The 1,153,433-nt window shown below is 35.4% G+C and overlaps 3 protein-coding genes, 4 long non-coding RNA genes and 8 pseudogenes across 16 annotated transcripts; 6 read left to right on the forward strand and 9 right to left on the reverse strand.

Annotated features, from left to right (window-relative positions):
• Positions 1-28,437: 28,437 nt before the first annotated feature.
• Positions 28,438-559,241, forward strand: Bili (FERM domain-containing protein 8 Bili). 10 transcript variants are annotated; one of them, XM_070113037.1, is made up of 11 exons: positions 28,439-28,571; positions 28,661-28,862; positions 120,305-120,987; positions 217,456-217,604; positions 270,854-271,200; positions 271,261-271,422; positions 271,476-271,664; positions 271,717-271,846; positions 302,310-302,408; positions 366,100-366,250; positions 558,995-559,241. In XM_070113037.1, exons 3-11 carry the CDS (start codon positions 120,312-120,314, stop codon positions 559,120-559,122), a joined length of 2,031 nt encoding a protein of 676 aa, XP_069969138.1. In that variant the 5' UTR covers positions 28,439-28,571; positions 28,661-28,862; positions 120,305-120,311; the 3' UTR covers positions 559,123-559,241. The 10 variants fall into 10 exon arrangements, with proteins under 10 accessions (XP_069969142.1, XP_069969138.1, XP_069969140.1 ...); XM_070113039.1 differs by lacking the exon at positions 28,439-28,571 and adding an exon at positions 40,893-40,988 and having other exon boundaries at positions 28,578-28,862; XM_070113040.1 differs by lacking the exon at positions 28,439-28,571 and adding an exon at positions 40,893-40,988 and having other exon boundaries at positions 28,578-28,858.
• On the reverse strand, positions 47,906-51,971 carry LOC118682190 (uncharacterized; annotated as a pseudogene).
• LOC138855846 (uncharacterized) lies at positions 102,873-105,685 on the reverse strand (annotated as a pseudogene).
• LOC106625850 (tigger transposable element-derived protein 4-like) lies at positions 107,578-108,512 on the reverse strand (annotated as a pseudogene).
• LOC138858884 (uncharacterized) lies at positions 181,100-182,457 on the forward strand (annotated as a pseudogene).
• LOC118680040 (NADH-ubiquinone oxidoreductase chain 5-like) lies at positions 199,723-202,570 on the reverse strand (annotated as a pseudogene).
• On the forward strand, positions 321,348-322,518 carry LOC138856984 (uncharacterized; annotated as a pseudogene).
• On the forward strand, positions 466,541-468,135 carry LOC118680203 (uncharacterized). Its single transcript, XR_004975701.2, has 2 exons — positions 466,541-466,839; positions 466,944-468,135. It is a non-coding gene; the product is annotated as an uncharacterized lncRNA (long non-coding RNA).
• A 22,592-nt stretch (positions 559,242-581,833) lies between the features above and the next one.
• Positions 581,834-653,798, reverse strand: LOC118682397 (uncharacterized). Its single transcript, XR_011398012.1, has 2 exons — positions 653,356-653,798; positions 581,834-582,347 (listed from the first exon to the last, which is right to left on the reverse strand). It is a non-coding gene; the product is annotated as an uncharacterized lncRNA (long non-coding RNA).
• Positions 653,799-665,132: 11,334 nt separating this feature from the next.
• LOC118683388 (uncharacterized) lies at positions 665,133-675,826 on the forward strand. Its single transcript, XR_004979218.2, has 3 exons — positions 665,133-666,620; positions 666,687-666,912; positions 673,339-675,826. It is a non-coding gene; the product is annotated as an uncharacterized lncRNA (long non-coding RNA).
• Positions 675,827-680,869: 5,043 nt separating this feature from the next.
• danr (distal antenna-related) lies at positions 680,870-682,510 on the reverse strand. Its single transcript, XM_014245780.3, has one exon. It carries the CDS (start codon positions 682,159-682,161, stop codon positions 680,908-680,910), a length of 1,254 nt encoding a protein of 417 aa, XP_014101255.2. The 5' UTR covers positions 682,162-682,510; the 3' UTR covers positions 680,870-680,907.
• Positions 682,511-695,828: 13,318 nt separating this feature from the next.
• On the reverse strand, positions 695,829-697,571 carry LOC138855862 (uncharacterized; annotated as a pseudogene).
• Positions 697,572-698,244: 673 nt separating this feature from the next.
• On the reverse strand, positions 698,245-699,159 carry LOC138858890 (uncharacterized). Its single transcript, XR_011397913.1, has 2 exons — positions 698,603-699,159; positions 698,245-698,519 (listed from the first exon to the last, which is right to left on the reverse strand). It is a non-coding gene; the product is annotated as an uncharacterized lncRNA (long non-coding RNA).
• Positions 699,160-713,947: 14,788 nt separating this feature from the next.
• LOC118683615 (uncharacterized) lies at positions 713,948-714,750 on the forward strand (annotated as a pseudogene).
• Positions 714,751-767,640: 52,890 nt separating this feature from the next.
• On the reverse strand, positions 767,641-768,753 carry LOC118683099 (uncharacterized). The gene has a single exon (XM_070106111.1). It carries the CDS (start codon positions 768,751-768,753, stop codon positions 767,641-767,643), a length of 1,113 nt encoding a protein of 370 aa, XP_069962212.1.
• Positions 768,754-1,153,433: the final 384,680 nt, after the last annotated feature.

The following is a 1,153,433-nucleotide window of genomic DNA, read 5'->3' on the forward strand; positions in this document are numbered from 1 at the left end:
TTTACTCAACATCTAAAGATCGTGATTAAGTCTCGGCCAGAACATGGTTTTACACGAGTACCAAAATGTACTCTTGCAACATGTCACCTAACGACTGTTTGTAGCAACTAAAACCAATCGAAATAAATATGGAGTTGCAATGGACATGTTTCCTCTAATTTTCTACCTATTTTACCCTTTCTGAGCAGATATTTGCGGTAGATAAGAAGATAAGTTTTGGAAAACATTAAAAAAATTCACGGAGGGGTTTTCCTGGTGAATAATTTCAAATCTATTTAAGAACTTACTAGGTTAGGTTAGAAGGTCGAAGGATCACACTTGGACAGCATAAACGCCAGTCCGTTGTGGTAGCCAAAACTCCTATGAGCTGGATCAAAATACCCTAACATGTCGACAAAGCGCTTTGTGCCTGCCTATATCAAACTTGTTGAGACGGCCAATATCAGTTTCGGCCAAATCTTCTGGTCCGCCGAAAGAGTGATTTCCGAGATGTTTCAGTCTCTGCCTAGCAAAAGCCGGACAGTGGAGGAGAAAGTGCGAGGATGTTTCCACCTTACCCTCCTTCATAAAACTTTGACAACTATCATCGGGTAGTATTCTAAGCCGTACCGCATGAGTGCCCATTGGACAGTGTCCAGTGAGAACTTTTACCATAGCGGCGAGATGAACTTTGTTCGTTAGTGGAGATCCAACTCGATCGACCAAATTTTCAGGGCTGAAAAAGGAGAGAATTGTGAAGGACCATTTGCTTAAGCCCAGCTTCCCTGAGCCTTAGGGCACACTTTGCAGCAATGCACCTGTCGACAATGTCCTGACGAGCTATGTTTAAAATAGATTTAAGAGCTGTCATTGGTGTGGTCGGCACTGCACCGGAGATTTTTATGAGCGCCACTCTTTGGACCCGCTCAAGCTTTTTAGCCAGACTAGACCCTTTTGAGTGCCCTTCACCAGACGAACACAGCATAGAACAATATTGGCTTGACTACGGTTTCGTAGAGCCTGAACACCACTTTTGGTGTTTTTTTCTGACCTTTGGTGAGAGTCCCCACTTTTTCCCTATAGTTCCCATACAGCAATATAAGTCGACCGATTCCTACTTAACTCTCTCCTCGATGTTTGGCCTCCAAGAAAGCTTTCTATCAAGGATAAGCTCTAGGTAATCCAACTTATCACCGGGTTTTAAGACGTGAAACCTCGAGAGGAGATAGGCCCGTTGGGGATCTTATACCACCTAGTAAATAAAACCATTTCGGTTTTACTTGGGTTTACGGCTAGGCCGCTTCTATTCGCCTAGTTGGGTACCACGTTAAGGTACAATTCGGTAAGCTCATAGACGGTAGTTAGGAATTTTCCCCTAACCAGAAGAACCACATCATCTGCATAGCTATCGTATGACAGCCTAGTTCCCCTATTAACCTTTCTAGTTGTCTTGGCACTACTCCACTCCGCTACTACAGTTCTGTCGCAAAGAAGACTAAATATGAAGTGATTGAGGTTCGATTCCACTTCAAACCTTTCGAGGGCTTTAACCACTGCCCCTGGCCGCACGTTATTAAAGGCCCCCAAGATGGCGAGAAAGGAGCGCACAGTAAATACCTTGTTCATAAGGGCTATCTCCAGCCATGACACTACATCATGCACAGCAGTGTCGACCGACCTGCCTTTGTTATAGGCATGCTGCGTCTGTAGCAGTTTACTTCTCGGTAATCTGCTCCCTATGTACAGATCCATAAGTCTCTCCAGCGTTTTCAACAGAAACAACGATAGACTGATGTGTCTGAAATCTTTTGCCACCGACATGACAGCTTTTACCGGCCTTCATAATAAACGCAACTTTAACCTGTCTCTAGGCCTTCGGGACATGGCCCAATCTAACACAGTTCGTGTAGATGAGCGCCAGCCAGTTGAAGCTCCCCAGTGGCACTTCTTCAGCAGAGCGATTCAGCGGAAAATGAGCATCCAGGAGTAGCTGCAATGACTCCTCGCTACTCGTTGTCCACCCGCTATCTGCATTTTTTAGATACCCCAATGGAGTAGGATTTTTTGCAAGAATGCGCCTGAAGCTTGAGGACTCGTGACGACCCTCTACACTGCCGCAGAAGGCTCTCATGGCTTTCCTCAATTCGGATTTGTAAATGGCCAGTCCGGCCTTGTACAATGCCCAGTCTTCACAACAGCCACTTTTACGGGCTTTATTGAAGAGTCTTTTACTCGAAGATCTGATCTTTGTTAGCTCCGAAGCCGGAGAAGGAATGGTCGTCTAGAACTCTCCATTCCGAGATTAAGGTAGCAATTGCTCTAGAGGCTAACGTGACGTCAAGGACTTCCGCTCTGCTAGCTGTTACAGCAGTAGGACAGTTTCCCCTATTGCAAATTAAAAGGTCTGCACCAAAAATAAAATCAAAAAGTGGCTCTCCTCTTTCGTTTGTGTCCGAGCTCTCCCAGACGGAGTGCCCGGAATTGGCATCCGAGCGTATTAAAACCGCGGCCCCTTTACGCTAGTCTCTGCCAGAGCCCTCCTTAGCAGGTCCACCTCGTCGTCGTGCGGAATATAGGCTTAGACAAGCCAGAGTTTTCTAGCACTGTCCTCCAGCCTAGCACGGACGACGTTCTCGTTGCTGAAATTAGGTAAAAAAAAACGTTGAGTTCGTTTCTGACCATCAAGCAGGCTCTGGTTCTACCTCTGCTGCTTGCCGCCAGGAGCTTATGGCTTTTTGTCCTTAGTCCAGATATTTCATAGTTGCTCAGCCACGGTTCCTGGATAAGGACAACGTCGGCTTCGTCCCTTCCTACACGAAGCAATAGATCGGCGGAGGCCGCCTTTGAGTGCTGTAGGTTAGTTTGGAGGATCTTAATCCTCCAAACTCCTCTCCAGCATGCGAGTTCCGCACCATCATCCATACCATCGACCCCAGCCTCCTCGAACAGGCGCTCAAGACTGAAGACAATCCGCCCCCTTTTCTCACCGCGTCCGAGAGGATAGGGTCGATATCCATTTTCGAATGGGTATCTTTCCCACTCTCTTCCGCCCCAGCGCGGCATCCCTCCCCCGGCATCCCGAATAAGAGGAGCGAGGGACTCTGAGTTGGCCACCGCCTCGAGCTTTGTTCCTTTCTACACCTAATTTTCATATTTCATATAATTAAGTACTATTATATTGTCTTTAATATATTATCAGACATACATATGTACACTAGGTAGAAAATGTCTCCGCTCACTAATTCGTGGAATGTGTTTCAATAAAAATATTAATAAAATATATAGATTTTTGAAGTTATTTTCTGAATATCAGATGCGCATGCTAATATCATTATATTCGCCAAATTTGTGTTTCAACGCGTTTAAGACCTATTAATTTTTTCTACGTTATTATCAATAATACAGATGAAGATAATCAAAGGAAAATATGCAATTTGTGTGTAAAATTCGAATTATTCAGCGTTAATCGAAATGAGTGCAAAAGGTAAAGAAATAAGTGTTGATGAGTGGAAAATAATTTTAAAATTAAGGAAGGACGGTAAAAGCTTCCGCGAAATTGGACGGAGTCATCAGTGCGATATGTCATCCAGACTTTCGGGAATTATTACTTCAAAGTCTCCGATCTGGGAATCCGAGAATATTGGCTGATCGGGAAACACGCAAAGTTGTATCTCTTGTAAAGGTTAGTCCGCATTTAACCGCTTCCCAAATAGCAGAAGATGTAAAACTACAATTTAAAAAATCAATATGCGGTGACACAGCAAGAAAAATAATTAAAAGCGCTGGTTATCATGGGCGAGTGGCACGCAAAAAGCCATCCATTTCCTTAAAAAATCGTATGAAGCGCATTGCATTCGCAAACGAACATGTGTATAACCAAGCCTATATCTTTCTGGCAATCGGTGTTATGGTCGGATGAGACCTAATATTGTATATTTGGAATAAAAGGAAGACAGAGGGTGTGGCGAAAAACTGCTACGGCCTTTGAAGCACGAAATCTTACTTCAACCGTAAATCATGGTGGGGTGGAGTTCTATTGAGGGGGTGTATGGCAGCAAGTGGAGTTGGTGGCATTGAGTTTATCGAAAATATAATGAAAAAATTTGATCATCTAAATATTTTAAAACGGCAAATGAAGAAAAGTGCTGACAAATTAGGATTGCCAAATTTGTTTTGTTTCCAACAGGACAAAGACCCTAAGCATACAACGGAACTTGTTCGCCTTTGGCTTCTTTACAATGCTCCAAAACAGTTACATTCGCCTCCACAATCACCTGACTTCAAACCAATTGAGCATTTATGGGCTCTATTGGAGCCATTACCAGCAAAGAAATGCTCAAGACCATTATATTGGATGAATGGAGTAAAATGCCGACTGAAGATACGAGGAAATTAGTACATTCCATGCCTAAACGTCTAGCAGAAGTTCTAAACTTTCGAGGCTACCCGACGAGCTATTAAACTTTTTATATATACTTGATATTATTGTGTTCTGTTTGATGAGCGGAGACTTTTTCCGTTTAAGTTAATTGTTTTTAAAATTACAATTAACTCTGTGGCTTTTGTTTCTTGAATTATTTGAAAAAAAAGTAAATTTTTTAAACGAAAATATATGATTTAATAAAACAAAAAAAAATATTTTTTTAATCTCTTCACTGGTCAAACTTTTATTTTCGGTTAAAAGATTTTGTACCCAGTGAGCGGAGACTTTTTCTACCTAGTGTATATACGTACTTACACCAGTATAGACGGTTAAAGAAGATGCACACCAGACAGGAAAAGAGGCCTCAATGATTAAATAACCCTGAAATTAAAGCAGAATACTTTCCAAACCTGGACGGATTTAATTTATCTGTTATGTTAAGCCGTTTATTAGTAATTAATTATGCCTGGACTAAGTAAAAGATCTATTGCACTAGGTCGTCCAGAAGATGTATGCGAATTCTTCGGGCAAATAATATTTTTAGAAATAATGAGCAAATACAAAATACAGAAAGTCCCGCTAATCACAGATTAGATGCCGAAAGACGTCTGTCCGAGAAAAATAACAATACTCTTCAACATAGTAGCAGACGTCAAAATCATCGTTTTGTATAGCAATAGGCGTCAGAATCCAGAAAATCGCTCAGAACAGCAAAGTAGGGATCCTTGATTACGTAAGTCTCGGCGGGAAAAGATCGATGTACATTCTGCTGAACAAAGTTTAAATAATAATCAGCATAGCCCAAATCCTTTCTCAAAATTTGCCAGGTTGTGGTTTGAAAGAGTCCCAATTCTTGAGAACGTCATGTAATCGACAAATTGCAGTCTTCAGCAACATTTGCCTGAATGCCAGGATTATTTTCATTACTTCGAGTGGTTCTTTGTCTCATGTACGCTGAAAATGTACGCTCGAAATTTTCAACAATTCGACGAATAGCGACATGTGGACGATTATTACGACCATAAAATGGCAAAAGTGCACCAAAGGTTGTAATTGGAGAACGATTATTTTGATTATAAAATTTATTAATTCGTAAACGTTGTTCTTGCGTATATCTTTCCATGATTAAATTGTGAGCATTACTGAATGAAAATTACGAATGAAAAATTACCAATCATGACATATTAAAACTGGCCGAAACGGCACTTAGCAATCATATCATCCCTATTGGAAAACCCGATATAATTCGGTATAGAAGATTTAGCCCAGTTGTGGCCAAAGTTCCCCCGAAATTGTAATGCTTTACTATCCATGGCAAAATGAATAGCCAGGACTTATTGAAAAAGATAACGAGCGGACTTGCATAACACATAGAACTCTATTTGAAAAAAAAATCAACGAAAATATGATGTTGTTGAGCAAAAAGACTAGAAACAGACTCAGAAAAAGGTGCACAAAGTGAACTGCCTAATGTAAGAAACAAATTCAGGGTATTAACATTTCCATAAATAAACCCAAATATAAATTTGTTGTACTTGCATGGTTGAATATTAAACAAATATTGCCACTGATTTTGATTGCAATATAAGACTTGTTAAATTACCCCGTTTAATTCCAGTAAGGGAATTGTTTTATTAATTCAAAGTCGAAATATTATGCAAAAAACCATTTAATACATTTGAGCGAAAACACATTTATCAGCATAACTTGCAACGTTTTAAGCAGAATAAAACCAATTTCTTGCGTCGTTTTATAACTATGGATGAGACTTCGATCTACCACCATGATCCTAGCAGTGGAAGTCACAACGGTCAGCAAAGAAGGTTATGGCATCAGTTTTTTTGGATGAAAAAAAAAATTTTGTTGAATAATTAACTGCAGAAAAGTAAAACAATCAACACCAAATATTATTGCAGCTTTTTGGATCAGCTGGATGAAAAATTCGTGAGAACAGCAGCTCACAAACATAATTTTTCATCAAGACATGCAACTGCTCACAAAGGTTTTTTAACAATGACAAAATTCAACGAAATAAAGTATGAATTGCTAGAGCATCCACCGTATTCTCCAGAATTGGCTCCCAGCGACTACTACCTCTTCAGAAACCTGAAACCATTAATTCGTGGAAAGCGTTTTTCGTCGAATGAAGAAGCTATTACAGCCGTTAACGGGTATTTTGCAGAACTTCCGGAAAGTCATTATAGGGATGGCATAAAATTATTGGAGAATTATTGGAATAAGTGTATTGAAGTTAAGGAAGATTATATTGAATAAAAAACTATGTCTCGTACAGTATTTTTTCATTTCGAACGCAGAAACTTTACAACCAACCTGTATTTAAGACTTATCGATTTAATATTAGTCATAATTGATGAAATATGAATGGTAGCCTTGTATATCTATGCGAAATTATAACACATTTTCAAAAAATGTGATTTAAAGCAACACTCACCTGTTATGATGGAGTTATTCAATTACTTTGAATAAACAGAAATAATGAAGAAAATTGACCAACCGGGGAATATTGTTAAGCAACCAGGGAATGAATATGTATGTCATGCGATTTCTAAATTTGTTATAAATTTGTATAATTTTTATAATTTTTTATTTTTTGTATTTTGATTTAATTTATCCTTAAATACAGATTTTTTTCTATTTTTAATTCATCACATTTTATTTATAAAACAACGCATAGACTGATTTATTTCAATTGGAATTAAGTAACTTTTCCTTTAGAAATCTTACCGACATCCAAGCAAAAAAAGAAACTGCTTACACAGGACATACATACTTGTATACTATTTCTTTGGTACATTTGTCAGTATGTGTACGAAAGCAAATGCGAGTTACATATTTACAACCATTCATAAAGAAATAACAAGTGCCGCACACATCTACCCGCATCTGTGTTGACAGGTACCAATGGCCGAAGCTCAAGTTTTCATTTTCATGTCAAAGAGTCAATTTGTTGAAAAACTGACTCGACGACAAAGCGTCACAACATTGTCTTGTTGGTAGAAAATCCGAGCTCTGCCGAAAAAAATAAACGAACGGTCGGCTGGTGTCACCGCTTCCCTTGTCGCTCTAACAGCTTTATCTACAAACCATCGTAAATATGTATGCTTATGTATGAGCACACATGCACATCCACTATTTTGCTAGGCGGTGAAAAATATATACAGTCATTCGGTTATTGTAATTTAAATATGTTTTATTCGCCGTTTTTTCAAACATTGACTTAGAAAAAAAGGTCCGCTAATATATTTTATTAAATGTACTTAAAACGAGATTTTTTTTTAAATTTAATGAACTTTTTGCTTTCAACTGTATACTTAAACTAATCGTGATTAATCGGCTGCAGTCAGTAAAGCCTTTTAAAAATATACGAAGGAAAAACTAACTGTTAATACAAAAAAAAAAAAAAAAAAAAAAAAAAACAAAGCATGTTTTATTAGAAATATAACAAAAGAAAAACTAATAAAGAAGAACACACACAATGTCATGGCATGTCACGTTGTTAATTTTTTCTCTAAAGGAGTAAGTGACTGGCTTGGTGGGCAAATTTGTTACGCTTGTACCTAGGGCTTTTTGAATTCTGTTTATAGCAACATTATTATTGATTGTTGGATTTTAAAATAAAGGAACATGTATTATGATAATCAATTAAAAATTCGATTTTGAATTTTTTGTAACTTAGGGCTTTTTTGATTTCATGTGACGATATGTAGCTATCATTACAGCATGTGTGTCGCTATTAGTGGCATTTGAATGGCATTCCTGGAACTATAATACAAACTCGTATGTATGTATGGAAATATTATAATTAAGAAAATTTCAAACATACGTGTTTTTGATTATTATAAAGGGTGATCCAGTTCGAAGTTCCCTACTTTTTTAAAGAAAAAAACACAGAAAATTCAAATTTAGTGGGGAATGTTTAATATCATTCGAATGATAATTCTTTGGCATTTAGTTTTTGAAGATTATCTCTTCAAAATGTTGGCTGCGGCTACGTCTCAGATGGTCCATCCGTAAAGTTCAATTTTCGATGACTCGTTCGAGCATTTCGACTGGTAACTGGTGAATGACACGCGTGATGTTTTGCATCAAGGTCTAAATCGAAGCGGGATTGTCCGCATAGACTTTAGACTTTATATTAGATAAAGTAAGAAGTTCGTTCGGTTTTTTATTGATTTTTCAAAAGATGATAACTTTGTGAACATTTGTCCGATTTAAGTCAAATATGCGCCGTTTTGTTCGTAAACTTGTTGCCAACGAGATGCCAACTTCATTATACCCCTCTCGTAGAAGACTGCGTCCCTATTGCCAAAAAACTCGGAGAGCCAATTTTCACAGGCCTCTCTTGAGAAAAAGATGGTAAACACTTGGTGCCAGGTCCGGACTATAAGGTGGGTGCATTATAACCTCCCATCCGAGCTCCAGGAGCTTCTAACGAGTCACCAAAGATGTGTGTGGCCTGGCATTGTCCTGGTGAAACACAATTCGGCCTCTGTTGATCAAAGATGGCCTCTTCTGGATGAGTGCTGCCTTCAAGCGGTCCAGTTGTTGGCAGTAGAGGGCCGAATTGAGCGTTTGGCCATAGGGGAGCAGCTCGCAGTAGATGATTCCTTGCCCATCCCACCAAACACACAGCAAAACCTTCCTGGCCGTCAATCAGGTCTTGGTCACCATCTGGACCGCTTCCCCGAGCTTTGACCACGACCGTTTGCACTCGATGTTGTCATAAGTGACCCATTTTCCATCGCCAGTCATAATCCGCTACAGAAACGGGTCGATTTTATTGCGATTCTGCAGCGATTTGCAGATGGAAATTCGGTCCATCATGTTTTTTGCGTTAGTTCGTGTGACACGTGTGCTCACGTGGCGGTATGTTTCCACTATTTTCATGATTTTATCGCAATTTTCGACGACAGGCCTCCCGACGCGTGGTGCATCTTTGACATCGAAATTACCGGAACAGAACCTAGCAAATCACTTTTGTGCTACACGTTCGTTTACATTATCAGACCCATAAACTAAATTAATGTTTCCAGCCGCTTTGGCTGCTTTTTCGCTTTGATCGAAGAAAAATTGTAAAATATAGCGAATTTTCTCTTTGTTGGTGTCCATCTTTGACGAGCGCTCACAACGAACTGAGTAAATCAATCGAAAAACTATCAAAGACAAACTTTTACCGCGAATAAACACGTTTTCAGCGCCGTATAGTATGACATGATGCGACACGTAACACTAGTATTATGGATAATAACGCCATCTCTTAGATAAAAACCGAACGAACTTTTTACTTGACCTAATATATCTCCACAGGAAAAATTCTAACGATGTGATATCACACGATCTTGGTGTCCAATCGACCGGCTCAAAACGTGAAATTATCTGCTCACCGAAGTGGCGTCGTCTTGTTGAAACCAAAAGTCGCTTCACCGGTCTCATTTTTGAAGAAATATGGACCGATGATTCCACCAACCCACAAACCACACTAGACCGTTGTTTTTTCTGTATAAAACGTCCCAAATACGGCATTTTTGCTTTTTTGCATACCCATTGAGCCAGAAATCGGCCTCATTGCTGAACAAAATTTGGCTCGAAGACGTCGAACTTTTCAAGAGCCCATAGAGCGATGAGTTGTTGTTTGGGAAGGTCGAGCGGCTTCAGTTCTTGCACAAGCTGTATTTTGAACGCTTTCAATTTAAGATCACGACGTAAAATGCGCCAAGGCGTTCCATACTTTAGTCCGAATTGCTGCGAACGGCGCCGAATCGACTCTCCACGGTCCTCGTGTACACTTTCAGCTACTGCCGCTATATTTTCTTCTCTGCGCGCTGGGCGTAGTCTATTTGGATAATGAATGCTGGATCTCAAAATGGGTGATGGCGTTGCGAATAGTATGATGTTGACCATAAGTTGAGCAAAGCGCGCGAAACATATTCTTTAGAGAACGTGAATTTTCGTAATAAAGTTGACCGATTTGTAAAAGTTATTCAGGCGTAAGTCTTTCCACGATGAAATACCAAACAATACTGAAAAAAAAACATAACAGCTTGACACGACTCACTCGTGATCTGTCAAAAAAAGGCTATTGGAAATAATAACTCTACTTGGATCATCCGTTTTAAGAATTTGTGTAAATATAAAATAAAAATTAAATGAATAAAAAAAAATTAAATGTACGTTGGATAAATGTTGTTAAATACATAAACATATATGAGTAAGAATCTAAGTAAAAATGTTTAAAATAGTAAAGATTCCATACAAATCACATTCATGATATAATTTCTAAAGTGGATATTATTTATCACCTTTAAGTTACACATCAATAAAAATATTGATATTAGAAATAAAGTTTTGCATTCCTTTGTCTAAAAAAAATTTTATTTTATTCCTAAATATAGTTGTAATGTATTTTATATAAAACCAATTATAAAAGTACGCAACCAAACTCAAGTAAAATTTCTCACAATTAAAGTAAACTTAATATACAAATTGCACTAATTAATTTCACAGTGAATCTAAATAATTGAGGAAAATATCAAATATCAATTTTTTGGGGTATGTTTGAACAAGATCATTTACATTGATCCTACCGACTCCGCTAATTGTATATTTATATAATTTATGAAAACACAGTTTTCTTTCACATATGTACTTAAATTAAGCTCTACTTCTCAATTTACACCATTCGCGGCACATGAGTTTCATCCTGGGATGAAAATCAAGAATCGTAGACTAAGTGAGAAGAGGCAACATAGAAAAGCTGTCAAATGGACTGTACATTTTATATAAAAGCATTTCACAGATTGGAAAACTTTCTTTTGAATTGTTTTATTAATTTATAGTAAATATGAATTAATTTTAGTGATTATGCATAATACATACACCACGCGTGTATTTCGCGTCACACGTTTAACTTAAATTATGAAAACTTTATCGTTCATAATATTAAAATTATGAAAACTTTTTGCAGACGAAATGTAGGAAAACCAAATGTCACTATTTTTTGATAAATACAGACAAGCGAGGACAAATAAATCGGTTTTTGTTTAAAGAATACTGCAAAAAAACAACATTAAATTATATCGAACATAAAATTAATAGTATTTACTACTGAGTAAAAACACGTCAAGTGGACCCCCCATTTTCCACTTGATCATCGAATTTGAATGTGAGTATTTTTTCATAAAGTAGTCATCATGAGCAAGTAATCCCCCGCTCAGTTTTTTTTAAATTTTAATTTTAACAACAATTTTTTTTTTAATTGAAAATTTTTACTACTTTTCGTTAAAAAATTAATAACTAGAAAACTATTGGTGATTTTTTAATGAAATTTTCAGGAGTTATAGTTCAAAACTTTTACTTTGAAAAAATATGCATGAATTTAAATAATTTTTTTTTTAAATTGTTAATTAACTTTTAAGTTAAGATATGAAAATTTTAATGACTTCTCCCTCAAAAAAATAAAAAATTTTTTTTTAGTATTTTGCAATAAACATTAAAGTAACGAAATCCGCAAAAAAATTTGACTGATCGCGATTAGATTAAGCAAAAAAAATTTTTATGACGGGCGGTCAGCGCTGCCGGTATAGCGCTGCAGGTATAGCGGTTCGGCAACGCAACACTTAGAGTGTGTTGCATATGTCATTTGTATGTTGGGATGATGGTCTCACATTTTGCTTGCAGTGAATTAGCATGAATGTGGTAGAACAATATGCATAATACCTACCCGCTTAATAGTTTCAAAGAGATACTTAAGACGGGAATTCCCTAATCCACCAGAATGTATTGAATACCCGCTATTAATATTTCAAGGCCAAATTTTTAACTGGAATGTCTTATTCTAATCTTTTTTATTTCTTCAATCTCGTTTTCTTTCATTTTATTTTCTTATTCAAAGCATAGTTTTCGGAACTCCTGTCTTTCTTTCAAGTAATTTTCTTTTGTTGCTTGGCCGTGCCTCCATTTCATTAACTTACTTTTGACCTTCCTTTTCTTACTTTTGCGTTCTTTATCCCACCGTTTTTTCGTCTGAATTTCCCCAAGCTTTCTTTTCTATGTTTTCTTACACATATATTTGTTGATGGTAGCATCTTCACTGATTACATTATTTGTAGTAGCAAGTTAGAATTTCGTTTTACTGTCATCATCCCACACTATTTTTTCTCCAGATTCTGTTGATTCTTTCTTGCTTTTGTGGGCTAGTTTACTCTACAATTTACACATTATGGGCATGTGGTCTGATTTAACTCTATCCAACACTCTGAATTATTATACCTGTACTAAGTCTTCAACACCTATTATTACGTAGTCAATTTGCCTTGATTGTAGACTGTCCATATTACTCCTCGCCTTATCCTTTAGAAAGTTATTTGACACCAATTAAAAAAGTTCTAAAATCTTTTCAATGTAAAAGAAATGATCAAATTTCAATTGAAAGAAATGAGTTTCTAGTTGTTCCGCCTGAGGGAATAACTATTCATAAAAGCCAGGGTGCCACATATAATAAAGTTGTAGTTCATACTCGACCCATAATGCCTAGAGCTTCAATATATGTCGTTTGTAGTCGAGCTACTTCTGCAGAAGGTCTATTCATCATCGGAAATTTTATTCCTCCTAACAAATTTTCTGAATCGGATCCTGTAGTTAGGGAACTGAGGGAATTGAACACAAATAAAGCTCTGACAACAAGTTTCAATTTTATGATTTCCCGAACATCAGGACATCAAATTTTATTCCATAATGTTCAGAGTCTTTACGCTCATATTAATGATATAAAAAGCGACTGTTTGATGCTATCTTCAGATATTTTATGTTTTGTAGAAACTTGGAGTTAGAATAGAAATAAACGGGTCATTATAATATATACATTTTATATATAAAGCATTATATTGGTTGCTTTATAGAATCAAAGGCTGTAAAGAAAATTTATTCGTTTTGTTTAAATGTTCAAAAAAATTCAATATTAATATTCTGGTTCTATATAGAAATTCAGCTTTCTCTGTCAGACATTTAATTGTAGAACTTCAGGAAGTCCTTACTTCTGAGTTAGGCAATCAAAATGTGCTAATTGTTGGAGATTTTAACATTTGCTTAATGTCTACAGGGACTACAATATGAAATTTGCTCCAAGTAAAAAGCTTTAGTTTCCTGCTTGGTGTAGAATATTTAACTACACCTGCCGGTACACAAATTGTTTGGGCATTTTCAAACATGGATCCTTCCCATGTTAATGCAATTGCTTTTGAGACCGTACACAGCTATCATGGCAGTATTTGTGTCTCTATTTTGAACTAAAGTTTTCAAACTTCGTGCAATAGTTCTTTATTTTTTTTTTAAATATAATCGTATTAGAATGGTATAGCTATTTTGACAGTAGTTTTTAAGACAATTTTGAGAAAAATATGTAAATAATCTAACTAAGAAAATTTAAATTTTTAGTATAGTTTATTATATAATACATTATGGTATAAATATATTATAGAAATTAAATAGTATCAGGAGAAAAGAAATATAATTTGGATATACGTATAAGAATCTCTACAAAAAGTTATGTTTAATATTGTAAATATTATATAGAAATTAATATAATAATATATATTTTTTAAAGTTGTTAATATTTAATATGTAATGAATTCTATATAAAATCAATTATAAGCGTATACAAAAAACACAAGAACGAGTTCGCATAATTTGAGTAAATTTAGTTTACAAGTTGCTTTTATTATATTCACTGTGAATGTAAATAACTGAGGCAACAGTTCCTACTTCTAAATAATAAAATATATAAAGAAATCACAAACGAGTATACCATTTAACTTTGCGAGAGTATAAAATGTTCGGTTACATCCGAACTAAGCCTTTTTTTTGCTTTTTTCATATGGTTTTAGTATTTTTAATAAATTTGCTACATGATTGAATAATGAGGGACCCAATTTATTGGAGAATGCATTCCACATCGTAAATAAAATATTTATAATGCACCAAAACTGGCAATTACTGTTTAAAGGGAATGTTTATATAATATATTATGTTTATCCGTGCCCTCTATTACGATATATAATGTATATGTACATTAGTAATTAAATTAACAAATGTAAAGTTGACGAGTAATGTATATCGAAATCACATGTGGAGTTGGCTATTGAGTAGACACGGTAAAATCGTTGTTTCATCCGATGTAGATAACGAAAGAAGTGCTACCTTCTGCTGGATCGCGTTGTTAGCTGGTGATGTACACGGGCGGTGTTGTGGTGTGTTGTTTTGTCCTGTGTAGTGTCATTTGGTGTGGTGTATTGATGAGTATGTGGTGGGCATTATTAAGGTGCGCCAGTTTCTCCGAAGTAGAGTGGTATGGTTATTTACTGAGGCTTAGCTCATTTAAACATCGTGAGCCCCCTACGCCAATATTTTGACTAGTATTGCATATATAAGGTTGTCAAATATCTCCCTTCCGCTTTTTTGTCTTTTGAATTTCGCGGCTATGTACAAAGCGCTACAGAGCTCGTATCTGGCAACACTATACATAATTTGAAAGGTCTTGACATAACCTACAAAACAACGCTAGGCATGATAAGTTTAGATATTGCGTTCAACAGTTATAGACGTGTAAACATGGAGTTCACTAACGCCGAAATTCGCGCTATTTTAAAGTTTTCCTTCGTTAAAGGCAAATCCGCTACAGAAACGTTCCGTAAGATTAATGGTGTTTTGGGGGATGGTACTCTATCACTTCGAACCCCGGAGGAATGGTTTCGACGATTCAGAGCCGGTGAAAACGCCACCAGGGATAAGCCAGCCGGCGGAAGACCTGTGACGACAAATACCGATCAAATCATGGAATACATCGAGTTAGACCGGCATATAACATCTCGTGACATCGCCCAGGAGATGGGAGTTAGTCACCAAACCATTTTGAACCATCTGCAGAAGGCTGGATACAAAAAAAAGTTTGATGTTTGGGTGCCGCATAATTTGACGCAAAAAAACCTTCTGGACCGAATCAACGCCTGCGATATGCTGCTGAAACGGAACGAACTCGTCCCATTCTTGAAGCGGATGGTGACTGGCGACGAAAAATGGATCACATACGACAATATCAAGCGAAAACGGTCGTGGTCGAAGGCCGGTGAATCGTCCCAAACAGTGGCCAAGCCGGGATTGACGGCCAGGAAGGTTTTGCTGTGTGTTTGGTGGGATTGGAAGGGAATCATCCACTATGAGCTGCTCCCATATGGCCAGACGCTTAATTCTACCATCTACTGCGAACAACTGGACCGCTTGAAGCAGGCGATCGACCCGAAGCGTCCAGAATTGGCCAACAGGAAGGGTGTAGTGTTCCACCAGGACAACGTCAGACCACACACTTCGTTGATGACTCGTCAGATGCTACGGGAGCTCGGATGGGAGGTTTTATCGCATCCACCATATAGCCCGGACGTAGCGCCAAGTGATTACCACCTGTTCCTGTCCATGGCGAATGCCCTTGGTGGTGTGAAGTTGAACTCAAAAGAGGCTTGTGAAAAGTGGCTGTCCGAATTCTTCGCAAATAAGGAGGGGGGCTTCTACGAGGAAGGTATTATGAAGTTGCCGCATTGAATGAAGAGCAAAAAAGCGGAAGGGATATTTGACAACCTTATATTTGCAGTAGACGTTCCAGGTATCTCAGCGTACTGCTGTTGGAGTAGCAGAGCGCGAATTAGGTCGAATGTACCGGCGGGAACCAAAAAAAAAACAATTATTCGTTTGTTGTTAATGGTTATACTTTATTTTACATTCTCCCATTGTGTTATTACAATTATTCGCTTATATTCCACAATAATGCTTTCTTAGCTAAATACGCAATTTGGTAATGCGAATGAATTTGAAATTTGAGAATACAATTAATAAATACGGGTTGCTGACACTTTGTGTTTACATTGCTAAAAATGCATTTGTAGTCATTCTGACGAAATCGGAATTATTGGTGCAATTGGGTCATTGGCTCCAACAAACTTGTAGTTTGTCATCATTGCTTATTTTGGTTTTGGAACGTTGCAGTGACGCAACCCCTCCCCCCCTTGATTGGAGACTCCCCTGAGTTTCCATAAGTATATTAATGTCTGAAACTTTACGATTTTTAAAAATGTAGAAGTAAATTATTACGGCAAAAATTATTGCAACGATAATGATAGTAGTAGCGAATGTTGTCCAAATTATTGGCTTATGTGTATTTCTGTGATATTCCGATTCTTTTATTTTATTTTTATTTTCAATTTGTTGCACCATTAATTCTTCGAATGTCAGTTTGGTTTTAACGTAGGTATTATAAAATGTTCTTCCAATTGAATTCTCGTATTTTCAAAAATATTTTCATTAATTTTTACATTGCAATTGTTAAATATTACTAAATTGTGGCCTGATATATGCAGAGTCCTTTGATCACATGTACTATTAACGAATGTTTTAATAACAATAATCCGTCTTTTATTGCAATTAACTCTGTATTTATTATTATTATTTCTTATACTTTCAGAATTGTTTCTTAGGATACAGAGGTTTGATTCTTTTAGTTTCTTTACATTTATATTTTCTTGAAATTAATAATATGTATTATTTATTTTTACAACTTCTTCTGTACTGAACATTAACTCTTGTGATATATTATTAGGAAGTGGTGAAAACATCGATTTTCTAACATTTATAATTTTATTAGGTATTTGAATAACAAAAATTATTTTACTATTTTTATACTGTGCTAAGTATATCTTTATATTTTGTAATTTAAACATGTTAAAATATTTTCATTCAATATATTGAGCCTAGAAGCGGCAATATTATTTTGCAATTGATCAATTTTGTCTTTTAAGATTCTTACTTTTAACAATAAATCGAAATAAATGAGTTGTTTCTCCAAGCGTCTATTTTCTACGCCTAGTCCGTTTATATTTTTTTTCTATCGTCTTTTGTTGTCTTTTTAATGTCTGTAAATGTTTTATTGAAAAAGTTATTTATTTCTATATTTCTATTTAAGTTAGAAATGGCTCTATGATTGTTTTCGTCTATTACTTTAAGATGTTCCTCAATTTCCGTTCTGTCCAGGTCATCCATTGTGCAATATAACCATTTCATTCCTGGTGCAACTATATTGACAAGTCCTCTTTTGTTTCTATGTGTTACGAGTGTTTGCATTTTGTAAATATGTGTTCAGTTCATAATACACGTAGTCGTAGTTTTCGTTATGTGTTAAAATTTCAATGTTTGATTCTAAAGTGTTTATAATAAAATTTGTCTGTGGTGGTGTTATTAGTGTGAAAACCATTAGTGTCCAGTGTACCTGAAAATTTAGTTGATCTTTCTATATTTGCTGGGTGTATATTGTCTAAGTGTAACTTCCTATATTTGGGTTCATTTTTATGCCAAAGTGCTCTGTAGTTCTTAACATATCCTTCTTCATATGTTCGATTGTAATATTCTCTTGTAAAATTCTCATCTTTTCGCCTAAAGAACTGTGAGACCTTTCAATGTCGGCATTCCCTGTATGGCTATTTGGTTTTGTATAGTGTACCTCGATTGATTGTTCGTTTAAAAAATCTGTAATGTTTACTGAGTTGAATTCGTTGTCCATTATAAACTTTCTTGGCTTTCCTTTTAGTGAAAAATACAGCCGTAGTTTTTCTATTATGGTGATATGATTTCGATCATCCAAGTACAGTATTACAGCGTGTTTAGAAAATTTGTCAATGAACGTTAGGACACTGTGTTTATTGTTAATATAAATGTCTACGTGAACTATCTGATTGCATTCACTTGGGGTCTATGTATACTTAAATTTTGGTTTAATTGTCATATTTTGCCCTCTAGTCTAAAGCGTGATACGAACATTTGTAAAATTTTATGCTTGCTGGGAAGAGTTCTAGTAATTTCTGCTGAACCTTGTTGTATTCGCTATCTGGTAATTCTGGAAAAATGCCAACTTTTCTGTTTTTTAGGAATCTTCTAAATATATCTGCCATATTATTTCCATCTATATCTTCCTGATTTAAGAAAATTTTGCGTTTTAAATTTATGATTTTTATTTCCTGACTTCTGTGTTATTTGTGTGTGGAAACGATTTACTACTGTATCTAGGATGGGGGAATGGTCGTTTTGCTCCTCCACTTGCGAATGTATAGTGGCATTGCTATTAATGTTGTCTTCTTCTATTGAGGGACCCTGATTAGTATTGTTATGAGTTGTGTCATCAGATATTGCATTGATTTCACCAGTATTTACGTCTATTCTGCTCAAAAAGTCTGCTACTTTATTTTGTTTTCCTTTGACATAACTTATATTAAAGTCATATTTGCCCAATTTTAAAAGCCATCTCTGGAGTCTCGGATTCATATCCTTGCCATTGTATTTGGACTTAAGCCAAACCAACGGTTGATGATCTGTTTCCAATTCGAATTTTCTGCCATAAACGAAAGGCCTAAAGTAATTTACTGCCCAAACTATTGCTAGGAGTTCTTTTTCTATGGTGGCATATCTTTTTTCGTGTTCATTCAGTGTTCTACTAGCGAAACTGACTGGATGATTATCTTGGAGTAAGACAACTCCGATAGCATGATTACTTGCGTCGGTGGAAATTTTAAACTTTTTCTGGAAATCTGGGTATTTTAATATTGGTGGGTTTACTAAAAGGGTTTTTAATTTTTCAAATGAGTCGACATATTGTGGGTCTTTCAAATTTATTTTGATGTCTTTCTTTAGATATCTAGTCAAGCCGTAGGCAATTTTTGCATAGTCCTTCACGAATTTCCTAAAATATCCCGTGATACCTAGAAAATGTTTTATTTGCTTCTCTGGTTTTGGTAATTGGAGTTTTTGAATGGCCTGTATTTTTGCTGTGCCTGGTTTAACTCCCCCTGTAGTCAATACGTGCCCTAAATATTCTGTTGTTTTAGCGAAGAAGTTACATTTATCTATTTGTAATTTTAAATTATGTTTTCTCAACCTTTCGAAAACTTTATTTATGCTTCTTACATGCTCTTCTATAGAAGTGCTAAGTATAAGAATATCGTCTAGGTATTCGACGCATATCGCGCCAATTAAATATCTTAATAAGAGAGTTCATTAATCGTTGAAAGGTTGGCGGGGCATTCTTTAATCCGAAAGGCATCCTTTTGAATTCGTAATGCCCAAACGGTGTGGAAAATGCCGTTTTCTTTTAGTCATTTTCGTTTATTAGGATTTGGTGGAATCCTTTTGCTAAGTCGAGTGTCGTGAAGTAATGAGATCGGCCTAATTTTTCGAGAATAGTTTCTATGTTTGGTATTGGAAACGTATCGTCTCCTGTAACTTCGTTTAGTTTCCTGTATGTAGATGCGTCACTTTTTTTGTGCTGAATTATCTAATTTTTTGGGCACAATCCACAAGGGTGAATTGTAAGGTGAGTTACTCTCTGTGATTATACTGTGATCGAGCATTTCGGCTATTTGCCATTTTATTTCCTGCTCGTGTATTTGGGGATACCTGTATATTTTGGAATATATGGGTTTATCGGTTGTTGTAACTATTTCGTGCTGTATTATGTGGGCACGGGATAGTTTTTGCCCTTCCTGAAAGAATAAATCGCTATTTTTTGATATGATAGTTTTGAGGTATTCTGCTTCCTCGGACTTCGTATCCTCTCTAATTAACTTTTTATGAAGTTTTTGGTCGGCATTATTTATTGTTTCTAGTGCATGTACTTCGTTGATATTAAATGGGCATGTACCAACGAATTTCGTTCGTATGTTATAGATTTCGAGGTATTCGTCCTCGAGGTTTATATGTGCCTTTAAGGGTGTAAGGATATTATTACCTATTATCCCTTCAAAATTTTTTGCTTTGAAATCTGTGAGCTTCCAGCTCATTAGGTTTTCGTCATTAAATTCTTTCGGTAATTCCGTTATAATTTCATATTTAACTTGTGTTTGCCCGCTTAAGGTATTCAAAAGTTTCAGGACTTTTATTAAAAAACGAATATTGTTTTTTTTTTTTTAAGTTTATTGGACGCCTTCAAATAGTCTCCTTCCACCTGAATACAACATTTTGCACGTTCAAGAAGGTTATCGAATGACTTTTTTAGGTCATTTGCCGGTATAGCCTACAATTAAGAAATACGGGTTGCTGACACTTTGTGTTTACGTTGCTAAAAATACATTTGTAGTCATTCTGACGAAATTGGAATTATTGGTGCAATTGGGTCATTGGTTCCAACAAACTTGTAGTTTGTCATCATTGCTTATTTTGGTTTTGGAACGTTGCGGTGACGTAACCCGCGCCGCCTGCATGATAATGCCGTAGTGGTAATTCCATATTAAATGGTTATTATATGTTTTGATTTGGAAGTTAGTGCGTTAGACAAGCAACATTGTTTTGCATTAATTCGATTGATGGTTGTGACGACGTATTATTAGATTATATATTTTTGTATATTCATTTTATTGGCGGTAATTTTTTTATTTCTTTATTATCGGCTTATAGGATAGCGACTCCACGCCTGGCTCAGATATGGCCAGAATGGGTGCTCTTTTGAAAACTTTGAAAACGGATCTTGCAAGAGTAAGATTTGTGATTTATGGCTACTTTTTTTTAAAGTGAATTTACAGCTTTTACGTATTTTAGTATTTCCCATAAACCATCCAAATGATGAGCGCTCAGATAAGAGCGATCTATTTTTTGTGTAAGATGAGGCACTGTATCGCATTGGGGGTATCGTAATCCTTAAACTTAATTGTTGAATTGTATGTGAGAATGTGGGTAAATATTGTGAGTGTTCTGGGGAATGATGAATCGCTCAAATATGTGAGTATCTTCCAATATTTTTTATTGTGTCGCGCATGGACGAGTGTACGTGCAATTGAATACACGTTTTTTAAGCATAGGCTGTTTTTTTCCAAGCAGGCTAGAATAATTTCGTAATCAGAGTATCGAGATAATTTATATTTTGCCATATTGAAATGCGTGTGCACTGTTGATACTTATTTGGCACATAGCTCAATTCGAATTGGTGCGCAGTATTAATTTGGGAATAGTTCGCCAAACGTGGTATTTGTATCAACGAAATTGCGGTTAAATTGTGTGCAAACTGGGATCAGTTTTCTAAGCGAAAATGTTTCGCTTGTTCGTCCCAGTTGGTTTCGTCTAGCCATAATTCCTGTGTCAGGATTTTCGCTTGTATCATAATGGGCGAAAGCCATCCTGCGGGGTCGAAAAGTTTTGGCACAGAGGATAAAATTTGGCGTTATCTTATGGCGGATAATGCTGATATTGACTCTGTAGTGTATGAAAACTGGTCAGATATAGCATTATATTGGATCCCCAGATTTTTTGTTGTACTTTCCTTTTCTAATTGAAGGATATTAGTGCCCAACAAATTTTCTTTTGGTCTATTTAGTAATATATTTGGATGATTTGGTTGAATTATATGTATATATTAGTGCTTTTAATACTGGGGCTGTCAGAAGAAGTTTTGATTTGGTTTTTGTGCCAATTTGTGGAGTGTTGGAACATTGCGAATTTAGTGGTAGTCGTACGACTTACCGGCCATTATTGGATCGAGTAGTTGTAGCTTTGAAGAAGGTTATAATAGATATGAAGGGCCGTTTTTCTAACTCCCTAAATTTCTTCAATTGTGAATTAACGTATTCTTTGGAGTTTTCGTCCACTAGAGTTGTTGATGTGGAAACTGGTTCTGTAATTAGTCCACTCAGAATCCAACCAAATATTGTGTTTTGGGCTAGAAGCGTGGTTGAAATTTTCTCAACACCTTCAAGTTTTATTTACGGTATAAGGTCGCTGCCTATTAGAATATCTATTTGTGTGAAACCTTTTACTAATGCTTGCTGATTTGCAGTTGAAACTAAACCCGTGGTTCTTTTTGTACTAATATATGCGCTCTTTTGGGGTGAGCTGGGAAATGTGCTGTAGTGAAGCATTGTGTGATGTCTTTTTCGACTTTTGCAATTTTCATGAGTATGCGTATATGACGAGTAATTTGTACATAACCTTTTTGATCTTATAAAATTGTTTCTTTCGTTAATTTTAAAGATTGTAATTTATGCCCTCTTGTGCATAGTTCGCATGACGTTTATTTATATTGTTCGGATGTGAACGATTGATTTTTAAAATAGCGTCTATTTAAATTACTGTTGCTATTGAAGGCTATTCCTTCAGACTATTTTTTTGTCTACCCTTTCTTCGATTTCGTATTGGGTAGTTAGGAAATCTTTCATTTATTGCCACGTTGGGCATTTTTTTCGAGATGAGAGCGACTACTCCCACAAAAGTAACGATTTCTCTGGTAAAGCGGCGGTGCATATATTAGGTCCCAGCTCTCTGTGGAAATATTTTGTGTCGATAGAACCGACAAACAATTTGAAACAGTGGATAGTATTGTAGTTTATCAAATTCTTCACTTGTTTCGTTTTTAAACTTAGGCAAGTTTATTAGTGTCGTTACTTGTTTATCGACCAATATTCTTTTATTTTCATATCTTGCTTTTAGAGCTTCCCAAGCCAAATTGAAATTGTCGTCATTATGTGCGAACTGTTTTACTATTGCGCCTGCTTGACCTTTTGCTTTGTATCGGTGGTGATACAATTTTTGCGTTTTTGATAATTTGGGATGGTTGATGTAAACGACTGAAAACATGTCCCGGAAGGACGGCCATTCTTCATAACCTCCATTGAATATTTCTGTGTCACATGCGGGCACCTCGAGATGGATACCTTAACTTGCCTCTTGATTTTGAATTTGTGGCAGCTCTACTCTCGGATGTGGAGTAGGTGCAATAGCCTTCATTAGCTTTAATTGATCGGAGATCATAAGTTTTGTAGCTTCATACTGGTCTGAGCAGTTTTCATACTTGGCGGAACCCAAGGTTTTAAACGCTTGTGGGAGATCTGATGACTCAGTTTCTACTATGGCGTCATGAGCCGCTCGCAGACGATTCCAAAAACTGTTAAGATTTTGCTTTCTTATTTCTAATAAAGATTCGGAGTTGTCTTGAATCGATGTATATGAAAATCAAGTGCAGTATAGTATTAATTCGTCACTCTAAGAAATAAATTTGACAACCTCTCTTTTACGTATATAAGATTTTTTTTTGGATTAGATAAATATTTACTTGCGGAATAAATTTTTTTATTTGTACTTCATATTGTTATGAGTGTAATTTTAATTATCTTACCATGCGTCGCATTAATCAATGAATTTATTGAGAAAACACTTCGGAGAGCAGATAATTTCACGCTTTGAGGCGGTCGATTGGCCACCAAGATCGTGTGACTTTTTCTTTTTAAAAGAGTAGGGAGCCTCGAAATGGAGCACCCTATATATAAACCCAAGTCGCGCGGCAAACACGCCAAAAAATGTGCACTCGGATAAAAACACACGCAGTCACTAACACAAGCAACAGCAGTGTTACAATATGCACTCGCCGATTGCGCCAAAAAAGTGTACTATCGCTGCCTACAAGCGGCAGGCCATAGCGGTACTAATGCTAAAGCGTAAAAAATTACTCAAAAAGAAAAGGCCGAAAAATTGTGGTAGAAAATCACAACGATGCGCACTCACATCTGTTAGGGTTGAAAACCAGACAACGAATCGTTAATCCATTAATTTACGTCACAAATTAGTCGGCGTTCACGTGGGGGCTCTTTTATCGCTCATCATCGCCAAATTCTCTCTTGGTGTCGCTCTGTGCGTTCACACGAGCGAAAAGAGTCTACCAGCTCGAGTCAAGTTCTACTGTCATTCCTGTTCACAAAATTTTCGAAAATGTTTGAGCAGTTCCCTACGCGACACTTAGAGCGTGCTGCATATTTCATTTGTATGTTGACATGGTGGTCTTTTTTTACTTACAAGGGATTACCATGAATTTGATAGAACAATACCATATTTAGAATTTCAGTTAGACCAGTCATTTAGCTACCTGAAGAGAGTCATATGTAGTTACTTTCTCCGCTTCCCACGCATTCGCTTTGACATTTAGAACACTGAGCAAAACCACAATCGTTAGGGCCCTTTCTACCCTTTTAGACAGTTGGATTTCCCGTCCGTCCAGCTCTGAATTGATTGTTAATTAATAATCGTTATAATTTAAAAATAATATATATCTTACGATATAATCCTTTCAAAATGTTGGTATGAAAGTTCCACAATTGACTACATAACTATTTAATGCTTCTATTTAATACTGTAGAGAAAACACGAATACCAGAACAAATCAGAATCAACAATAAACTGCCAGAAGCAACTAGACAGCGAATTCGTAGTTGCCAAAATGTTCTAGTAGCGAACTTTTGTTAAAGATTTACTACATAAGGGCTGCCGGATTGTGCAGCATACACAGTTCTAATTAGAGTGTTGCCGTGTAAAGAGCAATTAAGCTATAAGCAATAAGTTGTAAACTCGAATAGCGAGCAATAAGTGTTAAGTTGTTGGAATTGGAAATAAAGTTAAGTGTGTTGCCATTAAATTGGGACTTTTTTTTGTAACAATCCAGTGATAAAACTCAAGGGTGTGTTACAAGATAGACGATTTATCGAGAATTCCGTTACAATACTTTTGGCGTACTTACTCAGTGAGTTAACGCATATTTAGTAGTTTTCAACATAATTTCTATATGGGGAGGGAGCGTGGTTATTATCCGATTTCATCAGTTTTCACAGCGTTTGAGAAAGTGCTGAAAGGTATCATTCTCCACAACTTTGATTGATATAGCTTTAAAGGTTCGTGAGAAATAGAGATTGAACCTATTAAGGGGCTGATGTACGCCCACATTTTAAAAATTTTCTGCTCACATGTTTCTGCAATCCTCTGTACCAAATTTTATATCTTAATTTGGAGTTTAGTTATAGCACTATTTAGGTTTTCGCTTAATGGAATTTTTTTGACGTGACAATGGTCCGATTACAAGTGTTGCGTAAGAATTCAACATACATATACCTATATGTACATATTATAATATATTAGTTTCATTAATACATTTGGCTTCCTGTCCGAGATATTTATACCAAAACAAGGTCTACTACGCATGTCCAGCAATAAACCACAATACGGTTAAGAAAATCACTTCATTTCTTCAATATATATATACACACATATATTGCCTACATATATAAGGGCTAGTGTAAGATCTGGACTCATTGCATTAACTTTTCAAAATTGTCATGTATATAGTAAATGGAGTTCGGGTAATTCGTGGACTAATTTTAGACATTTTCGGAACTCGGCTGTACTATATCCAATAATATACGTTCATTCAATTTTGCTAAAACGATGATGTCACCGAAGTTTGAAATTCATTTTTTATGTATTATATATAGACCGTAACAAGAACATGTTAGAAAAGCGTGAAGGGATTTCTCATAGAAGAGATCATGGCGACTTCACTTGTGCTACAGAAGGAGGAGAAAGAACACATTCAGTACTCTGTGGGTCGAAAATTGGGAGCTAAAGGTATTACAGGTAAACCTCCACAAATGATTAATGGCTCAGGAAACTATAATCCGAAATTCGCCCGGTCTAATTTGCAAGAGTTACGGGGAGTAGACGGACAACTCTGAGGACTCATTAGAAGACCTAGGCAGTGTTACACGGGTTTCCTGGCTGCCAGGACGCAGCAAGTCTTAGCTATGAAGGTTCTCCCGGTACGGGCGGTATCATTCAGGCCACGCTGAAGAACGCGCTTTGTTTATTAGTGACATGACTAAAGTCGATATTTAGGAGAAAGGCTAGGGTGGTTTTCATACTGAAGGCAGGTAGAAAAAACTCTACCTACTCGAACCCTAAACTGTTAGGCCCATAAGCTTAACTTCCTTCATGATGAAAACGGTAGAGAACGTGCACATCTGGGCAGCAGCGCCTCTTGGAAGCTTTTCCAAAACGCACCACGCATACACAAAAGCCATATAAGAACTCAGACGCAAAGCCCCTAAAATAGTGGCATATGCAGACGACGTTGCCATCTTTATAATGGGAAGGTGTCTACACACCATTAGCAGTATTGTGATCACCATTCTCAATACAGCCGAGAAAAAATCTCAAAAAAAGGCATCGTAAACGAGGTTGGGATTGTATGCGGAGAAAACGGATCTGTTTGTGTTCCCAAAAAAATACAAATACCCTCCATGGAGGCTCCCTTCGATAAATGGCACACAACTCTCTCTCAAGGACTGCACCAAGTACCTTGGAGTAGTCTTGGATAGCAAAGTCCTGTGGGAGCACAATGTGGAAGAAAGAGTCAGAAAAGTAGTGCCTTATATGCGTGAAGGCAGATATCTGGCCCCACCTGGGAGCTTTCTCTCATGCACTGATACTACACAGCTATTTTAAGACCAATTCTTCTCTACGGAAATCCACCTACCGGAAGCCAATGAAAAGGGTTCAGAGGCGCGCTGTGCATAAATGGAACTCTAAGAACAATTACAAAAGTGGCTCTTGACCTAGTGCTAAACCTGCCACCTATAGACCTCTTCGCTGAAAACTTCGCAAAACAATCGGCAGAACACGATTGGATTACTCACTGGTCACAGTCTGGTGATAGCACACGCATGCAGAATGGATCTGGCAGATCAAGATGACTGCAGAAAATGTCAAGAGCAAGGCACTAGGGAAACACTGGATCATCTCTTGTGAATTATCCTGCACTGGAAAGGCAACACTTCAAACACTTGGGAACCCCCCGGTATGACACACTGGAAGATCTTGTTCATTCGTCCTTCACTGGCAAGGCAACGCTTGAGAACCCCACGGTATGAAACACTGGAAGAAGTGTCGAAATTTACGGCACTTCATCTGGCATCGCCAAGGACTAATACTGGTCTGTGCGTGGTTCACGAGTCTACCAAACTAACCTAACCTATTTCTGGTAGGAGTGGTTGTAGTCCGATTTTGCTCATATTTGCACTGTAGTTTAAGATCGTTGGTTATTTACCAAATTTTGTTAAAATTTATCCAGTAGTTACTGAGAAATAAGATATCAGTTAAAGGTGGGTGGTGCCCCGCCTATTGCCCAAGGGTTCCTGTGAAGCCCTTTCGACATCTCGGGTGTAAAATTTAATGCCTCTGACGCATTTATTCAGTAAGGTATCGCTCTTTTAGTAGTTTTCAATATCACCGTTATATGGCAAGTGAACGCGGTTATTATTCGTTCTTACCCATTTTCAGAGTGTGTCAGAGGGAGCTAGTAAAACTTGTCCCCACCAAATTTTGATGATTTATCTTTAGTGCTTGTGAAGTATATACTTTAAACCGATTAGGGGCGGGGCCACGCCCACATTTAATCTGATGTCTTGTATACAGTTTTCCATCTTCATCGGCGCCTATAGAGCTTTATAGGTTCGGCATTTGGTAGGCGTGAAAATAGTTCGATACCGTCCATCTGTAATACCAACTAAGAAACGTGTGTATCGAGTATTATCAAGATATGTTTCTCAATTTTTATTATATATATTATAAGTTATTGTCTGCTCGGGCAGACGGACGGACGGACCTACCTTTAAAGAATAATACTATTACTATTGATACCAGGAACTGTGTGAACGACTTTTTTAGACACAACAATATTTATGAAAGATAGTGGATTGCTCAGTTGATAATATAAAGGGAGATATAAACTAAGGCGTTTTCGCAAAAATTGTGTACATAGGTCCGTATGTTCACGTATACCTACTACAATATAAATATGCGAAATAGAAAAATTTGACTGAAATGTTATCAGCTGTAATTCTCAAACGAATTTCTTATAAATTTATCTACATACTTATGTTGCATATCCATATTTAAATGTACAAGCATTTAATTCAAAGACTAACATGGCTATAAAATCAATACAAGTATAAACTTCTGAGTAAATTTTCTTTCAATACCCAGCTCTGTTAATGCACTAGTGTCACTATTTCTCCATTTAAAATGGCTGTGGTAAAAAAACTCATCATACTTTGACAATTCATACAACACAATATATAGTACATACATATGTATAACTTACCAGCAAGATGCAGACTGGGGTGCTTTACGTTATAATGCTCAATTTAGTTTTCCCAAATTAAATCATATATTTGTCTCTTTCTAGGTAGATGCGTGAATGAGGGGCTAAATATGAAACCACATACTCCGACTAAAGAAAGGAAAATACAATTTTTAAGTAAATAAATGGTTAATTTGTATATTTTAAGTGAATTTGTGTAATGATATATAATTATATATAATACATCAATTTATACATTCAACTAGTTAAAGAAATAGTAACACTCCGTAAACGTGTCAGTAAATGTTTCACTTTTTTAAATGTGGTACACCGAATATAATAATATTAATAGATACTTGTAAAATCAATAGCTTCGGTATAGTATTACCATTCTGTAAACGTTGATGTTATAAGACAGTTAAAAATCAATCCTTTACGAGAGTACTAAATTGTGTAACACCTAAGTGAGTAAGTGCTACAACATTATTTACACATTAATTAAAACTTTTAAGAATTAAACACAATATTTTGACAAATACGTAGAATACATTTGTAAAGGTATACATATACATATACGAAATATTCTATATTATTAGCATACATGTATGTACATATATATATATTAAAAGATAAGTATACAATTCTGTAATCGAAACAGAAAAGAAATATTAGTTTTTAATTAAATTTTTTCATTACTGTGAACATTATGTCGTATACACAGTAAAATTAAAATATACCAATTTAATCCAAGAAAATAGTATTATATTTGATTATGAGGGGAGTAATTAAACTCTTGCCTTGGTTTTAGAAGTGTGTCATGCGGTGTGGTCAGTGGATATGGTTCTTATTTTTAATTAAAGATTAATGAAATATGAAGAAGTAAACGAAACTCTTTTTTAAGTGTGTAAAAATTTTACACAAATGAAATGCAGCCTGGTGTTCCCATATATGTTTGTATGTGTGTAATTTTTGCCAAAGGGAACGTATGTAATTAGATTTATCTGCAAGAAACGGTGTAAAACTGCAATTAGATCATCAATAGATACTTGCCAAATAATGGACAAGTACATCATATTGATGAAAATTTGTTTTAAGTAAATTAATCTGATTAAGTCATTTCATCTCTGGAATTAGGCTTTATATGATTGTATCTGCCAGCGTAACCATTAAGTTTATAAACTGTAATATAAGAACAATTAAGGAAGGGCCAAGTTCGAGAGTAACCAAATACTTCATACTCTCGCAACATTCATTATTCGACAAAATCGTGAATGAATAACAATAAAATTTGGCATTTTATTAAGTAATATTATAGGCCATAGACTCAATTATTAAAAATGTATATTAACATTATCCTCAAATGAAATATATCTCAACTGAAGACGCTAAATTTAATATAGTGAGTTGATAAGCAAAACGTCAATCAGAAGATTGTTGATATTAGGGAAATGAGATTAAGACCAAGCTCTAGACCTACTCAATTCATGTTTAGCGCTAAACCATTAATATAATAAGGTTTGTTAGAATATCGGAAATTATTATAATTTGGCTAAGATATCTTACATATTTACGGTCTTGCTTAATTATAGCACTTTATAATACGTTATGTCAACTTGATTAGTTTTAGGTGATACAAAATTATTATTCCCTGTAGCAACATGTTGTGAAAGTATATAAATGGTGCAAATAAAACAATTTATCAAATTAGATCTATGTATATAAAAAGAACAACATATGAAGGTAAACAATATCGAGACACATATGTGAAGACGGTAAGTGTGCTTTTACATTGGGTGTCGCTCTGTGCATTCACACGAGCAAAAAGGGTCCAGCAACTCAAATCGAGTTTTTCCGTCATTCCTTTTCATAAATTTTTTGCAAATATTTGGGCGTTTTGACTGCGTAACACTTAGAGCGTGTTGCATATTTCATTTGTATGTTGGGATGATGGTCTCACATTTTGCTTGCAATGAATTACCATGAATATGGTAGAACAATATGCATAATACCTAATGTATTAAATACCCGCTACTCATATTTTCGAGTCCAAATTTATAACAGGAATTTCCTAATCTTTAAGTATTAAAAATTCATAATTTCTTTACTCCATATTTTTGTCTATTTATTATAAAACATCCTTGAATTAATTACAATTCTCATTTTAAATAAAATAATATTCGAACTAACTCCTTTTCGGTTAAAAGAAATAAATATTAAAGCATCTTTATATTTTATGTTAATATAAAAAAGTAAAGTTTCCATTTTTATTAGAATTATTTTATGTAAACTGGTACATTATTACATTTACATATAGCGGTATGTTATTAAAAATGTAGATTGAATATTTTTGAATATGTTAATTTTCTCCTTATTTACAGTTTTTCAAAATATTTATATTATTCTATGCATACATATTTGCATATTACATACAAAAAATAGATAACAGAATTCAAATTTGTGAACGAGTTCATTTGAAACCGAACGCTCTTGCAACCGTTCAAAGAATTTGAAAGTGAAAAGGAATGCTGAAAAGGGTAACAGAGAGCTGTTACGAACAAGAACACAAAGCGTGCCACCCGAACAAGAGTGGCACGGTCCCTTCGTCTCTCCTCGTCGTCCCCTCGCCCACAATAAATCGGTTTGGGTTACAAAAGAGCCTGTGTGAAAATGCCATTAACTGCCACACTTAAACAGATTGATGAGAGAAATTTCTTTATAGCATAAACACAATACGGGCGACGGCGAATCGGACGGATTTTCGCCGAGTGCTACCGCCGTGTAAAATACAATACGGACGATTTTCGGCGCAGCTAGTGTATATTCAGCACTCAAAAATATCACAATAAATAACGAAACCAAACATAAACAATCTTAATATTGCCAACCCAGACATTCTCTTAAATTTTTTTTGAAAATCCTTAATATTTTTACTAAAAATAATCTTTCTTTGATATGGTGATGCCATTTTTGTCGCCGCGGTCGGCGATAAGATTATATAATAGCTCTATCTCAAAAATCGTCATGGTAGGCGAAATTCGCCGCCGTCGCGTATTGTGTTTATGCTATTAAAGTAAAATAAGTAATTTCACTATACTGCAGAAACGACTTTTGTTCTGGGAATTGGACCAAACAAATTTTTTTGAGAGAGTTACCTATAAGATAAAAAGTTATTTCTTCATTTTCGAAGTTGGCCTCAAAAATTATAATATTTGCTTTCGAAGTTAGAAATTGAGCTTATTTCAAGCATCAGTATTAATTGAGGTATGTAAATTACTATATCGGGGAGAATGACTTTTCGGGGATTGTTGTTCGGGTTTCTAAGGTTCAGTTATGTATACATAACACAGTACTGCATAAACAAACATTGTATGTGAAACATAGCCAGAGGTATCGTCCACTATTTTTAAATATTTGTGATACCATTTACGAGGTGGGACCACGTTCACTTTTAAAAAAAATTACGGCCCACAAGTGTCTCTTGCTACTGTGGTCCCCTGTACCAAATTACAGTTTTGTATCTTAATTTAGTGTTTAATTATGACCAGGAATGGGTAAAGTCTTAGCATGTGCTCAGGGATGGCCACGACCACAACCAAACGACTCTCACAAAATTATATTGTGTAAGTGCGTTTACAGTGTGACAAAGCGAATCAGCTGGTGTTAACTGGGTGAAGCGGTTTGACTATGTGCACGGGCAAATGAATTTATCAAAATTATTATTTATTACAGGTTGGGTGGTAATTATATTATAGCTGGATAATCTGGCATATATAAAAAAGCACTATATGATATTTATCGAGTGAGAATTAGTTTAATTACATAAATAGTACGTAAAATATGCACCTCCGTCCGCACCCTCACCTTCAGTCAACTGCTGAATGCAGGCAGATTTTCTCATCACTGTAAGTGTTAGTGACAATCCGTAAGTGGCGTAATGTTGAAAAAGTAAAACTGAAAGTGAACTTAATTCAATGATACAACATTTGTAGTCCGGTAATTTGGGTCATACAAATCTATCGACGCCAAAGAATCTGCGATCCAATTGACTTTTTGAATTCATTGGATATGTTGGGCCTGGGGTGGATTTCCGGTTATTTTGCTTCATAATTTGAACCCACTACGGCTTTGTACTCGCACAAGATTAGTAATTAAAAAATTAATGGAATCAAAGTTTCTCTCAATAGAAACGCTCTCTAATGAACAATACGCCATTACTGCACAGCGGCTGGATCAGTGCCAAAAAATTAGGTAGTTGTATCATTAGGTGAGCTGATTACTATATCGCTTTTGGTATGTCCATTTTACTCTTGATGACGTTCATAACAGCACAATTTTTGGTTAGAATATATTAGAGATGTCGTAAAATATGTGGTCTATGAATACGGAGTTATGGGACCTAATTCTCTGAACAAGCTTATACAAAAGTATTCAATTTGCCATATTATTCCAGTTGCAATTTTTTTAATAGAGTATTTGGTGCAATTTATTTCTTTGCAAATGTTGTGCGGTTATTCCACTGTAATAATCATCATCACTCTTACCAGCATTATCTGTATCGTTTGTAGAGGCGAAAAGAAATTTTAGTCAGCACATATGAGCTGCCCAGTATCAGTTCTTAGTATTTTGTTATGCACACGCGGCGACATAACAATGGCGCTTACATTCTTTGCCCTCTTTATTTGGATCTAATTTTTTTTTGTTCTTAGTGAACTGTTTCGCGGTAAAGCGCGACTGATTAACATACTTGTATACATAAATACACACGCCAAAGAAAGTATTCGACATATCCATTTTTTTAATTTTTTTTTTAAATATTCCTTAATATAAACTAATAAAAGACCAAAAACCAGTGTTTTTTAAGCAATAATTTATTTAGTTTGTAACTTGATGATTTTTATGATAATAAAAACAACAAAACTAACCAAAAAAGCAAACAAACTGAATTACTTCAAAAATAAAAGCAAAAACAAGTAAGGAAGATCTAAGTTCGGATGTAACCAAACATTTTATACTCTCGCATAGTCAAATGGTATACTCGTTTGAGATTTCTTTATATATTGCTAAAGTAAAAGGTTCGTTCGGTTTTTTATTGATTTTTCAAAAGATGATAACTTTGTGTACATTTGTCCGATTTAAGTCGGACGCCGTTTTGTTCGTAAACTTTATACCCCTCTCGTAGAAGACTGGGGACTAGGGACGCTATTGCCAAAAAGCTCGGAGAGCCAATTTTTACAGGCCTCTCTTGAGGCCAACTTCTCACCATTAAGCGCGTTCGCCATGGACAGGAAAAGATGGTAATCACTTAGTGCCAGGTCCGGACTATAAGATGGGTGCATTAGAACCTCCCATCCGAGCTCCAGGAGCTTCTGGCGAGTCACCAAAGACGTGTGTGGCCTGGCGTTGCCCTGATGGAACACAATTCGGCCTCTGTTGATCAGAGATGGACTCTTCTGGATCAGTGCTGCCTTCAAGCGGTCCAGTTGTTGCCAGTAGAGGGCCGAATTGAGCGTTTGGCCATAGGGGAGCAGCTCGCAGTAGATGATTCCTTGCACATCCCACCAAACACACATCAAAACCTTCCTGACCGTCAATCAAGGTTATGCAAATGGTTCCAAACGGTTTTCTGGCTTATCTTTAGTTCCTCAGCAATTAAATAAGTGCTCACGTGACGGTCTGTTTCCACTATTTCCATGATTTTATCGCAATTTTCGACGACAGGCCTCCCGACGCGTGGTGCATCTTTGAAATCGAAACGGAACCTAGCAAATCACTTTTGTGCTACACGTTCGTTTACAGTATCGGGTCCATAAACTAAATTAATGTTTTCAGCCGCTTTGGCTGCTTTTTCGCTTTGATCGAAGAAAAATTGTAAAATATAGCGAATTTTCTCTTTGTTGGTGTCCATCTTTGACGAGCGCTCACAACGAACTGAGTAAATCAATCGAAAAACTGTCAAAGACAAACTTTTAGCGCGAATAAACACGTTTTCAGCGCCGCATAGTATGACATGATGCGACACGTAATACTAGTACTATGGACAATAACGCCATCTCTTAGATAAAAACCGAACGAACTTTTTACTTGACCTAATATTTTAATAATTAGAGCAATCGTTCTTGTGTTTTGTTGTATACGCTTATAAATTATTTTATATAGAATGAATTACAACTGCATTGAGGAATATGAATATAAATCGTTTTTTAATAATGAATAACATTTTTTATTTATTTTATCGATATTATTATACATGTTTAGCTTAAAAATAATAAATATTAACAGCTTTAAAAATTATATTATTATATTAATTTGTATATAATATTTACAATATTAAACATAAATTTTTATAGAAATTCGTATACATATATCCAAATTATATTTCTTTTCTCCTTATACTATTTAATTTCTATAATATATTTATACAATAATGTCTTATATAATAACAAATTATACTTATAATTTAAATATTCTTAATTAGATTATTTACATATTATTTACATACCGGCAAGTGTAGTTGAATATTCTACATCAAGCAGGGAACTAAAGTATTTTTCTTATAGCAGATTCCCTATTGAATTCCCTGTAGACATTAAACAAATGTTGAAATCTCCAACAATTAGCACATTTTGATTGCATAACTCAGAAGTAAGGACTTCCTGAAGTTCTACAATTAAATGTCTGACAGAGAAAGCTGAATTTCTGTATAGAACCAGAATATTAATACTGAAACATTTAAACAAAACGGCCTGAATAAAATTTCCTTACAGCCTTTAGTTCTATAGAGCTAGCAATACTATGCTTTGCATATTATTTCTGTTGCTTGTTTCCGTGCTATCTATCCTCAGCTCGTTAATTGGAGTAAATCCTGGTATATTAAAATTTTCGCACGGATAACTCCAAGTTTCTACAAAACATAAAATATCTGAAGATAGCATCAAACAGTCATTTTTTATACCATTAATGTGAGCATGAAGACTCTGAACATTGTGGAATAAAATTTGATGTCCTGATGTTCGGGAATTCATAAAACTGAAACTTGTTATCAGAGCTTTATTTGTGTTCAATTCACTCAGTTCCCTAAATACAGGATCCGATTCAGAAAATTTGTTAGTAAGAATTAAATTTCCTATGATGAATAGACCTTCTGCAGTAGTAGCTCGACTGCAAGCGACATATATTGAAGCTCTAGGCATTCTGGGTCGAGTATGAACTACAACTTTTTTATATGTGGCACCCTGACTTTTATGAATAATTATTCCCTCAGCCGGAACAACTGGAAATTCATTTCTTTCAAATGAAATTTGTTCATTTCTTTTATATTGAAAAGATTTTAAAACTTTTTCAATTGGTGTCCAAGAACTTTCTAGAGGATGAGGCTTTTTTGATCGTGCTATCAAACCAACAAAGATTCCAAAAATTTAATCCACAGAGTTGTTGGAAAGGAACATTGGAAATCAATATGCATAAGTTGTCCAGCTGCCCATTGACCAAGCCATCACACGTGTTTATACTCACTGTAATCATATATATGATGGATGGTTTTAGTGTCAATTCATAGGGCAGTCCCTGCGTTTCAGAAGTTTTTAAAGGTTTAACTCTTTCTCAAAATATTCTCATTTTCACTTATACCAATTCCTTTAACTGAGTTTTTTGTAGTTGAAAGGGATTCGACTGAGCTTAAGGGTATTGAAATTATTTGCCTCTTCATTGGACCAAAATAAATGTATGGCATCATTACTACTCGAGTTCAATGAGTGATATGTCCTCATTTGTCATAGTATCAGATGCCGTATGGTTTAATACAATTGCAAAGGCCTGATCCTCCCGTTGTCTCATTATTTCTGTTAATTCAAAGTATTTAAATAACTCCCACAAAGGGGAACCAAGTAAAGTGCTGTATTCATCATTGGGTTTAGAGAGTTGCTTCAAATCACCAAACACGATGTTCGGTATACCTCCGAAGGGGCTGTCTGTGTTGAAAATTTGTTTTAATCTCGCATCAACAGAGCTAAACATCCGAGCACCTACCATCGATATTTCATCAATTATGATTAATTTTAAATCGATAAGTCTGGAATACAATGAATTAACTGTGTCATTGCTAAGTGGGCTCAACTCTCTATTCAACTGATTAACAGGTAAAGAGAATATTGAATGAAGGGTCATTCTACCTATTCCGAATGCTGCCTTACCCGTAGGTGCGCAAAGAAGAACTTTTAAAGAACTTGGATTGGATACTGGTGTAGAATTGTAAAGACGGTTAAGAGCTTGATATATTTCAGATATCAAACGACTCTTTCCTACACCTGCACCGCCGCCAATGAACTCATAAAATGGGCGATTTGTTTTTAGCTGGTGCGTCAAATGTGTCAAATAGTTCTTTGCTTAGAATTTAGACTTTGAACTAAAGAAAATAATTCCTCAACAGGAATTATAAGGGGTAGTTTAATAAGTCAAATATTGAAATCAGATTGTTGAATGTTCACCATGCAAATCCAGCAAACTTATATTTGGGTTTATTTCTGGAAGTGCAAACACTCTGAACTCGTTTTCTTCTATAGGTAGTTCATTTTGAGCACCTTCCTCTAAGTCTAATTCATTATAAAGACTTTCTAGAACATTTTCAAGTTCTCTTTGCTCAAAAACATTATACTTTGATTTTCCTCATTATCGTTTACAATGAGATCTTGCTGTTCATTTCGCCATGGAAAGTAAAGCATTACCATTTCGCGTAAATACTCAACTCTGGCCAAATCTGGGTTAAACCTTCTATACTGAATAATACAAGGTTTGGTACGTTTCTTAACAAAACCGCTACCGTCTTTAAGAGGCATGACAACCCTGATTTCTGGTAAATTATCGTTTTCCCTCTCTTCTTCTTCATGATCACTGTCTTGTGCTCTTTAACTAGATTTAACATATAATATTTATACATAGTTGCTAAATCAGCTAAGCAAAGAGTTTCTAACTGATCGGATCTTTGAACATTACGGTCTAAAATACGGCTACGAATATTTCAGCCGAACCTGAATTAAGGTTCTGAAGTTCTGCTCTAGGTTTAACCATTCGAACACGTTCCTCAGGTCGAGAGGTATTTATAAATATTTCTGCATTACTTGCTTCCGAAAGATAGAGCCCAATGCAGCAATATACTGCTTCTTGCGCAGATATTTCTGTGCCTGATATAAATTTGTGACCTATATGTTTGAGTTTTTGCTTAATAGTATAATTTCCAGCATTTACCTCTGATATAGCTTCATTTAAGGGCCTAGAAATTCCCCTGTTAGACTTGTTAATATAATTAATTATATATGAACAGCAAGCATATGCATCCAGTATATATTGGATATTTAAAAGGTTTCGAATTTTGAAAAAGTTTTCCTTGTGTCTCTCTGAGTTTTGACTTGTTTATGTAAGAGGCAACAGTATTTTCGTTAAAGGCATACCAAAACGACAAAACTGTTGTCCTCTTATATCCCTAGTACAAAACCGACTGTGGTTATGCCTTTGATAACCCAAATCATTTTCTAAGTGTCTGATCGAACCATATGTAGAAATATAATTGTCACTAAAACTAATGACATCAGGGAATGTCTGAGGATCTTGAAGGTTGATCCTGGGAGCATTATTAAGCCAATACATGCCATGTACATGTGGGGAACCTCTCTGTTGAAACTCCACTCTCCAGTAGAAATTTGTAACAAAATGCTCTCCAAAAATTCCGGCGTTATCTTTAAAAAGCTTAAGAATTTGTCGATAGCGGTAGTCAAAATATCTAGCACAAGTAACGCCGTCTGACCGAATTAAGCGATATCTATCTTGGGTTGTTAAACTGTTGGCTTCCTCTTCCGAAATATCTTTAGAATCAACAGTTTTAGAGAGGATGACCAAAAGCTCAACCCACTGAGAAGCTGCAGCCGATAAAGTGATAAAGAAGGTTGGAAGCCCAAATTGGCGAATCATAGCGATTGCCTTTTTCTCCTCACCTTCCCAGTGCGCAGGTGAGGATCTAACGTCTTTTAAAACCTTGTAACCATCATCGTATTGAATCAAGTTTTGAACAAAGTTTCCGTTTAATAGATTTTGAAAACTTTCTAAGGCAAATGGATGTACTACTTTTAATTTGTAGCAGTTCTAATTTTTTGTTATCATAGAAAAACTTTGGAATGGTACACGTTCTTCTATCAAAACGGCGAATTTCAGAACGTATTATCTTGCTATACGTTTCAGAGCATATTCGCTTCTGCCCAACGTATATTGTTCCAAATGACAAAATTTCTGAATTATTATCTTGAATTATGTCAATTGGTCTTTGTCCTTCACCTGGCGCTATAACTGAACGGTTATAGTCTAAGTTTGGATTTAGCTCTGAAGGTAAAAGACCCGTGGGAATATTATTACCTGAGGGATTATCATGAGAAGTTTGTGCCGCATGGAAAGATTGAACCAATCGGGAATCCTCTGCAGATGCAACAAACGGAACTTCTTCTTGGTTATTAAATTCTGAAATCCAGTTTTCATTAATATGTATATTGTGCTCACGATACAGAGGGGTATTCACGAAGAATTGCAAAGCTTCCATAATCCTTTCGGGGCATATGGTATCGATCATGTAATCATGATTGTATTCCAAACGCCTTCTTAAGTGAATTTGTATCGCATGAGCCTCATCAAAGGACCTTGGTAGAGATGTCACAATATTGTTAACAGAAATTGGTATATTAACAACAGCACCTTTGAGCAAACTCTGACCTTGATATCCTAACGGACGGATTGTCATAAAAGGCAATCTAGGCATTATGAAACGTTCTTCAATTGGGGTTAAATCTTTCAAACAATCCGGTATTTCAGGAAAGTCTAGACTGTTAGCTAAACATATTTTTGGAACGTTCTTTTTAACAATCGCATTTTTGCAAGTAGCACAAAAATTGTAATTTCCATCTTCTGAAGGAAATTTTTGCATTAAAAAGAAGGCGGTTGCAGCATTTGGGTGATCTTGCGCAATAGTTTCGAAATTTAATTTGCGAACTTGGTGTGAAAATCATAAGCCGCCGCAGCAAATACATATTTCAGTAGGGCCCTTATTTATATTTTGGAAATAAATGTTTTTGCAATCTGTAAAATTGCCACTATTATCAGTTTCTATAACATTATTTTCTCTCGTTAATCGGATTCGTTGGAACTGTCTTTCGTTTTCAATTTGTCTATTGAGTGGGTTATCTCTACGAAGGCGAACTTGGCCTTGTCTAAGACGTCTCTGATTCAAAATTTCTTCCTCATACCCCTTCTACTAAGCTGTCGACGTTGTGTTTCTCTATCACGCTCCTCTCTCCTTACTTCCGGATGTTCTCTTTGCATTTGATCACGAATGCGCTCTAAACCCCTATACTCAGGATTTCTTGCGCGAAATTCCCTATGACCCCTAGTATTCCTACTTTGCTCATCATAAAGTACCTCGGGATTTTCTCGACGAGACCTACGACCTCGAGTATTTCTTATTTGCTCTTCAGAACGAATTTGTGGATCTTGCCGTCTTGTTCTATGGTGAACAGTATTTCTCATTTGCTCAACAGATCGAACCTCGGGGTCTTCGCGCCGAAATCTATGTCCTCGAGTATTTCTTATTTGCTCTTCAGAGCGGATTTGGGGATTTAGACGTCTTTCCCTATGTTGAACAGTATTTAAATTTTGTTCAATAGACTGTACCTCGAGATTTTCCCGCCTGGTTCTATGTTGATTTGTATTGATAATTTGTTCGGACAGACGTACATCGGAAACTAATCTACGATTATCGTGACTTACAGTATCTTGTGACTGCTCACTATCTCTCTATAAAGAGTTTGCACGAAGAACTCTCATACGTCTTCTATTCTGAAGACGACTTAGTAATATAGATTTTCTACTTAATCTAGGCATAATTAATAAATAATAAATTGCCTAATATATAAAATACTTATATATAACCAATCTATAGTTCCTTCCGTCCGGGTCTGAAAAGTTGGATCCTAGGTGCTGCTTTCTTTCACTGTAATTGAATCCTTGCTATGACTCCTTTCATGTTCGGTGTATAGGTACTATGGTATACTGGTGCACATATGTATATTTGTTTGCTCGCCACGGTTCATAATTCGGTTGCTTCCCACTGTATATAACAATAGTTTAAACACTATACAACTAATACACTGAAATTAGTTTGAATGCAGCACTTCGCTGGTCAAGAAATCTAGTGTAACTGAAACTACAAACACAGTGTACTGATATTTATTATACTCTTCCAACATGTTGCTACAGAGTATAATAGTTTTATTATGGTATATTTTTGTACACACAGCTTACGTACTTTTGTATCCCTATATATTACATAGATATTCACTAACATAATAATACAGATTATTTAGTTATATTTATATTTTAGAAATTAGTAGCTTATTTCATTGTATTGAAATTAAGTGTTCGGAAAACCCCTCCTTAAATTGCTTTTGTTTAACGGTTTTTAAACAGGGATCTATGGTACCTATTTTGAAAGGTCTGCTCATGAAGGCTAAATTAACAATAACTTACATATAATTAAGTATGGTACACACATATGTAGAGCAGGTATGTATATTTTCTTCTTTCTGTTTTAATATCTAAGCCTTTCATAAGCTGCCGACGGCGCTGGGTAAATCCCAAAAAGTACTTAAATGTAATTTTCTTGAGTTTACAGTTCACCTCATGACCTTCATATTAAAATGTGTCGCAAAATTGAAATAATAGATAATAGCATTTTAACCGATGGGGTCGCAGTTTATCTATTACCACATAAAAGAGATCTTTAGCCCTTTTGATACTACACTACTAATATTTATCTCACGCGATTTTTTCTAGAAAGATAGTAGAACGATATTTTAGCTCTATACAAAGTCCAGCAATCTAAGAAACTTTTTTACATTGTTGTATGGTATATTTTGTTATAAGTTCAACATGATGGCTGAGAAAATATACTTATCCACTGATTATCACCAAATACTTGTATTAGAAGAAATATTTGTATATAGAAATCCATATCTATCTCGATTAGTTTTTAGGTGATGCAAACAACCGTTTGGTGAACAAAACTATATTCTGTTGCAACATGTTGCGAAAGTATAAAAATGTTGCGAAAGAATTCAACATTTATTATTCGATTATTATTTGGTATCTTATTAACTTATGTTATCGATCATAGATTTACTATTTTAGATAGATACTATTTTTTCTGCGAAATGTTAAGTTTAACAACAAGAAGCTATTTAACTCGGACATGGTATATGTGATATAAACTGAACCAAAGGGTTAGATTTAATATGTGGGGTATATGAGGTTGCTGTTGTACGAAAGGAGCGGAAATCAGTATATTAGGGTTATACGGTTTAAACAAAGGTCTAGACCGATTTCATACATATGCAGCGATAAACCACATTTTTTTTTAAAAAACTGTATTACATTAAATTATAAAATTAACAAATAAATTATACCATAAGATTATACCATAAGTAGTACATGTATGCAGGAGAAATTCGTGGATCGATTTCACACATTTTCGGCATTAAACTGTTGTACATCTAATATTTTATGTTTATATAAAGCCAAACGGAAGTGTGAATTTTTTACATAAAGTATGTTGGAGCTGGGGTCAATATATACCCGATAATGGGTACTAGAGCGGAACCAAGAATTTTATACTCGTGTAATTCGCAAGAATTAAAGGCCAGGAAATTTCTTCAGGTGCGGCAAAGTTGAGAAAGAATTATACATCCATTATTAAATGAAATCGTGATTAAATTACAATCAAATTTGGTATCTTCTTGACTTATATTAAATGCAACTTAGTCTCAGTTTTATAGCTATATTTTAGTTTGCGTCAGCGAAAATTATATTAAAAAAAAAAAAAAAACATCTTGAAGTGAGATATACATAAGGATGAATGTGATATTAATTCTACCAAAGTGGCTAAATTTTATATTATAAGCTTGTGTGGAAAACGTCAACCAGAGAATCGGAATTCATTTTATGAAGGTGTGAGGTTTAGATCAAGGTATATACTATTTTCATTCTAATTCAGCGTCAAACCACATAATTTTTAAAAAACTTATCCACTTAATTACATTAAAATATCACATTTTGATCAACCGGAGCGGTTTAAAGTCAAGAGGAAAGACGGAAATCATATATATATTGGGGATAGAGAAAGATATTAATTTTTACATTGCTCAGCTATACTCGAACATAGATTCCATATTTTGAATCAATTTTATATATGAAAACATTGTAATACTCACTGACCGACATACGAGAAGTATTATAAGTAGTATATGGAAGAAGAGGGTAGCATTAACCCGATTTTATCAATTTTTGCCAATACTACATACTACTAACATGCCACTGACTAATGAAATGCTCCCACTGTTTCATTAAGGTACCTCACATACCATCACCAATCATATGGAGTAAAGTCAGACGAATGTTCGAAAATCCTGATATTAGTTAAATGGGGGCCAGGTAAAATTTTCACTCGATTTCATCCATTTCAGGCACAAAAAAACCTTGTTATGAGTAAAACACACTCTCTCATTTTCATTGAGATAACTCACATATTGGCCGATATATGCGGTATAAAGTCACCCTGAAGTTCAAAAATTTTTATATTAGGTATATGAGGGCAATAGGAAGTATTGATTCGCTTGAACCCATTTTTGGACCCAAACATACTATTATCGAGAGTTTTATTTATTTATTTTATTCTATTAATTTCGATTAAATGTATTAGACATTGACCGATATTTTCGGTAAAAAGGCAACTGTAGGCACTGGGGTCAGCAAATTCAATACCTAGGGACTTGAATAGTTTTGGTTCGATTTAGAAAATTTTTGGTCACAAAGTGGCATACTTCAAACGCATTATTCAGGCAAAGTTTTACTCCAATATAATCATTGTTGTTTCATTTTCATAGTCGAAAGTGAAAATATAAGATGGAATTTAAAATGGTGTTATATCGGGTTGTAATCTGATTTCGCTGATTATCGCATAGAAATATGAGAATAATATTATGTACCAAATTTGGTTGAAATCGGTTTAGCAGATCCTAAGGTATGGGTTTTCACCTAAATGTGGACGTAATTTTGAACGCGGCTCCTAAAAATTCAGCTATTACGATCCCTGTATTAAAATTTAATGACTCTGCCGTGTTTAGTGCTTGATTTATCGCGCTTTTAGTAGTTTTTAACAGTACCGTTATATGGGGAGTGGGCGGGGTTGTCACCCGATTTCACCCATTTTCATACCGTAGATAGAGGTGCTAAAAATATTTGTTCTCAGTGAATTTTGTTATTATAGCTTTAGCAGTTTAGGAGATATGCAGATTAAACCTATTAGTTGCGGAACCACGCCCACTTTTTAAAAAAATTTAAACCGCAGATGCCCGTCTCTAATGCAATCCTGTGTGTCAAATACCAGAATTGTATCTTATTGTGGAGCTTAGTTATGAAAATTTATTTATTTTTGATTAATGGCGTTTTGTGGGCGTGGCAGTGGTCCGATTACGCTCATCTGCAATACCAACCATCTTACTGTATCAAGAAATATGTGTACCAAGTTTCATAGAGATATCTCTATTTTTACTCAAGTTACAGCTTGCACAGACGGACGGACGGACAGACAGTCACCCGGATTTCAACTCGTCTCTTCATCCTGATCATTAATATATACATAACCCTATATCTACAAACAACCGTTAGGTGAACCTAACTATTACTCTGTACCAACATGTTGCGAGAGTATAAAAATATTCGACAATTCATGTAAAATCCAAGTTAAAAAACAAAAATTCACTTTTTGATATCGCGTAGGTCTTCTTTTTCTTCGGACTACTTCTTTTAAACTTCTTGGTATTGATTCGACCAACTTTCTTGTTATGGATGTGTACATCAGCGAAAGTGGCTAATTTATTCCGAAAGTACTGTGTTTTGTGTCCTTGTCTTCTATTTAATGGCGGGAAAAGTCAGTCTGATAAAAAGGAAGGTTTTAATGATTGGAAAAATGCCTGTTATCGAGTATCTACTTATAAGAATTCGCCTGCTCACAAATTATCTGTCCTGCATATGAGCGAACGAAGCAGCACGTTAAGGCGCATAGACCGCGCATTAACAATGCAATTAAATGACAAAATAAATTACTGGAGAAACATTCTGAAAAGAGTAGTTGCATGTGTAAAAGCGCTTGAATCACGTGGTTTGCCTTTCTAAGGACACGACAAGAAATTTGGTTCATTTCACAATGGAAATTATTTGATGTCTTTAGAACTTATCGATAAGATCGATCCGTTCTTAGCCAAACAGATTACACGTTATGGGAATTCCGGTTTAGGACATACGAGTTATCTGTCTTCAACAACATGCGAAGTATTATTCGGCTTATGATAAACAAGGTTTTGAAAACACTTGTAATAGAAATATTAGCAGCGAAATATTTTTCTCTGATCATCGACTTGACGCCGGCTATATCTCACGTAGACCAGCTCACTTATGTAATCAGATATGCCCTACCAAATGGCTCACCTGTAGAACGTTTCTTTAAGTTCATTCCAATCACAAGCCATAAACATCAACAAATGACAAATTCAAACTGCCGAGGGCAATCCAGGCATATATAACGGTCTACAAGCTAAAATAAAGGAATTATCTCCCCTAGTCGAATTTGTTTCCTGTTCTGCACACTCGCTTAATTTAGTAGGGGAATGTCCAGCTGAAAGCAGCCAAAAAGCTTGTTCGTTCTTTTTCCTACTCCAAGAGTTGTATAATTTCTTTGCAGCGTCTACTCAGCGTTGGGAACTACTTCAAGCCCATTTCACCGTCACAAGTCTATCAACAACTTGTTAGGTCTACACTAGGTCGTGTAGACGCACAACAGAAGAGAGTCATTATATGCGAAAGAAGAGGTAATTGGAACGTTTTTAAACGGCCATCATTACTGTATTTGGGGATCGTAATAACGCCACAAGTAAAAAACTTCAGAGTGTGGAATTTGACATTACCATTGTTACAGAACTGTATGAGGTACTAATACATTTTATTGGCGAAACACGAGATAACTTCGATGACTTCGAAAAGAAAGCCAAATAATTGTCATTTGTACAGAAATATGAATGAGATTATCGACGCATTCGAAAGCGTAAGCTACTACCTAGCGAGAATAACACAGGTGAAGAGATGCACCAAAAAAACGGTCGCGAAAATTTCAGAATCACCATCTTTTTGGTAATAATTGAGACTCAAAACTACGGGATGCTTACAAGTTACTTTACAATAAATTTAATTTTATTACTAACTTGATGAAAGTAAGCGCGTCTGAAGTCGAAGAAAATGCCAAAAGATTGCAAATGGTTTATTCTACTGATTTAGAAGACAATTTTTCAGAAAAATGTCTGCATTTTCGTGCTCACTGCAGTGTAAAAAATGCAGATCGAAACAATCCTATTAGTTTGTTGAAATGGTTTCGAATTGAATGTCTTCATACTATTTACCCATACGTTGATATTGCTCTTCGCATGTGTGTATAGTTTGCAATAAATTAATTAATATTATAATCTACAAGTCAATATTATGACCATTTGGAAAGGGGGGGTACTTTCTACACTGTCTGAGGTCTAGGACGGCTAAAACTGTAAATACTACTCAATGATTTTTGCTTACTTTGCACACCGGCCGATTTGGCATAAGATTAAACAAATTTTCAACTGTTAAAGTTGACCAAAATGGTTTTTCCTACCGATAGCCAAATTCTTTTATAAAATAATTAATATCAAAACCGATAAATCTATTTTCCCATTTTCGTAAAACTCAAGGTATGTATTAAAAGAAAATAAAGGTTTTGTGACCTGTAAAAACATGTTTTACTCATAATTAGTCGTACCCTTTTTGTAAGCAAATTTTAGCTTCTGTAGAGTAAAACTTTGTGAGGAGGGTCTTGGCCGGCAAAAAATTTAAAGCTGTGTTAAAATATGCTCCGTCTAGTGTGTAAATTGTCCAAGATCAGCTGCCTTAGGGTGCCCCTGCTAGAGCCTCATGCGAACTTGCCCTTCGGGTAGTATAGTGGTGGTTGTGGTTGATGCCCAAATGAGGGAAGAGTGTTTTGATCACTCAATGTGGAGTTGCACTGCAACCGGGTGCCGGACCCAAAGAACGGCAGACCCAATGCCTGGCATTTTCGGATCCACGCATTGTATTGATACGCTTTGCTTTTGAGCACCGTGAGGTAAGGCCGTCGACGACAGGTACTCACGTAAAACACACCGGACGTTGCCCCTGCTAGAGTGTGAAATATTTTCAGCTATCATGTCGGTCTGGAAACAAACACTTTTGCAGTCTTATGGGGAAACAGACGCCACGAAGAAGAATTCTGCACTGGTTCAGTACATTTTTGAGAATGTTATTGACAAATCGAAAAGTTCTGAGGAGGAGTTGAATTCCATTGTTGGTAAAGTCAAAAAAGTTTGTAAAAGTCTTTATGAAAGATGGAGACAATGTAACGGGATAAGAAGCGATTTGAGTGCAAGAATGCGGTTTGGTTAACTGAACATTTGGTTCTTCTAAGTGAAGACAATAAATTGGATGCAAAAGCTTAGCATCTAGTAGAAGCCAACTCTTGGACAGAACAAGTGTAAGCCTTTACAAATCTGGAAAACGCAGTGCATTCAATGTTGTTTTAATGGTAGCCAGATCACGAAGCGTTAAAAAAAATAAATTGAAGTCTGGATGTTCCTGAACAGATGCCAATAAAATATACTCCAGAGGAGGCTTTGGCTTGTCCATTGATGGCGACTACTCCATAAAGTCATATAAACTTTTGCAAGCTGGTGCCAAGGCGCGAAATGCTAATATCTTCCCAACATACTTGTATGATGTTTTGCTCAAAGAATGGACGAATGTTGTGCAGAAGTTCCATTGCAAGATATGCACATACATAGATTTGACGCTCTTGTCTAAATGGGGTTGCAAAGGAAGTTCTGGACACGCAGTATATCGCTAAAGTTTCATAGATCAACAACTTAAAATAGCAGATGAACATGTGGTTTTTATTTGTATTGTGCCTTTACAAGTGAAAATGGGTAATGGGATTATTTGGCAAAATCCTCGCCCATCATCGACTCGTTATTATAGGCCCCTTAAAATGTAGCTTACAAAATAGTCTACTGATTTGGTAGGAGCCAAGATAGAGAATATACAGGCGCAGATATTTCAAATTGTACCTACGAGATTGAGCAGCTTTCGAGTTGACTACAAGTTGGAGCTTACGATGATCGGTAAAAAGTCCGGCAAATAACTCGAGCAAAGCTGTTTATTTTGACATTAAAGGCCAAAATCTACTTTTGGACTACAATGTAGAACAAGAACATTCAGATTCAGACTCGGACAATTGAAATTTGGTTAATTTTTTTTAGATAATTTATTTAAAAACACAAACAAATTAAAAATTAAAAAAAATGTGTTTGCTCATTCCCAACTTTCTGAAATTATCGTTATTTCTTGTGAAATTCCTTTTCTTAAGCTAGATCAGCCAAAACAGGCATTGTGCTTTGTCTTTAATGCTTATCAAGTTATTTTCTATGTTTTACATTCTAATTTTTTAGTAAGTGTATTATGTAATCTCTCAATATCGGCGCTTCCCCTATGATAATATGGTTTTGTTTCCTGTTCTGAGGTAATTCCTTATGTTTACTCTTTTATATTCGTTGTCTGTTATCAATTTATGGTTATTTCTGTCCTCGAGGTAGTAGGCAGTAGTAAATTAAGAGAACCAATTTATAAATGTTAATAAATTAGATTTGGAAATCGTATAAATATTCATATGTATAATCTGATTCTTATTGTTTGGGGTTTCGGGCAATGCAAACTTAGGTTTCGCTGGTTTGCGATCGTATTTTATTCTATTGCAAGTATCACAATTATTAAAATACTTTTGTATCAAAGTTCTTCAATTCGAATAATATATATGTACATCTTTTCAACCTTACGTACCAGTGTGACCTGTTTCACTCTTATGGTACATGTGGATTTGTCTAAATGTTTCGTCTACTGAAGACATATCTTTTGCATTGTCTGAGCATCTGAAAAAATTTTAATTTGGCTTATTTTTGTATATATCTACAATTTTTTGTGAGATTTGTATGAATTCCTATTTTTATACCTGAAATGTTCATATATGTTTATTATTTTCAATTTCAAATTTCCTGTTTTAACTGTTTGTTAATAAAATTTTAACAGAAAATATATTCACTATTGTGTCTAGTATGCCATGTAATTACTTAAATCATCAGCTTGAGGATAGATTGTGATTGTATCGTCGATTACGTTATTATTTAAACAGCTGAAATTGTCGTCATTACCTCAGTTTATTTCATGAGTATCCGAATTGATTATGCTCAAAAAATCTGTTGTGTTGCTATTACCTACATTAATGTAATCAATCTAATTGTAGTTGTTTAGCTTTACTAACCATCGGTAAAGCTTTGGAATAGAATCTTTTCCTTCCGTTTTTGTATACAACCATTTTAGGCATACTGTAGCCGAATAGTTACGTTCATGGTAGTTCAAAGTTCGGCTGGCAAAGCTCACTGGATGTTTGTCCTGCTGAGAAAGAGTTGGCACCAGTTGCCAACTCAGAACATTTGCTAAAATCCGAACTCTTAGGTACTGGAATGTCTGAATGAATCAATAAAATTTTAATTTCTTTAAAAACTTCATCATCGGGTACGTTACATTTGCGAAATCTCAGATAAATTTTCCATAATTTGTTTAGCTCCCGTAGGCCGTAGAAAAAGTACCTTTCAACCGATCTTTCTCTTTAACAAGGATTTGGTGAAATGCTTTTGCTAAATCTATCGTCGAGAATGTCTGTCTTCTTGGGTACTATCCACAAGGTCTATTATAAAGAGAGTTACTTTCTTTTATAATGCCGTGTTTCAGCATATCTGTTATTTTTGCCCTTATTCCTTTTTAGTGTATTTGAGAATATCTATAAGTTTAAGTGCAAATTGGTCTGTCGGTAGTTGTTCTAATTTCGTGTTTTGTAATAATAGTGCTAGTTAACTGTTGACCTTCAGTGTAAGTTAAATCGTGATAATTATTAAGTTTTTTTTTAAAGCGCTCTTTTCTTCAGTATTTAAGTTATTATATAAATTTTGCAAAACTTTTTGATTTATATTGATTGTATTTAATTGGTAAAATTCTTTATATGAATAATCGTTCACTTAAATTTCGCTGTTATTTATGGTACAGTACTAATTTCTTTGTATATATTAATAATTCCTTTAAATGATTTTAAAATTTTTTGTCCGAGAGTTGCATCTCAAAGTTGGACAACTTTCATGGCATTGTTGCATCTTTTTTGAATTCTTTTGGTAAATTGGTAATAATCTCAAAATTAATTTTAGTTTCACTATTTAAAGATTTAAGTTTTAATGGAACTTCAAGTATTATTATGTAGATGAGCTAGTATCTAAACATAAAATAGTACAATTTTCTATATGTAGGTCTATTATTGGTAATGTTCCTTTGAGGTTATAACATCAAAATTTGAAACTTAGTTTCTATCGTTTTTGTCAACGTAATCTATATTGATTGGCTCCATTTTACTTCTTCTGAAATTTGGGCTATTATTTTGCAACGGAAATTTATTATGCATTTGCTGAAAAACTTCTATTTTGATTAGGATAGTATTTATGAAAATTTTTATTATGAGTACTTGGGGGTTACTCTATAAAGCGTTGCGTAAGCAACTCTAGCAGCTAATAGGCATCGAAACCGCGCTTTTAATATTCCAAAGATGGTACACGTTGGCTAATGGATCTAGCTTTCAAAAATTTTGTGTTCTAATAACTTTCAGCGAAGTTGTCAGGAGCAATTTTATATAGAGTTAAATGCCGAGCTTCAAGCAGATATCCAAAATGACCTATAAGAAAAAAAAGTAAGCAAAATAATTAGGGCATATCACAGCTAACGAGTAAAATTAAAACAACGAATGTAAGTATATCCTCACCAAGAATACGAATTCCTATTTCCCCATTCTCATAGTTGGCTTTTAAATGTTGACGCTCGCTTGACAAATTCCACACATGTGAGTAATGGCAAGCTACTGCAAATCGACCGCTAACGGCTCTTATAATCATCTTATGATCACATATCTATATATGTAAAGCAATATTTATAAAAAGTAGAGATACATTTAAAAAATATTTTCTTACCACCTTAGCATTTATACTATGGTTTAATTGACATAGCAAATGTTATATGTTTTGGACATAGGACTTACTCAATTGCTTTGCACACTTCCAACACACAACGCGAAACTATTTGTTGGGCTAGTCCTGTATGCTGATCTTGTTCAATTTGTTGTTGGTCTCCTCCTTGCACCAAAAACTTTAAAGTTGCCACCAGTTTAACCATTTCTGGTATTCCTGTGGACCTGCGTGCAGTCTTCAGTTCACTGTTTATGCTATCCAACACATATTTGAATGTGTCCTCGCTTAAGCAGAAGTTTTGCACGAAACTATTTTTGAGTAAAAACACTAACAAGTTTAAAAACTCGCATTACATTCTATCTTTCAAACTTAATCAAATACTTCAGGCTACAATAAACTGTTCACAAATCGCAACAATCGAACAACTAGAGCTTTAAATTGACAGGTTTACACAAGAAATTCAACAAGCTGCTTGGGACAATACTCCGGAAATGAAGCGGAAAATGATAGGTTCAAATTACCCTAACGAAATAAAATCTCCTAACCCGGAAATTAATGTTACGACGGAACGAACCTTAATAGAGTAACAGCCGAAACAGAACGAAAAATTACTTATATTAAGAATGAGTCAATACACAAATCCTTATATCAGCTATCAGCTGACAAACAGATGATTACTAGCTCTGGAAAAGTACCAAATATCTTAAACGTCCAACATGCCACGTTACACCATTAAAAATTAACAGTAATACATGAGCTAAAAGTGATTGTGATAAAGCAAATGCATTCGCAATACACCCAGCTGAAACGTTTTGTCCAAATGACAGTAGTTCCTCAGTAATGTTCAACCAAATTATGCAAATATCCCAGCTATCTCTATTTGTGAGCTCAAAATTAAAAAGCTTAGAGCTAAGAAAGCAGCCGCATTAATTACAGCTGAAGTATTAAAGCAGTTAACACATAAAAGTTTATTAAAGCTCACCTATATCTTCAATTCATCAATCCGTCTGACGCATTTTCTAAGTCTCTAAAAAGTTGGAGCAGTGGTCATGGTACCTAAATCTGTACAGGATCCACACATAGTATCTTCATATTCATATAGACCAATTTGACTACTTCCACAAATCTGAAAACTTTTTTAAAATGTAATCCTCCAAATATTAAAATCTACCATTGTTTAAAAGCAGTAAATCCCATCGATCAGTTCGGTTTCAAAAACAAGCATTCCACAATGAAACAAACTCATAGAATAACATCTAAAATAGAAAAAAACTGAAAGAGGAACAAATGTGCTCAGCGGTATTCCTTGACGTTGCGCAGGCATTTGATAAGGTGTGGCACGAAGGCCTTATGCATAAATTAAAATTATGTTTTTCGGTTGAGTATTGTGTTCTGCTAGAATCGTATATCACATCGAGACTTTTCCGTGTAAAACAATAATAATATAAATACTCCAAACTAAAAGTGATTATAACAGGTGTACCGAAGGGAAGTATTTTAGGACCACTTCGGTATATTTTGTATACTAGAGATTTACCGTTAGCACCGAACAGTATGACTGCCACTCTTGCTGTTGACACTGAAATACTATGTGTCGAAACCACAGCAGATAAAGCAGCGATGCAATAGAGAATAAAACTCAACGGTGGCAAGTCGGTTCATGTGAATTTCATAAACAAAAGAATTACTTATCACCCTACAAGTATTTTTTATGTCTGCATACCATATGCCAATACAGCCAAATATCTTGGCATTATGGTCGATGCTAAATTTCGATGGAAAGAGCACACTAAGATGGAAGGATTGAACTTAAAACGATTTTGTCAAAAATGGAATGCTGCTCTGTTTGTTTTTTCACGTCGTTATTGTTGATTTTTTTTCATTCCTTCCTTCGTTTCGGACAGTAATGCGAATTATATTGGAAATTTGATAACGCAAAAACTGTGCGACACTTTTTAGAAGGAGAATGTGTTACATAGAACCGATTGCCCTTCGCAACGCAATTCATTTTCGCAACAAATTTCTATTCGAATCGCCTTACAGAGTAACCCCCCTGGATTAAAGCAAAGTTTTAGTGATCGATAATAACAGATAACTTTTTTATTCATGCCTCTCAAACAATTAAAGTAATTTTTATTCATCTTATGAAACGACGTGGCTAGAAAGAACTAGCAAAACGTTTTCCGTTGGATGCAAACCGCTGGCTGGATTTAGTTATTCATATAGTTGCTATAAGAAATGCACCTATCAAGATTATTATAGCTTCGGTGCAGGCAAAGTTCAAATTTTGTCTTATTAATAGTTGCGATTTCGAGTTTTTATTGTACAAGTATATTCCATCTTTTTCATATTTTACTTAGTGTTCTTATGGGGACAGCTTGACTTGCTGAGTTCCACTTTCGTTTTTGAATATATTACTAATTCCTTATTTTTAATATTTAAAATTTCTGAAAAAAATATAAATAACATACACTTTAGTAATCTGCTAACATGATCAAGTGAACAATGACAATTGTATCCCTGCAAAATATTACTTATGGTATATAAGTCCGATTTAAAATTTTTAGATGCTTGCAGAGATATGTATGAAATTACGTCTTAAAGTACATACTTATATAGTTGGCGTTCATTGCCCAATATTTTAAATGTTGTACCATTTGATATATTTTAATATTTCTGATGTCATTCGTTACATATTTCCGATTTAACGTAAATACATATTCTTGTATGTTAACACTTCTACGACGTTTAGGTTACTTTTTCAGAGCGGAACTCTAGCTATAGTTAATCCTTGTTTTATTTTAACGTTTTTATATAGTGCTGTGACCAATTTCTATGGGTTATAGTACGTCTTTCAGTAATTCCTGGCCAATTTTATATATATTTAGTACCAGTCCACTTTCTTACTAGGGAAGTATGCCCACTTAATATCAATAAGATATCTCAGAGACTGAATAAGTATATTTTCTACGTAAACAGTGAACTGAAACGTGTGCAGACTGGGCGGAGAAATGAATAAAAAGGAAGCAAGAAACGTCAACTTCGGCTGTATCAAAGCTGTTATAAATATGTCCCTTTAACAGTTGCATTTCTTATAGAAACTATTTGCGTAACTAAATATGAATACGTAACCGACCAACGGTTTGCATCCGATGGAAAACGTTTTGCTAGTGTTTCTAGACAGGTTTTTTAATATAAACAGATTATAACAAGTAAGGAAGGGCTAAGTTCGGGTGTAACCGAACATTTTATACTCTTGCAACTTGCAGGAATCAAATGCTTTCAGGTGCTGGCAAAACTTTATATTAAACTTTGCGAAAAAATTTATCTCCACTGCTAGTAGCTGCAAGATATCAGGAAGAATAAAATTTACAGTTACTCTCACATATAACGAAAACGTAAAGAAACGGAAAAACAGCAGAAACAACTAAGAAAATATCAACACTTAAAAATCAATCAATTTATATTTTCACAATTCAATACAATCAAATTAAACAAAATCAAAGTAAATGCATCAAATATTGCTCGTATACCGATGAGCTTGAACAGTGTTTCTTCATATGGCAGTATATATTTCTTCTAGTAGAAATTTCACTAGCCGAAACTAGCAGCTCTCTCAGCATTTAAAACTTTCAACTTGTGCTCTCTTCAGTTAGTTTTGTCTATTAACAAGCCATAAACTAATAAAATGCTCCCAGGGTTTCATTTAGTTATTGATTTATGACAATTTTAGTAGTTTTTAACCAAAACGTTATATAGACAATTGGCGGGGTTATCAACTGATTTCATCTATGGTATTTTCACACTGTAGTATTAAGGGTTGAAAAAATTTATCCTGTACCAATTTGGGTGATATATACATTCATCTAATTAGGGGCGGGGCCACGCCCATTATTTATATTTGAGTTCAGTATCTTAATTTGCGGCTTGGTTATGGCAATTATAAGTTTTCGATTAATGTCGTTTTGTAGGCGTTTCAGTGGTCCGATTACGCCCATCCACCAACATCTAGGGATATGAGGTTTATGGTAGACCAAGACCAATTTCATTTATATTGAGCGCCAAACCATTAATATTGTTTTATAACTTTTAAGAAAACGTGTGCACTTAATTTTATTAGAATATTTGACGAACCTAAATGGTTTAAAGCCATAAATCTTTATACAAAGTATATTGAGGGTAGAGAAATGGAAGGGTTGATTGCATAAGTTTTTGACATTCTTCAGGTATACTTGAGAATAGAGTTGCAAAACAAGCGATAGGACTATCAAAGTATCGGTAGTTTTATTTTCGGCTCACTATCGATAGTTTAGTTTGACTAAGTTTGACGTGATAGCCTTAAAATTACCTTTTCATTCTTAGGTTGGTTGCGTGGACGAGTTTCATATTTTTTTTATACTTTAATTAGCTGTTGAATGTGTTAGAAGGAATGGTGCGACTATGTTGGAAATATTTATAATTAGGTAAGAATATCTGTTGTTCTGAAATGGCAATATTTTTTAACCATAGATTCACATTCCTAATGATTATTTTCGAATACCGGCATTTTTCGGGCATGACAAGAGACCATGTGCAATAATTTCCCAGAATATATCAGGTATACCTCAAATTTACTAACATTTTTACTTACGTCAATCACGTCATGCAGTTATATTTTAGTTTTCATTTCAAATACTGCCTTGACTTACTTATATGATGGTTAATACAAGTATTGTTCTTGATACTCATGTTGTTCGCTGGCACTTACTTATTCTATAGGCAAGTAAAACATAAAACATATTTTATTATATGTTTATATTTTTCCAACATGTTGCTACAGAGTATAATAGTTTTGCTCACCGAACGGTTGTTTATAACACCTTAAACTAATCGAGATTGGTTATATATATACCATATAAATGATCAGAATGACGAAGCGAGTTAAACTCCGGGTGATTGTCTCTCTGTCCTTCCAAACTGTAACTTGAGTAAAAATTAAGATATATTGATGAAATTTGGTACACATGTTCCTTGGTACCGTAAGAATTTTAGTTTTGTAGATGGGCATAATATTACCACTGTCACGCCCACAAACCTCCATTAATCAAAACCTAAAAAAATAACACGAAATTAAGATATAAACCTGTCACTTGATACAAGGAATTGCATTGGGGAGGAGCATCTATGGTTGAAAAAATGTATATATCTCCTAACATTCAAGCTATATAACCCATATTTGCACGGAATAAATATTTTTGACTCTTCCTTTGACAGTGTGAAATTATATGAATTCGGATGATAACCTCGCCCACTCCTATTAAAAGTAAATAAATCATTTCATACTCCTATTAAAAGTAAATAAGTCATTTTGGGGACCTAGTGCCTGGTGCTAACGTTTTACCGGAAATAACCATTAATCTATGAGATTTTGAACTTCCTGTTTACTTCATACCGCATATATCGGCCAATACTTGTATGTGAGCTATCTTAATAAATTTAAGTGGATGTATTTTTCTTATAATGGTGCATTTTGTGTCTAAATTGCTTTAATCCCTATATAAATAATCACAGAATTTTCAAACATCCGGTGGATTTTACTCCATACATATTTGTTCGTGATAATAAATATATGAGGTACCTTAATGAAACTCAGGGGGCATTTTATTCTGTAAATATTATATCTCTCATATACTTATATAAGATTTTCAGCCAACTGGACCCTATGCCTTACATATATATTATATTATTATATATTGGATATACTATAGTTTAATGCCGAAAATATGTGAATTTAGTCTACAAATTACTCCAACTCCCAAATACTACATATATTGATTTTCGTTATTCTAACAAACGTTATGCTGAACTTGTCGTTCAATGAGTTATACTTGTATATTTATAAAATTGCTTGAAAATATTATATGTTCTCAAGTACACCCAACCAATTTAACATTCATTATTCGACGAAATCGTAAATGGATTACAATCAAATTTACTTAGTTTTATTATTAAATTTTACTTCGCATTAGCTAAATTTTATTCAAATCATCTTCTAATGAAATATATGGGATAAAAACTCTACTGAAGAAGTTAAATTTAATATAATGAGTTGATGTGAAAACGTCAACCAGAGCGACCGCAATTCATTATTTTAAAGATATAAAGCTTGGACCAAGGTCTAGACCTATTTCATTCATAATCACACACAATTCTTAAGACTGATTTAAGACAAGATATTAAAATATCACATTTTGACCAAACTGAACGGTTTAAAGTCAGCTGGAATAACGGAAGTCATTATACTGTGGGCACTGAACGACATATTTGGCATAAAACTTTTTAGTAAATAAAACGAAGTATATGGTAGTATTGACCTGATGTTATCTACTTTTGCCAATACCACATACTATCGAGTTTTCGAATAGGGATGATATGATTTCTAAGTGCCGTTTCGGCCAATTTTAAAATGTCATGATCTGTAATTTTGTTTTATTGTACTAAACCATGTTTATAATTTCATCATTGAAAGATATACGCAAGGACAACGTTTACAAATTATTAAAAATGGCGCTTTTGCCATCTCCGATGAGGCTCACTTTCATCTGAGTGGTGCGGTAAATAAACAAAATTGTCGATTCTGGTCCGAAGAAAATCCAAAAATTATTCATGAAAAACCATTACATTCACCTAAATTGACACTTTGATGTGGATAATGGTCTGGTGGAATCGTCGGTTTTTACTTCTTTGGAAATGAAGCTGGTGGCTGGCCGTTACTGTCAATTGAGAGCGGTATAGATCAATGATAACCAACTTTTTATGGCCGCAATTGAAAGAAGTTGATCTTGATAACATCCGGTTCCATCAAGACGGAGCTACGTGCTACAAAGCACGTGCAACAACCGAATTATTGCGAGAAAAGTTTGAATTCGATAATTTCAAGAAATTGTGTCATTGAATGGCCTCCAAGAAGTTGTGATTTAACACCATTAAACTACTTCTTGTAGGGTTATTTGAAATCATCGGTCTTTAGCAACGAAACACACTTTCTTCAAGCTTTAGAAGTCAATATTGAACGTGGTATTCATGACATACGACTTGATAGTGGAAAAAGTACTCGAATATTAAGTTCATCGCATTTGTTCCTACAAAAGTCATGGAAGGCGCAAAGATGCACATACACATATGACATATTCGGTAGGTAGGGGCTTCAACAGTTTTGGTTCGACAATTTTTGGTCATTATGTGGCATATTTTGAAAGCACTATTCGTGCAAAGTTTTATCCTCTTATATTAATTGCTTCTTGATTTGAATACCGGAAAGTGAAGGAATCATATGGAATTTAAAATTGTATTATATGCGAAGTAGGCGTGTTTGTACACACTGTAACAAAGGAATATCAGATGAATAATATGTACCGAATTTGGTTGAAATCGGTCCCTAAAGATGGGCGGTGCCACGCACGCTGTCCAATTATTGTATTGGGTTTTATAAAGCTTATATGTACCATTCTATGTGTAAAATCAAAGTCTCTGACTTGTTTATTTAATGAGTATGGTAGTTTTAATCAATACGACATCCCACACCACACATCCCACACCAGCAACTAACGAAAAGAACTGGATCATCGCAACACATTCGAGTGCGACAACGATCCTGCGCGCTACCTTTATTTGTTTTAAAACTTTGTTACGGTTCTTGGATTGGATTCTTGCCGCCACGTTCGTCTAAGTCCATGTTTTAATAACTTTACCGAAATAAAAACGTCATAATTTTAAATATATACGTTTTTTTTAAGTGACGTTGTGAAAATAAATAGTGAATAGTGGAATTATCCACAAAATTAAACAAATATTTTTTTTTTATTATTCAATGTGAATAGCACGGTGCTATCCCCATAAAATTGGGTACACAAATAGTCATGGTCCTTCGAGTCTCACAGAAAGGCACTATTAGATTTGAAATAAATCTTAAAAACAAAAACGAAACAAAAGGGTGGTGACAAAAAAAAAGTGCAGTGAGACAAAAAGTGGTGTTGCAAAGAAAAAAATACACATATATGGTACATCCGCATATTTGGTGTCTGGGGCCTTAAAAAGGTATAGTCCGGTTTCGACAATTTTTGGGCGTTAGATTAAATACTTTGAGGGCACTGTGCAAAGATTTACTCTAACAACCGCAGTGCTGTTTAATTTGTATACTGTAAAGTGAAAAGATCAGATATAATTTAAAAGTTTGTTATATAGGAAGTAGGCGTGGTTGTCTACCGATTTTTACAATGTATGATAAAAATGATTGGGTATGTAAATGGTCTAGTAGTTCCTGAGATATAGATTTCAGCTTAAAGGATCCCATAAAGCCCGTCTTTTTCAACCTGGCAGTGAAATTTGATGTGTGTGGCTCTTTTATTCACTGAGTTATCGCACTTATAGTAATTTTCAACATAACCGTTTTATGGGGAGTGGGCGTGGTTATTATTTGATTTTCCCCATTTTCACAGTGTATAAAGAAATGCTAAAAATACTTCTCAGCGAGTTAGGTTGAGATCTCTTCAGTGATTCGGGAGATATGTACATTTAGCCATTTAGAGGGCGGGACCACACCAAATGTCTAAAAATGTTTTGCCCACAATGGCCCCCTACCACTGCGATCCCTTGCACCAAATTACAGTTTTGTATCTTAATTTAGGGCTTAGTTATGACACTTTATAGGTTTCGTTTAATAGCGTTTTGTGGGAGTGGCAGTGGTCCGATTACGCGCATCTCAATTTTTACTCAAGCTATCGCTTGCATGGACAGACAGTCACCCGGGTTTCAACTCGTCTAGTTACCCTAATCATTTATATATACTAGGGTCGAAATTGGACCAATAGAAAATAAAATTTATTAGCAATGTTAATAGTATTTAAATTTTATTGAAGAATTTGAAGAAAATGTAAACAAAATCTAAAGAAAGTTGTAGTATATCTGTATCACGATTTATGGTAATTGCAATACAAATTATTAAATTATCACTTATGAAATTTGCTGGAATTCAATTAAATCTTCACAAAATTGTCTGACATTAGATTCAACATTACCAATTCTCTTTTGAAATTTAACGAATTCTAACTCTTCCTGGAGTGCTCTCATATTTTGAGTTAACGTTTTTTGGTTAAAAAACGATAATTCTTCCCAACTCGAAATACAATTTTCCTATTTTTTTCTTTATTATTGGTAAATTTATTTATTTCTTTACATTCAATTTGTAAACAAAATTATGAACATAATTTTTAAGTTTGGTAGGCGATATTTATTTTTAATCAGGCATTTAATAAAATTTTTTTTTGGAAGTGTAGTGTCATCGATGCTCACACATGCATCTATTTCATCATACTTTACCGTAAATCGCTTACAGTGAGAGTACAGAGATATGCAATTCAGTAGAACACAAAATGTAACTAATACTACAAATATAAACTTAAGTGAAGTTGATGATAATGTTGATAATAATTCAGTCCCTTTGCGAAGTTCGTTCAAATGTGCATCCGTTTAAATACCGCCTAATTTTACAATTAATTATATGAATTCTAAAGTTTAATTTTTTTTTTAAATTTATTTTTGTAAATTGTTTTCTACAACTATCTTTAGAATTTCGGAGTAGCACCGGCATGAGCGTACATAACTCATGAAATTCATGATATTCTCAAGTTTTTGTTTTTGGTTAGGAGTTACTTATGTAGATCGCAGCGATGATAATTTTTTTCCATTTTACATTTACAAAAGCTTAAATCGCCAATTTCAGTCAAACTCACTGTATTTAAAGTGGAATTAATTGCACTCATATTGCACGTATACATTAAATAGATCGCAACACCTCCTGCTCGAATGTTCAGTCGTTTATATAATATTTGACGACACAAGTTTCGATTAAGAGCACAATGTTTGATTTTCGTATTACTGTATCTGTGAGATCCTAAAATGACTTTGAAGACTTTGGAAATTAAGAGTGTATTTTGAATTGAACAATGGCAACATTGCTCAAATGAAAACTAAAGACAACAACTGATTTCTACGTTGTCACTACGCTCATAACTTTTGACAAATTTCGTTTGATACGGACGGGAAGTACGGAAAGGCGGCGCAACGATCACTTATTCCACCTAAATGCTTTGAACACGAAGACGACAAATGTCGTCTTGAAGCCAGCTTGTAGTACATTTTGAAGACGGTAGCGATATACATATGTAACAACCCTCTGAGGTACAAAATTTTGTTGTTGCCGTACTAAAACCTTTCTTTATACTGAAATTTAAACATTTTGTTCTAAGTCGATTTATTTGTTTTAAATTATTAATTGTTATTACAAATGATACATCAGAGCTATTTTATGCTTTTATTGGTAACGGGGCATCTCGACACGCAATTAAAGATTTCGATAAATCTTGCCAGCAATATTGCCTATAGACACCGCACATTGCTAATGTCTTGCAATTGATGTCTAAATATATGTCATGCCTTACATTGTTAGTAATAAACTGTCATTTCGGTAGTTTGAACATGCATAGCTTCGGTCGCATGATGCCAGCAAAGATGAAATGCCAACGTTTTATGCTTTGATGAGTAAACTGCAATTTAGCAAGGTAATATTCAAAACATAAATTTTAAAAATACATGACAAATTAATAATTGTGATAATTCTTAGCATGTGCAAATATCATTGCTCATATTTAATGATTGAATTCATAAATAAACTTTATGCAACAATTATTTAAGTCTTAAAATATGAAATCTTATTATTCCTTTTTCTCTCCATTTATATATTTGTCATCCCCATAAAATTTTTCAGACATGCGCTATGTATATCAGCTCGAACTTAACTACCCGTCGCCATTTCGGAAATGATTATTTCATGGTAGCAATTGCCCACACAAGAACATTGCCAACCTCAATGGAAATGTATTTGACAGATAGTTAGCAATGTACATTGCCTGTGGAGATGCGGCGTAAGATAACGTTAGACTTTATAAAACTTTGAATCATTTTACATTTCACATATTAGTCCCAATACTACAGCTGCTCATTGTCGTCGGCAAAATTAGAAATGGTTTTATTTAGCGATATCGACAACTGCAAGCCTGTTGCCGTGATGTTGTCTAAATATCTGTATCCATAAAACGTGTGTATGTTAATATTTGACAGATGCTGCCTGTCGCTTGTCGTCGTCTATATGTTCAGCGTTTGAGACCCGAACTACTTGAAGTTATGTATGCGAAATGAATCGAACAAGCATACGTATCAAAATTTATGTGCATTGTTAAAATGTGTTTATGGGTATACACACACACGTAGCTGCTCATAGCAAAATAAAGGCGAGACGGAAATTTGAAAAAGTGACGCGTGTCAATAGAGAGTGGTATATATCGATAATAACCAAATTTGTATGGCCGTAATTGGAAGAAGTTGATCTTGACAACATCTGATTCCAACATGACGCGGCTACGTGCTACACAGCACGTGCGACAAACGAATTATTGTGAGAAAAGTTTGAATTCGATAATTTCAAGAAATTGTGTGATTGAATGGCCTCTAAGAAATTGTACTTCTTGTGGGGTTACTTGAAATCATCGGCCTTTAGCAACAAAACACACTCTCTTCAAGCTTTAGAAGTCAATATTGAAAGTGCTATTCATGACATACGACTTGATTTTGGGATACAGTTATCTTTGTTCACTTGTGTTATTTATATTTTTTTCAGAAATTTTAAATTTTCCGTCGAGGATGGTTTAGATTCACAATTTGATCAACTATATAATGTTTTAACAATGTATTTATTTATTTTTTAAATTATTGCTGATTTTAGAACGTTTTATATGGAATTCCGGCAGACTGCAGTTGTGTCAGATATTCAAAAGTATATTTGAGTTGCAGTTGCGAATGGTAGATGGCGCTGAGATTATATTCTAAGATAGCATAAGGGGCATTAATAAATTATGTAAGGCGTTAGGGGAGGGGGGTGTTTAGTGAATCTTATAACTTCTTACCAAGGGCAGGGAGGGTAGTGAACTTTATATTACGTAAAATTTTAAATTTTAAAATTCATCACATCCGCGGTAAGAGTTGGCGTTATAGAATAGCGCCATCTGTACTTCATCTCTTTAACTTGATATTGAAACAGATAAAAATCTATTATTATACCTTGAACAGGGTATATTAATTTTGCCACGAAGTTTGTAACACCCATAAGGAAACGTCGGAGACCATATAAAGTATATATATAAATGATCACCGTGACGAGCTGAGTTGATTTAGCCATGTCCGTCTGTCTGTCCGTCCGTCCGTCTGTCCGTCTGTATATACGCGAACTAGTCCCTCAGTTTTTGAGATATCGATCTGAAATTTTGAACAATTCTTTTTCTCCCCAAGAAGCTGCTCATGTGTCGGAACGGCCGATATCGGACCACTATAGCATATAGCTGCCATACAAACTGAACAATCGGAATCAAGTGTTTGTATGGGAAACTCTTTCATTTGACGAGGTATCTTCACGAAATTTGGCACGGATTATTAGTTAAGGCAACAATGTAATCTCCGAAGAAATTATTCAGATCGGATGACTATAGCATATAGCTGCCATACAAACTGAACAACCGGAATGAAGTGCTTGTATGGAAAACTCTTTCATTTGACAAGGTATCTTCACGAAATTTGGCATGTATTATTATTTAAAGCATTAATCTAATCTCCGAAGAAATTGTATGGATCGTATGACTATAGAATATAGCTGCCATATTAACTGAACGATCGGAGTAAAGTGCTTGCATGGAACATTTTTTTATTTGACGAGGTATCTTCACGAAATTAGGCACGAGTTATTGCTTAAGGAAACAAATTATTCTCCACAGAAATTGGTCAGATCAGATCACTATATCATATAGCTGCCATACAAATTGAACGTTCGGAATCAAGTTCTTGTAAGGGGCCTTTGTTTTTGTGAAGGGTATTATAGCTTCGGCGCAACCGAAGTTAACGTTTTTTCTTGTTCTATTGTTATTTTCGTTGTCATCTTATACCAGAGAACGTATATTAAATATTATATTATATATTATATTATATATTATATTATTATACTCTCGCAACCTGTTGCTACAGAGTATAATAGTTTTGTTCACCTAACGGTTGTTTGTATCACCTAAAACTAATCGAGTTAGATATAGGGTTATATATATATAAATGATCAGGATGAAGAGACGAGTTGAAATCCGGGTGACTGTCTGTCCGTCCGTCCGTCTGTCCGTCCGTCCGTGCAAGCTCTAACTTGAGTAAAAATTGAGATATCTTTATGAAACTTGGTAGACATGTTTCATGGTACCGTGAGACGGTTGGTATTGCAGACGGGCGTAATCGGACCACTGCCACGCCCACAAAACGCCATTAATCAAAAACAAATAACTTGCCATAACTAAGCTCCGAAATAAGATACAAGACTGTTATTTGGTACACAGGATCACATTAGGGAGGGGCATCTGCAGTTAAAATTTTTTTTAAAAAGTGGGCGTGGTCCCGCCTCTAATAGGTTTAATGTGCATATCTCCTAAACCGCTAATGCTATAATAACAAAATTCACTGAAAGCAAATGTCTTTAGCACTTCTATTGACAGTGTGAAAATAGTTGAAATCGGGTGACAACTCCGCCCACTCCCTATATAACGGTACTGTTCAAAACTACTAAAAGCGTGATAAATCAAGCACTAAACACGCCAGAGACATTAAATTTTTTCTCTGAGATGGTATATATCGGCTTTATAGGAACCGCGTTCAAAATTAGTCAGTGGGCGTGGCACAGCCCACTTTTAGGTGAAAACCCATATCTTGAGATCTGCTCAACCGATTTCAACCAAATTCGATGCGTAACGTTCTTTTCATGTTTCTATGTCATAGTGCGAAAATGGGCGAAATTGGACTACAACCACGCCTATTTCCCATATAACACCTTTTTCAATTCCATCTGATTCTTTCACTTTCCACTATGCAAATCAGGTAACAATAATTATATCGGGGTAAAACTGTGCGTGAATAATGCAATTAAAGTATGCCACCTTGCGGCCAAAAGTTGTCTAAATCGAACCAAAACTGTTCAAACCCCTAAGTACTAAATATGTGGACCCCAGTGCCTATAGTTGACCTTCTACCATAAATATCAGTCAATCCACAAAGAAATCTAAAACGAGTATACCATTTGACTTTGCGAGAGTATAAAATGTTCGGTTACATCCGAACTTAGCCCTTCCTTACTTGTATATTATAATATACGTTCTCTGCTTATACGTGAAGTGTGTTAATAGATGCATATTTTTAGTTAACACAGCTTCTTTATTTCACTTCATTCATACAGTATATGCATACTTACTTGTAAATATTTCCGCAACATTCCTTCTAACACATTCAACAGCTAATTAAAGTATAAAAATAATTTGAAACCCGTCCACGCAACCAAACCAAGAATGAAAAGGTAATTTTAAGGCCACCACGTCAAAAATTATACTTCATATTTGGTATTACCAGAATATATCATTACATAACTTAATTAAGTGAAATTTTTCAATTTTATGAAAATTGTTGGTAAGTCTAGTTAAGGTATAAAATATCGATAGTCAAACTAAACTATCGATAGTGCGCCGAAAATAAAACTACCAAAACGACATTTATCGAAAACTTATAAATTGCCTTAACAAAACCGTAATAACCGCTAAAATACAAAACTCAAATTCAAATATTTAAAAATGAGCGAAGCCCCGCCTCTAATAAGTTGAATGTATATATCACCCAAATTTACACAGGATAAATTTTTTCAACCCCTATTATGACAGTGTGAAAATACCATAGATGAAATCAGTTGATAACCCCACCCACTCCGTATATAACGGTTTTGTTAAAAACTACTAAAATTGTGATAAATCAATAACTAAATGAAACCTTGGGAGCATTTTATTAGTTTGTGGCTTTTTAATAGCAGAAACTAACTGAAGAGAGCACAAGTTGAAAGTGTTAAATGCTGAGAGAGCTGCTAGTGAAATTTCTACTAGCAGAAAATATATACTGCCATATGAAGAAACAGTGTTAAAGCACATCTGGTACAGAGTATAGTAGTTATGTTCCCCTAACGGTTGTTTGTATCACCTAAAACTAATCGAGTTAGATATAGGGTTATGTACCTATATATAAATGATCAGGATGAAGCGACGAGTTGAAATCCGGGGGACTGTCTGTCCGTCCGTCTGTGCAAGCTGTAACTTGGGTAAAAATTGAGATATCTTTATGAAACGTGGTACACATATTTCTTGGTACCGTGAAACGGTTGGTAGTGCAGACGGGCGCAATCGGACCACTGCCACGCCCACAAAACGACATTAATCAAAAACAAATAACTTGCCATAACTAAGCTCCGCAATAAGATACAAGACTGTTATTTGGTACACAGGATCACATTAGGGAGGGGCATCTGCAGTTAAAATTTTTTTTAAAAAGTGGGCGTGGTCCCGCCTCTAATAGGTTTAATGTGCATATCTCCTAAACCGCTAATACTATAATAACAAAATTCACTAGAAGTAAATGTCTTTAGCACTTCTATTGACGGTGTGAAAATAGTTGAAATCGGGTGGCAACTCCGCCCACTCCCTATATAACGGTACTGTTCAAAACTACTAAAAGCGTGATAAATCAAGCACTAAACACGCCAGAGACATTAAATTTTTTCTCTGAGATGGTATATATCGGCTTTATAGGAACCGCGTTCAAAATTAGTCAGTGGGCGTGGCACAGCCCACTTTTAGGTGAAAACCCATATCTTGAGATCTGCTCAACCGATTTCAACCAAATTCGATGCGTAACGTTCTTTTCATGTTTCTATGTCATAGTGCGAAAATGGGCGAAATCGGACTACAACCACGCTTACTTCCTATGTAACACCATTTTCAATTCCATCTGATTCTTTCACTTTCCACTATGCAAATCAGGTAATAATGATTATATCGGGGTGAAACTTTGCGTGAATAATGCAATTAAAGTATGCCACCTTGCGGCCAAAAATTGTCTAAATCGAACCAAAACTGTTCAAACCCCTAAGTACTAAATATGTGGACCCCAGTGTCTATAGTTGACCTTCTACCGAAAATATCAGTCAATCCACAAAGAAATCTCAAACGAGTATACCATTTGACTTTGCGAGAGTATAAAATGTTCGGTTACATCCGAACTTAGCCCTTCCTTACTTGTTTATATTATTGTTGATTTTAGAAAGTTTTACATGGAATTCCGGCAGACTGCAGTTGTGTCAGATATTCAAGAGTATATTTGAGTTGCAGTTGCGAATGGTAGATGGCGCTGAGATTATATTCTAAAATAGCAAAAGGGGCATTAATAAATTATGTAAGGCGTTAGGGGAGGGGGGTGTTTAGTGAATCTTATAACTTCTTACCAAGGGCAGGGAGGGTAGTGAACTTTGTATTACGTAAAATTTTAAATTTTAAAATTCATCACTTCCGCGGTAAGAGTTGGCGTTATAGAATAGCGTCATCTGTACTTCATCTCTTTAACTTGATATTGAAACAGATAAAAATCTATTATTATACCTTGAACAGGGTATATTAATTTTGCCACGAAGTTTGTAACACCCATAAGGAAACGTCGGAGACCATATAAAGTATATATATAAATGATCACCGTGACGAGCTGAGTTGATTTAGCCATGTCCGTCTGTCTGTCCGTCCGTCCGTCTGTATATACGCGAACTAGTCCCTCAGTTTTTGAGATATCGATCTGAAATTTTGAACAATTCTTTTTCTCCCCAAGAAGCTGCTCATGTGTCGGAACGGCCGATATCGGACCACTATAGCATATAGCTGCCATACAAACTGAACAATCGGAATCAAGTGTTTGTATGGGAAACTCTTTCATTTGACGAGGTATCTTCACGAAATTTGGCACGGATTATTAGTTAAGGCAACAATGTAATCTCCGAAGAAATTATTCAGATCGGATGACTATAGCATATAGCTGCCATACAAACTGAACAACCGGAATGAAGTGCTTGTATGGAAAACTCTTTCATTTGACAAGGTATCTTCACGAAATTTGGCATGTATTATTATTTAAAGCATTAATCTAATCTCCGAAGAAATTGTATGGATCGTATGACTATAGAATATAACTGCCATATTAACTGAACGATCGGAGTAAAGTGCTTGCATGGAACATTTTTTTATTTGACGAGGTATCTTCACGAAATTAGGCACGAGTTATTGCTTAAGGAAACAAATTATTCTCCACAGAAATTGGTCAGATCAGATCACTATATCATATAGCTGCCATACAAATTGAACGTTCGGAATCAAGTTCTTGTAAGGGGCCTTTGTTTTTGTGAAGGGTATTATAGCTTCGGCGCAACCGAAGTTAACGTTTTTTCTTGTTCTATTGTTATTTTCGTTGTCATCTTATACCAGAGAACGTATATTAAATATTATATTATATATTATAATATACGTTCTCTGCTTATACGTGAAGTGTGTTAATAGATGCATATTTTTAGTTAACACAGCTTCTTTATTTCACTTTATTCATACAGTATATGCATACTTACTTGTAAATATTACCGCAACATTCCTTCTAACACATTCAACAGCTAATTAAAGTATAAAAATAATTTGAAACCCGTCCACGCAACCAAACCAAGAATGAAAAGGTAATTTTAAGGCCACCACGTCAAAAATTATACTTCATATTTGGTATTACCAGAATATATCATTACATAACTTAATTAAGTGAAATTTTTCAATTTTATGAAAATTGGTGGTAAGTCTAGTTGAGGTATAAAATATCGATAGTCAAACTAAACTATCGATAGTGCGCCGAAAATAAAACTACCAAAACGACATTTATCGAAAACTTATAAATTGCCTTAACAAAACCGCAATAACCGCTAAAATACAAAACTCAAATTCAAATATTTAAAAATGAGCGAAGCTCCGCCTCTAATAAGTTGAATGTATATATCACCCAAATTTACACAGGATAAATTTTTTCAACCCCTATTATGACAGTGTGAAAATACCATAGATGAAATCAGTTGATAACCCCACCCACTTCGTATATAACGGTTTTGTTAAAAACTACTAAAATTGTGATAAATCAATAACTAAATGAAACCCTGGGAGCATTTTATTAGTTTGTGGCTTTTTAATAGCAGAAACTAACTGAAGAGAGCACAAGTTGAAAGTGTTAAATGCTGAGAGAGCTGCTAGTGAAATTCCTACTAGCAGAAAATATATACTGCCATATGAAGAAACAGTGTTAAAGCACATCTGGTACAGAGTATAGTAGTTATGTTCCCCTAACGGTTGTTTGTATCACCTAAAACTAATCGAGTTAGATATAGGGTTATGTACCTATATATAAATGATCAGGATGAAGAGACGAGTTGAAATCCGGGGGACTGTCTGTCCGTCCGTCTGTGCAAGCTGTAACTTGGGTAAAAATTGAGATAGCTTTATGAAACTTGGTACACATATTTCTTGGTACCGTGAAACGGTTGGTAGTGCAGATGGGCGTATTAGGACAACTGCCACGCCCACTAAACGCCATTATTCAAAAACAAATTAATTGCCATAACTAAGCTCCACAATAAAATACACTACTGTTTTTTGGTACACAGATCAGGCATACGAGAGGGGCATACGCAGTTTAAAATTTTTTTTTAAAGTTTATCTGGTCCCACCCTCAAATAGGTTTAATATGTATATCTCGTAAGCCGCTAAAGCTATAATAACAAAACTCACCGAGAACAAATATTTTTAGTACCTCAATCGACAGTGTGAAATCGGGTGACAACCCCGCCCCTCCCCATTTAACGGTACTGTAAAAAACTACTAAAAGCGCGATAAATCAATCACTAAACAGGCCAGAGACATTAATTTTATCACTGGGATGATATGAGATGACTTAATAGGAAACGCATTCAAAATTAGACAGTGGAAATTAGGTGAAACACCATATAAATTCATAACATAACATTCTTTTCACGTCTCTATGTTATAGTCCGAAAATGGGCGAAATCGAATTACAACCACGCCTATTTCCCATATAACACCATTTTAAATTCCATCTGATCCTTTCACTTTCCACTATGTAAATCAAGCAACAATGATTGCATCAGGGTTGCGTGAGTAATGCGTTTAAAGTATGCCATCTTGTGACCAAAAATTGTCGAAATCGAACCAAAACTGGGTTCCTAGGCTCTGCATATATGAACCTCAGACTTTTTACCGAAAACATCGGTCAATGAGTAAGATACATAAATAATTGAAATTCATATAAAAAAATAAGTAAATGAAACTCTCGATAAAAGTATTATATGTTTTTGTGTCAAAATGGGTTGAATCGGATCAATACTTCCTTTAATATAAAATGTTGCCAACTCCTTGTTGACTTCACTTATTCTTTCACCTTGGGTGCGGTGTTATACTCACTTTTTGTCACAATTGTACTACTTTTAGTAAAAAACTCTTTATTTAATTTTTTTTTTAAACTTTAGTATTGTAAAAATATATATTTTTTTTTTGACACTTTATAATATTAAAAAGTTCACGTTCTTAGCTTTAAGGTTTTAAATAATCAATCATACACTTTCAGTTTTTTAAATTCACTTGTACTTCACTTCGATGAAAATCACTCGGCCGGGAACGTTTTGATGTATAACCTTATAGGTCATGGATGAAAGCGAAAAAGAGAGCCATTCTGGTCTGACTGGTCCCTTTTGATCATTCGGGTGGTGGAAAAGACGGTGGTTGCAGTGTGGGTGTATAGTGTAGATGTAGAGTGTGGTTGGTTAATTGTATATGGTTGTGTTGGTGAGTGATATGGTGTGTTGTAGGTGGTGTATGATGTTGCGTTGGTTATGTTGTACGGTGGGTTGTGAGCTTAGTTGTCGCGGGATTAGAAGTCGCATGAACATCCCGGCCCCCCTAGGCGAATTAATTGCCTAGAAGTCTCTGCAACTGTTGCTGATGCAGATGATTGGCTGTGTGGTACCGTGGCGCTTTGCATCCTTGGTGCTGCGATGGGTGGACCAGATGCTCTAGGCGCAGCAATTACGGACCTCACAGTCTTGGGAGCGCTGTGTATATCTTCTACGTCCATTTCTATTGGAATAGGAATATATAATATTAAAATATGGTTTGGCTCATAATTTTGAATTATGATATTTGTTACTTGGTTTGAAAAATATATATATATATATATATATGTATATGTGACTATATATGTTGTGGTTAATTTTTAATCGCGTTTGTTAGTGTTAGATTTGCATGTACGAATTATAAAACGGTAGTATTTCGAGTTAAACGAATTAATTGTCGGTTTTGATTTTATTTATGCGCTTGTCTTGGCGGGGTTTGTGTAATCGGTTCTTCGGTGTTCGGAAGAAAACACAATTTTACTAATGGTCGAGTTAGTATACCAGTTTGGGTTCGTACGTCTACTATTCTTATGTGACCATCTCGTCCCCGATGGACCTTTTCAATGCGGCCTAGTCGCCATTCTGTTGGAGGAATTCATTCATCATGTATGATGACGCATTCGCCCGTATTTGGTTCCTTCTGGATCGTTTTCCACCGATGTCTCTTATGGAGATCTTTAAGGTAATCTTCCTTCCATCTATGGCTGAATTCATGATGAAGTATCTTAATTTTTTCCCATCGGTGTATTAAATTGAGTGAGTCTCCTTCTGCCTCAGGTATGGCGAGAAGTGGAGCTCCTCTGAGGAAATGTCCAGGTGTAAGAGCTGTGAAATCGGAGGGATCTTGCGAGAGTGGTGAGATGGGTCTTGAATTTAGTACGGCTTCTATACGTGCGAGTAGTGTGGTAAATTCCTCATAATTAAATTTATGATTACCTGCCGTTTTCTTTAAATGGGACTTAAAGCTTTTTACAGCTGATTCCCAGAGTCCGCCCATGTGGGGAGAACAAGGGGGTATAAACTGCCAATCGATTCCTTGTGGTGCATATTTTTTAACAATTTCTGGGGAGACTTCTTTAGTAAATTTTACAAACTCTTTCTCTGTGGCTCTTTGAGCTCCGATAAAGTTTTTCCCATTGTCGCTCATCATTTTTGATGGAAATCCGCGTCGTCCGACAAAGCGTGCAAATGCTGCGAGAAAAGCCTTATAGTAGACAGATCCGAACATAGCTCGAGGTGTACTGCCTTTGTCGTGAAACATACAAAGACAGCCACATACCCTTTCCTGAATGAGGAAGACCTTAACATAGAGGCCTTTATCTGGAAAGGTCCAGCAAAATCGACCCCAGTAATGGTAAAGGGAAGAGCAAAATTGCAGCGTTCAGGTAGCAAAGCTGCCATGATCTGCGTGCATATTTTGTGCTTGTACAATGTGCATTGTTTACACATAAAAATCGTTCTTTTAATCTGTGGCTTTAGGCGCGGTATATAAAATTCTAGTCGGACCATTTGTTGCATCAAGCGATGCTCACCATGTAACGTAAGTTGGTGAAGATATATTAAAAATAAATAAGTAAAACGGGATTTCTCGGGAATTATAATGGGATGTCGTTCGTTATAACTAAGGCTGGAATTCACTAGTCTTCCATGTGCCCGGATTAATCCTTTTGTGTCCAAAAAAGGATTTAAAACGAGAAGTGAGCTTCCCTTATCGAGGGGTCGTCTTTCGACTAACTTTGATTTCTCCCGAATGAAATAGCGAGTTTGTGTATAGGTAATTAGGATGACCTTCGCATGTTGCATGTCGGAATGCGTTAGTTGTACGGAAGGATCATTGGTTATTCCTTTAACCTTTTGTTTGAGTCTTTGGATAAATTTAAACATGTAAGCGACAACTCTTAGTGCTTTTGGGAATGATGAAAATCGATGTAATATATCATCTTCATCAGGAGTGATATGAAAGTTTTCAATTCTCCGAGTTTCAGGAGCTATTATATTGCGAGCGGTAGACTTTGGCCAGACTTCTTGTGATTCTGTTAACCACGTAGGACCGTTCCACCAGAGTGTAGTGCTGGTGAGATGAAGTGGTTTGCAGCCTCTTGTCCCAAGATCCGCTGGATTATCTGCACTTGCAACATGTTGCCATTGTGCTGGGCCAACTAAGTCTAATATTTGAGATATACGGTTAGATACATAAGTCTTCCAGGTATATGGTGGTTTTTCTAGCCATGCTAAAACTATTTCTGAATCTGACCAAAGGTACATTTTGTGATTGGTTAGTTTCAGATGAGTTTGGACAATTGAGATTAGTTTTGCTAACAGAAGTGCACCATTCAGTTCGAGCCGTGGCAGGCTTAGTGTCTTCAGGGGAGCAACTTTGGCTTTGGCTACCAAAAGACGTGAAGATATTTTGTTATCATATTCAGTGCGTACGTAAACTGTTGCACAATAGGCCTTTTCAGAGGCATCACAGAAGCCATGTAATTCTACATTATAGTCAGGTGCGAAATTAACCCATCGAGGAATTCGAATTTCCGAGATGGTATGTAGATTGTTTGCAAATTGAACCCACTTTGTTAAACGTATGGGTTTTACTTGCTCATCCCATTCAGTGCCGTCTTGCCACAGTTCTTGAATGAGGATTTTTGCTTGAATCATTATTGGCGAAAGCCATCCTGCGGGGTCGAAAAGTTTTGCCACCGAGGAAAGTATTTGACGTTTGGTTATGGCGGATATTGCAGATATTGACTCAATTGTATATGAGAATTGATCTGTTATCGCATTCCATTGAATCCCGAGAGTTTTTGTAGTACTGGCCTTTTCAAATTTAAGGAAGTTAGTATCTAATAAGTCTTCCCCTTTTATGTTTTTTATTATCTCAGGATGATTTGATGTAATTTTCTTTAGGGGGAACCCGGCTGAATTTAGTGCTTTGATCACTTGAGATAGTGATTCGCAAGCTAATGAGAGGCTGTGGCTACCTGATAGAATATCATTAACGTATGTTTGTTTTTGTAGCACAGAAGTTGCTAAAGGCAAATTTGTTTGACAGGTTTTTGCCACTTCATGTAATGTCCTAATCGCTAAATAGGGTGCACAATTGATGCCAAAGGTAACTGTTTTAAGTTTGTAGTCGCTGATTGGACTATTACTTGATTTTCGGAAGACTATCCGCTGGAAATCTTGGTCATCTTTATGTACTAAAATTTGTCTATACATTTTCTCTACATCTCCATTGAAAACATATTTAAACATGCGCCAATTTAGTATTAGCAGCATGAGATCAGGTTGTAATGTTGGCCCTGTGTATAGTACATCATTGAGTGATTTGCCTGAGCTCGTACACTTTGAGGCATTAAAAACAACTCGTACTTTTGTTGTGATTTTATCTGGTCTTATTACCCCGTGATGTGGAAGATAAAAAGATAAATATCTACCTTTAGATATTTTTTCATATGGTACAGCTTCTTCCATATGATTGAGGTCAAGATATTCATCCATCACGTCATCATATGCTGATTTAAGCTCGCTTTTCTTTATCAAGCTTTTTTCCAAGCTTAGGAATTGCTGGACTGCTGATATTCTCGAGTGGCCTAGAGCTATCGTTTCTGGAAAGGTGGGCTTGAATGGGAGTCGCACAACATAACGACCATGTTCGTTTCTTGTTGTTGTGGACTGGTAATGGGCTTCGCATGCCAGGTCTTCTTCTGAAGGTTTTGTGATTTGGGGTAGTTCTTCTACTTCCCAGAATTTTTTGAGTTGATTATTTAAATATTCGTTTGAAATATTTCAACTTGAGTTGTGAAGGAGTTAATTTTTTCTGTGACTTGGCCACTTAATATCCATCCAAAGATTGTGTTTTGGGCTAATAATTTATTAGAGATTTTCTCTATACCTTCAAGAATTATTTGAGGTATTAAGTCGCTGCCCAATAATATGTCGATTTGTGATGGGGTATGGCAGTTGGGATCTGCTAATTTGAGATATGAGCATTTTTCCCACTGTTTTTTATTTACTTCATAGCTTGGAAGCAAATTAGTGAGCTGCGGTAGAACAATGGCTTGTGCATCTATTCGTATATCCGCGTTTGGAAAGACTATGGTGATTGGGCAAACTTTATTTGAATTTTGTATAATTCTTCCGCCCATTCCCGAAATTTGGAAACTAGAATTTTTGACTGGCAATTTTAGCCGATTCTGAGCTTTTGATGATATAAAGGATCTTTGAGAGCCTTGATCTATTAATGCTCTTAATTTGAATAAATCTCCTTTATGTTCTATAGCAATGACCGCTGTGGGTAAAAGAATTTTGCTTTCATTCTCTGAATGAAGCGCTTGAACTTTTGCTGCTTTTGAGCAACATGGGTGTTCCTCTTTATTTTCGGGATTCGGGATTTCGGGATTACCTGATTTGGTTGTCGCGACTAGGCCCGTGGTTTTATGTATATGATTTTGCTTCATATTTGTAAAATTGGTTATGTGAAGCAATGAGTGATGTCGTCGTTGACAGTACACACAACTGAATTTGCTTTCACAGTCTTTTGTCCCGTGAGAGTTAGACAGACAGTTGATGCAAAGTTTATGTTGTCGGACAAGATTGTTTCTATCTGAAACGGACATTTTTTTAAATTTCTCGCAAGATCTTATATTATGTCCTCCTTTACAGATTTCACATAATGATTGCCAATGGTTTGTTTGATTTGACACGAATGTTTGGCTTCTATTAACGTGTCTATTATATTGTGTGTTATTAGTGACTTGGGGTTTAAAAGAGTTTTTATTTGAGTCATTTTGATGACCTTTTGGCTTAACTACCTTTTTATCTACTCGCTCAGCTATTTCGTACTGAGTTGTTAAAAATTCTTTCATTTGATGCCATTTTGGCGATTTCTTTCTTGCCACTAGTGATTGCTCCCATCGTAGCAAAGCAGCATCAGGTAGTGTCGCTGCGCAAATATTTACTAGGATAGGGTCCCACGATTCTGTGGATACATTTTGTGTTTCTAACACAGATAAGCAATTAGTCACTGTCGAGTATAGTTTTTGAAATTCTTGGCTGGTTTCTTGTTGAATTTTTGGTAAATTCATTAAAATAGTTATTTGGTTATCTACCAATACTCTTTCGTTTTCGTATCTTTCGACCAGTGCATCCCAAGCCAGATTAAAATTTTCGTCATTCAAAGCGAAACGCTTGACAATACTGCCTGCTTCCCCTTTTGTTTTGTACCTGAGATGGTACAGCTTTTGTGCTCGTGAAAGTTTAGGATGGTTGACATACACGGCAGTGAACATGTCCCGGAAGGACGGCCATTGATCATAACCTCCATGAAAAACTTCAGTATCACAAGCTGGTACTTTTAAAAATATACCTGTATCTAGGTTTTCTTTTGAATTTGTAACTACTCTCGGAGGAGGAGTAGTGGCTCTACATGGCCTTAATAAATTTATTTGGTCTAATATCATTGCCTTCGTAGTTTCGTACTGATCGAGGCAGTTTTCATATTTGGCTGACGCCGAAGCTTTAATGTTTTCTGGAAGTTCAGCGTCGTCAGTATCTAATATTGTATCGTACGCTGTCAGAACGCGTGCCCATATATTATCTATGCTTTGAATTTTTAAATTTAGGACTGATTCTGTATTGTCGTTAATAGGCGAAGCCGAAAACCGTGTGCAGTATCTAATAAAACTGTCACTTTCAGTTATGAACCTTGACAGTGAATTGTCTTTGGTTCTTTTTTGTTTTGCACCCTGCTTTGAGCGTGTAGCTTCTGCGGGTGTGCTTTGTGATTTATCATCATCAGCCATTTTTGGAATTTCTAATGATAGAGGTGTTCGTGGTTTAACCTCTTTTGATTTATCAGATTGCATTTATAACTCTTTGAATTAAATTGAAAGCTATTAGATAGCTATTAAAATAGTTTTGTATTAAATATTTGCTATAATACGGTTGTAGTAAAAAAAATTTTAGTTTGCTGCCCAAAGCTGTAGTTAAAACAAATTTTTTTTTTTTTTTGAAAATGATTGTAAAATTAGTCTTTTTTAATTTTTTTTTTTTTTTTTTATCGGACAAGTCAATTTATTTTATTAAAATTTATGTCCGTATTATTATTATTTTAAAAATTGCCGAAATTGCTTACTGGGTATTCGTTTCACTCGCGAATAATTTGTATATTTTGTATGTATGTATATTCGTTTTTATTATGTATCTATATACATTTGTTTAAAAGGAACGCGAAAATAAATTTGTTCTTAACAACAAATGTATATATATCTGCGTACCTATGTATGTTAATTTTAATTTTCATATGTTTGTATATGCTAATTCGTTTTGACCGTATACTTTTTAGTTATATTGGCATGTGTATATATATATATATATACAAGCATACATGTAACGCGTTTTTGTAAGTTTTGTTGAGTGCCTATATTTATATATATATAGTTGTAAATATATTACTTTTTTATGTATATTTTTTAAGAGAATATATAAGAGAAATGAGAAGAGCAAAAAGGTTGGGTTGCGGTATATATGTAGCGCCGGAAATATGCCAATGTTTAAGAAAATATGTGTACATACATAAATGCCGATAATGTTATTGTTGTTTTTTTTTTTCTTCCTGCCTTTGCTTATATGTTCTAAGCGATCCTGCTTGTTGCTTTATTGGCCCAAGGGGTATCGCTGGAAAGTGTGCAAGTCGATGAACTTGACTTATAAATTTTTTTTGTATTTTTTCTTGTGGTGTGTTTGGAGACACGAATTAAACAGGCAGGTATTTGAACAACAGTAACATTTTTTTTTAATTGAACTTTTAGAAGTAGTTAATTTATGTATGTACCATATGATTATGTAGGCATGTTAGAAAAGATGTTACTTGCGATTAATAGCAAAAGGCAAAGTTTTAAAGTCCAAAAAATTTTGTATTTAAATTATAGGTATATGCACATATGTATGTATGTATTCCTGTAATATGTTAAATTTTTTGTTTTTCTTAGCCTCTGCTTATGTGCTCTAGGCGATCCTGCTTGTTGCTTGATTAGCCCAAGGGGTATCGCTGGAAATATTGCAAGTAGGAATACTTGACTTTGCAAAAAAATTTTTTTTTTTTTGAAAGAATAGAACGGTGTGTTTGGAGACACAAAATAAGCTGAGGCAGATACCGTATATTGTTTTATTTTTCAGTTATTTTGTTCGGTTATTTATTTCTAACGAAATACCGATAAAACTGTAAATCCACATACATATGTGCATAAAATGCCTCTATTTTAAAATGTAATTGGAATGGACTCACTTTTTTTTCCGCCAAGGGTTTTTGGGAGTAATACTTAAAAATGTGTATGCCTCTTCTCGTTTTTCTCTGGTTTAATTTTGTTCTTGTCTCCGGCGTTTTTCCTGTGCGTTATTGTCCTCCTCTCTGCGTGCTTGGTGGATTTAATTCCCGTGCTTTTTGTTGATTTTTTCTATTAGTTTTGGTTAAATCGCGCCCGTTTTTAATTTTTGGTGATTTTTTGTGTTAGTTTTGTATATCAATTGATTTCGCGCCCGTTGTAGTAATTTTGTTTAACCACTGTTAGTATGTATTTAGGTATGCATATACATATGTATATATATTAGTACTTTTGTACTTTTCGTTTTTGAACTTTTTTTTGTACTTTTCACTTTAATTTTTACGTTTTTCCTTTTTTTTTTTTATTCTTTAGGTGCCTTTCAAAGAGGCTCGAAGGACCATTTGTTGACTTCACTTATTCTTTCACCTTGGGTGCGGTGTTATACTCACTTTTTGTCACAATTGTACTACTTTAAGTAAAAAACTCTTTATTTAATTTTTTTTTTTTAACTTTAGTATTGTAAAAATATATATTTTTTTTTGACACTTTATAATATTAAAAAGTTCACGTTCTTAGCTTTAAGGTTTTAAATAATCAATCATACACTTTCAGTTTTTTAAATTCACTTGTACTTCACTTCGATGAAAATCACTCGGCCGGGAACGTTTTGATGTATAACCTTATAGGTCACGGATGAAAGCGAAAAAGAGAGCCATTCTGGTCTGACTGGTCCCTTTTGATCATTCGGGTGGTGGAAAAGACGGTGGTTGCAGTGTGGGTGTATAGTGTAGATGTAGAGTGTGGTTGGTTAATTGTATATGGTTGTGTTGGTGAGTGATATGGTGTGTTGTAGGTGGTGTATGATGTTGCGTTGGTTATGTTGTACGGTGGGTTGTGAGCTTAGTTGTCGCGGGATTAGAAGTCGCATGAACATCCCGGCCCCCCTAGGCGAATTAATTGCCTAGAAGTCTCTGCAACTGTTGCTGATGCAGATGATTGGCTGTGTGGTACCGTGGCGCTTTGCATCCTTGGTGCTGCGATGGGTGGACCAGATGCTCTAGGCGCAGCAATTACGGACCTCACAGTCTTGGGAGCGCTGTGTATATCTTCTACGTCCATTTCTATTGGAATAGGAATATATAATATTAAAATATAGTTTGGCTCATAATTTTGAATTATGATATTTGTTACTTGGTTTGAAAAATATATATATATATATATATGTATATGTGACTATATATGTTGTGGTTAATTTTTAATCGCGTTTGTTAGTGTTAGATTTGCATGTACGAATTATAAAACGGTAGTATTTCGAGTTAAACGAATTAATTGTCGGTTTTGATTTTATTTATGCGCTTGTCTTGGCGGGGTTTGTGTAATCGGTTCTTCGGTGTTCGGAAGAAAACACAATTTTACTAATGGTCGAGTTAGTATACCAGTTTGGGTTCGTACGTCTACTATTCTTATGTGACCATCTCGTCCTCGATGGACCTTTTCAATGCGGCCTAGTCGCCATTCTGTTGGAGGAAGGCATTCATCATGTATGATGACGCATTCGCCCGTATTTGGTTCCTTCTGGATCGTTTTCCACCGATGTCTCTTATGGAGATCTTTAAGGTAATCTTCCTTCCATCTATGGCTGAATTCATGATGAAGTATCTTAATTTTTTCCCATCGGTGTATTAAATTGAGTGAGTCTCCTTCTGCCTCAGGTATGGCGAGAAGTGGAGCTCCTCTGAGGAAATGTCCAGGTGTAAGAGCTGTGAAATCGGAGGGATCTTGCGAGAGTGGTGAGATGGGTCTTGAATTTAGTACGGCTTCTATACGTGCGAGTAGTGTGGTAAATTCCTCATAATTAAATTTATGATTACCTGCCGTTTTCTTTAAATGGGACTTAAAGCTTTTTACAGCTGATTCCCAGAGTCCGCCCATGTGGGGAGAACAAGGGGGTATAAACTGCCAATCGATTCCTTGTGGTGCATATTTTTTAACAATTTCTGGGGAGACTTCTTTAGTAAATTTTACAAACTCTTTCTCTGTGGCTCTTTGAGCTCCGATAAAGTTTTTCCCATTGTCGCTCATCATTTTTGATGGAAATCCGCGTCGTCCGACAAAGCGTGCAAATGCTGCGAGAAAAGCCTTATAGTAGACAGATCCGAACATAGCTCGAGGTGTACTGCCTTTGTCGTGAAACATACAAAGACAGCCACATACCCTTTCCTGAATGAGGAAGACCTTAACATAGAGGCCTTTATCTGGAAAGGTCCAGCAAAATCGACCCCAGTAATGGTAAAGGGAAGAGCAAAATTGCAGCGTTCAGGTAGCAAAGCTGCCATGATCTGCGTGCATATTTTGTGCTTGTACAATGTGCATTGTTTACACATAAAAATCGTTCTTTTAATCTGTGGCTTTAGGCGCGGTATATAAAATTCTAGTCGGACCATTTGTTGCATCAAGCGATGCTCACCATGTAACGTAAGTTGGTGAAGATATATTAAAAATAAATAAGTAAAACGGGATTTCTCGGGAATTATAATGGGATGTCGTTCGTTATAACTAAGGCTGGAATTCACTAGTCTTCCATGTGCCCGGATTAATCCTTTTGTGTCCAAAAAAGGATTTAAAACGAGAAGTGAGCTTCCCTTATCGAGGGGTCGTCTTTCGACTAACTTTGATTTCTCCCGAATGAAATAGCGAGTTTGTGTATAGGTAATTAGGATGACCTTCGCATGTTGCATGTCGGAATGCGTTAGTTGTACGGAAGGATCATTGGTTATTCCTTTAACCTTTTGTTTGAGTCTTTGGATAAATTTAAACATGTAAGCGACAACTCTTAGTGCTTTTGGGAATGATGAAAATCGATGTAATATATCATCTTCATCAGGAGTGATATGAAAGTTTTCAATTCTCCGAGTTTCAGGAGCTATTATATTGCGAGCGGTAGACTTTGGCCAGACTTCTTGTGATTCTGTTAACCACGTAGGACCGTTCCACCAGAGTGTAGTGCTGGTGAGATGAAGTGGTTTGCAGCCTCTTGTCCCAAGATCCGCTGGATTATCTGCACTTGCAACATGTTGCCATTGTGCTGGGCCAACTAAGTCTAATATTTGAGATATACGGTTAGATACATAAGTCTTCCAGGTATATGGTGGTTTTTCTAGCCATGCTAAAACTATTTCTGAATCTGACCAAAGGTACATTTTGTGATTGGTTAGTTTCAGATGAGTTTGGACAATTGAGATTAGTTTTGCTAACAGAAGTGCACCATTCAGTTCGAGCCGTGGCAGGCTTAGTGTCTTCAGGGGAGCAACTTTGGCTTTGGCTACCAAAAGACGTGAAGATATTTTGTTACCATATTCAGTGCGTACGTAAACTGTTGCACAATAGGCCTTTTCAGAGGCATCACAGAAGCCATGTAATTCTACATTATAGTCAGGTGCGAAATTAACCCATCGAGGAATTCGAATTTCCGAGATGGTATGTAGATTGTTTGCAAATTGAACCCACTTTGTTAAACGTATGGGTTTTACTTGCTCATCCCATTCAGTGCCGTCTTGCCACAGTTCTTGAATGAGGATTTTTGCTTGAATCATTATTGGCGAAAGCCATCCTGCGGGGTCGAAAAGTTTTGCCACCGAGGAAAGTATTTGACGTTTGGTTATGGCGGATATTGCAGATATTGACTCAATTGTATATGAGAATTGATCTGTTATCGCATTCCATTGAATCCCGAGAGTTTTTGTAGTACTGGCCTTTTCAAATTTAAGGAAGTTAGTATCTAATAAGTCTTCCCCTTTTATGTTTTTTATTATCTCAGGATGATTTGATGTAATTTTCTTTAGGGGGAACCCGGCTGAATTTAGTGCTTTGATCACTTGAGATAGTGATTCGCAAGCTAATGAGAGGCTGTGGCTACCTGATAGAATATCATCAACGTATGTTTGTTTTTGTAGCACAGAAGTTGCTAAAGGCAAATTTGTTTGACAGGTTTTTGCCACTTCATGTAATGTCCTAATCGCTAAATAGGGTGCACAATTGATGCCAAAGGTAACTGTTTTAAGTTTGTAGTCGCTGATTGGACTATTACTTGATTTTCGGAAGACTATCCGCTGGAAATCTTGGTCATCTTTATGTACTAAAATTTGTCTATACATTTTCTCTACATCTCCATTGAAAACATATTTAAACATGCGCCAATTTAGTATTAGCAGCATGAGATCAGGTTGTAATATTGGCCCTGTGTATAGTACATCATTGAGTGATTTGCCTGAGCTCGTACACTTTGAGGCATTAAAAACAACTCGTACTTTTGTTGTGATTTTATCTGGTCTTATTACCCCGTGATGTGGAAGATAAAAAGATAAATATCTACCTTTAGATATTTTTTCATATGGTACAGCTTCTTCCATATGATTGAGGTCAAGATATTCATCCATCACGTCATCATATGCTGATTTAAGCTCGCTTTTCTTTATCAAGCTTAGGAATTGCTGGACTGCTGATATTCTCGAGTGGCCTAGAGCTATCGTTTCTGGAAAGGTGGGCTTGAATGGGAGTCGCACAACATAACGACCATGTTCGTTTCTTGTTGTTGTGGACTGGTAATGGGCTCCGCATGCCAGGTCTTCTTCTGAAGGTTTTGTGATTTGGGGTAGTTCTTCTACTTCCCAGAATTTTTTGAGTTGATTATTTAAATATTCGTTTGAAATATTTTCAACTTGAGTTGTGAAGGAGTTAATTTTTTCTGTGACTTGGCCACTTAATATCCATCCAAAGATTGTGTTTTGGGCTAATAATTTATTAGAGATTTTCTCTATACCTTCAAGAATTATTTGAGGTATTAAGTCGCTGCGCAATAATATGTCGATTTGTGATGGGGTATGGCAGTTGGGATCTGCTAATTTGAGATATGAGCATTTTTCCCACTGTTTTTTATTTACTTCATAGCTTGGAAGCAAATTAGTGAGCTGCGGTAGAACAATGGCTTGTGCATCTATTCGTATATCCGCGTTTGGAGAGACTATGGTGATTGGGCAAACTTTATTTGAATTTTGTATAATTCTTCCGCCCATTCCCGAAATTTGGAAACTAGAATTTTTGACTGGTAATTTTAGCCGATTCTGAGCTTTTGATGATATAAAGGATCTTTGAGAGCCTTGATCTATTAATGCTCTTAATTTGAATAAATCTCCTTTATGTTCTATAGCAATGACCGCTGTGGGTAAAAGAATTTTGCTTTCATTCTCTGAATGAAGCGCTTGAACTTTTGCTGCTTTTGAGCAACATGGGTGTTCCTCTTTATTTTCGGGATTCGGGATTTCGGGATTACCTGATTTGCTTGTCGCGACTAGGCCCGTGGTTTTATGTATATGATTTTGCTTCATATTTGTAAAATTGGTTATGTGAAGCAATGAGTGATGTCGTCGTTGACAGTACACACAACTGAATTTGCTTTCACAGTCTTTTGTCCCGTGAGAGTTAGACAGACAGTTGATGCAAAGTTTATGTTGTCGGACAAGATTGTTTCTATCTGAAACGGACATTTTTTTAAATTTCTCGCAAGATCTTATATTATGTCCTCCTTTACAGATTTCACATAATGATTGCCAATGGTTTGTTTGATTTGACACGAATGTTTGGCTTCTATTAACGTGTCTATTATATTGTGTGTTATTAGTGACTTGGGGTTTAAAAGAGTTTTTATTTGAGTCATTTTGATGACCTTTTGGCTTAACTACCTTTTTATCTACTCGCTCAGCTATTTCGTACTGAGTTGTTAAAAATTCTTTCATTTGATGCCATTTTGGCGATTTCTTTCTTGCCACTAGTGATTGCTCCCATCGTAGCAAAGCAGCATCAGGTAGTGTCGCTGCGCAAATATTTACTAGGATAGGGTCCCACGATTCTGTGGATACATTTTGTGTTTCTAACACAGATAAGCAATTAGTCACTGTCGAGTATAGTTTTTGAAATTCTTGGCTGGTTTCTTGTTGAATTTTTGGTAAATTCATTAAAATAGTTATTTGGTTATCTACCAATACTCTTTCGTTTTCGTATCTTTCGACCAGTGCATCCCAAGCCAGATTAAAATTTTCGTCATTCAAAGCGAAACGCTTGACAATACTGCCTGCTTCCCCTTTTGTTTTGTACCTGAGATGGTACAGCTTTTGTGCTCGTGAAAGTTTAGGATGGTTGACATACACGGCAGTGAACATGTCCCGGAAGGACGGCCATTGATCATAACCTCCATGAAAAACTTCAGTATCACAAGCTGGTACTTTTAAAAATATACCTGTATCTAGGTTTTCTTTTGAATTTGTAACTACTCTCGGAGGAGGAGTAGTGGCTCTACATGGCCTTAATAAATTTATTTGGTCTAATATCATTGCCTTCGTAGTTTCGTACTGATCGAGGCAGTTTTCATATTTGGCTGACGCCGAAGCTTTAATGTTTTCTGGAAGTTCAGCGTCGTCAGTATCTAATATTGTATCGTACGCTGTCAGAACGCGTGCCCATATATTATCTATGCTTTGAATTTTTAAATTTAGGACTGATTCTGTATTGTCGTTAATAGGCGAAGCCGAAAACCGTGTGCAGTATCTAATAAAACTGTCACTTTCAGTTATGAACCTTGACAGTGAATTGTCTTTGGTTCTTTTTTGTTTTGCACCCTGCTTTGAGCGTGTAGCTTCTGCGGGTGTGCTTTGTGATTTATCATCATCAGCCATTTTTGGAATTTCTAATGATAGAGGTGTTCGTGGTTTAACCTCTTTTGATTTATCAGATTGCATTTATAACTCTTTGAATTAAATTGAATGCTATTAGATAGCTATTAAAATAGTTTTGTATTAAATATTTGCTATAATACGGTTGTAGTAAAAAAAATTTTAGTTTGCTGCCCAAAGCTGTAGTTAAAACAAATTTTTTTTTTTTTTTGAAAATGATTGTAAAATTAGTCTTTTTTAATTTTTTTTTTTTTTTTTATCGGACAAGTCAATTTATTTTATTAAAATTTATGTCCGTATTATTATTATTTTAAAAATTGCCGAAATTGCTTACTGGGTATTCGTTTCACTCGCGAATAATTTGTATATTTTGTATGTATGTATATTCGTTTTTATTATGTATCTATATACATTTGTTTAAAAGGAACGCGAAAATAAATTTGTTCTTAACAACAAATGTATATATATCTGCGTACCTATGTATGTTAATTTTAATTTTCATATGTTTGTATATGCTAATTCGTTTTGACCGTATACTTTTTAGTTATATTGGCATGTGTATATATATATATATATACAAGCATACATGTAACGCGTTTTTGTAAGTTTTGTTGAGTGCCTGTATTTATATATATATAGTTGTAAATATATTACTTTTTTATGTATATTTTTTAAGAGAATATATAAGAGAAATGAGAAGAGCAAAAAGGTTGGGTTGCGGTATATATGTAGCGCCAGAAATATGCCAATGTTTAAGAAAATATGTGTACATACATAAATGCCGATAATGTTATTGTTTTTTTTTTTTTTTCTTCCTGCCTTTGCTTATATGTTCTAAGCGATCCTGCTTGTTGCTTTATTGGCCCAAGGGGTATCGCTGGAAAGTGTGCAAGTCGATGAACTTGACTTATAAATTTTTTTTGTATTTTTTCTTGTGGTGTGTTTGGAGACACGAATTAAGCAGGCAGGTATTTGAACAACAGTAACATTTTTTTTTAATTGAACTTTTAGAAGTAGTTAATTTATGTATGTACCATATGATTATGTAGGCATGTTAGAAAAGATGTTACTTGCGATTAATAGCAAAAGGCAAAGTTTTAAAGTCCAAAAAATTTTGTATTTAAATTATAGGTATATGCACATATGTATGTATGTATTCCTGTAATATGTTAAATTTTTTGTTTTTCTTAGCCTCTGCTTATGTGCTCTAGGCGATCCTGCTTGTTGCTTGATTAGCCCAAGGGGTATCGCTGGAAATATTGCAAGTAGGAATACTTGACTTTGCAAAAAAAATTTTTTTTTTTTGAAAGAATAGAACGGTGTGTTTGGAGACACAAAATAAGCTGAGGCAGATACCGTATATTGTTTTATTTTTCAGTTATTTTGTTCGGTTATTTATTTCTAACGAAATACCGATAAAACTGTAAATCCACATACATATGTGCATAAAATGCCTCTATTTTAAAATGTAATTGGAATGGACTCACTTTTTTTTCCGCCAAGGGTTTTTGGGAGTAATACTTAAAAATGTGTATGCTTCTTCTCGTTTTTCTCTGGTTTAATTTTGTTCTTGTCTCCGGCGTTTTTCCTGTGCGTTATTGTCCTCCTCTCTGCGTGCTTGGTGGATTTAATTCCCGTGCTTTTTGTTGATTTTTTCTATTAGTTTTGGTTAAATCGCGCCCGTTTTTAATTTTTGGTGATTTTTTGTGTTAGTTTTGTATAACAATTGATTTCGCGCCCGTTGTAGTAATTTTGTTTAACCACTGTTAGTATGTATTTAGGTATGCATATACATATGTACATATATTAGTACTTTTGTACTTTTCGTTTTTGAACTTTTTTTTTGTACTTTTCACTTTAATTTTTACGTTTTTCCTTTTTTTTTTTATTCTTTAGGTGCCTTTCAAAGAGGCTCGAAGGACCATTTGTTGACTTCACTTATTCTTTCACCTTGGGTGCGGTGTTATACTCACTTTTTGTCACAATTGTACTACTTTTAGTAAAAAACTCTTTATTTAATTTTTTTGTTAAACTTTAGTATTGTAAAAATATATATTTTTTTTTGACACTTTATAATATTAAAAAGTTCACGTTCTTAGCTTTAAGGTTTTAAATAATCAATCATACACTTTCAGTTTTTTAAATTCACTTGTACTTCACTTCGATGAAAATCACTCGGCCGGGAACGTTTTGATGTATAACCTTATAGGTCACGGATGAAAGCGAAAAAGAGAGCCATTCTGGTCTGACTGGTCCCTTTTGATCATTCGGGTGGTGGAAAAGACGGTGGTTGCAGTGTGGGTGTATAGTGTAGATGTAGAGTGTGGTTGGTTAATTGTATATGGTTGTGTTGGTGAGTGATATGGTGTGTTGTAGGTGGTGTATGATGTTGCGTTGGTTATGTTGTATTGTATGATGTTGTACGGTGGGTTGTGAGCTTAGTTGTCGCGGGATTAGAAGTCGCATGAACAACCTGAAGTAATTTCCCGGGATTTTATCCTTGCAAGTTGCGAGAGTATAATACTAGCAAAACGTTTTCCATTGGAACGATCCAACGGTTTGTTGGTCGGTTACGTTTTCATATTTAGTTACGCAAATAGTTTCTATAAGAAATGCAACTGTTAAAAGGACATATTTATAACAGCTTTGATACAGCCGAAGTTGACGTTTTTTTTTTTGGTTCCTTTTTATTCATTTCTCCTCCCATTCTGCCCACGTTTCAGTTCAATGTTTACACAGTTTACTTGGAATATATACGGAAAGAATTTCGCAATATCTGAGATATCTTATTGATATTAAGTGGGCATACTTCCCTAATAAAAAAGTGGACTGGTACTAAATATATATAAAATTGTTTGCAGCATTATATAAACACGTAAAATTAAAACCAGCATTAGCTATATCTAGAGTTCCGCTCTGAAAAATTAAGCTAAACGTCGTAGAAGTGTTAACATATATGTACAAATTTTTACGTAAAATTTGAAATATGTAACGAACGACATCAGAAATATTAAAATATATCAACTAGTACAACATTTAAAAAATTAAGCAATGAACCCCAAACCATATAAATATGTACTTCTAGTCGTAATATCATACATATCTCTGCAACCATCAAAAAATTTTAAATCGGACTTAGACTATGGTACCATAAGTAACATTTTACAGGGATACAGTTATCTTTGTTCACTTGTGTTATTTATATTTTTTTCAGAAATTTTAAATTTTCCGTCGAGGATGGTTTAGATTCACAATTTGATCAACTATATAATGTTTTAACAATGTATTTATTTATTTTTTAAATAATTGTTGATTTTAGAACGTTTTACATGGAATTCCGGCAGACTGCAGTTGTGTCAGATATTTAAAAGTATATTTGAGTTGCAGTTGCGAATGGTAGATGGCGCTGAGATTATATTCTAAGATAGCATAAGGGGCATTAATAAATTATGTAAGGCGTTAGGGGAGGAGGGTGTTTAGTGAATCTTATAACTTCTTACCAAGGGCAGGGAGGGTAGTGAACTTTGTATTACGTAAAATTTTAAATTTTAAAATTCATCACTTCCGCGGTAAGAGTTGGCGTTATAGAATAGCGCCATCTGTACTTCATCTCTTTAACTTGATATTGAAACAGATAAAAATCTATTATTATACCTTGAACAGGGTATATTAATTTTGCCACGAAGTTTGTAACACCCATAAGGAAACGTCGGAGACCATATAAAGTATATATATAAATGATCACCGTGACGAGCTGAGTTGATTTAGCCATGTCCGTCTGTCTGTCCGTCTGTCCGTCTGTATATACGTGAACTAGTCCCTCAGTTTTTGAGATATCGATCTGAAATTTTGAACACTTCTTTTTCTCCCCAGGAAGCTGCTCATGTGTCGGAACGGCCGATATCGGACCACTATAGCATATAGCTGCCATACAAACTGAACAATCGGAATCAAGTGTTTGTATGGGAAACTCTTTCATTTGACGAGGTATCTTCACGAAATTTGGCACGGATTATTAGTTAAGGCAACAATGTAATCTCCGAAGAAATTGTATGGATCGGATGACTATAGAATATAGCTGCCATATTAACTGAACGATCGGAGTAAAGTGCTTGCATGGAACATTTTTTTATTTGACGAGGTATCTTCACGAAATTAGGCACGAGTTATTGCTTAAGGAAACAAATTATTCTCCACAGAACTTGGTCAGATCAGATCACTATATCATATGCTCCCATACAAATTGAACGTTCGGAATCAAGTTCTTGTAAGGGGCCTTTGTTTTTGTGAAGGGTATTATAGCTTCGGCGCAACCGAAGTTAACGTTTTTTCTTGTTCTATTGTTATTTTCGTTGTCATCTTATACCAGAGAACGTATATTAAATATTATATTATATATTATAATATACGTTCTCTGCTTATACGTGAAGTGTGTTAATAGATGCATATTTTTAGTTAACACAGCTTCTTTATTTCACTTCATTCATACAGTATATGCATACTTACTTGTAAATATTTCCGCAACATTCCTTCTAACACATTCAACAGCTAATTAAAGTATAAAAATAATTTGAAACCCGTCCACGCAACCAAACCAAGAATGAAAAGGTAATTTTAAGGCCACCACGTCAAAAATTATACTTCATATTTGGTATTACCAGAATATATCATTACATAACTTAATTCAGTGAAATTTTTCAATTTTATGAAAATTGTTGGTAAGTCTAGTTAAGGTATAAAATATCGATAGTCAAACTAAACTATCGATAGTGCGCCGAAAATAAAACTACCAAAACGACATTTATTGAAAACTTATAAATTGCCATAACAAAACCGCAAATTAAAATACAAAACTCAAATTCAAATATTTAAAAATGAGCGAAAGATAGGAAACGCATTCAAAATTAGACAGTGGAAATTAGGTGAAACACCATATAAATTCATAACATAACATTCTTTTCACGTCTCTATGTTATAGTCCGAAAATGGGCGAAATCGAATTACAACCACGCCTATTTCCCATATAACACCATTTTAAATTCCATCTGATCCTTTCACTTTCCACTATGTAAATTAAGCAACAATGATTGCATCAGGGTTGCGTGAGTAATGCGTTTAAAGTATGCCATCTTGTGACCAAAAATTGTCGAAATCGAACCAAAACTGGGTTCCTAGGCTCTGCATATATGAACCTCAGTGCCGACTTTTTACCGAAAACATCGGTCAATGAGTAAGATACATAAATAATTGAAATTCATATAAAAAAATAAGTAAATGAAACTCTCGATAAAAATATTATATGTTTTTGTGTCAATAATGGGTTGAATCGGATCAATACTTCCTTTAATATAAAATGTTGCCAACACCTGTAGTAATTTCCCGGGATTTGATCCTTGCAAGTTGCGAGAGTATAATACTAGCAAAATGTTTTCCATTGGAACGATCCAACGGTTTGTTGGTCGGTTACGTTTTCATATTTAGTTACGCAAATAGTTTCTATAAGAAATGCAACTGTTAAAAGGACATATTTATAACAGCTTTGATACAGCCGAAGTTGACGTTTTTTTTTTTGGTTCCTTTTTATTCATTTCTCCTCCCATTCTGCCCACGTTTCAGTTTAATGTTTACACAGTTTACTTGGAATATATACGGAAAGAATTTCGCAATATCTGAGATATCTTATTGATATTAAGTGGGCATACTTCCCTAATAAAAAAGTGGACTGGTACTAAATATATATAAAATTGTACTAGAACTAAAAATTGTTCGCAGCATTATATAAACACGTAAAATTAAAACCAGCATTAGCTATATCTAGAGTTCCGCTCTGAAAAAGTAAGCTAAACGTCGTACAAGTGTTAACATATATGTACAAATTTTTACGTAAAATTTGAAATATGCAACGAACGACATCAGAAATATTAAAATATATCAACCAGTACAACATTTAAAAAATTAAGCAATGAACCCCAAACCATATAAATATGTACTTTTAGTCGTAATATCATACATATCTCTGCAACCATCTAAAAATTTTAAATCGGACTTAGACTATGGTACCATAAGTAACATTTTACAGGGATACAGTTATCTTTGTTCACTTGTGTTATTTATATTTTTTTCAGAAATTTTAAATTTTCCGTCGAGGATGGTTTAGATTCACAACTTGATCAACTATATAATGTTTTAACAATGTATTATTTATTTATTTTTTAAATTATTGTTGATTTTAGAACGTTTTACATGGAATTCCGGCAGACTGCAGTTGTGTCAGATATTCAAAAGTTTATTTGAGTTGCAGTTGCGAATGGTAGATGGCGCTGAGATTATATTCTAAGATAGCATAAGGGGCATTAATAAATTATGTAAGGCGTTAGGGGAGGGGGGTGTTTAGTGAATCTTATAACTTCTTACCAAGGGAAGGGAGGGTAGTGAACTTTGTATTACGTAAAATTTTAAATTTTAAAATTCATCACTTCCGCGGTAAGAGTTGGCGTTATAGAATAGCGCCATCTGTACTTCATCTCTTTAACTTGATATTGAAACAGATAAAAATCTATTATTATACCTTGAACAGAGTATATTAATTTTGCCACGAAGTTTGTAACACCCATAAGGAAACGTCGGAGACCATATAAAGTATATATATAAATGATCACCATGACGAGCTGAGTTGATTTAGCCATGTCCGTCTGTCTGTCCGTCCGTCCGTCTGTCCGTCTGTATATACGCGAACTAGTCCCTCAGTTTTTGAGATATCGATCTGAAATTTTGAACACTTCTTTTTCTCCCCAAGAAGCAGCTCATGTGTCGGAACGGCCGATATCGGACCACTATAGCATATAGCTGCCATACAAACTGAACAATCGGAATCAAGTGTTTGTATGGGAAACTCTTTCATTTGACGAGGTATCTTCACGAAATTGGGCACGGATTATTAGCTAAGGCAACAATGTAATCTCCGAAGAAATTATTCAGATCGGATGACTATAGCATATAGCTGCCATACAAACTGAACAATCGGAATGAAGTGCTAGTATGGAAAACTCTTTCATTTGACAAGGTATCTTCACGAAATTTGGCATGTATTATTATTTAAAGCATTAATCTAATCTCCGAAGAAATTGTATGGATCGGATGACTATAGAATATAGCTGCCATATTAACTGAACGATCGGAGTAAAGTGCTTGCATGGAACATTTTTTTATTTGACGAGGTATCTTCACGAAATTAGGCACGAGTTATTGCTTAAGGAAACAAATTATTCTCCACAGAAATTGGTCAGATCAGATCACTATATCATATGCTGCCATACAAATTGAACGTTCGGAATCAAGTTCTTGTAAGGGGCCTTTGTTTTTGTAAAGGGTATTATAGCTTCGGCGCAACCGAAGTTAACGTTTTTTCTTGTTCTATTGTTATTTTCGTTGTCATCTTATACCAGAGAACGTATATTAAATATTATATTATATATTATATTATATATTATAATATACGTTCTCTGCTTATACGTGAAGTGTGTTAATAGATGCATATTTTTAGTTAACACAGCTTCTTTATTTCACTTCATTCATACAGTATATGCATACTTACTTGTAAATATTACCGCAACATTCCTTCTAACACATTCAACAGCTAATTAAAGTTTAAAAATAATTTGAAACCCGTCCACGCAACCAAACCAAGAATGAAAAGGTAATTTTAAGGCCACCACGTCAAAAATTATACTTCATATTTGGTATTACCAGAATATATCATTACATAACTTAATTAAGTGAAATTTTTCAATTTTATGAAAATTGTTGGTAAGTCTAGTTAAGGTATAAAATATCGATAGTCAAATTAAACTATCGATAGTGCGCCGAAAATAAAACTACCAAAACGACATTTATCGAAAACTTATAAATTGCCATAACAAAACCGCAAATTAAAATACAAAACTCAAATTCAAATATTTAAAAATGAGCGAAGCCCCGCCTCTAATAAGTTGAATGTATATATCACCCAAATTTACACAGGATAAATTTTTTCAACCCCTATTATGACAGTGTGAAAATACCATAGATGAAATCAGTTGATAACCCCACCCACTCCGTATATAACGGTTTTGTTAAAAACTACTAAAATTGTGATAAATCAATAACTAAATGAAACCCTGGGAGCATTTTATTAGTTTGTGGCTTTTTAATAGCAGAAACTAACTGAAGAGAGCACAAGTTGAAAGTGTTAAATGCTGAGAGAGCTGCTAGTGAAATTTCTACTAGCAGAAAATATATACTGCCATATGAAGAAACAGTGTTAAAGCACATCTGGTACAGAGATAGTAGTTATGTTCCCCTAACGGTTGTTTGTATCACCTAAAACTAATCGAGTTAGATATAGGGTTATGTACCTATATATAAATGATCAGGATGAAGAGACGAGTTGAAATCCGGGGGACTGTCTGTCCGTCCGTCTGTGCAAGCTGTAACTTGGGTAAAAAAGATAGCTTTATGAAACTTGGTACACATATTTCTTGGTACCGTGAAACGGTTGGTAGTGCAGATGGGCGTATTCGGACAACTGCCACGTCCACTAAACGCCATTATTCAAAAACAAATTAATTGCCATAACTAAGCTCCACAATAAAATACAATACTGTTTTTTGGTACACAGATCAGGCATACGAGAGGGGCATACACAGTTTAAAATTTTTTTTTAAAGTTTATCTGGTCCCACCCTCAAATAGGTTTAATATGTATATCTCGTAAGCCGCTAAAGCTATAATAACAAAACTCACCGAGAACAAATCTTTTTAGTACCTCAATCGACAGTGTGAAATCGGGTGACAACCCCGTCCCTCCCCATTTAACGGTACTGTCAAAAACTACTAAAAGCGCGATAAATCAATCACTAAACAGGCCAGAGACATTAATTTTATCTCTGGGATGATATGAGATGACTTAATAGGAAACGCATTCAAAATTAGACAGTGGAAATGAGGTGAAACACCATATAAATTCATAACATAACATTCTTTTCACGTCTCTATGTTATAGTCCGAAAATGGGCAAAATCGAATTACAACCACGCCTATTTCCCATATAACACCATTTTAAATTCTATCTGATCCTTTCACTTTCCACTATGTAAATCAAGCAACAATGATTGCATCAGGGTTGCGTGAGTAATGCGTTTAAAGTATGCCATCTTGTGACCAAAAATTGTCGAAATCGAACCAAAACTGGGTTCCTAGGCTCTGCATAAATGAACCTCAGTGCCGACTTTTTACCGAAAACATCGGTCAATGAGTAAGATACGTAAATAATTGAAATTCATATAAAACAAGTAAGGAAGGGCTAAGTTCGGATGTAACCGAACATTTTATACTCTCGCAAAGTCAAATGGTCTACTCGTTTGAGATTTCTTTGTGGATTGACTGATATTTTCGGTAGAAGGTCAACTATAGGCACTGGGGTCCACATATTTAGTACTTAGGGTCTTGAACAGTTTTGGTTCGATTTAGAGAATTTTTGGTCACAAGGTGGCATACTTTAAACGTATTATTCACGCAAAGTTTTACGCCTATATAATCATTGTTGCTTGATTTGCATAGTGGAAAGTGAAAGAATCAATGGTGTCATATGGAAAATAGGCGTGGTTGTAATCTGATTTCGCCCATTTTCGCACCATAACATAGAAATATAAAATATAAAAAGAATGTTATGTACCAAATTTGGTTGAAATCGGTTAAAAAGATCCCAAGATATGGGTTTTCACCAAAAAGTGGGCGGTGTCACTCCCACTGTCTAATTTTGAACGCGGTTCCTATAAAGCCAACTCATACCATCTCAGAGATAAAATTTAATGTCTCTGGCGTGTTTAGTGCTTGATTTATCGCGCTTTTAGTAGTTTTTAACAATACCGCTGGGCGGAGTTGCCACCCGATTTCAACTATTTTCACACCGTCAATAGAAGTGCTAAAAACATTTGCTTCCAGTGAAATTTGTTATTATAGCATTAGCGGTTTAGGAGATATGCACCTTAAACCTATTAGAGGCGGGACCACGCCCACTTTTTAAAAAAAAATTTTAACTGCAGATGCCCCTCCCTAATGTTATCCTGTGTACCAAATAACAGTCTTGTATCTTATTGCGGAGCTTAGTTATGGCAAGTTATATGTTTTTGATTAATGGCGTTTTGTGGGCGTGGCAGTGGTCCGATTACGCCCATCTGCAATACCAACCGTCTCACGGTACCATGAAACATGTCTACCAAGTTTCATAAAGATATCTCAATTTTTACTCAAGTTAGAGCTTGCACGGACGGACGGACAGACGGACGGACGGACAGACAGTCACCCGGATTTCAACTCGTCTCTTCATCCTGATCATTTATATATATATAACCCTATATCTAACTCGATTAATTTTAGGTGATACAAACAACCGTTAGGTGAACAAAACTATTATACTCTGTAGCAACAGGTTGCGAGAGTATAAAAATAAGTAAATGAAACTCTCGATAAAAGTATTATATGTTTTTGTGTCAAAAATGGGTTGAATCGGATCAATACTTCCTTTAATATAAAATGTTGCCAACACCTGTTGCGAGAGTATAATACTAGCAAAACGTTTTCCATTGAAACGATCCAACGGTTGGTTGGTCGGTTACGTTTTAATATTTAGTTACGCAAATAGTTTCTATAAGAAATGCAACTGTTAAAAGGACATATTTATAACAGCTTTGATACAGCCGAAGTTGACGTTTTTTTTTTTTTGGTTCCTTTTTATTCATTTCTCCTCCCATTCTGCCCACGTTTCAGTTCAATGTTTACACAGTTTACTTGGAATATATACGGAAAGAATTTCGCAATATCTGAGATTCTTATTGATATTAAGTGGGCATACTTCCCTAATAAAAAAGTGGACTGGTACTAAATGTATATAAAATTGTACTAGAACTAAAAATTGTTCATAGCATTATATAAACACGTAAAATTAAAACCAGCATTAGCTATATCTAGAGTTCCGCTCTGAAAAAGTAAGCTAAACGTCGTAGAAGTGTTAACATATATGTACAAATTTTTACGTAAAATTTGAAATATGTAACGAACGACATCAGAAATATTAAAATATATCAACTAGTACAACATTTAAAAAATTAAGCAATGAACCCCAAACCATATAAATATGTACTTTTAGTCGTAATATCATACATATCTCTGCAACCATCTAAAAATTTTAAATCGGACTTAGACTATGGTACCATAAGTAACATTTTACAGGGATACAGTTATCTTTGTTCACTTGATCATGTTTTCTCTAATTCTGACAGCAGATTAGTAAAGTGTGTGTTATTTATATTTTTTTCAGAAATTTTAAATTTTCCGTCGAGGATGGTTTAGATTCACAATTTGATCAACTAGATAATGTTTTAACAATGTATTTATTTATTTTTTATATTATTGTTGATTTTAGAACGTTTTACATGGAATTCCGGCAGACTGCAGTTGTGTCAGATATTCAAAAGTATATTTGAGCGTTGAGATTATATTCTAAGATAGCATAAGGGGCATTAATAAATTATGTAAGGCGTTAGGGGAGGGGGGTGTTTAGTGAATCTTATAACTTCTTACCAAGGGCAGGGAGGGTAGTGAACTTTGTTACGTTATTCACTGAAACCACGGATAAGATCACCTATTTACCTGATGAAATTATTTTTTGTATTTCAGCGTCATCATCGTCAATTTTGAACAATGTGATTGTTTAAACTTTTGCTTAACCTTAACATCATATTTGAAAATTTGTCTTAAACTTTCACCCATACATAAATATGTACTCAAACATAAATTAATAAAAAGTACTTTGATTTTTTACTCATTTCTCCGCCCAGTCTGCACACGTTTCAGTTCACTGTTTACGTAGAAAATATACGGAAAGAATTATTCAGTCTCTGAGATATCTTATTGATATTAAGTGGGCATACTTCCCTAGTAAGAAAGTGGACTGGTACTAAATATATATAAAATTGTACTAGAACTAAAAATTGTTCACAGCATTATATAAACACGTAAAATTAAAACCAGCATTAGCTATATCTAGAGTTCCGCTCTGAAAAAGTAAGCTAAACGTCGTAGAAGTGTTAACATATATGTACACATTTTTACGTAAAATTTGAAATATGTAACGAACGACATCAGAAATATTAAAATATATCAACTAGGACAACATTTAAAAAATTGGGCAATGAACGCCAACTTATATAAGTATGTACTTTAAGACGTAATTTCATACATACCTCTGCAACCATCTAAAAATTTTAAATCGGACTTATATACCAAAAGTAATATTTTGCAGGGGTACAACTGTCATTGTTCACTTGATCATGTTTTCTCTAAATCTGATAGCAGATTAGTAAAGTGTGTGTTATTTATATTTTTTTCAAAAATTTTAAATATTAAAAATAAGGAATTAGTAATTTATTCAAAAACGAACATGGAGCAAGTCATATTAATGAAGCTTAATCAAGTACTCTGGTGAAGCCCAATCAAGTTCATCGCCGGAAGCTTTCCCCATAAGAACACTAAGTAAAATATGAAAAAGATGGAATATACTTGTACCATAAAAACTCGAAATCGCAACTATTAATAAGACAAAATTTGAACTTTGCTTGCACCGAAGCTATAATAATCTTGATAGGTGCATTTCTTATAGCAACTATATGAATAACTAAATCCAGCCAGCGGTTTGCATCCAACGGAAAACGTTTTGCTAGTTCTTTCTAGCCACGTTGTTTCATAAGATGAATAAAAATTACTTTAATTGTTTGAGAGGCATGAATAAAAAAGTTATCTGTTATTATCGAGCACTAAACCTTTGCTTTAATCCAGGGGGGTTACTCTGTAAGGCGATTCGAATAGAAATTTGTTGCGAAAATGAATTGCGTTGCGAAGGGCAATCGGTTCTCTGTAACACATTCTCTTTCTAAAAAGTGTCGCACAGTTTTTGCGTTATCACATTTCCAATATAATTGGCATTACTGGCCGATTGAGCGGAAAACAATTCTAATGTGATGAGCCTTAGTGAAAAAGTTTGAATTGTTTTATATTGTTTTTGTTTTGTTTTATTTCAAACATTTTTACAAGAATAACACTGTTTGATAGCACTACAACTAGTTTTATAAACTAACGAGCAGTTTTACAGAGATAACAAAGAAATTCGTAATTCCTTGAATTTATTGGTATTGTAAATATCAACTAAATTATGTGGATTTTTTCGACATAAGCTACTAGAGATGATTTGTTTGTATAAAAGTAACTTTTTTGTATGGACAGGTTTGACCTTCGTCCAATTAGCCATTCCATTTTTGACAAAATCAGGTTAAGTTCAATCCTTCCATCTTAGTTTGCTCTTTCTATCGAAATTTAGCATCGACCGCAATGCCAAGATATTTGGCTGTATTGGCATATGGTATGCAGACATAAAAAATACTTGTAGGGTGATAAGTAATTCTTTTGTTCATGAAATTCACATGAACCGACTTGCCACCGTTTAGTTTTATTCTCCATTGCATCGCTGCTTTATCTGCTGTGGTTTCGACACATAGTATTTCAGTGTCAACAGCAAAAGTGGCAGTCATACTGTTTGGTGCTAATGGTAAATCTCTAGTATACAAAATATACCGAAGGGGTCCTAAAATACTTCCCTGCGGTACACCTGTTTCAATCACTTTTAGTTTGAAGTATTTATTCCCTTGTTTTACACGGAAAAGTCTCGAGGTGATATACGATTCTAGCAGAACACAATACTCAACCGAAAAACATAATTTTAATTTATGCATAAGGCCTTCGTGCCACACATTATCAAATGCCTGCGCAACGTCAAGGAATACCGCTGAGCACATTTTTTTCTCTTTCAGTTTTTTTCTATTTTAGATTTTATTGTATGAGTTTGTTCCATTGTGGAATGCTTGTTTTTGAAACCGAACTGATCGATGGGATTAACTGCTTTTAAACGATGGTAGATTTTAATATTTGGAGGATTACATTTTAAAAAAGTTTTCAGATTTATGGAAGTAGTCAAATTGGTCTATATGAATATGAAGATACTATGTGTGGATCCTGTACAGATTTAGGAACCATGACCACTGCTCCAACTTTTTAGAGACTTGGAAAATGCGTCAGACGGATTAATGAATTGAAGAGATAGTTGAGCTTTAATAAACTTTTGTGTGTTAACTGCTTTAATACTTCAGCTGTAATTAATGCGGCTGCTTTCTTAGCTTTAAGCTTTTTAATTTTGAGCTCACAAATAGAGATTGCTGGGATTTTTGCATAATTTGATTGAACATTACTGAGGAACTACTCTCATTTGGACGAAACGTTTCAGCTGGGTGTATTGCGAATGCATTTGCATCACAGTCACTTAGCTCATGTATTACTGTTAATTTTTAATGGCGTAACGTGGCATTTTTGACGTTTAAGATATTTGGTACTTTTCCAGAGCGAGTAATCATCTGTTTGTCAGCTGATAGTTGATATAAGGATTTGTGTATTGACTCATTCTTAGTATAAGTAATTTTTCGTTGTATTTCGGCTGTTGCTCTATTAAGGTACGTTCCGTCGTAACATTAATTTCCGGGTTAACATATTTTATTTTGTTAGGGTAATTTGAACCTATAATTTGCCGTTTCATCTCCGGAGTATTGTCCCAAGCAGCTTGTTGAATTTCTTGTGTAAACCTGTCAGTTTAAAGCTCTAGTTGTTCGATTGTTGCGATTTGTAGACAGTTTATTGTAGCCTGAAGTATTTATTTAACTTTGAAAGATAGAATGTAATGCGAGTTTTTAAACTTGTAAGTGTTTTTAATCAAAAATAGTATCGTGCAAAACTTCTGCTTAAGCAAGGAATTATTCAAATATGTGTTGAATAGCACAACCAATGAACTAAGAATTCTCATTCTTGGTGAGGATATAAATACATTTGTTAATTTAATTTTACACGTTAGCTATGATATGAATCCATTGTTTTGCTTACTCAATTATTTTCCTGTAGGCGACTATGGATATCCGCTTGAGCCTTGGCTTTTAACTCCGTATGGAAATGCTCCTGAAAACTCTGCTGAAATTTACTACCACACAAAATTTACTAAAGCCAGATCCATTATCGAACGTGTATTTGGAGTATTAAAAGCGCGATTTCGATGCTTATTGGCTGCTAGAGAACTACATTATGCCCCAGAAAAAGTGGAGCAAATATTAAATTTGCATTAATTTTTATTTTTTTCATTTACACAATTTTGTCTCTTCTTTTACATTAGATATATATTTATATATATATTAGGGTGAGTCAAAAAAAACTTTTTTTTTTTTTGATCTGACACACAGAAACTAGTTGCTAGGCACCTTTAGAGAGTACTCAACTAGTATGAGCTTTTAATTTTAATGGGAACATGATGCTCATCAAAGTTTTCTATTTTCAATTTAGTTCGATATTAAAATGATCACATCTTATCTCTAATAGCTTATTGAACCCGTACCATCGTCATAATTTATAGAAAATTAAACGCTCTACAAAATTGATGTCGTACACTTTTTTCATAAACCTAACCAATTAAAAGATATTTAAGGTCAAAGATTGAAGAATTTAGACAAAAACAATTTTTTTTATGAATTTTATGACCTACGTAGTAATTATTATTATCGAATAAACTTCTCAGATTTTTGTAGGAAATTTAATGCTCTACAAAAATGGTCTCGGATACTTTTTTGATTACTTGAACCATATTCAAGATATTCCCAATTGAATTATAATATGTACTGATACTCATAGTTTTTTGATAATTATTTTTAACTTATACGTTTTATTCTTAAATATTGAAATGTTAATGGTAATTTAAGTTTATTTCCAATAGAATAGCAGTTTCCAATTTATATTCTACCCTTTGCATGGGAAAATATTCTTTCCGAATCAATTCTCTGACGATATTTTTTTTCTGGGGATTTAGTTCTAAATATTAGTAATTTTGTTATCCTTTGCTTGTTTATTAGCGCCACCTGTGATATTATGATATACCTATTATACCTCTTATATTTCCACATCGCGTGCGAAGTTTCGGAGCTTTTGAGTTGTGTCTTCTTGTCTATAACTATAACTAAATAATTAACAGCTACGTTTTAATGTAATTACAATAATTGTGAATCAACTACTAATCATCTAGGATGAATAAGGAAATCTTTTTAATCGGCAAACCGATGCCAAAAATTCTTGAACTTAAATTACCTACAGTGAAAGAGGTTATGTGTGTGTTTTTTCATCATCTTAATGTTCTCAAATATTCTGTGAAACAAAGTACTAAAAATGTAGAATGAAGATGATGTTATACAGCTATGGAAAATATAAAATTTCACATGATGGATTACAATTTATTTTTCTAGTTATGTATTCGACAATATTTCTTGAATTAAAAATTTCCTGAATCATGAATTATCCAAAAATTTAAGAATAAAACGCAAAAATTAAAAATAATTATCAAAAAATTATGAGCCTCAGTACATATTATAATTCAAATGCGAAGAAGTATAAGAGACCATTTTTGTAGAGCATTAAATTTCCTACCAAAATCTGAGAAGTTTATTCGATAACAAGTAAGGAAGGGCTAAGTTCGGATGTAACCGAACATTTTATACTCTCGCAAAGTCAAATGGTATACTCGTTTGAGATTTCTTTGTAGATCTAGCCGCCTTGTTCTATGTTGACCAATATTTTCGGTAAAAAGTCGACTATATACACTGGGGTCCATATATTCAGTACTTAGGGGTTTGAACAGTTTTGGTTCGATTTAGACAATTTTTGGCCGCAAGGTGGCATACTTTAATTGCATTATTCACGCAAAGTTTTACCCCGATATAATCATTGTTACCTGATTTGCATAGTGGAATGTGAAAAAATCAGATGGAATTGAAAATGGTGTTACATGGGAAGTAAGTGTGGTTGTAGTCCGATTTCGCCCATTTTCGCACTATGACATAGAAACATTAAAAGAACGTTATACACCGAATTTGGTTGAAATCGGTTTAGCAGATCTCAAGATATGGGTTTTCGCCTAAAAGTGGGCTGTGCCACGCCCACTGTCTAATTTTGAACGCGGTTCCTATAAAGCCAATTTATACCATCTCAGAGATAAAATTTATTGTCTCAGGCGTGTTTAGTGCTGGATTTATCGCGCTTTTAGTAGTTTTTAACAGTACCGTTATATGGGGAGTGGGCGGAGTTGTCACCTGATTTCAACTATTTTCACACCGTCAATAGAAGTGCTAAAAACATTTGCTTCTAGTGAATTTTGTTATTATAGCATTAGCGGTTTAGGAGATATGCACATTAAACCTATTAGAGGCGGGACCACGCCCACTTTTTAAAAAAAAGTTTTAACTGCAGATGCCCCTCCCTAATGTGATCGTGTGTACCGAATAACAGTCTTGTATCTTATTGCGGAGCTTAGTTATGGCAAGTTATTTGTTTTTGATTAATGGCGTTTTGTGGGCGTGGGAGTGGTCCGATTACGCCCATCTGCAATACCAACCGTCTCACGGCACCAAGAAACATGTCTACCAAGTTTCATAAAGATATCTCAATTTTTACTCAAGTTAGAGCTTGCACGGACGGACGGACGGACGGACGGACAGACAGTCACCCGGATTTCAACTCGTCTCTTCATCCTGAACATTTATATATATATAACCCTATATCTAACTCGATTAGTTTTAGGTGATACAAACAACCGTTAGGTGAACAAAACTATTATACTCTGTAGCAACAGGTTGCGAGAGTATAATAATAATTACTACGTAGGTCATAAAATTCATAAAAAAAATTGTTTTTTTCTAAATTCTTCAATCTTTGACCTTAAATATCTTTTAATTGGTTAGGTTTATGAAAAAAGTGTACGACATCAATTTTGTAGAGCGTTTAATTAACTATAAATTATGACGATGGTACGGGTTCAATAAGCTATTGGAGATAAGATGTGATCATTTTAATATCGAACTAAATTGATAATAGAAAACTTTGATGAGCATCATGTTCCCATTAAAATTAAAAGCTCATACTAGTTGAGTACTCTCTAAAGGTCAAAAAAAAAAAGTTATTTTTGACCCACCCTAATATATATATAAATATATATCTTATGTAAAAGAAGAGACAAAATTGTGTAAATGAAAAAAATAAAAATTAATGCATATTTAATATTTGCTCCACTTTTTCTGGGGCATAATGTAGTTCTCTAGCAGCCAATAGGCATCGAAATCGCGCTTTTAATACTCCAAATACGTGAGTTGTGGTGTCTGACACACTTGGTTGTGTTAGATGTGTTGCACCAAATTCTAAGGTCCCACTAATTCCACTTACGGATACTTCCATTGCCAGCTCATTAACTTGCTCCTCCAACGGTGATATTGTGCAATGGCTGGAAGGACACCCACCAGTTCCAGAGATGCTTAGTTTGTTCCGCGGCATTTTTGCCTTCAAATGTGTTTTGCTATCAAACCAAACCTTTTAATAAGGAACTAATAAGTGATTCAAATAAATATAACTTTTAAATTTATTTTTTTTAACCTTCTTCCAACCATTGTCATGTGATGAGGGTCCTACAGCATTTAAGTCACATACCAATTGTTTCCACAAATTATTTACAGTGGTTTTTGTGTCAACAGTTTTTAGGTGTCCTTTGGAAAGTTCCGAGTGCGTTTTCATTTAAATTATTACTTCAAACTTCGAACTCTGTTGGGTTTGTCTGTTTATTTTTAGAATATTTATGTTATGAACTTACATTTTTTGTCTGTTGCGTTTGGCAGTTTGATGCCGAATCAAAAATTCGTTAAACGCACAAGCTTGACATCCGCTTACGCAATACAGAGTGCGAACATTGCGAAGGGGAAAAACGTATGTGCTAAACGCAATTTTCAATGCCCTTATCGCCTTGCAGAAGACCATTTTCGCGAATGGGAACATTTTTGCTTATAAAACCAATCAAATCAATGGAATTTAGAAAAATAAACCTAAATCGAACGCAAGAATCAGAATGCTATTAGAATGTAAGGGAAAATAATTTGAATGGCACCGTGCTTCACGATACAATAAAATAACAATATAATAAAAAAGTTTCATTTTCAATTTTTATACGGAATTTTTTTATATTTTTGTTGAAAGCAATGTTAGCTACAGCCAGTGGATACTAACTTAAGCCATTCTCTTATATTTGTTGGTACAGTTTATCATCAATTTAATTAAATTGTTCCTATATACAAGTATATAGTATAAAATATATACAAGAAAATAGTATAAAAATATGTAGTATAAAAATCCGCAATTTTAGTTTTAGACCGGTGTTGCAACATTTAGGAAAGCAACCGCTTAACATTATTGATTTGTTTGACTTTTTTACTTCCCTGCGCTTAGAAAATGTTATGATCACTAAAGATTATCTACATCAGATAATTTATATAAATTATTGCACCTCGTAACACGAGATATTATCAGGATTTTGTATTACAAGAATTGCGAAATATTTCAATATGTCACCCTAAAATTTATCAGCCTGATGTGCCTTTGTCCTTTGTCAGGTAACTACCTGAAAATAACATTTTGAAACATTTCACTGTATGAAAGCACTTACAACATTGGAAAGTTCTATTGCAGTCTGAGAAATATTTTGGAAGCAAAAGATTGCTTTTTATATCAAATTACTTAGTTTAGTTACTTTCGTCAGGATGACGTCGTTGTTATTGCGTCGGTGGAAATACGAAATCTTCGCCTTCCGTGTCGATAAGAAATTTCATTACAGATGCCTTGTCTCGAACGAATAAGCGGCGATTTGTGTTGTTGAGCCTGTCGGCGGCCGCTATTGACAACAGACCAATTAGTTAAACTTTTTACGTAAAGGCTGCGACATTTTTTAGCTTCGTTACCAAATTTTTGGTGGTCGCAGCACAAATTGACTTCTAAATCGATGATTTATATTTGCTTTTATCGATGCTATTTGTAATTTCACATCATTTTTGCTCGTTGCTAGAAGCAGCTTTGTGTTGAGCTTCACACATGTGGTGTGACGCTATTTTTTTTCTGCAGAGCTATTTTGTCGAGAGGTGGAGCAATCACGTAGGAGCTGTAATTGCCGCATGACACCAAACTCTTGTTCAATTAAGGGATTTTTGAGTGTCCGTGAAGGTATCCGCGCCGCCCGTTACTTTTCCCGCAAATACCCAATATTTTAAATTTTGTCCGTTTGGTTGAGTTAATATCTCATATATTTCAATAACATTAAGCAGGAATATATTAGTTAGCATTATGTCATACGGTAACAAAAATTATGGATATCGATATGTACCTTCCCCAGCACTAATATGATGAATATGGAGATTTGTGTTAGTTTGAATACAAAGTTTTTAAAAAATAACCACAGAATTTTTCAAAAGAAGCAGTGTTTGCTAAGTTTTGTACGTTTCGCTAAGATTTACATAGAAGCAATGACACTGAGAATATATATATATAATGATAAAAATAAGTGCCGAGATAGAAAACAGCATCTTGGTGTTGACGAAAGATAGAAATTCTTCGAAAAAAATAGACAAAATATTAACTATAAGCCAACGTATTGTAGTTATTACTCTTAAGTGACGAAATATAGTATGTGCGCGAAGTGTCGGAGGACAGCCTAAACTCCTTTCAGGACAAGATGCACGTTTAATGGAACGGCCGAAGTATTACAAAAGACAGTCAATGAATGGACCGCATTGCATCGAGTAGGACTGGTATCAGCTATCCGAAAGAAATAGCCGACCTTATCGACCAAAAATATTAAAGCTCGTCTAGCCTTTTGCAAGTTTCATAACAATTGGAGCGTTGAGGATTGGAAGCGTCAGTTCGACAATATAAGTAATTACTGGCGCTGACTTCACGGAAGCATCCAAAGGTACCATGTGATGCAAACGGTAAGGCATGGAGAAGGGAGTTTGATGATGTAGGGTTGCTTCACACGGTGGCATATTGAAGCACTTGTTACAATAAATGGCAAAATGAAGAAGGAAAACTACTTGAATATTTTGCAGACAAATTTTCCGGGTTTCATAGATGTTAGTGCCTACCCTCAAGATGAAGTCCTTTTTCAACAGGACGGGAATCCCAAACACACCGCTAAAATAGTTAAAGATTGCTTAAAAATCGCTCAATCCCCCGATCCCACTCCAATTGAGAATTTGTAGGCAATATTAAAAAGACGGTTAGGAAATTGTCAGGAAGCACCCGAGAACAAAGACGAGCTTTGGCAGCGTCTAACGAACGAGTGGAACCAAATCCCGAAGAATTTTATTTAAAATCTCGTGGAAAGCATGCCTAAGCGTGTTAAAAGCGTCATTAAAACTAAAGGACTCTGGATTAAGTACTAAAAACACACGAAGTTATTTTTTGCGGAACGTGCAAAACTGAGAAAATTAAGTATCTCTAAAGTTTCCTACTTACTATCTGTTTAAATTTTGTTTTTAAGTTATTTTGTTAAACATGTGTTTACAAATTAATTAAAGAATAAAACATTCAAAATCTCATTGAATTTGGTTGCGTTTTAGTGTTTTTGTATAGCTTTAAAATAAAATGTTGGAACATTTGCTCGGTTCTGTACATACTAATTGCCTGCAAAAAGTAGGACCACATTATGTAATATGATAGAACCACGCTACGTTGTAACCAACACTAGTAACCGAAATGGTCCAAACATATGGGAAATATATAGTTACATTAACATTGCGATGTCATAGGACATACCACCTCTGCTCTAACGTTGCATAATATAGGACCACCCTACAATCTACTTTGTTAAGTGTAACATCTACTCTACATACACTAGACCATCTATTTTTGTGGTATCATTAGACCACGTTTTTGACTATAAATAGATACCATCCTTATCTTTGTCCAATAAACGTTTTCTTTTTGTTTTGTAAAATAAAATAGTGTAAGTATATTAATGATATTTAGGGTATTCACAAGGTGTCATATTGTGTCATATCGTCGTATTGTTTTATTTTTTTATGACTGTCATATCAACACTTTTGTTGTTTCCCATACAAAATTGAAATACGACAAATACAACACGGCGGGGTATGTTTTTTGAGTGTGCTATTCTATCAGCTGTATCTGTTTACTTTTTTTATTGTTGACGTTTAAGTGTCTAAAATTAATAAATTTTCATCAATTTCTTCAATAATATGGAAGGTAGCCACGATATTCAGGTAAATTAAGTTGAAGAAAAGTAAAATAAAAAGATATTTTGTTGTTTCTGTGGTTGAAATGAACCAAAATGCCGCTGTTTCACTATAAAGAAGCTTTAATTTTTTTTTTGTCACTTCCCCGTGGCATTTTTGTATTCTTAATTTTTAATTACCAGCTGGTGAAGTGTAGAAATATATCATAATATGACATACAACAATTAAGGGGTGCTCACAAGTGTCGTATTTTTTAAGCTATTGAAATACGACATAAGACATAAGACGAAGCTTGTGAATTGCCTAATTTTATTTATTTGTAAACGTATTAAATACGTACATAATTTTGCATTTACCTATGTATATCCGAAAGTAATTCAGCTTGATTGTTGCAGCCAACATTGGAGGAATCTTGATAATGAAATTGGATGTAATCAATTGAACAAACAATATAAATTTAAAAATCATTATTTCTTTACCTAAAAAAAATTGGGGGATTCCCGCATTTATACCAAAGTTTACAACCTTTTCTCTTTCTGATATCTTAATTAATTTTCAAACTCGGAGCATATTAAATTAGAGTAAAAACATTAAATATTACATTTTATATATTTTTTAAGGAATTTTAATTTAATTCGCTATACTCTATTCCGCATTGACAATTTTATATGGTGGCATCATTACTGTGAAAAAATAAATGCAATTTTTGTCTGCTTTTGTTTTTTCATTTTATTGTAAAAACAGTCTCTAATACTATTGTGTATAGAAGACGTAGCTATGGTCAAATTATCATTTTCAGTGTTGCTGTGAACAAATCGTGATAATAATTCTGCAGCATTTAATGCCTCTTCTGCGGTAGGTAATGGTGCTTCCTCGACTTCCTCTTCCCCATCACATTCTAGTTGTTTCTTAGCACTAATGTTCTGTAAGATATTTTTATCGGTGGGTTCTTCCGATGTGAGGAGATCGATATCGAATTCAACATAATCTTCCCACATTCCGGTGCTGAAGAATCTGAATTTAGGGACCGTGACCACAAAAATAAAGGAATGTCATCTTCTTCATCGAATTCATGTTCTGATATTTGAATAGGTAAACCATCGTGGAGTTCAATGAATCCTGCATGTTTTAAACAGTGATGAATGGTACTTTGTGACATTTCATTCCAGGCATCATTAACCATCAGAATTGCGTCTAGCACCGTTATTTTTGTAGAAGAGTTGTTTTCATTACCATCAAGACAATTAATAATTTTTAGCACAAGGTTCTTTATGAAATTCGTTTTGAGTGATCGTATTATTCCCTGATCCATTGGCTGTAGTACTGATGTTGTATACGGCGGAAGGAAAGCAAGTGTTATAGACTTTAAATCAGTAACATTTGGATACGCCGGGCAATTATCAACCAGCAATAGAATAGTTTTCTTCTTCTTCACCAAATCACGATCCCAATCACGAAGCTATTTTTCGAAAAGTTCTGACGTCATCCAAGCTTTACGATTATTAGCATAATCGACAGGTAATGATCTGACACTTCTAAAACATCTTGGTTTTTGTGACTTTCCAATAATAAGCAATTTCTTCTTCTCTGTGCCACTCATATTTGCTGCTACCATGACAGTTATTCTATCTTTCGACAACTTACCTCCACTACAATTTTCACCTTCAAATTTTAAAGTTTTATCCGGCAGTAAATATTTCATCATCAGAAAATTGTCTTCGTAAATTCGGCCACACAGATATCAACCAGTTTGTTGTTGAATTTTAATTAACAGACGAAGATTCAACGACAATTTTTCCCACCATAATGTTATGTCGAACTTTGAAACGACTGATCCAGCTTGCAGAACAATTGAAGTCGAGAATACCAGAACGCGCGGAAAAACCATTTGCCTTTTCCTGTAGCATAGGACCACTGACAGGTGTTCCTTTGTTTCTCATGTTTTTAAACCACTGAATTAATGCTTGATCAACATTTTCTTGTCGTGATTTTCGAAGACTTTTCGGTTTCAAAACATTTGAATTAAACGATTGCTTAATACGGTTCTTGTTTTTAAAAATTATTGAAATTGTCGAACGACCCACGCCAAAGTCCTTTGCGAGACATGAATTAGATTCTCCATTTTCTAGTCTGCAATTATTGCACCTTTCTCCTCAATAGTAAATGCTTTACATCGTCGAGATGACATTTTTTTCACAGTAACAAACGAAAAATAATGCGTGACCTTCAAGCATCAATTACTCACTGAGATTCCAAACAAAAACGAGCCACATGCTTAACGTCGTCCGGAATCAACGAACATTACCAGAGGTGTAAAGAACTATGTCGGTCATTATAACCGGACATAATTTATTAAAAATGGGTCATAATAAGCGACATGTCACTGCAAGAGAAGTCATTATATCCGACTTTTTTATAAAGAATTTTATATGAAAACCAAACTTCGTAGTGTAATTACGTCATAATAACCGGTTGGTCAATATAGGCGGAGTCATAATAAACGGATTCTACTGTAATATACATACCCAAATTGACGAAATAAAAATTAATTAAAAAAGTCTGAAAAAAATTCAACAACTGAGTGAGGATCTGTGAATAAAACAAGGAAAAACGTTAACTTCGGCTGCGCCGAAACTATAATAGCCTTCACAGGTGCATTTCTTTTAGTAACTACTATATGTATGGCTACATTTGAAAACGTAACCGGCCAACGGTATGCATCCAACGGAAAACATTTTTTTCTAACCAGGTTTATTCGAATTAATGCTAGTATTCATACTAAATTAATGGAAAACAAAAACAAATTGTTATATTTATAGGAAAGAGAAAATATATAACATATAATAATATTTATTATTCTATAATACTTTTTTATATAATATGTAAGTTACAATAATGGCAACTATGACTTACATATTATATTATAATACAAACTTATATTTAATAACATTGAATCTAACATACCTTATTAAAGCTTCAAAATATTCCGTCATGATCACTATATGGTGTTTAATATGTGATACATGAGGTCATTGCAGGATCCATGTTTGTCCATACCCAATCTATTGCTGTTTCTTGTTTTGTTGTGGCGACCTTAGCCAATGAAGATTGAAATCCTAACTGTTGTAATTGAGCCTCCATATCGTCAGTTGCAGTTAGGCGACATATGTTAAAGTCACCAAGGACTACTGACGGTCCATTACACTGTTCAGTTATCTCACGGATATTATCTTCTTGGTTTCTAAATTCCGGAAGTCTATAGCGGGGGTTCCTGTACACAAGTGATATGGAAACTGTTGAATTGTTTACGTTTAACAGTTGGTAAACGTTCGTTCCTAAATATAAAGCTGATCTGCTTACTCTACTCTCTAGATGAACAACAACTTGTGTGTATGTTCTACCTGGACTTTTATGTAACGTAATGGCTTCAGCTGGAATGACGGGGAACTGTCTACGTTCTATGGTTATATGCTCATTTCGCTTATATTGGAATGATCGGACCACGATCATGATTGGTGTCCAATCTGCAATGCGACTGTGAGTCTGCTTGGAACGTGCAAAGCTTCCAACTCTTGATTCTGCGAATTTTATTTATAAAATAATTTATATTATTCGGAATCAACCTGCATTAGTTCCCCCGTTGCACCATTGACGAGACTATCACTTATGCTTATGTTGACTGTCACCATATATTTGATCGAAGTCTTGAGCTGCAATGTATAAAGCATTCCTTGCGTTTCCGATGGCTCAAAAGACTTCACCGATTCTAAAATATTTGCCCTGCTGCGTTCTGTTAGGGAACTTGACTTAATTTTATCCTTCGCAGTCGAAATGAACTCCTCGGTCATCGTGTTCGCCAATTTAGTTACATTAAAATCATTTGCTCCAGCATTTGAATTAAATAGATGGATGGCTTCGCTCGGTATCTCATTATAGGTCTTTTCCCTGCTTTTTATTAATTGGATGTCAGCGTGTGTCATATTTCCTTCTGACATGTTTTTTAAAGCGATGGCAAATGCTTGATCTTCACGCTGGATTATTATTTTAGTGAGCTCAAAGTACCGAAATTGATCCCAAAGCGGTGTTCCTGTAATTGTACTGTAATGATCATTGCTATTCGGTGCAAATATCCATCGATATCCTACTGGCGGCAGCTGCTTTAAGTCACCAAACACGATAATTGGTATGCCTCCAAAGTAACCGCTGCTCCTGGAAATTTGCTTTAGCCTAGAATCTAAATATGCAAACATCTTTGCTCCAACCATTGAAATTTCTTCAATTATAATAAGCCTAATATCTATGAGATTGGCATAAATAGTGTTTAGTGTGTCGCTATTCAGTGGCCGAAAATCTCCGGAAGACTGGTTGACGAGCAGTGAAAAAACCGAATGAAGGGGTAGGCCTCCAATGCCAAATGCTGCTTTGCCAGTGGGTGCGCAGAGTAACACCTTGGCTGTTTCGGGATTGGTTCCTGGTACACTATTAGCTCGCACTGTCAACGACTGATATATAGTCGTTATAAGCCGACTCTTGCCCACTCCAGCACCGCCTCCGACATATTCGAAGAAGATTTCCTTTTTACTGACATTGTGCATTACATGAGCAAAGTATTCCCTCTGTTTGCTGTTAAGTGACTGCACAATTTCCAGTAAATCGTCTTCTAATATTAAAGGCGGGAGTTTAATTAATCGAACCGCCTCTTTCTCTTCCTCTGTATTGTTGTGTTCTTGAAAAACATTAATGTCTCCTGTTTGCTCTGGAACGGCTAGAGCTCTGAATTCGGGATCTAAAAGTTGTGAGGCAGCTCGATCATCAGCTGTTTCTTCCGCTGTGACATGAAGGTTTTCTAAAATCCGTTCAAGTTCGTTCGATGAAAATTTGTCATATTCTGCTCAATTTGCTCCTTGTGTGCATTGCAAACACCCTCGACTTATTCAATAGGTCTGTTTCCTCATTTCTCCATGGGTAAAACATCATGGCGGTTTCTCTGAAGAAATCGGCTCTTGAAGTTTCAACGCTAAAACGTTTCCAGCGAAGAATGAGGGCTTGCTTCCTTTTCCTTAGAAATCCTGATCCATTAATGCCATTGGAAGTGCAGCTATCGTGTCGTATATTATAACGTATATACGTAATATAATATTATAAGCTGCTTCTTGAGCCGATATTTCCGATCCATTTACAAATTTGTTTCCGATGTGCTGCAGTTTTCTTTTGATTGAGAAATTCACTGCATTTATTTCCTTCATGGCTTGACTCAATAATGTTGATACTCCTGTATTGGATTTATTTATATAATTAATGATATAGCTGCAGCAAGCGTATGCGTCCAGAATGAATTGAATATTCATATTTCCTCTATGGAATTTAAGGATATTTTTATTATAGGCATTTAGAAGTCTGAAAATTTTATTTTTAGGAATATGTGTGGCTTTTTTACAGATGAGCGAAGAGCAAGCTTGTATCCTTCATAATCAGTGTTGATTCGCTCATCCGGCAAAAAATTTTCGAAGCAGTACAACCGTGTTATTTCTTCCTCTGGGAGATGCGTTAGAGTTAATAGTTCCTGTATTTTTTGGAATTGAACTTTGTGTTGCTCAATACCTTCCTCATTCTCCACAGGGAAAAGTATTTCTGTCCGTGGCATCGGCGGATATGGCATGTTGAATCGACACACTTGTTTTCCATGTAGGTCTCTTAGCCAAGCTCGACCATGTCTGTGTTTTTGATACTGAATGAATTCCAGTAAGTCCAAATCATCCCCATCGGTTGTGATGTGTCGGTCGATGAATGTTTCAACATCATTTGTGTTGATGATTCCTCTATGCTGGAATTCAATTCTGTAATAGTAACGGACTACTAAGTTCTCTCAAAACAGTCCGTTTTGTAATAATTTTAGCATTTGGAGGAATCGATTGTCGAAATACCTGGAACATGTAACCGGATCTGTCCTTATCAGCCTCGCCTTTTCAGAGCTTGATAGAGCAGTAGCTTCCCCTTCCTACCAGTTTCTTCAATATGACCAACAGCTCATGCCATTTTGTTTCTGCAGCAGACATTGTAATAAAGAATGTTGGCAAACCAAACTGACGGATCATAGCTAAAACTTTCTTCTTTTCAGCCTCCCAATGTGCAGGTGAGGATCGAAGTCTTTTGAGTACATCGGCTATCATGCTGGATAAGGTTGCTTACAAAATTTTCATCCCTCACATTTGCAACAGTTATATTTCAGAACGTGCAATTTTACTGTAAGTTGTTGTGGATGTCCTCTTCTTTCCGCAGTAAATCGTTGGATACGACAACTCCTGTGCATCGTCGTCGGTTGTAACGTCCCTGGGACATCCAATTTTTCCTTGTGCCATTGCAATCCGTTCAATGGATCTATTTTCAACGGGTTCATTGTCCATTAAAGTCACCTGACGACCTGGATTTAATTCTTCTTCCATTTCAAGCGGTACATTTTCCTGACGGGCATTTAGCAGGTCTCTTACTTCTGCGTGATTTGAAGGATTCGCAATAAATGGCACAGTTTCCTCGTTTCCAACATTTGCTAGTCAATCACTTGACATTTGTATATTATGCTTCTCTACAACAGAAATAGGAATATTCACCACTTCTCCCCACGAATAGCACATTGTCGTTCATATCTTAGAGAGATGATGCGCATAAATGGGATCCTCGGTGATATCAGTCTTTCCTCCAGACGCGTTAAATCCTCCACGAATAGCACATTGTCGTTCATATCCTAGGGAAATTATGCGCATAAATGGGATCCTCGGTGATATCAGTCTTTCCTCCAGACGCGTTAAACCCTGAAGGCACTCCGGAATATCCGGAAACTCCAATCCTTCCGAGAGACAGATATTTGGTATCTTGCCTTTCCTAACTATCCGATAGCATGTGCTGCAAAAGCTGTACTTTTGGTTCGAAGACGGAAATTTTTATGACAGGTAAAACACTCTTCTAGCATCATCTGAGCGCGTAAATTTTGATGAAGTCTGACGCTTTTCTAGTTTTTTTACTTGGTGAGGGAACCAAGTGCCGCATATTTCTGTGGGTCCTTTCTTAATCAAAAATGCGTACATATCAAAGATATTGGCAGCTCGACGTTGACGTTGACGTTCTTGTCTTTCTAGCTGTGCATCAGGAGAAAGTTCACGACGTCTTCTTATATTCCTCCTGATTTGCCTTTCGCTTTATAAATGACGATTTGCGGGATCCGATCTATGCAATTGTACTCTTTCCAAAGTTGATTGCCGCTCGTTTGCAAGTTGTTGCCTGGTTTGTTGGCGGGTCACTCTTCTTTTCTCCTCAATGCTGCATCTAGTTGCCTTTATTCTTCTCTTATTATTGGATTCGGCTGCTCTATATTCAGGATTTATTCGTCTAATTGAGTGCTCTGCGGAGTTGCGTTCCTGCTCTTCAGCTCTATAGTCCGGATTCAAGCGCCTGTTTGAATGTTCTGTTGCGTCGCGCTCCTGCTCCGCTGCTCTGTGTTCGGGATTCATTCGTCTGTTTGAGTGTTCTACGGTGTTACGTTCCTGCTCTTCAGCTCTATATTCCAGATTCAAGCACCAGTTCGAATGTCCTACTCTGTCGGGATTCATTCGTCTGTTTGAGTGTTCAGCGGTGTTGCGTACCTGCTCTTCAGCTCTATATTCCGAAATCAAACGTCTATTTGAATGACTGATCGTGTCACGCTCCTGTTCTGTAGCTCTGTGAAGTAGGTTCTGTCGTCTAGTGGAATGTGCAAAACTATCACGAGTTCTTTTCTCATTGCGATACTCCAAATTTGAGCTGCGTAGTTCTGTAATATAGTCAGCATTCCTCTGTCTATTATTTTCCAAATTTTGACTATATTGTCGTCGGCTTCGATTCAGAGCATTGCGACGTCTTTGTTCCTGTGATTGCCTAGATACTCTTGCATTTTCGAAAATTATTAAAAAAATATTATAGAAATACAAAATTTACTAAAATATTAATAAATTAAGTAATAATAATATAATTAAAAAATGCGTATTATTTAAAAAGGATTCTTTTCGTTGATTTTGAAAGTTGTTTGCGTTGTTTAAAGCTTAAGTTGCTCGCGTAAACTGAAGTGATCAGATGTGTTGCGCCCTATTTATTGAATATCTTAGAGCCCGACATCACGTCTGTAAACTCTTTTGTCCTTCTTGGTACCATCAAGTAACTTTCGTGGGAATATTAAGGCGTTAATTACAAAAGGTGCATTGAAGAGATTTTATTTACCTAGGTTATACTTTCTTGATTTCGATCGTTCAGCTTGTATGGCAGCTATATAACATAGTTATCCGATCTGAACAATTTCTTCGGAGATTGCATTATTGCCTTAGATAATAACGCATGCCAAATTTCGTGAAGACACCTCGTCAAAAAAAAAGTTTCCCATACACGTACTTGATTCCGATCGTTCAGTTTGTATGGCAGCTATATACTATAGTGATCCAATCTGAAAAATTTCCTCGGAGATTACAGTTTTGCCTTAGAAAATAACTCATGCCAAATTTCGTAAACATATCTCGTCAAATGATAAAATTTTCCATGCAAGCACTTGATTCCGATCGTTCAGTTTGTATAGCAGCTATATACTATAGGGTTCCGATCTATAAAATTTCTTTGGAGATTACAGTTTTGCATTAGAAAATAACTCATGCCAAACTTCGTGGACACCTCGTCAAATAAAAAAGTTTCCCATACAATTACTTATTTCCGATTGTTCAGTTTGTATTGCAGCTATATGCTATAGTGGTCCGATATCGGGCGTTCCGACAAATGAGCAGCTTCTTCAGAGGGACTAGTTTGTATATATACAGACAGACGGACAAACGGACATGACTAAATCAGAGAACTTAAAACAACGAGAAGGTGCAGGTTCGATAGCGAACAATTTGTAGGATTTTATCAAGGAGTTCCCCTCACATGCACGAGAAACAAATAACATTTCTCGCTTTTATAACAGCGGTTAATCTGTAAACATACACTCTCTTAACATAACCAAACGGCGCATATTGAAGAGAATATATGTATATGTATGCCAAACTGGGAATATTGATATGCTATTTGAAACATATTCCCTTTTATTGAACTATTATTTATTATTATTTTTAAATTATTTTTTGTTAATTCATTTTTACTTTCTTGTGAGTTATTAATAATAATTTAAACACATTTTGATATACTTCGTAAAATAATTCAAGTGCTTGACACCATTATGGAGTCATAAAAGTACAGAAATGTGTTTTGCCGTCGGCATTTTCATATCATGTGTAAAAATATTTGTAAATTTGTCTACAAACAACATATGTATGTAGATATGAACACTCATTACTTCATGTGAAATCTCCGTTGACACGGTCAACCAATGATCGAAGCTCACGTTCTTCGCTTTTATGTCAAAGAGTCAATCTGTCGAAGGACTGACGCGACGACAAAGCGTCACAACATTGTGTTGTTGGTAGAAAATCCGAGATGTGCCGAAAAATAACCGAACGCTCGCCGATTGTCATCGCTTCCCTTGCCGCTCTAACAGCTTTGCCCACAAAACATTGTAGGTATGTATGTTTTTATATGAACATGCATACATATTGACGAAGATTTTTGCGAGCCACGGAAAAATATTTTAGAATTGTGAAATATTTTAAATCGACAAAAGCTTTGTTGCCACTTTTGTCATTGATTTCTGTGTTTTCTGTGTTTACAGGGTTATCACTTTTCCCTTCTAGAGGGAACATCAAAGAGATGTTCAATTCATGATTTCTAGCTTTTGCCATCGTCGCGAAAAGAAGCTTGTGGGCAAACGCATGCTCGGGGAGATGTGTAAGTCGTTTGCTTTTATGAATGAAACGACTTAAGTAGCTTATTGATTGTGCGCCAGCGTTCATGAATGAAAATGTTGTTGGTGTGTGATTTACTACAAATTTAGGATTTGTCAATTTGGCTGCCATATTGATTTCTGGTGCTAATGCTATTTGAGACAATTGTTGTTTTTGTACAACAATGTTTGTATTTTGCCTATTGGCTGACGTACTTACATTTGTACGCTTAAATATAGGTAGATTTGTGTATGCATTACTTATTTTGCGCGGTCATACGCATATTTGTACATACATACTTACATATAGAGCAGTGCCCTCACATGTTTTTATTGATAATTGATAATATATTATTACAAGTATATTATATAATATAACATATTGATGTACATATGTACATACATAAATTATTAATTCTGTAACAACTGAAATTAAAAAATTATGAAAATAGAAATGATATTTTAATTTCTTGCATAATCTGTCACATTTTATCAATGTAGCATTTGTGCAAAAAAATCATATTTTATCAATTTTTCATCATAAAAATCGTTTATGTGGCAAAAAATAATCATGCATATGTAAAGTGGCATTTGTATTTTTTGTTTTCTCATTCATTTCATTTCATTTTTCTCTTTATGTTGGGAGTTACGTAATTTGTCAGAGAACGCTGTTATAAATTCTCATTTCTGTTAAATAACAGAAAATATTACAGAAAATGGTGAACTCCTTGATCTCAAATTTTCAACCAACCAATCGAGCATCATACAAAATTCAATTTGCACCTTCTCGTTCTTTTACGTTCTCTGGCTAAATCAACTCAGCTCATCATACTGCTCATTTATGTATATATTTTATAGGGTCTCCGACGTTTCCTTCTGGGTGTTGCAGGGTATAATGAGCAGAACCGAATAAAATAGCCGAACAATAACGAAAAGGACAATGTCTAACTATTGACATGGTCCAGTACAGCATAACATGTGGTTAGGTATGTAACCAGGTGCTCTTAGCATAGTCCGTTTGGATCACGTGGTCCTTAAATTTTTGTAATAATGATTCTGCGTTGGAAAAGGGACAGCATATAAACTTTTTTTTATGACCATCAAAGACGTGTGCCTTCTAAAAAAAATGAAATACTTTGGGATCAGCAAAGAATTATGGAATGCTTCCAATCAGAAGAAGCAAATCCGTTTCCATTTGTGGTTGGTTGCATGGATGCAATTAGCCATTATGATTGTAAACGAAATTTCTCCATAACTATGCAGAAAAAATATTGTATAAGTATACCCTATTACAATATACAATTTTAGATTTATTTTTCTAACTGGAAACTGTCACGACGTTAACGCCTGGCAAAATAGCTCAATTTAGCAAACGATTACCTCGGGAAAATTCAGTTTGCGACCAGGGCCGTAGTATTAGCAGATTCGGTTTATCCGCCATGAAATATTTGATGGTCCCGTATAGGGATAATGGGAGTCTTTCACCGGAAGAGAAAAAGTTTAACTAATACCTTAGTTCCACATATGCCATAGCTGTGATGAACCTTCAGAGGATACGGATGTTCATTTCTACCAATATAAAAACCGTACTGATACAATTGGTGTTGCCGAAAACATTAACGAAAGTAATGAAGGTATTATAAGAAGAAATTAAATAAAAATGTTATTAATAAATATTAATTTTATTAAAAACTAAATAGGATTACAAAAAAAATATATATTAAATTTTTTGTTGAACAATTACATTCAAGTTTGTACTAGTTTGCAAAAATAATTTAAACGTAATTCATACATTTCAGTTCACTGTTGGATTTCTCGCAAAGCACTTAAAACACTTATTTTTTCCTTCTCTATTTCTAACTTCTCTGTAACTTTCTAGTTTTACTAGTTTTTATGGCGTTTTTCCCTTGATTGGCCTGTGACTTAAAAATGCTTATGTCTCGTTTTGCGATTTTTTGGAGCGTTTGCTCTTCCAACGCAACTGTTTGAGCCACCGCAATCCGAGTATTCGCTAGTGGGACTTATCGGTGAAGACAGCAATTTCTCCAATGGACGTTCAATTGAGTGGCGATTCCCATGAACCGCATTGAAATCGTCGAAATACCCCCAGTTGGTGCCATCTCTTCCTCCTTGAGTTATTTTTTTTTTATCCTCTTGTATGAGGTAAACATATTTAAAAACTATCCCTGAATCACCTTTTGAGTCCTTTGCTTCGGGATTCACGGCTTTTAAGAGTCCAGGACTTTTCCCCAAAGGCTTTTTATTTTGCCGGCAGCAAATTCGGCCGCCATGTCGAGCCGACAACGTATCAAGAGCTTTGTTATGGAAGTCGATCTTTCACTGCAAATAAATTTAAAAAAATAACTTACAAATTTGTATATGTATATAAATTGATAAAATGTGAAATAAATCAGATACAAATTTTGTGTGGCTGCTTGCAAAAAGTGACAGTAGAACGTGATGCTGTTGCCAGAAATTCACGCAGAGCGTGATACTTTGACAAATTTGCAACACTGCGGTCGATATTGCCATCTCCGAATTCAGGAGGAAATCAAGGCAATACTTCCCCTAGTACCCATATACCTAATTAACGGACTTTCAAACATCATAAAATTCAGATAGCATCTACTTCTGGTAATGATATGTCTAACACCAAAACTAAATAAAATCGGGCCAAATATACCCATATTAGGATTTCCCATCATTTGATGGTTGTTTTCCTCATATACGCCATATGCCAAATTTAGCCATTTTGAGTTTATATAACATACTAAATTTCATTTGAGTTATAAGGTTGATATGAGTATTAATATTTTGGACATGCAAATGAGTCTACGACCTATAATATATCGGGTTTTCCAATAGGGTTGATACGATGTCTAAGTGTCGTTTCTGCCATTTTTATCATGTGATATTTTTTAATGTATTTAATAATGTTTACAATTTCATTTTGGAAAGATTTACGAAAGAACGACATTAACAAACTATTATTTTCATTATCAAATTAATTGTTCTTCAATTGAAAATTTTTGTGGTTTTTGTTTAAGGAAAATCACCTTCTCTGATGAGGCTCACTTTTATCTGAGTGGTGCGGAAAATAAACAAAACTGTCGATACTGGTGCGAAGAAAATCCACAAATTATTCATGAACAACCATTACATTCACCTAAATTGTGGTTTTTAGTCTGGTGGAATCTTCGGTCCGTACTTTTTTTGAAATGAAGCTGTTGATACCGTTACTGTCAATGGAGAGTGGTACAGATCGATAATATCCAATTTTTTTTTTGAATCATATCACTCTTATTGGAAAACTCTTTAAATACATAGATTAATAAGATACCAAATTTGATTGTAATCCATTCGGCTTTTTTAAGTATTATTCATACTGACGATAACCTCATGGGTTAGCATATGGTAAAACGGGTTTCACTAAGAAATTTGAAACTGTTACTCAAATTCCAAATTTACTTATACTTTGTATAAATAATATAGGGTACTAAATATGGTCAAACACTTAATTAATTTATCTTATTGACAGCAGAATAAGTAATGTTACAATTTATTCGTCTTAATTATAGAGCTCGAATGTCTTGCAATACATCGGACTACAACTGTCAAGATGATGTTTTTACAGCAACCACAAACGGACGACTGGGATCAGCGTCTATTTTATCATCGTCGTTAGAAAATCAGCCATATTTTAACACTTTAAGTCAACAGATGCAACGCCAACACCAATCAGTGCGAAATTTAGTCCAACTCAATCAAAAATCAGTTTGCATGTCGAATGGACTCTTTGACTGTAACGAAGAAGCATTTAATTGTGACGAAAGAAATGAGAGTAAGGAACGACTAATCGCAGCATCTACTCAAACTCAATACTATGAAAATGAGACCATTAATAAGTGCGATACCTTTTCTTCAGCTATCAAAATTGATTCTAGTGGAGAAGCCTTGGCTACTACAGTCTCTTCAGGTCATATGATGTACACAGTACATCGAGTAGTTACAACATCTCAAATTCAAACTGCACTTGGGAATACTTATGCTTCTTCTTCTAGTGTTTCAAGCGTTGTCAGTGCTCTTCGAAACGATAATTTGACAACTCCTGCGAGCATATCTACAAGTTTGACAACTGTACCTGGAAACGGTGTTGTAGGAATTTCAGGAAATATTTTGAGCAAAATGGATGAAAATTCGAACACAGCCAACAGTCTTCTGATAAGCGCGGCGGGTATATCAGATTCGCAACAATCTGAAGGTAAGACTGTACTAACATTAATGAAAACTTAACAATACTGGTTAAATGAGTTTTCCATCTTGTGGTATTTAACATCACTACAAATACACATCACTTTACCTGGCTTGTAGTATAAGAGCGCCAGTTTGCTCGCTTATACTACTCCCCACACTCAACTCCCACCATACTCGACCACACCACACAGGATCACCATAGAAGATACCACCACACACGATGACAGCCACACCATAAACTAACAAAAAGGCCGGGATCAACGCCCCCACCTCATTCTGATTATTCAGCGATCCTGAGCGCTACGTCAACTTATATCGATATGACCATAATTCACCGGGCTACATTCGATTAAACTACGGTTACCTCGCTTAATTTGAAAACCGTCTCATCCACCTTTTATTTATTTTCACTGTCATTGTTAAGCATGTATTAGAGAACAGTTCTGCAAAATTACGTGCTCTTAGCTTTGTAATTAAAGGCAGGCGACCGGAAAAGAAAATATCTGTAATAATATATGGGTGATATATGTTATAGTAGTTGTCCGATCTGACCGTTTCCGACAAATGATCAATAGAATCTCAAAATGAACCTATGTATTAAACTTCATTTAGATATATCAAAAACTGTCGAAGGAATTTTTGTGATCCCAAAAAATTAAACTTATTCTCAAAAATCGCTGGCTTGTAACCGGTTTTAGACTCATATTCTCTTAGGCAAAGTTGTTCAGAATGATCCGTAGAACATATTCCGCATGCGATACTTTTCCGTTTTTTTAGCTCCCTGTAAACTAACACGCACTCTAAAAAGTGAGCGTCTCAATTTCATTACCTAAATTTAGTATACAAGTATTCACATGTGTATGTAAATATTACAGTTTTATATATTACAATATAAACCCTGTAATAACAAATTACAACATAAAAAACAAAAAGGGGAGAAAAAAACAAAACAAACATACATATATAACTATATGCATATGTTATTTACTTAACACATACATATTATATCTATACTATTATATCTATACATTTTAATATATATATTAACCAAAACATATTTAGAAAATGCATAATAAGCATATACAATACAACAAACTTACACACATAAAAATATACAAAACTACATAAGGAAAATACCTGCACATTAACAATTCTGTTTTCGCGCTCTCCTTCTATTGCAAAAATATAGACGCGCAATTTATACATACATACGGCATAGAATCTGCCTATCTATATACACAAGGTTGGGTAATATTAAACTATTAAATTTCAAACATTTTACTAAAAAGGTAAGTGCAAAATTAGAGAAGGACTAAACGGTGCTAAATTTATTTTTTATTAAAAAACAAACATACAAAAAATCCATATACAATTGTACTTATACATTATTATCCCGCCATACCCCTTATAAAAATGTTTATCTACTATCTTGTGGAATACCACCGAGATATTAACACTGGACATTAAATCGAGTGAATAATTTAAATAAAAAGTGACGTATGTCGTATACCGATACAAAAAAAATTGCAAAATTGCCGCATTCGAGATGAAGAGACCGATGGACTTAACGGATGGACTATCTGAGACGTAGCCGCTGTCAACATTTGAAAGAAGTAATCTTCAAAACATAGATGCCAAAGAATGTTCTTTCGAATAATAATAAAAAAAATAAAACCCTACATATAGGTATATACAATATCTAACTAACATAAATTATAATCCTTTGTTTTTATAAATAATTAAATATAAAAGAGAAGAGTTTGAAACAAAATTTAATCGTGTAGCGCGCAGAATCGTTGAAACTCGGCGTGGGCGGAACGATGTCGATCGAATTACCTTTCGAATTGTGATGTGCCGAATTGTACAATATATAAAGAATTCAATAACAGTCGCTATCTTATCGAATGAGGTGAATCTGCTCTGGGGACCAAACTTGTTGTTGCTTGGTCGTGTGGTGATATCTTGCCGAGTGTGGTGGTGTTCTTAAGGTGGTGTGTTGCACCAAAGGGCGCCAGTTTTACTAAGTAGAGTGGTCTATAAGTACGAGGTTTAGCTCATTTAAACACCCTTTGTAACAAAAGAGAGTGATTGCGTACAATCATTAAAGCACAAACGATTCGTGCATACATACTCGTAGGTACAAAGTGAATTGATCGATTCAACGTGCTGTCAATTGTACAAGAACATATGTACAAGTTAATACATACATACAAGTAGACGTATTAGGCTATACTTAAATATATACCCAAATATAAAGACATAAAAAGTATTATTAAAGGAAAAGTGCGGTCCTATATATATTATATAATTAAATAAAGACAAAAATTACAACTGGGACAAAAAGTAAAAATATTATATAAATAATAAAGGGTGTTTCTTTTTAGAGGTATAGAACTTTAAATTGCAATAAAACAACGATGGATTATTCAATTGACATGAATTTAATTTATCCGAAAGATAAGCTTGTGGCATTACATTTTAAATATGATTTCTATAGTAAATCTAGCGGTGTTAAATCACAAGATCTTGGAGGCCAATTCATAGGTCCAAAACATGAAATTAGGCAGTCACCAAACGTGTCTTTCAATAAATCGATTGTGGCACGAGCTTTGTGACGTGGCGCCATCTTGTTGGAACCACAGCTCCTGGACATCATGGTTGTTCAATTCAGGAATTGAAAAAGTTAGTAATCATGGCTCTATACCGATCACCATCGACTGTAACGTTCTGGCCATCATCGTTTTTGAAGAAGTACGGACCAATGATTCCACCAGCCCATAAAGCGCACAAAACAGTCAGTTTTTCTGGATGTAACGGTGTTTAGGCTTATACACTTGAGGATTAGCCTCACTCCAAATGCGGCAGTTTTGTTTGTTGAGTTATTTTTAAACACACCACACCTGTGAACACTCAAGGAATATGACCACACACGGCGACACCACCCCACTCAACCTCTGAGAACAACACGCACGAAGACACCTAACAAAAAGGACGGGATCATCGCTAAATCTACATTCGCTTATTGGACAGCTTGAGCGTCATAATATTCGTTTTACGTTTTCAATTACATCAGTTCCTGCGCGCTACCGCGTCAATTCGATATGACCCGCACTGCGTTCGATTTCATAAACAAATAAATATAATGTATTATATATTTAATTTCGTTAATGTAAAATATATTGCTATTATATTACGGAATAAACCAAAATTATTGATATACCGGGACACTTACTATTATTTTATATTGAATCTTGTGTTAGTATTGGATCTGTGGTGTGTGTTCCCACGCAAATTGTGTGTAGAATTATTCATGGTCCTTCGAGCCTAAACGAAAGGCACTATAATTTTACGTACTAGAACCAAAGAGTGCAGTGGAGTTAAAACAAAGAAAGTGCAGTGACTCGAAAGATATATATACACACACATACATATATGTAGCTAAAATAAAAATTACAGTAAAATTACCAAAAATAAGTAAAATCTAAAAAAGAGAAAAAGAACTAAAGAAGAGCTAGAACAAAAAGTTGAAAACAAATTCAAAAATAACAAACCTACCATTACATGTTACATACATACAAAACAAACAAAAACCCACACAAATGTGCGCGGAACCTAAAAAAAAAAAACAATAAACTAAAAACATATATAAATTGGGCGCGAAACTACCATAAAACAAAAACACATATTCGGGCGCGAACAAATTTAGCAACAAAAATACAAACAATAAACACTACAGGCAAAACCAGCTGGAAGGAGAGGAGAAACAAAATTGGCGATATATGTTACGTCCTCCGTAAACGCCCCTTGAGGAAAAACTAAGTGAGCGTAGCCGTTCCTTTTTTCTTAATTTATAAAAATAATTTACATATGTATGTAAAAAATAAATTTTTATATACAATACGTAATTCAAAATCGATTTTACTAACATTATAAAACGGTACCAGACTGTTATAATTTTCGGGTGAATTGTTATAAATTTCGGGTGGCATACTTTAAACGTATTATTCACGCAAAGTGTTAAACCGATATAATCATTGTTGCTTGATATGCATAGTGGAAAGTGAAAGAATCAGATGGAATTGAAAATGTATATGGGAAATAAGCGTGGTTGTAGTCCGATTTCGCCCATTTTCGCACTATAATATAGAAATATGAAAATAACGTTACGCACTGAATTTGGTTGAAATCGGTTGAACAGATCTCAAGATATGGGTTTTCACCTAAAAGTGGGCTGTGCCACACCCACTGACTAATTTTGAACGCGGTTCCTATAAAGCCGATATATACCATCTCAGAGAAAAAATTTAATGTCTCTGGCGTGTTTAGTGCTTGATTTATCACGCTTTTAGTAGTTTTGAACAGTACCGTTATATAGGGAGTGGGCGGAGTTGCCACCCGATTTCAACTATTTTCACACTGTCAATAGAAGTGCTAAAAACATTTGCTTCCAGTGAATTTTGTTAATATAGCATTAGCAGTTTAGGAGATATGCACATTAAACCTATTAGAGGCGGGACCACGCCCACTTTTTAAAAAAAAGTTTTAACTGCAGATGCCCCTTTCTAGTGTGATCCTGTGTACCAAATAGCAGTCTTGTATCTTATTGCGGAGCTTAGTTATGGCAAGTTATTTGTTTTTGATTAATGGCGTTTTGTGGGCGTGGCAGTGGTCCGATTACGCCCATCTGCAATACCAACCGTCTCACGGTACCATGAAACATGTCTACCAAGTTTCATAAAGATATCTCAATTTTTACTCAAGTTAGAACTTGCACGGACGGACGGACAGACGGACGGACGGACAGACAGTCACCCGGATTTCAACTCGTCTCTTCATACTGATCATTTATATATATATAACCCTATATCTAACTTGATTAATTTTAGGTGATACAAACAACCGTTAGGTGAACAAAACTATTATACTCTGTAGCAACAGGTTGCGAGAGTATAATAATTGTATTTGGCAAGTAAATACTATTTAGTGCTAAGCACATAAATGATGAATGTTGATAAAAATCAAATTACATCTGCAGAAGCTACACGCGCAAGACAAGTTGATACAAAGCAAATAAAAGGAAAATATATTTCTGCCACCAAATTCATTTGTGAGAGTGACAGATTAATACGATACTGCACTCGATTTTCGTCTTCACCGATTCAAGTCAATTCTGGATCGTTATTAGAAATAAAAAAGCAAAATCTTAACAGTTATTGGACTCGTCCCCAAGCGGCTCATGACGCCATAGTAGAAACTGAGTCATCAGATCTCCCACAAGCTTTTAAAACCTTGGCCAAGTATGAAATCTGCTCAGACCAGTATGAAATTACAAAAGCTATGATCTCCGATCAATTAAAGCTAATAAAGGCTATTGCACCTACTCCACATCCGAGAATAGAGATGCCACAAATTCAAAATCAAGAGGTAAGTTCAGGCATCCATCTCGAGGTGCCCGCATTTGACACAGAAATATTCAATGGAGGTTATGAAGAATGGCCGTCCTTCTGAGACATGTTTACAGATGAAAACATCAACCATCAAAAATTATCAAAAATGCAAAAATTGTATCACCTCCGATACAAAATTAAGGTCAAGCAGGCGCAATAGTAAAACAGTTCGCACTAAATGACGACAATTTTAATTTGGCTTGGGAAGCTCTAAAATCTAGATATGCAAACAAAAGAATATTGGTCGATAAACAAGTAACGACACTAATAAACTTGCCTAAAATTCAAAAAGAAACAACTGACGAATTAAGCAAACTTCAATCCACTGTTTCAAATTGTTAGTCGATTTTATCGACAAAGAAGATTTCCACAGACAGTTGACACCCTCTACTGGTAAACATATGCATTACCAGAAAAGTCGTTACTTTTATGGGAACAACCGCTCTGATCACGAAAGAAATGCCCCACGTGGCAACAAATGAAAGATTTTCAACTACCCAGTACGAAATCGCTGTAAGGGTAGATAAAAACGAATTAAAACAAAAATTGTTCAATACGACATAAAAAGAAGCTTCAATAGACCCAAGCTAGTAGCAAAAACAAATTAAGCAGAAGCTTTTACAAAACGCAATCTTACAAACCTGAACAGAATAAATATACGTCATGCGAAGTATGCATAAGAGGGCATAAATTACAATCTTGCGAGAAATTCACAAAATTAAAAGTTACCGAACTAAATAATTTTGTCAGATCAAAAACACTTTGTACAAATTGCTTGCCACATGCGCATACTTATAAAAATTGTAAAAGCAAATTAGACTGCTTCTATTGCGTTAAAAGACACCACTCAATGCTTCATTACAGCACATATCCCAGCTCACTCCAAAGCAGCGCTTATAAGAAAAGAACTACGGATTTAGTTGCCAAAGCAAATCCCGAAAATTGCCAAGAAGCACCATGCTGCTCAAAGGGCTTAAAAACACAAGCGCTACATAGCAAAGTAGGGTATTACTACCCACAGCAGTCATCTCCATCGAGCATCGAAGAGAACTCTACAAACTTAAAGTCTTAATAGAAATACATAAGGATCACAACGATCCTTCACAGCGTCTAAAGCACAAAATAGGCTAAAACTGCCAACAAATCAATCAAATTTTAAAATTACGGGAGTGGGCGGAAGAGTAGTCCAAAGCTCAAATAAAATCTGCCTCATTACCTTAATTTCACCCCAAGCGGATAAGCGAATTGTAGCAGAAGCTATAGTTCCACCGCAACTTACTAACGTGCTTCCAAGCTATCACCAGAGAATGTAAATGAATAGAGAAGGAGCAAATGTTAGCTGTTCTAAAATGTTAATTACGATGAAAGAACATCGAAAACGCGCAAGTTCGAAAATAAAATTTCACCACAACTATCAGGGTACGCAACGAACTACACCACTATATAAGCAAAATGCATATACATACATACATATGCACAGATGTTCTTTGATTTGCGCATAAACAAAAATTGAAATAGTAAAAACGAAAGTAATTGACTTCCGACAAGAAAATATAAATAATAAGGGGAATAATATTAAAATAGAATTAAAATATCATTCAATAAAAAAGGGTTATAAAAATATGATAGGAGTTGAACTTAGGCAAAATATTTCACGTTGCAATAAACAAGTCTGCTATGCAAGCAGCACCACAGATATTATTCAGCCTACTTTGTCTAATCTGTGAACTCAAACAGCTATTGTTGTTTACTTGCTTCAATGTTCATATGTCTATATGTGAATATTCTTGAAATTGCCTTCCTTCATTCGCATGTCCAAATATATTTGCATATATGTACACATATGTACATATGTATGTACCTCAATATGTCTTTCGCAAAAAATCAAACATTTGCGCAAGTGACAAAAAAACGTAGACGCACCATCATCGACCAATAATATTCAAGCGAACTCGCGGCTTATCTTCTAAGTATTTCCTATTACAACGACAACAAATTCATTCATAAGGAACGTGCGTCTGCTTCAAAGCAAAGTGCGTTCGTTCATAACTCTGCGCCGCGCTATTTTTTCTGTGCGCCTGGTAAACCACATTTGGTTTTCATATAGAATTCCTACCGCAAATGCGCGAAAATAAAAATGAATGAAATTGAATTTGAATGTCTTGAGTAAAATTGAAGAATCAGCAAAATTTCAATTTTACAATTTGTATCACTGAAAATCCTACCATCCCCCTCGCATTTGTATTTTGCCCACAAGCTGCTTCCTCACAACATTTGCTAAAAATCAGAAATTGAAGAATTTGTCTGGTGTTCCCTTCAGAAAGAAGAATTGGCAACATGACCTCTTAGCGATTTGAAATATTATTTTAATTTTTTTTATATTATGCACTATTTATGGCATTAAATTATAAAATGTATATAAAATTGCCATTCATATGAAATCATTAACTACTTCTATATATTCTAAGCACACTCCATATAGTAGTTTTATATGTTTACTTATTATCATTATTTCATAGTTTGTCGATTTAGCCCATTTTATCTAAATACGACGCTATGAAAATGCAGCCCAATCGGTAATCGCAATATTTCAAAAGAGCATAAGTCAATTTTCAACATCAAAACCCTGCAAAAAGGACAAACGAGACAACATAGCCGATCGACATTGTCGTAAAATTGTCGATTGAAACAAATTTTGTCAACTCCGCGACACAATTTGGTGTCAATATGTATGCGAGCTCACATATGTATGTTTGTGGACAAAGTCGTCATTTGGTTTTTTTCAACAACACAATGTCTGCGCGAACTCGCCGTTATTTCGTTGGCTTGCCACCATACACAGAGGCGTTCTAACTGAGGACTCTTAGTATATTATTGTGTTGCTTAATTGGTATTGAAAAATACTGATGCATTTATGAATTATTTTCGTAATATAATATATATTATATATATATATAAAAACACATAAATTCATACCTATAATCGTTTTAAACTAAATTCGATAAATAAAATATCTATCTGAAATAATTATGTGGCAGTGCGCCTCAATCCCTCCTTGCCTGCGATCGTTCAACTCGCAAAAAGCAAAAAGCGTAGACAAGAGTCATTGCTTGTGCGGGGCAAGAAGAAGCAAGCATCAGCGTACGTATATTTAAGAATGTTGTGTGATTATCACATTTGTGTAAATACGCATAATAAGGAAATATTCAATAAACCTAAACATATGAACACATTTTCCTGATATATTTTAATTATATCAGGAAGTAAAATATGCTATTAAAGAAATTGAATTATGATATGCTAAGACTCCAATTAATATCATAAAAAAATTAAATAAAATTTAATTTACATCAGTTTTAGGATTCGAACTTATATGCTCGTATTCGGAATGAGCTTAACTCCTTCACGCCTACGACCTAAGCCACCACAAAAGTGGAAACGCGGCCGCTTAGCCACTGTTTTATTGTTATCTTTTGTTCAATAAGCAATTACTCACTCAACGCACGTACATAAGTTGGAAAACTAGCCTATTAAATGTTTATTTTATTATGAATTCTGGGGTTTTTACCGATAATACAGATTTTTAATTCAGAAGGCTTTTCATAATTATAAATTTGTCATATCATAGAAATTGAAAACATAATAGGTATGCGCAACGATTTTTCATACAGGAATATTCATTGTGTCTATTTATAGCATTTCGCATATTGTGTGGTGTATTTTTCTTTTTCGAAGTTATATTTTTCGATGTTCCCTCATGTGGAATTACAAATTAGTACTCAAAAAGATTTCAGTTAACATTTGCTCCTTCTCTATTCATTTACATTCTCTGCTATCACATAAGTAGCAAGCATTTGCAAAAGGTTTCACAAAAATATATATTCCAATAGGCAGCGACCTTATACCGCAAATAATACTTGAAGGTGTTGAAAATACCACCCTTCTAGCCCAAAATACTATTTTTGGTTGGATCCTAAGTGGACTAGTTACGGAACCAGTTGCCACCATGATGACTTAAGTTGACGAAAGCTCAAAAGAATACGTTAATTCACAATTGAGGAAATTTCGGGAGTTATAAAAACTACCCCGTTTATTTCAATTACAACTTCAAAAGATCAGTATTGTGAAGACTTCTACAAAGCCACAACTACTAGATCAAATATTGGCCGCTACGTTATACGACTACCACTAAATTCGCAATGTTCCAACACTGACAAGATCAGGTTTAAAAACACAAATATGTAACTTTTCGACCCCGCAGGATTGCTCTTGTCAATAATGATACAAAACAGTTTACGAAAATGGACGGAAGAGTAGTAATCATTTTAACATGGCAAAATATAAATTATCTCGCTGCTCCGATTTCCAAATTGTTGCAGACTGGTTGGAAAAAACACCTTATGCATGGAAAACATATATTCAATCACACATACACTCGTCCATGCACGACATAATTGTGCCGAAAGAATCGACATAATACAAAGTATTGGATGAAACTGACATCCTTGAGCGATTTTTATCGTTTATACAACAACACAAAATAAAGTTAAGGGATTCCTGATCTGATTTGACAGTCCTAACCCCAGGCATGATTCCATTCTATCCATATCTGAAGCAGGCATTGAGGCACAATTTGTGAAGCCCAAAAATTTAAATTAAGGGTTGCTTATCTCCAGCACTAGTACCAGCATCAAAATACAAAGTCCGATCTTAAACCAAAATCTATTATACCTACAGGTAACTATGTACGTACGTATACTACTCTATTACTATTTTAACGTGCCCGGCCTACTCGTCTATTAGCCCACATGCACACCACTCCACCCGGGAAAAACTGGCGCACCCTAATAAAACTCACCACACCTGGGAACACTCAGAGGATTTCACCCCATATGACATGACACCACCCCACTCAACATCTGCGACAACCTCACTAACGCTAAACACGCAAAATATAAGTTACCAATAGTTAACTAAGCTAGTATATTGATTCAAATGAACTGTATGACCGGCAAATGCAATTCAATACAAATTAACAGTAGTTAACTAAATCAACTTGAATTGCCAAAATTGCAACCTGTGCAGTCTGGATTTCTGTATGACCGGCAACTGCAATTCAATACATTACAGTAGGCGTCAACCGTGTGACCGTCAGGTGTAACTCAATGCCTCGCACAGGTATTGAACTCACCAGAAACATTAGCAGCGTAAACGGCAGCAGCGGTAGTTCTAGTTGTAATAGTAGGTTATAAATAAGGGAAATTTAATTTTAGTAAATCAGTTTTAGAACGGAACTCAAATCGTTATCATTTAAAATAAAATAATTCCGTGGTAGTCGACAACACTGTCGCTACCGAAATGATAAATTGACAAACAAAATAAAAAAAAACAGAAATTATCTATGGAATCACATGGGCATTTACATTAAAGATACTGTGTACAGAGGCGTAGTATGCTCAATTTTCGCCTTTCATTTATAACACTCAAATTGGTTCTGTCGCATTTGTAACGCTAAACTTTTCTGTTGTCAAAAACAAACCACAAATCGAAATTGGCTCTTTACGCAAGTACATAATAAACATATGCGTCCGATTTTAACAAAAACAACATTGGCTCTTTACGCAAGTACATAATAAACATATGCGTCCGATTTTAACAAAAACAAAATTTCGATAATCGAAAGTACATAGCCCGCGAAAATTCAAAATTCACCTTTTCCTTTAAACACACCTCCCATATACCTATAAAAAATCGGTAAAGTGCAATAAGGAAAAAAAATATAAATAGGTATATATATTATATATTTGTACATTTTGAAGTGAATGTGAAACAAAACACATATAGTGCGCTATTAAAAAACACCACATAACATAAAATAAAAGAAAAAAGTAAAAAGTGCGGTAGCGATCAAAGGTACAGTAAAAAAAGAAAAGTTTTTAATATAAATTGAGTTACAATAAACATTATTATACAAATATACAACATTTTGTATACAACAAAAGTGCTGTGATACCGTACATACAAATCCAAAAAAGTAAATAAGCCTAAAAACAGAGGTGGTGAAGTAACAAAATGCACATAAGGTGTACACATTGAAAAAAAAGAGAAGCAGCAGAAATAAGAAATAAAAACGTACAAAAAAAAATTAATTAAATTAAATAAATAAATAAAAGCGGGCGCGAAACTCAAATAGAAGAGATAACGCATTATAAAAAGGCGCGAGAAACAACAGAAAACACATACAACTAAAGGCTCGCGGATATTATATCAAACCTACAGGAAAATTCAGCAGATTAGAGAAACAAAACCCAGTCAGGCGGAACAAGGGAATAGAAAACCTAATTATCAATTTATCATATAAAATGGCTTGGTGCCATATACATATTTAAATATATATAAATCTATTACTATCTGCTTATAGGCTTATCTTCGTGTAGTTAAACACATAACGTATAAACAAAAAAAAAAAAATAAATAACATTCAAGTGTTTACTTGCCCAAATATCCAGCAATATCCCAAGCGAAGGTAGATAGAACAAAACTAAAAAACAAGATTAAAGATACAATATTAACACAAACATACATACATATACACATATATAATATATTGTACGTAACATACATATGAGTAAAAACACGTCAAGTGGACCCCCCATTTTCCACTTGATCATCGAATTTGAATGTGAGTATTTTTTCATAAAGTAGTCATCATGAGCAAATAATCCCCCGCTCAGTTTTTTTAAATTTTAATTTTAACAACAATTTTTTTTAATTGAAAATTTTTACTACTTTTAGTTAAAAAATTAATAACTAGAAAACTATTGGTGATTTTTTAATGAAATTTTCAGGAGTTATAGTTCAAAACTTTTACTTTGAAAAAATATGAATGAATTTAAATAATTTTTTTTTTTTTAATTGTTAATTAACTTTTAAGTTAAGAAATAAAAATTTTAATGACTTCTCCGTTTGAGATTTCTTTGTGGATTGACTGATATTTTCGGTAGAAGGTCAACTATAGGCACTGGGGTCCACATATTTAGTACTTAGGGGCTTGAACAGTTTTGGTTCGATTTAGACAATTTTTGGTCACAAGTAGTTTTTAACAGTACCGTTATATGGGGAGTGGGCGGAATTGCACCCGATTTCAACTATTTTCACACCGTCAATAGAAATGCTAAAAAAATTTGCTTCCATCGAATTTTGTTATTATTGCATTAGCGGTTTAGGAGATATGCACATTAAACCTATTAGAGGCGGGACCACGCCCATTTTAAAAAAAAAATTTTAACTGCAAATGGCCCTCCCTAATGTGATCCTGTGTACCAAATAACAGTCTTGTATCTTATTGCGGAGCTTAGTTATGGCAATTTATTTGTTTTTGATAATTAATGGCGTTTTGTGGGCGTGGCAGGGATCCGGGCTTAAAGCATTTCAAACTAAAAAGTGAAAAATAATTCATTACGTAACCTGATAGAAATATTGACTGAAAAATACTTGTATTGGTGTAATAAAAGTGTGGTATGCTCGATATACGAAAAATATGGCACAAACCATACCATGCTCGCAATAATATAAGTATTTTTCGGTCAATATTTCTGTCAGTTTACGTAAGGTCATTTAACCATACGCGAATACTTTGCCTAGTATAATACTTGTATAATGTAAATGTTCCATTATTATGTGATTAGAATCGCATTCAAAACTCTCGCGAAGGTTTAAAATAAAAGGTACACTTTAATTAATTTAACCTTTATTATGAATTGCAATTAAGGTATGAACATTAACTTTAAGTAATCGAGTTGATAAGTAGGTGAGCGCGCAGGATCACTTTCGGATATAATGTTGACGTGGGAAAAAAGCAGGAACGGTGACGTGCCGAACTACAAGTAGCTGATGTGGCGCTCAAGCCCAAATGTAGAGATCATTAGCTGTAAGGAGCGATTTCGGTTGTAAGTGCAGATATTGTGATGTAGAAATCGGTGCTTGAGAAAATCAACTTTACCTTACATGTTTAATGAATTTTTTGTTGCTTTTTCTACTTATTGTATTTGAGGGTGCAGATTTTTCGACATATTGGGCCGATTATGTTCCGCATAGTCCATTGTGGCTAAGAATCGGAATATTCTGTTATAGCTTAGATTGTTTGTGAAGTGGGGCCCTTTTTTCTAAGCGAAGTGGTTTCACCATCTTTTGTCAGTCTGCTTCGTGTAGCCGTAATTATCGGATCAAGATCTTTCCTGTTTTCACAATTGGTGAAAATCGTCCTGCGTAGTCGAAAAGTCTTGCCACAAGGGATACAATTTAGCTTTGTTTTGTCTATTGGATTGTCTATTTGAGCGGGGGTATTGCAGTTCGGATCTGCTAGCTTCAGGTGTGACACCCTTTGCCAATGCTTGCTATTTATATAATATCTTGGAATCATATTTTTAGTTGCGGTAAGACAGACAACAGCTTCTGCTTGAATGCGACTATCCTCTTCAATTTCATTGTGCATAAGAGCACTCTCCAGCCATGACACTACATCATGCAAAGCAGTGTCGACCGTCCTGCCTTTGATATAGGAATGCTGCTGCTGATTACCCTTCGGTACTCTTCTCCTAATGTACAGATCCATAAGTCACTAAAACGTTTTCAACAGAAACGAGGATAGGCTAATGTGCCTGAAATCTTTTGCACAGACGTGAGACCTTTTTCCGGCCTTCTAGCCTTCTAGCCTTTGTAGACATATGACAAGCAATTGGTACATCATTTTTTACTCACGAAATTGTTTCTTTCGTAATTTTTAATTTCTTGAATTTCTCGCAAGATATGAACTTATACCTTCTTGTGCATAGTTCGCCTGACGTATGTCCTTTCTGTTCAGATGTGAACGACTGTGTTTTGTAAAAGCTTCTGTTTAGCTTTGTTTTTGCTACTAGCTTGAGGTCTATTGAAGCTTGTATTTAGGTCGTATTTAACATTTTTTGCTTTAATTAGTTTTTTGTCTACCCTTTCAGCGACTTCGTACCGGGTAGTTAGAAAATATTTCATTTGTTGCCAACTTAGGCATTTTTTCCGAGATGAGAGCGATTGCTCCCTCATAAGTAACAATTTCTCTGGTAAAGCGGCGGTGCATTTATTTACCAGTGTGGCAGCTCTACTCTCGGATGTGGAGTAGGCGCAATATCTTTTATTAACTTATATTTAATTATTTATTGAACTTAGTGGGGAGCCCGAACATGCACAATTTAAACTTTCAATAAATTATTATGTTTAGGTTTAATTTAGGCATCCCGGCACCCCCAAGAAAATACTAGCCTATCATTTGCTGTGTGGTGTGGCCCTTCGCAACATGTTGCTACAGAGTATAATAGTTTTGTTCACCTAACGGTTGTTTGTATCACCTAAAACTAATCGAGTTAGATATAGGGTTATGTATATATAAATGATCAGGATGAAGAGACGAGTTGAAATCCGGGTGACTGTCTGTCCGTCCGTCCGTGCAAGCTGTAACTTGAGTAAAAATTGAGATATCTTTATGAAACTAGGTACACATGTTTCTTGGTACAGTAAGACGGTTGGTATTGCAGATGGGCGTAATCGGACCCCTGCCACGCCCAATAACAAAATTCACTGGAAGCATTTCCACTATGCAAATCAAGCAACAATGATTATATCGACGTAAAACTTTGCGTGAATAATACGTTTAAAGTATGTCGCCTTGTGATCAAAATTCTCTAAATTGAACCAAAACTGTTCAAGCCCCTAGGTACTAAATATGTGGACCCCAGTACCTATACTTGACTTTTTACCGTAAATATCGGCCATTGTGTAAGATATATAATTGAAATTCATATAATAGAATAAATAAATGAAACTATCGATAATAGTATGTCTTTGTTTCAAAAACGGGTTGAATCGGATCAATAGTTCTTGTAGCCCTCATATATCTAATATAAATATTTTTGAACTCTATACCGCATATGTGAGTTATCTCAATGAAAATGGGAGAGCGTGTTTTACTCATAACAAGATCAAATCGGGTGAAAATTTTCCTTAGCCCCCATGTAACTAATATCAGGATTTTCGAACATTCGTCTGACTTTACTCCATTTCATTGGTGATGGTATGTGACGTACCTTAATGAAACAATGGGAGAATTTGATTAGTCTGTGGCATGTTAGTAGTATGTGGTATTGGAAAAAATTAATAAAATCGGGTTAATACTACCCTCAAATTCCATATACTACTTATAATGCTTTCTTATGCGTTATTCTAACCAGTTTTATGCCGAATATGTCGGTCAGTGAGTATTAATATTTTTATTTTTTTTTATATATAAAATTGCTTCAAATGATTCGAGTATAGCTGAGCAATGTCAAAATTAATATATTTCTCTATCCCCAATATATGATGATTTCCGTCTTTCCACTTGACTTTACACCGTTCCGGTTGATCAACGTGATATTTTAACGAGTGGAAAAGATTTTTTAAAAATTATGTGGTTTGATGCTGAATTAGAATGAAATTAGTATATACTAAGTCTAAACCTCACACCTTCATATAATGAATTCCGATTCTCTGGTTGACGTTTGCCACCTAAGCTTATAATATAAAATTTAGCCACTTTGGTGGAGTTAATATCACATTCATACTTATGTATATCTCACTTCAAGCAATAAAACTGAGACTAAGTTTATGGCCTTTAATATAAGTCAAGAAGATACCAAATTTGATTGCATTTAATAATGAATGTTTAATTCAACATTTTTTAATATACGGTTTGGAGGAATTTTCTGGTCTTTGATTTTCCCAGCTCACATGTACTACTTATGGTATAATTTTTTTCGTCAATTTGATAATTTAATGAAATTAAATGGACAGTTTTTCGTAAAAATAATGTATATCGCTGCATATGAATGAAATTGGTCTAGACTTTGTTTAAACCTTATAACCCTAATATACTGATTTCCGCTCCTCTGATACAACAGCAACCTCATATACCCCACATATTAAATCTAACCCCTTTGGTTCAGTTTATATCACATATAGCATGTTTGAGTTAAATAGCTTTTTTTTTAAAGTTAACATTTCGGAGAAAAATATAGTATTGACACAAAATAAATCTATGATCAAAAACATAAGTTAATAAGATACCAAATAATAATCGAGTAATGAATGTTGAATTCTTTCGCAACATGTTGCAACAGAGTATAGTTTTGTTCACCAAAGAGTGGTTTGCATCACCTAAAGTGATAGATATAGATTTCTATATCCATATATTTCTTCTAATATTTGGTGATAATCAGTGGTTAAGTATATTTTCTCAGCCATCATGTTGAACTTATTATAAACAAGTAAGGAAGGGCTAAGTTCGGATATAACCGAACATTGTATACTCTCGCAAAGTCAAATGGTATACTCGTTTGAGATTTCTTTGTGGATTGGCTGATATTTTCGGTAGAAGGTCGACTATAGGCACTGGGGTCCTCATATTTAGTACTTAGGGGCTTGAACAGTTTTGGTTCGATTTAGAAATTTTTTGAACACAAGGTGGCATACTTTAAACGTATTATTCACGCAAAGTTTTACCCCGATATAATCATTGTTGCTTGATATGCATAGTGGAAAGTGAAAGAATCAGATGGAATTGAAAATAGTGTTATATGGGAAATAGCCGTGGTTGTAGTTCGATTTTGCCCATTTTCGCACCATAACATAGAAATATGAAAAGAACGTTATGCACCGGACTTGGTTGCAATCGGTTAAAAAGATCCCAAGATATGGGTTTTCACCTAAAAGTGGGCGGTGTCACGCAGTGAACTTTGTTATTATAGCATTAGCGGTTAAGGAGATATGCACATTAAACCTATTAGAGGTGGGACCACGCCCACTTTAAAAAAAAATTTAACTGCAGATGCCACTCCCTAAAGTGATCCTGTGTACCAAATAACAGTCTTGTATCTTATTGCGGAGCTTAGTTATGGCAATTTATTTGTTTTGGATTAATGGCTTTGTGGGCGTGGCAGTAATCTGATTACGCCCATCTGCAATACCAACCGTTTCACGGTACCAAGAAATATGCCTACCAAGTTTCGTAAAGATATCTCAATTTTTACTCAAGTTACAGCTTGCACGGACGGACAGACGGACGGACGGACAGACAGTCACCCGGATTTCAACTCGTCTCTTAATCCTGATCATTTATATATGTATAACCCTATATCTAATTCCATTAGTTTTAGGTGATACAAACAACCGTTAGTTGAACAAAACTATTATACTCTGTAGCAACAGGTTGCGAGAGTATAAATATACCAGACAACAATGCTAAAAAAGTTTCTTAGAGTGCTGGACTTTGTATAGAGCAAAAATATCTTTCTAGCAAAAATCGCATGAAATAAGTATTAGTAGTGTAGAATCAACACGGCTAAAGACCCTTTTTATGTGGTATTAGATAAACTGCGACTCCATCGGTTTAAATGCTACTGTCTATTATTTCAGTTTTGCGACACATTTTAATATGAAGGTCATGAGGTGAACTGTAAACTCAAGAAAATTACATTTTTACCTAGCGCCGTTGGCAGCTTATGTAAGGTTTAGATATTAAGACAGAAAGAAGAAAATCTACATACCTGCTCTACATATGTGTATACCATACTTAATTATATGTAAGTTATTGTTAATTTAGCCTTCATGGGAAGACTCTTCAAAATAGGTACCATAGATCCCCCTCTTTTAGAAAGCGTTTAACAAAAGTAATTTACGGAGGGGTTTTCCGAGTACTTAATTTCAATACAATAAAATAAGCTACTAATTTCTAATATATAAATATAATTAAATATTATGTATTATTATGTTAGTGAATATAAAAGTAATATATAGGTATACAAAAATACGTAAGCTGTACCAACATGTTGCAAGAGTATAATAAATATCAGTACACTGTGTTTGTAGTTTCAGTTTCACTAGATGTCTTTACCAGCACAGTGATTTATTCAAAATAGTTTTAGTGTATTAGTTATATAGTGTTTAAAGTATTATTATATACAGTGACGAGCAAAACTGTATTATATACAGTGGCGAGCAAACACATATACATATGTGCACCAGTATACCATAGTACCTATACACGGAACGGAGTCATAGCAAGGACTTACAAGGAATTACAGTGAAAAAGAGCAACACCTAGGATCCAACTTTTAACACCCGGACGGACTGAATTATATCAGTATTATCTATAAGTATTTTATATATTAATCCATTATATATATTATTATTAATTAATAATGCCTAGATTAAGTAGAAAATCTATAGTACTAAGTCGTCTTCAGAATAGCAGACGTATGAGAGTTCTTCGTGCAAACTCTTTATATAGAGATAGTGAGCAGTCACAAAATACTGTAAGTCACGCTAATCGTAGATTACATTCCAATGTACGTCTGTCTGAAAAAATTATCAATAAAAATCAACATAGAACCAGGCGGGAAAATTTAAATACTGTTCAACATAGAACAATGCGGCAAGATCCCCAAATCCGCTCTGAAGAGCAAATAAGAGATACTCGAGGTCATAGGTCTCGGCGTGAAGACCATGAGGTTCGATCTGTTGAGCAAGTTGCAAATACTGTTCAACAAAGAACAAGGCGGCAATATCCCCAAATTCGCTCTGAAGATCAAATAAGAAATACTCAAGGTCATAGATCTCGGCGTGAAGACCCCGAGGTTCGATCTGTTGAGCAAATTGCAAATACTATTCAACATAGATCAAGGCGGCAAGATCCGCAAATGTATTCCAGACTTATCGATTTAAAATTAATCATAATTGATGAAATATCGATGGTAGGTGCTCGTATGTTTAGCTCTGTTGATGCGAGATTAAAACAAATTTTCAAAACAGACAGCCCCTTCGGTGGTATACCGATCATAGTGTTTGGTGATTTGAAGCAACTCTCACCTGTTGGAGATAGGTGGATATTCTCTCCTAATCCCAATGATGCATACAGCTCTTTAGTTGGTTCCCCTTTGTGGGAGTTATTTAAATACTTTGAATTAACAGAGATAATGAGACAACGGGAGGATCAGGCCTTTGCAATTGCATTAAACCATATGGCATCTGGTACTATGACATATGAGGACATATCACTCATTGAAACTCGAGTAGTTCATTTCTAAGAAGTTCCCGATGATGCCATACATTTATTTTGGTCCAATGAAGAAACAAATAATTTCAATGCCCTTAAGTTCAGTCAAATCCGAACAGAAGCTTACCTTTCAACTGCAAAAGACTCAGTTAAAGGAATTTGTATATATGAAAATGATAATATTTTGAAAAGAGTTAAAACTTTCAAAACTTCTGAAACGCCGGGACTGCCCTATGAATTGACAATACAAACCTCCGCCAAATATATGATTATAGTGAACATAAACACGTGTGATGGCTTGGTTAATGGGGCAGCTGGACAACTTATGCAAATTGATTTCCATTGTTCTTTTCCAACAATTCTGTGGATTAAATTTTTGGAACCTTCTGTTGGTTTGATAGCACGATCATAAAAGCCTCATCCTCTAGAAAGTTCTTGGACACCAATTGAAAAAGTTCTAAAATCTTTAAAATATAAAAGAAATGAACAAATGAACAATAAAGTTGTAGTTCATACTCGACCCAGAATGCCTAGAGCTTCAATATATGTCGCTTGTAGTCGAGCTACTTCTGCAGAAGGCCTATTCATCATAGGAAATTTTATTCCTCCTAACAAATTTTCTGAATCGGATCTCATATTTAGGGAACTGAGGGAATTGAACACAAATAAAGCTTTGACAACAAGTTTCAATTTTATGATTTCCCGAACATCAGGACATCAAATTTTATTCCATAATGTTCAGAGTCTTCACGCTCACATTAATGATATAAAAAGCGACTGTTTGATGCTATCTTCAGATATTTTATGTTTTGTACAATAGAAACTTGGAGTTATCCTTGCGAAAGTTTTGATATACCAGGATTTACTGCAATTACCGAGCTGAGGATAGATAGCACGGAAACAACCAACAGAAATAAACGGGGCATTATAATATATGCAAAGCATAGTATTGCTTGCTCTATAGAATCAAAGGCTGTAAAGAAAATGTATTCAGGCCGCAAAGTTTTAGAAGCGGTTTTGTTTAAATGTTTCAATATTAATATTCTGGTTCTATATAGAAATTCAGCTTTCTCTGTCAGACAATTAATTGTATAACTTCAGGAAGTCTTTACTTCTGAGTTAGGCAATCAAAATGTGCTAATTGATTTTAACATTTGTTTAATGTAATAAGAAATCTGCTCCAAGAAAAAAACTTTAGTTCCCTGCTTGGTGCAGAATATTCAACTACACCTGCCGGTACACAAATTGATTGGGCATTTTCAAACATGGATCCTTCCCGTGTAAATGCAATTACTTTTGAGACAGTACACAGCTATCATGACAGTATTTGTGTCTATATTTCGAACTAAAGTTTTCAGACTTAGTGCAATAGTTCTTCATTTTTTTTCCAAATATAATTGAATTGGAATGGTATAGGAATTTTGAAAGTAGTTTTTAAGACAATTTTAAGAAAAATATGTAAATAATCTAATTAAGAAAATTTAAATTATATATATAGTTTGTTATTATATATGACATTATTGTATAAATATATTATATGATAGAAATTAAATAGTATAAGGAAAAAAGAAATATAATTTGGATATATGTACAAGAATCTCTACAAAAATTTATGTTTAATATTGAAAATATTATATACAAATTAAGATAATAATATTATATCATTTTTAAAGTTATTAATATTTATTATTTTTAAGCTAAACGTGTATAATAATATCGATATAATAAATAAAAAATGTTATTCATTGTCCAAAAACGATTTCTTTTCATACTTCTCAATACAGTTGTAATGCATTCTATATAAAATCAATTATAAGCGTATACAAAAAGCACAAGAACGATTTATCATAATTTGAGTAAATTTGGTTTACAAATTGCTCTAATTATTTTCACTGTGAGTGAAAAGTAAATAACTAAGGCAACAGTTCCTACTTCTAATTATGAAATATATAAAGAAGTCTCAAACTACCATATACCATTTAACTTTGCGAGAGTATAAAATGTTCGGTTACATCCGAACTTAGCCCTTCCTTACTTGTTTTTTTAATATATTTATACGTTACGGTTTTTTCTATTGTTTCGGACTTATTCGTATGTTCTTTAAAACCTATGGGTTTATTTATGTGCATGTAATATGCTTAAAATGTTTGTATGCAATCCTGCTTGCTTTGTATGACAAGAACAAGGGGTATTGTGTGGTACTTGGCGAGGTAGATTTTGAATATATATACTATGTATATGTGTATGTACAGATAGGTACGTATTAAAAATTAATTTATTAAATTATTCTTATAATTTTTTTTTTGACTCAATATATTTTTGTGAAATCGTATTCACTTATCCGCGTTTTAATTATTTCCGCTATATTTTCAATAATATTTCTAGTATAGTTACTTCTTTATTAAAATTGGTTTTAATTTAATTATCTAATATTACCCTACGTAGGATATAAGATCATACGCAGATTATCTGCCGTATGTTTGTATTTAGGGTGCGTATATATTTGGTCAGTACGAAGGTAGCTCGAAACGAAATTAATAAATCTTTGTTCTTCCGTGTGGACTTATATAAATATGTAATTGTATGCCGTTTCTGTCATACACTTCGTAAATATGTATTTGCATGTACCTATGTATCACAGTATAGGTGCCTATGTAAGCCTTTTTTACATTCCCTATTACTATATATATACATATCCCAAATAGTATTCTTAAGATTCCTAAAGGTTACACTTTTGTTAAAGGCTGAGAATTCTACTTAAAATCTCACATACTTATGGACGAAAACGAGGGTAAACGAAGCACCTCTTAATCTTCGACAGTGATTATTTTGCTAGTGTTCATTGTTAAATCAAGTACGTTATTCGAGGTAGAGTCAATATATGCTGGTTTCTCTCTCCAGATAGCTATAGACTCACCTCTTTCGTTCGTATCCCTGCTACCTCATCATGTATGGTGCGCATTGGCATCTGTGCCAACATTAGGAGTATTTTAGATTTGTCGACCGCATCCACCAACCTCCGGAGTTCTACTGGTGGCGCTTCACTTTCGTGTGGCATGTAACAGGTACAAGGACTAGCGTCTAATCCTGCCATCCTGTATGGCTACTACAGTCAGGTCATCTGAATGTAAATTAGATCAATATATGAATGCATACTTTTCTTCACTAGTAGGGCTCTTCTCACCTACACGCTACCCACGCCCCACGCTATCTTCACGAACCTTTCGTACAATATATCCTCGGCCGAGTTTTTTATTTGGAGGGCGTAGTTTTGGCTACCATTATCCTTGCTTGAGTTGGTGATCTTCAGCCCCCTCGAATCCTCTGTCGGCACATCAGGGTTTTGTCTTCTGAGAAGCCGCAGTGCATCCTTTAGTTTTACCACGCGAGGTATGAGAACATGCACCTTCGGAATGGATGGAATGCAACTATGGTTCACTATTTCCAGGACGGCACCCACCCACAGTCCTTGAAGCTTCGCAACCACTTATTTTACCCATAGCAGTGGGGGTCCTTACATTTTAGAATTTTGACACCGTAAAGTCTGCCTGCACTATTGAATGTTGGCATAGGCGAGCTCGGGTTTCCATCCAGCCGTGCGAAGAGCGTATCCAGCAGTTTCAGTTATACCAATTTCCATTTTCTTAGCGTCATTTGTCCAATGGAGTTGCTTTTATCAATGAATGCCATGATTAAATGCTTTTCGGCTATGTAGCTGGCAGGCGCTGGACGCCCTGGACGTACAGAGCCTCTCAAGATCGAACTTGACGATTGGCTCTACATCGTTGTCCTTTTTCCTCGGTCGCGTAGCCGTACCCGCTGTTTCGCTTCCAGCTGCCTAGGAGTTGTTAAAATGTATTAAAAATGTTATCTGATTAATTTAATACTTGTTATTAAGCTTAACTGTAAACCGAATGCGTTTATTTCTATTATCAGATTAAGTTATATTTTATAGTATAGTATATATGTATTGTAGTATATACATATTGACAAGATCTATTTTAAAGTCAACATCATTAGCATTTTATAGGTTCGTATATTCAGAACACCAATTCTCAATATAAGGACCTCATTACGAATGGCATATACCTAATATAGAGATTTTCAAACTTCGTACTGAGATTAATCCTTATATATCGGCCAATTAGAGAAATATATTAATGAAGTTTAGGTACCGTATTGAAACTGGATATAATTGGGTCAATACTTTCTTAACTCCATATGCCTAATATAAGGTTTATGTCCTATGCATACGTATATCGATTAATACCTAAGATATCTTAGAAAAATTAAGTAAACATATAGTCATAGATATACTATCGTTTGCGGTGAAATGGGCGGAAATCGAAATTTATTTTCAGATTGTTGTTATTCTATATGTTGAGTTAATGGGACAAATTTAGAGTTCTCTTAATAAATATACATACGTGAAAACACTTTCTCAAGCATACTCTAGTTTAATACCAGAAGTATATGCAATCTGCTTAGAAGCTTGCCTAGTCCTATTACAGAAGATATAGTGATTTTCGACTTTTGATCGTTCCTAATTTACTATAAACCTGAAAATATTTCTCTACCTTTGATCTTTGCCAATTGGGAGAATTTGGTGCTAGATCAAAGCTTAGGCCACGAAATCGGTCTCCGCTAATTCACCATATAGTTCAAAAACATGTCTTCTTAATTTCTTAAAAAAATCGAATATAATATATCAATAAAACGGTAAATGCCTTCCACATCTCTGTGATTTCGTCACAGTAACGGTATGTGCCACTTGCAGGTCAATAAAAACCCTCCCTCTAGGGAACCGTCGCCCACCCAGGAACCGCGTTTGCATTACTTCAGGGTGGCGTTCCATTTTCCTCATTGAGAGATTTACATCAACGCACCTGCGTCCAGGTCCCGCTTTTCGCTGAGTAGCAAAGTTTCTGCGAATTTCTGGATAATAGCCCAGTTAGTTTCGCTTTCCACCATGACGCTGATTAAGTTGTTCGCTTATTGGACCGACCAGGTCTTCTACGGCGGTACGTTCCCTTTGCCATCGCTCACATTTAAAGAATGTGTGTTCAGCGTCGTCTTCAGTCCCATCATTGTATAGGCATGCCGGCTCTTCGACTTTTCCCATTCTGTATAGGTAATTTTTGAAGTATCCATGACCGGATAGTAGCTGCGTTATGTAGAAGTCGACATCTCCGAATTTGCGACTTATCCATAAGTTTAGGTCTCTTTTAAGTCTGGCCGTCCATCTGCCGCGACTCTCATTCTCCCATCTTCGTTGCCATGCTGATATCGTGTCTTTCTTTATTTGGTCTAATGCGCTCTTGTTGTATTCAGACATTTTCTTTAATTCCCACAGCTTTTTCCTTTCGTATGCCAGAAGGTCAATTGGGGCATTTCCGCTTATGACTAATATTGCATCACCTGACACCGTTCGGTAAGCTGATGCAACTCTGAGGGCTGCAATGCGGTATACTCTAGCCAATATCATTGACTAAATAAAATTGGAAATATTTTCGAAACAATAGTAGATACGTTCGAAAAGGTTATTAATCCTGGCAAAAACATTGTTATCGACGGAACCATGGTTCCATGGAGAGGACGTCTTGGTTTTCGCCAATATATTCCTGGAAATCGACATAAGTATGGCATTAAATTGTACAAACTGTGTGTACCTGAAGGTTACACCTATAATATTGAAATCTATGCTTGGAAATGTGCAACGGTTATTGAGAAATCGCATTCTCATGATATAGTCATGAGGCTAGTTAATAATTTGTTATTTGAAGGCCGTATACTGTTTACAGATAGCTATTATACGAGTGTCCCTTTGGCTGAAGAACTATTATCAAAAAAAACATTTATCTGTGGTACTATCAAAATAAATAAAAAATTTCTACCACCCCTGGCAAAACAAAAACAAAAACGGGGTGAAATAATGAGTTTCGAAAATCGTAGCCGTGTGAAATTTTTAAAATGGACAGATAAAAGACCAGTAAGCAGTGGCTAGATGAGTTACGCCTCCCCCCTCCATACACGCCACTGCGCGCCAACACACCACATCAACACGATCCACAACAGACATCACACCACTCAGACCACCCACACATACACATCACATCATACCACTCAGACCACCCACACATACACATCACATCACACCACAACTCTACACAACTCAACACTCAAAAGGGGCTAACAGAGGACCAAATCTTTCCTTTTTCGTTAGCGAATCGAACCGACGAGACGTCCGCAAGTTTCCGCCCGTGTTTTTTCCACAAGCCGTATCCGTTCTTCTTTTTTTAATTAAATAAGTGCAAAAGGTGAGTGCGTACACGAAACAATTATTTATTGGTCCTTCGAGCCGGAGTGAGCGGCACTAAAAAAAAAAAAAAAACTATAAAATCGAAAACTAAAAAAAAGTGCTGTGAGAAAAAAAGTGGCTAAACGTTGAAATACACACGAAAAAAAAATAGACATAAGTGCTGTGCAGTGCAGTGAAAAAACCATATATACACATACAAAAAAAAAAAAGTGCAGTGCAGCGGAGTGACATACATATACACATAGAAAACAAAAAAAAAAAACAAAAAAAAAAGGACAGAAGAACAGAAGAAGTGAAGTGGCACAAACATACATAGATACATAACAAAAAAAAAAAAAAAAAGGAAAACCAACAACGTGCGCGAAATAGTAAGAAACTAGGTACGGGCGCGAATTTCAACAAAAAACAACAAAACATAAAAATACTGAACGGGCGCGAATTCAAATCAAAAAACTTTAACAGCAAACAACAACAACCACACCAGCTCACCAAAGTCACCCACCGCAGCTAAGCAGCAAAGGAGTGGGAAAAAACAACGAAAGGCACACGCACAGGCACATATATAAAATATTGGCCCCAAAACCCCAAAGTGAGTCGTATCGATTCCATTTAGTATCTGTATATATCCTCTTATTATATGTATGTTTAAATTTATGCCTTTGCGGTTTATTTTTTACAAAAATCCGTCTTAATAAAGGCAATAATAAACAAGTAAGGAGGGGCTAAGTTCGGATGTAACCGAACATTTTATACTCTCGCAAAGTCAAATGGTATACTCGTTTGAGATTTCTTTGTGGATTGACTGATATTTTCGGTAGAAGGTCAACTATAGGCACTGGGGTCCACATATTCAGTACCTAGGGGCTTGAACAGTTTTGGTTCGATTTACAGAATTTTTGGTCACAAGGTGGCATACTTTAAACGTATTATTCACGCAAAGTTTTACGCCGATATAATCATTGTTGCTTGATTTGCATAGTGGAAAGTGAAAGAATCAAGTGGTATTTAAAATGGTGTCATATGGAAAATAGGCGTGGTTGCACTATGACATAGAAACATGAAAAGAACGTTACGCACCGTATTTGTTTGAAATCGGTTAAGCAGATCTCAAGATATGGGTTTTCACCTAAAAGTGGGCTGTGCCACGCCCACTGTCTAATTTTGAACGCGGTTACTATAAAGTCATCTCATACTATCCCAAGGATAAAATTTAATGTCTCTGACGTATTTAGTGCTTGATTTATCGCGCTTTTAGTAGTTTTCGACAGTACCGTTATATGGGGAGTGGGCGGAGTTGCCACCCGATTTCAACTATTTTCACACCGTAAATAGAAGTGCAAAAAACATTTGCTTCTAGTGAATTTTGTTATTATAGCATTAGCGGATTAGGAGATATGCACATTAAACCTATTAGAGGCGGGACCACGACCACTTTTTATAAAAAAATTTTAACTGCAGATGCCCCTCCCTAATGTGATCCTGTGTACCATATAACAGTCTTGTATCTTATTGCGGAGCTTAGTTATGGCAAGTTATTTGTTTTGGATTAATGGCGTTTTGTGGGCGTGGCAGTTGTCCGATTACGCCCATCTGCAATACCAACCGTCTCACGGTACCAAGAAACATGTCTACCAAGTTTCATAAAGATATCTCAATTTTTACTCAAGTTAGAGCTTGCAGGGACGGACAGACGGACGGACGGACAGACAGTCACCCGGATTTCAACTCGTCTCTTTATCCTGATCATTTATATATATATAACCCTACATCTAACTCGATTAGTTTTAGGTGATACAAGCAACCGTTAGTTGAACAAAACTATTATACTCTGTAGCAACAGGTTGCGAGAGTATAAAAAAAGCGGTTACCAAACTGTTTCTATATTTCGGTTTCTTTTCCGGTAAAAACCAAAATACCGCTAAGATGTAAAACAGTTTGGTAAAAAATATATATCTAACGAACTCTTGATTACCTAAATGCTTACCGTTGTGTTCAAATACACAAAAACATTTCTAAAACTAAATAATTCAAGTATTTACTTGCACCAATTTCCAGCAATACCCCTTATACTTAATCAAGTATAAGCAGGATTGCGTAAAATAAGCAAAGGCAAATCAAAAGAAAAAAAAACACAAACAAAAGCGAAAACGTACAAAATAAATATATACATACATATATCACTAAAAATTTATATACATACATATATACATAAATTCTACTCGAACAACTGCGGTAAATTATTCTACTTTTCGCGGTCTTTTCGCACTGCGTACATATATTCCGCAAAAATATATTACGTGAAATCCATACGTACCTATATACATAAATTTTACAAGAATACCTGCGGTATATTCTTTCCTTTTCGCGGTCTTTTCGCACTGCGTATATATACACGCTCAGGTATACAAAAATACATAAGTACTTCGCTTCAAAGTCCACATTGGCAAATATTCCGCAATACCCCTTGTTCTTTGTTAAACAAAAACAAGTAGGATTGCCATATACATAGGTATAATATTCTAAGTCCACATTGGCACATATTCGCAATACCCCTTGTTCTTTGACCAACAAAAACAAGCAGGATTGTGCAAAAATATTTAAACATAATATGTTACATAAATACATTTGTACATATGTACAAAGTGCATTGATCTCTAAGACGAGCTTTCAATTGTGCACAACGTCAAGTACATATGTATCAGCTGATTCGCTTATAGGTATACCCTATAGGAATTACGGACACATAATACTTACAAATAAAAGTAAAAATAAAAAACAGTTGCGTTTAATATTAATCAATTAAATAATATTAAAGGAAAAAAGCGATAAAACACGAAATACGCGCAATATATTCATTTCATTAAATAAAAACTCTTATTATCATAAAAGAGTTAAATACTCATACGAGTTTAAAAAAGTTATTAATTTGTTAATTTTTCCTAAAAAATAAACAAAAACCCTTATTTTCTTAAAAAATGTTTCAAATATACATATATTTCTTACAGTGAAAATATTATATTTTATTTCGGCACATCTCTTAAATGAGCTCAGACTCGAAAGATTCTAAAACAACTCAGTTGCTAAAAGTTCCAAAAATTATTTCTGACGAAAGAAGTCTATGTACACCTGCAGAAGCTACACGCTCAAAGCAAGGTGCTACAAAACAAAAACGGGTGAAAGATATTTCATACACCAAATTTATCTCTGAGAGTGACAGTCTAATACGATACTGCACTCGATTTTCATCTTCGCCGATTCAGGACAATTCTGAATCGGTATTAGAAATCAAAAAGGAAAATCTTGATAATTTCTGGACACGTCTCCAGCTGCATATGACGCAATAGTAGAATCTGACGACTCAGATCTACCTGAAAATTTTAAATCCTCGGCTTACGCCAAGTACGAAAACTGAAGAAACAAAAGCAATGATTTCGGATCAATTAAAATTAATTAAAGCCATAGCACCTGCTCCACATCCGAGAGTAGAGCTGCCACAAATTCAATGTCAAGAGTCCAATTCAGGCATCCATCTCAAGGTGCCCACATGTGATACAGAAATCTTTCATGGTGGTTATGAACAATGGCCGTCCTTCCGGGGCATGTTTACAGCCGTTTACATAAACCACCCAAAATTAACAAATGCACAAAAATTGTATCACCTCCGATACAAAACAAAAGGTCAAGCAGGCGTCATAGTCAAACAGTTCGCACTAAATGACGATAATTTCAATCTGGCTTGGGAAGCTCTAAAAGCGAGATAGGAAAATGAAAGAAGACCAATAGGTCGATAAGCAAGTAACGATACTAATGAACTTGCCTAAAATTCAAAAAGAAACAAGTGATGAATTTATTAGATTACAATCCACTGTTTCTAATTGTTTGTCGGTTTATCGACACAAAATATTCCCACAGACAGCTGGGACCCTATTATGGTAAATATATGCACCGCGGCATTACCAGAAAAATCGTTACTTTTGTGGGAGCAATCGCTCTCATCTCGGAAAAAATGCCCAACGTGGCAGCAAATGAAAGAATTTCTAACTACCCAATATGAAATAGCAGAAAGGGTAGACAAAAAACTAGTTAGAACTAAAAACGTTCAAAACGACCTCAATAGAAGCTTTAATAGACCCCAAACCAGTAGCAATAACAATTTAAATAGAAGTTTTTTTTAAAATCAATCGTTCACATCCGAGCAGTATAAACAAACGTCATGCGAACTGTGTACAGGAGGGCATAAACTTAAATCTTGCGATAAATTCAAAAAATTAAATATTGTCGATAGGAACAATTTTGTAAAAACAAAAAGACTTTGTACAAATTTCCTATCACATGCACATGCACTTAAAGAGTGTGAAAGCAAATTTAATTGCGTTTATTGTCATAAACGACATCATTCAATGCTGCATTACAACACATTTTCCAGCTCACCCCCAAAAAGCGCAAATATGAAAAGAGCCACGGGTTTAGTTGCAACAGCATATCCCGAAGTGCGAAATCCCGATAATTGCCAAGAAGCACTATGCTGCTCAAAGGCATTAAAAACCCAAACGCTACACAGCGAAAATCAAAGTAGAGTACTACTACCAACAGCAGTCGTCTCCATCGAACACCGAGGAGAGCTGTTTAAACTTAGGGCCTTAATAGACCAAGGATCACAACGATCTTTCATAGCGTCTAGGGCTCAAAATAGGCTACAACTGCCAACAAAACTAGCCAATTTTGAAATTACGGGAATGGGCGGAAGAGTAGTCCAAAACTCAAATAAAATCTGCCCCATTACCCTAATTTCCCCCCAAGCGGATAAGCACATACAAGCAGAAGCTATAGTCTTACCGCAACTAACAAATATGCTTCCAAGCTATCATATAAATAGCAAGCATTGGCAAAAGGTTTCACACCTAAAGCTAGCAAATCCCAACTGCAAAACTCCCGCGCAAATAGATCTTCTATTAGGAACGATCTCATACCACAGATAGTACTCGAAGGTATCGAGAAAATTTCAAACACACTTCTGGCACAAAATACTATTTTTGGTTAGATCCTAAGTGGACTAAGGGGGAAGTTAGAAGAGCTCCCACCCATATCAATCACAACCCCAGAAGATCAGTATTGTGAAGACTTTTCAAAGCCACAACTGCTAGATCAGATAATGGTCAGTACGTCGTACGACTACCACTAAAACAACAATTTCCTAACACACTCGCCTTAGGTCACTCTCGCACCTCTGCAATACAGCAGTTTTTAAGTATGGAAAAAAACTTACTTAAAAAAGGTGAGCTTAAGCCAGAATACGATGGTGTGTTAGAAGAATACCTCCATTTAGACCACATGGAGAAAGTAAGCGAAAAAATCATAAATGGCAAATATTACTCATTTTACTTACCTCATCACGCAGTAGTAAAGCCAGACAAAAAAACAACTAAAGTAAGAGTTGTCTTTAATGCATCAAGATCCACCAGCTCGGGGAATTCCCTAAATGATATCCTATTTACGGGACCCTAGCTCCAACCAGATTTTATGCTACTCATTTTAAATTGGCGTATATTCAAATACGTATTTGACGGAGACGTCGAAAAAATGTATAGACAAATAGCCGTACATAACGACGATCAAGATTTTCAGCGAATTATTTTCCGAAAATCTCCCAATAGTCCACTCCGCGACTATAAATTAAAAACAGTTACCTTTGGCGTCAACTGTGCTCCATATCTAGCCATTCAAACACTGCACGAATTGGCAGAAAACACCAAGTCAGAATTTCCTCTGGCAAACCAGGTGTTAAAAACACAAACGTATGTAGACGATATTCTGTCTGGAAGTCACAGTCTTCCACAAGCATACGAGTCACTAGCACAAGTGACACAAGCCCTCAAAACCGCAGGGTTTCCGTTAAAAAAGATAACGGCGAACCACCCTAATATCGTAAAGGATATACCTAAAGAAAATCTGTTGGACACTAATTTCCTTAAACTCGAAAATGAAAGTACAACAAAAACTCTGGGGATCCAATGGAACGCGATATCTGACCAGTTTTCATACACTACAGAGTCAATATCAGCATTATCCGCCATAACAAAACGCCAAATTTTATCCTCTGTGGCAAAACTTTTCGACCCCGCAGGATGGCTTTCGCCAATTATGATACAAGCGAAAATCTTCAATCGGGAAGACATTTCCCAGATAGAAATCCCACGATGGGTAAACTATTTCCCCGAACACAAAGTCGAAATACACGGCTTCTGTGATGCCTCGGAGAAGGCATACTGTGCCATTATCTATGTGCGCACACAAAGCGATACTGCGACCACAAGCCACTTATTAGTAGCAAAAGCAAAGGTGGCTCCTTTAAAAACGCTAAGCCTACCTCGACTTGAGCTCTGTGGCGCGCTACTACTCGCATAATTAGCTTCCATGGTGCAGACCCATTTAAACATGAAGAAACATAGATTGTATCTCAGGTCCGATTCTGAAATTGTTCTAGCCTGGTTGGAAAAACCACCACATGCATGGAAGACGTACATTGCTAATCGAACGTCTCAAATACTTGACCTAGTGGGATCAGCCACTTGGCGACATGTAGTCAGTGCTGACAATCCTGCTGATCTAGGTAGAAGAGGATGCAAACCCCTGCATCTCGCCACCACCACCCTCTGGTGGAATGGCCCCCGATGGTTAACAGAATCTCCCGATTCTTGGCCACAATCGCCCATGCGCAATAAAATAGCCCCAAAAAGTCGAAAAATCGACTCCTTTCACACAGCAGTGGAGGATACTGACATTCTTGAGCGATTTTCATCGTTCTCCCGAGCCCTCAGAGTAATCGCCTATATGTTAAAGTTCATAGAGCGACTTAAAATTAAAGTTAAGGGAGTTCCCTCAGAGTACCCCCAATGCGATACATTGACGCACCTGGAATTGCAAAAGGCAAAGGTCGCTCTAATCGCATCAACTCAAACGCGCCACTTAAGCCGCGATATAACACTATTAAGAGAATCAAAACCCATTGATTGGTCTGCTTCGTGCGAATGGTCGGCTTGGCAATTCAAGCCTCACGTATAATGAACGCCATCCTCTAATCATACCAGAGAAATCTCGACTTGCCACTTTACTCCTCAATTATATCCACTTAATTATGCTCCACGCAGAACATCGCCTAATGCAACATATAGTCCGCCAAGAGTTCTATATTCCCCGACTTAAGCCCCAAATAAAAAAATGCATTTTCATGTGCAAGATCTGCACTCTGCATAATCAGAAGTTGCGAACGCAGATTATGGCAGCACTTCCACCGGAACGCTGTAACTTCGCTCTGCCTTTCACAGTCACAGGTGTCGATTTTGCGGGGCCTTTTCAAATAAAGGCGTCCATGCTAAGGTCGCCCAACATAATGAAAGTCTATGTGGCTGTCTTTGTCTGTTTTACGACAAAAGCAGTGCACCTCGAGCTATGTACAAATCTGACTAAGGAGGCTTTCCTCGCGGCATTTGCTCGCTTCGTCGGACGATGCGGCTTCCCCTCAAAACTAATGAGCGATAACGGCAAAACCTTCATTGGAGTCCAAAGAGCCACTGAAAAATAGTTTGTGGATTTATTAAACAAGTATCACTTGAAATTGTTCAGAAGTATGCTCCCCAAGGCATTAATTGGCAGTTTATTCCGCCAAGCTCTCCTCATGTGGGTGGTTTATGGGAATCAGCTGTAAAAAGCTTCAAATCCCACTTCAAAAAAGTAGCTGGAAATTATAAATTCAATTATGAAAAATTCATTACCTTATTAATCCGAACTCAAGCCGTTTTCAGTTCACGGCCACTCACAACACTCTCGCAAGATCCCTCCGACTTCACAGCCCTAACTCCAGGGCATTTTCTCAAAGGAGCACTCATTCTGGCCATACCTGAGCCAGGCGTGGGGTCGCTATCCCTTTTAAATCGATGGGAAAGAATCAAAATTCTCCGTCATGATTTCAGCCGCCGATGGAAGGAAGAGTACATCAAGGACCTTCATAAAAGGTACCGATGGAAAACTCCAGAAAAGGCACCAAAGCCTGGAGACTGTGTTATCATACACGATGATTGTCTACACCCCACAGAATGGCGGCTTGGCCGCATAGAAAATCTATATTACGGTTCCGACGGTCATATACGAGTAGTTGATCTCCGTACTCAAAGCGGAACGCTGACAAGACCGCTCGTAAAATTATGTTTTCTGCCAACCGTATCTAATGACAAAACCGCAAATAACAAACAATCCGCCGATATTACCGCGACGCAAATGAATTAGTCGTATAACTAACCAATAAACCCGCAAATGACAAAACCGTCATAACCAACCATTCTAACCGCAATGATCGATCAAATTGACGATCCATTCCTGCCACATACCGTGGCACATTCGCCATAAATTTACATGCCACAAATGTATAATCATTCCAACTTCTTCATACAGATCAATATGGAAGTAGATATGGCAGCAACACCAACGCCATCAATGTGCCGCGCCCTGGGGCAACTCCAACACCACGAACCGCAGCGGCAACCGTTCCTGCAACCGCTCCCCGTAATGGCGCGCGACCACTACCACCTTCATCAGCACCGGCAACGGTGCCGCAACGCAGCCGATGCCCACTGTGTCGACGCACACACCGGCTGAAACACTGCAGCATTTTTCGAAGCATGCAGCCACCACAACGTCAGCAGGTTGCCCAAGCGCACGGGCACTGCCTCAACTGTTTGGCTACGGTCCACACGACACCGGAGTATATGTCGGTTACGCTTTGCCAACTGTGCAATAGGCAGCACCACACCATGCCACACCGCACCCCAAAGTGGGCCGTCGGGCGACAACTCGCCCCAAGCCGTAGATCGCAGCAGAGCAGCCATTCGGATCGCCTCCGAAGACAGGCAGCTCCACCTCCCTCCCGACCAAGGCGACAGGAGGCATCAACGCGGCGTCGGCAGCCCAGGCCAACATACCGCCGCTCCACTGGCCTCAGCAGTGTTGTTGCTACGCTGCAGCAACTACAGCGATTGCTAGGCTAGAATTCGCCTAAGGGGGCCGGGATGGCTAGATGAGTTACGCCTCCCCCCTCCATACACGCCACTGCGCGCCAACACACCACATCAACACGATCCATAACAGACATCACACCACTCAGACCACCCACACATACACATCACATCATACCACTCAGACCACCCACACATACACATCACATCACACCACAACTCTACACAACTCAACACTCAAAAGGGGCTAACAGAGGACCAAATCTTTCCTTTTTCGTTAGCGAATCGAACCGACGAGACGTTCGCAAGTTTCCGCTCGTGTTTTTTCCACAAGCCGTATCCGTTCTTCTTTTTTTAATTAAATAAGTGCAAAAGGTGAGTGCGTAAACGAAACAATTATTTAAGCAGGTTGACTACCTTAAAAAAATCACCAGTGTAAGTTAATACAAGGCAAAAATAACAAAATAAAACCTGATGCAGTGTTTGATTATATTAACGCAAAAAAGGGCGTTGATTTATCAGACCAAATGCCAGCGTATTATAGTTGCTTACTGAAAATCATTAAGTGGTATCGAAAGTTAGTAATCCAACTAATTACTGGAACTTGCCTTGTAAATGCTTGGTATATTCACCAAAGATGGGGTGATAAAAGTATAAATATGTTAAAATTTAGGGAAAATATTATTGATCACCTTCTTGATACTGATGATATGGTAAATGTAATTGAAATAAGGTTACAAAAACATTTTCTTCAATCTTATGATGGGCCTGGAAGACAGTCCCGTAAAAGATGTAAAGAATACTACAAAATCTTGTCTCTGAAGAAAGGTAGAGATTATGCAATTAAAAAAACTACAAGAGTAAGGACATATTGTAGTAAAAGTACAGGCCAGCCAGCATTGTGCTTAAAATGTTTCAAAAATTGCACAAAAATAAATAAATAAATACTAACGTCTTTCATTATATTTCAAATAAATTTGGAATTTTAATTGCATTTTTGTGTTCATTTTATTAGATTAAATTTTATATTATTGAATAATAATGTTTATGTTATATCATTGAAATATTTACTTATGTCTTTGTTATAAGTACTAATGAATTAGTTATGTTAATACAATATTAACTATATTAAAATTATTATTAAAAAATATTAAAGCTTTAATCAAAATTTAAAATAAATTTTAGTGATGCCCACTGATTGGTAGTACAATCATATGCGAGGTACGGTGGTACGCGCCGCTCGATGAGACAATTCTGTGTGAGCCACAGGTGGTACGCGCCGCCCGATCAGGCAGACATGTGCGAGCCACCGGTGGTACACGCCGGCGTGAACGTGTTAAATAACACTTCAGAATTTGTTTCCATTTTATAAATATAGCTCGTACATTGATAGATATATTCGACAGAGTCGAAATCATTACAAGTAGTATATGGGTCTACGTAATTAATACTATTTTCGTCATTAAACTAATATGGTATATCAAAAGATATAATTTCACATCTTAGGTAGGTAAGTAGAGCGGCTATCTAATGACGCACTTACGCATTCAGGAGGCCCATTGTGATACCACCGGGACTAAACCCCCTCACTCTATTGTCTCCTAACTTACTAAGTATCGTAGAATACCTCTTGTTACAGGCGACTAGTAGGGAAATTACCTCAGTCTAAGAGCTGACCTCGCTGCTAGTTGCTTACAAAATAAGTACGTTTACAGCAAGTGTAAAATTACGTTTAGTGTCTGACTTGGCGTTGTTCTTAATGTTTCACTGCTGCAAATACTAGCTGCTCTTTGTAGGCTTTCCATACGTCTTACCGTATATTTATATTTCGTTATTGGCCATCATACCAATATACCGTATGTTATAAATAGCTAAGGAGCTACCCGAGGCGTTAATGTGCTTCTTCATTGTGCCATTAATGTCTTATTTTAAGATGCTTCCGCCGTATTCTTGATATCATTACAAAAAGATTTCCACGAATTTCTTTTTGTTTTTCTTACTTCTTTTTTGTATAACCTTAGGAAGTTATACAGCTATCCCACTTCTCTTCTCTTTGGGAAAGTTTAGCTTAATTAAATTGCTTCCTGCAGTCTTTCTGTAAGTTTAAAAGTTCGGCAAACCACCATGGAGGGCTTAATAAGTTAATTAAGTTATTGGACGAGCCACATCTAATGCTTGTCAGCAAGAAGCTTTGAACTGTTTAAAAAAGATGTCCATGTCGTCTTTGTTCTCGGGTTGGAATGGCGGAATCATAAGAATACGTTTTTTTAGCCCTTGCAATTGTATTTTCCAGTTGTGCTGCCTACATTTTCTTCAATTATACATTCAATGTAGCGCTGATCCGAAAAGGAGTGTTCAAGAACTCTCCATTGGGTCAACTTCTTAATATTTTCTCTTGATATGAGTGTTATGTCTAGTACCTCCTGTCGTTTTCTTTTTATAATATTAGCACACTACCTCTTTTGCATAACAAAATCTTAGTATCTATTAAATAGTTAAAGAACAACTCACCCATTTCATTGATGTCTGTGCTGCCCCATAATGTGTGGTGCGCATTGGAGTCACATCTAAGCACCTGGATGCTGCGCTCTCTTTCAATAGCGGCATTGATATTCTTCCTCTACAATGTATGTACGGCATGTAAGATGACACCAGCGGGTATTTGTTTCTGCCCGTCTCCCAGCTGGCTGCTGTGGCGTCTGGGTTACTAAAGCTATTTGACATGAAACCGCTAAATTATTATTAGCCATTATACATGTTTTAAATTAATCTATGACTCCTGAATGAGGACATAGACAGGATGTTTTGTTCCCATGCGGTTATTAGGGCTAGAGAAACGCATTTGCTGTGGTGGTAATTTATTTGAACCAGACACATAAGCGATTGTATTATCTGTCTGCGGTTCTATGGATTCTTTTGTTAACTGTAACAGAATTTGCATCTAGGCCCGTGTCATCTCCACGCTAGATTCCACTGCGGGATCTTCGAAGGCTTTGACAAATCTCTATCCCTCAGTTGGTAGATTCGGGTGTCAGGCTCTGATGAGCTGTAATGTTTCGGCTGCGATGGTATAGCCGGAATCCATACCTTTGCCCTTGGTCGGGATGGGATATCATTTCTATCAACTGCTACCAGTCTGGCTCCGGGTTAAACCTTCCCAACCAAACCTTAGCTATTGCAGCCTTATATAGATGGACCGATCGCTCGTCATCACAAGCTATCATCTTGATTTGTACCATTCGGCATCTTTGCATGACGGTGTCGAACCTGTATTTCTTAATAGCACTTCCAGCGCCATATTTGTCACAGCAGCTTGCACTCATTTACAATGTAAGTTTTAATACAATGCTGTTCCTGTCCACATCAGCAACCGATTTACCGAGCGTCATGCCCTTGGTCTTCAGTTTTTTGGCTGATCTTTGTCCCTACACTTTTGACATCTCTCGCCCCTCCCTGTTTAATGCTTTTACTACAGGGTTTGGGATTCGGCTGCTGCTGGTGTTGTTACCTTCCTGGAGCCAGTCTTAGATTCAACTCCTTTCTAGTGCTAGCCTTTGCACATAGACCAAACTTCACTCATGTCTTTGCGCTGCCTGTTTTCGAACTCTATACAAGCGCTGCACTGCCTCTGTGACTTACTCCCTCCAGCTTTTTTACAGGAGATCAGGACTCCTTTAAAACTATTTTGATATTTTTAGTATTTTGGCTTATATAATATTTTGGATCCTCGAATGTAAGGAAAGGTATGTATGAAGGCACCAAGTATCAGCAAGCTTCGTTCAAGACTAGGCTTTCTAAGGATCCCTCGGCAGGGGTCGCATGACACCTTTATTCAGCCCTTTTTGTACCCTTACCAGAATATGACTACCCATCTGGATGCTGTGCTATTGAGGAGCAACAAACAACGATATTACCAGTCGACACCCTCGGGGAGCGGGGGATTTTCGCCAACATATACGATACATGCCCATTGACTGATATATTGATTGTAATATGTACCGACGTTTTCGTGCGAATTTACGAGTATATCCTTATACCTTCATTGAGGCTTGGTTACATATTTTTAAAGTGAATAATCAGATAGAATTTAAATATTTGTTCTATATGAAGTAGGCATGATTGTAGTCCGATTTCGCTTACTTAACCTTAATATAAAAACGTCAAGATAATGCATAACACGAAATTAGAGCGAATGCTGAGATATGGGGGTGGTTATTATCCGAATTCATCCATTTTTACACTATATGATGAAGCAAAAGAGTTAAACGTTTTCAGCAAGTTAGGTTGATATAGCTTTCGTGATCTATTTATGAGATTACTTAAGTAAAACTTGAATTTAAGTGGATTTAATATAAATATTTCGGACAAGCAAAATGTATGTATAAAACTTAGTGAGGTATCTTATAACCGGTGATCCAAGAGTTACTTTTTCTAATACCCTTTTTTTGACGGATCACGCGTGAGTCGTGTCAAGCTGTCAAGCTGCATTTTATCGTGGAAAGACTTACGCCTGAAAAACATTTACAAATCATTCAACTTTATTACAAAATTCACGTCCTGTAAATATTGTGTTTCGCGCACTTCGCTGTACTTATGGTCAACCTAATCGACCTACTGAGCGTACTATTTTATGGGTTTCAAAAAGATCCGAAGTTTTCGAGCCAAATTTTGTTCAGCGATGAGGCCCATCTGGCTATAAAAATATATATATATATATATATATATATATATATATATGGTAAATAAGCAAAATTGTCACTTTTGGACGAAGAGAAACAACAACGGTTTAGTGCGGTTTGTGGGCCGGTGGAATCATGGGCCCATATTTCTTCCTGTCGTTGTCCTGATGGAACACAATTCCTCTCCTATTGACCAAAGCTGGCTAATTAAATAACGCTATCTAAAATAATGGATTAGTTTTTACTACACCTAATATAATTGATCAGGATGACGAGACGAATTGAATCTCGGTGACAGATCGTTTGTTTACAACCGTCCGTCCGTCCGTTCGCAACCGATAACTTGCGCAAAAATTGAGATATCGTGATAAAGCTTTCTACATGTGTTCTTTCTCACTTTGGAGAGGTTTAATAGATAAGCGGAATCGAATCATTGCCACACCCTAAAAATTTCGAAAACCTATATAATGGCATAACAAAGCCACAAATTAAGATACGAAATAATAAGTTTATACGAGTTGCAGAAGGGAGAGGAATCCGCGGATTGAAAACTTTTAAAAAGTGGGCGTGACCCCGCTAAAACTATATCAATCAAATTTGTTCAGTACATTTCTTTTCGGCACCTCCTCCAACGGCGTGAAAATCACTGAAATCGGATGATAACTCTGCCCACTGCCTATATAACGTTTCTGTTGAAAACTATTAAAAGTGTGTTAACTCGCTGACTAAATACGATAGAAGCGTCATTAGGAGCCGGTGTCAAAATTGGAAAATGGCTGTGAAACTGCCCATTTATTCACATTCAGTGAAAACCCATATTAACGGTACTATTTTCACAGTGTAGCATGAAAATATCAAGATAATGTTGTTCACCAAATTGGGTTTTAATTAGTCGAGCGCTTCCTGAGATACAAAATTTCACCTGAAAGTAAGCGTTGCCACACCCATTGTCAAATTTTTACACTGTGCTTATCCATATCATCTTGAGTGTAAAAATTACTGCTTCTGAATTATTTAGTTAGTGACATAACCGTTATATGCGTCGTGGAAGTGGTTTCATCAATTGTAACACAGTATAATAAGATACGTATTTACCTTTAGTGGTTTGTGAGATATGTTACTTTCAAAATATTTTACTTACCGTCAGCGAAAATTATACTCAAATCTTCGGGGGCTTAGAATTGGAAGGGCTGATTGCACTATTTTTTGACATTGTTCAGGGGACTTTTTTTTTAACCAATTTTATAAATTTATTTAAACAAACAGGTTGGTTAAAAAGTTTCCACGCTCGAAATCGTCTTCAAGTCTAGTACGACCACTTTTAAATTCACCAGCCCGAAATTCAACGGTGCGTTTTGAAGGTGAGGACTTCTTATTCACTTTTAACAACAGTTCATAAATTTCTTTTGCTTTTAAGCCTTTCAAAACAAAGAATCTAATCACTGCGCGGTATTCAAGTTTTTCCATATAAAAATATTACTATGACACGTTAACTTCCAATGGCTTGTAAACAAAGAATTAATTGACAGAATGACTTGTAATTTGCATGTGTTCTCACGACAGATGTACCAAATTGAGGAAAAAAATTTGTAACTAGTAGTGCTATTTCTTGGCGACAGCGCAGAAACTCTTCAACCAACCTATATATTATATATGGAGGAAAGTCAGACGAACGTTTCAAAATCGTAAATATCAGTTATATGGGGCTAAGACAAATTTTCGCTCTATTTTATTCATTTTGGGCACAAAGATACCCTGTTATTATAAATCCACGCTGTCTCAATTTCTGTCAAATAACTAGCACATTGGAAAATATACTTGTATGGGGTATAAGGTCAACTTGAAGTTCAAACATCTTTCTATTAGGTATATGAAGGCTAAGGGAAGTGTTGATCCAATTCGACCCATGGTTGACACGAGGTTTTCATTATCAAAAACAACATTTTTGGCGAATTTCAACTATATATGTCATAGATTGGCCGATATTTTCGCCTAAAAGTCAGCCATAGGCTCTGGGTTCACATTTCCGGTATCTGGGGGCTTGAGTAATTATGTTTATATTTTTTGAATTTTGGGAACTTAGATGGCACACCCTAAAGGAATAATTCGTGTAAATTGTATCTCGATCTATTAATTAGTGCTTAATTTGTATACTGGAAAGTGAAAAAATCAGACTTTATCTAAAGTTGTGTTATATGGGAAGGAGGCACAACCCTGTCCGATTTCGCCTGTTTAGCACTGTTACATGGGCGTGTTAAAATAATCTTATGTACCCCATTTCGTTGAAATTGGTGTAGTAGGTTCGGCTAAGTTATGGTAATTGATAGGTTTTAGATTAACAGCGGTTTGTGGGCGTGGTAGTTTTCCGATTACGCCCATTTAAGAACTCTTCCTCACTTTTTTGCCAAGGAACACTTCTAACCAAGATATCTAAATTTTTACTCAAAACGGACAGACTGAAAGTCACTCGGATTTCAACTCGTCTCACCATCCTAATCATTTATATATAACGGGTTTTCCAATAGGGATGATATGATTTCTAGGCGTCGTTTCGCACAATTTTAATATGTCATGATTTGTAATTTTTATACTCTCGCAACATGTAGCAGAGTATAATAGTTTTGTTCACCTAACGGTTGTTTGTATCACCTAAAACTAATCGAGTTAGATATAGGGTTATGTACAATGTATATATAATGTACTTGTATATATAAATGATCAGCATGAAGAGAAGAGTTGAAATCCGGGTGACTGTCTGTCTGTCCGCCTGTGCAAGCTGTAACTTTAATAAAAATTAAGATATCTTGATGAAACTTGGTACACATGTTTCTTGGTATAGTAAGACGGTTGGTATTGCAGATGGGCGTAATCAGACCACTGCCACGCCAACAAAGCGCCATTAATCAAAATCAAATAAATTGCCATAACTAAGCTCCATGATAAGATACAAGACTGTTATTTGGTATACAGGATTACATTAGGAAGGTTTAAATTTCTTTTAAAAAGTGGGCATGGTCCCACCCCCTAAAAGGTTTAATGTGCATATCTCCTAAGCCGACATAGCTATAATAACCAAATTCACTGAGAACAAATGTTTTTAGCATCTCTATTGGTGATATGAAAATGGGTGAAATCGGGTGACAACCCCGCCCAATACCAATATAACGGTACTGTTAAAAACTACTAAAAGCGCGATAAATGAAGTACTAAACACGCCAGAGACATTAAATTTTATCTCTGGGATGGTATGAGATGACCTTATAGGAACCACGTTCAAAATTAGACAGCGGGCGTGGCACCGCCAACTTTTAGGGGAAAACATATATCTTGGGATCTGCTTAACCGATTCGGTACATAGTATTCACTTCATATTATATTTGTACGTTATAGTGCGAAAATGGGCGAAATCGGATTACGACCACGCCTACTTCACATATAACACCATTTTAAATTCCATCTGATGTTTTCACTTTCCAGTACGCAAATCAAGCAAAAATTAATATCGCCGTAAAACTTTGCGTGAATAATACGTTTAAAGTACGCCAATTTATGACTAAAAATTGTCTAAATCGAACCACACTGTTCAAGCCTCTAGGTACTAAATATGTGGACCCCAGTACCTATAGTTGACTTTTTACCAAAAATATCAGTCAATGTATAATATATATAATTGAAATTCATAGAATAAAATAAATAAATAAAACTCTCGATAATAGTATGTTTGTGTCCAAAAAATGGGTTCAATCGAATCAATACTTCCTATAGCCCTCATATACCTAATATAAAGATTTTTGAACTTCAGAGTGACTTTATACCGCATATATCGGCCAATATGTGAGTTATCTCAATGAAAATGAGAGAGCGTGTTTTACTCATAACAAGGTATCTCTGTGCCTAATGGATGAAATCAGGTGAAAATTTTACCTAGCCCCCATGTAACTAATACCAGGATTTTCGAACATTCATCTGACTTTACTCCATTCCGATTCTCTGGTTGACGTTCGCTACATAAGCTTATAATATTATATAAAATTTAGCCACTTTGGTAGTTAATATCATATTCATACTTACAAGTATGTATATCTCACTTCAAGCAATAAAACTGGGACTAAGTTTATGGCCTTTAATATTATATAAGAAGATACCAACTTTGATTGTAATTTAATCACGATTTCACTTAATAATGAATGTTTAATTCTTTCTCAACATTTTTTTAATATAAGTTGGGAAGGAATTCCCTGGCCTTTGATTCTTGCTAATTGCAAAAGTATAAAATTTTTGGTTCCGCCCTAGTACCAATTATCGGGGATATATTGACTCCAACATACTTTATGTAAAAAATTCAAACTTCCGTTTGGCTTTATATAAACGTAAAATATTAGATATACGATAGCTTATTGCCGAAAATGTGTGAAATCGGTCCACGAATTTCCCCAGCTCACATGCACTACTTATGGTATAATTTTTTTCGTTAATTTGATAATTTAATGAAATTAAATGGACAGTTTTTCTTCAACATAATGTGGTATATCGCTACATATGAATGAAATTGGTCTAGACCTTTGTTTAAACCTTATAACCCTAATATACTGATTTCCGCTCCTCTGGTACAACAGCAACCTCATATACCCCACATATTAAATCTTACCCCTTTGGTTCAGTTTATATCACATATACCATGTTTGAGTTAAATAGCTTCTTTTTGTTAAAGTTAACATTTCGGAAAAAAATAGTATCTATCTAAAATATTAAATCTATGATCAATAACATAAGTTAATAAGATACCAAATAATAATCGAATAATAAATGTTGAATTCTTTCGCAACATTTTTATACTTTCGTAACATGTTGCAACAGAGTATAGTTGTGTTCACCAAACGGTTGTTTGCATCACCTAAAACTAATCGAGATAGATATGGATTTCTATATACAAATATTTCTTCTAATATTTGGTGATAATCAGTCGAAAAGTATATTTTCTCAGCTGTCATGTTGAACTTATAAGAAAATATACCAGACAACAATGTAAAAAATATCTTTCTACTATCTTTCTAGAAAAAATCGCGTGAGATAAATATTAGTAGTGTAGTATCAAAAGGGCTAAAGATCATTTTTATGTGATAATAGATAAACTGCGACGCCATCGGTTAAAATGCTATTATCTATTATTTTAGTTTTGCGACACATTTTAATATGAAGGTCATGAGGTAAACTGTAAACTCAAGAAAATTACATTTAAGTACTTTTTGGGATTTACCCAGCGCCGTTGGCAGCTTATGAAAGGTTTAGATATTAAGACAGAAAGAAGAAAATCTACATACCTGCTCTGCATATGTGTGTACCATGCTTAATTGTATGTAAGTCATTGTGAATTTAGCATTCGTGAGCAGACCTTTCAAAAGGCACCATAGATCCCCCTGTTTTAAAAAGCGTTAGACAAAAGCAATTTACGGAGAGGTTTTCCGAGCACTTAATTTCAATACAATGAAATAAACTACTAAAATATAAATATAACTAAATAATCTGTATTATTATGTTAGTGAATATCTATGTAATATATAGGTATACATAAGTACGTAAGCTGTGTCTACAAAAATATACCATAATAAAACTATTATACTCTGTAGCAACATGTTGCAAGAGTATAATGTATATCGGTACACTGTGTTTGTAGTTTCAGTTACGCTAGATTTCTTGAACAGCAAAGTGCTGTATTCAAACTAATTTCAGTGTATTAGTTATATATTGTTTAAACTATTATTATATACATTGGCAAGCAAAACCGTATTATACCTATAAAGTGGTGAGTAAGCACATATACATATGTGCACCAGAATACCATATTACCTATACACCGAACAGGAAAGGAATCATAGCAAGGACTCAATTACATTGAAAGAGAGCAGCACCTAGGATCCAACTTTTCAGACCCGGACGGACGGAATTATAAAAGTATTATATATAAGTATTTTATTTATTAAGCCATTTTTATTAATTAATTATGCCTAGATTAAGTAGAAAATAGTGAGCAGTCACGAAATACTGTACGTCACGCCAATCGTAGATTACATTCTGATGTACGTCTGTCCGAACAAATTATCAATATAAATCAAAATAAAACCAGGCGGGAAAATCTCGAGGTACAGTCTTTTGAACAAAATTTAAATAGTGTTCAACATAGGGCAAGACGTCTTAACCTCCAAATTCGCTGTGAAGAGCAAATAAGAGATACTCGAGGTCATAGATCTCGGCGCGAAGACCCCGTGGTTCCATCTGTTGAGCAAATAAAAAATACTCGAGGTCATAGATCTCGGCGCGATGACGCAAATGAGAAATACTGTTCAACATAGAACAAGGCGGCAAGATCCCCAAATTCGCTCTGAAGAGCAAATAAGAAATACTAGAGGTCATAGATCTCGGCGCGATGACCCCGAGGTTCGATCTGTTGGGCAAATAAAAAATACTCGAGGTCATAGATCTCGACGCGATGACGCAAATGAGAAATAATGTTCAACATAGAACAAGACTGCAAGATATAAAAATTCGCTTTGAAGAGCAAATAAGAAATACTCGAGGTCGTAGGTCGTAGGTCTCGTCGAGAAAATCACGAGGTACGTTATGATAAGCAAAGTAGAAACACTAGGGATCATAAAGAATTTCGCGCAAGAAATCCTGAGTATTGGAATTTAGAGCGCATTCGTCATCAAATGCAAAGAGAACATGCAAGAAGAAATCCTAAAATAAAGAGAGAGGAGCGTGATAGAGAAACACAACGTCGGCAGCTTAGTAGGAGGGGAATGAGGGAAGAAATTTTGAATCAGAGACGTCTTAGACAAAGTCAAGTTCGCCTTTGTAGAGATCACCCGGTCAATAGACAAATTGAAAACGAAAGATAGTCCCAACGAATCCAATTAACGAGAGAAAATAATGTTATAGGAAATGATTATACAAGGTACAATTCAAAAGTTCCAGGACTTTTTAAACAACGCGGCTTCTAGTGGCGCCATCTGTCTGAAATTCTTATCCCTCAATTGTGTATTCTTCAGTGTTGTCATATAAAATTATATAACAGCTGAGATATCGCGCTACATGTGACATTACATTTGTAGTGCCGGTCGGAAAATGAGCATCGAACAAAGAGCCAACATTAGGTTTTGTTTTAAACTTGGTAAAACTTTTACCAGAACTCATCAAATGAAACAAGTTTATGGCGATGATTGTCTATCCCGTAGCCGTATTCACGAGTGGTTTAAACGTTTCCAAAAATCAAATTTTAACAATCAACCACTCCCCGTATTCACCTGATATGGCACCGTGCGACTTGTACCCCTTCCGGAAAACTACATTTGGCCATGAAAGGAAACCGCTATGCTGAGGTTGATGCTATCCAAAAGGCGACGACCGCCATCTTCAACGCTATACCGACAAATGACCTAAAAAAGACATTCGATTACCTTCTTGAACGTGCAAAACGTTGTATTCAGGCGGAAGCAGACTGTTTTGAAGGCGACCAATAAATTAAAAAAAAAATAATAATAATAATATACGTTTTATAATAAAAGTCCTGAAACTTTTGAATTGCACCTTGTAGTGGCAATTTAACAGACTTCAAAAACATTTATTTCTAAAATATAAATAAGGTCCCTACTTAAATATGTATTTGCTGCGGTGGATTATGGTTTTCACACCAAGTTCGCAAATTAAATTGCTGCATCCGCCTTCTATTTAATGCAAAAATTTCCTTCGGAAGATGGACGTTACAAAAATATGTTTAGCTAACGGTCTAGAATTTCCTGAAATACCGGATTGTTTGAAAGATTTAACCCCAATTGAAGAACGTCTCATAATGCCTATATTGCCTTTTATGACAATCCGTCCGTTAGGATATCAAGGTCAGAGTTTGCTCAAAGGTGCTGTTGTTAATATACTAATTTCTGTTAACAATATTGTAACATCTTTACCAAGGTCCTTTGGTGAGGCTCATGTGATACAAATTCACTTAACAAGGTGTTTGGAGTACAATCATGATTACATAATCAATACCATACGCCCCGCAAATATTATGGAAGCTTTGCAATTCTTCGTGAAAACCCCTCTGTATCGGGAGCACAATATACATATTAATGAAAACTGTATTTCAGAATTTAATGACCAAGAGGAAGTTCCGGTTGTTGCATCTGCAGAGGATTCCCGATTGGTTCAATCTTTTCATGCGGCACAAACTTCTCATGATAATCCCTCAGGTAATAATATTCCCACGGGCCTTTTACCTTCAGAGCTAAATCCAGGCGGTCAAGAAACTCTGTTGGACAATATTCCGCTAGAAAACTCAGACTATAACCGTTTAGTTCTAGCGCCAGGTGAAGGACAAAGACCAATTGACATAATTCAAGATAGTAATTCAGAAGAGTTGTCATTTGGAACAATATATGTACGTTGGGCAGAAGCGTACATGCTCTGAAACGTATAGCAAGATAATACGTTCTAAAATTCGCCGTTTTGACAGAAGAGCGTGTATCATTCCAAAGTTGTTCTATGATTACAAAAAATTAGAACTACTACAAATTAAGAATAGTACATCCATTTGCCTTAGAAAGTTTTCAGGTCGCAACCGAGTTACGGCCCAAAATCTATTAAACGAAAACCTTGTTCAAAACTTGATTCAACACGATGATGGTTACAAGGTTTTGAAAGGCGTTAGATCCTCACCTGCGCACTGAGAAGCTGAGAAGAAAAAGGCAATCGCTATGATTCGCCAATTTGGGCTTCCAACCTTCTTTATCACTTTATCGGCTGCAGAATCTCAGTGGGTTGAGCTTTTGGTCATCCTCTCTAAAACTGTTGATTCTAAAGATATTTGGGAAGAGGAAGCCAACAGTTTAACAACCCAAGCTAGATATCGCTTAATTCGGTCAGACGGCGTTACTTGTGCTAGATATTTTGACTACCGCTATCGACAAATTCTTAAGCTTTTTAAAGATAATGCTGGGCATTTTTGGAGAGCATTTTGTCACAAATTTCTACTGGAGAGTGGAGTTTCAATAGAGAGGTTCCCCGCATGTACATGGCATGTATTGGCTTAATAATGCTCCCAGGATCAACCTTCAAGATCCTCAGACATTCCCTGATATCATTAGTTTTATTGACAATTATATTTGTACAGATGGTTCGGTTAGCCACTTAGAAAATTATTTGGGTTATCAAAAGCATAACCACAAACGGTCTTGTACTAGGGAAATAAGAGGACAACAGTTTTGTCGTTTTGGTATACCATATCCACCAATGCCTTCAACAAAAAATACTGTTACCTCTTACAGACCAAGTCAAAATTCAGAAAGACACAAGGAAAATTTTGTCAAAATTCAAAACCTTTTAAATTCAAATATGACTACAGAAGACATTTCTAATTTAAGAGATTTTCAACATTTCCTGTCTGATAGTAGTAGTAGTAGTCTTTTGATGACTATTTGTTAGCCCTTAGATCAAGTTTAACAAAACCCAAAATTTTTCTAAAAAGGCACAGAAATATCTGCACAAGAAGCAGTATATTGCTGCATTGGGCTTTATCTTTCGGAAGCAAGTAATGCAGAAATATTTATAAGTACCTCTCGACCTGAGGAACGTGTTCGAATGGTGAAACCTGGAGCGGAACTTTAGAACCTTGCTTCAGGTTCGACTGACATATTCGTAGCCGGTATTTTAGACCGTTAAGTTCAAAGATCCGATCAGTTAGAAACTCTTTGCTTAGCTGATTTAGCATCTATGTATAACTATGTTAAATATAGTAGAAGAGCACAAGACAGTGATCATTAAGAAGAAGAGGGGAAAAACGATAATTTACCAGAAAGCGGGTTGTCATGCTTCTTAAAGACGGTAGCAGTTTTGTTACGAAACGAACCAAACCTTGTATAATTCGGTATAGAAGGTTTAACCCAGATTTGGCTAGAGTTGAGTATTTCCGCGAAATGGTAATGCTTCACTATCCACGGCGGAATGAACAGCAAGATCTCATTGTAAACGATAATGAGCAGACTTGCATAACACATAGTGTGCAAAGAGAACTTGAAAATGTTCTAGAAAGTCTTTATAATGAAATAGACTTAGAGGAAGGTGCTCAAATTGAACTATCTATCGTGGAAAATGAGTTCAGAGTGTTGTCACTTACAGAAATAAACCCAAATAAAAATGGCACTGAATCTGATTGCAATATTAGACTTATTAAACTACCCGCTTTAATTCCAGTTAAGAAATTATTTTCTTTAGTTCAAAGTCTAAATACTAAGCAAAGAACCTATTTGACACATTTGACGCACCAGCTAAAAACAAATCGCCCATTTTATGAGTTCATTGGCAGCGGTGCAGGTGTAGGAAAGAGTCGTTTGATATCTGCAATATATCAAGCTCTTAACCATCGTTTTAATTCTACACCTGGATCCAATCCAAGATCCTTAAAAGTTCTTACCTCGCATCTACGGGAAAAGCAGACTTCGGGATAGGTGGAATTACCCTTCATTTAATATTCTCTTTACCTGTTATTCAGTTAAATAGAGAGTTGAGGCCACTTAGCAATGACTCAGTTAATTCATTGTACTTCAGACTTATCAATTTAAAATTAATCATACTTGATGAAATATCGATGATAGTTGCTCGTATGTTTAGGTCTGTTGGTGCGAGATTAAAACAAATTTTTAAAACAGACAGCCCCTTCGGTGGTATACCGATCATAGTGTTTGGTGATTTGAAGCAACGCTCACATGTTAGACGTAAAGATAGGTGGATATTCTCTCCTAATACCAATGATGTATACAGCACTTTAGTTGGTTCCCCTTTGTGGGAGTTAAATACTTTAAATTAACAGAAATAATGAGACAACGGGATTATCAGGGTTTTGCTATTGCATTAAACCATATGGCATCTGGTACTATGACAAATGAGGACATATCACTCATTGAAACTCGAGTAGTTAATTTCGAAGAAGTTCCCGATGATGCCATACATTTATTTTGGTCCAATGAAGAGACAAATAATTTCAATGCCCTTAAGTTCAGTCGAATCCCAACAGAAGCTTACCTTTCAACTGCAAAAGACTCAGTTAAAGGAATTGGTATAAATGAATTTGAGAATATTTTGGAAAAAGTTAAAACTTTCAAAACTTCTGAAACGCAGGGACTGCCCTATGAATTGACTCTAAAAACATCCGCCAAATATATGATTACAGTGAATATAAACACGTGTGATGGCATGGTTAATGGGGCAGCTGGACAACTTATGCATATTGATTTTCATTGTTCTTTTCCAACAATTCTGTGGATTAAATCTTTGGAACCTTCTGTTGGTTTGATAGCACGATCACGATAACTATTCATAAAAGCCAGGGTGCCACAAATAATGAAGTTGTAGTTCATACTCAACCCAGAATGCCTATTTAAGGAACTGAGGGAATTGAACACAAATAAAGCTCTGACAACAAGTTTCAGTTTTATGAATTCCCGAACATTAGCAAATTTTATTCCACAATGTTCAGACTCTTCATGCTCACACTAATGATATAAAAAGCGACTGTTTGATGCTATCTTCAGATATTTTATGTTTTGTAGAAACTTGGAGTTAGAACAGAAATAAACGGGGCATTATTATATATGAAAAGCATAGTATTGCTAGCTCTATAGAACTAAAGGCTGTAAGGAAATTTTATTCAGGCCGCAAAGTTTTAGAAGCGGTTTTGTTTAAATGTTTCAGTATTAATATTCTGGTTCTATACAGAAATTCAGCTTTCTCTGTCAGACATTTAATTGTAGAACTTCAGGAAGTCCTTACTTCTGAGTTATGCAATTAAAATGTGCTAATTGTTGGAGATTTCAACATTTGTTTAATGTCTACAGGGAATTCAATAGGAAATCTGCTCCAAGAAAAAAACTTTAGTTCTGTGCGTGGTGTAGAATATTCAACTACACCTGCCGGTACAAAAATTTATTGGGCACTTTCAAACATGGATCCTTCCCATGTTAATGCAATTACTTTTGAGACAATACACAGCTATCATGACCGCATTTGTGTCTCCATTTCCAACTAAAGTTTTCAGATTTATTGCAATAGTTCTTAATTTTTTTTTTTTTTTCAAATATATATTAAGAAATGGTATAGCAATTTCGATAGTAGTTTTTAAGACAATTTTAAGAAAAATATGTAAATAATCTAATTAATAAAATTTAAATTATATGTATAATTTGTTATTATATAAGACATTATTGTATAAATATATGAACGAAATTAAATAGTATAAGGAGAAAAGAAATATAATTTGGATATATGTATAAGAATCTATATAAAAATTTATGTTTAATATTGTAAATATTATATACAAATTAATATAATAATATAATTTTTAAAGTGTTAATATTTATTATTCTTAAGCTAAACATGTATAATAATATCGATAAAATATCAATAATAAAATAATCAATGCAGTTATAATTCATTCTATATAAAATAAATTATAAACGTATACAGTAAAACACAAGAACGATTGCTCTAATTGTTAAAATACATAAAGAAATCTTAAACGAGTATACCATTTGACTATGCGAGGGTATAAAATGTTCGGTTGCATCCGAACTTAGCCATTACTTACTTGTTTTTTTTTTGTTTTTATACTCTCGCAACTTTTTGCTACAAGGTATAATAGTTTTGTTCATATAACGGCTGTTTGTATCAGTATTGTATAGTGTTATATATTATATATGTATATAAATGATCAGGATGAAGAGACGAGTTGAAATTCGAGTGACAGTCTGTCCGTCCGTCCGTCCATCTGTGCAAGCTGTAACTTGAGTAAAAATTGAGATAAATTTATGAAACTTGGTACACATGTTTCTTGATACCGTAAGCCGGTTGGTGTTGCAGATGGGCGTAATCGGACAACTGCCACGCCCACAAAACGCCATTAATCAAAAACAAATAAATTGTCATAACTAAGCTCCACAACAAGATACAAGAATCTTATTTGGTATACAGGATCACATTAGGGCGAGGCATCTGCAGTTTAAAATTTTTTTTTCAAGTGGGCGTGGTCCCGCCCCTAATAGGTTTAATGTGCATATCTCCTATACCCCTGAAGCCATAATAAAAAAATTCACTGGGAACAAATGTTTTTAGCATCTCTATCTACGGTGTGAAAATGGGTGAAATCGGATGACAACCCCGCCCACTCATATAACGGTACTGTTAAAAACTACTAAAATCGCTATAAATCAAGCACTAAACAAGCCAGAGACATTAATTTTATCTCTGGGATGGTATGAGATGACTTTAAAGGAACCACCTCCAAAATTAGTCAGTGGGCGTGGCACCGCCCACTTTAAGGTGAAAACCCTTATCTTAGGATATGCAAATCAAGCAACAATGATTATATCGGCGTAAAACTTTGCATGACTAATACGTTTAGAGTATGCCACTTTGTGACCAAAAATTGCTTAAATCGAATCAAAGCTGTTCAAGTCCCTAGGTACTGAATATGTGGACCCCAGTGCCTATAGCTGACTTTTTACCGAAAATATAGGTCAACATAGAACCAGGCGGCAAGATCCACAAAGAAATCTAAAAAAGTATACCATTTGATTTTGCGAGAGTATTAAATGTTCAGTTACATCCGAACTTAGCCCTTCCTTATTTGTCTTTTGGTATATTATTTAAGATATTAGGGTGGTTCGGCGTTATATTTTTTAACGGAAACCCTGCAGTTTTGGGGGCTTGTGTCACTTGTGCTAGTGAATCGTATGCTTGTGAAGGAGTGTGACTTCCAGACAGGATATCGTTTACATACGTTTGAGTTTTTAACACTTCGGTTGCCAGAGGAAATTCTGACTTTGTGTTTTCTGCCAATTCGTGGAGTATTCGAAAGGCTAAATATGGAGCACAGTTTACGCCAAATGTAACTGTTTTTAGTTTATAGTCGCGTAGTGGACTATTGGGAGATTTTCGGAAAATAATTCGCTGAAAATCTTGATCGTCTTTATGTACGACTATTTGTCGATACATTTTCTCAACGTCCCCATAGAATACGTATTTGAATATACGCCAATTTAATATGAGGAGCATTAAATCTGGTTGGAGTGTGGGTCCCGTAAAAAGAATATCATTTACGAAATGTCATGAGCTAGTGGTTCTTGAGGCATTGAAAACCACTCTTTCTTTTGTTGTTTTTTTTAACTGGCTTTACTACTGCGTGATGAGGTAAGTAAAATGAGTAATATTTGCCATTTATGATTTTTTCACTTACTTTCTCCATGTGGTCTAAATGGAGGTATTCTTCTAACACACCATCATATTCTGGTTTGAGCTCGAATTTTTTAAGGGGTTTTTTCCACCCTTTGAAACTGCTGTATTGCAGAGGTGCGAGCGTGACCTAAGGCGATTGTGTTGGGAAATTGTTGTTTTAGTGGTAATCGTACGACGTACCAACCATTATCTGATCTAGTAGTTGTGGCTTTGTAAAAGTCTTCACAACACTGATCTTCTGGGGTTGTAATTAAAATGGGGGGAGTTCTTCTAACTGCCAAATTTTCTCAATTGTGTTTTGAGTCATGGTGGGAACTGGTTCCGTAATTAGTCCACTTAGGATCCAACCAAAAATAGTATTTTGGGCCAGAAGTGTTTTTGAAATTTTCTCAATACCTTCGAGTATTATCTGTGGTATGAGATCGCTGCCTAATAGAAGGTCTATTTGAGCGGGAGTGTTGCAGTTGGGATCTGCTAGCTTTAGGTGTGAAACCTTTTGTCAATGCTTGCTATTTATGTGATAGCTTGGAAGCATGTTTATTAGTTGCGGTAAGACAATAGCTTCTGCTTTAATGCGCTTATCCGCTTTGGGGGATGGGACAGTTTTGGACTACTCTTCCGCCCATTCCCGTGATTTTGGTTAGTTTTTTTGGAAGTTGTAACCGATTTTGTGCCCTAGACGCTATAAATGATCGTTATGATCCTTGGTTTATTAAGGCCCTAAGCTTAAACAGTTCTCCTCGGTGTTCGATGGAGACGACTGCTGTTGGTAGTAGTACTCTACTTTGATTTTCGCTGTGTAGCGTTTTGGGTTTTAATGCCTTTGAGCAGCATAGTGCTTCTTGGCAATTATCGGGATTTCGCACTTCGGGATATGCTGTTGCAACTAAACCCGTGGCTCTTTTTATATTTGCGCTTTTTGGGGGTGAGCTGGAAAATGTGTTGTAATGCAGCATTGAATGATGTCTTTTATGGCAATATACGCAATTAAATTTGCTTTCACACTCTTTTCGAGTATGCGAACGTGACAAGCAGTTTGTGCAAAAATTTTTTATTCTCACAAAATTGTTGCTATCGACAATATTTAATTTTTTGAATTTCTCGCAAGATTTGAGCTTATGCCCTCCTGTAAACAGTTCACATTACGTTTGTTTATACTGTTCGGATGTGAACGATTGATTTTTGAAAAAGCTACTGTTTAAATTGTTGTTGCTACTGGTTTGGAAGCTATTGAAGTCGTTTTGAGCGTTTTTAGTCCTAACTAGTTTTTTGTCTACCCTTCCTACTATTTCATATTGTGTAGTTAGAAATTCTTACATTTGCTACCATGTTGGGCATTTTTTTCGAGATGAGAGCGATTGCTCCCACAAAAGTAACGATTTTTCTGGTAATGCTGCGGGGCATATATTTACTAGAATATGGTCCCAGCTGTCTGTGGGAATAATTTGTGTCGATAAAACCGACAAACAATTAGAAACAGTGGATTGTAGTCTAATAAATTCATCACTTGTTTCCTTCTGAATTTTAGGCAAGTTCATTAATATCGTTACTTGCTTATCGACCAATATTCTTTCATTTTCGTATCTTGCTTTTAGAGCGAACTGTTTGACTATGACGCCTGCTTGACCTTTCGTTTTGTATCGGAGATGATACAATTTTTGTGCATTTGATAATTTTAGGTGGTTTATGTAAACGGCTGTAAACATGTCCCGGAAGAACGGCCATTGTTCATAACCACCATGAAAGATTTCTGTATCACATGCGGGCACCTTGAGATGAATTTGACTCTTGACATTGAATTTGTGGCAGCTCTACTAGATTTTTCTTTTTGCTTTCTAATACCGATTCAGAATTGTCCTGTTACTCTCAGAGATAAATTTGGTGTATGAAATATCTTTCACCCTTTTTTGTTTTGTAGCACCTTCCTTTGAGCGTGTAGCTTCTGCAGGTGTACATGGATCCTTTTCTTCAAAAATCATTTTCGGTACTTTTAGGACTGTGTTGTTTTCGATTCTTTTGAATCTGAGCTCAGTTAAAAAATATGAAATAAATTTAAAATTCCTCATTGTCGATCGATGGTATTCAAGTTATATGCTCGTATATATGAATGTGTGAACGAAACTCTTTTAAGTAAATAGAGTTTTTTTTCGACAAAATTAATTTTAAACTCCGTATATGTGTATAACCGCAAATTCTTTTTTTTTTGTTTTTTTTGAGTTAATAAGAGTTTTTAATTCGAATGAAGTTTCTTAAAACGTTTATTCAGTTTATATAGTTACCGGTCGTATTTAGTTTTTTTAATTTATTAACAATCGAACTTTTATTTATTTATCGATTTTATGTCCTTAATTATTTGTGCTAAAATGTTCATGCGCAATCCTTTTGTTTGTTGTTTGTTAAAAAACGAATATTATTTGTTTTTTTTTGAAAAATTTATTGGTCGCCTTCAAAATAGCCTCCTTCCGCCTGAATACAACGTTTTGCACGTTCAAGAAGGTTATCGAATGACTTTTTTTGGTCATTTGTCGGTATAGCGTTGAGGATGGCGGTCGTCGCCTTTTGGGTGGCATCAACATCAGCATAGCAGTTTCCTTTCATGGCCAAATGTAGTTTCCCGAACAAATAAAAATCGCACGGTGCCATATCAGGCGAATAGGGTGAACGGTTGATGATATGAATGCGATTTTTGGTCAAAAAATCTGTCTGATTCTGAGGTCTTTTTCGTGTTGTTTCAAAGTGTGCGGGACAAATCGAGCACAAACCTTTCTGAGGCCCAAATTTTCTGTCAAACTACGATAAATCGACGCTGCGGATATTGATAATTCCGATTCCATATATTTAAGCGATGGTTTCGGCTCTTCTTTAATGAATTCACACACAATTTCCGCGATTTTTTCGTTCACAACATCTTTTGGCTAGCCCGAACGTTCGTCGTCTTCCAAGTCCTCCCGTCCCTCTTGAAAACGTTTAAACCACTCGTGAATACCGCTACAGGATAGACAATCATCGCCATAAACTTGTTTCATCATTTTATGAGTTTTGGTAAAAGTTTTACCAAGTTTAAAACAAAACTTAATGTTGGCTCTTTGTTCGATGCTCATTTTCCGACCGACACTACAAATGCAATGTCACATGTAGCGCGATATCTCAGCTGTTATACAAGTCAGCTGTTATATAATTTTATATGACAACACTGAAGAATACACAATTGAGGGATAAGAATTTCAGACAGATGGCGCCACTAGAAGCCGCGTTGTTTAAAAAGTCCTGGAACTTTTGAATTGTACCTTGTATATGCCAAAATGGACTTTGAAGAGATATGTAAGTATGAATATTTGATTAATTTTTATATTAAATCGCGGGATTTGTTTTTATCTTTCTTTTAGATTTTTTTTTCTTAGAATAAGTTATTAATTTGTTGTTATAATTTAACAGCACCGTTTAATTAGTTTCAAAATAACTGATTTTGAAATGATTAAATGAAATAAAAATATGTAATTGTACCGACTGTATATGGGGTATATGTATACGTATGAATGTGAACGCGTGATATTTTCGTCGTGAGAGAAGAGTGTAAAAAAAAAGTTATAATACTCAGGTATTTTACCGACTGCGCTTATGTTAATATATTCGGATGTAGGTAGGTATGTAAATATATAAATGAATGTTTATTTGTAAGATATATCGGTAAATGCAATTTGCATAACGTTTGCCGACTGAATGTATATGAATTGAATGTATGTTTGTATTTTTGTCTTTTTGCTGTAGATTCTAGCTTTAGTTGTTATTGTGCCTTAGCTTACTTTTTATTATGCAGTCCTGCTTATCGCTTTATTAAGCATAAGGGGTACTGCCGGAAATTCTTTGCAAGTAAATGCTTGAGGTTTTTTTTTTTGTTTGTTTGTTGTGTGTATATACATACATATATACACAAATGTAAGCGCAGTTGTCAAGGCAAGTAATAATTTGCTAATATAATATATATATATACATATGTATTTATGTAAATATAAGTTTATATAAGCATATATGTATATAAGTATATTCACCCGATTTTTTTTATATCTATTTTTTGGAATTTTCTTTTAACGTTAGGAAGAATATAAGTATATAGTATTCAAATTTTTAATTACGTTTTTTTTGTTATATTTTCCGTTAACGTTTCCTGTACCCGTTTTTTCAACCTGTTAAACCGGTCTTTCCTAGTTTTAACAATATACATCAGTAAAAAATATACATATATATTTTTATATATATATAGTTAATAAAAAAAATGAAAACGATCGTTTGTCTCGCCTCAAGGGGTTTTTAGGGAGAATGTATGTGTAGTTTTATTTTTGAAGGTTTTTTAGTTTTCCCTTCTTTCCCAACTTCCTTAACGCTAGCTGTTCTGATGCCTGTTGTGCAGCTCTCTTCCTGTGTTTTGGCTGCTATATATATTTTGTTTTTAGTCTCACGCCCGTTTTTCATTAATCTTTTTTTGTATATTTTTGGGTTTCGCGCCGCACTTAGATTTTTTTTTGGTTTCGCGCCCGTTTGTTTTTGTGTTTGTGTTTTGGCACATTTAATATGTTTTGACACTTTCCCTTTTTTATGTTATATATATATGTATGTGTATGTGTTCGAATATATGTTCGATCACTCAACTCTCAACCTCACTTTTTCATATGTATGTATATATGTATATAAATATGTACATATATTTTCCTTATGTACACATATAACATATATATATATATATTTTTCTTTATATTTCACTTTTTTCCAATAACTGTCACTGCACCGTTTTGGTTTTTTCTATTTTTTTTTTACTTTGTCATTGCACCTGTTTTTTTGTTTTTTGTTTTTTTTTTCACTAAATACACCGGTTCTTTTTTTTCTCTGTTTGTTCATTTTTTTGTGTTGAAAATCTGGCAACCACGGATAGCACGTATCATATGATTATTCCCCTTTACAACAACAACATTTTTCAGTTACGTACATCTTTGAATTTTGTAACAAAAATCAGTAATTCATGTTTTTAGTTTATTAAAAACTGTTGAAGTGATCGAACTCGGGACTTTTATTTATTCCGGCTAACTGTGCAAAGTAAGCATATTCAACAGGTTATGGGCCCATGGCCTATGTTGGAATAAATATAAACTGTACGATTCGATTTCGCGTGTGTCGCATAAAGTGTTTGTCACTTTAAAATACAATATGAGTTCGCTGTACCAAATAGAAAAGTTGGATGATACCAACTATGATACGTGCATACACATGCAATGTGTTCTAGTACACGCAGACATTTGGGCAGTGGTTAGTGGTGATCTTGCTAAGCCAGAGGATGCGTTGTTGTTGGCCAAGTGGAAAGTCGAAAACGAGAAGGCTTTGGCAACAATTATGTTAAGTGTAAAACCATCACAATTGGGGTATGTAAAGAACTGTACCAGTGCTTTAGAAGCATGGAAAAAACTAAAAAATGTGTATAAGCCCAGTGGTCCAATACAAAAAGTAAGCTTATACAAACGGCTGCTCAGCCTCAGTATGGCTGAAGGTGTGTCAATGGTTCAACATATACAGGAGTTTGTTAACGGTTTAGATAAGTTGGCAGAGCTAGATATCAAGTTAAGTGATGAAATGCTGGTTATCATTTTGTTATCCAGTTTGTCGAGAAATTTCGAGAATTTCGTGATTTCGATGGAGACGCGTGATTCATTTCAAACGTTAGAAATAATAAAGGTGAAGCTGTTGGAAGAGTTCGACAGGCAATCTCAAAAGGAGGAGGAAGGCGTCGGAGTGGTCAGCTTTTCTCGCAAATTCCAAAGGGGAAAACAATACTTCGAAGAAACAGTTCAGTGGAAAGTGTTTTAACTGTGGCAAGCGTGGGCATATGGCATCTAAATGTAAAGCGCTGAAAAAGGACAAAAACATTGGTTCTAATGACCAGTGTTCATTCGCAGTGTTAGCAGCAACAGACGTATCATGTTTCCGAAGATCTTCGTGGTGCATTGATAGTGGTGATTTTTGACTGCAAGAGTAGTGTGCATTCGTGTTTAAGTGCAGCAGAAGAGAAGGTTATGATTTGGCATAAACGCTATGGACACTTAATGCTATAAACACAATACGAGCGACGGCGAATATTCTTCGTACTCGAGTGTTGCCGCCGTGTAAAACACAATACGGACGATTTTCGTTGCAACTGTCAGTGCTTGTCAACTGTTAGTGCTTGTGAGTTTAAAAAAATATGAATCCGCGTATTTTTCGTTTAATTCAAATTTTAAAAATGTTAAATATAATGTAAAATGTGTAAAATATACATAGATTTTAAATCGCGTTCAGGAAGAAGATGGTGGATACGACCCGTGAATTTAACAAGAAAGGAATTAGGGTTTCCTGATACTTGTTTTAAACCGCTGAAATCAATGGATAAAGAGCACTTTTTCCAAGCAACAAGGATGAGTGTTCACAAATTTAATGCTCTTCTTTGTTTGTTAAAAGACAAGCTCCATCGGTGTTCGAGAAGAGAACCGATAAATGAAGAAACACGTTTGGGAATTACATTGATGTAATTAATATTTATAATTTATATTAGCATTGTAAATAACAGGCAGTTATATTTAGGTACTTATCTCAAGGATGCTGTCTTAAATTTCTGGCATGGTCTCACAAAATTAGACTTTCAACGGTGAGGAAAATTATTTACGAAACCTGCGATGCAAATTGGAATGAATTACACACAGTTTATGTTGCTCAACCAAACCAATTCGAATAGAGAAACATTTCTGAAAGGTGGGCTTTACATTTTTGATAAATAATAAAAATTGATTCCATAAATGAATTTTTTTATTCGTAGATTTTATATAAAAACCAGAATGCCGCACTGCCTAGGTGCTATTGATGGCAAACATATTAACATAGTTTGCCCGAGACGTAGTGGTTCACTTTTTTATAATTATAAAAAAACATTCAGCATTGTTCTAATGGCAGCTTGTGACTCCGACTATACATTTACTTTTGTTGATGTTGGGGCAGTAGAAAGTCAAAGCGATGGTGGAATTTTCGCCAAAAGTGCTTTTGGGAAAATGATATTAAGAAGAAACATCGTATTGCCTCCTCTCGATCACCTTCCGGGTAATTAAATAATCTGAATTTTGGAAATAACTTAATTTTTTATGATTACAAATACTTTCCATATTTAGGTACAAATTAAGACTTCCAGTATTTCTTTGGGGAAGACAATGCTTTTCCACTTAAGGAAAACCTTATGCGTCCATATCCTGGCCGCAACTTGTCGCCTCTGAAGCAACAAGCTATCTTCCGCCAGAGTTTACATCGAAAATGCGTTTGGTATATTAGCGAATAGGTGGAGAATATTACATAGCAATATACATGCAGCACCAAAAAATATTGACAAAATAGTGTTAGCAACAGTTGTGCTACATAATTATCTCATGGTAGACAGGAGCTCGGGATATTTTACTGAAGAGTTGGTGGACCATTCGGAAAATGGTGCTTTCGTTCCTGGAATTTGGAGGCAAACAACTTCGCAAAGTCCAACTTTTCGAATTTCGCAAGCCAACCGTTCAACGGCGGAAGCGTTTGCATCGAGAGACGAATTGGCGGAGTATTTATTTAATAATTAAGCCAGTATTTTCTGAAATTTTATTAATTTTTTATTAAATTTCTTTTTCATTCCATAAAATTCATATAAAATAACAAAAAGCGTTCTTATTTAAAAATAACAATTGCACTATAGTGTAACAAAAAAACAATTCATAAGAAATATGTACATATACAAGTAATGAGTGAGCGCAGACATTTTCTTGCATTTGTTTTGAAAGTTCTAAAGATTTTACTGAAAATAAACTTTCTTTGATATGGCAATGCCGTTTTTGCCGCCGCGGTCGGCGATAAATTTAGAAATAGCTCTGAATCAAAAATCGTCATGGTGGGCGAAATTCGCCGCCGTCGCGTATTGTGTTAATCTTCGTATACAATCGTGTGTTCGAATCACCGACGGCATCGCCGAGTACGGCGAATATTCGCCGTCGCCCGTATTGTGTTTATAGCATAAATTTTTCAAGCCTAAGAGAACTATCCAATAAGAATATGGTGAATGGGTTAGATTTAAAAAGTGTACCACAAAACATTAACTGTGACGTTTATATGAAAACAAAAATAAGTGCAAAGCCATTTCCAAAAAGTAGTGAGCATAGTTTTGTAAGTTTGTTAGACATAATTCACTCTGATGTATGTGGGCCTATGCCCACATGTCTCTGGGTGGTGCACGTTATTGTGCAACTTTCATAGATGACAAATCCAAACGCATGTTTGTTTATTTTTTGAAACATAAAAATGAGGTACTAGAAAAATTCAAAATATTTAAAAGTCTGGTAGAATGTCAAACAGAGAAACGAATTAAGGTACTGAGAAGTGATAATTTCACTGAGTATGTCAACCATGAATTCGATGGTTTTCTTAACGCAAGCGGTATACGAAGGCAATTGACAGTTCCCTATACTCCTCAACAGAACGGAGTAGCAGAACGTGCAAATCGTACGATCGTAGAGATGGCTCGCAGTATGCTTGTGCAAGCTGGACTTTGTGAGTCGTTATGGGCTGAAGCTGTTGCAACTGCGGTCTACATTCGTAATCGTTCAGTTACTAGACAACTTGGTGATAAAATACCATACGAGGTTTGGACGGGTTATAAGCCAAATGTACGTCATTTGAGAATATTTGGTTCAAAAGCAGTTGGTCTAGATAAAAGTCAGCACATAATTTCGTGAGAAGGGTAAAGAGTATACGTTTGTTGGTTACTCTTTGACAGCAAAAGCTTATCGTTTTTACGATAGCAGTGAGAGACGAATAGTTGAGAAGCGAGATGTCATCTTTGATGAATCTTCAACAGGCAGCATTCGAGAAAAAGAAACAGAACGAGTATCTGTCGAAATAGATACATTATCAAACAAGTCGCGAAGTGAGCAAGAAAGTTCAAATGTCGAAGAGGGAGCAGAAGTGCATCTTGAGGAGGACAAATATGAAACAGCTTCAGAAGAAGCAGAAAGTGAAACAGCCGAAGAAACTGAAGTACCGAACGATAGCGAGAACACATATGATAGCACAAGCGAAAGCAGTGTAAACGGAAAACGAGGAAGGGGTAGGCCGAAAATTCTTCGTACTGGCAAACCTGGCCGTCCTAAAAAAACAGTTCCACATGGTAAACATAGCAAATAGCGATGGTAAGATACCGAGCACTGTAAAAGAAGCAATGTCAAGCAAAAATTGTAAATGCTGGCGAGAGGCGATGAACAAAGAGTACGATTCTCTTATTAGAAATCAAACATGGGTATTAGCAGAGAATGAAAACTTTTTGAGTACTAATTTGCAATTCCACAAGAGGGAGCATCGAAAAGTATAACTTCGAAAAAGAAAAATACACCACACAATATGCGAAATGCTATAAATAGACACAACGAATATTCCTATATGAAAAATCGTTGCGCATACCTATTTAGATTTATGTTTTCAATTTCTATGATATGACAAATTTATAATTATGAAAAGCCTTCTGAATTAAAAATCTGTATTACCGGTAAAAACACCAGAATTCATAATAAAATAAACATTTAATAGGCTATTTTTCCAACTTATGTATGTGCGTTATGTGAGCAATTGCTTATTAAACAAAGGATAACAATAAAACGGTGGCTAAGCGGCCACATTTCCACTTTTGTGGTGGCTGAGGTCGTAAGCGGGAAGGGGTTAAGCACAATCCGAATACGAGCCTATACGTACGAATCCTAAAACGAATTTAATTTAATTTTTTTATTTTATTAATTGGAGTCTAAGCATATCATAATTCAATTTCTTTAATAGCATATTTTACTTCCTGAGATAATTAAAATATATCAGGAAAATATAATATGTTCATATGTTTAGGTTTATTGAATATTTCCTTATTATGCGTATTTACACAAATGTGATAATCACACATACATTCTTAAATACACGTACGCTGAAGCTTGCTTCTTCTTGCTCCGCACAAGCAATGACTTTTGTCTACACTTTTTGCTTTTTGCGAGAAACAAGTTGAACGTACATAAGCAAGAAGGGGTCAGGGGCGCACTGCCACATAATTATATCAGATATATATTTTATTTACCGAATTTAAACGAAAAACGATTATAGGTATGAATTTATTGGTATATATATATATATATATATATATATATATATAATATATATTATATTACGAAAATAATTCATAAATGGATCAGTATTTTTCAATACAAATTAAGCAACATATCAATATATTATGAGCCCTCACTTGACACGCCTATGTGCATGGCCAACGAAATAACGGCGAGTTCGCGCGGACATTGTGTTGTTGAAAAAAACCAAATGACGACTTTGCCGACAAACATACATATTTATATACATACATACAAACGAGCTCGCATAAATATTGACGCCATATTTTGCGCATCGTCGCGGAGTTGACAAAATTTGTTTCAATCGACAATTTTGCGACAATGTCGATCGGCTATGTTGTCTCGTTTGTCCTTTTTGCAGTGGTTTGCTATTGAAAGTTGACTTATGCTCTTTTGAAATATTGCGATTACCAATTGGGCTGCATTTTCATAGCGTCGTATTTAGATAAAATGGGCTAAATCGAAAAACTATGAAACAATGATAATAAGTAAACATATAAAAGTACTATATGGACTGTGCTTAGAATATATAGAAGTAGTTAATGATTTCATATGAATGTCAATTTTATATAAATATTATAATTTAATGCCATATATAGTGCATAATATGCAAAAATATAAATATTATTTAAACTCGCTAATAGGTCATGTTGCCAATTCTCCTTTCTGAAGGGGCCATCAGACAAATTCTTCAATTTCTGATTTATAGCATCGTCGTGAGGAGGCAGCTTGTGGGCAAAATACAAATGCGAGGGGAATGGTAGGATCAGTTGTTAAATTGAAACTTCTTCAATTTTACTGAATACTTCAAATTCAATTTCATTCATTCATTTATTTAAAATTTCGCATATGCGTAGGAATTCTATATGAAAACCAAATGTGGCTTACCAGGCGCACAGAAAAAATAGCGCGGCGCAGAGTTATGAACGAGCGCACTTTGCTTTGAAGCAGACGCACGTTCCTTATGAATGAATTTGTTGTCGTTGTAATATGAAATACTTAGAAAATAAGCCGCGAGTTCGCTTGAATATTATTGGCCGATGATGGTGCGTCTACGTTTTTTTTGTCACTTGCGCGAGTGTTTGATTTTTTGCGAAAGACATATTGAGGGACATACATATGTACATATGTGTACATATATGCAAATATATTTGGACATGCGAATGAAGGAAGGCAATTTCAAGAATATTCACATATAGACATATAAACATTGAAGCAAGTAAACAACAATAGCTGTTTGAGTTCACAGATTAGACAAATATGTTCTAATATTATCTGTGGTGCTGCTTGTATAGCACACTTCCTTATTGCAATGAAATGTTTTGCCTAAGTTCAAATCCTATCATATTTTTATATATTATACTATTTTTTATTTTTATAACTCTTTTTTATTAAATGATATTTGAATTCTATTTTAGTATTATTTCCCTCATTATTTATATTTTCTTGTCGGAGGTCAATTACTTTCGTTTTTATTATTTCAATTTTTGTTTATGCGCATACCAATGAACATCTGTGCATATGTATGTATATACATTTTGCTTATAGAGTGGTGTAGTTCGTTTCGTACGCTGATAGTTGTGGTGAAATTTTATTTTCGAACTTGCGCGTTTTCGATGTTCCTTCTTAGCAATTAACATTTTAGTACTGCTAACATTTGCTCCTTCTCTATTCATCAACATTCTCTGCTCTTAGTATATTATTGTGTTGCTTAATTAGTATTGAAAAATACTGATGCATTTATGAATTATTTTCGTAATATAATATATATTATATACATATATAAATACACATAAATTCATACCTATAATCGTTTTAAACTAAATTCGATAAATAAAATATATATCTGAAATAATTATGTGGCAGTGCGCCCCAATCCCTCTTTGCCTGCGATCGTTCAACTCGCAAAAAGCAAAAAGCGTAGACAAAAGTCAGTGCTTGTGCGGGGCAAGAAGAAGCAAGCATCAGCGTACGTGTATTTAAGAATGTATGTGTGATTATCACATTTGTGTAAATACGCATAATAAGGAAATATTCAATAAACCTAAACATATGAACATATTTTCCTGATATATTTTAATTATATCAGGAAGTAAAATATGCTATTAAAGAAATTGAATTATGATATGCTTAGACTCCAATTAATAACATAAAAAAATTAAATAAAATTTAATTTACATCAGTTTTAGATTCGAACTTATATGCTCGTATTCGGAATGAGCTTAACTCCTTCACGCCTACGACCTAAGCCACCACAAAAGTGGAAACGCGGCCGCTTAGCCACTGTTTTATTGTTATCTTTTGTTCAATAAGCAATTACTCACTCAACGCACATACATAAGTTGAAAAACTAGCCTATTAAATGTTTATTTTTTCTGGGGTTTTTACCGATAATACAGATTTTTAATTCAGAAAGGCTTTTCATAATTATAAGTTTGTCATATCATAGAAATTGAAAACATAAAGCTAAATAGGTATGCGCAACGATTTTTCATATAGGAATATTCGTTGTGTCTATTTATAGCATTTGGCATATTGTGTGGTGTATTTTTCTTTTTCGAAGTTATATTTTTCGATGTTCCCTCATGTGGAATTACAAATTAGTACTCAAAAAGATTTCAGTTAACATTTGCTCCTTCTCTATTCATTAACATTCTCTGGTTGTGTCTATTTATAGCATTTCGCACATTGTGTGGTGTATTTTTCTTTTTCGAAGTTATACTTTTCGATGTTCCCTCATCTGGAACTACAAATTAGTACTCAAAAAGATTTCTTTTAACATTTGCTCCTTCTCTATTCATTAACATTCTCTGGTATTAGCTGATTTGCCAATAGGAAAACGAAAAATTGGTTGTAAATGGGGTTTTAATGAGAAAAGAGATCAAAATGGAAGCATTGAGCGATACAAAGCGAGGTTAGTTGCTAAGGGATGTAGCCAGCAGTATGGCGTTGACTACAAAGAAACATTTTCACCTGTTGTGCGTTATGCTACTATACGAATATTGTTCGCATTGGCAGCTGAAAAGGAGCTACATATGCATCAACTGGATGTATCAACGGCGTATCTCAACAGCGAGCTAGACGATGAAGTGTATATGGAACAACCAGAAGGGTTCATCAACTCAAAATATCCCAATAGCGTACTACAATTGAAGAAAGCAATATATGGTTTAAAGCAGTCTGGCAGAGAGTGGTTTTAAGCAGTGTCAGAATGAACCATGCCTTTATAAGAAGAATGTTGATAAAAAATAAAACTTCATTGCTGTTTACGTTGACGATATTGTCGTAGCATGTTCAAGCGAGACAGACCTATTGGCGATAAAGAAGAAAATTGCTGAGAGCTTCAATATTGTAGATAAAGGAAGAGTTCAACATTTTCTTGGAATGGAAATTGAGCGTGTTGGCAGCATAGGTCCTATATCGGTTGGTCACTCTCAATACGTTCAAAATTTGTTAAAGCAGTATGGCATGGAGCAGTGTCGCGGGGCGTCTACTCCACTTGATCCTGGATTCAAAATACAATGTACGACAAATGATTGCGAAAAAGTAAATGCTACAGAATACCAGTCCCTTATTGGCGCGTTGATGTATTTGGCAGTAACGACAAGACCAGACATCTTACATTCGGTCAGCAAGTTGGCGCAAAGAAATTGCGATCCTCATATTGAGCATGAGACAGCAGCAAAACATATACTAAGGTATCTTTCTGTAACGAAAAATTTAAAGCTTAATTTCAGAAAGACGGGCAAGCAAGCAGAGGGCTTCGTAGATGCCGATTGGGGCAGCAGCGTAGATGAGAGAAGGTCCTATACTGGCTATGTATTCACTATGGCAGGTTGTGTGTTCTCTTGGGAGAGCAAAAAACAGGTGACGGTTGCTTTAAGCAGTACCGAAGCTGAATACATGGCATTATCGGCGGCGGCCAAAGAGGCGGTATATTTGAGAAAATTGTTATATGAAATGAATTGCTACGAGGGCGAAGGTCCGTTCACAATGTATGGTGATAATTTGAGTTCACAACATTTAGCGCGGAATCCAGTTTACCACAATCGCAGTAAACATATAGATATACGATTTCATTTCATACGAGAAGTTGTCAAAAATAATGTAATTTATTTAAAATATTTAAGTACAGAAAATATGCCAGCTGATATTTTGACTAAAAACTTATGTAAATGAATGAAACATTAATTGTTTGATATTGAAGAGCAAATTATTGTTGTTGAGCAGGAGTGTTGAAAATCTGGCAACCACGGATAGCACGTATCATATGATTATTCCCCTTTACAACAACAACATTTTTCAGTTACGTACATCTTTGAACTTTGTAACAAAAATCTGTAATTCATGTTTTTAGTTTATTAAAAACTGTTGAAGTGATCGAATTATTATTTATTCCGGCTAACTGTGCAAAGTAAGCATATTCAACATTTTGCACATTATTTTTTGTTCACGTTATTTTAATATTTTTTTGTTCACGTTATTTTAATATTGTTTACTTTATGTTTTATAACCCATAGTGCCGTCCACTAGGGCTCGAAGTCCCTTATATAGTATCTATTGATGCCTTCATGGTAGTGTGATCGTGGTGATGTTGTATTTGTGTGCGTGTTGGTGTATGGTGTAGTGATGTGAAATGTATGGTAAATAGGTGTGGTGATGTGGATGTGAATTGATGTGGTGAATATGGTGTGACAGTGTCTTATGGTGAGGTGGGATGGAGTGGTCATTTTGTCAAATAACATAAGTTAATAAGATACCAAATAATAATAGAATAATGAATGTTGAATTCTTTCGCAACATTTTTATACTTTCGCAATATATTGCAACAGAGTTTAGTTTTGTTCACCAAACGGTTGTTTGCATCACCTAAAACTAATCGAGATAGATATGGATTTCTATATACAAATATTTCTTCTAATATTTGGTGATAATCAGTCGAAAAGTATATTTTCTCAGCTATCATGTTGAAGTTATAACAAAATATACGAGACAACAATGTAAAAAAGTTTCTTAGAGTGCTGGACTTTGTATAGAGCAAAAATATTTTTCTACTATCTTTCTAGATAAAAACGCGTGAGATAAATATTAGTAGTGTAGTATTAAAAGGGCTAAAGATCCTTTTTATGTGATAATAGATAAACTGCGACGCCATGGGTTAAAATGCTATTATCTATTATTTTAGTTTTGCGACACATTTTAATATGAAGGTCATAAGATAAACTGTAAACTCAAGAAAATTACATTTAAGTACTTTTTGGGATTTCCCCATTTTATTTGTTGGCAGCTTATGAAAGGGTTAGATATTAAGACAGAAAGAAGTTATTGTTAATTTAGCCTTCGTGAGTAGACCTTCAAAATAGGTACCATAGATCCCCCTGTTTTAAAAAGCGTTAGACAAAAGCAATTTACGGAGAGGTTTTCCGAGCACTTAATTTCAATACAATGAAATAAACTACTAATTTCTAAAATATAAATATAACTAAATAATCTGTATTATTATGTTAGTGAATATCTATGTAATATATAGGTATACAAAAGTACGTAAGCTGTGTGTACAAAAATATACCATAATAAAACTATTATACTCTGTAGCAACATGTTGCAAAAGTATAATAAATATCAGTACACTGTGTTTCAGTTACACTAGATTTCTTGACCAGCAAAGTGCTGTATTCAAATTAATTTCAGTGTATTAGTTAAATAGTGTTTAAACTATTATTATATACAGTGGCGAGCAAAACCGTATTATATACAGTGGCGAGTAAGCACATATACATATGTGCACCAGAATACCATATTACCTATACACCGAACAGGAAAGGCATCATAGCAAGGACTCAATTACATTGAAAGAGAGCAGCACCTAGGATCCAACTTTTCACAGCCGGACGAACTTCGCGCAAGAAATCCTGAGTATAGGAATATAGAGCGATCAAATGCAAAGAGAACATGCAAGAGGAAATCCTGAAATAAAGAGAGAGGAACGTGATAGATAAACACAACGTTGACAGCTTAGTAGGAGGGGTATGAGGGAAGAAATTTTGAATCAGAGACGTCTTAGACAAAGTCAAGTTCACCTTCGTAGAGATAATCCGGTCAAATTGGGTTTCACACCAAGTTCGCAAATTAAATTTCGAAGTTATTGCACAAGTTCACCCGAATGTAGCATCCGCCTTCTTTTTAATACAACAATTTCCTTCGGAAGATGGAAATTACAATCTTTGTGCTACTTGCAAATATGAGATTGTTAAAAAGAACGCTCCCCAAAAACGTTTAGCTAACGGTCAAGGCTTTCTTGAAATACCGGATTAGTTGAAAGATGTAACCCCAATTGAAGTACGTCTCATAATGCCTAGATTGCCATTGTTTAATTATGCGCCACCCTTTTAGCACTTACCAAAGGCATTTTATTTTCCAATCACAAACACGCTTGGGGGAACACAATCGTCATGGATTAGGACGCAATCTACAAGCTTTGGCGCCTTTTCTGGAGTTTTCCATCGGTACCTTTTGTGGGGGCAGTTTAAATGTTCTTCTTTCCATCGGCGGCTGAAGTCATGAGAATCCAACTTTTCCATCGATTTAATAAGGATAGCGACTCCACCGCTGGCTCAGGTATGGCCAGAATGGGTACTCTTTTAAGAAAATGCCCAAGATGCCTCTCGCGAGAGGATTGTGATTGGCCCTGAATTGAAAACGATTTCAATTCGAATTAATGAGGTCGTGAATTCTTCATAATTAAACTTGTAGTTTCCAGCTGCTTTTTTTAAGTGGGATTTGAAGCTTTTTACAGCAGATTCCCAACACCCATATGAGGAGCGCTTGGGGGAATAAACTGTCAATTAATGCCTTCGGAGCGTACTTCTGTACAATCGCAGGTGAGACTTGTTTGATAAAGTCCACAAACTGTTTTTGAGTGACTCTTTAGGCTCCAATATACGTTTTGCAGTTGTCACTAATTATTTTTGAGGAAAAACCACGCCGTCCGACAAAGCGAGCGATAAGCCTCTGTCGTCAGATTTGTAAATAGCTCAAGGTACGTAAAACAAACAAAAACTGCCACATATCCTTTCGTTAAAGTGGGAGACCTTAACATTGAAGCCTTTATCTGGAAAGGCCCAGCAAAATCGACACCTTTTGTTGTGAAGGGCAAAGCGACGTTGCAGCGCTCAGGCGGAAGTGTTGCCATAATCTGCGTTCCCATTTTTTGCTAGTTCGTTGTGCAAAATTTGCAGATGTAAATTCACTACATTATTCGAGGCCTCAGACGGGGAATATAAAACTCTTGGTGGACTATTTGTTGCATGAGGCGGTGGTCGGCGTGTAGCTTTAGTATGTGGACATAATGGAGATATAACGTGGCAAGTCGTGCTTTTTCTGGTATGATTATGGGATGGCCGACCTTCGCACGAAGCAGACCCTTTGTGCCAAGAAATGGATTTAGTACTAAAAGTGAGATCTTTTTATCAATTGGCTTCGAATCTTTTAGCAATGATATTTCTCAGCTGAAGTAGCGCGCTTTAGAAGATGTATGTCCAGGTGTGTCACTATATCGCATTGGGAGTATACAGAGGTTACTCCGTTAACTTTAATTTTGAGTTGCTCTATAAATTTGATCATGTAGGCAACTACTCTGAGGGCTCGGGGGAACGATCAGAATCGCTCCAGGATATCAGTATCATCCGATGTTGCATGGAAAGAGTCGATTTTTGGACTTTCTGGGGCTATTATATAGCGCATGGGGGCTTGTGGTCAAGAATCGGGGAATTCTGTTAACCATCGGGGGCCATTTCACCATAGGGTGGTGGTGGCAAGGTGCAGGGGTTTACACCCTCTTGTACTCGGATCGGCAGGATTGTCAGCACTGGCTACGTATCTCCAAGAGGCGGATCCTACTAGGTCAATTATTTGAGACGTTCGATTGGAAATATAGGTCTTCCATGTGTGTGGAGGTTTTCTCACCAGGCTAGTACAATTTCGGAATCGGACCATAGATATAATTTATATTGTGCCATGTTGTGTTTTTACGATGGACATTAGTTTGGCTAGTAGTAGTGCTCCACATAGTTCAAGTCGTGGTAGACTCATTGTTTCTAAAGGAGCCACTTTTGCTTTTGCTACTAGTAAGTGGCTTGTGGTCGCAGTGTCGCTTTGTGTGGGAACGTATATAGTTGCGCAATATGCCTTTTCAGAATCGTCACAGAAGTCGCGTAGTTCGACTTTATGCTCTGGGGCATAGTTTACCCTTCGTGAGATTTGTATTTGTGAGATATCATTTAGATTGTTCGCGAACTAGGACAACTTTTCTAAACGAAATGGTTATACTTGTTCGTCGCAGTCGGTTCCATCCAGCCATAATTCTTGTATTAGGATTTTGGCTTGTATCATAAGTGGCGAAAGCCAGCCTGCGGGGTCAAAAAGTTTTGCCACAGATATCGACTCTGTAGTGTATAAAAACTGGTCAGATATCGCATTCCATTGGATCCCCAGAGTTTTTTTGTACTTTCGTTTGAAATTAGTATCTAATAAATTTTCTTTTGGTATATTTTTTAAAATTTTAGGGTAGTTCGCCGTTATCTTTTTCAACGGAAACGCTGCGGTTTTGAGGGCTTGTTGCTAGTGAATCGTATGCTTGTGAAAGAGTGTGACTTCCAGACAGGATATCGTCTACATACGTTAGTGTTTTCAACACCTGGGTTGTCAGAGTCAATTCTGACTTTATGTTTTCAGCCAATTCGTGCAGTGTTCGAAAGGCTAAATATGGAGCACGGTTGACGCCAAAGGTAACTGTTTTTAGTTTATAGTCGCGTAGGGGACTATTGGGGATTTTCGGAAAATAATTCGCTAAAAATCTTGATCGTCTTTATGTACGACTATTTCTCTTCACATTTTTTCGACGTCTCCGTTGAATACGTATTTGAATATACGCCAATTTAAAATAAGTAGCATTAAATCTGGTTGGAGCGTGGGCCCCGTAAATAAGATATCATTTAGGGAATTTCCTCAGCTAATGGATCTGGAGGCATTGGAAACTGCTCTGACTTTGTTGTTTTTCATCTAGCTTTACTCCTGCATTAGTAAATTGAGTAATATTTGCCATTTATGATTTTTTCGCATATGCTTACTTCCTCCAGGTGGTCCAAATGGAAGTATTCTTTTAACACACCATCATATTCTGATTTGAGCTCGAATTTTTTAAGTAGATTTTTTTCCACACTTTGAAACTGCTGTATTGCAGAGGTGCCAGCGTGACCTAAGGCGATTGTGTTGGGAAATTGTTGTTTTAGTGGTAGTCGTACGACGTACCGACCATTATTTGATCTAGTAGTTATGGCTTTGTAAAAGTCTTCACAATACTGATCTTCTGGGGTTGTAATTGAAATGGGGGGAGTTCTTCTAACTGCCAAAATTTTCTCAATTGTGTTTTGAATCATGGTAGTAACTGGTTCCGTAACTAGTCCTAACTTAGTATCCAACCAAGAAAAGAATTTTGGGCCAGAAATGTTTTTGAAATTTTCTCAATACCTTCGAGTATTATCTGTTAGTAAGTTGCGGTGGAACTATAGCTTCTGCTACAATTCTCCTATAGGCTTGGGGGAAATTAGGGTAATGGGGCAGATTTTATTAGAGTTTTTAACTACTCTTCCGCTCAAAGTAATTTCAAAGTTGGCTTGTTTTGTTGGCAGTTTAGCCTATTTTGTGCACTAGACGCTATGAACGATCGTTGTAAACCTTGGTCTATTAAGGACCTAAGTTTAAACAGTTCACTTCGGTGTTCGATGGAGACGACTGCCATGGGTAGTAGTACTCTACTTTGATTTTCGCTGTGTAGCGTTTGGGTTTTTAATGCCTTTGAGCAGCATGGTTTGGTCTTGGAAATTTTCGGGATTTCGCACTTCGGGATTTGCTGTTGCAACTAAACCCGTCGCTCTTTTCAAATTATTTGGGGGTGAACTGCTCACGTTTTCGTAATAATTTTTTTATAGTTATACCTATTACAATTGGATGATTTGGGGATTGACTAGTTCCATTAATATTAGGAGCACCAGATATGGCTTTCCCCGAATAAATAAGATTCTGGCTATTACCCCCCTCACTTACCTTATTATTAGTCAGCAGTATAGTAGAAAACGGACCTGGTACAGGTTGAACAGTATACCCACCCCTATCGTCTATTATTGCTCATGGGGGAGCATTTGTTGATTTAGCTATCTTTTCACTTCATTTAGCAGGAATTTCCTCCATCCTAGGCGCTGTAAATTTTATCACAACAGTAATCAATATGCGATCAACAGGAATTACATTTGATCGTATACCTTTATTTGTTTGAGCAGTAGTATTAACAGCTCTACTACTTTTACTATCACTCCCCCGTTTAGCAGGAGCCATCACAATACTTTTAACAGACCGAAATTTAAATACCTCTTTTTTCGACCCGGCCGGTGGGGGAGACCCAATTCTCTACCAACATTTATTTTGATTTTTCGGACATCCAGAAGTATACATTTTAATTTTACCTGAGTTTAGTATGATTTCACATATCATCAGTCAAGAATCAGGTAAAAAGGAAACATTCGGATCTCCCGGGATAATTTACGCTATAATAGCAATTGGGCTTTTAGGTTTTATTGTATGAGCCCACCATATGTTTACAGTGGGAATAGACGTTGACACTCGAGCCTACTTCACTTCAGCCTCAATAATTATTGCAGTACCAACAGGTATTAAAATTTTCAGTTGATTGGCCACCCTTCATGGTACACAATTAAACTACTCCCCAGCTATATTATGAGCACTAGGATTTGTATTTTTATTTACAGTAGGAGGACTAACAGGAGTTGTGCCTGCTTGTTCTTCCGTGGATATTATTCTACACGATACTTATTATGTGGTAGCCCATTTTCACTATGTACTATCTATAGGAGCAGTATTCGCAATTATAGCTGGATTCGTACACTGATACCCCCTATTTACTGGCCTAACCCTAAACCCTAATTGACTAAAAAGTCAATTTATTATTATATTTATTGGTGTAAATTTAACATTTTTCCCCCAACATTTTTTAGGATTAGCAGGAATACCACGTCGATATTCAGACTACCCAGACGCTTACACAACATGAAACGTAATTTCCACAATTGGATCATCTATTTCTTTACTAGGAATCTTATTTTTTTTATTTATTATCTGAGAAAGGCTAGTAACACAACGACAAGTAATCTACCCTATACAACTTAGTTCATCAATTGAATGGCTTCAAAATTCCCCTCCAGCCGAACATAGTTACTCAGAACTGCCTCTTTTAACTAACTATCTAATATGGCAGATTAGTGCAATGGATTTAAGCTCCATATATAAAGTATTTTACTTTTATTAGAAACAGATGACAACATGAGCTGCCCTTGGCCTTCAAGATAGAGCCTCCCCTCTTATGGAACAACTTAGATTCTTCCACGATCACGCACTCATAATCCTAATTATAATCACAACATTAGTTGGTTACTTAATAGTAATATTATTTTTCAATACATACACAAACCGAAAACTTCTACATGGACAAACCATTGAAATAATTTGAACAATTCTCCCAGCTATTGTCCTCCTATTTATTGCCCTACCGTCTCTCCGACTACTTTATTTATTAGATGAAATTAATGAACCCTCAGTAACTTTAAAGGCTATCGGACATCAATGATACTGAAGCTACGAATACTCAGATTTTTTAAACGTTGAATTTGATTCATATATAATCCCAACTAACGAATTAACCACAGACGGATTCCGCCTATTAGACGTCGACAATCGAGTAATTCTACCAATAAATTCACAAATCCGAATCTTAGTAACAGCTGCAGATGTTATTCATTCCTGAACAGTCCCCGCTCTAGGTGTAAAAGTAGACGGAACACCTAGACGATTAAATCAAACGAACTTCCTAATAAACCGACCCGGACTATTTTATGGTCAATGTTCAGAAATTTGCGGAGCTAACCACAGATTTATACCCATTGTAATCGAAAGACTTCCTATTAATCATTTCCTTAAATGAGTAACTAATAGAGCTAATTCATAATTTTCATTAGATGACTGAAAGCAAGTACTGGTCTTTTAAACCACCTCATAGTAAATTACCACTTACTTCTAATGAAAAAATTAGTTAAAAAATAACATTAGTATGTCAAACTAAAATTATTAAATTATTTAATATTTTTTAATCCCACAAATTGCTCCTATCGGTTGATTAAGCTTATTTATTACCTTTTCAATTAATTTCATTTTGTTTACTATAATAAATTATTATTCTGTAATTCCACCAACACCTAAATCACAAATTTCAAATAAGTATTCAACAACTTCTTTAAATTGAAAATGATAACAAATCTATTTTCTGTATTTGACCCATCATCAAGTATCTTCAATTTATCTATAAATTGAATAAGAACGTTTTTAGGACTATTATTGATCCCTTCCGCCTATTGATTGATACCTTCACGATGACACATTTTCTGAAACTCAACCCTAATGACCTTACACAAAGAATTCAAGACTCTTTAGGCCCCTCAGGGCATTCAGGATCAACTGTCATTTTTGTTTCTCTATTTTCACTAATTTTATTTAATAATTTTATAGGATTATTCCCCTACATTTTCACTAGAACAAGTCATCTCACGTTAACTCTTACACTAGCTCTACCTTTATAATTATGTTTTATATTATACGGATGAATCACCATACCCAGCATATATTCGCAAACTTAGTACCCCAAGGAACCCCGGCAATTCTTATACCATTTATGGTTTATATCGAAACTATCAGTAACATTATCCGCCCTGGAACATTAGCTGTTCGATTAGCAGCTAATATAATTGCAGGACATCTACTTCTCACATTATTAGGCAATACTGGACCCTCACTTACCTATATAATGGTATCCTTTCTATTAATAAGTCAAATTGCACTCCTAATTCTAGAATCAGCTGTTGCTATCATTCAATCATATGTATTCGCAGTATTAAGAACTTTATTATAGCCCCTGACCTCTAACAGGAGCAATCGGAGCTATAACATCAGTGTCAGGATTAGTGAAATGATTCCACCAATATGATATTTCATTATTTGTATTAGGTAAATAATATAATCACCATTTTAACTGTCTACCAATGATGACGAGACGTTTCACGAGAAGGAACTTTCCAAGGCCTACATACCTTAGCCGTAACCTTAGGGCTTCGATGAGGAATAATCTTATTCTTTTTTCTTATCAGAAGTGTTATTCTTTGTATCTTTCTTCTGAGCCTTTTTCCACAGAAGATTATCCCCAGCTATTGAACTAGGAGCTATATGACCCCCAGCCGGAATTCAACCATTCAACCCATTCCAAATTCCTTTACTAAACACTGCAATTCTCTTATCTTCAGGGGTAACAGTAACATGAGCTCACCACAGTTTAATAGAAGGCAACCACTCACAAGCCATACAAGGATTATTTTTTACAGTCCTCTTGGGAATCTACTTTACTATTTTACAAGCATATGAATATATCGAAGCCCCATTTACTATCGCAGATTCAGTTTATGGATCTACCTTTTTCATAGCAACCGGATTCCACGGAATTCACGTATTAATCGGAACTTCTTTTCTCCTTGTATGTTTAATCCGACATTTAAACAACCATTTTTCAAAAACCCACCACTTCGGATTCGAAGCAGCTGCATGATATTGACATTTCGTTGATATCGTTTGACTATTCCTATACATCTCGATTTACTGATGAGGAGGTTAATTAACAATTATCTACATAGTATATAAGTATATTTGACTAAGGTCTACTAATCAGTAGTGTAGATAATCTTTTCAATCACTATTATAGCATCAATTTTAATTATCATTGCAAGAGTAGTTATAATACTAGCATCTATTTTATCAAAAAAAACACTCACAGATCGTGAAAAATGTTCTCCATTTGAATGCGGATTTGACCCTAAGTCATCTTCACGGCTAGCTTTTTCACTTCGATTATTTTTAATCACTACCATTTTCTTAATTTTTGATGTAGAAATTGCGCTTATTTAACCCATAATTTTAATCATCTCCACTTCCGACATAATAATTTGAACAACAACAAGAACGGTATTTAATATTATTTTACTTATTGGCCTGTACCACGAATGAAATCAAGGTATACTAAATTGATCAAACTGGGGTTTTAGTTAATTATAACATTTGATTTGCATTCAAAAAGTATTGAAATATTCAATCTACCTTAAACAAAAGTGAATACGAAGCGATTTATTGCAATTAGTTTCGACCTAATCTTAGGTACTTAAATACCCTTATTCTAAATAAAACTATTATACCTATTAAATACCTATTAATTGAAGCCAAATAGAGGCTTATCACTGTTAATGATAGAACTGAGAATATCCTCCAATTAAGGAAGTATGAGGTTCAAGAAAAAGCCGCTAGCTTTTATCTTTTAATGGTTAAACTCCATTTATACTTCTGTTTATATAGTTTATAAAAAAACATTACATTTTCATTGTAAAAAAAAAATTAACTTATTTTTATAAATTACTAAAATAAATACACTATATCCAAGAATTAAACAATTACCCTAACATCTTCAGTGTTATACTCTATCTTAAGCTACTTGAATTAAAATATCATAAAAAAAAGAATTAAAAAAATAATTCATAAAACAAATAATAATAAGTAAATCTTTAAACTATTATTATGCATAACAAATATATAGCGAGAATACTTAACTAAATCACTATATAAATTTTGACCCCCTAAAAACTCTGATCAACCTTGATCAAAGGACTTACAGACTCTACCCCCTAAAACCAATGAGTGGCCAATAATTCCATAAGTAGAAATATAAAGCATAAACCACATTGAACCAAAAAAGTAACTTACCAAATAATTATGTAAAGACTTATTAAAATAAAATAAAGAAACACTTGAAATTAAATAACCCAATACTCCCCCTACAACACAAACAAATAAAGTTAATAACTTCAGAATATTGGGCAAACAGACCATATAGGGAGTAGGAAAAATTAATCAACTTAATATTCCTCCTCCAATAATTCTCATAACTAATAAACCTCTCATACCTCGCAACATAATCCAACCCTCATCACTAAGCATGTTTAAAGAACCACAATTTAACTCCCCAGTTATAGAGTAATACACCAACCGAAAAGAATAACAAAGCGTTAAGCCAGTAGAAAAAAAATATAAAAAAAAAGAAAATATATTAATATATCTTAAAGAAACAATTTCTAAAATTAAATCCTTAGAATAAAATCCATCTAAAAAAGGCATCCCACATAAAGCTAAATTAGCTACATTAAAACACCTAGAAGTCAAAGGTATATAAACACCCAATCTCCCTATTAAACGAATATCTTGAGAATTATTTATATTATGAATAATTGCTCCAGCACACATAAACAACAAAGCCTTAAACAACGCATGAGTCAACAAATAAAAAAAAGCAAGTTTATACAACCCTATAGATAAAAGTCTCATTATTAAGCCTAATTGTCTAAGAGTAGATAAAGCAATAATCTTCTTTAAGTCAAATTCAAAATTAGACCCTAACCCAGCCATAAATATAGTTAACCCAGATAATAATAAAAGCAAATCCCCGAACCATCTACCACTTAATAAAATATTAAATCGAATTAATAAATAAACCCCCGCAGTCGCTAACGTAGAAGAATGAACTAAAGCAGAAACAGGGGTAGGAGCAGCTATAGCAGCTGGCAATCAAGATGAAAAAGGAATCTGAGCTCTCTTAGTTATAGCGGCTAATATAATTAATCTTCCAATAATTTCTATCTCCACACTATGCTTTATAGTTTCTAAATAAAAAATATAATTTCATCTTCCATAATTTAATATCCAAGCAATTGCCAATAAAAAAGCCACATCCCCAATTCGATTAGATAAAGCTGTTAATATCCCAGCATTATACGATTTAACATTTTGAAAATAAATAACCAAACAATAAGAAACCAATCCCAACCCGTCTCACCCCAACAAAACTCTAATTAAATTAGGACTAACAATCAACAATATTATAGATAATACAAATATCAGTACTAATATAATAAAACGGTTAATATTTATATCCCCAGCCATATACTCCCTTCTATAATAAATTACTAACGAAGCAATTAATAAAACAAAAGATATAAACAGTAATCTCATTCAATCAAATAAACAGGTCATTACAATTCTAACAGAATTTAAACTAACAGCCTCTCACTCTAAAAATAAAGAATAATCATTTAACAAAAAAAAAGTCTAAAAAAAAAAAATTAATTCTAATTATAATTAAAACTAAAAATATAATTCTACAAATTGATAAATACTTCACGATCTAAAATGATTAACTCATATCATTGACAACACAAATCAATATTTTAAATAAACTCTTTTTTAAAATCAACAAGTTTAAAGGAAATCAATGAAGAAATAACAATAAGTTTTCACGAATCTTACCACCTCTAAATGAATAAACTCCTGAAAATCCCCTACCATGTTGGCTATAAGCATATAAATATAAGCAGCTCTAAAAAAAGATAACAAAGATAAACAAATCATAGTAACTCAAGGTCAACTAATGATTCTATTTAATAAAGAAATTTCACACAATAAATTCAAAGAAAGAGGAGCAGCTATATTACAAGCACTTAACAAAAATCACCACAAAGTCATTGAAGGCATAAAATTTAATAATCCCCTGTTAATTAATAAACTTCGACTCCCTAATCGCTCATATGTAATATTAGCCAAACAAAACAACCCTGACGAACACAAACCATGAGCAATCATTAAAGTGTAAGAACCACAAAGCCCTCAATAAGTTAAAGTTATTAAACTCCCTAAAACGATACCTATATGAGCAACAGAAGAATAAGCAATTAAAGCCCTTAAATCAGTTTGACGTAAACAAACTAATCTAATTAAAACTCCCCCAACTAAACTAACTCTTACCCATAAATAATTATACCTAACTCCTCTTAACTGTAAAAAAGAAAAAACGCGCAACAGCCCGTAACCCCCTAATTAAAACATAATTCCCGCTAAAATTATTGACCCAGAAACCGGGGCCTCTACATGAGCCTTAGGTAATCATAAATGAACTAAAAATATAGGTATTTTAACTAAAAAGGCTAAAATTAAATTAAATATGTAATTACTTAATAAATAAAAATCCATTGTATTTAAACTATTATATAAAAAAAAAAATCCCAACCAATATGGGAAGAGAAACCAACAAGGTATAAAACAATAGATACACTCCCGCCTGAAGACGCTCCGGTTGATACCCCCACCCCAAAATTAAAAATAAGGTGGGAATTAATCTTCTTTCAAAAAATAAATAAAATATAAATAAATTCATTCTTCTAAAAGTTAAAGCCAAAAACAACAACAAAATTAAAACATTAAATAAAAATAAATTTTTATAATTATCATATTTATAGACAGATTCACTAGCTGTAAGCATAAGTGTACAAATTCAAAATCTTAATAAAATCAAGCCATAAGAAATAACGTCAAACCCTAAAAAATATTAAATACTTACAAAATAATTAGTACAATAAAAAAAATAAAAATTACAATAAATAATAAATTTTGAACCATTCAAAATAAACCATTTATAAAACAAATAGGACTAATAAAATTATTATAAAAATTAATTTTAACATTGTAAAACATTAAATGACTGAAAATTATCATTTCCATGTGTACGAATTATAGAAACTAAAATAGAAAGACCTAAAGCACCTTCACATACTCTAAAAGTTAAAAACATTATGCTAAAAAATCTTCTGTAATCCATTAAGTTCAAATAAATAAACAAAAGAAAAAATAAATTCAACACAATATACTCCAATCTCAAAAGCATTGACAACAAATGTTTACGATTAGAAACAAAAATAAACCCCCCTATTAAAAATAAAAAACAAAGCAATCCTCAATACAATCTTATTAACACTAGTTTTAATAGTTTAACAAAAACACTGATCTTGTAAACCAAAAATAAGTTTCAGGCTTTTAAAACTTCAAGAGAAAAGAAATAACTTTATCATTAATCCCCAAAATTAATATTTTAATTAAACTACCTCTTAAAATTATACAATTCTTCTTATATTCTTCCACATTAATTTCAAGATTTATTTTTATTCAAATAAACCACCCCTTAGCTATAGGATTAATACTATTAATTCAAATCATACAAATTTGTTTATTAACAGGACTAATAGCAAAAAGATTCTGATTCTCCTACGTTTTATTTTTAGGAGGAATACTAGTTCTATTCATCTACGTAACTTCATTAGCTTCAAATGAAATATTTTCTTTGTCTATTAAACTATCCACTATTTGCATTACAGCTATAATAATTATTATATTTATTTCCCTATTAATAGATAAACTTTCGACACTTCCATTCGTACAAAACTTAGAAATAAGCCCCTATTTTAATATTAATTTATTTACACCTGAAAATTCATTAAACCTACAAAAATTATACAACTTCCCAACAAATCAAATTACAATTTTATTAATAAATTACTTATTGATTACACTAATTGCAGTAGTAAAAATCACTAAACTATTCTATTTAAAATTGCAAATAATGCTTTAGTAGACCTCCCAGGCCCTATTAATATATATTTCAGCCTGATGAAATTTTGGCTCATTACTAGGATTATGTTTAATTATTCAAATTATAACAGGACTTTTTCTAGCTATACATTACACTGCAGACATTAACTTAGCCTTCAATAGTGTAAACCACATTTGTCGTGACGTAAATTATGGATGATTACTACGAACTCTTCATGCCAACGGTGCTTCATTCTTTTTTATTTGTATTTACTTACACGTAGGACGTGGAATTTACTACGGATCGTATTTATTCACACCCACATGATTAGTAGGGATCCTAATTTTATTTTTAGTAATAGCAACAGCTTTTATAGGTTACGTATTACCTTGAGGACAAATATCTTTCTGGGGAGCAACAGTTATTACTAATCTATTATCCGCCATTCCATATCTAGGAATTGACTTAGTACAATGAGTATGGGGAGGATTTGCAGTAGATAACGCCATATTAACCCGATTCTTTATATTTCATTTTATTCTACCATTTATTGTACTAGCAATAACATTAATTCATTTTCTATTCCTTCATCAAACTGGTTCAAATAATCCAATTGGATTAAACTCTAACATCGACAAAATCCCCTTCCCCCCTACTTCTCATACAAAGATATCGTAGGATTCGTAGTTATAGTAACCACTCTACTACTTTTAACATTAATAAATCCCTACTTATTAGAAGACCCAGATAATTTCATTCCAGCTAACCCATTAGTAACTCCAATTCATACCAGAATGATACTTCCTATTCGCTTACGCTATCCTTCGATCAATCCCCAATAAATTAGGAGGAGTAATTGCCCTAGTACTATCAATTGATATTTTAGCCATTTTTCCATTTTACCACTTAAGAAAATTCCGAGGAATTCAATTTTACCCAATCAATAAAATTTTATTTTGAACTATAGTAGTTACTGTAATTCTACTAACATGAATTGGAGCACGACCAGTAGAAGAGCCTTACGTCTTAGTAGGACAAATCTTAACTGTTATTTATTTTCTATATTACATTATTAATCCTTTAATCAATAAATGATGACACAACTTAATTAATTACTTAGTCAATGAGCTTGAACAAGCATATGTTTTGAAAACACAAGATAGAAATTAATCTTTCTATTGACTTTACTAACAACCCTAATAAAATTACACAAAATAATATACTCATAAATAAAATTCTAGCATACTCAGCTAAAAAAATTAAAGCAAATCCCCCACTTCTATATTCAATATTAAACCCAGAAACCAATTCAGACTCACCTTCAGCATAATCAAAAGGAGTTCGATTAGTTTCAGCTAAAAAAATACAAAATCAAACCAATCTAATAGGAAACAAAATTACCAAAAACCAAACAAATTTTTGATAATAAAAAAATCTAAAATATTATATCTACCAATTAAAAAAACAAAAGACAACAATACTAATGCTATTCTAACTTCATAAGAAATCGTTTGTGCAACCGCACGCAATCCCCCTAATAAAGCATAATTAGAATTAGAAGACCAACCAGCAACCATAACAGTATAAACACCAAATCTAGTACAACACAAAAAAAATAACAACCCTAAATTAAATGAAAATAACTTAACAAATAAAGGAATACATAATCAAACGATTAAGGACAAAAACAAAGAAAAATAGGGGAAAAATAATAAGAAATATAATTTGATAAAAGCGGATAAGTTTGTTTCTTAGTAAATAACTTAATTGCATCACCCCTATTAAACCTACCTTATTAGGACCCTTACGAATTTGAATATACCCCAAAATCCTACGTTCCAAAAGAGTTAAAAAGGCTACTCTCACCAAAACACAAGTTACTAAAATTAAACCACCAATAACTGATAAAATAGATTCCATAAAAAACAAGTACTATTTGTAATAATAAATTACATTAATAAATTCTAAATTTATTGCACTAATCTGCCAAAAGAGTAATTAATCACATTCTATAAATAAAATATTATTATTTTAATTTCTGCTCCTTTCGAACTAAAAAATTATAAAAAATTAAAGATAGAAACCAACCTGGCTTGCGCCGGTCTGAACTCAGATCATAAAAGAATTTAAAAGTCGAACAGACTTAACATTTAAGCGGCTACACCTCAAAATATATCTTAATCCAACATCGAGGTCGCAAACTTTTTTATCGATATGAACTCTCCAAAAAAATTACGCTGTTATCCCTAAAGTAACTTAATCTTATAATCACTACTAATGGATCAATAATTCATAAATTAATGATTTTAAACAATTAAAAGTTCATTAAATTTTAATATCACCCCAACAAAATATTTTATATTATGAAAATAAACTAATCCCAAAAAATTTAAATAACACAAAATATAAAGATTTATAGGGTCTTCTCGTTTTTTAACCACATTTTAGCTTTTTAACTAAAATATAAAATTCTATTATAAATTTATATGAAACAGCTTATACCTCGTCCAACCGTTCATACCAGCCTTCAATTAAAAGACTAATGATTATGCTACCTTTGCACAGTTAGAATACTGCGGCCATTTAAACAATTTCAGTTGGCAGGTCAGACTTTAAAAATAACTCAAAAAGACATGTTTTTGTTAAACAGGCGGGTAAAAATTTTGCCGAGTTCTTTATATAAACTTATCATACAAAATTATCTAAACAAAATAATATACAAATTCTATCATTATTCCTCTTTATAAATCATTAATAAAAAAATTTTTATAAATAAATTAAAACATAATAAATAATATAACCAATAAAATAGTTTATAACAAACTTTATAACGATTGCTAATTCTAAGCATACATTTTATATTATCACCATTAATTTTTAATAATTTATCTTAAAGCGTATCCCTTAAGATATTCAAATTAATAAATTTTTTAATTAATTAAATAATCAAAAAATCAAAAACTTGTAAATTAAATTTATTTCTAAAAAAAACTAGATACCTTTATAAACGAATAACATCTCATTTCTAATAATCTATTTAAAATAATTTTGACACATTAACTCTAATAAATTATTAACTCTTATAAAATCGAGATTAATAAATTACTATTAATTATTTAATAAACCCTGATACACAAGGTACGACAAACTAAATCTTCTTTTAAAACAATAATTTTTCAAATTATTTCAATTACCTTTTACAATACTAATAAACTATAATAAAAATTATTTTTTCATTAAAAATTACTAAAACATTAAACTATACAATTATTTTTAATACAATAATACAAAAACAAAAAAAAATTAATAAATAAATATTATTCAATTTATATTGATTTGTACAAAAATCTTTTCAATGTAAATGAAATACTTTACTAAATAAGCTTTAAACTGTCATTCTAGATACACCTTCCGGTACATCTACTATGTTACGACTTATCTTACCTTAATAGTAAGAGCGACGGGCGATGTGTGCATATTCTAGAGCTAAAATCAAATTAACAATCTTTAAAATTTTACTATCAAATCCACCTTCACTAAACATTTCAAAATTAGATCCGTTTAAATAAATTTATTGTAACCCATCTCTACTTAAACATAAGCTACACCTTGATCTGATATACATTCTTATAAAAATTATAGAAAATTATTATTCTAATAAAATATTTTGATAACGACGGTATATAAACTGATAAACAAGTTCAAGTTAAGTTCATCGTGGATTATCAATTACAGGACAGGTTCCTCTGAATAGACTAAAATACCGCCAAATTTTTTAAGTTTCAAGAACATAACTACTACTACCTTAGTGTTTACAATTACATTTTAAATAATAGGGTATCTAATCCTAGTTTATAACTAAAATTTAAAAGCTTCAAAATATCCTACAAAAAAATTCTTAAATTTAAAATTTCACCTAATAAATTCAATATTATTTTAACAATACATTTTAACTCACACCGAACTAATTTTATTTGCATTATTTGTGTAAACGCGGCTGCTGGCACAAATTTAACCAATACTCTATGAAATCACTATCTACAAGTTTCCTTGATTAATAAATTTATTTACTGAGATTATAATTAAAATTTAATTACTATTAAAATAAGTAAAAATACACGCTCTATATGACAGTAAACGCAAATTTAATTGGTTTCGCAATCTTTGAGTAAATGCGCATGTGACATATGGTTTGTACAAGTTTTTTTGTTCTTACAAAATTGTTTCGATCGGTAATATTCAATTTTTTGAATTTCTCGCAAGATTTGAGCTTATGCCTCCCTGTACATAGTTCGCAGGACATTTGTTTGTACTATTCGGATGTGAACGTTTGATTTTTGAAAAAGCTTCTATTTAAATTGATGTTGCTACTGTAGAACGCTTTTCGTTTTGACTATTTTTATACTCTCGCAACCTGTTGCTACAGAGTATAATAGTTTTGTTCACCTAACGGTTGTTTGTATCACCTAAAACTAATCGAGTTAGATATAGGGTTATATATATATAAATGATCAGGATGAAGAGACGAGTTGAAATCCGGGTGACTGTCTGTCCGTCCGTCCGTGCAAGCTCTAACTTGAGTAAAAATTGAGATATCTTTATGAAACTTGGTAGACATGTTTCTTGGTACCGTGAGACGGTTGGTATTGCAGATGGGCGTAATCGGACCACGCCCACAAAACGCCATTAATCAAAAACAAATAACTTGCCATAACTAAGCTCCGCAATAAGATACAAGACTGTTATTTGGTACACAGGATCACATTAGAAAGGGGCATCTGCAGTTAAAACTATTTTTTAAAAAGTGGGCGTGGTCCCGCCTCTAATAGGTTTAATGTGCATATCTCCTAAACTGCTAATGCTATATTAACAAAATTCACTAGAAGCAAATGTTTTTAGCACTTCTATTGACGGTGTGAAAATAGTTGAAATCGGGTGGCAACTCCGCCCACTCCTTATATAACGGTACTGTTAAAAACTACTAAAAGCGCGATAAATCAAGCACTAAACACGCCAGAGACATTAAATTTTATCTCTGAGATGGTATAAATTGGCTTTATAGGAACCGCGTTCAAAATTAGTCAGTGGGTGTGGCACAGCCCACTTTTAGGTGAAAACCCATATCTTGAGATCTGCTCAACCGATTTCAACCAAATTCAGTGCATAACGTTCTTTTCATGTTTCTATGTCATAGTACGAAAATGGGTGAAATCGGACTACAACCACGCTTATTGCCCATATAACACCATTTTAAATTCCATCTGATTCTTTCACTTTCCACTATGCAAATCAGGCAACAATGACTGTATCGGGATAAAACTTTGCGTGAATAATGCAATTAAAGTATGCCACCTTGTGGTCAAAAATTATCTAAATCGCATCAAAACTGTTTAAGCCCCTAAGTACTAAATATGTGGACCCCATTGCCTATAGTTGACCTTCTACCGAAAATATCAGTCAATCCACAAAGAAATCTCAAACGAGTATACTATTTGACTTTGCGAGAGTATAAAATGTTCGGTTACATCCGAACTTAGCCCTTCCTTACTTGTTTTGTTTACCCTTTTGCGATTTCGTTCTGGGTAGTTAGGAAATCTTTCATATATTGCCACGTGGGCATTTTCTTCGTAATGAGAGCGATTTCTCCCATAGAAGTAATGATTTTTCTGGTAATGTGCCAGTGCATATGTTTACCAGACTAGGGTCCCAGCTGTCTGTGGAAATATTCTGTGTCGATAAAACCGACAAACAATTTGAAACAGTGGATTGAAGTTTGTTAAATTCTTCATTTGTTTCCTTTTGAATTTTTGGCAAGTTCATTAATATCGATATTTGTTTATCGACCAATATTCTTTCGTTTTCGTATCTTGATTTAAGAGCTTCCCAAGCCAATTGAAACTATCGTCATTTAGTGCGAACTGTTTGACTATGACGCCTGCTTGACCTTTCGTTTTGTATCGGAGGTGATACAATTTTTGCGCATTTGATAATTTTGGATGGTTTATGTAAACGACAGTAAACATGTCTCGGAAGGACGGCCATTGTTCATAACCACCATGAAAGATTTCTGAGTCCCATGCGGACACTTTGAGATGGATGCCTGAACTTGCCTCTAGGCATTGAATTTGTGGCAGCTCTACTCTTGGCTGTGGAGTAGGTGCAATTGCTTTTATTAGCTTAAGTTGATCGAAAATCATTGCTTTAGTTTCTTCGAATTGGTCTAAGCAGTTTTCGTATTTGGTTTAAGCCGAAGATTTAAAATTTTCCGGTAGATCTGAGTCGTCAGATTCTACGATTGCGTCATATGCAGCTTGGAGACGTGTCCAAAAATTGTCAAGATTGTCTTTTTTGATTTCTAACACCGATTCAGAATTGTCTTGAAACGGCGAAGATGAAAATCGAGACTGCCACTCTCTGCTATGAATTTGGTATATGAAATGTCTTTTATCTTTTTTTGTTTTGTAGCACCTTGGTTTGAGTGTGTAGCTTCTGCAGATGTAAATGGACTCTTTTATTCTGAAATCATTTTTGTTACTTTTAGATATTGTGTTGGTTTAGATTCCTTAGAATCTGCGTTCATTAAAAAAGTGAAGTAAGTGAAATTAATTTTTTTTTCTCTCAGTGTACACTGATAATATTAGATAAATAAAGAGATTACCTTTTAGATAAATAGGATTTTATTTTTTTGTTGTATCCGGACTTCTTCACTAACAAACGCGTATTTCGTTGTTTTTTGTAATCTCGGGTTTTATTTAGTTCCTTTTGTTTTCTCTTTATTTTTTATAAATTATTGTTACGTACTCGTTTGTATGTATATTAATTGTGTATATTACCGCTTTTAAAATGAGGTCATTAACCTTTGTACGTTATGTGCCTATGTATGTGCATATGTAATATACTTGAATGTTTTGTTTGCAATACTGCTTGCTTGTGTTTTAACAAGAAGAAGAGGGAATGCCAGAAAAGTGCCGATATGGACTTTAATATATCTACAACTGTGTGTGTACCACTAGTTATGTGCTATTCCCACCAAGTATAACTTTTGATTTTGTGTTTTCGTTTGTTAAACCTATTGTTTTTGTGCCCTTTTTTATACTCTCGCAACTTGTTGCTACAGAGTATAACAGTTTTGTTCACCTAACGGTTGTTTGTATCACTTAAAACAAATCGAGTTAGATATAGGGTTCTATATATATAACTGATCAGGATAAAGCCACGAGTTGAAATCCAGGTGACTGTCTGTCCGTCCGTTTGTCTGTCCGTCCGTCCGTCCGTCTGTGCAAGCTGTAACTTGAGTAAAAATTGATATATCTTTACGATACATATGTTTTTTGGTACCGTAAGACGGTTAATATTGCAGATGGGCGTAATCAGACCACTGCCACGCCCACAAAACGCTATCATCAAAAACAAATAAATTGCCATAACTAAGCTCCGCAATAAGATACAAGACTGTTATTTGGTCCAAAGGATCACATTAGAGAGGGGCATCTGTAGTCAAATTTTTTTTTTTTAAATGGGCGTGGTGCCGCCCCTAATAAGTTTAATGTGCATATCTCCTAAACCGCTAAGGCTATAATAACCAAATTCACTGGGATCAATATTTTTTAGCACCTCTATTGACGGTGTGAAAATGGGTGAAATGAGGTGACAAACCCGCCCGCTCCCCATATAACGGTACTGTTAAAAAATACTAAACGCGCAATAAACCAAGCACGAAATACGCCAGAGACATTATATCTTATCCATGGGATGGTATGAAACGACTTTATAGGAACCGCGTTCAAAATTAGACAGTGGGCGTGGTACCGCTCACTTTTAGGAGAAAACCCATATCTTGGGATCTGCTTAACCGATTTCAACCGAATTCGGTGCATAACGTTCTTTACATATTTCTATGCTATAGTGCGAAAATGGACGAAATCGGACTACAACCACGCTTACTTCCCATGTAACACCATTTTCAATTCCATCTGATTCTTTCACTTTCCACTATGCAAATCAGGTAACAATGATTATATTGGGGTAAAACTTTGCGTGAATAATGCAATTAAAGTATGCCACCTTGTGACCAAAAATTGTCTAAATCGAACCAAAACTGTTCAAGCCCCTAAGTACTAAGTATGTGAACCCCAGTGCTTATAGTTGACCCTCTACCGAAAATATCAGTCAATCCACAAAGAAATTTTAAACGAGTATACCATTTGACTTTGCGAGAGTATAAAATGTTCGGTTACATCCGAACTTAGGCCTTTCTTACTTGTTTTAATATATTTTATTTAAATTTAAAAATTTAATTATTCCTAACTATGTACCGCAACGGTTAGTTTTCCGAAATTTTGCTATTGTAAAGTTTAAGGGTTTTTTATACTCTCGCAACTTGTTGCTACAGAGTATAATAGTTTTGTTCACCTAACGGTTGTTTGTATCACCTAAAACTAATCGAGTTAGATATAGAGTTATATATATATATATATTCAGGATGAAGAGACAAGTTGAAATTCGGGTGACTGTCTGTCCGTCCGTCCGTGCTAGCTGTAACTTGAGTAAAAATTGAGATATCTTTATGTCGTCCCCGTTTACCTCCTTCGGTGTGGTGTGTATTGTGTCCTCTTGTGTAGTATGATCGTGGTGGTTGGATTGGTGTGGAATGTGTGTGGGATGATGTGTTGAAATTCGTTACTCATTTAACCAGCCATTTATGATAATCCGTCCGTTAGGATATCAAGGTCAGAGTTTGCTTAGAGGCGCTGTGGTTAATATACCAATTTCTGTAAACAAAATTGTGATATCTCTACCAAAGGTCATTTGATGAGGCTCATGTGATACAAATTCATTTAAGAAGGCGTTTGGAATACAATCATGATTACATGATCGATACAATACGCCCAGCAAAGAAAGTTGTTCTATGATTACAAAACATTAGAACTTCTACAAACTAATAATAGTATATCCATTTGCCTTATAAAGTTTTTAGGTCGCAACCGAGTTATGGCCCAAAATTTATTAACCGAAAACGTTGTTCAAAACTTGATTCAACACGATGATGGTTACAAGGTTTTGAAAGGCGTTAACTCCTCTCCTGCGCACTGGAAGCTGAGAAGAAAAAGGCAACCGATTTTATCACTTTATCGGCAGCAGAATCTCGGTGGGTTAAGTTTTTGGTCATCCTCTCTAAAACTGTTGATTCTAAAGATATTTCGGATGAGGAAGCCAACAGTTTAACAACCCAAGATATTGTAGATATCGCTTAATTCGGTCAGACGCGGTTACTTATGCTAGATATTTTGACTACCGCTATCGACAAATTCCTAAGTTCTAAAAAGAAAATTACAGGATCGCTTTATAAACGCTTATAATCCTCTGATTTGGGAACTCCATAGAGCAAATATGAATATCCAATATATACTGGATGCATATGATTGCTGTTCATATACAATTAATTATATTATCAAGTCTAACAGGGGAATTTCTAGGCTCTTAAATGAAGCTTTATCAGATGAAAATGCTGGAAATTATACTATTAAACTAAAACTTAAACATATAGGTCACAAATTTATATCAGGCACAGAAATATCTGCACAAGATGCAGTTTTTTGCTGCATTGGGCTTCATCTTTCGGAAGCAAGTAATGCAGAAAATATTATAAATACCTGTCGACCTGAGGAACGTGTTAGAATGGTAAAACCTGAACTTTAGAACTTTCCTTCAGGTTCGACTGAAATATTCGTAGCCGGTATTTTAGACTCTTATGTTCAAAAATCCGATCAGTTAGAAACTCTTTGTTTAGCTGATTTTGCATTAAGGAATAAATATTTAAAATCTAGTAGAAGAGCACAAGACAGGGATAATGAAGAAGAAGAGAGGGAAGACGATAATTTACCTCGTGCCTCTTAAAGACGGTAGCGGCTTGACAAGATCTCATTGAAAACGATAATGAGCAGACTTGCATAACACATCGTATTCTAATTGAGGAAACTCAAATAATATATGATGCTTTTGAGCAATGAGAACTTGAAAATGGTCTAGAAAGTCTTAATAATGAAATAGATTTAGAGGAAGGTGCTCAAATGGAACTACCTATCGTGAAAATTAGCTCAGAGTGTTGGCACTTCCAGAAATACACCCAAGTATAAAATTGCTGGACTTGCATGGTGAAGATTCAACAGATAATGCCACTGAATCTGATTGCAATATTAAACTTATTAAACTTCACTATTTAATTCCAGTTGAGGAATTACTTTCTTTGATTTGAAGTCTAAGAAGCTTTTTGACACAATTGATGTACCAGCTAAAAACGAATTGCCCATTTTATGAGTTCATTGGCGCCGGTGCGGGTGTAGGAAAGAGTCTTTTGATATCTGCAATATATCAAGCTCTAAGCCATCGTTTTAATTCTACACCTGGATCCAATCCAAGCTCCTTAAAAGTTCTTACCTCGCATCTACAGGAAAAGCAGCCTTCGGAATAGGTGGAATTACCCTTAATTTAATATTCTCTTTACCTGTTATTCAGTTAAATAAAGAGTTGAGGCTTGGTTAATGGGGCAGCTGGACAACTTATGCATATTGATTTCCATTGTTCTTTTCCAACAATTCTGTGGATTAAATTTTTGGAACCTTCTGTTGATTTGATAGCACGATCAAGAAAGCCTTACCCTCTAGAAAGTTCTTGGACACCAATTGAAAAAATTCTAAAATCTTTTCAATAGAAAAGAAATGAACAAATTTCATTTGAAAGAAATCAGTTTCCAGTTGTTCCGGCTGAGGGAATAACTATTCATAAGGGTCAGGGTGCCATATAGAAAAAAGTTGTAGTTCATACTCGACCCAGAATGCCTTGAGCTTTAATATATGTCGCTTGTCGAGCTACTTCTGCAGAAGGTCTATTCATAATAGGAATTATTATTCCTCTTAACAAATTTTTTGAATCGGATCCTGTATTTAGGGAACTGAGGGAATTGAACACAAATAAAGCTCTGATAACAAGTTTCAATTTTAGCATTTCCAGAATATCAGGACATCAAGTTTTGTTTCGTAATGTTCAGAGTCTTCACGCACACATTAATGATATAAAAAGCGACTGTTTGATGCTATCTGCAGATATCTTATGTTTGGTAGAAACTTGGAGTTAGAACAGAAATAAACGGGGCATTATTATATATGCAAAGCATAGTATTGTTGGCACTATAGAATCAAAGGCTGTTAAAAAAATTTATTCATGCCGCAAAGTTTTAGAAGCGGTTTTGTTTAAATGTTTCAATATTAATATTCTGGTTCTTCAGGAAGTCCTTACTTCTGAGTTATGCCTACCCGGACTACAATAGCAAATATGCTCCAAGAAAAAAACTTTGGTTACCTGCTTGGTGTAGAATATTCAACTACACCTGCGGGTACGCAAATTGTTTGGGCATTTTCAAACATGGATCCTTCCCATGTTAATGCAATTACTTTTGAGACAGTACACAGCTATCAACAGTATTTGTGTCTCTATTTCCAACTAAAGTTTTCAGACTTAGTGTAATAGTTCTTAATTTTTTTTTCAAATGTAATCGAATTAGAATGGTATATAAATTAGCAGTAGTTTTTAAGAAGAATGTGTAAATAATCTAACTAAGAAAATTTAAATTATATGTATAATTTGTTATTATTTACGACATTATTGTATAAATATGTTATAGAAATTAAATAGTATATTCATACTCCTCAATACAGTTTTAATGCATTCTATATAAAATCAAGTATATAAATTTAGTTCACAAATTGCTTTAATTAATTTCACTGTGAATGTAAATAACTGATGCAACAGTTTCTACTTCTAATTATTAAAGTATATAAAGAAATTTCAAACGAGGATAGCATTTAACTTTGCGAGAGTATAAAATCTGTGCTCGCTATTCGTGACATTGTTAAAAAGACAAGACAAGGAACCGCTCGAGGTAATGATAATATTGTTGCCCTTCAGGTAAATGTTGTTTGCCCTGGAACAATTTGAAAACCATAACGATTTTTTTAAGAAAATCATCGGCTCAGATGAGGCTCACTTTTATCTGAGTGGTGCGGTAAATAAACATACCTGTCGATTATGTTGCGAAGAAAATCAACAAATTATGCATGTGCTCAACCATTACATTGACCTAAATTGACACTTTGGTGTGGTTTTTGGTCTGGTGGAATCATCGGTCCGTACTTCTTTCGAAATGAAGCTGATGACACCATACTGTCAATGGAGAGCGGTATATATCGATGATAACCAACTTTTTATGGCCGCAACAAGACGTGGCTATGTGCCACACAGAACGTGCAATAACCGAATCATTGCGACAAAAGTTTGGAGATTCGATAATTTCAAGAAATTATGACATTGATGACCTTCAAGAAGTTGTGATTTAACACCATTAGACTACTTCTGGTGGGGTTATATGAAGTCATTGGTCTTAAGCAATAAACCAGACTCTCTTCAAGCTTTAGAAGTCAATATTGAAAGTGCTATTCATAACTACGACTTGATTTCGTGGAAAAAGTACTCGATAATTGGGTTCATCGAATTCGTTCCTGCAAAAGAAGTCAAGGAGACCATTTGAATGATGTGTTATTCAAAACTTAATTGTATCAATTGTACTTCACATCAAATAAAAAAACATTTGAATTTCCTTAAGAATAAGTGTGTGTGTGTGTTTTTTTAATCATATTGCTTTACTAGAAAACCTTTTACATAACTATATCTAACTAATCAATCATTTTTAGGTGATACTAACAGTAGAACAGTAGTATAGAAACATGTTGCAAGAGTATAATAAGAATGAATTTTTATTAATTGCATGATTCAATGATATAAGGTTGTGAAGATAGAAGCCGTCCTTCTTGGGAAGAGGCTTATGTTAAAATTTTGGTTTGTTTTGACTTGGTTTTCTTCTTTGTGGAAACGAATTGTAATTATTGTAAACATAAAAACAGCAGGGTGCGTGGAGTTCCTCGATAGCTGTATTCATATTAAAAATATTTACAAGTGGATTATGATAGCTACCATAAAAGAAGATATGCAATATTTAATTTCTATTTTAAGAAATTTTCTAGCGAAAACTGCATCAGTAGTGGTCCCTCCTTTTGTCGTAACAAACAATACCCGAATCAACAGTAACGTACGTTCACATAACCTCGACTCCACTCCGTCCCCTGCAGCCTCCTTTTCATTCATTTTAATTATTTTCAAATCACCACTCAATATTATTACACTCTGAAATATTTCGTATGAAATATCAAATTAATATTTAAAACTAACAAACTGATTCTACAACTGAATTTATTACAAAAATTAACACAATTACAACACAGGCAGTGAAAACGACTAAGCCATCAACACTTGCTGCGAGCTCTCTCTCTCTTTCTTTCTCTTTGCTCACTAGTGAATGCATCATACAACTACAGCGCGTTAAACGTTTAACGCAACCTTTTCCGAACTCCCATTAGAAATTTCACTTCAAAAAGTTTAATTTTCACTCAAATTGTGCATATGTCGATACCATAATGTAGGCATACGAATACAACTAAAATTAAGCCAAAACTACATTGAATATGAAGTGTTATTTGAAAGAGTTTAATAAATGGAATATTTATTTCTATCCGATATGGCTTGTTGAATTTTTTAATATAAAATATCTATTGCGCCACGTCCAGAAAGTTCTATGTCCTGGATACTGTCTTTTTTATATAATTGTAATTAACCGTTTACATATTTTTCTGTTCTGGATACTGTATTTTTTTATATAATATTAACCTTTTACATATTTTTTGCAGATACGAGCTTTTTGACAAATGGCGCCCATAAATTAAACATTACATCAGATCACTCTAGAGTGCAAAGTACATCATGTAAAAATTCAATTATAATGAATAGTATAAATGGATCCAAATCTACATCGTTGATTCAAAGGACCTTGCAAAATGTAAGTGGGGAAAGTGGTTAGATTGAGGGGATTTGTGAATAATGTAAGTGAAATATTTCAATGTCTGCTAAAATTTCATGTGTGTGAAATATTTCGAAATAATTAGTCAGGAAAAGAAAATCAATAATTTCATTATTATATTTCGCAAATTACAGATAATTTTGATATTAAGCCATACCAGGTCAGTTGTTGAATTTTTTAACAAAGTCAAACGCAGGCCTTTATTGTTAATTAATATTTTAATGTTTTTTGTTAGATAGTTATCGCACATTAACTAGTTTTGATCATAACCGTTGTGTGATGATAAGCCCATTTTCATACTATATATGTATATGGTATTAGGGTATCCGTTGCTTCCCAAGTCGATTTTGCTTGCAAGAGCTCTCTGCGCTTAAACCGCGCCTAAGTCACTTTACTTTTCCATACATATGTATATGAACATATATTTTATATTGGATTTTTTGATCTTTTGCAATATTTTTTTTTTATTTCCGAAGCAAATAAATATACAACTTTGAAAAAGTGATAATCTAAAACAAAATGCTTCGTTGCGTAAGAGGATATTTTATTTTGGGTGGTTATTAGTACAGTTCGCCTTGCAGTTTTGTAAAAGCTCGGCTAAGCTTCCTCCTCGTATATATTCACCACTCTTAACGTTTCATACTGGCGCTCCCTAATACTACCCATCACACCTGGGAACGCAACTCACACTCATATCAGACACGACCACATTACACGGGTATTAATACACAAGATACCACCACACACGATGAAACCTTACACTACCAACTAACAAAAAGGACTGCATTGCATAATGAAACTAAAATTAAACAAATATATATCATAAACAGAATTATGGGTGTTGAGTAAGCCCTAAAATGAGAAAAGTCAATTAGAACTTTCTCAGAAGTCGAGTTAAACTCACGCGCAGCACGCTTGAGAGGGGCATAACCTGCAAACGTAGTTTTCTCATTTTTACCGTAAAATGGAGAAATGGATCTAAGGCAACGCTGAGGAATATTGAAATTAATTGTTCTAACAAATAAGGACAGTCAATAATGCCATTAATAACATTGAAAACAAATGCAAGGCAGAGAACCGACTAATCTTCAAGAAGCGGAGAGCAAATTTAAGGAATATCATTTGAACGCGTTCAATCCTATTACTTAAGGATAGACAATATGATCTCTAGATGAACACAGCATACTTCAAGATAGAACGAACAAAAGACGTAAACAATAATTTTACAGTACAGGGGTCGGAAAATCTCGACGAATTTTAACGGACAAACCCAAGCACAGAGAACGATTGATGTGATTAAAGAAAGAAAATCTATTGTCAAAGGTTACCCCAAGATCTTTACATTCAGAGAAAGTTGTGATTTCAAGCACCAATCATAAAAACTATCAATATTGCACTGAAGTTTATTTACATTTTTGGAGTTTTTGATTATAGAGAAAATGTTTAAGTCATCTAAGTCTGAACAGCACAAAGATGACGCAATAAAGGAATTGGATGCCACTCCATCGACAATAAAAATGCAACGTCTATTGTGCAAATATGATCCACTGCAAGAAGACAAATTCAAACCTAAAGCGAATAACATTTGAATTAAAGTATTGTGTGAAACTTTATGAAAGGCTTTAGAGAAGTCTGTATATGGTAAACACAATCTACTTGGAATCCAGCGGAGAGAGCAGACATGCAATAATCACTAAAAACAGCTTTGACAAAGTAGAGCGACCAGAAACAAACCCATGCTGATTGACGTTAATGAGTGATTTAACTGCAAATAATATTTTATTTTTAACAGACCCCTCAAAAATTTAAATTTTAATAATAAAGACGAAGGAATGGCTGAACACGCCCTTCTTGATTTCACGTTAGACTCCGTGCTGTCAATAAACCTTTTGTAAAGTAATTTATCCAAATTATTAAACAGTTTTGCATAATGTTGAAATTGAACGAAGAAGACATTGAACTTTTGTTAAAGAGAATTTTCTATAGTAGTTATTTTTAACATATTTCAACCGTCTGAAGTCCTTAGTACATGGGAGCTTATAAGGTTGTATAATTTTAACGGGGATATTATAACGACAAAATTCTTGAATAGATTTCTTAAAAATGGAAAAACAATTCGCAATATCTAATCCAGAAAATAAATCATCCAAGGAGCAGGTTGTTGAGTTTTGTAAAATCACACAAAGCAAAATTATAACCTAATCCCTCAATTGGTTTGACAGGAGCGAAAATATGAGTATCGAGCTCAAGAGTTAGAGGAGAGTGATGAATGGTAACTGGAGTAATGGAGGAAAAACCATCAAGGAATCTTAAGTTTAAATTATCACTGAGAAAGATTAAATCAAAAAATCGATCAAGACTGTTTGAATTAGAGTTAATGTGAATCAGCAGGCTATCAATGAGATATATGTATCTCAAGAGAAGACGAAACATTGGAGGGAATAAGAGCAGGACTGCAGGTACAGCTGAACCAGACAATATTACTTAGATTAAAGTCACCAAGAACACAAATATTTTTCTGTTTTTTGTTTATTGAAAACCGGTGAGGAAATATTATTTGCATGCATTTTATACCATTCTAGAGGACTATTAGTGGGAGAGATGTAGGAGGCAACAATGTACATTGATACAAACACATAGTTGGTTCAGAATATCACCATCATTATCAAGTGAAATTAAATGAGGAATAAATTTGCGATGAACTGCTAAGAGGATACCACCACCAAGGCTTAAGGCAGCCAGTTTTTTCGAAATCTCTATTCTTACGGAAGACAAAAAAGAAATGTGAATTGAAATACTCACTGCCGTGGTAACTAGAATCAACGAATAATATTTGATTTCGACCTAATACCAGATAAAGTTTGATAGTAGACCTTAACGCAAGAACAATTAGGGGAAGGTACAAAAAACGGACGGGCAAAATTATGATTAACACGAGCATCAACTAGTCCCCTCTCCTTACACACTTAAAAGGACGCAGCTTGATGCCAGAAGGTTATCCTGAAGAAACAACGGCATTAAAAAAGATGGGTACACACCTAGCTTAAAATTTACACTATTAAGATAATTAATATTAGTATTTTTTTTTTAGAAGTTTATAACATTAAAGATGTTGTCTTTCAACATTAGCATGTTTAACCAGAGAACGTAAATGGACGAGTAGTTGCAAATTGAATTTGTATGATGCTCGATTGGACGGCTAACAGAGCTGAAAAATTCCGAGCACCGATGTTTATTTAACAGAAATGAGAATTTCTAACAACGTCCTCTGGCAGGAAAAATTAATAAAATATGAGTTTTTTGCAAAAATGCGAAAGATTATGCAAAAAAATAAATTTAACTTTTTATAATAATTTTCTAATTTCAATTGTTACAAAATAAATAATTTATGTAAGAGCATACATACATACTTATGTAAATCAATATGCAGTTCATTTACATTCTCTGGTATATACACATGGAGGAATAGAATTTTTGATATTATCACTTATCAATAAATACATATTCGCCCACTGCTCTATATGTAAGTATGTATGTACAAATATGCTTGTGACCTTACAAAATGAGTAATGCATACACAAATCTACATACACATAAGCGTACAAATGTATGTCAGCCAATAGAAAAATATGCAAACATTGTTGTACAAAAACAACAATTATCTCAAACAGAATGAGCATCATCTAAAATCAATATGGCAGCCAAATTGACAAATCCTAAATTTGTAGTAAATCACACAAAAACAACATTTTCATTCATTAACGCACATGCAATAAGCTAAGCCGTTTCATTCATAAAAGCAAACGCCTTACACATCTCCCCAAACCTGCCTTTGCCAACAAGCGTCTTTTCGCGACGATGGCAAAAGCTACAATAAAAATCATAAATTGAACAACTTTCTGATTCCCTTTAGAAGAGAAAAGTGACAACCCTGTCAACCCACAAAACACAGAAAAAAGGGACAAACATGGCAACAAAGCTTTTATCGATTTAAAATATTTTAGAATGCTAAATGCAAAAACAGTGAGCTTCGGTTATTGGTTGACCGTGTACATATCTACATATGTATATATGTTGTTTGTAGACAAATTTACAAATATGTTTCTTTACATGTACACATGATATCAAAATGCAGACTGCAAAACGAAATTCTGTACTTTTGTGACTCCATAATGGTGTCAAGTCCACGAATTATATCAAAATACTTTTAAATGATTACTAATAAGCCATAATAAAGTAAAAACTAATTAACATAAAATAATTTAAAAAAATAATCATATATAATAGTTCAATAAAAGCGGATATATTTTTAATGGCATATCAATATTCCCAGTTTGGCATACATATTATATTCGCCGTTTGGTTATGTTAAGAGGGCGTATGTGTACAGATTCACCGCTGTTATAAAAGCAAGAAATGTTATTTGTTTCTCCTGCGGGTGAGGTGAATTCTATCGCTGAAATTTTACAAATGTTCGCTGTAAAAACTGCACCTGAAGCAGAGAACTTAGAAGAACGAGAAGGTGCAAATTGAATTGAATCGCTTGGACGGCTAACACAGCTGAAAAATTGAGATCAGGGAGTTCACCATTTCCTGCAGTATTATATTTGCAGTTATTTAGCAGAAAAGAGAATTTATAACAACGTTGGAACCACTAGTGCACTCTGCTACGGGATAGGGAATCATCGCCATAAACTTGATCAATTGAAACGTTTCGGTAAAAGTTTTACCAATTTTAAAACAAAATTTAATGTTGGCCCTTTGTTCGAAGCTCATTTTCGCACCGATGACAAAAACATACTGACACTTAAAACTTAATAACTTCACTTCCAATAGATGAAATGTTATGCAATTTTTACTGGAAATCGATAAAGGATAGCAGATTCTAACGCACTCGTCGAAATATCGATGGCGCCACTACATTTTACTTTGTTACTTTATTACTGTTTACTTTGGAACGCACCTTGTATAAACGATAAAATATGCTATTGATATAATATGATTTTTTTGCACAAATGCTACATTTATAAAATATGAAAGAATATGCAAAATATGATATTTTACTATTTTCATAATTTTCTAATTTCAATTGTTACAGAATTATTATTTATGTATGTACATATGTATATACATCAATATATTATCACTTATCAATAAATACATGTGCGCGCACTGCTCTATATGTAAGTATGTATGTACAAATATGCGTATGACCAGAGAACGTAAATTAAGAGAGAAGGAGCAAATGTTAAATGAAATCTTTTTGAGTACTAATTTGTAGTTCCAGATGAGGGAACATCGAAAAATATAACTTCGAAAAAGAAAAAATCACCACACTATATGCGAAATGCTATAAATAGACACAACGAATATTCCTATATGAAAAATCGTTGCGCATACCTATTTAGATTTATGTTTTCAATTTCTATGATATGACAAATTTATAATCATGAAAAGCCTTCTGAATTAAAAATCTGTATTATCGGTAAAAACCCCAGAATTCATAATAAAATAAACATTTAATAGCTAGTTTTCCAACTTATGTATGTGCGTTGAGTGAGTAATTGCTTATTGAACAAAAGATAACAATAAAACAGTGGCTAAGCGGCCGCGTTTCCATTTATATAGTGGCTTAGGTCGTAGGCGTGAAGGAGTTAAGCTCAATCCGAATACGAGCATATACGTTCGAATCGTAAAATACATAAAACTCAAAATTTTATTTAATTTTTTTATTTTAATAATTGGAGTCTAAGCATATCATAATTCAATTTCTTTAATAGCATATTTTACTTCCTAATATAATTGAAATATATCAGGAAGATATGTTCATATGATTAGGTTTATTGAATATTTTCTTATTACGCGTATTTACACAAATGACAAATGTGATAATCACACATACATTCTTAAATACACGTACGCAGATGCTTGCTTCTTCTCGCCCCGCACAAGCAATGAATTTTGTCAACGCTTTTTGCTTTTTGCGGGTTGAACGATCGCAGGCAAGGAGGATTGGGGCGCACTGCCACATAATTATTTCAGATATATATTTTATTTATCGAATTTAGTTTAAAAACGATTATAGGTATGATATTATATATATTATATTACGAAAATAATTCATAAATGCATCAGTATTTTTCAATACAAATTAAGCAACATAATAATATACTAAGAGCCCTCAGTTAGAACGCCTCTGTGTATGGTGGCAAGCCAACGAAATAACGGCGAGTTCGCGCAGACATTGTGTTGTTGAAAAAAGCCAAATGACGATTTTGTCGATAAACATACAAATATACATATGAGCTCGCATACATATTGATGCCGAACTTTGCGCATCGTCGCGGAGTTGACAAAATTTGTTTGAATCGACAATTTTACGACAATGTCGGTTGGCTATGTTGTCTCGTTTGTCCTTTTTGCAGTGGTTTGCTATTGAAAGTTGACTTATGCTCTTTTGAAATATTGCGATTACCGATTGGGCTGCATTTTCATAGCGTCGTATTTAGATAAAATGGGCTAAATCGACAAACTATGAAATAATGATAATAAGTAAACATATAAAAGTACTATATGCAGTGTGCTTAGAATATATAGAAGTAGTTAATGATTTCATATGAATGGCAATTTTATATAAATTTTTTAATTTAATGACATATATAGTGCATAATATGCAAAAATATAAATATTATTTAAACTCGCTAATAGGTCATGTTGCCAATTCTCCTTTTTGAAGTGAACATCAGACAAATTCTTCAATTTCTGATTTTTAGCAAATGTTTTGAGGAAGCAGCTTGTGGGCAACATACAAACGCGAGGGGATAGGTAGGATTTTCAGTGTCACAGTCAAATTGTAAAATTGAATTTTTCTCGTTTTACTGAAACCATCCAAATTCAAATTCATTCATTCATTTTTTTTATAAACTTAATTTCGCATTTGCGATAGGAATTCTATATAAAAACCAAATGTGGTTTACCAGGCGCACAGAAAATATAGCGCGGCGCAGAGTTATGAACGAGCGCACTTTGCTTTGAAGCAGACGCACGTTCCTTATGAATGAATTTGTTGTCGTTGTAATATGAAATACTTAGAAAATATGCCGCGAGTTCGCTTGAATATTATTGGCCGATGATGGTGCGTCTACTTTTTTTTTGTCACTTGCGCGAGTGTTTGATTTTTTGCGAAAGACATATTGAGGTACATACATATGTACATATGTGTACATATATGCAAATATATTTGGACATGCGAATGAAGGAAGGCAATTTCAAGAATATTCACATATAGACATATGAACATTGAAGCAATTAAACAACAATAGCTGTTTGAGTTTACAGATTAGACAAAATTACTCGAATATCGTCTGTGGTGCTGCTTGTATAGCACACTTTTTTATGGCAATGTAAAATATTTTGCCTAAGTTCATATCCTATCACATATTTTTATATACTATTTTTAATTTTTAATAACCCTTTTTATTAAATGATATTTTAATTCTATTTTCATATTATTTCCCTCATTATTTATATTTTCTTGTCGGAAGTCAATTACTTTCGTTTTTATTATTTCAATTTTTGTTTCTGCGCATACCAATGAACATCTGTGCATAAGTATGTATATACATTTTGCTTATAGAGTGGTGTAGTTCGTTTCGTACCCTGATAGTTGTGGTGAAATTTTATTTTCCAATTTGCGCGTTTTCGATGTTCCTCCATCGTAATTAACATTTTAGTACTGCTAACATTTGCTCCTTCTCTATTCATTTACGTTCTCTGGTATGACCTTGCAAAATAAGTAATGCTGCACAAATCCACATATATACATATATGTATATGCGTATAAATGTAAGTATGGGAGCCAATAGAAAAAATATAAACATTGTTATACAAAAACAATAATTCTCTCAAATAGCATGAGCAGCGTGAGAAAACAATATGGCAGCTAACGTGACAAATCCTAAATTTGTAGTAAATCACACAACAACAAAATTTTCATTCATGAACGCTGGCGCACATGCAACAAGCTAAGTCGGTTCATTCATAAAAACAAACGCCTCTGCAAGAAAACGTTGTTATGAAGTCCCATTTATGTTAAATAACAGCGAATACTACAAGAAATGGTGAACTCCCTGATCTGAATTTTTAGCTTTCTTAGCCGTCCAATCGAGCATCATACAAAATTCAATTAGCACCTTCTCGTTCATTTACGTTCTCTGATTTAACATTATTGGTAGCGGCTGCAGCTAAAGTAGCGAGAGCAGAGAACGTATATGATAGAGAAGGAGCAAATGTTAAATGAAAACTTTTTGAGTACTAATTTGTAATTCCACAAGAGGGAACATCGAAAAGTATAACTTCGAAAAAGAAAAATACACCACACAATATGCGAAATGCTATAAATAGACACAACGAATATTCCTATATGAAAAATCGTTGCGCATACCTATTTAGATTTATGTTTTCAATTTCTTTGATATGACAAATTTATAATTATGAAAAGCTTTCTGAATTAAAAATCTGTATTACCGGTAAAAACCCCAGAATTCATAATAAAATAAACATTTAATAAGCTAGTTTTCTAACTTATGTATGTGCGTTGCGTAAGCAATATACTTATTAAACAAATGATAATAATAAAACGGTGGCTAAGCGGCCACATTTCCACTTTTGTGGTGGCTTAGGTCGTAAGCGCGAAGGAGTTAAGCTCATTCCGAATACGAGCGTATACGTTCGAATCCTAAAACGAATTTTATTTAATTTTTTTATTTTATTAATTGGAGTCTAAGCATATCATAATTTAATTTCTTTAATAGCATATTTTACTTCCTGAGATAATTAAAATATATCAGGAAAATATAATATGTTCATATGTTTAGGTTTATTGAATATTTCCTTATTATGCGTATTTACACAAATGTGATAATCACACATACATTCTTAAATACACGTACGCTGATGCTTGCTTATTCTTGCCCCGCACAAGCAATGACTTTTGTCTACGCTTTTTGCTTTTTGCGAGTTGAACGATCGCAGGCAAGGAGGGATTGGGGCGCACCGCCACATAATTATTTCAGATATATATTTTATTTATCGAATTCAGTTTGAAAACGATTATAGGTATAAATTTATTGGTATATATATGTATATATATATAATATATATTATATTACGAAAATAAATGCATAAATGCATCAGTATTTTTCAATACAAATTAAGCAACATATCAATATATTATGAGCCCTCACTTGACACGCCTATGTGCATGGTGGCAAGCCAACGAAATAACGGCGAGTTCGCGCGGACATTGTGTTGTTGAAAAAAACCAAATGACGACTTTGCCGACAAACATACATATTTATATACATACATACAAACGAGCTCGCATACATATTGACGCCAAATTTTGCGCATCGTCGCGGAGTTGACAAAATTTGTTTCAATCGACAATTTTGCGACAATGTCGATCGGCTATGTTGTCTCGTTTGTCCTTTTTGCAGTGGTTTGCTATTGAAAGTTGACTTATGCTCTTTTGAAATATTGCGATTACCAATTGGGCTGCATTTTCATAGCGTCGTATTTAGATAAAATGGGCTAAATCGAAAAACTATGAAACAATGATAATAAGTAAACATATAAAAGTACTATATGGACTGTGCTTAGAATATATAGAAGTAGTTAATGATTTCATATGAATGGCAATTTTATATAAATTTTATAATCTAATGCCATAAATAGTGCATAATATGAAAAAATATAAATATTATTTAAACTCGAATAGGTCATGTTGCCAATTCTCCTTTCTGAAGTGAACATCAGACAAATTCTTCAATTTCTGATTTTTAGCAAATGTTGTGAGGAAGCAGCTTGTGGACATACAAATGCGAGGGGGATGGTAGGATTTTCAGTGGTGGCTGTCAAATTGTAAAATTGAATTTTTCTCGTTTTACTGAAACCATTCATATTCATTCATTCATTCATTCATTAATTTTATAAACTTAATTTCGCATATGCGTAGGAATTCTATATGAAAACCAAATGTGGTTTACCAGGCGCACAGAAAAAATAGCGCGGCGCAGAGTTATGAACGAACGCACTTTGCTTTGAAGCTGACGCACGTTCCTTATGAATGAATTTGTTGTCGTTGTAATATGAAATACTTAGAAAATAAGCCGCGAGTTCGCTTGAATATTATTGGTCCATGATGGTGCGTCTACGTTTTTTTGTCACTTGCGCGAATGTTTGATTTTTTGCGAAAGACATATTGAGGTACATACATATGTACATATGTGTACATATATGCAAATATATTTGGACATGCGAATGAAGGAAGGCAATTTCAAGAATATTCACATATAGACATATGAACATTGAAGCAAGTAAACAACAATAGCTGTTTGAGTTCACAGATTAGACAAATATGTTCTAATATCATCTGTGGTGCTGCTTGTATAGCACACTTCCTTATTGCAATGAAATGTTTTGCCTAAGTTCAAATCCTATCATATTTTTATATATTATACTATTTTTTATTTTTATAACTCTTTTTTATTAAATGATATTTTAGTTCTATTTTCATATTATTTCCCTCATTACTTATATTTTCTTTTCATAAGTCAATTATTTTCCTTTTTATTATTTTAAGTTTTGTTTATGCGCATATCAAAGAACATCTGCGCATATGTATGTATATACATTTTGCTTATAGAGTGGTGTAGTTCGTTTCGTACCCTGATAGTTGTGGTGAAATTTTATTTTCCAATTTGCGCGTTTTCGATGTTCCTTCTTAGCAATTAACATTTTAGTACTGCTAACATTTGCTCCTTCTCTATTCATATACGTTCTCTGGCGAGAGCGAGTTAATCCACACTCGCATTATCAGCAGAAGCAGAAGCAGAAACAGCAACGATGGACCGAGAAGCATTTGTACCAACAATAGTGGCAGTTCTGAGAGTGGAGCTGGCAGCAGATGAAGCGGCAAAGAAATACTGCGTTTACATGGGAACTCTTTTGTCGCTCATTATCGGAACATTCTCTTTTGGTGTCGCTCTGTGTCACAAAAAGTGGTGTTTTAATAACAAAAAATTCACTAACATATACAGTGGGCGACAGAAGTCTACGTACGACCAATTTTTTGATGTCTTGCTAAACGTAAAAATAATAAAGAAAAAGTAATGAGGCAGTTTTATTTTAATTACATTTTTATCAGGAATTTGGAAAAAAATATAACAAAAAAACTAGAGAAAACCATTGGCAAATGTCTAGTACGACTAGCATTTTAATATAAAAATCTTCAGTAGGGCACTAAAACTTAAAAATTAGTATTTTGTTGGCCCACCATTGGCATCTATAAATGCTTCAAGCACAACGAGTGTGATTTGTTGCCACTTCTTTTAGTGCTTAAGCACTTGTAATGACATGTTTTCTCACTTTGCCTTCCAAAATCTGCCAAGCGTTCTCAAGAATGTTTAAATCAGGGTTATGTGGTGGCATATTTAGTTGACGTGGAGATAGTAAGCAGCCATTCCTTTATAATGTAATCCGTGTGATTTGGATCGTTATCCCGCTAGAAGATCCACCTCCTACCAGGGATCAGTTTATCGACGTATTCTATTAAGTTGTGTTTTAATAGCTTATATTGATTACAATCCATGTTTTCTACTCCAGATGTAGCCGCAGCGCCCAAACTATGACATTTCCACCGCCATGCTTGACAGTAGCAATGAGGTGCTTGGGGTTTATTGCTGTATTAGCTTTTCTCCAAACTTTCGATTTTTCATCACTTCCAAAAATTATGAATTTCGATTTGGATGAAAATAGCACAGGCACCAAGAGTGATAGAATACAAGATTACGCCAACCGCTTTTCTTTTGAAATGAGAAGAGGCCTAGACCAATATGTAAATTGTAAACAAAAACGTAAGCACTTTTGTTAATACGTGAAATATACTTAATTTAATACTTTATTGCGAAAAAGTTTTAGTGAAATGTATAGAGTAATGTTGCTTGGAAATATTTGGACAATGTGCAAATAAATACATTTATCTATAGGCAACATAATGGCAAATTAAAGGAAATTTATTTTTGTAACAATTGTCACAGCCTAAACCGAAAAAAGTATCGGTAAACATTTGCCGTAATCTTGTGTTCTGTCATTCTTGATAGACACAAGCTTAAAAGAAATGGTACATTGCCGTTACTTTTTAGTTTGCTACAATACATGCTGTACTTAGACTTTTGTCAATGGATTTTTCTAGTTTTTTGTCAATAGTTTGTTGTGTTTGTAGTGGATTATATATGAAGTGCATTGATACATATGTATAAGTATATTTGCCATCATAAGCTATAACTAAATCGTTGACACATAAAACTCATTTAGCATATTTCATATTTTCGCTTAAAAACAAACCGTATTGGCAAGGCGGGAGTTAACAAATCTAGAATTTGTTTTAAATAAAGAATATTTTGATATTTTTGTTACTTAGAAATAAGGATGTTTTGGGTTATGTTTACTTAATATTGTAATATGTTTACCTATCGATAAACATATTTTGGTTACTTTATTATTTGTTTTTTTGTAATGATTAAGTTGGAATACGTTCCTTATTTCTCCTCTGTGTTAAAATGAAATGTCCTCATTTCAAGACATCTATGACTGAAGTCGGCGTAATTCCGTTTCAAAATTTCTTCTACGTTGGTTATTTGTTTGTACTTTCCGATAGATATGTATATATTTTTACACATAAATACATGATTAAAACTATTTTTATACTGAGTAAAATAAGATATAAAATAAATTTAAAGGGATGTTGTTCTATAGGTATTAAGAACTTATACATTTTTTGTATATTACAAAATTTATAATTACTTTCAGAAGATAATATATTCAATATTTCTATTTTTTCATTTTCATGAGCATGGATTATATCTTTTATTTCTTGTTCATGGTTTATATATGTTCTATTATCAATGGTGGTGCTATGGTAATATTGGATTAAATGTGGACTATTTATTTTCTGCCTATTCCATATATGAACATTATCAATTACAAGTATAATAGTACCATGATCTAATAATTGTAAAGGATGTTTATTTTCTTGTATCACATTACATTGAGCTTTTTGGTTCAATAATTATGGAATTGTATTAATTTTAATTCTATTTTACAAATATTAGTTCCTATATAATTTTTACAATTTGATAGATTTGTGAAATTATTATTACATTTAGCAATTTTTTTTTTTAACTCATATTTTCCGTGTCTAAATGCTAATGAAATTATAAATTTTACATTCATTGGTTATTACTGGATATTTATAAATTGTTACAATGGCATTATTAAAAATACACACATGGATATTTTGGTATTCTAAAATATTTATTATTGGAATGTCATATGTTTCTATTTTAATGATTTCTTTAATATTATATCTTTAATTGTGTATGTTATTGATTCTAATTTTTTATATGCTTCCCTAATAATTAATGTTTCTTAAACTGTGAATTAATTTGTGTTTGCAGATTATTATTTTCTATTAACTTGCGGCTAAGTGATTATAACAATAACAAGTGGGTATATTATAACAGTAAAGCCGGAACAAGTATGTTTATTGGAAGTAAAATACTAACTAATTGTATTACATAATTTGGCTTGAAGCTAAACCTAAAAGTTGGACCAATAAGCTACAAAGCTGCATCCGGCAAGTCGCCTCAGCATAAGCGATAACGTAGACATTTGCAGCATAGTCAAATATCAGGCTACCGCAGCTGAACTCATGCGTCAGCGGAATATGTCTCAGCATAAGCGATAACATAGTCATTTGCAGCATAATCAAATATCATGTTACCGCAGCTGACCTAGTAACCAGGCCACTGAACTCATGCGTCAGCGGAATATGTCTGAGCATAAGCAATAATGCAGACACTCGTCTTTGACTTTGTTCATTCTATGGAATCGCGGCATACCCAAGACTGGGTCGTGACTAACGATGCTAAGCAGCGGTGACCCCGCTATGCCTGGCTTCCTATTTAGTATCTCACACTGGTTCACATATTTCGTGCAATTGAAAATTGCGGAGAGCGGAAGGTGACGAGGTGTGTCCCGTTCATAATGATCTTTGGGCCATCGTCTGTACCGACCCTTGCTATGCTCTCGTTGATAATTATGATTCCATCATCTACTTGCGAGATAGGCTTCAGGTGGTTTGGCTGATTGCGGCAGGAAGCCACGCCCGTGCATTGGTGTCTTGTGCCGTTAACTTGCAAACAGATGCGAATGTTGTTGTTACGCATTCGTTAATCGCTAGTATGTCATCTTTGCATTCGGCTACGGTGTCATCTTGTTACATGTGGTACAGATAAATTTAATTCTAGGGTAGACTATGATTATATGAATTATATTCTCGGACTGTAGGACCTTAATCTTCGATGCTTCAGTTAGGCTAGCTATGGGGATCTCTACGGAGTGTTCCTTTAAGATTCTCTCCAAATCTGCATTATCAAAATTAGTGGGATTTATAATGTTAGCCTTAGCCAATGTAATTGTGAGAATCAAGTTTGCAATCTGGTTTATTTACATTCTATTTCTCGTTAGTAATGTTTCATATAAATACGGTGTGTCAACCAACTCATTCTTTTTTGCTTTATTTATTTCATTTATCGTATCTGTGAGTTTATTAATTTGTTTCTGTGTTTCTGAATTAATTACTATTTGCCTATTATTTGCATCGACTAACTTTGACTCGGACCATCTTACTTATTCAAAATCTGCCGTCACCCGTTCCGGCTATTACCTAGAGTGCTGAGCCTAGGAAATCCAGACTTCTTGCCATTCTAAGGTGCACTTTGATTACGGACAACAAATTTCTAAATCCACGTCTTAGAACTTTCTCATATGCGGTTAAGGGAATAACTCTCCTAATTCTGCGGTCTCATCTAATGTGCTAGCAAATTCTAGCAGTTTACTCGAATGCCTTAAATAGTCCCTTTGTTCCCATACCAACACTTTCCTGTCTGTCACCCGTATATGATTGGAATGAGAGTAGTCGATAATCCGACAATATACGACTCCTGACAATAAAAGGACTGCAAATTTAATCCTGCAAAGATAAAAGAAGAGGGAATAAAGATCGTTGTGTGCTTAACCATTAACCTTAGCCTGTGCGATTTTCTCGCGTGTAAGTAAGTGCTACTTGAGGTTGTCTTTGGGGACCACCCTCTCTTTAATAAGAACAGACGTTCCCAGGTCTGATTTAATCGTTTCCTCTGAGCAAAGCCGTGTTAGTTTATTTCCTAACCTTTTATTGTTTTTTTCGAACACTTTTTGTTCTCGGTTGTGTCATCAGAAATTTTTTCTAGTTTAAAAGATGTAGCTATGTCCGCAAGAGTGCCATGGAAGCGTTCCATTTGAACAAATGTGGAAGAGGTGGTGCATTCACAATGTCTATGTCATCCCCGTTTTTTAACAGTGATCTAATTGTCTCCGAATTGAAAGCGGCTTCATTGTCGCAATAAATTGTTTTTGTTTGAGGAAAAAAATTTTAAAGTTGAATAATGGACATTTTTACAGCCATTATCGTGCGAGACGCGATCTATTGTACAACGGCAAACTTCAAAAACTTGTCAACGCAAGTAAGGAACGATTTTTTGTCCGTTGAAAAAATGTCAATGTTCTCCAGAGTATGATGAAATTTCTGTTACCCCAAACATTTGTTTCTTGGGGTGCCTGTCGTGTTTTGCTTTGGTACATGTTTTGCAATTGATCACCAACCCATTAGCTAATTTTGCCATTTTCGGAAAATATTAATCACAAAGGGTTTGTATTTTCCTGAGCGGTACTATGTGCGCGATTGTGTTCAGTGATGATAGTTTCAATTTGTTCACCTTTGTTTGTAATGTCGACTACGATATTCTTTCAGTGCCAGAACTTAGTTGCCGGAAAATTTAACACCAAATCATGTTGTATACTGGCCAACATCGGTAAATCACAGTAAATTGTGTTTACTGAGTTGGTACTAACGAGTGGTTTAACTACTTCGAATAGAGCGTTTTTATCTGTAAAATTTATTAGGTGGCGTATTTTTCTGCCAAAGAGTATGATGTCTCTTTTTAACGGAAATTTGGCTTCTTCGAGAACGAACTGGTTCTTGAAGCAATTTTAAGGCTTTTCTGTCGAATCGATTCGGTAGGATAATGATATCTCACTGTGAATTGTCGCAGCATTTGACTGCACTTAATTTGCCAGATTGCTCACATTCTCTCGGGTCAGGGCATCCGCCACAAAATTTTTGTTGCCACACTTTTGCATTGTGTTTATCAATGTATAATTTCCATCTTTTGATTATCGCCTTTGTGTTCCTATCAGAGACAGCGAAGGTGAGGGATTGGTGGTCTGTAAAAATGTTGATTTCTTTTGACCCATATAGATAATTTTGCAATTTATCCAAAAGCCCAGACAACGGATATCAACTCCCTTTCGTTTCTGGCATAGTGCGCTTCGCTTTGTTTTAGCGTTCGCGAAATCATGGTAATTGGTGTGCCTGATTGAGATAGAACCGCACCGATGCCGTCCAATTCAGTAGTTAAGTCAAAAGGCTGTTTGAAATCTGGGTACATGAGAATAACATCTTAGGATGCCAGGGTACTTCTCAAATTTCAAAGGCGCTTCGTTGAATTTCATTAAACTCAATTTTTATCTTTTTAGATATATGTTTGCTTACCGTGCCATTTTCTCTTTTCAGAATGTTGGTCAAAGGCCTCGCAATTGACGTCAAATCCTTAATGAATCCCCTGTCATAACTAGCCAGGCCAAGGAATGAATAATTTTTTAGGCTCAACATATTTCCGCATGGCTCTAACTTTTTCGGGGTCAGTTTTTGCTCCGTTTTTGGTTACTACAAAGGCCGAGAATCTGATGCTCTCTTTAAAAAACTTCGTTTTCTCTTGTGATACCCTCATATAGGCATCGCATAATTATTTTAAAATTGTGTTGATATGCATCACGTGGTCGAACTAATTGTCTGAAAAAATTATGACGTCATTCACGTAAATGTAGAATATCTTTTCCAATGTGTTCCCTCAAAATGTCGTCAATGGTTTTTTGAAAAATGCTCTCTGCATTTTTCAATCCAAAAGGTAAACGGCACAACTCGTATTTTTCACCGTTTACCGAGAACGGCGTTTTTTTGCGGTCCTGTTCTACTAGGTAAATTTGGTGGTACCCCGACTTTAAATCTAAGGTTGTGAAAAATTTGCGTTTCCTTGATTCGCAAGAATCATTCGAATGCTCGGCATCGGGTATCGATCAGCTATGGTTCGCTCATTTATCTTCCTAAAGTCGATTACCCATTTGTCAACAACTCAAACAGGGCTGTTATATGGGGATTTGGAGGGTGTATGAGACCATCTTGGAGCAGTTGCTTGATTTGGTCGCTTACGAAATCTGAGACTCCGTGGGTACGAATAAAGTTTAGCATAGATTGGCTAATTGTGTGCGGATCGTGGCAGTGACCGAAGTGTTAGAAGTCGTTAGAGGTCAAAAACGCCTTTGACCTTTTCAATATCATGCTTTTGAACTCCTTTTTGACGGACATGGGCACTACTATATCATTAACATCTGTGAAGTTTTCACTCTCACAGTAATGAAAACTCAATTGCTCTGATTTGTTTTGGTATTTGATATTGCTATTTTGTAAGTTCAATGCCGCTCCTACTTGCGTTAACAAGTCAAAGCCTATAATGGCATCAAAGGAACTTAGCGTGTCAAGCACCACAAATGGTGAAATTTGGCCTAAAATTTTCATAAGGCATTTCTGCTAAGTTTGTTATTCTGCTCGAACCATATCCCGAGCTCACAGTGAAGGATTTTTCGACATGAATTACTTTTTTTAGCTCCCTTACGGGCTTAATGTAATTCTTTGCCGCCCTTGTATCGATTAATATTTTTAAAATTCTCCCACCCAACTGTCGTTTGATGTACGGCAGTCGGGATTGTTCCCGAAAAAATGCAGTGAGTCATTGTCATACAGCGACTCAGTGTCCTCTTCAATTTCAATTGCAGCAGCATCTGCTGCGTTTTCGTATCTTAGTTTCTCAGCATTAGGGTCACTCTGAACAACATTGTTCAGTTGATTGCTCCCTTGAGGTTTGGAGGAGTTAGTGCGCTGCCTAAACTTGTAAGAAAAGTCAACTTTCAATTGGCTCTGTGGCCTGTCCCTGCTCAGCTCTTTTAATTTTTTCATGGTAACCATTGCTATTTTGCTGTTTCCTAACGAATTCAAGGTTTTTTTCGCTTCCCCGTTCGTCCCTATTATGGTTACCCTGCTTTGCATGGGCGCGGTTTCTATGGTCCTCTTTCCCCTACTCTCTTTCTGCTATAGATTGGACGTATGAGGCCGATAACCTGCAACGCTAAATGCAAGCTTCTGCTTCTCTAGCTAATGCTAAAGCAGATACTAGATCCTTCCACTGAGCCGGAAAAACAATAGCTTTAAAAGATTTTTAAAGATCTGAAATAAAGGCGCGAAGCGCGTCAGTCCTCACCTCATCATTCAGAAGCGTTGCTTGCACCGCTTCGTGTGTCATTACGATTTGTTTGTAACCAGAGTTAGCTCTTTCTCATAATACTCTATTAAGGTCAAGTCACCTTGTCTAACCATCTCGAGGCCTTGCCTCAGAAGTCGAAGGGAGGTTTTGTCAGTGTAAGAGCAATGTAGTCTGGCTATGATTGCATCAAAGTTCAGAACAGTATTGTGTGATACCAATACCGCTCTGGCTGCTCCTCTGATTTTATTCCTAATGATTATTACCAATTTGCCGCATTACCAAGCGTGCAGCTACCGTCAAAAGGTTTAAATAATTCGTACGCATCAACGGCTGATTACCTCCATACCACGTATTCTTTTGATCCGCCATTAAATTCTGGGACTGATTTTATTATGTCTAGTGGTATATTTCAATTGATGTGTGGGTCGCCGGAAATTCTTTTATAGGGCTCAACTTGTGGTCACTTTTATGTTTGCACTTGGTTTACGTTCATGGCGAAATTTTTTTTGTTTGGGACTTGGCTATTGTTGTTTTCTATGTCCCACTCAATATCACCGCCGAACTTGGGTTTTATATTGCGTAACGCGTCTAACCAACTTATGTGCTTATGTGTATAAAACAAATTCTTAGCAGCGGCTTGAATTTATTGTATAATGAATTTGTTTTTTATGAAATAATTATTTTAGTGGACACAAAGCATACATTTTTTGTTAAAAAGATAACTCGATATTTCACAATCACATCTGTTACTGTTAGTAGTTAATAACTAATTTGGTACAAGTCCAACGCAGTCGGCCGCTGTACAGGTATATCGCAGTCAAAGTGCGAGATGATTATTGTTAACTTCTTTGATCTATTACGTTGGGAGCTTTACTTCGCTCTCTTAACGCTGGCCTTGTGGTTCAGTGTTTTTAACAATAACAAGAAGGTACATTATAACGGTAAAGCCGGAGCAAGTACGTTTATTGGAAGTAAAATACTAACTAATTATATCACAAAATTGGACTTAAACCTAAGCCTAAAAGTTGGATCCATAAGGAGCAAAGCTACAGCCGGCAAGCCGACTCAGCATAAGCGATAACGTACACATTTGCAGTATAGTCAAATATCAGGCTACCGCAGTTTACCTAGTAGTCATGCGTCAGCGGAATATGTTTTGAGCAAATGGGTAAGAATAAGAGCAAGTTTCTTATTTTATTTGTGTGCAATGTGTTAACTTGTATAACCGTTTCCCTCACGATTAAAATCGTGTCCTCGTGATCTTCTTTCAATTTGTGTTTGTTATATTTTGTTGCAAGCTTATCACGTCGATCTGTCTTGCTATATATAATATCACCTGTTTTATATGTTATATTTGCTGTTTTTGTTATGATATTATAATAGTTTATCCTGTTTTTGTTCCCAAACATCCTTGATATCGGTATGTTTTTCCCTATTGAAAAATACGTATACGTACGTGTACGAACAGCGTTGAAAATTTCTTCACTAGTCGCGGTATTATCTTCAGCTGCTAAATTTTGACAAAGTTCTTCAATTGTACTATGTAACCGTTCTACTTGAGCTTTGGAAGTTGAATGGTGTACTGGAGTAACTGAACTTTTTCGATGTTTAACCAGAGAACGTAAATGAATAGAGAAGGAGCAAATGTTAAATGAAATCTTTTTGAGTACTAATTTGTAATTCCAGATGAGGGAACATCGAAAAATATAACTTCGAAAAAGAAAAATACACTACACAATGTGCGAAATGCTATAAATAGACACAACGAATATTCCTAAATGAAAAATCGTTGCGCATACCTTCTTAGATTTATGTTTTCAATTTCTATGATATGACAAAATTTATATTTATGAAAAGCCTTCTGAATAAAAAAGCTGTATTACCGGTAAAACCCCCAGAGTTTATAATAAAATAAACATTTAAGAGGCTAATTAGGCCAACTTATGTATGTGCGTTGCGTGAGCAATTGCTTATTGAGCAAAGGAGCGGCCACGCTTTCACTTTTGCGGTGGCTCAGGTCGTAAGCGTGAAGGCGTTAATCTCAATTCGAATACGAGTATTTACGTTCGGATCCTTTTCAATACAAACTTCGACTTTGTCGACAAATATACATATTTACATACATACAAACGAGCTCGCATACATATTGTCGCCAAATTTTGCGCATCGTCGCGGAGTTGACAAAATTTGTTTCAATCGACAATTTTACGACAATTTCGGTCGGCTATGTTGTCTCGTTTGTCCTTTTTGCAGTGGTTTGCTATTGAAAGTTGACTTATGCTCTTTTAAAATACTGCGATTACCGATTGGGGTGCATTTTCATAGCGTCGTATTTAGATAAAATGAGCTAAATCGACAAACAATGAAATAATGATAATAAGTAAACATATAAAAGTACTATATGAAGTGTGCTTAGAGTATATAGAAGTATACATACATATACATGTCAATTTTATAATTTAATGCCATATATAGTGCATAATATGAATAAATTAAAATATTATTTTAACTCGCTAATAGGTCATGTTGCCAATTCTAGTGAGGCAGCAGCTTGTGGGCAACATACAAACGCGAGGGGATAGGTAGGATTTTCAGTGTCACAGTCAAATTGTAAAATTGAATTTTTCTCGTTTTACTGAAACCATTCAAATTCAAATTCAATTTCATTCCTTAATTCATTTTATGAACTTAATTTCGCATTTGCGAAGGAATTCCATACGAAAACCAAATGTGGCTTACCAGGCGCACAGAAAAACTAGCGCGGCGCATAGTTTTGAACGAACGCACTTTGCTTTGAAATAGACGCACATTCCTTATGAATGAATTTGTTGTCATTGTAATATGAAATGCTTAGAAAATATGCCGCGAGTTCGCTTGAATATTATTGACCGATGATGGTGGTACACAAAATTGCTCGAATATCGTGTGTGGTGCTGCTTGTAAGCATATTTAATTATTGCAACGTGAAATATTTTGCCTAAGTTCAAATCCAATCAGATATTTTTATACTCTCGCACCCTGTTGCTACAGAGTATAATAGTTTTGTTCATCTAACGGTTGTTTGTATCACCTAAAACTAATCGAGTTAGATATAGGGTTATATATATATATAAATGATATGGTTGAAGAGACGAGTTGAAATCCGGGTGACTGTCTGTCCGTCCGTCCGTACAAGCTCTAACTTGAGTAAAAATTGAGATATCTTTATGAAACTTGGCAGACATGTTTCTTGGTACCCTGAGACGGTTGGTATTGCAGATGGTCGTAATCGGACCACTGCCACGCCCGCAAAACGCCATTAATCAAAAACAAATAAATTTCCATAACTAAGCTCCGCAATAAGATACAAGACTGTTATTTGGTACACAAGATCACAATAAGGAGGATTTTTTTAAAGTGGGCGTGGTCACGCCCCTAATAGGTTTAATGTGCTTATCTCCTAAACCGCTAATGCTATAATAACCAAATTCACTGGAAGCAAATGTTTTCAGAACCTACAGTGTGAAAATAGTTGAAATCGGGTGGCAACTCCGCCCAATCCCCATATAACGGTACTGTTAAAAACTACTAAAAGCGCGATAAATCAAGCTCTAAACATGCCAGAGACATTAAATTTTATCTCTGGGATGGTATGAGATGACTTTATAGGAACCGCGTTCCAAATTAGACAGTCGGCGTGGCACAGCCCACTTTTAGGAGAAAACCCATATCTTGAGATCTGCTTAACCGATTTCGGTACATAACATTCTTCTCATATCTCTATGTTATAGTGCGAAAATTGGCGAAATCGGACCACAACCACGCCTATGTCCCCATATAACACTATTTTCAATTCGATCTGATTATTTCACTTTCCACTATGCATATCAAGCAACAATGATTATATCGGGGTAAAACTTTGCGTGGATAATACGTTTAAAGTATGCCACCCTGTGACCAAAAATTCTCTAAATCGAACCAAAACTGTTCAAGCCCCTAAGTACTAAATATGTGGACCCCAGTGCCTATAGTTGACCTTCTACCGAGAATATCAGTCAATCCACAAAGAAATCTCAAACGAGTATACCATTTGACTTTGCGAGAGTATAAAATCTTCGGTTACATCCGAACTTACTCCCTTCCTTACTCTTTTTATACTGTTTTTTAATTTTTATAACCCTTTTTTATTAAATGATATTTTAATTCTATTTTCATATTATTTCCCTCATTATTTATATTTTCTTGTCAGAAGTCAATTTCTTTCGTTTTTATTATTTAAATTTTTGTTTATGCGCATACCAAAGAACATCTGTGCATATGTATGTATATACATTTTGTTTATAGAGTGGTGTAGTTCGTTGCGTAAATTGATAGCTGTTGTGACATTTTATTTTCGAACTTGTGCGTTTTCGATGTTCCCTCATCGTAATTAACATTTTAGTACAGCTAATATTTGCGCCTTCTCTATTCATTAACATTCTCTGATTTTAGTACAGCTAACATTTGCGCCTTCTCTATTCATTAACATTCTCTGCCTGAACTTATATGAAATAAAGGTTAAATTAAAGAAAAAATTTACTAACAAGTTTTTATATAAAAAAATTTTCCCATGGATAAACCAAAGACCAGGGAACAATAATAGAGCAATCACATAACAGAGCGCACAGGAGTTTTGACGAAAATATTAAACAAATCTCAATATTTTCCTATTGGCCAGAAATGCATAAACAATTTAAAGAATTATTATCAATATTTAAATATTAATTAAAATTATAAAATTTGTAATAAAAATAAATATGATAGACATCCCATTAAAAAAAAAAATTGAAGAGGTCCCTATACCTAAAGAGGAGGGAGTGCATATACACATTAATATATTTTATGGATAAGAAACCATTCGAAGCCCTTTATAATAAGGTCTCTCATGATAATTTACCAGACAAACTTTTATTAACACAAACTATGATGCTGGAAAAAATAAAAATAGAGTTAACACAACAAATTTATGTGGAGATGTTATATATGAAAAGATTACAGGGGAGAGCAAAAAGCTAAAGCCTAGATACAAGAAACAAGTAATAAAAGACGATTTAGGGAATAAGGTTAGAATTAACTACAGAAATAGAATAGTACAAGTCTCCTTTAATAGTTTTAATATATTGAAAACTATTATATAACAAGTAAGGAAGAGCTAAGTTCGGATGTAACCAAACATTTTATACTCCCGCAAAGTCAAATGGTATACTCGTTTGAGATTTCTTTGTGGATTGACTGATATTTTCGGTAGAAGGTCAACTATAGGCACTGGGGTCCACATATTTAGTACTTAGGGGTTTGAACAGTTTTGGTTCGATTTAGACAATTTTTGGCCGCAAGGTACTTTAATTGCATTATTCACGCAAAGTTTTACCCCGATATAATCATTGTTACCTGATTTGCATAGTGGAAAGTGAAAGAATCAGATGGAATTTAAAATGGTGTTACATGGGAAGTAAGCGTGGTTGTAGTCCGATTTCGCCCATTTTCGCACTATGACATAGAAACATGAAAAACACATTATGCACCGAATTTGGTTGAAATCGGTTGAGCAGATCTCAAGATATGGGTTTTCACCTAAAAGTGGGCTGTGCCACGCCCACTGACTAATTTTGAAATCGGTTCCTATTAAGCCAATTTATACCATCTCAGAGATAAAATTTAATGTCTCTGGCGTGTTTAGTGCTTGATTTCTCGCGCTTTTAGTAGTTAGTACCGTTATAAGGGGAGTGGGCGGAGTTGCCACCCGATTTCAACTATTTTCACACCGTCAATAGAAGTGCTAAAAACATTTGCTTCTAGTGAATTTTGTTATTATAGCGTTAGCGGTTTAGGAGATATGCACATTAAACCTATTAGAGGCGGGACCACGCCCACTTTTTAAAACAAAGTTTTAACTGCAGATGCCCCTCCCTAATGTGAAATTGTGTACCAAATAACAGTCTTGTATCTTATTGCGGAGCTTAGTTATGGCAAGTTATTTGTTTTTGATTAATGGCGTTTTGTAGGCGTGGCAGTGGTCCGATTACGCCCATCTGCAATACCAACCGTCTCACGGTACCAAGAAACATGTCTACCAAGTTTCATAAAGATATCTCAATTTTTAAGTTAGAGCTTGCACGGACGGACGGACGGACGGACGGACAGACAGTCACCCGGATTTCAACTCGTCTCTTCATCCTGATCATTTATATATATATAACCTTATATCTAACTCGATTAGTTTTAGGTGATACAAACAACCGTTAGGTGAACAAAACTATTATACTCTGTAGCAACAGGTTGCGAGAGTATAAAAATAATTAACGCGTTCGCTTTAACTGTAGTGCAGCATGTGCTTTATTTAATATTCTGTATATCAAAATTGAGTATATGCTTTACTACTAAAGGCAGAGAATGTTAATGAATAGAGAAGGCGCAAATGTTAACTGTACTAAAATCTTAATTACGATGAGGGAACATCGAAAACGAGAAAGTTCGAAAATAAAATTTCAGCATCCTATCAGGCGACGCAACGAATTACACCACTCTATAAGCAAAATGTATATACATACATATGCACAGATGTTTTTTGGTATACACATAAACAAAAATTAAAGTAATAAAATGAGAATCATTGACTTATGAATAGAAAATGTTAACAATGAGGGAAATAATAATGAAATTAGAATTAAAATATCATTTAATAAAAAAGGGTTAAAAAATTAAATAAGAGTATATAAAAATATCTGATAGGATTTGAACTTAGGTAAAATATTTCACGTTGCAAAAAATAAGTGTGCTATACAAGCAGCACCACAGGCGCTATTCAAACAATTTTGTCTAATCTGTGAACTCAAACAGCTATTGTTGTTTACTTATTTTAAATGTTTATATATTTATATGTGAATATTCTTGAAATTGCCTTCCTTCATTCAAAAAAAAATATATATTTGCAAATCAGACATTCGCGCAAGTGACAAAAAAAACGTAGACGCACCATCTTCGGCCAATAATATTCAAGCGAACTCGAGGCATATTTTCTAAGTATTTCATATTACAATGACAACAAATTCATTCATAAGGAATGTGCGTCCACTTCAAAGCAAAGTGCGTTCGTTCATAACTCTGCGCCGCGCTATTTTTTCTGTGCGGCTGGTAAACCACATTGGTTTGGGTATAGAATTCTTACGCAAAGGCGAAATTAAGTTTATAAAAAAAATGAATGAATGAATTTGAATTTGGATGGTTTCAGTAAAACGAGAAAAATTCAATTTTACAATTTGACTGTGACACTGAAAATCCTACCTATCCCCTCGCGTTTGTATGTTGCCCACAAGCTGCTGCCTCACTACGATGCTAAAAATCGGAAATTGAAGAATTTGTCTGATGTTCCCTTCAGAAAGGAGAATTGGCAACATGACCTATTAGCGAGTTAAAATAATATTTTAATTTATTCATATTATGCACTATATATGGCATTAAATTATAAAATTGACATGTATTTGTATGTATACTTCTATATACTCTAAGCACACTTCATATAGTACTTTTATATGTTTATTTATTATCATTATTTCATAGTTTGTCGATTTAGCTCATTTTATCTAAATACGACGTTATGAAAATGCAACCCAATCGGTAATCGCAATATTTCAAAAGAGCATAAGTCAACTTTCAATAGCAAACCACTGCAAAAAGGACAAACGAGACAACATAGCCGACCGAAATTGTCGTAAAATTGTCGATTAAAACAAATTTTGTCAACTCCGCGACGATGCGCAAAATTTGGCGTCAATATGTATGCGAGCTCGTTTGTATGTATGTAAATATGTATATTTGTCGACAAAGTCGTCATTTGGTTTTTTTCAACAACACAATGTCCGCGCGAACTCTCCGGTATTCCCTTGGCCTCAAGTGAGGACTCATAATATATTATTATGTTGCTTACTTTGTATTGAAAAATACTAATGCATTAATGACTTATTTTCGTAATATAATAATAATGTACGTAAAAATATAAATACACATAAATTCATACTTATAATCGTTTTTAAAATAAATTCGATTAATAAAAACTATCTGAAATAATTATGTGGCAGTGCGCCCTAACCCCTCCTTGGGTGCGATCGTTTAATTTGTTTCTCGCAAAAAGCAAGAAGTTATGACAAAAGTCATTGTTTGTGCGGGGCAAGAAGAAGCAAGCATCAGCGTATGTGTATTTAAGAATGTATGTGTGATTATCACATTTGTGTAAATAGGAATAAGGGAATACTCAATAAACCTAAACTTATGAACATATTTTCCTGAAATATTTTAATTATCTCAGGAAGAAAAATATGCCATTTAAGTAACTGAATTGAGATTAGCTAAAATGTCAAACAATAAAATAAAATAAAAATAAAATTTAAGTTTTATGAGTTTCAGGATCCGAACGTAAATGCTTGTATTCGAATTGAGTTTAACTCCTTCACGCTTACGACCGCGCCACCGCAAAAGTGAAAACGTGGCCGCTTAGCCACCGTTTTATTCTTATCCTTTGCTCAATAAGCAATTGCTCACGCAACGCACATCCATAAGTTGGCCTAATTAGCCTCTTAAATGTTTATTTTATTATAAACTTTAGGGTTTTTACCGGTAATACAGCTTTTTAATTCAGAAGCCTTTTCATAATTATAAATTTTGTCATATCATAGAAATTGAAAACATAAATCTAAGAAGGTATGCGCAACGATTTTTCTTTTAGGAATATTCGTTGTGTCTATTTATAGCATTTCGCACATTGTGTAGTGTATGTTTCTTTTTCGAAGTTATATTTTTCGATGTTCCCTCATCTGGAATTACAAATTAGTACTCAAAAAGATTTCATTTAACATTTGCTCCTTCTCTATTTATTTACGTTCTCTGGTGCCACGCACATCGTGAAGTTTTAACACCAGCTGCTATTAGGCCCTTTTGTATCATCCCGGGTGTAAAATTTAATGTATCTTGCGTATTTAGTTATTGATTTATCGCACTTTTAGTAGTTTTAACCAAAACCGCTATATGGAGAGTGGGCGGAGTTATTATCCGATGTCATCTATTTGCACACAATCGTAAGAACGGTTGAAAACATGAAAATTTGGAGATATAGCTTCATTGGTTCGGAAGAAACATTAAACTTATTAGGGGCGGGGCCACGCTCACTTTATAAAGAGTTCCAAACCACAAGTGCCCCTCCTTAATGTGAGTCGTTGTGCAAAATTGGCATTTTGTATCTTAATTTATGGCTTAGTTTTGTCACTTCATACGTTTTCGGTGAATGGCGTTTTGTGAGCGTGTCAGTGGTTAGACTACACCCATCTACGAACCTGTTCTCACTTTTTTGTCACGGAACACTTGTACCAAGCTTCATCAAGATCTCTTCATTTCACTCAAGTTATCGCTTGTACAGACGGAGGAACGGGCGGACGGACAGGCAGACAGTCACTCGGAATTCAACTCGTATTTTAATCCTAATTTTTTGTATATACATATATAATCCTATATCTGACTCGATTATTTACGATACAAACTATGGTTACAAATGTAAGGTGAACAAAACTGTTATACTCTGTAGCAACATGTGGCAAGAGTATAAAAATTTTGCGAAAGAAATCAACATTCATTATTCGACGAAATTGTGAGTGAATTACAGTCAAATATGGTATGTTGTTATATATCTTATTCTATATCATGCTATTATCAAATGAGAAATATCTGACATAAACTCAACCGAAGATGTTAAATTTAATATATTGAGTTGTTGACCAAAGGTCAACCAGAAGATCGCAATTAATGATATTAGGAAAATGAAATTAAGTCAAAGGTCTACACCAAATCCAAACATTTTCAGCTCTGAACCATTACTATAATAAAGTTTATTAGAGAAAGGGTAATAATAATTATAATTTCACATATTTTTGGCATTAAACTAAAGTATAGCCAACAATATATGTTCATTTAATTTTGCTAAAATATCTGACATATTGACCTACTTTTATATATACGGTAAAAGGCCAACCGGAAGTTTGAAAATCTTTTAGTAGGTATATGTGAGATAGGTATAATATTGACCCGATTTTAGTTATTTTTGGCATTACTATATATTATTAATAAAAAAAAATATTATCTGAGCTGAATTAAGGTACATCACATACCATCATCAATAGGGTGTAAAGTCAGCCGGAATTTCGAAAATCTTTCTGTTATTAGGTATTGACCCGGTTCAACCCATTTTTTACATACTTATTATATTATCAGGAAAGGCTTATCTCCTAATTTCCATGATATATCTCACACATTGACTAATATTTTTGGTAGAAAGTCAGCCTTAGGCTCTGGGGTCCACATTTTCTAGATGCTTGATAGTATTATGGCCCGATTTTGACAATTTTACTTATAGGACTTAAAATGACATACCCTAAAGGCAATATTCGTGCAATTTTTATACCGTTATATTAATGGGTGCTTGATTTATATACTGGAAAGTGAAAATATCAAATAGAATTTAAAATTGTGTTATATGGGAATTAGGCGTAGTTGCAGTTGGATTACGCCCATTTTAGCACTGTAACATAGGAACGTTAAAATAATCGTATGCACCAATTTTGAAATTGGTCTAGTTGGACCGATGATATGTGATTTCACCAAATGCCATTATGGATGTAAATTTTAATGTGTCTGACGCATTTAGTTATTGATTTAATGCCCTTATAAAAGTTTTAAACAAAACAGTTATATGGAGAGTGGACGTGGTTATCATCCCATTTCACATATTGCATGCTGTCGCAAGAGGTGTCAAAATAATTCCTCCTGAACAAATTGGGATGATATAGCTGGAATGGTTTGGGAAATGTCTATCATATACATACATTAAATTTGAATATTTAATATTAGACAGCGAGGTCATACAGTTTTATATCTTAATTTGCGGCTTAGTTACGACACTTCAGAGATTTTTGTTTAATGGAGTTTTGTGGGCGTGGCAGTGGTCCGACTACGCTCATCTACGAACTCGTCCTTACTTTTTCGACAACATGTGTATCAAGTTTCAACAAGATATCTAAATTTTTACTCAAGTTTCTGCTTGCACAGACGGACGGACGGACGGACAGACAGCCACCCGGATTTCAACTCGTCTCTTCATCATGATAATTTTTATATATTTAAACCTATAACTATCTCAATTATTATTAGGTGATATAAACAATCGTTAGGTGAACAAAACTATTATACTTTATAGCAACATGTTGCAAGAGTATTGCTCAAACGTGAACAAAGAGAACAACAGATTTTTACGTTGTCACTACGGGCATAACTTTTGAAAAATTTAATTTGATACGGACGGTAAGTACTTAAGGTTGACACGTCGGTTTCTAGAGTCCAATTGAAATATTATGTTGAAATAGTACATTTGTGCATTCCCCTGAAGTACGATACAATTTTAAGCTGTATACATTGCTTACCTTGTCTGTAGCAGTTATTAAAGTAAAACGTGTTTGTATGAGCTTGGCGATTTTCGTTTGTTAAAAGCGCACACTTCGTTGCTTGTTCGTAAATTCTTGGCCAAAAACTATACTGTAACGATGCCCAGCTTCCATATTCACCATGTATGACTCCGTGTGACTTTTTCCTATTTCCAAAAATAAAGAGAACCTTAAATAATAATAATAATAATAATCATGACATATACGGCGGAATGGTTCGTTTAGGTCGAAATTTGATCTACAGGATTTTAACAGTTAAGGTCTAAACTGCCTCGAAAAGCGAATCGGGAAATTAAATTTAATTTCAGACAGGAGAACAGAACTGCAAATTGTTCCATTCAATAATTTCACTAAGAATATTTACATGCATTTCCCTACGACTAGAAAGTGTAGGTAGGTGTAGGATTTAAACGACTAGTTTATAAAGTGTTTTAGTAATATACGGATCTCAAAATTCTTTAGACCAACGTTTAACAAAACTGAGGACCGCTTTTGCTTTCAAGACCATGGTATCAACATGAAGACTAAGCTTAGGGTCCATATTAACTCCCAAATCAACATGGTTAAAAACTTGCTCTAGACTATTGTGTTTTATTACATAAGGAGAGGGGCGCGTAGATCTACGGGAAAAGCAAATCGTCTTACATATATTCAAAGGCAAATCATTTCTAGTACACCATGCTACCAATTGTTTAAGTCTGTTTGTAACAGACACCTTCCCTCAGTTGAAGTGTATGATTTAAAAAGCTTTACGTCGTCGGTGTATAGTTAAGTTTTTGAGAATTCAATTACAGAAGAGATATCGTTAATAAACAACAAGAACAGAATCGGGCCAAGATGACTACCTTGCGGAACACCTGAAGAGACATTATTTGTATCTGAAAGAATATCTTTTTATATCACTCGTTGTGTTCTATTATAAAGATAAGAAGCTACCCATTGAAGAAATTTTGGCTGAAAGCCCAGCAGATCAAGTTTATGCAGGAGAATCGAGAGATTTACTTAATCGAAAGCTTTGCTAAAGTCTGTGTATATAACATTCGTATGCTTATGTTCCCTAAAACCCAAAGATACATGGTTTACAAATTCAAGCAAGCTTTTTTAGAGCTGAACTCCATTTACGAAATCCATGCTGAGATGAGGAAATTAACGTAGACATCGAAAAGGTTATATAGTTGGCGATAATAGCTTCAAAAATTTTAGGTATAACCGATTGTGTTGCGGTACCACTATAGTTTTCAATGTTGGACCTAAATCCACTTTTATGCAAAGGGAATATAAATGAAGGAAATATACCGTATTTCAGAGAGGAATTAAATATCCTTGTTAAAGGCAAGTAAATATATTTGGCACTATTTTTTAGGCAGTATGAGGGCCGTAACTAAAAGATGGTTTTAACTTACTTAAATTAAGTAGGACGTCTTCTTCAGAAATTATTGGAGCGTTAATTTCAGTATTCGGACACAGCACGTGCTGGTAGGAAAAAGTTTTAGGAGAATTATTACTGTAGTTTGACTTGAAAAATTCTGTAAACACATTGGATATAATATTATTGTCACTTGAAATGATAAATTTGTATTTCATTGCGGACGGCAATTTGGAAATCCTGCGTTTGGAGTAAACGAAATCATAAAACGATTTTGGTTTACGTACAATATTCTTTTTTACCTAATTTAAGTAATTATTATAACATTTTTGGTTTAGGTCAAAATACTGTCCACGTAATACAGAATATTTAGGATAGTCGACAAGTGAACCCGTTTTTATTTTTAAAATGTTTAAAGGCTCGAGTATTTCTGTTTTTCAATTTATATACAATAACTCTTTCGAAAACCACGGACTTATACTTTTACTTTTATTAACAATTACTAATGGAACATTCTTTTGAAACATTTTCGTAATAATATTATTAAAATGCGAGACACTCAATTCAATATCACAATTAAAACAAGACCATTTTATTGTAGAAAGTTCTCAATTTAACTTTTTTAAATTAGCTTTTGCAAAGTTAAACGGAGTACAGAGGCTAGAAGTTTGAAGGAAGCATTTACCAAATTTATTCGGAATCAAATTAATTTTGTTCAGACCCAACTTGGACTTTTTTTTCGAAAAAAACATTAAAACATTGGCTAAATGAGCTATAAGCCTTCCCGTCGAACATCCCTCTGCAAGCACCACGCCACACAAGCAACACTGATACACTCCAACACACCACAACAATACCATCCACTCCCGAAAACACCACACAACAATACATACAACTTCACATAACTCACCGAGGGCTACCAACACACACCGCACACGATCTCACCACTCTGCCCAACCAACAAAAAGGATCGACGACTGGATACGGCCCCTTTCTTTCGATCGATCGCCGTCGCATGTGAATCAGTCGAGTATTTTTCTGAGCAATACCGGAAACCTAAACCATTTTATAATTTCAAAAATTTTTAATTGTGTAAATCGATTTTGTTTAACATATTAAATTTGCGGATTTGAAACCCGTTATATATATCATTATATTTACCTCTTTTATTCCGGAGCAAGTGGATATGAAAGTGGTGAGTGTTTTTTGTGTACATTAGTAACAAAACAAATATGGTCTTTCGAGCCCTAGTGGACGGCACTATGGGTGTTTAAAAAACAAACAAAACAAGTAAGGAAGGGCTTAGTTCGGATGTAACCGAACATTTTATACTCTCGCAAAGTCAAATGGTATACTCGTTTGAGATTTCTTTGTGGATTGACTGATATTTTCGGTAGAAGGTCAACTATAGGCACTGGGGTCCACATATTTAGTACTTAGGGGTTTGAACAGTTTTGGTTCGATTTAGACAATTTTTGGCCTCAAGGTGACATACTTTAATTGCATTATTCACGCAAAGTTTTACCCCGATATAATCATTGTTACCTGATTTGCATAGTGGAAAGTGAAAGAATCAGATGAAATTGAAAATGGTGTTACATGGGAAGTAAGCGTGGTTGTAGTCCGATTTCGCCCATTTTCACACTATGACATAGAAACATTATGCACCGAATTTGGTTGAAATCGGTTGAGCAGATCTCAAGATATGGGTTTTCACCTAAAAGTTGGCTGTGCCACGCCCACTGACTAATTTTGAACGCCTTTCCTATAAAGCCAATTTATACCATCTCAGAGATAAAATTTAATGTCTCTGGCGTATTTAGTGCTTGATTTATCGCGCTTTAGTAGTTTTTAACATTACCGTTATATGGGGAGAGGGCCGAGTTGCCACCCGATTTCAACTATTTTCACACCGTCAATAGAAGTGCTAAAAACATTTGCTTCTACTGAATTATAGCATTAGCGGTTTAGGAGATATGCACATTAAACCTATTAGAGGCGGGACCACGCCCACTTTAAAAAAAAAAGTTTTAACTGCAGATGCCCCTCCCTAATGTGATCCTGTGTACCGAATAACAGTCTTGTATCTTATTGCGGAGCTTAGTTATGGCAAGTTATTTGTTTTTGATTAATGGCGTTTTGTGGGCGTGGCAGTGGTCCGATAACGCCCATCTGCAATACCAACCGTCTCACGGTACCAAGAAACATGTCTACCAAGTTTCATAAAGATATCTCAATTTTTACTCAAGTTAGAGCTTGCACGGACGGACAGACAGTCACCCGGATTTCAACTCGTCTCTTCATCCTGATCATTTATATATATATAACCCTATATCTAACTCGATTAGTTTTAGGTGATACAAACAACCGTTAGGTGAACAAAACTATTATACTCTGTAGCAACAGGTTGCGAGAGTATAAAAACACAAACTAAAGTGAATGGCTGTGAAACCAGAGAACTTAGAAGAACGAAAAGGTGCAGGTTCGATAGCGAACATTTGTAAAATTTTATCAAGGAGTTCACAGCGGTGAATCTGTACACATACGTGCTATTAACATAACCAACCAGCGAATATTGAAGAGAATATAATATGTATGCCAAACTGGAAATATTGATATGCCATTTGAAATATTATATTATATATTCCCTTTTATGGAACTATTATTTATTATTTTTTTTAAATTATTTTATGTTAATTAATTTTTACTTTATTGTGAGTTATTAGTAATAATTTAAACATATTCTGATATATTTCTTAAAATAGTCCATGTTCTTGACACCATTATGGAGTCATAAAAGTACAGAATTGTGTTTTGCCGTCGGCATTTCACATTCATGCTTCAATTTTTCTTTTCAAATGCATGTGTAAAGTAATTATGTACGTAAATATGTACTTCTTTTTCGTTTTGGCCCATTATACATATTTATTAAAGCAAGTGTCAATAATTGAGCCAGAATCAAAGAAATACACATATACATACCAGAGAGAACTTGTAACAATTTTCTTCTTGTATGTTCTATGTAAATATGTATTGAAAGTGGCTAGCATTCTTTGTTCTGCATAGATGAAGTGATTTTGTGCCGTTAGGTTCGGTTTTTTATTTACACGTCCGCTCGTTAATTGTTTTAATAAGTGCATTATTAAAAAATTACTAAAATTAGGAAGTGTCGCGTTCGCGGGTGTGAAAGTACCAGCGGTGGGGTACTTCGGTTATTTAGTTTCCCAAATGAAAGGGAGCTGGCTGAAAAGTGGAAGGAGAATTTGGAAATTGCTCCCTCTGACCACTTTCCAACCACCTTTTCATTCATTTGTGAGAAACACTTCGTAAAAGAGGCAATTGGCCAAACAAAATTGAAGAAATGTGGGGTACCAACACTGAATCTGGATAAGTGCAAATGCTTATATATTCATATTAATTGTGTGTGTGTGTGTGTTTTGTTGTTTATTTAGGGGTGCCCATATAAGTGTGCGCAGATAACGTTAAAGAACAAGAAGGTGAAAATTCTTGTATGTTCTCTAGTTTGTGTGTGTTTTTTTCTATGCTTGTGGGGGTCCATGTCATTTTGTGTGCATGTTTTGTACTTTGTTTGTGGGTGTCCATTTAATTGTGTTTGGCACACAATAGGGATGAAAAAAATTAAATAAATAAGAAAAAACGTTAACTTCGGTTGCACCGAAGCTATAATACCCTTCACAGATACAAAGGTTCCTTGATTCAGATCTTATTTCGTGAATCGGCAATAAAAAATTAAATTTTTCCCATGCAAGCACTTTACTCTGATCGTGCAGTTAATATGATAGCAGTATGACATAGCGATCCGATCTAAATATTTTTTCGAAAATTATATTCTTGCCTTAGAAAATAACTCGAATCGAACATCGAATTTGAATGTGATTATTTTTTCATAAAGTAGTCATCCTGAGGCGCTGACCGCCTGTCATATAAATTTTTTTTCGCTTAATCTAATCGCGATCAGTCAAATTTTTTTGCGGATTTCGTTACTTTAATGTTTATTTCAAAATACTAAAAAAAAATTTTTAATTTTTGGAGGGAGAAGTCATTAAAATTTTCATTTCTTAACCTTAAAGTTAATTAACAATTTGAAAAAAAAAAATTATTTAAATTCATACACATTTTTTCAAAGTAAAAGTTTTGAACTATAACTCCTGAAAATTTCATTAAAAAATCACCAATAGTTTTCTAGTTATTAATTTTTTAACTAAAAGTAGTAAAAATTTTCAATTAAAAAAAAATTGTTGTTAAAATTAAAATTTAAAAATACTGAGCGGGGGATTACTTGCTCATGATGACTACTTTATGAAAAAATACTCACATTCAAATTCGATGATCAAGTGGAAAATGGGAGGTCCACTTGACGTGTTTTTACTCTCATGCCAAATTTCGACAAGATACCTCCTCAAATGAAAGAGTTTTCCATACAAAGACTTTACTCCGATCGTTCGGTTAATATGGCAGCTATATGTTATAGTCATCAGATCTGTACAATTTCCCCGGAGCTTGCAATATTGCTTTAAATTATATTCTATGCCAAATTTCGCGAAGATACCTCGTCAAATGAAAGAGTTTTCTATACAAGCACTTGATTTCGATCGTTCGGTTTGTATGGCAGCTATATGCTATAGTCATCCGATCTGTACAATTTCTTCGGAGATTTCCTTGTTGCCTTAAATAATAATCCATGCAAAATTTCGGTAAGATACCTCGTCAAATGAAAGAGTTTTCATTACAAGGACTTTACTCCGATTGTTCAGTTAATATGGCAGCTATATGTTATATTCATCCGATCTGTTCAAGGTTTTCGGAGATAACGTTGTTGCCTCAAACAATAACTCATGCCTAATTTCGTGAAGATACTTCGTCAAATGACAGAGTTTTCCATATAAGCACTTTATTCCGATTGTTCAGTTTGTATGGCAGCTATATACTAGAGTGGTCCGATATCTACCGTTCCGACAAATGAGCAGATTCTTAGTGAGAAAAGGACAGGTACAAAATTTCAGATCGATAGCTTAAAAACTGAGGGACTAGTTTGCATATATACAGACGGACGGACAGACGGACATGGCTAAATCAACTCAGCTCATCGTGCTGATCATTTATATATATTTTTTATAAGGTCTCCGACGTTTCCTTCTGGGTGTTACAAACTTCGAGGCAAACTTAATATACCCTGTTCACGGTATAAAAAAGTAGGTAAGTAAGTTCGGGTGTAACCGAGCATTTTATACTCTCACAATTTTTATTGCTATATATTTATATGTAATTAATTATTATTTTTTAGATGAGGCCCCTACCCATTTATTCCAACCGGCAAATGTGTCAAAAAGTTGCTGTGTTCGCAACTGTGCCGGTTGGGAGAGCAGGAAGCTCTTCCGTTTTCCTCAAACGGAAGTTGCTCGAAATAATTGGGCAAGGTCCTGTAATCTACAGTTGCCAATTGCAAAAAATTTATATATATGTGAAAGACACTTTCACAAAGATGACATTTCATCAAATATAATACTAAATGAAGCTCTTCCGGTTTTGCATATAAAAACCGAAGATGACGAAGACAGTGTGTCATCGCAGTGGAGTTTGCTGGCGATTGAAAAAACTTATGGTGGGCAGATAGCAAATGCGCCACTTAATGATATCTCATTGGAAAAGTTTGAAAAATATTCTCGCCTTCATCAGATAGAAATGAAGTGCGAAAACAGTTAGTGGTCATATGGAGAAGGTCACCGAGAAAGCCTGATCGGCAATAAGAGCTGCTTTTTTATGCTAAAAGGCTTAGTCGGAAAATGAAAATTTGTACTTTCCTATTATGTGGCAAAAGATAGCGTGAAAAGTACGCAATTGATGCAATTGCTCAAGAGCAGTATAAATGCCTCGGAGAAAATCGGGCTAAACATCAAGACAATACTTGTGGTCAAGGTGCTCAAAATCTAAAATTAAGACAACTATTGGGCGCAACGCTAGAACAGCTATATATTATGTTCGATTATTGCCATTTGATTAAATGCATACGCAATATGTTTATCAACAATGACTTACAAACACGTGATGGCATAACAACTTTTGAAGTTGTTAGAAAAATATATGCCATCGACCAAGCGAATGTTAATTTTAAAATGTGCCCCAAATTAACTTATTCGCATGTGTACCCCGGGACTTTTGATAAACTGTCTGTCTCAAAAGCTACCCAACTGCTCAGTAATTCGGCCGCCGCAGCAATCGGAATGGCGATTAAGGAAAATATGTTGAGCTCCGATGAGCATATTAATAAATGCGCCAAAGCCACCCAACTGCTTGTTAAAAAATGAATGACCTTTTCGACGAATTGGATTGTAAAACACTTTACGGCCAATACAGAGAAACTATATTGCTAAAATTAATCGATTGAGAGATCACATCGATTTTATTAAAGCCATAAAAAAGCCAAATAATCTAATATCATGCTTCGATTTCTCTGTGTTAACAATTAATGCAATGATTGCTTTGAGCGGCGATATATTTAATGAACATTTGAATATATCATTTATACTCTTAGGGAAGATGAACCAGGATGCCCTAGGAAACTTTTTTATAAAATACGGGCAAACTTGGGATGTAATAACCATCCCTCCGCACATGAAATTAAATATATTGTTGCAAGGCTACTTTCTATGCACATACATTGTATTGCGTCGAACATTCTCACAAACTGGCAGCAATTGTGAAGAAGACGACGATATTAACCTGGAATGGAATATTGGCCAAGAAGACGACCTGGGAGATAATTTAAAGCCAGCTGAGCAACTTGCCGTGGAACAAATAGATATACCAGATGAGCACTTTGCGAATACTGAAAAAACAGCTGAGATACAGCTACGTCGATACTATACTGTATATGCCATATACCAGAAGGTCTTGTGTAGATTGAAGTGCCAAAAATGTGTGAGTGTAATGAAGAAGAGTGATAACTCTCTAGAAAACTCATCGGAAGCCCTAATACGATTTAAAAATTATAAAAGTCCCGATGATCTAAGGCTGGTCAATCCCGAGGATAGAGTATTTCAAATAAGCCGCCTTCAAATGAGCTATTACAAAGAGCTCTTCTTGAAAAATGCCTGCAGAGTGGGTATAAAAACATTTATAATAACCCAGATTACTGCAAAAACACAGGAAGAATACCCAGAGTGGTATAACGAAGCAGGTGATTGCCTAGAGCACAGCCATCAATTTTTAGATTTTTTGATAACAGTTTTGTTATACAAAAATTCAAAGTGGCTGGCTTAGCAAGCGGAAGAGCTTCATCAAAAAGTAATCAAGGGGCGATATTTTAAAAATAAAGAAAAAATAAAAAAAATTGGTAACGTAGACTGCAGGCCAGTACAAATTTTTCAAGCAACTTCTGTGTTAAAATAGGTAAAATAAATGTTAATTGAATACTATAATCTAATAACTAATACACATTTCTCTTTTTTTAACTTCCCGCTAAGAAAATTGAAAATTTTCTAAAAATCGGGAAGATATTGGTTTCACCCCATTTTGCAAAAATCGAGTTCTCAACAGATCTCGACGTTTTGAGGGTCGAGGAAGCTTCCCCGAACATTTCTAAGATGATGTCCGTATGTCTGTGTGTGTGTGGATGTATGTGACCCTCTTATAACTTTTAAACGGCTCAACCGGCAACTAAACGGCATTCCAAAGGGTTTCATTGCACTTGAATTTCGTGTGAGTTTGGACCCAATCGGACCAGTAGATTTTGAGAAATCTCAAAAATAAAAATTTTGAAAAATCGTTTTTTTCGAATTTCTTCGACTTGACCGATCGACACCAAAAATTAATCAGTTCTAAACCTTGAAAAAACACATCGTTTGCCGCAAACCGGGTCAAAATCGGTTGATTTACTTGCGAGATATCGAAAACGAAAAATTTCGAAGAGCTCAAAAGCAGTGAAAAAAGCGAAATTTGAACGTTAGCGTATGAAAATAGAGGGAAGTTGCAGGGATGGCCCTTGAGGCCAATCGTTTTCCACATTTTTATATCAGATACTTCAAAAACTAATAGCGCCTTTTTATTTCTTTCAGGGTAAAATTAAGTTGTAAATAATTAGTTTAATAGTTTGTAGTAGTTTTAGTATTTCTTATTGTTAGTTAGTTATAGTAGTTTAAAGTATTAGCATTTATTTAATTATGTACCTTGTAGTTACCAATACACGTGCGCCAAGCTCTGCAAAAAGCTGGTGAAAAATATCTAATCTTCAATGATTATGTTGTGTGAGAATTTGCTGTATGTTGGTAGACAAATTCCAAAAATCGTGTTTTATTAAAATTGTATACTATTAATAAATTTATATATATATTTTTCTAATATACAACATTTTCTTTTTATTTTTCATTCCAGATTTTTTATAAATTTAAATTAATGAAATTTATGTATTTATGTATATACAAACATGTATTACTTCTATATTATTTTTAATACAGTTTTAAAAAATATATTGTTGCTCAAAAGTCTATTTTATTTCAATATTAATTTCAGTTGATTTTCCTATAGAAATTTGACTGGCGTAGAAGCAAATTTGCAACAGGGCATGCATATATTATGTCGTTTGCACATTTGTATGTATGTTTGCGAAAGCAAATGTTCTACAAAAGCATATTTCTGCGGTCATAAAAAATTTGTCTATAGAAATATTTAAGTTTGTGGGTTGGTAGAAAATACGAGATGAGAAAATAAACGAACGCTCACCGATTGTCATCGCTTCCCTTGCCGCTCTAACAGCTTTGCCTACTAATCATTGTACATATGTACATATGTTTAAATATGAACATGCACACATATTGACGCAGATTTTTGCGAGTCACGGAAAAATATTTTAGAATTGTAAAATATTTTAAATCGACAAAAGCTTTGTTGCCACTTTTGTCACTTTTTTCTGTGTTTCGTGCAGGGTTGTCACTTTTCTCTTCTAGAGGAACATAAAAAAGTTGTTCAATTTATAAGTTCTAGCTTTTGCCATCGTCGCGAAAAAACGCTTGTAGGCAAACGCATGCTCGGGGAGATGTGTAAGGCGTTTTCTTTTATGAATGAAACGACTTAGCTTATTGCATGTGGGCCAGCGTTTATGAATGAAAATGTTGTTGTTTATGATTTACTCAGAGAACTTTTGAATTCTCTAAATTTACTACAAATTTAGGATTTCTCAATTTTGCTGTCATACTGATTTTTGACGCTGCTCATGCTATTTGAGAGAATTGTTGTTTTTGTATAACAATGTTTGTATTTTTTCTATTAGCTCACATACTTACATTTGTACGCATATACATATATGTATATATGTAGATTTGCGTATGCATTACTTATTTGGCAATGTCATATGCATTACATATAGAGCAGTGCGCGCACATGCATTTATTGAGAAGTGATAATATATTATTATATTATAATGTATAATATATAATAACATATTAATGTACATATGTACATACATAATTTATTAATTCTGTAACAATTGAAATTAGAAAATTATGAAACTAGTAAAATATCATTTTTTGCATAACCTTTCACATTTTATCAATGTAGCATTTGTGCAAAGAAATCATATTTTATGAATTTTTCATCATAAAAATCGTTTATATGGCAAAAAATAATCATGCATATGTGAAGTGGCATTTGTATTTTTTGTTCAAAGTATTTTTCTCTTTATGTTGGTAGATACGTATTTTGCCAGACAACGTTGTTATAAATTCTCATTTCGGTTAAATAACAGCAAATACTACAGAAAATGGTGAACTCCTTGATCTCAATTTTTCAGCTCTGTTAGCCGTCCAATTGAGCATCATACAAAATTCAATTTGCACCTTCTCGTTCTTCTAAGTTCTCTGGTGAAACAACCAAAAATCAGTGAAAAATCGAAAACTAATAACACAGTGCAGTTACTCACAAAAAAATCTGCAGTAACGTAACAGTGCACTCTAGTTACGAGAAAGAAAAAAAATATATGTATACATATATTATACAATATATATAACATTGTTATAAATGTATATAAGTGCATAAAACTTAGTACAGTGTTTTTCAATCTGTGGGTCGTGACCCGTAAGGGGGTCGCAAAGCCTTACTCGGGGGGTCGCCAGCTGAAAGAAAAAGTCGAGGTTCTTACACAACAAAAACACAATTTTAATGAGAAAGATATGCTTGTTTATTTTTCATTAATTTATCAAATTGTGGTGTTATTTTTGAAACATTAATCATTTAATCATTTTCTAATTGCAGTTTATTTCTCCTTTTAGTTTTAATGTCTATCATTGAAGAAAATGTCAGTATGAAGTGGCGAATGGCACTAATAATTTAAGAGCTTCCCTTGCCAGCTCTGGATATTCGTGTTTTCTTTTCATCCAAAATACGTCGACAATTTGCGAATAAAATTCCATTTTAAGCATGCCATCAGTAGCTAATTCTAGAAGACATTCTTTCATTTTTGTGTTGACATCAGCCAGATTTATTGATTTGTCCAAAAAACGGCTTAAAATTCATCTACACCCATTGTCAGCTTCAGAGTGCAAGTCTGGAAAGTATGTCAAAAGTTTATCTTGTAAATTATGCAAGCTTTGTATCATGCAAGGAATATGAGCCGATACTGCAAAACTTTGGTCTGATGCATTATCTTCAACAATCTTCTGAGCACACGGAAAAGACTCAAACATTTTGTTTTGCAGAGAGGTCGACCACAAACGAAGTTTTGCGTGAAATGCTTTTACTTTATCTTTAGCTGTTAAAATCTTTTCTTCTTTTCCTTGAAGGTTCTTGTTCAAATTGTTTAGGTGACTAAAAAGATCTGCCAAAAATGCTAATTTCAAGAGCCAAATAGGGTCAGAAAAACGGTAAGCATATTCTGATTTTGCATCTTGTAAGAACATTAACAATTTAGCTCCCAGTTCCAGAACTCTTGTTAATACCTTTCCTTTGGATAGCCACCTGATCTCTGTGTGATAAAAAAGATTTTGATGAAGCGAGCCCATATCTTCAACAACAAACGATTCTGAATAGCCGGGCTTGCAAAGCTTTACCTTTGATAGAATTCACAATTTTGATTACCTCCTTGAGCACTTCATTTAAATCAGAAGGTATTACCTTAGCAGCAAGAGCATGACGATGAAGAAAACAGTGTGTCCAGGATATATTTGGTATTATCGATTTTAATTTTGCAATGAGTCCGCTATTTTTGCCAGTCATAGCTTTAGCGCCATCGCTACAAATAGCGATACATTTTTTCCAATCAATATCGTAGTCGCAAGTGCTTTCTAAAAACATATCGTACAAACACTGGCCAGCAGTGTTTGCAGGAAGTGCTTTGCAAAATAATATTTCTTCCGTAATACTGTCATCTGCTTCAAAGCGCACAAATACTACAAACTGTGCACAGTCGGAAACATCTGTAGATCCAACGAACTGCAAGGCAAAATGTTGGCTATTCTTTAATTTTTCGACTACTTGTTCTTGAATATCCTTGGCCATATCGTTTATTCTGCGTGAAATAGTATTGTCAGAAAGTGGTATTTTTTTAAATTTGTTTGCCTCCTGCTTACTGACCATAATTTCAACCATATCGAGTGCCGCTAGCAAAATAAGATTTTCGGCAATTGTATGTGGTTTCCCTGCTTTAGCAACTCGATATGCGACTTTGTAGCTAGCTAATAACGTTGACTCGTTGACACTGTATGCCTGAAAATAAACCAAACAATATACAAGTGAATAGTCAATAAAAATTAAGGACGCGGAACCTTTGCACACCGAAATTAAGTATAATCAAAAGTTGTATACAAATAACAAAGAAATAAACTCCAACAGTAAAAATATAGTATAATACAAGTAAGGAAGGGCTAAGTTCGGATGTAACCAAACATTTTATATTCTCGCAAAGACAAATGGTATACTCGTTTGAGATTTCTTTGTGGATTAGCTGATATTTTCGGTAGAAGGTCAACTATAGGCACTGGGGTCCACATATTTAGTACTTAGGGGCTTGAACAGTTTTGGTTCGATTTAGACAATTTTTGGTCACAAGGTGGCATACTTTAAACGTATTATTCACGCAAAGTTTTGCCCAGATATAATCATTGTTGCTTGATATGCATAGTGGAAAGTGAAGGAATCAGATGGAATTGAAAATGGTGTTATATGGGAAATAGGCGTGGTTGTAGTCCGATTTCGCCCATTTTCGCACTATAACATAGAAATATTAAAAGAACGTCATGCACCGAATTTGGTTTTCACCTAAAAGTGGGATGTGCCACGCCCACTGCCTAATTTTGAACGCGGTTCCAATAAAGTCATCTCATACCATCCCAGAGATAAAATTTAATGTCTCTGGCGTGTTTAGTGCTTGATTTATTACGCTTGTAGTCATTTTTAACAGTACCGTTATATGGGGAGTGGGCGGAGTTGCCACCCGATTTCAACAATTTTCACACCGTCGATAGAAGTGCTAAAAACATTTGCTTCCAGCGAATTTTGATATAATAGCGTTAGCGGTTTAGGAGATATGCACATTAAACCTATTAGAGGCGGGACAACGCCCATTTTTTAAAAAATATTTTAACTGCAGATGCCCCTCCCTAATGTGATCCTGTGTACCAAATAAAAGTTTTGTATCTTATTGCGGAGCTTAGTTATGGCAATTTATTTGTTTTTAATTAATGGCGTTTTGTGGGCGTGGCAGTGGTCCGATTACGCGCATCTGCAACACCAACCGTCTCACGGCACCAAGAAACATGTCTACCAAGTTTCATTAAGATATCTCAATTTTTACCCAAGTTACAGCTTGCACGGACGGACAGATAGTCACCCGGATTTCAACTCGTCTCTTCATCCTGATCATTTATATATACATAATGGTAATACAAACAACCGTTAGGTGGACAAAACTATTATACTCTGTAGCAACATGTTGCGAGAATATAAAAATAGTATTATTGTGAAAAAAGGGTGGGGCGCTTTTTAAGAGCTGATTTATAGTGCACCACACGCTTTTTTCATTATTTTCTTACTTACCTGAATTATAGTATTTTGCTGCTGACTAAGAGCTTTCAACTTTCGTTCAAAGAAATCCAACGGCTTATCAGCTTCTTTTTGATGCTTGGTTGTGAGATGCCGCATACGCTTTGACGGTTTCATACTCTCACGTGATAAAACATCGCCGCAAATTAAACATTGATGTTTATTATTTACGACTGTGAACACGTATTTCAAATAACTGTCATCATAATGTCTATTTTTTTTCGGATTCGATTCACCACCACCGCTATTGATACTCGTACCAGATGTTGAAGGCTGCGATCTTTTGAGAAATTTATCCATTTTATATTATTATGAACTCAAGGGCGACTACGCTTAACTGAGTGATGAGAGGTGAAACAAAAGAACATTGCGGGTGGCGCGCGCGGGACGCTTGCTGTTACGGCAACGACAATCATGTCGTGCGGTGTGGCAACGTCGCCGTCGCCGATGCAGTATGACCCGCGCGAATAATAGATAAATTTGCCAAAATAGGAAAAACTTATTACCTAATGTATGTAGTCTTTTAATTAAAATTAAATTATTTCTTTGACTTACTATGACACAAGGGGGTCGCCAGAATATTTCAACCTGTAAAGGGGTCGCGAAATCAAAAAGATTGAAAAACACTGACTTAGTACATAAAATAAGTGCAGTGTAGTGCATATACGCACATACACATAGAGTGTATGTCGAATAATGCTAAAAAATTTGACAAATTTCAAAAAAAGTTAACTACAGCGAAAATAATAAAAATCACAAAACGGGCGCGAATTTTAATACAAACCATAAATCAAACAGAAATAATACTTATTATAACGGTTACCAAACTGTTATAATTTACGGGAAAAGCCGTACAGTTTGTTATACATATTATATGTATATATCTTCACATATATACATATATATAGATATATATACGTATACCGAAAATCAACAGATAAAATAAAGTGATTGCCTTATATGCTTACATTTGTGTATTCAAAACACACTTTACATTTCCAGTTACCAAAATAAATATTTCAAGTATTTACTTGCACACTTTTCCGGCAATACCCCTTATGCTTAACAAAGCAATACACAGGATTGTGTCAAAACACGTAAGCTAAGGCAAATTGAGAATCTAACAGAAAGTGAAAATAAATTAACCACAAATTCATATACATAAGTACATATTACAAAAAATATATACATATGTACATATACAATATACCCCATTTTCATAAGCATATATACATACATTTTTACGTATAAATATACTTAATCAAACAACAACCACATACATATATATTTTAAAATACATTTTATATAATTGCCAAGAGCAATACATATTCATACATAAATTCAAGTTTATCTATTTTAATATACTTGTACTTGTACAAAATCGCTTAATACCCTACATGGGGTACAATTAAAAAAACTAAAAATTGATCATCAAATACGCAATTGTATAAACGGTGCGGTAAACTACATACGGATTATTATTAACAAAAGTTAAAAATAAAAGATAAAATATCATAATAATTTTGTGAATCATATGCATACATACATATTGGTTCATATACAATATACGTTTGTACATTTTATATTCAAAGTCCATATTGGCATACATCCCACAATACGCCTTGTCCTTTGGAAAACAGGAACAAGTAGGATTGCGTATATTATACATTCAAAGTCTACATTGGCATATATTTCGTAATACCCTTGCAAAAACAAGCAGGGTTGCGTACAAACACCTAAGCAATTCGTGCATACATAGGTTAGAAGTGCATTGATCTCTTTAACTCTCAACTGCACAAGTCCATAAATAAAAGTACATGTACACCTGCAGAAGCTACACGCCCAAAGCAAGGTGCTAAAAGCAAAAGAGCGATAAAGACATTTCATACACTAGATTCATTGCTGAGAGGGACAGTCTAATACGATACTGTACTCGATTTTCATCTTCGCCGATTCAAGAAAATTCTGAATCGGTATTAGAAATTAAAAAAAAAATCTTGAAAATTTTTTGACAAGCTTCCAAGCTGCATATGACGCGATCGTAGAATCTGACGACTCAGATCAACCGGAAAATTTTAAATCCTCGGTTTACGCCAAACACGAAAACTGCTTAGATCAGTTTGGAGAAACTAAAGCAATGATTTCTCGTCAACTAAAGCTAATTAAAGCAATTGCAACAACTCCACATCCGAGAGCAGAGCTGCCACAAGTACAAATTCAAAAGGCAAGTTCAGGCATGCATCTCAAGGTGCCCGCATGTCTCACGGAAATTTTTCATGGTGGTTATGAACAATGGCCGTCCTTCCGGGACATGTTTAGAGCCGTTTACATAAATCAACCAAAATTATCAAATGCACAAAAATTGTATCACCTCCGATACAAAACAAAAGGTCCTGCAGGCGTCAATCAGTTCGCACTAAATGACGGTAATTTAAATTTTGCTTGGGAAGCTCTTAAATCAAGATACGAAAACGAAAGAATATTGGTCGATAAACAAATATCGATATTAATGAACTTGCCAAAAACTTAAAAGGAAACAAGTGAAGAATATCAAACTTCAATCCACTGTTTCAAATTGTTTGTCGGTTTTATCGACACAGAATATTTCCACAGACAGCTGGGACCCTAGTCTGGTAAACATATGCACCCCCGCATTACAAATCATTACTTCTATGGAACTAAACGCTCTAATCACGAAGAAAATGCCCCACGTGGCAACAAATGCAGGAATTCTTTACTACCCAGTACGAAATCGCAGAAAAGGTAGACAAAAATATAGTCATAAGTGTTCAACACGACCTAAATAGAAGTTTCCACAGATCCCAAGCCAGAAGCAACAACAATTTAAATAGAAGCTTCTTCAAAAATCAAACGTTCACAAGCGAATAAGCTCAAATCTTGTGAAAGATTCAAAAAATTGAATATTATCAAACTGCCTGACACATGTGCATACACTTAAAGAGCGCGAAAGCAAATTTAATTGCGTTTATTGTCATAAAAGACATCATTCAATGCTGCATTACACCACATTTTCCAGATCACCCCCAAACAGCGCAAATATGAAAAGAGCCACGGGTTTAGTTGCAACAGCAAATCCCGAAGAGCGAAATCCCGAAAATTGTCAAGGAGCACCATGCTGATGAGTACTACTACCCACAGCAGTCGTCCCCATCGAACACCGAGGCGAACTGTTTAAGCTTAGGGCCTTATTAGTCCAAGAATCACAAAGATCATTTATAGCGCCTAGGGCACAAAAAAGACTAGAAATGCCAACAAAATTAACCAATTTTGAAATCACGGGAATGGGCGGAAAAGTAGTCGAAAACTCAAATAAAATCTGCCCCATTACCCCAATTTTCCCACAAGCGGATAAGCACATGCCAGCAGAAGCTATAGTCTTGCCGCAACTTACAAATATGCTTCCAAGCTATCACATAAAAAGCAAGCATTGGCAAAAGGTTTCACACGTAAAGCTAGCAAATCCCAACTGCAAAACTCCCGCTCAAATAGATCTTCTATTAGGAACGATCTCATACCACAGATAATACTCGAAGGTATCGAGAAAATTTCAGGAGTTAGAAGAGCTCCCACCCATATCAATCACAACCCCAGAAGATCAGTATTGTGAAGACTTTTCAAAGCCACAACTGCTAGATCAGATAATGGTCAGTACGTCGTACGACTACCACTAAAACAAATATTTCCTAACACACTCGCCTTAGGTCACTCTCGCACCTCTGCAATACAGCAGTTTTTAAGTATGGAAAGAAACTTACTTAAAAAAAGTGAGCTTAAGCCAGAATACGATGGCGCCTTAGAAGAATACCTCCATTTAGACCACATGGAGAAAGTAAGCGAAAAAATCATAAATGGCAAATATTACTCATTTTACTTGCCTCATCACGCAGTAGTAAAGCCAGATAAAAAAACAACAAAAGTCAGAGTGGTCTTCAATGCCTCAAGATTCACTAGCCCAGATTTAATGCTCCTCATATTAAATTGGCGTATATTCAAAACGTATTCAATGGGACGTTGAGAAAATGTATCGACAAATAGTCGTACATAAAGATGACCAAGATTTTCAGCGAATTATATTCCGAAAATCCACCAATATTCCACTACACGACTACAAATTAAAAACAGTGACCTGCGGCGTTAACTGTGCCCCAATCTCAGCCATTCGAATACTCCAGAAATTGGCAGAAAATACCAAGTCAGAATTACCTCTGGCAACCCAGGTATTAAAAACACAAAAGTATGTAGACGATATCCTGTCTGGAAGTCACAGTATTTCACAAGCATACGAGTCACTAGCACAAGTGACACAAGCCCTTAAAACCGCAGGGTTTCCGATCCCTAATATCTTAAAAAATATACCACAAGAAAATTTGTTGGACACTAAGTTCCTAAAATTCCAATCCAATGGAATGCGATATCTGACTAGTTTTCATACCCTACAGAGTCAATGTCAGCATTATCCGCTATAACAAATAGCCAAATTTTATCCTCTGTGGCAAAATTTTTCGACCCCGTGGGGTGGCTTTCGCTACTAATGATACAAGCCAAAATCCTAATACAAGAATTGTGACTAGATGGAACCGACTGGGACGAACAAGTAAAACCACTCCGTTTATAAAAGTAGTCCCAGTTCGCGAACAATCTAAATGATATCTCACAGATACTAATCCCTCGATGGGTAGACTATACCCCAGAGCACAAAGTCGAACCACACGGCTTCTGTGACGCCTCTGAAAAGGCATATTGCGCAATTTTATACGTACGCACACAAAGCGACATTGCGACCACCAGCCACTTACTAGTAGCAAAAGCAAAAGTAGCTCCTTTAAAAACAATAAGTCTAACACGACTTGAACTGTGTGGAGCGCTACTACTAGCCAAACTCGTGTCCATCGTACAAACGCATTTAAACATGGCACAATATAAATTATATCTATGGTCCGATTCCGAAATTGTACTAGCCTGGTGAGAAAACCTCCACACACATGGAAGACCTATATTTCCAATCGAACGTCTCAAATAATTGACCTAGTAGGATCCGCCTCTTGGAGATACGTAGCCAGTGCTGACTATCAAGCTGATCTAGGTTCACGAGGGTGTAAACCCCTGCAACTTGCCACCACGACCCTCTGGCCCCCAATGGTTGATAGGATCTCCCGATTCTTGGCCACAATCGCTTATGCGTAATATAATTGCCCCAGAGAGTCGAAAAATCGATGCCTTTCACACAACCTTGCAGGATAATGACATCCTCGAGCGATTTTCCTCGTACCCCTGGGCACTTAGGGTAATCGCTTATATGCTCAAGTTCATAGAGCGACTCAAAATTAAACTTAAAGGAGTAACCTCATTATATTCCCAATACGATACAGTGACGCACCTAACCTTACAAAAAACAAACTTTTTCACTATTGAGAGAATCAAAACCTATTGACAAGAGAAGTCCCCTATTAGTTCTAAACCTATTCCTCTACACGAAAGGTCTTCTTCGTGTGAAATGTGAATGGTCTTGCCAATAAAAGCCTAACGTATAACGAACGCCATCCCATAATTATACCAAAGAAGTCTCGACTTGCCACATTACTCATCAATTATATCCACATAATAAACCTGCACCACGCACAAGCCAAATGTGCGAACACAGATTATGGCAGCACTTCCCCCGGAACGCTACAACTTTGCTCTGCCTTTCTCCATCACAGGTGTCGGTTTTGCTGGGCCTTTTCAAATAAAGGCGTCCATGTGAAGGTCTTCCACTCTGATGAAAGGCTATGTGGCTGCCTTTGCCTGTCTTACGACAAAAGCAGTGCACCTTGAGCTTTGTACTAATCTGACGAAGGAGGCTTTCCTTGCGACATTTGCTCGCTTCGTCGGTTGACGCGGCTTTCTATCAAAGAGAATGAGCGATAATGGTAAAACATTTATCGGCGCTCACAGAGCCACCGAAAAACAGTTTGTGTATTTTATCCAACAAGTCTCACCTGAGATTGTAAAAAAATACGCGTCTCAATGCATTAAATGGCAGTTTATCCCCCCAACCGCTCCTCATATGAGTGGTTTATGGGAATCAGCTGTAAAAATCTTCAAATCCAACTTAAAAAAATAGTTGGAAATTACAAATTTAATCATAAAGAATTTACTACATTAATAATTCGAATTGAAGCCGTTCTCAATTCATGGTCTTTCTCCATCCTCTCGCAAGATCCCTCAGATTTCACAGCCTTAATTCCAGGGCACTTTCTCAAAGGAACACCCATTCTGGCCATACCTGAGCCAGGCGTGGAGTCACTTTCCCCAATAAATCGCTGGGAAAGAATTAAAATTCTCCATCACAATTTTAGTCGCCGACGGAAAGAAGAGTACATAAAGGATCTCCATAAAAGACTCCTGAACAAGCGCTAAAACTTGGAGGTTGTGTCATTATATTCATGTCATGATAATTGTCTACCCCCTACCGAATGGCGGCGTGTAAGGGTCGTTGATCTCCGTACCTAAAGCGGATCGTTGACCAGACCGCTCGTGAAGCTGTACTTTCTTTCATAATAATAACGATAAAGCAACGCTCCGACAGCTGCTCCTCGAAGCCAATCCTGCGTCCCGACTAAGGAGTCACCGAAATGAAGCACCGATGACGTGCCGACACTTTCGGCCGCAATATCGCCGCTCCACGGGATTGAGCAACGTTGTTGTAACGCTGCAACAGCTGCAACGACTCTTAGGCTAAACATTCGCTTAGGGGGGCCAGGATGGCTAAATGAGCTATAAGCCGTCCCGTCGTACATCCCTCCGCAAGCACCACACCACACAAGCAACACTGATACACTCCAACACACCACAACAATACATTCCCCTCCCGAAAACCCCACACACCAATACAAACAACTTCACACAACTCACCGAGGGACACTCATCACACACGATCTCACAAATATGCCCAACCAACAAAAAGGATCGAAGACTGGATACGGCCCCTTTTTTTCGATCGATCGCCGTCGCAAGTGAATCAGCCGAGTAATTTTCTGCGCAACACCGGAAACCTACACCATTTTAAAACCATTTTATAATTTCAAAGTTTTTTAATTGTGTAATTCGATTTTGTTTAACATATTAAATTTGCGGATTTGAAACCCGTCTATGTTTATATCATTATATTTACCTCTTTTATTCGGGAGCAAGTGTACATAAGCACCAAAACAAATAACATGACCGATTGCAAATCGGTACGATGGCAAATGGTGCAGATTCAACAATTTTTTTAGGAGAATTCAATTTACCGTGTGCTTAGTGGAAAGCTTTCGATGACTATAAATTATGCATTATTTACCATAAAACAATATAGTAAGCAGTTTTAGATCCACTGGAACAAATAAAAAACTAAACGCAACACAACTGTGAATAGAGAAGTAGATGAGATAAATAAAGAGAGAAAATAAAATAAAACAAAGCATAAAATAAAACAAAATCAAGCAAAAGCTTACTCGACATTTAAATTCGAACATTTAAACTTTAAGATAATGCACAAAACTTAAGAACATTTATACTTAGCTTGCAATTCAAAATCAAATCACGAAATATTCAATTAAATCACTAACAAAAATCAATTAAAATTGAAGATTTTTATAAAATAAAGACACAAAAGTTTACAGCCAAAAAATGTTATTTTACAAGATACTTGTAGATGAAAATCGTTGTAAGAGCTAAATGCTGTCCCAAAAATCGAGTTTGAGATGTGTTTCGACGGTTGGAAGAAGCGAATGGAGACTTTTTTGAAGGCGTTATTATTAATGTAGACGAATGAATAAAAAAAGGAAAATTTCCGTTATTATTGAACACACCTAGTAGACTATTATTTTCCATGGTTTCAAAGAAATCGAAAGACTAAATGCAAATCGCTTTTTTCTGACGGAATCTTACCAATATGCTTTCTTAAATATTATATTATATAATATAATGTGAGGTAGCGCTGAATATGAAAGATATCAGTGTAGACCGTGGTAAAATTTGCTTATATCCAATATATTGATTTCCATTTCTCTGATTGAATTTTTTCCCATATGCCCAATATACTCAATTTAGCCAATTTTGTTGAATTCATATCGCATGTATATCATCTTAGGTTATTAGGTTGATAAGTACCTCGGATATGGAGCAGAATATAGTAATGAAACTTAGTGAGTCCAATGCATGGAATATAAGTTAATAAGATACCTAATAAGCAAATTACGAGAGTATGAAATGTTCGATTACGCCCGAACTTAGATTTGCCTCACTTGTTTTGTTTTGATTTTATTAAGTAATCCACTGTCTAATTGTACTTTTTTAATAACAACTATAACAACAAGTAAGGAAGGACTACAAGTAAGTTCGGGTGTAACCGAACATTTATACTCTCGCAAGGTAAGCTGATATACGTGCTTTTTACATATTTGTAATTAAAAATGGACATGCAAGAGAATACACTGTTATTAGAAACACATTCTTTCGGAAATTCAATGAGATTTCTTGCACATTGCGTCACCCGGATTTCAACTCGTCTCGTCACCCTGATCATTTATTTATACGAGTACATAGCACTATATCTAACTCGATTATATATAGGGGAGACAAACAACCATTAGGTGAACAAAACTATTATAGTCTGTGCGACATGTTGCAAGAGTATAAAAATTTAGAAGTAATATACGTGCATCTATAATATATCTATAAAGAATATAATAGTACTACAAGTATTAAAATAAGTTATAATGAATTTAGGTAATACCAACCTGTGTATATTTGATGTCCCGCGATGCTGTACATATGGAAATCGAAGGAACATCTCAATGTCCCACCCAAGTAATGCTGGCTGCTGCTTTAGGATGTGAAGAGTTAGGTATTGCGAACAAGCTATTAGCGCAAAGTATTTTTGGATTATGGATGACGAGTGGGCTCTTAGATATACAGTTAAAATCACATCACCGACCTTATGCGGTTAGAGTTGTATGGCAATCCCTACTAGACAAATTCAGCAATGGCAATGCAATTGAAAAAAAATTTGATGATCCAATGATAATGCTTAAACGAAATATTTTTTTCTCAAAACGTGACGAAGAGAAAATTAAGTACGACATTATTTTTAAACCGTTTTAATGAGTCAGTTAATACTATCTATTTTTGTATAGAGACCAGCGCATTTTAGAGTTGTTATACGAAGAAGCCAAGTATAATGTTTTATCTGGTCGATATGTAATGGAATCGTCCCATGCTTTTATGCTAGGTGGTATACAGGCAAGAATCGAATTGGGTCCATACAATTCTCATACCCACACTATTGGTTTTCTTAGGTACAGTAAACCAGGGTGTTTTACATATTTTTAACTAATGAGACAACTTTCAGAGAAAACCAATTAAGATTCCTACCACAACATGTTGCAAGAAGTACAAATTGGGCTTGGTTACCAGTCAGTCGAAAGAGTTCGGCTGAAGTTAAGCTTTTAGAACAACTCAAACGTGTTCCTTTAACTGCGACGACAAAGAAACTTATGCGCAAGTATTTGGAATTTTGCTGGGCACTTCCTTTTTATGGGTAAATAATTTAAGATTACTAAATTTTATGTAACATTTACATTTGTTAATAGAGCTGTTTTTTTCGACGGGCAAATGGAGCAACCGGTTCGTGGTCTAATGAGTTTGGTTAGTCACAAAGACGTAAGAATTCAAATAGCAGTCAATGAACGTGGAATATTTATTATAGATCCTTTTGAGTGCGTAAGTATTGCCTGGGAAGTCTTTGTATTGTGTTAATATTTTTAATAACTACATATGTATGTATACTTTTATTACATATTATTGAACACCAGTTTTATGATAAAAGGAAATACTGGGCTAAGTTCGAGCAGAACTGTAGGTTTAATACTTTTAGGAATTGAAGGATTGCAAATCATTTCGGAAATTTGCAAATTTTTTTTTTATTCAGTTGACATACAGTTCGGTTCTTTTCTCCCACCAGTCCCCAAATCACAATATGTAATAATAACTTTCGTCTTATATGTTAAAATTGAATGAAAACAAGTAACGAAGTCTTGAAACTTGCAACGATCAAAGCCGGAGAAATACCTTCAGGTATTGGCACTATTAAAAAATAGTTTCATTTATATTGAACGGCAAACCATTAATATAATTTTATAAATTGTAAGAAAATGTGTCACTTAGTTTTATTAAAATATCACACAGCTTGACCAACCTAAACGGTTTAGAATCAGGTGGAAAGTCGAAAATTATTACAGAGGGTATATTGGGGGCAGAGAAATGAAAGGGCTGATTGAATTAATCGTTGTTCATGTATACTTCAGAACCAATTGTCAAGCAATTTTATAAATATATAAATCTAAACATAGATATGGAGTCCGATCAGCCGTTCGCCCTGAATTTCAGTAACACTCATTAAAAAAATACCCTCTTTCAATTTCATTAAAATAACACCCACATTAGCCATTATATAATATGTGGTATAAAGTCCACTGGAAAAGCTCAAAGGCACTATTTTTGACAAGTTTTATCCGAATATATTCATTAGTGTTTTATTTGTGTACTGGAAAGTGAAAGAATCAGATGCAATTTAAAATTGTGTTGTATGGGAAGTGGGCGTGGTTGTAGTCCGCTTTCGCCCATTCGCACTGCAATATACGAATATCATAGTAATGCAACCTACTGAGTTTGGTTAAAATCGGTCGAGCATTCCACAGGTGCACCTTGCTACAGCAATCCCCTGTGCCATATTATAGTTTCTTATCTTATTTTAGTGCTAAGTTATGATATTTTATAGGTTTTTGATTAATGGCGTTTTTTGGGCGTAGCACTAGTCCGATTACGCCTATCTACGAACTCCTCCTCAAGGAACACGTGTACCAAGTTTCATATGGATATCTCAATACTGACTCAAGTTACAACTTGCACAGACAGACCGACGGACGCATATATCGGGTGTTTTTTTCGTGGTATAGAACTTTAAGTTGGTATTACTGTTCAAGATGGCGACCGATTTAACAGCTGTAAAGTGATTTATTCTCAGTTTTGTTTGGCTATTCATCATGAATAGATTCACGGCTGAACAACGCTTGCAAATAGTGCAATTTTATTATTAAAATAATGGTTCTGTGCGGAATACATATCGCGCACTACGTTCATTTTATGATGAAGCGCACTACTGGTTGACTGGCTACGTCGACAAACAAAACTGCCGCGTTTGGAGTGAAGCTAATCCTCAAATGTATGTCGAAACACCGTTACATCCAGAAAAACTGACTGTTTGGTGCTCTTTTTCAACTCGTCTCGTAATCCTTATCATTTATATATGTAACCCTATATCTATCCCGATTATTTTTATGTGATACAAGCAACCGTTACATGAACAAAACTATATATCTGTAGCAATATGTTGCAAGGGTATAATTATCACTAAGTATTGTTTGCGGTTTGTAACCAAACAATCTATAAGTATTAATTCATACTGCTTGATTTGTTAGAGTTTTCAGAGTCAAAGAGAGAAGAGTCTGGTCTATTATGGGAGGTAATACGAATAAAAGCTACAAATGTCCAGATTAATAAATTGATAATATGGCTAGATACCATATATTCATATTTATATTAATTTTAGTTAATACGGAAAATTTTATGCCCATGCTTCGGAAACTTAGAAAGACTTGTTAATGAAACGAAGTAGGCACGTGAGCACTGAATAATTCGTTAATAGTTAATTAGTAAAATTAAGTTTATCATTAAATGCTTAAGCTGTGCGAAATCTGCTTAAAATAAATAAAAATTTTTTTGGGTCCTCTCTCTATTGCATAAGAGAGACACAAATTATTGTAATTGTTATATTGAGGGTATGCCCTATATCAAAGTCTAACCCGATTTCATTCATATTTGGTATAAAGGCAGGTGAAAAGCCGATAATCATTGATATTGCGTATATGTGTGCTAGAGGAAGTTTCAGACTAAATTCATTTACTTTTGTCATTCAACTTACGATTTTTTTATAAAAAGTTTCCTTAAACTAACCACATTAAGGGTGTGAAAAGGTGATCTTTGGGTATTTTATTAAATTTTTAAACTACTGCATAAAATATTTTAAGATTTTGAGGATATATTTATATACATATTATTCGCTATTTCCCAAGTTACCTCAAAAAGTACTAAACTGCAGTAAATAAACTGGGAGTCTTTGTAAATGATTTGAAATTTCAAATTTTGCTCAAATATAATATGTTTCTTGGCGCCAAAATTACATTTTTAATACAATCGAAAAACTAGAATGTCATTGTCAGGAAAAATATCGGGTTTTCCATTAGGGATGATATGATTTCTAAGTGTCGTTTCGGCCATGATCTATAATTTTTTAACTTCCCGCTAAGAAAATGGAAAATTTTCTAAAAATCGGGAAGATATTGGTTTCACCCCATTTTGCAAAAATCGAGTTCTCAACAGATCTCGACGTTCTGAGGGTCGAGGAAGCTTCCCCGAACATTTCTACGATGATGTCCGTATGTCTGTATGTATGTGTGGATGTATGTGTGTGTGTGTGGATGTATGTGACCCTCTTATAACTATTAAACTGCTCAACCGATTTGAATAAACTAAACGGCATTCCAAAGGGTTTCATTGCACTTGAATTTCGTGTAAGTTTGGACCCAATCGGACCAGTAGATTTCGAGAAATCTCAAAAATCGTTTTTTTCGAATTTTTTCCAAACGACTTCTAAACCTTGAAGAAACACATCGTTTGCCGCAAACCGGGTCGAAATCGGTTGATTTACTTGCTAGATATCGAAAACTTTCGAAGAGCTCAAAAGCAGTGAAAAAAGCGAAATTTCTAACGTTCAAATTTCGTATGAAATTAGAGGGAAGTTGCAGGGATGGCCCTTGAGGCCAACCGTTTTCCACATTTTTTTTATTCAGTATGTAATGTTTACAATTTCATCATGGAAAGATATACGCAAGAACAACGTTTACAAATAATCGTTCTCCAATTGCAACTTTTTGTGCGCTTTTGCCATGTATGGTTGTAATAATCGTCCACCTGTGCTCGCTATTCGTCGAGTTGTTGAAAATTTCAAGCGTACATTTTATTTGCATAATGTTCAAGTGCCAATAAGACAAAGTACCGCTCGAAGTATCGAAAATATTGCTACCGTTCAAGGCATTCTCAAGAATTGGGACTGTCTCAAACACAACCTGGCGGATTTGAGAAAGGAATTGGGCTTGCATCCGTATAAAATTGAAGCCACTGGACCACCGTAAACGTGAAGAATTTTCCGATTTTGCCTTGGAACAACTTGAAAACGATAACGATTTTTTTGAGACAATCATCTTCCCCCATGAGGTTCACTTTAATCTGAGTGGTGCGGGTAATAAACAGACCTGTCGATTCCGTTGCGAAGAAAATCCACAAATTATTCCTGAACAACCATTACATTCACCTTCTGGTGGAATCATCGGTCCGTACTTCTTTCGAAATGAAGCTGGTTACTGTCAATGGAGAGCGGTATAGATCGATGATATCCAAATTTTAATGGCCGCAAAGGGAAGAAGTTGATATTGGCAACAGCTAGTTTCAATAAGATTTAACACCATTAGACAACTTCTTGTGGGGTTTTTGAAGTCATTGGTATTTAGCAATAAACCAGACGCTCTACAAGCTTAAGAAGTCAATCTTGAACGTGCTATTCATGACATACGACTTGATTTATTGAAAAAAGTACTCGAAAGCTGGTTTTATCGAGTTCCCTCCTGCAAAAGAAGTCGTGGAGACCATTCGAATGATGTTATAGTCAAAATTTAATTGTATCGATTGTACTTCACATTAAATAAAAAAGATTTGAATTTCCTTAACAATTAGTGATTTTTTAAATTATATCACACTTATTGGAAACCCGATATGTCAGGATAACTTGTTTTCGAGTTACAACTGCAGCCAATGTATTATTGAGAAAAATGCGTTCAAAGATAAACTGATAGAGCTGATTATACTGATCGGCTACACTTAAAAATGCTACAACTCAAAAAATTTTATATAATAATTTAAAGTTTTAACATGTTATTTTTTAAAATATAAGCTATCAAAATATGCTAACTCAAAAAAAAAATGTTTTTGAATTTTTACAGCAGGTGAGTCCCTTAATGAAAAATTAATATATTTCGTGTATTGCAGTTTCACAATGCATCAAGAAATTTTTATGAGAACTGGTTCATCAACGCTTAGTTAATACAAATTCAGAACTTAAACCCCAAATGCACCTTCCTACTGTGATCATTTGTACAATATTGTGTTTAGTAACTTAATTCTTAGAGACTTAGTTTTCGTTAGAGTGTCATCGCGTTTTTGGCAGTTTGCAACATAACCTTTTTATTGTATTTATTTTTTAATCCCTGATTGAATACCAAAAATTTAGGATAATTATTTTTTGTACATACGGTCAAATTTGAAACATATTTATATTTTGTAAACCATCAATGCAATCAGACGTGCTTGGTAAGGACAATTTTTATAGGGAAATTTGTTTTACCAACATAATAAACCTCAACATTCCTTGGCAAATTGCACGGTTTAATCAAAGCAACAGTAAGAAATATAAAAAAAAATTAAATTACAATTAGGCAATTGATGATTCCTCAAGGTACAGATTATCTTTACTCCAGTTCCTATTGTGAACTTTTTATCGCAGATATCGGTCAATCTGTAAGATATACATATGTATAATCGAAATTCGGACAGAACACCGAATTTAAGCAAGCGTTCCTTTCATCAGCGGAATACGGCAGATGACGGACCCTGTGGCAAGGCAGACAGCGAGCAAAGAGTCCAGACGAGGCAAGAAGTGGAGACGGCAACGCGAGCGCAAGTTGCAACGTGTTTCATTTTATTGCTTGAACCATTATTAATAAACAAAGTCAAACGGACTTAGCTGACATTATTTGATCTAAGAAGCGGGACTTGTGTATCCACACTGGTGTAGCTGCGCAAAAAAGTATATGTGCATACGTACATACACATAGACACAAGAAATAAGAATTTTTGAACGATCCAAGGATTGAGCAGCGCAAAACGGCATGATTTTGCACAACGGCGCAACGGCAACGTCCTTTGTTCAGAAGAATTGTCAATGCGCAGCGAAATATCAACGTCAGCGTCTTATGAAATAAGACGCACACAAATTAACAAGCAGAACATTGTTCCTCATACGTACAGCGTGCAAGTTCAGATACGCAACGACTAAGTACAGCCATTTTTTATGCACGCAACGATTAAACAGCAGAAAGTTAGCAAGCTCAATTGTACTACGACCGCCGCAAACTTCGGACAAACTTGGCGAAATGAAGCCAATTCAACGTCATTACATCAGCGAGTCAACGAATAAAATTTGGAAAGAGATACACATGCAACGTATAGCAAGTGCAAGAAAAGAGGGCAAGGTACTTAAGAGTACAAACACAAGAAAGCGAAACGAAACGTAAACAAAGAGTAAACATCAACATCGAGTACGAGTAAGGCGACGTAAGCATTTAGTTAGAAGTTAAAGACAAAGGACGGTGAAATCAAAGTGTTAAGATTTCAGTTTTCTACCTATAAACTTTCTATACAGCAAGATGATCAAATTAAATACGCTAAAGGTCACCCAGCTTAATACACTTCTAAGAGGAACCGATTTACCACTGACGGGTACCAAGGCAATCAAGATATTAAACCAACGAAGTAGATGTAATCGGGATTGAAGATGAAAGTTCCAATCCCACAAGTGATCTACAAGTGCAACTCAAGAGTGATCTACAAGTGTAACGAAGACACACCAGGGTCAAGTGTATCAACTTTGGAATTAGTTCAAGATTTAAGAATACCACTACAGAACTGAACTGTCGATTCAGGCTATGATAGGGATTATGCTTAAATTCGACCCTCTAAAGAGTACAATGTCAGCAACACAACTTATAACGCGAACTGAACAATTGCAACAATCCTATGGCTGGAAATAAAACAGAGTCTTGATCACAGATCAACACAAAATTAAAAAGCATGGCCAAATGGTGGCTGGATGCACAGTTCCAGACTTGGTCAGAATTTCTGAACGCATTTAAAGCGAATTTTCCAACAACGAACAATGCAGCGGAGACACATAAATTGTTTATGAAACGAAAACGTAAAAAGGGCAAATATTATATATAGAGTACTTTTACTCTATGTTAACCATAGGCAAGCAAGGTAAGATAGATGACGTATCCATCAACATGCACATTATCAGCGGTCTCAATGATACTGCATTAACTAAGCCATTAGCAACGATGGGTTTTACGAAGACCGAAACTAAATACAATGAAAGGCACACATCAATAAAGTCTTTCAATTGAAACGAGTTGGGACACATGGCAACCGCAACCACAACGGAAACTACAGTGCACGATATTTTCAAAAATGGGTCACGAAGCTAAAATTACAGTAAAAAGTCATCAGTTACAAAGATTATCAATCAACATGAAAACGAAGAGGCTCGTCCAGTTATGAAAATAGTGGAGCATAACGGGAATCGATAAGGGCAGCGTATGCTTTTTGATAAGGGAAACGGAAGCCAAGGGGATGCACACTCAGCAACAATCGACCACATAAAACATGAAGTGACATCCTTGAAGCTGTAACTGTATCAGGTCTTATGTTTAGACCATCCAAATGTAAATTCTTAGCGCAACATGTAAGTTTCTTGGGGCATGATATAGACAGTAAGGGATACGACCAGGAGAAACCAAACTAAAGTAATTGAAGAGTTTTCGAAACCAACAACAACAAAAGCCGTACGACAATTTCTGGGTATAACTGGTTACTTCCGGAAGTTTTTTTTTAAAGAATACAGCATTTTGGCACGACCATTGACTTTGTTACTAAAGAAGAACGCAGAATTTGTTTGGAATGAGCAACAAAACGACGCATTTGAAAAACTTAAAAATCGAATAACAACCCAGCCATTATTAACAATGTAAGACTCAACAAAAGCCCACGAATGCACACGGACTACAATTTCGCAGTAATATCCGAAGTGTTGAAGCATATTTTATTTTAGCCGATAGTCCAATGACGCAGAGGAAATTACGCCAGCCACAAATTAGAAGTTATAGCGATAGTTGAAACATTGCAAAGTTGCCGCATGTATTTGACTGCAACGCCCTTGCGGTCACTAAAGCGACAACACCACTGCTACCGGGATTGGCAGGTGGTAGCTCAAACTACAGGAGTTTGACTCCCAATGCATTCACAGCGCAGATGCAAAAAAAACGTTAGCTGATAGATTAAGCAGATTTCCAACGCTCCCACCTGTAGAACCTACAACGATTGCCGAATCAAATTATCCAGTGGTGGAAATTGCCAACGATTGGGTATCGGCGATGCAAAGACAAGACGAGACATTAAAATAAAAAATCGAAGTTTTAAACGGAAAAGAAGCATTTAACGCACGCCAACTGAAAGATTTTTTTCTTTTTTTTATTGAATATTTCCTTAAAAAATTTACAATAATATATACAAATCTTAAGACTAATTTTAAGAATTAGAGTTAGCATCAGCGTGTTAACATTTATGTATTTAAATCTTACAATATATATTAATTTTCAATAATAACCGTTAGTGGGGGTATCGAGCGAGGCTCAATGTGTCACTTCGTTTTAACCTCTGAATCGACGTATTTGATGGCGTATTTTTTAATTTCTTCTTGAATTGTAGGAATGGTGAGATCTCAATATATATTTTCGTTACGAATATACCATGGATTACAGACAATTTGTCGCAAAAGCCTAGACTGTCTTCTTTGCAATTTCTGGACATTAGACTCGCAAGCACTGCCCCAAAACTGAATGCCGTAGGTCCATATCGGCTTATAATGCACTTTTATAGAAGAACCTTGTGTACAAGATATAGTGTTGATTTAGGACCAATTATCCAGTGCATTTGAGTGGATTTCAGCTTAATGGCCGCTAATTTGGACTCGATATGACGAGACCATGTTAGACGCAATGTTATTTATTTTTAATTGTGGGCACCCTTGTCTTCTGAGTATGAAGGTTACATGACCACACTTAGTTGGATTAACTTTTATTCTCCACTTTTCTAACCATTTTTCTAAATCGTATATGTGCGATATTGTGTTGATGCTACCTTTGGATCCTTGTTGACGCTTATAAATGCGGTGGCGTCTGCATATTTTGATGTGTCTGTGTTTGGATTTGTGGGAATATGGGTGCGTTCGAGATGGCAATCACGACAGCAGTGCTGCAAATTTGTGAAAGTATCACGTTCTGCGTGAATTTTTGGCAACACTTGCAACAGCATCACGTTCTGCTGTCATTTTTTGCACGCAATTTATGCAAATTATCGGCCACACTAAATTTTTGTCTGCACATCCGCAGAGTATCAGAAAATATGCAACACAATAGCTGTACTGTTGCAATTATTTCATAGCTTGAACGCACTCCATCTAATGTATAAATTAAATATAGGAGAGGGCCTAATATGCTTCCTTGGGGGACACCTGCAAGGTTTTTTTTGTTGAGGATAGTTCTTCCTTTAATCTAAACTTAAAAGTTCTATCAGTTAAATAGCTTTTGAGAAGTTTGTGTGTGTTCTCGGGTATCAGTCGAATTATTTTGCTGATCAGCCCTTCGTGCCAAACCTTATCGAATGCCTGGGATATGTCAATAAAGAAAGCTGAACTATACTGCTTCTTTTCAAAAGCCGATCTAATGATAGGGACGATTCTGTGTACCTGTTTAATAGTACCGTGATTAGCTCGAAATCCAAACTGATGTTCAGGGATTATTTGTCGCTCATGGAGGAACGGAGCTAAACTTTGGAGAAAAAACTTTTGATAATATTGGGAGCAATATGATGTTATTTGACTAGCGTCTTTTCCCGTCTTGGGAATCATAACAGTTTTAGAAATCTTCCAAGATGGTGGGAAATAACAAACTCTTAATATTGCGATAAAAATGAATAGTAAAATTCTTATAGCATAATTGGGTAAATTGGTTATCATTAATCCTGTAATGCCATCTGGCTCTGCCGACTTTTTCACGTCAAGGCTTTTAAAAACGGCCTGTACTCATGGAGGAACGGCCTGTACGTGAGAAAGCCGAAATGTGTTAACAATATTACTTACATATATTTGGTGGGCTGATATGAGCATTTGTGTCGTGTGGTGTGGATACCTTCTCCAGATTGTTTGCAAAAGCGTTAACTTTTTCGCTGGGGGTTTTGGCCCAAGTGTGATTTTCTAATCTCAAAGGCGATTCGTGAGTGATAGGACAATTCATGTGGCTTACGGCTTTCCACAGACTATAATTTGTATTCTTTGTTGTATCTAAATTCTGAAGGTAGTTTGCGAGTTCGGATTTTCATTTCAGCTGCAGCATGTTTCGCAGTAACGTAGTACCAGTGTTGTCAAAGCCAATTCATCAAAATCCCCAAAAATCCTGATCGAATTCTCCAAATTTGGGGATAAAAATCCGCTGATTCCCCACAAATTCCCCTCAAAATTTTTTTATAAAATGAAACAATAATCAATAATTTAAATAATATTTATTGTTTATCTCTTATATTTTTTTCCATATATTAGTCGAAAGCATTTTGTTCGAAGGGTTAAACTTGACACTGCCGCCCAGTTTTTTAATCCCTTCCCTTGTCATTAATGATACTACAGTATCTGAATTTAATCTACTGCGGTTTTCAGTTTTTAAATTTTTAAGGACACTAAATTTGCGCTCGACTGATGCATTTGAAAAAGGCAATATCAGCAATAATGAAATAACAATTTTCATGTTTGAAAACAGGTACTCTCCCTCAGCGTTTTTCATGCAAAACGATCACGTCACGATTATACTTAATGATTTAAAAAAATGTTGTTATCGATAATAAACGATGAAATATTTTCCGAATAGAATATGATGTCAAAATCCCCGCATTTTCCTCACATAATGCCAATCCGCAATAAATCCCCAACCAACTTGAAATTCCCCGCAGTTTGGGGAATCCCCCACAGGTTGGCAACGCTGCGTAGTACATCTATTCAGCTTCGCCTGTAGGAGAGGAGAGCGACTATTTTGCCACTGCCTTCTAAGAATTCTTTTTTCTCTTACAAGAGCCTGAATATCAGCACAGAATTGATAAGAAGTTTTTCTTAGACCAATCATCACCGGCGTTGCCACTTTCGCCGCCAAAGTCATGATTTCAGTGAGGACCTCGAAAGCGGACTGAATGTTTAAGGGTGGAACTTAGATACATATTGTATTTTAACCAGTCCTTGTTTCTGTTTGTGTAGGAATACAACTGTTCACGTGGTTTGATAAAATTGTCTGTGAGTGATCAGATGTTAAGTCGTATGATGAAGTAACTGTGTACTCGTTGTGTTCTTCCACTTGGATGCTTAGTATCATAGGTGTAATTTGATTCTTAAGCAGTTTTTTTTATCGGCAAAGTGAGTTTCCAAGACCAGAAGTATGTCGATACCTTCTGTGTGCAAAAATTGTTCAATTTCAAGTCTATGTTGGGATAGCCCATTCGCGTTCCAGTAACATATTTTCAGTTGGTTTATTTTTTACTAAGTATTACTTGCAGAAGCATGTTTTGAGTTTTCATCATCTCCTGGAACATACTCTGCATATTAGACATAAAACTATTTATTGTCAGTATGAGGTTATCGATTGAGGTCGAATTACTATTAGCCTGTGGACCATCTTTTACAAATTGGCGTAAAAAATTTTTGTGCGTTTAAATCATTTTGCTTGCCACTAAAATGTGGCATTTGTACATCTGTCCTTAATGCTTCAATGTTGCCATCCTTAGCTGTTTCACCTTGTGTAGTTGTTGAGAGCCCTTGGGGCTAGTTTTGCATTTGGTAATAGTAATATTGTATATCTATCCATACCTGTTTGCGCTTGATGTTGAGCTACTGCTGATCTTATTGGGGTGTTGGATTTTTAGTCAGCTTTTATCTGTTTTACTTCACTATTCGATTCTAATTTTTTTACACTCATACATGCGGATAATGAGCTTCTACGTTCTGGCCGAGCTGTCAAGTAAGGACGGCCATGAAGTTTTTTATTTTTATTTATGTTTATTGTTTCACTTTATACCTTAGTTTTGTTCGTTTATAAGGGAGTTACTGTTTTCTAGCTCGTCTACATGTATTTGCTGTTTTTTCTGTTGTTGTTGCTGCTGTGTGCTGCCAACCTATTTACTTATGAAGTGGTCTACAGGCATTTTTATAACTTAGAGATTTTCAGTTTATTATTATTATTAACTTTTTATTTGGCAGCTTTATTCTTCCCTAACAATTGCAGCAGGAGAAAATTGATACATACTTGTAGGCTGACACGTTTTTGATGTGATCAGCTGTTTTTTTATTTCTCGCACCAAAAGTAAAATTTATTTTGTTTTTGCTGCTCTATACAGGAGAGTTACACAAAGATTGTTTTTGATTTAAAATATTAACATTGCAGTTCGACTGATTCCAAAGCTAAATTCTTGCTAGAGTCTCTATCTCTTTAGCCTTTTTTTTGTATGTACATACGTTTCTGTCAACTGGACTCGACCAGAAAAGCGCACAAAATTACGTAGCAAATTTATACACGACCATATTCAGTACAACTAGTGACAATGGACTGAACTGAAAGATGACTACATATGGCAATGTCAGCGGTTATATCGCAAAGTGCAGGAAAACAAATGACTAGTGGTCCAAGGACTATATTGCATCGTGTCCAGAATGTTGCATTAACAAGGCATCGGATGGCAAGAAGGAAGCACAGCTCCATGTTAGTGAAATGGTGCCAATACTATTAAGATGATTAGATTAAGCATGTCAAAGTAGCAGTGCCCACACCCCACGTCAACGGTTCAGCTGAGCATGTCAATAAGACAGTTTTGGCATCGTTCAAATGCAGCATCAAAGCCGATAAAGAATGGGACGAAGCAGTACCGCTACTTCAATGGCGCATAAACTTCCAAAGCAATGCAACTAAGAAACAAAGGCCCAATAGCTTAGTTTTCAACTATAAACTACGCGACGTTACAATGAATCGATTAATCCAAGCTATCACAGATGACGACGACGATGGGAAAACTCAACATGAAGACTTCCGACTGATATCAGCAGCTGAACGAATTAACATAGAAAGGGTTAAATGGAAACAACGATTCGACACCAAAAATCATTAACCGAGCCAGTATAACGAGGGAGATCTCATAGTAGTGACACGTACCTCCGCCAACTGGTACATCTCATAAGCTTGATCCGACATACAAAGGTCCGCATTTTTTAACGAAGGTTTTACCCAACGATCGTTACGTGGTAGAAGATCTGCCAGATATACCGAACCAGCGCTAACTCCTGCGCTTACGAACAACAACATGAAGTGTGCTTTAAGAATCACGGATGATGATTACGAAACAACATTTTCACTTAACAGCATCAACGACGACGCCCACGCAAAATCGTTCCGTCGAGACGAACCATCAGGAGTGGCGGAGCTGTCAACGTTAGACGGCAATACGGCAGATGACAGACGGTGTGGCAAGGAAAACATCGAGTAGAGTGTCGAGACGAGGCAACAAGTGGAGACAGACAAAGCGAGCGCGAGTTGTTTGAACTATTATTAATAAAGAAAATAAAACGAGTATAGCTAACTTTATTTAATTTACAGGAGTAATAGTCGTTGATTTTTTTATATCTTTCACTATGTAACCAATGCCACAAGCGATTGCTTGTGTGCCAGTATGCATTCATCGCAAATGATAATTTAACACTGTTTCAGCATTGTGGCCATGGACGATTGATGGTGTTCTTATGTTGTACACTGTTTTTTGATCATACCTCAACAAAAAGTAGCCAAATAAGGAACGTTTTGCCAGATAAACCTGGTGCATCCAATAAAAAATCCCTTTTACCCTGCCGAAACTGCCAGCATAATACGGTCGTAAATTGTTTTTTTTTTCATCACTAAGTAGTTGAGTAGTGGAACCAGAGAACTTAGAAGAACGAGAAGGTGCAAACTGAATTTTGTATGATGCTCGATTGGACGGCTAACAGAGCTGAAAAATTGAGATCAAGGAGTTCACCAATTTCTGTAGTATTTGCTGTTATTTAACAGAAATGAGAATTTATAACAACGTTCTCTGACAAAATACGTATCTACCAACATAAAGAGAAAAATTAAATACTTTGAACAAAAAATAAAAATTCCACTCCACATATGAATGATTATTTTTTGCCATATAAACGATTTTTATGATGAAAAATTGATAAAATATGATTATTTTGCACGCATGATAAAATGTGAAAGATTATGCAAAAAACAATATATTTTACTTTTTTTTAATAATTTTCTACTTTCAATTGTTACAGAATTAATAATTTATGTATGTACATATGTACATCAATATATTATATTATTGTATATACAATTGCATTGTAGATTTGATCATCTCCAATTAAGGCTCCAGGGTGAGCTAATTCTGCTCGAACTAAAATTCTAAGGGATGTACCCACTATTCCTGCTCAGGCCCCGAAAATGAAGTATAACGTTCCGATATCTTTGTGGTTTGTTGAAAATAGCCATTGTCGCGATTGAATGGCTGAAGTTTAGGCGATAGACTGTAAGTCTATCTATAAGAATTTATTATATGTATGTACAAATATGCGTATGAGATTGCAAAATAAGTAATGTATACGCAAATCTACATATATACATATATATGCGTAGAAAAATACATATCAATATGGCAGCCAAATTGATGAATCCTAAATTTGTAGTAAATCACACAACAACAACATTTTCATTCATGAACCCTGGCACACATGCAAAAAGCTAAGTCGTTTCATTCATAAAAGAAAACGCCTTACACATCTCCCCGAGCATGCGTTTGCCAACAAGCGTTTTTTCGCGACGATGGCAAAAGCTAGAAATCATAGATCGAACAACTTTGAAAGTGACAACCCTGCAAGCCCACAAAACACAGAAAAAAATGACAAAAGTGGCAACAAAGCTTTTATCGATTTAAAATATTTTACAATTCTAAAATGTTTTTCCGTGACTCGCAAAAATCTGCGTCAATATGTATGCATGCTCATATATAAACACATATTTACGATGATTTGTGGGCAAAGCTGTTAAAGCGGCAAGGGAAGCAGTGACAATCGGCGAGCGTTCGTTTATTTTTCGGCACATCTCGGATTTTCTACCAACAACACAATGTTGTGACGCTTTGTCGTCGCGTTAGTCCTTCGACAGATTGACTCTTTGACATAAAAGCAAAAAACGTGAGCTTCGATCAACGGAGATTTCACATGAATTAATGAGTGTACATATCTACATACATACATATGTTGTTTATAGACAAATTTACAAATATTTTTCTTTCATATTCAAATGACGACGGCAAAACACAATTCTGTACTTTTATGACTCCATTTTGGTGTCAAGTACATGAATTATTTTAAGAAATATATCAAAATACTTTATTAGTAATAATTTAAATTAAAAATTAATTAATAATTTAATTTTTTTATTTTGATATATTTCTCATAATAAAGTAAAAATGAATTAACATAAAATAATTTAAAAAATAATAAAGAATAGTTCAATAAAAGGGAATATATTTCAAATGGCATATCAATATTCCCAGTTTGGCATACATACATATTATATTCTCTTCAATATTCGCCGATTGGTTATGTTAAGAGAGCTATACGTGTACAGATTCACTGCTGTTATAAAAGCGAAAAATGTTATTTGTTTCTCTTGCGTGTGAGGTGAACTCCTTTATAAAATTTTTCAAATGTTCGCTGTTGAACCTGCACCTTCTCGTTCTTCTAAGTTCTCTGGTTCATCTACGTTCTCTGCATTCATAAGGAAATCATGTATAAGCAGAGAACTTAAAACAACGAGAAGGTGCAGTTTTGACAGCGAACAATTTCACAGCGGTGAATCTAAAAACATACGCTCTCTTAACATAACCAACCGACGAAAATTGAAGAGAATATAATATATAAGCAAAACTGGCAAGATTGATATGCCATTTGAAATATATTCCCTTTTATTGAACTATTATTTATTATTATTTTATGTTAATTAATTTTTACTTTATTGTGAGTTATTAATAATAATTTAAAAATATTTTGATATATTTCTTAAAATCATTCATTTACTTGACACCATTATGGAGTCACAAAAGTACAGAATTGTGTTTTGCCGTCGGAATTTCACATTCATGCTTCAACTTTTCTTTTCAAATGCATGTGTAAAAGTAATTATGTACGTAAATATGTACTTACATATATTATGTCGTTTGCACATTTGTATGGATTTGTATGTATATATGTACACTCAATTCTTCATGTGAAATCTCCGTTGAGACGTTTTTTGCTTTTATGTCAAAGAATCAATCTGTCGAAGGACTGACGCGACGACAAAGCGTCACAACATTGTGTTGTTGGTAGAAAATCCGAGATGTGCCGAAAAATAAACGAACTCTCGCCGATTGTTATCGCTTCCCTTGCCGCTCTAACAGCTTTGCCCACAAATCATTGTAGGTATGTATGTTTTTATATGTACATGCATACATATTGACGAAGATTTTTGCCAGCCACGGAAAAATATTTTAGAATTGTGAAATATTTTAAATCGACAAAAGCTTTGTTGCCATTTTTTTCATTGTTTTCTGTGTTGCAGGGTTGTCACTTTTCCCTTCTATAGGGAACATCAGAAAGATGTCCAATTTATGATTTCTAGCTTTTGCCATCGTCGCAAAAAGACGCTTGTTGGCAAACGCCTGCTCGGGGAGATGTGTAAGGCGTTTGCTTTTATGAATGAAACGACTTAGCTTATTGCTTGGGCGCCAGCGTTCATGAATGATAATGTTGTTGGTGTGTGATGTACTACAAATTTAGGATTTGTAAATTTGGCTGCCATATTGATTTATGGTGCTGATGCTATTTTAGACAATTGTTGTTTTTGTACTTTACTTATTTTGCGCGGTCATACGCATATTTGTACATATATACTTACATATAGAGCAGTGCGCTCACATGTATTTATTGATAATTGATAATATATTATTATATTATATAATATAACATATTGATGTACATATGTACATACATAAATTATTAATTCTGTAACAATTGAAATTAGAAAATTATGAAAAGAGTAAAATATAATTTTTTGCATAATCTTTCACATTTTATCAATGTAGCATTTGTGCAAAAAAATCATATTTTATCAATTTTTCATCATAAAAATCGTTTATATGGCAAAAAATAATAATGCATATGTGAAGTGGCATTTGTATTTTTTGTTTGAGGTATTTAATTTTTCTCTTTACGTTGGGAGATACGTATTTTGTCAGAGAACGTTGTTATAAATTCTCATTTCTGTTAAATAACAGCAAATATTACAGAAAATGGTGAACTCCTTGATCTCAATTTTTCAGCCAACCAATCGAGCATCATACAAAATTCAATTTGCACCTTCTCGTTGTTTTACGTTCTCTGGTATAAGCTCATCGCTGGTGATTCAAACTGGTTCTCTGTCGCTGATTTGAAGACCAACCAGAGTAACGGATGAAAGTAAAAAGGCTATGAATTTTTGACTTTCTTGATTGAGATATATTTATTTATTATATATATAACATTTTTTGATTGCTGAATACTGACTGCTGGATGGTCATCGGTTTGCTACAGGGTGGTCATTCATTTACATTCGGACTTTCCTGACCAACTTGAGCGACCTCGCTCAATTCGTTATTGTCGATATCTTCTTCTTCTTGATCGTCGTCTTCTGGTAACTAACACCAGCATTTTAATTTGTCGATTGAATAAACAGAAGAATGATGATTTCTAGTTCGTCTAGTTTGGGGAAAATCTTCGAATCGTGGCTCGAGTTTTCTTTGAATCGTGCCTCGAGTTTTCTTGACATGCCTGCATTTTTTATCGGTAGAGTTCGTCGGTAACAGCATTGACAACATTGTACGATTTGTTGTTTCTGCATGACCGTTTGCTCTCGGTGTCCACACTGCCGTAAGAATGTATTTTAGGTCATTTTCGAAACAGTACTTTTCGAACTCGCGGGACGTAAATGGGGAACCTCTGTCCGTCACGATACGTAATGGCATACCTACATAACTACTTGCTTCATTTAATGCTTCGATTACGTACCTCGTTGATCTATTTTTTACAGGACATTTAACATTGTAAATTTTGTAAACGAATAGATAGATAACCAGGATATGTTCCTTTGCTTTTGAGCTTTTTCGAAATGGGCCGAAATGATCCATATGAATAGTTTTGAACGGAATCGGTTTTATTTCGTCGTAATGATACTGCATTTCGGTTTTCCCACCTTTACGTTTATTGTACGCACAATCCATACACGATAAAATGAATTGTTTGACGAAGTTGCGCATTCGTGGAAAACATGTAAGATTTCAATCGTTCTCACGTTTTTTCGACACCCATGTGTCCTGCTTTTGTATGACAATCTTGAGCCACTTTATAGCGTAGTGCTCGCGGTACAACCCATGGAAGTGCGTCGTCAATTTATCGCAAAAGTCTTCCGTTCTGCAATATATACTCTTTATCTTCAACTTTACTATTTGTTTTAAATTTGTGTATTGTGTACAATTTTACATATGCGCTCATCTTGTAATTGCATACTGAAAAGCCAGTCATCCTAATCGATAGCTGCTTTATCAGTACGCAAATCTGTTACTTCGATTGTTTGTGATTCTTCATACGGAGTTCGGCTCAGAGCATCCACATGTTCCATGCGACTGCCCGGTCGATATTCTAATCCGATTTCAAAATCCTGGACTCGTAGCCACCATCTTTCAATCCGTGGTATAAGCTATTTTTTTTGCATAGTCGTTCTTAATGCGCTACAGTCTGTTTTGACTGTAATCTTTTTACCGTAGATATAATATCGGAAACGTTCTAGAGACTCTACAACAGTCAGAGTCTCGAGTTCATAACTGTGAAACTTCCGTTCGTCAATGCTAGTGGCTTTACTATAATACGCTACCGGTTTAAAATCATCTTTTTCGCGCTGTAATAATACGCCTGCCTGTAATAATATGCTGCTAGTACTGCTCGTGACGCTAATTTGGATTCTAATTGTTCAAATGCGGCTTCTTGTGTTTTTGTCCACTCAAACTTTTCGTTTTTGCGAAGTAGTTGCGTAGTGGTTCCGAAATTATAGCGTATCCGGGGACAAATTTTCTAAAATAACCTCTTAAACCTAAAAACCGTCGTCTATCAGCCACATTAGCTGGTGTAGGAAATTTTGATACGGCCTGCGTTTTGATTTTACAAGGTAAAATACCTTTTGGCGTCAACTCATGAACCAGAATGTAATCGTACTTTTCATAAATTCACATTTTCTGATATTTAGGGCTAAGCCCGCATTTCGCAAAGCTGTTAAAACTCTGCTTAACTTTTCTAACCTTTTCTCGAACGTTTGACTACCTATTAAAATGTCATCCATGTAAATTATAAGGTCATCTTCGTGTACTTGTTCTTTAATTTTTAGCATTAAGCGTTGATAAACAATTGGCGCATTTTTTAACCCAAAAGGCATGCGCTTCAATTCATACAAGTTATGAAAGCTATGTATTTTCGACTACCAGGTGCGATTGGGATCTGATAATATCCACTATTCAAACCTAATATCTGAAATATATATATAATGTTTAGCTTGGTGCAATTGTTCTTCTATATTTGGAACAGGAAAATTTTCTTTTTCAGTTATTGAATTCAACCGATGGTAATATATGCAAAGTCTATCGCTTCCATTTTTCTTTTTAACTAATACAACAGGGCTTGGGAATTCTGATGAGGATTATGTTATAATATCGTTACCTTCAAGGTCTTTGATCATTTGTGCTACTATTATTCGCGTTAATAGTATTTTCAATTCCATTTGCCATTCAATCCGTCTGAGAACACATCATTGTACTCTTTTAGTAAGTTTTGAAGTTTTAGTCGCTGATCTTCTTCACTCACATTTTCCGTTAATTTGGTCATCCACTCATCATTAGGAAAAACAGCACCATAATGACAATCAGCTATGAACTTAGATTCACCATTTTGCACCGTGAACAATAAACCTTTACGCCCTATCAGAGAATGTTAATGAATAGAGAAGGAGCAAATGTTAACTGAAATCTTTTTGAGTACTAATTTGTAATTCCACATGAGGGAACATCGAAAAATATAACTTCGAAAAAGAAAAATACACCACACAATATGCGAAATGCTATAAATAGACACAACGAATATTCCTATATGAAAAATCGTTGCGCATACCTATTTATATTTATGTTTTCAATTTCTATGATATGACAAATTTATAATTATGAAAAGCCTTCTAAATTAAAAATCTGTATTATCGGTAAAAACCCCAGAATTCATAATAAAATAAACATTTAATAGGCTAGTTTTCCAACTTATGTATGTGCGTTGAGTGAGTAATTGCTTATTGAACAAAAGATAACATTAAAACAGTGGCTAAGCGGCCGCGTTTCCACTTTTGTGGTGGCTGAGGTCGTAAGCGAGAAGGGGTTAAGCACAATCCGAATACGAGCCTATACGTTCGAATCTAAAACTGAAATTTTATTTAATTTTTTTATTTTATTAATTGGAGTCTAAGCATATCATAATTCAATTTCTTTAATAGCATATTTAACTTCCTGAGATAATCAACATATCTCAGGAAAATATGTTCATATGTTTGGGTTTATTGCATATTTCCTTATTATACGTATTTACACAAATGTGATAATCACACATACATTCTTAAATACATGTAGGCTGATGCTTGCTTCTTCTTGCGCCGCACAAGCAATTACTTTTGTCTACGCTTTTTGCTTTTTACGAGTTGAACGATCGCAGGCAAGGAGGGATTGGGGCGCACTGCCACATAATTATTTCAGATATATATTTTATTTATCGAATTTAGTTTAAAAACGATTATAGGTATGAATTTATGTGTATTTATATATATATATATATAATATATATTATATTACGAAAATACTTAATAAATGCATCAATATTTCAATACAAATTAAGCAACATATTAATATATTATGGCCCTCACTTGACACGCCTATGTGCATGGTGGCAAGCCAACAAAATAACGGCGAGTTCGCGCGGACATTGTGTTGTTGAAAAAAACCAAATGAGGACTTTGCCGACAAACATACATATGTATATACATACATACATACATATATGAGCTCGCATACATATTGACACCAAATTGTGTGAATCGTCGCGGAGTTGACAAAATTTGTTTGTACCGACAATTTTGCGACAATGTCAGTCTTTTGCCCTTTTTGCAGTGGTTTGCTATTGAAAGTTGACTTATGCTCTTTTGAAATATTGCGATTACCAATTGGGCTGCATTTTCATAGCGTCGTATTTAGATAAAATGGGCTAAATCGAAAAACTATGAAACAATGATAATAAGTAAACATGTAAAAGTACTATATGCAGTGTGCATAGAATATATAGAAGTAGTTAAAGATTTCTTATGAATGGCAATTTTATATAAATTTTATAATTTAATGCCATATATAGTGCATAATATGCAAAAATATAAATATTATTTAAACTCGCTAATAGGTCATGTTGCCAATTCTCCTTTCTGAAGGGGCCATCAGACAAATTCTTCAATTTCTGATTTTTAGCATCGTCGTGAGGAGGCAGCTTGTGGGCAAAATACAAATGCGAGGGGAATGGTAGGATCAGTTGTAAAATTGAAACTTCTTCAATTTTACTGAATACTTCAAATTCAATTTCATTCATTCATTTATTTAAAATTTCGCATATGCGTAGGAATTCTATATGAAAACCAAATGTGGCTTACCAGGCGCACAGAAAAAATAGCGCGGCGCAGAGTTATGAACGAGCGCACTTTGCTTTGAAGCAGACGCACGTTCCTTATGAATGAATTTGTTGTCGTTGTAATATGAAATACTTAGAAAATATGCCGCGACTTCGCTTGAATTTTATTGGCCGATGATGGTGCGTCTACGTTTTTTTGTCACTTGTGCGAATGTTTGATTTTTTGCGAAAAACATATTGAGGGACATACATATGTACATATGTGTACATATATGCAAATATATTTGGACATGCGAATGAAGGAAGGCAATTTCAAGAATATTCACATATAGCCATATGAACATTTGAAGCAAGTAAACAGCAATAGCTGTTTGAGTTCACAGATTAGACAAAGCGGCTAGAATGTTGTCTGTGGTGCTGCTTGTATAGCAGACTTGTTTATTGCAACGTGAAATATTTTGCCTAAGTTCAAATAGTATCAGATATTTTTTTATACTCTTTTTTTATTTTTATAATCCTTTTTTATTAAATGATATTTTAATTCTATTTTCATATTATTTCCCTCATTATTTATATTTTCTTGTCGGAAGTCAATTACTTTCATTTTTATTATTTAAATTTTTGTTTATGCGCATATCAAAGAACATCTGTGCATATGTATGTGTATACATTTTGCTTATAGAGTGGTGTAGTTGTGGTGAAATTTTATTTTCCAATTTGCGCGTTTTCGATGTTCCTCCATCGTAATTAACATTTTAGTACTGCTAACATTTGCTCCTTCTCTATTCATTTACGTTCTACACCACTATATAAGCAAAATGCATATACATACATACATATGCACAGATGTTCTTTGATTTGCGCATAAACAAAAATTGAAATAGTAAAAACGAAAGTAATTTACTTCCGACAAGAAAATATAAATAATAAGGGAAATAATATTAAAATAGAATTAAAATATCATTCAATAAAAAAGGGTTATAAAAATATGATAGGAGTTGAACTTAGGCAAAATATTTTACATTGCAATAAACAAGTCTGCTATGCAAGCTGCACCACAGATATTATTCAGCCTACTTTGTCTAATCTGTGAACTCAAACAGCTATTGCTGTTTACTTGCTTCAATGTTCATATGTATATATGTGAATATTCTTGAAATTGCCTTCCTTCATTCGCATGTCGAAATATATTTGCATATATGTACACATATGTACATATGTATGTACCTCACTATGTCTTTCGCAAAAAATCAAACATTTGCGCAAGTGACAAAAAAACGTAGACGCGCCATCATCGACCAATAATATTGAAGCGAACTCGCGGCTTATCTTCTAAGTATTTTTTATTACAACGACAACAAATTCATTCATAAGGAACGTGCGTCTGCTTCAAAGCAAAGTGCGTTCGTTCATAACTCTGCACCGCGCTATTTTTTCTGTGCGCCTGGTAAACCACATTTGGTTTTCATATAGAATTCCTACCGCAAATGCGCGAAAATAAAAATGAATGAAATTGAATTTGAATGTCTTCAGTAAAATTGAAGAATCAGCAAAATTTCAATTTTACAATTTGTATCACTGAAAATCCTACCATCCCCCTCGCATTTGTATGTTGCTCACAAGCTGCTGCCTCACAACATTTGCTAAAAATCAGAAATTGAAGAATTTGTCTGGTGTTCCCTTCAGAAAGGAGAGTTCGCGCGGACATTGTGTTGTTGAAAAAAACCAAATGACGATTTTGTCGACAAACATATACATATATATATACATATGAGCTCGCATACATATTGACGCCGAATTTTGCGCATCGTGGCGGAGTTGATAAAATTTGTTTCAATCGACAATTTTACGACAATGTCGATCGGCTATGTTGTCTCGTTTGTCCTTTTTGCAGGGCTTTGCTGTTGAAAATTGACTTATGCTCTTTTGAAATAGTGCGATTACCGATTGGGCTGCATTTTCATAGCGTCGTATTTAGATAAAATGAGCTAAATCGACAAACTATGAAATAATGATAATAAGTAAACATATAAAAGTACTATATGGACTGTGCTTAGAATATATAGAAGTAGTTAATGATTTCATATGAATGGCAATTTTATATAAATTTTGTAATTTAATGCCATAAATAGTGCATAATATGCAAAAATATAAATATTATTTAAACTAAGAGGTCATGTTGCCAATTCTCCTTTTTGAAGTGAACATCAGACAAATTCTTCAATTTCTGATTTTTAGCAAATGTTGTGAGGAAGCAGCTTGTTGGCAATATACAAACGCGAGGGGGATGGTAGGATTTTCAGTGATACAAATTGTAAAATTGAAATTTTGCTGATTCTTCAATTTTACTGAAGACATTCAAATTCAATTTCATTCATTTTTATTTTCGCGCATTTGCGGTAGGAATTCTATATGAAAACCAAATGTGGTTTACCAGGCGCACAGAAAATATAGCGCGGCGCAGAGTTATTAACGAGCGCACTTTGCTTTGAAGCAGACGCACGTTCCTTATGAATGAATTTGTTGTCGTTGTAATATAAAATACTTAGAAAATATGCCGCGAGTTCGCTTGAATATTATTGGTCGATGATGGTGCGTCTACGTTTTTTTGTCACTTGCGCGAATGTTTGATTTTTTGCGAAAGACATATTGAGGGACATACATATGTACATATGTGTACATATATGCAAATATATTTGGACATGCGAATGAAGGAAGGCAATTTCAAGAATATTCACATATAGACATATGAACATTGAAGCAAGTAAACAATAATAGCTGTTTGAGTTCACAGATTAGACATGAAAGATTGAATATTGTCTGTGGTGCTGCTTGTATAGCAGACTTGTTTATTGCAACGCGAAATATTTTGCCTAAGTTCAAATCCTATCATATTTTATATAGTCCTTTTTTATTTTTAAAACCCTTGTTTATGAAATGATATTTGAATTCTATTTTAATATTATTTCCCTGATTATTAATATTTTCCTGTCAGAAGTCAATTACTTTCGTTTTAATTATTTCAATTTTTGTTTATGCGCATACCAATGAACATCTGTGCATATGTATGTATATACATTTTGCTTATAGAGTGGTGTAGTTCGTTTCGTACCCTGATAGTTGTGGTGAAATTTTATTTTCCAATTTGCGCGTTTTCGATGTTCCTCCATCGTAATTAACATTTTAGTACTGCTAACATTTGCTCCTTCTCTACTCTTCAATGTATGTTTGTAAGAGTGTGTATGGCAGATCTCGGATTTTCTACCAACAACACAATGTTGTGACGCTTTGTCGTCGCGTCAGTTCTTCGACAGATTGACTCTTTGACATAAAAGCAAAAAATGTGTCAACGGAGATTTCACATGAAGTAATGAGTGTACATATCTACATAAAAATACATACAAATGTGTAAACGACATAATATATGTATGTCCTGTTACATATGTTTACACATGCATTTGAAAAGAAAAATTGAAGCATGAATGTGAAATACCGACGGCAAAACACAATTCTGTACTTTTATGACTCCATAATGGTGTCAAGTACAATTAATGAATTATTTTAAGAAATATATCAAAATACTTTATTAGTAATAATTTAAAAGTATTTTGATATATTTCTCATAATAAAGTAAAAATGAATTAACATAAAATAATTTAAAAAATAATAAATAATAGTTCAATAAAAGGGAATATATTTCAAATGGCATATCAATATGCCCAGTTTTGCTCACATATTATATTCTCTTCAATATTCGTCGGTTGGTTATGTTAAGAGAGCGTATGTGTACAGATTCACCGCTGTTATAAAAGCGAAAAATGTTATTTGTTTCTCGTGCATCTGTGGTGAACTCCTTGATAAATTCCTACAAATTGTTCGCTGTCGAACCTGCACCTTCTCATTGTTTTAAGTTCTCTGGACGCACCAGCATCGGCCAATAATATTCAAGCAAACTCGCGGCTTATTTTCTAAGTATTTCATATTACAACGACAACAAATTCATTCATAAGGAACGTGCGTCTGCTTCAAAGCAAAGTGCGCTCGTTCATAACTCTGCGCCGCGCTATTTTTTCTGTGCGCCTGGTAAACCACATTTGGTTTTCATATAGAATTCCTACGCATATACGAAATTAAGTTTATAAAATGAATGAATTTGAATGGTTTCAGTAAAACGAGAAAATTTCAATTTTATAATTTGTATCACTGAAAATCCTACCATCCCCCTCGCATTTGTATGTTGCACACAAGCTGCTGCCTCACAACATTTGCTAAAAATCAGAAATTGAAGAATTTGTCTGGTGTTCCCTTCAGAAAGGAGAATTGGCAACATGACCTCTTAGCGATTTGAAATATTATTTGAATTTTTTTCATATTATGCACTATTTATGGCATTAAATTATAAAATTTATATAAAATTGCCATTCATATGAAATCATTAACTACTTCTATATATTCTAAGCACACTCCATATAGTAGTTTTATATGTTTACTTATTATCATTATTTCATAGTTTGTCGATTTAGCCCATTTTATCTAAATACGACGTTATGAAAATACAAACCAATCGTTAATCGTAGCATTTCAAAAGAGCATAAGTCAATTTTCAACAGCAAAGCCCTGCAAAAAGGACAAACGAGACAACATAGCCGATCGACATTGTCGTAAAATTGTCGATTGCAACAAATTTTGTCAACTCTGCCACGATGCTCAAAATTCGGCGTCAATATGTATGCGAGCTGATATGTATATTTGTATGTTTGTCGACAAAATCGCAATTTGGCTTTTTTCAACAACACAATGTCTGCGCGAACTCGCCGTTATTTCGTTGGCTTGCCACCATACACAGAGGCGTGTCAAGTGAGGGCTCATAATATATTAATATGTTGCTTAATGAGTATTGAAAAATATTGATGCACTTATGAATTATTTTCGTAATATAATATATATTATAGATATATATAAATGCACATATATTCATACCTATAATCGTTTTTAAACTAAATTCGATAAATAAAATATATATCTGAAATAATTATGTGGCAGTGCGCCCCAATCCCCTTGCCTGCGATCGTTCAACTCGCAAAAAGCAAAAAGTGTGTACAAAAGTCATTGCTTGTCCGGGGCAAGAAGAAGCAAGCATCAGCGTACGTGTATTTAAGAATGTATGTGTGATTATCACATTTGTGTAAATACGCATAATAAGGAAATATTCAATAAATCTAAATATATGAAAATATTTTCCTGATATATTTTAATTATATCAGGAAGTAAAATATGCTATTAAAGAAATTGAATTATGATATGCTTAGACTCCAATTAATAAAATAAAAAAATAAAATAAAATTTAATTTACATGGGATTTAGATTGGAACTTATATGCTCGTATTCGGATTGAGCTTAACTCCTTCACGCCTGCGACCTAAGCCACCACAAAAGTGGAAACACGACCGCTTAGCCACAATTTTATTATTATCATTTGTTTAATAAGTATATTGCCTACGCAACGCACATACAAAAGTTGGAAAAATTGCATATCAAAGGTTATTTTATTATTTATTATATTATAGTCATTTTTAATTCAAAAGGCTTTTCATAATTATAAATTTATCATATCATAGAAATTGAAAACATAAATCTAAATAGGTATGCGCAACGATTTTTCATATAGGAATATTTGTTGTGTCTATTTATAGCATTTCGCATATTGTGTGGTGTATTTTTCTTTTTCGAAGTTATATTTTTCGATGTTCCCTCATGTGGAATTACAAATTAGTACTCAAAAAGATTTCATTTAACATTTGCTCCTTCTCTATTCATCAACATTCTCTGGTTTTAGTTGACGTTGATTGGTTTTGCCTAATTACACGACTGATTCTTTCGCACTTAATGTCAAATTAGCCTTTTAAATGTAACTGCTGAATCGCTGCTTGCTTCCACGTAATGCGAATGTCGGAGCGCTAGGGGTCCTGCAATTGTATGTTTATACTTTTTCTATTTGATTAACTTTACATGCGTTTATGCGTTCACATACACTTTAAGCACTCAGATTTATCCCACTACTGAACTGAAAGTTAAAAGGCTATGAATTTTTTACTTTCTTGATTGAGATATATTTATTTATATATATAAAAAGAACAAAAATAAGTGGTGCTTGTTAAAGAAACGTTTTTATCAGGATGTCGATGTTTTTTGATTGCTGAATGCTGACTGTTGGATGGTCATCGATTTGCCACAGGGTGGTCATTCATTTACACGGATCAGTGCTCGAGTATGAACAAAAATGTATTACTCATTGCAGTTCTCTGATATGTATGGTATACGTATAAATGACGACGAGCTGAGTCAATTTAGCCATGTCCGTGTGTTTGTATATACGCGAACTAACATAGTCCCTCAGATTTTAAGATATGCTCATCATGTTCATTTGTCAGATTAACTGATATCTAACCCTTATAGCATATAGCTGGCATACAAACTGAACAATCGGAATCAAGTGCTTGATGGAAAACTTTTTCATTTGACGAGATATTTTCATCAAATGTATTATGGGTTATTGCCTAAGACAACGCTGCAATCTCCGAAGAAATTGCTTAGATAGCATATGCTAGCTGCCATACAAACTGACCGATGATAGTTCTTGTAAGGAATCTTTTGTATTTGTGAAGGGTATTATAGCTTCGGTGCAACCGAAGTTAACTTTTTTTCTTGTTTTAAACTACACTCAAATATATCTATTGGCTTTTAGTACCACTCAAAAAAGTTACAATTATACAAACATATCGGTGAAGCTAATAATAAAACATTATATTAATATGCAAAGTAGTAAATTTACTGCTTTACCGGAATGTTCTATTTTTTTATTATAATTTTTTTTGTTTTGTGATTTCCTTTGATAGGACGCAAACGTTTACCTTAATCGAAAAATTATACAGACTATTTTAGTAGAGCAGCAAATTTTTTACAAAACTAGAGCTTTGCAATTTGAAATTATGTTTTTTCGTTGAGTTATAAAATTCAAAAGAACAAAACAAATTTGCCTTAAAATATTTTAATTTCAACCCGAGAAATTTTTTCAAGTAGGTTGAAACGAGATATGAATTTTTCTATTTGATTATAAGAAAACAAGGAAAGGTCATACTTGGAGGTAATTTCTGTCCAGCAACACATTTTTCAGAGTTCAAAGCGAAAAAAAACATTCGTTTTACATATGTATTTAGGTATATATATGTATGTATATCATATTTATAAATATGCTATCTCCATCGGAGATATGTGCACCGATTGTTTTGCAATCATGATTACTTTGTAAATCGTTAACTTGGTTAACTTCATTCACTTCCAAACGCCACTGAGTGCTACCTACTCGGATATAGGGATCCAAATACCTTATTTCTGCATCTTCAGATCGGTACTCAAAATCGGAAATTCGAATCAGCCCCTTATGGTGTAAGAACCCAACGGGAAAAAGGATTCCGATCCCACCATCCTCGAAGCCGCTGCGAAGAGGGAAAGTTCTTCAGTTAGTTCCTTCCTGACAGATTTTGTGAACCCTTTACAGACTTACAGGCTGTTCAGCTATTCTACGCTATACTGAACAAGTAGCGATTTAATAATGTAAGACGAGATCGCTTTGAGTCTCTCCTGACTGTCGTTGAATAAGGAATTGCCCCCATTGCGATAAGTTTTTCAGATCTTTTTGATAACCAAACGTGGCGTTGATTTTTTTTATGGTACTTATTGCGTTTCTTTTGTTACGAATGTCTAATCGCAACTTGAAAGTGGTTGTTTCGTTTGCCCTCCATTTGGCAAAATATCTTCAATGCTCATCGATGTAACTGCCAATGCGACTTTCCATTGAAAACGTATATTTCGTAGTATAAATATACGACATGTTTTAACATTTAACATTGCCGAATCTACTTAATCTTTACTTTAAATCGAGATATAAACTATCCTATCTTTTAAATTGGCAAACTGCACACAGTGTGCAAATTTTATTAAAATCTGTTCGGTAGTTTGGTTGGTTAGATAATTTAAAATTGATTAATATTACCCTGTTTTCGATGTATTAAAATGTTTTTTTTTTGTTTAAGAACAATTAGTATGAATAAATAATTTAAATAAAATTACAACTTACGCGTACTTCACATTTTTTCCAAACTAATGGCCACAGTTTTTGATTATATGTGGACTGTTTTACACATTCAAAAATTTTTTTGATGGATGTTAAGAGAGCAACAGATTATGTAAAAGCAACAGTTGCTTTGGAACAAAAATTTATAATAAGGCTGATATATGTTTTCCGTATCAAATGAACTATATGTATGTCGAGGATATTCAATTCCTACTCATGTTCTTTACCATTCCCAATTTTCATATAAAAATTTGCGTATTGTTATTTTCTATACTTACGTATGTACATATGCATACAAAACTTTGGTTGTGTTTTTCGTGAGTACTTGCCGAGTTCGAGGCCGGCTTAAAACCTCTGCAGTGCTATGGGTCCCGGCACCCGGTTGCAACACCACTTTGAACTGAATTTTTCAATTCTTGCTGCATTTATGTTGATACAACAGCCACCACGAATCTCTCCAAAGGGCCAAACCCAATGAGCAGATTGGAACGAAATCCAAGGGCTTTCTGCTCATCGTGGTTCCTGGTTAAAGTCTGCGATAAGACCTTGTAGCTACTGCCAGTTGAGCAACCATCAAAGTCAATGACTGGTGGCATTTGTCGCTTGAACTTTAGATGTGTTTTCATTAGAAGGAATCTCATTCAAAGTCTATAATATGGTTCAAGTTGAGTATTATAGCACTACTTCTGGCGTAACTATGCTGATATTTCTTGGCAATGCTGAAAAACAGACATAGTACATATGAATTTTAGTCGCTTCTAAAGACAGGCATATTTTACCGCGGGCAAATTCTAACCCCTGCCCGCTGAGTGGATATGCATATGCTGTAGGTTCTACATGTTTCAGCATAGTAGCAAATTTGTAAGAAAAATGTTGAATTCCCTGCTCAGTGTTTTTCAGTTCTGTACAAAAGCCAATCGAATATTATACCAGGAATGTTAATGAATAATGAATTTGTTATATTCTCTGATTAAGCTCTATGCAAAAGATTACTTCAAACCCACATTTGTACATAAGTATGGTATGTAAATAATATAGCCTTGTTATTTACTTATTACTAGTTTTATATTTACTATAAATATTTTGTATTATAAATTTTCATATGCCTGTAAATAAAAAAACAGTTGAATAATAATTTTATTATTAACCTTCTAATGATTTCACAGACTTTACTAATCGGACTAAGGTATGAGGATTTATCATGGGACTTTGCCAAGCCTCGTGTGAATAATGATCCAGACTGTCAAACTTGTATATTTATTCAAGTGAGTAAGCCAATACTTTGCATAAGTAGGTACAATTGTTTTAAATCTTGCTTTTATCATTTAACATTTTAACAAGAGTTTGTGGTTTTATGAATATTCTATGGAAAGTGTGTTGTGAATTAAAATACAGAACGCATAATAAAAACAATCATTTAGATGATATACGCATTTTAAAAACTAAAAACAATACTTGTATTCCTATTTCTTAAAATCTATATGGAAATATACAGATAAAAAACATGCACTCGAAAATATATTCTCGAGAACGGAAAGTTGTTGCCGAAGTGGTAGCAAGTACAGCTATATAAAAACACAGAAAATCATCATCTTACATCATCTATTTTTTTATTTACTTTAATAATTAAGTAAATAAACACTATTAAAAGTTTTCTGTTATCATCAAGTTGACAAATAGCTTTACAATATTCTCCCAGATAATTGAATTCAAAAATTATGGATTAAAAAAATAAAAATTTAAATAAAACCCCGATGTTGAAATTAATCCCACTCGTTTGCATTAAAAATTAAATTTTGGACACCACAACCAGCTTTAATTCTTGCAAATTGCGGGAGTATATATTGTTTATTCGCCTCCATACAGTGATCCCTTACTTGTTAATTATTAAAGTGAAAATTCTTATCAATCTCGTACATATATAATTATGTGGGCAAATTAACTTTCTTCGTTTAGGAAGTGTTAAACGTATATACTTAGTTTTGTTTATAATTAGCGTGGAGGCTGCCGTTAACTGCCTAAGATGAATCGTCCCGATTCAATATCATTTTCCGATAGTTTATTTATTTTATCCGAAATAGCGTTATCTGATATTTTTTGATATTCTAAATTTCTATTTATTTTAGAAATTTTATAATATTTTTTAAATTTTACAATCCTATAAATTATGTACATTATTAACAAAATTACAAGTATGTACCATAAAAATAAATGAAGTCTCAAAACTTTCATTCGTTCAGATAAAGTATTTATGTTTTCAAGTTTCATTTCTTTATTTTTATACTCTCGCAACCTGTTGCTACAGAGTATAATAGTTTTGTTCACCTAACGGTTGTTTGTATCACCTAAAACTAATCGAGTTAGATATAGGGTTATATATATATTAATGATGAAGAGACGAATTGAAATCCGTGTGACTGTCTGTCCGTCAGTCCGTCTGTGGAAGCTGTAACTTGAGTAAAAATTGAGATTTCTTTATGAAACTTGGTAGACATGTTCCTTGGTACCGTGAGACGGTTGGTATTGCAGATGGGCGTAATCGGACCACTGCCACGCACACAAAACGCCATTAATCAAAAACAAATAAATTGCCATAACTAAGCTCCGCAATAAGATACAAGACTGTTATTTGGTACACAGGATCATATTAGTGAGGGGCATCTGCAGTTAAAATTTTTTTTTTAAGTGGGCGTGGTCACGCTTCTAATAGTTTAATGTGCATATCTCTTAAACCGCTTATGCCATAATAACCAAATTCACTGGAAGCAAATGCTTTTAGAACCTCTACCTACGGTGTGAAAATAGTCGAAATCGGGTTGCAACTCCGCCCACTCCCCATATAACGGTACTGTTAAAAACTACTAAAAGCGCGATAAATCAAGCCCTAAACACGCCAGAGACATTAAATTTTATCTCTGGGATGGTATGAGATGACTTTATAGGAACCACGTTCAAAATTAGACAATCACTTTTAGGTGAAAACCCATATCTTGAGATCTGATTAACCAATTTCAACAATCAATTTCATTTCGGTACATAACGTTATTTTCATATTTCTATGTTATAGTGCGAAAATGGGCGAAATCGGACCACAACCACGCCTATTTTCCATATAACACCATTATCAATTCCATCTGATTCTTTCACTTTCCACTATGCATATCAAGCAACAATGATTATATCTGGGCAAAACTTTGCGTGAATAATACGTTTAAAGTATGCCACCTTGTGACCAAAAATTGTCTAAATCGAACCAAAACTGTTCAAGCCCCTAAGTACTAAATATGTGGACCCCAGTGCCTATAGTTGACCTTCTACCGAAAATATCAGTCAATCCACAAAGAAATCTCAAACGAGTATACCATTTGACTTTGTGAGAGTATAAAATGTTCGGTTACATCCGAACTTAGCCCTTCCTTACTTGTTGTCTTTGATTTTTTACATTTACCTGGACAAAATATCTGATAGGCAAGTATTTGTATTATTAATTTTACAAAAGGTGTTTGTCATTTCTTTTTTACAATTTTTAATATTAATATATTCTTTTTTGCATTTTGCAATTTTTTTGCCAATTACTAATTTACCGTCTTCTTGTGTGATTGCTCTTACTTCTTAGTATTTGCAATCATTTATAATTTTTGGATACTTAATATATATAAGTATCATCTTTATTTTGTAATATCTTTAAGTTATAAATGTCCATTAAATCAGTTATAGTCAATCGTCCGTATTCATTTTGAATTATATATATTCAAGATTTAATTATATCTTTATGAACTATTCTATTTCTGTAGTTAATTGTATCCTTATTCCCTAAATCTTTTTTTTTTTACTTGTTTCTTGTATCTAGGCTTTAGCTTATTTCTCTCCCTTATTATTTTTTCATATATAACATCTCCACATAAATATGTTTTGTTAAAGCATGTTTATTTTGCCTTTCTAGCATCCTAGTTTGTGCTAATAAAAGTGTGTATGGTAAATTATCATGAGAGACCTTATTATAAAGATTTCGAATGGTTTCTTATCAGTTATAGAATGTATAGTTTGATTGTATTGGTGAGCGGCTCTATATATTAATTCCGAAAAGCTGATTAAATTATATTCTTTTTTATACATCGTGATATTTCAATTATTGTTGAATTTACCCTCTCAATCTGACCATTTGTGGGGCTATGATTTGGGTTGCAGAAATAAATTTCAATCTGACGTCTCTGCATTAGGGATTTAAATTGTACCATAGTAAATCCTGGTTCATTATCAATTGTTATTCTCTTTACATTAGGGAACCCTTTTAATATCTCTAACACTTTATCTTCTAAATTAAGCTTGTCTTTAATTTGCTTAATAACCAAAAACTTTGAATAACTATCGATACATGTTATGAATTTTAATGATTGTGCATAAAATATATCTATGTGTATTTGTATTCCCTCCTCTTTAGGTATAGGGACCTCTCCAATTGATATTTTTATGGGATGTCTATCATATTTATTTTTATTATAAATTTCACAATTTCTAATGTATTCTTTAAATTGCTTATGAATTTCTGGCCAATAGTAAAAAGTTGAGATTTGTTTAATAATTTCGTCAAAGCCCCTGTGCGCTTTGTTATGCGTTTGCTCAATTATTTTTCCTTGGTCTTCCTTGTTTGGTTTATCCGTGGGAAAATTTTTTGTAAATAAAAACTTGTTAGTAAATGTTTCTTTTAATTTAACCTTTATATCAAATAAGTCTTCAGGTGTACAATATATTGCAGTTACAAGATTTGGTTGTAAGAATTCTTTTAGAATAGTCATTAAATTTTGAAGTGTATCATATTCAATAATATGCCTTGTTTTATTAAAATTATTAATAGATTCGTGAATAGTAAAGCGACCTTTACTAAGAAGTATTTGTTGCTTAAATTGATTCAATGGTGTTTTAGTTTCTTAAATTTGTGTATTATCAGAGCTCTCTACTGAATATTGTATGATATTTTCATATTCGATTTTTAAGTAAGTTGATTACTTGATTCAAATGTTTTATACGATTAAGTTGCGTGAAAAAACAATTATACAAGTATCATCAATATATACGTGACAGAATTTTTCAATAAATGCTCTTAATAGATTATCCATAGCTCGTTGGAAAATACTTGGTGCATTCTTTAAGCCAAATGGCAGTCTTAATATTTGGTGAAATCCTGATTCTAAATCGACTGTGATCCTCCTAAATTTGAAAGTATAACATTTGTATCTGGTATTGGATATTTATCCGAAATAGTAATTTCATTTTGTTTTTTTTAAATCCACTACCATTCTTAATTTTGCTGTGCCATTATCATTGATACTCTTTTTTGGTACCACCCAGATTGAAGAATTATAAGGACTTCTACTTGGTCGTAGAACTTCGTTTTTTAAAAGATTAGCGATTTCTTTATTCACAAAAGCATTTGATGCTAAAGGATACTGATAATGTTTACTCCAAATTGGAGTATTTACCGATATTCTTATTTCCGCACGAATATCCGTTCGAAACAGTAAATTTATGTTTTTATGAAGAATGTATTTCATTTACTTTATTTCTTATTTTTTTCCTCCAATATTCAATTCAGAGAATTCTTCCTTCAAAGTAATTTTGTTTAGATAATTTTCTTTATTGTCGGTAAGTACTTCGACTGGCGTTGTAGAACTTTTTTGTTCCACAGTAAATTTTATTCTTTTGTTGCCGGTATTACCATCGGCTGGTGTTGTAGAACTTTTTTGTTCCACAGTAAATTTTATTTTTTTGTTGCCGGTATTACCACAGGCTGGCGTTGTAGAACTTTTTTGTTCCACAATATATTTTTTATAATTGAATTTTTTATTTTTGTTGCCGGTATTACCATCGGCTGGCATTGTAGAACTTACTTGTTCCACATTATATTTTTTATTTTTAATATATTCATTGTGCTGGTATAAATCTTCAGCTGGTGCTTTAGAAGTCTCTGCTCCCAAAGTAATTATATTTCCTTTAATGTTTTCATCTTTTAAATTTCCTTTAATCTCATGTTGCTCAGATTCATCTCCTAAGCTAAATATGTCTTCTTCCTTTTTATTATTTATTATCAACTTTTTTTCTTTCAAGTTGATCACTGCATTAATTTCTTTCAGGAATTTGTATCCAATTAAAAAGTCTGCTTCTAAATTTTCGATTTCGTAAAAAATTTGTCTTTTACCAAATAGAGTAATAAAATGATAATAACGTATTATCGAAAATCCATTAATTGTTTTTACTCCTTTATATATATTTAATTCGTTTTTATTCTCATAAATTCCTGATTTTATATAGAAACTTGTTGCTCCCGTATCTACAAGTATTTTAAGGTTTTGGCCATTAACCCTGTCATGTAGGAAAATATATGGCAGAGTTAGTTTTGATCTAAAAATGATCCTCTTTTATATTATTTATCCTTTGTGTTTTATTTGGTGGTTGATTACTTAGTTGTACGCTGGAATATAGTCGTTTATCTGTAGTATTAATTTTTGTATTATGTACATTATTGTTTACATTATAATGTGGTCTGTTTTGGATTCGAGTATTTAGATCGACATCCATTGAAATAGGTCTTGTCTGAATGTTTTGTTGAAATGGCCTTTGAAGCCTCTTTGAAATTGAGTTTGTGGAAACTGTAAATTATTATTGAAATTTCCGTTATTGAAGTTAGTCCGTAGTCTGTAATGATTCGTATTTTTCCCGTATTGTGATGCGAAAATTGCTCGCATATTATTTGATTCTAATTCCTGTGCTTTTGCCAACGCATTTAACAAATTACTTGGTGATAGTGAAAATAATATATTGGCTAAATTTCCATTTAGACCTGTTATAAATATACGCAACGCATCCCGCCTATTTTTTGCGTTTAATTCTTTAGTTACGGCACTATCCGACCCGTAAGTCATCAACAATTTGTTAATTAGCAAGGTTAGTTTTTCGTTAACCTTATTATAGTATTCAATAAGTAAATAAATGCCCTGTCATAAAATACTCATCTCCTGTTCGATAATATAATATGTGCAGGTCACTTGTCCGCGCAAGCGAAATCGAGCAGTGCTGAAGTGGCATCGAAATTCAGAACCGTTCCGTGATTGGATAAAATGTCGTTAGCATCATTCGTATCTTTATTTATCATTATTGTTAATGCAGCAAAATACCTACGGCTGCTTCTTACATACAAACTCATTGCATTATTGGCTGATTCTCTTCAACTAACATACTTATTTTATTTCCCATTGAATTCTGGTAGTGACTTGACCACTTCAAGTGACTCATCACAATTTATATGAGGATCGATCACCTCTACTTTATAATCAACGGCTGTAGTTGACTGTGTTAAATCTTGTAGTTACCTTCGCTACTCCTCTACCTCCAATCTAAGAGAAGCATTTGTTACAGTTATTAGTCTAGCAACAAGATTCTCATATTCACTATTTAGAGCCATTTTTTATTATTTTAGTTTTGGCATGTTTTAAATATAGGCAAGTTTCAGTTCTATGGTTGCCCTTGCAATAATTACAATAGTACAGCCTTTCGTCTTTTAGTGTGCTTGAATTATTTCCCATTATATATTTTTATACTCTCGCAACCTGTTGCTACAGAGTATAATAGTTTTGTTCACCTAACGGTTGTTTGTATCACCTAAAACTAATCGAGTTAGATATAGGGTTATATATATATAAATGATCAGGATGAAGAGACGAGTTGAAATCCGGGTGACTGTCTGTCCGTCCGCCCGTGCAAGCTCTAACTTGAGTAAAAATTGAGATATCTTTATGAAACTTGGTAGACATGTTTCTTGTTACCGTGAGACGGTTGGTATTGCAGATGGGCGTAATCGGACCACTGCCACGCCCACAAAACGCCATTAATCAAAAACAAATAACTTGCCATAACTAAGCTCCGCAATAAGATACAAGACTGTTATTTGGTACACAAGATCACAATAAGGAGGATTTTTTTAAAGTGGGCGTGGTCCCGCCTCTAATAGGTTTAATGTGCATATCTCCTAAACCGCTAATGCTATAATAACAAAATTCACTAGAAGCAAACGTTTTTAGCACTTCTATTGACGATGTGAAAATAGTTGAAATCGGGTGGCACCTCCGCCCACTCCCCATATAACGGTACTGTTAAAAACTACTAAAAGCGCGATAAATCAAGCACTAAACATGCCAGAGACATTAAATCTTATCTCTGAGATGGTATAAATTGGCTTTATAGAAACTGCGTTCAAAATTAGTCAGTGGGCGTGGCACAGCCCACTTTTAGGTGAAAACCCATATCTTGAGATCTGCTCAACCGATTTCATCCAAATTCGGTGCATAACGTTCTTTTCATGTTTCTATGTCATAGTGCGAAAATGGGCGAAATCGGACTACAACCACGCTTACTTCCCATGTAACACCATTTTCAATTCCATCTGATTCTTTCACTTTCCACTATGCAAATCAGGTAACAATGATTATATCGGGGTAAAACTTTGCGTGAATAATGCAATTAGAGTATGCCACCCTGCGGCCAAAAATTGTCTAAATCGAACCAAAACTGTTCAAACCCCTAAGTACTAAATATGTGGACCCCAGTGCCTATAGTTGACCTTCTACCGAAAATATCAGTCAATCCACAATGAAAAATCTCAAACGAGTATACCATTTGACTTTGCGAGAGTATAAAATGTTCGGTTACATCTGAACTTAGCCCTTCCTTACTTGTTTTATAATAATTTTTTGTTCCTTTCTAGGAAAGGAAACACTTTAATTCTGGAGGGTCTAGAGTTCAGAATCGTAGAATTGACTTTATGTTATAAACCGGAGGGTCCCCCTTGCGGTGGTGAATCGCGGTTTCACAATTTTTTGTTATGTGGCTGGTCGAGCCTTTATTTTGAACATGCTTTTTTTATTTATATTAAATTAATAATAAGAAAAATGCAACTTAAAGACTATCCTTTGTTGTAGCCACCTTGGAATTTTGTCCCTCGCTGTCCTTCGTTGTAGGTACTTTAGAATTTTGTCCTTAGGGCGCAACGCGTCGGCTTAGCGTGAAATGCCTTAATTCTTATTTTTTGTGTTTTATTTACTTAAATTCTTCACTTGAACTGTTGACTGCCAGTTTCGAATTCGTTACAGTTTGGTTGTTTTTCATCTTTTAAGTTATTTTCACAATTCTCTGTTTTTGTTCTTATACTCTCGCAACTCTGTAGCTAAATAATTGTTTCGGTTACGCACTCACCTTGTTTCCACTGTTCCGTAACAAAAAAACCAAACGGGCACGGTCACGGCTGATATAAAAACAAATATACGGGCGCAAAAAGGGCGGAAAAGTTGCACGTCTTGATCGCTTGAATTGCTAACGAAAAAGGGAAGATTTGGTCCTCTGTTAGCCCCTTTTGAGTGTGGAGTTGTGTAGAGTTGTGGTGTGATGTGATGTGTATGTGTGGGTGGTCTGAGTGGTGTGATGTCTGTTGTGGATCGTGTTGATGTGGTGTGTTGGCGCGCAGTGGCGTGTATGGAGGGGGGAGGCGTAACTTATCTAGCCATCCCGGCCCCCCCAGGCGAATTCTAGCCTAGCAATCGCTGTAGTTACTGCAGCGTAGCAACAACACTGCTGAGGCCAGTGGAGCGGCGGTATGTTGGCCTGGGCTGCCGACGCCGCGTTGATGCCACCTGTCGCCTTGGTCTGGAGGGAGGTGGAGCAGCCTGTCTTCGGGGCGATCCTGATGTCTGCTCTGCTGCGATCTACGGCCCGCTTTGGGGTGCGGTGCAGCAGGATATGGTGCGGTCGATTGCACAGTTGGCAAATCGTAACCGACGTACACTCCGGTGTCGTGTGGACCGTTTACAAACAGTTGAGGCAGTGCCCGTGAGCTTGGGCAACCTACTGACGTTGTGGTGGCTGCATGCTTCGAAAAATGCTGTAGTGTTGCAGCCGGTGTGTGCTTCGACACAGTGGGCATCGGCTGCGTTGCGGCACCGTTACAGGTGCTGATGAAGGTGGTAGTGGTCGCGCGCCATTACGGGGAGCGGTTGCAGGAACGGTTGCCGCTGCGGTTCGTGGTGTTGGAGTTGCCCCAGGGCGCGGCACATTGATGGCGGACCTCACAGCTGGCGTTGGTGTTGCTGCCATATCTACTTCCATATTGATCTGTATGAAGAAGTTGGAATGATTATACATTTGTGGCATGTAAATTTATGGCGAATGTGCCGCTTTGAGTATGGAGATCAACTACTCGTATATGACCGTCGGAACCGTAATTTAGTTTTTCTATGCGGCCAATCATCGTGTATGATAACACAGTCTCCAAGCTTTGGTGCCTTTTCTGGAGTTTTCCATCGGTACCTTTTATGAAGGTCCTTGATGTACTCTTCCTTCCATCGGCGGCTGAAATCATGATGGAGAATTTTGATTCTTTCCCATTGATTTAATAGGAATAGCGACCCCACGCCTGGCTCAGGTATGGCCAGAATGGGTGCTCCTTTGAGAAAATGCCCTGGAGTTAGGGCTGTGAAGTCGGAGGGATCTTGCGAGAGTGTTGTGAGTGTCCGTGAATTGAGAACGGCTTCAATTCGGGTTAATAAGGTAGTGAATTCTTCATAATTGAATTTATAATTTCCAGCTACTTTTTGTGAAGTGGGATTTGAAGCTTTTACAGCTGATTCCCATAAACCACCCATATGAGGAGCGCTTGGGGGGATAAACTGCCAATTAATGCCTTGGGGAGCATACTTCTCAACAATTTCAGGTGATACTTGTTTAATAAAATCCACAAACTGTCTGTTGTTTCAGTGGCTCTTTGGGCTCCAATGAAGGTTTTGCCGTTATCGCTCATTAGTTTTGAGGGGAAGCCGCGTCGTCCGACGAAGCGAGCAAATGCCGCGAGAAAAGCCTCCTTAGTGAGATTTGTACATAGCTCGAGGTGCACTGCTTTTGTCGTAAAACAGACAAAGACAGCCACATAGCCTTTCATTATGTTGGGCGACCTTAGCATGGACGCCTTTATTTGAAAAGGCCCAGCAAAATCGACACCTGTGACTGTGAAAGCCAGAGCGAAGTTACAGCGTTCCGGTGGAAGTGCTGCCATAATCTGCGTTCGCAACTTCTGCTTATGCAGAGTGCAGATCTTGCACATGAAAATGCATTCTTTTATTTGGGGCTTAAGTCGGGGAATATAGAACTCTTGGCGGACTATATGTTGCATTAGGCGATGTTCTGCGTGGAGCATAAGTAAGTGGATATAATTGAGGAGTAAAGTGGCAAGTCGAGATTTCTCTGGTATGATTAGAGGATGGCGTTCAGTATACGTGAGGCTTGAATTGCCAAGCCGACCATTCGCACGAAGCAGACCTTTCGTGTCGAGGAATGGGTTAAGAACTAAGAGTGAACTCCTTTTGTCAATGGGTTTTGATTCTCTTAATTGTGTTATATCGCGGCTGAAGTAGCGCGTTTGAGTTGCTGCGATTAGAGCGACCTTTGCCTTTTGCAATTCCAGGTGCGTCAATGTATCGCATTGGGGTACTCTGAGGGAACTCCCTTAACTTTAATTTTAAGTCGCTCTATGAACTCTAAAATATAGGCGATTACTCTGAGGGCTCGGGAGAACGATGAAAATCGCTCAAGGATGTCAGTATCCTCCACTGCTGTGTGAAAGGAGTCGATTTTTCGACTTTCTGGGGCTATTATAATATATTGCGCATGGGCGATTGTGGCCAAGAATCGAGAGACTCTGTTAACCGTCGGGGGCCATTCCACCAGAGGGTGGTGGTGGCGAGATGCAGGGGCTTGCATCCTCTTCTACCTAGATCAGCGGGATTGTCAGCACTGGCTATATGTCGCCAAGTGGCTGACCCCACTAGGTCAAGTATTTGAAACGTTCGATTAGCAATGTACGTCTTCCATGCATGTGGTGGTTTTTCCAACCAGGCTAGAAAAATTTCAGAATCGGACCAGAGATACAATCTGTGTTTCTTCATGTTTAAATGGGTCTGCACCATGGAAGCTAATTTTGCGAGTAGTAGCGCGCCACAGAGCTCAAGTCGAGGTAGACTTAGGGTTTTGAAAGGAGCCACCTTTGCTTTTGCTACTAATAAGTGGCTTGTGGTCTCAGTATCGCTTTGTGTGCGCACATAGATAGTGGCACAGTATGCCTTCTCCGAGGCATCACAGAAGCCGTGTATTTCGACTTTGTGTTCGGGGAAATAGTTTACCCATCGTGGGATTTGTATCTGGAAAATGTCTTCCAGATTGTTTGCGAACTGGGACCATTTTTCTAAGCGAAGAGGTTTCACTTGTTCGTCCCAGTCGGTTCCGTCTAGCCATAATTCTTGTATCAAGATTTTCGCTTGTATCATAATTGGCGAAAGCCATCCTGCTTTAGGTATATCCTTTAAGATATTAGGGTGGTTCGCCGTTATCTTTTTTAACAGAAACCCTGCGGTTTTGAGGGCTTGTGTCACTTGTGCTAGTGACTCGTATGCTTGTGAAAGACTGTGACATCCAGACAGGATAACGTCTACATACGTTTGTGTTTTTAACACCTGGGTTGCCAGAGGAAATTCTGACTTGGTGTTTTCTGCCAATTCGTGCAGTGTTCGAATGGCTAAATATGGAGCACAGTTGACGCCAAAGGTAACTGTTTTAAGTTTATAGTCGCGTAGTGGACTATTGGGAGATTTTCGGAAAATAATTCGCTGAAAATCTTGATTGTCTTTATGTACGACTATTTGCCTATACATTTTTTGTGCGTGGGTCCCGTAAATAGGATATCATTTAGGGAATTCCCCGAGCTGGTGGGTCTTGATGCATTGAAGACAACTCTTACTTTAGTTGTTTTTTTGTCTGGCTTTACCACTGCATGATGCGGCAAGTAAAATGAGTGGTATTTGCCGTTAATGATTTTTTCGCATGGACTTACTTCCTCCATGTGGTCTAAATGGAGATATTCTTCCAACACACCATCATATACTGGTTTGAGTTCGCATTTTTTAAGTAGGTTTTTTTCCATACTTTGAAACTGCAGAGGTGCGAGAGTGACCTAAGGCGATGGTGTTGGGAAATTGTTGTTTTAGTGGTGGTCGTACGACGTACCGACCATTATCTGATCTAGTAGTTGTGGCTTTGTAAAAGTCTTCAAAATACTGATCTTCGGGGGTTGTGATTGATATGGGGGGAGTTCTTCTAACTCCCAAAATTTTTTCAATTGTGAATTGAGGTATTCGTTTGAGATTTCCTCAACCTGAGTGGTCATGGTGGTAACTGTTTCCGAAACTAGTCCACTTAGGATCCACCCAAAAATAGTATTTTGTGCCAATAGTGTTTTCGAAATTTTCTCAATACCTTCGAGTATTATCTGTGGTATGAGATCGCTGCCTAATAGAAGGTCTATTTAAGCGGGAGTGTTGCAGTTGGGATCTGCTAGCTTTAGGTGTGAAACCTTTGGCCAATGCTTGCTATTTATATGATAGCTTGGAAGCATATTTGTTAGTTGCGGTAAGACTATAGCTTCTGCTTGTATGTGCTTATCCGCTTGGGGGGAAATTAGGGCAATAAACGCAATTAAATTTGCTTTCGCACTCTTTAAGTGTATGTGCATGTGATAGGCTATTTGTACAAAGTCTTTTTGTTCTCACAAAATTGTTCCTATCGACAATATTTAATTTTTTGAATTTATCGCAAGATTTAAGTTTATGCCCTCCTGTACACAGTTCGCATGACGTTTGTTTATACTGTTCGGATGTGAACGATTGATTTTTAAAAAAACTTCTATTTAAATTGTTATTGCTACTGGTTTGGGGTCTATTAAAGCTTCTATTGAGGTCGTTTTGAACGTTTTTAGTTCTAACTAGTTTTTTGTCTACCCTTTCTGCTATTTCATATTGGGTAGTTAGAAATTCTTTCAGCGATTGTTCCCACAAAAGTAACGATTTTTCTGGTAATGCCGCGGTGCATATATTTACGAGAATAGGGTCCCAGCTGTCTGTGGGAATATTTTGTGTCGATAAAACCGACAAACAATTAGAAACAGTGGATTGTAATCTAATAAACTTATCACTTGTTTCTTTCTGAATTTTAGGCAAGTTCATTAGTATCGTTACTTGCTTATCGACCAATATTCTTTCATTTTCGTATCTCTCTTTTATTGCTTCCCAAGCCAGATTGAAATGATCGTCATTTAGTTTGAACTGTTTGACTATGACGCCTGCTTGACCTTTTGTTTTGTATCGGAGGTGATAAAATTTTTGTGCATTTGTTAATTTTGGGTGGTTTATGTAAACGGCTGTAAACATGTCCCGGAAGGACGGCCATTGTTCATAACCACCATGAAAGATTTCTGTATCACATGTGGGCACCTTGAGATGGATGCCTGAATTTGACTCTTGACATTGAATTTGTGGCAGCTCTACTCTCGGATGTGGAGCAGGTGCTATGGCTTTAATTAATTTTAATTGATCCGAAATCATTGCTTTTGTTTCTTCAAACTGGTCTAAGCAGTTTTCGTACTTGGCGTAAGCCGAGGATTTAAAATTTTCAGGTAGATCTGAGTCGTCAGATTCTACTATTGCGTCATATGCAGCTTGGAGACGTGTCCAGAAATTATCAAGATTTTCCTTTTTGATTTCTAATACCGATTCAGAATTGTCCTGAATCGGCGAAGATGAAAATCGAGTGCAGTGTCGTATTAAACTGTCACTCTCAGAGATAAATTTGGTGTATGAAATATCTTTCACCCGTTTTTGTTTTGTAGCACCTTGCTTTGAGCGTGTAGCTTCTGCAGGTGTACATGGACTTCTTTCGTCAGAAATCATTTTTGGAACTTTTAGCAACTGAGTTGTTTTAGAATCTTTCGAGTCTGAGCTCATTTAAGAGATGTGCCGAAATAAAATATAATATTTTCACTGTAAGAAATATATGTATATTTGAAACCTATTTTAAGAAAATAAGTGTTTTTGTTTATTTTTTAGAAAAAATCAACAAATTAATAACTTTTTTAAACTCGTATGAGTACCTAACTCTTTTATGATAATAAGAGTTTTTATTTAATTAAATGAATATATTGCGCGTATTTCGTGTTTTATCGCTTTTTTTCCTTTAATATTATTTAATTGATTAATATTAAACGCAACTGTTTTTTATTTTTACTTTTATTTGTAAGTATTATGTGTCCGTAATTCCTATAGGGTATACCTATAAGCGGATCAGCTGATACATATGTACTTGATGTTATGCACAATTGAGAGCTCGTCTTAGAGATCAATGCACTTTGTACATATGTACATATGTATTTATGTAATATATTATGTTTCAATATTTTTGCACAATCCTGCTTGTTTTTGTTGGTCAAAGAACAAGGGTTATTGCGAATATGTGCCAATGTGGACTTAGAATATTATACCTATGTATATTGCAATCCTACTTGTTTTTGTTTAACAAAGAACAAGGGGTATTGCGGAATATTTGCCAATGTGGACTTTGAAGCGAAGTACTTATGTATTTTTGTATACCTGAGCGTGTATATATACGCAGTGCGAAAAGGAAAGCATATACCACAGGTATTCTTGTAAAATTTATGTATATAGGTACGTATGGATTTCACGTAATATATTTTTGCGGAATATATGTACGCAGTGCGAAAAGACCGCGAAAAGTAAAATAATTTACCGCAGTTGTTCGAGTAGAATTTATGTATATATGTATGTATATAAATTTTTAGTGATATATGTATGTATATATTTATATATGTTAAATATAATATGTATATGTATGTTAAAATTTATTTTGTACGTTTTCGCTTTTGTTTGTGTTTTTTTTTTCTTTTGATTCCCCTTTGCTTATTTTACGCAATCCTGCTTATACTTGATTAAGTATAGGGGTATTACTGGAAATTGGTGCAAGTAAATACTTGAATTATTTAGTTTTAGAAATGTTTTTGTGTATTTGAACACAACGGTAAGCATTTAGGCAATCAAGAGTTCATTGGATATATATTTTTTACCAAACTGTTTTATATCTTAGCGGTATTTTGGGTTTTTACCGGAAAAGAAACCGAAACATAGAAACAGTTTGGTAACCGCTTTTTTTTATTATTGCCTTTATTAAGACGGATTTTTGTAAAAAATAAACCCAAAGGCATAAATTTCAACATACATATAATAAGAGGATATATACATATACTAAATGGAATCGATACGACTCACTTTGGGGTTTCCGTCAAGGGGTTTTGTGGACAATATTTTAACTATGTGTCTGTGCGTGTGCCTTTCGTTGTTGCCCAGTCCTTTGCTGCTTGGCTGCGGTGGGTGATTTTGGTGAGCTGGAGTGGTTGTTGTTGTTTGTATTGCGCGCACGTTGTTGGTTTTCTTCTTCTGTTCCGTGTTTTTTTTTTTTTTTTGTTTTCTATGTGTATATATGGTTTTTTCACTGCACTGCACAGCACTTATGTCTTTTTTTTTTTCGTGTGTGTATATATGGTTTTTTCACTGCACTGCGCAGCACTTATGTCTTTTTTTTTTTTTTTCCTTGTGTATTTCAACGTTTAGCCACTTTTTTTGTTTCTCACAGCACTTTTTTTTTATTTTTCGATTTTATAGTTTTTTTTTTTTTGTTTTTTTTTTTCTTGACTCCATAGTGCCGCTCACTATGGCTCGAAGGACCAATAAATAATTGTTTCGGTTACGCAATCACCTTGTTTCCACTGTTCCGTAACAAAAAAAACCAAACGGGCACGGTCACGGCTGATATAAAAAAAAATATACGGGCGCAAAAAGGGCGGAAAAGTTGCACGTCTTGATCGCTTGAATTGCTAACGAAAAAGGGAAGATTTGGTCCTCTGTTAGCCCCTTTTGAGTGTGGAGTTGTGTAGAGTTGTGGTGTGATGTGTGGGTGGTGGTGATATGTGTGGGTGGTCTGAGTGGTGTGATGTCTGTTGTGGATCGTGTTGATGTGGTGTGTTGGCGCGCAGTGGCGTGTGTGGAGGGGGGAGGCGTAACTCATCTAGCCAGTAGCAAACAGAGTATAGTAGTTTTGTTCACCTAACGGTTGTTTGTATCATTTAAAACTAATCGAGTTAGATATAGGGTTCTATATATATAAATGATCAGGATAAAGGGACGAGTTGAAATCCAGGTGACTGTCTGTCCGTCCGTCTCTGCAAGCTGTAACTTGAGTAAAAATTGAGATATCTTTATGATACTTGGTACACATGTTTTCTGGTACCGTTAGACGGTTAATATTGCAGATGGGCGTAATCAGACCATTGCCATGCCCACAAAACGCTATTCATCAAAAACAAATTAATTGCCATAACTAAGCTCCGCAATAAGATACAAGACTGTTATTTGGTACACAGTATCACATTAAGGAGGTGCATCTGCAGTGTAACTTTTTTTTAAAAAGTGGGCGTGGTTTCGCCCTCTAATAGGTTTAATGCGCATATCTTCTAAACCGTTTAAGCTATTATAACAAAATTCACTGGAAGCAAATGTTTTTGGCACCTCTACCCACATTGTGCAAATGGGTGAAATCGGATGACAACCCCGCCCACTCATATAACGGTACTGCTAAAAACTACTAAAAGCGCGATAAATCAAGCACTAAACACGCCAGAGACAAAAAATCTTATATCTGGGATAGTATGAGATGACTTTATAGGAACCGCGTTCAAAATTTGTCAGTGGGCGTGGTACCGCCCACTTTTAGGTGAAAACCCATATCTTGGGATCTGTTTAACCGATTTCAACCAAACTCGGTACATAACATTCTTTTCAATGTTACAGTGCGAAATGGGCGAAATCGGATTACAACCACGCCTATTTCCCATATAACACCATTTTAATTTACATTTGATTTTTCCACTTTCCAGTATGCAAATCAAGCAACAATGAGTATATCGGGGTAAAACTTTGCGTGAATAATACGTTTAAAGTATGCCACCTTGTGATGTAAAAATTGTGTAAATCTTACCAAAACTGTTCAAGCCACTAGGTACTAAATACGTGAACCCCAGTGCCTATAGTTGACCTTCTACCGAAAATATCGGTCCATCCACAAAGAAATCTCGAACGAATATACCATTTGACTTTGCGAGAGTATAAAATGTTCGGTTACATTTGAACTTACCCCTTCCTTACTTGTTCATCTTTATTTTTGCAACACTTCACTTCACTTTTCTTTTGTTTTTGTTCTTTTCCTTTTCTGCTCCCAAGAGCATACTTGCACATAGGATATTAGGATATAGGATATTATTCCTTTCGGCTAGGGATACTTGTTATTTTCTTCCTCCTTTTTTCGCCGAAGATATCACTATCACATGTAACACATGTCCCACGTTGTTAGGCGCCAATTAACTTCCTTCGATTAGGAAGTTTTAAAAAAATATATGGTTTTCCGCAAACGCGCGGAAGAAATCAAATATGATAGTTTGAGTGATCCCGATGAATAACTGATCTCTTTACTTCAATTTAATCTTATTTATACAATTTTCTTATTTGCTTAATTCTTACAATACCGCTCTAACAGTTTTGCCCACAAACCTTCGTAAATATTGTAACGGATTTCTCGATACATCGTCTACCTTGTAACTCACTCTTGAGTTCGACTACTGGATTGTTAAATAAAAGTCCCAAATTAAATGCTATACACTTATCTTTACTTCTAATTTCAACAACTTAACACTTATCGCTCGTTATTCGAACTTACAACTTTTTGTAAAGTCTCAATTGCTCTTAACACGACAACACTCTAACTAGAACTGTGTTTGCTGCACAATCCGGTGGCCCTTATATAGTAAATCTGTAACAAAATTTCGCTACTAGAACATTCTGGCAACTACGAATTCGCTGCCTAGTTGCTTCTGGCAATTTAGCGTCGGTTCGATTTTGTTATATCATCCCTGTTCGTCACAATATGTGTGTTTATATATGAGCATGCATACATATCGATGGAGATTTGTGCGAGCCATGTAAAAATATTTTAGGCTATGTAGCCACTTTGGCACTTTTGCCATCGTCGCGAAAATATGCTTGTGGGCAAAGGCATGTTCGGGGAGATGTGATGGTGTCTGTTTTTATGAATGAAGTGAAGTTGCCTGTTGCGCTTGCCGTCATGAATGAAGATTTTGTTGTTGTATGCTTTATATAAATTTTGCTACGGCTGCCATATTGACTTCTGATGCTGCTTATGCCATTTGAGACGATAGTTGGTTTTTTAGAACAATGCTTCTAGTTTTTGGTGGTGACATACTTACATGTGTTCGCGTATATGCATGTAGGTTCGTGTATGCATTTTTTGTGTGACAATGTCATTCGCACATATGTATGTACATATAGGCAGTGCCCCCTGTTAGGAGCTCCCAAAAGGTGCCGGTATCTGTCCCAAGTGCAGGAGATTGCGAATCCTGTGCGGACCAACGTCCTAGCAGCGAGCTCTTAACCCACGGATCGATTCGATGCAGGGCCGCATCGGTTGACTCAGGACCGTTACGGGGACATTGCTCCGGCCGGCGACCAATAGAGTAACCTTTTCCTGTGTGGGAGATGTGGGCTGTGCCTCCGCGACCGCTTGGGTGGTCGCTGCTGCTGAGGGGGCTTGCGCGCGAGTCGCATCCGCCCGTGAGTTCAGACGCATGCACCCAGATAACATCTGCTACGATTGAGTGGTCTGTCCTATCGAATTTGGGCGCGCTAGCTGTGCTCTAAGCTACCGTGGGATAGCCGAACGGCCTGTAGTAGCAGGTCAGTTGCGAAATAGGTTAAAACGAATAAGCAATCCCCGACGATGAGTGGCAGGAGTGGAGGATGCGGTATAAAAGCTAGCAGATCCGTTGATGCTCTTATTACTGTGGTGAATATACACCGTCTCATAGAAATATGTGTGCCCCCAATTAAAATCCAGGCGCCAGCGGCACTAGCTGGAGCGAAAGTGAGAACAAGGTGCAAGTAACAAATACTTCCCAAAGGACGCCGATTTCAGAAACGCAAGACCCCTTTAAAGGGACACCCAGGCTGGGTAGGTCCCCGATCAAAAACCTTGGTGTTGACAAACCTCTGAGAGCGAGGTCGTCACCACCAGTGTTGGGCCATACCACACCCCTGGTAAAATCGGCGCAACCTCGTGGAGACTGTATGGCCGAACTAGGGAGTATAACCAAAAAGCTCATTGAAGCAATGCACCCACCACAGGGGTCTATCAATAACAACATGAAAGATTTCCTCGGTTCGATAGCAAAGCTTCATGCAAGTGCTCATGAGGAACACATTGCAAATAAGGAAGCACGACGAAGTATTCTCGTGATGCCAACGACTGTGGAAACTACGCCAAAGAGGCCCCGCGGAGAAATACCTCCAAAAAGAAGGACACCGCAATAAGTCCGATGCCGGAAGAAAGAAAGCAAAGCGTGTGAACCCCACCAAGAGCAAAGAGGAAGAAAGGGGAAAGCAAAACGGCTGGACTGTGGTGAAGCAAAAACCACCAAAGAAGGCATCGCAAAAGCCGTCACCTTGACCGGACGCGATAATTATAGAGAAAACCGCTGATATGCCATACAGTGATATCGTAAGGACTGTCAGGAAAGATGACTCACTGTATAAATTAGGGAAAAATGTGTCAAGGATAAGAAAGACCGCCAAAGGCCAAATCCGTTTTGAGCTCAAAGAGGCAAAAATGGAGAGCACGGGTGAATTTAAGTCCGAGATAGGTAAAGTGCTGGGAAACAAAGCACAGATCAAAGCCCTAACTTTCGAAGTAATGGTGAAAATACGTGTTCTCGAAGACATTACTACAAAAAAGGACATTGCGAGCTCCTACGTACTTAAATAAAGGAGCTGCCCCATATTGATATAAATTCGCTGTGCTAAGCCTGCCTGCGCTGGAGGCCAGGACATTGTTAGATGCACGCAAAATCAAAGTAGGTTGAGTGGTGTGTAGAGTTAGAGCGAAGCAAAATCTCCGGAGGTGTTTCAGGTGTCTCGAATACGGACATCTGGCGAAAGCATGCAACAATCCGGACGATAGGAGCACGTGCTGTGTCAAATGTGGAGAAACTGGACACTTAGCGAAGTCCTGCGATAAAACCCCTTCATGCAGCGCACGTAAGAAAAAGGGCAGGAAAAACACCGATCAACAAATAGGTGACAAAAATGTCCTCTGTTTTAAGAAGCATGCAAAAGCACTAAAAAATTGCAGCTCAACTTAAACTACTGCGAGGCTGCACAAGAGCTTCTTAAGCAAACGGTATATGAGAAGAAAGTAGATGTAGCTTTACTCAGTGAGCATTATAAAAACATAAGCGACGCGACATGGATCTCTGACAGCACGAACAAACTGACATATGGGCATGTGGAGATAATACTTTTCAAGACAAGGCGCTAGTAGGTAAATCGTTTTACAATACTACCAGGAACGTGGTCGCAGGCGATTTCAATGCATGGGCCATGGAGTGGTGTAGCATCTGTTCATCTCGCTGTTACATACGATGTTGCTGAACACTGGTAACCATAGCATCTTAGAGAAGAACGGTCGTGGTTCCGTAGTCGATATAACTTTCGCGAGTAGCTCGCTGGCGCGAATAACAAATTGGCAGGTGTGCTACTTATATACACAGTGACCATCAGGCCATTATGTTTGAAATCGGACACCCAATGCACAACCGAACGATTATGCCCATTAAGACAGTACAAAGAAAAGGCTGGAAAATAGAAACCCTAGACGCTGAGCTCTTCAAAAATAGATCGGCAGGCGGAGATACTAGTGAGGCACGTTAGTAAAGCATGCGACGCCTCTATGTGCAGGAAAAAAGCTCACAGAAAACCTGTATACTGGTGGAATGAGAAGATCTACGAATTAAAAAGGGAATGTCACAAGGCAAGGGGGATGTGTCAACGGAGCCAGGGGCTGACAGAGTATACGCAACTACGCGAGTGTCTTAAAAGAAAACGCAGCGATCTTAAAAAAGCAATTAAAAAAAGTAAATCATGCTGCTTTAAAGAACTATGCGGAAAAATTGATGAAAATCCATAGGGCGATGCTTACAAGCTGGTTATGGTGAAAACCAGAGGTGGCAAAGGTCAGGCACACAGTCACATTTTATGTCAAAAACGCATTTAACTCCACATATTGGCCCCATATCATAAGTGCCTGGAAAAGCAAGAAAACACCGACTTACTTGATCAAGATTGTAAGCAGTTACCTACAGTGTACAGCATAAGTGAAGGTACGGTTGGTTAATTTCACTCCTTTTGATAGTATTACTAAAAACTAACAAAAATAACCCGGATAAATTGTTAGCATTTCTTTGTTTAATTATTTATTTTTCTTTTAAAAACAAAAATTTTTTTCTTTTTCAATAACCATTATTTATTAGTAATAATCAAAAAGAGTAGTGGCTAGATGACCACTGCGCGCCAACACACCACATCAACACGATCCACAACAAGACATCACACCACTCAGACCACCCACACATACACATCACATCACACCACAACTCTACACAATCCAACACTCAAAAGGGACTAACAGAGGACCAGATTTCTTCTTTTTCGTTAGCCGTGCCGACCGTGTCCGTTTGGTTTTTTTTTTGTGACTTAACAGTGCAAACAAGTGGAAAAAAGGTGAGTGTGCAAAGAAACAATTATTTATTGGTCCTTCGAGCCGGATAGTGAACGGCACTATGGAGTGAACAAAAACAAAAAATAAAAATAAAAAAAATAAGAATATAGATAATATATAACTTAAGTGAAAGTGAAGTGGCTAAACGTTTATATACACACGATAAAAAAAAGAAACAAACACATATAGTGCTGTGCAGTGCAGTGACACAAACATATATACATATACAAAAAATAAAAATAAAAAAAAATATATATATATATATATCTATACAAAAGATAGAAGTGCGGTGAAGTGAAGTGACACAAACATATATATGTACATAGTTCGCATGACGTTTGCTTGTACTGTTCGGATATGAACGTTTGATTTCTGAAGAAGCTTCTGTTTAAATTGTTGTTGCTACTTGCTTGGGGTCTGTGGAAGCTTCTATTTAGGTCGTGTTGAACGGTTTTCGTTCTGACCTTTTTTTATCTACCCTCTCTGCTATTTCGTATTGGGTTATTAAAAAGTCTTTCATCTGTTGCCACGTTGGACATTTTTTCCGAGATGAGAGCGATTGCTCCCACAAAAGTAACGATTTTTCTGGTAAAGCGGCGGTGCATATATTTTTGAGAATAGGGTCCCAGCTGTCTGTGGGAATATTTTGAGTCGATAAAACCGACAAACAATTAGAAACAGTGGATTGCAGTCTAATCAATTCATTACTTGTTTCTTTCTGAATATTAGGCAAGTTCATTAGTATCGTTACTTGCTTATCGACCAATATTCTTTCATTTTCGTATCTCTCTTTTATTGCTTCCCAAGCCAGATTGAAATGATCGTCATTTAGTTTGAACTGTTTGACTATGACGCCTGCTTGACCTTTTGTTTTGTATCGGAGGTGATACAATTTTTGTGCATTTGTTAATTTTGGGTGGTTTATGTAAACGGCTGTAAACATGTCCCGGAAGGACGGCCATTGTTCATAACCACCATGAAAGATTTCTGTATCATATGTGGGCACCTTGTGATGGATGCCTGAATTTGACTCTTGACATTGAATTTGTGGCAGCTCTACTCTCGGATGCAGTTTTCGTAAGCAGTAAGCGTAAGCCGAAGATTTGAAATTTTCTGGTAGATCTGAGTCGTCAGATTCTACAATTGCGTCATATGCAGCTTGGAGACGTGACCAAAAATTGTCAAGATTGTCTTTTTTGATTTCTAATACCGATTCAGAATTGTTCTGAATCGGCGAAGATGAGAATCTAGTGCAGTATCTTATTAAACTGTAACTTTCCGAAATGAATTTTGTGTAAGAAATGTCTTTTCCCCTTTATTGCTTTGTAGCACCTTGTTTTGAGCGGGTAGCTTCTGCAGGTGTACATGAACTTCTTTCGTCAGAAATCATTTTTGGAACTTTTAGCAACTGAGTTGATTTAGCTCATTTAAGAGATGTGCCGAAATAAAATAAAATATTTTCAATGTAAGAAATATATGTATATTTGAAACCGCTTTTAAGAAAATTTGGGTTTTTCTTTTTGAAAAAATTAACATATTAATAACGTTTTTAAACTCGTATGAGTACCTAACTCTTTTATGATAATAAGAGTTTTTATTTAATTAAATGAATATATTACGCGTATTTCGTGTTTTATCGCTTTTATTTTTACTTTTATTTGTATGTATTATGTGTCCGTAATTCCTATAGGGTATACCTATAAGCGGATCAGCTGATACATTTGTACTTGTCGTTATGCGCAATTGAGAGCTCGTCTTAGAGATCAATGCATTTTGTACATATGTATGTATGTAATATATTATGTTTTAATATGGTTTGCGCAATCGTGCTTGTTTTTGTTGGTCGGTGGATGACTTTGGTGAGCTGGTGTGGTTGTTGTTGTTAGCTGGTATGGACGACTCAGATCTACCAGAAAATTTCAAATCTTCGGCTTACGCTTACTGCTTACGAAAACTGCTTAGACCTATTCGAAGAAACTAAAGCAACGATCAACTTAAGCTAATAAAAGCAATTGCACCTACTCCACATCAGCGAGTAGAGCTGCCACAAGTACAAAGTCATGAGGTAAGTTCAGGCATCCATCTCAAGGTGCCCACATGTGATACAGAAATCTTTCATGGTGGTTATGAACAATGGCCGTCCTTCCGGGACATGTTTACAGCCGTTTACATAAACCACCCAAAATTAACAAATGCGCAAAAATTGTATCACCTCCGATACAAAACAAAAGGTCAAGCAGGCGTCATAGTCAAACGCTCTAAAATCAAGTTACGAAAATGAAAGAATATTGGTCGATAAGCAAGTAACGATACTAATGAACTTGCCTAATATTCAGAAAGAAACAAGTAATGAATTGATTAGACTGCAATCCACTGTTTCTAATTGTTTGTCGGTTTTATCGACTCAAAATATTCCCACAAAGCGACTTTGCGACCACAAGCTACTTGCTAGTAGCAAAAGCAAAAGTAGCTCCGTTAAAAACAATAAGTCTGTCTGTGCGGAGCGCTACTACTAGCCAAACTAGTATCCATGGTGCGAATGCATTTAAATATGGCAAAATACAAATTGTATCTGTGGTCCGATTCTGAAATTGTACTAGCCTGGTTAAAAGAAAAACCATCACATGCATGGAAGCCGTATATTTCCAATCAAATACTTGACCTAGTGGGATCAGCCACTTGGCGACACGTAGCCAGTGCTGACAATCCTGCCGATCTAGGTACAAGAGGGTGCAAACCGCTGCACCTTACCACCACCACCCTCTGGCGGAATGGTCCCCAATGGTTAACAGAATCTCCCGATTCTTGGCCACAATCGCCCATGCGCAATATAATAGCCCCAGAAAGTCGAAAAATCGACTCCTTTCACACAGCAGTGGAGGATACTGACATCCTTGAGCGATTTTCATCATTCCCCCGAGCCCTCAGAGTAATCGCCTATATGTTAAAGTTCATAGAGCGACTTAAAATTAAAATTAATGCGATACATTGACGCACCTAGAATTGCAAAAGGCAAAGGTCGCTCTAATCGCATCAACTCAAACGCGCTACTTCAGCCGCGATATAACACTATTAAGAGAATCAAAACCCATTGACAAAAGGAGTTCACTCTTAGTTCTAAACCCATTCCTCGACACGAAAGGTCTTCTTCGTGTGAATGGTCGGCTTGCCAATTCAAGCCTAACTTATAACGAACGCCATCCCATAATTGTACCAGAGAAGTCTCAACTTGCCACATTACTCATCAATTATATCCACATATTAATGCTTCATGCCGAACATCGTCTCATGCAACATATGGTCCGCCAAGAATTCTACATTCCCCCACTTAAGCCCCAAATAAAGAAGTGCATTTTCTTGTGCAAAATCTGTACCACGCACAAGCAAAAGATGCGAACACAGATTATGGCAGCACTTCCTCCGGAACGCTGCAACTTTGCTCTGCCTTTCTCCATCACAGGTGTCGATTTTGCTGGGCATTTTCAAATAAAGGCGTCCACGTTAAGGTCTCCCACTCTGATGAAAGGCTATGTGGCTGTTTTTGTCTGTTTTACGACAAAAGCAGTGCACCTTGAGCTTTGTTCTAATCTGACGAAGGAGGCTTTCCTTGCGGCATTTGCTCGCTTTGTCCGTCGACGCGGTTTTCCATCGAAGATAATGAGCGATAATGGTAAAACATTTATCGGCGCTCAAAGAGCCAATGAAAAACAATTTATGGACTTTATCAAACAAGTCTCACCTGAGATTGTACAAAAGTACGCGCCCCAAGGCATTAATTGGCAGTTTATCCCCCCAAGCGCTCCTCATATGGGTGGTTTATAGGAATCAGCTGTAAAAAGCTTCAAATCCCACTTCAAAAAAGTAGCTGGAAATTACAAATTTAATTACGAAGAGTTCACGACATTACCAATTCGAATTGAAGCCGTTCTCAATTCACGGCCTCTTACAATCCTCTCGCAAGATCCCTCCGATTTTACAGCCTTAACTCCAAGGCATTTTCTCAAAGGAGCACCCATTATGGCCATACCTGAGCCAGGCGTGGAGTCGCTATCCTTATTAAATCGCTGGGAAAGAATTAAAATTCTCCATAACGATTTCAGCCGTCGATGGAAAGAAGAATACATAAAGGATCTCCATAAACGATACCATTGGAAGACTCCTGAACAAGCACCAAAACTTGGAGATTGTGTCCTCATCCATGATGATTGTCTACCTCCTATCGAATGGCGGCTTGGGCGCATAGAAAAGCTACATTTCGGCTCCGACGGTCACATACGAGTGGTTGATCTTCGTACGCAAAGCGGAATGCTAACCAGAGCGCTCGTAAAGCTATGCTTTCTCCCAACCGCCGATAATAGCAACACAGCAAATCGCCAACAATCAACCGATACTACCGCAATACATTAAAATAATCAAATCAAGAAGGAAAAAACCGAAAAACTCGTTAATAACCGTTAAAACCAATAACTAATAAAAAATGGTCTATCAATACGACGACCCATTCATGCCACATACCGTGGCACGATCATCCATATCCTTTATATGACAAATCTGCATAATTACAAAACTCTTTTATACAGATTAACATGGATGTGGATACGCCAACTACTCCCACGCCAACTGTGCGGTCGGCTACCCACGTGTCACGCACGGGGCCTACCCCAACGCCCCGATCTGCAGCTGCAACTACCCCTGCAGTTCCTCGTGGTGGCATGCGACCACCACCGACCCTATCATCACGATCATCAGAGGTACATCGTATACGATGTCCCATATGTCGGCGCCCACACCGCCTGCAACATTGTGGGATTTTTCGAAGTATGCAGCCCCTTCAACGCCAGCAGGTTGCCCAAGCGCACGGGCACTGCCTCAATTGTTTGGCTACGGTCCACACGACTCCGGAGTGTACGTCGGTTACGCTTTGACAACTGTGCAATCGACCGCACCATACCCTGCTGCACCGCACCCCAAAGCGGGCCGTAGATCGCAGCAGAGCAGCCATCAGGATCGCCCCCGAAGACAGGCAGCTCCACCTCCCTCCAGACCAAGGCGACAGGAGGCATCAACGCGGCGTCGGCAGCCCAGGCCAACATACCGCCGCTCCACTGGCCTCAGCAGCGTTGTTGCCACGCTGCAGCAACTACAGCGGTTGCTAGGCTAAAATTCGCCTAAGGGGCCAGGACGGCTAGATGAGTTACGCCTCCCCCCTCCATACGCGCCACTGAGCGCCAACACACCACATCAACACGATCCACAAGAAGACTCCACCCACTAACACACACCACCCCTGCAGACAACACACCACGCAGACATCACTACACCATGCACCAACACGTACACAAATACAACACCAAATCGATCACACGACCATGAAGCCATCACAATGTATAAAAGGGACCAACGAAGGATCCCGTACGCTTCTTTTAGCATTCGACTCGCAAGCGATTTGACCTTTTTTTCGAGCATCCGCCTAAACCAACTCTTCCTTTATTTACTACCAAAAGTAGTTTTGCCAAGTTTTGCCAAGGTGAGTGAAGTGAAAATTAATTTATTAATTACATAAATACATTAATATGTATTTTGTGCTCACGATACAGAGGGGTGTTCACTAAGAACTGCAAAGCTTCCATAATCTTTGCGGGGCGTATGGTATCGATCATGTAATCATGATTGTATTCCAAACGCCTTCTTAAGTGAATTTGTATAACATGAGCCTCATCAAAGGACCTTGGTAGAGATGTCACAATATTGTTAACAGAAATTGGTATATTAACAACAACACCTTCCAGCAAACTCTGACCTTGATATCCTAACGGACGGATTGTCATAAAAGGCAATCTAGGCATTATGAGACGTTCTTCAATTGGGGTTAAACCTTTCAAACAATCCGGTCTTTCAGGAAAGTCTAGACCGTTAGGTAAACATATTTTTGGAACGTTCTTTTTAACAATGGCATTTTTGCAAGTAGCGCAAAAATTGTAATTTCCATCTTCTGAAGGAATTTTTTCATTAAAAAGAAGGCGGATGCAGCATTCGGGTGAAATTGCGCAATAGTTTCGAAATTTAATTTGCGAACTTGGTGTGAAAACCAAAAGCCGCCACAGCAAACACATATTTCAGTAGGGCCCTTATTTATATTTTGGAAATAAATGTTTTTGAAATCTGTTAAATTGCCACTATTATCAGTTTCTATAACATTATTTTCTCTCGTTAATCGGATTTGTTGGGAATGCCTTTGGTTTTCAATTTGCCTATTGAGTGGGTTATCTCTACGAAGGCGAACTTGACCTTGTCTAAGACGTCTCTGATTCAAAATTTCTTCCCTCCTACCCTTCCTACTAAGCTGTCGACGTTGTGTTTCTCTATCACGCTCCTCTCTCCTTATTTCAGGATTTCTTCTTGCATGTTCTCTTCGCATTTGATCACGAATGCGCTCTAAATTCCTATACTCAGGATTTCTTGCGCGAAGTTCTCTATGATTCCTAGTGTTCCTACTTTGTTCATCATAATGTTCCTCGGGATTTTCTTGACGAGATCTATGATCTCAAGTATTTCTTATTTGCTCTTCAGAGCGAATTTGAGGAACTTGCCGTCTTGTTCTATGTTGACAGTGTTTAAAACTTGCTCAACATATCGTACCTCGGGATTTTCTCGATGAGATCTATGACCTCGAGTATTTCTTATTTGGTCTTCAGAGCGAATTTGGGAATCTTGCCGCCTTGTTCTATGTTGAACAGTATTTGCAAATTGCTCAACAGATCGAACCTAATGGTCTTCACGCCGAGACCTATGACCTCGAGTATCTCTTATTTGCTCTTCAAAACGGATTTGGGGATCTTGCCGCATTGTTCTATGTTGAACAGTATTTAAATTTTGTTCAAGAGACCGTACCTCGAGATTTTCCCGCCTGGTTCTATGTTGATTTGTATTGATAATTTGTTCGGACAGACGTACATCGGAATGTAATCTACGATTAGCGTGACTTACAGTATTTTGTGACTGCTCACTATCTCTATATAAAGAGTTTGCACGAAGAACTCTCATACGTCTTCTATTCTGAAGACCACTTAGTAATATAGATTTTCTACTTAATCTAGGCATAATTAATTAATAATAAATGGATTAATATATAAAATACTTATAGATAATACTTATATAATTCAGTCCGTCCGGGTGTTAAAAGTTGGATCCTAGGTGCTGCTCTCTTTCACTTTAATTCCTTGTAAGTCCTTGCTATGCTGTTGCTCGTCACTATACACTGTACTATGTAATACACTAAAATTAGTTTGAATAAAGCACTTTGCTTTTAAAGACATCTAGTGAAACTGAAACACAGTGTACTGATATTTATTATACTCTTGCAACATGTTGGTACTGCTTACGTACTTTTGTATACCTATATATTACTTAGCTATTCACTAACATAATAATACATAATATTTAGTTATATTTATATTTTAGAAATTAGTAGTTTATTTCATTATATTGAAATTAAGTACTCGGAAAATCCCTCCGTAAATTACTTTTGTTAAACGCTTTCTAAAACAGGAGGATCTATGGTACCTATTTTGAAGGGTCTACCCATGAAGGCTAAATTAACAATAACTTACATATAATTAAGTATGATATACACATATGTAGAGCAGGTATGTAGATTTTCTTCTTTCTGTCTTAATATCTAAACCTTTCATAAGCTGCCAACGGCGCTAGGTAAAAATGTAATTTTCTTGAGTTTACAGTTCACCTCATGACCTTCATATTAAAATGTGTCGCAACACTGAAATAATAGACAGTAGCATGTAAACTGATGGTCGCAGTTTATCTATAACCACATAAAAAGGGTCTTTAGCCCTTTTGATACTACATTACTAATATTTATTTCATGCAATTTTTTCTAGAAAGATTTTTTTGCTCTATACAAAGTCCAGCACTCTAAGAAACTTTTTTAGCATTGTTGACTGGTATATTTTATAATAAGTTCAACATGTTGGCTGAGAAAATATACCTAACCACTGATTATCACCAAATATTAGAAGAAATATATGTATATAGAAATCTATATCTATCACTTTAGGTGATGCAAACAACTCTTTGGTTAACAAAACTATACTCTGTTGCAACATGTTGCGAGAGTGTAAAAATGTTGCGAAAGAATTCAACATTCATTACTCGATTATTATTTGGTATCTTATTAACTTATGTTATTGATCATAGATTTATTTTGTGTCAATACTATTTTTTTCTTATAAAAGGAAGCTATTTAACTCAAACATGGTATATGTGATATAAACTGAACCAAAGGGGTTAGATTTAATATGTGGGGTATATGAGGTTGCTGTTGTACCAAAGCAGCGGAAATCAGTATATTAGGGTTAAAAAGTTTTAACAAAGTCTAGACCAATTTCATTGATATGCAGTGATAAACATTGTTTTTAAGAAAAACTGTCCATTTAATTTCATTAAATTATCAAATTGACGAAAAAAAGTATACCATTAGTAGTACATGTGAGCTGAGTAGTACATGTGAGCTGGGAAAATCAAAGACCAGAAAATTCCTCCAAACCGTATATCAAAAAGTGTTGAATTAAACATCCTTTTAACAATGGCATTTTTGCAAGTAGCGCAAAAATTGTAATTTCCATCTTCTGAAGGAATTTTTTCATTAAAAAGAAGGCGGATGCAGCATTCGGGTGAAATTGCGCAATAGTTTCGAAATTTAATTTGCGAACTTGGTGTGAAAACCAAAAGCCGCCACAGCAAACACATATTTCAGTAGGGCCCTTATTTATATTTTGGAAATAAATGTTTTTGAAATCTGTTAAATTGCCACTATTATCAGTTTCTATAACATTATTTTCTCTCGTTAATCGGATTTGTTGGGAATGCCTTTGGTTTTCAATTTGCCTATTGAGTGGGTTATCTCTACGAAGGCGAACTTGACCTTGTCTAAGACGTCTCTGATTCAAAATTTCTTCCCTCCTACCCTTCCTACTAAGCTGTCGACGTTGTGTTTCTCTATCACGCTCCTCTCTCCTTATTTCAGGATTTCTTCTTGCATGTTCTCTTCGCATTTGATCACGAATGCGCTCTAAATTCCTATACTCAGGATTTCTTGCGCGAAGTTCTCTATGATTCCTAGTGTTCCTACTTTGTTCATCATAATGTTCCTCGGGATTTTCTTGACGAGATCTATGATCTCAAGTATTTCTTATTTGCTCTTCAGAGCGAATTTGAGGAACTTGCCGTCTTGTTCTATGTTGACAGTGTTTAAAACTTGCTCAACATATCGTACCTCGGGATTTTCTCGATGAGATCTATGACCTCGAGTATTTCTTATTTGGTCTTCAGAGCGAATTTGGGGATCTTGCCGCCTTGTTCTATGTTGAACAGTATTTGCAAATTGCTCAACAGATCGAACCTAATGGTCTTCACGCCGAGACCTATGACCTCGAGTATCTCTTATTTGCTCTTCAAAACGGATTTGGGGATCTTGCCGCATTGTTCTATGTTGAACAGTATTTAAATTTTGTTCAAGAGACCGTACCTCGAGATTTTCCCGCCTGGTTCTATGTTGATTTGTATTGATAATTTGTTCGGACAGACGTACATCGGAATGTAATCTACGATTAGCGTGACTTACAGTATTTTGTGACTGCTCACTATCTCTATATAAAGAGTTTGCACGAAGAACTCTCATACGTCTTCTATTCTGAAGACCACTTAGTAATATAGATTTTCTACTTAATCTAGGCATAATTAATTAATAATAAATGGATTAATATATAAAATACTTATAGATAATACTTATATAATTCAGTCCGTCCGGGTGTTAAAAGTTGGATCCTAGGTGCTGCTCTCTTTCACTTTAATTCCTTGTAAGTCCTTGCTATGCTGTTGCTCGTCACTATACACTGTACTATGTAATACACTAAAATTAGTTTGAATAAAGCACTTTGCTTTTAAAGACATCTAGTGAAACTGAAACACAGTGTACTGATATTTATTATACTCTTGCAACATGTTGGTACTGCTTACGTACTTTTGTATACCTATATATTACTTAGCTATTCACTAACATAATAATACATAATATTTAGTTATATTTATATTTTAGAAATTAGTAGTTTATTTCATTATATTGAAATTAAGTACTCGGAAAATCCCTCCGTAAATTACTTTTGTTAAACGCTTTCTAAAACAGGAGGATCTATGGTACCTATTTTGAAGGGTCTACCCATGAAGGCTAAATTAACAATAACTTACATATAATTAAGTATGATATACACATATGTAGAGCAGGTATGTAGATTTTCTTCTTTCTGTCTTAATATCTAAACCTTTCATAAGCTGCCAACGGCGCTAGGTAAAAATGTAATTTTCTTGAGTTTACAGTTCACCTCATGACCTTCATATTAAAATGTGTCGCAACACTGAAATAATAGACAGTAGCATGTAAACTGATGGTCGCAGTTTATCTATAACCACATAAAAAGGGTCTTTAGCCCTTTTGATACTACATTACTAATATTTATTTCATGCAATTTTTTCTAGAAAGATTTTTTTGCTCTATACAAAGTCCAGCACTCTAAGAAACTTTTTTAGCATTGTTGACTGGTATATTTTATAATAAGTTCAACATGTTGGCTGAGAAAATATACCTAACCACTGATTATCACCAAATATTAGAAGAAATATATGTATATAGAAATCTATATCTATCACTTTAGGTGATGCAAACAACTCTTTGGTTAACAAAACTATACTCTGTTGCAACATGTTGCGAGAGTGTAAAAATGTTGCGAAAGAATTCAACATTCATTACTCGATTATTATTTGGTATCTTATTAACTTATGTTATTGATCATAGATTTATTTTGTGTCAATACTATTTTTTTCTTATAAAAGGAAGCTATTTAACTCAAACATGGTATATGTGATATAAACTGAACCAAAGGGGTTAGATTTAATATGTGGGGTATATGAGGTTGCTGTTGTACCAAAGCAGCGGAAATCAGTATATTAGGGTTAAAAAGTTTTAACAAAGTCTAGACCAATTTCATTGATATGCAGTGATAAACATTGTTTTTAAGAAAAACTGTCCATTTAATTTCATTAAATTATCAAATTGACGAAAAAAAGTATACCATTAGTAGTACATGTGAGCTGAGTAGTACATGTGAGCTGGGAAAATCAAAGACCAGAAAATTCCTCCAAACCGTATATCAAAAAGTGTTGAATTAAACATCCATTATTAAATGATATCGTGATTAAATTACAATCAAATTTGGTATCTTCTTGAGTTATATTAAAGGCCATAAATTTAGTCTCAGGTTTATTACTTGAAGTGAGATATACATAAGTATGAATGTGATATTAACTCCCCCAAAGTGGCTAAATTTTATATTATAAGCTTAGGTGGCAAACGTCAACCAGAGAATCGGAATTAATTATATGAAGGTATGAGGTTTAGACATAATTTCATTCTAATTCAGCGTCAAACCACATAATTTTTAAGAAATCTTTTCCACTTAATTTCGTTAAAATATCACGTTGATCAACCGGAACGGTGTAAAGTCAGGTGGAAAGGGGGAAATCATATATATATTGGGGATAGAGAAATATATTAATTTTGACATTGCTCAGCTATACTCGAGAACATCATATCAAGCAATTTTATGTATAAAAAAAAATATTAATACTCACTGACCGACATATTCGGCATAAAACTGGTTAGAATAACGAAAAGCATTATAAGTAGTATATGGAATTTGAGGGTAGTATTAACCCGATTTTATTAATTTTTTCCAATGCCACATACTACTAACATGCCACAGACTAATAAAATGCTCCCACTGTTTTATTAAGGTACGTCACATACCATCACCAATCAAATGGAGTAAAGTCAGACGAATGTTCGAAAATCCTGATATTAGTTACATGGGGGCTAAGGAAAATTTTCACCCGATTTGATCTTGTTATGAGTAAAACACGCTCTCTCATTTTCATTGAGATAACTCACATATGCGGTATAAAGTCACGCGGAAGTTCGAAAGTATTTATATTAGATATATGAGGGCTACAAGAACTATTGATCCGATTCAACCCATTTTTGAAACAAAGACATACTATTATCGATAGTTTCATTTATTTATTCTATTATATGAATTTCAATTATATATCTTACACAATGGCCGATATTTACGGTAAAAAGTCAACTATAGGTACTGGGGTCTACATATTCAGTACCTAGGGGCTTGAATAGTTTTGGTTCGATGTAGAGAATTTTTGGCCACAAGGTGGCATACTTCAAACGTATTATTCACGCAAAGTTTTACGCCGATATAATCATTGTTGCTTGATTTGCTTAGTGGAAAGTGAAAGAATCAAGTGGAATTTAAAATGGTGTCATATGGAAAATAGGTGTGGTTGTAATCCGATTTCGCCCATTTTCGCACCATAGCATAGAAATATAAAAAGAATATTATGTATGATTTGATTGAAATTGGCTAAAAAGATCCCAAGATATGATAAAATTTAATGTCTCTGGCGTGTTTAGTGCTTGATTTATCGCGCTTTTAGTAGTTTTTAATAGTACCGTTACATGGGGAGTGGGCGATAATGTCACCCGATTTCCATTTTCACACCGTAGGTAGAGGTGCTAAATTTGCTTCCAGTGAATTTTGTCATTATAGATTTAGTAGTTTGGGAGATATGCACATTAAACCTATTAGGAGCGGGACCACGCCCACTTAAAAAAAAAGTTTTAACTGCAGATGCTCCTCCCTAATGTGATCTCGTGTACCATATAACAGTCTTTTATCTTATTGCGGAGCTTAGTTATGACAATTTATTTGTTTTTGATTAATGGCGTTTTGTGGGCGTGGCAGTGGTCCGATTACGCGCATCTGCAACACCAATCGTCTTTCTGTACCAAGAAACATGTGTACCAAGTTTCATAAAGATATCTCAATTTTTACTCAAGTTACAGCTTGCACAGACGGACGGACGGACAGACAGTCACCCGGATTTCAACTCGTCTCTTCATCCTGATCATTTATATATACATAACCCTATATCTAACTCGATTAGTTTAAGGTGATACAAACAACCGTTAGGTGAGCAAAACTATTATACTCTGTAGCAACATGTTGTGAGAGTATAAAAATCATATATTGAACAACTTTCTGATGTACCTTCTTGAAGTGAAAAGTGACTACCCCGCAAGCTCGCAAAGCATTGACAAAAGTGCCAAAGTGGCAACATAGCTCTTGTCGATTTAAAATATTTGGCACTTCTAAAATATTTTTCCATGGCTCGCAGAAATCTCCATCAATATGTATGCATGCTCATATATAAACATACATATTGTGACGAACAGGGATGATATAACAAAATCGAATCGACGCTGAATTGCCAGAAGCAACTAGGCAGCGAACTCGTTGTTGCCAGAATGTTCTAGTAGCGAAATTTTGTTACAGATTAACTGTATAAGGGCCGCCGGATTGTGCAGCAAACACAGTTCTAGTTAGAGTGTTGTCGTGTTAAGAGCAATTGAGACTTTAGCAAGAAGTTGTAAGCTCGAATAACGAGCAATAAGTGTTAAGTTGTTGGAATTAGAAGTAAAGGTAAGTGTATAGCAATTAAATTGGGACTTTAATTTAACAATCCAGTGATCGAACTCAAGAGTGAGCTACAAGGTAGACGATTTATCGAGAAATCCGTTACAATATTTACGATGGTTTGTGGGTAAAACTGTTAGAGCGGCAAGGGAAGCGGTGACAATCGCCGATTATTCGTTTATTTTTCTCGGCACAGCTCGGATTTTTTATCAGCAGCAATGTTGTGACGCTTTGTCATGCGTATTTACATATAAAGTTGTGTGTAGCAAAGGTGATGGTGTTGCGAATAGTACGCTCAGTAGGCCGATTATGTTGACCATAAGTTGAGCGAAGCGTGCAAAACACAATCTTTACAGATCGTGAATTTTCGTAATAAAGTTGAATGATTTGTAAATGTTGTCCAGGCGCAGATCTTTTCATGATAAAATGCCAAAAAATACTGAACACAACTAACATGACAGCTTGACACGACTCACGTCAAAAAAAGGCTATTGAAAAAAGTATAATAATACCAGGTCTCAGTATAGCGACTTAGGAAAACGAAAAAACTTCCTACGCGTATTTTCCTCGTAAAAAACAGGTCTTTATTATCTCGCAAATGCGCCAAATCGAGTATGCGACTATTGCGAAAAAATAAACTACTTGCTGATTATTCAAAATTATTGATGTCTGCTCCTCTTTTTAGTCAATGCATTATAAAATAGTGCAAAAATTTTCTCCACCTTCACAAAATTGTTTCAGTGATTTATTCGAAAACAACTGACAAATTTGAAACTAACTACTGAACTAGAATACTGAAAAGTTACCAAACCGACATTAGTTTCATTGCTACATTTTGCTTCATGTTCCGAATATTTATATTAAAACCAAACTCAGATTTTTGTGATATAAACTCAACACATATTCGGCATAAAGTCTGCTAGAATAAAGAAAACCATTATATTAATATATGGTAGACGGGGTAATTCGTTGACCGATTTTAGACATTATCGGCAATTTAACCAGTTCAGCCCAGTGTTATACAGTATGTAAAATCCATATTCGTACACCACTACTTTTATTAAACTAACAGAACTCACTCTTAATTTAATTGAAAGATTCTCCTTAAACATGTATCAATAAATTAAACTTTTCTAAATGCATAAAACTTTTTTAAATTTAAAACACAGCAGTTAGTTTATGGCAACCATGACGAAATTTATGAGCAAAATTCGTATTCGTACAGCGTGGCATCCTCCAATAACAAAGCTAGAATTGTACCGTTACTTCGATATTCGTCAATTTTCCGATGTATAAGGTGTAAACCGGAAGTTTAATATTTATGAAAAGATTCGCTTTGATTTTTAGTAATATATCCCACAGATCGGCCGATATTTTCGGTAAAAATTCGGGGTCCAAGGGTTTGAAATGTTATGATCAGATTTTGATAATTTTTTATTTTCGGTGCCTCTTCCTGATGTGATCTCCTTTACCAAAGTACACTGTTGTGCCTTCATTTGGAATTTATTTATGGCACTTTATAAGTTTTAGATAAATCGGAGCTTTACGTCAAGGTCTATTACACACATTAACCAACCTAAACGCTTTAAAGTCAGCTGTAAAGTCGGAAACCACTTTATGAGACAGACTAAAGTCTGTTGGAATAACGAAAATTACTGAAAACTATACATCCAATTATATTCGTTCGCTTATTTTTTAAAATATCTTACATATTTACCGATATATGTTATACGATATAAAGCTAACCAGACATTTAAAATTCTAATATTAGGAATGTGTAGGCTAGTATTGATTACACTGGTAAACAAAATTAGACTTTTTTGTTTTAGGCATATGGTTAGAAACTTCGTTCACTGACTTCTAATCTACCCTCAATTTCTTTCTAGATCTAGTTTCAGGTGTATCTTGAATATCTTAAAGTTTGACCTTTGAGAGTGAATTTAGTACCGGGTAGTATGAATGTGATGAATGACACTCTAATAGCCAGAGACCGCATTATATTACCCCCCTTCATATAAAGTTAGGACAGATAAAACAGTTTGTGAAAGCTCTAAACAAGGATGGGACTGTTTTAAATACAGAGTGGCTAACGACTCGTGCTACAAAAACAAACCGTAATCACTTTCTTTTTAATCTATGCATTAGGTGCCACCTAATTCGTAAATTATTAATTGCGGCCTGAAGGATTGAAGTCAGAATTGTCTCAAATATCAATTTAATGGACCGCTTCAGTTCAGTCAGATTTTTGGGTTTTGTTTTGTACACCTCTTGCTTGTCATAACCCCACAAGACAAAAGAAAGTATGGCCCGACAATACACCTTGAAGAAACTGCGCACCACACAGTGACTCGTTCTAGGTGAAGTTCGGTCTCGTTGAATACGGATTTGATTCACTTCATATACGGCAATTTTGCTTGCTTACATTTTCGTTTAGATAAAAATGGGCCTCATCAGACGTTACCATGCAATTTATCAAGATATTGTCTTCTTCAACCATTTTAATTAATTTTTTGGAAAAATTCCAGGCGAATAGGCAAATCTAGAGGGTTTAACCGGCTTGTTACTTGAACTTTGTACTGAAACAGGTTTAAGGGGTTACATAGGTCTTGAAGGCCAAAAAAAGCTTATTTTCTTTAATTTTTTTAAAAGATATTAAATGAAGTATACAATTTATTTTGTATACATATAAAAGTACAATATGTGGACAACATTTGATGAAAATCTTTTAAGGAAAAAGATTATAAGTTAAGGCGTTGGCAGAGTCGTGAAGTAGACCGTCCACAAGAAAGTGCTTTCGCGGTAGTTATGATAACGTTTTCAATTTTTATTTGAAATTAAAAATCCAATTTTTTTTAAAGTAGGTGAATTTCCCTTGTCCCTGAACGAAGAAAAATTAAAAAAATTAAAAATTAAATTTTTTGTAGCGTTTTTTACAAAAAACGTAATTTTTTGCATAAAATTAGGCCACATATTGGCTTGTAAAATGAGTTGAAATCAAAAATAAAATATATCCTTCGTTCAGGGACTACAAAAACATTCTTAAAACAAGTGTGGAAAATTTAAACTTGATGGCTTCAATAGTCGTTGAGAAATTTTGACTACCGATTTCGAAAAATTGGTTTTAAGAAAAACGCGTTTAAAGTTTTTTTTTGGTCAAGCCATGACAAAGATGGCGGGTTATAAAACTTTCTAATTTCTACAGTTTCGTCTCGATCGACTTGAGACTTGGGGAAAATATTCCTGACACTTTGTAATTTAATACAAAATATTATCAAAAAAATTAATTTTTTGAAGTTTCAAGACCTATGTAACCCCTTAAGTCATTATGAATTATCCGTTCAAGTTGCGCCGATAAGTTTAAAGTCGAAACTCTTGGATTTGCCTGAATTCGCAATGCAACAGCCACGATCTCGATGGTATGGTCTTCTTGCGATAAGTCGATTACTTACACAGAAAAAAGTTATTACGGGCTGTTTTTGTAGCATGCTTCGTGAGCCACCCTGTAAATCAGTAAAATATTTCCGAAATTCAGCACAGAAAAATTAAAGCTTGACGCTCCTCAATTCAGGGAATTTTCACAGACTATGATGTAACATGAGCATAAAGATGCAATTCCTATTCACCCATTAAATCGCTTCCCAGAAAACTTGGGTGACTTAAGCGAAGAACAAGGAGAACGCTTTCATCATGATATTCGCACTATAGAAGAGCGATGCCAGGGTCGTTGGAATGCAAATATGATGGTTGATTACTGCTGGAGCATTAAAAATAAGTCTTTTGTTTCTACTCATGCAAAACAATCTCATAAAAGTTGTTTTCATGTTAAGTAAGAGCAATATATTTTTAATTTCTAAAATTGTAGTATTTTTGGCTAAAAATGTAATATGTTCATATTTCGAAAGCTATAGCTGCTAGATAAAAACTGACTACAAATTTGGAATCAGGCAAAATCATACAAAGGCATACTGGTAAGAACCTTCGTAAAACAGAACTACTGTTTCCCAGTGTTATTAATTTTATTAATTTTTGCCATCACGACATACTACTTATTGCTAGAAAGTCTTTGAATTTCATTAAGATGACTCACATATTAACCGATATAACGTTACATACATACATATTTGGTATAAAGCCAATCGCCAGTTCAAAAATTTTTATATTAGGAAAGTAGGGAAGAGAGGTTAAATGAAATATATATACAATTATCCGAAAAATATGTTACCGATATGACCTGGGGACTTGAAAAGCTCTGGTCCGATTTCGCCAATTTTAAGATATGGGCACTATTTTTGCAAAGTTTTATTCCGATAACTTCATTGGTGCATGATTCATATATTGTCAAATCAAAGAATAGTGTGAAATTTTCAATTTTGATATATGGGAAGTAGCCGTGGTAGTAGTCAGATTTTTATACTGTAACATAAGTACGTTATGGTATTCTTATTGTAACGGATTTCTCGATAAATCGTCTACCTGTAACTCACTCTTGAGTTCGATCACTGGATTGTTAAATAAAAGTCCCACTTTAATGGCTACACACTTATCTTTATTTCTAATTCCAACAACTTAACACTTATTGCTCGTTATTCGAGCTTACAACTTCTTGCTTATAGCTTAATTTCTCTTATCACGACAACACTCTTACTAGAACTATGCTTGCTGCACAATCCGACAGCCCTTATATAGTAAATCTGTAACAAAACATCGCTTCTGGAACATTCTGGCAACTACGAATTCGCTAACTTGTTGCTTCTGGCAGTTTATCGTTGATTCGATTTTGTTCTATCATCCGTGTTCGTCACACTGCCCTCCACCTAAGTCTGATCGTCCCGATTAGACATATTTGCGATACCTAACACAAAGCTTTTATGTCCCCCATTTCGTCTTCTAGACTGGTGCTGACATCGTTAGCCGTCCTTCTCTTCTTGGAGTTGATTCCATCCGTTTTCCGGATACTCAATTTCTGGTACATCCCTTGATTTAAAGCTGACTCGAGATTCCATTCTTGATCAGAACGTAACTCCATTGGAACAACGAATCTCGTTACCCACTTGTTGATGAATGCCTCCGCCACTGGTTCAGTCTCTTGGTTAGGAATTGTGTACACTTGTGGCCATTCATTGAAATGGTCCTTGACTACCAAAACATGACTATTTCCTAATTTATTGGTGGTACGCGAATTGTGCTGTTTCATCTGCACATGACTCCTGGACCTTGATCCTTTAGCTACAATGTTCTCAGCATATTTCGCAATCCTTTCTATAGCTGATTGACAACCGGTCCAATAAAACCTTCGCTTCAAATTCTCCAAGGATTTCATGTCTCTCAAGTGCCCTCCTCTTGGACATTTGTACAGCATGTTAAGAACATCCGGAATTCCAACCCTTGGAACAACCATAAGTACTCGGAAGGTTTGCACATTTGCGCTTTTCCATACTCGATGCAAGCAGCCATACACTAACTTTAAACTGCTCCGTTCTGCCCAATATGATTTTGTGACTGGCCTTCCTGTAGTTATTTCTCCAATCGTTGTACATTGGTTCAACTCCACTTCATGTAATGCACCTTCCAAATCTGGATGTTCTTGCAAAGAGTCATCCGTTTCAGGTTCAATTTTATGCTGATCTTCCACCTGTGATGGTGTACACGCTTCCTACTCTTCCAACTGTAAGGACACTTGTGCTGGTATCCAAGCTTCTTGCTCTTCTAACTGTGAGGAACCTTTTACTGGTTCACACGCTTCCTCCTTTTCCAACTGTGAGAACACCTGCCCTGACATACGCAGTTCCAGCTCTTTCGACTGTGTGGACCCTTGTACTGGTACACACGCTTCCTCCTCTTCCGACTGTGAGGACACCTGCGCTGGCATGCGCCCGTTTAGTTCTTCCGACTGAGAAGACACTTGTGCTGGTATACAAGCTTCTTGCTCTTCATACTGTGAAGATCACATGCTTTTTCCTCTTCCAACTGTGAGGATACCTGCGCTGACATATGCACGTCGAGCTCGTTCGGTTCTGACAACTGTGCTGAAAAACGTGCATCTTGCGCTGCGAACAGCTCTTCCAAACGCGTTGACAATCGCGTTTCCATTTGAGACATACATGTATCCTGTTCTTTAAATTGTGTCGACATTAGCGTTGACATTTGAGACATTCGTGTACCCTGCTCTTTAAATTGTGTCAACATTTGCGTTGACATCTCTTTCCCCATCTGCGATATTGCAGCAAAAATCATGTTTATGTCCACAATCTTTGACGAGAATTGAGCCTCTTCCTTTTCTTTTATTATTGTTGTCTCTTCCTCTAATTCCATGTGAACGACATATTCCTCAACATTAATGTTTTCCGCCTCCATGGCCTCTCTCAACCGTGATTGTAATTCAGTTTTTAATCCATTTGTCGCCAAACCCCGTTGCTCCAGCTCCTTTTTCAGTTGTGGAATCTTCAGATCGTTAAACTTGGCCATTTTCAAATAATTATCTCCTTGGGAATTTATTTGACAATCCCACTTCTGACACCAATTGTAACGGATTTCTCGATAAATCGTCTACCTGTAACTCACTCTTGAGTTCGATCACTGGATTGTTAAATAAAAGTCCCAATTTAATGGCTACACACTTATCTTTATTTCTAATTCCAAAAACTTAACACTTATTGCTCGTTATTCGAGCTTTCAACTTCTTGCTTATAGCTTAATTTCTCTTATCACGACAACACTCTAACTAGAACTGTGTTTGCTGCACAATCCGGCAGCCCTTATATAGTAAATCTGTAACAAAACATTGCTTCTAGAACATTCTGGCAACTACGAATTCACTAACTAGTTGCTTCTGGCAGTTTATCGTTGATTCGATTTTGTTCTAGCATCCGTGTGCGTCACATTAATAATCAAATTTTGGGTGCGTTGTCCCATTTTTATATCGATTCTTTTGAACTATCGAGAAAGTGAATGAAAATGAATGTTGCTATTTGATATGGGTAACGACGTGATTATTATCCGATTTCACCTAATCTGAATTTGTCTGAGGTCATAGAAATATTTCGCTTTAAGACAGTTTAATTGATACTAATTTAGTGGTTTTTAACAGCTTTCAAAGCACAGATACATCTCCCTACTACGATTCTCTGTATCAATTTAGTGTATACCGTGGATTATATTTGAAGGTTTTTTGCCGGCCACATAGTGAACACAGCTGACAGAAGCTTAAGATCAAGCGGCACGAGTGAAAGAGCTGGTTGCCCCTATTCTTGAGTAAACCTTTTCTATATTACAACTCTCTTCAAATACCAGGAAATGCAACAGCAGTAATTATTATTCTTGTATTATTTAAAACTAGATATAATAATATATGTATGAATAATAAAATATGTATGCATGCTCATATATAAACATACATATTTACAATGATTTGTGGGCAAAGCTGTTAGAGTGGCAAGAGGAGCAGTGACAATCGGCGAGCGTTCGTTTATTTTTCGGCACATCTCGGATTTTCTACCAACAACACAATGTTGTGACGCTTTGTCGTCGTGTCAGTCCTTCGACTGATTGACTCTTTGACATCAAAGCAAAAAACGTGAGCTTCGATCAACGTAGATTTCACATGAAGTAATGAAGGGTGGGCTTTAGTTTAGCATCCCACGATTTCAGGGTTAAGAGGGTATGGTTGGATAGAGGAGATTCTCCAGATCACGAATATATTATTATTGCCGCCGGAAACTTATAGTTTTCGAGATATTTGTTTTTTAAACTGAAAATTTCACAAATTTCATTTTACAATTTCTCGATTTATGGTTATCTTTTGTTTTATATTATGCACTTATTATACACTAACTTTTCACTTCAATGTTTCTACATTTTTATTTTATATTAAATATTTAAGTATTTGCTTTAAATAAGCATTTAATTTTTACACAATTTTCGTTATATGAACAATAACAAATGGGTTCCATGTTGACAACTAACAAGTCTTGCCATATCTATTTTATATATATAAATATAAATATATATATTTTGAAAGCGAATTAAAATGAACAATAAAAGAGGATTATACCCCAAATACATGAACTATAATTTTGTTCATTCCCTTCTATTGATAAATTATGGTATTGGATTGGCCAAGGTTATTTTTTAAAAGCGCGGCCGAAGGCCGCCATTGCGGAAAGAAGTTTGACGTGATTGAATTATGAACACCCCGACTGATCAGGGTTATTTTTTTGAAGCGCGGCCGAAGGCCGCTAGTGCGGGAAGAAGTTTGACCCGATTGAATTATGAACACCCCGGTGTTGGACCGACCGACCCTGGTTATTTTTTTGAAGCGCGGCCGAAGGTCGCCAGTGCATATAAGAAATCTTAACAAAAAAAAGTAATGTTAAAGAGAATATATCACTCTCTATAAACTTCAATTATTATTAGGGATAATTATAATAACAGTGAAGATTTTGAAAATTTGATATATGAATACATATGGCGTAAAAATATAGTAAATCAGCATCATGATCCATTTGTGAAATTATCAGATGCAATAAAACATACGTTTAAGCCATAAAACCTTTTTCTTTTATTAAAATGGAAAATTAAGTTCATAATATTTTGTAGAGGGTGATTGGGTTTTTATTTATTTTGATTGCTTTCATCCGTTTGGATATGGCAACACTTATTATCTGACAACATGGAACCCATTTGTTATTGTTCATATCACGAAAATTGTGTAAAAATAAAATACTTATTTAAAGCAAATACTTAAATACTTAATATAAAATAAATATGTAGAAACATTGTAGTGAAGTGTTAGTGTGTAATAAGTGCATAATATAAAAGAAATGATAACCATAAATCGAGAAATTGTAAAATGAAATTTGTGAAATTTTCAACTTAAAATGCAAATATCTCGAAAAATATAAGTTTTCGGCGGCAACAATAATATATTCGTGATCTGGAGAATCTCCTCTATCCAACCATACTCCACTTAACCCTGAAATCGTGGGATGCTAAACTAAAGTTTTCCCGTAATGCATGTTCATATCTACATAAATATGTTTTTTGTAGACAAATTTACAAATATTTTTCTTTCATATTTCTTTACATGTACACATGATATGAAAATGCCGACGGCAAAACACAATTCTGTACTTTCGAACCTGCACCTTCTCGTTCTTCTAAGTTCTCTGGTATAACCACGTTTGCCACGATGTTTGTAGCACATAAAATGAAACGTCAGATACCCTATAAAGCCTATATGAGTTAAACAACTTTTTTGTTTTTATAAAAATATATTTTGGGAGCTATGCTCCTTTATTGAAATCCGAATAAGAATTAAATTAAAATAAATTACACTCATGCTTCAAACAGTCAGCGACACTCCGCCCTTCCGTAGTTAGCGCCCCGATCAAACCAAATTTGCCAAAAGTTATGCCCGTAGTGGCAACGTATGAAACAGTTGTTCTCTTATGTTTTCATTTAACCAATGTTGACATTGTTTAACTTGTATACACGTTTTTGCAGACATTTAGTTTTTTAGTTACAATTTTTCATGATGTGAAAACAGAAAACTAAAATCCAATTTTGACTGTGATTTTGAATTAGTTTGAGAATGTTTGAAATAAATTTAAGATAATTTTTGGCAACCCTGAGTTGCAGGAGAGCAATGAGCTGAATCGTTTCTGCGGGGAAAATCCAATTTTCGCGGATATCCCACCATAGTGGGGGTGAGTGTTCATTTCCATTGCGCTCTCATAATATTATATACGTCATATCAACTGATTCGATCTACGGTTTTGCGCCGGTGACTGTTTCCAGAATTAATTTTAACCTTACTTTTGCCGCTGCAACGGAGATGTAACTTGCTGACATTCAGCGATTTGGCTGGTGTCATATTTCAATCATTTGTATCATATGATATTAGTGCATCAAATGATACTTTTTGAATGTGTGGCGTGCTATCTAATCGCCCCCTGAAATTCAAACGTCCTCATTTAAATATTTGGGTTTGTCAAAAATTTGGTTGAGCCATCGATTGCCGGTTGCGATAAATTGGTATTTTAATGTTTTGTGGATTTATTTATTAAGTAATTTCCAAAAATTAAGGCCATCACTATTAGGATAGTAATTCAAGTGATGCTGGTTGCGTGCTTTATCCTATTTTCAGTTTCTATTGAGCTTAATTCTTTTGTGTTATTGAAGTTAAGCTGTTTCAGCATCTCCAGCGACATGAATCATTAAATCTACTGCACTATTGCTTAAACATATTTGCAAAGAGTTATATTTTTTACAATAATTTTTTATTCCATAGTTTGTCTTTTCGCAATTTAGAATTGTATTGCATTAAAATTGATTTTATTAATTCTTCCATTATTTTTTACAGCTCTAATGTCTATTGTTTTACAAATTTGGTTTTGCCATTGATTGCAATTTTTATTTCAGAAAACTTGAGAGCTTCATCTAAATTTATATATGGAATATAATCGTTGTTTATATCTTTTCTTGCAATACATGTATCTATTTCTTCATTTGACAAGATAAATGAATTTACTATATTGACTTTTGCCCAATGTATTGCGTATGCGATATTTACATCTTCTTTTTTGATTATTTCAACTTGTATTTTAACTGTAAGAATAAATTTCTATATATTTCTCATTTTGTAAAGTTTTAATTACATTATTTGTAAAACTTGTTATTCACAGTGAGTTTCAATATTGAGTTAATTACTACCTGATTATTATTATTTTGCAAGACATTATCTATTTTACTTGAAATTATTTCGTAGTCTTCATGGTCTGGACTTCCTCTAATTTCCATGCGCTACCCAGAAAATTTGTAGGTATTTATATGTTATTTTCAACTTTTAAATTATTTAGCTGAGTTTTTATTTGTGATATTAGTTGAAATATGAAGGGGTTGTTGGAGCAATAAGCGTTTTTCTTGCCTTTGTTTTAAATATAATAATAATTGGGGAACCAAAGTATAAAAACCGCGCTATATTTCCATCGACCGACCGAATAACGAACTCCGATATGCTCCTGTTAGCAATTTATTAGCGAATGATTTATTTTAATAGTTGATCATACTTGTATGTATAGTTGGTTCTCTTTACAAAGCTTGAGAAAAGTATAAAAAGAGATTTACGAGTACATGTGTGTGCTTGTATATGTGTGTGTGTGTCGTCTGTCTATATAAATTTTAATTAGGTTGAATTTAAAGATGTTCATTGTCTATAACTATTAGTTTTGGTACTCCGAAGAATAATATAATATCTCTTAGAGGTCTTCTAACGTCTTCTATTGTTCTGCTCTATTTAAGCTTTTTGTTACTGCGAATCTTGTAAATATATCTAAAGCTGTCATAACTAATTTTCCTTCTGTTAAAAATATGTCTATATGGACTGTGTGCCCTGAATATGTCGGGAATGGAGTTTCTGCTAATTTCGGTGGGTTTGGATGCCTCTAGTACTTATTTTCTTTACAAACGTTGCAGTTGGCTATAATTCGTTTTATTTTACTTAACAAAGCGGAAAAATATTTTCCTTCGAGAGTTTGTTTTATTTTCAGTCGCATTCCTATGTGCTCTTAGGTGTTGCTTTAATATGACGTTCTCTTGTTTTTGTTCGTTGCTAATAGCCTTAACCAATTTTTGGGTGTATCAGCTTTTAATATTACTAAAGTGAATAAGATAAATATTTTGGATCATACCCATTATTCTTTCCTCAGTTCCTATCATTTATAACAGATGGATTAAGGTATCGCTTCATGTAGAAAACGAGTAATTGTTCATTATACTCTGGTTCTGTAATTATGTGTCTATGAACAGTTTCAAAAATTATCTTAAATTCATATAAAGACATATCATCATGCATAAAAGTATTTGATCCTTGAAAACATTAATTGGCACTTCTGTTCAAGGGATTGAATTATGACTTAAGCTATCGTCGCTATGAATATCGCACGTCTGCAACTACATTTGTTTTACATTTTTTTGTATCAGGTTTGTAGATTAATTCATAATGATATTCTTCTAGAATTTTTTTGGAACCGTAGAGGTAACTACTAAATTACGTGATCATATTATAGAAAGCATTTCCTTCTCACTGCTAGCATGGTCCTCTTCAACCTTGCTTAAAGATCTCGAAATTAAAGTTATTGGTCTGCTATTTTGCTATAGGCACCTATAGCTAAATCGGAGGCGTCGGTTGTTAGATCAAAATCTTTTTTGAAATTTGGATAAACAAAGACTATATCTTTTGATATAAATCGTTTTTTATTTTATAGAATTCTAATTTAATTTTTATTTTTCTCTGAGTGGCGTTTGGAGACATTACCGGCTTCTCCTCTTAGGAGTACTGTTTATGGTTTAGCTATTTTTGAATAGTCCTTGATAAATCATCTTTAGTAACCTGACATACATAGGAAGGACCTTAGGTCCTTAAAATTTTGTGGGACTGAATATTTAGCTACCGCTTTTACTTTTTGAGGATCACTTTCTATACCTTTTGAGCTGATTACGTATCCTAAGAATACTACTTCCTACTTTGCAAACATACATTTATCTAACTGAATTTTCATATATGCATTCTTTAAAGTTTGCTACACTAATTCTATATTTTTAAAGTGTTCATCTTCGGTTCTGCCGAAGACATAGCATCTTACTACTCTATGTTGGCGAAGAATGTCATCTAGTGCTCTTTGGAATGTAGCTAGAGCATATTTCAGACCGAAAGGTAATCTGAGAAATTCATACTTTTCGTTGTTTACGGAAAATGTAGTTTTTCTATGTCTGACTCTCGAAGTGGAATCCGATGAAAGGCACTCTCTAGATCGATGACAGTAAATAGTTTATTGTTTCCAAAGTTTGCGAGGAGCTCATAAATCTCAGGTGTAGGGTATTTATCAGGGATCGTAACTGATTGAGCTTGCGATAATACACGCCGTAAACAGGGATTTCGGTTGTTGTCCAAATTTCACCTTTTACGAGAGTGATGAGCTTTTCGTCGGGATCGGCGAAAAGGTTTGGACACTTATTAATAATAATATTAATATAATTTTGTTGTTTTAACGAGAAACTCGGAATATCGATTCCGACATTATTGACTTCTTGTGATATGCTATATGCTATATTTATATATATATATATTATATTATATATATATATAGTGGCGTTACCTACTATGCCTTCTGCTGGGTTCCTAATCCTAGTTGATTGGATATAAATCTTATTAGATCCAGTATCAATCAGAAAGCCAACTGAGTCTCTGCGCCTTGTTCTAAATTCTTAATAAGGCAGCGAAGACGGTGTTAATCTAAGAAATTAATAGTATCAAGATCATTTTGTTTTTTCAGTATCATAATTGTTATGATGAGAAATGTGTTTAAGTATAAAAATTTCTTTGCATCTTTGGCAAAATGTCGGAATATCTTCGTAGATATCCTAAAGTGGTCATTCGGTATTTAAAGGGACCTATAACCCTTTTATCCGAATAATCCATCATGAGGCATTTCCGAATTTGCGTCCATTCGAGTGTATTGCACGACTCCAATGCGGTGTCGGCATCGCTAGCTATTTAATGTCTACTCGTGCGTAGTATGGTAATTAGGGGTGTTCTTTACCCCATCGTATGCCTTAAAAATCCTGTCAACGCTCTTCTTCCAAGAGTTAAAATGTGATTTTGTCCAGTTCCTTTTATTATGTTCGTTCAGCGTAACGCTGTGGCCGATTTCTATATACATATATTTCTTCTCATATTTATTAATAATCAGTGGATAGACGTAGTCGGCGTACTGCTCGTGGATTAGCCTAGGGAGTGGCATACATGCTGTAAGCGTTGAAAACGGCTTTGGGTTTAAAACTTATTTGGTATGTAATTAGGTGTGCTTACGGGAAGCAATTTTATTAATTTGTAGGAGTAGTCATGTTGATCTACTCTCTACTTGAATTTTGTATTTACAACACATGGTATTTGCTCTTTTTTTTTACATTTTACGGAATATTAGTGAGGACACAATCTTCAAGGTTTGGCGTTCTTTGGCCTCTTGTTGAGGTCCTTTAAATATAATTTTTTCCATCGGCATCATTAAGGATAGCGATTCCACGCCCACATTGGGATAATGGTGATTCCTTACCTTTATTTTATAATTGTTTCATAATTATGAAAATTTAGGCAACTATAAGCCACTATAGTAAGATAGGTGTCGATTTTTCGACTTTTTAGGACAACTATCCTGCGAACGATATTATATATGGACGTGGGCGATTGTGGTCAAGAATCGGGAGATTCGAATATCGTTTAGATTGTTTGAGAATTGTGACCAGGATTTTCGCTTGTATCATAATTGGCGAGAGCCATCCTGCGGGGTCAAAAATGTTATTGCGGATAATGCGGATATTGACTCAGTAGGATATGAAAGATCATCAGATATCGCATTCCGTTGGATCCCCTGTATTTTTATGTTGTACTGTCATTTTTAAATTTAAGGAAATTAGTGTACAAAAAATTTTCTTTTCGAATATTTAGTAATATATCTCGATGATTTGATTGAATTATATATATTTGTGTTTTTAACACTGGGGTTGTCAGAAGAAACTCTGACATGGTTTTTTGTGCCATTTTGTAGAGTGTTGGAAGATTGTGGCTTTGGTGGTAGTCGTACGACGTAACGGCCATTATTTGATCGAGTAGTTGTGGCTTTGTAGAAGTCTTCACAATACTGATCTTCTGGGGTTGATATGAGGGGGCGTTTTTCTAACACCCGAAATTTCCTTAATTGTGAATTAAGGTATTCTTTGGAATTTTCGTCAACTTGAGTTGTTGTGGTGGTAACTGGTTCCATAACTTGTCCACTTAGTATCCAACCAAAAATAGTATTTTGTGCCAGAAGTTTCTAAATTTATAAATAATAGTATATAAATTTTCTCAATACCTTCGAGTATTATCTGTGGTATGAGATCGCTGCCTAATAGAAGGTCTATTTGAGCGGGACTGTTGCAGTTGGGATCTGCTAGCTTTAGGTGCGAAACCTTTTGCCAATGCTTGCTATTTATGTGATAGCTTGGAAGCATATTGGTAAGTTGTGGTAAGACTATAGCTTCTGCATGTATGTGCTTATCCGCTTGGGGGGAAATTAAGGTAATGGGGCAGATTTTATTAGAGTTTTGCACTACTCTTCCGCCCATTCCTGTAATTTCTTCTTGACCTTCTATTAAGGCCCTAAGTTTAAACAGCTCTCCTCGGTGTTCTATGGAGATGACTGCTGTGGGTAGTAATACCCTATTTTGTATTTCGCTGTGTAGCGTTTGAGTTTTTTGTGCCTTTGAGCAACATGGTGTCTTTTAGCAATTTTCGGGATTTTGGTTTTTAGGAGTTGTTGTTACAACTTAACCTGTGGTCCTTTTTATAAGCGCTTCTTTGGGGTGATATGGGAAATTTGCTGTAATGAAGCATTGAGTGGTGTCTTTTGTGACTATATAAGCAAATGAATTTGCTTTTGCAATTTTTATACTTATGCGCATGTGACAAGCAATTTGTACAAAGTCTTTTTGATCTGACCAAATTATTTCGTTCGTTAACTTCTCGCAAGATTGTAGTTTATGCCCTCTTGTGCATAGTTCGCATGACGTTCTTATGTTTATTCTGTTCGGATGTGAACGATTGCGTTCTGTAAAAGCTTCTGTTTAAATTGTTGTTGCTACTGCTTGGGGTCTATTGAAGCTTCTATTGAGGTCGTTTTGAACGTTTTTAGTTCTAACTAGTTTTTTGTCTACCCTTTCTGCTATTTCATATTGGGTAGTTAGAAATTCTTTTATTTGCTGCCAGTTGGGCATTTTTTCCGAGATGAGAGCGATTGCTCCCACAAAAGTAACGATTTTTCTGGTAATGCTGCGGTGCATATATTGTGTCGATAGAACCGACAAACAATTAGAAACAGTGGATTGTGGTCTAACAAATTCTTCACTTGTTTCTTTTTGAATTTTAGGCAAGTTTATTAGTGTCGTTACTTGTTTATCGACCAATATTCTTTCATTTTCATATCTTGCTTCCCAAGCCAAATTAAAATTGTTGTCATTTAGTGCGAACTGTTTAACTATTGCGCCTGCTTGACCTTTAGTTTTGTATCGGAGGTGATACAATTTTTGCGCTTTTGATAATTTTGGGTGGTTGATGTATACGGCAGTGAACATATCCCGGAAGGACGGCCATTCTTCATAACCTCCATAAAATATTTCTGTGTCATATGCGGGCAGCTCGAGATGGATGCCTGAACTTACCTCTTGATTTTGTATTTGTGGCAGCTCTACTCGCTGATGTGGAGTAGGTGCAATTGCTTTTATTAGCTTTAATTGATCAGAAATCATAGCTTTTTTTTCTTCGTACTGGTCTAAGCAGTTTTCGTATAGTGCGTAAGCCGATGATTTAAAATCGTGTGGTAGACCTGAATTGTCATAATCTACTATGGCGTCATGAGCCGTTTGGAGACGAGTCCAAAAAGTGTCAATATTTTTTTTTTTTTTTATTTCCAATAACGATTCAGAGATGTCTTGAATCGGTGAAGATGAAAATCGAGTGCAGTATGGTGTTAATCTGCCACTCTCAGAAATGAATTTGGCAACCTGTTTTGAGGTTGTACCTCCTACAGGTGTAGTTTGACTTTTGTCGCCATTAACCATTTTTGTTATGTTATTTGTATAATGTTCAATGAATTATTAATATATAACCGTTTATTTATTTTTTCAGTGTAAACTAAATTTACTTGCGATATGATTTTGTTGTGGTTTTATTTTAAATATATTGCTTTATTTAATTTAATTGATAAAAATCGCACTTTTAATTCAATAATATTTTTTATGTCGTTATGTTCATGTATTTAGGTACACCCTAATACACAGACTTGTTAGTATATATTATATTAATGTGCTCGTGAAATTGACAGCTCGTTGAAGAGATCACTTGTACATAAGTCAGAGAACGTATATCATAGAGAAGGTTCATGGTGTGCCGATTGTCAAAATGTTCCTCTTGACGGAGGGCTACTCGCCAACATTAGTGCATTTCACCACAAACAAATTATAAGCTGATTTCACCAGAATTTTACCCCTGCGGAGCGCAAAATAGCAGAATTGAGCATTTTGAATGTTAAATGAGAAAAATAATGCTAAATTCAAGTTAAGAAATGTACGCTTACAAATTCGTATATTTTCAATGCGCAAACGACTTTGCATATAATTTTAAGATATTCTGCATATACAGGGCGGCTCACGAATCGTGCTACAAAAATTAACCGTATTAAGTTTCTTTTTTATCAATTTTTGTTGTATTGTATAGAAAATTTTAATTTTATTTTATACAATTAATTATTCCTCCATGCTTGGCCACGCATATGCGACACCTAATTAGCAAATTAATGCGGGCTGGAGGGTTCAAGTCGGGATTGCCTCAAATATCTATTTAATGGACTGCTTCAGCTCAGTCAGATTTTTTTGGTTAGATTTTGTACACCTCTTGCTTGACATAATCTGATAAGAAAAGACCAAGCGGTCGCAAATATTCTTATACATAATATATGTATAATTATGCGTGCATGTAAACAAATATGAAAGTACCCATTATAATTATTTATTTGTCTGCATGCAACATATGTATGTAAATATGTACACTCATTGTTCCATGCAAAATCTCCGTTGCCACGGACAACCAATGGCCGAAGCTCACGTTTTTTGTTTTCTTGTCAAAGAGTCACTGTGTCGAAGGACTGACGCGACGACAAAGCGTCACAACATTGTGTTGTTGGTAGAAAATCCGAGCTGTGCCGAAAAAATATTAACGAACGGCCGCCGATTGTCACCGCTTCCCTTGCCGCTCTAACAGTTTTGCCCACAAATCATCCTAAATATGTATGTTTATATATGAGCATGCATACATATTGACGCAGATTTTTATGAGGCACGGAAAAATATTTTAAAATTGTAAATTTAAATTGTAAAATATTTTAAATCGACAAAAGCTTTGTTGCCAGTTTTGTCAATTTTTTCTGTGTTTTGTGGGCGTGCGTGGTTGCAACTTTTCCCTTCCAGAGGGAATATCAGAAATTTGTTCAATTTATGATTTTTAGCTTTTGCCATCGTCGTGAAAAGACGCTTGTAGACAAAGGCATGCTCGGGGAGATGTGAGGGTATCTGTTTTTATGAATGAAGCGAGGTTGCTTGTTAAAAGTACGCCTGCGTTCATGAATGAAAATGTTGTTGTTGAATATTTTACTATAAACTTGTGACGATTGTTGTTTTTGTAGAACAATGTTTGTAGTTTTTGCGGGTGACATATTAACATGTGTACGCATATACATATGTATGTATGTTGGTTTGTGTATGCATTATTTGTTCGGCAATTTTATGTATAAATACATATATGCGTGTACATATAAATCAATGCGCGCACATATAGTGTATTGATAAGTGATAAAATCATGATTTGAATTTCTGAATGCGTACATATGACTATATAAGATTAATATGATAAAAGATGTATATACATACATATATTGTAATAAATTTAATCTCTATTATTATAATATAAACTATTTAGTATGAATGTATATTAGGTAAAAACTAAATAAAATTATTAAATGCCCAAATTGACTATAAATATTATTTCGAAATTCCATAATTTCATAGATCTTATCAGTTTTGCATGCATTTATAAAAATTCGCAAAATGATATTCATATCAATAAATATGATTGCATATAAACGTATAAGAATATAAGCCAAAAGGCTAACATGCAGCTGTAATATCAAAGCAAGTCTCTGAGAATAATTTTCATTGAATTCTCAGCTCTGTTCACTCTTCACTGTTAAAATTTCTCCTTCCGAGCCAGATTTGGTGAAATTCACTAATAAAATCTTGTTAGGTTTTGACAATTCACACGCTGGTCCGCAATTGAACCTTCTCTATGATATACGTTCTCTGCATAAGTATGCACGGATTGTTTGTGCGTATGTATGTATATTTTCTAATGCAATTGAGAGCTCGTTGACGCAATTCTGCTTCTTTGTTACAAGGGGTATTGCGAGATGTATGCCAATGTGGACTTTGAAATGTGGTACATATGCGTATGTACTTAAGTTCTTGTTAAAAAATTTGATGTAATTTTTTTAAGAGTTTTTTTTTTTTTTTTGCGTTTTAATAAAAAATAAAATTAAGGAAATTTTATTTCACTTTACCACTATGTTTATTCATTCGCAATATGAAAATCACTTTTTAGTGAATAGATAAAACTTTAATAGTTTAATATTACACAATGTTGGGTATGGTATAAAAATATAGGTAGATTGTATGCCGTATGTATGTATAAACTGCGCTTCTATATTTTGCAATAGAAAGAGAGCGCGAAAAAGGAATTGATAATGTCCGGGTATTCTCCGTATGCACTTATATGTACATATGTATGTAAATTTGTAATTTTATATATAGCAAATAATTATGTTTACTATATATCGAATGTATATTTATGCACAATGTGTGTACATGTATGGTTGATTTTTTTTTTTTTATACTCTCGCAACATGTTGCTACAGAGTATAATAGTTTTGTTCACCTATCGGTTGTATGTATCACCTAAAACTAATCGAGTTAGATATAGGGTTATGTATATATAAATGATCAGGATGAAGAGACGAGTTGAAATCCGGGCGACTGTCTGTCCGTCCGTCCGTCTGTCCGTCCGTGCACGCTGTAACTTGAGTAAAAATTGAGATATCTTGGTACACATGTTTCTTGGTACAGTAAGACGGTTGGTATTGCAGATGGGCGTAATCGGACTACTGCCACGCCCACAAAACGCCATTAATCAAAAACAAATAAATTGTCATTAGGGAGGGGCATCTGCAGTTAAAATTTTTTTTTTAAAGCGGGTGTGGTCCCGCCCCTAATAGGTTTAATGTGCATATCTCCTAAACTGCTAAAGCTATAATAAAAAAGTCACTGGAAGCAAATGTTTTTAGCACCTCTACCTACGGTGTGAAAATGGGTGAAATCAGGTGACAACCCCGCCCACTCCCCATGTAACGGTACTGTTAAAAACTACTAAAAGCGCGATAAATCAAGCACTAAACACGCCAGAGACATTAAATTTTATCTCAGGGATGGTATAAGACGACTTTATAGGAACCGCGTTCAAAATTAGACAGTGGGCGTGACACCGCCCACTTTTAGGTGAAAACCCATATCTTGGGATGTTTTTAACCGATTTCAACCAACTTTCGTACATAACATTCTTTTTATGTTTCTATGCTATGATGCGAAAATGGGCGAAATCGGTCTACAACCACGCCTATTTCCCATATAACACCATTTTCAATTCCATCTGATTCTTTCACTTTCCACTATGCAAATCAGGCAACAATGATTATATCGGCGTAAAACTTTGCGTGAATAATACGTTTAAAGTATGCCACCTTGTGACCAAAAATTCTCTAAATCGAACCAAAACTGTTCAAGCCCCTAGGTACTGAATATGTGGACCCCAGTACCTATAATTGACTTTTTACAGTAAATATCGGCCATTGTGTAAGATATATAATTGAAATTCATATAATAGAATAAATAAATGAAACTATCGATAACAGTATGGCTTTGTTTCAAAAATGGGTTGAATCGGATCAATAGTTCTTGTAGCCCTCATATATCTAATATAAATATTTTTGAACTTCCGCGTGACTTTATACCGCATATGTGAGTTATCTCAATGAAAATGAGAGGGCGTGTTTTACTCATAACAAGATCAAATCGGGTGAAAATTTTCCTTAGCCCCCATGTAACTAATATCAGGATTTTCGAACATTCGTCTGACTTTAATCCATTTGATTGGTGATGGTATGTGAGGTACCTTAATAAAACAGTGGGAGCATTTTATTAGTCTGTGGCATGTTAGTAGTATGTGGTATTGGAAATAATTCATAAAATCGGGTTAATACTACCCTCATATTCCATATACTACTTATAATGCTTTTCGTTATTCTAACCAGTTTTATGCCGAATATGTCGGTCAGTGAGTATTAATATTTTTTTTTTATACTCTCGCAACCTGTTGCTACAGAGTATAATAGTTTTGTTCACCTAACGGTTGTTTGTATCACCTAAAACTAATCGAGTTAGATATAGGGTTATATATATATAAATGATCAGGATGAAGAGACGAGTTGAAATCCGGGTGACTGTCTGTCCGTCCGTCCGTCTGTCCGTCCGTCTGTCCGTCTGTCCGTCCGTCCGTGCAAGCTCTAACTTGAGTAAAAATTGAGATATCTTTATGAAACTTGGTAGACATGTTTCATGGTACCGTGAGACGGTTGGTATTGCAGATGGGCGTAATCGGACCACTGCCACGCCCACAAAACGCCATTAATCAAAAACAAATAACTTGCCATAACTAAGCTCCGCAATAAGATACAAGACTGTTATTTGGTACACAGGATCACATTAGGGAGGGGCATCTGCAGTTAAAACTTTTTTTTTTTAAAGTGGGCGTGGTCCCGCCTCTAATAGGTTTAATGTGCATATCTCCTAAACCGCTAATGCTATAATAACAAAATTCACTGGAAGCAAATGTTTTTAGCACTTCTATTGACGGTGTGAAAATAGTTGAAATCGGGTGGCAACTCCGCCCACTCCCCATATAACGGTACTGTTAAAAACTACTAAAATCGCGATAAATCAAGCACTAAACACGCCAGAGACATTAAATTTTATCTCTGAGATGGTATGAGATGACTTTATAGGAACCGCGTTCAAAATTAGACAGTGGGCGTGGCACAGCCCACTTTTAGGTAAAAACCCATATCTTGAGATCTGCTCAACTGATTTCAACCAAATTCGGTGCATAACGTTCTTTTCATGTTTCTATGCCATAGTGCGAAAATGGGCGAAATCGGACTACAACCACGCTTACTTCCCATGTAACACCATTTTCAATTCCATCTGATTCTTTCACTTTCCACTATGCAAATCAGGTAACAATGATTATATCGGGGTAAAACTTTGCGTGAATAATGCAATTAAAGTATGCCACCTTGTGGCCAAAAATTGTCTAAATCGAACCAAAAATGTTCAAGCCCCTAAGTACTAAATATGTGGACCCCAGTGCCTATAGTTGACCTTCTACCGAAAATATCAGTCAATCCACAAAGAAATCTCAAACGAGTATACCATTTGACTTTGCGAGAGTATAAAATGTTCGGTTACATCCGAACTTAGCCCTTCCTTACTTGTTATACATAAAATTGCTTGATATGATGTTCTCGAGTATAGCTGAGCAATGTCAAAATTAATATATTTCTCTATCCCCAATATATATATGATTTCCCCCTTTCCACCTGACTTTACACCGTTCCGGTTGATCAACGTGATATTTTAACGAAATTAAGTGGAAAAGATTACTTAAAAATTATATGGTTTGACGCTGAATTAGAATGAAATTAGTACATACTAAGTCTAAACCTCATACCTTCATATAATGAATTCCGATCTTTTTACAAAAGTTAACATTTCGGAGAAAAAAATAGAATTGACACAAAATAAATCTATGATCAATAACATAAGTTAATAAGATACCAAATAATAATCGAGTAATGAATGTTGAATTCTGACGCAATTATACTTTCGCAACATGTTGCAACATAGTATAGTTTTGTTCACCAAAGAGTTGTTTGCATCACCTAAAGTGATAGATATAGATTTCTATATACATATATTTCTTCTAATATTTGGTGATAATTAGTGGTTAGGTATATTTTATCAGCCATTATGTTTCTTAGAGTGCTGGACTTTGTATAGATCAAAAAAATCTTTCTAGAAAAAATTGCATGAAATAAATATTAGTAATGTAGTATCAAAAAAACTGAAGCCCCTTTTTATGTGGTTATAGATAAACTGCGACCCCATCGGTTTACATGCTACTGTCTATTATTTCAGTTTTGCGACACATTTTAATATGAAGGTCATGAGGTGAACTGTAAACTCAAGAAAATTACATTTTTACCTAGCGCCGTTGGCAGCTTATGTAAGGTTTAGATATTAAGACAGAAAGAAGAAAATCTACATACCTGCTATACATATGTGTATATCATACTTAATTATATGTAAGTTATTGTTAATTTAGCCTTCATGGGTAGACCCTTCAAAATAGGTACCATAGATCCTCCTGTTTTAGAAAGCGTTTAACAAAAGTAATTTACGGAGGGATTTTCCGAGAACTTAATTTCAATGTAATGAAATAAACTACTAATTTCTAAAATATAAATATAACTAAATATTATGTATTATTATGTTAGTGAATAGCTAAGTAATATATAGGTATACAAAAGTACGTAAGCAGTACCAACATGTTGCAAGAGTATAATAAATATCAGTACACTGTGTTTGTAGTTTCAATTTCACTTGATGTCTTTACAAGCAAAGTGCTTTATTCAAACTAATTTTAGTATATTACACAGTACAGTGTATAGTGACGAGCAATAGCATAGCAAGGACTTACATGGAATTACAGTGAAAGATAGCAGCACCTAGGATCCAACTTTTAACACCCGGACGGACTGAATTATATAAGTATTATCTATAAGTATTTTATATATTAATCCATTTGTTATTAATTAATTATGCCTAGATTAAGTAGAAAATCTATATTACTAAGTCGTCTTCAGAATAGAAGACGTATGAGAGTTCTTCGTGCAAACTCTTTATATAGAGATAGTGAGCAGTCACAAAATACTGTAAGTCACGCTAATCGTAGATTAGATTCCGATGTACGTCTGTCCGAACAAATTATCAATACAAATCAACATAGAACCAGGCGGGAAAATCTCGAGGTACGGTCTTTTGAACAAAATTTTTATACTGTTCAACATAGAACAAGGCGGCAAGATCCCCAAATCCGTTTTGAAGAGCAAATAAGAGATACTCGAGGTCATAGATCTCGGCGTGAAGACCCCGAGGTTCAATCTGTTGAGCAAGTTGCAAATACTGTTCAACATAGAACAAGGCGACAAGATCCGCAAATTCGCTCTGAAGAGCAAATAAGAGATACTCGACGTCATAGATCTCGGCGTGAAGACCCCGAGGATCGATCTGTTGAGCAAGTTGCAAATACTGTTCTACATAGAACAAGACGACAAGATCCGCAAATTCGCTCTGAAGAGCAAATAAGAAATACTCGAGGTCATAGGTCTCGGCGTGAAGACCCCGAGGTTCGATCTGTTGAGCAAGTTGCAAATACTGTTCAACATAGAACAAGACGACCAGATCCGCAAATTCGCTCTGAAGAGCAAATAAGAAATACTCGAGGTCATAGGTCTCGGCGTGACGTCCCCGATGTTCGATCTGTTGAGCAAGTTGCAAATACTGTTCAACATAGAACAAGGCGGCAAGATCCACAAATTCGCTCTGAGGAGCAAATAAGAAATACTCGAGGTCATAGATCTCGAGAAACACAACGTCGACAGCTTAGTAGGAGGGGTATGAGTGAAGAAATTTTGAATCAGAGACGTCTTAGACAAGGTCAAGTTTGCCTTCGTAGAGATAAACCACTTAATAGACAAATTGAAAACCAAAGGCAGTCTTAACGAATCCGATTAAAGAGAGAAAATAATGTTATAGAAATTGATAATAGTGGCAATTTACAAGTTTCAAAAACTTTTATTTCCAAAATATAATGAAGGGCCCTACTGAAGTATGTGTTTGCTGTGGCGGCTTATGGTTTTCACACCAAGTTCGCAAATTAAATTTCGAAACTATTGCGCAAGGTCACCCGAATGCTGCATCCGCCTTCTTTTTAATCCAAAAATTTCCTTCAGAAGATGGAAATTACAATTTTTGTGCTACTTGCAAAAATGCGATTGTTAAAAGAACGTTCCAAAAATATGTTTCGCTAACGGTCTAGACTTTCCTGAAATACCGGATTGTTTGAAAGGTTTAACCCCAATTGAAGAACATCTCATAATGCCTAGATTGCCTTTTATGACAATCCGTCCGTTGGGATATCAAGGTCAGAGTTTGCGCAAAGGTGCTGTTGTTAATATATCTCTACCAAGGTCCTTTGATGAGGCTCATGTTATACAAATTCACTTAAGAAGGCGTTAATAATATTCAAGCGAACTCGCGCATTATTTTCTTAGTATTTCATATTACAACGACAACAAATTCATTCATAAGGAACGTGCGTCTGCCTTAAAGTAAAGTGCGTTCGTTCATAACTCTGCGCCGCGCTATTTTTTCTGTGCGCCTGGTAAGCCACATTTGGTTTTCATATAGAATTCCTACGCAAATGCGAAATTAAGTTTATAAAATTAATGAAGGAATGAAATTGAATTTGAATGGTTTCAGTAAAACGAGAAAAATTCAATTTTATAATTTGTATCACTGAAAATCCTACCATTCCCCTCGCCTTTGTATGTTGGCCACAAGCTGCTTCCTCACAACATTTGCTAAAAATCAGAAATTGAAGAATTTGTCTGATGTTCCCTTCAGAAAGGAGAATTGGCAACATGATCTATTAGCGAGTTAAAATAATATTTTAATTTTTTTCATATTATGCACTATTTAAGGCATTAAATTATAAAATTTATATAAAATTGCCATTCATATGAAATCATTAACTACTTCTATATATTCTAAGCACACTGCATATAGTACTTTTATATGTTTACTTATTATCATTATTTCATAGTTTGTCGATTTAGCCCATTTTATCTAAATACGACGCTATGAAAATGCAGCCCAATCGGTAATCGCAATATTTCAAAAGAGCATAAGTCAACTTTCAATACAAACCACTGCAAAAGAGACAAACGAGACAACATAGCCGATCGACATTGTCACAAAATTATCGATTGAAACAAATTTTGTCAACTCCGCCACGAGGCGCAAAATTCGGCGTTAATATGTATGCGAGCTCATATGTATATATGTATGTTTGTCGACAAAGTCGTCATTTGGGTTTTTTCAATAACACGATGTCCGCGCGAACTCGCCGTTATTTCGTTGGCTTGCCACCATGCACAGAGGCGTGTCAAGTGAAGGCTCATAATATATTAATATGTTGCTTAATTTGTATTGAAAAATACTGATGCATTTATGAATTATTTTCGTAATATAATATATATTATATATATATATATAAATACACATAAACTCATACCTATAATCGTTTTTAAACTAAATTCGATAAATAAAATATATATCCGAAATAATTATGTGGCAGTGCGCCCCAATCCCTCCTTGCCTTCAATCGTTCAACTCGCAAAAAGCGTAGACAAAAGTCATCGCTTGTGCGGGGCAAGAAGAAGCAAGCATCAGCGTACGTGTATTTAAGAATGTATGTGTGTAAATTGCTCACGCAACGCACATACATAAGTTGGAAAAATTGCCTATTAAATGTTTATTTTATTATGAATTCTGGGGTTTTCACCGGTAATACAGATTTTGAATTCAGAAGGTTTTTTATAATTATAAATTTGTCATATCATAGAAATTGAAAACATAAATCTAAATAGGTATGCGCAACGATTTTTCATTTAGGAATATTCGTTGTGTCTATTTAAAGCATTTCGCACATTGCGTGGTGTATTTTTCTTTTTCGAAGTTATATTTTTCGATGTTCCCTCATGTGGAATTACAAATTAGTACTCAAAAAGATTTCAATTAACATTATAGACATTAAACAAATGTTAAAATCTCCAACAATTAGCTCATTTTGATTGCATAACTCAGAACTAAGGACTTCCTGAAGTTCTACAATTAAATGTCTGACAGAGAAAGCTAAATTTCTATATGGAATATTAATATTGAAACATTTAATCAAAACCGCTTCTAAAACTTTGCGGCCTGACTAAATTTTCTTTACAGCCTTTGATTCAATAGAGCTAGCAATACTATGCTTTGCATATATTATAATGCTCCGTTTATTTCTGTTGCTTGTTTCCGTGCTATCTATCCTCAGCTCGTTAATTGGAGCAAGTCCTGGTATATCGAAACTTTTGCAAGGATAACTCCAAGTTTCTACAAAACATAAATTATCTGAAGATAGCATCAAACAGTCGCTTTTTATATCATTAATGCGTGAAGACTCTGAGCGTGAAGACTCTGAACGTTATGGAATAAAATTTGACGTCCTGATGTTCTTGAAATCATAAAACTGAAATTTGTTGTCAGAGCTTTATTTGTGTTCAATTCCCTCAGTTTCTTAAATACAGGATCCCATTCAGAAAATTAAACGAGGAATAAAATTTTCTATGATGAATAGACCTTCTGCGGTAGTAGCTCGACTGCAAGCGACATATATTGAAGCTCTAGGCATTCTGGGTTGAGTATGAACTACAACTTTATTATATGTGACACCCTAATTTTTATGAATAGTTATTCCCTCAGCCGGACCGGTAAACATATTTCTTTGAATTGAAATTTGTTCTTTTTGTTTATATTGAAAATATTTTAGAACATTTTCAATTGGTATCCAGGAATTTTCTAGAGCCGTATATATCGGCCAATATGTGAGTTTATTTTATGAATTTGAGCGAAAGTGGTTTTCTACTAAAAGTGTATCTTTGTTTTTAAAATGGACGAAATCGGGTGAAAACATACCTTATCCCTCATATAACAGATATTCAGGATTTTGTAACGACTGGCTGACTTTATTCCATATAAGTATGTTGGCGAGTGAGGTATCTTAAACAAACACAGAAAGCTTTCTCTTCTGTTAATAATGTGTGGTATTGCGAAAATTATATAACATCAGGTCAACTCTTATCTTCCATATATCTAATATTAAGTTTTTAAACTTTCGGTTGGCTTTTTAACGTATACTTCGGTCAAAATGTAAGATATCTTTGTTAATTTAACTAAACGTGTATTATTGGATAAACCATACTATAGTTTAATGCCGAAAATATGTGAATTCAGTCTACGAATTAACCCAACTCCCATATAATACATCTAATGAAATTAGTGAACTATAATCCTTGTAATCCTTTCAGCACCTTAAAGTATTTCGTCAGCAAGTTGCGAGAGTAAAAGATATTCGGTTTCACCCGAACTTAGCCCTTCCTGACTTATTTGTTATAAAGTTTGCCAACTGAAATTATTTCCCTGGCGTATATCTTTGCAAACCGCGAGAGTAAAATGTTCGGTTACACACGAAATTAGTTCTTCCTTACCTGTTTTTACTGTCATTACTAAGTATATACTAGAGAACAATTCTCCATAGATACGTGCTCTTAGCTTTTTAATTAAAGGCAGTATAGCGGGTAATAAAAAATATGAAAAATCGGTTGTATGGGAGATATATGTTATAGTTGTCCGATCTGACCGATTCCGACAAATGAAATGACAAAATGCACCTTTGTATTAAATTACTTTCGGATATCTCAAAAACTGAAAAACAAATTTTTACAATCCTAAACTTCGCATAAAAAATCCCTGGCTCGTATATGGTCTGATCCTGTGCGGTGCATTGGTGTGCAAGTATTGTACTATGTAGAGTGGTGCGCTGATGTGGTGACGATTTGAATTACGAGGGAGAGGGTTAAGCTCATTTAGACATATTATGTTTTTCATAATTTTTTTTTTTTGTAAAAATGAAATAATATTGCAATTACGTGAAGCTTTTTCGCTATCTCACGTATTTAGTATTCTGTTGAAAAATAAATACAAATTATATACATTCATATCCGTTTTGTATTCCGATCTCTTTCCACAGTTTGATACAATGGAGAATGGAATTCAGGTTTCTAAATTAATGCAAATATTTTCCAAACAAGCAAGTATGATAGACGCCCTCATCTCATATTTTACTGAACAAATTCGAAAACTTCAAGTGAGTGGAAACACGTGCGATCAATATCATGCAGGTAAATTTCATAATATTCTTTCTATTATGTATGCATTTATTTTACTTTCATATTTGATAGCATATTCATTTATAAGTAATCGACTTGCATTTTTTTTTTATTTGTCAAGTTTTTATTTACGTTTTTTAAAAATGAATGCTTGGAATACTGAATAGAGAGTTTGGGTAGTGCAGCGGTACAATGCTTTGCAGTCCGTCATTTCCGTCCAAAGGGAATTCAGACGGGATTTTAACGGCACACTCCGAGTAGATGGACCATTATGAGGTTGGTAAGCATGTTTGCCGAATCTGGATGTATCATAATGACTTAAGCCTGTTTCCGTACAAAGTTCAAATAAAAAGCCGGTAAAACCCTCTAGATTTGCCTATTCGCCTGAAATTTTGCCAAAAATTATTGAAATGGCCGAAGAAGACAATAACTTGATAAATTGCCTGTTAATATCTGATGAGGCCCATCTTGGTCTAAACGAAAATGTAAACAAGCAAAATTGCCGTAGAAATATTCAACGAGACATAATTTCACCCAGAACGAGTCCCTGTGTGGTGCACACTTTCATTAAGGTGTATTGTCGCCCGACATACTTTTTTGAAGAAAACAGTGTAACAGTAACTGTCAATGGGCACCGTTATTTAAAGATGTTGAATGAGTTTTTTACGCAGAACGCCGAAAACGTATCGCTTTCAATAGCGTTTGGTTGCAGCAAGATGGAGCAACTGCACACATAGTCAGACCGGTTATTGCGGAGATACAGCAATAATTTGAAAACAAATTAAAATCAAGAAACTCCACTTTCCGCTGGCCCCAAGGTCTCCTGATCTGACTGCACTAGACTTTTGTGGGGTTATGTCAAGCCAGAGGTATACAAAACAGAACCCAGAAATCTGACTGAACTAAAGCAGTCCAATAAACCCATAATTGAGGCGATCCCGACTTCAATCCTTCAGGCCGCAAAGAATTATTTTCTAATTAGGTGTCGTATATGCGTGGCTGAGCATGGAGGTTAGTTACATTTCATAATTTTTAAACTCAATTAATTATATAAAATAAAATAAGTTTTCTATATAATAAACAAGTAAGGAAGGGCTAAGTTCGGATGTAACCGAACATTTTATACTCTCGCAAAGTCAAATGGTATACTCGTTTGAGATTTCTTTGTGGATTGACTGATATTTTCGGTAGAAGGTCAACTATAGGCACTGGGGTCCACATATTTAGTACTTAGGGGCTTGAACATTTTTGGTTCGATTTAGACAATTTTTGGCCACAAGGTGGCATACTTTAATTGCATTATTCACGCAAAGTTTTACCCCGATATAATCATTGTTACCTGATTTGCATAGTGGAAAGTGAAAGAATCAGATGGAATTGAAAATGGTGTTACATGGGAAGTAAGCGTGATTGTAGTCCGATTTCGCCCATTTTCGCACTACGACATAGAAACATGAAAAGAACGATATGCACCGAATTTGGTTGAAATCGGTTGAGCAGATCTCAAGATATGAGTTTTCACCTAAAAGTGGGCTGTGCCACGCCCACTGACTAATTTTGAACGCGGTTCCTATAAAGCCAATTTATACCATCTCAGAGAAAAAATTTAATGTCTCTGGCGTGTTTAGTGCTTGATTTATCGCGCTTTTAGTAGTTTTTAACAGTACCGTTATATGGGGAGTGGGCGGGGTTGCCACCCGATTTCAACTATTTTCACACCGTCAATAGAAGTGCTAAAAACATTTGCTTCTAGTGAATTTTGTTATTATAGCATTAGCGGTTTAGGAGATATGCACATTAAACCTATTAGAGGCGGGACCACGCCCACTTTTAAAAAAAAAGTTTTAACTGCAGATGCCTCTCCGTAATGTGATCCTGTGTACCAAATAGCAGTCTTGTATCTTATTGCGGAGCTTAGTTATGGCAAGTTATTTGTTTTTGATTAACGGCGTTTTGTGGGCGTGGCAGTGGTCCGATTACGCCCATCTGCAATACCAACCGTCTCACGGTACCAAGAAACATGTCTACCAAGTTTCATAAAGATATCTCAATTTTTACTCAAGTTAGAGCTTGCACGGACGGACGGACAGACGGACGGACGGACAGACAGTCACCCGGATTTCAACTCGTCTCTTCATCCTGATCATTTATATATATATAACCCTATATCTAACTCGATTAATTTTAGGTGATACAAACAACCGTTAGTTGAACAAAACTATTATACTCTGTAGCAACAGGTTGCGAGAGTATAAAAACAAATAAATTTAATGTATTGATTATTAAATTATTTAGGTTTGCATTTGTAGCACGATTCGTGAGCCACCCTGTACAATAAGTCATATACTCACTTAGTTTCATTGCCACATTTTTTTCATGTCGAGATATTTGTATTTAAATAAATCTAACTAAAACAAATCCCTATATTCCTCATATAAGTTCTAATATAAATGCCATAAAGTCAACCAGAAAGAGCCCTAATCATTGTATTTTCTTTTGTGATTAGCTAGGGGCTATGAGATCTTTATATTTAGAATATTTTGGTTCGATTTCAGTAATTTTTCGCTAACACTTCATGAACTAATCGTTGTCGGTCCACACCCATTATCCATTTTTATACCAATTCATATGTGCCCTTTCGTACCACATATAGTATAAGATGTTTTACTTCCGACGTTTTTTTTTAAAGAGTCAAGGCACTTTAAGTATTGTACTTTTTTGTCGCATGGCAGATGTCATATTTCAGGTTTCCTGATGCTGTTCCCTTTATGGCTTACAACATCGACGACAACTGAAATTTTTTTCTTAAAATTGAGTGCGTCAGCCCGTACATTTGACCAGCGGTACTCACCCATAGCATACTTGTATGTTTGTAGTTTGTACTCTAAAAATGTAAATGCAAAGCAATGATTTTTAAGTATACTGGGCTACCAGTAAGTGTGACAGATTAAGTGGACATACAACATTGGATATATTATACAATAATATAGTATATATGTATATATAGATATAGTTTAATGTCGAAAATGTGTGAAATATGTAGGTTTCCAAATGTACTCAACTTCCATATACTACAGATAATCAGCCTTATTATAAACTTCGTGTGAATAAATCAATCCCATGTACTTTTATTTTCCTGTGAACAAAAATTCGCATCTCGAATTTCGTGTGAAATGTTTGTAATTTCTATTATGCTATTGTGAACTTCGGTAACCTGTCACATATGTTTTTGTTTTAATTTAGTGGCATGAAAACAATCGTTTCAAACTTCTAAAGCCAATTATGCAATTGTTTAAGCTTAAAAGCGTAGTTTTAATTTTAATTATGTGTTTATCGTACATATCTTTTTTGTTTTAATCGGTTTTAGGTGTATAAATTATGCAGGTTATAATTTCCGGATGTATTGGTATATTTGAAGGAATAATGAATGTGAAAAAAAAACTTTTTGAATGGATATTGGCATTGGGTAGCAACTTGAGAACCGATGATTCCCTTTATACAGTCTAAAATCGATTTCGATGATGGCCCCTAGATATTGAAAGAATCATGTAACTTCATTCAAAATCCACATACCTTCTCCTTGTTTTTTTTTGTTTTTAAATCCTTTCCTACATCAGGATTTTCGGCCCTCGTGTTGACCAAAAACGGCAACTGTATTTTATTAATAGGCCTTAGTACAAATAAAAAAGTTTTTAAAATCAAGTAAATTGTTATGCATGTTTTATTGGTAATTGTTCCCCACTATTAATTTTGTGAACGAATTTCATGTATTCACATGCAAAAAATTACATCTACGATTAGGGAACATTTTCGATTGTGGGATATTTTTCCCATGTGAGGTGCACGATGAGAAAAACACAAATTTGTGATTTTTTCCATTGGAATTGGCGTTCACACGAAGTTTGCAATAAGACTGAATGATTCTCGTTATTCTAGCTAGGAAAAGGTATTGTCCGAATTCAATACCTTTTGGGTAAGAGTAGGCATATCTTAGAAGAGTAATTTGTACGAAGATTTATTTTGATAACATCATTGGTGCTTGCTTTATATAACGTAAATTGATTATCTGATCGAATTTGAAATTGTGTTATATAGGAAGTAAACATGGCTGTAGTCTGATTTCGCCCATTTTCATAATATAACAAAAATATGAGGATAATCTTATATGCTTAATTTGATGAAAATTGTTAAATTAGTTCCTTATTATTTCATAAAAAAATTGATGGTATAAATTGAATGTTTCTGACGTATTTCTTTAGTGAGTTGTCGAACTTTTACTAGTTGGACGTGGTTACATTTCGATTGTACCCATTTTCACACTAAATGATAAGGCGCTAGAAGAAGGGAACTTAGAAAAACGAAAAGGTGCAGGTTCGACAGCGAATTTTTGTAAAATTTTATCAAGGAGTTCACCTCACACGCAGGAGAAACAAATAACATTTCTCGCTTTTATAACAGCGGTGAATCTGTACACATACACTTTTCTAACATAACCAACCGGCGAATATTGAAGAGAATATAATATGTATGCCAAACTGGGAATATTGATATGACATTTGAAATATATTCCCTTTTATTGAACTATTCTTTATTATTTTTTAAATATGAGAAATATATCAAAATACTTTTAAATGATTACTAATAAAGTATTTTGATATATTTCTTAAAATAATTCATGTACTTGACATCGTTATGGAGTCATAAAAGTACAGAATTGTGTTTTGCCGTCGATATTTTCATATCATGTGTACATGTAAAGAAATATGAAAGAAAAATATTTGTAAATTTGTCTATAAACAACATATGTATGTATGTAGATATGTACACTCATTACTTCATGTGAAATCTCCGTTGATCGAAGCTCACGTTTTTTGCTTTTATGTCAAAGAGTCAATCTGTCGAAGGACTGACGCGACGACAAAGCGTCACAACATTGTGTTGTTGGTAGAAAATCCGAGATGTGTCGAAAAATAAACGAACGCTCGCCGATTGTCACCGCTTCCCTTGCCGCTCTAACAGCTTTGTCAACAAATCATCGTAAATATGTATGTTTATATATGAGCATGCATACATATTGACTCAGATTTTTGCGAGTCACGGAAAAATATTTTAGAATTGTAAAATATTATAAATCAACAAAAGCTTTGTTGCCACTTTTGTCAGTTTTTTCTGTGTTTTGTGGTCGGGGAGATGTGTAAGGCGTTTGCTTTATGAATGAAACGACTTAGCTTTTTGCATGGGTGCCAGCGTTCATGAATGAAAATGTTATTGTTGTTGTGTGATTTACTACAAATGTAGGATTTATCAATTTGGCTGCCATATTGATTTCTAACGCTGCTCATGCTATTTGAGAGAATTGTTGTTTTTGTATAACAATGTTTGTATTTTTCTAAGCATATATACATATGTAATATGTGGATTTGCGTATTACTTATTTTGCATTGTCATACGCATATTTGTACATACATACTTGCATATAGAGCAGTGCGCGCACATGTATTTATTAAGAAGTGATAATATATTATTATATTATTGTATATACAATAATATAACATATTGATGTACATATGTACATACATAAATTATTAATTCTGTAACAATTAAATCTAGGAAATTATGAAAATAATAAAATATCATTTTTTGCATAATCTTCCACATTTTATCAATGTAGCATTCGTACAAAAAAATCATATTATATTATCAATTTTTCATCATAAAAATCGTTTATATGGCAAAAAATAATCATGCATATGTGAAGCATTTGTATTTTTTGTTCAAAGTATTTAATTTTTCTCTTTATGTTGGTAGATACGAATTTTGTCAGACAACGTTGTTATAAATTCTCATTTCTGTTAAATAACAGCAAATACTACAGAAAATGGTGAACTCCTTCATCTCAATTTTTCAGCTCTGTTAGCCAACCAATCGAGCATCATACAAAATTCAATTTGCACCTTCTCGTTCTTCTAAGTTCTCTAGTTGGTATAGTAGCTTCAATGGTTTAGGTGTTTTTCGCAATATGTTGCAAGAGTATAACTGTTTAATAGTGTGTCTCAGGCTTTAATAAGGTCTCTAACTGGCTGAAATTGATTCCATAAGTTTTTTCGTTGTTTCCGATGGGATTTTGTTCAACTCCTCCAAATTAAAAATTTTTTATTGCTTCTGTTCTTGTCTATTTGTGTAGTTTTATCTTTATCTTTTATCTTGTTAATAACGGAATTGTAGGGCTACAAAGCTTTTTTTGTAGCCGCGCAAACATCGAAAAAGCGAAATATTTAAGCGAAGTTGTAACAGCGATAAAATACAAAGGGCCGAGTAATGATGCTATGTGTGGTCAGCTATTAGACTAACTTTATTCGCAAAATTCTTCTCTTTAAATAATATTATAAGCAATATTGCAATACCGTTCAATACATAATTTCCGCTAAGTACATAGTTTCGTTTTCTATGAGTGCATACATATAATATAATATATACATAAGTATGTATATTAGATTATTTAGATTAGATTAATTTTGAGGTATGCACCGTGACCTATGGTCTATTGTGCCCTCCCCTAAGTCATATCGTATCATCTAGGCCCAGCATGTTGATAAATTTCAAAATTCTGCTGGGTGCTAGTGAGGCGATACAATCCCTGTGTGGAAACACGGATCCCAGGGCCTTGATTCTGCGTCTGCAGACTGCTGTGCAGTTCATCAGCAGATGTTCAGTGGTTTCCGGCTCTATGTCGCCGAACCGGCAGTTTGCAGAAGAGGCTATACCCATGTTGAAGAGGTGCTTCTTGAGCCTGCAGTGGCCCGTGTAGAATGCTACCAGTAGCCGGAATTTGTTCCTTGGGAGATTAATTATGGCTTTGAACCGCTTGAGGTCGTAACCCCCATTAGCAGTCTGGCATGGTGCATGCCCTGGAGTTGGACCAACCGCTATGAATGGTTCCGGTCCTACCATTTTTGTAGAGGCTGCAGAGCGGGCCAACTTATCAGCTAGTTCGTTCCTAGCTATACCCCTATGGCCAGGCACCCAGATAAGGTGCACTCGGTTGTGCTCCGATAGGCTGTTCAGCCGTTCTATACACTCCAGCACTAGACGAGATCTGACCTCATAGGCAGAGATCGCTCTTAGTGCCGCCTGACTATCGCTGAGTATAGCAATACTCTTATTGTGTGTAGGGATAACACCGACTTATAGCATAGACCTCGGCTTGGAAAATTCTAGGGAAACTTCCCATGGGAATGGAGAGTTTGGTGCTTGGCCCAGCGACACCTGCACCAATCCCCTCCTCCGTTTTCGACCCGTCGGTGTACCACTTGATAGTGCTTCCCCTTAGCAGCAGGTCCAGTGAAGAGTCATTCCACTCAGACTTGTTGCCAAGGGTAACTTGGAACTTTCTGCTGAAGTTTACTACTTTGGTAATGCTATCCCTTGGGAGAAGGGCTAGTGGTATTTCCTCACTTAGCTCTTTCATCTGCTGGGATGAGATTACCTTCCCTTTGCCAGCTCGCTCTGATGTCATTTGGAGCAGAGTTCGTTTGGCAGTCTGTTTGATTACCAGGTGTAGCGGTGAAAGTTCTAGCATGACTTCCAGTGCTGCGGTCGGACACGTTCGCATTGCTCCCGACGCGCAGATGCAGGCAAGTCTTTGCAGCTTCGACAGTTTAAGTCCTACCGAAGTCTGCGATGCTTTAGAAACCCACGATACCGCTCCATACGAGATAATCGGTCTCACGATCATGGTGTACATCCACCTGATTGTCCTTGGGGAGCACCCCCCAGGATTTTCCAGCAAGTCGGTTGCACACCATGGGTGCTTTTGTAGCTTTGTTTAGGGTCTGGTCCACGTGCCGATTCCATCGTAGAGTGGAATCCAGCGTGAGGCCCAGATACTTGACCGTGCTGGCCATCTCCACCACTCTGCCGTTCAGGAATATATTTCTGAGGAATGATTGTAGTTTTAGCGGGGTTGATGTTTAAGCCAACCCCACTACACCATCCCTTTGCCAGTCCCAGTCCCCTCTGACCGATATCGCAGAGTGTGTCTTCAAATTTTCCCCTAGCAATGTCATCCGCATATCCCTGATAGCGGATTCCATTGCTAGTCAGCCGCTCAAGGAGATCGTCCACAACTAGGCTCCAAAGTAGGGGGGTTAGCACTCCACCCTATGGGCAACCTCTTGTTGTGCCCAGACGAATTTTAGTGTCTCCTACTGCGGTTTCCGCCACCTTAGTGCGCAGTACGGCTGCAATCCATCTGCGCACTGGTGCTGCCACATTCCTTTTCTCCAGTGCTCTTGACACACTCTCATGAGACGTGTTGTCAAAGGCACCTTCGATGTCGAGGAAGGCGCATAGCATCACCTCGCCCCCATCTAACGAATTCTGGATCTCTGAGGTTAGCTGGTACAGAGCAGTGTTTGTTGACCTGCCTGCTCTGTAAGCATGTTGCTTCGCATGAAGCGGTGAAGCCTTCATCACCTTCGATCGTAGTTCGTGGTCTATGATCTTTTCCATACTCTTAAGACGGAAGGAAGTAAGACTGATTGGCCTGAATGATTTTGCCAATGAATATTCTTTCCTCCCTGCTTTGGGTATGAAGATCACCTTTGCAGTGCGCCATGGTTCTGGGATATATGCCAGCGCTAGGCAGTAGCACCTGCTCCCCCTGTTGCAGAAAAGCTGGAAGGATACCGCCCGCACCCGGGTACTTATATTTTTCAAAGAAGCCTCTATAATGGATTGGTTTAGGGCAGACAGTCTGCTCTCCAATCCAGAAGCCGTTGCGCTTCTATCCAGCTGCTCCCTACTGCTGACATTTGATTCCTAGGGATACGCTTGGGAGGGAGTTGTTTGACCCCCATCCCCAGCACGAATCTTATGATACGGTCATCCGACATGTAGGGTTCCGATGATACTCTCCATTGTGAGATCAGCCCTATCTCAGACTCGTTACTGAGAGTAATGTCAAACACCTCCCTTCTGACACTAGTTACAAAGGTGGGTTCGCACCCCACGTTTGCTGTACTTAAATTCTTACTGGCTATAAACTCGATAAGAGACTCACCCCGTGTGTTGCAGTCCGTGCTGCCCCATTCGGTGTGGTGGGCATTGGCGTCGCAGCCCATGATGAGGGGCAGCTTATTCCGCCTGCAGTGCTCTACAAGGTTGCCGACTGCCTCTGGGGGTGCTGTCAGAGTCTCCCCCGGAAAATAGGCCGCTGCCACGACGAAGTCCGCTCCTTCGTCGTTCCTGGCTTGTACAGCCACCAGGTCCTGTGCTAGGAACTCTGAAATACAGAAAAAATCAATACCGTTCCTAAGTACAATGCAGGTTCTAGGTCTCTCATTTGAGAGATCCCAGATTACCTTATTTGACTCCATTTTGAGGCCCCTGACCTCTTCTTTATTGACCCATGGCTTCTGGATCAGTAGTATGCCCAGACCATCCATCGTAAACCTGCTCGCGATAACCGCCGAGGCTGACGCCGCATGGTGCAGGTTTACCTGGGCAACTTCTATTCGCGGCCTCACTACAGGATCGGCTCCATGAGGAACTGGTCCTCATTCTCACCGTCCTCCGCGATGTCTCCCGCCAGGTTCGCGAGCCCCTCCAGAAGCTCCTGAGTGGAGGGTAGTGCCCCCCCTTGCTCGCCCGTCTTCTCGGAAGGGACCTGCACCGATGTCTCGGCAGTTGCCGCCTGCGTCGACGTACTTGCGCAGGGATGAGTCGCAACCTCATCCACCTGCATTTTTCTTCCTGCATCGCCCTCGGTGATCGTTTTAGGCCTGAATGGCCTCAGGACCAGGCGGAAGCTCACCTTCCTGACGAATTTGTAAGATTCGTCATCTATGGAGAGGTTGAGCCTCCACCCTGAATCCTCCGCATTGCTGCTGGTCACCCGCCAGGCTGATGAATTAAGGCCATCGTTTTGATTGCGGATGAGCCCGAGAGCAAACTCGTATGGCTTGCCTGCGCATCTGGGGAGGAATACCGTCATGCTATGCATGGGCGGAATTTCGTTCCCCTTTTACGCTCAGAGGATGGGTCCATTCCAGCCTGCCAACTTGGGAGCGATCTCCCTCAGCCAACAAGCCGACCTTTCATCCTTGCAGTCAAACTGCAATATGCCTCCCTTTAAATACACCCCATGGAAGGAGGCTTTGTATCCAGACCCACTGAATACCTCCTCCATGAGCAAATCTTGGAGCTCCTCCGACCCCAGCACCTCCGCCGGGTAGTTCAGCGGCAGCACAGCCATACGAATGCCTTTGAGGGCATCCGCATACTTGCGCTGTCCCTCCACTACCCGGGGATGATTTGGGGCGAAGCGGTGGCCACCAGTCGCCTGTGCAACGTTGCCCCTCTGCCACTTGGTGTTGGGCGGTTCCTGCGGCGTCAGCTGTCCGCTTTACCGCTTCACCGCTTGGGTGGTCGGGGGAGCTGCCCTTTCGCAACCTCGGCCTGCGGGCTGAACTGCGCTTGCTGGGCCGTGGCCTCGATTGCTGCCATTGCACTTCTTAATGGCCGCGGTATTACCACCCCTTTGGTTTCCTGAAGCCGGGGAAGTGCTGTCACCTCTCACCCTGTTCCGCGCTAAGTTTTCGGCTTCCTCCGGAGTTCTTCCTTCCTGGAGGTGCCTCAGGTACCACTTCAGGCTGGCACCACTCATACCCTTTCTTCTGAGATCGTCCTGTCCTCCCGGACATCCCGTTGGTGGCAGGGGGGGTAGTCTGCCTCCCCTCTTCCTTCTTCGTTTGCGAGCCCCACCGGAGGTCGCCCGTTGCGACTCTTCTGCATCCAAGCAGTTGCTCCTGCTCAAGAGAGTCTCCGTGGGGTTCTCTTTTTCCTCAGCGGCCGCAGTTCAAGGCGCCTGCTGAACGCCGCTGCACGAGGGCATTGCATCATCGTCATCCCTGGTATGCTCCTCGAACAGCGCTCGCTCCTCTGGCGAAAGGGCGTCCAGGAAGCTGAACTTACGTTTAGCCCCTGATTCGCCCTTACCTGCACCGCTGCTTGTGTCGTTACCATTGTCCAAAGTCGTCTGCTGTTGTTGTTGCCAAGTTCCGTTTGTTGTTGTTGTGGCTTTGGTTTTTGTTGTTCCGTTGTTCATCTTGTTCGTAAGACCCTTGGCTCGACAAGGCGAGCCGTCGGGTCAGCTTTTGTTAAGGGGAACAGAGAGTTCGCCGCGCCAGAGGCCCTTGACGCGGTAAGGCCACCGTTACTTCCCAATGCGGCCCGGTGTTGGGAAGGCTCCGTTAGAATACAGCCGAATTTACCTCCTGGCTGCAAATCATCCAATGGGCACGGGAGTCGCATAACACCCTGGATTAGGAGGTGGCAGCTCTTGGTTGTCGCACTCATACGGCTCCTGACAACCAGTGTGAGGGTGCAAGCACCGCTCGCACCCGTTGGGAGATGCCGAGAATGCTTTGAGACTTAAGCCCCTGCACCACTTGTATAAAAACAGTTCATAAAAGGAGAATAACCCAAGTACATACTTTACTCTATTGCTCCTTCGTATATATTGTGGTTATTAACAAAAGAGAAATATAAAAAAATGGGAACGCAGCATTACAAGAGGCTGCTTACATATTAACAGAGACTGTTAATGAATAGAGAAGGAGCAAATGTTAGCTGTACTGAAATGTTAATTACGATGAGGGAACATCGAAAACGCGCAAGTTCGAAAATAAAATGTCACCACACCTATCAATTTACGCAACGAACTACACCACTCTATAAGCAAAATGTATATACATACATATGCGAAGAAACAAAAATTAAAGTAATTAAAACAATAAAATGCAGAATAATTGACTTATGAAAAGAAAATGTAAATAATGGGGGAAATGATAATGAAAATATATTTGAAATATCATTTAATAAAAAAGGGTTATAAAAATAAAAAAAGGGTATATAAATATATCCGATAGGATTTGAACTTAGGTAAAGTACTTCACGTTGCAATAAGGAAGCGTGCTATACAAGCAGCACCATAGACAATATTCAAACCACTTTGTTTAATGTGTGAACTCAAACAGCTATTGTTGTTTACTTGCTTCAAATGTTCATATATCTATGTATATGTAAATATTCTTGAAATTGCCTTCCTTCATTCGCATATCCAAATATATTTGCATATATGTACACATATGTACATATGTATGTCCCACAATATGTCTTTCGCAAAAAATCAAACATTAGCGCAAGTGACAAAAAAACGTAGACGTCATCATCGGCCAATAATATTCAAGCGAACTCGCGGCTTATTTTCTTAGTATTTCATATTACAACGACAACAATATCATTCATAAGAAACGTGCGTCTGCTTCAAAGCAAAGTGCGTTCGTTCATAACTCTGCGCCGCGCTATTTTTTCTGTGCGCCTGGTAAACCACATTTGGTTTTCATATAGAATTCCTACGCAAATGCGAAATTAAGTTTATAAAATTAATGAAGGAATGAAATTGAATTTGAATGGTTTCAGTAAAACGAGAAAAATTCAATTTTACAATTTGTATCACTGAAAATCCAACCATTCCCCTCGCATTTGTATGTTGGCCACAAGCTGCTTCCTCACAACATTTTATCTAAATACGACGCTATGAATATGCAGCCCAATATATATATATATACCAATAAATTCATACCTATAATCGTTTTCAAACTGAATTCGATAAATAAAATATATACCTGATATAATTATGTGGCAGTGCGCCCCTGACCCCTGCTTGCTTGTGATCGTTCAACTTGCTTCTCGCAAAAAGCAAAAAGTGTGGACAAAAGTCATTGCTTGTGCGGGGCAAGAAGAAGCAAGCATCAGCGTACGTGTACTTATGAATGTATGTGTGATATTCACATTTGAGTAAATACGCATAATAAGGGAATATGCAATAAACACAAACATATGAACATATTTTCCTGAAATATTTTAATTATCTCAGGAAGTAAAATATGCTATTAATGTAATTGAATTATGATATGCTGAGACTCCAATTAATAAAATAAAAATATTAAAATAAATTTAATTTACATGAGTTTTATGATTCGAACTTATATGCTCGTACTCGGATTGTGCTTAACCCCTTCCCGCTTACGACCTCAGCCACCATAAAAGTGGAAACGCGGCCGCTTAGCCATCGTTTTATTGTTATCCTTTGCTCAATAACCAATTGCTCACGCAAAGCACATACATAAGTTGGAAAAATTGCCTATTAAATGTTTATTATACCCTGAACAGGGTATATTAATTTTGCCACGAAGTTTGTAACACCCAGAAGGAAACGTCGGAGACCATATAAAGTATATATATAAATGATCACCGTGACGAGCTGAGTTGATTTAGCCATGTCCGTCTGTCTGTCCGTCCGTCTGTATATACGCGAACTAGTCCCTCAGTTTTTGAGATATCGATCTGAAATTTTGCACCTGTCCTTTTCTCACAAAGAAGCTGCTCATTTGCCGGAACCGCCGATATCGGATAACTATAGCATATAGCTGCCATGTAAACTGAACAATCGGAATCAAGTGTTTGTATGTAAAACTTTTTCATTTGACGAGGTATGTTCACGAAATTCGGCATGGGTTATTGCTAGAAGAAGTAATGCAATCTCCGAAGAAATTGTTCAGATCGGATCACTATAGCATATATCTGCCATACAAACTGAACGATCGGAATCAAGTACTTGCATAAAAAACGTTTTCATTTGACGAGGTATGTTCACAATATTTGGCATGAGCTTTTGCTAGAAGAAGTAATGCAATCTCCGAAGAAATTGTTCAGATCGGATCACTATAGCATATATCTGCCATACAAACTGAACGATCGGAATCAAATGCTTGCATGGAAAACTTTTTCATTTGACGAGGTATGTTCACAATATTTGGCATGAGTTTTTGCTAGAAGAAGTAATGCAATCTCCGAAGAAATTGTTCAGATCGGATCACTATAGCATATATCTGCCATACAAACTGAACGATCGGAATTAAGTACTTGCATGGAAAACTTTTTTATTCGACGAGATATGTTCACAATATTTTGAATAAGTTTTTGCTAGAAGAAGTAATGCAATCTCCAAAGAAATTTTTCACATCGGATTACTATAGCATATAGCTGCCATATAAACGGAACGATCGGAATCAAGTTCTTGCATGGAAAAATTGTTCATTAGATAAAAGATCTTCACGAAATCCGGCATTGATTTCTCTCAATGGCATATAGCTGCCATACAAACTGACAATCTAAATAAAGTTCTTATATGAAAAAAATTGTTTATGACAAGTTATCTTCACGAAATATGGCATGGATGATGATTGTCCAAGATATCGCTACAATTTTCGAACGAATTGTTCATATCAGACCACTATATTAAACAGCTATCATAGAAACTGACCGATCGAAATAAATTTTTGTATGGAAGTTTTTAGTATGGATTATTGCTTAAGATGTGACTTCAATCTTCGAACGAATTGTTAAGATCGGACCACTATAGCATACAGCTGTCAGATTTAACCACTTTACAAATAATATATTATAAACAAATCAGATTAATTAATTATTTATACTGTCCAATTTGAGCTTTCAATAAAAATTATCTTATATCTGCCAAAAACTGTTTTGCTTGTGCCAAAAGTAAGGTGTGACATGTAGCTAATTGGGACAATAAGTTGAAAAATGTGTTAAGAATAGATACATAAGAGTAAGGAGCAAAAATATTATTTAATTAACCATAAAATAAACAAATCCCTAATTATTCAAGATATATTATTATTTATTAATAATAATAGAGAACTATCTAAAGATAATTATTCAGTTTAAAAACCCTAATTAACTGATGGATAGGTACAAACCAAATCTAGGTAGAATAATAGGTAGGAAATAAATAGTTCGAAACGTAGGTAGAAAACATAACCTAGGTAAAAAACCCTCAATAATGCCCCTTTTGTAGTTAACGCCTTAATATTTCAACTAAAATTACTTGATCAAATTTGGCATGGATTATTGGCCACGGTAACAATAAAATATCCGAAGAAATTTTTCTGATCTAAATAAATTTGTAAAGTAGAAAATTATGTTAAGAATATATACATAAAATAAATAAATCCCTAATTATTCAAGATATATTATTATTTATTAATAATAATAGAGAACTATCTAAAGATAATTATTCAGTTTTAAAACCCTAATTAACTGATGGGTAGGTACAAAACAAAACCTAGGTAGAAGAGTAGGTAGGAAGTAAACATAGTTTGCAAGTTAGGTAGAAAGTATAACCTAGGTAAAAAAGAACCTCTACAATGCACTTTCTGTAATTAACACATTAGTATTCTTACGAAAGTTGCTTGATGATACCAAGAAGGGAAAAGAGTTTACAGATGTGAAGTCGGGCTCTAAAATATTCAATAAATAGGACCCAACGCATCGGATCACTTCAGTTTACGCGAGCAGCTTAAACTTTCAACAACGCAAATAACTTTCAAAATCAACGAAAAAATCCTTTTTTTAAATAATACGCATTCTTTTAATTATATTATTATTACTTAATTTATTAATATTTTAGTATATTTTTTATTTGTATAATATTTTTTAATAATTTTTGAAAATGCCAAGAGTATCTGACGACAATATAGTCAAAATTTGGAAAATAATAGACAAAGGAACGCTGACTATGTTGCAGAATTACGCAGCTCAAATTTGGAGTACCGCAATGAGGAGAGAACTCGTGATAGTTCTGCACGTTCCACTAGACGACAGAACCTACTTCACAGAGCTGAAGAGCAGCAGCGTAATACAGTAGGTCATTCAAATAGACGTTTGAATCCAGAATATAGAGCAGCGGAGCTGGAGCGCAACACAATGGGTCATTCAAACAGACGCTTGGATCCGGAATATAGAGCAGCGGAGCAGGAGCGCGACACAATAGGACATTCGGTCAGGCCCTTGGATCCGGAATATAGAACTGAAGAGCAGGAACGCAACACCGCGGAACATTTAAATAGGAGAACCAATCCGGAATATAGAGCAGCGGAGCAGGAGCGCAACACAATGGGTCATTCAAACAGGCGCTTGGATCCGGAATATAGAGCAGCGGAGCAGGAGCGCGACACAATGGAACGTTCTGTAAGGCGCCAGAATGCAATAATAAGAGAAGACGAGAGGCAACGAGATGCAGCATTGAGGAGAAGTCGTCGAGAAGATCCAATAAGAAGACATCGTGAGCAAATTTTAAATTCTTCTCAAAGAAGAGTGACCCGCCAGCAAACCAGGCAACAACTAGCAAACGAGCAGGAATCGTTGGAAAGAGTACAATTGCATAGATCGAATCCCGCAAATCGGCAGTTAGAAAGCGAGAGGCAAGCCAGGAGGAATATAAGAAGACGTCGTGAACTTTCTCCTGATGCACAGCTAGAAGAACAAGAACGTCAACGTCGAGCTGCCAATATCTTTGATATGTACGCATTGTTGATAAAGAAAGGACCCACTGAAATATGCGTCTGTTGCGGTGGCACTTGGTTCCCTCATCAAGTGAAAAAACCAGAAAAATGTCAGACTTCAACAAAATTTGCGCGCTCAGAAGATGCTAGAAAAGTGTTTTATCTGTCATCAAAATTTCCGTCTTCGAACAAAAAGTACAACTTTTGCAACACATGCTATCGTATTGTTAGGAAGGGCAAGATACCAAATATCTGCCTATCGGAAGGATTGGAGTTTCCTGATATTCCGGAATGCCTTCAGGACTTAACGTGTCTAGAAGAAAGACTGATATCACCGAGGATCCCATTTATGCGCATCATCTCCTTAGGATATGAACGACAATGTTCTATTCGTGGAGCAGTGGTGAATATCCCCATTTCAGTTGTAGAGACAGTCACCATGCTTCCACGAAGATTTGATAACAGCCATATTATTCAAGTGCACTTGAAACGTCGATTGGAATATGAACAAAATTTTATGACGGAGACAGTGCGACCAGCAAAAATATTGGAGGCACTAAACTATCTGCTGGGTACAGAGCTCTACGTCAAACATAATATCCAAATGTCAAGTGATTGGCTGGCAAATGCTGAAAACGAGGAAACTGTGCCATTTATTGCGGATCCTGCAGATGAGGCAGAAGTAAGAGACCTTTTTAATGCCCGTCAGGAAAATGTACCGCTTGAAATGGACGAGGATTTAAATCCAGGTGGTCAGGAGACTTTAATGGACAATGAACCCGTTGAAATTCGATCCATTGAACGGGTTGCAATGGCACCAGGACAAGGTAGATGCCCAAGAGACGTTACAACCGACGACGATGCTCAGGAATTGTCGTATCCAACGATTTACTGCGGAAAAAAGAGGACAACTACAACAACTTATAGTAAAATTGCACGTTTTGAAATTCGACGCTATGATCGGCATTGTGTGCGCGTGGATGTGCTCCTGTATATTTATAAGTTCTACGAGTTGGAGCGCATTAAAAATGCAATTTCCATTTGCCTGCGTAAAAAGTCTGGATCGAGGAATATAACTGCTGCAAATGTGAGGGATGAAAATTTTGTCAGCAACCTTATCCAGCATGATGAAGGCTATCATGTACTCAAAGGACTTCGATCCTCACCTGCACATTGGGAGGCTGAAAAGAAGAAAGTTTTAGCCATGATCCGCCAGTTTGGTTTGCCAACATTTTTTATCACAATGTCTGCTGCAGAAACAAAATGGCCTGAGTTGTTAGTCATATGGAAGAAACTGGCTCATAAAGTAGACATTTCGGAAGAGGAAGCTACTTCTCTATCAAGCTCTGAAAAGGCGAGACTGATAAGGACAGATCCAGTTACATGTTCCAGGTATTTCGACAATCGATTCCGCCAAATGCTAAAATTATTACAAAACGGGCTATTTGGAGAGAATTTAGTAGTCCGTTACTACTACAGAATTGAATTCCAGCATAGGGGATCACCACATTGTCATGGCATGTACTGGCTAAGTAACGCACCACAATTGAAAAGTGATGGAATCACCAACACAAATGATGTTGAATAATTCATCGATCCACACATCACAACAACACAAACAAGTGTGCTGATTCAACATGCCATATCCGCCGATGCCACGGACAGAAATACTTTTCCCTCTGTAGAATGAGGAAGGTATTGAGCAACACAAAGCTCAATTCCAAAAAATACAGGAACTATTAACTCTAACGGATCTCCCAGAGGAAGAAATAATACGGTTGAACTGCTTTTTTGGCGGATGAGCGAATTAACACTGACTATGAAGGATACAAGCTTGCTCTTCGCTCATCTGTAAAAAAGCCACACTAAAGAGAAAATTTTCAGACAGGCTTCTAAATGCCTATAATAAAAATATCCTTAAATTGCATAGAGCAAATATAGACATTCAATTCATTCTGGACGCATACGCTTGCTGCAGCTATATCATTAGTCAGTAATGGGGAAATATTTATAAATACATCACATTCAAACAACCGAGTAAGGATGATAAAGCCCCGACTTAAATTGAATTCTTTACAGGAGGACTCTACGAACATATATGTGCCGAGTGTGCTGGAGCACTACTCTCAAAGGCCCAATCAATTGGAAGAACTATGCTTAGCAGATTTTGCAGCATGGTTTAGATTTTGCAAAACAAGCAGAAATGTTTCTGATAATAACGAAGAATACAACGAAGGATGACACGACAGCTGCACTTCCAATGGCATTAAAGGATGGATCAGGATTTCTAAGGAAAATGAAGCAAGCCCTTATTCTGCGTTGGAAACGTTTTAGCGTTGAAAGTTCAAGAGCCGATTTCTTCAGAGAAGCCGCCATAATGTTTCACCCATGGAGAAATGAGGAAACAGACTGATTAAATAATGACGTCGAGAGTATTTGCAATTAACACAAGGAGCAAATTGAGCGGAATAAGCTCAAATATGACAAATTTTCATCGAACGAACTAGAACGGATTTTGGAAAACCTTTATGTCACAGCGGAAGAAACAGCTGATGATCGAGCTGCCTCCAACTTTTAGATCCCGAATTTAACAGAGATCCCGAGCAAACAGGAGACATTAATGTTTTTCAAGACCACAACAATACAGAGGAATAGGCGGTTCGATTAATTAAACTCCCACCTCTAATATTAGAAGACCATTTACTGGCAATGGTGCAGTCACTTAACAGCAAACAGAGGGAATATTTTGCTCATGTAATGCACAATGTCAGTAAAAGGGAAATCTTCTTCGAATATGTCGGAGGCGGTGCTGGAGTGGGCAAGAGTCGGCTTATAACAACTATATATCAATCGTTGACATTGCGAGTTAATAGTGTACCAGGAACCAACCCCGAAACAGCCAAGGTGTTACTCTGCGCACCCACTGGCAAAGCAGCATTTGGAATTGGGGCCTAACCCTTCATTCGGGTTTTTCACTCCCCGTCAACCAGTCTTCCGGAGATCTTCGGCCACTAAATAGTAAACACAATTCATGCCAATCTCATAGATATTAGGCTTATTATAATTGACGAAATTTCAATGGTTGGAGCAAAGATGTTTGCATATTTAGATTGCAGGCTAAAGCAAATTTTCAGGAGCACCGCTTACTTTGGAGGCATACCAATTATCGTGTTTGCTGACTTAAAGCAGCTGCCGCCAGTAGGAGATCGATGGATATTTGCGCCGAATAGGAATGATCATTACAGTACAATTACAGGAACACCGCTTTGGGATCAATTTCGGTACTTTGAGCTCACTGAAATAATGCGCCAGCGTGAAGATCAAGCATTTGCTATCGCTTTAAATAACATGACACACGCTGACATCCAATTAATCAAAAGCAGGGAAAATACCTCTAATGAGATACCGAACGAAGCCATCCATCTATTTTATTCAAATGCTGGAGCAAATGATTTTAATTTAACTAAACTGGCAAACACGATGACCGAGGAGTTCATTTCGACTGCGAAGGATACAATTAAGTCAAGTTCCCTAACAGAACGCAGCAGGGCAAAAATTTTAGAAGCTGTGAAGTCTTTTAAGCCATCGGAAACAGAAGGAATGCTTTATACATTGCAGCTCAAGACCTCGATCAAATATATGGTGACAGTCAACATAAGCATAAGTGATGGTCTCGTCAATGGTGCTACGGGGGAACTAATGCAGGTTGATTCCGAATCACATAGATCTGAAAGTTCAGTGGTGCGACTATAGATAAAATTCGCAGAATCAAGAGTTGGAAGCTTTGCACGTTCCAAGCAGCCTCACAGTCGCAATGCAGATTGGACACCAATCATGAGCGTGGTCCGATCATTCCAATACAAGAGAAATGAGCAAATAACCATAGAACGCAGACAGTTTCCGGTCATTCCAGCTGAAGCCATCACGATACATAAAAGTCAAGGTGGAACATACACACAAGTTGCTGTTCATCTAGAGGGTAGAGTAAGCAGATCAGCTTTATATGTAGGATGTAGCAGAGCCACAAGTGCCAGTGGATTGTATATAATCGGGACATTTTCTCCCCCGAACCCATTTGGACCGCAGGATCCAATTAAAACTCAACTTAATAGGTTGAAGACAGAAGGAGCATCGACGACATGCTATAGATTTTTGACTGAAAAATCGGAACAACGTCTAGATATTTATTATCAAAATGTAAGGAGCCTAAACAAGCATATTGAAGATATCAGATCAGACAAGCTGATTTGTTCTGCTGATATTCTGTGCTTTGCCGAGACATGGGCCTTACCTCAAGAAGAATTCCCAATAGAAGGCTACAGTGTTATTGCACGCCTTGATGGAGAAACAAGATCATCCCGACGACGCCCTGCCAACGGCCTTATAATATACTACAAGCAAGATAGGTGCCTAGGTCTATCAGAAGGATCATTTTCAAGAAACGACACCGGTTCAACAAACGTTTACCAACTGTTAAACGTAAACAATTCAACAGTTTCCATATCACTTGTGTACAGGAACCCCCGCTATAGACTTCCGGAATTTAGAAACCAAGTGGAAAATAATATCCGTCAGATAACTGAACAGTATAATTGACCGTCAGTAGTCCTTGGTGACTTTAACATATATCGCCTAACAGCAACTGATGATTTGGAGGCTCGATTGCAACAGTTAGGATTTCAATCTTCATTGGCTAAGGTCGCCACAACAAAACAGGAAACAGCAATAGATTGGGTATGGACAAACATGGATTCTGCAATGACCTCATGTATCACATATGAAACACCATATAGTGACCATGACGGAATATTTTTAAGCTTTAGAAAATAGATATATTATATAATATATATAGATATATATTAGATTTAATATTATATTATATTATTAAATTTAAGTTTGTATTATAATATAAAGTGTAAGTCATAGATGTAATTATTGTAATTTATATATCATATAAAAAAGTATTATAGAATAATAAATATTATTATATGTTATATATTTTCTAATTTCTATAAATATTATAATTTGTTTTGTTTTCCATTAATTTAATGTGAATAATCAATCAGCTTAAAAACTTAAAATTTATGTAAATGTCTGAAAGATCTATTTACCTCAATAACTAACTTTAATTCGAATAGAAGATTGTTTATAGCAAAGAACCTGGCTAGAAAGAACTGGCAAAATGCTTTCCGTTGGATGCAAACCGTTGGCAAGTCACGTTTTCAAATGTAGTCATACATATAGTAGTTACTAAAAGAAATGCACCTGTGAAGGGTATTATAGCTTCGGCGCAGCCGAAGATAACGGTTTCTCTTGTTTTATTATGAATTCTGAGGTTTTCACCGGTAATACAGATTTTTAATTCAGAAGGTTTTTTATAATTATAAATTTGTCATATCATATAAATTGAAAACATAAATCTAAATAGGTATGCGCAACGATTTTTCATTTAGGAATATTCGTTGTGTCTATTTATAGCATTTCGCACTTTGCGTGGTGTATTTTTCTTTTTCGAAGTTATATTTTTCGATGTTTCCTCATCTGGAATTACAAATTAGTACTCAAAAAGGTTTCAGTTAACATTTGCTCCTTCTCTATTCATTAACATTCTCTGATATTAAGCTTACTAGATGTTAAATGGGACTAGCTAATGTGTACAAACAAATATTCATATAATTGCGTGGACGAAAACATAGCGGTAGCATAAGTGTACGAAGCAAGCGCAAGCAAGCAATAAATATGTAAGTATGTACACAATGCAAATACAATTATTAACTGCATTGAAGTGAATGACTTCTAATGCTTGCCCTTGAATATTAGGCAAATAAGTAGAGAACAAGAAATAGCAAAAATATATAGAACATATGACCGTATAATGCAGTGGTTCTTAATCGGTGACCCAACATCCCAGCCCCGTTGAAAGGCATTTCAAAGAGGTAGATTCGTTGTTCGAATGTCCACCACACGCACTTTAGAGTCCTTTCTTGGAATACAGTTTATAACTCTTCCAATATGCCATTTTTGTGGTGATAAGTTTTCTTCATGGATGATAACCATTGAGCTGTTGTTGATGTTTGGTCGCTCCGTAAACCACTGTGATCGTACGTGAAGTTCGTTGATGTATGGAAGTGCCCTAAGTGACCTGCCAATAATAAAATGCCCCGGAGTTAATACTTCATAATCATTTGGATCCGATGACATTGGTATTATTGGAACTGTTGTTAGTTCCTCAGCTGTGAGTCTTGCATTTTTGATGGTGCGGTTGAGGTGACCCTTAGCCGATTTGACTGCTGCCTCCCAAATACCGCCGAAATGAAGTGCTCTTGGAGGAATAAAATTAAAATTCATAAATTCATTAGCACAATATTTTATAATTGCATCTTTGTTTTCAGTTTTAAATAAAAATGACTTTAGTTCAGCTAGTTTGATGCAAGCACTCACAAAATTTGTTGCGTTATCGAAAAAGATGTCAGAGAGTAGACCTCTTCTTCCAATCATGCGCTTCAATGACATGATAGATCCGATAAGACGTAAAAATCCATACCGCACCGCGCAAAAGGACGAGATGTAGTTAATCGCTCGACAGGTAACTGTTCCATTACTTGGTTCATCAGCTTTGGCTTGTAGCGTATACAATGTGTGCACGATCTGACGATACGTCTTGCTAAATCGCGCGCATTGACTATCGAAATCTGAAGTTTTATCAGTGCTACGAGTGCCTTTGGTCCTGCATGGTAGTGTTTCCGATGTAGATGACGAACGTAATGCACAACAAATCCGCATTTGTTTGGCAACAGCATTGGGTGTTTCCCTTCTCCTGGAATATCTGCTGATTCTAATCGACCTCCAACTTCGGGTATTTAAAATCCTTCGATATACTCGAGAAAAGGATTTAAATAACGTAACGGGCCATTTATCGTAAGCTCTTTCTGTAAAAGATGAATTTCATTAGCGAAATGTATGTGTTGAATATTAGAAATTATGCAAAAAAAGGCGTGATGTAACTCTTGTGGTGAAAGTGTTAATGAGTCATTAAGATTAGCACCATGTCGAAATTTATTGATGAAGCGGAACATCCAAGCTATTAATCGAAGGCTGCTGGTGTAGTTACCCCGCTGATTCACAATTTCCAAAATGTAATTGGTGCTAACAATTGTATTGAATGCTGATTTTTGTTTCTTCCTATCGACAACTTCCATGTCGATATCATCGCAGCTGTTCTTTGGCCATGTATCTGAGTTTTTGTATAGAAACTTTGGTCCGGTGTACCATATTGAATTAACAAGTTCCTTTACAGTACATCCTCTAGAGGCAACATCCGCCGAGTTACAATGCGTTGGTACATGTCTCCAATGGGCGCCTCAAATCTTGAATTTCCGAAATTCGATTACCAACAAAAGCCAAAAGTGTTGCAGAATGCATCTTAAGCCAATGTAATACTATTTGTGAGTCTGTCCAAAGAAAAATGTAAAAAAAAAGATTTGTTAGAAATTGTTGGTTTAATTTTTGCTAAAAGACGAGCAAGAAGAAGAGCGCCGCAAAGTTCTAATTTGGGTAACGATTGTTTTTTGGTGGGTGCCACTCTGGAATTCGCAGTGAGTAGGCGAATGGTAGTAGTAGTGCCACATTTGTTGAGAACGCGAGTATATATTGTGCAGCCATATGCATGAATCGATGCGTCACAAAATCCATGTATCTGAAGAGATTCCACATCTGTCGAAAAACAGTGCCTCGGCACTTTAATTTGTGAAAGATCCGATAAGCAGTTAAGACATTTTTTCCAAGCAAATTCGATGTTCTGTGGCACAGATTCATCCCAATTCAACTTTAGTAACCATATTTCTTGCAACAAAATTTTTGATGTTATAATAACAGGAACTAAAAGTCCAAGTGGGTCGTAAAGTGATGATGCTACAGAAAGGATGGAACGTTTTGTAAGTCGACCAGTCAGTGCTAGTTTGGCTTCAAATGAAAAAATAAAACAATCAAGATTTTGGTTCCATTTTAGTCCAAGTGTACTAGTGATGGATGTATCTACGTTTAGATCCTTTATAGAGTCGTCTTCTCTCAATAGATGATATTTGGAATGCCACTTTGTTAATTTAAACTGTCCTAATTCTAACAGTTTTATTACCTTTTGCTTTATCTGTGCAAGTTCGGTTAGAGTATCAGCACCACAGAGTAGGTCGTCTACGTAGAATGATGACTTCACGATTTTTGCGCCAATTGTAAATTGTTCTGAATGCTGTTCAGCTAGATATAACACACTCCGTATAGCAAGATATGGTGCAGCAGCCATTCCATACGTTACAGTATTTAGTTGATACGTGCGAATATCTTTAGTTGGTGAACTCCTCCACAGAATATACTGGAACTTTCGATCATCTTCGTGCATTAATACTTGGCGATACATCTTGACTATGTCGACAGTGAGTGCAAACCTGTGGAATCGGAAACGAATAAGAAGAAGAAAAAGTTCGCATTAAGTCGTAGAGCCAACCATCTGAATATCGTTCAATGATTTTTGGGATGTGGTTCGACAGGAAGCGTCAAATGCAACTCGGAGTTTTGTTTTTGTACTTGTTGGTTTTAGCACACAATGATGTGGTATATAATAATGCGGTTCCCTGAGATTTGGATTTTTTACAACGCTCATATGACCCAAACTCTCGTAGTCGCTCATAAATTCAACGTAATGTGCTTTCAATTGTGGTGATTTGGCTAATCGACGTTCTTGTGCATTAAATCGTCTCAATGCCGTAGTATATGACTCGCCCAAACATGTCGGATCATCCTTGAAAGGTAATTTGACAACTATTCTGCCGCAAGGTCTTCTTGACACAGTTGAATTGTATATGTGATCGCAACTCTGTTGTTCACGAGTCCAAGCCTCTGGTAGTGATTTCTTCCAATTTCCACAACTTTTCTAATTTGGCATCTAAAGATTCATTGGCTAAAAATAAACAAGATGGTTTGGATATGCTGTTACAACCCGTCCAGAAACAATCCAGCCTAAGAGTGTTTTTTGCAAGATTGGTAAATTAGATCCAAGATTGATATGTCCTACAGATAGAAGACTGAAGAACGTTTCTGTACCCAGCAACATGTCGATTTTCTTTAGTATATAAAATTCATCATCGGCGAGCGCTATATTGAGTAAAATATTCCATGTTGAAATATTGATTTCAGGATCTGGTTGATAAGCAATGTGCGATGTAATACAAAAAGCCAATGGAAGTTCGAAACCAGTGACTTGCGACTTGATATTAGTTGAGGTTTTGAATTTAATATTTGTTGACGATGAACCGATGCTTTGAATCTGTATGTTTTGTTTACTTCTTGGCAGAAGAAACTTTTGCGAAAAATCATCTGTGATAGAATTTACCTGTGAAGATCTAGCAGTGCTGTACCCAATCTGTAGCTCCCCGATGCATCACAAACGAAAATTTTTGCTGTTGCAAGAATGACGTTATCCAACGACGAATAATTCCTGTGTGTATGCGCGACTCTCTTGTGTTGTAGATACCTGAGTAGGTGTTTGTTGGACTGGAGTAGAACCGCGGCGGATTAAACTGGTGTTGTCGTGCACAAACGTTGCACCTGTGTGATGATGGACAATTGGCTACTCGATGTCCCTTTGATAAGCAATTGATGCAAAGTCCAATTTTCTTTGCATGTTCGAAACGTCCAGTAATGTTTAGTGACTTAAAGCGTTCGCAATTAGAAACCTGATGGTTGTTACTGGAACAGAAAGTACAAGTTATGGTGGAGCAGGATAATTTATAGGCTCGTGGTTGATTCCTTGATTTCGAAGAGGAGTATTTGTTAGAACCTTGAGTTGTGAGGTACTAACATGCGTGTTGTCCAGTGATTCCAGGTATTGACAGTGTCTTTCCAAAACTTCGATGCAATTCTCCCATGACGGCAGCGTTCTGAAATCTAGCGACTCCTTCCACTTTTTGTTGGTCTGTTCATCAGACTTCTGCAAAATTAAATGAATAAGCATAGTTTGCGATATTTGGCTGTCGGTACCTAGCGATGTCAAAAAACCATAAATAGCTGAAGCTTTATCAATTAAACTTCTTAGCTGAATGCCATTTGGTTTCATAACTGCTGGTAAATCAAATAATGAATTTATTCCTTCCAAAAAAATTAGTGTTTTGTTATCATACCGTACGTTCAACCGTTCTAACGCCTTCGGATAGTTTTCATTTGTCACTTGAAAAGCATTTACAGTTTCTAAGGCTTGACCTTGGAGACAATTTCGCAAATGGTTGAATTTTTCAATATTAGTTAAATTGAATTCACGATTTTCTTGAACGAGGTGATAAAATTTTGTGAATACTTGCCATCAAACGTAGGAAACTTAAGTGGTGGAAGTTTTGAACTTGATTGTACCACGCAAGTTGTGTCCGAAAGTGAAACGTTGTTATCTTCTGCCAGTTGCGATTGGATAACCAATTTAGTTGTGATGTAAAGTTCTTCCAGGTCAGCACGTTCACCATCATCAGCTTCCAATCTTTCGATGTCAGTTTGAATTGAGAGAATCTGCTTAAAATATGACTCCAGGATGCTCAAACGGCATTTGTATTCCGCAGCTGAAACAGCCTTTCCACCTGGTCGCAAGCTGGCGTCGACGATATTTTTAATGCGCGTAAATTTTTTCTTGGTGCTGGCGCGTTGTTGTCTTTGCTCGTCCAAAAACATTGCAGAACAGGATCTTGTATATGCTTTATAGAGACTTCAAAATTATTTTAAATAATAATATTTCTACTTCTAGTGAGTAGTTAAGCAATAAGTGATTAGTTAATTTTACCGCAAAATTTATAAAATCAAGCTATACTTATGTATGGGTATGCAACGAACATGCGAATATGAGCTACAGGCAATGGTAACGACGAGGCTTAGCGGTGGCAAACTGGTGTGCTGTGCTTTGTACCAGCAATGCTGGTGACTTCAATGGTAAAGATTTCTAACGGTGACTAAGTTCACTGATGACAAAGTCCAATGTCGGTAATTTCCAATGACGATAATGTCCAGCGACGATAATGTCCAACGATAATATCCAATGACGATAATGTCCAACGATGCAGTCTAATACTGACCACACTCCGAAATGATTTGCGAAAGCACAAAAACTCACTCGTGCCCTACGTTGGCCGAAATATTTAAGCGAAGTTGTAACAGCGATAAAATCAGAGAACGTAAATGAATAGAGAAGGAGCAAATGTTAAATGAAATCTCTTTGTGTACTAATTTGTAATTCCAGATGAGGGAACATCGAAAAATATAACTTCGAAAAAGAAAAATACACCACACAATGTGCGAAATGCTATAAATAGACACAACGAATATTCCTTAATGAAAAATCGTTGCGCATACCTATTGAGATTTATGTTTTCAATTTCTATGATATGACAAATTTATAATTATGAAAAGCCTTCTGAATTAAAAATCTGTATTATCGGTAAAAACCCCAGAATTCATAATAAAATAAACATTTAATAGGCAATTTTTCCAACTTATGTATGTGCGTTGCGTGAGTAATTGCTTATTGAGCAAAGGATAACAATAAAACGGTGGCTAAGCGTCGCGTTTCCACTTTTGAGGTGGCTGGGGTCGTAAGCGTGAAGGGGTTAAGCACAATCCGAATACGAGCCTATACGTTCGAATCTGTGCATGGTGGCAAGCCAACGAAATAACGGCGAGTTCGCGCGGACATTGTGTTATTGAAAAAAACCAAATGACGACTTTGTCGACAAATATACATACATATTTAAATACATACAAACGAGCTCGCATACATATTGACGCCAAATTTTGCGCATCGTCGCGGAGTTGACAAAATTTGTTTCAATCGACAATTTTACGACAATGTCGGTCGGTTATGTTGTCTCGTTTGTCCTTTATGCAGTGGTTTGTTATTGAAAGTTGACTTATGCTCTTTTGAAATATTGCGATTACCGATTGGGCTGCATTTTCATAGCGTCGTATTTAGATAAAATGGGCTAAATCGACCAACTATGAAATAATGATAATAAGTAAACATATAAAAGTACTATATGGAGTGTGCTTACAGTATATAGAAGTAGTTAATGATTTCATATAAGTATGTACATGTCAATTTTATATAAATTTTTTTAATTTAATGCCATATATAGTGCATAATATGAATAAAATTAAAATATTATTTTAACTCGCTAATATGTCATGTTGCCAATTCTCCTTTCTGAAGGGGCCATCAGACAAATTCTTCAATTTCTGATTTTTAGCATCGTTGCGAGTAGGCAGCTTGTGGGCAAAATACAAATGCGAGGGGAATGGTAGGATCAGTTGTAAAATTGAAACTTCTTCAATTTTACTGAAGACATTCAAATTCAATTTCATTCATTTTTATTTTCGCGCATTTGCGGTAGGAATTATATATGCAAACCAAATGTGGTTTACCAGGCGCACAGAAAAAATAGCGCAGCGCAGAGTTATGAACGAACGCACTACTTAGACGCAATACTTAGAAAATAAGCCGCGAGTTCGCTTGAATATTATTGGCCGATGATGGTGCGTCTACGTTTTTTTGTCACTTGGGCGAATGTTTGATTTTTTGCGAAAGACATATTGAGGGACATACATATGTGTAGATATATGCAAATATATTTGGACATGCGAATGAAGGAAGGCAATTTCAAGAATATTCATATATAGACATATGAACATTTGAAGCAAGTAAACAACAATAGCTGTTTGAGTTCACAGATTAGACAAAGTACAATGGATATCGTCTGTGGTGCTGCTTGTATAGCACACTTCTTTATTGCAATGTGAAGTATTTTGACTAAGTTCAAATCCTATCAGATATTTTTATATACTCTTTTTTTTTTTATAGCCCTTTTTTATTAAATGATATTTGAATTCTATTTTCATATTATTTCCCTCATTATTTATATTTTCTTGTCAGAACTCAATTTCTTTCGTTTTTATTATTTAAATTTTTGTTTATGCGCTTACCAAAGAACATCTGTGCATATGTATGTATACACATTTTGCTTATAGAGTGGTGTAGTTCGTTGCGTAAATTGATAGGATAGTGAAATTTTATTTTCGAACTTGCGCGTTTTCGATGTTCCCTCATCTTAATTAACATTTTCGTACACCTAACATTTGCTCCTTCTCTATTCATTAACATTCTCTGATAAAATACAAAGGGCCGAGTAATGATGCTATGTCAGAGAACGTAAATGAATAGAGAAGTACAAATGTAAGCTGTTCTAAAATGTTAAGTACGATGAGGGAACATCGAAAACGCGCAAGTTCGAAAATAAAATGAATTACACCACTCTATAAGCAAAATGTATATACATACATATGCAGAGATGTTCTTTGATATGCGCATAAACAAAAATTAAAGTAATAAAATGAAGAATAATTGACTTATGAAAAAAAAATATAAGGAATGAGGGAAATAAAATGAAAATAGAATTAAAATATCATTTAATAAAAAAGGGTTATAAAAATAAAAAAAGACTATATAAAAATATGATAGGATTTGAACTTAGGCAAAATATTTCACGTTGCAATAAAAAAGTCTGCTATACAAGCAGCACCACAAACAATATTGAATTTACTTTGTCTAATCTGTGAACTCAAACAGCTATTGTTGTTTACTTGCTTCAATGTTCATATGTCTATATGTGAATATTCTTGAAATTGCCTTCCTTCATTCGCATGTCCAAATATATTTGCATATATGTACACATATGTACATATGTATGTACCTCAATATGTCTTTCGCAAAAAATCAAACATTCGCGCAAGTGACAAAAAACGTAGACGCCATCATCGGCCAATAATATTCAAGCAAACTCGCGGCTTATTTTCAAATTCATTCATAAGGAACGTGCGTCTGCTTCAAAGCAAAGTGCGTTCGTTCATTACTCTGCGCCGCGCTATTTTTCCTGTGCGCCTGGTAAACCACATTTGGTTTTCATATAGAATTCCTACCGCAAATGCGCGGGAATAAAAATTAATGAAATTGAATTTGAATGTCTTCAGTAAAATTGAAGAAGTTTCAATTTTACAACTGATCCTACCATTCCCCTCGCATTTGTATTTTGCCCACAAGCTGCCTACTCGCAACGATGCTAAAAATCAGAAATTGAAGAATTTGTCTGATGTTCCTTTCAGAAAGGAGAATTGGCAACATGACCTCTTAGCGATTTGAAATATTATTTTAATTTTTTTCATATTATGCACTATTTATGGCATTAAATTATAAAATTTATATAAAATTGCCATTCATATGAAATCATTAACTACTTCTATATATTCTAAGCACACTCCATATAGTAGTTTTATATGTTTACTTATTATCATTATTTCATAGTTTGTCGATTTAGCCCATTTTATCTAAATACGACGTTATGAAAATACAGACCAATCGTTAATCGTAGCATTTCAAAAGAGCATAAGTCAATTTTCAACAGCAAAGCCCTGCAAAAAGGACAAACGAGACAACATAGCCGATCGACATTGTCGTAAAATTGTCGATTGCAACAAATTTTGTCAACTCCGCCACGATGCGCAAATTCGGCGTCAATATGTATGCGAGCTGATATGTATATTTGTATGTTTGTCGACAAAATCGCAATTTGGCTTTTTTCAACAACACAATGTCTGCGCGAACTCGCCGTTATTTCGTTGGCTTTCCACCATACACAGAGGCGTGTCAAGTGAGGGCTCATAATATATTAATATGTTGCTTAATGAGTATTGAAAAATATTGATGCATTTATGAATTATTTTCGTAATATAATATATATTATATATATATATATAAATACACATAAACTCATACCTATAATCGTTTTTAAACTAAATTCGATAAATAAAATATATATCTGAAATAATTATGTGGCAGTGCGACCGAATCCCTCCTTGCCTTCAATCGTTCAACTCGCAAAAAGCGTAGACAAAAGTCATTGCTTGTGCGGGGCAAGAAGAAGCAAGCATCAGCGTACGTGTATTTAAGAATGTATGTGTGATTATCAGATTTGTGTAAATACGCATAATAAGGAAACATTCAATAAACCTAAACATATGAACATATTTTCCTGAAATATTTTAATTATCTCGGAAAGTAAAATAGGCTATTTAAGTAATTGAATTGAGATATGCTAATTAATTCCAAGCAATTAAATAAAAATAGTTAAATAAAACTTTAATTTTATGTATTTTACGATTCGAACGTATAGGCTCGTTTTCGGATTGAGCTTAACTCCTTCACACCTACGACCTATGCCACTATATAAATGAAAACGCGACCGCTTAGCCACAGTTTTATTATTATCATTTGTTTAATAAGTATATTGCTTACGCAACGCATATACAAAAGTTGGAAAAATTGCATATCAAAGGTTATTTTATTATGAATTCTGGGGTTTTTGCCAGTAATCCTCCTTTTTAATTCAAAAGGCTTTTCACAATTTTAATTTTCGTCATATCATTGAAATTGAAAACACAAATCTAAATAGGTATGCTCACCGATTATTCATTCGTTGTGTCTATTTATAGCCTTTTATCCGTTTCGCACACAGCGTGGTGTATTTTTCTTTTTCGAAGTTATATTTTTCGATGTTCCCTCATGTGGAATTACAAATTAGTACTCAAAAAGTTTTCAGTTAACATTTGCTCATTCTCTATTCATTTACGTTCTCTGGCTATGTGTGGTCAGTTATTAGACTAAATTTATTCGCAAAATTCTTCTCTTTAAATAATATTCTAAGCAATATTGCAATACCGTTCAATACATAATTTCCGCTAAGTACATAGTTTCGTTTTCTATTAGTGCATATATACATAAGTATGTAAGTTATATAAAAACAGTTCATAAAAGGAGAATAACCCAAGTACATATACTTTACTCTATAGCTCCTTCGTATATATTGTAGTTGATAACAAAAGAGAAATATAAAAAAATAGGAACACAGCATTGCAAGAGGCTGCTTACATATTAACAGAGGCTGTTAATGAATAGAGAAAGAGGAAATGTTAGCTGTTTTAAAATGTTAATTACGATGAGGGAACATCGAAAACGCGCAAGTTCGAAAATAAAATGTCACCACACCTATCTGATATAAGCAGAGAATGTTAATGAATAGGGATGGAGCAAATGTTAACTGAAATCTTTTTGCGTACTAATTTGTAGTTAAAGATGAGGGAACATCGAAAAATATAACTTCGAAAAATAAAAATACACCACGCAATGTGCGAAATGCTATAAATAGACACAACGAATATTCCTAAATGAAAAATCGTTGCGCATACCTATTTAGATTTATGTTTTCAATTTCTATGAAAAAAATTTATAATTATGAAAAGCCTTCTTAAAAATCTGTATTACCGGTAAAAACCCCAGAATTCATAATAAAATAAACATTTAATAGGCTATTTTCCCAACTTATGTATGTGCGTTATGTGAGCAATTGCTTATTAAACAAAGGATAACAATAAAAGGGTGGCTAAGCGGGCGCGTTTCCACTTTTATGGTCGCTGAGGTCGTAAGCGGTAAGGGGTTAAGCACAATCCGAATACGAACCTATACGTTCGAATCCTAAAACTCATGAAACTGAAATTTTATTTAATTTTTTATTTTATTAATTGGAATCTAAGCATATCGTAATTCAATTACATTAATAGCATATTTTACTTCCTGAGATAATTAAAATATTTCAGGAAAATATGTTCATATGTTTTGGTTTATTGCATATTCCCTTATTATGCGTATTTACACAAATGTGAATATCACACATACATTCATAAGTACACATACGCTGATGCTTGCTTCTTCTTGCCCCGCACAAGCAATGACTTTTGTCAGAGAATGTTGAAGAATAGAGAAGGAGCAAATGTTAAATGAAAACTTTTTGAGTACTAATTTGTAATTCCACATGAGGGAACATCGAAAAATATAACTTCGAAAAAGAAAAATACACCACGCTGTGTGCGAAACGGAGAAAAGGCTATAAATAGACACAACGAATGAATAATCAGTGAGCATACCTATTTAGATTTGAGTTTTCAATTTCAATGATATGACGAAAATTAAAATTGTGAAAAGCCTTTTGAATCAAAAAGTAGGATTACTGGCAAAAACCCCAGAATTCATAATAAAATAACCTTTGATATGCAATTTTTCCAACTTTTGTATATGGGTTGCGTAAGCAATATACTTATTAAACAAATGATAATAATAAAACTGTGGCTAAGCGGCCGCGTTTCCACCTTTGTGGTGGCTTAGGTCGTAAGCGCGAAGGAGTTAAGCTCATTCCAAATACGAGCATATACGTTCGAATCGTAAAATACATAAAATTAAAATTTAATTTAATTTTTTTATTTTATTAATTGGAATCTAAGCATATCATAATTCAATTACTTTAATAGCATATTTAACTTCCTGATATAATTAAAATACATCAGGAGAATATGTTCATATGTTTAGGTTTATTGAATATTTCCTTATTATGCGTATTTACACAAATGTGATAATCACACATACATTCATAAGTACACGTACGCTGATGCTTGCTTCTTCTTGCCCCGCACAAGCAATGACTTTTGTCTAAACTTTTTGCTTTTTGCGAGAAGCAAGTTGAACGATCACAAGCAAGAAGGGGTCAGGGGCGCACTGCCACATAATTATATCAGATATATATTTTATTTACCGAATTTAAACGAAAAACGATTATAGGTATGAATTTATTGGTATTTATATTTTTATGTATATATTAATTATATTACGAAAATAAATCATTAATGCATTAGTACTTTTCAATACAAATTAAGCAACATATTAATATATTATGAATCCTCACTTGACACGCCTCTGTGCATGGTGGCAAGCCAAGAAAATAACGGCGAGTTCGCGCGGACATTATGTTGTTGAAAAAAACGAAAAGACGACTTTGTCGACAATCATACATATTCACATACATGCATACGAGCTCGCATACATATTGACACCGAATTTTGCGCATCGTGGCGGAGTTGGCAAAATTTGTTTCAATCGACAATTTTTCGACAATGTCGATCGGCTATGTTGTCTCGTTTGTCCTTTTTGCAGGGCTTTGCTGTTGAAAATTGACTTATGCTCTTTTGAAATGCTACGATTAACGATTGGTCTGCATTTTCATAACGTCGTTTGTAGATAAAATGGGCTAAATCGACAAACTATTAAAGAATGATAATAAGTAAACATATACAAGCAATATGTGTAGTTTGCCTTGAATATATAGAAGTAATAAAGGATTTCATATAAATGGCAATTTTACTTAAATTTTATAATTTAAAACCATATGTAGTATAATATATGAAAATTAAAAAACAAAAATATTAAATCGGCAATGACCCAAGTTGCCATTTTTCTCTTCTGGAGTAAACATCAGAAAATTCTTCAACTTCTGATTTTTAGTATCACCATGAAGAAGCAGCTTTTGGGCAACTTGTAGAATATGCGCGTTCTTATGAATGAATTTGTTGTTGGTGTTATTTGAATGCGTAGATAGAAGAGCATATGACGTGTGTACATACAAACAGACCTTGACATATTCACGTTTTCATGTATGTAGATATGCATATGCATGAATGAATTTTTTCTTCTTGTAATTATGAATACAAGTATATGGCATATTGAATTGTTTGTATGTATACAAGTCATAGTGCATACAAACAGACCGTGGCAATTCATCAAATCTATTTTAAGCTGCTTTGTACAAACGAAGTGAACACTAACTGGTGGTCAAATCAAAAAATTTTATACTTACCTATGTATTATCAAAACCTCAAATATTTAACGAATTAAATGCAAATAAATTAATTTTTATTTATTTATATTTTATTAATTAATTTATTATTTAATTAAAATAATAATAAATTATACTTATAGGTATTTTTTAATTATATTAATCTAAATAAAAATCTGAAATGCAAAAACAGAAAACACTGAAAAAAAAAAAAAAAAATGCATATAAGTAATTTTGTTATTTATATTGTAACGATAAAACAAAAAAATATTTTTAATTGCACACGATTTGCGAATTTGCCTCCTCTTCAACCACAAATTCTCACACGATTTTTTCTATTTACACAGATTTAATCAATAATTCACCTGTTTTATGAAACTAGGCTCATGTGCAATAAAACTAGAAAAACTACACTACAACTAAAACTAATTATAATTAATCTCTACATATAATTTAAATACATTTTTAACTACTTAAACCTTCTAAATTAAACTTATTTACACCTGAAAATATACAAAGAAGAGCTGAAAATAGAAGAACATCTAAATGTGGAAGAAAAATGTATAAAATATTAATAAATTTGTATTAAATATGTATGTATATGATACATCACTTACACAAAAAAACACACCTAATACCTATTGCCTTCAATCAATAGAATTTTAGATTAAAATAAGTGCACCATAATCCCTATTTCTTATATATTTAATTTTTTTTGTTTACGTATTTTTCGGCGTTGCACATTATCTTGCCTCTTTTCTTCAGCCAGCCATTTCGCATTTTTATACAACAACACTGTTACTAAGGACTCTAACAGTTGTTGTCGGTGGACCAAGCATTCGCCAGCTTCTAAAAACCATTCTGGATAAACGTTTTTAGTGCTATCATCTATGGCATCCTCAATGAGCTCTCGAACTCCATAGTAGTGCGCATATTTTCCGAATAGCTCTTTATACCACTTCATCTGTATCCGACAAATTTCGAAAACTCTGTCAGTCGGATTTATTAGTCGCAGATCGGTGCAATCTTTATAGTTCTTAAAGCGTATTAAAGACTCGGAGTGCTTATTTAAATCTCCTTGAGTCTTCAACAGCTCTTTTGCACAGTTATCGCATCTGGACTTGCAGAGAAGTTTTTGGTATATCGAGTATCCAGTGTAATACCGCTGAACTTGAAGCTCCGCAGTATTTTCTTCGGTTTCTGCAAAGTGCTCATCGGGAATGTCAACTATATCAACGGCATGTTGCTCGGAATCATCGAGGGAGTTATGATCTTCCTCGCTGATATTCCAATCAAGATTCAGGTCTTCATAGTCTTCGCAGTTTGAGCCTTTATTATTAAATCTGCGTCTCAATATTTGCATTGAGATAAGACGAGCGACTATGAATTGAATATCATAGGCCGATGGATGAGTATTTACCCCCTGACTAGCCCTAATTTTATAAAAAAAGTTTTCTAGCGCGTCTTGATTTAATTTTCCTAACAATATAAATTTCACATCTTTGTAATTATCAAAGATATCTTTGGATAAATTCATCATTGCTGTCAGGGTTATGATAAACCCTGATAAGCATTGAACATTTGTAGTGTTAGGAACCTGGATATGCGAAATGAACTGCAGGTGGTCCTTCAGCCTATCAAACTTTGCCGAAGTGTTTCGCCAAATGGGACACTTGAACGGGTTCTTGCTGTTGAGCACCTTGCAATCAAGCTCATCAAACAAGTCGTTCATGCGTTTTACCAACATTTGTGTCGCTTTGGCGCATTTCAATATATATGCATCCGTGCCCAATAATCCCTGCCTGAATGCCATGTCGATGCCAGCTGCTACTGAATTGCTGAGCACCTGTGTAGCTCTAGAAACGCTAATTTTCTCGAAAGTATTGGGATATATGTGGGAGGATGTCAACTTCGGGCATATTTTAAAATGATGACTTACACTATCGATTGCATACAGCTTCCTTATAACTTTGAAGCTAGCTATGCCATCGATAGTTTTTAAGTCGTGCTTCAATAAATTATTCCTAACTGACTTAATCAAATGGCAATAGTCATATAGGCAATGAACTTTTTTGCCATTGATTATAACATATGGTTCGGACTTTGTAACTTTTAAATTATTATATAATCGGACATTCACGGAACCTCAAATGATCGCTTTTACATTGAGTCCTATCATTTCCAAGACTTCAATGTTTTTCTTTAATATTACATCTAAATCTACTGCGGACAGCCCTCCTTGTGCCACATAATACGAAATTACGTATTTCCAATTAGATGCTATAGCTTTCGCCATAAAAAAGCAGCATTTGTCGGCAATATTTAATTCCCTATTGCCGTCTCCCCTGTCAACGAAACCATCGATGACATCTTTACTTTTGTTATAAACGAGATCTTTTTTAATTGTAATTTCATCAAATATAATTACACAGATCCGTTCGTGTTCGGACATTTCCCCAACAAGAGTTTTCAAATTACCTATAACCCTAGGATCAATCCCTGCCGCGACATATCTAATTGGGCGCCAGCGCAGTAGAGATTTTGGATGTGGCAGCGCAAACTGAAGATCATCCCTCAAGAAGTTATATGCCTTCGTTGACATATAATTAATATTTTGCGCTAAATTCTTTTGATCTTCAGTGTATGTATTGATTGTACTGACAATCATCCTAGCAAAATTTATTGCATCCTCAGTAAAATTTTTCGATGCAATAATTGTCCTATTCTCTAATTCAAATATTTTTTCTTTCAAAATCCTATTCTCCTGCCTGAGCGCATTCATGCGTTCATTTTGCTTAAGGGCATTTTGCTGATAAGCCCGCACAATCCGAGCGCAAGATTCGCGGTCACATTTTGAGGAATCGAGGTTGAAGGAAACACTATCTTGTTTACGCTTCACCTGGAGATCCGAATATAATTCGAATTCCTCAAAACTTAAATCTTCCCCCGCTATCTGATTCCTACGTGAGTATTGCCGCTTAATAGGCAGAAGGACCCTGTTTGAAGAAAAGCTACTGGAACTGCCTGCATTTTCGTAAAAAAATATTTTATGCTTAGGGATAGCTCCTTCCTTAAGTCTATTATTTGTGACATAATTTGCATCAAAATGACAGTCACAAATAAACAACTTTTTATGGTCGGAGTATGATGCACTTATTTTTAATGCTAAAACCCAGCTGTTGAAGGCAATCTCATCTTGGGGGAATGAAAAAAGGAATCACATCAATAGAGCAGAATCTCTTCTCTCTAGTAAGATCTTCTGATCTAGTAGGAATTTTTGCAATTTGCCAATGGTCAAATCCCACCCACATGCCAAAAAATTTAATAACAATTTATATTTTTTACATTTTTTTAATTTATATTCCTTTTTTTAAACTATATTTTAAATACTTTACTACTATTTATATTTATTTATTAAAACATATAATATATCCTACATATGTATATACTTGGGTACATATGCACATTTGATTCTAACATTGAAATTTCATTTTTTCTCCTTTTCTATTTAGATGCAATTTCAAACCAATTCACAACTATTTTCTGATTTGCATTTATTGGATTTTCTCTTCCTTTTTTTTGGCGCAATTTCACACCAAATATTAGCTGTATTTCTATTTTGGCCGTTAAAATATGACCAATCAGGTGCATACTCTCTTTCGTCAGATTCTATCATACGATTGATTATTCATATCAATAGAATATTCACATACATACAAATTAGTCATTTGAACAAGTAAAAAATTATTGATGTTTGAATTCACATATTAGACTATTTTAAAACGAAGTTATCTGTGGTGCTGCTTGTATAGCACACTTCCTTATTGCTATGTGAAATATTTAATATATATATTATATCTAAGTTCAAATCCTATCAGATATTTTTTTATACTCTTTTTTTATTTTTATAACCCTTTTTTATTAAATGATATTTTAATTCTATTTTCATTTTATTTCCCTCATTATTTACATTCTTTTTCATAAGTCAATTATTTTCCTTTTTATTATTTTAAGTTTTGTTTATGCGCATATCAAAAAACATCTCTGCATATGTATGTATATACATTTTGCTTATAGAGTGGTGTAGTTCGTTGCGTAAATTGACAGGTGTGGTGACATTTTATTTTCGAACTTGCGCGTTTTCGATGTTCCTCCATCGTAATTAACATTTTAGTACTGCTAACATTTGCTCCTTCTCTATTCTTCAACATTCTCTGCTTTTGTCCACACTTTTTGCTTTTTGCGAGAAGCAAGTTGAACCAGAGAACGTAAAACAATGAGAAGGTGCAGGTTCAACAGCGAACAATTTGTAGGAATTTATCAAGGAGTTCACCACAGATGCACGAGAAACAAATAACATTTTTCGCTTTTATAACAGCGGTGAATCTCTACACATACGCTCTCTTACCATAACCAGAGAATGTTGAAGAGTAGAGAAGGAGCAAATGTTAAATGAAAACTTTTTGAGTACTAATTTGTAATTCCACAAGAAGGAACATCGAAAAGTATAACTTCGAAAAAGAAAAATACACCACACAATATGCGAAATGCTATAAATAGACACAACGAATATTCCTATATGAAAAATCGTTGCGCATACCTATTTAGATTTATGTTTTCAATTTCTATGATATGACAAATTTATAATTATGAAAAACCTTTTGAATTAAAAATCTGTATTACCGGTAAAAACCCCAGAATTCATAATAAAATAAACATTTAATAAGCTAGTTTTCTAACTTATGTATGTGCGTTGCGTAAGCAATATACTTATTAAACAAATGATAATAATAAAACGGTGGCTAAGCGGCCACGTTTCCACTTTTGTGGTGGCTTAGGTCGTAAGCGCGAAGGAGTTAAGCTCATTCCGAATACGAGCATATACGTTCGAATCGTAAAACTCATGAAACTGAAATTTTCTTTAATTTTTATTTTATTAATTGGAATCTAAGCATATCATAATTCAATTACTTTAATAGCATATTTAACTTCCTGAGATAATTAAAATATTTCAGGAAAATATGTTCATATGTTTGGGTTTATTGCATATTCCTTTATTTATGCGTATTTACACAAATGTGATAATCACACATACATTCATGAGTACACGTACGCTGATGCTTGCTTCTTCTTGCCCCGCACAAGCAATGACTTTTGTCCACACTTTTTGCTTTTTGCGAGTTGAACGATCGCAGGCAAGGAGGGATTGGGGCGCACTGCCACATAATTATTTCAGATATATATTTTATTTATCGAATTTAGTTTAAAAACGATTATAGGTATGAATATATGTGTATTTATATATATATATATAATATATATTATATTACGAAAATAATTCATAAACGCATTAGTATTTTTCAATACAAAATAAGCAACATAATAATATACTAAGAGTCTTCAGTTAGAACGCCTCTGTGTATAGTGGCAAGCCAACGAAATAACGGCGAGTTCGCGCAGACATTGTGTTGTTGAAAAAACCAAATGACGACTTTGCCGACAAACATACATATTTATATACATACATACAAACGAGCTCGCATACATATTGACGCCAAATTTTGCGCATCGGCGCGGAGTTGACAAAATTTGTTTCAATCGACAATTTTGCGACAATGTCGATCGGCTATGTTGTCTCGTTTGTCCTTTTTGCAGGGCTTTGCTGTTGAAAATTGACTTATGCTCTTTTGAAATATTGCGATTACCGATTGGGCTGCATTTTCATAGCGTCGTATTTAGATAAAATGGGCTAAATCGACAAACTATGAAATAATGATAATAAGTAAACATATAAAAGTACTATATGGACTGTGCTTAGAATATATAGAAGTAGTTAATGATTTCATATGAATGGCAATTTAATATAAATTTTGTAATTTAATGCCATAAATAGTGCATAATATGCAAAAATATAAATATTATTTAAACTCGCTAAGAGGTCATGTTGCCAATTCTCCTTTTTGAAGTGAACATCAGACAAATTCTTCAATTTCTGATTTTTAGCAAATGTTGTGAGGAAGCAGCTTGTGGGCAACATACAAACGCGAGGGGGATGGTAGGATTTTCAGTGATACAAATTGTAAAATTGAAATTTTGCTGATTCTTCAATTTTACTGAAGACATTCAAATTCAATTTCATTCATTTTTATTTTCCGCATTTGCGGTAGGAATTCTATATGAAAACCAAATGTGGCTTACCAGGCGCACAGAAAAAATAGCGCGGCGCAGAGTTATGAACGAGCGCACTTTGCTTTGAAGCAGACGCACGTTCCTTATGAATGAATTTGTTGTCGTTGTAATATAAAATACTTAGAAAATATGCCGCGAGTTCGCTTGAATATTATTGGCCGATGATGGTGCGTCTACGTTTTTTTTGTCACTTGCGCGAGTGTTAGATTTTTTGCGAAAGACATATTGATGGACATACATATGTACATATGTGTACATATATGCAAATATATTTGGACATGCGAATGAAGGAAGGCAATTTCAAAAATATTCACATCTAGACATATGAACATTGAAGCAAGTAAACAACAATAGCTGTTTGAGTTCACAGATTAGTCATAAAAGTTTGAATATTGTCTGTGGTGCTGCTTGTATAGCAGACTTCTTTATGGCAATGTAAAATATTTTGCCTAAGTTCATATCCTATCATATTTTTATATAGTCTTTTTTTATTTTTATAACTCTTTTTTATTAAATGATATTTTAGTTCTATTTTCATATTATTTCCCTCATTATTTATATTTTCTTTTCATAAGTCAATTATTTTCCTTTTTATTATTTTAAGTTTTGTTTATGCGCATATCAAAGAACATCTGTGCATATGTATGTGTATACATTTTGCTTATAGAGTGGTGTAGTTCGTTTCGTACCCTGATAGTTGTGGTGAAATTTTATTTTCCAATTTGCGCGTTTTCGATGTTCCTTCTTAGCAATTAACATTTTAGTACTGCTAACATTTGCTCCTTCTCTATTCATATACGTTCTCTGCCATAACCAACCGACGAATATTGAAGAGAATATAATATGTGAGCAAAACTGGGCATATTGATATGCCATTTGAAATATATTCCCTTTTATTAAACTATTATTTATTATTTTTTAAATTATTTTATGTTAATTCATTTTTACTTTATTATGAGAAATATATCAAAATACTTTATAAGTACTTTATAGGTATTTTGATATATTTCTCAAAATAATTCATTTATTGTACTTGACACCATTATGGAGTCATAAAAGTACAAAATTGTGTTTTGCCGTCGGTATTTCACATTCATGCTTCAATTTTTCTTTTCAAATGCATGTGTAAACATATAATATGTAACAGGACATACATATATTATGTCGTTTACACATTTGTATGTATTTTTATGTAGATATGTACACTCATTACTTCATGTGAAAATTCCGTTGACACATTTTTTGCTTTTATGTCAAAGAGTCAATCTGTCGAAGAACTGACGCGACGACAAAGCGTCACAACATTGTGTTGTTGGTAGAAAATCCGAGATGTGCCATACACACTCTTACTAACATACATCGCATATGGGCAAGTGCAAAGTCAATGTGTGTACAAAAAAATCGAACGTACTTACGTAAATTCTTTGACAAATACAGTCAATCCCGGTTAAGTGCCAAAACCAAACATGCAGATTTTTTGTGCTTTGTAGTACATAAGCGATTGTGGTACTTAAGCGAGTGGTACCAAAAAAATTATTTCTATGTATTTAAAAAAAAATTACCGTTTTCTTTAAAAAATTAAGAAAAAAAAAGTGAGATGCAGCAAGACACCGGCAGATAAGAGGGATTGGAGGAGTGATACTTAACCGGGGTTTACTGTATACATAAATCAGAGGAATATTGAATATTTTCTTTAAAAAGTTTCTTGAATTGTAAATCGACAAATTTACTATGTTGTATTCTAAAATATTTTAATACTCATATTTGAGGGGTTGTCACTTTTCCCTTCTAGAGGGAATATCAGAAATTTGTTCAATTTATGATTTTTAGCTTTTGCTATCGTCGCGAAAAGACGCTTGTAGGCAAACGCATGCTCGGGGAGATGTGTAAGGCGTTTGCTTTTATGAATGAAACGACTTAGCTTATTGCTTGTGCGCCAGCGTTCATGAATGAAAATGTTGTTGGTGTGTGATTTACTACAAATTTAGGATTTGTCAATTTGGCTGCCATATTGATTTCTGGTGCTGATGCTATTTGAGAGAATTGTTGTTTTTGTACAACAATGTTTGTATTTTGCCTATTGGCTGACGTACTTACATTTGTACGCTTAAAGGTATGTAGATTTGTGTATGCATTACTAATTTTGCGCGGTCGTACGCATATTTGTACATACATACTTACATATAGAGCAGTGCGCTCACATGTTTTCATTGATAATTGGTAATATATTATTACAAGTATATTATATAATATAACATATTGATGTACATACATATGTACATACATAAACTATTAATTCTGTAACAACTGAAATTAGAAAATTATGAAAATAGTAAAATATCATTTCTTGCATAATCTTTCACATTTTATCAATGTAGAATTTGTGCAAAAAAATAATAATTTATCAATTTTTCATCATAAAAATCGTTTATATGGCAAAAAATAATCATGCATATGTGAAGTGGCATTTGTATTTCTTGTTTTCTCATTCATTTCATTTCATTTTTCTCTTTATATTGGTAGATACGTATTTTGTCAGAGAACGTTGTTAAAAATTCTTATTTCTGTTAAATAACAGCAAAACTATACAGAAAGTGGTGAACTCCTTGATCTCAATTTTTCAGCCAACCAATCGAGCATCATACAAAATTCAATTCAATGGTTCAACCAGAGAACGTAAAACAATGAGAAGGTGCAGGTTCGGCAGCGAACAATTTGTAGGAATTTATCAAGGAGTTCACCACAGATGCACGAGAAACAAATAACATTTTTCGCTTTTATAACAGCGGTGAATCTGTACACATACCAGAGAATGTTGAAGAGTAGAGAAGGAGCAAATGTTAAATGAAAACTTTTTGAGTACTAATTTGTAATTCCACATGAAGGAACATCGAAAAATATAACTTCGAAAAAGAAAAATACACCACACAATGTGCGAAATGCTATAAATAGACACAACGAATATTCCTATATGAAAAATCGTTGCGCATACCTATTTAGATTTATGTTTTCAATTTCTATGATATGACAAATTTATAATTATGAAAAGCCTTCTGAATTAAAAATCTGTATTACCGGTAAAAACCCCAGAATTCATAATAAAATAAACATTTTATAAGCTAGTTTTCTAACTTATGTATGTGCGTTGCGTAAGCAATATGCTTATTAAACAAATGATAATAATAAAACGGTGGCTAAGCGGCCACGTTTTCACTTTTGTGGTGGCTTAGGTCGTAAGTGGGAAGGGGTTAAGCACAATCCGAATACGAGCCTATACGTTCGAATCCTAAAACGAATTTTATTTAATTTTTTTATTTTATTAATTGGAGTCTAAGCATTTCATAATTCAATTTCTTTAATAGCATATTTTACTTCCTGAGATAATTAAAATATATCAGGAAAATATAATATGTTTGGTTTATTGCATATTCCCTTATTTATGCGTATTTACACAAATGTGATAATCACACATACCATAAGTACATACATTCATAAGTACACGTACGCTGATGATTGCTTCTTCTTGCCCCGTACAAGCAATGACTTTTGTCTACACTTTTTGCTTTTTGCGAGAAGCAAGTTGAACGATCGCAGGCAAGAAGGGATTGGGGCGCACTGCCACATAATTATTTCAGATATAATATATATTTTATAAGTATATCGAATTTAGTTTAAAAACGATTATAGGTATGAATTAATGGGTATTTATATATATATATAATATATATTATAGTACGAAAATAATTCATAAATGCATCAGTATTTTTCAATACAAATTAAGCAACATAATAATATACTAAGAGTCCTCAGTTAGAACGCCTCTGTGCATGGTGGCAAGGCAACGAAATAACGGCGAGTTCGCGCGGACATTGTGTTGTTGAAAAAAACCAAATGATGATTTTGTCGACAAACATACAAATATACATATGAGCTCGCATACATATTGACGCCGAATTTTGCGCATTTGGCGGAGTTGACAAAATTTGTTTGAATCGACAATTTTACGACAATGTCGGTCGGCTATGTTGTCTTGTTTGTCCTTTTTGCAGTGGTTTGCTATTGAAAGTTGACTTATGCTCTTTTGAATATAAAATGGGCTAAATCGAAAAACTATGAAACAATGATAATAAGTAAACATATAAAAGTACTATATGGACTGTGCTTAGAGTATATAGAAGTAGTTAATGATTTCATATACATGTCAATTATATATAAATTTTTTAATTTAATGCCATATATAGTGCATAATATGCAAAAATATAAATATTATTTAAACTCGCTAATAGGTCATGTTGCCAATTCTCCTTTCTGAAGTGAACATCAGACAAATTCTTCAATTTCTGATTTTTAGCAAATGTTGTGAGGAAGCAGCTTGTGGGCAACATACAAATGCGAGGGGGATGGTAGGACTTTCAGTGATACAAATTGTAAAATTGAAATTTTGCTGATTCTTCAACTTTACTGAAGACATTCAATCAAATTCAATTTCATTCATTCGCGCATTTGCATTGCGGTAGGAATTCTATATGAAAACCAAATGTGGTTTACCAGGCGCACAGAAAAAATAGCGCGGCGCAGAGTTATGAACGAGCGCACTTTGCTTTGAAGCAGACGCACGTTCCTTATGAATGAATTTGTTGTCGTTGTAATATGAAATACTTAGAAAATATGCCGCGACTTCGCTTGAATTTTATTGGCCGATGATGGTGCGTCTACGTTTTTTTGTCACTTGTGCGAATGTTTGATTTTTTGCGAAAGACATATTGAGGGACATACATATGTATATGTACATATGTGTACATATATGCAAATATATTTGGACATGCGAATGAAGGAAGGCAATTAGCAATAGCTGTTTGAGTTCACAGATTAGACAAAGTAGCTCAAATATTGTCTGTGGTGCTGCTTGTATAGCAGACTTCTTTTTTGCAACGTGAAATATTTTGCCTAAGTTCAAATCCTATCATATTTTTATATATTATACTATTTTTTATTTTTATAACTCTTTTTTATTAAATGATATTTGAATTCTATTTTAGTATTATTTCCCTCATTATTTATATTTTCTTGTCGGAGGTCAATTACTTTCGTTTTTATTATTTCAATTTTTGTTTATGCGCATATCAAAGAACATCTGCGCATATGTATGTATGTACATTTTGCTTATAGAGTGGTGTAGTTCGTTTCGTACCCTGATAGTTGTGGTGAAATTTTATTTTCCAATTTGCGCGTTTTCGATGTTCCTCCATCGTAATTAACATTTTAGTACTGCTAACATTTGCTCCTTCTCTATTCATAAACATTCTCTGCACATACGCTCTCTTAACATAACCAGAGAATGTTGATGAGTAGAGAAGGAGCAAATGTTAGCAGTACTAAAATGTTTATTGCTAAGAAGGAACATCGAAAACGCGCAAGTTCGAAAATAAAATGTCACCACAGCTGTCAATTTACGCAACGAACTACACCACTCTATAAGCAAAATGTATATACATACATATGCGCAGATGTTCTTTGATATGCGCATAAACAAAAATTTAAATAATAAAAATGAAAGTAATTGACTTCCGACAAGAAAATATAAATAATGAGGGAAAGAATATGAAAATAGAATTAAAATATCATTTAATAAAAAAGGAATATAAAAATAAAAAAAGAGTATAAAAAAATATCTGATAGGATTTGAACTTAGGCAAAATATTTCACATTGCAATAAAGAAGTCTGCTATACAAGCAGCACCACAGACAATATTTAAGCTTTGAGTCTAATCTGTGAATTCAAACAGCTATTATTGTTTACTTGCTTCAAATGTTCATATGTCCATATGTGAATATTCTTGAAATTGCCTTCTTTCATTCGCATGTCCAAATATATTTGCATATATGTACACATATGTACATATGTATGTCCCTCAATATGTCTTTCGCAAAAAATCAAACATTCGCGCAAGTGACAAAAAAGCGTAGACGCACCAGCATCGGCCAATAATATTCAAGCAAACTCGCGGCTTATTTTCTAAGTACTTTATATTACAACGACAACAAATTCATTCATAAGGAACGTGCGCTGCTTCAAAGCAAAGTGCGTTCGTTCATAACTCTGCGCCGCGCTATTTTTTCTGTGCGCCTGGTAAACCACATTTGGTTTTCATATAGAATTCCTACCGCAAATGTTAGTTTATAAAATGAATGAATGAATTGGATGAAATTGAATTTGATTGGTTTCAGTAAAACGAGAAAAATTCAATTTTACAATTTGACAGCCACCACTGAAAATCCTACCTATCCCCTCGCGTTTGTATTTTGCCAACAAGCTGCTTCTCACAACTTTTGCTAAAAATCAGAAATTGAAGAATTTGTCTGATGTTCACTTCAGAAAGGAGAATTGGCAACATGACCTATTCGAGTTTAAATAATATTTATATTTTTTCATATTATGCACTATTTATGGCATTAAATTACAAAATTTATATCAAAATGACATTCATATGAAATCATTAACTACTTCTATATATTCTAAGCACAGTCCATATAGTACTTTTATATGTTTACTTATTATCATTGTTTCATAGTTTTTCGATTTAGCCCATTTTATCTAAATACGACGCTATGAAAATGCAGCCCAATTGGTAATCGCAATATTTCAAAAGAGCGTAAGTCAACTTTCAATAGCAAACCACTGCAAAAAGGACAAACGAGACACAATAGCCGATCGACATTGTCGCAAAATTGTCGATTGAAACAAATTTTGTCAACTCCGCGACGATGCGCAAAATTTGGCGTCAATATGTATGCGAGCTCGTTTGTATGTATGTATATAAATATGTATGTTTGTCGGCAAAGTCGTCATTTGGTTTTTTTCAACAACACAATGTCCGCGCGAACTCGCCGTTATTTCGTTGGCTCCTAAAACTCATGAAACTGAAATTTTATTTAATGTTTTATTTTATTAATTGGAATCTAAGCATATCATAATTCAATTACTTTAATAGCATATTTAACTTCCTGAGATAATTAAAATATTTCAGGAAAATATGTTCATATGTTTGGGTTTATTGCATATTCCCTTATTTATGCGTATTTGCACAAATGTGATAATCACACATACATTCTTAAATACACGTACGCTGATGCTTGCTTCTTCTTGCCCCGCACAAGCAATGACTTTTGTACACACTTTTTGCTTTTCGCGAGTTGAACGATCGCAGGTAAGGAGGGATTGGGGCGCACTGCCACATAATTATTTCAGATATATATTTTATTTATCGAATTTAGTTTAAAAACGATTATAGGTATGAATATATGTGTATTTATATATATATATAATATATATTATATTACGAAAATAATTCATAAATGCATCAGTATTTTTCAATACAAATTAAGCAACATAATAATATACTAAGAGTCCTCAGTTAGAACGCCTCTGTGTATGGTGGCAAGCCAACGAAATAACGGCGAGTTCACGCAGACATTGTGTTGTTGAAAAAAACGAAAAGACGACTTTGTCGACAAACATACATACATAAAACCGAGCTCGCATACATATTGACGCCAAATTTTGCGCATCGTCGCGGAGTTGACAAAATTTGATTGAATCGACAATTTTGCGACAATGTCGGTCGGCTATGTTGTCTCGTTTGTCCTTTTTGCAGTGGTTTGCTATTGAAAGTTGACTTATGCTCTTTTGAAATATTGCGATTACCAATTGGGCTGCATTTTCATAGCGTCGTTTTTAGATAAAATGGGCTAAATCGACAAACTATGAAATAATGATAATAAGTAAACATATAAAAGTACTATATGCAGTGTGCATAGAATATATAGAAGTAGTTAAAGATTTCTTATGAATGGCAATTTTATATAAATTTTATAATTTAATGCCATATATAGTGCATAATATGCAAAAATATAAATATTATTTTAACTCGCTAAGAGGTCATGTTGCCAATTCTCCTTTCTGAAGGGAACATCAGACAAATTCTTCAATTTCTGATTTTTAGCATCGTAGTGAGGCAGCAGCTTGTGGGCAAAATACAAACGCGAGGGGATAGGTAGGATTTTCAGTGTCACAGTCAAATTGTAAAATTGAATTTTTCTCGTTTTACTGAAACCATTCAAATTCAAATTCAATTTCATTCCTTCATTAATTTTATAAACTTAATTTCGCATTTGCGTAGGAATCCCATACGAAAACCAAATGTGGCTTACCAGGCGCACAGAAAAAATAGCGCGGCGCAGAGTTATGAACGAGCGCACTTTGCTTTGAAGCAGACGTACGTTCCTTTTGAATGAATTTGTTGTCATTGTAATATGAAATACTTAGAAAATATGCCGCGAGTTCGCTTGAATATTATTGACCGATGATGGTGGTAGGCAAAATTGCTCGAATATAGTGTGTGGTGCTGCTTGTATAGCATACTTAATTATTGCAACGTGAAATATTTTGCCTAAGTTCAAATCCAATCAGATATTTTTATACTCTCGCGTGTCATGGGCGTAATCGGACCACTGCCACGCCCACAAAACGCCATTAATCAAAAACAAATAAATTGCCATAACTAAGCTCCGAAATAAGATACAAGACTGTTATTTGGTACACAGGATCACATTAGGGAGGGGCATCTGCAGTTAAAATTTTGTTAAAGTGGGCGTGGTCCCGCCTCTAATAGGTTTAATGTGCATATCTCCTAAGCCGCTAATGCTATAATAACAAAATTCGCTAGGAGCAAATTTTTTTAGAACCTATACCTACAGTGTGAAAATAGTTGAAATCGGGTGGCAACTTCGCCCACTCCCCATATAACGGTACTGTTAAAAACTACTAAAAGCGCGATAAATCAATCACTAAACACGCCAGAGACATTAAATTTTATCTCTGGGATGGTATGAGATGACTTTATAGGAACCACGTTCAAAATTAGACAGTGGGCGTGGCACAGCCCACTTTTAGGTGAAAACCCATATCTTGAGATCTGCTTGATTAATTTCAACAAAATTCGGTACATAACGTTATTTTCATATTTCTATAATATAGTGCGAAAAAGGGCGAAATCGGACTACAACCACGCCTATTTCCCATATAACACCATTTTCAATTCCATCTGATTCTTTCACTTTCCACTATGCAAATCAGGCAACAATGATTATATCGGGGTAAAACTTTGCGTGAATAATACATTTAAAGTATGCCACCTTGTGACCAAAAATTGTCTAAACCGAACCAAAACTGTTCAAGCCCCTAAGTACTAAATATGTGGACCCCAGTGCCTATAGTTGACCTTCTACCGAAAATATCAGTCAATCCACAAAGAAATCTCAAACGAGTGTACCATTTGATTTTGCGAGAGTATAAAATGTTCGGTCCTTCCTTACTTGTTTATATATAAAATTGCTTCAAAATATGTTCTCGAGTATAGCTGAGCAATGTCAAATTAATGTATTTCTCTATCCCCAATATTTATATGATTTCCGTCTTTCCACCTGACTTTACATCGTTTCGGTTGATCAACGTGATATTTTAACGAAATTAAGCGGAAAAGATTTCTTAAAAATTATGTGGTTTGACGCTGAATTAGAATGAAATTAGTATATACTAAGTCTAAACCTAACACCTTCATATAATGAATTCCGATTCTCTGGTTGACGTTTGCCACCTAAGCTTATAATATAAAATTTAGCCACTTTGGTGGAGTTAATATCACATTCATTCTTACGTATATCTCACTTCAAGCAATAAAACTGGGACTTAGTTTATGGCCTTTAATATAAGTCAAGAAATATAACATATTTTATGTAAAAAATTAAAACTTCCGTTTGGTTTTATATAAACGTTAAATATTGGTTAACGATAGTTTAATGTCGAAAATGTGTAAAATCGGTCCACGAATTTCCCCAGCTCACATGTACTACTAATGTTATACGTTTTTTCGTTAATTTGATAATTAAATGAAATTAAATTAACGGTATTTCTTTAAAATAATGTGGTATATCGCTGCATATGAAATAAATTGGTCTAGACCTTGTTAAAACCTTAAAACCCTAATATACTGATTTCCGCTCCTCTGGTACAACAGCAACCTCATATACCCCACATATTAAATCTAACCCCTTTGGTTCAGTTTATATCACATATACCATGTTTGAGTTAAATAGCTTCTTTTTATAAAAGTTAACATTTCGGAGAAAAAATAGTATTATCACAAAATAAATCTATGATCAATAACATAAGTTAATAAGATACCAAATAATAATCGAGTAATGAATGTTGAATTCTGACGCAATTATACTTTCGCAACATGTTGAAACATAGTATAGTTTTGTTCACCAAAGAGTTGTTTGCATCACCTAAAGCAGAGAATGTTGAAGAGTAGAGAAGGAGCAAATGTTAGCAGTACTAAAATGTTAATTGCTAAGAAGGAACATCGAAAACGCGCAAGTTCGAAAATAAAATGTCACCACTGCTGTCAATTTACGCAACGAACTACACCACTCTATAAGAAAATGTATATACATACATATGCACAGATGTTCTTTGATATGCGCATAAACAAAAATTGAAATAATAAAAACGAAAGAAATTGACTTCTGACAGGAAAATTTAATAATCAGGGAAATAATATTAAAATAGAATTCAAATATCATTTAATAAAAAAGGGTTATAAAAATAAAAAATAGTATAATATATAAAAATATGATAGGATTTGAACTTAGGCAAAATATTTCACGTTGCAATAAAGAAGTCTGCTATACAAGCAGCACCACAGACAATATTCAAACTCTTATGTCTAATCTGTGAACTCAAACGGCTATTGTTGTTTACTTGCTTCAATGTTCATATGTCTATATGTGAATATTCTTGAAATTGCCTTCTTTCATTCGCATGTCCAAATATATTTGCATATATGTACACATATGTACATATGTATGTCCCTCAATATGTCTTTCGCAAAAAATCAAACATTCGCGCAAGTGACAAAAAAACGTAGACGCACCATCATCGGCCAATAATATTCAAGCGAACTCGCGGCTTATTTTCTAAGTATTTCATATTACAACGACAACAAATTCATTCATAAGGAACGTGCGTCTGCTTCAAAGCAAAGTGCGCTCGTTCATAACTCTGCGCCGCGCTATTTTTTCTGTGCGCCTGGTAAGCCACATTTGGTTTTCATATAGAATTCCTACGCAAATTAAGTTTATAAAATGAATGAAATTGAATCTGATGACGAGAAAAATTCAATTTTACAATTTAACCACTGGAAATCCTACCATCCCCCTCGCATTTGTATGTCCACAAGCTGCTTTCTCACAACATTTGCTAAAAATCAGAAATTGAAGAATTTGTCTGATGTTCACTTCAGAAAGGAGAATTGGCAACATGACCTATTCGAGTTTAAATAATATTTATATTTTTTCATATTATGCACTATTTATGGCATTAAATTACAAAATTTATATAAAATTGGGATTCATATGAAATCATTAACTACTTCTATATATTCTAAGCACAGTCCATATAGTACTTTTATATGTTTACTTATTATCATTGTTTCATAGTTTTTCGGTTTAGCCCATTTTATCTAAATACGACGCTATGAAAATGCAGCCCAATTGGTAATCGCAATATTTCAAAAGAGCATAAGTCAACTTTCAATAGCAAACCACTGCAAAAAGGACAAACGAGACAACATAGCCGATCGACATTGTCGCAAAATTGTCCATTGAAACAAATTTTGTCAACTCCGCGACGATGCGCAAAATTTGGCGTCAATATGTATGCGGGCTCGTTTGTATGTATGTATATAAATATGTATGTTTGTCGGCAAAGTCGTCATTTGGTTTTTTTCAACAACACATTGTCTGCGCGAACTCGCCGTTATTTCGTTGGCTTGCCACCATACACAGAGGCGTTCTAACTGAGGATTCTTAGTATATTATTATGTTGCTTAATTTGTATTGAAAAATACTGATGCATTTATGAATTATTTTCGTAATATAATATATATTATATATATATATATATAAATACACATATATTCATACCTATAATCGTTTTTAAACTAAATTCGATAAATAAAATATCTATCTGAAATAATTATGTGGCAGTGCGCCCCAATCCCTCCTTGCCTGCGATCGCTCAACTCGCAAAAAGCAAAAAGTGTGGACAAAAGTCATTGCTTGTGCGGGGCAAGAAGAAGCAAGCATCAGCGTACGTGTACTCATGAATGTATGTGTGATTATCACATTTGTGTAAATACGCATAAATAAAGGAATATGCAATAAACCCAAACATATGAACATATTCTCCTGATATATTTTAATTATATCAGGAAGTAAAATATGCTATTAAAGTAATTGAATTATGATATGCTTAGATTCCAATTAATAAAATAAAAAAATTAAATAAAATTCTTTTTAGGATTCGAACGTTTAGGCTCGTATTCGGATTGTGCTTAACCCCTTCCCGCTTACGACCTCAGCCACCACAAAAGTGGAAATGTGGCCGCTTAGCCACCGTTTTATTGTTATCCTTTGTTTAATAAGCAATTGCTCACATAACGCACATACATAAGTTGGAAAAATAGCTTATTAAATGTTTATTTTATTATGAATTCTGGGGTTTTTACCGGTAATACAGATTTTTAATTCAGAAGGCTTTTCATAATTATAAATTTGTCATATCATAGAAATTGAAAACATAAATCTAAATAGGTATGCGCAACGATTTTTCATATAGGAATATTCGTTGTGTCTATTTATAGCATTTCGCATATTGTGTGGTGTATTTTTCTTTTTCGAAGTTATACTTTTCGATGTTCCCTCTTGTGGAATTACAAATTAGTACTCAAAAAGTTTTCATTTAACATTTGCTCCTTCTCTACTCTTCAACATTCTCTGCCTAAAGTGATAAATATAGATTTCTATATATGTACATATCCATCCATCATGTTGAACTTATTATAAAATATACCAGTCAACATAGCTAAAAAAAGTTTCTTAGAGTGCTGGACTTTGTATAGAGCAAAAAAATCTTTCTAGAAAAAATTGCATGAAATAAATATTAGTAATGTAGTATCAAAAGGGCTGAAGCCCCTTTTTATGTGGTTATAGATAAACTGCGACCCCATTGGTTTACATGCTACTGTCTATTATTTCAGTTTTGCGACACATTTTAATATGAAGGTCATGAGGTGAACTGTAAACTCAAGAAAATTACATTTTTACCTAGCGCCGTTGGCAGCTTATGTAAGGTTTAGATATTAAGACAGAAAGAAGAAAATCTACATACCTGCTATACATATGTGTATATCATACTTAATTATATGTAAGTTATTGTTAATTTAGCCTTCATGGGTAGACCCTTCAAAATAGGTACCATGGATCCTCCTGTTTTAGAAAGCGTTTAACAAAAGTAATTTACGGAGGGATTTTCCGAGAACTTAATTTCAATGTAATGAAATAAACTACTAATTTCTAAAATATAAATATAACTAAATATTATGTATTATTATGTTAGTGAATAGCTAAGTAATATATAGGTATACAAAAGTACGTAAGCAGTACCAACATGTTGCAAGAGTATAATAAATATCAGTACACTGTGTTTGTAGTTTCAATTTCACTTGATGTCTTTACAAGCAAAGTGCTTTATTCAAACTAATTTTAGTATATTACACAGTACAGTGTATAGTGACGAGCAATAGCATAGCAAGGACTTACATGGAATTACAGTGAAAGATAGCAGCACCTAGGATCCAACTTTTAACACCCGGACGGACTGAATTATATAAGTATTATCTATAAGTATTTTATATATTAATCCATTTATTATTAATTAATTATGCCTAGATTAAGTAGAAATCTATATTACTAAGTCGTCTTCAGAATAGAAGACGTATGAGAGTTCTTCGTGCAAACTCTTTATATAGATATAATGAGCAGTCACGAAATACTGTAAGTCACGCTAATCGTAGATTAGATTCCGATGTACGTCGGTCCGAACAAATTATCAATACCAATCAACATAGAACCCCAAATTCGCTCTGAAGAGGCGTGAAGACCCTGAGGTTCGATCTGTTGAGCAAGTTGCAAATACTGTTCAACATAGAATAAGGCGGCAAGATCCCCAAATTCGCTCTGAAGAGCATATAAGAAATACTCGAGGTCATAAGTCTCGGCGTGAAGACCCCGAGGTTCGATCTGTTGAGCAAATTGCAAATACTGTTCAACATAGAACAAGGCGGCAAGATCCGCAAATTCGCTCTGAAGAGCAAATAAGAGATACTCGAGGTCATAGGTCTCGGCGTGAAGACCCCGAGGTTCGATCTGTTGAGCAAGTTGCAAATACTGTTCAACATAGAACAAGGTGGCAAGATCCCCAAATTCGCTCTGAAGAGCAAATAAGAAATACTCGAGGTCATAGATCTCGTCGAGAAAATCCTGAGGTACGTTATGATAAACAAAGTAGGAACACTAGGGATCATAGAGAACTTCGCGCAAGAAATCCTGAGTATAGGAATTAAGATCGCATTCGTGATCAAATGCAAAGGAAGCATGCAAGAAGAAATCCTGAAATAAGGAGAGAGGAGCGTGATAGAGAAACACAACGTCGACAGCTTAGTAGGAGTGGTATGAGGGAAGAAATTTTGAATCAGAGACGTCTTAGACAAGGTCAAGTTCGCCTTCGTAGAGATAACCCACTCAATAGGCAAATTGAAAACCAAAGGCAGTCCCAACAAATCCGATTAACGAGAGAAAATAATGTTATAGAAACTGATAATAGTGGCAATTTAACAGATTTCAAAAACATTTATTTCCAAAATATAAATAAATGCCCTACTGAAATATGTATTTGCTGCGGCGGCTTATGGTATTCACACCAAGTTCGCAAATTAAATTTCGAAACTATTGCGCTAGGTCACCCGAATGCTGCATCCGCCTTATTTTTAATGCAAAAATTTCCTTCAGAAAATGGAAATTACCATTTTTGTGCTACTTGCAAAAATGCGATTGTTAAAAAGAACGTTCCAATATGTTTAGCTAACGGTCTAGACTTTCCTGAAATCCCGGATTGTTTGAAAGGTTTAACACCAATTGAAGAACGTCTCATAATGCCTAGATTGCCTTTTAAGACAATCCGTCCGTTAGGATATCAAGCTCAGAGTTTGCTCAAAGGTGCTGTTGTTAATATACCAATTTCTGTTAACAATATTGTGACATCTCTACCAAGGTCCTTTGATTAGGCTCATGTTATACAAATTCACTTAAGAAGGCTTTGGAATACAATCATGATTACATGATCGATACCATACGCCCCGCAAAGATTATGGAAGCTTTGCAGTTCTTAGTGAATACCCCTCTGTATCGTGAGCACAAAATACATATTAATGAAAACTGGATTTCAGAATTTAATGGCCAAGAAGAAGTTCCGTTTGTTGCATCTGCAGAGGATTCCCGATTGGTTCAATCTTTTCATGCGCCACAAACTTCTCATGATAATCCCTCAGGTAATACCTAATATTCCCACGGGTCTTTTACCTTCAGAGCTAAATCCAGGCGGTCAAGAAACTCTTTTGGACAATATTCCTGTAGAAAACTTAGACTATAACCGTTTAGTTATAGCGCCAGGTGAAGGACAAAGACCAATTGACATAATTCAAGATAATAATTCAGAAGAGTTGTCATTTGGAACAATATACGTTGGGCAGAAGCATACATGCTCTGAAATGTATAGCAAGATAATACGTTCTGAAATTCGCCGTTTTAACAGAAGAGCGTGTACCATTCCAAAGTTGTTCTATGATTACAAAAGATTAGAACTGCTACAAATTAAGAACAGTACATCCATTTGCCTTAGAAAGTTTTCAGGTCGCAACCGAGTTACGGTCCAAAATCTATTAAACGAAAACTTTGTTCAAAACTTGATTCAACACCATGATGGTTACAAGGTTTTGAAAGGCGTTAGGGAAGCTAAGAAGAAAAAGGCAATCGCTATGATTCGCCAATTTGGGCTTCCAACCTTCTTTATCACTTTATCGGCTGCAGAATCTCAGTGGGTTGGGCTTTTGGTCATCCTCTCTAAAACTGTTGATTCTAAAGATATTTCGGAAGAGGAAGCCAACAGTTTAACAACCCAAGATAGATATCGCTTAATTCGGTCAGACGCGGTTACTTGTGCTAGATATTTTGACTACCGCTATCGACAAATTCTTAAGCTTAAGATAACGCCGGCATTTTTGGAGAGCATTTTCTTACAAATTTCTACTGGAGAGTGGAGTTTCAACAGAGAGGTTCCCCGCATGTACATGGCATGTATTGGCTTAATAATGCTCCCAGGATCAACCTTCAAGATCCTCAGACATTCCCTGATCTCATCAGTTTTATGGACAATTATATTTCTACAGATGGTTCGATCAGCCACTTTGAAAATTATTTGGGTTATCAAAAGCATAATGTGGTTATGCGGTCGGTCTTGTACTAGGAAAATAAGAGGACAACAGTTTTGTCGTTTTGGTATACCATATCCACCAATGCCTTCAACGCAAATACTGTCAAATACGCAAAGTCAAAATTCAGAAAGACACAAGGAAAACTTTTTCAAAATTCAAAACGTTTTAAATTCAAATATGACTACAGAAGACATTTCTAATTTAAACGATTTTGAACACTTCCTGTCTGATAGTAGAATAAATATGTCTTTTGATGACTATTTGTTAGCCCTTAGGTCAAGTTTACGAAAACCCAAAATTTTTTTAAAAAGAAAATTACAGGATGGTTTTATAAACGCTTATAATCCTCTGATTTTGGAACTCCATAGAGCAAATATGGATATCCAATATATACTGAATGCATATGCTTGCTGTTCATATATAATTAATTATATTAACAAGTCTATCAGGGGAATTTCTAGGCTCTTAACTGAAGCTATATCAGAGGTAAATGCTGGAAATTATACTATTAAGCAAAAACATAAACATATAGGTCACAAATTTATATCAGGCACAGGAATATCTGCACAAGAAGCAATATATTGCTCCATTGGGCTCCATCTTTCGGAAGCAAGTAATGCAGAAATATTTATAAATACCTCTCGACCTGAGGAACGTGTTCGAATGGTAAAACCTAGAGCGGAACTTCAGAACCTTCCTTCAGGTTCAGGTTCAGAAGAAGCAAGCATCAGCGTACGTGTACTCATGAATGTATGTGTGATTATCACATTTGTGTAAATACGCATAAATAAAGGAATATGCAATAAACCCAAACATATGAACATATTCTCCTGATATATTTTAATTATATCAGGAAGTAAAATATGCTATTAAAGTAATTGAATTATGATATGCTTAGATTCCAATTAATAAAATAAAAAAATTAAATAAAATTCTTTTTAGGATTCGAACGTTTAGGCTCGTATTCGGATTGTGCTTAACCCCTTCCCGCTTACGACCTCAGCCACCACAAAAGTGGAAATGTGGCCGCTTAGCCACCGTTTTATTGTTATCCTTTGTTTAATAAGCAATTGCTCACATAACGCACATACATAAGTTGGAAAAATAGCTTATTAAATGTTTATTTTATTATGAATTCTGGGGTTTTTACCGGTAATACAGATTTTTAATTCAGAAGGCTTTTCATAATTATAAATTTGTCATATCATAGAAATTGAAAACATAAATCTAAATAGGTATGCGCAACGATTTTTCATATAGGAATATTCGTTGTGTCTATTTATAGCATTTCGCATATTGTGTGGTGTATTTTTCTTTTTCGAAGTTATACTTTTCGATGTTCCCTCTTGTGGAATTACAAATTAGTACTCAAAAAGTTTTCATTTAACATTTGCTCCTTCTCTACTCTTCAACATTCTCTGCCTAAAGTGATAAATATAGATTTCTATATATGTACATATCCATCCATCATGTTGAACTTATTATAAAATATACCAGTCAACATAGCTAAAAAAAGTTTCTTAGAGTGCTGGACTTTGTATAGAGCAAAAAAATCTTTCTAGAAAAAATTGCATGAAATAAATATTAGTAATGTAGTATCAAAAGGGCTGAAGCCCCTTTTTATGTGGTTATAGATAAACTGCGACCCCATCGGTTTACATGCTACTGTCTATTATTTCAGTTTTGCGACACATTTTAATATGAAGGTCATGAGGTGAACTGTAAACTCAAGAAAATTACATTTTTACCTAGCGCCGTTGGCAGCTTATGTAAGGTTTAGATATTAAGACAGAAAGAAGAAAATCTACATACCTGCTATACATATGTGTATATCATACTTAATTATATGTAAGTTATTGTTAATTTAGCCTTCATGGGTAGACCCTTCAAAATAGGTACCATGGATCCTCCTGTTTTAGAAAGCGTTTAACAAAAGTAATTTACGGAGGGATTTTCCGAGAACTTAATTTCAATGTAATGAAATAAACTACTAATTTCTAAAATATAAATATAACTAAATATTATGTATTATTATGTTAGTGAATAGCTAAGTAATATATAGGTATACAAAAGTACGTAAGCAGTACAAACATGTTGCAAGAGTATAATAAATATCAGTACACTGTGTTTGTAGTTTCAATTTCACTTGATGTCTTTACAAGCAAAGTGCTTTATTCAAACTAATTTTAGTATATTACACAGTACAGTGTATAGTGACGAGCAATAGCATAGCAAGGACTTACATGGAATTACAGTGAAAGATAGCAGCACCTAGGATCCAACTTTTAACACCCGGACGGACTGAATTATATAAGTATTATCTATAAGTATTTTATATATTAATCCATTTATTATTAATTAATTATGCCTAGATTAAGTAGAAATCTATATTACTAAGTCGTCTTCAGAATAGAAGACGTATGAGAGTTCTTCGTGCAAACTCTTTATATAGATATAATGAGCAGTCACGAAATACTGTAAGTCACGCTAATCGTAGATTAGATTCCGATGTACGTCGGTCCGAACAAATTATCAATACCAATCAACATAGAACCCCAAATTCGCTCTGAAGAGGCGTGAAGACCCTGAGGTTCGATCTGTTGAGCAAGTTGCAAATACTGTTCAACATAGAACAAGGCGGCAAGATTCCCAAATTCGCTCTGAAGAGCATATAAGAAATACTCGAGGTCATAAGTCTCGGCGTGAAGACCCCGAGGTTCGATCTGTTGAGCAAATTGCAAATACTGTTCAACATAGAACAAGGCGGCAAGATCCGCAAATTCGCTCTGAAGAGCAAATAAGAGATACTCGAGGTCATAGGTCTCGGCGTGAAGACCCCGAGGTTCGATCTGTTGAGCAAGTTGCAAATACTGTTCAACATAGAACAAGGTGGCAAGATCCCCAAATTCGCTCTGAAGAGCAAATAAGAAATACTCGAGGTCATAGATCTCGTCGAGAAAATCCTGAGGTACGTTATGATAAACAAAGTAGGAACACTAGGGATCATAGAGAACTTCGCGCAAGAAATCCTGAGTATAGGAATTAAGATCGCATTCGTGATCAAATGCAAAGGAAGCATGCAAGAAGAAATCCTGAAATAAGGAGAGAGGAGCGTGATAGAGAAACACAACGTCGACAGCTTAGTAGGAGTGGTATGAGGGAAGAAATTTTGAATCAGAGACGTCTTAGACAAGGTCAAGTTCGCCTTCGTAGAGATAACCCACTCAATAGGCAAATTGAAAACCAAAGGCAGTCCCAACAAATCCGATTAACGAGAGAAAATAATGTTATAGAAACTGATAATAGTGGCAATTTAACAGATTTCAAAAACATTTATTTCCAAAATATAAATAAATGCCCTACTGAAATATGTATTTGCTGCGGCGGCTTATGGTATTCACACCAAGTTCGCAAATTAAATTTCGAAACTATTGCGCTAGGTCACCCGAATGCTGCATCCGCCTTATTTTTAATGCAAAAATTTCCTTCAGAAAATGGAAATTACCATTTTTGTGCTACTTGCAAAAATGCGATTGTTAAAAAGAACGTTCCAATATGTTTAGCTAACGGTCTAGACTTTCCTGAAATCCCGGATTGTTTGAAAGGTTTAACACCAATTGAAGAACGTCTCATAATGCCTAGATTGCCTTTTAAGACAATCCGTCCGTTAGGATATCAAGCTCAGAGTTTGCTCAAAGGTGCTGTTGTTAATATACCAATTTCTGTTAACAATATTGTGAAATCTCTACCAAGGTCCTTTGATTAGGCTCATGTTATACAAATTCACTTAAGAAGGCTTTGGAATACAATCATGATTACATGATCGATACCATACGCCCCGCAAAGATTATGGAAGCTTTGCAGTTCTTAGTGAATACCCCTCTGTATCGTGAGCACAAAATACATATTAATGAAAACTGGATTTCAGAATTTAATGGCCAAGAAGAAGTTCCGTTTGTTGCATCTGCAGAGGATTCCCGATTGGTTCAATCTTTTCATGCGCCACAAACTTCTCATGATAATCCCTCAGGTAATACCTAATATTCCCACGGGTCTTTTACCTTCAGAGCTAAATCCAGGCGGTCAAGAAACTCTTTTGGACAATATTCCTGTAGAAAACTTAGACTATAACCGTTTAGTTATAGCGCCAGGTGAAGGACAAAGACCAATTGACATAATTCAAGATAATAATTCAGAAGAGTTGTCATTTGGAACAATATACGTTGGGCAGAAGCATACATGCTCTGAAATGTATAGCAAGATAATACGTTCTGAAATTCGCCGTTTTAACAGAAGAGCGTGTACCATTCCAAAGTTGTTCTATGATTACAAAAGATTAGAACTGCTACAAATTAAGAACAGTACATCCATTTGCCTTAGAAAGTTTTCAGGTCGCAACCGAGTTACGGTCCAAAATCTATTAAACGAAAACTTTGTTCAAAACTTGATTCAACACCATGATGGTTACAAGGTTTTGAAAGGCGTTAGGGAAGCTAAGAAGAAAAAGGCAATCGCTATGATTCGCCAATTTGGGCTTCCAACCTTCTTTATCACTTTATCGGCTGCAGAATCTCAGTGGGTTGGGCTTTTGGTCATCCTCTCTAAAACTGTTGATTTTAAAGATATTTCGGAAGAGGAAGCCAACAGTTTAACAACCCAAGATAGATATCGCTTAATTCGGTCAGACGCGGTTACTTGTGCTAGATATTTTGACTACCGCTATCGACAAATTCTTAAGCTTAAGATAACGCCGGCATTTTTGGAGAGCATTTTCTTACAAATTTCTACTGGAGAGTGGAGTTTCAACAGAGAGGTTCCCCGCATGTACATGGCATGTATTGGCTTAATAATGCTCCCAGGATCAACCTTCAAGATCCTCAGACATTCCCTGATCTCATCAGTTTTATGGACAATTATATTTCTACAGATGGTTCGATCAGCCACTTTGAAAATTATTTGGGTTATCAAAAGCATAATGTGGTTATGCGGTCGGTCTTGTACTAGGAAAATAAGAGGACAACAGTTTTGTCGTTTTGGTATACCATATCCACCAATGCCTTCAACGCAAATACTGTCAAATACGCAAAGTCAAAATTCAGAAAGACACAAGGAAAACTTTTTCAAAATTCAAAACGTTTTAAATTCAAATATGACTACAGAAGACATTTCTAATTTAAACGATTTTGAACACTTCCTGTCTGATAGTAGAATAAATATGTCTTTTGATGACTATTTGTTAGCCCTTAGGTCAAGTTTACGAAAACCCAAAATTTTTTTAAAAAGAAAATTACAGGATGGTTTTATAAACGCTTATAATCCTCTGATTTTGGAACTCCATAGAGCAAATATGGATATCCAATATATACTGAATGCATATGCTTGCTGTTCATATATAATTAATTATATTAACAAGTCTATCAGGGGAATTTCTAGGCTCTTAACTGAAGCTATATCAGAGGTAAATGCTGGAAATTATACTATTAAGCAAAAACTTAAACATATAGGTCACAAATTTATATCAGGCACAGGAATATCTGCACAAGAAGCAATATATTGCTCCATTGGGCTCCATCTTTCGGAAGCAAGTAATGCAGAAATATTTATAAATACCTCTCGACCTGAGGAACGTGTTCGAATGGTAAAACCTAGAGCGGAACTTCAGAACCTTCCTTCAGGTTCGACTGAAATATTCGTAGTCGGTATTTTAGACCGTTATGTTCAAAGATCCGATCAGTTAGAAACTCTTTGTTTAGCTGATTTTGCACCTAGGTATAAATATTTTAAATCTAGTAGAAGAGCACAAGATAGTGATCATGAAGAAGAAGAGAGGGAAGACGATAATTTACAAGAAAGCGGAGTTGTCATGCCTCTTAAAGACGGTAGTGGTTTTGTTAACAAACATACCAAACCTTGTATTATTCGGTATAGAAGGTTTAGTCCAGATTTGGCCCGATTTGAGTATTTCCGGGAAATGGTAATGCTTTACTATCCATGGCGGAATGAACAGCAAGATCTCATTATAAACGATAATGAGCAGACTTGCATAACACATCGTATTATAATTGAGGAATATCAAAGAAAAGATGATGTTTTTGAACAGAAAAAACTTGAAAATGTTCTAGAAAGTCTTTATGATGAAATAGACTTAGAGGAAGGTGCTCAAAATGAACTACCTATCGTGGAAAATGAGTCAAAGTGTTGGCACTTCCAGAAATAAACCCAAATATAAATTTGCTGGACTTACATGGTGAAGATTCAACAGATAATGGCACTGAATCTGATTGCAATATTAGACTTATTAAACTACCCCCTTTAATTCCAGTTGAGGAATTATTTTCTTTAGTTCAAAGTCTAAATACTAAGCAAAGAACCTATTTGACACATTTGACGCACCAGCTAAAAACAAATCGCCCATTTTATGAGTTCATTGGCGACGGTGCAGGAGTAGGAAAGAGTCGTTTGATATCTGCAATATATCAAGCTCTTAACCATCGTTACAATTCTACACCTGGATCCAATCCAAGTTCCTTAAAAGTTCTTCTCTGCGCACCTACGGGTAAAGCAGCATTCGGAATAGGTGGAATGACCCTTCATTCAATATTCTCTTTACCTGTTAATCAGTTGAATAGAGAGTTGAGGCCACTTAGCAATGACATAGTGAATTCATTGTATTCCAGACTTATCGATTTAAAATTAATCATAATTGATGAAATATCGATGGTAGGTGCTCGTATGTTTAGCTCTGTTGATGCGAGATTAAAACAAATTTTCAAAACAGACAGCCCTTTGGGTTGTATACCGATCATAGTGTTTGGTGATTTGAAGCAACTGTCACCTGTTGGAGATAGGTGGATATTCTCTCCTAATCCCAATGATGCATACAGCACTTTAGTTGGTTCCCCTTTGTGGGAGTTATTTAAATACTTTGAATTAACAGAGATAATGAGACAACGGGAGGATCAGGCCTTTGCAATTGCATTAAATCATATGGCATCTGGTACTATGACAAATGAGGACATATCACTCATTGAAACTCGAATAGTTAATTCCGAAGAAGTTCCCGATGATGCCATACATTTATTTTGGTCCAATGAAGAGACAAATAATTTCAATGCCCTTAAGCTCAGTCGAATCCCAAAAGAAGCTTTCCTTTAAACTGCAAAAGACTCAGTTAAAGGAATTGGTATAAATGAAAATGATAATATTTTGGAAAGAGTTAAACTTTTCAAAACTTCTGGAACGCAGGGACTGCCCTATGAATTGACACTAAAAACCTCCGCCAAATATATGATTACAGTGAACATAAACACGTGTGATGGCTTGGTTAATGGGGCAGCTGGACAACTATTCAAATTGATTTCCATTGTTCTTTTCCAACAATTCTGTGGATTAAATTTTTGAAACCTTCTGTTGGTTTGATAGCACGATCAAAAAAGCCTCATCCTCTAGAAAGTTCTTGGACACCAATTGAAAAAGTTCTAAAAGCTTTTCAATATAAAAGAAATGAACAAATTTCAATTGAAAGAAATCAGTTTCCAGTTGTTCCGGCTGAGGAAATAACTATTCATAAAAGTCAGGGTGCCACATATAATAAAGTTGTAGTTCATACTCGACCCAGAATGCCTAGAGCTTCAATATATTATATGTTGCTTGTAGTCGAGCTACTTCTGCAGAAGGTCTATTCATCATAGGAAATTTTATTCCTCCTAACAAATTTTCTGAATCGGATCCCGTATTTAGGGAACTGAGGGAATTGAACACAAATAAAGCTTTGACAACAAGTTTCAATTTTATGATTTCCCGAACATCAGGACATCAAATTTTATTCCATAATGTTCAGAGTCTTAACGCTCACATTAATGATATAAAAAGCGACTGTTTGATGCTATCTTCAGACATTTTATTTTTTGTAGAAACTTGGAGTTATCCTTGCGAAAGTTTTGATATACCAGGATTTATTCCAATTAACGAGCTGAGGATAGATAGCACGGAAACAACCAACAGAAATAAACGGGGCATTATAATATATGCAAAGCATAGTATTGCTTGCTCTATAGAATCTAAGGCTGTAAAGAAAATTTATTCAGGCCGCAAAGTTTTAGAAGCGGTTTTGTTTAAATGCTTCAATATTAATATTCTGGTTCTATATAGAAATTCAGCTTTCTCTGTCAGACAATTAATTGTAGAACTTCAGGAAGTCCTTACTTCTGAGTTAGGCAATCAAAATGTGCTAATTGTTGGAGATTTTAACATTTGTTTAATGTCTACAGGGACTGCAATAAGAAATCTGCTCCAAGAAAAAAACTTTAGTTCCCCGCTTGGTGCAGAATATTCAGCTACACCTGCCGGTACACAAATTGATTGGGCATTTTCAAACATGGATCCTTCCCGTGTAAATGCAATTACTTTTGAGACAGTACACGGCTATCATGACAGTATTTGTGTCTCTATTTCGAACTAAAGTTTTCAGACTTAGTGCAATAGTTATGCATTTTTTTTCCAAATATAATCGAATTGGAATGGTATAGGAACTTTGACAGTAGTCAAGACAATTTTAAGAAAAATATGTAAATAATCTAATAAAGAAAATTTAAATTATATATATAATTTGTTATTATATATGACATTATTGTATAAATATGTGATAGAAATTAAATAGTAAAAGGAAAAAACAAATATAATTTGGATATATGTATAAGAATCTCTACAAAAATTTATGTTTAATATTGTAAATATTGTATACAAATTAATATAATAACATTATATCATTTTTAAAGTTGTTAATATTTATTATTTTTAAGCTAAACATGTATAATAATATCGATATAATAAATAAAAAATGTTATTCATTGTTCAAAAACGATTTATTTTCATACTTCTCAATATAGTTGTAATGCATTCTATATAAAATCAATTATAAGCGTATACAAAATGCACAAAAATGATTTCTCATAATTTGAGTAAATTTAGTTTACAAATTGCTCTAATTATTTTCACTGTGAGTGAAAAGTAAATAACTAAGGAAACAGTTCCTACTTCTAATTATTAAAATATATAAAGAAGTCTCAAACGAATATACCATTTAACTTTGCGAGAGTATAAAATGTTCGGTTACATCCGAACTTAGCCCTTCCTTACTTGTTATTATTTAAATTTTTGTTTATGCGCATATCAAAGAACATCTATGCATATGTGTGTAAGTATATACATTTTGCTTATAGAGTGGTGTAGTTCGTTGAGTACCTTGATAGGTGTGGTGACATTTTATTTTCGAACTTGCGCGTTTTCGATGTTCCCTAATCGTAATTATCATTTTAGAACAGCTATCATTTGCTCCTTCTCTATTCATTAACATTCTCTGATATAGATATATCAGCAGAGCAGAGAATGTAAATGAATAGAGAAAGAGCAAATGTTAGCCGTACTAAAATGCTAATTACGATGAGGGAACATCGAAAACGCACAAGTTCGAAAATAATATTATATTTCACCATCCTGTCAATTTACGCAACGAACTACACCACTCTCTAAGCAAAATATATGTTGTTTGTTTCTTGTTTCTCGCAAAAAGCAAGAAGTGTGGACAAAAGTCATTGTTTGAGCGGGGCAAGAAGAAGCAGGCATCAGCGTACGTGTATTTACGAATGTATTTTCCTGAAATATTTTAATTATCTCCGGAAGTAAAATATGCTATTAATGTAATGGAATTATGATATGCTTAGACTCCAATTAATAAATAAAAAAATTAAATAACATTTAAGTTCTATGAGTTTCAGGATTCGAACTTATATGCTCGTATTCGGATTGTGCTTAACCCCTTCCCGCTTACGACCGCAGCCACCACAAAAGTGGAAACGCGGCCGCTTAGCCGTCGTTTTATTGTTATCCTTTGTTCAATAAGCAATTACTCACGCAACGCACTTACAGAGGTTGGAAAAATTGTCTATTCAATGTTTATTTTATTATGAATTCTGGGGTTTTTACCGGTAATACAGATTTTTAATTCAGAAGGCTTTTTATAAATATAAATTTGTCATATCATAGAAATTGAAAACATAAATCTCAATAGGTATGCGCAACGATTTTTCATTTAGGAATATTCGTTGTGTCTATTTACAGCATTTCGCACATTGTGTGGTGTATTTTTCTTTTTCGAAGTTATATTTTTCGATGTTCCCTCATCTGGAATTACAAATTACTACTCAAAAAGATTTCATTTAACATTTACTCCTTCTCTATTCATTTACGTTCTCTGGTTCTGTGAGGAATAAATCATATTTTACTATGTGACATGAGTTTCAATAATAAAACAGCAACTACATCAAACGAGTACATACTCATCCAGAAAAACTAAGTACTGTTCCAAGAGGATCAACAACGCACCCAAAATGAACAGCAGTTGTTTAATCAATGGCAATATGCCTCTAGTCGATGGCAACATGCAGACAGCGAATTTACTCGTCTTAATTCTCAACTTTTGGACATGCAAAAACAAATTGATATGCTAAAGGCAAATCTACCTAAAGGAAGGCCTTTTCTAAATGCCTCGAGAACCGCAACTCCTGCATCCTCTATAGCAAGTACACCAGTTGCAGTAAAAGAATGTGATACTGAATATGGGACGGATGAAGATGAGCTGGCTAAAGAAACATAATGGATTAGAGAAAACATAAAAGTAAAAAACGAAAAATAAATTCAACACCCTCATCAACCACTTTGACGAAAGATATGCAAACTCCCAAAAATACTAAAAAAGAACCATTACCACCGCCTATTGTTGTAAATGGAATCAAATCGTATGAAACCTTATACTGCTTGATGAAAGAACATATAAATGAAAGTTCCTTTCAAATGAAATTAATCAACGACTCAACAGTCAAAATGAATTATAGAGAGTCAAATGATTATAAAGAAGCAATTAAGCTACTTAAATTTTTTATTCATATGAAAATAAAAAAAAGACCAGTAAGGGTAATGGCTAAAAACCTGCACCACTCATGTAATCCTAGAGTTGTTGGATCATTTTTAGCTGAAAAAGGGGTTAAAATTATCTCTGCTATCAATAAATTGTCATGGAAAGAAAAAAAGCCATTTAATATGTTTATGTTGACATTTAGCAACGAAGAAAACATAAAAAAAATAATGAAAATAAGTCATATACTTGGGTATAAAGTCGAAATACAACCAATGAAAGGAAATAAACTAATAACCCAATGTTAAAAATGTCAGGCCTTTGGTCACACGCAAAATTATTGCTGTAAAGGGTCAAGATGTGTTATATGTGCAGGCAATCATCTTACAGTATATTGTGAAAAAAACCTCACAACCAAGGAATAATATGTGTCAATTGTGGAGAGCCACATCCAGCGAATTACAAGGAATGCGTTGTAGCCAAAGAGCTGCAAAAAATCAAAAATAAAAAGATTGATAAACCCGATTTGAACAAACATATCCCAAAACAAGTAAGGAAGGGCTAAGTTCGGATGTAACCGAACATTTTATACTCTCGCAAAGTCAAATGGTATACTCGTTTGAGATTTCTTTGTGGATTGACTGATATTTTCGGTAGAAGGTCAACTATAGGCACTGGGGTCCACATATTTAGTACTTAGGGGTTTGAACAGTTTTGGTTCGATTTAGACAATTTTTGGCCGCAAGGTGGCATACTTTAATTGCATTATTCACGCAAAGTTTTACCCCGATATAATCATTGTTACCTGATTTGCATAGTGGAAAGTGAAAGAATCAAGTGGTATTTAAAATGGTGTCATATGGAAAATAGGCGTGGTTATAATCCGATTTCGCCCATTTTCGCACTATGACATAGAAACGTGAAAGGAACGTTATGCACCGAATTTGGTTGAAATCGGTTAAGCAGATCTCAAGATATGGGTTTTCACCTAAAAGAGGGCTGTGCCACGCCCACTGTCTAATTTTGAACACGGTTCCTATAAAATCATCCTATACCATCTCAGAGATAAAATTTAATGTCTCTGGCGTGTTTAGTGCTTGATTTATCGCGCTTTTAGTAGTTTTTAACAGTACCGTTATATGGGGAGTGGGCGGAGTTGCCACCCGATTTCAACTATTTTCACACCGTCAATAGAAGTGCTAAAAACATTTGCTTCTAGTGCATTTTGTTATTATAGCATTAGCGGTTTAGGAGATATGCACATTAAACCTATTAGAGGCGGGACCACGCCCACACAAAAAGTTTCAACTGCAGATGCCCCTCCCTAATGTGATCCTGTGTACCAAATATCAGTATTGTATCTTATTGCGGAGCTTAGTTATGGCAAGTTATTTGTTTTTGATTAGTGGCGTTTTGTGGGCGTGGCAGTGGTCCGATTACGCGCATCTGCAACACCAATCGTCTTACTGTACCAAGAAACATGTGTACCAAGTTTCATAAAGATATCTCAATTTTTACTCAAGTTACAGCTTGCACAGACGGACGGACGGACAGACAGTCACCCGGATTTCAACTCGTCTCTTCATCCTGATCATTTATATATATATAACCCTATATCTAACTCGATTAGTTTTAGGTGATACAAACAACCGTTAGGTGAACAAAACTATTATACTCTGTAGCAACAGGTTGCGAGAGTATAAAAATTTGTAAAAGATGTACCAGAAATAAATAAAACTGCCAGCGTTCAAAATAAAATGGTCAACGTTCAAAAAAAAACCAATCTATGCCTCTCTGCTGCATCAGGTACTAAAATGCAAGGCATTGATACCAAAAGACGGGGGGATATTAGCCAAACCCTTCAACTCATTCTTGATAAAATGACCAACATAGAAGACTATTTTTCTAAAATCAATAAAAGGGTTAATAAACTTCAGGGCAGTACTAAAAAGACTGCACCTAAACAAAAAAGAAGCTCTTAATGGCTAAAACAATTAAAATTATGTCATGGAATGCAAATGCGTTGCTCAACCATCACCAAGAAGTACAGGCAATCCTGGACATAAAAAAACTAGACGTGTGCCTGATATAAGAAAAGCACTTTGCTAAACAATCGTTCATTAGATTTAAAGGATATAAAGTCTACCACACTATACATTCAGAAAATGCAGCAAGGGGAGGAAGTGCGGTAATAATCAATGAAAATCTCAACCATAATGAGGAAATGAAATTGGAAGCGGAAGATATACAAGCAACGGCAATAAACATTGAAACAAAGAATGGTAACATTACGGTAGTTAGTTTGCACAGCCCCCCGAAACACAATATTAAGTGTGATAGATATGAAGAATTCTTCAAAAACATAGCAAAACGATTCATCATTGCTAAACACACGCATTGTGGACTGAGGCTCATCACAACTAAAGGAAGGGAGTTATTAAAAGCGGTTCAAAATATGGATGGGAAACTTTATCAACGGGCAAACCCACATACTGGCCTACCGACCCAAACAAGGATCCTGATCTTGTTGATTTTTTTATCATCAAAGATGTTTTAAGCAATTACATGCAAATAGAAGATATTTTGGATTTAAATTCTGATCCTTTGCCGATTGTTCTAACTTAAAGCGAAAACATTTTAATGAAGTCAGCTAACCCATATCTGACTAACCAATGGACTGATTGGCAAATCTTTAGAATTTTACTTGACCAAATTAGCAGTTCCATTACAATCTGAAGAACAGTTAGTTCTGGATGTAGAAAAACTGACCAATGATATCTAGTATTCAGCGTGGCAAAATACATCTGTAGTTTGTTAAAGACTAAAAGGTAACAATTATCCTAAAGAAATATTGGAACTAATTTTGAAAAAAGAAAAGCGAGGAAAAAATGGCAACAATCCAGAGCCCCACAAGATAAAACTAGACTAAATAACTTAACGTCTCAATTGAGAAACAAAATTAAACAATTCAGGAACGATACCATAAGTACGTATCTACTTATGTGAACTTACAAATGACTCAAGTACTGAATATTTACTTTGGTAGTCTATCAAAAGACTAAAGAGGCCAATTATGCAAACCCCTCCAATTAAAAACATTGATGGTAGCTGAGCTAGAAATAACTATAAGAAAGCATCCAGATTTGCTGAACACCTTGAAACGATTTTTCAACCTAACACGATGGATGACACTACACTGTCACCAAACATTATTGCACAAGAAAATATGGAAATACCACGCGTCACTCTAGCTGAAATCAAAAAAGAAATTAAAAATGCCATGAACCCTAAAAAAGCTTCTGGTTTCGGCCTGATCACCGGTCAGATACTTAGAGAACTATCAAGGAAAGCATTAGTTAATATAACCAATCTGACCGTTATTATGGAAAGTGGCTGAAGTTATAATGATACCCAATCCTGAAAAGCCACCCCATGAAATCACATCATACCGACCAATTTCTCTGCTACCGGTTATGTCTAAATTGTTTGAAAAACTTTTATTGAAAACATTAAAACCAATCATTGATAAGAAAAATCTCAATTTGGTTTCCGGAATCAACACTCTATGATTGATCAGGTTCTTCGAATAACTGATACAATTGAAACAAGTAAGGAAGTGCTAAGTTCGGATGTAACCGAACATTTTATACTCTCGCAAAGCAAATGGTATACTCGTTTGAGATTTCTTTGTGGATTGACTGATATTATTGGTAGAAGGTCAACTATAGGCACTGGGGTCCACATATTCAGTACTTAGGGGCTTGAACAGTTTTGGTTCGATTTAGACAATTTTTGGTCACAAGGTGGCATACTTTAAACGTATTATTCACGCAAAGTTTTACCCCGATATAATAATTGTTGCTTGATATGCATAGTGGAAAGTGAAAGAATCCGATGGAATTGAAAATAGTGTTATATGGGAAATAGGCGTGATTGTAGTCCGATTTCGCCCATTTTCGTACTATAATATAGAAATTTGAAAAGAACGTTATGCACTGAATTTGGTTGAAATCGGTTAAGCAGATCCCAAGATATGGATTTTCACCTAAACGTGGGCGGTGCCACGCCCACTGACTTATTTAAACGCATTTCGTATAAAGTCATCTCATACCATTCCAGAGATAAAATGTTTTGTCTCTGGTGTGTTTAGTGCTTGATTTATTGCGCTTTTAGTAGTTTTTAACAGTACCGTTATATGGGGAGGCGGCCACCCGATTTGAACTATTTTCATACTTTTGGTAGAGGTTCTAAAAATATGCCCCTCCCTAATGAGATCCTGTGTACCAAATAACAGTCTTGTATTTTATTACGAAGCTTAGTTATGGCAATTTATTTGTTTTTGATTAATGGCGTTTTGTGGGCGTGGCAGTGGTCCGATTACGCCCATCTGCAATACCAACCATCTCAATTTTTACTCCAGTTAGAGCTTGCACGGACGGACGGACAGACAGTCACCCGGATTTCAACTCGTCTCTTCATCCTGATCATTTATATATACATAACCCTATATCTAACTCGATTAGTTTTAGGTGATACAAACAACCGTTAAGTGAACAAAACTATTATGCTCTGTAGCAACAGGTTGCGAGAGTATAAAAAGTAGGTCGTATTTGCACATTGACTACAAATATTACTTTGAAAATTACATAATATAATCTAAATGTTATAAGTTTTGCATGCATTCATACAAATTTATATACATACATACATGTATATCTGTAGGGCTACAAAGCTTTTTTTGTAGCCGCGCAAATATCGAAAAGGCGAAATATTTAAGCGAAGTTGTAACAGCGATAAAATACAAAGGGCCGAGTAATGATGCTATATGTGGTCAGTAATTAGACTAAATTTATTCGCAAAATTCTTCTCCTTAAATAATATTCTAAGCAATATTGCAATACCGTTCAATACATAATTTCCGCTAAGTACATAGTTTCGTTTTCTATTAGTGCATGTATACAAAAGTATGTAAGTTATATAATATAAAAACAGTTCATAAAAGGAGAATAACCCAAGTACATATACTTTACTCTATAGCTCCTTCGTATATATTGTAGTTATTAACAAACGAGATATATAAAAAAATGGGAACGCAGCATTGCAAGAGGCTGCTTACATATTAAGCTTACTACATGCTAAATGGGACTAGCTAATGTGCACAAACAAATATTCATATAATTGCGTGGACGAAAACATAGCGGTAGCATAGGTGTACAAAGCAAGCGCAAGCAAGCAATAAATATGTAAGTATGTACACAATGCAAATACAATTATTAACTGCATTGAGGTGAATGACTTCTAATGCTTGCCCTTGAATATTAAGCTAATAAGTAGAGAACAGGAAATAACAATAATATATAGAACATATGACCGTATAATGCAGTGGTTCTTAATCGGTGACCCAACAGGTATGATGGATAATGATGTATTTCACATTAGAGTAAGTTTTCTTTCAATATGTTTAGGTACATTGTTTTATTCATAATACCCTCAACAAAGGCGAAATATCGAACAATAATGAACATAAGCAAAAATCAACAGCTTCCAAGCATCAAAATCTTGCGTTTCCAGTTTCCTGGCGAAGGCAAGTCGGCCAGCCGTTGTTTTTGTTTAATAAGCATTCATTATAATAAACGTATTGACTATTTCTGCAATATTTAAAAAATTTAACATTTTAGAAAAATTAACCAGATTAATAATAATGATGACTATGCGTAATACCGAATACAAAATCCGAAAAACATACAAAACCAAACATCGAAAGCTTTTATTATACAGACCAGCGTTCGTCTGGCCGATAAACTCTCTTCAACCATTTTTAACTTGTTATTTTGTTACGCAATAGACGAAACGTGCGACGCTAAACAGGTTAGTCATATTTTGAACAAAACTACTTAAAATAAGTAAGGAAGGGCTAAGTTCGGATGTAACCGAGTTTTCTCGCAAAGTCAAATGTTATACTCGTTTTAGATTTCTTTGTGGATCTTGCCACCTTGTTCTATATTGAAAGTGAAAAACTCTGATGAAATTTAAAATGATGTTATACGGGAAATAGGCGTGGTTGTAATCCGATTTCGCCCATTTTCGTACTATAACATAGCACTATGAGAAGAATATTATGTACCGAATTTAGTCGAAATAGGTTAAGCAGATCCCAATATATGGGTTTTTACCTAAAGGTGGGCGGCGCCACGCCCACTATCTAATTTCGAACGTGGTTTCTATAAAATCATCTTATACTATCCCATAGATAGAATTTAATGTCTTTGGCTTGTTTAGTGCTTGATTTATTGCGCTTTTAGTAGTTTTTAACAGTACAGTTAGTACATTTGTTCCCAGTGAATTTTGTTATTATAGCTTCAGTGGTATAGGAGATATGCACATTAAACTTATTAGGGGGCGGACCACGCCCACTTTAAAAAAATTTAGCTGCAGATGCCCCTCCCTAATGTGATCCTGTGTACCAAATAAGAGTATTGCATCTTGTTATGGAGCTTAGTTATGGCAATTTATTTGTTTTTGATTAATGACGTTTTGTGGGCGTGGCAGTAGTCCGATTACGCCCATTTGCAATACCAACAGTCTTACGGTACCAAAAAACATGTGTTCCTGAATATTTCTCAATTTTTGCTCAAGTTACAGCTTGCACAGGTGGACGGACGGACAGACAGTCACCCGGATTTCAACTCGTCTCTTCATCCTGATCATTTTTATATTATATATATAACTCTATATCTTACTCGATTAGTTTGAGGTGATACAAACAATCGTTAGGTGAACAAAACTATTATACTCTGTAGCAACAAGTTGCGAGAGTATAAAAATATGCTTATGCCGCCGACATTGCTATACATACCAAGTAAAATAAAAATGCGCTTTTAAACATTTTTCTGAGATTGAAACGGGAGCACACATTGTCTTGCAAATCAATGAGAATTTGTAACAACGTTCTCTGACAAAATACGTATCTACCAACATAAAGAGAAAAATTAAAAACAAAAAATACAACATTTTCATTCATGGACGCTGGCACACATGCAAAAAGCTAAGTCGTTTCATTCATAAAAGAAAAAACCTTACAAATCTCTTCGAGAATGCGTTTGCCTACAAGCGTCTTTTCGCGACGATGGCAAAAGCTAGAAATCATAAATTGAACAACTTTTTTTTTCCCTCTAGAAGGGAAAAGTGACAACCCTGCAAGCCCACAAAACACAGAAAAAAGTGGCAACCAAGCTTTTGTCGATTTAAATAATTTATAATTCTAAAATATTTTTCCGTGACTCATATATAAACATACATATGTACAATGATTTGTAAACAAAACTGTTAGAGCGGCAAGGGAAGCGGTGAAAATCGGCGAGCATCCGTTTATTTTTTCGGGCATCACGGATTTTCTACCAACAACACAATGTTGTGACGCTTTATCGTCGCGTCAGTCCTTGGACAGATTGACTCTTTGACATAAAAGCAAAAAACGTGAACTTCGATCATTGGTTGATCGTGTCAACGGAGATTTCATATGAAGTAATGAGCGTACATATCTACATACATATGTTGTTTGTAAACAAATTTACAAATATTTTTCTTTCATATTTCTTTACATGTACACATGTATGTAAAATGCCGACGGCAAAACAAAATTCTGTTCTTTTATGACTCCATAATGGTGTCAAGTACATGAATTATTTTAAGAAATATATCAAAATTCTTTATTAGTAATAATTTAAAAGTATTTTGATATATTTCATAATAAAGAAAAAATGAATTAACATAAAATAATTTGAAAAAATAATAAATAATAGTTCAATAAAAGGCAATATACCTATTTCAAATGGCATATCAATATTCCCAGTTTGGCATACATATTATCAGAGAATGTTAATGAATAGAGAAGGAGCAAATGTTAAATGAAATCTTTTTGAGTACTAATTTGTAGTTCCAGATGAGGGAACATCGAAAAATATAACTTCGAAAAAGAAAAATACACCACACAATATGCGAAATGCTATAACTAGACACAACGAATATTCCTAAGTGAAAAATCGTTGCGCATACCTATTTAGATTTATGTTTTCAAAATCTATGATATGACAAAATTTATAATTATGAAAACCTTCTGAATTAAAAAGCTGTATTACCGGTAAAAACCCCAGAATTCATAATAAAATAAACATTTAACAGGCAATTTTTCCAACTTATGTATGTGTAGGATAACAATAAAACGGTGGTTAGGCGGCCGCGTTTCCATTTTTGCGGTGGCTCAGGTCGTAGGCGTGAAGGACTTAAGCTCAATTCGAATACGAGCATTTACGTTCGGATTCTGAAACTCATGAAACTTAAATATTATTTTTATTTTATTTTATTTTATTGTTTGACATTTCAGCTAATCTCAATTCAGTTACTTAAATGGCATATATTTCTTCCTGAGATAATTAAAATATTTCAGGAAAATATGTTCATAAGTTTAGGTTTATTGAGTATTCCCTTTTTATGCCTATTTATACAAATGTGATAATCACACATACATTCTTAAATACACGTACGCTGATGCTTGCTTCTTCTTGCCCCGCACAAGCAATGACTTTTGTCTACGCTTTTTGCGAGTTGAACGATCGCAGCCAAGGAGGGATTGGGGCGCACTGCCACATAATTATTTCAGATAGATATTTTATTTATCGACTTTAGTTTAAAAACGATTATAGGTATGAATTTATGTGTATTTATATATATATATAATATATATTATATTACGAAAATAATTCATAAATGCATCAGTATTTTTCAATACAAATTAAGAATCGTAATAATATCCGTAGTTAGAACGCCTCTGTGTATGGTGGCAAGCCAACGAAATAATGGCGAGTTCGCGCAGACATTGTGTTGTTGAAAAAAACCAAATGACGACTTTGTCCACAAACATACATACGAATATACATACATACATATATGAGCTCGCATATATATTGACACCAAATTGTGTGAATCGTCGCGGAGTTGACAAAATTTGTTTGAATCGACAATTTTGCGACAATGTCGGTCGGCTATGTTGTCTCGTTTTGATTTTTTGCAGTGGTTTGCTATTGAAAGTTGACTTATGCTCTTTTGAAATATTGGGCTACATTTTCATAGCGTCGTATTTAGATAAAAATCGACAAACTATGAAGTAATGATAATAAGTAAACATATAAAAGTAGTATATGCAGTGTGCTTAGAATATATAGAAGTAGTTAATGATTTCATATGAATGGCAATTTTATATAAATTTTATAATATAATGTCATATATAATGCATAATATGAAATAAATTAAAATAATATTTCAAATCGCTAAGAGGTCATATTGCCAATTCTCATTTCTGAAGGGAACACCAGAAAAATTCTTCAATTTCTGATTTTTAGCAAATGTTGTGAGGAAGCAGCTTGTGGGCAACATACAAATGCGAGGGGGATGGTAGGATTTTCAGTGGTTAAATTGTAAAATTGAATTTTTCTCGTCATCAGATTCAATTTCATTCATTTTATAAACTTAATTTGCGTAGGAATTCTATATGAAAACCAAATGTGGTTTACCAGGCGCACAGAAAAAATAGCGCGGCCCAGAGGTATGAACGAACGCACTTTGCTTTGAAGCAGACGCACGTTCCTTATGAACGAATTTATTGTCGTTGTAATATGAAATGAAATACTTAGAAAATAAGCGGCCAGTTCGCTTGAATATTATTGGCCGATGATGGTGCGTCTACGTTTTTTTGTCACTTGCGCGAATGTTTGATTTTTTGCGAAAGACATATTGAGGGACATACATATGTGTAGATATATGCAAATATATTTGGACATGCGAATGAAGGAAGGCAATTTCAAGAATATTCACATATAGACATATGAACATTGAAGCAAGTAAACAACAATAGCTGTTTGAGTTCACAGATTAGACAAACTTGTTAGAATATCGTGTGTGCTGCTTGTATAGCATACTTTTTTATTGCAAAGTGAAATATTTTGCCTAAGTTCAAATCCTATCATATTTTTATACAGTCTTTTTTTATTTTTATAACCCTTTTTTATTAAATGATATTTGAATTCTATTTTAATATTATTTCCCTCATTATTTATATTTGCTTGTCGGAAGTCAATTACTTTCGTTTTTATTATTTAAATTTTTGTTTATGCGCATATGAAAGAACATCTGTGCATATGTATGTATATACATTTTGCTTATAGAGTGGTGTAGTTCGTTGCGTAAATTGATAGGTGTGATGACATTTTATTTTCGAACTTGCGCGTTTTCGATGTTCCCCCATCGTAATTAACATTTTAGTACAGCTAACATTTGCTCCTTCTCTATTCATTAACATTCTCTGGTTTTATCTATGATTTGCTTAGCTATCTCTCGTACTTGCTTTCTGAACATATTCTACATTGCCTGACTATTTGGATAATTTTAGACTGCATTTGGGAGAAGTGTGAATTAGTTATTGTATGCCTGTGGTATGTCGGAAAAGGTATTTTGAAGTTGTAAGAATTCTCTTGTCCTGTAAGTAACCATATTTGATTTTTAAATACATATAGCGTATTCACAAGGTGTCATATTGTGTCATATCATCGTATTGTCTAATTTTTTTATGACGGTCATATCAACACTGTTGTTGTTTCCCATACAAAATTGAAATACGACAAATACGACACGATGGAATTGAAAATAGTGTTATATGGGAAATAGGCGTGATTGTAGTCCGATTTCGCCCATTTTCGTACTATAATATAGAAATTTGAAAAGAACGTTATGCACTGAATTTGGTTGAAATCGGTTAAGCAGATCCCAAGATATGGATTTTCACCTAAACGTGGGCGGTGCCACGCCCACTGACTTATTTAAACGCATTTCGTATAAAGTCATCTCATACCATTCCAGAGATAAAATGTTTTGTCTCTGGTGTGTTTAGTGCTTGATTTATTGCGCTTTTAGTAGTTTTTAACAGTACCGTTATATGGGGAGGCGGCCACCCGATTTGAACTATTTTCATACTTTTGGTAGAGGTTCTAAAAATATGCCCCTCCCTAATGAGATCCTGTGTACCAAATAACAGTCTTGTATTTTATTACGAAGCTTAGTTATGGCAATTTATTTGTTTTTGATTAATGGCGTTTTGTGGGCGTGGCAGTGGTCCGATTACGCCCATCTGCAATACCAACCATCTCAATTTTTACTCCAGTTAGAGCTTGCACGGACGGACGGACAGACAGTCACCCGGATTTCAACTCGTCTCTTCATCCTGATCATTTATATATACATAACCCTATATCTAACTCGATTAGTTTTAGGTGATACAAACAACCGTTAAGTGAACAAAACTATTATGCTCTGTAGCAACAGGTTGCGAGAGTATAAAAAGTAGGTCGTATTTGCACATTGACTACAAATATTACTTTGAAAATTACATAATATAATCTAAATGTTATAAGTTTTGCATGCATTCATAAAACTTTATATACATACATACATGTATATCTGTAGGGCTACAAAGCTTTTTTTGTAGCCGCGCAAATATCGAAAAGGCGAAATATTTAAGCGAAGTTGTAACAGCGATAAAATACAAAGGGCCGAGTAATGATGCTATATGTGGTCAGTAATTAGACTAAATTTATTCGCAAAATTCTTCTCCTTAAATAATATTCTAAGCAATATTGCAATACCGTTCAATACATAATTTCCGCTAAGTACATAGTTTCGTTTTCTATTAGTGCATGTATACAAAAGTATGTAAGTTATATAATATAAAAACAGTTCATAAAAGGAGAATAACCCAAGTACATATACTTTACTCTATAGCTCCTTCGTATATATTGTAGTTATTAACAAACGAGATATATAAAAAAATGGGAACGCAGCATTGCAAGAGGCTGCTTACATATTAAGCTTACTACATGCTAAATGGGACTAGCTAATGTGCACAAACAAATATTCATATAATTGCGTGGACGAAAACATAGCGGTAGCATAGGTGTACAAAGCAAGCGCAAGCAAGCAATAAATATGTAAGTATGTACACAATGCAAATACAATTATTAACTGCATTGAGGTGAATGACTTCTAATGCTTGCCCTTGAATATTAAGCTAATAAGTAGAGAACAGGAAATAACAATAATATATAGAACATATGACCGTATAATGCAGTGGTTCTTAATCGGTGACCCAACAGGTATGATGGATAATGATGTATTTCACATTAGAGTAAGTTTTCTTTCAATATGTTTAGGTACATTGTTTTATTCATAATACCCTCAACAAAGGCGAAATATCGAACAATAATGAACATAAGCAAAAATCAACAGCTTCCAAGCATCAAAATCTTGCGTTTCCAGTTTCCTGGCGAAGGCAAGTCGGCCAGCCGTTGTTTTTGTTTAATAAGCATTCATTATAATAAACGTATTGACTATTTCTGCAATATTTAAAAAATTTAACATTTTAGAAAAATTAACCAGATTAATAATAATGATGACTATGCGTAATACCGAATACAAAATCCGAAAAACATACAAAACCAAACATCGAAAGCTTTTATTATACAGACCAGCGTTCGTCTGGCCGATAAACTCTCTTCAACCATTTTTAACTTGTTATTTTGTTACGCAATAGACGAAACGTGCGACGCTAAACAGGTTAGTCATATTTTGAACAAAACTACTTAAAATAAGTAAGGAAGGGCTAAGTTCGGATGTAACCGAGTTTTCTCGCAAAGTCAAATGTTATACTCGTTTTAGATTTCTTTGTGGATCTTGCCACCTTGTTCTATATTGAAAGTGAAAAACTCTGATGAAATTTAAAATGATGTTATACGGGAAATAGGCGTGGTTGTAATCCGATTTCGCCCATTTTCGTACTATAACATAGCACTATGAGAAGAATATTATGTACCGAATTTAGTCGAAATAGGTTAAGCAGATCCCAATATATGGGTTTTTACCTAAAGGTGGGCGGCGCCACGCCCACTATCTAATTTCGAACGTGGTTTCTATAAAATCATCTTATACTATCCCATAGATAGAATTTAATGTCTTTGGCTTGTTTAGTGCTTGATTTATTGCGCTTTTAGTAGTTTTTAACAGTACAGTTAGTACATTTGTTCCCAGTGAATTTTGTTATTATAGCTTCAGTGGTATAGGAGATATGCACATTAAACTTATTAGGGGGCGGACCACGCCCACTTTAAAAAAATTTAGCTGCAGATGCCCCTCCCTAATGTGATCCTGTGTACCAAATAAGAGTATTGCATCTTGTTATGGAGCTTAGTTATGGCAATTTATTTGTTTTTGATTAATGACGTTTTGTGGGCGTGGCAGTAGTCCGATTACGCCCATTTGCAATACCAACAGTCTTACGGTACCAAAAAACATGTGTTCCTGAATATTTCTCAATTTTTGCTCAAGTTACAGCTTGCACAGGTGGACGGACGGACAGACAGTCACCCGGATTTCAACTCGTCTCTTCATCCTGATCATTTTTATATTATATATATAACTCTATATCTTACTCGATTAGTTTGAGGTGATACAAACAATCGTTAGGTGAACAAAACTATTATACTCTGTAGCAACAAGTTGCGAGAGTATAAAAATATGCTTATGCCGCCGACATTGCTATACATACCAAGTAAAATAAAAATGCGCTTTTAAACATTTTTCTGAGATTGAAACGGGAGCACACATTGTCTTGCAAATCAATGAGAATTTGTAACAACGTTCTCTGACAAAATACGTATCTACCAACATAAAGAGAAAAATTAAAAACAAAAAATACAACATTTTCATTCATGGACGCTGGCACACATGCAAAAAGCTAAGTCGTTTCATTCATAAAAGAAAAAACCTTACAAATCTCTTCGAGAATGCGTTTGCCTACAAGCGTCTTTTCGCGACGATGGCAAAAGCTAGAAATCATAAATTGAACAACTTTTTTTTTCCCTCTAGAAGGGAAAAGTGACAACCCTGCAAGCCCACAAAACACAGAAAAAAGTGGCAACCAAGCTTTTGTCGATTTAAATAATTTATAATTCTAAAATATTTTTCCGTGACTCATATATAAACATACATATGTACAATGATTTGTAAACAAAACTGTTAGAGCGGCAAGGGAAGCGGTGAAAATCGGCGAGCATCCGTTTATTTTTTCGGGCATCACGGATTTTCTACCAACAACACAATGTTGTGACGCTTTATCGTCGCGTCAGTCCTTGGACAGATTGACTCTTTGACATAAAAGCAAAAAACGTGAACTTCGATCATTGGTTGATCGTGTCAACGGAGATTTCATATGAAGTAATGAGCGTACATATCTACATACATATGTTGTTTGTAAACAAATTTACAAATATTTTTCTTTCATATTTCTTTACATGTACACATGTATGTAAAATGCCGACGGCAAAACAAAATTCTGTTCTTTTATGACTCCATAATGGTGTCAAGTACATGAATTATTTTAAGAAATATATCAAAATTCTTTATTAGTAATAATTTAAAAGTATTTTGATATATTTCATAATAAAGAAAAAATGAATTAACATAAAATAATTTGAAAAAATAATAAATAATAGTTCAATAAAAGGCAATATACCTATTTCAAATGGCATATCAATATTCCCAGTTTGGCATACATATTATCAGAGAATGTTAATGAATAGAGAAGGAGCAAATGTTAAATGAAATCTTTTTGAGTACTAATTTGTAGTTCCAGATGAGGGAACATCGAAAAATATAACTTCGAAAAAGAAAAATACACCACACAATATGCGAAATGCTATAACTAGACACAACGAATATTCCTAAGTGAAAAATCGTTGCGCATACCTATTTAGATTTATGTTTTCAAAATCTATGATATGACAAAATTTATAATTATGAAAACCTTCTGAATTAAAAAGCTGTATTACCGGTAAAAACCCCAGAATTCATAATAAAATAAACATTTAACAGGCAATTTTTCCAACTTATGTATGTGTAGGATAACAATAAAACGGTGGTTAGGCGGCCGCGTTTCCATTTTTGCGGTGGCTCAGGTCGTAGGCGTGAAGGACTTAAGCTCAATTCGAATACGAGCATTTACGTTCGGATTCTGAAACTCATGAAACTTAAATATTATTTTTATTTTATTTTATTTTATTGTTTGACATTTCAGCTAATCTCAATTCAGTTACTTAAATGGCATATATTTCTTCCTGAGATAATTAAAATATTTCAGGAAAATATGTTCATAAGTTTAGGTTTATTGAGTATTCCCTTTTTATGCCTATTTATACAAATGTGATAATCACACATACATTCTTAAATACACGTACGCTGATGCTTGCTTCTTCTTGCCCCGCACAAGCAATGACTTTTGTCTACGCTTTTTGCGAGTTGAACGATCGCAGCCAAGGAGGGATTGGGGCGCACTGCCACATAATTATTTCAGATAGATATTTTATTTATCGACTTTAGTTTAAAAACGATTATAGGTATGAATTTATGTGTATTTATATATATATATAATATATATTATATTACGAAAATAATTCATAAATGCATCAGTATTTTTCAATACAAATTAAGAATCGTAATAATATCCGTAGTTAGAACGCCTCTGTGTATGGTGGCAAGCCAACGAAATAATGGCGAGTTCGCGCAGACATTGTGTTGTTGAAAAAAACCAAATGACGACTTTGTCCACAAACATACATACGAATATACATACATACATATATGAGCTCGCATATATATTGACACCAAATTGTGTGAATCGTCGCGGAGTTGACAAAATTTGTTTGAATCGACAATTTTGCGACAATGTCGGTCGGCTATGTTGTCTCGTTTTGATTTTTTGCAGTGGTTTGCTATTGAAAGTTGACTTATGCTCTTTTGAAATATTGGGCTACATTTTCATAGCGTCGTATTTAGATAAAAATCGACAAACTATGAAGTAATGATAATAAGTAAACATATAAAAGTAGTATATGCAGTGTGCTTAGAATATATAGAAGTAGTTAATGATTTCATATGAATGGCAATTTTATATAAATTTTATAATATAATGTCATATATAATGCATAATATGAAATAAATTAAAATAATATTTCAAATCGCTAAGAGGTCATATTGCCAATTCTCATTTCTGAAGGGAACACCAGAAAAATTCTTCAATTTCTGATTTTTAGCAAATGTTGTGAGGAAGCAGCTTGTGGGCAACATACAAATGCGAGGGGGATGGTAGGATTTTCAGTGGTTAAATTGTAAAATTGAATTTTTCTCGTCATCAGATTCAATTTCATTCATTTTATAAACTTAATTTGCGTAGGAATTCTATATGAAAACCAAATGTGGTTTACCAGGCGCACAGAAAAAATAGCGCGGCCCAGAGGTATGAACGAACGCACTTTGCTTTGAAGCAGACGCACGTTCCTTATGAACGAATTTATTGTCGTTGTAATATGAAATGAAATACTTAGAAAATAAGCGGCCAGTTCGCTTGAATATTATTGGCCGATGATGGTGCGTCTACGTTTTTTTGTCACTTGCGCGAATGTTTGATTTTTTGCGAAAGACATATTGAGGGACATACATATGTGTAGATATATGCAAATATATTTGGACATGCGAATGAAGGAAGGCAATTTCAAGAATATTCACATATAGACATATGAACATTGAAGCAAGTAAACAACAATAGCTGTTTGAGTTCACAGATTAGACAAACTTGTTAGAATATCGTGTGTGCTGCTTGTATAGCATACTTTTTTATTGCAAAGTGAAATATTTTGCCTAAGTTCAAATCCTATCATATTTTTATACAGTCTTTTTTTATTTTTATAACCCTTTTTTATTAAATGATATTTGAATTCTATTTTAATATTATTTCCCTCATTATTTATATTTGCTTGTCGGAAGTCAATTACTTTCGTTTTTATTATTTAAATTTTTGTTTATGCGCATATGAAAGAACATCTGTGCATATGTATGTATATACATTTTGCTTATAGAGTGGTGTAGTTCGTTGCGTAAATTGATAGGTGTGATGACATTTTATTTTCGAACTTGCGCGTTTTCGATGTTCCCCCATCGTAATTAACATTTTAGTACAGCTAACATTTGCTCCTTCTCTATTCATTAACATTCTCTGGTTTTATCTATGATTTGCTTAGCTATCTCTCGTACTTGCTTTCTGAACATATTCTACATTGCCTGACTATTTGGATAATTTTAGACTGCATTTGGGAGAAGTGTGAATTAGTTATTGTATGCCTGTGGTATGTCGGAAAAGGTATTTTGAAGTTGTAAGAATTCTCTTGTCCTGTAAGTAACCATATTTGATTTTTAAATACATATAGCGTATTCACAAGGTGTCATATTGTGTCATATCATCGTATTGTCTAATTTTTTTATGACGGTCATATCAACACTGTTGTTGTTTCCCATACAAAATTGAAATACGACAAATACGACACGGCGAGTTATGTTTTTTGAGTGTGCTATCAGATGTATCTGTTTACTTTTTTTTATTGTTGACGTTTAAGTGTCTAAAATTAATAAATTAAATAAATTTAATCAATTTCTTTAATAATATGGAAAGAAGCACACAATATGACATACAACGAATAAGGGGTGCTCACAAGCGTCATATTTTTGAGACTATAGAAATACGACATAAGACATAAGATAAAGCTTGTGAATTGCCCAATTGAGTCCTAAACTTTCGTCGGAGTACGTTGCTATTGTTAAAGAGTTGAGTTTGGGGGATCGAGATAAACAAGCAGCTACTATGTTAGTTCTGCCTTGTTTGTATCTGATTTCATGGTCTTTTTTTCCAAGATGGCCTTCAATCTTTTAAGCTGTCGTTTTTATTGCTTAATGCGTACGTTAGGGGTTGGTAATCGGTAAATATTTTAATTTAAGTTGTAATTTTACATAAGTTGTTACGTAATGATTTAAGTGACCAAATAACCGCTAGCATTTCTTTCTCGTTTGTTGCGTAATTTTTCTCCGCTTTGTTAAATATTCTTGAAATAAAAGTGATTGGTATCCCGTCCTGTTCGAGTACTGCGCCGATGGCGTGTTTCGAAGCATCTGTAGTCAAATGAAATTCTTTCTGATAATTGGGATAGGTTAGTGTTACTTCTCTTGAAACTAATGCACTTTTTATTTTCTTTTCTAGCTGCGTCGTATAACTTGGTGTTTTTTATTTTTTGATTGATATTTCGATATTCTTCCATCTTCTCTTTTAGAAAGGGTAATGAGAAGTTAAGTTAATTTCTTGTAGTCTCTTATAACTCTTCTAGGTATACCATCCGCAGAGTCCTAGAAATGACCTTAAGTCTTTTAGAGTTTTTGATTTTGGAAAGTCGACTATTGCTTGTACTTTATTAGGGTTGGTGTTTATTCCGTCACTATAAATCCTAAAAATTCTGTTTCTTTTTTTAAGATTTATCCCTATGTACTTTCATATTAGCGCTCTCCCTGGTGAAAGGAAAATATGTTCTTACATACATATATATATGCGTGACAGCAAGTGCATATTTTGTGGTTTTGTGATTTTGCGCTTTTGTAGTATTAAGAAAGCGCTCGCGTTTTAACGAAACGTGTGTGTGTGTGGTGGAACTTTTTTTTTGCATAGTTGAAGTATTAAGAAAGCGCTCGCGTTTTAATTAAACGTGTTTTTTTTCTCAATTATGCCCGATTCTCTGTACAATATGAAGTATACAGCGCATACGTGCTAAATCACCCCCTTGCTCTCAGACCTGTGTTTCCCTGGGGAACTACCGTTAGGCTTTCCTTCGCAGGGCAGGTATTATTATGTATACAATAAGGCTTCTTTATTTGTATTCCCTTATGGGGACGTCTTAGTTTTGTAATGCAGTATCTCGGGGCTGCGCTCTCGGTCTTCATCTTTCAGCTACTTCACCTTCGCGGGCCTTTTGCATAATATACGATATTATGCCGCATACTGTGTCCCAGCCGATTTGGGAGGATAGCATATGACCCATAACATGAGTGGAACGTATTGCTATAGGTTTCCCTAGTTTCTCAGATAGTACTCGTCTTTCATTTCGGAAACGGACACATTTTACCACGAGGTGATATGCCTTTTCAATGTAATTTTCACAGTATATGCAGTAAGGTGTTTGGACGTGCTTGTATTTATATAGATATGCTCTGAAGCAGCGGTGGCCAGATAAAAACTGTGTGAGGTAATAATTCACCTCGCCGTGTTCGCGCATAATCCACTCTTGAATATTGGGTATCAATAAGTGGGTCCACCTTCCTTTACTTGACACATTCAACCTTTTCTGCCGTTGAGCGAGGCACTTCTCGTCGATTTTTCCAAGTTCTTGAGCATACTGGTTGGATGCTTTGATGTGTCGAATGTGACGCACTAATGAACAACGAAAAGCTGCTATGTCTATGGGTAGTCTACCTGAGATAACACTTATTGCATCATCTGATACCGTTCTAAACGCACAGCACGTTCTTGGTATTATCCTAGCGATTGTCGACACAGACCGCGCCGCTTTGTTGTGGGTGGCGATTAGGTGCTGTTTAAATGAGAGTCTGTGATCCAGGATCACTCCCAAATATTTGAGGTGAGGGCGCGATTTTATGGTGTGCCCATCAATGCTGATTTCAATGGTTTCAACTTTCTTTTGACTACTCATTAGCACCACCTCAGTTTTGTGTGTTGCTAGTTCTAAGCCGGCGTTCTCTAGCCAGTTTTTAACATGGCTTATGGCTTCACTGCAATTGTTTTTCGCTTCTTTTTTTTTAGGATTTTCGCTACGACTACGACCGCGATATCGCCCGCGTATCTTACTAAATTTACTGTGTCCGGCACCGCTACTCTTAGAACTCCGTCATACATTATGTTCCACAAGACAGGACCAAGAACTGACCCCTGTGGGACACCGCCAGTAACTTTGTATATTTCGGGGCCGTGTTCGGTATCGTAAACCAGAACCCTGTCTTCAAAATAGCTCGTAACAATTCGACAAAGGTAAAGCTCTCTGAGGGCCCTTATAATTAGCGTCCATTTGGCTGTTCTTTATGTCGAGGTTAATGACAACGTAGTATTGCTTATCACCCCATCGCCATCTACTCCCTTCCAGTGCTTTTGTTGCTAATTTTGTGACAGTGTCTATGGCATCCACGGTGCTTCGTCCTTCCCGGAAACCAAACTGCATTGGGTACAATCCACAGTCTCATTTAATGTATTTCTCAAGCCGTTTACATATTATGGTTTCCAGGACCTTTCCTGCCGTATTGAGCATGCAGAGAGGGTGATACAATGATGGTTCTTCCGGAGGTTTGTCACCCTTTGGGAGAAGAACTCGCCGTTGCCGCTTCCAGTCTTGGGGAAAAATCCCTTCCCTCAAACAACTTGTATACGCTTGACGAAACAGTTCGGGTTTTCTTTTTGTGACGTGCTTGATAACCAAATTGGGTATTCCGTTCAGGCCGGGTGCTTTTCCTATCTTTATTCTTGTCACAGCATGTTTCAGGTCCTTATGGGATACCTCGGGATTTCATCCATGTTTATACGAAAAACTGGCACTCGCATGGGTTCACATCTTGGATATAGAGGTCTTTTTGGTCTTCCCAGTTTCCTCATCACCATCTGATAAGCTTTTCCCCAAGGGTCATTTTCTACTTGTGGCAGGAGCAGGTTGAAAGCGTTTTTCTTACTCTTCACTATTGCTTTTTGCAGATCTTTCCGATTTTTCCGGAAGTTGACAAGGAGTTCCTCAAAGTCGTGTCTTCCTCTAGTCCGTTGTTGCCTACGTCAAAACCTGAAGCATTCAGCTCTCAGCTGGGCGATTTCTTCGGACCACCAGTATGAGGATGCTTTGTTTACCCTATTTTCCTTCGTGGCATTGCGGCATTGCAGACCATTGTAAGTGATTTCGGTATGCTCTTCATTTCTAGATCGCAAGCTTTTATCTTCCATCGTTTTGTCATATTTTTGGGTATCGTACTACTGGGACTTTGCCTATGTCGCGGATTTATATCGAACGTTATGGCTTGGTGGTCACTATGAGTATATATTTCGGAAACTTGCCATGATGTCTGTGAAACAATCGCTGAACTTACAAAGGTGAGGTCAATATAAGACGACGCCCTGCCTTTAATAAAAGTTGGTTTGCGTTCGTTGTTAAGAAGTACTAGGTCGAGATTTGCGAATGATGATAGTAGGGCTGTACCCGTCGCATTTGTAATTGTACTTCCCCATTCGACCGCGCATGCATTAAAATCGCCAGCTACCACTAGCGGTACCTTACCTCTTGCGTCCGTTGTGAGCTTGAAGAGCATGTCCTAAAATTGCGTAAGAGATAGGCTGGGGGCAGCGTAGCAACTATAAAAATGTATGCCTTTTATTTTTGCTTATACATAATGGCTTTGGGGGCTTCTTCAAATGGTAGATTGCTAAAAGTCCATATCGTGGATTTTGAGCTTTTGTCTTCAGTCCAGTTACTGTCACTACCTGGTATTTTGTACTGTTCGCTGAGTAGTAGTACGTCTGTGTTGAGATCTGATGCGGTTTTTGTCAGTAGTGCTTGGGCTGCTGAGCAGTGGTTCAGGTTCAGTTGGAGGCACCTAATCATTTGTCATTTGCCTGAGATTTTCCGACAGCCTTTTTGTATGCTGGGCAGCTCTAACTACCAGTCGGGTGCTTATTTCCACCTTGTGGGCATAGCACACACAAAGGGTCCTTAATACAACCTTCTGCGGTGTGACCTTTCTCTCCGCATCGGAAACAGGAGCCAGTAAGATCTCTAGTGCTTTTACAGTTACATGTCCAAACTCGAGACATTTGAAGCAGCGGACTGGTCTGGCGACTTTTCGGATTCTACAATTGATCCAGCCTATCCTTATTTTTTTTGCACTAAGGAGTTTATTCGAGACTGTTACGGGAAGACTAATAAGTGCTACTTGCGTTTCGTCTTTGAAGCGACGCATAGATTTAATGGCACTGCTTTCTATATTGTCATCATCGGGCAGTTTCTCACTTATTGCTTGGCAGACTTCTTCGGCTGACGTTGTCTCCTCCAAATCTCTGATCTCAGGGCCGCTATCGCCGATCGCTATGTGCAATCGTTGTGTTGATCCCGCGGTTATTTTTGCATTGCAGGAAGGTCACGCAAAGGTTGACGTAGACCCTTATGGGTGCCTACGTTCAGTGCCAGATCAGCGTTAATTGGACGGAGGGCATCCGTAGCATTAACCGGCAAGGCATTTCAGCAAGATGTCACTTAGACAGTGTCACTTGCGTGGTATTAGCAGCCGCTCCTAACTTGGTGAACAGATGCTGACCAAGAAGCCGCCCAATTGTGGGTCCGTCGCGCCTGGATTTTCATATTACTCATCATGATGAGACAGACATATATTTTTGTGATGCGGTGTCTATTCGCCACAATCACAGGAGCTTCAGCGGATCTGCTAGCTTTATACCGCATCCTCCACTCCTGCCGCTTATCGTCGGGGATTGCTTATTCGTTTTAACTTATTTCGAAACAGATCTGCTACTACAGGCTGTTCGGCTATCCGCAACCTGCCGACCCCGCCGGTAGCTTAGAGCCCAGCTATAGCGCCCAAACTTGACAGAACAGACCACTCCGGAGCAGCTGATCTCTGGGTATATGCATCTGAACGCACCGAAGGATGCGAATCGCGCGCGGGCCTTCACCGGAGCAACGACCACCCAAGCGGTCGATTAATGCGGTATCGCAGGGGCACAGCCCACAACTCTAGCCAAATGACTGGAAAAGGTCACTCTATTGGCCGCGGACGGAGCAATGTACCCGTAACAGTCTTGAGTCAACCGATGCGGCGCTGCACCGAATCGATCTGTGGGTTAAAAGTACGCTACTACGACCGTTGCTCCGCACAGGAATCGCAGTCTCCAATACTGGGACAGACACCGCCACCTTTTGAACAAACCCAACCGGTTTAACTAAACGTATGTGTGTGTGTGTGTGTGTGTGGTGGGACTTATTTTTTCGTATGGTAAAAGTGCATGAGAATTTTCTGAAACCACATTTTGTTGATATTTTTAATCGCTACCGTTGTACTTGTACATGTACATTCGTGAGAATTTTACGTGCTTGAGAATTTTATTAGAATTCTTTAAAACCACATAAATAAAGCTTAACGAACGTATAAAAAGCCTACCATTAAAAACATATTTCATTATTTTGTTTAGTTCTTAACGAACGTATAAAAAGCCTTCCATTAAAACTATATTTCATTATTAAGAATTTTTGGTAAGAAACTATTTGACATCAGCATTAAAAAACCTAAAAGTTTATGTAAAGGGAGAAGAAAAGAAATTGTGGATAGCGGAGTTCTTCCAAAAGCCGGTTTTTAACATTGAAGAGGAGACTACAACACAGTGTAATCGAATGAATATTTCTAGATAATACAATTTACACCCAGATACTGTGCGTTGTCAGTATCATTTTCACAACTATGATTGTAATGTGAAAATAAACCGACTACAAATTCGTTGTATCTTAAAAACAGCATATACGTATTTTGTTTAAGTACATACTGGATAGTATTTTAAATTTTAAGGAGTAAATAAAATAGAGTTAGTATTTTAAGCTTAGTGCTTTTATTTTAAAGGTTAAGAAGAAGAAAAGTAATTATACAAGTATAAATACATATTTTTTCAAATATCAACCTCATTTTAAATTGTAGTAGACAAAGGGATATAACACAATGGAATTTAAATTTTATATTTCATTATTACTTCTTTTCAAAGCACCCTATGGGGCACCTTTTTGGGGCAAACTAGATAATAAAGGACTTGTAATAAACCAAAACTCAAACAAGTAAGGAAGAGCTAAGTTCGGATGTAACCGAACATTTTATACTCTTGCAAAGTCAAATGGTATACTAGTTTGAGATTTCTTTGTGGATTGACTGATATTTTCGGTAGAAGGTCAACTATAGGCACTGGGGTCCACATATTTAGTACTTAGGGGCTTGAACAGTTTTGGTTCGATTTAGAGAATTTTTGGTCACAAGGTGGCATACTTTAACCGTATTATTCACGCAAAGTTTTACCCCGATATAATCATTGTTGCTTGATATGCATAGTGGAAAGTGAAAGAATGCGATGGAATTGAAAATGGTGTTATAAGGGGAAATAGGCGTGGTTGTAGTCCGATTTAGCCCATTTTCGCACTATGACATAAAAATATAAAAAGAACGTTATACATCGAATTTGGTAGAAATCGGTTAAGCAGATCCCAAGATATGAATTTTCACCTAATAGTGGGCGGTGCCACGCCCACTGTCTAATTTTAAACGCGGTTCCTATAAAATCATCCTATACCATCTCAGAGATAAAATTTAATGTCTCTGGCGTGTTTAGTGCTTGATTTATCGCGCTTTTAGTAGTTTTTAACAGTACCGTTATATGGGGAGTGGGCGGAGTTGCCACCCGATTTCAACTATTTTCTCACTGTAGGTAGATGTTCTAAAAACATTTGCTTCCAGTGAATTTTGTTATTATAGCTTTAGCGGTTTAGGAGATATACACAACCTGTGTACCAATTAACCAGTATTGTATCTTATTGCGGAGCTTAGTTAGGCAGTGGTCCGATTACGCCCATCTGCAATACCAACCGTCTCCCGGTACCAAGAAACATGTCTACCAAGTTTCATAAAGATATCTCAATTTTTGCTCTAGTTAGAGCTTGCACGGACAGACGGACGGACGGACAGACAGTCACCCGGATTTCAACTCGTCTCTTCATCCTGATCATTTATATATATATAACCCTATATCTAACTCCATTAGTTTTAGGTGATACAAACAACCGTTAGGTGAACAAAACTATTATACTCTGTAGCAACAGGTAGCGAGAGTATAAAAATAATTAATTTAATTTAACATTACCGAATAGTAATGATATGTTACAAGTAAATATTTTATTATTATTATTTAAACAAAGTGGATCTTTTTTAACGCATTATGAAGAAAAAATTGAAGTGTTGTCAACAACGTCATCATCGTTTTCATCGTCGTCCTCATCATCAACCCCCATTATAGAGATAACACAACCACCAACCCCTACAACAATCACACCATCGTCTATAGTTGACTTTACAACTGAAGGGAAGCCCATGAAAATTTTTACTATAGATGAAGCTATAGAGAAATTTCGAAGAGACATTATTGAAAAGGAATCTAATATTGACATTATGACAGTAGATATATTGAAAAACTGTTGAGTATCAAGTGCTTTGAATATCGTGAAATTGAAACTGAACGAATTCTAAGTAATGGTGACATTGATTGGATAATTCATATGAAAGACCAAATGTAGAAATAATTGATGTTAAAAACTATAGACAAACATATAATATGGTCATTGTATGTATAACATACGTTAGACGTATATAGAAAAAAAATGAAATTGACTCATTTAATAAAAATTCTACTACTACATCTGTTGTATTTAAGTTATGGAACAATATCAATTTCACATAATCAATTTATGGATCAAAATCAAAATATAAGCAGCTTTAGAAATTTTGAAAATAGTAACCAGGCTAGTTTTGAATACAATATTCCAAACACTTCGTTACGTTTAAATATAAATATAACAATTCAATTGATTGATAAAAGTTACCCTGAGCAGAATACATTACTTATAAAAACAACAACGGAAAGGTCTTGGGGATATTTTAGACTAACTTACTCCGATCAAAGAAATGAGTCGTATAATGCGAAAAGAAGTGTATACTTGATGCTATTGACGCTTTTAAAAAAGATTTAATGAGAAGGAAAAGAGAATTGGAGATATTCTTGCAAGGATATCTCCCATATTTTTTTCACTAAGAGATATTTTTTTCACTAGATGAAAACTCTGGCTGTTGACTCAGATACGCCAGAAATTCGGTCTTGATGTCATCAAGTAACTCTTGACGCTGGTTACTATCTTCGAGGATAGATTGCCAACGGGAGAATGAGTTCATATCGAGCCCATGTCTAACAACAATCGCCTTCATTATTATTATATTTCCGTTTTTAGTGCTAATCATTTTCAACGCTGTTGTTTGAAAAACTTAAAGTAGAGCTGAGCTGAATTGAGCTGAGCTGAGCTGAGCTGATCTGAGCTTTTGAGTAAAAATAATAAAGCACTTCTTGATTTTTTTTTGTGCGATAAGTATTATAATGTTGTGGTTAAGAATAAAATTGTAATTTTTAATTTATTTATTATGTAAATAATCTTTTTAATCACATTTGTAAATGGAATATATTCATAAGTATACAATAAGCGGCGGTGTTATCAGGGACGAATTTATCAAATTTTAGCTCAATCTGAATATCCATGGGGCCGCTTTTTTTAGATTCATTTTGATGTGTTACATCTAAAACAATTATTGGAGCAGTTTCAACAAATTGATTAGGTGATAAAAGTGGTTGTGGAGTGCGCCCATAATAACTTTGTTGAAATTTTAAAAACATGTCATATAATAGAGCATACCGATTTCGTTCAAATATAATATTAAGATCATCATATGGATATGTAGTGGAGTACTTTAATATCTAATAAGTCACAATGTTTAAATTTATTTTCATTTCGAAATCCTAAAAGAATATAGCGAGGTCTTTAATTCCATTTTAACATTCCATAAGATATTAGTGCTTTTCTCTAGAGAGGGGTTGTGGTAGACATCCCAACTTCTAAACGAAATGTTTAGTGGTTGTTTACTATTAATTATTCTCAACATAATTAATCGATATAAGTCTGAAAGTTGAATATGTGGCACTTTTCAAGTAATATTTAAAAGTTTTAATGTAAGCTTTTCTTTGTCTGTAGTTGTCTTCATAACTGCATCATCTTCTTTAGCTCATATTAAAACTAATTCATGTTAACAATTAACAATAATTTTATCAAAATCTTCAGCAAACCCAAGCAGATTTTCAATAATACACAAAAATTGATATTACCAGTCTTTAGGGGAATATTTTCAAAATGGCACCACCCTGCATTTTTTAGATTTGTATTTTCAAATGTGTTAAGTGATACATAATTTTTTATTTCTGTTGCAATACCCAACTTTCTAGTGCGATCAATTTATATTCGATTTATTTCATATCGTATCTCCTCAAATAAATAGGACATACAACTATTTAGTTTTGAAACGATTGTAAGTATGGTATGTTGCTATGATAATCCTATTTTATTATGCTATTATCAAAAATGGGCTTGTACAAAATGTTTATTATATCACTCATTTTTTCAAATTAAATCCTAGACTTATTAGAAACCCCTTATTCGATGGCGTTAAATCAATTTTATGCTGAACAAGAGAATTTTCCTCTTTAGAGCGTAAATTTTTTGTTTTTGTAGCCAATTCTTTTGAGGATGACTCAAAACTATTCATAAAATCTGTATGCGGCTGCTTTTTATTAAAAATTATCATTTTTTTCTTTAGATAGGTTTTAAATGTAGTCTTATTGATATGTCTTCTCCACGAAAATTAATCAGGTCACCCGTTTGATCAACAACTTTAACAACTAGAGTGCTTATTTGAAGAGTATTAACTGGTAAATATACATATAACATTAGTTGGTGTTTCTGAGATTTTATATCCTGGGCTAACTTTAAGAGAAAACTGATGTATTGTATGCATAGATGTTTCGTTTATATATGATCCATTGATGATATTACATTCAACGGATATTGTGTTTATTTTTGTTATATCCACAGGATAGTCAGAGTAATAAACAATCCCTGGCTCCAATATTCTTTTACTGAAACCTAGTAATGGTCCAATTGAGTATTTTTTATCAAAATTCACTTCTTCGCAACTACAATATATCATTCAGTTCATATGTTCTAACAGGTATTTCAAAAACACTCGATCCAATGTGAAACAAATTGTTTTCTTTGTCCACATTTGAAATTGTATGATACGAGTCAAAACTAATTAACCCACAAACATAATCTTGTTTGAGTTCTATGGGAGGGAAATAATTTGCAACCAGTATAGATGAATTACCATTTATTGTTAATGTAATTGACATGTTGATTGTTTATCATTAGATACCTAACTGAAATAACTTTTAAAACACTTTTTTATTTATAATACATATATATATGTATAGATATATATTTATATATTTATTTTTTTTACTTAAGTCATTAACATTCACCCAGGAATTGTGTTCAGAAGAAAAACCTAACCATTTAACATAAACTCTATTGTTTCGACGTCTCAAAACTTTTTCAACTAAATATACATGAGGGATCTTAGTTTTCATTAGTTCATATTCCTAGAATGCCCCCTTAATAGTATTACCTAGATAGTCTTCAAGTATATATGTTGTAGGATTTGTGTTTTTAATTGATTTTATTTTTAAAACTTCTGTTGTTCAATTTGGTGTATACCCCTTTTCAAATACATGTTTATATTTACTTATTCTAACCTCATCATTTATATTAAATTTTGGTCTATGAAAAACTTTTAAATTGTTGTATGCGGTGTCCAATATTTATATATATTATATTTTTTGTTTGTAATAATCTTTTAAAATTCCTATTATAAATTTCATTTTCCATAATCTGTTTGTAGGTTTTTCGGTATACGGTTACTTGAGTTTAAAATCTTAGCCATTGAATTTGTTACATTTTCTTTAGTTTTATTTTTAACTGCTTCGACCTAAGTTTTTTTAAAAAATTTATCGACTACAGTTAAAAGATATTGATATTGATTATTACTATTTGAGTACTGAGTCATTACCACCAATTCAGCTTGCCATAAATCATCGATTCCTTTAATAATAACACGTCTTCATTTAAAATTTTTTCTAGCTTGTTTATGTAACTCTTCTACAATAGCTCTTTTAATATTCATTTTGCTAATCCTTTTATAGTAGGGAACTTTATTTTACGCACTTCAACGTCTTTTTCAGTAGGATGTTGTTTCGATACAACGAAACGCATCAAAATAATCTTCAATGGTTAATAATTAGTTGTTTATATAATATTATGTAATTCTTCCCCATATGCACGTTTTTTTAGTTGGTCCATTAGATCCTCAAGAATTGATACATCATTTTTAATACTATTATTCAGAATCACATTTACAATATTTCTCTGATTTGATGTTCTAATTTGTTGTTCATCTTATTTAACGTTTCTAAAAGGAATACTTTCGAAATGGCATCGTCGTCTTCTATAGAAGCAGTTAGATTAATTATTCTTTTCTTGTTTAAATTGAGATTTTTGTTTCGGTCTAGAATTGTTTTCTCTTTCGACGTATTATTGTTAAATGAGGAATTCCAAATTTATTTATACTCATATTATTTGATAATATTTGATTCTCGCAATTGTTCAATAATTGATAAAATCTCGTTTTGATGGTTATTATGACCGGCACTTGTTGAATATATAAGCAATCTCAATCTATCCACCAACTCATTAGGATTATCATAATATTGATAAATATTTTTGCGGTAATCGATTGATTTCTATAAACCTCTACCACTTATGAACGAGTGTGGAATATAATTGAAGAATTTCCTGATAATATATAGATAATTAAATGATTTTGTTCCCTTAATTTGACTGTTTAGGGTATAACTACGTTTGTGAGTACTTGTATCTAACAAAATCTGTCGATAAGTCTTCAAATCACACTTTTTATAATGTTGGTTTGGTTGAGGGTTTTTATGAAATATTAACTCGAACATACCTGGTGTCATTTTCCATTTATCCTTTCCGATCTGAATAACATCCTTAGAATTAATTTTTAATGGTTTGAGTCCAAAACGCCATCGACCCTTTGTATAAAGTCTTCATTTAGTTGATTTTCAGACTGACGTTTTACAAATTTATGTCTTTTCCACAGATCGGGATCTTCTTCGATTCTTCTTAAAATATCATTTTCAGTTGAAGAAGTATTATCATTATTCGTTTCAGCTTGATTTTGACTTTCTACTATCTTGTTTAGTAATTGTTCATCGTTTGGTTTATTTGGAATATACGATGCTGGCCTCTCGGAGTCATTCATAAAATTTATTTTTTACTTAAGGCTAACAACCTTATCTATTTTTGGTTTTTTATCAAATAATTCTTAATTAATGATATTAAAAGGATTTCGCCTTTCAGGTTTATTATCAATATTTGGTTTAATTTTTATACTCTCACAACCTGTTGCTACAGAATATAATAGTTTTAGCTCTAACTTGAGTAAAAATTGAGATATCTTTATGAAACTTGGTAGATATGTTTCTTGGTATCGCGAAACGGTTGGTATTTCAGAGGAGCATAATCGAACCACTGCCACGCCCACAAAACGCCATCAATCAAAAACAAATAAATTGAAATAATTAAGCTCCGCAATAAGATACAAGACTGTTATTTGGTACACAGGATCACATTAGGAAGGGGTATCTGCAGTTAAAATTTTTTTTTAAAGTGGGCGTGGTAACGCCCCTAATAAGTTTAATGTGCATATCTCCTAAACCGCTAATGCTATAATAACAAAATTCACTGAAAGCAACTGTTTTTAGCACCTGTATTGACGGTGTGAAAACGAGTGAAATCGGTACTGTTAAAAAATACTAAAAGCGCGATAAACCAAGCACTAAACACGCCAGAGACATTAAATTTTATCTTTGGGATGGTATGAGATGACTTTATAGGAACCGCGTTCAAAATTAGAATATACGATGCTAGCCTCTCGGGGTCATTCATAAAATTTATTTTTTGCTTAACGCTAACAACCATATCTATTTTTTGTTTTTTATCAAAGCATTATTTATTAATGATATTAATAGGATTTCGCTTCTTAACATTTTGTTCCCGAGAACTATCTGCAGAATATTCTAAATCAAAATCATTAGCATTCATATAATTGCCAACGGTTGGTAATATATCAACTGTTATGTCTTCACTTTCTTTTACACCGTCCGCCTCCCAAATTTCATCATTACCATTATAATTAGTAACATTATATTTATTACAGTTTTTAAAATTATCAACTAATTCATTTAATTTTTTTTGAAATGGGTTTAAACGTAACCTCCAACAAGTTTATTCTATCCAATTCTCCTAATTTCATTCCTTTAATTTTTTCTCTTAATGCTTTCCTAGTTTTAGCAATATTTGCTAATTCAGTCATTTGATTATTTAACATGGTCTTTAAGAAGTGAGTGAAAAATCTGCTACCTATTAGTTCTATATCTAATACGAATCTGGTCTGACATATGTTTTTATAAATGTTTTATAATTGTATAAAATTATCAAAACCCTTGTGATATCGACCATTGTTTATAGGATCATCTTTACTTATAACAATAAAGCCGTATTTATTTCTCCAAGACTCGGTACAAATTTTTAAAAATGTTTTGTAGAACATATCTCCAATAATATGGTCATTAGATATGCTTAAGATTCATTTCATCTTGCCTGAACACAATATGCATGTTTGAATTATCACGAATTAAGTGTTTAGGAATTTTTGTATAAGTTTGACATAAATAAAAAGAATCACTGTTTTTATGACGACCCATACAAAATAATCTCGTATTGTATTTTGTTTTCCACATATTGCATCATCGAATAAAAAATTGAGTCCGCTTTGGCTTCAGTGGGTTACTCCTTTTATTAGATCAATAAGCCTTTTTAAATAGATATATTTCGGCTGATATAATGATTTTGTATAAATGTATATATAATATTTCGGAAATTAAGCCTGTTTGGGCTTTCAATTAAAATGAGCATAACATTAGTTTTACAACAATTCGATGGTACGACAATCAGCGCTCGTATGGAATTTGGTAAAAGTGCATTGTCTAGTAATATTTTTAACATTTATATAATTGTTATCGTTATTAACCTTAAGTTGGATACGTTGTTTAACTACTTTCATTTTGTTTACTAGATTTACAGCAATATAAACCATCACTTTTATAATAAAGACATCATTTAGATATAACTCACCCATATTATTATTGAGAAAACAAAAAAAAAATCACCTAATGGGACTAATACATAAAAATATTGGACAGGATTTGGTAAATACTTTGATTAATTCTTTGCCTATTAAACTTCATTTACCCGGATATCAATTTTGTGCCTCTGGAACAAAACTCCGACAACGGTTTGAAAGAGGAGATAAGGGGTGTAAATCTTTTAGATGCAGCCTGCAGAGAACATGATATTGCAATTACCAAGCAAAAGATATAAATATCAGACACCAAGCTGCTAAAGTTTTATCTGAGAAAGCCTGGCAACGTGTTACATCTAAGGACAGAACGAGCAAACACTTGGTTCGTTACAAATGCAATGAAAGCAAAACTCAAATTGGAAATGGGTATTAAAAGTAAGAAAAGACATCTAAATGTAAAAAAGGTAAAAGATGAAAAAAGGAAAAGTGACATCAAACATATTTTTTTTGATGGCAGTTAAGGTATCAACATGCTTAACAAAAAGAAGCCGCAGTCATTTAATGAGGGTTATAAAATTTCTCAGGATACTATAAAGTCTAGCTTTAAAAATAAAAAAATTAACATACCGAGAACAATTCCAGTCCCAAAGATTGGTGGAATTTTACCACTCCTTCCTATCTTCCATCTGGTGGATCAGCTATAGCAAAAGTTTTGAATGATATCAAGAATGGAAAGGAACAATTGAATAAGGCTAGCCGCCATAATATTGTAGATATATGGAATCAACCGCTATGGAGAGGGGTTTATTCCTCAAGCCCTATAAAAAGGGATATGGTTTATATTTACGACCCTATCCAAAAAACTAACAAAGAAACCTACACAAGGACCATTAACCGGTGTCGATTTATTGAAATATTGTAAACATCTTAAACATTTTAGAAGAATTTTTATGCGAAATTCTTTACCGAATAAACCGAAATCTTAAGAATGTGGAATTCTTAATTTAGATGATGCTGATGGCCCTGGTTCTCATTGGGAGCATACTATAAAAACAAAAATTATAAAGATTATTTTGATACTTTTGGAAATTTACAGCCACCTGTAGAACTGATTAATTACCTGAAGCCACCAATATATTACAATAATGAACAAAAACAAAAATATAACATAGTATTATGTGCTCAATTATGTTTAAAATTTTTATTTATTATATTGTTTAGAGCTACTTTATAACTATTTTGAGTATAAATCGTATGTAATTTAGATCTAAATGTATACACTGATGCATTATACAATTTATTTTCCAACATCACTTACTTCAATGTAGAAGTTACCCACTTTTTTATTCCCTTAATTTTCTAAGTTTCATTTATGTCATTATCAATTCTAAATGAATACATTTTCGCTCTTAAACCAACAAATTCTTTTATTAACTTTCCATTACATTCATCCTTCGTCATACCTTCAACCGAGGGAAATTAAAAATATTTTCTATTGGATATGAAGAAGTATTAAAAACTTTTGAAATGTCAACATGAATATCATTATAAAAGTCGTCAGTTTGGATATCATATCTGAATGAATCAGTATCCATATAAATCAAAGCAATATTCTTCTAATATTTCTTTTTAATATCATCATAATGGAAACTATACATTTTATATTTAGAAAGTTCTAAAACAGTAAAACCAATATATATCGGTTTATTGTACAGAATTACCGCTTATTTCATTTGAATCGCTATTAAATCATCAGAAAATTTTGATAGACTGTGGAAATTTGGTTTTGCTATTAAGGCTCTAGCACCCTTTTGTTCTACCTCTTTCCCCAGCATTAGTATTTTCCTAATCTTGTACTAATTGAACATTTACTCTTTTATCGACATTCTCCATAGTTTTCAGATACACTGCATTATTTAATAATTTAACGAAATTTTCTTCAAACTTATTTGCAGCTAATGTTCTATGATAATTATTTAAATCAATATATTTTTTTAACCAATCCGATTGATTAAATTGTAGAATTCTATGAATTTTATTTAATATAAGTCCATGTTTTATACATTGTTGTAAATTTGTATACTGAATAATGTACTTTATTTTGGGTCCCAAATCACCAATCAACTTTGAGTGTTTCATTGAACCAACTTTTTTGTTTTCAAAACAAAATAGGTAGTCATTATGAATATTGTGAATGGTTATGGGATAATCTAAATCTACTTCTAATATGTAACCAACTGAAGAATCTTCTGGCATACTAAAAACGTTAAACTCCTCTACGTTTTCAACCCATTCAAAATTATTATGAGGGATATATTGTGACATAGATAAATGGAAGCTTAGTCATATCGAAATGACTTAAATATTTATTGTTAGCAATTGATTGTCGCTAACAACATCGAACAATACCTCCCCTAATCCCAGACAAAATAAAATTTTGCATGTTTTCATCAGTCAATAACTCTAATTCTATTTTAGTTATTTTAAGCATTGCATCCCAAGATAAACCTGAAGATGTATAATATTGACATGGATCTAGTTGATAAATTCCTTTGCATAACTTTCTAAAATTTTCAAAAATGTCACTGAGGAGTAGCACATCTACTTTTAAAACAATAACAAATAATCTAATAAATCAGAACAATTAAATGTTTACCAACATTTTGTTCATGCTGACAATCATCGATACTACAAGACTCATTTGTTAATTTATTAAAGAAATGTGAACGAACTAGTAATGGTGTTTCGTTGAGACGTTCTTCCGGATCTAAGTAGTCATATAGGAAAATACCTTTACGTTAAAACAAAGTGATGATCGTTAGGGAAAAAAGCCTTTGTTATTTCTAAATTATTATTGTTTAAATTCTTAGCTAAACTGTCTAAATTAGAAGGCATCAATAGAAATGAATCTAAAAACCGAAGTTCAATGATATCTTTTAAATTAACATATATCTTCTTTGATACGGAAATATATAATTCTTTTTTTAAGGGAATTATATTTATATCCCTCTTAATAGACGACATCTCTTTTATAAATAGATGACAATCATATATCGATGAATTATGAAAAAATATTGGAATAAAATTTACTATCTGATATTCTAAATTAAATTTTCTATGTGCCGGTCCTCTATATTCTCCAGTTAAATGACAATGGTCTGCTACCCTATCAGTTAATAAAAGTTCCATTCCACAAATATGACAAACTATATCCTCTTTTTGACGTTTAAGTTGATTGACAGTTAATGGAAGCATTCTAACTGGTTTACTCAAATATAGATTCTAAGTTCGGATGTAACCGAACATTTTATACTCTCGCAAAGTCAAATGGTATACTCGTTTGAGATTTCTTTGTGGATTGACTGATATTTTCGGTAGAAGGTCAACTATAGGCACTGGGGTCCACATATTTAGTACTTAGGGGTTTGAACAGTTTTGGTTCGATTTAGACAATTTTTGGCCGCAAGGTGGCATACTTTAATTGCATTATTCACGCAAAGTTTTACCCCGATATAATCATTGTTACCTGATTTGCATAGTGGAAAGTGAAAGAATCAGATGGAATTGAAAATGGTGTTACATGGGAAGTAAGCGTGGTTGTAGTCCGATTTCGCCCATTTTCGCACTATGACATAGAAACATGAAAAAAACGTTATGCACCGAATTTGGTTGAAATCGGTTGAGCAGATCTCAAGATATGGGTTTTCACCTAAAAGTAATTTTGAACGCGGTTTCTATAAAGCCAATTTATACCATCTCAGAGATAAGATTTAATGTCTCTGGCATGTTTAGTGCTTGATTTATCGCGCTTTTAGTAGTTTTTAACAGTACCGTTATATGGAGAGTGGGCGGAGTTGCCACCCGATTTCAACTATTTTCACACCGTCAAAAGAAGTGCTAAAAACATTTGCTTCTAGTGAATTTTGTTATTATAGCATTAGCGGTTTAGGAGATATGCACATTAAACCTATGAGAGGCGGGACCACGCCTACTTTATAAAAAAAAGTTTTAACTGCAGATGCCCCTCCCTAATGTGATCCTGTGTACTAAATAACAGTCTTGTATCTTATTTCGGAGCTTAGTTATGGCAAGTTATTTGTTTTTGATTAATGGCGTTTTGTGGGCGTGGTCCGATTACGCCCATCTGCAATACCAACCGTCTCACGGTACTAAGAAACATGTCTACCAAGTTTTATAAAGATATCTCAATTTTTACTCAAGTTAGAGCTTGCACGGACGGACGGACGGACGGACGGACAGACAGTCACCCGGATTTCAACTCGTCTCTTCATCCTGATCATTTATATATATATAACCCTATATCTGACTCGATTAGTTTTAGGTGATACAAACAACCGTTAGGTGAACAAAACTATTATACTCTGTAGCAACAGGTTGCGAGAGTATAAAATACTGTATGTATAGTGTAAATAGTAATGTTAAATGTCATCAAATTTAACTTTGAACAATTTTGTAAATATGTTCAAATAAAAGAAACTATTTAGAAAATTAGACAGTGGGCGTGGCACAGCCCACTTTTAGGTGAAAACCCATATCTTGAGATCTGCTTAAGTGATTTCAACCAAATTCGGTGCGTAACGTTCTTTTCATGTTTCTATGTCATAGTGCGAAAATGGGCGAAATCGGGTTACAACCACGCCTATTTTCCATATGTTACCATTTTAATACCACTTGATTCTTTCACTTTCCACTATGCAAATCAAGCAACAATGATTATATCGGCGTAAAACTTTGCTTGAATAATACGTTTAAAGTATGCCACCTTGTGGCCAAAAATTGTCTAAATCGAACCAAAACTGTTTAAGCCCCTAAGTACTAAATATGTGGACCCCAGTGCCTATAGTTGACCTTCTACCGAAAATATCAGTCAATCCACAAAGAAATCTCAAACGAGTATACTATTTGACTTTGCGAGAATATAAAATGTTCGGTTACATCCGAACTTAGCCCTTCCTTACTTGTTTTTGTGTATGTTTGTTCTCACGTGTGCTGTCCATACAATTCTTTCACTTGAATCTTACATTGCTCACAAAAAATTATTTTTTTTTGAAACTTGATGTTCCATTGTAATATGTTTGTTTAAACATATATCTTTTCACAGAAACTACACGGATACATTAAATTTTAATTTTTATCTTTTTTTTATCCTTTATGAAATTCGAATAATGGTGAAGTAAATTTTTCACCAGGTTTAATTAACTCGATATAAAATGTATTATCGTTTGTAGCTTCAATAGTTGAATATTTTAAGGAGGTGTAGGATTCTGGAAGAAAAAGAACATTTTCGTCTAGTTCTTGCATCACCTTGTCACCAAACTTTGTTTTCACTCTTTTGGCTTTTAATACTTTAATCTAAATTTTTTATTGATTAGTACATCAGTCGCCTTTAATATAGGTTTTTGACCTTTTTCATTTTTCGAGACTGATTTCTAATCCTTTAGAGCTTGCTTCATAGTGTGTAAGACAAATTATGAGTATTATGAGTTGAAACAACAACCGCTTCAAACAATTTACTGTATGTTGTTACTGACATCAACAGAATGCATGGTTGGCTTAATAAAGAAATGGAGAGTCCTAGAAGATTACACTGGCAGCGATCATCAGTACATCTTTTTTGAGGTAGACACCGGAAAAAACTCCCACCAGTACAGAAAAAAATACTGGAGCCCGAAAATTGAACGTCTCGAAACTAAACACTTCGAAATAAATCTCCGCAATAGACGACCATTACCCATCTAGCAGCTCCCCCAAAAATGCAAGAAAAGTTGTCGAGCACACAATTCTTAATATAACAAGAGCATGTTACAAATCGATGCCCAAGGCTTCCCACAGCTAACGTAAAGCGGCAGTTTACTGGTGGACAGAAAATATCGCCCAACTCAGACGCACATGCCTTCGCCTTTGAAGATCGTATATGAGATCCAGTCGAAGAGTAGCCTCATCTCGAGAAGCCGAGCAATATGAAGCGGCGAAATAGGAGCTTAAGCACGTCATCGATGATAGCAAAAAGAGAAAATGAGAGGAACTACGCGAGGACGTTAACAAAAACTCCTGGGGTCTCAGTTACAAAATAGTAATAAAGAAACTCGGAGTTCGATGCCTAAGACCACATGACTTAACCGCTGCCAAAATGGATCACATCGTAAACGCACTCTTCCACACACACTAAAACAGGATTAATGATCCAGAACAGACAACAAGACTTCCACAAATCCCCGAGTTCACCCTCGAAGAGGTGCAACTGGCCACTGGCAAGCTCAAAACTAATAAATCACCCAGCCCGGACGGGATCCCAGAAGAAATCCTTAAAAAATCGTCGCAGAGCGTCCAGCATTATTTCTGAATATGTACAACGCCTGCATCGAAGCCGGAATATTACCTGAACCTTCAAAAAAGCAACAGCGGGTGCTAATCAGTAAGGGAAAAGGTGATCCCAACTTACCATCAGCATACCGTCCACCATGTATGCTTGACACAGCGGGAAAACTTTATGAAAGTCTACTTAAACCCAGACTCGAAGCGGCCATCAGCGAAGCCGGAGGACTCTCCCCTAGACAACACGGCTTTAGACCCGGCAAGTCAACTTTATGAGCTATAAGATGCAGCATTGAAAGCGTAGAAGCCGCACAGCGTAGATGTCATAAGTACAAAATAATAGTTTTGCTGGCGACTCTAGACGTCCGAAACGCCTTCAACAGCGCTAGATGGGCGAACATGATCGACGCTCTTGAAAAAAGCTCTAAAATCCCCAACTACCTCTTAGCTGTGGTGCGGTGCAACCTCAACAATAGATATCTGCTGTACTAAACTAGAGAGGGAAAAAACTTGTAGAACATCAAAACTCGAAATGCCAGACGAATCGTACCTAATTGGCTACGCGGACGACATTGCAGCAGTAATTACAGCCCGAGACATAGAAGATGCGCGAAGAAAGCTAAACCAGGTCATGATACGGACACAAGCATAGCTTGACTCACACAGCCTCCAGCTCGCTACGGAGAAAACCGAACTACTACTGCCAACAAATAAGCACATACCCCTCGAAATGAGTATGCCAACGATTACGGACACTTTAAGGACACAAACAGCAGTGAACTACCTAGGCGTAAGACTGGACCCCAGATTAACTCTCTGGGTACAAATTCAGCACGCTGCAGTAAAGGCAGCGAAAATCACCTCCCAACTCAGTAGACTAAGGACCAACATAGGGGGCCCAGCCAAGTAAAGAGAAAGCTTCTAATGTCCACGACCATCAGCGTCCTATTATACGGAGCGGAGATTTGGGCAGATGTGTTAAAAAAGGAAAACCGGCGTAAGGTATTGGCTAGAGTACACCGCACCGCAGCCCTCAGAGTTGCATCAGCTTACCGAACGGTGTCAGGTGATGCAATATTAGTTATAAGCAGAAATGCACCAATTGACCTTCTGGCATACGAAAAGAAAAAGCTGTGGGAGATAAAGACAATGTCTGAATACAACAAGAGCGCATTATACCAAATAAAGAAAGACACGATATCAGCATGGCAACGAAAATAGGAGAATGGGAGTCGCGGCAGATGGACGGCCAGACTTAAAATAGACCTAAACTTATGGAGAAGTCGTAAATTCGGAGAAGTCGACTTCTACATACCGCAGCTACTATCCGGTCATGGATACTTCAAAAAGTACCTCTACGGAATGGGTAAAGTCGATAAGCCGGCATGCCTATACAACGATGCGACTCAGGACGACGCTGAACACACATTCTTTAAATGTGAGCGATGGCAAAGGGAACGTACCGCCGTAGAAGAACTGGTCGGTCCAATTAGCGCAAACAACTAAATCATCGTCATGGTGGAGAGCAAAGATAACTGAGCTATTATCCAGAAATTCGCAGAAATTTTACTGCGCAGCAAAAGCCGGGACCTGGACGTAGGTGCGTAGATGCAAATCACTCAATGAGGAAAATGGAACGCCACCCTGAAGTAATGCAAACGCGGCTCCAGGTTGGGCGACGGTTCCCTAGAGGGGGGCAGCACTGATGATGCGGAAAGCATTTTCTTGATATCTTATTGATCTTAGTGAATCAACACCAGCAGCTGTTCCTATAAATGGGAGTTTAGACATTAAAAGGTTATTAACTGTTGGAAATTTTATTTTAAATAGTGAACTGAAAGAAGATCCCTCATTTGAACTTAATTTTAAAAATGATGGAGATATTCAGAAATTAAAATTTTTAATACAACAGTGGTTAGATGATGAAATTAAAGCGGATGATATTGATTTAGAATATATTCAAACTTCTACAAAAAAACATAATATTAGCTGTGATGTTGAAAGTATCCGTGAAGATAAACCTCTTAAAAAACTTTTAGGAATTGTATTTAATTATAAGTATAAAAGAATTGTTGAATTTACCCGTACGCTCTTACAAAAAAGTTTATATGCATTTATTCACTTTAGTTGTAACAAATGTTTTATTTATAAATGTTCAAATTTTTAAAATTTGAAATAATATATGAATATATAAAAGAACAATATAATAAAAAATAATGAAAACAATTCTGCTTCTTTTAATATTTTACATTCATCAAAATTGACTGCAACAAGAAATTGTGGGGTATTAAAAATATCAATAAAATGTGGTTTCAGAAAATACTCATGCACATTTACTATACGGTCCCACCACACACATACACACGTTTAGTTAAAACGCGAGCGCTTTTTTAATACTACAAAACCGCAAAAGCGCAAAATCACAAAACCACAAAATATACACTTGCGGTCACGCATATATGCACATATGTGTGTACGTATATATTTTCCTTTTACCAGTTTTCCTTTCACCAAGTGGGGTAGGATCCCTATTACATAAATTGCGGTCCTACCCCACCTTGGTGCAAGAAAACCTATATTTTCCTTTCACCAAGTGGGGTAGGACCGCCATTTTTCTACTACTGGAATGGGTAATACTTTGTATGAACTGGTGTATCGGATTTAATTCTTATGTTGAAGATGACTTTCGTAGTAGTAGCTTTTCGTTAGGGTCAGAGAAGAGGTCGACATTATTGTTTATTATTGATTTCACTGTTTCTTTCTGGAAATTGTTCAAGTGGTTATCTTTAGTTTTACTCGATATAAGTTGTTTATTGTCATGAAATTGTCTTTAGTATGAATAATTGCGGATAATTTTTATACTCTCGCAACCTGTTGCTACAGAGTATAATAGTTTTGTTCACCTAACGGTTGTTTGTATCACCTAAAACTAATCGAGTTAGATATAGGGTTATATATATATAAATGATCAGGATGAAGAGACGAGTTGAAATCCGGGTGACTGTCTGTCCGTCCGTACAAGCTCTAACTTGAGCAAAAATTGAGATATCTTTATGAAACTTGGTAGACATGTTTCTTGATACCGTGAGACGGTTGGTATTGCAGATGGGCGTAATCTACTGCCGTACTGCCACGCCCACAAAATGCCATTAATCAAAAACAAATAACTAGCCATAACTAAGCTCCGCAATAAGATACAAGACTGTTATTTGGTACACAGGATCACATTACAAAGGGGCATCTGCAGTTAAAACTTTTTTTAAAAAGTGGGCGTGGTCCCGCCTCTAATAGGTTTAATGTGCATATCTCCTAAACCGCTAATGCTATAATAACAAAATTCACTAGAAGCAAATGTTTTTAGCACTTCTATTGACGGTGTAAAAATAGTTGAAATTGGGTGGCAACTCCGCCCACTCCCCATATAACGGTACTGTTAAAAACTACTAAAAGCGCGATAAATCAAGCACTAAACACGCCAGAGACATTAAATCTTATCTCTGAGATGGTATAAATTGGCTTTATAGGAACCGCGTTCAAAATTAGTCAGTGGGCGTGGCACACCCCACTTTTAGGTGAAAACCCATATCTTGAGATCTGCTCAACCGATTTCAACCAAATTCGGTGCATAACGTTCTTTTCATGTTTCTATGTCATAGTGCGAAAATGGGCGAAATCGGATTACAACCACGCCTATTTTCCATATGTCACCATTTTAAATGCCATCTGATTCTTTCACTTTCCACTATGCAAATCAGGTAACAATGACTATATCGGGGTAAAACTTTGCGTGAATAATGCAATTAAAGTATGCCACCCTGCGCCAAAAATTGTCTAAATCGAACCAAAACTGTTCAAACCCCTAAGTACTAAATATGTGGACCCCAGTGCCTATAGTTGACCTTCTACCGAAAATATCAGTCAATCCACAAAGAAATCTCAAACGAGTATACCATTTGACTTTGCGAGAGTATAAAATGTTCGGTTATATCCGAACTTAGCCCTTCCTTACTTGTTTATATATATATTTTTTATTTTATATATATATTTTTTTATTTTTAAATGTTTTGTTTGATTTTATTAATCTTCGGAAAGTTCTGTTTACAGGAAATTTGCAGAGTTGTTTTATTTTTATAAGAACCGGAGGGTCTCCCGTTAGGTGGTGAAACGCGGCCCTTTTTATTATTTTAAGTTATTGGCAGCTTTTAGAATTCTTGTAGATTTCTTGAAAAAAAAATTTTTTTTCATCTATTAAAAAAATGTATTTACTTTAAAGTTTTAAATTTTCTTAATCCCTTGTCAGCTTCTTTTTTTTTCTAAAAAACAGTGTATACATTATACGTTTTTTTTTCTTAGTTATTTGTTTTAACTGAAATTAATACTTACATTATTTTTCTTTAAACTAATATTTAATTTTTAATTAAATATAACTTACAGTCGAGTATCCATTTAACGGCATGATAAACTTGGGAGAGTTCTCCTTTTCCAGACGTACTCAGGCTCCTCCTTGAGTTATTGTCACGCTGTCTTTCCGGTGTGCATCTCCAGGGGTGTGGAAATCGGTTTCGCTTTATGATCGCACACAGTTAATTCATTTTTTCTTATTTTTATACTCTCGCAACCTGTTGCTACAGAGTATAATAGTTTTGTTCACCTAACGGTTGTTTGTATCACCCGTGGTCCCGCCTCTAATAGGTTTAATGTGTATATCTCCTAAGCCGCTAATGCTATAATAACAAAATTCACTAGAAGCAAATGTTTTTAGCATTTCTATTGACGGTGTGAAAATAGTTGAAATCGGGTGGCAACTCCGCCCACTCCCCATATAACGGTACTGTTAAAAACTACTAAAAGCGCGATAAATCAAGCACTAAACACGCCAGAGACATTAAATTTTATCTCTGAGATGGTATAGGATGATTTTATAGGAACCGCGTTCAAAATTAGACAGTGGGCGTGGCACAGCCCACTTTTAGGTGAAAACCCATATCTTGAGATCTGCTTTAGCGATTTCAACCAAATTCGGTGCGTAACGTTCTTTTCATGTTTCTATGTCATAGTGCGAAAATGGGCGAAATCGGATTACAACCACGCCTATTTTCCATATGTCACCATTTTAAATACCACTTGATTCTTTCACTTTCCACTATGCAAATCAAGCAACAATGATTATATCGGCGTAAAACTTTGCGTGAATAATACGTTTAAGGTATGCCATCTTGTGGCCAAAAATTGTCTAAATCGAACCAAAACTGTTTAAGCCCCTAAGTGCTTAATATGTGGACCCCAGTGCCTATAGTTGACCTTCTACCGAAAATATCAGTCAATCCACAAAGAAATCTCAAACGAGTATACTATTTGACTTTGCGAGAGTATAAAATGTTCGGTTACATCCGAACTTAGCCCTTCCTTACTTGTTTTTTTAAACAGGATGTGGTTTTCGCTTTAAGATCGCACACAGTTTTCGCTCGGGCGCCAATAAATAACAATACGCTACCGGACCCGGACACTACGAAACAGATACCTCATTTTACAAAATTAATTTACTTTATGCTTTAGCCAAAAATGTTTCTTTAATTGCTTATTCAGCCAAAGGCGCGAGCACTGTTTATTACTTGCAGTAAGTGCAATACGCAAGGTCAGCATTTTAGCGCAAATAGCAGTATTACTATATCGGATACGCATGTGGCTGTTTTGTACGTGTGAAATACAGGGTGGCTCATGCATCGTGTTACAAAAACAAAACCTATTAATTTTTTTTAATCAATGCATTACATTTATTTGTTTTATTGTATAGTAAATTTTATTTATTTTATATAATTAGTTATTTTTAAAAATTATGAACTGTAAATGACCTCTCTGCTCAGCCACGCTTATGCGAAACCTAATTTGAAAATTATTCATTGTGAACTGAAGGGTTAAAGTCGTGATTGCCTCAATCATCCATTTAATGGACTGCTTCAATTCAGTGAGATTTCTGGGTGTTGGTTTTGTACACCTCTTGCTTGACATAACCCCATAAAAAAAAGTCTGGTGCAGTCAGGTCAGGTGATCTTGGGCCAACAGAAAGTGGAGTTTCTTGATATTAATTTATTCGTTGTAGCTCCGCAATAACTATTCTGGCTATGTGTGCAGGTGCTCAAACTTGCTGGAACCAAACGCTATTGAAAGCAATACGTCTTCGGCGTTTTGGCTAAAAAACTCATTCAACATCTTTAAATAACGGTGCCCATTGGCAGTTACTATTACACCGTTTTCTTCAAAGAAGTATGGCCCTATAATACACCTTAATGAAATAGCGCGCCACACAGTGACTCGTTCTGGGTGAAACTCCGTCTCGCGAATTATTTCTGAATTTAATTCACTTCATATGCGGTAATTTTGCTTGTTTACATTTCCGTTTAGTTCAAAATGAGTCTCATCAGACATAAACAGGCAATTTATCAAGTTATTGTCTTCTTCGGTCATTTCAATAATTTTTTGGTAAAATTTCAGGCGAAGATGCGAATATACAGGATTTTACCGGCTTGTTATTTGAACTTTGTACTTCGATACTTCCAGATTCGGCAAACTTGTTTACCGCCGTCCATCTACTCGGAGTGTGGTGTCAAAATCCCGTCTGAATTCCCTTTGGACGGAAATGACGGACTGAAAAACATGGTACCGCTGCACTGTCCAAACTCTCTTTTTTGTATCCCAAGCATTATTAAAAAAAAAAAATTTAAATGTTAAACTGCAAAAAAAAAAAATAAGTTGAGTATTCACACAGAAAAAAAGTTACTAAGGTTTGTTTTTGTAGCACAACTCGTGCGCCACACTGTATCAGATATAACCATCGTCGAATTCAATTTCATAATGTCATCAATGTCAAGCAAGACTCCTGATACAGACAGAACTTCATATCCCATGCTTAAAAACTGTCCTTCAAGTCTCAAAAATATAATTATTAAATTGTACAAAAATATTCAATGTTAAGGTGTCTACCCCCAAAGCTGCAAAAATGCAGTGGTAGTAGCCATCTAAATACCAAAGAAAAAGTAATTCGATTACTCACACAGATAAAAATTTACGGTTTTTTGCACGATTCGTGAGCCACCCTGTATTAAAGCTTTAGTTTAAGGTGCTGATTTCTCAAATCGGATTCAGCTGTTTTATTTGCATGAAATATTAAAGAGTTGAATTTCCTATTAATTTTCAGCTGAGCAGAGATGCCAGTTTGCTACAATTATGGGAAATATGAGAATATTGCCACCTGGAAATTTTAAACGCTATATACCATTTAACTGTGAACAGCATAAGTTATTTTCGGTCTTCCGGTGGACGTGATATGGTGGGTATGGGCAATGACGTTGAAATTAAGTGGACATGTCAAAGATCCGTCTACACTTTAATCTAATCGGTCCACACGTTATCTTATTCCCCATAAAACCAATATAATTAGTACCGTTATTGTGGTAGAGATAGATATGTATGTATTAATTCATTTCCCTGTTCTTCATATATCCCCTTGCGTCACTTTTTTATATCAGATATCTGAATAAAGTTAAGCGAACATAATTTTATCAGTATGTTATCAAACGTGGTTTTAAGCGGTTTACTGTTTCGTTTAATAATATTACAATTATTTTTATACGCAACATGTTACTACAGCATTATACTTGTACTCTGTAGTTTTGTTTACCGATCAGTTTTTTGTAACTGTTTGTAATACCTAAAACCAATAAAAATATATTTATGTACATATATTGAGTTATATACATATATCTAAATGATCAGGATGGCAAGACAAGTTGGATCTCTCTCTGTTTGAACGTCTGTCCGTGCAGGCGAACACTTCAGTAAGAATTGGGATGACTTGATAAAAATTGGTACATATATTCCTTGGCACCCAAGGGAGGTTGGTATTGCATATGAATGGTGTCGGACTATCCATGTGTGTGTGTGTGAATGCCTCACAAACCATTAAAGCAATTTCAACCAAATTTACTGAGAAATAGTTTTTTTTAGCACTTCTTTACACACTGTGAAAATAGGATGAATAAGATAATAACCACGCCCTCTCCACATATAGAGGTTAGGGTGAAAGCTACTACAAGTATGATAACTCAATAAATAAATGCGTCAGAGGCATTATATTTTACATCCACGATGGTACGGAAGGGCTTCGTGGAAATCAGTGCAAAAATTGGGCAAGGGGCATGGAACTACTTGATTAATTTCAACCAAATTGTGTGCATAACATTTCTTTACCTTTCTTATGATGCGTTATGAAAATCAGCGAAATTAGGCTTATACCACTTCTACTTCCCATATATATGTTACACAATTTTAAATTCATCGCTTTTCACTTTACAGTATATAAAGTATAAAAAGAGCCAATGACATTATCGAAATGAAATTTTGCACATAAAGTGTATTTAAGGTATGTCATCTTACGTATAAATATATTCGAAATCGAACCATAACCTTACAGGTCCCCAGCTACCGAATATGTGGACCTTAGTGCCTATGGCTGAGTTTTTACGGAAAATATCGTTGAATGAAATACCTTAACGAAAGTCAGAGGACATCTTTTTCGGGAAATAATAAATGGATGACACTGGTTCAAAACTTTCCCATAGAAGGGTTGTTTTTTTAGATGTGTGGTCTTCAATGAGACGGTCCTTTTTTCGGATTTGGTAATTTTGACAGATGTTAGTTGATTTACTTAGTTTGATATGTCATTATGAAGACTTACTCCGGAACTCGGAACTATGTTTGCTAATCGTGCAAATTTATTACCAAAATAATGGTTCGGTTCGTGCGCCACATCGCACTCTACGTCCAATATTCGGTCGAAATATTCGCCTAATAGAGTCGGAAATTCAAGCAAATACGCCTCGGTTTCGCACCACGGAACTATGTTTGCTAATCGTGCAAATTTATTACCAAAATAATGGTTCGGTTCGTGCGCCACATCGCACTCTACGTCCAATATTCGGTCGAAATATTCGCCCAACAGAGTCGGTAATTCAAGCAAATACGCCTCGGTTTCGCACCACGTTCACTCTAGTGGATAATGCGCATCCTAAGAGACGTCGTGCAGTGCGCACCGAAGACGCTATTGCTGTTATGGAGCAGAGTAACGAAGAAGACCTGAATGAGTTCATCCGCCATCGCGCGTTACCATTGGAGGTGTGTCCAGTCATTTCTGCAAGACTTGAAGCCGAACGACGATCAAGCGTCTCGCAGGTTCGGTAAATGGGCCCATAACAAGATCGCTACCGATCCCGATTTTCAGAGGAAAATATTGTTCAGCGATGAAACTCACTTTTGGTTGAATATGTACGTTCGTAAACAAAATTATCGCCTTTGGTGTAATGATAATATATGTACAAGCCATTGCTGAGACGCCATTACATCCTCAAATGGATAATGACCTTTTGTGCCTGAATTGGAGGATGTTGATGTGGGGGCCTTTGATTCCAACAAGACGGTGCGACATGTCATACAGCCGACCAAGCAATCAATTGATTGAAGAAAATTTGGGTAAGATCATCATGTGACGTCGTGGGCCTGTGCGCGGTCTCCAAGATCGTGCGATTTAACACTGCTCAACTATGTTTTGTGGGATTATATGAAATGGCTTGTCCAAGCAGATAAGCCCGAGGCGATTTTCGCCTTGGAAGAGAATATTCGTTGCGTTATTGCTGATATGGGATCGTATGCTGCTAAAATGGAAAAAAAAATTTAGCCTCAAAATCAATTTTAGAACATAATGGTAAACCCCTATCTTTATAATAAAGCTAATTCTTGGCCATAACATTAAATTATATACTTACTTTTTCTTGAAAGCACATATCTAAAAAAACAACCTAATAAAATACCTAATATTTCTCTTACTCCTATGTTGCTCAGATTCACTTCCTAAGCTAAATTTGTCTTCTTCTTTTTCATTATTTATTATCAACTTTTTTTCTTATCACCGCATTAATTTCTTTCAAAACTGTGTATCCAATAAATTCTGCTTCTAACTTTTTGATTTCGTAACAAATTTGTCTTATACCAAACAGGTAAATATATAATATAGTATAATATAAATAATATCATAAAAACGTATTATCGATAATCCATTAATTGTTTTTACTCTTTTCAAAGTTATTAGCACGCTGCTTATAATGATTCGGATTTTTTCCGAATTGTGATGCGAAAATTTTCGCATATTATTATGAAAATAATATATTTGCTAAATTTCCATTTAGACCTGTAATAAATATACGCAACGCATCTCTTCTACTTTTTGTGTTTAATTCTTTAGCCATGGCACTATCCGATACATAAATCACTATCGTTTTGTTAATTAGGAAGGTTAATTTTGCAAGAACCTTATTATAGTATTCAATAATTAAATAACTGCCCTGACTCAGAATACTCATCTCCGGTTCAATAATATGGTCGCTTGTCCGCGTAAGCGATATCGAGTGGCGCCAAAATGACATCGAAATTAAGAACCGTTCCGTGATTAGATAATATGTCTTTAGCATCATTTGTAACTTTATTTCTTATTATTGTTAATGCAGCAAAATACCTACGGCTGCTCCTTACATACAAACTCATTGCATTACTGGCTGATTCTCTTCAACTAACATACTTATTTTGTTTTCCACCAAATTCTGTAGTGACTTGACCACCTCAAACGACTCATCACAATTGACCCTCTATTTTATAATCAACGACAGTAGTTGGTTGAGTTACGTCCCGTAGCTGTTTTCGCAACTCCTCTACCACCTATCTAAGAGAAGCATTTGTTGCAGTAATTAGTCTAGCAACATGATTCTCGTTCTCACTATTTAGTGCCATTTTTAAATATTTTAGTTTTCGTGTGTTTTATAAATGGGCAAGTTGCAGTTCAATGGTCATCATTGTATTGATTACAATAATACATCCTTTCATATTTTTATGCATTTGAATTATTTCCCATATAAAAAATTTTATTCCTTTTTTGATAATCTTCAAATGTGGCTTTTTAGTTTTCCTTATATGTTCCTTATCTTGTTTTGTTTCTACTATAACATTTTAAATAATTTTATCTAACCTATTGTGTTCTGAGTCAGTTGTTAAGGCGTCTGTAATTTTTGTCAAAGTTTTGGACATAAGATTTGTTTCATTTGATTTATTTTTTTTATAGTTATAACCTTCGACCCGATTTGTGGTACCTCCCTGTTCCTTATTTTTAAAAAAAATTTTATTTTTGCCGTTATTACCTTCGGCTCGATCTACGGAAACTCCCTGTTCCTCTTTTTATACTCTCGCAACTTGTGGCTACAGAGTATAATAGTTTTGTTCATCTAACGGTTGCTTGTATCACCTAAAACTAATCGAGCTAGATATAGGGTTATGTATAACTAAAAGATCAGGATGAAGAGACGAGTTGAAATCCGGGTGACTGTCTGTCCGTCCGTCCGTCTGTGCAAGCTGTAACTTGAGTAAAAATTGAGATATCTTTATGAAACTTGATAGACATGTTCTTTCATCATTCTTGGTACCGTGAGACGGTTGGTATTGCAGATAGGCGCAATCGGACCACTGCAACGCCCACAAAACGTCTTTAATCAAAAACAAATAAATTACCATAACTAAGCTCCACAACAAGATACAAGACTCTTATTTGGTATACAGGATCACACCAGGGAGGGGCACCTGCTGTTTAAATTTTTTTTTTAAGTGAGCGTGGTCCCGCATAAGTTTAATGTGCATATCTCCTATACCACTAAAGCTATAATAACTAAATTTACTGGAAACAAATGTTTTTAGCACCTCTACCTACGGTGTGAAAATGGGTGAAATCAGGTGACAACTCCGCCCACTGCCCATGTAACGGTACTGTTAAAAACTAAGAAAAGAGCGATAAATCAAGCACTAAATAAGCCAGAGACATTAAGTTTTATCTCTGGGTGTTATAAGAATTATAGGAACCACGTTCAAAATTAGATAGTGGGCGTGGCTCCGCCCACTTTTAGGAGAAAACGCATTTGTTGGGTTCTGCTTAACCAATTTCAACCAAATTCGGTATATAATATTCTTCTCATATTTATATGCTATAGTACGAAAATGGGCGAAATTAAATTACAATCACGCCTATTTCCCATATAACATCATTTGAGGTGTGCAAATCAAGCAACAATGATTATATCGGCGTAAAACTTTTCGTGAATAATACGTTTAAAGTATGCTACCTTGTGACCAAAAATATCTAAATTGAACTAAAACTATTCAAGCCCCTAGGTACTGAATATGTGGACCCCAGTGGCTGTAGTTGACTTTTTACCGAAAATATCCGTCAACATAGAACAAGGCGGCAAGATCCACAAAACATTTTAAAACAAGTATACCATTTGACTTTGCGAGAGTATAAAATGTTCGGTTACATCCGAACTTAGCCCTTTCTTACTTGTTTTAAATAAATTTTTTTATTTTTGTCGTCATTACCTTCGGCTCGATTGGTGGAATCTTCCTGTTCCTTTTTCTGAAACATATTATTTTTATCCTTTCTGGGAAAGCAAATTGTTTTATTCTGGAGGCCCTGGAGTTCAGAATCGCTGAATTGAGCTTATGTTATGAACCGGGGGGTTACCCTTTGCTGTGGTGAATTGCGGTTTCAAAATATTTTGTTATGTGGCTGGTGGATCCTTCATTTAGAATAAACTTTTGATTTTATTTATATTGTTAAATTAGTAATAAGATAAATTTTAATACGTTAGCAACTTACAGACTGTTCTTTGTTGTAGCCACCTTAGAATTTTGTCCCTCGTTGGCAGCGCTTCCGCCTAACGTGCAATACCTTAATTCTCCTTTTTGGTTTTGAATTGGTTACAGTTTTGGTTGATTCTCATCATTTAAATTATTTTTAAAACAATTCACTTTTTTGTGTTTTTTCTTTTTTTCTCCCGAGAGGATACCTGTTTGTTAAAATTTTTTTTGTATTTTTGACACGCATCACTGTCCACTGTATGATCTATTATCCTTTGGTGTAGGAATGCTTGTAATTTTCTCCCTTTGTTTGCCAAGGATATCACTACACTCACGCACTGCACTTTATGATCTATTATCCTTACGGCTAGGGATACTTGTAATTTTCTTCCTTTATCACTGACACGTGGCGCACACGTTGGCCGTCAATTAACTTCTCTACATAGGGAAGAATTAAAAAATATAATTTATCCGCGAACGCACGAAAGAAATGAGAACACTTCTGATTCTTTTGGTTGTCGGAATGGAAAACTTACTTTACTTTCAACTTACTCTTATTTTTACATTTTTTTCTTATTTACTCAAAGCTACTTCACCAATAATGATTGATTCAATTGAACAATGTGTCAATTACAATTTTAGTTCTGTTTTGTTTACAATGATTGTTGCTTCGTATGAGGGCCACCAGCAATGTTTTGATAAGAAGGGATTATTCCATTCAAAAAGGTAAAAAGCATATCGAATTATTAAGTAATCAAAATGTTAATAATTTATACGACTGCATTTTTACAAAGCTTAAGTAACAATTTTGTTTACAGTTAGTATAAAGCTGCTGTGTGGTGGCTGTCGTTAACTTGCATGAAAATAATGAATGCATAAAATTACGGACAGATTTCACTCATCATCTACTCACAAAATACTCTAATCGACAATATATTTCGTGTATCGTGGGCATCTCATTTTAGTATTCTTGAGCCAAACGAACCTCATGTTAATGAATAGTCGCGCGAAAAATACATACAAAAAAAAAGAAATAAAAACAAGTAAGGAAGGGCTAAGTTCGGGTGTAACCGAACATTTTATACTCTCGCAAAGTTAAATAGTATACTCGTTTGAGATTTCTTTGTGGATTAACTGATATTTTCGGTAGAAGGTCAACTATAGGCACTGGGGTCTACATATTTAGTACTTAGGGGCTTAAACAGTTTTGGTTCGATTTAGACAATTTTTGGCCACAAGGTGGCATACTTTAATCGCATTATTCACGCAAAGTGTTCAATTTATCCCGATACAGTCATTGTTGCCTGATTTGCATAGTGGAAAGTGAAAGAATCCGATGGAATTTAAAATGGTGTTATATGGGAAGTAGGTGTGGTTCTAGTCCGATTTCGCCCATTTTCGCAGTATGACATAGAAACATGAAAATAACGTTAGCCACTGAATTTGGTTGAAATCGGTTAAGCAGATCTCAAGATATGGGTTTTCACCGAAAAGTGGGCTGTGCCGAGCCCACTGTCTAATTTTGAACGCGGTTCCTATAAAGTCATCTCATACCATCCCAGAGATAAAATTTAATGTCTCTGGCGTGTTTAGTGCTGGATTTATCGCGCTTTTAGTAAATTTTAACAGTACCGTTATATGGGGAGTGGGCGGAGTTGTCACCCGATTTCAACTATTTTCACACCGCCAATAGAAGTGCTAAAAACATTTGCCTCTAGTGAATTTTGTTATTATAGCACTAGCGGTTTAGGAGATATGCACATTAAACCTATTAGAGGCGGGACCACGCCCACTTTTAAAAAAAAAGTTTTAACTGCAGATGCTCCTCCCTAATGTGATCCTGTGTACCAAATAACAGTCTTGTATCTTATTGCGGAGCTTAGTTATGGCAAGTTATTTGTTTTTGATTAATGGCGTTTTGTGGGCGTGGCAGTGGTCCGATTACGCCCATCTGCAATACCAACCGTTTCACGGTACCAAGAAACATGCCTACCAAGTTTCGTAAAGATATCTCAATTTTTACTCAAGTTACAGCTTGCACGGACGGACAGACGGACGGACGGACAGACAGTCACCCGGATTTCAACTCGTCTCTTCATCCTGATCATTTATATATATATAACCCTATATCTAACTCAATTAGTTTGAGGTGATACAAACAACCGTTAGGTGAACAAAACTATTATACTCTGTAGCAACAGGTTGCGAGAGTATAATAATGAATCTAATTGCTTAAGTTTTCTTTTACCGGGAAAGAAATCGCCTCAGCAGAAATTGTTTTAAAAACGAAGCTGGCCAGTATATTGGTTGAAAGGGGAAATAGCTAGGCTCAGAAACCTTTGCCACTCAGCTAGACGTCGCCTACAGACGCTAGACGTTACAACAGGGGCGAAACGAAATTGGAGAGTGCGAGATTACTTCACAGCCACAGCTGAAGTATCTCGGAGTAATATTGGACTCCAAATTAAAATTTAATGAACACCTAGCGTATACTTCCGGTAAAGCAAACAAAATATATTATGATATTGATAATTGTCAATAGGAGCTGCGTGGACACGGTGATTCCGGCCAGCGATTTTTAATAACAAAAGCAATTAATTCCGTTATATTGTATGCAGCATCAATATGGATGAGGGCGCTGGACAGAAAATCATATTATAAACCAATAAATGCAGCACGTAGGCTTTATGCAAACAGAGCAATAAGGCATTCCGAACGATATCAAGCGATGGTGCTGAAGTATTAGGCGGCATGCCGCATAACTAGAAGCCTCACCATGTTTGCAGGAGAAAAAAAGGAACCAAGAGCCTTACAATGTGGCAGCAACGGTGGCAAACCTCCTCCAAAGGACCATGGACCCACAGACTGATACCAGACATCCATTTGTGGGTAGACAGACGACATGGGGATCTGAATATCCACCTGACGCAAATACTGAGAGGCACGGCCTTTTCCTCATGGGACCCAAGGCCCCCGTTACCTTGGATGACATTCCAAGTTCTGACGAAGATAGTGCTGTACCTGAACTCAATGACAAATGATGATGAATTTAAAGATGTCAGCAGTCCGAAATTGTTTGCCCCCGGCGAGAAAATGAGTTGGTGACAGACTTCAATCTTGCATTTTCATAGATTAAAAAAAAAAAGCTTTAACGAAGTTCTGCTTTACAACGACGCCTCCAATGCTTCCATTCCTGTCAGTCATTCCGTACACCTCAAGGAAACCTATAAAAACTTGGAATTGATTCTTTGCAAATTAAAATATTAATACCAAGGCGCTGGTTTAAAAATATTGGGCATATTGCTCAAGGGTTACATAATATCCTTCGTTTTTGTGTCTATGGGATAACATCCGAGCAAATCACTGGACCTAATAGTGCTGCTTAAAGGTGGAAAGAAGAACGTCGTGCATGAAATTTTGGTGCCTCCTCATTAAGGTCTTCTACCATCGTTTCACATAAAGCTGCAATTGATGAAACAATTTGTAAAGTCACTTCCAAAAGATGGAAGGTCTCTCAGAGGAAAAGTTGAAGGCAGGTGTTTTCGTTGGACCAGTTATTTGACGGCTTATAGTTGATCCACAGTTCATCACAACCACGGATCATGGAAGAGAAGGATAAATTGCCTTTAAGGTTTTTAGGCAATAACAAAGACGACAACTACAAACAAATCGTCAAAGGAATGTTATAAGCATTTAAGGCTTCAGGTTGTCTAATAAGTCCAAAACTACATTTTCTTCATTCCCCCCCCCCGACTACTTTGTAGCAAATTTAGGACATGAGAGTGAAGAGAAAGGTAAACGATTTCAAAAATGTGTTTAGTACTAACTAAAAAATATCATTTAGACAAAAAAAAAATAAGTTTTGCTATATAATTATAAATAAACAAACTTGTTAACATAGATAAATTCATTGTCAGAAAACGTGACATTCCATGACAAAATGAAAGTTAATTTCCGATTCAGCACACCCAAGACCATAGAAGTTACGTAAACAAATCAAAACAGCTCACAAATTTTTTTGCAGACTTGTGTTATTAGTGCCATAACCATAAGCACCGGATACTTTCAGCTTGTGTCTCGAAAATGCCAAGGAAAGCAAATAAAATGAGCGGTGACGAAGAAATTGGTAAATTATTTGTCAATATTATAACAAGACTAGCTACCCGGCAAACATTGTTTTGCTATATACGTTTAGGAAATATTTTTAAAAATATCGTAATTATAAATAAAAGTGGAATGAAGAGTTGCAGACAATTTATGTATACTTTATTTAAGTTAATAAATTATTCGTTAATAAAGTAACAAATATATATTAAATTACAATTATTGATAGCAATCTGAACATTGAAAATAGTTTATATTTGTACAAGTAGTTATGGCAATTAAAAATAAAAATTTCTTAATGCAATGGATTGTACAATATTTTTGGCCAATCCGACTCAAATCTAAGACACAGAAAGACAACGTTTGGCCTTGTGACTTATTAATCGGTTTGCGAATGCCAATATAATTGGAAATTGAGTGCATTTTAATTCAAATGGCACATAAAAACTGAATTGTATAATTCAAAGCTTCGTTAGCATCGCAAACAGCATTGATAGATTTGTATGACATCAAGTCCCGTGGAAACAACTGTTATATCATTGAAGTTAATCCATTTAACGTCCACATTTTTTGTTGCCAAAATCACTCTTTCTGTCAGCCACTCAAGATTTATATTTTGTGTGTACATCGGGATATATATTGTCCATGGGAGTATTTTGTGAGTCAATGATTGTGAAATCCGTCCGTAATTTTATGCATCCATTATTTTCATGTATAGCAACTTTTCTATTGCCGCCGAATAGGTTTTGTTCAGTATTTATTAGTGGAACATTGCGAGTAACAGTCGCTGCCAATTCGATAGTATCATGCTGCGCATCACGATTTATGTTTGTGGTAAATTGGCAATGACATTGCGTTACGGAATGTTATCGTTAGATCTTTGCACCTTGTACGATGTCGATACAATACATCATCGGTCACCGAATCTTTACGATTATCCTAACAGTTTTGCTCGGATCGGTGCAATTTAATGCAGCTGCAGCAAGCATCTTCTAGCAAGCTCAGTACAAAACATATGTATAAAAGAACAAAGCCTCCGATACCTATAGACATCTCTGTACCGGAACAACTGGCGCTCCCTAATGAAACATACCACACCTGGGAATCTCAAGGAATTTCGCCCCACACGACGACACCACCACACTCAATCTCTCAGAACAACTTGCTCGAAGACACTTAACAAAATGGACGGGATCGTCACTCCCACTACATTCGCTATGTGCAATTCGACAGCCTAATTCAATTCAATTATACACCGCGATACATACGATCAAATGCGATACAAACATTATTTTAATCCGTCAACCCATTGGTTTATAAACATCACTCCGGGCTTTATTCAACCATCCACTTCGACACCGTTCCCCGACCCTTTTCGATATACCGGTTCAAAGCATTCGTGTTTTCGTTTAACTTCCCGCGCGGCTGTCTTCATTTCACTATTTAAATACATAAATACATTAAGTGTAACAATCATTTGTGTTAAAAATAAATTATCGATTTTTTCCTATTTGTTATAAATATTAAGTATTTTCACTTGTAATATTAACCGCGAGTGCAAGTGATTCACAAAAACTTAAATACAGTGATGTGTGCTTCCCATTAAAGAGGGTGCCCAATTATTCATGGTCCTTCGAGCTTAACGAAATGCACTATATTATGCGTCCAAGACAAAAAATAATAATTAAAACTGTGGTAAAAAATTAAAAAAAGATTAAAAAGACAAGATAAACCACAAACGTTTAAACACAATCCTACCAAAGGTGCAGTGAAATGAAGTGCAGTGGCAAACCCAAAAAATCACAGAAAGATATAAGTTAATGTAACAAAGTCTATAAAGTTGCATATGAAATATAATCCGACAACAACTTTGTATCCGGTCGATATAACTGAAGACTCTGCTTCAGCTGTAGCACTTGCACACGCATCCGGTTAAAGGCTAATTGCTGACGCCGCATCAACTAATGGACAATATACAAATTTGGGGTAGAATAACAAGTAGAATAAGTTACCTTTTAGCTTAAGGAATAAATGTAATTCTGTTGTAAATTAGATTTTAATAATAGAATGTCATACTGACCTTTAAAAAATCTTTTTTCGAGTTCGCAGCAATACGACTAATAACTGGCAAATGTTTTAAGTGAGTAATTTGAAAAGGACGTGTAACGCTAAAGTGTACCGTATATAATATTATATATAGTACAAAAACGGGAATATCTGAAACCCGCGGAAAAGAAGTGAAAAACACTCCCAAAAGAAAAAAGTACCATAAGTATTAAATAAGCAGCGTAGCAGATTTCTAACTTACAGGAAGCATCGCGGGACTGAAGGGGTGTACCCGAGCACCTAAAGGAAAAAGGAGGTCACCAGCGATGAACGCGAAACTGATTTTAATGAATGAATAATTTAAGAATATGAAAATTTTTAGGAAAAAAGAAAAAGTATATTTAGGAAATTTTTGAAAGAAATTAATTCTGTTTTTATAAAAAAACGCTTGTACAGCAAAAAACTAATAATAATAAAAAGGGCCGCGATTCACCACCTAATGGGGGACTCTCCGGTTCTTATAATAATAAAATAACTCTGCGACTTTCCTGTAAAAAGGCCCTTCCATAGATTAATAAAAAAAAATTAACAAAAATATTCCAAAAAATAATAATAATACAAGTAATATTAATGTCTAACCCAAACTATCTAGCTGCACCAACAGGACTTTTCGGTTCTGACAACCAAATTTCGCCAGAATTGACACACACTTAGTAAAAAACGTAGTTACTCAACTTTAACAGACGAACGGACAAAACATTAAACAGAATATTTTAAGTAATTACACGAATCAAAGCATTACAGATCAAACAATAGAAGAGAGATACAGGGACAACATGAATGAAATGGACGAAATTCCCGACGTAGTGTGATCACTACGAGAATTTTCAGGGAACGCTTCGGCGTTTACCTCCTGAAGGAAAAGTGTCGAGCGTATTCTGAGGATATATGAAACCTCAAAAGGAAACAAATAGCCTCAACAGAAATTTTTTTAAAAACGAAGCTGGCCAGTATATTGGTTGAAAGGGGAAATAGCTAGGCTCAGAAACCTTTGCCACTCAGCTAGACGTCGCCTACAGACGCTAGACGTTACAACAGGGGCGAAACGAAATTGGAGAGTGCGAGATTACTTCACAGCCACAGCTGAAGTATCTGGGAGTAATATTGGACTCCAAATTAAAATTTAATGAACACCTAGCGTATACTTCCTGTAAAGCAAACAAAATATATTATGTTCTATTGATAATTGTCAATAGGAGCTGCGTGGACACGGCGATTCCGGCCAGCGATTTTTAATAACAAAAGCAATTAATTCCGTTATATTGTATGCAGCATCAATATGGATGAGGGCGCTGGACAGAAAATCATATTATAAACCAATAAATGCAGCACGTAGGCTTTATGCAAACAGAGCAATAAGGCATTCCGAACGATATCAAGCGATGGTGCTGAAGTATTAGGCGGCATGCCGCATAACTAGAAGCCTCACCATGTTTGCAGGAGAAAAAAAGGAACCAAGAGCCTTACAATGTGGCAGCAACGGTGGCAAACCTCCTCCAAAGGACCATGGACCCACAGACTGATACCAGACATCCATTTGTGGGTAGACAGACGACATGGGGATCTGAATATCCACCTGACGCAAATACTGAGAGGCACAGCCTTTTCCTCATGGGACCCAAGGCCCCCGTTACCTTGGATGACATTCCAAGTTCTGACGAAGATGGTGCTGTACCTGAACCCAATGACAAATGATGATGAATTTAAAGATGTCAGCAGTCCGAAATTGTTTGCCCCTGGCGAGAAAATGATTTGGTGACAGACTTCAATCTTGCATTTTCATAGATTAAAAAAAAAAGCTTTAACGAAGTTCTGCTTTACAACGACGCCTCCAATGCTTCCATTCCTGTCAGTTATTCCGTACACCTCAAGGAAACCTATAAAAACTTGGAATTGATTCTTTGCAAATTAAAATATTAATACCAAGGCGCTGGTTTAAAAATATTGGGCATATTGCTCAAGGGTTACATAATTCCCTTCGTTTTTGTGTCTATGGGATAACATCCGAGCAAATCACTGGACCTAATAGTTCTGCCTAAAGGTGGAAAAAAGAACGTCGTGCATGAAATTTTGGTGCCTCCTCATTAAGGTCTTCTACCATCGTTTCACATAAAGCTGCAATTGATGAAACAATTTGTAAAGTCACTTCCAAAAGATGGAAGGTCTCTCAGAGGCAAAGTTGAAGGCAGGTGTTTTCGTTGGACCAGTTATTTGACGGCTTATAGTTGATCCACAGTTCATCACAACCACGGATCATGGAAGAGAAGGATAAATTGCCTTTAAGGTTTTTAGGCAATAACAAAGACGACAACTACAAACAAATCGTCAAAGGAATGTTATAAGCATTTAAGGCTTCAGGTTGTCTAATAAGTCCAAAACTACATTTTCTTCATTCCCCCCCCGACTACTTTGTAGCAAATTTAGGACATGAGAGTGAAGAGAAAGGTGAACGATTTCAAAAATGTGTTTAGTACTGACTAAAAAATATCATTTAGACAAAAAAAAATAAGTTTTGCTATATAATTATAAGTAAACAAACTTGTTAACATAGATAAATTCATTGTCAGAAAACGTGACATTCCATGACAAAATGAAAGTTAATTTCCGATTCAGCACACCCAAGACCATAGAAATTACGTAAACAAATCGAAACAGCTCACAAATTTTTTTGCAGACTTGTGTTATTAGTGCCATAACCATAAGCACCGGATACTTTCAGCTTGTGTCTCGAAAATGCCAAGGAAAGCAAATAAAATGAGCGGTGACGAAGAAATTGGTAAATTATTTGTCAATATTATAACAAGACTAGCTACCCGGCAAACATTGTTTTGCTATATACGTTTAGGAAATATTTTTAAAAATATCGTAATTATAAATAAAAGTGGAATGAAGAGTTGCAGACAATTTATGTATACTTTATTTAAGTTAATAAATTATTCGTTAATAAAGTAACAAATATATATTAAATTACAATTATTGATAGCAATCTGAACATTGAAAATAGTTCATATTTGTACAAGTAGTTATGGCAATTAAAAATAAAAATTTCTTAATGCAATGGATTGTACAATATTTTTGGCCAATCCGACTCAAATCTAAGCCACAGAAAGACAACGTTTGGCCTTGTGACTTATTGATCGGTATTGCGAATGCCAATATAATTGGAAATTGAGTGCATTTTAATTCAAATGGCACATACAAGTATGTATGTATGAATCATTGGAATCCCTAGCAGCAATACATCACCGGCTCGGAACATGCAATTCAAACTGATGGCTTCGATAATGGTTTGTATTAATTTTTTAAAGACTAATATTGTGCCATTGAAAAGCCGTGGTGGGTTCAAATTACGAAACAAAATAACCGACAAACCATTCTTTAGATGTAAATGATGCGGTGGCATGCCCGGTACATCCAATGAATTATAAAACTGAATTGTATAATTCACAGCTTCGTTAGCATCGCAAACAGCATTGATAGATTTGTATGACATCAAGTCCCGCGGAAACAACTGTTATATCATTGAAGTTAATCCATTTAACGTCCACATTTTTTGTTGCCAAAATCACTCTTTCTGTCAGCCACTCAAGATTTATATTTTGTGTGTACATCGGGATATATATTGTCCATGGGAGTATTTTGTGAGTCAATGATTGTGAAATCCGTCCGTAATTTTATGCATCCATTATTTTCATGTATAGCAACTTTTCTATTGCCGCCGAATAGGTTTTGTTCAGTATTTATTAGTGGAACATTGCGAGTAACAGTCGCTGCCAATTCGATAGTATCATGCTGCGCATCACGATTTATGTTTGTGGTAAATTGGCAATGACATTACGTTACGGAATGTTATCGTTAGATCTTTGCACCTTGTACGATGTCGATACAATACATCATCGGTCACCGAATCTTTACGATTATCCTAACAGTTTTGCTCGGATCGGTGCAATTTAATGCAGCTGCAGCAAGCATCTTCTAGCAAGCTCAGTACAAGACATATGTATAAAAGAACAAAGCCTCCGATACCTATAGACATCTCTGTACCGGAACAACTGGCGCTCCCTAATGAAACATACCACACCTGGGAATCCCAAGGAATTTCGCCCCACACGACGACACCACCACACTCAATCTCTGAGAACAACTTGCTCGAAGACACCTAACAAAATGGACGGGATCGTCACTCCCACTACATTCGCTATATGCAATTCGACAGCCTAATTCAATTCAATTATACACCGCGATACATACGATCAAACGTGATACAAACATTATTTTAATCCGTCAACCCATTGGTTTATAAACATCACTCCGGGCTTTATTCAACCATCCACTTCGACACCGTTGCCCGACCCTTTTCGATATACCGGTTCAAGGCATTCGTGTTTTCGTTTAACATCGGTCCCGCACGGCTGTCTTCATTTCACTATTTAAATACATAAATACATTAAGTATAACAATCATTTGTGTTAAAAATAAATTATCGATTTTTTCCTTTTTTTTATAAATATTAAGTATTTTCACTTGTAATATTAACCGCGAGTGCAAGTGATTCACAAAAACTTAAATACAGTGATGTGTGCTTCCCATTAAAGAGGGTGCCCAATTATTCATGGTCCTTCGAGCTTAACGAAATGCACTATATTATGCGTCCAAGACAAAAAAAAATAATTAAAACTGTGGTAAAAAATTAAAAAAAAATTAAAAAGACAAGATAAACCACAAACGTTTAAACACAATCCTACCAAAGGTGCAGTGAAATGAAGTGCAGTGGCAAACCCAAAAAATCACAGAAATATATAAGTTAATGTAACAAAGTCTATAAAGTTGCATATGAAATATAATCCGACAACAACTTTGTATCCGGTCGATATAACTGAAGACTCTGCTTCAGCTGTAGCACTTGCACACGCATCCGGTTAAAGGCTAATTGCTGACGCCGCATCAACTAATGGACAATATACAAATTTGGGGTAGAATAACAAGTAGAATAAGTTACCTTTTAGCTTAAGGAATAAATGTAATTCTGTTGTAAATTAGATTTTAATAATAGAATGTCATACTGACCTTTAAAAAATCTTTTTTCGAGTTCGCAGCAATACGACTAATAACTGGCAAATGTTTTAAGTGAGTAATTTGAAAAGGACGTGTAACGCTAAAGTGTACCGTATATAATATTATATATAGTACAAAAACGGGAATATCTGAAACCCGCGGAAAAGAAGTGAAAAACACTCCCAAAAGAAAAAAGTACCATAAGTATTAAATAAGCAGCGTAGCAGATTTCTAACTTACAGGAAGCATCGCGGGACTGAAGGGGTGTACCCGAGCACCTAAAGGAAAAAGGAAATAGGCACAGTCACCAGCGATGAACGCGAAACTGATTTTAATGAATGAATAATTTAAGAATATGAAAATTTTTAGGAAAAAAGAAAAAGTATATTTAGGAAATTTTTGAAAGAAATTAATTCTGTTTTTATAAAAAAACGCTTGTACAGCAAAAAACTAATAATAATAAAAAGGGCCGCGATTCACCACCTAATGGGGGACTCTCCGGTTCTTATAATAATAAAATAACTCTGCGACTTTCCTGTAAAAAGGCCCTTCCATAGATTAATAAAAAAAAATTAACAAAAATATTCCAAAAAATAGTAATAATACAAGTAATATTAATGTCTAACCCAAACTATCTAGCTGCACCAACAGGACTTTTCGGTTCTGACAACCAAATTTCGCCAGAATTGACACACACTTAGTAAAAAACGTAGTTACTCAACTTTAACAGACGAACGGACAAAACATTAAACAGAATATTTTAAGTAATTACACGAATCAAAGCATTACAGATCAAACAATAGAAGAGAGATACAGGGACAACATGAATGAAATGGACGAAATTCCCGACGTAGTGTGATCACTACGAGAATTTTCAGGGAACGCTTCGGCGTTTACCTCCTGAAGGAAAAGTGTCGAGCGTATTCTGAGGATATATGAAACCTCAAAAGGAAACAAATAGCCTCAACAGAAATTTTTTTAAAAACGAAGCTGGCCAGTATATTGGTTGAAAGGGGAAATAGCTAGGCTCAGAAACCTTTGCCACTCAGCTAGACGTCGCCTACAGACGCTAGACGTTACAACAGGGGCGAAACGAAATTGGAGAGTGCGAGATTACTTCACAGCCACAGCTGAAGTATCTGGGAGTAATATTGGACTCCAAATTAAAATTTAATGAACACCTAGCGTATACTTCCTGTAAAGCAAACAAAATATATTATGTTCTATTGATAATTGTCAATAGGAGCTGCGTGGACACGGCGATTCCGGCCAGCGATTTTTAATAACAAAAGCAATTAATTCCGTTATATTGTATGCAGCATCAATATGGATGAGGGCGCTGGACAGAAAATCATATTATAAACCAATAAATGCAGCACGTAGGCTTTATGCAAACAGAGCAATAAGGCATTCCGAACGATATCAAGCGATGGTGCTGAAGTATTAGCCGGCATGCCGCATAACTAGAAGCCTCACAATGTTTGCAGGAGAAAAACAGGAACCAAGAGCCTTACAATGTGGCAGCAACGGTGGCAAACCTCCTCCAAAGGACCATGGACCCACAGACTGATACCAGACATCCATTCGTGGATAGACGGACGACATGGGGATCTGAATATCCAGCTGACGCAAATACTGAGAGGCACGGCCTTTTCCTCATGGGACCCAAGGCCCCCGTTACCTTGGATGACATTCCAAGTTCTGACGAAGATGGTGCTGTACCTGAACCCAATGACAAATGATGATGAATTTAAAGATGTCAGCAGTCCGAAATTGTTTGCCCCCGGCGAGAAAATGATTTGGTGACAGACTTCAATCTTGCATTTTCATAGATTAAAAAAAAAAGCTTTAACGAAGTTCTGCTTTACAACGACGCCTCCAATGCTTCCATTCCTGTCAGTTATTCCGTACACCTCACGGAAACCTATAAAAACTTGGAATTGATTCTTTGCAAATTAAAATATTAATACCAAGGCGCTGGTTTAAAAATATTGGGCATATTGCTCAAGGGTTACATAATTCCCTTCGTTTTTGTGTCTATGGGATAACATCCGAGCAAATCACTGGACCTAATAGGGCTGCTTAAAGGTGGAAAAAAGAACGTCGTGCATGAAATTTGGTGCCTCCTCATTAAGGTCTTCTACCATCGTTTCACATAAAGCTGCAATTGATGAAACAATTTGTAAAGTCACTTCCAAAAGATGGAAGGTCTCTCAGAGGAAAAGTTGAAGGCAGGTGTTTTCGTTGGACCAGTTATTTGACGGCTTATAGTTGATCCACAGTTCATCACAACCACGGATCATGGAAGAGAAGGATAAATTGCCTTTAAGGTTTTTAGGCAATAACAAAGACGACAACTACAAACAAATCGTCAAAGGAATGTTATAAGCACTTAAGGCTTCAGGTTGTCTAATAAGTCCAAAACCACATTTTCTTCATTCCCCCCCCGACTACTTTGTAGCAAATTTAGGACATGAGAGTGAAGAGAAAGGTGAATGATTTCAAAAATGTGTTTAGTACTAACTAAAAAATATCATTTAGACAAAAAAAAATAAGTTTTGCTATATAATTATAAGTAAACAAACTTGTTAACATAGATAAATTCATTGTCAGAAAACGTGACATTCCATGACAAAATGAAAGTTAATTTCCGATTCAGCATACCCAAGACCATAGAAATTACGTAAACAAATCGAAACAGCTCACAAATTTTTTTGCAGACTTGTGTTATTAGTGCCATAACCATAAGCACCGGATACTTTCAGCTTGTGTCTCGAAAATGCCAAGGAAAGCAAATAAAATGAGCGGTGACGAAGAAATTGGTAAATTATTTGTCAATATTATAACAAGACTAGCTACCCGGCAAACATTGTTTTGCCATATACGGTTAGGAAATATTTTTAAAAATATCGTAATTATAAATAAAAGTGGAATGAAGAGTTGCAGACAATTTATGTATACTTTATTTAAGTTAATAAATTATTCGTTAATAAAGTAACAAATATATATCAAATTACAATTATTGATAGCAATCTGAACATTGAAAATAGTTCATATTTGTACAAGTAGTTATGGCAATTAAAAATAAAAATTTCTTAATGCAATGGATTGTACAATATTTTTGGCCAATCCGACTCAAATCTAAGCCACAGAAAGACAACGTTTGGCTTTGTGACTTATTGATCGGTATTGCGAATGCCAATATAATTGGAAATTGAGTGCATTTTAATTCAAATGGCACATACAAGTATGTATGTATGAATCATTGGAATCCCTAGCAGCAATACATCACCGGCTCGGAACATGCAATTCAAACTGATGGCTTCGATAATGGTTTGTATTAATTTTTTAAAGACTAATATTGTGCCATTGAAAAGCCGTGGTGGGTTCAAATTACGAAACAAAATAACCGACAAACCATTCTTTAGATGTAAATGATGCGGTGGCATGCCCGGTACATCCAATGAATTATAAAACTGAATTGTATAATTCACAGCTTCGTTAGCATCGCAAACAGCATTGATAGATTTGTATGACATCAAGTCCCGCGGAAACAACTGTTATATCATTGAAGTTAATCCATTTAACGTCCACATTTTTTGTTGCCAAAATCACTCTTTCTGTCAGCCACTCAAGATTTATATTTTGTGTGTACATCGGGATATATATTGTCCATGGGAGTATTTTGTGAGTCAATGATGTCGATACAATACATCATCGGTCACCGAATCTTTACGATTATCCTAACAGTTTTGCTCGGATCGGTGCAATTTAATGCAGCTGCAGCAAGCATCTTCTAGCAAGCTCAGTACAAGACATATGTATAAAAGAACAAAGCCTCCGATACCTATAGACATCTCTGTACCGGAACAACTGGCGCTCCCTAATGAAACATACCACACCTGGGAATCCCAAGGAATTTCGCCCCACACGACGACACCACCACACTCAATCTCTGAGAACAACTTGCTCGAAGACACCTAACAAAATGGACGGGATTGTCACTCCCACTACATTCGCTATATGCAATTCGACAGCCTAATTCAATTCAATTATACACCGCGATACATACGATCAAACGCGATACAAACATTATTTTAATCCGTCATCCCATTGGTTTATAAACATCACTCCGGGCTTTATTCAACCATCCACTTCGACACCGTTCCCCGACCCTTTTCGATATACCGGTTCAAGGCATTCGTGTTTTCGTTTAACATCGGTCCCGCACGGCTGTCTTCATTTCACTATTTAAATACATAAATACATTAAGTGTAACAATCATTTGTGTTAAAAATAAATTATCGATTTTTTCCTATTTGTTATAAATATTAAGTATTTTCACTTGTAATATTAACCGCGAGTGCAAGTGATTCACAAAAACTTAAATACAGTGATGTGTGCTTCCCATTAAAGAGGGTGCCCAATTATTCATGGTCCTTCGAGCTTAACGAAATGCACTATATTATGCGTCCAAGACAAAAAATAATAATTAAAACTGTGGTAAAAAATTAAAAAAAAATTAAAAAGACAAGATAAACCACAAACGTTTAAACACAATCCTACCAAAGGTGCAGTGAAATGAAGTGCAGTGGCAAACCCAAAAAATCACAGAAATATATAAGTTAATGTAACAAAGTCTATAAAGTTGCATATGAAATATAATCCGACAACAACTTTGTATCCGGTCGATATAACTGAAGACTCTGCTTCAGCTGTAGCACTTGCACACGCATCCGGTTAAAGGCTAATTGCTGACGCCGCATCAATAAATAATAAACCCAACGATTACCCTCCTCCCGCCCAACCGACGCGAGGGGCGCAGTCCGCATACGTGCGGAATTAGCCGAGTCAGAAAAGGCAAGAGAGTTTTTTAAATGTTGAGATCTAAAACTGCTCAGCTACAGAAACAAAAATTTCAACAGCTAAGATCTAAAGTTACAATATAATAAATTGTTACATTTTCATTTATTAAGAGAAAACAATAAAGTCTTTTTAATTTTGAAAAGTGAGTCAGATAAGTCAAATGTGCTGGAATGAACTAATGGACAATATACAAATTTCTGGGTAGAATAACAAGTAGAATAAGTTACCTTTTAGCTTAAGGAATAAATGTAATTCTGTTGTAAATTAGATTTTAATAATAGAATGTCATACTGACCTTTAAAAAATCTTTTTTCAAGTTCGCAGCAATACGACTAATAACTGGCAAATGTTTTCAGCGAGTAATTTGAAAAGGACGTGTAACGCTAAAGTGTACCGTATATAATATTATATATAGTACAAAAACGGGAATATCTGAAACCCGCGGAAAAGAAGTGAAAAACACTACCAAAAGAAAAAAGTACCATAAGTATTAAATAAGCAGCGTAGCAGATTTCTAACTTACAGGAAGCATCGCGGGACTGAAGGGGTGTACCCGAGCACCTAAAGGAAAAAGGAAATAGGCACAGTCACCAGCGATGAACGCGAAACTGATTTTAATGAATGAATAATTTAAGAATATGAAAATTTTTAGGAAAAAAGAAAAAGTATATTTAGGAAATTTTTGAAAGAAATTAATTCTGTTTTTATAAAAAAAAACGCTTGTACAGCAAAAAACTAATAATAATAAAAAGGGCCGCGATTCACCACCTAATGGGGGACTCTCCGGTTCTTATAATAATAAAATAACTCTGCGACTTTCCTGTAAAAAGGCCCTTCCATAGATTAATAAAAAAAAATTAACAAAAATATTCCAAAAAAGAATAATAATACAAGTAATATTAATGTCTAACCCAAACTATCTAGCTGCACCAACAGGACTTTTCGGTTCTGACAACCAAATTTCGTCAGAATTGACACACACTTAGTAAAAAACGTAGTTTCTCAACTTTAACAGACGAACGAATTACACGAACCAAAGCATTACAGATCAAACAATTGAAGAGAAATACAGGGACAACATGAATGAAATGGACGAAATTCCCGACGTAGTGTGATCACTACGAGAATTTTCAGGGAACGCTTCGGCGTTTACCTCCTGAAGGAAAAGTGTCGAGCGTATTCTGAGGATATATGAAACCTCAAAAGGCACGCCACGCTACTTTGGCATTTTAAATGTTATTCGTAATAAAATTAGAGCTAAAGCAGACGTAGCATTAGAATCATATTATATAACACGCACCTAAATTGGACAGCAATATCTTGTTGTCTAATTACTCATTACGCAGATAAGAGAGACATTGGTGCTCTAGAGTATCAAATTACTTATCTTATACAGGGAATATTAACGATTAAAGAATTTGACCAAAATGTGTAATCGCATCTATCTCTTATCCTTTACAAAATTGGTTGTATGGAAGTAGAAGAAGCAATACCATCTTCTAACTGAAAACCACCGTGCTAAAGCCCTTGACACGTTTGTCAGAGCACTTTCTGCTGATCTCTCTAAACTTCTTGGCATCAAAGAATCAAAAAGCCTACCAGAAGCTCTTTACCTTTGCCTGAAACTAGAAAATCAAAACTTCAGAGCAACATCCTATTAATCAGCACGCTCATACTAATTATCAGCATCGACATCTTAGACAGCAATATCAACAACAGAAATTACTTCCAGATTTCAAACAATGATTTCCTCAAACTAGATTACGTGCAAAATAAGCTTTCATACCAAAATCAACTCAAATCCCTAATTGTTACAGTCAACAACGCTATCTCCAATATCCAGTAAATCAACCAAAAGTCCATTTAATCAGCTATCAAATACATTTGGTTGGCATTTTTCCGATTTCGGAACTCGGTACCATTTATCGTCACCTGCTGTTCGAAGGTTAGCAGATAGGTCCCTTTAACGATTCTTAAAGTACCGGTCTCGCCCTTTATTACGGCCGTATCATTATTGATAATAATTATTCCGTCATCGATCTCATTGATACCCCTCTCGTGATTTGCTGTGGTTGAGCAGTTTGCCGTTTCCCCCGCAATGAGTTGTTGCCCGCAAGTAATGGTTTTTAGCATTTTACAAAAGGTGGCAAGGGTTGATTTTTCGCATTTTACGGCATGTGTTTTGCTGCCGCATTCAGCAACGGTGTTTGTGTCTCCAAAATGAAGTACCAGCCCCTGGTGTAGTACGGTGAATAGGCTAAGCTTTTTACAAACTATTTTAGGTATGGGATATTTTATTATAAAGTATAAATTGTCCTTATTTTGTAATACCTTCATTCTAGACATTCCTAATATTTCTATTGTTGATACGTTAGTCGAGTGCTCGTTGATTATTTTGTTTATATCGCTACTGTCCAATATTACAGGACTAACTAAATTTAGTTTGGCTAATGTTATTGATATTGCGACAGCTTGCAGCTCTAGAGTTATTATCCTATTTCTTGCTAATATTGTTTCATATAGGTGGCCTGTATCTATTTCCTCTTTTTTAGTGGAAGTAATAATTTTGTTTATTTTATCTGTTATCTCTAAAATCTTTTGCTGAATGTGGGTATTTATCCTGTACTGTTTGTTGTTCGAGTCGACAAGTATGTCCTGTTTCATCTGAAGTCTCTGATAGTCGTCGAAGTCGGGGGTGCCGGCAATGACCTTGAGTGCCGTACCCAAAAAGTTCAAGCTTCGTGTTTGCCGGTGGTGAATATCGACGGTTCGCAGCAGTGTTTCGATGTGTTTAATATCTGCGTCGAGAATAAATTAATTAGATCCTTAGTCTCATCGTTCATTGTTTCGTATATCGTCATGTTAGTGAAGTGTGTCAAGTATCCGTAATGTTCCCATACTATCGCCTCCCCTTCTACAATTGGGATGTAGTTGGCGCCAGTATAGTCTGTGAGTTTTTCAGTCAAAGTGTTTGTCGTCAGGAATGCCAATATTATTATCCCGTAATTAAAGAAAGATAGCAATTAGTGACTGGGTCTGTCAAGGGGGCCGAATGTTGTCCTTATGGACCCTCCTCCCCTTTATAAGAACGGTGGTGCCTAGATCCTGTTCAACTACTTCCTCTACATATAGTGCTGAGAGGTTATTTCCTAGCCTTCGATTTACCTTCACCAGGACCCTGTCGCCAGCGTTATACGACATATCCTGACGGTTCCTATTATGATAATCGCGGTCAGCGGCCTGTGTTTTTTCAATACGGTCTCGGATTGATTCCACAGTATTGGTCGAACTTGAGTAAAGGACATCGATTGGTTTTCTGTTGATTACTGAGTGAATAGATTTATTATATTCTATAGTAGCCAGCAAAATTAGGTCAACTAAGTCGCTAAGATTTCTCTCTAGTTTAAGGCACCTAGCTATCTCAGTCAAAGTACTGTGGAAACGTTCCACTTGCCCATTTGAAGTACTATGAAGCGGGGGTGCATTTGCGATTGTTACATTATTATAATCCAAACTTTTCATTGTCACAATAAATTGTTTTGACGTTTGGAAAAATGTTTATTAGCTGTAAAATTGGTGGTTTTATGTCAATGATCGTTCTCGATGAGATCTTCTGCACTATTGCAAACTTCGAAAGCTTGTCGATGCAAGTTAAAAAATATTTTTGATCAGTAGAAAAAATATCTATGTGTAATATTTGTCCAATGTGAGATGGTATCGGCGTTGCTGCAATGACATGTTTTTTTGGATGGCGGTCGTATTTGGACTTTGAACAGATTCGGCAGTTCGCCACCACCTCTCTTGCTTTTTTATCCATATTTGCAAAAAAATAGTCGGCTAGGATTTGTTTCACATTTTCTTGAGCAGCTCTATGTGCTCGGTTGTGTTCAGCGACAACAATCTTATGTTGGTCCCCTTCACTAAAGATATCAGTAACCATTTTTTCAGTGTGGCGGAACTTCACTTTGGGATGAAGCCCCACCAGTCGGTACTGAATCTTCGCCAGAACTGGTAGGCTACAGTGTATTGCATTAACCACACCGTCATTAATCACTTCTTGTAGTGTGTCTATTAGCGAATCTGTGTCACGGAATGAAACAATATGTCTAGTCTTCGAACCGAACAGGATAAAGGTCTGTTTTGACGGACTTTCGCACTCCTGAAGCACAATCTGATTCCTAAAGCAATTAACAGGTTTATCCACCGTTTCGATGGTATACGTCAAGGACTCTTCGCTATATATGGTGGCGCAGTCAGAGCTTGGTTCCATTCCAACCTCCACCATATTCATGTGTTGTCTCGACAATGCGTCGGCAACATGGTTCTCCTTCCCTGGCTTGTAAAAAATTTTTTTTGCATTGAAGCTTTCCATTTAGGATTTCCATCGCTTGATCTTTGCGTTAGGGTTTTTATCTGAGACTGCAAATGTCAAAGGTTGGTGGTCAGTGAAAATGTTCAACTGGTTTACACCATACAAGTAGTTTCTCAAAGTGTTGAGGGCCCACACGATTGCCAGGAGCTCTCTTTCATTTGTTGCCAAATGTTCTTCCCTATCTCTTAGAGTTCTTGAGATCATGGTAATGGGTTTTCTTTCTTGTGAGAGTACAGCTCCCAAACCTCTCGAAGATGCATCGGTCGTCAAGTCAAAGGGTTTTGTGAAATCTGGATATGTCAATGTGACGTCTTCTGATGCTAAAATTACCCTTAGTTTGTTGAAGGCTTCTACACCTTCTGATGTTAACTGAATTTTAATTTTTTTAGACTGTGTGGCACTTACTTTGCCATTTTCCCCCTTAAGCATATCGGTCAGTGGTTTTGCTATGCTAGCAAAATCTTTAATAAAGCATCTATAATAGCTCGCTAATCCTAAAAAAGAGCGGAGCCCCCGAAAAGTGGTTGGCTGCTCATAGCATTTTATACTGTGGACCTCATTCAACGTCCTTTAAATGGTCTTCTGCAGTCTTTGAGTAGATGATTACATCGTCGACGTAAACATGACAGGTCCTGCCAATTTGCTCCCTCAAAACATCATCGATCGCTCTCTGAAATGGAAATAAGGTGATCTGGAAGGGCGAATGATGCCATTAGCCAGCAAATCGGCTACCTCCCCGTTGACGAATTCGGCCACACTCATAGGGTATGGGTAGAGCCTAGAATATATCGGCTCTTCGTTTTTTGTTCTTAGCAACTATATTTGTATTGAAGGGCAGGGACTCATTTGGGTCTGCGAAGGCCCTCTTCCTAGTCTCCATCATCTTAAGGAAATCATTTCGGACACCAGAAGGAATTTCCTCACTTCTCATATCAATGAAATTTACATTCACGCACTCGTGGAACAACAATTTTTCGTTTCCAAAATCGTGTCGTATTACTCCACTACTCAGATCTATTTGAGCATTTACCCGTTTTAATAGATCCAGTCCAATAATACCATCGAACGTTGCCATATTAGGCAATATGAAGAAATCCGCCCATACACCAAATAACTTGATTCTATACTTCTTATTCACATGACTATTTCCGTGCAGTGACTTAACCAGAAAAGGTGTGGATGCTGGGATAACATTTTTAAACTCGGGCAAAGGTTTAATATAGTTTTTAGACGCTGTGTCCACTAATAGCTTTATTTTATTCCTTTGGTTCCCTACTCCTCGTTCGATCCACGGAAGCAGGGACTTTCCCCTAAAAAATTTAGTTCTTCCTCTTCGAGATTTTCTATTTCTTCTTCCGCCTCTTGATTGTAGGCTGTGTCTTGGTTACCTTGGCTTAAATTATTTATTCTCTGGATTTTAGGTCCAGTATTCCTACCTGATTCTGCCTGTCGCTTTCCAAATTGTTGTTGTTGGTTAGAGTTAGGGCTCTGTTTGGAATTGTTTCGGTACACCTGTTGATTTACTTTTTGTGACTGACGCCAATTTGAATTATGGCGAAACCGTGATTCTGATGGATCTATTTCCATTGGTACTAGTTGATCTTGTTGATCATTTTCGTTGCCGTTCCTTTTCGGCTGTCTATTGAAAAAATGTGGATTTTTTTGGGGGGTTCGCAATCTCTGTTCTAAGTTGTTATCACCGATCTTCTTAAATCTGTTTGGATCTTCAGCAGACGCAGTGAAGTTTGTAGCGAACACATATCGTTCTCTATTTGCCTCGACCTCCTGGGCCAGGGCCAGAGCACCCGGCAAGTCATCAGGTCGAGAAGCGAAGAGAATGTCACACAATGGTCTTTTTAGACCAGAAATGAATACCCTAAGCGCGTTTGCTCTATACTTTGTGCAGATTGATTCCGCAATGCGACCCTCATGTGTCATTATGGTTTTATTTGTGAGAAGAGTTCGCTTCTTCTCCACTTCGTCGAAATATTTCAGGACTGACAGGTTGCCCTGTCTAAGCGTAGAAAGTTCCTGTTCTATGAGATATATTGGACGCTTGTCCGAATAGGTAAAATCTAATCTGGCAATGATCGCCTCGAAATTCAGTACAGTATTAAAAGATGCAAAAACGGCATCAGCGGAGCCCTTTAGCTTATTTCCAATTATTCCTACGGCTTGATAATGCCTAGAGCTGCCCTGATGGCTTCGAAACACCTCGTAAGCCGTGTGGGCGGCCTGAGGAAATGACTGCAACAATATAGTCTAAACAATTTACATTTACGGAACATTAGACTGTGTTAACTTAGACGTTAGCTTAAATGCTAACAGTTATGCCAATAGACCAAACCCAAATTCACTGTCAAACTACCATCAAATTTTTCGAACAAAAATGAACTTCAACCAAAAGACCAAAGAAACTTTCAGGTAAATTGAAATTTTGAACCTTACAGCGAACAAAATTACCAACACAACAATGATTACCAAAGCAACGACTACAACTACAATTCTTTCGATACAACCGACGAAAATGAAAAATCACTAGACTTTAAAGATATACATTTTTTAGATTAAACAGCTCTTCGTTACCTTATTTCAACTTTAAAACGAAGAGTGGAGAAATTTTAAAAATACTAGTTGATACAGGTTCCAATAAAAACTGTATACAATCAAATTTTCTACCAAATCCCAAGGAAAATAATAATCCTTTTTTACGAAAATTCCGTTAATGGGAAAATACACATTACCCATCACACTTTTCTAAATCTTTTTAATATCGAAAAGTGCAAAAAAAAAAAATTTTTACCCACTCTTACAACCATTCACGCTATTCTTGAAAATAATTGTATAAAGGAATTATTAGCAAAAATACATACTAAAGAAAACTTCATGATCTTAGCAAACAAACGTAAAATTCAACTCCATCAATATAGAGCCCAAGAAGTTCATTCCATTCAAACCCGTGACGAATATATGAATGCTTCAGAAAAAACGAAATTAAACGAGTTGTACAGAAACAGCGAAACTTATTTGCAGAACCTAACGAAAAATTAACGTACACAACAAAAGTGGTAGCAGAAATTAGAAAACTCAGATACACCTTTTTACTCGAAATCATGGAAAAACCATAACCTTTATATCTAGAACATTAAGGAAAACTGAAGAAAACTATGAAGTCAATGAAAAAAAAAATGCATGCCATTATTTGGGAATTAAATAAATTTAGAAATTTCTCTATTGAACTGCGAAATCCATACAGATCATCAACTTCTCACTTACGCCTTAAGCAATAAAAATTATAATTTTAAGTTAAAACGATGGAAAGCCACACTCGAAGAGTATAATTACGAATTAAGATATAAACCCGGCAAAGCCAACATAGTAGCAGACACCCTTTCAAGACCATTTGAAATAAATTCTTTATTAGTAGCCACACATTCAGATGACAGCTCTTACTTAAATCCTCCGGTGATAAACGGAAAATAATGGAAATAATTCATCGAATATACCAATTCACTTTTTTAATTACAATATAAAATTCGATATACTTAAACGAAAGTTGATGACATTACGAACGAGGACATTCAAAACGAAACAATATTAAAAGAACATAAACGTGCACATAGAAATAGAGACGACCCAAATCATAAAGAGAAATAATATAAACGAATAGGCTCGAAAGTAAAAGCAAGATATAGGAAAGAATTCGTAAAAGAAGTCAAATCCAGTGTTGTAATAACAGAAAACACATTTTATGATAATCCTTTGGGCAAGTCCAAGCTTATCGGAAATCCAACTTTTTGACTATACCCCATCCCACATTATTACTATTAGAGGCAGACAACTATACAGGGCGGCACATTAAAGATAATTCATCTAATAGACCTTAACCGAAACGACACACTTCTACGCAACGATCAAATCAACGTGGATTTAAACATATCGGAAACTAATATCTTTTACCCACTTTTAAATCACGAAATATGCGAAGCCATACAAATTCTTCAAGATGTAAAACCAATGCAAAACTTTCGAAGCAAAAGGAAAATGGAAATATTATATATTGCCGGTAGTCCAGATCATGAAGATCTTGGAATCATAAGTAATAATATGAACGAAATAATAACAACAAAAAACAAATTTTTATTAACGAAGCATTAAATAAAAATATTAATGATTTAATAAATGTTACGGATGAAATATCTCTCTATTATATATAAAAGTTTTCTGCTGCTGTCGAGAATCAACTAACATAAGAGCGAGCTAGCTCGCGCTCGGCGGGGGGCGGACGTAGGCAAGCGAGCGAAGCGAGCGTCCCGGAGCGCATCGGAGGACGCCTAGTCTTATTATATTAAAAAGATAATAGTATCGAAAACGAATTAGCCTTAAGTATTGGAAGTAGAATAAGAATAATTAAAGAAAGATTTATTAATATTAAATGTGCCATTCCATGGGCAAAATATACAATTGTTAATTCAACGTTGTTAAATACAAAAGATTCGGATGGAACCGTACATTTTATACTCTCGCAAAGTTACTCTCGTTTCAGAAAATAGATATTAATACTCGCTGACCGACATATTCGGCATAAAACTGGTTAGAATAACGAAAAGCATTATAAGTAGTATGTAGGAGTTGAGGGTAGTATTAACCCGATTTTATCTATTTTTACCAATACCACATACTACTAACATGCCACAGACTAATAACATGCTCCTACTGTTTTATTAAGGTACTTCACATAGCAATATCAATCACCAATCACATGGAGTAAAGTGAGACGAATGGTCGAAAATCCTGATATTAGTTACATGATGGCTAAGTAAACTTTTCACCCGATTTGCTCCATTTTAGGCACAACAGATACCTTGTTATAAGTAAAATATATGTATAAAGTCACCCGAAAGTTTAAAAATCTTTATATTAGGTGTATGAGGGCTATAGGAAGTATTGATCCGATTCAACCCACTTCTGACACAAAAACATACTATTATCGAGAGTTTTATTTATTTATTTTATTATATGAATTTCATTTATATATCTTACACATTTACCGTCACAAGGTGGCATACTTTAAATGCATTATCCAAGCATCGATACAAACGTTGTGAAAAAATCAGATGGAAATAAAAATTATGTTATATGGGAAATAGGCGTGGTTGGAATCCTATTTCCCCCATTTGCGTACTATAACATAGAAATATGAGAAGAAGAGAGGGGTTGTCAACTGATTTCTCCCATTTTCACACCGTCGATAGAGATGCTAAAAACATTTGTTCACAGTGAATTTTGTTACATATAGCTTCAGTGGTATAGGAGATATGCACTTTAAACTTATTAGGGGGCGGGACTACGCCCACTGAAAAATAATTTAAACTGCAGATGCCCCTCTCTAGTGTGATCCTGTATACCAAATAAGAGTCTTGTATCTTGTTGTGGAGCTTAGTTATGGCAATTTATTTGTTTTTGATTAATGGCGTTTTGTGGGCGTGACAGTGGTCCGATTACGCCCATCTGCAATACCACTCGTCTTACGTAACCAAGAAACATGTGTACTAAGTTTCATAAAGATATCTCAATTTTTGCTCAAGTTACAGCTTGCACAGGCGGACGTCCTGATCATTTATATATAAATAACCCTATATCTAACTCGAATATTTTTAGGTGATACAAACAACCGTTAGGTGAACAAAACTATTACACTCTGTAGCAACATGTTGCGGGAGTATAAAAATAAATATTAATACGCACTGACCGACATATTCGGCATAAAACTAGTTAGAATATCGAAAAGCATTAAAAGTAGTATGTAGAAGTTAAGGGTAGTATTAACCCAATTTTATAAATTTCATAATCAATCATATGGTTAAAGTCAGACGAATCTTGGAAAATCCTGATAGTAAATACATAATAATAACCCAACGATTACCCTCCTCCCGCCCAACCGACGCGAGGGGCGCAATCCGCATACGTGCGGAATTAGCCGAGTCAGAAAAGGCAAGAGTTTTTTAAGTTTTTTAAGTGTTGATATCTAAAACTGCTCAGCTACAGAAACAAAAATTTCAACAGCTAAGATCTAAAGTTACAATATAATAAATTGTTACATTTTCATTTATTAAGAGAAAACAATAAAGTCTTTCTAATTATGAAAAGTGAGTCAGATAAGTCAAATTTGCTAGAATGAGAATTAAAATCATGACGGAATGGCTCGTTTAGTTCCAAATTTGATCTACAGGATTTTAGCAGTAAAGGTCTAAACTGCCTCGAAAGGCGAACCGGGATATTAAATTTAATTTCAGGCAGGAGAAAAGAATTGCAAACAGTTCCATTCAAAAGTTTCACTAAGAATATTATGCCAAGCATTTCCCTACGACTAGAAAGTGTAGGTAGATTAATAAGTTTTAAACGACTAGTGAATGGAGGTAGACTTACCCTAGCATCCCATCGGAAATGCGCTAAGGCGAAAAGTAAAAATTGTTTTTGAACCGACTCTAACTTGTCAGAATGGATTTGGTAGCTAGGGTTCCATACAACAGAGCCATATTCCAATATAGGTCTAACCAAAGTTTTATAAAGTGTTTTAGTAATATACGGATCTCTAAATTCTTTAGACCAACATTTAACAACAACATGGGGCCAGATAAAATTTTTACAAGACTTGATCGATCTTAGGCACAAAGATACCGTGTTATGAGTACTCTCTCATTTTCATTGAGATAACTCACATATTGGCCGATATATGCGGTATAAAGTCACGTGGAAGTTCAAAAATTTTTATACTAGGTATATGAGGGTTTTAGGTAGTATTTATCCGATTTAATTCATTTTTGACACAAAAAAATTCTATTATCCAAAGTTTCATTTATTTATTTTATCATATGCATTTCAATTATATATCTTACACATTGACCTATATTTTCGGTAAAAAAGTCAATTATAGACACTGGGGTCCACATATTCAGTACCTTGAGGCTTGAACAGTTTTGATTCGATTTAGAAAATTTTTGGTCACTTGGTGGCATACTTTAAAGTTTAAACGCACATGTTTTCTCCTAAAACTGGGCGGTGTCACGTATACTGTCTAGTTTCGAACGCGGTTCCTATAAAGTCATCTCACACCATTCCAAAGATAATATTTAATGCCTTTGGCGGTTAACTAATTTTACCCATTTCCACACCGTCGATATAAATGCCAAAAACATTTGTTCCCAGTGATTGTGGGCGTGGCAGTGGTCCGATTACGCCCATTTGCAATACCAACGGTCTTACAGTACCAAGAAACATGTGTACCAAGTTTCAAAAAGATATCTCAATTTTTACTCAAGTTACTGCTTGCACAGACGGACGGACGGACAGACAGTCACTCGGATTTCAAATCGTCTCTTCATCCTGATCATTTATATATATATATAACATCTTTGCATTTAGCAATTATACAGCCTCTTAATAAGGATCTTTGCTTATTTAAGTAACTGATATGCTTTTTCGTTCAGCTCAGACCACCCACAAAATGTAAACAATAGTAAATACAGTAAACAAGTAACAAAGTAAACTCTAGTAGCGCCATCTATATGTCGACTAGTGCGTTAGAATCTGCTATCCTTTATCGACTTCCAGTAAAAATTTCGTGACATTTCATCTATGGAAGTGAAGTTATTGAGTTTTAAGTATCAGTATGTTTTTGTCATCGGTGCGAAATGAGCAAAGAGCCAACATTAAATTTTGTTTTAAAATTGATAAAACTTTTACCGAAACGTTTCAATTGATGCAACAAGTTTATGGCGATGATTGCCTATGATGATATGCCTTTTTAAAGTGGTCGTGAGGACATAAATGAGAAATGAGCCGAAACCCAAAAAATCGCGCCTGGAGAAGTCAAAAGGAAGTGAAGACAATGCTAATTTGTTTTTATGATTCAAAGGGTATTCTCCACAAAGAATTTGTTCCACCCGGCCAAAACGTTAATGCGGTATTCCACTTTGGAGTTTTGAAGCGTTTGGTGCGCCGTATTCGAAGTGTTCGTCCCGAATATCGCGAAGATAGAAGTTGGCGTTTGTTGCACGATAATGCTCATCGATCGACGTTTGGGCCGATTATTTGACCAAAAATCACATTTTAACAATCAACCACTCCCCGTATTCACCTGATATGGCACCGTGCGACTTCTACCTTTTCGGAAAAATGCATTTGCCGTGCAAAAAACTGTATTAAAGCAGAAGGAGACTATTTTGAATAAAATTAATTGATTTTGCCGATAAAACCATTTGTTCTGTCTTTTTTTTAAAGTCCTGTTTACTTTGGAACGCTCCTTGTATAAAACCAATTACGGAATAAACTGATATTGTAACTGACACTCTCTTTAATGTAAGAATTATTCATTATTGTGAAATAGCTTTAAGCAAATAAGAAAAATGTATAAATAAGAGTAAGATGAAAATAAAGAGTTCTGTTATCCACCAGGACAACCAAAATGCACGTTTTGATTTCTTTCGCGTGTTCGCGGAAAAAGTTTTATATTTTTAATACTTCCTTATAAAGGAAAATTAATTAACGCCCAACAACGTGGGAGATGTTTTGGTGATATTCTCAGCAAAAAAAGGGAGCAAGTATCAAATATCCCTAGCCGAAAGGATAATAACAGTGACGCGTGTCGGAAAACTTAAGAAACAGGTATCCTCTCGGGAGGAGAAAAGTAAAAAAACCACCCATGTGAGTCCCCGCGAAAATTTTCTAAATGGGGAAAAAAATAATTCAAACCTTTTTTTAATGCCAAGCAAATTTTCTAAAAGTTTAAAATTAATAAAATTCCATAATATAATAATAAATTTTGTACAACAACTAAAAGTAAAAAAAACTACAACAAATATACACTAACAGCCATAAAAATGTGTATGTAATATAAAAACTACAAATCATAATACAAAATGCAACTTTAATAATCGAAGAGCCAGAGCAAACAGAATAGTGCAAAAAACTTCAGCGGCCAAAGGCTCACAAATCTCGTGCGAGCAACCAAACCGCTGGCAAAGCAATTAAACAGGAATCAACATAACCCCTATTGAAAAGAACGAAAAGTAGTAAGTTAATATTTGAAGTACATTTACGATATACCTATTAAATTTATAACAATAAAATTGTATAAAAATTTTGTGAAATAATTCCAGTTATATTAAATATTTTAAGCTTAAGTACTGTGAGTATTGTAAATCTGATACGTATGAAACTTATTGTACAAGTACTCAAATTTCTACACAAAAGTATGTTTTAAATGAAGGCTCGACCAGCCATGTAACAAACTATTTTAAAAACTATAAGCTCAATTCTGCGATTCTGGACTCCAGACCCTCCAGAATAAAAGAGTTTCCTTTCCTAGAAAGGATAAAAACCAAAAGAATTTAAAAAAAAAAGGAACAGGAAGATTCCACAAATCTAGTCGATGGTAATAACGGCAAAAAAATAATAAATATATATATTTACATACACAAATGAATAAAATAAAAGTCTGTATGTCCAAAACTTTAACAAAAACAACAACAGGTCAGATAAAATTATTAAACATCTTAAATGGTTATATTAGAAACAAAACAAAATAAGAATCATATAGGGAGAAGTAAAAAGCCACAATTGAAGATTATTAAAAAAGGAATACAATTCTTAAATGGAAAATAATTCAAGTACACCAAAACACGAAAGGTTGTATTATTGTAATCATTGTAAGGGTAACCATAGAACTGAAACTTGCCCATATTTAAAACATGCGAAAACTAAAATTAAAAAAAAAGGCTCTGAATAGTGAGAACGAGAATCTTTTTGGCTAGACTAATTACCGCAACAAATGCTTCCCTTAGATAGGAGGAAGAAGAGTTGCAAAGGCAGCTACAGGATTTAACACATTCAACTACAGTCGTTGATTATAATATAGGAGTGATTGATCCACATATCAATTGTGATGAGTCGCTTGAGGTGGTCAAGTCACTACAGAATTTTGTGGAAAACAAAATAAGTATGTTAGTTGAAGACAATCAGCCAGTAATGCAATGAGTTTGTATGTAAGGAGCAGCCGTAGGTATTTTGCTGCATTAACAATAATGAGAAATAAAGTTACGAATGATGCTAACGACATATTATCTAATCACGGAACGGTTCTGAATTTCGATGCCACTTTAGCGCGACTCGATTTCGCGCATACTAGTGACCAGCACATATTATCGAACAGGAGATTAGTATTTTATGACATGGCAGTTATTTAATTATTGAATATTATATTGGATCGGATAGTGCCGTAACTAAAGAATTAAACGCAAAAAATATGCGAGATGCGTTGCGTATATTTAAAACAGGTCTAAATAGAAATTCAGCCAATATATTATTTTCACTATCACCGAGTGATGCCAAATGCGTTGGCAAAAGCACAGGAATTATAATCAAATAATATGTGAGCTATTTTCGCATCACAATTCGGGAAAAATCCGAATCATTACAGACAACGGACTAACTTCAATAACGGAAATTTCAATAATAATTTACGGTTTCCACAAACCCAATTTCAAAGAGGCTACAATCAAAGGCAAAGAGAGAAAATTCAGCAAAGACCTATCTCAATGGATGTCCATCTAAGTATTCGAATTCAAAACCGACCACATTATAATGTAAATAATAATGTACAGAATACAAGAATGAATACTATAGATAAACGACCATATGTCAACGCACAACTAGGTAAGCAACCACCAAATAAAACGCAAAGAAGAAATAATATTAAAGAGGATCATACGGGAGCAAGAAGTTTCTATATAAAATCAGGAATTTATGAGAATTAAAATGAATTAAATATATATAAAAGAGTAAAAACAATTATTGGATTTTCGGTAATACGTTGTTATCATTTTATTACTATATTTGGTAATAGACAAATTATTTACGAAATCAAAAATTTAGAAGCAGACTTTTTAATTGGATACAAATTTTTGAAAGGAATTAATGCAGTGATCAAGTTGAAAGAAAAAAAATTGAAAATAATAATGGCATACTTTAAACGTATTATTCACGCAAAGTGTTACCCCGATACAGTCATTGTTGCTTGATATGCATAGTGGAAAGTGACGGAATCCGATGGAATTGAAAATGGTGTTATATGGAAAATAGGCGTGGTTGTAGTCCCATTTCACCTATTTTTACACCGTCAATAGAGGTGCTAAAAAATATTTGCTCCCAGTGATTTTTTTTATCATAGCTTTAGCGGCTTAGGAGATATGCGCATTAAACTTATTAGGGGCGGGACCACGCCCACTTTCAAACTTATTTTAACTGCAGATGCCCCTCCCTAATGTGATCCTTTGTACCAAATAACAGTCTTGTATCTTATTGCGGAGCTTAGTTATGGCAATTTATTTGTTTTTGATTAATGGCGTTTTGTGGGCGTGGCAGTGGTCCGATTATGCCTATCTACAATACCAACCGTCAAAACTATTATACTCCGTAGCAACAAGTTGCGAGAGTATAAAAATATATTGTGGAACAAAAAAGTTCTACAACGCCAGCCGATTGTGATACCTGCAACAAAAATAAAAACTTTACTGTGGAACGAAAAATTTCTACAACGCCAGTCGACGTACTTACCGACAAAAAAGAAAATCATATAAACAAAATTACTTTCGAGGAAAAAACAGCAACCGAAGAAAATACCGGTACAAATAAAGAAAGAATTGAATATTTGATGGAAAATATAAGAAATAAAGTACATCAAATACATTCCTCAATAGATTTGAACTTACTAAATAATTGAAATTACGAATTTTTAAGAATGCCATTTGGTTTAAAGAGTGCACCAAGTATTTTCCAACGAGCTATGGATAATGTAGTAAGAGAATTTATTGGAAAATTCTGTCACGTATATATTAATGGTATAATTGTTTTTCCCCGCAACTTAGAAAACATTTGAATCAAGTATCAACTACAAAATTCGAATATGAAAATATCATTATAAAAGTCAAAATTTTTTGAAAATAAAGTTGAATTTTTGGAGTATATAGTTGCAAAAGATGTAATTAAAATAAATCCGTATAAAGTTGAAGCGATTTGTATCTTTCCATTACCAAAACAGTACGAAAACTTCGAAGTTTCATTGGAATGATGAGATATTATAGAAAATTAATCAAGGATTTCGCAGCAATAGCTAAACCATTAAACAAACATTTATCAAGAGGAAATGGACATGTATCTCAGCATATGTCAAAGAAAATTGCAGTCCGCTTAGAGCAAGACGCAATTTTAGCATTTGAAAAATTAATACAATTACTAACCAACCAAGTAGAATTAACTCAGCCAGACTTTAAGAAAAAATTTATATTAGCAACCGATGCCTCAAATGCATTAGGTGGTGTATTAAGCTAAGATGGAAAACCTATTACATTTATCTCTAAAACATTGAATTCCACAGAAAAGAACTATGCACTTTATGGAGTATCAGATTTAGAAATACATACAGATCACAAACCTTTGACTTCCGCAGTCTCTTCGAGAAATCCTAATGTAAAAATGAAAAGATGGCATACCATTATTGAGGAATTGCTCCAAAATCGATTTCTTCCTCCAAGAAAAATTAATATATAACTGATGATTCATCAGAAATGGACACACAGCATTCAGCAGAGGGCTCTGACAAAACACAAATTCCAACGAAATGAAATTTCGTTTCGCACTGCTTTTGTTAGCTATTTTTAGCGGGTTTATTTCTGGCATCCCCTTATTAAAATCAGGGAATTTCGAACAGCTGATGTCAAAAAAGGCGGGATGCCAGAAATAAACCCGCTAAAAATAGCTAACAAAAGCAGTGCGAAACGAAATTTCATGGAACGACACAAATACTTTTGAATAACGTGCAACTAAATTTTATTTGTTAATTTATTTTAAAACGTTCATTATAAAACCATGATCTTTTATTATGACTTGTATTGTTTCTTTGTTATAATTTTTTATTTATATGCTATTTTTTATGTTATATGATTTTTTAAAAATGTTATAATATAAATACAAGTATATAGGGATGTATATGCGTTATATAGGCCTAGTCGGGGACGGAGCACCTAAAAATAATATCGATATGCAAAATACCCACAAGTTATTTTTATAATACCTAATCCATTTTCGTTCGACGGTGGCATGATTGGCAAATGTTATAAAAAATGTGGGTTTTGACAGGTCTCTCTCGATTCAAAGAGTCTCGCATCATTTCATCCTTGCAAGTAGAACGATCGCAGGCAAGAAGGGGGTTGGAGCGCACTGCCACATAATTATTTCCGATAGTTTTTATTAATCGAATTTATTTTAAAAACGATTATAAGTAGGAATTTATGTATATTTATATTTTTACATATATTATTATTATATTATGAAAATAAGTCATAAATGCATCAATATTTTTCAATACAAACTAAGTAACATATTAATATATTATGAGACCTCACTTGACACGCCCCCGTATATGGTGGCAAGTCAACGAAATAACGGCGAGTTCGAGCGGACATTGTGTTGTTGAAAAAAACCAAATTACGACTTTGTCCACAAATAGACATACATAAGAGCTCGCATACAAATTGCCGCCGAATTTTGCGCATCTGGCAGAGTTTACAAAATTTGTTTGAATCGACAATTTTACGACAATGTCGGTCGGCTATGTTGTCTCGTTTTGTCTTTTTTTGCAGTGGTTTGCTATTGAAAGTTGACTTAGGCTCTTTTGAAATATTGCGATTACCGATTGGGCTGCATTTTCATAGCGTCGTATTTAGATAAAATGGGCTAAACTGAGAAACTATGAAATAATGATATTAAGTAAACATATAAAAGTACTATATACAGTGTGCTTAGAGTATATAGAAGTAGTTAATGATTTCATATACATGTCAATTTTATATATATTTTTTAATTTAATGCCATATATAGTGCATAATAATATGAATAAAATTAAAATAATATTTTAAATCGCTAATAGGTCATGTTGCCAATTCTCCTTTCTGAAGGGAATATCAGACAAATTCTTCAATTTCTGATTTTTAGCATCGTCGTGAGGAGGCAGCTTGTGGGCAACATACAAACGCGAGGGGATAGGTAGGATTTTCAGTGGTGGCTGTCGAATTGTAACTTGAATGAATTTTTCTCGTTTTACTGAAACCATTCAAATTTAATTTCATTCATTCATTTTATTTTATAAACTTAATTTCGCATTTGCGTAGGAATTCTATATGAAAACCAAATGTGGTTTACCAGGCGCACAGAAAAAAATAACGCGGCGCATGGTCGTCTACGTTGTTTTTTTACTTGTCCGAATGTTTGAATTTTTTACAAAAGGCATATTGAGGGACATACATACATATGTACATATGTGTACGTATATGCAAATATATTTGGACATGCGAATGAAGGTAAGCAATTTCAAGAATATTCACATATGGACATATGAACATTTGAAGCAAGTAAACAACAATAGCTGTTTGAGTTCACAGATTAGACAAAATTGCTCCAATATCGTCTGTGGTGCTGCTTGTATAGGACACTTCTTTATTGCAATGTGAAATATTTTGCCTCAGTTTAAATCCTATCAGATATTTTTAATACTCTTTTTTTATTTTTATAACTTTTTTTATTAAATGATATTTTAATTCTATTAAAATCAGGGAATTTCGAACAGCTGATGTCAAAAAAGGCGGGATGCCAGAAATAAACCCGCTAAAAATAGCTAACAAAAGCAGTGCGAAACGAAATTTCATGGAACGACACAAATACTTTTGAATAACGTGCAACTAAATTTTATTTGTTAATTTATTTTAAAACGTTCATTATAAAACCATGATCTTTTATTATGACTTGTATTGTTTCTTTGTTATAATTTTTTATTTATATGCTATTTTTTATGTTATATGATTTTTTAAAAATGTTATAATATAAATACAAGTATATAGGGATGTATATGCGTTATATAGGCCTAGTCGGGGACGGAGCACCTAAAAATAATATCGATATGCAAAATACCCACAAGTTATTTTTATAATACCTAATCCATTTTCGTTCGACGGTGGCATGATTGGCAAATGTTATAAAAAATGTGGGTTTTGACAGGTCTCTCTCGATTCAAAGAGTCTCGCATCATTTCATCCTTGCAAGTAGAACGATCGCAGGCAAGAAGGGGGTTGGAGCGCACTGCCACATAATTATTTCCGATAGTTTTTATTAATCGAATTTATTTTTAAAACGATTATAAGTAGGAATTTATGTATATTTATATTTTTACATATATTATTATTATATTATGAAAATAAGTCATAAATGCATCAATATTTTTCAATACAAACTAAGTAACATATTAATATATTATGAGACCTCACTTGACACGCCCCCGTATATGGTGGCAAGTCAACGAAATAACGGCGAGTTCGAGCGGACATTGTGTTGTTGAAAAAAACCAAATTACGACTTTGTCCACAAATAGACATACATAAGAGCTCGCATACAAATTGCCGCCGAATTTTGCGCATCTGGCAGAGTTTACAAAATTTGTTTGAATCGACAATTTTACGACAATGTCGGTCGGCTATGTTGTCTCGTTTTGTCTTTTTTTGCAGTGGTTTGCTATTGAAAGTTGACTTAGGCTCTTTTGAAATATTGCGATTACCGATTGGGCTGCATTTTCATAGCGTCGTATTTAGATAAAATGGGCTAAACTGAGAAACTATGAAATAATGATATTAAGTAAACATATAAAAGTACTATATACAGTGTGCTTAGAGTATATAGAAGTAGTTAATGATTTCATATACATGTCAATTTTATATATATTTTTTAATTTAATGCCATATATAGTGCATAATAATATGAATAAAATTAAAATAATATTTTAAATCGCTAATAGGTCATGTTGCCAATTCTCCTTTCTGAAGGGAATATCAGACAAATTCTTCAATTTCTGATTTTTAGCATCGTCGTGAGGAGGCATCTTGTGGGCAACATACAAACGCGAGGGGATAGGTAGGATTTTCAGTGGTGGCTGTCGAATTGTAACTTGAATGAATTTTTCTCGTTTTACTGAAACCATTCAAATTTAATTTCATTCATTCATTTTATTTTATAAACTTAATTTCGCATTTGCGTAGGAATTCTATATGAAAACCAAATGTGGTTTACCAGGCGCACAGAAAAAAATAACGCGGCGCATGGTCGTCTACGTTGTTTTTTTACTTGTCCGAATGTTTGAATTTTTTACAAAAGGCATATTGAGGGACATACATACATATGTACATATGTGTACGTATATGCAAATATATTTGGACATGCGAATGAAGGTAAGCAATTTCAAGAATATTCACATATGGACATATGAACATTTGAAGCAAGTAAACAACAATAGCTGTTTGAGTTCACAGATTAGACAAAATTGCTCCAATATCGTCTGTGGTGCTGCTTGTATAGGACACTTCTTTATTGCAATGTGAAATATTTTGCCTCAGTTTAAATCCTATCAGATATTTTTAATACTCTTTTTTTATTTTTATAACTTTTTTTATTAAATGATATTTTAATTCTATTTTCATATTATTTCCCTCACTACATTTTGCTTATAGAGTGGTGTAATTTATTGCGTCGCCTGATAGGATGGTGAAATTTTGAAGTTAATAATGAAATTAGAAATAAAATATCATTTAATAAAAAAGGGTTAAAAAATTAAATAAGAGTATATAAAAATATCTGATAGGATTTGAAGTTAGGCAAAATATTTCACGTTGCAATAAATAAGTGTTCTATACAAGCAGCACCACAGACGATATTCAAACAATTTTGTCTAATCTGTGAACTCAAACAGCTATTGTTGTTTACTTATTTCAAATGTTTATATATTTATATGTGAATATTCTTGAAATTGTCTTCCTTCATTCAATTAAAAAAACTAGATTTGCAAATCAAATATTCGGGCAAGTGACAAAAAAAACGTAGACCCACCATCATCGGCCAATAATATTCAAGCGAACTCGCGGCATATTTTCTAAGTATTTTATATTACAACGACAACAAATTCATTCATAAGGAACGTGCGTCTGCTTCAAAGCAAAGTGCGTTCGTTCATAACTCGGCGCCGCGCTATTGTTTCTGTGCGCCTGGTAAACCACATTTGGTTTTCATATAGAATTCCTACGCAATTGCGAAATTAAGTTTATAAAATATAATGAATGAATGAAATTAAATTTGAATGGTTTCAGTAAAACGAGAAAAATTCATTCGAGTTACAATTCGACAGCCACCACTGAAAATCCCACCTATCTCTTCGCGTTTGTATGTTGCCCACAAACTGCTGCCTCACTACAATGCTAAAAATCAGAAATAGAAGAATTTGTCTGATGTTCCCTTCAGAAAGGAGAATTCACAACATGACCTCTTAGCGATTTGAAATATTATTTTAATTTATTTCATATTATGCATTATATATGACATTATATTATAAAATTTATATAAAATTGCCATTCATATGAAATCTTTAACCACTTCTATATATTCTAAGCACCCTCCATATAGTATTTTTATATGTTTACTTATTACCATTATTTTATAGTTTTTCAATTTAGCTCATTTTGCCTGATAAGAACGCTACTAAAATGCAGCCCAATCGGTAGTCGTAGTATTTCAAAAGAGCATAAGTCAACTTTCAATAGCAAACCACTGTAAAAAGGAAAACGAGACAACATAGCCGACTGACATTGTCTTAAATTGTCGATTGAAACAAATTGTGTCAACTCCGCCACGATGCGCAAAATCGGCGTCAATATGTATATATGTATTCATTGTATAAACCTACTAAACTTTTTTAATTTATGCAATGTATATATGTATCTTTGTCGACAAAGTCGTCATTTCGTTTTTTTCAACAACACAATGCCCGCGCGAACACGCCGTTATTTCGTTGGCTGGCCACCATGCACAGAGGCGTGTCAAGTGAAACCTCATAATATTATTAATATGTTACTTAGTTTGTATTGAAAAATATTGATGCATTTATGATTTATTTTCGTAATATAATAAGATTATACGTAAAAATATAAATACACATAATTTGATGAGTTTTGGTTTTACCAAGCTTAAAACAAAACTTAATGTTGTTCGATGCTCGTTTTCCGACCGACACTACAAATGTAATGTCACATGTAGCTCGATATCTCAGCTGTTATATAAATTTTATACGACAACACTGAAGAATACACAATTGAGGGATAACAATTGAGGGCATAAACTAAAATCAAAAAATTAAAAATTAGAGAAAGAAACTATTTCGTGAGATCGAAAAAATTATGTAAAAATTTTTTGTCACATCCGCATACATATAAAAAGTGCAAAAGCAGATTCAATTGCCCATATTGTCACAAAAGACATCATTCAATGCTTCATTACAAATTTCCCAGCTCAGGCCAAAGCAGCGCTTATAAGAAAAGAACTACGGTATAGTTGTAACAATAACTCCCAAAACACAAACTCCCGCAAATTGCCAAAAGGCACCACCATTTTCAAGCAATAAAAACGCAAATGCAGTATGCTTTTAAGCTATTATATAAATATTAAGCATTTGGAAAAGGTTTCACACCTCAAGTTAGAAGATCCCAACTGCAACATCTTGCTTAAATAGTCAGCTACATACCTCAGATAATACATGAGTGTGTTGAGAAAATTTCAAACATACTATAGACACAAAATACTATTTTCGGTTGGATCCTTAGTAAACGGAACCAGTTACCACCATGACAACTCAAGTTGAGGAAACCTCAAAAGAATACCTCAATTCACAATTGAGGAAATTTTGGGAGTTAAAAGAACTCCTCCATATCAATTACAATTTCATAAGATCAGTATTGTGAAGACTTCTACAAAGCCACAACTACTCGATCAGATAACGGCCGGTACGTCGTGCGACTACCACTAAAACCACAATTTTCCAATACTCCACGTATTGGCACAAAAATCATAGTCAGAGTTTCCTCTGATAATCTCAATGTTCAAAACACCAATATATGTATAAGTATGTAATCCAAACATATCACCAAAATATATTAATAAATATTCCAAAAGATAATTTTTTGTACACAAATTTCCTCAAATTTGGAAAGGACAGTACAAAAAAAACACAGAGGATCCAATGCAATGCGATATCTGGCTAGTTTTAATATCGTACTGTTTCAATATCCGTATTATTCCTACAAACAAAGACGCAAATTTTATCCTCTGTGCCAAAATTGCGACCCTACATGATGGCTTTCGCCAATAATGATAAAAATCCTGATTCAAGAATTATGGCTTATGGAATCAACAGGGACGAACAAGCGAAACATCTTCACTTAGAAAACTGATCCCAGTTTACACATAATTTAACTTTGTTCCACGTTGGACAAACTATTCCCACAATACCAACTCAAACCACACTGCTTCGGCGACGCCTCTGAAACCCCATATTACGCACCAATACTACTTGAGCTATGTGGTATTGCTAAATTAGTATCCACAGTGCACACGCATTTCAACAAGGCAAAATATAAATTATATCGTTCCGATTCCGAAATTGCTGTAGCCTGATTAGAAAGGCCACAGTGTGCATGAAACACATATATATATTCAACCCCACGTACACTTGTTCATGCGCGACATAATTGTCCTAGAAAAATCGTACTGTGTGATATAACATCCTTGAACGATTTTATCGTTCTTCGGGCTCTTCAGAGTAGTTTAATAAATTCTTAAATTTACAGAACAAAACAAAATAAAGTTAAGGGATCACCATACTCCCAATGCGATACATCGACGCACCTAGACTTGCAAAAACAAAGGTCGCTCTTATCGCATTTATCTAAGCGCTCCTTATATTGTAACTATGACGAATTTACCATATTACAAATTCGAAATGAAGCCGTTCTCAACTCCCTAACCCCAGGGCATATTCTCAAAGGAGCGCCCATTCTGGCCACACCTGAGTTAGGCGTGGAGTCGCTATCCTTAACAAGGCAGTTATAAAGAAATTGTAAATAAACATACAAATAATAAACCGATAAAAAAATACGTTAAAAAGCAACTAAAAACTCCATAAACCCGCAAAATTATGTTACTTTTCTCAACTCAACTCTCACAACAAGATATATAACATCAATTTAAGATTGTTTGCCTAGGCATATAGATAAACATGGATATCCTACGACTTTATTAGTACACCGAAACACATGCAACAGCATATACACATACCCAATAAGGTCTGCGTTCACCCGACACCCTATTTTTTAAGTGAAGTAAAAACACAATGTAAATAGGTAATTCAGTTAAAATTTTCTACAATTTCTTCTTTATATTCTATTTTTAAGTTCAAAATGCAAAAACAAAAATATATATTCCTATTTTCATTTTTGTGATAACGGAATTTTAGTGTACGGAGAAGTAAACATAGGCACCATTAAGTCTGCGTTCAGCTTTAAAATTAGTTATAAAAGTATTAAAAATGATAAAGAAAAATTAAATTCAATATTTTGTTGGATAGCCGCGTGGTTTTAAAACCTCGCTCAATCGATTAATCTGGGACTATTCTTCTTTCATAACACTTCGCAAAGCCTCTTTACTCTTTATTGTATGCTGACGAATTTTTTTCCAACAGATCCCATAGATGCTCAATAGGATTGAATTCAGGTGATTGAGGGGGCCTTTTAAGTTGCCTAGGAGTATTGTACAAGAGCCAAAGTCTAACTATTTCCGCAGTATGCTTCCGGTCATTATCTTGCCCTGTGTTTCAAATTGCTTTTTAAAATGTTCAAATAACCCCATTTACCAATTGTGGATTCAATAAATTCAAGCGGGCCCACACCACCAGCCGCCATGCAACCCCACACCATAATTCCGCCACCTCCGTGTTTAACTGTACCAACAATATTTTGCTTTTCAAGGGCAGTTCCTGACTTGCGCCACACCATTTGTCGACCTTTTATGCCAAAAATGCAAAATTTACTTTCATCCGAAAATATTACTTGTCTCCAGAATTCCGGCGACTTATTTACATATATAATTATGAGAAAATTCAATGCGCTTTCGCCTGTTTACAAGTTAAATATATGGTTTCTTTCGAGCGACTCTGCCACGATATCTAGATTTTCGTAAAATTGTTCTAGCAGTTTCGGCACAAATTGTTTTTTTAATGGTTATATTTACGTTTTCAATAATCTTTGTGGACGTAATTCGAGGGTTAACTTTCACCATATTTATTATTTTCCGTTCTTCCCGGGCTGATAATATTTTCGGACGGCCAGATAGCGGCTTTGACGTTATAATTCCGGTTTTTTTTTAATTTTTTACGACGCGCTGGATAGAAGAATACGTTCTTCCAATAGTTTGCCCGATTTTTCTAAAGCTTTCGCCATCTTTCCACAACTTAATGATAATTTCTTTTTCCGACAGACTAATTTCTTTTCCTTTGGTTTCCATTTTTTCAAATATTATTAAAACGCGTCACGAGCTATTTAAACGGCTAATTATATGAAAACACAATAGAATCTACGCAAAAAGAACGAATAAATTCATGAGAAGTAACGGTATTTCCAATTCAAGCTAACTGAACGCAGACTTAATGGTGCCTATGTTTACTTGTTCTTACACTAAAATCCCGTTATCACAAAAATGAAAATAGGAATATACATTTTTGTTTTTGCATTTTGAACTTAAGAATTTAAAGAAGAAATACATGCAGAAAATTTGAACTGAATTACCTATTTACATTGTGTTTTACTTAAAAAATGTGTCGTTTGAACACAGACTTTATTGGCTATGTGTATGTGTAATACTTGCCAAAATATTCGCCTAATGGGCTCAGGATGTATTAATGAGTTAAGCCTCCCATACCTATAGACATCACTCTACTCGGGAACAATTGGTGCACCCTAATGAAAAACACCACCCCTGGGAACACTCAAGGTATTTCACCCCACACGACGACACCACCGCACTCAACCTCTGAGAACAACATGCACGAAGACACCTTACCAAAAGGACGGGATCATCACTCCCACTGCATTCGCTATATACAATTCGACAACCTAATTCAACCCAATGGTTTACAAACATCGCTTCGAACTTTATACTTTATTCGACCATCCACTTCGACACCGTTCCCCAACCCTTTTCGATACACAGGTTCAAGGCATTCGTGTTTTCGTTTAACAGCGGTCCCGAACTGCTGTCTTCATTTCACTATTTAAATACATAAATACATTAAGTGTAACAATCATTTGTGTTAAAAATAAATTATCACTTATTTCCTATTTGTTATAAATATTATGTATTTTCCATCCCATTAAAGTGGACACCAAATTATTCACACCCATCTTTATACGTTGGATACTGTAGTCCATTTCTTTACCTATTTCTTGAAATTATAATGGTCCGGTGACATTAACAATCAACATTCGCAGATAAACGCAATAGGTAAGTCTGCCTTGGATTGACTGCATATACAATGCAATACTGCAGATACAATTATTATAGCACGATTTCCTTTGTTAAAAATATGCGTTGGCCGTTTTCCAGATGCAGAACTACATATATGGATAACTACATCCTGTTTATGAATTTGGAAACCGAAGATATGCCAGGCAGCTCCATTGGAGCTGATAAACTGGTCAATTTCATAATTCGTTATTTCATCCCTAACATTTATTGGAGGAGCATTTATAATAGTAGTATCAATTCAAAATTCACTTTATTGTCAATGTCAATGTCTACGATAATAAATATTTTTAGCATATAATGTTAAATTCACTATATAATAAAATAACTTGAGTACTTGCACTGAAAAATTTAAATGATACGGATAACAGTCACGGCTACTATTAAGACACAAATAAGACCAAATAAACAACATGGACAAAAACTGTATAGAGATTGGGAAAAAGGAAGCCCTTCGTTTTTCTCCCTACTCCGTAATGTTTGCTGCTTTAATGTTAAAAGGGAGACACCTGATGAAAATTATAGGATACTACAATTATTATATTCGGTTGCCATCTTGTGGATCTGTGGATGGAACGGCATAATATACAAATTGCGATTAACAATCAGGGGTTGATCGTATAAGGGTGAACTTTTAGAATTGTTTCCTCTAAATCGGTCCAGTTGTTTCGGAGTAGTTTGGCAACAAACACCTTGACAAGAGAATTTTGTATATTAGATATGCTAAACGAAAGCAATTAAAAAAGAAAAGGGGAGTCTATCTTTTTAATGCTTATAGGCTTCATAACGGATACCATCGAGAAACGTTCTTCAAAATAAAGGATATGGATAAAAAAGAATTGTGTGCCCATACAAGAATGTCTCGGAAGTTGTATGACACTTCACCTCACACTTCTGTAAGTTTTGGTGACTTTTACTCCGTTTGTTATATTGCTTAAGGTGATTTTTAGGTACTTAACATATAGGACTCCTTTCGGAAAATTTGCGAATACCTCACGAATTATTTTATGAACAATGGTGCAGTAACTTTTCAAAACCATATAAAGTAAAACACTTCTATAGACATTCATATAGGTATATATTGGTACTTTATTATATTATATTAAAACTGAATGATTCATCCAAAATTTCATCCAAATTTGTCCAGCAGTTTTAGAGTTTTTTACAGCATCATACATATATTAATTAAATAAACCAAAATATATTCAAAATACACAGCCTACTATACTTATATTATCAGACTGGTTCTGTAATTTACTGTTTTCACTTTCACCCTTTAATTTACACATTTTGTTTTTCAAAATAAATTTCGAGTGAAAATGAATGTTCGGAAAAGCGAATTCACAAGAAAATATTCGGTTATTACTCACTTCAAGTCAATTGTGTGAATTTTGTAAAATTATACAGAAAACAAGGAAGGGCTAAGTTCGGATGTAACCAAACATTTATACTCTCGCAAAGTCAAATGGTATACTCGTTTGGGATTTCTTTGTGGATTGACTGATATTTTCGGTAGAAGGTCAACTATAGGCACTGGGGTCCACATATTTAGTACTTAGGGGCTTGAACAGTTTTGGTTCGATTTAGACAATTTTTGGTCACAAGGTGGCATACTTTAAACGTATTATTCACGCAAAGTTTTACCCCGATATAATCATTGTTGCTTGATATGCATAGTGGAAAGTGAAAGAATCAGATGGAATTGAAAATGGTGTTATATGGGAAATAGGCGTGGCTGTAGTCCGATTTCGCACTATGACATAGAAATATGAAAAGAACGTTATGCACCGAATTTGGTTGAAATCGGTTAAGCAGATCTCAAGATATGGGTTTTCACCTAAAAGTGGGCGGTGCCACGCCCACTGACTAATTTTGAACGCGGTTCCTATAAAGTCATCTTATACCATTCCAGAGATAAAATTTAATATCTCTGGCGTGTTTAGTGCTTGGTTTATCGCGCTTTTAGTATTTTTTAACTGTCCGTCTGTCCGTTCGTCCGTGCAAGCTGTAACTTGAGTAAAACTTGAGATATCTTTATGAAACTTGGTACACATGTTTCTTGGTACAGTAAGACGGTTGGTATTGCAGATGGGCGTAATCGGACCACTGCCACGCTCACAAAACGCCATTAATCAAAAACAAATAAATTGCCATAACTAAGCTCCAGAACAAGATACAAGACTGTTATTTGGTACACAGGATCACATTAGGGAGGGGCATCTGCAGTTAAATTTTTTTAAGTGGGCGTGGTCCTGCCCCTAATAGGTTTAATGTGCATATCTTCTAAACCGCTAAAGCTATAATAACAAAATTCACTGGAAGCAAATGAACCTCTACCTACAATGTGAAAAAAGTTGAAATCGGGCGACAACTCCGCCCACTCCCCATATAACGGTAATGTTAAAGACTACTAAAAGCGCGATAAATCAAGCACTAAACACGCCAGAGACATTAAATTTTATCTCTGGGATGGTATGAGATGACTTCATACGAACCGCGTTCAAATTAGACAGTGGGCGTGGCCCCGCCCACTTTTAGGTGAAAACCCATATCTTGAGATCTGCTTAAGCGATTTCAACCAAATTCGGTGCATAACGTTCTTTTCATATTTCTATGTCATAGTGCGAAATCGGACTACAACCACGCCTATTTCCCATATAACACCATTTTCAATTCCATCTGATTCTGTCACTCTCCAAGCAAAAATGATTGTATCGGGGTAAAACTTTGCGTGAATAATACGTTTAAAGTATGCCACCTTGTGACCAAAAATGGTCTAAATCGAGTCAAAAAGCCCCTAGGTAATGAATATGTGGACCCCAGTGCCTATGGTTGACCTTTTACCGAAAATATTTGTCAATGTGTAAGACATATTATTGAAATTCATATAATATTCATATATCATCTCGATTATAGTATGCTTTTGTGTCAAAAATGGGTTGAATCGGATCAATACTTCCTTTAATATAAAATTTTTGTAGCACCTGAAGTAATTTCCCGGGCTTTGATTCTTGCAAGTTGCGGGAGTATAAAATGTTCGGTTACACCCGAACTTAGAACTTCCTTACGGTGTTCTTGTTTTTTTATTATCAGATAGAAAAATTCATATGTCGCTCCCAACTACTAGAAAACATATTTCGTTGTAGATTTTGTAGGAAATTGAATGCTCTACAAAATGGTCTTATACGGCTTTTTGGAAAATTTTCAATAATATAACTTAATGAAGAAAGATCAGTTTTAATTGCAAAGCTCATAATCTTATAGGAAATTTACTGATCCACAAAACTGGTCTCTTTTTTCTCTTTTTGCCACTTCTACAACATGTTGTTACAGAGTATAATAGTTTTGTTTACTTAACTGTTGTTTGAATCAACTAACAAAATCAAGATTGATAAACGGTTAGGCACATAGCTAAGATATAAAACTCTTATTTAGTACAGGGGTTGCAGTACCAAGGGGAACCTGTAATAAAAAAATTTAAAAAAAAGGTTCATGTCCCGCCTTCTAATAGCTTTAATATATATATCTTCTAAACCACTTAAGAAATAATAACCAAATTCGCTCAGGACAGATCCTTAAAGAACCCGACACTGTAAAAAAGTATGACATTGGATGATTACCCCGCTCACTACATACATTAAATTTTACATCTAAGGTTATAAAAGAGGGCTTTATAGGAGCCCGGGTCAAAACAGGACGAGGGGCGTGGCACCGCAGACAATTTTAATCAAAGTCGGTACATAGCATTATACTGACGATCCTATGTAATATTGTGAAAACGGCGGACTACAATCGCACCTGCTTCTCATATAACACAAATTTAAATTCCATCTGGTTTTTACACTTTCTAGTAAACGAATTGTGGGATGTCCACAATAATGTCCGATTTATTCACTTTCCAAAAAATAATATAATGTGATTACATACAAAAATAGTGACGACGTGCTTACAGCTGGACGATGCGTGATGAAAAGGAAAATGGAGGTACGTCAGCATGACAGATAGTGTAGGTTGAACGTTGCCATATCAGCTTTATAAATAACTCTTGCAGAGTTGCATTTGTGTTTGCCACATCACTTCCACCTATGCGGGAAAGCGAAAACGTACTCGTCGTCCCGATTTTGGCTATCCTCGGCGACGAAGGCTGATTTTTACCGGTCGATGAAAATGTTCACGTCCTTTCCACGAATTTTGACTTTGAAAAACTTGTCGTTTCGTTCGACTACTTGAAATGGTCCCTCGTACGGTGATTGAAGCGTATGGCGAAAACTGATGGTGTTGTGTGCAGACTCTTACCCACGAATGGTGCATGAGCTGAGTTATTTGTTGTTGGTGACGGCCTCAGTGCCTGCATGCGTATGCGTAAATTTCCGACAAATTCACCTTCGGTGACGTTGTGCGTGTGATCTTCGGAAATTAGCTGACCTGGTAGTCGAAGAGTGTTGCCGTAAACCATTTCTGCGGGAGTCGCTTTTACGTCATCTCTCCATGCGGAACGAAAGCCTAAGACAATTAGTGGGAGAACTTCAACCCACCTATCCGTCATGTTTCATTTTATCGCTGCTTTCAAGGATGTATGCCATCGCTCGATGAGCCCATTTGACGCTGGGTGGTAGGCGGTGGTACGTAAGTGTTTTATGCCTAAAATTCTGGCAAGGTCTCGGAAGAGTGTGGATTCAAATTGTCTTCCCTGGTCCGTTGTTACTCTTGTCGGTACTCCAAATCTCGCGATCCAATGTGTGGAGAAATTATAAGCAATTGTTTCTGTCGTTATATCTTCGAGCGGGTATGCCTCCAACCATCGGGAATAACGATCGACTATTGTCAAGCAGTATCGATATCCCTTGCAAGGTGGTAATGGTCCGACGATTTTCATACTGATGCGGTCAAATCGTTGATCCGGTAAAATGAATGTTGATAGGGGTGCTCTGTAGTGGCGTTGTATTTTGTTAATGCATGAAAAATTCAATACTACTTCATTATTAGCTGACACTGAACAATGTTTGCTAAGGCATGTGATGTCGTCGATGAGTTTTCGTTGTCGTAGGTTGACCGATAAGTTAAAATACGATAAAAAATCCGCTCCGATGATGGCTTGAGATACGTCGACAACTATGAAATTCCAGGAAAATTGGCAGCGTAGACCCAAATTAACATGCATGACTTTTTCACCGTAAGTTTTTATGGTGGACCTGTTTGCTGCGTAGAGGTAGTTACTTTGGTCAAGATGTCTACGTTGTTGTTACGTAGGTGGAGTTACGCTGACTTCGGCTCCCGTGTCGATGAGAAATTTCATTGTAGATACCTTATCTCGAACTATTAAGCGTCGATTTCCTACCAGATTTACTCCAGACTAATTAGTTTAACTTTCTTGTGCAGGGGCTGCGACATTTTTTAGCTTCGTTACCAAATTTAGGTGGTACCAGCAAAAATCGCTGAAGCTGTTGTTTTGCGTGCCGGAGCGTGCGCGTGTGTGGCTGTGTGCTGGACTTCAACCGCGTGTACATGTGGTGTGTCGCTAACCTCACTTATTTTAACTGCGAGCAGAGCTACTTTGTCCAGGATATCGTTGCTGATGGAAATTATTAGTCGCATGTTGGATGGTAACCGACTCATCCAAATAGACTTGAGTATGTTGTCGTTTATTTCGCTGCCTGCTAAACTATGCATCTCGCGCAAGAGTTGGGATGGGCGCATATTACCAAGCTCTTGTTCTTGTAGTAGCTTCTTTACACGTTTTTGTTCGGAGTCTGCGGATTGCGTAATTATGCCATTTTTTAGTGTTGGGTACATGTCGCTGTTCGGTATGTTGAGAATAATGTCACTTATTTGTGCTAGCACGTTGCTTTCTATTGCGACCACGACAGCGTTGTACTTGGTCTCGTCGCTCATTATCCCTGCGACAATAAATTGTGACTCTACTTGTGCGATTCAAAGTTCTGGCTTTGCGTGTCAGATTGGTGGAATTTTGATGGACACTTTATCAACTTCCACACTACGAGGCTGCAAATTTTCTGCCAACTAATTTAGCGCGTCCTCTTCGGCCATTTTTGCTTGCGTCGGGGTCACCAATATATGGAATGTCCACAATAATGTTCGATTTATTTACTTTCCAATAAATGATATAATGTGATTACATACAAAATAGTGATGACGTGCTTACAACTGGACGATGCGTGATAAAAAGGAAAGATGGAGGTACGTCAGCATGGCAGAAAGTCTAGGCTTTATAAATAACTCTTGCAGAGTTGCATTTGAGGTTGCCACATAATCAATTCCCAATAAATATATTCGTATAACATTTTGCACAAATATGTGGACACCGGTCAATCTATGAGATATGATATTGAAATTCGGAAAAATGTTTCTTTGATAATAATACACCCTTGTGTCAAAAATGGAAAAAATGGTTGAATCTGGTCAATACTTCCCCTAGCCCCAATATATCTAATGTAAAGATTTTCGAACTTTCAGTTGACTTTATACCACATATATTGAACAATGTAGGAGTTATTTAAATTAAATTGAGAGAGCGTATTTTTCTAAGAACAGTGTATTTTTGTATTACACATGGATAAAATCGTGCGAAAGCTTGCCTTACCGCCCATATAGCTGATATTCAGGATTGTGAAACATCCAGCTGACCTTACTCCATATATCTACATATATTCCCAGTTAAGTATTTACAAAATTGCTTGAAAAATAAGTTCTCAAGTATACAATGTCAAAAATTAATGTAACCTGCCCCCAATATACCCTATATAATGATATCTGACTTCAAACAGTTTAAGTTGGTCAAAGATTTTAATAAAATTAAGAATGCAAGTTTTCTTAAAAATTATAAAATTATATTAATGGTTAAGCGCTGAATATGTAAGTAGTTAGTGTAAACCTTGGTCTAAACCTCATATCGCTAATATAATGAATTCCGATCAACTCGACGTTTTCCACCTCAACTCAATATAGTAAATTTAGTAACCTTTTCGCTGTGGCGTGTTAAAATATAGCAAAAAAACTAAGTGAGTCTATAATCTATAATATAACTTAATAAAAGTCTCTCATCTCATCTCAGTATGAAGGTTTGCCAACACCTGAAGGTATTTCCCGGGTTTTGATCTTTGAAAGTTGCAAAAAAAATGTTAACTGCCCTCTGAAAGCCATATTTGTATTTTTAATTCGGAACGCTTGAACTCTTGATATAACTTAAAAATATTATTGTTGAAATGTAAGACATTGATTTCAATATTGCTCTGGTCATTAGGCTAAGTTAAATCAAATAGTTTCATATTCGACTTAATAAAAGTAGCAAAGTTGGAACGAGTACAATTAATACTAACAGAATAGTTATTACGTAAATTGCCTATGATTTTCACATTTATCTCCAAAGTAGGGGAATGCAAATCATTAAATTTCTACTTAGAGATAAAAGGTCGCGAACAATTCCAATGACGTAAATAATATAATTATAAAAGAAAATTAATATATAAACAATAGTGGTATTAATAACAAGTAAGGAAGGGCTAAGTACGGATGTAACCGAACATGTTATACTCTCGCAAAGTCAAATGGTATACTCGTTTGAGAAAAAAATATTAATACTAACTGGCCGATATATTTGGCATAAAACTGGTTAGATTAACGAAAAGCATTATAAGTAGTATATGGAAGTTGAGGGTAGTATGAACCCGATTTTATCTATTTTTGCCAATACCACATACTACTAACATTCCACAGACTAATAAAATGCTCCCACTGTTTTATTAAGGTACCTGACATATCACATCGACTAAATTCAGACGAATGGTCAAAAATCCTGATATTAGTTACATGATGGCTAGGTAAAATTTTCACCCGCTTTGATCCACTTTAGGCACTAAGGTACCTTGTTCTGAGTAAAACACGCTCTCTTATTTTCATTGAGATAACTCACATATTGGCCGATATATGCGGTATAAGTCACTCGGAAGTTCAAAAATCTTTATTTTAGGTATATGAGGGCTATAGGAATTATTGATCCGATTCAACCCATTTTTGACACAAAAACATACTATTATCGAGAGTTATATTTATTTATTTTATTATATGATTTTCAATTATATATCTTACACATTGACCGATATTTTCGGTAAAAGGTCAACTATAGGTTCTGGGTTCCCACATATTCAGTACCTAGGGGCTTAAACAGTTTTGGTTCGATTTAGACAATTTTTGGTCACAAGGTGGCACACTTTGAACGCAACATTCACGCAAAGTTTACCCCGATACAATCATTGTTGCTTGATTTGCATAGTGGAAAGTGAAAGAATCAGATGGAATTTAAAATGGTGTTATATGGGAAATAGGCGTGGTTGTAATCCGATTTGACCCATTTTCACAATGTCGATAGTGAAGCTAAAAAATTTGTTCACAGGGAATTTATTATAGTTTTAGCGGGTTAGGAGATATGCACGATAAACCTATTGGGCGGAACCACGACCACTTTTGAAAAAAGATTTAAACTACAGATGTCCTTGATAAATATTAAGTGTTTGAAGCAATTTAGCGCACTGTTTTGGAAAGCGAAAATAATAAAAAAAACAACTTAAATACAACCCGAAATGTTTAATAAATATAGCAACATTATTGATAACAACATAATTCGCAAAAAGCTAAAACAAAAATTATCATACACAATTAAATCAACACGGCAAAATAGCATTAAAAAGGGTAAAAATAAGGTGTAAATGGTCCAAGCTAAACATTGTCCGTTTAAAATTTAATTTAATAAAAAAATTGAGCTAATTATTATAAAAACTTCACTGCGTCGAAAATAAACTCGCTCTCACGTATTGCCAGACCAATATTACAATACTTAAGGTAGTCTGGTATATTGGTTTGGAAAAGTTAACTTTTTTTCGAAAGTACCATATATTATCAAGTAAGAAAGTCCTAAGTTCGGGTGTAATCGAACATTTTATACTCTCGCAACTTGTAAGGATCAAAGCCCGGGAAACTACTTCAGGTGTTGGCAAAATTTTATATTAAAGGAAGTATTGATCGGATTCAACCCAATTTTGACACAAAGACATACTATTATCGAGAGTTTCAATTATTTATTTTATTATATGAATTTCAATTATATATCTTACACATTGACCGATATTTTCGGTAAAAGGTCAACTATAAGCACTGGGGTCCACATATTCAGTACCTAGGGGCTTGAACAGTTTTGGTTCGATTTAGATAATTTTTGGTCACAAGGTGATTCTCCGATACTTTAAACGCATTACTCACGGCACTGGTTCGATTACGCCCATCTGCAATACCAATCGTCTTACGGTACCAAGAAACATGTGTACCAAGTTTCATAAAGATATCTCAATTTTTACTCAAGTTACAGGTTGCAGAGACTGACGGATAGACAGTCATCCGGATTTCAACTCGCTCTTCATCCTGATCATTTATATATACATAACCCTATATCTAACTCGATTAGTTTTAGGTGATACAAACAATCGTTAGGTAAACATAACTATTACACTCTGTAGCAACATGTTGCGAGAGTATACAAACAACCGTTAGGTGAACAAAAATATTATACTCTGCTACATGTTGCGCATATAAATAGAAACATATTTAATCTATTTTTAAAACTTTATACGCGTCTTGCTCGAAACAACGTTCTTACGCTTGGATGATAAAAAATTTTGTATCCAACCGATTGCGCTGAAGTTTTAATATATTATTCTAATTATCAATAACTGTCGCAGTAACTAGAATCTTTTTTTATCGCTAAATTTGAGTTTTACAGTCCGATTTCTACTTAAAAAATGTTAATTTTAATTGGATTATTTTAAGACGCATTTTTTTCCTTTGAATTTTACGGGTCAATGAAAAAACTGATTATAAATCGGAAAACTCATAGTTTTGTAGGAAAATTACTGCTTATCAAAATTAAGCAAATTACTGACGAATTAGATAGTTGTTGAATTTCTCAAGTGTACAGAATAGGGGTGTTAGAAACATACACAGTACATTACAAAGTAGAATGTATAAGTGTTTTAAATGCTTTGGTTTTTATACTCCTACGACTTATTGCTACGGAGTATAATAGTTTTTTTTCAACTAAAGGTTATTTGTATCACCTAAAACTAAGGGAGTTAGATATAGGGTTATATAAATATAAATGATCAGGATGATGAGACGAGTAGAAATCCGAGTGGCTGTCTAATTAAAAATTGAGATATCTTAACGAAACGTATTCACGTGTTCCTTGGCAAAAAAGCAAGGACGAGTTTGTAGATGGGCGTAATCGGATCACTGCAATGACCACAAAACACCATTAATCGAAAACCTATAAAATGCCTTAGTTGAAATCGGATGATATCCCCTTTCACTCACCAAATAATGGTTTTGAGAAAAACTACTAAAACAGCGATAAATCAATAACGTAATGCGTCCGAGATGACACAAAAGGGCTTTATAGGAGCGGGTGTCAGAAGAGGACAATGGACATTTAGGTGAAATCCTATATCTCCAAACCTACTACACCAATTTCAGCCAAATTTGATACATACGAATATTTTGTCATTTCCATGTTACAGTACGAAATCGGACAGCAACCACGCCTACTGTCTAAATAACACAACTTTAAATTCCATCAGATTTTCTCCCGTTCAGTATACCTACAAATAAAGCACAAATTAATATATCAAGATAAAAATTTGCATATTTCCTTTAAGATATGGCATGTCAGGCAGGGGCAGATTATCAAGACCCCAGATACCGAAAATGTGGACTCCAGAGCCAATAGCTGACTTCTTACCGAAAATATCGGTCAATCTATGAGATATACCATATATACAGTTGACTTTATAGTCATAGTTATAGTTTATACAAGTAGTATATCATGTGCTAGTTATTTTAATGTAATTGAGAAAGCGTGTTTTTCCAATAACAGTGACCTCAAATTTGATTGTACACCATTCCATATTTCGCCGAAAAATGAGGTTAAACATTTTCGCTTTATTTCTTAATATATAAAAATTTCAGCTCCGGTATTTCCCCGGCTTTGATCCTTACAAGTTGCAAGAGCATGCAATGTTCGGTTTCATCCGAATTTACCCTTTACTTACTTTTTTATTTATTTTTGAACCGATTGACACCGACACTATAATGTGGTTGCTCTGTCAATAGAATTGTGGTTTTATGCAGTTTTGTCAGCCTTCTTATATTAGCTTCACCTGTATTTTGTATGTTTGTGTAATTTTTTCAGTGGCTCTGAAACGCCAACAAATTTGTGACAAATCAAACAACATTTTGAAAGGCATTGCCAAGAATGTTAATAAATAGAGAAGGCGCAAATGTTAAATCAAATATTTTTGAGTACTAATTTGTAGATGTCACATGAGGGAACATCGAAAAATGTAACTTCGAAAAGAAAACTACACCACGCAGTCTGAGACTTACAGTGGCTAAAGCGACCACGGTCCCACTTTTGTCGTGGCTAAGGTCGTAAGTTCAATGCGAATACGAGAATCAAAAATTTTAAACTGTATTTTATTTTATTAATTCTAGTTACATTAATAGCATATTTTATTCCCTGAGATAATTAAAATATTTCAGGAAAATATGCTCATATGTTTATTAAATGTTGCCTCATTATGCGTATTAGGGTCGCCAATGGTCGAAATTCGACCAATAGAAAATACCATTTATTAACAATGTTAATAGTAATTAACTAAATGCAAATTTGAACAAAATGTAAACAAAATCTTAAGAAAGTTGTAGAAAACAATTTACAAAAATCAATTTAAAACCAATTATATTTAGAATTCATCCTCATGCAAAATCATTTGTTCTATTTCTGGTTTTGGCTTAGTTCTTCTTTCGTCATATGTGGCTACGTATGCACCGCCGAAAAGATGCCAAAATAATTAGTATTAAATATTTATAATTTGTTTGAATGTAATACCGATGAGTTCTCGAATTGATGAACAAGGGGGAAACAAGGAGACGACAAGGAAAAACGAAGGGGTCATGCCGCACGTGCTCAGGGGGCACGCTTTGTGTTCTTGTCCGTAAGAGTTAGCTGCAACGCAATTCAGCATTCCTTTTAATTTTAAAATTATTTTCGTGGCTGCAATAACGCTCGGTTTCAAATGAATATATACGAGATATATAGATAGTAAGATACTCAAAAATATTAAATTTAAATTTTTAATAACATTAAGCAGTATTAAATGTTATATAATATATATAAATAAACTTATAATAATAAAAATTTAGTTACTTTTACTTTTTTATATTTACATAATTAATATGTTATGCTTTTATATTTATTTCTGTAACCGCAAGTGATTAAGTTCGAATACCATGTACATATTATTTATAACAAGAAATGTAATTAATTCATGAATGTTTTGAAAAATAAGAAAAAATTGTATTCAATACATTCTGGTGGATCAGGGAATTCCCGTCATAAGATTTTCTTTTAAACTATTAATAGCGGGTGTTCTAAATATTGTTCTGTAACTTTCATGGTAATTCCTTGTTAGCAAAATATGAGACCATACCAATCCACGCTCTAAGTGTCGCATAGCCAAACCGCACAAACATTTGCGAAAATTTAATGAAAATGAATGACAGCAAAAATCGATTCGAATTGCTGAACTCTTTTCGCCTGTGTGAACGCACGGAGCGACACCAAAAGTGAATTTGCCAATAATGAGCAAAAAAATAATCCCCTTGTGAATGCCATCTAAGCGATTTAAGGTAAGTCATGACGAAATAGATGTATGTGTCGCAGAGAAGACACTACACTACTAAAAACCACGAACATACTAATTATATTAAAAATTTTGTTTACAAACTGAAAATAAAGAAAAGGAGTAAGGAAATAGTAAGTTCGGTTTTCAAATTATGAGCTTTTGTTGTATACGCTTATAATTGATTTTATATAGAATGCATTACAACTGTACTGAGGAGTATGAAAAAAAAATCGTTTTTGGACAATGAATAATGTTTTATATTAATTGTATTGATATTATTATACATGTATAGCTTGGAAATAATAAATATTAACCACTTTTAAAATTATATTATTATATTAGTTTGTGCATAATATTTACAATATTAAACATAAATTTTTATAGAGATTATTATATATATATCCAAATTATATTTCCTCCTTATACTATTTAATCTCTATTATATAATTATACAATAATGTCTTATATAATAAAAAATATACTTATAATATACATTCCTTTAATTAGATTCTATACATATTTTTCTTAAAATTATCTTAAAAACTACTGTCAAAATTAAATACCATTCAAATTCGATTATATTTGGAAAAAAAATTAAGAACTATTGCACTGCAAATAGAGACACAAATACTGTCATGATAGCTGTGTACTGTCTCAAAAGTAATTGCATTAACATCGAAAGGATCCATTTCTGAAAGTGCCCAATTAATTTGTGTAGACATTAAACAAATGTTTAAATCTCCAACAATTAACACATTTTGATTGCATAACTCAGAAGTAAGGACTTCCTGAAGTTCTCCAATTAAATGTCTGACAGAGAAAGCTGAATTTCTCTATAGAACCAGAATATTAATATTGAAACATTTAAGCAAAACCGCTTCTAAAACTTTGCAGCCGGATAAAGTTTCTTTACAGCCTTTGATTCTATAGAGCTAGCAATACTATGCTTTGCATATATTATAATAGCCCGTTTATTTCTGTTGCTTGTTTCTGTGGTATCTATTTTTAGCTCGTTAATTGGAGTAAATCCTGGTATATCAACATTTTCGCAAGGATAACTGCAAGTTTGTACAAAACATAAAATATCTGAAGATAGCATCAAACAGTCGCTTTTTGTATCATTAACATGAGCGTAGAGACTCTGAACATTACGAAACAAAATTTGATGTCCTAGTGTTCTGGAAATCATAAAATTTAAACTTGTTGTCAAAGCTTTAGTTGTGTTCAATTCCATCAGTTTCCTAAATGCAGGATCTGATTCAGAAAATGTGTTAGGAGGAATAAAATTTCATATAATAAACAGACCTGCTGCAGTAGTAATCCGACTGAAAATGATATATATCGAAACTCTAGGCATTCTGGGTCGAGCATGAACTACAACTTTATTATATGTGGCAGCCTGACTTTTATGAATAGTTATTCCCTCAGCCGGAACAACTGGAAACTGATTTCTTTCAATTAAAATTTGTTCATTTCTTTTGTATTGAAAAGATGTTAGAACTTTTTCAATTGGTGTCCAGGAACATTCTAGAGGATGAGGCATTTTGATTGTGCTATCAAACAAACAGAAGGTTCAAAAATTTAGTCCACAGAATTGTTCGAGAAGAACAGGGAAAATCAGTTTGCATAATTTGTCCATCTGCCCCATTAACCAATCCATTACACGTGTTTATGTTCACTGTAATCGTATATTTGACGGAGGTTTTTAGTGTCAATCCATAGGGCAGTCGCTGCGTTTAAATCTTTCCAAAATATTCTCCTTTTCACTTATACCAATTCCTTTAACTGAGTCTTTTGCAGTTGAAAGATAGCTTCAATTAAGATTCGGCTGAGCTTAAGGGCATTGAAATTATATGTCTCTTCATTGGACCAAAATAAATGTATGGCATCATCGGGAACTTACTCGATTGTTTCACTGAGTGATATGTCCTCATTTTTCATAGTACCAGATGCCATATGGTTTAATGCAATTGCAAAGGCCTTATCCTCCCATTATCTCCTTCTTTCTATTAATTCAAAGTATTTAAATAACTCCCACAAACGGGAACCAACTAAAGTGCTGTATGCATCATTGACGTTAGGAGATATTTACCTGTCTTCAACAGGTGAGAGTCGCTTCAAATATTTCAGTCGAACCTGAAGAAAGGTTCAGAAGTTCCACTCAAGGTTTTACCATTCGGACACGTTCCTCAGTCGAGAGGTATTTATAAATATTTCTTCATTACTTGCGTTTACCCCTGATAAAGCTTCATTTAAGAGCCTAGAAATTCCCCTGTTAGACTTGGAGTTCCAAAATCAGAGGATTATAAGTGTTTATATAATTATCCTGTAATTTTCTTTTAATAAAATTTTTGGGTTTTGTTAAACTTGATTTAAGGGCTAATAAATAGTAATCAAAAGACATATTTATTCTACTATCAGACAAAATGTTCAAAATCGTTTAAATTAGAAATGACTTCTGTTGTCATATTTCAATTTAAAACGTTTTGAATTTTGAAAAAGTTTTCCTTGTGTCTTTCTGAATTTTGACTTGTTTCTGTAAGAGGTAACAGTGTTTGCGTTGAAGGCATTGGTGGATATGATATACCAAAACGACAAAATTTTTGTCCTCTTATTTCGCTAGTACAAGACCAACTGTGGTTATGCTTTTGATAACCCAAATAATTTTCTAAGTGGCTGACCGAACCATCTGTAGAAATATAATTGTCAATAAAAGTAATGACATCAGGGAATGTCAGAGGATTTTGACGTTGATGCTGGGAGCATTATTAAGCCACTACATGCCATTTTCATGCGGGGACCCTCTCTGTTGAAACTCCACTCTCCAGTAGAAATTTGTGACAAAATTCTCCCCAAAAATGCCGGCATTATCTTTAAAAACTTAAGAATTTGTCGATAGCGGTAGTCAAAATATCTAGCACAAGCAACCGCGTTTGACCGAATTAAGCGATATCTGTCTTGGGTTGTTAAACTGTTGACTTCCTATTGCGACAGTTTTAGAGAGGATGACCAAAAGCTCAACCCACTGAGATTCTGCAGCCGATAAAGTGATAAAGGAGGTTGGTGCCCAAATAAGCGAATCATAGCGATTGCTTTTTTTTCTCAGCTTAGTACTGCGCAGAATAAGATCTAACGCCTTTAAAAACCTCGTAACCATCATCGTTTTGAATCAAGTTTTGAACAAAGTTTCGTTCAATGTTTCAGAGCATGTACGTTTCTGCCTAACATATATTGTTACAAATAACAACTCTTCTGAATTATTATCTTGAATTATGTCAATTGGTCTTTGTCCTTCACCTGGCGATATTCCTAAACGGTTATAGTCCAAGGCTTTTACAAGAATATTGTTCAAAAGAGTTTCTTGAACGCTTGGATTTAGCTCTGATGGTAAAAGACCCGAGGGAATAATATTACCTGAGGAATTATCATGAGAAGTTTGTTTCGCATGAAAATATTGAACCAATCGGGAATCAACTGCAGAAGCAATCTTGGTTATTAAATTCTGAAATCCAGTTCTCATTAATATGTATATTTTGCTCACGATACGGAAGGTTATTCACTAAGAATTGCAAAGCTTCCATAATCTTTGCGGGACGTATGGTATCGATTATGTAATCATGATTGTATTTCAAACGCTTTCTTAAGTGAATTTGTATCACATGAGCCTAATCTAAGGACCTTGGTAGAGATGTCACAATTTTGTAAACAGAAATTGGTATATTAACAACAGCAACTTTGAGAGAACTCTGACCTTGTTATCCTAACGGAGGGATTGTCATAAAAGGCTATCTAGGCGTTATGAGACATTCTTCAATTGGGGATAAATATTTCAAACAATCTGGTATTTAAGGAAAGCCTAGACCGTTAGCTAAACACATTTTTAGAACTTTTTTTTAACAATCGCATTTTTGCAAGTAGCACAAAAAAACTAGGATCTCGAGTATTTCTTATTTGCTCTTCAAAACGAATTTGTGGATCTTGCCGCCTTGTTCTATGTTGAACATTATTTACAAATTGGGTACCTTGGGGTTTTGCACCTAGATCTATGACCTCGAGTATTTCTTATTTGCTTTTCAGAGAGAATTTGCCGCCTTGTTCTATGTTGAACAGTATTTACAACTTGCTCAACAGATCGAACCTCCAAATCTATGTCCCCGAATATTTCTGCTTTGATCTTCAAAGCGGATTTATGGATTTAAACGTCTTGAACTATGTTGAACAATATTTAAATTATGTTCAAAAGACCGTACCTTGAGCTTTTCCCCCCTGGTTCTGTGTTGATTTATATTGATAATTTGTTCGGATAGACGTACATCGGAATCTTATTTACGATGAGCGTGACTTACAGTATCTTGTGACTGCTCACTACCTTTATGTAGAGAGTTTGCACGAAGAACTCTAATTTATCTTCTATTCTGAAGACGACTTAGTAATACAAACCTTCTACTTAATCTAGGCATAATTAATAAATAATAAATGGCTTATCAAAATATATAAAATATTTATATATAATACTTATATAATTCCGTCTGTTGGGGTGTGAAAATTTGGATCCTAGGTACTGCTCTCTACCACTGTAATTGAGTCCTTGCTATGAATACTTTCCTGTTCGGTGTAGACTTGTAGTTACTTTGGTTGAATATACTGGTGTAAATGTGTGCACATATGTATGTATAATAATAGTTTAATTACTATATAAGTAATACACTGAAATTTGTTTAAATAAAGCACTTTGCTGGGCAAGAGATCTAGTGTAAATGAAACTACAAACACAGTGTTCTGATATTAATTATACTTGTACTATTGCAATCTGTTGCTATAGAGTATAATAGTTTTGTTATAATATATTTTTGTACACACAGCTTACGTAATTTTGTATACCTACTTATATATTACTTAGATAATGAAGGCTAACTAAACAAAAACTTACATATATTAATATATTTACATATATTGTTTCTGTCTTAATATCTAAACCTTTCATAAGCTGCCAACGGCGCTGGGTAAAAATGTAATTTTCTTGAGTTTACAGTTCACCTCATGACCTTCATATTAATATGTGTCGCAAAACTGAAATAATAGACAGTAGCATTTAAACCGATGGAGTCGCAGTTTATCTAATACCACATAAAAAGGGTCTTTAGCCGTGTTGATTCTACACTACTAATACTTATTTCATGCGATTTTTGCTAGAAAGATATTTTTGCTCTATACAAAGTCCAGCACTCTAAGAAACTTTTTTACATTGTTGTCTGGTATATTTTGTTATAAGTTCAACATGATGACTGAGAAAATATACCTATTTAAATGAGATAGCCTCCCCTATACATACACACCACTCTACTCAGAAAAAACTGGTCACCAATACACCACAAATTGGAAAAAAACCACCGTAAACAACAGACCGTATCCATTTCTGAAAGTGCCCAATTAATTTGTGTACCGGCAGATGTATTGTAGTTGAGTATTCTACACCAAGAAATGAACTAAAATTTCTTTCCTTGGAGCAGATTTCCTATTGTAGTCCCTGTAGACATTAAACAAATGTTTAAATCTCCAACAATTAACACATTTTGATTGCATAACTCAGATGTAAGGACTTCCTGAAGTTCTCCAATTAAATGTCTGACAGAGAAAGCTGAATTTCTGTATAGAACCAGAATATTAATATTGAAAAATTTAAGCAAACCCGCTTCTAAAACTTTGCGGCCTAAATAAATTTTCTTTACAGCCTTTGATTCTATAGAGCTAGCAATACTATGCTTTGCATATATTATAATAGACCGTTTATTTCTGTTGCTTGTTTCTGTGGTATCTATTTTTAGCTCGTTAATTGGAGTAAATCCTGGTATATCAACATTTTCGCAAGGATAACTGCAAGTTTGTACAAAACATAAAATATCTGAAGATAGCATCAAACAGTCGCTTTTTGTATCATTAACATGAGCGTAGAGACTCTGAACATTACGAAACAAAATTTGATGTCCTAGTGTTCTGGAAATCATAAAATTTAAACATGTTGTCAAAGCTTTAGTTATGTTCAATTCCATCAGTTTCCTAAATGCAGGATCTGATTCAGAAAATGTGTTAGGAGGAATAACATTTCATATAATAAACAGACCTGCTGCAGTAGTAATCCGACTGAAAGTGATATATATCGAAACTCTAGGCATTCTGGGTCGAGCATGAACTACAACTTTATTATATGTGGCAGCCTGACTTTTATGAATAGTTATTCCCTCAGCCGGAACAACTGGAAACTGATTTCTTTCAATTAAGATTTGTTCATTTCTTTTGTATTGAAAAGATGTTAGAACTTTTTCAATTGGTGTCCAGGAACATTCTAGAGGATGAGGCATTTTGATTGTGCTATCAAACAAACAGAAGGTTCCAAAAATTTAGTCCACAGAATTGTTCGAGAAGAACAGGGAAAATTAATTTGCATAATTTGTCCAGCTGCCCCATTAACCAATCCATCACACGTGTTTATGTTCACTGTAATCATATATTTGACGGAGGTTTTTAGTGTCAATCCATAGGGCAGTCGCTACGTTTAACTCTTTATTATGTTGTGATTATGAGCGAAGTGGTTAAATGTTTTAACATTGGTGGTGTGTGCTCCCTAACAAATTGGGGAACTTCTTGTACAATGAATAAGTATTACGAAAGGCACCTTCGGATTTTTAGAAAACATTGTGTTAAGAAACACAACAAATAAACAACTGAAAAGACAAGACAAACCACAAAAAGCAATAAAAAACAAGTAAGGAAGGGCTAAGTTCGGATGTAACCGAACATTTTATACTCTCGCAAAGTCAAATGGTATACTCGTTTGAGATTTCTTTGTGGATTGACTGATATTTTCGGTAGAAGGTCAACTATAGGCACTGGGGTCCACATATTTAGTACTTAGGGGTTTGAACAGTTTTGGTTCGATTTAGACAATTTTTGGCCGCAAGGTGGCATACTTTAATTGCATTATTCACGCAAAGTTTTACCCCGATATAATCATTGTTACCTGATTTGCATAGTGGAAAGTGAAAGAATCAGATGGAATTGAAAATGGTGTTATATGGGAAGTAAGCGTGGTTGTAGTCCGATTTCGCCCATTTTCGCACTGTGACATAGAAACATGAAAAGAACGTTATGCACCGCATTTGGTTGAAATCGGTTAAGCAGATCTCAAGATATGGGTTTTCACCTAAAAGTGGGCTGTGCCACGCCCACTTACTAATTTTGAACGCGGTTCCTATAAAGTCATCCTATACCATCCCAGAGATAAAATTTAATGTCTCTGGCGTGTTTAGTGCTGGATTTATCGCGCTTTTAGTAGTTTTTAACAGTACCGTTATATGGGGAGTGGGCGGAGTTGCCACCCGATTTCAACTATTTTCACACCGTCAATAGAAGTGCTCAAAACATTTGCTTCTAGTGAATTTTGTTATTATAGCATTAGCGGTTTAGGAGATATGCACATTAAACCTATTAGAGGCGGGACCACGCCTACTTTTTAAAAAAAAGTTTTAACTGCAGCTGCCCCTCCCTAATGTGATCCTGTGTACCAAATAACAGTCTTGTATCTTATTTCGGAGCTTAGTTATGGCAAGTTATTTGTTTTTGATTAATGGCGTTTTGTGGGCGTGGTCCGATTACGCCCATCTGCAATACCAACCGTCTCACGGCACTAAGAAACATGTCTACCAAGTTTCATAAAGATATCTCCATTTTTACTCAAGTTAGAGCTTGCACGGCCGGACGGACGGACGGACAGACAGTCACCCGGATTTCAACTCGTCTCTTCATCCTGATCATTTATATATATATAACCCTATATCTAACTCGATTAGTTTTAGGTGATACAAACAACCGTTAGGTGAACAAAACTATTATACTCTGTAGCAACAGGTTGCGAGAGTATAAAAACAGTGCAGTGTCCTGAGGGGCAGTCGCAAACAAAATAATATACATAAACGTACTAAGTAAGAGGAAAAAAAATTAAGAACTATTGCACTAATTCTGAAAACTTCAGTTCGAAATAGAGACACAAATACTGTCATAATAGCTGTGTACTGTCTCAAAAGTAATTGCATTAACATCGAAAGGGTCCATTTCTGAAAGTGCCCAATTAATTTGTGTACCGGCAGATGTATTGTCGTTGAGTATTCTACACCAAGTAATGAACTACATTTTTTTTTTCTTGGAGCAGATTTCCTATTGTAGTCCCTGTAGACATTAAACAAATGTTTAAATCTCCAACAATGAACACATTTTGATTGCATAACTCAGATGTAAGGACTTCCTGAAGTTCTCCAATTAAATGTCTGACAGAGAAAACTGAATTTCTGTATAGAACCAGAATATTAATATTGAAACATTTAAGCAAAACCGCTTCTAAAACTTTGCAGCCGGATAAAGTTTCTTTACAGCCTTTGATTCTAAAGAGCTAGCAATACTATGCTTTGCATATATTATAATACCCCGTTTATTTCTGTTGCTTGTTTCTGTGGTATCTATTTTTAGCTCGTTAATTGGAGTAAATCCTGGTATATCAACATTTTCGCAAGGATAACTGCAAGTTTGTACAAAACATAAAATATCTGAAGATAGCATTAAACAGTCGCTTTTTGTATCATTAACATGAGCGTAGAGACTCTGAACATTACGAAACAAAATTTGATATCCTAGTGTTCTGGAAATCATAAAATTTAAACTTGTTGTCGAAGCTTTAGTTGTGTTCAGATCCATCAGTTTCCTAAATGCAGGATCTGATTCAGAAAATGTGTTAGGAGGAATAAAATTTCATATAATAAACAGACCTGCTGCAGTAGTATTCAGACTGAAAGTGATATATATCGAAACTCTAGGCATTCTGGGTCGAGCATGAACTACAACTTTATTATATGTGGCAGCCTGACTTTTATGAATAGTTATTCCCTCAGCCGGAACAACTGGTAACTGATTTCTTTCAATTAAGATTTGTTCATTTCTTTTGTATTGAAAAGATGTTAGAACTTTTTCAATTGGTGTCCAGGAACATTCTAGAGGATGAGGCATTTTGATTGTGCTATCAAACAAACCGAAGGTTCCAAAAATTTAGTCCACAGCATTGTTCGAGAAGAACAGGGAAAATTAATTTGCATAATTTGTCCAGCTGCCCCATTAACCAATCCATCGCACGTGTTTATGTTCACTGTAATCATATATTTGACGGAGGTTTTTAGTGTCAATCCATGGGCAGTCGCTGCGTTTAGCTCTTTATTATGTTGTGATTATGAGTGAAGTGGTTAAATGTTTTAACATTGGTGGTGTGTGCTCCCTAACAAATTGGGGAACTTATTGAATAAGTATTACGAAAGGCACCTTCGGATTTTTAGAAAACATTGTGTTAAGAAACACAACAAATAAACAACTGAAAAGACAAGACAAACCACAAAAAGCAATAAAAAAAAAACAGTGCAGTGTCCTGAGGGGCAGTCGCAAACAAAATAATATACATAAACATACTAAGTAAGAGGAAAAAAAATTAAGAACTATTGCACTAATTCTGAAAACTTCAGTTCGAAATAGAGACACAAATACTGTGATGATAGCTGTGTACTGTCTCAAAAGTAATTGCATTAACATCGAAAGGGTCCATTTCTGAAAGTGCCCAATTAATTTGTGTACCGGCAGACGTATTGTAGTTGAGTATTCTACACCAAGTAATGAACTAAATTTTTTTTTCTTGGAGCAGATTTCCTATTGTAGTCCCTGTAAACATTAAACAAATGTTTAAATCTCCAACAATTAACACATTTTGATTGCATAACTCAGATGTAAGGACTTCCTGAAGTTCTCCAATTAAATGTCTGACAGAGAAAGCTGAATTTCTGTATAGAACCAGAATATTAATATTGAAACATTTAAGCAAAACCGCTTCTAAAACTTTGCAGCCGGCTAAAGTTTCTTTACAGCCTTTGATTCCAGAGAGCTAGCAATACTATGCTTTGCATATATTATAATACCCCGTTTATTTCTGTTGCTTGATTCTATGGTATCTATTTTTAGCTCGTTAATTGGAGTAAATCCTGGTATATCAACATTTTCGCAAGGATAACTGCAAGTTTGTACAAAACATAAAATATCTGAAGATAGCATCAAACAGTCGCTTTTTGTATCATTAACATGAGCGTAGAGACTCTGAACATTACGAAACAAAATTTGACGTCCTAGTGTTCTGGAAATCATAAAATTTAAACATGTTGTCAAAGCTTTAGTTGTGTTCAATTCCATCAGTTTCCTAAATGCAGGATCTGATTCAGAAAATGTGTTAGGAGGAATAAAATTTCATATAATAAACAGACCTGCTGCAGTAGTAATCCGACTGAAAGTGATATATATCGAAACTCTAGGCATTCTGGGTCGAGCATGAACTACAACTTTATTATATGTGGCAGCCTGACTTTTATGAATAGTTATTCCCTCAGCCGGAACAACTGGAAACTGATTTCTTTCAATTAAGATTTGTTCATTTCTTTTGTATTGAAAAGATGTTAGAACTTTTTCAATTGGTGTCCAGGAACATTCTAGAGGATGAGGCATTTTGATTATGCTATCAAACAAACAGAAGGTTCCAAAAATTTAGTCCACAGAATTGTTCGAGAAGAACAGGGAAAATTAATTTGCATAATTTGTCCAGCTGCCCCATTAACCAATCCATCGCACGTGTTTATGTTCACTGTAATCATATATTTGACGGAGGTTTTTAGTGTCAATCCGTAGGGCAGTCGCTGCGGTTAACTCTTTATTATGTTGTGATTATGAGTGAAGTGGTTAAATGTTTTAACATTGGTGGTGTGTGCTCCCTAACAAATGGGGGAACTTATTGTACAATGAAGAAGTATTATGAAAGGCACCTTCGGATTTTTAGAAAACATTGTGTTAAGAAACACAACAAATAAACAACTGAAAAGACAAACCACAAAAAGCAATAAAAAAAAACAGTGCAGTGTCCTGAGGGGCAGTCGCAAACAAAATAATAATCATAAACATACTAAGTAAGAGGGCAGTAACACAAAATGAAAATATATAAAAACAGAGCGCAGTGGTGGAAAAATATCCATACTCGTATATATACACACTAAATATATAATATAAAGAAAAAGTGCGCGTACCCCAAAACATAATAACAACAACAAATACAAAAGGGTTCAAACAAACCAATAAAAGAAAAGCACCTAAACACAACAACATTAATAAACATTTATTTTATTTCATTTCACTTTTATTTATTTGTGCATATATTTTTGTCGAAAAAATACAATTTATCTTTATATAAACTTTAATATTATAGGTATATGGATATATATAAAAACATAGACTGAAGAGCAAGACTGGAACAATAATTACATAAATGAACTTTGATGCACTGTATTGCATACATTGATTTTTTTTATACTCTCGCAACCTGTTGCTACAGAGTTTAATAGTTTTGTTCACCTAACGGTTGTTTGTATCACCTAAAACTAATCGAGTTAGATATAGGGTTATATAATGATCAGGATGAAAAGACGAGTTGAAATCCGGGTGACTGTCTGTCCGTCCGTGCAAGCTCTAACTTGAGTAAAAATTGAGATATGTTTATGATTGAAGATTCCCAGTACTTTTTAAACAACGCGGCTTCTAGTGGCCCCATCTGTCTGAAATTGTTATCCCTCAATTATGTATTCTTCGGTGTTGTCGTATAAAATTTATATAACAGCTGACTTGTATAACAGCTGAGATATCGCTCTACATGTGACATTACATTTGTAGTGTCGGTCGGTAAAACTTTTACCAAAACTCATCAAATGATGAAACAAGTTTATGGCGATGACTGTCTATCCCGTAGCCGTATTCACGAGTGGTTTAAACGTTTTCAAGAGGGACGGGAGGACTTGGAAGACGACGAACGTTCGGGCCGGCCAAAAGATGTTGTGAACCAAAAAAACACGGAATTTGTGCGTGAATTCATAAAAAAGAGCCGAAATCATCGCATAAATATATGGAATCGGAATTATCAATATCCGCAGCGTCGATTTATCGTATTTTGACAGAAAATTTGGGCCTCAGAAAGGTTTGTGCTCGATTTGTCCCGCACACTTTGAAACAACACGAAAAAGAACTCAGAATAAGACAGATTTTTTGACCAAAAATCGCATTCATATCATCAACCATTCACCCTATTCGCCTGATATGGCACCCTGCGATTTTTATTTGTTCGGAAAACTACATTTGGACAAGAAAGGAAACCGCTATGCTGACGTTTATGCCATCCAAAAGGCGACGACCGCCATCCTCAACGCTATACCGACAAATGACCTAAAAAAGTCATTCGATAACCTGCTTGAACGTGCAAAACGTTGTATTCAGGCGGAAGGAGACTATTTTGAAGGCGACCAATAAATTCAAAAAAAAAAAAACAAATAATATTCGTTTTTTAATAAAAGTCCTGAAACTTTTGAATTGCACCTTGTACGTGAACTACAAATTAACACATTGAAATATTTACCTATAGCTAAGTGCAGACGATAAACTACCTCCACATTATCAATTCTCTGTTTTCGCTTGATTCGTACCGCGAAAATAATACGCATATTTACCATATACATACATACGGCATACAATCCACCTATGGTCATTCGATATTAAAATTTTACAAAATTATTTAAAAAAATTAACAAATAATTTATTAATAAAAAAAAACATAATAATAAGTGTATTAAAACGCACAAACAATTCATGCATACTTATGTACAAAGCCCCAACATAAGGACATAAAATTTATAATTATAAAAAAGTTCGGTTTTTAATAATTAAATGAAATAAAGCAATACATTTAAAATAAAGCCACAACAAAATCATATAGCAAGTAAATACAGTTCACACTAAAAAAAAAATTATAGTTCATTGAAACATCTTATAAAAAAACAAATAATAAATGATAATAAACATCAAAATACACCTGCAGGAACTATACGCTCAAACCAGGCTGCTCAATTTATTTCAGAAAGTGACAGGTTAATAAGATACTACACTAGATTTTCATCTTCACCGATTTATGACTACTCTGAATCGGAACTAGATATCAAAAATAAAAATCTCGATAATTTTTGGACTCTTCTCCAAGCGGCTCTTGACGCTATAGTGGAAACTGAGTCTACAGATCTACCACAAAATTTTAAAACCTCAAACAAAAGGTTTTGCAGGCGCAAGTGAAGAATTTATTAAACTATCACTGTTTCTAATTGTTTGTTGGTTCTATCAACACAAAATATTCCCACAGACAGCTGGGACCCTATACTGGTAATCATATGCACCGCCGCATTACCAGTAAAATCATTATTGTTGTAGGAGCAATCGCTCTCATCTCGAAAAAAAAAATGCCCAATGTTTTACAAACGCAATCGTTCACGTCCGAACAGAAAAAAAATACGTCATGCGAGAAATTCAAAAAATTAAAAATTAAAGAAAGAAATTATATCATGATATCAAAAAAATTGCTTGTCACATGTCCATACTCATCAGAAATCCCATTCAGCAAAAGCAAATTCAATTGCATCTACTGTCAAAAAAGAGATCACTCGATACTTCACTACAGCAAAATCAAAGTAGAGTACTACTACCCACAGCAGTCATCTCCACTGTTTAAGCTTATGGCCTTAATAGACCAAGAATCACAACGATCTTTCATAGCGTGTAGGGCACAAAATAGGCTACAACTGCCAACAAAACTGTCCTGAGTGGTCAAAACTCAAAAAAAATCCGCCCCATTACCCTAACTTCTCCCAAAGCGGATAAGCGCATTCAAGCAGAAGCTATTGTCTTACCGCAACTTACAAATACGCTTCCAAACTATCATATAAAGAGCAAGCATTGGCAAAAGGTTGCACACCTAAAGCTAGCAGATCCCAACTGCAACACCCCCGCTCAAATAGACATTCTATTAGGCAGCGATCTCATACCTCAGATAATACTCGAGGGTGTTGAGAAAATTTCAAACAAACTATTGGCACAAAATACTATTTTTGGGTGGATCCTAAGTGGACTAGTTTCGGAACCAGTTACCACAATGACCACTCAGGTTGAGGAAATCTCAAACGAATACCTCAATTCACAATTGATAAAATTTTGGGAGTTAGAAGAATTCCCCCCCATATTAATCACAACCCCTAAAGATCAGTATTGTAAAGACTTCTACAAAGCCACACGGTACGTCGTACGACTACCACCAAAGCCACAAACTTCCAACACTCTGCAAAAAAGCAAAAAGTTAAGTCTTTGTTTGCGCCAGGCAAGGAGAAGCAAGCATCGGCGTACGTGGACTTATGAATGTATGTGTGATTTTCACATTTGTTTATATACGCATCAATAAGGGAATATTCAATAAACCTAAACATACATATGAACATATTTTCTTGAAATATTCTAATTATTGCAGTGAGTAAAATATGCTATTTAAGTAACTGAATTGAATAAAGAAAAATTAAAATTAAAATTTATGATTTACCGGATTCGAACGTAAGCGTAACTTCACACTTACGACCTGAGCCACCGCAAAATTGAGTAATCGGTCGCTTTATTGTTATCATTTGCCTATAAGATATTGTTCACGCAACGGACATATTATATATACGTTGAAGAATTTATCTATTAATTACTTATTTTATTTTAAATTCTGCGGCTTTAACCAATAATCCTCAATGATTTTTTGGTAATATGAAAATGTAAATCAGCATTCGCATACATCATGTGAGAACAAATATTTGTGTCTATTTATAGCCTTTTCCCCGTTTTGGTCATTGCGTGGTGTATTTCTAAAGTTTCGAAGTTGTATTTTTCGATGTTCCCTCTTGTGCAAACTTCAAATTAGTACTTTTTTAACATTTTTCTATATTATTTCATAACATTCTCTGGTCGAAGCGTCGGCCAAAAAAAAATGTTGTTTCCATAACATTTGTAGAAAATTTGTGAAGTTCAGTATGGAAAAATTAAAAAGTGGAACCTTGGATGCTCCTCAAATAGGGCAATCAAAGAAAAATACAGATTTTTACTTCATTTTGATCGGTCAATTTGTATGGCAGCTATATGCAAAAGCGATCCGATCTAAACAATTTGTTTGGAGATTATACTGTTGACTTGGACAACAATAAATAAATAAACCAGTAAGGAATGCCTAAGCTCGGCTGTAACCTAACGGTTCATACACTTCCAACTTGCCTGGATCAAAGCCGGGGAAATACCCAGTGGCGTAGCAAGGAGGGGGGTAAAATATATCCAAGATATACGTTCAGTCAATTTTACTAAGATATCTTCCGTATTTGCCGATACATGGGAAAATCTTTCTATTGAGTAAATGAGATACGGATATATTTTTATCAAAGAAATATTTTCCTCGAATTTCAATAACATATCTCTAAGACTTACCGATAATTTCGGCAAGAAGTTAGCCATAGCACTGGGGTTCACATATTCGGTATCTGAGAGCTTGAATCGGCAAAATTATTTGGACAAGGTGGTGCACCTCAAAGGCATTATTCATGCAAAGTTGTAACCCGATACATTCTTTGATCCTTGATTTGCACAGTGGAAAGTGGAAGAATCAGACGGATTTTAAAATTGTGTTATATGAGAAGTAGGCATGGTTGTAGTCCAATTTCTCCAATTTTTCCAATTTTCGCTGAAACATAGGAATGTCAATGGTATTATATACCAATTTGGTTGATATCGGTTGATTAGCTCCTAAGATGTGGGTTTTCACCGAAATGTGGGCGGAGCCAAGCCCAACTCCAATTTGAACCCCGGCTCCTATAAGGCCCTCTTGTATCATACTAGGTGTAAAATTTAATTTTCACAATGTCGGTAGGGGTGCTTAAGAGATTTGTTTTGAGCGAAATTGGTTGTTGTAATTTAAATACCATCTGCGAAGTTGTCCTCACTTTTTTGCCAAGGAACAAGTGTACCAAGTCTCATTAGGATATCTCACGGTTACATTTTTAATTTCGCCTCATTATCCTAATCATTTCTATATAAGTATTGTAGTTATATAGAAATCTAGTTTGATTAGTTTTAGGGGATACAAATAGCCGTTAGATGAACAAAACTATTATGCTCTGTAGCAACACGTTGCAAGAGAATAAAAAGGCATGCCGAATTTCGTGAAGATATCTTATCAAGTGCAAAAGTTTTCTATACAGAACTTGATTTTTAACGTTCAGTTTGTAGAGTGCTTGGGGATAAAAACATGTGAAAATTTTCAGATAGATATCAAAAAACTAAGGGACTACTTTCGCGTATGTACAGACAGCAGGAAAGATCAAACCAAATCGTTACGCTATATTTTTTCGGGTCTCCGACGTTTCCTTCTGGGTGTTACAGAAAACTTAATACACCTTTAGTTTGCCACGAAGTTTGTAACACCCGATCTGGGTCGGCCTTTCCGTCTACATACGCGAACTAGTCACTAGTTTAGGGTATAAAAAAGATATCCAAAATCCATATTATATAAGTATATTGGGCAAAAAAACCACTGTAGACCAGTGCAATTGAGCATAAACTCACTTATCATTTTTGTAGAAATTGTTGTTCAATATTTTGCATAATACAAACTTTTGTTAATAATTGAACGTGTAAAGTTCATATTTCAGCAGTTATTAATTTATTTAATTTAAATTATTTATTTATGTTACATTTTTTTTTTTCTTCGTTCTCTGAAAAACTGGTCGATAGACACCTCTAAGAAAGGCTCTCCAAGTATGAGTTCATATTTCGATTTATGGGTTTATTAGATCATTTTAAATTGCAAAGCTCATAATCTTGTAGGAAATTTTCTGCTCTACAAAAATAGGATGTATAATTTTTCGATTAAGTTAAGCGTTTACGAGATATTTATCGTCAAACATCAATGTCTATCAAAGGAACACCCAAAAAAAAAAAACAAAAAAGCGAAAAAAAGACCATTTATAGAGCATACTATTTCCTACAAAATCTATGAAACGAGAATTTTTCAAACAGTTGCAATTAAGAGCTCATACTTGGAGAGCCTTTCTTAGAGGGCGCCTCTATCTATGGACCAATTTTTCAGAGTACGAAGCTACAAAAAAAAAACTTTTTTTTTTACTCACCCTAATGTACATTCATTTATATTTTCTTTAAATGTTTATATTAAATGACATTATAAGTAATAAAATGGAATTACATGCATTTCATTACAGAGCCTTATCCCATTCAAAACAATGGCAATGGAGTTCTTTGCAATAAATTATGGAGACTAACCTTAGCGACATTTGATGAAGAAGGCCGTTGTATCGGACAAACTGGGTCATTATCTATTAGTTATTAATCAAGCCGATTAAAAATTTAAATAACTGCAGTCCCATACTTTAACAAATATGTACTTTTATTATAATACGTATATTTACATATATATAAAGGTATGTTATAGAACTAAGAGACCAAAAATACGAATTTCACTATTATAGGTATATGAGTATGAGAGAAAGATGAAAGATTCAACGGACTCCCTAATCCCTATCAACGTTAAATAAAACGGCGGACAAATTTATATTGGAATATAGGAGTTAGGGGAACCAATGCTTCAATATTTGGCACTAAACCACATATTCGAAAATATATAAGCTATATATAATATATGGGGCTGGACCAATAACTAGCTCCATTGTGAAAAATGTGCATTTAATTTCACTGAAATATACATAAAGATCGTTATGGTGTTCATTTCGCGTTTTAGCTGAGTACACTGTCGAAACTTGTTGCAAGATAGTGTAGTAGATTTGTCCACCTTTATATTTAATAATATTTTGTTTTACAATATACATCTACATTGCGCAAATACTGTCCTTGCGCAGGAAATAGTTTAAATCGGGTCAAAACTTCTCATATATCTAATAAAGGAATTTTAAACTTACGTTAGATTTTATATGATGTGTATATTATATGATGTATATCGGTTACTCTGTGAGGTATCTTAAAGAAACTCGGGGAGCGTTTTGGTAACAATACGTGCATGTCGTGATGCCTAAAATGGATAAAATCGGGTCAACATTACTTCTTGCTTCCATATACCTGACATACGAATTTCAAATTTCCAGTAGACCGTAAATCTATTTTATGTCCGTCAATGAGTGAGTTATCTTCATAAAATTGTGTGGAAACATGAACTTGAGCATACTTGAGTAATGTCAAAAATGCTTACATAACATAAAGTTCGGTTGTACCCACATTAAGCCCTTTCTTACTAGTTTTATATACCACTTAATATTAAAATTAACCTCCATTTCAGGGTTATCGATTTATTATAACCAAAAGAAAAAACGTTAATTTCGATGTAGCTATATGCTATAGTGATCGAATCTGAACTCTTCGGTGATTATAGCGTTGTTTTCAGTAATAATCCAATAATTGTCGGAATAATATAATATAATAGTTTCGTATTTTCCACAATATAACACACAAGTATCTGTTTATAGACAATGCAACAGGGCAAACTCTGCAGAGAGCTCAGACCTTGCCTTGGCCACAATATACACTTGGTCTAGCTCCTATAACTCCATTATTATGAATACCTATGATGTGTTTCTATTTATTTAAGAATTATTTAGTAACAGAACACGTCTGTTCTTGACGGCAGCGCAATCCAGAAGACGGAAGTTACGTTTTACAAAATGCTCAGGCTAACACTAAGTGCTGCCAACTATGAACACTGAAATTTAGTGTTGTACAACTTTACGTTCATATCGCATCCCCCTTCTTAATTATAGACTAATTTATTTCTACTTTTTTCTAAAATCAGGAGGTGTGAAACGAGTTACCTGTGCGATCGGCTGCTTCTACGAATAGGGTTGTTTGAAGTCTGATCTTCTGCAACGTTTTCCTCTAATTGCGATGGTGCACAGTTTTGGTCATCAAAATGAAATACTTATTTGGATATACTCGCCTTGCAACGTAGCCGTTTCTGAATGTTTGGATGTCGATTCAGGTACTGATATCCATTGATATGACGGTATTGTTTTCAATCGGATGAATTATAATTCCTTTGTTCCACTTTTCTCCTTTCGCGCAGTTTCTAGCATACACTAGTTCATTCGGTTGAAATTTGTGTGTGTTTACGATTTTTGATTTTGACTCTGTTGGTGTCTCGAAAAGTTGAGTTAACATGGTACGAATTGAACGACCATGGAGAAGCTCAGCAAAATATTTGACTTCGGCGCATCTGATGGATTGACCTTCGTTGATATATTTTCGAACTGCGGTTTTAAATGTTTGAACAAAACGCTCCGTGAGTCCATTGGATGCTGGATGAAACGGTACAGTTGCTATGTGTACAATACCATGTAACTTGCAAAATTGTTGAAATGCGTCGGATGTTAGCTGAGGTCCATTATCACTAACTATGGTAGTATATTGGGAAAACCTTCAATGGCAAAAATTGATTTTAAAAATTGAATAGTATCATATGTTGTAGTTGAAGATAGCTTTGTCATGAATGGAAATTGCGAATAAGCGTCTATGCATATAAGCCACATAGAATCGAATATCGGGCCAGCAAAGTCGATATGGACGCGTTCCCATGGTGCTTTTGCAAACTAAGATATTGACGTATAGAAGCTGGCTTGTCAATTTTACAAATTTCACATTGACGTGTCACTGTTGCTGTGTCGTCATCGATGTTTGGCCACCAAACGTGATGTCGTGCTAATTGCTTCATTCGTACTGTTCTCCAATGTCCATCATGTAAGAGTCCTAGAATTTTTTGCTGTAATGATTTTGAAATAACAATGCGTTTTACGTTTGCGTGTAAGCAGAGAAGATTGTTGTGAAGAGTTAAAGCTAATCTCCGATGAAAATATGGTCGAATTTCTATATAACCTGGGGACAGTTGTGTAGGCCAACCGGTTTTAACATAATTTTAAGTTTTACGTTGCACTTCGTCCCGTTCTGCGTGCTTACGAATAATATTAGCATTTATCCGATATAAGTATTGGTGGAACAATATTGCTAATCCTTCTTTTTCAATTTGACTATATTTAAGTTGATGCTTAATATGTGCGAGAGAACGACTCTGAAGCCAAAAGATGAGACGTCGGTTGCTAACGTAATTGGTAATTGCTCATTGAAATGCGCTAACTGCGTATCATTAATTATATGTAATTTAAGAGCTTTAAAAGCTTGTTGCTGTTCTAAGGCCCATGGAAAATGTACATTTTTGCGGCGTAGCTTATTTAGTGAAGTGGCTAACTGAGAAAAATTTGGAATGAAGTTGTAATAGTAATTAACTTTACCTACAAAAGCTTCAAGTTGCGTTATATTCATAGGTTGTTTCTTTTGATTAACTGCTTGAATGCCTGAATAATCTGGAAGGATTCCCTTAGCGCTTACTCTTCTACCCAAGTACTTAATTTCTTCCTTCAAAAAGAAACATTTTTCCCTTTTGCACTTGATACCTTTGTCGTCGAGTATTTTGATTACTTGTTCCACTCGTTTTACATGTTCTTGCAATGATGGTGCGGTTATAACAATGTCAAATAATTACCACATCCTTCTATACCATTAAGGAGTTGTTCAAGATAGCGCTGGAATATTGCGGGTGCGCTGGCAATATCATAGGGAAGTCGTTGATACTGGAACAATCCAATTGTATTGACTACCATTACTTGTTTGCAATCTTCATCCAACTCCATCTGTAAACAAGCATCTTTTAAATCTAATTTAAAAAAATGTGTACCGTGTCGTATTGTATGCATAAGTGACTCTCGTGTTGGCAATGGATATTGCTCAATATCTACTCACCTAGTTTTGGTGCTAAGACAATTGGTGACGCCCAGTTACTGAATTTAACTGGTTTCCAAATTCCGGTATTAATACTCGTAAGCCTATCTGCTTTCTCACGAAATTTTGAAATTTGAGCGAATGGTATTTGTCTGCTTTAATAAAATTTGGGCTTGGCAATAGCTACGTATACTTGCTTGAAAAGTTTTTATCACGCCGGCATTTGTACTGTCAAAAATTGTTTTGTATTTACTGTATACATCTTCAATTTGTTTCGAATAATCACCTATATCAATTACGTTGCCAATTTGCGTAATTTCAAACCCGAATTCTTTAAATAAATCTAGCCCAAATATATTGTTAGCACTTTCTACATATGCTACTATTAAAACAATGCTTTTTTGCTTGTTTGCACACTTGCAATTCACCCAATATTGGAATAGGCTGCTGTCCAAATGCATATAATGTTATTGTACACTTTACTAATTTCGGTCTGTTCAATATATTAGGTAAAGTAAAAAGTTCGTTCGGTTTTGATTTTTCAAAAGATGATAAATTTGTGTACATTTGTCCGATTTAAGTCAACTATGCGCCGTTTTGTTCATAAACTTGTTGCCAACGAGATGCCAACTTCATTATACCCCTCTCGTAGAAGACTGCGGAGAGCCAATTTTCATAGACCTCTCTTGAGGCCAACTTCTCACCATTAAGCGCGTTCGCCATGGATAGGAAAAGATGGTAATCACTTGGTGCCAGGTCCGCACTATAAGGTGGGTGCATTAGAACCTCCCATCCGAGCTCCAGGAGTTTCTGGCGAGTCACCAAAGACGTGTGTGGCCTGGCGTTGTCCTGATGGAATACATTTCGGCCTCTGTTGATCAAAGATGGCCTCTTCAGGATGAGTGCTGCCTTCAAGCGGCCGAATTGAGCGTTTGGCCATAGGGGAGCAGCTCGCAGTAGATGATTCCTTGCCCATCCCACCAAACACACAGCAAAACCTTCTTGGCCGTCAATCAGGTCTTGGCCACCATCTGGGCCGCTTCCCCGAGCTTTGACCACGACCGTTTGCGCTCGATGTTGTCATAAGTGACCCATTTTTTATCGCCAGTCACAATCTGCTTCAGAAACGGGTCAATTTTGTTGCGATTCTGCAGCGACTTGCAGATGGAAATTCGGTCCATCATGTTTTTTGCGTTAGTTCGTGTGACACCCAAACATCGAGCTTGGTTTCGAATCCAAGGTTATGCAAATGGTTCCAAACTGTTTTCTGGCTTATCTTTAGTTCCTCAGCAATTAAATAAGTGCTCACGTGACGGTCTGTTTCCACTATTTCCATGATTTTATCGCAATTTTCGACGACAGGCCTCCCGACGGGTGGTGCATCTTTGACATCGAAATTACCGGAACGGAACCTAGCAAATCACTTTTGTGCTACACGTTCGTTTACAGTATCGGGCCCATAAACTAAATTAATGTTTTCAGCCGCTTTGGCTACTTTTTCGCTTTGATCGAAAAAAAATTGTAATATATAGCGAATTTTCTCTTTGTTGGTGTCCATCTTTGACGAGCGCTCACAACGAACTGAGTAAATTAATCGAAAAACTGTCAAGTGTTTAGCGCGAATAAACACGTTTTCAGCGCCGTATAGTATGACATGATGCGACACGTAACACTAGTACTATGGACAATAACGCCATCTCTTAGATAAAAACCGAACTACCTTTTTACTTGACCTAATATTATACGTTTGTGAATTGATTATTGAAACGGTTTCGCCCGAATCTAACTGAAATTGTATTACTTTGTTAGAGATTTCTAAATTGATACATTTTTTATTTGTTTCAACTTGTACTATGTCCGTTACAATGTTCACTGCATCCAATGTACCAATATGTTGTTCATTTTCTTGTTTGTTTTGATTCCATTTTTGCTTAGGAATCGTTGTGCTTTTACTAATACGTCTGCTCTGATTTGACATACAAACTACAGCAATGTGTCCTTTTTTGGCACATTTATTACGATTTGCTTTACGAAATCTACACTGTTCTCTATTGTGCAAAAAGCCACAACCTGTACACGACTTCAATGTCATTTGTTTCATTGCGTTTTTATTTACTTTCTGTTATCTTTTCATTTGGTTTTCACCTGTTTTCTCCCAATCTTTTCGTGACTGCATTTCTGCATCCTGCATCGTGGATGAACTCGTATTCTCTTTGATGATTGCTACTGTTTTTGTTGTTGTTTCGTTTGTTTCGGCTATTAAGAGCACATCTTCTAGTGACGGTTGTAATTTTTGAAGAGCGGCTGTGCGGATGTATGTATGGGGTGTTAAGTATGATTTGATCGCGAATGATTTCATCTACAAAGTTTGCTGAACAGTTCTTAGCGGAACAATTAAATTTACACTCCCTTGCAATTCCACGAAGTTCTGCAACCCAATCACGGTGAGTTTGCGTATGCTTCATATCTCGCTTAAAAAGTGCATAACGTGCTGCGACTACATTACGTTTCGACTGAAAATGTTCCGTTAATTTGTCGTCAACTGGATGTATGTTTGCGATTGCAGGATTGCAAAGCCCAATAAATTGTTTAAAAGTTCGAACAATTCCATACCGACCCATGATAGGAAAAAACGATTTTTGCTTGACTGGATTGCTTACCGAATAGGCCATAAAATATTGAGAAAGTTGTTTCAGGTAGGATTCCCAATTTTGATGGTCTTTATTAAATGCGTGAAGGGTGGAACCACTGTTGCTTCTCCTATGCGGTTAGAACTGTCAGCGTTGTACATGGATTGCTGAATTGACTGCATCCCCTGATTTTGCTGTTCGAGCAACGATGCTGCGAATCTTTGCTGCTGCTGCACTAACTCTTGTATAAGGCTGTCGTTTGTCATTTTGACGTTTTTACACTGTAACACTTTCTTTAAGAATAAAATGGGTCAGATTATGATTTTATGTATGTTTAAATCCTCGTCGCCAGTAAATATTGTGTTTCCATTTATTTAAGAATTATTTAATAACAGAACACGTCTGTTCTTGACGGCAGCGCAATCCAGAGGACGGAAGTTGCGTTTTACAAAATGCTCAGGCTAACACTCAGTACTGCTAACTATGAACACTGAAATTTAGTGTTTACAACTTTACGTTCATATCAACTTATATGGTTGACTTTTTCTTCTTAGACTCAATACCGTATATTAAAGGTGGTCACTATGGTCGAGTTTATATCGCACTTTTCTTCATGGATTACAAATTAGGAAAAAGGTACGCCCTTTCCTATAGCACAAATGGAAAAGTTACCATGACTTGTGCTAATAATGTTGATTCCCTTATATACATACTTGTACATATACGTCATAAACAAAATGTACTAATGAAGCTAAATGAGTAAAAAGGTCATCTCATGTGTGTTGAATAAGGAGCTGTAACTGTAAACGCGTTTTCCTCAAAACTGTGTTCATTTCTCTATCCTCCTCGATTCCTCCATCATATCCTCAATGCATGGAATGAACTATTTTTAATCAAAAATCCCAAATGCGAGCTCATTTTTTCTAGGCGGTGGTGTTCAGAACGTTGTAACTTATGTTCTAAACAATGTTTTTAATAAGATTAATAAATGATAATAAACTTAAAGTATCTATTTACTGGTCGTAACGGTTGTGTGTATCACCTAAAAATAAGATTATTATATTATTAGATATATATACGAGTATATATATAAAAAATCAGGATGACGAAGCGAGTTAGTGACTGTCTGTCTGTCGGTCCGTGCAGGCGGTAACTTGAATAAAAATTGAGGTATCTTGATGAAAAGTATTCCTTGGCTCCCAAGGGGTTGTAATTGCAGATGGGCAGAATCAAACCATTATCAGGCCATAAAGCGCCATAACTAAGCTTCACAATAAGATGCAAGACTGTTATGCCCACTCCGTATACCGGTTGTGTTGAAAACTACTAAGAGAACGATAAACGTATGAATGAATGCGTCAGAGACATAAAATTTTACATGCGACATGGTACGCGAGGGCTTAATAGGAGTCGGAGTCAAAATAGTGCGAAGTGCGTGGTATCGCATAATTTTAAACCATGTCTCGGTCTGGACCTGCTGGTTACTTTTATATGTTACAGTGCGAAAATGGGCGACATCAGACTACAACCACCACTACTTCCCATATAACAAAAATTTAAATTCCATCTGATTCATTGACTTTCAAGAATACAAATCAATAAATGTATCGGGATAAAACCTTGTACGCATAGTGCTCTTAAGATGTGTGACTTTCTCAAAATAGAACTACAACTGTTGCAGCCCCCAAATACCGAAAATGTGGGAAGTGCGGATAAAACCATTTCCTGATAACAGTATTCCCATAAATCAAAAATGGGTTCAATCGGATCAATACTTCCCTTGGCCTCCATATACTGAATAAAAGGATTTTCGAACTTCTAGTTGACTTTATACCTCATTTATCGGCCAATGTGTGGGTTATCTTATTGAAATTTGGAGAGCGTGAGTTATATGAATAACAACATAAAATTACGTTATTCATTCAAATCGATCTTAAGACTAACATACGACAAAAATCACGCTACATTCTGACTGTGGATAGGTAGTTTATTTCTAAATGTATAACTAAATATAGAATGTAATATGCGCGTATGTGTGTGAATTCAAAACAGGTTTTGAGAGTCTACATATAATCGGAGAATGTTAATGAATAGAGAAGGCGCAAATGTTAAATAAAATCTTTTTGTGTACTAATTTGTAATATAAAAATATAACTTCGAAAAAGAAAAATACACCACGCAATATGCGAAATGCTATAAATAGACACAACGAATATTCCTAAATGAAAAATCGTTGCGCATACCTATTTAGATTTATGTTTTCAATTTCTATGATATGACAAAATTTATAATTGTGAAAAGTCTTCTGAATTAAAAAGCTGTATTACCGGTAAAAACCCCAGAGCTCATAATAAAGTAAACATTTAATAGGCAATTTTTCCGACTTATGTATGTGCGCTGCGTAGCAATTGCACTATGGCTAAAGCGGCCCCGGTTCAACTTTTGTGGTGGCTTAGGTCGTAAGCGTGAAGGAGTTAAGCTCAATCCGAATACGAGCATATACGTTCGAATCCTACAAGGCATGAAACTTAAATTATATATAATTTTTTATTTTATTAATTGGAATCTAAGCATATCTCATATAAATGATGATATATAAATATTATATCTAAATTATATTACTTTATTAGCATATTTTACTTGCTGAGATAATTAAAATATTTCAAAGAAATATGTTCATATGTTTAGCTTTATCGAATATTTCGTTATAATGCGTATTTACATAAATGTAATAATCACACATACACATACGCTGTTGCTTGCTTCTTCTTGCCCCGTACAAACAATGACTTTTGTCTACACTTTTTGCGAAAAGCAAGTTGAACGATCGCAGGCAAGAAGGGGGTTGCGGCGCACTGCCACATAATTATTTCAGATGGTTTTTATTAATCGAATTTATTTTAAAAACGATTGTAGATATGAATTTATTTGTATTTTTCAATACAAATTAAGCAACATATTAATATTATATATTATGAATCCTCACTTGACACGCCTCTGCGCATGGTGGCAAGCCAACGAAATAACGGCGAGTTCGCGCGGACATTGTATTGTTGAAAAAAACCAAATGACGACTTTGTCGAAAAATATACATTTATACATACATACATATGAGCTCGCATACATATTGACACCAAATTGTGACAAAATTTGTTCAATCGACCATTTTACGACAATTTTACGGCTATGTTGTCTCGTTTGCCTTTTTGCAGTGCCTTGTCATTGAAAATTGACTTATGCTATTTTGTAGTACCACGATTTTAAATTTTGTTGCATTTTCTTGCCATTAAATTTAATTAAAATGGGCTAAATATAATTTCAATGAAATTATGGTATTAAGTAAACATACAAAGTCACTATATAAGGTGTGATTAGAACTCGTAGAAGTAATAAAGGATTTCATATGAATGGCAATTTAACATAAATTTTGTAATTTAAAATCATATGTGGTATAATATATGAAAATCAATTTGTTCTTGTTGTAATTATGAATATATGCCATATGACGTGTGTACATACAATACAAACAGACCGTGACAAATTCACATATTCATGTATGTAGGCATATTGAATGGTTTGTATGTATACAAGTCATAGTACATACAAACAGACCGTGGAAATTCACGTATTTATGTATGTATTTCTATTTTTGGCTGCTTTGTGTAAACGAAGTGAACACTAACTGCTGGTCAAATCAAAAAATTGAATACCTTAAATGCAAATAAATTAATTTTTATTACTTATATTTTATTAATTTATTTATTATTTAATTAAAATAATAATGAAATATACTTATACATAGGTATTTCTTAATGTAAATAAAAATCTGAAATGGAAAAATTGAAAACACTGAAAATAAGAACAACAAATGTATATAAGTAATTTTGTTATTTAAATTGTAACGATAAACAAAAAAAATTTTAAATTCATACGATTTGCGAATTCGCCTCCTCTTCAACTACAAATTCTCACACGATTTTTTCTATTTACATATGTAGATTTAATCAATAATTCACCGGTTTTATAAAACTAGGTACAATTAAACTAGAAAATCATGTACAATAAAACTAGAAAACCTACACTACAACTAAAACTTATTATAACTAATTTCTACATATATTTTAAATGCCTCTATAACTACATATAAAACTACTTAAACCTTCTAAACTACACTTATTTACACCTGAACAAAAAAAAAAATATAAAAAGAGCTGAAAATAGAATAACGTCTCAATGTGGAAGAAAAGTTAATAAAATATTAATAAATTTGCATTAAATATGTACGTATATTTTTGATCACTTACACAAAAAAATACACCTTTTACCTATTGCATTCAATCTATGGAACTTTAATTTAAAAAAGTGCACCATAATCCCTATTTCTAATTATTTAATTTTTTTTAATTTAAGATTTTTTATTTTCATTTTCTTGCTGCTTTTATTCAGCCAGCGATTTCGCATTTTTATACAACAAAACTGTTACTAAGGACTTTAACAGTTGTTGTCGGTGGTCCAAGCATTCGCCAGCTTCTAAAAACCATTCTCGAAAAACGTTTTTAGTACTATCATTTATGGCATCCTCGATGAGCTCTCGAACTCCGACAAATTTCAAAAACTCTACCAGTCGGATTGATTAGTCGCAGATCGGTGCAATCTTTATAGTTTTTAGAGCGTATTAAAGACTCGAAGTGCTTATTTAAATCTCCTTGAGTCTTCAACAGCTCTTTTGCACAGTTATCGCATCTGGACTTGGAGAGAAGTTTTTAGTATATAGAGTATCCAGTGTAATACCGCTGAACTTGAAGTTAGGCAGTATTTTCTTCGGTTTCTTCAAAGTGCTCATCGGGAATGTCAACTACATCAACGGCAAGTTGCTCGGAATCATCGAGGGAGTTATGACCTTCCTCGCTGATATTCCAATCAAGATTCAGGTCGTCATCGTCTTCGCTTGAGCCTTTTTTATTACATCTGCGTCTCAATATTTTCATTGAGATAAGACGAGCGACTATGAATTGAATATCATAAGCCGATGGATGAGTATTTACCCCCTGACTAGCCCTAATTTTATAAAAAAAAATTTTCTAGCTCGTCTTGGTTTAATTTTCCTAACAATATAAATTTGACATCTTTGTGATTAGCAAAGATTTCTGTAGATAAATTCATCATTGCTGTCAGGGTTATGATAAACCCTGAAAAGTATTGAGTATTTATATTGTTAAGAGTCTCGATATGCGAAATGAACTGCAGGTGGTCCTTCAGCCTATCAAACTTTGCCGAAGTGTTTCGCCAAATGGGACACTTGAACGGGTTCTTGCTGTGGACATCTAAATCTACTGCGGACAGCCCTCCTTTTGCCACATATTACGAAATTACGTATTTCTAATTAGCTGCTATACCTTTAGCCATGAAAAAGCGCATTTTTCGGCAATATTTAAATCCCTATTGTTCCCTTGTCAGCGAAATCATCGATGACATCCTTACTTTTATTGTAAACGAGATCTTTTTTAATTGAAATTTCGTCGAATATAATTACACAGATCCGTTCACGTTCGGACATTTCCCCAACAAGAGTTTTCAAATTACCTATAACCTTAGGATCAATCCCTGCCGTAACTTCCTCCTGATCTTCTGATCTAGTTAGAATTTTTGCAATTTGCCAATGGTTAAATCCAGCCACATGCCAAAAAAATTTAATTACAATTTATATTTTTTATGTTTTTTATTTATACTCGTTTTTTTAAACTTTATTTTAACTACTTTACTACTATTTATATTTATTTATTAAAACATATATCCTACATATGTGTGTACATATGCACATTTGATTCCAACATTGAAATTCCATTTTTTCTTCTTTTCTATTTGGATGCAATTTCAAACCAATTCACAACTTTTTTCTTATTGTATGTGCAGTTATTGGATTTTCTCTTCCTTTATTTTGGCGCAATTTCACACCAAATGTTAGCTGCATATCTATTTTGGCCGTTAAAATATAACCATTCAGGTTCATACTCTCTTTTCTCAGATTCTATCATACGATTGAATATTCATATCAATAGAACATTCACATACATACAAATTAGCAATTTGAAACAAGTAAAAAAATTATTGATGTTTGAATTCACACACTAGACTGTTTAAACAAAGTGTTATCTGTGGTGTTGCTTATATAGCGCAATTCTATATTGCAACATCAATTATTTTGTCTAAGTTCAAATCCTATCATTATATATATTATTTCAATTTTATTTTATAAACCTTTTTTTTTTTTAATGACATTTTAATTCTATTTGCAATAAATTTTCCCTTATTATTTATATTTTCTTTTTTTACGTCAATTATTTTCCTTTTTATTACTTTAATTTTTGTTCATGCGCATACCAAAGAACATCTGTGCATTTGTATGTATATACATTTTGCTTATAGAGTGGTGTAATTCGTTGCGTCGCCTGATAGGATGGTGAAATTTTATTTTAGAAGTTGCGCGTTTTCGATGTTCCCTCATCGTAATATTTTACGTTGCAATAAATATGTGTGCTATACAAGCAGCACCACGAACGATATTCAAACAATTTTGTCTAATCTGTGAACTCAAACAGCTATTGTTGTTTACTTGCTTCAAATGTTTATATATTAGGTAAAGTAAAAAGTTCGTTCGGTTTTTATCTAAGAGATGGCGTTATTGTCCATAGTATTAGTGTTACGTGTCGCATCATGTCAAACTATATTAGTGGTTTGCTAGGTTCCGTTCCGGTACGAAAATTGCGATAAAATCATGAAAATAGTGGAAACAGACCGTCACGTGAGCACTTATTTAATTGCTGAGGAACTAAAGATAAGCCAGAAAACCGTTTGGAACCATTTGCATAACCTTGGATTCAAAAAGAAGCTCGATGTTTGGGTGCCACACGAACTAACGCAAAAAAACATGACGGACCAAATTTCCATCTGCGAATCGCTGCTGAATCGCAACAAAATCGACCCGTTTCTGAAGCGGATTGTGACTGGCGATGAAAAATGGGTCACTAATGACAACATCGAGCGCAAACGGTCGTGGTCAAAGCTCGGGGAAGCGGCCCAGGTGGTGGCCAAGACCTGATTGACGGCCAAGAAGGTTTTGCTGTGTGTTTGGTGGGATGGGCAAGGAATCATCTACTGCGAGCTGCTCCCCTATAGCCAAACGCTCAATTCGGCCCTCTACTGCCAACAACTGGACCGCTTGAAGGCAGCACTCATCCTGAAGAGGTTATCTTTGATCAACAGAGGCCGAATTGTGTTCCATCAGGACAACGCCAGGTCACACACGTCTTGGGTGACGCGCCAGAAGCTCCGGGAGCTCGGATGGGAGGTCCTAATGCACCCATCTTATATTTCGGACCTGGCACCAAGGGATTACCATCTTTTCCTATCCATGGCGAACGCGCCTAATGGTGAGAAGTTAGCCTCAAGAGAGGCCTGTGAAAATTGGCTCTCCGAGTTCTTTGCCAATAGGGACGCAGCCTTCTACGAGAGGGGTATAATGAAGTTGGCATCTCGTTGGCAACAAGTTTATGAACAAAACGGCGCATATCTGACTTAAATCGGACAAATGTACACAAAGTTATCATCTTTTGAAAGATCAATAAAAACCGAACGAACTTTTTACTTTACCAATATTTATATGTGAATATTCTTGAAATTGTCTTCGTTCATTCAAATAAAAAAAATAGATTTGCAAATCAAATATTCGGGCAAGTGACAAAAAAAACGTAGACGCACTATCATCGGCCAATAATATTCAAGCGAACTCGCGGCATATTTTCTAAGTACTTCATATTACAACGACAAAAAATTCGTTCATAAGGAACGTGCGTCTGCTTCAAAGCAAAGTGCGTTCGTTCATAACTCGGCGCCGCGCTATTGTTTCTGTGCGCCTGGTAAACCACATTTGGTTTTCATATAGAATTCCTACGCAATTGCGAAATTAAGTTTATAAAATATAATGAATGAATGAAATTAAATTTGAATGGTTTCAGTAAAACGAGAAAAATTCATTCAAGTTACAATTCGACAGCCACCACTGAAAATCCTACCTATCCCCTCGCGTTTGTATGTTGCCCACAATCTGCTGCTTCACTACAATGCTAAAAATCAGAAATAGAAGAATTTGTCTGATGTTCCCTTCAGAAAGGAGAATTGACAACATGACCTCTTAGCGATTTGAAATATTATTTTAATTTATTTCATATTATGCATTATATATGACATTATATTATAAAATTTATATAAAATTGCCATTCATATGAAATCTTTAACCACTTCTATATATTCTAAGCACCCTCCATATAGTATTTTTATATGTTTACTTATTACCATTATTTCATAGTTTTTCAATTTAGCTCATTTTACCTGATAAGAACGCTACTAAAATGCAGCCCAATCGGTAGTCGTAGTATTTCAAAAGAGCACAAGTCAACTTTCAATAGCAAACCACTGTAAAAAGGACAAATGAGACAACATAGCCGACCGACATGAGCGACGATGCCCAAATTCGGCGTCAATATGTATGCGAGCTCATATGTATATACATATGTATCCATTGTATAAGCTTACTGAACTTTTTTAATTTATACAATGTATATATCTTTGTCGACAAAGTCGTAATTTGGTTTTTTTCAACAACACAATGTCCGCGCGAACTCGCCGTTATTTTCTTGGCTTGCCACCATACGCAGAGGCGTGTCAAGTGAGGGCTCATAATATATTAATATGTTACTTAGTTTGTATTGAAAAATACTGATGCATTTATGACTTATTTTCGTGATATAATAATAATATACGTAAAAATATAAATACACATACATAAATTCATACTTATATAGTTTTTAAAATAAATTCGATTAATAAAAACTATCGGAAATAATTATGTGGCACTGCGCCCCAACCCCCTTCTTGCCTGCGATCGTTCAACTTGCTTTTCGCAAAAAGCAAAAAGTGTAGACAAAAGTCATTGATTGTGCGGGGCAAGAAGAAGCAAGCAACAGCGTATGTGTATGTGTGATTATCACATTTGTGTAAATACGCATTATAACGAAATATTCAATAAAGCTAAACATATGAACATATTTCTTTGAAATATTTTAATTATCTCAGCAAGTGAAATATGCTAATAAAGTAATATAATTTAGATATAATATTTATATATCATCATTTATATGAGATATGCTTAGATTCCAATTAATAAAATAAAAAATTATATATAATTTAAGTTTCATGCCTTGTAGGATTCGAACGTATATGCTCGTATTCGGATTGAGCTTAACTCCTTCACGCTTACGGCCTAAGCCACCACAAAAGTGAAAACGCGGCCGCTTAGCCACCGTTTTATTGTTATCTTTTGCTCAGTAAGCAATTGCTCATGTAACGCACATACATAAGTTATAAATATATATACTTATATACTAGGCGCCCTCCGCTGCGCTCCGGGACGTTCGCTTCGCTCGCTCGCCTACGTCCGCCCCCCGCCGAGCGCGAGCTAGCTCGCTCTTATGTTAGCTGATTATCGACAGCAGCAGAAAACTTTTATATATAATAGAGAGATATTAAATGTTTATTTTATTATAAACTCAGCTGTTTTTACAGGTAATACAGCCTTTTAATTCAGAAGGATTTTCATAAATATGAATTTTGTCATATCATAGAAATTGAAAATATAAATCTAAATACTTAGGTATGCGCAACGATTTTTCATTTAGGAATATTCGTTGTGTCTATTTATATCATTTCGCATATTGCGTGGTTCGAAGTTATATTTTTCTATGTTCCCTCATCTTTAATTACAAATTAGTACATAAAAAGATTAGATTTAACATTTGCGCCTTCTCTATTCATTAACATTCTCTAGTGTGGCATTGCAAAATAAGTAATGCGTACACAAATCTACATACATATGAGCATAAAAATGTAAGTATGTCAGCCGATAGGAAAAATACAAAGTTATACAAAACAACAATTGTCTCAAATAGCATGAGCAGTGTCAAAAATCAATATGGTAGCCAAATTGACAAATCCTAAATTTGTAGTAAATCACACACCAACAACATTTTCACTCATGAACGCTGGCGCACAAGCAATTAGCTAAGTCGTTTCATTCATAAAAGCAAACGCCTTACACATCTCCCCGAGCATGCGTTTGCCTACAAGCGTCTTTTCGCGACGATGGCAAAAGCTAGAAATCATAAATTGAACAACTTTTTTATGTTCCCTCTAGAAGGGAAAAGTGACAACCCTGCAAGCCCACAAAACACAGAAAAAAGTGGCAACAAAGCTTTTGTCGATTTAAATAATTTATAATTCTAAAATATTTTTCCGTGACTCGAAAAAATCTGCGTCAATACGTATGCATGCTCATATATAAACATACATATGTACAATGATTTGTAAACAAAGCTGTTAGAGCGGCAAGAGAAGCGGTGAAAATCGGCAAGCATCCGTTTATTTTTTCGGGCATCTCGGATTTTCTACCAACAACACAATGTTGTGACGCTTTAGCGTCGCGACAGTTCTTCGACAGATTGACTCTTTGACAAAAAAGCAAAAAACGTGAGCTTTGATCATTGGTTGACCGTGTCAACGGAGATTTCATATGAAGTAATGAGCGTACATATCTACCTACATATGTTGTCTGTAAACAAATTTACAAATATTTTTCTTTCATATTTCTTTACATGTACACATGATATGAAAATGCCGACGGCAAAACAAAGTTCTGTTCTTTTATGACTCCATAATGGTGTCAAGTACATGAATTATTTTAAGAAATATATCAAAATTCTTTATTAGTAATAATTTAAAAGTATTTTGATATATTTCATAATAAAGTAAAAATGAATTAACATAAAATAATATAAAAAAATAATAAATAATAGTTTAATAAAAGGCAATATACCTATTTCAAATGGCATATCAATATTCCCAGTTTGGCATACATATTATCAGAGAATGTTAATGAATAGAGAAGGAGCAAATGTTAAATGAAATCTTTTTGAGTACTAATTTGTAATTCCACATGAGGGAACATCGAAAAATATAACTTCGAAAAAGAAAAATACACCACGCAATTTGCGAAATGCTATAAATAGACACAACGAAAATTCCTAAATGAAAAATCGTTGCGCATACCTACTTATTTAGATTTATGTTTTCAATTTCTATGATATGAAATTTTAATAATTATGAAAAGCCTTCTGAATTACAAATCTGTATTATCGGTATAAACCCCAGAATTTATAATAAAATAAACATTTAATAGGCAATTTTTCCAACTTATGTATGTGCGTTGCGTGAGTAATTGCTTATTGAGCAAAGGATAACAATAAAACGCTGCCTAAGCGACCGCGTTTCCACTTTTGCGGTGGCTGAGGTCGTAAGCGGGAAGGGGTTAAGCACAATCCGAATACGAACCTATACGTCCGAATCCTAAAACTCATGTAAATTACATTTTATTTAATTTTTTTATTTTATTAATTGGAGTCTAAGCATATCATAATTCAATTTCTTTAAAAACATATTTTACTTCCTGATATAATTAAAATATATCAGGAAAATATGTTCATATGTTTAGGTTTATTCAAAATTTCCAGAGAATGTTAATGAATAGAGAAGGAGCAAATGTTAAATGAAATCTTTTTGAGTTCTAATTTGTAGTTCCAGATGAGGGAACATTGAAAAATATAACTTCGAAAAATAAAAATACAGCACACAATATGCGAAATGCTATAACCAGAGAATGTTAATGAATAGAGAAGGAGCAAATGTTAAAAGAAATCTTTTTGAGTACTAATTTGTAGTTCCAGATGAGGGATCATCGAAAAATATAACTTCGAAAAAGAAAAATACACCACACAATATGCGAAATGCTATAACCAGAGAATGTTAATGAATAGAGAAGGAGCAAATGTTAAAAGAAATCTTTTTGAGTACTAATTTGTAGTTCCAGATGAGGGAACATCGAAAAATATAACTTCGAAAAAGAAAAATACACCACACAATATGCGAAATGCTATAACCAGAGAATGTTAATGAATAGAGAAGGAGCAAATGTTAAAAGAAATCTTTTTGAGTACTAATTTGTAATTCCACATGAGGGAACATCGAAAAATATAACTTCGAAAAAGAAAAATACACCACACAATATGCCAAATGCTATAAATAGACACAACGAATATTCCTATATGAAAAATCGTTGCGCATACCTATTTAGATTTATGTTTTCAATTTCTATGATATGACAAACTTATAATTATGAAAAGCCTTCTGAATTAAAAATCTGTATTATCGGTAAAAACCCCAGAATTCATAATAAAATAAACATTTAATAGGCTAGTTTTTCAACTTATGTATGTGCGTTGAGTGAGTAATTGCTTATTGAACAAAAGATAACAATAAAACAGTGGCTAAGCGGCCGCGTTTTCACTTTTGTGGTGGCTTAGGTCGTAGGCGTGAAGGAGTTAAGCTCATTCCGAATACGAGCATATAAGTTCGAATCTAAAACTGATGTAAATTAAATTTTATTTAATTTTTTTATGTTATTAATTGGAGTCTAAGCATATCATAATTCAATTTCTTTAATAGCATATTTTACTTCCTGATATAATTAAAATATATCAGGAAAATATGTTCATATGTTTAGGTTTATTGAATATTTCCTTATTATGCGTATTTACACAAATGTGATAATCACACATACATTCTTAAATACACGTACGCTGATGCTTGCTTCTTCTTGCCCCGCACAAGCAATGACTTTTGTCTACGCTTTTTGCTTTTTGCGAGTTGAACGATCGCAGGCAAAGAGGGATTGCGGCGCACTGCCACATAATTATTTCAGATATATATTTTATTTATCGAATTTAGTTTAAAACGATTATAGGTATGAATTTATGTGTATTTATATATGTATATAATATATATTATATTACGAAAATAATTCATAAATGCATCAGTATTTTTCAATACTAATTAAGCCACACAATAATATACTAAGAGTCCTCAGTTAGAACGCCTCTGTGTATGGTGGCAAGCCAACGAAATAACGGCGAGTTCGCGCAGACATTGTGTTGTTGAAAAAAACCAAATGACGACTTTGTCCACAAACATACATATGTATATACATACATACATACATATATGAGCTCGCATACATATTGACACCAAATTGTGTCGCGGAGTTGACAAAATTTGTTTGATTCGACAATTTTGGGACAATGACGGTCGGCTATGTTGTCTCGTTTGTCTTTTTTGCAGTAGTTTGCTATTGAAAGTTGACTTATGCTCTTTTGAAATATTGCTATTACCGATTGGGCTGCATTTTCACAGCGTCGTATTTAAATAAAATGGGCTAAATCGACAAACTATGAAACAATTATAATAAGTAAACATATGAAAGTACTATATGCAGTGTACTTAGAGTATATAGAAGTAGTTAATAATTTCATATGAATGGCAATTTTATATAAATTTTATAATTTAATGCCATAAATAGTGCATAATATGAAAAAAATTAAAGCAATATTTCAAATCGCTAATAGGTCATGTTGCCAATTCTCCTTTTTGAAGGGAACATCAGACAAATTCTTCAATTTCTGATTTTTAGCAAATGTTGTGAGGAAGCAGCTTGTGGGCAACATACAAATGCAAGGGGGATGGTAGGAATTTCAGTGATACAAATTGTAAAATTGAAATTTTGCTAATTCTTCAATTTTACTTCAAATTCAATTTCATTCATTTTTACTTTCGCGCATTTGCGGTAGGAATTCTATATGAAAACCAAATGTGGTTTACCAGGCGCACTGAAAAAATAGCGCGGCGCAGAGTTATGAACGAACGCACTTTGCTTTGAAGCAGACGCACGTTCCTTATGAATGAATTTGTTGTCGTTGTAATATGAAATACTTAGAAAATAAGCCGCGAGTTCGCTTGAATATTATTGGTCGATGATGGTGTGCTACGTTTTTTTGTCACTTGCGCAAATGTTTGATTTTTTGCGAAAGACATATTGAGGTACATTCATATGTACATATGTGTACATATATGCAAATATATTTGGACATGCGAATGAAGGAAGGCAATTTCATGAATATTCACATATAGACATATGAACATTGAAGCAAGTAAACAACAATAGTTGTTTGAGTTCACAGATTAGACAATTTCGCTTGAATATTGTCTGTGGTGCTGTTTGTATAACAGACTAGTTTATTGCAACGTGAAATATTTTGCCTAAGTTCAAATCCTATCATATTTTTATATACTATTTTTTTATTTTTATAACCCTTTTTTAATAAATGATATTTGAATTCTATTTTTATATTATTTCCCTCATTATTTATATTTTCTTGTCGGAAGTCAATTACTTTCGCTTTTATTATTTCAATTTTTGTTTATGCGCATATCAAAGAACATCTGTGCATATGTATTGTATATACATACATTTTGCTTATAGAGTGGTGTAGTTCGTTGCGTAAATTGATAATTGTGGTGACATTTTATTTTCGAACTTGTTACCTCATCGTAATTAACATTTTAGTACAGCTAACATTTGCTCCTTCTCTATTCATTTACGTTCTCTGCTTATAGAGTGGTGTAGTTCGTTGCGTAAATTGATAATTGTGGTGACATTTTATTTTCGAACTTGCGCGTTTTCGATGTTCCCTCATCATCATAATATGATATTTTTTGACATGAACTCGTTATCAAATACAAACCTTTCCTTTAATTGTAATGAATTCTTGAATTTTAAGCTTAATTGTCTGATTATTTTTGTCTGGTAAATGAAAGCATACGATGTGCTTAGATAGTTTGTCAATAAAAATAATGAATGCATTTTCGCTTTTAGTGTATGTATCAATGTGCACAATTTCGTTAATGTTTGATGGTGTTTCTGTGTTACTGAATTTAGTTTTAATAGGATTTCAATCTTACTTTGCACATGAACAAATATGGCATTTATTGATAATTCTGTGAATAAACATTTATATTTAAATTTATGAAAATATGAAATTTGGGTTTTGAGGTCGCTTTCATTTTCAATGTCTCTAGCGAAGTACGAACACCTTACAAATCTTATATCTGAACCTGTTCCGTATAAATTCCTACTTTCCCCGCTTTAATGTGTCTGCGAACAATGTCTGCCGTAAGTCCTTGATCTATATCTTTTTGGTCTATAAATATTATTTTTTTTTCAAAATATAGTTTCGCATTGGCATCGTTTTTTCTGTACAAGGATTATTTAGATAAATTACGGTTTCGAGTATTCCAAAGTGATCGTTTTGATCTTCTTCCTGAGAATGACAAATTTGAGCCTCCATAGAATTCGTATCTTCGTTTGACATCCGATTATTAGGTAAATCAGGCAAGTCTCCAGCATTTATTTCACTAGTGTCAGCATTAATTCTATTAAGGAAATCTGTTATGTAATTACATTTTTCTTTTATATACTCAATATTAAAATTGTATTCACCAAGTTCAATTAACCATCTTTGAAGGCGTGGACTAATATCTTTGCCGGAGTACTTTACCATCATCCACTTAAGTGGTTGATGATCGCTTTCTAGTTCAAATTCCCTACCAAATATGTATGCCTGAAATATTTTACAAACTATTGCCAACAATTCTTTTTCTATTGTTGCATAGTTTGCTTCGTGATTGTTGGTGTTCGAGATGCAAATGCGATTTGGTCGTCTTGTGATAAGACAGCGCCAATGGCAACATTACTAGCATCAGTTGTAATTAAAAAATTTTTTTTTAAGTTAGAATATGATAGCATAGCTGGATTCGTTATATGTCTTTAAGTTGTTGAAAGGTTAGTATACAGCTATTTCATTTGAATACGAATATACCGCTTGGTCCGTTTTTAAATATTTAATGAGGGGGTATGCTATTTTGGCATAGTCTTTGCGGTAGAAATCAGTCATACCTAAGAAGTCTTTAATTTTTGTATGTGTGTTTGGTAATTTGAGGTTTTGGATAATTGCAACTTCCTCCCTCCTCCTGATTCCCTTCGTTGTGAGTACGTGCCCCAAGAATTGCGTTTCTTTTTGCAAAAAGTCTCATTTGTCTATTGGAATTCTTAGCCTAGCCCTTCGCAACTTCTTAAATATAGAGGCTAAATTGTTAATATTTTCTACTAGGGATGTACTAAAACGATTGAACTCGTAATGCCCCTGGGGTGTGGAAATGCTGTTTTTTTCTACCCTTTCCTTTAAGAAGGATTTGATGAAACACTTTAGCTAATTCTATCATTGTAAAATAGTGCGCATTCCCTAATTTGTCCAGAATTCCCGACAGATTGGGTAGCGAAAACTTGTCGTCATCAGTGTATTCGTTGAGCTTCCACAACTAGACGCAACTTTTTCTTGCCGGTATTGTCAAGCTTCTTCGGCACAATCCAAAGTGGACTATTGTAGGGTGAGTTACACTCTCTTATTATACCTTGGGAAAGCATTTGTCTTATTTGCGATTGAATTTCTTCTTCATAAAAAAGTTCTTCATATTCACATAAAACGTTTCGAACTCTATTTCATTATTCTTCATTTAAATGGGAAAGGTTAATATTATCTAAAATACTGTGCTTTTTAATATATTCTAAATAATAAATTTCGTCAAAAATATACGGACATTTTATTTCCAAATATTTCTATAGAACGATTTTCACTATCCATTTTTGCTTAAAGGAGTATAAGGAAATTTTTACCTACAATGGCATCATAGTTTTTGTTTTTGAATTTGCTCGCTTTCCAAGTCAGTGTACGTTTTGCTAAAAATTGTTTAGGGTTTGGTGTAGTAACTTTGTATTTAATTTGGGCGGTGCCTAAAATAGTACGGTACCATAAAGGTTTTGCCATTTTTTCCTTTTCATAATCCTCTGAGAGAACGCTTGATTTGATAATACTTTTATCGGACCCAGTATCTATGAGACATCTGATGTTTTGTCGTCCGTAATTATTATTATTGGCAATTTCATCTTCTACATTTTCCTCGATATTTCCGAACCATTGGGTTATTACTAATCTGGTGAGTGCCAACATTCATTCCTAAGATATCCTAATCTGTCCTGATTAGTTTATTTTTAAATTCTTTTGGCGTGAGTTACTCGCATTTTTTATTATTACTAAAATTAGGAAAATTAAAAAATCGGTTAGTGTTTTGCTTATTTCCATAGTTACTTATATTAGAATTTAAATTTTTCTTTCATACAATATCGTTAATGTTTTTATTTCTTTTGTGGATCAATGCACTTTGGATCAAAAAGGAGCTTAAGCCTACCATATTTTTTATACAATGATTCTAAAGCTTAATTTTCTTTTATATGTATTCTTACTTGTCCGCTTATTTTTTCTAAAACAATTTCTACGAGGTCTTTTTCTGGATGGTACAAGTGGGGTTTACTCTAATCAAAGAGATATATTTCATTTTTTTCTTGTTTGAAATCGATAAATGTAGTAAAAAGTTCTTTTAAACAACTAACTTTAATCATTCTTTCTTTATTAAACACCTCACCATATGTTGTAATTGGACGAAAATGTTCCATGAGTGTACACTTAATTCAGCTCCACGTTGGGTTGTCTTCTAGCAGCTTTTTCTGTTATTTTCGCGTTCATTATAATTTGCAATCCAAAATTTAGTACAGCTTGGCTTCTATTGCAAATCGCCATTGTACATTAAACTGAAAGATATGAGACTGTACGATTCATTGTCCGAAAATCCTTTTAGTTGTCGAAACTGATCTAAAACTTTACTCGTGCCGATGACCTTCGTGATCTTGAATTGTAATTTCCTTGGCCACCTGTTGTTGTAATTGTTGTAGAACTCCATCATTGGCTAGTAGTTGCTGATTTTGAGCTCGAATTATTTGCTCCAACTCGGCGATTTTCGGCTGTAGCTCTTCCATAACGATTTTTGTTAAGTGTCTTTTGTCAAATCGATTTGTTGTTTTAAGCATAAGGATTAATTTTTTTTTTCTTTGTTGGAACGACTTTTTTTTTAACAATCGGTTTACAATTTTTTTTTATAAGTTTGTAGTGGTATAATACTTAATACTTTAGTATTTTCGCGAATAAACCTTACTTTTTATTTAGCCGTGATTGTTCGTTTTGACTGCGCCAGTTATATGAATAACAATATAAAATTACTTTATGCGCATATGTGTGTGCATTCAAAACAGCTTCTTAGGGTGTACGCATAATAACAATATAACATATATGTTTACTCACCTGCTGTTAATCTTTACGAATGTATCGACCGAAAAATTCTTGTATTACATATGTATATTGTAATAAAAGTGTGGTATGCTGGATATACGAAAAACATGGCGCAAACCATCCCATATGTAACCATATGCAACATAGGTACAGTTGCAATCAAAATTGAACATTTCAATAGAAATTTTTATAAAATTATTTGTATTTTTAGTTAGAACTTTAACCATACCCTGTTAATAACAAGTAAAAATAATAATGAATTGCGGGTAAAGGCAAATATACTGCAAATTAACACAAAATTAAGTGAACATAATATAATTTAGTAACCGCAATGACCAGCCTTATTTTGTGATAACTTCGCTAAGCGCTGTGGCAACGAAATACGATACTTTTCACACATTTCTACTCTGTAAGGCGTTGCGAATAAAAATGTGTTACAAAAACCAATTGCGTTCCGCAGGCCAATCGATACTCTGTTGAGCAGATCCCAAGATCCAATTTTGAACTTGGTTCTTATAAAGTCTTCTCATACAATCCCGACGATAAAATGTAATGTCTCTGGCGTGTTTAGTGATTGATTCATCGCGCTTTTAGTAGTTTTTAACAGCACTGTTATATGGGCAGTGGGCGGGGTTGTGACCCAATTTCACCCATCTTCACAGAGTCGATAGAGGTGATAAAAATATTTGTTCTCAGTGAATTTTGTTTGTTTGCACATTAAACCTACTAGGAAAGGGGACCACGCCCACTTTTTAAAAATGTTAAACGGTTGATGCCCCTCCCTAATGTGATCCTGTATACCAAATAACATTCTTATATCTAATTGTGGAGCTTAGTTATGGCAATTTATTTGTTTTTGATTAATGGCGTTTTGTGGGCGTGGGGTCCGATTACGCCCATTCGCAACACCAACCGTCTTACGGTATCAAGAAACATGTGTACCAAGTTTCATAAAGGTATTTCAATTTTTACTCAAGTTATAGCTTGCACAGACGGACGGACGGGCAGACAGTCACACTGATTTCCTCCCGTCTCTTCATCCTGATCATTTAACAAAACTATTATACTCTGTAGCAACATGTTGCGAGTGTATAAAAAGCTATCAGCACACCAGTTTCTGTAGCTTCAGAAATATTATGGGCAACTCTTTTCTTATGAAAGCCTTCCAATCCTAAAAAATTAGCTTAAGAAAACTTCTATAGAATAGCAAAGTTCTTGGTTTTTACCTGTTTTTAGCCATAAATTTCTTTTTCTGGTGGATCATACACCGAGTGTTTTATTTTAGACATGTGGTTTTCACTGAGGCAATACTACTTTCGGAGTAGATCTTTTTGATTGCTGTTTCTTTATTCTTACTCAATTTCTTTCTCAATTCACAATGAACAGACTTCCTTCGGAACAATGTGTGCAAATCGTGCAAATTTCTTACCTAAATAATGGTTCGGTGAGCGACGCATTGCATGCTGCGTCTAATATTCCACAGACATAATCGACCAACAGAGTCGGTAATTCGAGCAACCATGGGCCGGTTTCGCACCACGTATACTCAGTGAATAATGCACATCTTTAGAGACACTGCGCAGTGCGCACCGAATACGATATTGCTGCTGTGGTGCAAAGAAACGAAGAAGACACCTCCATCCAATGAGTCCATCCGTCAAAAATTGAAGCTGTGTCCATCCACTTAATAAAAATTTCTGCCCAAACCAAGACTTTTGGTTGAATGGGTACGTTAATAAACAAAATTGTCGCAATTTGGTGTGATGATAATAAACAAGCTATTGTTGAGACGCCGTTACAGCCTCAAAATGGCACTGTTTGGTGTGGTCTATGGTCAGAAGGACTAATTGGTCCATATTTCTTCAAAAATTAAACCGGTATTAACATTACTGTATGTATGGTTAAAGAGAAAAGAATAATGACTTATTCGTGCCTGCATTGGGGCATGTTGATTTGGACGACCTTTGGTTCCAACAAGACCACGCTAAAACCCACGCATAAAACCACCGAAACAATTAATTTATTTTGAGTGCACTATCTCGCGTCATGGGCCTGTGGTGTGGTTTCCAATTTCGTGCGATTTAACACCGCTGTACTACTTTTTGTGGGGTTATATGAAGTCGCTTGTCTACGCATATAAACCGGAGACGGATGACGCTTTGGGAGATAATACACAGGCGTTATTGCTTACATACGGCCCCAAATGCTGCAAAATTGGTCGAAAATGGACCCTCTCAGCTGAAATGAACACATGACTTAACAAGTAAGGAAGGGCTAAGTTCGGATGTAACCGAACATTTTATACTCTCGCAAAGTTAAATGGTATATTCGTTTGAGACTTCTTTATATATTTTAATAATTAGAAGTGGGAACTGTTGCCTTAGTTATTTACTTTTCACTCACAGTGAAAATAAATAGAGCAATTTGTAAACTACATTTACTCAAATTATGAGAAATCGTTCTTGTGCTTTTTGTATACGCTTATAATTGATTTTATATATAATGCATTACAACTGTGTTGAGAAGTAGGAAAAGAAATCGTTTTTGAACAATGAATAACATTTTTTATTTATTATATCGATATTATTATACATGTTTAGCTTAAAAAAAATAAATATTAACAACTTTAAAAATGGTATAATATTATTATATTAATTTGTATATAATATTTACAATATTAAACATAAATTTTTGTAGAGATTCTTATACATATATCCAAATTATATTTCTTTTTTCCTTATATTATTTTATTTCTATCATATATTTATACAATAATGTCATATATAATAACAAATTATATATAATTTAAATTTTCTTAATTAGATTATTTACTTATTTTTCTTAAAATTGTCTTAAAAACTACTGTCAAAATTCCTATACCATTCCAATTCGATTATATTTGGAAAAACAAAATGAAGAACTATTGCACTAAGTCTGAAAACTTTAGTTCGAAATAGAGACACAAATACTGTCATGATAGCTGTGTCAAAAGTAATTGCATTTACACGGGAAGGATCCATGTTTGAAAATGCCCAATCAATTCGTGTACCGGCAGGTGTAGTTGAATATTCTGCACCAAGCAGCGAACTAAAGTTTTTTTCTTGGAGCATATTTCTTATTGCAGTCTCTGTAGACATTAAACAAATGTTAAAATCTCCAACAATTAGCACATTTTGATTGCCTAACTCAGAAGTAAGGACTTCCTGAAGTTCTACAATTAATTGTCTGGCAGAGAAAGCTGAATTTCTATATAGAACCAGAATATTAAAATTGAAGCATTTAAACAAAACCGCTTCTAAAACTTTGCGGCCTGAATACATTTTCTTTACAGCCTTTGATTCTATAGAGCAAGCAATACTATGCTTTGCATATATTATAATGCCCCGTTTATTTCTGTTTGTTGTTTCCGTGCTATCTATCCTCAGCTCGTTAATTGGAATAAATCCTGGTATATCAAAACTTTCGCAAGGATAACTCCAAGTTTCTACAAAACATAAAATATCTGAAGATAGCATCAAACAGTCGCTTTTTATATCCCTAATGTGAGCGTGAAGACTCTGAACATTATGGAATAAAATTTGATGTCTGATGTTCGGGAAATCATAAAATTTAAACGTGTTGTCAAAGCTTTATTTGTGTTCAATTCCCTCAGTTCCCTAAATACAGGATCCGATTCAGAAAATTTGTTAGGAGGAATAAAATTTCCTATGATGAATAGACCTTCTGCAGAAGTAGCTCGACTACAAGCGACATATATTGAAGCTCTAGGCATTCTGGGTCGAGTAGGAACTACAACTTTATTATATGTGGCACCCTAACTTTTATGAATAGTTATTCCCTCAGTCGGAACAACTGGAAACTGATTTCTTTCAATTGAAATTTGTTCATTTCTTTTATATTGAAAAGATTTTAGAACTTTTTCAATTGGTGTCCAAGAACTTTCAAGAGGATGAGGCTTTTTTGATCGTGCTATCAAACCAAGAGAAGGTTCCAAAAATTTAATCCACAGAATTGTTGGAACAGAACAATGGAAATCAATTTGAATAGTTGTCCAGCTGCCCCTTTAACCAAGCCATCACACGTGTTTATGTTCACTGTAATCATATATTTGGCGGAGGTTTTTAGTGTCAATTCATAGGGCAGTCCCTGCGTTTCAGAAGTTTTGAAAAGTTTAACTCTTTCCAAAATATTCTCATTTTCACTTATATCAATTCCTTTAACTAAGTTTTTTGCAGTTGAAAGCTTCTGTTGGGATTCGACTGAGCTTAAGGGCATTGAAATTATTTGTCTCTTCATTGGACCAAAATAAATGTATGGCATCATCGGGAACTTCTTCGAAATTAACTACTCGAGTTTCAATGTCCTCATTTGTCATAGTACCAGATGCCATATAATTTAATGCAATTGCAAAGGCCTGATCCTCCCGTTGTCTCATTATCTCTGTTAATTCAGAGTATTTAAATAACTCCCACAAAGGGGAACCAACTAAAGTGCTGTATGCATCATTGGGATTAGGAGAGAATATCCAGCTATCTCCAACAGGTGAGAGTTGCTTCAAATCACCAAACACTATGATCGGTATACCACCGAAGAGCTGTCTCTTTTGAAAATTGGTTTTAATCTCGCATCAACAGAGCTAAACATACGAGCACCTACCATCGATATTCCATCAATTATGATTAATTGTAAATCGATAAGTCTAGAATACAATGAATAAACTGTGTCATTGCTAAGTGGTCTCAACTCTCTATTCAACTGATTAACAGGTAAAGAGAATATTGAATGAAGGGTCATTCCACCTATTCCAAATGCTGCTTTAGCTGTAGGTGCGCAAAGAAGAACTTTTAAGGAACTTGGATTAGATCCAGGTGTAGAATTGTAACGATGGTGAAGAGCTTGATATATTGCAGATATCAAACGACTCTTTCCTACACCTGCACCGCGGCCCATGAACTAATTAAATGGGAGATTTGTTTTTAGGTGGTGCATCAAATGTGTCAAATAGGTTCTTTGCTTAGTATTTAGACTTTGAACTAAAGAAAATAATTCCTCAACTGGAATTAAGGGGTGTAGTTTATTAAGTCTAATATTGCAATCAGATTCAGTGCCATTATCTGTTGAATCTTCGCCATGCAAGTCCAGCAAATTTATATTTGGGTTTATTTCTGGAAGTGCCAACACTCTGAACTCATTTTCCACGATAGGTAGTTCATTTTGAGCACCTTCGTCCAAGTCTATTTCATTATAAAGACTTTCTAGAACATTTTCAAGTTCTCTTTGCTCAAAAACATCATGTTTTCTTTGATTTTCCTCAATTATAATACGATGTGTTATGCAAGTCTGCTCATTATCGTTTTCAATGAGATCTTGCTGTTCATTCCGTAAAGGATAGTAAAGCATTAACATTTCGCGGAAATACTCAACTCTGGCCAAATCTGGGTTAAACCTTCAATACCGAATAATACAAGGTTTGGTACGTTTTTTCACAAAACCGCTACCGTCTTTAAGAGGCATGACAACCCCGCTTTCTGGTAAATTATCGTCTTCCCTCTCTTCTTCTTCATGATCACTATCTTGTGCTCTTCTACTAGATTTAAAATATTTATACCTAGATGCAAAACCAGCTAAACAAAGAGTTTCTAACTGATCGGATCATTGAACATAACGGTCTAAAATACCGGCTACGAATATGTCAGTCGAACCTGAAGGAAGGTTCTGAAGTTCCGCTCTAGGTTTTACCGTTCCAACACGTTCCTCAGGTCGGCAGGTATTTATAGTATTTTCTGCATTACTTTCTTCCGAAATATGGAGCCCAATGCAGCAATATGCTGCATCTTGTGCAGATATTTCTGTACCTGATATAAATTTGTGACCTATATGTTTAAGTTTTAGCTTAATAGTATAATTTCCAGCATTTACCTCTGATATAGCTTCATTTAAGAGCCTAGAAATTCCCTTGTTAGACTTGTTAATATAATTAATTATATATGAACAGCAAGCATATGCATCCAGTATATATTGGATATCCATATTTCCTCTATGGAGTTCCAAAATCAGAGGATTATAAGCGTTTATAAAACGATCCTGTAATTTTCTTTTTAGAAAAATTTTGGGTTTTGTTAAACTTGACCTAAGGGCTAACAAATAGTCATCAAAAGACATATTTATTCTACTATCAGACAGGAAGTGTTCAAAATCGTTTAAATTAGAAATGTCTTCTGTAGTCATATTTGAATTTAAAACGTTTTTAATTTTGAAAAAGTTTTCCTTGTGTCTTTCTGAATTTTGACTTGTTTCTGTAAGAGGTAACAGTATTTGCGTTGAAGGCATTGGTGGATATGGTATACCAAAACGACAAAACTGTTGTCCTCTTATTTCCCTAGTACAAGACCGACTGTGGTTATGCTTTTGTTAACCCAAATAATTTTCTAAGTGGCTGATCGAACCATCGGTAGAAATATAATTGTCCATAAAACTAATGACATCAAGGAATGTCTGAGGATCTTGACGGTTGATCCTGGGAGAATTATAAAGCCAATACATGCCATTTTCATGCGGGGAGCCTCTCTGTTGAAACTCCACTCTCCAGCAGAAATTTGCAACAAAATGCTCTTCAAAAATGATGGCGTTATCTTTAAAAAGCTTAAGAATTTGTCGATAGCGGTAGTCAAAATATCTAGCACAAGTAACCGCGTCTGACCGAATTAAGCGATATTCATCTTGGGTTGTTAAACTGTTGGCTTCCTCTTCCGAAATGTCTTTAGAATCAACAGTTTTAGAGAGGATGACCAAAAGCTCAACCCACTGAGATTCTGCAGCCGATAAAGTTAAAAAGAAGGTTGGAAACCCAAATTGGCGAATCATAGCGATTGCCTTTTTCTTCTCAGCTTCCCTAACGCCTTTCAAAACCTTGTAACCATCATCGTGTTGAATCAAGTTTTGAACGAAGTTTTCGTTTAATAGATTTTGGACCGTAACTCGGTTGCGACCTGAAAACTTTCTAAGGCAAATCGATGTACTGTTCTTAATTTGTAGCAGTTCTAATCTTTTGTAATCATAGAACAACTTTGGAATGGCACACGCTCTTCTTTCAAAACGGCGAATTTCAGAACGTATTACTTGCTATACGTTTCAGATCATGTACGCTTCTGCCCAACGTATATTGTTCCAAATGACAACTCTTCTAAATTATTATCTTGAATTATGTCAATTGGTCTTTGTCCTTCACCTGGCGCTATAACTAAACGGTTATAGTCTAAATTTTCTACAGGAATATTGTCCAAAAGAGTTTCTTGACCGCCTGGATTTAGCTCTGAAGGTAAAAGACCCGTGGGAATATTAGGTATTACCTGAGGGATTATCATGCGAAGTTTGTGGCGCATGAAAAGATTGAACCAATCGGGAATCCTCTGCAGATGCAACAAACGGAACTTCTTCTTGGTTATTAAATTCTGAAATCGAGTTTTCAATAATATGTATTTTGTGCTCACGATACAGAGGGGTATTCACTAAGAACTGCAAAGCTTCCATAATCTTTGCGGGGCGTATGGTATCGATCATGTAATCATGATTGTATTCCAAAGCCTTCTTAAGCGAATTTGTATAACATGAGCCTAATCAAAGGACCTTGGTAGAGATGTCACAATATTGTTAACAGAAATTGGTATATTAACAACAGCACCTTTGAGCAAACTCTGACCTTGATATCCTAAGGGACGGATTGTCATAAAAGGCAATATAGGCATTATGAGACGTTCTTCAATTGGGGTTAAACCTTTCAAACAATCCGGTATTTCAGGAAAGTCTAGACCGTTAGCTAAACATATTTTCGGAACGTTCTTTTTAACAATCGCATTTTTGCAAGTAGCACAAAAATTGTAATTTCCATCTTCTGAAGGAAATTTTTGCATTAAAAATAAGGCGGATGCAGCATTCGGGTGACCTTCCGCAATAGTTTCGAAATTTAATTTGCGGACTTGGTGTGAATACCATAAGCCACCGCAGCAAATACATATTTCAGTAGGGCCCTTATTTATATTTTGGAAATAAATGTTTTTGAAATCTGTTAAATTGCCACTATTATCAGTTTCTATAACATTATTTTTTCACGTTAATCGGATTCGTTGGGACTGCCTTTGGTTTTCAATTTGTCTATTGAGTGGGTTATCTCTACGAAGGTGAACTTGACCTTGTCTAAGACGTCTCTGATTCAAAATTTCTTCCCTCATACCCCTCCTACTAAGCTGTCGACGTTGTGTATCTCTATCACGCTCCTCTCTCCTTATTTCAGGATTTCTTCTTGCATGTTCCCTTTGCATTTGATCACGAATGCGCTCTAATTCCTATACTCAGGATTTCTTGCGCGAAGTTCTCTATGATCCCTAGTGTTCCTACTTTGTTCATCATAACGTACCTCAGATTGGTATTGATAATTTGTTCGGACAGACGTACATCGGAATCTAATCTACGATTAGCGTGACTTACAGCATTTGGTGACAGCTCACTATCTCTATATAAAGAGTTTGCACGAAGAACTCTCATACGTCTTCTATTCTGAAGACGACTTAGTAATATAGATTTTCTACTTAATCTAGGCATGAGTAATTAATAATAAATGGATTAATATATAAAATATTTATAGATAATACTTATATAATTCAGTCCGTCCGGGTGTTAAAAGTTGGATCCTAGGTGCTGCTCTCTTTCACTGTTTCCTTGTAAGTCCTTGCTATGCTATTGCTCGTCACTGTAGACTGTACTGTGTAATACACTAAAATTAGTTTGAATAAAGCACTTTGCTTGTAAAGACATCTAGTGAAACTGAAACTACAAACACAGTGTACTGATATTTATTATACTCTTGCAACATGTTGGTACAGCGTACGTACTTATGTATACCTATATATTACATTGATATTTACTAACATAATAATACATAATATTTAGTTATATTTATATTTTAGAAATTAGTAGTTTATTTCATTGTATTGAAATTAAGTTTTCGGAAAATCCCTCCGTAAATTACTTTTGTTAAACGCTTTCTAAAACAGGGGGATCTATGGTACCTATTTTGAAGGGTCTACCCATGAAGGCTAAATTTACAATAACTTACATATAATTAGGTATGGTATACACATATGTAGAGCAGGTATGTAGATTTTCTTCTTTCTGTCTTAATATCTAAACCTTTCATAAGCTGCCAACGGCGCTAGGTAAAAATGTAATTTTCTTGAGTTTACAGTTCACCTCATGACCTTCATATTAAAATGTGTCGCAAAACTGAAATAATAGACAGTAGCATGTAAACCGATGGGGTCGCAGTTTATCTATAACTACATAAAAAGGGTCTTGAGCCTTTTTGATACTACAACACTAATAGTTATTTCATGCAATTTTTTCTAGAAAGATTTTTTTGCTCTATAGAAAGTCCAGCACTCTAAGAAACATGATGGCTGAGAAAATATACCTAACCACTGATTATCACCAAATATTAGAAGAAATATATGTATATAGAAATCTATATCTATCACTTTAGGTGATGCAAACAACCGTTTGGTGAACAAAACTATACTTTGTTGCAACATGTGAAAGAATTCAACATTCATTATTCGATTATGATTTGGTATCTTGTTAACTTATGTTATTGATCATAGATTTATTTTGTGCCCATACTATTTTTTTCTCCGAAATGTTAACTTTTATAAAAAGAAGCTATTTAACTCAAACATGGTATATGTGATATAAACTGAACCAAAGGGGTTAGATTTAATATGTGGGGTATATGAGGTTGCTGTTGTACCAGAGGAGCGGAAATCAGTTTATTAGGGTTATAAGGTTTTAACAAGGTCTAGACCAATTTATTTCATATGCAGCGATATACCACATTATTTGTAAGAAATACCGTTAATTTAATTTCATTTAATTATCAAATTAACGAAAAAACGTATAACATTAGTAGTACATGTGAGCTGGGGAAATTCGTGGACCGATTTCACACATTTTCGACATTAAACTATCGTCATCCAATATTTAACGTTTATATAAAACCAAACGGAAGTTTTAATTTTTTACAAAAAAATATGTTATATTTCTTGACTTATATTAAAGGCCATAAACTAAGTCCCAGTTTTATTGCTTGAAGTGAGATATACGTAAGAATGAATGTGATATTAATTCCACCAAAGTGGCTAAATTTTATATTATAAGCTTAGGTGGCAAATGTCAACCAGAGAATCGGAATTCATTATATGAAGTTGTGAGGTTTAGACTTAGTATATACTAATTTCATTCTAATTCAGCGTCAAACCACATAATTTTTAAGAAATCTTTTCCGCTTAATTTCGTTAAAATATCACGTTGATCAACCGGAACGATGTAAAGTCAGGTGGAAAGACGGAAATCATATATATATTGGGGATAGAGAAATATATTAATTTTGACATTGCTCAGCTATACTCGAGAACATATTTTGAAGCAATTTTATATATAAACAAGTAAGGAAGGCCTAAGTTCGGATGTAACCGAACATTTTATACCTGAACAATTTCGGTTCGGTTTAGACAATTTGCAGATTGCAGAGCCACAATGCAGATTCTGCTGCTTCTAACAAAAGAATCCGTAGAACCGCCAGCGAAAAGTGGCGGAGAGATCAACTACGGATTCACAAAAGTAAAGGTCATGACCTACAAATCAGACGCCGATGCAGGAGCAAACTTGGCATCGAAATCGGAGTGCGAAGTCGAGGAAGATCCAGTGGAGTCCTCGAGCGACGCAGAGATCACGGATCAAGGTGAGTGTACTTCAGGGTCTGAACTTGCGGACAGACTTTCCAAACTCTACACTGAGAGTGAGCTTTTAAGCGACTCTCATGATGATGCAGAGAAGACCATAACTAATGCGTCTTCTCCAAATTAATTTAAACCACAGCAAACTAGCGTCTCTAGCCCTAGTTAACCGCATGGCAGAAGAACGGCCTGACTTTGTCCTCATTCAGGAGCCATGTGTTAACGGAGGGCGTATTTGCGGTCTGAGGACACCAGGTTACAATCTACACGCGAATGGTTGTGTAGGTAATCCAAGGACATGTATATTGGCTAACAAAAAGCTTAATGTCTTTTTATTACACAATTACAGTAGTAACGACACTACGGTGGTAAGCTGGGAGACGAGCAAGAGGAAATACCGGCTCGCATCATGCTACATGCCGTACGACGAGGTAGCAGTACCATCGCAGCTGTTCAAGGAGCTGGTACGAGACGCCGAAGCATCCAAGTGTTCGATCATACTTGGGTGCGACTCCAATGCGCACCATAATCTATGGGGAAGCACGGACATTAATGAAAGGGGTGAGTTGCTCTTTAATTATCTAATAGGAAGTAAGCTTCTGTTATGTAACAAAGGTAGTACGCCAACATTTATAACCAGAAACCGACAGGAAGTATTAGATATAACACTGGTATCGGAAGAACTGGTGGATAAAATAACACATTTAAGGGTATTGGAAGAACACTCCTTCTCAGACCACCGCTACATTGAGTGTATAATTGAAGAAAATGTAGTTAGGGAAGAGAAATTTAGGAATCATAGGAAAACGAACTGGCAGATGCACATGCAGGAGCTAAAAAAGCGTATTCCTATGATTCCACCATTCCAACCAGAAAAGAAAGAGGACCTAGACATCCTCGTTAAACGATTCACAGATTCTTGTCGTCAAGCACTAGAGGTAGCTTGTCCATTAACGCACAGTAGGGGAAGAATTAGACCTCCTTGGTGGACCCCAATACTTAATAACATGCAGAAGAATTGCAGGAGGCAATTCAATTCTGCCAAACATTCCCAAGAAAATATAGAGTGGGATAACTATCATAACCACCTTCGGGCATACAAAAAGGAGGTAAGAAAAGCAAAAAGAAATTCGTGGAAATCTTTTTGTAGCGACATCGAAGATACGGCAGAAGTGTCCCGACTGAGAAAGATAATGACACAGTCGAAACATAGCATCGGATACCTTCAGAAGCCAGATCAAAGCTGGACGGAATCCAGTAAAGAGACTCTGGGCCTACTAATGGACACTCACTTCCCAGACAGTTCCGAGAACCTCACAGGGGAGCATATAATGGGGAGTGAAGTAAGCTCAGAGACCCCTCCGCTAGACATAGTGTCAGATGACAATGTTTATTGGGCAATAGGCAGCTTCAAGCCTTATAAAACGCCGGGACCAGACGGTCTATTCCCGGCCCAGTTACAGCAATCCCTGAGCTACACAATAAACTGGATAACAACCATGTTTAGAGGGGCGCTGAAATTGAACTATATTCCCTCGACATGGAGGGAAGTTAAGGTGATATATATCCCAAAGGCGGGCAAAAGCTCACATATTCATCCAAAGGATTTTAGACCAATTAGTCTTTCATCATTTCTTTTAAAAACGCTGGAAGGACTAATAGAAATACACATAAAGGACATACTAAACCCAAGAAAAATGGCAGTTTCGCAGCATGCGTACTCGAAGGGTAGATCCACAGAAACGGCATTAAGCTCAGTGGTAGCAGAGATTGAAAAATCTCGGGAAATAAAAGAATACACCCTCGTAGCCTTCCTAGACATAGAAGGTGCATTTAACAACATCCAGCCGAAGGCCATATTGAGCGCGCTTAAAGATCTGGGCATATCTGAGCCTCTCCGGAAATTAATTGAACAGATGCTCTTGGGCAGGTCAATTATTTCAACGCTGGGAGCTTCAACGATGTACAGATCTGTCCGAAGGGGTACACCCCAAGGAGGCGTGTTATCCCCACTTCTCTGGGTCCTGACAATGAATAAAATGCTTGTGGACCTAGAAAAGAAGGGGGTACATGTTGTGGCCTACGCTGATGATGTGGCAGTCTCGGTTAGGGGCAAGTTCCCGAACACCCTCGCTAGCCTTATGCAGACAATATTAATCGATGGGCCGTATCATGCGGACTGAATTTAAATGCTAGCAAGACAGAACTAGTATTGTTCACTAAGAAACACACAGTACTCCAGAAATCACGCCGCCATTTTTAAATGGCACCAGGTTAACGGTAGGAGATAAAGCAAGCTACTTGGGACTAATTTTGGACAGGAAGCTTTCTTGGAAACAAAACTTGGAAGCGAGGGTAAAGAAAGCAGCTACAGCGCTTTACACATGTAAAAGAATGGTGGGGCCCAGGTGGGGACTGACACCTCGGGTGACTCACTGGCTGTACACAGCAATTGTAAGGCCGATCATGACCTACGGGATAGTAGTATGGTGGCCAATTACAGAAAAGAAATATGCGATTAGAAGCATGGAAAGTATACAAAGAGCAGCTAGTTTTTGCATCAGTGGAGCACTCAGAACTACGCCAAGCCAGGCACTCAACATAATTTTACACTTGCTGCCAACAGACTTATATTGCAAGCAAATGGCAGCGAAGTCAGCTCGAAGACTGAGGGAAGCCTCCCTATTAGCCGCCTGTAACAAGGGGCATTCTAGGATACTTAGGAAGTTCCCGTTTCTTCCCATAACTACGGATTTTCGCAATCCGGGGGAGCTGAACCTAAATCCAGTCCTCAATATTGCCTTTCCCTCCAGAGAGGAGTGGGAACGGGATGTAGTGGACAAGGAAGAAGGGATTTGCTTCTATACGGATGGTTCCAAACTGGATAACCGAGTAGGCGGCGGTGTCTTCTCGGCTAAATTAGATACCAAAATCGCCTTCCGGTTACCAGACCACTGTAGTGTCTTCCAAGCAGAGATCACTGCAATTAAAGAAAGCCTTCTTGTGCTAACAAAAAGCGTAATCACAACAAGAAGTGTATTTATATATACAGACAGCCAAGCGGTTTTGAAATCTCTGATGTCTCATAGGATTTCGTCGAAGATAGTGAAGGATTGCCATGATCTTCTAGCGGATCTGTCATCCTATTTCACTGTAAATCTGCAATGGGTTCCAGGACACAGTGACATCCCTGGTAACTGCGTAGCAGATGAACTAGCCAGAACAGGCACCACCCTACAACTAGATCCTGGTAAGGTGGACATAAATATGCCTCTGGCTACGTGTAGATATCTAATCGACAAACATGTCATTAATATAGCCGAGTGTCAGTGGAATCAATCCCTGACCTGCTCAACTAGCAGGCAAACGTTGCAAGAATGGAATATGAGCCGCACATGCCGACTGTTAAAATTCAAGAGGAATGATATAAGAACTCTCGTAGGAGTACTAACAGGCCACTGTCTAATAGGCAGACATGCAAGTAGACTTGGCGCGCCATATAACGACTATTGTAGAAGCTGTCAGGAAGTAGAAGAGGAGGAGAGCATTAAACATCTTCTATGCGATCGCGCAGCACTATATAGGAAAAGAATCGCAACCATCGGTCGTGGGTTTCTTGACGACGTCTCGGAGGTTGCACAGATAAAACTTGTCTCACTGATGACGTTCATCAGAAGTACGGGGTGGTTTAGAGAGGAGCCAATAGAGTGAGGGGATCACAGTCCCAGTGGTATCACAATGGGCCTCCTAAAGGCCTAAGTGTGTCGAATGACAGCCACTTTACCTACCTACCTACCTAGACAATTTTTGGTCACAAGCTGGCATACTTTAAACGTATGATTCACGCAAAGTTTTACCCCGCTATAATCATTGTTGCCTGATTTGCATAGTGGAAAGTGAAAGAATCAGATGGAATTAAAAATGGTGTTATATGGGAAGTAGGCGTGGTTGTAGTCTGACTTCGCCCATTTTCGCACTATGACATAGAAATATGAAAAGAACGTTATGCACCGAATTGATGAAATTGGTTAAGCAGATCTCAAGATATGGGTTTTCACCTAAAAGTGGGCTGTGCCACGCGCACTGTCTAATTTTGAACGCGGTTCCTATAAAGTCATCTCATACCATTCCAGAGATAAAATTTATTGTCTCTGGCGTGTTTAGTGCTGGATTTATCGCGCTTTTAGTAGTTTTTAACAGTACCGATACATGGGGAGTGGGCGGGGTTGTCACCCGATTTCACCCATTTCACACCGTAGGTAGAGGTGCTAAAAACATTTGCTTCCAGTGAATTTTGTTATTATAGCATTAGCGGTTTAGGACATATGCACATTAAACCTATAAGAGGCGGGACCACACCTACTTAAAAAAAAAAATTGTAACTGCAGATGCCCTCCCTAATGTGATCCTGTGTACCAAATAACAGTCTTGTATCTTATTGCGGAGATTAGTTATGGCAATTTATTTGTTTTTGATTAATGGCGTTTTGTGGGCGTGGCAGTGGTCCAATTGCGTTCATCTGCAACACCAACCGTCTTACGGTACCAAGAAACATGTCTACCAAGTTACATAAAGATATCTCAATTTTTACTCAAGTTACAGCTTGCACGGACGGACAGACGGACAGACGGACGGACGGACAGACAGTCACCCGGATTTCAACTAGTCTCTTCATCCTGATCATTTATATATATATAACCCTATATCTAACTCGATTAGTTTTATGTGATACAAACAACCGTTAGGTGAACAAAACTATTATACTCTGTAGCAACAGGTTGCGAGAGTATAAAAAGAATATTAATACTCACTGACCGACATATTCGGCATAAAACTGGGTAGAATAACGAAAAGCATTATAAGTAGTATATGGAATTTGAGGGCAGTATTAACCCGATTTTATTAATTTTTTCCAATACCACATACTACTAACATGCCACAGACTAATAAAATGCTCCCACTGTTTCATTAAGGTACCTCACATACCATCACCAATCAAATGAAGTAAGGTCAGACGAATGTTCGAAAATCCTGATATTAGTTACATGGGGGCTAAGGAAAATTTTCACCCGATTTGATCTTGTTATGAGTAAAACACGCTCGCTCATTTTCATTGAGATAACTCACATATGCGGTATAAAGTCACGCGGAAGTTCAAAAATATTTATATTAGATATATGAGGGCTACAAGAACTATTGATCCGATTCAACCCATTTTTGAAACAAAGACATACTATTATCGATAATTTCATTTATTTATTCTATTATATGAATTTCAATTATATATCTTACACAATGGCCGATATTTACGGTTAAATGTCAACTATAGGTACTGGGGTCCACATACTCAGTACCTAGGGGCTTGAACAGTTTTGGTTCGCTTTAGAGAATTTCTGGTCACAAGGTAGCATACTTTAAACGTATTATTCACGCAAAGGTTTACGCCGATATAATCATTGTTGCTTGATTTGCATGGTGGAAAGTAAAAGAATCAAGTGGAATTTAAAATGCTGTCATATGAAAAATAGGCGTGGTTGTAATCCGATTTCACCCATTTTCGCACCATAACATAGAAATATAAAAAGAACGTTATGCACCGAATTGATGAAATCGGTTAAGCAGATCTCAAGATATGGGTTTTCACCTAAAAGTGGGCGGTGTCACGCCCACTGTCTTATTTTGAACGCGGTTCCTATAAAGTCATCTCATACCATCCCAGAGATAAAATTTATTGCCTCTGGCGTGTTTAGTGCTGGATTTATCGCGCTTTTAGTAGTTTTTAACAGTACCGATACATGGGGAGTGGGCGGGGTTGTCACCCGATTTCACCCATTTCACACCGTAGGTAGAGGTGCTAAAAACATTTGCTTCCAGTGACTTTTTTATTATAGCTTTAGCAGTTTAGGAGATATGCACATTAAACCTATTAGGGGCGGGACCACACCCGCTTTAAAAAAAAAATTGTAACTGCAGATGCCCCTCCCTAATGTGATCCTGTGTACCAAATAACAGTCTTGTATCTTATTGCGGAGATTAGTTATGGCAATTTATTTGTTTTTGATTAATGGCGTTTTGTGGGCGTGGCAGTAGTCCGATTACGCCCATCTGCTATACCAACCGTCTTACTGTACCAAGAAACATGTGTACCAAGTTTCATAAATATATCTCAATTTTTACTCAAGTTCCAGCTTGCACGGACGGACAGACGGACAAACGGACGGACGGACAGACAGTCACCTGGATTTCAACTCGTCTCTTCATCCTGATCATTTATATATATATAACCCTATATCTAACCCGATTAGTTTTAGTTGATACAAACAACCGTTAGGTGAACAAAACTATTATATTCTGTAGCAACATGTTGCTAGAGTATAAAAAGATACCATTTACCTTAATCAATAACCTACACATAAGAAATATTTTTTTCTGTATAATTTTACAAAATTCTCACAATTGACTTGAAGTGAATAATAACCGAATATTTTCTTGTGAATTCGTTTTTCAGAACGTCCGTTTTCACTCGAAATTTATTTTGAAAAACAAAATGTGTAAATTAAAGAGTGAAAGTGAAAACAGTAAATTACAGAACCAGTCTGGTAATATAAATATAATAGGCTGTGTATTTTGAATATCTTTTGGTTTATTTAATTAATATATGTATGATGCTGTAAGAAAAGTCCAAAACTGCTGGACAAATTTGGACGAAATTTTGGATGAATCATTCATTTAAGTGTTTCACTCTATATGGTTTTGAAAAGTTACTGCACCGTTGTGCGAGAAGAATTGTTGTAAAGAGCTTGCACAGACAGACAGGAAGACAGTCACCCGGATTTCAACTCGTCTCTTTATCCTGATCATTTACATATATATAATTCTATACCTAACTCGAATAGTTTTAGGTGATAGAAACAACAGTTATCAAGCTAATTATTAACTCAAATAAGATATGTATATGTATATCGGCAATAACACGGCGAATGTTGTCTTCCAAATGGTTAAGCGTTTGTGGCTTATGCGCATAGACCAATGACTTTACATAACCGCACAGAAGTAGTCTAGCGGCGTTAAATCACAAGATCTTGGAGGCCAATTCACAGGTCCAAATGGGAAATTAGGCGGTCACCAAACGTGTCTTTCAATAAATCGATTGTGGCACGAGTTGTGTGTCATGTTGCGCCGTCTTGTTGGAACCAGAGCTCCTGGTCATCATGATTGTTAAATTCAGGAATGAAAAAGTTAGTAATCATGGCTTTATACCGATCACCCGTGACTGTAACGTTCTGGCCATCATCGTTTTTGAAGAAGTACGGACCAGTGATTCCACCTACCCATGAAGCGCACCACACAGTCAGTCAGTAGCCATTCAACCAGAAGTGGGCTTCATCGCATCATACGATAAAATAAACGTAGTGCGCGATACGTATTCCGCACAGAACCATTATTTTTGAAATAAAATTACACTATTTGCAAGCGTTGTTCAGGCGTGAGTCTATTCATGATGAATTGCCAAACTAAACGGAGAATAAATAACTTGACAGCTGTTAAATCGGTCGCCATCTTGATCATCTTTCGGAATGCGCATGGGCAGATATACATATGACTATATAAGATTAATATGATAAAAGATGTATGCACATGTTTTAATAAATTTAATCACTATTAGTAACAATAATTATTTATTAAGAATATATATTACGTAAAAACTAAATAAAATTATTAAATGATCAAATTGACCATAAATATTATTTTGAAAATTACATAATTTAACTCGAGTCTTATCAGTTTCTCATGCATGCATAAAAATTCCTATAATGAAATTCATATCAATAAATATGTGGCAGCCAAATTGCTGAAACCCAAACTTATCATTGCAAACAAATCATTGCAAATATAAAATAATAATCATCTTAACATAAAATCATGTTATATAATGTTAAGAAAATAGAGAAGGCGCAAATGTTAAATCGCATATTTTTATACTCTCGCAACCTGTTGCTACAGAGTATAATAGTTTTGTTCACCTAACGGTTGTTTGTATCTCCTAAAACTAATCGAGTTAGATATTGGGTTATATATATAATATATAAATGATCAGGATGAAGAGACGAGTTGAAATCCGGGTGACTGTCTGTCCGCCTATCCGTCCGTCCGTCTGTCCGTCCGTGTGGTGCTGCTTGTATAGCACATTTAATTATTGCAACGTGAAATATTTTGCCTAAGTTCAAATCCAATCAGATATTTTTATACTCTCGCGTGTCATGGGCGTAATCGGACCACTGCCACGCCCACAAAACGCCATTAATCAAAAACAAATAAATTGCCATAACTAAGCTCCGAAATAAGATACAAGACTGTTATTTGGTACACAGGATCACATTAGGGAGGGGCATCTGCAGTTAAAATTTTTTTTTTAAGTGGGCGTGGTCCCGCCTCTAATAGGTTTAATGTGCATATCTCCTAAACCGCTAATGCTATAATAACAAAATTCTCTGGACGCAAATTTTTTTAGAACCTCTAGCGACAGTGTGAAAGTAGCAGAAATCGGGTGGCAACTCCGCCCACTCCCCATATAACGGTACTGTTAAAAACTACTAAAAGCGCGATAAATCTACTAAACATGCCAGAGACATTAAAATTTATCTCTGGGATGGTATGAGATGACTTTATTGGAACCGCGTTCAAAATTAGACACAGATTTCAACCAAATTCGGTGCATAACGTTCTTTTCATGTTTCTATGGCATAGTGCGAAAATGGGCGAAATCGGACTATAACCACGCCTACTTCCCATATAACACCATTTTATATTCCATCTGATTCTTTCACTTTCCACTATGCAAATCAGGCAACAATGACTGTATCGGGATAAAACTTTGCGTGAATAATGCGATTAAAGTATGCCACCTTGTGGCCAAAAATTGTCTAAATCGAACCAAAACTGTTTAAGCCCCTAAGTACTAAATATGTGGACCCCAGTGCCTATAGTTGACTTTCTACCGAAAATATCAGTCAATCCACAAAGAAATCTCAAACGAGTATACTATTTGACTTTGCGAGAGTATAAAATGTTCGGTTACATCCGAACTTAGCCCTTCATTACTTGTTAAGTAATAATTTTTAGTTTTGACACGACGGAATATCGACACATATAGTTTCGAAAAGAAAAAACGGGGAAAAGGCTATAAATAGAGGCAACGAATGTTCTTAAATGAATTAAGCGCGTGCTGATTTACATTTGCATATTACTTTCAATTTCCATGATATGAGAAAATTTATAAATATGAAAAGCCTTTTGAATTAAAAAGGAAAACTACTGGTATAATAAAATAAAATTTGATTGACAATTGAGCAAAGGATAATAATAAAGCTGTAGCTAAAGCGGCCGCGTTCTCACTTTTGAGGTGGCTTTGGCAGTAAGCGTAAAGGAGTTAAGGTTTTTTTTCATATTAGATCAATATAAGGAGAAAAATAAATATTTTAAATTAAAAAAAGGTAAGTTAACACCAAAACAATTTTGTACAATATAAAATATTAAACCCAAAAACTGGGCTTTGCGAATATTTCCCATAAATTTTGAGATTATGTAAAACTACAGATTCTTTATTACCGACAATATTGCCATACACATTTTTTCTATAGGCCCCGTATTTTTGCAGGAGATTGAGCTTAACGGTTTTTAGCCTCTAGAAAGAACTGGAGGAAGTGGAGATGCAAAGCAAGCCAGACACCAGACGATGGTTTCACAGCAAGTAAAGGCAAAAACTGTAGAGCCAGAAGAAGAGATGGACACTGGAGTCGATGCTGACGTTGTTTCGGTTGCTGGAGACAACGGTGAAAATGGAAGTAAGAAGAGGGAGCGAAGCTCTCCTGATCCACCGGACAGTCAAGTTAGCAAAAAGAAGGACGTGAAATGGAGCCCTCCCCAAAGATGCTTTCGGGACACGGTTGTTTCCGGTCTTATCTACACCGCTTCAAGCACGATAACTTTAGGAGTCCTGTCTAGGAGCTATTGAAAATGCGGACCATATTTTCTCTTAATGCCCACAATTTTAGTCGGTATTGATACTAACCATTCAAAAACAAAAAAAAACAAAAACAAAGCTTAACACTAATCACGCGTGATCCTAAATTTTTGTATATGTATATTTTTACGTAAATATTATTATATTACGTAAATAGTCCATAAGGTAGCAGTATTTCTCAATACAAATTAAGCAATATAATCATATATATAAAATTCTCGTGTCACGGTGTTTGTTGCCAAATTCTTCTGAAACAGCTACACCGAACGTGATGAAATTTGGTGTGCTTATCGGGTAGGTCTGAGAATCAGTCAATAGAGTATAGCATACTATGTTTGTACCCCTAATGGTTGTTTATATCCTATTATATCTATATATGGATATATATACTTTTTTACTGTGTTGCCATTGACTTATATGGAAAAATATTGAAATGGAAATAGTCTTTGATATCATTCGATGTATTGATTCAAGCAAAAAACGTGAGCTTCGGCGATTGGTTGTCCGCGTCTACGGAGATTTCCCACGAAGTAATGAGTGTACATATTAACACACATACATACATATGTTGAATTTAGACAGATATACAAACATTATGCGTCCTTTTATATTTGCTTACATGCACACATAACTATATACATATATGTATGTATATAACGAGTGATTCTACTAGAGGTACTTTTTTCAATAGCCTTGTCATATTAGTTTTGTTCAGTATTGTTTGGCATTTCATCATGGAAAGACTTACGCCTGAACAACGTTTACAAATCGTTCCAAAAGTATGCCGGTGAGAACGTAACCGTCAATGGAGACCGTTATCCCGCCATGATAACCGACTATTTGATGCCTTAAATTGAAGCTCGTGCTCTCGGCTACATTTGGTTTCAACAAGACGGCGCAATTTCCAACACATCACATTTTGGGCCGGTCGATTGGCCAAGATCGGGGGATATCACACCGTTAGACTTTTTGCTGTGGGGATATGTAAAGTCTAAAGTCTATGCAGACAATCGAAATTCACGAACGGGTCATCTGAGCCGCGGCCAACATTTGAAAGAGATAATTTTCCAAAAATAAAAGTCAAAGAACCTCGAAATGGATCAAATATAAATATGATCATATATGCGACTTCTTGGTCTTTTCAGATGTTATCAAAACCTTTAATGACCAAAGCAAATAAATATATTATTTATTAAACATATATAAAATTAAATATTTAGGTAATAATTCAATCCTTACTTTAATATACATGTATGTCAAGAGGTTTTATGGAATTCATCATGCAATAGATAAATTTGAACATAGATATGTACTATAAACTTATGTCCTGTGTATGACACAATAACCAAATTCGCTCAGAACAGATCCCTTAAGAACCCGACACGGGAAAAATGTAACATAGGATGATAACCCCGCCCACTCCCTATATAACGGTTTTGTTAAAAACTACTAAAAGCGCGATAAGTTAATAACTAAATGCGCTAGAGACATTAAATTTTACATCTAAGATGATAAAATAGGGCTTTAAAGGAGCAGAGGTCAAAGTTGGATGTGTCACCTCCCACATTTAGATGAAATCGCTTAGCTCCGGAACTACTCCATAAATTTCAAACAAAGGCGGTACATGACATTATCTTGCCTATCCTAAGTAATATTGTGAAATTGGCGGACTACAACCGCACCTGCTTCTTATATAATACAACTTTAAATTCCATTTGATTTTTACATTTTCCTGTGAACAAAGCAAGCACCAATGAATATATTCGCATACAATTTTGCATAAATAGTGGCCTAAAGGTATTCCATCTAACGCCCAAAAATGTGTTGACTTTAACTTTTCAAGGACCCATACACCAAATATGTGGGCACATGGCCGAGTTTTTACCGTATATATCGGTCAATCTATGAGGTATGTTATTGAAATAGTTATGTTATGTCATGTTATTGTTTCTTTGATAATAATATACTCCTGTGTCAAAAATGCGTTCAACCGGGTCAATACTTCCCCTAGCCCCAATATACCTAATGTAAAGATTTGCAAATTTCCAGTTGACTTTATACCACACATATCGGCCAATGTGATAGTTATTTGAAACTGAGAGTGTATATTTTTCTATCAACAGTGTATCTTTGTGTATAAAATAGATAAAATCAGCGAAAACTTACCTTAGCCCTCATATAACTGATATTCAGGATTGTGAAACATCCGGCTGACTTTACTCCATCTATATACTTACACTTATGTACTTAGAAAATACTTGGAAATAAGTTCTCAAGTATACCTGAACAATGTCAGAAATTAATGTAATCAACTTTTCCATTTCTCTGCCCCCAATATACCCTATATAATGATTTCTGACTTTCCACATGACTGTAAACAGTTTAGGTTGGTCAAAGATTTTAATGAAATTAAGTGGGAAAGTTTTCTTAAAAAGTATAAAACTATATTAATGGCTTTGGTCTGAATATGTGGCGAGTTAAAATAAAGAAATAAAACTCAGTGAATCTATCATCTATAATATAACTTAATAAAATACCAAATTTGATTTTAACCCATTTTTGCCAACACCTGAAGGTATTTTCCAAGCTTTGATCCTTGAAAGTTGCATAAGTATGAAATGTTAGGTTACACCCAAACTAAGCTCTTCTTACTTGTTACAAGTAGTACTTAAGTTGTAAGCCTAAGTTTTAAAGAAGTAAGGAAGGGCTAAGTTCGGATGTAACCGAACATTTTATACTCTCGGAAAGTCAAATGGTATACTCCTTTGATATTTATATATTTTAATAATTAGAAGTAGGAACTGTTGCCTCTGTTATTTACATTCACAGTAAAATTAATTAAAGCAATTTGTAAACTAAATTTACTTAAATTATGACAAATCGTTCTTGTGTTTTTTTGTATACGCTCATAATAGATTTTACATATAACATTACGGGGTTACATACAGTTAAAATTTTTAAGAAACTGTTTTTATTTATTTGTTTTTTCGTAATGTACATATATTTAGTAATACACACAGAAAATTTCATATCGTTCCGTTGAATATTTTCGAAGTTTTTATTTATTTCGAAATTAACTATATCTGACGATAGCACATGGAAAAATCGAGGGTATACTTCCTTGTACGGTGTGACATCATTGATTGGATATTATTCTGGTAGAATCATAGATACTGTTGTAAAAGGTACCTACTGCAAATTGTGTGAATTTGGAACATAAAAATACTTGCACTGCAAATCATGCTGGTTCTTCTGGAAAAATGTTGAAAAGTTGATTCGTAAAAAAAATGTTAAACCAGTTGAAAACAAAAAAGAAAAAAATACAAAAAAAATCTCGGTGGAAAAAGCAAACTTACTGGAAAGATGATCGATAAGTTGACAGTTTATTATGACTTAGTAATAAGGAGAAATTGTGATTGCATAAAAAAAATTTATAATTCTATCTGGGCCACATATTGCCATTATTGTTCAACTGACGAAAGTGCCCGGATGGACCAGACTCGTGGTGCAGCTGCCAATTGGGCCTAATGCGCATTCATATGCCGAAAAAGAAGATGAGCAGCGAGTGAACATTTCCGATCGCAGAGCGCGTGAGAGTACCCGTGAAGGAAGAATGGCTCGCAGACAACATCAGCTCGAGGGTCGAGGGTCTCTTATACGGCCTGAAATAGACGACCATGTAAGTTAAAAAAAAACTGCTTGTGTGGTTTTATGAAACCACGGTAAAAGTGAAACTTTTTTTTCACATTATAGACATTTAACTAAAAATCGCTTCATCAATCATAACTTTATACGTGGAAAATGGGTAATAATAAAAATAGATATTCTATTTATATATATTTGGTATCACAGGACATAAGTATATAGCACATAAACATATGATATAATATATTTATTTGCTTTGGTCATTACAAGCTTTCATAACATCTGAAAAGACAAAGCGGTCGCACATATGCTCATATATATATATATATGTAATTATATGTGCATCTAAACAGATATGAAAGAACGCATACTGTCTACCTACAACATATGTACAATATGTATGTAAATATGTACACTAATTGCTTCATGCAACAAAGCGTCACAACAATGTGTTGTTGGTAGAAAATCCGAGCTGTGTCGAAAACAACAAACTTCCGCTTCCCTTGCCCCTCTTACAGCCATGCCAATAAACCATCGTAATTATGTATGTTTATGTATGAGCAAGCATATATGTATGTATATCCACGCAGATTTTTGCGAGCCATGTAAAAATAGTTTAGAATTGTAAAATATTTTAAATCGACAAAAGCTATGTTGCCATTTTTGTCACTTTTTTCTGTGTTTGCCGGGTTGACACTTCTCCCTTCAAGAAGGAACATCAGATTTTTAGCTTTTGCCATCGTCGCGAAAAAACGCCTGTGAGCAAACGCATGCTCGGGAAGATGTGTATGGCGTTTACTTTTATGAATGAGTCAACTTCGCTTGTTAAGAGTACGCCTGCGTTCATGAATGTAAGTGTTGTTGTGTGATTTATTATAAATTTGGGCTACAGCAATTCGGCTGCCATATTGACATGTGTGTGTGCTGCTTATGCTACTTGAGACGATTGTTGTTTTTGTAGAAAAATGCTTGTAATTTTTGCGGGTGACGTATTTACATGTGTACATAGGTTTGTGTATGCATTATTTGTTCGGCAATGTCATTTTTTTTCGGCCTAAGGAGGGTTTAAAATGCCTTCGCACCATATAGGGATCGTCATCCGACGTGAATGGTGTACCCACTAAATTTATATTTCCGTTCCATCTTTCCTACATGACCAGAGTTGTCTTCTCTCCTTTGCGAGTAGATCTATTGGGATTACGCAGCTTATCACTAGCACTGCGGATTCGGATACAGTGCGGTAAGCCTAGGCGACTCTCAGGGCTGCTGTTCTCTGCACCGGCCCACAGTTTACTACCATATAATAGCACTGACTGTGTTGTGTCCATGAGCAGTTTCTTTCTGCTTGCAAGCGGATCTCCGATGCTTGCCTTAAGTCTTGAAAACGACATGGTTATATTGGCTGCCTTTTAGCAGCGTGCTGAATTTGAGCCCAGTACGTTAGTTTGTTGTCCATTCTTATACCTAGGTATTTTAAGGTTTTCGTCATTTGTATGGCTTCTGAGTGAACTGTCATGTTTACCTCCAACGGGATGAGTTTTCTAGTGAGCAGGATCAGCTCGGTTTTTTCTGCGGCTAGGCTAAGGCCGAGTGAGTTCAACCATGTCTGTGTTCGCAGCATGACTTGTGTAAGTTTGCGTCTGACTATGACGGTATTACCAGCTGTTATGACGGTAGCGATGTCGTCCGCGTACCCGACGAGGTAGCAGTCGTCTGGTATTTCGACGTTTAAAATTCCGTCGTAGCTGACGTTCCATAGGTCTGGTCAAGTATGGATTTTTGCGCTGCTCCGGAGGTGATTTATTTTCTTTGAGGGCCGTCACTTGTATCATATAGCAGTTCCCTGCCTTTAAGATAGCTTCGTATCATTTTCATCAAGTAGGCGGGCGTTCTGAATCGGCTTATATAAATATGATGGACGCACTTATCATATTTATCCATTTTACGCTATTGAATGCATTTCTTATGTCTATTGTTTCGAGGAGGACTATTGGCCTCGAGGAGTTGCCCTCGTTCAAACATGCATTATACATGGATAACAATAAGTGAAGACATTCAGCGGCGATTGACTTTACCACTTCCACTGGTATCCCGTCAGGGCCGGGGGCTTTTTTGTTCTTTAAAGTTCTTGCGGCCATGCTCATTTCCTCCAGAGAGAATGGTGGGCATGAGGTCTCTTGCGTATACTCTGGTGGTGGGTCTCTACCCATGACATGGGTTGGGAACAGAGTGTTTACGATGTGCTCCATGGCTGCAGCATTTAACTCTGGGATGGACTGTTTCTCCCTACGTAGCTCTTCCCATTTATCTCTCTTTGCCTTTATTATTGCGTCTTTCAGCTCGGTTTTCGCAGCTTTATATTCCTTATGTTCTTCCATTTCGTTTCTTCCTCATCTTCTAGCCCTTGTGTATCGTCATCTTTTACGCAGGCAAGTTTGTCTCAGATTTCGTATTTCGTTCGTCCACCAATAAACTGCTTTCTTTGGATGTCCGCCTTTTATTTTGGGCATTGCTGCCTTACATGCCTCTGTGATGCTGCTCATTGTTTCTTTTAAAATAAACCTAGCTGGCTTCTTGCGTGGTATTTTAATGGGCTTAGGTCTATGCTTGCGAGGAGCTTTCCTGAGTCCAGCTTGGAAACGTTCCATTTACGTGTTCTTCTTCTTTTACTTGTTGTTTGACTTATGTATGGACCTATGCGGTAGGATTGGGTATTGGTGATCGCTATCTGTGTAGTCTTCTAGCACTTTCCACGCGCTTAGCTGGTTTGCGAATCCTTCAGATACCAGCGTAATATCGGGGGTTGTGTCGTTGCATACCGGCCTTCGGAAAGTTATTTGGGACCCTCTATTGGCAACGATAAGTCCTAATCTAGCTGACATGTCAAGGATTTTGCGTCCCCTCGATTTTGTTGTCGGTGTACCCCATTCCATGGCCTTTGCGTTGAAATCTCCGGCTATAATTAAGTGGCGATTTGTGTGATGCGCGGCGTCCTCAATGGCATCGAGCTTTGCTTGGAGTTCTGAGATAGGATCGCTTGGTGTCAGGTAGCAGCTAATTATCGTGATGTTTTCGTTGCTTATCCAGACAAAACCATTTCCTTTCCCGCTGTTTGTTTTTTTCAAGCCACTGCTTTCCGTTAGCCATATTGCCGTTGTAAAGGTGCTGTCCTCCAACCATGTTCCGTCTTGCCCTATCCTGTATTGCTCGCTTATGATTGCTACTTCGGTTCCGAATTCCAGCATGAGCTGTGGTAGCATGGAGTCAGCAGTTTTGCTTCTGTGCATGTTACACTGCAGGATCTTCATATCCTCATTTGTTCCCTGTACGACTCATACTTATGAGACCCTGGGATATGGTCTGTTTGGCTATGCTTTTGTTCCGCGCAGAGGCAACAGCTCGGTGTGTTTGTGCAATCTTCCAGCATGTGCCCGGATTTCCCGCAACGTATGCATAATCCTTGGCCTTTTCTATCAGGCCCTTTGTACTCCCATTGTAAGTGACCGAAGTTGAAGCCTCTGTAGCATTTTTTGACTTTCTTCATGAGCTTTATCCTGCAGCTGAACCATCCTATTTTTATGTGACCTTGCGCGTATTTGTTCGCGAGTGTTTGGGGCGCTGGTCCTCACTGTTATTTCTTCATCTGCTTCCTCTAGCAGTCTTCTTACTGAGGACGTAACTTTTGCTGTGGTAGTTTGGGAGTCGAGGTCTCGGATCTCTATTGTGGCTTTCTGCTTCAGCTCGCTTACAGAAGCTATACCACGTAGGTTGTTTTTAAGCGCGTTTTGGAGCTCTGGTTTTGGTTTTTCTCCTTTCTTCAGTTCGAGGAGCAGGGCCCCTGATTTGGTTTTCCGTATTGCTTGGACTTCCACCTTGTCATGATCCGCCATTACGTGTTGACGTATGTTTTGGAGCACCTCGGCATAGCTGCGACCTTCTGCCGGTTTAGCACTACTTCTGGCCGTACTCTAGTTTTATTTGTCCGTTTTTGCTTCTGAAGCTTGTTATCTTTTTGCCCGTCTTGTGTAGCCAGGGGTTTGTTCTGCGATTTTGTCTCGTACTGTCTTCTGTTTCTTTTCCCTTTAACTACATGCCACACGGTATTTCCGGGTCATCGGCCCCTTTTCTCTGACTCCTATTCTACTGGGCTGGGAGCAGTCCGTTTAGGAAGGGCTGTGTGATTTGGTGTTGAAACATTTGCATTTTGGTTGCAGGCTTCTTTTATTTATTTTTTTTAGTTGCGTTTGTGCGCCTTTTATCGCTTTCTGCCTTTATCCAGTTCCGTCGCAGGCTAGTTATAATGTCAAAGAGCTCGTCTAGCTCGGATACCCCATTTTTAACCTCGGTGCTTATGTTTTTCTGTCTTAACATTGCCATCTTCATCTTTTTGAGGGTGGCGCGACACTTTAGAAGCGCCTCATCCTCTTCTGCTCTCGTCTTCACGATAAACTCCTGCCTTGGAGAGCTGTGTTCGTTTCGCGAGCTTTGGTCGAGAGCCGTGCTCCTGGTGTCTGTTTGCCTATTTGCATCTACTGGTTAAGGCACAGGGTAAGCGGTTTCTTCCGTGCAGATAGTTTATAGCCTATCTGAGGCACCGAGCGCATGATCTTGCTTTGCCTTCTGAATGCATTCAATTCGTCGTCCGCTGTGGTTTTTGGTGTTTCTTTCATTTGTTTTCATTTGTTTCGTTAATTATATTCATGTTTAATGGGTCCCCGCTTCAAGCCACTATCTCCGCTTGATCGTACAGTTGCATTTTCGGTCCCTGTGGTTGTCTATGCATTGCAGGGAGGCCACACGAGGGTTGACACGAAATGACACGACGGGAATTAGTGTACAGAGCCAGGACCATAGCACTAGTGAGGATTTAAATCAACTGAGCCAGTACCGCCAACCTTATGTATTAAATTTATATATTATTATATTTTATGTTTGCAGCTAGCCTACGTCTTGCAGGTACTGAGATCAGTATCCGCCATCTATCGCCCCGTATGAGCTTAGCAAATCGTCTGTTGCCTCCCTCTCGTGGGTAGGTGTTCCCTCGAGGCAGCCCCTTTGGGGTTGTGGATGCTTATTTTGAGGCGGCATCTATTCACCTCGTCACCGGAGACTCATACGATGTTTCAGGTCTTTTAAGCCGAACCCTCCTCTCCTGTCGCTCTTGGTCAGGGGCTGCTTATCGGGTATTCGCAGCTATCCTAAGAAATTAGGCCGTCCACAGTTCGCCAAGCTGCAGCATGAGTAACATGAGTTTCTTAAATATATTTTTAGTAATTAATCGAAGATTTTTTCTCTCCAAAACATAATTTTGTTTTTGTAAACAATTTAAGAAAATTTCGGTGAGAAATCCATTTTTTTTTTTTTTGGGAAACCGCCAGTTTGTCAAAAAATGTTATTTTGCTTATTCTTTCAATACATACATACTAGATTAAACATTAATTTAACGAGATCTGGTTGGTTTTTTAATATCAGATGATCCAGTTCAGAGGTATAGTGGTCACCGCAAAACGTTTTTTTTTGAGAGGGGCTTCGGGAGATCAGCTGAAGCTCTTTTCCACCTAAATATTTTTACTAGTACTAAGTCTTCAAATATAGCTAAAAAAAATACCATAATAAGCATATCAATTCTTGAATCAATAAATTTAAAAGTTTTCTCACAAAAACTTCTGGAAATTTCACTTTTTTTCGTCCTTCTAACTGTATCTAACCCTAACTGTATTAAAGAGTATGAAAAGAAATCGTTTTTTGGCAATGGCATGTTTAGCTTAAAAATATTAAATTTTAACAACTTTAAAATTTATATTAATGTATGAATTTGTTTATCATATTTACAATATTTAACATACATTTTTATAGAGATTCTTATACATATATCCAAATTATATTTCTTTTCTCCTTATACAAAGGTCCGCTGAAGAGGCTAAGCCGTCAGCTAAGCGCCGAAAACTAAGGGCTTGACGCCCGCAAGATCTTTTGCTGATGTGGCCCGATTCCGCATTGTCGTTGAGGTACTAGATGAGGGTGACCCCGAAGAAAAAATCCCCAGAGCCCAATGAAAATGGGTGCAAGCCGCACTGACGAATGTGGCTTTGGAAGTGCTACTAAGCAATCCAGGGTCACCCCCGTCATGTGTGGATGCCGGATGGTATCAAGGGCAGATAAAGATGATAGCGTGTGACGACGAGAGATCGGTCCAGCTATATAAGGCAGCAATAGCTAAGGTAGGGGAGGTCTACCACGGAGCCAAATTAGTAGCGGTAGACAGGAAAGATATCCCATCCCGACCGAGGGAAAGGATATGGATCCCGGCTACGCCATCGCAGCCGGAACAAATAATGCAGCTCATAAGAGCCTGCAACCCGAATCTGCCAACTGGTGGATGGAGATTCGTCAAGGCCTTTGACGACCCCGCAGCGGAATCTGGTGTGGAGACGAAACGAGCCACAATGCAGATTCTGCTGCTTCTAACAAAAGAATCCGTAGAACCGCTAGCGAAAAGTGGCGGAGAAATCAACTACGGATTCACAAAAGTAAAGGTCATGACCTACAAGTTAGTCGCCGATGCTTGAGAAAACTTGGCATCGGAATCGGAGTGCGAAGTCGAGGAAGATCCAGTGGAGTCCTCGAGCGACGCAGAGATCACAGATCAAGGTGAGTGTATTTCGGGGTCTGAGCTTGCGGACAGACTCTCTAAACTTTACACTGAGAGTGAGCTTTTAAGCGACTCTCATGATGATGCAGAGAAGACAATAACTAATGCGTCTTCTCCAAATTAATCTACACCACGGCAAACTAGCGTTTCTAGCCCTAGTTAACCGCATGGCAGAAGAACGGCCTGACTTTGTCCTCATTCAGGAGCCATGGGTTAATGGAGGGCGTGTTTGCGGTCTGAGGACACCAGGATATATTCTATACGCGAATGGTTGTGTAGGTAAGCCTAGGACATGTATATTGGCTAGCAAAAAGCTTAATGTCTTTTTATTACACAGTTACAGTAGTAACGACACTACAGTGGTAAGCTGGGAGACGGGTAAAAAGATATACCGGCTGGCATCATGCTACATGCCGTACGACGAGGTAGCAGTACCATCGCAGCTGTTCAAAGAGCTGGTACGAGACACCGAAGCATCCAAGTGTTCGATTATACTTGGGTGCGACTCCAATGCGCACCATACACTAAGGGGAAGCACGGATATTAATGAAAGGGGTGAGTTGCTCTTTAATTATTTAATAGGAAGTAAGCTTTTGTTATGTAATAAAGGTAGTACGCCAACATTTATAACCAGAAACCGACAGGAAGTATTAGATATAACACTGGTATAAGAAGAACTGGTGGATAAAATAACACATTGGAGGGTATTGGAGGAACACTTCTTCTCAGATCACCGCTATATTGAGTGTATAATTAAAGAAAATGTAGTTAGGGAAGAGAAATTTAGGAATCATAGGAAAACGAACTGGCAGATGCACATGCAGGAGCTAAAAAAGCGTATTCCTATGATTCCACCATTTCAACCGGAAAAGAAAGAGGACCTAGACATCCTCGTTAAACGATTCACAGACTCTTGTCGTCAAGCACTAGAGGTAGCTTGTCCATTAATATACAGTAGGGGAAGAATTAGACCTCTTTGGTGGTCTCCAATACTTAATAACATGCAGAAAAATTGCAGGAGGCAATTCAATTTTGCCAAATTATCCCAAGAAGATACAGAGTGGGATAACTATCATAACCACCTTCGGACATACAAAAAGGAGGTAAGAAAAGCAAAAAGAAATTCGTGGAAATCTTTTTGTAATGATATCGAAAATACGACAGAAGTGTCTCTGTCTTAATCCAAAGGATTTTAGACCAATTAGCCTTTCATCATTTCTATTAAAAACTCTGGAGAGACTAATAGAATTACATATAAAGGACATACTAAACCCAAGAAAAATGGCAGTTTCGCAGCATGCGTACTCGAAGGGTAGATCCACAGAAACGGCATTAAGCTCAGTGGTAACGGGGATTGAAAAGTCTTTGGAAATAAAAGAATACACCCTCGTAGCCTTCCTAGACATAGAAGGTGCCTTCAACAACATCCAGCCGAAGGCCATATTGAGCGCGCTTAAAGATCTGGGCATATATGAGCCTCTCCGGAAATTAATTGAACAGATGCTCTTGGGCAGGTCAATTATTTCAACGCTGGGAGCTTCAACGATGTACAGATCTGTCCGAAGGGGTACACCCCAAGGAGGCGTGTTATCCCCACTGCTCTGGATCCTGACAATGAATAAAATGCTTGTGGATCTAGAAAAGAAGGGGGCACATGTTGTGGCCTACGCTGATGATGTGGCAGTCTCGGTTAGGGGCAAGTTCCCGAACACCCTCGCTAGCCTTATGCAGACAATATTAATCGATGGGCCGTATCATGCGGACTGAATTTAAATGCTAGCAAGACAGAACTAGTATTGTTCACTAAGAAACACACAGTACTCCAGAAATCACGCCGCCATTTTTAAATGGCACCAGGTTAACGGTAGGAGATAAAGCAAGCTACTTGGGACTAATTTTGGACAGGAAGCTTTCTTGGAAACAAAACTTGGAAGCGAGGGTAAAGAAAGCAGCTACAGCGCTTTACACATGTAAAAGAATGGTGGGGCCCAGGTGGGGACTGACACCTCGGGTGACTCACTGGCTGTACACAGCAATTGTAAGGCCGATCATGACCTACGGGATAGTAGTATGGTGGCCAATTACAGAAAAGAAATATGCGATTAGAAGCATGGAAAGTATACAAAGAGCAGCTAGTTTTTGCATCAGTGGAGCACTCAGAACTACGCCAAGCCAGGCACTCAACATAATTTTACACTTGCTGCCAACAGACTTATATTGCAAGCAAATGGCAGCGAAGTCAGCTCGAAGACTGAGGGAAGCCTCCCTATTAGCCGCCTGTAACAAGGGGCATTCTAGGATACTTAGGAAGTTCCCGTTTCTTCCCATAACTACGGATTTTCGCAATCCGGGGGAGCTGAACCTAAATCCAGTCCTCAATATTGCCTTTCCCTCCAGAGAGGAGTGGGAACGGGATGTAGTGGACAAGGAAGAAGGGATTTGCTTCTATACGGATGGTTCCAAACTGGATAACCGAGTAGGCGGCGGTGTCTTCTCGGCTAAATTAGATACCAAAATCGCCTTCCGGTTACCAGACCACTGTAGTGTCTTCCAAGCAGAGATCACTGCAATTAAAGAAAGCCTTCTTGTGCTAACAAAAAGCGTAATCACAACAAGAAGTGTATTTATATATACAGACAGCCAGGCGGCTTTGAAATCTCTGATGTCTCATAGAACTTCGTCGAAGACAGTGAAAGATTGCCATGATCTTCTAGCGGATCTGTCATCCTATTTCATTAAATCTGCAATGGGTCCCAGGACACAGTGACATCCCAAGGAACTGCGTAGCAGATGAACTAGCCAGGACAGGTACCACCCTACAACTAGATCCTGGTAAGGAGGACATAAATATGCCTCTGGTTACTTGTAGATACTTAATCGACAAACATGTCATTAATATAGACGAGTGTCAGTGGAATCAATCCCTGACCTGCTCAACTAGCAGGCAAACGTGGCAAGAATGGAATATGAGCCGCACATGCCGACTGTTAAAATTCTAGAGGAATGATATAAGAACTCTCGTAGGAGTACTAACAGGCCACTGTCTAATAGGCAGACATGCAAGTAGACTTGGCACGCCATATAACGACTATTGTAGAAGCTTTCAGGAAGTAGAAGAGGAGGAGACCATTAAACATCTTCTATGCGATTGCGCAGCACTATATAGGAAAAGAATCGCAACCATCGGTCGTGGGTTTCTTGATGACGTCTCGGAGGTTGCACAGATAAAACTTGTCTCACTGATGAAGTTCATCAAAAGTACGGGGTGGTTCAGAGAGGAGCCAATAGAGTGAGGGGATCACAGTCCCAGTGGTATCACAATGGGCCTCCTAAAGACCTAAGTGTGTCGAATGACAGCCACTTTACCTACCTACCTACCTATACTATTTAATTCCTATCATATATTTATAAAATAATGTCTTATACAAGTATGATAGCAAATTATACATATAATTTAAATTTTCTTAATTAGATTATTTATATATTTTTCTTAAAATTGTCTTAAAAACTACTGTCAAAATTGCTATACCATTCTAATTCGATTATATTTGAAAAAAAAAATTAAGAAATATTGCACTAAGTCTGAAAACTTTGAAATATAGACTCAAATACTGTCCTGATAGCTGTTTACTGTGTCAAAAGTAATTGCATTTACACGGGAAGGATCCATGTTTGAAAATGCCCAATCAATTGTGTACCGGCAGGTGTAGTTTAATATTCTACACCAAGCAGTTAACTGAAGTTTTTTCCTGGAGCAGATTACCTATTGTTGTCCCTGTTGACATTAACAAATGTTAAAATCTCCAACAATTAGCACATTTTGATAGCATAACTCAGCAGTAAGGACTTCCTGAAGTTCTACAAGTAAATGTCTGACAGAGAAAGCTGAATTTCTGTATAGAACCAGTATATTTATATTGAAACTAAAAGTTGGCGGTGTTTTCTTTTTCTAAAAAGAAAATTATTTTGCCAATAGATGGCGTTATTATCTGTATCTCGCGTTGTATAAGTCCGATCGGGTATGGCTGGATAGCGTTATAAAGATGACATTTCGTACTAAAAAACTTTTCTGACAGTTTTGTGATTGTTTGAGCGTGCGTCAACGATGGACACTAGCAAAGAGAAGATACGCTATATTTTACAGTTTTTCTTCGATAAGAGCGTAAACGCAAACCAGGCGGCTAAAAATTTGAATAGCGTTTATAGTCCTGATACTGTAACAGCTAATCACGATTACAAAGATGCATCACGCTCTGGAAGACCAATTATCGACAAAATTGATCAAAGATTGGAAATCGCCGAGTCCAAACATCGATTGCGATTGTCCAGGACTTAAACATTGCACAAAAAACCGTTTGGAACTAATGGAAAACTAATGGATTTATTTTTACTACACCAAATATTATAATGCCTCGCTTATTTCTGTTGCTTGTTTTCGTGCTATCTTTCCTCAGCTCGTTAATTGAAGTAAATCGTGGTACATCAAAATTCTCACAAAGATAACTTCAAGTTTCTACAAAACATAAAATATCTAAAGATAGCATCAAGCAGTGACTTTTTATATCATTAATGTGAGTGTAATGACTCTGAACATTATGAAATAAATTTCGATGTTCGGGAATCATAAAATTGAAAGATGTTGTCAGAGCTTTATTTGTGTTAAATTCCTTCAGTTCCCTAAAAACAGGCTGAGTATGAGCTACAACTTTATTATATGTGACAGCCTGACTTTTATGAATAGTTATTCATAGCTATTCCCTCAGCCGCAACAACTGGAAACTGATTTCTTTGAATTGAAATTTGTTCATATCTTTTATATTGAAAAGATTTTAGAACTTTTTCAATTGGTGTCCAAGAACTTTCTAGAGGATGAGGCTTTTTTGATCGTGCTATCAAACCAACAGAAGGTTCCAAAGATTTATTCCATAGAGTTGTTGGAAAATATCAATGAAAATCAATTTGCATAAGTTGTCCAGCTGTCCTATTAACTAAGTCATCAGACGTGTTTATATTCACTGTAATCATATATTTGACGGAGGTTTTTAGTGTCAATTCATAGGGCAGTCCCTGCGTTTCAGAAGTTTTGAAAAGTTTAACTCTTTCTAAAATATTCTCATTTTCACTTATATCAATTCCCTTAACTAAGTCTTTTGCAGTTAAAAGATAGCTTCAGTTGGGATTCGACTAAGCTTAAGGGCAGTGGACAAATTCGTTGACCAATTTCACACATTTCCGGCATTAAACTATTGTATATCTAATATTTTACGTTTACATAAAGCCAGATGGAGGTTTGTATTTTTTACATAAAGTATGTTGGAGCTAGAGTCAATATATTCTCGATAATGGGTACTAGGGCGGAACCAACTATTTTATAATCTTGCAGTTCGCAAGAATCAAAGGCCAGGAAATTCCTTCAGGTGTGGCAAAATCTTATATGAAAAAATATTGAAAAAGAATTAAACATCCGTTATTAAATGAAATCGTGATTATATTAATCCAAATTCGGTACATCATTCCTCTTATATTTGTATTTTATAGTGCAAAAGTGGGCGAAATTGGATTACAACCACGCCTATTTCCCATATAACACCATTTTAAATTCCACCTAATTCTTTCACTTTCCACTATGTAAATTAAGCCACATCGATTCTATCGGGGTAAAACTTTGCGTGAATAATGCGTTTAAAGTATGTCACGTTGTGACCAAAAATTGTCTAAATCGAACCAAAACTGTTCAAGCCCCAGTGGTAAAAATTGAGTTTTTATCCAAAGGTGTAAGATATACAATTGAAATTCATATAATAAAATAAATAAATGAAACTCTCGATAAGACCATGTTTTTGTATAAAAAATGGGTTGCATCGGATCAATACTTCCTATAGCCCTCATATACCTAATATAAAGATTTTTGAACTTCCGCGGGACTTTATACCGAATATATCGGCCAATATGTGAGTTATCTCAATGAAAATAAGAGAGTGAGTTTTACTCATAACAAGGTATCTTTGTGCCCAAACTGGATCAAATCAAGTTAAAATGTTACCTAACTCCCTGTAACTAATAACAGGATTTTCGAAAATTCGTCTGACTTTACTCCATTTGATTAGTGATGGTATGTGAGTCTTAATGAAACAGTTGGAGCATTTTATTTGTCTGTGGCATGTTAGTAGTATGTAGTATTAACAAAAATTGATCAAATCGGGTTAGTACTACCCTCTACTTCCATATACTACTTATAATACTTTTCGTTATTCTAACCAATTTTATGCCGAATATGTCGGTCAGTGAGTATTAATTTTTTTTATATATAAAATTGCTTCAAAATATGTTCTCGAGTATAGCTGAGCAATGTCAAAATTAATATCTTTCTCTATCTCCAATATATATACGATTTCCGTCTTTCCACCTGACTTTAAACCGTTCCGGTTAATCAAAATGTGATATTTTAACGAAATTAAATGGATAAGATTGTTGTGGTTTGACGCTGAATTAGAATGAAATTAGTATATACCTTGGTCTAAACCTCACACCTTCATATAATGAATTCCGATTCTCTGGTTGACGTTTGCCACATAGGCTTATAATATAAAATTTAGCCACTTTGGTAGAGTTAATAATATCACATTCATACTTATGTATATCTCACTTCAAGCAATAAAACTGAGACTAAGTTTATGGCCTTTAATATAAGTCAAGAAGATACCAAATTTGATAGTAATTTAATCATGATTTCATTTTATAATGGATGTTTAATTTTTTCTCAAAATTTTTTTATATAATATAAGGTTTGAAAGAATTTCCTGGCCTTTGATTCCTGCAAGTGCATAAAATTGTCGATTCCGCCCTAGTACCCATTATCGGTAATACATTGACCCCAGCTCCTACATACTTTATGTAATAAATTCAAACTTCCGTTTGGCCTTATATAAATGTAAACTATTAGATATACAATAGTTTATTGCCGAAAATTTGTGAAATCGGTCCACGATTTTCCCTGGCTCCCATGTACTACTTATTGTATAATTTTTTTCATTAATTTGATAATTTAATAAAATAAAAAGGACAGTTTTAAAAAACCTTAAAAATAATGTGGTTTATCGTTGCATTTGAATTAAATTGATCTAGACCTTTGTTCAAACCTTATAACCCTGATATAATGATTTCCGCTCCACTGGTACAACAACAACCTCATATACCCCACATAGATTAGATTTAACCCCTTTAGCTAAGTTTATATTACATATATCATGTTTAAGTTATATAGATTCTTTTTATTATAGTTAACATTTCGGAAAAAAGAAATTGTATTGACACTTAATAAATCTATGATCAGTAACATAAGTTAATAAGATACCAAATTATAATCGAATAATGAATGTTGAATTCTTTCACATGTTGCAACAAAGTATAGTTTTGTTCACCAAACGGTTGTTTGCATCACCTAAAACTAATCGATATAGATATAGATTTCTATATACATATATTTCCTCTATTATTTGGTGATAATCAGTGGATAGGTATACTTTTTCAGCCATCACGTTGAACTTATAACCAAATATACCAGACAACAATGTAAAAAAGTTTCTTAGAGTTCTGGACTTTGTATAGAGCAAAAATATCTTTCTAGAAAAAATCGCATGAAATAAACATTTGTAGTGTAGTATCAAAAGGGCTAAAGACACCCTAAACTGCGACCCCATCGGCTTAAATGCTACTGTCTATTATTTCAGTTTTGCGACACATTTTAATATGAAGGTCATGAGGTGAACTGAAACTCAAGACAATTACATTTCTACCCAGCGCCATTGGCAGCTTGTGAAAGGTTTATTTTCAATATTAAGACAGAAAGATGAAAATCTATATACCTGCTCTACATATGTGTATACCATACTTAATTACATGTAAGCAGACCTTTCAAAATAGGTACCAAAGATCCCCCTGTTTTAAAAAGCGATAGACAAAAGCATTTTACGGAGGGGTTTTCCGAGCACTTAATTTCAATCAATGAAATAAACTACTAATTTCTACAATATTGTATATCTAAATATTATTACTAATTTCTACAATATTGTATATCTAAATAATATGTATAATATTATTATGTTAGTGAATATCTACGTAATATAATATATAGGTATACAAGAGCACGCAGGTTGTGTGTACAAAAATTGACCATAACAAAACTATTATACTCTGTATCAACATGTTGCAAGAGCAGTTTCAGTTACACTAGATTTCACCATTTTCGGTAGTATTTGCTGTTATTTAACAGAAATAAGAATTTATAACAACGTTCTCTGACAAAATACGTATCTCCCAACATAAAGAGAAAAACTAAATATTTTAAACAAAAAATACAAACGCCACTTCACATATGCATAATTATTTTTTGTCATATAAACGATTTTTATTATAAAAATTGATAAAATATGATTTTCTTTTGCACAAATGAAGCATAATAAAATGCGAAAGATTATGCAAAAAAAAATACACTTTACTTTTTTAATAATTTTCTAATTTCAATTTTTACATAATTAATAATTTATGTATGTACATTGTACATCAATATCTTATATTTTATAATATATATTTATATATATAATATATATATTATCAAAAAATACATGTGCGCGCACTGCTCTTTATGCAAGTATGTATGTACAAATATGCGTATGACGCAAAATAAGTAATGCATACGCAAATCTACATATATACATATATATGCGTACAAATGTAAGTATATGAGCCAATAGAAAAAATACAAATGTTGTTATAACAAGTAAGGAAGGGCTAAGTTCGGATGTAACCGAACATTTTATACTCTCGCAAAGTCAAATGGTATACTCGTTTGAGATTTCTTTGTGGATTGACTGATATTTTCGGTAGAAGGTCAACTATAGGCACTGGGGTCCACATATTTAGTACTTAGGGGTTTGAACAGTTTTGGTTCGATTTAGACAATTTTTGGCCGCAAGGTGGCATAATTTAATTGCATTATTCACGCAAAGTTTTACCCCGATATAATCATTGTTACCTGATTTGCATAGTGGAAAGTGAAAGAATCAGATGGAATTGAAAATGGTGTTACATGGGAAGTAAGCGTGGTTGTAGTCCGATTTCGCCCATTTTCGCACTATGACATAGAAACATGAAAAGAACGTTATGCACCGAATTTGGTTGAAATCGGTTCAGCAGATCTCAAGATATGGGTTTTCACCTAAAAGTGGGCTGTGCCACGCCCACTGACTAATTTTGAACGCGGTTCCTATAAAGCCAATTTATACCATCTCAGAGATAAGATTTATTGTCTCTGGCGTGTTTAGTGCTTGATTTATTCGCGCTTTTAGTAGTTTTTAACAGTACCGTTATATGGGGAGTGGGCGGAGTTGCCACCCGATTTCAACTATTTTCCCACCGTCAATAGAAGTACTAAAAACATTTGCTTCTAGTGAATTTTGTTATTATAGCATTAGCGGTTTAGGAGATATGCACATTAAACCTATTAGAGGCGGGACCACGCCTACTTTAAAAAAAAAAGTTTTAACTGCAGCTGCCCCTCCCTAATGTGATCCTGTGTACCAAATAACAGTCTTGTATCTTATTTCGGAGCTTAGTTATGGCAAGTTATTTGTTTTTGATTAATGGCGTTTTGTGGGCGTGGCAGTGGTCCGATTACGCCCATCTGCAATACCAACCGTCTTACTGTACCAAGAAACATGTGTACCAAGTTTCATAAATATATCTCAATTTTTACTCAAGTTACAGCTTGCACGGACGGACAGACGGACAAACGGACGGACGGACAGACAGTCACCCGGATTTCAACTCGTCTCTTCATCCTGATCATTTATATATATATAACCCTATATCTAACTCGATTAGTTTTAGGTGATACAAACAACCGTTAGGTGAACAAAACTATTATACTCTGTAGCAACAGGTTGCGAGAGTATAAAAAAATAACAATTCTCTTAAATAAATGCCTTACACATCTCCCCGAGCATGCGCTTGCCTACAAGCGTCTTTTCGCGACGATGGCAAAAGCTAGAAATCATAAATTGAACAACTTTTTTATGTTCCCTCTAGAAGAGAAAAGTGACAACCCTGCAAGCCCACAAAACACAGAAAAAAGTGACTTCTTCTAAGTTCTTTGTTTTAACTATTATTATATAAAATGGCGAGCAAACACATATTCATATGTGCACCAGTATTACATAGTGTATATACACCGAACAGGAAAGGAGTCATAACAAAGACTCAATTACAGTTAAAGAGAGGAGCACCTAGGATCCAACTTTTCACACCCGGACGGAAGGAGTTACATAAGTCTAATATATAAGTGTTAAGTATTTTGGTAAACCATTTATTATTTATTATTTATGCCTAGATTAGGTAGAAGGTCTATATTACTAAGTCGTCTTCAGAATAGAAGACGTATGAGAGTTCTTCTCGTAAACTCTTTATATAGAGATGGTGAGCAGTCACAAGATACTGTAAGTAACGCTAATCGTAGATTAAATTCCAATGTTCGTCTGTCCAAACAAACTGTCAATATAAATAAACATAGAACCAGCCGGAAAAGTCTCGAGATACGGTCTTTTGAACAAAATTTAAATACTGTTCAACATGGAACATGTCGGCGAGATCCACAAATTGGCTCTGAAGAACAAATGAGGGATACTCGAGGTAATAGACCTCAGCGCGAAGACTCCGAGGTTCGATATGTTGACCAACTTGTAAATACTGTTTAACATAGAACAAGGCGGTAAGATCTCCAAATTCGCTCTGAACAGCAAATAAGAAATACTCGAGATCATAGATCTCGGCACGAAGACCCCGAGGTACGATATAATTAGCTATGTAGGAACACTAGGGATCATAGAGAACTACGCGCAAGAAATCCTGAGTATAGGATTTTAGAGCGTATTTGTGACCAAATGCAAAGAGAACATGCAAGAAGAAATCCTGAAATAAGGAGAGAGGAGCGTGATAGAGAAACACAACGTCGACAGTTTAGTAGGAGGGGTATAGGGAAGAAATTTTGAATCACAGACGCCTTAGACAAAGTCAATTTCGCCTTCGTAAAAATAACCTGGTCAATAGGCAAATTGAAAACCAAAGACAGTCCCAACGACTCCGATTAACCAGAGAAAATACTGTTATAGAAACTGATAATAGTGGCAATATAACAGATTTTAAAAACATTGATTTAAAATATATAAATAAGGGCCCCACTGAAATATGTATTTGCTGCGGCGGATTATGGTTGATACTTGCAAAAATGCGATTGTTAAAAGGAACGTTCCAAAAATATGTTTAGCCAAAGGTCCAGACTTTCCTGAAATAACGGATTGTTTGAAAGATTTAGCACCAATGGAAGAACGTCTCATAATGCCTAGATTGCCTTTTATGACAATCCGTCCGTTGGGATATCAAGGTCAGAGTTTGCTCAAAAGTGCAGTTGTTAATATACCAATGTCTGTTAACAATATTGTGACATCTGTACCAAGGTCCTTTGATTAGGCTCATGTGATATAAATTCACTTAAGAAGGCGTTTGGAATTAAATCGTGATTACATAATCAATACCATACGTCCCGTAAAGATTATGGAAGCTTTGTAATTCTTAGTGAATACCCCTCTGTATCGTGAGCACAATAATCATAATAATGAGAACTGGATTTCAGAATTTAATAACCAAGAAGAAGTTCAGTTTGTTGCATCTGCAGAGGATTTCCGATTGGTTCAATATTTTCATGCGAAAGAAACTTCCCATGAAAATTCCTCAGGTAATTATATAGTATTCCCACGAGTCTTTTACCCTCAGGGCTAAATCCGAGCGGTCAAGAAACTCTTTTGAACAATATTCCTGTAGATAACTTGGATTTTAACCGTTTAATTGAAAATTTTGAAAATTACTTTGACGGTTATATTGATAATACCAGTGAAGATTTCATTTAAATATAAGTATTTAATAATAATAAAATATGTATACTATGAGTTAGATTTCAGGATATTATAGATTCTAGTTTAAATTGAGTAGGTACTCATACCTAAGATAGGACAACTGTCAGCTATACAAAATAAAGTAGTGCATCAAAGCTACGCTATGGCGGTACGAAGTTCGCCGGGTCAGCTAGTTCACGATAATAATTCAGAAGAGTTGTCATTTGGAACAATATACGTTGGGCAGAAACGTACATGCTCTGAAACATATAACACGATAATACGTTCTCAAATTCGCCGTTGTGACAGAAGAGCGTGTACCATTCCAAAGTTATTCTATGATAACAAAAAGTTAGAACTGCTACAAATTGAGAATATTACATCCATTTGTTTTAGAACGTTTTCAGGTCGCAACCGATTTACGGCCCAAAATCTAATAAACGAAAACTTGATGCAACACGATGCTGATTTTGAAAGGCGTTAAATCCTCTCCTGCGCACTGGGAAGCTGAGAAAAAAAAACGCAATCGCTATGATTCGCCAATTTGGGTTTCCAACCTTTTTTATTACTTTATCGGCTGCTGAGTCTCAGTGGCTTAAGCTTTTGGTCATCCTCTGTAAAGCTGTTCTAAAGATATTTCGAAAAAGGAAGCCAACTGTTTAACAATTATATAATATCGCTTCTTATTCTTCAGCTTTTTAAAGATAACGCCGGCATTTTTTGAGAGCTTTTCTTAATAATGCTCCCAGGATCAACCTTCAAAATCCTTAGACATTCCTTGATGTCATTAGTTTTATTGACAATTATAATTCCACAGATGCTTCGGTCAGGCACTTGAAAATTATTTGAGTTATCAAAAGCATAACCACAGTCGGTCTGGTACTAGGGAAATAAAAGGACAACATTTTTGTCGTTTTGGTATACCATATCCAGCAATGCCTTCAACACAAATACTGTTACCTCTTACAGAAACAAGTCAAAACTCCGAAAGACACAAGGAAAACTTTTTCAAAATTCAAAACGTTTTAAATTACAAAACCCAAATCTTTTCTGAAAAGAATATTACAGGATCGTTTTATAAACGCTTTTAATCCTCTGATTTTGGAACTCCATAGAGCAAATATGGATATCCAATATATACTGGATGCATATGCTTGATATTTATATATAATTAATTATATTAATAAGTCTAACAGAGTAATTTTTCTCGGCTCCTAAGTGAAGCTATATCAGAGGTAAATGCTGGAAATTATACTATTAAGCAAAAACTTGAAACATATAGGTCACAAATTTATATCAGGCACAGAAATATCTGAATAAAAAGCAGTATATTGTTGCATTGGGCTCCATCCTTCGGAAGCAAGTAATGCAAAAATATTTATAAATACCTCTCGACCTGAGGAACGTGTTCGAATGGTGAAACCTGGAGCGGAACTTCAGAATCTTGCTTCAGGTTCCACTGAAACATTCGTAACCGGTATTTAAGCCCGTTATGTTCAAAGATCCGATCAGTTAGAATCTCTTTGTTTAGTGAGTTTGCATCTAAGTCTAAGTATTTAAATCTAGTAGAAAAGCACAAGACAGTGATCGTGAAGAAGAAGGAAATACGTTAATTTAGCAAAAAGCGGGGTTGTCATTCCCCTTAAAGACGGTAGCGGTTTTGTTAAAAACCGTACCAAACCTTGTATAATTCGATTTGGTCCGAGTTGAGTATTTTCACGAAAGGAAAATGCTTTACTATCCATGGCGAAACGAACAGCAAGATCTCATTGAAAACGATAATGAGCAGACTGCATAACACATCGTATTTTAATTGAAGAAAAAAATCAAAGAAAATGATGTTTTTGAGCAAAGGGAGCATGAAAATGTTCTAGAAAGTCATTATAATGAAATATACTTAGAGGAAGGTGCCCAAAACGAACTACCTATCGTAAAAAATAAGTTCAGAATGTTGGCTTTTCCAAAAATAAACCCATATATAAATTTGCTGGACTCGCATGGTGAAGATTCAGCAGATAATGGCACTGAATCTAATTGAAATATTAGACTTACTAAACTACCCCCTTTAATTATAGTTGAGGAATTATTATTTTTAGTTCAAAGTGTAAGTACTAAGCAAAGAACCTATTTGACACATTTGATGCACCAGCTAAAAACAAATCGCCCATTTTATGAGTTCATTGGCGGCGGTGCAGGTGTAGGAAAAAGTCGTTTTATATCTGCAATATATCAAGCTCTTAACCATCGTTTTAATTCTACACCTGGATCCAATCCAAGTTCCTTAAAAGTTCTTACCTCGCCTCTACGGGAAGAGCAGCATTCGGAATAGGTAGAATGACCCTTCATTCAATATTCTCTTTACCTGTTAATCAGTTAAATACAAAGTTGATGTTACTTAGCAATAACACAGTTAATTCACTGTATTCCAGACTTATCGATTTAAAATTAATCATAATTGATGAAATATCGATGATAGCTGCGCGTATATCTAGCTCTTTTGATGTGAGATTAAAACAAATTTTCAAAACAGACTGCCCCTTCGGTATTACACTGATCATAGTGATTTGAAGAAACTCTCACCTGTTGGAGATAGGTGGATATTCTCTCCTAATCCCAATGATGCATACAGCACTTTAGTTGGTTCCCTTTGTGGGCGTTATTTAAATACTTTGAATTAACAGAAATAATAAGACAACGGGAGGATCAGGCCATTGCAATTGCATTAAACCATATGGCATCTGGTATTATGACAAATGAGGACATGTCACTCATTAACACTCGAGTAGTTAATTTCGAAGAAGTTCCCGATGATGCCATACATCTATTTTGGTCCAATGAAAAAACAAATAATTTCAATGCTCTTAAGCTCAGACGAATCCCAACCGAAGCTATCTTTCAACTGCAAAAAACTTAGTTAAAGGAATTGATATAACTGAAAATGAGAATATTTTGGAAAGAGTTAAACTTTTCAAAACTTCTGAAACGCAGGGATTGCCCTAGGAATTGACACTAAAAACCTCCGTAAAATATATAATTACAGTGAATATAAATACATGTGATGGCTTGGTTCATGGAGCAGCTGGACAATTTATGCAAATTGATTTCCATTGTTCTTTTCCAACAATTCTGTGGATTAAATTTTTGGAACCTTCTCTTGGTTTGATAGCACGATCAAAAAAGCCTCATTCTCTAGAAAGTTCTTGGACACCAATTGAAAAAGTTCTAAAATCTTTTCAATATAAAAGAAATGAACAAATTTCAATTGAAAGAAATCAGTTTCCAGTGTTGCGGCTGAGGGAATAACTATTCATAAAAGTCGGCTATCACATATAATAAAGTTGTAGTTCATACTCGACCCAGAATGCCGAGAGCTTCAATATATGTCACTTGCAGTCGAGCTACTTCTGCAGAAGGTCTATTCATTATAGGAAATTTTATTCCTCCTAACAAGTTTTCTGAATTGGATCCTGTATTTAGGGAACTGAGGGAATTACACAGAAATAAAGCCCTGACAACAAGTTTCAATTTTATGATTTTTCGAACATCAAGACATAAAATTTTATTCTATAATGTTCAGAGTCTTCACGCTCATATTAATGATATAAAAAGCGTCTGTTTGATGCTATCTTCAGATATTTTATGTTTTGTAGAATTTTTCAGTTATCCTTGCGAAATTTTTGATATACTAGGATTTACTCCAATTAACGCGCTGAGGATATATCGCACGGAAACAAGCAACAGAAATAAACGGGGCATTATAATATATGCAAAGCATAGTATTGGTATCTCTAAAGAAAATTTATTCAGGCCGCAAAGATTTAGAAGCGGTGTTGTGCGAATGTTTCAATATTAATATTCTGGTTCTACAAGTAGTACTTGTATATAGAAATTCAGCTTTCTCTGTCAGACATTTAATTGTAGAACTTCAGGAAGTCCTTACTTCTGAGTTATGCAATAAAAATATGCTAATTGTTGGAGATTCTAACATTTGTTTAATATCTACAGGGACTATAATAAGAAATCTGCTCCAAGAAAAAAACTTTAATTACCTGCTTGGTGTAGAATATTCAGCTACACTTGCCGGTACACAAATGGATTGGGCATTTATTTAAACATGGATCCTTCCCATGTTAATGCAATTACTATCATGACAGTATTTGTGTCTCTATTTCGAACTAAAGCTTTCAGACTTAGTGCAATATTTCTTTATTTTTTTTTCAAATATAATATAATTGAATTAGGATGAATAGCAATTTTAAAGTAGTTTTTAAGAAAAGCCAAGAAAAATATGTAAATAATCTAATCAAGAAAATTTAAATTATATGTATAATTTGTTATTATACTTGTATAAGACATTATTGTTTAAATATATGATAGGAATTAAATAGTATGAGGGGAAAAGAAATATAATTTGGATATATGTATAAGAATCTCTATAAAAATTATGTTTAATGTTGTAAATATTATATATAATTTTTAAAGTTGTTAGTATTTATTATTTTTAAGCTAAAGATGTATAGTAATATCGATATAATAAATAAAAAAATTTATTTATTATCCAAAAACGATTTCATTTCATATTCCTTACAGTTGTAATGCAATCTATATAAAATCAATTATAAGCGTATAAAAAAAACAGTTTCGCATAATTTAAGTAAATTTAGTTTACAAATTGCTCTAATTAATTTTACTGTGAATGTAAATAACAGAGGCAACAGTTCCTACTTATAATTATTAAAATATATAAAGAAATATCAAACGAGTATACCATTTGACTTTGCGAGAGTATAAAATGTTCGGTTACATCCGATCTTCCTTACTTGTTTTTCTTTGATATTAATCGAGAAGAAAACTTTTTTTTTATTTTTATGGAATATATGTGTTTAAATGAATATAGCTTCTTATACCTATGGACATCGCTCCACTCAGAAAAAACTGGCGCAGCCTATTACTACACTCTACGTCTGAGAGCACCACACTCAAACATCACCACACAAGACAACACAACACACTACAAGACAGCGCCTTTAAACCACCAACTAACAAAATTAATGATTTCCGCAACTTTTTCACTTCATTCGAGAAAATAGCCATCCTGCGCCCATCTCTCTTCATTCGTTTCGCCCACCATCCGAGCTAGATCTGAACCGCACGCGTTTACTTTTCTTGAACAGCCAAAGGAGAATCTGGGCATTGGCGGAATTGAATAGACACATCGCTTCGCTCACCATCGAACCCGTTTATCTATAATAATTTTAATTGTAACATTAATATCTTGTTACAAAATTAACGTATCCTTTTACTTCGTATCCGTAATCACCGCATTTTCACTTACATACATATGTTTTATATTTAACGCGAGTGTAAGTGAATTATCAACAATTTAAATGCAGTGGTGGGTGTTTCCCACTAAATTGGGCATCCAATTAATCAATATGAGAAGTTAATATTGTTGACGTCAATGGTGGTTCCATATTTTGTTGTGGAATTATTTAGATCACTATTCTCTTTCAAATACAATTTTTCCGACATAAAAGTTATCAACCGCTCTGATATTTTATCAGCGAAGTAGATGTCGAAATCGCCAGCCAAGATAAGTGGATAATTTATTACCATTGATAATGCGATTGAAGTACCTAATTTCAATTTTATTATTCAAGTCAAACGATATACTGTTTCAAAAGGTGGGGTTGCTATTTCCAAAATAATAATATTGTTACTAATATTATGACTCCGAATATAGAATAATTTAGTTTTCATTAATTAAATTTTTATTTAATTCTATATTTTTATTTGCCATTAAAAAAAATGTATCTTAAATATTATTATCTTTGAATCATCCTGCTCTTCAATTGATTTGTTCCTCTTGAGATATGCGAAAATACGCCTAAAAATATGCAAACATTTTGGGTACCACCGAAGTGGTATGACAAATTTTATCAATATATATATATATATAAAGAGAAAAGTTATTTGGAATTTTTAATGTTTTCAAGATTTGCTATATACTTGTACTGTAACGTACATGTTCGGTAAGGTTAAACTTAAAAAGACCTTACCAAAGATTTTTGACGACAACGTTTGGCTCAAAGTCAACTGTGATGACTCAAACAACAAAACAGCGATAAGTAAATACAGATTGTTTAACTTGTTCTTTTTCGGTAAGATTTGAGTTTTTTATATTATATCTTAAGTAACTATATATGTTATCGGTCGGCGAAGTCCTCTTAGGTGTATCCGTCTCGGCTTGGCAACTGTGCTAGTTCTTACAGCAGATCTGGATGGGGAAGTTGCTGCAACCACCGGCGGGTACATTGGGTATGCTTGCTATAACGCCAGTGGTCAAACCTCTGCTGTGAAGGGAGCATTCACAGCGCCTAGAAAGAGGGGGTGAGGACGATGGGAATAAACAAGGCGGCGGTCAAAGTCCAAGAAAGACTTAGCTGCAAGACCAACCGAACGAAGGAAGAAGAAAAGGGGTTGGCTTGGCTTAGCAACCGCAATTTTCGGATCCAAAGTTAGCAAACCGGATCGAGGAAGGTATTGGGACCAAACGGCTGCTCTCCGCTTATAGCGAAACAACGGGGCCAGCCACACGAGCGAAGCGAAAGGACGACGCTCTAAAGTAAAGCGACAAGCGAGGTCAAGAAAAACCGTCAACCTCAAGAGCGGCGGCATGTGAGATAGCCAAGAGGCACTTAATTGGGGCGCTCATTACTTGGTGCAACCCTCTGGGGCAAAACATACAGGAGTAGTGGAAAGCAGTGGAGCTAAAGCTGCTAGATGCACTCATCGTAGAAGGGGTTGGAGATCCGGGCTCACCTATGCCAACTTTGGGTGGTGCAGGCTGGCCGAATTGTGTCAAAATCCTGAAATTTAAGAACGACATCTCTCTATTATGGGTAAAAGAAGTAGTAATGAAGTTTCAAGGCCTGTGGGCGTCCTTGGGATAGTGGACCGGAGCTGCATCCCGACCATCCCGAAATCGAAGGTGCTTATACTTCGCACGACAAACGAGAGAATGCACTGCGGCTCTTTCAAAGACAAAACCCCGATGTTCCCACGGCAGACTGGAGGGTGGTGAAGGTCACCAACTCCGGAGAGGTAGATGGCAGAACTACATCCTTCAAATAAACAAGTCGGCCGAGAATATTTTGTACGGAAGGTTCGGGAAGATGGCGTGGGGCGTAGGTTGCGTGTGCCTTCGCCTTAAAAAGCACATCCCGGCCGATAATAACTAAAACATGCTGGATGTCAAAAAAGATTTAAATGAAACTTAGAAGCCTTCCTTAAGCTCTATGAAGCAGAGGAGGGTGATCTGGAGATACAACCCGAACTCGAGAAGAATCCCGACCCCCGCAATGAAGGTTTTTCAGATAGACCTGCATTAAAGCAAGGTCGCCTCTGCCGAGCGCCTTCTCAATCTAGAGAAGATCGGCTACGATGCGGCTTAGTTTAGGAACCATGGATAGCCTCGGGAAATATAGTATCTGAACAAAAGTCGCTGCCATACTATGTTTACATCCCGAGTTCAACAAACAAGGTAAAAACTGTTATAATGGTAAGGAAAAGTATACACTCATACGTGAACCTAAATTTCTCTTTAGATGACCTAACTGTAGAGAAAGTGAAAATAGCCCTGGTGATAGTCGCTGACGCCAATGCGCACCACACGCTATGGGGTAGCAGTGATAACAACGATAAAGGAGTTCTATTACAAAATTGTGTACTGATAAGCAATACAGCTATAGCTAACCGAGGGGAGGAGCCCACTTATATGGGTCCTACCTGGAGGAACGTTTAAATTTCACACTTGACACTAGCAGAATAATCAAGGTTGAAGATTGGGAGGTGCTTCGGACACACTTGTTTTCTAACAAGATGTATGTAGAATTTCAAGTAAAATTCTCCGCCCTCAACAAATCAACCTCTGAACTGGGGGAAGGGACCGTCACACTTACGAATATTTTCAATAAATCATATTACATCGCATAAAAAACGTGGTTCGAAGCCTCCTTAGTGGAAGAGGGAGCTCGGCTCACGTAGACGCTGTGTTCAGCAACTCTTCAAACTGGTCAAGATAGACGATGAGGAGTTTTGCTGGAGGGAATATAAGGATGTACTTAGGGATTATAAAAAATAATTTCGCACAATTAAAAGGGTAGCTAAATTTAGAAAAACACTATCAAAGCACCCGACTACCCCTAAAAAAATGGGGAGTGCAGTGAGGGATACCTGAAAGACTTATACAGCATTTGCCAGGGTGTACGGACGCTACTAGGCGCCAAAATCTATTGCGCGGAGCTGGCACTGTATTGCAGTATATTTTAGGCAGAAGTCTTTGCTGCCAGGCAAGCTGCTGAAATTGCTAACAACGCAGAAAATAACGTAAAGAATATCAATTTATACGTTGATAGCCAAGCGGCTATTGAAGCAACCAGTCATTTCAACACATATCGTAAAATGAAGCTTGATACTGTCAAATTCTTCCACTACTACTGATAGTGAACATGGGCGTTTATATGCTTCAAGATCCATCTGCCAAAGCTTTCTCAAAACAATTGTTAGATATTGGCAATGGAAAACTAGCTGCCATCAACTCACAAACTATACTCATCGATAATATACTTCCCAATGTACAGAAAAAATGTAAGATTGGCTGGCAGAAAGATTAATTTTGGCAGAAAAAAATGTGGACATCAATGGATTAAATTCAAATATAAAACAGTTGTTGCCAGTGTCCACGGTTTTGCAATGGTACAAGATAAGTTATTCAAATATTAAAGAAAAACACTAATGAAGCCACCATTTTTAAAGGCAAGATTCGATGCGAAAATGTATTGCTGCTGTGAGTCCCTATGATTCTTATAGATGTGCCAATTGAATTTAAACGCACTCAATTTTCAATTATTGATTGACATTCGGAATGGTGATGAATAACTCACAAAGCCAAATAATGTTTATTTGTGGCCTAGTTTTGAGTACACCATGCTTTTCCAACGGACAACTTTATAATAATAATAATAATAATAACCAAACGATTAACCTCCTGATGCGAGGAGTTCAATCCGCATACGTGTGGAATTAGCCGAGTCAGAAAAGGCAAGAGAGTTTTTTAAGTGTTGAGATCTAAAACTGCTCAGCTACAGAAACAAAAATTTCAACAGCTAAGATTTATAGTTACGATATAATACATTGTTACATTTTATTTATTAAGAGAAAACAATAAAGTCTTTTTAATTTTGAAAAGTGAGTCAGATAAGTCAAATGTGCTGGAATGAACTAATGGACAATATACAAATTTGGGGTAGAATAACAAGTAGAATAAGTTACCTTTTAGCTTAAGGAATAAATGTAATTCTGTTGTAAATTAGATTTTAATAATAGAATGTCATACTGACCTTTAAAAAATCTTTTTTCAAGTTCGCAGCAATACGACTAATAACTGGCAAATGTTTTCAGCGAGTAATTTGAAAAGGACGTGTAACGCTAAAGTGTACCGTATATAATATTATATATAGTACAAAAACGGGAATATCTGAAACCCGCGGAAAAGAAGTGAAAAACACTCCCAAAACAAAAAAGTACCATAAGTATTAAATAAGCAGCGTAGCAGATTTCTAACTTACAGGAAGCATCGCGGGACTGAAGGGGTGTACCCGAGCACCTAAAGGAAAAAGGAAATAGGCACAGTCACCAGCGATGAACGCGAAACTGATTTTAATGAATGAATAATTTAAGAATATGAAAATTTTTAGGAAAAAAGAAAAAGTATATTTAGGAAATTTTTGAAAGAAATTAATTCTGTTTTTATAAAAAAAACGCTTGTACATCAAAAAACTAATAATAATAAAAAGGGCCGCGATTCACCACCTAATGGGGGACTCTCCGGTTCTTATAATAATAAAATAACTCTGCGACTTTCCTGTAAAAAGGCCCTTCCATAGATTAATAAAAAAAAATTAACAAAAATATTCCAAAAAAGAATAATAATACAAGTAATATTAATGTCTAACCCAAACTATCTAGCTGCACCAACAGGACTTTTCGGTTCTGACAACCAAATTTCGCCAGAATTGACACACACTTAGTAAAAAACGTAGTTTCTCAACTTTAACAGACGAACGGACAAAACATTAAACAGAATATTTTAAATAATTACACGAACCAAAGCATTACAGATCAAACAATTGAAGAGAAATACAGGGACAACATGAATGAAATGGACGAAATTCCCGACGTAGTGTGATCACTACGAGAATTTTCAGGGAACGCTTCGGCGTTTACCTCCTGAAGGAAAAGTGTCGAGCGTATTCTGAGGATATATGAAACCTCAAAAGGCACGCCACGCTACTTTGGCTATTTAAATGTTATTCGTAATAAAATTAGAGCTAAAGCAGACGTAGCATTAGAATCATATTATATAACACGCCCCTAGATTGGACAGCAATATCTTGTTGTCTAATTAATCATTACGCAGATAAAAGAGACATTGGTGCTCTAGAGTATCAAATTACTTATCTTATACAGGGAATATTAACGATTAAAGAATTTGACCAAAATGTGTAATCGCATCTATCTCTTATCCTTTACAAAATTGGTTGTATGGAAGTAGAAGAAGCAATACCATCTTCTAACTGAAAACCACCGTGCTAAAGCCCTTGACACGTTTGTCAGAGCACTTTCTGCTGATCTCTCTAAACTTCTTGGCATCAAAGAATCAAAAAGCCTACCAGAAGCTCTTTACCTTTGCCTGAAACTAGAAAATCAAAACTTCAGAGCAACATCCTATTAATCAGCACGCTCATACTAATTATCAGCATCGACATCTTAGACAGCAATATCAACAACAGAAATTACTTCCAGATTTCAAACAATGATTTCCTCAAACTAGATTACGTGCAAAATAAGCTTTCATACCAAAATCAACTCAAATCCCTAATTGTTACAGTCAACAACGCTATCTCCAATATCCAGTAAATCAACCAAAAGTCCATTTAATCAGCTATCAAATACATTTGGTTGGCATTTTTCCGATTTCGGAACTCGGTACCATTTATCGTCACCTGCTGTTCGAAGGTTAGCAGATAGGTCCCTTTAACGATTCTTAAAGTACCGGTCTCGCCCTTTATTACGGCCGTATCGCTTTTTACAAACTATTTTAGGTATGGGACATTTTATTATAAAGTATAAATTGTCCTTATTTTGTAATACCTTCATTCTAGACATTCCTAATATTTCTATTGTTGATACGTTAGTCGAGTGCTCGTTGATTATTTTGTTTATATCGCTACTGTCCAATATTACAGGACTAACTAAATTTAGTTTGGCTAATGTTATTGATATTGCGACAGCTTGCAGCTCTAGAGTTATTATCCTATTTCTTGCTAATATTGTTTCATATAGGTGGCCTGTATCTATTTCCTCTTTTTTAGCGGAAGTAATAATTTTGTTTATTTTATCTGTTATCTCTAAAATCTTTTGCTGAATGTGGGTATTTATCCTGTACTGTTTGTTGTTCGAGTCGACAAGTATGTCCTGTTTCATCTGAAGTCTCTGATAGTCGTCGAAGTCGGGGGTGCCGGCAATGACCTTGAGTGCCGTACCCAAAAAGTTCAAGCTTCGTGTTTGCCGGTGGTGAATATCGACGGTTCGCAGCAGTGTTTCGATGTGTTTAATATCTGCGTCGAGAATAAATTAATTAGATCCTTAGTCTCATCGTTCATTGTTTCGTATATCGTCATGTTAGTGAAGTGTGTCAAGTATCCGTAATGTTCCCATACTATCGCCTCCCCTTCTACAATTGGGATGTAGTTGGCGCCAGTATAGTCTGTGAGTTTTTCAGTCAAAGTGTTTGTCGTCAGGAATGCTAATATTATTATCCCGTAATTAAAGAAAGATAGCAATCAGTGACTGGGTCTGTCAAGGGGGCCGAATGTTGTCCTTATGGACCCTCCTCCCCTTTATAAGAACGGTGGTGCCTAGATCCTGTTCAACTACTTCCTCTACATATAGTGCTGAGAGGTTATTTCCTAGCCTTCGATTTACCTTCACCAGGACCCTGTCGCCAGCGTTATACGACATATCCTGACGGTTCCTATTATGATAATCGCGGTCAGCGGCCTGTGTTTTTTCAATACGGTCTCGGATTGATTCCACAGTATTGGTCGAACTTGAGTAAAGGACATCGATTGGTTTTCTGTTGATTACTGAGTGAATAGATTTATTATATTCTATAGTAGCCAGCAAAATTAGGTCAACTAAGTCGCTAAGATTTCTCTCTAGTTTAAGGCACCTAGCTATCTCAGTCAAAGTACTGTGGAAACGTTCCACTTGCCCATTTGAAGTACTATGAAGCGGGGGTGCATTTGCGATTGTTACATTATTATAATCCAAACTTTTCATTGTCACAATAAATTGTTTTGACGTTTGGAAAAATGTTTATTAGCTGTAAAATTGGTGGTTTTATGTCAATGATCGTTCTCGATGAGATCTTCTGCACTATTGCAAACTTCGAAAGCTTGTCGATGCAAGTTAAAAAATATTTTTGATCAGTAGAAAAAATATCTATGTGTAATATGGCGTTGCTGCAATGACATGTTTTTTTGGATGGCGGTCGTATTTGGACTTTGAACAGATTCGGCAGTTCGCCACCACCTCTCTTGCTTTTTTATCCATATTTGCAAAAAAATAGTCGGCTAGGATTTGTTTCACATTTTCTTGAGCAGCTCTATGTGCTCGGTTGTGTTCAGCGACAACAATCTCATGTTGGTCCCCTTCACTAAAGATATCAGTAACCATTTTTTCAGTGTGGCGAACTTCACGTTGGGATGAAGCCCCACCAGTCGGTACTGAATCTTCGCCAGAACTGGTAGGCTACAGTGTATTGCATTAACCACACCGTCATTAATCACTTCTTGTAGTGTGTCTATTAGCGAATCTGTGTCACGGAATGAAACAATATGTCTAGTCTTCGAACCGAACAGGATAAAGGTCTGTTTTGACGGACTTTCGCACTCCTGAAGCACAATATGATTCCTAAAGCAATTAACAGGTTTATCCACCGTTTCGATGGTATACGTCAAGGACTCTTCGCTATATATGGTGGCGCAGTCAGAGCTTGGTTCCATTCCAACCTCCACCATATTCATGTGTTGTCTCGACAATGCGTCGGCAACATGGTTCTCCTTCCCTGGCTTGTAAAAAATTTTTTTTGCATTGAAGCTTTCCATTAAGGATTTCCATCGCTTGATCTTCGCGTTAGGGTTTTTATCTGAGACTGCAAATGTCAAAGGTTGGTGGTCAGTGAAAATGTTCAACTGGTTTACACCATACAAGTAGTTTCTCAAAGTGTTGAGGGCCCACACGATTGCCAGGAGCTCTCTTTCATTTGTTGCCAAATGTTCTTCCCTATCTCTTAGAGTTCTTGAGATCATGGTAATGGGTTTTCTTTCTTGTGAGAGTACAGCTCCCAAACCTCTCGAAGATGCATCGGTCGTCAAGTCAAAGGGTTTTGTGAAATCTGGATATGTCAATGTGACGCCTTCTGATGCTAAAATTTTCCTTAGTTTGTTGAAGGCTTCTACACCTTCTCATGTTAACTGAATTTTAATTTTTTTAGACTGTGTGGCACTTACTTTGCCATTTTCCCCCTTAAGCATATCGGTCAGTGGTTTTGCTATGCTAGCAAAATCTTTAATAAAGCATCTATAATAGCTCGCTAATCCTAAAAAAGAGCGGAGCCCCCGAAAAGTGGTTGGCTGCTCATAGCATTTTATACTGTGGACCTTATTAGGGTTTGTGTTTACGCCTACTTTTGATACAACGAAGCTTCAGTTTTAAAAAACTTTGATTTTTCCACTGAGACTTTCATATTGGCCTCGCAAAGCCTACGTAAAACCCATTCAACGTCCTTTAAATGGTCTTCTGCAGTCTTTGAGTAGATGATTACATCGTCGACGTAAACATGACAGGTCCTGCCAATTTGCTCCCTCAAAACATCATCGATCGCTCTCTGAAATGGAAATAAGGTGATCTGGAAGGGCGAATGATGCCATTAGCCAGCAAATCGGCTACCTCCCCGTTGACGAATTCGGCCACACTCATAGGGTATGGGTAGAGCCTAGAATATATCGGCTCTTCGTTTTTTGTTCTTAGCAACTATATTTGTATTGAAGGGCAGGGACTCATTTGGGTCTGCGAAGGCCCTCTTCCTAGTCTCCATCATCTTAAGGAAATCATTTCGGACACCAGAAGGAATTTCCTCACTTCTCATATCAATGAAATTTACATTCACGCACTCGTGGAACAACAATTTTTCGTTTCCAAAATCGTGTCGTATTACTCCACTACTCAGATCTATTTGAGCATTTACCCGTTTTAATAGATCCAGTCCAATAATACCATCGAACGTTGCCATATTAGGCAATATGAAGAAATCCGCCCATACACCAAATAACTTGATTCTATACTTCTTATTCACATGACTATTTCCGTGCAGTGACTTAACCAGAAAAGGTGTGGATGCTGGGATAACATTTTTAAACTCGGGCAAAGGTTTAATATAGTTTTTAGACGCTGTGTCCACTAATAGCTTTATTTTATTCCTTTGGTTCCCTACTCCTCGTTCGATCCACGGAAGCAGGGACTTTCCCCTAAAAAATTTAGTTCTTCCTCTTCGAGATTTTCTATTTCTTCTTCCGCCTCTTGATTGTAGGCTGTGTCTTGGTTACCTTGGCTTAAATTATTTATTCTCTGGATTTTAGGTCCAGTATTCCTACCTGATTCTGCCTGTCGCTTTCCAAATTGTTGTTGTTGGTTAGAGTTAGGGCTCTGTTTGGAATTGTTTCGGTACACCTGTTGATTTACTTTTTGTGACTGACGCCAATTTGAATTATGGCGAAACCGTGATTCTGATGGATCTATTTCCATTGGTACTAGTTGATCTTGTTGATCATTTTCGTTGCCGTTCCTTTTCGGCTGTCTATTGAAAAAATGTGGATTTTTTTGGGGGGTTCGCAATCTCTGTTCTAAGTTGTTATCACCGATCTTCTTAAATCTGTTTGGATCTTCAGCAGACGCAGTGAAGTTTGTAGCGAACACATATCGTTCTCTATTTGCCAGGGCCAGAGCACCCGGCAAGTCATCAGGTCGAGAAGCGAAGAGAATGTCACACAATGGTCTTTTTAGACCAGAAATGAATACCCTAAGCGCGTTTGCTCTATACTTTGTGCAGATTGATTCCGCAATGCGACCCTCATGTGTCATTATGGTTTTATTTGTGAGAAGAGCTAGCTTCTTCTCCACTTCGTCGAAATATTTCAGGACTGACAGGTTGCCTTGTCGAAGCGTAGAAAGTTCCTGTTCTATGAGATATATTGGACGCTTGTCCGAATAGGTAAAATCTAATCTGGCAATGATCGCCTCGAAATTCAGTACAGTATTAAAAGATGCAAAAACGGCATCAGCGGAGCCCTTTAGCTTATTTCTAATTATTCCTACGGCTTGATAATGCCTAGAGCTGCCCTGATGGCTTCGAAACACCTCGTAAGCCGTGTGGGCGGCCTGACGCCAGGAAACGTAGGTGCTGACTTGACCGTCAAACTCTGGCAATGACTTCACCAGGTCTAAAAGTTCTTCACATTTAATGCCTGCAATGATTTTCACAGGCTCGTAAGTATGTGGCTTTTTTACTGTGGTTAAAGTGGCAATTTGCTCTGTCAGTCGTGTCAATTTGTGTTCAAAGGACTCCTGTTGCTGTTGCAGTGCGCCTTTTACGGCAGCCTGTACTAAAGCGGTTTTTTGATTTGCGTCCATTACACCTATATTTCTATTCCTTGCGATCTGCAAACTACCGATCTTTTCTAATAAACCCTCAAGATCACTATCGCTCATCAAATCGTTGCGAACACGAAACTACAAATTAGACCACCAGCAAAACTCTATACGTTTCTTTATTAGAGCGCAACACTGTCACTATTAATCAATTTTCCACGAATCACTTTGAAAAGAAAAAAAATTGAGCACTCTACTTACGCAATTATTATTAAGCTATCCATTGAAATTGATCCAGTTGTTGGTAATTCCTTTTAGCCTCCTTCAAGTTATTCAGTTGTTGGTAATATTCTTTCAGCCTCCTTCAAGTGATTCAGTTGTTGGTAATATTCTTTCAATTATTCGGTCGTAGGTTCAAACCGCGGTTGGGCGCCAATTATTTTTGGGCACTTGTGTGCTTTATTGAGTCTGTTCTTAAACTCACTATTCTACCCTAACTTATTTCTATCCTAACCTACAGCCATCACCGTCGTCGCCGCTGTCGTTGCCGCTGTCGTCGCTGCTGTTACGTTTGTTATTAGTATTCACCTGTGGGTATGTTGACTCAGCGATTCCCACGGTTTGAATTGTTTGTTATGACTCGATTCCACAAGTGGAAGTATCGGGTATCGTCTTTTATATTTTGCTAAGTTGCGGAAATGACTGCAACAATGTAGTCTAAACAATTTACATTTACGGAACATTAGACTGTGTTAACTTAGACGTTAGCTTAAATGCTAACAGTTATGCCAATAGACCAAACCCAAATTCACTGTCAAACTACCATCAAATTTTTCGAACAAAAATGAACTTCAACCAAAAGACCAAAGAAACTTTCAGGTAAATTGAAATTTTGAACCTTACAGCGAACAAAATTACCAACACAACAATGATTACCAAAGCAACGACTACAACTACAATTCTTTCGATACAACCGACGAAAATGAAAAATCACTAGACTTTAAAGATATACATTTTTTAGATTAAACAGCTCTTCGTTACCTTATTTCAACTTTAAAACGAAGAGTGGAGAAATTTTAAAAATACTAGTTGATACAGGTTCCAATAAAAACTGTATACAATCAAATTTTCTACCAAATCCCAAGGAAAATAATAATCCTTTTTTACGAAAATTCCGTTAATGGGAAAATACACATTACCCATCACACTTTTCTAAATCTTTTTAATATCGAAAAATGCAAAAAAAAAATTTTTTACCCACTCTTACAACCATTCACGCTATTCTTGAAAATAATTGTATAAAGGAATTATTAGCAAAAATACATACTAAAGAAAACTTCATGATCTTAGCAAACAAACGTAAAATTCAACTCCATCAATATAGAGCCCAAGAAGTTCATTCCATTCAAACCCGTGACGAATATATGAATGCTTCAGAAAAAACGAAATTAAACGAGTTGTACAGAAACAGCGAAACTTATTTTCAGAACCTAACGAAAAATTAACGTACACAACAAAAGTGGTAGCAGAAATTAGAAAACTCAGATACACCTTTTTACTCGAAATCATGGAAAAACCATAACCTTTATATCTAGAACATTAAGGAAAACTGAAGAAAACTATGAAGTCAATGAAAAAAAAAATGCATGCCATTATTTGGGAATTAAATAAATTTAGAAATTTCTCTATTGAACTGCGAAATCCATACAGATCATCAACTTCTCACTTACGCCTTAAGCAATAAAAATTATAATTTTAAGTTAAAACGATGGAAAGCCACACTCGAAGAGTATAATTACGAATTAAGATATAAACCCGGCAAAGCCAACATAGTAGCAGACACCCTTTCAAGACCATTTGAAATAAATTCTTTATTAGTAGCCACACATTCAGATGACAGCTCTTACTTAAATCCCTCGGTGATAAACGGTATATTTATTTCCAAACAAAATAGTGGAAATAATTCATCGAATATACCAATTCACTTTTTTAATTACAATATAAAATTCGATATACTTAAACGAAAGTTGATGACATTACGAACGAGGACATTCAAAACGAAACAATATTAAAAGAACATAAACGTGCACACAGAAATAGAGACGACCCAAATCATAAAGAGAAATAATATAAACGAATAGGCTCGAAAGTAAAAGCAAGATATAGGAAAGAATTCGTAAAAGAAGTCAAATCCAGTGTTGTAATAACAGAAAACACATTTTATGATAATCCTTTGGGCAAGTCCAAGCTTATCGGAAATCCAACTTTTTGACTATACCCCATCCCACATTATTACTATTAGAGGCAGACAACTATACAGGGCGGCACATTAAAGATAATTCATCTAATAGACCTTAACCGAAACGACACACTTCTACGCAACGATCAAATCAACGTGGACTTAAACATATCGGAAACAAATATCTTTTACCCACTTTTAAATCACGAAATATGCGAAGCCATACAAATTCTTCGAGATGTAAAACCAATGCAAAACTTTCGAAGCAAAAGGAAAATGGAAATATTATATATTGCCGGTAGTCCAGATCATGAAGATCTTGGAATCATAAGTAATAATATGAACGAAATAATAACAACAAAAAACAAATTTTTATTAACGAAGCATTAAATAAAAATATTAATGATTTAATAAATGTTACGGATGAAATATCTCTCTATTATATATAAAAGTTTTCTGCTGCTGTCGAGAATCAACTAACATAAGAGCGAGCTAGCTCGCGCTCGGCGGGGGGCGGACGTAGGCAAGCGAGCGAAGCGAGCGTCCCGGAGCGCAGCGGAGGACGCCTAGTCTTATTATATTAAAAAGATAATAGTATCGAAAACGAATTAGCCTTAAGTATTGGAAGTAGAATAAGAATAATTAAAGAAAGATTTATTAATATTAAATGTGCCATTCCATGGGCAAAATATACAATTGTTAATTCAACGTTGTTAAATACAAAAGATTCGGATGGAACCGTACATTTTATACTCTCGCAAAGTTACTCTCGTTTCAGAAAATAGATATTAATACTCGCTGACCGACATATTCGGCATAAAACTGGTTAGAATAACGAAAAGCATTATAAGTAGTATGTAGGAGTTGAGGGTAGTATTAACCCGATTTTATCTATTTTTACCAATACCACATACTACTAACATGCCACAGACTAATAACATGCTCCTACTGTTTTATTAAGGTACTTCACATAGCAATATCAATCACCAATCACATGGAGTAAAGTGAGACGAATGGTCGAAAATCCTGATATTAGTTACATGATGGCTAAGTAAACTTTTCACCCGATTTGCTCCATTTTAGGCACAACAGATACCTTGTTATAAGTAAAATATATGTATAAAGTCACCCGAAAGTTTAAAAATCTTTATATTAGGTGTATGAGGGCTATAGGAAGTATTGATCCGATTCAACCCACTTTTGACACAAAAACATACTATTATCGAGAGTTTTATTTATTTATTTTATTATATGAATTTCATTTATATATCTTACACATTTACCGTCACAAGGTGGCATACTTTAAATGCATTATCCAAGCATCGATACAAACGTTGTGAAAAAATAAGGTGGAAATAAAAATTATGTTATATGGGAAATAGGCGTGGTTGGAATCCTATTTCCCCCATTTTCGTACTATAACATAGAAATATGAGAAGAAGAGAGGGGTTGTCAACTGATTTCTCCCATTTTCACACCGTCGATAGAGATGCTAAAAACATTTGTTCACAGTGAATTTTGTTACATATAGCTTCAGTGGTATAGGAGATATGCACTTTAAACTTATTAGGGGGCGGGACTACGCCCACTGAAAAATAATTTAAACTGCAGATGCCCCTCTCTAGTGTGATCCTGTATACCAAATAAGAGTCTTGTATCTTGTTGTGGAGCTTAGTTATGGCAATTTATTTGTTTTTGATTAATGGCGTTTTGTGGGCGTGACAGTGGTCCGATTACGCCCATCTGCAATACCACTCGTCTTACGTAACCAAGAAACATGTGTACTAAGTTTCATAAAGATATCTCAATTTTTGCTCAAGTTACAGCTTGCACAGGCGGACGTCCTGATCATTTATATATAAATAACCCTATATCTAACTCGAATATTTTTAGGTGATACAAACAACCGTTAGGTGAACAAAACTATTACACTCTGTAGCAACATGTTGCGGGAGTATAAAAATAAATATTAATACGCACTGACCGACATATTCGGCATAAAACTAGTTAGAATATCGAAAAGCATTAAAAGTAGTATGTAGAAGTTAAGGGTAGTATTAACCCAATTTTATAAATTTCATAATCAATCATATGGTTAAAGTCAGACGAATCTTGGAAAATCCTGATAGTAAATACATAATAATAACCCAACGATTACCCTCCTCCCGCCCAACCGACGCATACGTGCGGAATTAGCCGAGTCAGAAAAGGCAAGAGAGTTTTTTAAGTGTTGAGATCTAAAACTGCTCAGCTACAGAAACAAAAATTTCAACAGCTAAGATCTAAAGTTACAATATAATAATTGTTACATTTTCATTTATTAAGAGAAAACAATAAAGTCTTTTTAATTTTGAAAAGTGAGTCAGATAAGTCAAATGTGCTGGAATGAGAATTAAAATCATGACATATACGGCGAAATGGCTCGTTTAGTTCAAAATTTGATCTACAGGATTTTAGCAGTAAAGGTCTAAACTGCCTCGAAAGGCGAACCGGGATATTAAATTTAATTTCAGACAGGAGAAAAGAACTGCAAACAGTTCCATTCAAAAGTTTCACTAAGAATGTTATGCCAAGCATTTCCCTACGACTAGAAAGTGTAGGTAGATTAATAAGTTTTAAACGACTAGTGTATGGAGGTAGACTTACGCTAGCATCCCATCAGAAATGCGCTAAGGCGAAAAGTAAAAATTGTTTTTGAACCGACTCTAACTTGTCAGAATGGATTTGGTAGCTAGGGTTCCATACAACAGAGCCATATTCCAATATAGGTCTAACCAAAGTTGTATAAAGTGTTTTAGTAATATACGGATCTCTAAATTCTTTAGACCAACGTTTAACAAAACTGAGGACAGCTTTTGCTTTTAAGACCATGGTATCAATATGAAGACTGAAATTAAGCTTAGGGTCCATATTAACTCCCAAATCAACATAGTTTAAAACTTGCTCTAGAATATGGTGTTTTATTACATAAGAAGAGGGGTGCACAGATCTACGGGAAAAGCACATCGTCTTACATTTATTGAGATTCAATGGCAAATCATTTCTATCACACCATGCAACCAAATTGTTCAAGTCTGTTTGCAACAGACACCTTTCTTCAGTTGAAGTGTATGGTTTAAAAAGCTTTACGTCGTCAGCGTATAATACAATTTTTGAGAATTCTAATACTTAATAAACAACAAGAACAGAATTGGGCCAAGATAACTACCTTGCGGAACACCTGAAGAGATATCAATTGTATCTGAAAGAGTATCCTTAAATATCACTCGTTGTGTTCTATTATAAAGATAGGAAGCTACGCAATGAAAAAATCTTGGCTGAAAGCCCAGCAGATCAAGTTTATGTAGGAGAATCGCGAGATTTACTTTATCGAAAGCTAAAGTCTGTGTATATTACATCCGTATGCTTATGTTCCTTAAAACCCAATGATACACGGTTTACAAATTTAAGCAAGTTTGTTAGAGTCGATTTTCCTTTACAAAATCCATGCTGAGATGAGGAAATTAACGGAGAAATCGAAAAGGTTATAGGGTCAGTGATGATAGCTTCAAAAAGTTTAGGTATAACTAATAGTTTTGCGATACCTCTATAGTTTTCAATGTTTGATCTAAATCCACTTTTATGCAAAGGGATCATAAATGACTGTTTCCACATTGAAGAAATATAACGTGTTTAAGAGAGGAATTAAATCTCCTTGTCAAAGGCAAGTAAATATATTTGGCACAATTTTTTAGGAAGCATGAGCCAAGTTTGATCTGAATATATTCATAGATACCTGATTAGTGTACTGGAAAGTGAAAGAATCATATGGAATTTAAAATTGTGCTATGTGGGAAGTAGGCGTGGTTGTAGTCCAACTGCGCTCATTTTGACAACGTAAAATAGGATCGTCTGGGTATGTACTAAATTTGGTTAAAATTAGTCATGTAGGTCCAGAGATATGTCAATTCATCTAAATGTGAGCGGTACCTAATACACCTATTAAAGGGAAAGGCCACACCCATTTTTTATAATTTATTTTTAACACTACTGCAATCAAATTGCAGTAATTAGGTATAGCATTTCATAGCTTTTCAATTAATGGCGTGGCCTTGGTTCGATAGGTCATACAAACAATCGTTACGGGGCATTTCGACAGCAATTAAGGATTGCTAAAAATCTGAATTGGTAACTAATGTGAGCATATATAATATAATTACTCATATTTAATTATTGAATTGGTAAATAAACTTTTATTACAATTATTTAAGTATTAAAATATGAAATCTTATTTTTCCAAAACACACAGAAAAATTTAGACTTCTACTTTATTCATCCTCCACATACATTTTTGTCAACCTTATAAAATTTGAAATCAATGATCAAGAGCTCAAACATGCGCTGTATCAGCTTGAACAGACCTACTCGACGCCATTTCAAGAATGAATATTTCATGGTACCAAATGCCCAAACAAAAACATTGGAAACCTCTATGGCAATCGTGGTTAGCAACGTAAATTTCCTGTGAACATGTGGCGTTAGGTGAACAAAACTATCATACTCCGTAGCAACATGTTGTAAGAGTATAAGAATGCGAAACCAGGGGATACGACCAACCGGAGGTTAAAATTAGAAATGTCCCGAAAAAATGAAAACCTAAAATTTTGTCCAAAAAAGAAAACTATAATAATTAAAGACCACCCTTAACATTAAGCCGTTTCAGAGGAGATTAGCTACAAACACCGTGGCACGAGAATTTTATATATAGCATTGTTTTATATTATCAACATAAAATATACTATTTAATCTTTATCGGTTTTTTTTTTATTTCAACTAGTAATTTTAGTCAAATTATTCTGTTTTTCTGACTAACTTGGAACAACATTAAAGTCATATCACAAAAAACTAACATACTTTGAATGAATGTATAGAAAAGTACATCCACATACAATACAACTATCAATAGTAACTATTAGTTGAGTCAAGTTAATGAATTCAGAGTTTTATAAAACACTATTCATATAAATTGTTTGCAATTTGGAACCGATCTCAAACGCGAAAATAATCTATTGTACCCTAACCTTCTCATATTGTTTCATCTATGCTCTTATAAACTAAAGGATACTTGAGGAGTTGATGGTATTAATATGATGTTGCTTCAGCTGCGTACATCCTAAATGCGCAAGCCTTCTTCTGGTCACCGTATCGCATTCCAATAGCATGTGCAGTCTGCAGTGTCCTGTAAGAAATCCTGTTAGTATTCTTAAACTGTTTTTGACACATAAGTTAATATGTTGAAATCTTCTGGTGAAGTACCTGTCCATCAGTTGTTTTGTGTGTCTGATTCCTTCCAATAGAAGGAATGTTGTTTTTGATCCATCTGTGTACCATGGGGGGATTACGGGCCCAAGAACAAACAGGACCCCATTTGTAAATGCCCTAGCATCTCCGAAGCAGAAGTATTCGTCATAACCTCGTGCGGAGTTAAGAAAAAAAAAGGAAAAGGAAATAAATAGGTACTGGTTAAGTAGCGAAGGAATCAGATACTCAAAACAACTTATAAACAGCTACTTCACCAGAAGATTTAAACATATTATAAGATAATCAAAAACAAACACCTGTGAGTGTGGTTTTATTTCTTCCTTTATCTGTGGTTGCCTCCACGATCTCTTATCTCCTAGAGCTATGCTGAATTTGAAGTTAAAATGTATGGTCTTCGATATTTCGTCCCTGTTAAAGCTTGATAGGGGAATCGTATTCCCGTATTTCTGCTGCGTTTTTGGATGTAACAATCTTTCCTTTTCCTGCACCTTATTCGTTATTGTTAATAGGATTTTCTTTGGCGAAAGCTCTATATTGTGGAGGGGAGTGAGGTCAAGTAGGGCTTCTAGTGCCACTGTGGGTCATGTTTTCATGCAGTTTGTTATACAGGCGTACGTCAGTCTTTGGAGTTTCCCTGGTTCCTTTCTGGTTGTGTTTAGTTCTACTCTTTCTGACCAGGCAATTGCTTCATATGTGATTACCGGTTTTACTATCGTAGTATACATCCAATGTATTATCCAGGTCTTTCCAGCTATTTTTCGACATACTACCAGTGACCTTGTCGCTTTACTGATCGCCTGGTCCATGTGGTTTCATGTGTATTTTATGTCTCCTAGTAAATCGCACTATAGCAGTCTTAGTTAGATTGATGCTTAGTCTTGCTTCCGAGCACCATTTCTCTGTTAGTGTGAGCGCTCTTTATATAATGTCACACACTGTGTTTTAAAATTTCTCTACTGCTTTTTGTACGATGTCATCTGCATAGCCTTATCATCTTATGTCGTTCTTTGTCAGACTGTCTAGTAGAGCGTCTTTTACTTAGATCCATAGGAGTGAGGATAGTACACCCTCTTGAGGGCATGCTCTTGTGGTTCCTATTTGAATGGTTTCATTGTCCGTTACCGTTTTCGCTAACCTATGTTTAGGCATGAGGCATAAGGCTGTTAAATGCTCCTTCCGTATCTAGGAAAACGCATAGTGGTATCTCTTTGTTATTTATAGCATATCTTAAAATGTCTGAAAGTTGGAGTAACGCTGTATTAGTTGCCTTCTCTATATGCATGCTGTGCGGGGTGTAGAAATATTTCCCTTAGGGCGGTTGTTCTTATGTGATTGTCAATAATCTTCTCCATAGCCTTTAGGTTGAAGGATGTTAAGCGTTCGTTTTGCCTGGTTTGGGGATGAACTTGACTAGGATTATTCTCTATGCCGTATTAATGCAAGCTAAAACCATTCTTTCTCTCATGATGTGCACCAGCATTGATATTATTGTAGTTGTAGTTCACCATTCTGTAAGAGTTTTGGCCATATTCCATCTATTCCTGATGATTTGTATTTCCCAAAGGTGCTTATTGCCCAATATACTGATCTGTAGCTAAATATCTTTTTACCTAGCGACCATGTATTGGTTGTTGGGACTGTATCCTCCCTGTGATTATTTAGGATACTTGTTGTGGATCCTGGAAAATCTGTCTTGAGCAGAATTATTGTTCTTTCATACCTTGTATATTCGTTGTCTCTTTGCTTTAATGCCATTTTACTTTCTTTTGTATCTTTTGCTAGTGCCCTATGTAATCTAGCTGCTTCTGGTATCGATGAAATGCTTTCCCAGAAGCTCCTGAAGTTTAGTCGACTGGCTTCTCTCATTTCTTTATTGTAGCTGCTCAGATTGGATTTAGTTTCCTCTCAGTTACCGTTTCTTTTCGGCTTATTAAAGTATTTCCTGACTTCTTTCATTTTCTTAACTAGTTGTGTGTTCCACCATGGAGCGCCTTTCGTTTTCTTTGGCTGTGAGAGTTTGCAACTAGCGTTGAATACTTCAATTATACTATTATTTAGGTCGTTTACCTTCTGCTCTAGTTCTTGGAAAAGTTTTTGCTTTGTTTGCTGGTATATTTCTGTTTAGATTTATGTCTAATAACTTTTTGTATTTTGCCCAGTCGGTTTTCCAAGGATTTTTTTATGGCTTCATTTATGTCTATTGATAGCCCTAAACGAAATTCTATTATTCTGTGATTTGGCGAGTATATGGTTCTTGGTCATGTTAATACACGAGTCGTCGTCCACACACAGGTTCAGCTTCAGACAGGTTCCTTCGTTCTTTTCTTCCAGCACCTTCTAGTGGCTGGTTTATAAACCTTCGTTTTGGACTAGCAACAACCCCAACGCGTATGTTTGCCTCTTATTCGCTCTCCTAGGGAGAAGGATTGTCACATTGTGCGAAGAGGTATTTCTTCGCCGCTTTTTGTGGTTAGCTGGACGCCTGACCAGCCGCCTAGATTAGGTATCACTTTTGCTAGCTATTCAGCTGTGCTGTCGTCTTTGCAGACAACGATGAGTAGACCAGGCCTAAATGTTTCTCCTGGTAACACCAATCAGCACCAAATTTCGGCCAGCGCCTTATATATTATTGCCATTTGGATCTCAGTCAGCTGATCCGGAAACAGAAACTCTTTCGGGAAGTTCTTCGGTAGCACGGCCACTCTGACGACTTTTATCGCATCAGTATAGCTGTGCCCCTGCTCTAGCTTTATGGTCTGTTGCTTCGGGACAAGAGATTTTGTTAGAATTGGGTTCCTGAAATATACGATTTCACCTTAAGGTGGGGGAGTCCATTATACATTTTTTACTAAACTACACTTTGCGCGCAAAATTTCATTTCGATAATATCATTTCTCCTCGATTTATATACTGTAAAGTGAAAGAATCGTTGGAATTTAAAATTGCGATCCACACATTTCTCCTTCACAATAGAACATAAGAAAGTCAAAATAATTTTATGCAAGAAATTGCGAAACTTCGAGAACTGGTCCAATCAAATGGTTGCGAAGATCCTGCGATTTAAGGCCTTTAGATAAAGGTTTACACCAATCAACCAACGCTCAAGTAGATCGAAGACAACATTCAGCGCACTATAGCCGAATGCTGCATCGGGTCATCGAAAATAGGCGTAAACTGGTGGAGATATGCAAACGGAGCCGTGGTGACCATTTGACCACCATTTTGTTCAAAGAATAAGTGGCACAAAATTAAATGCATGACAAAAACAAAATAGAACTCATTTTGACCAAATTTAAGTGCTTTATTTCATTTTAACATCACGTCGATCTTGTTGGTAAACTCTTTAAATATTAAATCCCGATTGGATTTAGCTGATATAAGCAACAGTTAGAATTAATTAGGTATATAATTCCTATAAAATGTTCGGTTACACACACAAATTAGCTTTTCTTTCTTTGTTTAACTAGCAACAGAAAACATTTCCCTTTTTTGAACCTAGCAAATTTCGGTTGCACTCGAAATACCTACAAAACGGTCATTGTATTCTAATTTACCTTTGTCTTAAATCTGTATATAAGCAATTTATCAAATTTCGCACCAAAATTTTCATTTGTAAAAGCTACAGAGCGTTTAAAAAAATAGCGTTTACGTTTTCCAAAGTGTTATACAAGTAGCTGACGTTTATTCAAAACATGCTCCAACTCCAGTTTTCGCTTATACCATAAACACATAAATATTTTGTTGACGTTGAATGTTTTCTTGAAATTTTGGCTTTCATTAAAGATCTCTAAAGCCTGTCCCGTATTGTATTTGGAGCAGATACATCTCTTTTCAAACAAAAGTTGTTGTCTTCTCTTAGACGTGTTTCTTTTCAAACAGAAAAAAAATATCTTCGTCCTCACTTTTAAATGTCACGTGATTCCTCCCTCTTCCTGGTTTCTCATCTACGTTTCCAGTTTCTCAATAATGGTCAGACCAAAGACCAGAAAAACTTAAAGGATTGCACGCAATTGCACATGTGGTAATTTGAAAAAAAAAATTATAAAAATTGTTTTTTGGGAATCGATTACGCAAAGGAGAAATGTTATTTTTTGAAGACACTGTACATATACAATAGTGGAGATAAGTTTGTTAATCCTCATTCATAAATTATTTCAGAATCTTTTTATTATACTATTGCAAAATGTTGTTACAGAGTATAATAGTTTTGTTGACCTAACGGTTGCTTGTATCAAACTAATCGAGATAAATATAGGGCTCTATAAATATAAATGATAAGGATGATTGCAAATGGGCGCAATCGGACCATCGCAGCGCTTACAGAACGCTATTAAACGAAAACTTTTAAGGTGCCATAACTAAGCCGCAAATTAAGATTTAAAACCGCAGTTTGGCGCAGGAGATCGCAGTTGCCAGTGACACCTGTGGACTAAAAACTTTCTAAAAGTGGGCGTGGCGTGATTTGATGACCTCTTTAAACACTTTGAAAGTGGGCAAATTCGGATAATAACCACGCTCTCTGCCCATATAACGGTTATGTTGAAAAGTACTGCAAATACTATAACTCACGGAATAAAAAAGCCACAACATTAAATTTCACAACCAGTATAGTATAGAAGGGCTTTTTCTAATCTGGTGTGAAAATTGGACAAGAGGCGTGGCACCAAATTCAGGTAAATTCCATATCTCAGGAACTACTAGACCGTTTTCAACCAAATTAGGTATGTAAAGCTACCCAAACATTCTTATTAGACATAATATAACAAACTTTTAAATTCCGTCTGACTGAGTTATCAGAATAAGACTATGCACAAATAGTGCCCTTAAGGTATTTCATCTTACGTCCAAAAATTGTCGAAATCGCACTATAACTTGTGACAAAAATGGATAAAAGCAAGTCAACACTTCCCTTAGCCAAAATATACCTAACACAAATATTTTCGAACCTCCGGTTCACTTTGTACCGCATCTATCGGTCAATATGTAATAAATCTTAATGAAATTCTTAAATTCTCTTTTCTTAAATGAATGAAATCACGGCGATACTTTCTTTAGTTTAATATAAAGTTATGCCAAAACCTGAAGGTGTTAATCCACTTTTGTTCCTTGCAAGTTGCAAGAGTATGAAAATTTCGGTTACACCCGAACTTAGTCTTCCTTACTTGTTTTTCTAAATGTCTCGTTTTGGAATCAGCGTTTGGTTTTCTAACTTTTCTCACAGTTTTGTGATACTTGTTTTATACGAGTAGTCTGGTCGAGGAAATTTTTGCCTCCTTTCGTGGCTATTAAACAATCTGGGGTTTTTTATTTTAAAATATTATCATCTCTTATACTGATGTTTTGTTTCTTGGTCCTGAAAAGATATTGTAGTCTCCTGGCAGGATCGCCAATTAACTTCCCGACGGAATTACATTCTAAGAAGTATATATTCAGTCAACTTAAGGCGGATCATATGTATCATGTGACAAATTTTACACATATGCCTAATAATTCAATTTATATTATAGGTGGTGTTAACTTACATATGTATGTATATCAGAGAAATTTTCCTTGACCAAACACACTGTTTAGAATATAATTAATCGAGGAAGGTCACAAATATTTAGTGGCCGAAATGAGCGCCGATTAATCAAAAAATTGTCTGACGATCCCCAAATATCAGCAGAGCTATTACAAATGAAATAAAGCTAGAGTCTGAAAACGTCACATGAAACGGTTAGCTTATTGCTCCTTAAAAATAAATATTGTATATATACAATATTATACCTAATGGAGTATAGCGTCAACCCTTAATGGCCTTCAAGCAAAAAATGTATTTACAACTGTAAAGTTGGTGAACTTTCGGTTTCCCTGTTTTCTTTCAAAGGAGATGGAGACCTATTTGTTATTCGTGGACATATGGATCCTATGCATCTAGAATTGAAGGTAATAATTTTAAATTGTAACAAGATAATTACCCGAAACACAAAGCACTTATGGTAAGAACTTGGCTGCTGTATATCTGCGACAACGTACTGATTTTAAAAAGAATACTAAATAGCGGTAAATTTCCCGCAATGTGTAAGCAAATTTGGAAGTTTTTGTCGTCATGTTGTCAGTTTATATTTAAAGTGTATAAAACGAGCATCATGACATCAAAAACAAAAAGTCAAAGAACGGTTATCTGTCAGATTCTATAGTAATATTAAATTTTTTAAAGGTACTATTAAAAATTAATCTGCTTGGTTTGGATGAAAAGCAAACAAGAAATACAACCGCAATGTCAAACAAAGAGTATAACAGTACTTCTGTTATCATATGGGGTTGGATGTTTGCAGGTGGCGTTGGTACTATATGTTTTAGTGATGACATAATGAATGCTACGAAATGTATTGATATTCTCAAATAAAATGTACCAGTCCGCACTCAAAAATTGGAAATTAATGATACTTTCTGATTTTACCAAAATGATAAAAAACACAAATCTTGAATAGCACGAAACTGGCTGCTTTATAATTGCCCAAAAGTGAAAGAAACTTCACCTCAGTTGCCCGACTAGAACGTAATCGATCATTTATAGTTAAAATTAAAAATGCTAATAGCTCAGCGGCATCCTCCACCTCAAAATCCACAAGACTTAAAAATATGTGTAATCGAAGAATGGGAAAGAACCGACCCGAAAAATTGTAAACACCTAGTGAAAAGCATGCCACGCCGCCTTGAAGCCGTGATTGATGATAATGGAAAAAATACCCCTTACTGAATTACTTTTTTTATACTCTTGCAACATGTTGCCACAGACTATAACATTTTCGTTCACCAAACAGTTGTTTTTATCCCCTCACACTAATCAAGTTAGATATAGGGTAATATACATATAATTGATCAGGATGACGAGACAAGTTAAAATCCGGATGTCTGTCTGTCCGTCCTTCTATCTGTGCAAGCTTTAGCGTAAGTAAAAATTGAGATATCTTGATGTGCTTGGTGTACATGTTTCCTGCCACCATAAGAAGGTTGATATTGTAGACGGGCGTAATTGGACCGCTGCCACGATCACAAAACGCTGATGTGGAAAACGTCAACCAGGGGACAGAAATTATTTATATTAGGAATATGAGGTTTAAACCAAGGTCTAGAATAATTCATTCATAGTTCCAGTGATAAACCAAATAATTTTCACCGAAACTTGTCCACTTAAATTTATTAAAATATTACGCATTTTGACCAACCTGAACGGTTTAAACACAGGTAGGAAGTCGGAAATCGTTATATAGGATACACTGGGAGCAGTAAAGGTCTGGTCAGATTTCCCTAACTTTTGACATTGCTCAGGTACGGATATTCCAGAACATATTTTCAAGCAATTTTATAAGTTTATAACTCAAACATTGACCGTCATTTTCAGCATAGGATTTGTTAGAATTACGAAACTCATTATATGTAGTATATGGGGGGTTGGGTAATACGTAGCCCAATATTACATATTTTCGGAATTAAACTATAGGACGCCCAGTATTGTACGTTCAGTTAAGTTTGTTAAGATATATTACTTGTTGACCGATATATAACCGGTATAAAGCCAACCGGATGTTTGAAATTCTTGTATTAGGTTTATGAGAAGTATGGGGTGGTATTGAACTACTTTTATCTATTTTTGCGACTACCAATTATTATTAATCGAAAAAGATGATTTCTGAGTTTCATTAAGGTACCTCACATACCATCACCAATAGTATATGCGATAACAAGTCAACCGGATGTTTTAAAATCCTGATATTAGTTATATGGCGGCTAGGGTAAGTTTTCATCCGATTTTATCCATTTTATGAACAAAGTTTCATTGTTATTAAAAAAACACGCTCCTTTAACTTCATTAAGAAAACTAAGATATTGACCAACACTTGCGGTAAAATCACCCGGATGTTTTCTATAATGTATATGAATACTAAGGGAATTACTGATCCGATTTCACCCATTTTTGCACACGGGCATACTATTATCAGATAACGATTCCCTCTGAGTTTCTATAAATTATCTCACAGATTGGCTGATATTTTCGATAAAAAGTTCGCAATAGGAAATGGGGTCCATATATTTGGTATATGGAGTCTTGAACAGTTTTAGTCCGATTTGGTTAATTTTTAGTCATTAGCTGGCAGACTTCAGAGGCAGTATTCAGTACAGTTTTATGCCGATACATTCATTGGTACTTAATTTGTATACTGGAAAGTGAAAGAATGATATGGAATTTAAAATTGTGTATAATGAGAAGTAGGTGCGGTTGTAGCCCATTTTCGTACTGCGACATAGGAATGTCAAAATAATACAACCTACCGAATTTGGTTGAAATTGGTCGACCAAGTCCCAAGATATGAGTTTTCACCTAAATGTGGGCGGTTCCATCGACATCGACTTTGACAGCGGCTCCTTTAAAGCTCTTTTCTATGATATCGGGTGTAAAATCGTATGTTTCTGACGCATTTATTTATATGTTCAATATATGTAATATGGGGAGTGGGTGGGGTTATCATCCGATGTCATGCATTTTCACATTGTCGCATTTTCCTGAGGGAATTCCTTTATATATTCTTGAACGGTTCAGGATATATATACATTAAACCTCTTATAGGGCAGTGCCATGCCTATTTTTCTTAAATTTTCGCAGGTTTCCCTTGCTACTGCAATCCTGTTTCAAATTACAGTCTTCTTTTTTAATGCTTAGTTATGGTACTTTACAGGTTTTCGTTTAATGGCGTTTTGTGGGCGTAGCATACATTACGATATCTAAATGTTTACTCAAGTTACAGCTTGCACAGACAGTCACCCGGATTTGAACTCGTCTCTACATCATTTTTATATGTGTATATAACCGAGTGTTAGGTGATTAAAAACAACCGGTAGGCGAACAAAATTATTACTCTGTAGATACATGTTGCAAGGGTATAGAAATGTACCAACAAGTTGCAGTTTCTCTCAACTCCCCGGTTCTTGCAGTCACCCGGATTTCAAATCGTTTATATTTATGTATGCTCTTCATCATTTATATTTATGTATAAAATCCTATATCCATCTCGATTTTAACCTTACAGGCCGCATTGAATAATTTTCTAACTAGGTGTCGCTTATGCGAAGCTGAGTAAAAATAATTAATAATATAAACTTAAATAAAATTTGCTATGCAATAATAAAAAAAAGTTAGTGCATTGATTAAAAAGAAAATTATTACGGTTTGTTTTTGTAGCACGGTTCGTGAGCCACCCTATACGAAAAATAATACAAACTGATATAAAACAAGTAAGGAAGGGCTAAGTTCGGATGTAACCGAACATTTTATACTCTCGCAAAGTCAAATAGTATACTCGTTTGAGATTTTTTTGTGGATTGACTGATATTTTCGGTAGAAGGTCAACTATAGGCACTGGGGTCCACATATTTAGTACTTAGGGGCTTAAACAGTTTTGGTTCGATTTAGACAATTTTTGGCCACAAGGTGGCATACTTTAATCGCATTATTTACGCAAAGTTTTATCCCGATAAAGTCATTGTTGCCTGATTTGCATAGTGGAAAGTGAAAGAATCAGATGGAATTTAAAATGGTGTTATATGGGAAGTAGGCGTGGTTGTAGTCCGATTTCGCCCATTTTTGCATTATGACATAGAAACATGAAAAGAACGTTATGCACCGAATTTGGTTGAAATCGGTTAAGCAGATCTCAAGATATGGGTTTTCACCTAAAAGTGGGCTGTGCCACGCTCACTGTCTAATTTTGAACGTGGTTCCTATAAAGTCATCCCATACCATCCCAGAGATAAAATTTAATGTCTCTGGCGTGTTTAGTGCTTGATTTATCGCGCTTTTAGTAGTTGTTAACAGTACCGTTATATGGGAGTGGGCGGAGTTGCCACCCGATTTCAACGATTTTCACACCGTCAATAGAAGTGCTAAAAACAGAGAATTTTGTTATTATAGCATTAGCGGTTTAGGAGATATGCACATTAAACCTATCAGAGGCGGGACCACGCCCACTTAAAAAAAAAATTTAACTGCAGATGCCCCTCCCTAATGTGCTCCTGTGTACCAAATAAGAGTATTGTATCTTATTGCGGAGCTTAGTTATGGCAATTCATTTGTTTTTGATTAATGGCATTTTGTGGGCGTGGCAGTACGGCAGTAGATTACGCCCATCTGCAATACCAACCGTCTCACGGTACCAAGAAACATGTCTACCAAGTTTCATAAAGATATCTCAATTTTTACTCAAGTTAGAGCTTGCACGGACGGACGGACGGACGGATAGGCGGACAGACAGTCACCCGGATTTCAACTCGTCTCTTCATCCTGATCATTTATATATATATATAACCCTATATCTAACTCGATTAGTTTTAGGTGATACAAACAACCGTTAGGTGAACCAAACTATTATACTCTGTAGCAACAGGTTGCGAGAGTATAAATATATATTACAGTCATGATTCCATTATAAGGTTGCGTTGATATCCCAAAATAACAATTTGTCAAAAGGGTATCAATTCATAATCAAATCAACCGTTTTGTCTCGTTTTTATGATTCAATATATAATGTTCAAAGGTTTTAACCAATGAATATGTGGTTTTTGGGTGACAACTGATTGGAGATTATAAATTATACAAAATAATCAAATTGTAAGCAAGAAATTCATTAGAAAAAAAGTTTTTTTTGACATAGTAATTCTCGTACGGGGAGTAACACAACCTTATTTTTGTGACATAGCAAAGTAGTTCGTAGTAAATGAACCTGTACTTACAACATGTAAGGAAGGGCTAAGTACGGATGTAACCCAACATTTTATACTCTCGCGAAGTTAAATGGAATACTCGTTTAAGATTTCTTTATATATTTTAATAATTAAAAGTAAGAACTGTTGCCTCAGTTATTTACATTCACAGCGAAATTAATTAGAGCAATTTGTAAACCAAATTTACTCACATTATGAGATACCTTGTTATGAGTAAAACACGCTCTCTCATTTTCATTGAGATAACTCACATATTTGCCGATATATACGGTACAAAGTCAAGCGGAAGTTCAAAAATCTTTATATTAGGTATATGAGATCTATAGGAAGTATTGATCCGATTCAACTAATTTTTGACACAAAAAAATTGTATTATCGAGAGTTTCATTTAATTATTTTATTATATAAATTACAATTATATATCTTACACATTGACCTATATTCGGTAAAAAAAAAGTAAACTATAGACACTGGGGTCCACATATTCAGTACCTTGAGGCTTGAACAGTTTTGATTCGATTTAGATACAGACGCACGGACGGACAGACAGTCACCCAAATTTCAACTCGTCTCTCTAACCTGATCATTTATATGTATATAACCCTATATCTAACTCGATTAGCTTTAGGTGATACAAACAACCGTTAGGTGAAAAAAACAATTATACTCTATAGTAACATGTTGCGAAGGTATAAAAATAACATACCTCTTACAACCCTGTATACTATTCTTGAACTTTCTTTCTTTGTAATATGCATGCATTGTAATGCTTTTGCACACATTTCATCAAGGTCAATCGTTGATATATCCTCGAAACATTAGGTTATGAGCCCAGGACCCATAAGATAAAGTTAAGTTTATTTTTCGGTGAAAAGTTCAATTGTTCCTTTAAGTATTATACCTGGTGCTATTACGATCACGGCGCTAAACGCGAAAAATTATGACTCGTGGAAATTACAAATGCAAGCTATTTTGATTAAAAACGACCTGTGGGAATATGCCGACGGCATGACATGCGCCCCACAGATGAGGCAATTATGATGCAACAGTATTAAAAGACGAACGAATTGATAATTTCTGTTATTTAAAAACTTTTTTCGCGAATTTGACAACTACAAAAAAGAGCGTTGATTGGCATTACAGAATGGGACATATTAACAATGCAAAAGTCAAACGTGCTTGATGTTTTCAAACAATATTAAGCGTAAGTCGAAACACGGGTTACTGAAAAGAAAATTAAAGCGTTGCAATCCGACAATGGCCACAAATATTGTAACGATTAATTTGACAAATTTTTAAATGAATGCGGAATTAAATGCCGTCTTACGACTCCGTAGCAGCAAAACGGTGGAACGTGAAAAATATAACTCTTGTTGAGATGGCCAGGTTTATGATGAAGCATGCGGTTGCGCCTTCTTCATTTTAGGCTGAAGCGGTGAATACGGCGTGTTACATTCGAAATCGATGTGTAACAAGAACAGCGGGAGAAGTGCCGAAATCCGAAAATCTCGTATATGCAAATATTTGGTACGAAAGTGTTTGAACTTAATAAACATTTTGCAAAAGAAAAGTTTGACTCCTTCGAATTATATTTAGCTTCGCGACAAACGGTTTTTTTAAATAAATAGACGAATATTTTGATTAGCAGCGAACTATCGCTGAAGAATGTAGAAATCAGACTGACTTAATTGAATAATATTTCTTACAACGAAAGTTCATAATTTACTCAACTTTAAATAAATTTACAAAGAATGCTTATTAAGTGATTTAGTTATTGAATTTCACAATTGTTTAATAATTCAATAAATTGGTACAGAATATAATTTTGTTTTGTTCAATTTATTATATTTATAATAATGTCAAGTGGCAGGAAATGGTCTAAAATTACATATACTTTGTATTAATTCATTTATGCTACATTACAATGTATTAACCCATTTATTAGTAAAATCTTTAAGTATCCGCACTTTGTACACACATTATATGAAAATTCTTGTTTACATTCTTTCATTTATTGTAGCAATGAATTCATCTAAATCGTCAGCATTTTTGTTTATTGGTTTTGAAGTGGCTATATAATTATCGGCAAGTTTGTATATGGGATTTGGGTTGGAAGTGTTTGTATATGTAAGTACTAGTAAGTACATCAACTTCTTTGGAAAATAACCAAATTTATTGATTTATTATTTTGATCATTTCATCATAGTCCTCTTTATATATAATATATGATCGAGGTGTAAATTTTTTATTTTTTAATTCACCATTTACTGGTTCAAATGAGCAGATTTTTGTTACGGCATAAGGTTTATTTATGAAATTCTCTAATTTATCATTTAAAATTATATAACCTTTTTCAAAATCTATTAATGCACTTAGACTACTTAGTAACCCTGCACCTATAATGAACTGATATGAACGGTTGGCTAGTCTTCTGACTTTCCACCTGAACCGACATCCTTCTGGAAGTCGTAACTCCTTTGGAGCATGGGTATGCACTTAAAAATGAATAGTGTCCTTACCCGTAATGGTTGTAAAATAAATTGGTTTTATCGCAATCTTTTTAAAATCATTTATTTTTTCGTCTATTATACTAAGTGAAGCGCCTGTATCAATTAAAGCTACATATTTATTTGTTTCTATCGTAATTTGAATTTTTCGGTAAATCATCCAAGGCTAGTTCTGAAAAAAATGTTATTTATTTCAGAAAAACCTGTCGTTTCGTATCGGCTACTTTCTATTGTGTCAATTTCCATAGGCTCAGCCTGTCCTTGCCTAGGCCAATTCAAACGATTTTGTCCTGAATACTGTCTACGAAAAAATTATTATTTCAAAATTGTCCTAAGTTCTGAGGTTGCGTTATTTGATTGGAATTATTTCTATGATCATTACGTTCATAATTGTTATTTCGATTATATTGCATCTGTTGTTGATTATGATTAGTTCTGAGGTTGAAAGGTCTGTCGTCATTTGGTCGCGGTTGATATCTATTTCGATCTAACGTTTTTGTTGTTCACTTTATCGTCCTTAGTTCTATTATATTTCCTACATTCTGGTCTGACGCAACTATCCTCATATCTTCTTCTCGTCATTAATTCCAAAATTCTTCCTAAGTCGTGTTCGTCATAAATTTTATCAAATAGTGTTTCTTGTGTCATTTCTTTAATAGTGTTCACTAATAAATTGTCCGTGTTGCTTAAGTCAATACAGCCATTACCCTCATAATATACGATTAATTCATCACTCTTATATTTAATACTTGTATTTTGTATATCTATAGCTAGCTCACTTACATTGTTTGCATGAATACTTGCTATCCTTCGCTATATTTGGTGTGGTTCGGTGTCTGGTCTATATCTTAGTTCTAATGTAGTTTTGATTTGCCGCCAGTTATCAGGATCCTGGATTCTCCTTGTATATTGCTGTAGTAAATCGTCCGCACTGCTTCCCTTCTCATCTCCTCGTTTGATATTGTCGACAGTAAATACTCAACGCCTTTAAAAAAATTAGTTCACTGTGATGCCCCCTGCTCCTGTGAATATTGGCATGTGTCCTATGTTTTTTTAATATTTGGTCCCGTCTCCTGTTGTTGTCCTCTATACTGCTGCTGCTCCAGCTGTTGTTCTCTTCTAGCCAGCTGCTCCACCAAGTCCACCGGTGCCATTTTTTGAGCATGTTCCTTCTTTTAGCAAACGCCTTTTGTCTTGATGACCGAATGTTGCTGCTTGTGGGTGGTGTTCACTTCTATGTTCACTGCACTGCCACTTATTTGATTTTTGTCGTGGTGTTCACTTCTGTGTTCACTGCACTATTACTTTATTTGTTTTGTGTCGCGGTTTTTTGTTTTGTTTTGTTGTGGTGGCTGCCCTTTTTTCTATTGACATAATAACACTGCACAAAAATTATTTTGTGGTGTTAATTATTCATAACAAGGACTGCTGCACAATTTAAAGTAATTTATTACTTATTAATTAATTATATTCTGGAGGGTCCGGTCAAGGTCTTATCCTTGGCTGCGGAATTGCAGAACTATTTTTGGGTATTATATGTAAAACCTAATATTAATATTTTTTTTTTGCGAAGGGCTCGTTTCACTGGATCCTTTAATATTTTTGTTCACTAGGATCCCACCGACTGCGCCAATTATATTTAGCGTCGCGACAATATTTTTGTTTTTTAATAAATAAACGAATATTTTGATTAGCAGCGAACTATCGCTGAAGAATGTAGAAATCAGACTAACTTTATTGAATAATATTTGTTACAACGAAAGTTCATAGTTTACTCAACTTGAAATAAATTTACAAAGAATGCTTATTAAGTGATTCGGTTATTGAATTTCACAATTTTTTATCAATTCAAAGAATTGGTACAGAATATAGCTTTGTTTTTAATATTTAATATTGTATTAATTCATTTATGCTACATTACAGTGTATTAACCCTTTTATTAGTGAAATCTTTAAGTATCCGCACTTTGTACATACATTGTATGAAAACTCTTGTTTACATTCTTTTATTTATTGTAGGAATGAATTCACCTATATCGTCAGCATTTTTGTTTAATGATTTTGAAGTGGCTATATAATTATCGACAAGTTTGTATATGGGATTTGGGTTGGTAGTGTTTGCATATGTAAATTGCGCGGAGCCACGTTGGCTGCTCAGGCGAATCAAAGGCATACCGGTTATACTCAAAGACTAAAAAGCGTGTTATTATAAATCGCGATGTGAAGTTTATCGTCAAATCTGGTTTTCATGGAACATTTGACAGCATTGAGCATGAAAATGAAAAAGACATTGAAAACAAAAATAAAAAGGACGTAATGGTTAAAAATAACAAAATAGCGCGGTTGTGAATAGTAACGAAAATCTTGGACGTCAATCAGGGCTTGGCCACCATCTGGGCCGCTTCCCCGAGCTTTGACCACGACCGTTTGCGCTCGATGTTGTCATAAGTGACTCATTTTTCATCGCCAGTCACAATCCGCTTCAGAAACGGGTCGATTCTGCAGCGATTTGCAGATGGAAATTCGGTCCATCATGTTTTTTGCGTTAGTTCGTGTGACACCCAAACATCGAGCTTGGTTTCGAATCCAAGGTTATGCAAATGGTTCCCAACGGTTTTCTGGCTTATCTTTAGTTCCTCAGCAATTAAATAAGTGCTCACGTGACGGTCTGTTTCCACTATTTCCATGATTTTATCGCAAATTTCGACGCGTGGTGCATCTTTGACATCGAAATTACCGGAACGGAACCCAGCAAATCACTTTTGTGTTACACGTTCGCTTACAGTATCGGGCCCATAAACTAAATTAATGTTTTCAGCCACTTTGCCTGCTTTTTCGCTTTGATCGAAGAAAAATTGTAAAATATAGCGAATTTTCTCTTTGTTTGTGTCCATCTTTGACGAGCGCTCACAACGAACTGAGTAAATCAATCGAAAAACTGTCAAAGACAAACTTTTAGCACGAATAAACTCGTTTTTAGCGCCGTATAGTATGACATGATGCGACACGTAACACTAGTACTATGGACAATAACGCCATCTCTTAGATAAAAACCGAACGAACTTTTTACTTGAACTAATATCTTGTTTACTAGCGATATGCCTACGCCGGCAAACAGCACAATTGCCGCATTTGTCAATGATACCTGCATCATTACGACCGGCAAAAATGAAGTAAAATCGTTCAACAGAATGCAAACCTTAATTAACCAAATAGTGGAAAGGACACAGAGATGGTGCATAACCTTAAACGAGATGAAGTCAATACAGGTAAACTACACTAACAAAAAGATTAGACTTATTCCCTTATATATTCGAAATGAAGTAATCCCATGCTCCATCTCGGCGAATTATCTTTGCATGACGCTGGAGGCAAAGCTGAACTGGAAAGAGCACACACATAAAAAAAATCGTACAGTACAGTAAACGTGATAGAAGTGAATACTTCTTTACCGATTCATTGAGAGTGAGCGTGAGAGAATAAAAGAGAGGGAAAGAGAAAGAGAGAGTTGTATTGTACGTATTACAGGGATAATCGAAATAATAAGATGTGGTATGTATACCAATTTAATATATAATTTATTCCTTCAATTTGTACATTATCTATCACTCGGAGCAGGTATAAATATAGCGGATATTATGGCTATACGGTAAATGAAGTATGAAACAGTTTAAATAGTGTAGATTTATGAAGAATAGAGAATCAATCGTTATTCCTGATTTAGTCGTGGCAATTTTTCGGTCGTTATTCATGTATGAATCAAAGTTTTCTCGAAGCAAGTGAAGTAGGGGCAAGGACGCACCCTCCGAAAATTTGAAATTAAAGTCACCACCGAGAATTAATGGTAAGTGATCATTACCCCTGCCGAGGAGAGCAGCATCGCCATGAGTTTACATAATTCATGAAATACATGATCTTCTCAAGTTTTTTTTGGTTATGAGATATATAGATCATGATGCGATGCCATCATTGTGGCAACACTTCAAGCTCTTAAGCTGTAATTTTTTAGCTGTGTACATTTGTGTTTTTATTTTAAAAAATTCTTGAAGTTTAATTGATTTTTATTACCGTGTTAATAGAAATTTTTAGTGATTAAACTCTCAGTTTCATGATAAGTATTTAATGTTCTGTTTTGTGCGGTATTAAAAAGTTGAAACTTTCCAATTTTTGGTGCCGAGTCAGCCTTTTGTTTCATTTTGTTTTATTTTATTCTATTTTCTCACTTTGTTTATCTTATTTACTTCTTTATTCACAGCTGTGTTGCGTTTAGCTTTTTATTTGTTACAGTGCTTCTAAAACTGCTCGCTATATTGCTTCTTCAAATTGTCTTGGTTTTAAACTTTGATAAAAAAAAATTGTTCTTAATTGAATTTATTATTATTAATATTTTATTAACACACTAATTTATTATTTATCTATTAAATTTTGTTCTACCTACTCTTTTATTTGATCTTCATTCTTGTGGTTTATTATGTCTTGTAACTTCCCCAATTGTAACATTAAAGGCGAGTCAGATCGCTACGTTTAATGCTGGCTTTGTGATGGGCTTGCCCATATTAAATGTGCTGGACTGACTAGTAGAATCTTAGATTCTATTATCGACTGTAAGGGATTGCGTAGGTCCTGTTTAAATTGTAGATCTATTGAAATCGATCTATTTAAAGTTTATAGGGAGACACGCAATGGCTTTAACGAAATCGGTCGTGATCTTGTAACCCTCACTGAAAAATTTAGGCACTATGAAAAATTGTTCAAATCTTTTAAGTGCCTGAATGATTCTCACGAATCCTCTAAACCTGCTCCCAAGCGTAAACGTCCTTCCGATGAAGTAACACTTAGTTCTTCTGTTCAGAAAAGAACGTCTCCTCCCAATGACCTAATAAATCTCTCTTCTCCTTGCCCTCAAGGTGATAAGCCGTCAACTTCCAAAGAGCTCAATTCCCCAAAAGCTCTATCTAATAGTAATAAGTGTCTCACAATTCCAGAGGCTTCCCCTATTAATTTAGTAGCATCAGTTAATAATTTGATAGTTATTCCACCTAAAAAGTCTATATTTATTTCGAGACTTGCCAAAGATACCTTGGTGGAGGACATTAAATCTTACATTTCGTCACGTTTAAAAATCGATGATATCAATTTACGTAAATTTAACTTCAATTATGATAGAAGTATATCATCGTTTAAAATAGACGTATCTCTTGAAACATTCAAAAAGATCTTAGATAGTTCATTCTGGCCAACCTGGGACTTTTGTACGCGAATTTAAACCTAAACTTAGAAGTCAAACTGAGGAAAACATTGTTAAATTACCAAAAGCAACCACCGATATAAAAAACTGATTGGTAGAAATTCGCTAAGTATTTATTATCAAAATGTTAGATGTCTTAATACAAAATTAACTGACTTGTATTTGAACAGTTCCAATTTTAATTTCCATATAATTGGATTTACAGAAGCTTGGTTAAAACCTCACATTTTTGATAATGAGATTTTAAACAGCGAATTTCAAATTTTTAGGTGTGATCGACTGAACAGAATCGGTGGAGGTGTTCTATTTGCCGTGCATTCCTCTAACCCATCTGAAAATATTCTTGTTTCAGGGACCGACTCATTTGAATTTAAATGTATTAGAGCCTACGTTAATAGTTGCTTTATTTATTTAACCCTATCTTATATACCACCCCATTCGGACTTATCTGTATACATGCAGCATGCTTCTTTAATAAATAGTGCTACCTCGATGGAAAATAATGCAGATTCAATAATTGTATTAGGTGATTTTAATTTACCGTGTGCTTCGTGGAAACCTTTCGATGACTATATCGTGCCGATTTGCAATCGGTCATGTTTTAATGAGTTTTTCGAAAAAATGTCCGAGTTGGGTCTGAACCAAATTAATTTGATTCCGAATAAATTTGGTAAATGCTTAGATTTAGTATACGTTGATACCTCTGCAAAGTGTTCCGTTATTCAGAGTAATCCTCTTGTTCTACCAGAGGACTTATATCATCCTGCTTTGGAAATATCTGTCGAAATCTCAGGCATTGTACGGGATAATAATCATCAAACTTCGTACTCCATATCAAACTTACCGATTTTGCGCGATGACGGGGTGCCGAGTCATCCTGAAAGATGGCCTCGGAAGTATGCCCATATTGGTCTTCTGTAGCCGGATTCTATGCGCCTTCATCACACCGTCAAATAAAGGTAAAGGACCTCGTATATAGTGAGAAAAGCATCCCTAGACCATTTGATTTTCAGGATGCTTCACCGATCTCACCACACAATTATCTTTAAATCGTTCTCCCGCAAATCGTCGGACATACGGTAAGTTGTCGGTACAGTGCAAATTAAATCTGCTCACATCTGTCCATATTACCGTTTTTCATTTCTGTAAAGACCAGCTCTGGTGGATTCTTGCCCATTATAACCGCGCTTGTCTCATCCTTGTAGTCAAGAGTGGATCTTTTGCTGACCTCCTTCCACTTAAACCGTACTTTTGTAGTCTCCTGCGTTCAGTTCTTGAACTAATTGCTACTTGATGTTGATCTTCCAGGTCCTTTTTTATTTGTATGAAGTTCCTGAAGTGATCTCTCTAATTAATCCTATGAAGAATATTATCTGTCCAGGACGACGTCTTCCTCCTGCTATCAATCCTACTCGAACGCTCCAAACGATCGTCCTGGTTTTTTTTCTTCAGTAAATGTATTACTGTTGTTGTTGTTGTAACGGTTACCTAGTCCCCATTTGAGGGATATGTTAAAGTTTGCTTGACGTCGAGGTCATTTAGCTGGAGGCCCAGAAAACGAGCTGTTTCGACGGGGTCAGACCATAGGGAAAGGGTGTTAGATGAGTGGGGTTCGTTGGGCATGGCAAAAAGGTGGTTAGTCTCATGCGGAGACTTATTAAACGCAGGACATGTATTTCGTATTTCGGGGTCTATTCTGGATAAGTAGGAGTTTAACCTGCTACAATATCCAGAACGAAGTTGCGCGAGAGTCACTCTGGTTTCCCGAGGCAACTCGAGGTCTACTTCTGCTTTGGGTGGTGGTTTGACTCGTAATACGCCATTCACTGAAAGGGAGTCATTGAAGGTGTTGATGGCTCCACTGTGAATGGCGGTCAGTGCTTGTCTGAAGTTTGTTGCGTCCGAAGTCCAATCGGCGTACTGTCTAATGTCGTCGACGTAATCAAGGAAAGACCTCTTGATGTTCCTTGGAGGCGGTTCCGCTCCAAGCAGACAACTGCAGGGGTGGTTTCTAAGAAAACATTATGTTCCTTAACCGGAAGCATACGGGCTTCACTGTGTAGGTGTTCGATTGGGTGCATCAAGAGGCATCCGTTGATAGTCCGGAGTGCAGTGTTCTGACAGGTCAGAAGATTCGTCTGCGTAGCACTACATCCAGGCGACCATATTGGGGCTGCATAGTTTAGGACTGGCCGGCCGATTGCCTTGTATGTTGCCAGCAACGTTTCTTTGTCTTTTCTCCAAAAGCTGCCGGCAAGCGGTTTGAGGATTTTGTTGCGGCTCTGTACTTTGGCAGTTACCACGGTCGTGTGAGGAGTGAAAGAGTTAAGACTGTCTATCGTAAAGTCTAAAATTTTAGGGTTGTTTACTGTCGGAATTTTGGTGCCATCGACTGAAATGTCTAGATCCAGTCTGTACTCCTTCGTCCAGTTCGTAAAAATGGTCGCTGTGGATTTAGTGGGAGAGAGTGTCAGACTCCTTGCAGAGAATAAGCGAGACAGATCGGAGAGATAGCCGTTTATTCCATCGATTCCGATGCCCGACGTCAATATCGTGCAGTCATCAGCGTATGAGGTCACGGAAATTCCCTCTGGTGGTTGGGTGAGTTTCGAGATGTAGAAGTTAAACAGTAGTGGGGAGAGGAATCCACCCTACGGAACCCCCTGTTTTATTCTTCTAAGTTTGGAGTTTGGGCCTCGAAACAGTACGGATGAATGCCGACCGCTCAGGTAGTTCATGGTCCACCGCTTCAGCCCTGGAGGGAGCGTAGATTATTCGATGTCCTCAAGTAGCGTTGTGTGGTTGACTGTGTCAAAGGCTTTCGAAAAGTTCAACGTTACGACTATGGCCCTCTCGCAGGGTGGCTTCTAGTTTAGGTCATGAACTATCTTAGCGTTTACGCCGCTAAGTGCTGTGGTGGTGCTGTGCACTTTTCGGAAGCCATGCTGATGTTCTGCTAGACTCAGGTGGTGAGTGAATGTCGGGAGTAGCAAGACCGCAAGTGTCTTCACTACTGGGGAAAGGAGAGTTGTCGGGCGATAAGACTAAGCTTTGTTGGCGGGTTTCCCAGGTTTCAGTAGTGGGACCACTCTTCCGACTTTCCACGCATCGGGTATTTGAAGAGTGGTCATCGACAAGTTGAGGACCTTGGTGAGGTAGCTTACTTCCGTCGAGCCTGGATGTTTTAGCAACAGCATGCTTTTCCGTCAAGGCCAATGCATTTAGACGCTTTGGCTTTATGATGGCACTCTGAACTACCTCATTGGTGCAAGTAAGTGGCGCGCAGTCTTTTGGCAGTTTGCGCCGCTGTCGGGTAACATATTTTTTGACCTTGTCGGTGGAAGGGTGCAGTGTAAACTGGCGGCTAAAAAAGCTCGCGCACTTCTTCGGGTCTGAGGAGGGATGGCCATCGAATTGAATTTCAACCCGATCGTCATGTTTCCTCGGATTTGACAGGGCCTTGACAGTAGTCCAAAGCTTGCCTACAACGGTGGAGAGGTTGCATGACTTTAGGTTCTGTATATTTTGTCCGCTTATGATGATTTACTATTTGCCGAGTCTCCAAATGTTGATCCCTTACTCGGGGATCCAGGGATCGGCATGACGTAATCGTATCGGTAGTGCGTTGATGGTGCTCTCGGTAAATTCTATGAAGCCAACCCAGTTAGCTTTGTTAAAGTTAATAAAGTTCCGGTTGTCCACGGAAATAAAGTCGGGAGGTTTCTCGATCGAGATAAGGAGGATAAGGAGTCGCGTATGTAGCGGGTTTCCAGTTGTGATCCTAGGGGTGAGGGAGGTGCGTGTAGGTGGTGGTTGTTGCAGCTGTAATATTCGCATACCCGTTTGTCGCACTGTGGTGTTGATTGTCGACGCCACTGTATGTGATTGCGGGGCCAGACTCCTACAGCACGGGGCAACATACGACGCACTCCACTCACGTGTGGTGCGCAGACCGGAACACGACAGAAAGTGATACCAATAAAAGAATTGCACTTGACTGATGTGACGTTCCGGCGTATTACGGCCTGACACACGGAAGAGACTGTGCGAGGAACCAGCAGTTGCTAGGTGGTTCTCGCACGAGGATTGGAGCGGAGTCATACTGCCTGTGTGAGCTCCTTAGGGCCGTAGAGGTCCTATCTTGGCCACTCGACTGTAGTGGCGGCGCAGTGCGCGAACATGGTGCAGGTTGCACAGCCATTGAGGCAGGTGTCGCACTATTGCGTTGGCAGCATGGGGCCACGTAACTCGTGGTCCACTCCCTATGGGTCTTAAGGTCTGAGCAGGTCTTAAGAAGGCTACATCCATTGCATGTATTGCACCTAACCGAGGTGGAGTTTGGATGGAGCCTTCTAGCGCAAACGCACTGCATCCCACTTTTCTTGCTATCTCGCGAACTGACACTCGTTCTTTTTCCAACTTAAAAATAACCACTTTTGGATCACGAGTCAACTGCCTATATTTAGAGCACATTATTCTAAAGAGAACGGTTCTTTATTGTAAATATGCTTACATCAAAAAAAAGTAAATATTTAAAATTGTATTGAAAAATAGCGTTACAATTTCATTTAAAATGCCAATTCATTTGAAAAGCTCTGTGGTAATATTTACGTGGCCACTGGTGTATGTGTCAGTGTGCAGCTACACTCGGCGAAAAAACTCACGCACTTTACAGAGTGGCAAAATTTCGGTTCATGTTATCTTAAGTTAGACAGTCTTTTTTGAGAGCCAACCCTTTTTAATCACTTCATGTTTAAAGCTTTTTTATATAAGAAACTTATAGAACCACAGAACTAAAATTTGTTATGAACAATAATACAATTTTTAAACAAGTTATTTACATATTTTACGTTTTATATGTTTTGCATTTAAAAATAGAATACTATAGTATTCTTAGTATTATATTTTGTAGAACAATAACCTCGGCTATTCGTTTAGGCATGTATTCAAACCAGCGTTGAAAATAATTTTTATTAATCTCTTCATACCAAACAGCTTCAATAATTTTTCCATTTCTTTAAGACTTTTTGGACGCTTTTCCCTTATCCTTTTGTCGATATAATGCCAGCAGTCCTCAATTGGATTGAGATCTGGACTGTTTCCTGGCCACGTGAGAGACTCAATTCCATAAAAAAATTTATGGTTTGTAACCTGTAAGTGTTTGTAATGAATTATTGAAAAATCTATTTCAATATTTTTATGCTTTAGTTACCGTTTTGACTCTATGGCAACAATCATCCTGAAAATAAACGGCTGTTCAATAGTTAGTAAAATGCCTTATTTCAAAATTTCAATATATTTTTCGGCATTCACAGATCCCTTAAGAATAATAAGCTGCCCACCACAAAACTTGGTTATTGCCTCCCATACCATTAAATAGGGCGAATGGTTTACAGTGGGTAAAACCAGAGAATGTTGAAGAATAGAGAAGGAGCAAATGTTAGCAGTACTAAAATGTTAATTACGATGGAGGAACATCGAAAACGCGCAAGTTCGAAAATAAAATGTCACCACACCTGTCAATTTACGCAACGAACTACACCACTCTATAAGCAAAATGTATATACATACATATGCAGAGATGTTTTTTGATATGCGCATAAACAAAACTTAAAATAATAAAAAGGAAAATAATTGACTTATGAAAAAGAATGTAAATAATGAGGGAAATAAAATGAAAATAGAATTAAAATATCATTTAATAAAAAAGGGTTATAAAAATAAAAAAAGAGTATAAAAAAATATCTGATAGGATTTGAACTTAGATATAATATATATATTAAATATTTCACATAGCAATAAGGAAGTGTGCTATACAAGCAGCACCACAGATAACTTCGTTTTAAAATAGTCTAATATGTGAATTCAAACATCAATAATTTTTTACTTGTTCAAATGACTAATTTGTATGTATGTGAATATTCTATTGATATGAATAATCAATCGTATGATAGAATCTGACGAAAGAGAGTATGCACCTGATTGGTCATATTTTAACGGCCAAAATAGAAATACAGCTAATATTTGGTGTGAAATTGCGCCAAAAAAAAGGAAGAGAAAATCCAATAAATGCAAATCAGAAAATAGTTGTGAATTGGTTTGAAATTGCATCTAAATAGAAAAGGAGAAAAAATGAAATTTCAATGTTAGAATCAAATGTGCATATGTACCCAAGTATATACATATGTAGGATATATTATATGTTTTAATAAATAAATATAAATAGTAGTAAAGTATTTAAAATATAGTTTAAAAAAAGGAATATAAATTAAAAAAATGTAAAAAATATAAATTGTTATTAAATTTTTTGGCATGTGGGTGGGATTTGACCATTGGCAAATTGCAAAAATTCCTACTAGATCAGAAGATCTTACTAGAGAGAAGAGATTCTGCTCTATTGATGTGATTCCTTTTTTCATTCCCCCAAGATGAGATTGCCTTCAACAGCTGGGTTTTAGCATTAAAAATAAGTGCATCATACTCCGACCATAAAAAGTTGTTTATTTGTGACTGTCATTTTGATGCAAATTATGTCACAAATAATAGACTTAAGGAAGGAGCTATCCCTAAGCATAAAATATTTTTTTACGAAAATGCAGGCAGTTCCAGTAGCTTTTCTTCAAACAGGGTCCTTCTGCCTATTAAGCGGCAATACTCACGTAGGAATCAGATAGCGGGGGAAGATTTAAGTTTTGAGGAATTCGAATTATATTCGGATCTCCAGGTGAAGCGTAAACAAGATAGTGTTTCCTTCAACCTCGATTCCTCAAAATGTGACCGCGAATCTTGCGCTCGGATTGTGCGGGCTTATCAGCAAAATGCCCTTAAGCAAAATGAACGCATGAATGCGCTCAGGCAGGAGAATAGGATTTTGAAAGAAAAAATATTTGAATTAGAGAATAGGACAATTAGCATCGAAAAATTTTACTGAGGATGCAATAAATTTTGCTAGGATGATTGTCAGTACAATCAATACATACACTGAAGATCAAAAGAATTTAGCGCAAAATATTAATTATATGTCAACGAAGGCATATAACTTCTTGAGGGATGATCTTCAGTTTGCGCTGCCACATCCAAAATCTCTACTGCGCTGGCGCCCAATTAGATATGTCGCGGCAGGGATTGATCCTAGGGTTATAGGTAATTTGAAAACTCTTGTTGGGGAAATGTCCGAACACGAACGGATCTGTGTAATTATATTTGATGAAATTACAATTAAAAAAGATCTCGTTTATAACAAAAGTAAAGATGTCATCGATGGTTTCGTTGACAGGGGAGACGGCAATAGGGAATTAAATATTGCCGACAAATGCTGCTTTTTTATGGCGAAAGCTATAGCATCTAATTGGAAATACGTAATTTCGTATTATGTGGCACAAGGAGGGCTGTCCGCAGTAGATTTAGATGTAATATTAAAGAAAAACATTGAAGTCTTGGAAATGATAGGACTCAATGTAAAAGCGATCATTTGAGGTTCCGTGAATGTCCGATTATATAATAATTTAAAAGTTACAAAATTCAGACCATATGTTATAATCAATGGCAAAAAAGTTCATTGCCTATATGACTATTGCCATTTGATTAAGTCAGTTAGGAATAATTTATTGAAGCACGACTTAAAAACTATCGATGGCATAGCTAGCTTCAAAGTTATAAGGAAGCTGTATGCAATCGATAGTGTAAGTCATCATTTTAAAATATGCCCGAAGTTGACATCCTCCCACATATATCCCAATACTTTCGAGAAAATGAGCGTTTCTAGAGCTACACAGGTGCTCAGCAATTCAGTAGCAGCTGGCATCGACATGGCATTCAGGCAGGGATTATTGGGCACGGATGCATATATATTGAAATGCGCCAAAGCGACACAAATGTTGGTAAAACGCATGAACGACTTGTTTGATGAGCTTGATTGCAAGGTGCTCAACAGCAAGAACCCGTTCAAGTGTCCCATTTGGCGAAACACTTCGGCAAAGTTTGATAGGCTGAAGGACCACCTGCAGTTCATTTCGCATATCCAGGTTCCTAACACTACAAATGTTCAATGCTTATCAGGGTTTATCATAACCCTGACAGCAATGATGAATTTATCCAAAGATATCTTTGATAATTACAAAGATGTGAAATTTATATTGTTAGGAAAATTAAATCAAGACGCGCTAGAAAACTTTTTTTATAAAATTAGGGCTAGTCAGGGGGTAAATACTCATCCATCGGCCTATGATATTCAATTCATAGTCGCTCGTCTTATCTCAATGCAAATATTGAGACGCAGATTTAATAATAAAGGCTCAAACTGCGAAGACTATGAAGACCTGAATCTTGATTGGAATATCAGCGAGGAAGATCATAACTCCCTCGATGATTCCGAGCAACATGCCGTTGATATAGTTGACATTCCCGATGAGCACTTTGCAGAAACCGAAGAAAATACTGCGGAGCTTCAAGTTCAGCGGTATTACACTGGATACTCGATATACCAAAAACTTCTCTGCAAGTCCAGATGCGATAACTGTGCAAAAGAGCTGTTGAAGACTCAAGGAGATTTAAATAAGCACTCCGAGTCTTTAATACGCTTTAAGAACTATAAAGATTGCACCGATCTGCGACTAATAAATCCGACTGACAGAGTTTTCGAAATTTGTCGGATACAGATGAAGTGGTATAAAGAGCTATTCGGAAAATATGCGCACTACTATGGAGTTCGAGAGCTCATCGAGGATGCCATAGATGATAGCACTAAAAACGTTTATCCAGAATGGTTTTTAGAAGCTGGCGAATGCTTGGTCCACCGACAACAACTGTTAGAGTCCTTAGTAACAGTGTTGTTGTATAAAAATGCGAAATGGCTGGCTGAAGAAAAGAGGCAAGATAATGTGCAACGCCGAAAAATACGTAAACAAAAAAAATTAAATATATAAGAAATAGGGATTATGGTGCACTTATTTTAATCTAAAATTCTATTGATTGAAGGCAATAGGTATTAGGTGTGTTTTTTTGTGTAAGTGATGTATCATATACATACATATTTAATACAAATTTATTAATATTTTATACATTTTTCTTCCACATTTAGATGTTCTTCTATTTTCAGCTCTTCTTTGTATATTTTCAGGTGTAAATAAGTTTAATTTAGAAGGTTTAAGTAGTTAAAAATGTATTTAAATTATATGTAGAGATTAATTATAATTAGTTTTAGTTGTAGTGTAGTTTTTCTAGTTTTATTGCACATGAGCCTAGTTTCATAAAACAGGTGAATTATTGATTAAATCTGTGTAAATAGAAAAAATCGTGTGAGAATTTGTGGTTGAAGAGGAGGCAAATTCGCAAATCGTGTGCAATTAAAAATATTTTTTTGTTTTATCGTTACAATATAAATAACAAAATTACTTATATGCATTTTTTTTTTTTTTTTTTTCAGTGTTTTCTGTTTTTGCATTTCAGATTTTTATTTAGATTAATATAATTAAAAAATACCTATAAGTATAATTTATTATTATTTTAATTAAATAATAAATTAATTAATAAAATATAAATAAATAAAAATTAATTTATTTGCATTTAATTCGTTAAATATTTGAGGTTTTGATAATACATAGGTAAGTATAAAATTTTTTGATTTGACCACCAGTTAGTGTTCACTTCGTTTGTACAAAGCAGCTTAAAATAGAATTGATGAATTGCCACGGTCTGTTTGTATGCACTATGACTTGTATACATACAAACAATTCAATATGCCATATACTTGTATTCATAATTACAAGAAGAAAAAATTCATTCATGCATATGCATATCTACATACATGAAAACGTGAATATGTCAAGGTCTGTTTGTATGTACACACGTCATATGCTCTTCTATCTACGCATTCAAATAACACCAACAACAAATTCATTCATAAGAACGCGCATATTCTACAAGTTGCCCAAAAGCTGCTTCTTCATGGTGATACTAAAAATCAGAAGTTGAAGAATTTTCTGATGTTTACTCCAGAAGAGAAAAATGGCAACTTGGGTCATTGCCGATTTAATATTTTTGTTTTTTAATTTTCATATATTATACTACATATGGTTTTAAATTATAAAATTTAAGTAAAATTGCCATTTATATGAAATCCTTTATTACTTCTATATATTCAAGGCAAACTACACATATTGCTTGTATATGTTTACTTATTATCATTCTTTAATAGTTTGTCGATTTAGCCCATTTTATCTACAAACGACGTTATGAAAATGCAGACCAATCGTTAATCGTAGCATTTCAAAAGAGCATAAGTCAATTTTCAACAGCAAAGCCCTGCAAAAAGGACAAACGAGACAACATAGCCGATCGACATTGTCGAAAAATTGTCGATTGAAACAAATTTTGCCAACTCCGCCACGATGCGCAAAATTCGGTGTCAATATGTATGCGAGCTCGTATGCATGTATGTGAATATGTATGATTGTCGACAAAGTCGTCTTTTCGTTTTTTTCAACAACATAATGTCCGCGCGAACTCGCCGTTATTTTCTTGGCTTGCCACCATGCACAGAGGCGTGTCAAGTGAGGATTCATAATATATTAATATGTTGCTTAATTTGTATTGAAAAGTACTATTGCATTAATGATTTATTTTCGTAATATAATTAATATATACATAAAAATATAAATACCAATAAATTCATACCTATAATCGTTTTTCGTTTAAATTCGGTAAATAAAATATATATCTGATATAATTATGTGGCAGTGCGCCCCTGACCCCTTCTTGCTTGTGATCGTTCAACTTGCTTCTCGCAAAAAGCAAAAAGTTTAGACAAAAGTCATTGCTTGTGCGGGGCAAGAAGAAGCAAGCATCAGCGTACGTGTACTTATGAATGTATGTGTGATTATCACATTTGTGTAAATACGCATAATAAGGAAATATTCAATAAACCTAAACATATGAACATATTCTCCTGATGTATTTTAATTATATCAGGAAGTTAAATATGCTATTAAAGTAATTGAATTATGATATGCTTAGATTCCAATTAATAAAATAAAAAAATTAAATTAAATTTTAATTTTATGTATTTTACGATTCGAACGTATATGCTCGTATTTGGAATGAGCTTAACTCCTTCGCGCTTACGACCTAAGCCACCACAAAGGTGGAAACGCGGCCGCTTAGCCACAGTTTTATTATTATCATTTGTTTAATAAGTATATTGCTTACGCAACCCATATACAAAAGTTGGAAAAATTGCATATCAAAGGTTATTTTATTATGAATTCTGGGGTTTTTGCCAGTAATCCTACTTTTTGATTCAAAAGGCTTTTCACAATTTTAATTTTCGTCATATCATTGAAATTGAAAACTCAAATCTAAATAGGTATGCTCACTGATTATTCATTCGTTGTGTCTATTTATAGCCTTTTCTCCGTTTCGCACACAGCGTGGTGTATTTTTCTTTTTCGAAGTTATATTTTTCGATGTTCCCTCATGTGGAATTACAAATTAGTACTCAAAAAGTTTTCATTTAACATTTGCTCCTTCTCTATTCTTCAACATTCTCTGGTAAAACACAACTTTCCAAAAAACGCTCTCTTTTCCTACGACGCACTGTGGCATTTCATTTGGGTCCAATGAAATTAAATTTGGATTAATCGGAAAAAATAACATTTCCATAGTCTGTGCAGTTCAAGTTTTTTGTGATTTTGCCCACTCAAGCCGCTGTTTCTCCATTCGGGTAATGAGAAGTGGCTTTTTGGCGGGACGTCGCGTTCGTAATCTAAGATTATTCAAGACATTTTGCATAGAATATGTAGTTATTTTTACCCCAGCAGTTTCGTAAAATATGAAATTGATTGTTCCAACATGTTGCAAGCGATCAGTAATGTACATCCGTTTAATTTGTCGTTCATGACAAAGTTTTACTTTTTTCAGCCCTTTTTTGATTTAAAGAATCAAAATTCGTATAACTTTAGTTAATATTACTCACACTCCAATCTCTTATGTCCATTTCACGAAATATTTGACGTTTGGACAATTTATTTTTCAATAAAGCTACTTGTATGATTTCTGCTTTCTTCTCTATTGACCACACCATGTTCAACTTGGCTTTACAACTGACTCAAAAGAAAATACCGCAAGTACTGAAATAAACTAACGGTTTCAGAAATAACGGTAAACTAATGTAGTCACATAAAAATCAAGTCAAATAAGAAAAATAGCGCATTTTGAGCAAATAGTGACAATTTAAAAAAGGAATTTTAGAAAATTTTAAACTGCGTGGGTTTTTTCTTCTCTGAGTGTAGAAGCCACCAAAATAAATTGGCCAAGCCAAAATGTATGTATGTCGGAGGTTGAGCGCAACACAACAACACAAACACACGTCCGCGATGTTATTTGCAAAGCAGCATCGAAACACGCAACAAGAAAACTACGACAATCTAGATAATTTTAAAATATTTTATCAGTTTGTCTTTAATAGAAAAATCTCTTTATTAAACCATAAACAGCACATTTTGGAGCGGAAACAAAAAATAAGGAACATAGTTATAGTAATATAAATTCTGTGAAGTTCTTTGTAAAATTAATTTTTTTTATTTATATATTAAATTAAGGAAATTCCTTCTGTTTACGATCTGACAGACATTGTGAAAAAGAACCGGATCTGTGAGACTGAGTTTTGATGGGCGTAGAAGTTTTTGAAACTGTTGAACGTATGGAAAGATCTTCAGGTTCACTTTCATAGTAGCTCTGAATGTTGGGCATTTTTGTTTCGAAAGTGTACTCTGTCAAATCTGTTTTAGAATATGTAAAATTTTGGTTATTACCACCTTCTTGCACATAACCTGGCGTAGGCTGAAGTGTAGCAGCAGTGACCGCTAAAGTCAAGAAATTCAAACTTGCACTGAAAACTTTGTACCACTGAAGTAATCTCGAATCATTGTTGCACTGGTTATTAATATTATTGTGATCGACGATTTTATTATCGTTATTTATGTATTCTCTATTATTAATACTTAATATATTGTAATCGTTCCCTTCCGTATTGTGACTACTTGTTTTAATAGTTTCGTTGGTCCACTTGTTGTATGTAATTGCATCATTTCCTTCATTAAAAGGATCGGTAAGAACGGATTTGTCAATATTTTTATTTATAGGATGTGTATGTTTTAGTTTGCTACGTTCAGAACTGGAACTAACTACACTATATTTCGCTAAGAGGGAACTGGTTTGCAACATCGGCACAAAATTGGAATTTAAATTGTAGGGACCAAACTGATATTCCTTGCAATTCGTTGCGGCACTAATAGATGATAAAGTCTTTTCCAATGAACACAAGCCAGATGAAGTTTTATTGCCTTTTGTCACTAAATTATGCTTCATTATTTCGTTCGAATCTGGCAAAGTCCTTTTTTTTAGAAACTCACTTAAGGTTTCTTCTAGTAACGCGTTGCCATAGTTGCTGTTATCGTTGATATCAAAGAGGAAATTATTCAAATTGGACATTTCACTGAGTTCGATCATGTTCTCAAAGCTAATGGTCGAGGTAAAAGGATTCCTTCCATCTAATTTATTTTTTTTCGCAGTTGGTTGAAAATTTTCTAGTTTGTAAATCGGAAATGGCTCAATTTTATTTTTTTCATTCATCTGGCGACACATGAAACGAAGTTTATGCTCATTTTTACACCAGCCTCGAAGTGTTGATTCTGGCACTCCAATGTCCCTCGAAACAGAAGCTTTGGTCTCCCCTTGATGAATGCGTTGAATAGCCCGAACTTTGTCATTAGGTGTTAGATTGCGTAATGGCCGCTTGCCACGTGTACTCTTGCGAACATTCAATTGTTGATACGCAGGTAGATCCATAGTCGCCTTGAAGTTGCGCTTTGATAATTTTTGAAATAAAACGATCAAGAAATTATATTAATTCATTATTTGGAAAGAACGCATAATTTGTTACAAACACGACCTTTAATATTATCTAAAGATAAGGTTCTATATCAACTGTTTGCAAGAGTATCTGAACTATTTAAGCAGAAATACACACGTATTAAAAATCGAAAACAAAAAATCTATGTGTTTGCGCGCTTAGAATTTTTCCAAAAGTGACAAACAATGCTTTTATTTCGATGATAATAATTTGACATTTACGAAAAAATTCCATCGTTTTTTCACTTCAAGATTTCGCGTAAAAAGTACAGTGTTATTGTAATACCACATAGTTAAACGAATATATATTTGTAATTTGTTTCATTACTGTTACTATGTTAACTAGTCGACAACAAAAGAGAAGAGTATATTATTAAGTACAATAAATATATTATAAAACAAGTAAGGAAGGGCTAAGTTCGGGTGTAACCGAACATTTCTTACTCTTGCAAATAGCAAAGAATAAAGGCGGAGGGGTCAGGTTTCGGCAAAACTTTATATTATATCAAACTGAGAAAAGTATCGCCGTGAATTTTTTCATGTAAGGAAGGGGCATACGCTGTTATTAGAAAAATATTATTTCTCAATTTCATTAAGATTTCTTACATATTGGTTCGAAAATATTTATGTCAGGTATTGAATATGGGGGCTAAGAGAAGCGAAATACCTTGAGGGCACTATTTGTGCATAATTTTATTATGATAGCTTTATTGATGTTTGATTTGTATACTGTAAAGTGAATGAATCAGACGGAATTTAAAAGTTTGTTATATGGGAATCAGTCGTGGTTGTCATCTCATTTCCCATGCGATTTCCCATGTAGACACTACAATATAGGAATGTTTGGGTAACTTCACACACCTACCTTGGTTGAAATCGGTCAAGTAGTTCCTGAGATATAGGATTTCACCTAAAGAAAAGGGAACGGACGAAGTAATCCTCTCAACGAAGGAGCTTAAGGATTTGGCTACCAATCTAAACCTACTGAAGACTGACATCGAGGAGCAAACAGGTGAAGGAAACTGACATCGATCATCAATATAGCCAAGATCAACGTACACCTTACTATTGCTGCCTCCGCGGTAATAACAAACCGAATAGCCTCGGATGATTTGGGCATATTTCTTTCGTAGGAGCCATGGATCTACAAAGGTCCGATAAGAGGGACAAAAAACAAATCTACAACAGTCAAATTGGATCTCACCTGTGAGAACCTTGCATTATATTAAAGAAAGTTATAGAATATATAAGTATGTATCTCAAATTTTTTAAGCAGATACCTAGTGCTCATACAAGTGACCACTCTGAAGGACGGAAGGAATACCGAAATCATGTTAGCATCCGCTTACTTTCCTGGAGACATAAACACAATACCACCTCCAGAAGTGGAGCAGCTGATAAAATACTTCCAGAAGGAACGTCTTCCCTTAGTAATTGGCTGCAATGTAAATGCGCATATCATAACATAGCGCAGCACCAACAACAATGCCAGAGGGGATTCCCTATTACAATACTTTTTAAGTAACGACCTATACGTTTACAATGTGGGATCCACACTCATATTCAAAACTTGAACTAGGAAGGATGTAATGGACATGACAATAGATGCTTTCCTCTGAACCTTCAATGTCAAATCACAGAATAATAGAATTCCGTTTAGGGCTATCAAGAGACATGAATGAAGCCATAAAAAAATCCTTGGAAAACCGACTGGGCAAAATACAAAAAGTTATTAGACATAAATCTAAACAGAAATATACCAGCAAACAAAGCAAAAACTTTTCCAAGAACTAGAGCAGAAGGTAGACGACCTAAATAATAGTCTAATTGAAGTATTCAACGCTAGTTGCAAACTCTCACAGCCAAAGAAAACGAAAGGCGCTCCATGGTGGAACATACAACTATTTAAGAAAATGAAAGAAGTCAGGAAATACTTTAATAAGCCGAAAAGAAACGGTAACTGAGAGGAAACTAAATCCAAGTTGAGCAGCTACAATAAAGAAATAAGAGAAGCCAGTCGACTAAACTTCAGGAGCTTCTGGGAAAGCATTTCACCGATACCAGAAGCAGCTAGATTACATACGGCACTAGCAAAAGATACAAAAGAAAGTAAAATGGTATTAAAGCAAAGAGACAACGAATATACAAGGTATGAAAGAACAATAATTCTGCTCAAGACAGATTTTCCAGGATCCACAACAAGTATCCTAAATAATCACAATGAGGATCCAGTCCCAACAACCGATACATGGTCGCTAGGTAAGAAGATATTTAGCTACAGATCGGTATATTGGGCAATAAACTCCTTTCGGAAATACAAATCATCAGGAATAGATAAATATGGCCAAAACCCTTACAGAATGGTGAACCATAACTACAATAATATCAATGCTGGTGCACATCATGAGAGAAAGCATGGTTTTAGCATGCATTAATACGGCATAGAGAATAATCCTAGTCAAGTTCATTACCTAAATCAGGCAAAAAGGACTATACTCTATACCTCTAGGCTAATAAGCTTAACATTCTTCAACCTAAAGGCTATGGAGAAGATTGTTGACAATCACATAAGAACAACCGCCCTAAGAGAAATATTTCATGCATATAGAGAAGGCAACTAATACAGCGTTACTCCAACTTTCAGACATTTTAAGATATGCTATAGATAACAAAGAGGTAGCACTATGCGTTTTCCTAGATACGGAAGGAGCATTTAACAGCCTTATACCTCATGCCTAAAGATAGGTTAGCGGAAACGGCAACGGACAATGAAACCATTCAAATAAGAACCACAAGAGCATGCCCTCAAGAGGAAGTACTATCCCCATTCGGGTAGAAGACGCTCTACTAGACAGTCTGACAAAGAACGGCATAAGATGATAAGGCTATGCAGATGACATCGTACAAAAAGCAGTAGAGAAATTTTAAAACACAGTGTGTGACATTATACATATAAAGAGCGCTCACACTAACAAAGAAATGGTGGTCGGTCTGCTATAGTGCGATTTACTAGGAGACATAAAATACACATGAAAGATATGCGAATAAATAATATAATAATAGAACCCATTCTCGAAACGAAATACCTAGGGGTATCTTTCGACTCCAGAGTAACATGGAAAAGGCACATGGAGCAGGCGAGCAGTAAAGCGACAAGGTCACTGGTAGTATGTCGAATAATAGCTGGAAAGACATGGGGTTGCACTCCGTGGATAATACATTGGATGTATACTATAATAGTAAAACCGGTAATCACATAAGAAGAAATTGCCTGGTCAGAAAGAGTAGAACTAAACACAGCCAGAAAGCAACCAGTGAAACTCCAAAGACTGACGTGCGCTTGTATAACAGGCTGCATGAAAACATGCCCCACAGTGGCACTAGAAGCCCTACTTGACCTCACATACCTCCACAAAGTTATAGAGCTTTCGCAAAAGAAAATCCTATTAACAATAATGAATAAGGTGCAGGAAAATGAAAGATCTCAGACGCGGGGATTACGGGCCCAAGAACAAACAAGACAATCCCATTGGTAAATGCCCCAGCTTCTTCCAAGCAGAAGTATTCGTCATAACCTCGTGCGGGGTCAAGAAAACAGGAGGAAAAAGACACTCACAACAACTGATAGACAGCTACTTCACCAGAAGCTTTAAACATATTATCTCATTTATCAAAATCAATTTAAGAATAATAACAGGATTTTTTACAGGACACTGCAGACTGCACATATTATTGGAATGCGATACGGTGACCAGAAGAAGGCTTGCGCATTTAGGATGTACGCTGCCGAAGCAACATCATATTAAAACCATCAACTCCTCAAGCATCCTTTAGTTTATAAGAGCTTTGGGGCCAGATGAAACAATATGAAAAGAGTTATAGGGTACAATAGATTATTTTCCCGTTTGAGATCGAATCCAAATTGCAAACATTTTATATGAATATGTAGTGTTTTATAAAATTCTGAATTAATTAACTTGACTCAACTAATTGGTAGTTGTGTTTTATGTGGATGTACTTTTCTATACATTCATTCAAAGTATGTTAGTTTTTCTGATATAATTTTAATTTAATTCATAGTAATTCCTAAAATTACTAGTTGAAATAAGAAACACCGATACAAGGTATATGTATTAGGGTGGATCGAAAAAAATTTTTTTTTTTTGCTTAGCCCGGGGGTAAAACCTGTAGATTTTAAAAAAAGAAAAAATTTTGGACAAAAAAATTTTTTTTAACATCTAGACGCGCTCTCAGTTTTAAAGTAAATTTTCGAGTTAAAGTTTTTATTTCGTAAAAAATTTTTGATAAGTGTTCTAGAAGTTGCGGAGAGTCCTCTTTCTGACCAATTAAAAGTTATCAAAAATTCTTGTCCAAAAAAATGTTTTCTCGAAATTTACTTTAAAAATGAGTGCGCCGCCTCTAGATGTTCAAAAAAAAATGTTTAGACCAAAAAAAATTTTTTTTTTATTATCTACAGATTTTTCCCCAGGCTAAGTAAAACAAAAATCGTTTCACTCTAATATGTATTTATAATATACAACAACGTAATATATAAAACTCTCATGTCATGGTGTTTGTAGCGTATCTCCTCTGAAACGCCTAGACCGATTTTGATGAAATTTGGTGTGATTATCGTGTGGAATCGGATAACATCTATTCTACATTTTATACTCCTTAATGTGAAGGGTGTCCTAATTATTATATTTTTATTTTCAAGACAAAACATTTGGATTTCATTTATTCATGATTCAGCATTAAAAAATGCATACATTTCTAATTTTTCATCCCCTGATTTCACATTTTCATACTCTTGCAACATGTTGCTACTGAGTATGATAGTTTTGTCCACCTAACGCCGCATCTTCACAGGAAATGAACCTTGCTAACCACCATTGTCATAGAGCTTTCCAATGTTCTTTTGTGGACACTTGGTACCATGAAATATTCATTCTCGAAATGGCGTCGAGTAGGTCTGTTCAAGCTGAGTAGTATAGAAATGCCGGTCCTAGATCACTTTGGTGCAAAAATGCATGCACCATTTTCGTACTTTTCCTTGCACCAGTTTGGTGCAAAGGGAAAAAAGCGCAAAACCGCAAAACTGTCGCAGCGCTACCGTGTGTTTTTTTTTTTTTTTTTTTTTTTTTTTTTTTTTACGAGGAGGAAGCATCGAAAGCCTGAACCCCACGTCAGTGTGGAACTTTAATCCAACTAAACCTCCTACCGTCATGTACCTTTCCCCCCGGTACCACCGTCAAGTATTCCGTCGGGAGGATGGTTGAGTTGAGTGCTCATACGTTTGTAGTAGTCTCAATGCATTCAGTAACAAGTTGCATTTACTTGGCCCCACCTCTGTTGGTATTAAACCCGCCCCGTGCAATGTTTGTCGCCAAACCCTTCCCTTATGCTTTTTTTACTTTTGTTTTAGGGCGTTTGTTTGGTCCGCGCCCTAAAACAACCACTAGGTCCGTTAAGTTTTGGAGTTCTCTTCTCCGCTGCTGCTCTCGAGCTCTTTGGGTTTTCATGATTTTGGCGGCTATTTCGCACACCGCATCCCACTAAGCTTTTGATTACACCATTTGGTCTACTAAGTTTTCGGGGGTTGGGTCTTTACCGAATGCACTCTTGAGGAATCGTCTCTCTTGCTCGTATTGCGGACAATGGAACAACGTATGTTCTACATTCTCAATTGTCTCGCCACCGCATTTATCGCATATATCATCATTTTCGTGTTGAAAGCGTTTCAAATATGCTTTGAAACAGCCATGCCCTGTCAGGATTTGAGTTAAATAAAAGTCTACCTCGCCGTGTGGTCTTTTTAGCCATGGGTCAATGTTGGGAATCAGTCGGAAAGTCCAACGTCCTTTTTGACTGACTTCCCATCGTCTTTGCCAACTCTCCACCGTCTCCGCTCGGGCATTTCCTTTTACGGTTCTGGGTGGTAAGTCCGTAACAGGCTTTTTGGTCTCTTTGGCTAAGAGATCTAATGGGTGTAAGCCCGCAATTACAAGGGCAGCATCTTCTGACACTGTACGGAAAGCTGAGCATACTCTGAGTGCGCAAATGGTATAAATGGAAAAAAGGCCACGTCGGTAAGATTTTGTTTCGAGTGCTTTTCTCCAAACCTCGGCGCCATATAGAGTGACGGACTTCAGAACTCCAGCCAGGAGTCTTCTCCTATTTTGCTTCGGTCCAAGGGTATTGAGCATCATTCGGGTTAAGGCTCTACATGTTTTTGAAGCTTTTTCGCAGGTGTAGGCTAAATGCTCTTTAAAGGAAAGTCTTGTACAAGAACAATTCCTAAGTATTTCAACGCTGGTTGTGTAGTTATACACGCACCTTTTATTCTGAATGTAGCAGTCTCTCGGGTTTTTCTGCCAGTAATAAGCACTGCTTCCGTTTTGCTCTCTGCTAGGGTAAGTCCATTAGTTTCAAGCCAATCATTAATTAAAGATATTGCTGCACTGGTTATTGCAACAATATCTTCTGGTTATTGCAACAATATCTTCTATGTGCTTAGCTGTCACCACAACAGCAATGTCATCTGCAAATCCTATGGTGTGAACATTTTTGGGTACCTTTAGTCGCAGTACTCCGTCGTACATGATGTTCCAGAGTAACGGTCCGAGTACAGATCCTTGTGGTACACCACCGGTGACTTTATATTCCTTATAGCTTGTGTCGTAGCTCAGAGTTCTTTCATTAAAGTAGCTTACGATTATGTTGTAAAGGTATGGAGGCACGGAGAAACTTTTTAGGGCAGTTAATATGCTATACCAAGATGCTGAGTTAAAAGCATTTTTAACGTCGAGTGTTACGACCATGCAATATTGTATTGTGCCGCCTTTCCATCGTTTTCCACTAATTGTTTTTTCGGCCAGTGTCTTTACTAGGGTCACCGCGTCGATGGTGGATCTTGCTTTTCTGAATCCAGGCAATAGGCGTCGGTATACAATTCGCTCAAGGATTTTTCCAGCGGAGTCCAACATGCAGAGTGGCTGGAAATGGGACGGGTCTGTCAAAGGCTTGTTTGGTTTTGGCAGTAATATTAGATGCTGCTTTTTCCATAGCTTAGGGAAGCAACCTTCCTTAATGCATGTGTCATACATAATTCGGAAGGGGTCTGTGTTCTTAGATATCGCTGTTTTCAGCGCTAAATTAGGTATTCCGTCTGGGCCCGGGGCTTTAGATGGGTTTAACCGGTCACATGCTTCTCAGACCTCTTCGTTCGTAACAGACGGTATATCTGGGGCTACTTCTATAATCGCTTGATGAAGTTGGGAATGCAGTGGTCGGGTTGGGAAAAGTACCGATACTATTCTTTCCAGCATTGGGGGGGAGGTCGGCATTTGCCCACGAGAAGGGAGTTTTGCCATTACCACCTTATATGCTAGCCCCCAAGCATTATCTTCAACGTCGTCGCAGAGTTTCAGAAAGCATTCTCGTTTGCTTTTCTTAATGGACTGCTTTAATAGCTTCCTCTTGTCCTTGAAAAGTCTTTGGAGGGGTATATGGTCAGGGGTGTCACGTGACCTTTGATATGAACGTCTTGCCTGCTGGCATGCTTTTCGCAGTTTGTCAATTGTGTCATTCCACCAATATACTGGAGGGTGATGATTGCGTCGTGTATGTTTGGACATTGATGCGTCACATGCTTTTTTAAGATGGGTCATAATTATGGAGGCGGAACTATTTGCCGAAAGCGGGTTCTCTTGTAGCACAGTGGGCCTAAAGGTCTCTTCAAAGAGGTCAGGGTCGAACGTTTTAGTTCTCCAGGAACATCTCACTAGGGTCGGTACATTCTGCCGTATGTGTGCGACATTTATTTCAAATATAATGGCATAGTGATCGCTAAATGCGTCACATGCTTTTTTAAGATGGGTCATAATTATGGAGGCGGAACTATTTGCCGAAAGCGGGTTCTCTTGTAGCACAGTGGGCCTAAAGGTCTCTTCAAAGAGGTCAGGGTCGAAAGTTTTAGTTCTCCAGGAACATCTCACTAGGGTCGGTACATTCTGCCGTATGTGTGCGACATTTATTTCAAATATAATGGCATAGTGATCGCTAAAGGTATAATGATCACTTATTTGCCATTTAGATCTACGGACAAGATTTGATTTGACGAAAGTCAGATCTATCACCGACTGCCGCCCATCTTTGTTGAATGTGGGTTGGTTGGTGTTTAAGAGCACAAGGTCAAGGGAAGCAAATGCTTCTAGTAAGGCTTTACCCCTACTATTAGTTCTTTTGCATCCCCATTCAATAGCCCAGGCATTAAAGTCGCCGGCTATTACTAGATTAGTTTTACTTCTGGCATCAGTCACTAGACAGTCGATGATGTTCTTAAATTCTTCGTCATTGATACTGGGAGGCAAATAGCAACTATAGATATTAACATCACTAATTGTTGCTAGAACAAAGCCATTTGAAGGGTAAGTGTTTTCCAGCTGTGGAGAGTTAGGGTTGCATTTCCATATCGCCGCTTTATTCCTCGAATCGCACGTCCAGTTGGCATCTTCAACGATTTTATAGGGTTCACTGAGTAAGGCCACATCGATCTGCTTCTCAAGCACTGACTGTTTTAATAGGTCATGTGCTGCTTGACAGTGGTTTACGTTAAGTTGTAAACACCTCATATTAATTTTTGAGTTTGAGCCGCTTTCTTGTATACCGGGCATCTGACGCTCCCAGTAAAGTGATCAGTTTCACTGGAGCCAGCTTTCAAGCAAAGCATGCATTTTGGCTTCTTGGCATAGTCCGTAGCCTGGTGTTCACCCTCACCACATCTTCGACATAGTTTAGACCTGTCCTCGTTTTCGCAGCTTTTCGCTATGTGGCCATAATCGAAGCATCTGTAGCACCGTTGTGGCTGCCTATATTCTCTGATACGGCATATTACCCACCCTACTATTAATTTCTTGGATTGAAGCAGTTTCCTGGCATTCTCAACTGGGAGTTTAATAAGCGCTGTTTGGGTATCTCTGTAGGACTTTCTTAGGCTCTTTATAGCTGAAATCGTCAGATCGTTGTTACCCAACTCTCTCTGTAGAGCATAAAGTACTTCTTCCTTGGTTGTAATTTCATCCAAGTCTTTACACTCTATAAGTGTCTCCTGGGTCAGAACTTTTATATTTTCTTGGTCACCAAGGCATTTCCTCATTGTTTCCTGCGAGTCGGCTGACATTGCTGAACCACTTAGTTGCAGCAGCATTTCACCGCCTTGTGTTTTACGAATTCGGGTAACTTTCTTTTCGAATTCGCTGAGAGTAGAATCGGACTTAATTTTCCTAAGAATTTCGGCATAAGTAAGATTTCCATTCTTAGAAATTAATATCGCCTGGGGTTTTGTTTTTGGGGGTTTTGCGGTTTGCGGTTTAGCTTTTCTAGCTACAATATTCCACGGCAGTGATTTTGGACTTTGAGGGTCATTTGGGTTATTACCTTTATTTTGTTGGGTTTCCTTAGGTCTCTTTGATGGTGGGTTTACAGCGCCTTCAAAAGTGTGAGGTATAGCGCGGTCATTTGTTGTTATTGATCGCTTAGCTTGACCAATCAAATTTGTATTTGCGCGAGTTTTTGGCGAGTTTGTGCATGTTCGCTTAATTTGTTGCTGCGTGTGCTCATCTTCTATTGGTTCATCAGTGTGCATAGTGCGGCCTCTTTTCGGCTGAATGATTGAGTGGGTGGTTGACTCTTTGAATTCAGCTAGTGCTTGTTTTTGTAGCTGCGATATCCTATCAATGATATTTTTCATATTCTGGTTCACATGTCTTTGTTTTTGGCCATGTGTGAGAGCAATTAGTTCATCTATGAGCACTCCCAACGCAGTGAGCACGTTCTCTCCTTCGCTCATGTTTATGATGGGGTCAGTTTTAGTGTCGCTTTGTGTTGATGGCAGATTGACTACGATCAAGTTATCAGCTGTTCGCGTTGGTTTATTGGAAGGGGTCATATCAAGCGCAGTTGGCGTTGCAGTGTTGACCGATTGTACGCCGGGCGTTATCACCCGTCGCTCGGGTGATCGGGCAGTTTTGCTGCTCCGTGTAAATGGACTAATTCCAGCTATTTCACTTTTCTCCTTGGTGTCTGCTATGGGATTTACTGTTTTTGCTTTAGTTGACATTTTTTAGCCACATAAACAGAAATCCTCTAGCGCTGGTGTTGAGCAGAGATTCCTCAGGATCAGGCCTCAGGAATTTCTCTCAATGTGGATTGTGGGTTTCAAGAGGGTGTGAAAAGAATTAAAAAAGGGAGACGGCAATATGAGCAGCTGAGAGAGCGCTCTTTGCGTATTCCCTTTTGTGCGGACCTTTGCCCGACAATAAATAAATATTTTAAAATAGAAATAGCACTTACCGCTTGTACGACTTTTCTGTCGATTCAATTTAGTGCCGGTTTGCTAGTTGCGTTTGCAGTCTGTTTTTTCGCGCACTTGCGGACTTTAAACACTTTTGTAAACTTTGTTTATGTTCCATAGGTTGGGACACTCACAAAACACGTCCGTACTTGTGCACTTCAACTAACATATCGTGTGTATGTAGGTATATATACTTGTATGTCCGCTACCGTTTTTTTTTTTTTTTTTTTTTTTTTTTTTTTTTTTTTTTTGTATCCGAAGGGGGAATCTTCTGAAAGATACTGCCACAAGTGACAGCATGCACGATTCATACCGTGCGCTAAGTGCACCTCTTTCGGGACCACGCCCGGTCCATATTTTTTTTTAATATGCCGAACTCGCGCAGCGGTACGCCTACGTGCTAAACCCTTAACTTCGTCAGCTTTGTATGTACCTTGCGGGACTACCGTAAAGTATTTCTTCGCAAGGTTAGCTTAGCCTATGGGCTCTTCCATCTCAGTGTACTTATACTCTATCTATTGCTCTTATTTCTCTCTTTCGCAGCCGTTCTGCTCGTCTCAGCTCTATTAGAACTTTTGCGGCCAGGTCTTTTACGGCGAGCCACACCTGCTCAGACCGCAGCATATGTGGTACTAAGTTATCCGGTGATACGGGTTCTGCTATCTGTTGTTCTAGCAATGTCCTTTCCACATTATATCGCGGGCAATAGAAGAAAATGTGTAGAGCATTCTCATTACTATTACCACAAAAGGAACACGTCACTCCATTATCATGGCCATACTTGTACAGGTACTCTCTAAAGCAGCCATGGCCAGTTAATAATTGCGTCATATAAAAGTCCGTTTGTCCGTGCTTTCTTTCCACCCAGGTTTTAACATTTTTGATAAGCCGGTGTGTCCACCGCCCTTTGGTTGTTTCGTCCCAGCGGTTTTGCCACTCGTTTAAGCTCTTTTGTCTTTCTTCTTTTTGTTCCTCTATTGTCAATGACCTGCCGAGTATTTTGCTGGTATCGTATATTCGTTTGAGCTCAAGTGCCATTATATCTGGTGGCATTATACCGGATATAATGCTAACAGCTTCTTGCGATACTGTGCGGAATGCACTGGCTACTCTGATGGCGCTTAGTCTGAACATTGAAATCACCATTTTGGCATATATTTTATGGGTCAGTGCTTGTGCCCATACAGGTGCCGCATACAACATAACTGATTGGCTGGCTTTTGCTAAAAGTAACCTTCTCGCTTGATTTGGTCCACCTATGTTAGCCATAATTCGCGCTAGTGCCGAAATCACTCGGGCAGCTTTTTCGCAGGTTTTTTCAATATGCATCTTGTAGTTGAGTCTCGCATCGATTATGACACCCAGGTACTTTAGAGATGGCTGGGTTCTAATTTCATGCCCGTCAATGTTCAGAGTAATGGTCTCTAGTTTTTTTCTGCTCGAGATCAGGACTGTTTCTGTCTTCTGCCCCGCTAGCTGAAGTTTTGACGCGTCGAGCCAGTTTTTAATTTTCTGAGACGTAGCTACACAAACGCTTTGGATTTGGTGCAGCTCTTTTGCTACTATTGCCACAGCAATGTCATCCGCATATCCAATTATTTTCGCTTCTTTTGGTAGAGGGAGACGCAATATTCCATCGTATAAAATATTCCATAACATTGGGCCCAAAACAGAGCCTTGTGGAACTCCACCAGTTACTGCATAACTTTTCCCCCCCTCCTCAGTGTCGTATAACAACAGCCTGTCGGACAAGTAACATCTTATAATCCGCAATAAATATACCGGAATATTGAGGCTCGTATTATGTGTGGCCAGTATGCTGAATTAAACGCATTTTTCACGTCGAAAGTGATGATTGCGCAGTATTCTTTTGTGCCATGCATCCACCTAGTACCTTCAATTGCTTTATCTGCTATTCCGGTCAGCTTCTTGATTGCGTCGATAGTCGAGCGCTTCCTGCGAAACCCGTATTGGTTGCTAGATAAGCCATCTTCAACTTCTTCCAGGTGTGCTTCAAGACGTTCACAGATCAACCGCTCCAGAATTTTCCCTATTGTGTCTATCATGCACAGTGGTCGATATGCACTAGGATCCCCAACTGTTTTGTTTGGCTTCTGTAATAAGACCAAACGTTGTTTTTTCCATATTTTTGGGAAACTACCATCGGTTAAGCACTTCGTATATAGCTGGGTGAAGCATTTTAGGTTTTGCTTTAGTGCAATCTTCAGAGCACGATTTGGGATGCCATCCAGCCCCGGTGCTTTAGCATTGCCGAAACGTGTAGCAGCATTTATAACCTCCATATCGGTAACTACTGGTATAGCTATGCGTTCTGATTCCTCGGGGAGAAACCGCTCTTCTTCTCGCGTGGGCTGTGTTGGAAAGAGTGTTTCCACAACACTTTTCAGAAGGGCTGGGCAGGTTGGCGCTTTTCCTTTAGGACCTCGAACTTTAGACATGACCAGCTTGTACGCACCGCCCCAGGGATTTTCATCGAGTTTGTTACAAAGCTCTTTGAAACACACAGCTTTTTTTTTAATAGCTTTTTTCAGTTGCTTGCGTTTGGCCTTGAAGTTTTCACGTAAACCATCTTGACCTGCCGTGCCTGTACTTCTCTGGTACTGTCGCCTCGCTTTATTACAATCAGCTCGCAATTGTTGGATATCATTATTCCACCAGTATGCTGGCTTTCGTTTGGGGTGTTGTTTCCTTCGAATCATGGCGGCGTCACAGGCTCTCCAAATATGTTGAACAAGCAACTTAGCCTGTTGGTTGGTGTCTTCTGATTCGGGTATGTCTTCACTCAATACGAGTTTGAATAAATCCTCATCGATTGTGTTTTCCTTCCACCCTTAAGCTTGTACCTATTTTTCACGCGCACCTCTTCTTTGTCTTAAGGAGCAGTTGCTTACATCTATTATAATTGCGAAATGGTCACTGTGCGTGTACGTGTCACACACCTGCCACTCTGCCGTTCGTGCCAGAGATTTACTTGCAAACGTTATGTCGATAATGGAACCACGACCATTTTTTTCGAATGTGTTCCTAAAGCCTGTGTTTAACAGGACAATATCAAGTAGCCCGAAGGCTTTCAGTAACGCATGTCCTCGCTGGTTTGTGCTTCTGCTTCCCCATTCTAAGGCCCATGCATTGAAGTCTCCTGCTATTATGTTTGGTTTGGTTGCGTGGGCATCCCCAACCAACTCATCGAGAACCTTTTCGAAGACCGACTGCGGAAGGCTTGGTGGCAAGTAACAACTGTAAAAGTGTATTCCGCCGATTTTTACTCTCGTGTAGAAGGATTTTTGTGTCAGTGGTTTGTCCTGCATCATTTTATCACCGCAGGTCCAGATTGCTGCTTTTTTGGTGCTATCAGAAACCCACGTATCAGAGCTCAGGTTTTTGTATTGCTCACATATCATTACAACATCGACGTTCCTTTCGTACACGGTTTGCGTCAACAGTTCTTGTGCGGCTTCGCAGTGGTTTAGGTTGATCTGTAATATTTTCATTTCCTTTTCTTTTGGCAGGCTTCTAAGAAAATGGGACATCTCCGGCTCCCAATTTGATGGTTTGCACTCGCTCTTCCTTTGCTTTTACACAAGACACAGAGTGGCTCTTTACGACAGTCCTTCGCATAGTGTCCAATTTCTCCGCATTTCATGCAACATTTACTCCTGTCATCAGGATTCGTGCACATTTTTGCGACATGCCCGAATTCAAAGCATCGGTAACACTTTTTTACGTTTACTTTTTCTCGAACTCTACATACTACCCAGCCAATCTTGACTTTTTGTGCGCCTAGTACATGCCTTGCCTATTGCACTGGAAGACTTATCTCCGCCTTCTGTGTACCTGCGTATGCCTTCTTTACATGTTTTATTGAATCGACGCAGAAGAGATTCAGTTCTTTAATTTGTGAACGAATGGCCTCGACTATGTCATCCTTCGTTGTGATTTCGTCCAAATCGCGAATTTCAACAGTTAACTCGTGAGTCAGAGCTCTAGTCTGCGCCTGGTCTCCTAATATCCTGTCTATTTCCTTCCGGTATTCATGGATACTCCCTGTTTGTGCTCTTCTTAGCTCGAGCAACATCTCTCCCTTGGCAGTCTTTCTTATCCTCGACACGTTTTCTCCGAGCTGTTTCATGTTTCCATCCTTTTTGACCGCTCTCAGTATGTCACTGTAGGACATATCTCCAGTTTTTGCTATGACTAGAGCATCCGGTCGTGGTGGCTGCGGTAGCTTGGCATTTTCCTTCTTCGCTTTTTTGTTTTTGGGGGTTTTGTATTTTACTGTAACCCAAGCTTCGTCTCTTGGTGTTTCTTTTTTCCCTACACTAGCTGGCTTCTCGCATATTTCCTCTACGCTCTCCTTTTCCTTTTGCAAGTCTTCACCCTGCGACCTTTTGGTCCTTTTTGGTGGGGTGTTTCGCGTCGCTTGCCTCTCATCACGTAGCCTTTTCGGTGTGGCTACTACAGCATTCCGTATGGGCTGGTTTTATGTACTGGAAACCTTCAGTTTAGCGAGATCCTTCTGTGCACTTGCATGCAGCTTCACAATTGTGTTTAGAAGCTCCCTCATGGGGTTATTAATGGAGCGTTGTGGGAGACTCATCATACCTGTTAATTTCTTTATGTTTTCTCCCAATTCGTGCATGTAATCTTGCACAACATCATTTTTTTGGAACAGCGTCGGGATTTCCTTTTGTAGCGCGGGCGGAGAAGACCGAGCTCGTGCTTGTTTTTCGACGGGCGTTTTCTCTGGCGATCGGGCTAGTTTTGGTGCTCGCCTGAATGGATCAGTTTCTGCTGGTTTGCTCAAACTTGTAGTTGTATCTGATGCAATGGCCAAGTGGTCCACCATCGCATCATTGCAGTCGTTGGATATCGACGGTCGGGAGCCTGCTTGCTCACCCCCCAAAACCGCCGGCACTGGGCTTTTTACACCCTGCACCGTAACTTTTAATTTTCCTGTACTATTCCCAGACATGTTTCGTTTTTCCGGGATCCTACCCGTACCATTTTATACCTACTGGAAGGTGGTTTGCTCAGCCGCTCCTAACCTGGAGGCAGACGCTACCCAGTAAGCCGCTCAATCTGAGTCAGACGCTTTCGGGGTTTTTGTGTTTGACACTTATTTATGGGCGGTGTCGAGTCACCCCATCACAGAAACTTCGTAGGGCAGATATAGCTTTTTAGGCTATACCCTCCATCTCTGCTGCTTTGGTCGGGGACTGCTTATTGAATATTCGCAGCTAACCTTCATATCTGGAGGCCGTTCAGCTATCCGCCACCTGCTGACCCCCACAGTAGCATAAGCTAGCCCCTGTGATGTCCGCTACCGTGTGTGTGTGTGTGTGTGCGAGCGTGAGAATTTCATCGCTCCCGTGTGTGTGTGTGTGTGTGTGTGTGCGAGCAAAACCGCAAAACTGTCTCAGCGCTCCCGTGTGTGTGTGTGTATGTGCGAGCGTGAGAATTTTATATAAATCTAAATTTTACACTTACACCATTTTAGTGCAAAGGGAAAAAATAATTTTGTATATTTTGTGGTTTTGTGCTTGTGGTGCTTAGATAGACCCGTGTAAGGGATTTGGGGGGTCCCGGGGCGCATAATTTATTAAATTAAAAAATAAATTAATTTTATAAATAAAATAAAATAAAAATTCTTTTTATTTAAAGAGGTGTTTTTCAGATGTGATTTATTTACAATGTTTACAGTGAAATTGGTTATAAATTTTGGTATAAATATCTAAAATGTTGTAGGCTTCCTCGTCCAGGCGATGTAGGAATGAGCAATGGCAAGTGTCTGGACCATCTCTGCAATTAGAATTCGACCAAACGCAGTCTTCGTAATGTTCACCGAAATGATTCTTTATTTTACTTAATTTATCTCTATACTCGGTTTTTGAATGAATATCCAAAAGTCTTTTCTTCTGCCCTTCGGGTAAAAAATGTCCAAAGTTTTTTAAAAAAATAAATATATCCGCAGCTGATGATGACATGTCTTTGAGATTACTGTACCTTCATATGTAATGATTGATAATATAGATTAACATGAATTATTGTTGGGTTTATATCGTATGAAGTGCGTTCATGTAATGCTTCTCAATCAGTTAATTTCTCCGTATTGTTTTCCGGAAATTCAAAACAATAGATGTTTAGAGTACGCTTTTCATAATTGCTATAATAATAGCATTTAATTCGAATTTCACAATTATCGTAAACTAAATTGAAATGACGATAGAAAACCCCTGGACTTTCAATAATACCTCCAATTCTCGTTTCCTTTTTAACTAAATCATTTTTAAAAGCGTCAATAGCATCGAGTATGGTGTATACACTTCTTTTTGTATTATTTGTCTTTGTAATTTGATCGAAGTAAGTTGGTCTAAAATATCCCCAAGGGCTCTGGGTTGTTGTTGTTGTTGTAGGGTTCAGCTCAGGACGACTTTTATCTATCAATTGAATTGTTACATTTATTTTTAAACGGAAAGAAGTGTTTGGAATGTTGTATTCAAAACTAGAATGTTTGCTATTTTCAAAATTTCTAAAGCTACTTATATTTTGATTTTGATCCATCAATTGATTATAGTAGTAGCTTGTTCCATATCTTAAATACAACAGGTGCAGAAGTAGAATTTTTATTAAATTAGTCAATTTCATCATTTTTTTCTATATACGTCGAACACACGTTATACAATGACCATATTATATGTTTGTCTATAGTTTTTAACATCAATTATTTCTACATTTGGTCTTTTATATGTTTTATCCTGGATTAACACCGTTTCAATGTCACCATTACTTAGAATTCGTTCAGTTTCAATTTCACGATATTCAAAGCACTTGATGCTCAACATTTTCTCAACATATCTACTATCATAAGTACAACGAATCGGTATATCAAATTTATCATATTCCAATTTGAAATGTCGATAAAATGCTCGTTTTGCCTCAATAATTCCGCCAATATCAGATTCCTTTTCAATAACCCCTCTACGAAATGCCTCTATAGCTTCATCTATAGTAAAAACTTTCATGGGCTTCCCTTCAGTTGATGATAACGTCGTTGTTAAAACTTCAATTTCTTTATCATAATGCGTTAAAAGAGGTTCACTTTGTTTCAGTAATAATAATGAAACATTTATTTGTAAAATATCATTGCTATTCGGTAATATTAAATTAAATTGAATACTTTTCGAGTTTTGATTTATTGCAAGCCCTTTATTATCTAGTTTTTCCCAAAATGGAGCCCCATAGGCAGCTTCGAAAACAAGTAATAATGAAATATAAAATTTAAATTCCATTGTGTTATATCCCTTTATCATCAACGACAACTTATAATGAGCTTGATATTTGAAAAATATGTATTTATATACTTACTTTTCTTCTTCTTCTCAGCCTTTAAAATAAAAACATAAAGCTTAAAATTTTAAATTCTATTTTATTTCATTATAATTTAAATTACTATCTATTATGTAGTTATACAAAATAATGCTGTTTTTAAACCACAACGCATTTGTAGTCGATTGATTTTTACATTACAATCATTATTAAAATGATACTGACAACGCACAGTATCTGGATTTAAATTGTATAATCTAGAAAGATTCATTATATTACATTGTGTATTCTCCTCTTCAATGTTAAACACCGGCTTTTGAAGGAACTCTGCTATCCACAATTTCTTTTCTTCTCCTTTTACAAACACTTTTAAGTTTTTCAACGCTGATATCAAATAATTTCTTACAACTTTAAACTTATCACTTCCATAGGACCATAATAAATTATGGTGGTGTAATATTACCCAATTAGCTTGCCGTTGGTTATCCTTACTCAGGTCAGAAAATTCAAACGGAGCTTCGATGTGGAAACAATGGAATTCTTCATTGTTGAAGACCACAGCTATTTCCTTTACAATAAATCTATTATTGTATGCTTTGAAACCTTGTACATCTACTATCGCAAACATTTTGAAAATTAATAATGAAATATATTTTTAATGGAAGGCTTTTTATACGTTCGTTAAAAAATATAAATATAAAATTCTCACGAACGTTCACATAAATTAAACGGTAGCGATTAAAAAATAACAACAAAATGCCCAATCTTAACATTTATGTGGTTTCATAAAATGTTTTCTAATTTTTAAATAATTTTTTTAACAACATTTGTTAATGGAATATATTCATACATTTTATCATGGATAAGTATACAATAAGCAGTGGTGTTATCAGGTACGGTCTTATTAAATTTTAGCTCAATCCGAATATCGATGGGTCCGCTTTTTATAGATTCATTTTGATGTGTTACATCTAAAACAATTATTGGGGCAATTTTAATAAATTGATCAGGTGATAAAAGTGGTTGTGGAGTGCGTCCATAATAACTTTGTTGAAATTTCAAATACATGTCATATAATAGAGCATAACGATTTCGATCAAATTTAATATTAAGATTATCATATGGATATGTAGTGGAGTTAAGGTGAACTTTAACATCTTATAAGTCACAATGTTTAAATTTATTTTCATTTTGAAATCCTAAAAGAATATAGCGAGGTCTTTCATTTTCGCCAACCATTTTAACATTCCATAAGATATTCATGCTTTTTTCTAGAGAGGGGTTGTGATAGACATCCCAACTTCTAAACGAAATATTTAGTGGTTGCTTACTATTAATTGTTCTCAACATAGTTAACCGATACGAGTCTGAAAGTTGAATATGTGGCACTTTCCATGTAATATTTAAAAGTTTTAACATAAGCTTTTCATTTGGTGTGGTTGTCTTCATAACACAATCATCTTCTTTTGCTCGTATTAAAACTAATTCATGTTTACAATTAACAATAATTTTATCAAAATCTTCAGCAAATCCAAGCAGGTTTTTCAACGGAATACAAAAATTGAAATGTCCAGTCTTTAGGTTAATATTTTCAAACGGACACCACCCTGCATTTTTTAGATTTTTACTCTCAAATTCGTTAAGTGATGCATAATTTTTCATTTCTGTTGCAACACCCAACTTTCTAGTGCAATCAATTTCTATTCCATTTATTACATATCGTATCTCCTCCTTTGATATGAACCCCTCAATGTATATAATACTTTCATTTGGTAGCACATATAGGTCTTGATTTTGTATAGGAATCCGAATTTCATCATTGTTTTGAAACGATTGTAAGTATGGTATGTAGCTATGATAATCCCTTTTTATTATTATACTATTATCAAAAATGGGGTTATACAAAACATTTATTATAGCACTCATTTTTTTAAATTAAATCGCAGACTTATTAGAAACTCCTTATTCGATGGGGTTAAATCAATTTTATGTTGAACAATAGAATTTTCTTTTTTATGGCGTAGATTTTTTGTTTTTGTACCCAATACTTTTGATGATGGATGAAAACTATTCATAAAGTCTGTATGTAGTGGCTTTTTATTAAAAATTATCATTATTTTTCGTTAGATAGGTTTTAAATGTAGTCTTATCGATATGGCTTCTCTAGGAAAAATTAACTAGGTTACCCGTTTGATCAACAACTTTAAGAACTATAGTACTTATTTGACGAGTATTAACTGGTAAATATATAACATTAATAGGTATTTCTGTAATTTTATAACCTGGGCTAACTCTAAGAGAAAACTGATGTATTGTATGCATAGATGTTTCGTTTATATATGATCCATTGATGATATTGCATTCAACGGATATTGTATTTATTTTTGATATATCGATTGGATTGTCAGAGTAATGAACAATCCCTGGCTCCAATATTCTTTTACTGAGACCTAGTAATGGACCAATTGAGTATTTTTTATTAAAATTCACTTCTTCGAGATAGCTCATAATTTCGGTTCTAAATGTATTAGGATTAGCTGTTATATTAATAAACCCTCGATTCAAAGGTTCACATGTGTTGGTAATTTTCTCAACTATATCATCCAGCTCATATGTTCCAACAGGTATCTCAATAACACTCGAACCAATGTGAAACAAATTGTTTTCTTCGTCTACATTTGGAATTGTATGATACGAGTCAAAACTAATTAACCCACAAACATAATCTTGTTTGAGTTCTATGGGGGGGAAATAATTTGCAACCAGTATAGATGAATTACCATTTATTGTTAATGTAATCGACATGTTGTTAGGTTATCATTAAATACCTGACTGAAATAATTTTTAAATCACTTTTTTATTTATATTACATATACAATTGTGTTCAGAAGAGAACCCTAACCATTTAACATAAACTCTATTGTTTCGACGTCTCAAAACTTTTTCAACTAAATATACAAGAGGGAGTTTAGTTTTCATTAATTCATATTCATAGAATCCTCCCTTAATAGTATTACCTTGATAGTCTTCAAGTATATATGTTGTAGGATTTGTGTTTCTAATTGATTTTATTTTAAAAACTTCTGTTGTCCAATTTGGTGTATACCCCTTTTCAAATACATGTTTATATTTACTTATTCTAACCTCATCATTTATATTAAATTTTGGTCTATGAAAAACTTTTAAATTGTTGTATACGGTGTTCAATAAATGTTGTTCATTCGAGGAATTTACATCATTTGGAGTCATTTTGATGGTCCTATGAATAGTATTATTATAATCATTGACTAAATTTTTATAGATATCAATCCATTTATAAGTTCCCCGAAAACTAAACTCTTTCCACATCATTCCTTTTAATGTTCTATTGAATCGCTCTATTATAGATGCTTTTAATGAAGAAAATGTTGAATAATGATTGATATTTTTTGTTTGTAATAATCTTTTAAAATTAGTATTATAAAATTCCTTTCCATCATCTGTTTGTAGGTTTTTTGGGATTCGGTTACTTGAGTTGAAAATATTAACCATTGCATTTGTTACATTTTCTTTAGTTTTATCTTTAACTGCTTCGGCCCAAGCTTTTTTAGAAAATGTATCGATTACAGTTAAAAGATATTTATACTGATTATTACTATTTGAATACTGCGTCATTACCACCAAGTCAGCTTGCCACAAATCATCGATTGCTTTAATAATAACACGTCTTCGTTTACATTTTTTTCTAGCTTGTTTATGTAATTCTTCTACAATAGCTCTTTTGTTATTCATTTTGCTAGTCCTTTTATAGTAGGGAATTTTATTTTAAGCACTTCAACGTCTTTGTCAGTAGGATGTTGTTTCGCCACAACGAAACGCATCAAATAGTCCTCAATAGTTGTTAAATAGTTATTTATATTATATAATTCTTCCCCACATGCACCTTTTATTCGTTGGTCTATTAGATCCTCAAGAATTGATACATCATTTTTAATACTATTATTCAGGATTACATTTATTTCATTGATTTGATGTTCTAATTTGTTTTTCATCTTATTTAACGTTTCTAAAAAAATACTTTCGAAATGGCATCATTATCTTCTATAGGAGCAGCTAGGTTAATTATTCCCTTCTTGTTCAAATTAAGATTTTTGTTTCGGTCTAGATTCACTTTTGACCTACTATTGTCAAGTGAGGAATGACCAAATTTATTTATACTCATATTATTTAATAATATTTGCTTCTCGCAACTCTTCAATAATTGATATAATTTCGTTTTGATGGTTGTTATGTCCGACACTTGTTGAAGATATAAGCAATCTCAATCTATCCACCAACTCATTAGGGTTATCCCAATATTGATAAATATTTTTACGGTTATCGAATGATTTCAATAAACCTCTACCACTTATGAACGAGTGTGGATTATAATTGAATAATTTCCTGATAATATAAAGATATTTAAATGATTTTGTTCCCTTTATTTGACTATTTGGGTTATAATTACGTTTGTGAGCACTTGTTTCTAATAAAATCTCTCGATATCTCTTCAAATCATACTTTTTATAATGTTGGGGGTTTTTATGAAATATTAACTCAAACAGACCTGGTGTCATTTTCCATTTTTCCTTTCCGATCTGTATAGCATCTTTAGACGTAGTTTTTAATGGTTTGTACCCAAATCGCCATCGACCATTTGAATCCCTATTCGGGCCATACAATGTATCAAGCATTTTAAGATCTTTAAGCAATTTTATGTTTTGTAATAGTGAATGGGTGTGAGTAAGCTTAACCCGTTTAAAATCTTCATTTAGTTGTTTTTCAGACAGGCGTTTTACAAATTTATGTCTTTCCCATAGATCAGGGTCTTTTTCAATTCTTCTTAAAATATCATTTTCAGTTGGTGTAGTATTATCATTATACTTTTCAACTTGTCTTAGGTTTTCTACAGCCTTTTTTAGTAATTCATCATCGTTTGGTTTACTTGGATTACGCGATGCTGGTCTTTCTGGGTCATTCATAAAATTTATTTTTCGTTTAACGCTAACAACCTTATCTAATTTGTGTTTTTTGTCAAAACATTGTTCATTAATGGTATCAATAGCTTTTCGCCTTTCAGTTTTATTATCAATATTTGTTTTAATTTTCATTACATTGCTTTGAGTAGCTGCTTTTAGTAATTCATCATCATGAGGTTTACTTGGAATATACGATGGTGGCCTTTCGGGGTCATTCATAAAATTAATTTTTTGTTTAACGCTAGCAACTTTATCTAATTTTTGTTTTTTATCAAAGCATTGTTCATTAATGATATTAACAGGATTTCGCTTCTTAACATTTTGTTTCCGAGAACTACCTGGAGAATATTCTAAATCAATATCATCAACATTCATATAATTATTAACGGTTGGTAATGAATCAACTTTCATGTCGTCACTTTCTTTTACACTGTCCGCCTCCCAAATTTCATCATTATCATTAAAATTAGTAACATTATATTTATTAGAGTTTTTAAAATTATCAACTAATGCATTTAATGGTTTTGAAATGGGTTTAAAGGTATCCTCCAACAAGTTTATTCTATCCAATTCTCCCAATTTCATTCTTTTAATTTTTTCTTTTAATACTTTTCTAGTCTTAGCAATATTTGCTAAAACAGTCATCTGTTTATTTGCCATGATCTTTAACGAGTGTTTGAAAATCTGCTACCTATCAGTTGTATATCTGTTAAGAATCTGGTCTGCTATATGCTTGTATGGATGTTTTATAATTGTATGAAATTATCAAAACCCTTTCGATATCGACCATTGTTTATAGAATCATCTTTACTTATAACAACAAAGCCGTATTTATTTTTCCAAGATTCAGTACATATTTTTAAAAATGTTTTGTATAACATATCTCCAATAACATGATCATTATAGATATGCTTAAGATTCATTTCATCTTGCTTGAATACAATAATCATGTTTGCATTATCACGAATTAAGTGTTTAGGAATTTTTGTATAAGTTTGACATAAATAAAAAGAATCAATGTTTTTATGACGACCCATACAAAAATAATTTTGTATTGTACTTTGTTTTCCACATATTGGCTTCAGTGGGCTTGATAACATCAACGTTTTCACTAAATGTATAAAGATTTATTCCTTTTATCGGATCAATAAGCCTTTTTAGATAGATATATTTCGGCTGGTATAATGATTTTGAATAAATGTATATATTTCGGAAATTAAGACCGTTTGGGCTTTCAATTAAACTGAGCATAACATTAGTTTTTCCACAATTTGATGGACCCACAATTAGAGCTCGTATGGAATTTGGTAAAAGTGGACTATGTCTAGTAACATTTTTAATATTTATATAATTGTCGGCATTATTAACCTTAAGTTGGAGACGTGGTTTAACTACTTTCATTTTGTTTACTAGATTTATAGCAATATAAACCATCACTTTTATAATAAAGATATCATTTAATTGAAACTCATCCACACTCAACCATATTGTTAAGAAAAAATCACCTGATGGGTCTAATACATAAAAAGATTGGTCAGGGTTTTTGTAAATAATTTGATTAATTCATTACCTATTGAACTTTATTTACCCGGATATCAATTTTGTGGACCTGGAACAAAGCTCAGACAACGGTTAGAAAGAGGAGATAAGGGTATAAATCCTTTAGATGCAGCGTGCAGGGAACATGATATTGCATATTCCCAAGCAAAAGATATAAATAACAGACACCAAGCTGATAAAGTTCTATCTGAGAAAGCCTGGCAGCGTGTTACATCTTATAATAGTGATATAAAAGAACGAGCAAACGCTTGGTTCGTTACAAATGCAATGAAAGCAAAACTCAAATTTGGAATGGGTATGAAAAATAAAAAAAGAAATACAGCTAAATGTAAAAAACGTAAAAAGATGAAAAACAAACAAGTGTCATCTAACAAATGTTTTTTGGTAGCAGTTAAAAAAGGAATCAATATGCTTAACAAAAATAAGCCGGAGTCATTTAATGAAGCTTATAAAATTTCACAAGATGCTATAAAGTCTAGCTTTAAAAATAAACAAATTAACATACCGAGAATAATTCCAGTCCCAAAAATTGGTGGAATTTTACCACTCCTTCCTGTTTTAACGGCCTTAGGTGCACTTGGTGGTATAGCATCTGGTGGATCAGCTATAGCAAAAGTTTTAAATGATATCAAGAATGGAAAGGAGCAATTGGCTGAGGCTACCCGCCATAATAGATATATGGAATCTATCGCTATGGGTAAAGGTTTATTCCATAAGCCATATAAAAAGGGATATGGTTTATTTTTACGACCCTACCCAAAAAACTAATAAAAAAGCTACCCAAAAGACCATTAACAGATGTTGATTTAATGAAATATTGTAAACATCTGAAACATTTCAGGGGAATTTTTTTGCGAAATTCTTTACCGAATAAGCCGAAATCACAAGAATGTGGAATTCTTAATTTAGATGATGCTGATGGTCCTGGTACTCATTGGGTAGCATACTATAAAAACAAAAATTATAAAGAATATTTTGATAGTTTTGGAAATTTACAACTACCGGTAGAACTGATTAATTACCTGAAGCCACCAATATATTACAATTATGAACAGAAACAAAAATATAAGAGTCATATGTGGGCAATTATGTTTTAAATTTTTATTTAATAAAAACTAAATAATTTAAAATACAATTTTTTATATTTTTCATTTTTTTTTTATATTACATTAATAAAGTACTACTATAATGTTTCAAAATGACCATAAGCATAAGTATCAACATGATTTTCCCGTACAATTCGCTTATCATCTATATTGCTTAGAGCTACTTTATAAATATATTGTGTATAAACCGTATGTAATTTAGATCTAAATGTATACATTGATGCATTATACAATTTATTTTCCAACAGACATTTTCTAAAATCACTTAAACTCAATGTAGAAGTTACACATTTTTTTATTCCCTTAATTTTCTTAGTTTCATTTATATCATTATCAATTCTAAATGAATACATTTTTGCTCTTAAACCAACAAATTCTTTTATTAACTTTCCATTACATTCATCCTTCATCATACCTTGAACCTTTTTATTCAACCGAGGAAAATTAAAAATATTTTTTATTGGATATGAAGAAGTATCGAAAAATTTTGGAATGTCAACACGAATATCATTATAAAAGTCGTCAGTTTGAATATCATATATGAATGAATCAGTATCCATATAATTCAAAGTAATATTATTTTTATACTCTCGCAACCTGTTGCTACAGAGTATAATAGTCTTGTTCACCTAACGGTTGTTTGTATCACCTAAAACTAATCGAGTTAGATATAGGGTTATATATATATAAATGATCAGGATGAAGAGACGAGTTGAAATCCGGGTGACTGTCTGTCCGTCCGTCCGTCTGTCCGTCCGTCTGTCCGTCTGTCCGTCCGTCCGTGCAAGCTCTAACTTGAGTAAAAATTGAGATATCTTTATGAAACTTGGTAGACATGTTTCATGGTACCGTGAGACGGTTGGTATTGCAGATGGGCGTAATCGGACCACTGCCACGCCCACAAAACGCCATTAATCAAAAACAAATAAATTGCCATAATTAAGCTCCACAACAAGATACAAGACTCTTATTTGGTATACTGGATCACAATAGGGAGGGGCATCTGCAGTTAAAATTAGTTTAAAGTGGGCGTGGTAACGCCCCTAATAAGTTTAATGTGCATATCTCCTAAACCGCTAATGCTATAATAACAAAATTCACTGAAAGCAACTGTTTTTAGCACCTGTATTGACGGTGTGAAAACGAGTGAAATCGGTACTGTTAAAAAATACTAAAAGCGCGATAAACCAAGCACTAAACACGCCAGAGTCATTAAATTTTATCTCTGGGATGGTATGAGATGACTTTATAGGAACCGCGTTCAAAATTAGACAGTGGGCGTGGCACAGCCCACTTTTAGGTGAAAACCCATATCTTGAGATCTGCTTAACCGATTTCAACCAAATTCGGTGAATAACGTTCTTTTCATGTTTCTATGTCACAGTGCAAAAATGGGCGAAATCGGACTACAACCACGCCTACTTTCCATATAACACCATTTTAAATTCCATCTGATTATTTCACTTTCAACTATGCAAATCAGGCAACAATGACTGTATCGGGATAAAACTTTGCGTGAATAATGCGATTAAAGTATGCCACCTTGTGGCCAAAAATTGTCTAAATCGAACCAAAACTGTTTAAGCCCCTAAGTACTAAATATGTGGACCCCAGTGCCTATAGTTGACCTTCTACCGAAAATATCAGCCAATCCACAAAGAAATCTCAAACGGGTATACTATTTGACTTTGCGAGAGTATAAAATGTTCGGTTACATCCGAACTTAGCCCTTCCTTACTTGTTATATTTCTCTTTGATATAATCATAATGGAAACTATATATTTTAAATTTTGAAAGTTCTAAAACGGTAAAACCAATATATATCGGTTTATTATACAGAACTGACACTTGCTTCATTTGAATTGCTATTAAATTATCAGAAAATTTGCTTAGACTGTGGAAATTAGGTTTTGCTATTAAGGCTCTAGCACCTATTTTTTTTCTACCTCTCCTTCCAATATTAGTATTTTCCCAACCTTGTACTAATTTAACATTTACTCTTTTATCTACATTCTCCATAGTTTTTCCATACACCGCATTATTTAATAATTTAAAGAAATTTTCTTCAAACTTGTTAGCTGCTAATGTTCTATGATAATTATTTAAATCAATATATTTTTTTAACCAATCCGATTGATTAAATTTTAGAATTCTATGAATTTTCCTTAATATAAGCCCATGTTTAATACATTGTTGCAAATTTTTATAATGAATAATATATTTGATTTTGGATGCTAAATCACCAATCAACTTTGTATGTTTCATTGAACAAACTTTTTTATTTTCAAAACAAAATGGTAAGTCATTATGAATATTGTGAATGGTTATGGGATAATCTAAATCTACTTCTAATATGTAACCAACTAAAGAATCTTCCGGTATACTCAAAACGTTAAACTCCTCTACGTTTTCAACCCATTCCAAATTATTGTGAGGGATATATTGTGACATAGCATACCCATATAAATTATTAACATCTAAATAAATTAAATAATGTGAAAGCTTAGTCACATCATAATCACTTAAATATTTATTGTTAGCAATTGAATGTCGTTTACAACATTGAACAATACCACCCCTAATCCCTGACAAAATAAAATTATGCATGTTTTCATCAGACAACAATTCTAATTCTATTCTAGTTATTTTAAGCATTGCATCCCAAGATAAACCTGGAGATGTATAATATTGACATGGGTCTAGTCGATAAATTCCTTTACATAACTTTCTAAAATTTTCAAAAATGTCATTGAGGAGTAGCACATCTACTTTTAAATATAATAATAAATAATCTAATAAATTGGAACAATTAAATGTTGTCCAAACACTTTGTGCATGCTGATAATCATCGATACTACATGACTCATTTGTTAATTTATTAAAGAAATGCGAACGAACTGGTAATTGTGTTTCGTTGAGACGTTCTTCTGAATCTAAGTAGTCATATGGGAAAATACCTTTACGTTTCATTAAAACAAAGTGATGGTCGTTAGGGAAAAAAGCCTTTGTTATTTCTAAATCATTATTATTTAAATTCTTTGCTAAACTGTCTAAGCTAGAAGGCATGAATCGAAATGAGTCTAAAAACCGAAGTTCAATCGTATCTTTTTCATTAATATATATTTTCTTTGTTATCGAAATATACAATTCTTTGTTTAAGGGAATTATATTTATATCCCCCTTAACAGATGACAACTCTTTTACAAATAAATGACAATCATATTTCGATAAATTATGAAAAAATATTGGAATAAAATTTGCTATCTGATATTCCAAATTACATTTATTATGTGCTGGACCTCTATATTCACCAGTTAAATGACAATGATCTGCTACCCTATCATTTAATAAAAGTTCCATTCCACAAATATGACAAACTGTATCCTCTTTTTGTCGTCTAAGTTGGTCGGCATTCAGTGGATGCATTTTAACTGTTTTACACAAATATAGGTGGTGAATATCTAAAACATCATCAAAAATACTTTTAATAAAATGTTTTGGGGCATCAATACCGCTATATATTTTAAAACGATTCAGTTGGTTATTATACGAACACTTAATAAAATAACAATAGGCATAAGGAATATGTTCTTGAACATATTGTGTCTTAGTAGAATTTTGTATATCTTTGGCTTTAGAATACATTCGAAATCTGCATATATAGTGAATGGTACATGTAATTGTTTTTTGAAATTTTCAAATTTTAATATTCTTTTTTCAAATTTAGGCATACGTGTTACAATTTTTCTACAATGCATTTTATGAATCAATAATTCTTCTTCCTTATAAAAATGTATTAGACACGTATTACAAATATATAATTTTTCCTTATGTCTTGTAACTTGAGACCTAAGTAACTTATATAAATTTTTTATCCAAACATAATGGCTTTCATTGAAATCATCACTGTACAAAGAAATAAGATTAACGTGGTGTGATTTTTCTTCTTTGGTTAAATAAAAAGGCCCTACTACCAAATTGTCTTCTATACCAAACACATTTACACTAATATTTGGATTATTCGATTCAAATATTTTAATATCTTTTAGTTGTAATGGGAAATTTAAATTTTCAAAATTGACTACTTTATCATTATTTAAAATTATAATGGAATTGTGAATATTTCTAATGTTATATGAAGAACACCTTTGGCTATTTATTGAGGGTTGGTAAAGAGATGAAATTATGGCCCACTTAAAACAATATACATCATTGCTAACAGTATTAATACATGCTTTTTTATCTGCAATTATTTTCGGTAGTGGTATATATAATGAGCCTCTAATTGGTTGATATTTATTTATGTTTACTTCTAGATGAATAATTTCACTTAGACTCCAACCACTATCTCGCTCTTGAAATGTGTTCATTTTTTCAATCAATTTACTAAGCTTTTCTTTAATTATATCTCCAACATTTCTGTTCTCCATAAATGCTTCAGTCATTAATGTTTGGTGTGACAATATAGCAAATTCTTCAATATTTTCTTTTATTTGAATATATTTGTAAAATAATTCAAAGTTAAATTTGATGCTTTCATGCTTTTCTATAGATTTCTGTAAAAGTTCAGTTAATTCATTTAGATGTTTTTCAAAAAAATAATAAAATCCTTGGGCTCGTCGTTTTCCAAAACATCTGTTTCAATACGATTATTAAACATAGAATTAATACATTTCACATTATTATTTACACTATACATACAATTTTTATACTCTCGCAACCTGTTGCTACAGAGTATAATAGTTTTGTTCACCTAACGGTTGTTTGTATCACCTAAAATTAATCGAGTTAGATATAGGGTTATATATATATAAATGATCAGGATGAAGAGACGAGTTGAAATCCGGGTGACTGTCTGTCCGTCCGTCCGTCTGTCCGTCCGTCCGTGCAAGCTCTAACTTGAGATATCTTTATGAAACTTGGTAGACATGTTTCATGGTACCGTGAGACGGTTGGGCTAAGTTCGGATGTAACCGAACATTTTATACTCTCGCAAAGTCAAATGGTATACTCGTTTGAGATTTCTTTGTGGATTGACTGATATTTTCGGTAGAAGGTCAACTATAGGCAATGGGGTCCATATATTTAGTATTTAGGGGTTTGAACAGTTTTGGTTCGATTTAGACAATTTTTGGCCGCAAGGTGGCATACTTTAATTGCATTATTCAAGCAAAGTTTTACCCCCATATAATCATTGTTACCTGATTTGCATAGTGGAAAGTGAAAAATCAGATGGAATTGAAAATAGTGTTACATGGGAAGTAAGCGTGGTTGTAGTCCGATTTCGCCCATTTTCGCACTATGACATAGAAACATGAAAAGAACGTTATGCACCGAATTTGGTTGAAATAGGTTGAGCTGATCTCAAGATATGGGATTTCACCTAAAAGTGGGCTGTGCCACGCCCACTGACTAATTTTGAACGCGGTTCCTATAAAGCCAATTTATACCATCTTAGAGATAAAATTTAATGTCTCTGGCGTGTTTAGTGCTTGATTTATCGCGCTTTTAGTAGTTTTTAACAGTACCGTTATATGGGGAGTGGGCGGAGTTGCAACCCGATTTCAACTATTTTCACACCGTCAATAGAAGTGCTAAAAACATTTGCTTCCAGTGAATTTAGTTATTATAGCATTAGCGGTTTAGGAGATATGCACATTAAACCTATTAGAGGCGGGACCAAAAAATTTTAACTGCAGATGCCCCTCCCTAATGTGATCCTGTGTACCAAATAACAGTCTTGTATCTTATTGCGGAGCTTAGTTATGGCAAGTTATTTGTTTTTGATTAATGGCGTTTTGTGGGCGTGGCAGTGGTCCGATTACGCCCATTTGCAATACCAACGGTCTTACAGTACCAAGAAACATGTGTACCAAGTTTCAAAAAGATATCTCAATTTTTACTCAAGTTAGAGCTTGCACGGACGGACGGACAGACAGTCACCCGGATTTCAACTCGTCTCTTCATCCTGATCATTTATATATATATAACCCTATATCTAACTCGATTAATTTTAGGTGATACAAACAACTGTTAGGTGAACAAAACTATTATACTCTGTAGCAACAGGTTGCGAGAGTATAATAAATGAATTGCGGTCATGTTAATCAGAACCATTCGTATATTCACCCAATGGATTACACAAAAAAGATTGTCATTTCACTGATAATTCATACGAGGAAATAGTAGATATATGTAATTGTATTTCGCTTAATTCCCGATATAAAGCAATGAAAAAACTGTATAATTTATATGCTATCATGTTTAAGGAACCTAGATGTATGTAATCGTGAGAAAATGAAACAAGAAGATATAAATATGAACTTTATTTTATAATAGTCTAATTGTAATAACATATTTAACGGAAACACATTAACGTGGAACAATGGATTCTGAAAATGATTTAAACTTTGATTGTGATCAACAAATGTTACCAAATGTTGTGTTCGATCAAGAAGAATTCAACAATATGTTATGAAGGTTCGATGAGGAACTTCAAAAATTAGAAGAACCCGCTCAATCCCTACAAGGAACAACATTTAATACGCAGCTTCAAAACTTAGAAGATCCCACTCAACTCCTACAAGGTACAACAGAACCCGCTCAACCCCTACAAGGTACAACTGAAGTGAAGACAAATAAGCGTAAGAGACAACGACCTTCAAAGATAATACAAGCTGAAGGTTCTATACAAAAAACCGCTCAACAAAAAGCTAACACACAAAATGTAAATAAGTGTATTGATCGTTGTAAACCAACACTAGCAGCTGTTCCTGAAAATGGAATTATAGACACTAAAGGGTTATTAAGTGTTGGAAAAATTACTTTAAATGAAAAGGTGGGAGAAGTTCCCTCATTTGAAGTTAATTTCAAAAATGACGGAGATATTCAGAAATTAAAATTTTTAATTCAACAGTGGTTTGATGACGAAATTAAATCGGAAGATATTGATTTGGATTGCACTACAACTTCTGCAAAAAAACATAATATAAGATGTGATGTTGAATGGGTCCGTGAAGATAAATTTCTTAAACAACTTTTAGGAATTGTATATAAATATAAAGGTGTTGGCGGTTTTGCTCGTACTAAGCTCTTGAAAAAAAGTTTATATGCATTCATTGAATTTAGATATAACAAATGTTTTAAATTTGATATAATATAGTTAAAACAAATGATATGAAAATATAAAAAAATAATTAAAACAATTCTGTTTCTTTTATTATTTTACATTCATCAAAGTTTACTGCTACAAGAAACTGTGTAGCATATGTATAACAATGTTCACCTCGTTTAGATGCTAAAATGTTAACCTCGAACTCTCCATAAGTACTCTCCTTTTCATACTTCATCGGCGTTCCGCTTGTCTTAAATCGAAACTCATTAAAACATGAGCGCTCACTGTTCACTTACAATGTGCCCCGGGACCTCCCAAATCCCTTACACGGGTCTATCTAAGCACCCCAAGCACAAAACCACAAAATATACAAAATTATTTTTTCCCTTTGCACTAAAATGGTGTAAGTGTAAAATTTAGATTTATATAAAATTCTCACGCTCGCACACACACACACACACACGGGAGTGCTGAGACAGTTTTGCGGTTTTGTAGTTTTGCAGTTTTGCGGTTTTGCGGTTTTGCTCGCACACACACACACACACACGGGAGCGGCTCGGGTAGCGGCGGCACTAGCTAGGATAATGGCCAACATAGGGGGGCCAAGTCAGAATAGGCGTGAGCTATTGGCCAAGGTGAGCCAATCTATATTGATGTACGCAGCGCCCATATGGGGACCAGCACTGCGGAATAAATCCTATGTCAAGAAGGCGAAATCCGTAATTCGGCTCAGTGCCACTAGAGTCATCTGCGAATTCCGCACAGTATCTCACGAGGCAGCGGGGATCATAGCGGGTATTATACCACCGGACATATTGGCCATGGAAATAAAAAGAGTTTACGATAGATCCAAAAGTTTAGGAAGGCGACTAACAGTTGCAGAGCGGAAAGACAAATAAGCATCAATGAATGGCAGAAACGATGGGACACAGCAACGAAGAGAAGATGGACCCACAGGCTTATTGGAAGCGTGCAAGCATGGGTAGAAAGGAAGCATGGAGAAACGGATTTCTACCTGACGCAGTTTTTGACGGGGCACGGTTGTTTCAGAGAATACCTCCACAAATACGGCCATGATGACAGTACTAATTGTTCCTTCTGTGACAGTAGCGGGGAAAACGCGCTGCACATTTTCTTCTCCTGCCCGAGGTATGGAAATGAGAGAGCAAATGTGGAGAAGCTAATAGAGGAGCGAGTGACGCCCGATAACATTGTGCGTCACATGATTAAGTCGAAACTGGTGTGGGATCGAGTGAGGATGTTTTCTGCGATAGTTCTGCAAGAACTTAGAAGGAAAGAGTGGCAACGGAGCGAAAGCAGAAGGATGATCGAGAGAGACACCTGAAAGGAATGACTGACGAGCCAGATGGCTAAGCTTGGCCTCACGATGTAATGCCTAACGGCAGTTCCGTCGGCCGTTTACTAGCACTGATGATGGAGTTAAGGGTTTAGTATGTAGGCGCGTTGTTCCGCAAGTCTGGATGGGCGTGGTCCCGAATGAGGTGCACCATTAGCGGACAACTCGAATCGTGCATGTCGTCCGCAAAAATTACGATATCTTGGAAGATTCCCCCTCCGAACAAAAAAAAAAAACATACGGGAGCGATAAAATTCTCACGCTCGCACACACACACACACAGTAGCGCTGCGACAGTTTTGCGGTTTTGCAGTTTTGCGGTTTTGTGGTTTTGTAGTTTTGCGGTTTTGCGGTTTTGCGGTACGAAAATGGTGCATGCAGGTTTGCACCAAAGTGATCTAGGACCGGCATTTCTATACAACTAAGCTGATACAGCGCATTTTTGAGCTCTTGATCCGTTTAAAATTTTATTAGGTTGACAAAAATGTATGTGGAGAATACCAAAAGTAGAAATCTACATTTTTCTGTATATTTTTAAAAAATAAGATTTCATATTTTAATACTTAAATAAATGTTACATAAAGTTTGCCAATTTAATAATTAAATATGACTTATGATATTTTTATATGCTCAAATTAGCTACCAATTCAGATTTTTGGCAATCCTTAATTGCCTGTCGAAATGCCCCGTAACGGTTATTTGTATTACCTAAAACTAATCGAGTTAGGTGAAAAACTTTTATACTCTGTAGCAACAGGTTGCGAGAGTATAAAAATGGGCGTGGCCCTTCCCTTTAATAAGTTCGATATACATATCTTCTAAAACACTAAAGCTACAGTAATTAAATTCGCCTAGAACAAACCCTTTAAGAGCCCCTACCGACAGTATGCAAATGAATGAAATCGGATTATATTCCCGCCGTCTCCGCATTAACGGGTTTGTTAAAAGCTACTAAAAGCGCAATAAATCAATTATTATATGTACCAGGGACATTCAATTTTACACCCAGGATGATACGAAGGGTTTTATATGGCTCATATGCACATATGGCTGACTTTTTATCAAAAATATCGGTCCAAATGTGAGATATATTATTGAAATTTTGTCGAGAATGTTTTCTTGATAATAGTCTACCCGTGTGCCAAAAACGGGTTGAAGCGAGTCAATATTTCCCTTAGCAAAACCGCTCGGATGTTCGCCACTTCTGCACTTGCAGTGCTCTAATATTTTAACTGTTACCAAATTTGAAATGTAATTTCTTTGTTCAATGTACAACAAAATTCTATTACTAATATAATTTCAATAACTAAAGTGAAAGGCCCTACTAAATCTAAAACAAACTCATTCAGTAAAGTTTTGCTCGTTTTACTAAATACGATTTGAATTTGATTTGATGCCGTAAAACATAACTGTAAATGAACAGTTTCTTGCGCCGAATTCATATTTTTGAACAAGAAAATTCTTAGTGTGGGTTAGCTTTCAGTTTTAGTTGACTATCAGTTGCATAAACAAACGTCATTAGGCATTCAGTGTTTTCATACAAAATGCGAAAAGTTTCATCCGACGTTGAAGCAAAGGTCCGTAAAATTGCTAGTCAGTTAAAATTAGCTTTGAGCAGTGTTGTGGCCATAAGAAAACGATGCAAAGTAGTTGGTTCCCCGAAAGTGGGCGGACGTCCACGATTGTTAACAAAAGCTGATGCTAGGCAAATAGTCAGAAGACTCACTACAGATGATAGAACACCAAAGGAAGCTGCAATAGCCATAAGTAAGACTTTCAGCGAATGGACCGCTCGGAGAGCTCTTCACAGGATTGGTTTTGTCGCCGCCGGTAAACAGAAGAAACCTGCTTTATCTAATAAAACTATTGAGACTGGCCTAAAGCTTTGTAAGGAACATAAAAACTGGTCCGTGGAAGACTGGAAAAAGGTTATCTGGTTCGAATGAATCGAAAATCAATCGTTTCCAATCGGGTGGCAAACTGTACTACTGGCGTCGCCCACATGAAAACCTTCAACAACATCATGTGCGACAGACTGTAAAATATGCTTCACTTGGTGGAGATTGGTCCGTTAGTCAAAATCGCTGGAATTATGAAAAAAGAAGACTATTTGAATATTTTAAAGTCAAATTCATCGGATTTTATAGACAAGCGTGCTTATCCAGAGGAAGAGATCGTTTTTCAACAAGATAACGATCCGAAACACGCCGGCAAAGTTGTTACTTACGGGCTCCAATGTTAACGATTTCAACTCATCCAATGGCCAGCACAAAGTCACGACCTTAACCCGATTGAAAATTTGTGTTTTATTGTAAAGAGGAGATTGTGCAAATACCGGACAGCGCCGAGCAATATGGAGGAGCTATGGAGCAGAGTACAAATCGAATGGAGAAGCATTCCCAAGGAAATAATAGAAAATTTAGTTGAAAGTATGCCGAGACATGTAAAAAATGTAATTAAACACAAAGGTATTTGGACCAAATATTAAATAATGTTATTTTAGGCCATTTACTTTTTACGAGCTAAACTGTACTTAATGAGTTCATTTCAGTTTTTGTTGTATTTCTCTTTTGTTTTTGTGAATGAAAATTCATTTCAAATATTATTTTATTGTACAATTAATACATAACCCTATCCTGAAAATTTGATAATATTTCAGCTGTCGTAAAAAATTTTACAACGCTTAGAATGCAAAAGGGGCGCACATCCGAACGGTTTTGCTCGCCACTGTATGTATATCGGCCAATGAGGGAGTTATTTTTATGAAATTCAGAGAGCGTATTTTTCTAATAACAGTGCACCTTTGTTCCTAAAGAATCATCCGGCTCACTTTTTGCCATATACATATATGTTTATATTTATATATAATATTTATAAAATTTTTTGAAAATAACTTCTCATATAACTTTTAACTTGCAATCAGCCATTCCATTTCCCTGCCTCCAATATATCCTATATAAGGATTTCCGACTATCCCCCGAAATTTTGCCTCAGTTATAACCTCTTCATTCGAGCGACATTTCTCGAAAACCCCGCCCACTCCCCATGTAATGGTACTGTTAAAAACTATTAAAAGCGCAATAAATCACGCACTAAACACGCCAGAGACATTAAATTTTATCTCTGGGTTGGTATGAGATTACTTTATAGGAACCGCGTTCAAAATAAGACAATGGGCGTGGCACCGCCCACTTTAAGGTAAAACCAATAAACCGATTTCAACCTACAGAGTATAATACTACTACACTACTACAGAGTATAATAGTTTTGTTCACCTAACGGTTGTTTGTATCACCTAAAACTAATCGAGTTAGATATAGGGTTATATATATTATATATAATTGATCAGGATGAAGAGACGAGTTGAAATCCGGATGACTGTCTGTCCGTCCGTCCGTCTGTCCGTCCGTGCAAGCTCTAACTTGAGTAAAAATTGAGATATCTTTATGAAACTTGGTAGACATGTTTCTTGGTACCGTGAGACGGTTTGTATTGCAGATGGGCGTAATCGGACAACTGCCACGCCCACAAAACGCCATTATTTAAAAACAAATAAATTGCCATAACTAAGCTCCACAACAAGATACAAGACTCTTATTTGGTATACTGGATCACAATAGGGAGGGGCATCTGCAGTTAAAATTAGTTTAAAGTGGGCGTGGCCCCGCCCCTAATAGTTTTAATGTGCATATCTCCTAAACCGCTAATGCTATAATAACAAAATTCACTGGAAGCAAACCTCTACCTACAGTGTGAAAATGGATGAAATCGAGTCGTAACTCCGCCCACTCCCCATATAACGGTACTGTTAAAAACTCTAAAAGCGCGATAAATCAAGCACTAAACACGCCTTAGATATTAAATTTTATCTCTGGAATGGTATGAGATGACTTTATTGGAATCGCGTTCAAAATTAGACAGTGGGCGTGGCACCGCCCACTTTTAGGTGAAAACTCATCTCTTGGGATCTGCTTAACCGATTTCAACCAAATTCAGTGCATAACGTTCTTTTCATAGTTCTATGTTATAGTGCGAAAATTGGCGAAATCGGACTACAACCACGCCTATTTCCCATATAACACCATTTTCAATTCCATCTGTTTCTTTCACTTTCCAGTATGCATATCAAGCACCAATGATTATATCGGGGTAAAACTTTGCGTGAATAATACGTACATTAAAGTATGCCACCTTGTGACAAAAATTGTCTAAATCGAACCACAACTGTTCAAGCCCCTAAGTAATAAATATGTGGACCCCAGTATCTTTAATTGACTTTCAACCGAAAATATCAGTCAATCCACAAAGAAATATCAAACGAGTATACCATTTGACTTTACGAGAGTATAAAATGTTCGGTTACATCCGAACTTAGCCCTTCCTTACTTGTTTATAATTGAATTTTTTACTTTTGTTGCCGGTATTACCATCGGCTGGCGTTGTAGAACTTTTTTGTTCCACAATAAATTTTTTATTTTTATTGCCGGTATTGTCAAAAACGGGTTGAAGCGAGTCAATTTTTTCCTTAGCGCCCATATACCAAATATAAAGATTTTTGAACTTTCAGTTGACTCTAACCACATACAGTGGCGAGCAAAACCGCTCGGATGTTCGCCACTTCTGCACTTTCAGTGCTCTAACATTTTAACTGTTACCAAATTTGAAGTGTTAGTTCTTTGTTCAATGTACAACAAAATTCTAGTACTAATATAATTTCAATAACTAATGTGATAGGCCCTACTAAATCTAAAACAAACTCATTCAGTACAGTTTTGCTCGTTTTACTAAATATGATTTGAATTTGATTTGATGCCGTAAAAGATAACTGTAAATGAACAGTTACTCACGCCGAATTCATATTTTTGAACAAGCAACTTCTTAGCGTTGGTTAGCTTTCAGTTTTAGTTGATTATCAGTTGCATAAACATACCTTATTAGCCAATCAGTGTTTTCATACAAAATGCGAAAAGTTTCATCCGACGTTGAAGCAAAGGTTGTTTCTTTGACAAAAAGTGACCTTTCGTTCCATAAAATTGCTAGTCAGTTAAAATTAGCTTTGAGCAGTGTTGTGGCTATAAGAAAACGATGCAAAATAGTTGGTTCCCCGAAAGTGGGAGGACGCCCATGATTGTTAACAAACGCTGATGCTAGGCAAATAGTTAGAAGACTCACTACAGATGATAGAACACCAAAGGAAGCTGCAATCCATAAATAAGACTTTCAGCGAATGGACCGCTCGGAGAGCTCTTCAAAGAATTGGTTTTGTGACCGCCGTTAAACAGAAGAAACCTGCTTTATCTAATAAAACTATTGAGACTGGCCTAAAGTTTTGTAAGAAACATAAAAACTGGTCCGGGGAAGACTGGAAAAAGGTTATCTGGTTCGAATGAATCGAAAATCAATCGTTTCCAATCGGGTGACAAACTGTACTACTGGCGTCGCCCACATGAAAACCTTCAACAACATCATGTGCGACAGACTGTAAAATATGCTTCACTTGGTGGACATTGGTCCGTTAGTCAAAATCGCTGGAATTATGAAAAAAGAAGACTATTTGAATATTTTAAAGTCAAATTCATCGGATTTTATAGACAAGCGTGCTTATCCAGAGGAAGAGATCGTTTTTCAACAAGATAACGATCCGAAACACACCGACAAAATTGTTACTCACTGGCTCCAATCTCAACGATTTCAACTCATCCAATGGCCAGCACAAAGTCACGACCTTAACCCGATTGAAAATTTGTGTTTTATTGTAAAGAGGAGATTGTGCAAATACCGGACAGCGCCGAGCAATATGGAGGAGCTATGGAGCAGAGTACAAATCGAATGGAGAAGCATTCCCAAGGAAATAATAGAAAATTTCGTTGAAAGTATGCCGAGACGTGTAAACAATGTGATTAAACACAAAGGTCTTTTGACCAAATATTAAATAATGTTATTTTAGGCCATTTACTTTTTACAAGCAAAACTGTACTTAATGAGTTCATTTCAGTTTTTGTTGTATTTCTCTTTTGTTTTTGTGAATGAAAATTTATTTCAAATATTTTATATATATAATAATAATATATAACCTATCCTGAAAATTCGATAATATTTGAGCTGTCGTAAAAAATTTTACAACGCTTAGAATGCAAAAGTGGCGTATGTATATCGGCCAATGAGGGAGTTATTTTTATGAAATTCAGAGAGCGTATTTTTCTAATAACAGTGTACCTTTGTTCCTAAAGAAACATCCGGCTCACTTTTTGCCATATACATATATGTTTATATTTATATATAATATTTATAAAATTTCTTGAAAATAACTTCTCATATAACTTTTAACTTGCAATCAGCCATTCCATTTCCCTGCCTCCAATATATCCTATATAATGATTTCCGACTATCCACCGAAATTTTGCCTCAGTTATAACCTCTTCATTCGAGCGACAGTTCTCGAAAACCCCGCCCACTCCCCATATAATGGTACTGTTAAAAACTATTAAAAGCGCAATAAATCACGCACTAAACACGCCAGAGACATTACATTTTATCTCTGGGTTGGTATGAGATTACTTTATAGGAACCGCGTTCAAAATAAGACAATGGGTGTGGCACCGCCCACTTTAAGGTAAAACCAATAAACCGATTTCAACCTACAGAGTATAATACTTCTAACCTACTACAGAGTATAATAGTTTTGTTCATCTAACGGTCGTTTGCATCACCTAAAACTAATCGAGTTAGATATAGGGTTATATATATTATATATAATTGATCAGGATGAAGAGACGAGTTGAAATCCGGATGACTGTCTGTCCGTCCGTCCGTGCAAGCTCTAACTTGAGTAAAAATTGAGATATCTTTATGAAACTTGGTAGACATGTTTCTTGGTACCGTGAGACACAAAACGCCATTATTTAAAAACAAATAAATTGCCATAACTAAGCTCCACAACAAGATACAAGACTCTCATTTGGTACACAGGGTCACAATAAGGAGGGGCATCTGCAGGTAAACATATTTTAAAGTGGGCGTGGTCCCGCCTCTAATATTTTTAATGTGCATATCTCCTAAACCGCTAATGCTATAATAACAAAATTCACTGGATGGTAAACATATTTTAAAGTGGGCGTGGTCCCGCCTCTAATATTTTTAATGTGCATATCTCCTAAACCGCTAATGCTATAAGAACAAAATTCACTGAATGTTTTTAGCACTTCTATTGACCTTGTAAAAATAGTTGAAATCGGGTGGCAACTCCGCCCACTCCCCATATAACAGTACTGTTAAAAACTACTAAATGCGCGATAAATCAAGCACTAAACACGCCAGAGACATTAAATTTTATCTTTATAATGGTATGAGATAACTTTATAAGAACCGCGTTCAAAATTAGACAGTGGGCGTGGCAGCGCCCACTTTTAGGTGAAAACCCATATCTTCGGAACTGCCTAACCGATTCCAACCAAATTCAGTGCATAACGTTCTTTTCATATTTCTTTGTTATAGTGCGAAAATGGGCGAATACGGACTACAACCACGTCTATTTCCCATATAACACCGTTTTCAATTTCATCTGATTCTTTGACTTTTCACTATGCATATCAAGCAACAATGATTATATCGGGGTAAAATTTTGCGTGAATAATACGTTTAAAGTATGCCACCTTGTGACCAAAACTTGTCTAAATCGAACCAAAACTGTTCAAGCCCCTAAGTACTAAATATGTGGACCCCAGTGGCTACAATTGACCTTCTACCGAAAATATCAGTCAATCCACGAAGAAATCTCAAACGAGTATACCATTTGACTTTGCGAGAGTATAAAATGTTCGGTTACATCCAAACTTAGCCCTTCCTTACTTGTTTATAATTGAATTTTTTACTCTAGTTGCCGGTATTACCATCGACTGGCGTTGTAGAACTTTTTTGTTCCCCAATAAATTTTTTAGTTTTATTGCCGGTATTATCATCGGCTGGCGTTGTCAAACTTTTTTGTCCCACATTATATTTTTATACTCTCGCAACCTGTTGCTACAGAGTATAATAGTTTTGTTCACCTAACGGTTGTTTGTATCACCTAAAATTAATCGAGTTAGATATAGGGTTATATATATATAAATGATCAGGATGAAGAGACGAGTTGAAATCCGGGTGACTGTCTGTCCGTCCTTCCGTCCGTCCGTCCGTGCAAGCTCTAACTTGAGTAAAAATTGAGATATCTTTATGAAACTTGGTAGACATGTTTCTTGGTACCGTGAGACGGTTGGTATTGCAGATGGGCGTAATCGGACCACTGCCACGCCCACAAAATGCCATTAATCAAAAACAAATAACTTGCCATAACTAAGCTCCGCAATAAGATACAAGACTGTTATTTGGTACACATGATCACATTAGGAAGGGGCATCTGCAGTTAAAACTTTTTTTAAAAAGTGGGCGTGGTCCCGCCTCTAATAGGTTTGATGTGCAAATCTCCTAAACCGCTAATGCTATAATAACAAAATTCACTAGAACCAAATGTTTTTAGCACTTCTATTGATGGTGTGCAAATAGTTGAAATCGGGTGGCAACTCCGCCCACTCCTATATAACGGTACTGTTAAAAACTACTAAAAGCGCGATAAATCAAGCACTAAACACGCCAGAGACATTAAATTTTATCTCTGAGATGGTATAAATTGGGTTTATAGGAACCGCGTTCAAAATCAGACAGTGGGTGTGGCACAGCCCACTTTTAGGTGAAAACCCATATCTTGAGATCTGCTCAACCGATTTCATCAATTCGGTGCATAACGTTCTTTTCATGTTTCTATGTCATAGTCCGAAAATAGGCGAAATCGGACTACAACCACGCTTACTTCCCATGTAACACCATTTTCAATTCCATCTGATTCTTTCACTTTCCACTATGCAAATCAGGTAACAATGATTATATCGGGGTAAAACTTTGCGTGAATAATGCAATTAAAGTATGCCACCTTGCGGCCAAAAATTGTCTAAATCGAACCAAAACTGTTCAAACCCCTAAGTACTAAATATGTGGACCCCAGTGCCTATAGTTGACCTTCTACCGAAAATATTAGTCAATCCACAAAGAAATCTCAAACGAGTATACCATTTGACTTTGCGAGAGTATAAAATGTTCGGTTACATCCGAACTTAGCCCTTCCTTACTTGTTTATAATTGAATTTTTTACTTTTGTTGCCATTATTACCATCGGCTGGCGTTGTAGAACTTTTTTATTCCACATTATATTTTTTATTTTTAATATATTCATTGTGCTGGTATAAATCTTCAGCTGGCGCTTTATTAGTCTCTGCTCCCACAGTAATTATATTTCCTTTAATGTTTTCATCTTTTAAATTTCCTTTAATCTCATGTTGCTCAGATTCATCTCCTAAGCTAAATATGTCTTCTTCCTTTTCATTATTTATTATCAACTTTTTTTCATTCAAGTTGATCACTGCATTAATTTCTTTCAGGAATTTGTATCCAATTAAGTCTGCTTCTAAATATTCGATTTCGTAAAAAATTTGTCTTTTACCAAATAGAGTAATAAAATGATAATAACGTATTATCGAAAATCCATTAATTGTTTTTACTCTTTTATATATATTTAATTCGTTTTTATTCTTATAAATTCCTGATTTTATATAGCAACTTGTTGCTCCCGTATCTACTAAAATTTTAAAGTTTTGGCCATTAACCCTGTCATGTAAGAAAATATATGGCAGAGTTAGTTTTGATCTAAAAAATTATCCTCTTTAATATTATTTATCCTTTGTGATTTATTTGGTGGTTGATTACTTATTTGTGCGCTGGCATATGGTCGTTTATCTGTAGTATGTATTCTTGTATTCTGTACATTACTTTTATTATTACATTATAATATGGTCGATTTTGGATTCGAGTACTTGGATCGACATCCATTGGGATAGGTCTTGCCTTAATGTTTTGTTGTAAGGGCCTTTGGTTGTAGCCTCTTTGAAGTTGGGTTTGTGGAAACCGTAAATTATTATTGAAATTTCCATTATTGATGTTAGTACGTTGTCTGTAATAATTCGGATTTTTTCCGAATCGTGATGCGAAAATTGCTCGCATATTATTCGATTCTAATTCTTGTGCTTTTGCCAACACATTTGGCAAATCACTTCGTGATAGTGAAAATAATATATTGGCCAAATTTCCATTTAGACCTGTTATAAATATACGCAACGCATCCCGCCTATTTTTTGCGTTCAATTCTTTAGTTACGGCACTATTCGATCCGTAAGTCATTATCGTTTTATTAATAAGTAAAGTTAATTTTTCATTAACCTTATTATAGTATTCTATAATTGAAGAAGTGCCCTGTCGCAAAATGCTCATCTCCTGTTCGATAATATGAGCTGGTCGCTTGTCCGCGTAAGCAAAATCGAGTCGTGCCAAAATGGCATCGAAATCAGAACCGTTCCGTGATTGGATAAAATGTCGTTAGCATCATTTGTAATTTTATTTCTCAGTATAGTTAATGCAGCAAAATATCTACGGCTGCCCCTTACATACATCATTGCATTACTGGCTGATTCTTTCCAGCTAGCGTATTTAGTTTGTTTTCCACTAAATTCTGGTAGTGACTTGACCACCTCAAGTGACTCATCACAATTGATATATGGATCGATCACTTCTATTTTATAATCAACTACTGTAGTTGACTGTGTTAAGTCCTGCAGTTGCCTTCGCAACCCCTCTACCGCCAATCTAAGAGAAGCATTTGTTGCAGTTATTAGTCTAGCAACAAGATTCTCGTTCTCACTATTTAGAGCCATTTTTTATTATTTTAGTTTTTATGGTAGTTTTTGTGTGCTTTAAATATGGGCAAGTTTCAGATCTATGGTTGCCCTTGCAATAATTACAATAGTACAGCCTTTCGTATTTTAGTGTACTTGAAATATTTCCCATTAAAAAAAATGTTTTCTTCTAGGACAGGATGCTTTTTATTTTTAATATTGTTTTAACGTATTTCCTTTTCGCATACCCTAATCATAGCTATTGTTTCAGATACTATTGTATCCTTATTGTAATAGTCCTCAATTGTTGCTACTTTGTTTTTTCCTATGTATTTAAAAACTGCCCTCATACAATTTATTTTATATTTTAGTTAGTTTTAGTTTAGTTTATCAACATCCAAATCTACTGGTAATGCCCCTGACATATTTCTAGTATATGTATATAATAAATAATGTGCTTTTACTTTTTATACCCTGAACAGGGTATATTAAGTTTGCCACGAAGTTTGTAACACCCAGAAGGAAACGTCGGAGACCCTATAAATACTTGTATATACATAAATGATCAGCATGATGAGCTGAGTTGATTTAGCCATGTCCGTCTGTCTGTCTGTCCGTCTGTCTGTATATATACAAACTAGTCCCTCAGTTTTTATGCTTTCGATCTGAAATTTTGCACCTGTCCTTTTCTAACAAAGAACTATAGCATATAGCTGCTGTACAAACTGAACAATCGGAATCAAGTGTTTGTATGGGAAACTCTTTCATTTGACGAGGTATCTTCATGAAATTTGGCATGTATTACTATTTAAAGCATTAATCTAATCTCCGCAGAAATTGTATAGATCGGATGACTATAGCATATAGCTGCCATATTAACTGAACGATCGAAGTAAAGTGGAAAAGTTTTTTATTTGACGAGGTATCTTCACGAAATTAGGCACGAGTTATTGCTTAAGGCAACAAATAATTCTCCACAGAAATTGGTCAGATCAGATCACTATATCATATAGCTGCCATACAAATTGAACGTTCGGAATCAAGTTCTTGTAAGGGGCCTTTGTATTTGTGAAGGGTATTATAGCATCGGCGCAGTTAACGTTTTTTGTTGTTTTATATTTTACATACATTATTTTTTGCCGTTAATACCTTCGGCTCGATTTGTAAAACAAAGATGCTTATTTAAGAAGCTGTGGTCTTAGCTTTATTGAAAAGAGTATTGATTACTTTAATAAGCAAAGATGGTTATTTAAGAAGTTGTATTATTGCTGAGTTCAATGAAATAGTTTTGTTTATAATGAGCGTAAAGTTACTGTGTGGAGGCTGCCGTTAACTTGCATACAAATTGACGCAGATTTTGGCGAGTCACGGAAAAATATTTTAGAATTGTAAAATATTTTAAATCGACAAAGGCTCTGTTGCCACTTTTGTCACTTTTTTCTGTGTTTTGTGGGCTTGCAGGGTTGTCACTTTTCTCTTTTAGAAGGAATATAAAAAAGTTGTTCAATTTATGATTTCTAGCTTTTGCCATCGTCGCGAAAAGACGCTTGTATACAAGCGCATGCTCGGGGAGATGTGTAAGGCGTTTGCTTTTATGAATGAAGCGACTTAGCTTATTGCATGTGCGCCAGCGTTCATGAATGAAAATGTTGTTGTTGTGTGATTTACTACAAATTTAGGATTTGTCAACTTGGCTGCCATATTGATTTCTGACGCTGCTTACGCTATTTGAGAGAATTGTTGTTTTTTTATAACAACGTTTGTATTTTTTCTATTGGCTCATATACTTACATTTGTACGCATATATATGTATATATGTAGATTTGCGTATGCATTACTTATTTTGCAATGTCATACGCATATTTGTACATACATACTTACATATAGAGCAGTGCGCGCACATGTGTTTATTGATAAGTGATAATATATAATAAATATAAAATATTGATGCACATATGTACAAACATAAATTATTAATTCTGTAACAATTGAAATTAGAAAATTATTAAAAAGGAATATATATATTTTTTTTTTTTGCATAATCTTTCGCGTTTTATCATGCCTCATTTGTGCAAAATCATATTTGATCAATTTTTACCATAAAAATCGTTTATGTTGGGAGATACGTATTTTGTCAGAGAACGTTGTTATAAATTCTCATATCTGTTAAATAACAGCAAAAACAGGAACATCGAAAATGCGCGAATTCGAAAGTTCAATTACACCACATCAAAAAGGTACCAAAAAGGTAATCGAATTCAACAAACTACACCACTCTAAGCAGGAACCAAGTAAATTGTCACCACCTTTTAAAGGAACGGCTAATATATGTATGCGCATATGTTCTTTGGCATGCGTGTTAGGGAAAACTATAATAACAGAAAGAAATAATAAATTTTTAAGAACACTTATATAATGAATTTGCAAAAAGGATCTGTGCTATACAAGCAGCACCACATACAACAATGAACGAATTGTGTCTAATCTGTGAACTGAAACAGCTATTGTCGTGTACTAGTTTCAAATGATCAATTTATATGTGCATATTCTTTAAACTGCCTTTCCTCCATTCACATGTCCAAATATATTTGCATATATGTATGTACATAAGTATGTAGGTATGTCCCTCAATATGCCTTTTGTAAAAAAATCAATTCCCGAAGTTGCCTTTTCTCCATTCGCATGTGTTAATATTATATATTTGCATATATGTACGCATATGTACATATGTATGTATGTCCCTCAATATGCCTTTTGTAAAAAAGTCAAACATTCGGACAAGTAACAAAAAAACATAGACGCCCATGCGCCGTGTTATTTTCTTCTGTGCGCCTCGTAAACCACATTTGGTTTTCATATAGAATTCCTACGATTCATATAGAATTCGAACGGTTTTGCTCGCCACTGTATGCATAACGGCCAATGAGGGAGTTATTTTTATGAAAACCAGAGGGCGTATTTTTCTAATAACAGTGTACCTTTGTGCCTAAAGAAACATCGGGCTCACTTTTTCCATATACATATAAGTATGTTTATATTTATATATTTATAAAATTTCTTGAAAATAACTTCTCATATAACTTTTAACTTGCAATCAGCCATTCTATTTCCCCGCCCCCAATATATCCTATATAATGATTTCCGACCATCCACCAAAACTTTGCCTCTGTGATAACTTCTTCATTCGAGCGACATTTCTCGAAAACCCCGCCCACTCCCATATGGTACTGTTAAAAACTATTAAAAGCGCAATAAATCACGCACTAAACACGCCAGAGACATTAAATTGTATCTCTGGGTTGGTATGAGATGACTTTATGGAACCGCGTTCAAAATTAGAAAATGGGCGTGGCACCGCCCACTTTTAGGTGAAAACCAATATCTTGAGATTGCCTTAACCGATTTCAACCAAATTCGGTACATAACATTCTTCTTACATTTCTATGTTATAGTGCGAGAACGGGCGATATCGGATTACAATCACGTTCAATGAATTTAATAGTATGTTTTTGTGTCAAAAATGGCTTGAATCGGAGCAATACTTCCTTTAATATAAATTTTTGCCAACACCTGAAATAATTTCCCGGGCTTTGATCTTTGCACGTTGCGCGAGTATAAAATGTTCGGTTACACCCGAGCTTAGAACTTAATTACTTATTAAGAAATGTTTTTAAAAGAAATATGTTTTTATGAAAGATTTTTATAATTAACTAAGTGCTTGGGAGATGTAATTATAATTGTAATAGGAATGAAGAGTTGTAGACTATTAAAGTGTATTTTACCTAAGTTTATATATTATTATTTAATAAAGTAACAAGTGGATATTTAATTAATACGAATGATAGCTATCTATTCATCGAAAATAGTTCATTTTTCTTCTACTAATTTTCGCAATTAAAAATTGGGAGAACTAAATATCCATACGGAATTTAGCCCACACAACGCATGAAGACGCACCCTGTTAAACAAATACAACATAACAAGAGAAAACAAGAAGAAGGAAAGGAAGACATAGCAAGTACTCATACACAACAGTAAAACCAGAGAACCTGCAGGTTCGACAGCGAACATTTGTAAAATTTTATCAAGGAGTTCACCTCACACGCAGGAGAACCAAATAACATTTCTCGCTTTTATAACAGCGGTGATTCTGTACACATACGCTCTCTTAACATAACCAACCGGCGAATATTGAAGCGAAAATAATATGTATGCCAAACTGGGAATATTGATATGCCATTTGAAATATATTCCCTTTTATTGAACTATTATTTATTATTTTTTATATTATTTTATGTTAATTAATTTTTACTTTATTATGAGAAATATATCAAAAATTATTACTAATAAAGTATTTTGATATATTTCTTAAAATAATTCATGTACTTGACACCATTATGGAGTCATAAAAGTACAGAATTGTGTTTTGCCGTCGACATTTGAATATGAAAGAAAAATATTTGTAAATTTGTTTACAAACAACATATGTATGTAGATATGAACACTCATTACTTCATGTGAAATCTCCGTTGACACGGTCAACCAATGATCGAAGCTCACGTTTTTTGCTTTTATGGCAAAGAGTCAATCTGTAGAAGAACTGACGCGATGACAAAGCGTCGCAACATTGTGTTGTTCGTAGAAAATCCGAGATGTGTCGAAAAATAAACGATCGCTCGCCGATTGTCACCGCTTTTGCCGCTTTGCCCACAAATCATCGTAAATATGTGTTTATATATGAGCATGCATACATATTGACGCAGATTTTTGCGAGTCACGGAAAAATATTTTAGAATTGTAAAATATTTTAAATCGACAAAAGCTTTGTTGCCACTTTTGTCACTTTTTTCTGTGTTTTGTGGGCTTGCAGCGTTGTCGCTTTTTCCTTCTAGAGGGAACATAAAAAAGTTGTTCAATTTATGATTTCTAGCTTGTGTCATTGTCGCGAAAAGACGCTTGTAGGCAAGCGCATGCTCGAGGAGATGTGAAGGCGTTTGCTTTTATGAATGAAACGACTTAGCTTATTGCATGTGCGCCAGCGTTCATGAATGAAAATGTTGTTGTTGTGTGATTTACTACAAATTTAGGATTTGTCAATTTGGCTGCCATACTGATTTCTGACGCTGCTCATGCTATTTGAGGGAATTTTTTTTTTTTTGTAACAATGTTTGTATTTTTTCTAATGGCTCTATACCTACATTTGTACGCATATACATATACAAGTATGTATATACATACTTATGTAGATTTGCGTATGACATTGCAAAATAAGTAATTTGTACATAAATACTTACATATAGAGCAGTGCGCGCACATGTTTTTATTGATAAGTAATAATATATTATTATATTATATAATATAACATATTGATGTACATATGTACATACATAAATTATTAATTCTGTAACAATTGAAATTAGAAAAGTATCAAAAAAGTAAAATATATTTTTTTTTGCATAATCTTTCGCATTTTATCATAAAAAAAATCATATTTGATCAATTTTTATCATAAAAATCGTTTATATGACGAAAAATAATCTTGCATATGTGAAGTGGAATTTGTATTTTTTGTTAAAAGTATTTCATTTTTCTTTTTATGTTGGGAGTTACGAATTTCTGCAAGAGAACGTTATTATAAATTCTCATTTCTGTTAAATAACAGCAAATACTACAGGAAATGGTGAACTCCCTGATCTAAATTTTTTAGCTCCGTTAGCCGTCCAATCGAGCATCATACAAAATTCAATTTGCGCCTTCTCGTTTTTCTAAGTTCTCTGGGCGAGTAACCCTCCGTCAAGAATAACCTTTTGACAATCGGCACAGCATGAACCTTCTCTATGATATACTCTGATGAAAAATCTGAGGAATGTGACAAGGTTCACACACGAACACTTTTATTTCCCATTATCGGGAAATTCTCATCTGTTGTTGGCCATTGCGTTCACACGAGTGATACGAGTCTAGCAACTCGAGTCTCTATATTCCCTTTCATATCATATTCTCAAATTCATACAAGTATATATATTATTTTAATATGCAAGCAAAGCATATGTAGTTATATGTAGATATGGATATGTAGATTGCTAACATTGCCGAATCCTACATTCATAGTTAATGAAATTGCAACTACCTCCATTGCAAATTTGTATATTAGATATGTGTTGGATACGCCCATTTTTTACTCAAAAATCTCACAAATTTTGTGAAGTTTTAAAAGCGTGTTTTTTAGTTTAATGTGCTTTAAAAACATTTTTCTCAGTATTTTAAACCATACTTATTATTTAGCCACACGTGGTGTTTTCACTTACTTTAAGGATGGGTTTGAGCACATTTGTTATTCAAATCCTAGCATGGATAGTTGATGCTTTTGGCTGCATAGATTTAGGAGCATTTTTTGCAGGGCGGATAGTTTATGTTTTTAGCTGCATGGTTTTATAGTCGTTGTACAATTTTGCCCTTTTTCACAGTGTGTGATAGGAATGTCTGGGTAACCTCACATACCAAATTTGGTTGAAATTACGATATAGGGTTTCACCTAAAGTATGGTGGTGCCACTACGCTACGCCCACTTTTAAAAAAGTTTCAGCTAGTAGGTGTCCCTTGTTACCGCGATCCCTTGCACCAGTACAGTTCGGTATCTTAATCATATATATATATAAGTCTGAAAACTTTAGTTCGAAATAGAGACACAAATACTGTCATGATAGCTGTGTACTGTCTCAAAAGTAATTGCATTTACACGGGAAGGATCCATGTTGAATATTCTGCACCAAGCAGGGAACTAAAGTTTTTTTCTTGGAGCAGATTTCTTATTGCAGTCCCTGTAGACATTAAACAAATGTTAAAATCTCCAACAATTAGCACATTTTGATTGCCTAACTCAGAAGTAAGGACTTCCTGAAGTTCTACAATTAATTGTCTGACAGAGAAAGCTGAATTTCTATATAGAACCAGAATATTAATATTGAAACATTTAAACAAAACCGCTTCTAAAACTTTGCGGCCTGAATAAATTTTCTTTACAGCCTTTGATTCTATAGAGCAAGCAATACAATAATATTATAATGCCCCGTTTATTTCTGTTGGTTGTTTCCGTGCTATCTATCCTCAGCTCGTTAATTGGAGTAAGTCCTGGTATATCAAAACTTTCGCAAGGATAACTCCAAGTTTCTACAAAACATAAAATGTCTGAAGATAGCATCAAACAGTCGCTTTTTATATCATTAATGTGAGCGTTAAGACTCTGAACATTATGGAATAAAATTTGATGTCCTGATGTTCGGGAAATCATAAAATTGAAACTTGTTGTCAAAGCTTTATTTGTGTTCAATTCCCTCAGTTCCCTAAATACGGGATCCGATTCAGAAAATTTGTTAGGAGGAATAAAATTTCCTATGATGAATAGACCTTCTGCAGAAGTAGCTCGGCTACAAGCGACATATATTGAAGCTCTAGGCATTCTGGGTCGAGTATGAACTACAACTTTATTATAGGTGGCACCCTAACTTTTATGAATAGTTATTCCCTCAGCCGGAACAACTGGAAGTTTTGAAATGTTTAACTCTTTCCAAAATATTATCATTTTAATTTATACCAATTCCTTTAACTGAGTTCTTTGCAGTTGAAAGGAAAGCTTCTGTTGGGATTCGACTGAGCTTAAAGGCATTGAAATTATTTGTTTCTTCATTGGACCAAACTAAATGTATGGCATCATCGGGAACTTCTTCGAAATTAACTACTAGAGTTTCAATGTCCTCATTTGTCATAGTACCAGATGCCATATGATTTAATGCAATTGCAAAGGCCTGATCCTCCCGTTGTCTCATTATCTCTGTTAATTCAAAGTATTTAAATAACTCCCACAAAGGGGAACCAACTAAAGTGCTGTATGCATCATTGGGATTAGGAGAGAATATCCACCTATCTCCAACAGGTGAGAGTTGCTTCAAATCACCAAACACTATGATCGGTAAACCACCGAAGGGGCTGTCTGTTTTGAAAATTTTCAACTGATTAACAGGTAAAGAGAATATTGAATGAAGGGTCATTCCACCTATTCCAAATGCTGCTTTACCCGTAGGTGCGCAAAGAAGAACTTTTAAGGAACTTGGATTGGATCAAGGTGTAGAATTGTAACGATGGTTAAGAGCTTGATATATTGCAGATATCAAACGACTTTTTCCTACACCTGCACCGCCGCCAATGAACTCATTAAATGGGAGATTTGTTTTTAGGTGGTGCATCAAATGTGTCAAATAAATTCTTTGCTTAATATTTAGACTTTGAACTAAAGAAAATAATTCCTCAACTGGAATTAAAGGGGGTAGTTTAATAAGTCTAATATTGCAATCAGATTCAGTGCCATTATCTGTTGAATCTTCGCCATGCAAGTCCAGCAAATTTATATTTGGGTTTATTTCTGGAAGTTCCAACACTCTGAACTCATTTTCGACTATAGGTTATTCATTTTGAGCACCTTTGGCCAAGTCTATTTCATTATAAAGACTTTCTAGAACATTTTCAAGTTATTTTTGCTCAAAAACATCATATTTTCTTTGATTTTCCTCAATTACAATACGATGTGTTATGCAAGTCTGCTCATTATCGTTTTCAATGAGATCTTGCTGTTCATTCCGCCAAGGATAGTAAAGCATTAACATTTCGCGGAAATACTCAACTCTGGCCAAATCTGGGTTAAACCTTCTTTACCGAATAATACAAGGTTTGGTACGTTTTTCACAAAACCGCTACCGTCTTTAAGAGGCATGACAACCCCGCCTTCTGGTAAATTATCGTCTTCCCTCTCTTCTTCTTCATTATCCCTGTCTTGTGCTCTTCTACTAGATTTTAAATATTTATTCCTTAATGCAAAATCAGCTAAACAAAGAGTTTCTAACTGATCGGATCTTTGAACATAAGAGTCTAAAATACCGGCTACGAATATTTCAGTCGAACCTGAAGGAAAGTTCTAAAGTTCAGGTTTTATTATTCTAACACGTTCCTCAGGTCGGCAGGTATTTATAATATTTTCTGCATTACTTGCTTCCGAAAGATGGAGCCCAATGCAGCAATATACTGCATCTTGTACAGATATTTCTGTGCCTGATATAAATTTGTGACCTATATGTTTAAGTTTTAGCTTAATAGTATAATTTCCAGCATTTTCCTCTGATAAAGCTTCATTTAAGAGCCTGTTAGACTTGTTAATATAATTAATTATATATGAACAGCAAGCATATGCATCCAGTATATATTGGATATCCATATTTCCTCTATGGAGTTCCAAAATTAGAGGATTATAAGTGTTTGTAAAACGATCCTGTAATTTTCTTTTTAGAAAAATTTTGGGTTTTGTTAAACTTGGGCTAACAAATAGTCATCAAAAGACATATTTCTTCTACTATCAGACAGGAAGTGTTCAAAATCGTTTAAATTAGAAATGTCTTCTGTAGTCATATTTGAATTTAAAACGTTTTGAATTTTGAAGAAGTTTTCCTTGTGTCTTTCTGAATTTTGACTTCTTTCTGTAAGAGGTAACATTATTTGCGTTGAAGGCATTGGTGGATATGGTATACCAAAACGACAAAACTGTTGTCCTCTTATTTCCCTAGTACAAGACCGACTGTGGTTATGCTTTTGATAACCCAAATAATTTTCTAAGTGGCTGATCGAACCATCGGTAGAATTATAATTGTCAATAAAACTAATGACATCAGGGAATGTCTGAGGATCTTGACGGTTGATCCTGAAAGCTCTTCAAAAATGCCGGCGTTATCTTTAAAAAGCTTAAGAATTTGTCGATAGCGGTAGTCAAAATATCTAGCACAAGTAACCGCGTCTGACCGAATTAAGCGATATTTATCTTGGGTTGGGGAATCATAGCAATTGCCTTTTTCTTCTCAGCTTCCGTAACGCCTTTCAAAACCTTGTAACCATCATCGTGTTGAATCAAGTTTTGAACAAAGTTTTCGTTTAAAAGATTTTAGACCGTAACTCGGTTGCGACCTGAAAACTTTCTAAGGCAAATCGATGTACTGTTCTTAATTTGTAGCAGTTCTAATCTTTTGTAATCATAGAACAACTTTGGAATGGCACACGCTCTTCTTTCAAAACGGCGAATTTCAGAACGTATTACTTGCTATACGTTTCAGAGCATGTACGCTTCTGCCCAACGTATATTGTTCCAAATGACAACTCTTCTGAATTATTATCTTGAATTATGTCAATTGGTCTTTATCCTTCACCTGGCGCTATAACTAAACGGTTATAGTCTAAGTTTTCTGCAGGAATATTGTCCAAAAGAGTTTCTTGACCGCCTGGATTTAGCTCTGAAGGTAAAAGACCCGTGCGAATATTATTACCTGAGGGATTATCATGAGAAGTTTGTGCCGCATGAAAAGATTGAACCAATCGGGAATCCTCTGCAGATGCAACAAACGGAACTTCTTCTTGGTTATTAAATTCTGAAATCCAGTTTTCATTAATATGTATATTGTGTTCACGATACAGAGGGGTATTCACTAAGAACTGCAAAGCTTCCATAATCTTTGCGGGGCGTATGGTATCGATCATGTAATCATGATTGTATTCCAAACGCCTTCTTAAGTGAATCTGTATTACATGAGCCTCATCAAAAGACCTTTGGTAGAGATGTCACAATATTGTTAACAGAAATTGGTATATTAACAACAGCACCTCTAAAACGTTCTTCAATAGGGGTTAAACCTTTCAAACAATCCGGTATTTCAGGAAAGTCTAGACCGTTAGCTAAACATATTTTTGGAACGTTCTTTTTAACAATCGCATTTTTGCAAGTAGCACAAAAATTGTAATTTCCATCTTCTGAGGGAAATTTTTGCATTAAAAATTTTTTTGAAATCTGTTAAATTGTCACTATTATCTGTTTCTATAACATTATTTTCTCTCGTTAATTCGTTGGGACTGCCTTTGGTTTTCAATTTGTCTATTGAGTGGGTTATCTCTACGAAGGCGAACTTGACCTTGTCTAAGACGTCTCTGATTCAAAATTTCTTCCCTCATACCCCTCCTACTAAGCTGTCGACGTTGTGTTTCTCTATCACGCTCCTCTCTCCTTATTTCAGGATTTCTTCTTGCATGTTCCCTTTGCATTTGATCACGAATGCGCTCTAAATTCCTATACTCAGGATTTCTTGCGCGAAGTTCTCTATGATCCCTAGTGTTCCTACTTTGTTCATCATAACGTACCTCAGGATTTTCTCGACGAGACCTATGACCCCGAGTATCTCTTATTTGCTCTTCAGAGCGAATTTGCGGATCTTGCCGCCTTGTTCTATGTTGAACAGTATTTGCAACTTACTCAACAGATCGAACCTCGGGGTCTTTACGCCGAGACCTATGACCTCGAGTATCTCTTATTTGCTCTTCAGAGCGAATTTGCGGATCTTGCCGCCTTGTTCTATGTTGAACAGTATTTACTACTTGCTCAATAGACCGAGCCTCGAGAATTTCGCGCCGAAATCTATGTCGCCGAGTATTTCTGCTTTGCTCTTCAGAGCGAATTTGTGGATCTTGCCGCCTTGTTCTATGTTCAACAGTATTTGCAACTTGCTCAACAGATCGAACCTCGGGGTCCTCACGTCGAGACCTATGACCTCGAGTATCTCTTATTTGCTCTTCAGAGCGAATTTGTGGATCTTGCCGCCTTGTTCTATGTTGAACAGTATTTGCAACTTGCTCAACAGATCGAACCTCAGGGTCTTCACGCCGAGACCTATGACCTCGAGTATCTCTTATTTGCTCTTCAGAGCGAATTTGCGGATCTTTCCGCCTTTTTCTATGTTGAACAGTATTTAAATTTTGTTCATAAGACCGTACCTCGAGATTTTCCCGCCTGGTTCTATGTTGATTTGTATTGATAATTTGTTTGGACAGACGTACATCGGAATCTAATCTACGATTAGCGTGACTTACAGTATTTTGTGACTGCTCACTATCTCTATATAAAGAGTTTGCACGAAGAACTCTCATATGTCTTCTATTCTGAAGAAGTCTTAGTAATATAGATTTTCTACTTAATCTAGGCATAATTAATTAATAATAAATGGATTAATATATAAAATACTTATAGATAATACTTATATAATTCAGTCCGTCCGGGTGTTAAAAGTTGGATCATAGGTGCTTCTCTCTTTCACTGTAATTCCTTGTAAGTCCTTGCTACTCCTTTCCTGTTCCGTGTATAGGTACTATGATATACTGGTGCACATATGTATATGTGTTTGCTCGCCACTGTATATAATAATACTTTAAACACTTATAACTAATACACTAAAATTAGTTTGAATAAAGCACTTTGCTGGTAAAGACATCTAGTGAAACTGAAACTACAAACACAGTGTAATGATATTTATTATCCTCTTGCAACATGTTGGTACAGCTTACGTACTTTTGTATACCTATATATTACTTAGCTATTCACTAACATAGTAATACAGAATATTAAGTTATATTTATATTTTAGAAATTAGTAGTTTATTTCCTTGTATTGAAATTAAATTCTCGGAAAACCCCTCCGTAAATTACTTTTGTTAAACGCTTTCTAAAACAGGGGGATCTATGGTACCTATTTTGAAGGGTCTTCCCATGAAGACTAAATTAACAATATCTTACATATAATTAAGTATGGTATACACATATGTAGAGCAGGTATGTAGATTTTCTTCTTTCTGTCTTAATATCTAAACCTTTCATAAGCTGCCAACGGCGCTAGGTAAAAATGTAATTTTCTTGAGTTTACAGTTCACCTCATGACCTTCATATTAAAATGTGTCGCAAAACTGAAATAATAGACAGTAGCATGTAAACCGATGGGGTCGCAGTTTATCTATAACCACATAAAAAGGGTCTTTAGCCCTTTTGATACTACATTACTAACAGTTATTTCATGCAATTTTTTCTAGAAAGATTTTTTTGCTCTATACAAAGTCCAGCACTCTAAGAAACATGATGGCTGATAAAATATACCTAACCACTGATTATCACCAAATATTAGAAAAAATATATGTATATAGAAATCTATATCTATCACTTTAGGTGATGCAAACAACTCTTTGCTGAACAAAACTATACTATGTTGCAACATGTTGCGAAAGTATAATTGCGTCAGAATTCAACATTCATTACTCGATTATTATTTGGTATCTTATTAACTTATGTTATTGATCATAGATTTATTTTGTGTCAATTCTATTTTTTTCTCCGCAATGTTAACTTTTGTAAAAAGAAGCCATTTAACTCAAACATGGTATATGTGATATAAACTGAACCAGAGGGGTTAGATTTAATATGTGGGGAATATGAGGTTGCTGTTGTACCAGAGGAGCGGAAATCAGTATATTAGGGTCATAAGGTTTAAACAAAGTCTAGACCAATTTCATTCATATGCAGCGATATACATTATTTTTAAGAAAAACTGTCCATTTAATTTCATTAAATTATCAAATTGACGAAAAAAATTATACCATAAGTAGTACATGTGAGCTGGTAAAATCAAAGACCAGAAAATTCCTCCAAACCGTATATTAAAAAATGTTGAATTAAACATCCATTATTAAATGATATCGTGATTAAATTACAATTAAATTTGGTATCTTCTTGACTTATTAAAAAGGCCATAAACTTAGTCTCAGTTTTATTGCTTGAAGTGAGATATACATAAGTATGAATGTGATATTAACTCTACCAAAGTGGCTAAATTTTATATTATAAGCTTATGTGGCAAACGTCTACCAGAGAATTGGAATTCATTATATGAAGGTGTGAGGTTTAGACTTAGTATATACTAATTTCATTCTAATTCAGCGTCAAACCACATAATTTTTAAGAAATCTTTTCCACTTCATTTCGTTAAAATATCACGGAATGGTGTAAAGTCAGGTGGAAAGACGGAAATCATATATACCTATATTGGGGATAGAGAAATATATTAATTTTGACATTGCTCAGCTATACTCGAGAACATATTTTGAAGCAATTTTATATATTATATAAAAAAAATATTAATACTCACTGACCGACATATTCGGCATAAAACTGGTTAGAATAACGAAAAACATTATAAGTAGTATATGGAATTTGAGGGTAGTATTAACCCGATTTTATTAATTTTTTCCAATACCACATACTACTAACATGCCACAGACTAATAAAATGCAACCACTGTTTCATTAAGGTACCTCACATACCATCACCAATCAAATGGAGTAAAGTCAGACGAATGTTCGAAAATCCTGATATTAGTTACATGGGGGCTAAGGAAAATTTTCACCCGATTTGATCTTGTTATGAGTAAAACACGCTCTCTCATTTTCATTGAGATAACTCACATATGCGCTATAAAGTCACGCGGAAGTTCAAAAATATTTATATTAGGTATATGAGGGCTACAAGAACTATTGATCCGATTCAACCCATTTTTGAAACAAAGACATACTATTATCGATAGTTTCATTTATTTATTCTATTATATGAATTTCAATTATATATCTTACACAATGGTCGATATTTACGATGATTATATCGGCTAAGGAAAATTTTTACCCGATTTAATCTTGTTATAAGTAAAACACGCTCTCTCATTTTCATTGAGATAACTCACATATGCGGTATAGAGTCACGCGGAAGTTCAAAAATATTTATATTAGATAAATGAGGGCTACAAGAACTATTGATCCGATTCAACCCATTTTTGAAACAAAGACATACTATTATCGATAATTTCATTTATTTATTCTATTATATGAATTTCAATTATATATCTTACACAATGGCCGATATTTACGGTTAAATGTCAACTATAGGTACTGGGGTCCACATACTCAGTACCTAGGGGCTTGAACAGTTTTGGTTCGCTTTAGAGAATTTCTGGTCACAAGGTAGCATACTTTAAACGTATTATTCACGCAAAGGTTTACGCCGATATAATCATTGTTGCTTGATTTGCATGGTGGAAAGTAAAAGAATCAAGTGGAATTTAAAATGGTGTCATATGGAAAATAGGCGTGGTTGTAATCCGATTTCGCCCATTTTAGCACCATAACATAGAAATATATAAAGACTGTTATGTACCAAATTTGGTTGAAATCAGTTAAAAAGATCCCAAGATATGGGTTTTCACCTAAAAGCGGGTGGTGTTACGCCCACTGTCTAATTTTGAACGTGGTTCCTATAAAGTCATCTCATACCATCCCTGAGATAAAATTTAATGTCTCTGGCGTGTTTAGTGCTTGATTTATCGCGCTTTTAGTAGTTTTTAACAGTACCGTTACATGGGGAGTGGGCGGGGTTGTTCACCTATTTTCACACCGTAGGTAGAGGTGCTAAAAACATTTGCTTCCAGTGAATTTTGTTATTATAGCATTAGCGGGTTAGGAGATATGCACATTGAACCTATTAAGGGCAGGACCACGCTCACTTAAAAAAAAATGTAACTGCAGATGCCCCTCCCTAATGTGATCTCGTGTACCAAATAACAGTCTTGTACCTTATTGCAGAGCTTAGTTATGACAATTTATTTGTTTTTGATTAATGGCGTATTGTGGGTGTGGCAGTGGTCCGATTACGCCCATTTGCAATACCAACCGTCATACTGTACCAAAAAACATGTGTACCAAGTTTCATAAAGATATCTCAATTTTTACTCAAGTTACAGCTTGCACGGACGGACGGACGGACGGACAGACAGTCACCCGGATTTGAACTCGTCTCTTCATCCTGATCATTTATATATGTATACATAACCCTATATCTCACTCGATTAGTTTTAGGTGATACAAACAACCGTTAGGTGAACAAAACTATTATACTATGTAGCAACATGTTGCGAGAGTATAACGAATGAATGAAATTGAATTTGAATGGTTTGTATGATGGCCACAAGCTGCTGCCTCACTACGATGATAAAAATCAGAAATTGAAGAATTCGTTCGATGTTCCCTTCAGAAAGGAGAATTGGCAACACGACCTATTAGCGAGTTAAACTAATATTTTAATTGATTCATATTATGCACTATATATGGCATTAAATTAAAGAATATATATAAAATTGACATGTATATGAAATCATTAACTACTTCTATATACTCTAAGCGCACTGCATATAGTACTTTTATATGTTTACTTAATATCATTATTTCATAGTTTCTCAATTTAGCCTATTTTATCTAAATACGACGCTATGAAAATTCAGTTCAATCGGTAATCGCAATATTTCAAAAGAGCATAAGTCAACTTTCAATAGAAAACCACTGCAAAAAGGACAAACGAGACAACATAGCCGACCGACATTATCGCAAAATTGTTCATTCAAACAAATTTTTTCAACTCCGCGATGATGCCCAAATTCGGCGTCAGTATGTATGCGAGCTCGTATGTATATGTGTTTGTCGGCAAAGTTGTCATTTGGTTTTTTGCTCCGCCCCGTCTTCGCGCGAACTTGCCGTTACTTTCATGGCATGCCACCATGGACAGAGGTATTTCAACGGAGGGCATATATCATAATATTGCTTAATTTGTATAGAAAAATATTGATATCTTCGGGCTTATTCACGCAATATTATAACATTTACGTAAAAATATAAGTACTCATAAATTCATGTTTCTTTAAACGTTTTTAAAATAAATTCGATTAAATAAATATTTTATTATTAAATAAATTCGAAAAAATATATCTGAAATAATTGTGTGGCATTGCGCCCCTGACCCCTTCTTGCCAGCGATCGTTCAACTTGCTTCGTTTTAGTTGTCTAGTAAATAGCAAAAAGTGTACAAAAAGTAATTGCTTGTGCGGGGCAAGAAGAAGCAACATCAGCGTACGTGTACTTATGAATGTATATGAACACAAGGCGCCCTCCGCTGCGCTCCGGGACGCTCGCTTCGCTCGCTCGCCTACGTCCGCCCCCCGCCGAGCGCGAGCTAGCTCGCTCTTATGTTAGTTGATTCTCGACAGCAGCAGAAAACTTTTATATATAATAGAGAGATATTTTCCTGAATAATTTGAATTATCTCAGGAAGTAAAATATGCTATTAAAGTAATTGAATTGAGATCAGCTAAAATCTCAAATAATAAAATAAAATCAAAACCAAAATTCAGATTTATGAATTACAGGATTCGAACCTAAGCGTTTGTATTCGGAGTGGCTTAACTCCTTCACGCTTACGACCTGAGCCACTGCCACTGTGGAGTCGCAGCCGCTTAGCTACTGTTTTATTGCTATGCTTTGCCCATTAGATATTGTTCATGCGACGCACAAAAATGTGTTGAAGAATTAATTTATTAATTATTTATTTTGTTGTAAATTCTGCGGCTTTAACCAATAATCATCTTATATAATTTGAAGGATTATTTTAAATTACAAAAATTATGATTTTTGGTAATAAGCAAATGTAAAGCAGCATGCGCATAATTCATTTAAGAACATTCTTTGTGTCTATTTTTTGCGTTTTCTCCGTTTCAATCTTTGCGTGGTGTATTTCAGAAGAGTCGAAGTTGTATTTTCCGATGTTCCTTGCTCAATTTTGTACTTTTTAACATTTATTTTACATTCTCTGCTATCAGTTTTAAGTTGTTTCAATTGGCCAATTTGTATATGGATACTCTCGAAATTGACTTTCCTTCATGCACATGTTCAAATACACGTATGTACATAGTATTATCAGAGAACGTACATGAATAGAGAAGGAGCAAATGTTAGCTGTACTAAAATGTTAATTAAGATGAGGGAACATCGAAAACGCGCAAGTTCGAAAATAAAATTTCACCATCCTATCAGGCGACGCAATGAATTACACCACTCTATAAGCAAAATGTATATACATACATATGCACAGATGTTCTTTGGTATGCGCATAAACAAAAATTTAAATAATAAAAAGGAAAATAATTGATTTCGGACAAGAAAAAATAAATAATGAGGGAAACAATATGAAAATATAATTAAAATATCATTTAATAAAAAAGGGTTATAAAAATAAAAAAAGAGTATAAAAAAATATCTGATAGGATTTGAACTTAGGCAAAATATTTCACGTTGCAATAAGAAAGTGTTCTATACAAGCAGCTCCACAGACAATACTCAGCATAGTTTGTCTAATCTGTGAACTCAAACAGCTATTGTTGTTTACTTGCTTCAATGTTCGTATGTTAATATTCTTGAAATTGCCTTCCTTCATTCGCATGTCCAAATATATTTGCATATATGTACACATATGTACATATGTATGTCCCTCAATATGTGTTTCGCAAAAAATCAAACATTCGCGCAGGTGACAAAAAAACGTAGACACCATCATCGGCCAATAATATTCAAGCGAACTCGCGGCTTATTTTCTAAGTATTTCATATTACAACGACAACAAATTCATTCATAAGGAACGTGCGTCTGCTTCAAAGCAAAGTGCGTTCGTTCATAACTCTGCGCCGCGCTATTTTTCTGTGCGCCTGGTAAACCACATTTGGTTTTCATATAGAATTCCTACCGCAAATGCGCGAAAATAAAAATGAATGAAATTGAATTTGAATGTCTTCAGTAAAATTGAAGAAGTTTCAATTTTACAACTGATCCTACCATTCCCATCGCATTTGTATTTTGCCCACAAGCTGCCTCCTCACAACATTTGCTAAAAATCGGAAATTAAAGAATTTGTCTGATGTTGCCTTCAGAAAGGAGAATTGGCAACATGACCTAAGTATTAGCGAGTTAAAATAATATTTTAATTTTATTCATATTATGCACTATATATGGCATTATATTATAAAATTTATATAAAATTGACATTTAAATATATGAAATCATTAACTACTTCCATATATTCTAAGCACACTGCATATAGTACTTTTATATGTTTACTTATTATCATTGTTTCATAGTTTCTCAATTTATCTAAACACGACGCTATAAAAATGCAGCCCAATCGGTAATCCCAATACTTCAAAAGAGCATAAGTCAACTTTCAATAGCAAACCACTGCAAAAAGGACAAACAAGACAACATAGCCGACCGACATTGTCGATTCAAACAAATTTTGTCAACTCCGCGACGATGCGCAAAATTCGCCGTCAATATGTATGCGAGCTCATTTGTACATGTGTATGTTTGTAGACAAAGTCGTCATTTGGGTTTTTTCAATAACACAATGTCCGCGCGAACTCGCCGTTACTTCGTTGGCTTGCCACCATACACAAAGGCGTTTCAACTGAGGGCTCATAGTATAATATATTAATATGTTGCTTAATTTGTATTGAAAAAGACTGATGCATAAATGACTTATTTTTGTAATATAATAATAATATACGTAAAAATATAAATACACATAAATTCATACTTACAAGTATAATCGTTTTTAAAATAAATTCGATTAATAAAAATATATCTCAAATAATTATGTGGCAGTGCGCCTCTGACTCCTCCTTGCCAGCGATCGTTCAGCTTGCTTCTCGCAAAAAGCAAGAAGTTAGGACAAAAGTCTTTGTTTGTGCGGGGCAAGAAGAAGCAAGCATCAGCGTACGTGTATTTAAGAATGTATGTGTGGTTGTCACATTTGTGTAAATTGGCATAAATAAGCGTATATTCAATAAACCTAAGCATATGAAGATATTTTCCTGAAATATTTTAATTATCTCTGAAAGTAAAATAAGCTGTTTAAGGAATTGAATTGAGATATGATAATTAATTCCAATTAATAAAATAAAATTTTAATTTTATGTACTTATATTACGATTCGAACATATATATTCGGATTGAGCTTAATTAACTCCTTTACGCCTACGACCTAAGCCACTATATATAAGCAAATAGAAATGCGAGCGCATAGCCACAGTATTATTATTATCATTTGTTCAATAAGTACCTAAGTATATAAGTAGTTTACGCAACGCACATACAAAAGTTGGAAAAATTGCATATCAAAGGTTATTTTATTATGAATTCTGGGGTTTTTGAAAGTAATCCTTCTTTTTAATTCAAAAGGCTTTTCACAATTATAAATTTTCGTCATATCATTGAAATTGAAAACACAAATCTAAATAGGTATGCGCACCGATTTTTCATTCGTTGTGTCTATTCATAGCCTTTTTTCCGTTTCGCACACACCGTGATGTATTTTTCTCTTTCGAAGTTATATTTTTCCCTCATGTGGAATTACAAATTAGTACTCAAAAAGATTTCATTTAACATTTGCTCCTTCTCTATTCATTTACGTTCTCTGATATAAGCAGCGACTTATATGCTTTCTAATTAGATTTATGATGTGACAACCAATTCTGGGAACTTTTGCAGTGTCGTATAGTTTAGAATTATATATATAAATATGATGAAATTACTATTATGTGACCTATGCAGCGATGTGCATGATCGTAGTATTTTTCTCTCGACTTTTCTGAGTCTTTCCATATATGAAGGAGAGATATTAAACCAAATTGAACATCCATATGAAAATATTGGTCTTACTAGTGATTGATACATGATAATTTTTAGCCTGTTATATAGCAGTTTTGAAGAAAACATTTTTTTATAAGTATAAAGAGCTCTCTTTGTTTTTAGGATTTTTATGTTGATATGATCATTAAAATATAAAAACTTATCGAGGTGAATACCAAGATATTTGATTCTCTCCTTGTGCTGTATTTGGATATTTGTTACACTGGATTTTATATTAAATTCCTTCCATTTTTTTTAACGTTTGAGTTACATTTATTAACGGGAGGACGAAAAAGGATACTTTCGCATTTGTTAATATTTATTTTGAGATGCCAGTTTATTGTATAATCCTCAACAGTATTGTATTTGAGTTGCAGGTTCCTATTAATGCTGTCGATCGTTCTGTCGGAGTGGTAAATGACAATGTCGTCTGCGAAGGCTATAATGTTGTCCAATTTTTGTACTAAGTCGAGGATGAAAAGATTAAACAGAATTGGAGCATTTACTGTCCCTTGTTGCAGACCATTTACTACGTGAAATTCGCGACTGCTTTTTGTATTATTTATATGAACTGAAAATTTTTTGCCGGATATCATGTTATAAATAAGTGTAATCAGATGGAGAGGAAATTTATAGCTGATGAGCTTACATATTAACCCTTCGATCCATACTTGATCGAATGCTTTCTCAAGGTCAAAGAAGCATGCACCTGTAACATATTTCTTATTCCAGTTCCAGTTTATTTCGGAGATGAGAAGATTAATAGCATGTATAGCCGAATGCCTGTATTTGAACCCAAATTGCTTAGGGCTTATTAAGTTGTTGATTTTAATAATTTTATTTATATTTATATTAACCAAAAGTTCAAAAACTTTATTAATATTTGGTAGCAGGCTAATTGGCCGAAGGTTTTTCAAGTTATTTTTGTCCTTATCTTTCTTTGGTATCACAATTAGTTTAGCTGTTTTCCAGTTAGGTGGGAAGTAGGCATTGTTTAACATATTATTGAATAAAGTGCAATATTCTAGTATTAGTTCTGAGGAGAAGTTTTTTAGAATGATATGGGGTATTTGGTCTAAGCCGGATGATAGTTTACCTTTTAGTTTAGAGAACACGTCTGTAAGGTCGTATGAACTAACAAAAAAGTTTTCCGTTTGGTCGTCATTTAAATTATTGGCTATTTTGTTCTAATTGAAGTTTGTTTTGGTCGCTCGAGTGCTGTCGAATAAAGTTTTCATTTCCAAAAACTTTTTGAAGCATTCTTGTACCTGAAAGTGGACTGAATTGGTGGGTATACTTTCTTTTGAAGCATGGACTGCTTCGAAATGAGTCCCGATTAATTCATTTATAAATTTTTTGTTATTGATGACGTAGTTGTTTTTAACAAAGTCCTTTTGTAGAAGCTCGCGGTCCAAGCCCGCGTTTTGGATTATGTCGGAAGAGTTTAAGGGGATATTTATATGACTGATTGTATTATTATTATCTTTTAAAAACGATTTTTTAATAACGGAAAATTTTGAGGGATCGTTAGTCTTAAGGGTTGCAAGTCTTTGCTCGAGTTGGTTATTAAAATGTTTCTTAATATTGTCATCTATTAGTTGTTTTACAAGTTTCAGTTTTGCTTTTTCTACTTGAAGTGTCGTAGGAGGTAGATATAATTGAAGTCGATTATGTTTTTTAATGGCTGAAAGGATTTTACTTTTTTCTGCTAGCAGTTTTTTATAATAGGCAAGTTTATAAGAGTTTGAGTAGGGCTACTGATTTTTGCTTTTGGTACATTATTTTCTATGGCTTTCAGACAATATTATTTAAATGAAGCAAATGGTGATCAATCTCTGTGTTGCTCAAGTTTCTATCGTTTGGTACAAGGGATTTATTTTGAAGTTGCGTGTTAAGATCTTTTTTAAATTTTGTCCAGTTAGTTTTTTTGTAGTCAAGTGTAGTTTTTATTGGGTTGCCTAAAAAAGTCAAATAGTTTGTATTGTCTCTGTTAATCGCAACGATTTGAATAGCGCAGTGATCGCCATCGTAATCAATGCATCTCAAGCAGTAACCTGTGTTGTTGGCTCTGTGAATATCTATTCTGTGATCAGCAATGCAAATATCAAGAAAGGAATTAGATCTTTCATAGGACGGAGTAACCGAAGCATACATATTGCATCTGAACTTTAATTCGTTGGAGGTCAGCCAATTTTTTAGGGCTTTACCTTTAGAGTTGTTGTGTAGGTTACCCCAGTCTGTGTGTTTACTGTTGAGATCACCAGCTAATATGTAATAGTGGTTGGGATTTTGTAGATTTAAAGATTCGAATATTGTGTTGAGTTCAGATTTAAAAATGTCGTTATTATTACCTGACGGGTAATAGGCTGAAATTATATACATGATGTTATTTGGAGGCATATGAATTTTTATTACACAAGATTCTAAATAGGATAAGGCATTGATGTGTTGGTTGAAAACTTCCGTGTATTTTACATTTTCACTAATTAGAATTGCGGTTCCTCCTCCTCTCAATCCTAACAATCTATATTTTCTTATTAAATTATACCCTATAAATTTTAGTTTGTGTCTTGTGTTAAGTTTAGTTTCGTTCAACAGAACAATATTCATGCTGTATCTATTATATTGAAAATTGCATCAACTCTTGCCGTTTGTATTTCCAGCTGCTTCTGCAGAACTATTAATAGTTAACTTAAAGATAACATTGTATTTTTTAGTTCTTCGAATATTTGATTTTGAGAATTTTGGTTATTGGTATCACAAAGTAAACAAGTTGACTGTTTACAGACATTTGCATAACTTAAATTATAGTTATTAAAATTTTGGTTAGTGTTTATTTTCGTGGCTATTCGGTTTTGTTTTTTCAATCTTATTTTTTGTTGAAGCTCTTTATACCGCTCACAGCCTTTGTACGAAGCTGGATGCCCAAATTTCTTGCATAAAACAGTTTCTACATTGCGAAATCTCAGCTTTCCGTAGGGGTTCCCATTTAATACAGTGGTATAAAACAATTTTAATTGCTTTTAATTCGTTAACGTTACTTTCGGCACTTGTTTGAACCATAGGTTAGGTTAGATTAGGTTAGGAGGTCGATCCCAGAAGGGATCCCACTTGGACAGCTTAAGACGCCAGTCCGTTGTGATACCTACGACTCCTATAGTCCGGATCAAAAGACCCTTACAAGTCGACAAGACGTCTTGTGCTGACTACAAACTTGTTAAGACGGCCAATATCCATTACGGATAGGTATTCAGGACCGCCAAACGTGTGATTGCCGAGATATTTCAATCGCAGCCTAGCGAATGACGGACATTGGAGGAGAAAGTGCTGGGATGATTCCACCTCGCCCTCTTCCATACAACTTTGGCAACTGGCATCGGGTAGTACACCAAGCCGTACCGCATGAGTGCCCATTGGACAGTGTCCAGTGAGAACTCCTACAATAGCGGCTAGATGCACGTTGCTCAGGGCGAGAAGTTCCCCCGACCTCCTGCGATCCACTCTTGGCCAGAAGGATCTCGCGGTCGCACAGTACCTAGTCGTCGACCAACGTCTGCTGAGTGCACGCGAGGTCCATTGATCCAAAGTTAGAGCGCAGGACGCTAACGGAGATCCTACCTGATCCCATTCCGATGTGAGCAGGGCAAAGGTGCCCCCCCTGGCTAGCTCATCGGCTTTGAAGTTTCCAGCGATTCCGCTGTGACCAGGCACCCAAACGAGCCTGATGTTGAAATAGCCAGACGCTAACTCTAAAGAGGACAGACACTCCTTGCCTAGCTTTGATTGCACGGTACGCGCGCTCAAAGCTAGTATTGCTGCCCTACTATCAGAGTGAATGCTCACTTCTACAAACGAGGCTGCACTACGCAGCAGTACTTCTACCGCCGCCTTAATAGCAGCCACTTCCGCCTGAAAAACACTACAGTGATCCGGTAGCCTGAAGCTAAGACTGACGGAGAGCTCCTTACAGAAAACCCCCCCTCCAACCTTCCCTCCTAGCCTCGATCCATCCGTGAAAAAGCTCACCGCGCCTCTTCTCCAACGGCTTCTTCCCACCCACATGTCCCTCGTTGGGATATGAGCGGAGAAGGAACCGCCTCGAGTGGCTACAGTGACGCAGTGATCTATATTTTCCGGGATGCCGCTGAAGGAGGAAAGAATTTCGGAGTGCCCTTGTTCGGACCTCTTCAAAAGCCCAGCTTCCCTGAGCCTTAGAGCACACTTCGCGGCAATGCACCTACCGGCAATGTCCACAGGTGCTATGTTTAAAATAGCATTAAGAGCTAGTGTCGGTGTGGTCCGCAGTGCACCGGAGATTCCGATGAGCGCCGCTCTTTGGACCCTTTCAAGCTTTTTAGCCAGTGTGGTCCTCTCGAGCGCCCTCCACCAGACGAACACACCATAGAACATTATTGGCTTAACTACGGTTTCGTAGAGCCAGAACACCACCTTAGGTGAGAGTCCTCACCTTTTACCAATAGCCCCTTTGCAGCAGTATAAGGCGACCGAAGCCTTCTTAACTCTCTCCTCTATATTTGGCCTCCAGGAAAGTTTGCTATCGAGGATGAGCCCTAGGTATTTCACTTTTTCAGCAGGCTGAAGAAGTGAACCCCCGAAGGAAGGGAGAGGCACATTTGGTATCTTATACCTCCTGGTAAATAAAACCAATTCGGTTTTACTTGGGTTGACGGCTAGGCCGCTTCTATTCGCCCACCTAGATACCACGTTCAGGTACCCTTCGGTGAGCTCGTAAACGGTATTCAGGAACTTTCCCTTAACCATAAGAACCACATCGTCAGCGTATGCTGTCACCCGACAGCCTTGCGTCTCGAGTTCTATAAGTAGGTCGTTAACCACCATTATCCAGAGCAGTGGGGAGAGTACTCCCCCCTGCGGAGTTCCCCTATTCACTTTTCTGGTGGCCTTGGCACCACCCCACTCCGCTGCGACAGTTCTGTCGCAAAGAAGACTAAAAATAAGGTGCTTGAGGTTAGATTCCACCTCAAACTTTTCGAGGGCTTTAACCACTGCCTCTGGTCGCACATTGTTGAAGGCCCCCTCGATGTCGAGGAAGGTGCCCACAGCAAATTCCTTGTGCTTGAGAGCTATCTCCAGCCATGACACTACATCATGCAAAGCAGTGTCGACTGACTTGCCTTTGATATATGCATGCTGCGCCCGTAACAGTTTACCCCTCGGTATTCTGCTCCTAATGTACAGATCCATAAGCCTCTCCAGTGTTTTCAACAAAAACGAGGATAGGCTGATGGGTCTGAAATCTTTCGCACAGACGTGAGAGCTTTTGCCGACCTTCGGAATGAAAGCAACCTTAACCTGTCTCCAGACCTTTGGGGCATGGCCTAATCTGACGCAGTTCGCGTAGATAGGGGCCAGCCAGCTCAATGACATCTTGATCGTGCGCTGCAATTGCGCAAGAATAATGCCATTGGGACTTAAAGGGCTTGAAGGATTTCAGCGCCCAAGTAAGGTGACGATCGTCCAGAAGGTCCAAGAAGGCTGTACAGCCCTCCTGCAGCTCCCCCAGTGATACTTCTCCAGCAGAGTGATTTAGTGGAAAATGAGCATCCAGGAGTAGTTTCAACGACTCCTCGCTACTCGTTGTCCAACTACTGTCTGCATTTTTTAGATACCCCACTGGAGTAGGGTTTTTTGCAAGAATGCGCCTAAATCGTGAGGACTCATGACAGCCCTCTACACTACCGCAGAAGGCTCTCCAAGAAACTCTCTAGGCTTTCTTCAACTCGGACTTGTAGATGGCCAGTCCGGCCTTGTACAACGCCCAGTCGTCGCCAGAGCCGCTTCTACGGGCTTTGTTGAACAGTCTTCTGCTCGAAGATCTGATCTTCGTTAGCTCCGAAGTCCACCGATGGGGTTTCCCTTTGATTTTCTGAGTTCTCAGAGGACAGGAGCTGTCAAGAGTAGTTCTACTAACAGAGCTGAAAATCTCGACGAGCTCATCATCCGCATCCGCCGATAGGATCGAATCCCTGTCGGGTGCGGGTGGCAGAGCTGATCGAAGCTTCCTGCAGTACCGGACCCAGTTGGTATTCCTAAAATTTCTATAGGTTTTGAGTTCCGGGCATGAGGCTTTCAAGCTGAAACCAATATATCTATGATCCGAGAATGAATGGTCGTCTAGAACCCTCCATTCCGAAATCAAGGGAGCGATTTCTCTAGAGGCTAGCGTAATATCAAGGACTTGAAAAATTGAAAACACAAATCTAAATAGGTATGCGCACCGATTTTTCATTCGTTGTGTCTATTCATAGCCTTTTTTCCGTTTCGCACACACCGTGATGTATTTTTCTCTTTCGAAGTTATATTTTTCGATGTTCCCTCATGTGGAATTACAAATTAGTACTCAAAAAGATTTCATTTAACATTTGCTCCTTCTCTATTCATTTACGTTCTCTGCTCATGTGGAATTACAAATTAGTACTCAAAAAGATTTCATTTAACATTTGCTCCTTCTCTATTCATTTACGTTCTCTGATATAAGCAGCGACTTATATGCTTTCTAATTAGATTTATGATGTGACAACCAATTCTGGGAACTTTTGCAGTGTCGTATAGTTTAGAATTATATATATAAATATGATGAAATTACTATTATGTGACCTATGCAGCGATGTGCATGATCGTAGTATTTTTCTCTCGACTTTTCTGAGTCTTTCCATATATGAAGGAGAGATATTAAACCAAATTGAACATCCATATGAAAATATTGGTCTTACTAGTGATTGATACATGATAATTTTTAGCCTGTTATATAGCAGTTTTGAAGAAAACATTTTTTTATAAGTATAAAGAGCTCTCTTTGTTTTTAGGATTTTTATGTTGATATGATCATTAAAATATAAAAACTTATCGAGGTGAATACCAAGATATTTGATTCTCTCCTTGTGCTGTATTTGGATATTTATTACACTGGATTTTATATTAAATTCCTTCCATTTTTTTTAACGTTTGAGTTACATTTATTAACGGGAGGACGAAAAAGGATACTTTCGCATTTGTTAATATTTATTTTGAGATGCCAGTTTATTGTATAATCCTCAACAGTATTGTATTTGAGTTGCAGGTTCCTATTAACGCTGTCGATCGTTCTGTCGGAGTGGTAAATGACAATGTCGTCTGCGAAGGCTATAATGTTGTCCAATTTTTGTACTAAGTCGAGGATGAAAAGATTAAACAGAATTGGAGCATTTACTGTCCCTTGTTGCAGACCATTTACTACGTGAAATTCGCGACTGCTTTTTGTATTATTTATATGAACTGAAAATTTTTTGCCGGATATCATGTTATAAATAAGTGTAATCAGATGGAGAGGAAATTTATAGCTGATGAGCTTACATATTAACCCTTCGATCCATACTTGATCGAATGCTTTCTCAAGGTCAAAGAAGCATGCACCTGTAACATATTTCTTATTCCAGTTCCAGTTTATTTCGGAGACGAGAAGATTAATAGCATGTATAGCCGAATGCCTGTATTTGAACCCAAATTGCTTAGGGCTTATTAAGTTGTTTATTTTAATAATTTTATTTATATTTATATTAACCAAAAGTTCAAAAACTTTATTAATATTTGGTAGCAGGCTAATTGGCCGAAGGTTTTTCAAGTTATTTTTGTCCTTATCTTTCTTTGGTATCACAATTAGTTTAGCTGTTTTCCAGTTAGGTGGGAAGTAGGCATTGTTTAACATATTATTGAATAAAGTGCAATATTCTAGTATTAGTTCTGAGGAGAAGTTTTTTAGAATGATATGGGGTATTTGGTCTAAGCCGGATGATAGTTTACCTTTTAGTTTAGAGAACACGTCTGTAAGGTCGTATGAACTAACAAAAAAGTTTTCCGTTTGGTCGTCATTTAAATTATTGGCTATTTTGTTCTAATTGAAGTTTGTTTTAGTCGCTCGAGTGCTGTCGAATAAAGTTTTCATTTCCAAAAACTTTTTGAAGCATTCTTGTACCTGAAAGTGGACTGAATTGGTGGGTATACTTTCTTTTGAAGCATGGACTGCTTCGAAATGAGTCCCGATTAATTCATTTATAAATTTTTTGTTATTGATGACGTAGTTGTTTTTAACAAAGTCCTTTTGTAGAAGCTCGCGGTCCAAGCCCGCGTTTTGGATTATGTCGGAAGAGTTTAAGGGGATATTTATATGACTGATTGTATTATTATTATCTTTTAAAAACGATTTTTTAATAACGGAAAATTTTGAGGGATCGTTAGTCTTAAGGGTTGCAAGTCTTTGCTCGAGTTGGTTATTAAAATGTTTCTTAATATTGTCATCTATTAGTTTTTTTACAAGTTTCAGTTTTGCTTTTTCTACTTGAAGTGTCGTGGGAGGTAGATATAATTGAAGTCGATTATGTTTTTTAATGGCTGAAAGGATTTTACTTTTTTCTGCTAGCAGTTTTTTTATAATAGGCAAGTTTATAAGAGTTTGAGTAGGGCTACTGATTTTTGCTTTTGGTACATTATTTTCTATGGCTTTCAGACAATATTATTTAAATGAAGCAAATGGTGATCAATCTCTGTGTTGCTCAAGTTTCTATCGTTTGGTACAAGGGATTTATTTTGTAGTTGCGTGTTAAGATCTTTTTTAAATTTTGTCCAGTTAGTTTTTTTGTAGTCAAGTGTAGTTTTTATTGGGTTGCCTAAAAAAATCAAATAGTTTGTGTTGTCTCTGTTAATCGCAACGATTTGAATAGCGCAGTGATCGTTATCGTAATCAATGCATCTCAAGCAGTAACCTGTGTTGTTGGCTCTGTGAATATCTATTCTGTGATCAGCAATGCAAATATCAAGAAAGGAATTAGATCTTTCATAGGACGGAGTAACCGAAGCATACATATTGCATCTGAACTTTAATTCGTTGGAGGTCAGCCAGTTTTTTAGGGCTTTACCTTTAGAGTTGTTGTGTAGGTTACCCCAGTCTGTGTGTTTACTGTTGAGATCACCAGCTAATATGTAATAGTGGTTGGGATTTTGTAGGTTTAAAGATTCGAATATTGTGTTGAGTTCAGATTTAAAAATGTCGTTATTATTACCTGACGGGTAATAGGCTGAAATTATATACATGATGTTATTTGGAGGCATATGAATTTTTATTACACAAGATTCTAAATAGGATAAGGCATTGATGTGTTGGTTGAAAACTTCCGTGTATTTTATATTTTCCCTAATTAGAATTGCGGTTCCTCCTCCTCTCAATCCTAACAATCTATATTTTCTTATTAAATTATACCCTATAAATTTTAGTTTGTGTCTTGTGTTAAGTTTAGTTTCGTTCAACAGAACAATATCGAGCTTATTATTTGATAAGAATTTACTTAGCTCTATTCTCCTGCTTATATTAATAAGCGAGTTGACATTAAGTGAAATTATGTTTAACTGGGATTGGGTAATAGTTATAGTATGGTCTGAATTCATGCTGTATCTATTATATTGAAAATTGCATCAACTCTTGCCGTTTGTATTTCCAGCTGCTTCTGCAGAACTGTTAATAGTTAACTTAAAGATAACATTGTATTTGTTAGTTCTTCGAATATTTGATTTTGAGAATTTTGGTTATTGGTATCACAAAGTAAACAAGTTGACTGTTTACAGACATTTGCATAACTTAAATTATAGTTATTAAAATTTTGGTTAGTGTTTATTTTCGTCGCTATTCGGTTTTGTTTTTTCAATCTTATTTTTTGTTGAAGCTCTTTATACCGCTCACAGCCTTTGTACGAAGCTGGATGCCCAAATTTCTTGCATAAAACACTTTCTACATTGCGAAATCTCAGCTTTCCGTAGGGGTTCCCATTTAATACAGTGGTATAAAACAATTTTAATTGCTTTTAATTCGTTAACGTTACTTTCGGCACTTGTTTGAACCATAGGTTAGGTTAGATTAGGTTAGGAGGTCGATCCCAGAAGGGATCCCACTTGGACAGCTTAAGACGCCAGTCCGTTGTGATACCTACGACTCCTATAGTCCGGATCAAAAGACCCTTACAAGTCGACAAGACGTCTTGTGCTGACTACAAACTTGTTAAGACGGCCAATATCCATTACGGATAGGTATTCAGGACCGCCAAACGTGTGATTGCCGAGATATTTCAATCGCAGCCTAGCGAATGACGGACATTGGAGGAGAAAGTGCTGGGATGATTCCACCTCGCCCTCTTCCATACAACTTTGGCAACTGGCATCGGGTAGTACACCAAGCCGTACCGCATGAGTGCCCATTGGACAGTGTCCAGTGAGAACTCCTACAATAGCGGCTAGATGCACGTTGCTCAGGGCGAGAAGTTCCCCCGACTTCCTGCGATCCACTCTTGGCCAGAAGGATCTCGCGGTCGCACAGGACCTAGTCGTCGACCAACGTCTGCTGAGTGCACGCGAGGTCCATTGATCCAAAGTTAGAGCGCAGGACGCTAACGGAGATCCTACCCGATCCCATTCCGATGTGAGCAGGGCAAAGGTGCCCCCCCTTGATTGCACGGTACGCGCGCTCAAAGCTAGTATTGCTGCCCTACTATCAGAGTGAATGCTCACTTCTACAAACGAGGCTGCACTACGCAGCAGTACTTCTACCGCCGCCTTAATAGCAGCCACTTCCGCCTGAAAAACACTACAGTGATCCGGTAGCCTGAAGCTAAGACTGACGGAGAGCTCCTTACAGAAAACCCCCCCTCCAACCTTCCCTCCTAACCTCGATCCATCCGTGAAAAAGCTCACCGCGCCTCTTCTCCAACGGCTTCTTCCCACCCACATGTCCCTCGTTGGGATATGAGCGGAGAAGGAACCGCCTCGAGTGGCTACAGTGACGCAGTGATCTATATTTTCCGGGATGCCGCTGAAGGAGGAAAGAATTTCGGAGTGCCCTTGTTCGGACCTCTTCAAAAGCCCAGCTTCCCTGAGCCTTAGAGCACACTTCGCGGCAATGCACCTACCGGCAATGTCCACAGGTGCTATGTTTAAAATAGCATTAAGAGCTAGTGTCGGTGTGGTCCGCAGTGCACCGGAGATTCCGATGAGCGCCGCTCTTTGGACCCTTTCAAGCTTTTTAGCCAGTGTGGTCCTCTCGAGCGCCCTCCACCAGACGAACACACCATAGAACATTATTGGCTTAACTACGGTTTCGTAGAGCCAGAACACCACCTTAGGTGAGAGTCCCCACCTTTTCCCAATAGCCCCTTTGCAGCAGTATAAGGCGACCGAAGCCTTCTTAACTCTCTCCTCTATATTTGGCCTCCAGGAAAGTTTGCTATCGAGAATGAGCCCTAGGTATTTCACTTTTTCAGCAGGCTGAAGAAGTGAACCCCCGAAGGAAGGGAGAGGCACATTTGGTATCTTATACCTCCTGGTAAATAAAACCAATGCGGTTTTACTTGGGTTGACGGCTAGGCCGCTTCTATTCGCCCACCTAGATACCACGTTCAGGTACCTTTCGGTGAGCTCGTAAACGGTATTCAGGAACTTTCCCTTAACCATAAGAACCACATCGTCAACGTATGCTGTCACCCGACAGCCTTGCGTCTCGAGTTCTATAAGTAGGTCGTTAACCACCATTATCCAGAGCAGTGGGGAGAGTACTCCCCCCTGCGGAGTTCCCCTATTCACTTTTCTGGTGGCCTTGGCACCACCCCACTCCGCTGCGACAGTTCTGTCGCAAAGAAGACTAAAAATAAGGTGCTTGAGGTTAGATTCCACCTCAAACTTTTCGAGGGCTTTAACCACTGCCTCTGGTCGCACATTGTTGAAGGCCCCCTCGATGTCGAGGAAGGTGCCCACAGCAAATTCCTTGTGCTTGAGAGCTATCTCCAGCCATGACACTACATCATGCAAAGCAGTGTCGACTGACTTGCCTTTGATATATGCATGCTGCGCCCGTAACAGTTTACCCCTCGGTATTCTGCTCCTAATGTACAGATCCATAAGCCTCTCCAGTGTTTTCAACAAAAACGAGGATAGGCTGATGGGTCTGAAATCTTTCGCACAGACGTGAGAGCTTTTGCCGACCTTCGGAATGAAAGCAACCTTAACCTGTCTCCAGACCTTTGGGGCATGGCCTAATCTGACGCAGTTCGCGTAGATAGGGGCCAGCCAGCTCAATGACATCTTGATCGTGCGCTGCAATTGCGCAAGAATAATGCCATTGGGACTTAAAGGGCTTGAAGGATTTCAGCGCCCAAGTAAGGTGACGATCGTCCAGAAGGTCCAAGAAGGCTGTACAGCCCTCCTGCAGCTCCCCCAGTGATACTTCTCCAGCAGAGTGATTTAGTGGAAAATGAGCATCCAGGAGTAGTTTCAACGACTCCTCGCTACTCGTTGTCCAACTACTGTCTGCATTTTTTAGATACCCCACTGGAGTAGGGTTTTTTGCAAGAATGCGCCTAAATCGTGAGGACTCATGACAGCCCTCTACACTACCGCAGAAGGCTCTCCAAGAAACTCTCTTGGCTTTCTTCAACTCGGACTTGTAGATGGCCAGTCCGGCCTTGTACAACGCCCAGTCGTCGCCAGAGCCGCTTCTACGGGCTTTGTTGAACAGTCTTCTGCTCGAAGATCTGATCTTCGTTAGCTCCGAAGTCCATCAATGGGGTTTCCCTTTGATTTTCTGAGTTCTCAGAGGACAGGAGCTGTCAAGAGTAGTTCTACTAACAGAGCTGAAAATCTCGACGAGCTCATCATCCGCATCCGCCGATAGGATCGAATCCCTGTCGAGAGCTGATCGAAGCTTCCTGCAGTACCGGGTAGGTTTTGAGTTCCGGGCATGAGGCTTTCAAGCTGAAACCAATATATCTATGATCCGAGAATGAATGGTCGTCTAGAACCCTCCATTCCGAAATCAAGGGAGCGATTTCTCTAGAGGCTAGCGTAATGTCAAGGACTTGAAAAATTGAAAACACAAATCTAAATAGGTATGCGCACCGATTTTTCATTCGTTGTGTCTATTCATAGCCTTTTTTCCGTTTCGCACACACCGTGATGTATTTTTCTCTTTCGAAGTTATATTTTTCGATGTTCCCTCATGTGGAATTACAAATTAGTACTCAAAAAGATTTCATTTAACATTTGCTCCTTCTCTATTCATTTACGTTCTCTGCTCATGTGGAATTACAAATTAGTACTCAAAAAGATTTCATTTAACATTTGCTCCTTCTCTATTCATTTACGTTCTCTGATATAAGCAGCGACTTATATGCTTTCTAATTAGATTTATGATGTGACAACCAATTCTGGGAACTTTTGCAGTGTCGTATAGTTTAGAATTATATATATAAATATGATGAAATTACTATTATGTGACCTATGCAGCGATGTGCATGATCGTAGTATTTTTCTCTCGACTTTTCTGAGTCTTTCCATATATGAAGGAGAGATATTAAACCAAATTGAACATCCATATGAAAATATTGGTCTTACTAGTGATTGATACATGATAATTTTTAGCCTGTTATATAGCAGTTTTGAAGAAAACATTTTTTTATAAGTATAAAGAGCTCTCTTTGTTTTTAGGATTTTTATGTTGATATGATCATTAAAATATAAAAACTTATCGAGGTGAATACCAAGATATTTGATTCTCTCCTTGTGCTGTATTTGGATATTTGTTACACTGGATTTTATATTAAATTCCTTCCATTTTTTTTAACGTTTGAGTTACATTTATTAACGGGAGGACGAAAAAGGATACTTTCGCATTTGTTAATATTTATTTTGAGATGCCAGTTTATTGTATAATCCTCAACAGTATTGTATTTGAGTTGCAGGTTCCTATTAACGCTGTCGATCGTTCTGTCGGAGTGGTAAATGACAATGTCGTCTGCGAAGGCTATAATGTTGTCCAATTTTTGTACTAAGTCGAGGATGAAAAGATTAAACAGAATTGGAGCATTTACTGTCCCTTGTTGCAGACCATTTACTACGTGAAATTCGCGACTGCTTTTTGTATTATTTATATGAACTGAAAATTTTTTGCCGGATATCATGTTATAAATAAGTGTAATCAGATGGAGAGGAAATTTATAGCTGATGAGCTTACATATTAACCCTTCGATCCATACTTGATCGAATGCTTTCTCAAGGTCAAAGAAGCATGCACCTGTAACATATTTCTTATTCCAGTTCCAGTTTATTTCGGAGATGAGAAGATTAATAGCATGTATAGCCGAATGCCTGTATTTGAACCCAAATTGCTTAGGGCTTATTAAGTTGTTGATTTTAATAATTTTATTTATATTTATATTAACCAAAAGTTCAAAAACTTTATTAATATTTGGTAGCAGGCTAATTGGCCGAAGGTTTTTCAAGTTATTTTTGTCCTTATCTTTCTTTGGTATCACAATTAGTTTAGCTGTTTTCCAGTTAGGTGGGAAGTAGGCATTGTTTAACATATTATTGAATAAAGTGCAATATTCTAGTATTAGTTCTGAGGAGAAGTTTTTTAGAATGATATGGGGTATTTGGTCTAAGCCGGATGATAGTTTACCTTTTAGTTTAGAGAACACGTCTGTAAGGTCGTATGAACTAACAAAAAAGTTTTCCGTTTGGTCGTCATTTAAATTATTGGCTATTTTGTTCTAATTGAAGTTTGTTTTAGTCGCTCGAGTGCTGTCGAATAAAGTTTTCATTTCCAAAAACTTTTTGAAGCATTCTTGTACCTGAAAGTGGACTGAATTGGTGGGTATACTTTCTTTTGAAGCATGGACTGCTTCGAAATGAGTCCCGATTAATTCATTTATAAATTTTTTGTTATTGATGACGTAGTTGTTTTTAACAAAGTCCTTTTGTAGAAGCTCGCGGTCCAAGCCCGCGTTTTGGATTATGTCGGAAGAGTTTAAGGGGATATTTATATGACTGATTGTATTATTATTATCTTTTAAAAACGATTTTTTAATAACGGAAAATTTTGAGGGATCGTTAGCCTTAAGGGTTGCAAGTCTTTGCTCGAGTTGGTTATTAAAATGTTTCTTAATATTGTCATCTATTAGTTTTTTTACAAGTTTCAGTTTTGCTTTTTCTACTTGAAGTGTCGTGGGAGGTAGATATAATTGAAGTCGATTATGTTTTTTAATGGCTGAAAGGATTTTACTTTTTTCTGCTAGCAGTTTTTTTATAATAGGCAAGTTTATAAGAGTTTGAGTAGGGCTACTGATTTTTGCTTTTGGTACATTATTTTCTATGGCTTTCAGACAATATTATTTAAATGAAGCAAATGGTGATCAATCTCTGTGTTGCTCAAGTTTCTATCGTTTGGTACAAGGGATTTATTTTGAAGTTGCGTGTTAAGATCTTTTTTAAATTTTGTCCAGTTAGTTTTTTTGTAGTCAAGTGTAGTTTTTATTGGGTTGCCTAAAAAAGTCAAATAGTTTGTGTTGTCTCTGTTAATCGCAACGATTTGAATAGCGCAGTGATCGCTATCGTAATCAATGCATCTCAAGCAGTAACCTGTGTTGTTGGCTCTGTGAATATCTATTCTGTGATCAGCAATGCAAATATCAAGAAAGGAATTAGATCTTTCATAGGACGGAGTAACCGAAGCATACATATTGCATCTGAACTTTAATTCGTTGGAGGTCAGCCAGTTTTTTAGGGCTTTACCTTTAGAGTTGTTGTGTAGGTTACCCCAGTCTGTGTGTTTACTGTTGAGATCACCAGCTAATATGTAATAGTGGTTGGGATTTTGTAGGTTTAAAGATTCGAATATTGTGTTGAGTTCAGATTTAAAAATGTCGTTATTATTACCTGACGGGTAATAGGCTGAAATTATATACATGATGTTATTTGGAGGCATATGAATTTTTATTACACAAGATTCTAAATAGGATAAGGCATTGATGTGTTGGTTGAAAACTTCCGTGTATTTTATATTTTCCCTAATTAGAATTGCGGTTCCTCCTCCTCTCAATCCTAACAATCTATATTTTCTTATTAAATTATACCCTATAAATTTTAGTTTGTGTCTTGTGTTAAGTTTAGTTTCGTTCAACAGAACAATATCGAGCTTATTATTTGATAAGAATTTACTTAGCTCTATTCTCCTGCTTATATTAATAAGCGAGTTGACATTAAGTGAAATTATGTTTAACTGGGATTGGGTAATAGTTATAGTATGGTCTGAATTCATGCTGTATCTATTATATTGAAAATTGCATCAACTCTTGCCGTTTTCCAGCTGCTTCTGCAGAACTGTTAATAGTTAACTTAAAGATAACATTGTATTTGTTAGTTCTTCGAATATTTGATTTTGAGAATTTTGGTTATTGGTATCACAAAGTAAACAAGTTGACTGTTTACAGACATTTGCATAACTTAAATTATAGTTATTAAAATTTTGGTTAGTGTTTATTTTCGTCGCTATTCGGTTTTGTTTTTTCAATCTTATTTTTTGTTGAAGCTCTTTATACCGCTCACAGCCTTTGTACGATGCTGGATGCCCAAATTTCTTGCATAAAACAGTTTCTACATTGCGAAATCTCAGCTTTCCGTAGGGGTTCCCATTTAATACAGTGGTATAAAACAATTTTAATTGCTTTTAATTCGTTAACGTTACTTTCGGCACTTGTTTGAACCATAGGTTAGGTTAGATTAGGTTAGGAGGTCGATCCCAGAAGGGATCCCACTTGGACAGCTTAAGACGCCAGTCCGTTGTGATACCTACGACTCCTATAGTCCGGATCAAAAGACCCTTACAAGTCGACAAGACGTCTTGTGCTGACTACAAACTTGTTAAGACGGCCAATATCCATTACGGATAGGTATTCAGGACCGCCAAACGTGTGATTGCCGAGATATTTCAATCGCAGCCTAGCGAATGCCGGACATTGGAGGAGAAAGTGCTGGGATGATTCCACCTCGCCCTCTTCCATACAACTTTGGCAACTGGCATCGGGTAGTACACCAAGCCGTACCGCATGAGTGCCCATTGGACAGTGTCCAGTGAGAACTCCTACAATAGCGGCTAGATGCACGTTGCTCAGGGCGAGAAGTTCCCCCGACCTCCTGCGATCCACTCTTGGCCAGAAGGATCTCGCGGTCGCACAGGACCTAGTCGTCGACCAACGTCTGCTGAGTGCACGCGAGGTCCATTGATCCAAAGTTAGAGCGCAGGACGCTAACGGAGATCCTACCCGATCCCATTCCGATGTGAGCAGGGCAAAGGTGCCCCCCCTGGCTAGCTCATCGGCTTTGAAGTTTCCAGCGATTCCGCTGTGACCAGGCACCCAAACGAGCCTGATGTTGAAATAGCCAGACGCTAACTCTAAAGAGGACAGACACTCCTTGACTAGCTTTGATTGCACGGTACGCGCGCTCAAAGCTAGTATTGCTGCCCTACTATCAGAGTGAATGCTCACTTCTACAAACGAGACTGCACTACGCAGCAGTACTTCTACCGCCGCCTTAATAGCAGCCACTTCCGCCTGAAAAACACTACAGTGATCCGGTAGCCTGAAGCTAAGACTGACGGAGAGCTCCTTACAGAAAACCCCCCCTCCAACCTTCCCTCCTAACCTCGATCCATCCGTGAAAAAGCTCACCGCGCCTCTTCTCCAACGGCTTCTTCCCACCCACATGTCCCTCGTTGGGATATGAGCGGAGAAGGAACCGCCTCGAGTGGCTACAGTGACGCAGTGATCTATATTTTCCGGGATGCCGCTGAAGGAGGAAAGAATTTTGGAGTGCCCTTGTTCGGACCTCTTCAAAAGCCCAGCTTCCCTGAGCCTTAGAGCACACTTCGCGGCAATGCACCTACCGGCAATGTCCACAGGTGCTATGTTTAAAATAGCATTAAGAGCTAGTGTCGGTGTGGTCCGCAGTGCACCGGAGATTCCGATGAGCGCCGCTCTTTGGACCCTTTCAAGCTTTTTAGCCAGTGTGGTCCTCTCGAGCGCCCTCCACCAGACGAACACACCATAGAACATTATTGGCTTAACTACGGTTTCGTAGAGCCAGAACACCACCTTAGGTGAGAGTCCCCACCTTTTCCCAATAGCCCCTTTGCAGCAGTATAAGGCGACCGAAGCCTTCTTAACTCTCTCCTCTATATTTGGCCTCCAGGAAAGTTTGCTATCGAGAATGAGCCCTAGGTATTTCACTTTTTCAGCAGGCTGAAGAAGTGAACCCCCGAAGGAAGGGAGAGGCACATTTGGTATCTTATACCTCCTGGTAAATAAAACCAATGCGGTTTTACTTGGGTTGACGGCTAGGCCGCTTCTATTCGCCCACCTAGATACCACGTTCAGGTACCTTTCGGTGAGCTCGTAAACGGTATTCAGGAACTTTCCCTTAACCATAAGAACCACATCGTCAACGTATGCTGTCACCCGACAGCCTTGCGTCTCGAGTTCTATAAGTAGGTCGTTAACCACCATTATCCAGAGCAGTGGGGAGAGTACTCCCCCCTGCGGAGTTCCCCTATTCACTTTTCTGGTGGCCTTGGCACCACCCCACTCCGCTGCGACAGTGCTGTCGCAAAGAAGACTAAAAATAAGGTGCTTGAGGTTAGATTCCACCTCAAACTTTTCGAGGGCTTTAACCACTGCCTCTGGTCGCACATTGTTGAAGGCCCCCTCGATGTCGAGGAAGGTGCCCACAGCAAATTCCTTGTGCTTGAGAGCTATCTCCAGCCATGACACTACATCATGCAAAGCAGTGTCGACTGACTTGCCTTTGATATATGCATGCTGCCCCTCGGTATTCTGCTCCTAATGTACAGATCCATAAGCCTCTCCAGTGTTTTCAACAAAAACGAGGATAGGCTGATGGGTCTGAAATCTTTCGCACAGACGTGAGAGCTTTTGCCGGCCTTCGGAATGAAAGCAACCTTAACCTGTCTCCAGACCTTTGGGGCATGGCCTAATCTGACGCAGTTCGCGTAGATAGGGGCCAGCCAGCTCAATGACATCTTGATCGTGCGCTGCAATTGCGCAAGAATAATGCCATTGGGACTTAAAGGGCTTGAAGGATTTCAGCGCCCAAGTAAGGTGACGATCGTCCAGAAGGTCCAAGAAGGCTGTACAGCCCTCCTGCAGCTCCCCCAGTGATACTTCTCCAGCAGAGTGATTTAGTGGATAATGAGCATCCAGGAGTAGTTTCAACGACTCCTCGCTACTCGTTGTCCAACTACTGTCTGCATTTTTTAGATACCCCACTGGAGTAGGGTTTTTTGCAAGAATGCGCCTAAATCGTGAGGACTCATGACAGCCCTCTACACTACCGCAGAAGGCTCTCCAAGAAACTCTCTAGGCTTTCTTCAACTCGGACTTGTAGATGGCCAGTCCGGCCTTGCACAACGCCCAGTCGTCGCCAAAGCCGCTTCTACGGGCTTTGTTGAACAGTCTTCTGCTCGAAGATCTGATCTCCGTTAGCTGCGAAGTCCACCAAGGGGGTTTCCCTTTGATTTTCTGAGTTCTCAGAGGACAGGAGCTGTCAAGAGTAGTTCTACTAACAGAGCTGAAAATCTCGACGAGCTCATCATCCGCATCCGCCGATAGGATCGAATCCCTGTCGGGTGCGGGTGGTAGAGCTTATCGAAGCTTCCTGCAGTACCGGACCCAGTTGGTATTCCTAAAATTTCTATAGGTTTTGAGTTCCGGGCATGAGGCTTTCAAGCTGAAACCAATATATCTATGATCCGAGAATGAATGGTCGTCTAGAACCCTTCATTCCGAAATCAAGGGAGCGATTTCTCTAGAGGCTAGCGTAATGTCAAGGACTTCCGCCCTGCTAGCAGTAACAAAAGTAGGGCTGTTCCCCCTGTTACAAATAGAAAGATCTACTCTACAAATAAAATCAAAGAGTGACTCACCTCTTGTGTTAATGTCCGAGCTCCCCCAGACGGTGTGCCTTGAATTTGCATCCGAGCCTATTAAGACACCGGCTCCTTTGCGCCTGGCCTCTGCCAGGGCTCTTCTCAGCAGGTTCGGAGGCGGCTCCACCTCGTCGTCGTGCGGCATGTAGGCTGAGAACAGCCAGAGTTCTCCAGCGCTGTCCTCCAGTCTAGCAGCGACGACGTCCTCGTTGCTGAAATTATGTAAAAGAAAAACGTTAAGTTCGTTTCTGATCAACAAGCAGGCTCTGGTTCTACCTGTACTGTTTGCGGCCAGGAGCTTGTGGTTCTTTGTCCTTCGACCAGAGATACCGTTGCTGCTCAGCCACGTTTCTGATCAACAAGCAGGCTCTGGTTCTACCTGTACTGTTTGCGGCCAGGACCTTGTGGTTCTTTGTCCTTTGACCAGAGATACCGTTGCTGCTCAGCCACGGTTCCTGGATAAGGACAACGTCGGCTTCGTCCCGTCCTAGACGAAGCACTAGATCGGCGGAGGCCGCCTTCGAATGCTGGAGGTTAATTTGGAGGATCCTCATCCTCCAAACTCCTCTCCAGCAGTGCGAGTTCCGCACCTTCATCCGTACTATCGACCCCAGCAGCCTCAAACAGACGGTCGAGACTGAAAACGGATCCATCATCGACTGACGGTCCGCCCCCCGTGCTCACCGTATCCGAGAGGATGGGGTTGATATCCATTTTAGAGTGGGTCGCTCTCCCACTCTCTTCCACCTCAGCTGGTGGCGACGGGCCATCAGCTCTGGCTTCATTTGGGAGAATCCTGAGGACGACCCTCTCGAAGCCATAGCTTATGGCCCCCTTTGCACTGCTGAGAGGAGCGAGGGACTCCTTATTTAGGAGTATCAGCGCTTGCCGATATGGTTCCTCGGTCCTCTCCAGCCTAACCACCTTCCAGTCCTGGGTGGGAAGAGATGGATTGCAGTACCGCAATATCTCTTCAATTTCGGTCGGGGTGGAGGGTTCGGCCGGAAGCCAGACACGAGCACGAGGTCGCATCGGAAGATCCGATTTGGCCACCGCCTCGAGCCTTGCTCCCTTCCATACTTCCCCCACCCTGGCTACCGCCTCCTTATAAAGGAATGCCGACCGTTCGTCGGCACACCTTACAAGTTTGCGTAAGCCGAGATTCCACCCGGCACTTTCACATCTAGGGGGTGGTCCAGGGCTTCCCCTGACCACCTTCATGAACACTGCGGAGATAGCAGCCGCTACCCGCTTCCACTCTTCATGGGAGATGGCTCCATCTCCCCTGCTGCTGTCGTATACCCCGAGCTCAATTGAGCTGGCGAGTTTAGCGATTTCGCTAAACATCGGTGCCGCTCCGACTCGAGGCTTCTTACCGAGGGAGGATTCCCCCTCCTGCGACCTCTGTCGCTTCATCGACGCGGGGGGTACGCTCGGCCCCCCTTTCCCGACATTGACGTCGCTTAGCACCCTTTTGGCCCACTCAAGTGTGCTAGCATGCTGATCAGTTTCCTGGTCAGCCTGCTTGCCACCGTAGCGCTCCAAAATCTTGGTAGCCAGCCGACGGTCCGACTTCAGCTTTTTAGCTGTAGTCTGGCGTTTCCCCCCGGAGCCCTTAGCTTTCACTGAGGACCCCGCGCCCCCCATGTACTAAACAGAGGTTCCTCTGCTAGTGCTGGCGATTCCGCCGCGCACTTCTGCCCTACCTAAGGTGTCCGTCGGCAGATTCCTGCCCACTCCCCCCAAGTTAGCGCCCCTAGCGATGGTAAGCCGGTCACCCCCGGAACTGTTCTTCTCACCCTTCGGCGGAGACGGTTTCGTCCCCATCGGTGAGGATATCAATTTTCCCAGTTTGGCATACATATACATATATTCTCTGCATATTTTTGACACAAAATCATACTATTATCGAGAGTTTCAATTATTTATTTTATTATATGAATTGCAATGATATATCTTACACATTAACCGATATTTTCGGTAAAAAGTCAACTATAATTACTGGGGTCCACATATTCACTGTTCAACCAGTTTTGGTTCGATTTAGACAATTTTTTGGCCTCAAGGTGGCATACTTTAAGCGTATTATTGACCCAAAGTTTTACCCAGATGCAATTATTGTTGCTTGATTTGCATAGTGGAAAGTGAAAGAATCAGGTGATTTCGCTCATTTTCGCACTATAACATACATATATAAAAGGAATATTGTGTACCAAATTCGGTTGAAATCGGCTAAATAGATCCCAAGATATGAGCGGTGTCACGCCCACTGTCGAATTTTGAACGCGTGTCCTATAAAATCATCTCATACCATCCCAGAGATAAAATTGAATGTCTGTGGCGAGTGGGCGGGGTTGCCACCCGATTTCATCCATTTTCATACCATGGATAGAGGTGCTAAAAACATTTGCTCTCAGTGAATTTTGTTATTATAGCTTTATCGGCTTAGGAGATATGCAATTTAAACCTATTAGGGGGCGGAACCACGCCCAATTTAAAACAACGGATTTAAACGGCATATAACCCTCTCCAATATGATCTTGTTCACCATATAACAGTATTGTATCTTATTGTGGAGCTTAGTTATGGCAATTTATTTGTTTTTGAATAATGGCGTTTCATGGGCGTGACAGTAGTCCGATTACGCTCATCGGCAACACCAACCGTCTTACGGTACCAAGAAACATGTGTACCCAGTTTCATAAATATATTTAAATTTTTACTTAAGTTACAGCTTGCAAAGACGGACGGACGGGCAGACAGTCACCCGGATTTTAACTCCTCTTCATCCTGATCATTTATATTATATAACCCTATATCTAACTCGATTATTTTTAGGTGATACAAACAACCGTTAGGTGAACAAAACTATTATACTCTGTAGCAACAGATTGCGAGAGTATATAAAATAATAATTGATAAATATTAAGCGTTTGAAGGAATTTATTCAACTATTTAGGATATACTGAGGTAGACATAAAGGAATAAAACGAAAAAATGATGGAAAATTTTAAATAAAAACCGGGTCAGTTAGTAATGTGATATAAATACTCCATTGAAACGCCTCTGTCCATGGTGGCATGCCATGAAAGTATTGACGCCGAATTCTACGCATTGTCGCGAGTTTAGACGAATTTTTTGTTTGAATCGACAGTCTGGCGACAATGGCGCCTGTATGACAGTTTTGTCCTTTCTGCAGTGCCGATTACCGATTGGACTTCATTTTCTTAGCGCCGAATTTATATAAAATGGGCTAAATCGAAAATCTTTGAACTTACTAAAGATGTATGTATATAAAGTAAACATATAAAAGCACTATATGGAGTCTGCTTAAAACTTATAGAAGTAATAAAGGAGTACTAATGTCGATTTTATAATTTAATGCCATACTTGTACCAGAGAACTTAGAACAACGAGAAGGTGCAAATTGAATTTTGTATGATGCTCGATTGGTTGGCTGAAACATTGAGATCAAGGAGTTCACCATTTTCTGTAATATTTGCTGTCATTTAACAGAAATGAGAATTTATAACAACGTTCTCTGACAAATTACGTATCTCCCAATATAAAGAGAAAAATGAAATGAAATGAATGAGAAAACAAAAAATACAAATGCCACTTCACATATGCATGATTAGTTTTTGCCACATAAACGATTTTTATGATGAAAAATTGATAAAAGTATGATTTTTTTGCACAAATGCTACATTGATAAAATGTGAAAGATTATGCAAAAAATGATATTACTATTTGCATAATTTTCTAATTTCAATTGTTACAGAATTAATAATTTATGTATGTACATATGTACATCAATATGTTATATTATATAATATAACAATATATTATCACTTATCAATAAAAACATGTGGGCGCACTTCTCTATATGTAAGTATGTATGTAAAAATATGCGTATGACCGCGCAAAATAAGTAATGCATACACAAATCTACATACATTTAAGCGTACAAATGTAAGTACGTCAGCCAATAGGCAGAATACAAACATTGTTGTACAAAAACAACAATTGTCTCAAATAGCATGAGCACCAAAAATCAATATGGTAGCCAAATCCTAAATTTGTAGTAAATCATACACCAACAACATTTTCATTCATGAACGCTGACGCACAAGCAATAAGCTAAGTCGTTTCATTCATAAAAGCAAACTCCTTACACATCTCCCCGAGCATGCGCTTGCCTACAAGCGTCTTTTCGCGACGATGGCAAAAGCTAGAAATCATAAATGGAACAACTTTTTTATGTTCGATGTATATACATACATATGCACCGATGTTCTTTGGTATGCGTATAAACAAAAATTGAAATAACAACAAGTAAGGAAGGGCTAAGTTCGGATGTAACCGACATTTTATACTCTCGCAAAGTCAAATAGTATACTCGTTTGAGATTTCTTTGTGGATTGACTGATATTTTCGGTAGAAGGTCAACTATAGGCAATGGGGTCCACATATTTAGTACTTAGGGGCTTAAACAGTTTTGGTTCGATTTAGATAATTTTTGGCCACAAGGTGGCATACTTTAATCGCATTATTCACGCAAAGTTGTATCCCGATACAGTCATTGTTGCCTGATTTGCATAGTGGAAAGTGAAAGAATCAGATGGAATTTAAAATGGTGTTATATGGGCAATAGGCGTGGTTGTAGTCCGATTTCGCCCATTTTCGCACTATGACATAGAAACATGAAAAAAACGTTACGCACTGAATTTGGTTGAAATCGGTTGAGCAGATCTCAAGATATGGGTTTTCACCTAAAAGTGGGCTGTGCCACACCCACTGACTAATTTTGAACGCGGTTCCCATAAAGTCATCTTATACCATCTCAGAGATAAAATTTAATGTCTCTGGCGTGTTTAGTGCTTGATTTATCGCGCTTTTAGTAGTTTTTAACAGTACCGTTATATGGGGAGTGGGCGGAGTTGCCACCCGATTTCAACTATTTTCACACCGTCAATAGAAGTGCTAAAAACATTTGCTTCTAGTGAATTTTGTTAATATAGCATTAGCGGTTTAGGAGATATGCACATTAAACCTATTAGAGGCGGGACCACGCCCACTTTTTAAGAAAAAGTTTTAACTGCAGATGCCCCTTTCTAATGTGATCCTGTGTACCAAATAACAGTCTTGTATCTTATTGCGGAGCTTAGTTATGGCAAGTTATTTGTTTTTGATTAATGGCGTTTTGTGGGCGTGGTCCGATTACGCCCATCTGCAATACCAACCGTCTCAGGGTACCAAGAAACATGTCTACCAAGTTTCATAAAGATATCTCAATTTTTACTCAAGTTAGAGCTTGCACGGACGGACGGACGGACGGACAGACAGTCACCCGGATTTCAACTCGTCTCTTCATCCTGATCATTTATATATATATAACCCTATATCTAACTCGATTAGTTTTAGGTGATACAAACAACCGTTAGGTGAACAAAACTATTATACTCTGTAGCAACAGGTTGCGAGAGTATAAAAACGAAAGAAATTGACTTCGCACAAGAAAATATAAGTAATGAAGGAAATAATATGAAAATAGAATTAAAATATCAATTAATAAAATAAGGTTATAAAAATAAAAACAGAGTATAAAAAAATATCTGATAGGATTTGAACTTAGGCAAAATATTTCACTTTGCAATAATTGGGCGTGCTATACAAGCAGCACCACATATGATATTGGGGCAATTTTGTCTAATTTGTAATTGATCTACAACAACTGATCTACCATTCCCCTCGCATTTGTATGTTGCCCACAAGCTGCTGCCTCGGTACGATGTGAAAGAATTTGTCTGATGTTCCCTTCAGAGAGGAGAATTAGCAAGTTAAAATAATATTTTAATTTTTTTCATATTATGCACTATATGTATATGGCATTAAATTATAAAATTTATATAAAATTGACATTTATATGAAATCAATAACTACTTCTATATATTCTAAGCACACTGCATATAGTACTTTTATATGTTTGTTTTTATTATCATTATTTCATAGTTTGTCGATTTAGCCCATTTTATCTAAATACGACGCTATGAAAATGCAGCCCAATCGGTAATCGCAATATTTCAAAAGAGCATAAGTCAACTTTCAATAGCAAACCACTGCAAAAAGGACAAACAAGACAACATAGCCGACCGACATTGTCGCAAAATTGTCGATTCAAACAAATTTTGTCAACTCCGCCGGATGCGCAAAATTCGCCGTCAATATGTATGCAAGCTCATATGTATCTATGTATGTTTGTCGACAAAGTCGTCATTTGGTTTTTTTCAACAACACAATGTCCGCGCGAACTCGCCGTTATTTCGTTGGCTTGCCACCATGCACAGAGGCGTGTCAAGTGAGGGCTCATAATATATTAATATGTTGCTTAGTTTGTATTGAAAAATACTGATGCATTTATGACTTATTTTCGTGATATAATAATAATATACATAAAAATATAAATACACATACATAAATTCATACTTATATCGTTTTTAAAATAAATTCGATTAATAAAAACTATCGGAAATAATTATGTGGCAGTCCGCCCCATCCCCTTCTTGACGGCGATCGTTCAACCAGAGAACTTAAAACAATGAGAAGGTGCAGGTTCGACAGCGAACAATTTGTAGGAATTTATCAAGGAGTTCACCACAGATGCATGAGAAACAAATAACATTTTTCGCTTTTATAACAGCGGTGAATCTGTACACATACGCTCTCTTAACATAACCAACCGACGTATATTGAAGAGAATATAATATGTGAGCAAAACTGGGCATATTGATATGCCACTTGAAATATATTCCCTTTTATTGAACTATTATTTATTATTTTTTCAATTATTTTATGTTAAGTCATTTTTACTTTATTATGAGAAATATATCAAAATACTTTTAAATTATTACTAATAAAGTATTTTGATATATTTCTTAAAATAATTCATTAATTGTACTTGACACCATTATGGAGTCATAAAAGTACAGAATTGTGTTTTGCCGTCGGTATTTCACATTCATGCTTCAATTTTTCTTTTCAAATGCATGTGTAAACATATGTAACAGGACATACATATATTATGTCGTTTACACATTTGTATGTATTTTTATGTAGATATGTACACTCATTACTTCATGTGAAATCTCCGTTGACACATTTTTTGCTTTTATGTCAAAGAGTCAATCTGTCGAAGAACTGACGCGACGACAAAGCGTCACAACATTGTGTTGTTGGTAGAAAATCCGAGATGTGCCATACACACTCTTACAAACATACATCGCATATGGGCAAGTGCAAAGTCAATGTGTGTACAAAAAATTACCGTTTTCTTTAAAAAATTAAGAAAAAAAAAGTGAGATGCAGCAAGACACCGGCAGATAAGAGAGATTGGAGGAGTGATACTTAACCGGGGTTTACTGTATACATAAATCAGAGGAATATTGAATATTTTCTTTAAAAAGTTTCTTGAATTGTAAATCGACAAATTTACTATGTTGTCACTTTTATTCTAAAATATTTTAATAATCATATTTGAGGGGTTGTCACTTTTCCCTTCTAGAGGGAATATCAGAAATTTGTTCAATTTATGATTTTTAGCTTTTGCCATCGTCGCGAAAAGACGCTTGTAGGCAAACGCATGCTCGGGGAGATGTGTAAGGCGTTTGCTTTTATGAATGAAACGACTTAGCTTATTGCTTGTGCGCCAGCGTTCATGAATGAAAATGTTGTTGGTGTGTGATTTATTACAAATTTAGGATTTGTCAATTTGGCTGCCATATTGATTTCTGGTGCTGATGCTCTTTGAGACAATTGTTGTTTTTGTACAACAATGTTTGTATTTTTCCTATTGGCTGACGTACTTACATTTGTACGCTTAAATGTATGTAGATTTGTGTATGCATTACTTATTTTGCGCGGTCATATGCATATTTGTAAATACATACTTACATATAGAGCAGTGCGCTCACATGTATTTATTGATAATTGATAATATATTATTATATTATATAATATAACATATTGATGTACATACATAAATTATTAATTCTGTAAAAATTGAAATTAGAAAATTTTGAAAATAGTAAAATATCATTTTTTGCATAATCTTTCACATTTTATCAATGTAGCATTTGTGCAAAAAAATAATAATTTATCAATTTTTCATCATAAAAATCGTTTATATGGCAAAAAATAATCATGCATATGTGAAGTGGCATTTGTATTTCTTGTTTTCTCATTCATTTCGTTTCATTTTTCTCTTTTTTGGTAGATACGTATTTTGTCAGAGAACGTTGTTAAAAATTCTCATTTCTGTTAAATAACAGCAAAACTATACAGAAAGTGGTGAACTCCTTGATCTCAAATTTTCAGCCAACCAATCGAGCATCATACAAAATTCAATTTGCACCTTCTCATTGTTTTAAGTTCTCTGTTTTGTCAGAGAACGTTGTTATAAATTCTCATTTCTGTTAACTAACAGCAAATACTACAGAAAATGGTGAACTCCTTGATCTCAATTTTTCAGCCAACCAATCGAGCATCATACAAAATTCAATTTGCACCTTCTCGTTGTTTTACGTTCTCTGGTTGAGTTTAGTTTTTTAGTTACAAACAGACATTCAAGTGAACGTCCGGTGTGTTTAACGGGAGTACCTGCCGTCGACGGCCTTATCTCACGGCGCTCAAAAGCACAGCGTATCAATACAATGCGTTGATCAGCGCCCCGAAAATGCTAGGCATTTTTCAGTACCGATTGGTAGTGTGGAATGGACACACTACACACCTTGGTAAGGTTCGAGGCCTATCTAAAACCTCTGCCGTACTTTGGGTCCGGCACCCGGTTGCAATGCAACTCCACATTCAACTGACAAAACGTCAGTTCTTCCCACATTTGGGTATAAACCACAACCACCACGATACTCCCCGAAGGGCCAGTCCGCACGAGCAGGTTGGAGCGAACTCCAAGGGCCCCTGCTCCCCGTGGTACCAGAATTAAGTCTCCGGTCAGACCTCGTAGCCGAAGCTACTACCAGTTGGGCCTCCATACAGCTCTGGACTGGTAACCAAGGGTTGAACCCCATACGCACATTACACTCACACACCTTTCACACAAGAAGCTAACCCTAGCTCACAGTTAAACGCCTCCGCCGCCTAAACAATTCACGCGCAAACGACCCTAACTGTTCGGCATTTCGACTAGTGGAGATCACACCGCTAACATCTAACCGTCCATCAGTCCAGCTAATCCCTCATAAGCCACCCGACCGTTAGGACTGTTGTCCCAACGGTCTTGCCACCTACTCCTAACCCTATCATCTAGAAGCCTCTTGCACCCTAGATATCCCTCCCTCTCCACATCATCATCGGAAATTCAGTCATTCCGCAGCAATGACACACTCAAACCCCTTCTTAACCTGAATGACACAGCTCGCTGTACAACAATCAGGTCAAGAGGGGGTGCACCTAATAAAACCTGCATCGCATCCGTTGAAACGGTGCGACATACAGGCAAACATGCAAGCATCATGCAACGTTGCACCGAGAGGAGTTTTCGGCGCCCAGAGACCGTCATCGCTGATTCCCACTATATTGCGGCTCCATAAGTAGCACAAGCTACAAATAGACCACGATATATGGTGCGAACAGCACGACGTCCAAGGCCCCAATCGCTCCTCAAAATGCGTCGCACTTTGCCTACGACTGCCTGCAGTCGCTCCTTCAAATTCGCCAAGTGTGGAGTAAAACACATTCTTTCACTCATGGTCAGACCCAGGTATTTGACTTGCGTCACATACCTGATGCTGACCCCATTCACACGGACAATCGGTGGACGAACCGGAGACAATCTGCCCTTAAGCAGCATTGTCACCGTTTTGTCCATCGATATGTCAATCCCCACACCTAAACCCCAACTATTTACAATTTCTAAAAATTGTCCTCCCGCCCGCTCTAACTCAAATCGCGATCGACCTTCAACCAGAAGGAGAAGGTCGTCCGCATACGCACAACATTTACAGAGGGGTTCGAGCTGTCCAAGCAAAGAGTCCATCATGAGGTTCCAAATATATGGACCGCAGATGGATCCCTGCGGACAGCCACGAACCACTCCGATCTCCACACTCCCATTCATTCCGACTAGAGAGGCTTTTCTGTCCGAAAAGTAACTCCGCCAAAGAGTAATTTCCGGACAGCCAAGCTCCTCCAGCCGTTGCAACACTCGATCCCAGCTTAGGTAATCAAATGCCCCCTTGAAGTCAACAAATATGCCAAGGACATATTTGTTGACATTCTCCCTAACAGCACCCTGAACGTAGAACCACGCATCCTCTACACTGCGTCCTTTCCTGAACCCATACTGCCTATCCGACCACATACCCCGCGTTAGCTCCTGAAGCCGTTCCACCATAACTCTTTCCAGCACTTTTCCAAGTACTGGAAGAAGACTGATGCCCCGATAAGAACGAGGATCGCTCCTGATCTTATCCGGGGACTTCAGGAGAGGAACAACCCTAGCAATTTTCCACTCGCGTGGAAAATAACCCTCCCACACGCACTTATTATAAATGGCCTCCAAGTATTCCGGAATGAACTTCCACAAGCTTTTGCACATCTCTCCGTTCAAACCATCAAAACCTGGGGACCGTTTAGACCTGACCAGGCCAAAGGCGTACCCCAACTCTGTGTCCTCCCTCTTACGACCCCGGCAGATCCTATAGACCTGACCCCACGGGTCGTCCCTATTCTCACTCACGAAATTCCTCCACTCCTCTTCTTTAACTTTTACCAACATATTCTTATATTCCCTAGCCGCACAACTAAGTTTATGCCTAAGCTGGGACAGCCTGTCAGAATTGGACCGCCGAGCGCGTTAAAACTTTCGCCTGACAGTCCTCCTCTTCAAGGTTAACTCACGCGTCCACCACTTAATTTTCCTAACCATAAAACTTTCACACTTTCTAATTACCCTATCATTTACCCCCCACACTACCTCATAAAGACGAGCAATCTGCTCATCAACCCCCAAATCCTCAAACGCTCTAAGCGGTATACCTAATACCGCTTCCCTGACAGATCGTCCATATTGGTTCCAGTCGATACCAGAGGTACGCCATCGCCGCAATGGACTCTCATACAGCGAGGGAGGGGATTTGGGAGTAACAATAATTTGGATCAAATTATGATCACTCAATCCCCACCCTCCCTTAACCTCCCATCTAGCTACGAACGCCCTATTTGCTGCCTGATTCATAAGCGTCACATCAATATCACTCACGCCCCCAGGCCCATCAAACGTGTACCATTCACTCGGCTCCTTCACAATGTGGAGGTTTTTAGCCACCACCCATTCACTTAATTCCTCGCCTCGACTGTGGCTTTGATATCCAGACGAAAGCCGGGATACCTTACTAAACCACATCGAAGACGAGGCATTCGCATCCAGGCCTAGGATAAATGGGCTACTACTCGCAAGTAGTAGTAGCTTATCCATGTAGCCCAGGTAGGGCTCTAGGGGCTCGCTAAATTTGCAGTACAAACTAGCTACAATCAGCCTACCGAACTCCCCCTCTATCGCGACACATACACCCAGTTGTGAGGAATCCACAACTACACAATCGTAGTTGGGATCACTCACAACAATTGCAGCATTAGCCCCAAGGTCCGTAAAGACCCTGAAACTCCCACGAAGACCCCGAACCACACCATTGGTGGCGTAGGGCTCCTGGAGTAAGGCAATGCCGCACCTCCCCTTAGTCATACACCCCCCCAACTCACACATTACGGCATACGCCCCCTGGCAGTTTAACTGTATTATTCCCCCCATCAGTGTCTGGCGAGGGCGCGCTCAACAATGCCACAGTATATGGGGCAGACAGCCGACATCATAAGATGCCCAGCTGGTCTACCCTTGAATGCGCAGTTGCGGCAATGGAGCGCATTGACGCAACTGGCAGCTCTGTGGCCTTCCTGACCGCACCTCCGGCAGACATCTGATTTGGCCCTACACACAGCCACTCTATGGTCGAAACTCATACACCGGAAGCAGCCAGCAACGGGGCTATCCGATCGCACCCGGAAGGAGAACCACTTGATGTAGCACCTACCTGCCTCCAGGAGGGCGGACATCATTTTGTCTGTACCCTCAAGGACGACATTGGTGCTACCATCAGGGGCCACCTTCCAGGGGCGACTGACCATCCTTACGTCAGACCTCTGGGACGGCGGGCTGAAATCCTGAAGGTTCAGCCGGAGTAACTCTTCCATGAACTCATCATGGGAGATTTCCGTGTGAACCCCCTGGACTACAACCCGAGGACCCAACTTCCGGTTGACAGTCACGTCCAACCCCACCTCCCCGAATTTCGCGTTCATCGCCACTTTCTCCCTCTCTAAAACAGAGGGAGTGCGGATAACCACCACACCACCCTTAATTGGCCTAACCTCGTGGATCCTTATCCCTCGTGGAAGGACCCACCTCCTTAACTACTTTTTTTATGACTTCCTCAGAGGAAGCTGCAGGCCCCTTACTCCTAACCACAACGGACCAGGTCTCAACAGGCTTCTGCGCCACCGGTGCAATCGCCTCCAGTACAGGTGCTGGGGGCGGAAGCATCGGTGCCGATGGAGCCGGCATTGACCTGCTCGGCGGCGAGGAGTGTCCCCCACAGCCTCCCTTAAGGGCGTCAAGAAGTCATCAGAAGTGCCTCGTACTTCAAGGCAAGCTCCATCAGCCCCTTCGCTATCCCTATATCAAAATTCTCGGCCCCAAAAACTATTCCGCTAAGTTCCGCCGAAATTTTCTTTATAGCCGCTACATGGCTCACCGCACCAACCCCGACAATAACCGCGCTCCCTTTAGCAGCGTCTTTTCTGCCCGCACTACTTTTTCTCGCGCTCGCCTTATTTTCTCCCGTCTTTTTCGCGCCCTCGTCACCCCGCACGAGACCAACTTCGCCAGCGCCCGATTTCTGCGCAGCCACATCTGCTGCACCCTCGCCCGACTTTGCGGAGTGAACAGCCACTTTTTCAGCGGTGTCACCCTTACCGCACCCGCAACCACTACCGCAGACCCCAAACGCGCCTTCTGCCGTGGCGGGGACCTTACCGATGGCCCCACCATCTCGTCTCCCGAAGTGTCGACCGTAACGGTTGATGGCCCCGACTCTTCGCTCCCAGCGAGGGACTTAACCCTCCTCCTCCGTGGTGGAGGCATCTCTGCCTTCGGACTTCGCCTTTCGGTAGGCTGATCCGCCAAGCGTACCACTGACGCAGATGGGACTCGTTCAGACAAGACCCCGAAACAGCCGCTCACCACGTACGTGCGACTGAACGCGCTGAAAAAAGTGTCGCAAGCGCAGACCCGCTCTGTAGCAGCGACGACCCAAGCGGACGATTAAAGCGTTCTCGCAAGGGTACAGCCCACAATTCCAACCAAATGGTCTGGACAAAGGTCACTCAAATGACCGCCGGACGGAACAAGTTCCCGTAACGGTTGCGAGTCGACCGGTGTGGCGCTGAACCGAATCGATCCGTGGGCTAAACGCACACTATTATGACCGTTTGTCTGCACAGGATTCACTATCTCCAACACTGGGACAGCCGCCGGTACCTGTCGAGCAATCCTGCTCAGGACTTGCTGACACTGACCAACTGAACGCCAGATGCCCAACACAGCACTCCAAACAAGCAGTTCAGCCGGCAAACAATACCAACAACACAGCACTAAACTGGAACTGTACGGAGAGTCCCACAACAACAACAACCACGTTGCGGTAGTACCTAAAGGTACAGTACACAATATTAAAAATATGTACTTACCGCTACTTAATAAGCCCACGCCAAAAAATATCCAAAAAACGCGCAATTCGTGCCCTAGCACGAAAAACCACACACACGGTCCCGTAACCGAGCAAAAACAATTTCCAGCGAATACCCGCACAAAACGAAATTCCAAGGAAATTGTACCAACAATTTCCACACACCCGCCAAGCAACGGTGCCAACTCACTCGCGCACGTCTATTCGCGTCGGAATCCAAACAACGAATGAGTCAATTCAAGTGAAACTAATATAAGCGTGTTAATAAGCAATACTAACTTCTCATTTATTCAATTCAATTCATTTCAATTTTGCGCATACTTTGTAATCGTGTTGAGTTTAGTTTTTTAGTTACAAACAGACATACAAGTGAAACTAATATAAGCGTGTTAAAAAGTTGTCACTTTCTTCCGTTGTGTTGTTTTTTCTCTTTTTTTATATTTTGTATGTGTCCTTTAAATTTTTAAAGGATCCACAATCTTATGAAGTCTAAGAGTAAGTATAAATTTAAGTGTATTTATATTTTTACGTTTATTATTATTATATTACGAAAATAAATCATTAATGCATCAGTATTTTTCAATACAAATTAAGCAACATATTAATATATTATGACTCCTCAATTGAAACGCCTCTGTGCATGGTGGCAAGCCAACGAAATAACGGCGTGTTCGCGCGGACATTGTGTTGTTGAAAAAAACCAAATGACGACTTTGTCGAAAAATATACATTTATACATACATACATATGAGCTGGCATACATATTGACACCAAATTTTGACAAAATTTGTTTCAATCGACCATTTTACGACAATTTTACGGCTATGATGTCTCGTTTGCCTTTTTGCAGTGCCTTGTCATTGAAAATTAACTTATGCTATTTTGAAGTACACCGATTTTAAATTTTGCTGCATTTTCTTGCCATTGAATTTAATTTAAATGGGCTAAAAAGAAAATCAATGAAGTTATGATATTAAGTAAACATACAAAGTCATTATATGAAGTGTGATTAGAACTCATAGAAGTAATAAAAGATTTCATATGAATGGCAATTTAACATTAATTATATAATTTAAAACCATATGTGGTATAATATATGAAAATCAAAAATCAAAAATATTAAATCGGCAATGACCCAAGTTGCCATTTTTCTCTTCTGGAGTGAACATCAGAAAATTCTTCATCTTTTGATTTTTAGTATCACCATGAAGAAGCAGCTTTTGGGCAACTCGTAGAATACGCGCGTTCTTATGATAGAATTTGTTGTTGATGTTATTTGAATTTGCGTTTGTGCTTGTAATTATGAATATATGCCATACGACGTGTGTACATACAATACAAACAGACCGTGGCAAATTCACGTATTCATGTATGTAGGCATATTGAATTGTTTGTATGTACACAAGTCATAGAACATACAAACAGACCGTGGAAATTCAAGTATTTATGTTCGTATTTCTATTTTTGGCTGCTTTGTGTAAACGAAGTGAACACTAACTGGTGGTCAAATCAAAAAATTGTATACCTTGTATTATCAAAACCTCAAATATTTAACGAATTAAATGCAAGGTAATTATGTACTTAATGACCCCACTTCGGAGGGGGTTGGGGTTGCAGATGGTATGTGAAGGGAGTCTGTGAAATACAATTTCAGTGGATTTAGTGTAGAAAATTATCATCGAGGTTGAGATATTTTCTCGGGTTATATAAGTGACCAGCCTTTCTACACTGGCGGCCTTCGGCCGCGCTTCAAAAAAATAACCCTGGTCGGTCCAAAACCGGGGTGTTCATAATTCAATCGCGTCAAAATCCTTTTCGCTGCTGTTTGTGCAGAAAGGAGTTTGACGCAATTGAATTATGAACACCCCGGTTTTGGACCGACCAGGGTTATTTATTTGAAGCGCGGCCAAAGGCCGCCAGTGCAGAAAGGAGTCTGACGCGATTGAATTATGAACACCCCGGTTTTTGACCGACCAGGGTTATTTTTTTTAAGCGCGACCGAAGACCACCAGTGCGGAAAGGAGTTCGACGATCTCCGATATTCATTTATTCCATAAAAACGCGGAACAAAAGAAATTTTGACTATTACATTTCTTCAGTATATTTTTTTCATAAGAAAATGTTTAACACACTGAACTGGTAATTACAGCTAAGAGATCTGAATTCTAAAGAATTTTGCCGCTACAACAACAACTAAGTGGCTTGAATATGTGATATGTGCAAAGTGTGTAAATAAATATTTAAAAATATACATAAATTATTAAAAAAAATTCACTTTCCGCTCACGGATTTGTAATCTACGCGTAAAAATAAGAAGATTTAAAAAAAATTTTTAATTTTTGAGGCCTCCTTATGTGGGGGACCTAAACTATACATTTACCTTCTTATGTTTACATTTCTCCTTACTTTTTTGCTATAAATTCTATGCTCTACGCGAAAATTTTTTTGTACTAATTCTAAGAAATTATAGCTACAATTTATTATGTACAAAGTTAAAATTTTTAATGCATCTTCAGTTTGTCGATGTCAATTAATCAGTCATGACGAGTTTATGTGAGTTTATTACTCTTGTGCAAGATCGTGAACGATTCTTGAATTTTTTGTTCGAGAAACGATTAATTCGTGAACATATTGTGTGCCGAGAGTGTGGTACTTTTATTCATGTGAATCGAAATACATTAAAATTACAATGTCCATCGAGTACCTATAAATATATTAGTAAAAGAAAACGTAAAAAAGTTCGCTGTACATATCGCGTTTCAGCACTAACGGGTTCCTGGTTTTATCATAAACGAAATTTGGAGAGGATTTGTAAATTTATTGCCTTCTTTGTGTGCTTTCCACCCTCTCATGTTGAGCTTCTAATGGCAGAATTATCGATTTCAAGCAAAATCTGTATAGATTATCTATCTTTTTGTCGCGAGGTAACATTTTAAAAATCATTTCTTTAATTTATCATCCTGTACGTTGTTAATGTATAAATTAACATGATTATCAATCAGGTTTGCCTTCATTGGGTTCATCAACGTCAAAAACGAATAGGTGGTGTTGGTCAAGTTGTTGAAATAGACGAAGCAAAGCTTGGAAAAAGGAAATATCATAAAGGTCGACTGATAACAGGTCAATGGGTGTTTGGCGGTATCAATCGCTCAACAAAGGAGATCTTGATAGTACCTGTTAGAAAAAGAGATGCTAATAGTTTATTAGCGGTTATCAGACGGTATATCATTGATGGAACAACAATTATATCAGATTGCTGGCGTGCATATAACTTTTTAAATAATAGAGGGTACAGGCATTTAACCGTTAATCATTCACTGAACTTCGTAGACCTCGAGACAGGTGCTCATACTCAAAATATTAAGCGAGTGTGGAGAGATCTAAGAGGTGCAGTGCCTAAATATGGACGACGAACAAATAAATGGCCGATGTACATTGCTGAATTCTTATTCAAACGTCATTATAAGTATCATGAACGAATTGATGCAATTTTTGATGCGATAAATGTGATGTACCCGATTGCAGAAGATGATTTTCCCTCAGAATCATCTTCTTAAATTCAAAAGTATATCATTATTTTGCGAGTAATTGTAAAATATCAATAAAACTTAATTTGTACCACTTAAATAAATCTAAAATAATTATATTGTAATAATCGAAATCAGCCATTTAATTAATAAAAAAATATTTGTATTTCCACCCTCCATAACTTTTTTTAAGGGGTGACCGACGGGCAATTCCTTCGAATTCATAAAAAGGACACTTAATTGTGTCACCCCTTACAACCCCAACCCCCTACGAAGTGGGGGTCATTAAGTACATATTTACCAAAAATATTTTTTATTGTACACGTTTTGCGAATTCGCCTCCACAACCACAAATTCTCACAAGATTTTTTCTATTTTCATAGATTTAATCAATAATTCACCGGTTTTATAAAACTGGGCTCATGTACAATAAAACTAGAAAACCTACACTACAACTAAAACTTATTATAACTAATTTCTACATATAATATATTTTAAATGTCTCAGTAACTACATACAAAACTACTTAAACCTTCTAAACTACACTTATTTACACCTGCAAAAAAAAAATTAAAAAGAGCTGAAAATAGAAGAACATCTAAATGTGTAAGAAAAGTATGATTGATCGCTTACACAAAAAAATACACCTTTTAATAGGGAAATCAATCTATGGAACTTTAATTTAAAATAAGTGCACCATAATCCCTATTTCTTATTTATTTAATTTTTATACTCTCGCAACCGGTTGCTACAGAGTATAATAGTTTTGTTCACCTAACGGTTGTTTATATCACCTAAAACTAATCGAGTTAGATATAGGGTTATGTATATATAAATGATCAGAATGAAGAGACGAGTTGAAATCCGGGTGACTGTCTGTTCGTCCGTCCGTCTGTCCGTCCGTTCAAGCTGTAACTTGAGTACAAATTGAGATATCTTTATGAAACTTGGTAGACATGTTTCTTGGTACCGGGAGACGTTTGGTATTGCAGATGGGCGTAATCGGACAACTGCCACGCCCACGAAACGCCATTAATCAAAAACATATAAATTGCCATAACTAAGCTCCGCAATAAGATACAAGACTGTTATTTGGTACACAGGATCACATTAGGGAGGGGCATCTGCAGTTAAAACTTTTTTTCAAAGGTGAGCGTGGTCCCGCCTCTAATAGGTTTAATGTGCATATCTCCTAAACCATTAATGCTATAATAACAAAATTCACTGGAAGCAAATGTTTTTAGCACTTCTATTGACGGTGTGAAAATAGTTGAAATCGGGTGGCAACTCCGCCCACTCCCCATATAACGGTACTGTTAAAAACTACTAAAAGCGCGATAAATCAAGCACTAAACACGCCAGAGACATTAAATTTTATCTCTGGGATGGTATGAGATGACTTTATAGGAACCACGTTCAAAATTAGACAGTGGGCGTGGCACAGCCCACTTTTAGGTGAAAACCCATATCTTGGGATATTTTTAACCGATTTCAACCAAATTCGGTGCATAACGTTCTTTTCATAATTCTATGTTATAGTACGAAAGTGGGTGAAATCGAACTACAACCACGCCTATTTCCCATATAACACCATTTTCAATTTCATCTGATTCTTTCACTTTCCACTATGCATATCAAGCAACAATGATTATATCGGTGTAAAATTTTGCGTGAATAATACGTTTAAAGTATGCCACCTTGTGACCAAAAATTGTCTAAATCGAACCACAACTGTACAAGCCCCTAAGTACTAAATATGTGTACCCCAGTGCCTATAGTTGACCTTCTACCGAAAATCTATGGCATCCTCGATGAGCTCTCGAACTCCGACAAATTTCAAAAACTCTGTCAGTCGGATTGATTTGTCGCAGATCGGTGCAATCTTTATAGTTTTTAGAGCGTATTAAAGACTCGGAGTGCTTATTTAAATCTCCTTGAGTCTTCAACAGCTCTTTTGCACAGTTATCGCATCTGGACTTGGAGAGAAGTTTTTGGTATATAGAGTATCCAGTGTAATACCGCTGTACTTTAAGTTCCGCAGTATTTTCTTCGGTTTCTGCAAAGTGCTCATCGGGAATGTCAACTACATCAACGGCAAGTTGCTCGGAATCATCGAGGGAGTTATGACCTTCCTCGCTGATATTCCAATCAAGATTCAGGTCGTCATCGTCTTCGCTTGAGCCTTTATTATTACATCTGCGTCTCAATATTTTCATTGAGATAAGACGAGCGACTATGAATTGAATATCATAGCCGATGGATGAATATTTACCCCCTGACTAGCCCTAATTTTATAAAAAAAAAGTTTTCTAGCTCGTCTTGGTTTAATTCTCCTAACAATATAAATTTGACATCTTTGTGATTAGCAAAGATTTCTGTAGATAAATTCATCATTGCTGTCAGAGTTATGATAAACCCTGAAAAGCATTGAGTATTTATATTGTTAGGAGTCTCGATATGCGAAATGAACTGCAGGTGGTCCTTCAGCCTATCAAACTTTGCCGAATTGTTTCGCCAAATGGGACACTTGAACGGGTTCTTGCTGTTGAGCACCTTACAATCAAGCTCATCGAACAAGTCGTTCATGCGTTTTACCAACATTTTTGTCGCTTTGGCGCATTTCAATATATATGCATCCGTGCCCAATAATCCTTGCCTGAATGCCATGTCGATGCCAGCTGCTACTGAATTGCTGAGCACCTATGTAGCTCTAGAAACGCTCATTTTCTCGAAGCTATTGGGATATATGTTGGAGGATGTAAACTTCGGACATATTTTAAAATGATGACTTACACTATCGATTGCATACAGCTTCCTTATAACCTTGAAGCTAGCTATGCCATCGATAGTTTTAAGTCGTGCTTTAATAAATTATTCCTAACTGACTTAATCAAATGACAATAGTCATATAGGCAATGAACTTTTTTGCCATTGATTATAAAATATGGTCTGAATTTTGTAACATTTAAATTTCCATATAATCGGACATTCACCGAACCTTGATCACAAATGATAGCTTTTACATAGAGTCTTATCATTTCCAAGACTTCAATGTTTTTCTTCAATATTACATCAAAATCTACTGCGGACAGCCCTCCTTTTGCCATATAATACGAAATTACGTATTTCCAATTAGCTGCTATACCTTTCGCCATAAAAAAGCAGCATTTGTCGGCAATATTTAATTCCCTATTGCCGTCTCCCCTGTTAACGAAACCATCGATGACATCCTTACTTTTGTTGTAAACAAGATCTTTTTTTAATTGTAATTTCATCGAATATAATTACACAGATCCGTTCGTGTTCGGACATTGCCCCAACAAGAGTTTTCAAATTACCTATAACCCTAGCATCAATCCGTCCCGTTACATATCTAATTGGTTGCCATCGCAGTAGAGATTTTTTATGTGGCAGCGCAAACTGAAGATCATCCCTCAAGAAGTTATATGCCTTCGTTGACATATAATTAATATTTTGCGCTAAATTTTTCTGATCTTCAGTATATGTATTGATTGTACTGACAATCACCCTGGTAAAATTTATTGCATCCTCAGTAAAATTTTTCGATGCAATAATTGTCCTATTCTCTAATTCAAACACTTTTATTTTCAAAATCCTTTTCTCCTGCCTGAGCGCATTCATGCGTTCATTTTGATTAAGGGCATTCTGATGATAAGCTCGCACAATCCGAGCGCAAGATTCGCAGTCACATTTTGAGGAATCGAGACTTCAATTGTTTACGCTTCACCTCGAGATCCGAATATAATTCGAATTTCTCAAAACTTAAATCTTCCCCCCCTATCTGATTTCTACATGAATATTGCCGTTTAATAGGCAGGACCCTGTTCGAAGAAAAGCTACTGCAACTACCTGCATTTTCCTAAAAAAATAATTTATGCTTCGGGATAGCTCCTTCCTTAAGTCTATTATTTGTGACATAATTTGCATCAAAATGACAGTCACAAATAAATAACTTTTTACGGTCGGAGTATGTTGCACTTATTTTTAATGCTAAAACCCAGCTGTTGAAGGCAATCTCATCTCCGGGGAATGAAAAAAGGATTTTTTTATCATCCGATGGACATCCTTCAACGCAGCAAATTCTTTTATCCGTTTTTAATTGGGGAACAAGATCAATCGAATTTCTTATCATATTAATATATATTTAATGTATGTATTAACGTAATATATATTTAAGATAAACCGAATTTCCTATCATATTATTATATATTTAATACATGTATTAGCATAATTTATATTTAAGATACTAATTCTATTAATAACAATAATATAATATATAAGCACTTGGTTAAACTATAAATAATATATTATGTTTATGTACACAATGTGAATATACACAAAATGTCATTCGAAATGAATAACCCCAACAGCACACAAAACGAATACATAAACCCCGATAGGCACACATACATACATACATACATACGTACATATATGCTGAATCAATATAAAAAATCACCGCAAAAATCACAAAAAATTTAAATATATTTAAATTTGTTACTTACCAAGATTTAGCGTGGCCAATCCTCAATTTTTTAGTCCCCATTGCGTTATCTGCGAAATGCGCAGCACAAACAAACGTGTTTGAGGGGGCTATGCTAATGTCATCGAAGCCCAAGTTTCGCCTCCATATAAGTGCAATTTGTTCATTTGGCCAAAAAATGTTATCGTTGGAACACTCGCGCACACTACATTTACGGACTCGCGGCATTTTAATATAGTTTTTAATTGAAATTAAAATCGATTTAAAATTTGATACCCGTACCACAGGAAGCTTTTATTATAACTGATGTTTTGGAATTTCGTTTCTCTCTTTTACTATTCTTTCTTTTATATTTTCGCACTTACCCAATTTGAATATTTTCTCAGTTAACACCAATTGAGGTCATTAGAAATTTATCCAACAGGTGCATCAATAGAGGAGAATACCTCCCTCTTCTGATCTAGTTAGAATTTTTGCAATTTGCCAATGGTTAAATCCCAACCACATGCCAAAAAATTTAATTACATTTATATTTTTATACCCTGAACAGGGTATATTAAGTTTGCCACGAAGTTTGTAACACCCAGAAGGAAACGTCGGAGACCCTATAAAATATATATATAAATGATCAGCATGATGAGCTGAGTTGATTTAGCCATGTCCGTCTGTCTGTCAGTCTGTAGGTCTGTCGGTATATATACAAACTAGTCCCTCAGTTTTTATGCTATCGATCTGAAAATTTGCACCTGTCCTTTTCTAATAAAGGAGCTGCTCATTTGTCGGAACGGCTGATATCGGACCACTATAGCATATAGCTGCCATTCAAACTGAACAATCGGAATCAAGCGTTTGTATGGAAAACTCTTTCATTTGACGAGGTATCTTGATAAAATTTGGCGTGTATTATTATTTAAGGCATTAATCTAATCCTCGAAGAAATTGTATAGATCAGATGACTATAGAATATAGCTGCCATACAAACTGAACAATCGGAATCAAGTGCTTGTATGGGAAACTCTTTCATTTGACGAGGTATCTTCACGAAATTTGGCACGGATTATTATTTGTAATCTCCGAAGAAATTATTCAGATCCGATGACTATAGCATATAGCTGCCATACAAACTGAACAATCGGAATGAAGTGCTTGTATGGAAAACTCTTTCATTTGACGCGATATCTTCTCGAAATTTGGCATGTAGTATTATTTAAAGCATTAATTTAATCCCGAAGAAATTATTCAGATCGGGTGACTATAGCATATGGCTGCCATACAAACTGAACGATCGGGGTAAAGTGCTTGCATGGAAAATTTTTTTATTAGGCGAGGCATCTTCACGAAATTAGGCACGAGTTATTGCTTAAGGCAACAAATTATTCTCCACAGAAATTGGTCAGATCAGATCACTATATGATATAGCTGCCATACAAATTGAATGTTCGGAATCAACTTCTTGTAAGGGGCCTTTGTATTTGTGAAGGGTATTATAGCTTCGGCGGAACCGAAGTTAACGTTTTTTCTTGTTTATGTTTTTATACTCTCGCAACCTGTTGCTACAGAGTATAATAGTTTTGTTCACCTAACGGTTGTTTGTATCACCTAAAATTAATCGAGTTAGATATAGGGTTATATATATATAAATGATCAGGATGAAGAGACGAGTTGAAATCCGGGTGACTGTCTGTTCGTCCGTCCGTTCAAGCTGTAACTTGAGTACAAATTGAGATATCTTTATGAAACTTGGTAGACATGTTTCTTGGTACCGGGAGACGGTTGGTATTGCAGATGGGCGTAATCGGACAACTGCCACGCCCACGAAACGCCATTAATCAAAAACAAATAAATTGCCATAACTAAGCTCCGCAATAAGATACAAGACTGTTATTTGGTACACAGGATCACATTAGGAAGGGGCATCTGCAGTTAAAACTTTTTTTCAAAGGTGAGCGTGGTCCCGCCTCTAATAGGTTTAATGTGCATATCTCCTAAACCATTAATGCTATAATAACAAAATTCACTGGAAGCAAATGTTTTTAGCACTTCTATTGACGGTGTGAAAATAGTTGAAATCGGGTGGCAACTCCGCCCACTCCCCATATAACGGTACTGTTAAAAACTACTAACAGCGCGAAATCAAGCACTAAACACGCCAGAGACATTAAATTTTATCTCTGGGATGGTATGAGATGACTTTATAGGAACCACGTTCAAAATTAGACAGTGGGCGTGGCACAGCCCACTTTTAGGTGAAAACCCATATCTTGGGATATTTTTAACCGATTTCAACCAAATTCGGTGCATAACGTTCTTTTCATAATTCTATGTTATAGTACGAAAGTGGGTGAAATCGAACTACAACCACGCCTATTTCCCATATAACACCATTTTCAATTCCATCTGATTCTTTCACTTTCCACTATGCATATCAAGCAACAATGATTATATCGGGGTAAAATTTTGCGTGAATAATACGTTTAAAGTATGCCACCTTGTGACCAAAAATTGTCTAAATCGAACCACAACTGTACAAGCCCCTAAGTACTAAATATGTGTACCCCAGTGCCTATAGTTGACCTTCTACCGAAAATCTATGGCATCCTCGATGAGCTCTCGAACTCCGACAAATTTCAAAAACTCTGTCAGTCGGATTGATTTGTCGCAGATCGGTGCAATCTTTATAGTTTTTAGAGCGTATTAAAGACTCGGAGAGCTTATTTAAATCTCCTTGAGTCTTCAACAGCTCTTTTGCACAGTTATCGCATCTGGACTTGGAGAGAAGTTTTTGGTATATAGAGTATCCAGTGTAATACCGCTGTACTTTAAGTTCCGCAGTATTTTATTCGGTTTCTGCAAAGTGCTCATCGGGAATGTCAACTACATCAACGGCAAGTTGCTCGGAATCATCGAGGGAGTTATGACCTTCCTCGCTGATATTCCAATCAAGATTCAGGTCGTCATCGTCTTCGCTTGAGCCTTTATTATTACATCTGCGTCTCAATATTTTCATTGAGATAAGACGAGCGACTATGAATTGAATATCATAGCCGATGGATGAATATTTACCCCCTGACTAGCCCTAATTTTATAAAAAAAAAGTTTTCTAGCTCGTCTTGGTTTAATTCTCCTAACAATATAAATTTGACATCTTTGTGATTAGCAAAGATTTCTGTAGATAAATTCATCATTGCTGTCAGAGTTATGATAAACCCTGAAAAGCATTGAGTATTTATATTGTTAGGAGTCTCGATATGCGAAATGAACTGCAGGTGGTCCTTCAGCCTATCAAACTTTGCCGAATTGTTTCGCCAAATGGGACACTTGAACGGGTTCTTGCTGTTGAGCACCTTACAATCAAGCTCATCGAACAAGTCGTTCATGCGTTTTACCAACATTTTTGTCGCTTTGGCGCATTTCAATATATATGCATCCGTGCCCAATAATCCTTGCCTGAATGCCATGTCGATGCCAGCTGCTACTGAATTGCTGAGCACCTATGTAGCTCTAGAAACGCTCATTTTCTCGAAGCTATTGGGATATATGTGGGAGGATGTAAACTTCGGACATATTTTAAAATGATGACTTACACTATCGATTGCATACAGCTTCCTTATAACCTTGAAGCTAGCTATGCCATCGATAGTTTTAAGTCGTGCTTTAATAAATTATTCCTAACTGACTTAATCAAATGACAATAGTCATATAGGCAATGAACTTTTTTGCCATTGATTATAAAATATGGTCTGAATTTTGTAACATTTAAATTTCCATATAATCGGACATTCACCGAACCTTGATCACAAATGATAGCTTTTACATAGAGTCTTATCATTTCCAAGACTTCAATGTTTTTCTTCAATATTACATCAAAATCTACTGCGGACAGCCCTCCTTTTGCCATATAATACGAAATTACGTATTTCCAATTAGCTGCTATACCTTTCGCCATGAAAAAGCAGCATTTGTCGGCAATATTTAATTCCCTATTGCCGTCTCCCCTGTCAACGAAACCATCGATGACATCCTTACTTTTGTTGTAAACAAGATCTTTTTTAATTGTAATTTCATCGAATATAATTACACAGATCCGTTCGTGTTCGGACATTGCCCCAACAAGAGTTTTCAAATTACCTATAACCCTAGCATCAATCCGTCCCGTTACATATCTAATTGGTTGCCATCGCAGTAGAGATTTTTTATGTGGCAGCGCAAACTGAAGATCATCCCTCAAGAAGTTATATGCCTTCGTTGACATATAATTAATATTTTGCGCTAAATTTTTCTGATCTTCAGTATATGTATTGATTGTACTGACAATCACCCTGGTAAAATTTATTGCATCCTCAGTAAAATTTTTCGATGCAATAATTGTCCTATTCTCTAATTCAAACACTTTTATTTTCAAAATCCTTTTCTCCTGCCTGAGCGCATTCATGCGTTCATTTTGATTAAGGGCATTCTGATGATAAGCTCGCACAATCCGAGCGCAAGATTCGCAGTCACATTTTGAGGAATCGAGACTTCAATTGTTTACGCTTCACCTCGAGATCCGAATATAATTCGAATTTCTCAAAACTTAAATCTTCCCCCCCTATCTGATTTCTACATGAATATTGCCGTTTAATAGGCAGGACCCTGTTCGAAGAAAAGCTACTGCAACTACCTGCATTTTCCTAAAAAAATAATTTATGCTTCGGGATAGCTCCTTCCTTAAGTCTATTATTTGTGACATAATTTGCATCAAAATGACAGTCACAAATAAATAACTTTTTACGGTCGGAGTATGTTGCACTTATTTTTAATGCTAAAACCCAGCTGTTGAAGGCAATCTCATCTCCGGGGAATGAAAAAAGGATTTTTTTATCATCCGATGGACATCCTTCAACGCAGCAAATTCTTTTATCCGTTTTTAATTGAGGAACAAGATCAATCGAATTTCTTATCATATTAATATATATTTAATGTATGTATTAACGTAATATATATTTAAGATAAACCGAATTTCCTATCATATTATTATATATTTAATACATGTATTAGCATAATTTATATTTAAGATACTAATTCTATTAATAACAATAATATAATATATAAGCACTTGGTTAAACTAGTTAAAAATATATTATGTTTATGTACACAATGTGAATATACACAAAATGTCATTCGAAATGAATAACCCCAACAGCACACAAAACGAATACATAAACCCCGATAGGCACACATACATACATACATACATACGTACATATATGCTGAATCAATATAAAAAATTACCGCAAAAATCACAAAAAATTTAAATATATTTAAATTTGTTACTTACCAAGATTTAGCGTGGCCAATCCTCAATTTTTTAGTCCCCATTGCGTTATCTGCGAAATGCGCAGCACAAACAAACGTGTTTGAGGGGGCTATGCTAATGTCATCGAAGCCCAAGTTTCGCCTCCATATAAGTGCAATTTGTTCATTTGGCCAAAAAATGTTATCGTTGGAACACTCGCGCACACTACATTTACGGACTCGCGGCATTTTAATATAGTTTTTAATTGAAATTAAAATCGATTTAAAATTTGATACCCGTACCACAGGAAGCTTTTATTATAACTGATGTTTTGGAATTTCGTTTCTCTCTTTTACTATTCTTTCTTTTATATTTTCGCACTTACCCAATTTGAATATTTTCTCAGTTAACACCAATTGAGGTCATTAGAAATTTATCCAACAGGTGCATCAATAGAGGAGAATACCTCCCTCTTCTGATCTAGTTAGAATTTTTGCAATTTGCCAATGGTTAAATCCCAACCACATGCCAAAAAATTTAATTACATTTATATTTTTATACCCTGAACAGGGTATATTAAGTTTGCCACGAAGTTTGTAACACCCAGAAGGAAACGTCGGAGACCCTATAAAATATATATATAAATGATCAGCATGATGAGCTGAGTTGATTTAGCCATGTCCGTCTGTCTGTCAGTCTGTAGGTCTGTCGGTATATATACAAACTAGTCCCTCAGTTTTTATGCTATCGATCTGAAAATTTGCACCTGTCCTTTTCTAATAAAGGAGCTGCTCATTTGTCGGAACGGCTGATATCGGACCACTATAGCATATAGCTGCCATTCAAACTGAACAATCGGAATCAAGCGTTTGTATGGAAAACTCTTTCATTTGACGAGGTATCTTGATAAAATTTGGCGTGTATTATTATTTAAGGCATTAATCTAATCCTCGAAGAAATTGTATAGATCAGATGACTATAGAATATAGCTGCCATACAAACTGAACAATCGGAATCAAGTGCTTGTATGGGAAACTCTTTCATTTGACGAGGTATCTTCACGAAATTTGGCACGGATTATTATTTGTAATCTCCGAAGAAATTATTCAGATCCGATGACTATAGCATATAGCTGCCATACAAACTGAACAATCGGAATGAAGTGCTTGTATGGAAAACTCTTTCATTTGACGCGATATCTTCTCGAAATTTGGCATGTAGTATTATTTAAAGCATTAATTTAATCCCGAAGAAATTATTCAGATCGGGTGACTATAGCATATGGCTGCCATACAAACTGAACGATCGGGGTAAAGTGCTTGCATGGAAAATTTTTTTATTAGGCGAGGCATCTTCACGAAATTAGGCACGAGTTATTGCTTAAGGCAACAAATTATTCTCCACAGAAATTGGTCAGATCAGATCACTATATGATATAGCTGCCATACAAATTGAATGTTCGGAATCAACTTCTTGTAAGGGGCCTTTGTATTTGTGAAGGGTATTATAGCTTCGGCGGAACCGAAGTTAACGTTTTTTCTTGTTTATGTTTTTATACTCTCGCAACCTGTTGCTACAGAGTATAATAGTTTTGTTCACCTAACGGTTGTTTGTATCACCTAAAATTAATCGAGTTAGATATAGGGTTATATATATATAAATGATCAGGATGAAGAGACGAGTTGAAATCCGGGTGACTGTCTGTTCGTCCGTCCGTTCAAGCTGTAACTTGAGTACAAATTGAGATATCTTTATGAAACTTGGTAGACATGTTTCTTGGTACCGGGAGACGGTTGGTATTGCAGATGGGCGTAATCGGACAACTGCCACGCCCACGAAACGCCATTAATCAAAAACAAATAAATTGCCATAACTAAGCTCCGCAATAAGATACAAGACTGTTATTTGGTACACAGGATCACATTAGGAAGGGGCATCTGCAGTTAAAACTTTTTTTCAAAGGTGAGCGTGGTCCCGCCTCTAATAGGTTTAATGTGCATATCTCCTAAACCATTAATGCTATAATAACAAAATTCACTGGAAGCAAATGTTTTTAGCACTTCTATTGACGGTGTGAAAATAGTTGAAATCGGGTGGCAACTCCGCCCACTCCCCATATAACGGTACTGTTAAAAACTACTAACAGCGCGAAATCAAGCACTAAACACGCCAGAGACATTAAATTTTATCTCTGGGATGGTATGAGATGACTTTATAGGAACCACGTTCAAAATTAGACAGTGGGCGTGGCACAGCCCACTTTTAGGTGAAAACCCATATCTTGGGATATTTTTAACCGATTTCAACCAAATTCGGTGCATAACGTTCTTTTCATAATTCTATGTTATAGTACGAAAGTGGGTGAAATCGAACTACAACCACGCCTATTTCCCATATAACACCATTTTCAATTCCATCTGATTCTTTCACTTTCCACTATGCATATCAAGCAACAATGATTATATCGGGGTAAAATTTTGCGTGAATAATACGTTTAAAGTATGCCACCTTGTGACCAAAAATTGTCTAAATCGAACCACAACTGTACAAGCCCCTAAGTACTAAATATGTGTACCCCAGTGCCTATAGTTGACCTTCTACCGAAAATCTGGTAATTGGTATATAGAGTATCCAGTGTAATACCGCTGTACTTTAAGTTCCGCAGTATTTTCTTCGGTTTCTGCAAAGTGCTCATCGGGAATGTCAACTATATCAACGGCAAGTTGCTCGGAATAATCGAGGGAGTTATGACCTTCCTCGCTGATATTCCAATCAAGATTCAGGTCGTCATCGTCTTCGCTTGAGCCTTTATTATTACATCTGCGTCTCAATATTTTCATTGAGATAAGACGAGCGACTATGAATTGAATATCATAGCCGATGGATGAATATTTACCCCCTGACTAGCCCTAATTTTATAAAAAAAAAGTTTTCTAGCTCGTCTTGGTTTAATTCTCCTAACAATATAAATTTGACATCTTTGTGATTAGCAAAGATTTCTGTAGATAAATTCATCATTGCTGTCAGAGTTATGATAAACCCTGAAAAGCATTGAGTATTTATATTGTTAGGAGTCTCGATATGCGAAATGAACTGCAGGTGGTCCTTCAGCCTATCAAACTTTGCCGAATTGTTTCGCCAAATGGGACACTTGAACGGGTTCTTGCTGTTGAGCACCTTACAATCAAGCTCATCGAACAAGTCGTTCATGCGTTTTACCAACATTTTTGTCGCTTTGGCGCATTTCAATATATATGCATCCGTGCCCAATAATCCTTGCCTGAATGCCATGTCGATGCCAGCTGCTACTGAATTGCTGAGCACCTATGTAGCTCTAGAAACGCTCATTTTCTCGAAGCTATTGGGATATATGTGGGAGGATGTAAACTTCGGACATATTTTAAAATGATGACTTACACTATCGATTGCATACAGCTTCCTTATAACCTTGAAGCTAGCTATGCCATCGATAGTTTTAAGTCGTGCTTTAATAAATTATTCCTAACTGACTTAATCAAATGACAATAGTCATATAGGCAATGAACTTTTTTGCCATTGATTATAAAATATGGTCTGAATTTTGTAACATTTAAATTTCCATATAATCGGACATTCACCGAACCTTGATCACAAATGATAGCTTTTACATAGAGTCTTATCATTTCCAAGACTTCAATGTTTTTCTTCAATATTACATCAAAATCTACTGCGGAGAGCCCTCCTTTTGCCATATAATACGAAATTACGTATTTCCAATTAGCTGCTATACCTTTCGCCATGAAAAAGCAGCATTTGTCGGCAATATTTAATTCCCTATTGCCGTCTCCCCTGTCAACGAAACCATCGATGACATCTTTACTTTTGTTGTAAACAAGATCTTTTTTAATTGTAATTTCATCGAATATAATTACACAGATCCGTTCGTGCTCGGACATTGCCCCAACAAGAGTTTTCAAATTACCTATAACCCTAGCATCAATCCGTCCCGTTACATATCTAATTGGTTGCCATCGCAGTAGAGATTTTTTATGTGGCAGCGCAAACTGAAGATCATCCCTCAAGAAGTTATATGCCTTCGTTGACATATAATTAATATTTTGCGCTAAATTTTTCTGATCTTCAGTATATGTATTGATTGTACTGACAATCACCCTGGTAAAATTTATTGCATCCTCAGTAAAATTTTTCGATGCAATAATTGTCCTATTCTCTAATTCAAACACTTTTATTTTCAAAATCCTTTTCTCCTGCCTGAGCGCATTCATGCGTTCATTTTGATTAAGGGCATTCTGATGATAAGCTCGCACAATCCGAGCGCAAGATTCGCAGTCACATTTTGAGGAATCGAGACTTCAATTGTTTACGCTTCACCTCGAGATCCGAATATAATTCGAATTTCTCAAAACTTAAATCTTCCCCCCCTATCTGATTTCTACATGAATATTGCCGTTTAATAGGCAGGACCCTGTTCGAAGAAAAGCTACTGCAACTACCTGCATTTTCCTAAAAAAATAATTTATGCTTCGGGATAGCTCCTTCCTTAAGTCTATTATTTGTGACATAATTTGCATCAAAATGACAGTCACAAATAAATAACTTTTTACGGTCGGAGTATGTTGCACTTATTTTTAATGCTAAAACCCAGCTGTTGAAGGCAATCTCATCTCCGGGGAATGAAAAAAGGATTTTTTTATCATCCGATGGACATCCTTCAACGCAGCAAATTCTTTTATCCGTTTTTAATTGGGGAACAAGATCAATCGAATTTCTTATCATATTAATATATATTTAATGTATGTATTAACATAATATATATTTAAGATAAACCGAATTTCCTATCATATTATTATATATTTAATACATGTATTAGCATAATTTATATTTAAGATACTAATTCTATTAATAACAATAATATAATATATAAGCACTTGGTTAAACTAGTTAATAATATATTATGTTTATGTACACAATGTGAATATACACAAAATGTCATTCGAAATGAATAACCCCAACAGCACACAAAACGAATACATAAGCCCCGATAGGCACACATACATACATACATACGTACATATATGCTGAATCAATATAAAAAATCACCGCAAAAATCACAAAAAATTTAAATATATTTAAATTTGTTACTTACCAAGATTTAGCGTGGCCAATCCTCAATTTTTTAGTCCCCATTGCGTTATCTGCGAAATGCGCAGCACAAACAAACGTGTTTGAGGGGGCTATGCTAATGTCATCGAAGCCCAAGTTTCGCCTCCACATAAGTGCAATTTGTTCATTTTTTGGCCAAATGAACAAATTGCACTTCTTGTTATCGTTGGAACACTCGCGGACACTACATTTACGGACTCGCGGCATTTTAATATAGTTTTTAATTGAAATTAAAATCGATTTAAAATTTGATACCCGTACCACAGGAAGCTTTTATTATAACTGATGTTTTGGAATTTCGTTTCTCTCTTTTACTATTCTTTCTTTTATATTTTTGCACTTACCCAATTTGAATATTTTCTCAGTTAACACCAATTGAGGTCATTAGAAATTTATCCAACAGGTGCATCAATAGAGGAGAATCTATCTCTTCTGATCTAGTTAGAATTTTTGCAATTTGCCAATGGTTAAATCCCAACCACATGCCAAAAAATTTAATTACATTTATATTTTTATACCCTGAACAGGGTATATTAAGTTTGCCACGAAGTTTGTAACACCCAGAAGGAAACGTCGGAGACCCTATAAAATATATATATAAATGATCAGCATGATGAGCTGAGTTGATTTAGCCATGTCCGTCTGTCTGTCCGTCTGGAGGTCTGTCGGTATATATACAAACTAGTCCCTCAGTTTTTATGCTATCGATCTGAAAATTTGCACCTGTCCTTTTCTAATAAAGGAGCTGCTCATTTGTCGGAACGGCTGATATCGGACCACTATAGCATATAGCTGCCATTCAAACTGAACAATCGGAATCAAGTGTTTGTATGGAAAACTCTTTCATTTGACGAGGTATCTTGATAAAATTTGGCGTGTATTATTATTTAAGGCATTAATCTAATCCTCGAAGAAATTGTATAGATCGGATGACTATAGCATATAGCTGCCATACAAACTGAACAATCGTAATCAAGTGCTTGTATGGGAAACTCTTTCATTTGACGAGGTATCTTCACGAAATTTGGCACGGATTATTATTTGTAATCTCCGAAAAAATTATTCAGATCGGATGACTATAGCATATAGCTGCCATACAAACTGAACAATCGGAATGAAGTGCTTGTATGGAAAACTCTTTTATTTGACGCGATATCTTCTCGAAATTTGGCATGTATTATTATTTAAAGCATTAATTTAATCCCGAAGAAATTATTCAGATCGGGTGACTATAGCATATGGCTGCCATACAAACTGAACGATCGGGGTAAAGTGCTTGCATGGAAAATTTTTTTATTAGGCGAGGCATCTTCACGAAATTAGGCACGAGTTATTGCTTAAGGCAACAAATCATTCTCCACAGAAATTGGTCAGATCAGATCACTATATCATATAGCTGCCATACAAATTGAATGTTCGGAATCAACTTCTTGTAAGGGGCCTTTGTATTTGTGAAGGGTATTATAGCTTCGGCGGAACCGAAGTTAACGTTTTTTCTTGTTTATGTTTTTTTACTCTCGCAACCTGTTGCTACAGAGTATAATAGTTTTGTTCACCTAACGGTTGTTTGTATCACCTAAAATTAATCGAGTTAGATATGGGGTTATATATATATAAATGATCAGGATGAAGAGACGAGTTGAAATCCGGGTGACTGTCTGTCCGTCCGTCCGTCTGTCCGTCCGTCCGTCTGTCCGTCCGTCCGTCCGTGCAAGCTCTAACTTGAGTAAAAATTGAGATATCTTTATGAAACTTGGTAGACATGTTTCATGGTACCGTGAGACGATTGGTATTGCAGATGGGCGTAATCGGACCACTGCCACGCCCACAAAACGCCATTAACCAAAAACAAATAACTTGCCATAACTAAGCTCCGCAATAAGATACAAGACTGTTATTTGGTGCACAGGATCACATTAGGGAGGGGCATCTGCAGATAAAACTTTTTTTTTTAAAGTGGGCGTGGTCCCGCCTCTAATAGGTTTAATGTGCATATCTCCTAAACCGCTAATGCTATAATAACAAAATTTACTAGAAGCAAATGTATTTAGCACTTCTATTGACAATGTGAAAATAGTTGAAATCGGGTGGCAACTCCGCCCACTCCCCATATAACGGTACTGTTAAGAACTACTAAAAGCGCGATAAATCAAGCACTAAACACGCCAGAGACATTAAATTTTATCTCTGAGATGGTATAAGATGACTTTATAGGAACCGCGTTCAAAATTAGACAGTGGGCGTGGCACAGCCCACTTTTAGGTGAAAACCCATATCTTGGGATATTTTTAACCGATTTCAACCAAATTGGGTGCGTAACGTTCTTTTCATGTTTCTATGTCATAGTGCGAAAATGGGCGAAATCGGATTACAACCACGCGTATTTTCCATATGACACCATTTTAAATACCACTTGATTCTTTCACTTTCCACTATGCAAATCAAGCAACAATAATTATATCGGCGTAAAACTTTGCGTGAATAATACGATTAAAGTATGCCACCTTGTGACCAAAAATTGTCTAAATCGAACCAAAACTGTTCAAGCCCCTAAGTACTAAATATGTGGACCCCAGTGCCTATAGTTGACCTTCTACCGAAAATATCAGTCAATCCACAAAGAAATCTCAAACGAGTATACCATTTGACTTTGCGAGAGTATAAAATGTTCGGTTACATCCGAACTTAGCCCTTCCTTACTTGTTTTTATTTATATTCGTTTTTTTAAACTTTATTTTAACTACTTTACTACTATTTATATTTACAACATATATCCACATATGTACATATGCACATTTGATTCCGAAATTGAAATTCCATTTTTTCTCCTTTTCTATTTGGATTTTCTTTTCATAAGTCAATTATTTTCTTTTTTATTATTTATTCATTAACATTCTCTGTTTGCGCCTTCTCTAATCTCGACAACGACAACAAATTCATTCATAAGGAACGTGCGTCTGCTTCAAAGCAAAGTGCGTTCGTTCATAACTCTGCGCCGCGCTATTTTTTCTGTGCGCCTGGTAAACCACATTTGGTTTTCATATAGAATTCCTACCGCAAATGTTAGTTTATAAAATGAATGAATGAATTGAATGAAATTGAATTTGAATGGTTTCAGTAAAACGAGAAAAATTCAATTTTACAATTTGTATCACTGAAAATCCTACCATCCCCCTCGCATTTGTATGTTGCCCACAAGCTGCTTCCTCACAACATTTGCTAAAAATCAGAAATTAAAGAATTTGTCTGATGTTCCCTTCAGAGCGGAGAATTGGCAACATGACTATTAGCGAATTAAAATAATATTTTAATTTTTTTCATATTATGCACTATATATGGCATTAAATTATAAAATTTATATAAAATCGCCATTCATATAAAATCATACACTACTTCTATATATTCTAAGCACACCGCATATAGTACTTTTATATGTTTACTTATTATCATTATTTCATAGTTTCTCAATTTAGCCCATTTTATTTAAAAACGACGCTATGAAAATGCAGCCCAATCGGTAATCGCAATATTTCAAAAGAGCATCAGTCAACTTTCAATAGCAAACCACTGCAAAAAGGACAAACAAGACAACATAGCCGACCGAAATTGTCGCAAAATTGTCGATTCAAACAAATTTTGTTAACTCCGCCAGATGCGCAAAATTCGCCGTCAATATGTATGTGAGCTCATATGTATGTATATATGCTTGTTTGTCGACAAAATCGTCATTTGGTTTTTTTCAACAACACAATGTCCGCGCGAACTCGCCGTTATTTCGTTGGCTTGCCACCATGCACAGAGGCGTGTCAAGTGAGGGCTCATAATATATTAATATGTTGCTTAATTTGTATTGAAATGATGACTGATGCATTTATGACTTTTTTTCGTAATATAATAATAATAAACGTAAAAATACAGATAAATTCATACTTATAATCGTTTTTAAAATAAAGTCGAAAAATAAAAACTATCTGAAATAATTATGTGGCAGTGTGCCGTAACCCCTCCTTGCCTGCGATCGTTTAACTTGTTTCTCGCAAAAAGCAAGAATGCGGACAAAAATCATTGTTTGTGCGGGGCAAGAATGTATGTGTGATTATCACATTTGTGTAAATACGCATAATAAGGAAATATTCAATAAACCTAAACATATGAACATATTTTCCTGATATATTTTAATTATCTCAGGAAGTAAAATATGCTATTAATGTAATTGAATTGATATGCTTGGACTCCAATTAATAAAATAAAGGAAAAAATTTAATTTACAAGTGTTTGAGGATTCGAACTTATATGCTCGTATTCGGAATGAGCTTAACTCCTTCCCGCTTACGACCTAAGCTACCACAAAAGTGGAAACGCGGCCGCTTAGCCACCGTTTTATTGTTATCCTTTGCTCAATAAGCAATTACTTACGCAACGCACATACATAAGTTGGAAAAGTAGCCTATTAAATGTTTATTTTATAATAAACTCTGGGGTTTTTACCGGTAATACCGCTTTTTAATTCAGAAGACTTTTCATATTTATAAATTTTGACATATAAAAGCAATTGAAAACATAAATCTAAATAGGTATGCGCAACGATTTTTCATTTAGGAATATTCGTTGTGTCTATTTATAGCATTTCGCATATTGTGTGGTGTATTTTTATTTTTCGATGTTCCCTCATCTGGAATTACAAATAAGTACTCAAAAAAATTTCATTTAACATTTGCTCCTTCTCTAACCATTAACATTCTTTGATAAAATCCTACAAATTGCCGAACCTGCACCATCTCGTGGTTTTAAGTTTCGGTTTCAATACAGTAAAAAATATATGTGTTAATATCAAAGTCGACTAATAAAAGAGTCGTGACGAAAACAGTTTTTATGCGGGTAAAAAGTGATTATTTATAAGTAACATATGTAACTATTTATTAAAATTGTGTGAAAATATTTGTGACGCTTAGAATAAATATTTTCACAAATTTAGGACGATTAGTGAAAAAAGAAATTGAAAAAGGTTCTATCAGTAACCGAGAGGCTACATTATGCAGAAGCTTCGAAACCAAATGAAGTTGTGATATTAACACATTTGGATGACCACAGTGAAACTCCTATTTATAATAATTGCACATTAAAAAACAATTTAGGTAGATAATAAAAAGTAACTTACCAGAAGCTTCTTGGATGGTTAAAATAAATTAAGAAGTTTTCGAAGTGATATAAAATTGCCTCTTATCAGAGATCGGAACGTTAAAAAATATTATGTGCAAACATGGCGGAGCGAAACTCAGCCTAAGAGCTGATTAAAAATAAACTGAAATCCGAAGTCCAATTTTATCAATATTTTGTAAAAAGAAAGGTTATTTGGAAGTTTTAATGTATTTTTTAATGCCGATTTGCTATATACCATAAAATCCATGTTCGGTAAGGTTAAATTTGAAAAGACCTTACCAAAGATGGGACAACGTTTGGCACAAAATAGTAGCGATAAGTAAATACAGATTGTTAAACTTTTTCATTTTCGGTAAGATCTGAGTTTTTTATATTATATCTTATACTATGTTCGCACCGACACAAAATTTGTGTTTTCATAGACAAAAGAGGTTTTCACGCGAAAACTTGTGTTTTCATCCATACAAAATCTGTCAAACGAAAACACAGTTTTCGCTGAAAACCCCTTGAAAACTTACATTCCACTCATTATAATCGGTGCCTGCTCTAGTTTAATCGATATTATTAGAAGACATATTTTGCCAGCCCTAAATGTCAATTGACAATTTGTTTACATTTCATAATTGGCCTAAACGTACCCTACAAGAAACTGCTGATGGGTTCACCAATACACTCACATTTGATATGTCAGTACTGTTAATTTATACATGCATTTTTAAATTCAGAACTATCCACTGATTGGAGAAAGACGTACGCAGAGCTATTGAGAGGAGGAGATGGCAGCAAGTGAAAATTTATTTTTATATTTTCATATTTTATTATAATTTTTGTTGCATTCCTTTTTATATTTAAGTATATTATTAAAACTAATTTTGATTAAAAGTTTAAAATTTATTAAAGAAATAAAAATTATACTTGTATTATCTACTGCGTAAATGAATTTTTTACTTCTGATAGTGTTTCAGTCATAATTGACAATTTACAGCTATGACGGATTTATGGTCAGCAATGACTCAGAAAAAGACATGAGAGGGAGCAGTATGCAATATTCAAACTCCCACACATACGTTTGTTTACATCAGTTTTTGCACAATGCTCTTAAGAAAATGATAGAAACTTTGTTCTGCGCGCTGACAAAATTTTTTTAGCTATGACTGTCATATTACCCATCAGATGACCGTCACTGTTCTTGTAGGGTACATAACAAATGTAAAGAAATAGATGTGTGAACTGTCAATGAAAACTCATTGAAAACACACAATGTCGGTCAGAACGACTTTGGTTCCACAATCCACAAATTGTGTTTTCAAGAGGATTTAAATTCGGTGCGAACATAGTATTAAGTAACTAATATATCTTATTGGTTGGCGGAAATCCTCTTAGCTGTATATGTCTCGGCTTGGCAACTGTGCTAGTTCTTAGAGCAGATCTGGGCGATTCAGGCAGCGTCTAGCTTAGGATTAGGTATATATCCATCCTTTTCTTCGGCCAAGGCAGAACCCAGCAAGGAGGGTTGAATGCGAAGGCAATATATAAGGTGGCGGTCAAAGTCCAGGGAAAACTTTGCTGCAAGGCCAATTGCACGAAGGAAGAAGAGGACAGATTGGCTTGGGCTAAAGAAAAAATAGAAGAAAGTGGATGCTTTTATCCATCGCGACCACAATTTTCGTCCAAGGATCCAAAGTTAGCGAACCGGATAGAGGAGGGGATTGGGACCAAACGGCTCCCCTCGGCTGATGGCGAAACAGCGGGCCAGCCACACGGGCGAAGCGAAAGGACGACGCTATAAAGTAAAGCGTCAAGCAAGGCCAAGAGAACCCGTCAACCTCCAGAGCGGCGGCATTTGTCAGTGAGATAGCCAAGAGACACTTAATTGTGTCGCTCATTGACTGGTGCAACCCTCTGGGACAAAACATACAGGAGTAGTGGAAAGCAGTGGAGCTAAAGCTGCTAGATGCACTCTTCGTAAAAATGGATGGAGACGCGGGCTTGCCTATACTCACTTTTGATGAAGCATGCTGGCCGAATTGTGTCAAAATACTGAAATTTAAGGACCACCCCTCCCTTTTATGGATAAAAGAAGTGGTAATATAGTTTTGAGGCCTGTGGACATCCTTGAGATAGTGGACCGGAGCTGCATCCCGACCATCCCGAAATTGAAGTTGCTTATACATCGCACTGTGAAACGAGGGGATGCACTGCGGCTCTTTCAAAGACAAAATCATTATGTGCCGACGGAAGATTGGAGGATGTTGAAGATCACAAACTCCGGCAAGGAAGACGACAGCCAGAACTACATCCCTTAAATAAACAAGTCGGCTGAGGATATTTTGTACGCAAAGTTCGGGAACATGGTCGAAAAAGATTTAGATGACACCTGGAGGCCACTCTGAAGCTCCATGAAGCAGAGGACGGAGATGACCTGGTGGCTGTAAAGGATGGCAGTCATGAGCCACTACTCTTTGCATCCTGTTACATTCCCCATGACGATGAAGCGCCGCCAGCGGAACTGCGGCAGTTGGTAAACTCAGCTGAGAAAGCAAAATAAGACCTGGTGATAGGCGCTGACGGCAATGCGCACCACACGGTATGGGTGAGGAGTGATACCAACGATAGGGAAGAGTCATTAAAAAGTTATATACTGATAAGCAATCTAGCTATAACCAACCATATGGGTCATACCTCGAGCAACATTATAAATTTTACACTTGACACTAACATAATAATCAAGGTTGAAGATTGGGAGGTGCTTCGGACACACTCGTTTGAGTAAAACCCTCAGCCCTTAATAAATCAACCTCTGAACTGAAGGAAGGGACCGTCACACTTGCGAATTTTCTCAATAAATCGTATCACATCGCATGCCGTCCACCACATAAAAATGTGGTTCGACGCCTCCTTGTGGAACAGGGAGTTCGGATAACGTAGACTCAGTGTTCAGGAACTCTTCAAACTGGCCAAGATAACCAATGAGGAGTTCGGCTGCAGGAATTATAAAGATGTACTTAGGGAATATATAAAAGAAATTCGCACAACTAAAAGAGACTCGTGGAAGAGCTTCTGCGACAAGTTGGAAAAGTCAACTGAAAAAAGCAACGTAAAAAGTGTGGAGAAAACACTGGAAGACCTAAGCAGCGCCCTCCAGGGTGTATGGACGCTACTAACTTACAAGCTGTAGGAAACAGCGTTGAGTACGTTTCCTCCGATATTATAACCAAGGACAAAACACTTTGGGAACTCAACTGTTATCTCAGTAAGTTTAACCTCATGAAGGCACTCGAAAATATTAACGATACCTACATTAGAGGCAATATTCTATCTGTTAACCTTTCGAAAGCTCAACACGCCTATAAGAAGGACACATACAACGAGATGCACTTCACTCCTTAACCTTAAATATAGAGAGAGCCCTAGAGCATAAGAAATATGCCTTGGGCGTATTTCTTGACCTAAGCAGAGCATTTAGTAATGTCTCCAATGGCGCAATTGTTAATAGTCTGGAAGGAGCCGGGATAGAGCCTGCTATTAAGCTACAGGAAGATTAATGCGTATGGGAATTAAGACAAACTGCTCAGATAAGCGCACACAGGGACTCCTCAGGGGGTGTAGTGTCGTCTTTCTTGTGGTCACTTGTAACATATGAGCTTTTAGGAAAATTTTTATGGCAGAGCACCCAAACTGATACAGACAGCCTATACAGACGACATAGCTATACTAGTGAGGGACAAGTTCTTGGATAAAAATAATAGCGTGATAAATAGTGTTCATACGTGAGTCATACACCAATGGGCAATATCGGCTAACCTAGAGGTAAATGCCGATAAGACGTATATGCGTCTCATTACAAGGAGGCCCAAAATCCCTTCATGGAAAAGCCTGAAGATCAAGGAGGAGTTAATTTCTAAGGATTACACCAAGTACCTGGGAGTAATTTTGGACAGCTAACTGACGTGGAAATTAAATGCGCCAGAGAGGGAGAAAATGCTAGTGGTGCCCTCTGCGCAAGTAAGAAGATGTTAACTTAAGTTAAGTTAAGTCAGCGAATCTTACTTTACGGTGCTTTGGTGTGGTGGGCCGCTGCCAGTAAAATTTTATACAGGAAACTGTTGAAGCAAATTCAGCGGCTCGCTGCTCTCTGCATAAAGGGGGCCAAAAGAACCACTTTAACGGCTGCAATTGAAAGGTTACTCAATCTGCCACCAATTGATAATGCATTCAAAAGCTCGGCAGCGATATTAGATGTTAGGTGAATTTTTCACCAGAACCTTCGGATGTCGCTCGATAGACAGGTGGTCGGTGGATGATACAGACCACATACCTTCACATTTTATTAGGAAGATAAGGTTTCAAGTCACGCTAAAAAAAGGTGATTTATTAGGAAGATAAGGTTTCAAGTCACGCTAAAAAAAGGTGATATATACGGATGGATCGAAAATGGCTCATGGAGTGGGCGCGGACGTGTCTCTCAGGCTACCCTTCACGCTGCCGGAATACTGCAGTTTATTTTAGGCAGAAGTCTTTGCGGTCAGAAAACCTGCTGAGATAGCTAACAACGCAGGAAATGACGTGAAGAATATCAATATAGGTATATGTCGATAGCCAAGCGGCTATTAAACTAATAATTTCAAATCGCAGTACGTCAGAGAATGTCCTTAAAAGCAGAGAGGCAGTAGATATAGTGACTGCCGGGGAGTGGCTGCATATATAATATACAGAGTTCCAAGCCACAAGGGCGTTCAGCGAAACGAAATACCTGATGAGATTGCCAAGAGTGACATCAGTTTGGCTACCGAACAAGTACAGGAAATATGGAAGTTACTAAACACGATATGCAATGATATTTCCGAGAGGGCTGAGAAGTGCTTCAGGTGAGATGTATCGCCTTAGGGGCATGCAGGACAGTCAAGATCATATGCAAGGGACCGGAAGAAAAATACGTAAGCTTTCCAATCACACGGTATCGACAAGACTGCAGGACGGTTATTGGCCTATTCACAGGTCACAACTTACTGGCATCACATGCGAGCCATATGGGCATTATTAACGATGAGACATGTTGCAGGAAAGTAGGCATAAGAGAGATGTTGGAACTTATGTCCGGCATATAACCTAGAACTAGGCTTAGATATCTAGGAGCTTCACAGTTCTATTTACTGGAAGAAGAATCAGAATTAGATATTGAGTCCCTATTTAACTTCGCAAAAAGCTTTGGCGTCCTGCGTGACGTAAATTTCAGCTCGTATTAATCATAAACTTTCATCTGGCGTTACAAAGGACCTGTAGATCTATGTGTGGCTTTAAAGTCAGCCGGTGTAACTTAACCTAACCTTACCCAACCTATGTATAAGTATTTTATCTATTTTTCTCATTTTTGCAGAACCCGTTAAAGAAAACGTTATATCCTATTGGGATTTTGAAAAAAACAATTAAACTGGCTTTTCCAGAATGTAAACCAACTTTTTATCGAAAGACTTATTTACTAAAATCTGCCCCGCAGTAGAACTCTTCGTAAATATTAAAATTACCTCTATCCACTTTAGTGAATTACTGGGAAATGACCAATTTGTATGTGAATATTCTCGAAATTACCTTTCCTTCATGCGCTTGTACAAATATATTTGAATATACTTGTACATATATACACGCGGCAGAATTATTTTCTTTTGTTAAAAAATATCTGTTCTATACTAAATTTTAGAATAAAATCACATTAAATGCGTTATTACTAGTATGTTGCATAATCCCATAGAATTTAAAGCAGTGAAAATCTGATACTATAGTTTCATCGATAAATTTACACAAAATTGTCATTTCGCAACGCAGAAAAAGTCTGTGTACGAGTAGTAAAATAGAAATTCTTCGTGTCAAAACCAAGAGTAAAAGTGTCGACAAGTTATAGTTTTAGTTTTTTCGTAAAAGTAGCAAATTTAAATGATTTTTGTTTTATTCAGTTTGTCATTAAATTCAGAACATCGAATCTCGCCTAAAAGAAAACAAAGGGATCCTCTCAAAGGAAAATAATTATAAACAACGGTGAAATTGGTCGAATTGTTGGAAGAACAATAAAAACTTCCATAAAAAGAATAATAAAAAATTACAAACATACCGGCTTTTTTATATCTCAGCCCGGCCAAAAATACCAGCATAGCGTGAAACATGTAACCATGTGACAGAAAATATGAAGCAAAAGCCCCGACTTACTGCAACCAAAACCGCTCAAAATTTTAAGAAATCCCTCTATACTTACACGATTCGCAAAATTAAAAAAAGCAAGTTTTAATGGTCAAGTCGCACACAGAAAGTCATTAATATCGCCTGTCAATAGGCAAATGCATAATGCTTTCGCGAAAAAGCACTTATACAAGCCCCAGGAGGTTTTGGAAGAAGGTTATTTTGACCGATGAAAACAAGTTTTGGTCCTTTGGAATTAAAAGCCAAAAGACTTTATGGCGAAAAACGAGCAAAGCATTCGATAAGGAAATCTTAATGAATACTGTGAAGCACGGTGGTAAAGAAGTGATGATATGGGAGTGCATAGCTAGTAATGATGTGGACCGAAGTGGAAGTTATAGGAGTCCACCATGACAAATATGCATACCTTAATATCTTAAAAAAATTTGAAACAAAGAGCGGAAGAATTGTGTCTTGGAAGTGACTTATTCTACAGAATAACGACCCGAAGCATACAGCATAGACATAGTTAAGCTTTGGTTTCTCTACAACATTCCCAATCAGCTTTAAACACCACCAAAATTGACATATTTGAATCCTAAAAGCTCCTATGAGAATCACTGATCGAGGAATGGGCTCACATCCCTTCGACAGGAACATCTGTATATGTGTGCCCTCAATATGCCGTTCGTTAAAAATCAAACAATCGCGCAAGCGCAGACGCACCATCATTGACCAATAAGATTCGACCAAGCTTTCGAAATATTTTCTAAGTATTTCCTATTACAACGACAATTCATTCACTTATAAGGGACGCACACAAACTACAAAGTAAAGTGCGATCGCCTTTAACTCTACACTGCGCTTCTGTGTGCCTGGTCAACCACATTTGGTTTTCATATGGAATTCCTCCTCGCAAAAGCGGGAGAATGACAAATTAGTCCGGTCAATTTACACATTTAAGGTTACAAAAATTCATAAGAAGCTGAAACTCGGAAAAATTGCTCAAAACATAATTTTAAAAGAAATCTCCAAAGTCCTCATCGTTCCGATGTGTGCAAAAAATTAGGTCAAAAATGAGTTTTTCGCGATTTTCAGCAAAACCGTAGATTTTTTCGCAAAATTACCTAAGAACAAAATTGTGGATCACAAAATTCTCTACAAAAAATGCATCAATAAGAGCCACAATTTAGGAGATATAACGCTTTAAAAAGTTGGACAATTTGTAATCCCTATATTTTGCACACGTTTCTTACGTTTACTTAACGTTTTTTAAACGTGGTTTCCCCAGTAGGCCTATTCCACGGGTCTGCTGTGATTCTATTTGTTTTAAAACTATTGCAAAATATTATCATTCATAGGGGTTAGTAAAAAATGAAGGCGATGTAATAAAAAAGAAAATAGCTACTTCCTCTTCTTCTTCTTCTTCTCGGTCTTCTTCCCGTTCTTCCTCTTGTTATTCTTCTTCTATATCACTTTGGGTGCAAGTAAACAGCCCCAATAGCGATTTCTCATCGGTATTATAGGAGTCCTCAACAGCAGGTGACTCAACATTTGAGCATGACCGGTCTTGACAATCTGTGCATGCCAGAGACCAAAACCGTCCAACTTTTTTGCAACCACATTTGGCATTACATTCTTTTTTGCAGTTGAAAAATATTGTGTTAAGAAGTTTTTCTGGTGCTGGTGGAAGTTGGATCCAGTCTTTAGGATCCAGCTGATTACCAAGCCACACTTGAATATACCCGAAACAGAAGTTGATGAGCAGCTATATTGTTTGTGAAAAATAACACATTGAAAAGGAAATAATCTTTGACATCATTCGTTTCATTTTGGTGAGTTAGAAATTTTTAGATTAATTTCAAATGTATTGTGTGATAGGTTATTTTTTGAAAAATTTGTTTCTAAGGTCAATTTTATGTAGTTGGTTGAATCGACAATATCAACAACGAAAACGAATGAGAAATGATTGAATTTGTTCCCGCTTTCTTTGCATGTGGTTGGTTTGTTGCAACTTTTAACGAAAATTGAATTGACAAAATTCATTTTATTTTGTTGAATTAGAAATTTTTAGGTAAATTTAAAGTGCATTGTTTGATAGTTAGTTTTTCACCATTTATTTCAAAGTTAGTTAGTTGGTTGAATTGACATCAACAGCACTTCAATTCGAGATATAATTTCTTCCTGTGTTTTGACAATATCTTATTTCTTCCTGGGCCTTATTGGTAAGGTTATTTTTATACTCTCGCAACCTGTTGCTACAGAGTATAATAGTTTTGTTCACCTAACGGCTGTTTGTATCACCTAAAACTAATCGACTTGGATATAGGGTTATATATATATAAATGATCAGGATGAAGAAACGAGCTGAAATCCGTGTGACTGTCTGTCCGTCCGTCCGTCCGTGCAAGCTCTAACTTGAGTAAAAATTGAGATATCTTCATGAAACTTGGTAGACATGTTTCTTGGTACCGTGAGACGGTTGGTATTGTAGATGGGCGTAATCGGACCACTGCCTCGCCCACAAAACGCCATTAATCAAAAACAAATAAATTGCCATAACTAAGCTCTGAAATAAGATACAAGACTGTTATTTGGTACACAGGATCACATAAGGGAAAGGCATCTGCAGTTAAATAAAGGAAGGACTAAGTTCGGATGTAACCGAACATTTTATACTCTCGCAAAGTCAAATGGTATACTCGTTTGAGATTTCTTTGTGGATTGACTGATATTTTCGGTAGAAGGTCAACTATAGGCACTGGGGTCCACATATTTAGTACTTAGGGGCTTGAACAGTTTTGGTTCGATTTAGACAATTTTTGGTCACAAGGTGGCATACTTCAAACGTATTATTCACGCAAAGTTTTACTTCGATATAATCATTGTTGCTTGATATGCATAGTGGAAAGTGAAAGAATCAGATGGAATTGAAAATGTGTTATATGAGAAATAGGCGTGGTTGGAGTCCGATTGCGCCCATTTTCGCACTATAACATAGAAATATGAAAAGAGCATTATGCACCGAATTTGTTTGAAAAAAATCCCAAGATATGGGTTTTAACTTAAAAGTGGGCGGTGCCACGCCCACTGACTAATTTTGAACGCGGTTCCTATAAAGTCTTCTCTTACCATCCCAGAGATAAAATTTAATGTCTCTGGCGTGTTTAGTGCTTGATTTATCGCGCTTTTAGTAGTTTTTAACAGTACCGTTATATGGGGAGTGGGCGGAGATTTCAACTATTTTCACACTGTAGGCAGAGGTTCTAAAAACATTTGCTTCCAGTGAATTTTGTTATTATAGCATTAGCAGTTTAGGAGATATGCATATTAAACCTATAAGAGGCGGGACCACGCCCACTTAAAAAAAAAATTTAAGGGCAGATGCCCCTCTTTAATGTGATCCTGTATACCAAATAACAGTCTTGTATCTTATTTCAGAGCTTAGTTATGGCAATTTATTTGTTTTTGATTAATGGCGTTTTGTGGGCGAGGCAGTGGTCCGATTACGCCCATATGCAACACCAACCGTCTCCCGGTACCAAGAAACATGTGTACCAAGTTTCATAAAGATATATCAATTTTTACTCAAGTTAGAGCTTGCACGGACGGACGGACGGACAGACAGTCACCCGGATTTCAACTCGTCTCTTCAGCCTGATCATTTATATATATATAACTCTATATCTAACTCGATTAGTTTTAGGTGATACAAACAACCGTTAGGTGAACAAAACTATTATACTCTGTAGCAACAGGTTGCGAGAGTATAAAAAGCACAATCACAGTAACGTAACAGTGTACGTGCAGATACGGAAACATAAAAAAACGCTTTAATTTATGTAAATGAAAATAATACAAATAACTATAAGTGTTCAGTACAACAAAACCAACAAAGTGCTGTTTCAAAGTAAAATTGCATATATATATATGTAAGTGCAAAATAAGTGCAGTGGGTATACACATATCACTAAAAGGAATGCTGCTCAAACATATAAAAAAGTACAATAAATATTAAAAACACATAAAACAAGAAAAATAACAAAACGGGCGCGAATGTTAATACAAAACATAAACCAAATCAGCGGACGCGATACAAAATACATACCAATCAAAATACATATAAACCAACAGCGGGAGCAATACAAAATACATATGTACTTGTATAATCCAACAGCTGGGACAACCAAACTTTATAACATCCACATACGCTATATCTCCCACAACCCTTGCAGGAAATCAGAGTGAGTTGTATCGCTTCCTCTTAATGATTATATTTATATAATATCTATGTATGGCAAATTACGTTTTTTTCCATATAAAAAACTAAAATAACACTTAAATATAACGGTCACCAAACTATCTCAATTTACGGGAAAAGCCAAAAACAGTTTGGTACATAATATATATATATATATATATCTGCATATATATAGATATATATAAGTACGAGTATCGAAAATAAACATATTACATAAAGTGATTTCATTATATGCTTACATTTGTGTAATAAAAACACACTCTACGTTTCCAACAATATACCAAAATATTTCAAGTATTTACTTGCAAGCTTTTCCAGTAATACCCTGTACGCTTAACAAAGCAATAAGCAGGATTGGGTGAAGACAAGTAAATTGAGAACCTAACAGAGAAAGATAAAAAAAACAATCAAACAGACATACATATATGCATTTTAATTTACAAAAAATATATACATACATACGTACATATACAATATACCACACATATATTTGAAAATACATTTTATATAATTGCCAGGAGCAATACATATACATACATAAATTAAATTTTATCTATTTATCTATTTTAATATACAAGATTATAAATTGATACATATATACATAAGTAAGAGCATACGATAAAATATCGGCACATTACCAATTGCAATTACTCGCTCTCTCCGCACAGCGTTCATACATATATTCGGACATTTGAAAATACATAAAGCAGAAAATCTGCCTATCGCTTAATACCCTATATAGGGTACAAATAAATAAAATAAAAATATAAAATAAAAGATTTAAAAATTGACCGTCAAATACACAATTATATAAATTATTATAATAATTTTGTGAATCATATATATAATATATATAAATATTGGTTCATATACAATACGTTTGTACATTTTATATTCAAAGTTCATATTGGCATACATCCCGCAATACCCGTTATCCTTTGGAGAACAAGAACAAGTAGGATTGCATATATTATACATTCAAAGTCCACATTGGCACATATTCCGCAATACCCCTTGCAAAAACAAGCAGGGTTGCGATTGATCTCTTCTACGAGCTCTCAACTGCACAAGTACATAAATATGTACCTACAAGTCCACGTATTAGGGTGTACCTATATACCCCTACATAAGGACCAAAAAAATATTAATAAATAAAAAGTGCGGGTTAGTAACTAAATTACCCACAAGCGAAACATATTTAAAATAAAAAAAATATTTAAATAAATGAAAAAACTCTTCTTTTCTAAAAAGATTTTTCAATATATTTCTTGCACTGACAATATTTTCATTTATTTCGGCATACTTTTTTAAATTAGCTTAGACTCAAAATAATCAAAAATATCTCAATTGTTAAAAATATAAAAGATGAATTCAAATGATAAAAGTTCATGTACACCTGCAGAAGCTACACGCTCAAAGCAAGGTGCTACAAAGCAAAAAAGAAGGGTAAAGACAATTCATACCTAAATTCATTGCTGAGAGTGACTTCAAGAAAACTCTGAATCGGTATTAGAAATCAAAAAAGAAAATCTTGGCAATTTTTAGACACGTTTCCAAGCTGCATATGACGCGATCGTAGAATCTGACGACTCAGATCTACCTGAAAATTTTAAGTCCTCGGTTTGTGCCAAATACGAAAACTGCTTAGATCAGTTTGGAGAAACTAAAGCAATGATTTCTCATCAACTAAGGCTAATTAAAGCAATTGCATCAACTCCACATCCGAGAGTAGAGCTGCCACAAGTACAAATTCAAAAGGCAAGTTCAGGCATCCATCTCAAGGTGCCCGCATGTGACACGGAAATTTTTCATGGTGGTTATGAACAATGGCCGTCCTTCCGGGACATGTTTGCAGCCGTTTACATAAACCACTCAAAATTATCAAATGCACAAAAATTGTATCACCTCCGATACAAAACGAAAGGCAAGCAGGCGTCATAGTCAAACAGTTCGCACTAAATGACGGTAATTTAAATTTTGCTTGGGAAGCCCTTAAATCAAGATACGAAAACGAAAAAATATTGGTCGCTTAACAAATATCGATATTAATGAACTTGTCAAAAATTTAAAATTAAACAAGTGAAGAATATCAAACTTCAATCCACTGTTTCAAATTGTTTGTCGGTTTTATCGACACAGAATATTTCCACAGACAGCTGGGATAGGATCTGGTAAACAGAATTACCAGAAAAATCATTACTTCTATGGGAGTAAACGCTCTAATCACGAAGAAAATGGCCCCACGTGGCAACAAATGCAAGAATTCTTTACTACCCAGTACGAAATCGCAGAAAGGGTAGACAAAAATATACTCATAACGAAAAGTGGTCAACACGACCGAAATAGAAGCTTCTTCAAAAATCAAACGTTCACATCCGAACGGTACAAACAAACGTCATGCAAACTATGTACAGGGGGCATAAGCTCAAATCTTGTGAAAGATTAAAAAAATTGAATATTACCGACCGAAACAATTTTGTAAAAACAAAAAAACTTTGTACAAACTGCCTGACACATGTGCATACACTTAAAGAGTGCGAAAGCTAATTTAATTGCGTTTATTGTCATAAACGAAAAAATTCAATGCTGCATTACAGCACATTTTCCAGCTCACCCCCAAACAGCGCCAATATGAAAAGACCACGGGTTTAGTTGCAACAGCAAATCCCGAAGTGCGAAATCCCGAAAATTGTCAAGAAGCACCATGCTGATCAAAGACATTAAAAACCCACACGCTACACAACGAAAATCAAAGTAGAGTACTTCTACCCACAGCAGTCGTCTCCATCGAACACCGAGGCGAACTGTTTAAGCTTAGGGCCTTAATAGTCCAAGAATCACAACGATCATTTATAGCGTCTAGGGCACAAAATAGGTTATAACTGCCAACAAAACTAGACAAAATCACGGGAATAGGCGGAAGAGTAGTCTAAAACTCAAACAAAATCTGTCCCATTACCTTAATTTCCCCCAAAGCGGATAAGCGCATTAAAGCAGAAGCTATTGTCTTATCGCAACTAATAAACATGCTTCAAAGCTATCACATAAATAGCAAGCATTGGCAAAAGGGTTCGCCCCTAAAGCTAGCAGATCCCAACTGCAAAACTCCCGACCTTCTATTAGGCAGCGACCACAGATAATACTCGAAGGTATTGAGAAAATTTCAAACACACTTCTGTCCCAAAATACTATTTTTGGTTGGATCCTAAGTGGCTTAGTTACGGAACCAATTACCACCATGACTCAAAACACAATTGAGAAAATTTTGGCAGTTAGAAGAACTCCCCCCCATTTCAATTACAACCCCAGAAGATCAGTATTGTGAAGACTTTTATAAAGCCACAACTACTAGATCAGATAATGGTCAGTACGACTACCACTAAAAAAGCAATTTCCTAAAACACTCACTTAGGTCACTCTCGCACTTCTGCAATACAGCAGTTTTTAAGTATGGAAAAAAACTTACTTAAAAAAGGTGAGCTTAAGCCAGAATACGTTGACGTTTTAGATGAATAACTCCGCGTTTTAGAAGAATACCTCCATTTAGACCACATGCAGGAAATAAGCCCAAGCGAAAAAATCATCAACGGCAAATACTACTAATTTTACTTGCCGCATCATGCAGTGGTAAAGCCAGACAAAAAAACAACTAAAATAAAAGTTGTCTTTAATGCATCAAGATCCACTAGCTCGGGGAATTCCCTAAATGATATTCTATTTACGGGACCCACGCTCTAACCAGATTTAATGCTATTTATTTTAAATTGGCGTATATTCAAATACGTATTTGAGGGAGACGTCGAAAGAATGTATAGACAAATAGTCGTACATAAAGACGATCAAGATTTTCAGCGAATTATTTTCCGAAATTCTCCCAGTAGTCCACTCCGCGACTATAAATTGAAAACAGTTACCTTTGGCGTCAACTGTGCTCCATATTTAGCCATTCGAACACTGCACGAATTGGCAGAAAATACCGAGTCAGAAATTCCTCTAGGTGTTAAAAACACAAACGTATGTAGACGATATCTTGTCTGGAAGTCACAGTCTTCCACAAGCATACAAGTCACTAGATATATGCCCTCAAAACCGCAGGGTTTCCGTTAAAAAAAAAAAAGGCGAACCACCTCAATATCTTAAAGGTCATACCTAAAGAAAATCTGGTGGACACTAATTTCCTTAAATTCGAAAAGAAAAGTACAACAAAAAATCTGGGGATCCAATGGAAAGCGGTTATTTTGACCGATGAAAACAAGTTTTGGTCCTTTGGAATTAAAGGCCAAAAGATTTTATGGCGAAAAACGAGCAAAGCATTCGATAAGGAAATCTTAATGAATACTGTGAAGCACGGTGGTAAAGAAGTGATGATATGGGAGTGCATAGCTAGTAATGATGTGGACCGAAGTGGAAGTTATAGGAGTCCACCATGACAAATATGCATACCTTAATATCTTAAAAAAATTTGAAACAAAGAGCGGAAGAATTGTGTCTTGGAAGTGACTTATTCTACAGAATAACGACCCGAAGCATACAGCATAGACATAGTTAAGCTTTGGTTTCTCTACAACATTCCCAATCAGCTTTAAACACCACCAAAATTGACATATTTGAATCCTAAAAGCTCCTATGAGAATCACTGATCGAGGAATGGGCTCACATCCCTTCGACAGGAACATCTGTATATGTGTGCCCTCAATATGCCGTTCGTTAAAAATCAAACAATCGCGCAAGCGCAGACGCACCATCATTGACCAATAAGATTCGACCAAGCTTTCGAAATATTTTCTAAGTATTTCCTATTACAACGACAATTCATTCACTTATAAGGGACGCACACAAACTACAAAGTAAAGTGCGATCGCCTTTAACTCTACACTGCGCTTCTGTGTGCCTGGTCAACCACATTTGGTTTTCATATGGAATTCCTCCTCGCAAAAGCGGGAGAATGACAAATTAGTCCGGTCAATTTACACATTTAAGGTTACAAAAATTCATAAGAAGCTGAAACTCGGAAAAATTGCTCAAAACATAATTTTAAAAGAAATCTCTAAAGTCCTCATCGTTCCGATGTGTGCAAAAAAATTAGGTCAAAAATGAGTTTTTCGCGATTTTCAGCAAAACCGTAGATTTTTTCGCAAAATTACCTTAGAACAAAATTGTGGATCACAAAATTCTCTACAAAAAATGCATCAATAAGAGCCACAATTTAGGAGATATAACGCTTTAAAAAGTTGGACAATTTGTAATCCCTATATTTTGCACACGTTTCTTACGTTTACTTAACGTTTTTTAAACGTGGTTTCCCCAGTAGGCCTATTCCACGGGTCTGCTGTGATTCTATTTGTTTTAAAACTATTGCAAAATATTATCATTCATAGGGGTTAGTAAAAAATGAAGGCGATGTAATAAAAAATAAAATAGCAACTTCCTCTTCTTCTTCTACTTCTCGGTTTTCTTCCCGTTCTTCCTCTTGTTATTCTTCTTCTATATCACTTTGGGTGCAAGTAAACAGCCCCAATAGCGATTTCTCATCGGTATTATAGGAGTCCTCAACAGCTGGTGACTCAACATTTGAGCACGACCGGTCTTGACAATCTGTGCATGCCAGAGACCAAAACCGTCCAACTTTTTTGCAACCACATTTGGCATTACATTCTTTTTTGCAGTTGAAAAATATTGTGTTAAGAAGTTTTTCTGGTGCTGGTGGAAGTGGGATCCAGTCTTTAGGATCCAGCTGATTACCAAGCCACACTTGAATATACCCGAAACAGAAGTTGATGAGCAGCTATATTGTTTGTGAAAAATAACACATTGAAAAGGAAATAATCTTTGACATCATTCGTTTCATTTTGGTGAGTTAGAAATTTTTAGATTAATTTCAAATGTATTGTGTGATAGGTTATTTTTTGAAAAATTTGTTTCTAAGGTCAATTTTATGTAGTTGGTTGAATCGACAATATCAACAACGAAAACGAATGAGAAATGATTGAATTTGTTCCCGCTTTCTTTGCATGTGGTTGGTTTGTTGCAACTTTTAACGAAAATTGAATTGACAAAATTCATTTTATTTTGTTGAATTAGAAATTTTTAGGTAAATTTAAAGTGCATTGTTTGATAGTTAGTTTTTCACCATTTATTTCAAAGTTAGTTAGTTGGTTGAATTGACATCAACAGCACTTCAATTCGAGATATAATTTCTTCCTGTGTTTTGACAATATCTTATTTCTTCCTGGGCCTTATTGGTAAGGTTATTTTTATACTCTCGCAACCTGTTGCTACAGAGTATAATAGTTTTGTTCACCAAACGGCTGTTTGTATCACCTAAAACTAATCGACTTGGATATAGGGTTATATACTTATATATAAATGATCAGGATGAAGAAACGAGCTGAAATCCGTGTGACTGTCTGTCCGTCCGTCCAACCGTCCGTCCGTCCGTGCAAGCTCTAACTTGAGTAAAAATTGAAATATCTTCATGAAACTTGGTAGACATGTTTCTTGGTACCGTGAGACGGTTGGTATTGTAGATGGGCGTAATCGGACCACTGCCTCGCCCACAAAACGCCATTGATCAAAAACAAATAAATTGCCATAACTAAGCTCTGAAATAAGATACAAGACTGTTATTTGGTATACAGGATCACATTAAAGAGGGGCATCTGCCCTTAAATTTTTTTCTTAAGTGGGCGTGGTCCCGCCTCTTATAGGTTTAATATGCATATCTCCTAAACTGCTAATGCTATAATTTGAATTGGCAGAAAATACCGAGTCAGAAATTCCTCTAGGTGTTAAAAACATAAACGTATGTAGACGATATCTTGTCTGGAAGTCACAGTCTACCACAAGCATACAAGTCACTAGATATATGCCCTCAAAACCGCAGGGTTTCCGTTAAAAAAGATAACGGCGAACCACCTCAATATCTTAAAGGTCATACCTAAAGAAGATCTGGTGGACACTAATTTCCTTAAATTCGAAAAGAAAAGTACAACAAAAAATCTGGGGATCCAATGGAATCTATATCGATATCATACCAGTTTTCATACACTACATAGTCAATATCAGCATTATCCGCCATAACAAAACGCCAAGTTTTATCCACTGCGGCAGAACTTTTCGACCCCGCATGATGGCTTTTGCCAATTATGATACAAGCGAAAATCTTGATATGAGAATTATGGCTAGACGGAACCGACTGGGACGAACAAGTGAAACCTCTTCGCTTAGAAAAATGGTCCCAGATCGCAAACAATCTGGAAGACATTTCCTAGATACAAATTCCACGGCTTCTGTGATGCCTCTGAGATGGCATACTGTGTCACTATCTATGTGCGCACACAAAGCGATACTGCGACCACAAGCCACTTATTAGTAGCTAAAGCAAAGGTGGCTCCTTTAAAAACGTTAAGTCTACCTCGACTTAAACTCTGTGGTGCGCTACTACTCGCAAAATTAGCTTCCATGGTGCAGACCCTTTAAAAAAAGAAAAAGCATAGATTGTATCTCTAGTCCGATTCTGAAATTGTTCTAGCCTGGTTGGAAAATCGCCACATGCATGGAAGACGTACATTGCTAATCGAACATATCAAATACTTGACCTAGTGGGATCAGCCACTTAGCGGCACGTAGCCAGTGCTGACACTCCTGCCGATCTGGGTACAAGAGTGTGCAAGCCGCTGAACCTTACCACCACCACCCTCTGATGGAATGGTTCCCGATGGTTAACAGAATCTCCCGATTCTAGCCATAATCGCCCATGCGCAATATAATAGCCCCAGAAAGTCGAAAAATCGACATTCACACAGCAGTGGAGGATACTGGCATCCATCGTTCTCCCGAGCCCTCAGAGTAATCGCCTATATGTTAAAGTTCATAGAGCGACTTAAAATTAAAGTTAAGGGAGTTCCCTCAGAGTACCCTCAATACGTTACATTGACGCACCTAGAATTGAAAAAAGCAAATGTCGCTCTAATCGCATCAATTCAAATGCGCTACTTCAACCGCGATATAACACTATTAAGAGAATCAAAACCCATTGACAAAAAGAGTTCACTCTTAGTTCTTAACTCATTCCTAGACACGATAGGTCTGCTTCGTGCGAATGGTCGGCTTGCCAATTTAAACCTCACGTACAACGAACGCCGCCCTCTAATCATACCAGAGAAATCTCGACTTGCTACTCCTCAATTATATCCACTTAGTTATGCATCTCGCAGAACATCGCCTAATGCAACATATAGTCCGCCAAGAGTTCTATATTCCCTGACTTAAGCCCCAAATAAAACAATTAATTTTCATATGCAAGATATGCACTCTGCATAAGCAGAAGTTGCGAACGCAGATTGTGGCAGCACTTCCACCAGAACGCTCCAACTTCGCCCTGCCTTTCACAGTTACAGGTGTCGATTTTGCGGGGCCTTTTCAAATATAGGCGTCCATACTAAGGTAGCCCACCATAATAAAAGGCAATGAGGCTGTATTTGTCTGTTTTACGACAAAAGCTATGTACGACTGACAAAGGAGGCGGCATTTGCTCGTTTCGTTTATAGAAGCTCAAAGAGCCACAGAGAAACAGTTCAGGAATTTTTTCAAACAAATCTCACCTGAAATTGTACAAAAGTACGCTCCCCAAGGTATTAACTGGCAGTTTACCCCTAAAAGCGCTCCTCATATGGGTGGTTCATGGGAATCAGCTGTAAAAAGCTTCAAATCCCACTTCAAAAAAGTAGCTAGAGACTACAAATTTAATTATGAAAAATTTACAACATTATTAATTCGCATTGAAGCCGTTCTCAATTCACGGCCTCTGACCACTCTCTCGCAAGATCCTTCAGATTTCACAGCCCTAACTCCAGGGCACTTTCTCAAAGGAACATCCATTCTGGCCATACCTGAGCCAGGCGTGGAGTCGCTATCCTTATTAAATCGCTGGGAAAGAATTAAAATTCTCCTTCACAATTTCAGCCGCCGATGGAAAGAATAGGTCATAAAGGATTTCCATAAAAGATATCGTTGGAAGATTCCTGAACAAGCACCAAAGCTTGGGGATTGTGTCATTATGCATGATAATTGTCTACCTCCTACCGAATGGCGGCTTGGTCGCATAGAAAAGCTACATTACGGCTCCGACGGTCATATAAGAGTCGTTGATCTCCGTACCCAAAGCAGAACGCTGACCAGACCGTTCGTGAAGCTGTTTTTTCTACCAACCGCAGATATAAACGATAAAGCAAATGATAATTTATAAACCGATAATAATCCCGAAAACGTAATTCATAACCGTTTTAATAAATCGAAAAAAAGAAAAGAAAAGACATTAATTCGTAAACTCGGCAACAACTCGTATATATAAGTATATAAACTAACGGGTCCATCAATATGACGACCCCTTCATGCTACAAAGTGTTGCAGAATGCCTACTTCAACTTATATCTTACAACTTTATAAAGCCCAATAGTCTTTCTACACAGATAACTATGGACGCAGATGCACCTATGCCAACGCCTGCTATTCGGTCATTTATCAATGTGCCGCGACCTGTGGTTACTCCAGCGGCCCGATCTGTAACTACAACCGCTCCTACAGCCGCTTCTCGAAGTGGCGCGAGTTAACGACATAGCCGCACACCGCATACATATGTACATACATAGGTACAAACATACACATGTACATACATACATACATATTATAAATACTTATATATAAGTGACATAACACTTATTAGACATAAATACATAAAACCAAAATAAGCATATGTAAACATATCTATCAGCTAACAAACTTGAAATGTACAACACACATTGTAAAATATAAATATCAGAGATAAGAACATATAACAATAGAAACGAATAGTTCTATCTGTTAGTAAACAGATAACTATCGATACAGCAGTATAAGTAGCACTAAGATTTATGTAAACTAGTTAGTCTAAAGATTATGAATAAAGAACACGCACTTCGGCGTAGTGAAAACATATTTCTTTTTTCTGATATCGTAAAAAACGATAATAACTGGGGGCTCAAGCCGGTCTAACTCTTGACTGCAGCCAAATATCCTCAAACTTAAGGATAATAAAAAATTCCACGGCTTTGAAGAAAAGCATGAATCTCTGAAAAAGTGAGATATAACAAATTCATAACGCGTAAAAGCAGATCTTGAAATAACAGGCAGCATAAACCATTTTGAACAAAACCAATCTCTGAAAAAGCGAGATATAACATATTAATAAACGTGTAAAAGCAAACCTTAAAATAACAGACAGCATAAACCGTTTGAACAAAACAAAAATCTCCGAAAAATTAAGAAAAAAGTGGAAAAAATTAAAACTGGATACATTACAAAGACTTAAGAATAAAAAAAGGCAGAAATCCTACGACGACCACAGAAAAATAAATAACTCTACAATGGAGCAATAACTAGCCCAACTAAGCGCCCAAATGACCATGTTGATGAACCAGATGCAGCAACAAACAGCTGACTTCACGAAGAGAATAGCTTCGCTAGAACAACAAACTCTCCGCACGAATTAGTTTTATACGACGAAGTAAAACTAAATATCAGTGATCCCAAGGATATCGACCTTGAGTTATTCAAATCTCTACCCAAATTTGACGGGATTAAAGAGCAGTACAGATCATGGAGATCACAGGTTTGGACCTTCATGGAAGCTATAAAAATCTTCCAGAATCATCCAAAATATTATAGCGCCCTGGGAATATTACGAACAAAAATCACAGGATCAGCTGCTAATATTCTGACGAACCACAACACCAAATTGAATTTTTATTCAATAATTAACAGATTAGACTATACGTATGCGGACCAACGCCCATTATATGTGCTTCTCGACGAAATGAAGAGAATCACCCAGGGTAGAAAAACTCTTGCAGAGTTTCACAGTGAGGTTTCTAAGGCCCTTAACTTAGCCTTAACAAAAATTGAGATGTCCAATGATGACAATAACGAGGGAATGAAAACATACACTAACCAGGAAGCAGTAAGAACTTTCATTCTTGGGTTAAACTCTAAATATACCAGCTGTACATTGTATAGCCATAACCCAGGAAATCTAAAATCAGCATACGCGACAGCCTGCACTATTTTTCACGGCAACGTGAGAGAGGAACTTGAAACACAGTTCAGACCTCTAAACCAACGTCAACATCATTCAATCCAGAATCAACCACCACATAGAGAAGAGAGGGAGTACAAACCAAACGTAAGGATACAGAGGAATAATTACCAACCAACTTCATCGAGATCCAACAACAACCATCAGGGATACAATGCACGATATAGCCAAAATAATCACCCACATCGAGAAGACAGATACCAAAATCAGTATAGACCGAACTTCAGCATGCAGAGAAATCAACATCACCAAGTAAAACAGCTACAACCACAACCTGCACCAATACCCATGGACGTGGACGACTCCAGGCAATACATACAGACAACCAGGAATAATAATGCTTTAGTCTATACACCTGGACACCAGAATGTCGTTGCAGATGCGCTTTTGCGTCAGCAAATCAACAATACAACAAATTGTTCCGATCACTCACTACAAAGTTCCCCTGTCGAAACTATGAAAAAAGTTAAACAACCACTTAACTCTTTCAAAAATCAAATAATTATTTTACAAGATAATGAAAGGAATGAAGTCCTCAATCAAACAATATTTCCCGGGCAATTTAGACACACACTATTTTATAAAGATACCTCGGATTTACTATCTAAACTTAAAGATGTAGTTAATCCAAAAGTTACTAATGCGATGAAGATAGATGAGGAAATACTATTTCACTTAAAATAAGAAATTATCTCCGCCTTCCCAAACTATAACCTGGTGCTAGCCCAAAATAAGTTAAATGACGTAACTTCCATAAACGTACAAAGAAAAATCGTCACACAAACACATCAACGTGCTCACAGGAACTACAAAAATAATAAGCAAGAAATATTGTTGTCCCATTACTGGCCCAATATTAAAGAAATGTGTCGTAAACTAGTCGTAGGCTGTGAAATATGTCTACAGCACAAATACGAAAGAAAACCAAATAAAAAACCTATAGTAAAAACTCCAATACCAACTCGAGTAGGAGAAATGGACATATTTCATATAAACAATATGCTGTATCTTAGCTGAATAGATAGGTACTCCAATTATTGTTATTTACGAAAACTAAATACAAAGATAGATTGCCATGAATCAATGGAAGAAATAGTCACACAAGTTTACCCAAATGCTAAATATCTCATGACTGATAACGAAAGTATATTTAATGGAAACATAGTAAAATCTTTATACAATAGATTAGATATAATGTATTCAGTTACTCCAGTACACCATTCAACTTCCAACGCTCAAGTAGAACGGTTACATAGCACAATTATAGAACTTTGTCAAAGTTTAGCAGCTGAAAACAAAACCGCGCCTGGTGAAGTAATTTTCAACGCTGTTCGAGAATACAATAGGACTATTCACTCTTCCGCAGGACACAAACCTGAAGACATATTTTTCAATAGGGAAAAATATACCAATATTAAGGATATCTTGGAGCAAAAACAGGATAAACTACTTAAATATCATAACAAAAGCAGAAAAAAATATAACATATAAAACAGGTGATATTATATATAGCAAGACAGATCGACGTAATAAGTTTGCAACAAAATATAATAAACACAAAGTGAAAGAAGATCGCGGAGACACGATTTTAACACTGAGGGGAAAGGTTATACATAAAGATAACATTAGGAAGCAAAATACACAATGCAAAGAATAAGAGTCATAAACTTTTGCCTATTTATTTTATTGGCTTCGTTTGCATTTGCTGAAAAGATAACAAACCTTTCAGGTAGAAGATAAATTTTAACCGAAACGGACGACGTTTATACACATAATAGCTCAGCCTACCTGTATCATATAGCCAACCTTTCGACAATATTAGCGCCTTATGAAAATATAATGAGAACAAGATACAGTAACATACAATCCCAGGAAGAAAGTATTCTCATTAATAAAATAGAAACACTGAAAACACAACTGATACCATCCGAGCATCGTATCAAACGTGCCCTTAATTTTTTAGGCTCAATTTTGAAATTTATAACAGGTACGCCAGACCACGACGACCTAATAGAAATAAAATCAGGTCTTAACCAGTTAATAGAAAATAACAACCTACAAAGACAAATTAATTCACAGTTTGAGAAAATCCTAGAAACTTTAGATCCAAAATCTATAACAGAAACATTAATAATTAGGGAAGTATATACAGAATTAGAATCAATAACGAACACAATTTATTTTTCGAAAACAGGTCTTTTTTATTCAGGCACTCTTAACCTTAAAGATATTAAAGAAATCATTAAAACAGAATCATATGACATTCCAATAATAAATATCTTAGAATACTCCAATATCCACGTGTGTATTTTTAATAGTGCCACAATTTATAAATATCCAATAATAACCAATAAATGTAAAATGTATAATTTAATTCCATTATCATTTAAACACGGAAAATATGAGCTAAAAAATAAAATTGCTAAATATAATAATAATTTCACAAATCTATCAAATTGTAAAAATTATATAGGAACTAATATCTGCAAAATAGAATTAAAAGATAAATGTACAATCCCATTATTATTGAACCAAAAAGCTCAATGTAACGTGATACAAGAAAATAATAATCCTTTACAAATATTAGATCATGGTAATATTATAGTTGATAATGTTCATATATGGAATGGGCAGAAAATAAATGGTCCACATTTAATCCAATATGACCATAGCACCACCATTGATAATAAAACATATATAAACCATGAACAAGAAATAAAAGATATAATCCATGCTCATGAAAATGAAAAAATAGAAATATTGAATATATTATCTTCTGAAAGTAATTATAAATTTAGTAATATACAAAAAATGTACAAGTTCTTAATACCTATAGAAGAACACCCCTTTAAATTTATTTTATACCTTATTTTAATTAGTATAATATTCGTTTTAATCGTGTATTCATGTGTAAAAATATATATCTATCGACAAGTACAAACAAATAACCAACGTAAAAGAAATTTCGAAGAAATATTCGAAACAGAATTACGCCGACTTCAGTCATAGATGTCTCGAAATGAGGACATTTCATTTTAACACGGGGGAGAGTTAACGACATAGCCGCACACGTACATATCATAAATACTTATATATAAGTGACATAACACTTATTAGACATAAATACATAAAACCAAAATAAGCATATGTAAACATATCTATCAGCTAACACACTTGAAATGTAAAACACACATTGTAAAATATAAATATCAGAGATAAGAACATATAACAATAGAAACGAATAGTTCTATCTGTTAGTAAACAGATAACTATCGATACAGCTCAATAGTATAAGTAGCACTAAGGTTTATGTAAACTAGTTAGTCTAAAGATTATGAATAAAGAACACGCACTTCGGCGAAAGTGAGAACATATTTCTTTTTTCTCATATCGTAAAAAACGATAATAACTCGCACGACCATCACCAACACCAAACATGGAACCGCAGCGCGTCCGGTGCTTCATGTGCCAACGCCAGCAAATTGCCCAGGCTCATGAGCATTGTCTCAATTGCTTGACAACGGCACATAATACTCAAGAGTGCACATCCGTTAACCTGTGACAAATATGCGGTAGGCTGCATCATACGTTGCTCCATCGCAAACCAAGGCGTGACATCCGTCGGCCGCCTGCCCCGCGCAGCCGCCTGCCCCCCGCAGCCGCCCTCCAAGTAGCCATCCACCATCAACTCGGGCGATACAGCACCGACGACCAGCAGCCCCTCCTGCGTCCCGACTAAGGAGCCTCCGAAACGAAGCACCAATGATGCGCCGGCACTCTAGGCCGCAATATCGTCGCTCTACGCGACTGAGAAACGTTGTAGCAACGCTGCAACAGCTGCAACGACTCCTAGACTAAATATTCGCCTAGGGGGCCGGATGGCTAAATGAGCTATAAGCCGTCCCAGCGAACATCCCTTTACAAGCCCCACACACCACTTCACAAGCAACACTGATACACTCCAACACACCACAACAATACCATCCACTCCCGAAGACACCACACACCAATACATACAACTTCACACAACTCACCGAGGGATACCAACACACGATCTCACCACTCTCCCAATCAAAAAAAAGGATAAACAACTGGATCCCGTCCTCTCTTTTCTTCGATCGCCATCATCGAGCCTATACGGTACATCAGACATACGTTTTCCTGCCCGACGCCGTTTGTTTATTAGATTCTCAAACCGAGCGTTTTCCATCATTTTCAATTGTTACAACATTACAAAATTTATCGTGCAAGACAAGAGTGTCGAAATTAAAAGTGTAAAATTCGATATTCTGCATTCGTTCTTTATTTCGCAAGTACGTTCTGTAAGTGGTGAGTGCCTTAGTGCAAAATACCAACAAATTAACTACGCACAAATATATCTATATCATGGCTTACCGTAAATCGCTTAAAGGGAGAGTACAGAGACAAAGAAATAGAGAAAATATGCAGTTGAGTAGAACACGAAATGTAAATAATACCACAAATTTTAATTTAATTGAACATGATTATATGTTGATAATAATTCAGGTCCTTTGCGAAGTTCGTTCAAATGTGCATTTATTCAAATACGGCCTAAGTTTGATCCCTTTCATATTGGTTCTATGAACTTGGCTTGTAAGCATTGTTAAGCTAAGCATTTTCTACAATGCGTGAAACAAATTCCTTTACTATGTGTTGTCTTAAGGGTAAAATCCATCTTCCACTATTAACACAAAAATAATTTTTTTAATTCATTATAGAATGGTCTCACATCAAATGATGAAAAAACAAGATAATTTCCTTATTGAAAATATTTCAAAATGCAGCATCAGTTGGAGACTTCATCGGTATTTCATTCAAACAACTCATAAAAATTTTAAACTAATTATTTTAGCATCCTTTCGCAGACACATACGTGGTACTTATGATGACAAATTCAAATTGGCCGATTTTATTCGATTGTTCATTCAAGAAGAATTAAGCCAAAATCAGAAACAGAACAAATGATTTTGCACGAGAATGAATTATAAATTTTAATATTTTAAAAATTTTTTTTTGTAAATTGTTTTCTACAACTTTCTTTAGGTCTATTAGATATTGTTCACGCAACGCACATATTTGTTATCATGTTAATGCTTCATTTCTACTCGGTTATATTCTACACGGGTAAGTTCACCCCACTTGCATAAACACGTTTTCACCATGAGCTATATGGTCGGATAGAATATACAAATTTTCTTTACATAGGCAGACGTATTAACTCGGTGGCTAAACGATTTTAGAGTTAAGTTGAACGTCAAATCAATAGTTTGAGAAATTAAATGTAAATATTTTATCCATCAGCAATTGCACTACAAAGTCCGTATTTGCCGTTTATGTTTATAGGCTTTACTCGTGTAGACTATAACCGAGTAGAAATGGAGCATAAACACGGTATGTGTTGACAAATTTGTCTTTAAATTTTTATTCTATAATAAATTCTAAGATTTTTACCAATAATCTTTTTTATAATTCAAAAGATTATTTGCAAATACAATTTATGACTTTTATATGTAACATGCAAATGTAAATAGGTGTGCGCATCAATAATTCATATAGGAACATTCATTCGCATATTATGATCGTTAACATTCTCTGGTTTAATATTTAAGCTATTTTGTAACTATTATTGTATTTATAAAAAGTATAACAATTAATTTTAACTTTCTACATATATGTAAGGTTTTCAACAAAACAATAATGATAATATACACCTGGCAGAAAAAGTCTGTATCATTATTTATTTTCACATATTTTAAAAGCAAATGTTCGATGAGTGTATGGGCAGAGAATGTTAATGAATATAATAATATATGATTACAGTGAATATAAACACGTGTGACGGCTTGTTCTTTTCCAGCAATTCTGTGGATTATATTTTTGAAACAGTTTGATAGCACAATCAAAAAAACCTCATTCTCTAGAAAGTTCTTGGACACCAATTGAAAAAGTTCTAAAATCGTTTCAATATAAAAGAAATCAGTTTCCAGTTGTTCCGGATGAGATAATAACTATTCATAGCTATTCATAAAAGTGAGGGTGCCACATATAATAAAGTTGTAGTTCATACTCGACCCAGAATGAGTAGAGCTTCAATATATGTCGCTTGCAGTCGAGCTACTACTGCAGAAGGAAGAAGATTCATCATAGGAAATTTTATTGCTCCTAACAAATTTTCTAAATCGGATCCTGTATTTAAGGAACTGAGGGAATTGAACACAAATAAAGCTCTGACAACAAGTTTCAGTTTTATGAATTTCCGAACATCAGGACATCAAATTTTATTCCATAATTTTCAGAGTCCTCATGCTCACATTAATGATATAAAAAGCGACTGTTTGATTCTATCTTCAGATATTTTATGTTTTGTAGAAACTTTGAGTTATATGTGCGAAAATTTTGATAAATGTTTCAGTATTAATATTCTGGTTCTATACAGAAATTCAGCTTTCTCTGTCAGACATTTAATTGTAGAACTTCAGGAAGTCCCTACTTCTGAGTTATGCAATCAAAATGTGCTAATTGTTGGAGATTTCAACATTTGCTTAATGTCTACAGGGAATTCAATAGGAAATCTGCTCCAAGAAAAAAACTTTAGTTCCCTGCTTGGTGTAGAATATTCAACTACACCTGCCGATACACAAATTGATTGGGCATTTTCAAACATGGATCCTTCCCGTATTAATGCAATTACAGTACACTCCGCATATAAGAAACTTCGAAAATGTCACTTAATTGTTTCCTTTATCCGGTTTCTCTAATAAGCGGGGTCTTCATATAAGAAACTTTTCTTATAAGAGTATACCTTATATAAGAAACATATTTCTTATAAGCATACACTGAATCTGATAACATTTTGGCTTATGATAAGTAAATATACAAATACAGTTTATTTATTACACTTAAAATTTTGCATAAAATAAAAAAAATAAAAAAAAATTAACAAAACATTAAATTTATTTCAAAATCAACGCATTCAAAGGGTAATTTATTTTTAAGCCAAGTAATTGGAAGCTTCAAATTGATTGGGAAGTTACAAATAGTTTATTATTTTTTTTTGAACAAGTGATTTGTCTCGTTCATATAAGAGACTTTGCTCAATGTTTATTATGTTATGATTGTCATTTAAATACTGCCCAGTATAAAAGAGGCATGCAGCGCTTCTTCTCTGCTAGGCTGCATGGCACTATCTGCAAAGTTTTCTTCAATTTCATCTTCCTGTATTTCATTTATTATAGCATCTTCGTTTGCAGCTCCGAAACAGTTCTCTTTTTCTAAATCAACTATGTTTTTAAAAAAAGTTTCGTAGTCTACAGTCTCGCAAACATCATCTGAAGCAAAGCCATCGGTTTCACAATATACTTGTACATCACTTGAAATCATATCATCTAATGAGTCTGCCACATGGATTCCATCGTGAATTCCCGCCTTTTTAAAACAAATTTTGAATTGTTTGTGGAGTGACAAGCCACCATGTGCGTTTGAAGATTTACAAAGCCCTCAAAATAGAGATGCTTTTTAAAAATTTAGCCATTATTCCGCCCTCTGCAGCTAAAATTTGTTCGCGGACTAGGCACTTTCTGTAATGTGATTTGAAGGACTGGATAATTCCTGTAACATATAAAAAAAGAAAAAAATATTTGGTATAAACTAAAATTGGCAAATATAACATACCTTGGTCCAAAGGTTGAATCAATCATTTGTGGCATGAAGCATTATCAATTAAGAGTAATATCTTTTTATTTTTTATGGTAAACTTATCATCTAGCTCTTTTATAATTTCTCTTCATATAGTACTGGTCATCCACGCTTTTTTATTAAATTTGTACGGGATAGGAATGATCTTTCCCCTAAAACATCTTGGGTTCTTATATTTGCCGATTGCATAAACATATTTGTTTGTACCAATACAGTTGGTTATAAAAAGCAATGTGATTCTCTCTTTTGGCGTCTTAAACCCGCTGGATGCTTGGCTTCCCGCAACGTAGGACCCAGTGGGCAGAGCTTTATAAAAAAAGACCCGTCTCCTCAGCGTTATAAATATCTTCTAACGCATACTTTTGTAGTAAAAGTGGGAGCACATTTTGCTTAAATTCTTCAGCCGATTGACTATCCGCGGAAGCAGCTTCACCATGATGTTTTCTAAAATGTATATTTTCGTTTTTCTTCCACCTTTGGAGCCAGCCCGGACTAGGTTTAAAATCAGGTATACCCAATTTTATAGCAAACTGCTGTGCTTTTTCAAAAATCACTGGACCAGTTACTCGTACGTTGGTCTCCATCATTTGATTGAACCACATCGACATTGATTTATTAAGCGTTTCATATTTTGACTTTCTGGCTCTTTTTTGTTCCAAGTTTCTACAAATGTAACTTTTCTGGTTAATTTCCTCTGACTTCTTCAAAATTTTTGAAAGAGTGCTGCTTGCGATATTAAACCTTTTTGTTATTTCGCTCCGGGTTTTGCCACTTTTCATTTCTTCCAATATTTTAATTTTTGTTTTTAGGGACAAAATATTTCTTTTTAAATTATCCATTTTTCTTATTGAATTTAAAAATATTTAGAAAATTATGCAAAACAGCTGTTTTCCAAATGTCACAATATCAGCGTTGCCACGTATACATAGGTTTCAATGCTTTCAAGGAAAAGTATTGTCAGCATAACATTTTAAAATTTTTTCTATTAAGAGGTTTTTTTTATAGGAGTAGACAAGTTTTCGTGATGAAAAAATTTGTCTTTTATCCAGTTTATTCTTCTAAGCGGTCTTTTTTTGGTTGAAAATACTTAAATGGTTCACGGTGTTTTTAATTTGTTTCTTATAAATGATATTTTCTTATAAGCAGGTTTCTTATATGCGGAGTGCACTGTACTTTTGAGACAGTACACAGCTATCATGACAGTATTTTTGTCTCTATATCCAACTAAAATTTTCAGACTTATTGCAATAGTTCATTTTTTTTTTCAAATATATATTAAGAAATGGTATAGCAATTTTGACAGTAGTTTTTAAGACAATTTTAAGAAAAATATGTAAATAATCTAATTAAGAAAATTTAAATTATATGTATAATTTGTTATTATATAAGACATTATTGTATAAATATATGATAGAAATTATATATTATAATAGTATAAGGAGAAAAGAAATATAATTTGGATATATGTATAAGAATCTATATAAAAATTTATGTTTAATATTGTAAATATTATATACAAATTAATATAATAATATAATTTTTAAAGTTGTTAATATTTATTATTTTTAAGCTAAACATGTGTAATAATATCGATATAATAAATTAAAAATGGTATTCATTGTCCAAAAACGATTTCTCATATTCCTCAGTACAGTTGTAATGCATTCTATATAAAATTAATTATAAGCGTATACAAAAAACGCAAGAACGATTTCGCATAATTTGAGTAAATTTAGTTTACAAATTGCTATAATTATATTCACTGTGAATGTAAATACTTGAGGCAACAGTTCCTAATTATTGAGAAATATAAAGTTATCTCAAATGAGTATACCATTTAACTTTGCGAGAGTATAAATTGTTCGGTTATATTCGAACTAAGCCTTCCTTACTTGATTTATTATTACTATTATTATTTATACATTAATTTTCTTTAATAGTTATTTTATGAATGTCATTGGAATGGTCGCGACCTTTTACCTCTAACTAGAAATTTAATGATTTGAATACCGCTAGCTTAGGTAAGGTTAGGTTAGGAGGTCGATCCTAAGAAGGATCACACTTGGACAACCGAACAGTGAAAGAGAAAGTGCCGGGATGTTTCCACCTCACCCTCCTCCATACAACTTTGGCAACTAGCATCGGGTACTATTCTTATCCGTACCGCATGAGTGGCCTTTGGACAATGTTCAGTGAGACCTCTTATCATAGCGGCGATATGAACTTTGCGAATGGCGAGAAGTACTCCCGACCTCCTGAGATCCACTCTCGGTCAGAAGGATCTCGCGGTTGCACAGGAGTTGGTCGTCGACCACCATCTGCTAAGTGCATCTCGCATGCCATGTCCAGTGGTCCAGAGCTAGAATGCAGGACGTTAATGGAGATCCAACTCGATCCCATTCCGATGTGAGCAGGGCAAGGGTGCCCCCCTGACTAGCTCATCGGCTTTGCAGTTGCCAACGATTCCGCTGCGACCAGGCAGCTAAACGAGCCTGATGTTGAAGTAGCCAGATGCTATTTCCAGTGAATACAGACACTCCTTGACTAGCTTTGGTTGCCCGTTATTGCCGCTCTGCTGTCGGAGTGAATGCTCATTTCTCTAAACGAAGCTGCATTTCGTAGCAGTACTTCCACCGCCACCTTGATAGCAGCCACTTCGGCCTGAAAATCACTACAGTCGTCCGGTAACCTGAAGCTAAGATTGATGGAGATAAAATTATTTCGGTTTTACTTGGGTTGACGGCTAGGCCGCTTCAGTTCGCCCAGTTAGATACCTTCGGTGAGCTCGTAGACGGTATTGAGGAATTTTCCCTTAACTAAAAGAACCACGTCGTCAGCATAGCCTATCGCCCGACATCTTTGTTCCGCGAGCTCTTTCAGTATATCGTTTACCACCAAGATCCAGAGCAGTGGGAGTGTATCCCTCCCTACGGAGTTCCCTTATTAACCTTTCTGGTTGTCTTGGCACTACCCTACTCCACTACGACAGTGTGCCGCAAAGAAGACTAAATATGAGGTGCTTGAGGTTCAATCATACCACAAACTTGTCGAGGGCTTTAACTCTCTGACTCTCGAGAAAGGTGCCCACAGCAAATTCCTTGTGTCGTAGGCATGATACGCCCGTAACAGTTAACCTTTCGGTATTCTGCTCTTAATGTACAGATCCATAAGTCTCTCCAACCTTTTTAACTGAAATGAGATTAGGCTGATAGGTGTGAAATCTTGTGCACCGACGTGAGAGCTTTTACCGGCCATCGGAATAAACGTAACTTTAATCTGTCTCCACGCCTTAAGGACATGGCCCAATCTAACACTGTTCGCGTAGATAGGAGCCAGCCAGCTGCATGACACCTTGACTGTCCGCTGTAATTGCGCTGGTATAATATCATACCCGGGACCCGGGACTTGAAGGGTTTGAATGATTTCAATGCCCAGGTAAGGTGACGTTCATCCAGAAGGTCCAAGAAAGCTGTACAGCTCTCCTGAAGCTCCCCCAGTGGTACTGCTTCAGCAGCATCTCTGGGATGCTATGAGATGACTTTATATGAGCCACCTTCAAGATAAGACAGTGGGCGTGACACCGCCCATTCTTAGGTGAAACCCCATATCTTGAGATCTGCAAGCCTATTTCCCATATAACGCTATTTTAAATTCCACCTGATTCTTTCACTTTCCACTATGCAACTCACGCAATAATCATTGTATCGGGGTAAAACTTTGCGTGAATAATGCGTTTAAAGTATGCCACCTTATGACCAAAACTTGTTTAAATCTAACCAAAACTGGCTAGTAATAGTGAATATGTGGACCCCAGTACCTATAGTTGACTTTTTACCGAAAATGTCGGTCAATGTGTAAGATATATAATTAAAATTCATATAATAAAATAAATATATGAAACTCTCGATAATGGTATGATTTTGTTTCAATGGGTTGAATCGGATCAATAGTTCTTATATCCCTCATGTGTACCTAATATAAAGATTTTTAGCTTCCGCGTGACGTTATACCGCATATATCGGCCAATATGTGAGTTATCTCAATGAAAATGAGAGAGCGTGTTTTACTAATAACATCGGTATCTGTTTCCTTAAAATGAATGAAAATAATATTAGGCTTTTCGAACATTTGTCTGACTTAACTCCATATGATAGGTGATGTTAGGTGGGGCACCTTAATGAAACAGTGCGAGCATTTTATTAGTCTATGGCATGTTAGTAGTATGTAGTATATATTATAAATAATACCCTCTACTTCCATATACTACTTATAATACTTTGCGTTATTCTAACCAGTTGTATGCCAAATATGTCGGTCAGTGAGTATTAACATTGTTTTTTTGTATATAAAATATTAGATGTACAATAAATTAATGCCGAAAATGTGTGAAGCGGTCCACGAATTTCCCCAATTCACATATACTATTGTACTTATGGTATACTTTTTTTCGTTAATTTGCTAATTTAATGAAATTAAATGGACATTTTTTCTTAAAAATTTTTTATCATATCTGCATATGAATGAAATTTTTCTAGACCTTTGTTTAATCCTTATAACCCTAATATACTGATTTCCGCTCCTCTGGTCCAACAGCAACCTCATATACCCCACATATTAAATCTAACCATTTTGGGGATTTGAGTTAAATAGCCTCTTTTTATTAAAGCTAACATTTCGAAAAACAAAATAGTATTGACAATAAATAAATCTATGATCAATAATATAAGTTAATAAGATACCGAATGATAATCGAATAATGAATGTTGAATTTTTTTTACAACATATTTATACTTTCGTACCAAATTGTTGTTTGCTTCCCCTAAAACTAATCGAGATAGATACAGATTTCTATATACATATATTTCTTTTTATATTTGGTGATAATCAGTGGATAGGTATATTTTTTCAGCCATCATATTGAACTAATAACAAAATATACCAGACAACAATGTAAAAAAGTTTCTTAGAGTGCTGGACTTTTTATAGAGCAAAAATATCTCTCTAGAAAAAATTGCATGAAATAAATATTAGTAGTGTAGAATCAAAAGGAAGGAAAAAGGCTAAAGACCCTTTTTATGTGGTAATAGATCAACTGCGACCCCATCGGTTTAAATGCTACTGTCTATTATTTCACTTTTGCGACAAATTTTAATAGGAAGGTCATAAGGTGAACTGTGAACTCAAGAAAATTATAAATATTAAGTACTTTTTGTGATTTATCCATTGTCGTTGTTTTAAAAAGCGTTAGACAAAAGTAATTTACGGAGGGGTTTTCCGAGCACTTAATTTCAATACAATGAAATAAACTTCTAATTTATAAATATAACTAAATATTATGTATTATTATTAATGACTATCTAAGTAATATATAGGTATACAAAAGCACGTAAACTGCGTGTACAAAAATATAGCATATCAAAACTATTATACTCTGTAGCAACATGTTGCAAGAGTATAACAAATATCAGTACACTGTGTTTGTAGTTTCAGTTACACTAGATTTCTTGACCAGCAAAGTGCTGTATTCAAACTAATTTCACTGTATTAGTTATATAGTGTTTAAACCTATAACAATAGTATAGTATATATAGTGTTTAAACCTATAACAATAGTTTAAACACTATATAACTATAACAATAGTTTAAACACTATATAGGTATACAAAAGCACGTAAGCTGCGTGTACAACAATATAGCATATCAAAACTATTATACTCTGTAGCAACATGTTGTAAGAGTATAATAAATATCAGTACACTGTGTTTGTAGTTTCAGTTACACTAGATTTCTTGGCCAGCAAAGTGCTGTATTCAAACTAATTTCAGTGTATTAGTTATATAGTGTTTAAACTATTGTTATATACAGTGGCAAGCAAAACCGCATTATATACAGTCGCAAGCAAACACATATACATATGTGCACCAGTATACCATAGTACCAGAGAATGTTAATGAATAGAGAAGGAGCAAATGTTAGCTGTTCTAAAATGTTAATTACGATGAAGGAACATCGAAAACGCGCAAGTTCGAAAATAAAATGCCACAACAGCTATCAATTTACGCAACGAACTACACCACTCTATAAGCAAAATGTATATACATACATATGCACAGATGTTCTTTGACATGCGCATAAACAAAAATTTAAATAATAAAAACGAAAGTAATTGACTTCCTCAAATATAAATAATGAGGGAAATAATATTAAAATAGAATTCAAATATCATTTAATAAAAAAGGGTTATAAAAATAAAAAAGAGTATATAAATATATCTGACAGGATTTGAACTTAGGCAAAATACTTCACGTTGCAATAATAAAGTCTGCTATACAAGCAACACCACAGACAATATTTTAACCACTTTGTCTAATCTATGAACTCAAACAGCTATTGTTGTTTACTTGCTTCAAATGTTCATATGTCTATATGTGAATATTCGCAAACATTCGCGCAAGTGACAAAAAAACGTAGACGCCTTCATCGGCCAATAATATTCAAGCGAACTCGCGGCATATTTTCTAAGTATTTCATATTACAAAGACAACAAATTCATTCATAAGGAACGTGCGTCTGCTTCAAAGCAAAGTGCGTTCGTTCATAACTCTGGGCCACGCTATTTTTTCTGTGCGCCTGGTAAACCACATTTGGTTTTCATATAGAATTCCTACCGCAAATGTTAGTTTATAAAATGAATGAATGAATTGGATGAAATTGAGTTTGATTGGTTTCAGTAAAACGAGAAAAATTCAATTTTACAATTTGTATCACTGAAAATCCTATCATCCCCCTCGCATTTGCATGTTGCCCACAAGCTGCTTCCTCACAACATTTGCTAAAAGTCAGAAATTGAAGAATTTGTCTGGTGTTCCCTTTAGAAAGGAGAATTGGCAACATGACCTCTTAGTGATTTGAAATATTATTTTAATTTTTTTCATATTATGCACTATTTATGGCATTAAATTATAAACTTTATATAAAATTGCCATTCATATGAAATCATTAACTACTTCTATATATTCTAAGCACACTGCATATAGTACTTTTATATGTTTACTTATTATCATTATTTCATAGTTTGTCGATTTCGCACATTTTATCTAAATACGACGCTATGAAAATGCAGCTCAATCGGTAATCGCAATATTTCAAAAGAGCATTAGTCAACTTTCAATAGCAAACCACTGCAAAAAGGACAAACGAGACAACTTAGCCGACCGACATTGTCGCAAAATTGTCGATTGAAACAAATTTTGTCAACTCCGCATCAATCGTCAATATGTATGCGAGCTCATATATGTATGTATGTATATACATATGTATGTATATACATATGTATGTTTGTGGACAAAGTCGTCATTTGGATTTTTTCAACAACACAATGTCTGGGCGAACTCGCCGTTATTTCGTTGGCTTGCCACCATACACAGAGGCGTGTCAAGTGAGGGCTCATAATATATTAATATGTTGCTTAATTTGTATTGAAAAGTACTAATGCATTAATGATTTATTTTCGTAATATATACATAAAAATATAAATACCAATAAATTCATACCTATAATCGTTTTTCGTTTAAATTCGGTAAATAAAATATATATCTGATATAATTATGTGGCAGTGCGCCCCTGACCCCTTTTTGCTTGTGATCGTTCAACTTGCTTCTCGCAAAAAGCAAAAAGTTTAGACAAAAGTCATTGCTTGTGCGGGGCAAGAAGAAGCAAGCATCAGCGTACGTGTACTTATGAATGTATGTGTGATTATCACATTTGTGTAAATACGCAGAATAAGGGAATATGCAATAAACCCAAACATATGAACATATTTTCCTGAAATATTTTAATTATCTCAGGAAGTTAAATATGCTTTTAAAGTAATTGAATTATGATATGCTTAGATTCCAATTAATAAAATAAAAAATTAAATAAAATTTCAGTTTTATGAGTTTTAGGATTCGACCGTATAGGTTCGTATTCGGATTGTGCTTAACCCCTTCCCGCTTACGAATTAGTACTGAAAAAGATTTCATTTAACATTTGCTCCTTCTATATTCATTTACGTTCTCTGGTAATATAGAGTAATTGCTTATTGAACAAAAGATAACGATAAAACGGTGGCTAAGCGGCCGCGTTTCTACTTTTGTGGTGGCTTAGGTCGTAAGCGCGAAGGAGTTAAGCTCATTCCGAATTCGAGCATATAAGTTCGAATCCTAAAACTGATGTAAATTAAATTAAATTTAATTTTTTTATGTTATTAATTGGAGTCTAAGCATATCATAATACAATTTCTTTATTAGAATATTTTACTTCCTGATGTAATTAAAATATATCAGGAAAATATGTTCATATGTTTAGGTTTATTGAATATTTCCTTATTCTGCGTATTTACACAAATGTGATAATCACACATACATTCATAAGTACACGTACGCTGATGCTTGCTTCTTCTTGCCCCGCACAAGCAATGACTTTTGTCTAAACTTTTTGCTTTTTGCGAGAAGCAAGTTGAACCAGAGAACTTAAAACAATGAGAAGGCGCAGGCAGAGAACGTAAATGAATAGAGAAGGAGCAAATGTTAGCAGTACTAAAATGTTAATTACGATGGAGGAACATCGAAAACGCGCAAATTGGAAAATAAAATTTCACCACAACTATCAGGGTACGAAACGAACTACACCACTCTATAAGCAAAATGTATATACATACATATGCACAGATGTTCATTGGTATGCGCATAAACAAAAATTGAAATAATAAAAACGAAAGTAATTGACCTCCGACAAGAAAATATAAATAATGAGGGAAATAATACTAAAATAGAATTCAAATATCATTTAATAAAAAAGAGTTATAAAAATAAAAAATAGTATAATATATAAAAATATGATAGGATTTGAACTTAGGCAAAATATTTCATTGCAATAAGGAAGTGTGCTATACAAGCAGCACCACAGATGATATTAGAACATATTTGTCTAATCTGTGAACTCAAACAGCTATTGTTGTTTACTTGCTTCAATGTTTATATGTCTATATGTGAATATTCTTGAAATTGCCTTCCTTCATTCGCATGTCCAAATATATTTGCATATATGTACACATATGTACATATGTATGTACCTCAATATGTCTTTCGCAAAAAATCAAACATTCGCGCAAGTGACAAAAAAACGTAGACGCACCATCATCGACCAATAATATTCAAGCGAACTCGCGGCTTATTTTCTAAGTATTTCATATTACAACGACAACAAATTCATTCATAAGGAACGTGCGCTGCTTCAAAGCAAAGTGCGTTCGTTCATAACTCTGCGCCGCGCTATTTTTTCTGTGCGCCTGGTAAACCACATTTGGTTTTCATATAGAATTCCTACCGCAAATGCGCGAAAATAAAAATGAATGAAATTGAATTTGAATGTCTTCGGTAAAATTGAAGAATCAGCAAAATTTCAATTTTACAATTTGTATCACTGAAAATCCTACCATCCCCCTCGCGTTTGTATGTTGCCCACAAGCTGCTTCCTCACAACATTTGCTAAAAATCAGAAATTGAAGAATTTGTCTGATGTTCACTTCAAAAAGGAGAATTGGCAACATGACCTCTTAGCGAGTTTAAATAATATTTATATTTTTGCATATTATGCACTATTTATGGCATTAAATTACAAAATTTATATTAAATTGCCATTCATATGAAATCATTAACTACTTCTATATATTCTAAGCACAGTCCATATAGTACTTTTATATGTTTACTTATTATCATTATTTCATAGTTTGTCGATTTAGCCCATTTTATCTAAATACGACGCTATGAAAATGCAGCCCAATCGGTAATCGCAATATTTCAAAAGAGCATAAGTCAACTTTCAATAGCAAACCACTGCAAAAAGGACAAACGAGACAACATAGCCGATCGACATTGTCGTAAAATTGTCGATTGAAACAAATTTTGTCAACTCCGCCACGATGCGCAAAATTCGGCGTCAATATGTATGCGAGCTCATATGTATATATGTATGTTTGTCGACAAAGTCGTCATTTGGTTTTTTTCAACAGCACAATGTCCGCGCGAACTCGTCGTTATTTCGTTGGCTTGCCACCATACACAGAGGCGTGTCAAGTGAGGGCTCATAATATATTAATATGTTGCTTAATTTGTATTGAAAAATACTAATGCATTATGACTTATTGACGTAATATAATTAATAGATACGTAAAAATATAAATACAAATAAATTCATACCTATAATCGTTTTTAAACTAAATTCGATAAATAAAATATATATCTGAAATAATTATGTGGCAGTGCGCCGCAATCCCTCCTTGCCTGCGATCGTTCAACTCGCAAAAAGCAAAAAGTGTGGACAAAATTGCTTGTGCGGGGCAAGAAGAAGCAAGCATCAGCGTACGTGTACTCATGAATGTATGTGTGATTATCACATTTGTGTAAATACGCATAAATAAGAAAATATTCAATAAACCTAATCATATGAACATATTTTCCTGAAATATTTTAATTATCTCAGGAAGTTAAATATGCTATTAAAGTAATTTAATTATGATATGCTTAGATTCCAATTAATAAAACAAAAATTAAATAAAATTTCAGTTTCAAAGTTTTAGGATTCGAACGTATGGGTTCGTATTCGGATTGTGCTTAACCCCTTCCCGCTTACGACCTCAGCCACCACAAAAGTGGAAATGTGGCCGCTTAGCCACCGTTTTATTGTTATCCTTTGTTTAATAAGCAATTGCTCACATAACGCACATACATAAGTTGGAAAAATTGCCTATTAAATGTTTATTTTATTATGAATTCTGGGGTTTTCACCGGTAATACAGATTTTTAATTCAGAAGGTTTTTTATAAATATAAATTTGTCATATCCTAGAAATTGAAAACATAAATCTAAATGGGTATGCGCAACGATTTTTCATTTAGGAATATTCGTTGTGTCTATTTATAGCATTTCGCACATTGCGTGGTGTATTTTTCTTTTTCGAAGTTATATTTTTCGATGTTCCCTCATCTGGAACTACAAATTAGTACTCAAAAAGTTTTCAGTTAACATTTGCTCCTTCTCTATTCATTTACGTTCTCTGGTGCAGGTTCGACAGCGAACAATTTGTAGGAATTTATCAAGGAGTTCACCACAGATGCATGAGAAACAAATAACATTTTTCGCTTTCATAACAGCGGTGAATCTGTACACATACCCTCTCTTAACATAACCAACCGATGTATATTGAAGAGAATATAATATGTGAGCAATACTGGGCATATTGATATGCCATTTGAAATATATTCCCTTTTATTGAACTATTATTTATTATTTTTTCAATTATTTTATGTTAATTCATTTTTACTTTATTATGAGAAATATATCAAAATACTTTTAAATTATTACTAATAAAGTATTTTGATATATTTCTTAAAATAATTCATTAATTGTACTTGACACCATTATGGAGTCATAAAAGTACAGAATTGTGTTTTGCCGTCGGTATTTCACATTCATGCTTCAATTTTTCTTTTCAAATGCATGTGTAAACATATGTAACAGGACATACATATATTATGTCGTTTACACATTTGTATGTATTTTTATGTAGATATGTACACTCATTACTTCATGTGAAATCTCCGTTGACACATTTTTTGCTTTTATGTCAAAGAGTCAATCTGTCGAAGAACTGACGCGACGACAAAGCGTCACAACATTGTGTTGTTGGTAGAAAATCCGAGATGTGCCATACACACTCTTACTAACATACATCGCATATGGGCAAGTGCAAAGTCAATGTGTGTACAAAAAATTCGAACGTACTTACGTAAATTCTTTGACAAATACAGTCAATCCCGGTTAAGTGCCAAACCCAAAGATGCAGATTTTTTGTGCTTTGTAGTACATAAGCGAGTGGTACCAAAAAAAATTATTTCTATGTATTTAAAAAAAAATTACCGTTTTCTTTAAAAAATTAAGAAAAAAAAAGTGAGATGCAGCAAGACACCGGCAGATAAGAGAGATTGGAGGAGTGATACTTAACCGGGGTTTACTGTATACATAAATCAGAGGAATATTGAATATTTTCTTTAAAAAGTTTCTTGAATTGTAAATCGACAAATTTACTATGTTGTCACTTTTATTCTAAAATATTTTAATAATCATATTTGAGGGGTTGTCACTTTTCCCTTCTAGAGGGAATATCAGAAATTTGTTCAATTTATGATTTTTAGCTTTTGCCATCGTCGCGAAAAGACGCTTGTAGGCAAACGCATGCTCGGGGAGATGTGTAAGGCGTTTGCTTTTATGAATGAAACGACTTAGCTTATTGCTTGTGCGCCAGCGTTCATGAATGAAAATGTTGTTGGTGTGTGATTTATTACAAATTTAGGATTTGTCAATTTGGCTGCCATATTGATTTCTGGTGCTGATGCTATTTGAGACAATTGTTGTTTTTGTACAACAATGTTTGTATTTTTCCTATTGGCTGACGTACTTACATTTGTACGCTTAAATGTATGTAGTTGTGTATGCATTACTTATTTTGCGCGGTCATATGCATATTTGTAAATACATACTTAAATATAGAGCAGTGCGCTCACATGTATTTATTGATAATTGATAATATATTATTATATTATATAATATAACATATTGATGTACATACATAAATTATTAATTCTGTAAAAATTGAAATTAGAAAATTTTGAAAATAGTAAAATATCATTTTTTGCATAATCTTTCACATTTTATCAATGTAGCATTTGTGCAAAAAAATAATAATTTATCAATTTTTCATCATAAAAATCGTTTATATGGCAAAAAATAATCATGCATATGTGAAGTGGCATTTGTATTTCTTGTTTTCTCATTCATTTCATTTCATTTTTCTCTTTTTTGGTAGATACGTATTTTGTCAGAGAACGTTGTTAAAAATTCTCATTTCTGTTAAATAACAGCAAAACTATACAGAAAGTGGTGAACTCCTTGATCTCAAATTTTCAGCCAACCAATCGAGCATCATACAAAATTCAATTTGCACCTTCTCATTGTTTTAAGTTCTCTGGTTGAACGATCACAAGCAAAAAGGGGTCAGGGGCGCACTGCCACATAATTATATCAGATATATATTTTATTTACCGAATTTAAACGAAAAACGATTATAGGTATGAATTTATTGGTATTTATATTTTTATGTATATATTAATTATATTACGAAAATAAATCATTAATGCATTAGTACTTTTCAATACAAATTAAGCAACATATTAATATATTATGAGCCCTCACTTGACACGCCTCTGTGTATGGTGGCAAGCCAACGAAATAACGGCGAGTTCGCCCAGACATTGTGTTGTTGAAAAAATCCAAATGACGACTTTGTCCACAAACATACATATGTATATACATACATACATATATGAGCTCGCATACATATTGACGATTGATGCGGAGTTGACAAAATTTGTTTGTATCGACAATTTTGCGACAATGTCGGTCGGCTAAGTTGTCTCGTTTGTCCTTTTTGCAGTGGTTTGCTATTGAAAGTTGACTAATGCTCTTTTGAAATATTGCGATTACCGATTGGGCTGCATTTTCATAGCGTTGTATTTAGATAAAATGTGCGAAATCGACAAACTATGAAATAATGATAATAAGTAAACATATAAAAGTACTATATGCAGTGTGCTTAGAATATATAGAAGTAGTTAATGATTTCATATGAATGGCAATTTTATATAAAGTTTATAATTTAATGCCATAAATAGTGCATAATATGAAAAAAATTAAAATAATATTTCAAATCGCTAAGAGGTCATGTTGCCAATTCTCCTTTCTAAAGGGAACACCAGACAAATTCTTCAATTTCTGACTTTTAGCAAATGTTGTGAGGAAGCAGCTTGTGGGCAACATGCAAATGCGAGGGGGATGATAGGATTTTCAGTGATACAAATTGTAAAATTGAATTTTTCTCGTTTTACTGAAACCAATCAAATTCAATTTCATCCAATTCATTCATTCATTTTATAAACTAACATTTGCGGTAGGAATTCTATATGAAAACCAAATGTGGTTTACCAGGCGCACAGAAAAAATAGCGTGGCCCAGAGTTATGAACGAACGCACTTTGCTTTGAAGCAGACGCACGTTCCTTATGAATAAATTTGTTGTCGTTGTAATATGAAATACTTAGAAAATATGCCGCGAGTTCGCTTGAATATTATTGGCCGATGAAGGCGTCTACGTTTTTTTGTCACTTGCGCGAATGTTTGCGAATATTCACATATAGACATATGAACATTTGAAGCAAGTAAACAACAATAGCTGTTTGAGTTCACAGATTAGACAAAGTGGTTAAAATATTGTCTGTGGTGTTGCTTGTATAGCAGACTTTATTATTGCAACGTGAAGTATTTTGCCTAAGTTCAAATCCTGTCAGATATATTTATATACTCTTTTTTATTTTTATAACCCTTTTTTATTAAATGATATTTGAATTCTATTTTAATATTATTTCCCTCATTATTTATATTTGAGGAAGTCAATTACTTTCGTTTTTATTATTTAAATTTTTGTTTATGCGCATATCAAAGAACATCTGTGCATATGTATGTATATACATTTTGCTTATAGAGTGGTGTAGTTCGTTGCGTAAATTGATAGCTGTTGTGGCATTTTATTTTCGAACTTGCGCGTTTTCGATGTTCCTTCATCGTAATTAACATTTTAGAACAGCTAACATTTGCTCCTTCTCTATTCATTAACATTCTCTGGTACTATGGTATACTGGTGCACATATGTATATGTGTTTGCTTGCGACTGTCTATAATGCGGTTTTGCTTGCCACTGTATATAACAATAGTTTAAACACTATATAACTAATACACTGAAATTAGTTTGAATACAGCACTTTGCTGGTCAAGAAATCTAGTGTAACTGAAACTACAAACACAGTGTACTGATATTTATTATACTCTTACAACATGTTGCTACAGAGTATAATAGTTTTGATATGCTATATTGTTGTACACGCAGCTTACGTGCTTTTGTATACCTATATAGTGTTTAAACTATTGTTATAGTTATATAGTGTTTAAACTATTGTTATAGGTTTAAACACACTATAACTATTGTTATAGGTTTAAACACTATATAACTAATACAGTGAAATTAGTTTGAATACAGCACTTTGCTGGTCAAGAAATCTAGTGTAACTGAAACTACAAACACAGTGTACTGATATTTATTATACTCTTGCAACATGTTGCTACAGAGTATAATAGTTTTGATATGCTATATTTTTGTACACGCAGCTTACGTGCTTTTGTATACCTATATATTACTTTGATAGTCATTAATAATAATACATAATATTTAGTTATATTTATAAATTAGAAGTTTATTTCATTGTATTGAAATTAACATTCATTATTCGATTATCATTCGGTATCTTATTAACTTATATTATTGATCATAGATTTATTTATTGTCAATACTATTTTGTTTTTCGAAATGTTAGCTTTAATAAAAAGAGGCTATTTAACTCAAATCCCCAAAATGGTTAGATTTAATATGTGGGGTATATGAGGTTGCTGTTGGACCAGAGGAGCGGAAATCAGTATATTAGGGTTATAAGGATTAAACAAAAGTCTAGAAAAATTTCATTCATATGCAGATATGATAAAAAAATTTTAAGAAACACTGTCCATTTAATTTCATTAAATTAGCAAATTAACGAAAAAAATTATACCATAAGTACAATAGTATATGTGAATTGGGGAAATTCGTGGACCGTTTCACACATTTTCGGCATTAATTTATTGTATATCTAATATTTTATATACAAAAAAACAATGTTAATACTCACTGACCGACATATTTGGCATACAACTGGTTAGAATAGCGCAAAGTATTATAAGTAGTATATGGAAGTAGAGGGTATTATTTATAATATATACTACATACTACTAACATGCCATAGACTAATAAAATGCTCGCACTGTTTCATTAAGGTGCCCCACCTAACATCACCTATCATATGGAGTTAAGTCAGACAAATGTTCGAAAATCCTAATATTATTTTCATTCATTTTAGGGAAACAGATACCGATGTTATTAGTAAAACACGCTCTCTCATTTTCATTGAAATAACTCACATATTGGCCGATATATGCGGTATAACGTCACGCGGAAGCTAAAAATCTTTATATTAGGTACACATGAGGGATATAAGAACTATTGATCCGATTCAACCCATTGAAACAAAATCATACCATTATCGAGAGTTTCATATATTTATTTTATTATATGAATTTTAATTATATATCTTACACATTGACCGACATTTTCGGTAAAAAGTCAACTATAGGTACTGGGGTCCACATATTCACTATCACTAGCCAGTTTTGGTTAGATTTAAACAAGTTTTGGTCATAAGGTGGCATACTTTAAACGCATTATTCACGCAAAGTTTTACCCCGATACAATGATTATTGATTATGCAGCTGGCTGGCTCCTATCTACGCGAACAGTGTTAGATTGGGCCATGTCCTTAAGGCGTGGAGACAGATTAAGGTTACGTTTATTCCGATGGCCGGTAAAAGCTCTCACGTCGGTGCACAAGATTTCACACCTATCAGCCTAATCTCATTTCAGTTAAAAAGGTTGGAGAGACTTATGGATCTGTACATTAAGAGCAGAATACCGAAAGGTTAACTGTTACGGGCGTATCATGCCTACGACACAAGGAATTTGCTGTGGGCACCTTTCTCGACATTGAGATCCCTTCAATAACGTGCGGTCAGAGAGTTAAAGCCCTCGACAAGTTTGAGGTGGGATTGAACCTCAAGCACCTCATATTTAGTCTTCTTTGCGGCACACTGTCGTAGTGGAGTAGGGTAGTGCCAAGACAACCAGAAAGGTTAATAAGGGAACTCCGTAGGGAGGGATACACTCCCACTGCTCTGGATCTTGGTGGTAAACGATTTACTGAAAGAACTCGCGGAACAAAGATGTCGGGCGATAGGCTATGCTGACGACGTGGTTCTTTTAGTTAAGGGAAAATTCCTCAACACCGTCTACGAGCTCACCGAAGGTATCTAACTGGGCGAACAGAAGCGGCCTAGCCGTCAACCCAAGTAAAACCGAAATAATTTTATTTTTTAGGAGGTATAAGATCGGTGAAAGGCGTTTGAAAAGGCTACCCTGGCGAAAAAGTTGGAGCGGGTCCAAAGAGCGGCGTTCAGCGGAATCCCAAAGTCCCAACAAGGACACCGAAATTCTCTCCTCCTTTTGCTGCATTCCAGAAAATTTGGATCACTGCGTCACAGAGGCCAATCGAGGCGGCTGGATGTGGAAGAAAAGACGCCGCTGAAGAGGCGCAGTAAGCGTTTTGACGGATAGGTCGAAGCTAGGAGGGAAAGTTGGAAAGGGGGTTTTTTGTAAGGAGCTCTCCATCAATCTTAGCTTCAGGTTACCGGACGACTGTAGTGATTTTCAGGCCGAAGTGGCTGCTATCAAGGTGGCGGTAGAAGTACTGCTACGAAATGCAGCTTCGTTTAGAGAAGTGAGCATTCACTCCGACAGCAGAGCGGCAATAACGGGCAACCAAAGCTGGTCAAGGAGTGTCTGTATTCACTGGAAATAGCATCTGGCTACTTCAACATCAGGCTCGTTTAGCTGCCTGGTCACAGCGGAATCGTTGGCAACTGCAAAGCCGATTAACTAGTCAGGTGGGCGCCCTTGCCCTGCTCATATCGGAATGGGATCGAGTTGGATCTCCATTAACGTCCTGCATTTTAGCTCTGGACCACTGGACCTCGCATGCACTCAGCAGATGCTGGTCGACGACCAACTCCTGTGCAACCGCAAGATCCTTCTGGCCGAGAGTGGATCTCAGGAGGTCGGGAGAACTTCTCGCCATTCGCAAAGTTCATGTCGCCGCTATGATAAGAGGTCTCACTGGACACTGTCCAAAGGCCACTCATGCGGTACGGATAAGAATAGTACCCGATGCTAGTTGCCAAAGTTGTATGGAGGAGGGTGAGGTGGAAACATCCCGGCACTTTCTCTTTCACTGTTCAGTTGTCCAAGTGTGATCCTTCTTAGGATCGACCTCCTAACCTAACCTTACCTAAGCTAGCGGTATTCAAATCATTAAATTTCTAGTTAGAGGTAAAAGGTCGCGACCATTCCAATGACATTCATAAAATAACTATTAAAGAAAATTAATGTATAAATAATAATAGTAATAATAAATCAAGTAAGGAAGGCTTAGTTCGAATATAACCGAACAATTTATACTCTCGCAAAGTTAAATGGTATACTCATTTGAGATAACTTTATATTTTTCAATAATTAGAATTAGGAACTGTTGCCTCAAGTATTTACATTCACAGTGAATATAATTATAGCAATTTGTAAACTAAATTTACTCAAATTATGCGAAATCGTTCTTGCGTTTTTTGTATACGCTTATAATTAATTTTATATAGAATGCATTACAACTGTACTGAGGAATATGAGAAATCGTTTTTGGACAATGAATACCATTTTTAATTTATTATATCGATATTATTACACATGTTTAGCTTAAAAATAATAAATATTAACAAATTTAAAAATTATATTATTATATTAATTTGTATATAATATTTACAATATTAAACATAAATTTTTATATAGATTCTTATACATATATCCAAATTATATTTCTTTTCTCCTTATACTATTATAATATATAATTTCTATCATATATTTATACAATAATGTCTTATATAATAACAAATTATACATATAATTTAAATTTTCTTAATTAGATTGTTTACATATTTTTCTTAAAATTGTCTTAAAAACTACTGTCAAAATTGCTATACCATTTCTTAATATATATTTGAAAAAAAAATGAACTATTGCAATAAGTCTGAAAATTTTAGTTGGAAATAGAGACAAAAATACTGTCATGATAGCTGTGTACTGTCTCAAAAGTACAGTGCACTCCGCATATAAGAAACCCGCTTATAAGAAAATATCGTTTATAAGAAACAAATTAAAAACACCGTGAACCATTCAAGTATTTTCAACCAAAAAAAGACCGCTTAAAAGAGGACCGCTTATAAGAATAAACTGGATAAAAGACAAATTTTTTCATCACGAAAACTTGTCTACTCCTATAAAAAAACCTCTTAATAGAAAAAATTTTAAAATGTTATGCTGACAATACTTTTCCTTGAAAGCATTGAAACCTATGTATACGTGGCAACGCTGATATTGTGACATTTGGAAAACAGCTGTTTTGCATAATTTTCTAAATATTTTTAAATTCAATAAGAAAAATGGAAAATTTAAAAAGAAATATTTTGTCCCTAAAAACAAAAATTAAAATATTGGAAGAAATGAAAAGTGGCAAAACCCGGAGCGAAATAACAAAAAGGTTTAATATCGCAAGCAGCACTCTTTCAAAATTTTTGAAGAAGTCAGAGGAAATTAACCAGAAAAGTTACATTTGTAGAAACTTGGAACAAAAAAGAGCCAGAAAGTCAAAATATGAAACGCTTAATAAATCAATGTCGATGTGGTTCAATCAAATGATGGAGACCAACGTACGAGTAACTGGTCCAGTGATTTTTGAAAAAGCACAGCAGTTTGCTATAAAATTGGGTATACCTGATTTTAAACCTAGTCCGGGCTGGCTCCAAAGGTGGAAGGAAAACGAAAATATACATTTTAGAAAACATCATGGTGAAGCTGCTTCCGCGGATAGTCTATCGGCTGAAGAATTTAAGCAAAATGTGCTCCCACTTTTACTACAAAAGTATGCGTTAGAAGATATTTATAACGCTGAGGAGACGGGTCTTTTTTATAAAGCTCTGCCCACTGGGTCCTACGTTGCGGGAAGCCAAGCATCCAGCGGGTTTAAGACGCCAAAAGAGAGAATCACATTGCTTTTTATAACCAACTGTATTGGTACAAACAAATATGTTTATGCAATCGGCAAATATAAGAACCCAAGATGTTTTAGGGGAAAGATCATTCCTATCCCGTACAAATTTAATAAAAAAGCGTGGATGACCAGTACTATATGAAGAGAAATTATAAAAGAGCTAGATGATAAGTTTACCATAAAAAATAAAAAGATATTACTCTTAATTGATAATGCTTCATGCCACAAATGATTGAACCAAAAAGCATTGAAATTGTATTTATGCCACCTTGTACTACAAGTTTAATTCAACCTTTGGACCAAGGTATGTTATATTTGCCAATTTTAGTTTATACCAAATATTTTTTTCTTTTTTTATATGTTACAGGAATTATCCAGTCCTTCAAATCACATTACAGAAAGTGCCTAGTCCGCGAACAAATTTTAGCTGCAGAGGGCGGAATAATGGCTAAATTTTTAAAAAGCATCTCTATTTTGAGGGCTTTGTAAATCTTCAAACGCACATGGTGGCTTGTCACTCCACAAACAATTCAAAATTTGTTTTAAAAAGGCGGGAATTCACGATGGAATCCATGTGGCAGACTCATTAGATGATATGATTTCAAGTGATGTACAAGTATATTTAGAAACCGATGGCTTTGCTTCAGATGATGTTTGCGAGACTGTAGACTACGAAACTTTTTTTAAAAACATAGTTGATTTAGAAAAAGAGAACTGTTTCGGAGCTGCAAACGAAGATGCTATAATAAATGAAATACAGGAAGATGAAATTGAAGAAAACTTTGCAGATAGTGCCATGCAGCCTAGCAGAGAAGAAGCGCTGCATGCCTCTTTTATACTGGGCAGTATTTAAATGACAATCATAACATAATAAACATTGAGCAAAGTCTCTTAAATGAACGAGACAAATCACTTGTTCAAAAAAAAATAATAAACTATTTAACTTCCCAATCAATTTGAAGCTTCCAATTACTTGGCTTAAAAATAAATTACCTTTTGAATGCGTTGATTTTGAAATAAATTAAATGTTTTGTTAATTTTTTTTTTTTTTTTATTTTATGCAAAATTTTAAGTGTAATAAATAAACTGTATTTGAATATTTACTTATCATAAGCCAAAATGTTATCAGATTCAGTGTATGCTTATAAGAAATATGTTTCTTATATAAGGTATACTCTTATAAGAAAAGTTTCTTATATGAAGACCCCGCTTATTCGAGAAACCGGATAAAGAAAACAATTAAGTGACATTTTCGAAGTTTCTTATATGCGGAGTGTACTGTAATTGCATTAATACGGGAAGGATCCATGTTTGAAAATGCCCAATCAATTTGTGTATCGGCAGGTGTAGTTGAATATTCTACACCAAGCAGGGAACTAAAGTTTTTTTCTTGGAGCAGATTTCCTATTGAATTCCCTGTAGACATTAAGTAAATGTTGAAATCTCCAACAATTAGCACATTTTGATTGCATAACTCAGAAGTAGGGACTTCCTGAAGTTCTACAATTAAATGTCTGACAGAGAAAGCTGAATTTCTGTATAGAACCAGAATATTAATACTGAAACATTTATCAAAATTTTCGCACATATAACTCAAAGTTTCTACAAAACATAAAATATCTGAAGATAGAATCAAACAGTCGCTTTTTATATCATTAATGTGAGCATGAGGACTCTGAAAATTATGGAATAAAATTTGATGTCCTGATGTTCGGAAATTCATAAAACTGAAACTTGTTGTCAGAGCTTTATTTGTGTTCAATTCCCTCAGTTCCTTAAATACAGGATCCGATTCAGAAAATTTGTTAGGAGCAATAAAATTTCCTATGATGAATCTTCTTCCTTCTGCAGTAGTAGCTCGACTGCAAGCGACATATATTGAAGCTCTACTCATTCTGGGTCGAGTATGAACTACAACTTTATTATATGTGGCACCCTCACTTTTATGAATAGCTATGAATAGTTATTATCTCATCCGGAACAACTGGAAACTGATTTCTTTTATATTGAAACGATTTTAGAACTTTTTCAATTGGTGTCCAAGAACTTTCTAGAGAATGAGGTTTTTTTGATTGTGCTATCAAACTGTTTCAAAAATATAATCCACAGAATTGCTGGAAAAGAACAAGCCGTCACACGTGTTTATATTCACTGTAATCATATATTATTATATTCATTAACATTCTCTGCCGATACACTCATCGAACAATTGCTTTTAAAATATGTGAAAATAAATAATGATACAGACTTTTTCTGCCAGGTGTATATTATCATTATTGTTTTGTTGAAAACCTTACATATATGTAGAAAGTTAAAATTAATTGTTATACTTTTTATAAATACAATAATAGTTACAAAATAGCTTAAATATTAAACCAGAGAATGTTAACGATCATAATATGCGAATGAATGTTCCTATATGAATTATTGATGCGCACACCTATTTACATTTGCATGTTACATATAAAAGTCATAAATTGTATTTGCAAATAATCTTTTGAATTATAAAAAAGATTATTGGTAAAAATCTTAGAATTTATTATAGAATAAAAATTTAAAGACAAATTTGTCAACACATACCATGTTTATGCTCCATTTCTACTCGGTTATAGTCTACACGAGTAAAGCCTATAAACATAAACGGCAAATACGGACTTTGTAGTGCAATTGCTGATGGATAAAATATTTACATTTAATTTCTCAAACTATTGATTTGACGTTCAACTTAACTCTAAAATCGTTTAGCCACCGAGTTAATACGTCTGCCTATGTAAAGAAAATTTGTATATTCTATCCGACCATATAGCTCATGGTGAAAACGTGTTTATGCAAGTGGGGTGAACTTACCCGTGTAGAATATAACCGAGTAGAAATGAAGCATTAACATGATAACAAATATGTGCGTTGCGTGAACAATATCTAATAGACCTAAAGAAAGTTGTAGAAAACAATTTACAAAAAAAAATTTTTAAAATATTAAAATTTATAATTCATTCTCGTGCAAAAGCATTTGTTCTGTTTCTGATTTTGGCTTAATTCTTCTTGAATGAACAATCGAATAAAATCGGCCAATTTGAATTTGTCATCATAAGTACCACGTATGTGTCTGCGAAAGGATGCTAAAATAATTAGTTTAAAATTTTTATGAGTTGTTTGAATGAAATACCGATGAAGTCTCCAACTGATGCTGCATTTTGAAATATTTTCAATAAGGAAATTATTGTTTTTTCATCATGGTCTCACATCATTCTATAATGAATTAAAAAAATTATTTTTGTGTTAATAGTGGAAGATGGATTTTACCCTTAAGACAACACATAGTAAAGGAATTTGTTTCACGCATTGTAGAAAATGCTTAGCTTAACAATGCTTACAAGCCAAGTTCATAGAACCAATATGAAAGGGATCAAACTTAGGCCGTATTTGAATAAATGCACATTTGAACGAACTTCGCAAAGGACCTGAATTATTATCAACATATAATCATGTTCAATTAAATTAAAATTTGTGGTATTATTTACATTTCGGTTCTACTCAATTGCATATTTTCTCTATTTCTTTGTATATAGATATATTTGTGCGTAGTTAATTTGTTGGTATTTTGCACTAAGGCACTCACCACTTACAGCACGTACTTGCGAAATAAAGAACGAATGCAGAATATCGAATTTTACACTTTTAATGTCGACACTCTTGTCTTGCACGATAAATTTTGTAATGTTGTAACAATTGAAAATGATGGAAAACGCTCGGTTTGAGAATCTAATAAACAAACGGCGTCGCGCAGGAAAACGTATGTCTGATGTACCGTATAGGCTCGATGATGGCGATCGAAGAAAAGAGAGGACGGGATCCAGTTGTTTATCCTTTTTTTTGATTGGGAGAGTGGTGAGATCGTGTGTTGGTATCCCTCGGTGAGTTGTGTGAAGTTGTATGTATTGGTGTGTGGTGTCTTCGGGAGTGGATGGTATTGTGTGGTGTGTTGGAGTGTATCAGTATTGCTTGTGAAGTGGTGTGTGGGGCTTGTAAAGGGATGTTCGCTGGGACGGCTTATAGCTCATTTAGCCATCCGGCCCCCTAGGCGAATATTTAGTCTAGGAGTCGTTGCAGCTGTTGCAGCGTTGCTACAACGTTTCTCAGTCGCGTAGAGCGACGATATTGCGGCCTAGAGTGCCGGCGCATCATTGGTGCTTCGTTTCGGAGGCTCCTTAGTCGGGACGCAGGAGGGGCTGCTGGTCGTCGGTGCTGTATCGCCCGAGTTGATGGTGGATGGCTACTTGGAGGGCGGCTGCGGGGGGCAGGCGGCTGCGCGGGGCAGGCGGCCAACGGATGTCACGCCTTGGTTTGCGATGGAGCAACGTATGATGCAGCCTACCGCATATTTGTCACAGGTTAACGGATGTGCACTCTTGAGTATTATGTGCCGCTGTCAAGCAATTGAGAGAATGCTCATGAGCCTGGGCAATTTGCTGGCGTTGGCACATGAAGCACCGGACGCGCTGCGGTTCCATGTTTGGTGTTGGTGATGGTCGCGCGAGTTATTATCGTTTTTTACGATATGAGAAAAAAGAAATATGTTTTCACTTTCGCCGAAGTGCGTGTTCTTTATTCATAATCTTTAGACTAACTAGTTTACATAAACCTTAGTGCTACTTATACTATTGAGCTGTATCGATAGTTATCTGTTTACTAACAGATAGAACTATTCGTTTCTATTGTTATATGTTCTTATCTCTGATATTTATATTTTACAATGTGTGTTTTACATTTCAAGTGTGTTAGCTGATAGATATGTTTACATATGCTTATTTTGGTTTTATGTATTTATGTCTAATAAGTGTTATGTCACTTATATATAAGTATTTATGATATGTACGTATGTATGTACATGTGTATGTTTGTATGTATGTACATATGTATGCGGTGTGCGGCTATGTCGTTAACTCTCCCCCGTGTTAAAATGAAATGTCCTCATTTCGAGACATCTATGACTGAAGTCGGCGTAATTCTGTTTCGAATATTTCTTCGAAATTTCTTTTACGTTGGTTATTTGTTTGTACTTGTCGATAGATATATATTTTTACACATGAATACACGATTAAAACGAATATTATACTAATTAAAATAAGGTATAAAATAAATTTAAAGGGGTGTTCTTCTATAGGTATTAAGAACTTGTACATTTTTTGTATATTACTAAATTTATAATTACTTTCAGAAGATAATATATTCAGTATTTCTATTTTTTCATTTTCATGAGCATGGATTATATCTTTTATTTCTTGTTCATGGTTTATATATGTTTTATTATCAATGGTGGTGCTATGGTCATATTGGATTAAATGTGGACCATTTATTTTCTGCCCATTCCATATATGAACATTATCAACTATAATATTACCATGATCTAATATTTGTAAAGGATTATTATTTTCTTGTATCACGTTACATTGAGCTTTTTGGTTCAATAATAATGGGATTGTACATTTATCTTTTAATTCTATTTTGCAGATATTAGTTCCTATATAATTTTTACAATTTGATAGATTTGTGAAATTATTATTACATTTAGCAATTTTATTTTTTAGCTCATATTTTCCGTGTTTAAATGATAATGGAATTAAATTATACATTTTACATTTATTGGTTATTATTGGATATTTATAAATTGTCACAATGGCACTATTAAAAATACACACGTGGATATTGGAGTATTCTAAGATATTTATTATTGGAATGTCATATGATTCTGTTTTAATGATTTCTTTAATATCTTTAAGGTTAAGAGTGCCTGAATAAAAAAGACCTGTTTTCGAAAAATAAATTGTGTTCGTTATTGATTCTAATTCTGTATATACTTCCCTAATTATTAATGTTTCTGTTATAGATTTTGGATCTAAAGTTTCTAGGATTTTCTCAAACTGTGAATTAATTTGTCTTTGTAGGTTGTTATTTTCTATTAACTGGTTAAGACCTGATTTTATTTCTATTAGGTCGTCGTGGTCTGGCGTACCTGTTATAAATTTCAAAATTGAGCCTAAAAAATTAAGGGCACGTTTGATACGATGCTCGGATGGTATCAGTTGTGTTTTCAGTGTTTCTATTTTATTAATGAGAATACTTTCTTCCTGGGATTGTATGTTACTGTATCTTGTTCTCATTATATTTTCATAAGGCGCTAATATTGTCGAAAGGTTGGCTATATGATACAGGTAGGCTGAGCTATTATGTGTATAAACGTCGTCCGTTTCGGTTAAAATTTATCTTCTACCTGAAAGGTTTGTTATCTTTTCAGCAAATGCAAACGAAGCCAATAAAATAAATAGGCAAAAGTTTATGACTCTTATTCTTTGCATTGTGTATTTTGCTTCCTAATGTTATCTTTATGTATAACCTTTCCCCTCAGTGTTAAAATCGTGTCTCCGCGATCTTCTTTCACTTTGTGTTTATTATATTTTGTTGCAAACTTATTACGTCGATCTGTCTTGCTATATATAATATCACCTGTTTTATATGTTATATTTTTTTCTGCTTTTGTTATGATATTTTAGTAGTTTATCCTGTTTTTGCTCCAAGATATCCTTAATATTGGTATATTTTTCCCTATTGAAAAATATGTCTTCAGGTTTGTGTCCTGCGGAAGAGTCAATAGTCCTATTGTATTCTCAAACAGCGTTGAAAATTTCTTCACCAGGCGCGGTTTTGTTTTCAGCTGCTAAACTTTGACAAAGTTCTATAATTGTGCTATGTAACCGTTCTACTTGAGCGTTGGAAGTTGAATGGTGTACTGGAGTAACTGAATACATTATATCTAATCTATTGTATAAAGATTTTACTATGTTTCCATTAAATATACTTTCGTTATCAGTCATGAGATATTTAGCATTTGGGTAAACTTGTGTGAGTATTTCTTCCATTGATTCATGGCAATCTATCTTTGTATTTAGTTTTCGTAAATAACAATAATTGGAGTACCTATCTATTGAGCTAAGATACAGCATATTGTTTATATGAAATATGTCCATTTCTCCTACTCGAGTTGGTATTGGAGTTTTTACTATGGGTTGTTTATTTGGTTTTCTTTCGTATTTGTGCTGTAGACATATTTCACAGCCTACGACTAGTTTACGACACATTTCTTTAATATTGGGCCAGTAATGGGACAACAATATTTCTTGCTTATTATTTTTGTAGTTCCTGTGAGCACGTTGATGTGTTTGTGTGACGATTTCTCTTTGTACGTTTATGGAAGTTACGTCATTTAACTTATTTTGGGCTAGCACCAGGTTATAGTTTGGGAAGGCGGAGATAATTTCTTATTTTAAGTGAAATAGTATTTCCTTATCTATCTTCATCGCATTAGTAACTTTTGGATTAACTACATCTTTAAGTTTAGATAGTAAATCCGGGGTATCTTTATAAAATAGTGTGTGTCTAAATTGCCCGGGAAATATTGTTTGATTGAGGACTTCATTCCTTTCATTATCTTGTAAAATAATTATTTGATTTTTGAAAGAGTTAAGTGGTTGTTTAACTTTTTTCATAGTTTCGACAGGGGAACTTTGTAGTGAGTGATCGGAACAGTTTGTTGTATTGTTGATTGGCTGACGCAAAAGCGCATCTGCAACGACATTCTGGTGTCCAGGTTTATAGACTAAAGCATTATTATTCCTGGTTGTCTGTATGTATTGCCTGGAGTCGTCCACGTCCATGGGTATTGGTGCAGGTTGTGGTTGTAGCTGTTTTACTTGGTGATGTTGATTTCTCTGCATGCTGAAGTTCGGTCTATACTGATTTTGGTATCTGTCTTCTCGATGTGGGTGATTATTTTGGCTATATCGTGCATTGTATCCCTGATGGTTGTTGTTGGATCTCGATGAAGTTGGTTGGCAATTATTCCTCTGTATCCTTACGTTTGGTTTGTACTCCCTCTCTTCTCTATGTGGTGGTTGATTCTGGATTGAATGATGTTGACGTTGGTTTAGAGGTCTGAACTGTGTTTCAAGTTCCTCTCTCACGTTGCCGTGAAAAATAGTGCAGGCTGTCGCGTATGCTGATTTTAGATTTCCTGGGTTATGGCTATACAATGTACCGCTGGTATATTTAGAGTTTAACCCAAGAATGAAAGTTCTTACTGCTTCCTGGTTAGTGTATGTTTTCATTCCCTCGTTATTGTCATCATTGGACATCTCAATTTTTGTTAAGGCTAAGTTAAGGGCCTTAGAAACCTCACTGTGAAACTCTGCAAGAGTTTTTCTACCCTGGGTGATTCTCTTCATTTCGTCGAGAAGCACATATAATGGGCGTTGGTCCGCATACGTATAGTCTAATCTGTTAATTATTGAATAAAAATTCAATTTGGTGTTGTGGTTCGTCAGAATATTAGCAGCTGATCCTGTGATTTTTGTTCGTAATATTCCCAGGGCGCTATAATATTTTGGATGATTCTGGAAGATTTTTATAGCTTCCATGAAGGTCCAAACCTGTGATCTCCATGATCTGTACTGCTCTTTAATCCCGTCAAATTTGGGTAGAGATTTGAATAACTCAAGGTCGATATCCTTGGGATCACTGATATTTAGTTTTACTTCGTCGTATAAAACTAATTCGTGCGGAGCATTTTGTTGTTCTAGCGAAGCTATTCTCTCCGTGAAGTCAGCTGTGTGTTGCTGCATCTGGTTCATCAACATGGTCATTTGGGCACTTATTCTCTTCTGCCTTTTTTTTATTCTTAAGTCTTTGTAATGTATCCAGTTTTAATTTTTTCCACTTTTTTCTTAATTTTTCGGAGATTTTTGTTTTGTTCAAACGGTTTATGCTGTCTGTTATTTTAAGGTTTGCTTTTACACGTTTATTAATATGTTATATCTCGCTTTTTCAGAGATTGGTTTTGTTCAAAATGGTTTATGCTGCCTGTTATTTCAAGGTCTGCTTTTACGCGTTATGAATTTGTTATATCTCACTTTTTCAGAGATTTATGCTTTTCTTCAAAGCCGTGGAATTTTTTATTATCCTTAAGTTTGAGGATATTTGGCTGCAGTCAAGAGTTAGACCGGCTTGAGCCCCCAGTTATTATCGTTTTTTACGATATGAGAAAAAAGAAATATGTTTTCACTACGCCGAAGTGCGTGTTCTTTATTCATAATCTTTAGACTAACTAGTTTACATAAATCTTAGTGCTACTTATACTGCTGTATCGATAGTTATCTGTTTACTAACAGATAGAACTATTCGTTTCTATTGTTATATGTTCTTATCTCTGATATTTATATTTTACAATGTGTGTTGTACATTTCAAGTTTGTTAGCTGATAGATATGTTTACATATGCTTATTTTGGTTTTATGTATTTATGTCTAATAAGTGTTATGTCACTTATATATAAGTATTTATAATATGTATGTATGTATGTACATGTGTATGTTTGTACCTATGTATGTACATATGTATGCGGTGTGCGGCTATGTCGTTAACTCGCGCCACTTCGAGAAGCGGCTGTAGGAGCGGTTGTAGTTACAGATCGGGCCGCTGGAGTAACCACAGGTCGCGGCACATTGATAAATGACCGAATAGCAGGCGTAGGCATAGGTGCATCTGCGTCTATAGTTATCTGTGTAGAAAGACTATTGGGCTTTATAAAGTTGTAAGATATAAGTTGAAGTAGGCATTCTGCAACACTTTGTAGCATGAAGGGGTCGTCATATTGATGGACCCGTTAGTTTATATACTTATATATACGAGTTGTTGCCGAGTTTACGAATTAATGTCTTTTCTTTTCTTTTTTTCGATTTATTAAAACGGTTATGAATTACGTTTTCGGGATTATTATCGGTTTATAAATTATCATTTGCTTTATCGTTTATATCTGCGGTTGGTAGAAAAACCAGCTTCACGAGCGGTCTGGTCAGCGTTCTGCTTTGGGTACGGAGATCAACGACTCTTATATGACCGTCGGAGCCGTAATGTAGCTTTTCTATGCGACCAAGCCGCCATTCGGTAGGAGGTAGACAATTATCATGCATAATGACACAATCCCCAAGCTTTGGTGCTTGTTCAGGAATCTTCCAACGATATCTTTTATGGAAATCCTTTATGACCTATTCTTTCCATCGGCGGCTGAAATTGTGAAGGAGAATTTTAATTCTTTCCCAGCGATTTAATAAGGATAGCGACTCCACGCCTGGCTCAGGTATGGCCAGAATGGATGTTCCTTTGAGAAAGTGCCCTGGAGTTAGGGCTGTGAAATCTGAAGGATCTTGCGAGAGAGTGGTCAGAGGCCGTGAATTGAGAACGGCTTCAATGCGAATTAATAATGTTGTAAATTTTTCATAATTAAATTTGTAGTCTCCAGCTACTTTTTTGAAGTGGGATTTGAAGCTTTTTACAGCTGATTCCCATGAACCACCCATATGAGGAGCGCTTTTAGGGGTAAACTGCCAGTTAATACCTTGGGGAGCGTACTTTTGTACAATTTCAGGTGAGATTTGTTTGAAAAAATTCCTGAACTGTTTCTCTGTGGCTCTTTGAGCTTCTATAAATATTTTGCCATTGTCCCTCATGAGTTTTGACGGAAAACCGCGTCGTCCGACGAAACGAGCAAATGCCGCCTCCTTTGTCAGTCGTACATAGCTTTTGTCGTAAAACAGACAAATACAGTCTCATTGCCTTTTATTATGCTGGGCTACCTTAGTATGGACGCCTTTATTTGAAAAGGCCCCGCAAAATCGACACCTGTAACTGTGAAAGGCAGGGCGAAGTTGGAGCGTTCTGGTGGAAGTGCTGCCACAATCTGCGTGCGCAACTTCTGCTTATGCTATGCACTCATCTTGCATATGAAAATTAATTGTTTTATTTGGGGCTTAAGTCGGGGAATATAGAACTCTTGGCGGACTATATGTTGCATTAGGCGATGTTCTGCGAGGTGCATAACTAAGTGGATATAATTGAGGAGTAGCAAGTCGAGATTTCTCTGGTATGATTAGAGGGCGGCGTTCGTTGTACGTGAGGTTTGAATTGGCAAGCCGACCATTCGCACGAAGCAGACCTATCGTGTCTAGGAATGAGTTAAAAACTAAGAGTGAACTCTTTTTGTCAATGGGTTTTGATTCTCTTAATAGTGTTATATCGCGGTTGAAGTAGCGCATTTGAATTGATGCGATTAGAGCGACATTTGCTTTTTTCAATTCTAGGTGCGTCAATGTAACGTATTGAGGGTACTCTGAGGGAACTCCCTTAACTTTAATTTTAAGTCGCTCTATGAACTTTAACATATAGGCGATTACTCTGAGGGCTCGGGAGAACGATGGATGCCAGTATCCTCCACTGCTGTGTGAATGTCGATTTTTCGACTTTCTGGGGCTATTATATTGCGCATGGGCGATTATGGCTAGAATCGGGAGATTCTGTTAACCATCGGGAACCATTCCATCAGAGGGTGGTGGTGGTAAGGTTCAGCGGCTTGCACTCTTGTACTTGATCGGCAGGCGTGTCAGCACTGGCTACGTGCCGCTAAGTGGCTGATCCCACTAGGTCAAGTATTTGAGATGTTCGATTAGCAATGTACGTCTTCCATGCATGTGGCGATTTTCCAACTAGGCTAGAACAATTTCAGAATCGGACTAGAGATACAATCTATGCTTTTTCTTTTTTTAAAGGGTCTGCACCATGGAAGCTAATTTTGCGAGTAGTAGCGCACCACAGAGTTTAAGTCGAGGTAGACTTAACGTTTTTAAAGGAGCCACCTTTGCTTTAGCTACTAATAAGTGGCTTGTGGTCGCAGTATCGCTTTGTGTGCGCACATAGATAGTGACACAGTATGCCATCTCAGAGGCATCACAGAAGCCGTGGAATTTGTATCTAGGAAATGTCTTCCAGATTGTTTGCGATCTGGGACCATTTTTCTAAGCGAAGAGGTTTCACTTGTTCGTCCCAGTCGGTTCCGTCTAGCCATAATTCTCATATCAAGATTTTCGCTTGTATCATAATTGGCAAAAGCCATCCTGCGGGGTCGAAAAGTTCTGCCGCAGTGGATAAAACTTGGCGTTTTGTTATGGCGGATAATGCTGATATTGACTATGTAGTGTATGAAAACTGGTCAGATATCGCATTCCATTGGATCCCCAGATTTTTTGTTGTACTTTTCTTTTCGAATTTAAGGAAATTAGTGTCCACCAGATTTTCTTTAGGTATGACCTTTAAGATATTGAGGTGGTTCGCCGTTATCTTTTTTAACGGAAACCCTGCGGTTTTGAGGGCATATATCTAGTGACTTGTATGCTTGTGGAAGACTGTGACTTCCAGACAAGATATCGTCTACATACGTTTATGTTTTTAACACCTAGAGGAATTTCTGACTCGGTATTTTCTGCCAATTCGTGCAGTGTTCGAATGGCTAAATATGGAGCACAGTTGACGCCAAAGGTAACTGTTTTCAATTTATAGTCGCGGAGTGGACTACTGGGAGATTTTCGGAAAATAATTCGCTGAAAATCTTGATCGTCTTTATGTACGACTATTTGTCTATACATTCTTTCGACGTCTCCCTCAAATACGTATTTGAATATACGCCAATTTAAAATAAATAGCATTAAATCTGGTTGGAGCGTGGGTCCCGTAAATAGAATATCATTTAGGGAATTCCCCGAGCTAGTGGATCTTGATGCAGTAAAGACAACTTTTATTTTAGTTGTTTTTTTGTCTGGCTTTACCACTGCTTGATGCGGCAAGTAAAATTAGTAGTATTTGCCTTTGATGATTTTTTCGCTTGGGCTTATTTCCTGCATGTGGTCTAAATGGAGATATTCTTCTAAAACGCGGAGGTATTCATCTAAAACGTCAACGTATTCTGGCTTAAGCTCACCTTTTTTAAGTAAGTTTTTTTCCATACTTAAAAACTGCTGTATTGCAGAAGTGCGAGAGTGACCTAAGTGAGTGTTTTAGGAAATTGCTTTTTTAGTGGTAGTCGTACTGACCATTATCTGATCTAGTAGTTGTGGCTTTATAAAAGTCTTCACAATACTGATCTTCTGGGGTTGTAATTGAAATGGGGGGGGAGTTCTTCTAACTGCCAAAATTTTCTCAATTGTGTTTTGAGTCATGGTGGTAATTGGTTCCGTTACTAAGCCACTTAGGATCCAACCAAAAATAGTATTTTGGGACAGAAGTGTGTTTGAAATTTTCTCAATACCTTCGAGTATTATCTGTGGTCGCTGCCTAATAGAAGGTCGGGAGTTTTGCAGTTGGGATCTGCTAGCTTTAGGGGCGAAACCTTTTGCCAATGCTTGCTATTTATGTGATAGCTTGGAAGCATGTTTATTAGTTGCGATAAGACAATAGCTTCTGCTTTAATGCGCTTATCCGCTTTGGGGGAAATTAAGGTAATGGGACAGATTTTGTTTGAGTTTTAGACTACTCTTCCGCCTATTCCCGTGATTTTGTCTAGTTTTGTTGGCAGTTGTAACCTATTTTGTGCCCTAGACGCTATAAATGATCGTTGTGATTCTTGGACTATTAAGGCCCTAAGCTTAAACAGTTCGCCTCGGTGTTCGATGGAGACGACTGCTGTGGGTAGAAGTACTCTACTTTGATTTTCGTTGTGTAGCGTGTGGGTTTTTAATGTCTTTGATCAGCATGGTGCTTCTTGACAATTTTCGGGATTTCGCACTTCGGGATTTGCTGTTGCAACTAAACCCGTGGTCTTTTCATATTGGCGCTGTTTGGGGGTGAGCTGGAAAATGTGCTGTAATGCAGCATTGAATTTTTTCGTTTATGACAATAAACGCAATTAAATTAGCTTTCGCACTCTTTAAGTGTATGCACATGTGTCAGGCAGTTTGTACAAAGTTTTTTTGTTTTTACAAAATTGTTTCGGTCGGTAATATTCAATTTTTTTAATCTTTCACAAGATTTGAGCTTATGCCCCCTGTACATAGTTTGCATGACGTTTGTTTGTACCGTTCGGATGTGAACGTTTGATTTTTGAAGAAGCTTCTATTTCGGTCGTGTTGACCACTTTTCGTTATGAGTATATTTTTGTCTACCCTTTCTGCGATTTCGTACTGGGTAGTAAAGAATTCTTGCATTTGTTGCCACGTGGGGCCATTTTCTTCATGATTAGAGCGTTTACTTCCATAGAAGTAATGATTTTTCTGGTAATTCTGTTTACCAGATCCTATCCCAGCTGTCTGTGGAAATATTCTGTGTCGATAAAACCGACAAACAATTTGAAACAGTGGATTGAAGTTTGATATTCTTCACTTGTTTAATTTTAAATTTTTGGCAAGTTCATTAATATCGATATTTGTTAAGCGACCAATATTTTTTCGTTTTCGTATCTTGATTTAAGGGCTTCCCAAGCAAAATTTAAATTACCGTCATTTAGTGCGAACTGTTTGACTATGACGCCTGCTTGCCTTTCGTTTTGTATCGGAGGTGATACAATTTTTGTGCATTTGATAATTTTGAGTGGTTTATGTAAACGGCTGCAAACATGTCCCGGAAGGACGGCCATTGTTCATAACCACCATGAAAAATTTCCGTGTCACATGCGGGCACCTTGAGATGGATGCCTGAACTTGCCTTTTGAATTTGTACTTGTGGCAGCTCTACTCTCGGATGTGGAGTTGATGCAATTGCTTTAATTAGCCTTAGTTGATGAGAAATCATTGCTTTAGTTTCTCCAAACTGATCTAAGCAGTTTTCGTATTTGGCACAAACCGAGGACTTAAAATTTTCAGGTAGATCTGAGTCGTCAGATTCTACGATCGCGTCATATGCAGCTTGGAAACGTGTCTAAAAATTGCCAAGATTTTCTTTTTTGATTTCTAATACCGATTCAGAGTTTTCTTGAATCGGCGAAGATGAAAATCGAGTGCAGTATCGTATTAGACTGTCACTCTCAGCAATGAATTTAGGTATGAATTGTCTTTACCCTTCTTTTTTGCTTTGTAGCACCTTGCTTTGAGCGTGTAGCTTCTGCAGGTGTACATGAACTTTTATCATTTGAATTCATCTTTTATATTTTTAACAATTGAGATATTTTTGATTATTTTGAGTCCAAGCTAATTTAAAAAAGTATGCCGAAATAAATGAAAATATTGTCAGTGCAAGAAATATATTGAAAAATCTTTTTAGAAAAGAAGAGTTTTTTCATTTATTTAAATATTTTTTTTATTTTAAATATGTTTCGCTTGTGGGTAATTTAGTTACTAACCCGCACTTTTTATTTATTAATATTTTTTTGGTCCTTATGTAGGGGTATATAGGTACACCCTAATACGTGGACTTGTAGGTACGTATTTATGTACTTGTGCAGTTGAGAGCTCGTAGAAGAGATCAATCGCAACCCTGCTTGTTTTTGCAAGGGGTATTGCGGAATATGTGCCAATGTGGACTTTGAATGTATAATATATGCAATCCTACTTGTTCTTGTTCTCCAAAGGACAACGGGTATTGCGGGATGTATGCCAATATGAACTTTGAATATAAAATGTACAAACGTATTGTATATGAACCAATATTTATATATATTATATATATGATTCACAAAATTATTATAATAATTTATTTCTAAATTTTGTTTTAATAATCCGTATGTAATTTATCGCACCGTTTATATAATTGTGTATTTGACGGTCAATTTTTAAATCTTTTATTTTATATTTTTATTTTATTTATTTGTACCCTATGTAGGGTATTAAGCGATAGGCAGATTTTCTGCTTTATGTATTTTCAAATGTCCGAATATATGTATGAACGCTGTGCGGAGAGAGCGAGTAATTGCAATTGGTAATGTGCCGATATTTTATCGTATGCTCTTACTTATGTATATATGTATCAATTTATAATCTTGTATATTAAAATAGATAAATAGATAAAATTTAATTTATGTATGTATATGTATTGCTCCTGGCAATTATATAAAATGTATTTTCAAATATATATGTGGTATATTGTATATGTACGTATGTATGTATATATTTTTTGTAAATTAAAATGCATATATGTATGTCTGTTTGATTGTTTTTTTTATCTTTCTCTGTTAGGTTCTCAATTTACTTGTCTTCACCCAATCCTGCTTATTGCTTTGTTAAGCGTACAGGGTATTACTGGAAAAGCTTGCAAGTAAATACTTGAAATATTTTGGTATATTGTTGGAAACGTAGAGTGTGTTTTTATTACACAAATGTAAGCATATAATGAAATCACTTTATGTAATATGTTTATTTTCGATACTCGTACTTATATATATCTATATATATGCAGATATATATATATATATATATTATGTACCAAACTGTTTTTGGCTTTTCCCGTAAATTGAGATAGTTTGGTGACCGTTATATTTAAGTGTTATTTTAGTTTTTTATATGGAAAAAAACGTAATTTGCCATACATAGATATTATATAAATATAATCATTAAGAGGAAGCGATACAACTCACTCTGATTTCCTGCAAGGGTTGTGGGAGATATAGCGTATGTGGATGTTATAAAGTTTGGTTGTCCCAGCTGTTGGATTATACAAGTACATATGTATTTTGTATTGCTCCCGCTGTTGGTTTATATGTATTTTGATTGGTATGTATTTTGTATCGCGTCCGCTGATTTAGTTTATGTTTTGTATTAACATTCGCGCCCGTTTTGTTATTTTTCTTGTTTTATGTGTTTTTAATATTTATTGTACTTTTTTATATGTTTGAGCAGCATTCCTTTTATTGATATGTGTATACCCACTGCACTTATTTTGCACTTACATATATATATATGCAGTTTTACTTTGAAACAGCACTTTGTTGGTTTTGTTGTACTGAACACTTATAGTTATTTGTATTATTTTCATTTACATAAATTAAAGCGTTTTTTTATGTTTCCGTATCTGCACGTACACTGTTACGTTACTGTGATTGTGCTTTTTATACTCTCGCAACCAGTTGCTACAGAGTATAATAGTTTTGTTCACCTAACGGTTGTTTGTATCACCTAAAACTAATGGAGTTAGATATAGAGTTATATATATATAAATGATCAGGCTGAAGAGACGAGTTGAAATCCGGGTGACTGTCTGTCCGTCCGTCCGTCCGTGCAAGCTCTAACTTGAGTAAAAATTGATATATCTTTATGAAACTTGGTACACATGTTTCTTGGTACCGGGAGACGGTTGGTGTTGCATATGGGCGTAATCGGACCACTGCCTCGCCCACAAAACGCCATTAATCAAAAACAAATAAATTGCCATAACTAAGCTCTGAAATAAGATACAAGACTGTTATTTGGTATACAGGATCACATTAAAGAGGGGCATCTGCCCTTAAATTTTTTTTTTAAGTGGGCGTGGTCCCGCCTCTTATAGGTTTAATATGCATATCTCCTAAACTGCTAATGCTATAATAACAAAATTCACTGGAAGCAAATGTTTTTAGAACCTCTGCCTACAGTGTGAAAATAGTTGAAATCTCCGCCCACTCCCCATATAACGGTACTGTTAAAAACTACTAAAAGCGCGATAAATCAAGCACTAAACACGCCAGAGACATTAAATTTTATCTCTGGGATGGTAAGAGAAGACTTTATAGTAACCGCGTTCAAAATTAGTCAGTGGGCGTGGCACCGCCCACTTTTAAGTTAAAACCCATATCTTGGGATTTTTTTCAAACAAATTCGGTGCATAATGCTCTTTTCATATTTCTATGTTATAGTGCGAAAATGGGCGCAATCGGACTCCAACCACGCCTATTTCTCATATAACACATTTTCAATTCCATCTGATTCTTTCACTTTCCACTATGCATATCAAGCAACAATGATTATATCGAAGTAAAACTTTGCGTGAATAATACGTTTGAAGTATGCCACCTTGTGACCAAAAATTGTCTAAATCGAACCAAAACTGTTCAAGCCCCTAAGTACTAAATATGTGGACCCCAGTGCCTATAGTTGACCTTCTACCGAAAATATCAGTCAATCCACAAAGAAATCTCAAACGAGTATACCATTTGACTTTGCGAGAGTATAAAATGTTCGGTTACATCCGAACTTAGTCCTTCCTTTATTTAACTGCAGATGCCTTTCCCTTATGTGATCCTGTGTACCAAATAACAGTCTTGTATCTTATTTCAGAGCTTAGTTATGGCAATTTATTTGTTTTTGATTAATGGCGTTTTGTGGGCGAGGCAGTGGTCCGATTACGCCCATCTACAATACCAACCGTCTCACGGTACCAAGAAACATGTCTACCAAGTTTCATGAAGATATCTCAATTTTTACTCAAGTTAGAGCTTGCACGGACGGACGGACGGACAGATAGTCACACGGATTTCAGCTCGTTTCTTCATCCTGATCATTTATATATATATAACCCTATATCCAAGTCGATTAGTTTTAGGTGATACAAACAGCCGTTAGGTGAACAAAACTATTATACTCTGTAGCAACAGGTTGCGAGAGTATAAAAATAACCTTACCAATAAGGCCCAGGAAGAAATAAGATATTGTCAAAACTATCAAACAATGCACTTTAAATTTACCTAAAAATTTCTAATTCAACAAAATAAAATGAATTTTGTCAATTCAATTTTCGTTAAAAGTTGCAACAAACCAACCACATGCAAAGAAAGCGGGAAAAAATTCAATCACTTCTCATTCGTTTTCGTTGTTGATATTGTCGATTCAACCAACTACATAAAATTGACCTTAGAAACAAATTTTTCAAAAAATAACCTATCACACAATACATTTGAAATTAATCTAAAAATTTCTAACTCACCAAAATGAAACGAATGATGTCAAAGATTATTTCCTTTTCAATGTGTTATTTTTCACAAACAATATAGCTGCTCATCAACTTCTGTTTCGGGTATATTCAAGTGTGGCTTGGTAATCAGCTGGATCCTAAAGACTGGATCCAACTTCCACCAGCACCAGAAAAACTTCTTAACACAATATTTTTCAACTGCAAAAAAGAATGTAATGCCAAATGTGGTTGCAAAAAAGTTGGACGGTTTTGGTCCCTGGCATGCACAGATTGTCAAGACCGGTCGTGCTCAAATGTTGAGTCACCTGCTGTTGAGGACTCCTATAATACCGATGAGAAATCGCTATTGGGGCTGTTTACTTGCACCCAAAGTGATATAGAAGAAGAATAACAAGAGGAAGAACGGGAAGAAGACCGAGAAGAAGAAGAAGAAGATGAAGTAGCTATTTTCTTTTTTATTACATCGCCTTCATTTTTTACTAACCCCTATGAATGATAATATTTTGCAATAGTTTTAAAACAAATAGAATCACAGCAGACCCGTGGAATAGGCCTACTGGGGAAACCACGTTTAAAAAACGTTAAGTAAACGTAAGAAACGTGTGCAAAATATAGGGATTACAAATTGTCCAACTTTTTAAAGCGTTATATCTCCTAAATTGTGGCTCTTATTGATGCATTTTTTGTAGAGAATTTTGTGATCCACAATTTTGTTCTTAGGTAATTTTGCGAAAAAATCTACGGTTTTGCTGAAAATCGCGAAAAACTCATTTTTGACCTAATTTTTTTGCACACATCGGAACGATGAGGACTTTGGAGATTTCTTTTAAAATTATTCCGAGTTTCAGCTTCTTATGAATTTTTGTAACCTTAAATGTGTAAATTGACTGGACTAATTTGTCATTCTCCCGCTTTTGCGAGGAGGAATTCCATATGAAAACCAAATGTGGTTGACCAGGCACACAGAAGCGCAGTGTAGAGTTAAAGGCGATCGCACTTTACTTTGTAGTTTGTGTGCGTCCCTTATAAGTGAATGAATTGTCGTTGTAATAGGAAATACTTAGAAAATATTTCGAAAGCTTGGTCGAATCTTATTGGTCAATGATGGTGCGTCTGCGCTTGCGCGATTGTTTGATTTTTAACGAACGGCATATTGAGGGCACACATATACAGATGTTCCTGTCGAAGGGATGTGAGCCCATTCCTCGATCAGTGATTCTCATAGGAGCTTTTAGGATTCAAATATGTCAATTTTGGTGGTGTTTAAAGCTGATTGGGAATGTTGTAGAGAAACCAAAGCTTAACTATGTCTATGCTGTATGCTTCGGGTCGTTATTCTGTAGAATAAGTCACTTCCAAGACACAATTCTTCCGCTCTTTGTTTCAAATTTTTTTAAGATATTAAGGTATGCATATTTGTCATGGTGGACTCCTATAACTTCCACTTCGGTCCACATCATTACTAGCTATGCACTCCCATATCATCACTTCTTTACCACCGTGCTTCACAGTATTCATTAAGATTTCCTTATCGAATGCTTTGCTCGTTTTTCGCCATAAAGTCTTTTGGCTTTTAATTCCAAAGGACCAAAACTTGTTTTCATCGGTCAAAATAACCTTCTTCCAAAATCTCCTGGGGCTTGTATAAGTGCTTTTTCGCGAAAGCATTATGCATTTGCCTATTGACAGGCGATATTAATGACTTTCTGTGTGCGACTTGACCATTAAAACTTGCTTTTTTTAATTTTGCGAATCGTGTAAGTATAGAGGGATTTCTTAAAATTTTGAGCGGTTTTGGTTGCAGTAAGTCGGGGCTTTTGCTTCATATTTTCTGCCACATGGTTACATGTTTCACGCTATGCTGGTATTTTTGGCCGGGCTGAGATATAAAAAAGCCGGTATGTTTGTAATTTTATATTATTCTTTTTATGGAAGTTTTTATTGTTCTTCCAACAATTCGACCAATTTCACCGTTGTTTTTTCCTTCTTCCAAAAGTTTAATAATTATTTCCCTTTGAGAGGATCCCTTTGTTTTCTTTTAGGCGAGATTCGATGTTCTGAATTTAATGAAAAACTGAATAAGACAAAAATCATTTAAATTTGCTACTTTTACGAAAAAACTAAAACTATAACTTGTCGACACTTTTACTCTTGGTTTTGACACGAAGAATTTCTATTTTACTACTTGTACACAGACTTTTTCTGCGTTGCGAAATGACAATTTTGTGTAAATTTATCGATGAAACTATAGTATCAGATTTTCACTGCTTTAAATTCTATGGGATTATGCAACATACTAGTAATAACGCATTTAATGTGACTTTATTCTAAAATTTAGTATAGAAAAGATATTTTTTAACAAAAGAAAATAATACTGCCGCGTGTATGTATGTACAAGTATATTCAAATATATTTGTACAAGCGCATGAAGGAAAGGTAATTTCGAGAATATTTACATACAAATTGGTCATTTCCCAGTAATTCACTAAAGTGGGTAGAGGTAATTTTAATATTTACGAAGAGTTCTACTGCGGGGCGGATTTTAGTAAATAAGTCTTTCGATAAAAAGTTGGTTTATATTCTGGAAAAGCCAGTTTAATTGTTTTTTTCAAAATCCCAATAGGATATAACGTTTTCTTTAACGGGTTCTGCAAAAATGAGAAAAATAGATAAAATACTTATACATAGGTTGAGTAAGGTTAGGTTAAGTTACACCGGCTGACTTTAAAGCCACACATCGATCTACAGGTCCTTTGTAACGCCAGATGAAAGTTTATGATTAATACGAGCTGAAACTTACGTCACGCAGGACGCCAAAGCTTTTTGCGAAGTTAAATAGGGACTCAATATCTAATTCTGATTCTTCTTCCAGTAAATAGAACTGTGAAGCTCCTAGATATCTAAGCCTAGTTCTAGGTTATATGCCGGACATAAGTTCCAACATCTCTCTTATGCCTACTTTCCTGCAACATGTCTCATCGTTAATAATGCCCATATGGCTCGCATGTGATGCCAGTAAGTTGTGACCTGTGAATAGGCCAATAACCGTCCTGCAGTCTTGTCGATACCGTGTGATTGGAAAGCTTACGTATTTTTCTTCCGGTCCCTTGCATATGATCTTGACTGTCCTGCATGCCCCTAAGGCGATACATCTCACCTGAAGCACTTCTCAGCCCTCTCGGAAATATCATTGCATATCGTGTTTAGTAACTTCCATATTTCCTGTACTTGTTCGGTAGCCAAACTGATGTCACTCTTGGCAATCTCATCAGGTATTTCGTTTCGCTGAACGCCCTTGTGGCTTGGAACTCTGTATATTAAATATGCAGCCACTCCCCGGCAGTCACTATATCTACTGCCTCTCTGCTTTTAAGGACATTCTCTGACGTACTGCGATTTGAAATTATTAGTTTAATAGCCGCTTGGCTATCGACATATACCTATATTGATATTCTTCACGTCATTTCCTGCGTTGTTAGCTATCTCAGCAGGTTTTCTGACCGCAAAGACTTCTGCCTAAAATAAACTGCAGTATTCCGGCAGCGTGAAGGGTAGCCTGAGAGACACGTCTGCGCCCACTCCATCAGCCATTTTCGATCCATCCGTATAGATTTTAAAAGTTCCGTTGATCAATCGTGTGTCCATGCACCATTCACCTTTTTTTAGCGTGACTTGAAACCTTATCTTCCTAATAAAATGTGAAGGTATGTGGTCTGTATCATCCACCGACCACCTGTCTATCGAGCGACATCCGAAGGTTCTGGTGAAAAATTCACCTAACATCTAATATCGCTGCCGAGCTTTTGAATGCATTATCAATTGGTGGCAGATTGAGTAACCTTTCAATTGCAGCCGTTAAAGTGGTTCTTTTGACCCCCTTTATGCAGAGAGCAGCGAGCCGCTGAATTTGCTTCAACAGTTTCCTGTATAAAATTTTACTGGCAGCGGCCCACCACACCAAAGCACCGTAAAGTAAGATTCGCTGACTTAACTTAACTTAAGTTAACATCTTCTTACTTGCGCAGAGGGCACCACTAGCATTTTCTCCCTCTCTGGCGCATTTAATTTCCACGTCAGTTAGCTGTCCAAAATTACTCCCAGGTACTTGGTGTAATCCTTAGAAATTAACTCCTCCTTGATCTTCAGGCTTTTCCATGAAGGGATTTTGGGCCTCCTTGTAATGAGACGCATATACGTCTTATCGGCATTTACCTCTAGGTTAGCCGATATTGCCCATTGGTGTATGACTCACGTATGAACACTATTTATCACGCTATTAATTTTATCCAAGAACTTGTCCCTCACTAGTATAGCTATGTCGTCTGTATAGGCTATCAGTTTGGGTGCTCTGCCATAAAAATTTTCCTAAAAGCTCATATGTTACAAGTGACCACAAGAAAGACGACACTACACCCCCTGAGGAGTCCCTGTGTGCGCTTATCTGAGCAGTTTGTCTTAATTCCCATATGCATTAATCTTCCTGTAGCTTAATTGCAGGCTCTATCCCGGCTCCTTCCAGACTATTAACAATTGCGCCATTGGAGACATTACTAAATGCTCTGCTTAGGTCAAGAAATACGCCCAAGGCATATTTCTTATGCTCTAGGGCTCTCTCTATATTTAAGGTTAAGGAGTGAAGTGCATCTCGTTGTATGTGTCCTTCTTATAGGCGTGTTGAGCTTTCGAAAGGTTAACAGATAGAATATTGCCTCTAATGTAGGTATCGTTAATATTTTCGAGTGCCTTCATGAGGTTAAACTTACTGAGATAACAGTTGAGTTCCCAAAGTGTTTTGTCCTTGGTTATAATATCGGAGGAAACGTACTCAACGCTGTTTCCTACAGCTTGTAAGTTAGTAGCGTCCATACACCCTGGAGGGCGCTGCTTAGGTCTTCCAGTGTTTTCTCCACACTTTTTACGTTGCTTTTTTCAGTTGACTTTTCCAACTTGTCGCAGAAGCTCTTCCACGAGTCTCTTTTAGTTGTGCGAATTTCTTTTATATATTCCCTAAGTACATCTTTATAATTCCTGCAGCCGAACTCCTCATTGGTTATCTTGGCCAGTTTGAAGAGTTCCTGAACACTGAGTCTACGTTATCCGAACTCCCTGTTCCACAAGGAGGCGTCGAACCACATTTTTATGTGGTGGACGGCATGCGAATCGTATCACAGATTTATTGAGAAAATTCGCAAGTGTGACGGTCCCTTCCTTCAGTTCAGAGGTTGATTTATTAAGGGCTGAGGGTTTTACTCAAACGAGTGTGTCCGAAGCACCTCCCAATCTTCAACCTTGATTATTATGTTAGTGTCAAGTGTAAAATTTATAATGTTGCTCGAGGTATGACCCATATGGTTGGTTATAGCTAGATTGCTTATCAGTATATAACTTTTTAATGACTCTTCCTTATCGTTGGTATCACTCCTAACCCATACCGTGTGGTGCGCATTGCCGTCAGCGCCTATCACCAGGTCTTATTTTGCTTTCTCAGCTGAGTTTACCAACTGCCGCAGTTCCGCTGGCGGCGCTTCATCGTCATGGGGCATGTAACAGCATGCAAAGAGTAGTGGCTCATGACTGCCATCCTTTACAGCCACCAGGTCATCTCCGTCCTCTGCTTCATGAAGCTTCAGAGTGGCCTCCAGGTGTCATCTAAATCTTTTTCGACCATGTTCCCGAACTTTGCGTACAAAATATCCTCAGCCGACTTGTTTATTTAAAGGATGTAGTTCTTCCTTGCCGGAGTTTGTGATCTTCAACATCCTCCAATCTTCCGTCGGCACATAATGATTTTGTCTTTGAGAGACGCAGTGCATCCCCTCGTTTCACAGTGCGATGTATAAGCAACTTCAATTTCGGGATGGTCGGGATGCAGCTCCGGTCCACTATCTCAAGGATGTCCACAGGCCTCAAAATTATATTACCACTTCTTTTATCCATAAAAGGGAGGGGTGGTCCTTAAATTTCAGTATTTTGACACAATTCGGCCAGCATGCTTCATCAAAAGTGAGTATAGGCAAGCCCGCGTCTCCATCCATTTTTACGAAGAGTGCATCTAGCAGCTTTAGCTCCACTGCTTTCCACTACTCCTGTATGTTTTGTCCCAGAGGGTTGCACCAGTCAATGAGCGACACAATTAAGTGTCTCTTGGCTGTCTCACTGACAAATGCCGCCGCTCTGGAGGTTGACGGGTTCTCTTGGCCTTGCTTGACGCTTTACTTTATAGCGTCGTCCTTTCGCTTCGCCCGTGTGGCTGGCCCGCTGTTTCGCCATCAGCCGAGGGCAGCCGTTTGGTCCCAATCCCCTCCGCTATCCGGTTCGCTAACTTTGGATCCTTGGACGAAAATTGTGGTCGCGATGGATAAAAGCATCCACTTTCTTCTATTTTTTCTTTAGCCCAAGCCAATCTGTCTTCCTCTTCCTTCGTTCAATTGGCCTTGCAGCAAAGTTTTCCCTGGACTTTGACCGCCACCTTATATATTGCCTTCGCATTCAACCCTCCTTGCTGGGTTCTGCCTTGGCCGAAGAAAAGGATGGATATATACCTAATCCTAAGCTAAACGCTGCCTGAATCGCCCAGATCTGCTCTAAACTAGCACAGTTGCCAAGCCGAGACATATACAGCTAAGAGGATTTCCGCCGACCAATAAGATATATTAGTTACTTAATACTATGTTCGCACCGAATTTAAATCCTCTTGAAAACACAATTTGTGGATTGTGGAACCAAAGTCGTTCTGACCGACATTGTGTGTTTTCAATGAGTTTTCATTGACAGTTCACACATCTATTTCTTTACATTTGTTATGTACCCTACAAGAAAAGTGACGGTCATCTGATGGGTAATATGACAGTCATAGCTGAAAAAATTTTGTCAGCGCGCAGAACAAAGTTTCTATCATTTTCTTAAGAGCATTGTGCAAAAACTGATGTAAACAAACGTATGTGTGGGAGTTTGAATAATGCATACTGCTCTCTCTCATACAGAGAGCAGCGAGCCGCTGAATTTGCTTCAACAGTTTCCTGTATAAAATTTTACTGGCAGCGGCCCACCACACCAAAGCACCGTAAAGTAAGATTCGCTGACTTAACTTAACTTAAGTTAACATCTTCTTACTTGCGCAGAGGGCACCACTAGCATTTTCTCCCTCTCTGGCGCATTTAATTTCCACGTCAGTTAGCTGTCCAAAATTACTCCCAGGTACTTGGTGTAATCCTTAGAAATTAACTCCTCCTTGATCTTCAGGCTTTTCCATGAAGGGATTTTGGGCCTCCTTGTAATGAGACGCATATACGTCTTATCGGCATTTACCTCTAGGTTAGCCGATATTGCCCATTGGTGTATGACTCACGTATGAACACATTTATCACGCTATTAATTTTATCCAAGAACTTGTCCCTCACTAGTATAGCTATGTCGTCTGTATAGGCTATCAGTTTGGGTGCTCTGCCATAAAAATTTTCCTAAAAGCTCATATGTTACAAGTGACCACAAGAAAGACGACACTACACCCCCTGAGGAGTCCCTGTGTGCGCTTATCTGAGCAGTTTGTCTTAATTCCCATACGCATTAATCTTCCTGTACCTTAATAGCAGGCTCTATCCCGGCTCCTTCCAGACTATTAACAATTGCGCCATTGGAGACATTACTAAATGCTCTGCTTAGGTCAAGAAATACGCCCAAGGCATATTTCTTATGCTCTAGGGCTCTCTCTATATTTAAGGTTAAGGAGTGAAGTGCATCTCGTTGTATGTGTCCTTCTTATAGGCGTGTTGAGCTTTCGAAAGGTTAACAGATAGAATATTGCCTCTAATGTAGGTATCGTTAATATTTTCGAGTGCCTTCATGAGGTTAAACTTACTGAGATAACAGTTGAGTTCCCAAAGTGTTTTGTCCTTGGTTATAATATCGGAGGAAACGTACTCAACGCTGTTTCCTACAGCTTGTAAGTTAGTAGCGTCCATACACCCTGGAGGGCCTTGATTAGGTCTTCCAGTGTTTTCTCCACACTTTTTACGTTGCTTTTTTCAGTTGACTTTTCCAACTTGTCGCAGAAGCTCTTCCACGAGTCTCTTTTAGTTGTGCGAATTTCTTTTATATATTCCCTAAGTACATCTTTATAATTCCTGCAGCCGAACTCCTCATTGGTTATCTTGGCCAGTTTGAAGAGTTCCTGAACACTGAGTCTACGTTATCCGAACTCCCTGTTCCACAAGGAGGCGTCGAACCACATTTTTATGTGGTGGACGGCATGCGATGTGATACGATTTATTGAGAAAATTCGCAAGTGTGACGGTCCCTTCCTTCAGTTCAGAGGTTGATTTATTAAGGGCTGAGGGTTTTACTCAAACGAGTGTGTCCGAAGCACCTCCCAATCTTCAACCTTGATTATTATGTTAGTGTCAAGTGTAAAATTTATAATGTTGCTCGAGGTATGACCCATATGGTTGGTTATAGCTAGATTGCTTATCAGTATATAACTTTTTAATGACTCTTCCTTATCGTTGGTATCACTCCTAACCCATACCGTGTGGTGCGCATTGCCGTCAGCGCCTATCACCAGGTCTTATTTTGCTTTCTCAGCTGAGTTTACCAACTGCCGCAGTTCCGCTGGCGGCGCTTCATCGTCATGGGGCATGTAACAGCATGCAAAGAGTAGTGGCTCATGACTGCCATCCTTTACAGCCACCAGGTCATCTCCGTCCTCTGCTTCATGAAGCTTCAGAGTGGCCTCCAGGTGTCATCTAAATCTTTTTCGACCATGTTCCCGAACTTTGCGTACAAAATATCCTCAGCCGACTTGTTTATTTAAAGGATGTAGTTCTTCCTTGCCGGAGTTTGTGATCTTCAACATCCTCCAATCTTCCGTCGGCACATAATGATTTTGTCTTTGAGAGACGCAGTGCATCCCCTCGTTTCACAGTGCGATGTATAAGCAACTTCAATTTCGGGATGGTCGGGATGCAGCTCCGGTCCACTATCTCAAGGATGTCCACAGGCCTCAAAATTATATTACCACTTCTTTTATCCATAAAAGGGAGGGGTGGTCCTTAAATTTCAGTATTTTGACACAATTCGGCCAGCATGCTTCATCAAAAGTGAGTATAGGCAAGCCCGCGTCTCCATCCATTTTTACGAAGAGTGCATCTAGCAGCTTTAGCTCCACTGCTTTCCACTACTCCTATATGTTTTTTCCCAGAGGGTTGCACCAGTCAATGAGCGACACAATTAAGTGTCTCTTGGCTATCTCACTGACAAATGCCGCCGCTCTGGAGGTTGACGGGTTCTCTTGGCCTTGCTTGACGCTTTACTTTATAGCGTCGTCCTTTCGCTTCGCCCGTGTGGCTGGCCCGCTGTTTCGCCATCAGCCGAGGGCAGCCGTTTGGTCCCAATCCCCTCCGCTATCCGGTTCGCTAACTTTGGATCCTTGGACGAAAATTGTGGTCGCGATGGATAAAAGCATCCACTTTCTTCTATTTTTTCTTTAGCCCAAGCCAATCTGTCTTCTTCTTCCTTCGTTCAATTGGCCTTGCAGCAAAGTTTTCCCTGGACTTTGACCGCCACCTTATATATTGCCTTCGCATTCAACCCTCCTTGCTGGGTTCTGCCTTGGCCGAAGAAAAGGATGGATATATACCTAATCCTAAGCTAAACGCTGCCTGAATCGCCCAGATCTGCTCTAAGAACTAGCACAGTTGCCAAGCCGAGACATATACAGCTAAGAGGATTTCTGCCGACCAATAAGATATATTAGTTACTTAATACTATGTTCGCACCGAATTTAAATCCTCTTGAAAACACAATTTGTGGATTGTGGAACCAAAGTCGTTCTGACCGACATTGTGTGTTTTCAATGAGTTTTCATTGACAGTTCACACATCTATTTCTTTACATTTGTTATGTACCCTACAAGAACAGTGACGGTCATCTGATGGGTAATATGACAGTCATAGCTGAAAAAATTTTGTCAGCGCGCAGAACAAAGTTTCTATCATTTTCTTAAGAGCATTGTGCAAAAACTGATGTAAACAAACGTATGTTTGGGAGTTTGAATAATGCATACTGCTCCCTCTCATGTCTTTTTCTGAGTCATTGCTGACCATAAATCCGTCATAGCTGAAAATTGTCAGTTATGACTGAAACGCTATCAGAAGTAAAAAATTCATTTACGCAGTAGATAATACAAGTATAATTTTTATTTCTTTAATAAATTTTAAACTTTTAATCAAAATTAGTTTTAATAATATACTTAAATATAAAAAGGAATGCAACAAAAAATATAATAAAATATGAAAATATAAAAATAAATTTTCACTTGCTGCCATCTCCTCCTCTCAATAGCTCTGCGTACGTCTTTCTCCAATCAGTGGATAGTTCTGAATTTAAAAATGCATGTATAAATTAACAGTACTGATATATCAAATGTGAGTGTATTGGTGAACCCATCAGCAGTTTCTTGTAGGGTACGTTTAGGCCAATTATGAAATGTAAACAAATTGTCAATTGACATTTAGGGCTGGCAAAATTTGTCTTCTAATAATATCGATTGAACTAGAGCAGGCACCGATTATAATGAGTCGAATGTAAGTTTTCAAGGGGTTTTCAGCGAAAACTGTGTTTTCGTTTGACAGATTTTGTATGGATGAAAACACAAGTTTTCGCGTGAAAACCTCTTTTGTCTATGAAAACACGAATTTTGTGTCGGTGCGAACATAGTATAAGATATAATATAAAAAACTCAGATCTTACCGAAAATGAAAAAGTTTAACAATCTGTATTTACTTATCGCTACTATTTTGTGCCAAACGTTGTCCCATCTTTGGTAAGGTCTTTTCAAATTTAACCTTACCGAACATGGATTTTATGGTATATAGCAAATCGGCATTAAAAAATACATTAAACTTCCAAATAACCTTTCTTTTTACAAAATATTGATGAAATTGGACTTCGGATTTCAGTTTATTTTTAATCAGCTCTTAAGCTGAGTTTCGCTCCGCCATGTTTGCACATAATATTTTTTAACGTTCCGATCTCTGATAAGAGGCAATTTTATATCACTTCGAAAACTTCTTAATATATTTTAACCATCCAAGAAGCTTCTGGTAAGTTACTTTTTATTATCTACCTAAATTGTTTATTGATGTGCAATTATTATAAATAGGAGTTTCACTGTGGTCATCCAAATGTGTTAATATCACAACTTCATTTGGTTTCGAAGCTTCTGCATAATGTAGCCTCTCGGTTACTGATAGAACCTTTTTCAATTTCTTTTTTCACTAATCGTCCTAAATTTGTGAAAATATTTATTCTAAGCGTCACAAATATTTTCACACAATTTTAATAAATAGTTACATATGTTACTTATAAATAATCACTTTTTACCCGCATAACAACTGTATTCGTCACGACTCCTTTATTAGTCGACTTTGATATTAACACATATATTTTTTACTGTGTTGAAACAGAGAACTTAAAACCACGAGATGGTGCAGGTTCGGCAATTTGTAGGATTTTATCAAAGAATGTTAATGGATAGAGAAGGAGCAAATGTTAAATGAAATCTTTTTGAGTACTTATTTGTAATTCCAGATGAGGGAACATCGAAAAATAAAAATACACCACACAATATGCGAAATGCTATAAATAGACACAACGAATATTCCTAAATGAAAAATCGTTGCGCATACCTATTTAGATTTATGTTTTCAATTGCTATTATATGTCAAAATTTATAAATATGAAAAGTCTTCTGAATTTAAAAGCGGTATTACCGGTAAAAACCCCAGAGTTTATAATAAAATATACATTTAATAGGCTACTTTTCCAACTTATGTATGTGCGTTGCGTAAGTAATTGCTTATTGAGCAAAAGATAACAATAAAACGGTGGCTAAGCGGCCGCGTTTCCACTTTTGTGGTAGCTTAGGTCGTAAGCGGGAAGGAGTTAAGCTCATTCCGAATACGAGCATATAAGTTCGAATCCTCAAACTCTTGTAAATTAAATTTTATTCTTTATTTTATTAATTGGAGTCTAAGCATATCAATTCAATTACATTAATAGCATATTTTACTTCCTGAGATAATTAAAATATATCAGGAAAATGTGTTCATATGTTTAGGTTTATTGAATATTTCCTTATTATGGGTATTTACACAAATGTGATAATCACACATACATTCTTGAGCCGCACAAACAATGATTTTTGTCCGCATTCTTGCTTTTTGCGAGAAACAAGTTAAACGATCGCAGGCAAGGAGGGGTTACGGCACACTGCCACATAATTATTTCAGATAGTTTTTATTTTTCGACTTTATTTTAAAAACGATTATAAGTATGAATTTATCTGTATTTTTACGTTTATTATTATTATATTACGAAAAAAAGTCATAAATGCATCAGTCATCATTTCAATACAAATTAAGCAACATATTAATATATTATGAGCCCTCACTTGACACGCCTCTGTGCATGGTGGCAAGCCAACGAAATAACGGCGAGTTCGCGCGGACATTGTGTTGTTGAAAAAAACCAAATGACGATTTTGTCGACAAACAAGCATATATACATACATATGAGCTCACATACATATTGACGGCGAATTTTGCGCATCTGGCGGAGTTAACAAAATTTGTTTGAATCGACAATTTTGCGACAATTTCGGTCGGCTATGTTGTCTTGTTTGTCCTTTTTGCAGTGGTTTGCTATTGAAAGTTGACTGATGCTCTTTTGAAATATTGCGATTACCGATTGGGCTGCATTTTCATAGCGTCGTTTTTAAATAAAATGGGCTAAATTGAGAAACTATGAAATAATGATAATAAGTAAACATATAAAAGTACTATATGCGGTGTGCTTAGAATATATAGAAGTAGTGTATGATTTTATATGAATGGCGATTTTATATAAATTTTATAATTTAATGCCATATATAGTGCATAATATGAAAAAAATTAAAATATTATTTTAATTCGCTAATAGTCATGTTGCCAATTCTCCGCTCTGAAGGGAACATCAGACAAATTCTTTAATTTCTGATTTTTAGCAAATGTTGTGAGGAAGCAGCTTGTGGGCAACATACAAATGCGAGGGGGATGGTAGGATTTTCAGTGATACAAATTGTAAAATTGAATTTTTCTCGTTTTACTGAAACCATTCAAATTCAATTTCATTCAATTCATTCATTCATTTTATAAACTAACATTTGCGGTAGGAATTCTATATGAAAACCAAATGTGGTTTACCAGGCGCACAGAAAAAATACCGCGGCCCAGAGTTATGAACGAACGCACTTTGCTTTGAAGCAGATGCACGTTCCTTATGAATGAATTTGTTGTCGTTGTAATATGAAATACTTAGAAAATATGCCGCGAGCTCGCTTGAATATTATTGGCCGATGAAGGCGTCTACGTTTTTTTGTCACTTGCGCGAATGTTTGCGAATATTCACATATAGACATATGAGCATTTGAAGCAAGTAAACAACAATAGCTGTTTGAGTTCACAGATTAGACAAAGTGGTTAAAATATTGTCTGTGGTGTTGCTTGTATAGCAGACTTTATTATTGCAACGTGAAGTATTTTGCCTAAGTTCAAATACTATCAGATATATTTATATACTCTTTTTTATTTTTATAACCCTTTTTTATTAAATGATATTTGAATTCTATTTTAATATTATTTCCCTCATTATTTATATTTGAGGAAGTCAATTACTTTCGTTTTTATTATTTCAATTTTTGTTTATGCGCATATCAAAGAACATCTGTGCACATGTATGTATATATTATACATTTTGCTTATAGAGTGGTGTAGTTCGTTGCGTAAATTGATAGCTGTTGTGACATTTTATTTTCGAACTTGCGCGTTTTCGATGTTCCCTCATCGTAATTAACATTTTAGTACAGCTAACATTTGCTCCTTCTCTATTCATTTACGTTCTCTGATGACATTCAATAAGCAGAGGATGTTAATGAATAGAGAAGGCGCAAACAGAGAATGTTAATGAATAAATAATAAAAAAGAAAATAATTGACTTATGAAAAGAAAATCCAAATAGAAAAGGAGAAAAAATGGAATTTCAATTTTGGAATCAAATGTGCATATGTACATATGTGGATATATGTTGTAAATATAAATAGTAGTAAAGTTGTTAAAATAAAGTTTAAAAAAACGAATATAAATGAAAAAAACATAAACAAGAAAAAACGTTAACTTCGGTTCCGCCGAAGCTATAATACCCTTCACAGATACAAAGGCCCCTTACAAGAAGTTGATTCCGAACATTCAATTTGTATGGCAGCTATATGATATAGTGATCTGATCTGACCAATTTCTGTGGAGAATAATTTGTTGCCTTAAGCAATAACTCGTGCCTTCGTGAAGATGCCTCGTCAAATAAAAAAATTTTTCATGCAAGCACTTTACTCCGATCGTTCAGTTTGTATGGCAGCCATATGCTATAGTCACCCGATCTGAATAATTTCTTCGGGATTAAATTAATGCTTTAAATAATAATACATGCCAAATTTCGAGAAGATATCGCGTCAAATGAAAGAGTTTTCCATACAAGCACTTCATTCCGATCGTTCAGTTTGTATGGCAGCCATATGCTATAGTCACCCGATCTGAATAATTTCTTCGGGATTAAATTAATGCTTTAAATAATAATACATGCCAAATTTCGTGAAGATACCTCGTCAAATGAAAGAGTTTCCCATACAAGCACTTGATTCCGATTGTTCAGTTTGTATGGCAGCTATATGCTATAGTCATCCGATCTACTTAATATACCCTGTTCAGGGTATAAAAATATAAATGTAATTAAATTTTTTGGCTTGTGGTTGGGATTTAACCATTGGCAAATTGCAAAAATTCTAACTAGATCAGAAGAGGGAGGTATTCTCCTCTATTGATGCACCCAGAGAACGTAAATGAAATCATTTACATTCTCTGATGCACCTGTTGGATAAATTTCTAATGACCTCAATTGGAGTTAACTGAGAAAATATTCAAATTGGGTAAGTGCGAAAATATAAAAGAAAGAATAGTAAAAGAGAGAAACGAAATTCCAAAACATCAGTTATAATAAAAGCTTCCTGTGGTACGGGTATCAAATTTTAAATCGATTTTAATTTCAATTAAAAACTATATTAAAATGCCGCGAGTCCGTAAATGTAGTGTGCGCGAGTGTTCCAACGATAACAAGAAGTGCAATTTGTTCATTTGGCCAAAAAATGAACAAATTGCACTTATGTGGAGGCGAAACTTGGGCTTCGATGACATTAGCATAGCCCCCTCAAACACGTTTGTTTGTGCTGCGCATTTCGCAGATAACGCAATGGGGACTAAAAAATTGAGGATTGGCCACGCTAAATCTTGGTAAGTAACAAATTTAAATATATTTAAATTTTTTGTGATTTTTGCGTTGATTTTTTATATTGATTCAGCATATATGTACGTATGTATGTATGTATGTGTGCCTATCGGGGTTTATGTATTCGTTTTGTTTGCTGTTGGGGTTATTCATTTCGAATGACATTTTGTGTATATTCACATTGTGTATATAAACATAATATATTATTAACTAGTTTAACCAAGTGCTTATATATTATATTATTGTTATTAATAGAATTAGTATCTTAAATATAAATTATGTTAATACATGTATTAAATATATAATAATATGATAGGAAATTCGGTTTATCTTAAATATATATTACGTTAATACATACATTAAATATATATTAATATGATAAGAAATTCGATTGATCTTGTTCCCCAATTAAAAACGGATAAAAGAATTTGCTGCGTTGAAGGATGTCCATCGGATGATAAAAAAATCCTTTTTTCATTCCCCGGAGATGAGATTGCCTTCAACAGCAACCAATTAGATATGTTACGGGACGGATTGATTCTAGGGTTATAGGTAATTTGAAAACTCTTGTTGGGGCAATGTCCGAACACGAACGGATCTGTGTAATTATATTCGATGAAATTACAATTAAAAAAGATCTTGTTTACAACAAAAGTAAGGATGTCATCGATGGTTTCGTTAACAGGGGAGACGGCAATAGGGAATTAAATATTGCCAACAAATGCTGCTTTTTCATGGCGAAAGGTATAGCAGCTAATTGGAAATACGTAATTTCGTATTATATGGCAAAAGGAGGGCTGTCCGCAGTAGATTTTGATGTAATATTGAAGAAAAACATTGAAGTCTTGGAAATGATAAGACTCTATGTAAAAGCTATCATTTGTGATCAAGGTTCGGTGAATGTCCGATTATATGGAAATTTAAATGTTACAAAATTCAGACCATATTTTATAATCAATGGCAAAAAAGTTCATTGCCTATATGACTATTGTCATTTGATTAAGTCAGTTAGGAATAATTTATTAAAGCACGACTTAAAACTATCGATGGCATAGCTAGCTTCAAGGTTATAAGGAAGCTGTATGCAATCGATAGTGTAAGTCATCATTTTAAAATATGTCCGAAGTTTACATCCTCCCACATATATCCCAATAGCTTCGAGAAAATGAGCGTTTCTAGAGCTACACAGGTGCTCAGCAATTCAGTAGCAGCTGGCATCGACATGGCATTCAGGCAAGGATTATTGGGCACGGATGCATATATATTGAAATGCGCCAAAGCGACAAAAATGTTGGTAAAACGCATGAACGACTTGTTCGATGAGCTTGATTGTAAGGTGCTCAACAGCAAGAACCCGTTCAAGTGTCCCATTTGGCGAAACAATTCGGCAAAGTTTGATAGGACCACCTGCAGTTCATTTCGCATATCGAGACTCCTAACAATATAAATACTCAATGCTTTTCAGGGTTTATCATAACTCTGACAGCAATGATGAATTTATCTACAGAAATCTTTGCTAATCACAAAGATGTCAAATTTATATTGTTAGGAGAATTAAACCAAGACGAGCTAGAAAATTTTTTTTTTTTATAAAATTAGGGCTAGTCAGGGGGTAAATATTCATCCATCGGCTATGATATTCAATTCATAGTCGCTCGTCTTATCTCAATGAAAATATTGAGACGCAGATGTAATAATAAAAACTCAAGCGAAGACGATGACGACCTGAATCTTGATTGGAATATCAGCGAGGAAGGTTATAACTCCCTCGATGATTCCGAGCAACTTGCCGTTGATGTAGTTGACATTCCCGATGAGCACTTTGCAGAAACCGAAGAAAATACTGCGGAACTTAAAGTACAGCGGTATTACACTGGATACTCTATATACCAAAAACTTCTCTCCAAGTCCAGATGCGATAACTGTGCAAAAGAGCTGTTGAAGACTCAAGGAGATTTAAATAAGCACTCCGAGTCTTTAATACGCTCTAAAAACTATAAAGATTGCACCGATCTGCGACAAATCAATCCGACTGAAGAGTTTTTGAAATTTGTCGGAATTCGAGAGCTCATCGAGGATGCCATAGATTTTCGGTAGAAGGTCAACTATAGGCACTGGGGTACACATATTTAGTACTTAGGGGCTTGTACAGTTGTGGTTCGATTTAGACAATTTTTGGTCACAAGGTGGCATACTTTAAACGTATTATTCACGCAAAATTTTACCCCGATATAATCATTGTTGCTTGATATGCATAGTGGAAAGTGAAAGAATCAGATGGAATTGAAAATGGTGTTATATGGGAAATAGGCGTGGTTGTAGTTCGATTTCACCCATTTTCGCACTATAACATAGAATTATGAAAAGATTGTTATGCACCGAATTTGTTTGAAATCGTTCCTATAAAGTCATCTCATACCATCCCAGAGATAAAATTTAATGTCTCTGGCGTGTTTAGTGCTTGATTTCGCGCTTTTAGTAGTTTTTAACAGTACCGTTATATGGGAAGTGGGCGGAGTTGCCACCCGATTTCAACTATTTTCACACCGTCAATAGAAGTGCTAAAAACATTTGCTTTTAATTTTGTTATTATAGCATTAACGGTTTAGGAGATATGCACATTAAACCTATTAGAGGCGGGACCACGCTCACCTTTGAAAAAAAGTTTTAACTGCAGATGCCCCTCCCTAATGTGATCCTGTGTACCAAATAACAGTCTTGTATCTTATTGCGGTGCTTAGTTATGGCAATTTATTTGTTTTTTGATTAATGGCGTTTTGTGGGCGAGGCAGTTGTCCGATTACGCCCATCTGCAATACCAACCGTCTCCCGATACCAAGAAACATGTCTACCAAGTTTCATAAAGATATCTCAATTTGTACTCAAGTTACAGCTTGAACGGACGGACAGACGGACGGACGAACAGACAGTCACCCGGATTTCAACTCGTCTCTTCATTCTGATCATTTATATATACATAACCCTATATCTAACTCGATTAGTTTTAGGTGATATAAACAACCGTTAAGTGAACAAAACTTTTATACTCTGTAGCAACCGGTTGCGAGAGTATAAAAATTAAATAAATAAGAAATAGGGATTATGGTGCACTTATTTTAAATTAAAGTTCCATAGATTGATTTACCTATTAAAAGGTGTATTTTTTTGTGTAAGCGATCAATCATACTTTTCTTACACATTTAGATGTTCTTCTATTTTCAGCTCTTTTTAATTTTTTTTTTTCAGGTGTAAATAAGTGTAGTTTAGAAGGTTTAAGTAGTTTTGTATGTAGTTACTGAGACAGTTTTATAAAACCGGTGAATTATTGATTAAATCTATGAAAATAGAAAAAATCTTGTAAGAATTTGTGGTTGAAGAGGAGGCGAATTCGCAAGACGTGTACAATTAAAAATATTTTTGGTAAATATGTACTTAATGACCCCCACTTCGTAGGGGGTTGGGGTTGTAAGGGGTGACACAATTAAGTGTCCTTTTTATGAATTCGAAGGAATTACCCGTGGGTCACCCCTTAAAAAAAAGTTATGGAGGGTGGAAATACAAATATTTTTTTATTAATTAAATGGCTGATTTCGATTATTACAATATAATTATTTTAGATTTATTTAAGTGTTACAAATTAAGTTTTATTGATATTTTACAATTACTCGCAAAATAATGATATACTTTTGAATTTAAGAAGATGATTCTGAGGGAAAATCATCTTCTGCAATCGGGTACATCACATTTATCGCATCAAAAATTGCATCAATTCGTTCATGATACTTATAATGACGTTTGAATAAGAATTCAGCAATGTACATCGGCCATTTATTTGTTGGTCGTCCATATTTAGGCACTGCACCTCTTAGATCTCTCCACACTCGCTCAATATTTTGAGTATGAGCACCTGTCTCGAGGTCTACGAAGTTCAGTGAATGATTAACGGTTAAATGCCTGTACCCTCTATTATTTAAACAGTTATATGCACGCCAGCAATCTGATATAATTGTTGTTCCATCAATGATATACCGTCTGATAACCGCTAATAAACTATCAGCATCTCTACTTCTAACAGGTACTATGAAGATCTCCTTTGTTGAGCGATTGATACCGCCAAACACCCATTGTCCTGTTATCAGTCGACCTTTATGATATTTCCTTTTTCCAAGCTTTGCTTCGTCTATTTCAACAACTTGACCAACACCACCTATTCGTTTTTGACGTTGATGAACCCAATGAAGGCAAATCTGATTAATAATCATGTTAATTTATACATTAACAACGTACAGGATGATAAATTAAAGTAATGGTTTTTAAAATGTTACCTCGCGACAAAAAGATAGATAATCTATACAGATTTTGCTTGAAATCGATAATTCTGCCATTAGAAGCTCAACATGAGAGGGTGGAAAGCACACAAAGAAGGCAATAAATTTACAAATCCTCTCCAAATTTCGTTTATGATAAAACCAGGAACCCGTTAGTGCTGAAACGCGATATGTACAGCGAACTTTTTTACGTTTTCTTTTACTAATATATTTATAGGACATTGTAATTTTAATGTATTTCGATTCACATGAATAAAAGTACCACACTCTCGGAACACAATATGTTCACGAATTAATCGTTTCTCGAACAAAAAATTCAAGAATCGTTCACGATCTTGCACAAGAGTAATAAACTCACATAAACTCGTCATGACTGATTAATTGACATCGACAAACTGAAGATGCATTAAAAATTTTAACTTTGTACATAATAAATTGTAGCTATAATTTCTTAGAATTAGTACAAAAAAATTTTCGCGTAGAGCATAGAATTTATAGCAAAAAAGTAAGGAGAAATGTAAACATAAAAAGGTAAATGTATAGTTTAGGTCCCCCACATAAGAAGGCCTCAAAAATTAAATTTTTTTTTTAAATCTTCTTATTTTTACGCGTAGATTACAATTCCGTGAGCGGAAAGTGAATTTTTTCAATAATTTATGTATATTTTTAAATATTTATTTACACACTTTGCACATATCACATATTCAAGTCACTTAGTTGTTGTTGTAGCGGCAAAATTCTGTAGAATTCAGATCTCTTAGCTGTAATTACCAGTTCAGTGTGTTAAACATTTTCTTATGAAAAAAATATACTGAAGAAATGTAATAGTCAAAATTTCTTTTGTGCCGCGTTTTTATGGAATGAATGAATATCGGAGATCGTCGAACTCCTTTCCGCACTGGCGGTCTTCGGTCGCGCTTAAAAAAAATAACCCTGGTCGGTCAAAAACCGGGGTGTTCATAATTCAATCGCGTCAAACTCCTTTCTGCACTGGCGGCCTTTGGCCGCGCTTCAAAAAAATAACCCTGGTCGGTCCAAAACCGGGGTGTTCATAATTCAATTGCGTCAAACTCCTTTCTGCACAAACAGCAGCAAAAAGGATTTTTACGCGATTGAATTATGAACACCCCGGTTTTGGACCGACCAGGGTTATTTTTTTGAAGCGCGGCCGAAGGCCGCCAGTGTAGAAAGGCTGATCACTTATATAACCCGAGAAAAGATCTCAACCTCGATGATAATTTTCTACACGATGCAGAGTATGTGTAATTATTAATATCACAATAAAAGTGCACTAACATTGATATTTTCATATACATTTTCAGAAAGGTTTATGAAGAAGAGGAGTAAATACACCAAAAAACTTGAACAATATGTGATTTTTCAAAGAAAAAAATAAAACAATTATTTTAAATGTATGACAATTTTTTACTTTTAATGCATATAGGTATATAAAAAAAAAAAATTAACAAAAACGTTTTTTTTTTTTGAAAAGTGTTTGAAGGCAAAGAGGCTGTGTGAATAGTCAGAGTACAGAAATGAAACCCTGAATATTAAAAAAATATATTTTACTTCTCAATTTTTGAATATCATATAATTTGGGAATATGCTGTTTTCACGAAATTTTAATCCTTCATATAATTTTTTTGAAGGTATTGATAATACAAGGTATACAATTTTTTGATTTGACCACCAGTTAGTGTTCACTTCGTTTACACAAAGCAGCCAAAAATAGAAATACGAACATAAATACTTGAATTTCCACGGTCTGTTTGTATGTACTATGACTTGTGTACATACAAACTATTCAATATGCCTACATACATGAATACGTGAATTTGCCACGGTCTGTTTGTATTGTATGTACACACGTCGTATGGCATATATTCATAATTACAAGCACAAACGCAAATTCAAATAACATCAACAACAAATTCTATCATAAGAACGCGCGTATTCTACGAGTTGCCCAAAAGCTGCTTCTTCATGGTGATACTAAAAATCAAAAGATGAAGAATTTTCTGATGTTCACTCCAGAAGAGAAAAATGGCAACTTGGGTCATTGCCGATTTAATATTTTTGATTTTTGATTTTCATATATTATACCACATATGGTTTTAAATTATATAATTAATGTTAAATTGCCATTCATATGAAATCTTTTATTACTTCTATGAGTTCTAATCACACTTCATATAATGACTTTGTATGTTTACTTAATATCATAACTTCATTGATTTTCTATTTAGCCCATTTAAATTAAATTCAATGGCAAGAAAATGCAGCAAAATTTAAAATCGGTGTACTTCAAAATAGCATAAGTTAATTTTCAATGACAAGGCACTGCAAAAAGGCAAACGAGACAACATAGCCGTAAAATTGTCGTAAAATGGTCGATTGAAACAAATTTTGTTAAAATTTGGTGTCAATATGTATGCGAGCTCATATGTATGTATGTATAAATGTATATTTTTCGACAAAGTCGTCATTTGGTTTTTTTCAACAACACAATGTCCGCGCGAACACGCCGTTATTTCGTTGGCTTGCCACCATGCACAGAGGCGTTTCAATTGAGGAGTCATAATATATTGATATGTTGCTTACTTTGTATTGAAAAATACTAATGCATTAATGACTTATTTTCGTAATATAACTAATTATACGTAAAAATATAAATACAATTAAATTCAGACTTATAATCGTTTTTAAAATAAAGTCGAAAAATAGAAACTATCTGAAATAATTAGCGGCAGTGCGCCCCAACCCCCTTCTTGCCAGCGATCGTTCAACTTGCTTCTAGCAAAAAGGAAAAAGTGTAGACAAAAGTCATTGTTTTTATTGGCAAGAAGAATCAAGCATTAGCGTACGTGTATTTAAGGATGTATGTGTGATTATCACATACGCATAAAATGGAAACATTCAATAAACCTCAACATATAAACATATTTCCGTGAAATATTTTAATTATCTCAGCAAGTAAAATATGCTAATAAAGTAATATAATTGAGATATGCTTAGATTCCAATAAATAAAATAAAAAATTATATGTAAACTAAGTTTCATGAGTTGTAGGATTCGAACGTATATGCTCGTATTCGGATTGAGCTTAACTCCTTCACGCTTACGACCTAAGCCACCACAAAAGTAAAACCCCAACCTATTTAGCCATAGGTATATTATTACCCTTTGCTCATTAAGCAATTGCTCACGCAGCGCACATACATAAGTTGGAAAAATTGCCTATTAAATGTTTATTTTATTATGACCTCTGGGGTTTTTATCAGTAATACAGCCTTTTAATTCAGAAGACTTTTCATAATTATCAATTTTGTCATATCATAGAAATTGAAAACATAAATCTAAAAAAATTTGATTTAACATTTGCGCCTTCTCTATTCATTAACATTCTCTGCAATAAGTCACAAGTAGAGAATGTTAATGCATAGAGAAGGAGCAAATGTTAGCTGTACTAAAATGTTAATTACGATGAGGGAACATCGAAAACGCACAAGTTCGAAAATAAAATTTCACCTATCAGGGGACGCAGTGAATTACACCACTCTATAAGCAAAATGCATATACATACATATGCAGAGATGTTTTTTGGTATGCGCATAAACAAAAATTTAAATAATAAAAACGAAAGAAATTGACTTCTGACAAGAAAATATAAATAATGAGGGAAATAATATGAAAATAGAATTAAAATATCATTTAATAAAAAAGGGTTATAAAAATAAAAAAGAGTATATAAAAATATCTGATAGGGTTTGAACTTAGGCAAAATATTTTACATTGCAATAAAGAAGTGTGACATACAAGCAGCTCCACAGACAATATTTGGACAATTTTGTCTAATCTGTGAACTCAAACAGCTATTATTGTTTACTTGCTTCAAATGTTTATATATTTATGTGAGAATATTCTTGAAATTGACTTCCTTAATTCGCATGTCCAAATATATTTGCATTTATGTACACATATGTACATATGTATGTCCCTCAACATGTCTTTCGCAAAAAATCAAACATTCTCGCAAGTGACAAAAAAACGTAGACGACCATCGGCCAATAATATTCAAGCGAACTCGCGGCTTATTTTCTAAGTATTTCATATTACAACGACAACAAATTCATTCATAAGGAATGTGCGTCTGCTTCACCTATCACCAAAGTTCGCTCGTTCATAACTCTGCGCCGCGCTATTTTTTCTGTGCGCCTGATAAACCACATTTGGTTTTCATATAGAATTCCAATGCAAATGCGAAATTTAAGTTTATAAAATGAATGAATGAATGAAATTGAATTTGAAGTATTCAGTAAAATTGAAACTTCTTCAATTTCAATTTTACAACAGATCCTACCATTCCCCTCGCGTTTGTATTTTTCCCACAAGCTGCCTACTCGCAACGATGCTAAAAATCAGAAATTGAAGAATTTGTCTAATGTTCCTTTCAGAAAGGAGAATTGGCAACATGACCTATTAGCGAGTTAAAATAATATTTTAATTTTATTCGTATTATGCACTATATATGGCATTAAATTAAAAAATTTATATAAAATTGACATGTATATGAAATCATTAACTACTTCTATATACTCTAAGCACACTCCATATAGTACTTTTATATGTTTACTTATTATCATTATTTCATAGTTTGTCGATTTAGCCCATTTTATCTAAAAACGACGCTATGAAAATGCAGACCAATCGTTAATCGTAGCATTTCAAAAGAGCATAAGTCAATTTTCAACAGCAAAGCCCTGCAAAAAGGACAAACGAGACAACATAGCCGTCCATTGTCCATTGAAACAAATTTTGTCAACTCCGCCACGATGCGTAAAACTCGGCATTAATATGTATGCGAGCTCATATGTATATATGTATGTTTGTGGACAAAGTCGTCATTTGGTTTTTTTCAATAACACAATGTCCGCGCGAACTCGCTGTTATTTCGTTGGCTTGCCACCATGCACAGAGGCGTGTCAAGTGAGGGCTCATAATATATTAATATGTTGCTTAATTTGTATTGAAAAATACTAATGCATTAATGACTTATTGACGTAATATAATTAATAGACACGTAAAAATATAAATACCAATAAATGCATACCTATAATCGTTTTTAAAATAAATTCGATAAATAAAATATATATCTGATATAATTATGTGGCAGTGCGCCCCTGACCCCTTCTTGCTTGTGATCGTTCAACTTGCTTCTTGCAAAAAGCAAAAAGTGTGGACAAAAGTCATTGCTTGTGCGGGGCAAGAAGAAGCAAGCATCAGCGTACGTGTATTTAAGAATGTATATGTGCTTATCACATTTGTGTAAATACGCATAATAAGGGAATATGCAATAAACCCAAACATATGAACATATTTTACTGAAATATTTTAATTATCTCAGGAAGTAAAATATGCTATTAATGTAATTGAATTATGATATGCTGAGACTCCAATTAATAAAATAAAAACATTAAAATAAATTTAATTTACATGAGTTTTAAGATTCGAACTTATATGCTCGTATTCGGATTGTGCTTAATCCCTTCCCGCTTACGATCTCAGCCACCACAAAAGTGGAAACGCGGCCGCTTAGCCATCGTTTTATTGTTATCCTTTGCTCAATAACCAATTGCTCACGCAACGCATATACATAAGTTGGAAAAATTGCCTATTAAATGTTTATTTTATTATGAATTCTGGGGTTTTCACCGGTAATACAGATTTTTAATTCAGAAGGTTTTTTATAAATATAAATTTGTCATATCCTAGAAATTGAAAACATAAATCTAAATGGGTATGCGCAACGATTTTTCATTTAGGAATATTCGTTGTGTCTATTTATAGCATTTCGCACATTGCGTGGTGTATTTTTCTTTTTCGAAGTTATATTTTTCGATGTTCCCTCATCTGGAACTGCAAATTAGTACTCAAAAAGATTTCAGTTAACATTTGCTCCTTCTCTATTCATTTACGTTCTCTGCTTGTATGTCTGTTTGTAACTAAAAAACTAAACCCAACACGACTACAAAGTATGCGCAAAATATTTGCATACTTTTAGGCATATTTTGGCATCTCAAAGGGAACAAATCAACTGAACGGACAACAAAAATTATAATATTTAGGATACAATTTTTTAATGGCAGATCAAAATATGGAATTTAATAAAAAACAAAAAAGAATTGAACAAATGAGAAGTTAGTATTGCTTATTAACACGCTTATATTAGTTTCACTTGAATGTCTGTTTGTAACTAAAAAACTAAACTCAACCAGAGAACGTAAAACAACGAGAAGGTGCAAATTGAATTTTGTATGATGCTCGATTGGTTGGCTGAAAATTTGAGATCAAGGAGTTCACCACTTTCTGTATAGTTTTGCTGTTATTTAACAGAAATGAGAATTTTTAACAACGTTCTCTGACAAAATTCGTATCTACCAATATAAAGAGAAAAATGAAATGAAATGAATGAGAAAACAAGAAATACAAATGCCACTTCACATATGCATGATTATTTTTTGCCATATAAACGATTTTTATGATGAAAAATTGTTAAATTATTATTTTTTTGCACAAATGCTACATTGATAAAATGTGAAAGATTATGCAAAAAATGATATTTTATGTAAGTAATGAAAAAATGTAAGTACGTCAGCCAATAGGAAAAATACAAACATTGTTGTACAAAAAAAACAATTGTCTCAAATAGCATCAGCACCAGAAATCAATATGGCAGCCAAATTGACAAATCCTAAATTTGTAGTAAATCGCACACCAACAACATTTTCATTCATGAACGCTGGCGCACAAGCTAAGTCGTTTCATTCATAAAAGCAAACGCCTTACATATCTCCCCGAGCATGCGTTTGCCCACAAGCGTCTTTTCGCGACGATGGCAAAAGCTAGAAATTCCCTCTAGAAGAGAAAAGTGACAACCCTGCAAACACAGAAATCAATGACAAAAGTGGCAACAAAGCTTTTGTCGATTTAAAATATTTCACAATTCTAAAATATTTTTCCGTGGCTGGCAAAAATCTTCGTCAATATGTATGCATGTTCATATAAAAACATACAATGATTTGGTGGCAAAGCTGTTAGAGCGGCAAGGGAATCGATGACAATCGGCGAGCGTTCGTTTATTTTTCGGCACATCTCGGATTTTCTACCAACAACACAATGTTGTGACGCTTTGTCGTCGCGTCAGTCCTTCGACAGATTGACTCTTTGACATAAAAGAAAAGAACGTGAGCTTCGATCATTGGCTGACCGTGTCAACGGAGATTTCACATGAAGTAATGAGTGTTCATATCTACATACATATGTTGTTTATAGACAAATTTACAAATATTTTTACACACGATATGAAAATGCCGACGGCAAAACACAATTCTGTACTTTTATGACTCCATAATGGTGTCAAGCACTTGAATTATTTTAAGAAATATATCAAAATATGTTTAAATTATTATTGAGAACTCACAAGAAAGTAAAAATGAATTAATATAAAATAATTTAAAAATAATAATAAATAATAGTTCAATAAAAGGGAATATGTTTCAAATAGCATATCAATTTTCCCAGTTTGGCATACATATACATATATTCTCTTCAATATTCGCCGTTTGGTTATGTTAAGAGAGTGTATGTTTACAGATTCACCGCTGTTATAAAAGCGAGAAATGTAATTTGTTTCTCGTGCATGTGAGGTGAACTCCTTGATAAAATCCTACAAATTGTTCGCTATCGAACCTGCACCTTCTCGTTGTTTTAAGTTCTCTGGTTCAAACACGTTGTCGTTTTTTCTTTTTCTATTTAAGATTATCGTTGCGACATTGTTTGCAGAACTAAGCGCATTGCTCTCACTCATTATAAAAGGAACACCCTTACACTGATTATGGATCACGATTGGCACTTCAGGAAATTAAATGATTTTTATGATCTTTATAATGGGTATCGATTTGTTATCACTTTACACTCCGTGGTATGTGCTTACGCTCTCGCTGTCACAATGTCAACTATTGATGCGATTCAACCCATTTTTGACACAAAATCATACTATTATCGAGAGTTTCAGTTATTTATTTTATTATATGAATTGCAATGATATATCTTACACATTAACCGATATTTTCGGTAAAAAGTCAACTATAATTACTGGGGTCCACATATTCACTGTTCAACCAGTTTTGGTTCGATTTAGACAATTTTTTGGCCTCAAGGTGGCATACTTTAAGCGTATTATTGACCCAAAGTTTTACCCAGATGCAATTATTGTTGCTTGATTTGCATAGTGGAAAGTGAAAGAATCAGGTGATTTCGCTCATTTTCGCACTATAACATACAAATATATAAGGAATATTGTGTACCGAATTCGGTTGAAATCGGCTAAATAGATCCCAAGATATGAGCGGTGTCACGCCCACTGTCGAATTTTGAACGCGTGTCCTATAAAATCATCTCATACCATCCCAGAGATAAAATTTAATGTCTGTGGCGAGTGGGCGGGGTTGCCACCCGATTTCATCCATTTTCATACCATGGATAGAGGTGCTAAAAACATTTGCTCTCAGTGAATTTTGTTATTATAGCTTTATCGGCTTAGGAGATATGCAATTTAAACCTATTAGGGGGCGGAACCACTCCCAATTTAAAACAACGGATTTAAACGGCATATAACCCTCTCCAATATGATCTTGTACACCATATAACAGTATTGTATCTTATTGTGGAGCTTAGTTATGGCAATTTATTTGTTTTTGAATAATGGCGTTTCATGGGCGTGACAGTAGTCCGATTACACTCATCGGCAACACCAACCGTCTTACGGTACCAAGAAACATGTGTACCCAGTTTCATAAATATATTTAAATTTTTACTTAAGTTACAGCTTGCAAAGACGGACGGACGGGCAGACAGTCACCCGGATTTTAACTCCTCTTCATCCTGATCATTTATATTATATAACCCTATATCTAACTCGATTAGTTTTAGGTGATACAAACAACCGTTAGGTGAACAAAACTATTATACTCTGTAGCAACAGGTTGCGAGAGTATAAAAACGAAAGAAATTGACTTCGCACAAGAAAATATAAGTAATGAAGGAAATAATATGAAAATAGAATTAAAATATCAATTAATAAAATAAGGTTATAAAAATAAAAACAGAGTATAAAAAAATATCTGATAGGATTTGAACTTAGGCAAAATATTTCACTTTGCAATAATTGGGCGTGCTATACAAGCAGCACCACATATGATATTGGGGCAATTTTGTCTAAATTGTAATTGATCTACAACAACTGATCTACCATTCCCCTCGCATTTGTATGTTGCCCACAAGCTGCTGCCTCAGTACGATGTGAAAGAATTTGTCTGATGTTCCCTTCAGAGAGGAGAATTAGCAACTTAAAATAATATTTTAATTTTTTTCATATTATGCACTATATGTATATGGCATTAAATTATAAAACTTATATAAAATTGACATTTATATGAAATCAATAACTACTTCTATATATTCTAAGCACACTGCATATAGTACTTTTATATGTTTGTTTTTATTATCATTATTTCATAGTTTGTCGATTTAGCCCATTTTATCTAAATACGACGCTATGAAAATGCAGCCCAATCGGTAATCGCAATATTTCAAAAGAGCATAAGTCAACTTTCAATAGCAAACCACTGCAAAAAGGACAAACAAGACAACATAGCCGACCGACATTGTCGCAAAATTGTCGATTCAAACAAATTTTGTCAACTCCGCCAGATGCGCAAAATTCGCCGTCATTATGTATGCAAGCTCATATGTATCTATGTATGTTTGTCGACAAAGTCGTCATTTGGTTTTTTTCAACAACACAATGTCCGCGCGAACTCGCCGTTATTTCGTTGGCTTGCCACCATGCACAGAGGCGTGTCAAGTGAGGGCTCATAATATATTAATATGTTGCTTAGTTTGTATTGAAAAATACTGATGCATTTATGACTTATTTTCGTGATATAATAATAATATACATAAAAATATAAATACACATACATAAATTCATACTTATATCGTTTTTAAAATAAATTCGATTAATAAAAACTATCGGAAATAATTATGTGGCAGTCCGCCCCATCCCCTTCTTGACGGCGATCGTTCAACCAGGGAACTTAAAACAATGAGAAGGTGCAGGTTCGACAGCGAACAATTTGTAGGAATTTATCAAGGAGTTCACCACAGATGCACGAGAAACAAATAACATTTTTCGCTTTTATAACAGCGGTGAATCTGTACACATACGCTCTCTTAACATAACCAACCGACGAATATTGAAGAGAATATAATATGTGAGCAAAACTGGGCATATTGATATGCCATTTGAAATATATTCCCTTTTATTGAACTATTATTTATTATTTTTTAAATTATTTTATGTTAATTCATTTTTACTTTATTATGAGAAATATATCAAAATACTTTTAAATTATTACTAATAAAGTATTTTGATATATTTCTTAAAATAATTCATTAATTGTACTTGACACCATTATGGAGTCATAAAAGTACAGAATTGTGTTTTGCCGTCGGTATTTCACATTCATGCTTCAATTTTTCTTTGCATGTGTAAACATATGTAACAGGACATACATATATTATGTCGTTTACACATTTGTATGTATTTTTATGTAGATATGTACACTCATTACTTCATGTGAAATCTCCGTTGACACATTTTTTGCTTTTATGTCAAAGAGTCAATCTGTCGAAGAACTGACGCGACGACAAAGCGTCACAACATTGTGTTGTTGGTAGAAAATCCGAGATGTGCCATACACACTCTTACAAACATACATCGCATATGGGCAAGTGCAAAGTCAATGTGTGTACAAAAAATTACCGTTTTCTTTAAAAAATTAAGAAAAAAAAAGTGAGATGCAGCAAGACACCGGCAGATAAGAGAGATTGGAGGAGTGATACTTAACCGGGGTTTACTGTATACATAAATCAGAGGAATATTGAATATTTTCTTTAAAAAGTTTCTTGAATTGTAAATCGACAAATTTACTATGTTGTCACTTTTATTCTAAAATATTTTAATAATCATATTTGAGGGGTTGTCACTTTTCCCTTCTAGAGGGAATATCAGAAATTTGTTCAATTTATGATTTTTAGCTTTTGCCATCGTCGCGAAAAGACGCTTGTAGGCAAACGCATGCTCGGGGAGATGTGTAAGGCGTTTGCTTTTATGAATGAAACGACTTAGCTTATTGCTTGTGCGCCAGCGTTCATGAATGAAAATGTTGTTGGTGTGTGATTTATTACAAATTTAGGATTTGTCAATTTGGCTGCCATATTGATTTCTGGTGCTGATGCTATTTGAGACAATTGTTGTTTTTGTACAACAATGTTTGTATTCTGCCTATTGGCTGACGTACTTACATTTGTACGCTTAAATGTATGTAGATTTGTGTATGCATTACTTATTTTGCGCGGTCATACGCATATTTTTACATACATACTTACATATAGAGAAGTGCGCCCACATGTTTTTATTGATAAGTGATAATATATTGTTATATTATATAATATAACATATTGATGTACATATGTACATACATAAATTATTAATTCTGTAACAATTGAAATTAGAAAATTATGCAAATAGTAATATCATTTTTTGCATAATCTTTCACATTTTATCAATGTAGCATTTGTGCAAAAAAATAATAATTTATCAATTTTTCATCATAAAAATCATTTATATGGCAAAAAATAATCATGCATATGTGAAGTGGCATTTGTATTTCTTGTTTTCTCATTCATTTCATTTCATTTTTCTCTTTATATTGGTAGATACGTATTTTGTCAGAGAACGTTGTTAAAAATTCTCATTTCTGTTAAATAACAGCAAAACTATAAAGAAAGTGGTGAACTCCTTGATCTAAAATTTTCAGCCAACCAATCGAGCATCATACAAAATTCAATTTGCACCTTCTCATTGTTTTAAGTTCTCTGTTTTGTCAGAGAACGTTGTTATAAATTCTCATTTCTGTTAACTAACAGCAAATACTACAGAAAATGGTGAACTCCTTGATCTCAATTTTTCAGCCAACCAATCGAGCATTATACAAAATTCACTTTGCACCTTCTCGTTGTTTTACGTTCTCTGGTTGAGTTTAGTTTTTTAGTTACAAACAGACATTCAAGTGAAACTAATATAAGCGTGTTAATAAGCAATACTAACTTCTCATTTGTTCAATTCTTTTTTGTTTTTTATTAAATTCCATATTTTGATCTGCCATTAAAAAATTGTATCCTAAATATTATAATTTTTGTTGTCCGTTCAGTTGATTTGTTCCCTTTGAGATGCCAAAATATGCCTAAAAGTATGCAAATATTTTGCGCATACTTTGTAGTCGTGTTGGGTTTAGTTTTTTAGTTACAAACAGACATACAAGCAGAGAACGTAAATGAATAGAGAAGGAGCAAATGTTAACTGAAATCTTTTTGAGTACTAATTTGTAGTTCCAGATGAGGGAACATCGAAAAATATAACTTCGAAAAAGAAAAATACACCACGCAATGTGCGAAATGCTATAAATAGACACAACGAATATTCCTAAATGAAAAATCGTTGCGCATACCCATTTAGATTTATGTTTTCAATTTCTATGATATGACAAATTTATATTTATAAAAAACCTTCTGAATTAAAAATCTGTATTACTGATAAAAACCACAGAGGTCATAATAAAATAAACATTTAATAGGCAATTTTTCCAACTTATGTATATGCGTTGCGTGAGCAATTGGTTATTGAGCAAAGGATAACAATAAAACGATGGCTAAGCGGCCGCGTTTCCACTTTTGTGGTGGCTGAGATCGTAAGCGGGAAGGGGTTAAGCACAATCCGAATACGAGCATATAAGTTCGAATCTTAAAACTCATGTAAATTAAATTTATTTTAATGTTTTTATTTTATTAATTGGAGTCTCAGCATATCATAATTCAATTACATTAATAGCATATTTTACTTCCTGAGATAATTAAAATATTTCAGTAAAATATGTTCATATGTTTGGGTTTATTGCATATTCCCTTATTATGCGTATTTACACAAATGTGATAAGCACATATACATTCTTAAATACACGTACGCTGATGCTTGCTTCTTCTTGCCCCGCACAAGCAATGACTTTTGTCCACACTTTTTGCTTTTTGCAAGAAGCAAGTTGAACGATCACAAGCAAGAAGGGGTCAGGGGCGCACTGCCACATAATTATATCAGATATATATTTTATTTATCGAATTTATTTTAAAAACGATTATAGGTATGCATTTATTGGTATTTATATTTTTACGTGTCTATTAATTATATTACGTCAATAAGTCATTAATGCATTAGTATTTTTCAATACAAATTAAGCAACATATTAATATATTATGAGCCCTCACTTGACACGCCTCTGTGCATGGTGGCAAGCCAACGAAATAACAGCGAGTTCGCGCGGACATTGTGTTATTGAAAAAAACCAAATGACGACTTTGTCCACAAACATACATATATACATATGAGCTCGCATACATATTAATGCCGAGTTTTACGCATCGTGGCGGAGTTGACAAAATTTGTTTCAATGGACAATGGACGGCTATGTTGTCTCGTTTGTCCTTTTTGCAGGGCTTTGCTGTTGAAAATTGACTTATGCTCTTTTGAAATGCTACGATTAACGATTGGTCTGCATTTTCATAGCGTCGTTTTTAGATAAAATGGGCTAAATCGACAAACTATGAAATAATGATAATAAGTAAACATATAAAAGTACTATATGGAGTGTGCTTAGAGTATATAGAAGTAGTTAATGATTTCATATACATGTCAATTTTATATAAATTTTTTAATTTAATGCCATATATAGTGCATAATACGAATAAAATTAAAATATTATTTTAACTCGCTAATAGGTCATGTTGCCAATTCTCCTTTCTGAAAGGAACATTAGACAAATTCTTCAATTTCTGATTTTTAGCATCGTTGCGAGTAGGCAGCTTGTGGGAAAAATACAAACGCGAGGGGAATGGTAGGATCTGTTGTAAAATTGAAATTGAAGAAGTTTCAATTTTACTGAATACTTCAAATTCAATTTCATTCATTCATTCATTTTATAAACTTAAATTTCGCATTTGCATTGGAATTCTATATGAAAACCAAATGTGGTTTATCAGGCGCACAGAAAAAATAGCGCGGCGCAGAGTTATGAACGAGCGAACTTTGGTGATAGGTGAAGCAGACGCACATTCCTTATGAATGAATTTGTTGTCGTTGTAATATGAAATACTTAGAAAATAAGCCGCGAGTTCGCTTGAATATTATTGGCCGATGGTCGTCTACGTTTTTTTGTCACTTGCGAGAATGTTTGATTTTTTGCGAAAGACATGTTGAGGGACATACATATGTACATATGTGTACATATATGCAAATATATTTGGACATGCGAATTAAGGAAGTCAATTTCAAGAATATTCTCACATAAATATATAAACATTTGAAGCAAGTAAACAATAATAGCTGTTTGGGTTCACAGATTAGACAAAATTGTTCAAATATTGTCTGTGGAGCTGCTTGTATGTCACACTTCTTTATTGCAATGTAAAATATTTTGCCTAAGTTCAAACCCTATCAGATATTTTTATATACTCTTTTTTATTTTTATAACCCTTTTTTATTAAATGATATTTTAATTCTATTTTCATATTATTTCCCTCATTTTTTATATTTTCTTGTCAGAAGTCAATTTCTTTCGTTTTTATTATTTAAATTTTTGTTTATGCGCATACCAAAAAACATCTCTGCATATGTATGTATATGCATTTTGCTTATAGAGTGGTGTAATTCACTGCGTCCCCTGATAGGTGAAATTTTATTTTCGAACTTGTGCGTTTTCGATGTTCCCTCATCGTAATTAACATTTTAGTACAGCTAACATTTGCTCCTTCTCTATGCATTAACATTCTCTACTTGTGACTTATTGCAGAGAATGTTAATGAATAGAGAAGGCGCAAATGTTAAATCAAATTTTTTTAGATTTATGTTTTCAATTTCTATGATATGACAAAATTGATAATTATGAAAAGTCTTCTGAATTAAAAAGCTGTATTACTGATAAAAACCCCAGAGGTCATAATAAAATAAACATTTAATAGGCAATTTTTCCAACTTATGTACATATGTGCGCTGCGTGAGCAATTGCTTAATGAGCAAAGGGTAATAATATACCTATGGCTAAATAGGTTGGGGTTTTACTTTTGTGGTGGCTTAGTTCGTAAGCGTGAAGGAGTTAAGCTCAATCCGAATACGAGCATACACGTTCGAATCCTACAACTCATGAAACTTAGTTTACATATAATTTTTTATTTTATTTATTGGAATCTAAGCATATCTCAATTATATTACTTTATTAGCATATTTTACTTGCTGAGATAATTAAAATACTTCAAGGAAATATGTTTATATGTTGAGGTTTATTGAATGTTTCCATTTTAGGCGTATGTGATAATCACACATACATTCTTAAATACACGTACGCTAATGCTTGATTCTTCTTGCCCGCAAAAACAATGACTTTTGTCTACACTTTTTCCTTTTTGCGAGAAGCAAGTTGAACGATCGCTGGCAAGAAGGGGGTTGGGGCGCACTGCCGCTAATTATTTCAGATAGTTTCTATTTTTCGACTTTATTTTAAAAACGATTATAAGTCTGAATTTAATTGTATTTATATTTTTACGTATATATTAGTTATATTACGAAAATAAGTCATTAATGCATTCGTATTTTTCAATACAAAGTAAGCAACATATCAATATATTATGACTCCTCAATTGAAACGCCTCTGTGCATGGTGGCAAGCCAACGAAATAACGGCGTGTTCGCGCGGACATTGTGTTGTTGAAAAAAACCAAATGACGACTTTGTCGAAAAATATACATTTATACATACATACATATGAGCTCGCATACATATTGACACCAAATTTTAACAAAATTTGTTTCAATCGACCATTTTACGACAATTTTACGGCTATGTTGTCTCGTTTGCCTTTTTGTAGTGCCTTGTCATTGAAAATTAACTTATGCTATTTTGAAGTACACCGATTTTAAATTTTGCTGCATTTTCTTGCCATTGAATTTAATTTAAATGGGCTAAATAGAAAATCAATGAAGTTATGATATTAAGTAAACATACAAAGTCACTATATGAAGTGTGATTAGAACTCATAGAAGTAATAAAGGATTTCATATGAATGGCAATTTAACATTAATTATATAATTTAAAACCATATGTGGTATAATATATGAAAATCAAAAATCAAAAATATTAAATCGGCAATGACCCAAGTTGCCATTTTTCTCTCAACACAACTCGTAGAATACGCGCGTTCTTATGATAGAATTTGTTGTTGGTGTTATTTGAATTTGCGTTTGTGCTTGTAATTATGAATATATTCCATACGACGTGTGTACATACAATACAAACAGACCGTGGCAAATTCACGTATTCATGTATGTAGGCATATTGAATAGTTTGTATGTACACAAGTCATAGTACATACAAACAGACCGTGGAAATTCAAGTATTTATGTTCGTATTTCTATTTTTGGCTGCTTTGTGTAAACGAAGTGAACACTAACTGGTGGTCAAATCAAAAAATTGTATACCTTGTATTATCAATACCTTCAAAAAAATTATATGAAGGATTAAAATTTCGTGAAAACAGCATATTCCCAAATTATATGATATTCAAAAATTGAGAAGTAAAATATATTTTTTTAATATTCAGGGTTTCATTTCTGTACTCTGACTATTCACACAGCCTCTTTGCCTTCAAACACTTTTCAAAAAAAAAAACGTTTTTTTAAATTTTTTTTTTTATATACCTATATGCATTAAAAGTAAAAAATTGTCATACATTTAAAATAATTGTTTTATTTTTTTCTTTGAAAAATCACATATTGTTCAAGTTTTTTGGTGTATTTACTCCTCTTCTTCATAAACGTTTCCGAAAATGTATATGAAAATATCAATGTTAGTGCACTTTTATTGTGATATTAATAATTACACATACTCTGCATCGTGTAGAAAATTATCATCGAGGTTGAGATCTTTTCTCGGGTTATCCTTTTTGCTGCTGTTTGTGCAGAAAGGAGTTTGACGCAATTGAATTATGAACACCCCGGTTTTTGACCGACCAGGGTTATTTTTTTTAAGCGCGACCGAAGACCGCCAGTGCGGAAAGGAGTTCGACGATCTCCGATATTCATTCATTCCATAAAAACGTGGCACAAAAGAAATTTTGACTATTACATTTCTTCAGTATATTTTTTTCATAAGAAAATGTTTAACACACTGAACTGGTAATTACAGCTAAGAGATCTGAATTCTACAGAATTTTGCTGCTACAACAACAACTAAGTGACTTGAATATGTGATATGTGCAAAGTGTGTAAATAAATATTTAAAAATATACATAAATTATTGAAAAAATTCACTTTCCGCTCACGGATTTGTAATCTACGCGTAAAAATAAGAAGATTTAAAAAAAAAATTTAATTTTTGAGGCCTTCTTATGTGGGGTACCTAAACTATACATTTACCTTTTTATGTTTACATTTCTCCTTACTTTTTTGCTATAAATTCTATGCTCTACGCGAAAATTTTTTTGTACTAATTCTAAGAAATTATAGCTACAATTTATTATGTACAAAGTTAAAATTTTTAATGCATCTTCAGTTTGTCGATGTCAATTAATCAGTCATGACGAGTTTATGTGAGTTTATTACTCTTGTGCAAGATCGTGAACGATTCTTGAATTTTTTGTTCGAGAAACGATTAATTCGTGAACATATTGTGTGCCGAGAGTGTGGTACTTTTATTCATGTGAATCGAAATACATTAAAATTACAGTGTCCATCGAGTACCTATAAATATATTAGTGAAAGAAAACGTAAAAAAGTTCGCTGTACATATCGCGTTTCAGCACTAACGGGTTCCTGGTTTTATCATAAACGAAATTTGGAGAGGATTTGTAAATTTATTGCCTTCTTTGTGTGCTTTCCACCCTCTCATGTTGAGCTTCTAATGGCAGAATTATCGATTTCAAGCAAAATCTGTATAGATTATCTATCTTTTTGTCGCGAGCTAACATTTTAAAAACCACTACTTTAATTTATCATCCTGTACGTTGTTAATGTATAAATTAACATGATTATTAATCAGGTTTGCCTTCATTGGGTTCATCAACGTCAAAAACGAATAGGTGGTGTTGGTCAAGTTGTTGAAATAGACGAAGCAAAGCTTGGAAAAAGGAAATATCATAAAGGTCGACTGATAACAGGACAATGGGTGTTTGGCGGTATCAATCGCTCAACAAAGGAGATCTTCATAGTACCTGTTAGAAGTAGAGATGCTGATAGTTTATTAGCGGTTATCAGACGGTATATCATTGATGGAACAACAATTATATCAGATTGCTGGCGTGCATATAACTGTTTAAATAATAGAGGGTACAGGCATTTAACCGTTAATCATTCACTGAACTTCGTAGACCTCGAGACAGGTGCTCATACTCAAAATATTGAGCGAGTGTGGAGAGATCTAAGAGGTGCAGTGCCTAAATATGGACGACCAACAAATAAATGGCCGATGTACATTGCTGAATTCTTATTCAAACGTCATTATAAGTATCATGAACGAATTGATGCAATTTTTGATGCGATAAATGTGATGTACCCGATTGCAGAAGATGATTTTCCCTCAGAATCATCTTCTTAAATTCAAAAGTATATCATTATTTTGCGAGTAATTGTAAAATATCAATAAAACTTAATTTGTAACACTTAAATAAATCTAAAATAATTATATTGTAATAATCGAAATCAGCCATTTAATTAATAAAAAAATATTTGTATTTCCACCCTCCATAACTTTTTTTTAAGGGGTGACCCACGGGTAATTCCTTCGAATTCATAAAAAGGACACTTAATTGTGTCACCCCTTACAACCCCAACCCCCTACGAAGTGGGGGTCATTAAGTACATATTTACCAAAAATATTTTTAATTGTACACGTCTTGCGAATTCGCCTCCTCTTCAACCACAAATTCTTACAAGATTTTTTCTATTTTCATAGATTTAATCAATAATTCACCGGTTTTATAAAACTGTCTCAGTAACTACATACAAAACTACTTAAACCTTCTAAACTACACTTATTTACACCTGAAAAAAAAAATTAAAAAGAGCTGAAAATAGAAGAACATCTAAATGTGTAAGAAAAGTATGATTGATCGCTTACACAAAAAAATACACCTTTTAATAGGTGAATCAATCTATGAAACTTTAATTTAAAATAAGTGCACCATAATCCCTATTTCTTATTTATTTAATTTTTATACTCTCGCAACCGGTTGCTACAGAGTATAAAAGTTTTGTTCACCTAACGGTTGTTTATATCACCTAAAACTAATCGAGTTAGATATAGGGTTATGTATATATAAATGATCAGAATGAAGAGACGAGTTGAAATCCGGGTGACTGTCTGTTCGTCCGTCCGTCTGTCCGTCCGTTCAAGCTGTAACTTGAGTACAAATTGAGATATCTTTATGAAACTTGGTAGACATGTTTCTTGGTACCGGGAGACGGTTGGTATTGTAGATGGGCGTAATCGGACAACTGCCTCGCCCACAAAACGCCATTAATCAAAAACTAATAAATTGCCGTAACTAAGCTCCGCAATAAGATATAAGACTGTTATTTGGTACACAGGATCACATTAGGGGCATCTGCAGTTAAAACTTTTTTTCAAAGGTGAGCGTGGTCCCGCCTCTAATAGGTTTAATGTGCATATCTCCTAAACCGTTAATGCTATAATAACAAAATTAAAAGCACTTCTATTGACGGTGTGAAAATAGTTGAAATCAGGTGGCAACTCCGCCCACTCCCCATATAACGGTACTGTTAAAAACTACTAAAAGCGCGAAATCAAGCACTAAACACGCCAGAGACATTAAATTTTATCTCTGGGATGGTATGAGATGACTTTATAGGAACCACGTTCAAAATTAGACAGTGGGCGTGGCACAGCCCACTTTTAGGTGAAAACCCATATCTTGGGATCTTTTTAACCGATTTCAAACAAATTCGGTGCATAACGTTCTTTTCATAATTCTATGTTATAGTGCGAAAATGGGTGAAATCGAACTACAACCACGCCTATTTCCCATATAACACCATTTTCAATTCCATCTGATTCTTTCACTTTCCACTATGCATATCAAGCAACAATGATTATATCGGGGTAAAATTTTGCGTGAATAATACGTTTAAAGTATGCCACCTTGTGACCAAAAATTGTCTAAATCGAACCACAACTGTACAATCCCCTAAGTACTAAATATGTGTACCCCAGTGCCTATAGTTGACCTTCTACCGAAAATCTATGGCATCCTCGATGAGCTCTCGAACTCCGACAAATTTCAAAAACTCTTCAGTCGGATTGATTTGTCGCAGATCGGTGCAATCTTTATAGTTTTTAGAGCGTATTAAAGACTCGGAGTGCTTATTTAAATCTCCTTGAGTCTTCAACAGCTCTTTTGCACAGTTATCGCATCTGGACTTGGAGAGAAGTTTTTGGTATATAGAGTATCCAGTGTATTACCGCTGTACTTTAAGTTCCGCAGTATTTTCTTCGGTTTCTGCAAAGTGCTCATCGGGAATGTCAACTACATCAACGGCAAGTTGCTCGGAATCATCGAGGGAGTTATAACCTTCCTCGCTGATATTCCAATCAAGATTCAGGTCGTCATCGTCTTCGCTTGAGTTTTTATTATTACATCTGCGTCTCAATATTTTCATTGAGATAAGACGAGCGACTATGAATTGAATATCATAGCCGATGGATGAATATTTACCCCCTGACTAGCCCTAATTTTATAAAAAAAAAAATTTTCTAGCTCGTCTTGGTTTAATTCTCCTAACAATATAAATTTGACATCTTTGTGATTAGCAAAGATTTCTGTAGATAAATTCATCATTGCTGTCAGAGTTATGATAAACCCTGAAAAGCATTGAGTATTTATATTGTTAGGAGTCTCGATATGCGAAATGAACTGCAGGTGGTCCTATCAAACTTTGCCGAATTGTTTCGCCAAATGGGACACTTGAACGGGTTCTTGCTGTTGAGCACCTTACAATCAAGCTCATCGAACAAGTCGTTCATGCGTTTTACCAACATTTTTGTCGCTTTGGCGCATTTCAATATATATGCATCCGTGCCCAATAGTCCTTGCCTGAATGCCATGTCGATGCCAGCTGCTACTGAATTGCTGAGCACCTGTGTAGCTCTAGAAACGCTCATTTTCTCGAAGCTATTGGGGTATATGTGGGAGGATGTAAACTTCGGACATATTTTAAAATGATGACTTACACTATCGATTGCATACAGCTTCCTTATAACCTTGAAGCTAGCTATGCCATCGATAGTTTTAAGTCGTGCTTTAATAAATTATTCCTAACTGACTTAATCAAATGACAATAGTCATATAGGCAATGAACTTTTTTGCCATTGATTATAAAATATGGTCTGAATTTTTGTAACATTTAAATTTCCATATAATCGGACATTCACCGAACCTTGATCACAAATGATAGCTTTTACATAGAGTCTTATCATTTCCAAGACTTCAATGTTTTTCTTCAATATTACATCAAAATCTACTGCGGACAGCCCTCCTTTTGCCATATAATACGAAATTACGTATTTCCAATTAGCTGCTATACCTTTCGCCATGAAAAAGCAGCATTTGTCGGCAATATTTAATTCCCTATTGCCGTCTCCCCTTTCAACGAAACCACCGATGACATCCTTACTTTTGTTGTAAACAAGATCTTTTTTAATTGTAATTTCATCGAATATAATTACACAGATCCGTTCGTGTTCGGACATTGCCCCAACAAGAGTTTTCAAATTACCTATAACCCTAGAATCAATCCGTCCCGTAACATATCTAATTGGTTGCCATCGCAGTAGAGATTTTTATGTGGCAGCGCAAACTGAAGATCATCCCTCAAGAAGTTATATGCCTTCGTTGACATATAATTAATATTTTGCGCTGAATTTTTCTGATCTTCAGTATATGTATTGATTGTACTGACACCCACCCTGGCAAAATTTATTGCATCCTCAGTAAAATTTTTCGATGCAATAATTGTCCTATTCTCTAATTCAAACACTTTAATTTTCAAAATCCTTTTCTCCTGCCTGAGCGCATTCATGCGTTCATTTTGATTAAGGGCATTCTGATGATAAGCCCCCACAATCCGAGCGCAAGATTCGCAGTCACATTTTGAGGAATCGAAGTTGAAGTCTTGTTTACGCTTCACCTCGAGGTCCGAATATAATTCGAATTTCTCAAAACTTAAATCTTCCCCCCCTATCTGATTTCTACATGAATATTGCCGTTTAATAGGCAGGACCCTGTTCGAAGAAAAGCTACTGCAACTACCTGCATTTTCCTAAAAAAATAATATATGCTTCGGGATAGCTCCTTCCTTAAGTCTATTATTTGTGACATAATTTGCATCAAAATGACAGTCACAAATAAATAACTTTTTACGGTCGGAGTATGTTGCACTTATTTTTAATGCTAAAACCCAGCTGTTGAAGGCAATCTCATCTCCGGGGAATGAAAAAAGGATTTTTTTATCATCCGATGGACATCCTTCAACGCAGCAAATTCTTTTATCCGTTTTTAATTGGGGAACAAGATCAATCGAATTTCTTATCATATTAATATATATTTAATGTATGTATTAACGTAATATATATTTAAGATAAACCGAATTTCCTATCATATTATTATATATTTAATACATGTATTAACATAATTTATATTTAAGATACTAATTCTATTAATAACAATAATATAATATATAAGCACTTGGTTAAACTAGTTAATAATATATTATGTTTATATACACAATGTGAATATACACAAAATGTCATTCGAAATGAATAACCCCAACAGCAAACAAAACGAATACATAAACCCCGATAGGCACACATACATACATACATACGTACATATATGCTGAATCAATATAAAAAATCAACGCAAAAATCACAAAAAATTTAAATATATTTAAATTTGTTACTTACCAAGATTTAGCGTGGCCAATCCTCAATTTTTTAGTCCCCATTGCGTTATCTGCGAAATGCGCAGCACAAACAAACGTGTTTGAGGGGGCTATGCTAATGTCATCGAAGCCCAAGTTTCGCCTCCACATAAGTGCAATTTGTTCATTTTTTGGCCAAATGAACAAATTGCACTTCTTGTTATCGTTGGAACACTCGCGCACACTACATTTACGGACTCGCGGCATTTTAATATAGTTTTTAATTGAAATTAAAATCGATTTAAAATTTGATACCCGTACCACAGGAAGCTTTTATTATAACTGATGTTTTGGAATTTCGTTTCTCTCTTTTACTATTCTTTCTTTTATATTTTCGCTCTTACCCAATTTGAATATTTTCTCAGTTAACTCCAATTGAGGTCATTAGAAATTTATCCAACAGGTGCATCAGAGAATGTAAATGATTTCATTTACGTTCTCTGGGTGCATCAATAGAGGAGAATACCTCCCTCTTCTGATCTAGTTAGAATTTTTGCAATTTGCCAATGGTTAAATCCCAACCACATGCCAAAAAATTTAATTACATTTATATTTTTATACCCTGAACAGGGTATATTAAGTAGATCGGATGACTATAGCATATAGCTGCCATACAAACTGAACAATCGGAATTAAGTGCTTGTATGGGAAACTCTTTCATTTGACGAGGTATCTTCACGAAATTTGGCATGTATTATTATTTAAAGCATTAATTTAATCCCGAAGAAATTATTCAGATCGGGTGACTATAGCATATGGCTGCCATACAAACTGAACGATCGGAATGAAGTGCTTGTATGGAAAACTCTTTCATTTGACGCGATATCTTCTCGAAATTTGGCATGTATTATTGTTTAAAGCATTAATTTAATCCCGAAGAAATTATTCAGATCGGGTGACTATAGCATATGGCTGCCATGCAAACTGAACGATCAGAGTAAAGTGCTTGCATGGAAAATTTTTTTATTTGACGAGGCATCTTCACGAAGGCACGAGTTATTGCTTAAGGCAACAAATTATTCTCCACAGAAATTGGTCAGATCAGATCACTATATCATATAGCTGCCATACAAATTGAATGTTCGGAATCAACTTCTTGTAAGGGGCCTTTGTATCTGTGAAGGGTATTATAGCTTCGGCGGAACCGAAGTTAACGTTTTTTCTTGTTTATGTTTTTTTCATTTATATTCGTTTTTTTAAACTTTATTTTAACAACTTTACTACTATTTATATTTACAACATATATCCACATATGTACATATGCACATTTGATTCCAAAATTGAAATTCCATTTTTTCTCCTTTTCTATTTGGATTTTCTTTTCATAAGTCAATTATTTTCTTTTTTATTATTTATTCATTAACATTCTCTGTTTGCGCCTTCTCTATTCATTAACATCCTCTGCTTATTGATTGTCATCAGAGAACGTAAATAAATAGAGAAGGAGCAAATGTTAGCTGTACTAAAATGTTAATTACGATGAGGGAACATCGAAAACGCGCAAGTTTGAAAATAAAATGTCACAACAGCTATCATATATATACGCAACGAACTACACCACTCTATAAGCAAAATGTATAATATATACATACATGTGCACAGATGTTCTTTGATATGCGCATAAACAAAAATTGAAATAATAAAAACGAAAGTAATTGACTTCCTCAAATATAAATAATGAGGGAAATAATATTAAAATAGAATTCAAATATCATTTAATAAAAAAGGGTTATAAAAATAAAAAAAGAGTATATAAATATATCTGATAGTATTTAAACTTAGGCAAAATACTTCACGTTGCAATAATAAAGTCTGCTATACAAGCAACACCACAGACAATATTTTAACCACTTTGTCTAATCTGTGAACTCAAACAGCTATTGTTGTTTACTTGCTTCAAATGCTCATATGTCTATATGTGAATATTCGCAAACATTCGCGCAAGTGACAAAAAAACGTAGACGCCTTCATCGGCCAATAATATTCAAGCGAGCTCGCGGCATATTTTCTAAGTATTTCATATTACAACGACAAAGTGCGTTCGTTCATAACTCTGGGCCGCGGTATTTTTTCTGTGCGCCTGGTAAACCACATTTGGTTTTCATATAGAATTCCTACCGCAAATGTTAGTTTATAAAATGAATGAATGAATTGAATGAAATTGAATTTGAATGGTTTCAGTAAAACGAGAAAAATTCAATTTTACAATTTGTATCACTGAAAATCCTACCATCCCCCTCGCATTTGTATGTTGCCCACAAGCTGCTTCCTCACAACATTTGCTAAAAATCAGAAATTAAAGAATTTGTCTGATGTTCCCTTCAGAGCGGAGAATTGGCAACATGACCTATTAGCGAATTAAAATAATATATTAATTTTTTTCATATTATGCACTATATATGGCATTAAATTATAAAATTTATATAAAATCGCCATTCATATGAAATCATTAACTACTTCTATTATTCTAAGCACACCGCATATAGTACTTTTATATGTTTACTTATTATCATTATTTCATAGTTTCTCAATTTAGCCCATTTTATTTAAAAACGATGCTATGAAAATGCAGCCCAATCGGTAATCGCAATATTTCAAAAGAGCATCAGTCAACTTTCAATAGCAAACCACTGCAAAAAGGACAAACAAGACAACATAGCCGACCGAAATTGTCGCAAAATTGTCGATTCAAACAAATTTTGTTAACTCCGCCAGATGCGCAAAATTCGCCGTCAATATGTATGTGAGCTCATATGTATGTATATATGCTTGTTTGTCGACAAAATCGTCATTTGGTTTTTTTCAACAACGCAATGTCCGCGCGAACTCGCCGTTATTTCGTTGGCTTGCCACCATGCACAGAGGCGTGTCAAGTGAGGGCTCATAATATATTAATATGTTGCTTAATTTGTATTAAAAAATACTGATGCATTTATGACTTTTTTTCGTAATATAATAATAATACACGTAAAAATATAAATAGACATAAATTCATACTTATAATCGTTTTTAAAATAAAGTCGAAAAATAAAAACTATCTGAAATAATTATGTGGCAGTGTGCCGCAACCCCTCCTTGCCTGCGATCGTTTAACTTGTTTCTCGCAAAAAGCAAGAATGCGGACAAAAATCATTGTTTGTGCGGGGCAAGAATGTATGTGTGATTATCACATTTGTGTAAATACGCATAATAAGGAAATATTCAGTAAACCTAAACATATGAACATATTTTCCTGATATATTTTAATTATCTCAGGAAGTAAAATATGCTATTAATGTAATTGAATTGATATGCTTAGACTCCAATTAATAAAATAAAGAATAAAATTTAATTTACAAGAGTTTGAGGATTCGAACTTATATGCTCGTATTCGGAATGAGCTTAACTCCTTCCCGCTTACGACCTAAGCTACCACAAAATTGGAAACGCGGCCGCTTAGCCACCGTTTTATTGTTATCCTTTGCTCAATAAGCAATTACTTACGCAACGCACATACATAAGTTGGAAAAGTAGCCTATTAAATGTTTATTTTATTATAAACCCTGGGGTTTTTACCGGTAATACCGCTTTTTAATTCAGAAGACTTTTCATATTTATAAATTTTGACATATAATAGCAATTGAAAACATAAATCTAAATAGGTATGCGCAACGATTTCTCATTTAGGAATATTCGTTGTGTCTATTTATAGCATTTCGCATATTGTGTGGTGTATTTTTATTTTTCGATGTTCCCTCATCTGGAATTACAAATAAGTACTCAAAAAGATTTCATTTAACATTTGCTCCTTCTCTATCCATTAACATTCTTTGATAAAATCCTACAAATTGTTCGCTGCCGAACCTGCACCATCTCGTGGTTTTAAGTTCTCGGTTTCAATACAGTAAAAAAAATATATGTGTTAATATCAAAGTCGACTAATAAAGGAGTCGTGACGAATACAGTTGTTATGCGGGTAAAAAGTGATTATTTATAAGTAACATATGTAACTATTTATTAAAATTGTGTGAAAATATTTGTGACGCTTAGAATAAATATTTTCACAAATTTAGGACGATTAGTGAAAAAATAAATTGAAAAAGGTTCTATCAGTAACCGAGAGGCTACTGTTTAAATGAGTTTAAACTCCCTCCTCCAAGTGCACCACTCTACCCGGAAAAACTGACACACCCTAGTGAAACACACCACACCTGTGAACACTCAAGGAATTTCACCCCACACCAGATGACACCACATAGGACAACACAACATACCATTACATTCGCTTATTAGACCGCTAATACAGCGATCCTGGACATTCGCTTATACACACTCGATTAAATAGTGATCCTACGCGCTAACTTCTTCTCTGCGGTACAGCGCGTCGACGACAAACCTTCATTGTTCGGACATCGTTTTCGCGAAATCAGCTGGTTGCACAACTATTTACTTTTATTAAATTTTAATTGTTTAATAATTAATAATTTGGTATATAAATAAATTTGAACGGAGTTCAATTATACAACTAAATATTCGAGTGCTTCCTTTAACCCTATTTAAAGCTAGTGAAAATAAATTTCGTGCTCCCAATAAATTGGGTATATTTTTATTCATGGTCCTTCGAGCCATAGTGAGCGGCACTATGGATTAAAAAAAAAAAAAAATCCACATATATGTATAAACAGTGCGGTTATAAAGTTCGGTGACCCAAAACTATATAATATTATATATAGTGGTACAAACAACATACATACAGATAAGTAAACAAGCATATATATAACAAAAATAATGCAAGAAAGCGGTGCAAAATAATAGTTACATATTGACAAATATACATACATAGTTAAAAAAGGGTGAAGAGACAAAACCAAAGTGCATGTGAAAAACTAAATATACAAAACTGTATAAGCAAAAAACAAAAAACAACTAAAACACAAATCGGGCGCGAAACCTAAAAGCACTTAAACACAAAATATAAATAAAAACAAAGAAACGGGCGCGAATTTAAAAGCATAAAAACAATATACACACAAACAACATCACTAGGCATAACAGCTGGAAGCATTTCAGAGAGGAACACAGGAATAGGAACAAAACGCAAAAGGCACAAAGACAACATTCACACATACACCCTCCAAAAAATACCCTACAGAACCAAAGTGAGCGTATTCTTTTCACTTTTATTTATTTGAGCACATACATATGTTTGTCCGGAAAATACAGTTTGTCTTAACATAAACTTTAAATTATATATGTATCCACATACATGTATTGTATATAACATTTTTTGCTTATATACGTCCATTACCATCGTATATTTAAATATATTAAATTCAACACAAAAATATATAAATAAAAGTAAACATACAAACATATAGCATACTTTAGTGCAAAAATATACATATATACTTTTTCATAATACGTACATATATTCGTATTTATTCTTTATACATATAATTGCCAAACGCAATATATACATACATACGGCAAACAATCTGCCTATGCTTATATATTTACCTTATATACATTGGGTCAGTTCGATTTGCAAATTTTATAAAATAATTGAAAAAATTACCTATTATTTCAAAAATAATTAGACGGTCAGTAAACAAATAAAATATTAAAAAAATAAACATATTAACAATATATAATTTATTAAAAAACAAAAAGCGGAATTAAACAAAAAAATTCCATCAGCATACTTACAAACATATGTTACATATATTGGTATACCTATACAATTTTACATATATTCTAAGTCCTTATAGGCAATTATCCAGCAATACAACAAAATCATATTGCTAGTAAATACAGTTTACACTAAGCAAATTTTAATAAATTTTGGCAAATATTTTAACATACAAAAAAAAAATTATGAATGAGGATAAAATTCAAATTACACCTGCAGAAGCTACACGCGCAAGACAGGTTACCACAAAGCAAACAAAAGGCAAAAATATTTGTGCCACCAAATTAATTTCTGAGAGTGACAGACTAACACGATACTGCACTCGATTTTCATCTTCACCGATTCAAGACATCTCTGAATCGTTATTGGAAATAAAAAAACAAAATATTGACAATTTTTGGACTCGTCTCCAAACGGCTCATGACGCCATAGTGGATTATGACAATTCAGATTTACCACACGATTTTAAATCATCGGCTTACGCACTATATGAAAACTGCTTAGACCAGTACGAAGAAACAAAAGCTATGATTTTTGATCAATTAAAGCTAATAAAAGCGATTGCACCTACTCCACATCCGAGAGTAGAGCTGCCACAATTTCAAAGTCAAGAGGCAAGTTCGGGCATCCACCTCGAGGTGCCCGCATGTGACACAGAAACATTTCATGGAGGTTATGAAGAATGGCCTTCCTTCCGGGACATGTTTACAGCCGTTTACATCAACCATCCAAAATTATCAAAAGCGCAAAAATTGTATCACCTCCGATACAAAACAAAAGGTCAAGCAGGCATAATAGTCAAACAGTTCGCACTTAATGACGACAATTTCAATTTGGCTTGGGAAGCTCTAAAAGCAAGATATGAAAATGAAAGAATATTGGTCGATAACCAAGTAACGACACTAATAAACTTGCCTAAAATTAAAAAAGAAACAAGTGAAGAATTTATTAGACTACAATCCACTGTTTCTAATTATTTGTCGGTTTTATCGACACAAAATATTCCCACAGACAGATGGGACCTTATTCTGGTAAATAAATGCACCGCGGCATTACCAGAAAAATCGTTACTTTTGTGGGAGCAATCGCTCTCATTCCGGAAAAAATGCCCAACGTGGCAGCAAATGAAAGAATTTCTAACTACCCAATATGAAATAGCAGAAAGGGTAGTAAAAAAACTAGTTAGAACTAAAAACGTTCAAAACGATCTAAAAAGAAGCTTTAATAGACCCCAAGCTAGTAGCATAAACAAATTAAACAGAAGCTTCTACAAATGTCAATCGTTCACATCCGAACAGAACAAACATACGTCATGCGAACTATGCACAAGAGGGCATAAACTACAATCTTGCGAGAAGTTTAAAAACTTAAAAATTAACGAACGAAATAATTTTGTCAGATCAAAAAGACTTTGTACAAATTGCTTGTCACATGCGCATAAGTATAAAAATTGCAAAAGCAAATTCAAGAGGTAAAAGAAACTGCCAAAAACCGAAATCCCGGAAATTTCCAAAAAGCACCGTGCTGCTCAAAGGCATTAAAAATACAAACGCTACACAGCGATATTCAAAGTAGGGTATTACTACCCACAGCAGTCGTCTCCATCGAGCACCGAGGAGAACTTTTTAAGCTTAGGGCCTTAATAGACCAAGGATCACAACGATCATTTATAGCGTCTAAGGCACAAAATAGGCTAAAACTGCCATCAAAACAATCGAATTTTGAAATTACGGGAATGGGCGGAAGAGTAGTCCAAAACTCAAATAAAATCTGCCCCATTACCCTAATTTCCCCCCCGCGGATAAGCGAATTGTAGCAGAAGCTATAGTTCTACCGCAACTTACTAACATGCTTCCAAGCTATCACATAAATAGCAAGCATTGGCAAAAGGTTTCACACCTGAAGCTAGCAGATCCCAACTGCAATACCCCCGCTCAAATAGATATAATAGTAGGCAGCGACCTTATACCGCAAATAATGCTTGAAAAATTTCAACGACCCTTCTTGCCCAAAATACTATATTCGGTTGGATGCTAAGTGGACTAGTTACTGAACCAGTTTCCACATCAACAACTCAAGTTGACGAAAATTCAAAAGAATACCTTAATTCCCAATTAAGGAAGTTTCGTGAGTTAGAAAAATGCCACCTCATATCAATTACAACCCCAGAAGATCAGTATTGTGAAGACTTCCACAAAGCCACAACTACTCGATCAAATAATGGCCGGTACGTCGTACGACTACCGCCAAAGCCACAATCTTCCAACACTATACAAATTGGCACAAAGAACCATGTCAGAGTTTCTTCTAACAACCCCAGTGTTAAAAACACATATATCTATAATTCAACCAAATCATCAAGATATATTACTAAGTATTCGAAAAGAAAATTTGTTGTACACTAATTTCCTTAAATTTGAAAAGGGCAGTACAACATAAAAATACAGGGGATCCAATGGAATGCGATATCTGATCAGCTTTCATATCCTACTGAATCAATATCCACATTATCCGCAATAACATTTTTGACCCCGCAGGATGGCTTTCGCCAATTATGATACAAGCGAAAATCCTAATTCTTCTTCACTTAGAAAAATGGTCACAATCCTCAAACAATCTTAACGATATCCGAATCTACCGATTCTTGGCCACAATCGCCCACTTCCATATATAATATCGTCCGCAACATACGAGTAATTGTCATAAAATGTCCAAAAATCGACAGTTCTCTTACTATAGTGCCTCATAGTTGCCTAAATTTTCATAATCAAATACAATTCAAAATTAAAGTTAAGAAATCACCATACTTGCAATGTGATACAGTGACGCACCCAGACTTACAAAAAGCAAAGGTCGCACTTATCGCATCTATCTAACACTTGTAAAAGTTGTAAATCTCACTTCAAAAAAGTGAGCGAAAATCTCAAATCTTACTCTCGCAAGATCCCTCTTCAAAAGTTTGAAAGGAGCACCCATTCTGGCCATATCTGAGCCAGGCGGGGAGTCGCTATCCTCATAAGCCGATAATAAAGAGATTGTAAATAATTGCTGATAATACAGAAAAGGCAAATCATAAACAATCCGCATAAAAAATTGATAAAAGAAAAAAGCGTAAATACAAACAAACAAATCGATTAAAACCAAAATTGCTTCTTACAGCTAATATTCTCGCCCTCGGCTACTTCATCAACAGCACGCCGAAATGCATAATACAGCCCATATGTTTAATACTAGGCAAAATATTCGCCTAGGGGGCCCAGGATGTTTAAATGAGTTTAAACTCCCTCCTCCAAATGCACCACTCTACCCGGAAACACTGACACACCCTAGTGAAACACACCACACCTGTGAACACTCAAGGAATTTCACACCACACCAGATGACACCACATAGGACAACACAACATACCATTACATTCGCTTATTAGACCGCTAATACAGCGATCCTGGACATTCGCTTATACACACTCGATTAAATAGTGATCCTACGCGCTAACTTCTTCTCTGCGGTACAGCGCGTCGACGACAAACCTTCATTGTTCGGACATCGTTTTCGCGAAATCAGCTGGTTGCACAACTATTTACTTTTATTAAATTTTAATTGTTTAATAATTAATAATTTGGTATATAAATAAATTTGAACGGAGTTCAATTATACAACTAAATATTCGAGTGCTTCCTTTAACCCTATTTAAAGCTAGTGAAAATAAATTTCGTGCTCCCAATAAATTGGGTATATTTTTATTCAGCTACATTATGCAGAAGCTTCGAAACCAAATGAAGTTGTGATATTAACACATTTGGATGACCACAGTGAAACTCCTATTTATAATAATTGCACATCAAAAAACAATTTAGGTAGATAATAAAAAGTAACTTACCAGAAGCTTCTTGGATGGTTAAAATAAATTAAGAAGTTTTCGAAGTGATATAAAATTGCCTCTTATCAGAGATCGAAACGTTAAAAAATTTATGTGCAAACATGGCGGAGCGAAACTCAGCCTAAGAGCTGATTAAAAATAAACTGAAATCCGAAGTCCAATTTTATCAATATTTTGTAAAAAGAAAGGTTATTTGGAAGTTTTAATGTATTTTTTAATGCCGATTTGCTATATACCATAAAATCCATGTTCGGTAAGGTTAAATTTGAAAAGACCTTACCAAAGATGGGACAACGTTTGGCACAAAATAGTAGCGATAAGTAAATACAGATTGTTAAACTTTTTCATTTTCGGTAAGATCTGAGTTATTTATATTATATCTTATACTATGTTCGCACCGACACAAAATTCGTGTTTTCATAGACAAAAGAGGTTTTCACGCGAAAACTTGTGTTTTCATCCATACAAAATCTGTCAAACGAAAACACAGTTTTCGCTGAAAACCCCTTGAAAACTTACATTCCACTCATTATAATCGGTGCCTGCTCTAGTTTAATCGATATTATTAGAAGACAAATTTTGCCAGCCCTAAATGTCAATTGACAATTTGTTTACATTTCATAATTGGCCTAAACGTACCCTACAAGAAACTGCTGATGGGTTCACCAATACACTCACATTTGATATGTCAGTACTGTTAATTTATACATGCATTTTTAAATTCAGAACTATCCACTGATTGGAGAAAGACGTTCGCAGAGCTATTGAGAGGAGGAGATGGCAGCAAGTGAAAATTTATTTTTATATTTTCATATTTTATTATATTTTTTGTTGCATTCCTTTTTATATTTAAGTATATTATTATAACTAATTTTGATTAAAAGTTTGAAATTTATTAAAGAAATAAAAATTATACTTGTATTATCTACTGCGTAAATGAATTTTTTACTTCTGATAGCGTTTCAGTCATAACTGCCAATTTTCAGCTATGACGGATTTATAGTCAGCAATGACTCAGAAAAAGACATGAGAGGGAGCAGTATGCAATATTCAAACTCCCACACATACGTTTGTTTACATCAGTTTTTGCACAATGCTCTTAAGAAAATGATAGAAACTTTGTTCTGCGCGCTGACAAAATTTTTTCAGCTATGACTGTCATATTACCCATCAGATGACCGTCACTGTTCTTGTAGGGTACATAACAAATGTAAAGAAATAGATGTGTGAACTGTCAATGAAAACTCATTGAAAACACACAATGTCGGTCAGAACGACTTTGGTTCCACAATCCACAAATTGAGTTTTCAAGAGGATTTAAATTCGGTGCGAACATAGTATTAAGTAACTAATATATCTTATTGGTCGGCGGAAATCCTCTTAGCTGTATATGTCTTGGCTTGGCAACTGTGCTAGTTCTTAGAGCAGATCTGGGCGATTCAGGCAGCGTCTAGCTTAGGATTAGGTATATATCCATCCTTTTCTTCGGCCAAGGCAGAACCCAGCAAGGAGGGTTGAATGCGAAGGCAATATATAAGGTGGCGGTCAAAGTCCAGGGAAAACTTTGCTGCAAGGCCAATTGAACGAAGGAAGAAGAAGACAGATTGGCTTGGGCTAAAGAAAAAATAGAAGAAAGTGGATGCTTTTATCCATCGCGACCACAATTTTCGTCCAAGGATCCAAAGTTAGCGAACCGGATAGAGAAGGGGATTGGGACCAAACGGCTGCCCTCGGCTGATGGCGAAACAGCGGGCCAGCCACACGGGCGAAGCGAAAGGACGACGCTATAAAGTAAAGCGTCAAGCAAGGCCAAGAGAACCCGTCAACCTCCAGAGCGGCGGCATTTGTCAGTGAGATAGCCAAGAGACACTTAATTGTGTCGCTCATTGACTGGTGCAACCCTCTGGGACAAAACATACAGGAGTAGTGGAAAGCAGTGGAGCTAAAGCTGCTAGATGCACTCTTCGTAAAAATGGATGGAGACGCGGGCTTGCCTATACTCACTTTTGATGAAGCATGCTGGCCGAATTGTGTCAAAATACTGAAATTTAAGGACCACCCCTCCCTTTTATGGATAAAAGAAGTGGTAATATAATTTTGAGGCCTGTGGACATCCTTGAGATAGTGGACCGGAGCTGCATCCCGACCATCCCGAAATTGAAGTTGCTTATACATCGCACTGTGAAACGAGGGGATGCACTGCGTCTCTCAAAGACAAAATCATTATGTGCCGACGGAAGATTGGAGGATGTTGAAGATCACAAACTCCGGCAAGGAAGAACTACATCCTTTAAATAAACAAGTCGGCTGAGGATATTTTGTACGCAAAGTTCGGGAACATGGTCGAAAAAGATTTAGATGACACCTGGAGGCCACTCTGAAGCTCCATGAAGCAGAGGACGGAGATGACCTGGTGGCTGTAAAGGATGGCAGTCATGAGCCACTACTCTTTGCATGCTGTTACATGCCCCATGACGAAGAAGCGCCGCCAGAGGAACTGCGGCAGTTGGTAAACTCAGCTGAGAAAGCAAAATAAGACCTGGTGATAGGAGCTGACTGCAATGCGCACCACACGGTATGGGATAGGAATGATACCAACGATAAGGTTATATACTGATAAGCAATCTAGCTATAACCAACCATATGGGTCATACCTCGAGCAAAATTCTAAATTTTACACTTGACACTAACATATTAATCAAGGTTGAAGATTGGGAGGTGCTTCGGACACACTCGTTTGAGTAAAACCCTCAGCCCTTAATAAATCAACCTCTGAACTGTTACTAGTATGTTGCATAATCCCATAGAATTTAAAGCAGTGAAAATCTGATACTATAGTTTCATCGATAAATTTACACAAAATTGTCATTTCGCAACGCAGAAAAAGTCTGTGTACAAGTAGTAAAATAGAAATTCTTCGTGTCAAAACCAAGAGTAAAAGTGTCGACAAGTTATAGTTTTAGTTTTTTCGTAAAAGTAGCAAATTTAAATGATTTTTGTTTTATTCAGTTTGTCATTAAATTCAGAACATCGAATCTCGCCTAAAAGAAAACAAAGGGATCCTCTCAAAGGGAAATAATTATTAAACTTTTGAAAGAAGGAAAAAACAACGGTGAAATTGGTCGAATTGTTGGAAGAACAATAAAAACTTCCATAAAAAGAATAATAAAAAAATACAAACATACCGGCTTTTTTATATCTCAGCCCGCAAAAGCCCCGACTTACTGCAACCAAAACCGCTCAAAATTTTAAGAAATCCCTCTATACTTACACGATTCGCAAAATTAAAAAAAGCAAGTTTTAATGGTCAAGTCGCACACAGAAAGTCAATAGGCAAATGCATAATGCTTTCGCGAAAAAGCACTTATACAAGCCCCAGGAGGTTTTGGAGAAGGTTATTTTGACCGATGAAAACAAGTTTTGGTCCTTTGGAATTAAAGGCCAAAAGATTTTATGGCGAAAAACGAGCAAAGCATTCGATAAGGAAATCTTAATGAATACTGTGAAGCACGGTGGTAAAGAAGTGATGATATGGGAGTGCATAGCTAGTAATGATGTGGACCGAAGTGGAAGTTATAGGAGTCCACCATGACAAATATGCATACCTTAATATCTTAAAAAAATTTGAAACAAAGAGCGGAAGAATTGTGTCTTGGAAGTGACTTATTCTACAGAATAACGACCCGAAGCATACAGCATAGACATAGTTAAGCATTAGTTTCTCTACAACATTCCCAATCAGCTTTAAACACCACCAAAATTGACATATTTGAATCCTAAAAGCTCCTATGAGAATCACTGATCGAGGAATGGGCTCACATCCCTTCGACAGGAACATCTGTATATGTGTGCCCTCAATATGCCGTTCGTTAAAAATCAAACAATCGCGCAAGCGCAGACGCACCATCATTGACCAATAAGATTCGACCAAGCTTTCGAAATATTTTCTAAGTATTTCCTATTACAACGACAATTCATTCACTTATAAGGGACGCACACAAACTACAAAGTAAAGTGCGATCGCCTTTAACTCTGCACTGCGCTTCTGTGTGCCTGGTCAACCACATTTGGTTTTCATATGGAATTCCTCCTCGCAAAAGCGGGAGAATGACAAATTAGTCCGGTCAATTTACACATTTAAGGTTACAAAAATTCATAAGAAGCTGAAACTCGGAAAAATTGCTCAAAACATAATTTTAAAAGAAATCTCCAAAGTCCTCATCGTTCCGATGTGTGCAAAAAAATTAGGTCAAAAATGAGTTTTTCGCGATTTTCAGCAAAACCGTAGATTTTTTCGCAAAATTACCTAAGAACAAAATTGTGGATCACAAAATTCTCTACAGAAAATGCATCAATAAGAGCCACAATTTAGGAGATATAACGCTTTAAAAAGTTGGACAATTTGTAATCCCTATATTTTGCACACTTTTCTTACGTTTACTTAACGTTTTTAAAACGTGGTTTCCCCAGTAGGCCTATTCCACGGGTCTGCTGTGATTCTATTTGTTTTAAAACTATTGCAAAATATTATCATTCATAGGGGTTAGTAAAAAATGAAGGCGATGTAATAAAAAAGAAAATAGCTACTTCCTCTTCTTCTTCTTCTTCTCGGTCTTCTTCCCGTTCTTCCTCTTGTTATTCTTCTTCTATATCACTTTGGGTGCAAGTAAACAGCCCCAATAGCGATTTCTCATCGGTATTATAGGAGTCCTCAACAGCTGGTGACTCAACATTTGAGCACGACCGGTCTTGACAATCTGTGCATGCCAGAGACCAAAACCGTCCAACTTTTTTGCAACCACATTTGGCATTACATTCTTTTTTGCAGTTGAAAAATATTGTGTTAAGAAGTTTTTCTGGTGCTGGTGGAAGTGGGATCCAGTCTTTAGGATCCAGCTGATTACCAAGCCACACTTGAATATACCCGAAACAGAAGTTGATGAGCAGCTATATTGTTTGTGAAAAATAACACATTGAAAAGGAAATAATCTTTGACATCATTCGTTTCATTTTGGTGAGTTAGAAATTTTTAGATTAATTTCAAATGTATTGTGTGATAGGTTATTTTTTGAAAAATTTGTTTCTAAGGTCAAATTTATGTAGTTGGTTGAATCGACAATATCAACAACGAAAACGAATGAGAAGTGATTGAATTTTTTCCCGCTTTCTTTGCATGTGGTTGGTTTGTTGCAACTTTTAACGAAAATTGAATTGACAAAATTCATTTTATTTTGTTGAATTAGAAATTTTTAGGTAAATTTAAAGTGCATTGTTTGATAGTTAGTTTTTCACCATTTATTTCAAAGTTAGTTAGTTGGTTGAATTGACATCAACAGCACTTCAATTCGAGATATAATTTCTTCCTGTGTTTTGACAATATCTTATTTCTTCCTGGGCCTTATTGGTAAGGTTATTTTTATACTTTCGCAACCTGTTGCTACAGAGTATAATAGTTTTGTTCACCAAACGGCTGTTTGTATCACCTAAAACTAATCGACTTGGATATAGGGTTATATACTTATATATAAATGATCAGGATGAAGAAACGAGCTGAAATCCGTGTGACTGTCTGTCCGTCCGTCCAACCGTCCGTCCGTCCGTGCAAGCTCTAACTTGAGTAAAAATTGAAATATCTTCATGAAACTTGGTAGACATGTTTCTTGGTACCGTGAGACGGTTGGTATTGTAGATGGGCGTAACCACTGCCTCGCCCACAAAACGCCATTGATCAAAAACAAATAAATTGCCATAACTAAGCTCTGAAATAAGATACAAGACTGTTATTTGGTACACAGGATCACATAAGGGAAAGGCATCTGCAGTTAAATAAAGGAAGGACTAAGTTCGGATGTAACCGAACATTTTATACTCTCGCAAAGTCAAATGGTATACTCGTTTGAGATTTCTTTGTGGATTGACTGATATTTTCGGTAGAAGGTCAACTATAGGCACTGGGGTCCACATATTTAGTACTTAGGGGCTTGAACAGTTTTGGTTCGATTTAGACAATTTTTGGTCACAAGGTGGCATACTTCAAACGTATTATTCACGCAAAGTTTTACTTCGATATAATCATTGTTGCTTGATATGCATAGTGGAAAGTGAAAGAATCAGATGGAATTGAAGATGTGTTATATGAGAAATAGGCGTGGTTGGAGTCCGATTGCGCCCATTTTCGCACTATAACATAGAAATATGAAAAGAGCATTATGCACAGAATTTGGTTGAAATCGGTTAAGCAAATCCCAAGATATTGGTTTCCTATAAAGTCTTCTTGGTACGCGGTTCCTATAAAGTCTTCTCTTACCATCCCAGAGATAAAATTTAATGTCTCTGGCGTGTTTAGTGCTTGATTTATCGCGCTTTTAGTAGTTTTTAACAGTACCGTTATATGGGGAGTGGGCGGAGATTTCAACTATTTTCACACTGTAGGCAGAGGTTCTAAAAACATTTGCTTCCAGTGAATTTTGTTATTATAGCATTAGCAGTTTAGGAGATATGCATATTAAACCTATAAGAGGCGGGACCACGCCCACTTAAAAAAAAAATTTAAGGGCAGATGCCCCTCTTTAATGTGATCCTGTATACCAAATAACAGTCTTGTATCTTATTTCAGAGCTTAGTTATGGCAATTTATTTGTTTTTGATTAATGGCGTTTTGTGGGCGAGGCAGTGGTCCGATTACGCCCATCTGCAACACCAACCGTCTCCCGGTACCAAGAAACATGTGTACCAAGTTTCATAAAGATATATCAATTTTTACTCAAGTTAGAGCTTGCACGGACGGACGGACGGACGGACGGACGGACGGACAGACAGTCACCCGGATTTCAACTCGTCTCTTCAGCCTGATCATTTATATATACATAACTCTATATATAACTCGATTAGTTTTAGGTGATACAAACAACCGTTAGGTGAACAAAACTATTATACTCTGTAGCAACAGGTTGCGAGAGTATAAAAAGCACAACGTAACGTAACAGTGTACGTGCATATACGGAAACATAAAAAAACGCTTTAATTTATGTAAATGAAAATAATACAAATAACTATAAGTGTTCAGTACAACAAAACCAACAAAGTGCTGTTTCAAAGTAAAATTGCATATATATATATGTAAGTGCAAAATAAGTGCAGTGGGTATACACATATCACTAAAAGGAATGCTGCTCAAACATATAAAAAAGTACAATAAATATTAAAAACACATAAAACAATAAAAATGACAAAACGGGCGCGAATGTTAATACAAAACATAAACCAAATCAGCGGACGCGATACAAAATACATACCAATCAAAATACATATAAACCAACAGCGGGAGCAATACAAAATACATATGTACTTGTATAATCCAACAGTTGGGACAACCAAACTTTATAACATCCACATACGCTATATCTCCCACAACCCTTGCAGGAAATCAGAGTGAGTTGTATCGCTTCCTCTTAATGATTATATTTATATAATATCCATGTATGGCAAATTACGTTTTTTTCCATATAAAAAACTAAAATAATACTTAAATATAACGGTCACCAAACTATCTCAATGTACGGGAAAAGCCAAAAACAGTTTGGTACATAATATATATATATATATATATAAGTACGAGTATCGAAAATAAACATATTACATAAAGTGATTTCATTATATGCTTACATTTGTGTAATAAAAACACACTCTACGTTTCCAACAATATACCAAAATATTTCAAGTATTTACTTGCAAGCTTTTCCAGTAATACCCTGTACGCTTAACAAAGCAATAAGCAGGATTGGGTGAAGACAAGTAAATTGAGAACCTAACAGAGAAAGATAAATAAAACAATCAAACAGACATACATATATGCATTTTAATTTACAAAAAATATATACATACATACGTACATATACAATATACCACATATATATTTGAAAATACATTTTATATAATTGCCAGGAGCAATACATATACATACATAAATTAAATTTTATCTATTTATCTATTTTAATATACAAGATTATAAATTGATACATAAGTAAGAGCATACGATAAAATATCGGCACATTACCAATTGCAATTACTCGCTCTCTCCGCACAGCGTTCATACATATATTCGGACATTTGAAAATACATAAAGCAGAAAATCTGCCTATCGCTTAATACCCTACATAGGGTACAAATAAATAAAATAAAAATATAAAATAAAAGATTTAAAAATTGACCGTCAAATACACAATTATATAAACGGTGCGATAAATTACATACGGATTATTAAAACAAAATTTAGAAATAAATTATTATAATAATTTTGTGAATCATAATGTTTGTGCCAAATACGAAAACTGCTTAGATCAGTTTGGAGAAACTAAAGCAATGATTTCTCATCAACTAAGGCTAATTAAAGCAATTGCATCAACTCCACATCCGAGAGTAGAGCTGCCACAAGTACAAATTCAAAAGGCAAGTTCAGGCATCCATCTCAAGGTGCCCGCATGTGACACGGAAATTTTTCATGGTGGTTATGAACAATGGCCGTCCTTCCGGGACATGTTTGCAGCCGTTTACATAAACCACTCAAAATTATCAAATGCACAAAAATTGTATCACCTCCGATACAAAACGAAAGGCAAGCAGGCGTCATAGTCAAACAGTTCGCACTAAATGACGGTAATTTAAATTTTGCTTGGGAAGCCCTTAAATCAAGATACGAAAACGAAAAAATATTGGTCGCTTAACAAATATCGATATTAATGAACTTGCCAAAAATTTAAAATTAAACAAGTGAAGAATATCAAACTTCAATCCACTGTTTCAAATTGTTTGTCGGTTTTATCGACACAGAATATTTCCACAGACAGCTGGGACCCTAGTCTGGTAAACAGAATTACCAGAAAAATCATTACTTCTATGGGAGTAAACGCTCTAATCATGAAGAAAATGGCCCCACGTGGCAACAAATGCAAGAATTCTTTACTACCCAGTACGAAATCGCAGAAAGGGTAGACAAAAACATACTCATAACGAAAAGTGTTCAACACGACCGAAATAGAAGCTTCTTCAAAAATCAAACGTTCACATCCGAACCGTACAAACAAACGTCATGCAAACTATGTACAGGGGGCATAAGCTCAAATCTTGTGAAAGATTAAAAAAATTGAATATTACCGACCGAAACAATTTTGTAAAAACAAAAAAACTTTGTACAAACTGCATGACACATGTGCATACACTTAAAGAGTGCGAAAGCTAATTTAATTGCGTTTATTGTCATAAACGAAAAAATTCAATGCTGCATTACAGCACATTTTCCAGCTCACCCCCAAACAACGCCAATATGAAAAGACCACGGGTTTAGTTGCAACAGCAAATCCCGAAGTGCGAAATCCCGAAAATTGTCAAGAAGCACCATGCTGATCAAAGACATTAAAAACCCACACGCTACACAACGAAAATCAAAGTAGAGTACTTCTACCCACAGCAGTCGTCTCCATCGAACACCGAGGCGAACTGTTTAAGCTTAGGGCCTTAATAGTCCAAGAATCACAACGATCATTTATAGCGTCTAGGGCACAAAATAGGTTACAACTGCCAACAAAACTAGACAAAATCACGGGAATAGGCGGAAGAGTAGTCTAAAACTCAAACAAAATCTGTCCCATTACCTTAATTTCCCCCAAAGCGGATAAGCGCAATAAAGCAGAAGCTATTGTCTTATCGCAACTAATAAACATGCTTCCAAGCTATCACATAAATAGCAAGCATTGGCAAAAGGTTTCGCCCCTAAAGCTAGCAGATCCCAACTGCAAAACTCCCGACCTTCTATTAGGCAGCGACCACAGATAATACTCGAAGGTATTGAGAAAATTTCAAACACACTTCTGTCCCAAAATACTATTTTTGGTTGGATCCTAAGTGGCTTAGTTACGGAACCAATTACCACCATGACTTAAAACACAATTGAGAAAATTTTGGCAGTTAGAAGAACTCCCCCCCATTTCAATTACAACCCCAGAAGATCAGTATTGTGAAGACTTTTATAAAGCCACAACTACTAGATCAGATAATGGTCAGTACGACTACCACTAAAACAGCAATTTCCTAACACACTCACTTAGGTCATTCTCGCACTTCTGCAATACAGCAGTTTTTAAGTATGGAAAAAAACTTACTTAAAAAAGGTGAGCTTAAGCCAGAATACGTTGGCGTTTTAGATGAATACCTCCGCGTTTTAGAAGAATACCTCCATTTAGACCACATGCAGGAAATAAGCCCAAGCGAAAAAATCATCAACGGCAAATACTACTAATTTTACTTGCCGCATCATGCAGTAGTAAAGCCAGACAAAAAAACAACTAAAATAAGAGTTGTCTTTAATGCATCAAGATCCACTAGCTCGGGGAATTCCCTAAATGATATTCTATTTACGGGACCCACGCTCTAACCAGATTTAATGCTATTTATTTTAAATTGGCGTATATTCAAATACGTATTTGAGGGAGACGTCGAAAGAATGTATAGACAAATAGTCGTACATAAAGACGATCAAGATTTTCAGCGAATTATTTTCCGAAATTCTCCCAGTAGTCCACTCCGCGACTATAAATTGAAAACAGTTACCTTTGGCGTCAACTGTGCTCCATATTTAGCCATTCGAACACTGCACGAATTGGCAGAAAATACCGAGTCAGAAATTCCTCTAGGTGCTAAAAACACAAACGTATGTAGACGATATCTTGTCTGGAAGTCACAGTCTTCCACAAGCATACAAGTCACTAGATATATGCCCTCAAAACCGCAGGGTTTCCGTTAAAAAAAAAAAACGGCGAACCACCTCAATATCTTAAAGGTCATACCTAAAGAAAATCTGGTGGACACTAATTTCCTTAAAGTACTTAAAGAAAAGTACAACAAAAAATCTGGGGATCCAATGGAATGCGGTTATTTTGACCGATGAAAACAAGTTTTGGTCCTTTGGAATTAAAGGCCAAAAGATTTTATGGCGAAAAACGAGCAAAGCATTCGATAAGGAAATCTTAATGAATACTGTGAAGCACGGTGGTAAAGAAGTGAAGATGGGAGTGCATAGCTAGTAATGATGTGGACCGAAGTGGAAGTTATAGGAGTCCACCATGACAAATATGCATACCTTAATATCTTAAAAAAATTTGAAACAAAGAGCGGAAGAATTGTGTCTTGGAAGTGACTTATTCTACAGAATAACGACCCGAAGCATACAGCATAGACATAGTTAAGCTTTGGTTTCTCTACAACATTCCCAATCAGCTTTAAACACCACCAAAATTGACATATTTGAATCCTAAAAGCTCCTATGAGAATCACTGATCGAGGAATGGGCTCACATCCCTTCAACAGGAACATCTGTATATGTGTGCCCTCAATATGCCGTTCGTTAAAAATCAAACAATCGCGCAAGCGCAGACGCACCATCATTGACCAATAAGATTCGACCAAGCTTTCGAAATATTTTCTAAGTATTTCCTATTACAACGACAATTCATTCACTTATAAGGGACGCACACAAACTACAAAGTAAAGTGCGATCGCCTTTAACTCTACACTGCGCTTCTGTGTGCCTGGTCAACCACATTTGGTTTTCATATGGAATTCCTCCTCGCAAAAGCGGGAGAATGACAAATTAGTCCGGTCAATTTACACATTTAAGGTTACAAAAATTCATAAGAAGCTGAAACTCGGAAAAATTGCTCAAAACATAATTTTAAAAGAAATCTCTAAAGTCCTCATCGTTCCGATGTGTGCAAAAAAATTAGGTCAAAAATGAGTTTTTCGCGATTTTCAGCAAAACCGTAGATTTTTTCGCAAAATTACCTAAGAACAAAATTGTGGATCACAAAATTCTCTACAAAAAATGCATCAATAAGAGCCACAATTTAGGAGATATAACGCTTTAAAAAGTTGGACAATTTGTAATCCCTATATTTTGCACACGTTTCTTACGTTTACTTAACGTTTTTTAAACGTGGTTTCCCCAGTAGGCCTATTCCACGGGTCTGCTGTGATTCTATTTGTTTTAAAACTATTGCAAAATATTATCATTCATAGGGGTTAGTAAAAAATGAAGGCGATGTAATAAAAAAGAAAATAGCTACTTCCTCTTCTTCTTCTTCTTCTCGGTTTTCTTCCCGTTCTTCCTCTTGTTATTCTTCTTCTATATCACTTTGGGTGCAAGTAAACAGCCCCAATAGCGATTTCTCATCGGTATTATAGGAGTCCTCAACAGCTGGTGACTCAACATTTGAGCACGACCGGTCTTGACAATCTGTGCATGCCAGAGACCAAAACCGTCCAACTTTTTTGCAACCACATTTGGCATTACATTCTTTTTTGCAGTTGAAAAATATTGTGTTAAGAAGTTTTTCTGGTGCTGGTGGAAGTGGGATCCAGTCTTTAGGATCCAGCTGATTACCAAGCCACACTTGAATATACCCGAAACAGAAATTGATGAGCAGCTATATTGTTTGTGAAAAATAACACATTGAAAAGGAAATAATCTTTGACATCATTCGTTTCATTTTGGTGAGTTAGAAATTTTTAGATTAATTTCAAATGTATTGTGTGATAGGTTATTTTTTGAAAAATTTGTTTCTAAGGTCAATTTTATGTAGTTGGTTGAATCGACAATATCAACAACGAAAACGAATGAGAAGTGATTGAATTTGTTCCCGCTTTCTTTGCATGTGGTTGGTTTGTTGCAACTTTTAACGAAAATTGAATTGACAAAATTCATTTTATTTTGTTGAATTAGAAATTTTTAGGTAAATTTAAAGTGCATTGTTTGATAGTTAGTTTTTCACCATTTATTTCAAAGTTAGTTAGTTGGTTGAATTGACATCAACAGCACTTCAATTCGAGATATAATTTCTTTCTGTGTTTTGACAATATCTTATTTCTTCCTGGGCCTTATTGGTAAGGTTATTTTTATACTCTCGCAACCTGTTGCTACAGAGTATAATAGTTTTGTTCACCAAACGGCTGTTTGTATCACCTAAAACTAATCGACTTGGATATAGGGTTATATACTTATATATAAATGATCAGGATGAAGAAACGAGCTGAAATCCGTGTGACTGTCTGTCCGTCCGTCCAACCGTCCGTCCGTCCGTGCAAGCTCTAACTTGAGTAAAAATTGAGATATCTTCATGAAACTTGACAGACATGTTTCTTGGTACCGTGAGACGGTTGGTATTGTAGATGGGCGTAATCGGACCACTGCCTCGCCCACAAAACGCCATTGATCAAAAACAAATAAATTGCCATAACTAAGCTCTGAAATAAGATACAAGACTGTTATTTGGTACACAGGATCACATAAGGGAAAGGCATCTGCAGTTAAATAAAGGAAGGACTAAGTTCGGATGTAACCGAACATTTTATACTCTCGCAAAGTCAAATGGTATACTCGTTTGAGATTTCTTTGTGGATTGACTGATATTTTCGGTAGAAGGTCAACTATAGGCACTGGGGTCCACATATTTAGTACTTAGGGGCTTGAACAGTTTTGGTTCGATTTAGACAATTTTTGGTCACAAGGTGGCATACTTCAAACGTATTATTCACGCAAAGTTTTACTTCGATATAATCATTGTTGCTTGATATGCATAGTGGAAAGTGAAAGAATCAGATGGAATTGAAGATGTGTTATATGAGAAATAGGCGTGGTTGGAGTCCGATTGCGCCCATTTTCGCACTATAATATAGAAATATGAAAAGAGCATTATGCACCGAATTTGGTTGAAATCGGTTAAGCAAATCCCAAGATATGGGTTTCCTATAAAGTCTTCTTGGTACGCGGTTCCTATAAAGTCTTCTCTTACCATCCCAGAGATAAAATTTAATGTCTCTGGCGTGTTTAGTGCTTGATTTATCGCGCTTTTAGTAGTTTTTAACAGTACCGTTATATGGGGAGTGGGCGGAGATTTCAACTATTTTCACACTGTAGGCAGAGGTTCTAAAAACATTTGCTTCCAGTGAATTTTGTTATTATAGCATTAGCAGTTTAGAAGATATGCATATTAAACCTATAAGAGGCGGAACCACGCCCACTTAAGAAAAAAATTTAAGGGCAGATGCCCCTCTTTAATGTGATCCTGTATACCAAATAACAGTCTTGTATCTTATTTCAGAGCTTAGTTATTGCAATTTATTTGTTTTTGATTAATGGCGTTTTGTGGGCGAGGCAGTGGTCCGATTACGCCCATCTGCAACACCAACCGTCTCCCGGTACCAAGAAACATGTGTACCAAGTTTCATAAAGATATATCAATTTTTACTCAAGTTAGAGCTTGCACGGACGGACGGACGGACGGACGGACAGACAGTCACCCGGATTTCAACTCGTCTCTTCAGCCTGATCATTTATATATATATAACTCTATATATAACTCGATTAGTTTTAGGTGATACAAACAACCGTTAGGTGAACAAAACTATTATACTCTGTAGCAACAGGTTGCGAGAGTATAAAAAGCACAATCACAGTAACGTAACAGTGTACGTGCAGATACGGAAACATAAAAAAACGCTTTAATTTATGTAAATGAAAATAATACAAATAACTATAAGTGTTCAGTACAACAAAACCAACAAAGTGCTGTTTCAAAGTAAAATTGCATATATATATGTAAGTGCAAAATAAGTGCAGTGGGTATACACATATCACTAAAAGGAATGCTGCTCAAACATATAAAAAAGTACAATAAATATTAAAAACACATAAAACAATAAAAATAACAAAACGGGCGCGAATGTTAATACAAAACATAAACCAAATCAGCGGACGCGATACAAAATACATACCAATCAAAATACATATAAACCAACAGCGGGAGCAATACAAAATACATATGTACTTGTATAATCCAACAGTTGGGACAACCAAACTTTATAACATCCACATACGCTATATCTCCCACAACCCTTGCAGGAAATCAGAGTGAGTTGTATCGCTTCCTCTTAATGATTATATTTATATAATATCCATGTATGGCAAATTACGTTTTTTTCCATATAAAAAACTAAAATAATACTTAAATATAACGGTCACCAAACTATCTCAATGTACGGGAAAAGCCAAAAACAGTTTGGTACATAATATATATATATATATATATAAGTACGAGTATCGAAAATAAACATATTACATAAAGTGATTTCATTATATGCTTACATTTGTGTAATAAAAACACACTCTACGTTTCCAACAATATACCAAAATATTTCAAGTATTTACTTGCAAGCTTTTCCAGTAATACCCTGTACGCTTAACAAAGCAATAAGCAGGATTGGGCGAAGACAAGTAAATTGAGAACCTAACAGAGAAAGATAAATAAAACAATCAAACAGACATACATATATGCATTTTAATTTACAAAAAATATATACATACATACGTACATATACAATATACCACATATATATTTGAAAATACATTTTATATAATTGCCAGGAGCAATACATATACATACATAAATTAAATTTTATCTATTTATCTATTTTAATATACAAGATTATAAATTGATACATATATACATAAGTAAGAGCATACGATAAAATATCGGCACATTACCAATTGCAATTACTCGCTCTCTCCGCACAGCGTTCATACATATATTCGGACATTTGAAAATACATAAAGCAGAAAATCTGCCTATCGCTTAATACCCTACATAGGGTACAAATAAATAAAATAAAAATATAAAATAAAAGATTTAAAAATTGACCGTCAAATACACAATTATATAAACGGTGCGATAAATTACATACGGATTATTAAAACAAAATTTAGAAATAAATTATTATAATAATTTTGTGAATCATAATGTTTGTGCCAAATACGAAAACTGCTTAGATCAGTTTGGAGAAACTAAAGCAATGATTTCTCATCAACTAAGGCTAATTAAAGCAATTGCATCAACTCCACATCCGAGAGTAGAGCTGCCACAAGTACAAATTCAAAAGGCAAGTTCAGGCATCCATCTCAAGGTGCCCGCATGTGACACGGAAATTTTTCATGGTGGTTATGAACAATGGCCGTCCTTCCGGGACATGTTTGCAGCCGTTTACATAAACCACTCAAAATTATCAAATGCACAAAAATTGTATCACCTCCGATACAAAACGAAAGGCAAGCAGGCGTCATAGTCAAACAGTTCGCACTAAATGACGGTAATTTAAATTTTGCTTGGGAAGCCCTTAAATCAAGATACGAAAACGAAAAAATATTGGTCGCTTAACAAATATCGATATTAATGAACTTGCCAAAAATTTAAAATTAAACAAGTGAAGAATATCAAACTTCAATCCACTGTTTCAAATTGTTTGTCGGTTTTATCGACACAGAATATTTCCACAGACAGCTGGGACCCTAGTCTGGTAAACAGAATTACCAGAAAAATCATTACTTCTATGGGAGTAAACGCTCTAATCATGAAGAAAATGGCCCCACGTGGCAACAAATGCAAGAATTCTTTACTACCCAGTACGAAATCGCAGAAAGGGTAGACAAAAACATACTCATAACGAAAAGTGTTCAACACGACCGAAATAGAAGCTTCTTCAAAAATCAAACGTTCACATCCGAACCGTACAAACAAACGTCATGCAAACTATGTACAGGGGGCATAAGCTCAAATCTTGTGAAAGATTAAAAAAATTGAATATTACCGACCGAAACAATTTTGTAAAAACAAAAAAACTTTGTACAAACTGCATGACACATGTGCATACACGTAAAGAGTGCAAAAGCTAATTTAATTGCGTTTATTGTCATAAACGAAAAAATTCAATGCTGCATTACAGCACATTTTCCAGCTCACCCCCAAACAACGCCAATATGAAAAGACCACGGGTTTAGTTGCAACAGCAAATCCCGAAGTGCGAAATCCCGAAAATTGTCAAGAAGCACCATGCTGATCAAAGACATTAAAAACCCACACGCTACACAACGAAAATCAAAGTAGAGTACTTCTACCCACAGCAGTCGTCTCCATCGAACACCGAGGCGAACTGTTTAAGCTTAGGGCCTTAATAGTCCAAGAATCACAACGATCATTTATAGCGTCTAGGGCACAAAATAGGTTACAACTGCCAACGAAACTAGACAAAATCACGGGAATAGGCGGAAGAGTAGTCTAAAACTCAAACAAAATCTGTCCCATTACCTTAATTTCCCCCAAAGCGGATAAGCGCATTAAAGCAGAAGCTATTGTCTTATCGCAACTAATAAACATGCTTCCAAGCTATCACATAAATAGCAAGCATTGGCAAAAGGTTTCGCCCCTAAAGCTAGCAGATCCCAACTGCAAAACTTCCGACCTTCTATTAGGCAGCGACCACAGATAATACTCGAAGGTATTGAGAAAATTTCAAACACACTTCTGTCCCAAAATACTATTTTTGGTTGGATCCTAAGTGGCTTAGTTACGGAACCAATTACCACCATGACTTAAAACACAATTGAGAAAATTTTGGCAGTTAGAAGAACTCCCCCCCATTTCAATTACAACCCCAGAAGATCAGTATTGTGAAGACTTTTATAAAGCCACAACTACTAGATCAGATAATGGTCAGTACGACTACCACTAAAACAGCAATTTCCTAACACACTCACTTAGGTCATTCTCGCACTTCTGCAATACAGCAGTTTTTAAGTATGGAAAAAAACTTACTTAAAAAAGGTGAGCTTAAGCCAGAATACGTTGGCGTTTTAGATGAATACCTCCGCGTTTTAGAAGAATACCTCCATTTAGACCACATGCAGGAAATAAGCCCAAGCGAAAAAATCATCAACGGCAAATACTACTAATTTTACTTGCCGCATCATGCAGTAGTAAAGCCAGACAAAAAAACAACTAAAATAAGAGTTGTCTTTAATGCATCAAGATCCACTAGCTCGGGGAATTCCCTAAATGATATTCTATTTACGGGACCCACGCTCTAACCAGATTTAATGCTATTTATTTTAAATTGGCGTATATTCAAATACGTATTTGAGGGAGACGTCGAAAGAATGTATAGACAAATAGTCGTACATAAAGACGATCAAGATTTTCAGCGAATTATTTTCCGAAATTCTCCCAGTAGTCCACTCCGCGACTATAAATTGAAAACAGTTACCTTTGGCGTCAACTGTGCTCCATATTTAGCCATTCGAACACTGCACGAATTGGCAGAAAATACCGAGTCAGAAATTCCTCTAGGTGTTAAAAACACAAACGTATGTAGACGATATCTTGTCTGGAAGTCACAGTCTTCCACAAGCATACAAGTCACTAGATATATGCCCTCAAAACCGCAGGGTTTCCGTTAAAAAAAAAAAACGGCGAACCACCTCAATATCTTAAAGGTCATACCTAAAGAAAATCTGGTGGACACTAATTTCCTTAAAGTACTTAAAGAAAAGTACAACAAAAAATCTGGGGATCCAATGGAATGCGGTTATTTTGACCGATGAAAACAAGTTTTGGTCCTTTGGAATTAAAGGCCAAAAGATTTTATGGCGAAAAACGAGCAAAGCATTCGATAAGGAAATCTTAATGAATACTGTGAAGCACGGTGGTAAAGAAGTGATGATATGGGAGTGCATAGCTAGTAATGATGTGGACCGAAGTGGAAGTTATAGGAGTCCACCATGACAAATATGCATACCTTTATATCTTAAAAAAATTTGAAACAAAGAGCGGAAGAATTGTGTCTTGGAAGTGACTTATTCTACAGAATAACGACCCGAAGCATACAGCATAGACATAGTTAAGCTTTGGTTTCTCTACAACATTCCCAATCAGCTTTAAACACCACCAAAATTGACATATTTGAATCCTAAAAGCTCCTATGAGAATCACTGATCGAGGAATGGGCTCACATCCCTTCGACAGGAACATCTGTATATGTGTGCCCCCAATATGCCGTTCGTTAAAAATCAAACAATCGCGCAAGCGCAGACGCACCATCATTGACCAATAAGATTCGACCAAGCTTTCGAAATATTTTCTAAGTATTTCCTATTACAACGACAATTCATTCACTTATAAGGGACGCACACAAACTACAAAGTAAAGTGCGATCGCCTTTAACTCTACACTGCGCTTCTGTGTGCCTGGTCAACCACATTTGGTTTTCATATGGAATTCCTCCTCGCAAAAGCGGGAGAATGACAAATTAGTCCGGTCAATTTACACATTTAAGGTTACAAAAATTCATAAGAAGCTGAAACTCGGAAAAATTGCTCAAAACATAATTTTAAAAGAAATCTCTAAAGTCCTCATCGTTCCGATGTGTGCAAAAAAATTAGGTCAAAAATGAGTTTTTCGCGATTTTCAGCAAAATTGTGGATCACAAAATTCTCTACAAAAAATGCATCAATAAGAGCCACAATTTAGGAGATATAACGCTTTAAAAAGTTGGACAATTTGTAATCCCTATATTTTGCACACGTTTCTTACGTTTACTTAACGTTTTTTAAACGTGGTTTCCCCAGTAGGCCTATTCCACGGGTCTGCTGTGATTCTATTTGTTTTAAAACTATTGCAAAATATTATCATTCATAGGGGTTAGTAAAAAATGAAGGCGATGTAATAAAAAAGAAAATAGCTACTTCCTCTTCTTCTTCTTCTTCTCGGTTTTCTTCCCGTTCTTCCTCTTGTTATTCTTCTTCTATATCACTTTGGGTGCAAGTAAACAGCCCCAATAGCGATTTCTCATCGGTATTATAGGAGTTCTCAACAGCTGGTGACTCAACATTTGAGCACGACCGGTCTTGACAATCTGTGCATGCCAGAGACCAAAACCGTCCAACTTTTTTGCAACCACATTTGGCATTACATTCTTTTTTGCAGTTGAAAAATATTGTGTTAAGAAGTTTTTCTGGTGCTGGTGGAAGTGGGATCCAGTCTTTAGGATCCAGCTGATTACCAAGCCACACTTGAATATACCCGAAACAGAAGTTGATGAGCAGCTATATTGTTTGTGAAAAATAACACATTGAAAAGGAAATAATCTTTGACATCATTCGTTTCATTTTGGTGAGTTAGAAATTTTTAGATTAATTTCAAATGTATTGTGTGATAGGTTATTTTTTGAAAAATTTGTTTCTAAGGTCAATTTTATGTAGTTGGTTGAATCGACAATATCAACAACGAAAACGAATTAGAAGTGATTGAATTTGTTCCCGCTTTCTTTGCATGTGGTTGGTTTGTTGCAACTTTTAACGAAAATTGAATTGACAAAATTCATTTTATTTTGTTGAATTAGAAATTTTTAGGTAAATTTAAAGGGCATTGTTTGATAGTTAGTTTTTCACCATTTATTTCAAAGTTAGTTAGTTGGTTGAATTGACATCAACAGCACTTCAATTCGAGATATAATTTCTTCCTGTGTTTTGACAATATCTTATTTCTTCCTGGGCCTTATTGGTAAGGTTATTTTTATACTCTCGCAACCTGTTGCTACAGAGTATAATAGTTTTGTTCACCAAACGGCTGTTTGTATCACCTAAAACTAATCGACTTGGATATAGGGTTATATACTTATATATAAATGATCAGGATGAAGAAACGAGCTGAAATCCGTGTGACTGACTGTCCGTCCGTCCAACCGTCCGTCCGTCCGTGCAAGCTCTAACTTGAGTAAAAATTGAAATATCTTCATGAAACTTGGTAGACATGTTTCTTGGTACCGTGAGACGGTTGGTATTGTAGATGGGCGTAATCGGACCACTGCCTCGCCCACAAAACGCCATTGATCAAAAACAAATAAATTGCCATAACTAAGCTCTGAAATAAGATACAAGACTGTTATTTGGTACACAGGATCACATAAGGGAAAGGCATCTGCAGTTAAATAAAGGAAGGACTAAGTTCGGATGTAACCGAACATTTTATACTCTCGCAAAGTCAAATGGTATACTCGTTTGAGATTTCTTTGTGGATTGACTGATATTTTCGGTAGAAGGTCAACTATAGGCACTGGGGTCCACATATTTAGTACTTAGGGGCTTGAACAGTTTTGGTTCGATTTAGACAATTTTTGGTCACAAGGTGGCATACTTCAAACGTATTATTCACGCAAAGTTTTACTTCGATATAATCATTGTTGCTTGATATGCATAGTGGAAAGTGAAAGAATCAGATGGAATTGAAGATGTGTTATATGAGAAATAGGCGTGGTTGGAGTCCGATTGCGCCCATTTTCGCACTATAACATAGAAATATGAAAAGAGCATTATGCACCGAATTTGGTTGAAATCGGTTAAGCAAATCCCAAGATATGGGTTTCCTATAAAGTCTTCTTGGTACGCGGTTCCTATAAAGTCTTCTCTTACCATCCCAGAGATAAAATTTAATGTCTCTGGCGTGTTTAGTGCTTGATTTATCGCGCTTTTAGTAGTTTTTAACAGTACCGTTATATGGGGAGTGGGCGGAGATTTCAATTATTTTCACACTGTAGGCAGAGGTTCTAAAAACATTTGCTTCCAGTGAATTTTGTTATTATAGCATTAGCAGTTTAGGAGATATGCATATTAAACCTATAAGAGGCGGGACCACGCCCACTTAAAAAAAAAATTTAAGGGCAGATGCCCCTCTTTAATGTGATCCTGTATACCAAATAACAGTCTTGTATCTTATTTCAGAGCTTAGTTATGGCAATTTATTTGTTTTTGATTAATGGCGTTTTGTGGGCGAGGCAGTGGTCCGATTACGCCCATCTGCAACACCAACCGTCTCCCGGTACCAAGAAACATGTGTACCAAGTTTCATAAAGATATATCAATTTTTACTCAAGTTAGAGCTTGCACGGACGGACGGACGGACAGACAGTCACCCGGATTTCAACTCGTCTCTTCAGCCTGATCATTTATATATATATAACTCTATATATAACTCGATTAGTTTTAGGTGATACAAACAACCGTTAGGTGAACAAAACTATTATACTCTGTAGCAACAGGTTGCGAGAGTATAAAAAGCACAACGTAACGTAACAGTGTACGTGCAGATACGGAAACATAAAAAAACGCTTTAATTTATGTAAATGAAAATAATACAAATAACTATAAGTGTTCAGTACAACAAAACCAACAAAGTGCTGTTTCAAAGTAAAATTGCATATATATATATGTAAGTGCAAAATAAGTGCAGTGGGTATACACATATCACTAAAAGGAATGCTGCTCAAACATATAAAAAAGTACAATATTAAAAACACATAAAACAATAAAAATGACAAAACGGGCGCGAATGTTAATACAAAACATAAACCAAATCAGCGGACGCGATACAAAATACATACCAATCAAAATACATATAAACCAACAGCGGGAGCAATACAAAATACATATGTACTTGTATAATCCAACAGTTGGGACAACCAAACTTTATAACATCCACATACGCTATATCTCCCACAACCCTTGCAGGAAATCAGAGTGAGTTGTATCGCTTCCTCTTAATGATTATATTTATATAATATCCATGTATGGCAAATTACGTTTTTTTCCATATAAAAAACTAAAATAATACTTAAATATAACGGTCACCAAACTATCTCAATTTACGGGAAAAGCCAAAAACAGTTTGGTACATAATATATATATATATATATATAAGTACGAGTATCGAAAATAAACATATTACATAAAGTGATTTCATTATATGCTTACATTTGTGTAATAAAAACACACTCTACGTTTCCAACAATATACCAAAATATTTCAAGTATTTACTTGCAAGCTTTTCCAGTAATACCCTGTACGCTTAACAAAGCAATAAGCAGGATTGGGTGAAGACAAGTAAATTGAGAACCTAACAGAGAAAGATTAAAAAAAACAATCAAACAGACATACATATATGCATTTTAATTTACAAAAAATATATACATACATACGTACATATACAATATACCACATATATATTTGAAAATACATTTTATATAATTGCCAGGAGCAATACATATACATACATAAATTAAATTTTATCTATTTATCTATTTTAATATACAAGATTATAAATTGATACATATATACATAAGTAAGAGCATACGATAAAATATCGGCACATTACCAATTGCAATTACTCGCTCTCTCCGCACAGCGTTCATACATATATTCGGACATTTGAAAATACATAAAGCAGAAAATCTGCCTATCGCTTAATACCCTACATAGGGTACAAATAAATAAAATAAAAATATAAAATAAAAGATTTAAAAATTGACCGTCAAATACACAATTATATAAAAAATTGCAAAAACAAGCAGGGTTGCGATTGATCTCTTCTACGAGCTCTCAACTGCACAAGTACATAAATACGTACCTACAAGTCCACGTATTAGGGTGTACCTATAAACCCCTACATAACGACCAAAAAAATATTAATAAATAAAAAGTGCGGGTTAGTAACTAAATTACCCACAAGCGAAACATATTTAAAATAAAAAAAATATTTAAATAAATGAAAAAACTCTTCTTTTCTAAAAAGAGTTTTCAATATATTTCTTGCACTGACAATATTTTCATTTATTTCGGCATACTTTTTTAAATTAGCTCAGACTCAAAATAATCAAAAATATCTCAATTGTTAAAAATATAAAAGATGAATTCAAATGATAAAAGTTCATGTACACCTGCAGAAGCTACACGCTCAAAGCAAGGTGCTACAAAGCAAAAAAGAAGGGTAAAGACAATTCATACCTAAATTCATTGCTGAGAGTGACAGTCTAATACGATACTGCACTCGATGTTCATCTTCGCCGATTCAAGAAAACTCTGAATTTTTAGACACGTTTCCAAGCTGCATATGACGCGATAGAATCTGACGATTCAGATCTACCTGAAAATTTTAAGTCCTCGGTTTGTGCCAAATACGAAAACTGCTTAGATCAGTTTGGAGAAACTAAAGCAATGATTTCTCATCAACTAAGGCTAATTAAAGCAATTGCATCAACTCCACATCCGAGAGTAGAGCTGCCACAAGTACAAATTCAAAAGGCAAGTTCAGGCATCCATCTCAAGGTGCCCGCATGTGACACGGAAATTTTTCATGGTGGTTATGAACAATGGCCGTCCTTCCGGGACATGTTTGCAGCCGTTTACATAAACCACTCAAAATTATCAAATACACAAAAATTGTATCACCTCCGATACAAAACGATAGGCAAGCAGGAGTCATAGTCAAACAGTTCGCACTAAATGACGGTAATTTAAATTTTGCTTGGGAAGCCCTTAAATCAAGATACGAAAACGAAAAAATATTGGTCGCTTAACAAATATCGATATTAATGAACTTGCCAAAAATTTAAAATTAAACAAGTGAAGAATATCAAACTTCAATCCACTGTTTCAAATTGTTTGTCGGTTTTATCGACACAGAATATTTCCACAGACAGCTGGGACCCTAGTCTGGTAAACAGAATTACCAGAAAAATCATTACTTCTATGGGAGTACACGCTCTAATCACGAAGAAAATGGCCCCACGTGGCAACAAATGCAAGAATTCTTTACTACCCAGTACGAAATCGCAGAAAGGGTAGACAAAAACATACTCATAACGAAAAGTGTTCAACACGACCGAAATAGAAGCTTCTTCAAAAATCAAACGTTCACATCCGAACCGTACAAACAAACGTCATGCAAACTATGTACAGGGGGCATAAGCTCAAATCTTGTGAAAGATTAAAAAAATTGAATATTACCGACCGAAACAATTTTGTAAAAACAAAAAAACTTTGTACAAACTGCCTGACACATGTGCATACACTTAAAGAGTGCGAAAGCTAATTTAATTGCGTTTATTGTCATAAACGAAAAAATTCAATGCTGCATTACAGCACATTTTCCAGCTCACCCCCAAACAGCGCCAATATGAAAAGACCACGGGTTTAGTTGCAACAGCAAATCCCGAAGTGCGAAATCCCGAAAATTGTCAAGAAGCACCATGCTGATCAAAGACATTAAAAACCCACACGCTACACAACGAAAATCAAAGTAGAGTACTTCTACCCACAGCAGTCGTCTCCATCGAACACCGAGGCGAACTGTTTAAGCTTAGGGCCTTAATAGTCCAAGAATCACAACGATCATTTATAGCGTCTAGGGCACAAAATAGGTTACAACTGCCAACAAAACTAGACAAAATCACGGGAATAGGCGGAAGAGTAGTCTAAAACTCAAACAAAATCTGTCCCATTACCTTAATTTCCCCCAAAGCGGATAAGCGCATTAAAGCAGAAGCTATTGTCTTATCGCAACTAATAAACATGCTTCCAAGCTATCTCATAAATAGCAAGCATTGGCAAAAGGTTTCGCCCCTAAAGCTAGCAGATCCCAACTGCAAAACTTCCGACCTTCTATTAGGCAGCGACCACAGATAATACTCGACGGTATTGAGAAAATTTCAAACACACTTCTGTCCCAAAATACTATTTTTGGTTGGATCCTAAGTGGCTTAGTTACGGAACCAATTACCACCATGACTCAAAACACAATTGAGAAAATTTTGGCAGTTAGAAGAACTCCCCCCCATTTCAATTACAACCCCAGAAGATCAGTATTGTGAATACTTTTATAAAGCCACAACTACTAGATCAGATAATGGTCAGTACGACTACCACTAAAACAGCAATTTCCTAACACACTCACTTAGGTCATTCTCGCACTTCTGCAATACAGCAGTTTTTAAGTATGGAAAAAAACTTACTTAAAAAAGGTGAGCTTAAGCCAGAATACGTTGGCGTTTTAGATGAATACCTCCGCGTTTTAGAAGAATACCTCCATTTAGACCACATGCAGGAAATAAGCCCAAGCGAAAAAATCATCAACGGCAAATACTACTAATTTTACTTGCCGCATCATGCAGTGGTAAAGCCAGACAAAAAAACAACTAAAATAAGAGTTGTCTTTAATGCATCAAGATCCACTAGCTCGGGGAATTCCCTAAATGATATTCTATTTACCGGACCCACGCTCCAACCAGATTTAATGCTATTTATTTTAAATTGGCGTATATTCAAATACGTATTTGAGTGAGACGTCGAAAGAATGTATAGACAAATAGTCGTACATAAAGACGATCAAGATTTTCAGCGAATTATTTTCCGAAAATCTCCCAGTAGTCCACTCCGCGACTATAAATTGAAAACAGTTACCTTTGGCGTCAACTGTGCTCCATATTTAGCCATTCGAACACTGCACGAATTGGCAGAAAATACCGAGTCAGAAATTCCTCTAGGTGTTAAAAACACAAACGTATGTAGACGATATCTTGTCTGGAAGTCACAGTCTTCCACAAGCATACAAGTCACTAGATATATGCCCTCAAAACCGCAGGGTTTCCGTTAAAAAAGATAACGGCGAACCACCTCAATATCTTAAAGGTCATACCTAAAGAAAATCTGGTGGACACTAATTTCCTTAAATTCGAAAAGAAAAGTACAACAAAAAATCTGGGGGTCCAATGGAATGCGATATCTGACCAGTTTTCATACACTACATAGTCAATATCAGCATTATCCGCCATAACAAAACGCCAAGTTTTATCCACTGCGGCAGAACTTTTCGACTCCGCAGGATGGCTTTTGCCAATTATGATACAAGCGAAAATCTTGATATGAGAATTATGGCTAGACGGAACCGACTGGGACGAACAAGTGAAACCTCTTCGCTTAGAAAAATGGTCCCAGATCGCAAACAATCTGGAAGACATTTCCTAGATACAAATTCCACGGCTTCTGTGATGCCTCTGAGAAGGCACACTGTGCCACTATCTATGTGCGCACACAAAGCGATACTGCGACCACAAGCCACTTATTAGTAGCTAAAGCAAAGGTGGCTCCTTTAAAAACGTTAAGTCTACCTCGACTTAAACTCTGTGGCGCGCTACTACTCGCAAAATTAGCTTCCATGGTGCAGACCCATTTAAACATGAAGAAACATAGATTATATCTCTAGTCCGATTCTGAAATTGTTCTAGCCTGGTTGGAAAATCGCCACATGCGTGGAAGACGTACATTGCTAATCGAACGTCTCAAATACTTGACCTAGTGGTATCAGCCACTTAGCGACACGTAGCCAGTGCTGACACTCCTGCCGATCTGGGTACAAGAGTGTGCAAGCCGCTGAACCTTACCACCACCACCCTCTGATGGAATGGTTCCCGATGGCTAACAGAATCTCCCGATTCTAGCCACAATCGCCCATGCGCAATATAATAGCCCCAGAAAGTCGAAAAATCGACATTCACACAGCAGTGGAGGATACTGGCATCCATCGTTCTCCCGAGCCCTCAGAGTAATCGCCTATATGTTAAAGTTCATAGAGCGACTTAAAATTAAAGTTAAGGGAGTTCCCTCAGAGTACCCTCAATACGTTACATTGACGCACCTAGAATTGAAAAAAGCAAATGTCGCTCTAATCGCATCAATTCAAATGCGCTACTTCAACCGCGATATAACACTATTAAGAGAATCAAAACCCATTGACAAAAAGAGTTCACTCTTAGTTTTTAACTCATTCCTAGACACGATAGGTCTGCTTCGTGCGAATGGTCGGCTTGCCAATTCAAACCTCACGTACAACGAACGCCGCCCTCTAATCATACCAGAGAAATCTCGACTTGCTACTCCTCAATTATATCCACTTAGTTATGCACCTCGCAGAACATCGCCTAATGCAACATATAGTCCGCCAAGAGTTCTATATTCCCCGACTTAAGCCCCAAATAAAACAATTAATTTTCATATGCAAGATATGCACTCTGCATAAGCAGAAGTTGCGAACGCAGATTGTGGCAGCACTTCCACCAGAACGCTCCAACTTCGCCCTGCCTTTCACAGTTACAGATGTCGATTTTGAGGGGCCTTTTCAAATAAAGGCGTCCATACTAAGGTAGCCCACCATAATAAAAGGCTATGAGGCTGTATTTGTCTGTTTTACGACAAAAGCTATGTACGACTGACAAAGGAGGCGGCATTTGATCGTTTCGTCGGACGACGCGGTTTTCCGTCAAAACTCATGAGCGACAATGGCAAAATATTTATAGGAGCTCAAAGAGCCACAGAGAAACAGTTCATGAATTTTTTCAAACAAATCTCACCTGACATTGTACAAAAGTACGCTTCCCAAGGTATTAACTGGCAGTTTACCCCTCCAAGCGCTCCTCATATGGGTGGTTTATGGGAATCAGCTGTAAAAAGCTTCAAATCCCACTTCAAAAAAGTAGCTAGAGACTACAAATTTAATTATGAAAAATTTACAACATTATTAATTCGCATTGAAGCCGTTCTCAATTCACGGTCTCTGACCACTCTCTCGCAAGGTCCTTCAGATTTCACAGCCCTAACTCCAGGGCACTTTCTCAAAGGAACATCCATTCTGGCCATACCTGAGCCAGGCGTGGAGTCGCTATCCTTATTAAATCGCTGGGAAAGAATTAAAATTCTCCTTCACAATTTCATCCGCCGATGGAAAGAATAGTTCATAAAGGATCTCCATAAAAGGTATCGTTGGAAGATTCCTGAACAAGCACCAAAGCTTGGGGATTGTGTCATTATGCATGATAATTGTCTACCTCCTACCGAATGGCGGCTTGGTCGCATAGAAAAGCTACATTACGGCTCCGACGGTCATATAAGAGTCGTTGATCTCCGAACCCAAAGCAGAACGCTGACCAGACCGCTCGTGAAGCTGTTTTTTCTACCAACCGCAGATATAAACGATAAAGCAAATGATAATTTATAAACCGATAATAATCCCGAAAACGTAATTCATAACCGTTTTAATAAATCGAAAAAAAGAAAAGAAAAGACATTAATTCGTAAACTCGTCAACAACTCGTATATATAAGTATATAAACTAACGGGTCCATCAATATGACGACCCTTTCATGCTACAAAGTGTTGCAGAATGCCTACTTCAACTTATATCTTACAACTTTATAAAGCCCAATAGTCTTTCTACACAGATAACTATGGACGCAGATGCACCTATGCCAACGCCTGCTATTCGGTCATTTATCAATGTGCCGCGACCTGTGGTTACTCCAGCGGCCCGATCTGTAACTGCAACCGCTCCTACAGCCGCTTCTCGAAGTGGCGCGAGTTAACGACATAGCCGCACACCGCATACATATGTACATACATAGGTCTGCAATCCGAGTAATAAGTGCTTTCCGAACGATATCAAGTGATGCTGCTGAAGTACTAGCCAGCATGCCGCCTATTGACATTCAGGGGGACGAATTCGCGCGACTGTACCAGCTGTCAGCGTTGTCTTCAGGAGTAAAAAAAGAGGAGAGAATTAAGAGCCTAACAATGTGGCAGCAACGGTGGCAAACCTCACCTAAAGGACGATGGACTCATAGACTGATTCCGGACATTCATTCGTGGATAGACAGACGACATGGGGACCTGAATTTCCACCTTACCCAAATACTGAGTGGGCACGGATGCTTTAGAAAGTATCTATTCCAAATAAATCATGATGTTAGCCCGTATTGTCCGACGTGTACAGAGTGCATAGAAGACTCTGAACACGTATTTTTTCAGTGCCCCCGCTTTTTAAATATTAGGGAAAAGTTAAAATCTACTCTCGGCGGTAGTGTAACGGTGGAAACTCTGACAACACATATGTGTCAGTGTTCTGAAAAATGGAAAGCTGTCAACGAAGCGGCAGCTCTAATTATGACAAAACGAAGATACTTGCAACAGATTAGGAGTCAGTCAGTCCGTGCCGTAGAGGAGACTTAAATGTCCTTTTCTCTCCCATGAAGTAATACTTAATCCGGTGGTTCCGTGGGAGAGATATAAGATGGGAGTAGGTTAGGTTTAGCGGATTAAAGTTCCGCACTTCGGCTTTCGATGCTTCCCCCTACTATAAAAAAAAAAAAAAAAAAAGGTACAAACAAACACATGTACATACATACATACATATCATAAATACTTATATATAAGTGACATAACACTTATTAGACATAAATACATAAAACCAAAATAAGCATATGTAAGCATATCTATCAGCTAACACACTTGAAATGTACAACACACATTGTAAAATATAAATATCAGAGATAAGAACATATAACAATAGAAACGAATAGTTCTATCTGTTAGTAAACAGATAACTATCGATACAGCTCAATAGTATAAGTAGCACTAAGATTTATGTAAACTAGTTAGTCTAAAGATTATGAATAAAGAACACGCACTTCGGCGTAGTGAAAACATATTTCTTTTTTCTCATATCGTAAAAAACGATAATAACTGGGGGCTCAAGCCGGTCTAACTCTTGACTGCAGCCAAATATCCTCAAACTTAAGGATAATAAAAAATTCCACGGATTTGAAGAAAAGCATAAATCTCTGAAAAAGTGAGATATAACAAATTCATAACGCGTAAAAGCAGACCTTGAAATAACAGGCAGCATAAACCATTTTGAACAAAACCAATCTCTGAAAAAGCGAGATATAACAAATTAATAAACGTGTAAAAGCAAACCTTAAAATAACAGACAGCATAAACCGTTTGAACAAAACAAAAATCTCCGAAAAATTAAGAAAAAAGTGGAAAAAATTAAAACTGGATACATTACAAAGACTTAAGAATAAAAAAATGCAGAAATCCTACGACGACCACAGAAAAATAAATAACTCTACAATGGAGCAACAACTAGCCCAACTAAGCGCCCAAATGACCATGTTGATGAACCAGATGCAGCAACAAACTGCTGACTTCACGGAGAGAATAGCTTCGCTAGAACAACAAAATGCTCCGCACGAATTAGTTTTATACGACGAAGTAAAACTAAATATCAGTGATCCCAAGGATATCGACCTTGAGTTATTCAAATCTCTACCCAAATTTGACGGGATTAAAGAGCAGTACAGATCATGGAGATCACAGGTTTGGACCTTCATGGAAGCTATAAAAATCTTCCAGAATCATCCAAAATATTATAGCGCCCTGGGAATATTACGAACAAAAATCACAGGATCAGCTGCTAATATTCTGACGAACCACAACACCAAATTGAATTTTTATTCAATAATTAACAGATTAGACTATACGTATGCGGACCAACGCCCATTATATGTGCTTCTCGACGAAATGAAGAGAATCACCCAGGGTAGAAAAACTCTTGCAGAGTTTCACAGTGAGGTTTCTAAGGCCCTTAACTTAGCCTTAACAAAAATTGAGATGTCCAATGATGACAATAACGAGGGAATGAAAACATACACTAACCAGGAAGCAGTAAGAACTTTCATTCTTGGGTTAAACTCTAAATATACCAGCGGTACATTGTATAGCCATAACCCAGGAAATCTAAAATCAGCATACGCGACAGCCTGCACTATTTTTCACGGCAACGTGAGAGAGGAACTTGAAACACAGTTCAGACCTCTAAACCAACGTCAACATCATTCAATCCAGAATCAACCACCACATAGAGAAGAGAGGGAGTACAAACCAAACGTAAGGATACAGAGGAATAATTACCAACCAACTTCATCGAGATCCAACAACAACCATCAGGGATACAATGCACGATATAGCCAAAATAATCACCCACATCGAGAAGACAGATACCAAAATCAGTATAGACCGAACTTCAGCATGCAGAGAAATCAACATCACCAAGTAAAACAGCTACAACCACAACCTGCACCAATACCCATGGACGTGGACGACTCCAGGCAATACATACAGACAACCAGGAATAATAATGCTTTAGTCTATAAACCTGGACACCAGAATGTCGTTGCAGATGCGCTTTTGCGTCAGCCAATCAACAATACAACAAACTGTTCCGATCACTCACTACAAAGTTCCCCTGTCGAAACTATGAAAAAAGTTAAACAACCACTTAACTCTTTCAAAAATCAAATAATTATTTTACAAGATAATGAAAGGAATAAAGTCCTCAATCAAACAATATTTCCCGGGCAATTTAGACACACACTATTTTATAAAGATACCCCGGATTTACTATCTAAACTTAAAGATGTAGTTAATCCAAAAGTTACTAATGCGATGAAGATAGATGAGGAAATACTATTTCACTTAAAATAAGAAATTATCTCCGCCTTCCCAAACTATAACCTGGTGCTAGCCCAAAATAAGTTAAATGACGTAACTTCCATAAACGTACAAAGAGAAATCGTCACACAAACACATCAACGTGCTCACAGGAACTACAAAAATAATAAGCAAGAAATATTGTTGTCCCATTACTGGCCCAATATTAAAGAAATGTGTCGTAAACTAGTCGTAGGCTGTGAAATATGTCTACAGCACAAATACGAAAGAAAACCAAATAAGCAACCTATAGTAAAAACTCCAATACCAACTCGAGTAGGAGAATATATACAAATGGACATATTTCATATAAACAATATGCTGTATCTTAGCTCAATAGATAGGTACTCCAAATATTGTTATTTACGAAAACTAAATACAAAGATAGATTGCCATGAATCAATGGAAGAAATACTCACACAAGTTTACCCAAATGCTAAATATCTCATGACTGATAACGAAAGTATATTTAATGGAAACATAGTAAAATCTTTATACAATAGATTAGATATAATGTATTCAGTTACTCCAGTACACCATTCAACTTCCAACGCTCAAGTAGAACGGTTACATAGCACAATTATAGAACTTTGTCAAAGTTTAGCAGCTGAAAACAAAACCGCGCCTGGTGAAGTAATTTTCAACGCTGTTCGAGAATACAATAGGACTATTCACTCTTCCGCAGGACACAAACCTGAAGACATATTTTTCAATAGGGAAAAATATACCAATATTAAGGATATCTTGGAGCAAAAACAGGATAAACTACTAAAATATCATAACAAAAGCAGAAAAAAATATAACATATAAAACAGGTGATATTATATATAGCAAGACAGATCGACGTTTCAACAAAATATAATAAACTCAAAGTGAAAGAAGATCGCGGAGACACGATTTTAACACTGAGGGGAAAGGTTATACATAAAGATAACATTAGGAAGCAAAGTACACAATGCAAAGAATAAGAGTCATAAACTTTTGCCTATCTATTTTATTGGCTTCGTTTGCATTTGCTGAAAAGATAACAAACCTTTCAGGTAGAAGATAAATTTTAACCGAAACGGACGACGTTTATACACATAATAGCTCAGCCTACCTGTATCATATAGCCAACCTTTCGACAATATTAGCGCCTTATGAAAATATAATGAGAACAAGATACAGATATTCTCATTAATAAAATAGAAACACTGAAAACACAACTGATACCATCCGAGCATCGTATCAAACGTGCCCTTAATTTTTTAGGCTCAATTTTGAAATTTATAACAGGTACGCGTAACCTTAAAGATATTAAAGAAATCATTAAAACAGAATCATATGGCATTCCAATAATAAATATCTTAGAATACTCCAATATCCACGTGTGTATTTTTAATAGTGCCATTGTGACAATTTATAAATATCCAATAATAACCAATAAATGTAAAATGTATAATTTAATTCCATTCTTAAGAGTGCCTGAATAAAAAAGACCTGTTTTCGAAAAATAAATTGTGTTCGTTATTGATATTATTAATGTTTCTGTTATAGATTTTGGATCTAAAGTTTCTAGGATTTTCTCAAACTGTGAATTAATTTGTCTTTGTAGGTTGTTATTTTCTATTAACTGGTTAAGACCTGATTTTATTTCTATTAGGAAATACGGAAAATATGAGCTAAAAAATAAAATTGCTAAATGTAATAATAATTTCACAAATCTATCAAATTGTAAAAATTATATAGGAACTAATATCTGCAAAATAGTTTTAATTCTATTGATAATTGATAAATGTACAATCCCATTATTATTGGACCAAAAAGCTCGATGTAACGTGATACAAGAAAATAATAATCCTTTACAAATATTAGATCATGGTAATATTATAGTTGATAATGTTCATATATGGAATGGGCAGAAAATAAATGGTCCACATTTAATCCAATATGACCATAGCACCACCATTGATAATAAAACATATATAAACCATGAACAAGAAATAAAAGATATAATCCATGCTCATGAAAATGAAAAAATAGAAATATTGAATATATTATCTTCTGAAAGTAATTATAAATTTAGTAATATACAAAAAATGTACAAGTTCTTAATACCTATAGAAGAACACCCCTTTAAATTTATTTTATACCTTATTTTAATTAGTATAATATTCGTTTTAATCGTGTATTCATGTGTAAAAATATATATCTATCGACAAGTACAAACAAATAACCAACGTAAAAGAAATTTCGAAGAAATATTCGAAACAGAATTACGCCGACTTCAGTCATAGATGTCTCGAATGAGGACATTTCATTTTAACACGGGGGAGAGTTAACGACATAGCCGCACACCGCATACATATGTACATACATACAAACATACACATGTACATACATATATACATATCATAAATACTTATATATAAGTGACATAACACTTATTAGACATAAATACATAAAACCAAAATAAGCATATGTAAACATATCTATCAGCTAACACACTTGAAATGTACAACACACATTGTAAAATATAAATATCAGAGATAAGAACATATAACAATAGAAACGAATAGTTCTATCTGTTAGTAAACAGATAACTATCGATACAGCTCAATAGTATAAGTAGCACTAAGGTTTATGTAAACTAGTTAGTCTAAAGATTATGAATAAAGAATACGCACTTCGGCGAAAGTGAAAACATATTTCTTTTTTCTCATATCGTAAAAAACGATAATAACTCGCGCGACCATCACCAACACCAAACATGGAACCGCAGCGCGTTCGGTGCTTCATGTGCCAACGCCAGCAAATTGCCCAGCCTCATGAGCATTGTCTCAATTCTTTGACAGCGGCACATAATACTCAAGAGTGCACATCCGTTAACCTGTGACAAATATGCGGTAGGCTGCATCATACGTTGCTCCATCGCAAACCAAGGCGTGACATCCGTCGGCCGCCTGCCCCGCGCAGCCGCCCTCTAAGTAGCCATCCACCATCAACTCGGGCGATACAGCACCGACGACCAGCAGCCCCTCCTGCGTCCCGACTAAGGAGCCACCGAAACGAAGCACCAATGATGCGCCGGCACTCTAGGCCGCAATATCGTCGCTCTACGCGACTGAGAAACGTTGTAGCAACGCTGCAACAGCTGCAACGACTCCTAGACTAAATATTCGCCTAGGGGGGCCGGATGGCTAAATGAGCTAAAAGCCGTCCCAGCGAACATCCCTTTACAAGCCCCACACACCACTTCACAAGCAACACTGATACACTCCAACACACCACAACAATACCATCCACTCCCGAAGGCACCACACACCAATGCATACAACTTCACACAACTCACCGAGGGATACCAACACACGATCTCCCCACTCTCCCAATCAAAAAAAAGGATAAACAACTGGATCCCGTCCTCTCTTTTCTTCGATCGCCATCATCGAGCCTATACGGTACATCAGACATACGTTTTCCTGCGCGACGCCGTTTGTTTATTAGATTCTCAAACCGAGCGTTTTCCATCATTTTCAATTGTTACAACATTACAAAATTTATCGTGCAAGACAAGAGTGTCGACATTAAAAGTGTAAAATTCGATATTCTGCATTCGTTCTTTATTTCGCAAGTACGTGCTGTAAGTGGTGAGTGCCTTAGTGCAAAATACCAACAAATTAACTACGCACAAATATATCTATATCATGGCTTACCGTAAATCGCTTAAGTAATCGTACAGAGACAAAGAAATAGAGAAAATATGCAATTGAGTAGAACACGAAATGTAAATAATACCACAAATTTTAATTTAATTGAACATGATTATATGTTGATAATAATTCAGGTCCTTTGCGTAGTTCGTTCAAATGTGCATTTATTCAAATACGGCCTAAGTTTGATCCCTTTCATATTGGTTCTATGAACTTGGCTTGTAGGCATTGTTAAGCTAAGCATTTTGGTTCAGAGTCTACAATGCGTGAAACAAATTCCTTTACTATGTGTTGTCTTAAGGGTAAAATCCATCTTCCACTATTAACACAAAAATAATTTTTTTAATTCATTATAGAATGGTCTCACATCAAATGATGAAAAAACAAGATAATTTCCTTATTGAAAATATTTCAAAATGCAGCATCAGTTGGAGACTTCATCGGTATTTCATTCAAACAACTCATAAAAATTTTAAACTAATTATTTTAGCATCCTTTCGCAGACACATACGTGGTACTTATGATGACAAATTCAAATTGGCCGATTTTATTCGATTGTTCATTCAAGAAGAATTAAGCCAAAATCAGAAACAGAACAAATGATTTTGCACGAGAATGAATTATAAATTTTAATATTTTAAAAATTTTTTTTTGTAAATTGTTTTATACAACTTTCTTTAGGTCTATTAGATATTGTTCACGCAACGCACATATTTGTTATCATGTTAATGCTTCATTTCTACTCGGTTATATTCTACACGGGTAAGTTCACCCCACTTGCATAAACACGTTTTCACCATGAGCTATATGGTCGGATAGAATATACAAATTTTCTTTACATAGGCAGACGTATTAACTCGGTGCATAAACGATTTTAGAATTAAGTTGAACGTCAAATCAATAGTTTGAGAAATTAAATGTAAATATTTTATCCATCAGCAATTGCACTACAAAGTCCGTATTTGCCGTTTATGTTTATAGGCTTTACTCGTGTAGACTATAACCGAGTAGAAATGGAGCATAAACATGGTATGTGTTGACAAATTTGTCTTTAAATTTTTATTCTATAATAAATTCTAAGATTTTTACCAATAATCTTTTTTATAATTCAAAAGATTATTTGCAAATACAATTTATGACTTTTATATGTAACATGCAAATGTAAATAGGTGTGCGCATCAATATTTCATATAAGAACATTCATTCGCATATTATGATCATTAACATTCTCTGGTTTAATATTTAAGCTATTTTGTAACTATTATTGTATTTATAAAAAGTATAACAATTAATATTAACTTTCTACATATATGTAAGGTTTTCAATAAAACAATAATGATAATATACACCTGGCAGAAAAAGTCTGTATCATTATTTATTTTCACATATTTTAAAAGCAATTGTTCGATGAGTGTATGGGCATAGAATGTTAATGAATATAATAATATATGATTACAGTGAATATAAACACGTGTGACGGCTTGTTCTTTTCCAGCAATTCTGTGGATTATATTTTTGAAACAGTTTGATAGCACAATCAAAAAAACCTCATTCTCTAGAAAGTTCTTGGACACCAATTGAAAAAGTTCTAAAATCGTTTCAATATAAAAGAAATCAGTTTCCAGTTGTTCCGGATGAGATAATAACTATTCATAGCTATTCATAAAAGTGAGGGAGTGAGAATCAACCACCACATAGAGAAGAGAGGGAGTACAAACCAAACGTAAGGATACAGAGGAATAATTACCAACCAACTTCATCGAGATCCAACAACAACCATCAGGGATACAATGCACGATATAGCCAAAATAATCACCCACATCGAGAAGACAGATACCAAAATCAGTATAGACCGAACTTCAGCATGCAGAGAAATCAACATCAAGAAAGTAAAACAGCTACAACCACAACCTGCACCAATACCCATGGACGTGGACGACTCCAGGCAATACATACAGACAACCAGGAATAATAATGCTTTAGTCTATACACCTGGACACCAGAATGTCGTTGCAGATGCGCTTTTGCGTCAGCAAATCAACAATACAACAAATTGTTCCGATCACTCACTACAAAGTTCCCCTGTCGAAACTATGAAAAAAGTTAAACAACCACTTAACTCTTTCAAAAATCAAATAATTATTTTACAAGATAATGAAAGGAATGAAGTCCTCAATCAAACAATATTTCCCGGGCAATTTAGACACACACTATTTTATAAAGATACCCCGGATTTACTATCTAAACTTAAAGATGTAGTTAATCCAAAAGTTACTGATGCGATGAAGATAGATGAGGAAATACTATTTCACTTAAAATAAGAAATTATCTCCGCCTTCCCAAACTATAACCTGGTGCTAGCCCAAAATAAGTTAAATGACGTAACTTCCATAAACGTACAAAGAGAAATCGTCACACAAACACATCAACGTGCTCACAGGAACTACAAAAATAATAAGCAAGAAATATTGTTGTCCCATTACTGGCCCAATATTAAAGAAATGTGTCGTAAACTAGTCGTAGGCTGTGAAATATGTCTACAGCACAAATACGAAAGAAAACCAAATAAGCAACCTATAGTAAAAACTCCAATACCAACTCGAGTAGGAGAATATATACAAATGGACATATTTCATATAAACAATATGCTGTATCTTAGCTCAATAGATAGGTACTCCAAATATTGTTATTTACGAAAACTAAATACAAAGATAGATTGCCATGAATCAATGGAAGAAATACTCACACAAGTTTACCCAAATGCTAAATATCTCATGACTGATAACGAAAGTATATTTAATGGAAACATAGTAAAATCTTTATACAATAGATTAGATATAATGTATTCAGTTACTCCAGTACACCATTCAACTTCCAACGCTCAAGTAGAACGGTTACATAGCACAATTATAGAACTTTGTCAAAGTTTAGCAGCTGAAAACAAAACCGCGCCTGGTGAAGAAATTTTCAACGCTGTTCGAGAATACAATAGGACTATTCACTCTTCCACAGGACACAAACCTGAAGACATATTTTTCAATAGGGAAAAATATACCAATATTAAGGATATCTTGGAGCAAAAACAGGATAAACTACTAAAATATCATAACAAAAGCAGAAAAAATATAACATATAAAACAGGTGATATTATATATAGCAAGACAGATCGACGTTTCAACAAAATATAATAAACTCAAAGTGAAAGAAGATCGCGGAGACACGATTTTAACACTGAGGGGAAAGGTTATACATAAAGATAACATTAGGAAGCAAAGTACACAATGCAAAGAATAAGAGTCATAAACTTTTGCCTATCTATTTTATTGGCTTCGTTTGCATTTGCTGAAAAGATAACAAACCTTTCAGGTAGAAGATAAATTTTAACCGAAACGGACGACGTTTATAAACATAATAGCTCAGCCTACCTGTATCATATAGCCACCTTTCGACAATATTAGCGCCTTATGAAAATATAATGAGAACAAGATACAGATATTCTCATTAATAAAATAGAAACACTGAAAACACAACTGATACCATCCGAGCATCGTATCAAACGTGCCCTTAATTTTTTAGGCTCAATTTTGAAATTTATAACAGGTACGCGTAACCTTAAAGATATTAAAGAAATCATTAAAACAGAATCATATGACATTCCAATAATAAATATCTTAGAATACTCCAATATCCACGTGTGTATTTTTAATAGTGCCATTGTGACAATTTATAAATATCCAATAATAACCAATAAATGTAAAATGTATAATTTAATTCCATTCTTAAGAGTGCCTGAATAAAAAAGACCTGTTTTCGAAAAATAAATTGTGTTCGTTATTGATATTATTAATGTTTCTGTTATAGATTTTGGATCTAAAGTTTCTAGGATTTTCTCAAACTGTGAATTAATTTGTCTTTGTAGGTTGTTATTTTCTATTAACTGGTTAAGACCTGATTTTATTTCGGAAATATGAGCTAAAAAATAAAATTGCTAAATGTAATAATAATTTCACAAATCTATCAAATTGTAAAAATTATATAGGAACTAATATCTGCAAAATAGAATTAAAAGATAAATGTACAATCCCATTATTATTGGACCAAAAAGCTCGATGTAACGTGATACAAGAAAATAATAATCCTTTACAAATATTAGATCATGGTAATATTATAGTTGATAATGTTCATATATGGAATGGGCAGAAAATAAATGGTCCACATTTAATCCAATATGACCATAGCACCACCATTGATAATAAAACATATATAAACCATGAACAAGAAATAAAAGATATAATCCATGCTCATGAAAATGAAAAAATAGAAATATTGAATATATTATCTTCTGAAAGTAATTATAAATTTAGTAATATACAAAAAATGTACAAGTTCTTAATACCTATAGAAGAACACCCCTTTAAATTTATTTTATACCTTATTTTAATTAGTATAATATTCGTTTTAATCGTGTATTCATGTGTAAAAATATATATCTATCGACAAGTACAAACAAATAACCAACGTAAAAGAAATTTCGAAGAAATATTCGAAACAGAATTACGCCGACTTCAGTCATAGATGTCTCGAATGAGGACATTTCATTTTAACGCGGGGGAGAGTTAACGACATAGCCGCACACCGCATACATATGTACATACATACAAACATACACATGTACATACATATATACATATCATAAATACTTATATATAAGTGACATAACACTTATTAGACATAAATACATAAAACCAAAATAAGCATATGTAAACATATCTATCAGCTAACACACTTGAAATGTACAACACACATTGTAAAATATAAATATCAGAGATAAGAACATATAACAATAGAAACGAATAGTTCTATCTGTTAGTAAACAGATAACTATCGATACAGCTCAATAGTATAAGTAGCACTAAGGTTTATGTAAACTAGTTAGTCTAAAGATTATGAATAAAGAATACGCACTTCGGCGAAAGTGAAAACATATTTCTTTTTTCTCATATCGTAAAAAACGATAATAACTCGCGCGACCATCACCAACACCAAACATGGAACCGCAGCGCGTCCGGTGCTTCATGTGCCAACGCCAGCAAATTGCCCAGCCTCATGAGCATTGTCTCAATTCTTTGACAGCGGCACATAATACTCAAGAGTGCACATCCGTTAACCTGTGACAAATATGCGGTAGGCTGCATCATACGTTGCTCCATCGCAAACCAAGGCGTGACATCCGTCGGCCGCCTGCCCCGCGCAGCCGCCCTCTAAGTAGCCATCCACCATCAACTCGGGCGATACAGCACCGACGACCAGCAGCCCCTCCTGCGTCCCGACTAAGGAGCCACCGAAACGAAGCACCAATGATGCGCCGGCACTCTAGGCCGCAATATCGTCGCTCTACGCGACTGAGAAACGTTGTAGCAACGCTGCAACAGCTGCAACGACTCCTAGACTAAATATTCGCCTAGGGGGGCCGGATGGCTAAATGAGCTAAAAGCCGTCCCAGCGAACATCCCTTTACAAGCCCCACACACCACTTCACAAGCAACACTGATACACTCCAACACACCACAACAATACCATCCACTCCCGAAGGCACCACACACCAATGCATACAACTTCACACAACTCACCGAGGGATACCAACACACGATCTCCCCACTCTCCCAATCAAAAAAAAGGATAAACAACTGGATCCCGTCCTCTCTTTTCTTCGATCGCCATCATCGAGCCTATACGGTACATCAGACATACGTTTTCCTGCGCGACGCCGTTTGTTTATTAGATTCTCAAACCGAGCGTTTTCCATCATTTTCAATTGTTACAACATTACAAAATTTATCGTGCAAGACAAGAGTGTCGACATTAAAAGTGTAAAATTCGATATTCTGCATTCGTTCTTTATTTCGCAAGTACGTGCTGTAAGTGGTGAGTGCCTTAGTGCAAAATACCAACAAATTAACTACGCACAAATATATCTATATCATGGCTTACCGTAAATCGCTTAAGTAATCGTACAGAGACAAAGAAATAGAGAAAATATGCAATTGAGTAGAACACGAAATGTAAATAATACCACAAATTTTAATTTAATTGAACATGATTATATGTTGATAATAATTCAGGTCCTTTGCGTAGTTCGTTCAAATGTGCATTTATTCAAATACGGCCTAAGTTTGATCCCTTTCATATTGGTTCTATGAACTTGGCTTGTAGGCATTGTTAAGCTAAGCATTTTGGTTCAGAGTCTACAATGCGTGAAACAAATTCCTTTACTATGTGTTGTCTTAAGGGTAAAATCCATCTTCCACTATTAACACAAAAATAATTTTTTTAATTCATTATAGAATGGTCTCACATCAAATGATGAAAAAACAAGATAATTTCCTTATTGAAAATATTTCAAAATGCAGCATCAGTTGGAGACTTCATCGGTATTTCATTCAAACAACTCATAAAAATTTTAAACTAATTATTTTAGCATCCTTTCGCAGACACATACGTGGTACTTATGATGACAAATTCAAATTGGCCGATTTTATTCGATTGTTCATTCAAGAAGAATTAAGCCAAAATCAGAAACAGAACAAATGATTTTGCACGAGAATGAATTATAAATTTTAATATTTTAAAATTTTTTTTTTGTAAATTGTTTTCTACAACTTTCTTTAGGTCTATTAGATATTGTTCACGCAACGCACATATTTGTTATCATGTTAATGCTTCATTTCTACTCGGTTATATTCTACACGGGTAAGTTCACCCCACTTGCATAAACACGTTTTCACCATGAGCTATATGGTCGGATAGAATATACAAATTTTCTTTACATAGGCAGACGTATTAACTCGGTGCATAAACGATTTTAGAATTAAGTTGAACGTCAAATCAATAGTTTGAGAAATTAAATGTAAATATTTTATCCATCAGCAATTGCACTACAAAGTCCGTATTTGCCGTTTATGTTTATAGGCTTTACTCGTGTAGACTATAACCGAGTAGAAATGGAGCATAAACATGGTATGTGTTGACAAATTTGTCTTTAAATTTTTATTCTATAATAAATTCTAAGATTTTTACCAATAATCTTTTTTATAATTCAAAAGATTATTTGCAAATACAATTTATGACTTTTATATGTAACATGCAAATGTAAATAGGTGTGCGCATCAATATTTCATATAAGAACATTCATTCGCATATTATGATCATTAACATTCTCTGGTTTAATATTTAAGCTATTTTGTAACTATTATTGTATTTATAAAAAGTATAACAATTAATATTAACTTTCTACATATATGTAAGGTTTTCAACAAAACAATAATGATAATATACACCTGGCGGAAAAAGTCTGTATCATTATTTATTTTCACATATTTTAAAAGCAATTGTTCGATGAGTGTATGGGCATAGAATGTTAATGAATATAATAATATATGATTACAGTGAATATAAACACGTGTGACGGCTTGTTCTTTTCCAGCAATTCTGTGGATTATATTTTTGAAACAGTTTGATAGCACAATCAAAAAAACCTCATTCTCTAGAAAGTTCTTGGACACCAATTGAAAAAGTTCTAAAATCGTTTCAATATAAAAGAAATCAGTTTCCAGTTGTTCCGGATGAGATAATAACTATTCATAGCTATTCATAAAAGTGAGGGTGCCACATATAATAAAGTTGTAGTTCATACTCGACCCAGAATGAGTAGAGCTTCAATATATGTCGCTTGCAGTCGAGCTACTACTGCAGAAGGAAGAAGATTCATCATAGGAAAATTTATTGCTCCTAACAAATTTTCTGAATCGGATCCTGTATTTAAGGAACTGAGGGAATTGAACACAAATAAAGCACTGACAACAAGTTTCAGTTTTATGAATTTCCGAACATCAGGACATCAAATTTTATTCCATAATTTTCAGAGTCCTCATGCTCACATTAATGATATAAAAAGCGACTGTTTGATTCTATCTTCAGATATTTTATGTTTTGTAGAAACTTTGAGTTATCTGTGCGAAAATTTTGATAAATGTTTCAGTATTAATATTCTGGTTCTATTCTTCCCGTATTAATGCAATTACAGTACACTCCGCATATAAGAAACTTCGAAAATGTCACTTAATTGTTTCCTTTATCCGGTTTCTCTAATAAGCGGGGTCTTCATATAAGAAACTTTTCTTATAAGAGTATACCTTATATAAGAAACATATTTCTTATAAGCATACACTGAATCTGATAACATTTTGGCTTATGATAAGTAAATATACAAATACAGTTTATTTATTACACTTAAACTTTTGCATAAAATAAAAATAAAAAGAAAATTAACAAAACATTAAATTTATTTCAAAATCAACGCTTTCAAAGGGTAATTTATTTTTAAGCCAAGTAATCGGAAGCTTCAAATTGATTGGGAAGTTACAAAATAGTTTATTATTTTTTTTTGAACAAGTGATTTGTCTCGTTCATTTAAGAGACTTTGCTCAATGTTTATTATGTTATCATTGTCATTTAAATACTGCCCAGTATAAACAAGGCATGCAGCGCTTCTTCTCTGCTAGGCTGCATGGCACTATCTGCAAAGTTTTCTTCAATTTCATCTTCCTGTATTTCATTTATTATAGCATCTTCGTTTGCAGCTCCGAAACAGTTCTCTTTTTCTAAATCAACTATGTTTTTAAAAAAAGTTTCGTAGTCTACAGTCTCGCAAACATCATCTGAAGCAAAGCCATCGGTTTCACAATATACTTGTACATCACTTGAAATCATATCATCTAATGAGTCTGCCACATGGATTCCATCGTGAATTCCCGCCTTTTTAAAACAAATTTTGAATTGTTTGTGGAGTGACAAGCCACCATGTGCGTTTGATGATTTACAAAGCCCTCAAAATAGAGCTGCCCTCTGCAGCTAAAATTTGTTCGCGGACTAGGCACTTTCTGTAATGTGATTTGAAGGACTGGATAATTCCTGTAACATATAAAAAAAGAAAAAAATATTTGGTATGAACTAAAATTGGCAAATATAACATACCTTGGTCCAAAGGTTGAATTAAACTTGTAGTACAAGGTGGCATAAATACAATTTCAATGCTTTTTGGTTCAATCATTTGTGGCATGAAGCATTATCAATTAAGAGTAATATCTTTTTATTTTTTATGGTAAACTTATCATCTAGCTCTTTTATAATTTCTCTCCATATAGTACTGGTCATCCACGCTTTTTTATTAAATTTGTACGGGATAGGAATGATCTTTCCCCTAAAACATCTTGGGTTCTTATATTTGCCGATTGCATAAACATATTTGTTTGTACCAATACAGTTGGTTATAAAAAGCAATGTGATTCTCTCTGTTGGCGTCTTAAACCCGCTGGATGCTTGGCTTCCCGCAACGTAGGACCCAGTGGGCAGAGCTTTATAAAAAAGACCCGTCTCCTCAGCATTATAAATATCTTCTAACGCATACTTTTGTAGTAAAAGTGGGAGCACATTTTGCTTAAATTCTTCAGCCGATTGACTATCCGCGGAAGCAGCTTTACCATGATGTTTTCAAAAATGTATATTTTCGTTTTTCTTCCACCTTTGGAGCCAGCCCGGACTAGGTTTAAAATCAGGTATACCCAATTTTATAGCAAACTGCTGTGCTTTTTCAAAAATCACTGGACCAGTTACTCGTACGTTGGTCTCCATCATTTGATTGAACCACATCGACATTGATTTATTAAGCGTTTCATATTTTGACTTTCTGGCTCTTTTTTGTTCCAAGTTTCTACAAATGTAACTTTTCTGGTTAATTTCCTCTGACTTCTTCAAAATTTTTGAAAGAGTGCTGCTTGCGATATTAAACCTTTTTGTTATTTCGCTCCGGGTTTTGCCACTTTTCATTTCTTCCAATATTTTAATTTTTGTTTTTAGGGACAAAATATTTCTTTTTAAATTTTCCATTTTTCTTATTGAATTTAAAAATATTTAGAAAATTATGCAAAACAGCTGTTTTCCAAATGTCACAATATCAGCGTTGCCACGTATACATAGGTTTCAATGCTTTCAAGGAAAAGTATTGTCAGCATAACATTTTAAAATTTTTTCTATTAAGAGGTTTTTTTATAGGAGTAGACAAGTTTTCGTGATGAAAAAATTTGTCTTTTATCCAGTTTATTCTTATAAGCGGTCCTCTTTTAAGCGGTCTTTTTTTGGTTGAAAATACTTGAATGGTTCACGGTGTTTTTAATTTGTTTCTTATAAACGATATTTTCTTATAAGCGGGTTTCTTATATGCGGAGTGCACTGTACTTTTGAGACAGTACACAGCTATCATGACAGTATTTTTGTCTCTATTTCCAACTAAAATTTTCAGACTTATTGCAATAGTTCATTTTTTTTCAAATATATATTAAGAAATGGTATAGCAATTTTAAAAGTAGTTTTTAAGACAATTTTAAGAAAAATATGTAAATAATCTAATTAAGAAAATTTAAATTATATGTATAATTTGTTATTATATAAGACATTATTGTATAAATATATTTTAGAAATGATATATTATAATAGTATAAGGAGAAAAGAAATATAATTTGGATATATGTATAAGAATCTATATAAAAATTTATGTTTAATATTGTAAATATTATATACAAATTAATATAAAAATATAATTTTTAAATTTGTTAATATTTATTATTTTTAAGCTAAACATGTGTAATAATATCGATATAATAAATTAAAAATGGTATTCATTGTCCAAAAACGATTTCTCATATTCCTCAGTACAGTTGTAATGCATTCTATATAAAATTAATTATAAGCGTATACAAAAAACGCAAGAACGATTTCGCATAATTTGAGTAAATTTAGTTTACAAATTGCTATAATTATATTCACTGTGAATGTAAATACTTGAGGCAACAGTTCCTAATTCTAATTATTGAAAAATATAAAGTTATCTCAAATGAGTATACCATTTAACTTTGCGAGAGTATAAATTGTTCGGTTATATTCGAACTAAGCCTTCCTTACTTGATTTATTATTACTATTATTATTTATACATTAATTTTCTTTAATAGTTATTTTATGAATGTCATTGGAATGGTCGCGACCTTTTACCTCTAACTAGAAATTTAATGATTTGAATACCGCTAGCTTAGGTAAGGTTAGGTTAGGAGGTCGATCCTAAGAAGGATCACACTTGGACAACTGAACAGTGAAAGAGAAAGTGCCGGGATGTTTCCACCTCACCCTCCTCCATACAACTTTGGCAACTAGCATCGGGTACTATTCTTATCCGTACCGCATGAGTGGCCTTTGGACAGTGTCCAGTGAGACCTCTTATCATAGCGGCGACATGAACTTTGCGAATGGCGAGAAGTTCTCCCGACCTCCTGAGATCCACTCTCGGCCAGAAGGATCTTGCGGTTGCACAGGAGTTGGTCGTCGACCAGCATCTGCTGAGTGCATGCGAGGTCCAGTGGTCCAGAGCTAAAATGCAGGACGTTAATGGAGATCCAACTCGATCCCATTCCGATATGAGCAGGGCAAGGGCGCCCACCTGACTAGTTAATCGGCTTTGCAGTTGCCAACGATTCCGCTGTGACCAGGCAGCTAAACGAGCCTGATGTTGAAGTAGCCAGATGCTATTTCCAGTGAATACAGACACTCCTTGACCAGCTTTGGTTGCCCGTTATTGCCGCTCTGCTGTCGGAGTGAATGCTCACTTCTCTAAACGAAGCTGCATTTCGTAGCAGTACTTCTACCGCCACCTTGATAGCAGCCACTTCGGCCTGAAAATCACTACAGTCGTCCGGTAACCTGAAGCTAAGATTGATGGAGAGCTCCTTACAAAAAACCCCCTTTCCAACTTTCCCTCCTAGCTTCGACCTATCCGTCAAAACGCTTACTGCGCCTCTTCAGCGGCGTCTTTTCTTCCACATCCAGCCGCCTCGATTGGCCTCTGTGACGCAGTGATCCAAATTTTCAGGAATGCAGCAAAAGGAGGAGAGAATTTCGGTGTCCTTGTTGGGACTTTGGGATTCCGCTGAACGCCGCTCTTTGGACCCGCTCCAACTTTTTCGCCAGGGTAGCCTTTTCGAGCGCCCTCCACCGATCTTATACCTCCTAGTAAATAAAATTATTTCGGTTTTACTTGGGTTGACGGCTAGGCCGCTTCTGTTCGCCCAGTTAGATACCTTCGGTGAGCTCGTAGACGGTATTGAGGAATTTTCCCTTAACTAAAAGAACCACGTCGTCAGCATAGCCTATCGCCCGACATCTTTGTTCCGCGAGTTCTTTCAGTATATCGTTTACCACCAAGATCCAGAGCAGTGGGAGTGTATCCCTCCCTACGGAGTTCTCTTATTAACCTTTCTGGTTGTCTTGGCACTACCCTACTCCACTACGACAGTGTGCCGCAAAGAAGACTAAATATGAGGTGCTTGAGGTTCAATCCCACCTCAAACTTGTCGAGGGCTTTAACTCTCTGACCGCACGTTATTGAAGGGATCTCAATGTCGAGAAAGGTGCCCACAGCAAATTCCTTGTGTCGTAGGCATGATACGCCCGTAACAGTTAACCTTTCGGTATTCTGCTCTTAATGTACAGATCCATAAGTCTCTCCAACCTTTTTAACTGAAATGAGATTAGGCTGATAGGTGTGAAATCTTGTGCACCGACGTGAGAGCTTTTACCAGCCATCGGAATAAACGTAACCTTAATCTGTCTCCACGCCTTAAGGACATGGCCCAATCTAACACAGTTCGCGTAGATAGGAGCCAGCCAGCTGCATGACACCTTGACTGGTGACGTTCATCCAGAAGGTCCAAGAAAGCTGTACAGTTCTCCTGAAGCTCCCCCAGTGGTACTGCTTCAGCAGCATCTCTGGGATGGTATGAGATGACTTTATATGAGCCACCTTCAAGATAAGACAGTGGGCGTGACACCGCCCATTCTTAGGTGAAACCCCATATCTTGAGATCTGCAAGCCTATTTCCCATATAACGCTATTTTAAATTCCACCTGGTTCTTTCACTTTCCACTGTGCAACTCACGCAATAATCATTGCATCGGGGTAAAACTTTGCGTGAATAATGCGTTTAAAGTATGCCACCTTATGACCAAAACTTGTCTAAATCTAACCAAAACTGGCTAGTGATAGTGAATATGTGGACCCCAGTACCTATAGTTGACTTTTTACCGAAAATGTCGGTCAATGTGTAAGATATATAATTAAAATTCATATAATAAAATAAATATATGAAACTCTCGATAATGGTATGATTTTGTTTCAATGGGTTGAATCGGATCAATAGTTCTTATATCCCTCATGTGTACCTAATATAAAGATTTTTAGCTTCCGCGTGACGTTATACCGTATATATCGGCCAATATGTGAGTTATTTCAATGAAAATGAGAGAGCGTGTTTTACTAATAACATCGGTATCTGTTTCCCTAAAATGAATGAAAATAATATTAGGATTTTCGAACATTTGTCTGACTTAACTCCATATGATAGGTGATGTTAGGTGGGGCACCTTAATGAAACAGTGCGAGCATTTTATTAGTCTATGGCATGTTAGTAGTATGTAGTATATATTATAAATAATACCCTCTACTTCCATATACTACTTATAATACTTTGCGCTATTCTAACCAGTTGTATGCCAAATATGTCGGTCAGTGAGTATTAACATTGTTTTTTTGTATATAAAATATTAGATGTACAATAAATTAATGCCGAAAATGTGTGAAACGGTCCACGAATTTCCCCAATTCACATATACTATTGTACTTATGGTATAATTTTTTTCGTTAATTTGCTAATTTAATAAAATTAAATGGACAGTTTTTCTTACAAATTTTTTATCATATCTGCATATAAATGAAATTTTTCTAGACCTTTGTTTAATCCTTATAACCCTAATATACTGATTTCCGCTCCTCTGGTCCAACAGCAACCTCATATACCCCACATATTAAATCTAACCATTTTGGGGATTTGAGTTAAATAGCCTCTTTTTATTAAAGCTAACATTTCGAAAAACAAAATAGTATTGACAATAAATAAATCTATGATCAATAATATAAGTTAATAAGATACCGAATGATAATCGAATAATGAATGTTGAATTTTTTTACAACATATTTATACCTTCGTACCAAATTGTTGTTTGACTCACCTAAAACTAATCGAGATAGATACAGATTTCTATATACATATATTTCTTTTTATATTTGGTGATAATCAGTGGATAGGTATATTTTTTCAGCCATCATGTTGAACTAATAACAAAATATACCAGACAACAATGTAAAAAAGTTTCTTAGAGTGCTGGACTTTTTATAGAGCAAAAATATCTTTCTAGAAAAAATCGCATGAAATAAATATTAGTAGTGTAGAATCAAAAGGAAGGAAAAAGGCTAAAGACCCTTTTTATGTGGTAATAGATCAACTGCGACCCCATCGGTTTAAATGCTACTGTCTATTATTTCACTTTTGCGACAAATTTTAATAGGAAGGTCATAAGGTGAACTGTGAACTCAAGAAAATTATAAATATTAAGTACTTTTTGTGATTTATCCATTGTCGTTGTTTTAAAAAGCGTTAGACAAAAGTAATTTACGGAGGGGTTTTCCGAGCACTTAATTTCAATACAATGAAATAAACTTCTAATTTATAAATATAACTAAATATTATGTATTATTATTAATGACTATCTAAGTAATATATAGGTATACAACAGCACGTAAGCTGCGTGTACAAAAATATAGCATATCAAAACTATTATACTCTGTAGCAACATGTTGCAAGAGTATAACAAATATCAGTACACTGTGTTTGTAGTTTCAGTTACACTAGATTTCTTGACCAGCAAAGTGCTGTATTCAAACTAATTTCACTATATTAGTTATATAGTGTTTAAACCTATAACAATAGTTATAGTGTGTTTAAACCTATAACAATAGTTTAAACACTATATAACTATAACAATAGTTTAAACACTATATAGGTATACAAAAGCACGTAAGCTGCGTGTACAACAATATAGCATATCAAAACTATTATACTCTGTAGCAACATGTTGTAAGAGTATAATAAATATCAGTACACTGTGTTTGTAGTTTCAGTTACACTAGATTTCTTGACCAGCAAAGTGCTGTATTCAAACTAATTTCAGTGTATTAGTTATATAGTGTTTAAACTATTGTTATATACAGTGGCAAGCAAAACCGCATTATATACAGTCGCAAGCAAACACATATACATATGTGCACCAGTGTACCATAGTACCAGAGAATGTTAATGAATAGAGAAGGAGCAAATTTACCTGTTCTAAAATGTTAATTACGATGAAGGAACATCGAAAACGCGCAAGTTCGAAAATAAAATGCCACAACAGCTATCAATTTACGCAACGAACTACACCAATCTATAAGCAAAATGTATATACATACATATGCACAGTTGTTCTTTGATATGCGCATAAACAAAAATTGAAATAATAAAAACGAAAGTAATTGACTTCCTCAAATATAAATAATGAGGGAAATAATATTAAAATAGAATTCAAATATCATTTAATAAAAAAGGGTTATAAAAATAAAAAAGAGTGTATAAATATATCTGATAGTATTTGAACTTAGGCAAAATACTTCACGTTGCAATAATAAAGTCTGCTATACAAGCAACACCACAGACAATATTTGAACAATTTTGTCTAATCTGTGAACTCAAACAGCTATTGTTGTCTACTTGCTTCAAATGCTCATATGTCTATATGTGAATATTCGCAAACATTCGCGCAAGTGACAAGAAAACGTAGACGCCTTCATCGGCCAATAATATTCAAGCGAGCTCGCGGCATATTTTCTAAGTATTTCATATTACAACGACAACAAATTCATTCATAAGGAACGTGCGTCTGCTTCAAAGCAAAGTGCGTTCGTTCATAACTCTGGGCCGCGCTATTTTTTCTGTGCGCCTGGTAAACCACATTTGGTTTTCATATAGAATTCCTACCGCTAATGTTAGTTTATAAAATGAATGAATGAATTGAATGAAATTGAATTTGAATGGTTTCAGTAAAACGAGAAAAATTCAATTTTACAATTTGTATCACTGAAAATCCTACTATCCCCCTCACATTTGTATGTTGCCCACAAGCTGTTTCCTCACAACATTTGCTCAAAATCAGAAATTGAAGAATTTGTCTGGTGTTCCCTTTAGAGCGGAGAATTGGCAACATGACCTATTAGCGAGTTAAAATAATATTTTAATATTTTTCATATTATGCACTATATATGGCATTAAATTATAAAATTTATATAAAATCGCCATTCATATGAAATCATTAACTACTTCTATATATTCTAAGCACACCGCATATAGTACTTTTATATGTTTACTTATTATCATTATTTCATAGTTTCTCAATGTAGCCCATTTTATCTAAAAACGACGCTATGAAAATGCAGCCCAATCGGTAATCGCAATATTTCAAAAGAGCATCAGTCAACTTTCAATAGCAAACCACTGCAAAAAGGACAAACGAGACAACATAGCCGACCGACATTGTCGCAAAATTGTCGATACAAACAAATTTTGTCAACTCCGCATCAATCGTCAATATGTATGCGAGCTCATATATGTATGTATGTATGTATATACATATGTATGTTTGTGGACAAAATCGTCATTTGGATTTTTTCAACAACACAATGTCTGCGCAAACTCGCCGTTATTTCGTTGGCTTGCCACCATACACAGAGGCGTGTCAAGTGAGGGCTCATAATATATTAATATGTTGCTTAATTTGTATTGAAAAATACTGATGCATTAATGACTTATTTTCGTAATATAATAATAATAAACGTAAAAATATAAATACACTTAAATTTATACTTACTCTTAGACTTCATAAGATTGTGGATCCTTTAAAAATTTAAAGGACACATACAAAATATAAAAAAAGGAGAAAAAACAACACAACGGAAGAAAGTGACAACTTTTTAACACGCTTAGATTAGTTTCACTTGTATGTCTGTTTGTAACTAAAAAACTAAACTTAACACGATTACAAAGTATGCGCAAAATGTTTGCATACTTTTTAACACTCTTTTATTAGCTTCATTTCTATGTGTGTCTGTCTGTTTCTAATCAAACTAAACCAGAGAACGTAACTGAATAGAGAAGGAGCAAATTTACCTGTTCTAAAATGTTAATTACGATGAAGGAACATCGAAAACGCGCAAGTTCGAAAATAAAATGCCACAACAGCTATCAATTTACGCAACGAACTACACCAATCTATAAGCAAAATGTATATACATACATATGCACAGTTGTTCTTTGATATGCGCATAAACAAAAATTGAAATAATAAAAACGAAAGTAATTGACTTCCTCAAATATAAATAATGAGGGAAATAATATTAAAATAGAATTCAAATATCATTTAATAAAAAAGGGTTATAAAAATAAAAAAGAGTGTATAAATATATCTGATAGTATTTGAACTTAGGCAAAATACTTCACGTTGCAATAATAAAGTCTGCTATACAAGCAACACCACAGACAATATTTGAACAATTTTGTCTAATCTGTGAACTCAAACAGCTATTGTTGTCTACTTGCTTCAAATGCTCATATGTCTATATGTGAATATTCGCAAACATTCGCGCAAGTGACAAGAAAACGTAGACGCCTTCATCGGCCAATAATATTCAAGCGAGCTCGCGGCATATTTTCTAAGTATTTCATATTACAACGACAACAAATTCATTCATAAGGAACGTGCGTCTGCTTCAAAGCAAAGTGCGTTCGTTCATAACTCTGGGCCGCGCTATTTTTTCTGTGCGCCTGGTAAACCACATTTGGTTTTCATATAGAATTCCTACCGCTAATGTTAGTTTATAAAATGAATGAATGAATTGAATGAAATTGAATTTGAATGGTTTCAGTAAAACGAGAAAAATTCAATTTTACAATTTGTATCACTGAAAATCCTACTATCCCCCTCACATTTGTATGTTGCCCACAAGCTGTTTCCTCACAACATTTGCTCAAAATCAGAAATTGAAGAATTTGTCTGGTGTTCCCTTTAGAGCGGAGAATTGGCAACATGACCTATTAGCGAGTTAAAATAATATTTTAATATTTTTCATATTATGCACTATATATGGCATTAAATTATAAAATTTATATAAAATCGCCATTCATATGAAATCATTAACTACTTCTATATATTCTAAGCACACCGCATATAGTACTTTTATATGTTTACTTATTATCATTATTTCATAGTTTCTCAATGTAGCCCATTTTATCTAAAAACGACGCTATGAAAATGCAGCCCAATCGGTAATCGCAATATTTCAAAAGAGCATCAGTCAACTTTCAATAGCAAACCACTGCAAAAAGGACAAACGAGACAACATAGCCGACCGACATTGTCGCAAAATTGTCGATACAAACAAATTTTGTCAACTCCGCATCAATCGTCAATATGTATGCGAGCTCATATATGTATGTATGTATGTATATACATATGTATGTTTGTGGACAAAATCGTCATTTGGATTTTTTCAACAACACAATGTCTGCGCAAACTCGCCGTTATTTCGTTGGCTTGCCACCATACACAGAGGCGTGTCAAGTGAGGGCTCATAATATATTAATATGTTGCTTAATTTGTATTGAAAAATACTGATGCATTAATGACTTATTTTCGTAATATAATAATAATAAACGTAAAAATATAAATACACTTAAATTTATACTTACTCTTAGACTTCATAAGATTGTGGATCCTTTAAAAATTTAAAGGACACATACAAAATATAAAAAAAGGAGAAAAAACAACACAACGGAAGAAAGTGACAACTTTTTAACACGCTTAGATTAGTTTCACTTGTATGTCTGTTTGTAACTAAAAAACTAAACTTAACACGATTACAAAGTATGCGCAAAATGTTTGCATACTTTTTAACACTCTTTTATTAGCTTCATTTCTATGTGTGTCTGTCTGTTTCTAATCAAACTAAACCAGAGAACGTAACTGAATAGAGAAGGAGCAAATTTACCTGTTCTAAAATGTTAATTACGATGAAGGAACATCGAAAACGCGCAAGTTCGAAAATAAAATGCCACAACAGCTATCAATTTACGCAACGAACTACACCACTCTATAAGCAAAATGTATATACATACATATGCACAGATGTTCTTTGATATGCGCATAAACAAAAATTGAAATAATAAAAACGAAAGTAATTGACTTCCTCAAATATAAATAATGAGGGAAATAATATTAAAATAGAATTCAAATATCATTTAATAAAAAAGGGTTATAAAAATAAAAAAGAGTGTATAAATATATCTGATAGTATTTGAACTTAGGCAAAATACTTCACGTTGCAATAATAAAGTCTGCTATACAAGCAACACCACAGACAATATTTGAACAATTTTGTCTAATCTGTGAACTCAAACAGCTATTGTTGTCTACTTGCTTCAAATGCTCATATGTCTATATGTGAATATTCGCAAACATTCGCGCAAGTGACAAGAAAACGTAGACGCCTTCATCGGCCAATAATATTCAAGCGAGCTCGCGGCATATTTTATAAGTATTTCATATTACAACGACAACAAATTCATTCATAAGGAACGTGCGTCTGCTTCAAAGCAAAGTGCGTTCGTTCATAACTCTGGGCCGCGCTATTTTTTCTGTGCGCCTGGTAAACCACATTTGGTTTTCATATAGAATTCCTACCGCAAATGTTAGTTTATAAAATGAATGAATGAATTGAATGAAATTGAATTTGAATGGTTTCAGTAAAACGAGAAAAATTCAATTTTACAATTTGTATCACTGAAAATCCTACTATCCCCCTCACATTTGTATGTTGCCCACAAGCTGTTTCCTCACAACATTTGCTCAAAATCAGAAATTGAAGAATTTGTCTGGTGTTCCCTTTAGAGCGGAGAATTGGCAACATGACCTATTAGCGAGTTAAAATAATATTTTAATATTTTTCATATTATGCACTATATATGGCATTAAATTATAAAATTTATATAAAATCGCCATTCATATGAAATCATTAACTACTTCTATATATTCTAAGCACACCGCATATAGTACTTTTATATGTTTACTTATTATCATTATTTCATAGTTTCTCAATGTAGCCCATTTTATCTAAAAACGACGCTATGAAAATGCAGCCCAATCGGTAATCGCAATATTTCAAAAGAGCATCAGTCAACTTTCAATAGCAAACCACTGCAAAAAGGACAAACGAGACAACATAGCCGACCGACATTGTCGCAAAATTGTCGATACAAACAAATTTTGTCAACTCCGCATCAATCGTCAATATGTATGCGAGCTCATATATGTATGTATGTATGTATATACATATGTATGTTTGTGGACAAAATCGTCATTTGGATTTTTTCAACAACACAATGTCTGCGCAAACTCGCCGTTATTTCGTTGGCTTGCCACCATACACAGAGGCGTGTCAAGTGAGGGCTCATAATATATTAATATGTTGCTTAATTTGTATTGAAAAATACTGATGCATTAATGACTTATTTTCGTAATATAATAATAATAAACGTAAAAATATAAATACACTTAAATTTATACTTACTCTTAGACTTCATAAGATTGTGGATCCTTTAAAAATTTAAAGGACACATACAAAATATAAAAAAAGGAGAAAAAACAACACAACGGAAGAAAGTGACAACTTTTTAACACGCTTAGATTAGTTTCACTTGTATGTCTGTTTGCAACTAAAAAACTAAACTCAACACGATTACAAAGTATGCGCAAAATGTTTGCATACTTTTTAACACTCTTTTATTAGCTTCATTTCTATGTGTGTCTGTCTGTTTCTAATCAAACTAAACCAGAGAACGTAAATGAATAGAGAAGGAGCAAATGTTAAATGAAAACTTTTTGAGTACTAATTTGTAATTCCACATGAAGGAACATCGAAAAATATAACTTCGAAAAAGAAAAATACACCACACAATATGCGAAATGCTATAAATAGACACAACCAGAGATCGTAAATGAATAGAGAAGGAGCAAATGTTAAATGAAAACTTTTTGAGTACTAATTTGTAATTCCACATGAAGGAACATCGAAAAATATAACTTCGAAAAAGAAAAATACACCACACAATATGCGAAATGCTATAAATAGACACAACGAATATTCCTATATGAAAAAACGTTGCGCATAACTATTTAGATTTATGTTTTCAATTTCTATGATATGACAAATTTATAATTATGAAAAGCCTTCTGAATTAAAAATCTGTATTACCGGTAAAAACCCCAGATTTCATAATAAAATAAACATTTAGTAGGCTATTTTTCCAACTTATGTATGTGCGTTATGTGAGCAATTGCTTATTAAACAAAGAATAACAATAAAACGGTGGCTAAGCGGCCACATTTCCACTTTTGTGGTGGCTGAGGTCGTAAGCGGGAAGGGGTTAAGCACAATCCGAATACGAACCTATACGTTCGAATCCTAAAAATCATGAAACTGAAATTTTATTTAATTTTTATTTTATTAATTGGAATCTAAGCATATCATAATTCAATTACTTTAATAGCATATTTAACTTCCTGAGATAATTAAAATATTTCAGGAAAATATGTTCATATGTTTGGGTTTATTGCATATTCCTTTATTTATGCGCATTTACACAAATGTGATAATCACACATACATTCATGAATACACGTACGCTGATGCTTGCTTCTTCTTGCCCCGCACAAGCAATGACTTTTGTCCACACTTTTTGCTTTTTGCTTGCGAGTTGAACGATCGCAGGCAAGGAGGGATTGGGGCGCACTGCCACATAATTATTTCAGATATATTTTTATTAATCGAATTTATTTTAAAAACGATTATAAGTATGAATATATGTGTATTTATATTTTTACGTATATTAATATTATAATTCGAAAATAAGTAATTTATGCATCAGTATTTTTCAATTCAAATTAAGCAGCATATTAATATACTATGAGCCCTCAGTTGAAATGCCTTTGTGTATGGTGGCAAGCCAACGAAATAACGGCGAGTTCGCGCGGACATTGTGTTTTTGAAAAAAACCAAATGACGATTTTGTCGACAAACATACATATATACATATGAGCTCGCATACATATTGACGCCGAATTTTGCGCATCGTGGCGGAGTTGACAAAATTTGTTTCAATCGACAATTTTACGACAATGTCGATCGGCTATGTTGTCTCGTTTGTCCTTTTTGCAGGGCTTTGCTGTTTAAAATTGACTTATGCTCTTTTGAAATATTGTGATTACCGATTGGGCTGCATTTTCATAGCGTCGTATTTAGATAAAATGAGCTAAATCGACAAACTATGAAATAATGATAATAAGTAAACATATAAAAGTACTATATGGACTGTGCTTAGAATATATAGAAGTAGTTAATGATTTCATATGAATGGCAATTTAATATAAATTTTGTAATTTAATGCCATAAATAGTGCATAATATGCAAAAATATAAATATTATTTAAACTCGCTAAGAGGTCATGTTGCCAATTCTCCTTTTTGAAGTGAACATCAGACAAATTCTTCAATTTCTGATTTTTAGCAAATGTTGTGAGGAAGCAGCTTGTGGGCAACATACAAACGCGAGGGGGATGGTAGGATTTTCAGTGATACAAATTGTAAAATTGAAATTTTGCTGATTCTTCAATTTTACTGAAGACATTCAAATTCAATTTCATTCATTTTTATTTTCGCGCATTTGCGATAGAAATTCTATATGAAAACCAAATGTGGTTTACCAGGCGCACAGAAAATATAGCGCGGCGCAGAGTTATGAACGAGCGCACTTTGCTTTGAAGCAGACGCACGTTCCTTATGAATGAATTTGTTGTCGTTGAAATATAAAATACTTAGAAAATATGCCGCGAGTTCGCTTGAATATTATTGGCCGATGATGGTGCGTCTACGGTTTTTTTGTCACTTGTGCGAGTGTTAGATTTTTTGCGAAAGACATATTGATGGACATACATATGTACATATGTGTACATATATGCAAATATATTTGGACATGCGAATGAAGGAAGGCAATTTCAAGAATATTCACATATAGGCATATGAACATTGAAGCAAGTAAACAACAATAGCTGTTTGAGTTCACAGATTAGACAAATATGTTCTAATATCATCTGTGGTGCTGCTTGTATAGCACACTTCCTTATTGCAATGAAATGTTTTGCCTAAGTTCAAATCCTATCATATTTTTATATATTATACTATTTTTTATTTTTATAACTCTTTTTTATTAAATGATATTTGAATTCTATTTTAGTATTATTTCCCTCATTATTTATATTTTCTTGTCGGAGGTCAATTACTTTCGTTTTTATTATTTCAATTTTTGTTTATGCGCATACCAATGAACATCTGTGCATATGTATGTATATACATTTTGCTTATAGAGTGGTGTAGTTCGTTTCGTACCCTGATAGTTGTGGTGAAATTTTATTTTCCAATTTACGCGTTTTCGATGTTCCTCCATCGTAATTAACATTTTAGTACTGCTAACATTTTCTCCTTCTCTATTCATTTATTTAATCTCTGGTCAGAGAACGTAAATGAATAGAGAAGGAGCAAATGTTAACTGAAATCTTTTTGAGTACTAATTTGCAGTTCCAGATGAGGGAACATCGAAAAATATAACTTCGAAAAAGAAAAATACACCACGCAATGTGCGAAATGCTATAAATAGACACAACGAATATTCCTAAATGAAAAATCGTTGCGCATACCCATTTAGATTTATGTTTTCAATTTCTAGGATATGACAAATTTATATTTATAAAAAACCTTCTGAATTAAAAATCTGTATTACCGGTGAAAACCCCAGAATTCATAATAAAATAAACATTTAATAGGCAATTTTTCCAACTTATGTATATGCGTTGCGTGAGCAATTGGTTATTGAGCAAAGGATAACAATAAAACGATGGCTAAGCGGCCGCGTTTCCACTTTTGTGGTAGCTGAGATCGTAAGCGGGAAGGGATTAAGCAGAATCCGAATACGAGCATATAAGTTCGAATCTTAAAACTCATGTAAATTAAATTTATTTTAATGTTTTTATTTTATTAATTGGAGTCTCAGCATATCATAATTCAATTACATTAATAGCATATTTTACTTCCTGAGATAATTAAAATATTTCAGTAAAATATGTTCATATGTTTGGGTTTATTGCATATTCCCTTATTATGCGTATTTACACAAATGTGATAAGCACATATACATTCTTAAATACACGTACGCTGATGCTTGCTTCTTCTTGCCCCGCACAAGCAATGACTTTTGTCCACACTTTTTGCTTTTTGCAAGAAGCAAGTTGAACGTTCACAAGCAAGAAGGGGTCAGGGGCGCACTGCCACATAATTATATCAGATATATATTTTATTTATCGAATTTATTTTAAAAACGATTATAGGTATGCATTTATTGGTATTTATATTTTTACGTGTCTATTAATTATATTACGTCAATAAGTCATTAATGCATTAGTATTTTTCAATACAAATTAAGCAACATATTAATATATTATGAGCCCTCACTTGACACGCCTCTGTGCATGGTGGAAAGCCAACGAAATAACAGCGAGTTCGCGCGGACATTGTGTTATTGAAAAACACCAAATGACGACTTTGTCCACAAACATACATATATACATATGAGCTCGCATACATATTAACGCCGAGTTTTACGCATCGTGGCGGAGTTGACAAAATTTGTTTCAATGGACAATGGACGGCTATGTTGTCTCGTTTGTCCTTTTTGCAGGGCTTTGCTGTTGAAAATTGACTTATGTTCTTTTGAAATGCTACGATTAACGATTGGTCTGCATTTTCATAGCGTCGTTTTTAGATAAAATGGGCTAAATCGACAAATTATGAAATAATGATAATAAGTAAACATATAAAAGTACTATATGGAGTGTGCTTAGAGTATATAGAAGTAGTTAATGATTTCATATACATGTCAATTTTATATAAATTTTTTAATTTAATGCCATATATATTGCATAATACGAATAAAATTAAAATATTATTTTAACTCGCTAATAGGTCATGTTGCCAATTCTCCTTTCTGAAAGGAACATCAGACAAATTCTTCAATTTCTGATTTTTAGCATCGTTGCGAGTAGGCAGCTTGTGGGAAAAATACAAACGCGAGGGGAATGGTAGGATCTGTTGTAAAATTTAAATTGAAGAAGTTTCAATTTTACTGAATACTTCAAATTCAATTTCATTCATTCATTCATTTTATAAACTTAAATTTCGCATTTGCATTGGAATTCTATATGAAAACCAAATGTGGTTTATCAGGCGCACAGAAAAAATAGCGCGGCGCAGAGTTATGAACGAGCGAACTTTGGTGATAGGTGAAGCAGACGCACATTCCTTATGAATGAATTTGTTGTCGTTGTAATATGAAATACTTAGAAAATAAGCCGCGAGTTCGCTTGAATATTATTGGCCGATGGTCGTCTACGTTTTTTTGTCACTTGCGAGAATGTTTGATTTTTTGCGAAAGACATGTTGAGGGACATACATATGTACATATGTGTACATAAATGCAAATATATTTGGACATGCGAATTAAGGAAGTCAATTTCAAGAATATTCTCACATAAATATATAAACATTTGAAGCAAGTAAACAATAATAGCTGTTTGAGTTCACAGATTAGACAAAATTGTCCAAATATTGTCTGTGGAGCTGCTTGTATGTCACACTTCTTTATTGCAATGTAAAATATTTTGCCTAAGTTCAAACCCTATCAGATATTTTTATATACTCTTTTTTATTTTTATAACCCTTTTTTATTAAATGATATTTTAATTCTATTTTCATATTATTTCCCTCATTATTTATATTTTCTTGTCAGAAGTCAATTTCTTTCGTTTTTATTATTTAAATTTTTGTTTATGCGCATACCAAAAAACATCTCTGCATATGTATGTATATGCATTTTGCTTATAGAGTGGTGTAATTCACTGCGTCCCCTGATAGGTGAAATTTTATTTTCGAACTTGTGCGTTTTCGATGTTCCCTCATCGTAATTAACATTTTAGTACAGCTAACATTTGCTCCTTCTCTATGCATTAACATTCTCTACTTGTGACTTATTGCAGAGAATGTTAATGAATAGAGAAGGCGCAAATGTTAAATCAAATTTTTTTAGATTTATGTTTTCAATTTCTATGATATGACAAAATTGATAATTATGAAAAGTCTTCTGAATTAAAAGGCTGTATTACTGATAAAAACCCCAGAGGTCATAATAAAATAAACATTTAATAGGCAATTTTTCCAACTTATGTATGTGCGCTGCGTGAGCAATTGCTTAATGAGCAAAGGGTAATAATATACCTATGGCTAAATAGGTTGGGGTTTTACTTTTGTGGTGGCTTAGGTCGTAAGCGTGAAGGAGTTAAGCTCAATCCGAATACGAGCATATACGTTCGAATCCTACAACTCATGAAACTTAGTTTACATATAATTTTTTATTTTATTTATTGGAATCTAAGCATATCTCAATTATATTACTTTATTAGCATATTTTACTTGCTGAGATAATTAAAATATTTCACGGAAATATGTTTATATGTTGAGGTTTATTGAATGTTTCCATTTTATGCGTATGTGATAATCACACATACATCCTTAAATACACGTACGCTAATGCTTGATTCTTCTTGCCAATAAAAACAATGACTTTTGTCTACACTTTTTCCTTTTTGCTAGAAGCAAGTTGAACGATCGCTGGCAAGAAGGGGGTTGGGGCGCACTGCCGCTAATTATTTCAGATAGTTTCTATTTTTCGACTTTATTTTAAAAACGATTATAAGTCTGAATTTAATTGTATTTATATTTTTACGTATAATTAGTTATATTACGAAAATAAGTCATTAATGCATTAGTATTTTTCAATACAAAGTAAGCAACATATCAATATATTATGACTCCTCAATTGAAACGCCTCTGTGCATGGTGGCAAGCCAACGAAATAACGGCGTGTTCGCGCGGACATTGTGTTGTTGAAAAAAACCAAATGACGACTTTGTCGAAAAATATACATTTATACATACATACATATGAGCTCGCATACATATTGACACCAAATTTTAACAAAATTTGTTTCAATCGACCATTTTACGACAATTTTACGGCTATGTTGTCTCGTTTGCCTTTTTGCAGTGCCTTGTCATTGAAAATTAACTTATGCTATTTTGAAGTACACCGATTTTAAATTTTGCTGCATTTTCTTGCCATTGAATTTAATTTAAATGGGCTAAATAGAAAATCAATGAAGTTATGATATTAAGTAAACATACAAAGTCATTATATGAAGTGTGATTAGAACTCATAGAAGTAATAAAAGATTTCATATGAATGGCAATTTAACATTAATTATATAATTTAAAACCATATGTGGTATAATATATGAAAATCAAAAATCAAAAATATTAAATCGGCAATGACCCAAGTTGCCATTTTTCTCTTCTGGAGTGAACATCAGAAAATTCTTCATCTTTTGATTTTTAGTATCACCATGAAGAAGCAGCTTTTGGGCAACTCGTAGAATACGCGCGTTCTTATGATAGAATTTGTTGTTGATGTTATTTGAATTTGCGTTTGTGCTTGTAATTATGAATATATGCCATACGACGTGTGTACATACAATACAAACAGACCGTGGCAAATTCACGTATTCATGTATGTAGGCATATTGAATAGTTTGTATGTACACAAGTCATAGTACATACAAACAGACCGTGGAAATTCAAGTATTTATGTTCGTATTTCTATTTTTGGCTGCTTTGTGTAAACGAAGTGAACACTAACTGGTGGTCAAATCAAAAAATTGTATACCTTGTATTATCAATACCTTCAAAAAAATTATATGAAGGATTAAAATTTCGTGAAAACAGCATATTCCCAAATTATATGATATTCAAAAATTGAGAAGTAAAATATATTTTTTTAATATTCAGGGTTTCATTTCTGTACTCTGACTATTCACACAGCCTCTTTGCCTTCAAACACTTTTCAAAAAAAAAAAACGTTTTTGTTAATTTTTTTTTTTTATATACCTATATGCATTAAAAGTAAAAAATTGTCATACATTTAAAATAATTGTTTTATTTTTTTCTTTGAAAAATCACATATTGTTCAAGTTTTTTGGTGTATTTACTCCTCTTCTTCATAAACCTTTCTGAAAATGTATATGAAAATATCAATGTTAGTGCACTTTTATTGTGATATTAATAATTACACATACTCTGCATCGTGTAGAAAATTATCATCGAGGTTGAGATCTTTTCTCGGGTTATATAAGTGATCAGCCTTTCTACACTGGCGGCCTTCGGCCGCGCTTCAAAAAAATAACCCTGGTCGGTCCAAAACCGGGGTGTTCATAATTCAATCGCGTAAAAATCCTTTTTGCTGCTGTTTGTGCAGAAAGGAGTTTGACGCAATTGAATTATGAACACCCCGGTTTTGGACCGACCAGGGTTATTTTTTTGAAGCGCGGCCAAAGGCCGCCAGTGCAGAAAGGAGTTTGACGCGATTGAATTATGAACACCCCGGTTTTTGACCGACCAGGGTTATTTTTTTTAAGCGCGACCGAAGACCGCCAGTGCGGAAAGGAGTTCGACGATCTCCGATATTCATTCATTCCATAAAAACGCGGCACAAAAGAAATTTTGACTATTACATTTCTTCAGTATATTTTTTTCATAAGAAAATGTTTAACACACTGAACTGGTAATTACAGCTAAGAGATCTGAATTCTACAGAATTTTGCCGCTACAACAACAACTAAGTGACTTGAATATGTGATATGTGCAAAGTGTGTAAATAAATATTTAAAAATATACATAAATTATTGAAAAAATTCACTTTCCGCTCACGGAATTGTAATCTACGCGTAAAAATAAGAAGATTTAAAAAAAAATTTTAATTTTTGAGGCCTTCTTATGTGGGGGACCTAAACTATACATTTACCTTTTTATGTTTACATTTCTCCTTACTTTTTTGCTATAAATTCTATGCTCTACGCGAAAATTTTTTTGTACTAATTCTAAGAAATTATAGCTACAATTTATTATGTACAAAGTTAAAATTTTTAATGCATCTTCAGTTTGTCGATGTCAATTAATCAGTCATGACGAGTTTATGTGAGTTTATTACTCTTGTGCAAGATCGTGAACGATTCTTGAATTTTTTGTTCGAGAAACGATTAATTCGTGAACATATTGTGTGCCGAGAGTGTGGTACTTTTATTCATGTGAATCGAAATACATTAAAATTACAATGTCCATCGAGTACCTATAAATATATTAGTAAAAGAAAACGTAAAAAGTTCGCTGTACATATCGCGTTTCAGCACTAACGGGTTCCTGGTTTTATCATAAACGAAATTTGGAGAGGATTTGTAAATTTATTGCCTTCTTTGTGTGCTTTCCACCCTCTCATGTTGAGCTTCTAATGGCAGAATTATCGATTTCAAGCAAAATCTGTATAGATTATCTATCTTTTTGTCGCTAGGTAACATTTTAAAAACCATTACTTTAATTTATCATCCTGTACGTTGTTAATGTATAAATTAACATGATTATTAATCAGATTTGCCTTCATTGGGTTCATCAACGTCAAAAACGAATAGGTGGTGTTGGTCAAGTTGTTGAAATAGACGAAGCAAAGCTTGGAAAAAGGAAATATCATAAAGGTCGACTGATAACAGGACAATGGGTGTTTGGCGGTATCAATCGCTCAACAAAGGAGATCTTCATAGTACCTGTTAGAAGTAGAGATGCTGATAGTTTATTAGCGGTTATCAGACGGTATATCATTGATGGAACAACAATTATATCAGATTGCTGGCGTGCATATAACTGTTTAAATAATAGAGGGTACAGGCATTTAACCGTTAATCATTCACTGAACTTCGTAGACCTCGAGACAGGTGCTCATACTCAAAATATTGAGCGAGTGTGGAGAGATCTAAGAGGTGCAGTGCCTAAATATGGACGACCAACAAATAAATGGCCGATGTACATTGCTGAATTCTTATTCAAACGTCATTATAAGTATCATGAACGAATTGATGCAATTTTTGATGCGATAAATGTGATGTACCCGATTGCAGAAGATGATTTTCCCTCAGAATCATCTTCTTAAATTCAAAAGTATATCATTATTTTGCGAGTAATTGTAAAATATCAATAAAACTTAATTTGTAACACTTAAATAAATCTAAAATAATTATATTGTAATAATCGAAATCAGCCATTTAATTAATAAAAAAATATTTGTATTTCCACCCTCCATAACTTTTTTTTAAGGGGTGACCCACGGGTAATTCCTTCGAATTCATAAAAAGGACACTTAATTGTGTCACCCCTTACAACCCCAACCCCCTACGAAGTGGGGGTCATTAAGTACATATTTACCAAAAATATTTTTAATTGTACACGTCTTGCGAATTCGCCTCCTCTTCAACCACAAATTCTTACAAGATTTTTTCTATTTTCATAGATTTAATCAATAATTCACCGGTTTTATAAAACTGTCTCAGTAACTACATACAAAACTACTTAAACCTTCTAAACTACACTTATTTACACCTGAAAAAAAAAAAATTAAAAAGAGCTGAAAATAGAAGAACATCTAAATGTGTAAGAAAAGTATGATTGATCGCTTACACAAAAAAATACACCTTTTAATAGGTAAATCAATCTATGGAACTTTAATTTAAAATAAGTGCACCATAATCCCTATTTCTTATTTATTTAATTTTTATACTCTCGCAACCGGTTGCTACAGAGTATAAAAGTTTTGTTCACCTAACGGTTGTTTATATCACCTAAAACTAATCGAGTTAGATATAGGGTTATGTATATATAAATGATCAGAATGAAGAGACGAGTTGAAATCCGGGTGACTGTCTGTTCGTCCGTCCGTCTGTCCGTCCGTTCAAGCTGTAACTTGAGTACAAATTGAGATATCTTTATGAAACTTGGTAGACATGTTTCTTGGTACCGGGAGACGGTTGGTATTGCAGATGGGCGTAATCGGACAACTGCCTCGCCCACAAAACGCCATTAATCAAAAAACAAATAAATTGCCATAACTAAGCACCGCAATAAGATACAAGACTGTTATTTGGTACACAGGATCACATTAGGGAGGGGCATCTGCAGTTAAAACTTTTTTTCAAAGGTGAGCGTGGTCCCGCCTCTAATAGGTTTAATGTGCATATCTCCTAAACCGTTAATGCTATAATAACAAAATTAAAAGCAAATGTTTTTAGCACTTCTATTGACGGTGTGAAAATAGTTGAAATCGGGTGGCAACTCCGCCCACTCCCCATATAACGGTACTGTTAAAAACTACTAAAAGCGCGAAATCAAGCACTAAACACGCCAGAGACATTAAATTTTATCTCTGGGATGGTATGAAATGACTTTATAGGAACGATTTCAAACAAATTCGGTGCATAACAATCTTTTCATAATTCTATGTTATAGTGCGAAAATGGGTGAAATCGAACTACAACCACGCCTATTTCCCATATAACACCATTTTCAATTCCATCTGATTCTTTCACTTTCCACTATGCATATCAAGCAACAATGATTATATCGGGGTAAAATTTTGCGTGAATAATACGTTTAAAGTATGCCACCTTGTGACCAAAAATTGTCTAAATCGAACCACAACTGTACAAGCCCCTAAGTACTAAATATGTGTACCCCAGTGCCTATAGTTGACCTTCTACCGAAAATCTATGGCATCCTCGATGAGCTCTCGAACTCCGACAAATTTCAAAAACTCTTCAGTCGGATTGATTTGTCGCAGATCGGTGCAATATTTATAGTTTTTAGAGCGTATTAAAGACTCGGAGTGCTTATTTAAATCTCCTTGAGTCTTCAACAGCTCTTTTGCACAGTTATCGCATCTGGACTTGGAGAGAAGTTTTTGGTATATAGAGTATCCAGTGTATTACCGCTGTACTTTAAGTTCCGCAGTATTTTCTTCGGTTTCTGCAAAGTGCTCATCGGGAATGTCAACTACATCAACGGCAAGTTGCTCGGAATCATCGAGGGAGTTATAACCTTCCTCGCTGATATTCCAATCAAGATTCAGGTCGTCATCGTCTTCGCTTGAGTTTTTATTATTACATCTGCGTCTCAATATTTTCATTGAGATAAGACGAGCGACTATGAATTGAATATCATAGCCGATGGATGAATATTTACCCCCTGACTAGCCCTAATTTTATAAAAAAAAAAATTTTCTAGCTCGTCTTGGTTTAATTCTCCTAACAATATAAATTTGACATCTTTGTGATTAGCAAAGATTTCTGTAGATAAATTCATCATTGCTGTCAGAGTTATGATAAACCCTGAAAAGCATTGAGTATTTATATTGTTAGGAGTCTCGATATGCGAAATGAACTGCAGGTGGTCCTATCAAACTTTGCCGAATTGTTTCGCCAAATGGGACACTAGAACGGGTTCTTGCTGTTGAGCACCTTACAATCAAGCTCATCGAACAAGTCGTTCATGCGTTTTACCAACATTTTTGTCGCTTTGGCGCATTTCAATATATATGCATCCGTGCCCAATAATCCTTGCCTGAATGCCATGTCGATGCCAGCTGCTACTGAATTGCTGAGCACCTGTGTAGCTCTAGAAACGCTCATTTTCTCGAAGCTATTGGGATATATGTGGGAGGATGTAAACTTCGGACATATTTTAAAATGATGACTTACACTATCGATTGCATACAGCTTCCTTATAACCTTGAAGCTAGCTATGCCATCGATAGTTTTAAGTCGTGCTTTAATAAATTATTCCTAACTGACTTAATCAAATGACAATAGTCATATAGGCAATGAACTTTTTTGCCATTGATTATAAAATATGGTCTGAATTTTGTAACATTTAAATTTCCATATAATCGGACATTCACCGAACCTTGATCACAAATGATAGCTTTTACATAGAGTCTTATCATTTCCAAGACTTCAATGTTTTTCTTCAATATTACATCAAAATCTACTGCGGACAGCCCTCCTTTTGCCATATAATACGAAATTACGTATTTCCAATTAGCTGCTATACCTTTCGCCATGAAAAAGCAGCATTTGTTGGCAATATTTAATTCCCTATTGCCGTCTCCCCTGTTAACGAAACCATCGATGACATCCTTACTTTTGTTGTAAACAAGATCTTTTTTAATTGTAATTTCATCGAATATAATTACACAGATCCGTTCGTGTTCGGACATTGCCCCAACAAGAGTTTTCAAATTACCTATAACCCTAGAATCAATCCGTCCCGTAACATATCTAATTGGTTGCTGTTGAAGGCAATCTCATCTCCGGGGAATGAAAAAAGGATTTTTTTATCATCCGATGGACATCCTTCAACGCAGCAAATTCTTTTATCCGTTTTTAATTGGGGAACAAGATCAATCGAATTTCTTATCATATTAATATATATTTAATGTATGTATTAACGTAATATATATTTAAGATAAACCGAATTTCCTATCATATTATTATATATTTAATACATGTATTAACATAATTTATATTTAAGATACTAATTCTATTAATAACAATAATATAATATATAAGCACTTGGTTAAACTAGTTAATAATATATTATGTTTATATACACAATGTGAATATACACAAAATGTCATTCGAAATGAATAACCCCAACAGCAAACAAAACGAATACATAAACCCCGATAGGCACACATACATACATACATACGTACATATATGCTGAATCAATATAAAAAATCAACGCAAAAATCACAAAAAATTTAAATATATTTAAATTTGTTACTTACCAAGATTTAGCGTGGCCAATCCTCAATTTTTTAGTCCCCATTGCGTTATCTGCGAAATGCGCAGCACAAACAAACGTGTTTGAGGGGGCTATGCTAATGTCATCGAAGCCCAAGTTTCGCCTCCATATAAGTGCAATTTGTTCATTTTTTGGCCAAATGAACAAATTGCACTTCTTGTTATCGTTGGAACACTCGCGCACACTACATTTACGGACTCGCGGCATTTTAATATAGTTTTTAATTGAAATTAAAATCGATTTAAAATTTGATACCCGTACCACAGGAAGCTTTTATTATAACTGATGTTTTGGAATTTCGTTTCTCTCTTTTACTATTCTTTCTTTTATATTTTCGCACTTACCCAATTTGAATATTTTCTCAGTTAACTCCAATTGAGGTCATTAGAAATTTATCCAACAGGTGCATCAGAGAATGTAAATGATTTCATTTACGTTCTCTGGGTGCATCAATAGAGGAGAATACCTCGCTCTTCTGATCTAGTTAGAATTTTTGCAATTTGCCAATGGTTAAATCCCAACCACATGCCAAAAAATTTAATTACATTTATATTTTTATACCCTGAACAGGGTATATTAAGTAGATCGGATGACTATAGCATATAGCTGCCATACAAACTGAACAATCGGAATCAAGTGCTTGTATGGGAAACTCTTTCATTTGACGAGGTATCTTCACGAAATTTGGCATGTATTATTATTTAAAGCATTAATTTAATCCCGAAGAAATTATTCAGATCGGGTGACTATAGCATATGGCTGCCATACAAACTGAACGATCGGAATGAAGTGCTTGTATGGAAAACTCTTTCATTTGACGCGATATCTTCTCGAAATTTGGCATGTATTATTATTTAAAGCATTAATTTAATCCCGAAGAAATTATTCAGATCGGGTGACTATAGCATATGGCTGCCATACAAACTGAACGATCGGAGTAAAGTGCTTGCATGGAAAATTTTTTTATTTGACGAGGCATCTTCACGAAGGCACGAGTTATTGCTTAAGGCAACAAATTATTCTCCACAGAAATTGGTCAGATCAGATCACTATATCATATAGCTGCCATACAAATTGAATGTTCGGAATCAACTTCTTGTAAGGGGCCTTTGTATCTGTGAAGGGTATTATAGCTTCGGCGGAACCGAAGTTAACGTTTTTTCTTGTTTATGTTTTTTTCATTTATATTCGTTTTTTTAAACTTTATTTTAACAACTTTACTACTATTTATATTTACAACATATATCCACATATGTACATATGCACATTTGATTCCAAAATTGAAATTCCATTTTTTCTCCTTTTCTATTTGGATTTTCTTTTCATAAGTCAATTATTTTCTTTTTTATTATTTATTCATTAACATTCTCTGTTTGCGCCTTCTCTATTCATTAACATCCTCTGCTTATTGAATGTCATCAGAGAACGTAAATGAATAGAGAAGGAGCAAATGTTAGCTGTACTAAAATGTTAATTACGATGAGGGAACATCGAAAACGCGCAAGTTCGAAAATAAAATGTCACAACAGCTATCAATTTACGCAACGAACTACACCACTCTATAAGCAAAATGTATAATATATACATACATGTGCACAGATGTTCTTTGATATGCGCATAAACAAAAATTGAAATAATAAAAACGAAAGTAATTGACTTCCTCAAATATAAATAATGAGGGAAATAATATTAAAATAGAATTCAAATATCATTTAATAAAAAAGGGTTATAAAAATAAAAAAGAGTATATAAATATATCTGATAGTATTTGAACTTAGGCAAAATACTTCACGTTGCAATAATAAAGTCTGCTATACAAGCAACACCACAGACAATATTTGAACAATTTTGTCTAATCTGTGAACTCAAACAGCTATTGTTGTTTACTTGCTTCAAATGCTCATATGTCTATATGTGAATATTCGCAAACATTCGCGCAAGTGACAAAAAAACGTAGACGCCTTCATCGGCCAATAATATTCAAGCGAGCTCGCGGCATATTTTCTAAGTATTTCATATTACAACGACAACAAATTCATTCATAAGGAACGTGCGTCTGCTTCAAAGCAAAGTGCGTTCGTTCATAACTCTGGGCCGCGGTATTTTTTCTGTGCGCCTGGTAAACCACATTTGGTTTTCATATAGAATTCCTACTGCAAATGTTAGTTTATAAAATGAAATTGAATTTGAATGGTTTCAGTAAAACGAGAAAAATTCAATTTTACAATTTGTATCACTGAAAATCCTACCATCCCCCTCGCATTTGTATGTTGCCCACAAGCTGCTTCCTCACAACATTTGCTAAAAATCAGAAATTAAAGAATTTGTCTGATGTTCCCTTCAGAGCGGAGAATTGGCAACATGACTATTAGCGAATTAAAATAATAATTTAATTTTTTTCATATTATGCACTATATATGGCATTAAATTATAAAATTTATATAAAATCGCCATTCATATAAAATCATACACTACTTCTATATATTCTAAGCACACCGCATATAGTACTTTTATATGTTTACTTATTATCATTATTTCATAGTTTCTCAATTTAGCCCATTTTATTTAAAAACGACGCTATGAAAATGCAGCCCAATCGGTAATCGCAATATTTCAAAAGAGCATCAGTCAACTTTCAATAGCAAACCACTGCAAAAAGGACAAACAAGACAACATAGCCGACCGAAATTGTCGCAAAATTGTCGATTCAAACAAATTTTGTTAACTCCGCCAGATGCGCAAAGTTCGCCGTCAATATGTATGTGAGCTCATATGTATGTATATATGCTTGTTTGTGGACAAAATCGTCATTTGGTTTTTTTCAACAACACAATGTCCGCGCGAACTCGCCGTTATTTCGTTGGCTTGCCACCATGCACAGAGGCGTGTCAAGTGAGGGCTCATAATATATTAATATGTTGCTTAATTTGTATTGAAATGATGACTGATGCATTTATGACTTTTTTTCGTAATATAATAATAATAAACGTAAAAATACAGGTAAATTCATACTTATAATCGTTTTTAAAATAAAGTCGAAAAATAAAAACTATCTGAAATAATTATAATATTGTTTGTGCGGGGCAAGAATGTATGTGTGATTATCACATTTGTGTAAATACCCATAATAAGGAAATATTCAATAAACCTAAACATATGAACACATTTTCCTGATATATTTTAATTATCTCAGGAAGTAAAATATGCTATTAATGTAATTGAATTGATATGCTTAGACTCCAATTAATAAAATAAAGAATAAAATTTAATTTACAAGAGTTTGAGGATTCGAACTTATATGCTCGTATTCGGAATGAGCTTAACTCCTTCCCGCTTACGACCTAAGCTACCACAAAAGTGGAAACGCGGCCGCTTAGCCACCGTTTTATTGTTATCTTTTGCTCAATAAGCAATTACTTACGCAACGCACATACATAAGTTGGAAAAGTAGCCTATTAAATGTATATTTTATTATAAACTCTGGGGTTTTTACCGGTAATACCGCTTTTAAATTCAGAAGACTTTTCATATTTATAAATTTTGACATATAATAGCAATTGAAAACATAAATCTAAATAGGTATGCGCAACGATTTTTCATTTAGGAATATTCGTTGTGTCTATTTATAGCATTTCGCATATTGTGTGGTGTATTTTTATTTTTCGATGTTCCCTCATCTGGAATTACAAATAAGTACTCAAAAAGATTTCATTTAACATTTGCTCCTTCTCTATCCATTAACATTCTTTGATAAAATCCTACAAATTGCCGAACCTGCACCATCTCGTGGTTTTAAGTTCTCTGTTTCAACACAGTAAAAAATATATGTGTTAATATCAAAGTCGACTAATAAAGGAGTCGTGACGAATACAGTTGTTATGCGGGTAAAAGGTGATTATTTATAAGTAACATATGTAACTATTTATTAAAATTGTGTGAAAATATTTGTGACGCTTAGAATAAATATTTTCACAAATTTAGGACGATTAGTGAAAAAAGAAATTGAAAAAGGTTCTATCAGTAACCGAGAGGCTACATTATGCAGAAGCTTCGAAACCAAATGAAGTTGTGATATTAACACATTTGGATGACCACAGTGAAACTCCTATTTATAATAATTGCACATCAATAAACAATTTAGGTAGATAATAAAAAGTAACTTACCAGAAGCTTCTTGGATGGTTAAAATAAATTAAGAAGTTTTCGAAGTGATATAAAATTGCCTCTTATCAGAGATCGGAACGTTAAAAAATATTATGTGCAAACATGGCGGAGCGAAACTCAGCTTAAGAGCTGATTAAAAATAAACTGAAATCCGAAGTCCAATTTCATCAATATTTTGTAAAAAGAAAGGTTATTTGGAAGCTTTAATGTATTTTTTAATGCCGATTTGCTATATACCATAAAATCCATGTTCGGTAAGGTTAAATTTCAAAAGACCTTACCAAAGATGGGACAACGTTTGGCACAAAATAGTAGCGATAAGTAAATACAGATTGTTAAACTTTTTCATTTTCGGTAAGATCTGAGTTTTTTATATTATATCTTATACTATGTTCGCACCGACACAAAATTCGTGTTTTCATAGACAAAAGAGGTTTTCACGCGAAAACTTGTGTTTTCATCCATACAAAATCTGTCAAACGAAAACACAGTTTTCGCTGAAAACCCCTTGAAAACTTACATTCGACTCATTATAATCGGTGCCTGCTCTAGTTCAATCGATATTATTAGAAGACAAATTTTGCCAGCCCTAAATGTCAATTGACAATTTGTTTACATTTCATAATTGGCCTAAACGTACCCTACAAGAAACTGCTGATGGGTTCACCAATACACTCACATTTGATATATCAGTACTGTTAATTTATACATGCATTTTTAAATTCAGAACTATCCACTGATTGGAGAAAGACGTACGCAGAGCTATTGAGAGGAGGAGATGGCAGCAAGTGAAAATTTATTTTTATATTTTCATATTTTATTATATTTTTTGTTGCATTCCTTTTTATATTTAAGTATATTATTAAAACTAATTTTGATTAAAAGTTTAAAATTTATTAAAGAAATAAAAATTATACTTGTATTATCTACTGCGTAAATGAATTTTTTACTTCTGATAGCGTTTCAGTCATAACTGACAATTTTCAGCTATGACGGATTTATGGTCAGCAATGACTCAGAAAAAGACATGAGAGGGAGCAGTATGCATTATTCAAACTCCCACACATACGTTTGTTTACATCAGTTTTTGCACAATGCTCTTAAGAAAATGATAGAAACTTTGTTCTGCGCGCTGACAAAATTTTTTCAGCTATGACTGTCATATTACCCATCAGATGACCGTCACTGTTCTTGTAGGGTACATAACAAATGTAAAGAAATAGATGTGTGAACTGTCAATGAAAACTCATTGAAAACACACAATGTCGGTCAGAACGACTTTGGTTCCACAATCCACAAATTGTGTTTTCAAGAGGATTTAAATTCGGTGCGAACATAGTATTAAGTAACTAATATATCTTATTGGTCGGCGGAAATCCTCTTAGCTGTATATGTCTCGGCTTGGCAACAGTGCTAGTTCTTAGAGCAGATCTGAGCGATTCAGGCAGCGTTTAGCTTAGGATTAGGTATATATCCATCCTTTTCTTCGGCCAAGGCAGAACCCAGCAAGGAGGGTTGAATGCGAAGGCAATATATAAGGTGGCGGTCAAAGTCCAGGGAAAACTTTGCTGCAAGGCCAATTGAACGAAGGAAGAAGAAGACAGATTGGCTTGGGCTAAAGAAAAAATAGAAGAAAGTGGATGCTTTTATCCATCGCGACCACAATTTTCGTCCAAGGATCCAAAGTTAGCGAACCGGATAGCGGAGGGGATTGGGACCAAACGGCTGCCCTCGGCTGATGGCGAAACAGCGGGCCAGCCACACGGGCGAAGCGAAAGGACGACGCTATAAAGTAAAGCGTCAAGCAAGGCCAAGAGAACCCGTCAACCTCCAGAGCGGCGGCATTTGTCAGTGAGATAGCCAAGAGACACTTAATTGTGTCGCTCATTGACTGGTGCAACCCTCTGGGAAAAAACATACAGGAGTAGTGGAAAGCAGTGGAGCTAAAGCTGCTAGATGCACTCTTCGTAAAAATGGATGGAGACGCGGGCTTGCCTATACTCACTTTTGATGAAGCATGCTGGCCGAATTGTGTCAAAATACTGAAATTTAAGGACCACCCCTCCCTTTTATGGATAAAAGAAGTGGTAATATAATTTTGAGGCCTGTGGACATCCTTGAGATAGTGGACCGGAGCTGCATCCCGACCATCCCGAAATTGAAGTTGCTTATACATCGCACTGTGAAACGAGGGGATGCACTGCGTCTCTCAAAGACAAAATCATTATGTGCCGACGGAAGATTGGAGGATGTTGAAGATCACAAACTCCGGCAAGGAAGAACTACATCCTTTAAATAAACAAGTCGGCTGAGGATATTTTGTACGCAAAGTTCGGGAACATGGTCGAAAAAGATTTAGATGACACCTGGAGGCCACTCTGAAGCTTCATGAAGCAGAGGACGGAGATGACCTGGTGGCTGTAAAGGATGGCAGTCATGAGCCACTACTCTTTGCATGCTGTTACATGCCCCATGACGATGAAGCGCCGCCAGCGGAACTGCGGCAGTTGGTAAACTCAGCTGAGAAAGCAAAATAAGACCTGGTGATAGGAGCTGACTGCAATGCGCACCACACGGTATGGGATAGGAATGATACCAACGATAAGGTTATATACTGATAAGCAATCTAGCTATAACCAACCATATGGGTCATACCTCGAGCAACATTATAAATTTTACACTTGACACTAACATAATAATCAAGGTTGAAGATTGGGAGGTGCTTCGGACACACTCGTTTGAGTAAAACCCTCAGCCCTTAATAAATCAACCTCTGAACTGAAGGAAGGGACCGTCACACTTGCGAATTTTCTCAATAAATCGTATCACATCGCATGCCGTCCACCACATAAAAATGTGGTTCGACGCCTCCTTGTGGAACAGGGAGTTCGGATAACGTAGACTCAGTGTTCAGGAACTCTTCAAACTGCCCAAGATAACCAATGAGGAGTTCGGCTGCAGGAATTATAAAGATGTACTTAGGGAATATATAAAAGAAATTCGCACAACTAAAAGAGACTCGTGGAAGAGCTTCTGCGACAAGTTGGAAAAGTCAACTGAAAAAAGCAACGTAAAAAGTGTGGAGAAAACACTGGAAGACCTAAGCAGCGCCCTCCAGGGTGTATGGACGCTACTAACTTACAAGCTGTAGGAAACAGCGTTGAGTACGTTTCCTCCGATATTATAACCAAGGACAAAACACTTTGGGAACTCAACTGTTATCTCAGTAAGTTTAACCTCATGAAGGCACTCGAAAATATTAACGATACCTACATTAGAGGCAATATTCTATCTGTTAACCTTTCGAAAGCTCAACACGCCTATAAGAAGGACACATACAACGAGATGCACTTCACTCCTTAACCTTAAATATAGAGAGAGCCCTAGAGCATAAGAAATATGCCTTGGGCGTATTTCTTGACCTAAGCAGAGCATATAGTAATGTCTCCAATGGCGCAATTGTTAATAGTCTGGAAGGAGCCGGGATAGAGCCTGCTATTAAGCTACAGGAAGATTAATGCGTATGGGAATTAAGACAAACTGCTCAGATAAGCGCACACAGGGACTCCTCAGGGGGTGTAGTGTCGTCTTTCTTGTGGTCACTTGTAACATATGAGCTTTTAGGAAAATTTTTATGGCAGAGCACCCAAACTGATACAGACAGCCTATACAGACGACATAGCTATACTAGTGAGGGACAAGTTCTTGGATAAAATTAATAGCGTGATAAATAGTGTTCATACGTGAGTCATACACCAATGGGCAATATCGGCTAACCTAGAGGTAAATGCCGATAAGACGTATATGCGTCTCATTACAAGGAGGCCCAAAATCCCTTCATGGAAAAGCCTGAAGATCAAGGAGGAGTTAATTTCTAAGGATTACACCAAGTACCTGGGAGTAATTTTGGACAGCTAACTGACGTGGAAATTAAATGCGCCAGAGAGGGAGAAAATGCTAGTGGTGCCCTCTGCGCAAGTAAGAAGATGTTAACTTAAGTTAAGTTAAGTCAGCGAATCTTACTTTACGGTGCTTTGGTGTGGTGGGCCGCTGCCAGTAAAATTTTATACAGGAAACTGTTGAAGCAAATTCAGCGGCTCGCTGCTCTCTGCATAAAGGGGGCCAAAAGAACCACTTTAACGGCTGCAATTGAAAGGTTACTCAATCTGCCACCAATTGATAATGCATTCAAAAGCTCGGCAGCGATATTAGATGTTAGGTGAATTTTTCACCAGAACCTTCGGATGTCGCTCGATAGACAGGTGGTCGGTGGATGATACAGACCACATACCTTCACATTTTATTAGGGAGATAAGGTTTCAAGTCACGCTAAAAAAAGGTGAATGGTGCATGGACACACGATTGATCAACGGAACTTTTAAAATCTATACGGATGGATCGAAAATGGCTGATGGAGTGGGCGCAGACGTGTCTCTCAGGCTACCCTTCACGCTGCCGGAATACTGCAGTTTATTTTAGGCAGAAGTCTTTGCGGTCAGAAAACCTGCTGAGATAGCTAACAACGCAGGAAATGACGTGAAGAATATCAATATAGGTATATGTCGATAGCCAAGCGGCTATTAAACTAATAATTTCAAATCGCAGTACGTCAGAGAATGTCCTTAAAAGCAGAGAGGCAGTAGATATAGTGACTGCCGGGGAGTGGCTGCATATTTAATATACAGAGTTCCAAGCCACAAGGGCGTTCAGCGAAACGAAATACCTGATGAGATTGCCAAGAGTGACATCAGTTTGGCTACCGAACAAGTACAGGAAATATGGAAGTTACTAAACACGATATGCAATGATATTTCCGAGAGGGCTGAGAAGTGCTTCAGGTGAGATGTATCGCCTTAGGGGCATGCAGGACAGTCAAGATCATATGCAAGGGACCGGAAGAAAAATACGTAAGCTTTCCAATCACACGGTATCGACAAGACTGCAGGACGGTTATTGGCCTATTCACAGGTCACAACTTACTGGCATCACATGCGAGCCATATGGGCATTATTAACGATGAGACATGTTGCAGGAAAGTAGGCATTAGAGAGATGTTGGAACTTATGTCCGGCATATAACCTAGAACTAGGCTTAGATATCTAGGAGCTTCACAGTTCTATTTACTGGAAGAAGAATCAGAATTAGATATTGAGTCCCTATTTAACTTCGCAAAAAGCTTTGGCGTCCTGCGTGACGTAAATTTCAGCTCGTATTAATCATAAACTTTCATCTGGCGTTACAAATGACCTGTAGATCGATGTGTGGCTTTAAAGTCAGCCGGTGTAACTTAACCTAACCTTACTCAACCTATGTATAAGTATTTTATCTATTTTTCTCATTTTTGCAGAACCCGTTAAAGAAAACGTTATATCCTATTGGGATTTTGAAAAAAACAATTAAACTGGCTTTTCCAGAATATAAACCAACTTTTTATCGAAAGACTTATTTACTAAAATCCGCCCCGCAGTAGAACTCTTCGTAAATATTAAAATTACCTCTACCCACTTTAGTGAATTACTGGGAAATGACCAATTTGTATGTAAATATTCTCGAAATTACCTTTCCTTCATGCGCTTGTACAAATATATTTGAATATACTTGTACATACATACACGCGGCAGTATTATTTTCTTTTGTTAAAAAATATCTTTTCTATACTAAATTTTATAATAAAGTCACATTAAATGCGTTATTACTAGTATGTTGCATAATCCCATAGAATTTAAAGCAGTGAAAATCTGATACTATAGTTTCATCGATAAATTTACACAAAATTGTCATTTCGCAACGCAGAAAAAGTCTGTGTACAAGTAGTAAAATAGAAATTCTTCGTGTCAAAACCAAGAGTAAAAGTGTCGACAAGTTATAGTTTTAGTTTTTTCGTAAAAGTAGCAAATTTAAATGATTTTTGTCTTATTCAGTTTTTCATTAAATTCAGAACATCGAATCTCGCCTAAAAGAAAACAAAGGGATCCTCTCAAAGGGAAATAATTATTAAACTTTTGGAAGAAGGAAAAAACAACGGTGAAATTGGTCGAATTGTTGGAAGAACAATAAAAACTTCCATAAAAAGAATAATATAAAATTACAAACATACCGGCTTTTTTATATCTCAGCCCGGCCAAAAATACCAGCATAGCGTGAAACATGTAACCATGTGGCAGAAAATATGAAGCAAAAGCCCCGACTTACTGCAACCAAAACCGCTCAAAATTTTAAGAAATCCCTCTATACTTACACGATTCGCAAAATTAAAAAAAGCAAGTTTTAATGGTCAAGTCGCACACAGAAAGTCATTAATATCGCCTGTCAATAGGCAAATGCATAATGCTTTCGCGAAAAAGCACTTATACAAGCCCCAGGAGATTTTGGAAGAAGGTTATTTTGACCGATGAAAACAAGTTTTGGTCCTTTGGAATTAAAAGCCAAAAGACTTTATGGCGAAAAACGAGCAAAGCATTCGATAAGGAAATCTTAATGAATACTGTGAAGCACGGTGGTAAAGAAGTGATGATATGGGAGTTCATAGCTAGTAATGATGTGGACCGAAGTGGAAGTTATAGGAGTCCACCATGACAAATATGCATACCTTAATATCTTAAAAAAATTTGAAACAAAGAGCGGAAGAATTGTGTCTTGGAAGTGACTTATTATACAGAATAACGACCCGAAGCATACAGCATAGACATAGTTAAGCTTTGGTTTCTCTACAACATTCCCAATCAGCTTTAAACACCACCAAAATTGACATATTTGAATCCTAAAAGCTCCTATGAGAATCACTGATCGAGGAATGGGCTCACATCCCTTCGACAGGAACATCTGTATATGTGTGCCCTCAATATGCCGTTCGTTAAAAATCAAACAATCGCGCAAGCGCAGACGCACCATCATTGACCAATAAGATTCGACCAAGCTTTCGAAATATTTTCTAAGTATTTCCTATTACAACGAAAATTCATTCACTTATAAGGGACGCACACAAACTACAAAGTAAAGTGCGATCGCCTTTAACTCTACACTGCGCTTCTGTGTGCCTGGTCAACCACATTTGGTTTTCATATGGAATTCCTCCTCGCAAAAGCGGGAGAATGACAAATTAGTCCAGTCAATTTACACATTTAAGGTTACAAAAATTCATAAGAAGCTGAAACTCGGAAAAATTGCTCAAAACATAATTTTAAAAGAAATCTCCAAAGTCCTCATCGTTCCGATGTGTGCAAAAAAATTAGGTCAAAAATGAGTTTTTCGCGATTTTCAGCAAAACCGTAGATTTTTTCGCAAAATTACCTAAGAACAAAATTGTGGATCACAAAATTCTCTACAAAAAATGCATCAATAAGAGCCACAATTTAGGAGATATAACGCTTTAAAAAGTTGGACAATTTGTAATCCCTATATTTTGCACACGTTTCTTACGTTTACTTAACGTTTTTTAAACGTGGTTTCCCCAGTAGGCCTATTCCACGGGTCTGCTGTGATTCTATTTGTTTTAAAACTATTGCAAAATATTATCATTCATAGGGGTTAGTAAAAAATGAAGGCGATGTAATAAAAAAGAAAATAGCTACTTCATCTTCTTCTTCTTCTTCTCGGTCTTCTTCCCGTTCTTTCTCTTGTTATTCTTCTTCTATATCACTTTGGGTGCAAGTAAACAGCCCCAATAGCGATTTCTCATCGGTATTATAGGAGTCCTCAACAGCAGGTGACTCAACATTTGAGCACGACCGGTCTTGACAATCTGTGCATGCCAGGGACCAAAACCGTCCAACTTTTTTGCAACCACATTTGGCATTACATTCTTTTTTGCAGTTGAAAAATATTGTGTTAAGAAGTTTTTCTGGTGCTGGTGGAAGTTGGATCCAGTCTTTAGGATCCAGCTGATTACCAAGCCACACTTGAATATACCCGAAACAGAAGTTGATGAGCAGCTATATTGTTTGTGAAAAATAACACATTGAAAAGGAAATAATCTTTGACATCATTCGTTTCATTTTGGTGAGTTAGAAATTTTTAGATTAATTTCAAATGTATTGTGTGATAGGTTATTTTTTGAAAAATTTGTTTCTAAGGTCAATTTTATGTAGTTGGTTGAATCGACAATATCAACAACGAAAACGAATGAGAAGTGATTGAATTTTTTCCCGCTTTCTTTGCATGTGGTTGGTTTGTTGCAACTTTTAACGAAAATTGAATTGACAAAATTCATTTTATTTTGTTGAATTAGAAATTTTTAGGTAAATTTAAAGTGCATTGTTTGATAGTTAGTTTTTCACCATTTATTTCAAAGTTAGTTAGTTGGTTGAATTGACATCAACAGCACTTCAATTCGAGATATAATTTCTTCCTGTGTTTTGACAATATCTTATTTCTTCCTGGGCCTTATTGGTAAGGTTATTTTTATACTCTCGCAACCTGTTGCTACAGAGTATAATAGTTTTGTTCACCTAACGGCTGTTTGTATCACCTAAAACTAATCGACTTGGATATAGGGTTATATATATATAAATGATCAGGATGAAGAAACGAGCTGAAATCCGTGTGACTGTCTGTCCGTCCGTCCAACCGTCCGTCCGTCCGTGCAAGCTCTAAAAATTGAGATATCTTCATGAAACTTGGTAGACATGTTTCTTGGTACCGTGAGACGGTTGGTATTGTAGATGGGCGTAATCGGACCACTGCCTCGCCCACAAAACGCCATTAATCAAAAACAAATAAATTGCCATAACTAAGCTCTGAAATAAGATACAAGACTGTTATTTGGTACACAGGATCACATAAGGGAAAGGCATCTGCAGTTAAATAAAGGAAGGACTAAGTTCGGATGTAACCGAACATTTTATACTCTCGCAAAGTCAAATGGTATACTCGTTTGAGATTTCTTTGTGGATTGACTGATATTTTCGGTAGAAGGTCAACTATAGGCACTGGGGTCCACATATTTAGTACTTAGGGGCTTGAACAGTTTTGGTTCGATTTAGACAATTTTTGGTCACAAGGTGGCATACTTCAAACGTATTATTCACGCAAAGTTTTACTTCGATATAATCATTGTTGCTTGATATGCATAGTGGAAAGTGAAAGAATCAGATGGAATTGAAAATGTGTTATATGAGAAATAGGCGTGGTTGGAGTCCGGTTGCGCTCATTTTCGCACTATAACATAGAAATATGAAAAGAGCATTATGCACCGAATTTGTTTGAAAAAAATCCCAAGATATGGGTTTTAACTTAAAGTGGGCGGTGCCACGCCCACTGACTAATTTTGAACGCGGTTACTATAAAGTCTTCTCTTACCATCCCAGAGATAAAATTTAATGTCTCTGGCGTGTTTAGTGCTTGATTTATCGCGCTTTTAGTAGTTTTTAACAGTACCGTTATATGGGGAGTGGGCGGAGATTTCAACTATTTTCACACTGTAGGCAGAGGTTCTAAAAACATTTGCTTCCAGTGAATTTTGTTATTATAGCATTAGCAGTTTAGGAGATATGCATATTAAACCTATATTAAACCTATAAGAGGCGGGACCACGCCCACTTAAAAAAAAAATTTAAGGGCAGATGCCCCTCTTTAATGTGATCCTGTATACCAAATAACAGTCTTGTATCTTATTTCAGAGCTTAGTTATGGCAATTTATTTGTTTTTGATTAATGGCGTTTTGTGGGCGAGGCAGTGGTCCGATTACGCCCATCTGCAACACCAACCGTCTCCCGGTACCAAGAAACATGTGTACCAAGTTTCATAAAGATATATCAATTTTTACTCAAGTTAGAGCTTGCACGGACGGACGGACGGACAGACAGTCACCCGGATTTCAACTCGTCTCTTCAGCCTGATCATTTATATATATATAACTCTATATCTAACTCCATTAGTTTTAGGTGATACAAACAACCGTTAGGTGAACAAAACTATTATACTCTGTAGCAACTGGTTGCGAGAGTATAAAAAGCACAATCACAGTAACGTAACAGTGTACGTGCAGATACGGAAACATAAAAAAACGCTTTAATTTATGTAAATGAAAATAATACAAATAACTATAAGTGTTCAGTACAACAAAACCAACAAAGTGCTGTTTCAAAGTAAAACTGCATATATATATATGTAAGTGCAAAATAAGTGCAGTGGGTATACACATATCACTAAAAGGAATGCTGCTCAAACATATAAAAAAGTACAATAAATATTAAAAACACATAAAACAAGAAAAATAACAAAACGGGCGCGAATGTTAATACAAAACATAAACCAAATCAGCGGACGCGATACAAAATACATACCAATCAAAATACATATAAACCAACAGCGGGAGCAATACAAAATACATATGTACTTGTATAATCCAACAGCTGGGACAACCAAACTTTATAACATCCACATACGCTATATCTCCCACAACCCTTGCAGGAAATCAGAGTGAGTTGTATCGCTTCCTCTTAATGATTATATTTATATAATATCTATGTATGGCAAATTACGTTTTTTTCCATATAAAAAACTAAAATAACACTTAAATATAACGGTCACCAAACTATCTCAATTTACGGGAAAAGCCAAAAACAGTTTGGTACATAATATATATATATATATATATATCTGCATATATATAGATATATATAAGTACGAGTATCGAAAATAAACATATTACATAAAGTGATTTCATTATATGCTTACATTTGTGTAATAAAAACACACTCTACGTTTCCAACAATATACCAAAATATTTCAAGTATTTACTTGCAAGCTTTTCCAGTAATACCCTGTACGCTTAACAAAGCAATAAGCAGGATTGGGTGAAGACAAGTAAATTGAGAACCTAACAGAGAAAGATAAAAAAAACAATCAAACAGACATACATATATGCATTTTAATTTACAAAAAATATATACATACATACGTACATATACAATATACCACATATATATTTGAAAATACATTTTATATAATTGCCAGGAGCAATACATATACATACATAAATTAAATTTTATCTATTTATCTATTTTAATATACAAGATTATAAATTGATACATATATACATAAGTAAGATCATACGATAAAATATCGGCACATTACCAATTGCAATTACTCGCTCTCTCCGCACAGCGTTCATACATATATTCGGACATTTGAAAATACATAAAGCAGAAAATCTGCCTATCGCTTAATACCCTACATAGGGTACAAATAAATAAAATAAAAATATAAAATAAAAGATTTAAAAATTGACCGTCAAATACACAATTATATAAACGGTGCGATAAATTACATACGGATTATTAAAACAAAATTTAGAAATAAATTATTATAATAATTTTGTGAATCATATATATAATATATATAAATATTGGTTCATATACAATACGTTTGTACATTTTATATTCAAAGTTCATATTGGCATACATCCCGCAATACCCGTTGTCCTTTGGAGAACAAGAACAAGTAGGATTGCATATATTATACATTCAAAGTCCACATTGGCACATATTCCGCAATACCCCTTGCAAAAACAAGCAGGGTTGCGATTGATCTCTTCTACGAGCTCTCAACTGCACAAGTACATAAATACGTACCTACAAGTCCACGTATTAGGGTGTACCTATATACCCCTACATAAGGACCTAAAAAATATTAATAAATAAAAAGTGCGGGTTAGTAACTAAATTACCCACAAGCGAAACATATTTAAAATAAAAAAAATATTTAAATAAATGAAAAAACTCTTCTTTTCTAAAAAGATTTTTCAATATATTTCTTGCACTGACAATATTTTCATTTATTTCGGCATACTTTTTTAAATTAGCTTAGACTCAAAATAATCAAAAATATCTCAATTGTTAAAAATATAAAAGATGAATTCAAATGATAAAAGTTCATGTACACCTGCAGAAGCTACACGCTCAAAGCAAGGTGCTACAAAGCAAAAAAGAAGGGTAAAGACAATTCATACCTAAATTCATTGCTGAGAGTGACAGTCTAATACGATACTGCACTCGATTTTCATCTTCGCCGATTCAAGAAAACTCTGAATCGGTATTAGAAATCAAAAAGGAAAATCTTGGCAATTTTTGGACACGTTTCCAAGCTGCATATGACGCGATCGTAGAATCTGACGACTCAGATCTACCTGAAAATTTTAAGTCCTCGGTTTGTGCCAAATACGAAAACTGCTTAGATCAGTTTGGAGAAACTAAAGCAATGATTTCTCATCAACTAAGGCTAATTAAAGCAATTGCATCAACTCCACATCCGAGAGTAGAGCTGCCACAAGTACAAATTCAAAAGGCAAGTTCAGGCATCCATCTCAAGGTGCCCGCATGTGACACGGAAATTTTTCATGGTGGTTATGAACAATGGCCGTCCTTCCGGGACATGTTTGCAGCCGTTTACATAAACCACTCAAAATTATCAAATGCACAAAAATTGTATCACCTCCGATACAAAACGAAAGGCAAGCAGGCGTCATAGTCAAACAGTTCGCACTAAATGACGGTAATTTAAATTTTGCTTGGGAAGCCCTTAAATCAAGATACGAAAACGAAAAAATATTGGTCGCTTAACAAATATCGATATTAATGAACTTGCCAAAAATTTAAAATTAAACAAGTGAAGAATATCAAACTTCAATCCACTGTTTCAAATTGTTTGTCGGTTTTATCGACACAGAATATTTCCACAGACAGCTGGGATAGGATCTGGTAAACAGAATTACCAGAAAAATCATTACTTCTATGGAAGTAAACGCTCTAATCACGAAGAAAATGGCCCCACGTGGCAACAAATGCAAGAATTCTTTACTACCCAGTACGAAATCGCAGAAAGGGTAGACAAAAATATACTCATAACGAAAAGTGGTCAACACGACCGAAATAGAAGCTTCTTCAAAAATCAAACGTTCACATCCGAACGGTACAAACAAACGTCATGCAAACTATGTACAGGGGGCATAAGCTCAAATCTTGTGAAAGATTAAAAAAATTGAATATTACCGACCGAAACAATTTTGTAAAAACAAAAAAACTTTGTACAAACTGCCTGACACATGTGCATACACTTAAAGAGTGCGAAAGCTAATTTAATTGCGTTTATTGTCATAAACGAAAAAATTCAATGCTGCATTACAGCACATTTTCCAGCTCACCCCCAAACAGCGCCAATATGAAAAGACCACGGGTTTAGTTGCAACAGCAAATCCCGAAGTGCGAAATCCCGAAAATTGTCAAGAAGCACCATGCTGATCAAAGACATTAAAAACCCACACGCTACACAACGAAAATCAAAGTAGAGTACTTCTACCCACAGCAGTCGTCTCCATCGAACACCGAGGCGAACTGTTTAAGCTTAGGGCCTTAATAGTCCAAGAATCACAACGATCATTTATAGCGTCTAGGGCACAAAATAGGTTACAACTGCCAACAAAACTAGACAAAATCACGGGAATAGGCGGAAGAGTAGTCTAAAACTCAAACAAAATCTGTCCCATTACCTTAATTTCCCCCAAAGCGGATAAGCGCATTAAAGCAGAAGCTATTGTCTTATCGCAACTAATAAACATGCTTCCAAGCTATCACATAAATAGCAAGCATTGGCAAAAGGTTTCGCCCCTAAAGCTAGCAGATCCCAACTGCAAAACTCCCGACCTTCTATTAGGCAGCGACCACAGATAATACTCGAAGGTATTGAGAAAATTTCAAACACACTTCTGTCCCAAAATACTATTTTTGGTTGGATCCTAAGTGGCTTAGTTACGGAACCAATTACCACCATGACTCAAAACACAATTGAGAAAATTTTGGCAGTTAGAAGAACTCCCCCCCCCATTTCAATTACAACCCCAGAAGATCAGTATTGTGAAGACTTTTATAAAGCCACAACTACTAGATCAGATAATGGTCAGTACGACTACCACTAAAAAAGCAATTTCCTAAAACACTCACTTAGGTCACTCTCGCACTTCTGCAATACAGCAGTTTTTAAGTATGGAAAAAAACTTACTTAAAAAAGGTGAGCTTAAGCCAGAATACGTTGACGTTTTAGATGAATACCTCCGCGTTTTAGAAGAATACCTCCATTTAGACCACATGCAGGAAATAAGCCCAAGCGAAAAAATCATCAAAGGCAAATACTACTAATTTTACTTGCCGCATCATGCAGTGGTAAAGCCAGACAAAAAAACAACTAAAATAAAAGTTGTCTTTACTGCATCAAGATCCACTAGCTCGGGGAATTCCCTAAATGATATTCTATTTACGGGACCCACGCTCCAACCAGATTTAATGCTATTTATTTTAAATTGGCGTATATTCAAATACGTATTTGAGGGAGACGTCGAAAGAATGTATAGACAAATAGTCGTACATAAAGACGATCAAGATTTTCAGCGAATTATTTTCCGAAAATCTCCCAGTAGTCCACTCCGCGACTATAAATTGAAAACAGTTACCTTTGGCGTCAACTGTGCTCCATATTTAGCCATTCGAACACTGCACGAATTGGCAGAAAATACCGAGTCAGAAATTCCTCTAGGTGTTAAAAACATAAACGTATGTAGACGATATCTTGTCTGGAAGTCACAGTCTTCCACAAGCATACAAGTCACTAGATATATGCCCTCAAAACCGCAGGGTTTCCGTTAAAAAAGATAACGGCGAACCACCTCAATATCTTAAAGGTCATACCTAAAGAAAATCTGGTGGACACTAATTTCCTTAAATTCGAAAAGAAAAGTACAACAAAAAATCTGGGGATCCAATGGAATGCGATATCTGACCAGTTTTCATACACTACATAGTCAATATCAGCATTATCCGCCATAACAAAACGCCAAGTTTTATCCACTGCGGCAGAACTTTTCGACTCCGCAGGATGGCTTTTGCCAATTATGATACAAGCGAAAATCTTGATATGAGAATTATGGCTAGACGGAACCGACTGGGACGAACAAGTGAAACCTCTTCGCTTAGAAAAATGGTCCCAGATCGCAAACAATCTGGAAGACATTTCCTAGATACAAATTCCACGGCTTCTGTGATGCCTCTGAGATGGCATACTGTGTCACTATCTATGTGCGCACACAAAGCGATACTGCGACCACAAGCCACTTATTAGTAGCTAAAGCAAAGGTGGCTCCTTTAAAAACGTTAAGTCTACCTCGACTTAAACTCTGTGGTGCGCTACTACTCGCAAAATTAGCTTCCATGGTGCAGACCCTTTAAAAAAAGAAAAAGCATAGATTGTATCTCTAGTCCGATTCTGAAATTGTTCTAGCCTGGTTGGAAAATCGCCACATGCATGGAAGACGTACATTGCTAATCGAACATCTCAAATACTTGACCTAGTGGGATCAGCCACTTAGCGGCACGTAGCCAGTGCTGACACTCCTGCCGATCTGGGTACAAGAGTGCAAGGCGCTGAACCTTACCACCACCACCCTCTGATGGAATGGTTCCCGATGGTTAACAGAATCTCCCGATTCTAGCCATAATCGCCCATGCGCAATATAATAGCCCCAGAAAGTCGAAAAATCGACATTCACACAGCAGTGGAGGATACTGGCATCCATCGTTCTCCCGAGCCCTCAGAGTAATCGCCTATATGTTAAAGTTCATAGAGCGACTTAAAATTAAAGTTAAGGGAGTTCCCTCAGAGTACCCTCAATACGTTACATTGACGCACCTAGAATTGAAAAAAGCAAATGTCGCTCTAATCGCATCAATTCAAATGCGCTACTTAAACCGCGATATAACACTATTAAGAGAATCAAAACCCATTGACAAAAAGAGTTCACTCTTAGTTTTTAACTCATTCCTAGACACGATAGGTCTGCTTCGTGCGAATGGTCGGCTTGCCAATTCAAACCTCACGTACAACGAACGCCGCCCTCTAATCATACCAGAGAAATCTCGACTTGCTACTCCTCAATTATATCCACTTAGTTATGCACCTCGCAGAACATCGCCTAATGCAACATGTAGTCCGCCAAGAGTTCTATATTCCCCGACTTAAGCCCCAAATAAAACAATTAATTTTCATATGCAAGATATGCACTCTGCATAAGCAGAAGTTGCGCACGCAGATTGTGGCAGCACTTCCACCAGAACGCTCCAACTTCGCCCTGCCTTTCACAGTTACAGGTGTCGATTTTGCGGGGCCTTTTCAAATAAAGGCGTCCATACTAAGGTAGGCCAGCATAATAAAAGGCAATGAGACTGTATTTGTCTGTTTTACGACAAAAGCTATGTACGACTGACAAAGGAGGCGGCATTTGCTCGTTTCGTCGGACGACGCGGTTTTCCGTCAAAACTCATGAGGGACAATGGCAAAATATTTATAGAAGCTCAAAGAGCCACAGAGAAACAGTTCAGGAATTTTTTCAAACAAATCTCACCTGAAATTGTTTATAAAGTACGCTCCCCAAGGTATTAACTGGCAGTTTACCCCTAAAAGCGCTCCTCATATGGGTGGTTCATGGGAATCAGCTGTAAAAAGCTTCAAATCCCACTTCAAAAAAGTAGCTGGAGACTACAAATTTAATTATGAAAAATTTACAACATTATTAATTCGCATTGAAGCCGTTCTCAATTCACGGCCTCTGACCACTCTCTCGCAAGATCCTTCAGATTTCACAGCCCTAACTCCAGGGCACTTTCTCAAAGGAACATCCATTCTGGCCATACCTGAGCCAGGCGTGGAGTCGCTATCCTTATTAAATCGCTGGGAAAGAATTAAAATTCTCCTTCACAATTTCAGCCGCCGATGGAAAGGATAGGTCATAAACGATTTCCATAAAAGATATCGTTGGAAGATTCCTGAACAAGCACCAAAGCTTGGGGATTGTGTCATTATGCATGATAATTGTCTACCTCCTACCGAATGGCGGCTTGGTCGCATAGAAAAGCTACATTACGGCTCCGACGGTCATATAAGAGTCGTTGATCTCCGTACCCAAAGCAGAACGCTGACCAGACCGCTCGTGAAGCTGGTTTTTCTTCCAACCGCAGATATAAACGATAAAGCAAATGATAATTTATAAACCGATAATAATCCCGAAAACGTAATTCATAACCGTTTTAATAAATCGAAAAAAAGAAAAGAAAAGACATTAATTCGTAAACTCGGCAACAACTCGTATATATAAGTATATAAACTAACGGGTCCATCAATATGACGACCCCTTCATGCTACAAAGTGTTGCAGAATGCCTACTTCAACTTATATCTTACAACTTTATAAAGCCCAATAGTCTTTCTACACAGATAACTATGGACGCAGATGCACCTATGCCTACGCCTGCTATTCGGTCATTTATCAATGTGCCGCGACCTGTGGTTACTCCAGCGGCCCGATCTGTAACTACAACCGCTCCTACAGCCGCTTCTCGAAGTGGCGCGAGTTAACGACATAGCCGCACACCGCATACATATGTACATACATAGGTACAAACATACACATGTACATACATACATACATATTATAAATACTTATATATAAGTGACATAACACTTATTAGACATAAATACATAAAACCAAAATAAGCATATGTAAACATATCTATCAGCTAACAAACTTGAAATGTACAACACACATTGTAAAATATAAATATCAGAGATAAGAACATATAACAATAGAAACGAATAGTTCTATCTGTTAGTAAACAGATAACTATCGATACAGCAGTATAAGTAGCACTAAGATTTATGTAAACTAGTTAGTCTAAAGATTATGAAAGAACACGCACTTCGGCGTAGTGAAAACATATTTCTTTTTTCTCATATCGTAAAAAACGATAATAACTGGGTGCTCAAGCCGGTCTAACTCTTGACTGCAGCCAAATATCCTCAAACTTAAGGATAATAAAAAATTCCACGGCTTTGAAGAAAAGCATAAATCTCTGAAAAAGTGAGATATAACAAATTCATAACGCGTAAAAGCAGACCTTGAAATAACAGGCAGCATAAATCATTTTGAACAAAACCAATCTCTGAAAAAGCGAGATATAACATATTAATAAACGTGTAAAAGCAAACCTTAAAATAACAGACAGCATAAACCGTTTGAACAAAACAAAAATCTCCGAAAAATTAAGAAAAAAGTGGAAAAAATTAAAACTGGATACATTACAAAGACTTAAGAATAAAAAAAGGCAGAAGAGAATAAGTGCCCAAATGACCATGTTGATGAACCAGATGCAGCAACACACAGCTGACTTCACGGAGAGAATAGCTTCGCTAGAACAACAAAATGCTCCGCACGAATTAGTTTTATACGACGAAGTAAAACTAAATATCAGTGATCCCAAGGATATCGACCTTGAGTTATTCAAATCTCTACCCAAATTTGACGGGATTAAAGAGCAGTACAGATCATGGAGATCACAGGTTTGGACCTTCATGGAAGCTATAAAAATCTTCCAGAATCATCCAAAATATTATAGCGCCCTGGGAATATTACGAACAAAAATCACAGGATCAGCTGCTAATATTCTGACGAACCACAACACCAAATTGAATTTTTATTCAATAATTAACAGATTAGACTATACGTATGCGGACCAACGCCCATTATATGTGCTTCTCGACGAAATGAAGAGAATCACCCAGGGTAGAAAAACTCTTGCAGAGTTTCACAGTGAGGTTTCTAAGGCCCTTAACTTAGCCTTAACAAAAATTGAGATGTCCAATGATGACAATAACGAGGGAATGAAAACATACACTAACCAGGAAGCAGTAAGAACTTTCATTCTTGGGTTAAACTCTAAATATACCAGCGGTACATTGTATAGCCATAACCCAGGAAATCTAAAATCAGCATACGCGACAGCCTGCACTATTTTTCACGGCAACGTGAGAGAGGAACTTGAAACACAGTTCAGACCTCTAAACCAACGTCAACATCATTCAATCCAGAATCAACCACCACATAGAGAAGAGAGGGAGTACAAACCAAACGTAAGGATACAGAGGAATAATTACCAACCAACTTCATCGAGATCCAACAACAACCATCAGGGATACAATGCACGATATAGCCAAAATAATCACCCACATCGAGAAGACAGATACCAAAATCAGTATAGACCGAACTTCAGCATGCAGAGAAATCAACATCACCAAGTAAAACAGCTACAACCACAACCTGCACCAATACCCATGGACGTGGACGACTCCAGGCAATACATACAGACAACCAGGAATAATAATGCTTTAGTCTATAAACCTGGACACCAGAATGTCGTTGCAGATGCGCTTTTGCGTCAGCCAATCAACAATACAACAAACTGTTCCGATCACTCACTACAAAGTTCCCCTGTCGAAACTATGAAAAAAGTTAAACAACCACTTAACTCTTTCAAAAATCAAATAATTATTTTACAAGATAATGAAAGGAATGAAGTCCTCAATCAAACAATATTTCCCGGGCAATTTAGACACACACTATTTTATAAAGATACCCCGGATTTACTATCTAAACTTAAAGATGTAGTTAATCCAAAAGTTACTAATGCGATGAAGATAGATGAGGAAATACTATTTCACTTAAAATAAGAAATTATCTCCGCCTTCCCAAACTATAACCTGGTGCTAGCCCAAAATAAGTTAAATGACGTAACTTCCATAAACGTACAAAGAGAAATCGTCACACAAACACATCAACGTGCTCACAGGAACTACAAAAATAATAAGCAAGAAATATTGTTGTCCCATTACTGGCCCAATATTAAAGAAATGTGTCGTAAACTAGTCGTAGGCTGTGAAATATGTCTACAGCACAAATACGAAAGAAAACCAAATAAACAACCCATAGTAAAAACTCCAATACCAACTCGAGTAGGAGAAATGGACATATTTCATATAAACAATATGCTGTATCTTAGCTCAATAGATAGGTACTCCAATTATTGTTATTTACGAAAACTAAATACAAAGATAGATTGCCATGAATCAATGGAAGAAATACTCACACAAGTTTACCCAAATGCTAAATATCTCATGACTGATAACGAAAGTATATTTAATGGAAACATAGTAAAATCTTTATACAATAGATTAGATATAATGTATTCAGTTACTCCAGTACACCATTCAACTTCCAACGCTCAAGTAGAACGGTTACATAGCACAATTATAGAACTTTGTCAAAGTTTAGCAGCTGAAAACAAAACCGCGCCTGGTGAAGAAATTTTCAACGCTGTTCGAGAATACAATAGGACTATTGACTCTTCCGCAGGACACAAACCTAAAGACATATTTTTCAATAGGGAAAAATATACCAATATTAAGGATATCTTGGAGCAAAAACAGGATAAACTACTAAAATATCATAACAAAAGCAGAAAAAAATATAACATATAAAACAGGTGATATTATATATAGCAAGACAGATCGACGTAATAAGTTTGCAACAAAATATAATAAACACAAAGTGAAAGAAGATCGCGGAGACACGATTTTAACACTGAGGGGAAAGGTTATACATAAAGATAACATTAGGAAGCAAAATACACAATGCAAAGAATAAGAGTCATAAACTTTTGCCTATTTATTTTATTGGCTTCGTTTGCATTTGCTGAAAAGATAACAAACCTTTCAGGTAGAAGATAAATTTTAACCGAAACGGACGACGTTTATACACATAATAGCTCAGCCTACCTGTATCATATAGCCAACCTTTCGACAATATTAGCGCCTTATGAAAATATAATGAGAACAAGATACAGTAACATACAATCCCAGGAAGAAAGTATTCTCATTAATAAAATAGAAACACTGAAAACACAACTGATACCATCCGAGCATCGTATCAAACGTGCCCTTAATTTTTTAGGCTCAATTTTGAAATTTATAACAGGTACGCCAGACCACGACGACCTAATAGAAATAAAATCAGGTCTTAACCAGTTAATAGAAAATAACAACCTACAAAGACAAATTAATTCACAGTTTGAGAAAATCCTAGAAACTTTAGATCCAAAATCTATAACAGAAACATTAATAATTAGGGAAGTATATACAGAATTAGAATCAATAACGAACACAATTTATTTTTCGAAAACAGGTCTTTTTTATTCAGGCACTCTTAACCTTAAAGATATTAAAGAAATCATTAAAACAGAATCATATGACATTCCAATAATAAATATCTTAGAATACTCCAATATCCACGTGTGTATTTTTAATAGTGCCATTGTGACAATTTATAAATATCCAATAATAACCAATAAATGTAAAATGTATAATTTAATTCCATTAGCATTTAAACACGGAAAATATGAGCTAAAAAATAAAATTGCTAAATGTAATAATAATTTCACAAATCTATCAAATTGTAAAAATTATATAGGAACTAATATCTGCAAAATAGAATTAAAAGATAAATGTACAATCCCATTATTATTGAACCAAAAAGCTCAATGTAACGTGATACAAGAAAATAATAATCCTTTACAAATATTAGATCATGGTAATATTATAGTTGATAATGTTCATATATGGAATGGGCAGAAAATAAATGGTCCACATTTAATCCAATATGACCATAGCACCACCATTGATAATAAAACATATATAAACCATGAACAAGAAATAAAAGATATAATCCATGCTCATGAAAATGAAAAAATAGAAATATTGAATATATTATCTTCTGAAAGTAATTATAAATTTAGTAATATACAAAAAATGTACAAGTTCTTAATACCTATAGAAGAACACCCCTTTAAATTTATTTTATACCTTATTTTAATTAGTATAATATTCGTTTTAATCGTGTATTCATGTGTAAAAATATATATCTATCGACAAGTACAAACAAATAACCAACGTAAAAGAAATTTCGAAGAAATATTCGAAACAGAATTACGCCGACTTCAGTCATAGATGTCTCGAAATGAGGACATTTCATTTTAACACGGGGGAGAGTTAACGACATAGCCGCACACCGCATACATATGTACATACATACAAACATACACATGTACATACATACGTACATATCATAAATACTTATATATAAGTGACATAACACTTATTAGACATAAATACATAAAACCAAAATAAGCATATGTAAACATATCTATCAGCTAACACACTTGAAATGTAAAACACACATTGTAAAATATAAATATCAGAGATAAGAACATATAACAATAGAAACGAATAGTTCTATCTGTTAGTAAACAGATAACTATCGATACAGCTCAATAGTATAAGAAGCACTAAGGTTTATGTAAACTAGTTAGTCTAAAGATTATGAATAAAGAACACGCACTTCGGCGAAAGTGAAAACATATTTCTTTTTTCTCATATCGTAAAAAACGATAATAACTCGCGCGACCATCACCAACACCAAACATGGAACCGCAGCGCGTCCGGTGCTTCATGTGCCAACGCCAGCAAATTGCCCAGGCTCATGAGCATTGTCTCAATTGCTTGACAGCGGCACATAATACTCAAGAGTGCACATCCGTTAACCTGTGACAAATATGCGGTAGGCTACATCATACGTTGCTCCATCGCAAACCAAGGCGTGACATCCGTTGGCCGCCCCGCGCAGCCGCCTGCCCCCCGCAGCCGCCCTCCAAGTAGCCATCCACCATCAACTCGGGCGATACAGCACCGACGACCAGCAGCCCCTCCTGCGTCCCGAATAAGGAGCCTCCGAAACGAAGCACCAATGATGCGCCGGCACTCTAGGCCGCAATATCGTCGCTCTACGCGACTGAGAAACGTTGTAGCAACGCTGCAACAGCTGCAACGACTCCTAGACTAAATATTCGCCTAGGGGGGCCGGATGGCTAAATGAGCTAAAAGCCGTCCCAGCGAACATCCCTTTACAAGCCCCACACACCACTTCACAAGCAACACTGATACACTCCAACACACCACACAATACCATCCACTCCCGAAGACACCACACACCAATACATACAACTTCACACAACTCACCGAGGGATACCAACACACGATCTCACCACTCTCCCAATCAAAAAAAAGGATAAACAACTGGATCCCGTCCTCTCTTTTCTTCGATCGCCATCATCGAGCCTATACGGTACATCAGACATACGTTTTCCTGCGCGACGCCGTTTGTTTATTAGATTCTCAAACCGAGCGTTTTCCATCATTTTCAATTGTTACAACATTACAAAATTTATCGTGCAAGACAAGAGTGTCGACATTAAAAGTGTAAAATTCGATATTCTGCATTCGTTCTTTATTTCGCAAGTACGTGCTGTAAGTGGTGAGTGCCTTAGTGCAAAATACCAACAAATTAACTACGCACAAATATATCTATATCATGGCTTACCGTAAATCGCTTAAAGGGAGAGTACAGAGACAAAGAAATAGAGAAAATATGCAATTGAGTAGAACACGAAATGTAAATAATAACACAAATTTTAATTTAATTGAACATGATTATATGTTGATAATAATTCAGCTCCTTTGCGAAGTTCGTTCAAATGTGCATTTATTCAAATACGGCCTAAGTTTGATCCCTTTCATATTGGTTCTATGAACTTGGCTTGTAAGCATTGTTAAGCTAAGCATTTTCTACAATGCGTGAAACAAATTCCTTTACTATGTGTTGTCTTAAGGGTAAAATCCATCTTCCACTATTAACACAAAAATAATTTTTTTAATTCATTATAGAATGGTCTCACATCAAATGATGAAAAAACAAGATAATTTCCTTATTGAAAATATTTCAAAATGCAGCATCAGTTGGAGACTTCATCGGTATTTCATTCAAACAACTCATAAAAATTTTAAACTAATTATTTTAGCATCCTTTCGCAGACACATACGTGGTACTTATGATGACAAATTCAAATTGGCCGATTTTATTCGATTGTTCATTCAAGAAGAATTAAGCCAAAATCAGAAACAGAACAAATGATTTTGCACGAGAATGAATTATAAATTTTAATATTTTAAAAATTTTTTTTTGTAAATTGTTTTCTACAACTTTCTTTAGGTCTATTAGATATTGTTCACGCAACGCACATATTTGTTATCATGTTAATGCTTCATTTCTACTCGGTTATATTCTACACGGGTAAGTTCACCCCACTTGCATAAACACGTTTTCACCATGAGCTATATGGTCGGATAGAATATACAAATTTTCTTTACATAGGCAGACGTATTAACTCGGTGCATAAACGATTTTAGAATTAAGTTGAACGTCAAATCAATAGTTTGAGAAATTAAATGTAAATATTTTATCCATCAGCAATTGCACTACAAAGTCCGTATTTGCCGTTTATGTTTATAGGCTTTACTCGTGTAGACTATAACCGAGTAGAAATGGAGCATAAACATGGTATGTGTTGACAAATTTGTCTTTAAATTTTTATTCTATAATAAATTCTAAGATTTTTACCAATAATCTTTTTTATAATTCAAAAGATTATTTGCAAATACAATTTATGACTTTTATATGTAACATGCAAATGTAAATAGGTGTGCGCATCAATAATTCATATAGGAACATTCATTCGCATATTATGATCGTTAACATTCTCTGGTTTAATATTTAAGCTATTTTGTAACTATTATTGTATTTATAAAAAGTATAACAATTAATTTTAACTTTCTACATATATGTAAGGTTTTCAACAAAACAATAATGATAATATACACCTGGCAGAAAAAGTCTGTATCATTATTTATTTTCACATATTTTAAAAGCAATTGTTCGATGAGTGTATCGGCAGAGAATGTTAATGAATATAATAATATATGATTACAGTGAATATAAACACGTGTGACGGCTTGTTCTTTTCCAGCAATTCTGTGGATTATATTTTTGAAACAGTTTGATAGCACAATCAAAAAAACCTCATTCTCTAGAAAGTTCTTGGACACCAATTGAAAAAGTTCTAAAATCGTTTCAATATAAAAGAAATCAGTTTCCAGTTGTTCCGGATGAGATAATAACTATTCATAGCTATTCATAAAAGTGAGGGTGCCACATATAATAAAGTTGTAGTTCATACTCGACCCAGAATGAGTAGAGCTTCAATATATGTCGCTTGCAGTCGAGCTACTACTGCAGAAGGAAGAAGATTCATCACAGGAAATTTTATTGCTCCTAACAAATTTTCTGAATCGGATCCTGTATTTAAGGAACTGAGGGAATTGAACACAAATAAAGCTCTGACAACAAGTTTCAGTTTTATGAATTTCCGAACATCAGGACATCAAATTTTATTCCATAATTTTCAGAGTCCTCATGCTCACATTAATGATATAAAAAGCGACTGTTTGATTATATCTTCAGATATTTTATGTTTTGTAGAAACTTTGAGTTATATGTGCGAAAATTTTGATAAATGTTTCAGTATTAATATTCTGGTTCTATACAGAAATTCAGCTTTCTCTGTCAGACATTTAATTGTAGAACTTCAGGAAGTCCCTACTTCTGAGTTATGCAATCAAAATGTGCTAATTGTTGGAGATTTCAACATTTGCTTAATGTCTACAGGGAATTCAATAGGAAATCTGCTCCAAGAAAAAAACTTTAGTTCCCTGCTTGGTGTAGAATATTCAACTACACCTGCCGATACACAAATTGATTGGGCATTTTCAAACATGGATCCTTCCCGTATTAATGCAATTACAGTACACTCCGCATATAAGAAACTTCGAAAATGTCACTTTATTGTTTTCTTTATCCGGTTTCTCGAATAAGCGGGGTCTTCATATAAGAAACTTTTCTTATAAGAGTATACCTTATATAAGAAACATATTTCTTATAAGCATACACTGAATCTGATAACATTTTGGCTTATGATAAGTAAATATTCAAATACAGTTTATTTATTACACTTAAAATTTTGCATAAAATAAAAAAAATAAAAAAATTAACAAAACATTTAATTTATTTCAAAATCAACGCATTCAAAAGGTAATTTATTTTTAAGCCAAGTAATTGGAAGCTTCAAATTGATTGGGAAGTTAAATAGTTTATTATTTTTTTTTGAACAAGTGATTTGTCTCGTTCATTTAAGAGACTTTGTTCAATGTTTATTATGTTATGATTGTCATTTAAATACTGCCCAGTATAAAAGAGGCATGCAGCGCTTCTTCTCTGCTAGGCTGCATGGCACTATCTGCAAAGTTTTCTTCAATTTCATCTTCCTGTATTTCATTTATTATAGCATCTTCGTTTGCAGCTCCGAAACAGTTCTCTTTTTCTAAATCAACTATGTTTTTAAAAAAAGTTTCGTAGTCTACAGTCTCGCAAACATCATCTGAAGCAAAGCCATCGGTTTCACAATATACTTGTACATCACTTGAAATCATATCATCTAATGAGTCTGCCACATGGATTCCATCGTGAATTCCCGCCTTTTTAAAACAAATTTTGAATTGTTTGTGGAGTGACAAGCCACCATGTGCGTTTGAAGATTTACAAAGCCCTCAAAATAGAGATGCTTTTTAAAAATTTTGCCATTATTCCGCCCTCTGCAGCTAAAATTTGTTCGCGGACTAGGCACTTTCTGTAATGTGATTTGAAGGACTGGATAATTCCTGTAACATATAAAAAAAGAAAAAAATATTTGGTATAAACTAAAATTGGCAAATATAACATACCTTGGTCCAAAGGTTGAATTAAACTTGTAGTACAAGGTGGCATAAATACAATTTCAATGCTTTTTGGTTCAATCATTTGTGGCATGAAGCATTATCAATTAAGAGTAATATCTTTTTATTTTTTATGGTAAACTTATCATCTAGCTCTTTTATAATTTCTCTTCATATAGTACTGGTCATCCACGCTTTTTTATTAAATTTGTACGGGATAGGAATGATCTTTCCCCTAAAACATCTTGGGTTCTTATATTTGCCGATTGCATAAACATATTTGTTTGTACCAATACAGTTGGTTATAAAAAGCAATGTGATTCTCTCTTTTGGCGTCTTAAACCCGCTGGATGCTTGGCTTCCCGCAACGTAGGACCCAGTGGGCAGAGCTTTATAAAAAAGACCCGTCTCCTCAGCGTTATAAATATCTTCTAACGCATACTTTTGTAGTAAAAGTGGGAGCACATTTTGCTTAAATTCTTCAGCCGATTGACTATCCGCGGAAGCAGCTTCACCATGATGTTTTCTAAAATGTATATTTTCGTTTTCCTTCCACCTTTGGAGCCAGCCCGGACTAGGTTTAAAATCAGGTATACCCAATTTTATAGCAAACTGCTGTGCTTTTTCAAAAATCACTGGACCAGTTACTCGTACGTTGGTCTCCATCATTTTATTGAACCACATCGACATTGATTTATTAAGCGTTTCATATTTTGACTTTCTGGCTCTTTTTTGTTCCAAGTTTCTACAAATGTAACTTTTCTGGTTAATTTCCTCTGACTTCTTCAAAAATTTTGAAAGAGTGCTGCTTGCGATATTAAACCTTTTTGTTATTTCGCTCCGGGTTTTGCCACTTTTCATTTCTTCCAATATTTTAATTTTTGTTTTTAGGGACAAAATATTTCTTTTTAAATTTTCCATTTTTCTTATTGAATTTAAAAATATTTAGAAAATTATGCAAAACAGCTGTTTTCCAAATGTCACAATATCAGCGTTGCCACGTATACATAGGTTTCAATGCTTTCAAGGAAAAGTATTGTCAGCATAACATTTTAAAATTTTTTCTATTAAGAGGTTTTTTTATAGGAGTAGACAAGTTTTCGTGATGAAAAAATTTGTCTTTTATCCAGTTTATTCTTATAAGCGGTCCTCTTTTAAGCGGTCTTTTTTTGGTTGAAAATACTTGAATGGTTCACGGTGTTTTTAATTTGTTTCTTATAAACGATATTTTCTTATAAGCGGGTTTCTTATATGCGGAGTGCACTGTACTTTTGAGACAGTACACAGCTATCATGACAGTATTTTTGTCTCTATTTCCAACTAAAATTTTCAGACTTATTGCAATAGTTCATTTTTTTTTTCAAATATATATTAAGAAATGGTATAGCAATTTTGACAGTAGTTTTTAAGACAATTTTAAGAAAAATATGTAAACAATCTAATTAAGAAAATTTAAATTATATGTATAATTTGTTATTATATAAGACATTATTGTATAAATATATGATAGAAATTATATATTATAATAGTATAAGGAGAAAAGAAATATAATTTGGATATATGTATAAGAATCTATATAAAAATTTATGTTTAATATTGTAAATATTATATACAAATTAATATAATAATATAATTTTTAAATTTGTTAATATTTATTATTTTTAAGCTAAACATGTGTAATAATATCGATATAATAAATTAAAAATGGTATTCATTGTCCAAAAACGATTTCTCATATTCCTCAGTACAGTTGTAATGCATTCTATATAAAATTAATTATAAGCGTATACAAAAAACGCAAGAACGATTTCGCATAATTTGAGTAAATTTAGTTTACAAATTGCTATAATTATATTCACTGTGAATGTAAATACTTGAGGCAACAGTTCCTAATTCTAATTATTGAAAAATATAAAGTTATCTCAAATGAGTATACCATTTAACTTTGCGAGAGTATAAATTGTTCGGTTATATTCGAACTAAGCCTTCCTTACTTGATTTATTATTACTATTATTATTTATACATTAATTTTCTTTAATAGTTATTTTATGAATGTCATTGGAATGGTCGCGACCTTTTACCTCTAACTAGAAATTTAATGATTTGAATACCGCTAGCTTAGGTAAGGTTAGGTTAGGAGGTCGATCCTAAGAAGGATCACACTTGGACAACTGAACAGTGAAAGAGAAAGTGCCGGGATGTTTCCACCTCACCCTCCTCCATACAACTTTGGCAACTAGCATCGGGTACTATTCTTATCCGTACCGCATGAGTGGCCTTTGGACAGTGTCCAGTGAGACCTCTTATCATAGCGGCGACATGAACTTTGCGAATGGCGAGAAGTTCTCCCGACCTCCTGAGATCCACTCTCGGCCAGAAGGATCTTGCGGTTGCACAGGAGTTGGTCGTCGACCAGCATCTGCTGAGTGCATGCGAGGTCCAGTGGTCCAGAGCTAAAATGCAGGACGTTAATGGAGATCCAACTCGATCCCATTCCGATATGAGCAGGGCAAGGGCGCCCACCTGACTAGTTAATCGGCTTTGCAGTTGCCAACGATTCCGCTGTGACCAGGCAGCTAAACGAGCCTGATGTTGAAGTAGCCAGATGCTATTTCCAGTGAATACAGACACTCCTTGACCAGCTTTGGTTGCCCGTTATTGCCGCTCTGCTGTCGGAGTGAATGCTCACTTCTCTAAACGAAGCTGCATTTCGTAGCAGTACTTCTACCGCCACCTTGATAGCAGCCACTTCGGCCTGAAAATCACTACAGTCGTCCGGTAACCTGAAGCTAAGATTGATGGAGAGCTCCTTACAAAAAACCCCCTTTCCAACTTTCCCTCCTAGCTTCGACCTATCCGTCAAAACGCTTACTGCGCCTCTTCAGCGGCGTCTTTTCTTCCACATCCAGCCGCCTCGATTGGCCTCTGTGACGCAGTGATCCAAATTTTCTGGAATGCAGCAAAAGGAGGAGAGAATTTCGGTGTCCTTGTTGGGACTTTGGGATTCCGCTGAACGCCGCTCTTTGGACCCGCTCCAACTTTTTCGCCAGGGTAGCCTTTTCGAGCGCCTTTCACCGATCTTATACCTCCTAAAAAATAAAATTATTTCGGTTTTACTTGGGTTGACGGCTAGGCCGCTTCTGTTCGCCCAGTTAGATACCTTCGGTGAGCTCGTAGACGGTGTTGAGGAATTTTCCCTTAACTAAAAGAACCACGTCGTCAGCATAGCCTATCGCCCGACATCTTTGTTCCGCGAGTTCTTTCAGTAAATCGTTTACCACCAAGATCCAGAGCAGTGGGAGTGTATCCCTCCCTACGGAGTTCCCTTATTAACCTTTCTGGTTGTCTTGGCACTACCCTACTCCACTACGACAGTGTGCCGCAAAGAAGACTAAATATGAGGTGCTTGAGGTTCAATCCCACCTCAAACTTGTCGAGGGCTTTAACTCTCTGACCGCACGTTATTGAAGGGATCTCAATGTCGAGAAAGGTGCCCACAGCAAATTCCTTGTGTCGTAGGCATGATACGCCCGTAACAGTTAACCTTTCGGTATTCTGCTCTTAATGTACAGATCCATAAGTCTCTCCAACCTTTTTAACTGAAATGAGATTAGGCTGATAGGTGTGAAATCTTGTGCACCGACGTGAGAGCTTTTACCGGCCATCGGAATAAACGTAACTTTAATCTGTCTCCACGCCTTAAGGACATGGCCCAATCTAACACTGTTCGCGTAGATAGGAGCCAGCCAGCTGCATGACACCTTGACTGTCCGCTGTAATTGCGCTGGTATAATATCATACCCGGGACCCGGGACTTGAAGGGTTTGAATGATTTCAATGCCCAGGTAAGGTGACGTTCATCCAGAAGGTCCAAGAAAGCTGTACAGCTCTCCTGAAGCTCCCCCAGTGGTACTGCTTCAGCAGCATCTCTAGGATGCTATGAGATGACTTTATATGAGCCACCTTCAAGATAAGACAGTGGGCGTGACACCGCCCATTCTTAGGTGAAACCCCATATCTTGAGATCTGCAAGCCTATTTCCCATATAACGCTATTTTAAATTCCACCTGATTCTTTCACTTTCCACTATGCAACTCACGCAATAATCATTGTATCGGGGTAAAACTTTGCGTGAATAATGCGTTTAAAGTATGCCACCTTATGACCAAAACTTGTTTAAATCTAACCAAAACTGGCTAGTGATAGTGAATATGTGGACCCCAGTACCTATAGTTGACTTTTTACCGAAAATGTCGGTCAATGTGTAAGATATATAATTAAAATTCATATAATAAAATAAATATATGAAACTCTCGATAATGGTATGATTTTGTTTCAATGGGTTGAATCGGATCAATAGTTCTTATATCCCTCATGTGTACCTAATATAAAGATTTTTAGCTTCCGCGTGACGTTATACCGCATATATCGGCCAATATGTGAGTTATTTCAATGAAAATGAGAGAGCGTGTTTTACTAATAACATCGGTATCTGTTTCCCTAAAATGAATGAAAATAATATTAGGATTTTCGAACATTTGTCTGACTTAACTCCATATGATAGGTGATGTTAGGTGGGGCACCTTAATGAAACAGTGCGAGCATTTTATTAGTCTATGGCATGTTAGTAGTATGTAGTATATATTATAAATAATACCCTCTACTTCCATATACTACTTATAATACTTTGCGCTATTCTAACCAGTTGTATGCCAAATATGTCGGTCAGTGAGTATTAACATTGTTTTTTTGTATATAAAATATTAGATATACAATAAATTAATGCCGAAAATGTGTGAAACGGTCCACGAATTTCCCCAATTCACATATACTATTGTACTTATGGTATAATTTTTTTCGTTAATTTGCTAATTTAATGAAATTAAATGGACAGTGTTTCTTAAAATTTTTTTATCATATCTGCATATGAATGAAATTTTTCTAGACTTTTGTTTAATCCTTATAACCCTAATATACTGATTTCCGCTCCTCTGGTCCAACAGCAACCTCATATACCCCACATATTAAATCTAACCATTTTGGGGATTTGAGTTAAATAGCCTCTTTTTATTAAAGCTAACATTTCGAAAAACAAAATAGTATTGACAATAAATAAATCTATGATCAATAATATAAGTTAATAAGATACCGAATGATAATCGAATAATGAATGTTAATTTCAATACAATGAAATAAACTTCTAATTTATAAATATAACTAAATATTATGTATTATTATTAATGACTATCAAAGTAATATATAGGTATACAAAAGCACGTAAGCTGCGTGTACAAAAATATAGCATATCAAAACTATTATACTCTGTAGCAACATGTTGCAAGAGTATAATAAATATCAGTACACTGTGTTTGTAGTTTCAGTTACACTAGATTTCTTGACCAGCAAAGTGCTGTATTCAAACTAATTTCACTGTATTAGTTATATAGTGTTTAAACCTATAACAATAGTTATAGTGTGTTTAAACCTATAACAATAGTTTAAACACTATATAACTATAACAATAGTTTAAACACTATATAGGTATACAAAAGCACGTAAGCTGCGTCTACAACAATATAGCATATCAAAACTATTATACTCTGTAGCAACATGTTGTAAGAGTATAATAAATATCAGTACACTGTGTTTGTAGTTTCAGTTACACTAGATTTCTTGACCAGCAAAGTGCTGTATTCAAACTAATTTCAGTGTATTAGTTATATAGTGTTTAAACTATTGTTATATACAGTGGCAAGCAAAACCGCATTATATACAGTCGCAAGCAAACACATATACATATGTGCACCAGTATACCATAGTACCAGAGAATGTTAATGAATAGAGAAGGAGCAAATGTTAGCTGTTCTAAAATGTTAATTACGATGAAGGAACATCGAAAACGCGCAAGTTCGAAAATAAAATGCCACAACAGCTATCAATTTACGCAACGAACTACACCACTCTATAAGCAAAATGTATATACATACATATGCACAGATGTTCTTTGATATGCGCATAAACAAAAATTTAAATAATAAAAACGAAAGTAATTGACTTCCTCAAATATAAATAATGAGGGAAATAATATTAAAATAGAATTCAAATATCATTTAATAAAAAAGGGTTATAAAAATAAAAAAGAGTATATAAATATATCTGACAGGATTTGAACTTAGGCAAAATACTTCACGTTGCAATAATAAAGTCTGCTATACAAGCAACACCACAGACAATATTTTAACCACTTTGTCTAATCTGTGAACTCAAACAGCTATTGTTGTTTACTTGCTTCAAATGTTCATATGTCTATATGTGAATATTCGCAAACATTCGCGCAAGTGACAAAAAAAACGTAGACGCCTTCATCGGCCAATAATATTCAAGCGAACTCGCGGCATATTTTCTAAGTATTTCATATTACAACGACAACAAATTTATTCATAAGGAACGTGCGTCTGCTTCAAAGCAAAGTGCGTTCGTTCATAACTCTGGGCCACGCTATTTTTTCTGTGCGCCTGGTAAACCACATTTGGTTTTCATATAGAATTCCTACCGCAAATGTTAGTTTATAAAATGAATGAATGAATTGGATGAAATTGAATTTGATTGGTTTCAGTAAAACGAGAAAAATTCAATTTTACAATTTGTATCACTGAAAATCCTATCATCCCCCTCGCATTTGCATGTTGCCCACAAGCTGCTTCCTCACAACATTTGCTAAAAGTCAGAAATTGAAGAATTTGTCTGATGTTCACTTCAAAAAGGAGAATTGGCAACATGACCTCTTAGCGAGTTTAAATAATATTTATATTTTTGCATATTATGCACTATTTATGGCATTAAATTACAAAATTTATATTAAATTGCCATTCATATGAAATCATTAACTACTTCTATATATTCTAAGCACAGTCCATATAGTACTTTTATATGTTTACTTATTATCATTATTTCATAGTTTGTCGATTTAGCCCATTTTATCTAAATACGACGCTATGAAAATGCAGCCCAATCGGTAATCGCAATATTTCAAAAGAGCATAAGTCAACTTTCAATAGCAAACCACTGCAAAAAGGACAAACGAGACAACATAGCCGATCGACATTGTCGTAAAATTGTCGATTGAAACAAATTTTGTCAACTCCGCCACGATGCGCAAAATTCGGCGTCAATATGTATGCGAGCTCATATGTATATATGTATGTTTGTCGACAAAGTCGTCATTTGGTTTTTTTCAACAGCACAATGTCCGCGCGAACTCGTCGTTATTTCGTTGGCTTGCCACCATACACAGAGGCGTGTCAAGTGAGGGCTCATAATATATTAATATGTTGCTTAATTTGTATTGAAAAATACTAATGCATTATGACTTATTGACGTAATATAATTAATAGATACGTAAAAATATAAATACAAATAAATTCATACCTATAATCGTTTTTAAACTAAATTCGATAAATAAAATATATATCTGAAATAATTATGTGGCAGTGCGCCGCAATCCCTCCTTGCCTGCGATCGTTCAACTCGCAAAAAGCAAAAAGTGTGGACAAAATTGCTTGTGCGGGGCAAGAAGAAGCAAGCATCAGCGTACGTGTACTCATGAATGTATGTGTGATTATCACATTTGTGTAAATACGCATAAATAAGAAAATATTCAATAAACCTAATCATATGAACATATTTTCCTGAAATATTTTAATTATCTCAGGAAGTTAAATATGCTATTAAAGTAATTTAATTATGATATGCTTAGATTCCAATTAATAAAACAAAAATTAAATAAAATTTCAGTTTCAAAGTTTTAGGATTCGAACGTATGGGTTCGTATTCGGATTGTGCTTAACCCCTTCCCGCTTACGACCTCAGCCACCACAAAAGTGGAAATGTGGCCGCTTAGCCACCGTTTTATTGTTATCCTTTGTTTAATAAGCAATTGCTCACATAACGCACATACATAAGTTGGAAAAATAGCCTATTAAATGTTTATTTTATTATGAAATCTGGGGTTTTTACCGGTAATACAGATTTTTAATTCAGAAGGCTTTTCATAATTATAAATTTGTCATATCATAGAAATTGAAAACATAAATCTAAATAGGTATGCGCAACGTTTTTTCATATAGGAATATTCGTTGTGTCTATTTATAGCATTTCGCATATTGTGTGGTGTATTTTTCTTTTTCGAAGTTATATTTTTCGATGTTCCCTCATCTGGAACTACAAATTAGTACTCAAAAAGTTTTCAGTTAACATTTGCTCCTTCTCTATTCATTTACGTTCTCTGCTCTGACTAAACCCAACACGACTACAAAGTATGCGCAAAATATTTGCATACTTTTAGGCATATTTTGGCATTTCAAAGGGAACAAATCAACTGAACGGACCACAAAAATTATAATATTTAGGAAAAAATTTTTTAATGGCAGAAATCATAATAAATAATAGGTCAATAAAAGGGAATATATTTCAAATTTCAAATGGCATATCAATATTCCCAGTTGTGCATATATACATATTATATTCTCTTCAATATTCGTCGGTTGGTTATGTTAAGAGAGCGTATGTGTACAGATTCACCGCTGTTATAAAAGCGAGAAATGTTATTTGTTTCTCGCGCATGTGTGGTGAACTCCTTGATAAATTCCTACAAATTGTTCGATGTCGAACCTGCACCTTCTCATTGTTTTAAGTTCTCTGTTATTACAAGTATATTATATAATATAACATATTGATGTACATACATAAATTATTAATTCTGTAAAAATTGAAATTAGAAAATTATAAAATTGTAAAATATCTTTTTTTGCATAATCTTTCACATTTTATCAATGTAGCATTTGTGCAAAAAAATAATAATTTATCAATTTTTCATCATAAAAATCGTTTATATGGCAAAAAATAATCATGCATATGTGAAGTGGCATTTGTATTTCTTGTTTTCTCATTCATTTCATTTCATTTTTCTCTTTATATTGGTAGATACGTATTTTGTCAGAGAACGTTTTTAAAAATTCTCATTTCTGTTAAATAACAGCAAAACTATACAGAAAGTGGTGAACTCCTTGATATCAAATTTTCAGCCAACCAATCGAGCATCATACAAAATTCAATTTGCACCTTCTCATTGTTTTAAGTTCTCTGATACAACTGTGTCTAAAATGATTAATTGAAAAATTTCATTTATATTTTTAGCAAGACACAATTATAAGATGATAGAATTCTAGTAAAAAGAGCCGAGAAAATATGAAATACAATCGAGTTCATAACGATGAGTCATACCATATATTGGTCATACATTACATACTGTGATACTTCGTCCGAAAATGTACATAGTGTAGATAGCTACAGCTACTATTTATTAAAAAATAATAAAATATAAATAAATATAGTTTAAAAAAACTAAAAAAAAAACGCTTTTAAAGAATATCGAACTAAAAAGTTGAAAATAAATATAGTTTAAAAAAACTAAAGACACACGCTTTTTAGTTTTTTTAAACTATATTTTTATCCTAATCAACTTTAAACTCAACATAGTGACAACTTTTTCATCCCAATCAACTTAAAATCCAACGGTAGAAGCACAGACTCAAGCAGACAGCAATATATATATTTTCAACAATAGTATCAGAAAGTAAGAATTTGATTAACTATATTATACTATTTATATTATTATATATCGATTAATATTATTATTAAATGTATGTAACTCAAAAGATAAGCATGAAATTAGAAATTAAAAGAAAACTACTGTATACGTCAGAAGAACAAGAAATCAAAAATTTGCAAGAACTCGAACATAATATAACATTGATAAAAACTAAAGCAAAGAAAAACAATTTAAGGCATAAAAATAAAAGAGAAAACCGCATTCGTGTGTAAGAGACAATTTCTTTTTCCTTTTCCTATATTTTTTCTTAAAAATGGCAGTACAGGCTGAAAGGTAATGAACAGATTAACTATAAACCCTCTGAGATACTTAAACAATTTACCTTAATTCTATGGCGACTCAGGAGACCTACAGACATTCACCACACTCATTGACCGAGTACACTCACACCTACAAACATACGACGAAATGTCCCAACTACTTTTTTCGGACATAATAAAGTCAAAACTCAAAGGAAGGGCACGACAGGCGATAGAAATAAACTGCCACGCGACTTCATGGGCAGAGATTAAAACCATACTACTGAATAATTGTCGAGATAGACGTTTCTGTGAAGAACTTTTTGACGAATTACGCAGCGTGAACTTTAGAACAAATACCCTAGATTTCTATAACGATATGAAAACCAAGTTACACAGATTAAATAACAAACTAGTGGTTATTTTAGGGGAAACCGAAGCGACTAGAGAGAGCGCGATAGACAACAAGCGCACTGCCCTTAACATCTTTAAAAGCAAGATCCCTGAACCAATGAAGTCTATCCTATTCTGCAGAAACCCAAGAGATTTGGAACAGGCTATGGACATACTATTCCAGGCCGGATACGCTCATGTAGGGAATAATAACGGTAACGGCCCGGAATTTAAAACTCATTCGGGTAATAGGAATAATAACTACAGAAATAGTACACAATACAACAGGAAATGTATTGTGTACTATTTCCTACTATAGGAATATAACACAACACAGGAACCCCCAACAACCATTCAACAGACAAAATTCCCAACCAATGCCCCAAAATAATGGATGAAGAATTTTCTGATGTTCACTCCAGAAGAGAAAAATGACAATTTGGGTCATTGCCGATTTAATATTTTTGTTTTTTGATTTTCATATATTATACCACATATGGTTTTAAATTATATAATTAATGTTAAATTGCCATTCATATGAAATCCTTTATTACTTCTATGAGTTCTAATCACACTTCATATAGTGACTTTGTATGTTTACTTAATATCACAATTTCATTGATTTTCTATTTAGCCCATTTAAATTAAATTCAATGGCAAGAAAATGCAGCAAAATTTAAAATCGTGGTACTTCATAATAGCATAAGTAAATTTGGATGACAAGGCACTGCAAAAAGGCAAACGAGACAACATAGCCGTAAAATTGTCGTAAAATGGTCGATTGAAACAAATTTTGTCAAAATTTGGTGTCAATATGTATGCGAGCTCATATGTATGTATGTATAAATGTATATTTTTCGACAAAGTCGTCATTTGGTTTTTTTCAACAACACAATGTCCGCGCGAACACGCCGTTATTTCGTTGGCTTGCCACCATGCACAGAGGCGTTTCAATTGAGGAGTCATAATATATTAATATGTTGCTTAATTTGTATTGAAAAATACTAATGCATTAATGACTTATTTTCGTAATATAACTAATATATACGTAACAAGTAAGGAAGAGCTAAGTTCGGATGTAACCGAACATTTTATACTCTCGCAAAGTCAAATGGTATACTCGTTTAAGATTTCTTTGTGGATTGACTGATATTTTCGGTAGAAGGTCAACTATAGGTACTGGGGTCCACATATTCAGTACCTAGGGGCTTGAACAGTTTTGGTTCGATTTAGAAAATTTTTGGTCACAAGGTGGCATACTTTAAACGTATTATTCACGCAAAGTTTTACGCCGATATAATCATTGTTGCTTGATTTGCATAGTGGAAAGTGAAAGAATCAAGTGGTATTTAAAATGGTGTCATATGGAAAATAGGCGTGGTTGTAATCCGATTTCGCCCATTTTCGCACTATAACATAGAAACATGAAAAGAACGTTACACACCGAATTTGGTTGAAATCGGTTAAGCAGATCTCAAGAAATGGGTTTTCACCTAAAAGTGGGCTGTGCCACGCCCACTGTCTAATTTTGAACGCGGTTCCTATAAAATCATCTTATACCATCTCAGAGATAAAATTTAATGTCTCTGGCGTGTTTAGTGCTTGATTTATCGCGCTTTTAGTAGTTTTTAACAGTACCGTTATATGGGGAGTGGGCGGAGTTGCCACCCGATTTCAACTATTTTCACACCGTCAATAGAAGTGCTAAAAACATTTGCTTCCAGTGAATTTTGTTATTATAGCGTTAGCGGTTTAGGAGATATGCACATTAAACCTATTAGAGGCGGGACCACGCCCACTTTAAAAAAAAAAATTTTAACTGCAGATGCCCCTCCCTAATGTGATCCTGTGTACCAAATAACAGTCTTGTATCTTATTGCGGAGCTTAGTTATGGCAAGTTATTTGTTTTTGATTAATTGCGTTTTGTGGGCGTGGCAGTGGTCCGATTACGCACATCTGCAATACCAACCGTCTCACGGTACCAAGAAACATGTCTACCAAGTTTCATAAAGATATCTCAATTTTTACTCAAGTTAGAGCTTGCACGGACGGACGGACGGACGGACAGACAGTCACCCGGATTTCAACTCGTCTCTTCATCCTGATCATTTATATATATATAACCCTATATCTAACTCGATTAGTTTTAGGTGATACAAACAACCGTTAGGTGAACAAAACTATTATACTCTGTAGCAACAGGTTGCGAGAGTATAAAAATATAAATACAAATAAATTCATATCTACAATCGTTTTTAAAATAAATTTGATTATTAGAAACTATCTGAAATAATTAGCGGCAGTGCGCCCCAACCCCCTTCTTGCCAGCGATCGTTCAACTTCTCGCAAAAAGGAAAAAGTGTTGACAAAAGTCATTGTTTTTGCGGGGCAAGAAGAATCAAGCATTAGCGTACGTGTATTTAAGAATGTATGTGTGATTATCACATTTGTGTAAATACGCATAAAATGGAAACATTCAATAAACCTCAACATATGAACATATTTCCTTGAAATATTTTAATTATCTCAGCAAGTAATATATGCTAATAAAGTAATATAATTGAGATATGCTTAGACTCCAATAAATAAAATAAAAAAATATATGTAAACTAAGTTTCATGAGTTGTAGGATTCGAACGCATATGCTCGTATTCGGATTGAGCTTAATTCCTTCACGCTTACGACCTAAGCCACCACAAAAGTAGAACCGCGGCCGCTTTAGCCATATGTATATTATTACCCTTTGCTCATTAAGCAATTGCTCGCGCAGCGCACATACATAAGTTGGAAAAATTGCCTATTAAATGTTTATTTTATTATGACCTCTGTGGTTTTTATCGGTAATACAGCTTTTTAATTCAGAAGACTTTTCATAATTATCAATTTTGTCATATCATATAAATTGAAAACATAAATCTAAAAAAATTTGATTTAACTTTTGCGCCTTCTCTATTCATTAACATTCTCTGCAATAAGTCACAAGTAGAGAATGTTAATGCATAGAGAAGGAGCAAATGTTAGCTGTACTAAAATGTTAATTACGATGAGGGAACATCGAAAACGCACAAGTAAAATAAAATTTCACCGACCTATCAGGGGACGCAGTGAATTACACCACTCTATAAGCAAAATGCATATACATACATATGCAGTGATGTTTTTTGGTATGCGCATAAACAAAAATTTAAATAATAAAAACGAAAGAAATTGACTTCTGACAAGAAAATATAAATAATGAGGGAAATAATATGAAAATAGAATTAAAATATCATTTAATAAAAAAGGGTTATAAAAATAAAAAAAGAGTATATAAAAATATCTGATAGGGTTTGAACTTAGGCAAAATATTTTACATTGCAATAAAGAAATGTGACATACAAGCAGCTCCACAGACAATATTTGAACAATTTTGTCTAATCTGTGAACTCAAACAGCTATTATTGTTTACTTGCTTCAAATGTTTATATATAATATTTATGTGAGAATATTCTTGAAATTGACTTCCTTCATTCGCATGTCCAAATATATTTGCATATATGTACACATATGTATGTCCCTCAACATGTCTTTCGCAAAAAATCAAACATTCCCGCAAGTGACAAAAATCGTAGACGACCATCGGCCAATAATATTCAAGCAGACTCGCGGCTTATTTTCGAAGTATTTCATACAATATTACAACGACAACAAGTTCATTCATAAGGAACGTGCGTCTGCTTCAAAGCAAAGTGCGTTCATTCATAACTCTGCGCCGCGCTATTTTTTCTGTGCGCCTGGTAAACCACATTTGGTTTTCATATAGAATTCCTACGCAAATGCGAAATAAATGAAATTGATGGTTTCAGTAAAACGAGAAAAATTCAATTTTACAATTTAACCACTGAAAATCCTACCTATCCCCTCGCGTTTGTATGTTGCCCACAAGCTGCCTCCTCACGACGATGCTAAAAATCAGAAATTGAAGAATTTGTCTGATGTTCCCTTCAGAAAGGAGAATTGGCAACATGACCTATTAGCGATTTGAAATATTATTTTAATTTTTTTCATATTATGCACTATATATGGCACTAGCTTTTGCCCGCGACTTCGTCCGCGTGGAATAGTGACTTCCGGCAGATTTTTGGTTCTTCCCACATAGTTCCCGTTCTTGCGGTATTTTCGGAATGGTCGAGTTCCCGCAGAATTTTCAGGATAAAACCTATGTTTTTTTTTCGAGTTCTAAACTATATCTGTACAATTTTCAAAGTAAATTTTATTATTTTAAAGAACTTCTGCATATACTACATTTTTTGTTTTATTATCTTGTGGCAGAAGAACATATTGATTTTCGCCACAACCCGATCTTGATAACGCGACATATAACTGGCCGTGCGAAAAACAGTCTTGGCGTAAATCGATCCCCACGTGTTTGAATGTTTGCCCCTGTGATTTATTTATTGTGACTGCGAAAGATAATTTAAGCGGAAATTGTATTCTTTTAAAATTGAAAGGTAAGTCGTTGGGTATCATTGGGATGCGGGGTATGAGGACTGTTTGACCAAATGCTGGACCAGTCAAAACTATTGCAACGATGACGTTATTGCGCAGAAATTTTACTTGAAGTCGGGTCCCGTTGCATAAATTTGGTGGTTTGAGATTTCTTAGTAAAATTATTGGGGCACCTATTTTTAACTTAAGAGAATGTGGGGGAAGGCCGCTTGGGTTCAAGGAATTGAGGAACTCCTGTGGGTAATGAACTACATCTTCTTGATCCATCACGGTATCAATGGATGTGTAGGTTACAATATCTCCTCGGAGCTTACTCAAAATGATATCATTTATTTCGTCAACGCTACTATTTCTTGCCGCCAATATTGCTCTTTGACACATCCATTGATGGTCCTTGTTTTCTATTTCGCTGATGTCAGGGTATACCTTAGTTACTAATTCCTCGATGTTACCCACTTTTACTCCTAAATCGCAATCAATTTCAATTTTATTATTAGAATGAGGTATTTTCCCGTCTCCTACAGAAAGTAATTTTGAAGGGAAAGTTATACTACCTCCCCCCAAATGTGCTCTCATATTTGTCGATAATTTTAAAATATTTACAAATTTCCATAATGGAGAACTTTTAAGGCAAGCCTTCACAATGTCTGCTCTAGTTCCCCTTACTATTACCGGTAAAGTTTGGCGAAAGTCCCCAGCAAACATAACAGTAATCCCACCCATGATTTTATCACAGCTTCTAAGATCTCTAAGAGTTCTGTCTAGAGCTTCTACGTGAGCTCTATGTATCATGGTACATTCGTCCCAGATTATTAGACTGACGTCTTGTAAAATTTTCCCCAAAGGGCCATTTTTGCGTATAGAGCACACGCTATCTTTCTCTAAAGACACAGTTAGGGGCAGTTTAAAAGTGGAGTGAGCTGTGCGTCCACCTGCTAATAAGGTTGCAGCAATACCTGACGACGCTACTGCCAAGTCATTAACTAATCTTAGTCGTTAACTAATCTTGGTTCATTTTGTGTGATATACTCATTTAATTCATTTATGTTATATGGTTTTCGCAACGCTACTTCTAACGGGTCCAGAAGCGAATTATTTCTTTTTGCTGCAGGAAGCCCAAAGTCGGTTAGGGATTTATCTGAAATCTCATGAATTTTATCTTCAATTATGATTAGTCCATCATTGTATATATCATCATAATATGCTAATGTCATATCCTGATTCTCATTACGCATTCTGTTTAATATATCTTTACATAAAGCATCACGAAATTTATTCCATAACTCTAAGGGGTCAGATGGTTGGCAAAATATAAGGATAGTGGTAAATAATTCTCTTAATTTTGTAGCTGGCTCGGATATGATAGCATCGGATATGGTATTTTGCCAATGTTCATCTCCCTCCAGTAAACCTAATTCCTTGCAAGCGCCTTGGTACGTTTGGAAAATAACACCATTCACGGTTCTTAGATGTTGAAATGACATTGGACCGCGAACATATTGCAATAACATTCTTAAATAAAAACATTCAGTTTGAGTTGGATGAATGGCCTAAATTTGTGTCTTTTTTTACACCGGGATATCCCTCAACATCTTGCCCGCGTCTTCTTCTAGAAAATGAATTTCTTTGCCAAACGTTATACTGGGGAACTTCGTGATATAAAAGGGTTTTTGCAAAATCGTCGCTTTTGCAGAGATCAAAGAACGCTGTAAGTGTCACACGATCTTGGAGATTTTCATTATTATAAAAATATACTCTTTGTCCATTTTCCAAATAAACGGCTAAATGAACTACTGCCGGAAAACGTTCATGAATAGAAAATTGGAAAATTCTCCAAAACGCCTCAGAGGAACTTATATAGCGACCATTTAGATATTTTTCTACTTCATCGTTATTACTTTGTAACGAAAATGTGGCTTGATCAGAACCTTTATGAATATACTTACAGATGTATTTAATAGCTTTGACCGATTGACAAAACTCTACGTTAATGTGTGCATTGAAAATTCGTGATAGCAGTGGATTATAGGGAACCACCCAACGATTATCCACGCTCATTTCTGTACCTTTTACACGAATTATAGCTGTGTTTCCACCATTATTTGGAGACCTGCGTCTGTAGGTTGGATAACAATCATCTCCCGTTTGTGTTTCCGAAATAAAATGCCTAGGGAACTTTTTAGAACAAACGTTTTCTTTCATACATGGTGATGTAGGATTATGAAATCCGCAAGGACCATGTAACATATTTTTTATGACAATATTATGAAGAATCGGATCTTGTTGTATGTCAGGTATTTCAGCCGATATTATTGCATCTATAGAATCTGGTTGAACTTTGTTAGCCAGCCACAATAAAATGTGGGCGTAAGGTAAACCTCTTTTTTGCCATTCTACACTGTAAACAAAGGCTTTCGATGGGCCAAAAATATTTTTCTTCGTTAATAGGTCTATCATTTTCTTGAGTTTTAAATGAAATACCCTAGAAATTAAATCATGTCTATCATAAGAATGTTGATTGGGCAATAACTCACTTTTTATTTCTGGCCATTCGGGGTTACATGGAAATGTAATGAAGAGGTCAGGTCTTCCAAATTTCCTGACATATGTCATGGCATCTTGATTTTTTTCATTCATGAATCTGGGGGATCCTGTAAATGACGACGACAATATAACGTGCTGGCCAATATTAGAAGCGTTTATATGTCCATCATTTACGACGGCATCTCTTAAATGAATGTACTCGTCTGCTCTCAATTTTTTTTGATTTCTTTTGATGAAGTGTAGCCTCTCAGAGATCATTTTTGCCGCCATATCAACACAATATTGGTTGAATAATCCTTTGAAATAATGTATATGGTTAAAGTCATTTATTCTCACCATGAATCTAAATGCATAAAACTGCATACATGAAACAGTTTTAAATGTAGCCGTAGTATTCTGCTGTGGAATATTAATACAGTATCCGTCGTTTCCAAAGGGAAACAGTAAGGGATATTGATGCGGGTCATAAGATCTATGAATTTCAGAAACTCGTTGAAGTCGACCATCTCTCGCAGTCAATACAATATCACGGGGACCTTTGTCATCATAAGAACAGCTACTTCATCTACTACCGGCGTATTATACCGACCTCAATGCTCATTAGGAGGTTTTACATCAGCATGAATGATAAGTTTTAAATCATTCGGTGGTCTATTTTCTATATTGTACTTAAAACTTTGAATATACGTATTATGATCATGAAGATATGTTTGGAGAACGTCGATAAGATCGATTTGCAAGCTTGGGTTTAAATTCGAGCGCAAGGATACCTGATCTGCATGGGAAACAAAATATATTTGCAGGAATTCGGGTTGTGCCCCTACAGCTGGAAGTAAGTCACCGATTAAATGATAAACTTGCCCTTGTACTTTAAAAGTGGGCATAAAGTTTCCCTCACGAATTTCTTTGGCACCAAATGAAGTCATCTGAAATAATGTATTATATTGTCTTGAGTGATTTAAGAAATGCTTAGATGATGGATGTGAGCCTGATATCAGTTCCTTTAAAACGGATGTTGGTTCCGGAATTATAGGTATATTTACTTTGCCACCACTACTACACAGTCCAGGAGTTTCAGCTGCCAATTTTTTTGCTTGGCATAAGTTGCATATTTTATCCATTCTACCAATATCAATATCATTTAGCTTAGAATAGTCAACGGTACAATCATAAGCAAAAGCAGCATTTAATAAATTATGTTGTCTGCGAGTTCTATTCCTAGTTGATCGGGCATTTTGCTGTGCTAATCGATGGGATCGTTCAGCGCTTGATTCCCGATCGCGGTTAGCCAATGTTCGGGCATTCTGTGAGGCCAAACGTTGAGAACGTTCAGCACTCGATTCCCGTTGCCGAATCGCCAAAGTTCGTAAATTTTGTGAGGCTAAACGCTGCGAACGTTCAACGATTGATTCCCTTGCACGGTTTTGTTCAGTAATTGCTCGTTGTGTAGCCAACCTGTGCATATTTTCATCCTCAGTTTCATTGCTGCGCAAAACTCGCAGCCGCTTTGCAGTAGCAGTCTGCCGAGAAAGCTGAGTTCTTTTTCTCGGCATTATAGTGATGAAGAAAAAACGTAGAAAACGAAAACTTAACTAAAGCGTATCTCGTAATAAAAAAAAAGAAACGTAAGATTAAGAAGATTAATAATTAGGAACCTAATTACTTTTATTTTTAACGATTATGTCAAAAGAACAACCGTAAAATAAAAATAAGGTAAACTAACTTTATGCTTAAACTTAACCCTAATCTAATGAGAATACCTACAGGTATTATGTACCACAAAAAAAAATATTAGAAACTAAATACTATTTTTAAAACAAACAATACTATACTTATAGAAAACACATACTTATAAATTAATAATCTACATGAAAACAAAAAAGTGTTATTATTGTGTAACTGAATACTATCCTAAAACAAATAAAGTACCTACTATATAGAAAACAACTACAAAATGAAACTGTGTTTAAAAAGTAATATTACGATGAAATATGGAGTAAAGAAATTATGAATTTTTGATACATAAATATTAGGAAATTCCTGTTATAAATTTGGCCTTGGAAATATTAAGCAGGTAGGTATTATGCATATTGTTCTACCACATTCATGCTAATTCATTGCAAGCAAAATGTGGGACCACCATCCCAACATACAAATGAAATATGCAACATACTCTAAGTGTTGCGCATTTGAACGGCACAAACAGACAGAAAAACTATACTCGAGTCGCTGGACTATTTTTGATCGTGTGAAAGCAGAGCATGATGCAAGCGTTTACATCATAAAACATGTTCATAACAACATCATGTTTTTAAAATTTTTTAAAAACCATTACACATGTATGACGTACACGAATTTATTATGTTTACACGCTCATTCTTCTCATCACGCCGCACATGCTGGCATACAAAAATGACCGTGTAAAGGCCGCTTACGGGAAAAATCCAATTTTCGCGGATATCATACCGTACGGTCTGTTGTAGCGGACGGTAGAAGCGGTGGTGAGTGATCATTTACATTGCCCTCTCATAAGATAGGTCGCATCAGCTGAAGCGGGACACGATTTTGCGTCGGTGACTGTTTGTGCCTTGAGCCGCGCGGCATGGTATCTCGTTGAGCTACACCCCCCTCCCGGCTTGCCCGCAAGTACCGCCTCTCTCCCGCCGCGCCGGCCAGCGCAGAGAGCGAGTTGGTTTTGTTTCTGAGTTATTTATCATTGTAATCTTTAACGTTTTTTGTTGAAATTAAGTTATGTCAAAGACAATTTTATTCACAATGAAGTACTCTTAACCAACAACATATTTATTTGAATAAAGATTAATAATATTATGTTGATACAACTTAAACAAATTATTTCGACCAAATTAGGTACCATAAAAACGGTTTTTGTGAGTTAATGTTAAAAGATAGACATATACTATCGCGGACTGTTTTTTAGATCATTAAAAGAGCTATTATTCTTTAATACATATTTTTTGTGTATCTTGAACCGTTTTCACGGCGCACGCAACGGAAGGCTTCAAATATGAAATAATTTCTCCCGTTTTTTACACATTTACCACTATATCTTTGCTCCTTTGGTCGTGATGTTATATAGCCTATAGCCTTCCTCGATAACTGGACTATCCAACACAAAAAGGATTATTCAATTCGTACCAGTAGTTTCGGAGATTAGGGCGTTCAAACAAACAAACAAACTCTTCAGCTTTATAATATTAGTATAGATTAAATTATTAAGATTCATAAGAAATCTTTAACTACTTCTATATATTCTAAGCACACTGCATATAGTACTTTTATATGTTTACTTATTATCATTATTTCATAGTTTGTCGATTTAACCCATTTTATCTAAATACGACGCTATGAAAATGCACCCTAATCGGTAATCGCAGTATTTCAAAAGAGCATAAGTCAACTTTAGCAAATAGCAAACCACTGCAAAAAGGACAAACGCGACAACATAGCCGACCAACATTGTCGATTCAAACAAATTTTGTCAACTCCGCCACGATGCGCAAAATTCGGCGTCAATATGTATGTGAGCTCATATGTATATACATATGTATGTTTGTCGACAAAATCGTCATTTGGTTTTTTTCAACAACACAATGTCCGCGCGAACTCGCCGTTATTTCGTTGGCTTGCCACCATACACAGAGGCGTGTCAAGTGAGGGCTCATAACATAATATATTAATATGTTGCTTAATTTGTATTGAAAAATACTGATGCATTAATGACTTATTTTCGTAATATAATAATAATAAACGTAAAAATATAAATACACTTAAATTTATACTTATAATCGTTTTTAAAATAAATTCGATTAATAAAAACTATCTGAATTAATTATGTGGCAGTGCGCCCTAACCCCTCCTTGCCAGCGATTGTTTAACTTGTTTCTGGCAAAAAGCAAGAAGTGAGGATATAGGTCAATGTTTGTGCGGGGCAAGAAGAAGCAAGCATCAGCATACGTGTATTTAAGAATGTGTGTGCGATTATCACAATTGTGTAAATAGGCATAATAATAAGGGAATGTTCAATAAACCAAAACATATGAACATTTTTCCTTAAAATATTTTAATTATCTCAGCAAGTAAAATATGCTAATAAAGTAATATAATTAAGATATGCTTAGATGTTATAGTGTCTTCAACTATTCCCTTAACGTTACTTTGACCATACACACATACACACGCTATTTTAACTCATTAAGAATATTATCAATTGTTTTTTGCAAAGTATACTAATTCCTAAGAATTTTTATACTCTCGCAACCTGTTGCTACAGAGTATAATAGTTTTGTTCACCTAACGGTTGTTTGTATCACCTAAAACTAATCGAGTTAGATATAGGGTTATATATATATAAATGATCAGGATGAAGAGACGAGTTGAAATCCGGGTGACTGTCTGTCCGTCCGTCCGTCTGTCCGTCCGTCTGTTCGTCCGTCCGTGCAAGCTCTAACTTGAGTAAAAATTGAGATATCTTTATGAAACTTGGTAGACATGTTTCATGGTACCGTGAGACGGTTGGTATTGCAGATGGGCGTAATCGGACCACTGCCACGCCCACAAAACGCCATTAATCAAAAACAAATAACTTGCCATAACTAAGCTCCACAATAAGATACAAGACTGTTATTTGGTACACAGGATCACATTAGGGAGGGGCATCTGCAGTTAAAATTTTTTTTAAAAAAGTGGGCGTGGTCCCGCCTCTAATAGGTTTAATGTGCATATCTCCTAAACCGCTAATGCTATAATAACAAAATTCACTGGAAGCAAATATTTTTAGCACTTCTATTGACGGTGTGAAAATAGTTGAAATCGGGTGGCAACTCCGCCCACTCCCCATATAACGGTACTGTTAAAAACTACTAAAAGCGCGATAAATCAAGCACTAAACACGCCAGAGTCATTAAATTTTATCTCTGGGATGGTATGAGATGACTTTATAGGAACCGCGTTCAAAATTAGACAGTGGGCGTGGCAAAGCCCACTTTTAGGTGAAAACCCATATCTTGAGATCTGCTTAACCGATTTCAACCAAATTCGGTGCGTAACGTTCTTTTCATGTTTCTATGTCACAGTGCAAAAATGGGCGAAATCGGTCTACAACCACGCCTACTTTCCATATAACACCATTTTAAATTCCATCTGATTATTTCACTTTCCACTATGCAAATCAGGCAACAATGACTGTATCGGGATAAAAATTTGCGTGAATAATGCGATTAAAGTATGCCACCTTGTGGCCAAAAATTGTCTAAATCGAACCAAAACTGTTTAAGCCCCTAAGTACTAAATATGTGGACCCCAGTGCCTATAGTTGACCTTCTACCGAAAATATCAGCCAATCCACAAAGAAATCTCAAACGAGTATACTATTTGACTTTGCGAGAGTATAAAATGTTCGGTTACATCCGAACTTAGCCCTTCCTTACTTGTTATATGTATATTTATAACTTTGTTAATTGTATTTTCGCAAAGAATTATAAAATATATTTATAAATTGTACTTTACAAAGAATTGTTGTCCAAGTGCATTTCCGCTAACGAAAATGCAACTGTTAACATAAATGTATCGTTAATTCCAAATAATTTTATTACTTATTTGCCCAAGTGCATTAATTCCAAAGAACTTTAATAACTTTATTTTCAAGTGCATTTCCGCTAACGAAAATGCAACATTAGCGAATTGTTACACTTTTTGTAAACGCACCAGACAAATTTCTTAAGAATTATTGTACAAACATTTATTTTTATCAACAAAATAATAGTATATAAGAAAGTGGAAAATAAAGAATAAGCGGCAGTTATTGATCGAACCTTAAATCGAATTGTTTTATTTTTTGGTGTTTCTCATTAGAAGAAAAAAAGAAGTGGCGCAGTCGGTAGGATAACCGTGTATCCTTGTGTGTAAATCATTTAAATTCGAGTTACATGAGAAAGGATATTGGATATTTTAATATTCATAACGGGTAAACGAAAATAAGAACGAATCCTTTAAAAGATTTACGAAATTTTTGTGACATTCGAACTTCATAAGATTGAAGAACACATCCTTTAAAAAATTAAAGGACATATGAAATTGTTTGTGACATTTGAACTTCATAAGATTGAAGAACAGATCCTTTAAAAGATTAAAGAACGTAAAAATTTTTTGTGACATTTTAACTTCATAAGCTTGAAGAACACATCCTTTAAAAGATTAAAGGACATATAAAATTTTTTTGTGACATTTGAACTTCATAAGTTTGAAGAACAGATCCTTTAAAAGATTAAAGAACGTAAAAATTTTTTGTGACATTTTAACTTCATAAGATTGAAGAACACATCCTTTAAAAGATTAAAGGACATATAAAATTTTTTTGTGACATTTGAACTTCATAAGTTTGAAGAACAGATCCTTTAAAAGATTAAAGAACGTAAAAATTTTTTGTGACATTTTAACTTCATAAGATTGAAGAACACATCCTTTAAAAGATTAAAGGACATATAAAATTTTTTTGTGACATTTGAACTTCATAAGTTTGAAGAACAGATCCTTTAAAAAATTAAAGTGCAAAACTCTTAGACTTCATAAGATTGTGGATCCTTTAAAAATTTAAAGGACAAATACAAAATATAAAAAAAGAGAAAAAACAACACAACGGAAGAAAGTGACAACTTTTTATCCTAATCAATTTTAAATTCAACATAGTGACAACTTTTTCATCCCAATCAACTTTAAATCCAACGGTAGAAGCACAGACTCAAGCAGACAGCAATATATATATTTTCAACAATAGTATCAGAAAGTAAGAATTTGATTAACTATATTATACTATTTATATTATTATATATCGATTAATATTATTATTAAATGTATGTAACTCAAAAGATAAGCATAAAATTAGAAATTAAAAGAAAACTACTGTATACGTCAGAAGAACAAGAAATCAAAAATTTGCAAGAACTCGAACATAATATAACATTGATAAAAACTAAAGCAAAGAAAAACAATTTAAGGCATAAAAATAAAAGAGAAAACCGCATTCGTGTGTAAGAGACAATTTCTTTTTCCTTTTCCTATATTTTTTCTTAAAAATGGCAGTACAGGCTGAAAGGTAATGAACAGATTAACTATAAACCCTCTGAGATACTTAAACAATTTACCTTAATTCTATGGCGACTCAGGAGACCTACAGACATTCACCACACTCATTGACCGAGTACACTCACACCTACAAACATACGACGAAATGTCCTAACTACTTTTTTCGGACATAATAAAGCCAAAACTCAAAGGAAGGGCAAGACAGGCGATAGAAATAAACTGCGACGCGACTTCATGGGCAGAGATTAAAACCATATTACCGAATAATTTTGGAGATAGAAGTTTCTGTGAAGAACTTTTTGACGAATTACGCAGCGTGAACTTTAGAACAAATACCCTAGATTTCTATAACGATATGAAAACCAAGTTACACAGATTAAATAACAAACTAGTGGTTATTTTAGGGGAAACCGAAGCGACTAGAGAGAGCGCGATAAACAACAAGCGCACTGACAACAACACTGCCCATACCAACAAGTAAACCCACAGAAGCCCAACCAAAATCCATCATTCCAAGGACCAAATTCTAGAAACCAATCAGAACCTATGGACATAGGAAAAATAGAAGTGGCTGAAAATTTTCAGGAACTAGCCTCAAAAATAAATTACCATTTATAATAATAAGGACAAGGATAGGGTTTATAAGACTTATAATAGACACAGGCGCAACAAATTCAATTTTAAATCCGGGGATCTGCGATCCCAAAAGAATTCATTCAACCAGCCCACTTCTAATCAAAACTCTTCAACATCAAATTTACGTTCAAGAAAAAGCCATAGTACCTATGTTCGAAGAATTTAGCGACACTGAAAAGGATAAAACACTGGAATTCTATATAATACGATTTCATAAATTTTTTGACGGTCTGATAGGTAATGATATATTGAGTCCATTAGATGCCAGCATCAATTATGGAAAAAAGGAAATAATCATCGGTAACAAGACACTCCCTATGCACTTCGAAGACGGAAACTTAAATAAGAAAAGGATAATAGCACCAGATAACTCTGACCTAGTTTATTATAAGGAAGAAAAAGACGGAAAGATTATAAGAGAAGGAATTTTGAATGTGAAAAATGGAGAAGAAGAAATGAACTTGCTATCCGAAAGTAAGCAGGTGACTACGCAAAAGGTAGATCATGAAAATTTTAGCATAATTGAGAACAAAGAATTTAAACCATTGAATGATCAAATTAGAATTGGACACTTAAACCCTGAGAAAAATCACAACTATTACAATTAATAAAAAGATATCAAAGTATTTTTTAAATTTTAGCATAATTGAGAACAAAGAATTTAAACCATTGAATGATCAAATTAGAATTGGACACTTAAACCCTGAGGAAAAATCACAACTATTACAATTAATAAAAAGATATCAAAGTATTTTTTACCAGGAGGGCGATAGACTTTCGTTTACTTCCGCAATAAAGCATAGAATTAGAACTACAAACAATATACCCATATTTTCCAAGTCATATAGATACCCGTACGTACACAAAAAGGAAGTTATAGATCAAATCCAAGAGATGTTGAAAAATAAAATAATCAGGAATAGCAATTCTCCCTATTCAGCCCCAATTTGGATCGTGCCGAAGAAGGCCGATGCCAGCGGAAAACCAAAATGGAGACTTGTGATCGACTATCGTAAGCTGAACGAAGTAACGATCGATGACAAGTTCCCCATCCCGAACATAGATGAGATTCTCGAAAAACTGGGAAGAAGCCAGTATTTCACTACACTCGATCTAGCGAAGGGTTTCCACCAAATCGAGATAGAGGAGGAAGACATCCACAAAACCGCATTTAGTGTCGAAGGAGGACACTACGAATCACTGCGAATGCCTTTCGGGCTAAAAACAGCCCTTGCAACGTTTCAGAGATTGATGAACAATTTACGCCAGGACTATATCAATAAAATCTGCCTAGTATACCTGGACGACATAATCATATATTCAACATCCCTACAGGAACATATGAACTCATTCAGACTTATATTCGCAAGATTACAGGAAGCAAACCTAAAAATCCAACTGGATAAGTCGGAATTTTTAAAAAAGGAAACAGAGTTCCTTGGACATATAATCACAACGGAGGGAGTCAAGCCCAATCCTAAAAAGATAGAAAGCGTTGTTAACTTTCCCATACCAAAAACGGCAAAACAGATCAAGCAATTCTTAGGACTCACAGGCTACTATAGGAAATTCATAAAAGACTACTCATCTATCGCTAAACCAATGACTAAATACTTAAAGAAAGATTCAAAGATAAACATAAATGACTCAGAGTATGAAAAAAGTTTCCACACTCTCAAGACCCTACTAACACATGATCCAATATTAGACTTTTCTAAAACATTCATATTGACAACGGACGCAAGTAATTTCGCTTTGGGAGCAGTGATTTCGCAAGATAATCACCCAATATGCTATGCAAGCCGCACCCTTAATACACACGAAATAAATTATAGTACAATAGAGAAAGAATTGTTGGCCATCATCTGGGCTACAAAATATTTTAGGCCCTACCTTTTTGGTCGCAAATTTACCATAGAAACGGATCACAAGCCATTAACATGGCTCTTTTCTATAAAGGAACCCAATACCATTGACATACAATAACGACTATATATCGATCAAAACAGGGGAGACCAAAATCATTGAACACTACATCAAAATACTACACATAGTAAACACAACAGAATACGAACGTACTTTGGAAATAATCAAGACCAACATGGACATCCTTAAGACATCAAGTACGGAATCAAAAAGATTAACGGATACAGTAAACAAAAACTTTATGCTATTAAGAGCAAAGATAGAAAACCTTAACAGACATTCTCGAAGAAAACGGGCTTTACTAAACATTATGGGTAAAGGCCTGAAAATGATTGCAGGTACAATGGACAGCGACGACGAAGAACAAATAAGTAAAACTCTTAAATTACTACACACAAACGACGAAAACTTAACATACAGGATGGATAATTTAACTTATATTAATAATATCATGAACTCCCAAATCCAAAATATTACCAGTCACATAAATTACCAACAAAAGACAATTGGAGATTATTTAACTAAATTCAAATATATTATAGGAAATAAAATTGCAACCATAGAAGACGAGATAACATTTATAGAACACATATATCAGATTAATAACGACATCTCACTCCTACGCCAACATGTACATGACATCGGACAAATTATTTTCTCCGGGAAACTGGGAGTTATCCCCACAGATATTCTTACTCAAACCGAACTTAACCTAATCTCAGACTTTGACAGTTATACCAACATTAAGGTATCCATAGCACTTCATGACGGTAACATCATCATTATCCTCCTTATACCACAATTTTCACAAGACTCACTATCCATGGTGACATTCGTACCAATACCTGACAAGAATAATAAATCCATACAACTTAATCATTCTGACGTCCTCATAGATTTAAAAAACAACATTTATAGTACGTACATTAAGGAAAATTTGAAAAGGAACCTAATAAAAATCAACGATAATTGCTTGAATAATATATTAAATAATATAATATATAAAGAAGCCGAAGAGCCAAAATGAAAATATTTAATAGACAGGAAATAGTGGAAATAATTCCAGGCATATTAGTTCTCAAACAATTCAATAGTAACATATCGCACAATTGCAGTAAGGCTAAACTAAAAATTTCGGGAAATTACTTGATAAAATTTGAAAATTGTGAGATAAACACGTTAAACAAAACTTTTACAAATGTTTAACTTAAAATACAAGACAAATTTATCCTACCTAATCTCATAACGAATCAAAGACAACAGTAATACAACGCTTGCAGACATAAAAATTGAATCTTTATATCTAAAACAAGTAGAATACGAAAGAACATTGAAACAAGTACTATATACAGATAAGAACTCGAAAATACTTAGTTTTAGCATAGATATCTCAATTATTATATCAATATGTATCTTAATTATTTGTATATATTTCTTCAGGAATACAAAAACATATATTCCGAACGTACAATTAAAAAATGAAACCACTATAAACAACCCGGCAAAAATAATATAATTTCGTCGGAGCCTCAAACTAACGGTGGGGGTGTTATAGTGTCTTCCACTATTCCCTTAACGTTACTTTGACCATACACACATACACACGCTATTTTAACTCATTAAGAATATTATCAATTGTTTTTTGCAAAGTATACTAATTCCTAAGAATTTTAATATGTATATTTATAACTTTGTTAATTGAATTGTCCAAGTGCATTTCCGCTAATGAAAATGCAACTGTTAACAAAAATGTATCGTTAATTCCAAATAATTTTATTACTTATTTGCCCAAGTGCATTAATTCCAAAGAACTTTAATAACTTTATTTTCAAGTGCATTTCCGCTAACGAAAATGCAACATTAGCGAATTGTTACACTTTTTGTAAACGCACCAGACAAATTTCTTAAGAATTATTTTACAAACATTTATCTTTATCAACAAAATAATAGTATATAAGAAAGTGGAAAATAAAGAATAAGCGGCAGTTATTGATCGAACCTTAAATGGAATTGTTTTATTTTTTGGTGTTTCTCATTAGAAGAAAAAAAAGTCTTAGGCTCCAATTAATAAATAAAAAATTAAATAACATTTAAGTTTCATGAGTTTTAGATTCGAACTTATATGCTCGCATTCGGAATGAGCTTAACTCCTTCACGCTTACGACTTAAGCCACCACAAAAGTTGTAACGCGGCCGCTAAGCCACCGTTTTATTGTTATCCTTTGCTCAATAAGCAATTGCTCACGCAACGCACATACATAAGTTGGAAAACTAGCCTATAAAATCTTTATTTTATTATAAACTTTGGGGTTTTTACCGGTAATACAGCATTTTAATTCAGAAGGCTTTTCATAATTATCAATTTTGTCATATCATAGAAATTGAAAACATAAATCAAAATAAGTATGCGCAACGATTTTTCATTTAGAAATATTCGTTGTGTCTATTTATTGCATTTCGCACATTGTGTGGTGTATTTTTTTTTTAAGTTATATTTTTCGATGTTCCCTCATCTGGAATTACAAATTAGTACTCAAAAAGATTTTATTTAACATTTGCTCCTTCTCTATTCATTAACATTCTCTGGCCAAACGTTGTTTGTTTTACCTTTCGAACACGTTCTTTCGGTCGAGAGGTATTTATAAATATTTCTGCATTACTTGCATTCAAAAGATGGAGCCCTGCTTCTTGTGCAGATATTTCTTTGCCTGTGCCATTTGTGACCTAGATGATTAAGTTTTTGCTTAACAGTATAATTTCCAGCATTTATCTCTGATATAGCTTAATTTAAGAGCCTAGAAATTGTTAATATAATTAATTATATATGAACAGCAAGCATATGCATCCAGTATACTGGACATCCATATTTGCTCTATGGAGTTCCAAAATCAGAGGATCATACGCGTTTATAAAACGATTTTGTAATTTTCATTTTAGAAAAATTTTGGGTCTTGTTAAACTTGATCTAAGGGCTAACAAATAGTCATCAAAAGACATATTTATTCTACTTTCAGACATGAAATGTTCAAAATCGTTTAAATTAGAGATATCTTCTGTAGTCATATTTGAATTTAAAACGTTTTAAATTTTGAATTGTTTCAATTTTCCCAGACTGGCGAATTATAGCGATTGCCTTTTTTTTCTCAGCTTTCCAGTGCGAGGATCTAACGTCTTTCAAAACCTTGTAACCACCTTAACTCGGTTGCGACCTGAAATCTTTCTAAGGCAAATGGATGTTTTATTCTTAATTTGTAGCAGTTCTAATTTTTTGTAATAATAGAACATTTTTGGAATGGTACACGCTCTTCTGTCAAAACGGCGAGTTTCAGAACTTATTATTTTGCTATATGTTTCAGAGCATGTACGTTTCTGCCCAGCGTATAGTGTCCCAAATGACAACTCTTCTGAATTATTGTCTTAAATTATGTCAATTGGTCTTTGTCCTTCACTTGGCGCTATGACTAAACGGTTATAGTCCAAGTTTTTTACAGGAATATTGTCCAAAAGAGTTTCTTGACCCCCTGGGTTTAGCTCGGAAGGTAGAAAACCCATGAGAATATTATTACCTGAGGGATTATCATGAGAAGTTTGTGCCGCACAAAAAGATTGAACCAATCGGGAATCCTCTGCAGATGCAACAAACGGAACTTCTTCTTGGTTATTAAATTCTGAAATCCAGTTGAGCTCACGATACATAGGAGTATTCACTAAGAATTGCAAAGCTTCCATAATCTCTGCGGGGCGTATGGTATCGATCGTGTAATCACGATTGTATTCCAAATGCCTTCTTAAGTGAATTTGTATCACATGAGCCTCATCAAAGGACCTTGGTAGTGGATGTCACAATATTGTTAACAGAAATTGGTATATTAACAACAGCACTTTTGAAAGAACTCTGACCTTGATATCCTAACGAACAAATTGGCATAAAAGGCAATCTAGGCATTATGAGACGTTCTTCATTTGGGGTTAAATCTTTTAAACAATCCGGTATTTCAGGAAAGTCTAGACGGTAGCTAAACATATTTTTGGAATGTTCTTTTTAACAATCGCATTTTTGCAAGTAGCGCAAAAGTTGTAATTTCCATCTTCTGAAGGAAATTTTTGCATTAAAAAGAAGGCGGATGCAGCATTCGGGTGACCTCGCGCAATAGTTGCGAAATTTAATTTGCGAACTTGGTGTGAAAACCATAATCCGCCGCAGCATATTTCAGTAGGGCCCTCATTTATATATTGGAAATAAATGTTTTTGAAATCTGTTAAATTGCCACTATTATCAGTTTCTATAACATTATTTTCTCTCGTTAATCGAATTCGTTGGGTCTTTGGTTTTCAATTTGCTTATTGAGTGGATTATCTCTACGAAGTCGAACTTGACCTTGTCTAAGACGTCTCTGATTCAAAATTTCTTCCCTCATACCCCTCCTACTAAGCTGTCGTTCTTGCATGTTCTCTTTGCATTTGATCACAAATGCGATCTAAATTCCTATACTCAGGATTTCTTGTGCGAAGTTCCCTATGATCCCTAGTATTCCTAATTTGCTCAACACATCGTAGTGCGGGATCTTCGCGCCGAGATTTATGATCTCAAGTATTTCTTATTTGCTCTTCAGAGCGAATTTGGGGATCTTACCGCCTTGTTCTATGTTGAACAGTATTTGCAACTGGCTCAACAGTTCGAACCTTGGAATTTTCGCGCCGGAATCTATCTCCCCGAGTATTTCTGCTTGGCTCTTCAGAGCGATTTTGGGGAATTAGACGTCTTGCTCTATGTTGAACAGTATTTAAATTTTGTTCAAAAGACTGTACCTCGAGATTTTCCCGCCTGGTTCTATGTTGATTTGTATTGATAATTTGTTCGCACAGACGTACATCTGAATTTAATTTACGAATAGCGTGACTTATAGTATCTTGTGGCTGCTCACTCTCTCTATATAAAGAGTGTGCACAAAGAACTATCATACGTCTTCTATTCTGAAGACGACTTAGTAATACAGATTTTCTACTTAATCTAGGCATAATTAATTAATAATAAATGAATTAATATAATAAATATTTATAGATAATACTAATATAATTCTGTCCGTACGGGTGTAAAATGTTGGATCCTAGGTGCTGCTTTCTTTCACTGTAATTCTTTGTAAGTCCTTGCTATGACTTCTTTCCTGTTCGGTGTATAGGTACTATGGTATATTGGTGCACATATGTATACGTGTTTGTTCGCCACTGTATATAATAATAGTTAAAACACTATATAACTAATACACTGAAATTAGTTTGAAGAAAGCACTTTGCTGGTGAAGAAATCTAATGTAACTGAAACTGCAAACACAGTGTACTGATATTTATTATACTCTTGCAACATGTTGCTACAGAGTATAATAGCTTTGTTATGGTATATTTTTGTACACACAGCTTACGTGCTTTTGTATACCTATAGATTACTTAGATATTCACTAACATTATAATACGTAATATTTAGTTATATTTATATTTTAGAAATTAGTAGTTTATTTATTGTATTGAAATTAAGTGCTCGGAAAACCCCTCCGTAAATTGCTTTTGTCTAACGCTTTTTAAAACAGGGATCTATGGTACCTATTTTGGAAGGTCTGCTCATGAAAACCAAATTAACAATAACTTACATATAATTAAGTATGGTATACATATATGTAGAGCAGGTATGTAGATTTTCTTCTTTCTGTCTTAATATCTAAGCCTTTCATAAGTTGCCAATTGCGCTTGGTAAAAATGTAATTTTTTTGAGTTTACAGTTCACCTCATGACCTTCATATTAAAATGTGTCCCCAAACTGAAATCAAAGATAGTAGCATTTAAGCCGATGGGGTCGCAGTTAATCTATTACCACAGAAAAAGGGTCTTTAGCTTTTTTGATACTACACTTCTAATATTTATTTCATGCGATTCTGCTAGTAAGATATCTTTTTTCCATACAAAGTCCAGCACTCTAAGAAACTTTTTTACATTGTTGTCTGGTTTATTTTGATATGAGTTCAACATGATGGCTGAGTAGATATGCCTATCCACTGATTATCACCAAATATTAGAAGAAATATACTTGTACAAGGTGTATTCCAAAGTAAACAGGACTTTTAAAAAAAAGACAGAACAAATGGTTTTATCGGCAAAATCAATTAATTTTCTTCCAAATAGTCTCCTTCTGCTTTAATACAGCTTTCTGCACGGTCCAAAAGCATGTCGAACGAGTGTTTTAGCTCGTTGCCCGGTATGGCCGCCAGTATGCCGGTGCAAGCCTTTTGAATGGCCTCCACGTCTGCATAACGCTTTCCTTTCATCGGCAAATGCATTTTTCCGAAAAGGTAGAAGTCGCGCGGTGCCATATCAGGTGAAAACAGGGAGTGGTTGATTGTTAAAATGTGATTTTTGGTCAAATAATCGGCCACAAGCGTCGATCGATAAGACGGCGCATTATCGTGCAAAAAACCCCAACTTCCGGCGCACCAAACGCTTCAAAACTCCAAGGTAATATGTATATAGAAATCTATATCTATCTTGATTAGTTTTAGGTGATGCAAACAGCCGTTTGGTGAATAAAACTATACTCTGTTGCAATATGTTGCGAAAGTATAAAAATGCTGCGAGCAAATTCAACATTCATTATTCAATTATTATTTGGTATCTTATTAACTTATGTTATTGATCATGGATTTATTTAGCGTCTATACTATTTTTTTCTCCGAAATGTTAACTATAATAAAAAGAAGCTATTTAACTCATACATGATATATGTGATATAAACTGAACCAATGGGGTTAGATTTAATATGTAGGGAATATGAGGTTGCTGTTGTACCAAAGGAGCGGACCTCAGTACATTAGGGTTATAAGATTTAAACAAAGGTCTACACCAATTTCATTCATATGCAGCGATACATCACATTATTTTTAAGAAAAACTGTCCATTTAATTTCATCAAATTATCGAATTAAAGGAAAAAAACTGTGTGTGTGTCAGCTCCGACGCACGACTGGAGTTTACTCCTCAAGTACGAGTTTCTAACCATACGCAAAAAAAGTTTATTCAACCGAAAAAAGATTAATATCATATGAAAGGGTAAATTTACAAATTAATGAAGAAAATAATATTCATATATAAGTATAAATTTATTCATTTTATATACATTAATTATAATTAATCGGCGAAATATTTTACATTAAACTTTTTACAATAGTAAATTTCAGATGTGCACAAATATGTAATTAGGAATGTTGTTAAATTAGGTAATTATTACTCTGACTATTTTGATTTTTTTTAAATATTAATTTAATCAACATTGCCTTCATTATTAATAATCGTGAAAAGTGGTTTATGGTAACTAAAATAAGATACATGGACGTTGGTAGATACGTGGTTCACGAATCTTGAAAATACCGCATCAATGGTTGTACCATACCTCGTTGTCCCCATTGTTCTATCAGAAACAATATCTAAATTCAATTCAGATTTTAAAAATTGTATTAATGTCAATCCGTCATCTTTGCTAAGATCGACATTAAACTCGCCACTTAGTACGAGCGGCAGTAAATGGTATTCTTTCCTGAGTAGTTTCGACCCACCTCCTGTATAAGACAATAATGCCACATAAATGAAATCTATTACATCATTAATCTTTTGATTAACAGAAATGTAAATCGAAACTATAACAATGTGATTACCGTTAGGCAAAGTACATCTCGCAGCAGATATATCTCCCAATGGAGACTGTGTTTGACTGTTGTGCTGCTAATATTAAAATATCTGCTTTTTGTATAATGTTACCACGGAGATCACGTGCATGTGCTCGGAGACTTTGGCAATGGAGCAAGAAGCTTTATTTTATTAAGTATAACCTGATCAACTGTTGTGAGTTGAGCAGTGGAAAGCCTCATAAATTCTTGACGTAAAGGGGCCATTGCTGCGTTACATCGTGTACCATGATAGAAACGTTGAATGTTATTAGCAGGCACAATGAGAAGGCCTTCTTGTGACGTGACCCTGGATAAGGCTACGTAGACCAAAGATTGCGAATGTGTCTTCTGGTTTTTGTATACAATTTCATCAAATGTTCCTCCTTGTGACTTGTGAATGGTCAACGCGCAAGCCGTTTTGAGTGGGAAATGATTTCTTTTGGCATGAATCGATTTATTTCGATTGAGAGGCACCGTTGCAGATCTACGGTTAATAGGAACGAATTCTCTACTGAGTCCTTTTGAGTTTGCATAACCAGCCACTTTCCCGCGAGCTTTAACACCAACACCTTTTGGAAATAGAAGCCAAACTCGCAGTACTTTATTTTGAGGATCCAACTCAACATACGAAAGTTTACCGACCGCTCCATTGGCCAAGCCATCAGCGACGTCGATGTTGGTTGTTATCATATATGGCTTATCTACAACGTAAGTAATTTCGTAGGGTAATCCTCCTGTGTCGATTGTAGCAAACTTATGAAGCTTATTTCTAGCAGCTCTTTCTTTTTCGTGATTTCCATCACATCCAATTATTTCGTCATCAGCAATTTAATTGGCCATTTCATCAGATGAACTCAACATTTTTAAATAATACGCGTCAACTGAGTGGTTGTCATTAAATAAACGGATTCCATCAGGACAGCATTCTTCTGCTTCTGCTTCTGAACAAAACCTTGACTCAATCATAGCCAACTGTTGTGTATTTAATTGATCTCCATTACCGACATTTGTCAATAGTGATGAAAATTCAGAGTTTTCTTGTCGCATAACTTCGATCAATTCTAAAAAAGTTATTCCTCTCCATAATTGCCGACCATCAATTCGTTGAACTTTTTGTTTCCAAACAGGAGTAGCTCAAACAGGGGGCAGTTGTCTCAAATCACCGATAAAAATTATGTGTAATCCACCAAAAGCAGCATCAAAATTACCAGTTATTTCTTTCAATCTGAGATCAATGCGCTCTAACATTTCAGCCCCAATCATGCTGATTTCATCAATTAATATCATTTTAACGAACTTGAATAAAGATCTATATAATTCTTTAACCTTGTTTGATAATGGTGTTTGAAATCCCGAAAGAGTGATTTTGAAAGCAGTAGGAACAGTCGTGCCTCCTATAGCAACTGCAGCCTTTCCTGTCGATGCACATGCAAGATAAGCATTGCAGTAACCATCCGTATCAGTGAACCGATTACAGATTTACATGATAATTTTTATTAGGAATGTTTTTCCACATCCAGCAGGACCAGTTAAAAAAAGCTGTAACGGGACTGGATTGGGAGAAGTTAACAACCATATAACATGTTGTGCTAACTCGTACTGCTTCGCATTTGTTTTTCTCATCAATTCGAGAAAATCTTGAGTCTCCATCAAATTTTCTTTCTTTTTCCATATCGCACCGATCTTATTCATCGTCGCTGATACCACGTTATTATTAACCCTTGAATGAGGATCTTGAAGAAGAAGTTGATACGGATCTTCCTCGACATAAATTTGATTCCGATGATCCTGTGAATCATTGAGCTAAATTTCTTCCCGACATAACCGAGAGCAAATTTCTATGGTTTTGGCAATGTCTAAATTAGATTCAAATTCTTGTCTTCTTTCCATTATGACGGCTTGATTTTCTTCAAATATGCGTAAAAATCTCATGTCTGCTAGAATATCAGTTTCTTCAATCCTAAACGGAATATGCAGAGTAACCATTTCTCTTTTGAATTCCGACAATTCCTTCCCATGTCATAATTTCTATATCTTAAAATTTTTGGAAACTTCCGTAGTTTTACAATGCCTTTAGCAGTAACATTATACCGGGAAACTAACTGGGCTAGAGTAACGTGATCAAGTTCAACTGGTCTTTTTTCGTATTTGTCAAACCAATTCTCCTTCCAAATGCGTGTGTCGTCATCATCAAGTTGTGCTAATTCCTTTAGAGTTTTCCTAATTCGCTCTCGGTGTTGTGGCCAATAAGTAGGTATATATTGAACAGCTACCGACGCTTTGGACATGGGTTCTCGTAATAAAAACCACGCAGCTTCTTGACTAGACATTTCGACACTATTGAGTACGTTGACGCTGAGTTTTTTAGTTGCAGAAATAATATCAAAGTCTGGATACTCGTTCATAATATCAACGAGTTTCTGTTGTAGGTCACTAATTCCTCTGTTCGTTTTATTAATGTAATCAACGACGTACTGGGCGCATGAATATTCTTCAGTGATGAATTGAAAATCCATATTGGGCCCAACCACACTGAGAATGAAAGGATTGAAACAATTATGCCATTTTTCAGAAGGTTGCCTTTTTATAAATACTCGCGGTCGATTGATTCCAGCTCGAATAATGTTCATGTAATTCTCATCTGATAATATGTCATTAGCTTGATAAAATTCTTCAAAATTATCGTAATTATTATCTTCTAAGTTTTTCCGTATATTTTGGTACTGTAATTTTAGATTCTTCAACTCTGGATTTTCACTCTCCAAAGGTATAAGAATCGTTGTTTCACGAATAGGCAAGAAAGGCGCCTCGAATCGACATTTCCGAGCATTTGCGCGTGTATTTTTAAAGCACGTGAAAGTATGCTTATGAGTTTGTAGTTTGATGTGTTCGGATGCTTCTGATGAATTCACAGAGATAAGAGCATTAATTAAGGCAATTGCTTCTTGATAATTTTCTCCTAACGCATCTTTAGGTGCATTATCCAATCACAATAATATATGGGCGTGTGGACTACCCCTATGTTGGAATTCAATGCGTTTGAAGTAATTAAGAACTCTATATTTTCCAAATGGACTTACTTTCTTCGATTGTAAAATTAACATTATGACATTGACCAACTTGTTGAAGTAAATTGCGCAACTTACGGCATCTTCATTGACCAAGGTTGTTTTTTGAAAGTAATTTAATGCTTCAATCTGTTCATCCGTCAGTATTTCACCGTTATTCTTGAGTTTATGCAGAAGTTTTAAAAGATGCGGCCATCCTATTTCATTAGCGCTGATAGTCAAAAACATCGTTGGTTTACCCAACTGGCGCATCATTGCAAACAAATCCCGCTTACGTGCAGACCAATAAGCTGCAGAATTAGGAATTGATTTCAAAAAAGCTAAGTTGCTCTCTAAACAGGTATTTATATATTCTTCAGATAGAACTTGCTCTTTAGAAATATCGGTATCCGTGCCGATATGTTTGAACCCAATTTTTAAACCATCACAAACTCTCAGTCGCAATATTTTCATCGCAGTATAAAGAAGTTTATTCGGTGTCACTCCCCGCCTATCATAAACGGTGTCACGGGAACGACAATTCCTCTGCATGTGTATCGAACAGTAAACTCATAGGAATTTTGTTTTCAACTGGAGCGATGTGAAAAAATTTATCTTCATTCAACATAAGCGTTTGCTGTTGGGCTACAAGACTACCATCAATTTCAATGTGTTCACTGAAGTCATCAATATGTCTTCGGGTTTGTACAGAGTCAGGGTCAACAGGTATATTATCTGCAAATTCAGTGTAATCAATTATAACATTATCATCAGTTGTGAACCAAGAATCATCTATTTTGATATCATAATGTCTATATAAAGGTGTCTGAACCAAATAGGTTAACCATTGTTTGATGACAGATCTTTTAACTAGTCCATGAACATAACTTGTTCGGTGAATAAGTTTTTTTTTTGATGTGTACATTAATACAAAAATCTTCTTCCCGGCCATCGAGTGGTCGGGGTAAAAGGTTTATCATATTGTTAACTGACACAGGTACATTGATTATTTGTCCGGTTATTGCGAACTGGCCGTTGAAATGCCGCAATCTACGTATCTGCATAAAAGGAAGCCGTGGTGATATAAATCTTTCAGTGATGATGTCTAATTCTGGTAAGTCCGCTGGTCTTTCTGGATATTTGAAACCATTAAAGGTTGCCAAAACGGAATCTTGTGTTTTTTAATACTGACACTACAAGTCTTACACACCTTGACATCAGCCACGTCGGTAAATGTCTAAACAGAAAAATATCATATGATAAGAATTAAAAAGGTATTAAATAACTAACAATTTTAAAAAAATAGAATTTTTGACCTACCGTTATTTGTTTGAGTAGATTTTCATCATCAGGATGGCAAGGTTTCAGATCGTTTAAAAACCATAGGCGATCACAAATTTTGCAGACATGACCAAAAGGATATTTCACAAACATCTTGTGAAATAGTTTATGCGCTGATTGATGCGCACGATAGCCATTATACGAATGGCTTGGATTCTCTTCTGGTAGCACAATATCCTCCAAATTTAAATCATCTTCATCATCAATTTGTTCATCTTCAATGTCTGACTCTGCATACACGCTATAATCACTGTCATGAAGATTTTGCGATTGCATTGACGCATCAACATCAATATTTTCGATTGGCTGATTTAATACTTGTATTTCACCATTTGGCAAATGTGAAGACAGTGTAGGTTGGCTTGGAAGTTGAAGGATTTCATCAAAGTTAACTTCTGATGGACGTTCATTCCGTCTTTTACTTGACACCTTGACACTTTCAGGACTTGATGGTGGCAACTGTACAGCAATCACGGGTGCGACGGACCCTGAGGGTTGGTTGGTTGTCAGAATCTTTTGTGCTTCCTTCATTAATGCGTTTTTTTTCAATACGTAGGTTTGCTGTCTCTCGGCTGTAGTTTTTGGAGGTGGTTTTGATTGCGTCATTAATGCGTTTTTTTTTTCAATCTTCAAATTCGTCGTCTCTCGGCTGGAGTTTTTGGAGGTGGTTTTGATTTTTTCCTAGTAAAAAATTTTTTTAAAAAATTAGAAAATTTATAAATGCATAATTAGAAAAATTTTAACCAACTTTAAGAAAATTGATAATAAAAATTTTTTTTATAAACATTTTTTTAAAATGATTATAACTAATTTTTTTTCAAATATAATATTATCTTAATAACTAACAAAATATAGTTGTAAAAAGGTAATTATCTCACTAAATTTTTTACGTGCACTAAATTTTTTACGTGTATTGTTGATTTTTATGCTCTCGCCTCTAATAGGTTTAATGTGCATATCTCCTAAGCAAATGTTTTTAGCACTTCTATTGACGGTGTGAAAATAGTTGAAATCGGGTGGCAACTCCGCCCACTCCCCATATAACGGTACTGTTAAAAACTACTAAAAGCGCGATAAATCAAGCACTAAACACGCCAGAGACATTAAATTTTATCTCTGAGATGGTATAAGATGACTTTATAGGAACCGCGTTCAAAATTAGACAGTGGGCGTGGCACAGCCCACTTTTAGGTGAAAACCCATATCTTGAGATCTGCTTAACCGATTTCAACCAAATTCGGTGCGTAACGTTCTTTTCATATTTCTATGTCATAGTGCGAAAATGGGCGAAATCAGATTACAACCACGCCTATTTTCCATATGACACCATTTTAAATACCACTTGATTCTTTCACTTTCCACTATGCAAATCTAGCAACAATGATTATATCGGCGTAAAACTTTGCGTGAATAATACGTTTAAAGTATGCCACCTTGTGACCAAAAATTGTCTAAATCGAACCAAAACTGTTCAAGCCCCTAAGTACTAAATATGTGGACCCCAGTGCCTATAGTTGACCTTCTACCGAAAATATCAGTCAATCCACAAAGAAATCTCAAACGAGTATACCATTTGACTTTGCGAGAGTATAAAATGTTCGGTTACATCCGAACTTAGCCCTTCCTTACTTGTTCAGATTAAATTTAATTTTTCAGAAAATTAGTTTAAGATTAATTTTAAGACTAATTTTAATTTTTAATTTTAATTTTAATTTTTAATTTTAATTTTTAATTTTAATTTTTTATTAAATTTAATTTTAAGATTAATTTTAATTAATTAATTTAAGATTAATTTTTCAGAAAAACATTATTATAATCGAGATATATTGTTGATTTTTCACATAGTATCGAATTATTGACTTGAATTATTAATATTTAAAAATTATTTAGAAAATAAATCATAGTAACTTGGAGGAATTTATCGACATCGAAAAAAATAATTTTTTGTTAGGTTGGAAATTGTCTATTTTACGTGGATGCGATTGATAATTCATATGGGATTAAATATCTAATTTTATGTGTTGTTCTCCAATATATATTTATATGAACTTCATCAATAATTATTGAATATTTAATAAATACAAATCGCACATGCCCATGCATATAATACATAAATTATAACGTACCTTGCACCCACGTTTTCGTCAGATGTTCCGGCAATATTATCTACACCCCTTTTTGCCATAAATATTTCAAAATACTTTTAGTTCACTTTAGCCAGTATAATTATAAAAAAAATTATAACTTCACAATTACAATGTTAATTATTGATATTTATAACAAAAATAGCAATATAAATACATCGACACTGATAGAAACAAACAAGCCCAATAACATATAGTATATAGGTATAGTCGCCTATACAGCATACCCTATGTACGTCTCAATACACTCACAGCTAAATTAGAAAGTTGCGCACTAAAGGTGCGCACCAAAAACGTGACACTTTTTCGTTAGTTTAGTTGGTATTACCCCTCGGACTTTTCTCATACCGGGCGCCTTATATATAAAAATCGATTCTTAAGGAGTAAACTCCAAAAATTATACCATAGGTAGTACATGCAAGGTGGGGAAATTCGTGGACCGATTTCACATACAAGTATTTTCGGCATTTAACTATTGTATATCTTATGTGTTAGGTTTATATAAAGCCAAACGGAAGTTTGAGCAATTGGAGCTAGGGTCAATATATTCCTGATAATTGGTACTAGGGCGGAACCGAGAACTTTGTAATCTTGCAATTCGCATTAATCAAAGGCTAGGAAATTCCTTCAAACCTTAGATTACAAAATGTTGACAAAGAATAAAACATCCATTATTAAATGAAAACGTAATTTAATTACAATCAAATTTGGTATATTCTTGCCTTATCTTAAAGGCCATAAACTTAGTTTCAGTTTTACTGCTTGTAGTGAGATGTACATAAGTATAATGTGATATTAACTCTACCAAAGTGGCTTAATTTTAAATTATAAGCTTATGTGGCAAACGTCAACTAGAGAATCGGAATTACTTATATGAAGGTGTGAGGTTAAGGCAAGTAATATACTAATTTCATTCTAATTCAGCGTCAAACCACATAATTTTTAAAAAATCTTATCCACTTACTGTCGCTAAAATATCACATTTTGATTAACCGGAACAGTATAAGGTCAGTTGGAAAGACGGTAATCATATATATATTGGGGATAGGGAAAACTATTAATTTTGACATTGCTCAGTTATACTCGAGAACACATTTTCAAGCAATTTTATATAAAAAAACAAGTAAGGAAGTTCTAAGTTCGGGTGTAACCGAACATTTTATACTTACGCAACCTGCACGGATGAAAGCCCAGGAAATTACTTCAGGTGTTGGGAAAATTTTATATCAAAGGAAGTATTAATCCGATTCAACCCATTTTTGACACAAAGACATATTATTTTCGAGAGTTTCATTTATTTATTTTATTATATGAATTTCAATTATATATCTTACACATTGACTGATATTTTCGGTAAAAAGTCAACCATAGGCACTGGGGTCCACATATTCAGTATAGTTTTATTTCGATTAAGAAAATTTTTAGTTACAAGGTGGCATAGTTTAAACGCATTATTCACGCAAAGTTTTATCCCGATACAATCATTTTTGCTTGATTTGCATAGTGCAAAGTGAAAGAATCAGATGGAATTTAGAATGGTGTTCTATGGGAAATAGGCGTGGTTGTAATCCGATTTCGCCCATTTTCGTACTATAATATAGAAATATGAGAAGAATATTATGTACCGAATTTGGTTGTAATCGGTTAAGCAGATCCCAAGATATGGGTTTTCACCTAAAAGTGGGCGCTGCCACGGCCACTGTCTAATTTTGAACGCGATTACTTTAAAGTCATCTCATACCATCCCAGAGATAAAATTTAATGTCTCTGCCGTGCTTGATTTATCGCGCTTTTAGTAGTTTTTAACAGTACCGTTATATGTGGAGGGGGCGGGGTTATCACCCGATTTCACCCATCTTCACACTGTCAATAGAGATGCTAAAAACATTTATTCTTAGTGAATTTGTTATTATAGCTTTAGCGGTTTAGGAGAGCAACATGTTGCCAGAGTATAAATATACAAAATGTGAATTGTTTTCTAAACCTTGAATAGCTAACAATAATTGAAATTTAACATATATTTGTTACTTTATTAAAGAATAATTAATTGGCTTAAGTAAAGTATTATTCAATTGTCTCCAACTCTTGATTCCTCTTTCGTTTATAATTTTCATCCCCCACACTCTTATAGTTTTAGTGTTTTTAAAAATATTTCCTAAAAATAACGTGTATAGCAAAACAACGTTTGCCGTAATTTAATAAAATACCAAATTTGATCGCAATTCATTCACGATTCTGTCGAATAATAAATGTTGAAATCTTTCGCTACATTTTTTAACATAAAGTTTTGCCAACACCTTGCAACTTGCAAGAATATGAAATGTTCAGTTACAGAACTTAGCCCTTCCTTACTTGTTTCATGAGTCCTTGATTTTGTGAAATTTTTTGCGCCTGACGTATTAATTTTTTGAGTTATACCATATTTATTAGTTTCCAACATAACCGTTTAATTGGTAGTGAGCGTGGTTATCATCCGATTTGGTCCATTTCAGTGGTCGGCATTTCAAAGCACAATTATGCTTCACATGTACACTTACGCTTTATCTTTCAGTCTTTGTTGAGACAGCAACGAGATAGTACTGCGAACGATTATTACAATCACATTATGAAAATTAATAAAACGGCCTTTCTTCATTTTTGGATGCAACTCCAAAGTTTTAAAAGTTAAGGAGATAAGTCACTTCAGTCAAACCATCTCCCTGTACAAGTTTTTTTTTGGTTCACTGTGTGCATGTATGTATGATTACGAATGCTTTTTGGTAAAATAAAAGTTTTTAGGGTCCAATATATTCCTTTCAATCGTAAAATACGAGTATATAAAATAAAAAAATCAAGCACGAAAGTAGTTGTATAATAAAAAAAAACAGAAAAAATACGTATTCTAACAAGAACATACGTTAACTTTGGTTGCACCGATGCTATAATACCCTTCACAAATATAAAGGTTTCCTACAAGAACTTGATTTCGATCAAATTTCGTGAATATACCTCGTAAAATAAAAAAGTTTTCCATGCAAGCACTTTATTTCGATCGTTCAGTTAATATGGCAACTATACGCTATTGTTATCCGATCTATACATTTTGTTTGGAGGTTGCATTATTGCCTTAGAAAATAATCCCTGCCAAATTTCTTGAAAATATCTCATCAAATGAAAGAGTTTTCCATACAAGCACTTGATTCCAATCGTTCAGTTTGTATGGCAGCTGTATGCTATAGTGATCTGATCTAAATCATATTTTCGGAGATTACATTATTACCTTAGACAATAATCCATGCATAATTTCTTAAAGATATCTCGTCAAATAAAAAAGTTGTATGGCAGCTATATGCTATAGGGATCCAATATCGGCCGTTCCGACAAATGAGCAGCTTCTTAGTGAGGAAAAGACGGGTGCAAAATTTCAGACCGATAGCTTAAAAACTGAGGGACTAGTTCGTATACAGACTTCGTGGCAAACTTAATATACCCTGTTCAGGGTATACAAATTTAAAGTAACAGAGTTATCACTACATAAATATAAAACTCTATATCTATTTTGATTAGTTTTAGCTGTTAACTGTTAAATGAACAAAACTATTATTCTCTGTCCCAAAATCTGAGTCCCAGTACTGAAAGGATGTATAGGATTCTGTGAATTTTTAAGGAACCTAGTTAAACGTTTAAAAGTTATTATAAAATGTTCATCGTGAACATATGGGTTTGAGTTCACATATGTTCATACATATGGATTAAAATGATGTACAATTATGGGAGCGGAATATAGGACTTGTTTCCAAACCGCACAATTATCCAAAAGAAAAAAAATAATTATACAAAATTACTTTAACACGCAACAGAAATCATGAAATATGGGAAAGTCATCTCAAATTATCCGGGAATAGCACAAATAAATATACATGTGCACATACATACGCTAGGTATAAGAGAAATAAATGTGTTTTTAGACGTTAATACACATGTATGTTTGTATTTATTGAATTTATATTTACGTAATAGCTACCAAAGTATTTTAAATATCGCGTGTTGTTAATTTCCGTTCGACTTCTTGTTGCCGTCGGATTACGAAAATTATGATGATTATGTGGTCGACATTCATTATGCGTTCAACGCGATGCTTACTTTGCTTTACTAAGTGTCAAATTCAGTCTGACAGACGTGTGTCTGTAATTTTAACTGAGCATAAAATTGCCTTATTCAAGTATTCGTTCCATATTACTCTATGTCAAAAGGATAAGCTACAGACAAGTAGGTAGAGATCCATGCGTCGATAATATACCTACTGAAAGTTGTGTAATTGTGTTAAACACAATGAAACAAAAACAAGTAAAACTGTTAAGGAAGTGCTAAGTTCGGATGTAACCGAACATTTAATACTCCCGCAAAGTCAAATGGTATACTCGTTTGAGATTTCTTTATATATTTTAATAATTTGAAGTAGGAACTGTTGCCTTAGTTATTTACATTCACAGCGAAATTAATTATAGCAATTTGTAAACTAAATTTACTCAAATTATGAGAAATCGTTCTTGTGTTTTGTTGTATACGCTTATAATGGATTTTATATAGAACTGCATTGAAAAGTATGAAAAGAAATCGTTTTTCTGACAATTATAAACTTTTTTTTATTATATCAATATAATCGTTTTTTGACAATTAATAACATTTTTTTATTATATCAATATTACTATACATGTTTAGCTTAAAAATAATAAATATTAGCAACTTAAAAAATTATATTATTATATTAATTTGTATACAATATTAACAACATTAAACATAAATTTGTATAGAGATTCTTATACATATATCCAAATTATATATCTTTTCTCCTTATACTATTTAATTTCTATTATATATTTATACAATAATGTCTTATATAATAACAAATTATACATATAATTTAAATTTTCTTAATTAGATTATTTAAATTTTTTTATAAAATTGTCTTAAAAATTACTGTCAAAATTGCTATACCATTCTAATTCGATTATATTTGAAAAAAAAAAAATGAAGAACTATTGCAATAAGTCTGAAAATTTTAGTTGGAAATAGAGACAAAAATACTGTCATGATAGCTGTGTACTGTCTCAAAAGTAATTGCATTAACATGGGAAGGATCCATGTTTGAAAATGCCCAATCAATTTGTGTATTGGCAGGTGTAGTTAAATATTCTATACCAAGCAGGGAACTAAAGTTTTTTTCTTGGAGCAGATTTCCTATTGAATTCCCTGTAGACATTAAACAAATGTTAAAATCTCCAACAATTAGCACATTTTAATTGCATAACTCAGAAGTAAGGACTTCCTGAAGTTCTACAATTAAATGTCTGACAGAGAAAGCTAAATTTTGCATAGAGCCAGAATATTAATATTGAAATATTTATACAAAACCGCTTTTAAAACTTTGCGACCTGAATAAATTTTCTTTACAGCCTTTGGTTCTATAGAGCTAGCAATCTATGCTTTGCATATATTTTAATGCCCCGTTTATTTCTGTTGCTTGTTTCCGTGCTATCTATCCTCAGCTCGTTAATTGGAGTAAATCCTGGTATATCAAAACTTTCGCAAGGTTAACTCTAAGTTTCTACAAAAAATAAAATATATTTTGTTGCTATCTATCATCAGTCGCTTTTTATATCATTAATGTGAGCATGAAGACTTTGAACATTATCGAATAAAATTTTATGTCTTGATGGTCGGAAAATCATAAAATTAAAACTTGTTGTCAGAGCTTTATTTGTGTTCAATTCCCTCAGTTCCCTAAACACAAGATCCAATTTAGAAAATTTGTTAAGAGGAATAAAATTTCCTATTATGAATAGACCTTCTGCAGTAGTAGATCGACTACAAGCGACATACATATATTGAAGCCATTCTGGGTAGAGTAGGTACTACAACTTTATTATATGTGACACCCTGACTTTTATGAATAGTTATTCACTCAGCCGGAACAACTGAAAACTGATTTCTTTTAATTGAAGTTTCTCCATTTCTTTTATATTGAAAAGATTTTAGAACTTTTTCAATTGGTGTCCAGAACTTTCTGGTGGATGAGGCTTTTTTGAGCCATCACACGTGTTTATATTCACTGTAATCATATTATATATTTGGCGGAGGTTTTAATTGTCAATTAATAGGGCAGTCCCTGCGTTTCAGAAGTTTTGAAATGTTTAACTCTTTCCAAAATATTTTAATTTTCACTTATACCAATTCCTTTAGCTGAGTCTTTTGCAGTTAAAAAGATAGCTTCAGTTGAGGTTCGACTGAGCTTAAAGGCAGTGGGGAAATTCGTGGACCGAGTTCACACAATTTCGGCATTAAGCTATTGTATATCTTATGTGTTAGGTTTATAAAAAACCAAGGAAAGTTTAAATTTTTTACATAAAGTATGTTGGAGCTATGGTCAATGTATCCCCGATAAAGGGTAGTAGGGCGGAACCGACAATTTAAAACTATTGCAATTTGCAACATTGAAAGGCCAGGAAATTCCTTCAGGTGTGGCAAAACTTTATATTAAAAAAAATGTTGAGAAAGAATTAAACATCTGTTATTAAATGAAATCGTGATTAAATTGTAATCAAAATTTGATATTTTCCTGACTTCTATTAAAGACCATAAACTTAGTCTCAGTTTTATTGCTATATTTCACAAGTAAGGAAGAGCTAAGTTCGGATGTAACCGAACATTTTATACTCTCGCAAAATCAAATGGTATACTCGTTTTAGATTTATTTGTGGATCGTGCCGCCTTGTTCTATGTTGACCGATATTTTCAGTAAAAGGTCTACTATAGGCACTGGGGCCCACATATTCAGTGCCTAGGGGCTTATACAGTTTTCTATTTAGACAATTTTTACTCACAAAGTGGCACACTTTTAAGTTTTACACCGATATAATAATTGTTCCTTGATTTGCATACTGGAAATTGAAAACATCAGATGGAATTTAAAATGCTGTTATATGGGAAATAGGCGTGGTTGTAGTCCGATTTCCATTTCCATTTTCGTACTATAATATGGAAATATGAGAAGAATACTGTAATAGTGAAAGTACTGAATTTGGTTGAAATCGGTTAAGCAGATCCCAAGATATTGGGGTTCACCTAAAAGTGGGCGGTGCCACGCCCACTGCCTAATTTTGAACGTGGTTTCTATAAAGTCATCTCATACCATCCCAGAGATAAAAATTTAATGTCTCTGGCTTGTTTAGTGCTTGATTTATCGCGCTTTAAGTAGTTTTTAACAGTACCGTTATATGGGGAGTGGGCGGGGCTATCGCCCGATTTCATCCATTTTCACACCGTCGATAGAGATGCTAAAAACATTTGTTCCCAGTGAATTTTTTTTATTATGGCTTCAGTGGTATAGGGGATATGCACATTAAACCTATTAGGGGGCGGGACCACGCTCACTTTAAAACAAATTTTAACTGCAGATGCCCCTCCCTAATGTGATTCTGTATACCAAATAAGAGTCTTGTATCTTGTTGTGGAGCTTAGTTATAAAAATTTATTTGTTTTTGATCAATGGCGTTTTGTGGGCGTGGCAGTGGTCCGATTGCGCCCATCTGCAACACTATCAAGAAACATGTGTACCAAGTTTCATAAAGATATCTCAATTTTTACTCAAGTTACAGCTTGCACAGGTGGACAGACGGACGGACGGACAGACAGTCACCCGGATTTCAACTCGTCTCTTCATCCTGATCATTTATATATTAGGTCGTTCGGTTTTTATCTAAGAGATGGCGTTATTGTCCATAGTACTAGTGTTACGTGTCGCATCATGTCATACTATACGGCGCTGAAAACGTGTTTATTCGCGCTAAAAATTTGTCTTTGAGAGTTTTTCGATCGATTTACTCAGTTCGTTGTGAGCGCTCGTCAAGGATGGACACCAACAAAGAGAAAACTCGCTATATTTTACAATTTTTCTTCGATCAATGCGAAAAAGCAGCCAAAGCGGCTGAAAACATTAATTTAGTTTATGGGCCCGATACTGTACACGAACATGTATCACAAAAGTGATTTGCTAGGTTCCGCTCCGGTAATTTCGATGTCAAGGATGCACCACCCGTCGGGAGGCCTGTCGTCGAAAATTGCGATAAAATCATGGAAATAGTGGAAACAGACCGTCACGTGAGCACTTATTTAATTGCTGACGAACTAAAGATAAGCCAGAAAACCGTTTGGAATCATTCGCATAACCTTGGATTCAAAAAGAAGCTCGATGTTTGGGTGCCATACGAACTAACGCAATAAAACATGATGGACCGAATTTCCTTCTGCAAATCGCCGCTGAATCGCAACAAAATCGACCCGTTTCTGAAGCGGATTGTGACTGGCGATGAAAAATGGGTCACTTACGACAACATCGAGTGCAAACGGTCATGGTCAAAGCTCGGGGAAGCGGCCCAGACGGTGGCCAAGACCGGATTGACGGCCAGGAAGGTTTTGCTGTGTGTTTGGTGGGATGGGCAAGGAATCATCTACTGCGAGCTGCTCCCCTATGGCCAAACGCTCAATTCGGCCCTCTACTGCCAACAACTGGACCGTTTGAAGGCAGCACTCATCCAGAAGAGGCCATCTTTGATCAACAGAGGCCGAATTGTGTTCCATCAGGACAAAGCTAGGACCCACACGTCTTTGGTGACTCGCCGGAAGCTCCTGGAGCTTGGATGGGAGGTTCTAATGCACCCACCTTATAGTCCGGACCTGGCACCAAGTGATTACCACATGGCGAACGCGCTTAATGGTGAAAAGTTGGCCTCAAGAGAGGCCTGTGAAAATTGGCTCTCCGAGTTTTTTGGCAATAGGGACGCAGTTTTCTACGAGAGGGGTATAATGAAGTTAGCATCTCGTTGGCAACAAGTTTACGAACAAAACGGCGCATATTTGACTTAAATCGGACAAATGTACACAAAGTTATCATCTTTTGAAAAATCAATAAAAAATCGAACGAACTTTTTACTTTACCTAATATATTATATATAACCCTATATCTAACTCGATTAGTTTTAGTTGATACAAACAACCGTTAGGTCAACAAAATTATTATACTCTGTAGCAACAGGTTGCGAGAGTATAAAAAGTAAGGAAAGGCTATGTTCATGGATTCAACCGAACATTTTATACTCTCGCATAGTCAAATGGTATACTCGTTTGAGATTTCTTTATATATTTTAATAATTAGAGCAATCGTTCTTGTGTTTTGTTGTATACGCTAATAATTTATTTTCTATAGAATGAATTACAACTATATTGAGGAGCATGAAAATAAATCGTTTTTTGACAATGAATAACAGTTTTAATTTATTTTATCGATATTATTATACATATATGTTTAGCTTAAAAATAATAATTACTAACAACTTTAAAAATTATATTATTATATCAGAGAACGTAAATGAATAGAGGAGTAAATGTTAAATGAAATCTTTTTGAGTACTAATTTGTAATTCCAGATGAGGGAACATCGAAAAATATAACTTCGAAAAAGAAAAATACACCACACAATATGTGAAAAGGATAACAATGAAACGGTGGCGGCCGCGTTTCCACTTTTGAGGGGGCTGAGGTCGTAAGCGGGAAGGGGTTAAGCACAATCAAAATACGAACCTATGCGTTCGAATCCTAAAACTCATGTAAATTAAATTTTATTTAATTTTTTTATTTTATGAATTGGAGTCTAAGCATATCATAATTCAATTTCTTTAATAGCATATTTTACTTCCTGATATAATTAAAATATATCAGGAAAATATGTTCATATATAATATTTAGGTTTATTGAATATTTCCTTATTATGCATATTTACACAAATGTGATAATCACACACACATTCTTAAATACACGTATGCTGATGCTTGCTTCTTCTTGCCCCGCACAAGCAATGACTTTTGTCTACACTTTTTGCTTTTTGCGAGAAGCAAGCTGAACGATCGCTGGCAAGGAGGGGTCAGGGGCGCACTGCCACATAATTATTTCAGATATATCTTTATTAATCGAATTTATTTTAAATACGATTATAAGTATGAATTTATGTGTATTTATATTTTTACGTATATTATTATTATATTACGAAAATAAGTCATTTATGCATCAGTATTTTTCAATACACACTAAGCAACATATTAATATATTATGAGTACTCACTTGACACGCCTCTGTGTATGGTGGCAAGCCAACGAAATAACGGCGAGTTCGCGCGGACATTGTGTCGTTGAAAAAAACCAAATGACGATTTTGTCGACATACATATGACGCCGAATTATGCGCATCGTGGCGGAGTTGACCAAATTTGTTTGAATCGACAATATCGGTCGGCTATGTTGTCTCGTTTGTCCTTTTTGCAGTGGTTTGCTATTTGCTAAAGTTGACTTATGATCTTTTGAAATACTGCGATTACCGATTGGGGTGCATTTTCATAGCGTCGTATTTAGATAAAATGGGCTAAATCGACAAACTATGAAATAATGATAATAAGTAAACATATAAAAGTACTATATGCAGTGTGCTTAGAGTATATATAAGTAGTTAATGATTTCATATACATGTCAATTTTATATAAATTTTATAACTTAATGCCATATATAGTGCATAATATGAATAAAATTAAAATATTATTTTAACTCGCTATCAGGTCATGTTGCCAATTCTCCTTTCTGAAGGGAACATCAGACAAATTCTTCAATTTCTGATTTTTAGCAAATGTTGTAAGGAAGCAGCTTGTGGGCAACATACAAATGCGAGGGGAATGGTAGGATTTTCAGTGATAAAAATTGTCAAATTGAAATTTTGCTGATTCTTCAATTTTACTGAAACCATTCAAATTCAATTTCAATTCACTCATTCATTTTATAAACTTAATTACACATTTGCGGTAGGAATTCTATATGAATACCAAATGTGGTTTACCAGGCGCACAGAAAAAATAGCGCGGCGCAGAGTTATGAACGAACGTACTTTGCTTTGAAGCATACGCACGTTCCTTATGAATGAATTTGTTGTCGTTGCTATAAGCAAAATGTATATACATACATATGCACAGATGTTCTTTGGTATGCGCATAAAAAAAAATTTAAATAATAAAAAGGAAAATAATTGACTTCTGACAAGAAAATATAAATAATGAGGGAAATAATATGAAAATATAATTAAAATATCATTTAATAAAAAAGGATTATAAAAATAAAAAGAGTATACAAAAATATCTGATAGGATTTGAACTTAGGCAAAATATTTTACATTGCAATAAAGAAGTGTGCCATACAAGCAGCTCCACAGACAATATTTGAACAGTTTTGTCTAATCTGTGAACTCAAACAGCTATTATTGTTTACTTGCTTCAAATGTTTATATATTTGTATGAGAATATTCTTGAAATTGACTTCCTTCATTCGCATGTCCAAATATATTTGCATATATGTACACATATGTACATATGTATGTCCCTCAATATGTCTTTCGCGAAAATTCAAACATTCCCGCAAGTGACAAAAAAACGTATACGACTATCGGTCAATAATATTCAAGCGGACTCGCGGCTTATTTTCTAAGTATTTCATATTACAACGACAACAAGTTCATTCATAAGCAAAGTGTGTTCATTCATAACTCTGCGCCGCGCTATTTTTTCTGTGCGCCTGGTAAACCACATTTGGTTTTCATATAGAATTCCTACCGCAAATGCGTAATTAAGTTTATAAAATGAATGAGTGAATTGAAATTGAATTTGAATGTTTTCAGTAAAACGAGAAAAATTCAATTACAATTTGTATCACTGAAAATCCTACCATTCCCCTCGCATTTGTATGTTGCACACAAGCTGCTTCCTCACAACATTTTCTAAAAATCAGAATTTGAAGAATTTGTCTGATGTTCCCTTCAGAAAGGAAAATTGACAACATGACCTAATAGCGAGTTAAAATAATATTTTAATTTTATTCATATTATGCACTATATATGGCATGTATACAAAATCATTAAGTACTTCTACATATATACTCTAAGCACACTCCATATAGTACTTTTATATGTTTACTTATTATCATTATTTCATAGTTTGTCGATTTTTATCTAAATACGACGCTATGAAAATGCAGCGCAATCGGTAATCGCAATATTTCAAAAGAGCATAAGTCAACTTTCAATAGCAAACCACTGCAAAAAAACAAACGAGACGACATAGCCGACCGACATTCTCGCAAAATTGTCGATTCAAACAAATTTTGTCAAATCCTCGTTTCTGCCCAGCGTATATTGTTCCAAATGACAACTCTTCTGAATTATTGTCTTGAATTATGTCAATTGGTCTTTGTCCTTCACCTGGCGCTATGACTAAACGGTTATAGTCTAAGTTTTCTGCAGGAATATTGTCCAAAAGAGTTTCTTGACCGCTTGGGTTTAGCTCGGAAGGTAAAAGAACAATGGGAATATTATTACTTGAGGGATTATCATGGGAAGTTTTGCCGCACGAAAAGATTGAACCAATCGGGAATCCTCTGCAGATGCAATAAACGGAACTTCTTCTTGGTTATTAAATTCTGAAATCCAGTTTTCATTAATATTAGGTAGAGTAAAAAGTTCGTTCGGTTTTTATCTAAGAGATGGCATTATTGTCCATAGTATTAGTGTTACGTGTCGCATCATGTCATACTATACGGCGCTGAAAACGTGTTTATTCGCGCTAAAAGCTTGTCCTTGACAGTTTTTCGATTGACTCAGTACGTTGTGAGCGCCCGTCAAAGATGGACACCAGCAAAGAGAAAATTCGCTATATTTTACAATTTTTCTTCGATCAAAGCGAAAAAGCAGCCAAACCGGCTGAAAACAATAATTTAGTTTATGGGCCCGATACTGTAAACGAACGTGTAGCACAAAAGTGATTTGCTTGGTTCCGTTCCGGTAATTTCGATGTCAAAGATGCACCACGCGTCGGGAGGCCTGTCGTTGAAAATTGCGATAAAATCATGGAAATAGTAGAAACAGACCGTCACGTGAGCACTTATTTAATTGCTGAGGAACTAAAGATAAGCCAGAAAACCGTTTGGAACCATTTGCATAACCGTGGATTCAAAATGGAGCTCGATGTTTGGGTGTCACACGAACTAACGCAAAAACACATGATGGACCGAATTTCCTTCTGCGAATCGCCGCTGAATCGCAACAAAATCAACCCGTTTCTGAAGCGGATTGTGACTGGCGATGAAAAATGGGTCACTTACGACAACATCGAGTGCAAACGGTCGTGGTCAAAGCTCGGGGAAGCGGCCCAGACGGTGGCCAAGACCGGATTGACGGCCAGGAAGGTTTTGCTGTGTGTTTGGTGGGATGGGCAAGGAATCATCTACTGCGAGCTGCTCCCCTATGGCCAAACGCTCAATTCGGCCCTCTACTGCCAACAACTGGACCGTTTGAAGGCAGCACTCATCCAAAAGAAGCCATCTTTGATCAACAGAGGCCGAATTGTGTTCCTTCAGGACAACGCCAGGTCACACACGTCTTTGGTGACGCGCCAGAAGATCAGGGAGCTCGGATGGACGGTCCTAATGCACCCACCTTATAGTCCGGACCTGGAACCAAGTGATTACCATCTTTTCCTGCCCATGGAACTTTTTACTTTACCTAATATGTATATTGTGCTAACGATACAGAGGGGTATTCACTAAGAACTGCAAAGCTTCCGTAATCTTTGCGGGCCATATGGTATCGATCAAGTAATCATGATTGTATTCCAAATGCCTTCTTAAGTGAATTCGGTATATTAAAAACAGCACCTTGGACAAACTCTGACCTTGATATCCTAACGGACAAATTTTCATAGAAGGCAATCTAGGCATTATGAGACGTTCTTCAATTGGGGTTAATCATTTTAAACAATTCCGTATTTCTGGAAAGTCTAGACCGTAGCTAAACATATTATTGGAACGATCTTTTTAACAATCGCATTTTTGCAAGTAGCACAAAAATTGTAATTTCCATCTTCTGAAGGAAATTTTTGCATTAAAAAGAAGGCGGATGCAGCATTCGGGTGACCTCGCGCAATAGTTTCGAAATTTAATTTGCGAACTTGGTGTGAAAACCATAATCCGCCGCAGCATATTTCAGTGGGACCGACATTTATACATTGGAAATAAATGTTTTTGAAATCTGTTAAATTGCCACTATTATCAGTTTCTATAACCATATTTTCTCTCGTTAATCGGATTCGTTGGGACTGCGTTTGGTTTTCAATTTGTCTGCTGAATGGGTTATCTCTACAAAGGCGAACCTGACCTTGTCTCAGATGTCTCTGATTTAAAATTTCTTTCCTCATACCCCTCCTACCAAGCTGCCCTTCTTGCATGTTCTCTTTGCATTTAGTCACGAATGCGATCTAAATTCCTATACTCAGGATTTTTTGCACAAAGTTCCCAATGATCCCTAGTGTTCCTAATTTGCTCAACATATCGTACCTCGGGATCTTCGCGCCGAGATTTGTGTTCTCACGTATTTCTTATTTGCTCTTCAGAGCGAATTTGGGGATCTTACCGCCTTGTTCAATGTTGAACAGTATTTACAACTTGCTCAGCAGATCGAACCTCTGGGTTTCGCGCCGAGATCTATGACCTTGAGTATCTCTTATTTGCTCTTCAGAGCGAATTTGTGGATCTTGCCGCCTTGTTCTATGTTGAACAGTATTTACAACTTGCTCAACAGATCCAACCTCGGGGTCTTCGCGCCGAGATCCATGAACTCGAGTATTTCTTATTTGCTCTTCAGAGCGGATTGGGGGATTTAGACGTCTTGCCCTATGTTGAACGGTATTTGAATTTTGTTCAAAGGACTGTACCTCGAGATGTTCCCGTCTGGTTCTATGTTGATTTGTATTGATAAGTTGATTGGACAGACGTACATCGGAATCTAATTTACGAATAGCGTGACTTACAGTCTTGTGACTGGTCACTATCTCTATATAAAGAGTTTGCACGAAGAACTCTCATATGTCTTCTATTCTGAAGACGACTTAGTAATACAGATTTTATACTTAACCTAGGCATAATTAATAAATAATAAATGGCTTAATATGTAAAATACTTATATATAATACTTATATAATTCCGTCCGTCCGGGTCTGGAAAGTTGGATCCTAGGTGCTGCTGTCTTTCACTGTAATTGAATCCTTGCTCCTTTCCTGTTCGGTGTATAGGTATATGGTATACTGGTGCACATATGTATATGTGTTTGTTCGCAACTGTATATAACAATAGTTTAAAAACTATATAACTAATACACTGAAATTAGTTTGAATGCAGCACTTTGCTGGCCAAGAAAACATAGTGTAACTGAAACTACAAACACAGTGTACTGATATTTATTATACTCTTGCAACATATTGCTACAGAGTATAATAGTTTTGTGATGGTATATTTTTGTACACACAGCTTACGTACTTTTGTATACCTATATATTACATAGATAATCACTAACATAATAATACAGATTATTTAGTTATATTTATATTTTAGAAATTAGTAGTTTATTTCATTGTATTGAAATTAAGGGCTCGGAAAACCCCTCCGTAAATTGCTTTTGTCTAACGCTTTTTAAATCTGGGATTTATGGTACCTATTTTGAAAGATCTGTTCATGAAGGCTAAATTAACATGAACTTCCATGTAATTAAGTATGGTATACACATATGTAGAGCAGGTATGTAGATTTTCTTCTTTTCGTCTTAATATCTAAACCTTTCATAAGCTGCCAACGGCGCTGGGTAAATCCCAAAAAGTGCTTAAATGTAAGTTTCTTGAGTTTACAGTTCACCCCATGACCTTCATATTAAAATGTGTCGCAAAACTGAAATAATAGATAATAGCATTTTAACCGATGGGGTCGCAGTTTATCTATTACCACATAAAAAGGATCTTTAGCCCTTTTGATACAACACTACTAATATTTACCTCACGCTATTTTTTCTAGAAAGATATTTTTGCTCTATACAATGTCCAGCACTCTAAGAAAGTTTTTTACATTGTTGTCGGGTATATTTTGTTATAAGTTCAACATGATGGCTGAGAAAATATACTTGTCCACTGATTATTATCAAATATTAGAAAAAATATTTGTATATAGAAATCTATATCTATCTCGATTAGTTTTAGGTGATGCAAACAACCGTTTGTTGAACAAAACTATACTCTGTTGCAACAGGATGCGAAAGTATAAAAATGTTGCGAAAGAATTCAACATTAATTATTTGGTATCTTATTAACTGATATAATTGATCATAGATTTATTTAGTGTCAATATTATTTTTTTCTCCGAAATGTTAACTTTAATAAAAATAAGCTACTTAATTCAAACATAATATATGTGATATAAACTGAACCAAAGGGGTTAGATTTAATATGTGGGGTATATGAGGTTGCCGTTGTACCAAAGGAGCGCAAATAAGTATATTAGGGTTAAAAGGTTTAAACAAAGATCTAGACCAATTTCATTCATATACAGCGATACACCGCGTTATTTTTAAGAAAAACTGCCCACTCAAGTTCATTAAATTATCAAATTAACGAAAAAAATTATACCATAAGTAGTATACAAGTATGTGAGCTGGAAAATTCGTGGACCGATTTCGCCAAACGGAAGTTTTAATTTTATACATAAAATATGTTGGAGATAGATTCAAAGGCCAGGAAACTCCTTTAAATCTTATATTAAAAAAATGTTGAGAACGTATTAAACATGCATTATTAAATGGAATAGTGATTTAATTACAATCAAATTTGGTATCTTCTTGACTTGTATAAAAGGCCATAAACTTAGTCTCAGTTTTATTCCTTGAAGTGAGATATACATAAGTATGAATGTGATATTAACTCTACCAAAGTGGCTAAAAATTATATTATAAGATTATGTGGCAAACGTCTACCAGAGAATCGGAATTCATTATATGAAGGACTGAGGCGTTGACCAATGTATATACTAAAGAAGTAGTATATGGAAGTTGAGGGTAGTATTAATCCGATTTTAACAATTTTGCCAATACCACATACTAAAAAATTCTCCCACTGTTTCATCCAATCACCAATCATATGAAAAAATCAGATGAATGTTCGAAAATCCTGATATTACTTACGTGGGGGCTAGGTAAAATTTTCGGCACAAAGCTATGAGTAAAACACGCTCTCTTATTTTCATTGAGATAACTCACATATGGGCCGATATATGCTGTATAAAGTCACCCGGAAGTTCAAAAACTTTTATATTATGTATTTGAGGGCTATAGGAAGTATTTATCCGATTCAACCTATTTTTGGCACAAAAACATCCTCCCTCACCGGAACACCACTAGACACCCGAGACGTGGATTTTGTTATTATAGCTATTGTTTAACTTCTAAGTATATTTCGAGACTCCCTCCACCACCAGAGATAATTTCCGTCACCTCACCTGCAGATGATTATATGATATTGACGTCAGACCATGGAATCGATGGCAAGTGTTCGAAAGTAACATGATACTCTCCCCCACTAAATTTTTTTCGACCATATTAATGAAATTGATGAAGGAGTACAGACTGGATCCATATATCATAGTCGATGGCGTTAAAATTCTGACTGTCAAAAACTCTAAGATTTTAGGCGTTACATTAAGCAGCCTCTGCTCCTTCAATCCTTATACGACCGCGTTTAATCCCAAAGTACGGAACCGCAACAAAATCCTCAAGTCGCTAGCCAGCAGCTCCTGGGGATAGAACCAACAAACGTTGTTGGCAACAAACAAGGCAATCAGCCGACCGATTATAGTATTGTATATGTCCTTCGTGCAGAGAGTCACCGCATGGGTGGTTACACTTTTGCATAACCATACAACAACAAAAAAACGTGGTCAAGTTGTTAAGTGACATGTCGTAAACGTGTAAGTATTCATTTAGCTGACGTCGATACCAGTCTCCAAAAATAAAGCAGTTTTAGGTACTTTCTTATTATACCCTATAATATTATCAATCTTTATTTCACAGTTTCAATCAAAAATAGATCTCTCATTTTCACACATTGGATGTCTGTTTGAGTATAAAATTTATCTATAAGAGGACGGTATTGCAGTTAGGCCAAATCGTAAGAAGGAGCATCTATGAGTCCGTGTTTAGGAAGATGGGTGTGACACTGTTACATATTGGGTATAATACTTATATCTCACTAGCTGCTAAAGTGATACCTATCCACCAAACTCTACGGAAATATAATGTTACGGGTCGCATCATGTCATACTATACGGCGCTGAAAACCTGTTTATTCGCGCTAAAAGTTTGTCTTTGACAGTTTTTCGATTGATTTACTCAGTTCGTTGTGAGCGCTCGTCAAAGATGGACACCAACAAAGAGAAAATTCGCTATATTTTACAATTTTTCTTCGATCAAAGCGAAAAAGCAGCCAAACCGGCTGAAAACAATAATTTAGTTTATGGGCCCGATACTGTAAACGAACGTGTAGCACAAAAGTGATTTGCTTGGTTCCGTTCCGGTAATTTCGATGTCAAAGATGCACCACGCGTCGGGAGGCCTGTCGTTGAAAATTGCGATAAAATCATGGAAATAGTGGAAACAGACCGTCACGTGAGCACTTATTTAATTGCTGAGGAACTAAAGATAAGCCAGAAAACCGTTTGGAACCATTTGCATAACCGTGGATTCAAAATGGAGCTCGATGTTTGGGTGTCACACGAACTAACGCAAAAACACATGATGGACCGAATTTCCTTCTGCGAATCGCCGCTGAATCGCAACAAAATCAACCCGTTTCTGAAGCGGATTGTGACTGGCGATGAAAAATGGGTCACTTACGACAACATCGAGTGCAAACGGTCGTGGTCAAAGCTCGGGGAAGCGGCCCAGACGGTGGCCAAGACCGGATTGACGGCCAGGAAGGTTTTGCTGTGTGTTTGGTGGGATGGGCAAGGAATCATCTACTGCGAGCTGCTCCCCTATGGCCAAACGCTCAATTCGGCCCTCTACTGCCAACAACTGGACCGTTTGAAGGCAGCACTCATCCAGAAGAGGCCATCTTTGATCAACAGAGGCCGAATTGTGTTCCATCAGGACAAAGCTAGGACCCACACGTCTTTGGTGACTCGCCGGAAGCTCCTGGAGCTTGGATGGGAGGTTCTAATGCACCCACCTTATAGTCCGGACCTGGCACCAAGTGATTACCACATGGCGAACGCGCTTAATGGTGAAAAGTTGGCCTCAAGAGAGGCCTGTGAAAATTGGCTCTCCGAGTTTTTTGGCAATAGGGACGCAGTTTTCTACGAGAGGAATATAATGAAGTTAGAATCTCGTTGGCAACAAGTTTACGAACATATTTGACTTAAATCGGACAAATGTACACAAAGTTATCATCTTTTGAAAAATCAATAAAAACCGAACGAACTTTTTACTTTACCTAATATTTCACTTCTGGTTCTTATCACATGGTGTGAAATTCGCCCACCTGTCATAGAAAGTTTATATTGAAAGCTTCTTAAAGTGAGTTAACTCGCGACAGAAAATCTTTAGAAATAATACATATTACAGTAACAAGTAAGGAAGGACTAATTTCGGGTGTCACCGAAAATATTATACTATCACAACGTGCAAGTATCAAAGCAGGGGAGAGGTATTACCTGTCGATGTTGGCAAAACTTTATATTAAAAAGATGTTGCGAAGGAATTCATTCAGCATTCATTATACGACGAAATCGTGAATGGATTAAAATCAAATTTGATATTTTATAAAGTTTTATTATAAGTCATAAACTCATTTAGTTTTATTGCTATACTTGTATGTATATGTATTTACTATGTCAGCTAAAATAATATCATCATCCAATGAGATATGTACTGTATGACACATAAACTCAGCCGAAGAGGCTAAAGTTGATATATTGAGTTGATGTGAAAAACGTCAGATGATAGACTTATTTACATTAGGAATATAAGGTTTGAACCAGGCCAATTCCATTCCAAAACGGTAAAGTACTTATTTCTTCATCAATATCTTTTTCGTGCTCTTTAAAGTAATCACCCTCGGCTATAATACACTTGTGGCAACGCTTTTTCCAATTCTCAAAGCACGTCTGAAATGCGCTTTTCGGTATGGCCATCAGCTCTTTCTTCGCTTCTGACTTGACCTCATGAATTGCGGCAAAACGCTTTCCCTTCATTGGTTTTGTTTTTGGCCAAAAAATTTGGTTCTGAGCGATACTAATACGACATTGCTTTTGCTCAAAATTGAGCAATGTCGGAACAAACTTCGCTGCCACACGTTTGATGTCCAAAACATTCGAAAAAATTGAATTGAGCTGATTGACATGCCAACATCCTCTACAACTTCCCTGTGTTTCGATGATTTTCAAGAACAATTTGTTTCACTATTTCAATGTTTTCTTTGTTTGTTGACGTTGTCGCACCTCCGGGATGCTCATCGTCATCAACATCTTCTCGGCCATCTGTAAAGCACTTGTACCACCTTTAACACTTTTTTGAGACAATGTGGACTCTCCGAATGCCACAGTCAACATTTCAAGTGCCTTCGAGCACTTTATTCTAATTTTAACGAAAAGTTTAATACATATTCTTTGATCCATTTCTTTCAAAAGTCAAAAATCGAAGAGCACACAAAAACTACCAATCGAAATTTACTCCAAATACAAGCACATGATAAACATATGTGTCTGATTATAACAAAAACAAAATATCGATAATCGCAAAAAATCAAAATTCACTTTTTCTTTTGAACACACCTCTACATGCTATATTAGGGGCGAATAATGGTCTAAGCTGATTGAATTAACTTTGACATTGCATGGATATATTCGATAAAATATTTTAAAGCGATTTTATACAAGTAAATAAACTAGCTTACCTGGCAAACTTTGTTTTGCAAAATATGTAAGTTATATCTAGGAAATGATTTTTAAAGAAATATTTTCTTTAGATAACTTTTTTTTTAATAACTAAGAGCTTAGAGAATGTAATTATAATTGAAATAGGAATGAAAAGTTGTTGAAAATTAAAGTATACTTTATCTAAGTTAATGCATTATCCTTTATTAAAGTATCCAATATATATTTAATTACATTTATTGATAGCTATCTAAGGTGTATGTTATTTCGAAAATAGTTAATTTTTCTTCTACTGTTAGGTAGGTAGGTAAAGTGGCTGTCAATCGACACACTTAGGCCTTTAGGAGGCCCATTGTGATACCACTGGGACTGTGATCCCCTCACTCTACTGGCTCCTCTCTGAACCACCCCTACTGTAATCTACTGGTTATGGCAATTAAAAATAAACATAGATTAATCTTTCAACGCAATAAAATTAATAATAGTTTTACTAAGTAGATGAGTCTTTAGTGTATACATACAAACTGGATGGTTTGCCCACGCGAGAACATACCACATAAAGTTTTCCGCGGAAAAAGCATGGCGCACCCAAATCTTATCCACAAACAGACAACGTTTGGCCTTGTGACTTAGTGATCGTCATTTCGAATGCGAATCTAATGGAAAGTTGAGAGCATTTGAATTCAATTTGCATTCAAATTTTGCCATTCAAAATTTTGGTTTCGATAATGTTTTCATTAATATTTTAATGATTATTCTTGTGCCATTGCAAAGCCGTATTGGATTCAAATTATGATGAAAAATAACCAGAATAGAGTTAAAAAAGTCAATTGGATAATTCATAGTTTCCTTGGCGTGGATAGATTCGTATGATCCCGTGACAACAACTGTTGTATTACTTAAATTTAATCCATTGACGTCCCTTTTCTCCGTTTGGATCATTATGTGGTGTATTTCAAAAGAGTCGGGGTCGTATTTTTCGATATTCTTCCTTATAAAAAGCTCAAATTAGTACTTCTTAACATTTGCGCCTTCTCTACACGTACGCTGATGCTTGCATCTTCTTGTCCCGCACAAGCAATTACTTTTGTCTACACTTTTTTCTTTTTACGAAAACAGCTAGAACGAAGCAAGTTGAACGGTCGCAAGCCAGGAGGGGTTACGGGGTGCACGACCACATATTATTTCAGAAATATTTTTCTAAATCAAGTTTTTTTTAAAACCGTTTTAATATCAAATTCAGATATATTTTTATAAATCAAGTTTATTTTAAAACCGTATATATATATATATTTGTACGCAATATATTACGTAAATAAGCCATTATATAATATAAATTCTCCTTTGAAACGTCTCTGGCGGCATGCCATGAAAGTAATGGCGAGATCGCGCGGAGATGGGGCGGAGCAAAAAATTAAGTTCTGACAAAGCGTTGAAAAAAACCAAATGACAACTTTGCCGACAAACATACATATGTACATATGAGCTCGCATTCATGTTGACGCCGAATTTTGCGCATCGTTGCGGAGTTGACAAAATTTGTTTGAATCGACAATGTCGGTCGGCTATGTTGTCTCGTTTGTCCTTTTTGCAGTGGTTTGCTATTGAAAGTTGACTTATGCTCTTTTGAAATACTACGACTACCGATTGGGGGAAAAAATTTCACATCGCTAATAGGCCATGTTGTCAATTTTCCTTTCTGATGGGAACATCAGACAAATTCTTCAATTTCTGATTTTTAGCATCGTCGTGAGGAAGCAGCTTGTGGGCAACATAGAAATGCGAAGGAAATAGTAGGATCAATTTTAAAATTGAAATTTTGCTCATTCTTCAATTTTACTGAAGACATTCAAATTCAATTTCATTCTTTTTTATTTAAACTTCGTTTTAGTGTACTTTTGGTAGGAATTTCATATGAAAACCAAATTTGGTTGACCCGGCGCACAGAAAAAAAGCGCAGTGCAGAGTTATTGTTAGTTATAGTTGGCACTACTGAAAGCGCAAACCAAATACCATGTACTTATATGTACATAATTTACTTTCTTATGTATTACAACTGTTACTCTATACTATTGTTATTTTTACATACTAAGTACTGTTTTTGTTCACCTTCAATAAAACGTTTCGTATCGAACGGACGTCTTTGAATTAAATATTCTAACAAAGGTTATGGGCCCAGACCCATCACGTGTTTCGATCGCTTCAGTCCAAAAAAAATCGGTCGATATAATTAATATCGTGTATTTTTTAATGTAATTGTTTTATTGAAAATAAAAATGAGCGGATCGGTTTTAAATATTGAAAAATTAAATGGTGAAAGTTATGAGAACTGGGCTATGCAAATGAAAAGCCTCTTAATTACCATGGATTATTGGGAAACAGTCATGTCACCTGTACCAGAGGATGCATCTAGAGAAGTTAAGATTAAGTGGGTGGCAAACGATCAAAAAGCGCTGGCAACTATTACGTTGTGTTTGAAACCGTCGGAACTCATTCATGTGCAAAATTGTGTTTATGCTGCAGAAGCATGGATTAAGTTAAAAGAAATATATCGTGCAAAAACACCATCAAGAAAAGTTAATTTATTTAAAAGTTTGTTTCGAGTCTGAAGTCTGAAAGAAATGGACATTGCCAGAGGATCTCCTATGTGTTTTGTTGTTGTGCAGTTTGCCAGACGATTTGGAGAGCTTTCTTTTTGCTATAGAAAGTCGCGATGATTTACCTTCATTAGGTCAACTCAAGGTGAAAATATTGGATCCGCATAAGCAAAAGTAAAAAGTAAAGAGTGTATTTGGAATAAAATATAGCACAAACAAAAACGTATGGATTTTAGACAGTGGTGCTTCTTCTCACTTGTGTTGTAACGGCGAATCATTTAATAAATTAGAAAAGAGCACACAATCCATACTATTGGCATCGGATGAAAGTGTAAACGCTCAAGGAGTAGGTGATGTATTTCTACAATCGGGAAATACAGAGATCACTCTGCGTAATGTACTTTTTGTGCTGGACTTACATTCTAATATTTTGTCGGTCAGCAAAATAATTAGTTAGGACATTGTGTGACATTTGGTAAAAATACAGCGAGTGTGGTAGATAGCTCCGGTAAAGATTGTTTTGAAGCTAAACTAATTGCTGGTATATTTTGTGTTAATATGAAAAAAAGGCAAGAACGTGTATTAACAGCAATTAAACTTGAAGAGAATAAACGTTGGCACTCAAGATTTGGTCATTTAAACTTTCATGATTTAGCAACAGTATCAAAACAAAATATTGTGCGCGGTATGAAATTGAATTTTACTAACGAAATTTCCTGTGTTATATGTGCGGAGTGTAAAATAAAGGTTAACCAATTCAAAACTAATAAAACTATTTACACTAAAAATTGCTTAGAACTTATTCACTCCGACATTTGTGGACGGATGCTTTATAACGTTTACTGACGATTTTTATACTCTCGCAACCTGTTGCTACAGAGTATAATAGTTTTGTTCACCTAACGGTTGTTTGTATCACCTAAAACTAATCGAGTTAGATATAGGGTTATATATATATAAATGATCAGGATGAAGAGACGAGTTGAAATCCGGGTGACTGTCTGTCCGTCCGTCCGTCCGTCCGTGCAAGCTCTAACTTGAGTAAAAATTGAGTTATCTTTATGAAACTTGGTAGACATGTTTCTTGGTACCGTGAGACGGTTGGTATTGCAGATGTGCGTAATCGGACCACTGCCACGCCCACAAAACGCAACTAATCAAAAATAAATAACTTGCCATAACTAAGCTCCGCAATAAGATACAAGACTGTTATTTGGTACACAGGATCACATTAGGGAGGGGCATCTGCAGTTAAAACTTTTTTTAAAAAGTGGGCGTGGTCCCGCCTCGAATAGGTTTAATGTGCATATCTCCTAAACCGCTAATGCTATAATAACAATAATCGGGTGGCAACTCCGCCCACTCCCCATATAACGGTACTGTTAACAACTACTAAAAACGCGATAAATCAAGCACTAAACACGCCAGAGACATTAAATTTTATCTCTGGGATGGTATGAGATGACTTTATAGGAACCGCGTTCAAACTTAGACAGTGGGCGTGGCACAACCCACTTTTTAGGTGAAAACCCATATCTTGGGATCTGCTTAACCGATTTCAACCAAATTCGGTGCATAACGTTCTTTTCATATTTCTATGTTACATTGCGAAAATGGGCTAAATCGGACTACAACCACGCCTATTTCCCATATAACACCATTGATTCTTTCACTTTCCACTATGCAAATCAAGCAACAATGATTATATCGGCGTAAAACCTTGCGTGAATAATACGTTTAAAGTATGCCACCTTGTGACCAAAAATTCTCTAAATCGAACCAAAACTGTTCAAGACCCTAAGTACTAAATATGTGGACCCCAGTGCCTATAGTTGACCTTCTACCGAAAATATCAGTCAATCCACAAAGAAATCTCAAACGAGTATACCATTTGACTTTGCGAGAGTATGAAATGTTCGGTTACATCCGAACTTAGCCCTTCCTTACTTGTTCTAGGTACATTTCTACGTATTTCTTAAAAAATAAGTCAGAAGCGCTACGTGCTTTTAAAGATTTTGTAACGCGATCAGAAAACCGAACCGGGCAAAAAGTTAAGAGCGCGAATATTTGACATTGGGCGCGAATATTTGAGTGGCAAATTTGAAAGTTTTTAAAAGAATATCATATCAATCATCAACTTACAACCAGTTATACGCCACAGCAAAACGGAATTGCAGAGCGGGCTAATAGGACTTTTGTGGAGATGGCTAGATGCATGCTAGCTGAATCGAAATTGCCGCAGTGCCTGTGGACAGAAGCTGTCAATACAGCTACGTACTTGCGCAACAGATCTCCTACAAAGCTGCTAAAGAAAACTCCATACGAATGCTGGTTCAATAAAAAGCCAAATGTTTTTGACTTGAAAGTTTTTGGGTGCCATGTCGTGTATTTAGGCAAAAAACCGGGTAAATCGAAATTTCTTCTAAAGGGTAAAAAATGTTCATTTGTCGGTTATTTAGAGCATTCGAAGGCGTATATACATATACAATAAAATTGATAAATCTATAACTATTACTCGCGACGTTATCTTTTTTGAAAAATCATTTTCATATCACAATGCAACTGGTGAAACTTGTGAAGAGTTCGTAAGCTTTAACGTTAAAGCAGAGAATGTTAATGAATAGAGAAGTCGCAAATGTTAAATGAAATCTGTTTGAGTACTGATTTGTAATTCCAGATGAGGGAACATCGAAAAATATAACTTCGAAAAAGAAAAATACACCACACAATGTGCGAAATGCTATAAATAGACACAACGAATATTTCTAAATGAAAAATTATTGCGCATATCTATTTTGATTTATGTTTTCAATTTCAATGATTATGAAAACATTCTGAATTAAAAAGCTGTATTACCGGTAAAAACCCCAGAGGTTATAATAAAATAAACATTTTATAGGCTAGTTTACAACACTCATGAAACTTAACTACTACAACTCATGAAACTTAAATTATATATAATTTTTTATTTTATTAATTGGAATCTAAGCATATCTCAATTATATTACTTTATCAGCATATTTTACTTGCTGAGATAATTAAAATATTTCAAGGAAATATGTTCATATGTTTACCTTTATTGAATATTTCCTTATTATGCGTATTTACACAGATGTGATAATCACAAATCCATTCTTAAATACACGTACGCTGATGCTTGCTTCTTCTTGCCCCGCACAAACAATGACTTTTGTCCACACTTTTTGCGAGTTAAACGATCGCAGGCACGGAGGCTTTCCGGCGCACTGCCACATAATTATTTCAGATAGTTTTTATTAATCGAATTTATTTTAAAAACGATTGTAGATATGAATTTATTTGTATTTATATTTTTACGTATATATTAATTATATTACGAAAATAAGTCATTAATGCATTAGTATTTTTCAATATAAATTAATCAACATATTAATATATTATGAGTCCTCACTTGACACGCCTCTGTGCATGGTGGCAAGCCAAGGAAATAACGGCGAGTTCGCGCGGACATTGTGTTGTTGAAGAAAACCAAATGACGATTTTGTCGACAAACATACATATATACATATGAGCTCACATACATATTGACGCCGAATTTTGCGCATCGTGGCGGAGTTGACAAAATTTGTTTGAATCGACAATATCGGTCGGCTATGTTGTCTCGTTTGTCCTTTTTGAAGTGGTTTGCTATTTGCTAAAGTTGACTTATGATCTTTTGAAATACTGCGATTACCGATTGGGGTGCATTTTCATAGCGTCGTATTTAGATAAAATGGGCTAAATCGACAAACTATGAAATAATGATAATAAGTAAACATATAAAAGTACTATATGCAGTGTGCTTAGATTATATATAAGTAGTTAATGTTTTCATATACATGTCAATTTTATAATTTAATGCCATATATAGTGCATAATATGAAGTAAATTAAAATATTATTTTAACTCGCTAATAGGTCATGTTGCCAATTCTCATTTCTGAAGGGAACATCAGACAAATTCTTCAATTTCTGATTTTTACATCGTAGTAAGGCAGCAGCTTGTGGACAGCATACAAACGCGAGGGGATAGGTAGGATTTTCAATGGTGGCTGCCGAATTGTAACTTGAATGATTTTTTCTCGTTTTACTGAAACCATTCTAATTCAATTTCAATTCATTCTTCATTTATTTTATAAAACTACGCATTTGCGTAGGAATTCCATACGAAAACCAAATGTGGTTTACGAGGAGCGCAGAAAAAATAGCGCGGCGCACAGTTATGAGCGAACGCACTTTGCTTAGAAGTAGACGCACGTTCCTTATGAAAGGATTTTTTGCGAAAGACATATTGAGGGACATACATATGTACATATGTGTACATATATACAAGTATAAATATATTTGGACATGCGAATGAAGGAAGGCAATTTCAAGAATATTCACATATAGACATATGAGCATTTGAAGCAAGTAAACAACAATAGCTGTTTGAGTTCACCGATTAGACAAAATCGCTTCAACATCGTGTGTGGAGCTGCTTGTATAGCATATTTAATTATTGCAACGTGAAATATTTTGCCTAAATTCAAATCCTATCAAATATTTTTTTATACTCTTTTTTTATTTTTATAACCCTTTTTGATTAAATGATATTCTATTTTCATATTAATTTCGTCATTATTTATATTTTCTTGTCAGAAGTCAATTTCTTTCGTCTTTATTATTTAAATTTTTGTTTATGCGCATACCAAAGAACATCTGTGTATATGTATGTACATATATACATTTTGCTGATAGAGTGGTGTAGTTCGTTGCGTAAATTGATAAGTGTGGTGACATTTTATTTTCGAACTTGTGCGTTTTCGATGTTCCCTCATCGTAATTAACATTTTAGTACAACTAACATTTGCGCCTTCTCTATTCATTAACATTCTCGGGTAATATCTACTCACCAGTAGCAAGGTACTCTCTACAATCAGGATAATTTTGGCATTATCAGCGCAGCATAAATTGTTCATCAACCACATTGATATTGTGGCAGCGTATCTCAACGGGGAACTACTTGTAGAAGAAGAAGTTTTTATGCGGCAGCCGGAGATGTATGTAGATAAAACTAATCCACACAGATTATGTAAGCACAAAAAAGCATTGTACGGGCTAAAACAAGCAGGTCGGGAATGGAATCGTAAAATCGACGACGTTTTACGGAGTATTGCGTTTGAAAGAAGTTTCACCAACGGTTGCGTATATCATCGTATAAAAGCTGATAACATCGCCATTATAGTACTATACGTTGATGACATGTGCGTAGCATGCTCTTCAGAAAAGCTGATAGAAGGCATAGTATCCGATCTCAATGCAAATGTGGAAGCCATAGATCAAGGCCCAATCCAGTATTTTTTAGGCATGGAAATTTCGAGAGACTCCATGAGGAAATATTCAGCTTCACCAATCTCGTTTTACATAGGAGCTATAGAAAAAATGGGGTATGTTCGATTGTAAATCGTCATCAACTCCGTTGCCATGTGGATCAGTCTTGAATAAGTGCGAAAATAAAAACTGCAGTTTTCCACACACAGACATATCAGAGTCTCATTGGATCATTGACTTAATTAGCCATGATATCTACACCTGATATCGCTCAAACAGTGTCAAAATTGTCATCCCCACAATGATTATTTCGTAGCAGCAAATCATGTACTTCGTTATCTAAAAAGCACATCGAAAGGTATATTGCCCTATATTTTCAATAATGATTAGTTTGTTTCACAGATGGCAATTGGGGGTCCGATGCTACCGATCGAAAATCATATAGCGGCTATGCAGTATTTTGGGCTGGTAGTCCGGTAGCGTGGTAGACATGTTTCTTGGTACCGTGAGACGGTTGGTATTGCAGATGTGCGTAATCGGACCACTGCCACGCCCACAAAACGCCATTAATCAAAAACAAATAACTTGCCATAACTAAGCTCCGCAATAAGATACAAGACTGTTATTTGGTACACAGGATCACATTAGGGAGGGGCATCTGCAGTTAAAACTTTTTTTTAAAAAGTGGGCGTGGTCCCGCCTCGAATAGGTTTAATGTGCATATCTCCTAAACCGCTAATGCTATAATAACAATAATCACTGAAAGCAAATTTTTTTAGAACCTCTACCTAGAGTGTGAAAATAGTTGAAATCGGGTGGCAACTCCGCCCACTCCCCATATAACGGTACTGTTAACAACTACTAAAAACGCGATAAATCAAGCACTAAGCACGCCAGAGACATTAAATTTTATCTCTGGGATGGTATGAGATGACTTTATAGGAACCGCGTTCAAACTTAGACAGTGGGCGTGGCACAGCCCACTTTTAGGTGAAAACCCATATCTTGGGATCTGCTTAACCGATTTTAACCAAATTCGGTGCATAACGTTCTTTTCATATTTCTATGTTATATTGCGAAAATGGGCTAAATCGGACTACAACCACGCCTATTTCTCATATAACACCATTTTCAATTCCATCTGATTCTTTCACTTTCCACTATGCATATCAAGCAACAATGATTACATCGGTGTAAAACTTTGCGTGAATAATACGTTTAATGTATGCCACCTTGTGACCTAAAATTGTCTAATCGAACCAAAATTGTTTAAGCCCCTAAGTACTAAATATGTGGACCCCAGTGCCTATAGTTGACCTTCTACCGAAAATATCAGTCAATCCACAAAGAAATCTCAAACGAGTATACCATTTGACTTTGCGAGAGTATAAAATGTTCGGTTACATCCGAACTTAGCCCTTCCTTACTTGTTCTAGGTACATTTCTACGTATTTCTTAAAAAATAAGTCAGAAGCGCTACGTGCTTTTAAAGATTTTGTAACGCGATCAGAAAACCGAACCGGGCAAAAAGTTAAGAGCGCGAATATTTGACATTGGGCGCGAATATTTGAGTGGCAAATTTGAAAGTTTTTAAAAGAATATCATATCAATCATCAACTTACAACCAGTTATACGCCACAGCAAAACGGAATTGCAGAGCGGGCTAATAGGACTTTTGTGGAGATGGCTAGATGCATGCTAGCTGAATCGAAATTGCCGCAGTGCCTGTGGACAGAAGCTGTCAATACAGCTACGTACTTGCGCAACAGATCTCCTACAAAGCTGCTAAAGAAAACTCCATACGAATGCTGGTTCAATAAAAAGCCAAATGTTTTTGACTTGAAAGTTTTTGGGTGCCATGTCGTGTATTTAGGCAAAAAACCGGGTAAATCAAAATTTCTTCTAAAGGGTAAAAAATGTTCATTTGTCGGTTATTTAGAGCATTCGAAGGCGTATATACATATACAATAAAATTGATAAATCTATAACTATTACTCGCGACGTTATCTTTTTTGAAAAATCATTTTCATATCACAATGCAACTGGTGAAACTTGTGAAGAGTTCGTAAGCTTTAACGTTAAAGCAGAGAATGTTAATGAATAGAGAAGTCGCAAATGTTAAATGAAATCTGTTTGAGTACTGATTTGTAATTCCAGATGAGGGAACATCGAAAAATATAACTTCGAAAAAGAAAAATACACCACACAATGTGCGAAATGCTATAAATAGACACAACGAATATTTCTAAATGAAAAATTATTGCGCATATCTATTTTGATTTATGTTTTCAATTTCAATGATTATGAAAACATTCTGAATTAAAAAGCTGTATTACCGGTAAAAACCCCAGAGGTTATAATAAAATAAACATTTTATAGGCTAGTTTACAACACTCATGAAACTTAACTACTACAACTCATGAAACTTAAATTATATATAATTTTTTATTTTATTAATTGGAATCTAAGCATATCTCAATTATATTACTTTATCAGCATATTTTACTTGCTGAGATAATTAAAATATTTCAAGGAAATATGTTCATATGTTTACCTTTATTGAATATTTCCTTATTATGCGTATTTACACAGATGTGATAATCACAAATCCATTCTTAAATACACGTACGCTGATGCTTGCTTCTTCTTGCCCCGCACAAACAATGACTTTTGTCCACACTTTTTGCGAGTTAAACGATCGCAGGCACGGAGGCTTTCCGGCGCACTGCCACATAATTATTTCAGATAGTTTTTATTAATCGAATTTATTTTAAAAACGATTGTAGATATGAATTTATTTGTATTTATATTTTTACGTATATATTAATTATATTACGAAAATAAGTCATTAATGCATTAGTATTTTTCAATATAAATTAATCAACATATTAATATATTATGAGTCCTCACTTGACACGCCTCTGTGCATGGTGGCAAGCCAAGGAAATAACGGCGAGTTCGCGCGGACATTGTGTTGTTGAAGAAAACCAAATGACGATTTTGTCGACAAACATACATATATACATATGAGCTCACATACATATTGACGCCGAATTTTGCGCATCGTGGCGGAGTTGACAAAATTTGTTTGAATCGACAATATCGGTCGGCTATGTTGTCTCGTTTGTCCTTTTTGAAGTGGTTTGCTATTTGCTAAAGTTGACTTATGATCTTTTGAAATACTGCGATTACCGATTGGGGTGCATTTTCATAGCGTCGTATTTAGATAAAATGGGCTAAATCGACAAACTATGAAATAATGATAATAAGTAAACATATAAAAGTACTATATGCAGTGTGCTTAGATTATATATAAGTAGTTAATGTTTTCATATACATGTCAATTTTATAATTTAATGCCATATATAGTGCATAATATGAAGTAAATTAAAATATTATTTTAACTCGCTAATAGGTCATGTTGCCAATTCTCATTTCTGAAGGGAACATCAGACAAATTCTTCAATTTCTGATTTTTACATCGTAGTAAGGCAGCAGCTTGTGGACAGCATACAAACGCGAGGGGATAGGTAGGATTTTCAATGGTGGCTGCCGAATTGTAACTTGAATGATTTTTTCTCGTTTTACTGAAACCATTCTAATTCAATTTCAATTCATTCTTCATTTATTTTATAAAACTACGCATTTGCGTAGGAATTCCATACGAAAACCAAATGTGGTTTACGAGGAGCGCAGAAAAAATAGCGCGGCGCACAGTTATGAGCGAACGCACTTTGCTTAGAAGTAGACGCACGTTCCTTATGAAAGGATTTTTTGCGAAAGACATATTGAGGGACATACATATGTACATATGTGTACATATATACAAGTATAAATATATTTGGACATGCGAATGAAGGAAGGCAATTTCAAGAATATTCACATATAGACATATGAGCATTTGAAGCAAGTAAACAACAATAGCTGTTTGAGTTCACAGATTAGACAAAATCGCTTCAACATCGTGTGTGGAGCTGCTTGTATAGCATATTTAATTATTGCAACGTGAAATATTTTGCCTAAATTCAAATCCTATCAAATATTTTTTTATACTCTTTTTTTATTTTTATAACCCTTTTTGATTAAATGATATTCTATTTTCATATTAATTTCGTCATTATTTATATTTTCTTGTCAGAAGTCAATTTCTTTCGTCTTTATTATTTAAATTTTTGTTTATGCGCATACCAAAGAACATCTGTGTATATGTATGTACATATATACATTTTGCTGATAGAGTGGTGTAGTTCGTTGCGTAAATTGATAAGTGTGGTGACATTTTATTTTCGAACTTGTGCGTTTTCGATGTTCCCTCATCGTAATTAACATTTTAGTACAACTAACATTTGCGCCTTCTCTATTCATTAACATTCTCGGGTAATATCTACTCACCAGTAGCAAGGTACTCTACAATCAGGATAATTTTGGCATTATCAGCGCAGCATAAATTGTTCATCAACCACATTGATATTGTGGCAGCGTATCTCAACGGGGAACTACTTGTAGAAGAAGAAGTTTTTATGCGGCAGCCGGAGTTGTATGTAGATAAAACTAATCCACACAGATTATGTAAGCACAAAAAAGCATTGTACGGGCTAAAACAAGCAGGTCGGGAATGGAATCGTAAAATCGACGACGTTTTACGGAGTATTGCGTTTGAAAGAAGTTTCACCAACGGTTGCGTATATCATCGTATAAAAGCTGATAACATCGCCATTATAGTACTATACGTTGATGACATGTGCGTAGCATGCTCTTCAGAAAAGCTGATAGAAGGCATAGTATCCGATCTCAATGCAAATGTGGAAGCCATAGATCAAGGCCCAATCCAGTATTTTTTAGGCATGGAAATTTCGAGAGACTCCATGAGGAAATATTCAGCTTCACCAATCTCGTTTTACATAGGAGCTATAGAAAGAATGGGGTATGTTCGATTGTAAATCGTCATCAACTCCGTTGCCATGTGGATCAGTCTTGAATAAGTGCGAAAATAAAAACTGCAGTTTTTCACACACAGACATATCAGAGTCTCATTGGATCATTGACTTAATTAGCCATGATATCTACACCTGATATCGCTCAAACAGTGTCAAAATTGTCATCCCCACAATGATTATTTCGTAGCAGCAAATCATGTACTTCGTTATCTAAAAAGCACATCGAAAGGTATATTGCCCTATATTTTCAATAATGATTAGTTTGTTTCACAGATGGCAATTGGGGGTCCGATGCTACCGATCGAAAATCATATAGCGGCTATGCAGTATTTTGGGCTGGTAGTCCGGTAGCGTGGGAGTCAAAGAAACAAACAGTAGTATCATTGATTTCAATAGAAGCAGAATATGTAGTAGCCATGTGCCAGGGATCCAAGGAAGTTGCCTTCTTAAGGAGTTTATTAAAGGAAATTGGCTTCCTTTTATACGTAGATTCTGCTACTAAATTTTTCTCGGACAACCAAGGTGCGCAATTTGTAGTGAAAAATCCAATTGTCCACAAAAGGAGCAAACATATGGATATCAAGTTCCACTATGTACGAGAGAAATCCAACAACAGAGAAATTGACATACACTATATGTATCTCGACTGCAGAAAATGTAGCTGATATTTTCACTAAATCTCTTCCAAAAGGGAAACATAAATTTTGTTAAATACTTGTACCTATGTATGTAATTAGAGTTTGTTTTTTCTCATATGTAAATAATAATGTGGATTCAAATATTAAATGAATATTATTTTTTTGTTTGAAGATAATTTGGTTTGAGTCGGAGTATGTTAGTTATAGTTGGCTTCACTGAAAGAGCAAGCCAAATACCATGTTTATGTACATAATTTACTTTCTTATGTATTACAACTGTTACTCTATACTATTCTGCGATCTTTTTTCTATCTTGTGCGCAGGTTTGATTATTTTACAAAAGGCATATTGAGTGACATATATATACATATTAACATTAGGGTCGAGCGAAACTTTTTTTTTGCTTAGCCTGGGGGTAGAATCTATAGATTATAGAAAACGAAATATTTTGGACAAAAAAATTTTTTTTTACATGTAAAGGCGGCGTCCTCAGTTTTAAAGTGTTAAAATTTTTATTTCGTAAGAAATTTTTGATTAGTGATATTGGAGTTTTGAAAAAAGTCTTAAACGACAACATGATTTCCTTAAGCGTTAAAATACATTTTGAGTCAAAAACCGTCACATTTGCTAATTTTTATATAAATGTAAAGAGTTTAAACTTGTCCAGAAAAAATGTTTATTCGAAATTTACTTTAAAACTGAGCCTCTAGATGTTAAAAAAAAATTTTTTTTGTCAAATATTTTTCGCTCCACCCTAATGTACATATGTGTATATATATGCAAATATATTTAGACATGCGAATGGAGGGAAGGCAATTTCGGAAATATTCACATACAAATTGATTATTTGAAACAAATAAAAAATGATAATGTTCACACACTGGTCTAATACTTTTGTATTGTGTTTGTGGTGAGCTTGTATAGCTTTGTATAAGCCTACAAGTAGCCAAAGAATCAGCTGTTTTCCTATGTGTGTGAAACAGTCACCTGATCGAATATGCCTTTTTTTGACACTGAGTTTTAAATAAAAGGATGTAGTTTAACAATTTGTTTATGAACATGTATTTGTAATGGAAATAATAATGAAAACTTTCAAGAATATTTTCCACCAAAAGATTATTATATGTTTATTGCTTTTCCTCCTCACCTCTGAGGTTGCAATATAGGCGCGTTACCGATTTTTTTTGGTGTTCGGTTCCCCAGGATTCCTATATTCACCCATTCAAGATCATTATATAGGGGTTGAAAGGACTTACCCAAGGTCTCAACTTCAAACATATTAATGTTTAAAGTCGAGACAGTAAGATGAATCGGCTTTAAACTTTCACTACCTAATTAAATGTCTTGTCCGTTTTGGTCAATTATACTACCTACTTGTCTACAACAACCTATTGCCTTGTCTATTTTCACTGCAGGTGATAATATTCTTAAATTTAAATCTGCTACAGCCAATTTTGGACAGAAGTCGCTCCTTCCTCATCTTTAACGAGAAATGCCTTTGGCACGCAAACAAAGATTTTGCCGTTGGATTCATTATGTCCAACAGGTTGATCCATTCGCGGAGCCTAATTGAAATTAAACAAAAACACGTACACTAACTAAACCGGTAAACTAAGAATTTAAATATTCAACAGACAAAGAATTTTCACTCACAAAAACATAAACATGTAAGTTAAAAAAGATAAAATTGGAAACATTTAATAATATTTCAATACAATATATAATAATTTAAATAATACTATGTAAATTTAATCTTTAGGAATTAAAACAACCCAAAAATATTTGAGTATGGAATAAAAACATTCTTAAAGTTATAAATTTTAAAACATAACACGGCAACACACTATAGCAGATTTCTGTCATTTGGACGTTTTAGTAGTAGAATATTGGTTGGCAACCCGTACCAAGGGTGATTTTAGTAGTAGAATTTTCGAGGCAACCCGTACCAAGTGGGATATTTTTGCGTGTGTATTAGTGAACATCTTAGGATTGGTTACTTGTAGATTAATACAATGCTGTATAGGTCAGCTCCTTATTGCAAATTAATATTAAATATATTGCCTGAGTTCAAATCCTATCACTTATGTGGTTTTATTCCTATCTTATTTTTTATAAACCTTTTTTATAAAATTTATTTTAATATATTTTTAATTTTTCCCTCATTATATAAATGTTCTCCAAAATCTATTATTTCTTTTTGTTATTCTAATTTTAACTCATCTGCGCATACATATATTAGCCGTTCGTTCATAAGGTGGTGACAATTTACTTGGTTCCTGCTTAGAGTGGAGTTTGTTGATTTTGATTACCATAAGGGGAAGGTACCTTTTTGATGTGGTGTAATTGAACTTTCGAATTTGCGCATTTTCGGTGTTCCCTTTTAATAATTTACATATTAGCACAGCTAACATTTGCGCCTTCTCTATTTATTAACATCCGTTAATATCATCTAAATGTTGAAACAGAGCTGAAAAATTCCGATCAGGGAGTTCACCATTTAGTATTTCCTGTTATTTAACAGAAATGAGAATTTATAGCAACGTTCTCTGACAAAATACGTATCTACCAACATAGAGAGAAAACGAAATACCTTAAACAAATAATACAAATGCCACTTCACATATATGTACGTGATAATTTTTTGTCATATAAACGATTTTTATGATGGAAAATTGATAAAATATGATTTATTTGCACAAATGCGGCAAGATAAAATGCGAAAGATTATGCAAAAAAAAAATATATTTTACTTTTTCAATAATTTTCTAATTTCAATTGTTACCAAACTAATAATTTATGTATGTACCTACATACATACATATGTACATCAATATGGAGTTCATTCGCATTTTCTGATATGTACACTAGGGTGGAGCGAAATTTTTATACTTTCGCAACATGTTGCTACAGAGTATAATAGTTTTGTTCGCCAAACGGTTGTTTGTATCACCTAAAACTAATTGAGTATATAGATATAGGGTTATATATATATAAATGATCAGGATGAAGAGACGAGTTGAAATCCGGGTGACTGTCTTCCACGCTCACAAAACGCCATTAAAACAAATAAATTGTCATAACTAAGCTCCATAATAAGATACAAGGCTGGTATTTGGCACACAGGATCACATTAGGGAGGGGCATCTGCGGTTAAAATGTTTTTAGCACCTCTATCGACGGTGTGAAAACGGGTGACACCGCTCATATATAATATAAAGATTTTTGAACTTTCGGGTGACTTTATACCGCATATATCGGCCAATATGTGAGTTATCTCAATGAAAATGAGAGAGCGTGTTTTCCTCATAACAAGGTATTTTTGTGCCTAAAGTGGATGTAACTAATATCAGGATTTTCGAACATTCGTCTGACTTTACTCCATATGATTAGTGATGGTATGTGAGGTACCTTAATGAAACAGTGGGAGCATTTTATTAGTCTATGGCATGTTAGTAGTATGTAGTATTGGCAAAAATTGATAAAATCGGGTTAATGCTACCCTCTACTTCCATATACTACTTATAATGCTTCTCGTATGTCGGTCAGTGGGTATTACAATTTTTTTTATATATAAAATTGCTTCAAAATATTCTCTGGAGTATAGCTGAGCAATGTAAAAATTAATATCTTTCTCTATCCCCAATATATTATATATATGATTTCCGTCTTTCCTCTTGACTTTAAACCATTGCGGTTGATCAAAATGTGACATGTTAATGTAATTAAGCGGATAAGTTTTCTTAAAAATTATATGGTTTGACGCTGAATTGGAATGAAAACAGTATATACCTTGATCTAAACCTCACACCTTCATATAATGAATTCCGATTCTCTGGTTGGCGTTTTCCACACAAGCTTATAATATAAAATTTAGCCACTTTGGTCGAGTTAATATCACATTCATACTTATGTATATCTCACTTCAAGATGTTTTTTGATTTTTTTTTAATATAGTAAGTTTCGCTGACGAAAACTAAAATATAGCAATAAAACTGAGACTAAGTTTATAGCCTTTAATATAAGTCATGAAGATACCAAATTAGTTTGTAATTTAATCACGATTTCATTTAATAATGGATGTTTAATTCTTTTTCAACTTTGCCACACCTGAAGGAATTTCCTGGCCTTTGATTCTTGCGAATTACAAGAGTATAAAATTCTTGGTTCCGCCCTAGTACCCATTATCGGGTATATATTGACTCTAGCTCCAACATACTTTATGTAAAAAATTCAAACTTCCGTTGGGCTGTATATAAACGTAAAATATTAGATATACAACAGTTTAATGCCAAATGTGTGAAATCGATCCACGAATTTCCCCAGCATGCATGTACTACATGGTATAATCTTATGGTATAATTTATTTCGTAAATTTTATAATTTAATGAAATTAAATGGACAGTTTTTCTTAAAAATGATGTGGTTTATCGCTGTATATGAATGAAATTGGTCTAGACCTATGTTTTAACTTTATAACCCTAATATACTGATATCCGCTCCTTTCGTACAACAGCATTCTCATATACCCCACATATTAAATTCAACCCCTTTGGTTCAGATTATATCACATATATTATGTTTGAGTTAAATAGCTTCTTTTTGTTAAAGTTAACATTTCGGAGAAAAAATAGCATCTATCTAAAATAGTAAATCTATGATCAATAACATAAGTTAATAAGATACCAAATAATAAATGTTGAATTCTTTCGCAACATTTTTATACTTTTGCAACATGTTGCAACAGAGTATAGTTTTGTTCACCAAACGGTTGTTTGCATCACCTAAAACTAATCGAGATAGATATGGATTTCTATATACAAATATTTCTTCTAATACAAGTATTTGGTGATAATCAGTGGATAAGTATATTTTCTTATAACAAAATATACCAGACAACAATGTAAAAAAGTTTCTTAGAGTGCTGGACTTTGTATAGAGCAAAAATATCTTTCTAGAAAAACTCGCGTGAGATAAATATTAGTAGTGAAGTATCAAGAGGGCTAAAGATCCCTTTTATGTGGTAATAGATAAAGAGATAGATTAAAATTCTATTATCTATTATTTCAGTTTTGCCACACATTTTAATATGAAGGTCATGAGGTGAACTGTAAACTCAAGAAAACTACATTTAAGTACTTTTTGGGATATACCCAGCGCCGTTGGCAGCTTATGAAAGGCTTAGATATTAAGACAGTAAAGGAAGAAAATCTACATACCTGCGCTACATATGTGTGTACCATACTTAATTATATGTAAGTTATTGTTAATTTAGCCTTCATGAGCAGACCTTTCAAACTATACTCTGTAGCAACATGTTGCATATATATCAGTACACTGTGTTTGTAGTTTCAGTTACACTAGATTTCTTGACCAGCAAAGTGCTTTCTTCAAACTAATTTCAGTGTATTAGTTATATGTATAGTGTTTAAACTATTGTTATATACAGTAGCGAGCAAACACATGTATATACATATGAGCACCAGTATACCATAGTACCTACACCGAATAGGAAAGGACTCATAGCAAGGATTCAATTACAGTGGAAGAGAGCAGCACCTAGGATCCAACTTGTCAGACCTGGTCAGAAGGAATTATATAGTATTATATATAAGTATTTAATATATTAAGCCATTTATTATTTATTAATTATGCCTAGATTAAGTATAAAATCTGTATTACTAAGTCGTCTTCAGAATAGAAGACGTATGAGATTTCTTCGTGCAAACTCTTTATATAGAGATAGTGAGCAGTCACAAGATACTGTAAGCCACGTTAATCGTAGATTAGATTCCGATGTACGTCTGTTCAATCAACTTATCAATACAAATCAACATAGAACCAGACGGGAAAATCTCGAGGTACAGTCTTTTGAACAAAATTTAAATACTGTTCAACATAGAACAAGGCGGCAAGATCCACAAATTCGCTCTGAAGAGCAAATAAGAAATACTCAAGGTCATAGATCTCGGCGCGAAGACCCCGAAGTTCGATCTGTTGAGCAAGTTGTAAATACTGTTCAACATAGAACAAGACGGCAAGATCCACAAATTCGCTCTGAAGAGCAAATAAGAAATACTCGAGGTCATAGATCTCGTTGAGAACACCCCGAGATACATAGCAGAGTAGAACATGCACAAGGAAATCCTGAAATAATTAGAGAGGACCGTGATACAGAAACACAATGTCGACAGCTTAGTAGGGGGGTATGAGGGAAGAAATTTCGAATCAAAGACGTCTAAGACAAAGTCAAGTTTGGCTTTGTGTCTTCTCATATTTTTATGTTATAGTACGAAAATGGGCAAAATCGGATTACAACCACGCCTATTTCTCATAAAACATCATTTTTATTTCCATCTGATTTTTTCACTTTCCAGTATGCAAATCAAGCAATAATGATTATATCGGCGTAAAATTATGCCACCTTGTGACCAAAAATTATCGAAATTGAACCAAAACTGTTCAAGCCCCTAGGCACTGAATATGTGGACCCCAGTGCCTATTATTGACTTTATACCGAAAATATCGGTCAACATAAATAATAATAATATCGATTAAAATAAATTTTAAGTCAAAAACCGTCACATTCGGTAATTTTTACATATATGTAAAGAGTTTAAGTCTTCTTACCACACATTAAAGATCACGATGAAAAAAATGTTCCAGTTGTTTTCAACAGTTTGGAAATGTTTCCTTATCCACCTTTTTCTAGCTCTTTTTTTATTGGACCTCACAGAAATGCTTGTCGAAAGGCTTTCAATATATTGTGTACATGATAGAAAAGTCAGTCAGAGAGGTAAAGATCATTTAATTAGATGTATGAGGCCTAGATCAAAGTCTGGACTAACTTCGTGCATTTTTAACGATAAACCATATTGTGATCAAAAGCACATGTTCACTTAATTTCATTAAAATGTCCCCGATATTATGCAATTAATTATATATGTAAATAATAAATATGTGAGTTATCTCAACGATAAATTCAGAGAGCGGCCTCTCTAATAACTGTGTGCTTATGCATAAAAAAGATAAAATCGGTTGAATATTTACTCTAGCTTCCTTAAATGCGCGCATTTCGTTTACCCCACCGGCAAACTCTTGTTATTATTCAACGTTACTGTAAAAAGTGATACTGTACTTTACACTAACTGCGAATATTCTAAATCTTGCTTTTATCAAGGGTGTCCCAAAATTAACCCAAGATTAGAATTAAATACAAATAAATAAAAAAAAAGAATAGTTAAAACATTATGCCGACCATATTTTGAATTAAATTTTCGAACTGCGTTCGCCAAGCTTTCATTATATTTAAAATAATGTTCAATAATGAAGACACGTTGTTCTATCGTGTAACGCTCTATTTTTACTAAGCCTAAAGCTGTCGATGTGTTTTCTTTTGGTTGTCGACACTTTACTACATAAATGGCGGCAAATTATAATCGCCCTATATATTTGTATTCTTTCAATGAATTTATTCAGCCAAAGTTAAACTTAGAGTACAGTAATTAAAAAGTGATAATTCAGTGCGAACTTCCGTTAGTCGATCGATAAAATATATTTAATTAGAAAATACCAATAAAAGTTAAAATTTTTCCAAGAGAAATATTAAAATTGATATTGTGAGTAATCATTGCCATCAATTCAGTTATGATATTTTGTATTTTGGATTCCCTTAGAGTCATGCCAAAGAAAACTTAAGGGAACCAATTGATCACAGAACGAGAAAACGGTGAAATTAAGGACCTGGTAATGAAACAAAAGTTAACTGCTTCAAAAATTGTAGTAAAACTTGATCTTCCCATTAAAAAGGATCCTGTTCAAAAAATACTAACCACATCACCAAACGTTATTTACAAACAAGTAAGGAAAGGTTTAAGTTCGGGTGTAACCGAACATTTTATACTCTTGCAACTTGCAAGAATCAAAGACCGGGAAATTAATTGCGGTGCTGGCAAACTTAATATTAAACAAGTAAGGAAGGGCTAAGTTCGGATGTAACCGAACATTTTATACTCTCGCAAAGTCAAATGGTATACTCGTTTGAGATTACTTTGTGGATTGACTGATATTTTCGGTTGAAGGTCAATTATAGGCACTGGGGTCCACATATTTAGTACTTAGAGGCTTGAACAGTTGTGGTTCGATTTAGACAATTTTTGGTCACAAGGTGGTATACTTTAAACGTATTATTCACGCAAAGTTTTACCCCGATATAATCATTGCTGCTTGATATGCATAGTGGAAAGTGGAAGAATCAGATGGAATTGAAAATGGTGTTATATGGGAAATAAGCGTGGTTGTAGTCCGATTTCGCCCATTTTCGCACTATAACATAGAAATATGAAAGGAACGTTATGCACTGAATTTGGTTGGAATCGGTAAAGCAGATCCCAAGATATGAGTTTTCACCTAAAAGTGGGCGGTGCCACGCCAATTGTCTAATTTTGAACGCGGTTCCTATAAAGTCATCTCATACCATTCCAAAGATAAAATTTAATGTCTCTGGCGTGTTTCGTCCTTGATTTATCGAGCTTTTAGTAGTTTTTAAGTGAATTTTGTTATTATAGCTTTAGCGGCTTAGGAGATATGCACATTAAACCTATAAGGGAAGGGACCACGCCAACTTAAAAAAAATTTAACTGCAGATGCCTTTCCCTAATGTGATCCTGTGTACCAAATAACAGTCTTGCATCTTATTGCGGAGCATAGTTATGGCAATTTATTTGTTTTTGATTAATGGCGTTTTGTGGGCGTGGCAGTGGTCCGTGGTCCGTGGTCCATCTGCAACACCAACCGTCTCCCGGTACCAAGAAACATGTCTACCAAGTTTCATAAAGATAGCTCAATTTTTACTCAAGTTAGAGCTTGCACGGACGGACGGACGGACGGACAGACAGTCACCGGATTTCAACTCGTCTCTTCATCCTGATCATTTATATATATATAACCCTATATCTAACTCGATTAGTTTTAGGTGATACAAACAACCGTTAGGTGAACAAAACTATTATACTCTGTAGCAACAGGTTGCAAGAGTATAAAAATGCTGCGAAAGAAGTAAACATTCAATATTCGATGAAATCGTGAATAAATTACAATCAAATTTGGTATTTTCTTGACTTATATTGCAGGCCATATACTTAGACTCAGTTTTATTGTTAAATTTTAGTTCGCGTCAGCTAAATTACATTAAATCACCTTCAACGAGATATATGTATGTATGTATGTGATATTAACTCGACCGAAAGAGGTTTAATTTAATATATATTGAGTTGATGTAGAAAACGATTTTCGAACTTCCAGTTGACTTTATATCACATATATTAACCATTATGGAAGTTATTTTAAGGAAATTGAGGGAGTGTATTTTTCTTATTACAGTGTAGCTCTGTGCCTTAAACGGAGAAAACGGCAAAAATTAGCCTTAACCCCCATATAACTGATATTCAGGATTTTGAAACATCCAGTTTACTACACATGTTTATACATACTTCTATGTTTATATTTATAAAATTGCTTGAAAATGAGCTCTCAAGTATATCTGAACAAGTCAAAAATTAATGCAAGCAGCCCTTCCATTTCTTTGCCCCAATATTTTTAATAAAATGATTTCCGATTTTCCATCTAACTTCAAACCGTTTAGGTAAGTCAAAATATGTGACATTTTAATGAAATTAAGTCGACACGTTTTCTTAAAAGTTATAAAATTATATTAATTGTTTGGCGCCCAATATACGTAAAAGAAATTGGTTTTGGTCTAAGTCTCATATCATAACATAAATACAGATCTATTGGGTGACGTTTTTCACAACAACTTAATATATTAAATTAAGCCTCTTCAGTTGAGTTTGTATCATCATTTGAGGATGATTTAAGTACAATTTTCGCGGAAGGGAAATAAAGTATAGTAATAAAACTAAGTGGGTCTATGACCATCAAAATAAGTAAATATGATACCAAATTTGATTGTAATCCATTCCCGATCTCGTCGAACAATAAAAGGGCTCGCTTCCTTTATTAATATTGTCGACACCTGAAGGTATTTAGCCGGCTTTGATCCTAGCAAGTTGCAGGAGTATAAAATCTTCGATTATGCCCGAACTTTTTTTACTTGTTGGTTTTTGTAAATTTAATCCAATGGTTGTATAAGAAATAAGTCAACCATAGAATTGGAAATCATTATATTAGGGATATGTGGTTTAGGATCTAAGTTTCGTCAAAATACCTCACAAATTGATTGATATATATACCATATATACCCACTTGACCTATTTGTGGCACAATAATAATATACGTGTTTCACAAACTGACAGATATTTTCGGTTAAAATCCGGCCATAGGAACCGGGGTCCATATATTCGATATCTAAGGCCTTGAAAAGTTATCCCATGCTTATACTTTTGCAACATGTTGCTACAGAGTATAATAGTTTTGTTCACCTAACGATAGCTTGCATCACTTAAAACAAATCGAGTTAGATATAGGGTTATACATATACCTATAAATGATAAGGTAGACGAGACGAGTTGAATTCTGAATGACTGTCTGTCTGTCTGTGCAAGCTGTAACTGCGTAAAAATTGAGATATCGTAATGAAATTTAGTACACATATTCCTTGCCAAAAAAGAGAGGACGAGTTCGTAGAAAGCCGTAATCGCAAAACAAAGGTACAAAACTATTATTTGGTAAAACAAATCGTAATAACAAGGCGCACCTGTGATTTGAAAATTTGTTTAAAGTGGGCGTGGTCCCGTAACCTAATAAGTTTAATGTGCACATCTCCTATACCACTGAAGCTATAATAACAAAATTCACTGTCAACAGATGTTTTTAGCATCTTTATCGACGGTGTGAAAATGGGTGAAATCATATAAAATCATTTTAAATTCCATCTGATTGTTTCACTTTCCAGTATTCAAATCAAGAAACAATGATTATATCGGCTTAAAACTTTGCATGACTAATACGTTTAAAGTATGCCACCTTGTGACCAAAAATTATTTTAATTGAACTAAAACTGTTCAAGCCCCTAGGTACTGAATATACCCCAGTGCCTATAGTTGACTTTTTACCGAAAATATCGGTCAACAAAGAACAAGGCGGCAAGATCCACAAAGAAATCTAAAACTAGTATACCATTTGACTTTGCGAGAGTATAAAATGTTCGGTTACATCCGAACTTAGCCCTTCCTTACTTGTTTTTGTATAAAAATGTTTGCATTTTTCCTATTGGCTGACATACTTACATTTGTACGCTTATATAATATGTATATAGATTTGTGTATGCATTACTTATTTTGCAAGGTCATACTCATATTTGTACATATTTATTGATAAGTGATAATATCAATAATTCTATTACTCCATGTGTACATACCAGAGAATGCGAATGATCTCCATATTGATAAACACAAGTATATATGTATGTATCTACATACATAATTATTAATTTTGTAACAATAAAAATTAGAAAATTATTAAAAAAGCAAAATATATATATTTTTTTATTGCATAATCTTTCGCATTTTATCATGGCACATTTGTACAAATAAATCATATTTTACCAATTTTTCATCATAGAAACCGTTTATATGACAAAAACTAATCACGCATATGTGAAGTGGCATTTGTATTTTTTGTTTAAAGTATTTCATTTTTCACTTTATGTTGGTAGATACGTATTTTGTCAGAGAACGTTGTTATAAATTCTCATTTCTGTTGAATAACAGCAAATACTACAGAAAATGGTGAACTCCCTGATCGGAATTTTTCAACTCTGTTAGCCGTCCAATCGAGCATCATACAAAATTCAATTTGCACCTTCTCGTTCTTCTAAGTTCTCTGGCTATACTTGATCTCTTATTGGCTGATTTCTATTTTAATGCCGGCCGTTTAATTTTTGATTAATCTGTATAATTTTAAGTGGGCGGGATATGTCTATGCCAGATCTCTGTTTATTCCTGACTAACACAAATGTGATCAATTTGGTTGAGAGTTTTTCATTTGACGAGGCCCATGTCCACTCTGGTATTTCCTTGTGAGTTAAGTTGGAACTGTCAATGAGCAATGCAGTGACCCTCTCGTCATTGTTGTGAATTAACCCCAGTCACGAATACCTATAGTTCACTTTATACCGGAGTTAAGGTTTCAAATTTCCCCAATAAATTCGGGAATGAGTACTGTTGTATCGCCTTTATGTTCATTATACAATTCTAGAGTGCTTCTCATAAAAGAACCGTCAGGTGAACAATTGTAATTATAACAATTATAACAACTCATTGAACAGAACTATTGCTCTCTTTTTCAATCGTACTCTATATACACATAATTACGCTAACAAAAAAGCGTGTTCCATTTTTGACTGTGTTATCTTTGAGATATGGCTATATGGATAAAATTTATAACGTTGGAAAGGAGAAGACGTGCAGTAAAAACGCCTTGGCGCAAATTTAGTGACTACAACAACTACAAGCGCTTTGGAGCATTTTCATTTATGGTGGATTTGTGGTTGCGATTTTTTTCCACTTTTAATTGTGTTTAGATTTTGCGTGTTGCAACACTGAATTGTGTTACAATTATATTTTTAACGCACATTAAATTCAAGTTTTGTTTGTGAAAAAAACACATTGAAGTGGAAATAACTTTTGATTACGTTCGTTTTATTTTGGTGAGTTAGAAATTTTTAGATTCATTTTAGGGACATTGTGTAATAGCTAATTTTTTGAAAAATTTTTTTGCAAGGTTAATTTTATGTAGTTGGTTGAATCGACAATTTCAACAACAACAACTTTTAACGAAAATTTAGTTGACAACTTTCATTTTTCATTAGAAATTTTAAAAAAAAATTTTAAGTGCACTATCAACATTGTTGATAAATTGTATTTTTTGTTGGTCGAATTTCGACCACTAGAGACCCTAGTTGTAATAAATGAACATATTGCTTCAAAACATTTTATACTCTCGTAACTTGGCTTTCTGGTCCAATTAGCTCAAATTATATATAAATTATTTAAACTGAACCAAAGGATCTATTTATACCCTGTACAGGGTATATTTAGTTTGCCATGAAGTTCGTAACATCCAAAGGAAAATGTCGGAGAGCCTACAAATTATATATATAATTTATGAATGTGACGTGCAGAGTCGATTTAGCCATGGCCGTCTGTATATATGCGAACTAGTCTTTCAGTTTTTGAGATATCGACCTGAACTTTTGCACACGTCCTTTTCTCTCCAAGGCGCTGTTCATTTGTCGGAACCGCCGATATCGGATCACTGTAGCATATAGCTGTCATATATGGTAAACTGAACGATCGGAGTCAAGTCAAGCATGGATTATTTTCTAGGACAACAATGCAATCTCCGCAGAAAACGTTCAGATCGGACTAATATAGCATATAGTTGCCATTTAAACTGAACGATCGGAATCAAGTGCTCGCATAGAAAATTTTTTCATATGACGAGATATCTTCACGAAATTGAAAGAAATTGTTCAGATCGGATCACTATAGCATTAGCTGTCATACAAACTGAATGATCGGAATCAGCTGCTAGCATGAAAAACTTTTCGGCTTGGATTATTGTCTAAGGCAACAATGCAATTTTCGAAAAAATTGTATATATCGGATGACTATAGCATACAGCTGCCATATAAACTGAACGATCCGATTCAAGTGCTTGTATGAAAAGCTTTGTCATTTATCAAGATAAAGATTTTTATTTTTTTATACCCATTTATGTACCTCATGTACCTGTGAAGAGTACAGGGTCCGCCAACGGATTAGTATGTTTTTCAAATGGGTAGTACTCGGCGTCTGGGCCCCTCAAAGTGGTTGGGTTGGTCTCATTGTGTTCACAACGAAGGGGAGTTTTTTTCAGGTCAGTACTCAAGATGGTTTGGACCATGCAGCAACGTGTTTTCGCCGTAAGTCGTTTCTTGGTTAACGGATCGATCGTCCAGACTCAGCGTGACTTCCGTCGGCATTTTAACATTCCCCACCGCGGAACTATCCCCAATCGGAATTTAATAATGGTGTGGGTGAACAATTTTAACGAAACGGGAAGTGTTATGAAAAGAAGAACGGGAGGAAATCGAACTGCACAAACTCCGGAGAATATTGACAGAGTCAGGGTCGCTGTCCTCCAGAGCCCCAACCGTTCTGTCCGACTTCGTGCGTCCAATCTTAATTTGTCTCAGACAACTGTGTCGAATTTTGAAGGAGGACCTCAGATTCCATTAATAAAAGTTGGTGATAACCCAGCAATTGTTAGAAGGGGACTACGACCAGCGTAAGTTGTTTTGTGAGCAAATGCAATCGGTGTTCAACGACAACGATAACATCACTCTTTTCACGAGTGATGAAGCGCATTTCCACCTGAATGGATTCGTCAACAGACAAAATTTCAGATACTGGGGGGCAGAAAATCCAAGAGAACTTTATGAAAAGCCTCTGCACAGCCCTCGTGTTACAGTGTGGTATGCCGTCGGGAAGAATACAGTCATTGGACCTTATTTCTTTGAAGAAAACGGTGTGACAGTCACAGTGAACTCCGATCGTTATCTCACCATGTTGAATGAGTTTTTTATCCCTCAACTCTGACGAAAACGTATCCCATTGAGAAATGTTTGGTTTCAGCAGGATGGAGCGACTTGCCATACGTCAAATGCCACAATGACCTTCCTCCGCCAAAAATTTCCTGGTCGCCTCATCTCTCGACGCGGTGATGTCTCCTGCCCCCCCGGTCCCCAGATCTGTCCCCTTGCGACTTTTTTTGTGAAGATACCTAAAAGAGAGAGTCTATAGAGAAAAGCCGAGGACCCTGCACGAGTTGAAGGAGGCCATCAGTGAAGAAATCCGACGAATCCCTCGGGCCATGTTGGGCAGTGTGGCTACGAGCTTCATCTCTAGACTCGATTCATGCATTACTGCTGATGGCCGCCATATGCTCGACGTGAACTTCAGAACGTGACTTTATTATAAAAATCCCCCTTCTTGGGAACATTTTAAGACCAGAAATAAAAATATATCTGCAAAAATGATCGAGTTATGTTTTTTTGAAATCAATACTAATCCGTTGGCGGACCCTGTATTATTGCTTCGATGCAGCCAAAATTAAAGTTTATATACTCTTGCCACATTTTTCCACGGAGCACAATAGTTTTGTTCACCGAGCGGTTGTTTGTATCACTTAAAATTAATCGAGTTAGATAAAGGGTTATATATTATATAAGGACTGTATCGAAAAGAAATTCATTATATCTCATAGAGTAGCCATTTGATCACATTGCGGTAAGTACTGTTAGAAAGCGTGATTAGTGCTGCTTCTATTGTTTTTTCTTTTCCGTCATTTGTAATATCATTTTCGCGATGCCTCAAATCAAAGAATCAAGTGCGTAGGCAAATTGCGCACAAAGTGGGTTCGTCAGGAGAAAGCGAAGACTATAGAAAAATTGCGACAACTTTCGTAGCGGGTGATGGCAAAACTATTTAATAACAAAAAGAAACTTTAGAGTGTTGCGCCTCCAAGCTAAGTATGTATATATAATATATTGCCCCGATGAGATTGAACAATTGAAAATAGTATCGGATACTTTTGACGAGCTGCCGTTTTGTATTGGATATATTGATGGAACTTAAATTAAATTAGCAGCCGCGCCAATTAAAGATTGTTAAGCCCACCACTTACTTGCCACTTTATAAATTCCGCGTATGCAAATGAAATTAGAATTGTATATTTTTCCGTTTAAAAATGTTCACAAAATTCGTTTATTTATGATATGTAATTACAAAGGGATAATTTTAACGCAATCACTCCCTGGTCGCATACCAGTGAAGCAAGAAAAATATATAAAACATATTTTATTATAAAAAATGAGCCAAGAAAATGCGGTTACGCGCCAAAGGCAAGTTCGGTCTTCGACAATCGCTGAGAGAAGAGGGCTGTCCGCTTCGAGGACAGATGTTTTGTTCGGTGTGTGTGTGTGCGGCTGTATGATAAGTTGTGTGTGGTGTGTGTGCTAGTGTTGTCTTGTGTGGGTGTTTTGCTGTTTCCAGGTGTGGTGTGTGTGTCAGTGTTGTCTTGTGTGTGGTGTGTTTGAGTTCTTCGGGGCGGGAATTTTAACTCATTTGGCCATCCCGGCCCCCTAGGCGAATGTTCAGCTTAGCAGTCGCTGTAGCTGTTGCAACGTTGCCACAACGTTGCTGAGTCCGGACGTGCGGCAATAGTTCGGCCTACGTCTAGTCGGTGCTACGTTGTGCTGACGCCATGGACGGGACTCCGATCGGGGTGCCGTTCTTCGGCGACGTGCCACACGATTGGTTTGCTGCGGTCGGTTTGCGCCGCAGATTCGTGGGGCAGGCTGCCGACTGACCTCTAGCCTCGGAGTACGGTGAAGCAACGTGTGATGCTGCCTGCCACACATTTGGCACAAAGCACCGGAGTCACATTCCTGCGTCGTGTGTGCCAGACAATTGTTGCAATGCCCATGCGCCTGGGCAACCTGCTGGCGTTGTGTCGGCGACATGCCCTTGAAGAGCCCACAGTGCTGCAACTTGTGTGGACGGCAACAAAGGGGGCATCGGATGCGATGGGGCGCCTCTGGTGGAGACGGAACGGCTGCGGATGCTCGAATACTATTACGAGCGGTGGTTGACGGTGCGGTTGTGGCTGCTGTTCGGGGCGCCGCGGTTGGCATAACCCCAAGGCGAGGCACAGTGATGGCCGATCGCACTGTTGGCGTTGGGGTGGAATGCATCTCAGTATCCATATCTATCTGTATGGAGAAAAAGGCGTGTTTAGTTACGATTCAGTGGTATAGAGTATGGATATCTTTCTATATGTGACCAACTTTATTTGGTTTGGTGATCGTATTAGTCTACCCATTATTTTATTAGTATATGATTGTAATTTGTCATATTTTATTTGCGGTTTTTTATTTCTGTTTTCGGTTATTTAGACGGAACTTTCGATTTTTTTCTTGTAGGTATTATTGAACGGAAGGTTTACTACATGCGTTTTCGCTATTATTTGAGATTGGCAGGAAGCGTAGTTTAACGAGGGGTCTGGTTAGCGTTCCGTTTCGAGTACGGAGGTCAACTACTCGTATATGACCGTCGGAACCATGATGTAGCTTCTCTATGCAACCAAGCCGACATTTTGTAAGAAGGAGACAATCGTCATGGATTAGTACAAAATCTCCCGGTACCTTTTATGAAGGTGCTTTATATACTCCCCTTTCCATCGGCGGCTGAAATCATGATGGAGATTTTTAATTCTTTCCCATCTATTATGTAAGGACAGCGACTCCACGCCTGGCTCAGGTATGGCCAGAATGGGTGCTCCTTTTAGAAAGTGCCCTGGAGTTAGGGCTGTGAGATCTGAGGGATCTTGCGAGAGTGTCGTAAGTGGCCGTGAATTGAGAACGGCTTCAATGCGAATTAATAATGTTGTAAATTTTTCATAATTAAATTTGTAGTTTCCAGCTACTTTTTTAAAGTGGGATTTGAAGCTGTTTACAGCTGATTCGCATAAACCACCCATATGAGGAGCGCTTGGAGGGATAAACTGCCAGTTGATACCTTGGGGAGCGTACTTTTGTACAATTTCAGGTGAGATTTGTTTGACAAAATTCACGAACTGTTTCCCTGTGGCTCTTTGAGCTCCTATAAATATTTTGCCATTGTCGCTCATGAGTTTTGACGGAAAACCGCGTCGTCTGACGAAACGAACAAATGCCGCGAGAAAAGCCTCCTTTGTCAGATTCGTACATAGCTCGAGGTGCACTGCTTTTGTCGTAAAACAGACAAAGACAGCCACATAGCCTTTCATGAGGGTGAGAGACCTCAACATGGATGCCTTTATCTGAAAAGGCCCAGCAAAGTCGACACCTGTAATGGTGAAAGGCAGAGCGAAGTTACAGCGTTCCGGTGTAAGTGCTGTCATAATCTGCGTTCGCGTCTTCTGTTTATGCATAGTGCATCTTGCACATGAAAATGCATTTCTTTATTTTGGGATTGAGTCTTGAAATATAAAACTCTTGACGGACTATTTGTTGCATGAGGCGATGTTCTGCGTGTAGCAATAGCACGTGGACATAGTTAAGGTATAAGGTGGCAAGTTGCGATTTCTCTGGGATAACTATGGGATGACGTTCGTTATACGTCAGGCTTTCGTGTCAATGAATGGATTTAAGACTAAGAGTGAGCTCTTTTTATCTATCGGCTTCGATTCTCTTAGTAATGATATTTCTAGGCTGAAGTAACGCGCTTGTGTAGATGCGATAAGAGCGACCTTTGCTTTTTGTAAGTCTAGGTGCGTCACTGTATCGCATTGGGAGTGTAATGAAGACACTCCTTTAAGTTTAATTTTGAGTCGCTCTATGAACGTGAGCATGTAAGCGATTACCCTGAGGGCTCGGGGATACGAGGAAAATCGCTCAAGGATGTCATTATCCTGCAATGTTGCGTGAAAGGAGTCGATTTTTCGAATTTATGGGGCAATTATATTGCGCATGGGCGATTGTGGCCAAGAATCCGGAGATTCTGTTAACCATCGGGGGCCATTCCACCAGAGGGTGGTGGTGACAAGGTGCAGGGTTTGCCCCCTCTTATACCTAGATCAGCAGGATTGTCAGCACTGGCTACATGTCGCCAAGTGGCTGATCCTACTAGGTCAAGTATTTGAGACGTTCGGTTGGAAATATACGTCTTCCATGCATGTGGTGGTTTTTCTAGCCAGGCTAGTACAATTTCGGACCATAGATATAATTTATATTGTGCTATGTTTAAATGCGTTTGTACGATGGACACGAGTTTGGCTAGTAGTAGCGCTCCACATAATTCAAGTCGTGGTAGACTTATTGTTTTTAAAGGAGCCACTTTTGCTTTTGCTACTAGTAAGTGGCATGTGGTCGCAGTGTCGCTTTGTGTGCGAACATATAATATATAGTTGCGCAATATGCATTTTCAGAAGCGTCACAGAAGCCGTGTAGTTCGACTTTGTGCTCTGGGGCATAATTTACCCATCGTGGGATTTGTATCTATGAGATATCATTTAGATTGCTCGCAAACTGGGACCACTTTTCTAAACGAAGTGGTTTTACTTGTTCGTCCCAGTCGGTTCCATCTAACTATAATATTGTATTAGAATTTTTGCTTGCTCATAATTGGCGAAAGTCATCCTGCGTGGTCGAAAAGTTTTGCCACAGAGGATAGAATTTGTCGCTTTGTTATGGCGGATAATGCAGATATTGACTCTGTCGTGTAAGTTACATATGGAAATTATAACAAATCAGCAATTAGCGATATTGACCAATTTATTAACAGCATAACAAGCATAATGTAAACTAAAACCAACATCCGGCCTATTTAAAAAACTTGTTGAAAATAATATAAAACAAAATTGAAGAATTAACTAAAATTCCCAGAACCAATGAATGAGTACTGTATAAACAGAAAATGAATAAATTAATAAATTGTTGTATAAGCATAATTGTAATGGTTAAGTAAGTAAGTCAAGTAAGCAGAATGTAAAAGTAGAAAGCTAAGTATTTTTAATAATTGTATTAGTTTTCTTTGTGAATGAAAAACTGAAATAAAGAAGTCTTAATTTTGCATCTTAGCTGGCTGGTTGGCCTTTGCCATAAGCTCTCGTTGGTAGGATAAGTGATACGAACACGAAATAAGAAACGTGAACGTATATATATAAAAAAAAAAAAAAAAGTTTTTTTAAAAACCTTTACTAATCCTGCGATTCCGTAGCCAACTCAGGAGTTGACCGGACCTTCTAGGATATAACATAATATATATAACTCAAACATACAGTGTGGCAGTGCAGTGACTTTTCAAGGAAACCACCCACATAAAATTAAAGTGGCAGTGCAGTAACTTTTCAAAGAAGCCACCCACATAAAATTAAAGTGGCAGTTCAGCGACTTTTAAAGAAACCACCCACATACAAAAATAAAGTGAAAGTGCAGCGGACCAAAGATCTTGCGAAGCCACTATCACAATTAACAAGAAAAAAAGAGTTTAACAAAGTGCATAAGCGATAGGTAGCAACAACCAAAGTGCTACCTTAACTTCAGCAAAACACATAGTACAACCGGATCGATCAGCTAAAGCGTGGTCAGTGAGCCACAAACGCAAAAATTAGGACCAAAAGACAGGAAGCTTTTGACAGACGAAGAATGGAACAAGCAGAAGCCACAACAATCGAGATGATGGAGCAGCTAGCGAGGCGAGAACAACAACTAGACCAACTTCGCAATGCATACATAGAACTGCAAAGAAGCCAAACAAATCAACAAGAGAAGGACAGGGTCATAAAACACAGGGCCATCTACCCATATTCACCGGCACAGGGAGTAACCCAATAAACTCCTTCTTCAGCAGTGTGGAGTATATGCTATTACCTTTGACAAATGAGAAAACAATGAAAGAAGCAGTAAGGACGGTTTTCTACAGAGTTATCCAAGACGAGGCAAAGGATGTGGTGATTAAGATTCAGGAAACCCATAACTGGAACAAGATAAAATAGGCATTAAAAGAAGATCACGAAATATACAGGAAGATAAGTAATTTAAAAGTAAACTCGGTAAGTGAGTTAGCCGTTGAATTACAAAATATAAAGTATAAAGCGGACGAGCAAATTGTATATTATCAAGGTGACCATAGCATAGATTTGACTAACATCGACAGACTTTTAGTAAATATAACCAAAGAACTGACCCAAGGAACATTACTGGACAGAATTTATGACGAAAGAAATTTAGACACAATAATAGAAACAATGAATAAAAGAAGATACGAAGATAGTTGTATTAGATGGGAATTCAAGAAATCTAGGAAGTTTGAAGGACAAAATAAACCACAACAAAAAATTAAATACAAAGAAAAATTTTAACAGAACAGATATAATCAGAATTCGGGCCAAGTAAAACAAAATCAAGGACCCAGCTTTTATAGAGAAAATTATAATAATAGAGGAAATTTTCACAATAATTCAGGACAATTTCGAAGGTACCAACAGGTAGTCGTCGAACAGATGTCGTTGGAATCAAGCTAGGCAAGACCCGTCAGTACCTATGGAAGTAGATAACATAGAGGCAAATTATAAAAGATACGGCAACGAAGACCGTAGATATAATCAAAAAAGATATGAACAAGAAAAAGAAAGTAAAAGTTTGAGTAGAGAAGACAAGGAATATAGTTCAAGGGGACCTCGATTGGCAGGACACCCTATATCGCAGTATAGCCAAAATCGCTTATACTCGAATAGGCAAAGCCAGACAGGATCGTCAAGTACTAGTTATAGAGAAGAAGAAAATGATAATACAATTTTTTTTTACCAAGTAGCCTCGGAAAAACTACCAAAAATAGAGATTCATATTAGTGACAAAAAATACATTGCCTTAATAGACACTGTCGCAAGTATGAGCCTAATGAATAGTGTAGTAAAAGATTTTCCGACTAATAAACTAAATAATCCACTGACTATTAGTACAATTACAAACAAGGACATAATACAATATGAAGCTATAACAATTGCACCAAAAGAATTTAATCTACCGGAAAAAGCAAGAGTTAGGTGGAAAATAGTAAAATTTGATGGCAGACACTATGACTTTATAATAGGAACAGATATTTTAACTTACCTCAATGCGTTTATAAACATGGAAGAAAAAACGCTAACCTTAAATAAAGAAAACCGCAATACAATTAATCCATATAACATAAACGAAATTTGTACATTGGAAACTACAGGAGATGGAATTGAGGGTATAAAATTAGATCATTTGAATTTAGAAGAACACAAGGAGGTAATGAAAATTTTGAAACGATTTATAATAATAATAACCCAACGATTACCCTCCTCCCGCCCAACCGACGCGAGGGGCGCAATCCGCATACGTGCGGAATTAGCCGAGTCAGAAAAGGCAAGAGAGTTTTTTAAGTGTTGAGATCTAAAACTGCTCAGCTACAGAAACAAAAATTTCAACAGCTAAGATCTAAAGTTACAATATAATAATTGTTACATTTTCATTTATTAAGAGAAAACAATAAAGTCTTTTTAATTTTGAAAAGTGAGTGAGTGATAAGTCAAATGTGCTGGAATGAGAATTAAAATCATGACATATACGGCGGAATGGCTCGTTTAGTTCAAAATTTGATCTACAGGATTTTAGCAGTAAAGGTCTAAACTGCCTCGAAAGGCGAACCGGAATATTTAATTTAATTTCAGACAGGAGAAAAGAACTGCAAACAGTTCCATTCGAAAGTTTCACTAAGAATGTTATGTCAAGCATTTCCCTACGACTAGAAAGTGTAGGTAGATTAATAAGTTTTAAACGACTAGTGTATGGAGGTAGACTTACCCTAGCATCCCATCGGAACCGACTCTAACTTGTCAGAATGGATTTGGTAGCTAGGGTTCCATACCACAGAGCCATATTCCCATATAGGTCTAACCAAAGTTGTATAAAGTGTTTTAGTAATATACGGATCTCTAAATTCTTTAGACCAACAAAACTGAGGACAGCTTTTGCTTTCAAGACCATGGTATCAATATGAAGACTGAAATTAAGCTTAGGGTCCATATTAACTCCCAAATCAACATAGTTTAAAAGTTGCTCTAGAATATGGTGTTTTATTACATAAGAAGAGGGGTGCACAGATCTACGGGAAAAGCACATCGTCTTACATTTATTGTGATTCAACGGCAAATCATTTCTATCACATCATGCAACCAAATTGTTTAAGTCTGTTTGCAACAGACACCTTTCCTCAGTTGAAGTGTATGATTTAAAAAGATTTACATCGTCAGCGTATAATAAAATTTTTGAGAATTCTATTACTGAAGAGATATCGTTAATAAACAACAAGAACAGAATCGGGCCAAGATGACTACCTTGCGGAACACCAGAAGAAACATTAATTGTATCTGAAGGTGTATCCTCAAATATCACTCGTTGTGTTCTATTATAAAGATAGGAAGATACCCATTGAAGGAATCTTGGCTGAAAGCCCAGCAGATCAAGTTTATGTATGAGAATCGAGATATTTACTTTATCGAAAGCTTTGCTAAAGTCTGTGTATATAACATCCGTATGCTTATGTTCCCTAAAACCCAATGATACATGGTTTACAAATTCAAGTAAGTTTGTTATAGTCGAGTTCCCTTTACGAAATCCATGCTGAGATGAGGAAATTAACGGAGAAATCGAAAAGGTTATATGGTCAGTGCTGATACTTCAAAAAGTTTAGGTATAACTGATAGTTTTGCGATACCTCTATAGTTTTCAATGTTGGATCTAAATCCACTTTTATGCAAAGGGATTATAAATGACTGTTTCCATATTGAAGGAAATATACCGTGTTTAAGAGATGAATTAAATATCCTTGTCAAAGGCAAGTAAATATATTTGGCACTATTTTTTAGGAAGCATGAGGGTATCATGTCTGGGCCATAACTAAAAGATGGTTTTAACTTATTTAAATTAAAAAGGACGTCTTCTTCAGAAATAATTGGAGCGTTAATTAAAGTATTCGAACACAGCACTTGCTGATAAGAAAAAGTTTTGGAAGAATTATTACAGTAGTTTGACTTGAAAAATTCTGCAAACATATTGGATATAATATCATTGTCACTTGAAATGATAGATTTGTATTTCATTGCGGACGGAAATTTGGAAATCCTGCGTTTGGAGTTGACGAAATCATAAAACGATTATGGATTACTTACAATATTTTTTTTTACTTTATTTAAGTAATTATTATAACATTTTTTGTTTAGGTCAAAATATTGTCGACGTAATAGAGAATATTTAGAATAGTCGACAAGTGAACCGGTTTTTTTAAAATGTTTAAAGGCTCGAGTTTTTCTGTTTTTCAATTTATATAACTTTCGAAAACCACGGACTTATACTTTTGCTTTTATTAACAATTACTATTGGAACATACTTTTCAAATAATTTCATAATAATGTTATTGAAATGAGAGACACTCAATTCAATGTCACCATTATAATTAGGCCATGTTATTGTAGAAAGTTCTGTATTTAATTTTTTTAAATTATCTTTTGCAAAGTTAAACCGAGTACAGAAGCACGAAGTTTGATGATTATTATCCCGTACAATGCCTGAGATTTCGACAGATATTTCCAAAGCAGGATGATATGAGTCCTCTGGTAGAACAAGAGAATTACTCTGAATAACGGAACACTTTGTAGAGGTATCAACGTATACTAAATCTAAGCATTTACCAAATTTATTCGGAATCAAATTAATTTGGTTCAGACCCAACTCGGACATTTTTTCGAAAAACTCATTAAAACATGACCGATTGCAAATCGGCACGATATAGTCATCGAAAGGTTTCCACGAAGCACACGGTAAATTGCAATCACCTAATACAAGTATTGAATCTGCATTATTTGCCATCGAGGTAGCACTATTTATTAAAGAAGCATGCTGCATGTATACAGATAAGTCCGAATGGGGTGGTATATAAGATAGGGTTAAATAAATAAAGCAACTATTAACGTATACTCTAATACATTTAAATTCAAATGAGTGGGTCCCTGGAACAAGAATATTTTCAAAGGGGATAGAGAAATGCACGGCAAATAGAACACCTCCACCGATTCTGTTCAGTCGATCACATCTAAAAATTTGAAATTCGCTGTTTAAAATCTCATTATCAAAAATGTGAGGTTTTAACCAAGTTTCTGTAAATCCAATTATATGGAAATTAAAATTGGAACTGTTCAAATACAAGTCAGTTAATTTTGTATTAAGACCTCTAACATTTTGATAATAAATGCTTAGCGAATTTCTACCAATCAGTTTTTTATATCGGTGGTTGCTTTTGGTAATTTAACAATGTTTTCCTCAGTTTGACTTCTAAGTTTAGGTTTAAATTCGCGTACAAAAGTCCCAGGTGGCCAGAATGAACTATCTAAGATCTTTTTGAATGTTTCAAGAGATACGTCTATTTTAAACGATGATATACTTCTATCATAATTGAAGTTAAATTTACGTATATTGATATCATCGATTTTTAAACGTGACGAAATGTAAGATTTAATGTCCTCCACCAAGGTATCTTTGGCAAGTCTCGAAATAAATATAGACTCTTTAGGTGGAATAACTATCAAATTATTAACTGATGCTACTAAGTTAATAGGGGGAGCCTCTGGAATTGTGAGACACTTATTACTATTAGATAGAGCTTTTGGGGAATTGAGCTCTTTGGAAGTTGACGGCTTATCACCTTGAGGGCAAGGAGAAGAGAGATTTATTAGGTCATTGGGAGGAGACGTTCTTTTCTGAACAGAAGAACTAAGTGTTACTTCATCGGAAGGACGTTTACGCTTAGGAGCAGGTTTAGAAGATTCGTGAGAATCATTCAGGCACTTAAAAGATTTGAACAATTTTTCATAGTGCCTAAATTTTTCAGTGAGGGTTACAAGATCACGACCGATTTCGTTAAAGCCATTGCGTGCCTCCCTATAAACTTTAAATAGATTGATTTCAATAGATCTACAATTTAAACAGGACCAACGCAATCCCTTACAGTCGATAATAGAATCTAAGATTCTACTAGTCAGTCCAGCACATTTAATATGGGCAAGCCCATCACAAAGCCAGCATTAAACGTAGCGATCTGACTCGCCTTTAATGTTACAATTGGGGAAGTTACAAGACATAATAAACCACAAGAATGAAGATCAAATAAAAGAGTAGGTAGAACAAAATTTAATAGATAAATAATAAATTAGTGTGTTAATAAAATATTAATAATAATAAATTCAATTAAGAACAATTCTTTTTTATCAAAGTTTAAAACCAAGACAATTTGAAGAAGCAATATAGCGAGTTTTAGAAGCACTGTAACAAATAAAAAGTAAGGAAGGGCTAAGTTCGGATGTAACCGAACATTTTATACTCTCGCAAAGTCAAATGGTATATTCGTTTGAGATTTCTTTGTGGATTGACTGATATTTTCGGTAGAAGGTCAACTATAGGCACTGTGGTCCACATATTCAGTACCTAGGGGCTTGAACAGTTTTGGTTCGATTTAGACAATTTTTGGTCACAAGGTGGCATACTTTAAACGTATTATTCACGCAAAGTTTTACGCCGATATAATCATTGTTGCTAGATTTGCATAGTGGAAAGTGAAAGAATCAAGTGGTATTTAAAATGGTGTCATATGGAAAATAGGCGTGGTTGTAATCTGATTTCGCCCATTTTCGCACTATGACATAGAAATATGAAAAGAACGTTACGCACCGAATTTGGTTGAAATCGGTTAAGCAGATCTCAAGATATGGGTTTTCACCTAAAAGTGGGCTGTGCCACGCCCACTGTCTAATTTTGAACGCGGTTCCTATAAAGTCATCTTATACCATCTCAGAGATAAAATTTAATGTCTCTGACGTATTTAGTGCTTGATTTATCGCGCTTTCAGTAGTTTTTAACAGTACCGTTATATGGGAAGTGGGCGGAGTTGCCACCCGATTTCAACTATTTTCACACCGTCAAAAAAACATTTGCTTCTAGTGAATTTTGTTATTATAGCATTAGCGGTTTAGGAGATATGCACATTAAACCTATTAGAGGCGGGACCACGCCCACTTTAAAAAAAAAGTTTTAACTGCAGATGCCCCTCCCTGATGTGATCCCGTGTACGATATAACAGTCTTGTATCTTATTGCGGAGCTTAGTTATGGCAAGTTATTTGTTTTTGATTAATGGCGTTTTGTGGGCGTGGCAGTGGTCCGATTACGCCCATCTGCAATACCAACCGTCTCACGGTACCAAGAAACATGTCTACCAAGTTTCATAAAGATATCTCAATTTTTACTCAAGTTAGAGCTTGCACGGACGGACAGACAGTCACCCGGATTTCAACTCGTCTCTTCATCCTGATCATTTATATATATATAACCCTATATCTAACTCGATTAGTTTTAGGTGATACAAACAACCGTTAGGTGAACAAAACTGTTATACTCTGTAGCAACAGGTTGCGAGAGTATAAAAAGCTAAACGCAACACAGCTGCGAATAAAGAAGGAAATAAGATAAACAAAGTGATAAAATTGAATAAAATAAAACAAAATGAAACAAAAGGCTGACTCGGCACCAAAAATTGGAAAGTTCAAACTTTTTAATACCGCACATAACAGAACATTTAATACTTATCATGAAACTGAGAGTTTAATCACTAAAAATTTGTATTAACACGGTAATAAAAATCAATTAAACTTCAAGAATTTTTTAAAATAAAAACACAAATGTGCACAGCTAAAAAATTACAGCTTAAGAGCTTGAAGTGTTGCCACCTGTTGAAACACTATTTTTTAAAGAAGGAGACCGTTTAACGAGTATAACAACAGTTCAGCACGAAATCAGGACTACGACAAATGAACAAATTAATTCCAAATTATATAGGTATCCACCCCAACATGAAGAAGAAGTACGAAGACAGATTAGAGAAATGGAAGCACAAGGAATAATTAGAAAAAGTCAATCACGTTATTCTAGCCCACTGATAGTAGTACCAAAGAAGAGGGACAATTCTGGAAAACAAAAATATAGAATAGTAATAGATTACAGGAAGTTGAACGAAAAAACAATTGATGACAAATACCCTTTACCAAATCTTAATTATATTTTAGACAAGTTAGGAAAAGCACAATATTTTACCACAATTGATTTAGCAAAGGGTTATCATCAAATAATGGTTAGAGAACAAGATAAAGAAAAAACCGCTTTCGTTACTCCGAACGGACTTTACGAATTCATAAGAATGCCATTTGGACTCAAATATGCTCCAGCAACGTTCCAAAGGCTCATGAATGAGACACTACGCGATTTTATTAATAAAACATGTGTGGTATATTTAGATGATATCCTAATATTTAGCACATCTCTTCAGGAACATGCCAAATCAATATATATCTCTTATTGAAAGTATTAGAAAAGGTTAATTTAAAAATTCAAGTGGATAAATGCAATTTAATGAAAAAGGAAACAGAATTTTTAGGACACATTCTAACGGAAAACGGTATGAAACCAAATCCTAATAAAATTAAAGTAATTGAAAATTTACAAATTCTAAAAACAGAAAAGCAAATTAAAAGTTTTTGGGAATTACAGGCTATTACAGAAAATTTGTAAAGGATTATGCGAAAGTTGCACAACCAATAACTAAATATCAAAAAAAAAGGTATAAAAATTAATACACTAGACCCAACGTATAATATATTGACGCCTTCGAAAAGTTAAAAACCCTAATAAGTACACATCCCATTTTACGATTTCCAGACTTTGAAAGACAATTTACCCTAACAACTGATGCATCTAACTATGCGGTAGGGGCAGTGCTATCCCAAGAGGGCCACCCAGTATGTTATGCATTCAGGACATTAAACAACCACGAACGTAATTATTCCGCAACAGACAAAGAACTTCTAGCAATAATGTGGAGCGTAAACTATTTTAGACCATACCTTTATGGTAGAAAATTTAAAATTTTAACAGATCACCAGCCAATAAAATTTTTACATTCGAAATACAGAGGTAAAGATATGTCGCCACGACACCAACGATGGTTATTAAAGCTAGGCGAATATCAGTTCGAAATTGATTATTTAAAAGAAAAAGAGAACAGAGTAGCAGACTTTTTGAGTAGATTAGAAAATAGTGAGGACACTATATCAGAAAAGATGGCGAGTGAATTAACAGAAAACAAGATTTTATCTAATAATATTAACAATGTAGAAGACGAGGAAGACTCAATTGCAACAATGCACTCAGCTGAAGAAGAGTTAGGTGACCATTTTTATATTAAGGATGAAATAGTCAACAAATACAAGATTCAAATTATATTAACAAATAAAAAGATAGACGAAATGAAAATGCTACATGGAAAGAGAATCATTTTTGTATCAGAATATGATTTTAACACGATGGGTGATATATTTAGAAAATATATATTAAAAGGAAAAGTAGGAATATTCTCGGACATATCGGAAAGGAAATATAATATCGTTCAGGAAAAACTAATAGAGATGTTCTCCAATGATAATCAGATAGAATTTATAAAATGCACTATGAGAGCACAAGATATAGAATATGAAGCAGTAAAACAAATTTCATTATATCATACCAGAGAAAGCATGCATTCGGGAATACAAGAAACCTACAATCAATTAAAAACTAAAATTTATTATCCGAAGTTACTAGAAATGATACATTTAGTGATCAATCAATGCGAAATATGCCAAGAAGTCAAATATGATAGGAAGCCGATCAGAGCAAAATTTCTACAAACGGAGACGCCATCAAAAAGTAACGAAATTATTCACATTGATACCTACGTAATAAAGCGTTTCCATTTTCATACCATTATAGATAAATTTTCAAAATATGGTGTAGCATATCCATTAAATGATAGAAATCACAATACTATTATAGAACAATTAGAAGATTACTTTACAAAAATTGGTAAACCCAAAAAAATAATTGCTGACAACGAATTTAAGGCAATACGAATAAAAGAATTCCTAGCAAATGAAAATGTAGAATTATATCTGACCAAACCGAATAGTCACACAGGCAACGCAGACATAGAAAGATTCCATAATACTATAGCAGAAAAGTTTAGAATTCTATACAAATTAGAGAAAGGTTTATCTATTAAATAATTAATTCAAAAATCTATTAGGAATTATAATCACAGATTTCATTCGACAATAAAGTGTACGCCGTATGAAGTACATAATAACAAAGTTAGTCAAGAGACAATAAAAAAGAATATAGAGTTAATGAAAAATAAAAGTATCACAAAACTTAATGAGAAAAGAGAATATTATACTGAAAACAGAAAAGAAGGATTTATAAAAAATTATAAAGTAGCTAGGCATAAGGAAGAACCAAAATATAGGAAAGAAAAATTAAAAAATATACATCCTTGTAATATTAAAAAACCATTAAAATTTACAGATGTTACTGACAATATTGATAATAATGGGAGGAATGAATTTGACGGTAGGAACCATGACGATAACTGAATTTACAGACACAAAAGGATTTGTAGATTTACAGACTAGGATTCAGGATATTGTAAAAGAAACGGACATCGTGATACATATAATCGATATTAAGAAAATAGAAAACATCATTGATATTATGACAGATAACGTAATACTAATGAAAACAAAAAACAAAGACTTATTGCAAACCGAACTGTTGGATGTTAGGAATAAACTTATAACATTGATACCCAGGAATAATAGATCAAAGAGAGGACTAGTAAATGCAATAGGTAGTATGTCAAAATGGTTATTTGGGAGAATGGACGACTCAGACAGACAAGACATCCAGAACCATCTCTTAAATGTTAACGAAACAATTAATTAACAAATTATAATTAATAATTATTTTAATACGTCTTTTGAACAAATAGAAAATATTGTAAAAAAAGATAGGAAAAGAATTGAAAATGAATTTAATTCAATAAATAAAATTTTAGATGATGAATACGAAGAAAATATGTATTTGACAGAATTAACAAAAGTTAATTTGTTAAAAAGTAAAATAGAACATTTACAAGACAACATTGTATCTGCTAAATACGGGATAATACACCCTAGTATCTTAACAAATAATGAAATAATAAAATACAATATTGATTTTAACAAATTAAAATATTTACAACTTGGAACAGCAACATTTAATAATACTTGTGTAATATTGGTTATCAAAATTCCTAAGTCTTTAATATCATTAAAAATTAGATATGTAATACCTATACCTAATAAAAAGTACGAGGAAATAGATGATAAGATAGATCAAATATTTGAATATGAAAATAACATATATAAATATGAGGAAAGTAAATATTTAAAAGAATTGAAACCTAGTAAACTTTGCATAATAAAAGGAAATTGTAAACTTATTAAAAATAAGGAACTTAAATTAAAACCCTTAGATACTAATGTTATAGTTATTAAAAATGCTTTGAATCTAACAATTAACCAAACTTGTAAAGAAGATCAAATTTTAATAAACGGAAATTATGTTATATCATACAATAACTGTACAATGAAAATTAACGACTATTACTTTTCTAATTTTATTGAAGAAGATAACGAAAATATTGTCAATATCAAACATGGAAATATACACAAATTCATTAAAAAATTCACATTAGAAGATATTGTAGAAGAAAGTAAAAACCTTAGTAGAAATATTTTTCATTTAAAACTCCACAGCAAACTGTCATATGCAAGTAACTTAATTATATTGGTTCTAATAATAATACTAAGTTACATTATTTTTATTAAACACAAATCTATTAAAATTGTTTTAAATAAAAGAATTCAGGAGAATTCCAATCTAAAGGAGGGGGTAGTTACATATGGAAATTATAACAAATCAGCAATTAGCGATATTGACCAATTTATTAATAGCATAACAAGCATAATGTAAACTAAAACCAACATCCGGCCTATTTAAAAAACTTGTTGAAAATAATATAAAACAAAATTGAAGAATTAACTAAAATTCCCAGAACCAATGAATGAGTACTGTATAAACAGAAAATGAACAAGTAAGGAAGGGCTAAGTTCGGATGTAACCGAACATTTTATACTCTCGCAAAGTCAAATGGTATACTCGTTTGAGATTTCTTTGTGGATTGACTGATATTTTCGGTAGAAGGTCAACTATAGGCACTGGGGTCCACATATTTAGTACTTAGGGTCTTGAACAGTTTTGGTTCGATTTAGAGAATTTTTGGTCACAAGGTGGCATACTTTAAACGTATTATTCACGCAAAGTTTTACGCCGATATAATCATTGTTGCTTGATTTGCATAGTGGAAAGTGAAAGAATCAATGGTGTTATATGGGAAATAGGCGTGGTTGTAGTCCGATTTAGCCCATTTTCGCAATGTAACATAGAAATATGAAAAGAACGTTATGCACCGAATTTGGTTGAAATCGGTTAAGCAGATCCCAAGATATGGGTTTTCACCTAAAAAGTGGGTTGTGCCACGCCCACTGTCTAATTTTGAACGCGGTTCGTATTAAGTCATCTCATACCATCCCAGAGATAAAATTTAAGTTCTCTGGCGTGTTTAGTGCTTGATTTCTCGCGCTTTTAGTAGTTTTTAACAGTACCGTTATATGGGGAGTGGGCAGAGTTGCCACCCGATTTCAACTATTTTCACACCGTCTATAGAAGTGCTAAAAACATTTGCTTCTAGTGAATTTTGTTATTATAGCATTAGCGGTTTAGGAGATATGCACATTAAACCTATTAGAGGCGGGACCACGCCCACTTTTTAAATATTTTTTAACTGCAGATGCCACTCCCTAATGTGATCCTGTGTACCAAATAAAAAGGCTTGTATCTTATTGCGGAGCTTAGTTATGGCAATTTATTTGTTTTTGATTAATGGCGTTTTGTGGGCGTGGCAGTGGTCCGATTACGCCCATCTGCAATACCAACTGTCTCACGGTACCAAGAAACATGTCTACCAAGTTTCATAAAGATATCTAAATTTTTACTCAAGTTACAGCTTGCACGGACGGACAGACGGACGGACGGACAGACGGACGGACGGACAGACAGTCACCCAGATTTCAACTAGTCTCTTCATCCTGATCATTTATATATACATAACCCTATATCTAACTCGATTAGTTTTAGGTGATACAAACAACCGTTAGGTGAACAAAACTATTATACTCTGTAGCAACAGGTTGCGAGAGTATAAAAATACACCACTCAAAAGATCACTGGTAAAACAATAAGTTTAAAATTTAAAGCTCTCTTCACTGCACAGTCCGCTTGGTATTATTGTCTCTTTTCTCTCTTTATTCGTAGAACGTACGACCGGGATAAACCTGAAATGATTTTACCATTTGTTTTATTTTTCTTTCAAGAAATAGTTACTTATAGTGTCAAATTTCGGATATTTTATTTTTTATTTTTGGCCTATGAAACCGACCACAGTGGCAGTGGAAATATTATTTATGAATAAAGGCGAAAACATTATTACCCGGTATAGAAATGTATATTTTTTCATATTAAATGTTTTACTTTTAACATAATTCAGATATAATCCTACCTTTAAAGTTGGATCAAACAGACTCAGTATGTAAAATTGTACTAAAATCGATTCAGTAATTTAGGAATTTACCAAGGAAAAAACGTAACACGGAATTTTTATACACATATATATACATATACATATGTATATATACATTTATTTATTTAAATATCTAAGTACCTTAATTAATTCTACTGGTTATAAACAATCGTCAGGCGAATACAACGATTATACTTAGTTGCAACTTGTTGCGAGAGTATAAAAATTAATGACAATGTAACAGCATGTGTGTGTAGAACTTTTTTCAATGTACAAAATACATTTGTATGTATGTATGAAGCGATGAATTTTGAAGCTAAGAGTTTACCAAAGAGGAAAGTTTACTATAAATAATACTAAATTCTCTTTGGGTATTGCGCACAAGCCAAAATTTTAGAGACTGAAGCAAAAGCATTCTCTCTATAAGAGTACTCAAAACTTTTGACGAATACCGCTACTGCGAAATACAGTTAGGTTTCAGCTGAGGTGAAATGCATGTGCATGCACAGAATGATCTCTTAATCTACTTTAACAAATGGAATGCTTGCCTTTATCATTTTGAGTTAAGGGATGTTGGCGATAATTTCGGATTTTCTGTATTCAATGCTAATACATTTCCGAACCACAATTTTTATTTAAAACATCTAATTTTTATTAAAAAAACAAAACGTTATTAAGTATAATAGATTTGTTCACCCAACGGAGATAGATAGAAATAGTGGCATATAAATATAAATGAGGATGACGAGACAAGTTGAATTCCGGGTGACTGTCTGTCCGACTGTTTGTCCGTCTGTGAAAGCGATAATTGACCCAAATTAAGATATCGTGTTGAAACCTGACACTTTAGGGAAATTGCTATTGTAGATGTATATACTCGAACCATGTCCACGCCTAGAAGAACGACAATTTCTTTAAATTAATATATAATATACTTAATGATAATTAATATATAAACCTGTAATTTGGTAAAAGGCATCGAAGTATAATGAGCCAAAAGGCTTAAAACTTTTTTAAAATAACATAACATCGCTTTTAATAAGTGCTCATCTCGCAAACACTAAAACTGAATCAACCAAATTTGCTATAAAACAAGTCGGAACATAAGTGCGCCCACGGAGGATGGGCTATAACTGTTATATTGAGTGAGATACTAAAAGTATGATAACTTAAGAAACTCACAGAAAAGTACCTCATAAACATTAAATGTCACAGTTACGACAGTGCTTAAAGGCTTCGTATACATGGGTTTAAAAATTGGTCAATGAACGTGGAATCGCCCACCTTTAGATGAAATTCTGTACCTCAGGAACTACTCGACCAATTTCACCTAATTTGGTGCATATTTTGCAATATGAAAATGGTAAAATCTGATCAACGCCTACTTCCTTTTTCCCGATAATATTGGTAAACTCTGAGATATATTACTCTTGCTTAGAGATAATCCTTTTCTATTTTCAATATAACCTAAAAGAAAGTTAGGTGAACGCATAGTATTGGATCTTCTACATCATAATTCCGAAAATGTCTGAAACTAGTCATCGAATTACCTCAACTCCCAATATATATATATATATAATATATATATATATATAAGTATGTACAAATATAATGATTTTCCTAGCAGTCTCTATGCCAAATGTGTTAGACACTTATCTTAATAAAATTGTGTAGAAACCATTTCTCGAGTATATTAAAATGTTGTCAAAAGTTAATGCAATACGTTAGATTTTACACTTATCCCTATATTTGCAATATGCTTAATATGGTGATTTCCATCCATTTTGAGTTTCCATCTGATATTAAACCTTTTATGATCATTAAAATGTGTGATATTTTAATGAAATTGAGTGGATGTCTTAACCATAATGTGGTTTAGAGCTGGTTATTAATGAAGTTGCTTAAGACCTTGCTCCAAACCTCTTATCGCCAATATATTCATTTCCGATCATTTGGTTTCCTCGTATTCTGAAAATACTAATTAACCTCTTTGGTCGAGTTTAAATTACATACATACATGTAACTCATTTGAGTTAATCAGGCTGTGTTTAGCATAGGACACGAATTAAAATGTTAATGAATGTGAGTCTATGACTTATAATATACATAAGTTAATATAATATGATACAAAATGTTATTATAATTCGTTCGTTTTCCGTTTTTTCCTTTTTCACTCTTGCAAGTGCACAAATAATGCCCTCAAGGTATTTCATCTTACGTCCAAAAATTGTCGAAGTCGGACTATATCTTTTCAAGTACCCAGGCACCAAAGATTTGGGCGCCCAGTTCACATGGTTGATTTTTACCGAACATATCGGTCAATCTGTGAGGTCTAGTATATAAAATTGGGGACCATATTTTTGTTATGACCAAAAATGAGTAAAATCGGGTCAATACTTCCCTAAGCCCCCATATACCTAATATATATATATTCGAACTTCCGGTTGACTTTACATGGCATCTATCCATCAATATGTGAGGTTTATTAATGAAATTCAGTGAGTCTCTATCTTATATCCTCGTGGTAATATCAAATTTTGATAAAATCAGGTAAAAACATTTCTAGTTTCCATAACCTTTATACAAAAAATTTACCATGTAAAAGTTATATAACTTCCAGTTGTCTTTTTACTGTATACTCGTATATCGTTCATTCGGTATTCGGAAATTTGGAAATACATAAAGCAGGAAATCTGCCTATCGCTTAGTACCCTAATTGGGTACTATTAAAATTAAAAAAAAAAAATAAAAATAAATAAAATTCTTCAAATTGATCGTCAAATATACTATTACATAAACGGTGCGGTAAATACCATACGGATTATTAATAACAAAAGTTAAAAATAAAATTATTATAATCATATATTGTTATAGGACATATTGGTTCATATACAAGATACGTTTGTACATTTTATATTCAAAGACCACATTGGTATACATCCCGTCCTTGGAAAACAAGAACAAGTAGGCTTGCGTATATTATACATTCAAAGGCCACATTGGCACATATTCCGCAATACCCCTTGAAAAAGCAAGCAGGGTTGCGTACAAACGTTAAAGCACAAACAATTCGTGCATGGTTATGTAAATTAATACTTTTCTTCGCGAAGGAAGTAAAAAAAAAACACACACAAGTTTCTTTATTGGTCAGTACGACCGCACTTTATTATTATCCAAATCAAACTGCCTCCAATTACAATTTTCCTTCGCCTTTTATTATACTCTCGCAACATGTTGCTACAGAGTATAATAGTTTTGTTCACCTAATGGTTGTTTGTATCACCTAAACCTAATTGAGTTAGATATAGGGTTATATATACAATATATAAATGATCAGGACGAAGAGACGAGTTGAAATCCGGGTGACTGTCTGTCCGTCCGTCCGTCCGCCTGTGCAAGCTGTAACTTGAGTAAAAATTGCACTTTATTATTATCCAAATCAAACTGCCTCCAATTACAATTTTCCTTCGCCTTTTAATATACTCTCGCAACATGTTGCTACAGAGTATAATAGTTTTGTTCACCTAACGGTTGTTTGTATCACCTAAACCTAATTGAGTTAGATATAGGGTTATATATACAATATATAAATGATCAGGATGAAGAGACGAGTTGAAATCCGGGTGACTGTCTGTCCGTCCGTCCGTCCGCCTGTGCAAGCTGTAACTTGAGTAAAAATTGAGATATCTTTATGAAACTTGCTACACATGTTACTTGATACCGTCAGACGAATAAATTGTCATAACTAAGCTCCCCAATAGGCTGGTATTTGGCACACAGGATCGCATTAGGGAGGGGCATCTGCGGTTAAATTTTTTTTAAAAAGTGGGCGTGGCTCCTCCCCTAATTAGTTTAATGCGCATTTCTCCTAAACTGCTAAAGCTATAATAACAAAATTCACTGATATCAGATGTTTTTAGCATCTCTTTCGACGGTGTGAAAATGGATGAAATCAGGTGACAACCCCGCCCACTCCCCATATAACGGTACTGTTAAAAACAATTAGAAGCGCAATAAATCACGCACTAAACACGCAAGATACACTAAATTTTAACACAGGGATCGTATGAGCTGCCTTTATAGGAGCCGCGTTCGAAATTAGACAAATGAACAAAACTCCATTTTAAATTCCATCTGATTTTTTCGCTTTCCACTATGCAAATCAAACAACAATGATTGTATCGGGGTACAACGGGGGTGAATAATTCGTTTGAAGTTTGCCACCTTGTGACCAAAAATTGTCCAAATCGAACCAAAACTATTCAAGTCCCTAGGTACTGAATTTGTTGACCTCAGTGCCTATAGTTGCCTTTTTTACCGAAAATATCGGTCAATGTGTAAGACATTTAATTGAAATTTATATAATAAAATAAATAAATAAAACTCTCGATAATAGTATGTTTGTGTAAAAAAATGGGTTCAATCGAATCAATACTTCCTATAGCCCTCATATACCTAATATATAGATTTTTAAACTTCCGAGGGACTTTATACCGCATATATCGGCCAATATATGAGTTATTTCAATGAAACTGAGAGAGCGTATTTTACTCATAACAAGGTATTTTTGTGCCTAAAATGGATGACATCGACAGAGCCCCCATGTAACTAATATCAGGATTTTCGAACATTTGTCTGACTTTACTCCATATGATTGGTGAAGGTATGTGAGGTACCTTAATGAAACAGTGGGAGCATTTTATTAGTCTATGGCATGTTAGTAGTATGTAGTATTGGCAAAAATCGATAAAATCGGGTTAATGCTACCCTCTACTTCCATATACAACTTATAAAACTTCTCGTATGTCGGTCAGTGAGTATTAAAATTTTTTTATATATAAAATTGCTTCAAAATATGCTCTGGAGTATAGCTGAGCAATGTCAAAATTAATATTTTTCTCTATCCCCAATATACATATGATTTCCGTCTTTCCTCTTGACTATAAACCATTCTGGTTGATCAAAATGTGATATTTTGATGTAATTAAGTGGAAAAGTTTTCTTAAAAATTATGTGGTTTGACGCTGAATTAGAATGATAATAGTATATACCTTGATCTAAACCTCACACCTTCATATAATGAATTCCGATTCTTTGGTTAACGTTTTCCACACAAGCTTATAATATAAAATTTAGCTACTTTGGTCGAGTTAATATCACATTCATACTTATGTATATCTAACTTCAAGATGTTATTTTGTTTTTAGTTATAGTAAGTTTCGCTGACGCAAACTAAAATATAACAATAAAACTGAGACTAAGTTTATAGCCTTTAATATATATAAGTCAAGAAGATACCAAATTAGTTTGTAATTTAATCACGATTTCATTTAATAATGGATGTTTAATTCTTTCTCAACTTTGCCACACCTGAAGGAATTTAATGGAAAAGTTACAAGAGTATAAAATTCTTGGCTCCGCCCTAGCACCCATTATCGGGTATATATTGACTCTAGCTCCAACATACTTTATGTAAAAAATTCAAACTTCCGTTGGGCTGTATATTAACGTAAAATATTAGATATACAACAGTTTAATGCCGAAAATGTGTGAAATCGATCCACGAATTTCCCCAGCATACATGTACTACTTATGGTATAATTTATTTCGTTCATTTTATAATTTAATGAAATTAAATGGACAGGTTTTCTTAAAAATAGTGTGGTTTATCGCTGTATATGAATGAAATTGGTATAGAGCTTTGTTTAATCCTTATAACCTTAATATACTGATATCCGCTCCTTTCGTACAACAGCATAGAAAATATGTATTACTAAGTCGTCTTCAGAATAGAAGACGTATAAGAGTTCTTCGTGCAAACTCTTTATAAATCGATAGTGAGCAGTCCCAAGATACTGTAAGTCACGCTAATCATAGATTTCTTAAATTATCAATACAAATCAACATAGAACCATGCGGGAAAATATCGAGGTATAGTCTTTTAAACAAAATTTAAATACTGTTCAACATAGGGCAAGACGTCAAGTCCCGCTAAATCCGCTCTGAAGAGCAAATAAGAAATACTCGAGGTCATAGATCTCGGCGCGAAGACCCCGAAGTTCGATATGTTGAGCAAGTTGTAAATACTGTTCAACATAGAACAAGGCGGCAAGATCCACAAATTCGCTCCGAAGAGCAAATAAGAAATACTCGAGGTCATAGATCTCGGCCCGAAGACCCCGAAGTTCGATCTGTTGAGCAAGTTGTAAATACTGTTCAACATGGAACAAGAAGGCAAGATCCACAAATTCGCTCTGAAAAGCAAATAAAAAATACTCGAGGTCAAAGATCTCGGCGCGAAGACCCCGAGGTTCGATCTGTTGAGCAAGTTGTAAATACTGTTCAACATAGAACAAGGCGGCAAGATCCACAAATTCGCTCTGAAGAGCAAATAAGAAATACTCAAGGCCATAGATCTCGGCGCGAAGACCCCGAAGTTCGATCTGTTGAGCAAGTTGTAAATACTGTTCAACATAGAACAAGACGGCAAGATCCACAAATTCGCTCTGAAGAGCAAATAAGAAATACTAAAGGTCGTAGGTCTCGTCGAGAAAATCCCTAGGTACGTTATGATGAGCAAAGTAGGAACACTAGGGATCATTGAGAATTTCGCGCAAGAAATCCTGAGTATAGGAATTTAGAGCGCATTCGTGATCAATTGTAAAGAGAACATGCAAGAAGGAATCCTGAAATAAGGAGAGAGGATCGTGATAGAGAAACACAACGTCGACAGCTTAGTAGGAGGAGTATGAGGCTTCCCTCATTTTGTTGATTTTGAATCAGAGACGTCTTAGACAAAGTCAAGTTCGCCTTTGTAGAGACAACCCGGTCAATAGGCAAATTGAAAACAAAAGACAGTCCCAAGGATTCCGGTTAACGGGAGATAATAATGTTGTAGAAAATGATTATTTAATGCAAAAATTTCCCTCGGAAGATGGAAATTACAATTTTTGTGCTACTTGCAAAAATGCGATTGTTAAAAAGAACGTTCCAAAAATATGTTTAGCTAACGGTCTAGACTTTCCTGAAATACCGGATTGTTTGAAAGGTTTAACCCCTATTGAAGAACGTTTTAGAGGTGCTGTTGTTAATATACCAATTTCTGTTAACAATATTGTGACATCTCTACCAAGGTCTTTTGATGAGGCTCATGTAATACAAATTCCCTTAGGAAGGCGTTTGGAGTACCATCATGATTACATGATCGATACCATACGCCCCGCAAAGATTATGGAAGCTTTGCAATTCTTAGTGAATACCCCTCTGTATCGTGAGCACAATATACATATTAATGAGAACTGGATTTCAGAATTTAATAACCAAGAAGAAGTCCCGTGTGTTGCATTTACAGAGGATTCCCAATTGGTTCAATCTTTGCGTGCGCCACAAACTTCTCATGATAATCCCTCAGGTAATAATATTCCCTCGGGTCTTTTCCCTCGGGTCTTTTACCATTAGAGCTAAATCCAAGCGTTCAAGAAACTCTTTTGAACAATATTCTTGTAGAAGCCTTGGACTATAGAAGAATTATCATTTGGAACAATATATGCCCTTTTGACATAAGAGCGTGTACCATTCCAAAATTGTTCTATGATTACAAAAAGTTAGAACTGCTACAAATTAAGAATAGTACATCCATTTGCCTTAGAAAGTTTTCAGGCCGCAACCAAGTTACGGCCCAAAATCTATTAATCGAAAACTTTGTTCAAAACTTGATTCAACACGATGATGGTTACAAGGTTTTGAAAGGCGTTAGATGCTCTCCTGCGCACTGGGAAGCTGAGAAGAAAAATGCAATCGCTATGATTCGCCAATTTGGGCTTCCAACCTTCTTTATCACTTTATTGGCTGCAGAATCTCAGTGGGTTCAGCTTTTGGTCATCCTCTCTAAAACTGTTGATTCTAAAGATATTTCGGAAGAGGAAGCCAAAAGTTTAACAACCTAAGATAGATATAGCTTAATTCGGTCAGACGCGGTTACTTGTGCTAGATATTTTGACTACCGCTATCGAAAAATTCTTAATCTTTTTAAAGATAATGCCGGCATTTTTGGAGGGCATTTTGACACAAATTTCTACTGGAGAGTGGAGTTTCAACAGAGAGGTTCCCCGTATGTACATGGCATGTATTGGCTTAATAATGCTCCCAGGATCAACCTTCAAGATCCTCAGACATTCCCTGATGTCATTAGTTTTATTGACAATTACATTTCCACAGATGGTTTGATCAGCCTCTAAGAAAATTATTTGGTTTATCAAAAGCATAACCACAGTCGGTCTTGTACTAGGGAAATAAGAGGACAACAGTTTTGTCGTTTTGGTATACCATATCCACCAATGCCTTCAACGCAAATACTGTTACCTCTTATAGAAATAAGGCAAAATTCAGAAAGACACAAGGAAAACTTTTTCAAAATTCAAAACCTTTTAAATTCAAATATGACTACAGAAAACATTTCTAATTTAAGAGATTTTGAACATTTCCCGCCTGATAGTAGAATAAATATGTCTTTTGATGACTACAAGTATTTTTTAGCCCTTAGCTCAAGTTTAACAAAACCCAAAATTTTTCTAAAAAGAAAATTACAGGCTCGTTTTATAAACGTTTATAATCCTCTGATTTTGGAACTCCATAGAGCAAATATGGATATCCAATATATACTGGATGCATATGCTTGCTGTTCATATATAATTAATTATATGAACAAGTCTAACAGGGAAGTTTCTAGGCTCTTAAATGAAGCTATATCAGAGGTAAATGCTGGAAATCATACTGTTAGGCAAAACCTTAAATATATAGGTCACAAATTTATATCAGGCACAGAAATCTGAACAAGAAGCAGTTTATTGCTGCATTGGGCTCCATCTTTCGGAAGCAAGTAATGCAAAAAAATTTATAAATACCTCTCGACCTGAGGAACGTGTTCGAATGGTGAAACATAGAGCAGAACATCAGAACCTTCCTTCAGGTTTGACTGAAATATTCGTAGCCGGTATTTTAGACCGTTATGTTCAAAGATCCGATCAGTTAGAAACTCTTTGCTTAGCTGATTTTGCATCTATGTATAATTATGTTAAATTTAGTAGAAGAGCACAAGACAGTGATCATGAAGAAGAAGAGAGGGAAAACGATAATTTAGCAGAAAGCGGGGTTGTCATGCCTCGTAAAGACGGTAGCGGTTTTGTTAAGAAACGTACCAAACCTTGTTCAGTATAGAAGGTTTAACCCAGATTTAGCTAGAGCTGAGTATTTCCGCGAAATGGTAATGCTTTACTATCCATGGCGGAATGAACCGCAAGATCTCATTGTAAACGATAATGAGCAGACTTGCATAACACATCGTATTCTAATTGAGGAAAATCAAAGAAAATATGATGTTTTTGAGCAAAGAGAACTTGAAAATGTTCCAGAAAGTCTTTATAATGAAATAGACTTAGAGGAAGGTGCTCAAAATGAACTACCTATAGTGGAAAATGAGTTCAGAATGTTGGCACTTACAGAAATAAACCCAAATATAAATTTGCTGGACTTGCATGGTGAAGATTCAACAGACAATGGCACTGAATCTGATTGCAATATTAGACTTATTAAACTACCCCGTTTAATTCCAGTTGAATAATTATTTTCTTTAGTTCAAAGTCTAAATACTAAGCAAAGAACCTATTTGACACATTTGACGCACCAGCTAAAGACAAATCGCCCATTTTATGAGTTAATTGGCGGCGGTGCAGGTGTAGGAAAGAGTCGTTTGATATCTGCAATATATCAAGCACTTAACCATCGTTACAATTCTACACCTTGATCCAATCCAAGTTTCTTAAAAGTTCTTCTTTGCGTGCCTACGGGTAAAACAGCATTCGGAATAGGTGGAATATTCCTTAATGCAATATTCGTTTCACCTGTTAATCAGTTAAATAGAGAGTTAAGGCCACTTAGTAATGACACAGTTAATTCATGAAATATCGATGGTAGGTGCTCGTATGTTTAGCTCTGTTGATGTGAGATTAAAACAAATTTTCAAAACAGGCAGCCCCTTCGGTGGTATACCGATCATCGTGTTTGGTGATTTGAAGCAACTCTCACCTGTTGGAGATAGGTGGATATTCTCTCCTAATCCCAATGATGCAAGCAGCACTTTAGTTGGTTCCCCTTTGTGGGAGTTATTTAAAACTTTGAATTAACAGAAATAATGAGACAACGGGAGGATCAGGCCTTTGCAATTGCATTAAACCATATGGCATCTGGTACTATGACAAATGAGAACATATCACTCATTGAAATTTGAATAGTTAATTACGAGTTCCCGATGATGCCATACATTTATTTTGGTCCAATGAAGAGACAAATAATTTCACTGCCCTTAAGCTCAGTCGAATCCCAACTGAAGCTATCCTTTCAACTGCAAAAGACTCAGTTAAAGGAATTGATATAAGCGAAAATGATAATATTTTGGAAAGAGTTAAACTTTTCAAAACTTCTGAAACACAGGGACTACCCTATGAATTGACACTAAAAACATCCGCCAAAGATATGATTACAGTGAATATAAACACGTGTGATTGCTTGGTTAATGGGGCAGCTGGACAACTTATGCATATTGATTTCCAATGTTCCTTTCCAACAATTCTGTGGATTAAATTTTTGGAACCTTCTGTTGGTTTGATAGCACGATCAAAAAATCCTCATCCTCCAGAAAGATCTTGGACACCAATTAAAAAAGTTCTAAAATATTTTAAATATAAAAGGAATGAAGAAACTTCAATTGAAAGAAATCAGTTTATAGCTGTTCCGGCTGAGGGAATAACTATTCATAAAAGCAAGGGTGCCACATATAATAAAGTTGTAGTTCATACTCGACCCAGAATGCCTAGAGCTTTAATATATGTCGCTTGCAGTCGAGCTACTACTGCAGAAGGTCTATTCATCATAGGAAATTTTATTCCTCCTAAGAAATTTTCTGAATCGGATTCTGTAGTTAAGGAACTGTGGGAATTGAACACATATAAAGCTCTGACAACAAGTTTCAGTTTTATGAATTCCCCAACATCAGGACATCAAATTTTATTCCATAATGTTCAGAGTCTTCATGCTCACATTAATAGTATAAAAAGCGACTGTTTAATGCTATCTTCAGATAATTTATATTTTGTAGAAACTTGGAGTTATCGTGCGAAAATTTTGATATACCAAGATTTACTCCAATTAACGAGCTGAGGATAGATAGCACGGAAACAAGCAACAGAAATAAACGGGGCATTATAATATATGCAAATCATAGATTGCTAGCTCTATAGAACCAAAGGCTGTAAGGAAAATTTATTCAGGCCGCACAGTTTTAGAAGCGGTTTTGTTTAAATGTTTCAGTATTAATATTCTGGTTCTATACAGAAATTCAGCTTTCTCTGTCAGACGGTTAATTGTAGAACTTCAGGGAGCCCTTACTTCTGAGTTATGCAATCAAAATGTGCTAATTGCTGGAGATTTCAACATTTGTTTAATGTCTACAGAGAATTCAATAGGAAATCTGCTTCAATAAAAAAACTTTAGTTCCCTGCTTGGTGTAGAATATTCAACTACACCTGCCGGTACACAAACTGATTGCGCATTTTCAAACATGGATCCTTCACATGTTAATGCAATTACTTTTGAGACAGTACTCAGCTATCATGACATTCATTTTTTTTTTTCAAATATATATTAAGAAATAATATAGCAATTTTAACAGTAGTTTTTAAGACAATTTTAGGAAAAATATGTAAATAATCTAATTAAGAAAATTTAAATTATATGTATAATTTGTTATTAAATAAGACATTATTGTATCAATACATGTTAGAAATTAAATAGTATAAGGAGAAAAGAAATATAATTTGGATATATGTATAAGAATCTATATAAAAAATTATGTTTAATATTGTAAGTATTATATTATATACAAATTAATATAATAATATAATTTTTAAAGTTGTTAATATTTATTATTTTTAAGCTAAACATGTACAATGTAATAATATCGATAAAATAAATAAAAAGAGTTATTCATAGTCAAAACCATATTTATTTTCATACTCCTCAATACAGTTGTAATTCATTCTATATAAAATAAATTATAAGCGTATACAACAAAACACAAGAACGATTGCTCTAATTATTAAAATATATAAAGAAATCCCAAACGAGTATACCATTTGACTATGCGAGAGTATAAAATGTTCGGTTGCATCCGAACGTAGCCCTTCCTTACTTTTTATACTCTCGCAGCCTGTTGCTACAGAGTATAATAGTTTTGTTTACCTAAAACTAATCGAGTTAGATATAGGGTTATATATACATCAATGATCCGGATGAATTGAGGAGTTGAACAACCACTGTAGCCATAATAAAAAAAATGGGAACACATGTATTTCGCATCTCTATCGACGGTGTGAAAATGGGTGAATTCGGGTGACAATCCCGCCCACTCCCCATATAACCGTACTGTTAAAAACTACTAAAAGCGCGATAAATCAACAAGCCAGAGACATTAAATTTTTATTTCTGGGATGGTATGAGATGGCTTTTAGGAACCACGTTCAAAATTAGTCAGTGGGCGTGGCACCGCCCACTTTTAGGTGAAAACCCATATTTTGGGATCTGCTTAACCGATTTCAACCAAATTCGGTACATAATATTCTTCTCATATTTCTATATTATAGTACGAAAATGGGCAAAATCGGATTACAACCACGCCTATTTCACCACTTTGCCACTTTGTGACCAAAAATTGTCTAAATCGAACCAAAACTATTCAAGTCCCTAGGTACTGAATTTGTTGACCTCAGTGCCTATAGTTGCCTTTTTTACCGAAAATATCGGTCAATGTGTAAGACATTTAATTGAAATTTATATAATAAAATAAATAAATAAAACTCTCGATAATAGTATGTTTGTGTAAAAAAATGGGTTCAATCGAATCAATACTTCCTATAGCCCTCATATACCTAATATATAGATTTTTGAACTTCCGAGGGACTTTATACCGCATATATCGGCCAATATATGAGTTATTTCAATGAAACTGAGAGAGCGTATTTTACTCATGACAAGGTATTTTTGTGCCTAAAATGGATGACATCGACAGAAAATTTTACCTAGCCCCCATGTAACTAATATCAGGATTTTCGAACATTTGTCTGACTTTACTCCATATGATTGGTGAAGGTATGTGAGGTACCTTAATGAAATAGTGGGAGCATTTTATTAGTCTATGGCATGTTAGTAGTATGTAGTATTGGCAAAAATCGATAAAATCGGGTTAATGCTACCCTCTACTTCCATATACAACTTATAAAACTTCTCGTATGTCGGTCAGTGAGTATTAAAATTTTTTTATATATAAAATTGCTTCAAAATATGCTCTCGAGTATAGCTGAGCAATGTCGAAATTAATATCTTTCTCTATCCCCAATATATATATGATTTCCGTCTTTCCTCTTGACTATAAACCATTCTGGTTGATCAAAATGTGATATTTTGATGTAATTAAGTGGAAAAGTTTTCTTAAAAATTATGTGGTTTGACGCTGAATTAGAATGAAAATAGTATATACCTTGATCTAAACCTCACACCTTCACATAATGAATTCCGATTCTTTGGTTGACGTTTTCCACAAAAGCTTATAATATAAAATTTAGCCACTTTAGTTGAGTTATTATCACATTCATACTTATGTATATCTCACTTAAAGATGTTTTTTTTTGTTTTTTTTTTAATATAATTTTCGCTGACGCAAACTAAAATATAGCAATAAAACTGGGACTAAGTTTATGGCCTTTAATATAAGTCAAGAAGATACCAAATTTCATTGTAATTTAATCACGATTTCATTTAATAATGGATGTTTAATTCTTTCTCAACTTTCCCACATCTGAAGGAATTTCCTGGCCTTTGATTCTTGCGAATTACAAGAGTACAAAATTCTTGGTTCCACCCTACTACCAATTATGGGGTATATATTGACTCTAGCTCCAACATACTTTATGTAAAAAATTCAAAATTCGTTTGGCTTTATATAAACGTAAAATATTAGATATAAAAAAGTTTAATGCCGAAAATGTGTGAAATCGATCCACGAATTTCCCCAGCATACATGTACTATTTATGGTATAATTTATTTCGTTCATTTTATAATTTAATGAAATTAAATGGACAGTTTTTCTTAAAAATAATGTGGTTTATCGCTGCATATGATTGAAATTGGTCTAGACCTTTGTTTATACCTTATTGGCTAAATGAGTTCAGCTTTCCACCCTAATGCAGTCAACAACACCACACAATACACCACTCATGCGACGACACAACACACCACTCACACGACAGACTAACACACCACTTACAGAACAACACTGGCACACCACACCTGTAAACATCACACACCACGCATCAAGGCAACCTTGCTGGAAGCAGCAGCATACACCCACACACAGCAGAATAACTCTACACACCAACATGAACAAAACCAGGGAGGCGATCGCGCCTCTTTTCGATCGAAAGCGTCAACAGAGAAGTCGCAGTTTGAAGTTCCGCCTTTTGTCCACGGTCGTATATCCCGATTATACTTTAATAACTTACCTTATCCAAGTGAAGTTATAATATTTTGATTTATTGATAAAATTTTTTATTAATATATTGTAAATATTACATTGTAAATTGCGTTAAAACGTTTGCAACAGGAACAAATTGTGTAATATTTTTTTTTCTAAATTTTTACAAATACGTGAGTGTTTAGTGGACAAGAGTGGAGCGAAAAGGTGAGAACAAAGGTACAAGATTGAACATGGTCCTTCGAGCCTAAAAGAAATGCACTATCGATTAATCAAAAAAAAAATATATTACAGATATGACCAAAGTGCAGTGAAACAGTGACAAAACCAGTAAATTACATATAGAGATATGCATATAAAGGGCCCAGAGGGCTGTGAAACAGTAAAACAAAAAAAGAAAAAGTACCGGAAAATAAAAACCAGCGTGAAGTGTAAAAACAAAATAAGTGCATTTACAAAAAACAAATGAATTATGGATATACATATGTACCGGTAAAAAGTTTCGTGCGTTTGGTCGGCAAGAAAGGTCTTTTAACTTTGTGAATGGGGAAAAAAAACAACAAAAATAAAAACAAAAAGGAAACAGTTTTTATAAAATTTTATTTTCTTTGGAAAAGATATATATTTATTATATACTTAAAAAAGCACACCAAACAAATAAAGTGAAAACAAGTAAGGAAGGGCTAAGTTCGGATGTAACCGAACATTTTATACTCTCGCAAAGTCAAATGGTATACTCGTTTGAGATTTCTTTGTGGATTGGCTGATATTTTCGGTAGAAGATCAACTATAGGCACTGGGGTTCACATATTTAGTACTTAGGGGCTTGAACAGTTTTGGTTCGATTTAGACACTTTTTGGTCACAAGGTGGCATATATTAAACGTATTGTTCGCGCAAAATTTTACCCCGATATAATCATTGTTGCTTGATATGCATAGTGGAAACTGAAAGAATCAGATGGAATTGAAAATGGTGTTATATGGGAAATGGGCGTGGTTGTAGTCCGATTTAGCCCATTTTCGCAATATAACATAGAAATAAGAAAAGAACGTTATGCACCGAATTTGGTTGAAATCGGTTAAGCAGATCCCAAGATATGGGTTTTCACCCAAAAGTGGGCTGTGCCACGCCCACTGTCTAATTTTGAACGCGGTTCCTATAAAGTCATCCCATACCATCCCAGAGATAAAATTTAATGTCTCTGGCCTGTTTAGTGCTTGATTTATCGCGCTTTTAGTAGTTTTTAACAGTACCGTTATATAGGGAGTGGGCGGAGTTGCCATTCGATTTCAAATATTTTCACACTGTAGGTAGAGGTTCTAAAAGAATTTGCTTCCAGTGAATTTTGTTATTATAGCGTTAGCGGTTTAGGAGATATGCACATTAAACCTATTAGAGGCGGGACCACGCCCACTTTTAACAATTTTTTTTAACTGCAGATGCCCTCTATAATGTGATCCTGTGCACCAAGTAACAGTCTTGTATCTTATTGCGGAGCTTAGTTAAGGCAATTTATTTGGTTTTGATTAATGGCGTTTTGTGGGCGTGGCAGTGATCCGATTACGCCCATCTGCAACACCAACTGTCTCACGGTACCAAGAAACATGTCTACCAAGTTTCATAAAGATATCTCAATTTTTACTCAAGTTACAGCTTGCACGGTCGGACAGACGGACGGACGGACAGACAGTCATCCGGATTTCAACTCGTCTCTTCATCCTGATCATTTATATATAAGTATATATAACCCTATATCTAACTCGATTAGTTTTAGGTGATACAAACAACCGTTAGGTGAATAAAACTATTATACTTTGTAGCAACAGGTTGCGAGAGTATAAAAACAAGAGAAAACGTTGTCTTGATGAACTTGATTTCGAACGTTCAATTTGTATGTTTGTAGCTATATGATATAGTGATCTGATCTGACCAATTTCTGTGGAGAATAATTTATTGCCTTAAGCAAGAACTCGTGTCTAATTTCGTGAAGATACCTCGTCAAATAAAAAAATTTTCCATGCAAGCACTTTACTCCGATCGTTCAGTTAATATCGCAGCTACATGTCATAGTCATCCGATCTATACAATTTCTTCGGCGATTAGATTATTGCCTTAAATCCATGCCAAATGTCGTGAAAATTCCTCGTCAAATGAAAGAGTTTTCCATGCAAGCACTTTACTCCGATCGTTCAGTTAATATCGCAGCTACATGTCATAGTCATCCGATCTATACAATTTCTTCGGCGATTAGATTATTGCCTTAAATCCATGCCAAATTTCGTGAAAATTCCTCGTCAAATGAAAGAGTTTTCCATGCAAGCACTAGATTCCGATTGTTCAGTTTGTATGGCAGCTATATGCTATAGTCACCCGATTTGAATAATTTCTTCGGAGATTAAATTGTTGCCTTAAATAATAATCCGTGCCAAATTTCGTGAAGATACCTCGACAAATGAAAGAGTTTCCGATACAAGCACTTCATTCCGATTGTTCAGTTTGTATGGCAGCTATATGCTATAGTCACCCGATCTGAATAATTTCTTCGGGGATTTAGTTGTTGCCTTAACTTATAATCCATGCTAAATTTCGTCAAGATTCCTCGTCAAATGAAAGAGTTTTCCATGCAAGCACTTGATTCCGATTGTTCAGTTTGTATGGCAGCCATATGCTATAGTGAACCGATCTGTACAATTTCTTTGGAGATTGGATTAATGTCTTAAATAATAATACATGCCAAATTTCGTGAAGATACCTCGTCAAATGAAAGAGTTTTCCATACAAGCACTTGATTCCGATTGTTCAGTTTGTATGGCAGCTATATGCTGTAGTGAACCGCTCTATACAATTTCTTTGGAGATTGGATTAATGTCTTAAATAATAATACATGCCAAATTTCGTGAAGATACCTCGTCAAATGAAAGAGTTTTCCATACAAGCACTTCATTCCGATCGTTCAGTTTGTATGGCAGCTATATGCTATAGTCACCCGATCTGAATAATTTCTTCGGAGATTTAATTGTTGCCTTAAATAATAATCCATGCTAAATTTCGTGAAGATTCCTTGTCAAATGAAAGAGTTTTCCATACAAGCACTTGATTCCGATTGTTCAGTTTGTATGGCAGCTATATGCTATAGTGAACCGATCTATACAATTTCTTTGGAGATTGGATTAATGTCTCAAATAATAATCCGTGCCAAATTTCGTAAAGATACCTTGACAAATGAAAGAGTTTCCCATACAAACACTTGATTCCGATTGTTCAGTTTGTATAGCAGCTATATTCTATAGTGGTCCGATATCGGTCGTTCCGAGAAATGAGCAGCTTCTTTGTGAGAAAAGGACAGGTGCAAAATTTCATATCGATAGCTTAAAAATCGGTAGCGCGAAATCAAACCAAATAACCCATATAAGCGGGCGCGAAAGTAACAACAATATTAACAATAAAACTAAAATAAAACCTAACATCCAAACAAATAGGCACGGAGGTTACACCAATTACTATAGCAAAAATCTGGAACAAAGAGGAAAGGACTCTACAACGCAGATAGGCTTAATAAATATATAATACCCCTAAAGCCCCTGGAGGAATACCTAGTGAGTTGTATCGTTTTCATTACTCATTATTGTATATACATATGTATGTAGTATGTTGAATATATCGATCATAAAAATTCAGGAATATATCCGCTAATGGTCATGACAAACGGGAATCAAACTGTTTCAATTTACGCTTATTTTACGGGAAAACTGGAAATACCGCTATCACGCAAAACAGTTTGGTACAGCATGTATAATGTATATTAATATAATATATACATAATACAATTACAAATACATACATAATAAATCAATGCCTAATCATAAGTTTACCATTGTGTTTTAAAAACACACCAATTTCCCAAAAACTAAAAAAAAGATTTTCAAGCATTTACTTGCGAAAAATTTCCGACAGACCCCTTAGGCTTAACAAAGCAATAAGCAGGTCTGCATAAAAAAAGTAAGCAAAGTTAAAATAACAACTTAAATACAATAAAAGAAAATAAAGGAGAGAAAAGAGACAGATTTGAGTAAACATACTTACATACATATATACATATATACATTATACGTATGTTCATATTTATTATATGCATATTACATATACTTAATTCCTAAGTGCAAAATAGCAAAGCGAAAACGAAAGCTAAACCAAAAAAAAAAAAAAACAAGGTGCTCACTTGCATACGCACAAATTTAGATATCTAAACATATTTACACGAATCTATACACACATAAGTGAAGTCGGTAAAATACCTGTATTTTACCAATTCTCTTAATTCGTACCGCGGAAATAATACGTATATACATATATGTACATACCTACATACAGTATCCAATGCACTTAGGCCTGCATACCCTAAATACATAGTAGGTACAATCGTGCGAAAAAGTAATCGTAACATTTCGCAAATTAAAACAGTACGATAAACGGAATGTTAATTTGGCCAAAAACAAAAATATAGAACGGTTTAATAATAAATAAAAAAAAAATAATAATTTATATATATATTCATATATGTATATTGGTTGAACAACAACTAAATTAT

The sequence above is a fragment of the Bactrocera oleae genome, chromosome 2 (assembly GCF_042242935.1).
Source record: "Bactrocera oleae isolate idBacOlea1 chromosome 2, idBacOlea1, whole genome shotgun sequence".
In the NCBI taxonomy this organism is placed as follows: domain Eukaryota; kingdom Metazoa; phylum Arthropoda; class Insecta; order Diptera; family Tephritidae; genus Bactrocera; species Bactrocera oleae.

Bases quoted from the DNA above. Each gene is read 5' to 3' on its own strand.
- Bili (XM_070113041.1), top strand. From the start codon at position 120,312: ATGTCTTGCAATACATCGGACTACAACTGTCAAGATGATGTTTTTACA. The intron at 271,847-302,309 runs GTAAGTATTGCC...ATGATTTCACAG, and splicing joins TTATAGATCCTTTTGAGTGC to ACTTTACTAATCGGACTAAG. The intron at 366,251-558,994 runs GTAAATTTCATA...ATTTCATTACAG, and splicing joins GTGCGATCAATATCATGCAG to AGCCTTATCCCATTCAAAAC.
- danr (XM_014245780.3), bottom strand. From the start codon at position 682,161: ATGGATCTACCTGCGTATCAACAATTGAATGTTCGCAAGAGTACACGT.
- LOC118683099 (XM_070106111.1), bottom strand. From the start codon at position 768,753: ATGGGGGGCGCGGGGTCCTCAGTGAAAGCTAAGGGCTCCGGGGGGAAA.